The sequence below is a fragment of the Lepisma saccharinum genome, chromosome 8, assembly GCF_977018435.1.
Source record: "Lepisma saccharinum chromosome 8, izLepSacc3.1, whole genome shotgun sequence".
Lineage (NCBI taxonomy): Eukaryota > Metazoa > Arthropoda > Insecta > Zygentoma > Lepismatidae > Lepisma > Lepisma saccharinum.
The window spans coordinates 2368048-3397967 of record NC_139236.1 but is presented as its reverse complement, the minus strand read 5'-3'; the positions used below and the strand labels follow the sequence as shown (position 1 = coordinate 3397967).

Here is a 1029920-nt window from a genome sequence, read left to right as displayed (position 1 = left end):
TCGATCTTCTTACATGGAGTGTATTACATGTTTTTAAATAGAGAAAGCATTGATTTTCCCAAGTACTATAGAAAAGCATTGCCTGTCTTCAGATACATGTACAAATAGAAGGCATTACATGTCTTCATAAAGTACTGAGTCACATTGAATAGAAAGCATTGACATTTGCATGTTATCCTGAATATATAGAAAGCATGTAATCGAGTGAATAATACAGAGCTAGGGTTGTATGGATTCACTTTGCCACAATTTTACCTACCAGCTGCTATTGCCTTGTTGATCCTGAATCAGGAGAGTCTCAGTGCAGTTCTACAGTTTTGAAAGTTATGCTGATATTCTTCTATGTGCTGTCACTGATTCTAGGCCGCTTGAATTTCTGGTGACTGGGCTTTGATTGTGCATACTTATGGGTTGCCCACATGCTTTTGAATTGCCGCATGATTGTAAATATTGCTTATTTACAGCCTATTCTGTTTAGGCAGGCAGACCCTGTCAGAATAGAAAGCAGTCAAACATGGCACAAAGTGAACAGCAGTTAAATTTATAGACAGTTGAACCTCTGTCAATATAAGCATTCATATTAGTTAAATTCTGTAAAAATATGTATGTATTACCTAATATAACATTTATTTTTGTTTAACAGGTATAGCAAGTTTCTGAGTGCATCAGCAGTTGCTGAGAAATATAAGGCAGCAGGTAAGATCACTGTCAAATATTTATATGCTAGAGTGTACATAATATTATCGTAAGCAGTGACATATGCATCCTATCTAGTTGCATGAATAATCCTGATACTGGATTTTTTGAGAGAAGATGCATTTCAAAGTACATAAAATCCAAGTCTCTTGTTGAGGATTTCAGGATCAGATTCTCTGGCCTGTCTGAGTATGACCTGTTTGCCGTACAGAATGAAACTGAAATGCACTGGGTGCTTATCAGTGACAGGATTTTTAAATATTTGTGCTTGAAGCTTCTTAGCAGGTTTGAAAGATTTGTATACAACAGGAGTATGAGGATTGTTGGGCTCTTTGTCAATTTTTATACAGACAAGTGTTATTATTATTGCGGGTTGAAATTGTTTGATAATTGGTGGTTCAAGAATAGGCACAGGTGGTGTTTTGAGTACAGAATGCACATGATTGCATGTCAGAGTTCAAATTGGATGCATTATAAATTTTTAAAAAGAATACTTGGTTTTAAACTGGAGCACAGTGAATTTATCACCACAGATGAGGGGAATTTGTATAGTAGGGCAAATTTTGATCCTGACAGGGTTGAGTACTCAAAGCACACATACCTGAATGAGCTTGTTATGTATTTTCTGAGGCAAAAATTTAGAAATTGTAGCCATGAGTGTCTTGCCCTGTCACTAGAGGAGAATAATTGGAGTGATGTATGTAACTGTGGAAAACAATTATCTAACCTGCCAATAATACATACATAGGGTTGGAACAAAGATTTTTGAAGCCAAACAGACATCATGTATTTAGGGCACAAGGGTTTGGAAATAAACAGGGAGTATCAGCAGCAGAGGAATGCCCTCATGCCCTCAAAAAATTGCAGCATTGTATCTTTGAGTGTGTTGTTGTCTTGGTGTGCCTAAAACACAGAACAATTCTAGTCATGCACCTGTTTCTATAGATTTGTTACCCAGTACTGTTCACACTATACAATAATGTTTTTTGACAGGAGGAATCTTTCAAGATACATAAAATCAGAATCACTATTGAGGGATTTCAGGCTTGTGTTCTCTGACTTGTCGGAATATGATCTGTTTGCTGTGAGAAATGAAACTGAGTTCAGGTGGATGCTTGACAGTGAGGATGAGTTTAGATACATGAACCTGGGGTGCCTTGGTGATTATGAAAAAATTGCATATCTTATACACAGGAGAATTGTTGCATTTTTTGTCAGTTTCTATAATTTCTTTAGGATCAATTACTGGTTCACAACCACAAATTTCACAGCACTGTACAATTTTTATATGCCCTTTGACCAGACTTCAAACTGGAAACATTTCAATTGTGATATTGTTATGAGTTGTTTTGATACATTTGAGTTTATAATTACAAACACAGGAATGGTGATTCTGGGTTGGATTTTGTTGCCAGGCAAAATTTCTACAACAGGAGAATTGTTAATATGAATGAGGTTCTGCTGTATCTGCTTAGTCAAAAAATTAAAACTTGTGATCCTGTTATAAGACCTCGTGTGTAATTTTCTAGGACAGGAGCAATATTCACATATTCCTAGGGCAACACTGTTTAAAAATGTCAAGAGGTATTGCAAAATATTGAGGATTTCAAAATTAGATTCTCAACCCTGTCAGAGTATGATGTGTTTGCCAGAGTTTCACTGGGGCACTTAACAGCAAAACACAGTTTCAGTCTTGTATTTTCTGCTTCACAGTAACAATAGTGTCCTCTGGATTAACTTCCATACCTACATCTGTAGATTGTTAATGTCTGTATGTCTGTCAGAATTATGTTGTGATGCTATTATTAGGTATAGGGCTTCAAAAAATTGATTGCAAGATTTTATATGCCCATGCAGGTGTCTTGCCTGTTTCTGCGTACAGACCAAAGCCTGGCAAGGGCATTGCAGGGCAGAGATATACAGCTGTTTATTTTTTTATTGTTGATATCTTACATGCCTAAGAGATCAGAGGTCTATGTCTATGACATCTACAATCTAACAACAGGATTGTTTTTAAGACCCTACATGAGAACCCTTGATGTATTAAGTGAGGCTGGGTTCAAGAACACAATTAAAGGCCGAGTAGTGCACCTGACTGATGATTTTTGGGCAGGGATAGAGTCAGAGAAGTCACTTTTATTCCCACACATAAATCAAATAGAGGGGATTTGTGTTCTATCACAACTCGTCCCCACCCTGTTGTTGAGGGTCACATGTTCAATCAGAACATATTCAAATATGTTAGAATTCACTTCTTCACAATTTTACCCTACCCAGCGGATGTTGTTCTGAGAGCAGGTGAATATTATAAACCCAGTGAATTATAAACCCAGGGATGAAATATTACAAGAATGTTGAACCACCCCAATATAGAGAGGTGGAAAGGGATTGTTGCTACTGCCCCTGTTAATCCTGAAACAGGATATTCTCAGTGCGGCCTACAGTTTTGAAGGCTATGTTTACCTTCTTCTGTGTGATATCACTAATTTTGATTCTGGGCCGCTTATATTTCTGGGGGTGATCCAGCATAGGATACAGAACAACATACTCAAATTTTGAAAAAAATCAATAATTTTGTTTCTCTGATATCTCTGAAACTATTGATGCTAGAGACATGGGGCTTGGTGATTTTTCATATGCATGCCAAAATGCAACTTTTTGATCTCTACAATTTTTCAAAAAAATCTTGTTGTTCTCTAGATCCTGAATAACTTGCCTATTTTTCAAGATAAGGGCATGGGAGTTGTGTATTTCAACTCTGTATGCTGTTAGAAGTTTTGTGAAAAAATCGATAATTTTTTGATTTTGTGATTTCTCAAAAACTACAAGTGCTGGAGACCTGGAATCTTTTCAGATGCTATGCATATACAATTGTCTATGTTTTGTGTCTATAATTTTTTCAAAAAACTTGTAATTTTACCTATATACCTTGAATAACTCAAAAATGATGCATGTGATAAGCACAGGGGTTTGAGATTTTAACTCTCCTGGCTGTTATACATGTTTTTGAAAAAATCGATAATTTTTTGAATTTGATTATCTCAGAAAACTATAGGTGATGGAGACCTGAAATTTTTTCAGATGTCATGCATATACAATTCCCTATATTTTGTGCCTCTATAATTTTTTCAAAACTTGTAATTTTACCGATATGTTACAACTGTACAGTCATATGCCTGTGCTTATCACATGCATCATTTTTGAATTATTCAAGTATATAGGTAAAATTACAAGTTTTTTGAAAAAATTATAGAGACAACAAAACAGAGAATTGGTATATGCATAGCATCTGAAAAGATTCCAGGTCTCCATCACCTATAGTTTCTAAGATAATCAAATTCAAAAAAATATCGATTTTTCAAATTTTGAGTATGTTGTTCAGTAGGGTACCACAAGTTGATATCTCCCTGCTGGAGTGGCACAGAATGCATAGTTCTCAAAATACTGTTAATACTGCAATTTTCATAAAATTCTATTTATAGAACAGACATAAATTGGACATTTGCAGCTTAAATATTGCATATATCAAAAAAATTATAGAGACCTAAAACATAGAGAATCATGCACAGAATTCACCTGAAAAGATTTCAGGTCTCCAGCACTTGTAGTTTTTGAGAAATCACAAAATCAAAAATTATCGATTTTTTCACAAAACTTCTAAACAGCATACAGAGTTTGAAATACACAACTCCCATGCCCTTATCTTGAAAAATAGGCAAGTTATTCAGGATCTAGAGAACAACAAGATTTTTTTGAAAAATTGTAGAGATCAAAAAGTTGCATTTTGGCATGCATATGAAAAATCACCAAGCCCCATGTCTCTAGCATCAATAGTTTCAGAGATATCAGAGAAACAAAATTATTGATTTTTTTCAAAATTTGAGTATGTTGTTCTGTATCCTATGCTGGATCACCCCCAGAAATATAAGCGGCCCAGAATCAAAATTAGTGATATCACACAGAAGAAGGTAAACATAGCCTTCAAAACTGTAGGCCCGCACTGAGAATATCCTGTTTCAGGATTAACAGGGGCAGTAGCAACAATCCCTTTCCACCTCTCTATATTGGGGTGGTTCAACATTCTTGTAATATTTCATCCCTGGGTTTATAATTCACCTGGGTTTATAATATTCACCTGCTCTCAGAACAACATCCGCTGGGTAGGTAAAATTGTGAAGAAGTGAATTCTAACATATTTGAATATGTTCTGATTGAACATGTGACCCTCAACAACAGGGTGGGACGAGTTGTGATAGAACACAAATCCCTCTATTTGATTTATGTGTGGGAATAAAAGTGACTTCTCTGACTCTATCCCTGCCCAAAAATCATCAGTCAGGTGCACTACTCGGCCTTTAATTGTGTTCTTGAACCCAGCCTCACTTAATACATCAAGGGTTCTCATGTAGGGTCTTAAAAACAATCCTGTTGTTAGATTGTAGATGTCATAGACATAGACCTCTGATCTCTTAGGCATGTAAGATATCAACAATAAAAAATAAAACAGCTGTATATCTCTGCCCTGCAATGCCCTTGCCAGGCTTTGGTCTGTACGCAGAAACAGGCAAGACACCTGCATGGGCATATAAAATCTTGCAATCAATTTTTTGAAGCCTATACCTAATAATAGCATCACAACATAATTCTGACAGACATACAGACATTAACAATCTAACAGATGTAGGTATGGAAGTTAATCCAGAGGACACTATTGTTACTGTGAAGCAGAAAATACAAGACTGAAACTGTGTTTGCTGTTAAGTGCCCAGTGAAACTCTGGCAAACACATCATACTCTGACAGGGTTGAGAATCTAATTTTGAAATCCTCAATATTTTGCAATACCTCTTGACATTTTTAAACAGTGTGCCCTAGGAATATGTGAATATTGCTCCTGTCTAGAAAATTACACACGAGGTCTTATAACAGGATCACAAGTTTTAATTTTTTGACTAAGCAGATACAGCAGAACCTCATTCATATTAACAATTCTCCTGTTGTAGAAATTTTGCCTGGCAACAAAATCCAACCCAGAATACACCATTCCTGTGTTTGTAATTATAAACTCAAATGTATCAAAACAACTCATAACAATATCACAATTGAAATGTTTCCAGTTTGAAGTCTGGTCAAAGAGCATATAAAAATTGTACAGTGCTGTGAAATTTGTGGTTGTGAACCAGTAACTGATCCTAAAGAAATTATAGAAACTGACAAAAAATGCAACAATTCTCCTGTGTATAAGATATGCAATTTTTTCATAATCACCAAGGCACCCCAGGTTCATGTATCTAAACTCATCCTCACTGTCAAGCATCCACCTGAACTCAGTTTCATTTCTCACAGCAAACAGATCATATTCCGACAAGTCAGAGAACACAAGCCTGAAATCCCTCAATAGTGATTCTGATTTTATGTATCTTGAAAGATTCCTCCTGTCAAAAAACATTATTGTATAGTGTGAACAGTACTGGGTAACGAATCTATAGAAACAGGTGCATGACTAGAATTGTTCTGTGTTTTAGGCACACCAAGACAACAACACACTCAAAGATACAATGCTGCAATTTTTTGAGGGCATGAGGGCATTCCTCTGCTGCTGATACTCCCTGTTTATTTCCAAACCCTTGTGCCCTAAATACATGATGTCTGTTTGGCTTCAAAAATCTTTGTTCCAACCCTATGTATGTATTATTGGCAGGTTAGATAATTGTTTTCCACAGTTACATACATCACTCCAATTATTCTCCTCTAGTGACAGGGCAAGACACTCATGGCTACAATTTCTAAATTTTTGCCTCAGAAAATACATAACAAGCTCATTCAGGTATGTGTGCTTTGAGTACTCAACCCTGTCAGGATCAAAATTTGCCCTACTATACAAATTCCCCTCATCTGTGGTGATAAATTCACTGTGCTCCAGTTTAAAACCAAGTATTCTATTTAAAAATTTATAATGCATCCAATTTGAACTCTGACATGCAATCATGTGCATTCTGTACTCAAAACACCACCTGTGCCTATTCTTGAACCACCAATTATCAAACAATTTCAACCCGCAATAATAATAACACTTGTCTGTATAAAAATTGACAAAGAACCCAACAATCCTCATACTCCTGTTGTATACAAATCTTTCAAACCTGCTAAGAAGCTTCAAGCACAAATATTTAAAAATCCTGTCACTGATAAGCACCCAGTGCATTTCAGTTTCATTCTGTACGGCAAACAGGTCATACTCAGACAGGCCAGAGAATCTGATCCTGAAATCCTCAACAAGAGACTTGGATTTTATGTACTTTGAAATGCATCTTCTCTCAAAAAATCCAGTATCAGGATTATTCATGCAATTAGATAGGATGCATATGTCACTGCTTAAGATAATATTATTTACACTCTAGCATATAAATATTTGACAGTGATCTTACCTGCTGCCTTATATTTCTCAGCAACTGCTGATGCACTCAGAAACTTGCTATACCTGTTAAACAAAAATAAATGTTATATTAGGTAATACATACATATTTTTACAGAATTTAACTAATATGAATGCTTATACTGACAGAGGTTCAACTGTCTATAAATTTAACTGCTGTTCACTTTGTGCCATGTTTGACTGCTTTCTATTCTGACAGGGTCTGCCTGCCTAAACAGAATAGGCTGGCTGTAAATAAGCAATATTTACAATCATGCAGCAATTCAAAAGCATGTGGGCAACCCATAAGTATGCACAATCAAAGCCCAGTCACCAGAAATACAAGTGGCCTAGAATCAGTGACAGCACAGAGAAGAATATCAACATAACTTTCAAAACTGTAGAACTGCACTGAGACTCTCCTGATTCAGGATCAACAAGGCAATAGCAGCTGGTAGGTAAAATTGTGGCAAAGTGAATCCATACAACCCTAGCTCTGTATTATTCACTCGATTACATGCTTTCTATATATTCAGAATAACATGCAAATGTCAATGCTTTCTATTCAATGTGACTCAGTACTTTATGAAGACATGTAATGCCTTCTATTTGTACATGTATCTGAAGACAGGCAATGCTTTTCTATAGTACTTGGGAAAATCAATGCTTTCTCTATTTAAAAACATGTAATACACTCCATGTAAGAAGATCGATGCTTTCTGTATTTAAAGGCACTTTATGTAATTAAGTACTTAGGGAATCAATGCTTTCTCTATCTGAAGGCACTCTATGTTTACTTTATAAATGCATTTGCACTCTATGTAATTAAGTACTTAGGAAATCAATGCTTTCTGTATTTGAAGACATGTAATGCACTCTATGTAATTAGAAAACATTGATCACATGTATCTGAATACAGGAAAACTGCTCAGAAAACATGTAAAGTTCAATGCTGAGTGCTCAGAGTTATATATATTGATCAATATATGGATTCTGTATATGGGCAATAGTCCAGTGCTTTAAAATTCTCTTCTCCTGATTCTTAACAGGGCACTTGTTGTCAGCAAGCAGCTTGAAGAAAGTATTCATGTAACTCTTCAAAGCTGCAACCTGGCTTGAATCTATGTTGCACTCATCCATGTAATCTTTTACAGATTTTAACAGCAGATCTTCCACAAACTTATCCTTGACATCTTCATCTGCATCCTTCAGGTGCTGGAGTATGTCATATTTTCCAAAAAACCTACTGCAATGTGCTCTGGTTGCTGCCACAGAGGTTCCAGGCAGTGTCCTGTTCTTGTACCACTGAGTTTTGTATTTGAATATGTTTTGCTGGAATTTGCGGCAGCTCTGCCTAATACCCTACCTGATGAGGGCAAGTGCCTTATTCAGACTATGGAGCTAAGAATTCCGGTTGTTGAATATGAAGCCATTTATTCTCTTAAATACAAAGCAGATATCCTAAAAAATCCACAGGTGCCTTTACAATTTTGTACATATCAATGTGTGCAGAAGCCTGCCACTGGTAGCTATTATGTATTTGATGCTACAAACTCATTCTCCAGTATACAATATGACATGCCAGATTTTGTGGTGGTACTGTTTCAGACTGGAAGACACAATAATCAAGAAAAAAATTCAAGTAAATTTGATAACTGCAACATCAAGAACATATATCTTAAAAATGGCAGAAATGAGGTGTTTCCTAGAGAAAATTATAATTTAAACATGTCCAAGGATGATTTTCTTAAATTATATGAAGCATTTACAGCATACAAAAGGGTCACTACTGGCAATACTGACATGTATTACACACCAGATGAATTCAAAGCACAGAGACTCATGTTTGTCATCAACACCTCAAAAAGGAAACAAGTTGTGGTTAATGACAGGACAAACATTAAAATTATCTGTGAATTCCATGATACACTCCCTGATGACACTATATGTAGTGTTATTCATCATATGTTTATCATGTAAGAAATGAGAGAGTCACAGAGCAATTCTAGAAAGCCTCTGCATATTACATTGTCTTAGTACTAGATATGCAAGTTGGGCCTAGTGCCCAATTGAACTGAAACCGGAACTAAACCGGAAGTGACCGGAAGTGGACCGGAAGTAAATATGTGTGGGTGTGGGTGGCTCTTATGAGCATTTTTGGCTTAGTTTTAAGTGTGGCCAAAACAATATCAAGAGGGGCATATTTTTGACAAGCTTATGGACAACAATCTCACAGATGTAGTTTTTGTAAGTGAAGGCAAATCAATCTGAGGGGGGTCATACTTTCACGGGAAATTCCCGAGGGCATTTTTACAAAAATCTTGGGTTAGACAGAGTACCACACTTGAGCAATAAGCTCATATGCACATCTTGAGGTAGTTTTAAGTGTAGCCAAATCTGCCTGAGGGGGGCTCATACTTTCTCGGCCCAGTAGTATATACTTTTATACTACTTAAGTACATTAAAAATGGTAATTAACTTAAGTACACGATGAAATGTTTATGTGGCATTAAACTTGGGTTTCTGATGGGACATATTTAGAGTGAAGAAATATAAGTTATTAAAACACGGCAATTACACAAAATTCTGGCAATATTATTATCCTTTACAAACCATAGCAGTTTATCGGTATAGCGTTGCGAGTGATTTTGTCAGGTCGTCGAATGCTGAATTTTCTACAGGTCACGAAAGAGACCAAACAACACATCTTCTCTCGTGATCGATTAAAAAAATCACTAGGGTATTTCGATTTTGTAAAAAACCTTATTTTTTTAAAATTCTCATGAAATATAACTGCTATCGTCTCATTATCAGGAAAAGGTGCGTCATAACTTGGATTGCAAATGCGATTAGCAGAAACGGGCAGGAATAATTGGGTGGGAATAACAACACTTCTTCTGGACGTGAGGCTAAGGTGCACACCCATAGACCCAGACCACGAGCCGTCACTGTGTACTGTAAGTCAAGACTGGCGAATGCAAGCAAGCTACACCTCGTCGTGCAATTGTGCAGAAGCCGTAGTCATTCATTCAAAATTAGCTAGGGTGGTGCCACACCGGATGTTACGTGGGCTGTAGAGACAATGCACGAGACGTAAACAAACAGGCGGGGCCCTATTCATTTCTATAAAGCGACAATCATTATGACGCAGACAAGCAAAGCCATTATTAATATTTAGTCCGTAGGGCAGAGACCATGATAAAGCTACAATAATACAATGGTTTTACTGTTTTCATATCCATAATCTGTGATTTAATAAATTTTTGTGGTGATGCTAAAAACCTATTGCAAAAAGATTAAAATAAAAACTATTTTGGAAAAGGAATTTATGTCCGTCACGCAGCAGGAGACCTAATATATAGGCTTGCAACAAGCACATCTCACTCGTGGGATGCAAGCATGGGCCCGGATCATACAACACTAACGTAAGTACAATTTCAGACATGCATAACTAATAGGCAAAGTTGTCAGATGGTTAGTCTATTGTTTAACGTATTTACCCCCACGTAATTGTGTTTCGTCCTGCGGCTGCGTGGTAGGCGTCCGACTTTGGGCTCCGGTTACGGGGCGCCCGCTGATTCGAGTCTCCTGGGGGAAGCGTAACAACTTTCCTCCTGAGATTTCGGCCAGTGTATGGGACCGGTGACCACCCACCATCGTGAGGAAATAAGGAGCTACGGATGAGGAAACCTGGCCATGGAAACCTACAACAACGACTGGGGGTTCCTCGTGCTGACCACACGTCACCCCGTAACTGGTTGGATGATCACCCACCTCAGCGGGGACTGAGGCCGACTGTCTGTAGGTATAGGCTCTGGTCCTCAAAGGCTGTTGCGTCACGGCTTATTTATTTATTAGTAATACCAATACACCAATAATGCATTAGTATTGAAAATGAAACGCGTTTGACATGATGTCGTTGTTTCGAGGATGGAGGATGAAGGCAGGGGTGACGACACAAGATTGACGACCTACGATAACATGGGTCACACGCACAGTAAAGTGAGAGACAGAAACTGATTAAGAGAGAATGAATGAAATAGAGAAAGAGTGGAAGAAAGAGAGAAAGTAATAAAAAATAGAAAGAGTAAAATTAAGAGAGAAATAAAGAATAGAGGAAGAGTAGAAGAAACAGAGAAGGAAATGAAATATAGAGAAGAAAGAGACAAAGAAATAAAGAATAGAACAAGAGTAGAAGAAAGAGAAATAAATCAATAATAGAGTAACAGTAGAAGAAACAGAATTAAAGAATAGAGCAAGAGTAGAAGAGAGAGAGAAAGAAATAAAGAATAGAGTAAGAATAGAAGGAGAGGAAGAAATAAAACATATAGTAAGTAGAAGAAAGAGAAAGAATATGAGCAACAGGAGAATACAGAAAGGAATGAAGGTAAGAATAAAGAAAAAGAGAGAGAGAGAGAAAGAGAGAGGATCATATATCAGCAGCAAAATTAAAGACAGCGTAAAGGACATGCACGAAATCAAACTGGAACAGACTAATCTGGGAGAACCTTACTATACGATCACAAGCAAAAAAGGGGCGGGAACAGGTTTTGCATAAGAGGGAAAGCAAACGCCCGGCGATGACAAGCCGTTCGCTGCCAACTGCAAACATCCTTCCGTGATTAACTTTTCCAGGAAGTGCTAAAACTCACCGGCAGCCACACGGGAGCATTTCGTTTACTCTAGCAACATTACGAGGGTGACAGACGCAGAACGAAAGTCCAGGTCTTGATTCACTGGTCTCAGAGCTGTGACAGAGTGGTTTAGTACAGCGCGTTACGATGCCAGGGGTCCAGGATGTGGGTGTTCTTTGCGAGTGTCCCTTCATCAATTTCATCACATCATTGCTCATTCTCATCGTCCCGATTAGCCAAAAGTGGGAGAAAAGAGACGCTACATAGAAAATGAAATCAAACCGTTCTTATGTTAACAATTGTTGGTTTGCTTTCGAAATATTTGTCCCCCCCTCGTTTTTCCCCCCTTTTCGTTCCCCATGCCTTCGAAAGCGGACTGTCGAATGGGTTTTGCTTACTTTCTTGAGTTTCTCCACTTGTTCTTGTCTTACGCTAATACCTTCATTTCCTTTTATCTTTCGTAATTCATATATTTAAGGAGTTTGATATACTGTCTCCTGGGCTTGCCAATGTTTCGTTTCCTTCTTTTCTTCCTTTAGTTACTGTCATTATTCTTTCATGTTTCAGATCTGGTCTACCGTGCTGCATCTTCTCTGGACGATAGTTTTCCAAATATCCTATTGTTATGTGCACGTCTCAGAGCATTTCCCCCGTTTGTTGTACGTAAATTATTTTAGACCAGCTTTAGACGGGAGCATTTCCTTTAACATTTTTGCTAGCATAATAAATGTTATGTAAATGCTTCCAAAAAAATTATAGCAGATACAGTACTACTTTACACGGAAGCATTTCGTGTAACATATCGGTTAGCTTTTACGATTACAGTGTCCAATGTATACAGCACGAAAGACACGTCGAGTTACACCATCTATGGTGAGTGCACGGTGTTTACAATTGAAACTAAAATATTATTTTCATACGTGTACTGTATACGCTATAAAGAATGTTTGCAGCGCCATTGCTTTGTACCTAATACCGTTTCATACGGAACGTTATTCTTCTCGGTTCAATAGTTATCGTCGTTTAAAAGTGTGAAGTGATACGTTGTTTGCATTTCACGCCGCGCCATTATATCTGCACTCGTGACCTTGAGGTCGCTTCTGATTGAGGACGCTATGAAAAATGCCAAGAAAATAGGACGGATCCTATCCTTGAGAAATGCCATGAAATATTCCATGGCTTCTGAAATCTCATAAGATTTTTCACTTTACACGGTAGCATTGTGGTCATGGCATAAATATTACGAAAAGTGCTAAGGAAAATGCTGTCGTCCATTTCAGTTTCAATTTGCACCCCTCACGATAACAATAAATATTTCGCAACAGTTCTTTAATTAATTTTAAAGCCCGACCCTGTGGCCGAGTGGTTAGCACATCGCGCTGCGACGCCAAGGGTCCCGGGTTCGAATCCCGGTCGGGCTTGGTTGTTTGTGAATGTCCATTCATCAATTTCATCATTTCATCACTCATCCCCATCTTCGCAAATTAGCCAAGAGGCACAAAACGCGAAGTAAAATAAACTAAATCAAATCAAATCAAAAATCAAATTAATTTTAAATTTTCTGTAGGCATTTTAAGCTGGATTCAATTTTGAGTGTTCTGTTAGCCTCTTGATCCACTTCCTATTCAATGATAAATAGATTACCTTTTGGGTAGGCACCCAATTATCAACCTCTCTTCTAAGCAGTCCTCCCCGGTAACAGCAAACGAGGTACTGGTGATTGAACTCGCAGCGAGTGTGTGTTGTCTCGGAATCAAATCGTTTTCAAACTATCGATGAATTTCTCAGCTTGTTCAATGTCTTAATATTGATTTTAATATCCTATTGAATTACATAAGCTTTTCTCTCTCGACTTGTACATGTGTGCTGCGATGATCACAATTTATGTAAGTTTATTAATTGAATTCATAAATTATTAATTAATAAAATTAATAATCAATTATAAAATATTCCGTAATTTATTAAATGCATTGTAATATAAATGCTATTTTTATAATTGGATTCAAGTTTAAGTTTCTTCTGTTGATTTTTAGCGGGATGATAAATGTGTGTTTTAATTATAAATAATTGCATCACATTTATAAAGGTATAGTTTATGTTATCTATGTTCTTTGAACAAGAGTCTATGCAAATTAAAACAAAAGACAAAAGTACGCTATATGGTATATGTAATTTCTAATCTCTCCCCTTCCCTCCCCCCGCTCTCTTTGTACCAGATTCTAAATTCTACTTCTGAAGGCACTCAAGTGTTAATCTGTGGATCACGCAGTACACCCTGGACCTTTATACGAGACAATGAAACAATTTTATTGAATAACTATACCCCTAACACCACTTATCTTCCAAAACTCAATATTCGCTTAAAAGTTAAAACTATCATAGTGCAAAATTAACTCTAACCATACTTCCTCAAATATGTTTCAATAAACAATTCTACAACCAAAAGAGGATAAATACTAACGTTGTACAACCACAATAATTAAAAGATATAACACATTAAGATAAACAAAAAGGGCCTGTTTTGGTTCCAAGAACAAGTTCTGGACATACAAACCTGTATCTTTTCATTAATGTCTATATGTATTTGTAACATAATATATGTACATTTGTATGAAATAAATAAAACACAAAGGGGAAGCCACTAAAAATCCGAGGACACTGACTTCCTGGTTTATTTAAAGAGGAAAAAAAAGCGCATACGGGAGCAGAAGGGTTTGTTCGATAGAATTTCCCCGTTGTTCAAATTGGAACTTTCAAGAAAAGTACACCCTGGACGGCATTTTTGCATATGGACCACAGCCAGGATAATCCTCTCTGAAGTTTGTGTTGCTTGCTATCCATGTCGTTTGTGATTGTCCATTTATGATTTTTTCTGATTACTTTTCATCCCCATCCTCGCGATTAGCTAAAAGCGACAGAAAAGCGAAATAAATGAATCCAATCAGTGCACAAGGAATAGTGCTCGGAACGTTTTGATCACAAGGAGACGACATTACCACTACTCCATCGGGGAGGCCCCCTATGTACAGTCATGGACACTTCTGGGTTGTAACGATCACATTAAAAGTTAATGGGATTGTTACAACCCAGAACTGTCCGTGACTGTACATATGACCTAAGCATTGACGATTGACGTGCCGAAGGGGAGGTTGGCAGGGGTCATTCCTCCACCCCCATTTGGTCCAACGTTACATGCAGAAAAAGATTAGAAAAACACCTGATTGTTATGAAAAAGAAACTTGGTCACGCCGGTCTCAAGTTCTAGTGTAGTACCCTTATCAAAGCTTATGAATGCTGGCGTGCAAAACTGCTAACCAGTTGTGTTCATTGATGACGGACCTGTGCTAAATCACATACACGGGGTGAGCGTTTACAAACTGGAGTCTGAGAAAAGAGCCAAATCGCGACATAACCAAGCTGGGGTTCCATTTACTACGTAACCGCAAAATGATTCATCGGTACTGTAATCAGTACATTTGTCATGTCCTAAGACATGGTCCTGGAATTTTAACTGATTACAATTGAATCACGACTCATTATACAAAACTTCATCCTGGTAGCATTTATACTTTCCTAAATAGCCATTTCGTAAAACAAAAAAATATCCTGTCACCATTTTATCCACAAAATATAATACAGCGTGTTCTGTTCAAACCTCCCACATGTCAATTCATCATTGCTAAAAGGTTATGAAACATGGAATTCGAGTGGTACTAGACGAAAAAGGAACTCAAAGAATTGTATTGCATGACCTCGAAGTTCACCGTTCTCTCACTATGCAGCGCCACAATCGCATAAAGCACAATGGCGACTCCGCAGCAGCGCACAATCTGTATTCTGGTATGCAGAGACCAAATCAATCATTACAGTGCAAAGAAATTACCGCAAAAAATATGGAGGTGAAAGCAGAACCCTGACCGATGGAATGTGTTTCCAAGAAGTTGAGGATCCCTGTCCATACGATCCAGCATTTCAATAGCGAATTTCCGTCGTTGTGGCTTATCATATGCCTTCAATTGTTGAACAGTTTGCACCTTGTAAGGGTACAAATTAAGCCAAAAATACGCCTTAATGGTTTCCGCAACATGTGCTTTACCTCCATATTCTCTCCGGTAATTTCTTTGCACTGCAATGATTGATTTGGTCTCTTCATACCTGAATACAGATTGTGCGCGCTGCTGCTTGTCGCCATTGTGCTTTCTGCAATTGTGGCGCTGCATAGTGAGAGAACGGTGACCTCCGAGGTCATGCATTACAATTCTTTGAGTTTCTTTTTCGTCTAGTACCACTCGCATTCCATTATGTTCCATAACCTTTTAGCAATGATGAATTGAAATGTGGGAGGTTTGAACGGAATACGGTGAATATCTAAACGCATGGCAATGAAAATAGACGGCTGGTGGCACATATGCGAAAAGCAAAGCGAGAGCGGGACAAATGTCGCTGGTTTCCGCACGCTGTGTGAGAACGTCAACCGGGCTGCGTTGCCTAGTTCGAGCGTCAGACCGACGTCTCTCCAGGGCATACAGTTGTCATTCCTGACCTTTCGAGCAAATATTGTCAGTTTGTATCACATGGATTACAAAGACCAACTCTACAACGAGATTTTTCATTCTCTCAAATCTCCGAAAACAAGGGGTTGTGCTCCGACGTGGCAACAGCGCGAACGTCTGCCACCCGAATAATTTGATGGTCTTGCGTGACGGATAGCTTCCCGATGGCATAGTGGTGAGGTCGTCATCTTGTAATCAAGTGCGGTGGAGGGACATGGTGGTTCGGATTCCACTTTAAACTGTAGGTCCGGTCCCGATTAGCCTTACTGTGCATAAAGTGGACTTAAACACCAAATCAAATCAAATTAGTTACGGATAGGTCCACACAAAAACCGATTGATGGGAATTTTTTACTCCCACTGAAAGACAGACGGACAAGTCTCGAGATAATAAATCCCACCATCTGTAGACGGACAATTGCGATGGCGGACAATTGCGATGACGGACAATTGCGATGAACACAGAAGTGAAAAGACGGGTTGACAATTGCGATGACGTTTTAAATCTTCTATCAAATTGAAGGATGACTTATAACCCCGTACAATAACTCTTACAAGAGAATTATGGGAAATATTGATATTTTCGGCTAGGAATTTGGTTCAATCAACTTTTTGAACATGGGCTATAGAGCCAATAGACACCTTCTGAAGTGACCCGTTTCCTCATATGTGCGAATACACTTTCCAACTCTCTCGTCGATTATAATGTCACGCTTCTTCCCTTTCTGACCATCTAGATTATGTTCCATCCGCATGTACTTGATGTTGGTGTCTTCTGCTTGGTTCTTGAGGCAGGCCAGATCATCATGAATTTTTGGATGCGGTTTTTTAAGCCATCTATTTTATTTTGTTGTTCCAACCTTCTACAGCATTATCAGTTCTGTAGCGCCTTTGGTTAGGTTAGGTTAGGTCCTGATCGTCGCAATTGTCCTGCCATTAACTTGCAAAATGACCTTCACCGTCAAAATCATCGCAATTGTCCGTGATTTTGGTTTCATCGCACTTGTCCTAGAGTCACACCATCAAGCGTATATCCAGAATTTTTAATCTTGAGGCGTAAGTTTGTCTTTAGGCCGGTATAATAGTATATTTAAGATCCAAAATTATCATAAATATACAGTCATCGTCAATAAAAATGGGATCCCTGGTATGTCCTGAAATGCTGGATTGCCTAAATCTACGGCGAAAAGGAACATTCAATAGCAACTTTTCAATAGTAAATTAGACTTTCGCCCTGGAGTTAAGCAACACACACAACTCCATGCAGGGGAGCGGGTATTTCAGGATCTAGGTGTCGCATTTTTATTGCCGGTGAGTGTACTTTTATCAATAAAAGTATGGGAGTGTTAGACTCCTACGTAGCCAAATAATCAGCGCTCTCGCCTTTGGTGCGAGCGGTCCTGGGTTCGATTGCCGGTTGGGGGCCCTTAAAGGGCTGTTTCGCCATAGAGTTTAGCTTAGTTTGTGGTTTTGGGTGTGTGAATAAATCACTGCCCCCCAGTGGCGATTAGGGGGACGGGGTCAATCACACCCACATCATAACTAACTAACTCTCTAGCCTTCTTAAACCCGAAGGTTCATGGCTGCAGCAACACAGGCCTTCCATCTGTCCCTATCTTGAGCAAGATCTATAGTCTTTTCCATCCCTGCCAATTTCCTTTAGGTCCATCTCAACGTTGTCCCTCCATCTTCGTCTTGGCCTTCCTACAGGTCTCTTACCATCAGGTTTCCCAACAAGAATCCTGTAAACTCCTCTTTCCTCTCCCATTCGTGCCACATGGCCTGCCCACCTAAGTCTTCTTGATTTAATTATTCTAATAATATCTGGACATGAATACAAATTATGTAGTTCTAAATTATGTAACCTTCTCTACTCACCTGTCTCCTCATCCCTTTTAGGTTCAAATAGGACCCACATCATAAGCATTCAAATTAGAGTATCTTTGGCTAGTGTAACTTGAATATGTCTAATCCTTTATTGGTGTATTTTGCCACGGATATAATTTAAATTTGTACGTGAGATTAGATTAACTAGTGTGCGCAAAAGAACCATACCTGCGTCCAAAATATCTAGGTTGGCAACCGTTGTGTGTGGCTATTCTGGAAAGGACAAAGGCGGCGCCACTTCCCGCATAGAACAGGGGAGACTTTCTCCTCCCCGTCTGCCACAAGTCTTGTCGCGGATTCGTCTCACCGACAGGGCTAATAGAGTGGGCCCTTCGCTCAGAGGGAGGCTGGATTCCAGGCCCTATTTCACGCGCTGACCTTTACCTGGCGCCTTCCCTTGGGACTTGGGATTCTTTGCATGCTATCCGGGAACCTCCCCTTTCTCAGGTTCTCTTTCAAAGGTTTCGACTTTCGTCAAGGTATCTCCATTGCACTGCCCTACATTGTTAACTCTCTACCCCGAACCAAAAACGTATTTTTTTCGCTGTGGAATGGCCACAGGAGTAGGACTTTGTTCGGCAAAGCAAAATATACTCATACTGATCTCTGAATCCTAGCGACAATGTTGTTACATTTATTATTATTACTAGCATGCAATATACATTGTGTGGTGCTGTACTGCAGGCCCAACTGACGGCTGACCTACATAGCTCCATCTGTCCACCAATCGTGTTCGAGTGTGTGTGCCTCGATGAGTGTCAACAACCTCAGTTACGAAGTAAAGGCTGTAGAGGTACCATCACTCTCCCGTTACAAAGTTGCCAAGCATACGTCTGTGTTTGTCAGTTATTTTTATTGGCTTGTTTGCACAGTGTTTGTGTGTTTTGTGCACTAATTTTCCGTGCTTTGTGTACTATTGTACAACTTTTATCCACTAACGGCGCTGATCAAACCCCCCCCCCCCCTCTCCACACAAGAGGCGTGTGCTGAGTTCGAGATCTCTTTATGACACGTTGTCATAGGCTATGGAGGAGTGGAGACTAAACTCTCGTAAACGCTGTGTACAAGTAGTTAGACACTTCCAGTCTACTCGTTCTCGGCGTTCCAACTCCAGAATTACCTTTACAATGAATAATTTTATTCACAATGTCTAATAGTTTTTCCTCTGTTGTATTTTACTATCTAGCTTCAAGCTTCGCAGATAGCATAGAATATACTGACACATACTGTACATAGATACATACACATAACATATGTATAGTTTATGTCCACTTACGCACATATAGGCTAATCGGGACTGCACTTACAGTTTACAGTGGGATCCGAACCACTGTGCATCCACCGGGTATCGAACCCTGAACCCGTTGAATTCAAAGCGACGACGTTACTACTACGTCATCATCATCGGGAAGGCCCTGTATGTTGTTATGCTGACGTCAAGCGTCCAATTATATCACCCCAAAAAATACAAACCCAGCCATGTAACAGTTGGGCTGAAAAGTTCGTAGGCTAACATAGTAAAAAATATTTTTTTGACAAAATTCGATTTTATTATTCAATATAGTTGCCTTTGAGGGCGATACAACGATTATAGCGGTCATACAATTTTTCGATGCCATTTTTATAGTACGATTTCTCTTTAGCCTCAAAATAGGCCTCAGTTTCGGCGATTACCTCTTCATCAGTGCTAAATTTCTTTCCAGCGAGCATTCTTTTAAGGTCTGCAAACAGGAAAAAGTCACTGGGGGCCAGATCTGGAGGATATGGTGGATGGGGAAGCAATTCGTAGTCTAATTTATATAATTTTGCCATCGTTTTCATTGATTTGTGACACGGTGCATTGTCTTGATGAAACAGCACTTTTTTCTTCTTCAAATGGGGCCGTTTTTTCGTGATTTCATCCTTTAAACGCTCCAACAACGCTATGTAATAATCGCTGTTGATGGTCTGGCCCTTTTTGAGGTAATCGATGAATATAATACCATGCGCATCCCAGAATACTGATGCCATAACCTTGCCAGCCGACTGTTGCGTCTTTCCACGCTTTGGATTCGGTTCATCACGTGCAGTCCACTCGGCTGACTGTCGATTGGACTCTGGAGTGTAGTTATGGAGCCATGTTTCATCCATTGTAATATATCGACGGAAAAATTCGTGTTTATTACGGTTGAATATCGCTAAACATTGCTCCGAATCATCAAAACGTTGTTGCTTTTGATCGATTGTGAGCACGCGCGGCACCCATTTTGCACACAGCTTTCGCATGTTCAAATATTCGTGCACAATATGTCCAACACGTTCCTTTGATATTTTTAAAGTCTCAGCTATCTCGATCAACTTCACTTTACGATCATTTAAAATTATTTTGTGGACTTTTTTGATGTTTTCGTCGGTAACAGCCTCTTTGGGGCGTCCACTGCGTGCATCGTCTTCGATGCTCATTTCGCCTCGTTTAAATTTAGCAAACCACTTCTCAACGGTTGATTTTCCTGGTGCAGAGTCCGAATAATGTTTATCAAGCCAAGCCTTGGCTTCAACAGTATTTTTTTTCGCCAAAAAGCAATGCTTTATTAACACACGAAATTCTTTTTTATCCATTTTTTCACAATAACAAAAGCTGCTTCACTCACAATACTATATCTCACGAACTAATTATCCGGCAGCTGTGAAATTTATACACGTATCTTTTGAAGGTTAGTACTAAGTAAAAATCACATCGATTTAATTCTAGTAACGCCATCTATGAGTAAGCCTATGAACTTTTCAGCCCAAATGTTATCTTCTAACCGTGATGCTAACTGCTGCAAACGCAATGCTCTTGTAATTAACTTCCTTCCTCGTAGTAGACCCAATTGTCAACCTCACATCCACGTAATACGTACGCCCTGCACTGCATTTTGCAGACTAACGAGGCTCTGGCGTCTAGACCCATGGCCAGTATAGTTATCTGTGGGACTTGTGTGATGTCCATGAGTGTTTGTGATTGTCCCTTCACTTATTTTATCTTATCATCTTTCATCTTCCTCTTCGCAATTAACCAAAACTGGCAGAAAAGCTAAGTAAAATTAAACAAATCAATGAATTTACTCAAATAAGTGCCGCATTACACTAATTTGTCCTAGCGCTGCCTTAAATAAAATGTAAACAAATGTGTTGTCAATAAATATTAATGATGCAAGTCATCTGGTGTATGTATCACTGTCAATGAGCTGCCGTATAGCTAAATAAACCCTTTAGTATTAGCTGTCCCGGGTACGATTCCCAGTAAAAGTTCCAAAATGTCGGCAGCATAGACCCAGCTTCATTATGGCAACAGGGGGAGCTATCGCATCGACTATCTGAGCGTTCAGCGAGCAACCTGATCTCTCGGCTTCTTCACGGCCAAATAAGCGTTGCTCACTTGCTCGCTGAGTGAACTTGAGCCCTGCTCACCACAGGTTTAAACAACAGAATATATCGTTTTTGTGTTTCGATCTCATGAGGTAAAGAGTAACAGGAGGAAAAATATGTAAAGATGGCGGCTAATGATGTATTTGTGATTACAGAGGAAGTTCAAGCAATAACATTTTCCGCTTTTAGCTATTGAAATGAACTAACTAACTCTCTAGCCTTCTTGAACCCGAATTTTCATGTCTGCAGCAACACAGGCCTTCCATCTGTCCCTATCTTGAGCAAGATCTATAGTCTTTTCCATCCCTGCCAATTTCCATAAGGTCCATCTCAACGTTGTCCCTCCATCTTCGTCTTGGCCTTCCTACAGGTCTCTTACCATCAGGTTTCCCAACAAGAATCCTATAAACTCTTCTTTCCTCTCCCATTCGTGCCACATGGCCTGCCCACCTAAGTCTTCTTGATTTAATCATTCTAATATCATCTGGACATGAATACAAATTATGGAGTTCTATATTATGTAACCTTCTCCACTCACCTGTCTTATCATCCCTTTTATTGTAATGAGTGTTGCTTATTCGGTATATACACCGAAGTTTTGGAAAGTTCTTGTAAGAGAAAATAAGAAAATTTCGAATCACTCTTGGTGAAAAATGTTTGGTTTTCTTTTTATTGATAAGCACCCGGTCATTGTTTTGAGGAGCAATAATTATATTATTGTAATATTTAATACTATTATAATAATCACTAAAATCTTTGTCCACTCGACGCAGCCATCTTGATAACTGATATTCTGATCAACGAGAACACACCGCCATGTAATGTAATATTCACGTACTCGACATATCATCCGTGAATATTACACGTACCATTGAGTAAGATTATAGAGTTCATTTGTTAAATAAACTCTCCAACCCAATAGACGGTAGTTCCTCGTCGTCTGCTACGTGTCTCCGTCTATTGGTCATAACAAAAAAAAAACTACTCTCCTTTTCTCCCCCTCCCCCTTTTTTTCCTTCCCCGACGATTCCGATCGGGAACACAGCAGTTCGCATTCCGACTCCAGGTAGTGCATTATCAGCCCAGCAGCAGCGACACGGGAAAGCTCACCTTAAACTTTTTACTTCCTTCGGAAACCTACTGGGACCACGAAAATGGAACACACATTTTAGTAGCAGCTGCATTTACGGTCTCAAGGGGAAATACTTAACTGCAGTTTTTTGGTACCAGAACAGTTGAGTGTACTTGGTTCACGACTAGAGCTCCGAAGGAATACATATAAAGTAAATTGGACTTTACTATCAAATACTCCCGTTGTCTGCTTGCATGTGGAACTGTTCCCTTTTTTTTTTTTAATTAGTGCACACGTGATCGACGTATGTCATCCCTCCCCCTCAGTTCTTAGACTTGTCCCGTTGTTGCAATAACGAGTACTGTGAATTTGAGTGACTGCACGATTATTCATCCTAATTATCGTCGTAACGAAAACTTACAAAAAGGGGCTTATTTGAATGCGACCACTTCTCTTTTATTTTGGGTTGAGCGCGTGTTACGTGACAGAGGAACCATTTGGATAGTTAATAGTGTTATTGAAGAGCAAATGGGAGTTTATCCTGAATTGCTATAACTACGTCCCTATTTTTGGTAACCCGTACAACACACTCCGCGTTTTTCCGGTTTCAATCCAGCACCACCAAATAACCAACCCGGTAGCATCAACGGCCATGCAGTAAAATATTGTATTACAAAAAAAAAGAAAAAAAATAATTGTAGTCTATTGCTAGTAAGTCACGTTACCACTCTTAACACTGTTGAGTCCTTTTTGATAATCACGCATGCATGTGCGCGTGCACGTTTGTATTTAGACATATATATATATATATTTTATATATTTATAATGCACTTGTTATGATCGTAATTACTCCTTGGGAGACTGAATTGTTAACCTGAGCCCTGATGGACCTTTTTATAATAGTTATTGAGAACAGAAATTAAACAGGTTGTTAATAGGAAGTTGAATTGTACTTATTTGAATAGAAGTTTTTACCCCTGTTATCTTTGAACAATCTTTTGCTCTGGTCGATTAGATTATCGCATAATAAGCCAGCATATGTCTTGCTCTTGGTAACCTCCTTTCTTGTTTTTCCTTTAACAGGAGTAAATGTTAGAATCGCCGCATTTAACTTTGTTAGCGACGTGCGAGAAAGGTGTAAGAGATTAAATTGATACGCAACTGTTGCGTTGCAGAGTGTTACCCAATTGCTTACGCTAGAGTATTTTTGGTCTTGAATGTTATCGTATCATTGGCCATACATACGTATATATGTGTTTATTTTTTTTATTATTTTTTTTGATACAAGCAATAATATTCTCATTTCGTGCAGCATTATTGACAAAATAAAGTGAACGGAATCATTTGATTTTCGCCCGTTCCATTGGATTCCAAAGTGTACTGGAACCTGACGTGACCTTTCTGTTACTTGCCTTGTGTTTGGGAATGCAGGCCTAATAGAAACGTCGCGTCAGATTGTGTTTGTGACCCTTGCGTGGGCGTAGGGGCTGACAATTATAATTTACCGCGCGCTTCCAGTGTAGTTTTACCATCAATTCGGGCAAGTCAGCGCCCTCCCCAACTCAAGCGTTATAGTAAGAGCGAAAATTTTGCTCGTCGAGCATCGTTCAGATATTCGGCGCGCACCGGATATTCGCGATTAAACTTACCTGAGCGCTAGTGTCGCTTCTAATATGGCCGCTCTATGTATAAATCTTTGTTTACATAGTAGTAGTACGTGTTGTCATGGCTGGTATGGAAGAAACGTTTAAATTACGCGATATTTTTAAATATTGCGAATGCGATGCGAATTCCAGGAACTGTAACGTAGATGAAACTGTGCTGAGGGCGAAGCATCTAATTACGATAGGCAAAAATAACAACACTGACAACGCAGACGAAACTAATGTATATTCACTGGTTCTTCAAAGCAGTGCTGTTTCATCTGCACCTCAGGTTGTAACTGGTGCTCTCGGAAATGATTTGATAATAAAGCAATTCACCTGTATTTGCAAAGCTTGTGCAGGAGAAAAATGTAAACATACCGTCGCAGTTCTTCCCCCGAAGAGGCAGGGTTGTTTAATAATAACAAAGGATAACAAAAATAGAATTCACAACTTTATCGAGGATATCTTCACTGAAAAAAGACGTACTGAATGAAACAGCAACATTACCATTACGGTTTTCTTTCTCTGGTTATATTTATGATTACAGACATTAATTAATTTTAAACTATTTTCATCTTCGCACTTAATCTACTTGCACCTCTTCCATGTTAATTGATTTGATGTTTAAGTCCACTTTATGTACAGTAAGGCTAATCAGGACTGGACCTACAGTTTAAAGTGGGATCCGAACCACTATGTGCCTCCACCGGGTATCGAACCCGGAACCCCTTGATTACAAAGCTACGACGCTACCACTGCGCCATCGGGAAGGACCTGAATGTGTTCCAAATTTCATACATAACTAATACATTGTTTTCGAAAAAAAAGTTTTATTCATAAAGAACAATTTAAAACTTTACTTTCATGATAATAGAATCATTTTTCGGAAAATAAAGTGAACAGACTCGTGCATTCTTCGTAATTTCCTCCCCGTATTTCAATGTTATCCCCCCATGCTAATCTTCTGCAAATCAATTCTGTTTGGAGTTTTAACTGATATATATACAAATTTCATTTTGTTGATTCCACGGGGTGGAAACACACGTAACCTTTCCACTTGTCTTGACCCACAAAATGAATTAGAGCCTAAAACTGGACAGTAGACGTTACTCTTTCGAACATTTCCCATGCTTTGAACGACTTCAACACAGCAGTGTCCTACATAGATCAGTTCCGGAAAATCCTACCAGATGGCATATCGCATAATTTTAATAGCGAATAGTAACAGCATGTGGGACCATGCGTTTTGGTTTTCTTAGTAAGGCGAGAGAGATGTAGTCTGTAATTGAATCTAGAGACCTTTAACACCTACTCCACTTTCACTTAGGTCTACTTGAACAACCTACCCACGAAGGTTTTGGCAAAAAAACAGTGAGAAATCGTGCAACATTTTGGAATGCAGTCCTATAAGCCAGTAGCGGGATTCTGGAAGAGATGGGAGGGGGAAAGGTCTTGCGTTGTGTAGCTCCTGTCAGCACGGCCAGAGGGCGCTGCAATGGAGCCGGGAGTTTGTGATGAATGGAGAGGCAGAATGTTCTTTGTTACTCAGCAGTTTCGGCCAGTGTTGATACAACAAGGGAAATTTCCCTTGGCTAAGGTAAACTTTTCCATGAAAAGGGGGAAAAAGGATATATTTAAATCTTAAAGGTGAATTAAAATTTGAAGATACCCTCGTCACACTTTAGATTCAGGAAATTTTCCCTTCCTTTCATCACTTAATTTATTCCTCTAAACCATGGTTGTTTAAAGGTCTATGAACCCATAAATTCCAATGGGTTCTATTGGCTTCCGCAACAGGACAGCAACTTTTTTCTCGCTCAATTTATATTCGGTCCAATTTGCGTATTGTTTCATTTCAATATGGAACTTGGACCGGATTTAAATTGATACGAATTTTTTTCCTGGACCGTATTTAAATTGATCCGGAAAAAAAGTTCCTGGACCGAATTGAAATACTTTACAGATAAAAAGGTTCTTTACGGTCCAGGACACATTTACGCTTGCTGATTTTGTTTCCTGGACCGGAATTGAATTTATTAAAAATTGTGGGACCTTTAAGAACGCTGCTCTAAACTCATAAAAACAATTTTACATTTGGCTTTGGAACAATCAATACGTTCCCATTATGAATTACTGTTATAGCTGGAGCTACGGTTTTTATAACCTAAAAATCGCCAACATTTAGAAAATAAAAAATGTACTTACGAATGCTGGGGCATAAGTCGTGGCAACTATATTTTGGCTCAAAGTTAAACGGTGGTACCACAATATGAACGTATGTCCCGGAGAACAGCACCCGTAGTGTGTGTGGACACGTCACTAGATGGCAGTGTGATGAACGATTATTGTACAGAGGGCAGTGGTAATTCTTTGTTGAGTCAACAGTCGTTGAACGGCGTGAACATAGTTTTTGTATGAAAATAGCTGTTCCTTCGGGGTAGAAACGCCTGAGAATGGCACAGGGAGCTGATGGAAACTGGATTAATAGTGTCCTACCACCGTACCATGCGCCTCTTTTGTCCTTTCAATGTTAAGGTATCCATTTCAGACTTGTAAACGCATGTTGCACGATGCTTGACTCGCTTCTCAATCCTACACCTGGTACACATGTTCTGCATTGTTCAAGCATTCCACATTACAATACACTGTTTGTATATTTCGGAGTTTTATACCGGTCCCACATTCTCACGGAAAATAAAATAGTTGCCATGACTTGTGGACTAACCCTCGTATAACCTACAATTTTCATAAATACACCTCCAAAACATAAAAATAAGCTATCCTTTAACAATATAGCTGTGTCTCACAACGTTACCCTTGCAATCCTCTGTTCCGATTGGTGAAAAGAGATGTTTTGAGGTAAAGCCCATATTCCGCATTCCACAAGAAAATGGAGGAAGGTGGTATTTACCAATTTCCGTGAAACATATGAAATGGAAGAGCTGTAGCCTAGTTGCAGACTCATGCTGCAACACTTTGATCATCCAAAACCAATGTTCCTCATCTTCTTTCTAAGAAATTCAGTAACATGGAAGAAGGAACGCAATCCACTTCGAAAGAACTAAATGCGTGTGTGTTTGTGTAAATTTATTTAGACCTTGAAAAAGCAAATTTATACCGAATATGACACAAATGTGGTCAAAACATGTTCAATCACGAAGAAATGGCCTAATATGAATGTATGCCATAACGAAACACATTACTTCAGTTAGTTGTTCAACAGAAATTTCTATGTAGCTACATGCATATTTCTAGAACAAATCAGACTTATTAAAAAAAAACCACTTCTCTCAAACGGTTTGGAATATTGTTATATTATGCACAAGGACACCTGCAGGATTTTTCCTCACGGGGAAAGGGTCATAGAAACGTTTATTATTATTATTATTATTATTATTATTGCCATCATTACTGCTTTTATTGTTGCTATTATTTTTGTAGTTATTTTATTACTACTACTACTGTTTTTATTTTAAAAATACATACATTTGTAATGTCCATATTCCGTATATCTATACAATTTGCATAACTATATACTGACAAAAAGCTGTTTTTAATGGTGAGATAAATAATAAATAACCCACAGCGCGACAGCCCTTGAGAGCCTTGGCTTACCTACCGACTGCTGGTCTCCCTCCCACACTGTTCCTCCGTCACCTGTTATAGCGTGGAGATCTTAGATTAATGGTGAGATAATCAGTGGAAAATAGACTAAGATTAAATGTAACCCTACTTCAATTAATAATAATAACGATAATAGTTACTGTAAGACACAGAAAATAACATTTTTTGTTATAAAACCTTGCAGAAATCTAAGGAGGGGCAAGTGCCGCCGCCCCACCCCCACCCTCTTGTTTATGCACAAGTTCGAAAAACTGTTACATCAGGCAATAGGTGATAGGCACGGTGGTACATGTCTGCGAAAACACGAGGACGTCCGGCAGAGAGATACCATATGTTGTTGCATTATAAAGCTGTACCTATCAACTACTGCCAAATACAAAATACGGATAAACTTGGAATTGGTCTTGGATAAAATATCCGTCTACTTGGTTGACGGATACTTGGTATAACAATATTCCACACTTTTTGTGAGGAGTCTATATGCAAAGTCATCAAAATCACAGTCCTAGTAATAACATAATGGCTTTTTTTGGAGTTTTAAGTCCACATTTATGAACAGATAGGCTAATTGAGGCTGGACCTACAGTTTAAAGTGGGATTCGAACCAGTATATGTATCAACCGGGTATCGGACCCGGGACCCCTTGATTACAATGCGACGACGTTATCACTACGCCATCGCGGAGGTCCTATTAACATACTGTTAATTGATGCAACTAAATCTTGATAATTCGCATAATTACAATTTTCTTAATACTTCATCCTCTGTAATCCCCTCCTTATTTTCATTAATTAAATCAATTCCAATATTTTTGTTACGAATTGGTGCTTCCTACGGATAAATTGATTGAATTGTTGTTTTTAAGTCCACTTTATGCACACAGAGGCTAATCGAGACTGAACGTACAGTAGCCCCGTGTATGGTGGAACCACAAGCAAACAAACCTGCGCAGACCCGCAACTCCTGTGTACCGTACTCTCGCGAGGAGGGGAGGGTAGAGTGGACCATGCTTCCTTATGGCCCGAGGTGGAGGGAAGAAGGGAAAGCTGCGCGGGGACTTTTCGTCCAGGTTTTTTTTTTTTTTTTACATTTTTCTTTTTTTATATAGTTCGCTTCACTTTTTAACTCTCTCTGCACTCGCTTGTCTAGTTGGTTACACGGTGGAACACTGACTAGTTTACTTCGTTGATTTGGTGTTGCACCGTTTGCACTACGTTCTGGAGCGGTGCAATGTGTGGTGTGTGGTCACGTGGTGCGTGCTAACTAATCAAATGAACGTTTAAAGCAGCGGACAGGCATTTGTTGAATCTTCCGAACGCTATTCGTCTTCTTGGTTGAACGTCATTTCCTTGCCTGCACAACACCACATAGGGCTTCCCCGATGGCGCAGCGGTAGCATAGTCGCCATGTGATCAAGGAGTCCCGGGTTCGATACCAGGAGGTGGCCCATAGTGGTTCAGCTTCCACTTTAAACTGTAGGTCCAGTTCCGATTAGCCTTACTGTGCATAAAGTGGACTTAAACACAAACCCAATCAATCAAAACTGCACCGGGTGTCAAAACGTGCAGCGAACTAGAACCGAACCACTGTGCCACGTGCCTCCATCGGGTATCGAGTCCGGGACCCATTGATTACAAGGCGATGACGTCTACGGATAGAGTCTTGCGCCTGTAATTTCACATTTTTCCAGAAGAGAAAATGTGAATATTTTTTACACCTGAGAAAGGTAAATTGCGCTCTCTGGTTGTGGCAACACTGGTTTCGGCTACTACAGTCTCCAGGAAAACATGATGAAAGAACGGAATAACAGATGTTCACGGAGACTTTGTAAAGTGGAGTCGACGAAACACGTGCCTCGTGTTATTCCCTCGCAGGGAACAAATATGCAGGGCTTTGTGTAAAAGCAGCGACTCAAGGTTAGCAACCTAGTTGAAGGGCTACCTGCGGGGAGTCTAAGGAAAAGGTACAGGGCGGCACCTTCAGTCGCGCCTACGAAGACTTTCTGGTAATTGGTTCAAAAAGGACGGGACTAAGGTTAGGAAAAAATTAAATAAGAAATTTTTGTTTTAACTCCACTTTATGCACAGAAAGGCTAATCGGGATTAGACTTACAGGTTAATGTCCAACCCACTATGTGCCTCCAACAGGCATCGAACCCAGGACCTCGTTATTACGAGGCGAAGACGCTACCGCTGCGCCATCGGGGAGGCCCCTAGAAAAAGTAAAGTCCTCCCCTGTGGAGATGTGTATTACATGAAGAGGGATAGAAAGAAACTAAATATAATTTAGGAGCCAGCTTCTTTTTCCGAAGGAGGGAGCCCTGCTACCACTCCTCCTTCCCCTTTCTTTTTTCAAATACGGGCTAAAAAAGCCATGAATCCAACTAACATAAAGCAACACATTTTGAAATGTGACCTTAAAACGTTTAATTTATTGATAAATACAAGATTGGATTAAATTACTGGTAACAGCATAAATCTCTCATCTCATTTTGTATTTGGCTGTTTGTCGTTAGGAAGTATCCTTGTGAAACCTGGCTCCAATATGGTTTGCAGTCCGTTTTTTCCTGGAATGACGTGTTGGTGATAATCTGGAAGCTCAGGACATCCGCAACTGCCGCTGGAGTCCGGTCTGTGGTACCGTCGTTGCCTTATAATCAAGGGGTCTCGGTTTCGATACCCGGTGGATGCACATAGTGGTTCGGATCCCACTTTAAACTGTAGGCGGTCCAGTCCCGATTAGCCTTCCTGTGCATAAAGTGGACTTAAAACACCAAACCAATGAAATGTTTGGTGGTCCTAAGACTTTTATGTGGTCCTTAGAAGGGCTGACTTTCGAGTGACTTTTGTGGTTCTAAGAAGGGCCGAAATTTTAGTGTATTTGCAAAATGCAAACGTTGCCATGACTGTTTGTTGCCGCTAATTGTGGTGAATCTTGTGGCCCTTCTGTGGAAGTTCCTTCTGGGAGTTAATCTGCGTTGTTGTTAAGGAGCTTAAAAGTCTGCCTGGGTGACGATGTCGAGGACAGCTTGCAGTAATATTTGTGTTTTGGCGCTTTTGTCATTTATTTCTTGTAGTTGGCGTCTTGCATGACGGACATGACTTAGGATATAGTCTTGCCGGAGTTTGCTGATCAGCCATTGGATGGTGTCATCATCTTCATTTGGTGTTTCTTATCTCTTCTGCCGTTGAGGGTAGTGGAGGCTGCAGAATATGACACTGGATCTGCTGGCGCACACAAGAGCATGAATAACTATGCAATACAATCTAGTATAAGGCCCACTCTACCATATTACCGCAGATATAAAAATTCGGCTATAGGAGCAGAAATTTATAATGGCGTGTTTACTATTCTGGTTTAATGTGTATACGTGGTACATAAAAAAACAAACATTAAAAACACATGCGGTACTGTAAATAATAATAATAATAATAGTTTTATGTTTTATAACATAAGATTTACATGCTTGATTTATGAATTATTAGGGATGGTATCGAGATGTCTCGTGTTTGATTGATTGATTGATTGATTTGGTGTTTTAAGTCCACTTTATGCACAGTGAGGCTAATCGGGACTGGACCCTACAGTTTAAAGTGGAATCCGAACCACTATGTGCCTCCACCGGATATCGAACCCGGGACCCCTTGATTACAAGACGACGACGCTACCACTGCGCCATCGGGGAGGCCCAGATGTCTCGTGTTGTGTGAGAGGATGTGTGTCTCGGTATTGTCTCTAAATGTGTGGTGCAAGCAAATATACAGTGTGTCAAGACACACATTATCACAGTGTATACAGGTCATTGAAGAAAATAATCCTCCTTAAGGTTTTTTCTGTTTGACGTCTCGTTTTAAAGCTACGGATCCTCGAAAACATAACTTAATCCTGAATGTATGCAACCCCCGCTGCGTAGGGTCACCGCTCTCGTCTCAACACACGGAATAACGAACAGCTAATAAAAATACCCCTTGATTCATCTCTGTTCGTTTTGATGTGTTACATATTTGTGTCAATTAACTCTGTTTGGGGTTTTATGTGACGATTCAGTTCTTTGAGACCCCTTGAAGCCATGATTATTATTGTGTACATGTCCCGTAAATTTGTCTAGGTACAGTCACCATCAACATAAATGGGACACGTAGATCCTGAAATGCACGCTCCCCTGCTATGAGTTTATGTTGAGTAGCTCTACGGCGATTAATAGCATATTTTCAATGGCAACTTCTATCACTGTCGTAGAGTAGGCAACACACACAACGCCTTGCACGGAAGCGAGTATTTTAGGATCTAGGTGTCCCATTTTCATTGCTGGTGACTGTACATGTGTAAAAAATTCGACTGAAGAAATAACAAGACCGTCAATATCCGCTGGAAGCCAAATACTGCAGTACTAACAATGACAGTTTTAAAACCATTAACGGTAATTACATAGTTAAACTAATTCATTTAATTTTAATGATTATATATATTATAAAATATATTCTGTCAAAAAAGTACCAGGAATTGTTAAATAAAACGCACAATTTTCATTTATTCATCAATATTTATTTTGTTGCCTTCAAAGTAGGCCCCATTTGATGCAACACACATATGCCAGCGTTTTTTCCAGTCTTGGAAACACTTTTTATAGGCGCTTTCCGGTATGGCCAACAGCTACTTCCACGAATTTTGCTTTATGGCTTCAATCGAGTGAAAACTGGTACCCCGGAGCGGCAATTTTAGTTTTGGAAACATAAAGAAGTCACACGGGGCCAGATCTGGTGAATACGGTGGTTGTTCGATGGTATTTATTGTGTTTTTGGCCTTAAATTCTGTCACAACCGTCGCTCTATGCGATGGCGCATTATCGTCGTGTAAAATCCACGAATTGTTCTTCCACAAATCTGGCCGTTTCTGACGGATTTTCTCCCGCAAACGCTTCAATACGGCCAAAGAGTATTCTTTATTGACCGCCTGTCCCTCTGGAACGAATTCTTGATGCACCAAACCACGAATATCGAAGAAAACAATGAGCATCACCTTGACTTTTGAGCGACTTTCACGTGTTTTTTTTCGGTTTCGGCTCGTCTTTTGTCCTCCATTCTGATGACTGTTGACATGTTTGCATGTCAAACTCTTAGATCCACGTTTCGTTACCAGTTATGATGCGTTCCATGAATGTGGGATCACAATTGGCGCGATCCAGCATGTCTAAAGAGACCTGCTACCGGTACTGTTTTTGAAGAAAATTCAGCTCTTTTGGAAAAAGCCGTGCGGCGACGCGTTTCATGCCCAAAATATTCACCAAAATCGAACGAACAGACGTTTTCGATGTTTTCATTGGTTGAGGATGTCGAATGTCGTCCAGAACGAGGCATGTCCTGGACGATCTCTCGGCCCTTCTTGAACGCTTTGTACCACTCGTAAGCCTGTGTTTTTGATAAAACTGATTCACCATAAGTTTTTTCTAAGTTTTAGCGAGTCAGCACACGAAATTCCGTTCGCAACACAAAATTTAAGGCAAACTCTTTGTTCAATAATTTCGTTCACTGTAAAAATCGTGATGCATTACTGAAGTGGACTGATTCAACCAGCTGCTTGCTGTAAACAAACTGGTTGACAGGTCGCACTCATGTATGGCATGGTAATTAAGTACAGTGCTACCTACTTACGAAAAAAAAAGATTTTTAAAAGATCATTAGCGCGGGCCTTTTAAATTACAAATTCCCAGTAATTTTTTGGGTGCACCTACCTGCAATTTATAATTATTCTTTTATTTTATGCAGGATAAAATATTCCGATTTAAATATAGAAACGATCGCGTCCTGTTATTTTTCTTTTCTGGTAAAGTGTTAGGAAGACTGATAAATTTTAATGGTAAAACACAGTAAACTTTACTGTAATGCCGAACCAGATAAAAAAATGAGGTTGAAATTTAGGCATGGTGTTTTGAAACCATGGGCATTTTCGATAGGCTTAACCCTAGTATATCCGAGGAGTACCTAACAGGCCCCCAACCTATATTTCTTAGATTCTGTGAAAATTTTTATAGAAAATTCAAAACAAATTACATTGTTCCCTAGGCTGTTCCAAATTTTTCTGTATTACTCTTAAATTTTAATAATAAAATAAAGTGTGGATCTGTGAGCCCCCCCCCCCCCTCCTCGTCAGGAAAGAAGTTTATCGTACAGCACGGGTAAGCTAAGGTTAAGAATCGGGCATAGGAATGTTGTGAACACCATTGTGAGCCGATCAAGGCTAGTCGGAAACAAAAGTAAAGATACTGAATCTTTGGAAATCTCTGGAATGGCAGCTGGGAAATGCTTGCTATGTTACCACAAGAGATTCCAGCATCGGAATCCCGCCTGGACGTTGGACGTTAGGAGAGAAGGAAGCTGGCAGTAGCAGAGAAGAGAGATTCTCTTTGTTTCAAGATACCGGTGAGATAATGCGGGGAGTATTCGTGATGAATGTGGCATCGCAGCGTTACTTGAACGCCGAACTGTTTGATGATCGCCGCCGAAAGTGAGGGAGTGAAAAGAAAACCATTTAACGGCAATTTGCTCTTGGCTTCGAAACCAATAACCACAGCGATTGTTCATCGGCGCTAATGCATACGGCAACGCTTTTCCAAACCATACGGGGATCCATGCGCCACTGTATGAAGTGATGATGTCCATAATCAGGGAAGTAGACAGGATGTTTTTTCTGGCGGATCCCAATCTTGGATTATAAAGTGTATAGTTCTAATTTCGTCGTGATTAGCCAAAAGTGGCGGAAATGCGATGCTAAATAACTAAAATCAAATGCAAGCAATAGCCTCTGCAGAGGGTAAAGGTCTGCCAAGCTGGTTTTTCATTGGGCGAAGCGTTGTCAACGCATGGAGTCCCATCGTCGCTGTTCCCTGACTTTTGAATCTCGGGTCCGGTATTTCTTCTTGTTCAAGTAGCTCCCCAATTGCCCTCACGATGTTGGATTAACAACAAAATTTTGGTTCTCCCCCCGGAGCACACCCGGGACCGATAACACCAAAGGTGACAGAGCTGACTATTTATTCATAAAATACCACTTTTGCCAGACATTAAGAATTGACAGGGCAGGAAATTTAAAATTTCCGCAATGTTCTTCACGAAGTTTTTGCAAAATTGCTCGAGAAACACTGAACATCACTTAAGAATGGTAAATACGCATTACAGAATATACTGCGACTTCGTGTGTAATTTTATCCACTTATAAGCAATTTCGGTCAACCAGTAACGCCTTCGGTTTTATCGCAACTGCGAAAAATAAGGCCCTTACGAGTAAGGCATTACAAAATTTGCGAGAATATTTAGTTATATTTCCTTGTTTTACAGTAGGAAAAGGAAACTTAAATTAAAAACATACAATGTCCTATTTCGATTCAACACTACGGAATCTATCTAAAACATAGCCACCATGCGCAAATAGCGCAATACCTTGACAGCCCGTTACCAGTGACCACAAACTTACAGATGCCAATGTCCATAATAGTCTCAAGGGTCATTGCGGAGTTTCCTAACGTGAGAGAAATTGTCTGTGTGTGGAATGTAATGCTGTCGAAATTATGTTTTGGTAAAAGTAATTCCGTGAAGGTTTTTCCAGTTTCAAAACAGTTTTTCGAAAATTCCCTGGCAACGGAACAGATAATATTTGAGAACGCTGTTAGTGCAACTAAAGTTTTCTTTCAACTCCACTTTCCCAGGTAGGTTAATCGTAGTGGACCTACAATGTATTGTAGGTTCCCAACTATTGTGCAATGTGCTTCAGCGGGGTATCGAACCCGTGACTCTTGATAACAAGGCGAAAGCGTTAGCAGTGAAGAGTTGAAGAGTAACGCAAGTAATAAGTTACTTTTACGGTATTTCCATCAGTAACACGTTACTGACACTACACGGTACTTCGTTACTTCAGTTGCCTCGATAAATTCGGAAGTGGATGATTTATATAGCAGGACGAAACACGCCTTGTTTCGTTGTTTCGATTGATTTCGATATACGTTTTGTTAGTTTCAGCCCACAAGCATCTATCATATTTCAATTTCATGTATCATTGTGTTTTGATAAGATAGACTAAACTACAGTTTAGCATGGAAATTATGATTGGAACAGATGATTGTTAGGCCTGATATTCAATCGAGCTCTCAATTCTATACGCTATCTAGCGTCATCCGTGCAAACTATTTCGCGCCCGAGCGAAATCCTTTCCCTGCAGAAGTAGCTGCAAAAATGGTGGTATATAACGTGTTACATTTTGATTGACTTACCCAACTCCGTTACCTCCACACAAGGCGTGGCCAACCTGCTGTATTTGTGAAAGAGCATTTCTGGATTACAAAGCGAGCAGATATGCTGTAACATTGTAGAAGGATCGGAAGCATAGTAGGGAATTAGGGCATGGGTGTTCTTTGAGAGTGTCCCTTCATCAGTTTCGTCAAATCACTCCTTCTCAACTTCACGATTAGCTAAACGCGAAAGAAAAGCGGGGTGAAATGAACCAAATCAATCAAGAAAGGAGTGAGAGACGCAGGAGTCTTCGCCGGTGGCGTTCCTGCAGTACGAAACCTCTCGTTATCTGATTCGTGAGTGACAGTGCAGTGTGGCATAAGAACAAAAGAGATTGTTTCCTGAAAAGGAAAGCGCCTTCCACGTCCACCACAGTTTTGCCACGCCTCTTCTGGTTACTGGGCTTGAGGTTCAGTGTGCAGGCGGAAAGCTCGCACCGCACAGATCGCTCTCTGGCCAAATTTGCAAAGCAACATGTATGTGGAATAATGACGTACGCATAGGGAGGGCTGATGGGGCTACAGCTCTCTCCGAAAATTGGAGAACATCAACATTTTCACATTACAGCAGTGAAAGAAGCCCGGAAATTTCAGAGTGGTAAATATACAAACCCCCTTAGAATTAACCCAATTCCCATTTTAAGAGTGGAAAGTTCTAAACATACTAAATATCGTATTCTGTTCAAGGCAGCTATAATAATGCCAACCCCTCTCGAAAAAAAAATCCTACGTACGCCAGTGACGTGGATTATGTGCACCGAGCCACCATATCAGTATATTTACTTCTCTTCCTGTTTGCACCTATTATTAGGACGATTTGCACATTCCTCGTTTATCGATACACTGATAAAAGTGTTTTTTGCTTTTCATTTTTTTTTAATCCAGAAGTTTCCACGATAAGAGGAGTACCTGGAAAATGTGTTTCACAAGCAATTAATCTAGAGGGCAGTCATTTCAGAACACTACGCAGACCAAGGATAATACTAGAACTGCCGTTAGAAACACAAGACCCTTATAGTATTTTGAAAAGTGAAAATATAGGCAAGTTTCACTTCTGGAAAAGATTCAACTTTATAAACACCATGATTATTAGTACCATGTAATACTTATACACACACGGAGGCACCACAGAAAAAATTTGATACGTTGTGGAGACTTGCTTGAAAACTTATTTTAGTCTTGTCCGAGAACATACTAAAGACTGGTACTTTACGAAAATAGGATCGGGGTTGAAGCTCTCCCTTTAATAATGAAGAATGTCCCGCACCATGGCCGTGCGGTCTAAGGCATCATCCTATAGCGCGTGGGTTCGAGTCTCCTTGGGGGAAGCTTAACAAGTTTTCTCCTGAGATTTCGGCCTGTGTGTGGCCACCCACAATCGGGAGCTACAAATGAGTAGCGCAACCCGGCCATAAAAACTTTACAGCGACTGGGGGTTTGTCGTGCTGACCACACATCACCCAGTAACTGGTAGGATTATCTTCCACCTCGGATGAGTGAGTGAGTGTGATCGGGGTGGGAGTGAGGCTGGCAGTCGGTAGGGGGGCCCGGACCCTCAATGGACTCTTGCGCCACGTGTTAGTATTATTAATATTATTTTCATTATTATTATTAATACGAGTATAAGGAATTCTAACGGAGAAGCTGACAGGATGATACTCTGAAATTAACCATTTTGCTTAATATATGCATTGTTGCACTGTATTTAAACGGTGTAAAAGAATTCGAAGGCATATTTTGAGCTTCTGTAAAGGCATTCTCTTTCCTCCTTCTAGCCTTTTAGAATCAATCCTGTCTTATATTTACGTCGCCTGGACATGTAATCTGAAGTACGAGGCAAGCGCTGTACAATCACCGACATTTCTGGGTTGTAACGATCCCATTGAGAGTCTGGAGGCACATAGTGGATCGGATTCCACTTTAAAAACTAGATCCAGTCCGATTAGCCTTACTGTGCATACAGTGAACTTAAAACACCAACTCGATAATCAAAACTACGGAGAGTCAGTGAGATTGTTACAACACAGAAGTGTCCGTGGCTGTACACCCCTAAGGTTAGCCTTGAATAATACAGTGTGTCCATAAAATAAAGGTGGGGTTACAAATACGTAGTCAGTTTTGTAACAGATGATCGTGCGGCTAAATGAAGATAAACTGTCCAAATTCACCGTACGTGTGGTAGTGGATAGGGATGGTATCGTGACAAGACGAGACTTGAGCCTGTTCCGGTCGGTGTCCTGTAAAACGCGCCCAGTGAAAATTGCGCCTAGCGAAAATAGCGCGCAGTACGGTCCCTACCTGTCAATTAATCATATTTTTCAAATAAAACTGACTCCCATCACACTTCATCCAGGCTCTGGACTGGCTAAATAGCAAAAGTAAATTTTTGTCATTTTGGGCGTGTTTAAAATCAGCTTATAAGCATCGTCAATATTGGATATGTTTTATAAGTTACTATTTACATTATGTACATTTTTATTTCTATACTTCTAACTTTAGGGCCATAACCTCAGGTTTTACTCCATTTACTCAAGTTTTTGGATGTAGGATATTGTTTTCAAACAAGCTCTCTAATGTCACCGTCCTCTTAGTTTTACTGTTTTTTTTTGTTGTTGTTTTTTTTAGCCTTTAGGTTGTTTTCCTTCGTTCGTCTTCCATACTTAACTTCGTCCTCATTAACGCACACGCTGAGTTTTCTGCTTCTGTCTTCATACATTCGATCATGTCTTTAATTTTATGGTTCTGCTTTCCAAGCATATTATTAATTTTGTTGTGCCAGCCTTCTACAGCGCTGGTGGATCGATGGCGCCGTCTGTAGCAACTCCAAAGACGGACCGGGATTCCACAATTTTCTAACCACCTCTCCACAAAATAGTCGAAAAACCATAGGTGCTTGGGAGTGTATCTCGAGCCAGCCATCAAAGACATCTTCAGGCTGAAGGAACGCCAGGGCAGAACACGTGCGGATATGCACTCTTACTTCTTCATTTTCTCTGTATTCGCGAGTAAGTCCCAATTCTTGCACATTTCTCCACAGACATTTCTTCAGTGCAGAAATCGCTGCTGGTTCAAAATCAACGGTCACATTTTTAGGATTCCATTCTGGAATATGTTCAAGTACATTACGAAAAAGACGTATGTATCTCTCTTTTCTTTTTGTTTGGTAAGAATGCAAAGCCCACTGGATAGATGTTTGTTTCACTCTTTGAACTTCCAAGTCTGCATGAATCGTGTATATTTGAGGAAATTGCTTGCTACAGCTTTTAAAGGTCCCATCCATAAAAAAAAGTCTTGTTTACTCTTTAGAACTTCTCTTCCTGCTTTTCCACTGAAAACTAGGATCCTTTCTCCTAAGTTATCGTCGGTTAGAAGAAAACTTCTACCGTCATTCATAGTTAATACTTCTGCTTGAAGATCAACTTCTTGAGATGATTTTGGTTCCTTTTGATTTCCTTGCGATTTGGCCCGGTTGTTGTATAACGTTCTCTTCGTTACCTGCTGTTTTGGCATTTCCGTGGCAAAATCATACTCTCGATTATGCAGGTCACCTATGTTAACTCTTCTGAATATATTGTAGAAATCGAAGTATCTTCCTCTCGTGCTCTCTTCTTCGCCTGATTTAGTGTCTTCTGTACTTCTAAGCGAGCGTCATCCGAAGCTCCACATTGATGCTCGTTTCAACTAAGTACATCACAGTCTTTGGTCTTAATCATTTCTCGACAAGGCGCTGATCTCTGTTTTGAACAACTCCAAATCACAGTCCCGTCTTCTTTGGTTATCTTTGCCCCTTCATAGTGGGCACGTGGCTTACCGTGGCTGGTCGTCGTCACTTCCATATCGAACATATAACAACATAAGCACACAAGGCGCACGAACTGAACTGAACACTAGGACAGTTAGAGCAGTAATAAGGGTGATAAATAGAAAGCTGGAAAAGATAAAGTGGGGAGAAATCCCAATGCATTGTTCCGTGCGTTCAACTGCGGTGGAACATGACTCGTGGGGAGCGGGTAGACCGCGACTCATGGTGACCAGGTAGTCGCTAGGAATGAATACTTAAACTGGTCGAGATTTACACAGATCTATGTATGGGCGCGATTTTCATATATTCGTTCCGGTCTTGTCTCGAATTGCAAGAGCCTGTCTCGTTCTTGCTTTTATACACAACATAATCGGTGTGTGGGGGTCATTAAAGTACACGACTTTTCTCAATAATAGTTTTTTTGTTTTTTTTGTTTGACGCTTCGTTTAGACGCCACGAACCCAAAAAAAAACAGGATATTGCCTTGAATATACACATAAGTACACTCCACAGGTTCACAATTGACGTTAATGGACTGACTTCGCAATTTATAAGCAAAAAATAATGGTAGATATCCGCTTGATATGTCTGAAGAAGTTTCAGAGTAAATTAATATTGGTTTGGGTATTTATACAGGGTGTAACAGAAGTGATAGCGCAAACGGAAACTGTGAAAAGCAAAAATGTCTCAGTAAACTTTGAGTCACAAATGAACCGTTTGCGAAATAATTGCGAATGTATGGTTACCATCCGTCACAGACTTATATTCTGTGTACACATCGTACGCCTGTCTCCTTGTGTACTGCCGAAAGAGGGCGTTGTAAACAAACCATACGCCCTGTACAGGACGGAACGTATAACAGGCACGTCACTTGTAAACGTTAGATAGATGTAGAACGTTAGGTAAAATGGGTGATGCATACTTGTACAGTCACGGAAACTTCTGGGATGTAAGAACGCCACTGACTACCGATTGGATCATTAGAAGCCAGTAATGCCCGTGACTGTACGTGAGTCTGATAGGCCCCTTTCGCTGAACTATGACGTCACACAATTTTCTCGACGGCGGTATGCAGTTGGCAAGAATCAAATGCAGGTTTGCGGTGCGAGTTGGCATAAATCCGAGACGCGATAACACGATTACGTCGGATCTTTACCTTCTGTTTCGACTCAACTCTGAGGTTATTGAACGAAGCCACTTAAGATAATTAGGCCACACAGCACTTGCAGTTCTCTCGCGAGATTTATGGCTTTCAGATGATTCCCGCTCTGTTATGTGGCGAGGGGAAGGGGGAGGGACTCCACATCGGGTCTACGGAAAGGATGCGAACAGCTCAAATGTGCTCCTTGTACCAACATCAAAGTTTCATAATTCACACGGCCGGCTGAGCATCCCATACAGCACAAATCTCCAAGGGATATCCACAATGTCCAGATCAGATCCATGGATATACACTGGACATCGACCAGATATCCAGATAGGGATATCTAATTCTGGATATCCAATATAGTCAAATCTTGTCCAAAACTGGATATCTAAAACTCATCCCATTCTGGATATCCAATACTGAGAGTTTCAGTTCACTAGTGTGATGGACTTTTCCCAGGGTCCACCCCAAGGTTTATTTTTTTGTTTATTTTTTTTCTTATTTTGGAAAGTTAGCGTGGGTCGTGGGAACTCTCATGGACGTCACCCCTATTTTCGACCACCTTCTTCGCACAGCATGGTGCTGTCACAGTTACGTGAATTTACCACCATGCGACTTTCACGGCCGAGGGACAGAATGCAGCAGCCAGTCTAGAAAGCTGAAAAAAATGTAACAATAGAGCTAGGTCTCCCCAACAAAATGCGCGTCTGGACGTCAGTGTTGCCAGGCATATCAAAATTTCACCGGCATAAGTATGTAAAGGTATCACTTTGTCTTTTCCTCTTTCAACTTTCTAAATCTAGTGATTTTCTTCCATGCTAGATGGCTCCACACCCTCCATTCTAGGGGGGGGTCTCTTCCGATTCGAGTCGCACCATATTTTCAGACATTCTCACGTCAAGCCTTTTCTCTGTCCATCTGTGCGATCATATATTTGTCTCTCGAATATTTACAAGCCTGTCACCATTTCGAAAACATCCCTTGCGTAAATTTCAGAATTAAGCTCAATGGAGAACTATTTACCTTCATAAATTTCGAACCTAGGCATGTTTCTGTCGACTTTAGTAAAAGGGTGAGATATATATAACGCTGTAAACTTGCGAGGTCACACACCCTCCATGTTCATTGTCAGTAGTGCATAATGGAGAAGAAAGTGCAAGCTCCTGATTGGTCAGGGGAGCACAATAGTGCAAAATAGTGTTTCCAGGAGTGTGGAGAGTCCTGGGACAGACAGTCTAAGTTTTAACGGTGAAGAAGTAAGGAGGCAAAGTGGTCGCTCTTGAAAAGTTCTTTGATTCTTTGCCTTGTACGCATATGAGAGCAGTGCGGATCTGTTGACGCTCGGGCGTGTGAACGTGCAAGTGTTAAAACAGCGCCAAGTACGAACTACGTATGTGTGCAGTGCTGATTTGTTGACGCTCGGACACGTGAACGGGCAAGTGTTGAAGCACCGTCAAGTACGGCGAGTCCAACGTTAAGATGCCTGCCGAACAGCTTATACAGTAATCAAGCGCTGAAATGGACTGAACCAGAGACGACCAAGGAACCCACCAGTGGTTGTAGCTGCTCTACTGAAGAACCGCCATCATTTCATCTATTACCCCCCCCCCCCCCCATCCATATCTCTTCAAACGTGACATCAGGACCATATTAGAAGACTGGGCCCCAACGATGAACTCAGTGCGCGCTTATATATATTTTTCTTTCTAATGTGCATCGGCAGACAAGGTAATGTGCAAACTGTAGTGTAGTACGCGTACTGCATGCATTATATAATTGGCCAATAATTTCAACACTTCATTGCTAATGTAGTTTGGGACAGTGTGTGTAAATTTTATAAATATGTTTATAGGTCTTGATTCTTGGATCAGTTTTGGTCACCTTGCATAGTTATCCAAACTAATAGAAATTAAAATTATGGAAATAATAATGATTGTGTTTGCATCTCGATTTACCTGCTCATGTTAAGTTTCAGCTACATATGGTGTGTTACAAGGAGCCAGTTGAGGTTGTATGTGTAGCTAGCCGTGGATTTAATTTTTTTGATTTGTTTTGTTTTGTGGCCCAACTGGTTCCCGGAGGCACTGTTGCCTTCATGATGTGGTGGCTCCCTATTTCTACCGGTAGGCAGTCATTACAGCGTGGCGCCGCAGGACCTTCCGAAGCTGCAACGAGAAGACGAAGTGCTAGGGCCAATAGTTCGATCCCTAGAGGGACACCAAGAAGAGGAGAGAGAAGAAAATTCTCGTTATGTGATAAAAGACAACATCTTGTGCAAAAAGGAAAACGGAGTGTTCAAGATTTGCATTCCGAAGTGCCTAACGGATGGCATAATGGATTTTTATCACAAGAGAGGCCACTACGGACAACAGAAAACTCACGTTGCAATCTCCGAATTCTTCACTTGGAAGAAGATGAGAGCAAGCATCAAGAAGCACGTGAATGCATGTGATCTCTGCCTGCGGACGAAATATTCTAACCAGGAGATGAAAGGACCGATGCACCCAGTGGTGGCAAGTAACGTTGGCGAAATTATATCAGCTGATCTATACGGTCCACTACCGAAGGCGAGATACGGTCTCCAGTACTGCCTGGTAGTTCTGTGCGTCTTCTCCAAGTTTGTGATGGTTTATCCGTTGAAGAAAGCCACAACAAACGCAGTCCTAAATAAGATTGTGAATGACTTTTTAGTACTTTGTCCGAATGCAAAGACGTTCCTCACAGACAAAGGGACTCAGTTCACGGGGAAGAGATGGAAGCAGGAATTGAATGAGAGGGGAATCGAAGTGCGATTCATTAGTGCCAAGAACCCTAGAGCTAACCCTGTGGAGAGAACCATGAGGGAGATAGGGAGGCTTTTTCGCATTAGCTTAAAGGACAAACATCGTGAGTGGCCGCAACACATTCCGGACATCACAAAGTGCATGAATCTGGCCGTGCACAGTTCGACGGGATACGCTCCCTACGAGCTATTTCTCAACAGAAACCCGGAGGAGGAAATAAGGAGAATATTCAATATCCCTCGACTAAACGACGATTCCAGTCGCGAGGTAAAGCTAATGAGAGCCAGGGAAAATCTAGAAAAAGCTGCGGCTGCTAGAAAGAAACAGCACGACAAAGGACACTTGACAACATTCAACGAAGGAGACTGTGTTCTAAAAAGGTCCTTTGCAACCTCAAATGTAGACAAAGGGATCTACAGAAAATTCGTGCATCTCTTTGAAGGCCCATTCGTGGTGGTGAAGGAAGTAGGGCCCAATGCATATCTCTTGTCCAACCCACGAAGCAACAAGGAGATTGGTGTTTACAACACCACCAACCTACGCCGGTACACTGCAACACTGGAATAGTACAGTGAGGCTGATGATGGAATTTAAGTGTAATTTAGTGTTTTGTCTATTGTATTATTAGTATTATTATTATTGTCGTTATTATTATTAACAGTAATTGTCATTATTATTATTATTATTATTATTATTATTATTATCATCATCATTAGTGTTTTTGTAATTGTAATGTGCATCATGTTTAAAGTGCCAATTGTAAATAATAATGAAAAAGTTTCGCCAGCAATTGCTGAAAAGAAAAGGGAAGAGGATAAGAAGATTATAAATATATATATTTTTTCGGCTTATTGGAAAAAGGAAGAAGTGTCAGGTATTTATGACTGTGCGGCTAACAAGAGGGGTCCTTTTGTAGAAAAGGAAACGGTCGACCAGCTGTAGGAAGGAATCCTTGGCTGAAGGTCGCCGGCGAATGAATGAATGACCACAGGTCGTTTGCGACCCTTCCAGGGACAGGTTGAAAGGAAAGAAAGTGGAAAGACCTCTTCCGGATCCAGAAGGGAATCTTTATTTTCTTTTATGTACTTTGTATTTGTGAATATTTAAACTTTTTGTACTTCTATTTTTATGGTTATATGTATATTTTTTTTTGTTTCTGTATATTATCTATTCATAAGGATATTATATCTTGTAGGTTCATCCCAGTATTTTTTTTTGGCGTACTGTGAGGGGGTGAACAGGCATATGCCCCAAATAATTTATTGTATAGAATATTCAGATTATTCAGATTTTCATCGTGATTAATCCGAAGGGGGGGTTCTGTGATGGACTTTTCCCAGGGTCCACCCCAAGGTTTATTTTTTTGTTTATTTTTTTTCTTATTTTGGAAAGTTAGCGTGGGTCGTGGGAACTCTCATGGACGTCACCCCTATTTTCGACCACCTTCTTCGCACAGCATGGTGCTGTCACAGTTACGTGAATTTACCACCATGCGACTTTCACGGCCGAGGGACAGAATGCAGCAGCCAGTCTAGAAAGCTGAAAAAAATGTAACAATAGAGCTAGGTCTCCCCAACAAAATGCGCGTCTGGACGTCAGTGTTGCCAGGCATATCAAAATTTCACCGGCATAAGTATGTAAAGGTATCACTTTGTCTTTTCCTCTTTCAACTTTCTAAATCTAGTGATTTTCTTCCATGCTAGATGGCTCCACACCCTCCATTCTAGGGGGGGGTCTCTTCCGATTCGAGTCGCACCATATTTTCAGACATTCTCACGTCAAGCCTTTTCTCTGTCCATCTGTGCGATCATATATTTGTCTCTCGAATATTTACAAGCCTGTCACCATTTCGAAAACATCCCTTGCGTAAATTTCAGAATTAAGCTCAATGGAGAACTATTTACCTTCATAAATTTCGAACCTAGGCATGTTTCTGTCGACTTTAGTAAAAGGGTGAGATATATATAACGCTGTAAACTTGCGAGGTCACACACCCTCCATGTTCATTGTCAGTAGTGCATAATGGAGAAGAAAGTGCAAGCTCCTGATTGGTCAGGGGAGCACAATAGTGCAAAATAGTGTTTCCAGGAGTGTGGAGAGTCCTGGGACAGACAGTCTAAGTTTTAACGGTGAAGAAGTAAGGAGGCAAAGTGGTCGCTCTTGAAAAGTTCTTTGATTCTTTGCCTTGTACGCATATGAGAGCAGTGCGGATCTGTTGACGCTCGGGCGTGTGAACGTGCAAGTGTTAAAACAGCGCCAAGTACGAACTACGTATGTGTGCAGTGCTGATTTGTTGACGCTCGGACACGTGAACGGGCAAGTGTTGAAGCACCGTCAAGTACGGCGAGTCCAACGTTAAGATGCCTGCCGAACAGCTTATACAGTAATCAAGCGCTGAAATGGACTGAACCAGAGACGACCAAGGAACCCACCAGTGGTTGTAGCTGCTCTACTGAAGAACCGCCATCATTTCATCTATTACCCCCCCCCCCCCATCCATATCTCTTCAAACGTGACATCAGGACCATATTAGAAGACTGGGCCCCAACGATGAACTCAGTGCGCGCTTATATATATTTTTCTTTCTAATGTGCATCGGCAGACAAGGTAATGTGCAAACTGTAGTGTAGTACGCGTACTGCATGCATTATATAATTGGCCAATAATTTCAACACTTCATTGCTAATGTAGTTTGGGACAGTGTGTGTAAATTTTATAAATATGTTTATAGGTCTTGATTCTTGGATCAGTTTTGGTCACCTTGCATAGTTATCCAAACTAATAGAAATTAAAATTATGGAAATAATAATGATTGTGTTTGCATCTCGATTTACCTGCTCATGTTAAGTTTCAGCTACATATGGTGTGTTACAAGGAGCCAGTTGAGGTTGTATGTGTAGCTAGCCGTGGATTTAATTTTTTTGATTTGTTTTGTTTTGTGGCCCAACTGGTTCCCGGAGGCACTGTTGCCTTCATGATGTGGTGGCTCCCTATTTCTACCGGTAGGCAGTCATTACACTAGTTTCATGTAATCACCACTCATCCTCATCGTCGTGGAGTCAAAAGTGGCAGAAAACTTGCGTCAAGTAGTAAATACAACAGAATTAATATGAATGCTTACTTACTCACACGTTGTTAACAGTTCGCTTTATATAGCGAGAAATGCTTTTTCTTTTAATTAAGAATTTGATCAAATACAATTTATAACTCTGTGTGTGGCGAAAAGTTGGCATCACATCCATTACGGAAACATTTCGAAAACGAGACGAGAAAGTGTTGATCTGTTTAGGCAAGTCGTATGAAAGATAAAACACAAAACAAACAGTATTGCAACCTCACAAATATTATGTGTGTGAGATATGAATAGTTTCAATACACACATGAAATCCACTTTTGAGTGAAAGAAAAATTGCCCAGCTACTTGCAGCAGCGTTGCACACTTTAGAAGTTCCATGCTCAAAAAATGTTTGTCAGTGTCTTCTTATTAAGTACACTTTATGCTCAGATATGTTAATCGGGAGTGCAACCTGTTTAATGAGGAATACGAATCACTGTGTGCCGCACCATCTTCGCAAATTATCCAAAAGTGGCACAAAATCGAAGTAAAATAAATGAAATCAAAACGAACTACTGTGCAATGTGCCTCAACCGGGGATCGAAACCGGAACTACGCGATTGATTTGGTTTATTTTACTTCGCTCTTCTTCCACTTTGTGATTAATCGCGAAGATGAGGATGAGTGATCATATGATGAAATTGATAATGGGACACTCACACAAAAAAAACATGCCCAGGTTGAGATTCGATGCCCTGGAGTCGTAGCGCACTGTGCTAACCACTCCATAACGGAGATCGCCGAACTCCGTAATTTCAAGGCGACAGCGTTACTGCTACGTTCATCTGGGAGGCCTACAATCGGACAAGTAGGAAGGCCTAGACGTTACATAGTTTGGAGGTTGTAACCGAAATAATATTTATCAGCCTGCACTGTCAGCTTTTCAGCTATATTGACGTTTGTTGCAGTGGAGTGTCCACGTATGGCCTGGCTCCTAAATGTGATTATTTTCATGGAAGTAATGACGTGTTTGGATGTCTTCTGTCAGTTACTCCTGCAACTGTCGCAATGAGTTTAAGATCTGCTATGGCATTTAGTGGTTCCTAGTAACTACTGTGAGGTCCGAAGGCGGGCCGATGTGACGAAGTTTTGTGCTATGTCCGTAGGGTATAGTGCTACCGAGGACGGGGTGTCATGGTGATACGTCAATAGAGATTGCAGGTTTATATAGGGGCATAGTGTACTTCGATGCACTGCATATCATACAATTCACTACAACCATATGCGGAACCAGTGTTGCCATCTTCACTTTCATCTTCGTCTTCTCTCTATTTTTTAATACTACACATGTTTTGCTTTTGGTTTGATTTGGTGTTTTAAGTCCACTTTATGCACAGTAAGGCTAATTGGGACTGGACCTACAGTTTAAAGTGGGATCCGAACCACTATGTGCCTCCACCGGGTATCGAACCCGGGGCCCCTTGATTACAAGGCGACGACGCTACCACTGCGCCATCGGAGAGGACCTCTAATACACATGTATATCATCGTATCTTTCCGCACATTTGCACACGTACCGATATGGGGGGGAGCGGGTAATATTTGCTGCTACTTGCGTAAATTACTATACCCACATTTAAAAACTACACAATTTTGCATCTGTTATAGAATGTAAAAAATATTTTATGCATTAAAACTTGACTACAGCTGGCCTCCGTGGCGGTGTGTTTAGCACATCGCGCTACGATGTCAGGAATCCCGGCCTGGAAATGGTCATTGCAAGTGTCCCTTGATCAATGTCACTGTCATCACTCATCCTTATCTTCGCGATTAGTCAAAAAGTGGAAGAAAAGCGATGTAAAATAAACCAAATCAACCAATCTATCAATAAAAACGTCACTGGATGGTATTTTAATTACACGACTTAGAACCCGGTTACTTCTAAAGTATGCAACACTTCTCCGAGTTGTAGGACATTTTTTTCTCAGTCTCTCGAGTTTAAATCAGAAATGCGTAATGAAACTATATGTCATCCACTCACAAAAATGTATTCAATTTTGTGCGGAGGTGGCAACATTGAGCGATAACGCCATGTTTTATTTCGAGGTCATTTCGGATTCGTTATTATTCTCATTTGTATTTTAACATGTTTTTGCACGAGATTTATCATGATCTACTGAGAAATCTACATTTCGCCTGAAAGAAAATTGAAAACCAGATTGCCTTATTCTCACTGCGCTAAAAGGCAAACTTTGTTGCAAATTAGACTTTACAAGCCATCTGATGTTCTTTATTACACTAACGTGGACCACTTAAATGGAACTTTTACTGCCCTACAACAATTGCTAGCCTGTTGGTAACAATGGAGGGCTACATGAAACCTTGCTCTTGTCATGTGGATCCACAAGCTTTTTTCAACTGCAGGGCTTTCGAAGGTCCATCCCACCGTGTTTTTCTATTAAACTGCGAGCCAAGGTATTCCGTTTATGACTCTCCGGTTATTCGTTTGTTCTTGAAAGCCCCTTTGGGAGCTTCTGTTTGCCTTCTGTGACAAAAGGACACCCTGCGATTGTGAGGAGGTTTCTAGAAAGTACAAACGGTCATTTGCTAATAAGCTATTTTTCGTTTCTTCAAGGATGCGTCAATTTTCTGAGACCCTCAAAACTTCTCTGTTGTCCGTAGGGCGCTATTTGTCGACAGGGAAGGTTTTGGCGGGAGCCGATCATTCTGGTAGTTGAGTTAAGAATACAGAAGACAAATCAAGGGCTCGGGTTTAAAACATGGCAAGCAGTGGCGTATGCTGGTTCTAACGAGTGGGTAATCTCCGACCTTTTGATCCTCAAACTCCAAAAGTTTCCGTGCAATTTATGTCAGGATCCATATTGGATTTAGGAATATTGTGTCGGAATGTTTGTCTTATTGCTACGACCACAATGAATTAATTCTCGTTATTGCAGTTTAATATACGTGTAGAATTTCAAATAATAAAACAAGACAGTATTGTAAAGCTATAAAAAACAACCTGTGAAATATAAAATGAAAGACGTGCACTAGTGAAATAAAATCCCGCAATATTAATTTAAGTGCAAAATTCAACTTACTCCAGGACCCGATTACTTGTGCCGAACCACATCCAAAGCATGCTGTTTGTCCAGTTGCACGTCAATACGTGTCTGTGCGAAAGATTGCAGCTTAACAAAGGAAGTTATGTGACTTTCGGATTTTTCATGTTTGGCACAAGCGCTGCAAAGATAGTTTAGATTACAGTATCCGCCACGCATCCATACATTCTTTTCAGCCCCAAAAAGTAAGCACGGCCAACAAAAAAGCAAAGCTTATTACCACTTATACTTCCTGTCAACCATGGTGTTTTGTCATAATTTGCTTGCGAATATGCCTCACATATTCCCGATTTTTGTCTTTGTGTAGAAATAAGTTCAAGCGATGGCACTGGCCTACCTGTATTAACAATTTGCAACTTCTCCTGAAAAGATCTTGTTCCAAAAGGTTTCACCAGTGGCGGTCCCTCCATGGAACAGAGGGAACAGGCTGTTCCCTCCTACTTATCGCCCATTGAAGCTATTTTAATGATCTATATTAACATAATAAGAATACTTCTTTCTCCCGAAATCAACACGCCTAAGAAAACTTTCACCGTGACTGGACGTTTGTTTACTTCACCCACCCTCGTCGTTCCACCCTCTGCTGCCTGACGCCGAGTATTTCCGACCACGCGCGAAGGTAAACGATCCTGATGGTCCCACTTCCCACCAGGGAAGCTGAACTCTCTAGCTGTTCCCTGCGAGAGACAGCAAATTCGTTTTCCTTCGAGTTTTTGCTATGTGCTAAAGTTTAATTGCGTCGTAGTGATAGTTTTGAGTATAGTAAGTCTATAGTTTCCTAATCTTATTGCAAAATTGCGTCTGACATTCATAACGAACTGCAAAAATCGTCTACAGTTAATCGTCTGCTAAATGCCTTGGCTAAATGCTGCGAAATAGCTTCCGAGGGAACAGCTCGCATCCACCTGTTCCAACAGCCCCAAGACCAGGCGCACGCAGAGGCAGGACGAGAAAGCGAATGTTGCGAGCGTACGGTTGAGAATGTTGTATGATCGACAGGCTGAAGACGAAAGCCTTTAGTTCATTGAACTTTACAGAAAAGACAGCAAACCAAGACCTACCCTAACTGAATGAAAAATAAAAACGAAATCGTACACAAGGCATTTTATAAAAAGTTACTACAACTCTGTAAAATGATTAACTGGATACTCTTCCAGTGGCAAATTATTGTTGTCCTTGTTTGTTCACGAGAAGGGAGTTTGGAACAGTTCGGGTTTTGTCACAATTTCTACAAATCAGCGGACGTCATGAAAAAACTCGGCTATCTGAATGCCATCATTGCATTGAGGACGTTTGAATCACAAGAATGCTCAACTCTACAAAAAAGTCAACATAATCTACAAATAGAGAGATGAAGCAGGTTTCCCCCCAAAAAAATTCTCTCTGATCACTCATAAATTGCTTTCATTATTATTTTCTTTGTTGCGCATCAACAATTTTGTTAATAATGTTATTTTTACATTATAGTATCATATTTGCTTTAACATTCTTATTGTCCAAATTTTAACGTGCTTCATGTATGTTACTTCTGACAATTTGTAACATATGTATGGTGTTTATTTGGTCAGGAGGGGTCCCAACAGGGATGATTATGGCGCAGGTTGCGGTATCGAGATTTTTTGCGGGGGGTTCCCTTCAAATAATACAAAATTCAACATTTATATATTTTTCCAAAATATATATAAAACTTTTACACCTTAAATGCACCATATTTAATCCATTAGATGAAGAAAAGTAATTGTTTAAGGGTATTATCGAAGGGGGGAGGGAGAAATATCTAACTCTATGTCTTAGATTATTGCGGGTATTTTAGTTAGAGGGGGATTGAGCCTTAAATTGAGGGCAATTATACAATTATTGTGTGTTACTATTGTCTTAGACAGACTATTGCGGAAATTCTGGTGTGAAGACTGAGAATTAATTTTTTGGATGAGGCATAATGCACTCCTCAATATCAACAGTAAGTCTAAAATTGGCGTGGAAACTTTGGTGAAATCTCAGATTGTCAAGAGATTTCTGTAGTGGAGAGATAAATCGAAAATTAAATTTTGGAGACTGCACTTAGCGATATGATATCCACACGTTTTCGACCCCGAACGTGCCAAAGGAGAAGCTGGAAAAGACTAAATATCTCTGGATCTTAAGAAAGTATTGACATTCCATTAAATTAATATTCTTGAAAGCCTGCAAAGGAATGGATTTAAAGATTTTCTTGCTCGCTTCATCGCAATGATATGTTACTAGGATGCGTGAATGAGGTGAATGTGAAGTTTATATACTATAGCTGCATTACAAGACAATATATTCTCGATTATGATGAACGATTTTAGGGGTGGTCTTGAGTGATGGGCACCCCTGTTTAGGAAGGAGGTGCAGATCAAGTATAGTGTTCATTAAAACTAAGAAAGAAGTTACTTTCAGTAGACACGCTGTCGTAATTTAATGCGTTGTGGGGATTACGATATGGTTTAAGGGCACAAATTATATGATTTGGAGGGGATGCGCCATTGGCCTTGGGTTGGGGCACCCCTATATTTAGTTCATTTCAATAAGGGTTGAATTTTACTTGGTCTACTGTATTATATTACGACAGGTGTGGGAGGGGAGGGGGCAAGTGGAGGTCACCTGTTCCCCTGTCTGCTTTAGCACCGCACGCCACTGGGTTTCACCAGCAAATCTTGTATCACATCCATTACCCTTTAACACAGCACTATCATGACAAACACTAACACCTAAATAAATAATAAACACGAAGCACAGCACGAAGCCAACGACTACACGCATTCAGTTTCACGCGCCAAACTTCTGTTGTTGTGTTCCTGGCTCAGAATGAAATTCCCTATTTTTTTTAAAAAAAAAATCCCTTTCCGAGCTCGAAATGACAGGTTTTAAAAGTTCGAATTATTGCAGGCCAGAGCCAGAATTTTATTTCGGGATGGGGATCATCCCTTATTAGCAGCCGACACATAAAGTTGAAACAGTGGGGTTAGAAGTCCTGAAGATGAATCTCAGATTATCACAACGTATTATGCAAGGTGTTTAATCGTGCTAATGAAGTAAAATTAATTACCACTATACACTTTTTAAATTAGATATTTGTAGGATTTCAGGGAGGGGGGTTTCAGCCCCCCGAGTCCTCCACCTGGCTACGTGCCTGATGTGTTTTTTCGTTTTATGTTTAATTCGTTCATCTTCATCACTATTAATCTATAGAGGCGGAATATAGCAACTTAAATGAACTAATAGTATATATATATAATTTATTTTTGATATCTTTCCCTTTAAAAAATATTCAGTTTCGTGAAAGAAGTATTCTCGCTGCTTTTGAAGATTAGAGGAGAAACAATCACTATTTTTGTAATACAAGGAGGGGGGAGTCAGCATGTAGGTGCTTTAATTGCTTAAGCTTTGAATTTTAATTTAGTTTGCTTCATCTTCAATATTTAAGCTTTTTCCTTTTGATAAATTTATGTTCAAGTAACAGAAATCAGCAAGACAGAAGCAAATGTAAAGTGAAAATTAGCGTAGAATTGGTTTGCCCATGTTATTCAATTTTCCTGTTCTTCGCACTCTACCGGGTATGTTTTCCCTAGTTCAGCGGAGGGAACGGTAAAGGCTCTGAAGGTTGAGAGTGCGACCGGTGGACTCTCACAAGAAGGAGGTTACCCTGGCCACGGAATCACCGCGCCTGAGAAGCAGTGTTTCCTCCCCCTCTCTCCTCCCTCCTCGCCAAGGGTTGTAAGGGAAGCGGGAGGAATGACGTCAGGGGGAGATTCCCTGAAGTCATTCCACCGGCTGGAGAAAGGTTCCCGGACATTCAGCGGCAAACGGTTGGAAGCATTAGCGCGCTGGAAGCAAAGAAATGTATGCATCGAAATTGGTTTGGAAGAATATTGCGAAGAAATGTATATATATATATTTTTTAAAATAATAAATACAGCCGGGTCATCTGCGATTACCTAGATGACCCAGAGTATACGCCGCTGAAGGTAAGTGACATTTTGGGCATTTTTGAGTTACAAAGTAAAATGTGCCATCCTTCAATTGTCGAGTGAAATTGCCATGTCATACAATTTGCATTTGACTCAATAAAGTCTTCTGAAATTGGTAAACACAAAACGTAAACAATTTATCTACAGTATAGCTTATAATAACCTTTTTTTCTTAATGAACTCAGAAATGACCAAAAATGTCATTTACCATGTTTTACACCCGAGCCCTGAAATATGGAATAGCATTTTTGTTTTGGGCCATAACTACTTAACAATGAAATAAAAAGGAAAGATTTTGTTCTGATATGTACGGAGACATGTCAGGTGTAATGTGGTATGTATCTTGTTTAGTAAAAGATATACACTTAGCAGAAACGTAAACAGAAGTAAAAAAAGGACAAATGTTTACATTTGGAGAAGGATCGACAAATATGAAATAGGCCTATAATATATATATATAAAAATTAAACATAGGACCCTAAATGTTATCTCTTGTACACCACAGTAAGGAGAAATATATTGACAAACTAATTGTGGAACATGACAATCTGGTCAAACTTACCCTGTTAGAAAGCAATGAGGGACATAACAGCAGAAACTGTTCCAACAGCCAAGATGTGTCTAAAGAGACGTGAAACTATTTGCAGAAATCACAAACATATATTTAGCCTGAATATCCTGGTTATTCGTCGTTTCCCCATTCGTGACACAGGCCACATTGGACCCACTGCTCTCCTTGATGATACCATTCCATATTTGTCGCTCCGCCATTTCTCTTTGTCTTCCCCACAATTATTCGAAACATATTTCAACACCTCCACCTATTGATAGCTCCAAATATGCACATTTCAACACCAACGTAACACATTCAAGGCACCCGCATACACTAAATTATTTGCGACTACATGCATACCTGCAATTTTTTTTTCACAGCAAACAAATCCAGGTATCACAAAAGCAGTCTCACAACCAACGGCCGGGTACTAAGATGTGGTTTATCAGCTTTCGGCCAGATATGGATACACATTAAACTAGATAAGTTGGTATTCCATATTTATCATCTACTTTCCTCTATTAGGCAATGGCGTGCTAAGTATTTTTCGAATGGGAGTGTTACGTATACTTTCTTAAGTACTGTACGATATTAAGAATTACATTTTTTCCCTTTAATACTGGGCCATTATTGCTTGATCCAAATGTCTGAGGCGGAGACAATGTCATGACTAGAGACTAAAACTATCCAAAATACGCAGGCAAAAAGGCACTAAAAATTTGGAAAATAGGCACTTACATTCTCGAAAAAGGGCACTTAACTAGGCACTAAAACATATTGCCAAATTAAATATATCGTTAAATCATGCTCTATTTAGGGCAACACTCCCGAGTAGAATGTGAATTTACACTTCATAAAACAACCGAATCCAAAGAAAATAATACAGTAAAACCTCCTTAATCCAGACCCCGATAAGCCGAACTTGGTTTAATCCGGACAGGCCAAAAAAAAAACAAAAAAAAAACAACCAACTAATTCAAGATTATAAATGTGGATAGAAGTCAACAAGAGAACTTCCCGAAGAAAAGGCAGTCAACCACTGATCAAATTCTGTTTCCCGCAGTTTTTGTACTGTACTGTATAGCGTATATAGGCCTATGCCCTTTAAATACACCATAATAAACGTGTTTTGTTGCTATAAACCGAGTTTTAATGGACTTTCTACTGTTTTTTTAGGTTATTTCAGTTAATCCGGACTTTCGTTAAACCGGTCAACTTATCCCCCCCATTAGTCCGGATTAACGAGGTTTTACTGTACAATATTGACAGACATTCTGATTAGATAACTCTTTCACTGTCACAGAATAGCTCTTGGCAGCTGACGGTGTAAAATTAGGAGCCATGAATTTGGAAAACACATCCTTCCAGAAAGAAGTTTATGGTTGCCAGAAACGCAAGGAAAATATGAATTGAAGTTTTTACAATACGGAGTAAAAGTATAACGCATTCAGAAATTATTGCTACTGTACATTTCAATTGTTTTAATCTGAAGTTAATTTCGAAAATCAGGTAAAGGAGCATTTACAGGCACTACCATGAAAATGGACAAAATGAACTTTTCTGTACGAAACTCTAATACCCTGACATGAACTTATATTAAGTCACTTTTATACATCTGTAACAATAAAGAATAGGCATTTTGACTAACATATTGTCTCCAAGGTAACATCTTACGAAGTTCCAGTAACAAGTAATGTGAAGTTAGAAAAATGCGGAAAGCATCCCAGAAACTTATGGTCGGCTGTGTACTGGAAGGGAATATTAGAAGATATTTTTATTTCTACCTCTTTTATATGAATACTCTTATCTCAGGGTTAATGGTATATTTTCAATATCCAATCCAATGATAAGACGAAATACAGGCTGTGATGTTTAGCGATAATGTTTTTCTCAAATGAACATTAATGAGGATGGGTATATTGATGGTATACTTTTCCAATAAACGTTCTGCAATAATAATGACCAACACATTCTTCTAGAGAGGTACAGTTGAGTTCAGAGGGGGAAAAATAGTTTATCGGCGCCTCAGATTCATTAAATAGGTTAGTTCACACAATGAGGCTTTTTCGGCAGTTCTTTAGCACTGCAGGGACACACTGCGCAATCCTGGAACACACTCGCAATACAATAGACAGTTCTGGAATGTGTAACACGCTGGAAAGTTTCGGACACAATTTATAGGGAAATTGTGGAAGCTGGAACACGCCCTGCAAACTAGTAAGTTCGCTCAATATTTCACATTCCCTATTGTCGTATTCTTATCTTCTGCATTCCCTAATTCTCTAGAAAGGCAACGGTTGATGACGTGTTGCTCTACTTTTACAATGTCAAAAATACGTTATGCCTCCAAAATCACTTTCTTCTTAAATAAGTTCCATTATGTTCACAATTTCAGCGACAACTATACTACTTCGTATATATTAACTTACTAGTTACTTGTTATTATCTCTTTCATGCTCACCTTATTGTCTTATTGTTGATTGTTGAATGTGCTACATATTACAATGCAATAAGTACTCCAGCTTTTAAGGAATTTGAGTCTGTTTGCCACCTAACACTTCCACCTTATATTGTTAGTGTGTTGGTTCTGCCATCTATGATTGTTTTTATAAGTGTGTGACTATTTTGTTGCTCGTGACACTACCTCCTTTTTATTTTCTCTCTCTCTCTGTGTCCCCCCTAATCTCTCCATTATTCCATTGATATCCCCTCTCTCGCTCTGCCTCCATCCCCCTCTCCCACCTAGCTGGAAGTCCTTATCCTCGCTCCTTCGCTTTATTCCGTTTACCTTCTTTCCGTTCTCTTGCTATCCACCATCTGTTCTCCCCCTCGCTATCCCATTTCACCAACTGTAGAGTCCAGCGCAGATATTTCTGCCGTGATGCGCGAAACAACTAAAGAAGCAGTGTTGCTAATGGAGCAGATAGAAAACTCGCTGCAGTGCGCCGATGCACAGCTGTTACGTACAACAATAAAATTAGAGAATTCAGGTCTATCTAACGTTGAGTTTTAAGACTGTATATCATGGAAAGGCCTTTTCCGAATTCGCCTTCCTTTTGCCGATAGAGCGCGCACAGCATTTACACCACCAGATGTTTTGTCCAAGCCCGCTTCGCGAGGCTCCTCAAGAACACGCCTCCTCCGGTACACGGGCAGTTAGTGATTGACAGGTCGTAAAACCCTTGTCATTTCTTTCCTCAGACATGTCCTAGGTTTTGCTGTTCGGGTCTTCACTGCCAAAAGCTGATCTTACCATTTCGTGTCAAAATTCCAGACGATAATATAGAATCCTGCAGCAACAATATATGGCTTGTAACATACATAATTGTGAAAGCTTCTTCTCTTCAACGAATAAGGAGTCCCAGTAGTCTATTATTGACCTCCGGGACGAGGTAGTTAGCGCAGCGCGCTTCGACAGCAGGGGTCCCGGGTTCGAATCCCGAGTAAGACATGGATGTTTATGTTCTGAATGTGAATGTGAAAAAATGTGGAACTGAGTAAAAACTGATATATGAGAAAAGCAGAGAAAATATGACATCGGACTGCCACGAACCCAGGTTCGATTCTCACTGTGAATGATTTCAAGCGGAAAATTTTCCAACATTATCCTTGCATAAAACCAACACTGTGAATGTATTTGATCTATTTTTATAAAACTTTCACTGATACGCAATATATGCACTAATTTAATCAAACTTGCATATTTTAATTAATATTAGGTCTAAAGCAAAATATGGTTATTTAATACCATGTTTTCCAAAAAGATAATAATTAACAAAATGGTCAACTTTTTCTATTTATATATATTTTTGTTGTTGTAACCCCAATGCAACGGTAGTATTTTCCTAAACTTGATTTCGTTTAAAAACTGCAGTCATGTTTGACTTATGATTTGCGGCATTTTTAGCCTTTGTAGACAGTTGCGGTAATTATGATAACTCATCTAGCTTGGGTAAAGAAACATTGTTTTCAGTTCATTTCAAGCTACATTGTATGTTTCGTGTATTTTTTCAACATATTGATTTTGACCAAAATTCAAAGTTTAGGACCTTTTTTTTAGGGAAGTTATGTAATATCAGAGTATTTCGACTGAATTACTGTTATAGCTCTTTGATCGTTTCTTGATTCTCTTTTTCAAAATTTTGAGCCCAGATGCCTCCGATGGGGGAGCTAAAAAAATTATATTTACAGCATAAGGATTACTCTATGACAGGTACCTGTGAAACAAAATTTCCAGATTGATATTTCATGGATAACAAACCTACAACAGGGGAGGGATTGTTGAAAAACAGGAATTTTACATTATTATTTACAAAGAAATGTTTGCTTTTTAATAATCATGTAATTAGAATTATTGTATTTATTAATTACATCATACGAATGGCGTAATAAGTCCGTTAGTAGTGTTACGAATTAAATTTTCCTTTTTCTTTATCTCATTAGTTATGAAGAACTTCATCCCGGCTCGACAAATGTCACAAGGTCTTTCAAACTAAAAAAAATAGACTGCTTTGTGCCAAATTTAAGTCAGATTACGTGCCAGTAAGCAGTTTTTACCTGTTTGGACCACTACTTCAACTGCGACATTTGTCCGAACGGGAAGTTCACCGATTCTGGCCTATGTTAACTTATTCTTTATAGAATTACAACAAAATGGGTTGCTTTGTTATTTTATTGTAATTTTGAAAAATCCAATTATGTATAAAAATATGTTTTGTTACTATAATTAGCTACTTGTATTTGAAAGATATTGGTAAAACCACCCACCTGCATTATGCAATGTGTTTTGAAGGCATATTGGTGGGTGGGTGGTGGTGGCTCTTTACATATTCACAGTCTCGCTTATTTATAGAGGCGATGCAGATCGTCTCTATACTCCCACGAAGTTGTATAGTAGAGTCCCTTGTACGTAGATGCACCTCATGCAGTGGGAGAGCCCACTTTCCTCACCCTCTCCTCCGGGAATCGAACGGCAGTCAAGCTCTCCTTTCGACTGTCTTTATTCTCCCAAAAATAATTTCCGAAATAAATTATGACCGATTTTGAATCAGGTGCAGCACAAACAACATTGGAGATATTGAATCGGTAGAGAAAACCCGATTTGCAGGTTGTAAACTTTATTGGCTCCCGAGCGTTCGTGTATATAAATACAACCTCCCCCATTTTTTTATAATTCTCTAGGCATTGAATTAATAATGAAGGTTAGTATATTGAATCTTTCACCCGAAATTCATTATAAAATTTTAAAATTAATTCTTAATGATTTATTGATTTGGTGTTTTAAGTCCACTTTATGCACAGTAAGGCTAATCGGGACTGGGCCAGGCATGGAACCCGGGATCCCTTGATTACAAGGCGACGACGCTACCACTTCACCATCGAGGATGCTCAGTTTTTAATGGGGATGTAATTTAAATTACTAATATTACAAAAGCCTCCCCGCTATTTATTCCATCCTGTTTAATGATTACGAAAGACTGTTGTTTCAATTTAGCATGTAGAAGGATTCGAACAGGTGTACCAGCCAGATTATATCGGCGTTATCTTCCAACGTTTCGAGCACATACATAGCAACAACATCTCATCCCTGAAGATGAGAGCAATGTATACGATGGAAGCTAACGCTGATTTGACCTTCCCTGTTCAATTGACGTCGCCAGGTAAGCTACAACTCCTATGTAGAAGGGTGGAAATGCAAACGAGTTGGATGAGATAATTGAGGAAATTAATTAATGATAGCGTAAGTCTGATGAGATGGAGGCCAAAAAAAATGTACATATGAAGATAAAGTGCCTACTGGCAAGAGCTAAATAGAATAAGATATTAGATGGAAAATACAAAAATTGATTTAGTAATAATTAGAGGTTATTGTAAGCGTAAAAAATTGATGAATGAAAAAATATGTTTTGATATGTTTAATAAGTTTTGATTAGGGTGCGGATTTATAGGCAATTTTTTCTATCCCCCCCCCTCTCTCTCTCTATATATATATATATATATATTCATTCATTCATTCATTGTTTTCTGCCTAATTGGCAGGTTTTTCACTGCAATCTCCAGCTTTCCCTGTTCTCTGCCTTACGCTTCGTAATAGCATACGACCCAGTTAATTTAATATCATCCATAAGCTGATATCTCTTTCTTCCACGGACTTTTCTTCCTTCAACCATTCCCTCCAAGGCATCTCTTAGCAGGCAGTTTCTTCTTAGACAGTGTCCTAACCAGTTTCTTTTCCTCTTCTTGATGGTCTCCAGTATTGATCTTTTTTCACCAACTCTTTTCAGTACGGCTTCGTTTCTTACCTTGTTCGTCCATTTTACACGCTCCATTTTTCGCCATGTCCACATTTCAAAAGCTTCGAGTCGTTTCTCTTCATTTCTTCTCAACGTCCAGGTTTCTGCACCATATAGTGCTACACTCCACACAAAACATTTCACTAATCTCTTCCTTAGACCTATGTCCATGGGTCCACAAAAAACATTTTTTCTTCTATTGAAAGCTTCTTTTGCTATTGCGATTCTCATTTTCACTTCTTGGTTGCAGCTCATGTCACTGCTTATAGTGCATCCGAGGTACTTGAAGCTATCCACTTGCTGGATTCTTTCACTGTTTGCTCTCACATTAATATTCCTTGGTTTCCGTCCTATAACCATTGCCTTTGTCTTCTTTACATTAATCTTCATCCCATACTGCTCACAGCTGCTGTTTAACTCTTCTAACATACTTACTATTTATGGTTATTTCATCCTCAGCGAATAATGCCATGTCATCAGCAAATCTTATGCAGTTTATTCTTCTTCCTCCTAATTTGACACCTCCTGTGCCCTGGAAACAAGTTTTCACTATATCTTCTAAATAAATATTAAACAAAGTAGGCGATAGGCAGCATCCTTGTCGTACTCCTCTTCCAATTTCACAGCCTTCTGTCATTTCGTCTCCTGTTCTCACTTTAACTCGTTGATTCATGTATAAGTTGCTTAGAAGTCTTCTCTCTTTCCAATCTACACCAATTTTCTTCAGAATTTCTAAAAGTTTAACCCAATTCACTCTATCAAAGGCTTTCTCCAGGTCTACAAATACTACAAACACCTCCTTTCCTTTCTCTAAATATCTTTCCCCAATGGTCCTCAGTAAACCAATTGCATCCCTTGTACCTCTTCCTTTCCTGAAACCAAACTGTTCTCCCTCTAACTCGCCACTGACCTTCGAGTATAGGCGTCTGTTCAGAATTCTTAGAATAATTTTTGCCGATTGAGATATCAAACTGATTGTCCTGTACTCAGAACATTTTCTGGCATTGCTTTTCTTCTGCAGAGGTACCAAAACAGTCTCCGTGAAATCTTGTGGCCAATCCCCTTTCTCATAGATTTCATTGCATAAGTGCAGTATTTCTCTTTTTCCATCTCCCAGGCATTTGATAAGTTCAACAGGAATTTCATCAGTGCCCGTTGCTTTCCCATTCCTCATTTCTTTGAGTGCTTGCTCAAATTCTTCATTCAGGATATAGTATCCTTTCTCATCGTCAGGCACGTCGTCTTCATTTTCTACTTTCAGACTGTCTGGGCGATTCTCTTTCTGGTAGAGCTCTTCAACGTACTTTCCCCACTATATATATATATATATATAGATCATTAATATGTTTTGTGACTGCTGTTTGTCTACTAACTATTCACACTGTGCTTCAAAAGCTGCTTACTTTTAGGGATACTTCATATTGAAGCAACACGTGTCTCTTGGTAACTGGCTCTCAGTAATAAACGCAATCAACCATTCAGCTTGTGTTGTCTGTTTCTTGTGTGTCCCTCGGACTGAGTTCTTTTTCATACCGTGCATCGTGTCGCCCTGGCCTGTTGTTCGCGCATGCACAGTGAATATTTTGCTTTAGACGGTGTGAAATATTCGTGTCGCTTGATTGAACGCAGGTTTGTGTGACATGTTATCCTACAACTGTGTGAAACGTGACAGGAACTGTTAATTTAAAGGAATGACATTTCTCTTTGTACATTGCATGAAATGAAACTGTATTTTCAGAATATCTGCATGTAATATTTCAGATTCTTGAAATTACTAAAGGACAGGGGTTCGAGGCTGAGAGCTTGAGTATAAATTCCTCGTAAGTTGGGGTAGTTGAAGTGTTTGTTTAATAGGGTTGGCATGGATCTCAGGATACCAATAATATAATTTTGAGAATAGCCCGCACTGCCCTAAGTCCTTACCTTAGTGATATTAGACGAACGTTGATTGGATTGTTCTCTAGACGAACGAGTATTTTATCTTCGTATATTAAAAACAACTATATTCAAGGTCTGGTGCTCAAATTTGCTGCAGATCGGATGTATTCTTGTGGGAAATAAATATTTACAGTCTAACTCATAAACAGTGGGTGGATTTTCTTTACACCTACCATGAGATGGGTTGATGCCCCGACTACTGGAGAGGGATAGAGTAGTTTCTAGGAACGCAAACCCTTTCCGAAAATAAAATGGTCGCTACGCTGCGCCGCTGTTATTGTTGTTACTTTTATGACAGTTTTGCCATTCGCCGGCTTTACTGATCTTCAAATTTAACAAGTATTATTTATATATTTTATTCAATTTCTGTTATTTAGCGTCATTTTTTAGCCAACATCGGCTAATCGCGATGATGATGAAGGGACGCCACCAAGGTCTAGTATATTATTGTTGTTGTTGTTTCATTTACTGAGTTTTAATTGTTTCATCATTTCACAATTTGTAATATGTAAATATCAAAAACCATTGCATAAGAATAAAGTATAAAATGTCGGTGCTTAGTAGTGCGGGGAAAGGGAGGCATCAAACCCCAATCCTGCCCAGGGACTGATCTATGGGGCTGGCGTCTTGTTTCAACTCTTAGAACCTCGGAAAACTGAATTCGCCTGAATATGTGAAATGAATGCGCACATGTTCACAGTTGACACTTACGATTTATCTTTATGATTGTAATTTCGATTATGATAATCTGTAAATAATGAAGTTGATAAATAACGTTCAGGTATGTTTGAAGTAGTCGAGACCGAGAGTATGAAATACTAATTTAAAAAAATGAAACCTGCAGAAATGAGGTAACGGCGAGGAAGAAGAAAGATCATCCGTGTTAGATGTAGTGAAACAGCAGTATTTGTTGGTGTTTACCATAAATGTGGAAGTACTGCGCAATTAACATAAAATTTCTTGCCCGATCATTTAGCCGTACCATAGAAGTGTACCATTAAAATTCCTTTGAATTATTATTACTTTTCAAACAATGTATCTATATTTATTTATTTATTTATTTATTTATTTCGTCTTCTTTTACATGGCGAAGTTAAGACTGTGGAGCCTTTTCTTCCACTTGACCATGTTTACAAAAAAAAATGAATGTGAAATAATTAAAATATTGAAAAATAAAAATATATATTAAAATTACAGAGAAATAAGAAATACAAAGAAAAAAATACATATAAGAATGGTAATCTAACCTATAGATACGGGCACACACACTCACACTCACACATACAGTGCTGTGCAAATTAATGCGGACAAAGAGAGAAAAATCACCCTTCCACAGTTCTCCACGCTTTATGGGAGTTAATCGAATAAATACGTAACATAAACTTATACTAGTAGTATCAGCTAACTGTTTGATGCGTACTTGATGTGGTGCAATGCCAATTATTAACCAACATACTTCTGTGAGTGCTTGGCTGTAGTAAACACGCTTTTGTTGTGTTCCGTGTTCCTACGTGTTTTCAGTATGGATATAACACCCAGAAAACGTTCTAGAATTATTACATTGAGTGAGAACACATCCATGACTGTGCGGCAAATCGCTGAAGTGGCTGGTGTTGGGAAATCAGCGGCAACTGGTAGTTTTTCTCCAAAACGAAAAGGAAAGTGTGGTAGAAAACGTATTTCACAACTGTATACATAGCTACAGCTCGTCGGCTCACACATGAGAAGGAATAAATATCCTACCTCCAATTCTGGTTTGGCTCTATTTTAGAGACGGAGTCTCATACTCGATCTCGTGTCCCTAGGCCACGCAGGATCTGATCTCGTTCTTCAATGTAAATTAATATATTTCTGATAAACTATGGTAGGTGTGGTGAATACAAACATATAGTGACATTAGAAAATCATGCGCTTATTCATACCTGTATGCTACACTGGTTGTTCTCTGAATTAATTCATGTTAAAATGACATTTGAAAATAATTAACTAATAGTTATTGTCAGCTTAAGAGCATATGTGCTAAAAAGGCTACAGAAGCGGCTGCAAGGGTAGGGACCCTCTTAGTATCGATCACGTAAAATTTGAATATCAAAATATTTTTATGTGAAGATGTGGTCCACCCAAATCTTTGACAGGTATCCAGTAGTTCTCCCACGTAAGAAAGTCTGGCGCTGTCACTGCTGTTTACCTAATAACTATTCAAAAGCTGCTTACTTTTAGGGATACTTCATATCGAAGCAACATGCGACAAGCGACACGTGTCTCTTGGTAACTGGCTCTCAGTAATAAATGCTACCAACCATTCAGCTTGTGTTGTCTGTTGCTTGTGTGTCCCTCGGACTGAGTTCTTTTTCATACCTTGCATCGTGTCGCCCTGGCCTGTTGTTCGCTCATTCACAGTGAATATTTTGCTTTAGACGGCATCCGTGTCGCTTGAGGATTTCACCAATTGAACGCAGGCTTGTATGACATGTTATTCTACAGCTGTGTGAAACGTTGCTGTTGATTGGATTGTTCTCTGGAGGTATGTGTCGCTTGTCACTTCGGTCTGCAGCTACATTGGGAAAAGTTGCTGTTGACTGGCTCGTTCCCAAGCGACACGGGACATTCACATCAAGCAACAAGAGCCTATTCAGTTTAAAGCAAAACATGCACGAACAACAAACCGAGTCGACATGATACACGATATTGAGAGAAAGTCCCAATCCGAGCGACATGCGACACGAGTAGCTTCTTTCAGTCACGAACAAGCTATGAAGATGTAATTGAATTCATTGTCACTCGCCCTCTTAGGGAGAACTCACACCGAAGCGACAAGCAACACATGTCGCTTGGGAACGAGCAAATCAGCAGCAACGTTTCACACCGTAGCGGCATGACAGGCAGCACATGCCTACGCTCGATTGGTGAAATTCTCAAGCGACACGTGTCGCCGGTCACTTGTCGTTCCGTTGTGTTTTCTCCCTCCATCACGATTAATGTATTCACATAATATCCAAAGTAAAATATCAATGAAACTAGAATTAAAAAATTTGCAAGATGTGGGTTCCATTATTATAACATAACATTACATATAGTATAATTGAATGTGCAGTGAATTATTTTTAAAATTTAAATATCTACCTTCAGCATAGTTGTCTTACCTCTTTATGAAATAGATCGATGTTCTCTGAATGTGAATGTATTGCCCAAGCGTGTTCTTTGTATAGACACAAATTGTATTTTTAAAATGCGTTGAAGTTAATGTGACTATAATTGAAATTATATTCAGAGATCAAGACGAAAACGAGAGAGCTTTTACATAACTAGGGACAAGAACAAGATTTAGAGTTTGAAAGAGGACCAGACTGTCTCACTTCCTTTCGCTGTAATTTCTGTAGGGCCTCCCAAGGCACGTATCTAGAAATACACCGAACCAATTGTGTCAGGAATAATAATAATATGATGTTTAAGTTAAAATTATATTATTACCACATAAATAGGTAAAAAGATCGGATAACAGCACGTATTCATTATCTAGCTTACCTGTAGTTAAGATCGGCATAATTTGCATAAAAAACAAGTGCCCTGACAAAGTAATTCATTTCAAATTGATGAAGAATTGAATATTTATTGAATAAAAGAGAATGTTAGATCCGGTTAGCGAAAAGTAAAGTTCCTGATTAATATTTTATGTATATTGTTATAAATAGTAGCGTGCAATCATAAATCTCTGGTAATTGGTACTGTCCTTCTAAGCCCCCTAATTCCAATCTTTCTTCCAATAAGTTCAAAGAGTGGGCCTCCTCGATGGCGCAGTGGTATCGTCGTTGCCTTGTAATCAAGGGATCCCGGGTTGGATACCCGGTGGATGCAAGTAGTGGTTCGAATCTCACTTTAAACTGTAAGTCCAGTCCCGATTAGCCTTTCTGTGCAAAAAGTGGACTTAGAAACTACAAATCAATCAATAAGTTCAAAGGAAATTATAACCATCGATTATGTAATAAATGAATGCTACACAAATATATTTTCATTATTTAATTTTTGCACTTGGAAAGTCTTTCTTGGGGAGGGGTCCGGACCCCTCCCCAAATAAGTCATTGAGTTTCCTCGATGAAATTAGTAGTAATTATCTCGACTTGTATTCAAGGGGTCTCACGTTCGATCCCCGGTAGAACTACACAGTGGTCTGGATCCCACTTTATCCTGTAGCCCCAGTCCGATTACCCTATTTAAGCATGTAATTGACTTAAAACTAACTTTAATTTTGCTATAATGTATGTAAGATTCAATTGGGACAGTCTCTGTATTAATGTATTTATCCTTTTGGAAAATAAGACAAATGGAACACAATGAAAAAACAGCCGGGTGAAGGAAATCAACTTTGGATTTTCCGAAATGGTCGGAGCACGGTCAAAAGCCGCCCCCAAGGGAAAAGACAATACCAAGGGTAGAAGAAGAAGTAAGCGAAGCCCCGCCCACTATTGTAAAACCTGGTCAGAGTCATCTATCGGCAGACGGCTGAACTTGTAGGACTTGAACATAACCCCGCCAGCCGATGGCCAGCCCCGCTATGGCTCGAATAAAGCCATTCTCAAAGCTGATTGAAAATGCATATCAATGTTTGCAAATGGCGTATTGTCACAATGGGCCTCTCAATTTGAAAAAACAAAAAATCAGTTTACTCAGGAAGGATGCAAGAAACCCTTGCAAGGTTAAATTTTTACAGTAACTTAGAATCGGGCTCTATACGCCGATCCAAAAAGTGAGATATTTGACATCTAATATCTTTTAAAATATGGAAGTGATAAAAAAAATTCAATATTCACTGTTAAGATTCATCCTTTCTAATCAATTCACCACAAAGCTCATTCAAATGTCTCAAATAGTTTTCGAGTAAAAGTGTTCTGAATGAAGGTCTGTTTTTCCGCTGCCCATGATATGGCCTCTTAAACGTCATGCATTATACCAGGACTAGGATTAATATGTACTAACAAGTGCCTTTGTATGTAGCTACATACATATGGACTAAAAATTCGCAAAATATGAACTAACACATAAGTAAAATTACCAAAAATGCTGCAAAGAATGCTGTAGTGCACGGGTTCTGCAACCGAAAATGAGGCTCGGTGAGGCTCGCCTTAATGGATTTCTCTCGTAAGGCATGAGCCTCATTTTCTGGCAGTGTTGCCAGCTGCTTACTCGAAAAAATCACCAAGGTTTTTTTTTTTGGTCTAACCTAGCCTAAAGCAAGGAGCTGGCAACCTTGCTGAAATAGTAATGCGAGAGATGCAAGTTGAGTTTGTGCCCTCGAACCTGGTCTGCGCGCAACACGCTCTGGCAGCATGTTGAGACGATTGTTTGCACGAGTCTGTTTTTCAGAAACACACGTCTCTCACAAGTATCGAATCCTGGATGTTGTACTGTAACAGATCGTCTATCTTGTTTTTCTCGTAGAGCGTCTGCACGGTTTCGCCCTCGGGCATTATCTTCTCTCCCAGGTTGAAGTAGACCCAAATAGAGAGTTCACAAACCGAAAATGGGGCTTGGTGGGGCATGTCTTAATGGTTTGTTTTTGTAAGGCATAAGCCCTATTTTCTTGCAGTGTTGCCAATATTTTACTCGAAAAAATCACCAAGGTTTTTTTTCTTGGTCTAACCTAGCCTAAAGCAAGGAGCTGGCAACTTTGCTTGAGGCTTACCTTACAGTGCATAAAGCAAGGTTGCCAACCTACTGGTATTTTTACCATAGTTTTTTACAAAAAAGAGAGAGGAGAAAGAGAAAAAAGGGAAGAGTTAAACAACTGACAGCCTACCTACAGTTTTTTTTTTTCTTGGTCTAACCTAGCCTAAAGCAAGGAGCTGGCAATTTTGCTTGAGGCTTGCCTTACAGTGCATAAAGCAATTTTTGCCAACCTACACACACTAAACAAGGAGAGCCGGCAACAAACACGCACTGCCGTAAAAGAGAGAGAGATGGGTGGATGGCAACACAGTATGTGTGTGCGTGTGTGCGTATAATATGTAGTATTATTAACTAGAGAGTGTTGGCAAACCACCTGCAACTAAACAAATAGAGATGCCAATGTTGCTGTAAGATGAAGAGAGAGACCTATAGCTGGCAACAATGGTGAGCGAATACGCCATATCGCAATTTTCCAAGTCCCCGGGGGACCAAATGTTTATATATTGTAACTTTTGTAAACCTCTCGGGGGAACGATGTGCCACACGCGCGCGCGCGTGTTTTTTATTATTTCCGTATTTGTGACGCAAACAAACAAATAATAATTGTTGTTTTTTAGGATACCTGGCCCCTATAACCTCGCCAGGGTGCGTGGTGCCCAACCAAAAAAAAAGTAAAGGTTCTAACGGCTGCGGTTAGATAACCACATACCTCTGTAGAGTTTCACGTGTTTTTTTTTTCTCAAAAAATCCTATGGGACACCTCTGTTTATCAAAAATTCGAGATATATTTGCAATTTAAAGCAGGACTTGGAAAATTTTCGATTGATGAAAAAAATTGGTTCTATGACGACCTATGTTTATTTTGGTATGGGAGGACAGAGGACACCGAGATTCGACCGACACACTAAACCCGACCTCTCTACGCGTACTCTACGTCACCAAAAAAAATATCTCCTCTTGTCGATAAGTCGTCACGTTGTAATCAAAGGGTCCAGGGTTCGATACCTACTGGATTCCGATTCTATTTTAAACTGTACGCCCAGTCCCCCGATTAACCTATCTGTGCATAGAGTAAACTTAAAAAGTCGGTCAATTATTGTCGCGATTAAGGATTAAAAAAAAAAAAGGGGGGTGGGTGAAGTTAGATTCAAAGAGAATGCCACGTGATCATTTTGATTCAATAGCTCCGTCTAGTTTGCTGCATTTTTTGACTGCACTCACGCGTCTAGTTGGTTATACGGTGCAACCTACCTCGTTGATTTTGGGTGTCACGTAGTGTATTTGGTGTCTGCACCACGTCTTGGAGAGGTGTAATATGTGGTGTGGTGTATGACCACGTGGTGAGTGGTTAACTAATCAAATGAACGTTTAAAGCAGTAGACAGGCATTTGTTGAATCTTCTGAACTTGAATACCGCTATTCGTCTACTTGGTTGAATGTTATTTTTTTTCACCAGCCTGACACCGGGATACACCTGCACTGCATCTAGTGTCAAAGAAGTGCAGCGTACTAGACGAGGATATTAAATTGCTCTGTTGTAAATGAGATGCATGTTGTTAATATGAATTGATGTTACTGTGAAGAAACTGAAGGTAGAATAACGCCAACGCTATCTGGACTCGCTTAGTTAATTCAAGATAGTCGCGACAAACGTAAACGGGCTGTGCAGGACTTGGATATTCTTTTCGATTGATGAAAATTTGGTTCTATGATGATGACCTATACTAAATTTTTGGTATGGGAGGACAGAGGATACCGAGACTCGACCAACACACTAAACCCCAGACCTCTCTACGGCTACATGTTCGGAAGTTACGAGTGATTAAAAGTTTTGGGAGGGTGTGTGCAAACATCCCTTGCCATTGAACTCAGGACCACCAAATTTTGGCATACATATGCTACATCCCCAAAATCGACAAGGGGTGGTGTTTGGGGAGATTTTTCGATTTATTTTCGCGCAATCTCTCACTGTTTTCGAGTTATTTGCATTTTTTAATGCTGGACTTGGAAAATTTTCGATAGAGAGCGGTCAACTATGATAACCTATGTTTATTTTGTTAGGAGCCAATGCTAACGCATGTCTCTACGATGATCCTATCGAAAAAAAATTGACAATTGGCCCACCCTTGACCTCCAAATTTCGTATACGTACTCTACATCACCAAAATCGACAAGGGGGTCGACCCTATCTTCTGCACAACTCTGACGTGTACGCCCTGTTTCGCGAAGAGTCGACAACCTTCCACAGCTGTTTGTATTATATTACATCAGATATTATATTGCATGAGTGAGTTGGCTGTGTGTATAAAGACTAGTTTCAGACATGGACGCGAATATAACGCCATGATAATTAGCTGCTGTCCAAAGTTATTGCATAACTTAAAATATTTATATATAAAAAAGGATATTTATTGTACTGTGCTTTCTAGCGAAGGTATTATTGTAAACTATATTGTTTGTAAATGTGGAAAGTTAGAAGCTCAGTCCCCGGCCTATCAATGATAAAAAATTTCATCACGGACACCAACCAAAAAAAGGGCGTGCACGTCACAAAAGCATTGTCATATGGACTGACGATTATTATTTTTTTTTAAAAAAAAAACAGACCTAGTTACGATGGGTTATAACCTGTGCTGTCTTGCAATTGTTTTTGCTTATTTCAATGTCAGCGAGCGTGATATGAAACATGCATGCGAAGAAGGGAGGGAGATCATAACAAAATAATTCACACTTCGATTTCATTACTTTCGCTAGTCATGTTTCACCTCCTATCTAGAAGGATACTGGACGCTATTTTATTTGAAGATGGCTAGAAGCGAGGGAAGGAGAGAAATGTTATTTTTTATTTTTTTGCCTGTGTGTGACGAAAATAGTTTTACATGCATACGGCTGTATCGTGATCTGCTTGAATCATTATTACGTCTGTGAGTTTTCAGTATTGCTGAATATATTTACATATCAACCAACGGTTATGAATTGCGTAGAAATTGGCTTTTGTTAACGGTCCAGTGGCGAAGTTGGAAACAGAGAGCGGTCACATCAGACAGGTGCTCCTGGTATCTAAAGAAATGCCCCGTCTTACAGAAAAAAAAATGGAGTGTTAGAAAGGAAAGATGTTATACCCGAATGAACGGGGAGTCTCGAGCATCTTCCAATCCTCATCTTCGCGTTCAGCTAACGAGGAAAAAAAAGAAACTTTACATATGGGGGACTCAACAGCTGCTGTACGGTATTGTCCATGGATGTTAAAACTTTTGTTTTTTTTTTCTGAATAGACGGACATATCAGTGTTGCAATCTCCAGATGAGACCGGAGCTTATTATTATTATTATTATTATTATTATTATTTTGGACAAGGGGGATCAGATCAATGTATGGGCGTAAATTTCTGCTTCTTCATGTATGCAAAATGCACTTAACTTCTGTTGTGAAGCGAATGGAGAGTTTGTTTTGCTGCTGTGATTAAATACTAAACCAAAATCTTATTACATAATTTTGAAGTATATTTGTTAATACGATCTATATTATATCATCGCTATAGGTGGTCCATATTATGCGCAGGAGAATTTTTAAAAAATGTCTTGTTTCTCGAACCTGTGACCTGCAGATTTGCTTTTGCTGGCAACAGAAACAGAAAATGGCACTATGTTATTCTATACTGATACAGGTGTACTGTAATCATAACAATTTTCTAGTAACAAAACAACAACTATGTCGGAAAGAAGGGGTCTTATTAACTACTTCACATCTGTACCCGCACAACTCATCGACTACAAAGCAACAATGTTAGGAAGTGTGTGCATGGTCCCAAAAATACAAATTTAAAATCACTAATGAGACATGAACGTTCGTTGAAACGTTTCAACGTTTATGCAGAAAAATTGAAACGTATTGTCACGATTAGTCGAACATGTCGCGAAAGGCAAAATAAAAAAAATAACTCCCAAATTCAAAATCGACCAAACAAGAGATAGTGAAAAAAAAAACATGGAACCTTACAACATCCATTGAATAATCGACATTTTGCTGAAATGTCTCAGGCGTTCGCTGGATGATCATGAAAAATTACATTTCTAAAATTGCAGGGAGAAGAAATAATAATCTAGAAGTCTCGATTGTGATAACAGAAGAGATGGACGCGACGAGAAAACGAAAAAGAAGAACATAAAAAGATTAATCGATGCGGACAAGATAAACGATGATCTAATCAATAACATTACAGCATTAAGTGCCATGCATTCTTTCCTCGTTCGTAATAAAATTTAACAAATTATAAAAAGGATAGCAATCCAACTTGTCATTTGACCTCCTTAGTGAAGCATGTTATAAAAAATATATATATATTGAAAGTTTCCAGTTCGTTTCATTTCGCGATTCATCCTCATAGCCGCGATAAACTTAGGAGGCACAGGCTTGTATACATTCCATCTTTCGTTCGGAGGGACAAGGTAAACCGAGCACCTAACCAACCATTCAATGATAATAATATTCATGAATTTTTGTTTTGAATTGAGAAAGTAAAAAAATGATCACCTCCTTTAAATATCACATCTACTCTAAAGCATTCATTCGCTGTTCATATTTTCCGTCCTTGAATTCGAATGTGTGTTTTGTCTAACAATTGATTAAATTAAGTACCGAACATTATCGAAAAGCAATTCTGAAAACATTATACTGAAATATTAACATTATAATAAGTGTCCTTCCATAGCCGTTTCAGTCTTCAAACTGCTTCCAACACTGCTTCTGCATACTTTTCAATAAAATCAATTTACCGTACGCCCTGCCCCCTTTGCAGATTAACAAAAAATCGTCTAAAGTTTGAAGTTGTGACCCTTCTCTATACCGTTGCAAGCTTTTTTGTGGTTATTCAAAGTACCTCATTTTCACATATTCAAATACACACCAGTGAAGAGAGTTCATGTCTCATTAGTGATTTTAAATTTGTATTTTTGGGACCATGCACACACTTCCTAACATTGTTGCTTTGTAGTCGATGAGTTGTGCGGGTACAGATGTGAAGTAGTTAATAAGACCCCTTCTTTCCGACATAGATGTTGTTTTGTTACTAGAAAATTGTTATGATTACAGTACACCTGTATCAGTATAGAATAACATAGTGCCATTTTCTGTTTCTGTTGCCAGCAAAAGCAAATCTGCAGGTCACAGGTTCGAGAAACAAGACATTTTTTAAAAATTCTCCTGCGCATAATATGGACCACCTATAGCGATGATATAATATAGATCGTATTAACAAATATACTTCAAAATTATGTAATAAGATTTTGGTTTAGTATTTAATCACAGCAGCAAAACAAACTCTCCATTCGCTTCACAACAGAAGTTAAGTGCATTTTGCATACATGAAGAAGCAGAAATTTACGCCCATACATTGATCTGATCCCCCTTGTCCAAAATAATAATAATAATAATAATAATAATAATAATAAGCTCCGGTCTCATCTGGAGATTGCAACACTGATATGTCCGTCTATTCAGAAAAAAAAACAAAAGTTTTAACATCCATGGACAATACCGTACAGCAGCTGTTGAGTCCCCCATATGTAAAGTTTCTTTTTTTTCCTCGTTAGCTGAACGCGAAGATGAGGATTGGAAGATGCTCGAGACTCCCCGTTCATTCGGGTATAACATCTTTCCTTTCTAACACTCCATTTTTTTTTCTGTAAGACGGGGCATTTCTTTAGATACCAGGAGCACCTGTCTGATGTGACCGCTCTCTGTTTCCAACTTCGCCACTGGACCGTTAACAAAAGCCAATTTCTACGCAATTCATAACCGTTGGTTGATATGTAAATATATTCAGCAATACTGAAAACTCACAGACGTAATAATGATTCAAGCAGATCACGATACAGCCGTATGCATGTAAAACTATTTTCGTCACACACGGGCAAAAAAATAAAAAATAACATTTCTCTCCTTCCCTCGCTTCTAGCCATCTTCAAATAAAATAGCGTCCAGTATCCTTCTAGATAGGAGGTGAAACATGACTAGCGAAAGTAATGAAATCGAAGTGTGAATTATTTTGTTATGATCTCCCTCCCTTCTTCGCATGCATGTTTCATATCACGCTCGCTGACATTGAAATAAGCAAAAACAATTGCAAGACAGCACAGGTTATAACCCATCGTAACTAGGTCTGTTTTTTTTTTTTAAAAAAATAATAATCGTCAGTCCATATGACAATGCTTTTGTGACGTGCACGCCCTTTTTTTGGTTGGTGTCCGTGATGAAATTTTTTATCATTGATAGGCCGGGGACTGAGCTTCTAACTTTCCACATTTACAAACAATATAGTTTACAATAATACCTTCGCTAGAAAGCACAGTACAATAAATATCCTTTTTTATATATAAATATTTTAAGTTATGCAATAACTTTGGACAGCAGCTAATTATCATGGCGTTATATTCGCGTCCATGTCTGAAACTAGTCTTTATACACACAGCCAACTCACTCATGCAATATAATATCTGATGTAATATAATACAAACAGCTGTGGAAGGTTGTCGACTCTTCGCGAAACAGGGCGTACACGTCAGAGTTGTGCAGAAGATAGGGTCGACCCCCTTGTCGATTTTGGTGATGTAGAGTACGTATACGAAATTTGGAGGTCAAGGGTGGGCCAATTGTCAATTTTTTTTCGATAGGATCATCGTAGAGACATGCGTTAGCATTGGCTCCTAACAAAATAAACATAGGTTATCATAGTTGACCGCTCTCTATCGAAAATTTTCCAAGTCCAGCATTAAAAAATGCAAATAACTCGAAAACAGTGAGAGATTGCGCGAAAATAAATCGAAAAATCTCCCCAAACACCACCCCTTGTCGATTTTGGGGATGTAGCATATGTATGCCAAAATTTGGTGGTCCTGAGTTCAATGGCAAGGGATGTTTGCACACACCCTCCCAAAACTTTTAATCACTCGTAACTTCCGAACATGTAGCCGTAGAGAGGTCTGGGGTTTAGTGTGTTGGTCGAGTCTCGGTATCCTCTGTCCTCCCATACCAAAAATTTAGTATAGGTCATCATCATAGAACCAAATTTTCATCAATCGAAAAGAATATCCAAGTCCTGCACAGCCCGTTTACGTTTGTCGCGACTATCTTGAATTAACTAAGCGAGTCCAGATAGCGTTGGCGTTATTCTACCTTCAGTTTCTTCACAGTAACATCAATTCATATTAACAACATGCATCTCATTTACAACAGAGCAATTTAATATCCTCGTCTAGTACGCTGCACTTCTTTGACACTAGATGCAGTGCAGGTGTATCCCGGTGTCAGGCTGGTGAAAAAAAATAACATTCAACCAAGTAGACGAATAGCGGTATTCAAGTTCAGAAGATTCAACAAATGCCTGTCTACTGCTTTAAACGTTCATTTGATTAGTTAACCACTCACCACGTGGTCATACACCACACCACATATTACACCTCTCCAAGACGTGGTGCAGACACCAAATACACTACGTGACACCCAAAATCAACGAGGTAGGTTGCACCGTATAACCAACTAGACGCGTGAGTGCAGTCAAAAAATGCAGCAAACTAGACGGAGCTATTGAATCAAAATGATCACGTGGCATTCTCTTTGAATCTAACTTCACCCACCCCCTTTTTTTTTTTTTAATCCTTAATCGCGACAATAATTGACCGACTTTAGTAGAGGAAGTGCCCGGGTTGACCAACCTCTTGTGAGGAGCTGAAGTGAGGAGCTCGCCTTAATGGATTTCTGTCGTAAGGCATGAGCTCTATTTGATGGCGCAGTGTTGCCAGCTTCTTACTCGAAAAAATTACCAAGGTTTTTGGTCTAACCTAACCTAAAGCAAGGAGCTGGCAACTTTTTTCTCGCAGTGTTGCCAACATCTTACTCGAAAAAATCACCAAGGTTTTTGGGGTAACCTAACCTAAAGCAAGGAGTTGGCAACCTTTTTCTCGCAGTGTTGCGAACACTACACCCGAAAGTAAAGCTCGGTGGGGCTCGTCTTGATGGTTTGCTCTTGTAAGGCATAAACCCCCCCCCCCTATTTTCGGACACAGTATTACCAACATCTTACTCGAAAAAAAAATCACCAAGGTTTTTGGTCTAACGTAACCTAAAGCAAGAAGCTGGCAACCTTGCTTGAGGCTTGTTTTACAGTGCATAAAGCAAGGTTGCCAACCTCCTGGTATTTTTGCCATAGCCTTTTACAAAAAAGAGAGAGAAGAGAGGGAGGGAAGAGTTAAACGGCCGACAGCCTACCTACAGCTTTTCTTGTCTAACCTAACCTCAAGCAAGGGGCTGGCAATTTTGCTTGAGGTTTGTTTTACAGTGCATAAAGCAATTTTTGCCAACCTACATATACAGGGCAAGGAGAGCCGGCACTGCCGTAAAAGAGAGAGATGGATGGATGGGAACACTGCACGGGTTCAACGTCATCAAATAAAAATCGCCTTAATGGTTTTTTCTTGTAAGGCATGATCTCTATTTTCTCGCAGTGCTGCCAACTCCTACCTACACTTTTTTTTAGTTGGCAAGGGGCTAGATAGAGAGAAAAACTTATAGCTGGGAGCAGTAATGAGCGAATGCGCCATATCGTAATTTTCCAACTCCCGGGGGCCAATGTTTGTATATCACAACCTTTGTAAACCTCTCTCTCTCGGGGGAACGACGTGCCGCGCACGCACACATGCACACACACACATACACACACACGCGCGCGCGCGGGGGCCAAAATTTTTGAATTTACGGTTGGAAAAATGTTTTTCTATGACATGTTTTCGTTCGAGGCAAATTCGTAGGTAGATATTGTTAAATAAATATTAATATTGTAAATATATATATATATACTTATTGTATTTAGTTTTTCGATACCGAAAAGCGACTGTCATATTGTATTTGAAAAATATATTACGTTTTTGCCTGTGGATATCTAGAAAAACGACAATTTCGTTCCCTCTCTCTGTGTATGCTATCAACGTTGGCACAATGACACAAATTCAACAAATGCGTAGTCAACCGCACATCTTTTTTTTTCCTGACAATTTCGTTATCTGACTAGGGCGGAAATGGGTTTTCCGATGACAGAAAATACGTTGCTCCGTTTCTATACAAATAACCAGAAATCACCACATGCATTTCGCAACTATGCTTGGCGGCAGAGAAAAAATACAGTTCCATGTACACAACCAACTCGCTCTTGCAATATATTATCTGATGCGACATTGTGAAAGGTTCTCGTATGTTCGCGAAACAGGAAATACACGTCCGGTTTAAATCCAATTTCAATGAGCATCTATTGAAGATAGATTCAAAACAGTATTCAACCGGCGAAATGAAAACACGAAGTAGCGGCCGCTCTCGTGGGTGCAGAGGCGGGTCAGGGGCTACGAAATAAATAACCGGAACTGTATTTTTTCTCTGCTGCCAAGCATAGTTGCGAAATAATGTGGCTGAAATGTAGAGAAGAGAAGAGAAGGGGGAGAATGTTCTAGAGAATTTGGTTCTTGGATTTCTATTGGTCCACGTTGCGTTGGCTAACATATTATTTTTGACGTTATTAGAAAACCGTATAAAACTTAAAGCGCTGGTGTAGAAAGTTGTGTTTTATTTTCAGCGTTAGTGAAGAGCATTTCTGCAGAATTTCTAAAAGTAAGTAACTTTGTTTCTTAGCTTGCATAAGTTGGCTTTGATTTATAAGTATGGCAATGCTTTTGTGGAAGAAAATATACTCACAAAACATGCAAAAAAAGAGAGAATATAGAAGGTATTTCATGTCTCTCTCTGCTTTTATATATTTGAAGCATGCATCTTGGTAGCTAGAATATCTTTTTTCTTCCGTGTGCCGCTGTTGATAGGTAGGAAATATGTGTGTGGGGGCATATTTCAAAAAAATAAATGTGTTAAATTGTTAGAAAAAGACAGAAAAAATAGAGGAGAGTTGCGTGTTTTTGATATCTAGTGGAAGTACTGATTAATTGATTGAGTTGGCGTTTTTTTTTTTGAAGCCCACTTTATGTACAGTAAGGCTAATCGGAACTGGACCTGCAGTTTCAAGAACCACTTGTACGGGTATCGAACTCTTGATTACAAGACAACGACGTTATCGCTACGTCATCGCAGAGGTTAGTGGAAGTACTGATTGATTTGATGTTTTAAGTCCACTTTATGTACAGTAAGGCTAATCGGGACTGGACCTATAGTTTCAAGAACCACTTGTACGGGTATCGAACTCTTCATTACAAGACAACGACGTTATCGCTACGTCATCGCAGAGGTTAGTGGAAGTACTGATTGATTTGATGTTTTAAGTCCATTTTATGCACTGTAAGGCTAATCGGGGCTGGACCTACAGTTTCAAGAACCACTTGTACGGGTATCGAACTCTTGATTACAAGGCTATCGCTGTGCTAACGCAGAGGCTAGTGGAAGTACTGATTGATTTGATGTTTTAAGTCTATTTTATGCACAGTAAAACTAATCGGGACTGGACCTACAGTTTCAAGAACCACTTATGCAGGTATCGAACCCTTGAATACAAGCCTACCGCTGCGCCATCGCAAAGGCTAGTGGAAGTACATAGTTATTTGAATCTTATTTATTTAAAATATTTAGTTGTTTTTTTATGCACGCTAATTGATTTTAAACCTAAAATTAAATAAAATCCGGTAATTATATCCAATTATACTTATGGCTACAACGAGCATTGAGATTTTTTTTACCACGTAAACAAAATGGCTGACATGCCAAATATGAACAGGCTATATAGATTTGAGAGAGAGATGGATAAAAAAAGTTAATTAAAATTTAATTTCATGATTGCAACACGGAACTTAATGATTGATTTAGTTTATTTTATTTTACGTTTTGTACCTCTTGGCTAATTTGCGAAGATTGGGGGTGAGTGATGAAATGGACATTCACAAACAACCAAGCCCGACCAGGATTCGAACCCGGGGCCCTTGGCGTCGCAGTGCGATGTGCTAACCACTCGGCCACAGGGTCGGGCAAGTGCTGGTATATACATAGATCAAAATTACATGGTTCTAGGCCCCATAGGAGCCGAGAAAATCAATGTCTTGGAAAACGTCTTAAGACAAATATCTCAATCTTTAAGAAAGTCGACTTCCGGTATCTCAAGATGTTACTTCCGGTCTGTCAAGAAAATTTTCTTAAGACAAAAATCTTAAGACGTTTTCCAAGACATTGATTTTCTCGGCTCCTAATTGAGCTAGGATGATGATTTTAGGTTTGTTGGATAGGATTCGACGAGAACTATTCGACTAGCAAATAAAATCGATTCTACCCCCTCAAGTTTCGGAAATACAGACAATTTTTTATTTTTTTGAGAAACTTGATTTGCCGGCTTAGTTTTTGCCCTAATTCGAAAATTTTAATAGCATTCGATACAAAATTAGAAGTACTCTACAACTTATTGGAGGGATGATGACTACTGCCTGCTGTTTTCGAGTTATTTTGGATTAAAATTTCAAGATGTAATTTCTAAGATGTTTTGTAATTCATCATCTATGGGTTGTAGGAAAGCGATTCTTGCTCTATCTGCTATCGCTCGACGAATACTATAAACATAAATAATGCTTATGGTTTGATTTTTAAAATGGCGACCGGAAAATAACTATGTTTTCTGAAATTATGATTTATACTTCATATGCCGAGAGGGCTGAGGGTTAGAAAAAAAAGATTGTTTGGTAGAATTATGCACACATAATATTTTTGTGTTTTCTATACACAAGCTTAATTATTTTTTTTCAATTATTTACAGGATTCATTAAGAAGCAAGAAGTAGCATAAATAACACACTCCCATCAAACCCAACACTATTGTGAATTATTGCACAGTATTTATTTTGTGGCACTCCACTATATATATATAATAACATACCCCACAAATATTTTCAACAAAATGCAATCTGAGAAAAGTTGCCCTGTGTGCAAGATAACCATATCAAGCCAAAATTTTGCAAGACATTGTCGTACCTGCGCACCTGGTAAGCGTGTAACCGCTAAAAAATCATGTCCCAGGTGCGGTATACATATTACTATTAATAATTTGAAGAGGCATATAACATCATGCAAAGTTGTCGTCGGAGCACCTGTTCCCCAACCGTCGACCAGCTCGACCAAGAGGAAAGCGGAAGCCGACTCGCCACCATCCGCCAAACGCGTCAAGTCTGTGGCGAAAGCGAACCAGTCTGCTTTCCAGCGGTTGTTAGAAGATTTTGTCATCACTTCGGAGGGCTCATGCGACGTGCGTAGCTTTTTGGAGGAGAAGCGAGCAGAGATTATTTCCATCCTCGGTGATACGCTTGCAACGCACTCCACTAAATTCTACGCATCGCTACGTTGCCAGTACAAGAAGCCGTCTGACGAAATTTACAGCTTCTGCCACAACACCAAGGCGAAGACGCTGCATCTGGCGGATGTCGACAACCTCGAGGTTATCTACAACCAGTTTACCGATGAGCTGGTGGCAAAACAAGAAGAACATCAAGCTAAAGGCTCGGGGGGTTCGCTGTGTGGCGAGCCTCACGAACTGTGCGTCAAACTTTGTAAGTTCATACCTCTCTCCGCCTCCAGCTACGTCCCCTTACCACCTTCCATCGCGGCAAAGAAGGCCGTCCTGAACATTCAGAACAGTGACGCCAAGTGCTTTCTCTGGTCGGTGCTTGCAGCATTACACCCTGTCCACTGGAAAAACCAACCACACCGAGTTAACCACTACCTACCCTATGAGGCAGAGCTGGAAGTTGCGATGGCTGGGATCGACTACCCGGTAGAGGTCACGGACATTCGAAAGTTTGAGGCTCGTGCGCGGCTGGCCATCAACGTTTACGGTCTCACTGACGAAAATGCGGTGTACCCCATCCGGGTGAGCGACGTAAACGTTGATGGCGCGCAGGAAATTCATCTTCTGCTCATCAAGGACGAGACCCATCACCACTACACTCTTATCCGTTCCCTCTCCCGGTTGGTGTCGAGCCAACAGAGCAAAGACAAAACCCACGTCGAGGTGTGTCGCAGGTGCTTGTCAATATTTCATAATCGAGAACAGCAGGATTATCAGCGCATCAGAGGCCCCAACATCGCTGCAGAGAAGCTTGCCAGCCACAAGATCTACTGCAATGCCAACGAGCCGGGTGTGGCAGTCTTGCCCAAACCTGGCACTGTGGAGCGTTTCCACATGCACGGTGCCATGGTAGAGCATCCCGCTATCATCATCGCGGATTTCGAAGCCTTCCTCAAACCCCTGTCCACTTGCGATCCTGACCCCGAAGTTTCTTCCACCACCCCTTACCAACTCCACGAGGCCTCGAGTTATGCCTACGTTGTGGTGCGACGAGACCAGCACATCGCCCCCGAGCCCTACGTGTACCGTGGTCCCGACGCAGCCAAACACTTCCTCGAGAGGATGGTTGTCGAGGCCATCGAGATAGGGAAGGTACTGTTGGCCCCTAAGTCTATGCTCCCACTGTCCCCCGACGATCAGCGTAGACACGACGAGGCCATCACTTGCCCTGTCTGCGTCAAGGAGTACACCGCCAACAACCGTAAAGTCCAACACCACGATCACTTTACCGGTAGATATGTTGGTCCATGGTGCAACGGATGCAACCTCATGGCCCGGGACCCTCGATTTATCCCGATCTTCTTCCACAATGGCTCGGGGTACGACTTCCACCACCTGATCAGGCATCTTGGATACGACAACAAGGGAATCAACGTTCTTGCCCAGAACGAGGAGCGTTACATCAGTGTGAGCAAACGAGTGTCGATCCCAGGATCACACTCTACCGTCGAACTTCGCTTCCTCGACTCCCTGAGGTTCCTCCCGGCCAGCCTCGATGCTCTCGCAGGGAAGCTTAGCGACGAGCAAATGCTCATCACCTCCGGAAACTTTCCGAACTTGGACGCCGGCCTCTTCAAGCGTAAGGGGGTCTATCCCTACGAATATATTACAGACCCTTCCAAGTTCGCAGAGACGTCGCTACCCCCCCAGGCGAAGTTCTACAGTCAGCTGCGAGGCTCGAACATCACCGAGGATGACTATCACCATGCCCAGTCCATGTGGCGCGAGCTGAGCTGTCGAACTCTCGGGGACTACCACGACGCCTACCTCAGACTTGATGTGACGCTCCTCGCCGACGTGTTCCAGACGTTCCGTGCGACCGCCATGAAGATCTACCAGCTGGACCCTGCCTACTTCTATAGTCTCCCCGGACTGGCGTGGTCAGCCATGTTTCTGGTGACGAAGATCGAGCTGGAGCTTCTTTCGGACGTGGACATGATGCTGTTTGTGGAACGTGCCGTGCGGGGTGGAATGGTCCAGGTGTCGCAGCGACACTCGCGCGCCAACAATCACCACATGGCCACCGGTTACGAGCCCTCACAGCCGTCCAGCTATATTATGTACACGGACGTCAATAACCTCTACGGGCACTCCATGATGCAGTCACTCCCCTTTAGAGGCTTCGAGTGGGCTGACCCTTCCAACTTCGACGTCGAAAGCTTCGACGATTCGGAACATGGGTTCTTCGCCGAGGTGGACCTTGAGTTCTCCGAGAAGCTGCAGGATTTGTTCAGCGATCTCCCCCCTGCACCCCAGTTCAAGTGTCCACCCGATTCCAACCAGAAGAAGCTCGTCATGGATTTCGAGCCCAAGAAGAATTACGTCCTACACTACCAGAATCTCCGGTGGTTGATGCAGCGAGGGGTCGCAGTCCGAGCAGTTCACCGCATCCTCAAGTTCGAGCATTCTCTGTGGTTGCGTCCATATATTGAAGTCAACACCAAACACCGCACCGCAGCCACGTCCGAGCTCGATAAGGATTTCTTCAAGCTTATGAACAATGCGGTGTTTGGCAAAACTATGGAGAATGTACGGAATCGCATGGACATAAAATTGGTAACGAGGAAAGCACAATGTCGCAGGCTCGTGGCAAACCCGTTATTCAAATCGAGGACCATTTATAACGAGCAGCTTGCTCTGGTGCATATGAGGAAGAGTGAGGTGAGGCTCGACAAGCCAATTTATGTTGGTGCCTCAGTATTAGACCTGAGCAAGCTGCACATGTTCGAGACGTACTACGACATATTACGTCCACATTATAGCCACAACATCTCGCTTCTCTACACGGACACGGACAGCTTGGTGTACCACGTCCACTCAGCCGATGCATACAGGGATATAGTCACGGTACCAGCTTTGGTTAACCTCTTCGACACCTCGGGCTATCCCCAGCCGAACCAGTACGGCATCCTGCCCCGAAACAAAAAAGTGCCTGGCAAACTCAAAGACGAGAAGGACGGTGATGTAATTCTCGAGTTTGCAGGTCTTCGCGCCAAGGCCTATGCCATCAAAGCCGAGGGCAGCGTTACCAGGAAGGCCAAGGGTGTCGGCAGACAGGTGGTTCGGGAGCATCTCGCATTCGAGGACTTTGTCGATTGCCTCAAGACCAGGTCGTCGGTTCTAAGAGAAGAACAGCGCATCCAGAGCGTCGACCATGTGTTGACCACAAACAAAGTTAGAAAAATTGCGCTGGATCCCAACGACGACAAGAGGTGCGTCCTCGAGTGTGGTATTCACATATTGCCGTGGGGGCACTATCGCTTAGCAGAAAGCAAAACCTGCAACATATGTCCATCTTCAACAGAAGATTCATAAAAACAAAACAAAACAAAAAAAAAATACTTTGACTGTCATTACAAAAAACTTTGACTGTATTCTTAAATAACCAGCATGCCTATGAATTTGTTCGGTTTCAAAAAACAGATCATTAAGGAAACCATACCAGATCATGAAGTCTTACCTTCCGTGTTACCTAAACTCAACGGTCTGTTGATCATTCACCTCAACAGCATTTGGACGAAACTGAATGACGATGTGGGCAAGATGTTTTATGTTTTTAATAACAATTTACATTTCTACGAAATTCCGATCGACGGGAAACTTCAAATCACCGTGAATCCGGAAAACGCAGGCGAAATCAAAATTTCTACCGGCAAGAATATTTTTCGAATTAAGCACGACAAGATGCTTTCTAACATTACGTACGATGTTTCCGCAGGAGATTATCTTTACATGGAACTCCTCGGAGATTACGACAAACTTATTCCTCTCTTCGTAGAATTACGAATCGTCTATCCTATTATAAATAACCGTTAACCAAAAATGCCTAACGACATTTTCGGCAACACCAAGCGTGTAGACCATGCAGAAGAGATTCTCATGTTGGACATTCGAGTTAAGAAGTTGAGGACCGATTTGATCGCTTTGCAGGAAACCTTAAACAAAAGTTTAGAGTCGGAAATCGCTACGCTCCAAACGCAATGTCTCGACCCCATTCTGAAAATCGATTCCGAACTAAAAACGCTGATAAAAAATTATGTCGACGTACCTTCTTACGACAGCGTTCAAAATATACAGTTGAGCGTGGATTCGCTTCAAAATGATTTGGCCAAATTACAGCAATTTCAATCGAAAAATGAAGATTTGGAAAAATTGAAACTCGAAATCGAAGAACGAACTTCCGCAACAGAAAAGAATTTATCCGAACTTCAAACCGTGGTGAACGATATAGACGCAGAACGCTTGCACGTCGTCGTTTCCAAATTACAAGAAGAATTCACCAGCACGATGGAAGAAATTAAATCCAAGTTGCAGACTTTGGAAGATACAATGACGAACCTACCATCGTCGGACGAACTGCAGGTCATCGGTAAAAGCGTCGCGAACATAAAAATTCAATTGGAGGCCTATCAAGATTTCGAACACATTCAAACCACCATCGCTACGCTTCAGGCGTCTCTGGAATTGATCAACGAAGAAATTAAAAATATTCACGCTGAAGCGAGAGCGTTGACGAGCATTCAAGACACGTTGAGCACGGTTCAGCAGAAGATCGAATATTTAGAAAATTTGAACGTCGAAACGAATCTCGCTCATTTTCATCACGTACTCGACAACATACAGGGTGACTTGGAATTGTTACGGACGAGCGTGCCTTCGAGCGAAGATTTGGAAAAATTGAAAACGGCGGTGACGGCACTATCCGATTCGAGCGACATCAAAAGTTCGTTGAGCGATCTCGAGAGTAAAGTGGCCAATCTCCCCACCTCCAAAGAATTGCACGCTTTGAAAAGAAACATATCTCGAATGCTGAAACGACTGGAAACGGAAACGGCGAACGTGGAACAGATTCGAGACGAAATTAGTTCGCTGGTGTCGACGCTGCCCACTTCCCAGAGCGTAGCCGACCTTCACACGCAGTTTACAGAGATGCGAAGCATCGTGAACGATCTTACCGAGAAGAGCTCGAAATTGAATCAAGTCGAGAACCTTCAGAACATCGTCGTCAACATCAGAGATCAAGTTGGAGTGTTGGAATCCACGCAGGAATCGACGCTAACCTCTTTCGGTGCCAAGTTGCAAGAACTCAACGAAAACTACAAGCAGTTGAACGTGGAAGTGAAAATCAAACCGTCGTTTTCTGCCGTAACGGATACCATAGTCGAGCATTTGCTGCCCATCGAAAATAAACTCTGACAAGTTCACAGTAATCTGCTCGGCGTCGACACTAAATTCGCTAAACTGCATTCTCTGCAAGCCATCGAAATCAACAGCGTACCCAATCAACAGAGAATCTCCACGTTCGTCGAAGGTAACAAACTGTACATGTTGCATCCTTATCATCCGTACTACAAGTTTCTCCTCGATGGCACGATTCAGATAAACGAATTTTCGTACTGGTCTCACGGTAGAAAAGCTAGCGTTCCCACCATGACTTTGATATCGAATCGTGGTGTCCAGAAAGCAGGAAACATTCCTCTGGCACGTTGGAACGAAACGCGCAACATATATGAAATACACGAAGACGAAGATCTCACCGTTTTCGACGTGAGTGCCGGCGATAAACTGATCATTCAAAACACGAGCGAAGTGCCACCCTCTTTGAATCCCATCACGCTTGTGCTTCTCTTGAAACGTAATCTCTAAAAAAAAATGTCTAGGCAAGCCATCGTCGAAGAATTGCATAAACCTGCACGCCGTAACTACGAACGTTTGGCTGTGGTAACCAAGGGTATCGACGACCTCTGGCAAAGTGACCTCGTGGAGATGAGTAGCGGCAATTTGAAAAACGTGCATAAATTGAACAAGGGCAACAAGTACCTTCTTACCGTCATAGACACGTTTTCGAAATTCGCATGGGCTCTACCTTTGAAAGCCAAAACGGGAACGTGCGTCACGGAAGCATTCAAGACAATTTTTCGCGAAAGCGGTGGCAGACGACCACGGTTTCTGCAAACAGACAACGGTAAAGAATTTTACAACGCCGCATTCCAAAAGTTTATTCAAAAACACAAGATTCGACATTATTCGAGCTTCAGTCACATCAAAGCCAGCATCGTGGAAAGATTCAATCGAACCTTGAAAACACACATGTGGAAACGATTCACGCTTCGGGGAAATTAGAAATGGGTCGACATCCTGCCGGAACTCGTCGACACCTATAATGATACGGCACACAGAACGATAGGCATGAAGCCAGTTGACGTTACCAAATCTGACGAGCAACGTTTAATTTCTACCGTTTACTGCCCAAAGTACACTCCCACGACAAAAAAAGCTAAATACAAAATTGGAGACCAGGTGAGGATCAGCAAATTCAAACGCACCTTCGAGAAGGGATTCACAAAAAATTGGAGCACGGAACTCTTTACGGTGGTTCGAGTTCTACCCGGAAACCGACACACGTATATAATAAAAGATAGTAGCGGCGAGATTTTGAAAGGAAGATTTTACGAAGAGGAACTCTCTAAAACGAAACACCCCGACACGTACCTCATCGAGAAAGTATTGCGTAGGAAAGGTGACAAACTGTTTGTCAAATGGCTGGGACTTCCGGAAAAAAGTTGGATCGACGCGAACGAAGTGATCTTGTGAGTACGTGGAACGTGGTGAAGCGTCTACCGGATCCGGAAAGTCAAACGAAGAAAAAGAACGGCGAGTTGCTTCCCGACAGCATCCGCTGTCTGATCGTAGGTCCTTCGGGGTGTGGGAAAACGACACTGCTCGTGGACAATTTTCTCCTTGCACCGAATTGGTTAAATTGGAAGAACAGGCACCTGTACGTGTTCTCGAAAAGTTTGGAGCAATCCAAATACCAGCAACTGATGAAACTGTACGATGGTCTGGATATTGCAACGTTCGCCTCGGAAATAAAACCACTCGACGATTGTCGTGAAAATTCAGTCGTTGTGTTCGACGACGCCATCCTGGAAAATCAAAATGAAATTCGCAACTTTTTCACGCAAGGTCGTCACAAAGGAATGGATTGCTTCTACCTAGCTCAAACGTTTTCCAAAATTCCAAAACAGTTAGTACGCGACAACGCTAATTTCATATGTTTGTTTCGTCAAGATCACACCAACCTCAAGCACGCGTACGATGACTACGTAGGCGGAGACATGAACTACAATCAATTTTCGGAACGCTGCTGCTCTACTTGCTGGAACGGTGACGATTTCGGATTCGCGACGATCGACATGACGAGGAAACCCAACGACGGAAAATACAGAAACAAAATCAACGACTTTCTAAACGTTGCAACGTTGTGAGAAACGACGTGTATAAATAACGTCATGACGAAACGAAAAATCGAAGACGAAAATCTCAAGCTTCGCGATTACCTCGCGAAACGCTTCAAAGGTTGGAAATCCGAGAATCGCGGATTCTACGAAGAGAAGAAACGTCAGGATCAACCCGTGATCGATGCCATCAGCAGTCTAGGTAAAGAAATTAAAAGTGTCACGGAACAAAATAAAAATTTGATTAATGAACTCGTACCGCTCGCAGCTAAAAGTTACGCCGTACCCACGCCTATTTCGAGCATTCCTTCGACACCGTTCGAACTGAAGGATGCACCGGCACGACGTCGAGCCATTGGTAGCACGTCGTCTTCGGATAAAATCGAGTTGGGACCTTTGGCACAAAACTACCTGAGCACGGGGAAATTCGACAAGGATGAAGTGTTCGGATTGTATCCCAGCATGGAAACCAGCGAAGGCGGCGGTGTGGTGTGGAAGATTGGGAAATCGAAGGTGACCTTCGAAGGCAACGACATTAAAGTCAATTTAGGCGACAAGGATAGTTGGACCAGGTATCCGGGTACGGTGGGACTGTGGGAACTCGTCGCCAAAAAGCAGCCGAAAGATTACACCGACGAAGATTACCAGAGTTACAAGGAAATTCTGATCATGACGGATGCCTTGTACCAGAACAACGACGCCTCGCAGAATAGGGTGAAATCGAGCAGCAGCGAGAAGTACAGGAATCTCATCAAACCGATTTGGAACCAGGTCAAAACAGGCAGCGGCGTCAAACGCTACAACACGCTACCCAAAGAATTCGTTTGGGTGGACGACGTGAGAAAACTCGTGGACCGATTGTTGGTGATTGCCGGCGAAGAGAATGCAGGCAATCGTAATTTCTACAACGAGAAGGTTGGCATCGTGGACATGATCAGCACGAAACTTTCCAACTTCATCGTGAACGATGACAAGGGCATAGGTTACCTGATCAAAATCATCAACACGCTGCCTCCGAAATTTTGGAACATGGCCGAAGGAAAGGGACTCGTGAACGACATCATCAACAAGTTACCTTTCGAGATGCATCTACCTGGCTACCAGTACTGCGGACCGGGTACCAAACTCGAGAAAAGATTGGAGAGAGGAGACAAGGGTGTGAATCCGTTGGACGCGGCATGCAAAGATCACGACATCGCCTACAACACCACGCAGACGGATCTGGACGCACGTCACGAGGCAGACAGAAAGTTAGAGCACGCAGCTTTCGAAAGATTCGTGAGCAGAGACGCATCGTTGGGTGAACGGGTCGCCGCACTGGGTACCACCATCGCCATGAACACGAAACAAAAATTGGGGTGGGGTATATAAATAACATACAGTAAAAAAAAAACAACATGGCTTGCATAACTGATTTGCCACCCGAGCTACTATCTAAAATATTCAAAAAGGTAGTTAACGGAGATGTAGGGAAACTTGTAATCATAGCAAGAACGACGCCGGAATTTCGCATCCCTTGTGAAATGGTTCTCAAGGACCATCTTCGGGGGATCAGCGGCCTGAGGTGCAGTGATCTCAACATTCTGCTTTCGGCTGCAGGGGAAAAATTGAACGAGAGGTCGGACGAACTGCACGAGGCGATGCAGGGAAGAAGACGGTACACAGTAGATTGGTACAAGTCTATGCAGGAGAAGGAAGATATCATTACGCACATCATCGCGTTTTCCGAAGCACGGACTTTCTTCCTCTGTTAAAAAAATAATAATATATATACGTGCCAAAAAACTTGATATATAAATAACACACATCGTGAAAAAAAAATAATCTTCGGTATATATAAATAACACACATCGTGAAAAACAATTAAATTTCTCTCTAACACTCTGAAATTTTTTTTGATATGACGACCGAAAAAATAAGTGATCTCCAAGCATTAAAACAAATGCTAAATTTGTCAGTTGAGTATGTAAAAATTCAGGAATTGGAAGTCGACAAACCTTACACGATAACTTCCGGTTCAATCGTTTCTACCCAGTATGGTCCCAAGGTACGCCTGTTGCTCAACGCACAATACAGTCTATTTTTACCAGATCGATACGCTAACATGTTATGCGACGAGAAGCTATCTATTTTAATCGAGAACAAAACTCGAATCGTGTACAAGGGGACAAAGGAACTTCTTGGCAAGAAAACGAAGCACGTTATAGAATTTGTGTAACGACTGCGAGGCCTTGAAAATATATAAATAACATACCGTAAAAAACTACACAAGAAAAAATCTCAGAATATATATATAAATAACATACCGTGAAAATAACACATAGAGCATCAACATGAAGCCCAAGGGTGTCGTGTACCAGATACCATACTCCAATCTTAAAAATCTAGGTGCCCTCGATGGGTTACTCACCAAGAAACAACGCGAGAAGAAACGTTCTTGCTTGTCGAAAGGACATGGAATGAAATTGCTGCTCAGCACACCTCAATTGAAAAGATTGCAGCGTTCGCGGAAACAGCAAAAAATCGGAGGCTTCATATTCAGCATCCCGGCCATCCTGGCAGCATTGGGGGCCGTTGGAAGTTTGGCCGGCGGAAGTGCCGCCATCGCGAAAACCGTCATCGACTCGAAGAAGAACAAAGCGGAATTGGAAGAACAGAAACGTCACAACCTGGCCATGGAGAAGAAAAAGGGGAAGGGCGTGATGAAGAAGTTTAAAAAAAAGAAACAGAAGCACTCACCAACCGAGACATTGAATCTCTGATCGGACCGTTACGAATCAAACACTTCAGAGGAGTTTTCATGTCCGACTCGTTACCTTCAAGCGTTAAAAGAAGAGAATGCGGAGTAGTCAACTTGGACGGTCAAGAAAATCCAGGCACGCATTGGATATGTTACCACAAAAATGATGATAAAGCATTCGTTTTCGATTCTTTCGGAGGTGTTCCACCTACAAATTTAGTCTATTATCTGAAAACGAACAAAACCTCTATATACTACAACGACGAACGCATTCAAAATTTCGGAGACGTGAACTGCGGTCATCTCTGCCTCTCCGTGCTCGCGTTTCTCTCTAAAATAAATAACCCTACGATCGAGGATTTCCAGAAAGCATTGTGGAACCTCAAACAGCATCACTAGGATGGGCGTGTTCCATCTCACGAGCGAATCTTCAATCTTGAAACTCACGCTGCACGACGACATCGTCTATCCTAAATCCGTGGCTCTGCGTGCATTCTACAGCATGTACCTCATACCCAATGTTACGCAGCACAACAACAAAATTAGCGTCGGAAGCGAACACATCGTCGTCACGCCAGGACAATACAATCTTTCCACTTTGCAAGCTCAATTACCCAAAGGCACATACCTTTCTCAAAATTCGGTCACGCACAGAGTGGAAATCCTGTCCGCGACGGAGACCGTGGACCTGGGCACCATGGGAGAACTTTTAGGTTTCGAGAACGACACCAAACTCGAAGCTGGTATCAAGCACGTAGCAACCAACATTCCTAAATTCTTGGCCATAGAGACTCTGAACGTACACTGTAACGTGGCGGAAGGCATGATCACGAAATCTTCGGACGGATTGTTAGGAAGTCACAAGCAGACGGGAATCATAGCCACGTTCAAACCAAGTTCCGAGTTCATGGAACCGATCATCTACACGCCCTCTTCGCCGATCTATTTTCCAGTATGTCGCAACCGCATAGACGACATAGAGTTGGTGGTGACGAACGAGAAAGGAGACGTGGTGGATTTCGCAGGTGCCACTACGACGGCCATCGTGGAGATCAACGTATAATAAATAACCATACATAGTGAGAATGGAGCAAATCGAAAGTTACGAATTGCAATCTTTCCCTCCCAACCGTCGCACGTTCGCCAATCTGAACGAGGCGAACAGGGAGATCGAATACGACGTGGACGTAGGCGACGGGTTCGTTCATCCTCACAGAGCGGACCTCTACCTTCAATTCGACGTGGTGAAGAAGGAAAGCGGAGACGCGTTTCCTGCAGCAGCAAACTTGATACTCGTGGACAACTTCGTGCCTCACCTGTTCTCGCAGGTGGAGGTGAGGAAACGCAACACCGTCATCGACAGAATAGATTATCCAGGCATCACGTCGACGGCAGTGGGAACGTTGAAATTATCCAAAACGGACGCAGCGTACTACCAGGCCGGGGGATTCGAAGCCGGGACCAAAATATCGACGAGAAGTCACACGGTGCTCTTTCCCATGCGTCTGCTGCCGGGTTTCTTCTCGGACTACAAGGAGATCATGTGGAAGGGAGGACTGAGGATCACATTTCGAAGAGCGGCCAACGACAACGACGCACTGATGCGATACGCTACTTTGGGTCCGGACGGCACCACGCCGATAGCCAACACTCTACCCGAAGCGGCCAAGTGCGTCATCCAAAGCATGGAATTGAGAATGCCGGTGGTGGAATACGAAACAAACTACGCCCTCAAGTACAAAGCGGAGATCTTGAAAAATCCGCAGGTGTCGATTCACTTTCACGGTTACCAGTGCGTGCAGAAGATGGCGTCGGGAAGTCACATGGAATTCGACGTGACGACGCAGTTCAACAACATACAGTTCGACATGCCAGATTTCGTCGTAGTGCTCTTTCAGACCGGGAGGGACAAGAATCAGGAAAAAGATTCCAGCAAGTTTGACGACTGCAAGATCAAGAACATTTATCTCAAAAATGGACGCAACGAAGTGTTCCCGCGCGAGAATTACAACCTCGACGTGACCAAAGACGATTACCTCAAACTTTACGAAGCTTACACAGCTTACAAACGCGTGACCGAGGGAAGCGTGGACATGTACTACACGCCCAGCGAATTCAAAGCACGGAGGCCGATGTTCGTCATCAACACATCTAAGAGAAAGAAGGTTGTGGTCAACGATCGAACCAACATCAAGGTCGTCTGCGAGTTCCACGATGCCTTGCCCGAGGATACCCTATGCAGTGTCATCCTGATTGCAGAGAAGTCCTTCGCCTACGACGTGAAGAACGAGAGGGTCACAGAGCAGTTTTAACAAGTTTTTTAACATATTTTCTTGCACAAATAAGTAATTTTTTGTACTAGCACAATCAGTTACAATAGCACAATACGAATTTCACTAGTTCAGATCAGTTACAAATATCAATTTCATTAGTTATCAGTTACAATATCTTTTTTGCACTATAGCACGAGACAATCAGAAAATTTGCACAAAAAAATTTGTTGTTGTTTTTACACGTGAAAATTAACAATAAAATTTCTTTTTTATCGTTTCAGATGCTGTCGAAACATCAAAAACACATACACACACACTAGAAACAAAGCATGCAACTTTATTTGCAACACACACATACATTCTCCATCTTCATCAAGAAAATATTATAATAAACATAATTATTTTTATCTATCTCACAATAAAACTCTATATCCAAAAATATCACAACATCAAATAACACTAGAGTCGTTAGTACACGTTGCATGCATTACGGAGGTCCTCTGTAGGGTTTCATGGAAGTTTGGGGGAAAAAAAAAACACGTGAAACTCTACAGAGGTGCGGTAATCTATAACCGCAGCCATTAGAAAACTTTTACATTTTTGGTTGGGCACCACGCACCCTGGCGAGGTTATAGGGGCCAGGCATCCTAAAAACAACAATTATTATTTTGTTTGTTTGTTTGTGTTACAATACATACGCGCGCGCGTGCGTGTGTGTGTGCGTGTGTGTGCATGTGTGCGTGCGCGGCACATCGTTTCCCCGAGAGAGAGAGGTTTACAAAAATTGTGATATACAAACATTGGTTCTCGGGAGTTGGAAAATTACGATATGGCGCATTCGCTCATTACTGTTCCCAGCTATAAGTTTTTCTCTCTCTCTAGCCCCTTGCCAACTAAAAAAAAAATGTAGGTAGGAGTTGGTAGCACTGCGAGAAAATAGAGATCATGCCTTACAAGAAAAAACCATTAAGGCGATTTTTATTTGATGACGTTGAACCCGTGCAGTGTTCCCATCCATCCATCTCTCTCTTTTACGGCAGTGCCGGCTCTCCTTGCCCTGTATATGTAGGTTGGCAAAAATTGCTTTATGCACTGTAAAACAAACCTCAAGCAAAATTGCCAGCCCCTTGCTTGAGGTTAGGTTAGACAAGAAAAGCTGTAGGTAGGCTGTCGGCCGTTTAACTCTTCCCTCCCTCTCTTCTCTCTCTTTTTTGTAAAAGGCTATGGCAAAAATACCAGGAGGTTGGCAACCTTGCTTTATGCACTGTAAAACAAGCCTCAAGCAAGGTTGCCAGCTTCTTGCTTTAGGTTACGTTAGACCAAAAACCTTGGTGATTTTTTTTTCGAGTAAGATGTTGGTAATACTGTGTCCGAAAATAGGGGGGGGTTTATGCCTTACAAGAGCAAACCATCAAGACGAGCCCCACCGAGCTTTACTTTCGGGTGTAGTGTTCGCAACACTGCGAGAAAAAGGTTGCCAACTCCTTGCTTTAGGTTAGGTTACCCCAAAAACCTTGGTGATTTTTTCGAGTAAGATGTTGGCAACACTGCGAGAAAAAAAGTTGCCAGCTCCTTGCTTTAGGTTAGGTTAGACCAAAAACCTTGGTGATTTTTTCGAGTAAGAAGCTGGCAACACTGCGCCATCAAATAGAGCTCATGCCTTACGACAGAAATCCATTAAGGCGAGCTCCTCACTTCAGCTCCTCACAAGAGGTTGGTCAACCCGGGCACTTCCTCTACTGACTTTTTAAGTTTACTCTATGCACAGATAGGTTAATCGGGGGACTGGGCGTACAGTTTAAAATAGAATCGGAATCCAGTAGGTATCGAACCCGGGACCCTTTGATTACAACGTGACGACTTATCGACAAGAGGAGATATTTTTTTTGGTGACGTAGAGTACGCGTAGAGAGGTCGGGTTTAGTGTGTCGGTCGAATCTCGGTGTCCTCTGTCCTCCCATACCAAAATAAACATAGGTCGTCATAGAACCAATTTTTTTCATCAATCGAAAATTTTCCAAGTCCTGCTTTAAATTGCAAATATATCTCGAATTTTTGATAAACAGAGGTGTCCCATAGGATTTTTTGAGAAAAAAAAAACACGTGAAACTCTACAGAGGTATGTGGTTATCTAACCGCAGCCGTTAGAACCTTTACTTTTTTTTTGGTTGGGCACCACGCACCCTGGCGAGGTTATAGGGGCCAGGTATCCTAAAAAACAACAATTATTATTTGTTTGTTTGCGTCACAAATACGGAAATAATAAAAAACACGCGCGCGCGCGTGTGGCACATCGTTCCCCCGAGAGGTTTACAAAAGTTACAATATATAAACATTTGGTCCCCCGGGGACTTGGAAAATTGCGATATGGCGCATTCGCTCACCATTGTTGCCAGCTATAGGTCTCTCTCTTCATCTTACAGCAACATTGGCATCTCTATTTGTTTAGTTGCAGGTGGTTTGCCAACACTCTCTAGTTAATAATACTACATATTATACGCACACACGCACACACATACTGTGTTGCCATCCACCCATCTCTCTCTCTTTTACGGCAGTGCGTGTTTGTTGCCGGCTCTCCTTGTTTAGTGTGTGTAGGTTGGCAAAAATTGCTTTATGCACTGTAAGGCAAGCCTCAAGCAAAATTGCCAGCTCCTTGCTTTAGGCTAGGTTAGACCAAGAAAAAAAAACTGTAGGTAGGCTGTCAGTTGTTTAACTCTTCCCTTTTTTCTCTTTCTCCTCTCTCTTTTTTGTAAAAAACTATGGTAAAAATACCAGTAGGTTGGCAACCTTGCTTTATGCACTGTAAGGTAAGCCTCAAGCAAAGTTGCCAGCTCCTTGCTTTAGGCTAGGTTAGACCAAGAAAAAAAACCTTGGTGATTTTTTCGAGTAAAATATTGGCAACACTGCAAGAAAATAGGGCTTATGCCTTACAAAAACAAACCATTAAGACATGCCCCACCAAGCCCCATTTTCGGTTTGTGAACTCTCTATTTGGGTCTACTTCAACCTGGGAGAGAAGATAATGCCCGAGGGCGAAACCGTGCAGACGCTCTACGAGAAAAACAAGATAGACGATCTGTTACAGTACAACATCCAGGATTCGATACTTGTAAGAGACGTGTGTTTCTGAAAAACAGACTCGTGCAAACAATCGTCTCAACATGCTGCCAGAGCGTGTTGCGCGCAGACCAGGTTCGAGGGCACAAACTCAACTTGCATCTCTCGCATTACTATTTCAGCAAAGCGTTGCAGAACAAGCGATGTTTGTGTTTCCCACCCGGCACGGAAGTTGATGTTTATCGCGGCGTCACGAATCCCACACCGGCTGCACGGAAGCTGATCTTCACATGTATTTCTCATAGGACACGTTTAATATCACGTGCATACGTAAGATTATGGCCTTGCGTAAAAAAAATCAAAAAAATTAAAAAACAATAAAACTTTGCCGCCGGGCAAACTGCTCAAAATAAACACCAAACAGAACACCCCCGAAGAAATTCGCTCCCCCACGTCAATCAATTTTACGTTCAAAAGCCGTACGGGAAAACCTTTACTTTTTTGGTTGGGCACCACGCACCCTGGCGAGGTTATAGGGGCCAGATATCCTAAAAAATAACAATTATTATTTGTTTGTTTGCGTCACAATACGGAAATAATAAAAAACACGCGCGTGCGCATGTGTGGTATATCGTTCCCCCGAGAGAGGTTTACAAAAATCACGATATACAAACATTGCCGGAGTTGGAAAATTACGATAAGGTGCATTCGCTCACCACTGTTGCCAGCTATAGGTCTCTCTCTCTCTTCATCTTACAGTAACGTTGGCATCTCTATTTTTTTTAGTTGCAGGTGGTTTGCCAACACTCTCCAGTTAATAATGCTACATATTATACACACACACACACATACTGTGTTGCCATCCACCCATCTCTCTTTTTTACGGCAGTGCCGGCTCTTCTTGCCCAGTGTGTGTAGGTTGGCAAAAATTGCTTTATGCACTGTAAGGCAAGCCTCAAGCAAAGTTGCCAGCTCCTTGCTTTAGGTTAGGTTAGACAAAAAAAAAGCTGTAGGTGAGTGTTGGCAGCTGTCGGTTGTTTAACTCTTCCCTCTCTCTTCCCTCTCTCTTTTTTTTTGTAAAAAGTTATGGCAAAAGTACCAGTAGGTTGGCAACCTTGCTTTATGCACTGTAAGGCAAGTCTTAAGTAAAATTGCCAGCTCCTTGCTTTAGGTTAGGTTAGACCAAGAAAAAAAACTGTAGGTGAGTGTTGGCAGCTGTCGGTTGTTTAACTCTTCCCTCTCTCTTTCCTCTCTCTCTCTTTTTTTTTGTAAAAAATTATGGCAAAAATACCAGTAGGTTGGCAACCTTGCTTTATGCACTGTAAGGCAAGCCTCAAGCAAGGTTGCCAGCTCCTTGCTTTATGCACTGTAAGGCAAGCCTAAAGCAAGATTGCCAGCTCCTTGTTTTAGGCTAGGTTAGACCAAGAAAAAAAACCTTGGTGATTTTTTCGAGTAAAATATTGGCAACACTGCGAGAAAATAAAACTTATGCCTTACAAAAACAAACCATTAAGGCGAGCCTCAAGCAAGATTGCCAGCTCCTTGCTTGAGGCTAGGTTAGACCCAAAAAAAAAACCTTGGTGATTTTTTCGAGTAAAATATTGGCAACACTGCCAGAAAATAGAGCTCATGCCTTACGAGAGAAATCCATTAAGGCGAGCCTCAAGCAAAATTGCCAGCTCCTTGCTTTAGGCTAGGTTAGACCCAAAAAAAAACCTTGGTGATTTTTTCGAGTAAGCAGCTGGCAACACTGCGAGAAAATGAGGCTCATGCCTTACGAGAGAAATCCATTAAGGCGAGCCTCACCGAGCCTCACTTTCGGTTGCAGAACCCGTGCACTACACCTACTTTCATACGATTCCTTATTTGAGTGATTTCAAACAAAATAAAAAAAATATATATTATTTTTCATTGCATTAATGCACTGGTGGCGTTCTAACTTTTCACTCCCAAAACCCGTATACACTGGTATGGAACTGCAACGGCAGATAACATGCCAACGTGTTAAACCGCTACAATTGCACCATAACACTCCTCCTCAAGCAGCATTATTATTTCCTCTTTGAGATCGGCGACAGTCGGTTGCCTTTGTTGTACATTTACAAAGGATGACGGCTTCCACAACAATAACAAGTACATATACTGCCACTAGACGATAAGCTGCGCGGCTTTTTCTTTTGTTACGAACCAGGGACGGCGCTAGTCATTTTGCCTCCCTGGGAGGTGGCGGCAGATGCCGCTCTATTTCGACCCCCCGGTCATTACGCAGCAACGGAAAATTGAAAATCAATATATTCCTAACTAAAACATCAAAATATAAAATAAATAATGAGCCTTTTATGCTATTTCAATACTATTCAGCGCAAAAGAATATCTCGCTCGATCACAGTTTTCAATAGGCTTATTTTTTTTCTTCTCTTCAAATTTTGCCGCTCTGGGCGATGGCACGGTTCGCCCTCCCCTTCCGCCGGCCCTGCTATGAACTTGGTCACCCATCAAAGCATGGCAATTTTAACACAGAAAACAATATGTATCGCATTAAGCAGCAAAAATGACAGCCTCCTCTATGCAATTTCTACAAGAACACGTGCCGGAGCCAGAGTTGAAATGATGTTGGAGCCACATAATTTATTTATTTTGAATAATTCCAAAATTATGAAATATGAACAATTTATGAATTAAACCTGTTGAAATATGTAAAATTAAGTATATTTTCCTTAAATATGTAAAAGTAAGTATTTATTAAAGTTATTGGGATGCTAACACCTTCACTGGCTTCCTCCTTCATGAACTCGTGCACGTTGCTTAGAATTTCCCGAGCTTGGCTATGCAAGGTTTTTGATTTCAACTTCGACAGAACTGGAGGCATTATGGAATTTAACGTTCATTAGCAAACACATACTTTTACATACACACACGCAATACACGCACACAACGTCAAACCGGTCAAATACTTAGTATAAAATAAAAATATGGTGCTTCCAATCCAACAAAACTCACCGCCACTTTACCTGCCTTTCCCCTTCCGTGACAGAAATAGTGCTTCATTATTACAGTTGGCAACACTAGTTACTAGCTAGCCAATGAACATGCACTGCATAAAAGAAGCAACCACTACGCCGTGCTATATTGCCACATTACCGTCCCTGCCGAACGGTGGGAACCGCGAGCTGGAGCGCTATTCAATTGTTTTCAATGATGTTTGCGCGAGTGTGTCCAGGAATGGAATGACAATATGGCAACAATAGCGAAGGTTTTCGAGCAGGGTAGAACACGTGATGCTAAGAGAGAGGGAGACGAAACGAAAATTCGTTTCTACGCAACGGCAAATTTATGTGTGATGCACTCCCTTTCCTTCTGGTTCTGTCTGGACCCATTTCTCCACCGCAACCCCGTAGCTACAATATTTTGGTACCTTTGGCAGGATGGTGGGAAAAACCCATTTGAAAATAATAAAATTAGGTCATATTTAAAGATTTGTAGTTTGAAATTTAAAAAGTTTAGCATATTTAAGAATATTTCAGATATGTTAGTGTCTGAATATCGTTAAAAACGTACTATTACTACTACTTTGTAAAATCGAAAATTCCAGAATATACCTCTAACAAAGTAAATTTCTCCGTTATTTTTTGTTGTCTATGAAACATAAGCCTTGACCGGCGTCCTTGGCTGCAGCAACCCCTAGCTCCTAGCCTACCCCTCGCTACTGACCAGCTCCACCCCCTTTCCCAGTTTCTGTGTGTCTCTACCTCCAACAGTCCCCCATGTCTTCCTCTTCCGGATGCACATTTTGGGAGGAGCTTGAAGATTGTAAGTATTTTTAAAAGTACCGATAGCATTGCAACGAACAATGGTCGAGCAACCATTTTTCAGACAAAAAAATAATAAAACAAAGTTTGTTACATTAATCAGGACTAGATTTACTAGACAAATAAGCCGACACTTCTTGGCTACAAGGCAATAACGAGAGTATTGTAGGTCAAACATTTCCCATATTTGTTCCGGTTTCGCCTCAGGAAATTAATTCCCAAGTTTATTCCTTTCTGTAATAATTGTTAATGCATGTAACTTTGAACCACTTCTATCTCGCAAACGTTACTAAAGTTATACCATAATAGTCAAAGGGTCCTGGGTTCGTTTCCTGTCTGAGAGTGCATCGGATTCAACCTTAAAGGTCCAGTGCCGATTAATTTATCTGGTCACAAAATTTGCCCTAAATCACGCTTTGGCGTGAATACTTTACACACGCAGACAAACACCCTATTTCAGGCTGTGTTAACATGAAGACGCTGTTACTTTTCTCTTCATAAACATTTATCTTCGCGTATATCTGAGAAAATATACAAAACAGTAATTTTGCCTAGGGATGTGAAACTTTGTTCCTTACATTAAGAGAGGAACATAAATTAAGCGTATTTAGAAATAAAATCCTTAGGAGAATATTTGGACCTAAAATGGTGAGGGGACAGGTGAGTGGAGAAGGTTACATAATTTAGAACTACATAATTTGTATTCATGTCCAGATATTATTAGAATGGTTTAATCAAGAAGACCAGCTTGCCAGGCCATGAGGCACGAATGGGAGAGGAAAGAGGAGTTTACAGGATTCTTGTTGATAGGCTTGATGGTAAGAGACCAGTAGGAAGGCCAATACGAAGATGGGAGGGATAACATTGAGATGGACCTATAGGAAATCGGAAAGAATAGAAAAGATTGGATTGATCCTGCCCAGGATAGGGACAAATGGAAGGCTTGTGTTTCTGCAGCCACAAACCTTCGGGTTTAAGAATGCTAGAGTTAGTTAATTAGTGTTAATATGCAGAAAAATTAGTACCTTATATTTCCAGTACTACGTATCACGAGCGTATATTCTGGGCTAGCCAAGCTATCTGCGAAGCCTGAAGTCTAGAGAATAAAACACAGGAGAAAAATCGATCAGCAATTGTAAATAATCTACATTATTATTCATATCAGTGCTGATTCTGGAGTTGGCAACCTGATTTCCTATGAGTTGGCAACCTGATTTCCTATGAGTTGGCAACCTGATTTCTTATGAGTTGGCAACCTGATTTCCTATGAGTTGGCAACCTGATTTCCTATGAGTTGGCAACCTGATTTCCTATGAGTTGGCAACCTGATTTCCTATGAGTTGGCAACCTGATTTCTTATGAGTTGGCAACCTGATTTCCTATGAGTTGGTAAACTTATTTCTATTCATAGCCTAGGACCACGTGACATAGTGAGATAGCCCAGATGTTGGGACTCTGTATACGCTACTGCTACGTATCATATGCTTACACAATAACCTGTGCCTCTCGCAGAAAAATGCACAGACATGCGCTCTCTCTCTCCCCCCTATTCCTTCCTCTCTGGCGTAAAAAAATCATCACACCTTTCCAGTCTTCGAGAAAAAATAGCAATTCCCACTTCTCTTTCCCATGACCTGAGGCCACTTGGTCAAAATGAAAAAGGAAAGGGGAGAAGTTTCTCTCTCAATAAAACCCGGAGAAGAAAAGGGTAGGAGGTGATTAACACCTGGGGATTTATTGCTGAGGAACAGACAATTACTCGTGGCGCTGCAACACACGGGATTCCTGGATGACAGATGTTTGTTGTTGAACGTACAGGGATAACGAATTGCCGGGGCGCGGTAAAAGTTGGGCGAAGAAAGCAGAAGGGTAAGTCGGTAAAGGAACTGTTTATTTAGAATGAGCATAAACCAACCGAAGGGACTGTGCTCACTCAGACGAATCCACATTTTACATTTACCAAGTACAGTGGGATACTTATACCCTGTCCCGGGTATCTGTAGAGCAACATCGCGTAGCGCCAGAGAAGGGGAACGGATTCCAATAGTGTGACGTTACTGCAGCCGACGCGCTGGGACTGAGTCTAAACACATAGACACGTGCTTTTCTTCCTATCCAATTCAATGCTATTTTCCTTAAGAAGGGGTAGCTTTAATTATTGTGACAGCAGTTACGAAACAAAATTGTGATGTGCATCGTACATCAACGTAAAGATGAGATTTCGGAGAATACGTATATATATAACATATACCTTACAGATGAGAATGTAAAGAATAAATGGAGTAGGAAATCGAGTAAAGCGAATGCTCCAAAAGAAATCTCAGCCAATGGGCGTCGTCGGTTCAATCGCCCGAGGTTACGCATCATAATTGTTTCATTACTGCTGTCGCAATAATTAAAGCTACCCCTTCCGAAGGAAAATAGCATTGATTTGAATAGGAAGAAAACACGTATTCTCGTTGTGTAGACTCAGTTCCAGCTCGTCGTCTGCTTGTGACGTCACCAATAATGGACTCCATCGAGTGCACATAGCGAAGCAGTACACGCTGCTGCAAAGACTGGTATAGAGCGAGCACAAACAAAAGAACCTTCGGCCAAAATCCTTCACGCACCTTCGCCTCCCTCGGGCCATAACTCTGCCCTTCCCCTCCACGTGGGAGTACGATACACAGGAGTCACAAGTCTGCGCAAGTTCTTTTGTCTGTGGTTCCACTGTAACTGCAGTCGCTTTCCCCTCCTCCAAGCAATCCCGTTCCCTCTCACGTGTTCATTGGTGGAGCCGACTCGCGTCACTACTTGCGCAGAGACTTGTTTTCGTTCTCCTCCATCCGTTCAACTCTGGCCATAAGGAAGTCTGTTCCACTCTACCCCTCCCCGCTTGAGGGTGGTGCACAGAAGTCGCAGGTCCGGAGAGGCTCTTTTGCCTGAGGTTCCACTTACCTTACAGGTGCTCGATATGCGCACCCACTGGTGACGAGACAGCTTTTTGTCATACGTGTTGTAGTTCTTGTACTGTACAACGTTCGAAATCCCTGACGGAATTACGAATCACCTTGTATTGTCAAGCAAATTGACCATCACCATGTTTATTCTCTTGAAGAATTGAAACGAAACGCCAAACAAGCTGCTTAGCAGTAAAAAGCTTTTCCTTAATGAGACACAGGATGCAAGAGAAAAATTAATGAAAATAGTCATGGACAATTTGCCGAGCATTACTGTGCATCTCACTGTACACTAAGTGACCCGGGACGTCGTACAGGTGTGTTGGAAGGCAGTCAAATGTGAACCTCAATGTGTTACGCCGGAAAACCGCATCTTACACGGAGGCGAGGCTCTGACCCCTCCGGAAATATATATAAATATACAGGGGTGTACGAAAAGTAACAGCGCAAACTCAAACGGTGAAAAGTACACCATTGTAGAAGCAAAAAAGTCCCAGTAAACATGAGGTCACAATTGAACCTATAGCGAGATAATTGTGGATGTATGGTTATTATCCGCCATTGACTTGATTGTTTGTACACATCGTACGCTTGTCTCCTTGCGAACTCTGAGGTTTCTTTGTTTAAAACTGAACACTTCCGAACATGTAACATAGTGTACGGTGCAATAGTTCTGTGTAATAAAAGCAACAGTAATGTCTAGCAAGGTGAATTTTTTAATTCTGTTATTTGTTATTAAGTAGGACTACGGCACCTCACACGTGAAAAAGCAAACCATCAAGTCAATGGCGGATAATAACCATACATTCGCAAATATCTCGGTCACTCATTTGTGACCTCATATTTACTGAGACTCTTTTGCTTCTACTATCGTGTACCTTTCACAGTTTCAGTTTGGGCCAGGGTGCGAAATCATTGATGACTGGTAGGGGGGGAGATGATCTTAATCTACACCCCACACACACACACACACACACACACACACACACACATATATATATATATATATATATATGTGTGTTGCTGCAGCCATGAACCTTCGGGTTTAAGAAGGCTAGAGAGTTAGTTAGTTAGATATATATATATATATATATATATATATATACATATACACATATACATATAGTCTCATTCTATAGAATGATGGGATCAGAACCAGTCACTTCGCAATTAATTGCTGGGTGATGTAAGCTATTCATCATTCATCCTCGATGATGAGAGCATTCGTAATTAACATGACGAGTTAACTAGTGTTGCCCACGGGACGAGACGGGACAGGCTTTTAAAAATACGAGACGAGACGAGATCGACCATGTGTCATAAGACAAACGAATATTTTCGAGACGAGACAGCATTTCCACGAGACGAGACAGGCCAAAGTCCTGTCTCGTGGGCAACACTAGAGTTAACGCTTGGCGGTGCGAAAGGTACAAATAAGATTTAGGAACTTAGCAACTAGAAAAGACAATGGTCACTCGTTGGGTTTTGTGAACCTTTGAACCTGAATCATGGCTGGGTCTAAGGCTGTCTATCTGATGAATGAAGATAATTTCGAAGAACAAAAATAAACTAAGTCCTCTGTTGGGTTCCTTACAGGTTGACCAGCGCGTCGTCTCACTTTTGCTCCACTCCTTTCCTAAGCTCTTCTCTCTCCTCAATCCCAATCCAAAGTCAGTTCCCTCTCAGCCTGTCTCACCTCTATATTACCCAGGCCATGGAGCCCTTCCTCCATGCCGAATCGTGTTTTTAATTGCCACTATGCAAACCGCCGACTCCATAGGCAGAAGGAACTACCTATTTCCTGAATACCTCAGGAGGTTTGCATAGCACAACACTGTGCATTACTAACATGTCTCAGAGGTTGAGACAACTGAGATAAACAACTGAATGCCCTGGTCAACATGAAGCATTCAGAGAGGCTTTTAAAATAAAAATATAATCTTATTGATTGATACGATATATATATATATATATATATATATAATATATATATATATATATATATATATATATATATATTCTATATATACACAGGGTATGTCTCATGTAACGTTGCGACCTGAAATATTTCGTGAACAACAAATATTGAAAAACTGCCTTCGGAGATATATAGGTATGAGAGGGGCTCATGAAATTAGTGGACACAATACGTTCAACTACGTAAGGAAGTACGATTTTCAACACAAAGTTAGTTTTCTTTTAATGGAAATCCCATTTTATTTTCATCTCATTTGAAAGTACGGGAAAAATCATTAAGAATGGCGTTTGTTACATTGTAATACGTCAAGTAGTTTAATGGGGTTTCCATTAAAAAAAATCTAAGTTTGTGTTGAAAATCGTACTTCCTTACGGAGTTGAACGTATTGTGTCCACTAATTTCATGAGCCCCTCTCATACTTATATAGGGTGTTTTTAATATTATCCTTAGTAAAGTACATAAGTAAATACTAATTGCTTATATTTTGTTTTTACAAGAAAAACTCTCCCCCAAGGGAATTTTTGGTGGGGGAAATCTCCCCTGTTCCCCCAGGATTTCGCATCCTGGTTTGGGCTATCACTTCTGGAACACCCTGCATATATATAAATAATGATAATTATGTTTAGACTTTGGGTGGCACGGGGACTCCCTTTTAGCGCTGCAGCAGACGAGGAGCAAAAAGCCCAGACGGCTGAGGACTGCCAAGTCGAGTCCCCTGGCGGCTGACGGACAACTTGATCCTCAGGTGAGCGGAGGCGGAATGGCTTCCGGTGAGACTCATTCATCTTCATCGGCGGGTCCTGACAGGTGCGAGTTCTTATTCTGCATCGCTCTTTCATTGACGCCGCCCGTCGAAGTTGGCGCCCTGCCAAATGAGCACGGTCCCATCTGGAGATACACGATTCCAGCCGGCCGTGAACAAAATCGAGCCAGACATTTGTAGCCAACTTGTCTAAATCCTGAGGACCCGTACACCTAACGTGTTGGGCACGTGCCACTACAAGCATGCGTCTGATAATTTCGCACCAGTCGTACATTTATTTCAATATAGTCGGAATGAGCACTGCTACTAAAGAAAAGACCAACAGCATTTGAGAGTATGAATTTCTCCCCATGATGCAACTGAATGAGTTTTTAAAAGTTGATTGGTAATACCCCCGGTGGCTCTAGAGCCCTGGAAGGGCCTTGACCTATCTCCCGACTGCCAGTCTTCCTCCCACAATCCTACCCAGAGGTGTGGTGATCTTCAACCGGTAATTGGGTGACGTGGTGTCAGTACATCGAACCCCCATTCGTTGTAGGATATTTTTATGACCGGGTTACGCTACTCACTCGTAGCTCCCCAATGTCCTTACGATGGTGGGTTGCCATACGTCCTATACACAGGCCGAGAACCCAGGCAGACTCGAGCCCATGTCGTCCCGCAATCAGAGTCCACAGCACAGCGCCTTACACGGCAGGCACGGTCACGGAGGAGGACTATTAAGCGAGATACGATGTGTAAAATACACAGAATCTGATGCATTCCTTATGAAGAATCAACTTCAACTTCAATTTACAACTAATCAAATATGAGTTTCGACTCTTCTTTTTCAACGTATCCTATTTCCGTTCATGTACTTTTCTACGCCACTGGATGTTTGATATTCCCGAGAAAACAAATGAAAATAATGCTTTCATAAGTGCAATATATTTCTCAAGGGGACAAATCCTCTGCGCAGCAGTGTTGCCAAACCTGATGCGCATAAAAGAGCTAAATTTAAGCTCCAATGGAGTTAAAAACTGACTTTCAAGGTGCTAGATTTTCGAAGTCCCGATAAAGTGCCTCCTATGGGTTAGGTGTGAAAGAGGGCGGGTGGCGCTGCTATTGCCGATAATTTAAACTGATGACAATTTATTCTTAGTTTTCACCGTCTAAAAGTGGCGGCAGCACCCATCTCAATAATCCACCGATGGTCGTATGAAATCGAAAATAAAGTAGCCCTATTCCCGGATAACAATATTATGTCATCTTCACGTCAGCCAGGACGCTATAAAAAATGTAGCTGGGGAGGGGAGAGGGGGTGGGGCGACGCAGCCAATATGACAATATCACGTGCAAAATGTATATTTATGGCAAAACTTAGTCTATGTGGGCCGGAGCCAGTGATGGCACCATAGTGGGGCAGGCGCTCCAGTTCACAGTCAAACGAGTGCACGAAAGAGCCAGACCTGGCTCCAGAAGAGCTAAGTTGGCAACAGTGCTCGCAGCAGCCGCAGAGATGAGGTGCCTGGCGGAAATCCTGCGATTCCGGAGCTGGATCAAATTGCAGCCGGAGTAGGAGTCGTAGTCTTCCGGGTTCAAATCTTGTACGGGGCTTCCAGAAAACGCTACATCTAATTCCTAACAGCTCTAATCGTGGCCCTCCTAACCTAACCATATATGTATCTTTAGATTTAAGCGGAACTGTAGGTTAGGAATTGTTAGGATAAGTGGACCAGATTTAGAACGCTTAGCATTTATTTTTAGCGTTTGGTGGAAGCTGGATGTGCCCCGTACAAGACCCATCCGGATTCGGTAAGCCGCAGGGACAGGTTGGAAGGTAAGAGGGCATGGAAGGAGCAGCGTATACTGGGTTCAAAACTTGGGCTATCTCATCATATTATAGTATTCGCATGGACAAATATTTGCGGAGGGAAGTTTTTTTCGATCATCATTAGGAAGTTAAGTTCTTGGCCCAGAAGGGAATTTCTCTGTCATAAGAGCAAGGCTTTTTCTCTTTCCTCTAATAGTTTCGCTCCAAAATTCCCCATTGCTGGGGAATTAGTTTGCAACAGCAACGGCATCATACGTAGAAGGAAGATTGCCAAGCTCAACTCACGCAGTCCCCTGCGGATTTCAAAGAAAGCGGGCAATATTGCCAACTCCTAAGAAATTAGTGTAACAACTTGTAAGAAATAAGTGTGCCAACTCCTGAAATGACATCATCTTCTTATTGAAATCAACAATTTTATGCACATTTTTCGACCGACTTTTCTTCTCTTCTGAGCCTGGACTTCGCAGGTAGCCTAGCAAGCCTGGAATATACGCCTCTGAGTGCTCAAAATGAGGGGAACGAGAGGTTAATCTTTCCTCCCAGTTAAAGAAAATTCTCATAAAGCATCGCCGCCATAGGATTAAATTGTATATGCATCTCCCTCACCCACTGCATATTCTGTGTTGATCCATACAAGCATCCCTCCCACCTTTCCTCAAAGTGGGTAAAGCGCACCCTTTCACCTTCCAAAGCTAGGAATTTTCACTTTGAGCACCTTTATTATTATTATTAATTTATTTACAAATCATAAAATGGAGCCACCCCGATGGTGCAGTAGCATCGTCGTCGCCTTGTAATCAAGAGCACCCGGGTTCGATACCCGGAGGAGGGCCACAGTGGTTCGGACCCCCACTTTAAACTGTAGGTACAGCCTCGATTAGCCTGTCTGTGCTAATCTCTCTCTCTCTCTCTCTTTTCCTTCTTTCTTTTCGCCTTCTCCTTCGTCCTCCCTCTCTATCTCTCTCTTCTTTCTTCTCTCTCCTTTTCTTTCTCAAATAGAGAGAGAAAGAGCTCTTCTTCATTCTTCTACATCCTGCAAAAGAGAGAGGCGTGAGAAAGAGAGGAGGAGAGAGAGTTTCTTTCTCTTCTTTCCCTTTCTTCCTCCCCCTCTCTCTCTCTTTGTCTCTATTTCCCTCTTTTTCTCTCTTATTTTTAAATCTCTCTCTATCTCTCTCTCAGAAAGAGAGAAGGGAGGTAGGCCCAGACCCCAATTTCTCTCTCTCTTTTTTTCTCATCCTCCCCGCTCACTCTCTCTTCCTTCCCCCTCTCTCTCTCGAAGAAGAAGAAGAGGAGAAGGAGGAGGAGGAAGGAGGAGGAGGAGGAGGAGGAAGAGAAGAAAAGAGCCTCCAGAGGGGGAGTCCTCTCTTTTTTCTTAGACAGAGGGGGGGGGAAGAGAGAGAGAAATAATCTCTCTCTCTCTTCCCCTTTTTCCTTTTATCCCTTTTCTCTCTCTCTCTCTCTCTCTCTCTATGAGGACTCAGGTTCAGAATTGAGTCCATTATTTAAATAGACACTGAATTTGATTTGCTTCCTTTCCATAAACATCTATCATTCGTTCATGAACAGTTCCTTGTTCTCTTGTACTTTCCACGGTGTACAGATATCAGACCAAATTCATGGCACCCCTTATCCATGTATTCACGATACAATTTCACAATTCGAATTATATGAAGTTTTTTTTCGATATCTCAGGAGGCCAAGTGCCCCTTCTGAAGATGCCCTTGTCCGCCACCTCACGTTGCCCGCGAAGCTAGCGCCGCATGCGGTAATAATAGACACTTCTCTCCTTTAATCTTAGGTACGTCTGGGCACTGGCGTACGCAGAATTTTCTTTGGGGGGACTACACAATAGGATATTGTACTTTTAGAACTTTCCAGTCTAAAAAGTGGCAATCAGAGGTCATTTTAAAGGGGGTTTCTTCCGAGTTCTTCATTGTTTTATTTGAAAATGTAGCCCCATTAGCCCCCCTCTGTGTACGCCAGTGCGTTTAGGTATGCTCCCTTAATCTGAAAAAATAGAAAGTCCCCGTTTGACTTAAAATAACCTCGTAAAAACATTACTGTCCAATTTAGATTGCATGCATATTAATTAATAACGTTACGCTCAGTCGTTATAATTAATTAATATGCATGCAATCTTAATTGGAAAGTAATGTTTTTAATGGGGTCTTTTAAGTCGGCCTCCGTGGCGGAGTGGTTAGCTCAGCGCGCTACGAAGCTAGGGGTCTCGGGTTCAAATCCCGGTTAGGACATGGATGTTTGTGTTTGTCGGGGGATACTACCGCATAGAGGTATTCCTTTAAAAAAAAAAGTCGTTAGGGCGTCTGACTACCTGTTCAAGCGACTCCGGTGCCCAGCCAGCGTCGTATAAAGTGGGTACCTAAGGAAACTCTAGGGGGGGGGGGTGCTGATCATAACACCCCCAACCTTCGGCCATGATCAGCAAAGTACACACCCCCTATATGTCTTCATGACTTCGTGCATAGCACAGGGGAGCACTTTACATTTCTTTTTTACCTTTGCCTATTAATTATATATATATAAAAATCATTGTTATTAAAATTTGTGAAAATAAAGGTTGCAAAGAGGAGAAAACGCCAGACTGACAAAACATGGAAGTAAAAGATACCCGCTAATGAACAGGTTCAACAATTATCGTCAAGAAGACGAACGTGCCTGCCTTGGAGCAAGAACTTCTTAGCTTGCATGTGTAAAAGTGTTCGCCAGCTAAATACTGGTAGCATTAGGTAGCGAAACGTGAACAATAAACACCTTATCGTTGGTGGTAATTTGATGCGAGTAGGTGGTCCTCCTATAGAGCGGCGCCTAATGCATGATCACGCACAGGTGCTGGCACCTAGCGGGGAAAAGCAGGCAGAATCTATTCGGGACACGAAACGGCAAAAGATTCATCTCGCACACGGAGAAGAACGGCAATAAATAAATCTGGCTTTGTTCCTCCGCATGGCTGTAACTGTCCTTCTGTGAGATGGGTAAACCAAAGATGATGGGTTAGGAGAACGCATGCTGCGAAGTTGTCTACAGAGATTCGAGGCTACAGTGGATTATTGCCTCGTTTTTCAAAAGGTTCCACGGAAAGTTTATGGAATGATGTTCCAATTGGGGAGGGAGGTTACTGGAGCCGGGAAAGTCCCGCTTTCCTTCCACATTTTTGATCTGAGGACCAGGGTTTGTTAAAGGTACAGGAATTGTAAAATAATTCAATTCCAGTCCGGGAGAAAAAATCAGCAAGCGTAAATGGGTTCTGGGCCGTAAATAACATTTTTATCTTTAAAGTATTTCAATTCGGTCCAGGAACCGAAATATCACGCGAAGAAGAAAAAGTGTCAAGAACCCATTAATTTAAATCGGTTCCAACTCAATTCTCTCAGGAAAGTGGTACCGTAATATTGGGAAGGGACATTATTACGGTCCATGTTGTAAAACAATCCAAATTCCGGTCCAGCCCGTTGGCGAAAGCTGTCGTTGCTTTGCCTCAGGCAAGCATGGTATGCTGGTTCGTAAAATAAACGTGATTGGAACATTTCTGTTCAAGATATATTGAACATCAGTGGCGTCGCGTGCAGTAAAATCAGCCAGGCCAGCCTAAACTCAAGAGATAATTTACACCCCCTTCCCCCAGACCGAGGGGGCTACAAACACATACAGAAATCAATTATTGATCTAGGATTTTGATGTAAATGCAACTTTTTCTTGGTAAGACAGAAACATTGCATAAGTAGATAGGAACGTGTTTTACACGTAAGTGAATAAATTGGGATGCCTTTGTTAGGGCATTTTCTTGGCATTTTTTTACCCTTCTTGGAGTAAAGGTCATTTTTTAAACTTTTTAAACCGTTTAAGTCATTTTTCGGCTTGTTAAAAGTCATCTTATGCATTTTTCTACATTGTGGTGAAAGAAGGGGCATTTTACATGCAAATGTAACCCTTTGAAGGAAAGAGGTTTCCGACTCTCGTCTCATTGCCTTCAGCGCAGTTCTGAACGACTGTGTTTGAAAAAACAAGGAAATTCTGTGCAGTATTGTTGATCCAAGCTGTTGTGTAACAATTCAGCTCAAACAATGTGATTTCCCTCTTTAGCAGTAAATTCATTGTCGACAGATGGATTATTGTTAAAAACAACAAGGGGTACAAAGTTTTGTGCTCTTTAGCGAACATTTTGTCAGGGAAGCAATTTGTACTCTATGGAATTGAAAGTGACTTAACAGCAAGTGATATTGTTTATTTGAAGTACGCTCTTCTTGTGTCAGTGGAAGTCGAGAGAAATTTTTCCATGTACAAGGAAGGCTCTCTTGTCCGATAACCGACAATCATTCACTTTTGAAAATTTGAATATGATTTTCGTTGTGTACTGCAACTCAGTACTTAAAGTGTAAAAGATGACAAAAAGTGAACTTTCTTACCTGTACTGCCATACACAATGAACATGTGATAGATACTGTAACGTTAATTTGTAATTTGAATTTCTCTGTAGTTTATAAATTTGTTCTACAAGTTCTTCAGAATTTTTAACCATTTACTGGAAGTATGTGTGACAGACACGCATGGTTTTTCCTTTCGTTGTGCTGGCAAAAAACCCTGTATGTTTCTGTGAAGCGTGCTCCTCAATACCTTCATATTATTTTTTTCTTAGTTTGGTGGTGTGATTCATTGTTGTCGGTCGCGCTTGAGTGTTAGCTGATAAGAGCTTTTTTGTAACCTACCGTGTCTGAGAGGTACATACTTCCAATAACGTAAGTTTTTTTGCGTGTCCCGTGGACACATACTTCCAGTAGTGTAGTTTTCTTGCACACAAGTATTATTGATGTTGATGATTAGAACTTATTTATAATGGAGGAAGGACCTTCTACATCTAGGAAATGAAAACTAAGCGATGTAGCGAAAGTGGGTGAACCCAATTTTTGCGCCAAGGTTTTAAAAATGTGGGAAGAAGGAGATGGAAGATCTATTTTCTGATGATGATTCTGATGTGGACCACACGTTCTTTCCTGAGACATATGGTTCTTCCACTGATGATGAAGATTATCGTAATTTCGAAGCTAGTATTTCGTCTGTAAGTTGCAGGACAAATAAAGAGAAAGACGTTCCGGCTTTCTTTCAAGGTAAGAAAAGATATTTTTGGGAATCTAAAGAACCAACAAAGACTAGACGTGTTCCTCGTCAAAATATAATTCCAGGCGTGACAAAGATTGTTAGAAATTTAGGTGAAAATCCTCAAATGGAAGATATTTGGTCTCTAATTTTTGATGACGACATTATTGATCATATTGTGTTGTGGACAAATGCAAAATTAGAGAAAACAAGAATTAAAGTCCAAGAGCATCAAAAGAGCAATTACAGACCAACTGATAAGTGTGAAATAAAGGCACTTTTAGCTCTTTTTATGCTTACATCATTTTGTAAGTCTGCACATGAGGATATGGTTTCCCTCTTTTCTACTGATTCTATGGGTAGACCCATATTTAGATCAGCTATGTCAATGAAGCGTTTCCAAATTTTATTACTGTGCCTCCGATTTGACGACCCTGAAACGAGAGAAACACGGAAGGAGACCAACAAAGTTGCAGCCATTTCAGACATCTTCTCCTAATTCACGCACAATTGCCAAAAATATTTTCTTTAGGAGAATATGTTTGCATCGATGAAATGCTTGTACCATTTCGTGGTAAATGCAGCTTCAAGGTTTACATGCCCAAGAAACCAGCTAAATATGGTATTAAAATTCTTTGTCTAGCAGATGCCCGCATGTCGTATTTCTACAATGCCTACATTTATTGTGGTAAAGGATCTGATGGAGTAGGACTAAGCAATGAGGAGAAGAAGCTTAGTATTCCAACACAATCAGTTCTTCGCTTAGTGCAACCGATAGTGAACAGTAACCGAAACGTAACTGCTGACAAATGGTTTTCCTCTTTAGAACTAGTGAAAGAACTTGAAAACCGAAAAAATAAACCAGAAATCCCCCAGGAATTCTTTTCCTTCTGGTAACAGAGAAGTTGAGTCTTGTCTTTATGGCTTTAAAGAAAACGTCACGCTATTGTCATTTGTCCCACAAAAAAAGAAAGCTGTAATTTTAGCTCGAAAGAATTGGATGAAGAGACAGGGAAACCAGAAATTATTGCGTTTTATAATAGCACTAAAGGGGGTGTGGATACACTGGATCAAAAGTGTGCCAATTATTCTTCTAATAGAAGATGTCGGCGGTGGCCTTTAGCAATATTTTTCACGTTAGTAAATATAAGTACAGTAAATAGCTGCATTCTGTACTTATGTTTTATAAACAGCCCAAGTATTTCCAGATACAGATTTGTGAAAGAACTAGTCATGAACCTCATGAGACCTCATCTTGAAAGGAGGTTGAAGGTTCATAATTTGAGGAGTGAGCTGAAGAAAACAATCGAGGATGTTCTGGGGAAGATAACACCGTACAATGATGACGAGCAACATTTAAAAAAAAGTGACAAAATGGAATGGGAAATGTAGCCTTTGTCCTTATCAGAAGAATAGGAACACAGCATATAAGTGCGTCAAATGTGACAAACCAGTATGTCTCGAATGTTCCAGGAAAGTGTACGTGATGTGTTTGGTTGACAGGAGCACATAATTTTCAAACTTGCTCAGTACTTTCAAGAAAACTTTTGTTCACAAAAAAAGTGTATTTCATTTCAAGTGTGTATTTCATTTTCATAAAAAAAGAAAAGTTTTTCTCATTAATAGTTATTTTTTCTTACGTAGCACTTGCGTTGTGTATCTATTTTGAAATAAATTTTATAATATTAGATTATAAGAAAAACTCTATGTAATACTTTGCCAAGGAAACCAAAGTTTCGGCGTTCCGTGTCTGTCAGACACATACTTCCAATTATGTAATAAAAAATCATTTTTCTAAGTTTATAGGGCATTTTCTTGCACGTATTAGGTCATAAATGCATTTTTAAAGGTCATTTTTTTGGCAATTTTAAGGTCATCAGAATCCTAGCCCTAGTGATCACCATCGCAGAGAAGAAAAAAAGTGAACCTGGGAACCTAAGTGACATTGGTGAATCGAGCAAAGAAAAGGCGAAATTTTAGCCAAGAATCGAAGCTACGCCTTCGTTTTTTCGAGTGCCTCTGCCAAATGTCGAAGAAAAGCGACTATGTAACAGTGCGTTTTATCGAGAATACGAATCTGGAACCTTGTATTGTGCTACACAGACCGAGCGCTCAGCGAAAATACATTTATAAAATACAGGCTAATTTTCATTGCGAACTATCGTATCCGTTCGCTCCCCAATCCCCCGCTTAGCTCTTTCGAGTCGCTACTTGCACAGAGACTTGTTTTCGATATTTGGCACATAGTGGCTCGGATCCCACTTAAAAAATAAACTGTAGGTCCAGCTTCGATTAGCCTTCCTGTGCATTAAGTGGACTTCAAACCAAAACTCAAACTGAAAGTCGATATTTGCTTTGGACGGTGGCAGTTGTAGCACGGCCATATTGCAATTGTGATTTAACAGTCTGTGTGGAAATCAGCTTTTAATTTAAAAGAAGGCATGGGATTCCATCCGAAGACTGATGTTGTGCGGCACTAGCTGTCTTTGATCATTGAAGGTCCGTTCAGTCATGAGGGTACAGCCAGAGCAAGTAGGCCCTAGCGCATTGGGGTCGGCTGTCAACCCAAAGACAGAATTGAGGGGACACTGGTAGGGCCACCTGCGGGAGAGATCGGGAAACAATTTACTGCCTTTGTTCCCCCGGTTTTCCATAAACTTACCTGTCAGCTATGGCCGCGGTCAAACAGACACAAATTCCCAGGCAATGATGGATCACGTTTCTACATCACCGACAAGCCGTCTCAAGGTTTCTCAAGTAAACAGAAAACGTAGACATGTAATAAATCCAAGGAAACTATGTCCAAACAAAAATAACATATGTCTGATAAGCGGTAAATAACTTATTTGAATCACTTTCTAAATTCAAGCATTTGCGATTTTTTTAAAAAAATTTGATTTTTGTTATTTAGCATCACTTTTCTGCCAATTTTGGCTAATCGCGACTATGAGGATGAGTGATTATATGAAATTGACGAAGGGTTGGTCACAAAGTACACCCATGCCGGTATTCGAACCCGGGACACCTGGCGTCGTAGTGTGCGGTGCTAACATTCCGTGGTCCAAGTACTTAGGAGAAATGAAATGAAACAAATGAAAACGACATTAAAGTAATTATTGAAAGTAAGTTTCATTCAAGGAATGCAGCTTACTTTTCTATTCGTAAACTGTTATTCTCTTGTCTAATGTTAAAGAATATAAAGGTTAAAATACAAAATAGTATTTTTTTCTGTAATATTATACGGATGTGAAAGCTTATTGCACACACTAACAGGGGAACATAAACCAAAAAAATAGAGAATCAATCATTTGAAAACATGTGGACCTAAATGAGATGAATGTAAGAATTAAATGATGAGAGGAGTTTGTGACACGCTCGGAAATTCAAACCTGGTAAACCTGGTGGTAAGAGGCTTGTAGGAATATAAAGACAAACGTGGAAGGACAATGTTGAGGGAATTGGCAAGGATAACCACGATTGGATTGATCTTGTCCAGGATAGGTACAGAGGCCCGTCAAGTATCTGAGAGACGCTCGCTGAGCGAGATTTTCGCTCGTTGACTAGACAGATCATTTACTTGACGCTGTTTGCTCATTGATCAAAATATCAGTGCCTTTGAATTGACAATATTTCGGTGTTTGAAAAGCTGTTAATTATAGAAATAGAATAGTTGATGTGAACAAAACCGTCGAAATTTTAATTTTCACTCCCTTGCACAACTTTCCCAAAACTACGGTGTATATTTATTATTTAGAATAAACATCACTTTCATTTTAATACAATTAAAAAAGCTTGAATATTACATCACCACATCGCAAGCCGTCCTCATTGGTCGCCGGTCACTCGCGGCTCGCCACCCCGCCATCCTCATACAGTTTTCCTCTTCTTCCTTTTGCCTCACGAGATCGGAACACAAAAACGCTATACATGTATTCTGTGGCTCAAACCTGTGGCGAGCAAGGTTCAAGTTCGCTCAACGATCAAGTGAGCAGCGCTCGCGGAGCAACGCCTATTTGGCCGTCAAGTAGCTGAGAGATCACGTTGCTCGCTGTGCGCTGATACTTGACGCGCCTCAGGCGGGAGCCTTGTGTTGCTGCAGCCAGAAGTTACTTTTGGACCTGCATAAAGATACACACACATACTGATCGATGGCTCTTAGTGTATTGCATGCTTGATTGATTTAGTTTATTTTACTTCGCGTTTTGTGCCTCTTGGCTAATTTGCCAAGATGGGGATGAGTGATGAAATGATGAATGGACATTCACAAACAACCACGCCCGAGCGGGATTCGAACCCGGGACCCTTAACTCTTAGTGTATGATTGAAGCCCTCTTTAAAATTCGAGTACGTGTCGTCCGTGATGAAAATTTGATATTACCGCACGTTCTAAAAGTGCAGCTAACTTCCTACCGCAAAGGACTATTTTACACACCTATCCAGTTAATCAACTTGTTACTAAAATTTTATAACAATATATGGATATTTCTTGCTGGGCCATGAGGTTCTCGCTCACCCATCTTACTCGCCAGACATGGCACCCAGTGACTTCTTACCTGAAGACCCCATTTCTTGAGATGGAGCGCTTCTAAGACACCAAAAATTGCTGTTTTCAAATTCAATCAGGGTCTCCGGCAAGTGACGCATCCACCCTTATGGCGAACATACGTAGAGAAGGAGCAAGATACTCGTTGCCATCATGCTTTGTCGAAAAACTGCCTTCAGGAATTTCTTTTGCCTGCCGATAAATCTCTCTGCGAAGCTTGTTATGTCGTGGAGAGGCGAATCGAATTACATCATATTTTAGCAGAGTTAAAGCCACAGCCTTAACGAAGCGGCTAGGCTCCCCACAAAGGAAATGCGCATTGGGTAATTATCAACTACATGAAGTAATTTTGACTTACGTGTATTGCAAAATCCTCTTCTACTCCTAAGCAGATTCAGTTTCAACGAAAGAACTTGGAAAACGTTCGACATAAAGAAATGGAAGGACAAGTACTATGATAGATACAGAGAGAGAGAGAGAGAGAGAGAGAGAGAGAGAGAGAGAGAGAGAGAGAGAGAGAGAGAGAGAGAGAGAGAGAGAGAGAGGTGTACCTTCTCAAAGTCCACTTTATGCACGTACAGGCTAATCGAGACTGGTCTCGCGGTTTAAAATGAATCTGAACCACCATATGCTTCCCCCGGGTATCAAACCTGGGACCCCTTGATTAAAATCATCGAAGTTACCACCACGCCTTGTTTACTAATTATTAACGAATTGCTTTACTTAACGCAATTGTTGTTATTTGACCATAATGCATATCAAAGGATACAGTCATGTTTCTCGCGAAATTATAGTCAATTTTGGTGTCACATGGCCACCTTTCCAGTTTTGAAAAAAGTAAGCAGACTCCATGCTGGCGGACATATTAATGGTTGGCATATTTGGAACATACCCTAACAGGTTTCCCCCCATTTTCTGTATCATGTGTAGGGATATCTGTATCATGTATTGCATGTACAAAACTAATCAGAGACATACAAGAAAACATCCTGCCAACCTAACAATTTCAAAGTTAATTCATAAGTAGCAAGTACGTATAGGTCTCTGCTGCATGGTTGCGTATACAGTGTGTGGCGTACACGATCGCCAGTCAAGCGAAATTTGATTTTTTTTTCTGTCCAGCTACATAAAACCTGGAAGACCTCTATTACTAAGGCTGTGCTGTGAGGTGCGGCGTGGGAGAATGTGGAGCTGCCATTTGAAATCGATGGGTGGCAATTGCCCCTCTGTCCCCCCCCCCCCCCTGAAGGTGCCCTTGGCCGTCAACGTTTGCCCCTTGCCCCCTAGAATTGATTTAATTCCAAGGTTGGGGTGGGGGAAGGCAATGCACTCCCTGCCCCCTGTGGTTGCGCCACTGCCCTGAAGGGGATGTCCAGGGAACGGATTTATATGTAGTAAGAATGGGTTTTCATTTTCTGTATCCAAAACAATGAATAACAACATTTTATTGTAAGTGTTCGAATGTGAAATTCTTTGTCGTTTCTTAAAATAGATTTATATTAACTTAAACTGAGATGTTTATTGCAGGAAGTAAAAAGGGAGCGTATTTAAAATTTCTCAAGTTTCACCCAACTCTTTCGGTCACACGGGAACATGTAGTTATTGCGCGAATATGGAGTATATGTTTGAGAAATGTGCTGAAACATGGAAATAATATGTAAAAATAACTAAAATATGTAAAATATGAGCCAAAACCTAATATATGATAATATATATAAAATATACTCGTATGTAAAAATATGGAAAATAAACTACATTTTTCGAGTCTACATGCCATGATGCGCAAAGATAATACAAAATATAACTCATTTCAGCTTCATACTTAAATATGTATCACCGTTCCCTGGTGATGTCTCATGGAAAAGAGAGATTGCCTTTACTGTTTCTTTCACATTAACATTTACATTTAAATAATTTTAGTGCACGTTGATCACTAAAGCCAGTCTCACACGGTGGTTAAGTAGGTCCCCACTTCCCTACCTACCTCAGACTAGAAACTACCATAAGATTTTTTACCTCTTCAGTTCGCGAAGGCAGCAAAAGGGGTTTCACACGATCCTTAAAATCGCATCTTTAAAAATGGCGACTGCACAAACACGGTATACCACTTCGCAAGTTGAGATGCTAATAACTGCTGAAGATACGGGGAAATAAAAAATTTCTCTCAAAGGAATAAGAGAATAACATTGGCACTGTTGAAAATGCAGCACATGTAGCCCGTGGCAGTTAATGTAAATATATAACATATGATATTTCAAGTTCATATACAGTACGTACCACTTTACTGACATACTAGAACAAAGTTGCATCACCCGTATACAAGTAGAGGTTTACGATAGAGGTTGCATCTTGTAATAAAACTCTTCTCCGCACGGTTTTGAAATCTATTCCTCAATACGAACTAGTGAAATAAATTACATAAACTTCACAACAACATTCAAAATGCCGAGATTTACTTTGAAGGCCATGAAGCAATGATTACAATTCATACAAATAACCAGGTAGATATTCGCCTGGTATATTTGAAAATGTCGGATAGCGAATTAAATTTGTTTTAGGTAAAGCTTTCAATATTGTACCAAAGTCTCGAACAAGACAGTTTCTACGGCTCGTCTCGTCTCGATTAGTGTAGAAGACTGATATTGTTCTCGCCTCGATTTTTATACGTTCTTTTAGGTACGTACCATTCGAAATCGTTAACAACAGACTCGTGCCCAGGATATTTTTTGAGGGAGATGCCAGATCCAAAAATGTGTTTTCATATACTGTACATACATACAAAATAGTTGCAATGTTTTTATTAAATGTTGGATTTTATTTTTAATTATTGCTTTCTATTAATAATTTTGCTTTTTTTATTTATTTTATGTTGCTCAGCTACGTGCCCATGATTTTTTAAGAGGGAGGGGGACAGAGATGATTGGAAATGCTGCGAGTATTGAATTAGGTTATTTTGCATTGCTTTTCTGCCAAGTTTGTCTAATCGTGACGATGAGCGAAGATATGAAATTAATGAAGGAACAAAGAATATCTATGCACAGGCTTGGATTAGGACCCGTAACCCCTGGCGTCGTAGTGCTCAGCGCTAACAACTCCACTGCGGTGGTAGGCGAAATGCTGTTACAGTATTCGATGTGACCACCAATGCTATGGCCATATTACAGCTAGAACTAAACGTAAAATTGTATAGTTGCAACATTGTGGTCCAAAGTAACGGGGGGGAAAATCAACTCACCTATACACCTCCAGTTAGAGGCATGCCCAGGATTTTGATTTTCGAAAGGGAGAGTTATAACCCCCACCAACCCCCTTGGGCACGCCACTGCACCTACTCCCCTTCTTCCCGACAGTCAACCACACAGTCGCTTACATACAAAAGCTGCCACACGGCGTACAGCTTAGTGCTTATAGTTTACATTTAATTCTCAGAAGTAATCGAATAATTCCATTTTCCGCAAATTAACACTTTCCTTTAATTTTTTTACACCAGCACATTGAACAGTGATAATTCTATGTTTAGAAAATAATATATTTATGACTTAAATGTTACGTATTAGCAATTATTATTGCAATAAAGAACTAATTTTTTGTGAGTTAACAAAAAAACGAGATATTTGCGTCTGGTAGGCAGTAGAAGCGATTGGGTGGCAAAAGTGTGTGTGGGGGGGGGGGGGGGGCAAAGACACTTTACTTTCTCTTCGCAGAAAAATTTGAGTTTCAGTTTTTGTCTTAGGTACACATTTATGTACAGATAGGCTAATCGGGACTGGACCTACTGTTTAAAGTGGGATCCGAACCACTCACTATGTGCCTGCACCGGATCTTGGTGCAGACAAGGCTTAGTTAGCATTAAGAGGCCATAGCGCAGGGGCAAAAGTTGAAAAAAATAAGGATGGTAACTGGCCCCCTATGCTCCCTTACTGCATCAATGGTTATAAAACTAAAACTACCCAATTCTGCAGACTCCTAGAGCCTGTCTCTCTACACAACGAACACATTCATTTAGGCAAGGGCGAAATTGAAATTTATACAAATTTGAAAAATCATCCCTGTTATTTCTGTGGTTCATAGGTTCACATTTAAACATTTCATGGCTCCAGGGGGGGGGGGGCATAGGCCATCCTCTGGGTCCGGGTCTGGTTAACAAGGAATATTAAAAGGAAAGGAATACTAAATAACATCGTAAATACGCCTCTGGGTTGGACAAAAAATCCTGATTAAACTGTGATCTCACTATATTAACAAAGCAATAGATACAAGATAGGAAGGATAGAGGATTTCCCAATGCTGATAGTTTATCTGTCTCCAAACAGGACTTGCCGTTTTTATTTCTCTGCTGGCGACAATTAAGATTCTTTTTGACCCACATAAAAGCTGAATTAGGGTCCCTTATCGCACTCTCGCACCCCCACGCAACTGATAAGATGCGACACTTTGAGTAAGATCCCAGGAAATGTACTACAATGAGCTGCATTGTTGTCCGGGTCGCCTCCGCGTGAACATCCTTGTCTGTTTATCGTGTTTGGTGTCATCTGTTTATACTGTGAATAATGGCGGAGAAGCGGGGGAGGGGAGGGGGCGTGCAAAGCTCTGAATAAACGAGTTCATAGATATTTCTAATATGCATTGTGGTAAAACCTTTTTGGAAAAACCTTTTAAGTTTCGGAGACTGCCAAGCGGCTTTTTTCATCGGCGCATTTCCAGCTGGAGGCTGGGAAGCAACGAATCAGCGATAATTCTCTTCGACTGACATCGGGCATTTTCGTGTCACGAGGCACCGAACGGTGTTGGCGGGAAGAAACAAATGAGCGTCGGATGCACAGCATGTTGCCAAACGTACAGTAAAACGGGGGAAGGGGGGGGAGAGGGAGTTGATCAGCGCCGTTAGTGGATAAAAGTTGTACAATAGTACACAAAGCACGGAAAATTAGTGCACAAAACACCCAAACACTGTACAAATAAGCTAAAAACTACGAACAGAAAAAAACGTACGCTTCGCAACGTTGCGACGGAAGAGCGATGTTACCCCTACAGCTTTTACTTTGCAACTGCATTTGTTGACCCTCATCAAGCCACACACACCCCCGAAGACGATTGGTGGACAGATAGCAAAAAGTGTGTCAGCCGTCAGTTGGGCCCACGATCAGTGGAGGGGCGGCGCCATGAGTGGGTCCGAGAGGGCCAAGCCCACTTAAACTTTCGACGGTGACCAATCCTCGCGAGAAAACCTGTGTGACACGTTGTCAGAGCAACGAATCCCATCGCCTCTCTTTCCTGGACTTCGAGAACGGAGTCCACTACATCATCTCTTTCAACTGTCCTTAAGATGCTGCACAAACGCAGAGATTTTCTGCAGTCCGCCAGAGCGCTCTTCCACAAATAAGACGGTTTCACCAGAATTCAAGGCGTTTGGGAAAATCGGGAGGGACGTTCGTTTCTTGAGTACCGACATCTAATAATTGATTGATTGATTGAGTTGGTGCTTTAAGTCCACTTTATACAGAGTAAGGCTAAACGAGACTAGACCTACAGTCTAAAGTGGGATCCGAACCACAATGCGGGTATCGAACCCGGGTCCCCTTCATTACAATGCGACGACACTACCACTGTGCCATTGGGGAGGCCCTCAGACATCTAATAAACAAGTGGTGCGGGGCCCCTAAGCAACCCTAAGCCCGCGTCTGAATTTATTATATATACACCCATATGTCGATGAATAAATGCAGTCCAATGCAACTCCACATGACTTCCAACGATAAGTGGATTTTAATAGCAAATTTTCAATGGCAACTTATACCACCGCCGAGGAGTTACGGAACACACATAACGCCTTGCAGGGAAGCTAGTATTTCAAGTTTTGGATGTCGCATTTCTATTGCCGGTGACTGTACATCCTCTTCCTAGCCCTTTCCCTCCAACTAGCCCCATGGAAACATAACCAATTCCACTTGAAGCTCTGCTTTCTGCTTCACCCCTCATGTTTTCAGCGACTGTTCTATGCAGGAAAATGCGACCTATCAGTTTGTGTCCAACTGAAGCCACCTCTGTCTGTGGGAGGGAAGGAGGATTATCTGTAAAATCATTTATTTGGCACAATGTAACACACTGCAATCTATTTGTATTGTGTTGGTGGTTTCTGGGTAAAATTCACCCACAAGAGGTACAAATTCCGATCTTCGGATTCCAAATGCTGAAGGAGGAGTTCCGCTTACTCTCTGTGCATAAAGTGGACCAGTTATTTATAGTGAAAATTTCAAATTCAATGTCTTGACATTCCCGGGTAATTTTGTGTTGAATGGTATATGTAATAAGAAGGATTGTATTTCAACATTTTCTAGAGGAGTGGAGAGATTCTAGAAACTTTTTTGGAAGTAACGGGGTGTGTTTTCAAAAAAATTGCAACCATGAACTTAAATCACAAAGCCAATCAATCGAACTCTATAGACGTAGAGACTTTGAAACATTTCCCATGACTTATTCTTCTGATTCAAAAGGTTAAGAAAATAAAGGAGCTTTCAGACAGAAGGGACACATGACATGTCACTTGCAAATGAACCGTTAGAAGTGCATTCAACCTTTCGGTCCAACGTGACAGTACAAGGTACACGTGCCGCTTGTCGCTAGAATGTGACTCGGACTCAATAGTGTATATAGCCTCGGTCTGCCGGTTGCGTATCTCTGGAAGGGCCGGCCCCTATGAAGGGACAACTCGGGCACTTTGACTGATTTTTCATGAGTTTTGCCATACTTAAAAACGTACAAAATTACTTGAATTATATTATAAGCGAAGTACTACATAAATATCGCGTTCAAACATTTGCGTAAAAGTAATTAATAAGCATTATTCGCTTAATTATAGAAGATTGATTGATTCGTTTAATTTTACTTCGCTTTTTGTGCCACTTTTGGCTCATTTGCGAAGATAGGGATGAGTGAACTTGATGAATGGACACTCGCAAACATCCATGCCCAGGCCGGGATTCGAACCCGAAACCTGTGGCGTCGTAGCACGCTGTGGCTACCCACTCCGCCACAGGGGCCGGCTGCTTATTTATAGATGAAAATCATGAAGTAAAAATATTATTTTATATGAAACAATGTAAAGCACTACAGCGTCCAAATTCATCAAAATGTAGTTCTTGAATTTTTAAGTCAATTTATGCATAGAACTCAACGAAGAATTGCCATTTGAATGGGAAAATAATAGTTTAATATTGAACACAACCAGCCCATGATTCCAGAAAGGTGTTACCACCGATGACGTAGTGGTAACGCTGTCGGCTTGTAATCAAGAAATCCCGGATTCGATCTCCATGAAAGCACATTGGTTCGGTTCCCATTTTACTCTGTAGGCCCGGTCCTGATTAGCCTATCTGAGCATAAATTGAACTTGCCACCATGCAAGTTTAATTTGACGCAGGCCGGTTACGCGAAGATAATACATAGTGAAGCGGGTATCGCATAGAATGGGACATTTTTACCGCCCCATTGCACTCTAGCCGTCACATATAGAGATCAATGAACCTTATTCTAAACCTGAAAGCCACAAAAGAAGGCATTGCCCACATAACGTTGCGAGCAGAGTTATGAGAAGACAACAAGGGATAGTTTGGTCAAAGGGATTTTATGGCCGTTTATTTTTCTCCAAAATATAATACTTTCTTCCGCTACTTTTTTCTCCATATGACATAGGCATAATTGCACCTCTTCTGATTAGGGGGGAGGGCAAAACTCTTGATAAAAGTTCAGTCGAGTTCCATCTGTTTTACACGCTCTGTGTAATGGCGTGACTAGGATTTTCGAAAAGGGGGGGGATTACGTAGCTATACTTTTTTAGTAGTCAGCTCCCATTTTTGTCATCTTTTTCGCCTTTGAAGATTTTTTTTTTAAAAAAATACTGGGGCTCAAGGGGATTATCTATCACCTCCACCAACCAGCCTTAGGTATACCACTGACTCTGCATTGATAAGTAAAAAGCATCTTCATCGTCGCGATAAGCTACAGTGGTAGAAAAGCGGCGCTATAAATAACAAAAATACAAAATACTCAGTATCATATGAAACACTGTTAGACCCAATAAAATGAATTTCTGCAGTCTCGGGAAGAAATTCAAACTGGAATGTTTGTGTTAGTTCAATTGGAACAAGAGTTTCAACTGTGTCACTGACAGAAACCTGTGCGGCAAGATTTTGCTCAACATAAAGCCACATAATTTAAAAGCGTACCTCATCATACTGAAAATTTTTGCTGCACTTTTTGACTTTCTCTGCACTAACATTGTTGATTTGGTGTCAATTAGTGTATTTGGTGTTTGCACAACTTTCTGGAGCGGTGTGGTGCGTGCTAACTAATCAAACGAACGTTTAAAGCAAAAGACAGGCATTCGTTCAATCTTCTGAACTTAAACACCGCTATCCGTCTGCTTGGTTGAACATTTCCTTCCACCAGCCTGACACCGGGATACACCTGCACTACACCTAGTGTCAAAAAGTGCAGCGTTACACTGGACTATTACAGAGGGTAGCACCTACGCTAAAAAAAAATGCTGCGGTTGGATATACTAGGGTCCCTTGACCGAGTCACCGCCACGTGCGTCAAGTGGGAATCGCCACATATTAATAAATTATGAAATTATGTCTCAAACGTTTGCACATCGTTAGCACACGAAAGCACACTATTTATTTTAATAAGCACACAAATATTAATCAAGATATTAAGGAGTTTAACGTGGCGATTCTGGCTTGATATCAAGCCAGAATCGCCACAATAAACTCCTTAATATCTTGATTAATATTTGTGTGCTTATTAAAATAAATAGTGTGCTTTCGTGTGCTAACGAATGCCTAAAAGATAGTACAATTTGGTTGCTCAAAAATATTTTTTTGATTTGTGGCGATTCTGGCTTGATATCAAGCCAGAATCGCCACATTAAACTCCTTAATATATTGATTAATGTTTGTGTGCTTATTAAAATAAATAGTGTGCTTTCGTGTGCTAACGAATGCCTAAAAGATAGTACAATTTGGTTGCTCAAAAATAATTTTTTGATTTGTGGCGATTCTGGCTTGATATCAAGCCAGAATCGCCACAATAAACTCCTTAATATCTTGATTAATATTTGTGTGCTTATTAAAATAAATAGTGTGCTTTCGTGTGCTAACGAATGCCTAAAAGATAGTACAATTTGGTTGCTCAAAAATAATTTTTTGATTTGTGGCGATTCTGGCTTGATATCAAGCCAGAATCGCCACGTTAAACTCCTTAATATCTTGATTAATATTTGTGTGCTTATTAAAATAAATAGTGTGCTTTCGTGTGCTAACGAATGCCTAAAAGATAGTACAATTTGGTTGCTCAAAAATAATTTTTTGATTTGTGGCGATTCTGGCTTGATATCAAGCCAGAATCGCCACGTTAAACTCCTTAATATCTTGATTAATATTTGTGTGCTTATTAAAATAAATAGTGTGCTTTCGTGTGCTAACGAATGCCTAAAAGATAGTACAATTTGGTTGCTCAAAAATAATTTTTTCATTTGTGGCGATTCTGGCTTGATATCAAGCCAGAATCGCCACGTTAAACTCCTTAATATCTTGATTAATATTTGTGTGCTTATTAAAATAAATAGTGTGCTTTCGTGTGCTAACGAATGCCTAAAAGATAGTACAATTTGGTTGCTCAAAAATAATTTTTTCATTTGTGGCGATTCTGGCTTGATATCAAGCCAGAATCGCCACGTTAAACTCCTTAATATCTTGATTAATATTTGTGTGCTTATTAAAATAAATAGTGTGCTTTCGTGTGCTAACGAATGCCTAAAAGATAGTACAATTTGGTTGCTCAAAAATAATTTTTTGATTTGTGGCGATTCTGGCTTGATATGAAGCCAGAATCGCCACAATAAACTCCTTAATATCTTGATTAATATTTGTGTGCTTATTAAAATAAATAGTGTGCTTTCGTGTGCTAACGAATGCCTAAAAGATAGTACAATTTGGTTGCTCAAAAATAATTTTTTGATTTGTGGCGATTCTGGCTTGATATCAAGCCAGAATCGCCACGTTAAACTCCTTAATATCTTGATTAATATTTGTGTGCTTATTAAAATAAATAGTGTGCTTTCGTGTGCTAACGAATGCCTAAAAGATAGTACAATTTGGTTGCTCAAAAATAATTTTTTCATTTGTGGCGATTCTGGCTTGATATCAAGCCAGAATCGCCACGTTAAACTCCTTAATATCTTGATTAATATTTGTGTGCTTATTAAAATAAATAGTGTGCTTTCGTGTGCTAACGAATGCCTAAAAGATAGTACAATTTGGTTGCTCAAAAATAATTTTTTCATTTGTGGCGATTCTGGCTTGATATCAAGCCAGAATCGCCACAATAAACTCCTTAATATCTTGATTAATATTTGTGTGCTTATTAAAATAAATAGTGTGCTTTCGTGTGCTAACGATGTGCAAACGTTTGAGACATAATTTCATAATTTATTAATATGTGGCGATTCCCACTTGACGCACGTGTCACCGCCTCATGCCGTTCTTTCCCCTTTCCTGAGAGCCCGAGGCCGACGGCCACCCACAGACACGAATGTTCGTTCACCTACCTTGATCATGCTGTCCAAAAACCCGAAGAATCAGCAACAGAACGGCCACTGCAGCCAACATGCTTCCGGACGGCACAATCCACGCACTGCACTTTCACTAACACAAAAGAACACAAGGTTGTCCCGGGACACAAATCACATGTTCCGACTGCGAGAGGAACGCTGTTCAAGCACCGTTATCAAGAGAGCAGACGATGGAACGAAAGCACCTTCAACAATACGCGCCAACTACAAGCACCATCGCGCAGGCTTGCTGCATATCACAGTCTCTTTCGCGAACAGAATGCACTGACGCCATCTACAGTGCTGCACGTCAACTAGCTGGTCCAGAGTTGCCACCTGGCGGAAGAAGCGGGAAGTGCTTGCTTGGCCAGTGCAAAGTAAATATTTTCTGTTTTTTTTCTTTCATCTCGGTTGTCGCGAAGCAGTTGTGATATCACGGATGAGGACGGGGGGTGGGGGCAGAGCCCGAAATGGCAATTTTCACGAAACGGAACACTTTAACTTCGTTATCATGGTGTTGTCTTTCTTTTTTTTTCTTTTCTCTCATACTACGTATTACAGCGACGAGATCTTGGGGGCGGAAGACACATTCTTGCCCCCAAAACATTTTATGTTATTTACATATATAAAGTAATGTTTATGCCAATCTTACCAAGATGAAGGACTAGTGACGCGCTGTATTACAATGAATAATAGTTAATATTCAAATATTTACATAAACGTTAAATAATATAAAATACAGTGTACACGAGCCTTTAGGAAAAATCTTACCCTTTTTAAAAATTTAAACATGTAAATCGTGAATGGCAGTCAGTTCGCCCAACCGGACTATTTTAAATTGATTGTACGTATCCTCAATATTTTGTCTTAATAATGCTTATTAATTAATGCACAATAAATTTGTGCAAGTGAAAGATAGTTCCATATTGTTATTAACCCCGCACTCACTCACTGACTCGCAGTGACAGCCAACATTTTCCACGGTTCAACGGACATCGCTGTGTGCGGTGTTGCTACGTACATATCCACTGAATAAAAGTCTGTATAAAATCGGTTTCTCAATGTGAATTGACAATGATAATGGATTTCAAAAACAGATGCATAAAGCTTCTATACAAGTCTAATATTGTATCTCTTGTGCTATCCAATACTATTAAAAAGTCGCTTAGCAAAATTGATAAGAACGGTTTTTTGACAAATTTTTAAAATCTGAAAATTAAGAATTGTATTTAGAAACCTTTCTGCCTGCACCGCACTAAAAATTCATCACTATCGGACAACCCGTTCTTTATTTATAAAATTTCAAAGAAAGCCAAAGTTTGCAAAATTTAAAAAAGGCCCTTTTTTCTTCTCACGACGATAAAAAATAGAAGGCATACTCGAAAAAAAAATCGATTACATGTACAAAACCGAAATCCTTCTCAGAGCAAGCAAGGAAAACCATACACTGGAAAGTTATTTTTTCAATCTGTGGTGGACAATATGAAGAGCCGGCCAAGGTTTCTTTTCGTATGTACGAGTAGTAGATACATGCGTGTGTTTTAGTGGCATTTCAATTTCTCATTTATATGAAAAGGTGCACTTTGATGTAAGCAAAAGCATGTGAGCACAACAGTTAAATATCTTCGCATCTAGAAAAAAATCCAAAACACATTCCTGCCTCGCCGGCCTCCGTGGCGGATTGGTTAGCATACCACGCTACCAGGCCATGGGTTCCGGGTTCGAATCCCAGCCTTGGCATGGGTGTTATTTGTGTGTCCCTTCATCAATTTCATCATATCATTACTCATCCTCATCTTTGCGATTAGCCGAAAGTTGCAGAAATGCGAGGTAAAAAAATCAAATCAATCAATCAATCAAATATTCCAATCTCACTCAAAGACCTTGTGAAGCCAATCCAATATCTACTAATGTCTATAGCTGAATGTGAAAGATGATTCAATGTCATAAAACTAACTTTAAGTCAGTAGAGAAATATTTTAGAAGTTTTAAACCTAATTTTCCTTTCCTTAGAATGGGGGTCTGCATTGCTTTCATGCAGAAAAATTTGCAAGAAATTGGATCAAATTTAAGTATCAGAGTGCCCTTGACACGCCAACTGGCAAACCATTGAACCTGCAGTGAGTCTCATTTATCTCGTGAATTCACACCTGACTAATGTAATTTTCTTACAGCTTGGCTTTAGAGTTTAACTGAAAATGGCGTTGTGTATGTGTTGCATTCGATATCAAAATTAGATTTTAAGCAATCAATGTCCAGTTCCAAGTAAACATAAAATATTGATAAAAATAGTTCTCCCTGCTCTGATGAAATCGTAAGTCGCACCCTGTTTTAATATCTAGGAAACATTTAATATCACCTAATCCCCGCGACAGGTTAAGTTTGCAGCAGGTTTTATGTATTAATCCGCGTGAGAACGACGCTCTGCATATCCCGTGCCAGTCTTGCCTGAACCGCCGAACTGTTCATATCACAGACTGTGAGAAAATTGTCAGTATTGCAGCGGAACTATATTCTGCGTGTACGTTTGGGTCTATATATGCAAAACGTTGCTGCAAACTTAACCTGTCGCGGGGCTTAGGAATGATCGGTGAGACGAGTCGAGAATTATCACATCCTTATCCCGTCTCCTGTGTGGTGAGGTCCTTCTCGTTCTTGTTTGTTCTTACTTTTCTATCGGTTTCCACTCAGAAGTTGTTAAAACATGTTCAAGATTCACTTTATGTTTAGCTAAGCTAATCGGGAGCACTGTGCATGTGGGGGTTCCCTTAATTACAGGGCGAGATATCTCATCCTGACCAAGGAAGTGTTTAATATGAGCAACACGTACATTGTGTCACCATTTAAAGTCTCAGAACGTTGTATACAGTACGCCATTGAAGCAAAAACTTCTCTTAAGAACGTTTTTTCTGCCTTACATCTTGTTTCGACTCTGCAAACCGTCAAAATATGGAATTTCATCCTGAATAGATGAAAGCGGGCACAGCACAGGCTCGCAACTGTCACTAATAGATTTAATTTGCAATTAAAATGAAGAAAGTATACTACTTGTTTGAAAAATCAATGAGATATACTTTTGGAATGTCTGGATAAGTCACATAGCAAATTAAATTTGTTTTAAGCAATTTCCTCAAATATGATAACAGAGTTTCAGTGCTTCCCCGACGGCGCCTCGTAATCAAGGGATCCCGGGTTCGATACCCGGTGGAGGCACATAGTGGTTCGGATCACACTTTAAACTGAAGGTCCAGTCCCGATTAGCCTTACTGTGCATAAAGTGTACTTAAAACACCAACTCAATCAATCAATGATAACAGAGTTTGTAACGATATCGTTTCGGACATCAACTATCGTCTCGCTTTGATTTTGCAGAGATTTATATCCGTCACGTCTCGAAATTTGAGAGAAAACAGACACTTTTCTTGTACTGAGCTTATAGTACTGAGGTACTATCTATATTTTCAAAAAATCTGTTAATATATAGGTTTAAATATAGTTTTCCGAACATCCTCTAACAAATTTATGAATAATATGAGTGTGGTACGTACAGGAGAACATTTTACCACTCATGGTCTGTCGTGTCTCGTCTCGTTTGTGTAAGTATCTCGTTTCGAAAAATTCCATTTGAAAAATTCAATATAAATGAAGATCAGTCATATACTCTTCTGATGAAGATTTGTATCTTATCTTCGAATCGACGGGACCACTTCTGTAGAAAAGTGTACCGCCTTTACACAAGGGAACATTCGTCTGCAGCTTGATTTTCTGAGAGTAAACTTTATCTCTTTCCATCGTTCAACACACATTTTTTTAAAAAATAATTCATCTCCTTAAAAAGTTTCCAAGAACACAGGTTAATATCCTAACTAGTAGCACAACGTAGTAGAATAGGTTTACAATGATTTTTATCCTGTGCTAAGGAAGATAATGCTTAAACAATATGCATTTTTTGTATTGAGCGATTAGGAAATAGGTTATATTAACAGTAGGACCTTGCGTATGTCAAGTTATCTATGAGGGTTACAAGGGCTATAACCTGGATCTGCGGTTTTAGGGGGATACCATGCCACCTTCAAAAATTTGGGGGGGGTACAATGTAGCCCTGTATCCCCCCCCCCGTTTCTGCGCCATTATCTGCAGGGAAGATGTCTTGTTCCGGAGCTAGGTGTGCACCGTCACATTCATTTTCTCGTGCTCGATGTTTCATGATGATGGATCCACGTCACGTCACCGGTGACGATTCTCTCCAAAATAGTATGATGCTCTACATAATGTATCTGAAACTTGCGGAGATCTATAAGCTGTTGGGAACCTAACATGCGTAAACTTTACACTTTCCTAAGTCAACCTTCACTGTGCCAAATACAGATCCACAGCTGATATAATAGTGTGCAGTGATTTCTGAAACTATTATCCATCTGTTTTCTATGATCAAGTTATCCGCACTGTCGATCTTGCAATGTTCTCATCCACACAATGTGTCGCTCCTGCGTCATGCAACGAAGGATCGCTTAGAACGTCAGCCATTTAACTACGTGGCAGTCAGAGGGGGGTATAACCTGTCAATCACCACAGTGAACTCCCGTAGCAAATTTTACCTATAATGCTAGCCTTTACTCCAGTCGTGGCATGATAGTCTGTTACATTCAGTGTTCGGGTGTAAATTGCACTCACTAATGGCTATGAAAGCTTCAAGAAGTTTTTGACAGGAAGTCGGCACATTTTTCCTAGTCTTTGACAGAGGTATTGCCAATCATCACGTATTTCGGAGCACGTACTGAGTCTATGTTTCAAAGTATCACTTGGTTTGCAAAATCCGCACCCTTCGTTCCCTTCCAATTGTAGCCGGAGCGCCATCTGTTTTGTCAAGACTTTATCATGCACTGCTAGGTACCACATAGATCGCACAGGTGTAGGTATGTGTCGTGCATTTACATTACGCCATGATTTTGACCATTGGATAGTAGGGTGCACGGTTTGAAGTCTTGGCATCACTCGTCGTCTTTGTAACTGCATTCGATATAAGAATTTGCCCGTAATTGTTTCACTTTGTAATTGCGGGCATGCTATGAGTAAATACGTAAATTCCACCATCGTCGTTTGAAAATAGTCGAGAGTACTGGTTAATTTAGGCCCTAAGACAGGGGCTGTAAGTTCGACATCTCGTAAGTAAGAATGTAGCACATGCCCTGTCAGGTTCCGTGTTGTACTCAATAACTGTTTTACGTTGCGGTGTATTAGAAGTGACTGTGCTTTTATTTCAACATTAAGGTTAAGTCCTCCATATCGTTCAGGTAGACACAGTGTCTCATAAGCGATCCGTAATACATGTGCTTGCCAAATAAACTGTGTTGCTCTACGCCGTATTTCAGCAGCTTTTGGTTTGGGAAGTTTTAAGACTTGCGCTACATACCACACTGTAGAAAGGAGAAACACGTTAACGTAGGTTACTCTGGCTATTATTGATAATTCCCGTCTCCGATCTAGAAAAGTTGCATGTCGGAGGCGTGTCACTACTTGATTATATGTTTTTACTTTGGTTTCTGTTAAGGTGGTACCGAAAACTATTCCTAATATCGTCACGTTCATCACAATCTCATAGACAGAGAATCTATAACAATGTGTTGGGTGCTTTCCCAGTTGTAGAATTTTCGATTTTTTGTAATTCACCGTCAAGCCCGTTATTTGTTGTGTTGCTTCAAGTATTTTTTGTACTGATTTCAGATCATGTTCATCTTGAAGTATTATAGTCACATCGTCTGCATATGCCAGGATTCCGATGTGTTTGAGAAAATAGTTCTATTCCTTTTACCTCATCCTGTAGCCAGTTTATGATAGGTGTTATCGCTAAACAAAAGGCGAGAAGTGAGAATGGACATCCCTGTCGGAGGCCTCGTTGCAAAGGAAACTGTTTCGTCAGCGTTCCATTTAAATTAAGTTTTACTCTTGCTTGAAAATAGAGAACTTGAGCCGCCTCGATAATTTTGTCTCCTAGTCCAATTTTGCATAATAATGCAAATAGATAATCAAGTTTTATGGAATCAAATGCACTTGCAAAATCTAATGCTAAAATTGCTAAAGATTCCTTTTCATCTTGTGTTGAGGTTACTGTTTCTCTCAAGGTAGTTAATAATTCAAATATTCTTCCTTTGGTGCCAAATACTTGTTGTTGTTTATCAATCATTTTATCTGTATATAGCTTCAAACGACTAGTAAGAAGGCGTGCGTAAATTTTATAGTCTACACATAACAACGTTATTGGCCGGTAATGTTGTGCAGATTGACAGCGGCCAGGTTTCGGTACCAATACCATAACTCCTAACAAGCTTGAGGGACCCATCCGTTGACGCCGAAAAACGTCGTTTACCTATCTTGTCATTAAGTCTTTCATCAGGGGCCAAAAAGTTTGAAGTAGTTCCATGGGAAGGCCATCAATGTCACCCGCTTTATTCTTCTTTCCTGTCATTACCGCTTGCTTTACTTCGTCCATTGTAAAGGGTTGCTCCAGCATTTTGTTGTCTTCCTTTGTTATCTTCGGAATGTAATTGGCGAGAATCGATAGATCTGGCGGTTCTGTGGTAGACTGGGCTCTAAATTTACTGGAAAAGTGACCGAATGAGCCACGGCGGCTACTTAAATTGTCATTAACATATTAAGAGGGTGGATGATAGTGTCCGCGGACAGGTTTTCAGGATGAAAGTATTTGCTTACTTACACTGACAGAGTTAAGACATAGGGTTTTTCATTGACGTCATCGTTCTCACACTACAGTGAATATTTATGCAGGGTTATCCGAAAAATCTCCCTGGTTTCTAAAAAAATTCTGATTATTTCAATCTAATACTAACGTCAAATGCAAGATACATGTGTAGAAATTTTTGAAAACTTTTTTTTGACAACGTCTTCCCCGTCTGACACGACAGATATTCTCATTCTCCCTAAACAGCTACAAAAACAATAAGTCATTACGAAGAAATCGACAGGAACTGTGGGGAAAGAAATCTTTGCACTTGGATATTTGGCGAGACCTGACGTATTAGATCGTGAAAGTTCGGAAGAAACCGGATTCAATGTAAATTTTGTTCCGCTTCGTAGTTTATGCTTCGTCCGAATGATGGCAGCACTGTTCTCGTAGCGCCGAACGCAGAGCCTGTACAGTTGCGGCCTCTAACCTGTCTTTTCTACCCCACAAAATTTACTGACCGTTCTTTTCCCTCCCATTGAACTATTTATCGTGCATTGCATTTGTTACCGAGGTAAATAAATTGGAAAATTGGGCTGCTTTTGTCGTCTATAGATCATTGTGATCGGTGTCTTTACCTTCTACTTGTTAAGTTATGGTTTGGGCAAGAGACAAATTGTCGATTGCTAGGTCAAAGGATTTACGATAAATGAGTTGAACGTTTGCACCAGGCCCGTACCCAGGGAGAGGCCAGATCAGAAAATGTGGAAGAAAGAGAAGATCCTAAATGATGTTGGATTCATGGGCGTAACTTGGGCCTAATTTTGAGGGTGCAGAATTAAACTTGGGCCTAATTTTGAGGGTGCAGAATTAAATTTGGGCCTAATTTTGAGGGGGCAGAATTAAACTTGGGCCTAATTTTGAGGGGGCAGAATTAAATTTGGGTCGAATTTTGAGGGGGCAGAATTAAACGGGCTTAATTTAGAGGGGGCAGAATTAAATTTGGGCCTAATTTTGAGGGGGCAGAATTCAACTTGGGCCTAATTTTGAGGGTGCAGAATTAAACTTGGGCCTAATTTTGAGGGGGCAGAATTAAACTTGGGCCTAATTTTGAGGGGGCAGAATTAAACTTGGGCCTAATTTTGAGGGGGCAGAATTAAACTTGGGCCTAATTTTGAGGGGGCAGAATTAAATTTGGGTCGAATTTTGAGGGGGCAGAGTTAAACGGGCTTAATTTTGAGGGGGCAGATTTCAATTTGGGCCTAATTCTGAGGGGGCAGAATTAAATTTGGGTCGACTTTTGAGGGGACAGAATTAAACGGGCTTAATTTTGAGGGGACAGAATTAAACTTGGGCCTAATTTTGAGGGGGCAGAATTAAATTTGGGTCGAATTTTGAGGGGGCAGAATTAAACGGGCTTAATTTTGAGGGGGCAGAATTAAACTTGGGCCTAATTTTGAGGGGGCAGAATTCAACTTGGGCCTAATTTTGAGGGGGCAGAATTAAACGGGCTTAATTTTGAGGTGGCAGAATTAAACCTGGGGCTTAAGTTTGGGGGGGCAGAATTAAATTTGGGTCGAATTTTGAGGGGGCAGAATTAAACGGGCTTAATTTTGAGGGGGCAGAATTAAACTTGGGCCTAATTTTGAGGGGGCAGAATTAAATTTGGGTCCACTTTTGAGGGGACAGAATTAAACGGGCTTAATTTTCAGGGGGCAGAATTAAACTTGGGCCTAATTTTGAGGGGGCAGAATTAAATTTGGGTCGAATTTTGAGGGGGCAGAATTAAACGGGCTTAATTTTGAGGGGGCAGAATTAAACTTGGGCCTAATTTTGAGGGGGCAGAATTAAATTTGGGTCGAATTTTGAGGGGGCAGAATTAAACGGGCTTAATTTTGAGGGGGCAGAATTAAACTTGGGCCTAATTTTGAGGGGGCAGAATTAAACGGGCTTAATTTTGAGGTGGCAGAATTAAACCTGGGGCTTAAGTTTGGGGGAAAAAGATTAGAAAAGTTTTCCATCCAGGATTATTTGCTAAATAAGTATGACGTTTGCGAAACCACAAATATTACTCTTTATTGGTTTGCTTCTCGGGTCCCCTAACTTGTAAATTTTAATAAACCTGAAAATTGAGAGGGGGCAAGTGTCCCCCTTGCCCCCGCCAAGTTACGCCTATGGTTGGATTGATTGAATTAGGTTTTTCTTATGCAGCTTTCCTGCCCCTTTTGGCTAATTTGCGCCGTAGAGGATGAGTGACGATATGATGAAATCGATGAAGGGACACTCATCAAGAACACGCATGCCGAGGCCGGGATTCGAATCCGGGCCCAATGGTATGTGCTCACGATTCCGCCACGGTGGTCGACAAAATGCTGTTGAAGTCAGGCTCTTACCCAGGATTTTTTTGAGGGAGGGGCCAGATCAAATAATGTGTATATATCCAACCAAAATATTATATATATACAGGGTGACTGGTAATTAGATGTATTCCCTGAAAGGGGTTAAAGTAGAGAAAATTTGCAATAAATTTGACCATATGATACCCCGTCCGAAAATTAGTAGTTTTCGAGATAATCGATTTTCTATTGTTTCTTTTAAAAATGACAATTTTCCACATAAAAAGATGAATTGAGAAAAAAACTGCTCATTGTATGGAACTTATTTCAGCGTTTTCTGATAGCTAACGAATAAGAGACCAAATGTCCGTAAAAACCTCCGTGCCTGCATTCGTAACGGAGGTGCCCAACTTTGAGCAAGACGTGTAATGTTCTTTAATTGTATTATTCATTGATTCCATTCACATGAAGATGAATGAAGTATTATTTCTTGTACACAAATGTGAATGTTAGCAACATTTGTACCTTGTTGGATAGCTGATGACTCATGGAAGTAATTTAAGTAATTTGTACGCTTCGCGTCATACCATTTTTGTTATTAATACGTTGCCAAGTAAACTAAGAGTGCATTTTTTATCATCACTTGTAAGTTTAGACCCACACGTTACTTACATGCAATTGTTATTTGGGAAAAACGTTTTTTTCAACGAACCACTTATTCGTTAGCTATCAGAAAACGCTGAAATAAGTTCCATACAATGAGCAGTTTTTTCTCAATTCATCTTTTTATGTGGAAAATTGTCATTTTTTTAAAGAAACAATAGAAAATCGATTATTTCGAAAACTACTAATTTTCGGACGGGGTATCATATGGTCAAATTTATTGCAAATTGTCTCTACTTTAACCCCTTTCAGGGAATACATCTAATTACCAGTCACCCTGTATAATGTAAACAGATTACAGAATAGAAGGATCCTGTTATAAACACACGAGAGAAACAGGACATGACATAAAGTGGGATTACTGGAAAGGACAAGAGAGAAAGAGGAGAGAAGAAGGAAGAAGAATAAAGGCAATAGAGCGTGAGATAAAGAGTCCAACCACATTCTATGTGAAAGTAAATATGTTTAGCCTTTTAGGTGAAAGTACAGTTAACAAGGGAAAGCCACCTGCTAGAATGTTCCAGAACAACTTTCTAATAGTCTGGAGGGGAGTATTTTTGTGTATATAACGTTATATCGTCCTGTTCTTGTACCTTGTTACATTTGTACTTTTTACTGAGTCTCAAGAAGACCTTGCTAGAAGGTTGAAACGTTACGTTTAGTTTATGTTTTATAATAAAATAAATTTCTCCCTTGGTCAGCATATTAAGTTTTTCATAAAAAAAATATGCTCTATCCCCGTGCTCTCTAAGTACACATGCATGTGCGACAACGCTACAATACCAGCCTTCAAAGGTATGGCAACTAAAGAGGAATTTTGAACAATAATCCGTTCGGCGACAATGTATTTACTGATATAGGGGGAAATCAGATTGCTTGAACTGAATTGTTACACAACAGCTTGGATCAACAATACTGCACATAATTTCTTTGTTTCTTCAAACACAGTCGTTCAGAACTGCGCTGAAGGCTATGACACGAGAGTCGGGAACCTCTCTCCTTCAAAGGGTTACATTTGCATGTAAAATGCCCCTTCTTTCACCAAAATGTAGAAAAACGCATAAGATGGCTTTTAACAGGCCGAAAAATGACTTAAACGGTTCAAAAAGTTTTAAAAATGACCTTTACTACAAAAAGGGACAAAAAATGCCCTACCAAACGCATCCAAATTTATTCACTTACGTGTAAAACACGTTCCTATCTACTTATTCAGCGTTTCTGCCCTACCAAAAAATATTCATTTTCATCAAAATCCTAGCCCCACTCATTATGTACCTTGTACCACTACAAACGTTGTCATGTACCCTGTATTATTGTAAACCCTGTTATGTACCCTCATTATATACCTTGTACCACCAAGCCCACCAACAACGCCGAACTGCAAGGTATGCTCATCCTCATCGTCCAAGTTGGAAAACACCTAACACTTGGCTAAATATAAAGAGCCACCCCGGGAAAGAAAACGTCCCTCACCTGAACATCCTACCTGCCCCAGCCATGAAACGGGGCAATCTTACTTTCAATTCCAAACAACCCCCCCCCCCTTTTTCTGTAGCACTTTCTGAAGGGACCTTTCCACATCAAAAGTTCAAGTAAAACCAGACCTTTTCCAAATACACCACTTTTTCATCACACTAGCAAAGGCGTGTTCCACGGGACGAAACTTACACCCCCTCTATCTTTCGAAATGAATAATTGATTGATTGCTACTTTTGGCTAATTTGCGAAGATGGGGATGAGTGATGACACGATGAAATTGATGAATAGACACTCACAAACATCCATGCCCAGGCCGAGATTCACCCCGGGACCCCTGGCGTCGTAGCGTTATGTGCTAGCCACTCCGCCACAGGGGCCGGCTATCTTTCGACATGAAATGATACATCTAGTACAGTACTATCTTCTTCCCGCAAGTGTCGCAGTACTGGACGATAGTCATATTCCCTCATGGCGGATTTATACTTCGGTCTCTCACGATTCTCCTGTTTTCTTCTTCTTCCTCCTCTTCCTCTTCCTCTTCTACAAGCGAGGAAGCTTGTAGACGCGTCTTCTTTGGTCCTATTTCCCTCACGGTTGCATTTGTGTGATGCGGTTGTGCTGCCCAGAATGAAGTCATGATAGTCGTGGCATCGTGGATTACAGCGTTTGGAGTATAGAGATCAGCTGGGTAGCGTCTTGTTCTACACAGCATGTAGAAGGGTCAGGTAACTTGGCGCACTATGAATCCATAATACGCATGCATACGTTAATAGCGTATTATTAGTAATTGAGGACTAATAGTGGTAAACGTTGTAAGTGCCAAAACGAAAGGGTTGGGAAATTGCATTTTTCAGCACATCAGCCAGTAAGAATGTTCACACTAAAGTGCGCGTCAAATCTCCTGCATATGGCGATAGCCAATAGCAGCGCACTGCAGCGGTGCCATGTCGAAATCTCACGCGGAAAAGAGACAGCTTGGTTGAGAAGAGCACGGAACTAGGCAACGCCGCACGTATGTGATTCGCTGGTGCTGTCCAGCCGTTCAAGGCCATATGCAGGAGATTTGACGCGCACTCTAGTGCCTCTTTACGCGCCCTTTTGAATTACTTAGAGGGCTACCAGCCACATTTCACGTTTACCACATTATAAAGCATAGCACATTTCGTAGTTTAACGTGGAAAACGGTGTTTGAATTATTGTGGCACTTACAGCGTTTACCAATATTAGTCTTCAATTATAGACTTGATTGGTTGATTTGACCTGCCCCCCCCCCACACACACAGGCACTCCAAAAAAAAGCTTTCACGCTTATACCTCCAGGAGTGAAACTCGTGTTTATTTTTAGGGGGATGGGAATTTATTGACAGAATATAATGTTTGTGTAGCCATACAATACAATAATAATAATAATGGGTCATTAGGTCTCTGCGAGGGTGGGAACAGTACGACGGTAGGTAGTTTGAAAAATATACTTTTAGAAAACAAGGAATGTGTTTGAAGAAAGAACAGACAAATGTTTACTGAAGATGAAGATGAATGTGTAAAAAGGAAAACTTAAACTTCACACTGCGTACTGACTCAGCTCGCAAAATAGAATGTTTAATATATGCATATTTGTCGACACCGAGAAACCGGAGTCCGCATTATGCGATCGAAAGTGGGAATGCTCGCAAGAAATGCCTAGAGAGCTAACTGATCACCTACGCAGGGTGCATTGATTTTAATGAGGTTGATTTAAATAACGATTTAGATCGCAATTCAAATTAGATGATTTAGTTAAAAAAATCACTGATTTAAACCACTCTAAATAAATAATTTATAGATAATGTACATAAGGATTTTGTAGATATCAGAAAAACACTTTTGGTGAAAGTACATTACCCTCGTAATCATTTAATAGTGATTATTAGGTTCTAAGATAGAAAAATAAAGGAAATAAAATACGTGTATATGTATTGATAGTGTGAAGCTCACACGAAAGAATACGTAAACAGAGGATTTCTCTTGATTTAAAATTCAATAATTTCATGGGCGAAAATAGCAAACATTTTGTGTAGGAAAATATAATAAATACTAATCATGTTAAGCCATAAATAGTGTCAATATAATTAAACTGTAAATAAACATGGCAGCTGATATTTTTCGAACTATCAATAAAGAAATCTCCAAAATTCAGGTACAAAAACTATAAAAATATTTAAGTTACAATTATAGAGTAGTACATCCCGAATGTTTTAGTTTCACTGGAAGAAAAATTACTGAAATTATTTTTAGTTTCATTAACAAACTCAACAAACATTTCCATAGTAGTTACAGTATCAGAAACAGAAAAATGCATGGTTACGTATACTTTATATTTGCTATAATCAAACTGTCAAATATTTTACAGGACCATTTACTAGAAAAAGCCTTTGTATAAAAAAACATATATCTACAGGGTGATTCTAAAGGTATAGTACAAACGAAAACCACAGATACCTCCCATGAAATAGAGACGAAAGTTCCCCTTCCACTTTGCCGAGAGATGTCTCCGTGAGGAGCTAGACAACGCCGAAAACGTGTGAAAATGAACTTCACACCTCTGTACAGCCAGTACCAGTGAAGATAGAAAGGCGGAACAAACGAAGTCAAAAGGAACACCAAAGTCGCCCATCCGAAAAACACTAGGCGGCAGCTGCGCAACGCATGCGCATGGGGTTCCACAAAGGAAATAGGAGTGTCCCGCAAGACAAGTGAAGGGAAAGGGTAGCAATCGACAACGGTAGGGAGAAAAGAAGCTATGAAGCATGAAGTAACAATTGCACAGCGGGAAACAAACACATGCAGCGCGTGGGGAGTCCCCAAACACAGTGGGGAGACACCGCAGCAAGAACAAAGCACGGTTCAACAAAAGAGAAAGAGGACCGGACGGGGAATGGTACCTGTCAAGGAGACAACAAATTCGGGACGAGGGATTCCCCGTAGCAGCACCGAGGGGATGTCACACAGAGGTCGTGCGCCAGCAGGACAAACACAGCAACTACGGGCACAGGAGGTTTATTGCCACGCAAAGGTGCACTTACAGATAGGAATAGTACGTAGTACGTAGTCGTACCCCGGACTGACGTTGTTACAAAAGTTGCTCAAATTGACGACCACCGCATTCAATGCAGGCATTGCAGCGTCGCAGGAAATTCTGGCGAACCCTATCAAAAATCCCTGGCATGGTACACACCTCGGCCGATGCTGCAAGTATCCGCGCTACCAATGTTTCCTTGTCAGGCACCGGGGTCTCGTAGACGAGTGTTTTCACATGGCCCCACAAGAAGAAATCCATTGGTGTGAGGTCAGGCGAACGGGCGGGCCAGGGGACGGGGCCCTCTCTGCCGATCCAGCGCTGTGGGTAGGTACGGTGCAAAAGGGTTCGCACTGTGCCATCAAAATGTGCAGGCGCTCCATCCAATTGAAACCACATACGATGTCGCACGTTGAGGGGTACATCTTCTAGCAGCTCTGGAAGGACTGATGCAAGAAAGGTGCGATAGAGGCGGCCATTTAAACGTGGTGGCAGCAGGTATGGACCGATAATCTGTTCATCGATGATACCTGCCCAGATATTCACTGCAAACTGGGTCTGATGGTGCACCTCGACTGCTGCATGTGGATTTTCATAATCCCACACATGGCTGTTTCGGCAATTGAAGATGCCCTCACGGGTGAATGTTGCCTCGTCCGTGAAAAGCACATGGCGCAAAAAACGGGGATCGTCGTTACGAAACAGCCGTTGACAGAATTCCACACGTCGTGGGTAATCCCCAGCCTGCAACGCGTGGACTCGCTGTGGATGATAGGGATACAGCAGATCATCATGAAGGACACGCCACACTGTCGACTGTGATACTCCCACTGGACGTGCAATGCTACGGGTGCTAGTAGACGGTGTGTCGTCCATGCGAGCAAGTACGTCCTCCTCGACCGCCGCGGTGCGCACATGTCTTGGGTGACCGACATGATGGCCTGCACGTAACACACCCGATTCACCAAGGGTACGGTGCACGTTCGAAAACAACCTGCTGTCGGGTTGTCGCCTCTCCGGATACCGTCCGCGATAAAGGCGTGCAGCTGCTCGGCCATTGCCATCTGCAAGGCCGTAGACAAAATGCACGTCCCTCAGTTCTACAAATGTGTAGCGTTCCATGGTACGGTGAGGATAGTGCCAATTATGGAATACTGTACTGCAGTGCACATGTGGCACACACACACACACACTGGTCACAACGGCTTCGAAACAACGTACTCAATTGTCGTAGGTCAAGCACACCACCACCGCACCGACTCTTTCACTGACACGCTCCCTGACGCTGCACTTCCAATCAGCCCACACGTCCGCACGGCGCTGTGGTACAATCAGCTGACGTTCCTGAGCCACCCGTGCCTGTGCTCTTCACTACCTGACCACTGCCGTCAGGTGGGGCCATGTACTCTGGGGCCTTGTCATCGTGGAACACATGTAGCGTCCTTCATTCTTGCCCCATTCACCCACAACACGTACTTCGTCCGTCTTGCTCGAGCCGACGGGGAGCACTACGTACGATCGTATGGTGTTTGTGTACACCAATGTGGGGTAACCCAGCAGTTGAACAGACGTGCATACCCCCACGTAGCTTCATTACACGATTGTCCCACGCAGTTTATCTGTCCAGCCTTGCTCGGCCCGGTCTCACACCCACGCGGCAGTGTGCGGCTGCGGTGGTGTGAGGCCACGCTTGGTTTCGGAGCGGAAGGCTGCGGCCGAGGAGGGACTCGAGTTGTTCGGCTGGGGTTGCGCTCGGAAGCAAGCAGCCGCGTCAGGTCTGGGAACGGTGGACCTGGTGATCGGGATGGAAACATTCCGACCTCGTCCATTAGTGTCGTCCACCGTACGGATTGGTGGGGTCCGAACGACACTCCAGCAGCCTTTCGCCCGCTCCCACCCAGCGATGTGCCTCCGGCTTCATTTCTAAGAGGCTGATTGGGCCCCATCACGACGTTTGTTACAACGTCAGTACGGGGTACGTGATCCTATCTGTACGTGCACCTTTCATTAGCAATAACCTCCTGTGCCCGTAGTTGCTGTGTTTGTCCTGCTGGCGCACGACCTCTTTGTGACATCCCCTCGGTGCTGCTACGGGGAATCCCTCGTCCCGCATTTGTTGTCTCCTTGGCAGGTACCATTCCCCGTCCGGTCCTCTTTCTCTTTTGTTGCACCGTGCTTTGTTCTTGCTGCGGTGTCTCCCCACTGTGTTTTGGGGACTCCCCTTGCGCTGCACCGTCAGCGCCGCCATTTCTGTCCCGAACCATGTACGCGTCTGTTGCCTGTCGAGTGTCACGGACCACTTTGCTTGCATTCTCGGTGTGTTTTTACATCCTACGTCGTCCTCCCGTGGTTCTGCAACCCCGCACTACTTTTCTCGACTGCACTGCTTCAGTCATGGTGTTTGTTTCCCGCTGTGCAATTGTGCTTCATAGCTTCTTTTCTCCCTACCGTTGTCGATTGCTACCCTTTCCCTTCACTTGTCTTGCGGGACACTCCTATTTCCTTTGTGGAACCCCATGCGCATGCGTTGCGCAGCTGCCGCCTAGTGTTTTTCGGATGGGCGACTTTGGTGTTCCTTTTGACTTCGTTTGTTCCGCCTTTCTATCTTCACTGGTACTGGCTGTACAGAGGTGTGAAGTTCATTTTCACACGTTTTCGGCGTTGTCTAGCTCCTCACGGAGACATCTCTCGGCAAAGTGGAAGGGGAACTTTCGTCTCTATTTCATGGGAGGTATCTGTGGTTTTCGTTTGCACTATACCTTTAGAATCACCCTGTATGTGCATGGTGCCAGAAACCATGCAAGCAATTTTAAGCATGTTTTTTTAAATCGATTTAAATAAAAATATCAACAAAAATGATATTTTTAATAAATTCATGATTTTTATCCACCCTGCACCCACGTATGGCCTTCTCGATGGCTTAGTGTTTATACTATCGCCTTGTAATAAAAAGGTATCGTATTGATCCCCAGTGGGACACACTTGTTATACAGAGAGTCTCAAAAATACTTTTACAAACTTTGAGGGCTGGTTCCTCAAACCAAAACAAGAAAAAAAGTTCATATAAACATATCTCCAAAATTCTTACTTTCTCAGTTATTAATGAAATAACATAATAACACATCTTTTAGACATTGTCAGCTTATTAGAAAGTGTTGAAACAGTCATCAACTCAGAAACATATAATAAATGTTCAAAATCTCCTCCTCTTGCTTATACAGACGCATGCACGCGTCGGATCATGAACCGGCGCACCCTTTCACATACTCCCACATGGAGTCGAACGATTTCGCAGGCTTTAATGACACGTTGATGATGTGTCTCTGCATTAGGAATGTCTGCTACATAAACCAATTGCTTTAGGTTTTCCCACAGATAAAAATCCAAAGGATTGAGGTCGGGGGAACGTTCAGGCCATCGAAGTGGTCCTCCCCTACCTATCCATCTGTCATGGCAGATATCAGCCTGTGCATTTCGAACAATGCGACTGAAATGTGCTGGAGCCCCATCATGCATAAACCACATGCTACTTCTTATTTTCAAGGGCACATCCTGTTACAAGGCTGGAAGAATGTTCTGAATCAGGTCACTGTAGACAACGCATGTAAGACGTGCTGGGAGAATATATGGACCTACTAGACAGCCACATACAATTCCAGCCCACACATTAATTTTAAACTGATTCTGGTGTCTAGCCTGAATTGTACGATGAGGATTTTCGAACGCTCACAAATGTTGGTTGTGAAAATTTGTTATTCCATCTCTTTCAAATGTTGCCTCATCTGTAAACAAGACAGACAACAACGAATTGGCAGTTTGTGCAACAAACCACTGGCAAATGTTCGCCCGTGGTGGGTAGGGTGGACCCTGCCCACGTTGAATATGATACAGATACGATGCGCTCGTCGTGAAGTATCCTCCATGCGGTGGTAGGAGATGCACCACATACTCGGGTCACTTGTCATGTGCTGAAACCCGGATCTTCTGCAACAACCTGCAAAATGTGTTCTTCCTGGTCAGGCGTACGAGCGACTCTTGGTCTTCTTCGATCCATAGTTTGTGGTGCTACGGATCCTGTCTCAGCAACACGACGATAAACAACAGCAAATGTTGGATGACTCGACTGATTTCGGTCTGGAAACGCCATCTGATACAACCGTGCAGGCTCGCGTTCATTACCATTCGCGCGACCGTACATAAAAATCACAACTGCCTACTCACGATATGGATATCCTGCCATGGTTCACCTGACCTGCAACACAAAATTACCCACGAATGTACACAAATGTAAACAAGTTTCCTCGGCAACACATCGCCATCTAGGATACATTGAGTACATCAGCAGACGTCTATCGATAACATCATTCGATCATCTAACAAAATTAATTTTATTATTGGTTACAATCTTAAGTTGGTGGATTGTACATTGAAATACGTTGAACGTAAACTTTCATTAATATCTGAGAAACTAAGGATTTTCGGACATATGTTTATATAAACTTTTTTTCTTGTTTTGCTTTGAGGAACCAACCCTCAAAGTTTGTAAAAGTATTTTTGAAACACCCCGTATATCATAACATGACGTTTCAAATATGTTGTTACTCTCATGCATGGTTAACTGGCAGTTATGGTCAAGTGCAATAATCTGTGGATAGCAACTATGATTCACTTGATTTATGTATCAAGTGTTGAAAAATCTAAATTCACCTTGTTATAAGTTAAAATATACTATATTTTTTACAGTTCCACTCTTGACATGTGTATTTCTGTTTATGTCATGAAGATTAAGATATAATAACATTGCACAATTGTTCGGAAATCTCTTAAACTGTACTTGAACTCAGCAGCATAAAGTGCACTTGGACTTTGAAAAAGATACACGGCAGTTCGTAAACACAAGTAGTTATAAAATGCAAATCAGGCCATTACAACGTAAGCAAAGTGCATTGGCGTATTTATCTGTTCCAAGCCGAATTAATGGTTCGTTCGAAAGCAACAAAGAAACACCTTCCTAGTTTCATAAGCACCTCACAATTAGAGCATGGGATTTAAAGCATTGCAGCGAAACTTTGCAATAAACATTACAAAAGGCTCACAAGGGTCCCAAAAGGTTTTGCAAAATTGCTTTGCTGGAATTTTCCGCATGATTTTGCACTCCGTCAGAAATTTCCCTGGAGTTAAGACGCAGTAGATCCTATCGGATTAGTTACGCATGAAACGACGGGTGGGGGAATTCCCACACGAGCTCCTTCCCCCGAAGCTTTATAAAAACTTTATAGGATTTGCTCTCGAGAAACTGCAATCCGTAATTTTCTACATTTGCGAAACATTACAGTTCGAGTTGCATCACTGCAAAATGCCCGAGGGGGGAAAAAAACGATTGTGGGTAATTGTGGGCGAAGAACTGTTTTCCTGCGAAAACACATTTTTGTAGTATATCTCTGCATCTACTTTTCCCTTCCGTATCCAACGTTGAAGTGTGGGTGGCATATCCATAGCAACGGCACAGGTGGAATAAATATAGGGTGTCGCATTGCAGCTAGAGTAGAGGGAAAAGCTTTTTAGTGCCAGATAAATTTTATTACGCAAGACATATTTTCTCCAGAATGCGTCTGCTCTCTCCACGGATTCAATTCTCTTGGATGCTGTTGGAAGGCTATATTTTACCCCTCCTTGTTTCTCCAGAAATGTTGTTCCATGATTTCTGTTATGCTCTTTTATGTCCTTCAATTTTCTCTCAATTACAAATCCGGCGAAGGTCTGGTTTCGCCCACCTTTTTGGGGGGGGGGGGAGTGGAGAGTGGTTCTTTATCTTACTCTAAAATGAAAAACGCTGTTTTTCTTTGGTACAGCCGTGGCTTTCCTAGATTAAATCGTATTTCATACTTTACCCTCTCGCTTTCTTTTGTTTCCGACCTCGTTTTCTCTTCCTGTTTGTGGAAGCGCCAGTGGATGAATAGGCAATGCAAGGGGGAAAGGGGGAGTTCCAGAAACGAAAGACATGCTGGTTCCTCGATGGTCTCAGTTTTCTTGGCCATTCCAGACGGTGGGAACCAGGAATTTTTCTTAAGAGTGTATGGCTGTCTGTCTAAACTTCATTATATAGAAATGCAATCGACTAGGTATATACGAGCACACCGCTTCCAACGATTTCTCGTCTAATCATTATTCATTTTCTCACGAGGGTAAAGACGCTAAAAAATCGACACAAAATACAAACACATAAGTATCGCGTAAACAGCAATCTCAGTAACTCAACAGGTCTTTGAAGGTCAAGGGTGAAGCGTGGTCAGTGCATCGAGTCCCATTGCCGCTGTTTTCTATCCCTAGAGACCGAAGATTAAGGTGATTTATTTTAAGACGTTTTACTGTCACTTTAGATTAATCGCGAGGATGTGGATTTATGCTGATTATAGCATATGGATAGAGGGGCAATTACAATGACCGTGGGTTCAAGCGGCAAAGCCTCGTTGACCTGCAACATTGATGCACTACATGGAAGTGAGTTTTAATTTTTGGTTCCTTATACTCCGAGACCGACCCCCTCCCACATACATACGTTTGTGTGTGTGTTTTGTGCCCGAATAGCCGTGCAAGTTGCAGAGCTATGCTGAGCTATCTCCCGTCTGTTGTAGTTCCCTGCTGATAATAAATTGCGAGGTGTACACACGAATTCGAATGAAACGCCCTCCCTTACGGTTATGCAACCCGGAATTTTATATCGTCTAGTTTCGCCTGGTAGAGTAGTTCCCGAGAGGAGCAGTGTTTCCAAACCTATAACCGTAGTGTTTCCAACCCCGTATTGGTTGGTTGGTTGTTGATTTGGTGTTTTAAGTCCACAATGCACAATATGACTAATCGGGACTGGACCTACAGTTTAAAGTGGGATCCGAACCACTTTGTGCCTCCACCGGGACCCCTTGATTACAAGGCGACGACGCTACCACTACGCCATCCAAGCCTGTATTGCTTCGTAGAAGACGAAACCTTCACGTAACTTCTTCATTCGTGATTTACATTTGGTTTACAGACTCACATTACAGGACACTCTTTTACTGTATTGCATGTTTTCTGGAGCATTTATTTTTCCTTCTGTGGAGAAAATTCTGTTATTATTTTACATCTTATTTTTCGCAGCTTCTCTACCATTTATTGGCTAATCGCAACAATGAGGATGAATGATGACTCGATGAAATTGATAAAAGGACAGTCACAAAGGAACCGTTGGGAGCTAGATTCATATTTTTATTGTTACTAATATATTTCTCTTTTTTTACTTTAGTTTTGGCTAGTCGCAACGATGAGGATTAGTGTATGATAAAATTCATGAAGGAACACTCATAAACAATCATACCCAGGCCGGGACTCGAACCCGGGAATTTCGGCAGCGAGATCAAAAGCCGACGGCTTACCACGCTCGGGCACAGCGGCGGCCAATTATTGTTAGTGATATTGTCTCAAGTAGTGTATTTTTCCACCATATTCTTTCACACAATCATGAAACGGATGAAAATTAAAATGTTAAAATACCTGCCTACGTTGTTTTTTTTAGCTTGCAATATAAAGCCCTACTGCACGAAGCCAAATTGTGGGAATACGAAACAGAACCAAGTTAACATATCTTGGCCGTGGAAAGTGTTAATAGAAAATCTAGAAAAGAGCCATTTAACAGTTGCCTGATTGCTTTTCCATTTGTTGTATGGGAAGAATTGTCTGAAATGTGTGTGTAGTGGCAGGCAAAAGAGAATACAAAGATCGAATAGAGAGGCAACACTGTCATTGTTCTGCACTGCACAGACAACGCGTCTCGTCGAGTGGGCGGGGCACTGTGGGTGCGAGCGAGCTGCTGTTGCTTCTGCAAAAAGAACACTCACAAACAACTGAATGACGCTCTGCTTAAAATCTAGTCAATCGAGAAAGGATTTGTTGAGGAAGTGAATTGAAATATAAACGCCAGAATTTGGTCTAAGCCTATAATGGTTACTCGCAATAAGAGCTGATCAATTTTTACATGTGGAATTCCGTAATGAACGAGGCAACAGGCCGCACTCCACACCTTTAGTCTGGCAACACTAATAAATCATCTCATTATATGCGTTCGGTTATGCTGATAGTCATGTTTAATATATTACCTTCAAACATAAACAATATCATGGACTCACTCAGAGGCAGAATTCAATTTTATGCTTTACTTTCCTGGAGATATTGTAGCAATATAATCATTCCGCTCCATTTTCGTATTCTCAATTGAACTCGCACTATTTTTTCCAGAAGTTGAGCCCCCCCTCCCTTCTCCCACCTTAAAAATTTTTGGGTGAGAGGCTACAAACTATACTAAAACTGAATTACAGACAATACTTTACGACTCAAAGTGACGTGACCTAGAACGTAGTCAAAAATCACTGGTGCAAAATTCAACGTAATGATGATAAAATGAAGGTAGGAAAATGGATGTGCTAGAACGTTTTACATACATACACACAGTTAGCTCCATGTAGAAGATATTTCTTCACATTTTTCTCACCTTGGCTTCCTTGAATTCACGAAACTGTAAAGCCATGAACGCCTGATTCGTTGTTTGGCCACGAGTTCCTTCGTAGGTAAACGCGGCAACAGAGGATCACTGCCATAAAGGTGGTTCCCGCGCCGGCTGAAAGAGCGACGGGAAATTAAAGAACCATTGTCACTAACTTCAGACAGACATCTAATCATTTCCTTAGGTTTCGAAGCTGATCCGAAGGGACAACAAATACCAAAAAAACGACATGAATTAAATGATCGATTGGTCCGTCCTTCTGTTGATGGATGGCAATCCATATTAACAATAATAATCGTAAGCTTATCATTAAAGAGTCAACAATCAAAGCTAATACGCATCTATTGATCAGAAATTACTAGAGGGTTAAAGTTGTTTTTGTACCTCTTGTTATTTTAAGTCGCTCTTCTGCCACTTTCGGCTAATGAGGATGAGTGACGATTAGATTAAATTGACACCATGATACCAATACTGAAGCCGTGACTCGAACCCGGAAATTTCGTGGTATCGGAAGTGGACCATTTAACGCGCTTGGCCACCAAAGGGAACCTTCTCTGCGGCCAAGCGCGGTTAGTGATGGACTAACGATCCAGACACCGAATGTTCCGGGTTCGAGTCCCTTCACAATCTAAGACATAACACTTTATCAAAACTTCATTCCCCTCCCCTCCACCTCAAATTTAATGCTCAATCTTCCCAACAAAATTTCCATGCCAAATTTAGACTTCCTGTTGATATTGCTCCCTCCAAAAAAGCAATCTAAGACGTAATAGTAATACACAAGAGTTGGGATTCCCTGCCCCCAAAATAATTATCAATCCAGCTACCTGAAAATCCCACTAACTTCATTAATCGCCCACCATAATTTCCCTATCAATCTAAGGCCTAATATGTAAGAGTTGGATATCGCCCCCCCCCCCACCAATATTACTTATTACCCGTAACAATTCCCCTGACAATCTACAAATTACTATTTGTATAACAGCAATGGCTAATTGATAACGTAATTAAACTTGTTCCCTGTTTACTCAGTCAAATTTCCATCACAGTCTGCGCCATAATGCCCCTCCCCCTGGGCACCCCTGATTTAGAACTGTGACAACGTCATAGGTGTAATGTAACTAATAGTTAAGTGTTAGGAATGGGTGCATGTGTGCTGCGCATTTGAATTTCATGTGAATCATATCTGTCAATAATGTGAATATTAATATTATAGAATATGATATAATGGTGCAGGTGTGTGAAAAAGTAACCATGAGCACCAAGGTATCAATAAAAAAGAATTGGAAACATAAGTTGCCTATGGAGTAATTAGTTTTGTTCTGGGATGTAGCAAAGAACATCGGTTAAACCGTGCGGGGTTTCAATACTGTGTTCACCCGCCGTTGGATTCAAGCACTGCATCTAGTCGACGAGGCAAGGATTTCACGAGCAGATGTTTGGTCTTCTCCTTAAACTCTCCCAAACATCAAACACGTGAAAATGTTTTCGATTGGGAGACTTCGCTGGCCAATCTACTCTTGAAATTCATGGGTGCTGATTAAACCAGGTTGTGTTCGCTTTCGATGTATGGACGCTGCTGTTGTCTTGATCGAAAGTCACGTGCGAAATCTCATCTTCAAGGTGTCTCTCTCGCACGCTGGGAAGCGTGTGGTTTTCCAGCACTGCGATGTATTCCTGCGATTTCATTCTCGAGGACACTTCCACCAATCCACCTACTCCAGACGAACTGATCCATCCCCACACCGCCACGGATATCCTGCCACTCCTAGCATGGGTAGAAATGTTCTCGGGGCCGTAGCAAGTGTTTTTGCGCCTCCAAACATAAACCTGACCATTTTCGTCAGACGAAAATACTTTTTTGTCGCTCAAAATTACGTTCTGCCAAAATTCTTGAGGAGCTGGTAAATATTGTAAAGAAAACTGATCCGTGCTTCGTGATGGAAATGCATCATTGCTTCTTTCTTTGCCGCTCGACGGTGCCGAACTGTTGCAGCATGGCACTCCAGTTTAAACTCTTGGCGAATCTTCGTTGTAGCCATGAAGGGATTGCCCTCGCTCATCTCAATGATGCCTGCATCTTCTTCCCTGGTTGCCTTCCTCGGCCGGCCTTTGTTGGGTCTTCACTTCATTCCTTGGTCCCCTTCTTCTTCGTAACACCGAATCCAACGCCTGACGCATGAATCGTCCACACCAAGGGTCGTAGCAATCTGTAGTGCAGCAGATCCGCCGCACAAGAACATGCGGACTATCTTCTCTCTTGTAAATTCCGAAAGTAAGGCATGTAAACATGTAAAGAAAGTAATGATATCGTAAAGGAACATTCGGACAGAAGGGACATGCTGCACGTGGCACATGCCTCTTGAAAACACCTTATCATTGGTGCATGTAGAGTTTCACGCCCATTCCGGTGCAGAAAGTTTCATTTTATTGGTTCCGTTGCAAGTGACATGCTCAAGGCATAGATACGAGTAAAACTGCTGCAGGATCTCGAACAAAGCACCCACCGGGGCTCGAATTAAAGCCAAAGCGTGGTGGCAAAAGGCAACCGTGAAGTTACTGCATCTGAGATTTACGTCAAAGCAGGGCCTGCGTGGTGTGTGCAAAGAAACTCACGCTTGCTTTAGGAAATAAGGATACTATTGAATCAATGCAATATAAAAGAGTATATACCGTAAAATATACATTATTATTGACTCATGCATTCCCTGAAAAAAAAAATGCATTGTTTTCTCGCACATTTCTGCCCGCAATGAATATAAATGTATAATCTATTAAATTAAGCAGGTGGCTAATTGGGACTGGACCTACAGTTTATAGTGGGTTCCGAACCACTATGTTCCTCTACCGGGTATCGAACCCGGGACCCCTTGATTAAAGGTGACGACTCTACGATTGCGCCATAGGGGAGGCCCTAGTCCTCTTACGGAGATAATTCGTTCGGAGCAATAGAAATGCCCTATCAAAACAATTGGGGAATATTATTTTCAATGTGGTTGTGTTCGCTTTTGCACTCTTCTACCTCTTGAGTTAATCGCGATAATACGGATGAATTATCAATTTATAAAATTGTGACGGGACAAACTCAGTGATACATTCATGCCTGACCAGAGTTCGAATCTGGAACATATGACCTCGCTTCGCTAGAAAGGCTGGCAGAAATGTATCGGAAAAATGTAGGAGCACCAAGAACCGGTTTCACCCAGCACAGACAATGAAATCATTTACAGCGACTTGCTGTGGCAGTGTTGCTCGTCACCCCCTCCCCCTCACTCGCAGATAGCATAGCCTTCTCAGCACCCACCTGCTGATGGAAGAGTGGAACCACAAGCAAAACAACATGCGCAGACCCACGATTCCTGTGCACCGTACTCCCGCGAGGAGGGGCGGGGGAGAGTGGACCATGCTTCCTTATGGCCCGAACTGAAGGGAAGAAGGGAGATCTGCGCGGGTACTTTTCGTCCCAAGGATTTTTTTCGTTGTGGTCGATCTATACTTTTCGTTTCAGACATATTCCGACTGGAAGGTTTCTGGCACCCCTCCGCCCCCCCTTCCCACCATGGTTAATAAATGAGACCCTTGCACTTTCAAAACCCTTATCGCAAGAAAAAGCTGGCATCAATTTTACACCACCATACAATAAGATTTACACGGGAATCATTTCCTAACATATTTTCTTGATTCGGACTAAGGGCAAATTAAAAATAGTCAAAGAATTAAATTACTGAAAATATGGAAAAGCGCGATACCGAAATCGGTAATGAGTGCGAAGGGAAAATCGAGAAAAGGAAAAAAAAAATAAGTATAAAAGTATTCGAATAACCAGATTAAGAGAGAAAGTTATCACGGCTCGAACAATGCAAATGAAAAAAAAAACGGGAATACGAATTGAAATATACGACAATCGGAAGTAGGCTGAAGGAAGCAAATTTTAATAAACGTGGAAAGAAAACATATTGAAAGGAGCGCTGGTTCGATTCGCGACGGAAGCTCATATTTGTTGTTCGAATCCCACTCTACACTGTATGTCCAGATGCATTTACACTTAAAACAAACTTTGTGGAACTTTTTCCAAATCAGATGTCGCCAAAAATTTAAAAACAAAAAGAATAACTCTGAAGGAAAAATGCCGAAAGCGTTATTGCAAAATGAAAAAAAAAAATCTTCACATAATCGTTCGGAAGTGGTAAAAGAATAATAAAAAACTCAAGCATAAATGTTAATAACACTTGTTATTATTACCAGAGACATTCTCAAAATAAACTTCTTGTCCGTTAAAATGAAATCAAGAGGAAAGCAAGATCTCCACCCGGTCGCGTGAATCTGTGGCTAGATTCAAGAGTTGGAAACACTACGCTTCTCGCGAGCTGCTATTCCTGGCGAAACTAGATGATATAAAATTCCGGGTTGCATAACCGTAAGGGGGGCGTTTCATTCGATTTCGAGTGTACACCCACGGACACTTCTGGATTGTAATAACTCCATTAATTTTCAATGGGATCATTACGACCCAGAAGTGTTCGTGACTGTAATATACAGATGAATCTATATGGAATTCATTCTCTTGATCAGTTCCTAAACAAAAATGAATTATGAAATTATGTACACATTAAGGGGCCTTAGAGATATTGTTGTGTATATTGCCATCGCCTTGTATTCAACAGGTTTTCTGGTGGGAGTGTAAAATCTCGCGAGCTGCTATTCCTGGCGAAACTAGATGATATAAAATTCCGGGTTGCATAACCGTAAGGGGGGCGTTTCATTCGATTTCGAGTGTACACCCACGGACACTTCTGGATTGTAATAACTCCATTAATTTTCAATGGGATCATTACGACCCAGAAGTGTTCGTGACTGTACATTAACGCAATCATGTTCGACATCCGCTGTACGCTCAGTTCCTATTACCTTGTTTACATTAAATGAGTTTAAAAAAGTCAAACTTTATCAACAGAAACATATTCAAGGGTACTAGGCATATTGTATTGTAATCAAAATGCTTTAAATGTGAAGATACGGTGCTAAAACCCTGCAGACTAACGGTAGGCTTGTCCATAATAGCGTCAACTTGTATGGGCCCGTGTCGTATTATTATTATTATATTTGTTATCGTGATTCGTGGTGGAGTTCTTATTGAAATGAGTATATAACACATTAAAAAACAATGGGTAGTTTTTCGATAGTTTTTTTTCCTATGCTATAATATCGGATTAAACTGAAAAGGGACATACCGCAATATTTCAGTGTCTTTGTGAAAGAATTCAACGGCACTGGCACTATGGACGAAACTGAAGAAGACGAGAGCTAGCAAGTGCTCACATGAATGGAAAACAATGTAATTGTTTCCATGTGATTTCATTTAGAAGTAAAAATATGTCCTGTTAGAATTCGCTTATTTACGATTATTCAGCAATTCTGGAAATTTTGAAAAAAGTAATATATTTTGGTAAGTGCTATTCGTTTAAGATGTAAATGAGAACCAATTTTCTTGAAATGACAGATGTGACAGATCTCACCATTGTTATTGATACAGCAGTGAATTACAACACTCAAGTGGCAAACTAACGAATCAGGAAGACCCTAGCCATCATTCTAGCTTGTTTACGTAATCTTCATTGATAACGCATAATTATAGGCTACTACATTATCATTTTTATCATTTTCTGGTTCATAAACACTTGAAATTGTACAACAAATTTATTTCTCTCTCACACACCCTTTATGCGCAACAGGCCTCCCTTGTTAGAATATATTCTACGTGAGCTCTCTCTCTCTCTCTCTCTCTCTCTCTCTCTCTCTCTCTCTCTCTCTCTCTAAGCACACAAATACACCTTATCCGGTGGAACTCTGTAACTTTGTAAGTGGATAATGTCTTGAAGCTCATACATAATGTTTCCACACCACTGAAGGTCAGTTGGAAGATGGTATTCTTTGTTAGAAATATTTTTCGGTTTCAGCATACGTTCTCAAGTAGCATTAGCGAACAAATATCATTAATAATATACAGATGAATCTATATGGAATTCATTCTCTTGATCAGTTCCTAAACAAAAATGAATTATGAAATTATGTACACATTAAGGGGCCTTAGAGATATTGTTGTGTATATTGCCATCGCCTTGTATTCAACAGGTTTTCTGGTGGGAGTGTAAAATCTCACTTTAACCTGTAGGCCTAGTCACAGCAGCTGTTCTGATCGTAAAGTGGCTTTGAACTTTTTTTGTCAGGATACAAACTTAAATCAGCAATTTTTCGTCAACTATTAAAAAAATTATGTCCCATATTAAAAGAAACAAGTTTTGTACAAAGCTTATTTTGTAGTCAAATGACTAGTAAAACGGAAATGTGGTTCGAACCCCGTAAATTGTCGACATACCCCCTGCATCCCTTTAGCGGACACAAAGACACACATCCCTGAGCAGCGAATGACAGGTTATCGGTACGTTAGATGGTATAAAATCATGCTATTTCTATACAGTTTCTAGAACCCTCCCCCCCTTGCAAGGGACATTCTTAACTACAACAACGATATTAAATATAAATGAATGAGTCCGTGGCGGAGTGGTTAGCACAACGCACCATATGCCATTGGTCCCGGGTTCTAGTTCAGTTCGGACATGGATGTTTGTGTTTGTCCAAATGAGAATACAGAAAACAAAGAAAATTGACATACCTGAAAATTAAGAAAATGTGAATACGCATAGGGGTATTCCTAAAAAAAAAATATAGAAAGTCGTTAGGTACCATCCGAGAGACCCGGGTTCAATCCTCGATGGGGGAGAACAGAGATTTTTCCCACATGTTGAAGCGGCTCCGGCGCCCACCCAGCGTCGTATAAAGTGTGGACCTGGAGGAAACTCTGGGGAGTAAAGGCGGCCAGAGGCGTGGTGCTGATCACATAACTCCCACCTTCGGCCGTGATCAAGAAAGTGTGGGGCCCTAACTCCACACCCTCTATACGCCTTCATTGCGTGGCGCAAAGCACAGGAGAGCACTTTATTTCGTAATAAATATAAATATACAAAGACTTATATTATGTACCAGTAACATAAGTAAAATACATGTAAGTCTTCACAAAATATTTTATTACAATTAATGACCGATTTGTGTAATTTGCTTGCAAGAAAATTCAGCAGAAAGTAACTGTAAAAGTAACTTACAGTTACTTTTGAAGTACAGGTAACTGTAACTGAGTTACTTTTTAAAAGTAACTTCCGAACACTGGTAACTATTCATTGTTGGTGTGCGTTAATATCATGATACATGGAAGGTGGATTTATGAGTTATTTTAAACTTATAACTCAAGTGTATGAGCCCAATGTTTTTAAAAGTTGTCACCCCTAAAAACAAAGACAAGCGGACTGTACAGCTGTCTAAATATGAATCTGTCAGCCTCAGACATAATGCCTTCTCTTATGAGAGTCTGAGGCCTGCAGACATGCAGCTTCTCCTCTCGCAATAATCTGAACACGGTGAACTTCGGAACATCCATCTTTGAGGTTGCTCGTAAGGTCGTTTGACGTACCCCGTCTGTCTTACAACGACTGATCCTGTACTCCAGATCTGAATTATGTAACAGCTGTACGCCAGACCTACTTTATGTAATTATCTGGCGTGGTTTATCTGTCACAAATGGTGCCGGCGGAACGCAACAAGAAGTACAGTCATGGTTCCAAATATGGTGTTGGCGAAATTGAAAAATTAATGGGTCGGAAGATAACTAAAGTGATGGAGAATGACGTGATTGTGGTCCATCCTTTGCAGATTGAAATGAAAAAGACAATTGTCCGAGAACAAAGTCACTCAAACGGCAAAAATCTTATTATTAGAGGAGACGACTATGTTTTTGTACCTGCTACTGAAGGTCGAGTGGAGCCTCCGGATGGCCTTCCCGACGGCGCAGTGGTAGAGTCGTCGCCTTAAAATCAAGGGGTCCCGGGTTCGAGGCACATGGTGGTTCGGGTCTCACTTTAGACTGTACGACAAGTCCCAATTAGCCTCTCTGTGCATAAAGTGGTCTTAAATCACCATCTCTTTCGCCCCTGCGGATGGGACAAACTCCGCTGAGATCACAGAGGAGCAGGCGACCAGGGTCTGTTCTAACATACGAGGGAGACCGACTGATGCAATTGTTTCACGTTGTTCATCTGTCACATTTTCTCATGTTCACTTCTATTAATCTGTGTCGTCGTGCTGGAAAAACGCACAAGTGTAATCAGTTCACATTGCATTGAGTAAATTGAGGTGTATTCCTGTTCTGCTGATTAAATGGGAATTGTATATATTTGCTCGCATTGTATTCTTGCTTTCCAATTAAGTAGTGGTATTGACTGTACTATAAACCCGAGAAAGTATGAACTCTCCTCAAGCAGGTTTGGCTATACTTAAAACTAGCTCAACATGGCCATATGAGTTTTTTGCTCTAGTGTGAAACCCCGTATAATCCAAGATTTTTGTAAAAAAGCCCTCATGGATTCCATGAGAAAGTATGACCCCCTCAGATTGATGAGGCTACACTTATAAAAGGCACTTCTGTGAGATTGTTGTCTATAAATTTGTTAAAAATATGCCCCTCTTGTGGCCACACTTAAAACTAGGCCACCCACACACACACACACATATTTATTTCTGGTTTAAGTTCAATTGGATACCAGCTTCAATTTGTTTATCTAATATTAAAACAATGTAATTCTTCTAGAATTGCTCCGTGACTCTCTCATTTCTTACATCATAAACATATGATTTTTTACCTATGAGAATAACACTACAAATGGTGTCTTCAGGTAATGCCTCGTGGAATTCACAGATAATTTTAATGTTTGTCCTGTCATTAACCACAACTTGTTTCCTTTTTGAAGTGTTAATTACAAACATGGGTCTCCGTGTCTTGAATTCATCTGGTGAGTAATACATATCAGTACTGCCAGTAGTGACACGTTTGAAAGCCGAAAATGCCTCATATAATTTAAGAAAATCATCCTTGGACATGTCTAAATTGTAATTTTCTCTAGGAAATACCTCATTTCTGCCATTTTTAAGATATATGTTCTTGATGTTGCAGTTATCAAATTTGCTTGAATTTTTTTCCTGATTATTGTGTCTTCCAGTCTGAAACAGTACTACCACAAAATCAGGCATGTCATATTGTATGCTGGAGAATGAATTTGTAGCATCAAATTCATAATAGGTACCAGTGGCAACCTTCTGTACGCATTGATATGTATAAAATTGCAGAGGAATCTGTGGATTTTTTAGGATATCAGCTTTGTATTTAAGAGCATAACTGGCCTCATATTCAACAACAGGGATTCTTAGCTCCATAGTCTGAATAATGCACTTGCCTTCATCAGGTAGGGTATTGGGCAGAGCTTCTCCTGTAGAGTTTATTGCACTGTACCTCATCAAAGCATTATTATCATTGGCAGCTCTTCTAAATGTAATTCTTAAACCACCCTTCCACATAATATCTTTGTAATCTGAGAAGAATCCTGGCAACAGGCGCATCGGGAACAGCACTGTGTGGTTCTTGGTTAATATCTTATCACCAGCCTCAAATCCGCCTATTTTGTAGTATGAAGCTTCGGTTTTGGATAATTTTAATGTAGCCAAAGCCGTGGAGGTAATGCCGGGATAATCTATTCTGTTTATAACAACGCCATGCTTTCTGATCTCAATTTCTGAGAAAAGATGCGGCACAAAATTATCCACCAATCTTATATTTGAATTTGCCGGATAATCTGTTCCATCGAGCTTTACAACATCAAATTTGATGTATAGATCTGCTCTGTGGGGGTGTATAAAGCCATCCCCTACATCAAGATCAACCTCGATTTCTGTGTTGGGTTGATTTAAATTTGCAAATGTCCTCCTGTTTGGGGGGAATGATTGTAGCTCATAACTCTCAATATTTTCCATTGTATGTATTTTTATTTAAATGTTAATCTCTATGATTGCAGTTGTTGTGGCTCCAGCAAAATCAACTAATTCTTCTTTTTCATTAGTGACCATCAACTCAATGTAATCTATTCTGTTATGGCACACAGGAAAATATAATGTTGGGGATGGATTGTAGATGATGGGCTCCATGAATTCGGAATTAGGTTTGAATGTTGCAATAATGCCGGTTTGTTTGTGAGTGCCTATGCCATTTGATTTGGTGATCATACCCTCAGCAACATTACAGTGAATATTCAGAGTCTCTATGGCCAAGAATTTGGGTATATTCATAGCAGTGTGTTTGATGGCCGGTTCAAGTTTTGTGTTGTTCTCAAAGCCTAACAGCTCTCCTATAGTATCCAGATCCACTGTCTCCGTAGCAGATACAATCTCTACTCTGTGAGTGACAGAATTTTGACTTAACACTACACCTCTGGGTAATTGAGCATTTAGAGTGGACAGATTATACTGCCCTGGAGTGATGACAATTTTTTGATCCCCAACTGCAATTTTGTTGTTGTGGTGAGTAATATTTGGGATCAGGTACATGCCGTAAAATGCTCTGAGAGCTATTGTTTTGGGATACACTATGTCATCATGCAATTTGAGTTTCAATATTGAATTTTGGCTGGTGAGATGGAATACCCCCATGATGTTTCAGATACCACAAGGCCTTTTGAAAATTTTCAATTGATGGTTTATTTATTTGAGACATATATCTGAGAACAGATAAACACAAATGTCCGCAATTAACATCTTTGAAGTTTTGAACACGGGCATTATTGTAATAAAGATTAGGTGAATTTAGATATTTTATTAAATTTTCAGGAGGAACACCTCCAAATGAATCAAACACAAATGCCTCATTGTTTAAATATTTAAGATAACAAATCCAGTGAGTGCCCTGATTTTTGTACTCATCCAAATTAACAATGCCACACTCTTTGTTGAGTGGTTGTTCCGGCAAAGAATCAGACATGTACACACCTCTAAAATGTTTGATGCCCAATGGCTTGATTAAAGCTTCAATATCTTGGTTTGTAAGCGGCTCTTGTTTTTTTTAAACTTATTCATGGCTCTCTTAACACCTTTGCCTTTTTTCTCCATGGCCAGGTTATGGCGCTTCTGCTCATCTAATTCTGCCCTATTCTTCTTGGCATCTATTACTGTTTTTGCTATGGCAGCTGATCCCCCAGCCAAGCTCCCAACAGCCCCGAGAGCAGCTAAGATGGCAGGGATAGTAAATATGAACCCCCCCACATGTGATTTTTTCCTGGATTGCTGTAATTTTTTTAATTGGGGGGTACTAAGCAACAATTTCATACCATGACCCTTTGCAAGACAAGAGCTTTTTTTCTTGCGCTGCTTTTTGGTCAAGAGACTGTCAATAGTTTTAAGAGATTTGAGACCTGCATAAGGTATTTGATACATAACACCCTTGGCCTTCATTGTAGGTTTATTATATACATATTCACAACCCCCACCCCAGTTTTTGTTTGGTGCTCATAGCTATGGTGGTTCCCAATGCTGCTATTTTTTCACTCAAAGAAGCATCTTTGCTTACAAATCTACCAAATGCAGCCTCTTCTAATTTCTTGTCTGCAACATGTCTCTTGTCAAGATCAGAATGTGTGTTGTATGCTATGTCATGGTCTCTGCAAGCAGCATCTAGGGGATTTACACCAGGATCACCTCTGTTTAATCTATGATCCAATTTTGTGCCTGGACCACAATACTGATAGCCTGGAATATGTAGTTCAAATGGCAACTTGTTTATAATGTCATTAACCAACCCCCGACCCTCAGAGACATTCCAAAATTTAGGTGGTAGAGTATTAATAATTTTTATGAGATATCCAATCCCCTTAGGGTCATTCACTATAAAATTAGACAATTTTGTGCTTATCATGTCCATAATTCCAACCTTTTCATTGTAAAAATTGTGGTTGCCAGCATTTTCCTCCCCAGCTATCACCAATAACCTATCTACAAGTTTCCTGACATCATCAACCCACACAAATTCTTTAGGCAGGGTGTTGTATTGTTTGATTCCACTGCCTGTCTTGATCTGTGACCATATGGGCTTGATTAAGTTGTTATATTTTGCTCCACTGCTAGACTTGACTCTTTTTTGTGTGGGATCATTGTTCTGGTAGAGAGCATCTGATTTTATTAATATTTCTTTGTAATGTTCATAATCTTGATCTGTATAGCTGCCAGGCCTCTTCCTAGTCATCAGTTCCCACAACCCAGGTGTGCCGGGGTACTTAACAAAACCACCTTTTTCTCCGAGACGAGATTCTGAATATACAATCAGATCATCCCCCATAAAAGTTACTCTGAAATTGCCAATTCTGTGTATGATGCTGCCATCAAGCTCTGTGTCAGCATATAAGCCAAAAACCTCATCTTTGTTGTCTTTAGGTGTGGTTAAATATTTTTGAGCAAGAAGACCCAATTCAATAGGATCCTGAGTAGCTTCAATTCTTCTAGGAGCAATAGGACTAGGTGTATGAATACTGGAAAGTGGGGTGAATGGATAATCTAATATGTTCCTGGCAGCTACAGGTACAAGCTCTGTGATCAAATTTTGATTTTGCTCTGTAACAGTTTTGATATTCTTACCTAAATTATTAATAGCATCAATTACAGGCTGTTCTGTTTGCTTGTGTTTTTCATAAATTCCACGGTTCTCTGATTTCCATCCCTTAAATCTTTTTACAAGATAATCTCTTAACTTAAGATCATCAATAATTGGCCTTTTCATGGTTATTTATATATGTCTCAACGTCTAGAAAATCGTTGATTTTATTTCTGTATTTGCCACTATTGGGTGTTCTTGTCATATCAATTGTGACAAACCCATAACTGTCCTGGTTCCAGCACCTACTGCAAAACTTGGAAAAATCATTGTAGCTCAAGTGCCCACCTACATATTCATCATGTATGTGTTTGAGGTTGGTATGATCTTGATGAAACACACATATAAAATTGCTGTTGTCTCGGATCAGCTGCTTCGGTATTTTTGAAAAAGTCTGTGCCAGGTAGAAGCAATCAATGTTTTTGTGCCGGCCCTGTGTAAAGAAATTTCTAACCTTGTTTTGATTATCCAGTATAATGTCATCAAACACAACAACAGAATTATCGAGACATTCATCAAGTGGCTTAACATCTGGTTCAAAAGTGGCTATATCCAGTCCATCATATAGCTTCATCAGCTGCTGATATTTTAATTGTTCCAAGCTCTTAGAGAAGACATACAAGTGCCTGTTTTTCCAGTCTAACCAGTTGGGTGCCAATAAAAAATTATCAACCATTAGTGTAGTTTTACCACAAGCCGATGGCCCAACAATAAGACACCTAATATTATCAGGCAGCAAGTTGCCATTTCTCTTATTCTGCTGTTCAGGTTCTGGCAGCCTTTTTATAACATCCCAGGTGCTCATATTATTATTTTGTCTGCATCGATCCAGCTGTTTTCCGGATGACCCAGCCATTTGACAAATAACTTGTTGCCTTTTCTGCGGATGATTTTTTCTATGAGATATGTGTCAGGCAGTTTAGTTTTGCTGAGTTCTTGTTCATAGAACCGGCCTTTGAGAATTTCTCCTCGGTGATCTTTTATTATATATGTGTTAAGGGTCCCAGGTTTAATTTGAACCACTGTAAATAATTCGGTGCTCCAGTTTCTCGTAAAGCCTCTTTTGAATAAGTGCTTATATTTGCTGATTCTTACTTGATCGCCCACCCTGTATTTGGCCTTTCTTGTTGTTGGCTGGTATCTAGGATAATAAACAGTCCTGATCAATTTTTGCTCATCAGATAAAGTTACTTCAGAGGGTTTCATGTTGATTGTAGAATGGACAGAATTGTTATATTTTTGTACAAGTTCTGGAAGAATATTAATCCATTTATAATTACCTTGCAGGGTAAATTGTTTATACATAAGATTTTTTAGGGTTCTGTTGAATCTCTCTACAATTGAGGCCTTGAGGTCACTGTAACTCGAATAATGTTTTATTGCCTGGCTTTTAATAAATTGTTGGAACACTGAATTATAAAATTCTTTGCCATTATCTGTTTGCAAATAGCGCGGTGATCTTCCACTCTGACTGATGATTGTCCTGAAGGCTTCTGTAACACATGTTCCAGTCTTGGATTTGAGTGGCACAGCCCAGGCAAATTTTGAAAATGTATCTATTACAGTGAGTAGATACTTGTAGCCCTTGTTGATTTTGTCTAAGTTTTTCAACTGCCCACTTGCCATTTCAATCAAGTCGCTCTGCCATAAATCATCTATGCCCTTTGTGACTACTGGGAGTCTCTTAAAATTATGTCTGGCTTGTCTGTGTAATTCATCAACAATAATTTGTCTAGACATAATATGTAAACAAGAATATTGCAACTATGGGGTGTTCAGCAGCTGAGACTGCAGGATTTTCTAAATATAATTTGTCCCCTATTTGTATTTTAAATTCCAAAGTGCCATCATCTTCAGTATAGGCTGTTTCTAATGTATTGGGGTCTGTAAAATCCTCTAACTCTACACTGGTGATTTTTGGTTTGTTGTCAGCATTTGTTATTGATAAGGTGGGGTAGTGGTGTGCCTGTGGTTGAAGCCAATATTTGATCTTGATTGGTCTCAATGTGCCCCCAACAAAAAACTGGTAATAAAATTGTGCAGGGGACAGCATATATATTTTGCCACCTGGTGTAAATGGTGAATCATATTCTTTGTTGGGGATGCTGTACAATTCAAGAATTACTGTATGTTTTGGATTCTCGATTATGCCTGTTATTTCTTTTTCTGCTGTAAGCAATCTGCTTGTTACAGATTCAAGGTGCTCATTGATGGTCCTAACAACATCATCATGGCCTGGCTTGATCTTTATGTCCACAACAAGTTTCTTGTATTGTTGCACAATTTCTTGAAGCTGGGTGGCAAAAACAGACAAAGCATTTGCTTGATTGGATTCCATGGTTCCTAGCTGTTGCTTGATATTAGCTACAATTTGTTGCAAATTTTCAACAACTGCCAATTTTGAATTTTGAGCAGTAAGATCATGGACCTGTCTTCTGATATCCTCAAACAGGGCATGCAGTTCATTAATATGTTGATTGGTTGGAAGAGTGGCCACTGTCTGAGTGAGATGTTTGATCTCTGCCTGGATATTCTTGATATCTTCTGATTTCAATATGCGATTCACAGCTCTCTTAATATTTTTAAGTTCCTGTGATGTCGGAAGATTTGATACTGTATTTTGCAAAAATTCAAGTGCCAATTTCACATTGTTTAATTCAGAAGCATCAGCCACATTTTGCATAGCATTTTGGAGCAGGGCTATATCTGCCTGAGAGGGTGTGGATTGTTGTAAAATTTCAAGTTTTGTTTGGATATCATCGATCAAGTGATGAAAATGAGATAGTTCAGATTCAGTGTTGAGGTTTTCAAGCTTTGTGATTTGGTGCTGGACACTAACAAGTGTGTCTACAATTCCAGGCAATCGGGATTCTAGTACATTTGCCAAATCACTTTGCACTGCTGCTATTGTACCTTCAAGATGGGTTATGGAACTTTGAATTTTTCCAAAATCTTCATATGTTTCAAGTTGCAGCTTAATATTTGCTACACTCCGAGTTATTGCATTCAAAGCATCAGAAGATGGCAAGTTGTTCATAAAATTTTCAAGTGTCTCAATTTTTTCTTTAACCTCGGCTATGGCATTGTTCAGAGGGTCCAGGTTAGGTATTTGGAGTGATTGAATCTGTTTTTTTAGAGTGGAAATCACTAGATCAAAATCTTCTTGTGATTTTATGCTTTTGACAATTGTTTGGAGCTGTGTCTGGACATTATTTATTTGCTCTTCCAATTGCTGTTTCAATTGCTCGGAGTTGTTAGCCTGGGTCTTAAATTTGGCTTGAAGAGTTGCTACAGCCTCTTCTAAACTTTGAAAATTATCTAATGTGGCCAGGTCAGTATATTTCTGAAGCAGCAATTTGAGTTCAGAATCAATTTTAAGAAGAGGGTCCATGCATTGTGATTGCAAATTTGTAATTTCTAGTTGAAGACTGGCATTGAGTGTGGTCTGTAAAGCTTGTAAATCACTTCTTAATTTCTTGACTCTGACATCAAGCATCAGAATCTCATCACTGTGATCTTCATGTCTTGTATGGCCAAATATATCATTAGGCATTTTCTTTTAGTGGTTATTTATTATAGAGTATCTGATTCTTAATTCTATAAAAAAAGGTATAAGCTTGTCATATGACCCAGGGACCTCAATATATAAGCAGTCACCAGCAGAAACAGTATATACAGTGCCAGAAACCATGTTTGAGTGCTTAATTCTATAAATATTTCTCCCTACTGAAATTTTAACATCACCCTCAGGGGTTGTAATAAATTGCAATTGACCACCTACAGGTAATTGGTAATGATTTAAATTATTGTTAAATATGTACAATATTTTACCTGTTTCATCATCATTATCTGTAAGTATGCTGTTCAGATGAATAATTAACAAGCCACTCAGTTTAGACAGCATATCAGGAGAGGGTTGTGGTGTTGGCAGATCCATAATAGCCTGTTTTTTGAACCCAAATAAGTTCATAGGCATGTTTATTTATTTCAAATCATGCTCTGTAATTGGGCATTGATCCCCATTTTTCAAATCACAATGCCCCCAAGGTAAAGTATGTATGCAACATGATAAAATGCATCTCTTATCATCATGTGGGTCCAGGGCCACTTTTCTTACAACATTTGAAGTCAACAAGTGATCCACACTCTGGATTCTGGATTCTGATGTTTTGATTAAACTCTGGGATTTGATGCAATTTTTATAATCTTCAAATTCAAGATCTTTTTCAACAGTCACTCTGCCAATGCCCTTGGCTTTTTTGACAACAGCACTACATGTTTTAAAACTGTACACCTTGGCACTTAACCCAGCAAATTCCACAATAACATCACCACATGTCTCATCTTTTAACTTGCCAGGCACCTTTTTGTTGTGGGGTTGAATTCTTGTATGTTCACTGGTATCAAAGTATTGAAACAATTCAGGCTGTGCCATATCTTGATAAACATCTTCTGTTTGAATATCAAGAATAAAACTATCCGTGTCCATGTACAATAATTTTACACGATCACCATAAAAAGGTTTCAGCACATCATAATATAATATTAACATATGTAATTTGGACAATTCCAATATCACAGCCCCTACATAAATAGGTTTATCAAACTTAATCTTTGTTTTCATCATGTTGAAAAGTGCCATGTGCTCATCATAAATTCTTCTATAATTGAAGTTGGGCTTTGCAACCAATTTTTTGCTCCGGCTGGGGTCAGTAATTATTTTAACATCGGTATGTTTTCTGACATTTTCAATTGTTTTGCCATACACAGAATTCACCATCAATTTAAACAAGCTCTTATCAAATTGGCTCTTTGCAGATGTTCGAAGCTCTGTATTTGTATCAATGTATGGTTTCAACCATTCTGAGTGCCTGAACCTTAAGACTTTTCCAATTTTGGTCACTTGAACACCATGTTTCATCAGGAACTGGAGGTTTTTGTAATATATGACATATCCTTGTTTTGGCTCCAGAGTCATCATGAGCTTCTTCTGTTTAGAGCCAGGTGAGCACTGAACCTCAGGAATTGGGGGCAGATCAGAAAATTTATTGTGCAAATCATCAGGAATTATCAGATCAGCCTCTAAGAAGAGGCCATAGTCACTGTCATCAAAGTCCTGAAGATCTTCAATATTGAAATCTTCCACCCATTCAAGCCCTGCATATGGCAGTTTTTGCATCATGGCATGACCATAGAGGCTGTTTGCATCTACATACAGTATATAATTTGATGGCCGTGCTGGATCATAATCAGGCATATGCTTGTTATTTGCTCTGGCATATCTCTGGGAACATTGCACCATCCCTCCTCTTATACATTTCTCCATAAACAGATACATATCTTGATCTTGGATCAGATCCAATTGCATTTTAGTATTCAAAAACGTTGCGGCCCATGCTAGGCCCGGGGCACTGTAAAAATACACTGGGTCCAGTCTATAATTTTGCATGGAAGATTTTCTGAATGCCTGCAATATATCAGCTAAGAGGGTGACATCAAGTTTCAAATATGCCATGTGATAATCACCAAATGTCTTGCATTTTAAATTGTTCCACATCAACTGGGCATGGTGATAATCTTCATCAGTGATTCCAGATCCTCTGATTCTGCTGTAAAACTCTTCTTGTGGGGGCAGGGAACACTCATCAAATTTAGAAAAATCTGTAACATAGTCATATGGATATACACCCTTCCGCCTAATTAATTTCAGGTCCTGATTTGGAAACAATGCACGTGTGATTTTGAATTGATCATCAGGTAATTGAGTGGCCAGTGTATCCAGGCTAGCAGATAAAAATCTGTAAGAATCAAGAAATCTTATGTGAATAGGAACACCATCAACTTTAATTATCTTGCTAATAGATATATATTTTTCATCATTTTCAGCTAAAATATTTAAATTCTGCTTCTCAAACCCCTCGTACCTGATCAGATGATGGAAATCATAATTGGATGCTCCATGGCAAAATATGGGGATAAATCTTGGTCTCTTGATCTGAATATTACAGCTATTACACAGGGCCTGTTTATATCGACCATCTGTATGAGAATGGTGATGTACCTTGATATTTGCATCTGAAAATTCACAATCACATACGGGGCATTTTTCTGCATTGTTGAAATCTTCAATCTGTTTCTCTGTTAAAGGCAACATAGGCTTTGATTTTAATAAGAAATTAGATGCTATGTCATGGCACTCATTTTCTATTCTATGTTTAAATATTTTGATGGCATTTGGTCCCATGTATGAATATTCTTTAATAACAACACCATCCTGTACAACCACATAACAAAAGCTGGAAGGTTCATGCAGCTGGTATGGTGTAATTGAAGATTCTTCGGGATCTGGATTGCAGAATGCAAGAGATTTGAGATTTGATTCGGAATCCCAGACAATATATACTGGGTGTTCCAACAAGGCTTCATACTTTTTGAATTTGCAATTTTCACTTGGATTGGGCATCACCATATGAACAGGTTTATGGTTCCCACAGTATTTCAGATGCTCAATTAACTTGTTTTTAGCAATTTCTGCATTCTCTTCCCGAACCCCCTTCACCATTTTTTGACCATAAAATACAGTTAAACATCTTCTGCACAACTTGAATATTGTATGAGTTTTGTCTAGTTGTGTTCTCACTAAAGCTTCAAGATTATGTATCAGAGTGTAATGATATGTACCATCCTTTTCAATTAAGAGCAGATCAATCGGAATTGCAGATTCATCATCAAGTGTACTGATTCTGAGAGGATCTATCAAAGAATTGCCACGTCCAGTAGAACAAATAAAAACATTAATAGATAATTGCTTGCCATTGATGTGCCTGGCCTTTTTTTCAAATTTATCAATATTCTGAACTGACATTGGATATTCCAAACCCTCCATTGCATCGTCAAAAATATGTTCATGCTGTTTGTAATAACTTATTCTCTCAGGATGCCTTGAAACTAGAAACAAAGCAGCTAATATACACCACAAAAAGCATTTCTGGTCGGTATTTTCAATATTAACCACGGCTCTTCTGTTTTTAATATTGGCAGGTAATGGCAGATATGTTCTTGTGTAGTAGTTCCTCCATTCATATTGGGGGTTAGGCGTAGAGCTGACAACTCTGCACTGTAAAAAGCCATGTCAAGAATCAGCAATATAAGGCCATGGATGTTCCCAAGGTAAAATATTCCGGAGGTAAAATAGTCCCCCGTTCGGATCTCCGGGTGGGGACTACTTTGGGAGGTCCCTGGACTAAGGATAAGATCTACGTTAGGAATAAGAAAAATATTAAATTAGGCACCTGGAATGTTCTGAGCCTTTACCGGCCTGGGGCATTTCAGTGTACAGTTAATGAGATAGTCAAGTATAAATTAGATGTAGTAGCTGTCCAGGAAGTTAGGTGGCCAGGAGAAGGGAATTGTAAAACTAAAAATTATACTTTTTTCTATGGTGGTACTGAAAATCATAATTTTGGAACAGGCTTTTTCATAAATAATAGAATTATCTCGGCTCTTAAAACAATAGAATTTATTAATGATAGGATATCATATGCAGTTTTACAGGGTAGGTGGTGTAAAATTATTTTAATAAACATACATGCACCAACGGAAGATAAAGATGATAATACTAAAGATGATTTTTATACAGAGTTAGAACAGGTCTTTGATAAATTTTCTCAGTATGATATGAAAATTCTGTTAGGTGACTGTAATGCACAGATTGGGAAAGAAGAGACATTTAAACCCACGATTGGTAAAGAAAGTCTTCATGAATTAAGTAATGATAATGGTATAAGATTGATTACTTTTGCAACCTCAAAGAATTTAATTGTGAAAAGTACCACTTTTAAACATAAAGATATCCATAAATATACCTGGTCTTCTCCAGATGGTAAAACTCATAATCAGATAGATCATATTCTCATTGATAAGAGAAGGCATACTAGTATAATTGACGTTCGTACACATAGAGGTGCTGACTGTGCCAGTGACCATTATTTAGTAATTGCTAAATTAAGAGAAAGACTCTCAGTGATAAATCATAAGCAACAAAATCTAAAAGTTCTAAAATTTGATACAGGAAAGTTTACTGATGAAAGAATTAAGAAAGATTACCAAATTAAACTGTCAAATAGATTTGATGTTTTGCAGGATTTAAATGATGATGAAAATATAAATGAAACAGACGTAAATAAGAATTGGGAGCACATACGTAATGCAATAGAATCAGCAGCTAAAGAAAGTATAGGATACCATAAACCGAGAAAAAGTAAGCCATGGTTTGATAATGAATGTCATAATCTAATAGAAATAAGAAATCAGGCTAGACTTAGGTGGTTAAATAACTCTGATGATACAAATCTAAACAATTATAATAGAATAAAGCGAGAAGTTAACCGCACGTTTAGAAGTAAAAAAAGAGATTACTTGAAAAGCAAAATTAACGAAATTGAAACAAACAGCAAAAATAAAAATATCAGAGATTTATATAAAGGTGTAAATGAGTTTAGAAAGGGGTGGCAACCTAAAGTAAACTTGATAAAAGATAAAGACGGTGATTTTCTAGCTGACCCAAGCGATATTCTAAATAGATGGAAGAACTACTTTAATGACCTTTTAAATGTCCATGTAGGAGATAAATCAGAAGTGAATGAAGTACACACAGCAGAACCTTTAGTCCCAGAACCTAACTTGACTGAAGTTAAAGATGCTATTAAAAGGCTAAAGAATAACAAAGCACCTGGCATTGATTTAATACCAGCTGAGTTAATTAAATATGGTGGAAATTCATTAATTTGTCAAATTCATAAATTAATTTGTTTAATATGGAATAAAGAAGAAATCCCTCAACAGTGGAAAGAATCCATAATTGTTCCTGTGTTTAAAAAAGGTGATAAAATGAACTGCAATAATTACCGTGGAATTTCTCTACTCTCAACAACATATAAAATATTATCTAACATTCTTTTAACAAGACTAACCCCATATGCTAATGAAATTATAGGTGATTATCAATGTGGATTTAAACGCAACAGATCAACTACAGATCAAATTTTTCACATCAGACAGACACTTGAAAAAAAGTGGGAATATAATCAAAATGTCCATCAGCTATTCATTGATTTCAAAAAAGCATATGATTCGGTCAAAAGAGATAAATTATATAATATATTAGTAGAGTTTGGAATACCTAAGAAGCTTGTTAGTATGATAAAAATATGCACCAGTGAAACAGAAAGTAAAATTCGTGTGGGTATTAATATGTCTGACAAATTTACAATTCATGATGGGTTAAAACAAGGAGATGCATTATCTCCATTGCTCTTTAATTTTGCCTTAGAATATGCTGTTAGGAAGGTAAACGAAACTAAAGAAGGACTAAAATTAAATGGTGTGACTCAGTTGTTAGCATATGCAGATGATGTAGACTTACTGGGGGATGATGTGAATACAATTAAGAATAATGCTAAAATATTTTTCAAAACTGCTAAAGAGATAGGTTTGGAAGTTAACAAAGAGAAAACTAAATATATGCTTACAGGCCGAAACCAAGTGTTAGGTAATAATCAAAATCTAATTATTGATAACAACTCGTTTGAACCAGTTTCCAAATTCAAATACTTAGGAGTAATATTAACAAATGAAAATTATATTAAAGAGGAAATAAAAAGTAGGCTTAATTCAGGAAATGCATGTTACTTCTCTCTTCATAAACTTTTGTCTTCTCGTTTAATATCTAAGAATCTAAAAGTTAAAATATACAAAACAGTAATTTTGCCTGTAGTATTATATGGGTGTGAAACTTGGTCCCTTACATTGAAAGAGGAACATAAATTGAGAGTATTTGAAAATAGGATCCTTAGGAAAATCTTTGGACCTAAAAGGGATGAGGAGACAGGTGAGTGGAGAAGGTTACATAATTTAGAACTACATAATTTGTATTCATGTCCAGACATTATTAGAATAATTAAATCAAGAAGACTTAGGTGGGCAGGCCATGTGGCACGTATGGGAGAGGAAAGAGGAGTTTTCAGGATTCTTGTTGGGAAACCTGATGGTAAGAGACCAGTAGGAAGGCCAAGACGAAGATGGAGGGACAACGTCGAGATGGACCTAAGGGAAATCGGTAGGGATGGAAAAGAGTATATAGATCTTGCTCAAGATAGGGACAGATGGAAGGCCTGTGTTGCTGCAGCCATGAACCTTCGGGTTTAAGAAGGCTAGAGAGTAAAAGTAGTAAAAATGGCAGATATGTAGATCCTTGTAATGGGCTGAATTCAGAAATATTAACATATAACTTGTGTGATGAACCGCATAGGCTCCATCCGGACTCTTTTGCTGCAAATTCAGAGTGTTTAATATTCAATTGATCCATCAATCTGCTTATTATTGTGTCTAAATTTGCATTTGAATATACCGGTACAGTTTCTGTTATGTGGGGCTGTGTAAATTTTGTAGCGTTTGGCTTCTTATATTGTATAAACAATTTGAGAGAGAGCTTATAAGAGCCATTTTGTGCATTTAGAATTGCCTGCACTTTAGGATTTATACTGTTCAAGAAATTCTCAATGCCGCATCTTGGCTCTGATACAAACTTGTGATCCCTTAATTGGCCGTTAAAACTGCTACGGATGGGTGCATGGCGTGGCTGCTTTGCTGCTCTGGCATTAAGAGGTGCTTCGTGCCTTCTTTTCAGACCAGATGTGGATGGTTGTGCAGAGCAAGTATTTTTATGTTTATATGTGAAATATTCCATGTTGTATTTTCTATTGCATTTGGGGCAAATTTTTGTGGGAGTTCTGTATTTGTCCGGGTTACAAATCTTTTGATGCTTGGCCCAATTGGGGCTGGATATATTCTTATTGCATTGATTACAATATTTTTGATTCGGCATTTTTGCTGTTGTTTATTATATACAATTTCCTGGGGTTCAAATCAAAGCTCTATGCTGGATCAATTGGGCTTCAGCACTGTACTTTGTGTGTGTGTATATGTGTGTATGTGTATTAATATTTTTGGCTTTGGTATTTATATACAATTTCTTGGGGTTCAAATCAAAGCTCTATATTGGATCAGTTGGGTTCAGCATTGTGCTTTGTATGTGTATGTATATATGATCTTATTTGGGTTATTCTGCCAAATTATATGCTTCAAGTCTCCTATACTTTGGTGGAGCCTGTTCAGGTTCTGCCCCCCCCCCCCACTTGTGGGTTCCACTGCCAATCCAGCAATGGTGAAGAATCTGCACTGTGCCCTGGCTTTTATAGTTTTACAGAGCCAATAGAAACACTGTGGGGGTGCATTCAGAAACATGAGCTATTCTCTAACATTTTTGCCGAAGTACTTTCTTCTGAATGCACATCCCGTTTTTCTGCTGAGCGTACATGCAATCCAGACCGCAGCGCCTCCCCAGCGAGGCGAGCGGAATTGTCTGGAACTAATCGATCAGAATAAAACTGCCGGAGCTCTAATAAGACTCAATGCAGGCAAATAGGACTGTGCACCGTGCAATAGAACTATGCACCGTGCGGAAAGTATCGATCCCACCGCTTTGGGGCCGTCATGCGCACATATTGTTCAAGTATTGATCTTATACCCTCTCGGTGCTTGATTTTATATATGAACAGATTACAACAAATAAACTAAATGTAACAAATGCAAAATATCCCAGTTTCAATTCAATCCATTTATCTGAATCGAAGAAACCAACAATTCACATATCCCCATATCATTGTATGCTTGTCCTATTGGTACCTCTTTTGCTGGTGTGCAATTTTCTTGAAGAGGCAATTTTATTGAACAAACCTAATAGAACAAGATACAGCGGTATGAGAAATATGTGAATTAAAGATATTTTAGTAATATACGACGTCTAAGAAAGGCATATTCGGCTCCAAAGTACTTTGTTTATTGCTTATTACCATTCCCTATTACTGGCAAAAAGAGTTAAAAATATTGACATAATGAAAAAAAATGGACTTGTTCCCAAGTGTTCACCAAGTTCAGGCATTTGCACATAGATGGCTCTGTTGTTGGCAAAAAGAGTTAAAAATATTGACATATTAAAATAATTGACTTGTTCCCAAGTATTCACCGAGTTCAGACATTTGCACATAGATGGCCCCTGTTGTTGTTGCTTATTTTTTTGGAATATCTCTAAAACAGGCAAATTTTGTTTACTGTTTTCTACAATTGGCAATACTGATATGTATTAGACACCATTTGTAGTGTTATTCTCATAGGTAAAAAATCATATGTTTATGATGTAAGAAATGAGAGAGTCACGGAGCAATTCTAGAAGAATTACATTGTTTTAATATTAGATAAACAAATTGAAGCTGGTATCCAATTGAACTTAAACCAGAAATAAATATGTGTGTGTGTGTGTGGGTGGCCTAGTTTTAAGTGTGGCCACAAGAGGGGCATATTTTTAACAAATTTATAGACAACAATCTCACAGAAGTGCCTTTTATAAGTGTAGCCTCATCAATCTGAGGGGGTCATACTTTCTCATGGAATCCATGAGGGCTTTTTTACAAAAATCTTGGATTATACGGGGTTTCACACTAGAGCAAAAAACTCATATGGCCATGTTGAGCTAGTTTTAAGTATAGCCAAACCTGCTTGAGGAGAGTTCATACTTTCTCGGGTTTATAGTACAGTCAATACCACTACTCAATTATGTGACTTCGTTTCCCGTACTTAACACTATCTATGTTGGCCAACAGTGAAGGCTGAATAATTGCCCACTCTTACATTATAAATGTCGAATAGGTAATACAGAGTGTTACGTACCCATTTCACTAGTCAACAACCCAAAGAGTGTTAAAGATATCAACTTACGGTTTGCAATCGTCAACTCAAAATGTTTTTGTATATTCTGCTAGACGTATGCAGTTGTTGCAGCAATGTCGTGAGTGTCTTAATTCAGAAAATGTAGGTGCAGCACAAAACACAACGTCTAGCGTGGTGTGTCAAAACATAATCTGTTATCCGAAGTCCAAAAGCACAAATAAATTTCAGAACAAGATATCAGCGAGCCCCTCCATATGCGAACATCATTGAGGCTCGGTACAGAAATATTACTGGAATCGTTCCCCTTCCCTGTCTAATTTTCTGACAAAATGCTTCCGTTCTGTGTATTTTTTTTCTGAGTTTGCGTAGTACTATTTTTAAGTAGCTACTGCTTCAACACAATTCATCCGAGTACCATGGTTCATACGTCCTTCTCTTCAGAATAGAACAGGCTTCCAAATGGTACCACGCACATGTGTACATCAAGTATAAGGAAAGGAAAATATGGGATAATTCGGGAAATTTCCCTCCGAAAAATCCCTTTTGGTAACTTTGGGGCCCTCTGGACCAGCCCTGGATATAGGTACCCAATTATAATCTACCTTCAAAAATACTATGGTCTATATGTAATGCGTCCGCCAAGTTTCATTGCAATATCTTCAATAGGTATGAGGGATGAGGGAAAAAAATATTTCGCAATCCTGTTTGACAATACTATTAGATACTATTAGAAACTCACAAACTGAAAAACCAACAATAACTCAAAAACAGTTCAACTAACGCAACACGAAAAAAAAAATGTACATAAAGCAACTGACTAAACGCGGCACACAAACGAACTAGCTTTTGCACTGTGTCAGCATAACACAAAAACAATTTTCTTTCCTCTGAACTTCTTCTTTTTCTTCTTCTTTTTCGGCACTGAAAATCGAGACTAAATAAAAGGTCGTTGTTTCTTCAATAGCAAAACATACGTTTAACCAACAAAAAACGTATTATTCCGTTCAACACAGGTTACTTGACACGGTCGTGCCAGGTTCAACTATAGCATATTAATATCCATAAGAATAGATTTATCTCAATACAAATTGAGAATGAGTAACATGAGACTGTATATCGGTATACACGTGATCCTCCCAGGGCACGGGAAAACATTAAGATTTGCAGTAAATTAACAAACTCAGGACTTACGTGTTAACATCTAGGTTCAGAATATATTTATCTTGATTATGCAATTAAGAACAACATTTTACATCATAACGAAATGCACTAAAAATCATAGTAACAGCAGCACAAAAATTATCACATGAACTTCCATTAATCTCGTAACTTCTATTCCAAGATTCATATCTATCAGGCGGGATGGTATACTTCAGCAGTCTGTTCATACGTCCAGGAAGGACATGTCAATCGCCCCCTCCATTGAGTAACAAAATCGACGACGACTTGTGGAAGCACTCAGTCTAGGAGATTTTGGATTCAACCTTCTAAAAGTATTTTCCTCATGTCTGGAGAACAATTAAAAAACTTCAGATTGTCGAAATTCACCTTGCACACTTCCTTACGAGTTTTTGTGTCCAATAACACTGCCGTGTTGAATTTCACTTGGGTAGCTATGAACGGTCCTGTCCACAAATAAAACTTGGAAATGGTTCGGTTAACAGCTGAACTTGGACGATGACTTCTTAGCAGCACCAGGTCATCCTCCTTCAACTGCAAAGCATGGCACTTCTGCTTCAGTTTCCGCCTCTGCACAGCATATCGTTCCCTTAACTGCACTTGAACAACCTTACTCTGCCAGTCTTTCTCACCATCTTCGGATTCGGGCTGGAAATTTAGTACAATCTTGGATAGAACTTCACGTACAAAAACAATTTGTAATTGTTATCAACCAATGAGGCAATGTTGAAGAGCATTTTGAACAATATCAGGTAGACACACTGGCAATACACGTGAAGAAAACGTAAGAATTTCTGCAACTCAACTGGATAAAATCTTTGAATCACTGGAACGTCACTGGACAGATGAATGTCACAAACTAAGCCCTTTTCCGTGCCAGACCTCTCTGAAAACACCTTACTATGTGCAATAAATATCTCGAACAATTCGGCTCTTTGTTCCTTATCCAATAATTCACTGGAGTCAATCTTCTCCCTTATATACTCTAGCGGTGTAGCCCATTTATCGTAGCTAGCTTCAATCCTCCGGACGCTCATCTGCTTATCAACGGAATCATCATCATCATCTATCTTTTGCTCAATTGGCTCTCCATCCACCATTAGATACAACTTTTTATGCTTGAGATTGATCTCTGCTTCATATTTCTGCAGGAACGAATAACCCAATAATAAGTCTGAAGGCAAATCCTTCACAACAAAAATTTCTAAAGGTATGGTGCTCTCAGCAATTTCCAGCACAATTCTGCGCTTTCCCACAACTCGAGTTCGACTTTTTCCAGCGAAATCAATAAGTCGTACCTCTGGAGTAGCTTGTAACATGGCCCCTGGCAAATTTTGCTTTATTTTCTTCCAAATCTCGAGCCTCAGAACAGATATTTCAGCTGCAGTGTCCACTATACAAATGATATCAACATTTGCTACACGTGCCTTGAACTCAGGCGCTCTTCCAAAGTTTTTAGACTGACTAGCCTGACACAAATTGTAAAGAAACTCACTCTCTTCATGATTAATAACAAACACCAGCTTCAGATCATTACTTACAGACTGGGAATTATTTTCTGCAGGCCCCAGTTCTATCCGAGACCGCCCGACATCAGAAGGGGACGTTCCTATGCCAGGCGTGGGGTAAAATCCCGCACCTGGTCGAGATTTGCTCCATTCTCCCAGCAAAAATTTCTGGTCAGCTCGACGCTCTGTTGCTGCTCGTTACTAGGGTACGACACTGTAGCATCTGTTTGTAAGCCACTGCTCGCCGCTTGGAATCGTGGAGAGCTACGACCTTCCCTCAAAGGTTCACTGTGCTCCGGTGAAGATACACGGTTCTCATTTCGTGGTCTCTCACAAGGTTCGTATCTGGGAGCAGCATACTCACGTCTCTGCCTATTTTGGCTTTGTTGACGATAACGATTGCCGTTTCTTTATGGACCTGCAGGGCGATTTTCACGGTAATTATTCTGCCTCTGGACCATACGAACCCTCGGGTTTCTGTTTGCCGAGTTGCCTGGAATATCTCTGTTGTTCTGGTGAGTAGGATTCTCCTTCCTCCACGCAGTTCGCCAAGCATCCTGCTCTTCCGCTTGCTCGTATCTCTTAACAAAATCTGCAAGCAAATCAACAGTTACGGGAGCGTGGGCCATACACAATTGCTTCACTCTATAAGGCAATTGGCCGATTATGAGGTTTACCACCTCCTGCTCTGTGTAGTGGCTACTCAGGTTTCTGTAAGCAGAGTATACAGACCAAAAATATTCTTCCAAACTATTGTCATTGTTTTTATTGTACCGTTTGGCCCTAACAGATGCCAACTCCCTTTCTTTTGCCTCTGAAGACGCAAAACGCCTCTTAAACGCCCTACGGAAATCTGAATATGTGTGGAAATCATTCTTATGAGAGTAGAACCAATGATAAGCCATGCCCGTTAGCAAACGAGGAATAATCTCCAGCCTGTATCTATGCGGGATCTGAAGGATCTCAAGGTTGGTATCTAATTCTTTGAGATAAATCTCAGCCGAAGTGGCTATAATATTTCCGTCGAATTTCCGCATGGAATTCAGGTCAGCCATCCGGGGAGTCATCCCACCACGCGTAGCATTGGTTCGAGATTTTCTTTCTTTTCTCTTTTCCGATAAAGTCGACTCGCTGCCTGAAGAACTGGAAACGATCTCTCTGTGGCGTCTTTTTTTAAATGTGTACGGTTTCGTTGCCCCGAAGAGACCTCAGAACGACTAGGAGACAGTAACCTTCGAAAAGGCGCGCCCAGCTGGTCCACCCGCGGTAACTCTGGTTCACCGGAGAGAGGCAACTTGCTTAAAGTGGTTGAAATTTGAGCCACTTCGTCACAAAGACTACGCATGTTTGAAGAAAGCTTCACTTGTTTGGATTCAATATCATTTTTCCACTCTTCAGCATTTTCTCTAGGACCCTCTGTGCCTTTAAGTTTTTCCGCCACAGTCTCTTCAACTCGCAAATTCAGGTTTTCTCTCAGCTGATATGCCATATTGGTCACCTGGTTGTCCAACTCTCTGGACATTTCTTCTCTGAAACCGCTCTGCGTTTCACTGATTTTCTTTCGGAACTCCTCCTTGGTCTGCTCAGCTTCTTCCCTCAACAGAACAACTGTTTCATCGAGTTTAGATTCCAGCTGCTGAGAATTTGACTGACATGCTTGACGTAAGCTCATCATCTCAATTTCAAGGCTTTCCTTCAATTTCTGCTGTCCCTCAGACATTTGCAGAGTCAGTTGTTCGATCCTCCGCCCATCTCTGAATTGGACGCAGCGAGTTGTGAACAACTATGGGCCAGTTTCTCCTCCATCCTTGCTTCTAGCCGGCACTCAAGAGTTCTACTACTTTCTTCTAGTCTTAGTTGTAAACTGTGCTCCAAGATATTCATATTTTCCTGAAGTTTATTCTCTAACCTCCTAGAGTTCTCATGTAACTTAGCCTCCAAGCTATCAGAATGTTCCCGCATTCTAGATTCTAGATTATTAGCATTTTCCGTAATCCTTTCCTGGATTCTAAGTTCTAGATTACTAGAATTTTCAGTAATTCTTTCCTGTATTCTAAGTTCTAGATTACTAGTATTTTCAGCCATTTTAGCTTCCAGATTGCTGGAATTTGCCTCCAGCATTCGCTGCAATGACGCGAGCAAATCACTAGTAACAGGAACAACAAGTTTTTCTTTGCATGCGAGACATGTTAATTCACAAGGAGAATTACTTTCCTTTGGTGACTTTAGCTTTGCACAATTTAAATGAAAAGTATTGTGACACTCAGTGCAAACAAACGTATCATCAAGCCTTGATGTAGTCTCACAGCAAAACACATGAACTGTGCTTTCGTCAACATTTAACGCTTTGCTTCCACTTCTTAATATTTTCTTTTCCATTGTTGCGCATCAAAAGTTCTGAGTCAACTGCAAATCTAAAACACGTTACCAAAGATTAACGTAACTAATGCACAATGTGTTCGTGGCCCCACGTTCTGTGCGCCAAATTATTGACACGGTCGTGTCAGGTTCAACTATAGCATATTAATATCCATAAGAATAGATTTATCTCAATACAAATTGAGAATGAGTAACATGAGACTGTATATCGGTATACACGTGATCCTCCCAGGGCACGGGAAAACATTAAGATTTGCAGTAAATTAACAAACTCAGGACTTACGTGTTAACATCTAGGTTCAGAATATATTTATCTTGATTATGCAATTAAGAACAACATTTTACATCATAACGAAATGCACTAAAAATCATAGTAACAGCAGCACAAAAATTATCACATGAACTTCCATTAATCTCGTAACTTCTATTCCAAGATTCATATCTATCAGGCGGGATGGTATACTTCAGCAGTCTGTTCATACGTCCAGGAAGGACATGTCATACTTCAGTCAGAGATGCTCGCGGGCGTAATATTACTCCCCACACAGAATAAGGTATAGTGACCAAGGGCGTAATATTACGCCGAACACAGGGAAGGGGGGGAAAAGAAACATAGTACCCGATACGAATTAGGAAGACGTCTAGAGAGTTCATGTGCATTGTTAAGTGGACATCAGAGTTTTTGAGTTACCCATGCAAGACAAAAGAAAAAAAAACGGAAGCTGCTCTTTTCAACTCGTTTTTAGTTATTCATGGCACACTGTATTTGGAACCAATTCTAACACGTCCAACACTTTAGACATGACATTTTGTTGGACATGCAGAGACATTGCGACAATTTCGACAGCATCCGGCTAATATGTTTCCTCCTCTGATTTTGGCCTGCATCACATCTTTAATATAGGTTCGCTAACTGACATGGATTTAGTCAAAGTACTGTGGATCAAAAGCATCAACATACGTTTATTACTTTCCAATTTTTATAAGACTGATTATGACGTTTGTATTACTGTAAGCTATGTGTCTTTCTGACGTTTAAGAAGTTCAATTTGATAATGATTCCCCTCGAGTAGTATTTCCTGTAGTTTACAATTATGCTTTTGTTTCAAACATGAATATACTACAAGTTCTATCTACATTACATTTACCAAACTCAACCATACAAAATCATCAGTTCCTTTCATTTTTCTTTCAATCACCTGTTTTTAATGACTTACCTTAACGTCATAACGTCTTTTGAATACATTTTTAAAGATATGAATGCTTGTTAATAAGGGTTATTTCTTAAGTAAATTTATTATTTGAGAGAACTAGCTTTCTTTGCGGTGAAATTTGAGAATTTAGAAACAAACAAGCAATGAATCGCCATAATGTTTTGATTTGAGAACATTCCGTAAAATGAAAATGTTTTCTGATTGGCTGGTCTTAAGTTCCTTTCAGACACAAGACCTTTTCCGTTACACTACTTAAATTAAGTTAAAAACTAAAGTTAACCAATGTGCTTACCAACGTGCCAGAAAACAACACTCACCACCGTTTTGAACAAAAGTCTACACTTTTATTGATGAGATCCCACATTGTAGCATTAAATGCAAAGTTTCAACACGGAGAGGATCCTGTTTAAAATTCGGCTATATCAATTGTCTCTTACACCTGTTAAGTTCTGTAATCGTCCTCAGTTTTGCGTAGCAATGAAAGGAGTTTCAAACCGCATTGCAAAATGTATTGAAGTTAATACATTAGGGTCATGCCCTTCCATGCCAATTCAATGTGTCAGAAACTCTCAGAGCTACAGAGGTGAAATTTGGTAGACCTATAGAACTACTAAAATAATAGTCTTTGCTGGCACAGGTCCAGCGACATTTTAAGGCGACCGGAGCGTGGTGCTGGTCGCACCACCTAACCTAATGTTGGGCAGACATTGTGTAGAACACTACAAGCACGCCATGAAAATAGGCGGCTGGGGAGAATTGCGCTGGTGCCACATATGGGAAAAGCAAAGCGAGAGCGGGACAAGAGTCTCTGGTTCCCGCTCACTGGGTGGCAACGTCAACCACGCTGCGTTGCCTATTTCGAGCGTCAGACCGACCTCTCTCCGGGGCACTTTCGAGTCTCATTCCATACAGAACTGGTGATTGTGTGAATTGAAAGTTCGTTACAAGCCCCAGAAATGGAGTTCCATATCTACACGTCTGACTGCTCTTAATCCTCCGAACACACGGGGTTGTGCGCCGACATGGCAACAGCGCGAACTTTTTCCATCCGCCTAATTTCATGGCTGCACGTTTAACTCGTAACCACTTACGTGTCTTCACAGAACAATTCAGTGCGTTGACCCAACTTTGTTACTTTTACAGATTTCTCGGCACTTAATCTCAGTCCATCAAGAAGTCATTTAAGTAGCGCTGAAATTTAATAGGGATAGTTAATGAGACAGCGGCGTGGATTCAAAACACTTCCATTACTTTTCCCCTCATAAATGCTTTGTGGGGGTTACTTCAAAGACTGCGTACCGTCCACTCCTTTGTCTGCATATTTTCTGGGTCATTGTGTGACGGTACAAAAGGAAGGCGGAACATAATAGCTGCGCGCATGCATGTGCAATTAGAAGGGGTGGGTTAATGAAGAAAATACCAAGTGAGAGCGTCCTCGGTGTAAAACCGAATTGCACTTGCATTGTACTGTCAGCCACCCGTACTGCCTGAAGGCATTGATTTTTGGACAGAAGGAAGCACCACTCTTCCGCTCTGTGCTGGCTTACAAGGGAGTCGTGTTGAGAAGGATCTGTGCGCGCGTGTGTGTGCGTGTGTGTGTGCAGGATCATACGGAAGGATATCAGCAACAAAAGAAGGAAAGGACCGTTAATGACATCAAGGTGTCCCGACTTCCATACATGGAAAATCCCTGTTCCAGACTCGCTTTAACTCTAGCGTACCCGTGTCGTATTACAAACTTACTTACCTGAGGGGGGCTCACAAGCCCACATTATATATCATTCAAATTCAAGAAACCATTTGTTATTGAATGACTGCTTCCTTTGTTGATTATACTTATTAATTATAATAATTACAAAAATTACCATCATTAATAAAATAATAATAAGCTATTATTGCTGGAGTGTCACACATATTTTACCATACACTAAAACTAATAAATACCATAATAATTTTTCATTAATGCCTTTTTGTTTATACAAGTGCAGTTGTATATTAATTATAACAATTATAAAAATTACCATCATTACCAGCCAATTGTACACTGTCACTGGCATGTATGTCTCGAATAATACTCATTTAAAGATGGCGCCTAATACGCCCATCAAGTGCATTTTGCCTCCTAGTTACATTACATTTATGTTTTTATGAACAAAGGTAATTCAGCAATATAGGAAACACCATAGGGAACAATGTAATTTATTTTCATTTTTGTATAAAAGCTTTCACAGTTCAAAAATCCAAATGTTGGGCCTGACAGTCCCTCTCGGGTAAGCTATGGTTAAATATCTGTCCACACACCATAGCAACACACCACTTACACCACCTAAGATTTTCTGACACGTTTCGCTAAAATTGATTTTAATTTGCATTTACACTCATAGAGTAAACTATTTTAATCACCATTCTCCGCAGATTGATACTTCTGACTGAGCAACTGTCTACTATAAAATCTTATGTACTAGTTATAGTGACTAAGTTGATATGTCACCTTGGTGTTTACACCTCAAACAACGCTACACCCTGTACCTGAAATCTATGGAGCGAACGAAGGAATACAAGTCTCTGCGCAAATGGAGACTCGAGGCGGCTCTACCAATAAGCACGCAGAGGGAACGGGATTGCTTGGAGGGGGAATGTGGATGCAGTTACCAGCCTTTTCAGCACCGTGTACTCCTTCGTTCCGCCTACTTGCTTCCTCCCCTTCTCTGCCGCTATGCGCGGCCTTGCCACAGAGACTCCCGACACCTAGTACTTTAGGAAGATGTCGAAACAAACGATGACGGAGCGCACTTGCAGTGCAGCACACATCCGACGATGCAACCTCTACACGCACTGCCATGAAAATAGGCGGCTGGGGAGAATTGCGCTGGTGCCACACGTGGGAAAAACAAAGCGCGAGCGGGACAAAAGTCGCTGGCTCCCGCGCACCGTGTGACAACGTCCTAATCTCCCTGGCTTTGGAGGACAAGTAAAACTCGTCGCAAACCTGTGATAGTGTAAAATGAGATGTAATCCTATCTGAACTTATAAGGATACATCACAGAAAGCATACAGTGTTGAGTGAGAATATTTAGTGAAAGAAGAAGAAGCCATCAGAAGATATTGAGTACGACTGAATACCAATTGAATGTGAAGAGTGACCAAGGATCTTACCCAAGATGAGAAGAAAGTAACTGGGATCATCTCATCTCTGATACAAGACAAAGAAGAAGATGCCACGTCCCAGCTCCAGTTCCAATTCTGCGGTAAGAAGAAGAAACTAAGGAACATCCATTTTTCGGATGTCCTGCTGTTAAAATGATTCCCCTTTTATTTTGGGAACAACTGGTCTAAGGACTGTTTCACTAAAATAATCTCGCTTCATCTAAAAGCGATTCTCACATAAATACTTCTTACTCAATGTACATTGTGAAATTCATATCTACATCAATAATTGTATTGTACACAAGTTAACCTGCTGGTTTCAGAAAATTCGTGGTCTAAGGACCTTCTCTCCTTCTTTCTTCTTTTACTCTATTATATTATATCTTATCTTATTTTTAGGATTTTTCTTTTATGTTATTCTTGTGTTTTATAACTTTAAATTCTATGTCATGTATATCATTTATTATTATCAAGGATATCTCCTCAAGTTCTCATGGCTGAATAGAAACACACCTTGGATTTAATATTAGGAACCAAGGTTACTGAACCTCTCCTCAATCCTCAGTACATCCTTATCCTCTCGAGGGGCACGACCGCTCCCAGCTAAAACTGCAAACAAGAACTGCAGGCTACTGGAACTACGCTGGGAGAGAAGGTGTATTTGAGTGCGAGGTGAGAGGTGGTTGGAGGACCTCGTCCTCTGTGCTCCTTCTCCTCAGAGGCATGCATTGATTGTAGCTATGGTAAGGGGCAGGCTCCGGCATAATGCAACAGGTATAAATAGTCTAAGAGCTGACAGACCCAATTATTTTTACTTCAATCAACTTTTGTGAAATTTCCCTAGAAAAGATCTCCACGTTGACTGCTGACACTTGAGTTTTGAATTGGCACGAAATATGTTCAAGCTGGTAGGCATTTCTTACTTAAAATCAGAAATCGAAATCGATTCAAACGATTGACTGAAATCCAGGAAAAATAGAAGTTCTGCCCGCCGATCCATTGAAATCATTGAAACTTTTTAATAAATTATAAAAAAAATACTGGCTTAGCATTTAAATTAAAACTCCATTTTCCTCAGATAAAGTACTGAGTATAGCGGGTTGCATAACAAACGTCACAAAAGCAGGGGTAGCATACACTATACTGTTACTATACATGCATCATACTGTCGTCGTGGCCTTGTAATAAAGGGGTCCCATGTTCTATACCACATAGTGGCTCGGATCACACTTTAAACTGTAGGTTCAGTCCAAATTAGTATTTCTGTGCATACAGTAGGCTTAAAAACAACAAAGTCAAAAGCACCGTTTTGAAAGGGGCAACTTTCTCGTGACTCACCCTGTATACGTAGAAATATATATATGGTAATACTCCCATTGAGTTTTGCTCGATTCAAACACTGAAGAGGAAGAAACCCTCAAACGTGGAACGTAAGAAAATATTGTTTTTATTACGCACCAAATTGAGAATCAATTACCTGCTAGAAAGTCATTAGCATCTGAGCAGTCCATCCGTTATGAACAGTTTCTCTTCTAAAAGCTTAATTTTTCCACCAAACATCTAAACTCAGCGAAGAACTGGAAGGAGCGAGGAAAGTTCCAATCCCTACCCGACCTGCTTTGCATAATGCACCTTCAGAGAGACGAAAAAACGGTTAGCCTTGCTGGAACGCATAAAATTTGCAAGATTGAATCGGCGTGTACTCAGATTGCAGCGATCAAATACGAGGCAAATGTGTCCATTACGAAAATCGAAATTAGATCTGTGGATCGTGAACAGAATGGACTTTCTTCAGGGTTCGAAGGCGCTGGAGTGGAAGGCGAGCTCCTTCTATACTGCGCTTGACAACGGACACGAATTTCCACTCGAATTTGGAAAACTTAACGTCACCAATCTTATCTCTGTACCACCCACTTTCCGGAATAATGTACAATGGTAGTGCGCGTCAAATCTCCTGCATATGGCGATAGCCAATAGCAGCGCACTGCAACGGTGCCATGTCGAATTCTCCCACGGAAAACAGACAGCGTGGTTGAGCGAAACGCCTTGTCACATATAATAAACTTAATGGGAGAAAAGAACATACCTGATTATGCCAGAAGTGCTGCCAATGGCTCCTCGTCACTCCAACAACTGCCGTCGTTGTCCTCATTGTCACTCACCGCACTACTTTCGCCCTCTGTGTCACTGTCCTTCAAATTTATTATAATTAGGTCCAAAATTTCGTCCCGACCAATCTCCCTTACAAAATAGTTTTCCTGTAATTGTTGGGCATGTTTAACACAAGCGACCCATTGTTCTTGTGTTACATTGTCAAGTTTTTCGTTAACAAGTCTTTCAAGCCCGACCCTGTGGCCGAGTGGAGTCGACCTCAGTGGCGAAGTGGTTAGCAGAGCGCGCTACAACGCCAGGGGTTCTGGGTTCGAGTCCCGGGTAAGGCATGGGTATTTGTGTTCGTCCAGTTGATAAGAAACAAAGAAAAATGTAAGAATTGAAAAGTGTAAAAGTGAGAAAAAGAGTGAATGATGGGGGATACCTCCGTGTAGGGGGCATTTCCTTTATTAAAAAAAAAAAAGGAGTGGTTAGCACATCGCGCTGCGACGCCAAGGGTCCCGGGTTCGAATCCCGGTCGGGCTTGTTGTGAATGTCCATTCATCAATTTCATCATTTCATCACTCATTCCCATCTTCGCAAATTAGCCAAGAGGCACAAAACGCGAAGTAAAATAAACTAAATCAATTAATCAATCAATCAACAAGTCTTTCAACGTCCACAATTTTGAATGTACTGTTTCTATTGGCAACCTGACGCTTTACTTGAGCCCACACAAGCTCAATTGCATTGTACTGACAATGGTATGGCGGCAGTCGTATAATCTGATGCCCCCTTTCATTAGCAAGTTGATCGAGCTCATATATTTTGTCCTGATTTGTAAACGGTAGAACACGTTGTAATAATTCTGCTTTAGTTTCTGTTTGTGAAAAATTTATTCCGATTCGCTGTAACCATTGTTGAATGTCAGTTTTGCGAGTTGAGGTGTTCGGAATTTTGTTGACTATTACGGAATGATAACCTGCATTATCCATAATAATTATGCTTCCTTCTTCCAAGTAATTAATGAACCTGTTCAGAAATCAGTCTTTAAATGTATAAGCTGTCATTTCATTGTGATAATCCGATGTCAATTTTGATTCAAATACTCACTTACTCTCTGGTACGAATTTCCTGGCACACGATAAGACGGCTACCTTTCCCTACGGGTACCTTTAACCAACCATTTCTTGAGGAATCTTGCCAAATACATTTTAATGTGTGGTTTTGGTTTACCCATGTTTCGTCAAGGTAAAAGATTGGTATCGGAAAAGTTTCGGAATGCAACAGGAACGAAGGGAGAGCAAAAACGATACAATGCAAATACGTTTATAATAACATTGCTTCTACAGAGGGAACGGTATATGCTACAATCACGCCTGTTTTTCGTACATACTCGGAAATGTATTATCTTTCCATCTGTTGAAGTAGTGACACTTGAAATAATCTATTTATATCCGAGCGCCACGTACACGATTTAGTAGCGAGGTAAAACAGGTTCTGAACTAGGCAACGCCGCAAGTCTGTGATTTGCTGGTGCTGTTCAGCCGTTCAAGGCCATATGCAGGAGATTTGACGCGCACTTAGTTACCCTGTGACTCAGAAAGTAGGGAAATCATGTGAAATGTTTAGGGCTCGGATCTTGATGACCAAAAATCACCTAAAAACAAAAACCCATAGAATGATCGAAAATTATTTAAAAAGTGACCTAAAAATAATTTTTGCTTTTTTAAAAGAAAGCTTGATTTTTTCATTAATTACAAGAAAATAGTTGAATGATTTGATCAAGCCCGTTGTTTGGTTGTTTAAACTACCGAAGTAAAGGGAAATAAGGACTTAATTGTCAATCCAGTTTTCTTTATTTTTTACTTTAAATTTACTTAGAATACACAGCAAGGTTTTTCTGTACAGTCTTAGAAAAAAATACCTGGGCCACGGGACGTAGAATTTCGTAACGTCTTAAAGCCTGTTGTTTATGCAACCCAAATAACAAAATATTCGCTTAAGTTTGCCTGGTGATTCTGAGTTCTCGGGAAGGATTGAGCTTTGATAGCATGAGTCACATGACTCGTGCCCCAGCCACAACAAACAGCTGGGTGCTACGATGCCTCCAGAAGAAAATTTCAGGAACTGGTTTCTTGACAAGACCTACTCGTAAAGAAATACTATTCTTTCAAGTGATATTAGAGTCATTGTCAAGAGGTTCGCTGAAATGATGGTTCTCATCACAGACCACATGCCACACGTTAATTGTTTAAGTCCAGTTCATGCACTGGACCTACAGATTAAAATGGGATCCGAACCAAATGCCTCTCTATTTGGTATTGAATTCGGAAGCCTTTCATTACATGGCGAAAACGTTACCACTACGACATCAGAGAGGCAATGGAACCCCTTGAGAAAGAGATAAGCGAAAATTGCTACGTGACAAACCATATTTGCCCGTAAATTTTAAAAATAAGACAATATTTTGTACTGACAGTTTCGAACCGTGGGAGAGGCATATATTTTTTTGTACCATCGTCCATTTCACGAGTTTATAATTCTTCCTCACCGACACGAGTACCGCGAGTGGTAGAAGAAAAGCGAAGTAAAATAACTGAAACAGAAATAAAAGGAAAAAGCGAAATAAATTTTATTCATAATATTCTGCAGTCACTTGAGTTGTATTCACGGGATGCTATCTTTAAAGAAAGCCGTGGTCTCTTCCTTGTCTTTTTTGCTTTCTTTGTGCTCTTGCTTCCCCCGTCACGATTGGTCTAAAACTAATTAATGCGACGTTAATTAAACAATCCAAACAACGAAACAATGCACAATCAACTGCACAAAACAACATTCCAAATGTTTTCGAATCGGAAAACAATTGAGATGCTGTAAAATGACTTAAGATGAAGTAATAAAGTGGGAATTCGGTACCGCATAGAATTAAATCGGTAGAGATGTTCGATTTGATTGGATGTTTGTTATTTAGATTTGCTATTCTTTCACTTTTGGCAAATAGCGACGATGAAGATGAGTGATGCTATGATGAAATTGATGAAGGGACACTTACCAAGGACACCCACGCCCAAGTCGAGATTCTAACCAGGGACCCATGGCATCGTAGCGCGCTGTGCTAACCACTCCTCCATGGAGTGGACATTATACCATATTTTGTGTGCTCAATTGGGATCAATCAATGGAATGAATAGGCATATTATATGATTAATAAATTCATATCATAATACCACGTCATATTATTCGGCACGAAGTAACATCAGAGACATTCAATCTTGCATTTTTGCCTTTCAACTAATTCTTTGAATTCAGGTTAATCACAACAATTAGATAAATTATGAAGCAAATGATAGTGAATGTGGGATATTATTACGAATTACCTGACAGAAACAACATTAAGCAGGCTCGGTGGTCAAGCTCATTAAGTGATTGACATTCGATATCGTCGCCAAAGTTCCCGGGTTTGAGTACCGTCCTTGTCGGGGGTGTTTGACTATTTCGTCATCAATTTCATGTAATGGTCACTCGTCCTTATCGTCGCGATCATTGAACAGGGAATAAAAATTATAAAAATAAATACGATGGAAGAGTACGTATTTCATCTCTCACGAAATCTCCTACAAAACCGGAATATATAAAATACATGTATATTCATTCACATACATTTTCGATTTCTATATTTAACTAATCGAGACCGAGAACGGAAGAGCAATTTTCAATTCGACAAACCGAGAGACGGAGAAACTGTCAAGTCTCGTTTCTTCTTGGCACCTCCGTAATCGAGTTGTTCTGTTTGTCATTGGCTTTGTATTGGCAATTATTGCCAGTATTCTTCCCCTGCAGGTAAACCATAACGATGAATTATGATGAAATGAAGCAGATAAAAGGGCAAGAACAAGAAAGTCATGCCTGTTCGGGACTCCAACCCAGAACCTTATGTAACGAGATTTGAAATTCTGGAGAAGGCGTCCGTCTTTCGCTTGGTTTTCTCTTTCCTCTACTTCTCTTATATTATCATACATGTATAATAAAAATGGATCTGATACGATATGTTGCGATTCATAATTGTGCTGGTTAGATGCTACAGATGTGAACTCCAACCTGCAATATATTATTCCCTTTTGTTTCGTATCTGGTTGAACATGAAATTTTCTTACACTGTGACAATTTCTTTCTTAGTTTTGGTTTGGTGCACAGATATGCTAATCTGGACTCGACCTTCAGTTTAAAGTGGGATACTAACCACTATGTGCATCCACCGTGTATCAAACCCGGGATCCACTGATTACAAGGCGACGACGTTATCACTACGCCATCGAGGAGGCCCCATGACAAAATGTTATTCACTCGATCTCTACCATAATTTATTTCAGCATTTACATTTTCGATTTCTTCTTCTTTTTTCCTTTTGTTAACTACTCTTATACAACTCTTTTTGCGTCTTCGAATTTCTTCTTGTTTCAGGAAAAAATAATACATGCAGGCTGTATAAAAATCCCCCGTTCAAATAGATAAAACGTTCACTCTCGAGAACTAATTTACATGTTTATCACTAAAGTAACCATTAGGAAGGAAACTATTGAAATGTTAACAGATATAACTGCAGATGAAACAATACTTACAGCCACTAACGAAATATCTATTCTTGTGTAGCCTCACAGACAACAAGTATCTGGTGAGTCATTCACTCTTGCTGACTACGGGCGAAGGTCACTGGACTAAAGGGTGGTGGCAAGCAAGCAGGCTTCTGCTCTACCAAAGACGAGGTCACGTGTTCCAGTTATCAATGGCGTACGAAATAAGGAGGAACACAGCTATCTGCCGTATGTTTTGGTCCCGTCATTGCACTTTATCGTCGTAGCCTTGAAGTTCCCTCAGGGCACTCCTACGTAAAGGCTTCTCAGCTAGAAGGATATCTTCCCCATTGAGTGGAGGAAAAGTGGGTGCGTATAGAGGTCCTTCAACTTTCGTATTCTTTTTCATTTCAGAACCCGTGCTGTATCGTCGACTTAATCCAATCTATCCGATGTAGGTTTTAGGTTCTGTTTCTGTTCGGTTATTTCACGTTGTCTTCCTGCTTATGTTATTCGCGACGAAGGTTCTGGATTCGATAATCTGGACAATAACGGGATTGTGTTAGTTGCTTGATTTGGTGTCTTAAGTCCACTTTATGTCCTGTTAGGCTAATCGTGAATGGACCTATAGTTTAAAGGGGGATCCGAACCACTATGTTCCTCCACCGAGTATCGAACCCGGGATCCCTTAATTACAAGGCGCCCACGATCCCACTGCGCCATCGGGGATTGTGTTCGAAACGAATGAATCAAATTTGAGTGATATGATATGCAACCATTGGAAGACTATTGAAAGAAAAGCTATGGGAACCTGCCAGTTTTTCTACTGCAGACAGGAAACCATAAACATGGAAGAGAAGCTTATATTCTATGAAACCTGACGCTATGTGCTCGAATACTTGCTAAATATAATCCATAGAGGCATAGCAACGTTAAACAACCTCTTATATGATACATATAGGTTTAAAAAGGTCAAAATACAAAGATTGTGTGCGCCTCACTGATGGCGTAGTGGTAAGGCCTTGTAATCAAGGGGTCTGGGGTACGATACCAGGTGATCGCACATAGTGGTTCGGATCCCACTTTAAACTGTATGCACTTCAGATTAGTCTATCTGTGCCGGTGACTCAGTCGGTAACGCGTCTGACTACCATGCTATAGGTCCCGGGTTCGATTCCCGGCCGGTTCAAGCCCGGGAACTTTTCTAACGTTGGAAGCGGCCCCAGCGCCCACCCAGCGTCGAATGACATGGGTACCTGGGGGAAACCCTGGTGGTAAAGGCGGTCAGGAGCGTGATGCTGATCACATCACCCCCACTCACGAACGAATCAAGAAAGTGTGGGGCGGCGTGATGCTGATCACATCACCCCCACTCACGAACGAATCAAGAAAGTGTGGGGCGGCGTGATGCTGATCACATCACCCCCACTCACGAACGAATCAAGAAAGTGTGGGGCGTTACCCCCACACCCCCTATACGCCTTCATGGCGTAGCGCCAAGCACAGGTGAGAACTTTACCTTTTTTTTTTGCATACAGTGGACTTACAACAAAATTTCAACTTGCGATAAAGATTATGATAAGGTATTAAAGAATTGGGTCTAACGCATTTTTTTATTGTTTACCAATGACATTATTAACTAATATTCTTAATTTCAGTTTCAAGATGAAATCGGCTACGAAATAAAAGGAGTGGGTTCATATTTCTGTTACGAAATTCCACTTTTGTAGTAGACCTGTGCCACACTAAGTTGTGACAATAAACAAATCTGAGACACTTTCAAAGTATTAAATTTCTATCTACGTATTTGGGAAAAATCTTTCAATATAATACTTTTTTTGGACGCGTCAAATCATAGTATTTAATTCCTGTTTTAGCAGCTTTAAGAAACCTGATTTTTTTTGGGGGGGGGGTTACAAATGCCCTTTCTGCTCCCGTCAAGTTACGCCTATGACAAACAGGAATTCAAAGTAAAAGACTGTCCCGACTAAATCGGGAGACACGTCTGATAGATTTACAATTGGGAAAATCATAATTAAGCGTGTAGTTGAAAACAACCTATTTTCATATATTGCATGCAGCTCTACTTTTTCTGCAATGTGGATCAAGAACTGGGGACGTGGAGAAGCACAACACTCCACGTAACCAATAGTCACGTGACCCTCTTTGCTTTCCTGTCATGTTGATCTTCGCGTGGAACACATTTCTCGGTGTTAAGACAGGCAAAATCACCCGATCATCGAAGGGTGATGTGTTGCCTACCCTCCTGCATTACTTGCTCCTATTAAAGCCTTATGGGGAAGAACTTTTTTCCATGACTGTACAAGCCATTCACCTCCTTTCAGAGTATGTGAGCAACGGCTAAACGTTCCGATTTAAGAGTTCCAAGTTTTATTTCCGCAACATGTCTTGTGGTTGGGTTGCTAACATTGTCCTTACAAGTTCCTTTATCATGCAGCTTAGTTGACCTGGAGCGTTAAACAAAGGAATAACGAGTTTTGATAGAAAAAATTCATTACAAGAATGGTGAGTGTTAGGAAGCTTCGTGCAATCCTCGGACGTGAAAGTGCGCCTAGCGAGAGAGTACATTTCGCAAGTTGATAAACAAATTAGAGGAAACAGATTCAACAGCAGACATTTAACACCGCGCTCTCGAACTAGTCGAGGGACATATGTCGGCTGTCACATTCTTAAATTGGAACATTTACCCGTTGTAATGATGTGAATTTTTTTGTCAAATATACAGTATTTTCTTAAGCATATTAAATCCGTCGCTCTTATCGGGACACCAATATCCGAGCACACAGCGACCTCAATAAATATGACGATCGCGTAGACGTAATGGCTAAACAAGCGAGAACGAGAGAACAAGTTACCCCGATGCGCCTGACGTACACTGATCTTCTCCCACGTGTCAAAATCAAATTAGAAGAACAATGGGAAGAGTGGTGCTCCCAACAACTACAACATAACCTATGAGTGGCATACACAAGGCGGAAACAAACGTCCTTGGTTTCAAAACATGAATTTACTCCGTGTTAGTGTTTACCATGCGAATGCTCACCGGTCATATACCGTGCCTGCAACTTCCCGTCAGCGTGGAGAACCTCTACAATCAATCACGCATTTGTTTCTCCAATGCCCACTTCTACAACAACATCGAAATACTCTTTATAAACAATTACAACGTGTGTATATCCCATTTTCGATATCCCTTTCGACTGTACTTTACGAACCACGGACTGACGTGATGTGGATATTGTACAGCTTTGCACGGAAACACAAAATCGTAACGTAAGCAAATAACAAATAACGAACGTGATTAGACTATAGAGACATGGTATCAGATGCAGAAGAGTGTTACCAACTTGTAGGCGTTCTTTGAGAAGAGTGTATTGCTCCCAACTAGGACCTCTGACAGGAAATCTCTAGTAGACGGCGTGTGCGAAACAATGAAGACGACGACGACGACCTTGCACGATACAGCAGTCAGTCAGCATCCGAATATACGGTTGTGTTTCGTGTGCATAACATAACATATGTGTATTTTTTATGCAGAGACCAATTTTACTTGAAAAACACAAATGAAAGCAATAATAGTGGGCAGCAAAGAAACCTCAGTGTATGCTTCACCCAAAGTATTTTGCTTTTGCTTAAAGGTTTCTTATTCTGATTTAATGATACAGGAAACACACAAATAAGAAAAAATATGTACTGTACTATTTATGTAGGGCCTCCCCGATAGCGCAGTGGTAGCGTCGTCGCATTGTAATCAAAGGGTCCCGTGTTCGATACCCGGTTGAGGCACATACTATCCGTGACAAAAATATTGAGCCCCCTGTATATTTGTCAGTTTAGCAAAGTCTGAAACGAGACCGAGAATCTTGCGCAGTAAGCAGATCTCGTATCGAAGGGTCTGATCTTGTTCTCGTGACGATTTTCTCCACCACAAAGATACACTGCTATCCTATCGGGAGTCAATGCATATCCCATGTAGGACGCGGGATAAAACCTTATCTTCCTGAATTGGACACACGAATAGCGAGAGATAAATTCCGCACACGGTTCTTCTTTCTGGGAAGGAACACATCTTGCTTCCGTCCCACACGGAGCAAAAACAGCGCCTTCTGACTAGGGAGTTCTAAACGATAAATTTCGGACCCTACACGTAATGTCACTCCTCTGTTATGGCTTATTGCGATGGTCCTCGGGACGCCTTCTCGGGAACATCTTGTCTCCCAGGGAAATCGAAATTGAAAAAAAAGGGAAGGGGGGCAGGCGGAGGATGAAATAGAAAAAGGCGGAACAGCCGGGGTGTGCAAGCGGGGGAAGAAAACCTTTCTTTCGGCCAAGGCTTGCTCAATTCAGGGAGTCTTGAGTTATTTATGGCTGCAGAACATGAGAGCAAGCACCATTCAGCTTCTTGCTTCAGTCGGCGGCCATGATTAATGGAAATAGCCCGTTGGAGGCTCACCTTTTTACTTGTTATCTGTGGCGCTCAAACAGTTTTCCCCTGGCAGTCGTGCAATGCGGCGAGGGAGACCCAAAGGCAGGATTTGAGGTCTACAGCTCCCCACAACAAAGAAATCAACAATGTAAGAACATCAGAAGCCTTCATAACCTCATGATTCCACACCATGTGTGATGCCACGCATAGGAGCCCTCATGAAGGGTCAAGGGGGTTACTTTATATCCTTAGAACATGGACAAATTCCCGACTTAATCTCTCCTTCTGCCTGTTACTCTTATTTCTTTCTAGCTTTCTAGTTCAGTTCTAGCATCCATTTGTTCGTGAATATTATTCCCAATTTGATTATTTATTTTTCTATACTTTTCCCTTATGTTTTTGATTTAGTTTCTTCTTTATGCTTTGTTCTCTCTCTCTCTCTCTCTCTCTCTCTCTCTCTCTCTCTCTCTGTCTCTGTCTTTTTCTCTCGAATTGTCAGTTCTTCCCACCCTCGCTTTTGTAGTTTCTTTCTCTCTGTCCCGTTGTGTTTCTCCCTTTTCTTTTCCTCTCGTTTCTAGTTTATTTCTCTCCCTCTTTCTATCTATCTCGTTTCATTATTTCTTATCTTCTCTCCCTCTCTCTATCTGTCTCTATTGCTTTTCTTCGCTCCCTGTCGGTCCCTGTCCCTGTCCCTGTCCCTGTCTTTCTTTCCCTTTCTCCCTCTATCGCTTTCACCAGACTCTGTCTCTCTCTCTCTCTCTCTCTCTCTCTCTCTCTCTCTCTCACGCACACTATCTCACTTGTTTATTTCTCGCTCAACGAGTTCCTCATTGCTTTCCTTCTCTTCCCGTCCCATCTGTTATCTTCCTCTCTCCCTTTCCATCTTCTCTCTCTCTTCCCCTTATATTTATATATATATATATATACACACACACACATACACCTACACGCACACGTATGTATATATCACACACAATACACACTGTTTCATTTGTTTCTCTCTCTTTGTCTCTCGCCTCTTTATTTATTTCATCCCCTGCATTTTCTCTCTCTTTTTCTTCGTGTTAGACTTCTCTAATTCTCTTCTTATTTCTCATTCTCTGCTGCTTCATTTCTTCTCTCCCCTATCCCATTTACAACGTTTCTTTCTTCAGATAACGTAAACGAAGTTAATACATATAGCCTATACCAGTTCAGGATACAACTCTTCTACTTTGATTCCCTCCCACAAAACGTTTCTTCCGGTGTCCACAATGTGAGGCTTCCGTGGTGGTAATTAAATTCCTGTCAAAACATGGGAAATATGTAGCAAAAATCATCGAAACATGTAAAAAAAAAAATACGTAAGTATTTTAAAATGTGTAATATAATATGTTGGTAGTCTTCGGTCATTCCCGTCGTTCAAGTGTCAAGTACATTTCCACCTTTCTAGTAGTAATAATTATACTAAAGAAATTTCTCAATATTTTATTACATGAAGATATTTTGAAATAATAAAATTTTGTAATGGCACAATGAATGAAAAGAGCAGCTTCCAAATCAGAAATTTTTTGAAGAAATCATATTTTGAATGTTTCTCCCAGAAATGAATCTGAATTACTCAATGAAAAGAACAGAAAAATTGGAGCAAATAGTGCATTTCATGTAAAATGCCCATGTAAGTCTTGTAATAATATCTGGATACGAATACATATTATGCAGTTCTAAATTACGTAACATTCTCCACTCATCTGTCATCTCTTCCCTTTTAGATCCAAATATATATTTTAAAGATTTATTTTCAAATTCGCTTAATTTTTGCCCCTCCTTTATGTAAGGGACCAAGTTTCACATCCATCCACATGCCAAATTACTGTATTCCATAATTTAATTTTTATCATCTACTTTTAATAGACAATTTGTAACACTTTTAGGCACTAAGAGTCAAAATTGGCAATTTTAGACAGAATGGAATTTACATTTAGTGATTGTTGAACCCTGAAACGAACTAGTGAATTGCGCAGGAAAAAACAACAGGTACTTAGGGTAAATTTTAGGCCCTAGTAATGGCTCACCTTATTAGATTGATTGATTCATTCATTAATTCATTTGGTGTTTGAAGTCCACTTTATGCACACTAAGGCTAATCGGGACTGGACCTACAGTTTAAAGTGGGATCTGAACCACTTGTATCTTCACCTGGTATCGAACACGGTTACATGGTTACAAGGCGATGACGCTACCACTGCGCCATCGGGGAGGCTCACCTTATTAGAATCGAGATTCGAAGTTTTTCCCTCTCAATATCAGAACAAATAATCGATTGGAGACGATCAACGTTGATGGTAAACCAGCAATCAGCAGTGTTGCCAGGTTGTGACAATATTTCAAAATGGTAGGATGGAGTTAATTTACATACACGCATACACACACACACACACACACACACACACACAATTTTATATATTGTATTGTTATATTATTAAATATATCATTAATTAATTATGGAATAAAAAATGAACTATTTTATTAACTCGTATAAAATTAGATGATTTAGTTTATGTTTCTATTCATATTGAACAATGAGGCAGCTGCTTTAGACAGCTTTCTGACCGAATCGACAAGAGACACGCGACACGGGGTTGTCACACCGAAGTGATAACTGACAAGCAACAAACAACACGGTTCCCGCCAGTCTATCATAAAGCATTTACTGGGCATTCGCTACAAGTACATCCAGTTTTCCCTACGAAAGGTTGTTTTTATTTCTGAATATTCCTTAATATATGACGCGTGTCGCTTGTCGCTTCGGTCTGAAAGCTTCCTTCAAAGAAATATTTCTGACGAGTTCAACTTGATGCAGATTTTTAATCTACTCTGTAACTACAATAGTGTCTTGAACCCAGCTGTTATAAACACACACACAGAGACACACAGATTAGCACCAAACACACACGCACACACGCACACAAGCACACACGTACATAATCCCTCTTTCTTCCTGTAGTCGATATTATTCTTAGAAAAGTATATTTGAGGAAACGAATTGATTACTGTTTCTGTTTTAGAAAATTTCTCCACCTGGAAAATTTGAATGGGAGGAGGAGATATTTTAGGACCTGATCTCTGGTGGGGCAAACCACATCGCTCCCTCGGAATTCCACGTGCTTTCTTACCTGTAATACTTCTTCAGTAAGTATGCCAAACGAATAATTGAAAAAAAAAATGTGGTTCAACTCAGAGTTTGGTTACCTTTGAAACAGCCTCTAATGGTAAGTAATATTGAGTAGATCACTGATTATTTCTGGTGATATATGTCCCGATATTCCTCCAGGGAGAGAAATTGGACCGTGTTCTGTATCTGTGTGGATATTCCCTCGTCTCTACGTAAGCTGAATATCTGATGCAGTGTATTCTGTGCAGGATCAGTGTTGCCACTACCAGAGAAGAAATTACCTTTTCTAGATACAAAATTTCCCCTTTCATACATAAGTTCCCTTCATCTCAGGTAGATTTGATTACAGGCCACAAAATTATTATTATTATTATTATTATTATTATTATTATTATTATTATTATTATTATTATTATTATTATTATTATTATTATTAACGAGTAAGAATTCATTATATAAATGTACACAAGTGCTATGAAGGATGACATAAACAATAAGAACAATAAAATTAGACACTTTGCGAAAAATACACAAAATACATTACGTTATTAAAGCAGAACCTCGTTAATCCTGACTAATGGGGAGGATAAGTTGACCGGTTTAACGAAAGTCAGGACTAAGTTAACTGACCTAAAAGAACAGTAGAAAGTGCATTAAAACTCCGTTTATAGCAACAAAACACGTTTATTATGGTGTATTTAAAGGGCATACATACACTATACAGTACAGTAAAATGTAAAGTAGTACTATAATTACAATGCAGTACGTACGACGAATGCGATTGTTGACTTCTAGCTACATTTAAAAATTGTCATTTTTTTGCCTTTTGCCTTCCGGTTTAAGCGACGTCCGGCTTATCGGGTCCGGATTAACGAGGTTTTACTGTATTAGAAGCGTTATTACAGTATTGGAAAGTTATTGATTGTTCCTAAATGAAATTGCAAAGTTTGAGTACGATTTGGAGGGAATAAATTAGGAAAACAAAAATTCCCCTATTTAACTAATCCAGGGTGCCTAGGGTTCAATCATCGTTGGAAATACACTCAACGGCAATACAAATGGGGCACCTGGCTCTTGAAATACTCACTTAGCCGCAAGGCGTATTCGTGTTGCCTAACCCTACACTGTTGCTTTGCCGTTAAACTTATTAAGATTCACTTATCGCCGTAGAGTTAGTCAAAATACATAACGCCTTGCAGGAAAGCGAGTATTTCAGGATCTACGTGTCGCACTTTTATTGCCGGTGAGTGTACATCGATCAATTGTTCGGATCGCACTGTGTACTGTAGATCATGTCCTTAGGACGTGAAGCAAACGTACATTTTCTCTCCAACTAAATTTAATGCATTTTTAAGATTAGTTTGTTCTAAGTCAAATTTATGCACAGAGAGTCTAATCAGGACCGGACCTACAGTTTAAAGTGGGATCCAAACCACTATGTGCCTCCACCGGGTATCGAACGCGGATCTCTTCATTATACGACATCAGGAAGGCCCCTGAACTTAATCTGAATTTTCCTTGGACGAGGAAAATTTCCCTCCACCTGGCAACACTGTGCAGGAACAGGAGAATAGATACAGCGAAGACATCGACAAGTCTAAACACGTCTGTGTCGTACGGAAGGAGCATGTGGTTTCAAAACAGCTACTTCTGAGGACGCGAGTGGATGGGCGGACTGCAGAGTAGGGGGAAACCAATAGAAGTGAATACCCCTCTCCCTCCGGCTGCGGAGATAAAGGGAGCAAGGAGGATAAGTTATCAAGGTTAAAGTATGTGAATTATTGCAGCCGTTTTCCGGATACGAGACATAGAATCTGAAATTGCAGTTCTGCATCCCCCTCCCCCTCCCCCGCCCTCCTTCCGTTGAGGGACATAGTTGTTGCAATCGGGAGATCGCGAGGAAATGAAGACTTTTTTTTTGTTTATTATAAGTTTTGGCTAACTGACTTGTAAAGGGTCTACCAATTTGAACGTCAGAACTTTGAAAATGTGTTGTGGCAACACTGACTGAAATGATGAGATTGAACTGTGACATCTGTGTGTAGCAGTCTGTGGCAAGTTATCATGGAGAGATACACAATGCAACAACGCATAGAAATTTTTAGAATTTATTATCAAAATTCGTGTGCATTTCGTTATTTCTATTCCGATAAAGCACATTTTTTCTTCATGGCTACGTTAACAAACAAAACTGTAGGATTTGGGCAGATGAAAATCCGCAAGTGATTCTGGACGTATCCCTTCATCCTGAGAAAGTGACTGTGTGGTGTGGTTTTTGGGCCAATGGCGTGATCGGGCCTTATTTTTTTAGGACCAACATGGAAATCAAGTGACTGTCAATGGGGAGCGATACAGGAATATGGTGATGCAGTTTTTGTGGCATAAAGTGGCAAATCTTGACATCAACAATGTGTTTTTCCAACAGGACGGTGCCACGCAGCTCGCCAAACAATGGAATTATTGCAGGAAAAGTTCCCCGGACGAGTTCTGTCCAGAAAGGATGATGTGAACTGGCCACCAAGATCATGTGACCTAACCCGCCCCCCCGGATTATTTTCTATGGGGTTATGTCAAATATAAGGTCTATGAGACTAAGCCACGCACAGTTCTTGACCCGGAACATCGAACGAACCATTGAGGCTATACCGCTAAATATGTGTGCAGACGTGCTGGAAAATTGGACACTCGGAATCGATTCCACCCACCGAAGTAGAGGAAGACATTTGAACAACACATTGTTCAAAACTTAATGCTATTGTTTGCTCTTCAAAATAAAAAAAAAATGTCATTATCACTTGGGGTTTTCATTCTATGTAATTTTAAAGTTCTGACGTTTAAATGGGTAGACCCTGGTAAAGTTTTAAATGTCTTGGATACAGACTTTTTCTTACGTTTTGGCTAATAGATGTGTGTGTGTGTGTGTGTCTATATATATATATATATATATATATATATATATATATATATATATATATATATATATATATATATATATATATAAGACTTTTTGGCTAAGAGTTACTTGATTTAGACGATTTGAATTATTTGTCAAACGTGTTTTGAACGTGTTTTGACGAACAGACTTGTATACTTGTTTTCAGCCTTTTTGGGCAATAGAAGCAAGGAATTGACCCTTTGTCAAGACGAGAATGACACAGACCTACATAGAATTGAGACCAGACCGAGACTTGTTAGTGCCGAAGATTCTCGGGACTGTTATAATAATTTATTTTGTTACTACTTAATCTTATTTTAAAAATTATCATCTTGTTAGTAATCTACCCATGCAGTTACATGCACTTTAAGCAAAATATGCAATGTCGTCTTAAATATACATTTACATGTACTATAAAACTTCACCAAAGTGTTCCAAATCAAGTGAAATGAACTAAATACAAATTATTCTGGGATTTTAGTGGATCATGATCGAATTGTTTGTCTGATCTGCACTCTGTTATAGCATTAAGAATGCTATAGTATTAATTCGTAAGCTCCGAGGATAAGGATATGAAGTCCACTCAAAATCAGGTTGTCTTACCTTGTCAAAATGTAATATTGAAATCTCGTGATAAAATTACAATGATAGTGCAAATTGTAAATTATACATATGATGCGAAACATCAAGAGATTCGAACCCACGATCTCTGGTTTCGGAACATCTCAAAGTAAAATTTAATATTTGTATTATCTTCATATATTGCAAAATTCATATTTCCTTGAATATCGTAATAGCAATATGCCATCCTCCGTTCCGGAGTGGCTAGCACACCGCGTACGACGCCAGAGATCCTAGGTTCGAATCCCGGCCTTCATTGGGAGTGTCGCTTCAGCAATTTCATCACTTCATCACTCATCCTCATCTTCAAGATTAGCCAAAAGTCGTAGAAATGCAAAGTAAAATAATAATAATAATAAACGTAATAGTAACGTGAATATCAAAGTACATTCTTACTGGAAGATGTTTCAATGCCATCCAGTCTACCACCACTCACAGTAAAAAGTCTGGTGCCTGAAATGGCTAAGGGTAACATTATGGATAATGCCCCAAGTTTCAACTGCTCTAACTCGCTCAATGAGGTTTCCGCCTCTCTTTTCGTGTAATGTGGACGATGAGGGGAAGAGGTTTGTTAAAGAGATTGCTTTCTCTTGCGCAAAGTCATTGGGTTCTTTTCAAATTGAGCAAATGAACGGAACCCATTGTCATTTCGCCTCGAATTTTTTTCCTTTATGACTCCTTGGATGAGGTCACCGACACCTTTTTGTTCTTTCTTCTCTCGCCATCTTCTACAAATCTACAACTGAGGACTGTTTTACTTCTGTGATTTGCAATAACCACTACTGCGTTCCCCATTTATCCACTTTTGTGTTAAAATGAAAACCATTTTAAAGATTTCTCTCTTATCGTGAATTCCTTTTAAGTTAGAACGTCATCATTATAGGAATCCATTAGAACTTCATTCCTTTCTCCACAGAGTAAGTTCGATTATTTATTAGAGATATAAAATGGAATCTGCTGTGGACAAGAATAACTTGCGAATCATTAGGGCTAAGTTTTGTACGGCCTAAGAGTGACCAAAATATACAAAATAAAAATTCAATTCTGACCTAAACTTCACATAAATAACCGCCAAAATATTATAAAATTATAAGCAATAGATTATGTTCTCTCGCATAACTAATTTAATCAGGGTGAATTACTGTTTGAATTGTTGTCTTAAGTCTACTTTATGAGCAGATCGGCTAATCAGTTTAAAGTAGGATCGGGTCAATTTCTGCATCGTTTGGTGCATTTCCTTCATTTTTGAGGTTTATTTTTCTTCTCGCCTGTTGTTTTGTGAATTTGAAATTCATTTCTAGCATAACTTGCATATTTTAATTTTTTGACATGATCTTTTTAGTAAGTGCGGCTCTATTAAAAAATACGGTCAATGGAAAAGCACGATATTATTTTTCAGTGAAATGTTTGGGAATGGATTAAATATGTAATTGTGGTTAATTAATTTTTCCTCCAGCAAACTTAAAATACTTTGTGCGAAGCCTACTTCGATGTTCCCTTGCTGGCCGCTATTATCCCTTTAATCCGTGGTTTTAAAGTAAAATTGGTCACAATATAAAAAGGATATAATCTGATAAACACAACGAATTTTCAGCTGCTGACCGGCCACTGTATCTTGAAGGTCCACTCTGAAAGGAGGTGAATGGCGAATACAGAGAAACCTTGTGGTGTATTGTATGTAACATTGAAGTAAGAATAAAGAAAACTACATTAGCTCTTTAGTAATTGCTTTTCCCCCTTTGCTTCAGTAGTTTAAAACTCCAAACAACGGATTTCTATCGAAAAATTGAATTACTCTCTTGTAATTTATGAAAGAAATCGAGCCTTCACTATAAGAACGAAAATTATTTTAGGTATATTTTTTACGATTTTCAGGTCATTTTTTAATGATTATAAGGTAATTGTAGAGGTCATTTTTAATATTTTTTAGTCATCAACGTCCGAGCCTTAGTGACAAACAAACAAACAACATAACAAACATAACACGGCTCAACAATGCAGAGGAGTCGTTCTCGTAGGCGCCAAATAAGCACTTTGAATGAGAATTGAAACGGTGGCCAAGATCGTGCAGGGAAGTGAAAATGTATTTCTGCGCTTTAAGTTATATTTAAACAAACTTAATGTTTAGCACCCAGGATCGTTACACGTTCTGGGTACATACGATATCGATTGGCCCTCCGCAGTATATGACTGTTACCTACCAAGAACGATTAGGTCCAGAGCTTTGAAAGCTATGTACAATATTTTGGTGATGTCTTCATCCGCGAGAACGCATTGTCAACTGAAAATGACCGTGGTTGAGTGACTGAACACTTCTGGACGGTTCAAATATAATTACGGCTTTTACTGTTTTAAATTTTGTGATAACAGTGTAAAATTATTGATGACAATGACTACAGTGTGACTCACAAAACTGAGAAATTGTGCTTGTTTTCTCTTGGCGTGACTCGCAGTCAGTTGATTGCGAAAAGAGTATGTGCCACGGCTTTGCTTATTTTATTATTATATTTTCATTTATATGTGGATAATGATCTGTACTCTTGTCTACCTCTAATGTAGCCTTTTGTGAAATTCACTATTTTTGACCTGGTTACGATAGTTGAAGTTCCTGAGCAGACACTGGTCAATACTAGGAGAGATTCGAACATGAACCTTGGCAGTATCACGACGTACATACGCACATCCTCGTGCAGTGGTTACACGTTCAATAGTTCCTTTGACTATATTCCTAAGTGATAGTGTAGTGAACAGGTATTGTATAGGAATAATTGCCGCGTGGTATAATTGAACAAGTGATACGTATACGTCCATCTGGGTAGCCGGCCCGAACGGCCATGGATGGAAACGAAACCCTGGCTCTTGACATGGACACAACAGAACAACTTCAACCGTCAAACAAGCCTAACCACACAACAAACCCTCAGTCAAGTGAGGAGAAAAACACCCAAAAACGACACCGGGATGAAATGAAGGACTCAAACCAGCCTGACAAAGTTCACCGCGGAGACTTCACCCCCGAACATCAACCCCTTCTTCCCGACTATTGGTACGACAATGACATGCCGGGAATATATGTTATCCTCCTGGACGGCATTGAGAAAAACGAAGAAAGACTTGCCGCAGGTAGTGTCGGAAACATTCTCCACAAAAAATAAATAAAAATAATGTGACCATTAACTTGGTAGATCTGTGGTATCAACCGGATCAGGGTGACATTCAAAACAGCAAGGACAGCAAACAATTTCATGTTGCAGACTGCTTTACACCAGGAAATGTTGATTAAATCGCGGGTGCCAATTTCACTAGTTCAAAGGGAGGGCCTGGTGTTTGGTATCGAACATGATACCTCCGAACAAGACGTATTGGAAGGTATAGAAAACCCCAGTCAAACGTCTGCCGAAGAAGATCTGGCGAGAAAATGGGACGCTTGATCTCGTCCCAACAAAACTTTTCTATATAACTTACGCGGGAACCAAATCGCTGATAAAATCATTATGAATAGCCATATACATGAAGTAAGACCGCGAACATGAGCAGTCCTACAATGTTTACAATGTTTACGGCACTCGCATCATAAGAGGCAATGCCGTTCGAAACCCATGTGCGCTAACTGTGCAAAAGAAAAACATGAAGACCAGTGCGAAAGCACACCTTCATGCATTAACTGCAAAGAATCACATTCTTCTTTATTCAAAAATTGCCCCCGCCGTAGACTAGAAACAGCTATACAAAAAAAAAATGGCTGAAGAAAATATAGCATATCACAAGGCAAGAGGTAAACTACAAGGGCTCGTTATTCAAAACCCCACCAGGGAGGAATTACTCCGCCCCAAATTTACAGGTGCTAACTTCCCCCCATTACGCCTTCCTCGGAACATCTGGTGTACAACACTAGATTCGAGTTGCCCCATTCGACACAAACGGTCAACTACTATCATATATTGAAGCATACAGAAGCGGGGTTCACAAGAGATGAATCAGAAGTAGGCTATATTTCCCCTACCGATGCCATGAAACCGCCAAGGTGTTCCACTCGACACCGTCCATCCAAAACAAAAAGAAAAGACGAGCACAAATCCCGCAAAACGGACACTAGCAGGAACTGGTATGATGACGATGAAATACTATCCAGAACCTCCAGTTCCACTTCCGATACAGACAGCACCCGCTAAAAACCGATAGGATAGAAGGCTCGGCCCGCTGCTCTGACTAGTATGAGTGAAATCGGTCGAGTGCATCCAGTTCGGTCACCAACAAATGGACGGGTTAAAGTTACAGTGGTGTAAGTCACTTTGTAAAAGAAAAAAAATTCTTAGACACAGATACCAGATCGAGATAAGTCAATCTGTTAACAGAAAACGTGGAGTAAGTCACAGATTCATTCAACTGGCAACAGATGACAGTTGAAGTTCTAGTGATAAAGGAAACGGCTGTTGTGTTGATCAGCAGAGTGCTGTGAGTTAGACTCTTTGCTTTTTTTTTTTTAAAAAAAAGTGACTTACACGACTGTAACATTAACCCTTCCAAATATACCCTCAAGAAACTCAACCCCAGCGCGCATAACAATAGAGCAAAATGAAATTTACGATTCAATCCTAGAAATGATCCCACCTTATGGGACGCGGTACGGGACACAGAGAACAAAAACCGCCGAATTCAACTAATCAAACAAATACAATATCTAACATCCAACCTCTTGGCTATTATAGAATACACGCCGTGACAGAACAAGGTTTGATAGATACCGAAAATGGAAATAATAGTACAATAGAATGTCAATAGCTTCTTCGCGAGAAATTTGGAAATACTAGATTTATTTGCCGAATATAAATCCCAAATACTCTGTTTACAGGACGTTAAAGGTACCAAAAGCGAAAAATATCTTATCGCGCATTATAACATTACGGTATACCAACAACTAATCGGGGAACGGTCATATTCGTACACGAAAAAAAATACAACATACAGAAGTCTCGATTCCGAATGGCATAAAGTTAAAACAAGATTTCCAAGCAGAAATAGTAGCTTTTCGTGTTTCCATATTCCTACGAACATTCACAGTCATATCGATATACATACCTTACAATCCAAACTCCCAACGCATACGTTCAAGAGATCTTCAAGAACTGATGCAACATGTCTCCGGATCTATCGCCGTTTTAGGTGATTTTAACGGACACCACTCAACGTGAGGAGACCTCCATAACGACAGACTAGGTAATGCAATTGACACATGGATCACGGAGAAGAACCTCATAATCTGTAACAATGGAAACCCCACCCACTACCCCCTAAACGGAAATAACCCCTCTAGCATAGACCTGACGATAACGTCTCCGGAAATATTCATCCAGTTTACGTGGTATAAAGACGAGGACTTACGAGGCAGCGATCTACCCCCGTTTTATTAATCAGACGACATCACAACTATCGATATCCAAGCTTGGACACCCGACAACCACCCCCACTAAGGCGATGGAATAAAGCTTCCATTAACTGGGATGCGTTCAAGACCACATCTTAAAGATATTTATCTAAATTACACCTTTCCGACATGTAACCTCAGGTTACTACAATCTCATTGAAACGATCACGGTTGCTATGGATCACAGTGCGAGTCGTACCCGCTTGAGTATCTCGGCCAGATAGATATCCATCCATAAGATGGAGGACGCGAGACTGCGAAAACATTAAAATCAGAGAACGACAACAACTCCGACAATATGAACGACACCACACCCAAGAAAGTTTGTTTGTACTAAAACGCCTACAAGCTAAAGCAAAAAAAAACTTATCTCCATACGAAGAGAGCATCGTTGCAAGATTTTTGTAATACATTAGATCGCAGCGAAAACATAAGCTCCATCTGGCACAAATTTAATTCCATACGTAAACCCACCAAAAGTAAGGCAAAAACGCTAGACCGAACCTGGGAAAACGACTTCATCTCCTCCTTAACTCCCCACCCCCCCTCTTCGGTCAGTTCGGTATACAAACAAGACGAAATATTAAACTCGACATTCACAGATGATTTTCCTGCGGTATCCGCATTAGAAATCCGAAATTCCCTACACTCCTTCAAAACTACCGCACCCGGATACAACGGCATAACATGTGACATACTTCGTCACTTACCAGACCAGAAGAAGGTATCCAACTCATTGTAAAAAAATACAATGAAATATATCGCACCGGCACCATCCCCACAACCTGGAACAATCACATCGTAATTTCTATCCTCAAACCATCTAAACCTCGTAACAATGCACAATCGTACCGCCCCATTGTCTTAATTCCGGTACTCACCAAACTTTTTGAAAAAAAAAACATTACAACATCGAATAACTTGGGCCTTGGAAAAACAACAATTCTTCCCTCCAACACAAATGGGATTCAGCTCAATCACGGCAGCCAAGACGCCGTATCCACGCTCACAGTAGCATAACTAAGGACTATTGCTTTAGCCTGTTTACAGACATTGAAAAGCCTATGATTCGGTTTACATCCCGATACTATGCAATGTCTTAGATAAATTACAAATACATCCTTCCGTTGTTAATTCTATCTGGAATTTATATAATGAACGAAATCAAGTGGATGGGGTCAGAAAAGTACGAAACGGAATCCCACAGGAGTCCCCGTCAGCCCCTATTATTCAATATATATACACACCCAACAAATTCACCAATTAGATCTCGCTGCATTTAAATTACTACAATACCCCGATGATTTATGCTGTTATCAACAAACTTCAGATGCCACTCAAGGCTACCACTGTACTTCGGGATAAACTCTGGAGTATAGGACTAACTTTCTCACCCTCCAAATCAAAAATCATAATCTTCAACCACCGACATTTCTTAACTTATCCAAACAATATCTCAAGCATCCAAAACATGCCTCTCGTAGACTCCCATAAATATCTCGGAGTCCATTTTTACTGAAAACTAACGTGGAGACTCCACATTTAATACATTAAAGCAAAGGGGGAAAAATTATAAACATATTACGAAGTATATCCACCACTGAGCGGGGGAGTCACCCATACATCATGTTATTATTTTATAAAAATTGCTTTAGATCACTTTACGATTACGCAGCCCCAGTATACGGTGGAGTACAAAACTCCTGAATTCGTTAGATATATTACAACGACAGGCCTTACGTACTTGCCTTGGACTAATGCCTTCCAGCCCAAACGTGAGTGTATATCTCGAGAGCAATGAACAATCACTCACTCAAAGACGTAAAAAACTCAGTCCAATTCCTCCTCAAATCATGGGCTATACACCGCCACCCTTTCAATAGAGAATTTGCCATACAAAGACAACGGGAGGTAGTAAAGATAATTGATCAATCAACCACCCTTATTAATTCTTGTACTGTTATTTCATAGACCCAAAGGCCTACCAGATATCATTTATCCACGAACACCCCTCATATACCAATTAAATATCCCTATAGAGTCAAACCTTGATATCCATTACGTCGACCGCGGTGAACATGGAATACATATATCAAGAAAGATGGCCGGAGTCGACACTAATATACACGGAAGGATCAACAGACGATACCGAAGTAGGGCATTTTATATCCCATCCCAGAAAATAATTAGACAATATAAATTACCTCCCGACGCGTCAATCTACTCGGCGGATGTTATAGAGCTCTACTTCATATCCTAGCGTCTGACATTCCACATTCTTTTATCCTGACCGACGCCCTGAGCGTGCCCCAAACGTTGTCACGAACAGGCACTGCAGCCTACAAACTGACGATTTTCCCTTACCTTATTCAAAGTGCAGTGTTACGATTACGAAAACGGGGACAGGCAGTGACCTTCACACACATACATCAAGGCACATACCAATCAAAACAAACCCCAAGACTTAGTAGACATTTACGCAAAGCAAGCTCGAACACACGAACACGTAACCCCATTACGATTACCTTACACAGACTTGCTCCGTCGAGTAAAAATGAAAATCCAACAAGAATGGGACGTTTGGTGTGCACCTGAAATCCAAAACACAACCACTTAAAATTGGAACGCGCAAATCGGTAAAAAAACAACCTTGGTATCAATCTTTGAAAATACCTCGGGCAGTGATTGTGTTGACCTTGAGAATGCGCACGGATCACGTTCTCGTGAATCAATATTTGGCAAGAATACATGCGGTACCTTCAACTTCCTGTCCATGCGGAGATCCCAGCCGAACAATAACTCATCTGATTTCCAATGCCCCTTACGACAAGTCCATCGGGAAACGTTATATAAAACCCAACTAGACTTGATGTTCCATTTCTGGTGTCAATCCCAATCCTGATAAGTCAGCCTCGAATACCCATCATGTGGTCGTTGTGTAGCTTCGCACGACAACACAACATCTCCATGTAAACAAAAAGAACAAGGAAGTTCAAAGTGTAACATACCCACCAGGATACCCTCCCATAGTGAAAATCCCGAGTGAAAGTGTATCGTGCAAGTGCCATAAGGAACAATGAGGAAGACAACAAGCAGAAGCACGATCACATAAAGCAGTACCGATGGCTAGAAACTGCAAAGGATAGGCGTTGTGAGCAAATATAAAGCAACAACAACAACAACAACATCAATACTAGAATTGCTTAGAGTTTCCAGAACGTTGCATCACGCCAGTGGCTTGGTTTTTTAATTGTTTCTACTAAGACCAGAATTGCCAAAATGGCTGCCGGGATTATACTGAATTTTTCTACCTTCAGGTACAGCTGAACGCTCAGGAGAAGATCCCTGACGGAAGTGAAGTGACGTAGCGGCAGGCGACTCCACTATTAGGGTCGGGGGTGTTCACCCTGAGTGAAAAACACATGTGGGCTCGCTGTAACCGGTGCAGCGACGCAAGTCGTTTAGGGTTACCAGAAGTTCTCTTTTACCCGGACAAATCCTGTTTTTCGGGTACTAAAAATGCTCCGGGTGGGTTTTTAGGAAAATTTGGAAGTATCCGATTATTTGGGGGTGTACACAACTGCTTAACTTCAAGATTAGTAACAAAATGTTATTTTTAAATAATTGTTTACATTGTTTCCGTTTTCAATTTCAAAGTAAAGAAATACAACACTTTCAGTTGCAAGCGCAAAGAAAATAAACTTTTCTTGCAACAAATAAATATTGTTGGACCTTTTGCATATCTTCTGTTGTCACCGCCGCGCCTCGTGAGGTTTTGATTTGAAAGCATTTGTGATATCTCTTGGTGAGCAGCAAGTTTCTGACAATAGGTAAGAATATGCAATTATCCGCGGCTTACTTTGATTTGAGTTCCATAAATAAACAGTATTTTTTAACTCCCGTACTCCTAGTTGTTACATGGCAGTGAAGAAGTGAAGTTCTGTCGATCAGCGATCTGAACCATGCCAAAATGCAAATGTATTTTTAGTGACGACTTACAAAATCTGTTTCCTGACTTTAGGCCTGGAAGAAAAAACTCCGAGGCAGAATTTTAATTTATGTTATTCTTTTAAAGTAAGAGACCAAGCTTCACAACCGTATAATATTAGGAGCATAGTGAATAAATATTAAAATATTCAGACATTTGCCTACAACGAGGCCTATTATTGGTTATACGGAAACGGTGTAAAATTATTTTATAGGGGTGTGTGATTTATAAGCCCACCAAAACACCAGTAAGCACAAAACGTGTGTCTTCGTCTAAAGTTAACAACATTTTGCAATCTAAAAATGCCTTCTTTTTTTAAAGTTTGTCATCTGGTAACCCTAAAGTCGTTGCCGTATATTCTTTTTTAAAATTATTGAAATACAGTCTAAATAATGCACAAGATAAGCAATACAAAAGTATTCTGGCCACTGAAAGAAAAGCAGCAAACTGTTGCTGCGAACACACGCTCTGCGTGTTTGACGCAAATGAACTCCCACGCACTTCGAAAAACCGTAGCGGAAGGCTTTCTGCTACCCCTAAACTCTGCAAATGAACCGGTCCTACCTTTCACACCCGCTTCCCGTCTACCCTCGTCTGGGGATCTTCTCGTGAGCGGTGAGCTGTATTTCTGATAGCTCGCATATAATAGAATTTGTTTGTAAGAGTATAGCGATTTAATTAGCATTACATATATATACACATGAGGGACAGTCAAATTAAAACCTTTTTTTATGTACTAGTTTTCTGCATGTAGGGTTGCATAAGTTTGCTGCATTTTAGCATAGACCCCATTCCTGATCAACACATATTTTCATGTCTGAGTTAGTGCCTGTATACCTCAAGAAGAAGAATATTTGGAATGCAGGTGAAGTCACCGCGAAGGTATTTCCCCCCATCTGAGGCCATTGCCGGTCTTCTTCCTCTATTTGTAAAATTTCTTGTGTGGTAAGAATGCACAGAAGTATTACATTTTCATTTGCTGGAAAATGTCTATAGTTTTTGGCTTAGACATGGAAAGAAACCATTGCTCTTCGCAATGTAAATTGTAAAATTGTAAAAGTCGCAAGGCGTCAAATCGATCGGGGGATCGAGCTGGGCAGTCATCATGCTGATAAATAATGTCACGTCTTGTAACTAGAGGAACATCCTCCAACAACATTGCCATCCCGTTCCTCAAAAAATGTTCATAATTGATTGATTGATTGATTGATTGATTGATTTAATTTATTTTACTTCGCGTTTTGTGCCTCTAGGCTAATTTGCGAAGATGGGGATGAGTGATGAAATGATGAAATTGATGAATGGACATTCACAAACAACCAAGCCCGACCGGGATTCGAACCCGGGACCCTTGGCGTCGCAGCGCGATGTGCTAACCACTCGGCCACAGGGTCGGGCAAAAAATGTTCATAAGTGATGCCATTTAAGATTTGGGCAGGAAAAATGGCTCGATCAAATGATTGTTGATAACACCCATCCATACTTCTGCCTGGGCGTGCGACAGTGGCTGGATGGAAATTACCCAAAGAAATAGATTGGCCGAAGCGGCCAGATTCCCTGGCCGACTCGATCCCCCGATTTCACGATTTTCGACATCTACATTTGGAGCCACATGAAAGACTTAGTTTACTTAGTAAACTCGCAAGAAGAGCTCAGGGAGAGGATCTTAACAGCTGGTCAACACATCAAGGACACCATCACATCACGAGTTAAGAGAACAAATGTCCGTAAAAACATGCGTGCCTGCATTCGTAACGGAGGTGGCCAACTTTGAGCAAGACGTGTAAAGTTCTTTAATTGTATTGTTCATTGATTCCATTCACATGAAGATGAATGAAGTATTATTTCTCGTACACAAATGTGAATGTCAGCAACATTTGTACCTTGTTGGATAGCAGATGACACAAGGAAGTAATTTAAGTAATTTGTACGCTTCGTGTCATACCATTTTTGTTATTAATACGTTGCTGAGTAAACTAAGAGTGCATTTTTTTATCATCACTTGTAAGTTTAGACCTACCCGTTTACTTACATGTGATTGTTATTTGGGGAAAACTTTTTTTCTAACGAACCACTTATTTGTTAGCTGTCAGAAAACGCTGAAATAAGTTCCATACAATGAGCTGTTTTTCCTCAATTCATCTTTTTATGTGGAAAATTGTCATTTTTTTAAAAAAACAATATCTCGAAAACTACTAATTTTCGGACGGGGTACATATGGTCAAATTTATTGCAAATTGTCTCTACTTTATACATCTAATTACAAGTCACTCTGTATATATATATATACACAAGGTCTCATTTTAATGGCGCCCACGGACCACAGTTTTGAATAGAGCACATTAAAACAAACAACTTTTCTCAGTAACATTTTTCTCGTTGGTGCGTCGATTCGACGCTACAGCCGTTCAAGAAAGACCGTTTTGCCGTTTTGTTGTTGTTATTATTGTTATTTTTCTGCTGTTATTGTTTCAGTGTCATTCAGTACTGTATCTGAAACTTGAGGTAAAATAAATAAATTAAATAAATTCAATTATTGAACCTCACGTTGCGGAAAACAGAATGAAACACTATGGTGATGGACAATTTGCCTACTTTTAATTATATTTGCCGTTGGCTGCACAGTGGAATCCATGCAAATTGACCATCACCATGTTCGTGTACTTTATTTGACCCAATAAGAGCTCCAAGAATTAAAATAAAATTCAAAACAAGCTGTTGCCAACTTCTGCACCAGCATTCATAAAAATCCATCGCTTAAGAACAAATAGGATGTAAGAGAAAAATTAATGAAAATAGTCATGGACAATTTGCATGGTAATACTCATGGATCCCATTGTACAGTGGGATCCATGAGTATTACCCTGCAAATTGTCCATCACCATGTTCGTACTCTTTATTTGACCCAATAAGAGCTTCAAGAATTTAAAGAAAATTCAAAACAAACTGTTGACAACTTCTGCACCAGCATACATAAAAATCCGTCACTTAAAAACACATAGGATGCAAGAGAAAAATTAATGAAAATAGTCATGGACAATTTGCACGGTATTACGCATGGATCCCACTGTACCGACGCCAATTACTTCTACCCTTTTAACTTGACGATAAAATTGCATTAAAGTTCCACCACAATAAGTTATTATAATCTTATCCGTGAAATTTAGATACATGCCTTACAACTATTCAAACACTATAAACAATATAACTGCTGTACTAAAAACTAAATATCATGGCGCAACAGCGCTATAAGGTCCAGACTTTGGTTAATTTGAATTATATTCTAAATTCATTATATTTTAGGTGAGAGTCGTACAGTACCGGCCGTCCTACAGTATCGGCCAATTGCTAGTTAGGAGATTTGACGCAACATAGCAGTAGTTCAGGGGAGGAGGAGAGAAAGGTATGTATTCGTGTGCACTATAGTTCGGGGTCACCTGCTTTCACGCAGTATTGTGAGAGCTGTGCCTGTGTTACTGTGAAGAATCACGTGGCTGCGTGAGAAGTTATTTCTCGGGCCCTGGTATTCATCTTCGAGGTAAGTGTTTAATTTTATTGTCAGATTCAGTTTATCGGTATTCTATAAGGATTTGAAAACCTGTAAATAGTTTAGCAAATTGATTATAAACAAGGTGTAATCTAAACTTTTGTTACTACCTAATGATCGTACAGTATCTGTCAGCGAAGTGTCGTCCAGTATCGGCCACACTGAATTTCGTATGCACCTACTACAGTCCTGCTTGCTTTTGTTTTCAGAGTAAGATGGCAGACGAGGAGGGCAACTAAAAAGGTAAATGGACTGAAGAGGCCTTGAAAAAGGCGGCAAATGAGGTAATGGCAAACAAAATGACAGCAAGACAAACGGCTAGTATATATTGTTTACCAAGAAGCACGTTAGAAGATAGATTGAGAGCAATTCAACGTGGTATGGATGTGGACCTGACACCTCAGATGGGCAGATTTAAGAAGACGTTTGATGACGAAATCGAAAAACAATTACTTTCGCATATGAAAGACTTGGACAATACGTTTATGCCCCTCAGTAAATAAGAAGACAAAGAAGACAAATGTAGAAACTGCACAATGCATAATTTGTCTCGAGTCCTTTGAGGAAGATTTGTTTCAGTGTACCGATTATGGAGTTTGGCACATGTTGAATGCGTTGACCAAGAACATATTTTATATTTTTGGGACTATTGTAAAAATGCGATTTCAATTCTGCTTTAACGGACTTTATTTCCACATTTGTTAACTACCATACCTTTGTACAAATAGTTCACAGTTTCTTCATAAAACTGAAGCAATTATCAATAGTTACCACCACCTAAAATTAAAATATTGACTGGCCGATAGTGGACAATTTTTCCACTCATTGAAAATTCAGCTTTTCGTCATTTGTATATATCTTGTAGTTCTGAAAACATTTCAGAATTTTAAACCCGCGTTCCTTAAAGTATGCATTGAGGTATCATATTACTATGTTAAATCCGACTACCTCCTAATCCTTTATCAGTTATAATCAATAAGCTTAAGGTGGCCGGTACTGTATGACTCTCCCCTATACAACGGCGTTCAGTAACTATTTTTGTTGACTCTTTCTTGACATCCGAATATGTAAGTGATTCCACATAAACAATAAACAACATGATTTAAAATTTCATTACAATGATCTACGGTATAATGCATATTTCGTCAAGCAGAATAATTTAATAGTGTAACGCACAACCTCTACATTATACAGTTTAAAAAAATCCATGTATCGCAATATCAAGTTTGATTTGAATGTTTCTTTTCTTTACGATTTAAAGTACATATTTTATTTTAATGCATTTAATGTAAGAAGTTAGTTTCCATGTCTCCTTTTGTTACTACAAAATTATTTGTGCACCACAACGTAAAAACTGCTGTAAGAAGACCATGTAAGCTGCTTCATTCTAATTTCAATAAATTAGTAAATATATTTTTAATTTTTAAGCCCTCTCCGATGGCATATTGGTATTCTGTTACCTTGTAATTAAGGGATTTCGTGTTCGATTCCCGGTGGAGACACGAGGTGGTTCTGATTCCGCTCTAAACTGTAGGTCAAGTCTCGATTAGCCTATTTCTGAATAAAGTGGACAAGTTTTGTTTCTTGTTCAACAAATACGAAAAAAGCATTTTCTAATTTTAAACCGTCCCTACCCAGTTAAATCTTTTACGCAAGGATGTTCAATGCAATCAAAATTCCTTTTCATGTACAATTCTAATTCAAAATAAAACAAAACAGTAATTGAACCCCTAGCAAAATATATCGAATTGCACGATCAGTGCCTGATCCTGTTCAATTGAATGGTGACTTTACACAGGTAAACGTACTATTGAACTTCCTCCACTCGCCATAGATAAGTATCATCTCGGACTTTTCAGTGTTTGAAAATACGATTTTCTCAGAAACAGTTTTGACGTACGTACACTATCACAAACGTCTGGTTAATCAGTGTACTTTGTTACGCCCTTGCTTTATTCGATAAATCAATTAGAAAGAAAGAGAAATGTATAAGCTGCAAAGTTTCAAAGTTGAAAACTTAAATATTTGTCATGACCAAACGAGAAGAGCTGATTGTTTCGATGTACTAAAAATTATGACGTAAATGAATGAACACCAATAAAAAATTAGATAGATGCTAATGTACCAACCCTTATGTATGTTACTGATGGCGGAATGTTTAAAATATATGCTTTTTAATGTACAAATATTTGTTAACTCAGAAAGGGTGGTTATGCTGAATTGGATTAGCTAGTTGCGTAATATATAGTTACAGACAAATTCAAGCTTAAATTGTGGATTTAATCATCGTTTTTATTGTAAAAGTGTTCTGTGTTATTACAAGACAGTACATTTATTGAAACGTAAGTTAATATTAAATAATCTTGTGATTTAGAAGATAAATCAGTGTTAAATCTAGATAGCATGGAAGGCTCTGGGCCATCCAGATAAAGTTCCCTGCTTGTAAGAAATTCAACAAATTTCATTCAAGTGAGGGAAAATGTCTACCGAGGAAATTATTAATCAAAGCAGAGAGGACGTCCAAATGGAAATGAATGAAGTAGTGGAAGTAAAAAAGGACACGTCTTCAAATAAAGACGGAGAAAATATGGATGTTGAATTGGTTGCTAAGCAACCAAAAAGTCAGAACACAAAACGAAATCGAGCAAAAGTTAGTGGAAAGGAGGAATCTATAAATGCTCCAAAAATTTTCAAAGCAAACGTATTAGAGCGTACAATGCAATCAAAGGACAATGTGAATAAAAATGACTTATTCTATCCTGGGCACGATGGCCCATATATTGTGCTTGTTGAAGGAGCGGAACACAACGTTGGTAGCTTTAGTGCAATTATGTTAGGTAGTCTCTTAAGAGAAGCTAGAATTAAGGTGAATTATGTTAAGGCATCGGGTCCTAATCGTGCAAAGGTTTACTTTTTAACATCCAATGATGCAAATGACTTTTACTTGAACAAAGAATTTCAGAAGAAGTATAAAGTAAATGTCAAGATCCCGAAGAGTCTTTTACACAGAATGGGACTAATATATGGGTTACCGTTACATATAAATTTAGAAGAAGTACAAGATGAAGCAGAGGCTGAGAGAAATATTCCAATAATCAAAATGGAAAGAATGAAGAAGAAGATTTATCAAGAAAACGGGGAATGTGTGTTCAAACCGACCAAATTGATCAGCGTAACGTTTCAATCACAAAGGTTTCCCTCGCATGTAAAGCTACTCAGTAACATATTTCAGGTACAACCTAAAATAAAATCTGTGATGCAGTGCAGGAATTGTTTCCGTTTCTCTCACACAAAGGATGTTTGTAAGTCCAAAGCGATATGTCCAAGGTGCGGTGATTATGAACATGATGATATATGTGCTGCAGTACCTAAATGCATAAATTGCTCAGGAAATCATCTTGCAACTGAGAGGTCGTGCAGTAAGTGGGAAGAGGAAAGAGAAGGTGATAGCATATGAGGGCTGTTCATATCAAGAAGCAAAGAGAAAAGTTAGTTTTAGTAGTTCATTTATGACCGAAAGAGACGATTATTCTTATGCAAACATACTACAAGATTTCCCAGAGTTAAAAACAACTAAAGCAGAGTCTTCCTTTGTACAAGCTCCAAGTTCAGCAATTACAACAGGTAACAGATATGAGGTGCTGGCCACTCTAAGAGATGAGGAATCAGAGACATCAAGAAACTTATATTCGTGGAAATCTTCTCAACCTCATCTTTACAACATGAACAATAGTTATGCTGATCGAAGACTTGGGAAGATATTTAAAAGTAAAGAAGTTATGAAAAATAAAGGTATGCAAAATCTAAAGTCGTGTGACAATCCTCAAACCCAAAACGAACAAGAAAGACCAGATTATGTATTACTAAATTCCCAAAGCAGTCCAACGTCAGTGACAACAACGGAAAAACGAAAATTAAGAACTAGCATCCCACAATATGACTCTCAAAAGCAAATAATGATTAGTTTGTTACAAGTTATGGCAAAACTAACGTCGAACATAACTGTGGATGATAATCTTCAGAGAATTAAAAATATTCTAGTTGATTGTGCAAATATTACTTCACAGTTATTGAAACTTATTGAAGAGCTTGAATCATATGAAGATGCTCAACATTAAATATAATAATCAGTAAGTTATCACATGCAAAATATGTTTTTGTTTGTGCAATGGAATTTATGCTCGTTTCCTTCAAGAAAACTTGAACTCATGAAACTGAGCATCATCCTCTCATTATATGTGTGTGTGAAGTATAGGGGGATGGAAGAGTTTCAATTGAAATAAAAAATTATCACGAAGTAATTAATCAAAAAGGCGGAAAAGGAGTGGGTATATTTGTACATGAAAGTCTGGCATTCCAACCCATATCATTTAATCCCAATTTAGTGATTCTTCGAGAATATCGGGTGGAAGTAGTGGGAATACAAGTGCAAATTTTGAATAAAATATTTACTGTTATCTCGATCTATATACCATCTTCCTACACATCGCAAAAAATTGCAGTGAAACATTTAAGGTCTATGATTAGTTCATTCAAGACTCCATTAATCATAACTGGCGATTTCAATTGCCATCACCCATTGTGGGGTCGACAGGCAGCAGATAAGTTGGGTCGAACTCTTGTTGAATGGATGGAGGCGGAACAGTTAACTATAATAAATGATGGTTCACCTACTCATATGCCTAGAAATGGAAGTAATCCGTCATCTATAGACTTAACATTAATTTCAGAAAAGTATTGTGCAGACTTTACATGGGAAGCTGATGTGGACTTGAGAACAAGCGATCATTATCCATGTTATTTTTATCTGGCTTATTGCCATTCAACAAATGAAAGAATAATAACTATTCGTTAATGGAAAGTATTCAAAGCTAATTGGTCTAATTATACTAAACTTTTAAATATTTATTTCTCAGAGGATGATGGATTAAAACCTGATAATATTACATACGAGGAGTTTGTAAAAATCATTTCGGCTGCGATGGACTTGAGCTGTCCCAGGGTGATAAAAAGTAGTCAGCAACACTTCCCAAAGATATACTGGTGGACAGAAGAGTGTGCTGAAGCAAAACTACATAGAGTCGAATTAGCAAGAATATACTCACGTCAACCAAATCCGGAGAACTGGATAGCATTCAGACGCTCGGTGGCCAAATCAAAGAGATTATGCATAAAAGCAAAAAGAAAATCATGGAAATTATTTTGTGAAAATTTACACCCAAGCATGAAATTAGGATATGTGTGGAATAAGTTTAGGTCGCTCAAAAATCCTCGTACAGCAAATGTGGTCCCTTTGAAATCAAATTGGAAGACTGAATTTATTCAGAAACTCATACCTACAGTGTCAGACGGAGTAATTGAAACACCAAATGAATTATGTAGTTACACATCAAAACTACGTTCGGCGAAAAGTTTCGCAACTCCAATTTCAAAAGAGGAAATCTATGAAATCATCGGCAACAGTAAAGAATCTGCTCCAGGGATGGATGGAATTACTTATTCTATGATTAATCACCTTCCAGATGTAGCGTTAACGGCGATGTGTACAATTTTTAATAAATTCTTAAATAATGGAAAAGTACCAGAAGATTGGTCCAAACAGTTGATTATTCCAATTTTAAAAACAGGCAAGGACCCTCAAGTAGGTAAATCATATAGACCTATAGCTTTGACGTCAGTTATAGGAAAGATATTTGAGAAACTGATACAAAAAAGAATAGAATGGTTCTTAGAAAGCCAAAATATATTTCAGTTCGAACAAATAGGATTTCGAAAGGGATTAGGATGCCAAGACGGATTAATCAATCTTTCCTCGTATATTTTCGACTCACTGAAAAGAAACAGAATTGTATTAGCTGCATTCTTAGATGTAAGCGCAGCTTATGATAATGTAGATATTAATATCCTAATCCAAACAATACAACAGCTAAAAATACCTCACAACTATGTTTTGATATTATGGAAGTTACTCAGTAAAAGATCTGTATATTTCCACTTTTTCAGTGAAAGTAGAGGACCGTATTCAGCCTGCAAAGGGTTACCTCAAGGAAGTCCTTTAAGTCCTTTGTTATTCAACATATATATGATCGGGATGAAAAGGAAATTAATTCCAACAGTCAATTATCTTCAATATGCAGATGATATCTGTATCTATATGTCCACGACACAAATTCATACTGATTTTCCTGTTTTAGAGGAACAAATATTGGAAGTGCAAAAGTGGCTTGAAAGTAAAAATCTCTCCATTTCAATGGAAAAATCTAATATTACAATTTTTAGTAAAAAGGGAACACCTCCAATAGTTTACTCAATGTCCCGAAAAACAAGAATTCCAATTACATCCAGAGTAAAATATTTAGGTGTCATCTTGGATGAAAAACTAACTTGGAAGGACCAAATTAAAGCAATACAAGTCAAATCAGAAAAAGTGTTTAATTTGTTCAAAGCAATAGCAAATACTCAGTGGGGATGTCATCCTCGAGTTATGCTTTTATTTTACAAGAATTATTTTCGGCCTATGATAGATTATTCTCTATTGGCAATGTGTAACTTGACAGAAGGAAAAATGAATTCCATTGATGTCATACAGAGGAAATTCTTGAGAAGATGTTTAGGCGTTATGAACAGCACTCCAAACGTAGTAGTATACATGGAAGCGGGTGAATGTTCCATTTCATGTAGACAGAAGATGTTAGCAGCAAATATGCTCTTCAAAGTGAAATCATATCGTGAACATCCTTTCAACAATGTACTAACAAATATGATACACTCACATGATACAGGAAAAATAACAAACAGAAAATCTGCTATGTGGATAGAATTGTATAATTCGTTTTGTCAAGAATATCAGGATGTTCTACAGATGCGTTCACGGCCTGTTTTTTCATTAGATTATCCTCAACAGTCTCTGGATAATATTCATTTCCCTCGTTATTCGCACATATCGGAATATTTTACTCAATGGCCAAGTTTTTATTTCATATACACAGATGGATCTAAAAGTGAGTCAGGAGTTGGATGTGCAGTGTACGATCCACAATATAAAACAGACCTATTATTTCGGCTTCCACAAGAATGTTCAATATTTACAGCAGAATCTTACGCAATTTACCAAGCTTTAATATATGTCCAAAAATTAAATTTACGAAAGTTCTTAATACTTACTGACTCGCAAAGTGTATTACAGGCTCTTAAATCTTCTTACAAGAGTCTTTACAAATTATCCCCTTATATTATAAATTGCATACAATTAGTTCAAACAATACAAAAATCTGGAAAAACCATTGAGTTTTCTTGGGTTAAAGCTCATAGCAATATTACAGGTAATTCTCATGTAGATGAATGTGCAAAGAAAGCAGTGCGCCTTCCAAATATTACGAACTTATCATTATACTATACGGATCTTCTCCCTAGAGTAAAGAAGAAAATTCTGAATGAATGGTTTGATTGGTGTCGAAATGAACTTACAACAGTTGGAGAATCATACAGACCATTTGCTGAATTCAAAACACAAAAACCATGGTTTTATCATGTAAGTGCTACAAGAAATGTAATTGTATTAATTAATAGACTGAGAACGGGCCATTTGTGTACTAGGCAACATTTATCCAAAATTGGAATAACGAACAATAAGAAATGTGAATGTGGCTGGGAAAGTGCAGATGCGCAACATATAATACTGGAATGCTCAAAATATAATAGAGAGAGAAATATCTTGTATAAAACTTTAAATAATCTAAAGGTTCAGTTTCCAACAAATTTGTTAAGTTTAGTTGTTAATCCAGATGTGAGAATTGGTTATAGTTTGTTATCATTTTTAAGGAAGTGTAACATACAATTGTAAAAGGAAAAATGTTCTTAAAAAAAAATCTAATATCTGTAAAATAGGGGGGATGGACTGATAATTTTATTGTAAAACTATTGTGTACATTTTATATGTGTATTGTTATGGACAAAAAACGGCATAAAAGCTGTTAGGTTCCAAATAAAGGAATGAATGAATGAATGAATGAATAACTCAGAAAGATGTATCAGAACCCTTTAGCTAATTTGTCAAAGCTTACTTTGTATAAACATTTTATTGTAACCCGCAGTTGTTGGAAATTAACAATTTTCCTAAGCGCAAAGCATAGTATGTAGAAGAGTAACATGTTTGTTACGAGGGAGATATGCATGTTACGATACACGAATTAATTTGTGAAAATGTTTGTTTCAAGCGCCGACTTCACGTTACAATTGCTTGAGAACTACTCGACGTATTCAAATTTAATAAACACCATTCCTAATGAATTTTTCTGTATTTTCAAATAAGCTAAAAATAAAATGGGATTTCCATTAGAAAGAAAACCTAAGTCTGTGTTGAAAATTGTACTTCCTTACGTAGTTGAACGTATTGTGTCCACTAATTTCATGAGCCCGTCTCATTCCTTTATATCCTCGAAAGCAGTTTTTCAATATTTATTGTTGTTCACGAATTATTTACGGTGGTAATTTTAGGTGACTCACCCTGTATACATAAAACTTTATTGGTTGCCGACATAATCCATGCACCAGTTAACAATATATCAATTTACAATATACAGGGTGAACAGAAACTATAGAGACAAACTTCAGGAGGTGATTCCTGACAGGTAAAGGAACAAAATAGTTCATATCAACATATGTCCGGAAATGGCCAGTGAGTCTGCAATAAAGCAATTAGTACCGGTACACATTACATGGCATGACTTTCATCATGTTACAACAGGTGTTCAAAGTGGCCTTCATGGGATGCAATACAAGCGTCCAGACGTCGCATCATGGATTACCTCACTCGTTCGAATGTTCCAGCCTGTACCCGAATAGCGTCACAAGCTACACGGACACGATCTTCAAGGATCTGCACATCACGAACTGGCTCGGGATACACAACACTTTTGATATACCTCCACAAGTAAAAATCAAGGGGGTTTAAGTCCGGTGATCAAGCGGGCCATGCCACAGGGCCTCCTCGTTCGGTCCATCTTCTCCGGAAGACGTTGTTGAGGTGTTGACGAACAATAATGCGAAAGTGGGCTGACGCTTCATCATGCATCAGCCACATAACCTGTCGTATTGCCAAAGGCACATTATGAAGCAAAAGATGCATAGTGTTCTGCAGGAAATCCAGACACGTCTGTCCGTTAAGGCGTTGTGGAAGAACAAATAGTCCAAGTAGGTACTCGCCAATAAGCCCTGTCCAACATTGATGCTGAACCATTGCTGATGAGACGATTCAATCATTTACCGAGGACTGGCTGTAGCCCACAGATGACGATTGTGTAGGTTGACGATGCCATCTCTATCAAAGGTCGCTTCATCGGTGAACAAGACTGACAACAGAAATCCCAATATGGTGGTGGCCAGTTGCAAAAAACAGCGACAAAATCGTTCCCTTGGAGGAAAATCCGCTGGTGATAATCCCTGCACACGTTGCAGGTGATAGGGATGTAGTAGTGGTTTTCATGCAGGATACACAACACCGTCGCTTGTCTTACACCATGCTGGCGTGCCATTTGCCTGGAACTTGTACTGGGACTGTTCGCAATATCGTGTAGCACATGTTCCTCCAGATGTGGTGTACGCACATGCCGCTGCCGCCCTCCATGTTCGCCTGTATGAAAGGACTCATGCTCACACAAACGCCCATAAATGCCTGCCAAGGTTTTGTGGTTTGGGTGGTGCTGTCTGTTCGGGTACTTGGGTCGATAAATCCTTGCGGCCTCTCGACCGTTTCCATCTGCTTGACCGTATACGGAGACCACCTCGGTTTGTTCCTGGAATGAATAACGGACCATGGTGATGATGATGTCGTTCTTCAGTGCCATCTACATTGGTAAATAGGCGTTTCCGGACATATGTTGATATGAAGTTTGTTACGTTCCCCGGATTATTCTCAATGGAACTACTTACGTTTATTCCTCAACGGCGAGCCTGAGACTTATCAGCCTACCATGAAGCCCTCAGGTTGTGGGAAAACAGATAAGGATATGCTTACGTAAAGCTTACCAACTCTCGCACACAAAAATATAATTAGAAGTCAGTTAATGTTAATATATTATACTTGAACTCACAATTAAACTCCTTATTAGAAACACAAGTGTATTTAGATCATAATTGTTCTTCACTACCCAAATTACCACATTCACATTTCCAAAATCACTTCCATTATTCCAGCAACATTTATAATAACATCTCACCTCACAACCCACAATCAAATGTTTTAAGGTTAGTCCATAACCACAACAGACTACCCAATTGAACAAAACAAATTACGTCATAACAGACAATTAACATATTAAACATATCAAACACTTAAAATGATACAATAAGTGGGTGCGTATCATGGCATTCTCCCACAAACAAAAAGAAAATTAACAAAATGAAAATGGAGTAAATTTTCTTTTTCAAACTCTGAGGCCATCCACTCAACTCTCTAACTGCTTCTCAGTTTCTTGGAGTGTAGGACGGGGCAGACGTAATCCAAGTGGTAACATCTAATTGTTTAACACTAGTTTCTCCACTATCGAAATCTTCCGTCTGTGTATCACTTTCTTTCCTCCTCCAATTGTAGTTACCTCTATACCGGTTATAGCGATGTGGGGAGAAATTATTATTACCATACGAACTTCTTCTTCGGAATGGCGTTCTTCTTTCTTATCCAGAAGGTCGCTGTGATCCCTCGCAGTTCCTTCTTCTGTAGAACCCGCTTCTATTTTCTTCTCCTGAAGGATTGTTACTTTGTCGAGCGCTACCACTGAAGTTCTCATTATCAGATCTTCCGTTACCTGCAGGCATCTTTGCTGAATTGGGTTGATTACTGGAGAACGTCAATTGCCTAACTTTAGCTTGGTTGGCTCTTCTGTCCTCGAATCTCGGATTTTCTCTCCTCCATCCCTCAAGTTGCTCCGAGGCTTCATGTCTTTCCAAGAAGCTGGTAAGTTGGTCCATGTTGCGTGGATCGCGAGTAAGTACCAACTGACGCACTCGCAGCGGAAGTTGACTAATAACCAAGTTCAGCGCTTCGCTTTGGTCAACACTATCCACAAGATTACAATAAGAGCCATATGTGTCCCAGCAATATTCTTCAAGTGAGAGGCCACAGCTCCTCGAATACCGTTTGTTTCTCAGTGTCTGCATTTCCCTTTGCTTGGCATCAGCAGAGGCATATTGTTTTCTAAAGGCAGCACAAAAATGTTCAAAAGTCTTCCACTTCTTCTCATTTGCAACAAACCGCGCCTTAGCCCTTCCTACCATAAGAGAGGGCAATAACTTCAGTCTAAAAATCATAGGGATATTCATTAGATCCAGGTATGTTATTAGCTCTTTTAAATACCTCTCAGCAGAGACAGTATTAATCTATCCAGCAAACTTTGAAAGAGCGTTAACATCAGACATGCGAAAAGATTTGTAGGAACTATTCTTATAGGCATTGTCACGAGATATCTCATCCTGTCCCCATCTCTCAGACTTTCCATTATTATGTCTCTTCCTGGGCTTTGTAATTTTCCTAGTTTCAGTTTCCTCAGAACTAGAGGAAACTGCAGAGCAAGAACTTGACGAGTAACGATTTCTTTTCCTCATCTTCTCCTTGGAATCACCTCTCGTTGTTGAACCGTTCATTCCCGGTTGAAATACAGCTTCACCATTTCGAGAAGGTTCTAGAACCCGACAGCCTGCCATTAACATCTGTAGTTGATCGACCTGCCTATCTACAGATGCGACTTTCTCCGTAACTTCTTCAAGTTTCTTTTCTTGCCTTCTCTGATTTAGATCTAAATTATCAAGTAATTCTGAGGAACCCTGTGTTGCTTCTGGCCTTGCAATTATTTCAACACTCTCTATTCGTCCCCTCAATTTCTCAATTTCATTTTCCATTTCCTTTTCTTTAGCTTCTCTAGATGTTTTCTCCTGTGTCAAGTCTAAGTTCCACTTGTCATAATCCTCCTTTTGTTTTTCTTCCAGCTTTAGAATTAATTCAGCTACTTGCTGCCTCTCACACGCAATTTCCTTCCTCAGAGTCTCCTTAATTTCTCTACATTCCTTTCGCCCCTCGTCTATTCTAAATAATAATTCTTCCTTATCTTGACTGAGCAGCTTCATCAATTCTCCTCTTTCTTCATTCCTTTTTCTTTCTTGTTCATTTCTTATCCTTTCCTGTTCCTCTTTATCTTCTCTTCTTATCCTTTCCTGTTCCTCTTTATCTTCTCTTCCGATTCTTTCTTGTTCATTTCTTATCCTTTCCTGTTCCTCTTTATCTTCTCTTCTGATTCTTTCTTGTTCATTTCTTATCCTTTCTTTTCCCTCTTTATCTTCTCTTCTGATTCTTTCTTGTTGATTTCTTATCCTTTCCTGTTCTTCTTTATCTTCTTTTCTTCCCATTTCCATTTTCTCTCCATCAGGGTTTGAAACAACTGTTCCAAACAAGGACTTCCTTTGTTACCCTTCTCTTTACAAATTAGACATTTCAATTCTTCCCCCTTATACTGCGATTTTGGCAAAGGATAACCAGCACAACGTAAGTGGAAGCTTCTTTTACAATCGTTGCACTCGACCTCTTCATCATCAGCTTTCCCTTTATCGGAACAGCAACTTAAAGTATCCATTTTTAACTTACGACGATCACTTCTTAAATTACGCTTCTGCATACCCTACTCAAACACATTTATCGAGTCCCGCGTTGCGGCGCCAAAAAGTTTACACCTGTTACGTTCCCCGGATTATTCTCAATGGAACTACTTACGTTTATTCCTCAACGGCGAGCCTGAGACTTATCAGCCTACCATGAAGCCCTCAGGTTGTGGGAAAACAGATAAGGATATGCTTACGTAAAGCTTACCAACTCTCGCACACAAAAATATAATTAGAAGTCAGTTAATGTTAATATATTAGACTTGAACTCACAATTAAACTCCTTATTAGAAACACAAGTGTATTTAGATCATAATTGTTCTTCACTACCCAAATTACCACATTCACATTTCCAAAATCACTTCCATTATTCCAGCAACATTTATAATAACATCTTACCTCACAACCCACAATCAAATGTTTTAAGGTTAGTCCATAACCACAACAGACTACCCAATTGAACAAAACAAATTACGTCATAACAGACAATTAACATATTAAACATATCAAACACTTAAAATGATACAATAAGTGGGTGCGTATCAACTTTTTTGTTCCTTTACATGTTTGTCCCTATAGTTTCTGTTGACCCTGTATAAATGCAAGCATATAATATTTATGCATACACATGTGCCGATACAATGTCACGGGAGAAAAGTAGATTACAGAATTCTTGCCCGATAAGAAGGGATTTAAGGTTCCGGTGTCGTCCCAGGAAACCTTTCTGCCAACTGGGTTTCAGTTTATTACTGAATTTTATAACATTACTTAAATACGGTTATTTTCTGTTTTACATTGGTTTAAGGGGTCCAAAAGTATCATGGTGCTGCTTCAAGAACAAATATTCCCTTGCCTTATGAGTCAGTTAGCCCCTTGTTTACAAATAAAATACGTAAAGAATGTACGGGTGATTTTTTTATGCATGGAACCATTGGAATTAGCCATAGTTGAATGTTTTACAGACTTGGAAGTTTAAACTACAATATGTTCAATGTGTGTCTCTTACCCATCACGGACATGGCGCAACCTGACAACAAAATTGCGCACTACTGCTGCTAATGTGTCCTCAGAAATATTGAATGTTTCTGCTTCTACGGCATTTTTCAGTTCTTGAATTGTTGTAGGGTTATTCTGAAATACTCTGTCTTTAAGGTAACCTAAAGAAAATAGTCACAGGTGGTCATATCTGGTGGCATTGGTGGTCATTCAAACCCCTTCCCGTTCACGTGGGGATCGATTAGACAACACACGGCGATCAAACATCTCCTCAAGATAATCAAGAACTATTGTTGCCGTGTGAGGTCTCGCGCCATCTTGTTGAAACCAGCAGGTGGCATGATCAGCAACCATGACAAACAAAAAACAACATTCAGCAACGGTTGCATATGGGTGCACGATTTTTCTGCACAGCTCGTCTGAACTTGTGCGGCGTCTTGTTTTGTGGAATGATAGTCTTTCGAATATGGCTCTCACCACTTTCCCCAACACTCTTCTTCCTGAAAACACCAATATCAAACCTACATACTGCATTTTCTACTTTCTGTACACAAAACAAATGGTGCCATGTATAAGAAATCACCCTGTAGTTAAATAAGTATTTAGTGCACATTCATCCTTGAAGCACTTCTTGCACATTTTTTGAGCACTTGTGGACAATAGTACACAATCTACAAGGGAGACTGAAAGGAAAGCCATCATTTGTCTTATCTAGTATCTTTCTGCATGTAGGGTTGCACAAGTTTGCTGCATTCTTGCACAAACAGACCCATTGCTGATATTCATATATTTTCAAGTTTGAGTTAGTGCCTGTATACCTTAAGAAGAATAAGTCTTTTGGGGTCCACGTGCAGTCCACGTGAGCCACTGCAAAGGCCTTTTCACCCATCTGCCTGCGAACTGAGGCTATTGTCGAACTTTCTCCTCCATTAGTAAACTTGCTGGTGTGGTAAACATGCACAGAGATATTAAACTTTTAGGCTCACAGAGGGCAAGAAACCACTCCTCTTCACTGGTGAAAGTGTGTACAAGAAGTGCCATATTTAAAATAACAAATATGGCGTTTTGAAGTCATTTTGTAAATTACAGTTGATATCTCATGTAAATTTGAACTGTATACCATCTGCCCTACAATTTTTATTTGACTTTTAAGGTTTTCATTTGACTCGTGTCATATTTTATGCATGATTTTATGTTGTTTAAAATTTGCAAAGTTTTGTGAAACAATGCACATTACCTTCTGATTAGGATGGGCACGAAATAAAAAAGTCAGATTTACTAAAGAAAGAATTTTTAATACTCCATAATGTACACCCACGGACATCCGTTACTGGGGTTGATAGCGTGCCACCGGCCTTCGGCGGGAACAAAACATTCAAAGCTAATGCACCAGTGCACAGGGGACACAAGAACAACTTATGAACAGGGAAAAATTGGGGCAGGGTGCCGAAACGCTGGACAAGACACATACAAATGACTTATCCTCAGAGACATTGAATAGGAAAAAGGGGAAAGGTTGATATTTTTGTACAGTGTTGCTCAAATGGTTTCTGATGTCTTTATATACATTCTGCACCTACAAGCTTTGGTTAATTTAATATATGCATTAACATTTAGTTTGCAGTTGATGAGTAGAATATTAAATTTATTCTTTGTAATTTATTTTTAAAATAATCGTTTTAAAGCATAATAATGAGTGCTGAAGCTTGGTGTAATAAAACTACAATGATAAAGATCTAAATATGTAAATGGTGATTGGATGACACATCCAGTGATTACATATATTTGTATGAAATTAACATTATCTGTTTTACACAAGTCGTGGCAATAGTATCACACTTACTACGCAATGAAGAAACAAATAACTTAATTATTTTAGTATATTATTCTTCGTTGCAAGATTGTATCATATTTAAAAATTACACACATTTATTTAAGCTTTTAATAATTGTTAAGCTACATAGTGCAGAAACAACAGGCAGAAATAAGTTTTCAGTTTACATAAGTGACTGATAATCATCTTATAGAAGGCCACAATATAGTTAAAGAAATTTGAATATAATATGACTAAAAGGGGTTTATCACAGAAAAGTTGGTTTCAAATACTAACTGCGTGTCGGCGATTTGTTGTTTTATTCAGGATTAATAAGTCTTAGAGATTAAGACAGCTGATATTATGAAATGTGTACGATATGTTTACATCACAAAGTTTTCATTGCACCCACCAATTTGCAGAAATGAACTGCAATACTTTTAATAATAAAACGTTGCAAATACATTACTAAGAAACTCCAACTTAGACGCAACATAAAGGTGTGACCTTCATACCAGATATGTTTTTTTCATTTCTTTTGATTTTCCACACAACTACAATATACTTTAATTAATGGAATAATATTTCGATTCTGAATAGAAATATTTAAACAACTGTACATTTGCTTAAATCCATAGTTTTTAATGATTTAGAATGTGCTTGTAGGAAAAGGTGTGTATTCAAAGGAATTAAATTAGGTAGGCGAAAAGGAAGCTTCACTTTTACACTAAGCTCTATAATATATAAACTTTTACATAAAACTCTACAATTTAGTCTATAATGTAACATAATATCGCATATTGCTTCAGTATTTCAATAAAATTTCACAAGAGCATGCGAACGTAATTAAAACAATACTTAAATTGCGTCAATTATACAAATATGATTCTGTGATATAAATACTTGTATTGAATTAAGGTACTTTACAAAATCATAGAACAACTTCACAATGTTGATCTTGTTGGACGTATTCCTATTTTGCGTACACTTACAAGTTATGTACATATGAGTTTCCAAAGCATATTATATTTAATATACATGTACTTATAATTTTTTCGTTTTTGACAAGAGATTTTAGGTAAGTAACAAGTTTGAGTGTCAGCATTGTGAAGTTTTTGCACTAGCTACATTATTCGTTTGAACTGGTAACATAACATTGAACATACAAAGAAGCGAGTGATATAAGGCGCCGCTGAATAGCTGGTGGTACATAAGCCTGCGAGATGACGTCACTTATATGGGCATCGCCAAGAGGCCGCTAGGTGGAATGATATGCACAGGTGATATGAACGATTTTTGTGCCTTTGGGGGTCAAAAGCGAGAGTAAAACACTCACTCACAAAACAGGAGAAAATATGGGGAGGGGGCACTGTAACACAAGACTCACGTGACTGTGAAACAATCAATACGTTTCGCCGTATCACTCTGGTTACATAATGGTGTTGCTTTCACTTCTGTTGTACGTACCACCGGACGCTCACATGTCAAGAAAAAAAACGGGGCGGGGCTACTCTAGCACTAATGGGATCACTCGGCATGTTAGTACATAACATTCCGCCCCTTTCCAGTCATACTTTTCACACCCACATGCTTTTGTTTGTACATACACAACGTAAACACACCCAGCTACTTCTGACAGCAATGTCAGTTGACTCCTCGCCCTGGTAAGGAGTCGCTAGGAGTTCGAATTGACGTTCACTGAGGACGCAGCAAGCCAGTAGAGCATTTACTAACACCCCTAGAAGCAACCAGCATAGATGCTTCAAAGCAGAGATTATTTATAATTGACAGACAAAAGACTTGCGGCTCCTCATTTATTTGTTTATTGTCTGTTGATGGACTGTGCAAGCAGAGACGGCTGTCGGAACCCCAAGAGAACAATCTGAGAACATCTGTGACTTACTCATACATTCTATATTAATTTTATCTGTTCTGCATAATCTAGTGGTTTCTTGTAAGCATGTGGGGAGTTTGATTCCTCATGCCTTGCCAACGCGGGCGCGTGTGTGGTGGGAAGGAAGTTGCATTCGCATAGAGTGTCTATCGACTGTCTATAGTGTCTATCGAAGGTTCCCAGAATGCCAGAACTTGTACAAATTCACAACAATTTGAATGCATTTTTTTCATTGTGTATGATATTGTATCACGTACGTATGATAGTGAAACAGATTTATAAAATATGACATTTCTAGATGAAAAATTGTTTCAAATTATGTTCAGTCAGTGGGGCAGATGTTCATAAATGAAGTGATAGAAATAAAATATATTGCAATTATGTAATTTGAAGTGCATATGGTCATGTGAACAATATTGCGATTAGAAAATAGTTCGAAATATTGACAATGGGACAAATTTCCTAGAGCACTAAAAACTGCAAGGAGTATTTTGTTATTCCCTGCTGAATACGTTTTTTTTCAAAATGAGTAAGTGGTTAATCCATCAACTTATTTCCAGACACTAATATACGTATCTGTTAAAATGGAATATACGTATTTTGAATACTGCGGTTAGTTTAATTTATAGAAACTGTATCTTTCCCTTTGGTCCAGGTTTGTTGCAAATGAATCGAAACGCGAATATATATACATATCGTTTCATACAAAAGGTCATATATTTCGTACATTTTTCAAAATTTATAAATTTAACATCATGTGTTGAATTTAAGTACTTTCTGCCAACAGTTCTATTTTTCAAGATTTTTTTTCTTTCCAGCTTCATTTAATAGAATATATTACAATAGTTCTCGGAAGGCTGCAACTGTTTGGAAATGAGCTTACAGTAATCTGACCAACTTAATATTTATAAGTGATTGTACATGTTTCAAAAACTACGATTCAAGTCCAAAGGTGCTGATCTCAACAATTCGCCTTGTACTTTTACATCAAAACGAAATTTATAGATTCTCAGGTCTTGCAAACTCGCTGCATGATTAATTCTAACAAATTTATTTGCATTTTGGAAATAAGACATTTAAAAATGTATTAAACTATCACCACATTTCAATTCCAGAAAATACACTGTATAATTTAATGTTATTCAAATCGTCCTACTGTTCAAGTATTGATTGTTATAGTATTCGTGAAACATTAGACAATTGTAAATATTTTTAAGTTACTACTAAGTTACCATGACTTTTGGTAACAGTTAAGTAGCATATTTTGTGGAGTGGAATATTCAGACAATCATTAAAAACAGAATGCAAGAAAACTGGAAGTGTAAAATGTGCTATTTCTAAACGATGATGCTTCAAGGGCTTTCGTGTATGATATGTTTATAAAGTGGGGCTATAGCTTTCTTCAGTAATCTATATTATCTATTTATGTATCTAAGACTATTTCTTTCCGGAAAGGGAAGGCAATAACCACTTCTTTGGTGCGAAACTTATTATAAAATCCTCCAATATAAGAGAAAGTGTTCGTTAGTTTAGATTCAAGTTACTACGAGAGTAATTGTAACTTGTGTAATATCTTACTTTCAAAATTAGTAAATTACTACTTCGTAGAAGACATTTTCAGATTTTCTCCTGCACAGACCACTCCTTAGCGGAAGCAACCCTTGCCCAGCACGTCTCGCAAGCAGAAAATTGATGATGACGTCTCTCCGAGCTCTTGTAGCCTTTAAATAGGGTGATCTGGCTTAATGAAACGATATGTATTATGAAGGAGCGCTCGATGAATAAGTATTTTCAATTTCTGCAGTCGAAAAGCTAAAGTCGAGCAGATGGGAGGCTACATCAGAAGCAGCTTTGACACGTGGCGCCACAGTGGTTACGTATGAAGACTCGCACAAAAATCCCCAAGAGGGAAAACCTAACTATGTACACAAACACGGCAAGAAACAAAACACTATAGTCCTTGTAAAGTGTCAAAAATAAATTCTCTATAAACAGGCTCTAGGAGAACACACCAACACGGACTTTCCAGCTTCCTTTTTTTTTTAATCAATTATTATTATTTGTTGTTTTTGTGTTTCATTCTATTCTCACTAGATGGCAGGCAGTATGTGGCTGATGATTACAAGGGGTTGTCCTTGCGCTCACAAAACAACATGTGGGTTCCTTTCACACTGTCCCAACTAGGCTATTCTTGTTTTCAGTCAGAATTAAAACTTTCACAACATGTAAGTCAAGCTTTAAAAAAACACGACAGAAAATCCTGGTACAACACAAACGACCTACGCTCGGCTCAAAATCAAAATTTCACAAATGCAAACTCTTTTTTTTTTTTAATATTTATTCACACTCTAAACTTTTTCTGTGTTTATTAAAATGATTAATTACAGTTCTTCACTTCATCTATTTTTTAAAGGAGTCACTTATTCCCTTTAAGATAATTATGTTTAAAGTACGAGCAGGTAGATGCCGGCTTTAATTTAATCTGCCACTTGTACGAAAAGAATTTTTATCTTGGAGCTTCTTCACACGGCGTTGCTTTGTAGTGCTGAAGATTGACTTCAGTGTAGAGAAATGATCTTTAGTACACTGAAATTATAGCGTTGCTGAAGTTCACTTTGTTGTACCATCATTGTTGAGGATCACGGTTGTCCAGCCACCGCCATTGAAGTTCACAGTTGTCGAGCCATCACTGTCGATGCTCACTGTTGTCGAGCTCCCGCTGCTGACGTTGAAGCTCAGGGTTGTTCAAGAACCGTTGCTGAAGCTCACGGTTGTTGAGCTACCGATGCTGATGATGAAGTTGAAGCTCACGGTTGTCGAGCTACCGCTGCTACTGATGAAGTTGAAGCTCACGGTTGTCAAGTTACGGCTGCTGCAGTTGAAGCTGAAGTTTACGGTTGTCGAGCTAACATTGTTGTAGCTGAAGATGAAGCTCACAATTTTTGTACCTCAATTGTTAAGTATCTTGGCTGTTGAGCCAGCGCAATGTCGTTCAACTATTGCTGCAAAAGACTCACCTAACAGCACTACTGAGCTTCGCCGTGAGAAGACACCCTAAAATTCTACGAAGTCGCCAAGCCGCACTGTACGTTCGCCGATACAGCACTACGATCACATTTCTTTCCTTGCGTCTAACCTTCCGGAACACATGACCTGTATTCGTTCTTCATTAACCACACTGTATTGTAACCGATCAGGCACTTTGCTTCTATTTCTGTGATGGAAATACTCTCGCAGTCGTGGGAAGGGTTTCCGTAGCGCTACAGGTTCTTTCGCCTAGCCGATGCAACCACCTGCTGCTGTGATGGCAGTTTTTTTGTTTCCAGTGGATAAAACGATATAAAGTGAAAAAAATTGATAGCAACCATCCGAGGCAAAGTTTGGTTGCTTTGCCGACAGGTAGCTGGGTACGACCACCATGTCGGACTTAACCCTGCAGACCACAACACCAAGTCTACCTCTGAAAAGAAACAAAGAAATTAACTATTAGTCCAATGAAATGGGGTTTAATCAAGAACTAATTGCAACAATAAATACAATACAATGGGGCACAATAATTTCAAAATAATGGCAAGTGACTTCTAGAAACGTCAGTATTCCATGTTTACTTCACAATGCTTTAGCTGTTTTCGTGTACTTAAATTCTAATTTCTGAAATTAATATTTTCTTAATTTGATAGACGTACTCGCTGCTTCAGTGGAGTGCCATGCTCACCACCGACAGTCACAGGTTGGGATCTTTGTGCGGGCACGTGTGTTTCTTTTCGAGTGCTCCAATTATGTAATCATCCTTTATCTTCATCGTCGCGATTAGCCAAAAGTGTCAGGAAAGTTAACTAAATAACATAAATACAGATAGAGGTATTATGCAAGTTGCATATAGTAATTATATGAAGTTTATATCTACAAGGGTCAAGCCATAATTCATGGCTACTGTTTTTCTTCTCGCGAGAATGCGGAAGCTGCACGAAAATCCAAAATATACAAACGAAAGGGTAGAGTTATGGTACTGTGGAATGTTTGAACAATGATAGGGAAACGAGCAAAACATCCTTAAAGACAGCATCGTGCCACATGTGTTTACAAGTCAAGAACAAAAGAGGCGTATACTACGGTAGGACACTCAGGCATTTTCTTGCATTTCGGTCCCGAGAAACGTCTATTTTGATACACGAACACTGTTCACGCTGTGGAACGGCCGTTGACTCAACAAATAATTTCCACTGTACAGTGGGATCCATGAGTTGGTTTTGAGTTGGTGTTTTAAGTCCACTTTATGCACAGTAAGGCTAATCGGGACTGGACCTACAGTTTAAAGTGGGATCCGAACCACTTGTGCCTCCACCGGGTATCGAACCCGGGACCCCTCGATTACAAGGCAATGACGCTACCACTGCGCCATTGGGGAGGCTAGTGGGATCCATGAGTATTACCGTGCAACTTGTCCATTAATATTTTCAATATTTTTTTCATACATCCTATGTTTTTTAAGCGATGGATTTTATGTATGCTGGTGCAGAAGTTGTCAACAGCTTGTTTTGAGTTCTCTATTTATTCTTGAAGCTCTTATTGGGTCAAATAAAGTACACGAAGAAGCTGATCGACAATTTGCACGGTAATACTCATGGATCCCACTGTACAATAACCGTTCATTACACTGCCATCTAGTCACGTGTCCACATTCTACGGGTGTCATGTTCTCCGGGACATACGATCATATTGGGGTCCACCGTTTAACTTTGAGAAAAAAATGGTTACCATCACTTATGCCTCAGCCCACGCACTACACATGTTAACGATATTATACATGGTTGTAAACAAGCAGAAATAATAATAAAATAGTTAAAATAAAATTCAAGAAACCGAACACACAAACTAATACTTACCTAAACAAACCATTCATCTTTTTGGCTGGATGAGATGTCGCTAGAAAGAAATGAGAAAAAAATTATATAAGAGATGTAGAAAACAGAAGATGCACGCCCTGTGAATCAGAGCAACCCACCATAGGTATTAATATTTATTACGGATTTTTATGTAGTCAAAACATGCGAAACATGTACATAAATATGCAGAATAAATTACACGTAAGTGTATTAAAACGAAGCATATTGAACAATAATTATACTGATGGAAAAGTTCTTCACGATATATAATTCAGGAATCCCAATCATGAGGGGAAGGCAGTATCATCTTGTTACTATTGGACCAATTAGAGGTGATTCTCCTCATTTCTCTGTATTATATTAGTTTTCTGAACTTGATAAGTAATGTACTTATCCCCCAAGTAATGCTAAAACTTTCGGTGTTTGTTAAAAAAGGGATCTACCCACCCTTTTGCTCTTATAAAATGAAGTGACCACCCTCCTAAACTGCATCTGGTGAGAGCTAGAGGGTAACAGCTAAAGGAAAACAAAAAAGTGCATTTTTATTAAATATGTACACTTTTCACGATTGTAGAGAAAATTCAAGCAGAATTCCTAGTACCATCAATTCCATAATTATTCGGTAGACACACTGATTTCCTAATTTATCTTCTACCATATTTTGCATTTGCCATTGCCAATCACATATTTTCTCCCATAAATTTCTCCATCTTTCATAATTATTATAAACAGTGTAGAACTGTGGTACCTCAAGATATATTTCAGCATGGAGAATCGTTATGAGCAGGGTGGATAAAAATTATGATTTTTATTTAAAAAATCATTTTTGATGTATTTTAGAAATTTGTTGTTTATTTGTAATTTTTATAAAATATATAATACGAAAATTGAGGTTTCATCTTCATGAAGGAATTCAAACTCATCTTAAAATTAGTTAGTAAAAAGTATAATTTAAAGTCAACATGATACACTGGTCAACAGCCAAAATGCGACATGAGTGATATATACAATTTCTAGTCAATATTGGTCTCCTAAATACGAAACTGTAGTTAAAAATCGCAATTGACTAATTATAATTGAGTTACAGGGCATTGTTGATTTGGAGAAGTTCCCTATATATATGGTATTGCATAGCTGTAAGGAGTAAATGTTGAGTTTTTCTTTTCTTATCTTATTTTTTTTATTTGTTGTAAGGAAAGGGGGAACTGTTAAAGACCAGCCAGAAAACCTCTTTATTCATTGTTTTGTGATGAGTTAATTTGTGCAGACGTAATTGTGGCTTTATAAAACTAGGTTGAGTGTGTGCATTTATCGAAGATTGTATTTGCGTATTACGTGGTCCGTTTCTGGTAAGGTTGACATTTAATTAAATTGCTGAGTGATGCTAAAAAGTGCCACGTAAATGCATTATCAATGCTAACAATGACTGTTATGTTTGTGGTCAAATTGTGTTTTCTGGACAGCGGAGAAATATTACCCCTGCTGTAAGAACAGCCTACAATCTATATTTCGGTAAATACTGCAAATTCGGAGATGAAGATAAGACTTGGGCTCCACATTTCCGTTGTAAGACCTGCTACACGAGTCTGCTGGACTGGATGAATCACAGAAGACCATTGATGTCATTTGCTATTCCCATGATTCGGCTGGAGCCCACTAATCATACAGACGATTGTTTATTTTTTGTATGGTCCCATCAATACAACGTATGTCCAATACTAAAAAGAAGACAATTGTATTTCCAAATATTCGTTCTGCTTCTCGTCCTGTGGCGCATAGTAACGAACAACCTGTTCCAACACCCCCTGAATCTTATTCCGTAGACTCACAAGACGAAGCATACGATCCACAACCGTCCACATTTACAGATCCGGACTTTGCAGGTGATGTTAAACTTACAGAACAGCACAAGGTTAGCCAAGGCAAAGCTATTAGACTCCAGAGTTCAACAATGGAATTTTCTGGCTAGTAATGCGAAGGTGTCATTTTATCGTGACGGTCAAAAAATGTTGGAAGAATACTTTTCTACCGAAGGAGATCTGATATACTGCAGTGATGTTAATGGTTTGTTGGGGGCTATGGGCATTAAGCACATCTGCGAAGAGTGGCGGTTGTTCATAGATGCATCGGTATAAAGTCTAAAAGCTGTACTGCTTCATAACAACAATCAATTGACGTCAATCCTTATTGGTTATTCTGTGTAAAAGAAAGAATCGTATGATAGCCTAAAATTCCTCCTTCAATCAATTAAATACAACAACTAGGTACATACCTGTGGAAAATATGTGCAGATTTGAAAGTCATTGCTATTTTAACTGAACACCAACAAGGCTACATCAAATATTGCTGTTTCCTCTGTGAATGGAATAGCAGAGACAGAGCTTCTCATTTTATTAAAAAGGATTGGCCATTACGTCAAAGTATGGAAACTGGAAATATGAATGTACATAATGAACCTCTCGTCGAATCTGAAAATATTATACTTCCTGCACTTGATAAAGCTTGGACTGATCAAAAACTTTGTCAAAAAGTTGGATCGATACTCTTTGGTATTCAAATATTTACTTAACAAATTTCCAAAAATCAGTGAACAGAAGATCAAGGAAGGAATTTTTGTGGGCCCTCAAATTCGTCAACTTCACCAGGACGAGATCTTCGAACACCTGCTAAGTGATGTTGAGAAACGTACATGGAGTTCTTTCGGAGAAGTCTCCAAAAAATTTTTGGGAAACAAACGTGCTGAAGACTATGAAAAACTTGTAAATAATTTGGTTTCATCGTATCAAAAAATAGGTTGCAATATGTTCCTTAAATTGCATTTTCTACTCTCATCTCAATTTCTTCCCGAAAAGTTTTGGGGAGGTAAGTGATGAACACAGTGAGCATTTCCACCAACAAATATCTGTAATGGAGAAAAGATACCAAGGGAAATGGAGTAGAGGAATGCTTGCTGACTATTGCTGGAGAGTAACCAGGGATGATCCTGAACTTCACTACAAGAGGGAAGCAAAGAGGAAGCGGATTTAATCCCACGTAAGTAGTAAAGAACACACCATACAGTAGTATAGTAGAAAATATTTTTTTTGTGATTAATGTAAAAACTATGATTCATGAATTTACTTGGAAAGGCAGATGGAAATGTACCCACGTTTTGTACTGTTCGCATAATACAGTTCAAACGTAAAAGTCACATGCACACCAAGAATACGTCATTCCACTACGTTAGAACATTGGGAAACCCGACTTTTCGACAATACCTCGTATAATTCTTAAACCGGAAGTCGAGTGGCATTTTCATTGTCAGTTTCGTGTTCAGCATCATGGATTGATAAAGAAAAGTTAATTTTCTTCCATGTCGCAAAAAAAAAAAAATAATTAAAATTTGTTAAGTCACAAAATCTGTAGTTTTCTCACCATTTACAAAAACATACACAGTATATCATGTGAAATTAAATACTATGGACCCGCAACAAATTACCATAATTATTACCCTACTTGTTTATTAGACATTAAAAAATCAACTACTTTTCTGGCATAGGTTTGTTAAATAATAATAGTCTGTAATTAATGAAAAATACCTGCCAAATGAGGGAAAATTCCTCACTGAGAAAACAACCCACTGCGAATATTAAATTCCGTCGTGGAACAATATCCCATCACCATTGGAAATTTACTCACTGAAAAATCCCTATTAGAAACGGAAAATTTCCACTCCATAGGGAAAATTTCCCAGTTAAAAATCCCCATCACAGATGGAAAATTCCTGTTAAAATTTGCACCACAGAGGAAAGATTTCTTAGTATAAAAATTCCCACTCCAAAGGAAAATATCCCCAGTTAAAAATCCCCACCACATAGGAAAAATTCCTCTGAAAATACCCATAGCCCTCGGAAAATTCCCTGTCACAAGACAAAAGAAGCACAAAGCATGCGTACCTGTCTGATCCGGAACTTCTCACTTTGCCGGGTAGAAGAGGTGGACCTGGTGGACGCTGTACCCGAGGCTGGCCGCAGGGCGAAACATGTTTCCCGGAGGATACACACACGTAGCTCCTGGGTAGGGGGGAGGCTTCTCCAGAGGCGCCCCGTTCGACCCGAACGTCTGTTGCACTGCAAAAGGTGAGTCTGATCAAAACGCGGGGAAAACACTGCTCCTCACACGCAACAAATAAAGTTAATTACTTATGAAAAGGGTTGTTAAAGGTCCAGGAAATTTAAATAAATTCAATTCCGGTCCAGGAGAGAAAATTAGTAAACGTAAATGGGTTCTGGACCGCAAAGAACCTTTGGATCTGTAAAGCATTTCGATTGGGTCCAGGAACTTTTTTTCTGGATGAATTTAAAATACAGTCCAGGAACCTTTTTACAGGATCAATTTAAATTCGGTTCAAGTTCCGTATTGAAATGAAACAATACGCAATTTGGACAGACTTTAAATTGTGCGAGAAAAAGGTTCCAGTTGTCACGTTCCCTGTTTAAACTCAGTTGATATACTTACTATTAATCCATTCCGGAGAACATAAGACGTACCAGCCTGCTATGAGGCCTCTTCAGACGTGGGAATCACTTACGGGTATTTTCATGAACAATATATTAAATCTCGCAGTCAGAATACTTTAAAACTTCAGCTGATATTAATATCACACACACTTGCACTCGAAAATAAACTTCTTGTTACAAATAAAACTATATTTATCTTGAAATTATTACTCGAGTCCACAAATTAAAACATTGATTTTGAAATTAACTTACATCAACCATTGGAATTAATCAATGATATCACCCAGCAACCAACACTCAAATGTCTCAAGGTTAGTCAATAACCATTGCAACAGACTACAAATTTGAGTCAACAAATTATGACGTCATTGAATAACGCAACTATTTATTTTTATAATTAACATATTAAACACTGAATTCGTAAATTATGTGGGCGCGTAACACAGTCCTGCTGCGAAACCCAATAGAACCCATTAGAATATATGGGTTTCTGGACCTTAAACAACCATGGTTCCCTGCTTCACAACCACATAAGATTCGGCAAGCTGTAACCGTTCTTACCTTTCTGACGACGTACTGCCAATGAGTGTTGCCATTCAATTGCTTTCCTACCAACCCTCTGGTATAATTCTCATTAAAAGGATAAGTTTATGGGAGGAATTGTTTTTTTTTATAAAAAGGAAAAGTGTTAAAATGTTCTTAATGAACTGTGTATAAGGTTCTTCCTCTGTTGACTGCAAGATGCAATAATTGATCATAAGATCATGCTATGCAGTAAATTTTATGTTTCATCAGTTCTCTTGGCAGCAAAATAATGTTGTATACTTAAATTTATGCAGAACACTGACAAAAAATCTAGTAAGAAGCTTTAATATAGTGCTGGCAACTCTGCAGCCAAGCCACTGTGATTAGTGATAGGTAAAAGGAAGGGAGAGAATTGGTTCAGGGCTGACCTTGAGCTGCTTGTACTTGTGTAAGGGCCAGTTTTTCAATGTCCTGTTAATATTTCTGTTAACTAACTGCCAGTTCGAGATAACAGCCAGTCTTAACCAGCACCGGGTTTTTCAATGTGAAAGTAACTACCAGTTAACTAAACCATGCTTCGTTCTCCGAAACAGTGTGTTGGCAATTCTGAAGCACGGAAATTACAGGAAATCGATCTGCGCGCCATCTATTAGTATAGTTTCAAACCTCGTCGACTGGCACACAGCCTGGCGTTTAAATGTAGAACTACAAGCACGCCGCGCTCGAAAGCACGTTATTGCATTGTGAAACGATATGAACAATGGGAGCGCATCCATCCTGTATGCATTACGAAATAAATTAACGAAAGACAGCACTACAAATTTGGTTTTCTTCTAATAAAGGCCAATTCCACGTGGGGGAAATGATGTTATGAGGCGCAAGCGCAGATACTTTCTTGTAGAAGAAACGTGAAGAACTCGAAAGTCGAGACATTAATAATAACTGTTTGTTATTATTATTATTAATATGTAAATATTGTACATTGTACATTTGACTGCATGCTTTGTACCTCTCTATGCATGTTGTTGAGCGAAAAAACAACATTTTAATAATAAGCATGCTTTCTAAAATTCTAAAAATATGAAGGTACGAGTAAAAATAATTTTAAAATTTACTGTAATATTTATCCGAGAATATCATTCAATAATAAAGCGTGAATTGAATGCAACACACGTAATAAATAATTGACAAGAAAAAAAATACCCGTGACCAGGACTCGAACTCGTATTACAAAACACAACACGCTCCGAAAAGTGGTGCCGCTAACCAGTACACCAAATTACCAATTGGACATTATAACGCCTAGTAAACCAGATATCCTGGCCACAAATTTTCTAACACAACCTTGCCAAGCGAATTCTAGCAACTACGCTTCTTAATTTCCGTATTTGCATGGACGTTGGTAAGCTCTGCCAAACAAAACAAGTTTTTTTCTGTACCAATTTGAAAGTTTTATGAATCATATCTTGTTTAATCTGACATTGAAGTTGCGAGTGTGGAACTTCGATAGCTGCACGAGGCATCCATGTTGCTTCGCAACTTCCAGTTAGGCTGGTAACTGCAAGAAGAAGTACCAGTAAAGATAATCGCCACCAGAGTTCCAGTTACGAGCTAACTGTACATTGAAAAACCGAAATTTTCACTAACTTCCAGTTACGTGCTAACATGAACCTTAACTGAACATTGAAAAACCGGCCCTAACACGGTTAAAACTTAGGCACACTAAGTAAAATCACACAACCCGTTCTGAAATCGAATGTTTCACCGTTGACCTTGAGCTGCTTCTAGGTACTTGTGTTGTAAGACGGTTAAAACTTGGGCACCGTAAGTAAAACCACTCAAACCCGTTCTGAAATCGAATGTTTCAGGGTCGACCTTCAGTTGCTTCTACTTGTATAACACGATTAAAACTTGGGAACAGTAAGTAAAACCACAAAAACACTTTCTGAAATCGAATATTTCGGCATGGACTTCACGTTCACATTCACATTCATCTCTATAGAAGGGCGTGGTTGTTCTGTCACATAACCAGTGGGTAAACGTGGTGTCACCGCGAAGGTAGACAAAGACATGTGAAGCGGGGGGTGGGAGGTGGGGGGAAGGATTTGATATGATATTGGCTAGAAGCAAGGAAATAACAATTATTACATATTTAAGTCGTACACAAAAACTTGCCAACTCAATTTGATTGAGTTGGTGTTTTAAGTCCACTTTATGCACAGTAAGGCTAATCGGGACTGGACCCACAGTTTAAAGTGGGATCGGAACCACTATGTGCCTCCACCATGTATCGAACCCGGGACCCCTTGATTACAAGACGACGACGCTACCACGACGCCATTGGGGAGGTCCTACCAACTCAACTTATTTATGCTGCATCCCATATAAGCCTATAAACATACAATTAAATTAGAAATGACCAACATACTCTAAAATGGTTTCGTCTACTTTCTAATGTAGATGTGGAAGCTATGGTTTTGGGCATAATGGCAAATGTACTTGGAAGAAAGCCAATTTTTCACACTTTAGAGATCATATAATGAAAAAATATATTGTCCCCCCCCCCCCGAAAACATTAACAGACGTCTTCTTGTATGCATATGTTGATTTATGTGGTGATATTTCTCTGTGATGCGGAGATAAGAAAAACGGAACAGTTGCCTGATGAAAAATGACGGACTACATCTAACACGTCTTCGTAGTTTATTCAGTCAAGTTTATTAGCTGACGGTGTCGTGGGGAGTCTTTATCACAAGCGATGATGACAAACACTTCACAGCAAACTGGTAGCTTAAGCTTCACTGCCTGCTGGTTTACGATGTTATGTTGTACATACATATTATAATTAATATTACATTTGTGTTAATCGACCACCAATACCTATTACCTTCGTCGTAACACACCTTGAAAACCGTTACTTTAACAAGCGTTTGTTTCAATTTAATACTCAATGTAACATTTCCTCTGAAACGCAATAAAAACCTTCATCTCTAACTCGCGAGTGTATTTGGTAAAACAATATCACATCAATCAAGCCGACCTCTGTGCATAGGCGTAGCTACGGGGTGTGCGGTGTGCCTAGGCACACCCTAATGAACTGCTTTATCAAAGAGAATTAAAGACAGATATTTCAATAAGAGAGAAAATAAGCGGCAGTTTGTAAGAAGTTGAAAATGTCATTACTTGGTACAAACGTGTGCATTATCGCTGATGAAACGAGTGTCTGTAGTTTTTCGATTTTTTGATGTCATTTGAGAAATACTGCATTCTACTCTGTACTACAGTGCTTTTCTTCTATACCTGTCACAAGCTGCACGTGTGAGAGAGCTTTCTCCAAGCTTACCCAAGTTAAAACTAAATTAAGAGCAACTCAGAAGCAGGATATATTGGAAGCCCTCCTCTTGCTATTTGTGGAACAGGAAAAAGCTTAGTCCATTGATGTAAATGAAGTTATTGATGAGTTTAAGAATATTGTACATTTTGACAGACGTGTCTTGTTATAGATGACGTGTATTTTGATGTATTTGTTTGCATTTATGAACATTTTGTGTGTGTGTAATTTCTATGCAATTTGATTTTTTCTACTATATATATATTCAGAAATTTTCAACACTGTCATTTAGTGAATTGATATTCCTTTACAAATATCAGTGCAGTTAAAGAGCCAAGTGATTGTGTTGCAAAATATGCTATTAAAAAGGTACAAGACCTCATTTTTTTTTCTTTGTGCACACCCAAATATAAAGTTCTAGCTACGCCTATGCCTCTGTGACGGAGTGGTTAATTCCAGGGGTCCCGTATAAGTGCATTTCTTGAGAAAGTTGGAATGTGTGAGAGAGAACATGAGGAAAATTGCATCATTGTGGGTTCCCGATTTTGTGACCATTGTGCAACCATCCGATACGGTTAGGTATTGTTGCTACAGCTTTCATGCCAGTCTTGATGACATTCTCGTGCAATTTTGTCATGGTTCGCCTCGATTTTGATCCACAATCGCTGTTCTAATTTTGTAAACATGTTTTAGAGCAGTGGACAAAATGGTGCATATTTCAACCTCGTATGTACACAACAGCACTTGCTAGACCAACCACTTTTCGTACTCAACTGGCCCAAACTGACAAAGCTCGATGCCTGATAGCACATGCATGGTGTGACAATGTTGCCATTTTTAAATTTACAACTCGCGTACAATTATAACTAGCATTCAAACACAAATGTTACATTTTACAAATGCATGTGACATATTCTAATAGCTTTCTACTTAAATTAATTTTTACTAGGTTTCTTTCTATGAGCGAATATAAAAAAATAAAAAAAAGATTCACAAAATCAAGTGAATCCCTGTGTCTTCATGTATTATTAATCACGTCATTTTGATAGGATTAGGACCTTTCAGCTAATCTTAAACTTTGTTGTTTCGGCAGCTGTTTTCAGCATTACAAATAAATGAATATATGCATAAATCTTACTTATGTGAGCTGATAATGATTAAGAAGTAAGCATATCGCCAAGATTTTTAAGCCACGTTGTTCCTTTTCCACCAAGAGCACCCCTGATCAGATTGGAGAACTTCCTGTTATGTGCCTCTCTGGGTGGCGAACACGTATGAGACATTAAGAGCGCTCGGAATATTTACTCTCTCTCGTAACTGCTGGGCAATTTCTGTTATCTCGCACCCAGTAGCATCACAATTCGGTCTTGTTAACTCTGAAGCAGAATCTATCTTTATGTCCACTAACATAGTTTCATTTATTACAATAGTCAAATGAAAGCCTAAAAAGTCCAATAAAAATTGTAGGGCAGACTGTATACGGCTCAAATGTACATGAGGTATCAACTGCTATTTACAAAACAACCCCAAGGCTGCAACACTAATCAAGTGCCATTCAAAACGCCATTTTTGTTATTTTAAAGATGGCGCCTCCTATACACACTTGCACCAGTGAAGAGGAGTGGTTTCTTGCCCTCTCTCAGCCTAAAACTTACAGAAATGTCTCGGCAAATCCTAATTCAATATCTCTGTGCACGCTTACTACAGCAGCAAGTTTACCAATGGGCTCAGTTCGCAGGCAGATGCGTTCAAAGATATCCTACGCTTTATTTTTCCTGAAATGTCCTGCTTAAAGAGGTCCTGCGACTCAGCCAAGACCCTAATCAATGTGTGTCTTGGGGTGTGTGGGAAGGTCGGAGCATGGCGCTGATGACAGCATTCCACTAATGTCAATATCGCGAATGTGTGGAACATTACCTCCACATCTAATTACTTTCATGACACGGTGCAAGATAATGTTGCAATTTTATGTAACATCAATACGAATATACAGATTTATTGAAATCTAGTAGTATGCAGTTTAAGTTTGATTTATAGCGGCTATGGGGCTCACCCAACCTCAAATCAATGGGTACGTTGGGGCAACCCTGGGAGGGAGGTAAAGGCGACCGGAGCATGGTGCTGATCACATCACGTCAAAAATGGCCGATATCGAGAATGTATGGGCCCTTACCCATACATCGCCGGAATGTGCTTTCATGGCACGGTGGATTTTACCTTTATTATTTCATCTAATCATTATTCACTCTCATCCTTGGTTGCTAAGGGTCCAGGAATTTACAATAAATTAAGTTCAGGCCCAGGAGAGAAATTCAACATGCATAAATGGGTTTTGGACCGTAAAGAACCTTTTAATCTGTAAAGTATTTCAATTCGGTCCAGGGACCTTTCTCTCGGATCAAATTAAATACGGACCAGGAAACTTTTTCTGAGATCAATTTTAATACGGTCCAGGAACCTTTTTTCGGATCAATTTAAATCCAGTCCAAGTTGAAATAACAATACGGAACTTGGACCGAATTTAAATTGAGCGAAAAAAAGTTCCTGTCCTGTTGCGAAACCCAATAGAATTTATGGGTTCCTGGACTTTTAACAACCCTGCTTCATCGTCGGGATTAGCCAAAAGTGACAGAAAACGACATTAAATAACAAAAAATACGATCCAATGTACTGATGTAAAGCGAATTTAAATTAAAGAAACTTACGAGTAAATGGTTCTAGGAGATCCGCTGCGTCAGCGCGTTCTTTCGTTGAGAGCCTCATAGGATGGTCATCGCGTGGTTTACTTTCCGCCGACTTTCATCGCAGCTGCCGAAACCGAATGCGACAGCCACCCCCTCCCCCGTGAGGAACAACATGTTAAATTAAACCCTCGCTTCCTCCGAGAAATCTGTCACCCACTTCTGACGCCATTTCGCCACGACGTTCGATCGATGTTGGACGATTGCATGCGGGACCAACGAAAGGAAGCAGGAAGATGTTTGTTTTTGGGCGTCCTTTCGGAAGCCGTGGACCAAACCTAAGAAAAGTAATTTTAAATTAGGAGACCTATCACGCGAGATGACACTTGACCTCCCTCCCCACTCGGAGGGGGCAAAACGCACGTTCAAAATATTACCCCTCAGCCAGGGATCGAAAAATCCCGGTCGTCAGGTCGCCGTGGCGACTAAAAATTTCAGCCTGGCGACTGTACGACATTTTGATTATTCTAAGTTCAAATTGCAGTAGCTACAGCGTAAGTTAGCAAATGATTTTTTTTTTAAATCAACGTTGTAAACATTCCAGAGAGTCAGTAATAATTTCTTACTCCTTGTCCCCCAACACCCCATTTTCAGTTTTCTCGAATGATTTAGCGTTGTTTTGAATGCCGTGATGCTCAGCTACATATACAGAGTGTTTCAAAAGTTGCACAACCCAAACTTTGAAAATGTATATCATGAAAACCGTAAGAGATATTTAAACCGAGTTTTCTGCATTATAAAGTCTCATCCTGTGAAATATTTTTTCAATGTTGAAAATTATCAGTTTCCTCCATACAGAAAATTTAGATAAATTAATAACTGGCGTGAAAAATCATAAACCAAGATTTTGTGCCGAAATTGGACTCTTGAGAGAATCCTTGTCTGCCTCTGGTTACACTGAATTCTTCGCTCACTTTTGACGCTACTATGCCTGTTCCTTTAATTGATTCAGCATAGCATATTCTTTGGAGCAGCGCGTGTGCATTGCTGAAGAGTATTCTACTACTCATTCTTACACTCATGTGCAAGAGGTTTTCCAAGAAAAATCCCCTGCTTCTACTGTACCTCACAAAGCAACTGTTTTACGACTAGTCAAACACCAACAAATGATCCCACAAATTGTTAAGAGTTGGTATTATTATTGAAGATTAGGCACACACAGAAGATGTACATACGTACTACGTAGAAATTTTCATCGAGAAATGCAGGCTCGACTAGGACTTGAACCTGGGTCTCTGGCATACCATACGATTTCTCTAACCACTGAGCTACTGAGTCGGTCTGGCCTCACCTGATTTTTCGCTGTCGCTTGCATGGAATCGTCTCTGCCAGTGCTACCGCAACGGGATCTGTTGCCTTTGAAACACAGCAGACTTCGACGTTGCCTGGTTCCTCCCAGCGTAGAGATGATAATGCATTTTTCACTGAAAATTTGTACGTAGTACATTTCCTGTGCGTGCCTGATCTTCAATAATTAACATCTCTACGCTGGGAGGAACCAGGCAACCGAGTTCTACTGTGTTTCCAAGGCAACAGATTCCGTTGCGGTAGCACTGGCAGAGAAGATTCCACGCAAGCGACAGCGAAAAATCAGGCGAGTCCAGGCCGGCTCAGTAGCTCAGTGGTTCGCTACGACGCCAAGGGCCTTGTTCGAATCCCGGCATGGGCATGGATGTTTTCGAGTGTTCATTCATCAATTTCATCATATCATCACTCATCCCCATCTACTCAAATTAGCCAAACATGGCACAAAAACGAAGTAAAATAAAGCAAGTAAATAAAAAAATTAAAAAAAGTGGTTAGGGCAATGCCACGGTATATCAGAGACCCGTATTCGAGTCCTGGTCGAACCTACATTTTTCGCTGAAAATTTCTACGTTGGTATATATTGATGAAAATAAATTCTCAGATGTTTTCAGCAAATTAACAATATTTTTTAAAATAATGTAATTGCTTTTATTGGATACATGCTAACATAAATTTGTTAACCCAGTGATAGCGTACACGATTAGTTTGGTGCAGAAAACCTGGTGTAAATACCTCTTACGGTTTTCATGATGTACATTTTTAAAGTTTGGGTTGAGTGACTTTTGAAACATACTGTAGTATGCACAATTGCTAGTAGGTAGTTTCCTGGCGCCTGATTTTCAGAGCTGGCACCTAGCTTTGAAGAACATTTTTCGAGCACTGCCTTCAGCCCATCCCATGTGTTCTTCTGCCGGCCCCCGCGGGGGAGTGGTTATCACACCAAGGGTCCCGGGTTCGAATCTCGGCCTGGGCATGGGTGTGTGTGAGTGTCCATTCATCAATTTCACCATATCATCACTCATCCCCATCTTCGCAATTAGTCAAAAATGGCAAAAACGCGAAGTAAAATGAACCAAATCAAATCAACCATGTGTTCTGAAGTGGCGTTGATAGTTTGCGAAATTTACTATCACTTCCGAAACTATTATCCTGTTACGAAGTCACAAACTTACCCATACTAGTTTGGCATTAAAAGTTTCGGTAACAATTATCCCCTGTGTATTGCACCGTGGCATGAAGACATAGGAGATGTGGAGGTGGGCTCCACATATTTCTTATCTCGGCTATAATTGGACGTGAAGTGAGCAGCACCAAGGTCCGGCCACGTTTACACCCCCAGGGTTGTCCTTAGGTTCCCATTGAATAGAGCCTGGGTGGGACCAGGAGGTCACCCATCCCGATAATTGAATCCGGGTCTTCTGCATGGCAGTCAAACGCCTTACCGACTGATGCACGACGGCCCATTGTAACTTTGTTACAACTGCACGTTATGCCAGGTGACACGAAGGCCCTTAGTAACACATGACGTGTCTAACGTTGGGTTGGTACGACGCTAGGGGTTCCGGGTTCGAATCCCGGTCGGGGCATGGATGTTATTTGTGACTGTCCGTACATCAATTTCATCCTATCATCACTCAACCTCATCTTCGCGATTAGCCAAAACAGGCAGAAAAGCGAAGTCAAATTTGTCACTTGCGTTCGTTGTTTTCGAGAAGTTGATCTGGCGACTGCAATGAAGAAGTGTCGATTTTCTTGGGAGGGAGAAGTCGGGTTTACAAAACACCACTCACAAAGAAGGAACAAGTTGAAGAAAGTTTGGGTTTGCGTGAACATTGGCGTAATATGGGTGTGGTTTTCTTAGTGTTATGATGGATGGTGCAAAAGTATATTGACAGTTCAGTTGACATATGACAAGTAGGTTTAGTATTCTTTGGAATACTTTCACCACACCGCAGAAGAGAAATCCATAGGCGTAAAATCTGGGGATCGTTGGGGCCACTCAATGCTACCACTCAATGTAAAGTACAATACTACAAGAGAAAGACTGTCAACCTACTTTGGCACCACCGTGTATATGGTGCATACATTTGTAATCAGGCGACTGCGGTTGGGCAGTACTCGCACAGTGTTCAGACACTGTACAGTTAAATTCGGTTCGGACATATGCTATTACAGATTTACCAAGTTCATCTTCAAATAATTCAGAGGATATCAAGGGGACTCGCGCACTTTCGACGTGGCCTTTAGCCTCGTCTTGTGGGTTTGCCCCTCGCCAAGGCTTTGGGTTCCTCAATGCTCTTAATGGCTTTGAAAATATCGGAAGGGAAACGAGTAAGAAGGTTAGCTTATTTGAAAAGTTTTGAATGTAACGTTATTGTGTGTATGGGTTCTAATATGTTACAAATATTCAAAATGTTATTATCTATTTTCTTAATAATAAACTGAGTAAGAAATAACCGTTAAATAACCGTTTCAAAATAGTTAGTTAGATGTTTTATATAAAAGAAATCAATAGCGACACTAAATTAAATTGAAATAGGAATAATTACGTCTTTTGGCATTTTCACATTTTTAAACGTAATTGAAAAATAATTGTTTTGCGTCATTCGCCTAAAATTCCTACCTCTCCTCTAATAAATTCTGACGCTCGGGTTTTGAAATACGGAAATTCAAGCATAATCCACTTACCGTAGTTTTCGGGGTGAAAATAAACTTTCATTAAGTTCCCTGGCAACGCCCGTTTCCATAGTAAACAACAAACACGGTAAACTCTAAAGAATTGTCTGTTATTATACCTCTAAACATTTAATGAATACAGCCACGATGTAGATTTTATCGCATTGAGTACACCAATATCTAATTGTGTCTGGATTCAATCATCTCCTTATACAGATGTTACCCTTGTTTGAAGCACCTTTTCAAAACCAGGAGGTCCAAGGTTCGAATCCTGGCCTGGGCATGGATGTTTGTGAGTGTCCATTCATCAATTTCATCATATCATCACTCTTCCCAATTTTTGCAAATTAGCCAAAAGTGGCACAAAAGGCGAAGTAAAATGAACCAAATCAAAACCAGGAGTTAATTCATCTGTGTGTGTTCTGTGAGAAATAATGTAGTTCGACAATGAAGACATAATCAAACAATGTGTGCTGCAAAAAATGCCCGTGGAAACGGGTTGCTAAGAACATGAAAAAGGGCATTTTCAACTTTAAAAAAGGCCAAGTGAGCGATTTTTTAATTTTCTCGGCTTTTTGGGACAATTTCATGGCATTTTTTGCCTCCGGGCCTTCCTTCATGGAGAACATTTATGCCAGTCAGTGAATGAGTGAGTGAGTGGTGGGATTGGGGCTTTATAGATATTGTACTCGCGTACTTTCAACGTGTAAAACTCTAGTGTTTGCGTGCACCCATTGTTTTTGAAATGTTGGCGCCCTTGGACAGAAGGATTTGGGAAAGAAGAGACTGAATTCATGACTTATAGGCATGTGGTCTTTGGTTCCTGTTGCACTATAATGCCGGACCCCACACACTGCCATTGAGGTGAGACAACGTCTTGCTAATCACCAAATGAAAGCATTCCGTGTGTCGTTCCTCCGATTGAAAAATACACTGAGAGGAAGGAAACATGATAATACTTCAGAATTCCAAACTACTTCGATAATGAGCCAAGTGTTCTAAATCCTCCAGAGATACTGTCAGCGGTGCGTTTATATCAGAGGTAACAGGATTGAAGAGGATAGGGACCATTAGTTCACAAGTTCAAAATAACATTTTCCAAGAATCTTACCAACACATGACGTGCCTGTGTAAAATTAAGTTTTCCCTCGCGCATTGCACTCTACCGTTGAGGGGTTTGGTCCAACACATCTTGATATCAGCAGTTCCCAATTTATGGAGGCTTGGGGGCTACAGCCCTGGGTCCCCACTGCTTTGAAAGGGGCCAGAAAATTGAAAATAAGATATTTGAAATGTGGTAGTACAAACAACGTAACTAACTATCTTACATATCTTGGAGTAAAAGTTATAATTCAAATTATATCCATACGGTGGGACGTGGGCATCCACTTCTATGAATCTGGCCTAGATATCAGTCATAGTGGAGCTGATGTGATAAATGCCACACTCTGGGTGCCTTTATACCTCAGGTTTCCAACACCTTCCAGCGGTTAGAGCTTGGTGAGCCAAAGAGCCGCTGTGTGCAATGACATTATCGAAAAGCGCCCTCCTAACATCACAGGATCGAATCCTGTTCTGCCGTGGACAGTCAGGTACACTATGCCCTGGTCCCACCTATCCCTGGAACAAGGCCGCGCATTGCGGCAGAGAAGGGGAGGAATCGAGTGGGCAGAACGAAGCAGTACCCGCTGATGGGATGGTTGGTAACTGCAGTCGCTCCCCTTTCCACGCAATCCCGTTCCTCTCGGTTACGTCCTAATTGCGAACAGTGCCTGAATCGTCCTAATTGCGAACACATGAAACTGAGAAATATTTCCACGTTCTAATTGCGAACACATAGAACTGAAAACCTGTTTTTGAAAACAGGTAACAATAAGACACGAGAATTCTGGTCTTTGCTAGCACCAAAGGAAGAGAGACTTTGAAGACCCAAACACATTTTTTTATGGATGAAACGTTCAAAAGCTGTGCTAGCCAGTTGTGTCGCCCCTGTCAACACATGATTTTTCAAGCCAAAAAACTATTCAATCTGTATTATATTAATCTATGTTGGAATATTTTCTTTAAAAATGTGTTATTGTTAATGTTACAATGGGTAATGAATTGTTTAACTTAAATGTTGAAACTATAGAAATATTAAACAACTATGTAATAACCATGGTAAATTGTAAACAACAATATGATATAAAAGAGCTAGACTTTTGTGAGTCTGCGGGACATTCTCCTGGTTGCCGAAAGGTTGATGGTTCAGGGGACGTTGGGGAATATCTTGCTTCAATCTTCGGATTGGCTGGTGTACTTGTACTCCATTTTGGCAGATATTCTACAAACCCAACTCTGAATAAGGTGTTCTCCTGCATCATCAAAAGACCAGGGTTATAAACTTCGGTATAACTAATAGGTTTAGGCCTACAAGTTATACCGGGTGAATTGTCTGTTTGATAAAGTGTTTGTATAACATCAGCAGTTTAAATAAATCTTCGAGTAAAAGATCTTAAGGATCTTTCATTTCAAACCTGCATAGGTGATAATTAAAAATAAATCCTACACCACAGACCTCGCAAGGGCTTGGTCCTACTAGCCCTTAGAAGCCTTTGAGAAGTCCGATAAAAGGGTTGTAACCAGACTAAACTAAAAGCCCTAAAGGCAGAAGGTGCGTGTCACAGTTTTCTTGGACATATACTATACATGTAGACTTGGGAAGTACGAATTTAGAAGCAAATGTTTTACCTCTAGTGTTTGCGTTTTCACCAGACAAGAGGAAAGACATTTATTTACGATTGTTTCGATTAATCTTGAGGGAAATACCAGAGTGGAACCCTGAAACGGTGAAGATTGACTTCGAGGCTGCTGCTATTTCTGCTTTAAAAGAGGTTTTAACCAAGATTAACATTCACGGTTGTTATTTCCACTTTACACAAAGTCTTTGGAGGAACGTTCAAGAAATGCGCATGACCACATCTTACAATGAAGATGAGGAAATAAAGAGGAGCATCCGTATATGAGCGTGTTTAGGTTTTCTAAACCTAGATGATCTTGAAGAAGAATGGCTTCATATTTACGAGCAAGCTCGTCGTAATAAACACCTTGTAAAGTTATTCGAGTATTTTGTGGACCGGTGGCTCGAAAACCCCTTACTGACAAAAGATATGTGGAACTGTTCCAACAGGAGGCACCGGACAAATAATGCAGTGGAGGGATGGAATCATAAAATCAACAGCGAGCTTGGTAGGCCACATCCAAGTGTGGCCAAGGTCATTAAATGCTTAGAGGCTGAGGCAGAAAAGTCAAATGATATAATTATGAGAATGGAATTGAACGTGGAAGGTGTCAAGCGGAAGAAAATATATGTTTTGTTGGACGAGAGGATAGCAAGAAGCACCGACAAATACAAGGAGATTGGTGATTTCCCTATTTTATTAAGAACAATATCATATATCTTGAGATTAGACTTATTGACACATTATTAATTGAATAAGATCTTTTTGTACAATATGTATAATGTATATACGTGGGCAGATCGAAAAGTAACGCACAATATTTTTTTTCGCAAAAAGTTTAATATGTAACAAAAACCAAACAAATCACAAATGAACTGACATCTTTGCCCTACTTTTCTACATAGTCACCAAGTTTCTCAACACATTTTTCCCATCGTGGTACCAGTTTCACAATATGCCCTGTTCGTAGAAGTCCGTTTGGTTGGAGTTTAGCCATCTGCGGACTGCTGATTTCACTTCCGCATCTGTCGCAAAGTGTTTGCCGGCCAGGAATTCCATCTTGGGTCCAAACAGAGGAAAGTCCGATGGTGCCAGGTCCGGACTGAATGGTGGATGCTGGAGCACCTCCCACCCAAATTCGGTGAGTTTCTCACGAACATGAGCAGCAACATGATGACGGGCATTTTCACGAAGAAGTTTGACACCATCAGCATGAATGTTGCGGCGTTTGTCACGAAGGGCACGACGCAACTTAACCAAAGTTTTAATGTAGACTGCAGCATTCACAGTGGTCCCGTGTTCAGCAAAGTCCACCAATAACACACAAAACATGTCCCAGAACACTGTCAGAAGCACCTTCCTAGCAGATTGAGTCACTTTGAATTTTTTTCGTACTGGGGAACCAGCATGTTTCCACTCCATAGAGGCCTGCTTGGTTTCGGGCGTGTAGTGGTACGCCCACGACTCATCACCAGTGACGATTCCTTTCAGAAAGTCATGCCCTTCTGCGGCGTAACGCGTTAAGTGATCCATGCTTATCATCATTCGCTGGCCCCTGTGGTGGTCTGTCAGGATCTTAGGCACCCAGCGAGCACTAACTTTACGGAATTTCAACGTGTCATGAACAATGTGGTACACCGCACCATAGGAAATGTTGAACGTATGCGATAAGGTTCGCAGGTGCACACGCCGGTCGTTCACAATTGCTGCCTCAATGGCGCGGATATTCTGCGGAGTTGAAGCTGTAACCGGCCGCCCGGAGCGTGGCGAATCATTAAGGTTCACACGGCCCTCTTGAAAGAATGGACACCACCTGGAGACATTGCTACGGTCCAGATAGTCGTCCCCATACACGCCACGCATGTCCCTGTGAATTTCACTCGGTGTATGGTCTTTGGCTCACAAAAATCGAACCACACTTCGCTGCTCTTCACACGTGGACGACAGTAACATGCGCGCCATGTTTGTTTCGTAGTTCAGGCTTCTCTCGCTAAAGCTGCAGAGGGGAAAAAAATACCCTCTGTGGTGCAAACTTCAAACTCTCTCGTCGTACAATTTCAGCATTCCAGCTGCAATATCTGGGGAGAAAAAAAATATTGTGCGTTACTTTCCGATGTGCCTAGTATAATTTATGTATTCCGACGAAGGCTTTAATCATGTCGAATTTTATGTTACAACTGACATGCTTCAATTTGAGGTGCAACTCTTACACCACCAGTGACCCACAGGCCACTGACCAGTCTCAAGTCTGGCACTGAGTTTCTTTTCAAATATAGTTAGAAGGACTCAGGAGATTGAGAGAAAGTTGTAGCTCACAAGGTAGAAAAATGTGTTCGCAATTAGGACGAACCCCTTCAAGTGTATTCCTGTTCAGGCAGGAAGTGTTCGCAATTAGGACTGCTCGCAATTAGGACGACACCGTTCCTCTCACGTGTTCATTGGTGGAGCCGTCTCGCTCCACCACTTGCGCAGAGACTTGTTTTCGTTCGCCTGCCCCAGGGATGACTGAGACAGAGTGTACCTGACCAAAACATACAGCTCTGAGTTTCAAACGCTTCAATAATTCTCATTTATATTTATACTGTATTTGAATATTGATTCTGTCCTCGGCACGCTTTTACCCCAATGTTATTTTCACTATCAGCCACATATTGTAAGAAATGTGCAACGTGGGGTCCACTTAACTATGTACATAAACGGCATCTTTCTTCTTCTTCTTCTTTTTTTTTTTATCAGCTATCGCTTTTTAACCGCGTCTAATCCTCTGAGCCGACTTCGACGCGGTTGCGATAAGATGAAACTCCAATAAATAAATCACAAATTCAGAGCCTCACCTGGCGATAGGGGGGCAGGGGGTGGGTGTGTTTTACTGACAAGAAGGGCGAAGCCAAGCACCGCATAAAACGTTAGCGGACGGAAATCGCGTGCCGAGACCAACCCTCCCTTTTATTTTTTCCTTGAACGAAGTCACCGTCTTAGTTCCTCCTTTCGCCGCTAGGCGGTCGGCCAGAGCAAGTAATTGAGTTTTACGAGGCAAACATCAAACCTCGACTCCATCCACCAATAAAATGTCGGTTGACACACGAATCACACTTCCCGGAGGATTTATTATTCGTCCCACCAGGAAGGAAACTGTGCCATTCATCGATGACATGAAGCGAATTCCAATGTAGGCCAACTGATTCTGCAAAGAGATATTCGTGGAAGCTCCAGCAGGTGGCTCTCGCAACAAAAATTTCAACTATAAACCATAAACTTCCGCTTCGAAGAAGTAACTGCCCAACTCTGATGAAAGAAGTTTACAATGCGATAAATACGGAACTGCACCTATTCATATAAATTTACAATTTAGATCCCTTTGTGCACGCGACATTTGTGTCATGTAAAAACTTTATACGGTCATTCTTTTTCTCCACGAGACGTTTTTCGTTCATCGTATCAGAACAGAACACTAAGATAACCATGAGTTCGAAGCTAAACTCACAATTTTAACAAAATTGTGCATTTCAGTTATACGTAGAACTATGAAACTTGGTATTTTTGTTATGTATATGTAATTAGTGATTTTGCACGTTGTAGTCATCGGCGGAATGCACTTTGAAACACCATATTGACTAATGGCGGCCGCAAGCCGTTTTTACCCTCCAAATTTGGAAAGGGTTATTTTGTAAGGTGAGACTAAAACTTGACGGCTAGTGGCGACGATTGGGTTCCAAAACTGGGAGGGGGGGGGGCAAGGACAGTTTACTTTCTCTTGGTACATAAGGTTTATCATAGTGCGGGAGCAAAAGTGGCAAAAAGTGGGGGGCAACTGCCCCCTCGCCGCCACTGTTGACGGGTATAGATACATTTCTGAGAAACACAACGAATCCACAACTTAATGTTTTTGTAGCGGATTTTGAAACGAATTCACATTTCAATTTTTTTGTAGCATTTAACATTTATTTATCCGATTCTGAAACGAAACTATATTTTAATTGTTGTAGCACATAATATTTAAGTAGCCACTAGCGTACGCAGGATCTTTTTAAAGACGGAGCTATAGATATGTACAGGTGGATATTACACACCTGGGTTCTACAGGAGAGGGATAAGAAACGATGTATTTCGTAATAACAATTTCAATCTTCGTTATAAAAGTTGTTCAAAGACAAAAATTGTAATCGGGGGTAATTTTTAGGAGCATTTACATTTGCCACTTTGATTTTTCCAGAGTTCCTTACTGCTTTTATTTCAAAATTTCGATTTTCTCTTTTTACGCCAGTTCATTGAATTACTGTAAGAATTATAGATGTTATTCCTATAATTAGTAATAATATATTTTGCTGATGTGTGTAGGCCGATATTAACATGAATTCACATTTAACATTTTTGTAACATTTAATATTTCTTTAACCAATACTTTAACCAATCCAAAAGTTAATATTTTTGGAGTGGATTCTTAAACGAATCCATATTTCAATTTGTTGTAGCATTTAATATTTCTGTAACCGAAATTCATACAGTAAGTGTACCGCCGTATCTTTCGCTTCCTCCCACCGTAAACGTAAATTGAATTTCAGTTCTTCCACGAGACGTAATCTCGAAATTTAGTTGTCTTTCGAGTGATTGACAGAGTAAGAAATCCAGCCTGCGATTCAGTGTAATCCGCAGACTTAAATTCCTTAGTAGCAAAATGCACTTCCTCCACTCTGGACCAATCCCGTGCCGCGGAGAGGATGCCAGAGGGGAAGGGGGTGAAGGGAGAGGGTTCCCAGATTAACGGGCGGAAGGGGGCTGTTGAGGCAGCAGCACGTAACAAAGGGAGCACGCCCGAGGCACACCAAAGGACGAATACTTTGAAACTCGCAAGCATAGCAAACTTTACTTTTCATATTAAAAAAAAAACAAAAAAACGAGGCCTGGTTTCCTTACTTCGCCCTGCAGTGTTGCAGCGGGGAAGAGACTTTTAATGAGTCTGTTTTTTTCATTCCTCTCTTAATTTCGGAAAATGTAAAGAGATTCTCTCAGGAAGATTTTAATAACTTCACCTTGGGAAATAAAATTAGTAAATGAATAAATGAAAGTATGTTTTTTCAGGAATGAAGGAAAAGGAGGATGCCCACTCTAATCTTACTTTTTCAACTGAAGAAACTTGAGACCAAAGATGAGAAGGCGAATTTAAGAACGTACATCAGGTAGATTTGATGATGATAACCAAATACTGGCAATTTTATAAATACGTAGGCGAAGAAATAAGTAGTCATAACACCATTAAGCTTTGTTTCCATGATATGAAAAACTTAATATGCTGACCAAGGCAGAAATTTATTTTATTATAAAACATAAACTAAACGTAACGTTTCAACCTTCTAGCAAGGTCTTCTTCAGACTTTTGTGTATACTTATATATCGTCCTGTTTTGTACCTTGTTACATTTGTACTTGGTGCGGGGTCTGAAGAAGACCTTGCTAGAAGGTTGAAACGTTACGTTTAGTTTATGTTTTATAATAAAATAAATTTCTGCCTTGGTCAGCATATTGAGTTTTTGAAATAAGTAGGTGGAAATTGAGAAAAAAACGAAAATGCAATGACCAAGATTATCTCCCTATGTGTCTTCATTGCATGTTGCGATGTGCATGGGAAGCTTTACACACTAGAGTCCTGCATGGAACCACTTTCGCTCGCTCGTACTCGTCCGAGTCTCCCACCCTCGAGCGTTTACAATGGAATATCAATTTAATGTGACGCTAATCGTAGGCACATATTTGTAAAATATCCATCGTGGCAGCTTCAGCCCACGATCGTCTGTTTAATTTTCACATATCACTGTGCAAGTACGTTGGAGATAATGAGCACGTTTACTTAAATTTGAATTTCACTGTGTCTTTCACCTCACGATCCATATTTGAAAGCCCTCTAACACAGACAATTACTAGGGACATTGAATTTTCGCGATGCGCGAAATCGCGAAAAGTGAAAAAAAGATGCAATTTTGAACATTCTGCTCGTAACTACACCCCCAATGATGAAATATGCATGAGTTTTATTTGCGAAGTAATGCGAAATGTGTGCTTTTCCACGAAATAAACGCTTTTTCGCGAAGTAATCGTGAAATATCATCAAATTAAGTAGAAAACACGCAAAAACTGGCAATCGAGGTTGTGCGCGCAAACTGTCGATTTGTAACGAAACGTTTGCCTAAAGTTTCCTACCACTTGCAGCTGAAGAACGTTTTATCTCCGATCACATCAGGAAGACGCTGCAAATTGGGATTTCCCATGCACATAATGTCAGTTCGAAAACTTCGCTCCTAGTCAAGCTGCATTCCTTTCTTCCCCCGAATGTCTACTCAACTTCCAGTTTCATTGAAGTTGCTAGCTGTAGCAGCGATAAGATTAGTCTGTTCCCGCACATCGAGGGAAACAATGGTGTCATTTGTGTTCAGTCATGAATGAATTTTGTTTATCATCATGTGATTTTCAACATGTGTTTGTGTATGTGCAGTACTGATTATTTTATTTGTTGGACAGCAAGGATATCCTTTAAATACATACAATGAATAAATCACTTGGGATATGCAATTTAGAAATGAAGTGATTTTGTGTTGGTGTTTTCTTTTTTGTACTAAGTACTTGTATATGTGTACAGTATATAAAAAAGAAGTAGTTTATCAATTTATAGCTCTTTTGTATGTTGTTTCCTCTCATAATGAAAAAGTGTGTTTCAATTATTTTTTTTCCACCGCTGGTATATACCGCTGATCTAACATTTTATTTACCGCTCTCCTCAGTTTTTATTTACCATAAATTTGTCTCCCTAACAATTACGTATTTGAATGCACTACAAAGACCATCTTGGAGGTTCAGGCCGCAGCACCCGGTCCAGACTTCATCATCTGGAGGCGATCCTCTTAACGCTGTTAACGCTTTGCCATGGAAAATCGTACAGAATTAAAGTATGGATTTCTTTTTCGGATGGACCGGACTCTCAGAGGAAGTTAATTTCTTACATTTACCCTCCCAGTGAATACAATTAGAAGAAAAATAAGAATATTGAATAGCCGGCCTCCATGACGGAGAGGTTAGCACGACGCCAAAAGTGGCAGAAATATGAAGTAAAATAAATCAAACCATACAATCATTCAAGAATATTGAATATTCACACCAAAAGTTTCATTTTGCCACAAAAAATTCCTACCATAGAGCAAAAAATGGGTTTAAAATGGTTAGAAACTTCTTGGCGGAAAAAACAACAACATTTCTTTGTGAAATATTATCCGTAATATTTGTCACCTACAGTAAAACTTTTTAGTTTCTAAGAAATTTTCTAACTTTTGTTAGAGATGCAAAAATCAACAGAATAAGTGAAAACCTCATATGTTAGGTTGGCAGAAAATTTGCCTAACCAACTAATTAACTCGTCTTTAACTTTACGCAAAACTAATCAACCAGATATGCACAAATTTGTGTAGCTATGCAATGTCAAAATCAAAAACTTAATCTCTATAATCTTTCAGCATAATGAAAGAAATTGATACAAGGGCAAGGATATATTTCTGACAATAAAGACTAAACATAAATCACATACCATTGTAATTTCGATTCTACAGACTTTACTGAACGAAAGAAAATAAACAAATTGAATCTTTCCGTTGTTGTTAGTAAGATCTGTGACAATATTTATATGTATGTTGAACAAATTTTGAAACAAATTAATTTTCAACCAGAACAATGCACATTAAGGTCAAGCTAACTTGGTAATTCAGGGTACATTATTTGGTATTTCTAAAAAAAATGAAAAGTACTTAGTACTGGTGGGCAAAAAATTGTTTACAAAACACAAATAAAACGACCAAATCTAACAGTATGTTGGATGCCGATTTCGTCCACATTAAATATTTACATCATGAACTAAACTATTTCTCTAATTAATTTAAGAGTATAAAACCTTTGTTATTTACCCTGGAGTTTTTTCTCAGGGACAAAATCACTTGGAATTGTTCTATTACTCATTTTCAGTAACATCTTGAGGAAATGTGAACGTTACTCATACTTTTCTCATCATAAGTGCCTCTGCAATTCAGCACACAGCACTTGTGCACAGCCCTTACACATTTGATTTGTTTGAGTTGCTGTTTTAAGTCCACTTTATGCACAGTAAGGCTAATCGGGACTGGTCCTACAGTTTAAAGTGGGATCCGAACCACTTGTGCCTCCACCGGGTATCGAACCCGGTACCCCCTGATTACAAGGCAATGACGCTACCACTGCGCCATGTGGGAGGCAGCCCTTGCACATTTACGTATATTTACACTTCACTCAAACACCATTACAATTCAGGATTCACTAAGAAAGGTATACAACATTGCTTCCAAAAACACAAATGATCTAATTTTACGTAAATTAGTAAGACAAGATTGGCAATCTTGTGAGCTGTTAGAGAGAATAAACTCCATGTAACACCGTTTACAGTGAGGAACAGAACACCTTTCTACAGTCATTCTCAAGGTTAAATATACACAAAAACTTTGCAATAGGAAGAGGTCAGGAATCGTTCAATGAGACACCATTAAGCCTTGTCCTGTTTTGAACCTTGTTTCATTTGTACTTGGTGCAGAGTCTGATGAAGACCTTGCTAGAAGGTTCAAACGTTACGTTTAGTTTATGTTTTATAATGAAATAAATTTCTGTCTTGGTCAGCATATTGAGTTTTTCGTTTAATGAGTTATTCTTAAGTGCATTAATTGGACATATTTTTCGATTCATGTAATGTTATTAGACGCAAAATTCTGAAAAATTAATATTTTATTGGATTTGACTGTAAATGAGTTTTAACTGTATTTATAATATATTGTCACACTATCAGAAAAAATAATATTAGTTTATGTATTAACACTAACATTATTGTTAACATTTGTGTATATTATTAACATTATCTTTGTGTTATTATGTTCAGCATAAATGGGACTTCGGTCCTGTGATAGACAAATAAAGAAATTGTATGAAATGAAATTATTTATGGCGACCATCGCCTCCAGATTCTGAGGTCAGTCACGTGACCAAAATAAGCCATTATTCTCGGGACGTCCTAGGATCCGGCGCGGAGACCGCCTTTATGGCAGTCACCCTCTGTTGCTGCGTTTACCTATGAAGGAACTCGCGATGAAACAACCAATTAGGCCTATTGCTTGTGCTTGCCGTCAAGAGGGAAACAGGATTTTGTCAAAATAACCGACTGTTCTGCGCTGTGAAGGGAAACCGGTTCCCACTACTGCCGGAGAGTAGGTTCTCTGTAGATAGAGAACGTAATGGTACTATTGGGCTTCAAACGTCGTACCGCTCGTTTTGCCCGTTCCGAGCGTTATTCGCTCGAGCGAAGAAGCTCTCGATTCCGTACGCTACCTAGCGTCATCCGTGCGAACTATTTGGCGCTCAAGCGAAATGCTCTCCTGCAGCACTCTAGTACACATACACACCCAATATCAAGCATGCATACATACGTATATTGTACTTATTTGTAATTAATAGTAAGGTGGATGAAAGTAATAATTTTTACTTAAAAAAATCATTATTATTATTATTTAATTAAATCAAATTCTTAAAATTTAAATCAATTTTTGTTTATTTTGTTAAAAACAAACAAGCTAAAATTGCTTCTATGGTTTCTGGCACCATACGTACAGATATGTGATTCTTATAGAAACCTTTTTCTAGTAAACGGCACTGTAAAATATCTGAACAGTTTGATTAAAGCAAATAAAAAAAAATATGTGTAAATATACATATTTCTGTTTGATACCGTATATATGAACATACTATGGAAATGTTTGTTGAGTGTGTTAATGAACGCATAATAATTTCAGTAACTTTCCTTCAAGTGAAAATAAAACATTCTGGATGTACTCTATAACTGTAACTAAAAATAGTTTTTATATTCTTTGTAGCTGAATGTTGGCAACTTTTTTAATGATAGTTTGCAAAATATCAGCTGCCATGTGTATTTACAGTTTAATAATGATGACACTATTTACGGTTTAATGCTATATTTGCCTATAAAAATTATTGAATTTTAAATCAAAAGAAATTTGTGTGCTTACAGTTTGCATTTCCTATCCTATGAGCTTTACCCCATCAGCACATACATTATGTTCCTTTCTTTTCTTTTGTTAGAAAAGAAATAAGGTGCTTAGAGCTTAATAAATATCATTAAATGATTCCGAGATTAATGCAGTTTCACCAAAAGTGATTCTGCTATCTAGATCATCCTTATGTATATTATTCTATATTCATTTAAAGTGATTTAAATTAGTGATTTTTTAAAAAAATCACCTAATTTAAATCAACCTGATTTAAATGAATCCACCTTGGTTAATAGTTGACGACATTAATTAAGACTTAGAGAAACCTTTATAAATACATTATGTAATGAGAGCGCACAGTGCAGCAACAAGTAAAGCTGTACCGGCTCGTACTTACAAGGGTAGGTGTTGGCTGGCGGCTGCTGCACCGTAGGCGGGAGTCGCACCCTGCGGTGCAGACACACTGCGAGGCTGGTGAAGACGGCGCACAGCAGCACGGCGATGCTGGACACCACCACGATGAACGCCGTCATGTTCATCCCGAAGATCATCGTCTTGGCGAGGTCTGGAATGAGGCAGGGATGGAGATTAGTGGCGGACGTGGAGAACACTTCTCAAGTTTTTGAACCATATCGTCCCCTCCGAACCAAAGAGGCGGGACCCAAGATGTTGAATGGCCTCCCCGATGGCGCAGTGGTATCATTGTCGCCTTGTAATCAAGGGGTCCCGGGTTCGATACCCGGGGGAGGCACATGGTGGTTCGGATCCCACTTTAAACTGTAGGTCCAGTCCCGATTAGCCTTACTGTGCATAAAGTGGACTTTAAACAGAAAAATTCATTCAATCAATCAAAACCAAAATCTTGAATTAGCATATTGTAGCTCTTGATGGCGTCTGTAAATTACGACGGTTACAGGGATGTAAGGTCTCAGAATGTAAGTAGAAGGCTAAGACTGTCCGAAAATCAAGAAAGCCGAGATACGTCTATTTCTATTGTGGTACATAAGGGGAGGGTTCATTGGGCCTAAACACTTCTCATTGGTCTAGTAAACACTTTACGTTATTTTTTTAAATCAAACAATCAAGAACCAAAATTGGGCAACGCTACAATGCTCGAATGAATGAAATAATTAAACTTGGTGTGTGCGTCGGCACTTATGGCCTTTTTGCACTCTTCAACGTCTGCTGGGCAATATCCCTTATCTAAATCTCTTCCTTAAAATGTTAAAACGAGGAGTGTAAGAAGACCCCTGAGAAAAGTTAAAAATGCGACGTTGTAAAGGAACCTGCAAAAGACAAACACAACACATTAAAAAGGAAGAATAATCTCAAAACTTCCTCACAGAGATTGGAAGAGACGAGCCCTTCGCAAAAAGTTAAGAACATTTCGAAAAAGCTGGAAAACTTTCATGCACGTTATAGTAGACGACTTACAAATACACACGGCGGATATCATTATCTCTAACTAGAGTTCATTTGTAATATTTTTTCTGCCAAATTTACACCTTTACCTTAAATTGAAGATGTTAGAAAAATGTGTTTTTAGGTCCAGAAATCCAATGGGGGAGGGGAGGAGGCAGGTATTTCCCCCGAAAAGTATTCCGGGCAACATAGAAAAATTTTCATCGCTGCCAGGGATAACTTTATCCCCTACATAACAAGTCACACTTGTAGACACATATATTTTCCAAATGTAAAGTTGTTCATGAAGTAAGTAAATATTCTTGCTTTCAAACGCCACAAGTACAATTACTAACTTAGCATAAAACTATTGTGAAGTATTGTGAAACCGATGGTACTTACTATCAAGATATACCTAAAAATGTATTTGTTATTACTTGCTAAAAAGCAGTAAAAGATCTGAATTTAAAGCAATATTTCTTGTTTCTTTTACAAACAGTAAACGTTTCCATAAAAACTGTATTCGGACGTGTATACATACAATGATCGAATAAATGTTCAAGGAACAACTTCAATCAAAAAGGAACTATTTACAGTAACAATGGGTGGAAAAATAAAATTCAGTAGAAAAGCAGTGGAATATCAGGATTAAAGGTGGCTAAATGTTTTTAAGAAACGAAGCCAGATTTAAACAAATCGCTTAACATTCTGTGACTTAGTTGTTGATATGACATGTGGTGAAATCAAGGATAATATAGAAGAGGATAAAACAGTCCCATAAGCCATGGCGAAGACCACTAAGAGGATACGGAAGTTGCTACACGACATTTCCAGGGCCTCCCCGACCGAATATTCAACGTGGATGAGACAGGTTTCACCACAGTCCAGAAACGTCCACAAAAAATTGTAGCAAAGAAAGGAAAATCGCAGGTAGGTGCTGTTACAAGCGGTGAACGTGGAGTAAATGCCACAATGGTGTGTGCAGTGAGTGCTGCAGGTGTGTAGATACCTTAGACATACATGCATTTTGTGAGCGGTCCAACCTAAGCAACCTGTGGTCCAAGTTAGGAAACCAGTTGCATGTAATGGACCGATGTCACTACTTTCGTTTATGTAACCTATTATATTGGTTCCTGCATTTTTGTTGAAATACATATATGAAGTGAAAGCTAATAGTTTGTGCTTCTCATACCCTCAATTTCGTTCTTCTTCTGTCTTGTTTTTGATGCAGAAACAAAATAGTACCAACTGGTCCAATTTCGGCAACTGTTCCCTATATATTAAAAACATTTTGAAATAGTTAATGATTTTTAATTAATGTCAGATGGGTAGAAGACAATGTGCAAGGTATACTTTGCCGAATCAAATGAAAAAACAAAAACATATGTAGTCAACGTTACAAACTTACAAATTCTTACAGTTTAACATTATGTGGCTACGTTCTTCCTTTGTATTTGCAGACGATGAATTTTCATGTATCAATGAAATTTACCAAATTTCTTCTGTGGTAAATTCATGGGCGTATATATAGCTCACGTAAGGGGGGGATTCAACTTTTGGTTCAATTAGGGTTCCTATATTTCATACGTGAAAATCCGGGACACTACTGACCTGTAGCTTGTTAGGAAGACGGGGGGGGGGGGGGGGTTTGGAACTGATAAAGTTATATGTATGTACAACATAATTGTCATTTGAGTCATTCAATGCCAAATCAACACAGACATGTACAATTTCCAACCTGGCCATATCCGATTTTCATGAAATTTGGGGAGTTGAAACTATGCATGAAACTTAGTAACTATGAAAATTTTTAGTTTCGTTTGTCTTGTAATTGTTAAATTATTCAAGGTCAAATTTCGCATAAATTGCTCTTTTTGAGCCAGCTTAGCTGTATTAAATGTGCAGTAACTCCGTCCTTATTTCGCCTAGGAAGCTCAAATAAAGCTTATTGTACAGTGTCTCTCAAAAGTTTTAGGACAACGACATTTTAAACTAGGCAATCCAATTTACACAAGGCGTTGGTGGGTTGTATATAGAGTTAGTCTCAATTTCAGGGTTGCCACATGCACATTAGGTATTTATGAATTACGCGAAAGAAAGATATCCAAATATTATTGCAGAAAACTAGAAAAAAATCAGTATTACATTTGTTGCAATACTCTCAGAAAGAAACAATGTCGATTTTCTAGTATTTCATTGTTGATGAGTCTACACAAAGGAAAAGTGGAGAGAGGAAACGAAAGGGAACAAAGGAGAGGAGAAAAGAGAAAGCAATGGGAGAAGAGGCAAAGTAAAGAAGGGAAGAAAATAGAGGACGGAGGAAGTGGATAGGAGAAGTAATAAGGAGAAAGGAAAAATATGCGAGGAGAGATGATGGAATTGCCTGTTTTTTTTCGTTTTATATATATAGCTATGCCAGTTGATTTTTAATTCCACGAAAACGAAAAAAAAACAGGCAATTCCACACATGATACGAATATGCAGGAAGTTGGATGATTCGGCAGGTTGAAAAAAAGCTTACATTATTTATAAACATTCAAATACTTCGAAGCCTCCCGATGGCGTAGCTGTAACGTCGCTGCCGTGTAATCAAGGTGTCCCAGGATTCGATATCTGGTGGAGGCACAATGTGGCTTAAACTCTAGGTTGAGTCCCGAATAGCCTTACTGTGCATAAAGTGTACTTAAAACAAAACAAAACAACTGAAATGTACTCTGATTATATCAGAATGGATAATTTTTCGACATTGTGTATCTACTAGAAAACAGCTCTCTTAATTGTTCTTTCTTCCACAGATAATAACATTCGTGGTTGTAAACATTTACATCTTTTAAATTTGTTATGCCAACATATGTGTGTTAGAAAATTATAATTTAAAAAACTTAAATATTTCATTCGGTTTATTTAACGGCGATGAAGTGACGTGTCTAAGGTCTACTTTCTCATGTCGTGGTTCACAGCCTTTTTGCATTACTGCCTGAATCCACTGAGTTTTCGTATCTGGTCTGTCGAAAAAAGATTCACAGATACTTGAGAAAAATTATTCGTTCTGGACCTCATATTGCAACCAACAGCCACGCAATGATTGTCGTCTTTTCTGCAAGATATTACCCTTACATCTTTATAATCCATGTTACTCTTTCAAAACCAGAAGTAGGGTCCCGACCGTGCCGAACAGGAACGAAAATGTAAACATCAGGTGAATAACCACTATAATGGTTGAGGGTTCGACGTGCTGATCCCACGTCACCCATCTGGTTGAAGATCACTAGGAAGGATTGTGGGAGGGAGACTGGCAGTCGGGAGATAGGCCAAGGCCCTTCGAGAGCTGTTGAGCCATGCGTCATTGTTATTATTAAAATAAGAAAAACAAGGGAATGAAGAAAAATTAATAAAAAAATATTTATCTATATTAAAACAACCATTCAATTTTATTTTGTTTTTCATGGATCGGTTGCCCTACTACGCGGTAATTCCAATAGGTATCTTACATGTTACACGATAAAGCATACTATATTACTATCCGAATATTCATTCAATAAGCATTTTTGTTTGCCAGGAATCACAAAGAACAGGACCGGGTCTTTAACCTCTTAGGTGACGAGTTCAAGCCCTAAATATGAGGATTTCAACCATAGACCTAAAATAGTTTGTAACTGTGAAACTACCCCCTGAATGCAAATTGACAACATTTTTTTTTCATGTGAGAAAGAATTAAATGTGTGGCACACATAGATACTTCTTGCGAAAACAATTAACTGTGCCCTGTCCCAGCATGTCTGGAGCAAAGCCGCGCATAGCGGAAGAGAAGGGGAAAGAGGGTAAGGGGGATCGAGTGGACAGAGCGAGGCAATACACGCTGCTGGAAAGGCTGGTAACTGCAGTGATTCTCCTCCCTCCACGCAATTCCGTTCCTCTCATATGTTCATCGCTGCTCAGATACTTGTTTCGTTCACTTGCTCCAGAGATAAGTGGGACAGAGTGTAGTTCGCATACATGTAGCAAGTAAGGCAACTTATCTCAGAATGAAAATTCCACAGAGTTTTCAAACGTTTGTTTCAGCATTGATGACTGGACACGGATCACACATAATCCCTTGCCAAAATCTAGTGGTCTAATATCATTTGAAAACTTGAATGTATGTCTTTACAGATACCAAGTTATAAGGAACTATTTCGTAGATGTTCATGTAACCGTTATAAAATTACAAATAAAATATATTCACAACCTTAGATATACTAATACGAAGAAAGAAATTCAGAGTAAGATTTCAAATGCACGTGTATAAAGTAATTATACAAGTACAGAGCAATATGAGAGTATTGAACTTTTTTTTTTTTTTTTGCAGGATAACGTTTACAATATTGAGGCGACAGAATAATTAAGAAAGTAGTGTATTGGTTAGAGTTCTTGAGAGCATTGTAAGCGGTCCTAGGTTCGATCCTCCATACGAGGTGTTCTTTCTTTTTCCTTTTAAAAATATTTCTCCTTCTATTAAACAAGAGCATGGCAACATTGTTTGTAATAATAGTGTATAGTGGCTAGATTGTTCTAAAACTGGAATTTACCAAAAAAAATAATAATAATAAACAAATAAATGAATTGACACACGATCAAAGGGATATTTTCACGTATCAGATCTTGACTTATGATACTCTAACGATAATTGTGTTCTGCTTCAAAGACATTGACAAATATTAATGAAATAACCATTCATATTTGTGGCAATTCAGGACACACTAATATTACCCCTTTTTCCACTCGAGTTCAATGCAAAGATACCTTCACAAACATGGACTGAAAAGTTACCATCATGTGCAATTCTCCATTAAATGTTTTCGCCCAGTCGTATTGCCTTCGTTTCCTTTGTTACAAACAAGTATTCTTTGCACATGACATGTAGGAGGGAGGTTGCATCTGCATTTCACATTGGTCAGCTCCTTCTAGCTGTGTTCAGGAGCGAAAGCTTGTGGGGTAGTGGTTACCTTTAAGGATTGATAATTTGTTGGTCGTAGGTTCAAACCCCTCCGGTGGCAGAAACTTTTCGTACGTTTTAGACATATCCCATTGCGTTCATTGTCCACGCCGTATGAAACGGAATGATTCAGTTTGGAATTAACGATGGGGGGAGGGGAAATGTTAAATAACAAAATCTCAATTTCAACGAACCGAGAAGAGGAGAAAAATTGGATAATTCTTATAAATATGAAAATTACATTCATGTTTTTAGTGGTATAATCGCAGGTAAAATCAAAGTTCTTACGTGGAAAATTTTATCTTGCTCTGAACTCGGCCAAAAGGAATTTCGCACCGATCTAATACATTCTCCAATTCATTATAAAATGTTAATGAATATTTCATGTCGATAATTTATCAATGCATCAGTTCTTGACGCCGAGACGTATTTTCTGCAACTAACCCTTCTCTCCTCTCGTCTCCAGTCCCTTCTGTTCTTAACTTCTCCTTCTCCTTCTTCTCTCCCGTCCTTCTCCTCTATTTTTATCTCATACCGCCTTCCCTACTTTTCTCGCCTCTTGTCTCCATCCCACTCTTCTCCACTCCTCTTATCTCCTCTCCTGTCTTATATTTCCGACTCCACGGCACTGTTCTCCTCATCTTTTCGTTCTTCTCTCTTTCTCTCTTTTACTCTACTCTCCACTCCCCTCTTCTCGTCTCCTCCTCTCCTCCTCTCCTCTCCAAACTCCTTTCCTCCTCTTCCATCCCCTCGCTTTCCTTCCTCTCTTCTCTCCTCTTTGCTCCATTTTCCTCATCTCTCCTCGCATATTTTTCCTTTCTCCTTATTACTTCTCCTATCCACTTCCTCCGTCCTCTATTTTCTTCCCTTCTTTACTTTGCCTCTTCTCCTATTGCTTTCTCTTTTCTCCTCTCCTTTGTTCCCTTTCGTTTCATCTCTCCACTTTTCCTTTGTGTAGACTCATCAACAATGAAATACTAGAAAATCGACATTGTTTCTTTCTGAGAGTATTGCAACAAATGTAATACTGATTTTTTTCTAGTTTTATGCAATAATATTTGGATATCTTTCTTTCGCGTAATTCATAAATACCTAATGTGCATGTGGCAACCCTGAAATTGAGACTAACCCTACATTCAACCCACCAACGCCTTGTGTAAATTGGGTTGCCTAGTTTAAAATGTCGTTGTCCTAAAACTTTTGAGAGACACTGTACAGGGAATTGAACAAGCTTTCCAGTGATATGTGAAATTCTAGCCTGATTTGATGTATCACATCACCCCTTTTCCTTTGAAATTTTTCGTTGAATTCAATATGGCGGTCAACAACATGCCGAACCTGCGCTTGACACACACGGCTAGGGATCTCTCTATGCGTAACCTATTTGTTTCATGACCAATTATACCCAGGATAACTCTTTTACATTTTGTAGGGGGTGTTAAGGGACATTTGACTCGCCATAGTTCATGTAATGAGGCTTTTATCAGTCACATAGTTACGCATATTATTAGAGTATGGCATGAGGGACCAAATATATTTTTCCATGATTTTTGGTGATGATATGTTTTGAGATATTCAAGGTCACGTGACAAAATTATATTTTTATCCAAAGGTAGGCTTGTTACATATCACTGGAAAGCTTGTTCAATTCTCTGTACAATAAGCTTTATTTGAGCTTCTTAGCAGAAATAGGGACGGAGTTACTGCACATTTAATACAGCTAAGCTGGCTCAAAAAGAGCAATTTATGCGAAATTTGACCTTGAATAATTTAACAATTACAAGACAAACGAAACAAAAAATTTCATAGTTACTAAGTTCCATGCAAAGTTTCAATTCCCCAAATTTCATGAAAATCGGTGATGGTCAGGTTGGGGGCTGTGTTGATTTCGCATGGAATGACTCATTTATATCACACATTGTGTGGGAACTTTATTAGAAAACTGCGGACTGAACAGATAGGCACCCAAGCGCTGACTCTTTATAATAAGCAAGTTACTATACAATGGAAGATAATCGTAACCGAAATTCAGCACTGCTAGCAGACGGCGGCGCCATCGTGAAGTCAAAGGTGTTTGCAGTACAGTCTGTATCTCGTTAACTCTTGCATTATGGAGACGCAGTGGTTCAATGTAGAGTTAGATTGTATTGTATAATGAGCATTTTAAAATTACGTCCACGCATTTAAATATAAATAGAGTTCAGGAAAGTATAGTCTTAATCATATCTTCTTTCCCACCCGATTTCGGGACATTTGTGCATCCCGAACAAACTATTCGGAACACCGGGACAAATGATACCATTCCGGGATTGTCCCTGAAAATCTGGGACGTATAGCGTCCGCAGGTATGATCTGACTATCAAAATCCACTCTGCCACCAAATGAAAGGTCACGCATTTATTAAATTTAGTCTATCTGCGAACTTCTGACTTTTCTACATAAAATTAGCAGAAAATGCTTTTGAAAAAGCTAATCCCAGCTTCTCTTTAAGAAAGAATGAGAATGTTAGATGTAGTCTTTTCTGCCTTGCTATTTTAATATTCGTATGTATGTACACTTAACAATGCAGGGTCCATTAGTAGAGGGCCTCCCCGATGGCGCAGTGGTAGCGTCGTCGCCTTGTAAACAAGCGGTCCCGGGTTCGATACCCGGTGGAGGCACATAGTGGTTCGGATCCGACTTTAAACTGTAGGTCCAGTCCCAATTACCCTTACTGTGCATAAATGGACTTGAAACACTAACTCAATCAATCACTCAATCAATCCATTAGTCGAGGATCTCACGTTGAATTGCGAGGACATTATTTCAACCTCCTTAATGTCATACACATTTTCTCGGCTGGTGAAGATGAAACTGGCAGTGTAGCCAAGATCACCAACAATTTGTGCATATTTGTGTACAAAAGCTAGTCACAATTTTCTACTGCTTACAATGCAGACCCTAGACATGTCTTTTAAGTTACTGTTTGCCACATTTTTCATTCAGATTTGAAAATGTAAGAAATATCAACCAGGCCATCCAACATTTTGACACACGATTCCAATGAATGAGGAATAGGCATTTCATATTGGAATAAGTTGTTGCAATTTTTCAATGTGTTCACTGTGTTCAGATAAACTTGGGTTCATTTCTACTACAAAATGGTCCAAAAATTAACTACAGTAAAGTTTCTACTATTAGTGTACACGATTTCAGAAGTCACCCTACTGAGTATTGATACTTTTCTGTAAATCTTGTGTCAAACAACTTGAGGACGTTACAGAACCTCCATAGCTATCTTGCACTGCTTTTTTAACAACCAAATTACTTTGAGAAGATTGATTGATTGATTTGAATTATTTTACTTCGCTTTTTGTGCCACTTTTAGCTAATTTCCGAAGATCGGGATGAGTGATGACATGATGAAATTGATGAATGGATACCCACAAACACCCATGCCCATTCCGGGTTTCGAACCCAGAACCCACGATGTGCTAACCACGGGGGGCTGCTCATTTGAGAAGACTCGAGGGAAAAAAATTATAACTGGTTTCACAGTCTCAATATCGCAGAAATTTCACAAAAATGGGAAATAGCCAGGATTAAAATATGTGCTGAACAATGTACAAAATTTGCTTTCTAATAGTCTGGAGGGGAGTAATTTTTGCGTATATATATCGTCCTGTTCTGTACCTTGTTACATTTGTACTTTGTGCAGAGTCTGAAGAAGACCTTTCTAGAAGGTTGAAACGTTACGTTTAATTTATGTTTTATAATATAATAAATTTCTGCTTTGGTCAGCATATTGCGTTTTTCATATCATGGAAACAAGGCTTTATATCTCGTTTGGTCTAACGTGCACCAAACCGTCTTATATGCAAAGTCTGCGTAACCACTTCGTCAGCATGCAACGTCATCAGTAGTAGGCCTTGCACCACAGCAGGATATCAGTATTACTGTCACCAATGTTTGTGTCAAATACGTGGAAAACGGGCTGTTTGCCAACTTCTGTGCCGTAGTGATTAACACAGCCCGCTGCAACACTAAGTGTTCGAATCCTGATCTGGTCATGGGTGTTCTTTGTTAGGGCCTCTTCATTAATTTCATCATATCATTACTCATTCTTATTATCGCGATTACCGAAAAGAGGCAGAAAAAAGCGACGAAAAATTACTTAATTTACGTAATCACTTAATCAATTGTCTTCGTTTAATTATTTTAAGTAATACATTAATGAGAAAGTGGAGAAAGTGAAAAAGCACACTTACGCGACTTGTTATAATGATCCATAACTGTGATCTATCACTGCATCACGGAATGTAAACGCAATTTTTATTTTTATTTTTGAGGTCTTGCAAATCTAGAAGGGCAAAATATTACTAGACAGAAAGGAGCGAATAGGAAACAGAATAAAGGGGCTAACGCTCATAACATAGTCACTTTTGTGGTTTAATCTTCATGTCTTTCATTGAAGAAACTGGTTTTGTAAAGTTTTCGTGGTTGTGGTTAGTTACATTCGCGTATTCCCAGGTGGTCTCTTCGTAGTCTGGCTTTCCACAAGCTCAGGTTGACTTAACTTAAACCGACAGACGCGTGTTTTCTGCTGAAAAGAGAAACTTACACGAAGTACACTTCAATGTAAGGTTCTGAGCCATTTCCGTTTTAAAAGGCGAAAATATTACGAGTCCAAACTCCTGTCATTGGGATAGTGAACATATGGCAGTAATTATATTAGCAAAAGATTAATCGCACATTTACACTACAATTTTTGAAAGCATATTGATAAACGTACACTTATGTCCATACACCCTCTCCCCATTTTCAGCAGAATTCGCACAAAACTTAATTTACAAAAATTTGGTTGTAAATCCGTATAAAAATTTTCACACTCTAAGTTTCAATTTCTTCAATTCTAGTGCAATTTTTTTAAAAGAAAAGAAACCCACCATATCATTTGTAACATTTAAAAATATAAACCTATATATACGGAGCAACTTGATTACAGTTGTGAAGGCCAGCGAACTTCCCGCCTGCTTTGAGAGGTAAGAAACTATTGCAGTGAAAAGTGTCTTAGTTTTCACAGAAACTCCTCCTGTTTGTTGTGCCGTGATTACACTCCCACACTGCACTGCTACTCACGAATTAGAAGACGAAAGTTTCCCCACTAAAGAACGCGACCGGCGAAGCCTTCTGCCTAGCTCACTCCCTCCGTTCCGCCCTTTCTATAAGTATACAGTCCCGCTGGTCGCTCTGCAGTCCAAACGTTTATGCGAGAGCGCTCTTTTACATATCGCCAGGCTGCCCAGACCTGCTGTACATTAATGTTGAATTAAAAAATAATATTATCATGGACAATGTAATATTCAACAAAATATTCGTATTTAAATTGTTTCTAAAGATATATTTATTTCTCTAAAATTTGTTTTCCTTTTTAGTTTCTTTGTTTTATGTTCACTTTATGCACATAAAGGCTTATTGCGCCTACAGTTTAAAGTGGGATCCGAACTACTATGTGCCTCCGCATAATAACGAACCGGATCCCATTGATTACAAGGCGACATTACCACTACGAGGGGACACTTACTTCTCTAATGTACTTAATAATATACCCCGGACACGCTATCTCCCGGTCCGCATTCACAGCGTAGAACTGTTTTGACAAAATCTTGTTTTCTGCTGGCCACTTCGAGGAGGAGGGATTCTAATGTTGCCACTGGTTGCCCAAATAGGGGGTGGGGGCGCATCGGCAGGCTTGGCCGTTTGACCGCAAGTTTCTTCGTAGGTAATGACGGCAACAGCCAGTTCATAGCTTGGCCGGAATCTACTAGGCAATCCTTGCGATGTTGAACACTAAATCCATCCCATTCTTAATCCATGTGCACGGCCGTGTACCGAGCGATCGCAGAATAAAAGCAGCTCGCAAATAAACACATTAAAGAAATCTGGTCGAACCACACTAACAAAAATAATTGAAAATGTGAGGCTAATATTTTTCTCTACCTACCAAAGCTGAATGTTTTCGATGCACAGGAATTTTCCATTCCTTTATGTGCATCTCAGAATATTCGCTCCTTTTGATGTTGCCGAATGAGGAAAACATGGAAAAGGGTCTTAGCTGGGAGAGGAGAGGGGGAGGGGAAGACACTGCAACTTTGTTATCGTTAGTTAAGGCCGTGCATTCATTTGTTGTATGTATTTTAGTTTATGTTAGGAGCCTTGATGCAAAGCGAATAGAAGCAGAACGTCGGATGTTTTCAGAACCACAAGAAAAAGGGGCAGCTAGAGGGAAACTTCCCTTGAAATAGCAGCCCTTTTCTACAAATGACTAACGACCAGCTTCATTACTTTCTCCCACACTACAGGTTTAACATTTATTCAGTTATTTTAAAAATAAGTCATATTAATAAAGTCGTTCGAACTCCTTTTACCTCGTAATCGAGCTTCAGATATGTCTATAGTTTATTGTTTACTGTCTTTTGAATAAAATGAGCAGGAAAGTCTTGAGGATAAACCAAGAAAGCTTGTAAACCTCGGCTGCGTCATGATTTGCATAGATGCTAAAGTACAATGAATCAAAGATAGGGACAGTCAAGCGACAAGTTCGGAAAACAACGAACTAATTCGTGTCTGGGTAATCCGAATGACTTATATTCTAATAACTTGAACACTCCAATATAGGCACAAATACGTCTGAGATTGGATGAAATATCGTGGCCGTTTCTACTCAAAGAATTGTTTGGTAAGTATAAGCCGGCACTAATGCCATCTGGTGTTCAACTTACGCGTGCAGTCGGCGCTGAGGGCTTCGTCCGATCCGTCTCCGCAGTGGTTGATCTCGTCACACACGAGGTCCTTGCTGATGCAGAACTCCTGAAGCGTGCAGCTGAAGTCCCAGCAGACGTGCTCTGTAACAACAAACAAAGCATGTAATCTAAGGAGAAACTCGTTCTATCTACAGAGAGATCCAATTAGTAAATTATGGCATACTACTTAAAAAAAATAGTATAGAGATAGCATTTCGATATGAAAAATAACTCTTCCGCATATAAACTTCCCAAAGTTTATATAATTTGCAGTTGAGATAGCATCGGAATCACTCAACCACACAATCCATTCACCAGGAAGACTATTTTTACATGTAAAGTTGTTTAGAAGAAATTGGACTTTGACATGTAGCTCAATCTCGGACACAATACGGCGTACGCTTTTAGAAGGAACATGAGTTCAGCCAATACCCAGCCAGTGCTACTGCGCTGTTGCCAAACTAGCTAGCGCAAGGGAAGGACAGAAGATTCGCGATGTGTCCATTATTTTGATAATGCATGCACAGTATATATGAGTACAGTGAAATAATTTAGTGAATATTTCTACACAGGATCAAAATATCATATCACTGTAGCATATACGAGAAACCCATACCTGAAAGAAGCTTGAAGGTATTTATTTATTAATCACCGCTCTCGTCGTCTTCCTCGGTCTCCGTGTCACTGATTTCACTCATTTCCGAATCACTCTCCTGGAGGTTAATGATTAGATTTTGCACCCTTGGTGCCTGTACTACTGGTGCTAGGTTTCGAGAGTGACATTATTTAAAATAAAAAGAACACACGGAACACACACTATTGCACGAAAGGGCTGTATTTAATCTTTTCACAACCTGTTCTTTGTCGCACACGAGTGAGCGATAAGCGAATAATTTTATACCAGCCTTGCTACGGAAACGCTGAACTCAAATTGACCCAGATTTTCAATGTTCGAGAACGCCCAGAACAATGAAGGGTCATTGTTTACATCGAGATGAATTTAACACCCACAGTTTCCCCTAGAGCTCAGCTGCGTCAACACGGTGGCAACGAAAAAAAACAGGGGGAAGGAAATGAAAGGTGATGTTTCCCTTGTTTCTTCAAGGAACGATAACTCCGGCTGTAGGCGACGGAAATTCATGGGACTTTGACAGTCAGGTTCAAAATGTCTTGCCCCATCTTATGATGAACCTTAAAGTGGAGAGTTTTATGAAAACTTCTTGCGCGCAAGAAAAATACAAAACACGGCTTTTAACTTCCGCGCCGCAGTCTCCTAACTGTACAACGTTGCACTCTTGCCATTCGCTGATCGCCACGCACACCCTCTGCGCGGCCCCGCCCGATATCGCTTCTAAAAGCGTGCGTCGTATAAGCAGATATAAGCCTGAGATCTTCATTAAGATATATGCAAGAAGCCTGCCGACTGCATTCACCAGATTTACACTTTCCTAACTGAAACCATCGGTGGCTGGTGGGTACGAATTTGGCAAAAAGGGATAATAGAGAAAATATTGAATTTGAATATTTAAAATTTTGGGTGTGTCAGCACTTAGGTTATTTTGTACCTGTCACGTTATACGGGGTATATAACCTTACCATAACCAACAGAACATAACTGTTATGCCGCTTATCTAAAAATCTTAAAATATTCTGACTTCGGTTAAAAGCTGAGGCTGTAAACGGGCACTCAGAACAAACAAGGACAAAAGGGGGCTACACACACAGTCACACGAAGTTTATACTGGCAGTAGGTCAAGACGCCAGAGCCTCGTTAGTCTGCAAAGTGCAGTCCAGGGTGTAGCTTCTACGTGGAAGTGAGGTTGACAATTGGGTGTACTACGTTGAAGGCCACCCCTTCCACCCCAATAGAGAAAATTAGATCAATAGTTAAACATGCTTATTAGAAAATGGAGTTCAGCATCTTCGCGTTACAACTGCGAGAAAGACGAAACATTATGCCCTTACAGTTGTAGTGGGAACATGGATCATATACGATTCTCGTGACTTGTTTGTGCCTCCAGGCTTCGATACACGGTGACACGAAAATAAAGGATGTCTGGGTGGCAGCATAGCAAAAACATAAGCATCCGGGAAGGGGGGGTGTTCGAATAGGTACCAGCTCCAGAGTTTTCTTTTAAGTTCACATTTACTCAAATATGGGTTATTGGGCACACGGTTTAAAGTGTGTTCCGAACCACTATTGGCCTCCCCCGGGTATCGAACCCTGGCCCCTTCATTACTTTACCACTATGCCATATGTGAGATTAGAAATAAGATGGACATTTAAAACAGAAAAAGTTACAACGGAAACACAGAAATGATAAAACGAATGGAAATAAAATGATCGATTGATTGATTTGCTTTATTTTACTTCGCTTTTGTGCTACTTTAGACCAATTGCGAAGATGGGGATGAGTGATGATATGCTGAAATTGATGAATTGACAATCACAAATATCCATGCCGAGGCCGGGATTCGAACCCGTGATCCCTGGCGTGCTAACCACTTCGCTACGGGAGCCGGCTGAAACAAAATGAAGAAGGGAAGAATAAGTATTTTTCCTTACTCCATTTTTCAGGTAAGTGATCCAACCTTGGCCCTCCACCACGCCGAACCACAAAGAAAATCAAGTTTCCCAAATGAGCGTCATGTTTAATGTGGAAAAAGAGCAAATTTTTGTTTGGGGCAGCGGCGCCAGAGTAAATCGGTTGGAGGAAAATTGCAAAAAAATGTTTCCGAACTTTCGAACCCGCTAGCAATTAGGGGCGAAGAGTTATGTTACGGAGGACGCCCCTGCCTGTATGTTACCCGCAACACAACAGGGCATTCATTCACATGAATTCCCCGCTCGAGTCTTCGGCGGGAGACGAATCACGCGGTCTCTACAATTCGCAACGGGCGGCCCTGGGGAAAAAATGGGACGGGGTTCTGTGATTTACATTTCGATTACGATTCATTTGGAACGTTTTCAACTCTGCTCAACTGAACTGAGCACTGTGGCATGCACAAAAACTCTAACAAGCCCAAATCGTTACAGTGAATGGTTTCCATTTTTCTAATGGCTTAGAAGGTTTTGTTCAAGATTTGAGTGCATTGTCTGTCACGTAAAGTACAAGGGGAAGTCATTAAATAAGAGGAATTTTATTCTAAACTTCATGGAGATTTCAACGAAAATTTGTACGAGGCCAAATCGTTCCTTAGTAACGATTGTGTGAACGGTGGAAAGATTTTAAGACGGACGAAATGTCAGTGATAAACACACAGTTGCGTGGCAACTGAGGCAGTGAAACAGCAGATCGACCAGCGAATCCGTTAATTTAGTGCACTCTCCCAATTGTCCCCGCTGAACCTTCATTCTGCTGTAGATTTCAGAAGGTTTCACTCCCTCTAACCACAACAAACGAACAACACTTCTTGCTCTTCTACGGCGAAAGCCAACAGTAGAGCGGCCATGTTGTGCACTCGCATCAATTAGTTCTCCGGCAGTTTGTTTCTTATACAGCATATTTGGAGAAGATGCAATTCAACTTGCAAGTGTATCAATATACGCTGCATAAAACACGCCTTATTACTAACCTCGTTGACCCTTTACGAGCTACTGCGCAGGTGCATACTGCTCGATCGTCACAACACCTTTACGGCGTGTTGCTAAGGAACCATTGTCAGTCCGGAAATACACATTTTTGTTGTGTATAAATCTCCATGAAGTTTAGAATAAAATTTCTGTTATTTAATGACTTAGCGTCGTATACTTTCCGACTTTCTATCCATAATATTAACTTTTAGTTAATGTTTTTCAAAACATACGTATGTGGATAGCACAGTGCGAATTAAGCTTTCTGTTTTGGGGGAGGGAAATGTCACTCAGTGGCGTATTTGTGATTTCATTTCGGAGGATAGGTTTTTTGGGGGTATGCAAATTTGTATATGTTACCAGACTGTAAAATAAATGAAAATGGACAAAAACAGGCATAAAAATTATTTTATTTTGCCGGGGATAAATTTGTTTGTGGGGCGCAATCCCCGACATCCACCCCGTTAATTAACATACTGGTGGATAGGAAGAAATACAGTATATATAAAAAACATTGATAATGTGTGAAGGCAATGATACAAAAGGCTGATTGTAATGGAATAGTACAGGTGGGCGGTCATACAAACTAAGAAAACAAACAAGACAGATTTACTTTTGACAAAACATATACATCTAAAGCAGTTTTTGCTGTGTGTATATTACTATAGGTAGAGTGTGAAATCATTGAAGGCTCGTGTGTGTGGGGGTGGGGATGCGCGCGTGTGTTTGTGTGTATAAGAAATTATCGACAGCTATAACGCAAAAATATCAAGAATTAAGCACTTTTAATACACGACAATTTACGACAATTAAGAATTTTCCATCTGTTCATGGACTCCTGAAATCGCAATTTTATGCTCAGTTTTGGTATACAAATTTTCGAGATCTCGTGCAACCACAGCGATTTGCATAATAGATGATGGAAATGTCTCCGTCGCTTACAGAGCAAAAGAACAGGGTGAGTCAAAAGTCCCATGACACCCTAATAAGTAGAAAACGACTTGACGGAGGGAGTTAGAGATACATACTCCGTATGTTGCATACTAACAAGTGGCATCTGTACAGAATTCAAATGCAGCAGTTCTAACTGAGGATGACCCAGACAGGCGGTTACAGTTTGCAGACTAGGCTTTGGCTCGTTGCAACGAGGATCCCCAGTTCCAGAAAAGTGTTCTATTTAGCGACGAGGCCATATTCTGCGTAAACGGTGAGGTAAATAAGCAGAATCGCCGTTATTGGTCAGATACCAATCCATCATGGGCAAATCCACGTAAGGAAGTTGGTGCGGCAAAGGTTATGGTGTGGTGTGGGATATGGAATACCCGAATTGTAGGACCTGTCTTCATCCATCGAAACCTGAATGGGAAGAGATATCTGAATATTCGCCCGGAAGATGTGTTCCCCTCACTGATGAACCCAGACGGCGAATTAGCAACTTATTTCCAACAGGACGGCGCGCCTCCGCACTACGCGTTATGTGTCAGGCAGTGGTTGGATGAACACCTACCGGGTCACTGGATTGGTCAAAGAGGGGCCCACTGAGTGGCCACCCCGTTCTCCGGACCTTGCACCCCTTGACTTTTACCTTTGGAGTCATCTTAAAGGCATAGTTTGTCAAGAGAAAATCACTGATCTCCGACATCTCCAGCACAGGATCCAACAAGCATTTGACTCTGTCGACCCTGCAATGTTATGAGCTGGCTGAAACGTCCTACGTTGTGTGTAGCACACAAAACGGGCAACACATAGAGCACATCTTGTAGGATACCAAATGTGAACTTCAATTGTGAAAATATCCTCACCAAATAAAGTTAGGGGAAAAATAACTGCATATTTTTATTTCTGAGAAAATGCACATGTAAAATGGTATGCAACATGACGCCTCCCCATTTAAAAATCTGGATGTAATTCCAAGATGGCAGCTTTCAAGATGGCCACCATGATTCACACTAGCCCCATCTGGTGTGTCCCCACCACAATTACCCATATCCGAAATTTCATCGCCCCCGTCATGTCGTTTTCTACTTATTAGGGTGTCCTGGGACTTTCACTCGCACTGTACAATTAGTCTTCACTTACTTTTCACGAGAGGTGGTGGATTTTTTCAGGCTCCATTCATATTACTTGCATCTGTTGTGTTTAAGAAATTAGCATGTGATGTGCTAAAGGGTAGTTAGGGCCATAAGCGTTCCTTTGGGCTAATGTTTTCAATACCGAGCACGAAATGTAGGAGAGACGGGAAAAAATTCAATGCTATCTACTTAAGAGTAGAAAACGTAACCCTCATTTTAATGGTCGGCAAGGAATTGGAAGCATTGTGATTTAAAAATTGCAATATACAACCTCTGACAATAAAGTTCGGTGAATGATCCTGAATATCGAAAGTAGACGAATTCTTAATGAAACCTACCTTACTGTCCTTCGAAGTAGTCCCCTCCCATGGCTATGCACCGTTGAGAACGGCTGTACATGTCCTGGAAACTTTTAGAAAAGTCTTCTTTCGGGATGGTGTTCAAGACCCTCGTCACGTTCCGTTGGATGTCCGGAATATCCTCAAATCTCTGACCTTTCAAAGCGTTTTTGAGGCATGGGAAGAGAAAGAAATCTGGAGGATTCAGATCCAAATTTCTTGCAATGCATTGCTACAGAGTATGAGAGCTGGTGTGTGAGGTACGACCCTGAAACGAAACGCCAAAGCATGGAATGGCGTTCTCCTGCATCACCCCGTCGGAAGAAGGTCAAGGCGTAAAAATCACGCATCAAGACGATGCTTATCACTTTCTTTGACAGTGATGGCATGATCCACAAGGAATTCCTGCCGGAGGGAACAACAAGGAGTGTTGCTGACAAGATGAAGAATAGGCATGCTTCAGTATTGACAAAAGAAAAAATGAAAGAGGTACGTACAGTACTTGAACGGTCTCCAAGGAAAAGTTTGCGTAAATAGCATCGCAGAAAGGAATATCGTTCGGGAGTGCACATAAAGCCACAAAGAAATTAGGTATGCATGCATAGCACATACATTGCGTACACGAACTGAAATCTCCAGCTGTTAAAATAATAAGGTACTGCCAGTGGTTTATCAACCAGGTGGAAAGTAATGGGATGGACTTCCTGGATAATGTGTTTTTTAATGATGAGGCGTATTTTCACCTTAGCGGTTACATCAATAGTCAGAACAACAGATATTGGTCAACACACAATCCACACATCTTACATGAATCTCCCCTGCACTCGCAGATCATAGGGGTTTGGTGTGCGATTTCTAGACGATGAATAGTGGGCCCGATTTTTTTTTACGAAACCCTTGACAGTCGGGCATACCAGGATATCATTATGCAATTTATCGCTCATCTCCAGCGTGATGAACGTTATTGTTACCTGCAACAAGACGGGGCAACGTACCATACATCCACAAACACCATGGAATTCTTTGGAGAAATGTTTGATGATCGCTTTATCTCAAAGGGTCTGTGGCCCCCTCGTTCCCCTGACTTGTCGCCACCAGAATTCATTTTTTTTTTTTGAAAGAACGTGTATATCGAGCAAACCCACGTACTATACAAGACCTAGAGCGAGTCATTACTCAAGAGATGAATTCCATTAGCCCTGATGTCCTAGGAAGGGTGTCAACAAATATGGTGCGAAGGGTTCGGACCTGCCTTCAGGAAGAAGGTGGATATTTACAACACTTGCTGTAAAACATTGCCATTTGTGCATAACTGCATTTCATGTATCAAATCAAATGTGAGTATCGTTGCATTATTGTCCATAGTGGAATTATAGTGTATAGTATCATGATGTGCACGATAAAATGATCACCTGTTAGTAGATATACAAATTAGTGTGCCTTATACCATCTTGACTTGTCTAATTATGTATTGTTGCATTAATAATAATATAAGTACATTATTACTATATTATTATTTCATGTGATACAAAAACGCTATACGAAGACGTGCTGAATATTAATGCCTCCAATTTGTTTCTTACGGTGTAAACGCATTTTGGATTTTGAGACTTTCCCGCTTCTGCATTGCAAGTTTCGAACCTCTATCGCCAGTGGATGCTGAACTATAGCGACTTCTATCGCCAGTGGATGCTGAACTATAGCGAGGATAATGACAGCATGAAATCATACTATGTCGGTGCATCTGAAGCAGCATGCGGTGATCGAGTTTCTAACCGCAGAAAATGTGCTCCTAAATGACATTCATCTGATAATGAAGGCTTTTATGGGGATGAATGTGGAGACGTCAGTACTGTGCGACGTTCAGCTGCTCATGCTCGTATTGAGAACACCCGCCGAGGACTTCAACGTGTGTGACAAAGAACGGAGTGAGAAGCCGCGTACTGCAACTGATGGAGGTCATGGGAATAGTGTCAATTAACTCATTAGAGAGAACCGTCGCATAACCCAGGCAGAGCTTGTATTCAAGTGTGGCATATCACGGGAGTGAGTGCAGGCCATAATCGCAGATCTGGGATACCAAAAGCTTTGTGCACGTTGGGTACCTTGGAAGCTCACTCCTGACATGAAGCAGACGAGATTGAACATTAGCCAACAGTTGCTTCAGGACTATGAACTTGAAGGTGATGCGTTCTTAAACAAAATTGTCACAGCCGATAGTAGTTATGTACGTCATTTCGGCTGAGAAGTGAAGCTGTGGCCCCGTCGTCAAAATCAACAATTCTACAGTGACAGCATTAAGAAACTGGTCTCCCGTTGACAGACGTGTGCTGTTCGCTAGTGCGAGTATTGTGTATGGACAATAGTGTTCTAAAAAGTTACATGCATTTCTTTTTTCAAATAAATTAATCTGTTTTCCAATAATAAAAAAAAGGAGGCAATACTTTTCAGCACGCCGCCGTATATTTTACTTCTATAGAATATGGTTAGGAAGAGGGACTTCCCTCGAAATGACAAAAATGAAGAACGGTTTGTTGGTTCAAATACGTAATTAACACAGCGTAACCGCACCATTAAGTTGACAGATCTTTGAGAGTAAGAAGGTTGTAATGTTGTTTAGAAGCGGAAGGAAGCGCTGTAGCATTCAGTGCAGGACTGAGAATAATACAACCTTCAGACAAGAGGGTTGACCGAGGGGTAAGACTGCGACATCTAAACTTCTCGCAGTAAACTTATTGAGTTTGATACTGGCAGAGGCAGGCATACACACACGCACTCACCCCCACACTCACACACACACACATGCAGGAAGGGGGAGAGGGGGGAGAGGAAGGCACATGGAGAAGGAGAAAGGGACAAACACAATTACAGGTATACCGGGAAAGTGTAGGAGAGGCACAGAGACGATAACTTGTATACAGGAAGAGTGACAAAGTGGGAGAGGAAAAACATATTGAGACAGAGAGAGACAGATGTACAGAGAAATGGCGAGAAAACAAACACATACCCACTGAGAAGGAGAGAGAGAAACAGTTATAGGGAGTATGGGACAGAGACAGTGACAGGAATACAAAGATAATGGGGAAAAAGGAGGGAAAGCATATCATGACACGAGACACAGATAAATTGAGACGATAACTGGTATGCAGAAGGAGCGAGAAAGTGGGAGAGAAAAAAGTCATAGGGAAGCCAAGTGTACAGAGAAAGTGAGCGAATGGGCGAGAGAACAGAAACACCGAAAGAAAAAGGGACGAGAAAACATCCAGGATCAATGGCAGTCATGCAGAGAAAGAGAGGGAGAGGGAAGAGAAACACACGCGGAGAGAAAGAGAAAATGTATCACATTTTCACGGTCGTTTTTATTTCCGGACGGAAGGAGTGAAAGATTTATGGCCGTTTTACTTCTGCAGTAATTTATTCGAGGCTTGTTGGAAAAAAAAACTGGGTGTGAGGTAGGAGGTAATGACCGATCGCATTGACAAGGCAAGAGGCGGAGGCTCGATCAATCATACGTGCAATCTGGTTGGCCGAAAACGCGGCAACCGCTGTCACGGGTAATTATCGCCGCTCGCGTATTGATGAGTGGCCATTAAAGTAATTGAACAGTCATTGCGTATGACAAAATCGATGCTTCCCTTTGATGAGTAATTTTTACGCAACATTTAGCGACATAAACGGAGCCTGCTTGTTTGGTGTTCCACGGGACGCTTAACCTGAACTCAAACGACACTTGTGGTTGCATCGGTATAAGGGGGGTGGAGACAAGATATTGATTAATTTGGTTTATTTTACTTGGCTTTCCTTCGAGGTTGGGTTTTCGCGAAGATGAGAATGAGTATGATATCAAGTATGGTGTGAGGCGTCAACTAGTACATGAGCCAGTACCACCCAACTAGTCCAACTCCAACTGGAAAATCCAGCATGCAATACAGTCTCGTGTGATTCAGGCATAAGAATGGTGACGACATTCTCGGAAGGAAGCGTCTCAACTGAAATGGTTCCATCTAGGAGAAAGGATCCCCAAAGGGGGGCCGCACTTACTAGGCTCCTTGAAGGCCGTGATGATGAGCTTGAAGCCGTTAGACTCGGTGCCCCAGGCGTCCGTCACGTACTTCAGCGTCACGAAGTTGGTCTGCATGAGGATGGTGCCCACATTCTCCTTCGTGTTGCGGCAGGAAAGGTCCGCCTGCGAACAGGAAGCAAAAAAAGGTTAATTAACATATTGCTCATAATTATACAATGGAGAACAGCACAATTTGTATTCATCTACAGATATTATTAGAATAATTAAATCAAGAAGACTTAGGTGGGCAGGTCATGTGGTACGAATGGGAGAGGAAAGAAACGTTTACAGGATTCTTGTTGGGAAACCTGGTGGTAAGAGACCTGTAGGAATGCCAAGACGAAGATGGAGGAACAACTTCGAGATGGACCTAAAGGAAATCGGTAAGGATGGAAAAGATTGGATTGATCTTATCCAGGATAGGAACAGTTGGAAAGTTTGTGTTGCTGCAGCAATCAACATTCGGGTTTAAGAAGGCTAGAGAGTTAGTTAGTTAGTAACTTAGCTCATAATTATACAAGAGGTTGTGCCAGGCACATCCAAGAGCTGAATTAAGTTGAACTTCAAGGAAACTCTGCGTAGGAATCAAACGTACAATCCTAAAATACATCCTTCATTTTTATAATCTGGAATACAATAGAGAAAACTAACTTTCTGAAGTAGCGCTACAAAAGAAGTCGAGCAGTAAACGTTGTTGAGATTTTCATTGCTAGATCATTGGCATACTTCTTGAGCGTCGCTAAGATTTGTTTGAAGTCTGGACCACTTGATTAAGGGCGACAGCGTTATTATCGGGGAGGTCAGCCTTAAACGTCGCCGAGGAGATCATTGCCTGATGCCAAAAGCACTAATGTATTCTATGATACGGTTTTCTGACTGTGAGGGTATGGTGATTGGTCAACGTATTCAATTTGCACCTCACCACAACTGATATCCAATTTACTTCTTCCTGTGACTGTACAATTATATATTTTGCGTCATTATTTCTGAAAGATGTTTACTTTATACTTCGTATATATATAATATATAATAGTAAGCAAATTGTCCATCGCTCTCCTCGACACAATCTAAGATTCAAGAATTGAAAGTAAACACAAGTCAATTGAGAACTAATTCTATCCAAGCATCAGCATACTTCCATTAATTAAAAAGACGATGAAGAAAGATTAATCAAAACAGCAATGGATAATTTTGTTGTGTATTCAACTTGCAGCCAGCTGTGATTTAGTTTTAATTCGGCCGAAACATGGATTAAATAACACCGACATTGAGAATATTCGGTGTCCTTCACGTTCCCTACGTGTATAGTCCATCTGCCTTGGTAGTGGCCATTGACGCAAGCGCGCATGCGCTGTCTGGTCGAGTCCACTTGCTAAATAGGGGTGGAACGGATAAAGGGAACCAGTATCGTGAAAATTGTCAGATGCTGAAACGTCATTGAAATTTCACACATTGCAACATCACCGGATATGTCCGTTGAGACTTGTAAAATCCATCGTAAACACAACATAGCGGGCGATGATAAACAAAACAATCGAACTGATGTAAACGAAATGCTGCTCTGAGACCTAAAGAACTCGCCACGGTATAGCGTCCTTACCCTATCCCTGTTCTTGCCGAAACCACAACGCGTGCCACGGTTGACAGTCGAAATCACTGCCACTTCCTTTCTCCCTTTTCGTATATCAGCAGCCAGCCCTTCTCTGATATGGCAAAGCATCGCCCAGCGGCATGTAACACGAGGGAGAGATGAAGGCAGATAATTAAAAACAAAGGGACTGAACTAATCTTTCGCCACTCTCGAAAAACGCTCAAGTGGGCAAGGAAAAAATGTGGGGCGGTGGAATAACGACGGAATAGATTAAGCGCGAAAGGGCAGAACCTTGAAAAGTAACACAGGAATAGACGGGAGAGGAACAAGAGCGAAACGAATTAATCGCGAAACCAAAATTCAACACCTGAATAAGCTCGAAAAAAATAATGTCGAAACCAAAATTGATCGCAGGAATTAGCGCGAAAGCGAAAGGAACATCCGTGAAACTGATTAAGCGCGAAAACAAAACTGAACATCGGAATAAACGGGAAAGGAATAATCCCTTTGGCGGTTGTTCTGGCGACCCAAGAGACGCTTGGCAACTCCAATCTAGCCTTCCTTTGTCGGTGTTCATTACACCCCTAGATTTATGGCTGTGGTTCTCTCTCTGATTGGGGAAACGAAGGATGTTATAGCTTGACGAAGCCTGTACAGTGTTGAGTTCATATTTCTACTTACTTCCTCTACTGCGAGTAAAATAGACCTTTCGAGTTGATCTCATCTTCCGCTGTTGGACAGTATTTTTATTTTAGTTTATTGAACTCAACAGGTACATACCTAGTTCCAGAGCCCATATGAAGGATGCAAAGTGAATACAGTTACACATATTTCTGTAATATAGAGATAGAAATTATATATATATACATACACACACGCACGCACCCACACACGCGCACTTTATCACACCATTGCATCAGAAAATTATGTGTTTAAGCTTATGCCATTGTGTTAATAGTGGTTTTACTGAGGTCCCTTAGGTTCATAGAAAAGATGTCAATGGTGTTATTCTTGATTAGCAATTTATTGTAACTGGTGCACATTCTCCACAATGGAGATTTCTTTTCAATTTCCGATCTAGCCTTCTTTATAAGAAAAACTTCATTCTTTAGTCTAGTTTTCGACGATGGGATTCGAAAATTAATCTGGCAGAGAAGATGTTCAGCATCTATTTCGTGATTTAACAACTTCCACAAGAATACTATTTCGTGAAACGTTGTTGTGTGACACAGCTTCGTAAACCGATATTCATATATTAGGTTGTCGTAGTGTTCAAATGTGGGGTAAACTTTCTGAAGTTTGTATTTTAAAAATCTAAGAAATCTTGATTAGACTCTTCCAATTGCTTCACTGTACTTTGCTGTGTCTGGATTCCATATAACAGATGCATATTGGAGTTTTCGTCTTACATATGAATAATACAAAACATTTTAGCGTCTCTATACTCTTGAAATCCCTCTCCATTCTAAGAATAAACCCAAGGTTCTTGAACGCTTCACTAATTATTTGTTCTACGTGTTTATTAAAAGTAAGATTTGAATAAAAAATAACCCCTAAATCATTGACTGTAAATTTTTTTGTTAGAGTATGGTTGTATAGTTGATACTGAAATTAAACTGCGCTTTTCTTTGGAGTATATATTACATAATGGCATTTATTGATATTTAGTGTTAAATCATTGTTTGTTGTCCACGTTTCTAACTTTGTAATATCATTTTGAATTTGAAAACTGTCATTTTGTTTGCTTATTTTCCTGTAAAATTTCAGGTCATCTGCAAACAGGAATTTGCGTGAAATTTCAAATGAAACAGACAAGTCGTTAATAAGTAAATTGAAAAGAAGTGGTCCACGTTTATACCGCTGAGGTACTCCTGAGGTGACTCTTATCTCTGAAGATGTGTGGCCTTTATACGTCACGTACTGCTTACGGTTCTGCAAATAGGAAGCAAACAATTGACGCAGTGGTTCAGAAATATTGAAGCATGCTAATTTACTTAATAGAATATCGTGGTTAACCAAGTCGAACGCTTTGCAAAATTCTGTATATATTGCATCAACTTGACCTCCTTCATCCAAGGTTGAACTTATTAAATTGGTAATTTCGGAGAGATTGGTCAACACTGATCTACGTGGTACAGTCATGTTCAAAAAATCTGTCGCATGGATTTTTTCTAAGTCCAACGTCTTACGAAATTATGTTGGTAGCTCTGAAACAAGGAAGTGTTGTGAAATATACGATCCTCCAATCAGAGTGAAGTTCGATTCTGAGGAGCAGGAGGCGTGACTCACGGTCTTGTCCACAGGAAGTTCAACCAATGCAGCATTTCCAAATATGAGATAACGTCCCCATTGGTTAAATATTGTTTCAATAAAGCGAATCGGCAGAAAGATTGCGCAAATGTTTACTTTGTCGTTTTAATACTTTTAATCGTTTCAAATTAGTATTAAATTGTCCCAATTATAGTTCAAGAGCTTAATATAATGTATTCATGTATGCGTTTGACAATCATATATCACTCATTAGAACAATTTTCACATTGTTTTCACTACGTGAGACGACATTTCATTTACATTTACGATAAAATAGTGGTTTGGGTGTAATAACAGTTTTCATTAATTCATTTTTATTTGTTGAGTTAATGATTAGGTTAATTCGTTATTTCTCGCAAAAAGAGGGAACCACAGCTGAAATAAAATACACAACTTGTATTATTTAGGTCAAGAGTTCGTTTTAACATCACTTTTTGCACACATAGGCTAATCACGACTCGGGATACATTTAAATTGGAATCTGAAACATTATGCGACCTGACTGGAACTCGGAAAAGGACACACTGATTACAAGACGTTGATACATTACCAATTGGTCTGGCGAACGCCAATAATAATGAGGGGTTGTGGGAGTGGGAGAGGGGTGACGGAAAGTAGAAAATAAATAGTATTTTTGGGGGGTATTTAATGTTATATTTATACACATACAAACCTAAGAAAATATTTATTTTGATACATGTATGTGGGGGTGGGGAAGGGGGGAAAAGACAGGGAGAGAAAGATATTGGAAGAGATGGGACGAAGAGGTGATTGTGCAAAATGTTTTATTTGACGTTCAGTAATAAAAACAATCAAATCAATGATGATTATCTTATAAATAACATATTTAATGTAAATCTGTTTTAAAAATGGGGACGGGGAGCTGTTTGTTTTACGTTCAGTGCAGGATAAGAAGTGGAGACACATAGTGGTTCGTATCTCACTTTAAACTGTAGGCCCAGGCCCCATTAGCCTATCTGTGTATAACGTGGATTTAGAATTCATTAGAAAATAACGTCGATCTAGTATTTTGGATTTTAGATGCGTTGAGACCACTAAAATATCCAATTCTTGTAATAAGAAACCTGTCCTCATATTACCATTTTGAAAGAGAGAGAGTTAATTGTATAATCTTTCGTTGTTAGTTTCAAAGAAGACTAATTCAAATAGTAACAATGGGAACGAATAAAGCTTACGAAAAGTTTTTGCCACCGTGGAGATTTGAACCTACGACCATTAGAGTGATAACCCAGTGCGATAATCACTACCCCACGAGTTCGTTTCTTCTTAGGGCATGATTATGAGTTAAGACCAATTCGTTCAATATGCATTAGAAATATAATCCCCACTCGCCTCTTGATAAACAACACACCCAAACGCTCCTTTGTAGAAATGAAATAAAGGTGGTATGAATGTCACAAAACATTTAAGCAAAATCTACTATAGTTACGACGCAATCGTTTTACATGGAGAGGCTACAGCTTTGAAAATTGAGGTTGTGACGTGGTTTCTTGTAGTGGTAGGGTAGATATTCGTATGGGAAGGTTTCAGCGTGCAAAAAACTTTATTTTTTTTTATGATGGTAAAGTGGTTCGGTGATAGGCTATCAGTATTACACGCCGAAGATTATAGGTTTGACTTCTGTTCGATTACCCCTATTATTATTATATATAGCAACTAAGTATTGTATTTAATTAATAATTTAAAGAAATAAAAATGTAATATATTTTTTTAAAAAAATAACACTCCTTTCTAATGATTTTTCAATGTTATTTTTGAAAATAATTGTTCAGAATATGTTTTTGAATTTCTCATCATTTTACTAGGATTTGCATAAAAATTATCCATGTGTCATATTCGACGAAATGTCATGTACAGCGAAAGTTATACATTTTTATTTTAGGGAAAATTATCAAGAAACAAAACAAATAAATTCTATTGACATCCTTTTGTGAATAGTATTTATTTTACATTATTTTTTGTTCACCATGCATAGTTGTATTCTTGTAAAAAGCATGAAAAACAATATATTCTCTACATTTCGCAAAGCAAATAATATACGAATTTTCGTAATAAGTAAAATGCAATAAATAATTTTTCGGTTTAATAAGAAATAACAATCGCAGAGTTAACCGAACGGTGAATCGAACACAAAATTTTACAATCCATAAAATGCCTTGTAGCCTTTGCAATGAAGTGATGTAGATTCAAGTAATAACATTTCATGCAAAATCGCACGTTATAAGATTGTTCAAATATATTAAATCAATGTGTCCATAAGTTATTATACTGTCAGCCATTAGGCACATCTCGTTACAAAATCTCAGCACATCACCATTCACTAGTTAATCGAATTGAATATTGATTCACTTCACAGTTCAATGTGCAATAATAGTTTCGACTCATATCACGTGAGATGTAAACTCAATTCAATTCTCTCATTGTATGTAACTTGTATGTTGAGTTCATGTAGAAATATCAATTATGAGCTCTAAGCTAAATTTGACGCTACAATCGCTTGATCAACTCTTGCGTCTCGCTGCCAGACATTCTACGTTCCTGTTTGCTCCAGGTCGCTTCTGCATTTCATTATCATTGTTTTTACCTCTGTTTCATTCTCATCGTCGTTATAAACCTACGTAATTTCTACTGTTTACAGTAGACAGAATCTACTGTTATCAATTGTAGTACTCTACGGTGTCTCTCGGAAATCTACTCAAAATCAATGATTTCCTACTGAACACTTTCAGTAGGCCTAATGTGTAATTACAGTTGAGGAACTACAAGTGAAATATTCTCTTCAGTACTGCATGTAATATTGCATGTAGTGTGTTTGAATTTGAATTTGAATTCAAAATTTTGGGTGCGTCAGCACTTAGGCTATTTTGCACCTGTCACATTATACGGGGGTCCAGCTCCTTACCAGAACTAAAATAACATAACTGTAACGTCGTGTTGTAATTAAAATATTAAAATATTCTGAATTCGGTTAAAAGCTGAGGCTGTAAAGAGGCACTCAGCACCCACAAGGACCAAACACAGGACAACACAGAAAATTATACTGGCCATGGGGACAGTCGCCAGAACCTCGTTCGTCTGCAAACTGAAGTCCCGGGTGTACTACGTGGAAGCAACAATAGGGTGTACATACTTCGTGGAAGGTCATCCCTTACACCCTTGTAGTGTGTTTAGCTCAGCATGTTAGCTGTAAATATAACTTTTTATTCCTCCTCACTAACAATTTGTTTTTATATCTATTTAAAATTTAAACCAACCTCACTTCCATGTAGTACACCCTGAACTGCATTTTGCAGACTAACTAGGCTCTGGTGACTGGACCTACTGTTATACCGCGTTTGTTACAACCTGTCCCGGTTCCCGCGCTAGTTGCTCCCTGTCTTTCTCGGTGCTGGGGAAAGTCAAAGCCAGGCAGCCAATTAAAATACGCAACGTCGCAACAGCGTCTACGTAAGCGCCTCTCTTCTGGCTTTCATTCGCTCCTCGCTGCCCAGCAGACGATTTTTTCCTCGTTTCTCATTGGCACCGAAACTGTTGAGCGCTCCCTAGCGCGGGAAGCGGGACAGGTTCTACCAAACGCGGTATAGTATAATCTTTGTAGGACTGTGTGTGTGTTGTCCTTGTTTGTGCTGACTGTCTGTCGCTTTACAGGCTCAGCTTTTAACTCAGGTAAGGATATTTTAGTTTTCAGACACGTTTTTATTTTTGTCATGATAAGGGGCTGGACCCCGTATAGCGTGACGGGTGTAAAATACCATAAGTTTTCAGGCACACAAATTGTAATTCAAATTTAAAAAAATCTTAACATAGATGTTTCAAAACACCTATTGATCTACTGAAACCAGTACAGTAGAGAAACTGCAAGTGAAATTAATTTATTCAGTATATAGTGTATAATATGTTAAGTTTAATATTTTGGCTGTAAATATTAATTTCATACCCCCTTATTATATTTTTGTATTTATATCTTTTTGAAAATCTGAACACAGTAGATGTTTCAAAACACCTATTGATCTACTGAAAACAGTAGTCAAAAGTTTCATTGGAGTTAGTAGAAAAGAGTCATGAAATAATACCCAAAGAAGTCAATCATTATGAATGAATGTTACATACTGTTTTTTATTTTACTTTCCAAAACCTAGGAGCTCGAAATAATACATGGCATGCGATTTAGTAGACAGTCTGCTTTTCTGTGATTGATTCGTCGTGCCCAGTCGGGGATTACTACCGTTCAAGGTAAAAGGGGAAGGGGAAGAAATCCACCAGCAGTGCCATGACGTATGAAGTAACATGTTCACAGGCATTCAATACAACTGATAAGGGTTCACCTGACCTTGGAAGTGTGGGAAACACGTTTCACGCTGGTTTCCTGAATGCTGTGGCTAAATCTGGAACTAACGGTGGAATAAGAAATAGTTTGTAACATTTAACAATGACATTTCGTATTTACAAAATATGAGATATGTAGACTTTGATTTATTTATTATAGTAGACGGTAGAGAATTACTTACCACGAAAGTCAAGGTCTAAATTGCAGACATCAAAATCTACTCCAGGTTGTAAAATACATTTGTGATAGACAGCAGATAGGTTAATACGGTTTACAAGATTGCTAACGACTCTTAAGACAAACGTTCAACGAAGGTTATTGAGTGAGAAAATGGGAAATTGTTAAAAATAGCGGCCTAGTTGAGTGAAAATCAAAGGTTCGAATCTCTTATAGAACCAGCTATTTTTTGGTGCGTAATATATTTAATGTATTGTCGACATTTATAAGAAACAAAATATGAAAACTCTCCTCCTCCGTAACGGTGCGGTCTAAGACTCTGTGCTTTGGACTCCGACTGCAGCGGGACGGCATAGATTCGAGTCATCCTGGGTTCTCGGCCTGTTATCTGTATAGGACCGGTGGCAACCCACCATCGTGAGGAAATTGGGGAGCTACGAGCGACTGGTGTAACCTGGTTTCAGATATCTTCTATAACGGCTGAGGGTTCGACGTGCTGACCAACGTCACCTCGTTGCCAGTTGAAGATAACTCTAGGTAGGATGGTGGAAGGGAGACTGACAGTCGGGAGATAGCCCATGGCCATTCGAGGTTTTAAAATATGAAAACTATTCCTTCCGTAAATCTAATTTCTCGTCATTGTCACGTGAGATTTCTTTTCAGTATGACTCCTGCAATACTAATTAGTTCCTAAGTGAGATAATGAGATGGACAGAGAGATATTAAATTATGAGTTCACTGTTTAAAAAATAAGCATTAACACATTTTTATATTCACATACCTCTTTACAAATTCCTGAGCACGTCACTACAAATGAACCAATCTAGTGCACACTAGAGCCTTGGCTTATCGATACCTATGGGGTATCCTACAATTACAGTCAAACCACAACCTCAATTCTCAAAGCTGTAGCCTCTCCATGTAAAACGATTGCGTCGTAACTATAGTAGATTTTGCTTAAATGTTTTGTGACATTCATACCACCTTTATTTCATTTCTACAAAGGAGCGTTTGGGTGTGTTGTTTATCAAGAGGCGAGTGGGGATTATATTTCTAATGCATATTGAACGAATTGGTCTTAACTCATAATCATGCCCTAAGAAGAAACGAACTCGTGGGGTAGTGATTATCGCACTGGGTTATCACTCTAATGGTCGTAGGTTCAAATCTCCACGGTGGCAAAAACTTTTCGTAAGCTTTATTCGTTCCCATTGTTACTATTTGAATTAGTCTTCTTTGAAACTAACAACGAAAGATTATACAATTAACTCTCTCTCTTTCAAAATGGTAATATGAGGACAGGTTTCTTATTACAAGAATTGGATATTTTAGTGGTCTCAACGCATCTAAAATCCAAAATACTAGATCGACGTTATTTTCTAATGAATTCTAAATCCACGTTATACACAGATAGGCTAATGGGGCCTGGGCCTACAGTTTAAAGTGAGATACGAACCACTATGTGTCTCCACTTCTTATCCTGCACTGAACGTAAAACAAACAGCTCCCCGTCCCCATTTTTAAAACAGATTTACATTAAATATGTTATTTATAAGATAATCATCATTGATTTGATTGTTTTTATTACTGAACGTCAAATAAAACATTTTGCACAATCACCTCTTCGTCCCATCTCTTCCAATATCTTTCTCTCCCTGTCTTTTCCCCCCTTCCCCACCCCCACATACATGTATCAAAATAAATATTTTCTTAGGTTTGTATGTGTATAAATATAACATTAAATACCCCCCAAAAATACTATTTATTTTCTACTTTCCGTCACCCCTCTCCCACTCCCACAACCCCTCATTATTATTGGCGTTCGCCAGACCAATTGGTAATGTATCAACGTCTTGTAATCAGTGTGTCCTTTTCCGAGTTCCAGTCAGGTCGCATAATGTTTCAGATTCCAATTTAAATGTATCCCGAGTCGTGATTAGCCTATGTGTGCAAAAAGTGATGTTAAAACGAACTCTTGACCTAAATAATACAAGTTGTGTATTTTATTTCAGCTGTGGTTCCCTCTTTTTGCGAGAAATAACGAATTAACCTAATCATTAACTCAACAAATAAAAATGAATTAATGAAAACTGTTATTACACCCAAACCACTATTTTATCGTAAATGTAAATGAAATGTCGTCTCACGTAGTGAAAACAATGTGAAAATTGTTCTAATGAGTGATATATGATTGTCAAACGCATACATGAATACATTATATTAAGCTCTTGAACTATAATTGGGACAATTTAATACTAATTTGAAACGATTAAAAGTATTAAAACGACAAAGTAAACATTTGCGCAATCTTTCTGCCGATTCGCTTTATTGAAACAATATTTAACCAATGGGGACGTTATCTCATATTTGGAAATGCTGCATTGGTTGAACTTCCTGTGGACAAGACCGTGAGTCACGCCTCCTGCTCCTCAGAATCGAACTTCACTCTGATTGGAGGATCGTATATTTCACAACACTTCCTTGTTTCAGAGCTACCAACATAATTTCGTAAGACGTTGGACTTAGAAAAAATCCATGCGACAGATTTTTTGAACATGACTGTACTACAAAGCCATGCTGAAAAGATGATATTACAGGTTTTACATGGGTAAATATGTAACAGTGTATGATTTTTTCGAATATTTTTGCTGGGGCTGATAGTATACTTATTGGTCGGAAGTTTTTTACGTCATTAGTGTTATTGCTTTTCGGAAGTGGACAAATTGCACAGAGGATAGCCTTACCTTTACAATTATTGGAAGTAGGCCATTAAAATTGCTTCTCTCCAAAGGATTGAGGAAAAACATCTGAATGGGACGTCCCCTTTGTGGAGACGGCAGTGTCTGATTGGCTCGGCGTCCCAGATAGCAAACGTATAGAATCTCAGGAGGAAGTCTTTTTGGAAGATGACAAAGGAAGCCGCGAAGGAAACAAGAGCCGCCGCCGAAACGAAGAGGAGGAACTTGTTGCTAGAGGAATCACGTGATCGTTTCCCCCAGGACAGATGCTTCTGGCGGCTCGGTCAGGAAATTGTTTCCTTCCCGCAACAACCTTGTTGCTAGGCAACAGCTGCGATTTCCTTTTTAACACGTGAGTGATCGCGCGGCGGTGATAAAAAGAGGGAGGACCTGCAGCACGTGACCCAGTTGTCGGTTTTCCTGGTCAGTGCGGTAATCAAACAATTCTCTACAGATGGATGGCGATTGTAGCGCCACGAGCGGCGAAGGACCAAAGCTCATTGCCCACAGACCAATATTTTGTACTGAAATGCTTCTACTGTCCTTTACATTAGATAAAAAACTAGAAATGATAAATTTATAACTGTTGTAACTAGTGGCGTGTGCCGTTTTGCGTGGCGGAGTGGTTATCACAGCGTGAAACAACGCCAGAGGTCCCGGCTTCGAATCCCGGCCTGGAATGGGTGTTCTTTGTGAGTGCCCGTTCATCCATATCATCCATCCTATCTTCGCGATTAACCAAAAGTGGAAGAAATGCGAAGTAAAATAAACCAATTGAATCAATCAGTCAATCAACTTGTGGCGTGTCTATTATTTTCATGAATAGGGAGTTTAGTCTATTCATCAGACATATACCGTGCGTCCATTTCGATCTGCAGCCGAGAGATCGGGAGAAGCGTGGCGGGCGGCACTGACGAAGATGCCGACATTTGCGGCCTGAAATGCCCGCTTATTTTTATGGACATATGCAGACATTTATATAAATATTGCAAAACGAGCACTAACCTGTGTTATAAGAGTATGGTTTTAATTTTAGTAGGTTAGTGACTGTATGTGCCGATGATTTTGACACGCCCACCTCTTGTGAAACACGGCGTAGAGGTTTGTTTGGAGAACGTTCTAACGCTGCACCAATATCATCGAGTTTTGCTTCGGTTAGAATCCGTCGTTTTTGCTTAGGTGTTTTAAAATTTAACGATACAGTTTCTCGTAATTTAAGGACAAGATGTCTAACCGTATCTCTGTGTGGAGTTGAAACGCATGGGAATTTCTGTACAAATTACCTACACACGTCTCGACACGAGTTTGTTTTCACGTAGGTACGTGTCATACATAAAAAAAAAAAAATCTTTGTTCTAACGTGAATCTTGCGGCTGGCATTCCAATCGTCTCACTGACACGTCACACATACACACTACAATAACACAAACAAGTAACTGCAAGTAACCAAGAATAACACTCTTGCGCACAGTACGAAATTAACACGCTCTTGGTTTACATTGCTCGCCACTATATTTACAACTCTGTCTTCATCTAGTCGCGAAGGAACAAAAAACTCGAGCTCGGAGATTTCGGATTGCAAGGAAGCTCACGAACACTATTGACTTTTAACGGTTTCTTCTACAGCGTAATTTTGATACAGTGTTGCACATTCAAAACCTCCAAAAACTAACCAAACCAATCAACTCTCAAATATGCATGTAGCGTTAAAAATTCATCCTTATGAGTACTTTAAGCAAGGTGAATTTTATTCCAACGTTAGAGGAATGAGCAAAGTTGAAAACACATTCCGTCAGTTCTACAACACACTCACCTTTTCCTGTAATGTTAGAACGGGAGAATGGAAAAGATGTTTCGAAAGTTAAAATGGATCAAACCTCTAAATCTTAAGCCACCCGATGACAGGCGGAACGGAAATTCTACGCCGGAAGACAGCTCGGCGGGAAAGAGGAGGCGAGGCCTTCGACAGCGAGAAACAATTAAAAAGAAAAACTGATGGAAGCTGAGTCTCTCTCTTGGAAGGAGGAGATTTATCTCCGAGTATTCCTTGTTCCAGCAGCCTCTGGTTCTTTCAAGAGATGGAAGAAGAAGAGGGTGAGGCTCACTCGAAGCGAGTGTCCATTTCAATCGATTCTTTGTCGAGAGGAGGACAGAGAGAAACTTTTGAACTTGAAGGTGACTCCTTTCCGCTACGTTTCAAGATAACATTTAGGTTCTGTTGGCATTGTTCCTGTGTGTGAAGTATTTTTGTTATAGTATTTTTCGTTAATTACTTATTATTTTGATCTCACTCTTCATGGACAAATTTGTATTTGTACGGTTAACTAAAGAGAAAAGCAGGTAAACGTTCTCCCTTCACAATGCAATTAAATTACATTTGCTCCACACACTTCCCGAGTACTTGAGTTCGAGTTCTAAGTTCACTTTATGCATAGATAAGCTAATTGAGACTAAATCTACAGTAGGATCCACTCCCATGTGCCTCTACAAGGTATAAGACCCCGGACTTTTGTTACAAGTCGACGCCCTTATCACAATCATTAGGGAAGTCCTCTCTCTCACACACACACTATTGTCTGAGAAAATTTCAGGGAGAGAGGAGAAGAACAGAGGGTGAGATCAATAACTAGTCAAAGAGAAAGAAGGGACAGAAATAATGAAATGGAGAGAGAGAGAGAGAGAGAGAGAGAGAGAGAGAGAGAGAGAGAGAGAGAGGGGGGCAGAGAGAGAGACAGAAAGAGAGAAAGGGGGTCAGGGGAGAAGGATAGAGAGTGAGACCTAGAAAGAGTCAAATAACGAGTGTCCGAAAAGTCACGCAACCCGGTGTTTACGACCGTATAACGGAATAGCGAAACGGAATGAGAAGAAACGCTCTCTGCCAAGAGAATGCCCTGTATATTGGGAAAATTTGGAGAGACAAACATATGTAAGAACATGCATGTTTTAATAACAAATAAGCAAAGTGTTGCCAAAAGTGGAAAAAAAATATTTGCAAATCGTTTATATTGATGCACAGAACTCACTGAGGTAAATTATTGCAACATTTCACAATACCAACGAACAATTTGGATGGCCATCTAATGAATTTGACAGAGAAAGAACTTTGACGAAGTTTCGAAAACATTGCAGAAGGGAATAAATGGGCTGTTCCAAAAATCGATGTTTTCACAATATTACGAGGGACACTGGCAACACTGTTGGTGTCACGTGTCACTAACAGACGTATTTCACCTCAGGCTATCACACTAAGGCACTTTTAACGACAAAGGAGAAAGTTGGTTATTCTCGAACATATGCAATAAATTACATACACCTTGCAACCCTGAAATGTGGTTTCAATTGGATAGGTATGTCAACAGCCAAAATTCCAGGCATTGGTCGACAGAAAACCCACATCAGTCGCATGAACTACCCTTGCACTCTCCGAAAATCTGTGTATGGTGTGGAATATCGCGACGTCGTATTGTGGGACCGTTATTCTTTGAGACAACAGTGGATACTGCTGTGTACGGGGATCTCATAATGCAATTCGTTGCTCTCCTGGAAGAAGACGAACGTGATGTTTGGCTACAACAAGATGGAGCAACTTGCCATACATCTAATGAATCTCTTCGTATGCTGAGAGAAGTTTTTGGTGATCGTCTAATATCCAAGGATTTATGGCCCAGTCGCTCGCCCGATTTAACATCTGGAGATTTTTTCTGTGGGGTTACTTAAAGGGGAAAGTATACCAAATGGGAACCAGAACATTGGAGGAGCTGAAACGAAATTGATAATATCGGTGCTGCAACCCTCAGGAAGGTATCTGAGGACATGATCAAGCGAACCAACTTATGTATCCAAGAAAATGGTGGACACTTCAAACATTTGCTTTAATTTGTAGGGATACCCACATTTCAGGATTGCAAGGTGTATGTAATTTATTGCATATGTTCGAGAATAACCAACTTTCTCCTTTGTCGTTAAAAGTGCCTTAGTGTGATAGCTTGAGGTGAAACACGTCTGTTAGTGACACGTGACACCAACAGTGTTGCCAGTGTCCCTCGTAATATTGTGAAAACATCGATTTTTGGAACAGCCCATTTATTCCCTTCTGCAATGTTTTTGAAACTTCGTCAAAGTTCTTTCTCTGTCAAATTCATTAGATGGCCATCCAAATTGTTCGTTGGTATTGTGAAATGTTGCAATAATTTACCTCAGTGAGTTCTGTGCATCAATATACACGATTTGCAAATATTTTTTTTCCGCCTTTGGCAACACTTTGCTTATTTGTCACTAAAACATGCATGTTCTTACATATGTTTGTCTCTCTAAATTTTCCCAATATACAGGGCATTCTCTTGGCAGAGAGCGTTTCTTCTCATTCCGTTTCGCTATTCCGTTATACGGTCGTAAACACCGGGTTGCATGACTTTTCGGACACTCTGTATATAGAAAGGACAGAGAGAATGAATGGAGAGAGAGGGAGAGAGAAGAAAAGAGAGAGGTATCTCAGGAGGAGGACAGAGAGAGAAAGAGTCATAGAGATAGAAGGGTCAGAGAGAAAAAGATGGACAAAGAAAGAGAAGGACAGAGAGTGATACCAAGAAAGAATCAATGATGAAGAAGGGACAGAGAGAAAGAAATGTAGAAATAGAGAGAGAGCGAGAGAAGTATGGAGAATGGGAGAAGGGTAGAGAGTGAGACCGAGATAGATAGATAGATAGAGAGAGAGAGAGAGAGAGAGAGAGAGAGAGAGAGAGAGAGTTTGAATAGGGTCAGACAGAAAAACGGAGAATGATATAGCAAGGAAGAGCAAGAAACAAAAGGAGAGAGAGAGGGGGGGGGGAGAAATAGTAAGAGAGAGAAAACACAGGCAGAGATATAGAAGGAAATAGAGATAAAAAGAAATAACATAGAGACAGTCAGGTAAACTCTGTGGTCATTATAATGTAAAAGAAAGGCGATCAGTACCGCCAGGGAATGTAACCAACATGTACCTATTACAATACATTTTAACATAGAAATGAATTCTTTCGTTTCTCCTGAATTATCGCCACGATATATATATACTCTCGAACGTAAAGTATTTACAAGTTAGGCGTCTTCATGTTTTGCAAAATTGGGAAGACCTGTTGAGGCTGAAAAGATAGGAAGAGGAGTGCTTGTTATTTTAAGTAAAAATGCTCGAGAAATCACTCCCCTATTATAAAAACGTGAAGATAAAGTTCTTGAGAAGAAGTCCCCAAGACTTGCTAACAAGAAGAATATGGACGTCCTCTTTACTCTCGAAGACTTTAATGAGAGACCTTGTAATCATATCTCAAGCGTGTAATCGTAAAATGTGCAGATTAAAGGGCAGCAGGGGAATAACAAACCTTGGCGCAAGGAAACTGACTCTCAAAGGAAAAACTTCAACAAGACAGTTTTTCATAAATTCCACGCATGCAAGAGAAGAGCCCTCCATTTTGACATAAAGAGCAGAATTTATTTCCTGAAATGTATGACGGTGGTTTTCGCTACTTTTGTATCACATAAGTTACTTTCAGATTCACAGAATACGGTCATGGTAAAAAAATTTGGTGCCCTCAGCTTCTATTTCATCTATCACCGTTTCCGTTCTTCGTAAGGATGGGCATTAAGTTGTCTCTACATTTATTCTTTCAAATTCAGTTCACGTTTTCTCTTATTTTTCATTTTGCTCGTGGATTTCTCTATATCACGTCATTACCATCTTTATTTTATAGGTGACTTATGATCTTTCCATCTTACTCGTTATCTTTCTCTATTCTTATTTCACACTTCTGTTTTGCATATTCCTTCTAACTTAATTTTATGACTTGTATGGCTTCTCATTTTCACATTAAATATTTTGTTTTGTTCTTTCAACTTTTTCCGTCGTCTTCTTCTAAACTTTCTACTTCTCATCTTCACCTTAAATATTTTTTTTTGTTCGTTTAACATTTCCGTCGTCTTCTTCTAAACTTCCTACTTTTCATTTCCATTTTAAATATTTTGTCTTGTTCTTCAACTTTTTCCGTCGTCTTCTGCTAGACGTCTTACTTTCCATCTTCACTTCATGTTTTTTTTTTGTCTTTCCAATCTTGCACGTGGTATCTTTCATTATAGTTCCCCTTCCATCTTAATTTCGTTTTTCTAGATATCATCCTCCTCTTTACGGCATCTTATTCTCTCCTTCTCTAGACTCTTCTGTTTCTGCCCATGCTGTTTTCGTGAGTTCGACATTATGAATTTTGCCTAAGAAACCTCACAGCTGACTTCCATGTTTGTGAACAGGCCCGTCCGCGAACACAGTCTGCGTCGACCAGTCACGAAAAGTAATTGGTTAGAGCCCTACACCTGACCCTCCTAACCTAACCACATGCATTATTTTTGGAGTTACAATTACGTCTAGTTGTAATAATGTATATGTGGTTCCGTTAGGAGGACCAGGTTTAGGGATTTTAGAAAATACTTTTCGTGACTGGTCGACAGGGTGGATAAAAATCAAGATTTTTATTTAAAAAATAATTTTTGATGATTTTTCTATATAAATAATTTTTTATTTGAAAAGAACACGCTTAAAATTGCTTGTGCAGTTTTTGGCACCATACATATACATGTCTTTTTATGTATAGAAAGGATTTTCATAGTACACGTCCCTGTGAAATATTTGAAGAATTTGATTATAGATAACATGTAAATATATATTTTTCTGTTTATGATACTGTATGTGAACCTACTATGGAAATGTTTGTTGAGTGTGTTAACGACACTATAATAATTTCAGAAACTTTTCTTCCAGGGGAAATAAAACATTCCGGATATACTTTATAGTTGTAACTTCAAATATTTCTTCTAGTCTTTGTGGCTGTATTTTGGCAATTTTTTAATGATAGTTAACAAGCTATCATCTGCTATGTTTATTTTTTAATGATAATAACACTACTTACAGTTTAACATGATTAGTATTTTGTATATTTTTCTACACAAAACGGTTGCTATTTTTGCCTACACAAATTATTGAATTTTAAAAAATCAAGAGTAATTTAAGCGGGTTTACTGTTTACATATATTTTGCATGAGCTTCACCCCATCAGTATATTTTATTTCTTAGAGCCTAATAAACACCATTCAATAATTACTAGGTTAATGTACTTTCATCAAAAGTGATTCTGATATCTACAAAATCCTTTTGTATATTATTCTGTAACTTATTTCTATGAAGTGATTTAAATGTGATTTTTTTAATCACCTTATTTAAATCTTGATTTAAATCGCGATTTAAATCAACCTGATTTAAATCAGGATTTTAAATAGTCAACGGAGAGTATGTTTGGAAAAGGATGCGTTTCTAAACCATATGCACATATATAAAACCTTCTTACCATTAATTCTTTGCCTTTCTCTATCTCTAGTTCTATTTCCTATCCTGTCAAGCATGCTTCATTTGCTTCTCTATTTCCAAAGATTTGCAAAATATTAGAACTTACAATCCATTCCTTCTGCTTCTTCTTCATTGTGTTTCAGACAACCTGATTTTTTTCCTCGGCGCGATTCCATCTTGTCCATTCATTCAGCTTTAGCACCGGTGCTCTTCACTTTGAAGCAGAAACGTGCCGGCCTTTTAGATAATTACCCTTCCGTTATCCAGCGTTTCTGATTGGCTGCAGAGAAGGTGATTACAGAGCTCTAAGCTCATTGGCTAACCGCAATCCGGAAAGATTAGGACGTGATCCTTTATCCGCAGGTAAATCCAGAAAATTGGGTAATTTGCGGAATGAAATGTTCCGAGGCTCAGTCAGGTTTTCATAGCTCACGTACCCGGAGGATGAAGTGCGGAATGAAACGCCGGACTCCTCCGGGGCCCGGAAAGGTCCTTCGGCGTGTATTTGAGGTCGCATACGTGGCACGTAGGGGTGAATTATTGTCGGTTATTATTGGAGGCATTTCCAAAACGCGGTTTGCCACACTGGTTTGCTCGGTGGCACGCGGCCAGGTGCTCAGAAGCCAACGCCGAGGACAATCCTGATCCTCAATAAACCCGCCACTGAATCACCCACGCATTAACCTGTGGGACATACGTTGCTTCACGATGTCATATTCCGCAAAGTCTTCAGACCTCCAGAAGTCGCATTTGCAATTTTAGCAATAGATGTACAGCACACATCACACTTGTATCTCCAGGATGTAGCAAAGTTTCATTTGCACAAACTGTATCATACGTACAAGGTTTCATTCATATTTGAGGAATCCCGATGGTGGTGTAGCAGTAACGTCGTCTCCTTCTAACCAAGGTGACCTCCACATTTCCCCATATATTTTAACGTTCACAACACGTAATGTGCAATGGGTAGCTTTACCTACCCTACCCCCACACACACATATATATATTTGTCATATATACATACATATATACAAATATATATAGGTATATACGTGAGCTGGAAATTTAATAGTGGCAACTATTTATTCTCAAATGATACAAAAGAGAGACAGACCTCTGTGAAACTTCTTCAGCCCTTCGCTGTAGACCCCAGCATTGTGTACAACTGTTGCCAGCGATGTGGAAGTCGTAGTATACCTGTAGCAGTGCCTGTTCTGTTGATGTTTCGAATGGAGCGGTCTATTCCCTGAAGAAGCTGAGTTTGGAATCTTCATCTTAGGGATCAAATCAAAGCCACAGGGGGTGGTAGAACATCTGCCAGCCCCATCGAGCTAACAAATCAGCCACAGCTCTACATGCGCCCGAGCATTGTCCAGCAGAAAGTGTCCCCTCTTTTTTCGCAACGCAGGCAGCAGGTTTGTTTCCAAAATGAACAGTAATAACACAGATAAGTTAATAAGTTAATGAAATTAACTTGTCTGTGGTAAGACTGTGCATTGACGATTTGTCCTGGAGGGACGGCGAGAATCACCAGAACTTTCACATTAGTAGGGTTCTGAGTCTGACTACACAACTTTAGACCTCTATTCCTCCCTCTCCTCACTGCGCATGCGCCTAGTATTGGAAGGAAGCGTTCCTTTACTGGGAGATAGCTTAGATATCAAACTAACATGTGGTATAAGTGAGATGCACCGGTTCCGTTTCATATCGTATATACAGCACTGTTGCCACTATTACATTTCCAACCCACGTATATATATAAACACACACACACACACACACACACACACACACACACACACACACACACCCCCCCACACACACACACACACACACACACACACACACACACACACACATTTTAGCGTGTTGTGTTTGTCATGAGCAGATCCCTTTATAACCTTGCACTTTTAAATTTTCCTTAGGGGATTTTTACGCCGCTTGTTTTATATTTTTAAGAAAGAATTTAAGATAAGGGAATATTTCCGGACATGCATTGAAAGGTGCAAAATGGCATAAAGTGCCGACGCAACCAACAACTTTTAATTCAATTAACCATTTCGTTCTATGGTTTTAATAATTATGCTATGAAACACTAATAATTCGTAAGATACGTACTATTAAAAACAGGCCTGTTAAGAAGTCACTTCATCGGCGGACTGAATGTGCGTAAATATGTATGAATGTATTGTCCCCCTTATTGATTTGCTTGAAATATTGAAATAAGAAAAGGAACTCAAGAAAGTGCCACTCGACCCCTTTTAAATCTACAGGCACTCCTCTGCGAAAACACCCAAGAATTTTCATAATATCACAAATCGACTCGCCTTGAGAGTTTTCCTCTTATCACATGAAAAAAACTCTTTTTTTCCCTCAGATTTTGAAACGAGGTTGAAGCTAATCGAAATCGCAGGACAGATTTCGGGCTTCCCCCCCCCAAAGAAATGTTTGAAATTAAGACCTATTGAGCGAGGTGTCCCTCGACCACTTGTCTCTTGAGGCAATACTTCCTTTGTAAGGCACGAATTGAGTCGTGCATTTTTTGTCATTGTTTGTGTAATTTAGCATCCATTTTGAAATTTTTCGCGGTCAAGCACGTTGAATATTCGACTTACGATCTTCCTATGGAATAATATGGGTTGGAGTTCCCGATCTGCAAATTAATGTTCCTTTATGGGTGTATCTCATACTATATTCCTCATAAGCAGGGAACGGGTTTATATGTAAATACGTACATATTTTTGTATGGATCTGAAATTAGTTATATTTTGCATTATCTTTGCGGCATGTAGATTCGACAAATGAAGTTTTTATTTTCCACATTCGCTCATATATTAGGTTTTGGCTCATATTTCACATATTTGAGATATTTTTACATAATTTCCATATCTAAGAACATTTCTTAACACATACTCCACATTCACGCAATAACTACATGTCTCCGTGTAACCGAAAAAGTTAAGTGAATTTCTTGCGAATAACTGAGAATGTTACCCCTCCGAACTGCTTGCTTTTGCTATTGTAAAACACTTGAAATTCCTGTTTATTTACAATTTTTGGCAAGAATTGAGAATGAGGGCTCAAGCATTGGCTCCACACTTACAATTTACAAAATTTTGTTATTCATTGTTGTGGAAACAGAAAATGAAAACATTTTGTATTGTTTTACAATTAATTTCAATGTAAGCGTACTGTATTTTATGTAGCTCGTGTAGTGTCTGTAATTATTCGAAAGGTAATTTTTACAATTTCAAGTCCATATTTAACTACACATTTTGGTAAAAATTACTAAATATGTATTTACATATTTAGCACATTTGTTCCCTGCTCATAAGTATCATTCATCCTCTTCGTCGCGATTATCCAAAAGTGGAAGAAGAGACATGGAATGCACTTTCTAGCTTTCAAATAATTGTCGAGTTCAGATTACTAAATTTTGACTAGATGTGATTTTATCCAAACTATATTCAAGCTCTCTGAAATGGAAGGTTTCTATATTTCTCTTCATTGACATAAGCCTTCTTGAAACTTGAACTTTTAATCTTCGATGCCGGAACCTTGTAATCAGCTTAAATAATTACAGGTCGCCTGACATTGATAGGGAAACCCTCAATTATGTGTTTCTATTCACAAGAAGGATAACATTTCTCGTACTTTTATCAGAGAAATTCCGTTCGGTTCAACGTTCTACTTGTTTGCTTTAAAAAAAAACTTTCAAAGAAGAAACAACTCTCAAACAGCATTTTTAATTAATTCAACGAACATGAAAGCAAAGAAAAACAACACGTAAGGGGAACAAGACGATATGGTGATTGACTAACTACAGATTACATTTCGAAGATTTTGTTTTATTGTCAATAGTAATAAGGTAATTCTATCGAATGGAAATAAGTAAGAAACTGTAATGTGATTATTTTGAACCACAAACAAGGCTTGGAAATACATTTTGATAAGGCATTTTAATACTGTTAGAGAACAAAAACACATGTTTAGTACAGTACAGTCTCGTTTATCCGACCTTCGCTTATCCAACATTCCGTATTATCCGACATACCACCGGAGGAAAAATCATCAATCGACAACAAGAACTGCAAGTTGTGAGCGTTGTGTATTTTTGGTTTCTCCCGACTCTACTGCCCGCCTACACTATGACTCATGTGTCTGTCATTCGCTACTCAGTGCAGTGATTGTATGCGGATTGGTTTATCGTCTGTTACATGTGTATGTGTCTGTGTGTGTCTTTCAATCATCACAGGACTGAACTGTGTTTAACTTCAAACAATTCTGTAACTGTAAGTTCATTTTTCCAGTTACTTTTTTCTGTATTGTTGTAAAACATGATTACCATATTAGGTTCGTAATGTGTAAAATTACATTAGTTTGACGTTTAATAGGCTTTTTCTTAATACCTCCCTATTATCCGACATTTTCGCTTATCCGACGTTCTGCCGGCCCGTTTATGTCGGATAAGCGAGACTCTACTGTACATGTATTTGAAAGTTCTATATTTAGCAATGATACAACTATTGTTTACTGATCGTGCCATTCCTACGTAAAGCAAAGAATACATGTAGCAATGCCTCTTAATCAAATATCACATAAAGCACGTTGTTATATTATAGGAAAAAGGTACGGATTATTTTGGCTCCAAACGGAAAAAAAATTGGAAAGCTAATTTTTGCTCACAAGAATCACCGAAAATCGCCATTTTTAAAATTTCGAAAAATTGGGTCTCGGCGGAAACGGTGGAACATTAAATTACGTTGCTTGCGCTATGTTACTTTAATAAATACTTTCAAATATCTAAACTTACTGGCGCAACAGCACTTTGAAGGCAGGAGCTCAAAGCACTCACATTTCTATACCATTCGTGGATGTGATGTGATCAGCATCACCTTGCAGTCGTGTTCAAGGGTTGCCCTAACAGTTACCAATTTATTTATTCACGGCTGGGTAAACCCCAGATTCACTCCATAGGGACAGTGCTGGAAAAATCCCCACCTGGAATCACCTACACCGGGTCTCGTCTGACTGACTGCACCACCGAGGTTAATTCTCTACGGCACAAGAATAAACAATCGATGAACAACAGGCACGATGCGTTGATTAGTTAGGTGCTTCCACTGTAAATGCAGCTTCTGCTTCTATTTGCCCAACGCGTGATCTAACTCTAGCCTTCTTAAACCCGAAGGTTTATGGCTGCAGCAACACAAGCCTCCCATCTGTCCATATACTGGCCAAGATTAATCCAATCTTCTCCATCCTCACCGATTTCCTTTAGGTCCATCTCAACGTTCTCCCTCCATATTCGTCTTGGCCTTCCCACAGGTCTCTTACCATCAGGTTTCCCAACAAGATTCCTGTAAACTCTTGTTTCCTCTCCCATTCATACAACATGGCCTGCCCACCTAAGTCTTCTTGATTTAATTATTCTAATAATATCTGGACATGAATACAAATTATGTAGTTCTAAATTATGTAACCTTCTCCACTCACCTGTCTCCTAATACCTTTTAGGTCCAAATATTTTTCTCAGGATTTTATTTTAAAATACTCTGCAACGTGCCACCACTCCTTGCTCCGGCTGGTCAGTTGGGAGCACCAGTTCTCACCCAGGGATCGGGATTAAGACGATCCGCCCTTCCTCCAGGAAGGTAACCACCGAATTGCGACACGTGACAATAAATAAAATTCCAAATACTTTATATTAAAAATATCCAAAATCTTTAATCACGAATCGCGCGCGTACATACTGATTCGCACAAGCCAAAAATATAATGTGTTGGGTCCTGCTCGCTTGTAGGCAGTGATGAGTAACTTATTTATCACGACAGAATCCGCGCACCGCCTTCACCGTTAATAGCAAGACCTCAACTGCTACCTCAAGCGCAAGGCGCAGCATAACAGATTGTTCTAACTTACAATACAAACTCATAACATAAAATAACACAAGAAAAACTGATAATTTATATGACACATCAATGTTAATTAGCGATAGTAAGCTAAAGTTCAGGTTGGCAACAATTAAAAATGCCAACGTGGAAGTTTTTACATCGCCAAGAACACGAAGCGTTGTTCCCCCACTCCTAACATAAACAGTCAATAGGAATACGATATTTTATTGAATACGAGGGAGAAATACTTTGCTATAATATTACAATGTTAAACTATATAGAAATAACTAAACTGATTTTATCAAATAAATCATATTTGCCCTTGCACAAAAAAATGATTAAATAAAGATTTAGTTTATAACGAAGACAAAATACTTCAATCTTGTACATTGTTGAACAAAACTCGATATTAAAAGCAATGTACTTAACTTGTGTTTAAACAACAAAATTTGCGTGAAAGGTAGAAATAATCCTAGCCATTTTGGATACGAAAAACAATTAAGTATAAATAAATAAAATAAATGCCAATATACAACTGAAATCTGCCTAACATGGCGGTCGTTACAACTCTCAATTTATGTTTCTTTTTTAACGTAAGGGACAAAGTTTCACATCCAGATAATACTACAGGCAAAATTACATTTTTTATATATTTTAACATTTAATTTCTTAGATATTATACGTGAAGGTAAAGGTTTATGAAGAGAAAAGTAACACGCATTTCCTGAATAAAGTCTGCTTTTTATTTCCTCTTTTTATTTTAATTTGTTAGTATTACTGCTAAGTATTTGAATTTGGAAACTGATTCAAATGAGTTGTTATCAATAATTAAATTTTGATTATTACCTGACACTATGGTAGTGGCGTGTAAGCACATATTTACTTTTCTTTGCAAACTTCCATAACTATCTCTTTAGCTACTTCTAAAAATATTTTCGATCTGACTATTAGTATTTTTCGAAACTTCTCAGCTTGAAACAGAGACGTTGTTCTTTACGTAGTAAAAGCACTGCAGCTTCTCCTCCTTGTAGAGAAAGATGGTGTTGTCTAGGAAGGAGCTGAATCTGGCCGTATTCTTAGCTGCTGGAGCGTTAACTGTAATTTTATTCATAGAAGTTGAGAAAGAATGGAGAATCAGTTAAGCCCCACTAAGCGAGGTTTAACGTTTGTCTTCTGTCCTCTTACAAACTTTGATGCAGCACCATTCTGATCCAGTTCATCGAAGGAAGGTGAAGTTGCAATCCATGTGTAACTAATCTGTGAAGCATTAAAAACGGCTGTCTTTTCAGAGCGAGACATAAACATGCGCCCAAATATTTACAAAATGAAACATGCCCTCACAGAATTATGATTTCACCTCTTACAAATATTATATGTTTCCATATTTTATCATATATCCTACAGCCCATTTCACTCCATACTCGACGCAGTATGTCAAGGCTTCCATGTGACGTCAACATTCGCACGGCTGCCAATTTGTTTGTCGTATGAAACAACCGAATACTGCGTTATGTACAATCGTAAACAAAGTTGAGATCTCCCACCCGCCCGCTTTAATTATATTTGTTTACAAGAACTAGCTTCCATCATGGCTGCTCGATTCAACAAGGCAACAGTTTGTGACGTAGGTGAAACTCACCTATTTCGGCGTAGCAGATCCTGGAGGTCTGGTGGTGCAGGTATAGAATCTTTTCTTCACATAACCCCACATGCAGAAGTCATATAGGGTCACAACGAGTGAATTCAAGAACGCAAAATGATTTGTCAGGTTGGGTAAATGTCATTTCGAACTTATGTGAACTTGGCGCTACCGGTGGCCGCCAGCGCAACTACAGCAGCAGACAGTGTTAGAAATCATATTCGGGAGTAATTTTTTGTAAGCATTTATTTACGTCTCGCTATGAAAATAAAACCGTTTCTAATGTTTCACGGTCTATGTGAACACAATGCATTTAGATGCATCTACACATTGTTGTTTTCACCTATGCCCAGAAATCAAGGACAAGAACAATACAGGGTGATGCAAAAGTCCCTTTACACCCCCATAAAATGTAATGGAGTTAGCCTGGGCACAATTGGTCAAGATAAAAACAGGTTACGACTACAGTGGAACACAATCAAAGAAGCCTGCGCAGACCCGCGACTCCTGTGCACCGTACTCCCGCGTGTATGGGAGGGGCAGAGTGGAGCAGGCTTCCTTATGGCCCGAGCTGAACGGATGGAGGGGGAGGTGCGCGGAAACTTTTCGCCGAAGGTTCTTTTGTTTGTGGTCGCTCTATAGGGGGAACCATATTGGTGTTCGAAGTGAGCGTCCACCATATTGATGGCCACCATATTGAATTCATCTAAAAAATTTAAAATGGGAAGAGGGTGAAATGATATATTATTTCAGGCTAGATTTTCACGAGAAATGCAGTGGTGAAGGTTTTTGGACGTATCTTTAAACAGTAAATTCTCCTTTTCGATGCGTTGGAAAATGTTGAAATGCCTCTAAAGCGTGAGTAACGCATCGAGATCACACTGACGCCAGGGAGAGACGTTCAAGTGCCATTGAATATGATTTTTATCAGGGTAATTCCCAGAGGGTTGAATATTGTGAATGGTTGTTTGGAACAATTACAGTGTGACGCTTATGAAAAGCTCTTCACAGTGATAAGGCTAATGTTAATGTTCATGGAGAAGTTAATAAACAGAACACGCGATAATTGTCATCTGATAAACCACTTACTTGTGAAAGCGCCCTCGTATGCACCGAAATGCGAGCGGTAGCATTGTAAGAGGGCGAAGGAGGGAGTGAACGAGGCAGGAGGCTTCGTCGGTCACGTTCGCACAGCGATAAACCTCTCGCCATTTGATTCGTGAGCAACAGTACATTGTGCGAGAGGAACCAGGAGTCGGTTCCCTGACAAGATGGGCGCCTTACCCAAAAGAAATTTCACCTCCCAACTGAAGCACCCCCTTCCATTCCTGCTCTGTTGCTTACTGGCCTTGAGGTACAGGAGGGAATCTCGCACTGCACGAAGCGGTCGCTGGCCGCCATAAGCGTAAGCAAGTTGCTCAAGACTGGTTTACAGTAAAAGAGGTTTGTTTGGAATCAGATTTGCCCTGATAAGCTCCTTGGTACAGTTCACGCTGCAAAAAGTGCAAAACATTGATTGATTTGCTTTATTTTACTTTGCTTTTTGTGCCACTTTTGGTTAATCCCGAACATGGGAATGAGTGATGATACAATGAAATTGATGAAGGGACACTCACAAACATCCATGCCCAGGCCTGGATTCGAATCCGGGACCCCTGACGTAGTAGCGCGCTGTGCTAACCACTTCGCTACGGAGGCCAACAAAGATCGCAAAAGAGTCAATTTAGAAACGGATGCCACTGGTTGATCACTGTTTATACATTTGTGTGGGCGGTTTCTGGATTTAGGACATTCAAAGGTGCCATCTATTAATTTCCAGAAAGGTAATAAATTTATGAGAGTTGCAGTGGTTCCAAAATTGGTACTCGCCCCCACCACCCCTCCAAAACCAAGCATTCTATTTCAGAAGTTGTGGTAGTAATATTAGCACATGCAATGCTCTGATATTCCTATGAGCTGCATTCCATAAGGTCAATCCCGACATACTTGGTGGAGTGGTTAGAACAACGCGGTTCGACGCAAGAGGTCCCGAGCTCGAATCTCTGCCTGGGCATGGGTGCTCTTTGTGAATATGATTTCATCAGCACCCCTATTCATCTTCATCGTCACACTTAGCTAAAAGTGGAAGAAAAGCGACGCTAAATAACAAAAATCAATCAATCGAATCTACAAGGTCAATAATGTAGTTACTGAGGACATTTTGAACGGCATTCGTGTTTTACATCTCAAGAGCGATTCATAAAAGTTGTTAGAAGTCCAGATTTATCCATGAGTGGACACTTTTGAATCACTCTGTATTTTCCAGTGTTGCGATCTGTGGAAGAGGCTGGCCTTTGGAATCTATTGTGACATTATTTTCGTAACATCTCCGTTATGTATTTGCAGTTCCAGAACGGGTCATATCTCTGAAGACGTAACACTGACGTCATCCCAGCCAATCACCTATGGCTGATCCTTATTCCTCACTCTCTACACTGCCAGAAAAATATTCAGACACTACACGGTCATATAATGATCGCAGGTCCAACTGGCAGAAACCCTACATAGCTCCATCTGTCTACCAATAATCTTCGAGTGTGTGTGCCTCGTTGAGTGTCAACAACCTCAATTGCGAAGTAAAAGCTGTAGGGGTAACATTGCTCTTCCGGCGCAACGTTGCCAAGCGTACGTCTGCTTTTGTCAGTTGTTCTTATTAGCTTCTATGTTTGGGTGCTTTGTGGACTAATTTTCCGTGTTTTGCGTACTATTGTACAACTTTTATCCAGTAACGACGCTGGTCAACTCTCTTTCCCCCCCCCCCAGTTTTACAGTACGTTTGGCAACATGCTGTGCATCCGACGCTCATTTGTTTCTTCCCGCTAACAGCGTTCGGTGTCTTGAGACACGAAAATGCCCGATGTCAGTCGATGATAATTCAACTGATCGCTGATTCGTTGTTTCACAGCCGCCAGCTGGAAATGTGACCAGCACAGAAGGCGAGGGCTTGTTGCTATGGGGCTACGTACTCCCGCGCGGCATCACATTAGCGCTGATGGAACGGAGCAGGTGGAACAACCAGATTCACACATGAGTTGGCGGCAAATGTACCTTCTTTCCCAGAAGATCCGGATTTATTGCCAAGCGGTGAAATTGCAATCATGCACGTTGGAGAAATATTGTTGAAACCTGTTAAAGGGAGTTAATGCAGACGAGGTTAATATATCTAGAGGTCTCTCGTCTCACCACGATAAATAATCAAAATTTATCTATTCACAGTAACTCGTTGGACAAAGTAAATGCGTTTTCCTGCATAGGTGGCCCTAGGGGCTACGCAAACATACCGTATGTTATTTTGCACACTCCAAATTTCCTCCCTATGATAACAATAATATTGTGAAAGAATATACAGGGTGTTTTAAGGGGAATATACTCTTGTGACGTAGTTATAGTCGCCACAGACGTATTGAAAGGTGTCAAGGGGGACCCCCCCCCAGAGTGTCTTACCAAGTACTAGAATTAAATAATGAGAATATACTACTTGTTTAGCATTTTTTGTATAAGCTATAGTTATTAATTTTCTCTGTACTATATTGGGATCATACGGCTTTAAAGAATAGTACCAACATTTTATGCTTGCATACTACTACTATTTATGATAATATGCATAAAATATTAATCAGGATCTTTACTTTCCAACAAATGGATCTAACGTCCTCTTTTGTTGTTCAATAAATATTCCTTCCTTCATCTATTTGACATTATGTTTATTTGCCAATGTATTTGTTTTTACACAAGTTATTCCAATCTTAAGTACAGATGAACTAGATACTGAATACGTGCTCTTATGTCTCTATTCTTATAACGTCTTTTTACCTATTCGTGTTATAATAATATAGTATTAATTAATTTATAAATTTTAATTACTAATTATTTAATTTAGTAGAAGTATAATATAATTTTATTATTATCATTATTATTATTTCTGAGACACTTCGTTCTAATCCCCCCGAGAAATATATTTCTAGTTACGTGCCTGGTAGTGGCATATAATTGCTCTCAAAAGCAACGTGGAATGATGAGTTTGGTGCAGATGGCTACAGATGGCGTTCTCCAGCTAAGTGGCGACCTTCTGTTAAGGCACACAACAGTTCACGCAGTAAATGCTTCTTGCAACGAGGGACTGGCTCTTGGATAATCCTTTGCGAGGTTGTGGTATCCTGTGTTTGGTCTTATACGTGGTGAGCAGGCACGTATCCAGAAATATGTTTCGGGGGTGGGGGGTCCGAACGAAGTGTCTCAAGAATAATAATAATAAATTAAAATAATTATATTAAATCAAATTAATACTAATTACAATACATAAATTAATATTATATTATTATTACACGAATAGGTAAAAATACTGTATAAGAATAGAGATATAATAGAGCGTAACAGGTCACATTCATTACGTAGCTTACCTGTAGATAGGAATAATTTACATAAAAACAAATGCTCTGGCATTGAAATTAATGTCAAATAGATGAAGAATTGAATATTTATCGAATAACAAAAATGATGTTACATGTAGTTGGAGAAAAGTAAGGTTCTGATTAATATTTTATGCATATTGAGTAGTACTGTACATAAATCTTATTTGTAATGTCATTCAAAGCCGTATGATCCCAATATCATCCTTGTCTTCCAATAAGTTCAGAGGAAATTAAGCAACAAATGCTAAAAAAAAATATGTTTTCATTTAATTTTCATACTTAATGAGTCTTTCGGGTGGGGAGGGGAGAGGGAAAGGTCAGGACCCCCTAAATACATCCATCCTGTCCTTCAAAGCCGTATGATCGCAATGTAATACTCGTCTTCCAATACGTTCAGAGGGAATTATATTCAAAAAATGCAAAACGAATATATTTTTCATTATTTAATTCGAGTACTTGATAAATCTATCGGGGGGGGTCCTGACCCCCTGGACCCCCACCCATAACTACGTCCTTGGAGGTGAGCGCCCCTTTTACAGCCTCAGCTTTTATCCTAGGTAAGCAGATTTTATTCCTCCAAGACAAGTGTTGGTTTTATTTATGATAAAATGTAACGAGTGAAAATAACTTATGTTCTGACTAACTCAAAATTTTTATTTAAATAAATCCAGCAGCTAAGTAAACTAAAATCAGGCAGTGGTGGGCCCAATCGAACTAAATTTACTTGTTATTGGCAGAAGTTCTTCAACTTCATGGAGGGTTAAAGTGCTTAACCAGAACAAATACCTTCCGAGAGCTGTTATAGGCTATAACAGGTGAAGAACCTACGTTGGGAGGAGATCGTAGGGTGCCCATGAGGAGTTTGTTGGGGTGCGAGCGATGCTATTACAGTGGACCCAACGCAGAATTTGTCAAATGGATAGAGAGACAAATGAAATCATTAACTTGTCTTTGTTTCTTATCTAATAGATTTCTGTACGTAGGGTTGCACAGGTTTGCCACATTTTAGCACAGACCTATTGCTGATCTACATATATTTTCAAGTTTGAGTTAGTGTCTGTATGGGCATGCGGAACAGCTTCCGCCAGGCTCTTCCCTTCGGTTCAGTGTTGCCAACTAAGCTTATTTGGATCCAGATCTGGCTCGTTCGTGCACTCGTTTCGCTGTGAACTGGGGCAGCCGCCTCGATGCCCCAATACGATGCCAGCACCGACTCAGGTACACCAACGTTTTGTCATCAGTATATGAAATTTTGCACGTGACGTGATATTTTTATATTGGCTGCGTCGCCGCCCATTCTTACATTCCAGAGGTCCTTGGTTCGATACCCGGTGAAGGCACATGGCACAGTGGTTTGGATCCCACTTTAAACTGTAGGTCCAGTCCCGATTAGCTTTTCTGTGCATAAAGTTTACTCAAAACAACAATTCAATCAATCAATCAACCATTCTTACCTTCCCAGCTACTTTTTTATACTGCCGTGGAGATGACATAATATTGTTCTCGATTGCGCAGTGGTAGCGTCGTCGGCTTGTAATCAAGGGGTCCCGGGTTCGATACCCGGTGGAGGCACATAGTGGTTGGGATCTCACTTTAAACTGTAGGTCCACTCCCGATTGGCCTTACTGTGCATAAGTACTTAAAAGAACAAGTCAATCAGACATAATATTATTATCCGGGAATTCTTTATTTTCGATTTTATACGACCATCGATGGATTACTGAGATGGGTGATGCAGCCGGAAAACTAAGAATAAATTGTCATTACTTTAAAGTTAACGGTATTAACAGCGCTCCCACACCTTTGACATTTACGAGGCACATCATCCAGCATTCGTATATCTAGCTCCTTGGAAGTCAGTTGTCAGGTTTGGCAAACACTGTCAGGATGACCGTAAGAGGGAAGTAGAAATGCATTGTGCTTAATAATAATAATGCTTATGGAAGTATTATTTCATTTGTTCTCTTGGGAATATCAAACTTCCGATGACATAGAAAAATAAATCCACGTAAAGAGGGAAATTTGAAGAAGCTTTTGACCGGCGGAAAAGTCAAAACTTCCATTTGATTAGCTGCAACTTGAAGTTGAATTTGTTGAGTTTTTTTTATCAAAAAGAATACACGGAATTCTGAAAATTCTCATATCTGTCACGTATCGTGTCTAGCTTAATAATCGACATAAAAAAAAAAAACGTTTCCACTTGCAACAAGGGGATATTCATACTCTTGTATACGCCCAGTTTTTTTAGTAGCGGTGCCCATTCCGAAGATATTGAAATACAGGCACACATGGTCCGTAAGTGTAACTCCTTACATTACTAAGAAGAATAAGTCCTTGGGGTCCACGTGCAGTCACTTACGAGGCACTGCGAAGGCCTTTCCACCCATCTGCCTGCGAACTGAGGCCATTGTCGAACTTTCTCCTCCATTACTAAACTTGCTGGTGGTAAGCATGCACAGACATATTAAATTTTCATTTGCCGAGAAGTTTCTGTAAGGTTTAGACTGACAGCCACTCTTTACTGGTGCAAGTGTGTATAGGAGGCGCATCTTTAAAATAACAAAAATAAAATTTTGAAGCTCTCTTGATTAGTGTTGCAGCTTTGAGGTCGTTTTGAAAATTATAGTTCACGTAAATTTCATCTGTATACAGTCTGCCCTACAATTCTTATTGGACATTTACGTTTTTCATTTTACTCTTGTAATAGTTTAATAGTTTAAGCAGCGTTTTGAATATGTAAAACCGGGCAAGAAATTATTATATATATAATAGCTTCTAAATACTTCATTCCACAACAGCCCCTTAAAAGCTTTCATATTTACAAAACATCAACAATACGAGCTGAATTTAAGGGCACGGTGCAGGCTTTGAATGGAAATTTTCACGAAACGAAAAGTTTTATTTTTGTTTATATGATGTATTTTTTTTTAATTTGTGGTTCCTAGAGAGATGGGATTTATTGTTTGATTGAGTTAAAATTTGACTCTTCGGTTAATCTGTCATCACCATACGAGAATGGTTCTACATTGCAGGATTAGTTCTTAGTGAAAACAAATGCAAAATTATTTGTTTTAATAATAATCGTTCGTGCACATATCCCAATAATATTCTAGAAATTTTCGACATCCTAGTGACAGATATTCACAAATATTTAGGTGTGCATTTTGATAGACGCTTTACATGAAACACACATATTACGTATTTATTAAACAAATGACAAACCTTTTTAAATATCCTCCGTAGTATGACAACGACTAAATGGGGTGGGCACCCAAAAAATATTTTACTTCTCTTTTATAAAAATTGTTTTCGTTAATTTTTCGGTTATGCAGCTTTCAGTTATGGGGGAGCAAGATCCAGTCTACTCGACAAAATAGATATATTACAAAGAAAAGCATTGAAAATATGTCTAGGTCTTATGCAATCAGACCCCAATGTAAGCGTTTATATGGAGAGCAAAGACACATCCTTGAAACACAGGCGGATTCAATTAACAATAAAATTCCTTTTTAAATCTTGAGAAAATCATCCTCATCCATTTAATAAATTGTTTGAAATACAAATACAATGAGCTGAAGACGATGTTATAAATCCACAAACAACCTCATATTTCTTTTTATACTGCCGGAACTTCGAACCAAGACTTTCACTTTCCTACATCCTTTGATTTATCAACTTGATATACCATTACGTACACAATGTACAATACACTTCAGAGATCTAGGACTACATGCCTTGTACAGAGAAAATGGCCAACACAGGTAATTATATACACCGATGGTTCAAAGGATAACCAAGGGGTAGGATGTGCCTATTACATCCCAGAAGAAAAAAAATTGCCAGCAGTTTAGATTACCTATGGACTCATCAATTTTCACTACGGAAAGTTACGCACTATACAGAGCTTTACATGTGGAATATCCGAAGGTTACAAAAAAATTATTCTCCTTATAGATGCTTTGAGTGTATTACAAGCTTTATCTACATCTTATCCTAAATCAGTCTATATTCAATATTGTAATAATTCAACAAATTCAATTTGCTCATAAAAGGAACATTGATATACAATTTAGTTATTGTAAAGCACATAATATTAGCGTGGGAAATGAACGTGTGAACATATATGCTATGAAAGCCAGAGATTATCAACACATAAGTTTCAACAGATTATGGTACACATATTTATTACCTCGAGTAAAAACAAACTCATGAATCATTGGAAAGTCTGGTGCGAAGAACAATTTATGGTAGTGTGATACATATAGATGGATAGATAGATTTTACAACTAAAGACCCATATTTTATTTATTCACACTCCCACGACAGTTCATAGTATTCATCAATAGGTTAAGGTCGGGACACGTGCTTACACCTACACCAGCACATTTAGCAAAAATACATATTATAACTCATCAAAATTGCAAATGTGGTAATGAAAAATCCTGATGCGCAACATTTATTCTTAGAATGTCCAATTTTCTCACATCAATAAATTACAACGTTTGAAAATTTCTATTCCCATATCACTATCTTCCCTTCTATCAGAAGTGTATCCTCCACTAATGTGGCTTCTGTACGCATATGCACGAAAATGTAGGCTTGAAATATACAATTATTTTATAAAGTAACAGCGCAAGGATCAAAGCGATTTATTAGTATAATAGACTTATATTTGTGGTACTAGTGAACTTGAGTGACAATCTACCAACATCAGAAGAAAATCAATAACAGAAACGCTGACCAAAGTTAACAGGATATTGTAGACAAGGTCATGTAAAAGAAGAAGAAGAATCCGTCAGAAAAATTAAATCCACAAAACACGACAAATAATAATAATAATTAACAAATAATAAAAAAAGGGAAACGAAAACCGCAAGCAACAAAACACATCCTTCCATCATACACTGCTAAGTTCACTCGCAGTAACAACCAACTCTATATTTAATTGTTAAATACTACTGGTTTTAAATAAGCGGTCTCGCAGTTCATTCATTTGAATCGTTTCCTAGCAAAAACACCGAAAATAATGGTTTAAGAACACTAGTCTCCTAGGAACAGACTCAACGCATGTCCTCGTTGAGGGGAAGCTTATGTCAAAAAGTAAAGTAAAATAAAGTAAAGTCCTCCCCTGTGCTTTTGCATCACGTCACACTTTCTTGATCCTGGCCGAAATTTGGGGTGATGTAATCAACACCGCACCCGTGGCCGCCTTTACCTCCAGTTTTCCACTTTATACGACGCTGGTGGGCGCTGGAGCCGCCTAAACAGGTGGGAAAAAATCCGGTTCTCCCCCGCTGGGAATCGAACCCGGGTCTTTCGTATGGTAGTCAGACGCCCTAACTACTTTATTTTTTGATAAAACAAAAAGGAATACATATAACCCGCAGTATACCCCGTTTTCTAATTTTTTCACATATCTTGATTTCTTATCAAATCTCAGTTTTTCTCATTACGACAAACAGAAACATCCACGTGTCACCCAGGATTCGAACCCGAGACTCCCGGCGTCGCAGCGCGTTGTGATAACCACTCCGCCACGACTTAGCTACCGCGGGGAAGCTTATGTGAATGCTAAAATACACTTTAAAGAGTATTAAGAAGTGAGTTCACACTGATAAGGAAAATAAAAAATCGAAAAAATTACACGAACCGGAACGTTCCTTTGCCATTTGCGACGAGACCGAACGGGAAGGTTCAGTTTTTTCACGAACCGGAACGCCGCTCCGGTCCATTTCGAGCCCTGGAACGAAATAATTATGCTGACCTATTTTCTCCAAGAAATTAAGTTAAAAATAGGGGGAAGACTCCAATACTTCCCTTAAGCCCGCTTGAGTTTGTATTCAACGCAACACTGGTAGCTACTGCATTTCCGGTTCAATCCATTTGCGTCATTACAATTAATTAGTGGTAGCCGCGTAACATTGCAGAAGTAATTCCTTGTTTTGAAAGGGGGGACAGGTATTGTTGACGCAACAGAGATAAATGAGGAGGAAGAATGTTGCTCTGAGGAGAAAACAGCGTCGTTGGTTAGCTTGGTGATAAACGCTTGCTACAGACCCCTCCGTCTAAAAAAAAATAATTAACGATATTATCTCGGATCACTGCTTTCGATTTCAAACTTGGAACTAAGTCTGATAGAGTGGAGAGGAGGAGTTCCTTTCTAGTTAAGGACCGGAATATAATCGATAACCCTTGAACAAGGTTCTTGAACTCACGAAAGTTGTCTTCATACCACCTCGTCTCTTCGTAATATAATTAAGCCTTGTTTCCATATTAAAAAATCACTAAGTTGCTGACCAAGGCAGTTTATTAAGATATAAAAACACTTAACATGTAACGTTTCAACCCTGTATCAGGGTCTTCCTCAGACGAAGAACTAAACTAAACTTCGTCTTGATAAGGTTGAAACGTTACATGTTAAGTGTTTTTATATCTTAATAAACTGCCTTTGTCAGCAACTTAGTCTTGTCTTTTCACATTTTTTGAGGTGATTCTGACTTGTATATTTTCGTTTCATTAATAAAATAATACTACGAAACGGAATATTTCCATTTTTCTCATGTGACTATAGTTCCGATGAAAGCTAACTCAGACCTTGATCGAAATGACATCTGGTGGCCTCGTAAAGATTGCGAGGAAAATAAGATCTGAGCCTTTTAAGGTTCGTTCAGAATTATGCAGGTTGTAATTTTATAATATAAAAATTAATTACTTCTAACACTGCAAGCTTTGTACCATTTAAAACATATCGAGTTCTTTGTACTACAGTGTCTGCCATGCAAGGGCCCAAAATTCAGTCATTCACGATCTTCATTCAGCTGATTTATTTCCTAATAACTGAAACAGGATCTACCAAAGTGTGTCACCCCAGTCGAATCTGATTGTGCTTACTTTTGTAAAGCAGCACTGCGGCATCTACGCATGCATTAATCTGTGCCAGACACGATATTTGAATGTCTATGTCCTGGAATGAATCTGCAATTGTTTTAGATAAAGGTAAAGTGTTCCCCTGTGCATAGCACCACGCCATGAAGGCGTATAGGGGGTGTGGGGGTAACGCCCCACACTTTCTTGATCCGGTCGTGAGTGGGGGTGATGTGATCAGCATCACGCCCCTGACCGCCTTTACCCCCCAGGGTTTCCCCCAGGTACCCATGTTATTAGTTAGTTATTAATTGTTTTAGATATCAAAATTAATTATTTTCTAACCTCTCTTGGCATTTGAAAAATATTTTAAAAGGGTATGTAATTTCCAACTTTAATATTTTCTATTTCATGTAGATATTGTAAAAGTCTAAATTACATGATGTAATTATGCAAATCCACGGATACGTGTAAATATCGACCAAGTTACCTTGGTATTTTGTGAACAAACTGTCTGTATAAAAAGGGATCAAATTCTGTACTTTTCGGCCTTCTTTATCCGGTGGCGCTAAGGGTGGTATCACGTCTTGTAGGGTGGACTGACTACCTTTACCTTCGGGCGAATCGGTTTATTCCTTGGGCTAGTTCCTCATAAACCTATGCGTTCGAGCGAGGTTCTTGCGATATCGACAAACCGTTCATTAATTTTAGAAGGTTTGTTCGTTACAGATTTGTAAGCAGATCTGCATCAGTTAACTCGATCCAGGATTACCAGTGGATAAGTTTCATTGTAATTGTGCAAATGAACAATAAATAAGACTTTACTTTTTAAAAAATCCATAAGCTAAAGAAAGGGCCTGGTCACCTGTTAGCCTAACGGAGAAGTCCGATTTGGAGTAACCCAGCTGTAACCAGTCACAGGCCTAAACCAGAGAGCATTTAATGCAAGATATATAAGCTATACATAATAGATTTAATATACATTTCTTTCTCTTTCATTAAAACAATTAATGAGCATATATAAACAAATTAAAATAAAATAACAAAGTCACAAATTAAATAGCTACATATTATCCTCTCATTTACAATGAATGAACATGAATTCCAAGCCTTAGGACTCGGAGCCAAGTAATACATAGAGTTCATGATGTAATTTAGTTGAGATCTCCTTTACCATGATTTAAAATGTACTATTTAAAAGAGTGTGGGTACTGTAAAAGATGAGTATCTCGAAATATTAAGACACAAAGGAATTTATCGGAGTTGAAAATTGTTCATAGTAAATTTACATTATTAAGGCGTATTATTTAAATAACTCATACACACAGAACTCAAAACGGGTCAATTGACACATAGGCTATGTGTAGACTCCAATAATACATGCATGATGCACTATTTGGTGTATTAAAATACACACAGAAATGCATCAAAGGTCACTTTTATCAGCTGATGTTCCGTGTGATGCCCTATAAATGCATCAATTGTGAAGATCAGACAAGATCATTTCAAATATAACAAACAATCACTTTTAATGCATCAATTTTGATACAGGTAGATGTGTAATTTTGTTACGTTTGAAATGATCTCGTATGATCTTCCAAATTGATGCATTTTTAGTGCATCACACGGAACATCAGCTCATAAGAGTGCCCTTTTATGCATTTCTGTGTATGTATTTTAACGAACCAAAACGTTCATCATTTGCAATTATATAACTAACATGATTTTGCATAAGTTTTATGTTACATATTTTTACATATTTTCCAGAATATTACATATTTTACATATTTGCTACTTTACTTTACACAAAACAACATATTTCGATAATGTTTTCCTATCTTGATCCTTTATGCTACATTTTCGATCTCTGAAACATGATGAAGACAATTTGTAGCTCAAGTGCCTTTTTATGTATTTCTGTGTATGTATTTTAACAGACCAAAACATTCATCATTTGCAATTTATGCACGTTAATGTTTTATTGGGGTCAAGGTACATGTATCAATTGACACGTTTTGGGTTCTGTATGTGTCATTCCTACCCAAAATGAATATAAAATATATATTATATAGTCACATCACTGCATCTTTCATTTCATTATCTTGTATCTATGTATATGTGCCGTCGTCAGGTGATGTCAGGCAGGATTTTTTTCTATTAGTGTCTCTGAAGAAGCGGCTCTGTGGCTCACCCAGTGTCTTATTATAGGTCTAGGAGGGATGTCTGTGCCTCCTTGACGTACGTTCCCCCTGGAGGCACATGGTGGTTAGGATCCCACTTTAAACTGTAGGTCCAGTCCCGATTAGCCTTATTGTGCATAAAGTGGGCTTAAAACACCAAATCAATCAATCAATCAAAGTCTAGTTCGTTGACACCAGGTGTACTTCAGGTGTATTCCGGTGTCAGGCTGGTGCAAGGAAATGACGTTCAAGCAAGTAGACGACGATAAGCGGTGTTCAAGTCAAACAGTGCAGCGAACTAGAAGGGGCTAAAGAGTGTGAATGTAGCACTGTCTAGCCTTTCTGATGCCCCTTACAAATCCTAATATAATGCTGATGCCTACTTATATTAAATCATACACTACGACGTAATCCTCCTAGAATATCTAAGCTATATCTTCTTGCAATCTAGATATCCTAAGATCGAATTCCTGTGGATTGGTCATTCCAATTATGCCTATAATTTCAGGTCATGTCCCCAATGAAAGTCTGTATATATAGTGGATTTAAATTATACTTTTGTTTTGGCACATCCACAGCATCAAATATACATGCGAAGGGTTAACAATGATATAATTTAATTCTGACAAGGATATAATTAATACTGCGGAAAATACCACTCGTCATTCTGAATGATTGATAGCGGGAATTAGTAATGGAAAACGAATGCAGCAACTCTCCCCCATCCCGCTATGCGTAGGCTATATAAAAACACATTTAAATATTAATGAGAAACGTATGCGCAGACGCCGTATATCAATCGAGTTTGTAACAGGACAAGGGCGTTTGAATCTGAATCCGAATGATCTAACACGATTCAAACTCTGGCCCTTGTTTGACAAGAATTTGAAGTAAATTATTTATGTTGCTTTTCTTCCCTTTTTTGATAATCACGAAGATCTAGATCAGGAATTTTGCATCTTGGATCCAGCATCAGATATCGACATGTTCATTTTCCGAATTCACTCTCAATTCCCTACTTTCTAAACGGCGTTTAACTTTCATGTTGGTAAAGGAATAATGTATGATGTAGAAATACTATTGTTAATAATGTGAACATAATCAGCTTGTTGGGAGAACTCTGAGTCATCTCCTCACCACATCGCAACCCAATGTTCCTGGTTCTAGTCCTCGCCTTGGTGCTCCTTTACAAGCAAGTGTCCATGAATTTCGCCTGATTTTGTATTTTTCATATTTAGCGCAGCTGTTCTTTAACTTTTTTGCCACATCGACTATGAATATTTGTGATGAGTAGAGTTCGGATTTGAATATAATGATGAAGGAATTGGGAGCATAAAAGTCGAAACATTAATTTGCCTCAAACATCGCTCTGAAGCTCGCAAGTTGAACGCTCATTCACCCCACATTCCACCGGATGCAGAGCCGAGCAACAAGAATTTTCCACTCGGCTCTGCACAGTCAGCAAGGCAACGGCCCTCGCCAGCGGTGAGTGCACCTCCACTGTAAATTTCCATCTGCATCCAGGGATACCCCAGGTGCACAGTGGAGGTGCAAAGTCCACCAACCTATGACTCAAATCCAATGTATAAAACCGCTGGAGACAGTAAATCGATCTCTCACTTCGCTCCAATATCACCACCAAACTGATCGACGAGAAGAGGACGACGGCCTGCTGAGAGATCGCGACACTACGAGGCGGCAACAAGCGAGAAGTCCATAAGCAGTCCGGATTAAGCCAACCGAAGAATCTGCAAGAATAAAACAAGTCGCCGAATTGCCTGCCGTCTCTTATCGTCATCTTCGATCTCTCCAGCGGACACCTGTCACCGTCGCCGACGCCAGAAGCCGAGGGCCAGACCAACAGCAAGGGGTGAGTAGCGTTCAACAACACAGGCTCCCAACAATCCTTCATCAGCCTCCTTAAGGGTAGAGGTGGTTAGCCAAGTCAAACTTAAGATCTATTGTATTTATCTGAGCTGCGTCCCGGCGTGACTCGATCCCGTACCTTACCCGACGTCACGCTACATGGTGGAGATAGCCGGCTCCACTCCGTGGAATTGCAGAAAATTGTAATTTTTTTTACGTCACTCAAAACCCCATAATTTAAAATCCCCGCCGCACACAGCAGCAACCCTAGAAATTCTTCTTTTTCGATAATACACTTGGTATTATAAACTCCCCACTCGTAAAATTTCTCTTCCGCTCACTATTCTTCATTTCTTGTGAATAAGTGCATAAAAAAAATTCCCCCACCTAAATTCGCATGAACGAATCCCAAATTATTCTTCACGAAGAGCTAGACCGTTCTCTTGACCAGATTCTCTCCTTAGCCTCCGCTATTAATTCCCCAGCTCCTTCCCCCAGAATAACCAGATCCAAGGCTCAACATCCCGATTATCCCCAGTTTTTAGGTGGTCTAGAAACACCCAAACGAAAAAAGAAACACCCAGAACCTCAAACCAGTACACCTAAAACTAACACCCCTACCACCATCAATCCATCCCTGTCAATAATGTCCGTAAATATACCCCATGGTATATACCCCTTCACAGGAAAAAACCCTCAAGAAGTTGAGCAGTTTTTTGAAAAGTTCGATAGCATTGCGGGCGCTTTGGCGTGGGAGGAAAATAAAAAACGTGAAATGTTGCCATTGTTCCTCGCAGACATAGCGCTCACATTTTTGAACGATCTCAAGAAGCAGCCAAACTTCAACACCCTCACCTTTCCGCAAATCAAAAAAGAATTAATTTCATTATTTAAAGGCAGTCACTTAGTCAGCATGCCCATCCAAATTTTATTAGAGACAAAGCAGGAAATTAACCAGCCCATTCATGATTATGTTATTCGTAAGAAAAATCTCGTCCTTCAATTCTTCCCGCAAGCGACGAACCCTCAAATCCTTTCGTATGTTGTGTCGGGACTTCGATCTAAACACATCGCTGCGATAGGAGACAAAGAGTTCACCGACACAAGTTCTCTTATTGCACATCTGCAGAATCAAGAAAGGCAATTCAAGCTAGACGCAATGAGGAACAAAGTGAAGCGATGAAACTGATAGATGCCGCTAAGTACATGCACTCCATTTACGCAACAGCCTCCCCTCAGTTTCCCAGCTGTACGCAACCACAGGTCAGCAACACGCATCCTTTCCCCACACCTCAGCCTGCTTCGTCATTTGTGACGTATTCCCCCCCTACCCCCCTCCCGCAGATCTCTCAAGCTCCATACAACTTTCTTCCGCAGCAATCTTATCAGGCTACACCAGCTCTCCCGACCAACTCGTGGCAAGTCCAAACCACGCCCACAGCCCCTCCTTCCCTCCCCTCCAGTCAAGCTCCACACACGCAGTCCGCTAGTACCAGCGCGGCCGTTTCCCAGTCTTGCAACGCAATTTTGCCATCTGGCGGTTCAACAGCGAACCAACTAGATTCAGTCACGAACCAATTGCAAACCTTAACATTAGAAAATAAAGTTGAAGCGTTGTGTCACACTGTCCAGAACCTGGCAGATCAAATACAATCAAATAACAGTAATCAATTTCAGACCCGGCCTACTTTTTACGGCCAGGGGAATGGCAATCGCAGAGGTTCTACTCGCGGCATGAGACGTAATTTCAGATCTCGAGGTGGAAATAATAATTCAGCCGGGGGGCGACAAAATTCACAGTTTTCGCAATGCCAGATCTGTTTCCGTTCAAATCACTCTACCAGGGACTGTTTTTATAACCCAAACAATGAAAACAAGGACGATTTAAACTGAAAAACCGTGTGAATCGATGGGACGGATCCACACGCAAGACAAAATTTGACACAGTTCCTATCCTTGAAAAAAACAACCTATTCTTCATTCAAGCTCATGTAAATAATACCCCCCTAGAAATTATGATTGACAACGCAAGCCAAATTAGTATTTGTCCTCAGCATTTAATTCCACCCAATGCAAAGAAAATTCAAATGCACAGCATTATTAAAGGCGTCACTGGTAACAGACTTCCTATCTCTGAAATTGTAATACTCCCCCTTCACATAGGAAGATATAGGTACTCCCACCCTTTTAGAGTTGTGCAATCCAAAGAATTACCTCCTCTCCTTGGCAATGACTTCTTGAAGACACAAAATTGTGACATTTCACTTAGTACTAACCTGTTAACTCTTAGACGCTTAGGCCATATTCCAAACTATAACCTTCCCACAAAATCACACACCTACACCATCCCTGATGTAATTTTTTCTAAACTACACCCTACTAGCAACCAACACAGTTTAGTAACAATCCCAGAAAAGGTAACCCTACAACCTAGAACCCGAACATATGTTTCAGTTTCCATCACTCCCCCCCTCCCCCACAATATCCTACTCACACCCTCTCAGGAAACACTCCTTACATACAATATCCTCATACCCCATGCTCTCCTTAACACTTCTTCCCCTCTGTTACTAATTCATAACCCCTCAGAGAAAGCAGTCACACTCAAATCCAACACCCCACTTGGCCAAGCAACCCCATGTGACATTCTAGTAGACATGACAGACGCATCCAACACTGATACGACTACCACTACATACGCATGCACAGAAGACAATACAGAAAACACAAGACTGAAGGAAAGTCAGAAAAAATTTGACCCATCTTGCATTAGTATTAACCCTGACTTATCAGAGGCAGACAAACAAAAAATCATAAAGTTAGTATTTGCTTATGCTGATGTTTTAGCTTGGAAAGGCGATAAACTCACAACCACCCCAATTTATGAGTACGACATTGACATTGGCGACAATCAACCTCCCTATATGAGACAATACCCCATCCCTTTGAATCTTAGAGAGCAAATGAAAATTGAGCTTAACAAGCTCTTACAAGATGGAATCATTCGCAGGTCAGAAGGTAGTCCATTCCGACACCCAGTTCTCTTAGTGCGCAAGCGAGACAATTCGTTCCGCGTGGTGTCTGACCTTCGGGCGCTGAATAAAATTATTCAGCTCTCTTCTCTCCCAACACCTAACATTGATAACATTTTAGCAGACATGGCAGGTAAGAAATATTACACAACCCTTGACCTTAAATCGGCATTTTTTCAGGTAAAATTAACAGAAAGGTCAAAGAAGATGACCTCATTTGCAATTAGTAATTGTGGAAATTACGAGTATGAAGTACTGCCAATGGGATTGAAGACAAGTAGTCAGGTCATGAACAATGTAATGTCTATGGCTCTATCTGGCATAGATAGTTCCGAGATATCTGCATATACGGATGACATAATTTGCTACACAAACTCAGTTGACGCAATGCTACAAGTTTTACATAAAGTCTTTGCTAAATTACGTGCAGCCAATTTGAAACTAGGGCCAAATAAATGTAAATTTTGCTTTGAAGAAATTCCAGTCTTAGGCCATCTTGTGTCGCAAAAGGGATTCCAAATTTCTGATCACATCCTGCGTGCAATCAAAGAATTCCCTCCACCTAAATCTAAGAAGAATTTGAAATCTTTCCTAGGCATATGCAATTTCATCAGACGGTATGTACAAGGGTTTGCGGAACCCGCAGAATGTTTGTTCAAATTACTCAAAAAGAAAGTAAACTTTCATTGGCATGAAGAGCATCAGAAAAGCTTTGAGGCATTAAAAGACAAAATTATTTCCGCACCCATTCTTAGACCTTATGACCCAAAGCAAACTTCATGCGTATACATCGACGCATCCTACCAGGGTATGGGCGGTTGTCTTATGCAGAAGGATGAAGATGGAGTACTACATCCGATAGCCTTCTGCAGCAGACACCTTACAGACACTGAGAAAAAAGCAGATGTCTTTTCTCTTGAAATTGCAGCTGCCTTTTATGTCCTAAAATCATTCAAATTCTTCTTAATCAACACACCCTTTATAGTTTTCACAGATAACCATGCATTGTCTTACCTTAGAACAACAAAACAGTTGTCCGGGGTCCTTGCTCGAAGATCACTCTTCTTCCAAGAGTTCGACTTCCAAATCCACCATATCCCATCATCACAGAATGGTATTGCTGATGCATTATCGAGGAATCCTGTAGACCCAGCCCCTTCCTTGCCCAACGACACAGCACAAGACACTTCCCTTGACACAGACGAGGAGGACATACTAAATCAAGTCTTCGTGTTACAATCTGATGACTTTGACATAGGTACGGCACAAAGAGAGGACCCATACTTACAAGCATTAATCAAAATTCATGAAAACCACCCAGATGCTGATCACAAATTAGAGAAAACAGCCTACTCATTTGTTCTTGACAATGGAATCCTTTATAGGAACACTAAATTTTCACCAGGCTATAGAAGACAGTTATGTATTCCCCAAAAACTAAGAAAAGAAGTGTTTCAATTAATTCACTGTAACAAAATGATGGCCGCACATCAAGGTGCTGCTAAAACATACTCCCATCTCTCTTTACGCTACTATTGGCCTAATCTAAAGAAATATGTGTACGCTGCAGTACGCAAATGCACTGAATGTCAAGTAGCAAAAAGAGCTCACGGAGCCATACAACATACACTGCAAACGAGCCCACCCCAATGAAGTCTGTATATATAGTGGATTTAAATTATACTTTTGTTTTGGCACATCCACAGCATCAAATATACATGCGAAGGGTTAACAATGATATAATTTAATTCTGACAAGGATATAATTAATACTGCGGAAAATACCACTCGTCATTCTGAATGATTGATAGCGGGAATTAGTAATGGAAAACGAATGCAGCAACTCTCCCCCATCCCGCTATGCGTAGGCTATATAAAAACACATTTAAATATTAATGAGAAACGTATGCGCAGACGCCGTATATCAATCGAGTTTGTAACAGGACAAGGGCGTTTGAATCTGAATCCGAATGATCTAACACGATTCAAACTCTGGCCCTTGTTTGACAAGAATTTGAAGTAAATTATTTATGTTGCTTTTCTTCCCTTTTTTGATAATCACGAAGATCTAGATCAGGAATTTTGCATCTTGGATCCAGCATCAGATATCGACATGTTCATTTTCCGAATTCACTCTCAATTCCCTACTTTCTAAACGGCGTTTAACTTTCATGTTGGTAAAGGAATAATGTATGATGTAGAAATACTATTGTTAATAATGTGAACATAATCAGCTTGTTGGGAGAACTCTGAGTCATCTCCTCACCACATCGCAACCCAATGTTCCTGGTTCTAGTCCTCGCCTTGGTGCTCCTTTACAAGCAAGTGTCCATGAATTTCGCCTGATTTTGTATTTTTCATATTTAGCGCAGCTGTTCTTTAACTTTTTTGCCACATCGACGATGAATATTTGTGATGAGTAGAGTTCGGATTTGAATATAATTACATGTCAACGAATTATATAACTAACATGATTTTGCATAAGTTTCATGTTACATATTTTTACATATTTGCCAGAATATTACATATTATACATATTTGCGACTTTACTTTACATAAAACAACATATTTCGATATTTTTTTCCTATCTTGATCCTTTATGCTACATTTTCGATCTCTGAAACATGATGAAGACAATTTGTAGCTCATGTGATGTCATATTGTCTAATCAATAAGATGCATAGTGCTTATTGCACGTCACATAAAATTGACTGTCAAGTCGAAAGATAGGCTGAAGAAGAGAAAAAATACGAGAACTTTTATTTATCGAAATATGCTGGAGTTTCTCCCTGCCCCCTCCCCCCCCCTGGTTACATGATTTCGTTTCACTTTTAGGTTTAGGGAAAGCACCAAGAAACTTGGCATCGGTGGACTGGATAAGAAAGCTACTTTCCTGTACGCAGCGAGTTACACAATATGTTCCCTTGTCCAAAAAGCGCAAAGTATGTATTTTCATTCGATTGTTCTTACTTTAGACGTTTTTTTTTTAAAAAAAAATGTTTCGAAAGTTTCGAAGAGCTCTATTTGGCCTCAATGGAGTCGAAAATTTGACAACTGCGCCGCATTTAAAAGCTGCAAATGTTCAACAACACTGCTCTGCTTTCAGTAGGTGGAGTGGTTCAAACGTAAACAATCCTCTGATACTAGAGCCTCCGGTTTATTGCTGCTCTCATGCATTGCCTACTTTTTGCTGTGCTTTTTTTAGTTTATACATTTAACACAAATTTTAATTTTAACAACTAATATCCTTAAAATTATGTTGAATATGTTCAAGTAAAATAAATATCTAGCACAATTCTTGAACTCGCTTGGATACTTTATTATTAATAATATCACATATTCTTTGATACTACATATTTAGCTACATATCCTCTTTATAATACATATTTAGGTACATATTTTATCAATTATTGTTATATATTTATGTACATATTTTGTACTTTGATATTACATAAAAATCCAGGGTCTAGTGATGACTGATGATTAGATGAAAGGACGTTTGCAAAGAACAATGATGCCCAATTCGCGATCTGAACACGCGACCTTCAGTGGCGAGATAGAAAGTCGACTATGTCAAAGAGCTGATCCCAAAAATATCTCTTTCATTTCTCTCTCTCTTCCAGTCTTTCCTTTTCTCATTGTACGGGAAGACAGGGGAGAGAGAGAGAGAGAGAGAGAGAGAGAGAGAGAGAGAGAGAGAGAGAGAGAGAGAGAGAGAGAAGGAGAAACAGAGAATAGAAAGAGCCTTCTCTCACACTTTCTCTGTCACACACGCGCACACAGATTTTTTCAGTCTCTTTATCTCTCTTTTTCTACATTTCTACTTCGCTCTCTTTGTTTCGTTCTTTCTTCCTCTTCCTTTATCTATCGTCCCTTCTTTGTGTGAATTTTGAAATGTTGGTAACCATTTAAACAGTACGGGTCAAGTTCGTAACCTTGAATTTCTCATACGTTTCATAGGTTTTATCCCTCCCCCCCCCCAGTTTTCATAGCTGTACGGTAAACAACTTGGCAACATTCACATGATGTGTTCTGACGTCAGACCTTACGTAATCTCGAGTCCTCGTGTCCGAGCAAGAAAATCAGCTCGGTCTCGGGTAGCGATGCATCTTACACTATCTGATCCGCGTTAATGAGCTCATCGGCCATCTAGGTTTAATAATAACTACTTAAAAATGGGAGGAGGGGAATTTTCTTATATTCCTATAGTTTAAACTTGGTATGATCGATGGTGTTACTTCCCATTAAAGTAAAGGATTAGTTTCCTGCTACAACTACTTAATATGTACACGGGGGAAGCACGAAAGCTGCAGGCCAAGTCCAGGTTATTATTTAATTGTTATTAATTCAAATCAAGGGCGCCCGAAGGATACTTCCTCAGGGGGGCAGAGTCACAGACACTTTTATTATAAATATCATTAATATTATTATTATTGCTATTATTATTGTTTTTATTTTTGTAACACCATTAAGCCTTGTTTCCATGATATGAGGACTTTGCTAGAAGGTTGAAACGTTACATTTAGTTTATGTTTTATAATAAAATAAATTACTGCCTTGGTCAGCATATTGAGTTTTTATTTTTGTTGTTATTATTATTACATTACTATTCTACTACTATTAGTACTACTTATGTTTTTTCAAATTACATACATTTGTAATCAGCATAATTAACCCAATAGAATTTAACAGAAATGCATAATCTTTGGTAATATAAATTATTCGTACCTTACTTTTTGCCTTGTGATGTATGTTTCTCCCTTATTGTTAAATTGTTTGTTGTACAGTACAAAATCGGTTCGGTTTCAGTTCTGAAGCCAGATGATCCTTTTTGTTCTTTTTTTTGGGCGGGGGGGGGGGGGATTGGAGAAAATTTCAATGAAATGTTTTCAGTTGTTAGCTGCTTCGATTCTCACGGCTGTTAATAATCTCTCTTTCTTTCTCTCTGCAACACATTCCTTCTGTACTTATCTTGAACTATTTAGTAACCATTCAACACACTATTTTAAGGAAGGCTCAAATTATAGTATAAGCTATACTTTGATAATTACATGTTTCGTTCCAAAAGCAAAAAAAAAAAAAAAATAGAGCCCCTTCAGGCGCGAAGCCAAATTTTTAGTAAAATTTTCACAAAATTTGAAGTTTTGGGACATTTGCCACCTACCTAAAGATAATATTTCAGTCTCTCCTCCCTCTTCAATTTAGAAATATTTTTAGAAGAGGTATCAAATTACCTCAGGATTCAACGAGGAAAATGTTACTTCACAATTGGTACCATGCGTGATACCTTGGGACTCAATGAGGAAATTTAATACATGACAAAAATGACTGTAGTGACGTGTTTATTTAAAATGCTTTTGGATATATCGCAATTATCATGGGAATGATTTTACGTTACTTTGTACAAACAGTGGCGGCAATTAGGGGGGACGTGGGAGGCAGTTTCCCCCGCTGTATGCCACTTTTACCCCCACACTATGCTAAACATTATGTACCAAGGAAATGTAAAGCTTCTTTGCCCCCCACAGTTTTGACACATTGCCACCCACCCTAGTTTTGGTACTCAATTGCCGCCACTGTGGACAAAATATACATGCGTAAAATCTAACAAAAATATTTCAATATTTGCACAATGCTTCTAAACTTGTATATTTTCTTAAAATTTTGAGTCCATCTTGATGAATGATGAGAATATTTTTCTTATGGATATTAATATAATAACTACCATCTGATGAAAAGGAGAGAAACACTTTCCATGTAGCACACTGTACAAAATTGAGACCATCACCTCCAGGATTGCGACATTTTGGCCTATTCTTTTAATTTTTATCATACCATGATAAGTGAGTGATCGATAATTGCCTTTGAAGAGAATCATCACTTTGTTATTTTGCATATTATTAATGTCGTCAGTAGAAATAAACTTTTCGGAGGAGTTAAAGTAAGGTAAAATGCATTTCTTAGCCCACCCATTACCCTTGGGAGCCTTGGATGCAGGAAGCAGCAATGGTAATATCGATGAAGTGGTGAATCAATCTAACTGTCCAATTATTTGTGGCCTCAATGAGTATTTGCTAAAAACTCCACCTAGTACAGGGTGTCCCAAATCAAAGTATACCCAATGTTGTAATTGTCTTTGATCTGGGTATACTTTTATTTGGGACACCCTGTGTATCAACACCTTCCATATTGATGATGTAGTTCTTCACAACATGTAGTCATGGGCAATGACAGCGCTTGGGTGCCAAATCTTGGGCTGCAAGGGCAGTTCACTTTCTCTTAGTCATTAAGAGGCCATAGGGTGGAACAGAAAGTGGAAGACAACTAACCCCCTTGGTTCTCTTAATCGCCGCCACTGGGTGTGGGACTTTAATATTCCCATCATCTTTCATTGACCATCGTCAACAATCTTCCAAGGCTCGACGACATATTCATTTGAAACTATGGTTACGGATCTATTGTCAAACAATTTGACAATTGCGAAATTTTCATAATTTATTTCACTTCATTTTAATTTTCATTCAATGAATAATCACCTAAAGATTCTTCTTGAACAATTAAATCATCATCATTGTCATCGTCGGCATCATCAAAATCAACATAAGAATTTAGTAGTGCAGCTCTGCAATTTCTTTGTCTTTTACAATTAGAAAAATTATGATATAGTAATAGAGAAATAGAGTAAGAAATAGAAAGAACTAGAGCAACATAGCCTACCAAGCTACACACACTCTCACTTCACATGTATTCTGAACAACGAAACTAAAATAATAGGTGTAATTATTGCTACAACTTCTCAATTGATACACCTGAATAGCAAGGGAGAAAGATCCCCGATCTTTTTCGGCTTCGTATTTTTGGCGAGAAAACTAATGGTTGAGTCCCGAGTTATCAAATGTGATACCTGGGTGAAATTACGCCATATAACTAACATATTTTACTTTCTTCGTGCATATTTCAACTTTAATAATGGCATTACAATCTAAAAATATTCTATAAATACAACTAAGAATGTTTCGACAAAAATATCATAAAATTGATCTTTTCTTTGTCTGGACATGCTGCCCATAGTAAAAACACACTTCTTCGCCAATGCACTGCCATCTACTGGAACTAAAACAAACGAAAAACAAAGCACTACCGCAAAGCACATTCCTATCACGGGGTGATACCCCGGCCGCCATCTCAATCGGTTGAAGCGTATTCGCGCAAAAAAATAAAACCGCGAGATATCATATATGATACCTCTGAACTGAAGGGGATAGACTATTCTTGACAGGCTTTTGAATATGACAAGAGTGGGCAAATGTACAAATAAACCTACCTCCCTACTATCCAATTCATCCTTTGGAAAATACACGAAAAGGACGAGTTGAAATAATGAAGAAATATAGTTGTTTATTATATTCATTTCGTATTGAGGATTGTTCAGATTTCGTCTTGATAGCATTCATAATTGATTTGACTTGTTATTTAACGTTAATTTTCTGCCACTTTTGGCTAATCGCGACAATGAGGATGAATGATAATATGATGAAATTGATGAAGGGACACACAAAGAAAACCCATGTCTAGGCTGGAATTCGAACCCGAGACCCCTGCACCACTCCGCCACAGTGATCGGCATAATTATATATTACCTGTTATATATATATATATATATATATATATATATATATATATATATATAGACACACACACACACACACACATACATACATCCATACACATACATAACATACACTTCGCTTCATATTTTGTCACAAGGAAGCTTTCGAGTGTTCGAATCTCTAGGGACACAACGGCGCCACGTGGGCGTTCTATGAAAACATCGCAGGGACGCCGACCCGCTTCCTCCACACGGGGCTTTTTAAACGCATTTACAAAATGCTTCCCTACAGGTAGAGAGATAGCTTTCGCGCCGAGGATTTTCCACACGCCATTCTCAACTTTTCCCCTAGCTGTTACCTGTTGAAGAGCGCCCATAAGCTCCCCACGATACTAGCAGCGGGCGACCTCTTTGTCGCTGACGTCATAAGAGCAACAATGGGCCAAATGGGATCACGTCCTTATTGTATACGAGCGAAACATGCCATGATCGGAATGCAGTAGCACAGACGGGCGGCGAATTTCAAACAGTCGTCACTTCTAATATCTTATACTTTCTTGGAACAAGGAACCACTAAGCTGCTCGTCAAGTCAACCTAGCAGCAGGTTTTCGCATATGTAGTTCCAAACGTGCGCGCAAGAACATAGTTCCACTGAGACGGGTTCTATTCCGACACAACTGCATACTTGCAAGAAAACAGTTATTTAATTTGTAATATACAGACAAAATAGTACATCCATTAGCAGGTATGGACTTAATTGGTTGCAATCACTGTGCAGACGAACTTAGAACCGTAGATTCGCCAACTGCAATGTGTAGTGCGTTGAAGAGACACTGAAACTTTAGAGCGAGTCGAGCGAGACTGAATGCGTTGCAGAACGCGTGGAATCGGCGATACCAGTGTTGCACATCCCACTCTTTTAACCCTATGTTTATTGTAGAGCGGCGAGAATGGCTGAATCTACTGTTCAGCGCGCGGTTTTACCCGAATGTTATTTTGGACTTCGTCCGAAGGGAAATTTTCTTCAAAGACAAGCAAGTTGTTTTGAATGCATAATCCTCCTTGCGGCAACAAGATCAAAGTAAAACAGGGCGTGAGGTGATTTGCCGTCAATGTGCGCACGAATTGCATCACGGGTGTTGAATGATTTGCTGTTTGAGTTTAGCAAGAGGAAACGATTGTTCGTTTTTTGACGACAAAAGAATCTCCGCGGTATTAAAAGATATCGCAGTGAGAAGAAACATGTTTATTATTTGGACGAGACGTCCTTCAACTCGGTGGGTGGGGGAAGGGGGAATAAAACATGGAAGGATACCAGCATGCAAAACCACGCCAGGGCTGAAGAAACCAACGATGAGGGGAAGGGGGAGGCTTATTGTTTCACCCACTGGCGGCAATGAAAGCTTTGTTGAAGGTGCATATTTACTGTTCCGCGCAAAGAAAGGGAAGGGTGATTATCCGCAAGAAATGGACAGACCAAGATTTGAATCCTGGTTTAGTGAAGTGATTCATAAATTGAAACCAGAGTAATAGCGACAGACAATGCACCTGATTGTATATATCACCAATAACAAATCATGCTTTTTTGGTGGTATAACTTGAATTGCGTGTGTCTTACAGGAACGGATGTATTGCGGACGAAGCAACCACGTTTTTCATAAATGTATTTCTTTCTAAACCAAAAAAAAAAAATTGTCATTAAATTCAAGAGGGCCTATCGTTGTTTACTTTTATCTTTGTTCATTTTTATTTTTGCGTGCTCGAAATATACACACACGCTCTCATGTTTCGAAGATATTTCGCATTTATATTAAGTAATGACACATTTATTAAATAATCTATGCGCAGAAAGTACTTTCAAAATTTTATGTTTCAGGAGACAAAGAGAAGCAAAAATACATTCCACTTGACATGCATGCGGGTTTTGATGTGTTGTGCGGTTGGCAATACTGTGGATTTTCTCAGTGTCTGCGATGTAAGCAGCTCGGCGGTTGAGGAAAGACTGGCACGGAAGATTCTGAGCTCAGTTCTCGCGCGGATTGATACATAAAACCTGCTGCAAGGTTGACTTGACGAGCAGCTTAGGAATATATATTCTCCGGAGACGGTTATACTACAAGCAAGGAACAAAATTTACGTCCTTCCTTCCGTCATATTTTAAAATAGAAATAAATATTCCTTGCTTTATTGGCTGCATAATATCAAAATGACACTTTCTTGTGTGTGCTCAATAGAAACAACTTCTTCTATTCCGATTTCATTACTTTATTACTTTTTAAAACAATAATGAAAATACAGCTGCTATAGATATCAGAACCGCTCTGGAAAACCAGAACGAATCAACTGTGACTCCGTGGGTATGCATGGCTGTTTCACTGCCCGAGAAACGTTATTAAAAAAGTTATTAATACTGTTGTACCTTGGAAATACAAGAGTCGAAATCAGAAACCGTACAATAATGGAAAATGTTATGTTTACACTGTACACTAATGGTTAAAAAACGTACATGTAATGGAATGTCACTCACGACGTTCATGTCTTCTGTTGTAGATCCCAGAACGGATATCATATCACAATGTATTTTATACATCAGTTATGTTATATATATATTCCTATGTATAGCACTGTAATTTATTATTATACTTATTATAAAATGCAATCACATTGTGTATATATAGAGAAAATAAAGTCGGGGGAATCGTTAAATTCGGAGCAACTGACGTCCTGGTATATTTTTAGGTACCAGAACATAAGCCTATTATACCCTCGAATGTATGCTGGTGGAGGCAAGATTACTTCGAGGTCCCCCCCCATGAAAAAATGCATTAATACTACTAACTCTACCAGTGATGTCGACTTCACATGAATCTTTTCGAGGCAACCCTTTTTTGCAAACTCTTTTTCTCTCCACAATATGCACTCTTTACAGAAAGTTTGGAATATTGTTATATTAGGCATTAGGGGATAGGCAAGCCTTGGAATGCAACAACACATGGTATTTGTCTGCTAGACGTTCTTGTGTTTTCGCCGATATATGCCACCGTGCCTATCACCTATTCCTAATATTACAATATTCTAAACTTTTCGTAAGGAGTGTATAAGGTTTATATATAGGGTGATTCAGGAAAATCGTTCAAAAATAAACAGGAAATATGTGATACACCACTGAACAATTTGAGATAGGGAACCTATATGGTCGGAGAAGCCAGCGTACAGAGATACTGAGCACCGCCTCATTTCAGTGTGGATATCCGCAACCACCTGTATGCTATCTTTCCTGTCCGCTGCATTGGATGGGGAGGCTCTATTGGTCTCTTTCCTAGCCTGCGAGGTAACCCGGCCTGAATCTTCTCGACATTTCGTCTTGGAATGTATCAAATCACTTGTTTATGAGACCCCAGTGGACACGGACATTGAATTAGTTCTCAGAATTGTCACTGCTTGTGATGTGATTCGTAAGGCGCCAGGGACATTTTAACTGGTGCGGCAGAATCTCGCACATTGCTCTGATCGCTGGCCGCCGGTATTCAACAGCTGTTGTGAGGTGCATAACTGACACCTGCTTCTACACGACACTAGCTTCCAAATGTCAAGCATGTAACTCATACGCGGAAATCAGTGTCAATAACTGTCGCTACTCATTCCACCTATCTGTCTACATGTCACTTATTTGTCATTTATATAGAAGATAGTACATGATAGAGCTCGACATGTTCCAGCTCATATCTCGTTACCCTGGCTTCTCCGACCCCAAATTATTCAGTTGCGCATCACCTATGCCCTGTTTCCCTTTTGAACGATTTTACTGAATCATCCTGTATACTCGTATGTAAAGGGGTACAGATGGTGTGTGCTGACAATATGTACTAAACTAACGCATTTTGAGAGATAAAGCTTACCGATGTATCCATTTTAAATTAAAATTCTTTCGACCCCTCTTACATCGGCGCTGTATTACTCTCTACCGTTCCATCTCTATGTTTAAACCCTTTTTTCTCCACTTCTTTATTGATGTTTTCAATTTTTCTTTTCCTTGTTCGTAAAAACCAGAATTCCTAATTTAGTTTTCCACTTGTGAGGCAGCAACGGCGCACAGAAAAGTGAGTGGGAAGGTTCTTTTAGGCGGAGCAGTATTTGGATTGAACATTTATTTTCTAGTTTTTACTTGTTTTCCTGTAGCTGCGGTAAGTTATACTGATCGACCCGAGGACATCCACCCCCCACCAGAGCCCTCTAGAGTTTAGTGTACTATGACTTGCAAGTTTCTTCTCTCTCTTTCTTCTTGACTTTCACTCTCTCTCTCTCTCTCTCTCTTTCTTTGACTTTTCTCGCTCTCTCTCTAATTTGCAAAATATTGAAACCGCATGTGATCAGGTAACATCAAGGAAGAATGTAGCAATGATTTATGTGTTCAATTTGACAGACTGAAGATCTCAATACATCATTATGAATAATTAATTCTGCCCCTCGGTGCAAGATAATGGTAATCCACAGTTTGACCGAATCTGAGTTACAGTTGTTTCACGAGCCTACATATGCTTATCTTCCCTCCTGTTTTCTCAGAGTTCCATGTATGATTTCTGACGTGAGCGAAATTATACCATCACCACATAGTGCCGGATCTACAAATCTTGCCCCCCCTCATAATAATTCAAAAGGCCCCCTCTACCTAACCACCTTTACACACACATACATACATAATGTATGTCTATGTGTATGGAGGGGGTAATTCTTGATCTCATGTTGACAAAGTCACATATAAGGGCCTAGAGGGTGATTCAAAAGTTCCTTAACACCCCGATTTTTTGGTTTTCTCCCTGCATAAAGCGGCTCTAGGGCCCACCCAGCCTCAAATCAAATGTACCGGGGGGGGGGTAAAGGATGCCGCAGCGTGGTGCTGATAATATCACAGGGAACTTTACATTTACCTGTATATATTGTATTCGTTTCCGTACCCCTGGGTAACTACATTTTTTTACATACACATAGATACAAACTCTCTACTATGTAAATGGCTGAGGGCCCCCCAAAAGCTTACTTGTCTCCGCCCTCCCCCTTCCCCCCGTGAGGTTTTGCGTCTTGTAGATCCGGCACTGATTCGTAGCAACATAGTGGTACCCCACAAGGCAAGATGACCATAATTTTGAGGAAGTGTCCACGTTCATCGGAACAATGGAAAAGTGAACTTGTTGGAGATATAAGTGATTTTGATACTGATTCATCGCACAAGTCATCAAGCAGTGGAAGTTCCTCAGATAGTTATGAAATGTTCTTTGTTTCGTTTTCATTCATTGTGTTCCGAACCATTATGTTGCACCGAAAAAAAGTTGCTCCTAAATTCTCTGAAAAATGTTTCGGTGTTGCCATTAAAGGTTGCTCCCGTGAACTCGGATGATAAAGTTGCTGCTACATCAGATCTCAAGTTCACTTTTCAAGGGAAATCACCTAGAAAACGGCAAAAGAGAAGGAAATGCCACCAGTGGGTGCGATACCAATAGAAGAATTTGCGATACAGTGGGCATGAATACATATCAACTGCAAGGCAAAATGTGAAAGCAACTGCTCCTGGTGAAGACTGTATGTATGTGCCCTAAGCACTGTTTCAAGAACTGCCAGCTAATCGAAGAGAAAAGCTTTTTACGAAGTTTTTTAAACTTGGCAATTTCGACCTCGAAAATTCATATATTTTCAACCGCATTAGACTGATGTACACTAATTCCTTAAATTGTAAGATGAAGCATTTGTGTTGTATTACGTAATTTTTTAAAAATAAAACCTAATTATTTACTTGTGTGTTCTGAATTTCACTTTTCATGCATAATTAATCTATTAAAAATTGCAAAAGCAATGGGGTGCAAGAAAATGGTAGGCCACATCAATTTTTTTCCACGACGTGTCTCCAAAATTATTATATTTTGAAAATTGTATCTTGTTACTGCAATACACAGATTATGTATTATGTGATCATTGAAAGTCTATTTTATGTCTAAATCATTGTTTCAAGACATTTAAAAGATATCTGTGAAATTCATTAATTTCCCAAATATTCAATCGCCTTTTTCTTCAAAGTACCTTCTTGTGGGTTGCCATTTTCTTGCCCTGAAGGGCAGAATTACATAAATACTAATGAACTTTGATACAAAACTGAAAAATAGAATAAATATTTTGCCTATTTTATTATTAGATACTTTTAGTATTGTACAGTTCCTTCATGGGAATACGGACTAATTAGCCATTGGCTACAGCTTCGAGGGATTGCATACCCCGGATAATATTTTTAGCGTCGCCTCTCTGCCACTTTTTTATAATCTCGACGATGATTATATGAAGGGACAGTCACAGAAAACACACATGCCCAGGCCCTGGGCTCAAACCCGGAACTTTACTGCCGAGATCGAAAGTCGACCATTTAACCACTTAAGAAGACAGATTTGTTTCTTATCTAGGATTTAGTATATATATAAGTAAAGGATAGGTGTGGGGGAGATTTATAGGCAAATGCTATGTTATCAACATTTCAGCAGGCCAATATTTGATGTTATTCTATATTCTTAAGAGTGGTGTATAATCCTCCCGCTCCTTCAACTTAGAAAGTAGGGGTAAAGAGAGCTCAACAGTATGTCCACACAAAATAATTTCATTCTAGGGAGTCAAGGGTGAGCACAATATATTTAGGTACTTATGGTGGTTCTATCATTCATTCCTTCTTCCTTTCTCTTTTGGAGTTTCATTTTCTATCCTCTATCCCTTTCTATCCTTTCTCTTGTCCATCTTCTTCTTCAACTAGTTGTCTACCGTTATCTGTCTTTCGCTATCTCTATTTCATCCCTGCTTCTTCATATTTATCTTTTGGTTACCTTGATTTTTATCCTTTTAAGTCTTTCTCTTTTCTGCCTCTGTTGTTCTTTTTCCCTCTTCCTTAACCTGGTTTTCCATATTTTTATGTGTTTCTCCTTTCTTATCCTCTTTATTTTGTCTATTTTCTTCCTATGTTTAAGCTATCCATTTCACTCCTTTCTCTCTTATTAGCTCGTTGTGTTTGTGTCTTCTATAAATGACTCTGCAAATCTCTCATGTATACTGTGAGGATGGATGAATACTATTTCTCGGTGGAACATGACCACTTTACCTCAACCAGTAGTAATAGCAAGCAATCCAATCTTTTGTTTGGGGCTTTCCAAACGCGAATGCTTCTGTACAAATGGATTTGAACAGAGCTGCATTAGGGTAGACAAATTCAAAAGCGTTCATGTTTTGGTAAATTTGTGTCCATTTATAGCTTTCTCCTAAATATAAAGCACTCCTCAACGAATTGAAATAGCTTTTCGTGTGTCACTCAGGTAATGTAACCAACACACATAGAATGGTGGCTCAAATAACGCAATGCACGGTTTTCATCAAGCATGACTCTCAATGAAAGTAGTCAGGTCGTCAGTGCCTGAGGCCAATTAGTGTCTCGCTACAGGTCAATAAATACGATGATCAGACTGCTTTCGGGAGAGAGGGAGAAGCGCCATTCATTACTGAAAGCAACACTAAAATAGTATTCAATTACTTAAATTGGTGATTATGATTAATATTGATTGATTTGGATTGTTTTATTTCGCTTTTCTGCCACTTTTGAGTAATCGCGAAGATGAGAATGAAAGATGATATGAGAGGGGATCCACAAAGAACACCCATGCGCAGGTCGTGATTAGATCCCGGGATCCCTGGAGTCGTAGAGCGGTTATGATGAAGAGAATATGAAAAATATTTATTTCTCATAAAAAGAAGGGAGGCAAGAAAGAAAGGGATGAAAGATAAAGAATGAAGAAAAGAAAGAGAAAAGTCAGAAAGGAAAGCTAAAGATTGGAGTAAAGAAAGTGAAAAGACAGGAAGAAAAATTAAAAGGGGAGATAACGAAAAGAAAAGACAGGAATGAGAGATAGATAGGTAGAGGAGAAAGAGATGAAACAGAAAAAGAAATAGAAAGACGGAAAGAGAAAGACAGGCTAAAATAAAAGAAATACGGATAGAGAAAAAGAAGGAAAAAAGAGAAAGATGAAAGAAATAAGACACGGAAAAAGAAAGGGAAGGGAAGGAGAGAGGAAAGAGAAAGATGAGAGTGAAAAATAAAAGGAAGAGGAGAAAATGAGATAGAACCACGGTAAAAGAAAGGGAAGGGGAGAAATTTAGCTAGAAAGACGGAAAAATAAAGAAGACGGGGAAAAAGAAAGGGAAGAGTAGAAAATAAAGAGAAGACCGGGAAGCAGAACGGGAAGAGAAGGAGAAAAGAAGGAGAAAGAGACGGAAAAGAAAGGGAAGGGAAGGAGAAAAGAAAGAGAGAGAATGAAATGAAAGAAGACGGAAAAATAAACGGAAGAAAAGGAGAAAATAAAGAGATAGACGGAAAATGAAAGGGAAGAGGAGTATTCGCGCACAAACACATACACGCAGAGAGAGAGAGAGAGAGAGAGAGAGAGAGAGAGAGAGAGAGAGAGAGAGAGGGCGAGGGAGAAAGATACATCTTGTTCTAGCTATGAATCTCGGGAATCCCCAACCACAGGGAGTTAGCAAAGTATGCTTTTCAGGCGAGAAGTGTTGCTTATACATAATTTACTGCTACAGTTACCATTTGCATCTCGGATAGACCCGTATTAATGGCTGCTTGAGATTCATCGATTTAGCCAAATACCCCGCACGAAACCAGGGAACTTTCCGAATAGATTTGAATGAGTTTCAGTTCGTGCGGGAATTGGCATGAAAATTTATAGATTCCAGAAATTCCGACGAAGAAATCCCATCTCCCTCTCTCCTCGCAGAAGTGGTTACTCACTTTTTGCCATTTCATTTCGGGAAATTATTTATGAGAGACTTCGAGAGTCAGGGACATTGAACCAAAAAGCGAATTTTCTCCCTAGCATAATTTCTAAACGTTCCATCGTACTAATTTCACGCTAAGGATACTGTCTATCAATTAGTGTATGTAAGTGGTTAACGCGACTGACACATTGGGGATGTTGTGGGTCTTCCACCGTCGATCCCGATTGACGTTTACGTGAATTTCCTAATTAGGTCCAGAAGAGTGCAGGGATGGTACCTTTAGCAAAGGTCAACACGTTTCCCCTTGATTCTTGCTAATTTCTTTCAATATCACTGTAATCTTGCATGTTAATTAAAATAACTGAGTAAACATTTACCGATATACCATTAAGTCGGCCAATAAACAATAGTTCTAAAGGAGAAGACGCATATACGTATATTGCTTTTACACTCACATACGCACACACGCAAAGAGATAACAGAGAGTGTGTGGCCAGACAGAGATAGAGAGCGAAACATGCAGACACAGAGAAAGGAAAGTGTAGAGAAGTAGAGAGAGAGAGAGAGAGAAAGAGAAAGATAAAGTGAGTGAGACAGAGAACGAGAAGAAGTGAAAACACAGGAGAGTGAAAGTAAACGCAGAGTGAGAGAGAGAGAGTCAGGAGAGATAAAGGGAGAGAGAGAGAGAGCAAGGAAAGAGAAACAGTCAGGCGAGAGAGAGTCAGGATAGATAAAGGGAGAGAGAGAAAGGAGAGAGAAAGGAAGAGAGAGGGAGTCAGGACAGAGAACGAGTCAGGAGAGAGAGAGTCAGGAGAGATAAATGGAGAGAGAAAGGAGAGAGAAAAGAGAGAGAGAGAGTCAGGAGAGATAATTGGAGAGAGAAAGGAGAGAGAAAAGAGAGAGAGAGAGTCAGGCGTGAGAGAGAAAATACAAGCAGGTCACACACACCCACATACACACACACACACACACACACACACTCTCACAGACAGAGAATGAGTTCAAACAAGAATGCTCTTAATATAAATGGGTCGGTAACTGGCGCAAAATGAGGACTTTCAAATATATCATCACGGAATTCAGGTAGAAGGACGGTAAAAAGCCACTTGGTCACACTTTGGTGTGAAACCCCAGTGTCAAGCGTCTCTTTCTTGTTTCTTCGGTTCAAAAGCTTCAATCTTCAATATTAAAATGCAAAATCTAATTGCAACCAAAGTCTTTTCAGAGAGAAGTGAGATGCAACATGCGGCAGGCGACAAGCGACGAAGAACACGAGAACCTACAGTCTGAAGAAGAGGATGCGCGAACACCAGACCGAGGCAACACGATGGATGCTATTGATATAACGGCCTAATATGTAAACACAAGCGACAAGTGACATTTGCAGCTTGTCGTGTCGCTCAGATACAATAGGTTCCATATCTGAAGGCTCGTTTTCAAGTTGCACTTGTCGCATGTCACTTCGATATGAGATTTTGTATTTAAATATTGAAGATTTAGTGAGCTTTAACAGCGTCGGTGCGACAAGCGACAAGTAACACGCGAGACGGTGATTTCGCACCGAAATGACAAGCTTCAAGAGTCTCTTCAGTCTAGGAGAAAGCATTCACTGCGCATGCGGAACTAACAGATCCAGACGACATGATGCACCTAAGGGAGATTTCACACCGGCGCGATAAGTGACACCCGACACATGCCGTTAGCGAACGAGCCAATCAACAGCAACGTTTCACATCGTATCGGCATGACAGGCTGCATAAGCCTGCGTTCGATTGGTGAAATCCTCAAGCGCCTCGTGTCGCCTGTCTCTTGCCGCTTCGGCGTGAATTCTCCCTGAGAAAACAACCCAGTTAAAGCGACACGGAAATGACAAGCGACACTTGCAGCTTGCCGTGTCATTTTGGTACAGAAGGTACACACAGAACCCAAAACGTGTCAATTGACACATATATATTTTGATTTCAATAATACGTTAACGTGAATAAACTGCAAATGATGCACCTTTTAATGTGTCAAAATACACATAGAATTGTATAAAAGGGTATTTTTAATAAAAAGTTCCGTTATTAAAATTACACATCTATCTGTGTCAATTGATGCATTAAAAGTGAAATTTTGTTATCTTCGAAATGATCTTGTCTGATCTTACAAATTGATGCATTTTAGTGCATCACACGGAACATAATCTATTAATAATACCCTTTTATACATTTCTATGTGTATTGTCACACATTAAAAGGTGAATAATTTTGCAGTTTGTGCTTTCCATTTTTTCAATATCAGTCAAGAACGAAATGTATTCGTATACAAATCGGCACTAACGCCTGCCACCGTCGCGACGTGGTGACGTGGCGTTCCAGTACGCTACGACGCCAATGATCCAGGGTTCGATTCCCTCCCTGGGCATTGGTGTTCTTTGTGAATGTCCCTTCATCAATTTCATCATTTATCACTCATCCTCATCTTCTCGATTAGCCAAAAGTGACGGAAAAGCAAAGTATGATATACCATATGAATCAAAATCGGAAATAACACGCAGACTACAAACGATTGTAGTACTAAAAGAAACAGTATAGCAAGAAAATTAAATAAAAATCAATGTTTAAGAAATTTATGACAGGACAAGAAAAATACAAGACTCTAATGCAACTTACATCAACAGCAAAAGACATAATGTAGGCGACCAAAGATAAAGAAAGAAATGCTACCCATAACGGACATAAAAAATGTTGTCGACCAAAGGAAGCTGAGGGAATACGGCTGTGGAAGATATACGAAGGCATATAAAGAGGAGACGTGGATATTGGAAAAATGGCACATAAACGCCATAAGAGATAATATGTCAAAAGAAACAGAAAAGACAGAGTTGTCGTCCAAGTAATAAACATAATACACAAAATTCCAATGTAAGTTTCAAATTGGAAACGTCTCTGTGAGTATACCGTTTCCAAATGTATCAAAAAACTATTAAAAACCTGAGCCAAGGACCATTACGGTTGCTTTTATTACCAAGTACTATTGTACTGTAGAGTATGTTACATGTTCCTGAGTGTTCAGTTTTAAGGGGGAAAGGGACAATTGCCCCATGTCTTTCTCGTTGCGGCAGCTGTCGATCACTGTTGCAAACTTCGCTCTTTTGGAGCCAGATCTGGTTCCTTCGTGCACTCGTTTGGCTGTGAACTGTGGCACCCGCCCTCTTTCCCACCTTGATGCCACCACTGGCTCCGGCCCACAAAGACCAACTTGAGTGTACATTTTGCACGTGACGTGATATTGTTATATTGGCGTCACCCACACCCTCTTACCTCGCAAGCTACCTTTATATAGCGCCGTGGCTGAGGTGAAGATGACAATATTGTTATCTGGGAATCCTTTATTTTCTATTTCATATTAGCATCAGTGGATTATTGAGATGGGTGATGCCGCCAGATCTAGGCGGTGAAAATTAAGAAAAAATTGCCATCACTTTAAAGCTAAAGGTAATAGCAGCGACTCCACCCCTCTGACACTTATAATTACCCTAGGAGGCACTTTATGCAGCCTTCGTTAATCTAGCGCCATGAAAGTAATCTTTAGCACTATTAATGGTGAAATTTAGCTCTTTTATGCACATCAGGTTTGGCAACACTGCCATGATGGTCGTAGGAGGCAAGGAGAAATGCATTAGGCTTATGGGATCATTATTTTATTCGTTCTCTCGGGAATATCAAACATCCAATGACGTAGAAAAGTACATGAACGGAAAAAGGACACGTTGAAAAGTCGAAACTCCCATTTGATTAGCCGTAACTTGAAGTTGAAGTTGATTTTCCATAAGGAATACATGGGATTCTGTAAATACTTATTAATCATATTTTTCAAACATCGTGTCTAGCTTAGTAATCAACTTGAAAAGCAGTTTGCACTTGCAACATGGAGAGAAATTCATACTCTCTTGCATACTAAACACTTTTTCAAATAGCAGTGCCCAATTCGACGATATTGAAATAAATGCACAACTTTCCATTGAAAGTTAATGGAATAGTTACAATCCAGAACTGTCCGTGACTGTACAAACAACCAAGTCAGTGGCGGATCCTACATTCGCAATTATCTCCAAACTGTTCGTTTGGGACCCCATGTTTACTGAGACTTTTTTGCTTCTACTACAGTGTACCTTTCACTGTTTGTTTGGGCTATCACTTCTGGTGCACCCTCTATAAGTGCACTGCATATTGATATAAAGAAAAGGGGCCTCCCCGATGGCGCAGTGGTAGCGTCGTCGCCTTGTAATCAAGAGGTCCCGGGTTCGATACCCGGTAGAGGCACATAGTGGTTCGGATTCCACTTTAAACTGTAGGTCCAGTCCCGATTAGCCTTACTGTGCATAAAGTGGACTTAAACACGAAATCAATCAATCAATATAAAGAAAACAGTAGTAGAGATTAGAAGTTTTGGTTAATGTCTAGTACCCTTTTTACTGAACACAAAAATTGTTTGAATTCTAATAATTAGAATTATTATGAACTCCAAGTCATAAGGGATGTCATAAGAATTCACTCAATCGCCAACCTCACTTCCATGTAGTACACTGCATTTTTGCAAACTAACGAAACTCTGATGACTGAATATACAGTCGGTACAATCCTCTGTGAGACATGTGTTTGCTGTGTCTGTGATTTTTCACTCAACAATACCATCGTCGACTTCATCTCTATCGTCGCAATTAAAACAATGGCAAATCCATCAATCAAATCACATCCTAGTCTGCACCGTTCCTGACTATTTCATTATGTTTAATGTAAGATCTTAGAATTCGTAGGTAGTGCCGCATATCGTTCAATGTTGCGATGCCTTAAGCGCCTTCACGAACAAAGACCTTGAATTGAACGCTTAAAAAGAAATGACGTCAGAGACAACGCCATTTTTTTCATTGGATCCAAAGTTCAGTCAGATAATTTCTATTTAGGAATTGTTCTAATTAACACGATCCAAGCCTGACCGTCGACCAATCAAAGCACATTCTATTGAAATCGAATATCTAAAAGCGACCTCTAGGTCACGTGTGCAGATGTAATGGCGTCCACGTGAGATGTAAACAATGTGCCACTTCACATTTTTAAAAGACGATAAATATTCAACCGAGAGGAATAACTCTTCGTCTTAAATGGTTTTAGGTATAAAAGAATGGCGCTGCTTAAATACATACTTTATAGCGTTTACTGTGCACGTATGGAAGAATATTTTAGTCTTTTCAATTGTAAACACCATGCTCATTAGATGTTGTAACTCGATGTGCCTTTCGTGCTGTATTAATTGTAATCGCCAAATGTTCCATGAAATGCTTTCGTGCTCAGACAAAAAATGAAAGTATGTACCATTGTACTACTTTTTTTGAAGCATGTACTTAGCATTTATGCTAGCAAAAATGTTAAAAGAAATGCATCCGTCTAAAGCGATGATGATGTATTTTCTCGAGATAATTGTATTTCTAATAAGTCGCTAGTCTATTTATTTCTTTCCATGCCGTACACAGTGCCACGTTTTGGTTAAATGTGAACTTGTACAATTTTTCTTGGATCGTGTACATGAGCAATTTCACACCATTCAAAATTTCCAATAGGAACGCTGTTCAACAACTTTCAATTGTGTTTCATTCAAATACTTCTTCATGATTAATTTGATCGTGTACAAAGCGCTTTAGAAACTATTCAAGCTAAAAATAGAATTGACGAGTTGAAAGAAGTAAATTTATTGATTGGCCCTTTATCTATCTGATCTAGTCAACTGAGAAACAACTTGAGATAAAAGATAAAATTGAGCAGAATCAAAGACGTACACATTGCCATACTTTTACATATGCAAGTATTTCATATTACTGTTCATAATCTTGTTAGGTTTTCTGTCCATCAATCTATAACTTCCCCCTTTGTTTCTCTATCTTATCTTCTATTTTCCTTCTTTATCTAGTCTTCCTCTATCTATATTTCTCTTTCTATCTTTCTCTGTTTATGTGTTTCTTCTTTCGCCTATTGTGTATCTATATAGTTCATCATCTCTTTGTTTATTCTGCCGGTCTCTTTCCCTTTTTTCGTTATTTCTTCCTTCCTACCTCGAACCGTCCATATCTCAGAAGCAGCAAAACTTACTACCAGGGTTCTTAAAGGTCCAAGAATTTTAAATAAATTCAATTCCGGTCCAGGGGAGAAAATAAGCAAGCCTAAATGGGTTCTGGACCGTAAAGAACCTTTATATCTGTATAGTTTTTCAATTCGGTCCAGGAACCTTTTTTCAATGATACAATACGCCACTTGGACCGAATTTAAATTGTGATGGAAAAAGATTCCGGTCCTGCAGAGAAACCCAATAGAACCGATTAGGATTTATGGGTTCCTGCACATTTAACAACCCTGGTCACTACTACAATTTGGAGGAACCAAAATCCTATGAATTATGAACTTTATTGGTGGTAAATATTGTTGATCGGTTTGTCCATTAGTCTCTTCGAGTTATTAATTCAACCAATCGATATGTTGCCAACCATACAGTCCACATCGTACATGCATGGTAATTTCATGTTTCATACGCCCTTCCCCCCTCCCTTTCACACGCACGGGAATTCCTAAAACTCAATCGTACGGTTCTAAAGGCAAAAATGCGGTCAATTTGACATGCGTTGTGCAACACTATTTCTCAGAAATCATTGCCTTCTCGTTCTGCCATTCTCACACTAAACTCACGCACAGGAATGCGAAACTGATCAACTGTTTCTGGAAGTTCATTCAGATCCCACTATGTTAATTTATTTTAATTAGCGTGTTGCATGTAATGTTAAGTTTTCTGTACAAAGAGAAAACTATTAATTTACGTGTTGATCAATAGAAATTCTCAAGAAATGAAAATTCAGTACAGAAAGCAGCGGAACACTAAATAATGGGGAAAGATAGTTGGGTATGGAAGTGGTTCTGTAGATATGTTATTGAAAATCCCTTCCAGTTACTGATATTATTTTAGGATGACCGGTTCGGGTTCGATCGCAGGTGAAAGCTCCAGAATTTCTTTGTTGACCGAGAATTATAAGAACACTAAAGGGGAGCTACATGGAAAGACGCCAGTCCCCGTGGCGGAGTGGTTAGCACAGCGCTCTACGACGCCAGGGGTCCCGGATTCGAATCCAAGCCGGGGTATGGTTGTTCATTATGAGTGTCCCTTCATCAATTTCATCTCATCATCACTCATCCTCATCTTCGCGATTAGCCAAACGTGGCAGAAAAGCGAAGAAAAATAAACGAAATTAATCACACTGTCTCAGATTTATCTGGAGCAAGCGAACGAAAACAAGTCTCTGCGCAAGTAGTGACGCTAGACGGCTCCACCAATGAACACCTGAGAGGGAACGGGACGGCGTGCAGGGGGAAGCGACTGCAGTTACCAGCCTTCTCAGCAGCGTTCGATATGCCCTTTCAATCCCCCCTTCTCTGCCCCTATGCGCGGCCTTGCTCCAGAGATACGCGGGACAGATCCAGAGATACGCGGGACAGAGTATACGTGTAAAGTGAAGTGGCAGGCTCCGGTTTAGAAAACAAGACAGGAGTTGCGATGAGACTCGACATTCTGACCACGAGTCTTCCAATGAAAAGCCGGTTGGGATGAATTGGCCCTCAAAAGGCAATCACGCCACAGAGAATAGTTTATATTATTATTGCTATTATTATCATTAATTACTCTGTATTAATCCGACATTGGTTAACATGCTCTGGCATTTCGCTCAAAAGAAAATTTTATTTCAGAATCAGAGTTTGGTCTTGGTTCTACAAGGTGTAATATTTTGAACGTGAACGGGCCTCTAGAAGTTTTGCTGAATGATATGTTTACCGTAAGTCTGCAAGAAAGTTGGATGATGTTGTAGAGGAAAGTCACCTAAATCGACATACCGTTTTGTTTTTTAACCTTTAACCTTAACTCAGAGTAGAGAAGGAATTTTCCGAAGTAGAATACATCAATGTGAACATCAATTCCAAGCCCAAGTATAAGATGTGTAAAACAAGATCTATTACAACAACATTTTCTTTCACATTATAGTTCTTTCACGAAAGGCACAATCATGCCATCTGAGAAAATGGGTTCCTAAACCGACGTACCTGTTTAAATAAGGAATTACATTACAAAGCAACACAAACGAATGTATGTGATAATATTTTAATGGTTTCTATTAGAGAATAAAACAATTCCTTTCATCAACATGAAAGGAATTGGCCTATTTAGTCCTCAGTGGCAACACAAATAAAGTCATTTTCAGAAATCACAGAGTACATGTCATATTCTGCACCTTCAGATTGAACATGAGCCCTAAGATTGCACATAACACACATTCACCACTGGAAGCCTCAGAATAAGTCCTTCACAAAAAAATACATTCAGCAGGGCCTCTTCATCTGGTGCAACGGTTTAGGGAACGACGCCATCAACAACAATAACCTAAAAAATCTACAAATAGCACGTCTTCACAACTAAAAGAAATATACGTTTGGAAAACTTATTTTATCTACAATAACGTGATTAAAACTATAAAACTTTACTTATCCTTTCAGTATGAATAATATAGCACTATTGACAGATAAACAAAACTATTGAAATCACCCCCCCCAAAAAAAAACAAATATTCTACCACACAAAGAGAACCGTCACGGACGCTTCATTCGCTGGTTGCACAATATCTTGAGTGGAGCAGTGGCAGGGCTTCTCGGCTGTGAAATAAGGGTGTGTCGGTTTAGGAACTCTTTGTCAGTTTTATGGATTGTGGTAGCGACGATCGTTTTAGGTCTTAATCTATGTAGAATTTGTAACTTCGACCGATAATATTTTTATTTAAATTTCTATTTTTGTTATTTAGCGCCACATTTATGAAAATTTTGGCTATGCCGATCGCGGGCCCAACTGGCAGCTCACCTACTCTTTGCCACATAGCTCTATCTGTCTTCGGGGTGTGTGCCTCGATGAGTGTCAACAAATTCAGTTGCGAAGTAAAAGCTGTAGGGGTAACATCGCTCTCCCGTTACAACGTTGCCAAGCGTACGTCTGTTATTGTAAGTTGTCTTAATTTTTTTACAGTGTTTGGTTGCTTTGTGTACTAATTTCCCGTGCTTTGTGTACGATTATAAAACTTTTGTTTCCAGTAACGGCGTTGATCAAGTCTCTCTCTCTCTTTTTCTAGTACGTTTGGCAACATGCTGTGTATCGGACGCTCATTTGTTTCGCCCCGCCAGGAACTCTCGGTCCTTTGTGACACGAAAATGCCCGATGTCAGTCGAAGAGTTCAACTGATCGCCGATTCGTTGTTTCCCAGTTACCAGCTGGGAACGCGAGCTGTATAATTGCGACTATGAGGATGCGTGATGATTAGATCAAATCGATGAAGAGACACCTGTGCCCAGCCTGGGATTCGAATCCGGTGAAAGTCGACCACTTAACGGCCCTCGGACACCGAGTCGGTTCACCTCCCCTGCGAGAGAACATCTTGTCTCCGAGAGCAGGTTAACGAAAACAGACGGTGTAGTTGGGACGCTTTCAAATGAATTGGGTAAATCCCCTCGAATCCGGCCTTACATTAATTCTCGCTCCAACAGGAACCCAGGAGGTTGGGTTTACGGTGTCATGGCGTCTCCTGGGAACTGATCCTGAAACTCCAGAACCAAGCAGGCCGCTTCCCGCAGACAACAGGTTGAGCCAAAGGAGAGACCTTGCATATCATACAAGGGAGAGGCAAATTAAATCGTTAATTTGTAGGGAACGGATTTTAAGGTGCAGCACCTTTCCAAAAATATAGCTCTTTTCGTGTAGGTCGTTTGAGATATGTATTTTGGACATGAAATAAAGTAAAGTGAACACATGTTGTTGCACCTTTTCGTGAGATTAGCACATTTGTTCCCTTCTTACCCACTCTTTGATGCTTCAGCACATTTTTTCTACATGTTTTGTTAAAAAATTGGACAGAAAAATAAATGATTTTCGCTCTTCTTGAGCATCTATATAAAATCCCTGTCTCATTTTGTAGAGCAAAACGAGAGCTATAAAATGGTATAACATAATCATTGCAGCCCCAATAGTTCTCAAGATAATGTAGCAAAACCCGCGAGAGAAAACACAAACTTCAACAAAACCTATTCGGCAGATCCACAGTTCTCTCTGCGGTCCGCGCGCATTATATACAGAAGGCGCAGAAAAAGAGAGCATTGAATAAAGGAATTTTATCAGCAGCATTTTTGGAACCTTTTTGAAAACATGTTCAGGACCTTTCATTTCCCTTTCCCGACCATAATTTTGCTCATTAAAATCCTTTCCTTATTAATTTGTTTTTAATTGTTATCTAGTAGATCAACACATTTTTAACTTTGAGTTAGTGCCTGTGCACTTTAAGAAGAATAAGTATTAGGGGTCCACATGCAGTCACTTACGAGCCACTGCGCGGACTTCCCATTTGGCGCCTTGTAATCAAGGGGTCCCGGGTTCGATACCCGATGGAGGCACATGGCACAGTGCTTCGGATCCTACTTTAAACCGTAGGTCCAGTCCCGATTAGTCTTACTGTGCATAACGTGGACTTAAAACACCAACTCAAACCAAACGAGCCTCTGCGAAGGCCTTTCCACCCATCTGCCTGCGAACTGAGACCATTGTCGAACTTTCTTCTCCATTAGTATACTTGCTGGCTTGGTAAGCATGTACAGAGATATTGAGTTTTCATTTACCGAGAAATTGCTGTAAGTTTTAGGCTGAAAGAGGGGCAAGAAACCACTCCTCTTTACTGGTGCAAGTGTGTATAGAAGGCGTCATCTTCAAAATAAAAAAAATGGCGTTTTGAAGCTCACTTGATTACAGTAGTGTCGCCCTACGAACCTCAGAATGGCTATTTTGACAAAATCCTGTTTCGCTGTTGTTGGCTGTTTCGTAGGTAAACGCGACAACAGAGGGTCACTGCCATAAAGGTCGCTTTATGCACAGATAGGCTAATTGGTAATAATCCTGCAGATGAAAGTGGGATTCGAATCAAGTGTGAGGCACCGGGTATCGAACCCCGAACCTATTGATTACAAGGCAACGACGTTACCACTACGCCATAGTAATTCTGTTATCTCAACGAATTAGATCTTCACGTGAAATCTTGCTTTGGGTTTAAAATCTTCGTGTTTCGTGATCTGAAACTTGACGATAAAACCATACAATGCCGCTGTTGGTTACAGAAAAAAATGCCTCCAAAATGTTGGGCATGAATATTTTCCTCAGGAGGGGGAAGGCCACTTCTAGCATCTGCTCTAGTCAACGCAACGGACTATGCGACACTCTTCTGACTGTGCTTGCTTATTTTAACATGTGAGTTTCAGATGTGTTTTCCCAAACCAACTAACATTTTGTCTCGTAGTTTTGTTACATTCTATCCCGGGAATCTCTGGAGCAAAGCCGCCCATAAAGGGGAGAAAGCGAGAGGGAGGAGCAAGGCAGTACACGCTGCTGTAAAAGCTGTCAGTCCGCAATGCCGTTCCCTGTTACGTGTTCATTGCACTAGCCTTCTCGAGTCATTACTCACGCAGGGACTTGCATTTGTTCTCTCGCTCCAGAGATTCCAGGGATAGAGTGTACAGTCACGGACAGTTCTGGATTGAAACTACTCCATTAACTTTCAATGGAATTGTTACAACCCAGAAGTGTCCATGACTGTACCTGGGTAGGAAATATCAACAATCTGGACAGGGTGGTTATGTCTGCTAATAAAATGCTAGCTGCAGAATAAGACAATTATTTTGGGGTGAAAGCGGTGCATGTTACAGTATGTTGTGAACCTCAGCTAATAGGTGGGTGGAATCTCAAGCTGAATTAGATGAGAAGGTTCATGTAAGTGAAAGTAGTGCGGTTTCCTTATAGATGAACGCCACAAGTCCAGACTTGCTTAAAAATGTTGATTTAGGTGATCACCTACACTTACTGTGCGAATTAATCTTTTCGCTTTTTTGGGGTGGGGTCTCTCAGTAGAGTATTTGTGGTTTCATATTGGGAGCTACGTTTCTTTAGGAAGGGGGGTTGATATGCAAATTTGTATAGGCCTACATGTTACAGGTCTCCCCAAAAACGTACCTCCCAGAATGAAACCACAAATTTTGGTTCTTTCCTACGTCATTAAATCTTATTATAGTATTTACACGTAATTTAGAAACACTATATTTATATTATAAGAAACCCAAACTCATGCACAAATAGAGCTATATAACTAGTAACTCCGAAAACTTGACCAAATTTCTATTCCAAATTCAAACTTAACGTCCAGCTAACCTACTCACAAGTTTCTTCTGAACACTTCAATACATGTGAAATATCAACACTAAGCCATGGAAACGTAAGGGGGAGAGGGAAAATTTTCCCTAGGTCTCTCTCTCTTCGGCAGCTGCCGCTCACTGTTGCCAGCTTCGTTCGTTTGGAGCCAGATCTGGCTCTTTCGTGCACTCGTTTGGCTGTGAACTATGGCACCCGCCCTCTGCCCCACTATAATGACATCATCACTGGCTCTGGCTTACATAGACAACTTCTGTCATAAGTATACATTTTGCACGTGACGTGATATTATTATATTAGCTGTGTCGCCCCACCCCCTCTTACATCCGCAGCTACTTTTCTTTATAGCGCCTTGGCTGACCTGATATGATATGATATAACCTGAATTTTAGCATATTCACAACAATGATTTAGGCACTGCTTCGCGGTATTTTTTGGCTAATTTTTGACTCGTTTGACTGAAAGTAATTAGGTTATTTTCGGAAAACAGGATAGCTTGAAAACACCAAATCATACCTAGGTACATATGAAAGAGCTGCTCTTACTGACGTACTCATCAACGCATAGTAGCCTAGAAAGCTCAAAGTTTACGGGGTGTCTTTCCCTTGTGATGTATGCACCAACTAGGAAGGGATTTTCCGAAAGTCAACGTTTACAACTTAAACATCTGGACGTAGAAACATGGATGTTCTTACATTATAAACAGGCAGGTATCTAAAAATATGTTTCGGGGGGAAGGGGGTCCGAACCAAGTGTCTCAAAATAATAAAGATAATAACAAAATAATTATTAGCTTATATTAAATTAATTAAAATATTCAAATTAATTAATATTATATTTTTATTACATGCATTGGTAAAAGGGCGGTAAAAGAATAGTGATATAAGAGCATGTATTCATTATCTAGTACACGCGGAGTAAATGCCGGGAAAATTTATGGCAAAACTACCCTGGCAAGGAAATTAATATCGAAAAGATAAACAACTGAATATTTATTAAATATACCAAAAAGATCGTTAGATCCAGTTGACGAAAAGTAAAGTTCCTGGTGATATTTTATTAATGTGACGTTATAACTTATAAGTAGTAATAAATCTTGCGAAAATCTTCTTTGCTGCTGTCATTCAAAGTAGTATGATTACAATATAATCCTTGCCTTCCAGTAAGTTTGACGGAAATAAATAATCCTCGATTAAAGAACAAGTATATTTTCATTATTTAATTTTAGTTATTTTATTATTTAATTATGTTCATTCTTTAATTTTTTGTAATTAGTAAGTCTATCCTGAAACCCCCCCTAAATACGTCCTTGATAATAAAGTCCTCATGAGATGGTGCTGCGATTATTATGCCTATCGATATGGTTGCGTTTTGCGGAGGTCTATAAAAACGTATTAATGAACACGTCTAATATATAAATATAAAACTTATAAATGTAATACAACACGGGTGGGTTGTTACAATGAGATCTATAACTACCATCTTTATTAACACTTTCCTTTGTACATTCTACAGTATACATGACATTTGCTTTGTAAACTCTAATTTGAACAGAAGAAAGATTGTCTAATAGGTTGTTCCAAGTTTTACGTATAGCGGGCCATTTCCACATTCCGTAACGGACGCAAGCTAATGGGGCTACAGCCCCTCCATAAATTTTGAGAAAACAAAATTTTCAAGTGAAAGTAGTAAATAAATCCGGAAAACCCAAGTTGGTAAATGCAAACTGCCCCTTAAAACAACATTGGACATTTCCACCTATGTCTTTAAACAAACTATTAGAAAATAGGGTTAAAATTACAATTGCGAACTATTTTATTGCTTATCTTCCCACCTACAGACACAGAGAGAATGCAGATATGTATTCTCGATCTTGACAATTCCAGCTCCCCTCCGAAAGAATTCTGCAGACGCCACTGCCTGCAAGAGACCGACGGGCCAGACTGTTCCAGTCACGCCCACAAAGGCAGTGCTATTCTTCAATGTACATTCACTTCCTACACGCTTTCATTATGAAGCAGTAGCGCAGCATGGCAAAGAACACTGGCAAATTCTGAAATGAGGTTAGTTACTGCAACACGACAAAGAAGCATAATAAAAGTGTTTTATGTTATTTAGTTTCAAAAAACGACGTTAACCGTTGGGGGCGTTTAGTGGGCTGCTAAACTAAAGCCAGGGGACAGCATGTGACCCGTGGGCCGTGGGTTGAAGATCAATGCTCTAATGAGTCGCTAATGTGTTATCCTCACCACCGAACCGCACTGTGAGCGATAACTAACGGACTGGACACAGGAACCCCCTTTGCCACATCCACAATAGACCCATGGAGAATACTTTGCATAAAATATACGGGAATTAGCTAATCGATGTATTGCATATTCGTGTGGCGTGTTTCGGATCTAGAAAACCAGATACCAGCGGTGATAGGAATCTCAACGCGATAATGCGTTAAAGATAAAAAAAAAAATCTGCTTTCAAACGTAAAAGAGCCTATTGAAAGAGTGTTTACGAGAGCCGTTTTGATGATTTTTAAATTTAAATCATTTTTTTTATTTAAATAGATTTTTTAAAAAATACACGCTTAAAATTGCTTGAATGTTTTTTTAGCATATAAATATATGTATTTTTTTTTATAAAAAGGCTTTTTCTGGTAAACAGCCGTGTAGGTACAGTGGCGGCTTGGAGTATAAGGGGGTTGACAGTTGGCCCCCCACTTTTTGCCACTTTTGATCACGCACTATGCTAAACTTTATCTACCGATTGCCCTCCACCCCACAGTTTTGGCACCTTCGTCCCCCAGTTTTGGAACCCAATCGCCGCCACTGACCGTGTATAATATTTGAACAGTTTGATTAAAGCAGATAAGACATTAAACGTACATATACATTTTTATGTTTCTTATATTTATATATGAAAATGTTTATAAATGTCTGTTAACTGTGTTAATGAAAGTATAATAACTTGCGTAATTTTTCTTCCAGTGAAAATAAAACATTCCAGATGTACACTATGTGGAAGAAAGTCATTGGACACCACATGTCAGCGGATACCATCAGTTTTCTTGCAATCAATAGGACGTTGGTCCGCCTTTGGCACTGACAACAGCAGCTACACATTGCGTTTCACTGGCCACAAGGTCGTGTAGTACACCGAGTGGATATTCCGCCAATCCTCCTACAGTACAGTCACCAACCCTGGAAGTGTAGAAGGGCGAGGCGATCGCGACCTCAATTTGCGCTCCAGTTCGTCCCATAGATGTTCAATAGGGTTGAGGTCAGGGCTCTGAGCAGGCCAATCCAGTCAGGTGACATTATTTTCTGCATACCTCTCCGTGCTAGCCCTGGAAACATGACAAGTCGAATTATCATCCTGGAACACATATTCTTCGTTTCCATGGAAACGCTACAACTTGGGGAGCATGGAGTTGTCGAGAATATCTCGGTAGGATGCAGACGTCATGTGGCCATACACCGGTACCAGTGGACTCACGCCATGCCAGCTGAAACAACCCCAGAACATGATGCCGCCACCACCATATTTCACTGTGGGCACTACACACTCAGGTAACAGACGTTCTCCGGATAATCGCCATACCCACACTCTCCCATCTGTTGGAAACAGTGTGAAGCGTGATTCATCGCTCCATAGGACCTTCCGCCATTGCAACACCATCCAGTTTCTCTGCTCTTTACACCAGCGTTGTCTCTACCGTTTATTGTTTTTTGTTATCAGGGGTTTGTGGACAGCGGCTCGACCATGATAACCGAGCGCATGGGCCTCCTTGCGAAGTGTCTTGGTCGAAACAGTCAAATTGGTCGCACTTTGAAACTCTTCTGCAATCGAATGCATCGGACGGGTCCTGTTTTTTCTAATCTCCCTCTTCAGCACTCTCCTGTCCCGGTCGTCCAATTTCGTGGGTCTTCCACTTCGTGGTGCATTGCTGCAGTGTCCCCTTTCCTTCCACTTCTTGATGACAAAGGCTACAGTTGATTTAGGGACCTGTCGGTTATCAGCTATTCTACGTATACTCATGCCTCCTATGGAGCAGCCTACTATGATCCCTCTTTCAAACATGCTGAGCTCTTTCCTGTTCGTCATTTTAACAGCGATTGATCTGAGAAGCCTCCTGCTGCCGTATATATACACCCATCTGTACTCTCTTTTCCATGAGGAGTTCGTTTCAGAGTTGAAATCGGGGTGTCCAATGACTTTCTTCCACATAGTGTACTATCTAATTGAAATTTAAAGTACTGAATTTTGGTGATTGTTTTAATGACAGTTTGCAAAATATCTGCTGTCATGTTTATTTACAGCTTAAGCTTAATAATAATAATTAAACTATTTATTTACGGTTTATCGTGATTAGTATATCGTATTATTCTATGCAAAATGTTCGCTCTTTTCCCTATAAAAATTATTGATCGTAAATCAAGATAAATTCAAGTGTGTTTACAGTTTACGTGTACATATTACATTTCCTTTCATATGAGCTTCACACCATCAGTTCATATATTTTGTTTCCTTTATTTTCCTTTCTCAGAGCCTAATAAACACCATTCAGTGATTGCAAGATTAATACACGTTCTCCAAAAATGCGATACTGATATCTACGAATCACACATTATTCGATAAATAATTTATTTAAAGTGATTTAAATCAGTGATTTTTAATAAGAAAAATTACCCGATTCACATCTTGATTTAAATCGCCATTTAAATCAACCTGATTTAAAGCAAACCACCCTGCATTATCTTGCAACCACAATTTACAACGAGTCAACACTATGCAGATCAAAACATCTGCTTATTTTAAAACAAGTTTTACTTACACAGCTCTATTTCCTTTTTAGACCATACATCATGTTGCAATTCATACCTCTAGCAGATGTTTATTCACAGGTGTACTGATGTAGGTTAACAGTAAACATTCGTTTTGCATAGGAATGCATAAATTCGGTGCAAAATATTTGCGTTTGAAGAATATTTACTTATTTCATATTTGCCATGATATTTATACTCTTATATTGCAACCACGCGAGCCCCACCCTTTGGTACAACCTTCATCACATAAAAATAAAGCTAAATGTTAATGAAATTATAATTAACCACGTATTTTTAAATATAACAATATAGAATAATACAATTAACACATATACTTCAACTTGAAGAATAACATTTTATTTATTTAATTATTTACTTGTTAATTTGTTAATTACTGTAGAACCAAGAAACTCAGTCATATCTAGCATGATTCTATGAGATTATATATTTTTTGTCGTAATTTTCTAAAATAAAAACACTCGAGGCATATGTGGTAGCGATTTAGAATATTAAAATAAAATATTTTTCTTCCAATTTTTACTACTGCTTTAAATTTAAAAACAAATAATTATTCGTGTAGCATTTTTTTGTACTTTTCTCGTTTTAAGCCTATTTTCTGCTTTTTAGTTTTATCGTGACGACGAGGATGAAAGGAATACCTAAGAATAGAATCCGGGAACACCAGCGGGAAGATTGTCAATCTATCACTTAGAAATTTCTTTCTTAGTTAAGCAGTGATTTTCAGTAGCTCCCGTTTTAACGTTGCATGTATATCGTTTGTGTCACTAGAAAATTGCCTATTGTCATGCAACACCATACCAACACTCTATGGTTCACAAATTTATAAATATGACACTTTCCATGAATTTTGCTCTGGATAATCATAGAAACACAAAACAACATCGAGCATTAAGTCATCTAATATCGACGTCATCCAAAGAGAACTACAACGGAGTGATCAGTTTCTGAATCATGACGTCACCTTTAATGTACACAAGGTACTTTATCTGCCACTCGACACACACTCATATATGAGTGTACACACACACAAATTGCCGTAGCTCCTCCTCCCTCCCGCAACCAATAAGCTCATGGAGTTGTTCTGAGCAGAGCAATTCGTTTGCCTTTCCTCTCCACACCTGGCGGCGGCCGAGACAAGCTAATGTTTCCACTTGATTTATTCCATCCGTTGTTCTTTCTCCAAGATTTCCTCTTCCCGCATTCCGAGCCGTTCCTGCAGTTCCCTCACGTGCTCTCGAACTTGATCGACTGCCGTATTGATTCCCGAATCGAGTCTCGCTCCCCCCCTCTTCGTCCCCCCCACTCGCCCGGCCCCGGGATTCCTCTCCTCCTCTTGCCGCGATTCCAGGTTTCTTCCTAGACAAAGAATCAAATTGCACGATGGAATGTTTGCACAAATCATAAGCAACGCGGCATTCTTCCTCCTTCCCTCGTGTTTTTCCGCCAACGAGAAATTGAAGCAAAGACAGAATTTCGGAAGAAATTCAACCCGATGCTCAGATATTAAATCCCGAAGCTGGTATCCGTCGTAGAACGTGTACAGACATGGGATTGAATTACGATAAAGTCAAGTTTCAAATTTCAATCGATCAAAAGTTTTATATATATATATATATATATATATATATATATATATATTGGATAAAAGCAAGGAGGGCCAAAAGGGCTAAGTAAAAATCAAAGAAGGTAAAAGGAAACACTCACCGAACAGTAGAAAAATTCAAAATTTTCGCTAATTTCATAGCATCATCGGTGTGAGAACAAATAGACTCCGGCCGCCTTTATCCCACAGGGTTGCCCCCAGGAACTCATGTATTTGAGGCAGGGTGAGCCCCAGAACCGCTTTACTCGGGGACAATGTTCTACAAGGAGTGACACAAGCAAAAATACAATTTTACGTAAAGTCCGATAAAGCTTTCTTTAAATTATTGCCGAAAGACCTATTATAACTTATTTTCAACCAATGTTCGTAGTTCTCTCATTCGCCGCAGTTGGCGTTACTTGCAAAGGTGGCGTCCAATGGTGCGGCGAGAGCTTTGTGTGGGTTGCAAGACGGAAATTTTAGACAACTATAGAAGAAAGGCTTAACTGCACCGGCTTCCCACCAATCACTTGATTGCTGTTCCCGATCCACTCGCGTCGTCTGCTTCACAGCATAGATACGCAGGAAAATTCCAGCGCGTTTCCCACCTTGTAAAAAATTCTTGTTACAACGCTTTCTGTATTTGCTTTTGTACATTCACACTATCTAGTTCGCGTCAAAATGTAAAGCTTTTTCATGCCGAAAACTCTCAAAAACACTACAAAACTACCACAAACACAGCTACAAATAAATCTTCCATGTCTCACACGTAATCTATTTTGAGTCGCACAGTGCCAGTGAGGGAAAAATACACAGCATTCATTTCGCTGATACAATCCCCTACTGTGGTTTACCCTTCTGAAAGAGTTAATGCCATTTACCATGTATCACAAAGCAGAACCAAGCAGGAAGGCAATTTGTAAATGTTGGTTGCTCTTGCCCTGAGAATATACTGGACTAGAGTTCCATTGTTGTGTACAGTCACGGACACTTCTGTATCTAACCCGGGACCCCTTTATTACAGAGCGACGATGCTACCACTGCCCCATCGGGGAGGCCCGAGAACAGTGATCTGTAGGCTATGGACGTCTCCTCATGATGCACGTGAAAGCGAATCTTCAAGGCTATTATTAAGCGAGATAAATCTTGTTGAAAATATCATTAATGAAAGTGTTTCGACTCCCACGTATTTCTCATGGAGAATGAAAACACACCTGCTCTACAGATTAAAGTTTTAACTCATGAGAGCAAAGTTAGGATTTTTTCTTACAGTGAGTTCTTCTTCAGCCTTTCATCTTTCCGTTCACGTTCTCCGGTTGGTCTGTTATATTTAATAACGTGTTCCTAGAATTCCACAAGCGCTCGTGCAAAATTCTAGTGTAAATCCTGTACCAGGCAGTCAACATCAGCGGTAATGCCTCGGAGGATTATTCAGTGGTGGCCGAGGCTCCAGGCCAAGTAATCCTTCAGGCATTACCAAACATATTGATTGCGTTCCAAATACATCCTGTATTCGGGGACTACCGGATTTTAAAGGAAAAATATTTTATCTGGAAAGGACAAAAAAGGGAAAATGATTGCCAAAAAAAGGGGGAAAAAGGACTTTATTTATTTCCATTCCACTAAAGTACTGTTTTAAACGGTGGCCGCGGTGGCTCAGTCGGTAACGCGTCTGACTACCATGCTAAAGGTCCCGGGTTCGATTCCCGGCCGGTTCAAATCCGGGAACTTTTCTAACGATGGAAGCGGCCCCGGCGCCCACCCAGCGTCGAATAACATTGGTACCTGGGGGAAACCCTGGGGGGTAAAGGCGGTCAGGGGCGTGATGCTGATCACATCACCGTCACTCACGACCGGATCAAGAAAGTGTGGGGCGTTACCCCCACACCCCCTATACGCCTTCATGGCGTGGTGCTAAGCACAGGGGAACACTTTTACTGTTTTAAACGAAAGCGCAATATATACCATTCATATACAAAATTCATTACATTTCATATTAATGTATCCCTGTTTTATATATGAACTAGCTGATTGCCCGGGTATAGGTATTTATTTATCTCAATATTATATTAGTTAGGAAAATAATGATTTCTAACTATAGTGTAAAATGAACTTGGAGTTGAACGGCATTGGGAGTGTCACTATTCATTTAAGCGGCCCAGAAAACTATTCATTCCACACTAATATTGGTCATTTTACATTTTATGAAATTTATTTAAAAAAGAAACGCGTTTTTGACGTTCGTGACGAAGTAGTTAGCACAATTCGTTAGAATGCGAGGGCCTCGGGTTCGAATTTGCCCTGAGCATGGGTGCTCTTTTTCAGTCTCTCTTCATCGTCGCGAGTAGCCGAAAATGGAAGAAAAGCAACACTAAATAACGAAAAGGAAAATACGCATTAAGAATAAGCGAGACAGAAATGGTGCTGTTGTAATTCCTGAAAATTATGCAAAAAAAATATTTCGGAAATAGTGATATCCTAGTTCAGGAGAAGGCTTGAGGAATAAATAAACTCCTTCCCCATCCACTTTGGCAAACAGAATCGCAAAGTTGGCACTGAATATGCGATGGGAAATCCAAAAGGAAGAAGAGTTTATGTCACAGCCAGCAGGGGCACATGAGAAATGGTACCCCCCCCCCCACATCAGTCATCCTGGCTATAAAAATAAGTCAATGGTTGTCCTCTCATTTAACTTTAACAGTAAATGGAATTTTTGAAAAATATAAATTGTCTGGCTTTACTTTCTTTACACGTGCACGTTGGTTTCGTAATGGAGCACAAGAATAGAATTGTGACTCCCGTTAAATTCGAATGAATTCCAGAATACTGACTCTTCATTTTGAAATAAATAGTTAAAAAAAATAAAAAAAATATGTGCCGTTGGTTAATGAGATTCGTCGTCACATAGCAGAATCCGCTATGACGGGAACTAGAGAACTGTTATCATTTAGGGTTACAAACACTAACCTTCCACAAAAGCACAACTTCCCAACGTGTTCATTAGCGAGGAGCGACATCAAAAGTTTCGAGCTGAACAGGAAAAGATGCAATCTTATGGGTAAATTACTCGAATAGCTTTGTTTCTTTATCGTGGCTTGTGGCCATGACGGTTAAAGGCCAGCTTTGTAAGCTGAAGAACATTTTTCAGCTTTCGGAAAATTCTGGTCTATTTTCATCTGGGTCTATTTCAGGAATGGCCCTAATGCTGCAGCATCCACCTTAATCCGTCACTGCCAGCAACATGTAATTAGGAAATATGTAAATCGAATAAGGGACGAGACATCCAGTTCCCCCTCATTCGACGCCAGTGAAAACGCGAATAAGAACTCGTTCATTGTTTCCAGCAAGACTTCCAAATCAGGATTTCCATGGAATCGATATTCTGCCAACACGTGCGGCTGACGTTTGAAGGAATAGGCATTTGACGAATATTTGGGGAACAAGGAAGGGGTCAATTTTCACGCACGCTGTTTGCAGATGACGTGGAGAAAATGTGACGAAGGAGTTGTGAATGGGGATGAGAAAACGAATCCTAAACGGATTATTTAATCTAAAGAAACAAGAGTTAAAATCTCCATCAACGGAGAGCCGCGGTGTTCTAGTCGGCAGGGCGTCTGACCGCCACGCGGGAGACCCGGGTTCGATTCGCTGGGTGCGTGATCTCAGTTCGTAATCTTTCCATGGATTGTCCCTGCATAAAATGGCTTTGATTCTCACCCAGCGTATAATCAATGGGTTCCTGGAGGGTAAAGACGGTCAAAGCGTAGTACTGAACACATCACCTACGAAAAATGGCAGAGATCGAGAATGTGTAGGGCCCTACCCCTAAATATGCAAGGAGAAATTTACCTTACCTCACTTTTCCATCAACGAAAAAGTTAATACGAATGTGTTTAAAAAGCGAACATTTTAACTAAAACCTTGATGTGAGGACGTGTGTCGAAAATTCTAACTAGATACACTACAGGCAGAAGAGTGAGGGCCCCTATGTACTCAATAGTCATTTGTAGAATATATTAACATATTCCTTACCCGTGACAGTGATACGTGTCAATCTATAATTTCGCTTCACTTTTAAAATATGTTTTTGTGAAAAGCATACTTACATTTACAAATATCCTGAAAACCTTGTATTCTTCTAAAATTTCGTAGTTAAAGTTGGTTCTAAAGTTTGACGCGATAGAGCAGCGTTCTTTATTTTTGGGTCTCTTGGAAAGGAAGAATTGTACTTTCTGTAACATGTGTCGTTATTTTATCTTTGGGATAGAAATCCAGGCGCTTGGATGACCTAAATCGATATCTCACTGAAATGACACATGTCAACAGTAAGGAGGGGAATTCTTGAAATTAGTCACAGTAATCCAAAGGTTAATGAGTTATTTCTTACCATTCTCTACGTTAATGGAATGCATTAATTTCAAATAACCAATTTAACTTGTAAATAAGTTAAATGCATGTTTCCTTTATTTAACATTCTCTTTTTGTAACAAGAGAGTCGAAATTAACTACGGAGAAAATGTATCTTAGTAAGTAAGTAGCGATTAGAAATGAACCTGTGCATTTATTGCACTGCAATTTAATTCAATATTTAGAAACCAATGCAAGATGTATCCTTACGTTCATATTGATAATTGTGTAACAAAATGAAGGAACTCGCTCATTGTAGGATTTTTTGTTACCTTTGAAATTTAAAAAATCACCTGAAATAGCTTCAGCATAAGCTCTCTCGTGGACAGTTCTGGCGAATAAAAGTGGGCGGTGGAGGATGGTGCTGATCACATCAGCTTGCTTATGCGTCCACATCCTCTACGTGCTCTCTCATTCGTACATGGCACGTAGCTCTGGCGTCCTCTGCTCTGAAATATTTGGATTTTGTGTTCACGTTTGGAGAGTCGGTCTCGTCTGACTGCCACGGGGGGGGGGAACCGGGTTCGACTCGAGGAATTTTTCCAGCAATATCCTCTGGGCAACCCTGGTGGAATTATCGAGTTGGAGGTTTTGTTTTTAAGTCCACTTTATGCATAGAAAGGCTAATCGGGACTGGACCTACGGTTTAAAGTGCGATATAAGAAAACTATGTGCCTCCGCCGGATTCCGAACCCGGTGCCCCTGGATTAGAAGGCGACGACGTTACCATCACGCAATCGGGGAGGCCTCTGGGCAATCATGGTGACCAGAGAATGGTACTGATCACATCACGTCCAAAATATGCCTGATATATGTGCAGCTCTATTTATACGCAGCCAGTAGGTCTTCACTACATGTTTCAATGTTCAGTGGGTAGCATTTTGTACCTTCATCGGGGGTGTTCTAGGTTTAGGAATTTTAAATTAATTCAATTCCGGTCCAGGAGAGAAAATCAGCAAGCGTAAATGGGTTCTGGACCTGTAAAGCATTTAAATTCCGTCCAGGAACATTTATTCCATATCAGTTTCAATACGGTACAGGAAACCTTTTTCCTCATAATTTTAAATAGGGTTCAAGTTTCGTACTGAAATGAAACAATACGCAACTTGCACCGAATTTAGAAACTTGAACCCTATTTAAAATTATGAGGAAAAAGGTTTCCTGTACCGTATTGAAACTGATATGGAATAAATGTTCCTGGACGGAATTTAAATTGATCCGGAAAAAAGATTCCGGGACCGAATTGAAATACTTTAAACATAAAAAAAGGTTCCTTGTGGTTTAGAACTCATTCGCACTTGTTATTTTCTCTCCTGGACCGGAATTGATTTATTTACAATTCGTGGACCTTTAACAACCCTGAGATTGTTATAAGTCAAGGAACTCATACATTCTAATGGGTTCTATTGGATTCCGTAACAGTACCGGAACCCAATAAATTTTAAATTGTGCGAGAAGAAAGGTTCCGGTGCTGTTACGAAACCCAATAGAACCCATTAGAATTTATGAGTTCTTGGTTTTGCTGGGGATTTAGCTGTTTCAGCGTTCTAATAGTTGGCAACGATGAGTGATGCTAAGTTGAAGAGAAGCCAAGAATAGATGCAAGAAAAAAGCATGCTTTGCGTGGGATTCGAACATCGCGTCCTTGGATTCGCCACGTCTTACGAGGATGGCACCCCAAGACGAAAAGCGTCGTCAGAATATTCATCAAGCAGGTAAGAAACTTCCACGGATGCTCTTCGCCCTATCTCATTGTTCTTTCAGGGGAAATAAAAGGGCGGATAATAGCCTGTGGGAAAGGATGGGAGGGGAAGTTTGTCTTAGCGAACGTGGCGTCTCCGTCCCGTGGGAGAACCGGGATAAATTATTCAGCCGGGGCGTCCTCGGAGGGGAGAAGGGGGCCCATCCGTAAGAATCGGTCTCCGGTGCCGAGAACGAGAGGCGATTGGCAGCCCCTGCGTTGCCTTGGCCGCGAGGTTCTGATTTCACGCCCCGCCACACTCCAAATAACCAAGCGGCGAAGGCAATTAACTGCTCCAGTTTCCAGTTCATCTTGCGCCCCCTCTCGGGACCTTCCCTCTATGTATATATTGATATTCGCTTCTTCGATTCCACGCTCCGTTTCGTTCTTGTGAATGGGAAGGGAGTCGTCACAAAGATTTCATTTCTAAGCGAGTGACTTTCCCGAAATAGTTGCTTTGACCATTTAGGTGGATATTACGCGTGCAACCTTGCTTGTATACGGATACAAGAGAAATGAATCGTCAGGGGTGCTGGAAAAAAGACAAACGGCAAGAGAGGAGTAAGGGCGAAATAACAGGATGAAATACAATGGGAATGAAGGCTTCGCTTTTTGTGCCACATTTGGCTAATTTGCGAAGATGTGGATGAATGATGACATGATGAAATTAATGAATGGACACTCACAAACATCCATGTCCAGGCCGGGATTCGAACCAGGGATCCCTGGCGTCGTAGGGCGCTGCGCTAACCACTCCGCCACGGAGGACGCCTAGCGCGAAAGGTAAACAGTAAAAGGACACTACTAGCATATATGCTTTTTCCAAAAGAGTTCTTCAAGTCTCGAGAATTAATACCTTTCTTTGATAAGGATGCACATAAAAATAGTTATGTAAGACATACGACGTCTACATTTAGACTAATTTATGTTATTTGACGGCTTCCGTTTGTTGTGTTTCGTGCTTGGCGAGTTTCTGAAACCTGAGGCGCGAGCCAACAACACGTGAATGCTGCACCATGACAATGCCCCAATGACAGAACTATTGTAACTACCCTCCCTATTCTCTTGACTTGGCACCTGCGGACTTCTTTCTATTTTCCAGGATGAAACCTACCCTGTAAGAAGCCATATGCGGACGATAGAAGAGATTAAAGAACATTCGTTGCGCTTGCAGGCTATTCCACAAAACGCTTACCAGAACCAATTCCAACGCTGGGAGCGGTGTATTAACAGTGGAAGGTGTAAAGCTGATTATGGGGCAACATGTATAGCTGTGCCGGCTTCTCGCCCGTTCGTGCTGAGTCACGTCGACGGCGTTGTCGCTCCACTCACGTCACGGCAGAAGCAAGCAGGGAATAAGCCATAACGTTAAGACCTTTCCAACAGCGGTGCGGCGAGCTTTGGCAACGACCGTGGCCGGTTCGACAACGTTGTTGTTTTCCCTGACGCAGGCACTTACTGTCGTCTGCTTTCTTGACGGGAGGGATGGAGGCATGCCACTCATTTTGTCCTATAAGCTGTGTGAGAAATAAATAAATAATTCCGAATAAGTTCTATTTCTTTAGTTACATCGCATATTTAGGGATTTGACACGAGGCCTTGATTTGCTCTCGAGATCGACACGAGACCGAGAACGTAACAGACCGACTCACGAACGAGACAGGCGAGAGACTGACGAGTCCTCCCCGATGGCGTAGTTGCCTTGTAATTAAAGAGTCCCGGGATCGATACCGGTGAAGGCTGCGAGTGGTTAGAATCTTACTTTAAACTGTCGGTTCAGTGCTGATTAGCCTTTCTGTGCATAAATTGGATTTAAAAACAAATTCAGTTCCGCAAATTCTTTCTAATGTCTATTAGCATCCTTAGTTTATACATAGTCACCCTTTGTGATGATATCCCAGGAATTGGTTATGTCATTACTACATGGTGTTCCTTTAAGAGGCCCCAATTTGCTATCCAGGAAATGGATTAATAGTTTGTTTCGTGTACGATGAAGGTCTGCGTTTACTTTCTCCAGTAGATGGTAGCATATGCGTCGAATAGTGCATGGTATACGAATGAATCACCAATTTCATGTTTCTTTTCATGTTAAATTCCTAACAGACTATCCCATAATCCGTGGGCGCAACAGCACATTAAATACCCGGCTCTACCTACCGACTACCAGCCTCACTCCCCCCCCCGATCCTACTCACTCACTCACCCGAGGTGGGAAATCATCCAACCAGTTACGGGGTGGCATGTGGTCAGCACGACGAACTCCCAATCGTTGTAGGTTTTCATGACAGGATTACGCTACTCATTCTTAGCTCCCCAATTTCCTCACGATGGTGACTGGCCACCGGTCACATACACAAGCCAAAATCTCAGGAAAAAGTTGTTACGCTTCCTCCAGGAGATTCGAACCTGCGCACGTCCTGTAGCCGGATCCCAAAACATAACGCCTTAGATCTTTACGGTGCGGGGCACACTATCCCATACAGTACTCAAATATTCAGATATCCTCTGTATATTCGTGTCGAAGTTCTGGATATCCATTCGATATCCAGGAATGTCCAGGCAACATTCACTGGATATCCACTAGATATCCATATGTTCGTCCAGAGGATATCCAGGAAGGATATGATTTAGACGTTTTCTGGGTATTTTTTTGGACACTCTGTGGACCATTTTTGCATACGTTTTGGAGATTTTGCGGGTCATTTTTTTTATATGTTTTGGAGATTCTGAGGATCATTTTTGTACATATTTGGTTTGGACATTCTATGGATCATTTTTGGACATGTTTGGGACATTCCATGAATAAAGAGCCTTTTGATATTTCTTGCACGTCAGTGCGACTGGGATTATCTTGATGTTTTTATTTGATTGTGCATTATTCTGATATTTTTCACAGATATTTTGGACACGAAAAGAACATTCCTGGATTAGGTGTACGTATATCAAAGATCTCGTGCATACATGTGACTACAAGTACTCCTCTCCCTCTCGCACGCATGCGCACACATACACACACACACAAACACAAGCACGGACACATGGACGTACGCACACAAACACATCTACATATTAAAATAAATGTTATACATTACACGCATATCCATGATAAGAGGAATATGCACCGAATTGGAGCTCATTCCTCACTAACGCGCTTAAGCACCGTGACATGCGGAGTCCAATCTGGCGTGGTGAGCGAGAAACAAAGGGAGTAAAGAAACTTTCACCTAGCCTTCCGCGCATGCGCGACTCGCTGGGTGAGGTAATGGGCATGTCAACGACGCGATGCTCTAGGAAGAAGTTTGTGAGTTATTTGAAACTGTATCAAAGAGTTTGCACACTAACATATAATGAATGACTGGACACTATGGATGAGTCTTTCCACGGATATCCAAACATCTATGTCAATTTTTTTAACAACACGTGAACATGTACCATATTCCCATAAATATCCAGCACTTGAGATCTCATGGATATCCAGGACGGGACGTCCTCTGGATATCCAGGTCAGGGCATTTTCTGGATGTTCAGGACGGGATGTGCCATGAACGTCCTATGGATATCCAGAACTGAATATCTAGGACGAGATACCCTAAGGACGTCTAATGGATATCCATAATATCCATAGATCTGATCTGGACTTTTTTGGATATCCTATGGATACCCCTTGGAGATTTGTACTGCATGGGATTAGTTTATTTCCGAAAAAGATCGGGTATAAAATGTATTCTTTTTATCTACTCCCAATGATTAGCTGTTTCTACTTTTACAAACCCTTGACGTATTTAGAACACTCCCCTTCGCCTTAGAAAATTTTAATAGGAGTAATGCAAAGTTATTTTTGGCCTATTCTAAAACTGTTGACCAAAACAAAAAGTATTTCCTACAAAAGTTGTTTGAAATTAAGAGATCTGTGGGACCAGGCAATTTTTTAAATTTCGAGTTTTCAAGTCATCACCGTTTGAGAGCAAGACAATTCCCATCCCAGTAGACGTTTTTGTCTTCCAAACACTTCGAAGATGCCAATCCGACTAATAAAATGTCATCCTTTGAGAAATGTCGGAGAAAATATTTTGACAGATTTCCTCTTCAACTGTCTGTCAGGAATATTCTCTGAGTAAATAGGCTGACGGAAATACTTTTGGTCCCAGTTGGGGAAAGAAGTCACTTGCCAGAAAGCCTCTTAGAGACATCAAATAATTACTTCCTTCATTCTTTATATTATTTCAGGATTGACATTGAGTGTATAATGAAGTTGTTGCTACGTTTTCATCAAGTTTTTAATTGGTCTAGTTTCCATCAACGTTTAATTCCATAAGTTCTTATTTTACATCAGGGTACAAATTAACGGAGGATTCTGGAATTCCCCCACTATACATAAGTACCCAGAACAAAGGTAAGTTTCATCCCTGTCAGCAGTGGCGGCGATTAGGGGGCGTAGGGAGCACATGCCCCCACTTTTTGCCACTTTTGCCCCACACTATGCTAAACCTTGTCTACCAAGGAGAAGTTAACTGTCCACTCCCCCAAGTTTTGGCACATTCCCCCCTCAGTTTTCGAACCCAATCGCCGCCACTGTCTGTCAGGTATGATGTTTTCCCCATAACAGTATTATCGTCATAATTTTATGTCCACACAAAATTGCAGATCGGTTTTTAAACGTAGACTTCGTCACTAAGCAAATATTCGCATATGTTTGTATGCTGTTTGCATTTTTGTTACGTTACGTCGCTTTTCTGTCACGTGTGAATAATGAATGATGATCATTTAAAGCTGATGAATGAGCGTTCAGAAAGAACACTTACATCTGGACTCGAACCCTTAAACTTCGGTGGTGAGATCAGCAACCAAGACGGCGTTTGCATATGTAATCGATGGTAACACATCCGACAACTGTATTCCTTACCATTCCTTACCATTACTAATAAACATTACAAGCACTAAGGTAAGGTATGGTAAAGATAAAGTTCCCCGTGCATATAGCACCGTGCCGTGAAGGCACATGTAGGGATGTGGTGGTATGGCTCCACGTATTCTCGATCTCGGACATTTTGGAGCTTATGTGATCAGCACCACCTTTACCCACCAGGGTTCCCCCAGGTACCCATTGATTTGAGGCTGGGTGAGCCACAAAGCCGGTTTATGCAAGGACAAATCCGAGAAAAATTCGACCTTACATCACCCACCCAGGGAATCGAATCGGGGTCTCCCGCGTGACAGTCATTAGCCCTAACGACTAGACCACCATTACAAGGGAACATATTTCGAAGAACCCATGAAATCCATTACTTGCCTCGTCCGGTGGAAGGGTACTAGCCTGGACAGCCAGATACGAATGTATTGAAAATGAAACTTGTATATCTAGATAGATGAATCGACTTGAGAATATCGGAAAGAATATGATAAACATTCATATGTCGTGGAGGTCTGGAGTTTACGGTAAAGAAAAGCGCACGTACCTGGATGATGAGGGCGCGTCTCTGTCCGGTCTAAGAAAGAAGTTTGAGTTTCTGTTTTAAGCTTACTTTATGCACAGATTGGCTAATCGGGACTGGACCTACAGTTTCAAGTGGGATCCGAACCAATGTATCTCTCCACTGGTGTTGAACCCGGGTTTTTTTTTATTACAAGGCGACAACGTTTACACCACGCCATCGTGGAGGCCAGTCTACGAAAACTGCCTTCTCGTGACGTCGTAGCCTTATAACCAAGAGGTTCGATATCTAGTGGAGACACATTGCACAATGGTTTGGATCTAACTTTAAACTGTAAGTCTAGTCCCGATTAACCTATCTGTGCATAAAGTGGACTTATAACAACAAATGAATTTAGTGTACAAAAAGTAACGTAAGAAATTTAATGGATTCATAAAACTAGAGAATTTACACCATTACAAGGCTTCTCGTTTAGCCATTCCCGTATTGTATCCTTTTCACAAGAAAGGTTTTGGAACTCCCTATATAGATAATGCAAATGTTAATTTATTTTTAATACCGGATTAACAGATAAATATTCCTTGTTGCAATGAAAATTCCTGAAAAATAATCCAATACCGCAAGGAGGGGAACAGTGAATTCCAGGGAAAGATATTTGTGTGAGGAAATAACCATGTAGTCCTTATATTACATGTTAATAATAATACTTATTATTAGTATTGTGTACAAACACCTAGATCCAGCAGCAAATGGCATCCTCTGGCGTCCTCTAAGAAAATAATTGCATTCTTACACTGATTTATACTCGGATTTGGATGTGACTATATACACAGAAATACATCAGCACTTTAAGTGTTACTTTTCTAAGTACAGCCGGCTTCGATCGAAATTCCCTGGTTCGAGTCCCGGCCATTGTGAGTGCCTCTTCATGAATTTAACCTAATCATCACTCATTCATTAGGTGTCTATTTACCAAAAGAGGAAGAAAAGCGATGATAAATAACAAAAATGCAAAAAAATTAGAGAGTACAATAGGAACATGTAACTTCATATAAGTGCACAAAACATATAGACAGAAAGAAGAAAGGTTGAAATAATATGGTCGGACAAAAAAACGACAAAAGCAGTATCCTGATTACAGTACTGCCGGGCAAGGAACCGACGCGAAGACCGTCTGCATGGCAGTGACCCTATGTTGCCACGTTTCCCTATTAAGGAAAAAACCAATTAGGCCTAGTGCTTAGGCAAGATCCGACAACGTTAAAAATCGCCCTTCTCAAAGCAGCCAATAGGGAATGTTCTTATTCTAGTTAAGATTCATTGGCTGATTGGTTTGCTCTATTTTACTTCTCTTTTTGTACCACTTTTGGCTAATTTGCGAAGATGAGGATGAGTGATGGTATGGCGAAACTGATGAATGGTCACTCACAAACATCCATGCCCAGGAAGGGATTCAAACCTGGGACCCCTGGCGTCGTAGCGCGACCTGCTAACCAGTCCGCCACGGTCACCGGCAGTCTAGTTAAGAGAGACAGGATGTATGTGAACACATTTCTTTATGTAAATTTGAGAGACCTTTATCTAGCTTAACAATCAATAGCCTCTTGATGAGAAATATAACAGTATTTGAGGGCATTAAAATAATTAAATATGCGAAACCACACATACCGTTAAACAATTTTCCTATGCGCCGAAACATCAATATCCAATGCAATCACAATTGCACTCAAAATTATTGATTTTCTCTGAAAATGTATCCTTATTTGTAAGCAGCCAGTTGTACCTCATTGCAATTTGGGTTGCCTATTCCAAAGGAAACTTTCACCGGCTCCATGCAAATCTGAACCCAGTTTGCAAGTTCGTCCACTTCACGGACAAATTTGCCAGTCAGGTCTCCAACAAGAGTTTAAATTTGGATTCGAGCTACCGGTGTACAGTCTTAGAAAAAAATACCTGGGCCACGGGACGTAGAATTTCGTAACGTCTTAAAGCCTGTTGTTTATGCAACCCAAATAACAAAATATTCGCTTAAGTTTGCCTGGTGATTCTGACTTCTCGGGAAGGATTGAGCTTTGATAGCATGAGTCACATGACTCGTGCCCCAACCACAACAAACAGCTGGGTGCTACGATGCCTCCAGAAGAAAATTTCAGGAACTGGTTTCTTGACAAGAGCTACTCGTAAGGAAATACTATTCTATCAAGTGATATTAGAGTCATTGTCAAGAAGGTTCGCTGAAATGATGGTTCTCATCACAGACCACATGCCACACGTTAATTGTTTAAGTCTAGTTCATGCACTGGACCTACAGATTAAAATGGGATTCGAACCAAATGCCTCTCTACTTGGTATTGAATTCGGAAGCCTTTCATTACATGGCGAAGACGTTACTACTACGACATCAGAGAGGCAATGGAACCCCTTGAGAAAGAGATAAGCGAAAATTGCTACCTGACAAACCATATTTGCCCGTAAATTTTAAATATAAGACAATATTTTGTACTGACAGTTTCGAACCGTGGGAGAGGCATATATTTTTTTGTACCATCGTCCATTTCACGAGTTTATAATTCTTCCTCACCGACACGAGTAACGCGAGTGGTAGAAGAAAAGCGAAGTAAAATAACTGAAACAGAAATAAAAGGAAAAAGCGAAATAAATCTTATTCATAATATTCTGCAGTCACTTGAGTTGTATTCACGGGATGCTATCTTTAAAGAAAGCCGTGGTCTCTTCCTTGTCTTTTTCGCTTTCTTTGTGCTCTTGCTTCCCCCGTCACGATTGGTCTAAAACTAATTAATGCGACGTTAATTAAACAATCCAAACAACGAAACAATGCACAATCAACTGCACAAAACATCATTCCAAATGTTTTCGAATCGGAAAACAATTGAGATGCTGTAAAATGACTTAAGATGCAGTAATAAAGTGGGAATTCGGTACCGTATAGAATTAAATCGGTAGAGATGTTCGATTTGATTGGATGTTTGTTATTTAGATTTGCTATTCTTTCACTTTTGGCAAATAGCGACGATGAAGATGAGTGATGCTATGATGAAATTGATGAAGGGACACTTACCAAGGACACCCACGCCCAAGTCGAGATTCTAACCAGGGACCCATGGCATCGTAGGGCGCTGTGCTAACCACTCCTCCATGGAGTGGACATTATAGCATATTTTGTGTGCTCAATTGGGATCAATCAATGGAATGAATAGGCATATTATATGATTAATAAATTCATATCATAATACCACGTCATATTATTCGGCACGAAGTAACATCAGAGACATTCAATCTTGCATTTTTGCCTTTCAACTAATTCTTTGAATTCAGGTTAATCACAACAATAAGATAAATTATGAAGAAAATGATAGTTAATGTGGGATATTGACAGTTATTACGAATTTCCTGAGAGAAACAACATTAAGCAGGCTCGGTGGTCAAGCTCATTAAGTGATTGACATTCGATATCGTCGCCAAAGTTATCGGGTTTGAGTACCGTCCTTGTCGGGGGTGTTTGACTATTTCGTCATCAATTTCATGTAATGGTCACTCGTCCTTATCGTCGCGATCATCGAACAGGGAATAAAAATTATAAAAATAAATACGATGGAAGAGTACTTATTTCATCTCTCACGAAATCTCCTACAAAACCGGAATATATAAAATACATGTATATTCATTCACATACATTTTCGATTTCTATATTTAACGGGAGAGCAATTTTCAATTCGACAAACCGAGAGGCGGAGAAACTGTCAAGTCTCGTTTCTTCTTGGCACCTCCGTAATCGAGTTGTTCTGTTTGTCATTGGCTTTGTATTGGCAATTATTGTCATTATTCTTCCCCTGCAGGTAAACCATAACGATGAATTATGATGAAATGAAGCAGATAAAAGGGCAAGAACAAGAAAGTCATGCCTGTTCGGGACTCCAACCCAGAACCTTATGTAACGAGATTTGAAATTCTGGAGAAGGCGTCCGTGTTTCGCTTGGTTTTCTCTTTCCTCTACTTCTCTTATATTATCATACATGTATAATAAAAATGGATCTGATACGATATGTTGCGATTCATAATTGTGCTGGTTAGATGCTACAGATGTGAACTCCAACCTGCAATATATTATTCCCTTTTGTTTCGTATCTGGTTGAACATGAAATTTTCTTACACTGTGACAATTTCTTTCTTAGTTTTGGTTTGGTGCACAGATATGCTAATCTGGACTCGACCTTCAGTTTAAAGTGGGATACTAACCACTATGTGCATCCATCGTGTATCAAACCCGGGATCCACTGATTACAAGGCGACGACGTTATCACTACTCCATCGAGGAGGCCCCATGACAAAATGTTATTCACTCGATCTCTACCATAATTTATTTCAGCATTTACATTTTCGTTTTCTTCTTTCCTTTTGTTAACTACTCTTATACAACTCTTTTTGCGTCTTCGAATTTCTTCTTGTTTCAGGAAAAAATAATACATGCAGGCTCTATAAAAATCCCCCGTTCAAATAGATAAAACGTTCACTCTCGAGAACTAATTTACATGTTTATCACTAACGTAACCATTAGAAAACTATTGAAATGTTAACTGATATAACTGCAGATGAAACAATACTTACAGCCACTAACGAAATATCTATTCTTGTGTAGCCTCACAGACAAGTATCTGGTGAGTCATTCACTCTTGCTGACTACGGGCGAAGGTCACTGAACTAAAGGGTGGTGGCAAGCAAGCAGGCTTCTGTTCTACCAAAGACGAGGTCACGTGTTCCAGTTATCAATGGCGTACGAAATAAGGAGGAACACAGCTATCTGACGTATGTTTTGGTCCCGTCATTGCACGTAGACAGTGGCGTATGCTGGTTCTAACGAGTGGGTAATCTCCGACCTTTTGATCCTCAAACTCCAAAAGTTTCCGTGCAATTTATGTCACGCTCCATATTGGATTTAGGAATATTGTGTCGGAATGTTTGTCTTATTGCTACGATCACAATCAATTAATTCTCGTTATTGCAGTTTACTATACGCGTAGAATTTCAAATAATAAAACAAGACAGTATTATAAAGCTATAAAAAAACAGCCTGTGAAATATAAAAATGAAAGACGTGCACTAGTGAAATAAAAACCCGCAATATTAATTTAAGTGCAAAATTCAACTTACTCCAGGACCCGATTACTTGTGCTGTACTACATCCAAAGCACGCTGTTTGTCCAGTTGCACGTCAATACGTGTCTGGGCGAAAGATTGCAGCTTAACAAAGGAAGTTATGTGACTTTTGGATTTTTCATGTTTGGCACAAGTGTTGCAAAGATTACAGTCACGCGTCCATACATTCTTTTCAGCCCCGAAAAGTAAGCACGGCCAACAAAAAAGCAAAGCTTATTAACACTTATACTTCCTGTCAACCATGGTGTTTTGTCATAATTTGCTTGCGAAAATACCTCACATATTCCCGATTTTGTCTTTGTGTGTAGAAATAAGTTCAAGCGATGACACTGGCCTACCTGTATTAACAATTTGCAACTTCTCCTGAAAAGATCTTGTTCCAAAAGGTTTCACCAGCAAATCTTGTATCACATCCATTACCCTTTAACACAGCACTATCACGACAAACACTAACACCTAAATAAATAATAAACACGAAGCACAGCACAAAGCCAACGACTACACGCATTCAGTTTCACGCGCCGAACTTCTGTTGTTGTGTTCCTGGCTCAGAATGAAATTCCCTATGAATAATAAAAAAAAGCCCTTTCCGAGCTCGAAATGACAGGTTTTTAAAAGTTCGAATCATTGCAGGTCAGAGTCAGAATTTTATTTCGGGATGGGGATCATCCCTTATTAGCAGCCGCCACATAAATTTGAAACAGTGGGGTTAGAAGTCCTGAAGATGAATCTCAGATTATTACAACGTATTAAGCAAAGTGTTTAATCCTGCTAATGAAGTAAAATGAATTACCACTATACACTTTTTAAATTAGATATTTGTAGGATTTCGGGGAGGGGGGTTTCCCTTTAAAAAAATATTCAGTTCCGTGAGAGAAGTATTCTCGCTGCTTTTGAAGATTAGAGAGGAGAAACAATCACTATTTTTGTAAATACAAGGATGGGGGGAGTCAGCAAATAGGTGCTTTAATTGCTTAAGCCTTGAATTTTAATTCAGTTTGCTTCATCTTCAATATTTAAGCTTTTCCCTTTTGATAAATTTATGTTCAAGTAACAGAAATCAGCAAGACAGAAGCAAATGTAAAGTGAAAATTAGCGTAGAATTGGTTTGCCCATGTTATTCAGTTTTCCTGTTCTTCGCACTCTACCGGGTACGTTTTCCCTAGTTGAGCGGAGGGAACGGTAAAGGCTCTTAAGGTTGAGAGTGCGACCGGTGGACTCTCACAAGAAGGAGCTTACCCTGGGCACGGAATCACCGCGCCTGAAAAGCAGTGTTTCCTCCCCCTCTTTCCTTTGTCCTCCCTCCTCGCCAAGGGTTGTAAGGAAAGCGGGAGGAATGACGTCAGGGTGAGATTCCCTGAAGTCATTCCACCGGCTGGAGGAAAAGTGGGTGCTTATAGAGGTCCCTCAACTTTCGTATTCTGTTTCATTTCAGAACCCTATCCGATGTAGGTTTTAGGTTCTGTTTCTGTTCGGTTATTTCACGTTGTCTTCCTGCTTATGTTATTCGCGACGAAGGCTCTGGATTCGATAATCTGGACAATAACGGGATTGTGTTGGTTGCTTGATTTGATGTCTTAAGTTCACTTTATGTCCTGTTAGGCTAATCGTGAATGGACCTACAGTTTAAAGGGGGATCCGAACCACTATGTTCTTCCACCGAGTATCGAACCCGGGATCCCTTAATTACAAGGCGCCCACGATCCCACTCCGCCATCGGGGATTGTGTTCGCAACGAATGAATCAAATTTGAGTGATATGATATGCAACCATTGGAAGACTATTGAAAGAAAAGCTACGGGAACCTGCCAGTTTTTCTACTGCAGACAGGAAACCATAAACATGCAAGAGAAGCTTATATTCTATGAAACCTGACGCTATGTGCTCGAATACTGGCTATATATAATCCATAGAGGCATAGCAACGTTAAACAACCTCTTATATGATACATATAGGTTTAAAAAGGTCGAAATACAAAGATTGTGTGCGCCTCACTGATGGCGTAGTGGTAAGGCCTTGTAATCAAGGGGTCTCGGGTACGATACCAGGTGATCGCACATAGTGGTTCGGATCCCACTTTAAACTGTATGCACTTCAGATTAGTCTATCTGTGCCGGTGACTCAGTCGGTAACGCGTCTGACTACCATGCTATAGGCCCCGGGTTCGATCCCCGGCCGGTTCAAGCCAGGGAACTTTTCTAACGTTGGAAGCGGCCCCGGCGCCCACCCAGCGTCGAATGACATGGATACCTGGGGGAAACCCTGGGGGTAAAGGCGGTCAGGGGCGTGATGCTGATCACATCACCCCCCACTCACGAACGAATCAAGAAAGTATGGGGCGGCGTGATGCTGATCACATCACCCCCACTCACGAACGAATCAAGAAAGTGTGGGGCGTTACCCCCACACCCCCTATACGCCTTCATGGCGTAGCGCTAAGCACAGGTGAGAACTTTACCTTTTTTTGCATAAAGTGGACTTACAACAAAATTTAAAATTGCGACAAAGATTATGATAAGGTATTAAAGAATTGGGTCTAACACATTTTTTTATTGTTTACCAATGACCTTGTTAACGGTGGAAGCGGTCCCGGCGTCTACCCAGCGTCGAATAACATGGGTACCTGGGGGAAACCCTGGGGGGTAAAGGCGGTCAGGGGCGTGATGCTGATCACATCACCCCCACTCACGACCGGATCAAGAAAGTGTGGGGCGTTACCCCCACACCCCTTAGCAGCTTTAAGAAACCTGATTTTTGGGGGGGGGGTTTACAAATGCCCTTTCTGCTCCCGTAAAGTTACGCCTATGAAAAAACAGGAATTCAAAGTAAAAGACTGTCCCGACTAAATCGGGAGACACGTCTGATAGATTTACAATTGGGAAAATCATAATTAAGCGTGTAGTTGAAAACAACCTATTTTCATATATTGCATGCAGCTCTATTTTTTCTGCAATGTGGATCAAGAACTGGGGACGTGGAGAAGCACAACACTCCACGTAACCAATAGTCACGTGACCCTCTTTGCTTTCCTGTCATGTTGACCTTCGCGTGGAACACATTTCTCGGTGTTAAGACAGGCAAAATCACCCGATCATCGAAGGGTGCAATATGTGTTGCCTACCCTCCTGCATTACTTGCTCCTATTAAAGCCTTATGGGGAAGAACTTTTTTCCATGACTGTACGCTCTCGCCCGGAAACGAACCCCATTATATATTTATACGCGGAATAGGAAGGTCTCTTTACCATCTGCTGCGTTCGCTGCTGGGTTTCTTGATTTCATAGGTTAACCCGAAGCACTGCGAAGTGGGAAATTCTCTCCACACCTGGATGGAGTATTGCTATTTAATTATACTCTATGTCAGTTATCTCTGGAGCAAACGAACGAAACCAAGTAGTGACGCGAGACGGCTACAACAATGAACACGTGAGAGGGAACGGGAATGCGTGGAGGGGGAAACGACTGCGGTTACAAGCCTTGGCAGCAGCGTGTATTGCTTCGATGTGTCCACTCGATTTCCCACCCTTCTCTTCCTTGTTCCAGAGACATCCGGAATAGAGTATAATCCTTTTTGTTTTCAGCCGGCTCTTGCAGTAGACGTTCCTGGGTTCGAGACCGGGCCTGGGTTGCCCCTTCATGAATTTCATCTAATGATCACTTATCCTCTTCGTCACTATTAACTAAAAGTGGAGGAAATGCGGCGCTAAATACCATCAATGCAAACACACTTTCAAGTTCACCAGGAACAAATTTATTAGTTGTCAATTTGGACGTGAAAATTGAACAAGCAAAAGTTTTATTTAGTGTTTCTGTTTTTCGCTAACCGTTTAGTAAGTTTAGTTTCACATAACGAACGAAATATATAGTTTAACCCCTGCACCTGGTCATGGACGTCCGCAGGATTTTTTGCAGGGAGGGCAAACAGAGTAATTGCTTTTTCAGGGGGAGGGGGCAAAGGAAGCATATTTTTCCCATAATAGTGATGGCTCCTTAAAATAACACTGCTTCAGTCTTAAATTATCATGTTCCTTCAACGCACATATAACATATATTAGTCCGACTCAAATGACATTACATTCGAGAGATATAATTTTTAGGTGGACATTCATTTCTCATGGAGGGGCGTCCCCTTCCGGACCCCTATGCACCTTGTTAGTCATGTTGATGTTCCGGATTTTCTTTACATTTCGGCTACCTTAACTCTTCATTTTCCTTACTCTTCTCTACCCTTCATCTCTCTCTCACTCTTTCTCTCATCTTCTTCATGGCAAACTTTCATTTATACTACTGCATACGTCTATGCTAAAGGTTCGATCCCCGGCCAGTTCAAATCCGGGAACTTTTCTAACGTTGGAAGCTGCCCCGGCGCCCACCCAGTGTCGAATGACATGGGTACCTGGGGGAAACCCTGGGGTGTAAAGGCGGTCAGGGGCGTGATGCTGATCACATCACCCCCACTCACGACCGGATCAAGAAAGTGTGGGGCGTTACCCCCACACCCCCTATACGTATTCATGGCGTGGTGCTAAGCACAGGGGAGCACTTTACCTTTTTTACGGCATATTATAGTTGTAAATCTCGTGCCAATTCTTTTCTGAATCAAATTATTATTCATAACCAAATTAAACAAATTACCACAACCTTAAATTTCAGACGTTTCTTGGACAAATGTTTTTTTTTCTTCTGTAACGCGGGTGTTCGCATAAACGTGCACCAAATCACGCACGCAGACACACACACACACACAGAGAGGGAGAGAGAGAGAGACGCACATTTACTGTCGGCTAGTCATCGTGATGGGCTACAGAACTAGAGGTTGTGGGTTCGAGTTCTTAAGGTACGTATTATCATTCGTTTTGTCTAATCATCCACTTCATGAGTTCATCTTTCATCCTCATCATCGTGATTAACCCAAGAGATAGAAGTGCGACGGAAAATATATTGCAATAATAAGGGACAAATTGACGTTTTATATGAATTCATCGTATAAACAAAAATTTGCCATCTTGCATCTGCAGAAATTAAGAGGTTTCTCGCGTAAAATTTTTTTTCCTTCCCATTAAAATTATGCAGCATGCGAAAGTAACAGCATTGAATGGGATCTCTTTTGTTGTGGCGGTAGAATCTTGCCCTCTAGAGTAAACTATTGTCCAAGTAAAGTAGATATTACGTAATATGAATTGAGGAGTAAAAGTGGTAAACGTTCTAAGTGCCAAAAGCAAAAGTGTTGGAAAATCGCGTCGTTCAGCACATCAGCCCGTAAGAACGTTCACATTAGTACCTCTTTACACGCTCATTGAACTACTTAGAGGTCTACCAGCCACATTTCACGTTTACCACATTATCAAGCATGGCACATTTCACAGTTTAACGTGGAAAAGGTGTTTGAATTATTGTGGTACTTACAGCGTTTACCAATTTTAGTCTTCAATTTGTTTCACACGAAACAACTTCTCTGACACTGACTATAATATAGTATAATATAACCTTACACAAATTTATCAAACTTTTTTTAGTAGTACATTTTTAAAAATTCATACAGAGAATCTGAAGTCTCAGTAATGATGTTTATAATGAATTATATTATGCTAATGGTAAAGTTCACCGTGCCATGAATGCACATTTAGAGGAATGTGGAGGTACTCTTTGCACATTCTCAATCGCGGTCATTTTGGAGGTGATGTGATCAGCACCACTCTCCGGCCGCTTTTACTCTCCAGGGTTGCTCCCAGGTACCCATTGATTTCAGGCTGGGTGAGCCCCAGAACCGCTTTATGTGGCGACAGGGGCGGAAAAAATCCAACATTAGATCGCCCACTCCGAAATCAAACCCGGGTCTCCCTCATGGCAGTCAGACGCCCTACCGACTAGATTACCAAGGCTCTAGAATTATGTTATGAAGTAATGAAATTTGTGACGAAGTAGTGAAGTTAGTATAAATTGCAGTTACGAGGTAAACTGTTCGTTTTGGCGAAATCTCCCTCACCCCCATGATTCCATCTCGCACTCATCCTGAAACTCACAACAGACAGTTTCCCTCACACCAAAACGAATTGATCTTCACCTGGCAGTCCTGCTGGAGGCTAAGTATGAGGGTGAGGCCTACCTTCTTGTGAGTCGCGCTGTTAAGGGCGAACATTTCTGGTCGAATGCAAACACTGTAGTTCAAGCGACCTACGAGGGGAAACCTCGTCATATTGCCATTTCGAGGCAATTAAAAATCATCAAAGCTGGAATTCACACGGTACGTGAATATGCAATTTTAGCGAGAACTTAAGGAAGACTTGCCTCCCTCTGCCCCTTGACGAGCGACGGTGTGACGTAATACATGTAAATTATGGAAATGCAATATTCACTTCAATGAAGCTTCCCTTCTGATCTGCTTTGCTAAAATTACACCGGAGCGCTGCTATCGCCTTCGCAGTCTTAAGCCTGCGCGACGGAAGGCACTTTGAAAATTGCCTCGCAAATTCTTTCTGGTAACGCATGAATAAATAGCGGATACCGGAATAATAAATATTCATAATCTCGGACCTTCGTGGGATGGGGAATATCTGATATCTACAGCCAATTCTGATTCGCAATCGGATCAAGTTCTGGTGGAATTTGACGGAAGTTCGCCGAATGCAATTTGGATGCGCCTGCGTAAGGCGCAAGGAGTCACGGCAGGCTTCCGCCAGCCGTCCGCTCTTGACGAATTTGCAGCCTTATCAACATGAAGCCTTAGAGACATGTAAACCCAGTAATTTTTTTCTCAGCGGTGGCAAATTCTGATATCGCAAATTCGACACGAAGATATTCATGAGCTCCTCACAAAATTCATCCAGTAGAAGTGAACCGTACTTGTCGGCGTATAAGACGCACTTTTCCCCTTTACAAATAGGTCTGAAAAACAGGGTGTGCCTTATATGCAGACAGTTTTTGATTAACTTCATTTCTGGAAACTTTCTCTATTCTGAGTTAGACGATTTCCTTGCTGTATGTGACGAAGAAGATTAAAGTGTATTCTTTCCCAGTTAGATTAAATAAGTTATTTCTTGAAAGTAAACCTACATGTTACTTTATATTATAAATACTCTAAATTAATTATAAATTCAGTGGTAAAGCTTGTTACGCACCCACTTATTGTATAATTTTAAAGGTTTAATATGTTAAATGTCTATGATGACGTAATTTCTTTTGTTCAATTGGGTAGTCTGTTATGGTTATGGACTAACCTTAAAACATTTGATTGTGGGTTGTGAGGTGAGAGATATTATGAATGTTGCTGGATAATGGAAGTGATTTTGAAAAATGTGAATGTGTTAATTTGTGTAGTCAAGAACAATTATGATCTTAATACAATTTTGTTTGTAATAAGGAGTTTAATTGCGAGTGCAATCGAAATATTCGATTGGACTCACAAATTAACTCTTAACGTCTATGGATCATCTCTAAAACTGAATTTATATTTTACGTTATTCCTTGCGCCCCGCCCTCCCCCACCCAACCACAAGTGGACCCTTCTCCACACTTTTCAGTTGGGGTGCTGGCTACATGCTTTTTCTTTTCTAATCTTTTTGAATTCTATTTTAGACGAGCGGTCTGACACACGTACCATAGTAGTTACGTGTATTTTTTGTCACGTTCCGTTTCAAGTGGTCCATAACTCATTTTTAATTCCAGTAAAATATTACTTTGAACTACCTTTATTATGACAACAAAAAAATGTAGATATTTTAAGAATTTGCAACTCCGCCCAAAAAAAAACAACAACAGAGGAGCCATTGTTAACTGATTTTCTTCCTCTTTGCATAAATTAGGTTACGTTTCTTTGCTTCTTTAACTCAACAATAATAATTCAAAAATGCTTTACAATATTCTTCTATAATGATGTCATGTCACGTGAAACGTGTCAGAAAAAGGAAAACAGCTAGTTCACAGTTCTAAATGAAAACACGGTGGAGGTACAAGTGGTTCAGATCCCACTTTAAACTGTAGGTTCAGTCCCGATTAGCCTTACTGTGCATAAAGTGGACTTAAAACACGAAATCAACCAACCAACTAAATGAAAACAGCGGTCTGACAGACCCCTACATAGTAGTTGTGTGATTATCAACGTACATGGTACTTAACAGTGGCGGTGATCGGAGAGGGGGGGAAGTTGCCCCCCCACTCTTCGCCACTTTTACCCCCGAACTATGTTAAAACCATATCTACAACGGGTAATAAACTGTCATTGCCCCCCCCCCCAGTTTTGGCACCTTATCCGGTTTGGGAACCTAATCGCCGCCACTGGAACTTAAGGATTAACAAATGAACGTAGTGACAACGCCGTCTCCTTGTAATCAAACAGCCCCAGGTTCGATTCCTGCTAGACGGCCAATGCACAGTAGTTTGGATTACATAAACTGTAACTCCAATCACAATTAGATTTTGATTTTGATTTTTGATTTGATTTATTTTATTTTACTTCGCGTTTTGTGCCTCTTGGCTAATTTGCGAAGATGGGGATGAGTGATGAAATGATGAAACTGATGAATGGACACTCACAAATATCCATGCCCAGGCCAGGATTCGAACCCGGAACCCTTGGCGTCGCAGCGCGATGTACTAACCACTCAGCCACAGGGTCCGGCAATCCCAATTAGACTACATGACATAATGTGTAATTTACACAAACTTTGACAAACTTTAAAATATAAAAATGAGACTCTTAAATAAATCCACTCCATAAAGATTAAACCCTGAACACAACTGAAACCAATACAGCATATGAAGATTGAAATATCCATAATTTGATAATAGCTAATGCTCTGTGGGGGCATTCAGCACAAGACTACTCAAAATCCCATAAAACATCGCACCAGCCATGAGTCCAGGCGATAGACTCACGTTCGCCTGAAAGAATGCTTTTACAGAACTTTTTGATATACTGAAATATTGTTAGTGTTATGTGCAATATTATATCACATAAAAGAGTAAAGCTTTTCAGGTTTCGCATTGGTGACAATGAGCGAGTTGTTATTTTCCTTGGTTTTTGATTAATTGATTGAGTTGGTGTTTTAAGTCCACTTATGCACAGTAAGGCTAATCGGGACTGGACCTACAGTTTAAAGTGGGATCGGAACCACTATGTCTCTCCACCGGGTATAGAACCCGGGACCCCTTGATTACAAGGCGACGACATTACCACTCTGCCATCTGGGAGGCTGTGACCGGAGCTCCATACATACGAACATACATATCATATGTCCGCTGGGAAGTCTGGCAGTCAAAGCTCAACCCGGTTGAAAGGCTCTACTGGGAACCCGACGTGGTTCTCGACGCAACGAAATTTAATTAATCAGAGTGAGAACCGGGATGGAAATCATACTGGTTTTCATACTTGCGGTTTTAGTCTCGAACTATTTTTATTCTAATTAAAATATGTCAGTATACAACAGATAAGATTGACAAATAAGTAGAATCAAATCAACGTTCATTTAATTTTTAACAAATTTCTATGAGATGAGAAAATTATTATTGAACAGATTCCCAATAGTTGATTACATACAGTACAGATGAATACATTATGACTTTTGGACTTCATCATGTTTCAGAAGATTCATAAATATAAACAAATCACCCTTGGTAGGCTGACGTCATAAAACAATCTACTTGCATAACCTTTATTTTTAAAAATTTCATCGATGGAAAAATGGACAAAAAATGGGCATGCATATTTGTGAGTGTCCATTCATCAATTTTATCATGTCATCACTCATCCCCATCCTCGCAAATTAGCCAAAAGTGGCACAAAACGCAAAGTAAGATAAAGAAAATCAAATCACAAATCTTTGCTTGCGATCTTATACATCCTATTGTCGATTCTCTACCTCGCCCTTCATGCTCTTTGATGCTAACATGGGCAGAATAAACTCTTCTCCTCATATTTGCTAATTGTCTAGATGTACAACAGTTCCAAGTGTCCTCCACTGACTGCAAATCGTGCCACGGAGCACGCACTAAAGCCTCCTTGAAGACTTTCGAGTGGTCTAAAGAGTCAACTGACGTTTTGGCGCCACATTTCAGGCGCATTCACTAAAGTATTTCTTCAAATTGTGGAAATAAAGTGGTTCAATAATGTGATGAAATATTCTTGTCAGAATATTGTCCACCTGGTTTCGCTCCATTGTACTTCTATTTATGCTCACTAGCGCTGTGCGATATTTCGATATACCGATTAGAATCGACTTTTTAAAATATGAGAGGTTCGATATCGTAAAAATGTATCCTCGGTATATCCATATTATTGAGCGGGGTGTTATAAATAACCGCGTGCTTGACTGTATTGCTACATGACGAATGCAAGAGCACCTCTACAAATTAATGTGCCATGGTAACACAGTGTTACACAGACCAAAAAAGAGCGTGGCCGAAGGTATGGCTCAACGCATTATAGATCTCGGAACTTAAAGTAGTAATCGGAAGTTCACGATAATCCAACCGACATCGACGGCAAGAACACGGACGTTGTAGTCATCGATGAGGGTCCGAGAGGTCGAACATAACCTGTACTTTCATGGTCACTAAGTGGAAGACTTCTGTACCAGGCGGCGTGGCTGTACTGCAAGGATGAATTGCGACCTGCTTCCATATGGGTGTTCAAATTAATTTGTCCACCACCTGTATATCTTGCCACAATATTCATATGGAAGAACCTACAGAAGAAATCAAGAGTCTACTCCTTCAAGTGCAACTTGTGTGCCGACATGGATAAGTGTCTGGGCTGTTCCCTTGGATCAGTGTGCGAACACATACATAGACGTTACTATAAGGTAAAGGGAGGACTAGTTTGAGTGAAATTATCAAAGGAACAAGTTGAAGGATGGAATCTGCTTTCTCAGCTCCACCAGATCTTGACAAAGACTGAACAAAGCCCTACGAGAAAGCAGATTACATGGTTCCATGGCTGTGAGCTTCGTGGGCCATCTCTCAATGTCTCATGTGAGCTATTCACCCTTGTAGTAGATGTTCATTGAGGTACTCTGTCAGTTATCGATGGTAGTGGGGTGGTGTTCCATCTTGTTAGAACACGAAATCCCGTGAGTTCTCTTCATCCAATTCTCGAGCATGACCAGATAACGGTTTTTACGCGAAGAAAAATAGCCCACAAAACCTACTTCTAGGTGTGGCTCCAAAGACATTCAAAGTTGGCGAAACTCTCTCATGCTCATTGACTGAAAGAAAAAAAAGGGGGGGGGGTGTTCGGAACCCAAAATCTGAACGTTATGTCTGTTCACACTGCTACTCATATGGAAGGTAGCTTCGTCACTGAACACGATCCATTCCCTGAAATCATAATTCTCAAGCAAATCCTGCATGTTCACGCTGAAGAACGGGCGAGGTGCTTTCGTCTTCTGGTTCAGTGAGTGCCTTAAAAACCTTAAATTGCAAACGCTTATGAAGTATTATGCAAAATGAAATGAATTAAGTTCTAATTTGTATTTTTTCTTTGCATATAACTGTCTTACAACGTTCTCCTCTGCTTGTGGTTAGAATAAAATCAGGTATTAAGAAAACTGTAAAAACAAATCTACTTAATTTTTTTAAAAAATTATGAAAAATGATTATTATTTATTAATTTACACAAATGGATAATACACTACGTTATATAGGATTTTATAAGGTTTCCAAAGGTGCCTTAATGACTAAAATCGGTACATTAGTTCCAGAGTTATTAATGATTAATCACACCTAACGTAAAGTATGTAGTTAGACAAAATGGCGCATTGATGGCGTCATAGCTGTAATAATCTTTAAATTAGGCAAAACGTTAACGAACAAAACAACATTTATTTAACTTATAACTTCATGTTATAAAAACTACATGAAAGACATTCAACAAAGACAAAAGACAATCTCTCTCCAACTCGACTTGTTCACAGTATCTTTTCTACAATCTTTTATCTTTTTCTTAACTTCTATCAATTCTCCCCCTCTAACAAAAAAAATCATTCATAGGTCTTGTTACCAAAGGTAAGTTGTAGTCTATCCGGCTCCTTCTTGTTTCTAGAAGATCTTCGAAATTCTCTGTTTTCTATGTTCCTCGCTTCCGCAGGTACAACTGCCTCTGGTTCCCCATGTCCTGGTGCTGCCTCTGTATACATTGGAAACGTCCAAAAGTCATCCAACTCCTCTTCTTTCTTCTCAACCTCCCATCTCTGACCTTTATAGTTGTTCTTAAGCTTTCCCACTTGATGTCTGTGCACTCTTTTTGTAAATCCATTTTTAAGTTTCACTTCTAAAAGCCTTGCTCCTACTCTCTTAATCACCTGAGCTTTTATAAACTTAGGCACTAAGGATGGAAATTTTTTTACCCAAACTATCTCTCCTGATCTTGGCATCCAAGATTCTGCCTCATATTTATTATTTTCTATCTTTTCATCTATTTGGCAATTTGGTAAGTTGAATATACTTCTCGGCTGATAATTCATAATTCTTTCTGATGGAGACATTCCTAATCTTTGCCACTTCGAAAATCTTAGATACTGTGAACAAGTCGAGTTGGAGAGAGATTGTCTTTTGTCTTTGTTGAATGTCTTTCATGTAGTTTTTATAACATGAAGTTATAAGTTAAATAAATGTTGTTTTGTTCGTTAACGTTTTGCCTAATTTAAAGATTATTACAATTGGCGACGAGGATGGGATATGGAACGAAGGTACCAAGAATAATGTGTATAAGAAGATTAGTCTTATTATGAATAAGAAGCTATGAATAATGGAGGTTAGTAATCATGTACAGTTTTTTGAACAGTTCGATGTGGAACGTGGCAATATTCAAACATACATTGAAAGATTTGACCAATTCTGTTTGGCAAATAATATTGCAGCAGATAAAAGAGTTTGTACATTAATTTCCGTAGCTGGCGGAAGAGTGTACGATATACTAAGTGATTTAGTAGCACCAGCAAAAGTTCCATACAAGACATATGAAGAATTATGTACTTTGTTACTAACTCATTTTAAGCCTAAAAGAAATGTCATAGCTGAAAGGTATAAGTTTCATTTGTTGAGACAAGAGGAAGGGCAAACGTTATCTGAATTTGTAATATGTTTGAAGCATCAAGCAGCTAATTGTTCATTTGGTACGTTTCTTAATGAAATGATGAGAGACCAATTAGTTTTTGGCATACGTAGCGAAGTAACAAGAAAGAAATTATTAGCTGAACCAGAGCTTGATTTTATGAAAGCAGTATCCTTATCATCAACCATGGAAATGGTAGAGCAAGATGTGAGATTGTTTTATCAAAAAGATAAGACGGTATTCAGTAATGTACATCATGTACAAAAAGATAGAACAGTTAGTCAGCAAAGTAAGAAAGGTGCTTTTAAATGTTCAAGGTGTAATAATGTACACGAAAAGTACAAATGTCCAGCTTGGAATGTGCATTGTTTTAAATGTGGATTAAAGGGTCATTTTCAGCAGTGCTGTAAGAATAAAAATAGCAACGTTATTATAAATGAATCTGCAACTAGGGTTAAATCAGATGTTGATACATCTATGAAGCCTTTGTTGTTAAACGGCGTACATGTGGAAGTTAAACAACCTGTGCACGGTAATAAGAAAAGTAGGTTAGACTTAATGAGTCTTAATGAGAATTCAAGTGAACCTTCACATGAGAATAATGTACATAAGAATCAATTATATGTACAAAAATCGGATGTTGAAATGAGTAGATCTGGAAGTGAAGCTGATAATTGTTTAGTTAGGTTGATGTGCAATGGCAAACAGGTTCAATTCGAAGTGGATACGGGTGCAGCAGTATCTGTTTGGGATGAGGAATTCCATACAACGAATTTTAGGAACATTCCAGTTACAAAGAGTGTTCTCACTTTACGGAATGCAGATGGGAGACCACTACCAATAGTAGGGAGAGTTATGCTGGATGTGCAGTTAGAAAATGGAGGATTAAAAATGCCCTTGTACATTTCCCGAAATAAATTGAAAACACCTATTTTAGGAAGGACCTGGTTGGATAAATTATGGCCAGAATGGAAATCTTGGTTTCAGTTAACGATTTCTAGGGACAGTTGTTTGTTAACAGTATCTAAGCAACCAAGTTTGACTAATCAGAAAGTTGAATACTTAATAAATAAGTACAAAGAAGTTTTTTCTGGTAATATTTGTGAGCCTATTAAGCAATTTAAAGCTACAATACCAATCAAGGAGGGAGCAGTTCCAATATTCAAGAAAGCATACGAAGTTCCATACAGTTTACAACCGAAAGTAAAGGCTGAATTGGATAATTTAGTTCAATTGGGAGTTTTGTCACCTATTCCGTATTCTGATTGGGGTACACCTTTAGTAGTAGTAAAGAAAAATAATGGTGATCTACGGCTGTGTTCTGATTTTAAGGTAACTGTCAATAAAGTGGTAGAAAAAGTAACTTATCCTTTGCCACGAGTGGATGATTTACTTAATTCTTTAGTGAATGCAGACACATATGTAGTATTGGACCTGACCAAAGCATATCTTCAACTATTACTCGATGAGAGTGCTAAAAAGTTATTGGTGCTCAATACTAAATGGGGATTGTTCACTTATAACAGGCTACCAATGGGTTTAAGCTGCAGTGCACAGATTTTCCAAAGAACAATGGATCAAGTACTGTTAGATTATACATTCGCCAAATGCTACCTGGATGATTTAATTATAACAGGCCGTGGAGAAGAAGAATGTTTCAATAACACACAACTAGTTTTGGATAGATTGACATATTACAATATAAAAGTTAATCTCGATAAATGTCAGTTCTTCAAAAAAGAGGTAGACTATTTAGGTTACAGGATATCTAGTAATGGTTTTCAACCTTTATTCAAGAATAGCCAGAAATGCTCAATGATGCCAGAGTGGCATAATTCGGATTTTAATTCAGTACATTGTAGATAATCAAAATATGCAATAATAAAAACTTTATACCATACTCAACGGTGTCACAATTTTTAACATTGTCGACGACCCAAGTAAGACGTCACAGATCAAAAATGCCGTCATCTGAGCCAAGCCTCGCCCTCTGCAGTCACGCTCTATCTCGGCCCCGAGCCAAACTGAACGCACTGCACCTCACTCCATTGTGTTTTGGGACTAAATATCCAACGAGCAATACGATTCTCTGTTTCTCCTAGTTAAAATTGTAATTCAAACGTCGGACTGAATTTATTGATAGGTACGTGGATATTGTTGGTATCGTCTGCATCGACGTCGATGTCTTTAATACTCTACAGCGATATTCAAACAATAGCGACAAATTGATATCGCACAGACATAATATTTACTGTGATGAACGCCAGATAGAGTAGTGGCTAAGGTTTTTAATCAAAGAGCCACGAGATCAACTCCCTGTGAGGACGCAGTGGTTGGTATCTCACTTTGAACTATGAGTATAGTTCCGATTATTTTATCTTAGCATAAAATGAGCTTTAAACAAACTTTTTCCGTGTTAATATTGTTGCTAAGCCTTTGCTTTTTTGTTACACTAATTGGCCTTCACCTAAATGTTAACAGTCTTTAGCCAGATGTACTAAATGAATAACTTTGAAAATTACGAAGTTGTAACTCGAAGGCTACGGCTACTTATTTAACGTGCCTGACGTCGATCTGGTTCTACATTACAATGGTAATGTCAAACCCACAAAACAATTAAACAAATAAACAAAAGGCAATCATTAATAACCTATTTACCTTTTGTCCAGGGTAAGTGCCCTCAGTCGGAGCCCAAGAGATTACATAGGGTAGAACAAATCACACCACAGAGTTAGTTCTATATATATACACTGTAATTTCTATAAAAGAGCACATGCATAAACATTACATCATTGCCCCTTTCACTCATACATTCACTCACGCATTCATATCTCGGCAATCCAAAATACATGAGTAATTAATACAATAATAGTTCGGCGGCATGTTTAAAGTTAGCTACATTAATTTAAACTGTTCTTAATTTGACATTTACTTTTGCATTCACGGAAAAACATGTTCCGGTAGGAACTTAACCTGCACGACAAAAACACTACTCCTTTTATGTTGTTGTAATTGAATGTTAATCTTTATATGGTTACTTTTTGCGGTTAACTAGGATCACTGTTATATAATTATATTGACAATTTATAGCGTCGTACAATCTGAATGTTAAATACTTTGGATAAATGGATAATTGAAAGCTGTACGGTTTTACATGTTAAAAATATTGTTGATGCAATTTAATCACCGTAATAAGCAATGTCTGTTCGAGATTTTTATGTAATTAAGCGAGTTCATTGGATGTCACGACGGGGCTAACGAAACTTATCCATTTTCACGTCCATTCCGGCTTACCTTTGTCGGCTCTGACTGTAGTCCTCGTGGTGGAGTGCTAAAGTGCACTTTACACATTTTATCCCTGCACTGGTACTCCAGTGTCTTATATTTCAGTTTCATATTTAGCACCATATATCTACACTTTCAGTACCATGTTTTCACTACGCTGGAACTCCAGTGTTTAAAATATTTTTCTTCTTCTTCTTTTTTATTATGTTTCTTTTAAATTTTTATATCTATTATTATCTCACATATAATTTTTATCTCAAAGCATTAAGAAACCACACATACCCGTTCTAAGGAAACTCGCGAGCGCTATAATCACTCTTTACGAACTCCAAATCCCAAACTCTTGTACAGACGGGGGCTGGACACCGACAGCGGAACACCTAGCCTCTGGGGTGGAGCATTCTTTGACAACAATAATTGCAAAACGTAAAAATAAATGGTCTTAAACCAAGAGCTCATCCGCTTTCGGTTGCCGGCTCCTGATGCAAGATGCATCAATAAACAATATTATGTAATGTATAGGGCGTGCGAGCTCCAAAAACTTCTCATTCATAGATCCTGGAGCCCGGGATCCGGTACATGCTAGATCACCACACATTACAGCATATCACCTAAAATTGTAATACAAACAATATGTAACGGAAGATACTTATTCACGTGGAAAAATGTATAGCATTGTACTGTATACAAATGTAATGTAATGTAACTCAATTTATTAACTATGTTATTTAATCTTGTATTGTTTTCTTTTTATTTTCAGTCTTATGTATCTGCAATTATCAATAAAATAGTAGTGCACAACGATAACGGGGGAACCGTAATTCGAGCAAAAGACGTCCCAGTTTATTGCAGAGGCACTGGGACAAGCGTATGCCCTCGAATGCATACGGGTGGAGGTTTGGTTGTATTCGGGGGTTCCCCCCTTAAAAGTCCTCGTGGTGGAGTCGTGGATGTTTGCGGCGTGGTCAATAGATGGTTTCCTGGCGATAAGATTGGATCTCCGCATCTTCAAGGATTGGCAACTGGGTCGGACGCCCCCCCAGCAGGGCCTTTCTCTGTCTCTACTCCATATCGATAGTACACAGACACGTGCGAAATAACACAACACGGAACGGTGCGACACACAAAGCGGATACTTTAAGCGGGTGGTTCGCGAAAGATTGTGTACGATAACACGCCGAAGAAAATCTGAGTAAAACTGGTGTCTTCCGCTTCTCTGCGCGTCTATTTATTTGCTATTCAAAAGGTTCGTTACGGTACCCTCTCTGTCCAAGCGTTGCTAAATTGTCCTCAAGTCGTAGGCTCTTGTCCTGCTATCTTCGCCCGTATATTTGGAGTTCTTTGACCCTTCTCGAGCAGCACCTCGAGTAGAGGTTAGCCTAAGACCGGGCCTATTGTAACCTGCACGTTCGTTCCGAAGACAGTGCCAGGGAGTCTGTAGCTATTGTTATCCAGTCTAGCTGTTTAACCTTTAATATCGGGCTTAATTTATCTCCTATCAAATTCTGCTTTGGGGATCGTCGATGATAATCTGCTGCTGGGCTGTCTTTAATTTCAGTTGAATCTGACCATTGGTAACAAAGTTGTATTTTTATGTTCCTTTACCCGAGGCTCGGCCTCTTCTCTCGGGAAACAGGCTAGTCCTTCGCTCTCCGCCGTCCAAGTCCCGGTGAACAGCCACCATCCAATGCATATTATTGCTTATTACGATGATTAATTGATTTACCTGATAATTAGCAAGATTTTATCGTTATAAAGTTATCATAAAGTTACGAAAAGGCCAGACAATCAATCGAACAAATGCTCCTCTTCTTAGAAATCCAATGGTAAAACAGGTCCTTAGCACAGAATTGGGTACAGCACAAAGTCACTTTGTCAGCTACCCAAACGTAGCAGTTTATTGGAATGCTTCAGTGTTTCCAACTCAGTTACAAAAATAAAATTCTTGTAAGTGCTAGTGTATATATGCTCTAACGTTAAGCATCTGTACTTGTAATAGGCTCTGGTTTTTATCGAAGCATTGCAGCACAATTGACGACGAAGAAATGAGTTCTTCTCAGCCTTGTAACTGCATTTGAGGTTTAAGGTTTTCGCAGTTTGGCTTTTTTATGGCGGTGCTTAAGAGAAGGAAGGCCGCCTGTTGAACGACGCCTCGAAGGGACGCTTTAGAACGAAAACAAACCATCGAGGAGGAGAAGGAAAAAATGGCGGGCCAGAGCAAGTGACCTGGCGACAAGAGATCATCGTCATTTGAAGCTAAAAAACCATCGCAAGGATGAAGTAGAGGAGGAACATGTAATTTTCCGAGTGGCTTGGCACGCTCTTAGCTGGCAGGGGGAGGGGACGTCGAGACGCTGCGGACACAGAGCCGAGAATGGCTCGCAAGTTGTTTCTTTTTACAGCCCTTTAACCTTAGAAAGACAAACCGCCCTGGTCCTATCGTAATAGTAAATATTCGTTCCCACGAACACTTTTTTTATTCCATTTTACATACGTTTCAAAATATTTTCATTTTTGTAATTTTCATCGCTCTTCTGCCACGTTTGGATAATAGCGACGAAGAGGATGAAAGATGGTTAGATGAAATTGTTGAAGGACTGGAACTTTAATTCAGAAGTTCGGTGGAGAGATGTAATTGACCAATTAATGTTCTCGGTCCAGAAGATGGCACAGATAAATATTAAACAAGTGGATAGAAAACTAAAACTCGTCGATCAAATATTTCCCAAATTTTGAAAAAGAAAAATCAGGCTTTTCCACGTGACAAGAAAACTTTTCTTATTCATTTCATTGTTTGTCTATGTTGATTAACTTGTATGCCTTCTTTGTTCATTATCCACCCACACAGTAACATGTTAAACGCACCGGAAATCATAGTTCTATACGTTTGGGTTTTTGTTTTAAGTCCACTTTATGCACAGATAGGCTAATCGGGACTGGTTTGAAGTGCGATCCGAACCACTATGTGCCTCCACCAGGTATCCAACCTGGGACCCCTTGATTACATGTCGACGACGTTACCACTACGCCATCGGGAGGTCCAAGATCCCAGCTCGACTCACAAGGTGAACGATCTTAGGTTCCTCAGCCTCTCATCACTGGGTACCTTGTGTCTATCCTGGAAGGATAAAGACCGCAGGAGAGTTGTGCCGAGCACACCATTCCGGCCAACATCGAGAACGAGTCGCGCTTCCTCCTGGTGCAAATCACAGGGACATCCACACGGTCTAATTCTTCAACAGCACGCTAAAAACTTTAGATATGTCGAAAAGGATTGGCAGTGATATGCTAATATTGATCTGCGAAGGCACCGATTAGTGTCGAGTGTTACCTCGATGATAGAAACAAATAGACGAACCATCGAGTCATGCGAACCAACAAAATTTTCACATTTTGCGACTTGGATATTTTCCATGACGAATCATTGACTTTCATAAGCATCTGCAACTATAGTAAATATTTCTTTCTGCTGTTGATTAATTTCCGAAGCCCGAGACCATTATGAACAACCTGCACGGAACATCCGGGTATTTTTTCCCCTATGTTGAATGGTACCCTAAGATGAGTATACACGTTATTATGAACTCCCTGGATGTCGTATCGTCACTGCAACAGCCTGCAGTAACATTAAGCTAATGTTCTCGCAAATTAAAATGAGACGAAACGTATTAAGTAGTCCCCTTCCCCCTCTGTCGTTAGAATAGTCGCGCGCTGAATACTAACAAGCGAGACAAACTAACATGGCCGCCTTTGAAGGAATTCACAGCGTACTTTTCTTTGAAATACGAGGTCGACGAGAGCAGTGGTGTACTCGGAGTTGATTTGGTGGGAACTACAGTCTTTGCCACCTCTTGGCGAAGCAAATAAGGTTGTTTGTCCCAGGGCGGAGACCTAAATGGGGTGTTTGCATTAGCCGTGCCATATTTCACCCTGCCCAGTAGGGTAGGCCCGCTGAGCAATGATCGGCGAGTCAGAGGTAGAACAACTTACAACGACAAGAGCTATAAAGGCGTGTACATGTATTTCTAATCTTGTTTAAAAAGTACCCCACTTATGATGCAACTGATGAGGATAGGTGATCACTACCTGCAGCAGGCTGACCTTATAAGGTTCCCGGGTTGAACCTCGGTGCTGGGTGGAGCGCTTGGGTGCCCGTCCCGCTGGTTATACTGATCGTGGGCCCAACTGGCGTCTGACCTACTTTTTGCTATCTGTCCACCAATCGTCTTCGAGGGTGTGTGTCTCGATGAATGTCAACAACCTCAGTTGCGAAGTAAAAGCTGTAGGGGTAACATCGCTCTCCCGTTACAACGTTGTCAAGCATACGTCTGTTTTTTTCCACTTATTTTTATTAGCTTATTTGTACAGTGTTTGGGTGTTTTGTGCACTTCGTGCTTTGTGCACTATTTTACAACTTATATAGATTAACGGCGCTGATCAACTCTCTCTCTCCCCCCCGTTTTACGGTACGTTTGGCTGCATGTTGTGTATCAGACGCTCATTTGTTTTGTCCAGCCAAGAACTTTCGGTGCTCGAAAATTCCCGATGTCAGTCGAAGAGAATTCAACTGATCGCTGATTCGTTGTTTCCCCGCCGCCAGCTGGAAATGCGAGCAGTATAGCCGGAGGTATTCCTCTGGACAGGCCCTTGAACCCCATGGTTTCAGGTGGCCCTGGAATGGAATCGTTCCTTTCTATGTTTGCAGCGCTCGCGCTTCAGCTGGAATCCTCGTCTTTTCCACGTATTCTCCTACTGAGGCGGGAAGCTGGAAAATAAGTTTCGGATAAGGTCTGAGACGCAGGATCATTAAACAAAAGGATTATTGAATGTAGAAGGAGATGAGAGAATTTTGGAATTCTAAAAGAAGCAAGGAAACTCATCTCGGAAGGCACTCAAGTATCAACTTCTCTACGTAAGAAAGTGCCTTTTTTCTGGCCAACGAGTCTCTGGCGCCTGCCTCACAGTGAATATCATACTCTCCGGGATTGTGCGTTGCCTGCGGCTGTCCCCCAAAATATCCTCCGTTACATTTTGACAAAATTCGCATGTTGTTCTCACAGGATATTTGAAAAAAATGTAAAAAAAATGCATATCAAAATATGACATGCAGCGTTACTTTTCGCAATATAAGTTTTCCGATTTTATTCCACTGTTGCTCTCTTTTTATTGCAATGTTTCAAGCACTTCATTTACATACAGTTTCACAAAATACACTCTTGTCAAGCCGAAAATTATTTCTAATGCAGACTCACACAATGTACAGGCTCAAAATTCGGCATCTGTCATCAGGAGCAGCAATAACTTCTCCCCACTTATGACAGGTCCGGGGTCACGGGTTCCAATCCCGGCCTGGGCATGAGCGTGATTTGTGAGTGTCTCTTCATTAATTTCATCATACCTGTACTCATCATCATCGTCGCCATTAGCCAAAAGTGGCAGAAAAGCGACGCTAAACAACAATAAAAAAATGAAATAAATTTATCAGCACTTATCTACTTACGTAAATAAGATGAGCGACGATATGAATCATGTTTCACATGCCAGAGGTTTCTATGTTAACGTAAATTTGTTTAATACGTACATCATCTCGAATATTTGCAGTTATAACATGAGGTGCGAACAACATTATTTTACAATGCAAATGCACTTATAGATAGAGACTGATGTTTCTGCTCAACAGTCGTAAGTAAAAACAGTGCGCGATTTATGCTTATAACTCCGTAACAACTCACTATGTTCACATTGGGTTCACAACCCACGAGCACGTTCTTTAAGCCATTTACCTCACATCACGTTATGCAGTCGAATGTAAACAAACGCCGTATCCCAGTTTCAGGGGTCATAGTAAAAGCGATACAAGCGCCACGGTGTTAATTTGAATCCAGATTTTGTGTGTTGTGAAAGCCGAATGGCTACTGGTCTCGCCTTGGGTGGAGTGATCCCGGGTTCGATTCCACGCCAGTAAAAATGTCGGGGAGTTAATTGAAGGCAACATTAGCATACTTCGCTCTCGAAAGCCAGAACACGACGGCGATGACAGTGATTGGTTTTCAAGTCTATTTTCATGAATATCTTTTGGAAAAAAGAAGAGACCTCAAAGTTGTAACGATGGAAGTCGAGCGAGATGGTCTCCCCAAAGGCGAGGAACATTAAACCGATATTAATCATAATTGCAGTCTTTGAGACTTCGCCGTGTATAATTTGCGCTTCCACTCGGTGAGGAGGCATCTATTTGTCTTGTTTCTCAGCGAGGAATGCAACTGGCAGAAAACCGTATTACCGTTATTAATCACGCCACCTGGAAGGAAGTCTGGATATTAATGGATGATGCGATTTGCTTTTACCTCTGAGTGACAATGAGTAATCTTGTGAACTTGTTTCCATGGCAACCGGATGAGAGAAAGAACAGAAAACGCTTCTTGGTTTCTTCGACAGGAACGTTACCGTAGACGCAGGAGTGGAAGGAATGCCGGAGTGTTTATCTCGCTAAATGAAAACTGACGCCGGTGTGCTCGGCGAGAGTTTAGAGTAAGGATTCAGTTCGCGTGTTTCCATCCTCACAAAATTTCCGTAACGTGATTATGTTTTTATTCTGTTCCATTCACTTCAATTCAGTTCTGTTTTTTTCCCTTACCTCCCATTCAGTGAGTTTGGTTCAATTGACTTCGGTTATGTTCATTCTACACACATATCTTCATTCTTTGACTGTCGTTCAGTTCCATCCACCTTCATTTTAATTTCATTCTATTCTCTTCACATTCATCAATTTACTTTGTTTCGTCCTCCACTTGGTCCTAATTCCTCCCGTTCCCTTTCTTTTAAAATAGAAAATCTGTTTTTAACTCTTTGTACTATTTCTCAGTTCTGAATATTTCTGTTCTCTTTCGTACACTCAAAAACTGTTTCCTCTTGTCTTCACTATTCCTAAGAGATAGATCTGTCTCAATTCTTTAACTCAAAATCTGTTCCCTTTCGTCTGTACTATTTGCAAGAGTTCTGTCGTCTCTCCTTTACTCAATTTGTTCACTTTCACCTATACCATTCCCATTAGCTCAATTAAGAATTTCCCCTTTGCTCCACTCTTGTTTTTATTAATGGAGAATTTGAAGTGATAGTTTGCGTATTAGTTACAAGTTGATTTCACAAGTAAATCTGTCAATATTTTCTTCTTTTGTCCGTTTTGCACTAAATTGATGGTTGCAAAGAAATCTAGTAAGTTACAAGCTTCTTGTTCGTTGAGCTCGCGAAGAACAAAATTCTGTGCAGTAACATCAAATTTAAACTCGAAATGCATCGAATCAAGTTTGATACACTTTTTGGAGCTTCAATCGAGACAGTTAAACTTATAATTTTGGGATTTTGTGTAACTGTCGTCCATTAATTTGTTCCAATTGACGCACCGAAGGTAATGTTTGTATTGGTGTTCTATCAAATTAATATTTCTGATGGTTTGCAATATATAATTAGGGAAGATATTTATTATTATCTTTCGAAAAAAAAATGTGCCATAAGTTAAAAGCTCGCTGATTATGAATGCAGGACCACTAAATGTTATTCATGTTCCAGGCGTAGAAATCTCACCAATTTACTCTGTAAGCATCAATATGATGCAATGTTTGTTTTATGTGAAACTGTTTAGAGAACTAAAATTAACATAAATAGATAAACCTAACGTTTATTATACACGAAAATGGATAGTGTTCCTCGTATTACTTACTTCGAGCATAGAGTTATGGACTTGAAGTTATGGAGTTATGTGAACACGTTATCTGCAACATCTTCAGGATATAGCAAGACGATTTTTAACGGAAAGAGGCATGAATGAAATATTTTAAACAGTAAACGTTATGTGAATTTACCAGAAGTTGGTGGAATTCAAAGTTCCGTTCCTAACGTTCAGTACATTCCAAGGTATTTAGTAAGCATTTAAAATAACATGTGCCATCTTTTAATTGAATGTAGAACTACTCCATCGCTGTAAGACAGAGGAACCTTAGCATAGTCTCGTCTCTTGAATGATAAAACCTTTATCATTCTCGGTCTCGTGCCGTCTCGTTCTCGTCCTGGCGTGGAAGGGAAAGTCTCTAAATAACAAATGGAAAAATTCTTAATATAATTACTTATTGGAACAAACTATAGGTCAATTGTTTTACCCAGAAACTATAAGCCAAATACCTAGCCGTATCTGGTGGTTGCTCAATGGTGACAATATGGGGGAAACAAGCATGATGCAATTTTCCTCGTGTTGAGGTTGTTCTCACTGACATCCCAACCTCCTCAAGAAATGAACCTACTCATTGGCTAGGTATTGTTGCTACAGGCTTCATGCAAGTCTTGCTGACATTCTCGGGTAGTTTCGCCACGGGTCGCCTCGATTTTGATCCACTATCGCTGTTCTATCTTTGTAAACATGTTTTAGGGCAGTGAAGAAAATAGTGTTCATTTCAAAATTCTACATACACAACAGCACTCGGCCTCCCCGATGGCGCAGTGGTAGCGTCGCCGCCTCGTAATCAAGGGGTCCCGGTTTCGATACCCGGTGGAGGCACAAGTGGTTCGGATCCCACTTTAAACTGTAGGTCCTGTCCCGATTAGCCTTACTGTGCTTAAAGTGGACTTAAAACACCAACTCAACTTAACTCAACAACAGCACTCCTGCACCCACCACTTTAGCACTCCACGCATCGACAAGGAGCCCAACTGACAATGTTCAATGCCTAATAGCACATGCATGGTATTATCACCTCTCCCTGACAGTGTTGCCACTTTTAAATTTACAATCCAAGTAAATCAACTGGTTTGTAGAATATTTCACATATCCATACTTGTTAGTTTCCGAAATATCGACAGGTCACTTTTGATCGACTGTTGATTGTGACTGCCAGACAGACGCTGAGGTTAAAATATGATGTTACTTCACTTAACCCTTGTCCGAAAGCACGTTATATGTAAAAGAAGTGAATCTATCTCCTGACATTGAAACACGCATGAAGGCATGGCGGGATGTCGGGATAAGGACCCACAGATTCACTACGTCAGCGATTCGTAGATATGACCTGGTCAACACCATCCTCCGGCCACCTTTATCCTGGCTGCGTAAACCCCACAACAGGAACATGCAGAGAAATTGCAGATAAAATTCCCACCTGCAAACACCCACCCCGGGAATAGAACGCGGTGGCTGCCCCAAAGATGGCGTAGTAGTAACGTAGTCGCCTTTTAATCAAGGGGTCCCGAGTTCTACACCCTGTGGGAACATATAACGGTTCGGATTCCACTTTAAACCGTAGATCCAGTAACGATTAGCCCATCTGTGCATAACTAGTACAGTCAAATTTGGCATTTTTGGAGGTAAACCTGGACATTCAAAAAAATGAAACGAAACTTGCTGAAATATATAGTACTACTTGAGATGTATTCGTCACAGAAAGTCCCAAAGAATCCATTTTCCGGTTTCGGATATATGACGTTGACAATACGGCTGCCGTCAGAAATTGTAGTGTACTGTAATGCTTTTTAAACGAGATACTTGCAAAGAACTGATTATGGGCGCCATTTTTCAAAGATGGCGGCCAAATTCTATGTGGTACAGGGGTGCAAAATTAATATGTTGTTAAGAACCCTTTTAGAAAAATAATAAAATTTGTTACAGCTATCCTCATTTTTTTTTCCTTATTGGACACCCTTATTGACTGGCCTACTTCGTTTTCGGACCAAATTAAAGAGAATCAACTGGAAAATTTATAAATTAAAGTACGTATATTGTTTCTACCTATATTTTACACGTTTTCTGAAATATATTAACAAAAAGAGGAGAAAATGAGATATTTCATTGCCTGTTTTACGTTTTCGTGTAAATTATTTAATAATTATGAAGCAATATTAAACGTATTTAACATTATTATTTTATAGCGTTTTAAGAACTTTACAACAATACATGAATCTTTTCTCTAACATTAAACATAAGGAAGTTGTGTTTGCTTGATGTCTATATAACTCCTCTAGTATGGTCGGAAAGAAAGGAAAAGTAATGAAGTATTTCACTTCTGGCGGAGAACATGCCGTTTGGGGAGAGCATAGTGCATTCATTCCTGAATGTAAAACGTCCCAAACCTCAAGTTTTCAAGCTCTCGTTCGTCTGTAATGACGTCATCAAAATGGCGGGCATGGAAAATTTCTATTCCTGGACTTTGTTACTTCGTTAGAGTTAATTATCATTCATAGCATCTCATTTTCATGCAAATTGCAGTTTAAAACTATTATGAAAATAATAAATTAGAAAGATCCACTTCATTACACGGTCAATGTGGCCGCCAAAAGTCTAAAAATAAGCATTTCACCTGATTGATCATAATCAGATTTGGACTCACTCCCTGTGTATTGGAGGTTGAAGAATTCAACGGTGAATTCTATAAAATTATATAATTTGTCTTTTGCCAATCTCTTTATATATTCAGGGTGATTCAAAAGTTCTACATCACACAACAAAGGGCCTCCCCGATGGCGCAGTGGCAGCGTCGTTGCCTTGTAGTCAAGGGGTCCCGGGTTCGATACCCGGTGGCACATGGCACAGTGGTTCGGATCCCACTTTAAACCGTATGTCCAGTCCCGATTAGCCTTACTGTGCATAAAGTGCACTTAAAACATCAACTCAAACCAATCACAGAACAACTCCGTTGTTAGAACAGATAGCAAAAAATAGAAAGAGGTGAAAGTTGTAGAAAAATGCGTTTCATTTTCGTTTCATTATTTCGAATGTGCAGGTTGACTGGACTAAACGTGGACTTGAAAAGAACAAACTCGATCGCGGTGCAGTGAGACGACCTACAGACTGGAGCACATAAATAAATAAAGTACATAAATTATAAAAACACTAATTTTTCCGTATTTTTTTCTTTATAAAGTAATGTAAATTATCGTTGTAATAATGTACCGTGTTTTGAGGAAAAATCTTTATAATTAATTTGTAATTAATTTAGAATATTACAAATATGAAGTGATATGTGTCTACTTTCAAAAAATAACTTATCTAATCTAAGTAAGAAATAATACACTTTAATCTTCCTCGTTACACACCGCAAGGAAATCGTCTAACTCAGAACAGAGAAAATTTCAGAAATGAACATAATGAAAAACTGAGGATCGGCGTATAAGACGCACCCTGTTTGTCAGACCTTCGTATTTATAGGAAAAAGGTGCGTCTTATACGCCGGCAAATACGGTAATTATAAAACGAAAAGTAATGCATAATAAAAAATAAGTATAAAACAAAAGGATAAAATATATCAGAAAAGCATGACAAACATAACATAAGATCTGAGTTTCTTCTTACAGAATTCAACTTCAGAGTTCCCTCTCGATCGACCCGAAACACTGAATTGTTCCACACCTCCACAGCTAGGCTTTCCCTTATACAGCGCGCTCTATTCCACAGGCTGCCCCAGTTCTACAATAAACTACCCACAAACATAGACATTTTTGCCCCTGAAAGCATTTTCCGATCTTCCCTAAAAATGAATATGTAAATCTTTGTTTGTTTCCTTGTTTATGTCTTATGTTTATATTTAACTTTTCTTGTTTTTACCTTAAACCATCTTGACTTGTTCTTGTTATTTGTTAGAGTTTTCAGTGTAAAATGGCCTTAAAAGTGCTGTATCTGAAACTTTGAATAAATAAATAAATAAAAACTTAGAAATATGTGAAAGTGCAAATAGAGCTAATTCAAAACACGGAAAGATACAAATTTAAGAAATTGAAAATCCTGTTTCATACTTTGTATTCAGAGCAACATAATAATTAGGGAAAGGATTTTAATGCGCAAAATTACTGTCAGAGAAATGATAAAACGTTCTGAAAATGTTTCCAAAAAGGTTCCAAAAATGGTGCTGATAAAATCCCTTTATTCAGGTGTAAACTAGTAACATTAATTTTTCTATTCAATGCTGTAGCAAATAACATAATTAGTAATAATTAGACAAAGTAACCATTATTTTGAAACTAAATGGGTTTCAAACAACTTGTTATACTGAATTATGCTCAACATTTCTGTTTTCGCTGACGGTTTGAGCTCAGGAAATCCCTGTATGTGAAGAAACTACATTAGCTTGGGAACTATTGCGGCTGCAAAGATTTTATTACACCATTTTAGAGCTCCCGTTCTGTTCTACAAGATGAGACTAGGATTTTATGTAGCTGAACAAGAAGAGTGAAATCCTTTATTTGTCTGTCCAATTTTTTTTAACAAAACATGAATGAAAAGAGGAAATAGATGCTGAAGCATCAAAGAGGGGTGTAAAAAGGGGATAAATGTGCCAATCGGCTTGAAAAGAGCTATGTTTTGGAAAGATGTTGCACTTTAAATCCGTTCAATAATAATAATGTTACTGGGAAAGCTCCATCTCATACTTTTTCAAGATTGCTGTCTCCCAAGAAAGGCAATATTGTTACGAGTTTTGTTTTCGCGGAATTTACTCTCCATTTACTATTCACAAAATTCCGTCTTGTGACAGTGCTAGGAGAAGAGGGTAACGTATTGCATCAATATGGGCCTGAATTAAGACGAAATAGGCTCCTCGGAGATGTGACAACTGGTGTCGGGTTGTGAACAAGAAAAAGTGTCCTCGTGCTGGGGTCAAAAATAGAGAAACACCTACTTCTGCTTAAAGAATACGCGTTAGGCGAAAATGGCTACGTACAGTGAGGATGCTCAAATACAGCGGTTTTATGGGATATTTGCGATAATTTAATTAACCTTGTTCACTTAATTTTAGCATATTAATCAGAAATCTTGAAAAGATGCCCCTTACGAGAAAGTCATGTCCGTCTGACTGTTTCTCCGTCCGTTCATCCGCGTCACTATTATGAACCGTAGCGTGCGCGGAGCCGTCATTTTGTTATCTTTCATTTGTGCCAGTTTGATCATTTTTTTTATTATTGCGACCAGAGGTCATTAAAATCGCTTAAGCAATGCGTAAGAACGAAGCCTCGGTGCGACCTTGCAGCTCTTCAGGCATTGCATTTTGGATTGTGGCCCAAGGTGAGGAAGTGGTATTTCCTCCAGGTAGACACTTGCTAGGATGTCCGAGCAACCACGATATGGAGGAGAAGGCTAAGGAAATTCTATACTGGTTTAAGTATCGAACTTTCACTCACTCACATAACTATACACTCCTCAAAAAAAAATTGGAATATTGTTATATTAGACAATGCGTGCTGGAGGTTCTAGTGCTTTCGCCACCCTGCCTATCACATATCGCACAATCGTCGTCGCCTTGTAATCAAGAGGTCCCGGGTTTGATATCCACTGGAGGCGCATAGTGGTTCGGATCTTACTTTAAACTGTAGGTCCAGTCCAGATTAGCTTATCTGTTCATAAAGTGGGCTTCAAGCAAAAACTCAAACTGAAACGGAAGAAACCTGACCAAGCCTGGCTGCAACGTAGCAAGGGGTTGAGATCCACTGTGCATCATTCTCGCCATACTTTGTAACAGAGGATAATAAATATTAATATTATAACTTTGAACAACTCTTATAACACAGATTAGTACTCGTTATGCAATATAAATATAAATGTATCCATGCTAAAGATATGTGCGTAAATAAGCGAGACGTTACTGGACGAAAATGCCGGAACCTGCGTCATGTCACGCGCTATCTCGGCCCAGAGCCAAAACGAACGCATTGTGTATATATAATGTGTATCATTATAAAGTAAACAAATTATCAGGTTTATTGTTAAGAAAATATCTGAAAATCAACAATGAGCAGGAGAAAAATCTCGCTTTTTTTAATACGCAAAAGTTTTGAAAAACACTGTCATTGTGGCGCTTGTGTAGTGTTATGTGATGAGTGTGTGTTTTTGTGTTTATATATAAATAATATGTATATATATATATGCGCGGAGTAGCCAAAATTACCCGCAAAAATACAGTCGGCAACTTTAAAAGAAATCGAAAGTTGCACAAAGGAACACAAATGTCGAGGGTAGAACGTTTGCTGGTGAGATCGTGGGTTGAGGTCGACCACTCAATCCCTGATTTTTCTGAAGGGTATTAAAAACATGCATCTTGTTCTAAACAAACAAGTGCAGTTACATTCTTTATTTTCTCTTAAATGGAGAATCATGGAGAAAGAGAGGAAACCTTTCTGCTGGGGCGTAGGAATTCAGAATCAATAACTCACTGCTCTTTGTATTTAAACCACAAACGTCAAATCCCGCACCACGAGGAGCGAAGACTGTGTACTTCCGGTTCTGTTTGTTTGAGCTGCAAGTTACAATGAGGGTGAGGCTTATTGGGAGATCCTTGCGCTAACATTAAATTCAAAGTAATTACCGGTCGCCCTCAAAAAGCCCCAGACTGTAGGAACCGGCCCTTTGTGTTTCCGTTATCACCCTCCGGCAATGGATCGACTCGGTGTCGAATGACTGGTTTCCACTTTTGAGAACTGCAGAAAACTCATGAATTATTCAACAACTCGTCCTTTTCTCCACCCAGTCCGCCATTTAAATGAATGCTGGCTGGGAGATCTTTCTGTTTCCTGCCTTTGGAACCGTTGGCCGCTTATTGCAGGATATTGATAGGCACAACGCTCACTTTCACATTCAGCATTTGAGCACAACCACGTTATGCACTACATGAGGACAATTGCATTGTGACTGGTGTGACATTCAGACAAATTCATATCCATTTTTTTAAATATTTTCTTAGCACCTTCAAATGAAACTCTATCAACTCATGTAATTTCATATTCATTGATGAAACTTATTTAATTTCACAATTTTCCTCACTCATCTCAATTTTCAGCTACAGAAAATACACTTTTTGTAATTGTGACGGGTGTGACACATGTAAGACTTCATTTTAGGTCGTTCCTCAGTCTTTCAGAAAACTCTGTGAAATACACAGGTTTGCTGAAACAATGTCATTTAATTTTCAAAAGAAAATTTTATTTTACAGTTTGATGCTTTTGGTTTCTAGAAAAAATATTACATACTTTCTTTTAGTAAACAGGTTTTGCCTGTGACGGGCGTGACAAATTTTGTGACGGTTGTGATACAATGCACAATATTTACTTTGTAGGATTATGGAAGAATGCAAAGACTATGGAAATTATCATAAATAGGTTCTTCAAACTAAAGTTTGTTTCAGAAATGAAGTAGTATACTTCAGAGCTTGAGACATAGAAAAAAATAATGAGACAATTAGAATGAAATTAGAGTGAATTTTATGGTACAACATTATATAATAAAAAAAGGTAAAGTGTTCCCCTGTGCTTAGCATCACGCCATGACGGCGTATAGGGGGCGTGGGGGTAACGCCCCACACTTTCTTGATCCGGTCGTGAGTGGGGGTGATGTGATCAGCAACACGCCCCTGACCGCCTTTACCCCCCAGGGTTTCCCCCAGGTACCCATGTTATTCGACGCTGCACTGTAAAAAAAAATACACTTCTTGTACACTTTTGGTACACTTTCTTGCATATAATATGCACAAGATGTGTACTGAAGGTGTTGCAAAAGTGTACTTAAAGTGTTCTAGATGTGTGCGACCCGAAATGACGAAATTTTGTACACTTGTTGCACACTTTGGGGACACATTCAAAGTTGTGTGCACTTCTTCAACGCTTTCTGTACACTTTTGTTTAAAGTAAGTGTACACTTCTTGTACACTTTTGTAGCACATGATTTCATTTTGTGTTGTTGGTCATATCGATTGTTATTTTATACTTTTTTGACAAATGAATATGTTATGAACATAAATCAATTTCATTATATAAAGCAGTAACACACTTGAAAGCAAGCAACATTAAACAATAACAAAATATAACTATTTTTTTCCTGGAACACATGGAAATCGCATTGCATCATGAAACTATCAATAATTTTTTGTTTAATGTACCAATTTGATAATTGGATAAATCTCATTAAAATTGAAGAAGGATAAAGTTGAATGTTCCGAGGAAATTAATAGATTTTCTTAAATCGAACTATTCATCTTTAAAGCACACCAAAACAGATCGTTAACTTCGGGGGGCTGGTTGTTCCTACACCGGCCGCTAGATGGTTCTGTCAAAATGTGTACAAGAAACATAAGTTTTTGTACAACAAATAATGATACGTTCGATTGTAATCATAGTGAAAAATTGTGCTTTAACACTCTTCGAAAAATATGTGAACATCTAAGATACAAATTAAAGAAGAAAATGTACTGCAGTGAATAAAAGTGAATCTCCCATGAGCAACCTTTTTGATTCTGGACTATATAAGTAGAAGGTACGTGTGTCGCAGAAAAACAAACACGCATCTCACAAAATTTAAGGTTCACATTTGAAAGTTGTTGCTTTTTCCTCTTTCAATTGTCAAGTTAAATGTGAGTGAACTGTATTTTTATTCTAGAAACTAATTATGAGTACTGAATTGCGATATATCTCATGTGTGCAAGAAGTGTTCCAAATGTGTAAAGTGTACCAGAAGTGATCAAAAGTAGTTTCTGCAGCACACTTTTGGGATACCTTTATATTGGAAGTACTTCTTGCACACTTCCTGTACACTTCTTTTGCTGCACTTTTTGTACACTTCCTGTACACTTCTTTTGCTGCACTTTTTGTACACTTCCTGTACACTTTTTAGCACTTCGTGTACACTATTGAAGCACTTCCTGTACACTTCTTGTGCACATTTAATGTGTACAAGAAGTGATCAAAAGTAGTTTCTAGGAAGTGTTCCAAAAGTGTGCAGAAAGCGTATTTTTTTTTTACAGTGTGGGTGGGCGCCGGGGCCGCTTCCATCGTTAGAAAAGTTCCTGGATCTAAATTAAGTGAAAACCCCTCAAATAAATTCTCACTTCTACTATAAATAGTATTAATGGATAATATGCTGTATATTTGTAACAATCGGTATATTATTTAAAAAGCCATGAAAGTAATATTTTTAATAATAATTTAAAATTGTCCAAAGCTCCCCCCTTTAATTTTACATAATAAATTATACTGTGAATTAAAATTAAAAATAACTTTATTTACTCACTTTCATATGGAATGGCTCATATGTGATTTCTAATATAGTACTGGATGCGTTGCAAAATATTGGCTGGAAAGCAACGAATCAGCGATTGGTTCATGTTTTCGGTTGACATCGTTCACTTTCGTGTCACAAAGTGGCGAACGCTGGTCGCAGAACCAAACAAGCTTCGAACATAGACAACTACAAGCGCATAATATCGTCTCTCGTGCGTATATAGACGCGAGGATTGCTGCAGAGCCCTGTTACACGAGCACGAGAATATAGCGGTAGAACGACCTTGCCTTATTGGACTGTATAGAGAGACATCCAAATGCACGATTACGTTTCGCAACGTACTCATACAGTATCCAGAAGACATCTAATGGATGATTTGTAAATATTCGTGCAGAAGTTCTGTATATTCAGAGGATATCCAGGAATATCCATTAGACAGCCATTGGATATCCCCTAATTATGCATATGTCCGTCCAGGGAACATCCATAAGATATCCAAGAAGTATATGTTTTGGGACGTTCTCTGGAGCATTTTTGGATACGTTTTGGACGTTTTATGGATAACTTTGGGAATGTTTCGGTCAGTGAGACTTGGTTCACGTGAACGGGACGTTGTGTGCATGATTTTATTTGATTGGCCTACGGGTATATTCAGAATTAGAAATGGACCTAATCTGGACTTTATATTGATATTTTTCACATAAAACTTTGGATACGAAATGAACATTCTTGGACGAGATATCGTGCACATGTTTAAAACGTATTCATATTTATCTTCCTCTCTCTCTTTCAAACACACACACATCTAGGCATCCGAAAATGTTTTATATGGGCCTCCTCTAGTACGCTGCACTTTTGGACTCTCATTGCATACATGCGTCTAGTTGGTTACGAAGTGCAACACCGAAACGTATACTTCGTTGATTTGGTGTCACGTAATATATTTGGTGTCTGCTCCGTTTGCACTACGTTTTAGAGCGGTGTTCAGTGTGATGTATGGTCACGTGCAGGCCCGTACCCAGGATTTTTTTGAGGGAGGGGCCAGACCCGAAATTAATTACATGCATACATTATATATACATGTAAATACACTAAAACTACTATTTAAGCTTTAGGGAAAGCCATACCCCTTTTCACCACAATTGCTTTTCTTTTCCACTTAAAAAAGTTCGCACAAGTGGCTTTAGTAATGCCTCGGCACTCAAGTTCTTTCATCAAAGTCTCGATAGGCATTCCACCATCTTCAAGCAATTCGTGATAGGTTCTGATTACTTTTCTTCCTCCCTTTCACGAGCAGCAAAATTCCAACCCTCCAAATTATCTTCTGCTTCTTCATTGATACTGTCCACGCATGTGGTTGGGTGGATTGGTGATCCATTTTCACTGTCTTCTCGTTCACTAAAGGTCTCTCCGGGACTCATCACACTAAATTGAGGTACTGATTTTTCTGGCTGGAAGTGGATCATTGGTTCGGTTTGAATGGCAACTGACACTAATTCCCTCCTTTGCTCGTCTTCAGCTTGCTTTATTTTTAATAGTTTGGCCGTGACGCTCTGTAAAATTCGAAACTGGTCCTTTTGAGCCCTCAAGAACCTTTCATGCTCTTCTGCGAACGCCGACACTGTCTGTCCAACTTTCTGCTCCCATAGCACCATCTCCGCTTGCCTCACTTTCTCTTCTCCTTGGAATACCTTTTCTAGGTTCTTGCTCTGCGTTTCCACCTCTGTCTTCTGCCAGTCCTGGACCACCGACTTCAATTGGTCAAATCCGTCCATCATCGCCTTCTTAATCTGCTCCATTCCCGTGTCTTCTTGGGTGAACGCGGTCTACTAAAGTCCCAACGTCTCTTTGTACTTTCTTAATTTCTTGTAGTACCTCTGTTCCATCTTCATCCCAAAACTTTGCGTCCGAAAACACCCCTCTCCTAGTTTGGTAAGTCTTCTCCAGGTCATTTTCTGTCCATTTTTGTCCTTCCATGGTTAACTTCTTTCTTTCCCTTCTTTTAATCCTAAAAGAAAATTCATATATATATATATCATCATATTTATTTACAAAGAGCAATACAGCTTCCCTTTTTCTCTCGAGCCCTCACGTTATGGCGCCACTTGCAACAAACAGCTGGTTAGCCCCACGTTGGGCGCCGCTTGCAACAAACAATCTGGTTGCCCCACGTTATGGGCTCCACTTGCAACAAACAAAGGCCGTCAGCCCGTTGCCAAGGCACACGACACACCGGCTCGGTCCCCTCGAAAGACCAAGACCGGGCGTCGCTGCCTACCAATTATCTTTCTGTTATAATATATGCCACGACTAATTCTCAGTTCCTGCGGGGCATGAGAGCCCGCATCCCAAAGTTCGGATAAGGGTCTGCTTTTGAATAATAATAATAATAATAATAATTTATGTTTACTTAACCAAGAACCTTAACTCTAAAGTAGGTAACCTTCCTTACGCTTAAACTTCCATCGTGATCGCACCCGCATCCCACTGACCAGTGAGGATACGCATGCGAGTCGCGAGCGAAATCAGCATAATCTAAACTGACGTCTTATGGATTGATAAAGCCTCCGGCTCACTGACCAGTGACGGCGGGACACCTCATCAAAACAAAAGGAGGCCAGTTAATTTGTACTTATAAACCAAATTTACTGAAAGGAAATACCCATTAACGATTACAAATTTATTTACATCTCAAATTTCCAATAAACTTTCCAAAATTAACATGAGAGAAAGTTCTCCGTTTAAACCTTAATCAACTCATTCACAAATTCAAACATAGTTAAGTTAAAAGAAAAATGATCAAAAGGAAAACTACAACAATGCCGAGATAAAATTTAGATCCATAACGACTTCCGTAACATAGACTGAAACTTGCTATAGAGTAAACATAAAACCCAGAGAATTCTCTCTTATAGAACATGTCCATATCCCATCATAGAACTAACACAGCTTTAACTTGGTTTCAAATAACGGGTAACAAATTATTAACTAAAGGTCGACAAAATTACTATAAAATAAAAGCAAAGAAAAATTTGCATAACATCTTTCCGTAAATTTCTATTCGTGCTTCTGTCATATTTTCACATCTGCATTATGTTCTCTAGAACTCATGAGGTAAACTACCATCTTCAGGGTCAACCTCCAAAACATTCATAATAAGGGGAGCCTTTCTCTACACAATATCAATGCCATATCTCTGCCTCAAATTACAAATGTCCACGTGGAATTCCTTAACATAATGGACTCTATGTCTACCCTTTTTGGCTACTTACATTGCAAAAGCAAAACAATAGACTTTTACATTAAATGAATTTCTAGAAAGACTTATATACGACCGGTCACCTATTATAGCTGTTTCAAAATTACATCAAATATAAACCTAAACAAGAGAAACCATAAACCTCCCTCAACTTTCCGGACACTCAGACTTTAAAACGGACATGAAAACTATATAAGCTGTGAGATTTAAAAGACACCCTCTGACCAGAGGTATGCTCTCGGATTAAACTAAAAAAGAATCAAATTTATTTAATTGAACCTCCTGACCAGGAGAATTCAGAATGATTTAGAAAAAAAAATACTCGACGAGAAGGATGTATATCTTTGATGAGCCTAATTTATTTCATTTGAATTTACATCGGAGCCACACTGACCAGTGCCAACTTCGACAGAATTTAAAAGTTATGAATAATTTCAAAGTTTAAATTATTAAAAATATTTATATGTGAATTAATTATTTATAAGCCTGCCAAAATCCCTTTAAGGATCATGCTGACCAGCACAAATCCTGAAGGTGGCTTACGGAAAACCTCGGACATTGTGGAAGGGAGAGCTGACAAGCCACTCCCCACACAACGCCCGTATTCTCCCAGCCCTGGACCTCGACAAGCGATTTAATCACCTAAAGATTCCTGAATATACTGCTATACTGATTATTTTGCCAGCGAAACGGCTGGTATTTATACTTGCGGGATTGCGCAATTCTATTCCCTGAACAAAAGATTTGGACTTACTGAAAGATATTTTTAGCCTAAACAATTACCCCGTTGAAAAAGCATATCGAGAAACACAATGCAGCAAAACTTACTTACAAAACCGCGCAGCGCCGAACGAAAAAAAACCATTGTTCTTAAGAAAGAAAAGGAATGCAAGCTTCAACTTGCTTTGCTTTCTTTTTCGCTTGGCAGAAACTGCGTTACAATTTTAACAAGGATAAAATATACATTCAAAAAGATTAGACTACAAAATAATTTATACGAGGGCTATCGAAAAGTAATTTGAATAACAAAGAAATTTACCAAAATTTATCAATCGTTACATATGTCATTGCACTATGGCCAATAGTTTGATTTTATACGAGAATCAGGGAGCCGAGAGCGAGTGAAATACCCTGTATATCTGGATAGATCGGTAAATGGATTACTTTGATTTCGAACAGACAATGGCAATGGCCAATGGAGAACATGGATTTCGTCATAGTTCTTTTGCTGACTCAATATAGATATTTTTTGATTCCTCATTTAAAAATTGACAACTCAAAAGGTCTTGTCTGAGAATTATGCAACAAACAACGTTCAATTTCCAATTTCATGCAAACAATCTCGGATCGACACTCGCATTGCTTTCGCCTCGTCAGACACAGCGTTTAAAAGAGCTGCCTTTGCCAGGATCCAGCTGCAGTCGAATGAATCTCGTCGAGATTTGCATCGGGACAGAAATAACGATCTCATCTAAATAACGAGTTTGGGAATTCGGAGTGCGTGTGCGTGTCTTCTTTTGTCTGTGTCGATCGCCCATAATCACTGATTCGTAAGTTATTCCTCCCCGTCCTCTTTTTTTTTTTTTTTTTTTTTTTTTTTTTTAACTTTTTGCAATTTTTTCATAGTTTGCTCATTGATCATATGGCACAGTGGAAAGCGTCGAATGCATGTGTCATCCTGGAAATTTAAGAGTAATTTGATTTCGAAACATTTCGTGCCGCTTCCTCATCCATGGTTTCAGGTTAGAGTTTCGGCCTGGGCATGATTATTCTTTGGCAATGTCCATCAGTTTCAGCTAATTGTCAGTCATCTTCAACACCGCTACCAGCAGCTGCAGAAGAATAATCATTTTTATCCGTGTTTCTTTAACCAGATAGAACCAAGTCTCAACAACCTATAGACTTGTCTCAATTCGAAAGTTTGAATTTTTATTGTTATTTTGCGTCATGTTTTTTCTGCCACGTTTTTGCTAATCACCATGTTGAGGATGATTCAGGGACATCATTATTGAAGGAAAGTGGCACTGGACAATCCAAAATTTCACTTGCTCCCTCTAATCTTCCGTGGCTGATTTATGTATATACACGCGTGCGTGTATATATACATTCACATATTCTACATAATTATATACATACGAATATTTGGCCCCAACTAAAAGTCATAGTCCTAGGATGAGTAGATGTAGCTATTATTATTATTGTAAATTTATTATTTTTTAAATTTCTGGTGTTACGTGTTTTTCACAAGTGTGCGAAAACTGTTTCCATATTACTCTAATATACGTGTATAGGGATAATTAAAATACGCGAACACAAATAGAAATAATCTCTTTTTTTTTATTTGTTAAAAGAATGTTAGATAATATTTTATATGTTGTTGAGAGTAGAGAAATTCCACGGTAATTATTGATATTGTTAGATATTATCTAACATTCTTTTAACAAATAAAAAAAGAGATTACTTGAAAACCAAAATTAACGAAATTGAAACAAACAGCAAAAATAAAAATATCAGATATTTATATAAAGGTGTAAATGAATTTAGAAAGGGGTGGCAACCTAAAGTAAACTTGATAAAAGATAAAGACGGTGATTTTCTAGCTGACCCAAGTGATATTCTAAATAGATGGAAGAACTACTTTAATGACCTTTTAAATGTCCATGTAGGAGATAAATCAGAAGTGAATGAAGTACACACAGCAGAACCTTTAGTTCCAGAACCCAACTTGACTGAAGTTAAAGATGCTATTAAAAGGCTAAAGAATAACAAAGCACCTGGCATTGATTTAATACCAGCTGAGTTAATTAAATATGGTGGAAATTCATTAATGTATCAAATTCATAAATTAATCTGTTTAATATGGAATAAAGAAGAAATCCCTCAACAGTGGAAAGAATCCATAATTGTTCCTGTGTTTAAAAAAGGTGATAAAATGAACTGCAATAATTACCGTGGAATTTCTCTACTCTCAACAACATATAAAATATTATCTAACATTCTTTTAACAAGACTAACCCCATATGCTAATGAAATTATAGGTGATTATCAATGTGGATTTAAACGTAACAGATCAACTACAGATCAAATTTTTCACATCAGACAGACACTTGAAAAAAAGTGGGAATATAATCAAAATGTCCATCAGCTATTCATTGATTTCAAAAAAGCATATGATTCCGTCAAAAGAGATAAACTATATAATATATTAGTTGAGTTTGGAATACCTAAGAAGCTTGTTAGTATGATAAAAGTATGCACCAGTGAAACAGAAAGTAAAATTCGTGTGGGTATTAATATGTCTGACAAATTTACAATTCATGATGGGTTAAAACAAGGAGATGCATTATCTCCATTGCTCTTTAATTTTGCCTTAGAATATGCTGTTAGGAAGGTAAAAGAAACTAAAGAAGGACTAAAATTAAATGGTGTGACTCAGTTGTTAGCATATGCAGATGATGTAGACTTACTGGGGGATGATGTGAATACAATTAAGAATAATGCTAAAATATTTTTCAAAACTGCTAAAGAGATAGATTTGGAAGTTAACAAAGAGAAAACTAGATATATGCTTACAGGCCGAAACCAAGTGTTAGGTAATAATCAAAATCTAATTATTGATAACAACTCGTTTGAACCAGTTTCCAAATTCAAATACTTAGGAGTAATATTAACAAATGAAAATTATATTAAAGAGGAAATAAAAAGTAGGCTTAATTCAGGAAATGCATGTTACTTCTCTCTTCATAAACTTTTGTCTTCTCGTTTAATATCAAAGAAACTGAAAGTTAAAATATACAAAACAGTAATTTTGCCTGTAGTATTATATGCATGTGAAACTTGGTCCCTTACATTGAAAGAGGAACATAAATTGAGAGTATTTGAAAATAAGATCCTTAGGAAAATCTTTGGACCTAAAAGGGATGAGGAGACAGGTGAGTGGAGAAGGTTACATAATTTAGAACTACATAATTTGTATTCATGTCCAGATATTATTAGAATAATTAAATCAAGAAGACTTAGGTGGGCAGGCCATGTGGCACGAATGGGAGAGGAAAGAGGAGTTTACAGGATTCTTGTTGGAAAACCTGATGGTAAGAGACCTGTAGGAAGGCCAAGACGAAGATGGAGGGACAACGTTGAGATGGACCTAAGGGAAATCGGTAGGGATGGAAAAGAGTATATACATCTTGCTCAAGATAGGGAAACATGGAAGGCCTGTGTTGCTGCAGCCATGAACCTTCGGGTTTAAGAAGGCTAGAGAGTTAGTTAGTTAGAACACAAATAGAATTTTTTGTTAATTTTGAAAAGTTTATTAAAATGCCACTTCATGCACAGATAGACCAACCGAGACCTGACTACGGTTTAAAGTGGAATCCGAACCGCCATATGCCTCCACAGGAGATCAAACCTGGGACTTCTTTGATTACAAGAATATAAGGTTATCAGTTCTCTATCTGGAGGCTTAAGAAAATTGTCTGTAAATTGGTAAATGTTCTCCTTCGTCGCAATAGTAAGAAAGATAATGGATCTAGTCAATTTATTTATTTAATTAATTATTTCCGAAATCGTGAAACACTGCAGCAGTATTTTTATCACATAAACACAATGCTTGAAGATGTGAAACTACAAGATTTAGCAAGGTTCTCAGCTTGTTGCTTCTATTTATCCAGCGAAGCGTCATAAAGAACATCTAATTTCTGTTACAATTATGCTTGGAAGTGGTAATATTTTTGCGTTAATTTACTGGATTAATATTCGGGGCGGAAGTAATTAGTGACGACTCCTGAGGGAGTTACCGTACATTCAGTCAACCCCCTCCATTTCTCGCTTCTGCCAACAGGCAAAGGAAGTTCGTTTTAAAAAAATTCCAATATGCAACTTTATGCGATATTAAGTGACATAATAAATTCAAGTACCCTCCTCCCCTTCGGGACGGATTCGAAATAAATAAAATCAAACAACTATTTAGTTCTGCCTTGCCTCAGGGAATTAGGAGCGGATATATTTTATTACTTTATTGTAACGTAACGCGACGTCTACTTATTTAACGTGCCTGACGTCATTCTGATTCTACGTTACGATGGTAAGGTCAAACCCACAAAACAATTAAACACATAAACAAAAGGCAATCATTAACAACCTATTTACCTTTTGTCCCAGGGTAAGTGCCATCAGTTGGAGCCCAAGAGATTACATAGGGTAGAACGAATCACACTACAGGGTTAGTTCTATATATATATACTGTAATTTCTATAAAAGAGCACATGCATAAACATTACATCATTGCCCCTTTCACTCATACTTTCACTCTCGCATTCATTTCTCGGCAATCCAAAATACATTAGTAATTACTACAATAATAGTTCGGCGGCATGTTTACAGTTAGCTACATTAATTTAAACAGTTCTTAATTTGACATTTTACTTTTGCATTTACGGAAAAACATGTTCCGGTCGGAGCTTTACCTGTACAACAAAACACTACTCCTTTTAAGTTGTTGTTGTTGAATGAATGTTAATCTATATATTGTTAATTTTGAGGTTAACGAGGATCACTGATATATAATTATGTTGACAATTTATAGCGTCGTACAATCTGAATATTAAATACTTTGGATGAATGGATAATTGAACGCTGTACGGTTTTACATGTTAAAATGATAGTTGATGCAATTTAATCACCGTAATAAGCAATGTCTGTTCGAGATTTTTTATGTAATTAAGCGAGTTCATAGGATGTCACGACGGGGCGAACGAAGCTTATCCATTTTCACGTCCATTCCGGCTTACCTTTGTCGGCTCTGACTGAAGTCCTCGTGGTGAAGTCGTGGATGTTTGTGGCGTGGTCAATAGATGGCTTCCGGGCGATAAGATAGGATCTCCGCATCTTCAAGGATTGGCAACTGGGTCGAACGCCCCCCAGCAGGGCCTTTCTCTGTCTCTACTCCATATTGATAGTACACAGACACGTGCGAAATAACACAACACGGAACGGTGCGACACAAAGCGGATACTTTCGCGGGTGGTTCTCGAGAGATTGACGATGATAACACGTCGAAGAAAATCTGAGTAAAACTGGTTGATAGCGCGTCGAAGAAAATCTGAATAATACTGGTGGTTTCCCTTCTCTGCGCGTCTATTTATTTGTTATTCAAAAGGTCTGTTACGGTACCCTCTCTGTCCAAGCGTTGCTAAATTGTCATCAAATCGTAGGCTCTTGTCCTGCTATCTTCGCCCGTATATTTGGAGTTCTTTGACCCTTCTCGAGCAGCACCTCGAGTAGAGGTTAGCCAAAGATCGGGCCTATTGTAACCGGCACGTTCGTTCCGAAGACAGTGCCAGGGAGTCTGTAGCTATTGTTATCCAGTCTAGCTGTTTAACCTTTAATATCGGGCTTAATTTATCTCCTATCAAATTCTGCTTTGGGGATTTCGTCGATGATAATCTGCTGCTGGGCTGTCTTTAATTTCAGTTGAATCTGACCATTGGTAACAAAGTTGTATTTTTATATTTCTTTACCCGAGGCTCGGCCTCTTCTCTCGGGAAACAGGCTAGTCCTTCGCTCTCTGCCGTCCAAGTCCCGGTGAACAGCAACAATCCAATGCATATTATTGCTTATTACGATGATTAATTGATTTACCTGATATTTAGCAAGATTTTATCGTTATATTATAATGACATTCTAGAGTTTCACATACTGTATCTACAGGGCTGCTCAAGATGAAATTTTCACCCGGGCGAGGTGGATTTTTGGCGCTCCCTCCCTCTACTTGCCACTCTCAGTAGAAAACCTTGACCATATTACATATTTACGGTTTTAAATAAGAAAAATAAAAGCCATATTTTAAAATACTTTAAGTATTACTGTTAAAGAATGCATTTGTTGTAAGTATGCATTTATTTAATAACTACATAATGATATGAAAATAACAGTAGTAGCTCAAATTGCTACTCGATTCTGTAATGCACGTATCATGTCATGCAGCAATAATTTGAAAGATTTTCTCCTTTGAGGGATGGTAACATTGATTATGAGCGCTATATTGAACTGTGCTTCTCAAGTCTGTAAAATTGGATAATAAACTTTTTCTCGAAAATGCCTCATCTCCAGGAAGCTATCAACTCGGGGCAAGCCCCGGCACCTAGCGACCTGTTGGGTGAGATTAGTCAAGGCAAAACCGATAATAAACCTTTTTCCTAATCCCACAAAAATAGGCAATAGTTACGCTGGAGAGTTCAAATGAACTAACCGATCTCTAACTACGCACTGGTCAGATTTCCTTGAGAAGTTCTGCATGGTTGCCTAACAATTAACTGTAGGCTTGAATTTATTGAATGATGAAAACCACTTCCGTTTTCCGTAACATCCATTACCCTTTTTTTAAACATTGTTTTTATATTTTCTACATCTTTTTGTTATATCTTAACTTTCAGTAAATTGATACTTATCCTCCAACAATTTATACATATTCTTTGATCTAGTGCTGCCATCTATGATTCCTTTTCGAAGCTCCTTCCTTTCCATCTTTTGTTATTGTTTCTGATATAAAAAGTTTGGTTTGTAATAAGTCTCTTTAAAACAAATAGCCACGCTCATGTAATCAAAATCAAGGTTTTGGCTCCATTCAAGGAGTACACCCTCGGTTTGAAGCTCCAGGCAGTGGCCCGGGTCACCCGGCCCCAATGCGAGGTGGCAGCTCTGTAGGAGCCCAAGGCACCCCATGCTAAGTCAACTACAGGGCTCAAAATCAGTCTATCATGCAACGTTCGTCGGTTCGGGCGTTACTGGAGGCTGTAGAGGAAAAGAAAGAACAAGTACAAAAGGGAGAGACAAGGAAGGAAAGGCAGAGAATGAAACAGATAAGGAATGAGAAAAAGAAAAACATATTGATTGATTGATTTGGTGTTTTAAGTCCACTTTCTGCACAGTAAGACTAATCTGGACTGGACCTACAGTTTAAACTGGGATCCGAACCACTATGTGCCTCCACCGGGTATCGAAGGCGACGACGCTACCACTGCGCCATCGGGGAGGCCCCAAGAAAAACATGTAAGAAATAGACGAAGAAAGGAAGTGACAAAGGACAAGCGAAAATTTACCACAAAAGAGGCACTTTCTTCTCCAAAAGTAATCACTACGCATCGGCGATCAACAGACTGAGCAAAACGCAAGCAACAGGCGACACATGCAGTTTGTCGCGTGTCACTTCAGTCTGAAAGCTCCCTTTGCAGCAAGACTAACGGCGAAGATACCAAAACAAAATATTTCGTCACAGGAAAGTAGTTCGTAATTTCCAAAAATATAATAATAATAATGATAAGTAAGTTCTAAAGAAAATATTTATCTTCAAGAAAATTGACACCATTAGTGCAACTTAGATACGTCATCAATTTTAGAAAAAAAATTGATTTTTACAGATATCCTGACTCCTGAGAGAGAATTTGATTGATTGCTGTCTCTGACGGATTGACAAACGGGCTGATCGAGTCATGTTGTGTTGACTTATGAACACCAAATTGCGCAATTATGCTTCTGTTATTATCTGAGATACATAGACAAGCAGACGGACGTACAAGAGTAGACTGCAAACATATAAACTGACACAGATATGTTTCAATTTTCAGAAAATAAAATGGTAGATTATTTCTCCTCATTCCTACTGGCAATCCTGAAAAGGTAAAAGCTGCCGAAACGTGGTGTTTACCACACCACATTCACTCTGGCCAAAAATCTGTGCGACTTCATGGTATGATGTAATGAACAGAGAAGGCTTTATTTAATGGCTTCATATTTTGATTGGGGGATAGTTGTCCTTAGATCTTACCACCTCTAACTCTCAATTTTTGGAAAATGTAATAAACAGGTCGAGATTTAGCAGGGGTTGTTGGTTTCCATGAATAAAAGAATTCTCACTGGGGATCAGTGCTGTGAATAGGACCACAAACTATAAGGGAGTGAATTCGTAAGAATGAATATTGATTACTGGAGTGACTGATTTGGCTTATTTTACCTCGCATTTCTGTCATTTTCGGCTGATCGCGAAGATGAGGATGAGTGATGAAATTGATGAAGGGCCTCTCACAAACAGGGGCGGCGCGGGCGGGTTGTTTTGCACCCCTTAATTATCTTCCGCACCTCCTACGTTCAACTGACAACACTAACCCTTAGAGTGTCATATTATGTCATGTCGTCATATTGAGCGCCGAATGTTAGGTACTGAAGTAAGACCGTTATTATTGTATGAACAGGCAAGAACTCAAAGAGATACCGATATAATACTTTCCTGTACTGGCGGCAGCCTCTATAAAGATCAGCGGCCGTTTTTTTTCTTTCGTCAGTATTGTTGTTATGAATTTTTCATCTTCAAGTGGTCAGTTTGTGGTTTTCGATAATTGCCTATAGTTTAATGTGAGTTTTTTTCCTCTATCTTTTTTGCATTGTTCATAAACGGTTTATTTTCCACCTACTTGTTCTTCCTCACACTGGAGCAAAAATTGCAGCTGCTTTCAAACTATCGCCAAGTCGTGCTTGGGAAATTATTTAATGCGAGTTGTAACGTGACGTGAAGGGTAGTTTTCTTGTTAATACGTTCTATGTATTGTTCCCCGTAAAATGTAAACGTACCATTTCAGGCTTTTTCAAAACCCGTTCGGAAGAGGCCCAATGTTCACGAAGAAATATTACAGTTCGTTGTCGGCGATAGTGTGGCAGATGGTATTTTAACGAAGACGAAGTTGCTGGCTGTGTACTTTTCGTTTTGGCCTGAAGTGGCAGACGGAAGGTACAATGTATTATGTATTTTGTACCTCCATGCTTACATTAAAAAGGTTCAAAAATTGTGTTTTTAAAGACAAGGATAATTTAATTTTCTATTTCACTACACAGTTCAATAAGACTGCAACGTGTATTTGAACATTTACGCCGTAGGACCACTTTCTTGGAATAGAAGACTTAATACGGCATATCACCATGGACGTCCAGAGGGAGGGCAACGGGGGCATAGCCTCACTGGAAAATGAATGTCAATCTAAAGGTATTATATTTCACACATACTATTTCATTTCAGTAAGTAATTTATTTTAATCAGTGGCGGCGATTAGGGCTGCAGTTGCTCCTCGCTTTTAGCTGCTTTTGCCCCCGCACTAGCTAAACCTTATCTACCGAGGGAAAGTAAACTGTCCTTGTCCCCCCGTTTTGGCACCTAGCTCCTCCAGTTTTGAAAGGTTGCATGTGTGTTTCATGGTTTTCCTTATATTCAGCATCACACCCTCTAAATTACTTTCCGTGCCCCCTCAGCACCCCTAAGTGATTAATTCTGGCACCGCCGCTGCTCACAAAGAACACTCATGCTCAGATTCGTATCGCGTTGTGGTAACCACTCCGCCACGGAGGCCATCATAAGATTGAATATATACTATATGTAATGTATGTATGTATATGTATATATATATATATATATATATATATATATATATATATATATATATATATATATATATATATGTACACACTATGTGGAAGAAAGTCATTGGACACCCCGGTTTCAACTCTGAAACGAACTCCTCATGGAAAAGAGAGTACAGACGGCTTCTCAGATCGTTCGCTGATAAAATGAAAGACAGGAAAGAGCTCAGCATGTTTGAAAGAGGGATCATAGTAGGCTGCTCCATAGGAGGCATGAGTATACGTAGCATAGCTGATATCCGACAAGTCCCTAAATCAACTGTAGCCTTTGTCATCAAGAAGTGGAAGGAAAGGGGACACTGCAGCAATGCACCAGGAAGTGGAAGACCCACGAAATTGGACGACCGGGACAGGAGAGTGCTGAAGAGGGAGATTAGAAAAAACAGGACCCGTCCGATGCATTCGATTGCAGAAGAGTTTCAAAGTGCGACCAATTTGACTGTTTCGACCAAGACACTTCGCAAAGAGGCCCATATGCTCGGTTATCATGGTCGAGCCGTTGCCCACAAACTCCTGATAACAAAAAAAAAAAAAAAAAAAAACAACAAACAAAAAAAAAAAAAAAAAAACAATGAGCTGCAGAGACTATGCTGGTAAAGAGCGGAGAAACTGGACGGTGGACCTATGGCGGAAGGTACTATGGAGCGATGAATCACGCTTCACATGTTTCGATCGGATGGGAGAGTGTGGGTATGCAATTACGCGGAGAACGTCTGTTACCCGAGTGTTTAGTGCCCACAGTGAAATATGGTGGTGGCGGCATCATGTTTTGGGGTTGTTTCTGCTGGCACGGAGTGGGACCACTGGTACCGTTGTATGGCCACATGACGTCTGCGTCCTACCGAGATATTTTCGACAACTCCATGCTCCCCACGTTGTGGCGTTTCTATGGAAACGAAGAATGTGCGTTCCAGGACTATAATGCGACTTGTCATGTTTCCAGGGCTACCATGAAGTGGTATGCAGAAAATAATGTCACCCGACTGGATTGGCCTGCTCAGAGCCCTGACCTCAACCCTATTGAACATCTATGGGACGAACTGGAGCGCCGATTGAGGTCGCGATCGCCTCGCCCTTCTACACTTCCAGGGTGGTGACTGTAGGGGAAAGTGGGTCACTTTGCAACATGGGCACGTTGCAACAGTGCTTTTTCTGTTATGTAGGATGGCTCTACTGTGTTGCGCTTACTGTCGTTCCAACACACGTTGGTAGGTGTCTCTGATGAACCGTTCGTTACGCCAGTTTTTCAGAGGTTGTCAGAGTGGAGGAAGAAAGAAGAATTTTGAGGACGGTGAGTAATTTTTAAGAATCTCTTACAATTTTTAATACGCAAATCCTATAAATGACCACAGCATGCGACATGTGGTCAATTGAAAGCATGTTTATTGAAGGTGTGGAAAGTGATATTGCTTTTTATGTTATGCAATTTTTGTGGAGGCAAGAATAGCTTTCGTAATCAAACATGTCGGTGAGGCAAGTTGCAACAGATGTTGCAACTAACCCCACAATGTTGCAAACTGCCCCATGACAGACCAGCGCATGAAAAAGATATTGAATGTAATTGTTCACTGTCCCGAATGTGATAAATCGAAATACGGTTTATTGTTTACTAATTTTACAATATTTTCAAGTAAAAGAAAAATGTGATCGCATATATTTAGTCCTATATTCAGTAACCAACACACATTTTCAATTTTCACTTATTTATTCTTATACAAAATTACACGCACGTCAGTACGGCAAGAAAACACTATATTTCACTAAGTAGTGCTAGATAAATTGTGAATGAATTTTTGTTTAGAATCATGTGCATGTAATTTCTACTAGCAGCACGAAACATTAATATTGTTATGCTTTCTGATATGGTCTCTTTCGTCTTGCAGATTTATTTTTAAAAGATTGTTCCTTCTTATGTTCCCGCCGAAACTATTGTTGTCGAATTGCTGTATAATTGTTGCCGTATTATTATTATTTCTATTGTTTCAGGTAGCCTGCAAGATGAGGAACTACAAGAGGAAGACCCAAAAGGGGACTACACCGCCTGATGTGATGGATAGAGCAGCAAATTTAGTCCTGGAACACGAAGATGACAAAAATGTCAGCTTAAGACAAGTGGCTGCAGAGTTCAACATTCATTATTCAACCCTCTCAAGATACATACAAAAGAAGAAATTACAAGAAAGTGGGCCTCGTGAGGGACAGAACATAAGTTGTGGTTATGCGAAACCGTGGAAAGTGTTTTCAGAGGAAGAAGAGAATATCTTCAAAATGTACTTGCAGCGTTCCAGTGAGATTATGTTTGGACTAACACCACAGGAAGTGCGAAAATTGGCTCATCTCTGTGCAGTTAAGTTTGATATAAGTGCTCCTTCATCGTGGTCGGTGTACGGAATAACTGGTATTGAATGGTTCAGGGGATTCCTGCAGAGAAACAAAGATCTTTCGGTGCGCTTTCCTGAATCAACTTCTTTAGCACGAATGTCCAGTTTCAACAAAGAAAATGTGCGCATGTTTTTTGACAAAGTTTCCGAAGTTCTGTCCAGAAACAATTATTCATCCTCAAGAATTTGGAACATGGATGAAACTGGTGTCACAACTGTCATGAAACCAAATAAGGTTGTAGCTCGAAAAGGAACAAAACAGGTTGGCATAGTGAGCAGTGCAGAAAGAGGTGAACTTGTGACAGTTGCAGTGGCAGTTAGTGCTCAAGGGACTTTTATACCTCCAATGCTAATATTTCCACGTAAGAACTTTCGGGACCATTTCATTCGAGATGGCCCAACATGCTGCATTGGAGCAGCTACTGGTTCAGGTTGGATGATTGAGGAAACGTTTGTCCAATTCATTCGACACTTCATTTCTCAGGTGAATCCTAACGAAAACTCCCCTGTGCTTCTTTTCATCGATAATCACTCTTCCCAACTCAGCTGTGAAGCTTTAGATGAATGCAAAAATAATAATATTACCCTTTTGTCATTTCCTCCACACTGTTCGCATCGACTACAACCGTTAGATGTCAGTGTTTTTGGTCCATTTAAGAAAGTGTGTGGCCGAGCAATTGATTCTTGGCATAAGAATAATCCAGGAAAAACTCTTACAATCTACGACGTACCACAGATAGTTAAAACAGCATTTTTGAATACAGTTACCCCTACCAACATAACATCAGGTTTTGTTCAAACAGGAATATTTCCCTTCAATTCTGAGGTATTCCTCACGACTTTGCGTCGTGTTTCGTTTCAGATCGACCAAATCCAGCAGAACAGGTAGATAGTAGGCGTCCCGTATCTGATAGTGATGACATAGTCCAAACTGCCAGGTGCGATGCACTGCCAACTAAATCATCTTCAGGTGATGTTCAAAATGAACATTTGCTTTCGCAAATTGAAATGCCGGGTCCAAGTGGAACACAAATGTCTTCAGTAGTGAGTAGACCTAAAGTTTCCTTCTCTCCTGAAAATGTTCGTCCATAGCCAAAGGCTGAACCCAGGAAAACGACGAATCGTAAACGTAAACGAAGTGCCATTCTAACACACACACCTGAAAAAAATGCTTTGGAAGATGCAAAAAAGAGTAGTGCAAAGGAAAAGGGCAAGAAGAAAATTATGTGCAAGAAAACATTATTCCAAAGTTCTTGCAAAGAATATCACTGTTTAGTGTGTGGAGAATCCTACAAAGAAGAAGAAGACTGGGCACAGTGCAAGCAATGCAAAATGTGGTCCCATTGGCTGTGCGCGGAGAGAAATCCTTATTATGTGTGCATTGATTGCAAATAGTGTCATTCAGACAACGCATAATCCCTGTTGCAACGTACCCCAAACACTGTTGCAACTTACCCCATGCATGGGGCACATAGCAACACTCGGACCTGCTTTAAATTAACAGACTTTTCTCACTTGTTCAAAATTAAAATTTCATATTTGTTTCTTAAGTAGCCAAAAGATGTACCATTTCATAGCATATTTGTAACTTGTTCCAACTGTAACAGTTTTTGAATTAAAAAAATTAAACTGAAAAGTGTTGCAAAGTCCCCCACCTTCCCCTACTGCATGAGGAATGGCGGAATATCCCACTCAATGTACTACACGACCTTGTGGCCAGCTTACCACGACGAGTGGCTGCTGTTATCACTGCCAAAGGCGGACCGACCCCCTATTGATTGCAAGAAAACTGATGGTATCCGCTGACATGTGGTGTCCAATGACTTTCTTCCACACAGTGTGTATATATGTATATATATATATATATATATATATATATATATATAAATAAATTAACAAATCATGTGACATAACTTGAGCTGAAACGTATAACTGAACTTGTATACAGATGAGAGTGTTGACAATGCAATGATATTAGCCCCGAGCTTCCATGCCTACATGACTACAACCCATCGCGCAATAGCTCTGAGGATTACGGTCTGCCAAGACTTTTTCTTTGAGTGATTGATTATTTTGCTTTACTTTCCTTCGCTTTTCTGTCACATTTGCCTAATCGCGAATGTTATGATGAATGGTGGCATGATGAAATCGGGAACGAAGCAGTCGATGCTGCTGCCAAGTCTGCTGATGCAGATGCCGACTTTCTCGTCCACCTCCTGCCAGCTAGCGACCTGCAGAATGTGATTCGTTGTTGCCTTCTTGATACTTGGCAGGAAGAGTGGGGTGCCCTAACAAGGAGCAAGCTTCACGCTATTAAGCCTACCATAGGCAGAGATGGTCATTTGACTTCGGCCTTACGAGGCCCGGCCTCCGAGTTAAAGGCCAGCCTCCGGCCTCAGCCTCCGATCTTCAACTTGGCCTCCGGCTTCACACGGCATCAGCCTCCAAGCTCAAGGTCGGCCTCGGCCTCACACGGCCTCAGCCTTGCAAGGCTCCTGGAGGCCGAGGCTGAGGCCGAGCCTCATGAAGCCCGGCCTCCGGAGGCTGGACATATCTGACCATAGATGCATCTCGTTCCTCGTCTCGTCCCTCGCGTCCAGAAGATGTTATTCTTACTCGACTTCGTATAAGACAGTTATCTAAAGCCTGGTCCACACGTAATACTTTGTCGTCAATCTTGCATGATAAGGCAAGTTTGACAGATAAGACTGACGCAAAACACGTGGCTGTTCTATGCATGCTTTCTCTCAGTATTTTTCTGTCTTCCCTTCAGTCGTTCCAAGACATCATGGTTGAAGAAAGCACTATTGATAAATGTTTGGCATTCCATGTGGAACTGCCCCTAAACCTCAATATTTAAAATTAAATGAAATGCTGTAACTTTATCCTATATTGTGAGTGAGCAATCTAAAATTACCACTTGCATAAAAATTGAAGTATTGTACAGGGTCAACGAAGTTAGTAATACGATGTGTTTTACACAGCGTGTATTGATACACTTGTAGGTTGAATTGAATCGTCTGCAAATATGTTGTATAAAGAAACAAATTGCCGGAGTACTGAGTGAGGTGAGTGTACATAATTAACTTAGAAGGTAGTAGATATCTTAACATATATTGTTTGCTTATTTTAACTTTTTTATTTACTTTTGCTTTCTATTGTGTCCCACCCGTGACATCAAAAAACAATTAATTTCTGATTTAACTGCTAAATTTTCCCATCAACTCCACTAGAATATTATTTCTTTGTCATAAATAATTTATTTTTCATCCTTTGACAATTCACAGGAATTAATATATTAAGTGAAGATGCGGTGTCTCGTCTGTCTCGCCCGTGAAAATGTAATACCCCATATAATTTGAGTCTATGCGGTAAGATTGAAAAATAAAATAAATATGTTCGGCATATTCTCGTTGAATGTGCAGATTTTGCTTCCCTCAGGCAGACTTTTGTTGAGTTGAGTTGAGTTGGTGTTTTAATGTTCACTTTATGCACTGTAAGGCCAATCGGGACCGGACCTACAGTTTAAAATGGAATCCCAACCGCTATAAGCCTCCACCTGGAATCGAACCCGAGACTCCGTGTTTACAAGGCGACGACGGAGAGGCTCTCGGACAGACTTTTAATCTTCCAAACTGTTTGGCATCCCTGTTGGGAGATGACAACTTCTCTGAGGAAGTTTTTTTAGAAAATTCTTACTTTTTTATGTGTTGTGTTTGTCTTCTGCAGGTACTCTTACAACCTTTTGACATTTCTGTAAGAATTTTAGATAAGGGGATATTTCACCGTGTACATTGTAGGGTGCAAAGTGGCCTAATGTGCCAACGCACTTAAAAATTTTAATTCAATTAAGCAATCAAACATACAACCTTGGTGACAATGAAGTTCGATCAGAAAGGAATACGTAATTAAATGCACAGAGGCATAGGCGGTGGAATGGGTGACCCGCAGAAGTGACGCATGTGTGTAAGAGGAGGCGTGTGAGCAGGCAAGGATCGTGATCCCAGCATGTTGCACCCAAGGTCACGTAAGGAACGAAAACGGGGAACAATACGCGTGACATTGAACTTCGACCAGGCACCAGACCCATACGGGAAAATTTCAGATAGTGGCGCATTCGACGGAAGATGACGTCACGGACACGATAAGGGAGTCCGCCGTATATAAGCGCGTGCTGTGCACCGAGGAACCACAGTGCATTATCACCATAGCCAGGGGCAAACCTATTGACAACACCGTGAGGAGAAGAGTGGTGGAGTTGCAACGGGATGGACTCAGTGAACGGGAAATAGGTCGCCAACTGAACTTACCCAAGTCAACCGTCCACTGCATCATCAAACACCACCAAAATACTGGTACTACAGAGCCAGGTAAGGCCCCCGGTCGAAAACGCCTGCTGAGCGTGCGTGACCTACGGATATTTAGGCGCTATATCCAGACCAACAATCATGTTTCTGCGGCCGAATTACGACTGTGGACTCGAGAACGCTTTCACATTGAAGTGTCAACCAGAACCATTCGCCGTTACCTACAGCGATGCGGTTACCGAGTGTACAAGGCGAAACGTAAACCCTTCCTTTCCATGTTGAACAAAGGCAATCGACTACGGTGGGCACGAATGTACCGGGGATGGACATTTCGGCAGTGGAACAGGGTTTTGTAGACGGACGAATCCATTTTCAATGTTGTGTACGGGAAAATACGGAAAACAGTCATTTGTCGGAAGGAGGAACAGAATGAAGCAAAATGTTATGCACGTCGGGTACAGAAACCTGCGTTAGTGATGGTATGGGGATGCATGAATGCATCTGGGGTTGGCCCACTACACGTCTGTGAGGGCATTGTGAATGCACACGCCTATACACGCATACTGGAGCGGCATCTTCCCACAGTGCGAAGGCACCTGTTCCACAGGCGGCGTCTCATCTTTCAACACGACAATGCCAGGCCTGATACAGCGCGGCTGACAAGAGAATGGTTGACTCGCCATCACGTGCGAACTCTGCCATGGCCACCATCGAGTCCCGACCTCTCGCCCATTGAGAATGTGTGGCGTGTTCTTAAGCGACGTGTGCAACAGAGGGGACCCACGACAGTGGCCATCCTCTTATCGCCTGCCTGCAGGAGGAATGGCACCGCATCGATGTGGAATACCTTGAACGACTCGTCCGCAGCATGCCCCGACGCATTGCCACAGTTATTCGCCGACGGGGCGGCGTCACACCATGGTAAACAGGATCCCCTCTAACAGTGGTCGAACTTCAATGTCACGTGTAGATGGACGAAAATGTTTTATTTTGTGTGGACACCATACATTGCTGCGTTGCAGCGGAAATTTATGTTTTCCTTTGTTCCATGTAGCCTGCTGAATAAAATATGTTCATCATATGCATGTGTTCTTCTTTCACAACGCACTCCTATATTTGTGACTGGTTGAACTTCATTGTCACTAAGGTTGTATATATATGGGCAACACAACACGTGCCCCACAGAGGATTATACTGTACGTGCGTCCAGTCGCCAGAGCCACGTTAGTCTGCAACAATACAGTCCAAGGGTGTACTACGTGGAACAAATGTTAACATTTTGATGTTTTCAAAAAGGGTCACCCTATTGGACCTTTGAGTTACGCATGGTCAGCGCATCGAGTCCCATCGTCGATGTTTTCTGGCTTTCGGTACCGGAATCCGCTACTTCTTTTCAAGTGTCCTGCGGCGTAAACATCGAACTTTTGGAGGCTTTCACCAGGAATCAAACCCGGGACCTATCGCACTGAAGGCCACAGCGCTAAATATTTCGGCTACGCGAATACATGGCTAGAAAAACTTTCATACACCAGAATAAAAATCTAGGACAAGATCCCAATCTCACGGCGGCAGTGCTACATCCCGAGTGAGGTCTCCCGCATTTCCAGAAGTCGATTTATCGGAAATCAATGGCCATTGCAACGGGGGGAGGGGGTTGCCTTCTGGATTTTTACAGGTGGTGCCCAGGTGTTAGTATCCTTTTGAGAATTCATACAATTTATGGGCAATGCTGCTGCAAGACCGGCTGCACAGGCTCCCGGCGAGTGTGTTCGAGGTTGTTTATGCTGCTCTTGCACTAGAACAACTTCGAGGATGAATTACGATTATAGCCAAATATAAAAATATTCTCCTCCCTCCCCCATACTCCAGCTGCTTATTTTTCTCCAAGAAAGTACGTTTTCCTTTAAAGAATTTGGTTTCGTTTATTTTACTTAACTTTTCTTCCAATTTTGGCTAAACGCGATTTTTAAGAATTTTTTACAAGTTAAAAAATAATAATCGGTTGCGCAAAAGCCCGTGAGGGCCAGGGCCTACGACTGTCTAGTTGGGCGATGATGTAACTTTTCTCCTGATATTTCGGCCTGTGGACACCCTCCATCGTGAGGAAATTGGAGAGCTACGAATGAGTAGCTCAACCCGATCATGACCACACGTCACCCCGAAACTGGTTGGATGACCTTCCAACCCTGCTTAGACATATGGGAGGGAGGCTGGCAGTTGCTAGGTTAATTTGTTGCCCTAGCGTAATATCTAGGATCTACAAATGAGTGTTTTCCGAGGCCTGTATTTGATTCAAAAGCAGACATAATCGACGATATATGCAACTCGTTTTTCGAAAACCTGAAATTTTCAAGATGCCGCATTTCGAAAATTGTTACTTCTTATCGTGTAAAAATCATATGCATGTTCAGGGAACCTGGGGGGGGGGGGGGTTTCTACAAATTTGGTCAAAATCGGATGGGTTGTGGCAGATGGTTCTTCGTTGACTTGGCATGGAATGACCAAGTGTGTATTAAAGTTAAGTTGTCGCCGTCAATGTGAGAATCAATGGCAATTTGTTTGAGGATTCATGTCATTAGTGAAAAATAAGTCTCAAGAAGCAGAACGTTGTCATGGAAAGTTGTTTGTGTTGATGTCCTTCATCGGCGTCAACATTTTGTTCCATATCTTTGAGTCTGTTTAGGAAATTACTCATTACTCCTCACGTCGTTAGCAAAACACTCTGGTAATCATCACTCGTGGTAATCAAAACTTCCTCTTCCTCCTTACTAGTTGCCTGTTAGGCCTCCCAGATGGCGCAGTGGTAGCGTCGTCGCCTTGTAATCAAGAGGTCCCGGGTTAGATACCCGGTGGAGGCACATAGTGGTTCGGATCCCACTTTAAACTGTAGGTCCAGTCCCGATTAGTCTTACTGTGCATAAAGTGGACTTAAAACACCAACTCAATCAATCAGCTAGTTACCTGTGACATCTTACTTTGACAAATTGAAAAACGAATAAACACAATATTGAAAGACGAACATAAATTAAGAGTATTTGAAAATAAAATCCTTAGGAAAATATTTGGGCCTAAAATGGATTAGGAGACGGGTGAGTGGAGAAGGCTACATAATTTAGAACTGCATAATTTGTATTCACACCCAGATATTATTAGAATAACTAAATCAAGAAAACTTGTCGGTAAGCCATATGGCATGAAGGGACAGGAAAGAGGAGTTTACGGGATTCTTGTTGGGAAACCTGATGGTAAGGGACACATAGCAAGGCCAAGACGAAGATGGAGAGATAACGTTGAGATGGACCTAAAGGATGGAAAAGATTAGGTTGATCTTGCCCAGGATAGGGACAGATTGAAAGCTTGTGTTGTTGCAGCCATAAACCTTCGGGTTTAAGAAGGCTAGAGAGTTAGTTAGTTATAAACACAATATTGCAACTAAATAACAAACAATTACAATGTAATGTTCAGGACGTTACGATTTGTCGGTGTTGTGTGTATGCACCGACCCATGGAGACACGTGGGGATGTGGTAGTAGGCTCCACATTCTCAATCTGGGGCATGCTGGAATGACGTTATCAGTTCCACGCTCTTGCAGCCATTGATCGTGCAAGTTTGTACCAGGCACTTAAACCCTTTGCATTTGTATATAATGGTAAAGAAGTGACGCACTTAACGATAGAGAAGGGGAGACAGCGAGTGGGCCGAGCGAAGCAGTAATCGCTGCTGCAAGGCTAGTGACTGCAGTCGCTTTCCCCCTCCACGCAATCCCGTTCCCTCGCACTTGTTCATTGTACGAGTCCTCTCGAGTCCCTACTTGCGCAGACACTTGTTTTCGTTCGCTCGCTCCATATTCCCGGGACAGAGTATAGACAACCGAAGCTGCTACATGTGTAGACTCGAGAAAATCTGCCAGTACACCACTTTCCAACAATATACGTACGCGAATTACTTTTTAAACGGTGAAACTGCAGCTCAGTTGTCTTTAAAGCCTTGCTTCGGCAGTCGGAGATGCTCCATTAGATCCCGTGCCTGGTTTCCCCAGTTCAGTGAGTGAGATGGTAACGGTGCGCGGGGAATGGGGCGAGGCGGAAGGCGCCCAAACAATTCTCCATGCGATTCACGCGCCAGACGCGGTTTTCCTTCTAGGATTCAATTGGTCCGTCCAGGTGGGAATTGGCTGCAACTTAAAAGGCACCGCCTGCTGGCTCAGGGGAGCGGAAGGCACGGAGAGACCCACGCAGGCAATAATAGATTCGAGAGTTTACCTGGGCAACAAATAAACTTGTGATTCTTTTAAATTTAAACTTGCCTCTTATTCAAGCATTATGGAATCTACAGAATGATTCTCGCGCAACTAGAATAATTAAATCAAGAAGACTTAGGTGGGCAGGCCATGTGGCACGAATGAGAGAGGAAAGAAGAGTTTACAAGATTCTTGTTGGGAAACCTGATGGCAAGAGACCAATACGAAGATGAAGGGATAACGTTGAGATGGATCTAAATAAACTGGGTAAGGATGGAAAAGATTGGATTGATCTTGCCCTGGAAAGGGACAGATGGAAGGCTTGTGTTGCTGCAGCCATAAACCTTCGGGTCTAAGAACGCTAGAGAGTTAGTTAGTTAGAGTCTCGCGCTACGAAACCCAATGATTCCTCAAAAACTCTTTGTATGGTTCGGTATGAAAATATACATGGTGACTACACAACTATCACACCCCACAATGAAATGGACTTTACCTTTGACCTTGAGATGGTACCGTCAAGCAGGCGTTTGACTCAGTGTAGAGCGATTGTGTCTGCCACAATCACATGCTCAGTTGAATAGTGCGTGCTTATTGTTTGTGAACACTAGCGAAGAATTTGATTTACACAATGTCAAAGGGTTTGGGAATACGTATGGCGAAGAAGTGTACCATCAAACTCTTTTATTCATAAATTGTTTTTAAAAAATGGAGACAACGGAAAGAGTATTGAATAACTTCAAATCTGGGGAGACTGGATTATGTCGGACCGATTACTAACGCTGTACACTTCGCAACATCTTATTTGACCGCACCGAAAGAATTCTAAGTCCCGAAATCGTAAACTTAGCAACATTGCACTTCAGCTCCAGGTGAGAGTAGCCAACTTTGAGTAGGTCCTTCCACTAGAGGAAAAACGCTGCGGTGAGAGGTTTTCAATTTAACTTAGAAACTATAAACCGCTATTATAATACACAATCAAACAGTAATAATGAATTGGAAAAAGAACCTTGAAGGATATTTACGAATCTGCTTGCTCGACTTGAAATTTGGGGGGTTTGAAACACTGAATAGAGTTCTTCTCTACCCGGAGGAAATTGCCATCAAGTTTGTGCAGAAAGAAGCAAATTTGTTAGGAGTTTGTGCGACATTTTATTTACAATACCTTGCATAATATCGAACAGTTCTCAAAAACATATATTTTACACGACTTCTCGAGAAAATGTGTTTGAAACTCAGGAAGGTGGGAGTTTTCATAAACGTCGACATGTTTTTAAGGGTATAACGTCATTAAGTTAACGTAGAGCAGTTGGTTAGACGTTGATATCTTTATTTTTCGTCAAGCGTGAAAGATCGCGGGTAAAGGCCTGCACAAGACCTGAAGCAGACCCGTTCGCGAGACATCGCTCCTGAAATGCCATGCAACCTGCGCAACACCCTCGCTTGAGCAGCTTGTCTGACCACCTGCCCAGATCGTTCCTGGCAGTCATTGTAGACCCGGCGGGTACCCGCAGTCTTACGATACCTAGTAGGTCTCAGTTCGTTCTTTCCATCAACTGCAGTTCTACTCTCTACATGACGTAGTTGCTTCGAGTAGAAACTGCACCGGGCCCACACCGTTCTGCAGTGTTGCCAACTGCAATAGATTTTCACTACTTAAAAAAGGGAACTCGAAGCTTCGTAAGCCACATCACCAATGAAATGAGATTTACGAATGTTGCTACCCCCCCACACACACACATTGAAATAGGTTTTCCGTGGCACAGGATCCATAAGTATATGTCGTAAACAACCAATATACGTATATATAGTGATATAGGACAGGACTGAAACATGTCACGTTCGACGCTGAGGTCGCGAGTCGAACAACACACTGTTCTACTGCGAACACCAGGGCCGTAGCCAGCCAGGGCCATTGCCGTTACCCTCGTTTGGGGGGTAGGGCCAAGTACTTGGATAAACGTGCCAACAAGAACAATCACAATAATAGTAATAAAGTAGCATGAAAGGCATTATAATCCTCATAAATCACGCAAAAAGGGGGTAGAAGTCGGTTCTCACGTGCATTTGTGTTGAAACAGAGGATTAGAAATATTTTTTTTCAACACGTCAATTTCACATTAGCTAATAATGGAAAACAAGCACACAAACTGTTTTTGAAAGAAAGAAAGTGCATGATAAATGCATTCCGAATGTACATACATATGGCATGTAAAATTTCCATCTACAATATTTTCTTTTCACATGGAGCGACGTATTACATAATCAATTCATCCAACTCGTAACAAACCAACATTAATAGCAAATAATATCACGGGCCGCCATAGCATTCTCTGTTTTAAAACTTTTCTCACTTAGATCGTTCAGCGCTCAGGGCCGACTCCCGCTACCCCTTTGCTGCGGCATTGCGACTTGATGAGACTGGATAATATTTTATAATATATTTCTACTTTCATAAAATTTGAAATCAAGGGGTTGCAATTACCCCTCCATTCCCCCTCTGCAGGTGCCCTTGGCCGTCTGGAAGGAAAATGCAAGAAAAATATGAAAATTAATTCCATCTTGAGTACCCTTTAGCCCTGCTACTCTTAAATTCTGCTAGTCTGTTTTTTCTTGTACTTTAATGTTTGACCCCCACCCTGACCCTTCCGCTAGACTTAATTTCCGTCCAAGGTTGTGAGCAATGCACCCTACCCCCTCTGGTTGCGCCACTGCGTGCCTGGTTAAGGCACCATGCAATGAAAAGCAATTAGTTTTCAGTGAGGAGATTTTTGTTTGCTCGATCATTCATTTAAATAAATGAAGCTGTAATACTGCGTGCATTTCCTGGCAGTAAGATAAAAACTGCTTACGCTGAACTGAAATCGCTAAGTATATAAATTCTCCTTGGAGGAGAGAGCTCCTCCTAGGACCTCGTAGGATTTAGGAGCTACGTAAGTAGGCAACACTGCCTGAAGCTGTCCACGTGGTGATGAAACACCTGGAGCGACACGCTGCCGGAGGGCTGTTTCCTTCCAGCAGGTTTTGCAGGCGCCCGGGTCTTGTTGAATGCCCAGTTACCTTGTAAGCGCAGAGCGCCTGGAAGACGAAGAACCCGGGTAAAGACGCAAGTCGACTCGTTGCCGTGGGCAGCCTAGCAGGTATACCTGTCCTCACGGGCAAGCGGGCAGTGGGTAGGTAAAATGCAGACTATGCTGGCCTCTAATCGCGGGTTCAAATCCCACCCTCTCCTGTTTCTTTTTTTTTTGTTTGCTGAACAGATGCCGTTCATATTAGAATATTTAAAAAATGAATCCAATGCACACTTGAGGGACGTCCCTTCTGCGCATATTTCCCCTTAGAAGTTGGAGATTTCCAGGATTTAAAGTTAAAACTTTTCTTTTTAGTTATTGTTCATATGTTGTGTTAACACACACATCATGATTAATTCACAAATCACGTATATATATTCAGGATGCAAAATGTAATGTTATTTAAGTTATGTATTGTTTGTTCTTCACTGACACCTATAATATTGATTATTTGATTTCGATATACTAAAAAAAGATATGTTAAGTAGTGATGTAGTGCAGTACTCTAACGAAGGAGAGCATTTAATGAGTTCAAATTGCTAAGATTGGTAATTTTATGTCCGTTCCTTCGTAATGACTGTTGTCAATCCCCTCACCACCATCTTACCATGCGTCTAAAACTAATAGTAAATCGCTAATTAATATAAGTAAATTGTGATTGCCACGAAGGTTGATTCAATAAGAAACTACTAATAAGTATTTATATCGTGAGTGACAAACAAAACATTCAAAACCTCATAATGATCGTTAATTCCTCATTGCTTTGTATCTAAAATGTTAGTCTTCTTTGAACAAAAAGTACGAGTACCAGATATAACAAACTTTCCCCACTAATTTTGCAATATTCGAAACCACCATTACAGACTTAGCTCTATGTAACTTGATTCTACGCATTCCATGTGGCACGTGACTTCCTCCTATCATGGAAAAAACTTTCTCTTACTATTTCCTTTCCTCTCGTGAAATACAGAGACCAATGTTAACTTCTTAGCACGGTGGATAAACTTTACACCCAACGATATACTCCTGAAAAAAATCCTGCCTAGGTGGAGAATCGAACCTAGGACTTCCCTCGTAAGAATCAAGCACGCTACCTCTTCTCCAGGTAGCTCATGTTAAAATTTGCTACCAGTTTGAGGAAACCAATTCACACATAATGTCATATCTATAATTTCCTCAGCAATTTTCATGAGGAAACAAATTCAGATAAAATCGAGAAACGCTGAAAGGGAAAAATGATGAACATGTCTATTGGCGTTTTGTCACATTTTGTAAATTGTGTAAAAATTCCGTATTTTTAACAAGCAATCGTTTAGTTACGAAGTATTTTTTTTTTTTTTTTAAAGTAGGAACAGGAGAGCGAAACGGAGTAATTTGAACCAGACCCCGTTTGACAAGAAACTTCAGCTTTTCTCCAAAGACTGTATGAAAAGAGAGAGGAACGTATGAAATATAAAATATGTGTGAAATTAAAACAATGGAAAACTTGAAAGATAATACTAACGAACTTCAAACTATGAAAAACATATTTTTGTGGTGGAAAACTCTAAGTCATTTTCGAAATATGAACTTGATGTTTTTCTTTATTATGAAGTGGAGATATGGGACGATACGATCCCTCAGCAAGAAAGTTTTAAGTAAGCTACCTTCAACTTTTTCAATGGTCATAATTACTAATTAGGGTCCGGAAGTTGATGAAAAATCAACTTTTTTCTGACCCTTAAAAACAATGCTAAACCTGATATCATGTCCGTTTCCCTTCAGTTAGAGCCGGAAAACACTTTCTATTTTACATTTGTTTTTGCATTTTTCGGCCTTTTTGGCTTTTAGTTTATTTGTCAGTATTTTTAACAGTTTTTGTTGCATTTTTACTTATTTTTGAGGTTTATTTTTCTCCTCCCCTGTTGTATCGTGCATTTTAAATTTATTTACTAGTAAAACTTACATATTTAGATGTCTTGACATGGTCCTTTTAGCAAATTCACCATGAATCGAAAATACGGTCATTGGAAAAGCATAATATTATTCTTAACTGAAATGTTTGGCAATGGATTAAAATACTTTGTGTGAAGATCTACTTTGAGGTTCTTTTTCTGGACACTATTATCGCTTTACTCTGTAGTTTTAAAGTAAAATTAGTCACAATATTAAATGCAATTACACTCTGGTATACGCGAAGCAGAACTGTATTTTCGGATGCTGGCCGACTACAGTATCATAGAAGGCCCACTCTGAAAGGAGATGAATTGGTTGATTTGGTATTTTAAGTCAACTTTATGCATAGTAAGCCTAATCGGGACTGGACCTACAGTGTAAAGTGGGATCCGAACAGAGTGCATAAAATAACTTTAACCGTGTGGTGTAGGGGGATCGTTTGCTTATGGAATGGAAGGTCATGGGTTCAAACCTACTTCTTTGCAAAATCGTTTTCGGGAAGTAAACGGCTTTGGACGAGAATGCTTATCTGCGTTTCTTGGATATTTCCGTTGATATTTATGCGATTTATGTCCAGCATTTCCGGATACAGAAAGTTGACATGTAAGTTCTTGATATGTGTTAACTTATAACAGCTGAATGAAAGGAAAAGTATTTTCTAAAATCCTGCCAATCACTGAAAGATTAAAAACATTAGTAGAAGCATTACTTGAGGCATGCACAGTGGCGACGATTATGGAGTGTGGAGGGGCAGATGACCCCGCACTATGCTTAACATTATCTACCAAGGGAAAGAAACTGTCTTTGCCCTCCCCCCTCAGTTTTGAAACCCAATCGCCGCCACTGAGCATGCATCGCATAAATATTTACAGTAATATAATATAATATTATATTACGTTATTAGAACACTTCGTACTCGGTAAATAGAAAGGAAAAAATAATAAGGAAAGGGTGGGATTTGAACCTACGATGTATCGATCTTGACGAAAACAGTAAAAAAAACGAAAGTGCTGTCATCTAACCAACTACTCCAGGAGATTGCTAGGAGAAAGCTCAGTAAAACACGTTAATCTCAGTTGAAGCAACATTGTGCCGGAGTTTCGAACCATTTTTCGCCAAGAACCAAGGAAAAGACACACTTTGCAGAATCGTTTGCTGTTGTGGAAGGTATCTTTACTAAACATTTCGCATAAAATCATCATAAATTTGCCTTCTTGCATTCAAATGTGACCGCAATTATTTCCAGGTGGATGAGAACCTGTTCAGTGTTTCACAATGCACATACATTTTCCTATTTTCAAATTCAGAACGAAGACTCTTGAAATATCTTCAATATTCGTATTTCTACTTAACATTTTTTTGTCTACTCATATATTTTATTACTGCTTTAGGGTATCTTTACTTTATGGAATGTGAAAGAATGAAAAAAAATTACGAGCGTTTTCATTCAGGAAGAAGAAATGTTGCAAAGTTGGCTACTCTTAGTTGGCTCTGAAGCGCTATGCTGCCAAATTTACGAATTCCGGACTTTGAAATTTTTCAGGGCGGTCAAATAAGATGTTGCGAAGTGTACAACAGCGATAAAACTTTTCACAGAGCGTATAAGACATAAAGATCAGCAAGAAACTTTTCTAAATAGCGTTTTCCTCGCTATCCTGTATGTATGCAACCATGCGACAAAGACTCATCGTTGCCACAAGCGTTTATTTTGTCTGTCGGAAAGTATGCTGTGAACAAATTATTCGACTGATTATGGCAAAGGCCGATCTCGGAAGTTGGAAGACTTAACATAAAATATGCAACATAGTACATTAAAAATTCTCTGAATGCTAGGAACGGGGGTTCTACATTAGCATGCAAACCTAATTGGATATTACTCATTGCCTGTTGCTTATTCCAACACTATGCTTAGAGAGAGCACCTCTTCTCTCGTTTTCAGTTGAACTAATTTCTTTTCCCCGCTAGTTGGGATCTGACCTACGATAGATCTGTGAATTTAGTACCCACCAATGCACACGAATGTAGGTTGGAGGTGCTTGCGTCTAATCTTGAAAAGCTCAATCCAAAGAAGGTCATTCGTGGTCATTCGTTGGCCGAGGGGGGTGGTTGTGACTGCCGAAGTCTGATGTTTCCGAGATAGTCCAAAGAGACGACTTCGCTCTCAAGGACTTGACAAAAACACAGACGTTCTTCTTATGGCGATGTACAGTATTTTCCCACAGGTTCGAAATGGCGTTTCAAATAATAAATTCTAGAAGCTACACTTTTTCGTCGTTGGTCGGAATGTGTAGGTCCAAGTAACACAATCTTTGTGATAGACCTTCGGACGCCTTATACCTTCCTTTCCCGATCGTCTATGCCGCTTGAGGCTTCCTTAACATTAGCAACCGATAGCATTCCGTTTTCCTCGCCATTCACATTGAGTTTTTCATACATCATCAGTGCGTCTCGTTATTGGTCTTCGTCTTCTTCTTGTTGAGTGAATTTTCTCTTGCATCACTATCCTCTTCCTCTATTATGTTGGGCCTCCCTGGTGGCGAGGTGGTAGCGTCGTCGCCTTGTATTCAAGGGACTTAAAACACCAACTCAATCAATTAATCTCTATTTCTTCATTAGTTCTTATTCTCCAGATATTACTTTAAATGATGGGTCCATAAATTTTGCGTATCACACTTCTCTCAAATCTGCGCAATGCTTTCTCTTCTGTTTTATTCATTACCCATGTCTCAGCACCATATGTTATTATTGGCCTGATTAATGTTTTGTATATGGTGTTTTTGAGTTTATTAATTTTCTCTTTAGTAACAGCATGTTTGCGTAAAAAGCTCTACTGCCCATGTATATACTTTCCTATATAATGCTTCCTTTTTGGTTTTGTTCATTTATAATCAAACCTAGGTACTGATCAGCTGACTCTTTCAAATTTCTTCCGATTCATTTTTATTTTTTTTCTCAATATTTAGCTGGATTTCGTGTAAGAATCGTGTATTGTATCATAATCATGTAATCATTGTTTTATTGACATTCGTTTCTAATCCTAACTTGTTTGCAGTTTCTACCAGCCTTTGACACGTTTTCTTCAAATCATATTCCGATCCTGCTATTATTGCAATATCATCCGCATACGCGCATATTTGGGTAATCTTTGTGAAAATTGATCCTCTCTTATCTACGGTCTGGTTTGGCTAATTCTCGGGACTTCCCTTATTTGTTCTTAGTCTTCATTTGATTTTCTGTTACGTTTTCGATGTGGACCGTTTATATGTCTGCAGGGCAACTCAATTTGCCATTTCCCTAAACTCGGAAAGTTTCTATATCAAGGTATGTAGAAAGGTGTGTTAATAAACCATTATTTACACTTCAAATTATCAATTATTTCTGGATTCCTCTAAGCGGAACGCGCTGTATAATTTACGAACATTAAATTGCAAGCATGTATGTTTCGAAGACAACGGGCATTTCAAATAAACTTTGGATTACATATTATCCAAGGGAATAAGATTTAGAAAGAAAGAGCGTCACAACTCGAGTGGAGTAAATACCAGTTCGCAATCCCCTCCCTCAATCCGTTTTGTGCATCTGTGAGTCCCAGTTCCAAAGGGGAAGCGAGCTGCTCCCCCAACACACTGCAACTGGGACATCCCCCGTCCCTCCTCTTTCCGAAAAAGAAACTAGAATTCGATTGAGTTAGGCGATCGATGAACGCACGACGAGAATGCGGATGCAGCAGTCTCTGCACGCACTCAATCCGCCGAGCGACGTCGTGTGTGGAGCAGTGTAGCCAGGGCAGGGATTGCGAAATCCCTCAAGCATTCGGTGGTTCCCTGCGGGAGCGTGATTTAATGCAAGCTTTAACATTCTAATCAACTGTAAAAGGCTGTCCTCTTCTTCAGCTAAATCCACATGCGATTCTCGATAGCCGTAGAGCTTGAAAGATGAAACTTGGTGTATTTATGGCAAACCCCAAAATGCTTTTGTATCTCTTAAGAAAATTGGTTTCCTCAATAAAGTAAGGTTCTCACCGTACCCTGAAGACACATTTTCGACCTCGCGTCCGCACACTCCGGCCGTCACAGTGATGTGAACCTGGATACACAGAATCTATGCAGGAACACTGACTGGAAAATCGTGCTTCATATTGAAATGTAATGGATCCAACTTTAAAATGTAGGTCCATTCCTGATTAGTCTTCCTACGCATAAAGTGGATACAAAATACAAAATCAACCTATCAATATTGAAATGTAAGCTCACACGAAAAAGTTCAAATTCACCTGCGAGTCGTACGAGTCTCGCAAAGTGAGAATTGCGACAGAAACGGTTAATAAATATGATCGAAAGTGAAAGGTATATCCAATATCAAGTCTAATATCTAATCAAGTCATTATTTGTATTAATATTGTTCTAACTAAAATGTTGTATAGCTTAATTATAACCCTATTAAGATAATAAATAATAATAAAATAATATTGAAGTTTTACATTTAAAATTAAGGCACGAAATAAGACAGGAGCGGACCGGAACGACGTTCGTGAATAACTGAAAACTTCCCGTTTCGTCTCTCGTCAGAAATGGTAACGGACAGTTCTTGTTCGCCTATTACTATTTAGATATTTCACTACATTTTACTTTTACGTGTGAACTAAATTATTAATACTATTTAATAGTGCATATTTTAATAGCATTCATTACAACTTTCCCTATACATGAAGACGTGTTGATGCCGCGAGAGGGCGTAGCAGAGTATGACGGCGTCAATGTTGCCTAAGTTGGAGACAAGTGCGAACCGCTGAAACTGCAAGCAGCACCTCGCCTTGAATTTCTCTTCTTCTTTCTTGTTCTATCGTTCGTTCTTCTTTGCTCCGATTAACCCAACAGTAAAATTTAGAGTCAGTCAACAATAAGTCCTATTTTTGACCACACGCATAATAACAATATCGAAAAAAAATGCACTTGTCAAATTTGTTTTTCGATTATTAAGACAAAGTATCGAGGATATGCACACTATTTCGAATTACAATTTTCAGCTCTTGGGAGAATTGACTACCATTCATAATTTCCGTCTGTTTAAATCTTTAAAATGAAGAAAAGTCCAGAAGCCTCAATTTCAATGCATTTAGCATTACTTAACGTTTATGTAAATATTTTAATATTAACCATTATTAATTTTAATACAACACGTCATTTCACTAGTCATTAATCTTTCGCTGTAGTAGTAGCCGGCCCCCGTGGCGGAGTGGTTAGCACATCGCGCTACAAAGCCAGGGGTCCTGCGTTCGAATCCCGGCCTGGGCATGGGTGTTTGTGAGTGTCCATTCATCAATGTCATCATATCATCACTCATCCCCATCTTCGCAAATTAGCCAAAAGTGGCACAAAAAGCGAAGTAATATAAAGCAAATCAATCAATCGTCGCTGTAGTTATCAGAGACAAATAAACACAACAGTATGGTAAGGAAAGTGAAGCGCCTCGTTTCCTGGAAATTTCCACTTCGAGGCCTGATTTATTCAGAATAGTAGGTGAGTAAAAGGCCTGAAATGAAAACACAAAGAATAAAATAATTATAATTATTTTCCCCTGGTGGTGACCTCCATATATTCTATAGCGTATTAAATATCGGCCATTTTCTATTATATATATACTATGTAGTAATATGGCAAGAGTGGTAACGAGGTACGAGGGATGTCTCTTAGGGATGTAGCAGTAAAACAATGTTCAACTGGGTTTTACAGGTTGTGGAAAGCCCTCCTTGACTCGGTGAAGAGGTAAGGAAGGCGGACGAGCAAAGCACACTCACCTAATCAGACTGCAATCCATCTGGCGTATTGGACCCTGCTGACGACCACGGCACCAGCGAGGAAGCCACCCCGGAACATCAGGTGTTGGCTGTCAGCACCTGAACGGTGGTTCGCGTTTATCACTTTATTGATAAACACAAGTAATTCAAAAATTGATAGAGAAGAACATATGCTAATGTGTGCTAACAATAATTGTAAATACAAAAAGAATAAGTGACAACTGCAGCACACAAGAAAGTCGAGACAGGGATTAAAATTAAAGTTCTTTGAGTACTTATCGAGACGTCTGATAACTTAGCCACATGCAGAAAGTCACGCTTGTGCTACAAACGGAAACTTTGATTAGGAGTAGCTCCTAGATGCCAACGAGAAACGAGGAAAACATCGTCTGCTGAGCAGCAAGGAGCGAATGGAAGCCAGAAGAGAGGCACTTACGCATGCGCTGTTGCCACGTTGTGGTAATTCCCCTGTATTTTGTTTGTCTTAGCAAGAAGCTTGCTTTGTAAGAGTGGTGCTGATTAGTACGGTGTAGAATTTGAGCATTCCCGCGTATCTTACGCGCAACCTGACCTCGGCTTCCTCCAACGTGGAGTTTACTCTGTCTACAGTGGCAACGTCGTGTAGAAATGCCAACGATCAGGAAGCGCTGGAAGCGTGACAGGTTCTACCAAACGCGGTATAGAGGTTCCTTCGTTACTTACTGATCGACCCTCGTACATGATATATTTTTAATAAGATATATCTGTCGAACTTACCTTGTAGTTGCCGACCGGGTTGGCCCCGTCGTAGACGAACAGGTGGTCGTTGCAATCGAGGAGGAGCAGGTCGAAGCGGAGCATGAAGCGCTGGAGGATGGAGTGCGTCTGGAAAGTGATGACGCAGTCAAGGTTCCTCTCGTTCTGGGAACGAAGCACGGCGCCGTCGATCTTGCGGTACTGGCGCTGCAGGAAGTGGTTCTTGCACACAGAGTCCACTTTGTCTGAAAGGAAAAAGAACAGTTGCATTGCCATTAACTGGGCTTGGATATTCCGGACACAAAAATTCAAAAAAATGAATTATTAAAATGTTTGGCTCTTTCAAAGAATCATCTGTTCAAATAGTTTAAATAAATTGACACAACTTACTGGAGAGTTTCAACTACTGAAAGGGGTAAAAAAAACAATTAGGTGTTAAACTGTTTGTACACCACCAAATAAATAACGAATGAGTCGTTGAATTGAACACTAAAATCGACAATTGAAAGTCGTTGAACAACGTTCGTGTTCACACTCAGGGTTTTCTGTGGTTTAGTAACAGTCTTAATATCGTATAATTAACGCTTTTTTTTTAACAGTAATTGATTTAACTCGAAACTAGTTAACACACATCACTCAACACGTTTGAAAGACACTTCCACTGAGATACTTACATTAAAAAAAGCCTTGCAGAGGCAAATCTTCCAATTAAATTTCAGCCCTGCGATTTTCATCAAATTAGGAACGATAAAAAGTCACAAGATTAGTTGCAAAAAGATTTGAACTAACACAAACTTACATTAATGTCATCTTTCTGTTCTTCATAACTAAAGAGAATGTCCTATATTTTCCCATCGTTACTAACCCGCTCTTTTTTTGGGGGGGGGGGTTGCCAACCTCGCACAGAAAATTATCATACCTAAACGTGTGATAACACTAGAAATCTTCTTTGACCATACAGACCGTGTTATACAATGACAGAATAACATTGGTTCAAACAAAAAATGTACATAAATTAAACAGAGAAATAATAAGTCTTCTGGTACGACATAACTTGGGTTGTTTCAAGTTTGTCTGGCACGAAAGCAAATAAATAGACTAGCGATTAGCCGTAACAAAGATAATTTTATTTCCTTAAACTTGAAGAAGAAGTTGATGTTGATGTATTTTCTCGGTATCAAGAGTCTAAATATTATCTGAGATACCAGAAAAACAATATGAGCACAACAAAATAATACAATAAAAAAGATCTCATTTCCACAGATATACAGATAGTTGTTTTTTATTGTGTTTAAACTTCAATTTAAGATCAACAGAAAATATTATGTTTTATGGTTAGTTGTCGAATATATTTTATTATCACATTAATCGCTGTTGTAAAAATAAACATAATTCTTTCTTCGTTGTATAATCGCGATTGAATAAATCCAGATGAGAGTCACAAACACATGTTTACACTTTATGCGTCGCTTCTTCTTACTCAACCACAGAATAGAAATAAGTAGAGTTGGTCACGAAAGGCTTTCATTAAAATAGTTCCTTTTGAAATTCTTGAGCGGTAACCACGAATGCGAGAAGAGAATGACGTGTACTCTGACGTCAGTTTCTTTAAAAATGGCATTCAACGACCTGCTCGTGATTCATTTGATAGTATACTAGGCGCTTTACAATGTTCACACTTTGAACTGTTGACGAATCAGCAATTGTATCCGCTTTTGGTCCAATTTGTTGCCTTTCCGCGCTAGCGATCCCCTTCCTGTTTCTGTGCCTATCAGAAAATAGGAAAAGGTCGTCTGTTAGTAGAGTTCTGCACGGGCGGGTATAATTTACTCAGAAGGACGAAAGCGTGTTCAACATTTGTATCGTTCCTCGAGACCAAGCCAGCCCATTTTCTCAGGCGCGGGTATTTTGTGGTTCATTCCGGAACTTGCAGCTTTCTTGGGGAAGTAAAGACAATGGAGCACATTATTTCGTCCGTGGTCTATTTGGAAGCTGATTCGAGTATCGACGTACAGCTGGACTTTCCTTGTATCCATTTAAAGGATTCATTTGGATTCTAAGATAATAAATAATAATCGGTTGGTATGTTTTCTACACAGTTCAAACAAACAAAGACTTGATTGAACCTCCCGGATAGCACAGTGACTGTCGTCTTGGAATTAAGAGATTCCGGGTTCTATTCCTGTTGGGGGCACGTTCCATAGCGAATCAAATTTCACTTCGAACTGTAAGTTCAAACACGATTAGCCTATCTGAACACAAAGTAAACTTAATCTTTGCCTAACTTGTGCCTGCAATAACGTTTCAACCATGTTCATACAAGATTATACATAAGTTTTTAAAGATTTTTCTTATGTTGCGCTATTTCGCAACCCCCATAAGCTAATTATTACGATGGTTACGACTGGTGTCTGTAGTTGATGAAAGAATACGCACAACGGGACCATCATGAGTCTCGTTTAGCAGATTGAGGATTTGTACTACTTTCTAAATCGACAATTTCTTACTTGCTTTATACAATCGTACATTGCAAATCGCAAAGTTTTTTTTAACACACTTTGATTGATTGATTGATTTGCTTTATTTTACTTCGTGTTTTGTGCCACTTTTGGCTAATTTGCGAAGATTGGGATGAGTGATGATGTGATGAAATTGATGAATGGACACTCACAAACATCCATGCCCAGGCAAGGATTCGAACCCGGGACCCCTGGCGTCGTAACGCGATGTGCTAACCACTCCGCCACGGGGGCCGTTTTAACACAGTTATATCCTACCCCGAGAAAGTGAAATAGTAAGTCCCGTGTCATTTAAACTGTGAGATTCCTTGTATAGATGCCCATGTCCAAATGGACGCTCCAAAACTATGTTTTCGTAATTCAGAGCATTGTAATTTTGTTCATCTTATGAGTGTTATCTCAACCCTTCATGCAAGTATTAAAGAATAGATAGGTAACCATTTTTACCAAATTATAATAATATGCGGTGGCTCAGTCGGTAGTTCCTCGGTGGACGCCGTGGGTGTTGGACGTGCTGATATCGTTCTCTGGTAGTGCGTTCCCCGAGTGCAGCTAGTGAGTCAACTACGTCTGAAAAATTGGACTTGTAACATAAGAGACAAATCGATAAACTTGTAAGTACTATAGTGGCAAGTAAGAATAACGAAATGAATAGGTTAAATACGATAAAGATAAGCTTTCCAGTGAATGCTCCTAAACCGAGGGCAACGGATATACATGAATTTATTCACGGACAATTCCGTCTGCATGTTGACGAATTGATGGGAATACAACTCCCGACAATTTTGCGTTGTGTGTATATTAAATTTGTGAGAGAAGCGACAATGAGAAAACTATTAGAACAACATGGGGCTGACATGGAGTTTCGTTACGCTGATGGCAATAGTGTGAAAGTGTCATTAGAAGATGCGGGAAGGGAAGTGAAATTTGTGCGTGTCTTTAATCTCCCATTGGAAATGGACGATGATAGCGTGAAAGAAAAACTGCAAGAATTTGGAACTGTCGATAGTGTAGACAAAGAACAATGGTCGGGGAACTTTCGATACCCAGTGTATAATGGAGTGCGAGTGGCTAAAATGGAAGTCACAAAACCAATACCTTCGTTTCTAGTAATACGCTCGTTTCAGTGTCACGTTATCTATGATGGACAGCAACGGACGTGCCAGATTTGTCACCAACCTGGTCACGAACGTAGGATGTGCGACCTTCGTCAACCCACTGTCCTGAGAGTTCCGCTCAGGTAAGGACGAAACTACAGTCAAGTGGTGCAACAACGAGAGGGACCATACCAAGAAGTGAAACACCTTCTACTAGCCTTGAGAATCGGCTGGAATCAACTGAAATACACACAGAAAGACACCCTAACACCCAGAAGGACGGCACACCTACCAACCCCGTAGAAGACACTAAGAAAGAAGCAGAACTGGCAGTGGCGGCTTCGAAGATCGCAGAGGAAGATGGTGGTACACCATGCTTGGTAACTAAGGAAGAAAACTCCAAACCGGAATCAGTGAGAGAAGTAGTCGTAGAGGATGGCGTGGTACGCACCAATGACATTAAGGAACAGAAGACAGCAGAAAGACAGGAAGAACAACAAAACGCAATGGGAGACGATGTGGATAGTGAGTTGATTACTGATGAAGATAGTGAGAGTAGTAGTGTAAATATGAAAATGGTAGTGGAAAATGTAACTGGTACAAAAAAACGGACTAAAAGTGCGGCGAAATTGAGCGACATGAACTTAGCGAAAAGAAGATCTAGGCGAAGGGTAGGTGATTTAAGTAAATCAAAACAATAATTTAATAAATAGTTTGGCCTTAATAATTGGTGTGAAATATTGCATATATAGCCAAAATAAGATTAAGGTAAAATGAACTGGAAAAAAGTATTTTCTTATAATTCTATATACAGGGTGTCATTTTAATGGCGCCCACGGACCACAGATTCGTATAGAGGACATCAAAACAAACAACATTTCCCAGTAACATTTTTCTCGTTGGTGCGTCGATTCGACGCTACAGCCGTTCAAAAAAAAAAACCGTTTTGCCGCCTGGATGCTGGCAACCCAACACAACATTTGATCGTACCTGTGACCTCATATCCTGCGGCGAAACAGCGCACGGCAGGGTTGCAAGGAACACACACATTTTGTGAAAAATGACAAACCACCAACCACATTATTAGCTGTAAAACGAAGCGAGAAACGCGTCCAGCAGACCGAACACCATAGCCTGCCAGCCAGAAAATCAGCAGTCATCTCAGGGGAAGGGGTAAGTGAACCAACGATATGAGAAATGGTAAAAAACGTATTCAAAATGAAATGTCAATGTCGGATTTTGTCTCAGTCTACATCTAAAATATCAACAACAATACATTTTGTTGGACTTACAGCTTACACGTGGCTGTTTACGCCCAACTACATGTCAAATATTTGCAAATCTCGTTGCAAGGTTGATATCTACAGGTTTGTGTCCAGATGCCTTGTGGTACTTTTGTGCTGATAACGGAAGTATCCGAGGTTCACTTTGTTATATTACGGCTAAAACAAGTACAACCACAGTAACAATCTAATGATGAATCAGTAGCAAATATACTGCCCTGTTCACATTTGCAAACTATTACATGTGTATCTTGTGCATAGATAAACACATAGTCGTCTTAGAGCTTGTATTACTACTACTTATATCCCTGTATTTTCAATCATTTTTTACACTTGCCTCATAATGCTCTGAATATACATTATACAGAGTGTCCGAAAAGTCACGCAACCCGGTGTTTACGACCGTATAACGGAATAGCGAAACGGAATGAGAAGAAACGCTTTCTGCCAAGAGAATGCCCTGTATATTGGGAAAATTTAGAGAGACAAACATATGTAAGAACATGCATGTTTTAATAACAAATAAGCAAAGTGTTGCCAAAGGCGGAAAAAAAATATTTGCAAATCGTGTATATTGATGCACAGAACTCACTGAGGTAAATTATTGCAACATTTCACAATACCAACGAACAATTTGGATGGTCATCTAATGAATTTGACAGAAAAAGAAGTTTGACGAAGTTTCAAAAACATTGCAGAAGGGAATAAATGGGCTGTTCCTAAAATCGATGTTTTCACAATATTACGAGGGACACTGGCAACACTGTTGGTGTCACGTGTCACTAACAGTCGTGTTTCACCTCAGGCTATCACACTAAGGCACTTTTAACGACAAAGGAGAAAGTTGGTTATTCTCGAACATATGCAATAAATTACATACACCTTGCAACCCTGAAATGTGGGTATCGCTACAAATTAAAGCAAATGTTTGAAGTGTCCACCATTTTCTTGGATACATAAGTTGGTTCGCTTGATCATGTTCTCAGATACCTTCCTGAAGGTTGCAGCACCGATATTATTAATTTCCTGTGTAATGTTTCGTTTCAGCTCCTCCAATGTTCTGGGTCCCGTTTGGTATACTTTCCCCTTTAAGTAACCCCGCAGAAAAAAATCTCCAGATGTTAAATCTGGCGAGCGACTGGGCCATAAATCCTTGGATATTAGACGATCACCAAAAAATTATCTCAGCATACGAAGAGATTCATTAGATGTATGGCAAGTTGCTCCATCTTGTTGTAGCCAAACATCACGTTCGTCTTTTTCCAGGAGAGCAACGAATTGCATTATGAGATCCCCGTACACAGCAGAATCCACTGTTGTCTCAAAGAATAACGGTCCTACAATACGACGTCGCGATATTCCACACCATACACCGATTTTCGGAGAGTGCAAGGGTAGTTCATGCAACTGATGCGGGTTTTCTGTCGACCAATGCCTGGAATTTTGGCTGTTGACATACCTATCCAATTGAAACCACATTTCAGGGTTGCAAGGTGTATGTAATTTATTGCATATGTTCGAGAATAACCAACTTTCTCCTTTGTCGTTGAAAGTGCCTTAGTGTGATAGCCTGAGGTGAAACACGACTGTTAGTGACACGTGACACCAACAGTGTTGCCAGTGTCCCTCGTAATATTGTGAAAACATCGATTTTTGGAACAGCCCATTTATTCCCTTCTGCAATGTTTTTGAAACTTCGTCAAACTTCTTTTTCTGTCAAATTCATTAGATGGCCATCCAAATTGTTCGTTGGTATTGTGAAATGTTGCAATAATTTTCCTCAGTGAGTTCTGTGCATCAATATACACGATTTGCAAATATTTTTTTCCCGCCTTTGGCAACACTTTGCTTATTTGTTATTAAAACACGCATGTTCTTACATATGTTTGTCTCTCTAAATTTTCCCAATATACAGGGCATTCTCTTGGCAGAAAGCGTTTCTACTCATTCCGTTTCGCTATTCCGTTATACGGTCGTAAACACCGGGTTGCGTGACTTTTCGGACACTCTGTATTATCTGTTGCTTACCTTTGGAATTTTGAGTTATTTCATTTCTATTTTGTCATCTGTTCAGTGTGTCACAGACAACTAGTATCAGAAGAACGAAGTGGATAAACTAAATTGTAGATGCCAACTTGGTAACTAGATTTGCAAATATTTTACATGAAAGCTGAGACAAAATTCGATATGACCACTTCCACTTGAATTCTATTTCCTCTCTACTATTTTTCGTATCGTTTGTTTACTTCCTGTTAGGTTAAAGAACGTGTTTTCTCGTTTTGTGTTACGGTACATAATGTGGCTGATTGTAGTTATGTCATTTTTCACAGAGTATGTTGTTCCTGGCAACCCTGGAACGCATCGCTTCACGACGGGATATGACGTCACAAATGCAATCAAATGTTGTGTGTGGTTGCCAGCATTCAGGCGGCAAAACGGGCCTTTTTTAACGACTGTAGCGCCGAAACGACGCACCAACGAGGAAAATGTTACTGAGAAAAGTTGTTTGTTTTGATGTCCTCTATACGTTCCCGTGGTCCGTGGGCGCCATTAAAATGACACCCTGTATATTTATATATATATATATATATATACATGTAATCCTTAGTTTTTCATTATACATTCATAATATGTTGACCTATACAGTAGCTACTATTAATTATAATAAGTCGTGTAGTAAAATTAAGCAGGAAGCTTTACTAGACTTCCTTAAAAAAGCATATGTGGACATAGCCTTTTTGCAAGAAATTGGAACTCCATATTTAGAAGACGGTAACATATATGATGTGTATAATAATTGTACTCCACAAAATCATGGTACAGCTCTCTATATTCGTAAAGGAATACCGATACAACATTTACAATGTTACTATTCAGGAAGAATAATAACAGCAATATTAAATGGAATAAAACTTTGTAATATTTACGCACCGTCTGGTTCACAAAACAGAACACAGCGGAACCACTTCTTTCTAGAAGACGTGGCGGCGGAATTAAGTGGTAATATTACATCTATCATCTTAGGAGGTGATTTTAATTCAGTTCTAAGAATCATTGATCAAAAACCAGGTTACAACTACTCCCCAACTTTAAAGGCATTAATAGATGGATTACAATTAGTTGATACATGGGAATATGTTAAAGGAAATGAAGAAGGTTATACGTACATCAAACCAAATCATGCCTCGCGCATTGATAGAATTTATGTATCTAATAATATTAAGCACCATGTTTCTAATGTGTAAACTTTCCCAATTTGCTTTACAGACCATTTTGCATATATCGTTAGGATCAAAATAGATTCAGATAATACTTGTAGAGGGCCAGGTTTCTGGCATTTAAATAATGCATTGATTCAAGACAAGGAATTCATAGTACGTTTTCAAGAAAAATGGAAGACGTGGTCAACAAAAATTACTTATAAGACAAATCTTGTGGAGTGGTGGGAGAGTTGCTTTAAAGTAGAATTCCAAAAACTTTGTAAAAACTATGGAAAACAACAATATCAAGACAGAAATAGTATGTACAATTTTTACTATAGTGTTTTGCATGAATTAAAATATCAAGTATTGCAAGGTAAGTCAGTACAAGATAAAATTAAGCATGTTCAGGCGATATTATTAGGATTCCATAGAAATAAAATAAAAGGTATTCAAGTAAGAAGTAAGGTACAGCCCTTTGATCACGGAGAAACAACCACATTATATCATATAAAACAAGAACGAAATAGAGGTCAGAGAAAAATTATAAACAAAATTAAAGACAAACATGAGAAAGAAATTATAATGCAATCTGAAATTCAACAAGTAATAAAGGAACATTTTCAACAAAAATTTGAAACAGAAACGATCGACATAATAGAGGGCAACATAATAATAAATAATATACCCACAATACTTCAGGATGAAGATAGAAATATATTAGAAAAAGAGTTTACTCAGGATGAAATAACTAAAGCGGTTTTCAGTTTACGTGGAAATGTATCACCAGGTATCGATGGTATTACAAGCGAAGGTTATAAAAAGATATGGCCTACTATAGGACCCACAGTAACTAAGTGGGTTCAAGAGGTATTTCACAAAATTAAGATAGGAAAAAATTGTAGTACTGGAGTGACTGTTTTAATACCTAAGGTAAAGAAACCGATAACAATTAATGAATACAGACCAATTAATCTAATGAATGTTGAGTATAAAATCTTAACAAAAATAATATCAAATAGGTTAAAACCATATATGTCATTGTTAGTAGGTAACACACAATATGGAATGCCAAGTGTTGGCACCATACACCAAGCATTAATGATAACTAGAGATATAATAGCAACATATGAAGAGAAGAATGACACTGACGCAGCTATTTTCACGCTTGACTTTGCATCTGCATATGATTATGTTAGCCATAAATACTTAAAATTAGTTTTACAAAAGCTTGGATTTGGTGACAAATTTATTAGTTGGGTACAACTATTAACTAGAAATATATACATTAAGGTACTTGTTAATGGGTTCCTAACATCGACAATACAGGTGAAAAGAGGAGTCTTACAAAGATCCCCATTAAGTTCATATCTGTTCATGTTATCGTTATCACCTTTTCTGAACATAATTCAAACAAAATTGTCATCTCTGAGATATTGTCAAAATAACTTACATGTATGTGGGTATATGGACGATGTAACAGCCTTCATTAATTCGAAGACTGATTATGAGGAAGTTATAGTCTGTCTAAATGAATACATGCAAATATCAGGTGCAAAAATTAATTATAAAAAATCGTATTTGTTGCCACTGGGAAAGCAAACAATCTTAACATATGGACGTGAAATTGTAACCAAAGATAAAGTAAGAATATTGGGGATAGTTTTTCAGAATAAATTACAATCAACGATCAATATAAATTTTGAAACAATAATAAATAACATACAAGGTTTGATTAAAACCAATGTGTTAAGAAATGTATCGCTTATATCACGAGTGCATTATTTAAACAGATACATATTCGCAAAAGTTTGGTTTGTTGCAGCACTCTTCCCTTTGTCAAGAAGTTTTGCAACACGTTTACGATCGCTAGCTACGTATTTTGTGTGGCAAGGTCAGGTTTTCAGAGTGGCTTATAACACTGCAGTGCAACAGCGAACGGCAGGTGGATTGGGACTAATGCACGTGGAATGGAAAGCAGCGGCATTGTTCAACACGCGTAATCTACAGATGCTCATACAACAACCAGATAGCTACACAGCGATAGTGCTACGATCGATCCTCGATAAAATTCCCTTGACCTTGCCAATGCACACAGCAGCTATCCCGAAAAACTTTGCTTATCTTTTACCTTCTATTACAGAATGTGTGTACAGACTGGGAGCAGGAAGTACGATAGCGAACCTACAAGTCAATGACTTGTATCGCCAGGAACTTGACCTAAATACGCAGTCAACGAAAGTAGAGCAACAAACTCCCAATAAGGAATGGAACATAGTATGGACGAATGTTTGGGCGAAACATTTAACTAACAAGGTTCAATCCTTATGGTACATATTAGTACATGATAAATATGATACCAAAAGTAAAAGACATGACTTCAATTCAGTGACACGCCATTATGTAATGTGTGCAATGAGGAAGATACAATAGAACACAGAATATCTAAATGTCGTCACGCAAGTACCATGTGGCAACAATTACGAAACATGTTAAGTAGAATATGTCGTACATCAACAGCTAATTATACGACACAGACTGTAATAATACCAGATTTTAAGTATTATCCTAAGACCAAATGGAATGCAGTACAATGGCTTATTAGCAATTCTATTTACTATACTTTAAACTGCACAAATATTAAGTACGCATGTAATTTTAAAGATTTCTTACAACAAGAATTAATGCAAAACACTATTGTTTATAATAGAAAGAATTATGCAAATTTCCTAAAGGTTGTATATGAATAAAAAGAAGGTATCTTATTTTTAACCATGTTCATATAAAATGTAATTTGTAATAATAGTAATAAAAAGAAAAAAAGTCGGTAACGCGTCTGACTACCATGCTAAAGGTCCCGGGTTCGATCCCCGGCCGGTTCAAATCCGGGAACTTTTCTAACGATGGAAGCGGCCCCGGCGCCCACCCAGCGTCGAATAATATGGGTACCTGGAGGAAACCCGTGGGGGGTAAAGGCGGTCAGGTGCGTGATGCTGATCACATCACCCCCACTCACGACCGGATCAAGAAAGTGTGGGGCGTTACCCCCACACCCCCTATACGCCTTCATGGCGTAGTGCTATGCACAGGAGAGCACTTTTATGTAACTAAAATTACGTATGGAATGAGCTGCCAGACGACATTACACAAATAATTACGAGTTTGAGTCCGGATCTGACCGTAAGCATTTTTCCTTGCGAGTGTCTTCATCAATCTCATCTGATTATCATCTATCTTCATCGTAGATAGTCAAAATAATCAAATATATTATTATATAAAAATCATAGGCTATATTTATTTGTGTCTGTTGCATTATATCGGATATTAGTATATTTTTGACTCCTATTAACGTTATTTCAAATGGAGTGGTATTTTATAATTTAAATATTCCATTGTAGATATCGCAGTGCTATACTTTTGCTATATATACACATGTTCGTAACACTGTAACTATCCTTCATTCATCAAGTTAAATAGTAAATGAATTACATTTAATTAATGTAAAGGGTTTTCCAATAAGAATGATATGATATGATTTTGAAATGAACTGGCAACTATGCTTCAAATTTTATAACTGTCACTAGTTTTAATTTGTGTTTAGTATACTGTGACAATTCATCATGGCTAAATACACGGTTCAAGAACGTTTAGTTATTATCCAAATTTCTTTTTGAAAATAGACGTTGTTTTGTGAATACTCAACGTGCACTTCGCGAAAACTATGGTTCACATAATCGCCCTTCTGTGCTTGCTATTCGTCGAATCGTTCAAAAATTTGAAAGGGATTTTACTCTTCCGATGCGAAAATGCCAGCAAGAGGTCGAAATGCAAGAAGTGTAGAGAACATTGCTGCTGTAAGAGGTAGCATTGCAGAGGTTCCACATTTATAGATTCCTCGTTGTGCTCAAGAATTAGGGCTTAGAAGAACGGCAAATATACGTATTTTGCGAAAAGACTTGGGTTTAAACTCGTATAAGATTGTGTTGACCCAAGAACTGAAGCCACTGGACCATCCTTAGAGCCGTGATTTTGCTGCTTGGGCTTTAGAGCAACTTGAAACGGATCATAATTTTGGGCAGAAAATTATCTTCTCAGATGAAGCTCATTTCTGGTTAAGTGGATATGTTAGCAAACAAAATTTTGTGAAAACAATCCACAAGAGATTCACGAGAAGCCCTTGAATCCGCAAAAGGTCACTGTATGGTGTAGTTTATGGCATGGTGGTATCATCGGACCATTTTATTTCCAAAACGATGTAGGAGATGCAGTTACAGTGACTAGTGAGCGGTACCGATTGATGTTAACAGATTTTTCGTGACTAAAATTTAGAAGAAATTGATTCGGAGGACATGTGGTTCCAACAAGACGGTGCCACATGTCACACTGCTAATGCCACTATCGGCGTATTGCAAGAACAGTTTGGTGAAAGGATAATTTCAAGAAATGCAACTGTTGGTTGGCTTCCAAGAAGTTGTGCTTTATCTCCTTTAGATTGCTTTTTGTGGGGTTATTTGAAATCTATAGACTATGCAAACAGACCACGAACCCTTGATGTATTAAGATTGAACATCGAACGCTGCATTCGTGACTTTAGGCCCGAGTTGTTGCACAAAGTCATCAAAAATTGAGTTCATCGAATTCACTCGTGTGCATGAAGTCGAGGTGGACACTTAAATGACATAATGTAATAAACTATGCTTCAAAATAATATAAATAGTTTGGTTGTATCTTTGGTTTGGTTTGATTTGGTGTTTAAAGTCCACTTTATGCACAGTAAGGCTAATCGGGACTGGACATACAGTTTAAAGTGGGATCTGAACCACTATGTGCCTCCAGCGGGTATCGAGGCAACGACGCTACCACTGCGCCATCGGGGAGGCCCTTTGGTTGTATCTGAAATAGTTTTTATTTTATTTCATTGTAAAATCATATTGTTCTTATTGGAAAACCTAGACTTATTACTAGAGCCCGGATGTTCAGGCACTGAAAAGTGTTAAAAATGGCAGGCGAAAAGGCAACGAAAAATTGAAAAAAAGGTAGTGTATGTCGAAAAAAAGCTAGTCAAGTTTCAGAAAGAGGCAGTGAAAATTGAAGAAGAGGCATTAAAAATTGAAGAGAAGGACTTAAATTCTTCTTAAATCTTTAAAAATGTATTTACAAATAATAATTTGAATGGAAAGGGTTATTGAAAAACGAAATCAAATAGAAGAAGAGAAATTTAATTTAAAAAATTGCTTTGTCAGAATGATAGAAGAGGCAAAAAAGACAAAAATGTTTGAAAAAGGCAGCGTAAGGTGAAATAGGCAAAAAAAAAAAAGGCAACATAAAGTTTTGTTCAGAATGTTAAGAACCTTCGGATCGGTGTACTTTTGTGTTCAATTTTTGTCTACCAGCGTCGGAAACGAATAGGCATTTTGCCTAAAATCCGGGCTCTACATATTACTGACAGCAAATGCTAATACTATTATTACCATTACAGTAAGTGCACATTACAAGTGTCAATGAAACATTTAGTCAGTCCAATAATATAACTAAAATTTATGACTAGAAATTTTGGTGAATATATTTGCCTTCGAGGGATTTTCCATGAGAAAGTTTTAGATACAAAACTCTATCTTCTATTGTTTTTGAAAATATTCGTGATATTATTATTATTTGACCATTAGCATTTAAAAAGTTGTTGTGCTGTTAGGAGGTAGTGTAAACAATATTATACGTTAAAATGTACAAAACCCGGACACAACTTTTCTTTTTCATGAGCTTAAGTGTGTTCGTATAATATTTTAAATATTTTATAGTGTATCTTGCTCCATAGAACCCACCTTTACAATTTCAGCCCCCCTCTGAAAAAATCGTTCGTACTCTAGTGACTGTGGCTACAATGACAGCTTAGAATATTAAACACAGATACATACTCATGCATGTTATGTATAGAGGACTATAGTACAGTAATACATATACATAAAAGCATGGAGGTAGCAAGAAAAGAGCTGACCCTGGGCAGAAAACAACGAATGAATAAATATATGTAATCTAAATTTGATTACGTTATCATACATAAATATATATAATAATTATAAATGATATAGTTGTGTGCGTTGCGTATATATATATACACACATACATATATACATGAATACATACATATATGTATATACGTATATACCGAGCGTGGTAAACAGTCGACTTCCAATCTTGCCAACCCAATGTTCAGTCCTTACGTGGGAATGAAAGTTTTCCTTGTAATCCTCCTTTCACCAATTCCATCTAATCATCACTCAACCTTATCATCGTGATTACCCAAAAGTAACTGAAAAGTGACGCTAAAATAAAGAAGAACATATACTACTGATTACGTAATTATGTAACTATTACTACTATCATCATATCCTTGGGAACAGATGCCTACTTGTGCACCAGATTAATGTATAATTGCAAAACTATTGTACTTTACTTGTCCCAGGTTTCAGGAAATTAATCCACTGAAATACATTGCCATTTTCATATTTTGTTACGGCCCTATTCCACGTCCAGTTTATGCTCATATAGGGTAATTGGGACTGGACCTACAGTTTACATTAGGATGCGAATCAATGTGCAAGGTGCACCAGCGGAGACGAACAAGAGACAGAGCTTCTAGAAATAAAACGAAACACGTTTAACAGTGGGCTTCTGCGTCACAATACGTAAATATCCATTCCCTAAAACACGTATGATGCAGGAGAAAAATTAATGAAATAATCATGGACAATTTGCAGGGCAATTGTTGTAGATCCAACTGTGTCGAACAAAACACGACGATACAAAAGCATTGTCGTGTGACGGAACAAAAACATGTGATTGTACCTTTGACTATGTAAACAATGCAACAGAGCACAATGAAATATTTTCGAACCAACACACCATGCAGTCTCCATGCATGGAATGAGACTCACGTCGCATGCGCAAACGAAACGTTCCGTGCCGAGGTTTCACCGAACATAGACGACTGTTCCGTGCTTCCGTTCAATCGTGTTCAGGTTCAAACATTTGAAGCTTTGCTTCAAAGTTAAAGTTTCAACTTCATGCATAGATACGCAAATCGGGACTGAATCTACAATTTAAAAGGCTTCGAAAGACGATGTGACTCCACCGAATATCGGCCCTTCGATTCCTTGATTACAAGTTGATGACTTTACCATCATGACCGATCATGTTAGAGGCAGTGGACTTCGTCGCATTGGAGATTAAATCGAACCAAAATATTTTGATTTTCTTTGTACGAGGATTATCCATTAACTGCGACGGAGCTATATATAGACTCTCTAAAATTGGGCCTTTTTTGCCGAGCGTCTATATGTAGACGGTATTTCAAAGTTCACTGGTCTTGTATTGCGGCAAGTCATTTTTATAGACACCGCTTTATCGTTCTATTATTAGGCTATGTGGGCTATTGACAATCAAAAGTCCATTGTTGATGCATTGTCAGTTCCTGAAAAATATTTTTTGCAAAATGGAATTGGAGCCACGGTGTTGAAGTTGGTAGGGTGTCTGACTGGCATGCGGAAGACCCGGGTTCGATTACTGGGGTGGGTGTTGTAAGGTTGGAATTTTTCCGGCCTAGTCTCTGCATAAAGCGGCTCTGGGGCTCACCCTGCCTCAAATCAATGGGTACCTGGGCCAACCGTGGAAGGTAAAGGTGGCTGGAGCGTGGTGCTGATCGCATCACCTCCAAAATGGGCGAGCTCGAGAATATGTGGTGGGGTACTCTAAACGTGCCTTCAAAGCATGGTGTTGTGTGCAGTGGGAAACCTTACCTTTGACCTTACCTAATATGAAATGTTTATTTGAAGCAGAATCTGTATGTAGATTGTTTTCCTTAGCTTCATTTTGCGGTGAGTCTTTTTATAGTTAGTTATTTTTTCATTATTTACTATGAAACAAATTTACGGTTGCATCTCTATATAGATTATATATTTTTGGTCGTACTTCATTTCAACGTAGGGAAGGGCTTAAAAAAAGTTATTACTTAACAATATGTCCACCGGTTTTCGTTGGCACTAACAATTAATCGTGGCTTCAGACCATGGCATTATTACCGCCTCACATGTTGTAGTATCACAGATTGGCGTGTGGCAACAGCACTGTGCTGACTGCAGCCATATTGGGTACAGAGCTCCAAAACTGTTCTCACGAAAAGAACAAATTGCGTTCATGAAAATTCCACTTGGATTTGAAAGAAATACTGTTCACAGATAACATAATGCAAGCTTGTGCTGATGACGCACTTCAATATCCAACAGTACTTAAGTGGTTCGCCATTCTGATTCGCCAAGATGGGGAAAATTCTAACAAGCACCCAGCAACATTAAAGTGGTGCTTCTTGTTGCCTACGACTACAAAGTCGTTTCCTTGGATACTCAGTACCGGAGGATGATGCGTGAACAGTGTGTTTTGCAGTAACTTTCTGGAAAATCAACTTTCGTCCAGTTACTCGTTGCAAATTTGCCATGCTGCAAATTTAGTGGGATAACTTGTTGAACGGTATGATAGAAGACTGCTAAAGCGTCCCCCCTTCAGTCTAGTCAGTCTTAACACTAGTACTAGCTGCTATGACTTGTTACGGAAGCTACAAGATCAGAGTGGATAAAACTCATGATTTGTAATAATTTTTTTTAAAAAAATGATGATTTTGTTAAATTTAAATCTGATTATTTTATCTATTTTTATAAAAAAAAACATGCTTAAAATTGTTTGTATGGTTTTTCGCAACATACACATAGAATATTTTTTCTATAGATATACTTTGTCGGATAAACATCCATGAAAAATATTTGAACAGTTTGATTAAACCAAATAAAAAATTACATGTATATATACACATTTTTCTGTTTCTGATACTGTATACACATGGACCTACTATGGAAATGTTTGTTGAGTGTGTCAATGAAACTACAATAATTTCATTAACTCTTATTTCAGTAAAATAAAAAAATCCAAATGTACTTTATAATTGTAACTTGAAACATTTTTCTAGTCTTTGTAGCTGAATTTTGGCATTCTTTTTAATGATAGTTTGTCAAATATCAGCTGCTATGTACGTATATTTACAGTTTAATGATAATCACATTATTTACAGTTTAACTTGATTGGCATTCTGTATATTATTCTACACAAAATGTTTACCATTTCTGCCAATAAAAATATTAAATTTAAAATGAAGATCAATTTAAGTGTGTTTACAGTTTACATATTACATTTCTTTTCGTATGAGCTTCACACCACCAGTACATATATTTTGTTTCCTTTACTTTCGTTTCTTAGAGCGTAATTAAAGACATTCAATGATTACAAGATTAATGTACTTTCACCAAAAGTAATTCTGATGTCTACAAAACCATTATGTACATTATTCTATAAATTATTTCTTTAAAGTGATTGAAATCGGTGATTTTTTTAGAATATAAATGCGCCGATTAAAATCTTGAAAAACAATTCCGCCGACGACGGGAGAAAATTACCAGAAACTTGGCTACATGTGCTAAACTGAGCCAGAGACTATTCATGGTATTTCTTTATCCCACGGACGGTATACAACGCTCTACTTTCCCTATGTTTTACTTTGTGTATGTGTTCATGTACTTCCGTGCAATTCATCTAATTTTCCTCAGAAATAGCGTTTTCTACAGGATTTTTCTACTTTGTATATATATTCAAGCCATTATTACCATTAATATTATCTAAAGGAAATACCATACAGGTTAATCGTAATCGTATTAAGATAATCAATAATAATTCAAAATTGGTCATCTCAAAAAGAGGTTCCATTAAACATTTACACAAAGGTAATTATTGTTTTCGTGTCCTCTGGAAGTTTCAAACTTACATAGAATTATATTGCTGGAAAAATATTCGTCCAGCAACTTTGCGAATGGAGGGAAGAGCTTAGCTATGACGTCAATTCGTGGACAGGTGGGTAGAAAGATATTCGCATGGCAAGATTGTCGCAAACACAGCCCAAATACTATTTCCCTAAAGGAATTCAGGAATTTACTCAGCAGTGGAAAATGCGTGTTGACGATGAAGGAATCTATGTTGAAAATGGAAGCTTTATGCAATACTTAGGAATACGTGTTTATGATGAATAAAATATAACGATGGTGAATAAAACATTGTGAATAAAACCCTAAATTTCATTTTATAACTATACTTAATAACATAACATAAATATGCCTTGTAATCAAGGGGTCCCGGGTTCGATACCCGGTGAAGGCACAAGTGTTTCGGATCGCACTTTAAACTGTAGGTCCAGTCCCGATTAGCCTTGCTGTGCATAAAGTAGACTTAAAATAACATCAACTCAATAGAACATAAATATATAAAAAAAACATTCTAATAACACATTCCTGTGTACAGAAGTTAATTTTTCTTCCAAAATTTTGCAGCGGAAGTAATTTATTTTCGGGAATGTTTCACAAGACAGTTCAGTCTGTGGAAAGTGTTGTTCCAGTAACTCTAAATTTTGCATTCGAGAGTTTATTTCGCATTTTGCACTTTCTTTCGTGGAAAAATGCGTTAGAGAACTGTACATCATACCTTTAAAAAATAAGGTAAAAGTAAACAATAAGGTCTTACATTTTGTGTTTCCGTCAAAAACGAAAAATGTATTTCTCTAGGAGTATAACATGCAAGAGTCTACTCGAAAAAAGGGAAAACAAATTAAGCTTTTTGAACGGTACATCATTGTACAGTCATGCGCAATAAAAACTGAACAACCTGATGGTGAAATACTAACTGGCATTGTGCGTGTTACCTAACTGTACGAGAATGACTCAACTTGGCATTTAAAATTTTGTATTGAAGTTTGCTCATCGTCGTAGAGTTAGGAAACACACGTAACGCCATGTACAGAAGTGATACTGCACGTTCAGAATATGCCGTAGAAACGAAGAATAGCACGCGAACAACAAAGTGCCAAGTCGCAATTCGAATTGCTTGCTTAGGGTTAGAAGTATTCATTCCGCACCATAGGGGACGCTCGAGTCTTTGTGGAATCTGAAAAATCCCCGCCTGATTACTTCCTCGCTGATAAAAAGCTCTTTGATAAAAAAAATTCTCGCTGCTCACGCTGCGGAAGAATAAAATTCTACCTTTATAAAATTCTTGACGTCCAATCAATGCTTCACTGGAAAGGCTTTCTCGCCTGTTAGCGCCCTCTTTGGCTTGCTCTGAACCTGTTTACGGCAACGGTGAGAGATATTCGAATAATGCCTTTGCTCGTGGACGTTTCGTAGCGGCAGCGTGCTGCAATTACGAAGAGAAAGCTGCTTAACGTCAACGAACCGTACACCGACATGAATTCAAACATTCAATCATGTTCCAACGGCTTTGAACGGGTTTCAACGTGTTAAATGTGAAGGAGACTAAATTCCGTCCTAAATTTCTTCCTGGCCATTGTTCGACACCGAATTCCGTCCATAAAACACTTGCAAATGTCCATCCTCCTACAAATGTTAAATATCCAAACTCCTCAAGAGAGACATAGTCTAGCTGACCATATATTCCTACATAAAATAGTGAATGGCAACATCAGAAGTGACCGCCTTCTTCAGGAAATTCACTTTCGTGTGCCTGCCCGCTCAACAAGAAGCACTCAACTTTTTGCTTCTCAGAAGCCGAGATTGTGCCTCATCCAGCGCGCTCTGTTCCATAGACTGCCCGGTGAATATAATAATCTAGGAAGCCAAATAGACATTTTTGAAAATCTGGACAGTTTTAGAAGAAAGTTAACTAAAAGTATGTAAGCCTCTTAACCACATGTAATTTTTCTATGTTATTATTTTTGTTGCATTATGTTATTATTTTTGTCCTTATGTTCTATAAAATCGTTCTAATGTAAAATGGCTATCTTCTAATAAATAAATAAAAATAATTTGTAGTAGCTATTACTTTGGTTCATAATAAATGGCATCAATTGTAACTGTTATTTTCAACGATTGTGACTATTATGTAGGGCTGATCCGATGCCGATACTCTTATCCATTCCTAACGAGACCAACAGGCAGTGGCGGCTATTAGGGAGGGGGGGCGAAGGATGGCAATTTCCCTCTCCCCATATTTTGCCACTATTGCCCCCGCACTATGCTAAACCTTATGTAGGCCTACCAATGGAAAGTAAACCGTCCTTGACGCCCTCTTTTTGCACCTTGCCCCCCTAGTTTTGGAACCCAAACGCCACTGCAGACAGGGATGCTTGAAAATTGTAAAAATTAATAGATGTTCAAAAAATTAGTAAGCGAGTATATTCCACTGGGTGCAGTCCACTAGCGCACAAAAATGTGAAAGTGTGCGCTCGTGGTATATGAAAGGTGCCACGAGCGCACAACATCCAATGCTGCTTTGCCACATCTATGATTGTGTAATGGCTGGCCTGTGTAGAGGATCATTTAATTGCGTAAAATGTCAAATATCAAGAAGTATTACACATATATAGTACCAATTATATCTTCCTCTTTAGTGAGCAACTGGGACGTTAGGTTAGGTTAGGTTAGCTTCGACTACGTGTCTGGGGTCTGCTGGTGTCTCCCTCCTTCTGCAGCGATACATTGCACGTCTTATGTTATGAATATAGCCATTCACATAATATATGATACATAAGGACCCAGCAGGGGTCCCTTGAAAGGCAAAAACAGTTGACACAACGTGGCAACAACGCCATGGATTTTGTGCGCTCGTGTTATATATTTTTAACCATAAGCGCATAAGCGCACGCAGCCTTTTGTTTGTGCGCTCCCGGCCTACGGCCATTCCACTCCAATTATAAGCATCAACTTACTATATTTTCCTTTTAAAATATTAAAAAATAACTTCAGAATATAAAAATACTTTTTAGATAAGCACAAAATAATGTTTTTTCCATAATATTGGTGCATAATCAATGGAAATGTCGAATTTTGCATAACTTCCAGGATAATTGGACTCCGCGAAAGTGTTAATACGTATTTTGCGGACACCGCGAACGATCCAAACGCCAGAAAAGTATCGGCGGGTATCGGTAAATACAATCCAACCGATACTTCCGGTATCGATACCGATCTTACCTAAATAACACCAAGCACAACTGCGTCTGTTTATGTGTGTATCCTTTGTGCTTTTTTGTGTGTGTGTGCACGCACTTTTGTTCTCACTTATGTGTATGTTTCTTTTTCTCTTTTTTTATGAGTCTTTAATATGCAGTATACGAGGTCTGACAATTAAGTTCGCGAACTCGCTACCGTTTAGCGCTGAGGGCAGCACTATACAAGCAGCTCTGTAAGATTTTGTAATCTTGGTATTTCAATGTCTCACAGCAGTGTTCGCGTTGACGCGTGGCGGATTTGTGCTGAGTGGCGTACATTGTTGTTTGTGCTTGTGTGTGTATGCTGTCGTGAAAATGGCTGAGCTGGAATTAGAGCAACGAACAAACGTCAAATTTTCGGTGAAACTGTGCAAGAGTTGGAGCGAAATTTAGTGTGGCGAGAATGCCATGAAGGAAACTTCGGTGTACAAATGTATTAAACGGTTATCTGAGGAGAGAGAACAAGTGATTGATGATGAAAGGGTAGGGTGGCCAGTAACGAGCCGAACGGACGAAAACATTGTTAAACTTCGTCAAATTGTGCGATATCCGAGGGGTTTTTTCACTATGAATTTGTGCCACCAAGACGCACAGTTAACAAAGTGTACTATTTGAGAGTGCTGCAAAGGTTGCTTGAAAAAGTGAGACGCAAGCGACCGGAACTTTTCGCCAACTCCTAAAGGATTGTGCATCACGACAATGCAACTGCGCACACGGCACTGTCTGTAAGAGAGTTTTTGGCCAGGAAACAAATAACTTTGGTAGACCACCCGCCATGCTCACCTGACCTTGCCCCCAATGACTTCCTTATTTACCCGAAGATTAAACAATTTTTGAAAGGAAGACATTTTGATGACATCGAGGACGTTAAGGTTAATGCGAATGCAACTCTGAAGGCCATTCCAGAAAGAGATTTCCACAATTGCTTCGAACGGTGGAGTAGGCGCTGGCATCGGTGTATAGCTTCCTAAGAGGAATACTTTGCAGGTGACCACAGCGCTATTCAGCAATAAGGTATGTGGCATAATTTCTTGGATAAGTTCGCGAACTTAATTGTCAGACCTCGTATGTATCCATTAGGGTTAGTTGGCAGAACAGCCGCAGGCCGAATCTCGCATCTTAATAAAGTATTGAATTGATTAAATTCCTATTATTGGCAAACCCTTAGACCAATAAGCCCGGAATGTATTAGGTGCGTGTGAAGTTGTAGTTAGCCTATAACGTAGCAATGATACGAAAAGGTTCTAGATATGTGAATATTTACGTATGATTTCTTTCTTTGTTGCTGTATCGTTGGGGTATTGTCTTTCGAGGTAAGTATGTACGAAAAAGAAAGGCGATATAGGCGCCATGATGCACTGCTACTCGGACGCGTGAGTGAATGAAGGTGCAGTTAAACGGTCCGTTGCTAGCACTCAAATTGAAAGCAATTAAGCTTCCCGGGGGTCAGCAGTAAGCAAACGAGGCCGCGAGAGAGATGATGGCTGAACGCGACTCACCCTCCGACCAACGATCGTTCAGGACATCGCTTGAAACGGCCGTCGATCGCAATGATACGTTCGACATGAACGTTTACTTTAAGCTGCAACAGCACAAGGCACAAACAAGTGGAGAATCGGACAGAGGTGTGGAAATACTGAGAGGCAGTTACATTTAATGCGCAGTAGTTTAAATATACATACTAGTATATATAGGGTAAAGGGGGGGCAGATGGCGCACATTTTCAGTTAACGCAAAAAATTGTTTATTTATCTTTTTATTTATTTTCAATGTTCTTTACATCATTTTTCAGTTCTTGAGGAACAATAAAAATGTACGATGGCTAAGTTCTGTATCACCATGTAGCGACAATGTGCACGCAAAAAAATAGTAGCTTTAAGCCATCCGGTGGGAGAGATGGCGCAGTGGGAATGCGGTCTGAATACAACAGTTTAGCGCCTCACAACTTCTTCTTGTCAGCCCTTGGTTCCATTCTTCCACTCGCGAAGCACTTATCAGGATAACCTGACCAAGTTTCGTTTGTGCATTTGAAGCATTGTATCCAGTCTGCTGAGGACGTTACCTCTTGGTACGGTTGTAGGCACTCATTCATTATCATTGTCGGTAATATATTCGTTGCGGTCACAGAACATACAGCGAAGATGAGTTTGATACCGGAAAAAGTTGTTCGGATCCCACTTTACGCTGTAGTTTCAGTCTCAATTACCCTTCCTGTGCATAGCGTGAGGGTGAATATGAGCCGTAGCCTTCAATCTGGCAATTCCATAAGTTCGTGGAATGAAGTCGCCTTAACAGGTAGACTCTGGTTTGTGGAATTGTCGACTCTCTTCCCGCACTTCCATCTTGTCGTTAATCATACGCTGTGCAGCTTTCCGATGTCTTCCTCCGGCTAAGATGCTCGTTCCGTTGTTCTCTGGCACGTTCTTGGCATATTTCTGTAAAAAAGTGGAAAGAGTCGAGGCTGAGGTAATGAACGAGCAGAGCATTTGGTTTATGACTGATAAAATGATAGTATAAGACTCCGTAGCAGATTACTGATCTTGTAAATTTTTTTGTAAGTAAAAAAAGTACCGCCAACTGTCCCACTCAACATTACGCCATCTTAACCCACAACGTCGAGATGAATGTTTTACAAAACCTCACCAGATGGCAATACTGACTTGAATATACAAAACAATCATGGAAGTGCAAAAGTCAAGATCCCCGAAAATTCGTTTCTTTTTTTTTAATGCTTCCTAGATGAGATATATGATCCTTACAAAATAATGGTAATAAATTTATTTCACTTACAAGCTATGTCCTGATGACGTAAAACCCTTGCAATATCTCTGCTATGTGATTTATCGGGAACACGACGCCGACTCGTTCGTCCTATTGTCTCTTCTCCAAGATTGTGGAAGAGTGACGCCAACGGCTTGCTCCTTGTCTGCTAGTCACGAGATGCGCCATCTGTCCGCCTTTTACCCTACAGTAGTACGTATATACGTACTACCAAATGCATATTTTGCTTAAAAGAGCATGTAGTTCATCTAGATCTTCTTGTTCGGTGGTGGCCGATATGTCCACAAGGAGTGCTTCAGAAATCGTGAGAGAGAAACATAGAAAGTCAGGGAAAAGAGGGAGAAAGATTGAGAGAGAAGAGGAATCATCCAGAAAAAGTGAATAAGAGATAGAAAGAAAGGAAGGATAGAGAGAGAATGAGTGTATAAGTACCCTGTTACTCTAAATTTTTACAGAAAAGAAGGAAAATGGAAGAAAATAAACTGTTAAAATAACAAGCATCATATTTTCTACAGACGAATTCTGCCCAACGTAGCCTGCGGCTGAGTTTAGCTGTTGCGAGGTGACCAGGTGTACCATTCAGATAATTAAAAACGTGGAAATGCATAACCCTCCATGCCGTTGGCATTATTAGCATGTGGTACGTACGCAAGACTTCTGGATGAAAAAAAAATCGCAGCGAAGCGTGGTGTATGCTTTCTTCCCTTAAATATCATATCATGTCCATGAAACAAAATCTTCCGAATTTCTTTCCAAGATAAGCCATCGAATCGAAAAATTGTAGGCTGCATAATCTACAGTTTATGACTTGATTTCTGGTTGGACGCATTTTTTTTAGAAAACACTAGTCCTTAAAAAATGCATCATTCTTTCTTCTCTAAATGCTTTGCTACAATTTAATTTTATTTCGTAATTTTTTATCGGCAGTCATATTGATCACTTCCACTTTACATTCGGGTACAGTGGCGGCGATTAGGGAGGGCGAGGGGGTTCAGTTATCCCCCTCTTTTTGTCCCCTAAGTCTGAAAAGAAAAGGCGGATCGATTTAAATAACCAGTAATTTTTGAGTTGATGATGAGTGGAAAATGTGCATTCAGTAGGTCAAACTTACGGTATATCTAAATTGGGTTCCAAGAACCATCCGATAGTGGCAAAGTAGGTCAGTTGGTTTACACCCCCCCCCCCCACACACACACGCATTATCTAGTAGGGAAGACGAAGATCGGATCGTCAAATGCTGCCACGGGGAATATATGTAGTATATACGTGAGTATATGTATATATATATATATATATAGATAGATACATACATACTCCTTGATAGTACTTGACTATGTTCTTCTCTACCACACGGAGATTATATGAAGATATTAATTTTTTTTTTGTGGAATGGTCAAATGGATCGTTAAATATGTTGAATGAACATGTAGAAATTATGCTTCATTGATTTGCTTTATTTTATTTCGCCTTTTGTGCCACTTTCGGCTAATTTGTGAAGATGGAGATGAGTCATGATATGATGACATTGATGATTTGACACTTACAAACATCCATGCCCAGGTCTGGATTAGAACACTGGATATCTGGCGTCGTAGCGCGATGTGCTAACAACATCTCAACGTGTGTGTCAGCCCCCCTCCCCCTCAGGTAAACTAGGGTTAATACAAAAAGTAAAGTAAAAATGCTAAAAGCAAAAATCCGCATTCTAGTTATTAGAGCTAACTGCTTGATGCAATCTTAAAGGAATGCCTTTACCATCCCTTTCCACCCGTAACTACCCAGCTAAGCATTTCTTAGAGGCTGGGTGAACCCCGAAGCATCTTCATGCAGGAACATTACTGGAAGAAATCTAACCTGAGATCATCCATCTCGGGCATCGAACACGAACCCCCCGCGCGGCAGTCAGATGCCATACCGATATTTTTTAAAAAATAAAATTAAATCCCTTAAGCTGCCGTTTCCCATTAGAGTCACTCGGGGGAATATGCCCAACTTTTTTTTGGTGGTTTATGGCTTCGCTAAATGAAGGAGTGTGGCAATGAAAAGATGTCAAATGAAAGCTACATGTTTTGTTATTGTTACCTATAAGTTTTATTACTGCAAGTCTTATAGCAAAAGAACCATAGAAAAATAAACAGATGAACATCAATTTGGGCAAATCACCCCGTGTTCAGGGTAAAATGCCCACCCATTAGGGGTAAAATGCCCAATACAAGAAACAATTGTTGTAATACTTGACATGACATACAAAAGGAAAATAATACACAGCATTAACTGGAAGATTATTAACATTTGTTTCGTAAAGAGAACATCATGTGTACAAACAAGCATAGTGTTTCTAACAACATTTATTTTGAATTTATCATAGCCTCTTTTACTGTTTACATTTGTGAGAAATTACATTGCACTTTGGACACATGGACGTGAATTTGATACACATTTCATGCATCCACATACTACAACGAATACACTGGATCCAGTCACATTGTGGTTCTTTCTTATCATAGTAATGCCCATGAACATATTGTACTTAATTTCTGTGGGAATATGACCCCACAGCTACAAGCAGAAAATTGAATCACTGGGTTGGCAACTCTGAGCACCATGCGGCAGTTTCACTCTGCAGATATGTTTCCCCTCACTCTTGATCTTTACACCAAATATATTTCAGTTTCTTTCTCTCTTGGGAATATTATTGCACAGTGTTAATACAGCAACATCCAAAAAATCATTACCTGAAAAACTGTCTTCTTACCTCATGAAATTAACCCTGGATGCCTTCAGATTCTTCTCACAGGCTTCAAACCTGTTGCCTCGTCTCACCACGGAAAGCGCTTTCAAACAAGAGTCGCAAAATTGTTACATTAACGTTGCGCGACATACGAGGGGGTGGGCATATAACCCCGATGGGCAAATTCCCTCGAGTGACTCTACATTTTCTTCCACGTCGTTTCATATCAATTTGTAACTAAATTCTTTCATTAGAGACAAACACAAACATATATATATCTTACCAAGGTTTCCGATGGCCTAATGGTATCATCATCACCTTGTAATTAAGGGGTCCCGGGTTCGATACCCGGTGGAGGTACATAGTGGTTTGGATCCCACTTTAATCTGTAGATGCAGTGCCGATTAGCCTTACTGTGCATAAATTGCACTGAAAACACGAACTCAATCAATCAATTCAATGAATCTTACCCATGGAGCTTTAATGCAACCTCAGGGCAACATAGATTACTTAAACGTAAATAAAAGCAATTCATCGTGGTGGTTCCTTGTGATAACCAGAGTATGCTAACATTGTTCCTCGACGTACAAAAACGTCGCTGTCAATTTACCTAATTCCAGCATCGGTCAATTGGGCAACGGCTCCAAATAAATCAGGTGCGGCAAATATCCAACAAGACAAGACACGTGGACAGAACAGAGTAAATGAGGTCGAAATCACCGTGGACCGGTGTCAAATGAAGCAAGCCTTGCTTTTTTCCAGCGGTTTTGCACCGTAAAACCCCGAACGCAACCCACGCCGCGGTGAACATTCGCTGGACTGTGAAGACGACAAATTTTCGAGTGTCGCATTGCTGCCTCCGCCGGTCTCTTGTCAAACAACGAAGTATGCAGAAGGCTGCGTCGATTCCGGCTGGAAAACCACCGCCTGCCTCCATCACCCCAGACACATTAACACGGGAGTCATTAGCGGAAAATTTCGAGTGAACTGCTTCGGAATTCTGCAACATTTATTAGCGCATTATTACGCGCCGCTGCTCGCCTTTCAGCGCAGAGGAAAAATTGGTTGAGCAGGAAACGTGGGGCTGACGAACAGCGTTGCACGGAGGGAGCTGCTTACATCAGGATACACCGCCGATGAATAATTAATAGCTATTGTTCCCGCCTGAGAGCCATTCTTTTTGGACCGAGCGATGGATAGCCTATTTCAGATGGTCTGATATAGGTATCCTTAGATTCGAACCTTGAACGATTTGGGTAATTGCCAACATTCAAGATCAGATATCGGATCCATCTTCCATGATTAGGATATTGACTTCATCATGCAAGATTAAGACGTGGCGTCCAGCATTAAAGATTCGGATATCAATTCCAGCTTTCGAGATTCAGATATCGAATCCTGCTGTCGAAATTCAGATATCGAACACTGCTTTCGAGATTCAGATATCGAATCCTGCATCCCAGATTCAGATATCGAATCCTGCATTCTAGATTCAGATATTGAATCCTGCATTCTAGATTCAGATATCGAATCCTACTTTCGAGATTCAGATATCAAATCCTGAATTGCAGATTCAGATACCGAACACAGCTTTCGAGATTCAGATATCGAATCCTGCATTCCACATTCAGATATCGAATCCTACTTTCGAGATTCAGATAACGAACACTGCTTTCGAGATTCAGATATCGAATCCAGCATTAAAGATTCAAACATCGAATCCTGCATTGAAGAACGAAATTAATATTCGAATGCTACGGGATTCGATAATTGTGGATTGTATTCCATTGGCCATTCTAAATAAAAGATAGGACCGTCCTCTAAATAGGTAAAACGTGTGTAGGTGCATCGTGAAGATAAGAAGCAACAAATTGGATTGAAATACAGAAATATTTAGTTTTTATTGACAATCATATATATTCTGCTCAATTTTAATTTCAGCTTACCATGAATGGTTGGAAATTACATAAATTTTCATTGATAATGCAATAGAAATTAATCAAATTGTCATATTACTTAAGTTTGTAAGCATATCAGTCATGGTAAGTGCTTCAACTTCTGCTGCTTCATGGTTCTATGGTAACAAAAAATCACCATTCCAGTAAAATTTCAGAATCGAAATAAAACGAAAATTCTGTGCGATGCGTGAAATGTATCACTTATTGCGACAATATGTTCAGAGCTCTACTTCCGACAAGAATATCTTCACTTTATTCATAAAATTCTCGTACAGTGGGAGCCATGAGTATTACCGTGCAAATTGTCCATCACAATGTTCGTGCACTTTATTTCACCCAATAAGAGCTTCAAGAATTAAAAGAAGCTGTTGACAACTTCTGCACCAGCATACATAAAAATCCATCGCTTAAAAACAAATAGGCTGTAAGAGAAAAAATAATGAAAATAGTCATGGAAAATTTGCACGGTAATACTCATGGATCCCACTGTATCTAGTCATCGACTTTCGTCCCACAAGGCAGAGCGAAATACTACTGGACCATTCTCAAATGGAATTGCTAGAGAGACGTCATTTCGAGTTGAACTAGCCGACAGACACAAGACGGTGTATCAAGGCTTATCATGCAGGTTCATACGTGTTCCAGCCTCTATCGATGTGTTAGGGTAGACGAGATACTGGGGAGGGTCCCCGAAGAGACGCCGAATCTTTGATGCGACGCGAGGCGAGGCGACGAGATGCGATCCCCAGAGGGTGCGGAAGATCATTACCTTGGAACCGAGGGAGCGTTATCGCGTGGAATGTGGATCAGACGCACATGTTATTAAAAGGAGGGAGAAAATGGATCAAAGGAGATGCTAGATTAAGGGAAATTGATGAATAGCTGCCATCGCGACGGAGGCAGAATGCAGGCGTCAGTGATACTCTTCGAAGACGCCTTCACTGATGGGCTACACGGAGCAAGAGTCAGTGTTGCCACACTGTGATTACATTTTCTGTGAACCAGATTCCAAACTTATCTTTTATCTTAAAGTTTTCCGTTCATCTAAAACGATGGAAACACGATCACAAAACTATACAATCAATAATAATGATAATAATAATAATAATAATAATAATAATAATTAGTTGAACACCAATTCATAGTTCGATACCCGGTGGAGGCAAATGGTGGTCGTATTCCACTTTATACTTTAGGTCCAGTCCCGATTAGCCTTTCTGTACATAAAGTGAATTTTTTAAAAAACTCGAACTAAATCACAAGGAGACTTTTCCATAACAACCAAAAAGTCAACCTCTTCCACGTAGTACACCCTACACAGCATTCTTGCAGACTAACGAGGCTATGGTGTCTCGACTTACAGCCAGCACAATCCTCTATGGAACATGTGTTGGGTCCTGTCCATGTGCGGTTGTGATCGTCCTTTCATGAATTCCATTTCATCACTTTTCATCACCATCTTCGCGATTTGCTAAACGTTGCAGAAAAGTACAATAGAATAAATCAATGAACCAGTTAAACCAATTACAGGGGAAGAACAGAAAATGACGATTTTTATTATTTGTGAAAAATAAGCTGTATGAAATGCGAAAATGTTCATGATAACAGCTGAAGTGTCCACGTCTTAAAATTCAGATCCATAACGGAGGTCATAAATTTATAACTTAGTAAAATTTTAAATATTTAAAGGGGAAGAGAATAGGGGCGGAAGTTTGCGTGAACGTGTAGACACTATGAGACAACTTTCAGAAAAATATTCCTGTTTTAACTATAAAACATCTCAGTGACTGTTGTAACACAAAAGAGCTAAAGTGAAATTGATTTCTATTGATCAATTGATTGATCTATTGATAGATCAATCTATTGATTGATTTTTAAGTCCACTTCATGCACAGTAAGGCTAATCCGGACTGGACCTAAAGTTTAAAGTGGGATCCGAACCACTATGTGCCTCCACCGAGCTAACGTTAAAACATCACCTTTTCCACGTATGTCTGATTTTAATGAATTATCATTTTAATAAATCACACAATATAAACAACACAATCTCTCTCTATATAAGAATGAATGTATGTGCGTATATGTGTATATGCGTGTGTTTGTTTGTTCCGGCTTAACTCCTGGAGCGAATTTAACCAAACTTGGTACACGTATCACTTGCAATTTCGAAAGGAATAATGTGGGAGTAAGATACCCCTAGCAACCTTAGGGGCGGGGGTAGGAGGAGGGTTATATGTAAAAATAATCGAAAACGCCCGATAATAGTGTGGAATAAATAGCTTTTGGGGTCGCTAAGATGAATAGTGACACTCCCAATGCCGTTCAACTCCACGTTCATCACCTATTGGGAGGGGGGAGGTGAGAGGGGGTGAAAAATAAAATGTCAAAAATGACCTAGATTAGTGTTGAATCCATAGTTTTCGGAGTCTCTAAGCTAATTGGTGACATTCACGATGACCAAACTTGGTGCACATATGACTTACAATCTGGAAAGAAATAATGTGGAGGTAAGACACACTGGCACCCCAAGGGGAGGGGGGTGGGAAGGGGGTGACATGTAAAAATAATCGATAACGACCGATATTAGTGTGGGATCCATAGTTGCCGGGGTCGATAAGATAAATAGTGACACTCCTAAAGCCGTTCAACTCCAAGACACCCCTGGCACCCCTAGAGGTGGTGGTGGGAAGGTGCTGACATGTAAAACAACCGATATTAGTGTGGAATACATAGTTTTCGGGGCCGCTGAGATGAATAGTGACACTCCCAATGCCGTTGAACTCCAAGTTCATTTTACACTATTGTTAGAATTCATTATATCCCCTGTCTAATAGAAGATTGGGATAAATAAATACCCGGGCAACGACAGTTAATCAGCTAGTAATCCTCTACAACTGACCAGTTGTTCAAAATGCGTTGCGCTACGCATGTTCTAGTGTCACAAAGGTTACTCACAATCAAAATTACAAGCACACTGTTCAAGTAATGCAAATAAGATCAATAAGAGGTGATTTGTGGCGTGTACGGGGTGACGCCTGAAGGCACTTAAATGTCATTGTTGCAAGTTGGCGAGCGAATGGCACCTGGACACGTCCTCTGTGTCCATACGATTTAATATTGTGTGGCTCCTTATGTTTGTGGTTTGATGTCTGATCCTTTCATGATTTTTCTCACCCTTGCTATTAACCAAAAATGTAAAGAAAGAACGTTAAATAAACTATAGAAAATCAAAATAAAAACGTAATTTGTGGGTGTAAAAACAAGTTTGCTTATAATTTTAAAACCTGTTTATGATTGTATGTAATTTTGCTTTCCGCTCGTCATTTGTTTTTATTTTACTCCCGCTGGGAACGTCTTGTGGGTAAACGGAATTCTGGGAGCCTGACTTCATAGCGACATGGTGCATGTCGGCTCGCGACAGCGAGGACATTTAATTCATTAGCCTACTCAGATATAGGCTTTTTTTTTATTTGTGTAATTCATCAGTGGGTGCAAACGTGTTACCATTGTTGTATATAGTATGTCAACGCATTAAAGTGTCTGTATTAAATCACAATTGTTACTGTGTCCGTAGTTCCAGCTCCATTGTATAGCGTCCAACATGGCGCAAGCTCCAGAGGGAATCGCAACAAAACCTGATATCAAATTTAGAAAGAATTGCCAAATTCGGACTGAGGGACGTGAGGCCTTACTTTACATTTTTCCTGTCTTCATCTAGATTTAATTATTTTATTTATTTCTTTACGTTAATGAGCACAACAGGCTGTCATGCAGTTACGGAGTTCAAGTTACATAATGGAACAGAAATACCAAACATGCTTCAGTGAGCGTTATTTGAGAGAGTTTTCATTGCAGCGTTTTTGAATTGCATGTAAGACATACAGAATCAATCAAAATTTTTGTTACACTTTTCCAAGGCAGTGTAGTGGACACTCATTCTCCAGATAGGGGATTTTTTGACTACGTTTGTTCGCGCCCTATCACATAAAAGGCTTTCTGAGTCGCATATTGTTGTTAGGAATGCCTATTATAAGTTTGAAACCCATAGAGGAGAGCGAAGTTTTCCATTACATATTTTGCAGAGCAGCAGCAGGTCGCGGACGGCTCTTCGATCGTCCAGTGAAGGAGGGGACAGAACATATCACAGGGCTGTTGCTATGGAAAGGTCCTAAAGTGGTAAGCTTGTTGCCAGACGTCGGAAGGGAAGGGGAAGGGAGTAATGTTGAAGTCATGATTGGAACGCCATTTACTTAAAAAGAAAGTTCCGAAGGATCAGCTCCCCCTGTTACAGGAGTAAACAACCATCCGTCACGTGCGCGTGGAGCCCGGTGTATCCTCCCCTCATGCATTTTCCACCAATAGCGTCCGTTTTTGGAACTGGCAGCTCTTGTGAAATCCACGTGGAGTAAATGAGATGTTGCCAAATCAGTTTTCTTAGAGATTTCTTAACGTGAGGTTCCAGTTGCGTTATCTTTGCTGCGTTGTATTATTGTGTTCTGCTATTTTTTATACAATGTGATGACCTTGGGACTGTAACGTCGTAGAGAAACACTGCAGGTAAAAGTGACCTCAGCGCTTTTCAATGCCGAATTGGGGTTCGAATCAGGACTTTAACTATAGTTTGTTCATTTCTGTGTGACTTTGCCCTTGTCACGGAGCGCTAAATTCAAAGGGAAAAGTAGACAACATGGCTTCAGCATCTTAGGCTATCCCATTTCCCAGTTTCAACTCTCAGAAATATCCACATAGGGGAGAGACTTCAAGTGGACTGACTTTGATTGATTTTTAATCAATTGATTCCCATTATTTTACGTCGCACTTCTGCTACATTTGTCTAATCGCGACGAAAGAGGGCCGGCGTTAAGTGTGTTGTTAAATTTGTTGTGTTGTTTCCAAGTGAAATGTCAATTTTCAATTAAATATCGATTTTGGTAGAGTTAATGTATCACGCCGAAAAATAAAAGCAAAATGTGCGTTATCTCTCATTTCAAACATAAAACTTATATGCGAGTTTAATATCTTGAAATTCTCATGAAATTTTTATATTTTTCTCAGAATTTACATTTTTTAAAGAAAATTTTATCTGAATTTCTTTGCATCTAGGGAAATGTCTTTTCATCTGGCAACACTGACAAGAACGCCAGGCGAAAGTGGAGGGAGAGGTGGGGGGAGGATTCTGCGTTAGGAGGAGTGCCTACACATTATTTCATCGTCAGATATTTTTCACCCTCAATGAACAGAAATTTTTCATTCACCAACCCTGCTATCAGTAGAGAGGCGTATTTCCGCATAAATGCATGATTTCCCTTCTCTGGTGAAAATTCATAGATTACTTTCAATGCAATAATGTATTTCTATGTATGAGCTGCTTTGATGAAGCTCTAATGTGTACATTAATGAATATTTCAATGTACAGTACGTACATGTAATAGTAATGTTGGAAATATTTTATACATCAGAATAAAAATTGAAAATAAATTAAGTATAAATGAAATGCAATACCACTCACTGAAGTATTATTATTATTCCAACAAAATATTAATACTGTGTAAAAGTTTAAATTACAATAAAAGACCCTTGATGAGCAACTATTTAGGACTTAACATATTTTTCAAAGAACTGCTGTTAATATCTTGCATTTCCAAACAGCCCAATCACATTTCAAGATCTTCATTCGTTGTCACGGTCTAAGGAATAGGTAAATGCAAGATTTCTAAATATACATTTTGAACGACCCTCGTATATCGTGGATAAATATTTTGACGATATAATTTGGGATGAAAGTACACCTACGTACAACTCATGGATGACCCTTGCCTGATTTGATCTACTGCATGTTGAAGAAACTTCTCTTCCTCGGAGATTAAGATTCCAGAGAAATATTGTAATGTCTGGACTCCACACTAACTCGATATACCGCACCGGGATGCTCATCTTATGGACAGAGAACGCGAGGATTCACCTCCCTTTGTGTTCTTGCAGAGGGAAAGGACAACTCAATTGTTCGGAGACAGAAAACTTTGATGAAATACTCGAAATTCAATTAAACGCTTATTCCGCAGGCGTTTTGAGCGAACAAGAATTGTAAAAGAAAGGAAAAATCTCTGCTCTAAGCAGGAAAAAATGAGAAGGAAGTTTTTTTTCATTTTTCTTCTCTGGGACCGCCAGAGGGAATTTTCTATTTGGAAGTTTCCCCGAGTTGAACGAGGAGACATAAAAGAAACCAAAGCTGGAAAATTTCCTTGGCTCGGATCTCCTCCGCCCGGAGCCACAATAAAATTCCATGCAGCTGGCGAACTCCCCGTGGCACAGATTTCAACTGGCAAGACGGTGGTTTTCCAATAAGGAAACCTGGTTGTTTGCTTGGATTAAAATTTTATCATGGGAGTGCCAGTAGAACGGTTTGGCGCTCCCCCTTCTGGATGCCCTGCGCCACCTGTCGTACTGTCACCGATTTAATAATGTCTATGCAGCACTGCTGACTGTCACAAGCGACAAGCGACACGTGACACGCGTAATGAATGCAACCATTCGAACCGAAGCGACATTTCGAGCTCTGTGTCGTTCGGACTGGGTTGTTCTCGCAATGTCGTGCATCGTGTCGCCTAGGTCGGTAGTTCGCACATGCGCGTTGAATCTTTGGGTTTAAGGACAATCCACATCACACTGGCCTCACGTTTCTCTTGAGAATTTCATCAATCGAACGCAGGCCTGTGCGGCCTGTCACGCCGCTACGGTGTGAAAAGTTGCTCTTGATTGATTGATTTACTTTATTTTACTTCGCTTTTCTGCCACTTTCGGCTAATCGCGAAAATGAGGACGAGTGATGATACGATCAAATTGATGAAGGGACACTCACAAACAACCATGCCCAGGCCAGGATTCGAACCTGGGACACCTGGCATCGTAGCTCGATGTGCTTGCCACGGATTCTGGCGAAAACTTGGTTTTGATTGGCTCGGTCCCAAGCGACATGTGTCGCGCGTCGCTTCGGTGTGAAATCCCACTTAGACTGAAAGGTGTCGTGTCGCTTGCCGCGTGGTGTGAAATCCTCGTGTCACTTGTCTCCTGTCATGTGGCGGTTGTCGCTTCGGTGCGAAAGCTCTCTAACTCTTGCGATGTTCCTTTTTTGCTTATTGATCAACATTAGTGCCCTTTACAGGGAGCGCTCCGTGTTGCCATGGCGAAGAGATTTGTTTGTACCGCACACGGCATTGCCACAAGTAAGCTTATTAAGCTTAACACCCATTTGACACGCGGAGAAATGCGGCAACAGAACTTCTGTTTTCTGCTTCTATTAAAATCAAATGGTGTAACACCCACTACAGGGAATCACGTGGAACCGAAGTGGGAATTTCCGTGCCAGAAGACTAAGGATATATTAAAGGATATCGCCCACTGAGACGCCGGAAACGCGTCTGTTGCTTTCTGTTCCGCGTTCCTCCGTCTCAATGGGCGTTAAGCTTTACCCACTAGAACGCATCGAACCGTACTGCGTCACTAAGAAGAAATTTCCGCTGTCTCATAATAATGAAATCAAACGGTGCGACACCAACTATACTGCACTTCGCCGAAACTCGCGGAAGCGGCGTTGGGAATTTCCATGCCGAATTGGTTTCCAAATAACCTATTTTGTCGTTTCGGTGACGCTCTGATGCGCTTCCGCGTCTTTCCGGTCGAATTTCGGCATTCATTGTAGAGGTAAACCCAGGGGTCGCGGTTTCGAATCCCGCCCTGGAGATTAGTGTTCCTTGTGAGTTTCCCTACATGATTGATTGATTGATTGATTTGGTACTTTAAATCCACGTTATGCACAGTAAGGCTAATCGGGACTAGACCTACAGTTTAAAGTGGGTTCCGAACCACTATGTGCCTCCACCGGGTATCGAACCTACGATGTCTTCGTTACAACGACGCTACCAATGCGCCATTGGGGTAGACCCATAGTGTCCCTTCATCAATTTCATCATATCATCACTCATCCTCATCTTAAGGATTAGCCAAAAGTGGCAGAAAAGCGAAGTAAAATAAAGCAAATGAATCAATCAATGAATCAATCACTTCCCAACACACGGCGGTTCAGATAGGCACGGTGCGCTTTATGCGTGGAATCTTTCCGAAAGGCGGTCGGGAATGCCATACACACATAAAACTAAATGCATCATATCGATTGATGCAGCAGAATGCATGGATTGATGCAGTAAAGTGTGTTTTATGGCTTCTTCAAAGAATTCGATTCCCATTTGATGCATTTGGGTGCATTTTTGTTTGTCGTGAAAGAAACACCAAAATGCATCGTTTGATTCAAGTGAGGATCTCTTTCAGTAGAGATGCACTTCAATGCATCTGTTGATGTTCCTTGAAGCACCGTCCTTCATCTTTTTTGATGATGCACTTAAAAGTTTGGTCTGAGCTACAGAGTTTATGTAGTTTATGTAGCTCAGACCAAACTTTTAAGTGCATCATCAAAAAAGATGAATTCTGGTGCATCAAAACGCATCAAGGTGCATTAAAATGCATCAACTGATGCAAATGTGAATCGGATTCTTTGAAGAAGCCATAAAACACACTTTACTGCATCAATCCATGCATTCTGGTGCATCAATCGATATGATGCATTTAGTTCTCTGAAGTGGACGAGAAGCTTTACGGCAGATAACCGCCTTCGAAGATTCGGGACATGGAAGGCGAGGTATTCACTAACCAAGATGGTCTCTGCAAATCAATATCCTACCGTCTTACCAGCATGTATCCGTCATGTTCCTTCCAGCCGTGTTGTCAGAGAGACAGCTGGCCGGAGCGCAGAAGGCACACGGAAACAGCACAGCACACACGTGGATTGATTCATTTGGTTTATTTAACTTCGCTTTTCTACCACTTCTGGCTAACGGCCAAGGTAAGGGTGACTTAGGACATGATGGAATTGATGAAGTGACACTCACAGATAACATTCATGCCCAGCCTGGGATTCGAACACGGGATCCCTGGCATCATAGCTCACTGTGAGGACCACTTGCCAACGGGGTCGGCTTTGGAAATGCGGATAGGCGTCGATTGGGAAAAGGAACCGCCGTCGCTTGAATGGAGGAAACCGTCACAGAAAATCTTGGTAAGGAATATGTACCCCAGCCCAGCGTACTTTTTCTATGGGAAGATGGATTGCTCGATGAAGAAAGAAGGAAAGAAACAAAGCAAGAAATAAAAGAAGTAAATTAGTATGTATGGAAGAAGGACGGGAGAGAGGAAACAAACAAACAAAATTTGTTACTAGTGTTGGGCGATATATCGTCCAGACGATATATCGCGATATTGAAAAAATATCGTTCAGGCGATATCAACTAGACTATATATCGACACGATCTTTTGGCGATATATATCGTATCGGCTATATATCGTCACGATATTTTAGCAATATATATATATCGTGGAGACTATATAGCGCCGATATCACGATACGGAAAAAATATCGCATCGTATCGTCTGTGACGATATTATCTTGACAATATATCGCGATATCAAATTTCCGATACTGTCCATCCCTATATGTTACTTGGTAAGTAAAAATCAAAGGAAGAAGGAACAAATTAAAGATACAATGTAAAAATGAATATAAATATAGACCTACACATTCGCAACAAGTATTGGGTTGGTGCGAATGAAATGTCCGCTTTGACGTATGGTGGGAAACTCGCATCATCAACACAACACAGGGATTGACTGAGGTCACGGGTCATAAACTCTGTATACATCCAGCAAACAGGCTGGAGCACCCAGACAGTCAGGAGGCAGTGTGTTTGCTGAACAGGGTCGTCTTAAAGTGCACCATGGAGAACACACAATTGCAAGTGATTTTTCTTTACGAATTCAAACTGGGACATTCTGCTCACCAAGCCACCAAAAACATTAACAGTGCATTTGAGCCAGGAATGGCAAATGAACGCACCATTTCGTTCCGGTGACACAACATTGCAAAATGAGCCCCGTGCCCATCGACCAACATCATGTTCAGATGAGCTCCTCAGAAACCCCGTGGAAGCGGACCCTTGGAAAAGTGTTCGCGCCATTGCAGACGAGTTAGGCATACACCATCGCTAAAGTGAAAAAGTTGGACTCGTGGGTACCACATGATTTCACACCGGCCAACAAGACTCCGTCTGGAGGTGTGCAGTTCTCTGAGTGTAAGGAATAACCGGGATGGCTTCCTGCATTGGATTGTCACTTCAGATGAAAAATGGATCTGCTGTGACAATCGTAAACGATCAGGACAATGGTTGGATCGTGATCAACGTCCAGGGCGGTTTCCGAAACCACCTCTCCACCCAGGGAAGGTGTTGTTGCTGGTATGGTGGTCTATGGTGGGTGTGATCCATCATGTCTTTCTCAGGCTAGGTGAAACCATCAATGCAGATATTTACAGTGCTGAACTCCATGAAATGCACCGCAAACTTCTACGCAAGCATCCAGCAATGGTTCACAGATATGGTGTCCTCATGTTGCACGACAATTCTCAGCCACATGTCGCACAAAGGACGGTGTAGGCTCTCCATGAGTTGCAATATGAAACCCTTCCTCATCCAGCATATTCTCCCGACCTCTCTCCCGCTGACTACCATCTCTTCCGGAATGTCGATCACTTCCTGACAGGAAAGACCTTCGCTGATGATTGGCCGGTGCAACATGCCGTTGAGGAGTTCTTTGCGTCGCAGACTTTTTTCGCCATGGAATCCAATTGTTGGCTGAGCGATGGCAAAAGTGTGTGGCTGCAGACGGCGACTATTTTGATTAACCAGGTATTGTAGTTTTGATTTCTTTTGGCCTTTGGCAATGACCCACCTGGGCCGGAGATTTCATTCGCACCAACCCAATAGACATGACCGACACACACGGTCGTGTCGCTTCGGTATGGAAAGATGCATTTCCGAAGATTGGTTTCCAAGTGTCATATGTCGATTGTCGTATATCATGGGTCGCTTCGATCTGAAAGCTCACTTACACCTAGGCTTACCATATTTTTTTGGGTCCAACGCAGGACATATTCGCGATCAACTCATGCTGAATTTCAGTTTTTTTATAAAAATAAATTGAAATTACTTAAAAGCCTTAAAAGTTTATTGGAACATTAAACTATTAATTGTACAAGAAAAAATATTAGCATTATTTTCTAAAATCAATCAACTAATTTTCAAATGTTTAATTGAATAATACATTTTCTGATGTTTAGGAAACCTCTATGTTCTAGGAAGCATTATCTGTTAGTTGACTCAGTTATACTTTTCAGAAATGGCTTGTTTGTTTTAAATTCTGGTCGTGAATATTCAATACCGGTAGATATTTTCATGTTCAGATTCTCAAAACCCCGGACATTTAGCAACCCCGGACATGACCCCGGACAGCACTAAAAAACGAGGACTGTCCGGGCTAATCCCGGACGTATGGTAAGCCTACTTACACCAACAACGACGCAGAAAAGTATCACCAAAAATTGCGCACGGGGTAAGAAGACTACAACTCTTAGAATAATGGCACAATGAACTCGGCAGAAGAAGTCAATTATCCTTTTAAACTCATTGTTACTTTTGGCGAGCAACAATGAAATTTTGACTAAGAACGTCTCAGAATTTTTCATCACGGAGACTCATAATTAACAGCTGACGGTAATTGCTATTCCTGGGCGGTGGCTGAAGGGGAACCTAATGAATCTGACCGGCTGAATTCTTGAGACGGGAGCTGGGGGGAGGGGGGGGCAATCCTCCGCATTGTTTCACTACAGGCATTCGTCCCCAAATTAGCGGAAGTTCTGAGAAAATAAAGGAAATGAGATGAAGAAACCAAACTTGTTGGTTCCACGGTAGACCTGAACAGTGTTTGGAAATTTATATTTTCATAGTAAAGCCCGAATTCTAAGGACCTAACTAGGCTAGAAACTCTTACGTTCCTATTCACTGGGAAGGTAGTTTTGGCAGGGTGCGAAATCCCGGGGAGGGGACGGGATGGAATTCCCCTTACCAACAATCTTGTCCTGAAATTCCCCCTTCCCACCAAATTCTTCCGGGGGTGAGAATTTTTGGTTTAACATACAAAAGGAAAAACGGACAACAAAGAGCCTGATCTCTTAGGACACTGAACCCAGCAATCCTTAGAACGCAGAAATTAGACCGACTTGTTATTTCTTCTCCACATCGCCTTTCGTTAGCAACCACGAAGTATATAAATATTAATAAAACACGTAATAGCATTTATATGTGAATTTTATACAGGAAACTATTATCTTCTTAATGCCTCTTAATTTTTGCCCCTCCTCCCTTACGCAAATCGTTGTTCATAGCATCAGGAGTACATTAAAATCTTCAATTTGCAATTACATTTTGAATGAAAGACAGTCGATATAATATATTGTATATTTTATAATATAATTTGATTATTTAATAATTGATATATATTTAATGACATTATATATAAGTACAGGTATATATATATATAGTGTGTGTGTGTGTTTGTGTGTCTATCTGTATTTCCGCTCCTTCCCTCCCCACCAATCTGCAGTGATTTCGCACCCTGAGATTTGGTAACTATACCGCTCGCAATTCCAACTGGCGGCTGGGAAACAACGAATCAGCGATCAGTGGAATTCTCTTCGGCTGACATCGGGAATCACAAGGCAACCGAAAGTTGCTGACGGGACGAAACAAATGAGCGTCGGATACACAGCATGTTGTCAAACGTACTGTAAAACGGTGGGGGGGGGGGGGGGGGGGAGTCGTTACTGGATAAAAGTTGTACAATAGTACAGAAAGCACGGGAAATTAGTGCACAAAACACCAAAACACTGTACAAACAAGCCAATGAAAGCAACTGACAAAAAACAGACGTACGCTTGGCAAAGTGGCGACGGAAGAGCGATGTTACCTCACTTCGCAACTGAGATCGTTGACACTCGTCGAGGTACACACCCCCGAAGATGATTGGTGGACAGATATAGCTCTGTAGCAAGCAAAATGTAGGTCAGCCGCCAGTTGGGCTTTCGATCAGTATAGAACGTTTTCTATTTTACTACTGGGTTCTTGGCCTGATACTGGGAGTAGCAGAATTAGAACCCACTTCAATGACGATGTAGCATATATACAGCGTAATTGGTAACTTCATAAACAGAATTCATCACCTGCGAACTTTTGAAGAGAGGGAGGAAATAAGTTTGAAATTAATGAGGAGACTAAGAATACCATTGGTGCTATTGAGAATCAGAGAAGTGAATGTACAAACAGAACAAATTTTATCTCAAGTATCATAGATGAAATAGAATTCTACGGGCAAACTAGCGTGCAGCATTTGAAACATAAAAAAAGTATTATGGGTATTACGACAACAGAATACTTGCTTTTATTACTCCATAATTTAAAAAAAGCAATTATCACAATCGCAATCGGAAACTTGAGATAAAATGAATCTTTAGGAAATATGCTGTGCAAAGAAATGAATCGCATGCTCACAAACCAATACTGTATAGCATCCAGTTAAACCGTAGTAACTGGAGCCTAGTCCAGTGACCATAAGCAAGGGTCCCGCAGAATTTTTTTTTCTCAAAGTGAGAGAACCGTGGGGTGATGCAATCCCCTAGTTAAGAAAATTCTCATAGAACATTCTCCACCAGGATAATTTCCATGGATACTGTGACCTGCTCGTTACGGGGAATATAAAATGTACAGGATCTGATACTATCGTGTATTTGATTGTCCTTTATTTTTGATCACGTGATGTCTGCTCGGGGAGGAGTTGTTCTTCCTGAGCAGCCGCAGAATGCACATGTACTAGGTTGATTGGTCTATGATTAGTCTCAGTTTACAAGATGCAATGTTATTTCATTATTCTCATGCCCTGGTTGTCCAATGTTAAATTAAGCCCATGCTTTGTATTGTAATGAACATTTATGTGAATAATATCAAGAATTTTTCAGCATATACGTATGTAATAAGTAAGATGATTGGCAGTACTTCAAAACATGTTTTAATCATTGAGACAACAAGACCGCTGATGAAATATGTTAATGGGACTTCTGCTATACTTAGTGTAGTTACAATTTATAGCGATCTTATATTACAGTACCCCTTTCCCCAAACTTTACCCAAACTGACAAAGGCACTCCTCCACCAGAGTAGTGTAAAAGTATATACTACTGGCTCGATAAAGTATGAACCCCCCTCAGGCAGATTTGGCTACACTTAAAACTAGCTCAACATGCCCATATGAGCTTTTTGCTCAAGTGTGGTACTCTGTCTAATCCAAGATTTTTGTAAAAATGCCCTCGGGAATTTCCCGGGAAAGTATGATCCCCTCAGAATGATTTGGCTACACTTACAAAAGCTGCATCTGTGAGATTGTTGTCCATAAGCTTGTTAAAAATCAGCCCCTCTTCATATTGTTTTTGGCTACACTTAAAACTAGACCAAACGTATTAACACACCCACACACACACACACCCACCCACACACACACACACCCACCCACACACACACACCCACACAAGTAGTATAAAAGTATATACAACCAGGACCATTTATAAGTGTAGAAAAGAAGAGCTTATATGATTAAACAGCCCGATTTGCCTACACTTAAAACTAAGCCAAGATCCCCTTATTCCCCATTTCTTCAAGTGTGATATGCTCTTAATCTCCAAGAATTTTGAATCCTAGTGTAGAAAAGAAGAGTTCATATGCCCCGATTTGCCCACACTTAAAATTATGTCAAGAGGGGGCATATAGCCCAATCGGCCATGTGTGTACATATTTAAATCTAAAGAATTTTGAATTCTAGTGTAGAAAAGAAGAATCCCCCTCAGACGGATTTGCCCATGTGTGTAAAAGCTACATCTCTCAGTTTGTAGTCCATAAACTTGTTAAAAATATGCCCTCTCTTGATATTGTTTTGACTACACTTAAAACTAAGGCAAAATGCCACACACACACACACACACACACACACCTACACACACACACATACACACACACACACACACACACACACACACACACAAAGCACATTGTTGAACCCAACTGATATTTTTTTATTAAGTATAGAGTTTTGACATATGTTCAACATACGTTGAAACGTTTATATAGGAACAATGGTGGAAAATATCAGAATCAAATTATCTGGATTCTCTGAGTATGACCTGTTTGCAGTTTGCAATGAAACAGAGATGCAGTGGGTGCTTAACAGTGAATTGCCTTTTCACTACCTATGCCTTAAATATATAAGCAAGTTTGAAAAAATTGTGTACAATAATTATGGCAGAATTGCTGGATATTTTGTGAATTTTTACACAGATGATTACTGGTATTATTTCATGCTCAAAGTGTTTAGGAATCACTGGTGGGGAAATTGCTACAATTTGTTTTCAGAGCATAGGATGAGGATTGATTCATATCCAAGCTTGAATTGGATGCATTACAAATTTAGAATATCTACAATTTATAATGATATTGAATTTGTCACAACAGATGCTGGCCATTTGTATAGTGGGGATGATTTTGATCCTGATTGTGTGTGGTACTCTAAACATATATACCTGAATGAGATTATAATGTATTTTATAAGACAAAAATTCAAAGATTGTGATTCTGATTGTATTGCAAAAATTCTAGGTGGAAATAATCTTAGCAGAAGATGCAATTGTGGGAAACAATTGTGGGAAACAATTATTTAAATTAAAAATATTTTCAGACACAGCAGAAACAACAGACACAGCAGGGACAGCAGGGAGTGCAGAAATAGATCAGAAACAGGATTGAAGGTATAGAATGAATTTTTTGTTCCCAACATATGGACTGTACAGAATAGTGAAAGCCTAGATATAAATATAACCCATAGATATTCTGTTGCCCCCACTTGCAAGATGTCTGAAGATTATATTGTAAAATATATAAACAATCAGTATCTTGTCTACAGTATATATGAAACAAATGCAAGAGATTTTTCAGATAATTTTAATCACAGAACTGTTTGTTTTGAAGAGAACCCATATGTCCCCACACAAATTATGTAAGTGAGCATCATAGATGCATTGAATACAAATCAACAACTTGTCAGCATCCTGGGGAATTATGTCACAGAGATAAGCCTTGTAGATTTCAAAATAGTTGTTAAAATTTCAAATAAAGGCACAAAATGTTATGTCAACAAGATTTTCAGACCTGAGCTAAGCACATCCCTGAGCAGTGATGGGATCCTCAGGTTCTGTGACAACATTGTGAGCCCCCCTGAAAATAAGATCAATCTGTTCAAGCTCAATACCCACAAATACAATCAGTTGCTCAGGTATGTATACTCTGAGGTTGGGTACTATGATGATTTTTATGTTATGGCCCTTGTAGGAACAACAAAAATATATTTTGTAGAATTTCAGGACAAAGCACCTGATAATATCATCACATATGAATGCATAGAGAATATAGGATATTCCAAGACCTCAGCAGAAAAATCTAATTATATGAGCTCTATCAACTATGTTGATTGTTTCTCTACAAAAATTATATACAATTCAGAATCTGTAAATGCCATTGTTTCATGCTACCTCCTTTTCAGAACAGCAAAAAATAACACCGAGAGGGTTCTTGCAGTTGAGTGCTTCATGCAACTTGACAGATTGGAATATATTAAATTGAAAAAATTACCCCATCTCATATACAATATTGTTTTGGATGAAACAAGTGACACTGTAATTGTTCACTGTGTAATATCTTTGATGGGCCTTGAATCACATAAAAACAGTTTCATCTCAAAATTTGCAACAATCATAAACAATGAGGCTGTATCGGAATGCATTGAGTAATGGGTTTTCATGATTCTGTTCCTTGCATATTCATGCCAGTGTGTAATTATTAAATATGCAGAATTTTTTTGACAGAAGAGCAATTTCAAAATACATCAAATCACAATCACTTATTGGGGATTTCAGGCTTAGGTTCTTGAATCTGTCCGAGCATGACCTGTTCTCTGTTGGGAATGAAACTGAAATGCAATAGGTGCTTTCAAGTGATTTTGCCTTTCACTACCTGTCCCTGAAATCCCTAATAAGATTTGAAATATCCATGTTCAATACATGCAAAAGAATTGTTGGATTTTTTGTGCATTATTCTGTAGAGTATTATTATTGGCATTGTGGATTTGCAATGTATGATGATTACTGGTACAACAATTGCAATGAGAATTGTTTTGTGTACAGAATGGACATAATTATGCCACAGAGTCTAAACTGGATCCACTATAATATCACCAACAGAATTTCTGTACCTCTACCCCTGAATCATATTGAATATGTCACCACAGATGAGGGCAATTTGTATCGACTTGAAGATTTTATGCCAGGCATGAACAAATTTTCAAAATAAACAAATTTCAGTGAGATTCTAATGTATATGTTTAGGCAAAAATTTAAAAATTGTGAGCATGAATGCATATGCCTGTCACTTGAAGCGCACAACATACAAAATACATGCCAATGTGACAGGAAATTGTTCACATTGCCACTAAGCTTGTCATAATGCAGAATTTTTTTGACAGAAGGGGAATTTCAAAATACATAAAATCCGAATCACTTGTTCAAGATTTTAGGCTTAGGTTCCTGAACCTGTCCGAGTATAATTTGTTTGCAGTTCAGAATGAGACTGAAATGCACTGGGTTCTTAACAGTGACAAGAATTTTCAATATTTGTCACTGAAGGATGTAAGCAAGTTTGAAAAATTTATGTACAACAAGTTTAAGAGAATTTGTGGATTGTTTGTGCATCACCACACTGGGAGCGATTATTATTTCTGCAGGTTGAAATTGTTTGATGAATGTTGGTACAGCAATTGTTGTGATGGATATGAAGATTATGATTTAGAGCTCATGGCTGATCAGAGCTTAAATTGGGTGCATTTTAAATTTTTGAACAGAATAATTTCCAATCCCAATCTGTTTAATAGGAATGTTGAATTTGTGACCACAGATGATGGGCACTTGTTCAGTGCAGATGATTTCCACCCGGATCTTGTTGGGTATATAAAGCACAAATGCCTGAATAAGCTTGTTCTGTATTTTCTGAGGCAAAAATTCAGAAATTGCAGCAGTAAGTGCCTTGCACTGTGCCTAGACAAAACCTCTTGGAATGAAAGATGCAGGTGTGGGGAACAATTATCTAAGCTCCCAATAATACATACATAGTTGCTACAGTTCCAATTTTGCAATATTGTTCAGCAAACATGTATCCCGGGCAGTGTGATTTGGAAATAAATCGGGATTATCAGCAACAAAGAAACAATATTATTAAGCATAGTGTTGGGCATGCTCTTAAAAAATTACAGCATTGCATTTTTGAATGTGCATTGTTTTAGAAGAATAACACACAGCACTTGTTGCAATGTTTTTTGAGAGAAGGAATTTGTCACAATATATACAATCGGAATCACTGTTGGAAAGGTTCAAGCTTGCATTTTCCGATTTATGTGAATATGATGTGTTTGCAGTTAGAAATGAGACAGAATTTAGGTGGGTGCTTGACAGTGACCATGAATTTGGATGCATACATCTGGGATTGTTGGGCAAGAAGGATAAATACATATATCTGTTGCACAGGAGAATTGTTGGGCTATTTGTAGGTTTTTATGATTGTTACAGAAAAAATTATTGGTTCACAACAAAATATTTTGAATCAATGTATTGTTTTCATATCCCATTTGACATATCTGAGAACTGGAAACATTTAAATTATGATACTTATTTGAAATCCTATGATGATTTTGAATTTGTAACCACAGATACAGGCTTGGTGTTTTCTGGTGCGGATTTTGTTAGAAGGGGAAAATATATCTCAGGGGTCATAAATGCAAATAAGATTATTCTGTATTTGCTGAGTTTGAAGATAAAATTTCATGATTTGAGATATTTTGAACCTTTAAACTGCAATTTTTTGCAATCTTCAAATCTCAACCTCAAATTCTGATCGGGAGGTACACAGAGCCATGTACAATTTCTGTTTATATCTACATGATTGCTCTCCACAATTGTGTAGGTGCACAATAGGATCAATGCTTTTGTCATTTCTTGACAGAAGAGATGTTGCAAAATATATTAGATCTGAATCTCTTCTTCCTGATTTCAAAATTAGATTCTCAACACTCTCAGAGTATGATTTATTTTCAATCAATAATGAAACAGAGTTCCGCTGGGCCCTGAACAGCACACAAAAATTCAATTATCTAAACTTGAAATACATCACTGATTTTGAGTGCCACAAGTATAATTCTTGAAGGAGAATTGTGGGACAGTTTGTTGTTTTTTTATTATTATATTGATTTTTCCTATTATGGAGGATGGTTTTCAAATCATGCAAGTGTGGGGAGATTCCATGATTTTGAGATTCTTCCCAATCAGAGCTCAAACTGGAAACATTTTAGATTTTTGATGATGCATCTGGATAGGTTCCAAAAGGCAGAATTTGTTACAACAGATAGTGGAATGTTGTATAGTGGTGCAGATTTTAATCATCACCTGCAATATTTTGATGCATACAATTCTCAGATGTTGAACATGACTGAGATAATCATGTATCTTCTTCAGCAAGAATTTAAAAATTGCAGCATTGGGTGCTTTAATAGGATAATAAAATCATGGAATGTATTTACAGAGTGTGAGTGCAGGAAACCACTAAGCTGCATGCTTCTGCTGTTGAGATAGCCCAGCCTAACATGTAATGTTGTTTGCAGGTTGATTCAAGATGCAAACATTTTTTGAAAGAAGAGATATTTCCAGATACATCAAATCCAAATCTCTTGTTCCTGAATTTAAATTGAGATTCTCAAAATTGTAAAGTGTATTGTGTGCTCCATGATGCTCACATAATTTGTGGAGAGGCATTTTATGGCCTGTTTCTGGTGCACAGGGTCTAGCTCCTGGTCTAGAAAATTACAAAATATGGCCTTGCAATCTAAGTTATAGAGAGCAATCACACAAATATTTCCAATCAATTTTGTTTGGAAATGTTGATGACTGTGCAGAACAAGTATAAGAGAAATATTTCATGTTATATTTTCTATGGCATTTTGGGCATATTTTTGTGAGAATTCTGCTTTTATCTGGATTACAATTCTTTTGGTGCTTAACCCAATTGGGGCTGGATATATTCTCATTGCATTGATTACAATATTTTTGATTCGGCATTTTTGTTGTTGTTTATTATATAAAATTTCCTGGGCTTCAATTCAAAATTCTATGCTTAATAAAAAATATCAGTTGGGTTCAGCAGTGTGTTTTGTATATTTAGTGTGTGTGTGTGTGTGTGTGTGTATGTGTGTGAATATTTTTGGCTTTGGTATTTATATAAAATTTCTTGGGGTTCAAATCAAAACTCTATACTTAATAAAAAATATCAGTTGAGTTCAACAATGTGCTTTGTGTGTGTGTGTGTGTGTGTGTGTGTGTGTGTGTGTGTGTGTGTGTGTGTGGGTGTGTGTGGGTGTGTAGGTGTGTGTGTGTGGCATTTTGCCTTAGTTTTAAGTGTAGTCAAAACAATATCAAGAGAGGGCATATTTTTAACAAGTTTATGGACAACAAACTGAGAGATGTAGCTTTTACACACATGGGCAAATCTGTCTGAGGGGGATTCTTATTTTCTACACTAGAATTCAAAATTCTTTAGATTTAAATATGTACACACATGGCCTATTGGGCTATATGCCCCCTCTTGACATAATTTTAAGTGTGGGCAAATCGGGGCATATGAACTCTTCTTTTCTACACTAGGATTCAAAATTCTTGGGGATTAAGAGCATATCACACTTGAAGAAATGGGGAATAAGAGGATCTTGGCATAATTTTAAGTGTGGGCAAATCGGGCTGTTTAATCATTTGAGCTCTTCTTTTCTACACCTATAAGTGGTCCTGGTTGTATATACTTTTATACTACTTGTGTGTGTGTGTGTGTGTGGGTGGGTGTGTGTGTGTGTGTGTGTGGGTGGGTGTGTGTGTGTGGGTGTGTGTGTGTGTGGGTGTGTTAATACGTTTGGTCTAGTTTTAAGTGTAGCCAAAAACAATATCAAGAGGGGCTTATTTTTAACAAGCTTATGGACAACAATCTCACAGATGCAGCTTTTGTAAGTGTAGCCAAATCATTCTGAGGGGGTCATACTTTCCCGGGAAATTCCCGAGGGCATTTTTACAAAAATCTTGGATTAGACAGAGTACCACACTTGAGCAAAAAGCTCATATGGGCATGTTGAGCTAGTTTTAAGTGTAGCCAAATCTGCCTGAGGGGGGTTCATACTTTATCGAGCCAGTAGTATATACTTTTACACTACTCACCAGATAGTAATTTCCACTTTGGGCACTGAGAGGCAGAGTAATACGCGTACTTCATATATTCTCTTCAGTCATAAATGTTAACGTATCATTATTATTACAAGTCATTTAAATTCAAAATACCTTTGCACTGCAGTCAAGTTCATACATGAGTCTACTATTTAAATATAAACTGACTTCGCCTTGCTTCCTTCCCATAAACATCTACGAGTATCACTTTGTTCATGAACACTGCTACTGTCGGATTAAAAATTATAGATACTCGAGTTTGGACTCCAATTAAAAATTAACCAGTAGACCTACATAAAAAAGTAACATCAAAATTTAGCTTATTCAGTTCTGCGTTAATCTATGCTAATCATATTTTTTTCGAGTAGACCTTATATTTTTTATCGTCTTGAGAACAAAAAAAGGGTCGGTTTTTTTGAGTTTTGCAAACGTTCGCTATTATTTAAATTCTGTAAATGAAAAACGGTTTGTCTGACCGTTGTGAAATTTTAGTACAGTGGAGGCAGAAATGTTTTAAACACAATTCTTAATTTTCAAGTTCTCAAAATTTGTCAAAAAACAGTTTTCTTCAATTTTGCGAAACAACTTTTTCTTAATATTGGGTAGTCCTATAAATACAATATTGGTGTTGTTTTGAAGCTCTTTGCATCTGTTTTTAAAATGCATTATCATTGCCAATCCACATTCCGAATTATACAGATTTTTATTCAGCAGAGTACAGCTGTACGTGGAACGTGGCAAGACCGGAAGCAGCGAGTCGCAGGCCGAGCCCCTAGTTTTCACGGTTCAACGGACATCGCACACCCCTAATACACACACATAACGGTTTGCGTCAAAGTGGAGGCACTCACCGAGCATTACACCTTTTTGATGGATGACTTTTTTAAACTTTAAGAGAAGCGAAAAAGTTAATTTCCATCTATAAGCCTGAGCAGTCTGTCGACAATGCACCTTCGGGTACCTCCGAGAGGGAAGCAAAGGCATGGTGGAGTCGTGAAAGGAAGAATTTGAAGAGATTAATCAACGGAATCTCCCACCCGCAATTCCTGAAGACCAAACATCCTAAGAATGAAAGAGATAGATTAGAGTAATGGGGTGACTTGGAGGCGATACAACTCCACTTCCACGGACAGCAGCTTCGCACTGTCAATTGTTTTCTATTTTTTTTAAAGTTGAGCAGAAGCAGGGACGCTCTGCAAACTCACGCCCTCCTCTCTCTAACTACTCCCGGCACAAAGGAGAAACTGTCTGCTCGCAGCATCCGGAATTCCTATGTCATCTAATTAGAGATTCCAGGCACAGACTCATCGACAAACAGAAGCTTCAAAATGCTTGGGAGGAGCCCTGCAGAATTCCGAAGCGAGTCTTTTAAGAAGGAAACAGTTTGCCTTCCCCTAAAGACTGGATATTTCAAAAACTTAACCTTTCGAAGACGAGCCGTGGAAATTTTCTTGCCGAAAGTATCGTCGCAGGAGAGAAGAGGAAGTTTGCGTTTCTGGGAGTATAATGGGTGATTTCCGCCAACTTCCTTTGCTAAAACTTACGGGTGGAACGTAACTGGGAAATGTTCGTTCTTAACTTACTCAACGCCGATTATTTCTATCGTTACGTTCATTGCGATGGAGAAGATGTGAAGATGCGAAGAAGCATTTGAGACGGCCTTGGTCTTCGTGAATGTAACATCCAGCCTTCATCTGTACAAAAACTGAGTTCAACATGACCACCGTAAAGTTTGAATTAGCAATGCTAACTAACTAACTCTATCTTTCTTAAACCCGAAAGTTTATGGCTGAAGCAACACAGGCCTTCCGTCTGTCCCTATCCTGAGCAAGATCTATATACTCATTTCCATCTTTACCGATTTCCTTTAGGTCCATCTCAACGTTATCCCTCCATCTTCGTCTTGGCTTTCCTACGGGTCTCTTACCATCAGGTTTCCCAACAAGAATCCTGTAAACTCTTTCTTCCTCTTCCATTCGTGCCACATGGCCTGCCCACCTAAGTCTTCTTGATTTAATTATTCTAGTAATATCTGGACATGAATACAAATTATGCAGTTCTAAATTATGTAACCTTCTCCACTCACCTGTCTCCTCATCCCTTTTAGGTCCAATATTTTCCTAAGGATTTTATTTTCAAATATTCTTAATTTATGTTCCTGTTTCAATATAAGGGACTAAGTTTCGCGTTCATATAATACTACAGGCAAAATTACTGTTTTGTATATTTTAAGTTTCTTGGGTATTATACTTGAATTAGGATTCCGTGGACCTGATTTTTTTAAGATTCGGATATGAGATCCACGATCCAGAATTCGCATATAGGATGTCCGATCTAAGATTCTGGATTTGGTTATCTGGTCCATAATTTGAGATTCTGATATTAGAGCCAGGAACCAGAAATTGAGATTCCAGAACCAGATTTCATATGCAGCATTGTGGATTCCGACTCCAATACCTTGCCTGAATCCACAGTCTGCCACACAAGAGAATATGGCTTTAACTACGCACCCAAATCAGTCGTGTTTACATTGTATTTTTGTTACTTAACGTCGCTCTTCTTCTAATTCTGGTTTAATCGCGAATATGAGGATGATGGACTCTCACAAAGAACAAGCATGTACATGCCTCGACTCGAACTCAGAAACATCGATGGAGAGGTGCGCGCTTGTCAAGACTGGGCCAGGGTGATCAGGGTTCACCAAAAATCAGGCTAGTCCACTACATTAAATTCTTGCGTTAAAAAGTCAATGATAGTGTATATCAGGCCTAGGAACCCATGCATTCTAATGGGTTCTATTGGCTTCCGCAACAGGGCCGGAAAATTTTTTCTCGCTCAATTTAAATTCAGTCCAAGTTGCGTATTTTTAAATTGAAAAAAGGATTCCTGGACCGTATTTAAATTCATCTGAAAAAATGTTTCTGGACCGAATTGAAATTCTTTAAACAAAAGTTCTTTACGGTCCAGAACCCATTTTTACTTGCTGATTTTCTCGCCTTGACCGGAATTGAATTTATTAAAAACAACCCTGGTGTATACTTAATGATGAATATGATGATAAACCTTGGAAGATTTGACCCATGATCTCTGAGCGCGCTCTACTAACTCCAGAATCAACTAAAATTGAACACATTTTCAATGCAGCATTTCAATATGTATACTTTTTAACTTCAATGTTTAGACTTCTTATTTTTTTTATAATGTATTCTTGTTTGCACGAGTTAATAATAATATGAATATAAAAAGTGTTGCTCCCTTGAAGATGTGGCCCAGTTAAATTGTTAAACCAATGCAGGGACCCATCCATACCACAAACCCTGCGTCTGCCACTGTTCGGTGGCGTTCTTAACACACTCGGTTACCGAATCGACCCAAAATCATCCGTGAACTACGAAAAGGAATACGTGATACGGTTAGACGAGGAAGCAATAGGTTGAAAAGAAGTTTACAGAAATTAGCACGATCTCTACGGAAAAGCAATTCCTAGGAAGAGTGGATGCTAAAAAAGTCAACGTAAAATATGAGAGTTGTAAAGCCCACTGAGACGCCAGAAACCGCCACCTCGAACATCCGAGTGGAAAACTCAATGTTCCTTTCCGGAGGTAGTCCGCCCACGTACCGCGCCGCCACGCGGAACATTTTCCACGCTGGGCTACAGTTGGACCGAGCATGATGTTTGCCGGAGCTAAACGAAGAGACGCGGAATTGTACGTCGTTGGCGCATGACGAATTTTTGGAATAAATTACACGTGTATGTAAACTCACAGTGAACAGCAGTGTTGCAATATGCAGATGTTCAGCACCCGAATACACTAAAAACAGCTGTTACATCGACCACGACATGCACAACACGAAAAATATAAGTGATGTGATATGTAACAAGGGATGCGAGTTTATAAATTGTGACGAAGTGGGAAATTTCCATCAGGAAATGGCCATTTCCGTACTCAATTTAGTGCCATCAGTTCAACAGAGCCACAAAGGTTTCCGCATCACTTTTCATTAATAAGATCAAGTCTTGGTCACTTACGAAGCCAGAAGGGGGAGAGGGACAGACCTCACATCCAGGTCGACCAGTCCGGACGCCAGCTTCCTCCAGTAAACAACATAAAACGGATAAAGAAATTATGTTTTAGTATGCACAGCTATGCAGTTTTATATGGTATTTAAGTGCATCTTAAAAATTGACCCCGTATTCCACAAAATAGTTCCGCTCTTTGCCTGCACGGTATTTTCTCCTTGGTGAGGTCACTGGTTCACATTGCATTACCAAAACTCGATGCTCATTTGTCTGATCAGATCTGGATTATGAAGGGGAAGGACATTTGTCGCTCCAGTACCTACAGAAGATTGTGTTTATTTTATGAAAGCTCGTTTCCAATTGACGGGTGTCGTTTGTTGCCTGGCGCGTGTCGCTTGTCTCTTTGGTCTGTAAGCTCCCTGTCACCTAACACAAAAGAAAACAAAAACAAATTAAAGTTAAAGCTTACAAAGAAATTAAATGACAACGTAATATAGGAATATGATAAGACAATGGAAACAATAATAGCAGCAAACTAGAAAAAAATGATTATGCTGAGTAAGGTTAGAAGTGAAACGAAAATAATTTCTGACAACTCTGAAGGATTTTTGATTATTCATACGTGGGTTAATATTGCTTCTGATGGTTGCGAAATCGTTTGAAGTTTCGTTTGAAAATATGCACTTTATGTATGATAATATTAAATGTGATTGTCCCCCAGAAAATATTGCCACTCTTCCATTTATCCATATTGGATTTCTTCTCGCACTTGTTGCTGCTATTATCCCACAAAGGTTCATGAAATTCAAAAGATAAAAAGAAATACCAGGCAGCTTTTCGCTGTACTGAAATTGGAGGGCAATATATCGTTTATAAAAATCTCTCTATTCGGAGCTAGTGATCCTTGACCAAATTGAAATTCGGTAACATCTATTTTCCAGGCAACAATAAACACATAAGCAAAGACAGCGTGACCAAGAGGGAGGCAAAAAGCTTGTGTTGTGTTGGGGTCCGTTGCCATTGGAGACGCCAGGTTTGAAGGCAGAAGACGATTGACGCTGTCAGTAGTTCACATCGAGAGTTGACAACTGCCTTCCATCATTAATCATTCCAAAGAATTTTAAGTCCGTGTTATTATTTAATGGCCTCGGATATTGACCTGCTGTGTTCGGTGGAAAGTAGGGACGTACGTTTCTTTAACTGGACATGAACGAGTCGGAGATCTGAAGTGTGTAAGGATGCAAGCAAAATAGAGAGAACAGTATTTTTAGGTCGTCAGCATATGCTAATTTATGCATATTTGCATGTTTTTTCCTTGGCCATGCAGAATAATTTGGTTCTAGGTACTGCATTGAGTTTATTAGATTTTAAATCTACTATATGCCCATGTACGCTACTCGGGAGGGATTGCGCCTACAGTTAGAGTGGGATCCAAACCGCAATATACCTCTTCTGCGTATCAAACCCACGACTCCTTGATCACAAGTTGGCGATGTTATTACGAAGGAGGCCCACTAGACACTGTATTTGCAGCATAGTTTCGCCTTGTTAGTGCATATAAATCCAATACCTGCTTATGATATTTCATTTCTAAACTGCACAATATACATATTAAGATGAGTCATGCAGCTAATTCTATCTTTATATCTTATTCGGTCTATGTCTGGTAATGTAAGCACCATAGATCCTTTCTCCAGCCTTACGTTATTAACAAAAAAGAGAACAAAGCAGGATACATTCATTCTGATTGTCCAGTCAAGCTTCGCGGCTAATCTAAATCACGTATATTATCAGGATATCAATTATCTATGTATACTTGTATTATTGTACGTCACTTTTCTACCTTCTTGGTTAATTGCAAGGATGAGTACGAGAAATTAATGGGGAAAACACAATGGCACACATAGGCTATCACGGTATCTAGTGACATGTGAAACGCAGTTCGATATAAATTATTTTTTTGTTTATTGATTCATTTTATGCACAAACAAGAAAGTGTGAGGTTTGATTTTATTTTTGTGAATAAACTTGTATCCGAGCCAGACGTCGGGAGTTGGGAGATGGGGTTTTTCTTGAGTGACAGCCGCCGCTTAGAACATGACATATTTGCACCAACGCGAAGATAAGGGAAGATTATTTTCGCCGCTACCGGGCTCGAGTCGCAGCGGGCGTTCGAACCCATGTTCACGGATGACCGGAGAGATCAGCTGGAGCTCAAGCCTGCAAGGATCGACGACGCGCACTTGACCGCGTTTCAAGACAATGGAGAGAGGTCATTTCCATCCCCTGAGAAAGCGAAGCCAAGCCACTAGAGCGTCCTGTTCAACGGAAGAATTTGAATCTCTTATATATATGCGGTGCTACCACCCCAGACACAGTTTTTACCCGGATTTCACCGAGAGAGCATCTCCGCGCTACACTCTCGCGTGACCATTGCTTTGTGTCCGTGAACTTCGTTTCCTTACGTACTGTGAGCGACTTGCGGATAGGGAGTTACCAGTGTGCGCCTTATTTTGGTGAAGATTACGCGGTGATTTGTTTTTGCCAAGCGTGGACTACATAAGGATGGAGGGCTAAAGAAGATAGAGAAGGGGGGCGTCGCTTCCCTGACGCCTGCAACGACGCCGAAGCCAGTCAGACGACGCCGAAACCAAACACTGCCCAAAGCCCGAAGGACGCTGTCAGATCGACGTCCCAACCAAAGCCCGAAGGACGCCGTCAGATCGACGTCCCAACCAAAGCCCGAAGGACGTCTTCAGAGAGAGAGATTGAAGGACGACTCCAGAACGACGCCGATCGAAGCCAGAGGGAGAGATTGAAGGACGACTCCAGAACGACGCCTCCAGAACGACGCCGAATCGAAGCCCGCCACCAGAGAGATTCCGAACCGGCGCGTGACCACGTACACCCGACGCTAGTGACAAGAGGAACGCCCGAGGTTCTGAGGAGGTGCAAGTACACCATATCGTCGCAATTATTCTTCGTCGCGATCGACCTCGGAGGACAATTTCGCCACAAAGGAACCGTGTGCAAGTCCCGCGTCCAGGAGAGATGAAGGACCACGCCATGTAGCAGAGTCTGGTACAGTATACTTCAGAGGGTCTCATGTACATGTAAACGTGCGCCGTTATTATCAACACCGTACTGTTAACGCCGACGTCTCACTTACTTGCAAAGTTACTCAGGAAAACCCAAACCTAACTTCCGCGTCTAAAAATTGTTTTTGGTATTGTTATAAAAAAGGGTAATTTCATGTTCAGATGTTCTAATTTAATTGTCTGCATTCAGAGTTAGAAGCTCCATTTCATTTCTTTAATATTTAGTATAAATTGTCAAAGTGTGCTCCATTTCTTGTGTAACCGACCGCCCCGTCGCGGCATTTAATTTGTCAACAGTTGACTGATGAGTCCTTTTTAATTGTGGAAAGCGTAGTTGTTTTTATTGCAAGGTCGTGTGCGTGAAATAGTATTATTTGTTGCATAGTGGTTTTTGATGTAATTTTTGCTCGCGCCGACGATTGATTTGTGTATTTCCGGCAGCTGGAGCCAATTAAGTTTTTGCATCACTATGTAATTGAGTAGTTGTTCTCATTGGACGAGAGAGGCTGGTGTGTAAAACCCCCGTCCGAGAAACTTGTATAATGTCGTTCTTACGAGTCAACGCATACGTTCATTCGAACGAAAGATTTAACCACGCCGACCCAATTGTCTTCGTTAACCGCTTTCCGAGGGCTGGCACTCAAGTTAATTTAAAAGAGCACAGGAGCTGGCAGACAAATGCCCTAAATTCACATAAAGGTTTAAAATTAAAAGGAATGGTATGTTAATGAGATCCATGATTTGTATCCTTACTTCACATGTAAAAATACCTCATGTGTGTGAAAGAGAGAGAGAGAGTGAATGAGTGAGCGTTTGAGGAGGCTTTGTAAACAGTTGTTGATTGCAATATTACTTTGTTGTTACAATATATATTCACTTTTTTACCGTTCGTCAGTGTTGTTATTTGACGTTTTTCAGGTACCAGATATTATGCTATTAGTGTTTTATGAATGTTCGAATCTACATACCAAAGGTAAACAAAAACAGTGTAACATTTCAAGGTATTAATCTCCGCCTCGCAATAGTATGACAATAAACGACCGTCTCAGTACCGAACTTGATAACTGGACCGTGAGTCACGAACGGTTTCCCGTACACATAACGACGTTTGGCCCCGTGCCGGGGTATGATTGACACGTCATTTCGGGGACCGTGAGTGCACTCGTTACAAGGCTTCCCCGATGGCGTAGTGATAACGTTTGTTGCCTTGCACTAAAGGGGTTCGATACTCGGTGAAGGCACTTCCACTTTAAACTGTAGGTCCAGTCCCGATTAGCCTATATGTGCATAAAGTGTACTTAAAACAACATTAAAAAAACAATGGTATGCATCTCGCTGACCACTTCGCCGCGAATTCATTTTGTTACCTTGTTTTCTTTTTCTCCTTGGTTAGTTACGACGATGAAGATGAAGGGATGATTGATGATAGAGAGAAAGGAACAAAAACAAATGAACGTGCCTCCCTTGTTGCCTTGTAATTAAAGGTTTCCGGGTTTGGTGCCCGGTCGAGGTACATCGCACAGTGGAATCAATAAGTAGGACCAACTCTAGCTCCAATCCCTTAGCTTATTGAACCAACATTGACAAATTTTTGGCAAAGACCCAGGTTATACCAGGATCCGAAGCTAGTTACCACTGGCTTCGTAGCTCGTTGTTTTAACTACTTCGGCAAAAAAAAACTGTATAATACAGGGTCTGTCCTTAAAGTAGTAGGACTGAGTGAATTAAAAAAAAAATATTGACAGAAATAATACATACGCTTAATATTCTTCGAAATATGATTCTCCTGCATCAACACACCGCTGCCAGCGGGATTTCCAATTTGTATACGCTTCCTGGAAGGCGGAAACTGGAATGCTGTTCAGCTCCCTCGTCACGGCCTGTTGTAATGCTTCCACCGAGCCGTGATGATGTTCTTTTCAGGGTGGTTTTGAGGCGGGGGAAGAGGAAAAAGTCTGGTGGGGCAATGTCGGGACTGTAGGGTGGCTGAGGCAAGGTTGCAACGTTGTGTTGGGCCAGATACGCCGCCACTCGGAAGGCTGTGAGGCTCGGCACATTGTCATGATGCAGTCGCCAGGAGTTGGCGATGGCTGGGCGGACGCGGACGATGCGTTTCCTCAGCCGTTCCAGGACCTCGAGATAAAAATCATGCGAACAGTTAATCTTCGGTCACTGTCCAGCAAATTCTTCACTCTTGCAACATTTTCCTCAGTTTTGGAGCTGGAAGGTCGTCCTGACCGTGCGGCGTCTTCAACTTCCTCTCTCCCCTCCCGAAACAGCTTGTGCCACTCAAAAACACTCGATCTTCCAATGGCGTTATCACCGTAAGCCGTCTTGATCATTTCATGGGTCTCTTTACCAGTATTACCGAGCTTCACGTAAAATTTCATGGCGTAACGCTGTTCCAAAAGTTAAATATTAAATATTAAATATTATTGTAATTGTCAAATTTTTATTTCCAGATTTATGTAAAATGCAAATTTCAAATAAAGTAATGGAGCGTAACAATAACGGGGGAACCGTAAAACGAGCAACTGCCGTCCCAGTTTTTTTTTCACAGAGGCACTGGGACATGCGCATACCCTCGAATGTATGCGGGTGGAGGTTAGGATACATTCGGGGGTTCCCCCCTTATTGTTCCAAAAGTTTGGCCATGACGCAGCGTGACGAGGGGCACTCGCAGAGGTTACGATGACGAGCGATCTTCACTCTGCTATGGCTGGCAGCCGACTGGCGATGCTTCCTGCCTTTCCTTAGACCCACCTCAACCAACAACTGGTGGAGTAACCGCCGTCAGTCAGTAAAAAGAAAAGAAAAAAATCAGTCCTACTACTTTAAGGACAGACCCTGTATATAGGGTGTCCACGAAGTCTAGAACCAATGGGAGAACTGATGAAAACGTGCTCAATATGCCCGCGACCAGTATCAACACACTTCCTGAGACGTTTAATTAAATTCTCTTCGAAATGAAAGGATCCAAACGACCTCAAGGTTGCAGCACTGCTCAAGTGAGCTTCATAACGCCATTTTCTTAATCTTCAAATGTGACGCCTCCTTCACACACTTGCACCAGTGAAGAGGAGTGGTTCTTCCCCTCTGATGGGTGGACAGACCTTCGTAATGGGTCATCATAAGTAAATGCGCCTGCATCCCAAACATTCTTCTTCCTCAGATATATAGGAACTAACTCAAGTCTTGAAAATATATGTGGATCAGCAATGAATATATAGCTACTAAAATGCAGCAAACTTGTGCATCTCTACATGCAGAAATGTTCTAGATAAAAAAACGAAAACAAATTAAGGTTTTCGTATGGCTGTCCCTCGTACTTTCCTGCAGATCCCAGATTTTCACAGCATACACCTCAGATTTGAAAATTTCGCACATGGCAAAGTCCATGGGGTTATGTTGAAATGATCGTGCTTCTCCTTCTCTCAATCCAGATAAAAGTAAACGGTACCGCCATTGGTCCCAGATTTTATGGACACCCTGTCTACAGGGTAATTCAAAATGAATGGTGCAACTTTACACAGTTATTATGACGTAAATATTTGCGATAGAAAATCAAACGAGGCCTCAATATAAAGAAATCTGTGGAAGATCTCTTCTCAAAGTGGGCTTATGCTGCTTTGCCGCTGTTCTACGAAGATCGCCAGTGTTGCAAAATGGCTAGTGACCAGTAGAAGGTGTATTGTGTGTTGGAGCAATCAAGAACTGATTCACTCACAATGGTGAGTTTTGGTAGTAATGCACTTCACCCTTCCGAAAGATTTTCCAAAGTTACAACTGTGAATTGTTAGTGTCTTCAAAACCATGGACATTGACTTGCTGGCTCGTGCTTAGCATGTGCTTGATTATCGTTTGGATGTTTACCGCGTTACACGTGGTTCCCATGTTGAATCTTTGTAACGTGAATCATGTGAGTAAAACTTCCACAATTTTTCTTGTCTGATTTTCTATCATAAATATTAACGTCATAATAACTGTGTAAAGTTGCACCATTCATTTTGAATTACCCTGTATCCTGTGTGTGTGATTCTGATGGCACAAAATCCGAGTAGTTGTATAGAGTGAGCTTCGGGTTTGGCAGATACTGAACTCGGCGGTGAAGTTGAACCTTTTAACGACGACGCTAATTAAAGATAACTGGAGGAAGGGGGCGAGGTTTTGGTACCCGGAGACACGACTCGCAACGGAGCCAATGCAAACACGTGGATTTCATTTAGAAATCTTTTAATGTAAAGAAAGACGCAGAAAAGGAGTTTCCGCCGCGACTACCGTAAAGAAGAACCTGATTTAATTATTTACGGCAGCCCCCTCTGTTATTTCGCACACTACCTATCTCTGTTAAATACGATTTGGAAAGATATTTATGAGAAAACATTTCAGAAACAAAACAACGTGCATTGCTTAATTGAAAGTAACAAAGAACATAATTAAGTCTTTGTTCTTTGCTCCCGAGTCGGAAGATGTCCCCCGTAGCAGCATATGGTCGCAGAATGCAGTTTGACGCGCGGGGCACATGGTCGTGATTCATGGCTGGCTGAAATCCATTTATCTCCCTCTCATTCCATTCCGTGATATTTCGCCCCGCGTTGCTGCTCCGAGAAGTGCAACGCTAGCATATTTGAACGCGCGACGCTTGTCGTATGATGTATGGGCGTCACCGTGAATGTCGACGCCTTGGTTCTTCATTCTGCTAACGCTACGCAGCCGTATTCATTTGTCACTTGTTGGAACGTTGTATTAGTCCCGTGCAGGCCACTGCTGATCCCATGTACTGCTTCATTGTGTAGTCAGACTTCGTGCACTTCGTAAATTACACAGATTTACAGCAACAAGTTTGCGTTTCAACTGCTAATAATTATACAGAGTGTCCATAATTTTAGTATCTATCTTGTTAAAATTGTGATTTTACTCGCAATGTTTTTCATGATATATGCTCGTTGGGAACGGAATTATATGTAGTAAAAAATGTTAAATATGGACTTAAATTGTAAAAATTTATCTTTTTATTAAGATAAGATACATAAGCTACATAAAATAAAGTACACTTAAATTGAAATTAATTGTAAAACAACACGAAATTTGTCTCCATTTTTTGTTTCTAAAACAATGAATAACTAAATTTGTTGTAAATGTTCAAACGTGAATTTCCTTCTGTTGTCTCTTAGATGGAATTTTATTGACTAAAACAGCGTTGAATATCGCAAGAAGTCATGGAAGTGCATTGACCCAAATCTTTCTGTACATAAGCTACTGCCACCATAACACCGACAGATCGTTTTTCGTGCTACTGCCGACAGATGGGAAGTGTGTCATGGTATGGATGGTGCACATGTCAAAAATGATGTGTAACCATATACCATGAAAAACATTGGAGTAGAATCACTATTTCAAGACAATTGATACTTAATTTATGGACATCCTGTATATTGATATACAGGGTGGGCATAAAGTCTGGATCCGATGGAAGAATTGATGAACAGCACATTTTTTTTAATGCAAATGTTTCAATAGGATTCCTTGATTGATTGATTGATTGATTGAGTTTATTTTACTTCGCGTTTTGTGCCTCTTGGCTAATTTGCGAAGATGGGGATGAGTGATGAAATGATGAAATGGATGAAAATGGACATTCACAAACAACCATACCCGACCGGGATTCGAACCCGGGACCCTTGGCGTCGCAGCGCGATGTGCTAACCACTCGGCCACAGGGTCGGGCTAGGATTCCTTGAATTCTCTTCAAAATATGAGGATCCATGGCACCTGTTGAAGTGGTTCCTTTTTCGGAGAACATCAAGATCTTGTATTCTCACAGCAAGCGCCGCAGATTTTATGTGGCAAAGTCCATATGGTTGAGGTCAGGTGACTGTCGTACCCATCTCAGGTGAACCTTCTCTTAATCTAGCGTCCGAACTTTACTCAGCATAAAAACCTGTGGGGTGTGAGTCCACTCGACATTAAGTCTGTAAACAGACACACGCCGGCGTGCAGATACTAATAAACAACCCTAAGCAACGACAATGTGACGTATTTATACCCGTTTTCTGTAGTCTCGAACCCATGTCTAGCATGTTATGAAGACATAATCTTTCTTAGGTTACAATAAAATTTGTAGTTTATACTTCAGTAATCATTGACAAATTATTTAAAAAGTTCTGACATATCATTTTGTGTTAACAAATATTTGTACATTAAAAAGTACAAATTTTAAACATTCCGCCATACACAACGGTTAGTTCTAATTTTTAATTGGCCTGCATTCAATTATGTTATAATATTTAGTACATCGGAACAATCAACTCTACTCTCTTTGTTATGACAAATCTTTAGGTTTTCAACTTTTAAACTTTGCACCTTGTATATTTTTTCTCTCTCTCTTTCTTGAGATTATATTAAAATTATCAAATATAGTAAGGGCATAACAACACACTGTAATCAGTGGCGAACAAAGAGAGGAGGCGGAAGCTAGAAGGCACCGGCCACCTTTTAATTGCCCTATATAAAACAACTGTGATATAATACATATTTGCTTGAATAGACACTTCGGTGGTGAATGTATAGAGCGCCCACAGGGAAAAGAACCTTCGGCCAAATGTCTCCGCCCACCTTCCCTCCAACGGTTCAACTCGGGCCATAAGGAAGCCTGCTCCACTCTGCCCCTCCCCTCCACGCGGGAGTACGATGCACAGGAGTTGCGGGTCGGCGCAGACTCTCTTACCTGTGGTTCCACTATAGTGAGTACTTGGCTCACTAGTAAACCACCCAACCCCTTGACAGGGGTAACGCACGTCAGCCCGGGTCATGTGCAGTGTTCGCACTGCGTGATAATTTCAACTCGTGACATTACATTTTGGTTCGATTGATTGAATTTGTGTTCTAAGTCCACCTTATGCACAGAAAGGCTAATCCCACAATTTAAAGTGGGATCCGAACCACTATGCTTTGTGTCTCCACCGGACATCGAACCCGGGAACCCTTGATTACAAGGCGACGACGTTACCACTACGCTATCGGGAAGGCTACATTTTGGTTCAAATAAAAGTCAACTTCGGAGCATAAACTTGTACGCTTCGTTCTAATCGTTCTTAAGTTAAAGATTTAATAAGTGTTGATGCGAAATCAAATCAGCGAAAGGATCGCATTAAAATTGGCAATTTTGCTTACCTAAATTCATGCAGGCGCCTCCCCGATGGCGTTCGGATCCCTTTAACCTTTCTGTGCATAAGGTGGACTTAAAACACCAATTCAATTCCAAATTCTTGCGCACCTAGGCCCGGGCCTAAACCTAAATGTGATCCTAGTGGCCCCTTCAAGAAAGAGACCATTTTATCGTCGATAAACCTTTGCGTCAATGGCACAATTCTAAAGAGTACGTACGACATGGCACTTGTACTGATCACAATGGGCAGACGTCGCTCCATCGTTCTGCACGTCTCCCCGCCAACTATCATAATAAAACATCAGAACGCTGAGAGATAATCGCTCTGGAGCTCATCTGTCACGAAAAATACCGGCTTAATCTGCTCCGACAGTCAAAGCGGGTGCGGGCTGTTGGACTTCATATGAATCCCAGTTGCGCCTCTGCAGCGAGACCAAGGGCGACAGGTTTCCAGGTTATTTTCCCCCCCTCGCCAGCTCCAGTCGATATTCACGATTATTTCAATAGCGAGACCTAATGTGGCAGAATCCCAACTTTTTCACTTCCAATGCATACACTCGAATTATTAATGGTAATCCTTCCCCTCGCCCCTCCGCCCCTATTCACTGCGGAACGGAATTTATTCTGCGCCCAGCTGAAGACATGAATGAGTCTGGTAAATTTCTCCGATTCCCGCTACGAAGCAGAATCGATGAAAAAATTAACACTGGGGATAACATTTTCTAAGGTTGATCACATCACCTCAACAATTGGTTAATATCGTGAATGTGTGTTGTGGGGCCCTATCTCCACATTCCCCGTCACTGCATTTCGAAATGAGCATGGGTTAGATTTAACATTTTTATGTACATACACTCGCTTGATTCAATTATTACACTACAATTTTTGGATTTATTTTTTCGCAAAGTGACAATACTATTAATTTAATACAGCTCTTATACATTTAAAGAGGTGTCCCACCATTTTTTCTCTTTGGGCATCCTAGCCGGCCTTGCTAGCGGAGTGGTTAGCATATCGCGCTACGACGCCAGGGGTTCTGGGTTGAATCCTGGCCTGGGCATGGATGTTTGAGTGCCCATCCATCAATTTCATCATATCGCCACTCACCCCCATCTTCGGTAATTAGCCAAAAGTGGCACGAAAAGCGAAGTAAAACAAAGCAAATCAATCAATCAATTAATCTTTGGGCACCCTCTTTGGCTCGGAGCCCCCCCCTCCCGTGGCACCATCTCTCGCTGTAGCTACGCCCCTGATTATGATAAAAAGTTAAAAATAAAACACAGAGCGGTATATAACATGTGAATTTTCCTATCACATAATAGTTGTAGGGAGACCAGTAGGCAAATATTATCGACAAAAGGCGATTGTTGTGATCTGCTTCCCAATACATGTGACGGCCATTAAGCAAATGTGCTGATTCATAGGCAACTATTACACGTTATTTCGCATCGTAAAAATAGATGGGGCCTCTCGTTGGCCCCCGGCTGACTCGTGTCCGAGGGCCATCAGTCATCGCTGGGGACTAACGCGTGCCGATAACTGGCTGCGATTTATAACGAAAGCGTGCTTGTTCGAAGCTTTATGTGTTTGCTCGTAGATCAAGACGTTAGCTGGGGAGAGATATAAAAATCACGCAATGGGTTTTGCCTTTTTCACGTATTTGTACCAACGGATATGGCAGATTGTCCATCGGCCCTAAGTGAACACGAACACGCACGCTGCACTGTTTGACTCTCTCTGCACTCACGCGTCCAGTTGGTTACACGGTGCAACACCGACTCGTCTACTTCGCTCATTTGGTGTCAAGTAGTGCATTTGGTGTTTCGAATGATGGGATCCTCTTGAATAACCAAGGCGCAACTACAAGAGGACCTGGACTTTCCCTACTGGATTTGATCATCGGATCATCGATTTTATGGCCCGTAAACTTTGGGGACGCTTTAGGGAATCCATCGGTGCAGCGCATTGGAATAATTGTGAAATGTTCCTCCACCGGATATCGAACTCTGGTTCCATTATTACAAGTCGATGTAGGCAGGTTGCCGAAGGCTACATTCGTAAAGGTTTGGTTTGAGTTGGTGTTTTAAGTCCACTTTATGCACAGTAAGGCTAATTGGGACTGGACCTACGGTTTAAAGTGGGATCCGAACCAGTGTGTCATGTGCCTCCACCGGGTATCGAACCCGGGACCCCTTGATTACAAGGCGATGACGCTACCACTGCGCAATCGGGGAAGCCCGCATTCGTAAAGGAGACGTCATCCCGGAATATCTGACGGACGAGAACTTAGGTCTGCTCGATGCCGTAGTGGTAACCATCGCTTCCAGGTTCAATGCCCGGTGGTTCGGACCCCTCTTTAAACTGTAGGTCGGGTCCCAATAAGCGTATCTGAGCATAAAGTGGGCTTAAAACAAAAATTGAATCAATTGCTACGACAAATCAACAGTAGCAGCCTAATCAAACTAGTTTGATGCACGTTTTGACACGACGTGTAGTGAGGTACTTCGCGTGTCAGGCTGGTGCAAGGGATTTGTATAAAACGAAGTATACCCTGTGTGCAAGAAAAGCTGTGCTCGGCTTCAGAAGATTCAACAAATCAAATGCCTGTCTGCTGCTTTAAAAATTAATTTGATTGGTTAACACGTACAATGTGACCGTACACCGCCCCAGAACGTAGTGCAAGAGGTGCAGACACGAAATACGATACTTGACACCAAAGCAACGAAGTTGATGAGTCGGAGACACGTGAGTGCAAAGAGAGTCAAAAAGTACAGCGAACTAGACGGGACTAGTAGGTACTTTATAATGGATGACGTCACTTTAGTGCACTACTTATCTATAACGCCATTGGGCCTCACCGTGACAGCCGGTGGAAGATCGAAGCATCACACCTTTGTCTGATTTTCATGTTGATACCTTCAACAGTTTTACCACTTTTCGAGGCAAGGATCACCGGAATAACACGCAAGCAGTTCATCTGCGAGAAGACATCCGAAACAGTGACACCATAAAAGTTCAGGAGAAAATTGTAACGAGCTGACTGTACCGTTTCCGGTAAATGGTTTCCTTCAGAACTCTCTCCCCTTGCCTCATTGAATATGTACACCGTGCGATTGGAAAAGAAAATCACATAAACGGATTTGAATGCGATTTATGTGTGGGCAGTTGAAAACTCATTAAACTAAATCCAATAAAATCTCTGCATTTGATTGTTGGCGCTGGTAATAAATTGAAAACACACGAGACGACCACAGTTTACATCAATTAGTTGACGAATATTGAAAAGCAAATTCCCGACTTTAGCTTTGTAATTAACTCTAATCTGGCCTGGGCTGACCGAATGACTAAATCAGTAAACAGGAGCTTGATTGCTTCAAATCGTTGCGCAACTTTTGATATTTCGCTGTGCAACAAAAGCTACGAAAATCCTATCGATGAAGGGTGAAATATAGCATCGACGTTATACGCGACACTTGTATAGATTCTCAACATTCATAGACTTCTTACGTGAGAAAGAGTTCTCAATCTTATAAGCGAGAAGTGGAGTTTCGACCACGAATCGTGAGGAGAGCCAAACTATAGCTGTCGTATTCGTTAGGTTGTTTAGGTATTAGCGTTAGAGTTTTTTTTTTGTTTGTGATATGCGGTGGCTGTTATACTCTGTCCCAGATATCTCGGGGACAAGCGAACGAAAACAAGTCTCTACGCAAGTATTGACGCGAGACGCTCCACCAATGAACACGTGAGAGGGAATGGGATTGCGTGGAGGAGGAAAACGACTGCGGTTACTAGGCTTCGCAGCGCGTACTGCTTCGTATTGTCCACTCGATGACCCCCTTCTCTGCTGCTATGCGAGGCCTTCCTGCGGATATAACTGGGACAGAGTATAGGTAGCTTTTAGACCTATTCGAGACGCAAGCGGCGACAAGTGACACGCGACACAATGGGTTTACATCGAAATGTGAAACCATTTATGAGCTTCCCACAGGAGATTCCAGATCAAAGAGACAGGCAATAAAAGACACATCTCGTAACTTGGAATGAGTCTTCAGAAATAAGGACATCGTTTCGCACTGGATAGCATGCCAAGCTACAAGTGTCGTTTGTCGCTTGCCTGTCGCTCCGGCTCTGTCGTTTTCTCAATAGCGTGTATGGTGTCGCCTCGGTCTGTTTTCGCGCATTCGTAGTGAATACATTTCCACAGACTTATCCACGTAATTATCACTTGTCACTTCGGCGTGAAACCTCTGTGTCGCGCGTCGCTTGTCGCCTTCCACGTCTTGCTTGTCGCTTCGGACTGAGAGCTCCTTTAATGCTCGTAACAAAACAATTTCGATGGGAACAAAGACTGTTTTCGCGGAACATTTATTACACTGCATTTTTCCCCTGCCACAGAGGCAGAGTGGTTAGTACATCGCGCTACTAAGTCAGAGGTCCCGGGTTCGAATGCGGACCTGGGCATGAGTGTTCTTTGTGCATGTCCTTCTTCAATTATATATTATCATCTCACAATCCCATCTTCGTGATTAGCCAAAAGAGGCAGAAAAAAGCGAAATAAACCAAATCAATCAATCGAATAATTTTTCTACTTGACTCTTCCAGTCAGTTCATGAACAGTTGCACCTAAGTCACAACTAATGCAGAGGACTGTAGCATGAGACAACTATGAAATGGTTTTCAAAGGGCCGTAAATCTAATTTCTTTCTACAGAAATTGCATACGTAACATTTTAAAATCATCTAAACGCGAAAAGCACATGGACTGTCAACAGGAAGCATAAATTATATGGACTTCCAAATCAAGATTTTTAGAGTGCAGTGCATGTAATATAGTGTGACGATTAATGAGTATGGAACTGATTATAAGGTTCTGCACCTTTCCAAAGATAAGCTGTTTTCATATCGATCGTTTGAGATATGTATTTTAGGACATGAAATTAAGTCAAATGAACACACTTTGTTGAACCTTTTTGCACCTTTTCGGGAGATTAGCACATTTATATATTCTTTACTCCCTCTTTGATGCTTCAGCATCTTTTTCCTTCCTTTTGTTTCATGTTGCGTTAAAAATAAATGATTTTCACTCTTCTTGAGCAGCTATATAAAAGTCCTACCGTCCATTTTGTAGAGCAGAACGAGAGCTATAAAATTTTATAATATAATCATTACAGCCCAAATATTTCCCAAGATAATGTAGCAAAACCCGCGAGAGAAAACACAAACTTTAACAAAACCTATTCGGCAGAACCAGAGTTCTCTCTGCGGTCCGCGCGCATTATATACAGAAGGCGCAGAAAAAGAGAGCATCGAATAAAGGCATTTTATTAGCACCTTTTTGAAAACATTTTCAGAGCCTTTCTTTCCCTTTCCCGACCATAATTTTGCACCTTAGAATCCTTTCCCTATTAATTACTTTGAGTTTTTGTTTAGGATCACTTTATTCACAGACAAGTAGCGGAACTGGACCTACAGTTTAAAATGAGATCCAAACAACTGCGTGTCTCGATCGGGTACCAAATCCGGCCCAACGATGTTGCCACTACACCATCGGAGAAGCCGCTCGTAATTAATGAATCACCTTTCCAACGTGGAGGCGCCTAGAAGATTTTGGTTGAAAGTGAAGGAGGCAATAGAATTTAGTTCATGCAGCTTAGGATTTGAAGAGTATTACGCCGCGATTTGAAGCGAAACGAGAAACAAAGTCAGAGGATAATGGAGGTTGATCTCCGAACGCGGGGATTGCCTGAAAGCTACGAGGCATGAATAACGATCGCTCAACCAACTGCGGCATCAGCATTTCAATGCAGAGACAGGCATTTTTACCTCCGTCATGAGCGATGTGGATCACGGGCCCAAAGTCGGCGACAGAATTCCAGCTTCGATGCTTTCCAAATAGAGAAGCTTGTACACCAGGAATATTACTGTTGTTAGGCTAGGTTATGAAAAACTACGTAAATTAAGGGGCTTCGAGATTAAGGCGATTCAAGAATACGTCTACTTGAATAAATTATTCCATAGTATATACGAGAGCGATTCGAATAAAAACCTTAATTATTTATTATGAGGCAAATGAGGAAATACAGAGACATTATACCAGGTGGTTATAATTAAAGTGACGGTGTTTAGAGTGGTACAGCACGGGCTGTAATGAGAGTAGCAGTCTTAAACTTCGTAGATATGCTAATGAAGCAATGCGCTCGCGAATTATGAAAAAAAAAAATAAAACAATAGTTCCAATTCTCGCCACCAGGGTAAAAAATGGCGCTGTAAGCAGTCGAAACGTGGAATTTTCCGTAACTCTGACGTCAAAGTCGGTGACATTGCCTAACCATTGTGTGAGCTCCCTGGTTGTCGTTGGTGACGCTTGTTGATTTTTCCTTTAGTAATGTTCATGTAATTCGAATAGTGAAATTGTAGCGATATTTTATTACAAAGAGTATTGTTTTCTGCGATTTATAGTGTTTTTCCTGTAACTATACCACGTTTTGACTGCTTACAGCGCCATTTTTTACCCTGGTGGCGAGAATTGGAACTATTTTTTTTTTTTTTTTTTTGCATAATTCGCGAGCGCATTGCTTCATTAGCATATCAACGAAGTTTAAGACTGCTACTCTCATTACAGCCCGTGCTGTACCACTCTGAACACCGTCACTTTAATTATAACCACCTGGTACATACATCATTTTTCGACGTAGTACCCATGACGTGCAATGCACGTACTCCAGCGCGTGCGAAGTGCATGGATACCTCGCGAGAAGAATTATTTTGGTTGTGACTGTAGCCACTCGTGCAGCGCGGTTTTCACCTCTTTATCGCTTCGGAAATGCTACCTTCCCATCGTCTCTTTGAGCCGTCCGATGACATGAACGTCACTGGCGACGGGTCTGGTGAATAAGGTGCGTGCGTGAGACGTTCAAATTTCATATCCTGGATTGTCGCAACCGTTAATCGGACATGACTTTTCCTGCTTATGGTTGGGTGCGGATTTTTTGGGGTTTTGGCGACGAGCTATGACGCCATTCCTTGCTCGATCTTTTTGTTTCAAGTTGGTGATAGTATACACAGGTAACAATTCTTTCCAGAAATCCATCAGCTTCGACCTGGAAACAACGCATAAGTTCCTCACAGGCATCGACGCGACGGTCTCTCAATTCAGCAGTCAACTGACGTGGCACCCATCTCGCGGATACTTTATTGAATCGCAGCACATCATGGACAATATTGTGTGCTGAATCAACACAAAAATCCAAAATAGCGGCTATTCTTCACAGTAAGACGTCTGTTTTCCTTCACAAGCTCTCCACTGCGGAGATGTTTTCGTTCGTCACTACGCGGTGTGCCTGGCGCGGTCTCGGGGCGTCCTCCACAGAAATTACGCCGCTTTAAAACTTTCTACACCACTCGTGCACTTGCTGCAGGGCCACACACGAATCACCCTACTGCGCTTTCATCCTGAGATGAATTTCAACTGGTTTAACACCTTGACTACTCAAAGAACGCATCACATATCGCTGCTCTAACGCGGTGTATGTCGACAATGGAGCGGTCATTTTTCACTGACGCCGCTTCCTTCTTCAGTGTTGCAGCATCATATTGCCACCTGTTGGTCATTCTTTCAACCGCAAGGATAACTCCTGCCAACTTACAAATCAATCGTACAACTTTTCGGAATTTTATTGCACTTTTAAGGTTCTCATTTGAATCACCCTGAATCGTACACGCAGGGTTGTTAAAGTTTTCAGGAACCCATAAATTCTAATGGGATCTATTTGGTTCCGCAACAGGACCCGCACCTTTTTTCTCACACAATTTAAATTCGGTCCAAGTTACGTATTGTTTCATTGAAAAAGGTTCCTGGACCATATTTACATACGGTCCAAAACCCATTTACGCTTGGTGATGTTCTTGCCTGGACCGGAATTGGATTTATTTAAAATTCCTGGACCTTTAACAACCATGTACATAACAAATCGTTCCCGTTACATCATAGTCTTAAGCTCTACTCAGAGGCCGGTACCCAAAGTACTCAGACAAATAGAGACCTAACGGTAACCTGGAATTCTCCCTACGAAGGCCAAACTCAGTGCCGATCAAGCGCGAATCGGTCGTCTGACAAAGTCCTTTTAACTGAGATATTTGAAAATTCCAGTAAACAGGAAAACCGCCCTAGTTTAGGTGCCACTCAGAAAACCCGGATTTCTTCCGTAGATGCCTTGAATAATAGTTCTGGGGCATTGGCAGCGATTAGGGGGGACTGTTGCCCCCCACTTGCAACTTTAGCTCCCGCACTATGCTATCAAGGGAAAGTATACTGTCCTTGCCTAGTTTTGGCACCTTTTCTCCCAGTTTTGGAACCCAATCGCTGCCACTGTTCTGGGGCATATCCAGTCTCTCGCCAATGTGTGTCTGGGTACCACTCTGGGGGATGAAGACGGGCTTTACCTCTACGAGAGAACTCTATTGAAAGAACTCTATTGTTCAAGAAGATTGGGAACCGGCGAAATATGCCCCCATCAATGGCAACAGTTTTACTTGAAATCATGTCGGAAAAAATGAGCTTCAGAGATGAAATTCAAAGTATTCATTTGTGTTTATAAATTCGTTATTCGAATATCTGATCCAGGGTTCTGCGATTGATTTATTTATTTATTTAACTCTCTGTTTTGACATGGCGGAGATTAAATTTGATGTCTGCCTTACGCTCAACCATACTTTCTCAACATTAGAACACAAAAATGCAATATGCTGACCAAGGCAGTAATATATTTTATTATAAAACATAAACTAAACGTAACGTTTCAACCTCGAATGAATGAAATGAATGAATGAATGAATGAAGGAAAAAGAACTTGAGATAAAGAGTCCAACCACATTCTATGTGGAAGAAAATATGTTTAGCCTTTTAGGTGAAAGTACAGTTGACAAGGGAAAGCCACCTGCTAGAATGTTGCAGAACAACTTTCTAATAGTCTGGAGTGGAGTAATGTTTGTGTATATATAATGCCCAGTTTTTGTATCTTGTTACTTTTGTACTTGATACAGAGTCTGAAGAAGACCTTGCTAGAAGGTTGAAACGTTACGTTTAGTTTATGTTTTTAATAAAATTTAATTACTGCCTTGGTCAGCATATTAAGTTTTTTTTTAATGGAAAGAAGGCTTAATGGTGTTATAATTAGATCACAAGATGATTCACAATACAAATAATATACATGTATCCTTTTCAATCTTATTGCCATTCATCCCCGTCTTCGCGATTATCCAAAAATGCGAAAATGGTAAAAAAGCGGCTTAATATAAAACAAATACAGTGAAAAACAAATGAAATGGACAAAACACAGTAAAAAATAACGATTCATACGAGCATACGACACATCAGGCCATAGCAAATAATTTTCATTCTTGTTGAACACATGTTTTAATTATTCATCAATAAATAATAAAATTCAGGGATCGCATCAATCCAAAAAGCTTCTCCTTATTTTTTACTTTTAAATACGTATTGCATCAGATTTCGTCGGGAGTGATTACAGTCACTGATAAGGTAAAACAGTTCGCAAAAAATCAGTTTATGTAAGTTTTATAGCTAAAATATTAACATATTCAGACTTAATGTTTCATAGATTGGTAAGGTAAAGGTATAGTTCCCGGTGTACCGTGTCATGAAGGAACATTTAGAGGATGTGGGGGTAGGACCACATTTTCCATCGCTGCCATTTTGGAGATGATGTGATCAGCACCACGCTCTGGCTGCCTTCACCGTCCAGGTTTGCCCCCAGGTACCAATCGATTTGAGGCTGGGTGAAGCCGGGAGCCGATTATGCGGGGACAAGGTCGGAAAAATTCTTAGCTTAAGCTTGACGTCCATCGAGACGCGGAAAAATGCGGCAACGGAACTTTTGTTGTCTGCTTCTATTGAAATCTAATTACCTAACGCCCACTACAGGGGAAAGCGCGGAACGGAAGCCGGAATTTCCGTGCCAGAAGTCTGCAGGTTATCGTAAGGGTTTTTAGATCACTCACCCCGGAAATCGAACCCGTGTTTCTAGCATGGAAGTCAGACGCCTAACCGACTGGATTACCGTGTTCGATAAATTGGAGTTTCTGATCGAGGGTTGGGATATCGGGCCCAGAAATGGGATATCTGATCCAGGATTGATTCAGACATCTGATTGGGGGTTCGACGAATAATTCAGAACCGACGGCCATCTGTATCTGGAAATTTGCTGGTTCCTTGTGTCCTCTTTCGTAGAAACATTCTGAAGTCGGCAAGGACGCTTCGACAGTGGGTAAACCCTCAACGAGAAACAAACATGCAATTTTTCATATTCATAAATCCCCTGTTAGCTTCAACAGGACTTAACTTGACAGGAATCTGACTCATGACGCATTCCAGTAAACCAGAAGAGCTTGAATATGTATATTTTTCGCACGCGAGAACAGTTAGCCATGTATTTATGCGCTCCGTTGTCTAATTCCTTTCGTTAATGCTCTAATGAAGCGCTTCAACCGAAAGGTCTCTCGTGTGTAATAGCGCGGAGGTTAATTAATTTTTAATCATTATGTTAATGTGAAGCGAGGCATCACGGGAAAATTATGAGATGCTTTGCTAAGGCTGATTTTTCATTAGTGAAAGCTGTGCAAAATTATTCAGCGGATAAAACGAGAGAAAAACGTTAGTTGGAGTGAAGATAAGCCCCATAGCTTTTCTGTGAATATTTATTGTTCGAGAATTCGTTGCTGGAATGATATTTTACATTTTGCAAGGAGTTGCATCATTTTGTGGGTTCTTATTAACAACAATATTGAGTCATGACTTAAATTATTTGCTTTTTAGGTTAGTAATCAGCAAACGTTCGAAAAGAATACTTGTGCGGTAGCTCAGCCGTTACGGCGTCTGATACCATACGAGAGACTCGCATTCGATCCCGGCGGGGGAAAACCGAGACTTTTCCCACCTGTTCAAGCGGCTCCGGAGCCCACCCAGCGTTGTATAAAGTGGGTACCTGGAGGAAACTCTGGGGGGTAAAGACGGCAAGGGGCGTGGTGCTCATCACACCACCCCCAACCTTCGGCCGTGATCAAGAAAGTGTGGGGCTCTAACTCCACACCCTCTATACGCCTTCATGGCGTGGTGTAAAGCACAGGGGAGCACTTTACTTTACTTTTACTGTAATGAGACGGTCGTGTACTTCCATCTCAACTATCGGGTTCGAATCCCGGTCTGGGCATGTATGTTTTTTGTGAATGTACTTTGACCTCATCAATTTCTTCATATCATCACTTATCTCCTTCTTCGTGATTAGCCAAAGGTGGCAGAGATGCGATGCAAAATAAACCGAATCAATGAATCGATAACTGAAACTTCAAGAATTTCTTCAGAAACAAATTGTGACGCACTGACGATCAAATAATAGCTCAACGAAAAAAACGAAAACTCGTCTGACGTGGAAGGCAAAAAACAAGATATAAAATTTTATTCAAGTCCAAGTACATGCTAGTCTAATGCGACTATTTTGATTGGTATGTCTAGGGTTGCTGTTATGTCCCGCATTTTCCGGGACAGTCCTGGAATGGTATCATTCGTACCGGTGTCCCGAAAAGTATCTTCGAGACGCACAATATCCAGGAATAGGGTGTGAAAGCAGAAATGATTAAGACTATGCTTTCATATATTTCGTTATTTAGTATGTAAGATACAATATGGTTTTTCTGAAAATTATTTTTTCCCCTTGAATGTTTGTGACTTTCGTGGCAAAAACGTGCCTTCTAGAAAATTAAGCTATAAGATGTGGTTTTCATTTTCCTCTGCGTGCTTGAAATACCTTACCATCTTTGGAACCCTACGATAGTTTCAATGCAAGTCCACAATAATTATGGTGTGCCTAATACTACTTTGTCGAGTCAAGGCTCCCCCTCATCAACAGCCTTCCGGTCAGCGGAAATTGCAACTGAATAATGTATGCAGAAACCTGGTAAGTTATATATTGGCATGTCCATCATTATCTCTGTGCATACCGGAGACAATTTGTCAGTTATGTCATAAATTTCATTAATTGAGTAACATAGGACTTGAATTCCTATTCAACATAGTTTTCACTATAAGATTAAACCTTCATGTTCAAAAATTAATAAATAGTAATATTTTTTATTATTTTTAATAAAGAACTTATGCTTGTGGCCAGAAAACTCTCTTCATTTCAAGATCAAATTAAAATAAAAATCCTGTGAATTTACAATGATATCATTCAACAAAAGTTACAATCATTCAAGTTTGCATCAACATATCATGGTTACTATGGATTTTGTGCACAAGTAACATCTCTTGTATACAAAGAGAGATTTTGAAACAAAGAAAAAAATGAAGTTAAAGAGGCGATAAGCACAGTGGTGCTGTGTAATCAAGGAGTCCCATGGTCCGATAACACCTTAACCGACTTCCGCGGCGGAGTGGTTGGCACAGCGCGCTATACGAGTTCCGAGTTCGAACCCGGGCTGCGCATGAGTGCTCTTTGTGAGCGTTCTTTCATCTCTTTCATCATATCATCACTCATCCTCATCGATACGATTAGCCAGAAACGACGTAAAGTAACCATATTCAATCTATCAATCAAACCGAGTTTAAATCCCGATTAGCCTATTTGCACATCAAGTGGACAAAGAAACAATATGTTATGAAGAGGTTTTCTCGAGATATCAACCAGGCAAAATAATAATAATAACAACAATAATAAAATGAGGGAAACCCCCGGAAAGATCCCGCCTCCACCCGCATACTTTCGGGGGTATGCGCTTTGCCCTGGTTTGCGTCTGTTTCTCGAATAATGGTTTCCCAATTGTTGTTGCTTTTTATTGTTCCATTTTGGGCTATACATTTGCTGTTAGAGTGAGTACCTTTCCTGTTCTAGTATCCAGGCAATTTCCGGATAGGCTTCCGAGAGGTAACGTCATCTTATCATCAGGGATTGCTTGTTATCCTTAGAAAATCTCTTCATCATTCGCCGCCAAGGAAGCGCCAAGAATTATTAAACAACATTTTAGTTTATTTATACAACCACATAGTGTAGACGGTAGGGCAAGAGTGACGTATGCAAGACCCTTGCTCACCTTAATATACGTGTGCTCCAACTTGGCAGGAGCATTGCGTCAACTCGAGGATCATACACCTCCGAGTATAAAATAGCGAGACGCAACGTCTCATTGCTTCTCATTGCTCTATCGCTACCATGGACTGTCAATCGTAAAGTGTAGAACTGGACTGTATCGACCTGGAGTGGACACGACGAGGTTTACGGCTGAGCAAGGTGAGTGAGTGGCAATTGCCTTACCGAATACAATCCCTTCGAATATCCTTCCTAGAATTATATGTGTGGAACGAGACAACGGTATTTTTATTAAGGATCTACCAATCTCCCGTTGCCGTCTCTATCGCCCCGAAAAAATATGTGTGAGCGAAGCTGGAGGCTAGAAACGAACACGTTCTCTATGCCTTTAGCCAGCGACTATATCTAGAGACTAAAATACTTTGATTTTGAAAAGCAGTACTGAGAAATCTTTACACGAAAACTTATAAACAAGGTGTTACAAGAAATTTCATGAGCACAGAATTCTCAGATGTATGTATGAGTGTGTGGGAGAAGGTAGGAAGAAAAAGATGATAGAAGGAGCGAAAAATAGAGAGAAAACAACGGAATAAAAGAGAAGAAAATAGAGAGTGAAGGTATGAAATAGTGAGATAGAGAGAAGGAAAAGTGAAAAAGAGGATGAAAGGGAAAGATAGAGAAAAGTAAAACAGCGAAAGAATTAAAGTGAACAAGACCAAGCCATATTAACGGAAAGCAAGACATCGTCTTCATTGCAAAATTTTAGTCAACTTTGATATGTCACATGACCACATTCCATTTTGAAAAAAAAATTTAGCTTACTCCAAGATGTCTTTTTGCAATGGTGTTGGTACATCTTGTATCAAAACATTTTACCCCGTCCATATTTGTCATAAAAGGGTGTTTCCGCACTTATAGACTACGAAAAACTCGATAATTATAACCGGTTGTGGGCATTGGTGAGTTCTTTCCGTTGCAGCTGTGGACTAGTTCGCGGCCGTGCTGAGCTTTCCTAATATGTTTCCTCACTTACGGGGTCCGTAACTTACTGTTTGTGCACGAATATTAAAAAGGAATATCAAGGAAGGAGAATAGGCAACATTTGTCTCAAGCACGGGAAAGGCGTTGTAGTTCGTCTCATGAAATGGCCACCAAGGTCGCTGGATTTAGTCTCGTGTGACTGCAACATGAACCAAAAGTTGCCACAAAAGAGATGTAAAATAAGATGAATGAACAAATCAGATCAATAATTGGGGTTCATTATACATTTTGTGAACAAAAATTTAACTATGCTTGAACTTTTGATCATGAAATGTACATTGAACCTCAATTGTTGATCTGATTGGTTGATTCATCTAATTTACATCTCTTTTATGTAAGTGGCACGTATAGAGTAGAAAATACATCAGTACCCAAGTTTAAGGAAGAAAGTATTTTAGTTATGATTATGCCAATAATAATTGTTGAGAAGATCTTAAAGATCTTAAAGAGTACAAATAAGAGGAACCGTGAATACCACAAGAAAAGATAGCAGAGCAAGTGGTGAGATCTGTAAACGAAGCGTGTCCTGAGAGACAGAGCCGGAAAAACAAATTGAAGGCAGGGAGAGGAGAGGGAATGGTACAGGGATTAAAAGCAAATACGTCTCTGAGCCAAAGTAAATAGAAAAGAAATAAAAGCAAAGAAGTGGACGCAGAGGAAGAGATAAAAACGAGAGAAGTGTTGGAGGAAGCAAGGGAAACGTAAAGAATGGGAAGCGAACCTAAGTGAAGTACCCTCGCTCGAGATAAGGACTGCGACAGAGCAGAAATTCTTGATATTTCCCCCTGAGGGGGGCGAGAGGGAAAGAGGGGGCGCAACAATTACGTTCCTTCCATCCGACCTCCTGGCAATGGATTGGCTTGTTCGAGGGGACAGCTTCGATCTCGTCCGAGAGGGTGCCGCATGCTGTTCCGATGCTCCGTTCTGTTAATCTCCGGTTTCCACGCGATTTAACCCTGGAGGAGGTCATGATTTTCCGGCGCCCGGAGCAACATGAATCCGCGGGAGCAAAACTCCAAAACGATTCTCCGCCTCTGTGAACAGGAACGCTCCCCCGTCCCCGCTTCCACCCTTGCACTGCACACGGTGCAACGCTCCCTCTGCAAGGAGCACAGGACGGAGGAAAGGGAGTGGCTACCCCATCGCTTAGTAGATCCGTCCAGTTCGCTGCACTTCGGTCACACTAGGTGTAGTGCAGGTGTATCCTGGTGTCAGGCTGGTGCAAGGAAATAGCGTTCAACCTAGTAGACGAATAGCGGTGTTCAAGTTTAGATTCAACAAATGCCTGTCTGCTGATTTAAACGTTCATTTCATTAGTACCAATGAACCACACAATACACCGCTGCAGAATGTAGTGCAAACGTTGCAGACGACAAATACACTACTTGACACCAAATCAACGAAGTACACGAGTCAGTTTTGATTGATTGATGAGTTGATGTTTTAAGTCCACTTTATGTACAGTAACGCTAATTGTGAATGAACCTACAGTTTAAAGTGGGATCATCCGAACCACTATGTATCGAACCCGGGGTTCCTTGATTACAAGGCTACCACTGCGCCATCGGGGAGGACCCTGGATGAGTCGGCGTTGCACCGTGTAACCAACTAGAAGCGTTGGTGCAGAGAGTGTCAAACAGTGCAGCGAAGTAGGCGGGGCTAATGACTAACGATATCGCCTTCTAAACAGGTGTCCCGGGTTCGACTCCCGGTTACAGGCCAGGTTACAGCTCCGAGCCTAAATGTGCAACTACAAATGGGCTTTTACTGAGGTGAAAACAGCTTTGAAAAGGGCCTCTATTTGAAATGAGATAAAAATGTGAGAATGCATCTGACATAATGTAACTGGAATTGTACACGGCAACAGTTCTGTCATATCAAGGGGAAATTTCAGGGAGAAGAAAAATTTCATAAAAAATGTTTAAATTGCATGCAAACTTGAGAGTACCAGTTGCATTGCAATGTGAAATAAATTTTTCTATCCTTCTCGCGTAATTGTTACCGGAAATGTTATTAAATTAGTGAAATTTGGGGCAAAGATAATTCAATATATTCTCAACTTTAAAATTAATCTTACTGAAAACCCTGACATTCCGTACATTTTTCGCCAACTTACAAGTTTCTACTACAGTTAATGATAGATAATAATAGTTGATAAAGTTTCGCAATTTCTGCAGTTAGGGCACAGTGCAGCGGCTAGGATCACATTTCAGACAACACTACAAACACATGTCCACCTTCTGGCCTTTTTCACATCTTCTGAACTCTGTATGCTACATTTTTTGGAGCTTATGGTACGCAACTCATAGGAGTAACTCATCAGTTACCATACAACTAATCACCTTGTACGTACCTTGCGTTCACTAAATTATCAACAGAAGTAGTGATCGAACGAAAGGCTTTCACATGTCTTGCGAACAACTTCTACCTATCATGAAGTGCTGCTCGCTCACTTTATGCGTACATAGGCAAATCGGGACTGAGTCTACAGTTTAAAGTAGCTTCCGAAATACTGTGCAATATATTTGTACCGGATATCGAATCCAAAATCTCTAGATTCCAAGACAACAGCGTTATTCCCACGCCATCGGGGAGGGCAAAAATATTATCGTGGTTTATGTAAAAATTACTACTTTTTAAAATCCGTTTTCTTTGATATTTTACACACATTTTACCTTCTTGCCAAGAGTTGATGCCTAAAGCTGTTACTCTCCATTCAAACCAGAATTGTAAAATACATTTTTAGTACAGTTTACATTGTCTAAGTGGACAATGTAAAGTGTGAAGTAGTGCAGACAACACACGCATACATTTCCCAACAACTCACCATATCTTAAAACGTGTTTCACTAAGCACAACCGTTAAGCTCAACGAACATTCGGTTTTAAACAAAACAATAAAACAACAAGTTTACTGCATAAAGTTGTCACTCGACATGGAATTTGGAATCTCCCGTCCGCTCTTGTTTGATATTTGCCCACCTAAATGAAAACTGATTCGCGCCGTTTCCAATTACATATAATTAAGCACATACGGATACAGAGAGCATAAATTACATAAATTGTAATTGGCAGCAAATGAAGGCAGATCAACTTGGTTTAAAACAAACAAACTAATCAGCTCTCTGAATACAAATTCGTATTTCGTGCAGAATATATATACTGTGTGGCGTGTCCTGGTCCAATTTTAGGCCCAGGCTCTGTGGGGCCTGGGAATAGAGGCGCAGGAATTTGGGCGGTATAACTGTCCGATATTAATATGATCGGGGCACTTAATTTCACTTATTATATTATCGCTTCAAACTTTTTTTATAACTAATCCCTGTATCAACCAATTAATCATGTACTATTGTTTTATCCTCTTAAAAAAAATAACCAATAATTTGTAAACCAATTATGGATCTGGTCTACTGAATCAATAATTGGTCAACATATAATATATTACTATTTACTAATCTTACTAACATTACTAACCCTATTATTATCAATTTACAATATGTAAACCTTGATTGGTTTGGAAACCAGAACAACTAGGGTACTACATAATAGCTGTAAATAAAAATTAGTGTAATCGTATATACTAATGTAAACGATTTGAAAAATGTAAATTATGAAACAAAAAATTAAATAAATAATAACAACGGGGGAACCAAAATTCTGAGGAAATGACGTCCTGGTTCATTGTTTCAAGGCACCAGGTCATAAGCACAAATACCCTTGAATGTATGCGGGTGGAGGTTCAAGCGCCCCCCTCCCCATTTTAAAAAGAAATCGCATTCAAGATATTTTATAGTTTTTCGTGTGCATATGCTTTTGTTAAGGACAACAATATCAGTGAACATATTTAGGAAAATGCTTCGGTCTAAATCGACTCATAGAGCCGTCTAAAAACTGTCATGATCAAGTAGCCCAATGGCAATGTATCATAACACAATGGCGATTCAAAAGTTTGCCATTATAGGCAACTTCCTTATTACTGCACATAGCGAAAAATGTGGAAAAAGGGAAAGTCGTTAGAATTGTCTTCAATTTAATGTGGTTGAATTTTCAACGTAGAAAGAACTGTTGAGGTTCTACACCGACACGAGCATCAATGGGGACGGAAAATGCCTGTTGCCACATGCTTCACGTGTCATATGTTCACGCTTTTTTGTTTTGCGTCTAATAATCTTTTAAGATTTTATGATATGGAAAATGCTTCTCTTGAGGCCGAAGCATGTGACAACAAGCCATCATTCTTTCTCATTGGGTCTCGTGCCATTCTCCAGCGTCAACGGTATATTTTGCGTTGAAAATTCAGACACATTAGATTGAACCATAACAGTGTCGGACTTTTGAATCACCCTAAATATGTATTATCTTTCACACAACACAGGAGGAATTATTATTATGTCTCCTTGCAAGAAGACTAATTAATTCGGAAAAGCATGAATGTTATAGTCCTCAGTAGAAATATCTTCCATTTTACGGTATAAAATGCCTATAATAATGAAAATACTGATGCATGTTTTCTCATATTAAAATATAAATTATTGTCATTGGCCAGTTTGTTCTAGATCCATTAACCAATGAACTGTCGGCATTACGCATATTGTGATTTATTTTTCAATGCCGAATTTGTGCCGCATTTGGCTATCGCGACGGGGAGGGCGAATGATCATTATATGAAGATGACGAAGGGAAACCAAACACAGACTCGTCCATGCCCAGGTCGGTCGAACCCCTCAATGTGATCAGCCACGTAGGCGGATAGTTTCTGATTATTGTCCATGGAACATGTTATGTTTACTTATCAAACTCATATTGTACTTGTTTTTATGTGCCCGAGTTTTTCATTTCAACATTTGCATTACTGCGGAAATCCGATAGTTTAATAATCCTTTACTCACGAGAATTATCCCATTGGACTCCTACCTTTGAATAGTCAGATTGAGATAGGAAGATAGCCACCTGAATATCTCCTGCATTTTCCTCACGTCCCGGTGGATACTTTCATTAAAGCAAACATTTGGTTGAACTACTATTACTTGGAAAATAAATCATGGTTGACTTAACAAATTACACAATTCACCCAGGTGCCAGCTGCACTATTGATTTCAAACATTTCCAACATGAACAAGGTCTAGTCTGTTTTGAAGCCAACACGACCAACAAAGCTAGTTCACTATTTCCAGCAGTTCTCTAGGGAAATCAATTTCAAATGCATCTGCGTAATCTGATGATTCCCTCTTTTTGCTTCTTTGATTTTCCTGAAAATGTTGAATGGCAACTGAGCCCTTTGTTGCTTGTTCCATGTTCTTCCATGTTCTCTCGCAACACGGTATTTAAAAGAATTAGCAATTTAAAAATAGAAAATGGAAATTACACTGTATGCATTGTATAAATACGTTATACTCGAGTGAATTCTTGTTTATCTGTTATGGTGAAGAATGAGTTTCGTTTTATTTCATATCTACGTTTTCTCGCACCTAAAGTTCGCTAATTCTACTTGAAATATTATTTCCCCCAACGAGACTATAGAAAAATCCCTCTAATTTTCTATAGGTGATAAGCAAGTTTTGCTAGGTAATAATAAAAAAATAATTATTGATGAAAATTCGTTTGAATCAGTTTCCAAATTCAAGTATTTAGGAGTAATGCTAACAAATGAAAATAATATTAAAGAGGAAATAAAAAGCATACGTAATTCAGGAAAAATTCTTAAACTTTTATCTTCTCTTAAAAAACTAAAAGTTAAAATACAGAAAAGAGTATTTCTGTCTGTAGTATTACATGGATGCAAAACGTGGTCCCTTACATTGAAAGAGGAACATAAATTGAGAGTATTTAAAAATAAGATCCTTAGAAAAATATTTGGGCCTAAAAGGGATGAGGAGACAGGTGAGTGGAGAAGGTTACATAATTTAGAACTACATAATTTGTATTCATATCCAGATATTATTAGAATAATTAAATCAAGAAAACTTAGGTGGGCAGACCATGTGGCACGAATGGGAGAGGATAGAAGAGTTTTTAACGGATTCCTGTTGGGAAACCTAATGGTAAGAGACCTGTAGGAAGGCCAAGACGAAGATGGAGGGATAACGTTGAGATGGACCTAAAGAAAATCGGTAAGGATGGAAAAGATTGGATTGATCTTGTCCAGGATAGGGGCAGGTGGAAAGCTTGTGTTGATGCAGTCACAAACCTTTGGGTTTAAGAAGGATAGAGAGTTAGTTTATTAGTTGATAAGCAAGTTTGAGAATTCCAGAAGATAACCTAAATTTAGCCAGGCTTAAATAACAGTTTGCATCTCAAGATGAACTTTGATGAAACTATTGATATGAAGATTATGTTACGCGAGATGAGGTATGAGAGTTCAAAAGCTCTGCAGAACAACCAACGTCTTTGAATTTTTACAACAAACGAAGTTCTTTAATATCACTCATGTTACAATAATCTATAGATGAAACAAACAAGAGTGTGACTGTTTCGCCATTGTCGTTTGGTATGTATATCCTAACTAAGATTGATTCACCAGTTTGTCAATCTATGAAGTGTTTCGTTGTTATGGAACATGTAATTAACTTTCTTTATTGCATACTTAAAGATTTTTATGATTTATAACTTATTAAAACTGACAGGTAACATGGCTATCTTTTAAAGATTATTAACAAATTGAAAATTATTGCAAGAAAGATGTAACTACATGTAAGAGTATAATCAACTCCTCTATTTTCGTAAAAATATGAAAACAACAGCCAGCGTCGTCTAGTGGTATGTATGAGCAAATATCATTATAAAGAGAGCAATTTCTATGCATGGACGTCCGAAGGAAGAGGGGGGGGGGCATGGAAAATGAAAGTCAATCAAAAATTATATATTTCACACATAATTTTATTTCAGCCAAAATAATATATGTTAATTATTGCATGAACATGATAAATTCAAATTGAAGCAATGTTTTTTCAGAGGACAACACTATTATGGGGGGAAATGTGCCTTGTTTGCCCCTCTGGAAAAAATCCTGCGGACGTCCAAGTTTCTATGAGCTTTTGCACACGTTCCTGGTTGACGGCGTGTAAGGGGTGACCTTACATGTAGTTCAGCCAATTGTCAAACCTCACTTCCACGTAGTACACCCTGTACTGCATTATGCAAAGTAGCGATGTTCTGGCGCCTGGACCCATGTGTTGTGTGGTGTCCATATGTGTCTGTGATTGTCTCCTTAACCATTACATCTTATCACCATTCATCTTCATCTTTGCAATTAGCCAAACGTGGCAGACACGCAAAGCAAAATGATTCAATTCTTCATTCACGTTCCTGGTTGTAGCAAGACTCGTCATTCCCGGAACCAACTGAGAAGTTACTCCGTACACTGTCCCGGGAACATGTTGATCAAGGCCACGTATAACAGTATAGAAGGGGAGAAAGTGAGTGGGCGAAGGAATGCTGCTAACGCCCCATTTTCCTCTTCGTGCACTAACTTCATCTCTCGCTCGCACGTTCATTGGTCTAGCCTTCTCGAGTCACTATTTGAGGAGAGACTTGTTTCCGTTCGCTTACTCCAGAGAAATCCTGGATAGTGTATAGCCGAACCCTTTTTGGGCAGATTTGATGAAAACTAGGCGGGCGATTCTAACCAGTTCCGAAAGGATAAGTCCTCATTTCCAAAACACCTATTCCAGTGAAATAGGTTAATATATCCTGTACAAAAGACCACGCAGAGACTTGGTTCTAGCACAGATGGGTGTATTTTCTGTGGTTCTACATTACGCTAGAAGTCTATCTGAGAAGTTCGATATATATATAGGGTGTTCCGTATAGGACGCCGAATTAGAAAAATCAATAAAAATAGGGAAAATATCATGAAAATATATATATATATATATATATATATATATATATATATATATATATATATATATATATATATATATATGTAATCAATAATATCTTCCATTTACGTATGAAAGACAATGTCTGACATATGATTCTGCGTGCATTTATACGCTCCACAAAATTTTTGAAAACCCTCCCGCAGATATCTGTCCCGATGCTTCCAATCACCCGTATAATTTCCGCCTTCAGTTCCAAAAGGGTTTGTGGTTTGTTGGCGTACACCTATGATTTCACAAACCCCCATATGAAGAAATCACAGGGTGTAAGATCACACTCCACCTGCCAAAACCCACACCACACAGTCGATGAGGGCAAGCTATATAGCATGAATTGGAGACAGAAAGTGAATTATAAGGCACTTGTTGGGAGACCTGATGGTAAGAGTCTGTCAGAAAGGCAAACATGAAGGGGGGATGTTGAGATGATCTTTAGGGTAAATTCTTCAGGGTGGTGCAGGCGTAGGAATGGTTTGGGCTTAGATAATGCCAGAGAGTTAGTTATGAATACTCACAAACAATACTCAGCTAATGGGATGAAATCCAACTAAACTCATCGGAGTAAAATCTCACGCAAATGGGCTTTTGCTGAAGTAGGGAAAACATGGACCACAGTTACATTCTTCACAGAAAAGCTTCAACGTACCGAAAACTTTTTGAAATGCAGCATGAAGTGGCTAATTCCAAAGCTCTCCCGAATTTCCATTATGAACTTTTGAGAGCGTCGACTTTGGTTTAAATGGCCACGTGGTTTATTGGATTAAATCGAACGTTTCCTGCGTTCCAAGGGGACCCAATCCATTTGTATTCCTTGTGATCGAGCATTCACTGAGAGCTCAATCGCTTTACTTTCACCTCTCTTGATCGTGAACACCTGAACACTCCAGTCATTTTTCAATCGCTCACGCACGTTCACTGCCTAGGTTCTGACGTAAATTTAGCTGAACTGTTTCCACCAGAAAGGTTAAGTTTAGCAGTATTTGGCTGATTTTATGAAAGCTGGAATCTACATAGGTGCACCTGTCTGGGACTATGACTCAGAGATGTCACTTCGAGGCAAGAGCGTTGGTATCGAGAGAGGACTTGACACACTTCCTGTTATTCTCGTTCTCGGCCTCGCCTCTATAGTCTCGGAATATATTCCGCACAAGCGTGCACAACGTAACAAGTTTCTTGAACAAAAGTTTTTCTCCTTGGTGTCTTGTTTCGACGGTACAGTGGGATGCATAAGTATTGCTCGGCAAATTGTCCATGGCTATTTTCATTAACTTTTTCCTTGCATTCCACGTGTTTTTAAGCACTGTATCTGTACGTGTGCTGGGATTGAGGTTATCAGCAGCTTGTGTAGTATCTTGTTGCAATTCTTGATGTTCTCCTTGCATAAAACAATAAACATGGTTATGGTAATTTGCTTCGTAATACTTATGCATCCACTTTACAAACCATCAAAAACTGAATTGATATTATATTTTATAGACTTGATCCTCATTCGGTGAGGATTGTTTCTTTGCTGAAGTCTGTGATTTTGCCATAATTTTTTTTAAAAAATGAAATTTAAAAATGTAATTTTTCTAGTAACTTTTAAATAAAGTGACAGGAAATTGCTTCAAATAAAAGTTGTAGCCTCATTTATAAGCTTTAAAATTACATACGATTTAACGCCTCCAAATGGAGGATAGTTCCAGAAAGAGTCTCTTGTAGCGACGATCTTTATCAGAACCGGAGAAACTGACTTTTTCATAAAAGTAAGTGACTTTGTAGAATTAAATTTTGGAACATTTAAGATGTTTTCATTGGAGTAACCAATCGATATCTGCGTTCTGACGACCGACATCTTGGAAACAGTCCATATTGGATATTTTTATATTTGATATATCTCTGGAATGGTGGCACGTATCAACGTCCAGTTTTCTTAGAAATGCTCCAAATACAATAAACTGTCATAGTAAATCATTAAAATTATTTTTGAAAATAAATAAAAAACATGATAGTTTTGTTATTTGTAACACCTTATCAGAATAACTGTGAGTTGAAAGTCTTAACAATTATCTTAAAACGCAAAGGTTATGAAATATTTGTTAGAAAAGTATACCTATTTACATTTTACACGACAAACTGGACCCTTAAAATACTATTGTTATATTCATAAAGTTACATTAAATGACATTTGCAATAAAAATACAATGTATTTACAAATCAAATTTGTTTAAAAAAGGAGTAATTGAAATTTATACAATACTAAATTGTTCCATTATTTAAAAGAAAAACACATTTCTATTGTAATTGATTATACGAAAATAGTGAAAATTATTTATAAAATATTTAATTTACGCCAGTTTTCCTCAATTCGTAACCAGCATGAAGAAACCACTGAAAAATGAACATAAGCACAAAGTTGACTAAAATTTGTATGCGAGAGTAATTTTTCATCGGCATTTTATTATTAGGATCATTAGGACCAAGTTTAGGGTTCATTATAAACGAAATTTATGTTATGAGGAATTGTGGTTTAAGTTCACTACAGATGAATCCTCACTGTGAAATCAGTTTTTCTATTTTGGTTCAGTTCCAGTAACGATGTGTGCCCACATAGCCTTCCGCGGGTTTTGGACGGCGCACTGTGTTGGAGGCAGGAACGATTTGATTTCGTAAAGCCTGGTCCACACGATTTTTTTTTTACGCCAGTCTTGCATGATCATGCCAGACGGATCGAACAAAACAAGTTTGACTATTTGGCAAGTTTGACTATTGCATGAACTGAATGAGGTTTTACGACCGTTCAAAAGAGCTTTGCTTTCGAGCAAAACGGAAAACAAGTCGTTGCAAGTCGACCTATCTTCGCTTAATTTTGCGTCGTCTCGTTGATGTTGGGTGATTAATGTCTTGTTTTTCAATTTCAGTGGTTACTACTGTAATAATTTGCAGTAGGTGTCCATATCCATAAGTAAATAATTACACCAATCCTCATGTTGCTGTAGTAATTGACGGAACAAATTGACATGTGAGAATTTACGCCTCTTAAGTAACCACTCTCGAGACCACAGTGAACGATGTGCATTTTTTTCAATCACGCCACACACTGGAATTATACTTGTTAAGAATTATTCACCTTGGTGTTTTTGTAAAAACTGAAGACAAGACAGAGAAAGCATGAATAGTGCAGCCACGTGTTTTGCGTCAGTCTTATCTGTCAAACTTACCTTATCATGCTACGATATACGCTTTTAGAAGAAACATGCGTTCAGCCAATACTCAGCCAGTGCTATGGCGGTGTTGCCAAACTAACTGCTAGCCCAAGGGAAAGACAGAGAATTCGCGATGTGTCCATTATTTTGATAATGCATACGCAGTATACATGACTACAGGGAAATAGTTAGTAATATTTTACCCTTGGTGCTTGTACTGCTGGTGATACGTTACGAGAGTGACATTATTTAAAAGAAAATAACACACGGACGGAACACAGACTATTGCACGAAAGGACTATATTGAATCCTTTCACAACTGTTTTTTGTGGCGTATGATTAAACGATAAGCGAATAATTTTACACCGACCTTGTTACGAAAACGCTGAACTCAAACTGACCCAGACTCGAAATGTTCGAGAACGCCCATAACAATGAAGGGTCATTGTGTATTGAGACGAATTTAACACTGTTGATAGAAGGAAAATGAAAGGGTATTGTGTGTGTGTGTGTTGAGACGTGATGTTTCCCATGTTTTTCAAGGAACGAGCCAGGTTCAAAATGTATTGCCCCAGTTTTATGAAAACTTCTTGTTCGCAAAAAAACAGAGAGAACACGGCGTTTAACTTGCGCGCCGCAGTTTCCTAACTGTACAACGTTGCTCCTGGTCGCCAAGGATACGCTCTGCGTGGTCCTGCCCGATATCGCTTCTAAAACCGCACGCCGTATAGAGTGATGATAAAACATTACGTTGTGGAATATGTTCCAGAAAGAGACAACGAAATGTTTCTTCGCGCGAAGCTCTTCAGTTCGGAGCATCCTAGCAGTCGACAAGCTTTAAACAGACGAAAGCGAAGAGTACGACGCCAACATTCTCTGCGCAACGAGATGCCTGGCCTGCAACCAGAGACCTTTCACCTAACCAGATGCCTGATTCATTCAACCAGCTCCAGATGGCGTAATTTGACCATTTACAAGACGATTTTATGGTCCTGGAATTTATTGCTGGTTACCGAAGGCCGACGTGGAATGCGATCGATTTGCTCTGATTTATTGCACTGGCTGAGGACGGCGGGAGATGAGAGCTGGTGGGGGAGGGGGAATTCTCAGAACAAGAAACAGCGAAATAATCGCAGCTGCTTCAAGATCCGAGTTGCCATAAAATGAAGATAGTCCGATTTCGACACTGCTTTATTTCTAATGCCTCTGTTGCATTATATTTCTCTGCAGTCTCATCGTGGCGCTGAACACAAGGCTAGAAGATTTAACCTGGCACAGTTGGCACCAAACAGAATTCCTTCTGCTTGCCGACTTTCCTGGTCGGTGTTTTCACGCATTGGCAGATAGCCTCCCATATCGCACAACGCTGGGGCAACCTTGCATTTTGACGTCAGACGAGGAATGCCTACGTTCAGTGGCGTGCCTAAGGAGGATTGGTGGGGGTCATAACCCCCTTTTGGCCCAGTATTCCTTAAAAAAAAAAGAACATCAAAGACAGGAAAAGGTGGCAAAATGAGGACTCACTAATGAAAAGAATATACATAACCCCTCCCTTTCGAAAATTCTGGGCACGCCACTGCCTACGTAGGCATTCCTCGTCTGACGTCAGAATTTATCCTAAAGGCTGGTTTACATTGGTCGAGCGAGCGGGAGAGTTACTGGCCTGTCTGCTCCTTCTATGGCGAGTAGCTGTTTACACACTTTCTACTCGACTCCAGCAAAGTGGGATAGTAGCCGTTTAGTGTTTAGTGCTCTTTTCACAGAATGAACCGATTCAAAATAATAAATAAAAAATCTGAAACTCTTTAAACACTTTCTTTTCACGAGAAATGAGTGGAATAATGCACGAGGACATGTCTGGGGGAAGAAAAAAGTCTTTGATTTTTCAACTTTCGATCGTTCTTGGTTGAACATGGAACGCAAATTCCTTATTTTTAATTTTACTTCTCCTACTCCAAATAAATGCGTCAAGTTTCATCTCTTCATACGCCCGTAGTTTATTTTGTTACTTTTTTTTTACACATTCTATGGACACTCACACACATACACATACACAACACAGACTCTATACTGTCCTCAGAAAGCGTTTACATTGACCGCGCGAGTGAAAAAATCGATGGGAGAAGAAGCAACTCGGTCGAGTAGCTGTCCTCCGTGGACAGCCACTGGACTGTCCTGACTACTGGCTCCAGTACTTTCCCCAGTTGTTTACAAGAGGAGAGTTGCTCGCTTTACCCTACTCGCTCCAGCTACTCTCCCGTCTACTCGACCAACGTCAACCAGGCTTTACAGTAAAAGCATTCCCCGTTGACGTCAGAACGCAAGGTTGTCCTTGCGTTGTGCGATAAGGGAGACTCATTGGAAGAAGATTTGGAGACAGTACGTGCTTCGTCCTCAGCCCACCAGAGGTCGCCGTTTCCTTCACGTTGGGAATTGTGTTGCGTGATATTTCGTTGGCGAATTAAGGTAATAATAAACCCATGATGAGGGTTCATAAACTCCATGAAATTTAACTTGAAAATTACTAAACTTGGAATCTGCTGGAATCCAGTAGGCACCCTAGAGGCCGGATATAAAAGGAAATTTCGAAAACATAAACAAATTAAATTAAATTAAATTAAATATTTAACAATGAAAGTGTGGTCATAATCATGAACATACATTTACACTTATTATTACTTAATATAATCTAATATAAAATATTGTTTATCTTTTCTTCTTTTACTGTTGATATTATTATTATTGTTATTGTTATTATTATTATTATTATCATCAAGTCTGCATATTATTACTCGCGTATTTTATGTATTTTGTGTCATATTTATTTATTACATATCTAACAACTACAGTATCCGTATAATTAGTATGCTATCAAAACTCAGAACCCTGTATTACTAATTCAGGTTAAATTATGCACCTGAGATTATATTCTGAGATCTCGTAGCAGCCTCCGTCTGCACGGACATTGAACCTCACACGCCCACTGTCTCAAGCGTGAAATGCAGTGTCAGCTTCATGTCGAAAACTAAGTTGACACGGGGTGCTGACGTCGCTATCTTATCTTGTCCTCAAAACATAATGCAACAACGGCGAGATAAATAAGAAACTACAAAACCTCTTATAGTAAGTGTTTATTAGGAATCGACACCCACTAAATACAGTATTCAGTGTAGACTTAACTTCTTTCTAAATAGCAAATTCTCGCCGCACCGTACAATAAACCCTGATCTGGAAACCAGACAGGGAACTTGAGTCAATGCAGACTAATCCAAGCCATCAATCACCGAGATCCACTTAGTGTCACCCTAATCTAAACCCTCACTCCATCATACTCTCCCCCTCAAGCCTAAAATAGTTCTGGATACCAGAATGGTGTCCCTCCTATACATAGCATTAACTATTAACTATAAGATAACTAAAACTAACCAATGAACTAACACAAATTAATCCATAGTATTAATAAGTTTAATTAATTACTAATCATACTAATGCACAGTAAATAAACAAGAAATTTCAAAACTTGTTCCGGTCACCAGGACGGGCAAATAAAAAAATACAAACTCAAAATTATTAAATGTAGCTATGTATAGAATTTCCATCTTTCTTTTTTTCTTATTGTACTTGTATTTGTATTTCGTGCATGAAAATTGAAAATAAAGACGAAAAGGAGGAGGATAAAAAAGCGGGGGAACTGTTGAAATTCAGGAAACTAACGTATGTTTGCGGGTTCCCCCAATTTTTTACTCTCCATTTTGCTTTCGTATAGGGCAAAAAGAAACATAATTTAACCATATTTACGCATTCAGTTCTATAAATGAATGTCTTATTAAGTGTTATTCAATGGTCTCGTCTCAAAAAATCCCCGTCCAGTTCGCTGCACTGTTTGACTCTCTCCACTCTCACGCATCTAGTTGGTTACACGGTGCAACACAGAATCCTCTACTACCTTGATTTGGTGTCAAGTAGTGTATTTGGTGTCTGCACAGTTTGCACTATGTTCTGGAGCACCATGTGATACATGGTCACTTTGTAGGTGATGACCAATAATTTTTTAATTATAATTAAATGAACGATGAAAGTGGCACACAGTCACATACCTAATCTGTGAACAGGCATTTGTTGAATCATTCGGACTTGAACACCGCTTATCGTCTACTTTGTTAAACAAGGTTTCTTCAAATCAGCCAGACACTCGGATGCACCTGCACTACACCTTGTGTCAAAAGGTGCAGCGAACTGGACGGGTTTAATATGTGTAGCACAAAAAACATAGAGTGTCTCCCAAGGAGTAAGAATACATGAACTTACAACTGAGAAAAATTTAAGCTCCTTCCGCCATAGCAAGAGCACTTGAAACGCCAAAGTCCCAAAATAGCCAATGTTGATTGCGGAGTGAATATTCGGCGGAAGACGATGAAATAACATTTCGGCGATGAACATGTGGGCCTCAACACGTTATGTGTTATGGTGTTTATATAAGATTTGAAATATTATTTCCCCGTTAATGGGCAGATTCCTATATCTCCCGTTTCATTGCGACGGTAATAAGAGCGTCGCGGAGGTCGCCTCATATAAATGTATTCGGTATAGAAATTAAAGGGGGAAGATGAGCAGCGTGCTGGACAGCTAAAGAAATTGGAGAGACTCTTGAACATAAGCCCAAAAATAGATATCAATTGATTCGCTTGAGTAATGCAATTGAGAGAAAAAAGACCATTTAGTTGCAGTGGGACCAGACAGGTGATAGTATTGCTGCATGATAACGCCAGGCTGCAGACGGAGGGGGAAAAAAAAACTAATGACACGATCATGTCTCATGCGCCTTATTACCCTGACCTGGCCCTTCAGACTACCAGTTGTCCCGGTCCCTGAAGCACCTAGATCCCGTCTTCAGAAACCTTCAAGAGAGTGGAATATTGTGCATGTATAGATTCTAAACAGCCGTAAATTCTATCTCCAGGTGATTTGCCACCTACCCGAAACATGGTAAAAGCGTATATATTGTAAGACTACTTTTCATGAATAAGCATATCTTCTTTCAAACAGTAGAGAATTAATTTGTATAATATCTAAGAAATTCCCTTAAAATATATACAAAACAGTAATTTTGCCTGTAGCATTACATGGATGTGAATCTTGATCCCTTACATTGGCAAAGGAACATAAATTAAGAGTATTTGAATATAAAATATTTGGACCAAAATGGATGAGGAGACAGGTGAATGAAGAAGGTTACATAATTTAGAACTGCACAATTTGTATTCACGTCCAGATATTATTAGAATAATTAAATCAAGAAGACTTAGATGGGCAGCCATGTGGCACGAATAGGAGAGGAAAGAATAGTTTACAGGATTCTTGTTGGCAAACCTGATGGTAAGAGACCCGTAGGAAGGCCAAGACAAATATTGAGGGATAACGTTGAGATGGACCTAAAGGAAATCGGTAAGGATGGAAAAGATTGGACAGATGGAAGGCTTGTGTTGCTGCAGCCATACACCTTCGGGTTTAAGAAGGCTAGAGTATGAGCGTGAATTAATTTGTGCACGCAACACTGAATTCTGAAAATATTAAAAAATGTCGTCAATGACCATTTTGAATGGCATCTACGTCAGAGTTCTGCAGCTGGAGATCGATTAATCTGACACGGTCTGGTCTCAGATTCCACCACAAGGTTCACCGCAATAGTCCACCGTCCTCTGGAAAATGCTCCACGGTGGGTTTATGAGAACCCCCTCCCCCGCAATCGGACCGCAACTCCATTCGGCGACATCACTCCGATCCGGAAGCAAGGCAGGCGTCGCTGCGATCGCCGACTCCCCGGACAGCGGGATCCGCTATCGATTCCCGAGGGAGTCTTTGTTACGCGGTAATTTCCCATGCGGACGGACGGAGTACAGAAGGTCCTGGCCCCGTGTTTGAGGGCCTAATTTCCCACGTGGAAGAGCAGAGTGCAGGGGTGATTTCCCACGTGGGCAGCCGCGGGGCTAATACAAGACGTTTTGATTGGATGTCTGATGAAGTAATTCGCTTCGCAAAAATTGGAATTTGTGAAGCTTCTTTGCTGTCTCGTATCAGATATAGGTTTTTCCAGTAATAGACATACGTAAAAGGGCTGATCCGTTGGCGTGTTCGTAACGCCGTCGCCACGTGTTCGAGGAGCCACACATTAATACCTCAAATACGCTAATGATTAACATACCTGAGCATAATGTGAACATATTCATAAAGTCCAACGGCACTTAACAGCACACCATGATATCATATGGTAACACTGTTTTTGTCAGTAAGGGCGGTTGCGGTGGTCGGGAGGAGGAAGGAGGTCTAGAGGGGCAGTTGTTCCCCGTTTTTCCCCCCTTCACCATGGCCTCTAAATGCTACGCCTTGTTTATCAAGAGAACATAAAATGCATTTGCTCCCACCCGCTCCACATTTTTGGACGCTGAAGAGAATACCTAAGAATTTTTTTTATTTGATTTGGTGTTTTAAGTCCACTTATACACAGTAAGGCTAATCGAGACTGGACATGAAGTTTAAAGTGGGATCCGAACCACTATGTGCCTCCACCGGGTATCGAACCCGGGACCCCTTGACTACAAGGCGACGACGCTACTACTTTTCTTTTTCTTTTCTAAGAAAAGGAATACCCCTAATCGGTAGTATTCCAATTTTTTTCAGTATTTTACATTTCTCAGCTTTTCTCATTAGGACACACACAAATATCCATGTCTCACGTGGGATTCGAACCCGGGACCCCTGGCGTCGTAGCGCGATGTGCTAACCACTCCGCCACGAGGGTTGGCGCTGCACCATGGGGGAAGCCCTAAGAGTTGGATGAGAAATGAATGAATGTGAGGTATGTATTGGGAATAATTGGTATGATTTTACACGAGTTCACTTGCAATGAATGTCATTTTCAAATAATGCATTCTTTTACCTACGCCCTCAATTCATTGAATAATATTAGACAATCATATCGTCCATCTCCCGCAATGAATCCAAGCTGATGTGACGTCACAGTGGAAGCGACCCAGTATCAAGAGATCCTCCGTGTATAGAATAAGTTCATAGATGAGAATGGTTATTGCGAGGTTCATTATATAATTATGAGCAACCACTACGCAATTAAAAAGGACTCCCCATGGCGTAGTGTAATCAAGAGGTCCCAGCTTGATACCCAGTGGAGCAACATGTGGTTCGGATCGATCCCACTTAAAACAACACGCGCAGGATTCAGTGTTGTTTACATGATAAAGAATCTAATTAAAATTTAATACTCGTCAACATACACAACTTTGCAATAAACAGCAACAAAAGCACATGACTGGTCTTTTAACTATACAGAACAGCACCAACATTAACAAAAATACTTTGATGAAAAAATAATATGAATTTGTGAGTTTGGGTGAATGATTATTTATGTTTGTGGCTCTCATGCAATAATTGGTTATTATTTTTTATTACTGATGGTAATTTTCGTAATTATTATAATTGAATGGCTCGGGTGTAAAACATGGCAAGTGACATTTTGGTCATTTTTTAATTGCAAAGTAAAATGTGCCATCCTTCAATTTTCGAGTAAAATTGCCATGTCATTCAATTGCATTGGACTCAGTGAAGCCTTCTGAAATTGGTAAAAAGAAGACGAAAACAATTTATCTACAGTGTAGCTTCTAATAATCTAGTTTCTTATTGAACTCATAAATGACCAAGTGTCACTTACCATGTTTTACACTCGAGCCCATCAATTAAAAACTTACTGCACTTATATAAACATCAAAGGTAGCAGTGGTTCAATAACAAAATGGTTTCTTGAATTTTAATGATAAAAACGTTTGTGCCTGTGAGCCCTGAGGTAAGTAAGTAAGTTACTCGACGTTGACGCTGACTAGATTATTCTACGAGGAACATCCAAACCACCCAACAGTTCTGAACAGTGCTACTGAATCACATCCGCGCTGCGTAGCAAACGCAAACTTGTATATCAAGAACCGGACGACAGCTTCGACATTTGTTTCTGGCACCACTGTGAATCAACTCAACATGCAAACACTCTAGCTTGAGGGGAGAAGAACTGCAAAATTTACGAACAACACAACTGAAGTATTTCCTCTGGGCCTCTCATCATGTTTCGCCATTATCAACGCTTGCAAGAGAGAGAGAGAAACAGATTGCTTGAAGCGCGGGGATAATCCAACGCAGTGCGTTTCTTTCCCCTCACCTGCTCTATAATGGATGGATTTTAATTAATTACCAACTTCCTAAAGCGAAGTGGAGAGGTCTCATTTGTTCGTTTGTGTCATTAAAATTTCGCTTGCGGGCCTCTTTCACGGCGCAGAGAGCAAACAGTGGCCGGCTGCATATTTCACGTGGATGTATTTCGTGTCTGGCCTCAGGTCTTGCAGATAACAATTCCTGCTGAAACTAACCGCTCCAATTATTAATTATTTGGTGGCCTTGTGAAACGAATGCAGGCCTTTCGCTATTCTATTTTTTTTTCGATGACGCTTCCCCTGGGCCCCTCAATGTAGGTAGCAGTTCTTGCAAAATGGAGCGGGGTCAACTCGTTGATAAAATTTGAATATTATTATTATTATTGTAATTGGAATTTTTTCATCTTGCATTGATTCTTACACATCAACACGTCAGATACGTAAAACTTTTTTTATGCTAAGATAGGCTAATCGGGACTGGACCTATAATTTTAAATAGGAATAACGGCAAACAACTGTGCAATGTTCCTCCACCGAACTTTATTAGAAGGCGACGGCGTTACCACTATGACATCGTGAGGGTCCATCTGATTTGTAAAGTGTGGTGCATTCGTACTACAGAATAGAATATACCAGTATTTTCTCTTTTGTGTTTGTTTTTGCTTCAAGTTTTCATTCATTCCTGAATTTATATGTGAACAAAAATGCTTATATTCGCAATTCGATTTTGGGAGATAAATGCACATTTATTGTCATTAACAATATCTAGAATAAAGCACGAAAATATGTTACAAACTACGTAACGAATCATTCAATTCTTAACCCATAACCTCGCAAATATTAAATGTTCTATCATTAGTGGTTCTACTGGATTATCTACACGTCTCACTTTTTCTGCGTTCTAGAGCAGTGGTTTCCAACTTCAAAAGGTCCGAGGGCCAAAATTATATCCAGCAGTTTATTGGCGGGCTGCATTATTTTGGGGGGGGGGGGCGGGGGATTAAAAATTACAAAAATTGTAAGTACTGAACTGAGAATGTAGTACTTACTTTCACATGACCTAAATTTCTAAAATGAGGCATGAAAAACAATGGAATCACAAATCAAAATTGTATAATTACAATTTATTTCACAAAAACCCAATACTTATGGATGAATTGAAAGAAATGAAAAACACACCATACAAATAAGAGTCCTTCATAGTAAGTGTTCATTGTGAAAATTGAGGCCGATCTGCTTCTTTTATTTAAGTTGGAATGTCCACTTCAATTTCTGTATTTGAAAGTCTCAGAAGGTGAAGCAGTGAAGAATCTACCAATCGACTTTTGTAGCGGTTCTTGATGAACGTCATTGAAGAAAAAACCCTTTCACACGTGTATGTGCTGCCAAACATCCATGTCATTCTTTGTCCAAAACTGCGAAGGTTTGGAAAGCGTTAGTTTGAAAGGTATTTGAAAAACTCTTGCCCCTTTTCTTGGCTAGTTTGAAGGAACACATCGCCTTGCAAATCACACAATTCAAGTTGGAGAGAAGCTTCTTGTTCTTCGATGTTAACGCCAATAGGATTGCTAAATAGCTGGATGCTGCTTTAAGTTCTTCAAAATCTTTAATCTGGAGTCAAACTCATCCATTATATTTTATATTTGCACTGAATTAAAAAATGTCCAGTGTCTCTTTATCTTCTGCTAGCCGCTGACAGCTTGGAAAATGGACCAGGTTATTCCTCTCCAAACTAACGTTGAAAATCTTCAGTTTATTACGAAACCCATTTATGTTTCCCATTAAATCTGACACCAGCTGGTTTCTTCTTTCCTGCAGTTTCAAGTTCAGTTCGTTCAGATGACCTGTGATATCTGTAAGAAACGCCAGTTGTTTAAGGAAGTCCATACTCTGAAACTGTTTCTTCAGTAAAAATAGAACGTATTTTAATAAAAATACATAAAATTAATGTATTTTGCAAACTGGCTTCGCGGGCAACCCCTGTTCTAGAGCATTGAATTAACAACTTCATTAACTATGACATTTGTTAGACCATGCTGTATAAACCTTGAAAACTCGTCACTAACTCCGTGTCTCGCGCAAAAATTAACTGTTAGAATCACGAAACAAGACTTTGCAATAGTCTATTTTTTCTGTATATTTGTATTTGTAATGATATTTTCATCCAAAAGTAACAAATACTGACTGTTTAACATTCGTGTTGTTAACGTTTCAAAGCATGAAGAACTTTGCATTTGAACATGCAGACGAAATATTTGTACGGAGTGATATATTTATAAATCATGGAGTCACTTTCGCAATCCTTCCTCCTGCCACCTCGGTGGCCATAGGCGTTGAGTGATCGTGAGCCGGTCTCGCCACCAGAGGTTATGGGTTCGAGCCTGATCTTGGAATGAGTGCTTCTTTGTGAGCGTCTCTTAATCTGGTTCATGTAATCATCATTCATTCTCTTCCTCGCGATTAACCAACGGAGGGAAAAACACGCTGTAAAGTACAAACTTGCAATAAATACAAAATAGTTTCCTCCTTCCTATATTTTTTTCCACAAATATATTTTATCTTTGTGCAATACATACGCAATACTTGCCCACATTGGCAAAAAATGGATATTGTTGAACATTTTGGTGAATAGTGCATTCATGGCTGTGCCACGCTAAGGTCTTTTAATGGTAGATAAATTACTTGAAATAATAAATGGCGTTTGCTGATTCAGCTAACAATAACTTAATTATTCAACTAATTTCAATTATGAATCCGCAACTATGAGTATATCGTATTTGATAATGTTTTATATGAATGCATAAAGGTGATGAAATACATGGTAGCTACAGTAGATCTGCATTTTCTTCCACTTAGAAGAAACTAATGGCAAAAGCGGTTTCATTTTCCGTGGAAGACCAGCGATGCAGAGTGCGTCCCAGTTTAAGCTACAGTTTAATGGATGCAACAGAGAGTGCCGCAGAGATCTTAAGTAAAGCCCGAATCACACGGATCTGGATTTCCAGAATAAATTTTCCAGTTAGACTTGGACTAGTTATGTGGTACTGGCTCATCTGCTAGTTTTGGCATCACACGATACTTGTTACCGTACTTATTACCGCCTTTCTTCCCACAAGGCATTGCGCAGAGCAGACATGCTAAAAAGATGGACGAGCGATTTGAAGAACGTTGTAGCAGAATAGCTACTGGTTATTAAAAATTAAAATATTTGAATTTGTACGGACAAGTAATTGGCTCGACATGTATGGTAACCAACATGTACTCAACAAGCTTTTTAATGAATTCGGGTATGTATATTCATACATGAAATTTGCAGGATTCATTCATAAAAATATATATTTTGTTCAACTAAATACGTCAAATCTTTAAGGGAGAATTCACACCGAAGAGACACGCGACATGCGACACGACACTCGTGTCGTAATCAATGGAACCTTTCGAACCGAAGAGACACGGTAAGATGCACGTGTCGCATGTCGCTTACGTGTCACTCGGACTGTGCCGTTTTCTCAATATCTTGCATCCTGTCGCTTCAGTTTGTTGTTCGCGTTTGCGCAGTGAATGCTTCACTCCAACGAGCAATATTTAGGCTCTAGGAATGAGCCCAACCGGAGGCCTTACAACGTATTTGAAGCTCCAATTTGTATATATATTAAAGTATCGATATGTACATTGTTTTAAAAATATTTTAAGATTTAAACACAACGTTCTTTTCGCCTTATCAAGTTCTTTGATGCCGTCATGGACTGTAATTTGCCTTCAACATCGTGTAAAGAGGCCGTCTTTTCGCCTTTACGACATGACTGTTTTTATTTGAAAAAGCCAGCATATGGCGGCACTTTAGTCCAAAATAGATCAGTCAACATGGTCAAGAAATCTAGTGCATTGTTTCTCAACCGCCGGGACGCGACCCGATGCCGTGTAACCGTATCAACTATACTGAGATGCGAAAGGTTCTGCTGAAAATGGTTGACAACTATCATAATCACAATATCATATTTGAGTAGTTTTTTTAAGTCCATTTTATGCACAAATATACTTATCAGGACTCTACGTACAGTTTAAAGTGATACCCGTGTCACAATGTGCCTCCACCAGTTATCGAACCCGGCATCACTTAATTACAAGGTGACGACATTACCACTTCGTCATTCATATTTTTATATTTGTCAATAATTCTACACACGTAATCAAACTACGTATTATTACTCTTTATGATTATGCTAGAACTTATTTATCAATATTTAATTGGACATCGTTTCACGAAGATTTAGATTTATACAGGCTCGAAAGCGTATACAGTTTGATGTCAGTGTATATTCTTCTCATGCACAACATGCCTCTCCCGAGTTTCAATAACTTGCACACATTTTGCAATGCGATTTAGATGTAACAATATCTCTTGTTAAGTTCTTTTCGGGTGACTAATAAACTGATTAATGCAATTATATCGGCATCTTCATGCGAACTGAGCAAAGAAACAACAAATGTTGCTTGCTGCGTGTCGCGTGCATCTCGTCTCTTCGGCAGGGTTGGCAAATTTTTTAAGAAACAGAACAAACCGTTTCTTTTTGTTTTGAACATGTTTTAAATGTTTGAACAGTGTTTTAAACAAGAACCAAAAAAACATGTTTTAAACAAATAAAACGTTTGAAACATAATGCCAAGAAGACTTATTTTCTAAGAATAATGATTAATAAAGAATCTGTTAATCATCTAAGGATGGACTGTGTTCCTATTATAAAGTAAATACTTGACTAACTTCTTAAAATACACATGTATTTTTGTATTTTAGTCTTAAATCTCGAATGTAGGCTGTTCGAAAAGCTTCAACTCATCCACAGTTGCCAGACCCACTGAGTCTACGTGGTAGCTACTCTAACTTTTTTGGTTTGTTTTTTAATATATTTTATCGTGAATGCGACTGATATTATCAACAATGTGCATATTTTGCAGTGTGTTAAGTGAGGAACAAAACGGTTTAATTCAAGTAGTATTCAATTTTTTTGAATATTTTAAACAACTGTAAAAAAACAGCCAGGTGTTTTAAACGTGACCCATCACGATATGTTTCTTTCTTAATTCAATATACATTTTCAGCCACTGAACAGATTTCTATACACAATAAACCGAATAACACGCATTGAATGAAAGGCATAGTTATAAAACACGCAAATAACCACAAACTATCAAACACTAAGTATCAAAATGTGTTTTAAACAAATCTAAAAAAACATGTTTAAAACACTTGTTTTAAACGTTTTAAACATTTGTGAAAAAACAAAGTATGTTTTCAATGTTTAAAACAAGTTGTTTAAAATACTTTTGTTTTAAACATGCCAACCCTGCTCTTCGATGTGAAACTCGTGTCTCGTTTCGCACGTCGCGTGTCGCTTCGGTGTGAATTCTCCCTTATACATTGGTAATAATGAGGATTTTCATTATCGGCTATCACACTAGTCGTGTACAAATTTCGTCGCTTTGGATAAATTGGAAAATATTAATGAAACCGAATGCACATATCTCTGTTCCTTTCTTTCATAGAGCAGCAAACAAAACCAACAACCACTCGGAAGCCACAGACAAGAAACTTTCTCTTTCCAAACTCGCAGATTATCCTCATATGAACAAACTTCGCTCTGATTGGCTCTTCTACAGAATCTAGCAGAGAAAGCCAGTTGCAATTACGATACGGTATAATCGTCAAAACCAGTCAAGCAGCCATCATTTCCGGCCTGGTAGCCAGTCCAGCACCAACTAGGGCATTCCTACTGGTGATTCAGTTCCGTGTGATTCGGCCTTAAGGCAGTGACAGTAAGTTTAAAATTGTAATATACGAAACATTCAACGATTGATAGACCGTGAAGTATTGTGCCAGAAAAGTAGACGAACACATAAAAGTGTCAATTCTGAAGCGGATAAAATGCATTTGATGCGCTTCCTATTTTCCGCTTTGCACGACGCTGCCAAACCCATTCTTTCTGCTTCAGAAAAGTTTTCTTCTGCAGCCGCTATTGAGTTGGAATCGCTTCTGCAAGCCAGAGTTTCCATTCGATCCCGGAATACCTAAGAAGGAGGGAATCCGGGAAGGAAATGATTATTTGAAACTCACGGTGAGACAGTCGCGGAGAAAACTTTCCTCGTCACAAACAGAGAGAGAGGGAGAGAAAATCTCCGAATTTAATCTCCACTCGTCAACTTCCATATTTCTTCCCCCGGGACTCATCATTTGCGCCCGTCTCCTGCAAAGCCTGCCCTTTTGTTGGTGGGAGGGAAAGGCGCTTGCAATTCATTGCGTGAGAAATTCCAGGCGTTCTTTTCGTAACAGAAGACTGTCGGGGAAATAATATAGGTCTTGACCGGAAATTCCTCCCCTCTTGGATCGATGGTGCCTTTCTTTTGGTGACTTCCGGTAGCTGGAAAACACTTCCTGCAGAAACTTTGTAAAATTGCAGACACAATCAAACTTTTGTCATTTCCCATAATGCGACGGAACTGTGAGCTATTACTTATCCGCTTACTCCGTTATTATCTCTCTCAAGAAGGTATTACATATCTTCACTTCTTCAATATTAAACGCGAAGGTAAAAAAATGTACCTTTCTGGTTTGTTTTTTATTTGATTGATTGATTAATAATAGCACGTGGCGCAACAGCCCTTGAGGGCCAGGGCCCACCTACCGACTCCCAGCCTCACTCCCGTCTGATCCTACTCACTCACTCACCCTAGGTGGGAGATCATACTAGCAGTTACGGGATGATATGTGGTCAGCACGACGAACCCCCGGTCCTTGTTGTAGGTTTCCATGACCGGGTTACGTTACTCATTCCCAATTTGGTGAGAGACCACAGGTCCCATACACAGGCCGAAATCTCAGGAGAAAAGTTGTTACGCTTCCTCCAGGAGACTCGAAGCTGCGCGCGTCCTGTACGGTTACAGTAGGAGCCCATTGATTGATTTGAAGCAAAATTGTGCGTGCGTCAGCACTTAGGCTATTTGGATAGAATGAACACATGTCTCCGAGTCCTAAAATCTCCTTACCTAGGTGAAAAGCTGAGGCTGTGAAGGGGCACTCAGCACATATCCGAACAAAACACAAGACAACACACAGCCCTACAGATGGTTATACTGACCGTAAGCCCAGAAGCTAGGTTGCAGTTACTGGGCGTGAATTTGGCATTTAGGTAGCTTTACGAAAGCCCCTTACACCACTATTTTTGTTCATCATTTCCACACACAGTGGCGGCGATTAGGGGGAGGGACGTGGGGGACAGTTGCTCCACATTTTTTTGCCTTGCCCCCACACTATGCTAAACCTTATCTATCTTCCTTCCCCCCCCCCTCATTTCTGGCACTTTGCTCCCCCAGTTTTGGAACCAAATCACTACCATATACACAGCACAGCGTCTTTGGCAACAAAAATGAATGATTTTGTCATTATTACTCGTTCCTCTTGCAAAAGACATGAGTATATATGTGTCGAAACGAAAACCAAATTAAGGACGCCACAAAATAAAATACAATATTTGAATTAGTATTTGGCACAAAAGGGTTGTGGATTCACGAGAAAATCTTCACTTGTTTCTTTTCCAACATTGCTATATTGAAATTTGATAATTTGGGGACCAATTATTGCATGAGTGTCATTCACTAAACCTCGAAAAAACCTAACACAGCTAATCTAAACACTTCCTCCCCGTCACCTATGTAAACAACAAAAGGTGCTGTGTTTCAATAACAACGTTTAAAATTTGGTGATAAAAAGTGTTGGCCAGGTAAGTAGGTTTCTCGTAGCATCCAAAGACGGAGTGTAATGGACAACCTTTTCCCTACATTTACGTTACCTTTTATGTTTTTATGAAATAAATAATACAGAAACATTGTGATCACCTTAGGGAACAATGTAATTTATTTTTCAGTTTTTTATAAAATGTTCACAGTTAAAAAAATCGAAAAATTAGAGTAGATGTGCTTGACAGCCTCCTCCTTTCCCTCGGGTAAGCAAGGGTTAATATTCACGTCAGCATGAGCCTTCATACTCATCCAGTTGACTACACGAACTAAATTTCAAAGTACAAAGAGATAACAATTACGTCATTGGATTTGTGAAAGAAATGTATCTATTGTGATACAAGGAACACACTAAGGTCAGCGCACAACATGTTTCTAGGTTTTCCTCAGTACCTCATACTTTTTTTTCATTCTAAACAACACACAAAAGCGATGCAATTACTGAACGTTTTCTACTTTCTGACAAAGAGAAATTGCGCAGTTTTCAACAGAAGACAGTATTTGTTCCAATTAGAGGATTTCCTGCGTGTTCTATCACAGAAGCACATTGCTGAACTGCCTGATGGAGTATTATAAAACATGAAACATAAATAAATGGGTGAGAGAAAGGAGGAACAGATTCCACAAATGTAATTTTTGGGAAATCAACGAAGTAGTTCTTGGCAATGGCGTAAATAGCACCCCCGCAACACCCGCGGTATCGGAGGCAGTAGGATTGATAAATTAGGAATTACAGATAGTTCACAAAAGTTTTCCTTTCGGCATTAAAATATATTTTCAACAAAACATATATTTTTATGCCCCTACAACTGCAAACAGAAAATGTTAATGAGTAGAAAAGCAGAAAGAAAATTATTAGATTAGAAGAGAACCTTGATTAGCTGAATAGTTCAACTCATTGATTACCTTGCGGAGGGTAGACGACAGTGAAGAAAATGCGCTGGCAACTCTTACTTTTACCTCTCCTCGCCCCTTTAGCACCCCTAGATGATTAATCCTGACGCCAGCGCCGACCTAAGAAAGCCGAAGCAGACACAAATGCTTGTGAATACCGATATTGGTTTATACTGAATTTACAGAATGAGGAATACTAGCAGAAGAGTTAAAGCTTCAATTTTATCATCCTAAGCAAGTAAACCAGAAACACCTTTCCCGAAATACCCGGTGAGTAAGAGATCTTTCACCTCAGATTATTATTATTATTACACTATAACCGGACAGAAAATAGATATATTTTGGATTTGTTACTCTTCTTATTTTAGACGCTGTTTAGTGTGTACCGTGCTGGTTGTTTTCCGATTGGTTCGATAAACAGTTTAATGATGCATGGTTTTACAGTTTGTCTGTTGTCTTAACCTTTCTTACCAGTTTTTACATTATTCAAATTACATGTATGTATTTTCATATTATATATTCAAATATAAATGTATGCGTGATTTAATATTTTAGAAGATAAAGTTTTTTGTTTTTTTAACGAGTAAGAGCGCACAACTGAAAGTGGGGGGGGGCCGCAAGGCATATTAGTTAAGCTACTGGTTCTGGTACTTTATTAATTTAAAAAACTTTCTATTGTGAAATTATAATTCAAAGCTCTGTCAATAATTCTAAAGCAATACTTTTTGAAAATTGTTCATAGGTAAATAGACACAGTCATAAAAAACATCGTGGAATGTTTTCCTTTTGTTTCTCACTTGAACGTAGCAAGCAATAAATGCAGTTGTTAAACATTACAGCCCGGTTATTAGTTGATTTAACATTACTACGAATGCAAGATAAGTTTTTGACCAAATAAAATGTTTATGTTAAAAATTCTCGATAATAAATTTTAAGTAACACAACATTTTCTTCAAATACGGGTGAACCTGCAACATCAACATTACTTTCAACAATATTATCTGTACAGCACTGCTAATCACTATCAGAATGTTCATCTCATGAAAACTGCATGGATGAAGGCCATCATAAAATGATGTCATGCAAATGTTTGCAGTCGTCTGGTACTAAATGCAGAATTTTAGCCACGTCTTTAATTTTTAAATTATTTTCTTAATTATTACTGTTTTTTTGCAACTTTCGCACCACAAGCATTAGTACCGCAAGCACAATCTCACCGTCTTTGAATACTACTCCTAGCGCAGTCTATAAACTCGTATGCTGTCACATATCCTTTTTTTCTTCTTTTTATGTGATGCCTGTACTTACTAATTTGAAACACTTCTCTGCTTTGCAAGCATCTACTGCTCTTCTTGAACAGCGTACGGCACCATTGCTTATAGTTGCTTATTTGTTGTTTTTCAACACCTTTTACTTCAAATGTTGGTTGCTTCTTTTTGGTTCTGAGAGCTAAAAGGGAAAATTTCCAGGAATGTTTTCCTTCTTCCCCTCAATGATATTTCCTACTGACTACAGCTACGAGCTGAGAGGGAGAATGTTTGTTTTCTCTGCGTCAGTTGATGCAGCTTAGCTTAAGCACTAAAATGGCTTTCTCAGCTCCAAATGACCAAAATGTGGAATATTTACCTTCTTTCTCTCACCTTCATAAAGAACGCAAAGAATGTTAATTCAAATAAAGCGAAATTCAATTAGGTCAAAGTGCGAGATAATCTATATTTTTAAGTCAATTTTTATACATTTTATACATGTATTTATCTTTTTACATTTCTTAATAGATTTTGCAGTAAAGCTAAGATTGAAAAGCTTTGTTCATAATGTCATAATGAATATCTATCCTACACACCTAAGGAAAAAGATATATATACACAACACAATATAAATATAATAATAACAATTTTGCGTTTTTTAATGAAATGTCATATCGTATACAATTTGGTTCAAAATTTGACTGTTCCTCATTTAATGTGTATTGTATCTACTCGTATTTCGGTTATTTTCCGTCCGTCATCTATCTCTTGTCCGTGCTTCCAATTCCTTGCGAGGCCGAGAGATCGGGAGAAGTGTGGAGGGCGGCTCTAGAGGAGGTGCAGACATTTTCGACCAGTAACGTCCCGCTTAAGTTTACCCTCGAAAGCGTTTTGCTTCGCTCGGAATCGTTTGGAGGTTTCGAATGTGCAACACTGTATCAAGATTACGTTGCAGACTAAACCGTTAAAAGTCAATGGTTTTCGTGAGCATTGTTTGCAATCTGAACGCTCCGAGCTTGAGTGTTTTTTCCTTCGCGAGTACAGGTGCCCTGGACAGAGCTGCGAATGGAGTGAGGAACAGACCTTGAACCAAGAGTGTGTTAATTTCGTACTGTGTGAAAGAGAGTAGTTTTTGGTTACTTGCCGTGCTACTTCTTTGCGTAATTGCAGTGTGTGTGTGTGTGTGTGTGTGTTGTGGGTAAGTGAGGCTATTGAAATGCCTTCCGAAAGTTCACGTTAGAACAAAATATTTTTGTGTATGGCACTTACGTAAAAACAGACTCGTGTCGAGACGTGTGTAGGCAATTTGCACAGAAATTCCCTGGCGTCTCACCTCCTTACATTACTAGGAACTGGATCGTTAAATTTTGAAACCACTAAGCATAAACGACGAATTCTAACCTAAGAAAAACTCTATGAAATTTGGGCAGCGTTAGAACGCTCTCGAAACAAACCTCTACGCCGTGCTTCACAAGAGGGGGGAGGGGGGGTTGTCAAAATCATCAGCACATACAGCCACTAAGCTACTAAAATTAAAACCGTACAGAGCCTTAAAAAATAGTCTACCGAAATAATCCTCATAGTATCGACGAACTAAAAGACAATATAAGGGCAGAGCTTGAAAGGATTACGGAAGAAGAACTTTGCGTGTGAATGAAAATTTCATCAAAGGATCCCAGGAATGTATGAATGTAGGTGGACATCACTTTGAACAACTCTTATAAGATAGGTTAGTGCTCGTTTTGCAATAATAATATAAATATATGCATGCTAAAGATATGTTCATAAAAATAATCAAGACGTTACTGGTCGAAAATGTCGGCATCTCCGATAGCGCCGCCCGCCACACTTCTCCCCATCTCTTGGCCTCGCAAGGAATTGGACGCACTGTATAAACAGTATGATCTATATGAATTTTCAAGCACAACGATACAGCATTTCATCCAGTACGTCTAGTATAATAGTGCGTTAAGCTTACCAATCCGCGACCACAAATTATATACATAGGAACTAATGTTTCAGTGCGTGAAATTCCTCTTAATGGTCGATCAATTGGAGATTTTTTATTGAAGTTACATACATATATTTTGGACCATCCTTTTTTTAGATAAATGAATTGAAAGGTTTATCATTCATAAACTTGTTGCGATTTCCTCTGATGAATGTACCATTTTCTATAAAAATATGAAAACTATTTTTTTTGGATACCTAATTATTACTCGTGGTACTAAAAAATCGAGTAGTAAGTCCTACGAACGAAGTAGTCGAAATGGAAGTTGTAAACATGCATTCGATTTGAAGGTTGCATGAGCATGAATTCGGTTTATGAGTAATTTGGTCTCGTTGCTTTGAAACAATACTTCAACTTCAGGACTACAGAATGGAGTCGGTTAATGTGAACGAAATTTGGAACTCAACCTTTGGTTAACAAAGTTGTGTTCGAACAGCATTTGGAGAACGAGGATTCGTCCATTTTTTCGAATGGACATGAGAATAGCCACCATCACTTGAAAGATTTGTCCATTTTTAGCAGTGGACATGAGAATATAAACGTAAACAATATATTTTTCTAACTAACTTTTCAACTTAACTTTAGGAAGGAAAAGATTATTCCATTTGTACAAATGGACACGAAAATAGCAACAACCTGTTGAAAGGTTAGTTCATTTTCAGCAATGGACATGAGATTAGAATAGAATTGTCTTTATTTAAGCAGTCCTGTCTCGGCCTCATGGGCCGTTCTTACAACCGAAGGAACCTTTGTCAGATCTTATACAGTAAAATCAATAAAAACAAAGAAAGAGAAAAAGCATAATGAACGTGATAATACAATAAAGATAATATAAAGATTATACATTGATAAATTAATACATTGAATTGATTAGCATGCATACTGTGGAGTAAATAGTTATAAGTAGTAAGACATCAGCTGCATAGTGTGTGTGTAAACAATATCTTTATCGAAGCTAAGTTTAGGAAGGAAATGATTAGTCCGTTTTTACCAGTGAATACGAGAATGGCAACGCGCTCTTCTCAAGCTTAGTAATAAAACGGGCCTTGAAACGCAGGAGCATATAATAATGTTGTTAGAAATGGGTCCGGAATACAGATTTTGCTCCGTCTTGGAAGAAAATGCAAATGGCCTCCCCTCCCTTGCGACTCCTTCAGCTTAACGGTGCGTGGCGGAAGTTAAAAACTGAGGGGAGAGAGAGAGAGTTGAAGATGAACTTTTAAGAAGGGTCGAGGTAGGTTGGAGGAGGCGCGCCCGAATGCATTAGCCTGACGTCCGGATCGCAATTTAACGGGTGCGGGCGGACGGGTGTGCTGCATCATGCCGTTGGGTCTCTGCCCTGCAGCAAAAGGAGGCCGCAGTGTGGGGTCTCCCGTGATCTCTTATTTAACCCTATTTAACTGTACATTGCCTAAATGCAAGGGCGTCCGTAGGGAGGGGCCACCCAGAGATTTCTGGAAAGAGTTCATGTAAGTCGAATGGCAAAATTGCACCGATATTTCATTACAATTAAGCGGGAGAATGCGCGCGGCGACTTCTCAAGCGAGGAAGCGCGCTTGATCGCGCTTGAATATTTAGGTCTATTGGGTTTGTTTCATTATATTTCAAAATAAGTTTTCTTGTATTTTATTGTTTCCTTCTTTCTTTTGTATATTTTTAAAGATTTTTAATACAATAAATTAAAATATTCAGAGTTTTCAATAGTTTAATACACTTCTTAAAGAAAATGCATTCTTTTCTAATTTTGTATGAATATAATATGCAAAAAGCACGATTTTACAAAAGTTTAAAAAGTAATTGTTCAGTTCATTTTTATTATTGTAAGAATACAATGTAATTATGAAACAAACATAATTTTACATAGGTTTGATGCAAAGGTTGTAGAGAGAACAAAATTATGATACAACTGTAGTATATTTTCTACGCTTAGTACTCCAGTTTATTTTTTAATTATCTATTTCATCTTTTTGCTCCACATCCACTTCATCGCCATCAAGATTTCCATTTGCCCATTTCACACATTAACAAAATATGTGTTCACGACAGACGTATAGTGAACAGTGGATGCATATACTACTTCTTCTGATTCACCAAAAAGGTGTCGTCTTGCTCTTTCAAATTGCCTTCGAAGCTCCATATCACATTGTTCCGCCTTCTCGACGCTTTCAAGAAGCCTATGAATTCCATCTTCTTCTTCTGGGCTCATAAAATACAGGAAAAGCCAATAAAGATCTATTGTTAAATCTATAACACCAGAAAGCGTGTCAGACACTTAGAGTGCACAAAATATCAGGAATTAATCTATTTTACATAAGATCCTTTAGATTTTATCTGCTGCTCGGGATTATAAAATGTCGGGATCTGAACTTGAAAATTCACACCTAGGTTTTTCTCCCAGTACCCTCCTTCCGGCACGGAAAAGCCTAGGTCATAGGTGTCATGAAAACAGTAGCTTAAGTGTTTTGGAAAAAAAGTACAAAAAGACAAGGAGCTGATTGATTGATTTAATGTTTTAACTCCACTTTATGCACAGTAAGGCTAATCGGGACTGGACCTACAATTTAAAGTGGGATCCGAACCACTATGACCCCTTGACGCTACCACTGCGCCATCGGGGAGGCCCTAGACAAGGAACTGTTCATCGACAAAGTGAAAGATGTTTATGGAAATTAAGGAAGGCGAATCCAGCTTCTAACTAGGTAACCGACTTGAGTCTGAATTTGTGTATACAGCGCCAAAATATTGTCAATTCAATTTGAATTTTATGATTTGTAAAGTATAGAGAGATTCTTTCCAGAAACCTCATGCATTGGCATATCGTTAGGCAGGATAGCGTCTTCGTCCTGTCACGTTGAATTGTCGCCTCACCACCTCAGGCAACGAAGGTTCAGGGCTGGATCGATGTTTGACCATGGGCGTTGACCAATTTCATCAGACTAATTCATCCTTATTGTTGCGATTAGACTAAAGGGGTAGCAAATATTACGTAAGTTCAATCCCGATTAACATATGCATAAAGTGGGATTTGGGTGTAACTATGTTACTTTTTCCCCTGCAAACTACTTTCTCAATAAATTGGTTTGAAAACCAATTCTGTTTGAACAACCTGTATTTACATAAGGGTTTGTGGGCATCCCAGATGGCGCAGTGGTAACGTCGTCGCCTTGTAATCAAGGGGTCCCGGATTCGATACCAGGTGGAAGCAGCGGTCCAGTCACGATTAGCCTATCTATGCATAAAGTGGACTTAAAATCACAACTCAATAAAGGTTTGTATAATGTACGACGTACAGTACTTGGTTAGTAGAAAGGGAGCCCTACTATCTCTTAATTAGAGACATTTTTCCCGCTACTTTTGGCTAATATTTGGCGATGATTTGATGAAATGACACCCACAAAGAAACAACACTCTCCTCTGTTTGGTTAGCCTCGAGAGGAGACTTCGGTTTCGGTTTTGTAAACATGTTTTGCGGTGTTGGGTTTACAAATTTTCCGGTTTTCGGTTTCCAGTTTCAGTTTTCATGCCTTTTACATTAGTCAAACCCTTTTCGGTTACAGATTTCCAAAACTTTCCTGTTTCCTAAATGGTTGTAAACTTTCAAAAAGAGCTTTTGGTTTCATGTTTAGAGAAACTTTTCTGGTTGTAGGTTTTCAAAAAGTTTTCCAAATTTGGAAGACACATTTTGTTCCGAACAGGGAATGACACCGCATACCCTTTTAGTCGTCATGAACAAATCTCGCAGTAATTACATTGAAATACACCCCTCCTCTTTTTCAGCGACCCCCACAGAGGCAACGGTTGTGAATTCCAATCCTTTTCTCTTTAATCAATTGGAAACAATTTTACCGTGCAGATGGAATAATTTCCATTATCGACCCGCAGGCTAAATAAACCGCTTGTAATGGGAGTAATGGAATTTTATCCAAAGCTTTAGAGCAAATCGCAATCTGGATACTAGGAAGAATGGTGCGCTTGTTAGATATTCCACCTGGTTGGATGACTGCATGGAGAGAGGGGAAGGGAGGAATGAATTGCATCCTGATTCATGCACGCAAAAATGTCAGCTATAATTGAAATTCCCTTCGGAATGTAGAAAAAACCTGCACCATGCATCAGTGCTGTTAATATTTTTTTAACATTCCTGGTTTGGAAGAAAATGTATATGTAAATGCTTTGAAAATCCCAAACCGAACGCAGTGTTTGAACCACCAGTACTGTTCAGAAAACGCGTAAACGTTTTGAGAACTTGAAACCGAAAATAAATTTTCAAAACGGAAACCGAAAAACCGTTTTTGAAAATCGAACACTGAAAAGGGTTTGACGAATCACACCGAAAACGGTTCTTCGAGAGACGAACTGAAAACTGTTTTTAAAACCTACAATCTTTGGAAATTGAAACCCGAAAATAGATTTTCAAAACCGAAAATTGGATTTCGAAACCCTAACCCGAAATAGGATGATGCCTCCTGATACGTCATGTCAAAATGAAACTTAAAAAATAAGATGGCTACCTATTGCACCTGAGTGAAGAGGCATGCCGTGAAAATGTCGAGGTGAGTTTTCGAGTGGTGTGGCATGCCACATGCGAGAGTTGCCAAAGTCAAAAGTTGGTCAAAGATGTCTTTAAGTCCCTTTTTTTTATAATATAAAGGCTAATCGGAACTTCGTTTTGAAGAGAAATTCTAACCATTGTCTCAAAATGTTGTTCCTCAGGGAATATTTAGATAGTTTACATCCAGGTCGCCCGCAACGATGAAAATGAATGGTGAATTGACCGAATGTGTGAGATAATTGTATTCGTATTTTGATTATTTTAAGTACCTAGCAGAGGCGAAGATACAATGCAAGCACTGCTTGCGTTATTCGTATATCATTTAATTAACTTAATATTTTAGCCTTCTTTAGTTTCCATCGCACTCAATTTCGCGAAAAATTCCGGCCGCAAACTCCCTCAGCAGCTCTGTAGCAAGCACCAGGCTCAATGCTTGCGGCCGCTCTTCGGGAGATTAACGCACTCGAAGGAGTCACATGGCGAAGCGTGAATTTGGGTGGAAACCGTCCACAATGCTTCTACAAAAAGCTCTGCTTCCTCAGCTTGCGTGATTCCCGAAAATAGCCGAGCTCAACCGAAAGCAGAAGGATATATTGCCACCAAAAACTAGTAACGAATATTTGTCTTCATGAACACGTTAACAAGATCGCGAATATAATAATACTTCGTAGTCATAAAATAACTAAAGGAAGTTATTATCACTGTTCTAAATTCCATATATATATGTCATATTATATTACAAATTATTTTAGATTTCGATAAAATGTAAAACGTTTACAAAATTGACATTGGGAGTTAGGGCGAGATGGCAAAGGATGAGCGCTTGTGTTTCCAGGAAGTGGAATGTGCACCCCCGTGAAGAGTGTCCCAAGGGAGGGGGAAGATTCGACGGACCTTGGTCTATACCCTGTGTCCAGCTCGGTCCAGCTCAAATTACGTCAGAAGTGTTGACCGCTATCAGTATTCGTAACTACCAAATTATTTACACAGTAATTCAAGTGAGCTGTTTCTCAAATTTTACAACTACATTCAATAAATTGACTGCTTTTGAATAGAACTTGGTGTGAAAATAAAGCTATCTGAAAAAGAACTATCTACTGATATTTGTACACAGCACAGGAGTAAATCGTATACATTGTGCACAGTGTGAACAGAAGAACATGTTTTAAGTTTTATTGTTGTTGTCGAGTTCGTGTTTTAAGTCCACAAGAAGGCTAATCGGGACTGGATCTACAGTTTAAAGTGAGTACTAATAAATAAATAAGAAATTCGGTACACCTTTAGTCGGATGCGGAAAGTTCGCACTTGCAAGACGTTTACTACCATATGATATGCAGATCATATGGTTTATTTTTAGTACCATCACTTTATTACGATATTTTGACAAATCCAGCGAATGGGCCAATGAGGCTATAAACCTCGAACACCCTCTCCCCTTTCGGCATGCCATTGTACTACTTGCTTTGTTGCACTGAAATATCGCTTGCCTCCTTCGTAAGACTACTCTTCGCTACTGGTACCTAGATAAATGTTCACTATGTTAATCGCAACGACGAAGATGAATTGCGATTTGAAAATAAGTTTGAAGAGTGCCGCATGCGATTCCCAGGGGGAACATAGTAGTTCGGATCCCACTTTAAACTGTAGGTCCAGTTCCAATTAACCTATCTATGCAAAAAATGGACATGAATCAAACTTTCTCGAGATTCGAACCTACAAACTATCGACTTCGCAGTAAACCCCGTGTCATGAAGGAACATTTAAGGGATGTGGTGGTATGGCCTCACACATTCTGGATCTCTGGCAATTTGGAAGTGATGTGATCATCATCACGCTCCGTCCGCCTTAACCCAAGGGTTACTCCCCAGTATCCATTTATTTGAGGCTGGGTGAGCCCCAGAGCCGCTTTTTGAGGGGACAAAGCCGTAAAGATTGCAACTTAGATCACCCACCCCGGGGATCGAACCTGCGTTTCCTGTGTGGCAGTCAGACGCCCTACCGAATAGATCACCGCGACTTCAGGTGACGTTACTATGTAGGATTGGCAATATGGAACACTAACTTTCTTCAGCGAGCAGTAACAGAACGAGGGACTGTCCCAAACCGTTCCAGTTGTCACGTTTGTCCGTCTCCGTAGCTCTTCTTGGCCACTATGTTGCGATTATGTACAAAGCCATTACAGCTCTCGTGGCCTTTGTGAACAGCCGCTACGGAGCACGTAGAGGGTGAAGAATGTCGTTTGGACACGCAGCGGTGCTGAAGGAAGCGACGGTCTTCTGTCGGAATCCATTACATTGTCCATGCAGCGGCGGCGATACATGCCAGCATTATCTTCAACGTTTGCAGCGAGCGCCTCAGCGGTACTGTTACCTATATTCCTTTTCCGGAATGTCTGGAGTAAAGACGCGCAGATGCGAAAGCTAGTGGGCGGGGCCAGACTAGGTGGGGAAGGGTGCAGAATACAGAATTCCCCTAGTAGGCTTGCGAGCTGTCATGTTTACTACAGAACTACTTGACCAGTCGAGTCGCCCCTTCTCGCGCGACCCCTCCCCTCCGCGCGTTCATTGGACGAGGCACACACCCGCAACGTGCGCTGAAAACGCCTTCGCGTTCTCTTACTCCAGATATTTCGGAAAAGGAATATACATATTCTCGAAGGGGCAAAAACAGTGAAGAACCAGTTACCTGGAAGCACGACGGATGCTTTTAGGGAGCTCTCAGACCTTAGAGTATAGAAGGCATAGAGAGAGCGTGTGTGACGTCAGCTGAAGCCAAAATAGCTTACGGCGGCCGCCATGTTGCGATGTGCCATTCGGCTGTTGCGTCTATTTGTTAACATCCAGCGAGAGGGAATTGCGTCGGGAAAATTAAGGCTGCTTGTTATGTTTCTTAATGTTTAAATCGTCAGAAACAATAACACGAAGTTCTTAGTAACTAGTTTTGACGAAGAAACAGAGTTATACACGTTTTTATGTACTGGGGCGTGTTCATTTACCATACGTAATGCTACGTTAGTATACCAGAAAGAGTTTAATGAAATAACAATAGAATAAAATAAATAAAAATAGGAATTGCATTATAACTCCAATACTAGTAAATGCATCACAAAACATTATAAAAATATGAGCTATGTACAAAGGTTTAACACGAAATAACACAATTTACGCCACCTCAATAAGTAAGCCTAAGTCGATATTATAGTAGATTTCGGATCGAAACATCAGGCGATAGGCGACAAAAGACAGGAGCCCGTTCATTCAATGGAAGCATTCAGACAGAAGCGATAGGCGACAAACGATAAGTGTATCTTGGCACCCGACTCTCAGAAATGAATGCATTTTTTTTTTAAACCGAAGCGACACGATAAACTGCACGTGTCGCTCGCGTGGCACTCGGACTGGGTCATTTCCCCAATACCATACATAGTGTCGCTTCGGTGTGTTGCTCGCGCATCTGCGGCACTTTTACAACATTTGCTTTGGTGAGAATTCACACCGAAGCGACAGGCGACGCGCGTCGCTTGGGAACGAGCCAATCAACAGCAAACGTTGCACACCGTACCGACATGATAAGCTGCACCATCAGAAATAAATTAGACCTTCCGAACCGAAGCGACGCGCCAAGCTGCACGTGTCCCTCGGACTGGGCCGTTTTCTTAATACAGTCCATCGTGTCGCCTCGGTTTGTTGGTGGCGAATGCATAGTTAATTTTTTTGCATCAGACTGAAGGGGCTCGTGCCGCTTGTGGTTTCAAATAATGGAGGTTTCAGATCTAATGTACACGCGACTCGTGTCGCGTCGGAACGAGCAAGCCAACGTTTACACCTGCCTTAGCGGCAAGACAGACCAGACAGCACAAGGCTGCATTTGTGAAATCTTCAAGCGACATTTTGTGTCGCTTGTAGCTTCCCATTCCCGTGTGAATTCTCAGGTGCTCGCGCGAGACATGCCGCTTGGGAACGAGCCTACCAACAGCAACGTTTCACACCATAGAGGCGTGACAGGTCGCACTAGCCTGCCTTCGATTGGTGAAATCCTTAAGCTACACATGCCGCGTGTCACATTTCGGTGTAAAATCTCCCAAAAAGCAAGCATTCACCGCGCATGCGCTACAAAGAGACCGAGGCGACACGATAAACACTATTGGGAAAACGGACCACTCTGAGTGACACATGCAGCTTGCCGTGTCGCATCGGTTCGAAAAGTTGAATTGATTTCTGAGGGTTCGCTTCCAAGCGGCACGTGTTGCTTGTCACTTCGGTCTGAATAGAGAGATTTCAGACCGAAACAACAAGCGATACGTGTCGTTTTGAGGATTTCACCAATGCAGGCTTGTGTCTTGCCGCTAAGGCAGGTGTCAACTTTGGCTTGCTCGTTCCGACGCGACATGAGTCGCGTGCACATTAGATCTGAAAACTCCATTGTCTGCGGCCACAAGTGACCCGGGCTCCTTCAGTCTGAAGCAAGAAAATTAAACGTGCATGCGCCACCAACGCCGAGGCGATACGATGGACGGTATTAAGAAAACGGCCCAGTCCGAGCGACACATGCAGCTTGCCCTGTCGCTTCGGTTCGGAAGGTCTCATTTATTTCTGATGGTTGGTTTCCAAGCGACACGTCTCTCTTTTTTTAATGTCTGAAGTCTCTCTTTGTTCGTTCAATTAATTTACATTCTACAAAGTTCTCAACACGTATAAACATTTGCAATAGTTACCTTTATGAAACATGCGAACGATTTTCGCTAATCCGATATGTCACAATTTTGAATTTAAAATTATTTTATATATACCGTTAATAATAATACCACAAAAAAAATCACAACAGAAATGCGTGTATAAAAAACGTAAATATGTTGTAAGTATGTTCATTTGGGACCTCTCAATTCCTTCTTTTTATATAAAAAAATTCTTGCCACTTTTATTGTTGCATCCGAAAGCAGAGCACAGAGGCATAGCTTCTTATTTATTATCTGCTCGCAATGTCACTGAAATGTACACATAGTATGTACTATAAACGAACATTCCACGCTCAAATCCCTACTTCCACCATTGTATCAGTTGTAACTGTGGAACATCCCAAGATGGCGGTTTTACCTCACTCCTTTCCCCTCGTGGCTTCATTCCCCTCGCCCAGAAAACATGCTTGGGCTCTCTCTATTCCCTTCTATATTAAGTCTCAGACCAAAGCGACATGCGACACGGGGTCTCACACCGATGCGGCACGGACCTTTCCAATCTGTAAAATCGCATTTACTGCACATGCGTGGCCAACAGAATTTAGCGGTACACGCTATTTTTCCATTCCATGTGAAATCAACCAATGAAGAGGCACTTCTGAACCTCACATAATTTGAATAATTTGAAATTTGGCAAAATTAAAGGGTTACCTGTGGTAGGAAAATATGAAAAGTTGAAGATTCATATCTTTTGTATTTCTGAAATTACAGGGTAAAATATGGGATTTTGGCCATTTTTTCAATATATGTTATTATCGCAAATAGGATGCGATATCTCGGCCTGCTAACGGACAAGATCTTCACGCTCAAATATCAGATTATGGACTTAGGAGAAAAGGGTCGGATGGGACAACTATATCCAATCTTATGCAACCAAAGGCTGTCGATAGCTAGCAACACCAACATCTTTCAAGTTCTGATCCGGACTCTCCTAACCTATGCATACGTGGTGAATGCACAGGGCTCCAAGTAATTTATCGGTCTTTTCTACTCTTACGGCGGGCGGCCCTCATGTTCGCAAGGGAAGTTGGGAGCGAAGGAATACGCCGCAGGCCAACCAGAGAACAGTGGTGGTGTGAGAGTTACAAGGTCGAGGAGGGGAGGTGCATCGCGCACCTCGTTCTACACGCGGCTGCGTTTCTTATCGCGCAGGATTGTTCGCTTGTCCGCTCCCCACTTCTCTTGCCAGCATATAGGGCGCCCGCCATAAGAGTAGAAAAGACCTACAGTCAGGCTTCAGTCAGTGCAAAACAAAGTACTGCGGATAATAGCAGCAGCAGACAGATACATACCAAATGCAATGATAGGAGATGTCCTGGATCGGGATTCCCTATATGATTTCATGGCGAGGACAAGAATGAAGTTTATGGCAGCACAACGGCAGCATCGAAACCGATCGATCAACGTGATTGGACAAGATAACCCCAGACGACCTGTATTCAAGCTTCCTCGTTTGCAGCATTGACGAGTCGTAGTAGTCGACGCAACCTTATTTCACTACTGTATGCTGTTGTAGTCGTCATCATTGCAGTCGTCGTCAATATCGTTGCCGTCTTTCCTTGTAAAAGACATTCAGAGAGAAAGGAATGAATCCGCCGGAAGGAACGAACAACGCAACAATCAACATAGTCTGGATCTCCAAATGTGATGCCAGCGGCTCCAGCCAACAAGAAAGAAAAATAAAATAGTCCATTACTGCGACAGTTGTGGGAAGAACATCTAGAGATGCGAATAATCCAAAGCAACATGCCATTTACAAATATTAGACAACTCTGATTGATTGATTTGGTGTTAAATCCACTATATGCGCAGTAAGGTTAATCGGAAGTGGGCCTACAGTTTAAAGTGGGATCCGAATCACTATGTGCCTCCACCGGGTATCGAACCCGGGACCCCTTGATTACAAGGCGACGACGCTACCCCTGCGCCATCGGGGAGGCCCTAAAAAACTCTGAATCAGAGTTCTAAGAGAAGAACTGACACTCACTAATAGAAAAATGCTGACATGATAACACATTAACACCTTCGGGAACATTTTTTTTGGTTATTCCAAAAAAAAAAAGTTTTTCTCTGTGCCAGCATTTTGTTTTCTATCGAGATAAATTCTGCGGCGATCAATGTTCTATAGTTTCTCGTTAAAAAATACTTTATGAAAAAAATATTGACCCTGATATTAGGAACGGTAATTTACAAAGTAACAATAACACTGAACCACTACTTCTGCTCACCTGAAGTTCGTGCCCCCTCCCCGGTAACGCGAGTGTTGTGGGATTATTATTTAAGCTCCTGCATACACGCATACACATTCATATGATTATTATTTCAGCACCGTTTGGCACAATGGCCAGTAATTATGTAGACCGGCTGGTAATTAACCAAAAGGGATCCTGCATATGCTAGCGGTTCTGTTCAATCATCCTCTACACTCGAGTGACTCGATTGTTGTTTTTCAGAAACGAACAATGTATTGGTCAAATTGTTATCGTAAATTCTGTCTTAAAACCTTTCATCCGGTTTTTTCAAGCATGGACATTTCCACTACTATGTGAAATACATTATAGTTAGGGATCAGTCGTTGCCGATGATTCGGTATCGGCCGATACCAACGGTATCGGTATCTAAAAATGTCTCTGGAAAAATCTGATAAACGAACTCTAAATCAGGATATTTTAATAGTATTTTATTCTCAGAACATCCATGGCAGCCATCTTGTATTCCCGACGCCATGTACCTTCTCTTGACACATTGTCCAGCAAAACACCTAGTATTATACGTACTTATGATTCCATGTCTCGAAATGAAGGCATCCTCCATACACATGTCTTTCCTTCATTCAAAAACCCAACGAACCTACAAATGGTCAAAATGACTTCTGAAGGAGATTAGGAGACATGGTCGATTTTCATTTTTAATGTCTTCAGAGGCAGCCATCTTTGATGTATAACGTCACAGGCCATGCGCCACAATAGTAGGCATCAATCAACAAAGTATCACATGCAGAATTTTTATGCCCTTTATATGCCGGAATAACAAGTAAAGTGTAAAATATTGCTTAGAATCCTTACAGAAAAGGGTACGGAATTCTTTCACTGGATATATCTCCATAACAGTGCAAGATATGAAAAAACTGTACGAATATTTTTTGCTTCGTTTTCAATTCTTAACAAAATATGTCTCTACGAAAAATTGTCAGAAACCAATTTGTAAAGGAGATATGATCGATTTAATTTGTTGGTGCGTGATGCGGCGGCCATCTTGACTTTATGGGCCCTAGAAAACTTGGGCCCGGTATGCCAGATGTCTACCCAAGATTTTTTTCCTTTCTTTAGGCATGCCCTAACATGTTCAAAAGTGAAAACTCGTCCACGTCAAAATTTCTGCAGGTCTTATGGCCAGGAACTTGGCTATGAAGTAGAAACGTCCTCTGGTTGGCTCGTGAAGGAAGGAAACAAGACAGGCATTTACAAGTCTAGACGAGACCGAGAACGAGAAAGGCTTAATGCCAAGTCTAAGTCTTCTCTCGTCACCATCCATGTTGTGAGCCTACTCTGCTAATGAGACGGGGCGTACTCTTTCAATGTGTGATATAATGGTACACACTTCACCCAGAATATAGCTTTCCCTCCCGTTCGTTGTTTAATATGTACAAACAACGGCAAAGGTAATAGTAGACCTCACGGCGAAGTGGATTAGAAACCCTGCGTGTTTCAGGGCAGCTTTGATAAGGCACCTGAATTATCTCGAGCTGAACCAGGAAGTGGGCGATCTTTAATCCTCAATCAAGGCCATTCTGCAAAACGCATGCCAGAAGAGGTTTGTGTGTGGATTTGCTGGGTGATGATAAGTGGATATGTTCTTGTTTTCTGTTTTCGTTATTTTAAGTTGCTTTGCTACCTCTGGAGTTTGAATGACGAATAGAGTGATTTGATGAACTGAAAGCCAACCCTGTGGCAAATTGGTTAGAGTAACGCGCTTCAAAGTCGACTAGCTGGATTTAGGGTATTCATCCCACCTCCACCTATCACATCTTTAATCTTTATCATCGCAATTAACGGAGACTGGTAGAACAATGGCGTGAAATAACAATAATCTAGCCTTCGGTGTCGGCTTCTGAGCTTGAAGCATTGTTGTTTCGTCAATCAATAGCAGCTATAGGACGCGAGAGTGAAATGAAATAATTCTTATTTTCTAATGAACAGTAACAAGAGAAGAGCGATAGGTATTATTTGTATTATCGCAAAAAACTAATTTCCAGTCTGTGGTGATATATTTAGTGTCCGAAATATGTTTAAAATGAATTTATGTTAATCCATGCATATGTAACCCATTACGGAGGGCATTTACAATGACGTAGTGATAACTTCAAGCCTTGCAATCAAGGGACCCTGGGTTCCATACCAGGTGGAAACACAAAGGTTTGGATCCCACTTTATACTGTAGGCCCAGTCAGGGCCGGATTAAGACGAAATTGGGTTTGATGCTTTAGTGAATAATAAACACGACGACGTTATAGTTACGTCACAGCACAAATAATAATAGTAACAGCATAATAAGTAACGCTGTGTCTAGGCGTCCGAAATTGAGGTTCCAAATTTCATTCTAAGATTTATTTTCAGGTTAATATAGGAAAAGAGAAATGTTCAGCTTTCGGAAAATTCTCGTCTGTTTTCATCTGGGTCTATTTCAGGAATGGGCCTAATGCTGCAGCATCATTAGCCCCCCACCTTAATCCGGTCCTGGCCGCGCAGTTCCAATTAGCCTATTTGTTCATAAAATGAACTTGAAACAAAAATTCAAACCAATTAAGAACTCATTGTAAAATGCTACCTATATCAAGAATGGTAACAACGAAAATTATTTCGAGAAGCAACAATACGCAAAGCACCTCAAATCCCCACTGGCTTCCAACATGATACTATTCATCACATAAGAATTATTATTTGAGAGTTCAAACTCTGACACTGCAGAAATTTGCAGCCTTGAAATGCATTGTTTCTCTCAATGATTAAGTGGGTTTTTTTGCTTTGCATTGCTCTGGCTCGCTCAGTCGCTATCTTTGTGTGAGCTTAGATTAAATGTGATAGAAGCTAATTGTCAATCCTTCACACAACTTCCCTATATGCTTGCTACAGGTTTGGCATCTTAACAGAACTTCTATCGAACATTGCTCATGAAACATATCTTACCTAATCAGCTCTTAATTCACCTTTTAATTTTCACATATATTTTAATCTTTGTTATTTAGCATCGATTTTCTGCCACTTTTGGTCAATCGCGACGATGAAGATGAGTGAACATATGATAAATAGAACATTCGAAAATAACACCAATAACCAGGCCTGGGACCCCTGACGTAAAAGCGTCTAGTGCTACCACTCAGTCAATTTTCACACAGAAACTTACACTTACGCATCTCTTCCTTACATATGTGCAAACCAAGATGGCGAGTATGTGATAAGTGAATAAGGTGTGTGCTCCGATGAAATTCTATTTTAATACTATAACAGGCAACTGAAGACTATATATTGCTGAGACTTGTTATGTAAGTATACTAAGTTTATTGACATTTACTTAAAAGTCAATATAAGTGCATATTCAATGAGCTACGAACGTAAAACTTGATTTTTTCGTTGAACTGTCTTGATAAACAAACATTCACTTGTTATCAGTGTTGCCAATTCATGTGCATCGGAGTTCACAGACTATCACCTCCTCGTGCTTTGGTGGGTGCTCAGTTACCGTCCATATAGACATTTACCGTGCTGTGTGTTTGTTCTAATAATACGTAAAGAATGAGCAATTGCGGTGAGTGTAATAAACCAGTTCCTCGGAATGATGTTAACGCCAAAATAGCATGTACCGACTGTTCCAAGCTATGGCATATTAAATGTGTGAACATTAACGAAACCGATCTGGAGTTTTATAAATCTGAAAATCGACCATGGAGGTGTAAATCATGCAATTCTAAAAAAAGACGATCTATGCATTCTGAAGAACCTTTAGTAGAAGGTGTTCCCTCTTTGCAAAACATTTTCGATTCCGTGAAAGAGTTAAAGGAAGAACTTATTAATGTTAAAAAAACAACTAAGGAGACGGAAATTGAACTTGGTAAATCATTAGAACTGTTACATGTAAAAATGGATGATAATTCTAGTCTAATAAAATCCCAGTCGGACAAAATCAACGCCTGCCTCGCCCACATCGAAGAACTGAAAAAGGAGAATACCGAGTTGAAACAAGAATTAAAAAACACTAAAGTTCAACTTGATGAACTGGAGCAATATAGCAGAAGGAATGCATTGGAAATTATTGGTATTCCAGGAAAATCTAACGAAAATGTTTATCAAACTGTTATGGATGTTGGTAGGGCTCTCGATTTGGAAATTAAAGAGGAAATGATAGACGTATGTCATAGGCTTAAGAATTCTAGCAATCGTAATTCTCCGGGTATAATTGTAAAGTTTGTAAGAAGAGTGGATGAGGATAAAATGATTGAAAAACGCAAGGTAAAAAGAAATTTAAATACAAATCATCTGGGGTTTACGAATAATCAGCCAATATATATTAATCGTAGCCTTACTCCATGTAGGAAAACCATTTTCGGCCAAGCTAGGAAATTACAAAGAGAAAAAAACTATGCCTATCTTTGGATTGATAGTTCTGGCTCTATTCGTTTAAGAAAGACCCCAAATGACAGGCAAGTTTTTGTAATAAAAACTGAAACAGATATACAAAATATTATGTAATCATGGTGAGTCGAGTCACGGATTATAATGAATCACGTAATGAATTGAATTTATACTATCAAAATGTAAGAGGTATTAATACTAAGCTTAATGATGTATATCTAAGTATTCTAAATGAAAACTATGATGTAATTGTTTTTACGGAAACTTGGCTTTCCAATGTTATTAACAACTGTGAATTTATTGATACTCGCTATGCTGTATTTAGGCAAGATCGGTTACGTAGAAGAGGTGGTGGCGCATTAATTGCAGTAAAGAGTACTCTGAGGACCAAGAACGTTGAAATAACTATAGAAAATATTCAGATTGTTTGTGTTAAGATAATAACTAGTGTTTCTTCCATTATAGTGGTTACAGTTTATTTCCCACCTAATACTAAATTACAAATTTACGATATGTTTTTTACCAGAATGGAAGAGCTACGTAATATACATTCTTGTGGTCTGATTATTGTAGGAGATTTTAATATTCCAGAAATTGTAGATTCTAATTACGACTTAGAAAACGGTTGTCCTCTTTCCTTAACATTATTTAGATTTTTAAGTTTACTGGAATTACGAAGCATAAATAATGTAAAAAATAACAACGGAAAAACGTTGGATTTGGTACTGACCAACTTGTCTAACAATGTCGTGGTTAATCATGACTCCTTCCCTCTTCTAAGCCCTGATGCTCATCATCCTCCCTTATTACTTCAAGTCCACCGCTTTTATGACAAAACTATTCATAATGTTAAGTCACGTTCTATTTATACATATGATTACCGTAATGCCGATTTTTTCAATATATATAGAAATCTTAATCAAACTGATTGGCATCCTTTAACATTATTTAAGAATCCCAACGTAGCATTGGACTACTTTTATGAAATTTTAGATAAAATTATTGGTAATAATGTACCCATAAGGAAGCGTAATAAGAGAAAATCGTACCCGCCTTGGTTTACACTGGATATTATAAGATTACTTAAATATAAAGAGTATTATAGACATAGACGTAAATTGTCAGAATATAACCAGAAGAAATTTGTTGAATTACGCAGAAAATCAAAATCTATGATAACCAAAGCTTACAAGATTTACATAAAGAATTCTGAAGAATCCATAAAAAATAATCCTAGGTCTTTTTGGAGTTATATTAAAGGTAAAAAGAAATCAACTAATAATCAGTGTAGTTTAACCTATAATGGAGTATCACTTGACAATAACAAAGATATAGCTAATGGTTTTGCGCAATTCTTTAAGAGCGTTTTTAATGATTCTATTCCAACTTACTCAATTCCCAGTGAAGTACCTATGATAGTAAATCAACCATTAGTATTAGATAGTATTACTGAATTTGAATGTAAAACTTCTATTAGAAAACTGAAATCGAAGAAAGCTAGTGGTCCAGATAGTATACCCGTTTACATATTTAAAGGATGTACTGATTGCTTATTGTTTCCTCTATGTACCATATTTAATTTGATTATAACCACCCAAATTTTCCCCGATAGGTGGAAAATAAGTAAAGTAACTCCTATACCAAAATCTGGTAACGCCAATGAAATCATCAATTATAGGCCTATATCTTTAATTTCAACACCAGCAAAAATTTTTGAACACATTTTATATAATAGAATTTGTTATCATGTTAAACCGTATATAACTCACCATCAGCATGGTTTTATATCCAAAAGATCAACCTTAACTAATCTTATCTCATTTACCCAATTTTTGGCAGACTCATTTAACAATGGTTACTCTGTTGATACTATTTATACAGATTTTGCTAAAGCTTTTGATAGGTTAGATCATGATATATTAATATACAAGTTAGCAAATTTCGGTTTTTCGTTTCCACTGTTAAAATTAATAGCATCGTATTTAAAAAATAGGAAATTCTATGTCACCTACAATTTTGAATCATCCCCTTTATATAATGTTACATCTGGTGTTCCGCAAGGCTCAAACTTGGGTCCCTTACTTTTTATAATATTTATTAATGATTTATCCTCTGTTATAAAAAATTCTAATTATCTGCTTTATGCTGATGACCTAAAAATATTTAAATCCATTACAAATATAAGTGATTTAGCGCAATTACAGAAAGATATAAACAATTGCTTTCAGTGGAGTGTTACCAATAAGTTAGATTTTAATATAAGTAAATGCAGAACTATTACGTTTAGCAGACATAACTTATCTTATACTCATAACTATACTATGAATGGAATAGTTTTAAATAGAGTTAAACTTATAAAGGATTTGGGACTTTTACTCGACTCAAGGCTTACTTACAGAGAGCACGTACAAACATTAGTATCGGATGCATTTAGAATTTTAGGCTTTATATTTAGAACTACCAGAGAAATTAATAATATTCAAGCTATTGCTTCAATATACAATTCGATATTAAGAAGTAAGTTAGAGTATGTTAGTGTCATCTGGGATCCTTATTTTCAATGCTACCGTGATTTAATTGAAAATGTTCAGAATAAGTTCGTAAGATATTTATATTACAAAAAATTTAAAAGATCTTCATATTTAGAAAGAATATCCTATAATACTATTTTATCTGAATTTGGGTTCTCTTCATTACAATCAAGAAGAGAACTAGCCAAACATATTTTACTTTATAAATTTATAAATAACTTAATTGATGCTCAAGATTGTCTTCAGTTGATAGGATTCACAATTAAACCTAGAACGTTGCGTTCTTATTTGCCATTTTCTTTGGTTAATTCTAAAAATATTGTACATCAGAATTCAGTAATGGTTCAAATATGTAAGGCTCATAATGTACTAATACAAAATAATGTTAATATTGATTTTGCTATGTCCTACAAGAAATATTTATCTGTCATTAAACAATTTATTCTTAATTAGTATTTTGTCTAAAAAATTGTAATTCTATATTTCAAGTTATTTTATCAATGCTAAATATAATTTTATAATACAATATAATATAACACAAACTGAAAATAGGCATTAATATCATTTAATTATTTGTGTATATGCAATTGGTTTATGTGTTTGTATATGTTAATATTTATGTTTATGTATATGTTAATATTATGTTTATGTATATGGATATTATGTACCATAGTTTATTTACTTGTAAGCCCCCGTTGTAAGTGGAGCAATAGCTCTGTTATGGGGAGTATGTATAAATAAATAAATAAAAAAAAATAAATATGTATTTCGTTTTACCTGCTGCACTTCTCTTATGGTGAATACTAACCCCTCATTTCAGATTTTATGATATTATATCTATCGCTTTGTAGTAAATGATAATCCTATTAAGCCTCGTGAATCTTATTCCGAAGAAAACCCTTTTAGAGGATTACGTATTAGCGTTATTCATAATATATAATAAAGTTTGCTTTGGTGAGCATTTTTAGGGTATTTAATGAAAATTGCATTTTCATTTCGTGTTGAGGCACATTTTCGGCACCCAGATTTTGCATTTAAAAAATGTAGGTCAAGTATACGTATATTTGTCATTGTGAATTCGAGTCAATGAAAATATTTCGCGTTGTTGCGATTTTATCTATTAGGATAAAATTTGGACATAATGAATGTAAGTAGAGAAAATGCAACTTATATATCGAAATTACCATTTTCAAATGATCTCCGAAAGTAGTGTTTAACACGTGCAAGCCACCGTGGCAGAGTGGTTAGCACATCGCGCTATGACGCCGGGGTCCCGGGTTCGAATCCTGGCCTGGGCATGAATGTTTGTGAGTGTCCATTCATCAATTTCAACATATATCATCACTCATTAATCCTCGTCTTAGCAAATTAGCGAAGTAAAATAAAGCAATTCAATCAATCAATTTAAGTATAGGCCATGATTGTATCTGGTATATGAACGAGATGTTCCCCTCCTCTCAAACAATACATGGCTTGTCCCCACCGAACGAAGTGTGGATTAATGTCACTTATAAATTAATTGTCCGAAAGCAGGTATTAGCCATGAACAGAACAAAAAATACTCCTGAGGAATTACAAATGTTATAAGCCAGTTCATGGCCGGGAGTTATTTGACGGTCTTCCCAACCTATCAGCTTTAGATTCAGAGTTCGGGTCCTGGTCTTGCAATTTCTTCTTTAAGTGTCCCTTCATCAATTTAATCTGATTATCATCAATCTTCATAGTTTCGATTAATTATAAAAGTGACATAAAAGCAAAGCAAAATAAGAACAAATAATAATAATAATAATTGCAAATGACTACAATATCAGAACTTAATTTGAAAAATAAAATTCTAGCAGACGATTCATCTTCAAACAGGCATTTGGGGAGATCTGTGTAGACAGACAGCATGCTCCCGAAAGTTGCTAATCCACGTCAAGCATGACCTTCGATACTGGAGTTGTGCTTTTCAGGAAAGTTTGCTCGACGCTCCTCAAGCGCCTTATCAAAAATGCATCGGTGTTCGCAGCATTGCCAACTTATTTTCCGTCGGGAAAATCTTTTTCCTCCTATTTAATTTGCGGTTGGCTGTACATATCGTAAAACTCTCGTATACGTTGTCAATCTGTAGACTCCATAGTAAATTGAAGGGTCGAAGAACAGGGGCGCGTCGAGTGTCTGAGCGATGCTCGCTGAGTAAGATTTTCGCTCGTGGAGCAGACAGATCATTTACTTGACGGTTTGCGCTCATTGATAAAAATATCAGTGCCTAACCTTCGAGTAATCTGTGATCAATGTAACTGCGTTGAGTGGACAAGATATTGGTGATTCTGAAAAGCTGTTAATTACGGAAATGACTGATGTGAACAAATCTGTAGAAATTAATCACAAATATTTCATTACCCACCATCTTCACAAAATTTTCCTCTCGTTACTTTTTGCCACTGTGAGACACAAAAACGATATGTTCTGTGGCTTAAACCTGTGGCGAGCAAGTGAGTAGCGCTCCCCTAGAAAGGCGTATTTGGCAGTCAAGTAGCTCAGCGATCACGTTTGCTACTGAGTACAGCGGCGTTTACCAGAAAATGGCTCTCTATAAAGAAAAACATATATCTATGTGTATGTTGCCAAAAACATAAAAGCAATTTTAAGCGTGTTTTTAAATCAAAATCGATTTAAATAAAAAAAATATAAGAAAAAAGTTTTTTAAAATAAAAATGCTGATTTTTATTCACCCTGTGGAATACACAATAAAATATTTCATTATCATTTTCAACTTTCTCATTGTTTATTTTCCTCAAAATTGCGGGAGGGGCTTTGACCCCATCAGCTTCTCTTCTGCGTACACCAGTGTCTTATTATTTTCATTTTTCTAAAAAACTTTGTAGGCTTTTTGCTGAGAGGAGCATTTGATGCAAATAAATATTTTGTATGAAGAGCTTTCGTTATAAGAAGGAACAGCGCGGGCAAAAGGAGGGAATGCTGATAAGATAAAGGCGGAGAAGACGCATAAGTTATTATGGATTGCATCAATCCGGGGGCGCTAATTGCTTTAATTGCTCGAAAACTGCGATTAAAGTTAATTCCTGCGAGCGCCACGGTCGGAGTTTCCCACCTAATATCAGCCGCCGAATCGGGGATAGATTTATAAGAGCTCTCTTTCCTTCTTCGGCCCCTCAAGCTTTTATCCCAAGTCCCTTGGGAGCAGCGTTGCCAACCGCACGTTCCGCTGTTATTTCGAGTTCCATACGGCCCGGCAGAGACGGATCCAGAAATATCTCGGAGGGAGGAGCATGTAAATTAAGCATAAATCGTGCATGTGTGTGTGTTCACCAAACTTATTGAGGTGTGGGTTGTGACCGGATATAGGTACAAACGAATATAATATTCAACCAAATCGTACCGGATTATCTCACCTCGGAACAACGAGTAGGAGGTGAATGGTGAAAGTACACTAGAGTGCGCGTCAAATCTCCTGCATATGGCCTTGAACGGCTGAACAGCACCAGCGAATCACAGACGTGCGGCGTTGCCTAGTTCCGTGACAAGGCTTTTCGCTCAACCACGCTGTCTCTTTTCCGTGTAAGATTTCGACATGGCACCGCTGCAATGCGCTGCTATTGGCTATCGCCATATGCAGGAGATTTGACGCGCACTCTAGCACACACATGAACAGGCAAAACACTAATGTCACAAGAAATAACAGTCTGTGTTACGGAAGATTAATGTACTGTTGCACGGAACACATATAGAAGTAACAGTTAACTTACACAGTAGATTACACATGAAGAAATAACTATTTATGAACAAAGTCCGCGACGCGAAACATTTCCCACAACCGTCTCTTCTCCGTCCTCCATTGGCACTCTCGAGTGTTGCCAGGTCATATTCGAAATTATTTTCTGTTTTACATCTACAATATTACTAACAGTAAGAAGTAGTATAACGTATTTGGTTATAGGGTGTACACACAGGATGTCTAGTAAATCATAGCCGGCTTCCGTGGATATCGCGCTACGACGCCACGAGTCCCGGGTTTGAATCCCACCCTGGACATGCGTGTTTGTGAGTTCATTAATTTCATCATCTAATCACTGTTCCCCATCTTTGCGATTAGCCAAAAGTGGCAGAAAAGTGAAGTTAAACAGACCAATCGAATAAATCGAGTAAGTCACCAATAAACTTTCACAGTGCGTAGAAAACGTGGAGGAAAGGGCTCGGAATCGAAATTTTCACGAAACGGAACGCTTAATTTCGTTAACATGATATTATCTTATTTGTCACTGATTACTACAGCGACGAGATTAACGACCAGTGAAATGACGCGCTGTATTACAATTAATAACACTATTAAAACATTTACATAAACATCAAATCATAACGTTCCCTAAGGAACTGGGATCGAATCTGGCTGGTGGCGTACTCGCTATTCATGGAGAGCTTAATGGAAACATGCGAGAGGTGATAATTATACATATGAATGGCAAAACACAACACTTGAGTTTTATACCCTCAAAGGCTGGACCAGTGTGGTAAATGGAAGATACCTGTCTCTGTCTGCTAGATGAGAAGTTCTACGGTGGAGAGTTGTGCGTAAGACTATACGTCTCGTAGAGAGTCTGACTTGCGACCCACTGATTGGTCTGCTCGCCTGATCGTCTTTACGCACCCTCTCACTGTTCGCTCAAAATTGACCAATTCCCTCTATCGTCCCAGATATTTATTGTGATCGATTTTACTAAGCAATGTGGAGTCAGTCACCTGTAGCCTCCCCCAGGGTTTCACCTGTTTACATGTTTACGCCGCTGGTGACTCGGAAGAGCTTACGTAATGCCTTACACTGCATCCCCGATTGTCAAGTCCCTGTCTGGAAAATGATAACTACTCTCTGGGATTTGGAAGTTCATTCGTATTAATGTATTTCCATTATTTGTGGATTATTACGAAATAATGCAAAATACATTGGACAAGTGGCTTTTGGAATTTTCTTCCGTTTAAAATTTAAACAAACGGAAATTTTGAAAGGTAGTCAGCTCGCACAATGCTGAATTAAATGTACAGTCAGCAGTAATAAAAAATGTGACACATATATCATAAAATACTCGCTTCCCTGAAAGGAGTTGTGTGTGTTGTCTAATCTACAGGGACGGCTCTACAGGGGGCTGAAGAGCCCCCAAAGCTGGTCTCAGCCCCCCTGTAGGCCCCCTAGATTTTTGTAGGATGGTATATGCATTTCGACCGAAAACTTAAACAGTAAGAAATTTACGTTTTCCATTCTAAAACTTCCATTGAGGCAAGTACAATGGATCAACTGCATTTTCTAGTTCGGTTAGATCTCAAAGCAATTTTATTACGATGTGTTCTAAAATGAAGAGGAGAGGGAACAGCTGGATAACAGTGGTCACTGATAATTTGATACTAATTGACCAGCATGAGTCGCCAATCTCTCTACAAAATCTGCTTCCTGTCTGGTAGGTGAACGCATTCAGCGACTGTGAGATTGTTCTTTGATTGTTGGCATTACAGCTAAATGTGTACAATTATTAACCCCCATAAATCGTATCACTATACTTTGGAAAAGGTCTGGTCTAACAGGTGTGACAAATTAATTTATATATTATGTAAGAGTACGTTGAAAATCAAGAAGCATTATGTTTTTTTTCTGTTTGTTTGTTCCTCAATTGATTACCGACAATCACATGTTGTTCTCTCATTGATTTCATTATTATATCGTTGCAAATATTCGAGAGGGAGAAATATGATGTTAAAGAATCAAAGAGTACACAAATTCTAATTCTTGAATGCTAAGAATTCGAAAGATTAAAATTGGGCTCCCAGCACCGATAGTCTAGCGATAAAACTGCTGCTTTCATATCATGGGGTCGCGGGTTCGATCTCCGGAGGAGGTAATATTGTATTAAGTGGTTCGGATTCCGGCAGAGTCTGTAGCTCTTGTGCCATTAGCCTCTGTGTATATAATGTTCCTTAATACAAATCCAATCACCTAATCATTCCAATACGGTGTACGCTTGGGTATTTTCTTTGGGTCGCCCTCCTAGTCCTACATGTTAATTAATTATAATTTGTGAGGTTAGAAAATAATTTCTGCAGTGCCGTCATAGTGGGAAAACTTGGTTCTGTGCAGGAGAAACACATCTACATCTAAAACTATTGATTTAATTCTGATCAGTATTTATGCATAATATATTATGAAATAAAATTATATTCTTCAACAGTTATTTTCACTAATCAAAATGCCCAGTTCAAGAGTTGCGAATACTTCATTGCTTCTATGTCAATGCACTTGTCTCCTAGTAGAAGTAAATTTGTAGTGAAAATGCGCTTGTTCCTTGAGAGTGGCACCTCCTAAGTGGGCGGTATTTCTCGCATCGTCCCCACATTTAACCACAAGTTCTGAATTTCAGTCGTTGAACAAGAAAACATAAGATATTTAGTCATGGCAGAGAAAATGGTATCATTAACACATTTTGTATTCAAGGGTGTATTGTTTATTTGATGGCTACTTTACTAAGTTAATGTCGCTTTTCTGAAGAACGAAAAGCTACAATCTTTCGTGGCTGCTTGCGGCAGATCAAGTGCTACCTTCGTAATCGAAGTGGCAAGGAGATGTTGAGTGCTCTGTCTATTCTGTCCTTTGAGATGGAGCTTGCAAAATCGTTGAATTTTAAGCAAGGTAGTAGTTGCTCATAAAACATATCATAATTTCTTGCTATGGTTCATTCTCTCATTATAGCAAAAAAAAAAAAACTTCTCACACTCTCTACATGGACATAGTGTTGAGTGTAGTATTTATAGTATATCCAGCCAGTTGATGTTGACTGTAGTTTATGGTATATTTTGTACTGTTCATGATAATAGTAAGTGTGTGACATTATTGATGGCGTAGGAAAAGAAAACAATATTATAATTGAATTTTGTTTGACATAAAAAAATCGTGTCTAAAAGTACTCTTGTATATGATGGGAAAATATGCAACGTCTCAGTGATTTATCTTTGGATTGGACTGTAAAATATGTCACTGGTAATATTATACCGCGACATTAGTTAATCCCCCGAGAATTCTGTAGCCTGCACTTATTTCAGGCTGGCGCCGTCACTGCGTGGCGATGTTAAAAGTTGCGACTGAAAATTGGCCACTTATCGCCGCAGTTAGTCAAAACACACAACGCCTTGCAGGGAAGCGAGTGTTTCAGGATATACGGTAGGTGTTCCATTTTCACTGCCGGTGACTACATATTTTCAATACTTAGTCTTAAGAATACTTATTAAAAAATAAATTTGTGTAAGTGAAAAATATATCCACATTGTTAATTTGCTTCTGATCCAGTATTAGATTTATTGCTTGACTGACTTGAAATTTTACTGCTGGGTTAATCGAAGCGAAGAAGAAAGGTCAACAGGAAAGCACTGACAAGCGGAAATTCAATAAAGAAAAAGAAAATGCTCCAGATGGAGTGCTGGTTGCAGTTCCAGCGTTCGCTCCTTACTTGTCTCCAAAAGGGAAAATGCGGTGATATATCTAACAAGAATTAAATGATCCGGAACGGTTCGTTGTCATTTCTGACGAGACGGAACGGAAAGGTTCTAGAAATTCACGAACCGGAACGCCGTTCTGGTCCGCTCCTGTCTATGTCAAGTCCTGGTGAAGACGACCAAATTTATTTAATAACGTTTTGCTTATTTTGGACCTCCCTATGGCGGTCACAATGCTGTAGTCTTGTAATCAAGCGTCAATGTTTTAGTAGGCGGCCATTTTGAAGGTCATTTTAAGGTCACTCAATTTTTTATATGAAAACCTAATTATTTTGTTTTATATTTTTATTCCTTTTTAATTTTTTTTTAAAATGTGGAAACAATTTTTGCATTTCGATGCTTGTGAAATAGTATTAATTTCTGTTAACAAATTTTAGTTGTCAAATATCTATGAAACTACGCGATGAATGGAAAAATAGTTTCCACAGATGTTGTTTATTTTTGTAAGAGGAAAAAAATATAAAATAAAATAATTACATTTCTGTTTTTAAAAAAAATGAGTGACCTTCAAACGACTTTCAAAATGGCCGCCTACTATAGGTCTTGTCTATTCTTACGGCGGGCACTCTACATGCTGGCAAGGGAAGTGGGGAGCGAGGAAATTGCAGAAGACCAACCAGACAACAGTGGTGGCGCCTAGAGTTACGACGTGGAAGGAGGAAGTACCACGCGCACCTCGTTCTACAGGCTCCTCCGTTCCTTATCTCGCTGGATTGGTCGCTTTCCTGCTCCCCACTAGTGTTGCCCACGAGACGAGACTTTGGCCTGTCTCGTCTCGTGGAAATGCTGTGAAATGCTGTCTCGTCTCGAAAATATTCGTTTGTCTCGGGACACATGATCAATCTCGTCTCGTCTCGAATTTTTAAAAGCCTGCCCGTCTCGTCCCGTGGGCAACACTACTCCCCACTTCCCTTGCCAGCATGTAGGGCGTCCGCCGTAAGAATGGACGAGAGCTATAAAACATACATAATGGCGTACTCTTTCCGCTTAAAGCCAATTAACTTTTATTTGAAACATTTCTTTCGAAAACGTTTCGTGTGTAAGGTATTTCGAGTTATCAACTTAAATAGTCCACCCTGTATATATCCACGTATAGGAATTCTCAAACGCAAATGTGAAGCCTAGGAGGCAAAGGTCCATTTTCCATGCGTGTACAGATTTGACGTTTTCATAGGTTGGCAACACTGCAAGGGAAGATCGGAAGGGACTATTCGCTTGCTCCCGAGGGTTTTATGGAGAGAGTGGGGAGGGTGTTCATTTGGGGAGGGTGTTTAGTCGGACAGGAAATGATTGCCTCAACATCAGAGCAGGGTACCTACTCGAAGATGAAGTTATTCAAGTATGTATATAGATTATGCATTTCAGTATTATGAAACTTTCTTTACTCACCTGTTGTTTCATCTCTCTTACGTCGAAATATCTTTCTTGAAATTTAAAACTCTTAATTTGTGTTCCTGTTTAGTCTAAGGGACCATTTTTCACATTCATACAAAATACAAGTATAGTTACTACTGTCTTGAATAGTGTTGTCCACGGGACGAGACGAGACAGGCTTTTAAAAATTCGAGACGAGACGAGATTGACCATGTGTCATGAGACAAACGAATATTTTCGAGACGAGACAGCATTTCCACGAGACTTCCACTAGACGAGACAGGCCAAAGTATCGTCTCGTAGGCAACACTAGTCTTGAATATTATAATCCTTAGATTCTTTGATATTTTTAATTGTTTTCGTGTTGATAGAATGTACCGAACAAACTACATCTACGAATTACTACTGTCCCAGTTCGCTAAATACTGATCTACCAACTACCCTCGGGACAATACTGACAGTAATTATTCTAGTGACAATGCCTCTACTTCTATAGTGGAACCACGAGCAAAACAACTTGCGCAGACCCGCGACTCCTGTGCACCGTACCCCCGCGAGTAGGGGAGGAGGAGAGTGGACAATGCTTCCTTATGGCTCGAGGTGGAGGGAAGAAGGGAAAGCTGCGTGGGGACTTGTCGTTCCAAGGTTTTATTCCTTGTGGTCGATCATAGTGAGAGAATAAACAAAGATAAAATTTGTATTGTGCACTAAATACTTTTTGGGAGCAGATAAACACAGAAAAGAAATGTGTCATTTGACACAAATAGAACTACTAGTAACTTCATTCATTCCAGTAACACATTACAATGCATAAATTTCACTTGTGGTGCATGAAAAAACATAGAGAACTGCATGAAAGGGTGCATTTATCAGCTCCTGTTCCGTATGAAGTAAGACCGATTCACCAATTGACTACATGAGCCACAATCATTTAAAGATACCAAAATTACACATTTTGTGCAAATTGATGCACCAAAAATGCATCAACCTTGGTTTGATGTATTCCGAGTCCTGTGTACACGAATAATATAAAACAAATATTATGTTTTTCAAAAATAAATTTTGATTCATTAAAAAAGAGAAATTGCCATTAATTGCTGCATAACGTTTAAAAATTAATTAACGATTTTCAAAAACCAAATATCTTATACCCTGTCTCAGCTAACTGTAGAGCAGGGCCGCGCATATCGGGAGAGGAGGAGGAGAAAAATCGAGTGGTGAAAGCGTAGCGTTGCCAACGGTACGGTCCTGGCCTTACGGTCCAGATTTTTATTGCTGGTGTCTGTACATTGTAAAAAAATCTGTCTGACTATGACCGTTGATTTCCTCTGACATCCAACTAGCGTAAAACATGACCGTGACCGTTTTTAAAAGTTTTAACGGCCATTTACATTTAAAATTAATGTAATTTGAATGATTCAGTTATTGAATATTTATTTATGGTGCATAATAAAGTATTCAAATCTAAATAAAAAAACGGAGCTTACCATTTTGTAAACTAGCATGCAGACTGTTAAAATTTTAACGATAGGATATTTAACACGAGATATAGCATCCCTATGTAAGGATAAGAAGACAATTAATAGACCCGTTTTTTGAGAAAATGGCTATTAAAGTTTTCTTTACGATACCTTCAATTTTGTTACCCTGACATAGATGTGCTATATCTCGCGTGAAAGAGCCCTTCAAGATCTTTCAAACGCCGTTTGAAACACTTCTATAGGTGCCCTGATTGCCGAAATATTGCAATTTCAAATTAACAAGACGTTGAAAAAAATGGCCAAAATCGCACAGTTTGCACCACTGTTAATTGGAAATACATAAGATATTAATCTGCCACTTTGCACTTCTTCCTACCTTAGGTTGCCCTTCCTTCCAGTGTGCCAAATTGCAAATGAATCAGAAAATGTAAGATTGAATACCTTGTTGATTTGACATTTGAAGACCCATCTAAGTACCGCCGGTTGAAAACCCCTTATTTCAACATAGAAAAAAGAAAGGCAAGAGAATATATGCGAGGCAAAATGTCGCGTGTTAGAAATAGGCAGTTTAACTAAGGTGAATGGAACTGCAGTACGTGTCAGACTGTAGACGGAAGACTGACTATGCAACGAGAACACACACAACATCAATTCCAGCAGTAAAGGCCACACAGAAGGAGGAAAAGTCCTTCCTTCTCGGTGAAGTGTTGCCAACTGGAATACAAGAAAAGGCCTAAATCATACCTAAATTCGGACGATACAGAGACAAGACTTCGCGAAGTCTGTTCACGTAAGTGAAGAAGTTTCTACTCTTCTCTCGTTCTCGTATTAAGTCCTGATGAGGACGTCTCATCTCGTATTGGTCTCGTCTCAAGTTTGGGGATCGTCGGATTACAGGTTTGAAATTCGTCGTAACGGACATAACATAGATTGAACATGACATGTGTTGTGCCCAAGGTAAGTAGAGATAGGAAAAGAAGATTTTGTGTATCAAACCAGACGCTGATTATACAAGGTGTCGAGATTATTTCTAAATTAAAAGTATCATGTAATCTTAAACGTTTTACTTCTGTATCTTAAAATTGCACCGTATAACAGGCTCCACATTAAAAAACTATCTTCTACCACAAACCATCTTTCAGCTCCTGAGGTGTTATATTTCCCAGCGGAAAGTAGACATGACAATGAAACGAATTGTTGATTGTAAGAAATAACATACCTGGCTCCAACAATCAAGATACATGTGGTAGACAACACTGATTCACGTAATCAAAATACATATTATTCGGTGAAGAAACAGTGTAGATAAGCTCTTGAAGTAGACATTGCTATGTTGCGTGCTTTACAGGATTTCAAGAATTTTATACATGGATGCTATTACAAGGATCTTGACATATTCATATTGATGACGAAGGACATACAACTACTGCCTTAGTCAGAAGATTAATGTATAAAATTGTATTACTTTGACAGGAAATTAAATTTTCCCTGAGCACAGGTTATGTTCAATCTTGGTTGAGTCGGTTACGACAAATTTCAAACTGTATTATTAGTGCACTGTTCAAGTTGAAACCATGAGAGTGTAATTTGAATATTACGTCCGTGACACTGGTATGGATCATATGTAGAGTACGTTTCATTATTAAAGGACCGCTGCACCACATACGGTAGTAGGTAAAATATAAAGAATGGGCAATGTAATTAAGATTGAATGCTAATTATAAAGAACCACTTGACTAACATTTAAACACATATCTAATATCTTGCAGAAACGACAGGTATATGAGTTTTCTACGGTTTTATTACTAAGTTCTAAGCAAAGAATATATTACAGCATATTGTGTAAGATGTACGCCTTTCAGTCTTCAATATAAATGTGCTAAATGAATATTAATATAGCAGAAAACTCTAAAACGGTTCGCAACGTCTGTGCACGGCATCGGACCGGTCGACAGTTGCAATGGAGAACTCATCAGAAGAGGAGTTTATGTTAGTCATTGAAGCTCGCGTGGAGGCGAAGAAGCGAAACAATTGGAACAGGAACGCCGAAAACACAAATACAAAGGTATTATTTGCATGGCTTAGTTATGAAGATTGCAGAATATGGCGCAATTCAATCGCGGGTTTTATAGAGGCATCTGTCATTGTTTATATGAAAGTTCCTCTTCATATTTCCTGCTCATTTTCTCACAGCAATCAGAGAGTATGTACAGTAAGCGTGGCCTACGCCAATGAACGTCCACGGTCGGTTTTAATTCTCGGGGAGGCATTCCGAACGTTCAGCTCAAGTGCCGAGTTGAAGCGAAGTGTGCCGAGTCCAAGCGAAGTGTGCCGAGTCGAAGCGAAGTGTGCCGAGTCGAAGAGAAGTGCGTCGAGCCGAGACCGATGCCGGTCTATGCTGCGTTGAGCCCAGCCGTGCCGGTTCATAATGGGTTTCCTGCCTACGATGCATGCCAGTTATATTTCATCAGCTATGAGAGTGGTGCCCAGAACGGGGTTCCATTGATCCGGTTAATGCCTGTTATATCTTCAAAGGACACAGGTTGGCAACAGTGTGGCTGGTTCTTGGAAAATGGCGATCCGATATCAAAATTGACTTGGAGATAACATCTACAGGGCACTTTACTAACTTTACACCAACTTTAGTGACTCAAGCGGCGATTCGAGAGCAAAATTACGAATGGAACGTTACATTTTAACCCCCTTCTTTCCCCTAGGGGCACGCTTAGGCGTTTCTGACGTCTCAATGCAATGGAGACTTCAGCTATTCTGTCAGTGCTTGGATATTATTCGGAAGATTTGAAACGGGGGCCATAAAAATGCAAATGCCGACTGGATCGACGTTTGATACCGGCAGCCGAAGAAGAAGAAAACGTGTTCAAAATCCCATTTCCCAAAAGAAACATGCCATTGTATTCTGTTGAATTGCTGGCCGTGCGCGATCGTGGAACCGTTTCTTCCTCGAGGCCCACTTCTTACTCTTCTGGAAGCCCAATGAAATTGATGATATTGCTTCAAAAATAGCTCTTCATAGCAGGAGAAGGAAAACCCCTCGTAAATGTCATTTTTCTTTTACGTTTGCTATCTTCATTCCTTCCTTGAGATCTTCAGTACTGTTATACACCAAACTCTCTCTATTGTAAATCTCCTTTTCCTCTCAGGCCACTCTGGGTACTAGAACCAGGGACAGGGTGGATAAATATCATGATTTCTATATAAAAAAATTGAAGTTTCCTTTCTTTAAATTGGATTTTTTCGATATAAATCTATTTTTATAATTTTTCTTTCAAAAACATGCTTGAAATTGCTTTTATGGTTTTGACACCATACATATAGATATATGTACTTTTTTTATAGATAGGATTTTTCTGGTAAACGGACCTGTAAAATATTTGAACAATTTGATTAAACGAAATAAATAATTATATGTAACTATACATTTTCTGTTTCTGATACTGTATACATGCACCTACTATGGAAATGTTTGTTGAGTGTGTTAACGAAACTATAATAATTTCAGCAACTTTTCTTTTGTTGAAAATTAATCATTCTGGATATACGATATAATTGTAATTTAAAATATTTTTTATAGTCTTTGTAGCTGTATTTTGGCCATTCCTTTTAATGATAGTTTGGAAAATATGTTTCAGCTGCCATGTTTATTTACCGCTTAATGATCATGACACTATTTACAGTTTAACATGATTAGTATTTTGTGTGGCGGAGTGGTTAACACATCGCGCTACGACTGTCCATTAGGGTGGCCATTATTCTTCAACTTTTGAAATTTTCTGCTCCAAACCCCTAATCTTGTTCCAATATATAAAAAAGTATGCCTTGCAAAATTTCAGCTCAATTGCAATATTTTAAGGTAACTCCCAAAGGCATTAAAGTTTCAATATTTTTATCAAAACAATAGTCAAGCGTAACTGAAAGTCAATTTTAAATACAACTGTTTTCTGCACACAGTTATGTACAAGAAAATTTAGCCAAGATATTGAGGAAACATTGAATTGAGAAGAGAATTAAATACTGCACAAAATAGAGTCTAAAATGGCAATAATAACAATTAAAATGCAATGATATTCCAGATTTTACTGCTTCAATAGGCCAGTTTTGGTAGCACCTGAGTACTTTTATTCTGTGTTTTCTATCTGAACACTGTATTGCTTTTGTTTTCCATTCTTGGCCAGAATGTTCTGATATTCTTGAATTAGTTTCACTCTTCCTCTGCCATTTCATTAACTACTACAAAGTTTTTCAGTGTTTCCAAACCATGTTGGAAGTTGACATCATCTTTCCAAGTAGATGGGCAGTTTTGTAGAAACTTTGTGTTGATTAAAAACCTTGATATCATGTTTGATGTAGCAGAAATATAATCATAGAATTGTTTTTCTTTCAAACGGTTGAGGTCTTCACTTCCAACAATATATTGTTTAATTTGATTTTCTGCATCGTCTGCAGTAGCCATTTGTTGCTTAATGCCTACTAATTTCTGGAGCTACTTACTTATACTCGATTAATTTGAGTGAAAAAGTGTAATCTAGATGCAGAGCATTCTCAGCCAGCAGTGAGTGTGATAAGAGAAATGCATATTCATAGGATTGAATCATTCTCTTTCTCGTTTTGTTTAAATTAATCTTGGAATAATTATATTTTATAGGCGTAAATAGCCTTTGCCATCAACCAAGCGTAGCTCACAGCTCCAGGAACGCGAAATGAGACTCCTTTTTGGTCATAACCACCGAGGAATAGCTATCATAGCCGAGTCTAATTTGTGGTAATCATTACTATGCTGTTTCTGACATAACTGTTCTTGCAGCAATTCCGGATACTGACACGGATATCTTCGGTGACATGCTCTATCCAACTACAGTACTGTTTATTGTCTATGGTGAACCAGGTCTCCCTAAATCTTTTAAACAAATAGATTCAAATCTGGTCCAGAAGTTGCACCCATTAATGCATAAAAACTACTTTTAAAGACTAATTGAAAGATGTGACGTCAACACAGAAGGTAAAGTAAATCACGATCAAACATTTCTGAAGATTTGTACAGGGACCACTTAGTCGACCAGTCTTGTATCAAAACAAAACACCTGTACTTTCTCTTTTGTGCCTAATTTTTTCACTGCATGTTAAAGAGCTAGAGCTTGAACTTCTGCAGGTATTGGAATTTCAGATATACCTAATAATTGTTCTTTGCCTTGAAAAGTAACAACTATGGCTAATCTATCAACCTCTTCTATGCATGATAAAGCTGGAAGCAGCTTGCTCTCCCAGTGTAAAACCAGTGTTGTAATGTTCTGGTTGAATTTCTGCTTGTCTCTGTTCCGTGAATTCTTACCGTCGATTTTTTTTTTTTGGGGGGGGGGGGTTGTACGAGACCTCATTAACACAATTTAACAAATACTCCTATACCTGTTGAAACACAAAATCTGTAAGGGGTCCCGGGTTCGATACCCGGTGGAGGCACAAGTGGTTCGGATCCCACTTTAAAACTGTAGGTCCAGTCCCGATTAGCCTTAATGTGCATAAAGTGGACTTAAAACAACAACTCAAACACAAAATCTGTCTCTGAACTTAGAAAAATACCTTATTGGCTCTAAGAGACTTCAGTCTTTAACTTCTTCCTAGCTATAGTTCGATACAGGGTTCCCTCATTACGCAAGTTTTCATCAACGCATCTCTTGTCTTCTCTAAACCTACGAACTGCTTATCAGCGACGTTTGCAGAATGATTTCAGTTATTTATACAAAATTGTGAATGGCAAAATCCGCTGCAACACACTCCTTGAGGAATTCCACTTTCGAGTACTGTAACGCTTGCGGGGTGTCTGGCGTTACGAGGGGGACTATTTTCTCAGATGGTAGACATTAACACACAATCCGTTTAATATATATATCTGTTATTTATTATTCTAATGGTTAACAGTATTGATTATAGACTAACTCCCTATCTCTATGGCCATTTAGTGACTTGAGCTATTCCTATAAGTAATAAGTCCCAAGTGTCACCACTTGGTTAAGTTGAGGCTTACCCTCTAAGATAGGAGCAGCGAGCTATGGCGCGGCCTCTTGTCGTCTCCCGGAATATCTGGACTCAGCCCCTTTTCTATGATTCTCCTAGTATTTATTAACATGGGCGTCCTTGTCTCAATTCCCCAACCCAACTTAGTATACCGCAACCTTGTGGTTATTTTAGCTGACAGTCCTTTCTGGGGGGGAAGGTATGGCCTTGCTGACCATATATATCTGTTATTTATTATTCTAATGGTTAACAGTATTGATTATAGACTAACTCCCTATCTCTATGGCCATTTAGTGACTTGAGCTATTCCTATAAGTAATAAGTCCCAAGTGTCACCACTTGGTTAAGTTGAGGCTTACCCTCTAAGATAGGAGCAGCGAGCTATGGCGCGGCCTCTTGTCGTCTCCCGGAATATCTGGACTCAGCCCCTTTTCTATGATTCTCCTAGTATTTATTAACATGGGCGTCCTTGTCTCAATTCCCCAACCCAACTTAGTATACCGCAACCTTGTGGTTATTTTAGCTGACAGTCCTTTCTGGGGGGGAAGGTATGGCCTTGCTGACCATGACGAAGGCTTGTGGTCCGTAGACCTCGAGCTTATCGTCCGGGATGCCCCCAGAATATTCACGGTCAAGGCTCTGGCCTTGTTGAGCTAAACCACCAAACTTCCTGTAGGTAGCCTTGTCAGGAACCTTGCCCTTGATAGTTTTTGGGGGGAAGGAAGGGCCTGGTCTGTATCACACGTGTTGAGGACGAGACAAGTGATAGTGACGCAAGTCCTATTTCCTGGTTTTGCTTTCCTACTCTTGGCAGAGACAACGCCCCATTATGTAACTTGCAGAAACGCTCGTTACATATCGCCCCTCCTTATCTTAGATGGCCTCCATCTAAGCTGACTATTGACTGGTTAGGCTTCAATTATTTACCTATGTATTTAAACAATCTGATTGCTCAAGTCACTGGACCCATTTGGAGTTAGATATAAATTACATGATAAGTTAGTTTACATAATAAGAGTATAGTATTCTTCAAAAGTTTATGGTTAAGATTTGCCTTTTATTCCGTTGTTGGTCACTGCACTATTCACTTTCACTTGTGTTCGCTAATGGTTTAGGGTCCCAGGATTCCTTCCTGTTTCGTCCTAATGTGGGCGACGGTCCTAGGGCGGCCCTCGGAAGTGGCTCCCCGTGGATAGGAACAGGTGCAGTCATCAAAAGGAGTAAAGTTGTCCATAGCTCTGAAACTGAGACTTGATGTAACAATATGGTAATTACTCCAAGATACATTCATATATTGGACATGTCGGTGCTTCGTAGGAAGGAGGTCTATCGTTTTGCCCACGCATAATGACAGGAACTGAGGCATTCCGCTGGGTTGTATGGCTTCTGCGATAGATTCGGTAACCTAACCATGATAAGAATGTGACCATTACACATGTCAGTAAGCTGAACCAAATGTGAAGACGAACTAAAGATACCATTTTCTGGTTCGTAGGTGATTCCATTTGTTTGACAACCATACATTTAGGTTTATTAATTATATCAGATGTACACTCATAGTTAGGTATATTAGTTTGGCGGTGATTTACCCAATGTATTGGTAAAAATTGGGATATTTGTGCCTTCGTGGGATCTGGGAGAATGCAAGGGAACTGAGCCCTAGAACATTTAGAATTTATACACATTACACAGTGACAACCTAACTGAACTACTAAGGTTCCATAAGGGGAATCTCTCTTAAAACTAAAAAGTATGCTTTCGCATTTAACTGTTATTTCCACATCTGGTGGTGTCAATACTAAATAGGTCGAGACGTTTAATAGTACAGGTAAGTTAAGTACAGGGTCTTCATGACAATGTAGTGGGCAGTACTGTTCTATAGTAGTAGCATCCTGTGTAAATATAGACTTTAAACATCTGTAATCTGAGGTGTATATGTTTCTGTAAGGCGTAATAAAACATAGTATATCATTAGTTAGAGAACAAGAGTGTTCGTAAAACGTCTTTTCATATTCATCGATTAGTACTTCATCTGATGTTAGTGTTATTTGGCATATGTTGTTTTTGAATTGAAATGGTAGGGGTTTTATGTTGTACGCTCGAAATTTGGATCGTTTACGCATAATTGGTATTTTCAGGCCAATTAGGGTATATTGTGGTCCTATGGTACATTCTAGTATTGGAGTGTTGTAATATTGCCCTAAATTGGTCGTGGAGATGGCCAGAGTATAATTATATTTAGCTATCTTTCCTTCAAGTGTATCTAGATGAGATACGAGGGTGTTGAGAGGTAATATAGCTGGGTGTACCTTTCTGTTTTGGCATGTTGAGGTTAGAATATGTAAAAATTGAGGTGGATTGACAAAAGTAAGATCTCGAATATTAACCCAATTTGTTGCTGGAAAGTTCTGGATTCTATGTTGAATTTCGTTTATATCCTGTTCCTTTAAGAAAAGAGTACGTATGTGGGTTTTAGTAATGCGGAAATAACTCCATCCTTGAAGTGAGGGATCGGTAGTAATCGTAGTGTTTCCCAATGAGGAGGGCAAATCTTCCCAATCAATTATTTCAGAAAAAACAGCATTGTACTGTAGACGATATAATAGTGGTACAGAAGTTTCGTATAATATAGGTGGGTCAATTTCGTTGATATAGATTCCTGATGTTACGAAGGTTTTAATTGTTAAGCCATCTACGAGTATGGGTGAGTGTAATGTAGAGATAAGGACGGCTAGTCATGCTGTCATTGAGAAATGTACGGGTTTATTTCCATCATTGAGTTTACGGGGCAGTGGTTTAGGAACTGTTCCTGTTCCTGGTTGTATTTGTACTTTAGAAGTATTGTCATTTGTGAAGAGAACCTGTCTAGAAGTGGCGTGTGAGGGTTGGCTTACTAAAGGAGTGAGTTGACAACAACATTTTACATATTTCTTACATATCCAATACACAATGAATATCATTAGAATTAGAATTAAAATAACAATAGAATAATTAAGGAATTCATGAAATATTTCCAGTGAAGTACCCAAAGCTTCAGTGGTTTGGATTTGACTGAGTGCAATCAATTGAGTGGTCATAAGACGATTCTTATATATTGTCCATGCTACCGCAAGAGTAAGGACTATATTCCAAACAAGGCTTAATGATATTTTGGAAAGATTCTCGTTAGAGATATCAGTTTTTATATCTTCCAAATCAAAATTAAGATCGTCATTTTCTTCATTCGGCTCTGTCTGAGTTGATATTTTCAAGAATGGTATCTTCTTGGGCCAACTAGCGTCTAAGCAATCATTAAAATGTTTGAATTCTGCGGCTTTACCTCCAGAAAATAAGACATCTATTTTCATCGTTGGTATTTTTCCCCATGAAGCGGGCAAAATATGGTAGCTACGCAGCTTGTCACTAGTCTGACTAGAGCATGGAAAGGTTCTAGGAATTACAGTTTCTTCTGTTATTGATAGAGAGCAATTACATGGAAGGGTAATTTCGAGTGCACCGGCTTGAGTTTCATAAGTATCTAACGTAAAAGACCTGCCGTTGCATTCGCCTTTTATTTTTGACGGCGGGTTGGTGATTACATACTGGTCTTGTGCAACTTCCGTGACGATAACATTACTTCCCTCGTAGCATTGATACATACAGTGTGCGGCTAATTCCTGAATAGTTGCGCCTTGGCGTATCTTTTGGGCACACGAAGAGCCCAGGGTGGCATCGTGACCAAAACGCGGTAGGTAACACATTGGAGAATTGTGCGGGTCGCAGGTAGCTAGGAAAGTACCTGACAAGAGTCGAACCGAATTAGTACTAGTGGCGGAAAATAAAGGTGGATGTATTATGTTACAAGTGCTGTTTTGCCATCTAAAAGGCACAGTGAGGAATTCTTCTAAAATAGGGATCTCGCCTATTTTCGTGATTGGAACCTTTAATGTGACTACTACCTGTTTAGGAGAGAACAAGCAATGAGCCAAAGGTACAGTGTAGTATTTCATTAGTTGAGATGTTGGGATAGCTAACTGATATCCATTTTTTGCCAAGGTAAATTGCAATTGTTTAAGATCTCTTTTTAATGTTTGTGGCCTGATTAGATATAAAGGAATTTTGTGTGAGAAGCAAGAAGTTCTAAGTTCCCTTATTTCGGCATTTATTGTCGAGCTCATTAATAATTGGTGCAACACAACAGATTTCAAAGCCAATATGTTCATGTTATGAGTCGTTCGATTTGCACTATTTGCTAATTCAACTAGTTTATTTCCGAAATTAGATTTTAGTATGTCTACTTGAGATTCGAGTTTAATCACAGTGTTATTCGTTTGTTGAATTAGTTCGCGAAGTTGGGATCTCAATAAATGTACCTGCTGATGCTCGTTTTTAAGACTAGATGTAACTTTGTGGATTTCCGAATTAAGTGTATGCTCATTAACCAAAATGTCATGGAACTGACTTTCACTCAAAATTCCGCAACACCAGTTCGCGAAGTTGCCAATAAAATTTAATCCAAGTCCACGCGTAACTCTGTCATACTTCTCAGGAGGTGATGGAAACTCTACATAAGTATCATTTAAATGTAATAAAAATAGTTGTTGTAATTCACTTACCATATGGTCCAAGGCATTGAATATTTCGGCGTCGTGGTTCGTTTCCACATAATTTACCTTTCCTGTTTTTGCCAATGTTACCAATGAATGGTCAACCACGTTGTTCACTGGAAGATCCTCCATGTAGGTAAGGGGAACACTTCCTTCATATAGGATCACCTTCGGCAACTGTCGCCAGTAGGCTCCCGGTGTAAGCCTAATAGTGGGAATGGTCCATACACCATCCAAGCATAAAAATAGGGTTAGGATGATCATTCTGAACTAAAGAATGCGTGAGTGACGGCAATAATCCAATTTTTCTCCCCACCAGAAAAAGCTTCGTCCCGAAGCGAACGAGGAAAATAAGAAAGAAAAAAAAAACAACTTGGAATTAGTATTTATAAGAATAATAATAAAAAATAATAATAATAATATAATAAGAATGAAATAAAAATAAGAGAATTCTGATCATAACGTCGATTAACATACTACCACCAAAAAAAAAAATATATGACTAATACTGAAATGACTAGAGCTATAACGGTAATATAAACTTTTTTTTTTTTTTCAACTGACCATTAGGGAAATGTAAAATAACTAGGCAATTAAATCCATTAACACAATGAAAAAGGAACAAATCGAACTTAAACTAAACTTAAAACTAAAGAGTATAATAGAAAGTAATATATACATTATGTACATAGCGGAAGGAAAGTGAAATTACGGCTCATATAATCCCACTCGAGCTTCCAAGAATGAAGGCACATAATGGAGTAGTCCAGCCTCAGAATCATAAAAGGTATGTAAGGTCCACAAATCTCCAGCAATTCCTATTAAAGAATGAATAAAAGATCGTAGTTCACGGGCTCGCTCGTCGAGCCAGGTGAGTCTTAATTGTTGAGTAGGTAACCTATGTAATCCCGCTCGCAAAAAGGTGATAATGTCATGAACAACATACAAATATGCCGCGGAATCACGCGGAAGTACCGCGGGTAAAACATTGAGACCTTCCTCAACATAGGGGTTGTCACCAGCGACAAATGCTCCCGGGAAATCCACATTAAGAAAAACGAATATCAGTAATTCAATTTCTTCATCCGGGTTTGAAGGCATGAAAGCATCCTGAATATCTACTGCTCGTGGTACGTAGAAATGTAGAGGTAGCGATGGGACTTCCGGCAGAAGGTCACGCTCAAAGTCCTCTGTAGAAATGACATTAATAATATCATCCTCATAATCCTCTTCTGATATTGACATGGCAAGAGGGGATGAAACAAAAGGAATCGTTGTGAGACTAGAAATTGAGTCTATACTTGCAACGTCCATGTCTGGGTGATCCGGAGAACCATTCATTTTAGTACGCAAATAAATCTAATGTTTGTGAGGTGACACTAAATTCACAATCAAAGGTGAAGTCTAGCTGGTAACTTTCATAGCACTTTAAAATAAAAGATTTAATGTGCCCCAAGGACTGCTCCAGGAAATTGTCCTTTTCTTCAGCTTCTCCTGAGCATTTGTCCACAAATTTAATAAATAATAAAATTTCTGCAGACACTACTTGTTCACACACTGAATTTCGGATATTTCCGACACTAGGAATCTCAAAGACTTCCGTGGTCAATCTGTATAACCAATGGTCAACATGAATGGCCATATCTGGCGAAGGGTATGCAGGGTACAAACATATATATGTAACACCATTTGATGGTCCTAATTGTACTACTATAATTCTTATGCAAAGGAAACGTCACTTTTACGAAAAATATCATTAAACAATTAGAATTGCATCTCTATAACCATTAATCAATCTTTCCCGAAGTGGGGACTTCTGAAGGCGCCTTTGGTATTAAAAACTCATTTAGTTGTTGCAACAATTGTAATACTTCCAAATTATCTTTATCGCCGAAATCAAGCGAAAAATTCCTGTAAATTCCTGCTTTCATATGAATTCGAATAAAATTTCTGGCAATTTCTGTACAATCGGAAAAGAATTTGTCGGCCGACTGTGTTTTGAACAAAACAGCTAGATACTTGTTTATTTGTTCAATTTTCAGGGGTTCTAAAACTCTAGAGCACGGAACATTCAATTGAGAGGCTATTCCTTGGACGATTGATTGGAATTGAGGTCCTGCAGGCGTTATTACTAAATCCAATCCTTCGATGGTGACTTTTCCTAAATAACCGTTAGACATAGAATTTAAGAAAGAGAAAAGAAAATACGCAATGAGTTCCACTTGACCTTAATTTAATGAACTACGGAAATGAGAATACAAATTAAGCTACAAGGGTATGTAGCATTTACAACAGAGAAAAAAAAAATCGTGTATAAAGCAATATAAGCCTTAAGATTATCGAAGCGAATGAAGCGGATACACAGTTTACATTTGTATTTGTGTTTTATTTGCTGATTTACGAGTATTGTGTAGCTTGCGTATATTACACGCGCATAAAACTTTAATTTCTTACGTGACCAATTTGAATGGAATATCATACGGCAACTAGAAAGAGAAAAAAAAAATATATAATAACTTTGTTACATATTGCGTAGTGGCAGAAATACGACTGCTCATAGTTATTTGATTATGCTACCAGATATGCGTTATATAAAAAGAAGCAAATTTTATGCAGCTCGTTTCAGCACAGAAAGTCGCTACGGTGAGGATTGTTTACCGGAAACGAGATAACTGGGTGACCGCGAATCGCTCGCAGTTTGACGAAACGAAGGGGGGGGGGAGAAATTGTTACTGATTACGCACTACGGAAAGGGAAAGGAAGACGACTGCAGCTATTTGATGTTCTTGTTTGTCCGGACTTAAGTTTCGTCTTTTCCTCCTGCCAATCGTATGCGTTGCGATAATCCAACAAGTGTAAAAAGAGAAGGAAAAAAAAAAGAATACATCTACATATAGTCTTAGGAAACCTATACATTTCGTCTATGAGCTAGAACTACAATTGCACATTGATTGATTGCCAGTATAAAATAACAAACTTTGACTACCACTTGGATGATACCTGCCTGGTAATCAAAACACTTGATTTGAGTCGCGATTGTTCTTCAGTATTTAAATCAATTTTTTCATACTAAAATATCCACTAAATCATTCTAACATAATATTACGTGTAATCGGCGTCCCGATTAACTTTGGTGCATAAACGAACTTTCTCTACTCTGGTTGCTGTGCTGGACGTGTCCAATACCGTTTTAAACGAGATATGTTTACCCGCAATGTTTTCTTGCCTTTTACTCTTTCTACATCGTAAACATTTTTTCCTCTAACATTTACAATATGGTAAGGGCCATCATATTTGCGTCTCAACTTATCTGAAAGCCCTTTTTGCCTGGCAGGCATATATACCATAACTAAGTCACCTTTCGCGTATGAAGGTTCTGTTCGTTTACTGTCGTAGCGGTTTTTAGCAGTGTGATGCCGTTTATCATGCAATTCCTTGACTAAAACCTGTACGGAGCGTGCGTGTGTGCGATATTTCTCAGTAAATGGGTCTGTTGGATTTGAATTTAATCCAGCCTCGAGGGGAAACGTCGGTTTTCTTCCGAACATAATTTCGTATGGACTTAGCCCAATGCCGTCAAGTGCACTACAATTTGAGGCATAGACGATGAGGTTCAGATAAGATACCCAGTCTTTCTGATGACGTGCAACATACTTGCTCAAAATATTAGCAAAGGTACGGTTCACCCGTTCCGCCTTTCCATTACATTCAGGGTGGTACCCACTTGTATTTAGATGCTTGATTTTGAGTTCGCTTAAAATATTTTCCACCAAAGTTGCTTTGTACACTGATGCATTATCGGTAAGAATAGTAGAAACCGGCCCAAAGATAGTAAAAATTTTCTGGACGAAAAATGAAGCTACATTCTTTGCCGTTAAGCTCCTAAGGGGTTGAGCCACTACCCACGAAGAGAGCATATCGACAGCGAATATAATGTACTTGTATCCATTACTAGGTGTTATTGGTCCAAAAACATCCGAACTCCAGGATTCGCATATATTCCCGACAGGTAGCGGGTGAAGAAATCCTTGTTTCTTACCTGTAGGTGTATTTTTCTCCTGGCAAATCTGACATGAGCGTACATAATCTATTACATCCTTACGTGCTGTTTTCCAATAATACCTATCATTTACTTTTTGCAAGCATTTTGTTTGACCTACGTGACCTCCTGTGTATGGGGAGTCATGTATGTCTGATAACACATCATTTACCATATTATCAGGGATGACTAGCAGTTTCCTATTGCCGTTGCGTCTATATAGTACGCCGTTTCCTAGTTCGAAATATCGGACGGAAAGATGGGTAGGATCAGTTTCCTTTAACTCGATTATCTTTTTTACGTTAAGGTCTTGCAATTGACGTGTTCTTATTTCAATTGCTCGTTCATTCACCAATTTATCGACCTGTTGATCGATAATACCTACTATATCACCGTGGTCGATAAAATCTCGCTCTTCTTCTGTTAGTGGGTTTGTAGCACTGCGACTGAGGCAATCCGGAACGCAATTAAGACGTCCTGGACGGTGTCTTATTGCGAACTTAAATTCCGAAAGCCTTATGCTCCAGCGAGCCAAACGATTGGTGAGATCCTTCGCTGTTCGTAACCAACAAGCTCCTGCACTATCTACTACTGCTGTGAAGAAAGTGTCTGTCAAGTATTGACGAAAGTGAAGCACTGAGAATACAAGACAGTATACTTCCTTTTCGCAAATACTATAGTTAACCTGGGGTCCCGTGAATAACCGTGAACAAAAAGATACTGGTTGGGTGATGGTTTTCCTTTCATTTTGTGGGTCCGTTATCACGTGACACAACATTGACCCGAATCCAAGGTCTGAGGAGTCACAATGAAGCTCTATAGGCAACGCCGGGTCAAAATGTCGCAACACGGGGGCGGACGAAAGTCGTTCTTTCAACTGATTAAATGCAACCAATTGTTTTTCCCCTATTTGAAAAGGTACGCCTTTCTTCGTAAGATCAGTGAGCGGTTTAGCAATTAATGAAAAGCCTTCTATAAACCTACGAAAAAAATTTGCACAGCCAATAAAGGATCTAACCTGTTTTAGATTCGTTGGGACTGGAATATTCCTGATAGCTTCCACCTTCTTTGGATCGGTGGCGACTCCATTTCGTCCTATCACATGACCAAGAATTTCCGTTTCTCCAAAGGCAAAATGGCATTTACTAGGCTTAGCCTTTAAGTTAGCACGCTCTAAAGCTAGAAACATTTTTTCTAATCTCTCTAAATGTTCTGACCAGGTGGTACTAAATACTATTATGTCATCCAAAAAAACACACAAACTATTCCACTTCAAACCTGCAAAAACTTTATCTACGCATCTCTGAAAAGCTGCTGGAGCGTTAGCCAAGCCAAAAGGTAGCCTAGTATATTCAAAGGTTCCTAAAGGGGTAACCAGTGCCGTTTTGTGCCTATCTTTTTCTGCAATCTTCAACTGATGGTACGCTGAGAAAAGATCAAGCGTAGAAATGTATTTTACACCACTCAGGTAATGAATTATATCGGAGATTACTGGTAGACAGTAATTTGGAACCTTCATCTTTGCATTAATTCCGCGAAAGTCAACAACCATGCGGCAAGAACCGTCTTTTTTCGCTACAAGGATAATAGGTGCTCCATATTCAGATTCCGATTCCTGTATAATACCTAAAGAAAGCATTTTCTTTAATTCTGATTCTATAAATTCCCGTTGTTTTGGAGACACCCTATATGGCGTGCGCCTGACTGGAATATCATCCGTAAGCGGAATAGTGACTTCATAAGCATTAGTTACACCTAATTGTTCAGGAGATGATACAAAGCAATGTTTATATTTCTCTAATAATGTCAGTAACTCACGTTTTTGTACCTCTGTGATATCTGATGAAATATCTAAGTCCGTTTCTACATTAAAGTCTTTATCTTCAAACTTGAAAGAACTTTTCAGATTTTCGTCTTTTATCGCGTCTACATATTGAAGCCGCGAATCGTTTTGAATGAAAGAAGTAGAGGGAGGAAATATTTCCTCCGGCTTGCACAAAGTTCCAATTACACAATTTGGTGGAAAAGTAACCTGAAAATGATTCATGTTAATAATAGGTATACAAGATGTGGTGTGCGAATTTATGAGTAGCCTAGGAACTAAACAGCGATATTGGTCATAAAGTCCATTGTTTACTTCAAGAAGTAAATCTTTGTTAGGGGGAACTGACGAAGAAAAACTTATAGTTAATTCTGTGTATTCGTAAGGTTTTAGTACTGCAGAATGCGAAGAGAAAAGTTTAAATTTAGGTGTGGCTTCACTGTCTGTCGTGTTGTCCTCCGTTTCTAAGCGCGGAAGTTCGTCGAAGAGAGTCTTATCTGCTACGTCACTAGGATGTGTCATTGAAATACTTTTCCTACCCGAAGGAAGGTTATCGCTGGCCGCGCTCGATGTTTCTTCCGGTTTAACTTCCAGTCGGCATTTGCAAACTACGCGAGACAATTTCCGTTCGCGATTAGTATTGGAAGCAAATGCGACGATTTTCTTAGGAGGTATGAACATAGATGGTATTTTTATAGATTTAATGTGTAAGTATACTGAGTCTTGTCCGGTTGGCGATCGTGTAGTCGTGTTTTTGCATTGGTCGTCTTTCCGTATTTGGGTTCGAATCTCATTACTCACACTAGTTGTGTGTTTTTCCTGAACGTACGGTACAAAGGATGGATGAGGTTTCCGTAACATTACTCCTGCTGGGTTTAAATATCTAACAAAACAATTAAAGAAATCTGCGCCTAGAATGATACGGTCTCTTAATGAAGGATTTGCACAGACTGCCATTTGCATACCAATTTTATGTGATCCAATCCAAAAATAAAAGTTACAAACTGGAGTGTTCCTTGAGGCAACACCCGATAGTGTAGACAATGTTACTGAACCTGTCCTTCTAGCAGAAATCTTAATATTGCGAGGTAACATACCAAAATGTAACAAACTACAAGTACTACCTGTGTCTATAAGTGCTGGAAACTTTTTCCCAAAAATTTTTACATTTATCATTGGTCTTTTGTTATAGTTTTCGTTTCCTAATGAGAAAGAAGAACAATTTTCTGCACGATACGATCGTTCTTTCAGGGGTTTTGTCTGACTTGGGCGAAGGCGACCCCTGTGGCGCATTCCCATTATGCGTTTGGGTTTTCTGAGTTTCTTGGAAAAGGAGAAGGATTTCGTGGCCCTCTGTTAGGATTTCGCTCATAATTCCTATGATTATGACCCCTGGAATCACGGCCTTGTATTGAAAAAGATCCGCGTCCTCGGGTGGTCGAATATCCATTATTTGAGGGGTATGATCCTTTGTTGGGACAGTAACGCGCAAAATGAAATTTAGATCCACACGTAAAACATAGCCTATCACCATTTCTACCATTGTTACTGCTATTAGGTCTACCTCTAAAAGATGTAGAGTCTCTGCCTCTTCCTACACCTCGCTGCGAATGAGATTTCCATCTAATTTCTTGTCTCTGATTTTCCGGGATTTGAGACTGCTCCATCGCATGCACATAGCGCTTTTGATTTTCCGATGGTCCTGAAAAAGTTCTCTCTCCGGGATTTGATCCCTTTACAACTTGCGCGTAAGATCGCGAAGCAATGTCAGCTTGTCGTTTAGCACGCTCTAAAAGTCGCAAGTTGGCTAATAAGTCGTCCAATGTTTGCGCTTTCATAGTTACTAATTTCTCGGCGTCTTGCGCTTGTAACCCATTACAAATGAAATTAATTTTCCCTTCGTTATTCATATTCGGATCTGCTTTGTTACACATTTTCAACACATCATAAAAGTAATTCTCTATTGACTCTTCGGGTTGTTTCTTTCGTGCAGCTAGATCAAGATAAGCCTGTCCTACCGGTAAAAGAGGTTGAAAAGCCTTTGTTAACGCTTCTTCAACTTGTGCAAAACCTTGGAAATTTTCCAGCATTTCACGGTTTAAATCCCAATACGCTAACGCACTTTTTTTTAGATACGCAGGTAAAAATGTGACCTTTTGTGTGTCTGTCCACCCTAAAATCGAGGATACTCTCCGATATGTGTTAAAAAAATCAGATATACTCTCTCCCGGATCCGCGTTGAAATTTTCTGGTTGAATAGACGGGGTTCTAGCGTAAGAACACATGGTAGGATTCGAATTAGTAGCTGCAGATGGAGGGTCAGGCATTTCTAGTATGTCAGTTTCGATAGGTAGAGGTGTACGTATTGCTTCCTCAGAGCAAGCAGGAAGTGGACACGTAACGGTCGCAGTAAGTAGGGGTTTGCGTTCACCAGACGTCTGTTGACGCGTAAGAACCATTAAACAACTCGATTTTTGTACAATGACAAAGCGGACATCTTAACAAAACACTACAATCAAGTTTCGACAAACTACCTCATTTCGGACAACAGTCCACCAAGAAAGCACCAGAAACAACCTCACCAAACCAAACCTAAAAATTTCAAACAAACCTTCGTCAGGAAACATGTGATATTTGCTCCACTGTGAAACAGAGAGAGTAAAAACACGTAGCAAGGTACTGGGTTCTTCCCTCAGCTGTAAGCAGAGAACCGCACCTCCACCATTCTGTAACGCTTGCGGGGTGTCTGGCGTTACGAGGGGGACTATTTTCTCAGATGGTAGACATTAACACACAATCCGTTTAATATATATATCTGTTATTTATTATTCTAATGGTTAACAGTATTGATTATAGACTAACTCCCTATCTCTATGGCCATTTAGTGACTTGAGCTATTCCTATAAGTAATAAGTCCCAAGTGTCACCACTTGGTTAAGTTGAGGCTTACCCTCTAAGATAGGAGCAGCGAGCTATGGCGCGGCCTCTTGTCGTCTCCCGGAATATCTGGACTCAGCCCCTTTTCTATGATTCGAGCGTTTCTGCAAGTTACATAATGGGGCGTTGTCTCTGCCAAGAGTAGGAAAGCAAAACCAGGAAATAGGACTTGCGTCACTATCACTTGTCTCGTCCTCAACACGTGTGATACAGACCAGGCCCTTCCTTCCCCCCAAAAACTATCAAGGGCAAGGTTCCTGACAAGGCTACCTACAGGAAGTTTGGTGGTTTAGCTCAACAAGGCCAGAGCCTTGACCGTGAATATTCTGGGGGCATCCCGGACGATAAGCTCGAGGTCTACGGACCACAAGCCTTCGTCATGGTCAGCAAGGCCATACCTTCCCCCCCAGAAAGGACTGTCAGCTAAAATAACCACAAGGTTGCGGTATACTAAGTTGGGTTGGGGAATTGAGACAAGGACGCCCATGTTAATAAATACTAGGAGAATCATAGAAAAGGGGCTGAGTCCAGATATTCCGGGAGACGACAAGAGGCCGCGCCATAGCTCGCTGCTCCTATCTTAGAGGGTAAGCCTCAACTTAACCAAGTGGTGACACTTGGGACTTATTACTTATAGGAATAGCTCAAGTCACTAAATGGCCATAGAGATAGGGAGTTAGTCTATAATCAATACTGTTAACCATTAGAATAATAAATAACAGATATATATATTAAACGGATTGTGTGTTAATGTCTACCATCTGAGAAAATAGTCCCCCTCGTAACGCCAGACACCCCGCAAGCGTTACAGTACCTATGCGCACAACACGCAACACAAGATTATTTTATGCAAAAAAACCTAGACTAGAAATTCAAAAAAGATCTCTCTTTTACAGACTTGCAGCACAATACAATGACCTCCCATCAAGAATCGATATATTTTCCTCCGAGTTTGCCTTTCGGTCTTCTATTAGAAGAAATGTTTGTAAATATCAAATAGTGCCATTTTTTGCTTATTTTTCTGTCAATTTGCTATTCTCTTTGTGTTATTTTGTTACTATTAATTGTTATTTTTTAATATCTTGTTGCTTATTATTATTATATTTGCCTATTGTCCATTCATTAATTTCATCATATCATCACTCATTCCCATCTTCGCAAGTTAGTCAAAAGTAGCACAAAGAAGCGAAGTAAAATAAAGCAAATCAATCAATCGATTAGTATTTAGTATATTATTCGAAACAAACGTCTTGCCTTTTTTTCCCAATAAAAGTTATTGAATTTTATATATGAATATATGAATTTACATATGACATTTTCTTTAGAATGAGCTTCATCCCATCAGTACATATATCTCATTTCCTTTCTTAGAGCCTAATAAACACCATTAAATGATTACGAGATTAATGTACTTTCACCAAAAGTGATTCTGATATCTACAAAATCCTAATGTACATTATTATGTAAATTATTTCTTTAAAGTGATTTAAATCAGTGATGTCCTTTAAAAGATCACCTGAATTAAATATTGATTAAAATCAACCTGATTTAAATCAATCCACCTTGACCAAGGACGTTATATTATAAAGAATTTCGAAAACGAAAAGGTTGAATATATAAGAGACTTAGAAGTAATATTCAACTCTCGTCTGCATTCAAACTTGCATGTTTTGCAAGCTGTTAAAAAGGCTAGAACCATTCTGAGCAACACAATACGTTCATGGTCGCATAAAACGTTCATATAAAAGTGCGGTGTTTTGGAATTTTCTGTATAGCCTGCCGCACTATAAATACTGTTTGAAATAAATGGAATGATTGTAGAGGGTTGTCGAGAAATTCAAGTCATATGAATGTTTTATGTTGCATACTATCTAATACTGTTTGGCAACGGTTCTCAAGCTGTGTTCTACAGAGAAACTGTTGAGAAAGAAAAAAATAACGCCATAGGATCTCAAAATTATGAATTTGTGTGGACATGAAATGTGCCTAGGTATATATGAATAGATCAACAACTGATCAAACTGTATATCTGAAATTTACTGGAGTAGAAGACCTTGTTAATACTAGTTTGATATACATTAATGATCCCCACTGATCTGTTTGTGTGCCTATGGGAATCAAACAATTGATTGTCAACAATCTGTTTACCCCTGAAGGCAGTTTACACAACAAAGCAATAACTAAGTACGACGTGTATCCTGGAATACAATACAATACGATGGCGTGCCTATTTATTTGTGAAGGTGTAAAGACATTTTGGATTTTGAGCAACCATGCATTGTACTCTTCAGACTTCCCCTCTTCTCCATTCCAAGTTTCAAACTTCTATCACCAGGGGTTGCTGAACTAGAGCGAGGAAAATGGCTGCATGTAACCATACTCTGTCGGTTCACCTGAAACTGCATGTGGTGACCGAGTTTCTAACTGCAGAAAATGTGTTTTCAATTGACATTCGTCAGAGAATGAAGGCTTTTTATGGCAATGAATGTGTACTGTATGATATTGAGTTGTTCATGCTCACAACGAAAACCCCTGCCGAGAAACTCTCAACGTGTGTGACAAAGAAATTCACACTTTTGCATTTTGGAATACTTACTGGGAACTAATTCACACACTACTTACGAAAAATTTTCCACTGTATAGGGAATTTTCTAAAACTATACCAGGGCATTACGTCATAATTTTATACTGGATTTTGGAGAATATTTTTCCGGGATCCAAGGAAAGTTCCACAGAGCTACGCGGAAGATCCTGGTTTGATTGATTTATTGATTTGTTTTATTATGTTCTGCTTTTCTGCTAGTTTTGGGTAATCACGAAAATGAGAATGAACAGTCATGATATTAAATTGGTGAAAGGGCCATTACAAACACAGATCAACAGCACACTACACAAGTCCCACAGAGGAGTAGTCGTCTGCGCCGGCCATGAGCCCAGACGTCAGAGCCTTCTTAGTCTGCAATATTTCGGTCACAGGCCACTAGGGGGAGTGATGCTTCCGTACCTGGCTTCGATTCGCGGTGATCTCAGGTTGAATTTTCCCATCATTGATAAATAGCTATCTGGATTGAAGATGTAAAGGCAGCCAGAGTGTGGTGATGATTCCACCACCCCTACTGCAACTGAGTCACGCTGTTGCCTTGTAGTCAAGCGATCACAGGTACTATCCCCGGTGGAGGTACATAGTGGTTCGGGTTCCTCAATAAACTGTATGTCCAGTCCCCATTATCCTATCTATGCATGAATCTTTGGACCTAAAAGGGATGAGGAGACAGGTGAGTGGAGAAGGTTACATAATTTAGAACTACACAATTTGTATTCATGTCCAGATATTATTAGAATAATTAAATCAAGAAGACTTAGGTGGGCAGGCCATGTGGCACGAATGGGAGAGGAAAGAGGAGTTCACAGGATTCTTGTTGGGAAACCTGATGGTAAGAGACCTGTAGGAAGGCCAAGACGAAGATGGAGGGACAACGTTGAGATGGACCTAAGGGAAATCGGTAGGGATGGAAAAGAGTATATAGATCTTGCCTAAGATAGGGAAAGATGGAAGGCCTGTGTTGCTGCAGCCATGAACCTTCGGGTTTAAGAAGGCTAGAGAGTTAGTTAGTTAGTTATGCATGCAGACCTTCCTTACGGAGTGGGAATGGGTGTTCTTTGTGAGTGTCCCTTCATCAAATTTATCATCCTCATCGTCATCATTAGCCAAAAGTGACAGAAAAGCGACGTAAAATAACCTACTTCAATCAATAAAACCTCTCTGCGCATAAAGTAGATTAAAACAAACAAACAAACCAAAAAATATAACAGGCGATTCTGATTATTTGGGCCATGCCGCCCCATGTGCTTCCACGGCACAGTGCAATGAACACTATATCTATAGTTATCTATAATGCATCTATGTTTTTCTTAACAGAAAAATAAGACGGAGGTTCTAATGCATTAATCTTTGCAGTGGTCCCCCATACCTCCCCAAACCATCGCTAGATTACTTTCTAAAGTTAGAAACCCATTGAGGCATTATTTCGCTTCGCTCTCCTTCGATAGGTTTTCTACAGAACTAGAGATTTTTTTCTTCTATTCCTTCCGCCGGGAATGCAAAAAACAAGCAGATCCCAGGTTCGGTTCGGTGGTGTGTGGACAAGAATCTATTTAACTAAAAGTTTGAACAAACGATGGTAATTACAATGCACGAAGCAAGAAAGAACCTGAGAAACTTTTCTAATCAGCTCCGTGAAAGGCTCCCCGGGGGGCGAAGGAACGGGGGGGGGGAGAAGTTGAAGCAAAAGGCAACAGCAATTGTTGCTACTCAAAACTCAAGATGGAAACATGGAATCACATTATGATATTCTTCTATCCTTCCTTTTGTGATCCGAAGAATAGAGACATCTTTGTTGGGAGTGAAGAAAACTGACAACTGAGAGTAGTTTTTAATTTTCTCTAAGTATTCCCCTCAGTGTTTTTCCTTTAAATTGAAAGATTATATATTGACTTGTTTGATGTATTAAGGAAAAGAATAGTGAACTTCGCAGAACACGTGGAGAAACAATACGATGATTTTCATCGACGTCGCATATTTTCAATCGGGCCGCGATGCTATAGTCGATGTCGCCCTCCGTGGCGCAGTGGTTAGCACAGCGTGCTACGAAGCCAGGGGTCCAGGGTTCGAATCCCGGCTGGGACATGGCTGTTCGTGTTTGTCCGTAATGAGAAAAACCGAGAATATAGTACACATTTATAAGTGTGAATGTTGAGAACAAGATGAATGACGTGGGATACTAACGCTTAGAGGTATTCCTTTCATATATATTAAAAAAGTCGGTTGGGCGTCTGACTGCCACACGCAAGACCCGGGTTTGATTCCCGGAGTGGGTGATCTAAGATCGGAATTTTCCTGTCTTGTCCCCGCATAAAGCGGCTTTGGGGTTCACCCAGGCTCAAATCAATGGATATCTGGGGACAATACTGAGGGGGCAAAGGAGGCCGGAGCGTGGTGTTGATCACATCACGTCCAAAATTGCCGAGATCGAGAATGTGTGGGGGCCGTAGTCCCACATCCCCACGTGCCTTCATGGTACGGTGCTCCATGCACGGGGAATTTTACCTTTTACTTTTACCGTTAATCGTGGCGATGAGAATGAGAGGACAAATACGGTGTGTGTGCGCGCGCATGCGCGTTGACAGATTGGTCGTTTCGGGGAAACGTGTTAGGGTACACACTTGCAAAGCAATCGGACCTGTGGAACTTTCCTTGGGTCCCGGCTCCCAGAAAAATATCTTCAAAATTCCAGCAGAAAATTATGAAATAATGCACGTGTATAAATTTGGAATGTTCCCTAAATAGTTCAAAATTTTTCGTACTGTGTGAATTAGTTCCCAATAAACATTCCAGGCAGCAGCACGAATGCAAGAGTGTGTAGTATCTGCCAGAAGCAGCGTGTCTATAAATATACTGTCATACTTTAAAGTGGTATTACGTCGCTTTGGATAATCGTATTTAAATGAAATTGGTGACATTTGAAAGAAAAACTCAAATATTTTATTTTACAACTCATAGACATTGAATGTAGCCCCCACGAGTGGCCCTGCAGACATCAAGGCGATATTGCCATTCATGCCACATACGCTCCAACATATCCACAGACATGGACTGGATTGCAGAAGTGATGCGAACTTGCAGTTCTTGCAGGTTTTGAGGCAATGGGGGTACATAGACACAATCTTTTATGTAACCCCATAAAAAAAAGTCACAGACCGTCAAGTCTATGACCTTTCCTTTGATGACATATGCAGCCACGATCCACGTTCACCAAACTCTGCGTGTAATGATATTCTAAAACACACCAACTACGTTCTTAAATCTTCTGTAATAACATTCACATGTAACCTGCCTGCCTGCTAAATATCCAACAATGAACCCGCATCGTCCATTGTTGTCAGGAGTGAATTTATTTCAGTTTCTATGTTTGATCTCGTTCATTGTTATCCATTGCTGATATTGGTGTCCATTGTTGACATGCACAAAAATATTTGAGTTTTTCTTTCAAATGTCACCAATTTCATTTAAATACGATTATATATAAGCCCAGCTTTTCATGAATTTCAACTTGTATACTGGTACCCATAGACGGCCAGAAAACTACATAAAGCGTCTCTGAAATAAGGCTCCCCGATTTCAAAATATCGACCGTTCCTTCTTATCCTTGATGCATATAACTGGCAGGTGTAGGTTCACCATGCCACTGGCATTTATTTTTCCGCGGAAAAAGAACAAAATCTTTACTCATTAATTTTGAGGTATGATATTTATCATTGCATTCGCATGTGCTGAATTTTTCCTGAGAACATGGAATACTGTTACTACAAAGCATTGTAAAGTAAATATGTTTTTATAAAAGTAAAATGTGCGTATTTATAATTTAACTTCAATTAGTACGACATTACTGTATCATTATTATTGATTTTGGCTACAATTCGAATTAAGTATTGTGATACGACATAAAAGAAGTAAATTCTATTTGTATTCTTTAGAGTCGAAGTGATCTATCATTAGGACGTTTGATTGGCATGGATGCGATTCCGGGGGGGGTTCAACTGGAATTCTTTTCCGGCAATGTCTCTGCATGGAGGTGCTCTGGGGGTTCACTCGGCCTTTGATAACTGAGTGCATGTGAAGGAAGCGTAAAGACGGCCGGAGTGTTGTGCTGATCACGTTACCTGCACAATCTAAAGAGATTTGATTTGATTTGGTTTGGTTTATTTTACTTCGCTTTTTGTACCACTTTTGGCTTATTTGCGAAGCTGGGGATGAGTGATGATATGATGAAATTAATGAATAGACACTCACAAACATCCATGCCCAGGCTAGGATTCGAACCCGGGACCCCTTTCATTGTAGCGCGTTGTGCTAACTACTCCGCCACGGGACCGGCACAATCTGAAGAGATTGTGAATATGTGGGAGGCCCTACCTCTTCACCGCACCCCCCCTCAATATGGTTTAACACACATTGCAGAATGGTTCAGATCTCACTTTAAACTCCAAGTTTAGTCCCAATTAGCTGGTCTGAACCTGGAGTCGGACATTTTGGAGACTGGAAATTTTGGTGCTAGAATTTTTTGGTGCCAGGTAATATTGGTGCAAAATTAAGCGCCAGAACATTTTGGTTCAAGCAATATATACCTTTCAGTACAGAAACAAATTAATCTTCTTTTGAATTGATTGCTCCTTTTCACGTTCCTTGCATGCAAGCAATGTTACATGGAAATGTTGTGGGCAACACCTCGTAAGTAGCGAACGATGTTTGTCAGTCGAAAACAACAGTCTTTGTACTTGTATCTCGGCAGCTCGGCGTTTGTGCTGATTAGCTGTCCATAACGAGTTTCGATTAGTGCTGCTTCTCGACACAAGACCAGTATCCTGGACCGAGCTGAACCTAAAGCGGCCTGCAAGCAAACTTTGCCAAAGTCGTTATTTTTGGCTCACTGGTTATTTTACATCAACAGCTCTTCGGGTGATCACGACGATGGAGGATGGCGAATTGATGAATTACGGGAGAGAATAAACATCGGCGGAACAAGGCTCTGGTCAGTGGTAATACCTTAGTCTTTCTACCTACTCCGCGCAGTACCACACAGAAATTTCGAAATGCTAAAACAGAAAGTTCCGTTCTGAAGTCACCCCTGCTATAATTAAATCAAACATTACACGGTGATAGTGCAGAGTGTTCTTAAAGTCCTGTGTCGGAGAGAGATTACATCGTCTGGAGGATAAGACTTTTCTTCCGAGCTGATCAGAACTTGATGATCATGTGGACACTTTTCACAATATCTAATCATTGTGTTTATAAGGGTGCTCCGCGGAATTTTCAAAATTTTCGATAGACATCTCACTTGTTGTAATAGTACCCATCGCTTTTTGAAGATTTTACCCCTGGATAATGAACCTGGGTGGCATCACATTCTATTCGCCTCAATCGAACAATACTTTTATCAGAGTTCCCTACAAAATATAATTTCAAACAATAAATAGGGAAGAAACAAAAGCCAACAACAGTGTTAAACTCATCTGACGATACTTTATGATAAATAGAGACGTACAACGGAACATTTCCCACATGTACTATAATTCCCTATGACACGGCGCGTTTCGAGACACCCTGTAATAGAAGTATCCCTATCTTCTCAGTTCATGTTTAAGAAACAATGAAAGGAAAAGGATTTGGGGGTTTATGAAAAACAGAAATGGCCGAGAGGTTATTATCACCGCTAAATTATTCAAGGGAAAATCCCCGCCGACGGATGAACGAGGAACCAAAATCCCTTTCGCCAGAGACGAATCTGTTGAGCTTATCCTCTGCCTGATGGCACAGATATCTAGTGTTGCCAACTGGGGAAGAACATTAGTCACCGATCCATTACATTTACGTATATACATGGTTGCGCAACAGGGCCGGAAACTTTTTTCTCTCGCACAGTTTAAATTCGGTCCAAGTTGTGTATTGTTTCATTGAAAAAAAAATCCTGGACCGTATTTAAATTCATCCGGAGAAAAAGCTTCCTGTACCGTATTTAAATTAATCCGAAAAAAAAATAGTTCCTGGACCGTATTTTAAGTAATTCGGAAAAAGGTTTATGGACCGAATTGAAACACTTTACAAATAAAAAGGTTATTTACGGTCCAGAGCTCATTTACGCTTTGCTGATTTTATCTCCTGGACCGGAATTGAATTTATTTAAAATTACTGGACCTTTAACAACCCTGCGTCTACACATGATTGTCCAGAGATTTTATTTTTATTTTTTTTTATTTCTTTTTCAAAACAGCGTTGCAACCCTCTCTTAAATTGTTTAGTTCTGCGATGAACCTGCATATACGAGTTCCGGACAAATTTAAAGAAACTCTGACGGAATCTCTCTCACAATCTTGACGAGGCGTGACAAGGCATACAGCCACCGCATGTCCCTTTCACGTTGCCAGTTCTTGTAAGGACATGCACGCGTAGATACGTGGTCGCCAAACGCCTAGTCAAGATTGTGAGAAAGATGCCACCAGTGGTTCTTTAAATTTGTCCAGAAGTATATTAGTCTTACTCACATTTACTTTCCAAGAGAACGCCGTCCTCCCATGCTCTCTTCTGGACTCTGATGTATTGCATGTATTATTGAATATGATTTGAAACACGTACAACCAGACGACCTTGATCAAACATTAGGTACGTCCTCATTGTCATGATCAACGTTAGAAATCTACAAATGCGAAGAAACAAAAATTAAACAATTTTAAACTTCATTTACTGCGTAACCGCCATGAGTACTAATTATAACATTGACACATTTTCCGGTTTATGGTTGGAGACTTTTAACGAACTGCTGCGAGATTAATTTACATATTTATTTATTTAATTACTACCTCAACAGAGGTAAATCTTCCAATTACAGGAGGCAAATAAGCAATGACACAAAAGTTTATACAAAAAAGAACAGAACTAATACAATTATCATGCATACAAACATACACAGACAAATATCACACGAAATAAATTACGTAACCACAAATAATTATTTGTGGTTTAATTGATTATAATAAAATGAACCAATCGGGATCTTTCACCATGCAAGAACCAAGAGTTGTGTAATGATTACATGTTAATAAAACATTGAAATGCTGACCAAGGCACATTTTATTGTATAAAAATATACATAAAAATGTAACGTTTCCACCCTCAAACATGGTCTTCTTAAGACGAAGTTTCACAATCAATTGGTGAAAGATCCAACCCACATCTTATAAACACTCTCCCAGAAGGATAGGAAGAAATAATGAACTGAAATGGGGGACTGAAAATCAACAAATAATGGAAAGGGGTGTTAAGAAGAGTGGAAAGGATGAGAGAAACGAAGGAGGAAAGAAGAAGGAAGAATAACGAAGAAAGAAGAGAGGAGGGAAGGAGTCCAGAAGATAAGGAATCTGTCTAGGTCCATTAGTGGAGGAATTGATAAGTCACAGACTCTCACCAGGTACCTGTCAATAACCTATCAGGATATTCCACATTTCCTGACAGGAAATGTTCTCTGATAAGGACTGGTGCATTCATTTGTTTTGTGTATGGACCCTGTTCTGGGAGTGTAGGTATATACAAGATGATGGCTGTATCTTTCATCAATTTATTGTGAATATTCGTCTGAAGAAGACCCTGTTAGAGGGTGGAAACGTTACTTTTTTATGTATATTTTTATACAATAAAATGTGCCTTGGTCAGCATTTTAATGTTTTATTAACATAGATACAAGGCTAAACAGTGTTACAATTACATGTATTGAATATATTCATATGTAATTGCAGAATATACTAGAAGAAAAATAGGATTACCGAAATGATTACAATGTATTTGTTATTATCATTTAGCCTCAAATCATTTTTTTATGAAGTTTGAAAGGCAATGAGAAATATTTATATATTGCATTAAATACAATTTCTTGCACTAATGTATGTCTTACACACAACATATATTTCTAATTTTGTTTCTTAAATCTAGGTCGTTAGAATGCCGACTGTGTTGCCATTTCTTCCTCGCACCGATAGACAGACTGACAGATCGCTCGAAATAATAAATATCCACTAAAACAGCAAATAGTACTATATCAATTCATCAAATTGTAGTTTTGTACATGTAGTAGTTTCCGATCAGCGGTGGCTTAAGGGCTTGGCGATTAGGGCGATTGCCAAATCGCTCCCATTGATCAGCGCCAAATCTTTATTTTTGATTACTATGGCTAGGGTTTTCATGACTTAGCATATTTTTTTCTTTTGGTAAGGGTGAAGTGTTTCTTAAATATATAGAAATTCATATTGTGAAGAAACTAATTGAATTAAGGTGCTTTGTAAGGGCATATTTTGACATATTTACTCATTTCTACGTGATAGAGCATATATTGATGGATTTTCGGTCATATTCAGCATATTTTCGCTTTTTCAAGAAATATACAGTCATTTTCCAAGTGGATTCGTTCTTACTCCCATGTTCAATCGAGGTTATTTTTTTTTTGGACTGCAGCAAAATCATTTTAATTTTTAATTGAAATTTTACAAAAAGTATTCATTGTGCATTTCAACTCATGACGGCCCATAAAGTGAACTAAAAATAGTATGTATATGGAAATATTTCAGCATAAGTTAGATATTGATTGATGTTTGAAACAGTCTAGTTATGAGGGCATATTTTTCAAATTATAGTGCATATTTGGTAAAATTTTAGGTCATAAGAGCATATTTTATTTTGCGTATTTTGCTGATTTTCGGGTCATAAAAATCCTAGCCCTAGTGATTACATAAGCGTGACTATTTGTTTGTTTGAGTTTACTTTTAGTGCACTTAGTTTACCTTTGTGCACAGAAAGGAAAATCTGTAATGGACGTAGCCTACTGTTTAATGTGGGATCCAACCTAAGCACTATGTGGCTCTACCGGCACATATAAAGAGAGTTGGATTTATTGTTGACAAGAATTACTGCTACATAACATAATAAGTATGTTGCAATAACATGTAGCAACTTAAACTAAGCGATCACTGTTATTTTGATGTCATTATGTAGGTATTAAATAAACACATAGCTGCAATAACACTTACAGTAGATTATAACACCATTAAGCCTTGTTTCCATGATAAGGAAAACTCAATATGCTGACCAAGGCAGTAATTTATTTTATTATAAAACATAAACTAAACGTAACGTTTCAACCTTATAGCAAGGTCTTCTTCAGACTCTGCACCAAGTACAAATGAAACAAGGTACAAAACAGGACGATATATATACACACATATTACTCCCTCCGGACTATTAGAAAGTTCTACTGGAACTTTCTAGCAGGTGGCTTTCCCTTGTCAACTGTACTTTCACCTAAAAGGCTAAACATATTAACTTCCATATAGAATGTGGTTGGACTCTTTATCTCACGCTCTTTTTCCTTCATTTTTCTTCCTTCTCCTCTCCTCTTTCTTTCTTGTCCTTTCCACTCTTTCTAACACCTTCTTCCATTCTTTGTTTATCTTCAGTCCCCCATTCCAGTTCATTGTGTCTTCTTCACCTTTCTTCTCTATTTCCTTGGAGATAAAGAGTCCAACCACATTCTATGTGGAAGTAAATATGTTTAGCCTTTTAGGTGAAAGTACAGTTCACAAAGAAAAGCCACTTGCTAGAATGTTCCAGAGCAACTTTCTAATAGTCTGGAGGGGAGTAATGTGTGTGTAAATATATCGTCCTGTTTTTGTACCTTGTTACATTTGTACTTGGTGTAGAGTCTGAAGAAGACCTTGCTAGAAGGTTGAAACGTTACGTTTAGTTTAAGTTTTATAATGAAATAAATTACTGCCTTGGTCAGCATATTGAGTTTTTCTTACAGTAGATTAAAAATAAGTTTTTTTTTCGTCATTGAAACCGTAAATATATAACATTGTTATGCTTGTTATTGGAGGAATTTGGAAAGTAGGACATCGAAAATTACATTGTGTAGCTATATTTACTCCTGATATATCGGCAGTTATAAAGGGATTCGAATTTACATGTTTCCGCCGAGGTTCGAAGCGGAACATCTCAGTTACAAGGCGACCATTTTCTGTTTCAAGAGTAAATTAGCGAGTGTTGCAAACCAGCTGTTGTTTAAACAATGTTACCTGACTTACAAATATGCACGTGACTTCACTTGGAAAAATGTACGTCGGTTGGAAACGGTGAGAATATCACAGAGGCAACTGCTTTGAGCAAAGAAGAAACTCAAACACTGGCCGAGCACTTTCGGATCCGGTTTGCAGGCAGAAATCCTTGTTGTATTTCACATCGGGGGTTCGAGGGAAGTTATACGATACACCAGCCGACCTTCCGCGCGTCTAAATTGTGTTAGTTGAAGGGGGAGGCCCTTCTCAAGTTCCGGGAGACCGGCCCTGCAGGGAAAGAAGGGCGATGATGAATTCGACCTTTGGGCGAGGGAGTCTCTCTCCCTCCGCCCGTGAAGTAATTGGAGGGGAGGGTAGGATTTCATCCAAAGTTCTCCGGAGCAAGAACTACCGCTCAGGTTCTAACCATTAACCTGCAAAAACGTTTCTCACTTGAAGGGAATTTGTGACCCTAAACGGCCGATTTACTGACTGCAAAGGGCTCTCTGAGTAGAACCTGGTACCACTTCTTGGGTTAAGGACCTGGCTCTTGTGTGTGAAATACGTATCATTAAAAGTTGTAGTCTCAGATGTAGCTGTAATGTAATACTTTGGATCAGTTGCTACCCCCTTCTACGGGATGAGTGGTCAGTTACTAATAGGGTGGATAAAATCATAAGTTTCATTAAAACAATCATTTTTTATTATTTTTTTAATTTAAATCAAAATTTTAATTTCAATCGATTTTTTTTTTTAAAAAAATGAAAAACTACTTAAAATGGCTTGTACAATTTTTGGCACAATGCATACAGATATATGTTTTTCATAGAAAGGTTTTTTCTGCCTAGGTAGTAAATGGTCCTGTAAAATATTTGAACAGTTTGATTAAAGCAAATAAAAAAATTGATTCGTATTTAAAGTGATTCGGAAAAAGGTTCCTGGACCGAATTTAAAATTGATCCGGAAAAAATGTTCCTGGACCGAATTGAAATAATTTAAACATAAAAAGGTTCTTTACTGTCCAGAATCCATTTTCGCTTGCTGATTTTCTCTTATGGACAGGAATTGAATGTATCTAAAATTCCAGGAACTTTATCAACCCTGGTTGCATCTAATGCATCTTAACTTTTGTGGACGAAAAATAATTTGGCACAATTCAATATTTAATCCATTGCTACAAACACCACGTTAGGAAACTTAAATATGTACGTTTTGCTAGCAAATGCAATTAAAATTCACGAAACAAAAGGAAAGGAGCAAAAACATACATCTGAAATGCAATAAAAACGGCAAGAAATACTGAAAAATGACCTAAAAGCCAAAATAGATCGGAAAATGCTTAAAAATGTAAAAGAAAATAATGCTTTTTCTGGTTGTATATGAAGGAAAACTAATTATATTAGATTTAGCATTGTCTTCAAAGTCCAGGAGAAAAGATGATTTTTCATCAGCTTGCGAGCTCTAGTCATAATTATTCCCTATTTCCAGCGCCTCGCATATTATGACGTCTCCCTCCGCCGTGCTCCCTATTTTCCGGCTCCGTAACATATAAATCTGGACGACGTGGAAAGTGCTAATTATCCATAGTGTTGTGAAAAACGGCAAGGCGTAATTTACGAGGTTCGTTCCCCCTATCTGCAATCTTCCCTCCGAGCACGGGGTCCCATCGATTCTCCTGCTTTCCCTGCGTGCAACAAAATAAAGGAGAAGGGGGTGCGAGGTAACCGGATATTAAGAATTCCAGCAAAAACTTCAAATTACTTTCAGAAATTGCTTCAAAAGGGTCGCGGGAAGAATAGTGTGTTTCGACTTCTCTCTTAATTTGTAGATTTTACTGTGACTTTCGACCATTTTTGCAGAGGAATTATACGAGGATAAATGGCATTTTCTGCTCGCCCACCGAGACGCGTGGAAGCGCGGTAACAGAAGTTACGTCGTGTGCTTCTATGGAAATCAAATGGTGTAACGCCCAGTACAGCGAAATGCGCGGAATTTCCATGCAAGAAGTCTGCAGGTTTCTAGGATGGAAAATTTCCATTGGCCGCCTCTCCAGAGTCCTCGTGTAATTCCGCGTCTCTTTGTTTAGCTCCGGCAGGCGTCATGCTCGGCCCCGCTGTAGCCGAGCTTGGAGAATGCTCCGCGCGGTGGCGCTGTTCGGCGCGAGACAGCGCGGTACATGGGCAGAGTTCACTCGGAAAGGTATATGGAATTTTGACCTCGGAGGCTTGGGGTGTCGCGTTTCTGGGATCTCAGTGGGCGATAACCTTAATAAGGAGCATACACTTCCTAGTATGTACACTCACCGGAAATAAAAATGAAACACCTACATCCTAGAACGCTCGCTTTTCTGTAAGGCGTTATGTGTGTTACACATAGTGCGTGTTAGTGTGAAAAGGCAGCCCAGGATGTACTTTTTACAAAAGAGGTTGACGTTTCCATCATATTCATGATTTTTTCGATAGAGAAAAATACGTATATTTCCATATCACAATTTGTAGATGTTATCTTCTGATCATTTCAAACATATCCACCTCCCACCTACCACCCTTCTTTGGTCGCGCACGGTCTCTAGTTCTAGGTGGGGTGTAAGGAGTGACGTTCCACGTAGAACACCCAATTTTTAATCTCACTTCCACGGAATACACCCTGAACTGCATTTTGCAGACTAACGAGGCTCTGGTGTATAATTCTGTGTGTTGTCCTGTTTTTTGTCCTTATGTGTACTGAGTGCCCGTTTACAGCCTCAGCTTTTAACGGAAGTCAGAATATTTTAGTTACACGACAATAACAATTATGTTATTTTAGTTTGATAAGGGGCTGGACGCTGTATAATATGACGGGTGCAAAATAGCCAAACTTTTAAATTCAAATTCAAAAATCCAAATTCTAGTTCTAGGTGGGTGTTTTCAACGACGTCATTTATTAATGAATCTTTTGTCAACACCCTCCCACTGTCTAGCTGAGTTTCTGACCTTCCTCTTTTACACCATGACTTTGTTTTCAGTGTTAGTCAGATCTTCGAGCCACCACTGGGGGTTCGTTGAAGGCCCTGGTTTCGGAGTCCGTGCCCAACTAACGGCGTTCCTAGTTTTTACTAACATTCTTGTCTGCCGTTCCGTGCCTCCTTTTTTGTGTTTGTTTGTGTGTTTGAGGTGTCTATTAAACTGTGATACTTGTGCAATGAGTGAACAATTAGTGTAATAAGATGGACATAAAGGAAAAGGAGCGGATAGAACAGCTATTCCTGGAAATTTCAAGGAAAGTGACACAACAGATGGACAGTTTGATTCATTGAGGCCCATCAGCGTAACATTTGCAAGAGTTCCGTCAAGAATGATAAAGATTTTTTAATCACCAATTATTTTATTTGACAAAAAAACTAATTCTTTCAAATGTCTCCCCGATGTCGCAGTGGTAACGTAATAACGGGTTCGATACCCGGTGGTGGCACATGTTGGTTTGTTCACTTTAAACTGTAGGTCCAGTCCTGATTAGCTTCTCTGTGCATAAAGTGACTTAAAAAACTAAAACTTTAAAAAACAACTCATTTTTCAATTTTATGGTCGCTCAGGTAACACTGAATTCTTTTAATATGTGGAATATTACTTACTTTTTCCTGTGTATTTGATTTATTAACTAAAATGTACATTTCATAGTTTTAGCAGGTATAGAATATCGATTGTTTGCAAAAAAATATTTAACCGTAATAATTGAAGGTTTGGCGTTTGAGACCTGTAATGGAATATATTTTAAGAACCCGGCCTCTGTCACCTTGTGCGACCATCGACGTAATGTTTCTTCCACGAAGAACTTTGCCAAATCGTGCGTACTTGTAAAGTACAGTTAGCGTTCCGTCCGGTACGACCTTCCCGCCTGTAGACTACACCTCATGGTCCGCAAGGGAAGACGCTTACGTTGAATGTTAGAAAAATACCGCGGAGAACGGCTTAACCCCTTTTTACGGAACTATCTCCTGGTTCTTCTGCCACACTTAACTATTATTCAGACGACGAAAAGTTTCCCACTACACGAACGTGGACCGACGAAGCCTATCTCCATCCTTCCAGCCCCTCTTACAACGCTGCTCGCTCTACAAGCCACACGTGCATTCTACAACGCTCTTCACCAAATATGATGGATTGACAACGGTTGTGCTAGATATTAGCCCCGTCTATACTCTGTCCCGGGTATGGAGCAAGCTAATGGAAACATGTCTCTGCGCAAGTAGTGACGCCACACGGCCAGACATGTGAAAGGGGACGGATTGCGTGGAGGGAGAAGCGACTGCAGTTACCAGTCTTCTCAAAACGTGTATTGTTTCGCTCTGCCCACTCGATCCCCTCTCCTCCTTTCCTCTACCGCTAGGCGAGGCCTTGCTCCAGAGATTGCCGAGACAGACTATAGTTCGCCTTTTTGTCACTAAAGGTATTTTCTACTGGTACGGCGGCCGACCCTAATGCTGGCAAGGGAAGTGGGGAGCGAGGAAGCGACCAATCCAGCACGATAAGAAACGCAGCAGCCAGTAGAACGAGGTTCACGTAGTAGTTCCTCCCCTCGACGTCGTGACTCTCGGCGCCACCGCCGATTTTAGAAGATTCCGACAAATGCCTGCCTGCTGCTTTAATCGGTCATCAGATAAGTTATAGCTGAAGTCCTGAATGTAGCAGCAGTTCGGCAGCTTTGACCCAACCCCAGAGGAAGCTGACCGGAACCGTATCTGGTTTCGAGCCACCACCTGTTTTTCTGTAAAGCGATGTTGTCACTTTTGCCTCCAGTGTTTAGACATCCATTCATTCACTGCCAGGTTATACTCCCAAGGTACTTATATTGTATAAAAAAGTAGCACAATACGATAACACAACCTAGCAAAGATAACGCAACCGCAACTTTGCGTTCAAAAATCTCTAAAGAAACTGAATTAGCAACATCTCATTTAGTCCACGTGGAATTGACGAGAGCTGTCATTTCTTGGACGAACGCTATTGGTGGGAAAGGTTTCAAGGGACGATTTATTGGACTCCACGTGGATCTGACATGTTGTTCTTAGGGGGAAAACTGATCTTTCGGAACTTTCTTTGAAGTAAAGTGAGGTTGGAATCAGGACGAGGAGTATAGCACACACCACGTGACAATACTCCACATCACACTGCCTCGTAACGTAGTGCAAACTGTGCAGACAGCAAATACAATATTTGACACCAAATCAACGAAGTAGACGAGTCGGTATTGCACCGTGGAACCAACTAGGCGCGTGATGAGGAGAGAGTCGAACAGTGCAGTGAACTATCGATCGACCACAAGGAAAAAAAACCTTGGACGAAAAGTCCCCGCGCAGCTTTCCCTTGTTCCCTCCACGTCGGGCCATAAGGAAGCATGGTCAACTCTCCCCCTCCCCTACTCGCGGGGGTAAGGTGCACAGGAGTCGCGGGTCTGCGCAGGTTGTTTTGCTCGTGGTTCCACTATAGACGGGTCTAGTATGACCTCAAAATTCCAGTTTTGTACGTGTGAGGTTATGCCATGCCCTCGCAGAATTTATTTTGCAATAATGGGCTGGTGCGCAGAAACTGAATTAAAAATCAGGTTAGTTAAGGACGTGTTGTAATCAAAGTTTCTAATCTGGCGTGTGCACACATCTCGTGACGGAGATATCACAAATAGTAGATCTGTGTCTTCTCTGCGCATAAGTGCACTTGACACAAAAAGTTTCCGATGTTACGATCTCCCCAGAAGGAGGCGGTTTTAACCGGTCTTCCGCGCGGGAAGATGACAAAACGCAACTTACATATTTCGTGCTAATTGCGAAAAATGAGCACGCAGCGACTCGTCGGTGTTTGTCGACGGAAATTGAAGAGACGCGTAAAGCAGAAGCGAGTAATTGGATGAGGCCCGGCCTCTGTATCGCATCGGGGCTTCACCGGGGCCATTAATAAGAATTACCGCCACGACATTTAATTCTAAGTAACCGCTCCAGCTACAGTTTTATTACCCTGTCTGCTCCGGGGCAACAGTTGAATGTACCCCTTGCTCGCGATCCCATTTGTGAAAATCCAAGATGGCCGATGTTCCTTTAAAGATGGCGGACTTTGCTGGTGCAAAAAAACTTGGGAATTTTCAGCAGTGAGGCCTGCCTTGAACACAAGCCAAACGTTTTCAATGTGTTGTTAATTTTGTTCAGTTTTTTATCCAAAATATATCTTAAGTTGTAAAGTAAAGTAGAGTGCTCCCCTATGCTTTTAACCACGCAATGATGGCGTATATGGGGTGTGGAGTTCGGGCCCCACACGTTCTTGATCACGCCCGAAGGTGGGGGTGATGCGATCATCACCATGGCCCTGGTCTCCGTAACCCCCCAGAGTATACTCCAGGTATCCACTTTATAAGACGCTGGGTGGGCGCCGGAGCCGCTTAAACAGGTGGATAAAAATTCCGCTTCTTCCCCGCCGGGGATCGAACTCGGGTCTCTAGCATAGTAGTCCGACGTCCTAAAGCGCCTTGTACACGATCAAATTAATCATGAATTGAACGCAATTGAAAGTCGTTGAACGGCGTTCCTATTGGAAATCTTGAATGGTCTGAAATTGCTCATGTAGCTACACGATCAAATAAAAATTGTGCAAGTTCGAATTTGACCAAAACGTGGCAGTGTGTACGCCATGGAAATAAATAAACAGACTAGCGATTAGCTGTAACAGAGATAATTTTATTTCCAAAGGAAGAAGTAGGACATATTAGAAACTCGAAAAAAGTGTGATGTTGATGTATTTTCTCGAGTACGCTTTAAACAGAAGCATTTCCAATTTCCTTTAACATTTTTGCTAGCATAAATGTTAAGAAAATGCTTCAAAAAGTAGTACGATAGTACATACTTTCATTTCTTGTCTGAGCACGAAAGCATTTCATGGAACATTTTGCGATTACAATGTATAATACATACAGCACGAAATTCACATCGAGTAGGCTACACCAGCTATGGTGAGTGCAAGGTGTTTACAATTGATTCATTGATTGATTGAATTATTGAATTATTTTATTTTACTTCGCGTTTTGTGCCTCTTGGCTAATTTTCGAAGATGGGGATGAGTGATGAAATGATGAAATTGATTGGTTTGAGTTGCTGTTTTAAGTCCACTTTATGCAGAGTAAGGCTAATCGCGACTGGACCTACAGTTTAAAGTGGGATCCGAACCACTTGTGCCTCCACCGAGTATCGAACCCGGGACCACTTGAATACAAGGCATTGACGCTACCACTGCGCCATAGGGGAGGCCTGATGAAATTGATGAATGGACATTGAGAAAACCATGACCGAGCGGGATTCGAACCCGGGACCCCCTGGCGTCGTAGCGATGTGCTAACCACTCAGCCAAAGAGTCCGGCTGTTTACAATTGAGAAGACTAAAATATTCTTCCATGCGCGTAGAGTAAACGCTATAAAGTATGTATTTAAGCAGCGCCATTCTTTTATACCTAAAGCCATTTAATACGAAACATTATTCCTCTCGGTTGAATATTTATAGTGTTTTTAAAATGTGAAGTGATACATTGTTTACATCTCACGCGGACGCCATTACATCTGCACACGTGACCTAGAGGTCGCTTTTCGATATTCCGATTTCAATAACATGTGCTTTGATTGGTCGACAGTCAGTCTTGGATCGTGTTAATTTGAACCATTCCTAAATATATTTACACGGGATCTTATTGGGTTTCGTCTCTTGCATTCGTCGACTGGACGGACGATCAGTTTGTTTCTCCTAGGAAACGACTTCGGCTGCTCTAGTCACATTTATACACTTGGCCTACTGACCTGCCACCATATTTGAGCTCTGGACTTGCAATGGCCCTACCATCGAAATGTTTATCCACGGGGACTCCTGTAGTACACAGATATCCTGGCGCTAATAGTTAGAGGTCCATGAACCCATACATTCTAATGGGTTCTATTGGGTTCCGCAACAGGACCGGAACAATTTTTCTCGAACAAATAAAATTCTGTCCAAGTTGGGTATTGTTTCATTGAAAAAAGTTCCTGGACCGTATTTAAACTAATCCGAAAAAAAAAAGGTTTCTGGACAGTAATAAAATTGATCCGGAAGAAAGTTTCCTGGACCGTATTTAAATTTATCTGGAAAAAAGGTTCCTGGACCGAACTGAAATACTTTACAGCTAAAAAGGTTCTTTACGCTCCAGAACCCACTTGCGCTTGCTGATGTTCTCTCCTAGACCTGTAAAATTTCTGGACCTTTAACAACCCTGGCTAATAGGAGTGACTTCCGTGACAGTAACTCGCAGTCACTCCATTTCTTGATCTCTCGCAAATCGTTGTGTCCACTTACTGGGCCCCATTAAGGCTAAGCTAGGGCTTGTTTCGTCGCACCTTAACAGCTCTAACATAAGACTAGAATGTGCCTCGTTGCTGTGATAAGGAGCCGAAATGTGCCGGATCTAGGGCCATTTATAGGCTGATGCTTGTCTTCACGTTTCGTGTTTATTGGCGTTGATTGGTGTAAGCAAGGTTCAACGCATAGAGGTGGACCTGCCTGACGCTGAAGATGTCACAGAGAAGTTCTTTCTTTAGTTCGTTTACTTCAGTTATTTCTTTCTGTTTAACTATCATTACGATTTTTTTTTTATTAAGTAATGATTGCTGCTACAATTCTTTCCTGCATTGTCATTAGCTGGTATCTGCGCCAATCAAAACGAGGTTCCATATACTGTATCTTGAACTACGATTGAAGTTTGTGTTCGCATCGCATTCGAAGCGAACGAGCTGCAATGGCGTACTGGTGAAAGTTAAAAGATGAGAAAGGCAGATGAAAGTAGTAAAATTATGCAGGTAATGTTTAATTAAATTAATGTGAAATATTTAAGGTAACGAAACAAACAAAATCAAAGTTATAAATAATTCTTCAGAACGAAGTTATTTACCATGTTATACATCAAAGGAAGTAATCGGTAACAATTTCTGGAAGATTTCAATAAATCTCTCACCTTTTTCAACTATTTCTTCCCAAATAGCTGTAGCAGCAAGATAAATTTCAGACCATTCCTGTACCATTAGTGCCGGCCTCCGTGGCGGAGGGGTTAGCACATCGCACTACGACGCCAGGGGTCGCGGGTTCGAATCCTGGCCTGGGCATGGATGTTTGTAGTGTTCATTCATTCATCAATTTCATCGCTCATCACCATCTTCGCAAATTAGCCAAAAGTGGCACAAGAAGCAAAGTAAAATAAAGCAAATCAATCATTCCTGTAACATTGTTTCTAACGACGGGAAAACTTTGCATAATTTACGTGTGACGTCAATGCTTCAAGTTCAATATTGGCGGAGCTTGTGCTTCTGAACACAAGCTGAAAGAAGAATTGTTGACGTTAGATGAAGAAAACGACGAAAAAGGGTAGCAGCAGCAACACCGACCTTTTTATTAAGTGCTTTCCAGTTTATGCTTCTGGGAATGTGCTGGATCTAGGATATTAAAACGTGTAAATATTTGCATAATTATCATACTTATGACTCCGTTCATTATATATAATTTTTACATAATAACTCAGTTACAGTTATAGTTACTCATCTTGTAAAGTAACTCAGTTTATCTTACTCATTAGCGTATGCCTTCAGGTACAATGCATATACCATACACTTTCTTTCAGTTATTTATTAATGTAATTTAGTCTTTACTCAGGTGAGCTCATTATGGTCAAATACTGATATCAAGAGATCAGGAACATCGTGTTCAGGAGGTGAGAATGCATGAACACATGGTGCCCGTTACTTCTCCTGTTCATTTTCCCCTTTTTACATGCATTTTTCCATAAATATCAGCACCATTTAAAATATTAATAACATACAAACTGATAATTCACAATAGCATTAGTACAACAACATACTGTACTATAACCTATAAAACACTACTGTAGTCTTCATTTTTAAATGAAATCATTAAAAGTAGCGCTTCTTATTTTTTTTAATGCCGATTATGATTATCATCAGCATTCTACCACGAATGACGTTTTTTGTAGAAGTTAATTAATTTCATACATGAAACAGATATAGGAACGTAATCCAAGGAAAATTGAAACATTAACTTCAGGAAAGCGATTTACGAAACTTAGCGTATACCCTCTGACAATTTTGGGACTACAGCATTTGGTATCAGTTTGGCAGTCGTTCGATTTCCCGATCGTGTCCGAGTGTAAAACGAGTGACCACACTAGATCACAGATCACACGATTTTTAGAGCACAACATAAACATTTGAGGATATTTATATACATGAAAATGATAGTAATAATATTGGATAACTTAGCTATGCGTTTGGTCTCCAAATCCTGGTGAAGCATTGATTTTATGTAAAAAAAAAAAGCAAAGCAGTAGGGTAAACCTGAAAATCCTTACCTCAAAATGTAGCGTGTCTAAGCAGAACTACATCAATCCACAGAGAAACTCCAATTGACCCTACATGTAATTTTGGAACAATTAGTCTTCATTTCTTTTATTTTCATTATTTTCCCTATATCTCATTTGTCTTCCTCCTAGATTATCTTGCCTTCCTCTTGCTTCCTCTCTCTCCCTCTCTCTCTCTCTCTCACACACACACACACACACACACACACTTTTCTCGTTTCCATGCTTTGCCGAATCTTTCTTTCTTCCCTTCCCTCTACTCCTTCTCTCTCTTGCTATCTCTCTATTATTTATTTTCGGTTTTTCTCTACCCCTTTCTCTTGCTAAAGCAATCTTTCTTTTTCTCTCTCTTCTTTGTTTACTCTATTACTTCTTATCTCCCATTACATCTTGCTTCTCTTTTTCATCTTTTTCCTCTCACCCTCTTGCTCTATCTTTTTACTTCCCCCCTCTATCTCTAGTTACTATTTCTGCCGACTTTCTTCTCTTCCTTCCTCCCTTCATTTAAGTTTATTTCTGTGTATTAGAACTTTTTGATTTTGACCCCCTTGGTACATTTTCTGCGACTTCTTCTGCCTAAACTTCACCAACCCTAATACAAAGATTGTGTTAGGATTCGTTACTGACAAGTAGAAACAAAATTTACTTTATCCTACCTCCGGATGTTACTCATCTTACATAGGAAGAATGTCCAGTATGCTTACCTGGAAAAATAAAGAGAGAACAGTATTAGTTAGGTGTATTGAAAGCATCGAGAAGTCATCTTTTTTAACATATCTTGTATCACAGCATATGTTTACCACACACGTAACCTTGCAATGTAAAAGTAAAGCGTTCAAAACATAAATAAACCCTTTTCTTCGAATACTTTGAACAACTTCATCGCGAGTGGTTTTCAAGGTTTGTTAATTATTTTTGCAGTGAAAGTTGCATACGGCCACTTCTTATACACACACAACAACACCCCTAACATTTTCCACAGTTTATGGTCATTTTGGCTCTAAAATTACCCTTACACCACCCTAAATATAGGGCCTCCCCGATGGCGCAGTGGTAGCGTCGTCGCCTTGTAATCAAGGGGTCCCGGGTTCGATACCCGGCGGAGGCTCATAGTGGTTCGGATCCCACTTTAAACTGTAGGTCCAGTCCCGATTAACCTTTCTGTGCATAAAGTGGACTTAAAACACCAACCACCCTAAATACGATCTTAATTCTCTTATGGAAAACTTTGGACAAATTCCTGCATTCAGATACAACAAACAGCAACAACCTTTAGGAAGAAGACGGAAGAAACATCCAGCCAACTGAATACCTATATTCTGCAGTTTTTAAATATTTTGTACAAGTAACTTAATAAAGATATCAGTCTCTATTTTTTTCAATCCAATTGCAATACCTCGCTAAAAATTGCCATGCCTTAAATACGCCCATGTGACTAGGCCATGGTCAAATTGCAACTGGCTTTCTCTTTTAAATTCTGTGGAGCAGCCAATCAGAGCAAATATCTGGCCATTTGAAAATAATCTGTGAGTTTGGAAAAGGAAAGTGTTTTGTCTGTGGTTTTCAAGTGTTGGTTGTTTGTGTGCGCTTCTCGATAAAAGGAAAAGTAACAGAGATTATGTGCATTCATGTTCAGTTCATTAATATTTAAGAATTTATCCAAAACAATGAGATTTGTACACAACGAATGCGACTAGCCGATAATGAGAAATCTTAACATTACAATGTATTAAATGTTTCACATATTTAGGTGAACAAAAGATTTTGCTTATGAATGAATTCTGCGATTCTCATGTATGGATAATGAATATGCATACCTGAGTTCATTCAAATGTACGTATTGATTACCCTCTTTTCTTTCGAACCAATTTCCAGTCCATACTTCTAATTTTTAATAACAGCGGTAGCTATTCTGCTACAACGTTCTTCAAATCGCTCGTCCATCACCTTATATTGTGTGCTCTGCGCAATGTCTTATGGGAATGAAAGCATACCGACAAGTACGACAACAAGTCTCGAGTGAGGGGAAAACTAGTAGCTGAACCAGTACCACACTAGTCCAAGTCCATCTGGAAAATCCAGCAGGAGATGTAGCCTCCTGTGATTAAGGTATTAGGTCCGCTTTTTCCTTAGCATTTTTCTTAACATTTACGCCATAACCAAAATGGTACGTGTAAAGTGAGAAATGTTATGGTATTTTAGATGCCATGGCATATTTCATGGCATTTTTCAAGGATAGAACCCGTCTTATTCCCGTAGCGTTTTTCGTAGCATAGCCAATCAGAAGCGATCAATGGCGCTGCCTAAGTACATTCTTTATACGTATACAGTACCCGTATGAAATAATATTTTAGTTTCAATTGTAAACACCGTGCACCCACCATAGATGGTGTAACTCGACGTGCCTTTCGCGCTGTATATATTATACATTGTAAGCTAATCGAAAAGTTACATGAAATGCTTCCTTGGAAAGTACTATCTGCTATAAGATTTTTAAAAGCATTTACATAGCATTTATGCTAGCAAAACTGTTAAAGGAAATACTTCCGTCTGAAGCGGACCTTAAAGTATTGGTTTCAGTTGAGCAACTAGAAGAGTGTTCTACTAGAAAGTCTAGCTCGGGGAGACAACACGCTCTGCTGGGGAGGGTTGAAATCTCCCTCTCGTCCTTTGGCAAGTGTGGCACAGGAAAGTTGCATCGAAAAAAGAAAAGCTGAATGTTCACTCAAATGGGGCTGTCGGAAACAGAAGCAAACAGAGCTGGGAGAGCGAGTTTCGCCCACATCCTGCGGGCGGATCTGCCGTCTCTGTTTGCGGGGAAGTCCCGGGGCACAAGTTTCGCAATTAAACTTCCGCGACGCTTGCTTACTTGTCACGTGACCCGCATCTTCTGTATCGAAGTTGTTGGAGGTAAATACATCCTGCAACTTGCGAGTTTGAAGACAATGGTTCTTCTGAGACGTCCTTTCTTATCCTTGGTTCCGTGTACCGAGGAGCACGAGGTCGGTTTAACAGCCCTGCAGGTTAGGGGTCGTGCGCGGTGGAGTCACGGCAAGTTTTGGGCAGAATCGTTACACGAATAATTAAAGTATGAAACTTTGAGTATGTCGACAACCACAACAATGACGTGTGGTACGTGCAGCCTCGCGTAGCTCTCCGCCATCTTGAAATGAGACGCCATATTGTATTCTATGCAGAGCTCTTTCTCAAAATCAGTTCTAAGAAATGCATTACTAAAGCAAAGAAAGTAATAAAAATTAAAAGTGCGCAAAGTTCAATTTTTATTTGAAGTGGCCCAGCTATAGAGCGACCACAAGGAAAAGAACCTTCGACGAAAAGTCTCCGCGCACCTTTCCCTTCCTCCGTTCAGCTCGGGCCATAAGAAAGCCTGTCCCACTCTGCCCCTCCCCTCCACGCGGGAGTACGGTGCACAGGAGTGGCTGGTCTGCGCAGGCTTTTTTGCTTGTGGTTCCACTATAACATCAATTTCTACATTGTAGAAGAATAAGATTACTTATTATTATTATTTATAATTTCAAAGGTAAGAAAATTTCCCAACAACTTTTCTTTGAACGTGTTTTCAATATCTTTCCTGTAAAAATTTTTATTCTCAAATAAAAATTATTTTTCATGGCAATTATATTTTTCCATTTTATTCTGAAATCATGAGACAATTGTTACACGTAAAGGAACTTTAAAGATACATAATGCAAGTAGAACTTTAAAAAATAAGGAAACGTCTGGTTTCAATGGTTTGGGAGTAATCGTGCAGACTAAACTTATGCATATAATGGAACATTTTTTTATAAGTGGCAGAGAAACCACCAACAGATTTTCTTGGATTTTCTGGTGGTTAATGAAGGAATAATGGGCAACATAATCCACAAAGTTAGCTAAAACTTTAATAAAGTTGGATTTTAGCCCAAATTGAAAGGCATATTCAGTATTTTATGAAAGACAATTGAAATAAAGAGTTTTATTTTGTTATTAAATACGTACGGATTGGTTGCAAATGACGGATGAACACCTTCAGTACATAAGAAGCCATTTCACACCGGATTCTTCAAGAATATGTCTGAAAAGTGAGACTCAACGTGGAGAGACATCTGGTATCATCGTTGTGATGTCATTTTTGTGAATTGGAATGCGATTGATTTCCACACTTCTGGTCATTATATTATATTGTGTTAACTTCTCAAGAGATTTCGAACCAAATAACTCAAGAGAGGTCACAGAGGTTATTCAAAAGGAAATAACAAAATAACTTCCTGCAAGGTCGATTACCTAGCTGTAAATGTGATGATATAACCAAATATGTCAAGCTTAGAGTAAGTTTTATTTCTTATAACAGAATGGTGGATCCTGTTACAGAGCTTTGATATTTTTAAAAAAAATTATAACATTTACTTTGTTAACAATTTTTAAAAATAGCCTAGATACAACTTTAGACCTTGTACTTATTCCGAAGAATGTGAATATTTGTAGGGAGGATCCGAACCACTTGTGCCTCCACCGGGTATCGAACATTTTATTACTCTTGTAATTATGTAAAGACAGATTGGTCTATATTAAATAACATCACTTAAATCAGGCTATTAATTTTTTGTAATATAGGTAATGAAGTATTTCTTACCATAGTTTCAAAAAGATGATGAAGTGCAACAATAAATACCTATTTTGGTTTAACAATAATATCATTAAACTTATAAAGTTAAAAGAACATATTACAGAAAAAGAATTAAATATAAAAAAGATGAGGCTGTTTAGGCAAACTAGAAATCCAGTAAAAACTATGTAAAAATAGTGCCCATTAGAACTATATAAAAGGAATGTGGACACCAATTTGAAATCAAATATGAAATAATTTTTGAACTTTATAAGTAATAAGGGGAAAAAAAAGATATTTGAAACAGCAGAAACAAATTATCTTAAATCTTCAAACGATATTGGTGCTGGTTTTGCTAAATATGTTAGATCTGTTCTGTATTTGCTGAGACATTTGAATTGAATGTACTAAATTTGTTATATTGTACACATTAGAAATTTCACCAGTTAGAAAGAATATGTTAAAAACACAAAATTCCCTGAAATCGTAGACCTACCCTGGCCTTCGTAGAAGGCTGGATATACAAAAATACATTTTCAACAGCAGTATACAGGTACACTACTAAATGTAGAAGAAAACACGTGTATGTATCTTAAAATCTGATGAAAGTTCAAAATAGAAAATCACAGGCCCATATCAATTCTGCACCGGTATTGGAGTCCATTCTTGCAATCGCATACTTAATCATGTTAAATATTTCTTAAGTGGCAATCAATATGTTTTGAGTCGAGTTGATTTGGTGTCTTAAGTTCACTTAATGCACAGTAAGGCTAATAGTTACTGGACCTACAGTTTAAAGTGGGTTCCGAACCTCTTGAACCTCCACCGGGTATCGAACCCGGGACCCCTTGATTGCAAATCGACGACGCTACCACTGCGACATCGAGGAGGCCCAATCAATATGTTTTATTTCCATGCACATAAAGACAATCAAGTGTGATACATATTGTCCAGGACATACAGGATGTGTTCCACAAGACTTACGGGTTCTTTCAAATCCCCTCAGACGAATCAAGATGGCAGAAGCGAAGCCCATGAGGAGAACGTGCAAGTTATTTAACGCAGTTTCTAAAAACAGAGAACTGTTTAGATGTAAAAGTAAATTTATTTCTATTTATTGCATTTTTGTATGAAATTAGAACGCCGTATTAAACCCTTGAATTACGTCACACATTTTTATTCTGTGTTTAATGTGTTAATATTGTATTTATAGTATTTCACCTCATAATCATCGAAGATTTTATGCCAATTTGTTTTGAAAGAAGTGAGGAGCGAGATGTGAAGCTTTCATTAAAACAATAAAAAAGCACCAGTATTATCGGTACATAAAAAAAACCTTTTATTACTAAACCGTCTTTGACGCAAGATTAGAATTCACGGAATCCTCGTGAATATACGTTAAAATTAAATATAGTCCAACGACCCACATTTCATTGTGACATGTTAGCGAACATTTGTCCAGTATGAAAGACATATTAGCACATTAGCTGTTTTGAATTGTGCATTATAGTCCAAATATTAAACTTGAGGAAAAATACTACAGTGTCGTGAAGTACGCACTAAAACGTTTAATCTCCTGCGTCGGAATATTCTAAGCCCCGCGACAGGTTAACCTTGCAGCAACTTTTCGCATATATAGACCCAAACGTGCGCGCAGAAAATAGTTCCGCTCCAATACTGCGGATTTTCTCACTGTCTGTGATATGAATAGCTCAGCGGTTAAGGTGAGACTGGCACGGGGATGCTGAGTGCCTCTCTAGAGTGGATTGATACATAACATCTGCTGCAAAGTTAGCCTGTCGCGGGGCTTACGCAGCTATCGTTGGTTTCGTTATCTGAGGCGCCGATGCGACGATTACACAATGAAATGTATGAATTGTTATAAACCAATTTTTGGACCGCAAAAACAGGGTACAACGATTTTCCGGATGCCTTGAAAGACGGATTGTTTGAAATTTTGCATTATGTCTACTTTACGCATAGACTGATCGTGACCGGACCTACAGTTTAAAATGAAATCCGAACAACATCGGGCAAGCCCCTGTGACGGAATGGTTACCACACCGTGATTGGACGCCACGGGTCCCGTGTTCGAATCTCGATCTGCTCATGCATCTTTGCGAGTGTCCACTGATCAATTTCATCATATCATCACTCATCCCCATCTTTGCAAATTAGTCAAAAGTGGCACAAGAAGAGAAGTAAAAGAAAGCAAATCAATCAACATCGATTGATTTGTTGTTTTAAGTCCACTTTATGCATAAAAATGCTAAAAGGGACCGTACCTACAGTTTAATGTGGGATCCGAACCACTGTGCCATGTGCCTCCACCGGGTATCGAACCCAGGGGCACCTTGATTTCAAGGCAACCACTACGCCATCGGGGCGCTCCTTGTTATGCAATGTAAATTGTAGATTGAAACGCTATGCTCCTACTGCAAATTTCATTTTAATTATCTTCTTCTTCCTTGTGTAATCAATGATAAATAAATATATCGAAACTAGAGCCACTCTTGACACAAAGGATATAAGATGGAAGATGAAGTAAATAATTGCACTAAATTACTTCCCATATATGCATAAAACATGCTCATCAAGCTCAAATATGCACTAACGCCTGAAATATGCATTTATATGCACTATAAAACTTTCCAGATTGTGCCCAATCAATTGAAATGAATGAATGCGTTGAGAACATGAATTTTCCCGAAGGATAAAAACATGCAAATATGCCAAAATCCGCTCCATGGTAATCATATAATTACAACATTCAGCACTGAAATTGGGCATGCGCCTGCTGTGTTCAAAATATACGTACAAGTAATTTGGTAATCCGCTTGAGAGAGTACAGTGCTTAACGTCCGCCACTCTCCAGGTATTGTGTTTAGGGCTGAACTATATCGGAAATTTGTTGTCGGGATATATCGTCAAGAAAATATCGTCGATACGATACGATATTTTATCTATATCGTCTCCATGATATATATTGCTTAATATCGTGACGATATATCGCTGACACGATATTAAGGGTTTTCCAATAAGAATGATATGATTTTGAAATAAACTGGCAACTATGCTTCAAATGTTATAATTGTCACTACTTGTAATTTGGGTTTAGTATACTGTGACAATTCATCATGGCTAAATACACGCTTCAAGAACGTTTGGCTATTATCCAAAAAAATTATGAAAATAGACCTTCGTTTTTTTTGTTGTGTTTTTCATAACGATGTAGGAGATGCAGTTACAGTGACTGGTGAGCGGTACCGATTGATGTTAACAGATTTTTTGTGGCCAAATTGAGATGAAATTAATTTGGAGGACATATGGTTCCAACAAGACGGTGCCACATGGGACACTGCTAATGCCACTATCGACGTATTGCAAGAACAGTTTGGTGAAAGGATAATTTCAAGAAATGAGTTGGCCTCTAAGAAGTTGTGATTTAACTCCCTTAGATTGCTTTTTGTGGGGTTATTTGAAATCTATAGTCTATGCAAACAGACCACGAACCCTGGATGTATTAAGATTGGACATCGAACGCTGCATTCGTGACATTAGGCCCGAGTTGTTGCACAAAGTCATCGAAAATTGAGTTCATCGAATTCACTCGTGTGCACGAAGTCGAGGTGGACACTTACATGATGTGTTATTCAAAACATTATGTAATAAACTATGCTTCAAAATAATATAAAAAATTTGGTGGTATCTGAAATAGTTTTTATTTTATTTCATTGTAAAATCATTTCGTTCTTATTGGAGAACCCTATATATCGCCAAAATATCGTGAAGATATATCGTCTAGTTGATATCGAAAGGACGATATTTTTTCAATAATGCGGTATATAGTCTGGACGATAGGCTATATCGCCCAACAGTAATTGTGTTGTCTAGATTTTCCTGTCCCCGAGGAGCTCTCACGTAAAGAGGAGGCAGGAAAAACTTGGAAATCTTCGACGCAGAGGTGGCTATGAGTTTTGGGAGACTCATTTGGTATTCATCAAAAACGCTGAAATTCCTTCCCGCGCAGATGAGAGATGGGGCTTTTTCCACCCCTCGTCCCTTTTTTCCCCTCCGCGAGCATCCCTGCGAAATTCTCTCGGGGTAATTAATTCAAGTTAAAAGCATTAGGCGGCAGCACAGGTCAAAGAATGTTCTCCAAAGTAAACTTAGAAGTACGAGCGACATGGAACAAGATAATTACCGAGAGAAATTGTTGACAGAGAAAAGCTTCAACTGGGAGCAATGTAATTTGCGTGCTTATTTCCAGGTTCCTCTCTCTCTCTCTCTCTCTCAGCTAGCGAGAGATTTGCATGGTTGATGCTTTGTTCAATCTGCGCGGAGGACTGGCAGGGATTCACAGTCTGTGTTCTTTACACGTGTCATTTTTTCAAGTATATTACAAGCAAGGATACCCGCACGGGGGGGCATGGGGAGGCTCTTGCCTTCCTTGAGATATCTGATGAAAGTTCATGCAATTCGTATGGTGAAATTGTAGCGATATTTTATTACTAGGGCCCGGGACGTTATGTCCTATAAAACTGTACAATATGTATGTAATTATGTCATAAAAATTGAAAAATATGTCATAAAAAATTAAAATATGTCATAAAACAATTAAAATATGTCATACAAATTCAGAAATATTCCCAGTAAAGACCAAAAATATGCACAGCAGTACTTTCGAATTTCTCATTAAACAGCAAGTCAGTATCTTCCGGGGAGGATTGACTAGGTAGGGTTGGGGTATTAAAGGAAGTTGGAATCTATTTAACCGAAGAGTGTAATGGGAAAATACTCAAACTTTCGCTGACACAGCTATCGACTGTTACAGGATTTTAAAAAGAGCGAATTATTGATCTTTACTAGTTGGTAAGAAAAGACAGCATCGGCTCGTGACACAAAAGCAAAAGTCTCTCCCTACCCATAGAAAACCGTCACCAACGCTCCTTTCCCTAGTCACATACTATCTTGTGATCTTAAAGAATGTAGTTACCCTGTTACCAATAAGTGGCAGCACTTTTTGATTATGAAATAGGGGTGTGTCTGTTTAGGAGCCCTACGACAGTTTTGGCGACTTTCCTTTGCTACAGTTTCCAATTCAAACCGTTGCTAACCAAAATGCTCCTTAGTGCAGTGACATCAAAATCGTATACAATGGCTAGAATAATTCAGGTAGCACATCTGGCACTGGCAGCTAAAAATGCTAGATAAATTGCTTCTGTCTAAAACATGCCTTAATCCCAGCTACGAAAACCAAGTAGACTCGAGTGGAACATCGAAAGCGTCGCCTGCTCCTGCCGTCCTTTGTGCAATGGGAGCAAAGTATCAATCTAAATGCAAATGATTTGCAAACACAAGCGAACAACGAACTGTCCAAAATTCCGGAAGCTATTTGTGAATATGTCATGCACATTGAAAGCCTAATGACCTGGAACTTCCAAGTTGAAATTCTCATTTTTTTCCTGTCATTAGTTTCAAACAAGGTGTGTGTGTGTGTTTATATATATATATATATATATATATATACACACACACACACACAAGGTGAACAGAAACTATAGGAAAAAACTTCAGGAGGAGATTCCTGACAGGTAAAGGCACAAGAAAGTTCATATCAACATATGTCCGGAAATGGATGGTGAGCCTGCAATAAAGCATTAGTACCGGTACTTATTACATGGCATGACTTTCATCCATGTTACAACAGGTGTTCAAAGTGGCCTCCATCGGATGCAATGCAAGCGTCCACACGTCGCATCATGGATTGCCTCACTCATTCGGATGTTCCAGCCTGTACCCGAATAGCATCACAGGTTACACAAACACGCTCTTCAAGGGTCTGCACATCGGGAACTGGCTCAGCATACACAACACTTTTCAGATGCCCCCACAAGGAAAAATCAAGGAGGTTTAAGTCCGGTGATCGAGCGAGCCATGCCACAAGGCCTTCTCGTCCGATCCATCTTCTGGGGAAGATGTTGTTGAGGTGTTGACGAAGAATAATGCGAAAGTGGGCTGGCGCTCCATCATTGTCGTATTGCCAAAGGCACATTCTGAAGCAAAAGAGGCAGAGTGTTCTGCAGGAATTCCAGATACGTCTGTTCGTTAAGGCGTTGTGGAAGAACAAACAGTCCTAGTGGGTGTTCCTGCCCAAACACTGAAGCTGAACCGTTGCTTATGAGATGATTCAACCATTCCTCGAGGATTGGCTGTAGCCCACAGATGACGATTGTGTAGGTTGACGATGCCATTTCTACCAAAGGTCGCTTCATCGGTGAAGAGGATAGACGACAGAAACCCCAATATGGTGGTAACCTGTTGCAAAAACCAGCGACAAAACTGTTTTCTTGTAGGAAAATCCGCTGGTGATAGATACTCGCTGCACACGTTGCAGGTGATAGGGATAGTAGCGGTTTTCATGCAGGATACACAACACGGTCGCTTGGCTTACACCATGCTGGCGGGCCACTTGCCTGGAGCTTGTACTGGGGTTGTTCTCAATATCGTGTAGCGCATGTTACTCACGTGCCGCGGCCGCCCTCCATGTTCGCCTGTATGAAAGGCCCCAGTGGTGTTGTCTGTCCGGGTACATAGCTCGATAAATCACTGCGGCCTCTCGACCGTTTCCATCTACTTGACCATATACGAAAACCATCTCGGGTTGTTCCTGGTATGAATAAAGGACCATGGTGCTTCGACGTAGCTTAAATCACACAATCTTCAACACAAAAAAGCACACTGTGAGTGTTGTTATGAGAAGATGATGTCGTTCTTCAGTGCCATGTACCTTGGCAAATATGCGTTTCCGGACATATGTTGATATGAACTTTTTTGTTCCTTTTCCTGTCAGGAATCACCTCCTGTTTGTCCCTATAGTTTCTGTCCACCCTGTGTGTGTGTGTCTATACACACACACACACCCACACACACACACACACACACACACACACACAACATACATACATACATGTATATATGTATGTATAACATCCGCTAAATGTTTCATGGTTCATTCATTTCAATTCACCACTTCACCACTAAAGATAAGAGTTAGCAGCATTTTCTTAAATAAAATAAGGGTATGAGTTAATACCGTTGGTTAAGGTAAAAAGGAATGCATAATATTGCTTCTTATTTTAGTAATGATGTAAATTGGAAATTCCAATATTTTTTTTTAATGAGATCCAAATGTTTATTTTAAAATTATTACGTCAAGTGGTCCATTCGAGACAACTATGATTTCATTCGTGGTATAATCCTATTAAGAAAATTATTAGAAAGGATGTATGCATACGGTCTAAAAATAATGTCAATATACAAACAGTTTTTGGCAATAAAACACTGCAAAGATAAATTAAAGTAAATTGCTTCCCTGTGCTTTGCACCACGCCGTGAAGGCATATAGGAGGTTGGAGTTAGGGCTCAACACTTTCTTGATCACTGCCGAAGGTGGGGGTGATGTGATCAGCACCATGCCTCTGGCCGCCTTTATCCTCCAGGTGCCCACTTTATACGACGCCGGAGCCGCTTGAACTGGTGGAAAAAATCCGGTTCTCCCCCGCCGGTGATCAAACCCGGGTCTCTAGATGGTAGTCAGACGTCCTAACGACTACTTGAAAAGTCCCAGGTTTGTCCTATACGTAGACAACGCAATAAATATTCGCGCTCGCCTAACTCTGTGGTGCAAAATGTATTAAAACAACTGCTTGTGAGTATGCACGCTGATATACTGAAACTTAAATTTCTAACAAAATCCAAAACCTCAAAGAAAATTTTGTGTACAGATATTTCATTCTTACCAAAAGGAATCTCAGTTTTTGCTTGTTTCTTTTCTACATTTAAAAATAAAGGAAGAACGTAGTCACTCGGTAAGTGCAGGGACACCAGGTTTGAACTTTCAGCCTCTGATAGCGAGCTAAAACAAATTGCACTGGTTAGAAACACTAACAGGAAATTTCGTCTGGATAAAACAAGGAAAAAACACAGTATGTGTTGGACTGTTTGTCTTCATCAAAAGACTAGATAAAACCGAAGTGTGGCCGAGTGGTTGGTCAGTTCCGCGGAAGTGCCCGTGCGAGCAACATCGCCGTGCCTCTGCTCGTGAACCGGTGAGTCATCGGGACTCTGGCGTGCTAGACGACGCGAAACGCGTAAATTTTCAAGTCACGTAAAGTTGTTAAATTGAAGGAAAATGGAAATCCGTCGTGTAAATACGCTAAAGTTATGGTTTTCAAGTGTGAAGAAGTGCCCATCATCGCTGATGCTTCATCGTTGGATACGGGATACTCTTGCCTTGACTGAAGACCAGGTATTAAGTATTGAACTGGACCAATACCGTAAGTGCGTATATATTAAGCTAGTGACGCGTCTATTAGGCGAACAGTTAATGAATAAATTTGAAGGGAAGTTAGTGTATTGTGATGAGGATGCTGAACATGAAATTAGATTAGATTGGGCTGATAGGACAACTACACTAGTGAGACTACATGTTATACCAATGGAAATAACCGATAGCCATATCCGTACAGTGCTTGCGCAGTATGGTGAAATTAAGACCCCTCCGGTGGACGAGCGATATTCGGATGAGCATATTTATAAAACTCGTACAGGCATTAAGTTGGTGAGAATGGTTCTGAATAAGCCAATCCCGTCCTATGTATCAATACAGGGTATGCAATATTGGGTAACATATTATGGACAGAAACCTACCTGTAAAATATGTGAAGACACTCAACACACAGCACGGTTTTGTCCACAACGACGTGGTGCTATGGGGGAGCGAGTGATACAAGACAATATTGGAGCATGTGCTACTCCTGTAGAAATCCAGCCTAATCAGTCATATGCAGCAAAGGTACATAGACCACCTAGCCAACGTTCAACGCACGAGACGGAGATAAAGGCTGACACACAATTTACAGTGTTGCCAATTCCAATGCAGTTGCAAGAAAAAAATGTGAACAATGAACGCGATAAAAATCTGCAAATAGAGCCGAAAAAAGCTGAGGTTTTAGAACACAAAATGGACCCTACGAAGGAAACACCTCTACCTGCGTCTATCCACAGCACATCGTGGGCGGAAGAGGTGGCATCTTTAGACAACCTCCACAGTGACGTACGGGATAACGTGTTGGTGTCTGACAATCTGGAAACACCTGATCAAGCAATGCGCGAGTCTGACACTACGAGTAATCTTCAAATGGAGACTGACACGTACGAAGCAGGAGGATCCCATACACTGGAAGATCAACAAAACAAGGTTCAGCTTGGTGAAACCACAACAGGAACTAAGGACAATGCCAAAAGAAAATCAAATGTGAAGAGACTCCAGGAACAGAAGCAGTTGAAGAAGAAAAAAGTACAACAAAATGTGGCACCTAACCCCCACCACAAGAAGAACGTGAAGCAGCAGGCAATAGCCCCCTCCCCAGTGCGTATAACCAGATCCCAAAGTGTGACAAATTTGGCCCCGAGTGTTGATTTACAACCTGTGATCGGATCCAAATTCAGTGTTTCCCCTAGTGTGTCTAGTGAATGTGCGGGTGCAAGTAAAAATGAAAGTCAGAAATAGCATGTGTAAAATGAGTAACGGGATATGATGCTTGGTCACGTGTTTGCACGAGGTACCGTGCACATATGCAAGGTTTACGTTTCGTGTGTATGGAAGTGAGTGGAAAAACAGTGTACGAATATTAGTGTCCTCTGGGCAAAATGTATAATTCACAGTATTGGGTAACCCTAGTTTTTAAATTTCTGTTAATTGTATATATGATGACTACTCTCCGTTTAGCTACGATCAATATTAACAAAATGCGATCTTTTACTAAACAGGAGGCGCTAGGAGATTTTTTCCTACAATCATCTTTAGATATAGCACTTCTTCAAGAATGTGGAATAACGGCATTCAACCTCCCCCCAAACATATTAGTCTATAATAATGCGACCTTTCAAGCGACGGGAACAGCCCTGTTAGTACGTAACACCGTACCGATTACAAATGTGATGTGCCATCCCAATGGTAGAATTATCTCAGCAAAAATAGCTAATGTTTGGGTATATAATTTATATGCACCTTCAGGGACACAATTTAGGAAACAGAGGGATGCGTTTTTTGCGACGGACGTCGCTACTGAAATGCAGGGTACAAGAGAACATATAATTTGCGCGGGCGATTTCAATTGTGTCCTGCATCCACAGGACCAAAGACCTGGCTTTAATACCTCCAATTCTTTGCAAAAATTAGTAAATGGGTTTAATTTTACAGATGTATGGAATGACAAATATTTTGGACAGAAAGGGTACACGTACATTCGTAATAATTGTGCTTCCCGTTTAGATCGATTTTATGTAACACCACATTTACGCCAACAAATCAAGTCACTTAGTATAACACCCACCTGTTTTTCAGACCATAGTGCCGTAATCATGGCGATAAATGTGGATATACCAATAGTACCGAGAGGGTATGGCTACTGGAAATTAAATGCTTCTATCTTTACAGATGCAAATTTCCAACAAGCCTTTCAGGACCAATGGAATGTATGGGAAGCACACCGTACCAGACAAAGTGATATAATTCGCTGGTGGGATGAAATTCTTAAACCGGGCATAAAACGGTTTTGTCTTAGTTATTGTAAGGAACGTTCTAGTGACTGGAATAATAAATATAATTTTTATTACCGTGTGCTGCGTGAACTTATTCATGAAGCCACTGAAGGGAAACAAGTGCAAACAGAGGTAAAACGTGTGCAAGCTGTACTGCTGAGGATGACAGCTGAAAGAAGACAAGGTGTAAAAATTCGCAGCAGACTCCCCCACTTTGATAAAGAAGAGGTTGCATCTATAAGCCATGTGCTGCAAGAAAGACACAATGCGAAAAGACAATTTATTAGCGAAATAAACGATAATTCTGAAATTAAAATAAAAACAGCCCCGGAAATACGTAACAGATTTTACAAGTATTTTGAGAATCAATTTTCCCAACCAAAAACACATAATGTAGATTTGACGTATAACTTGGAATCCTTGTCCGAGGTCCTTGACGATGAGGAACGTGAGCAATTAAATAACGACTACACAAGCGAAGAAGTATTCCGTGCGGTTAAGTCAGGGCAGGCGTTTTCTGCACCTGGTATGGATGGGATACCAAACAAACTCTACCAAACATTTTGGACGTTGATGGGAAAAACACTAACTGAATGGATAAATGCAGTGTTCCGAAGGTATAAAATGGGAAAATCCTCAAATACTGGGATTATAGTTTTAATACCAAAGTGTGTGAAACCCACTGAAGTTGGTCATTATAGACCCATTACCCTCTTATGTACTGATTATAAAATATTCTCTCGCTGTATGCTAGGCAGACTTATGCCATATGTAGAAAAACTAGTTGGAGATACACAATATGTTTTTGGTATGAACAAGAAAATTACAAATGTCTTACAAACGCTTCGTGAAGTGCTTACCTGTTATAGAGTCAATAGCAATAACCATGATAATGCTATATTAGCAATAGATTTTGAACGAGCATTTGACTCTGTACACCATGATTACATATTTAATGTGCTTCACAAGTACGGTATACGTGGACATTTTTTGTCAGCATTTAAAAGCCTTTATAGTAACGCAACATCCAAAATACAAATAAATGGATTTATGACAAGAGAACTTCCTATTCACAAGGGAGTAAGACAAGGTGACCCATTATCGATGATAGCTTTCTGTATCTCATTGAGACCCCTCCTTTCTGCATTAGAAAAGCAAGTACAAGGCATCACCATACAATCTATAAACACAAAGGTGTTGGCCTATGCTGATGATGTCAATATATTAATAAATACGCAGTCTGATATTGCTGCAACGTCTAAAGTATTACAGGAATTTGGTCCCCTTTCAGGGCTCACAGTAAATCAGAAAAAAATCAACTCTTATGCATTTAAACCCGGATATAACTTACCCTCAGAGCGGAGAATTTCATGTTGTTCCATCGATAAAAATACTTGGTATAATTTTCGCTCGCTCCCTTCAACGAATGATCCAGTTAAACTATGACAGAGTGATAAATGGTGTTAAAGCAGTTCTACAAATGAATAAATTTCGAATACTTAGTATACAGTCAAGAGTGACGTTTGTACAGGTGTACGCTCTTTCCAAGGTGTGGTATGTAGCAAAAATCCTCCCGTTGCGGCAACTGGATATTTTTAAGCTCAAGAGTGCTGTGAACTGGTTTGTCTGGAACGGTCAAATCTTGCGTGTAAATCACGGAACGCTTTGTTTACCCTATGCAGAAGGGGGAATGAACCTTGTAAACGTGGAATATAAAAGTCAGGCTCTACGTATTCAAGCTGATGTAACTACACTGATCCAACACCCAAACAGCCTCACTAGTAAAGTTCTGAGACACGCTTTGGACAACATTAAATTGGAGGCCCCCATTGATGTTACAGGACTTCCAGACAGATTATGGTATTTTAAGAATACAATAGTGGATATCAGTTACGCCTTAATACAATCTCCTATCCTTCCAACGCAAGAGACGTCAAAAATATATAGAAGACTGTGTTCACTATCACAAAACCAGTGTAAAATTGTAGATCGGAATCCAAGAGTCAATTGGCGGGAAGTATGGAATAATATACAGGCCCGCCACCTTACGTTAAGAGTCAGATCAGCGTGGTATATAATTGTACACCAAATATTCATTACTGGAGTTAAACTTTATGATATAAAATTAGTAAATACTCCAATATGTGCTACATGTAATGTACAAGATAATTTAGTGCATAAGCTTAGTGAATGTCAAATAATCCAAAAATCATGGTTATATATCAAAAAACTTGTGAGTACAATTTGTCGTACATCAGAACGTAACATTTCAGTAGATATTCTTTTGTATCCTTCCTTTGCATATTATCCAAGAACAAAACGCCACAGTGTACAATGGCTCTTAGGCCAATATGCCCTTTTTGTATCCATATATAGGCAACAAGATTTTCACACCCACTTTATCAATCACCTGCACCAGGAATACCAAATGATCCCTCGATGTAAAAGAGATATGTTATATGCAAATTTCCTAAATGTAATGTTAACTTTGTAATGACTTAAAATGTATAACATGCACAATAATATGTAATAGTTTCAAATAATAATAAAAAAAAAAAAAAAAAGTGGTTAGCACATCGCGCTGCGACGCCAAGGGTCCCGGGTTCGAATCCCGGTCGGGCTTGGTTGTTTGTGAATGTCCATTCATCAATTTCATGATTTCATCACTCATCCCCATCTTCGCAAATTAGTCAAGAGGCACAAAACGCGAAGTAAAATAAACTAAATCAAATCAAAATCGAATCAAATCAAAACCGAAGTGGTTGTTACTTCCGAACAACGTTTTTCTCTTCCACTTTTTGTTCATCATATTTCACTGTTGGTAAAGTGATCGACACCAAATACTTATTTTATTTTTAACTTCGTTTTAACACACTAGTTGAATTGAATTGATGCAATTTGTACTTTTTTTATTTAGCGTCGCATTTCTGCCTCTTTTGTATAAAAGAGACGATGACAATGAATGATGATTCGATTACATTGATGAAGAGACACGTGGCCAAGACTTCGAAGGATGGAACTTCGATGACGACATGGAAAGTCGACCACGTAACGCTCTTAATCACCGAGCTGGCAATGAACCGATTGATTGATTCATTTTCTTTATTTTACTTCGCTTTTTGTGCCACTTTTGGCCAATTTGAGAGGATGCGGGATGAGTGATGATATGATGAAATTGACGAATAGACACTCTCAAACGTCCATGTCCTAACCGGGATTCGAACCCGGGACCCCTGGCGTCCTAGCGCGATGTGCTAACCACTCCGCCACGGTGGCCGGCTGGCAATGAACTGCAACTACACTTTACAACAACCCTATCAACTTATCTTTGTTGTAAGCACCGTTCGCACTTTAACACAAATATGGAGCCTAATTAGTACCTCCAGAAGAAGGAAACATTGATATCCTTCCCCAACCGCTCCCCGAAATGAATTCGTAAATACAGCACTGACTGTATCAAGGAGCATGTACAGACAAAATCATGAAACCTCGAGATAAAGTTGTAACGTAATGCATGCTGCATGTGAGACTGTTCCGAGCCCTCTTGGGTGTGCTAACCCTTCGTGCTGCTAATGACCGTGTGTTTGGTCGAGGCTTGTGCTCAAGTTGTTGGCAGCGCGAGATATTTAGCGGGATGCAAGAATTAACAGTAATGAAGGGTTGGCCACAAGATTTATATCTTTAGTAATTTACCAGATTCAAGAATAGAGGAAGGAAACGAGATCGTAAATTGCACGTGATGTGCCTCGTATATCACCACATTAAGCAACGGAATGAGAGTCGAATGTTATGTCAATGTGATAAAAATTCTAGTAACAAAAAAAGTTCTTGAAGGTTCGCACAGATAGGTGATGTAAATGGTAAAGCAACATGTTGTGACAGACAGCCCAAAATGAATAAATAATTTTGAATGATTCTGAAAGTAACGTGTCCTCCGTGGCCATGCGGTCTAAGGCGATCTGCTTTGCACTCCGACTGCGGGACGGCATGGGTTCGAGTCCGCCTGGGTTCAGTCTCTGGGTTTTCGGCTACCGGTGGCAACCTACCATCGTGAGGAAATTGGGGAGCTACGAGTCAGTAGTGTAACCCGGTTACGGATATCTCCTATAACGACTGGGGGTTCGACGTGCTGACCTCACGTCACCCCATTACCGGCTGAACATCTCCACACCTCTAGGCAGGATTATGGGAAGGATACTGGTAGTCGGGAGATAGGCCAAGGTCCTTGCAGGGCTGCCGAGCCATGGGCTATTATATTATTATAAAATTAATATTTATTAAGATAAAACTAAGTTTTATGATCTCAATTAAAGTATGTATTTTGTAGGTATGACAACTGATGGCGGCACTGCTGATAGTATGGGTCAATGAAATTAGAAACATTGCAAATGATTTCCCTTGTTAGGGCAAATTCTCCTTTTACTTCACTGATTTTTGCCGTTTTTGTGACATACGTCAGAAAAGTATTTTCGGTGGTGTTTAAATCGATAAATGCAGATGCATTGGGTGTAACTTCTTCACAAGATTCGTCTACTTCCTTCAAGATGGGTTCTGGCATTATGTAGAGAATATAGAACTCTCCTCAGATACGTAACTTCATTGATTCCGATGTAGTTCTTCAAAATTAAATGAACGCTCAATTCCTTGAATTGCTTCTCGAAAAGCTTTCTTTCGAGTTTGGAGTAATTTTTCGTACACTTTTCTCTCTTCTGTGTTTGTGGATATCCTCGGTCTTATGGACTTCTGTATCTTAACATCTTAAACAGCCCACCTGCTTCAGACGTATCTCCAATTCAAGTAACCGTGAGTGAGTAGTTGCCTTCGAAACTCCTTTTTATCTGTCTTTCCACCTCGATTAAATTAATTACCCCTCTCAAAGTTTAGACTTGTTTCAAACAAAAAACGGTGTTGATTCACGAAGTTTAGCTTTTATTTAAAAAGAAAAAGAAAAAAAAAACACTATGTACGTCAGATTGACAGTTCAAATTACTGAAGGTATTTAAACATTCAAAGATGGACCTAACAGTTTAGTCAGCGATTGGCATAAAACGTCTGCTCCATGTGTAGGCAAGAAATTGAGAGCTTCGGAATTTAAATATTGCAATTAACCTTTAACCCGCCGAGCGGTTTTCGCAAATAACCTCTCTCGCGCCGTCGCTTTTACGCGCGATTTTTAAATTTTTACTTATTTCAGAAAACCGTTATATCTCGGAGACTATTTGACCAATCTACTTCGGGTAACGTTTGTTTTGTAGCTAGAACATCAGGGCATGCAACCGTACAGGAGTCCAAACGCCAAAGCCAATAAGAGGGGTTGGGTGGGCCGCGGTCCAACTTTAAATGAAGAAAATCATACAAATGGGGAGTTTTTTCACATATTCTATAATGTAATGCACCCAGAAACATGAAATGACTTTCATTCGGTTGAGAAAGGACCATTCTTAGAAAATAAGGTTAAAGTGTGCCTCACCTTCTAAAAATAGCAGGGGAAGGGGCAAACTCCCCATTTTTATGATTTTTTCATTGAAAGTTGGGGCCGCGGCCCACATAACCCCTCTTATTGGCTTTGGCGTTTTGATTCCTGCACAGTTGCATGTTCTGATGTTCCATATGCGAAACAAAAGTTACTCGAAGTAGATTGGTCAAATAGTCTATGAGTTATAACATTTTTTGTCAAATAAGTTGATATGATCCTCCCGAACCATATCAAAGATTCAGTCATATTTAATATTATTCTTAATTATTTTACTTTTTATATTCACTATAAAAACGTTATGAAAGATGAGATATTTAATAGTTGAACTAATGACCTAATTCTGTCATTCGAGAAGTTTAGAATTTGTTATTTGCAAGCTTCTTGAAAGCAAAATCTTTCATTGTTGACAATTAGTCAAAAATATGTGTTCTCAGTTTTAGAATCAAACTATTATGAAAGCCATAAGAGCTAAATTTCAGTTGGAGATATTAGTAATATAAGCCTTATGGACATTGGGAAGAAGTTTTTAAGAATGTGACGATTTTATGGTAGAGAATATTATAAAAACTTTAAGGATCATAACTGTTGCTTTAGACATAGAAAAATGAACCTTATGGAACATACCGTTTAATCTTTAGAATATTGCCATTATACACAAATTAGTTCTGCATATCACATCTGTAGCTATGTTTATCTTTTGTGTCACGGGAGGCGCTCTGCTTGACATGCGGGGATATAAATACAGCTTCGGAACCTAATTCGGGGGGCATTTTCATCACGGACTCCGATGGATTAACATCTTAAATACTCAGCTCCCTTTATGGGAGGGTTCAAGAACTCAGTCTTCGTTCCCAAATTAGCTTAGAGACATAGTTATTCTGTCGTATGGGTAGGTTCGCCCTGTGGACATGCTAACATGTCACCATACGAAAGAATAAGTTAATTTAAGCTTTATTTTGAAGTTTTCTGAAATTTTAAATAAAATCTTCACAAAATAATGTTAAATTTCTACTCAGAACTTACTGTTATTCTGACGCATGGGTAGGTTCGCCCTGTGGACATGCTAACATGTCACCATGCGTGAGAATAAGTTAATTTACGATTTCTTTCAAAAACATATACGTAATATATTTTCAATTTTTGCATAAAGCAACAGGACTTGATGTTATTCTGCCGTATGAGTAGGTTCGCCCTGTGGGCATGCTAACATGCCATCATACGGAAGAATAAGTTCAAATTATTTCGTCTCCATGATTATTATTTATTGATCAAGTTATTCATTATTGATATCTGGCATGGTTAGGTTTCGCCCTGTGAACATGCTAACATGTTGCCATACCCGATATCAAGTCGATGTCTCTAATATTTTACGAATTATAGCAGTTTGTATTTCTACATATATCTTGAAGCCAGACCATAATGTCCAATTTATATTAAGATCGGAGTCAATACTTAAAACCTTCGCCAGTCACGTCAAAGTTATGCTTCATTATGTCAAGGAGCGTTCATAAAGTTCCAAGCAAGCGCCTGGTCGTCTTTATATAACTGATATGACAGCTTGATCCATATTATGTAAATAAACTGCAAAAGTCGTGTAGATTTAATTATAAGAAGGAAATCTGTTCTGTCCTTTATTTATGGAGATCTGTAACTAAGATGTAAATTTATAAAAGTATCTTGAAAATAAACCATCTTCAGGAAAATAATTGCCCATAAAGAAGCCTACTGAAGACGCAGACCTTTCTTCGGAAACAGATGTTATTCATTTATAAAATCTCCCTTTCCATAGCCTATCAAATGATTTAGTACATAACAGTCGAAGCTTCATATCCCACGTATTTGTACTACTATACCCGTACCTGAGAGGGGTCAGAGTATCCCATTAGCCCACTGAGTTTTAGCCGAGGTGAAGAAACAGATGACATAAGTAGGTGGAATGGTAGGTCCTGGACCAGTCCTTTGACCTACTTTCTCACCTTAATGGATTGCTCTCGTAAGGCATGAGCCTCAAGCAGTGTTGCCAACTCCTCACTCGAAAAAATCACCAAGGTTTTTATCTTGGCCTAACTTAACCTAAAGCGAGGAGCTGGCAACGCTGCAAGGCAAGCCTCAAGCAGTGTTGCCAGCTTTTTTGTTCTGGAACAGTCCTTTGACCTACTTTTTTATTTTACGATGTTTTATGCACTAAACTAACCTACAATGAGAGAAAAATGGATAGAAAAAGCTCTGATATCACTTTTTAAGCTATTTTTTACCTCCTGCAAATTTAGCTCTTATACTACCTCGCCTTTTGACCTACATTTGAAATGACTTACGATATTTTCCTATAAGGCTGCCTCCCTCTTACTGTAAGGCCCCCCTCAGTGTAATCTACTACAACCTGCTAATAGACTTCTACTCTCAGCGTAATTTGTTTTACGGGCCAAACTAACCTACAATGAGAGAAAATTAGACAGAAGAAAAGCTCTGGCATCAGTTTTTAAGCTATTTTTTTTACCTCCTGCAAATTTTGCTAACCTCGCCTTTTGACCTACATTTGAAATGACTTACGATATTTTCCTATAAGGTTGCCTCCTCTTACTGTAAGACCCCCCTCAGTGTAATCTACTACAACCTGCTAATAGGCTTCTGCTCTCAGCGTAATCCGTTTTACGGGCTAAACTAACCTACAATGAGAGAAAATTAGACAGAAGAAAAGCTCTGGCATCAGTTTTTTAAGCTATTTTTTTACCTCCTACTCTTATGCTAACATCGCCCTTTAACCTACATTTGAAATTACTTACGATATTTTCCTATAAGACTATCTCTTCTTAGTGTAAACTCCCCCTCAGTGTAATCTACTACAACCTGCTAATAGGCTTCTGCTCTCAGCGTAATTTGTTTTACGAACTAAACTAACCTACAATGAGAGAAAATTAGACAGAAGAAAAGCTCTGGCATCAGTTTTTAAGCTATTTTTTATCTTCTGCAAATTTTGCTTTTATGCTACCTCGTTTTTTGACCTACATTTGAAATGACTTACGATATTAAACAAAAATATGTTCACTCGAATATGGAGTAGGTTACGAGAATGAACAGGAAATTACATTGTGTTGGTTTCGAAATATCGTCCTCTTATCTCTAATGAAATTCTAAAGCTTTTTTATTACATTGAAATACCTGTAATGCGAAAGGAATTTCCCCGTGCTATCAACATTGATGCAATAACACAAATTCAACAATATGTAGACCTTGGGATGATGGAAATATATATAGTAATGTCAGTTAGCGACATAGATACCAGTGATGCAAGTCCTCTTATCTCTAATGAAATTCTAAAGCTTTTTTATTACATTGAAATACCTGTAATGCGAAAGGGGATTTCGCGTGCTATCAACGTAGGCCTTGGGATGACGGAAGTATATATAGTGACGTCAGTTAGCAGCATAGATACCAATGATACAATACGATACATTATTCAAAATGATGTGGCTGAAATGTAGGGGAAGAATCTTCTAGAACGGATTGTCTCGGATTTCTATTGGTCCACGTTGTGTTGGCTAACATTTTACTTTTGACCTTATTAGAAAACCGTATAAAACTTAAAGCACTGCTGTAGAAAGTTCTGTTTTTATTTTGAACGTTAGTGAAAAGCATTTCTGCAGTATTTTCCAAAAGTAAGTAACTTTATTTCTTAGCTTGCATGAGTTGGCTTTGATTTATAAGTATGGCTTTGTTTTTGTGAGTTGATTTTTGAAACTACCCAAACAGATATAAGAGATTGTGGAAGGAAGGTATAACTTCTTGAAAACCAAATAGCTCTTATGTATTGTGGGAAAAAAAATAAATGTGTTAAATTGTTAGAGGAAAGCAAGAAAAAAAAATAGAGGAGAGTTGCGTGTTTTTGATATCTAGTGGAAGTACTGATTGATTTGATGTTTTTAAGTACACTTTATGCACAGTAAGGCTAATCAAGACTGGACCTACAGTTTCAAGAACCACTTGTACCTCCACCGGGTATCGAACTCTTGATTACAAGACAACGACGTTATCGCTGCACCATCGCAGAGGCTAGTGGAAGTACTGATTGATTTGATGTTTTAAGTCCACTTTATGTACAGTAAGACTAATCGGGACTGGACCTACAGTTTTAAGAACTACTTGTGTGGGTATCGAACCCTTGATTACAAGGCAACGACGCTACCGCTGTGCCATCGCAAAGGCTAGTGGAAGTACATAGTTATTCGAATCTTATTTATTTAAAATATTTAGTTTTTATGCATGCTTATTGATATTAAACCTCAAATTAAATAAAATCTGACAACTATATCCAATTATACTTATGGCTACAGAACGAGCATTTGCAAAAAAGTGGCTTGAGATTTTTTTTACCACGTAAACAAAATGGCCGACATGGCGAATATGAACAGACTATATAGATTTGAGAGAGAGATGGATAGGAAAAAAAAAGTTAATTAAAATTTAATTTCATGATTGCAACACACGGAACTTATTGATTGATTTATTGATTTAGTTTATTTTACTTTGCGTTTTGTATCTTTTGGCTAATTTGCGAAGATTGGGGATGAGTGATGAAATGGATGAATAGACATTCACAAACAACCAAGCCCGACCGGGATTTGAACCCGCGACTCTTGGCGTTGCAGTGCGATGTGCTAACCACTCGGCCACAGGGTTGGGCAAACACGGACATACATAAAAATTAAATGTTTGGTGCTGATCACATCACACATTACCAACTATGTATTGGACTTCCTATATGCACAGATATGAATTTATTTTTGCTTGTTGTAGTGCAAATATGTCGTCTGGGGCCTCCTCCATGACGCAGTGGTAGGTAGGTTTGTATTCAAGGGTTCGATACTCGCTGGAGGTACAAGTGGTTCTTGAAACTGTAGGTCTAACCCCGATTAGCCTTACTGTACATAAAGTGGACTTAAAAAAAAACACCAACTCAAATGTTGTCCGGTTTGGATGACCTAGACCTACAGTCTAAAATATCATGGTATTATTATTCCTGCAATTATTTGTAATCTTGGCCAGAGAGAGAGGAGGAGAAGAAAAAATAATATTTTGTTTCAATATCGAGCTTATATTTAAATTTATACATGTGGGCATGCGCGCAGGGGGTAAATTTTATTTTTTTGATCGGGGTGGGTTGTAAGGTGAGTAAACATGTAGGAAAAGTACTGGTATATTAATTGATTAATTGATTTAGTTTATTTTACTTCGCGTTTTTGTACCTTTTGGCTAATTTGCGAAGATTGGGGGATGAGTGATGAAATGGATGAATAGACATTCACAAACAACCAAGCCCGACCGGGATTAGAACCCGGGACCCTTGGCGTCGCAGTGCGATGTGCTAACCACTCGGCCACAGGGTTGGGCAAGTACTGATATATACATAGATCAAAGTTACATGGTTCTAGGCCCCATAGGAGCCGAGAAAATCAACGTCTTGGAAAACGTCTTAAGACAAATATCTTAATCTTTAAGAAAGTCGACTTCCGGTCTGTCAAGATGTTACTTCCGGTCTGTCAAGAAAATTTTCTTAAGACAATTATCTTAAGACGTTTTCTAAGACATTAATTTTCTCGGCTCCTAATTGAGCTAGGATGATGATTGTGGGTTTGTTGGATAGGTTTTGATGATAACTACTCAACTACAAGCAAGCCCCCCCTCTCAATTTGTTTAAAAAATTCGATTTGATCCTAAAAAAAACACTCTACATCCTATTAGAGTGCTTTGGATGTGTTTTAGATTAAAACAATTTGTAATAAGTTTTAGAAAAACTATTTTTGCTCGATGAAGGCAATATATTTTAAAACTGCTCTGTGACCCTCTCGTTCTTCACGTCGTGGATGAAGGACTTCTCTGCGACCAGGATGACGCTGCACAGAGTATCGGCAGGCAGCGCGTCGTGGAACTCGCAGACGACCTTGATGTTGGTGCGATCGTTGACTACCACCTGCTTCCTTTTTGTGGTGTTGATGACGAACATCGGCCTGCGGATTTTGAATTCGCTGGGGGTGTAGTACATGTCGACGTTTCCCTCGGTCACGCGTTTGTAAGCCGTGTAAGCTTCGTAAAGTTTGAGGTAATCGTCTTTGGTTATGTCCAGGTTGTAATTCTCGCGCGGGAACACTTCGTTCCTGCCATTCTTCAGATAAACGTTCTTGATCTTGCAGTCGTCGAACTTGCTGGAATCTTTTTCCTGGTTGTTATCGCGCCCGGTCTGAAAGAGCACCACGACGAAATCTGGCATGTCGAACTGTATGTTGTTGAACTGTGTCGTCACGTCGAATTCCATGTGACTTCCCGACGCCATCTTCTGCACGCACTGGTAACCGTGAAAGTGAATCGCTACCTGCGGACTCTTCAAGATCTCTGCTTTGTACTTGAGGGCGTAGTTTGTTTCGTATTCCACGATCGGCATTCTCAATTCCATGCTCCGTATGACGCACTTGGCCGCTTCAGGTAATGTGTTGGCTATCGGCGTACCGTCGGCATTCAAGTTGGTGTATCGCATCAGTGCGTCGTTGTCGTTGGCTGCTCTTCGAAACGTGACGCGCAATCCTCCCTTCCACATGATCTCCTTGTAGTCCGAGAAGAATCCCGGCAGCAGACGCATGGGAAAAAGCACCGTGTGACTTTTAGTCGATATTTTGGCCCCGGCTTCGAATCCCCCCGCCTGGTAGTATGCTGCGTCCGTTTTGGATAATTTCAAAGTTCCCACTGCCGTCGACGTGATGCCTGGATAGTCTATTCTGTCTATGACGGTGTTGTGTTTCCTCACCTCCACCTGCGAGAACAGGTGAGGCACGAAGTTGTCCACGAGTATCAAATTTGCATTGGGCGGAAACGCTTCTCCGCTTTCTTTCTTCACCACGTCGAATTGAAGGTAGAGGTCCGCTCTGTGAGGATGAACAAACCCATCCCCTATGTCCACGTCGTATTCGATCTCCCTATTCGCTTCGTTGAGATTGGCGAACGTGCGACGGTTGGGGGGGAAAGATTGCAATTCGTAACTTTCGATTTGCTCCATTTTCACTATGCATGTTATTTATTATATGTTGATCTCCACGATGGCCGTCGTAGTGGCACCTGCGAAATCCACCACGTCTCCTTTCTCGTTTGTCACCACCAACTCTATGTCGTCTATGCGGTTGCGGCATACTGGAAAATAGATCGGCGAAGAGGGTGTGTAGATGATCGGTTCCATGAATTCGGAACTGGGTTTGAATGTGGCTATGATTCCCGTCTGCTTGTGACTTCCTAACAATCTGTCCGAGGATTTTGTGATCATGCCTTCCGCCACGTTACAGTGAACGTTCAGAGTCTCTATGGCCAGAAATTTAGGAATGTTTGCTGCCGTGTGCTTGATGCCAGCTTCGAGTTTGGTGTTGTTCTCGAAACCTAAAAGTTCTCCCATGGTGCCCAGGTTCACGGTCTCCGTTGCCGATACGATTTCCACTCTGTGCGTGACCGAATTTTGAGAAAGGTACGTGCCTTTGGGTAACTGAGCTTGCAAAGTGGAAAGATTGTATTGGCCTGGCGTGACGACAATGTGTTCGCTTCCGACGCTAATTTTGTTGTTGTGCTGCGTGACGTTAGGTATGAGGTACATGCTGTAGAATGCACGCAGAGCCACGGATTTAGGATAGACGATGTCGTCGTGCAGCGTGAGTTTCAAGATTGAAGATTTGCTCGTGAGATGGAACACGCCCATCGTGTTTAAGGTTCCACAATGTTTTCTGAAAATGTTCCACCGACGGGTTATTTATTTTAGACATGTATGCGAGAACGGAAAGGCATAGGTGACCGCAGTTAACATCGGTGAAACCCTGGATGCGTTTGTCATTGTAGTAGAGGTTGGCAACACTGAGATACTTCACCAACCTGGCAGGTGGTGTGCCACCGAACGAATCGAAAACAAATGCATTGTTATCGTCAATTTTGAGGTAGCATATCCAATGTGTACCAGGATTTTTGTAACTGTCCAGGTTGACTACGCCATACTCCTTTTTCTTCACAGCAGAGGGTAGAGAATCGGACATGAAAACACCCCTGAAGTTCTTTATTCCCAACAGTTCGATCAGAGATTCAATATCGAAGTTGGACAGGGCTTCTTCTTTTTTTTATATTTCTTCAAAGCATCGAGGTTGCTTTTTTGTTTTTTGGTCATGCCTTTCCCCTTCTTCTCCATAGCCAGGTTGTGACGTTTCTGTTCTTCCAATTCTGCCTTGTTCTTCTTCGAGTCGATGACGGTTTTCGCGATGGCGGCGCTTCCGCCGGCCAAACTTCCAACGGCCCCCAATGCCGCAAGAATGGCCGGGATGCTGAATATGAAACCTCCGATTTTTTGCTGTTTTCGCGAACGCTGCAAGCGTCTCAATTGAGGTGTGCTGAGAAGTAATTTCATTCCGTGTCCTTTCGTCAAGCAAGAACGTTTCTTCTCGCGTTGTTTCTTGGTGAGTAACCCATCGAGGGCACCTAGATTTTTTAGATTGGAGTATGGTATCTGGTACACGACACCCTTGGGCTTCATGTTTTTTTTTTCACGGTATGTTATTTATATATAAATGTTCTGAGATTTTTTTTGTGTAATTTTTTTCACGGTATGTTATTTATATATATGTATGTTCCGAGATTTTTTTTGTTTCGTGCAATTTTTTTTTCAAGGATATACTCCGCGCAGCGTTGTTAAACAAATTCTATTACGTGCTTTGTTTTTTTACCAAGAAGTTCCTTTGTCCCCTTGTACACGATTCGAGTTTTGTTCTCGATTAAAATAGATAGCTTCTCGTCGGATAACATGTTAGCGTATCGATCCGGTAAAAATAGACTGTATTGTGCGTTGAGCAACAGACGCACCCTGGGACCATACTGGGTAGAAACAATTGAACCGGTAGTTATCGTGTAAGGTTTGTCGACTTCCAATTCCTGAATTTTTACATACTCTACTGACAAATTTAGCATTTGTTTTAATGCTTGGAGGTCACTCATTTTTTCAGTCGTCATATTGAAGAGAAATTTTCAGTGTTAGAGAAATTTAATTTTTTTTCACAATGTGTGTTATTTATATATACACCGAAGATTATTTTTTTTTCACGATGTGTGTTATTTTATATATATATATTTTTTTCACGAGATTTTTGTATCGAAGATTTTTTTTTGTCTGTGTTAGAGGAAGAAAGTTTGTGCTTCGGAAAACGCGATGATGTGCGTGATGATATCTTCCGTCTCTTGTTTCGACTTATGCCAATCATCTGAGAATCGTCTTCTCCCCTGCCTCGCCTCGTGCAGTTCATCTAACCTATTGTTTAATTTTTCCCCTGCGACCGAAAAAAGAGTGTCGAGATCGCCGCACCTCATGCCGCTAATTTCCCGAAGATAATCCTTGACAGCCATTTCACAAGGGGTGCGAAATTCCGGCGTTGATCTGGCTATGATTAAAAGTTTTCTTATATCCTCACAATCTCCGTTTACTGCATGTTTGAATATTTTACACAGCAGTTCGTGTGGCAAGTCGGTTATACCAGACATGATGTTTTTTTTTACTGTATGTTATTTATATACCCCACCCAAGTTTTTGTTTTGTGTTCATGGCTATGGTGGTGCCCAGTGCCGCAACTCTTTCTCCCAGCGATGCGTCTTTGCTGACGAATCTTTCGAAAGCCGCGTGCTCTAACTTTCTGTCTGCTTCGTGACGTGCATCCAGATCGGTGCGAGTGGTGTTGTAAGCTATGTCGTGATCTTTGCATGCGGCGTCCAACGGATTCACACCCTTGTCTCCTCTCTCCAATCTTTTCTCGAGTTTGGTACCCGGTCCGCAGTACTGGTAGCCAGGTAAATGCATCTCGAAAGGTAACTTGTTGATGATGTCGTTCACGAGTCCCTTTCCTTCGGCCACGTTCCAGAATCTCGGAGGCAGCGTGTTGATAATTTTGATGAGGTAACCTATGCCCTTGTCGTCGTTCACGATGAAGTTGGAAAGTTTGGCACTGATCATGTCCACGATGCCAACCTTCTCGTTGTAGAAATTACGATTGCCTGCATTCTCCTCTCCTGCAATAACCAACAATCGGTCTATGAGCTTGCGCACGTCGTCCACCCAAACGAATTCTTTGGGTAACGTGTTGTAGAGTTTGACGCCGCTGCCTGTTTTGACCTGGTTCCAAATCGGTTTGATGAGATTTCTGTACTTCTCACCGCTGCTCGATTTCACCCTATTCTGCGAGGCGTCGTTGTTCTGGTACAAGGCATCCGTCATGATCAAAATTTCCTTGTAACTTTGGTAATCTTCGTCGGTGTAATCTTTCGGCTGCTTTTTGGCAACGAGTTCCCACAGCCCCACCGTACCCGGATACCTGTTCCAACTATCCTTATCGCCTAAATTAACTTTAATGTCGTTGCCTTCGAAGGTGACTTTCGATTTCCCAATCTTCCAAACCACACCCTCGTTGGTTTCCATGCTCGGATACAATCCGAACACTTCATCCTTGTCGAACTTCCCTGTGCTCAGGTAGTCTCGTGCCAAAGGCCCCAACTCGATTTTATCCGAAGACGTGCTGCTTATGGCTTGACGTCGTGGCGGTACGTCCTTCAGTTCGAACGGTGTCGAAGGAATGCTCGAAATAGGCGTGGGTACGGTGTAACTTTTAGCTGCAAGTGGTACGAGTTCGTTGATCAAATTTTTATTTTGTTCCGTGACGCCTTTAATTTCTTTACCTAGATCGCTGATGGCGTCGATCACAGGTTGATCTTGACGCTTCTTCTCTTCGTAGAATCCGCGATTCTCGGATTTCCAACCTTTGAAGCGTTTCGCGAGGTAATCGCGAAGCTTGAGATTTTCGTCTTCGATTTTTCGTTTCGTCATAACGTTATTTATACACGTCGTTTCTCACAACGTTGCAACGTTTAGAAAGTCGTTGATTTTGTTTCTGTATTTTCCGTCGTTGGGTTTCCTCGTCATGTCGATCGTCGCGAATCCGAAATCGTCACTGTTCCAACAGTGGGAGCAGCAGCGTTCCGAAAATTGATTGTAGTTCATGTCTCCGCCTACGTAGTCATCGTACGCGTGCTTGAGGTTGGTGTGATCTTGACGAAACAAACATATGAAATTAGCATTGTCGCGTACTAACTGTTTTGGAATTTTGGAAAACGTTTGAGCTAGGAAGAAGCAATCCATTCCTTTGTGACGACCTTGTGTGAAAAAGTTGCGAATTTCATTTTGATTTTCCAGGATGACATCGTCGAACACAACGACTGAATTTTCACGACAATCGTCGAGTGGTTTTATTTCCGAAGAGAACGTTGCAATGTCCAGACCATCGTACAGTTTCATCAGTTGCTGGTATTTAGATTGCTCCAAACTTTTCGAGAACACGTACAGGTGCCTGTTCTTCCAATCTAACCAATTCGGTGCGAGGAGAAAATTGTCCACGAGCAGTGTCGTTTTCCCACACCCCGAAGGACCTACGATCAGACAGCGGATGCTGTCGGGAAGCAACTTGCCGTTCCTTTTCTTTTTTCGATTTTCCGAATCAGGTAGACGTTTCACGACATTCCACGCACTCATAGAATCACTTCGTTTGAATCGATCCAACTCGTGTCCGGAAGTCCCAGCCATTTCACCAAAAGTTTGTCGCCTCTCTTACGCAAAACTTTTTCGATAAGGTACGTGTCGGGGTATTTAGTTTTAGAGAGTTCCTCCTCGTAGAAGCGCCCCAATAAAATTTCACCGCCACTGTCCTTTATTATATACGTGTGACGGTTTCCGGGTAGAACTCGAACCACGGTAAAAAGTTCCGTGCTCCAGTTTCGTGTGAAACCCCTGTCGAACGTTCGCTTCAATTTACTGACCCTCACCTGGTCTCCAATTTTGTATTTAGGTTTTTTTGTCGTGGGCGTGTACTTTGGACAGTAAACTGTAGAAATTAAACGCTGCTCGTCGGACTTGGTAACGTCAGCTGGCTTCATGCCTATCGTTCTGTGTACCGTATTATTATAGGTATCGACGAGTTCCGGCAGAATGTCGACCCATTTGTAATTTCCCCGAAGCGTGAATCGTTTCCACATGTGTGTTTTCAAGGTTCGATTAAATCTTTCCACGATGCTGGCTTTGATGTGACTAAAGGTCGAATAATGTCGAATGTCATGTTTTTGAATAAACTTTTGGAATACGGCATTGTAAAATTCTTTACCGTTGTCCGTTTGCAAAAACCGAGGTCGTCTGTTGCTTTTGCGAAAAATTGTCTTGAATGCTTCCGTGACGCACGTTCCCGTTTTCGCCTTCAAAGGTAGAGCCCATGCGAATTTCGAAAACGTGTCTATGACGGTGAGGAGGTACTTGTTGCCCTTGTTCAATTTATGTACGTTTTTTAGATTGCCGCTGCTCATCTCCACGAGGTCACTTTGCCAGAGGTCATCGATGCCCTTGGTCACCACCGCCAAACGTTCGTAGTTGCGGCGCGCAGGTTTATGCAATTCTTGGACGATGGCTTGCCTAGACATTTTTTTAGAGATTACGTTTGAAGAGAAGCACCAGCGTGATGGGATTCAAAGAGGGTGGCACTTCGCTCGTGTTTTGAACGATCAGCTTATCGCCGGCACTCACGTCGAAAACGGTAAGATCTTCGTCTTCGTGTATTTCATATACGTTGCGCGTTTCGTTCCAACGTGCCAGAGGAATGTTTGCTGCTTTCTGGACACCACGATTCGATATCAAGGTCATGGTGGGAACGCTAGCTTTTCTGCCGTGAGACCAGTACGAAAATTCATTTATCTGAATCGTGCCATCGAGAAGAAACTTGTAGTACGGATGATAAGGATGCAACATGTACAGTTTGTTACCTTCGACGAATGTGGAGATTCTCTGTTGATTGGGTACGCTGTTGATTTCGATGGCTTGCAGAGAATGCAGTTTAGCGAATTTAGTATCGACGCTAACGAGGTTGCTGTGAAGCTGTCCCAGTGTATTTTGTACGGGCAACAAATATTCGACTATGGTATCCGTTACTGTAGAAAATGACGGTTTGATTTTCACTTCCACGTTCAACTGCTTGAAGTTTTCGTTGAGTTCTTGCAACTTGGCACCGAAAGAGGCCAGCGTCGATTCCTGCGTGGATTCCAGCACTCCAACTTGATCTCTGATGTTGACGACAATACTCTGAAGGTTCTCGACTTGATTCAATTTCGAACTTTTCTCGGTGAGATCGTTCACGATGCTTCGCATCTCGGTAAACTGCGTGTGAAGATCGGCGACGCTCTGCGAAGTGGGCAGCGTCGACACCAGCGAAGCAAGTTCGTCTCGAATCTGTTCCACGTTCGCCGTTTCCGTTTCCAGTCGTTTCAGCATACGTGATATGTTCCTTTTCAAAGCGTGTAATTCTTTGGAGGTGGGGAGATTGGCCACCCTACTCTCGAGATCGCTTAACGAACTTTTGATGTCGCTCGATTCGGATAGTGCCGTCACCGCCGTTTTCAATTTTTCCAAATCTTCGCTCGAAGGTACGCTCGTCCGTAACGATTCCAAATCACCCTGTATGTTGTCGAGTACGTGATGAAAATGAGCAAGATTGGATTCGACGTTCAAATTTTCTAAATATTCGATCTTCTGCTGAACCGTGATTAACGTGTCCTGAATGCTCGTCAACGCGCTCGCTTCAGCGTGAATATTTTTAATTTCTTCGTTGATCAACTCCAGAGACGCCTGAAGCGTAGCGATGGTGGTTTGAATGTGTTCGAAATCTTGATAAGCCTCCAATTGAATTTTTATGTTCGCGACGCTTTTGCCGATGACCTGCAGTTCGTCTGACGATGGTAGGTTCGTCATTGTATCTTCCAAAGTCTGTAACTTGGATTTAATTTCTTCCAACGTGCTGGCGAATTCTTCTTGTAATTTGGAAACGACGACGTGCAAGCGTTCTACATCAATATCCTTCACAACGGTTTGAAGTTCAGAGAAATTCTTTTCTATTGCGGAAGTTCGTTCTTCGATTTCGAGTTTCAATTTTTCCAAATCTTCATTTTTCGATTGAAATTGCTGTAATTTGGCCAAATCATTTTGAAGCGAATCCACGCTCAACTGTATATTTTGAACGCTGACGTAAGAAGGTACGTCAACATAATTTTTTATGAGCGTTTTCAGTTCGGAATCGATTTTCAAAATAGGGTCGAGACATTGTGTTTGGAGCGTAGCGATCTCCGACTCTAAACTTTTGTTTAAGGTCTCCTGCAAAGCAATCAAATCGCTCCTCAACTTTTTAATTCGCACATCCAACATAAGAATCTCTTCTGCATGGTCTACACGCTTAGTGTTGCCGAAAATGTCGTTAGGCATTTTTGGTTAACGGTTATTTATAATAGGATAGACGATTCGCAATTCTACGAAGAGAGGAATAAGTTTGTCGTAATCTCCTAGGAGTTGAACGTAAAGACAATCTCCTGCAGACACGTCGTACGCCATGTTAGAAAGTACCTTGTCGTGCTTTATTCGAAAAATGTTCTTGCCGCTAGATATTTTGATTTTTCGCCCTTCGTTCTCGGGATTCACGGTGATCCGAAGTTTCCCGTCAATCGGAATTTCGTAGAAATGTAAATTGTTGTTGAAGACGTAAAAAATTTTGCCCACGTCCTCATCCAATTTCGTCCAAATGCTGTTGAGATGAATGATCAACAGACCGTTGAGTTTAGTTAACATGGAAGGTAGATCTGTCGTCGTGTGGTGTACAGTCTCCATGTTGGTTTGTTTTCGGAAACCAAAAAGATTCATGCTGGTTATTTAAGAAAAAAATAAGATCGTATCTAATATAAATAACACCGCAAATTAGTAACTTCATTTATGGTAGATCGTTTATGCTTGGGGGTCTAATATAAATAACACCACAAATAGTAACTTCATCTATGGTAGATTATTTATGCTTGGAGGTCTAATATAAATTACACCACAAATAGTAACTTCATCTATGGTAGATCATTTATGGTTTTTTTTTTGGGGTTTAATATAAATAACACCACAAAAAAAAAACGTGCAATTTTTAGTAACTTCATCTTTCTTTTCTTAGCAAAAAAATGGAGAAGAAAGAAGCAAAACGTGCATGCAACCAATGTGGGAAATATATATATATTTCTAACTTGATTAGACATCGGAAGAATGTTCATGGAGAAGGATCAAGTAAGAGAGAGCTCGATGTTGACGATCAAGCGCCACGAAAAAAGCAGAAGAGTGCCGGCGAAAGTATTCGAAATATTTTAACCAAGGAGACTTTCCGATCTGAAGAAACATCTGATCTAAACAACTTTTTTCGCTCGGTCAAAAACAAGTTAATTTCGTCTATCACCGAAGCTTTGTTGCAATGCTCGTTGAAAATCCACCTCATCGTTTCCGTCATTTACGAAAACGTAAAAAAAGAGCGAGAAACTTTCCATCATTACACTGGTGTAAAAAGCCTCCACGCCGCCGACGTCGATGAGGTGGATGCTATTTGCAACCAGATGTTTGACGCTTTGTTGAACAAGCACGAGACTTTCGAACAACGTGGATCGGGTTGGACACTTTGCGGTTTGCCTCACACTTTAACTTTAAAGGTGGCACGATACAACCCGATGGGAGGATCCAGCTACATCGATTTGCCCTCGGAAATAGCCAGTAAGAAAGCAATCATCAACATTCAAAATGAGGATAACAGATGCTTTTTGTGGTGCATCATTGCCGATCATCACCCAGCCAATAATCACAAACATCGTTTATGCCACTACAACAAGCCAGAATATCTCTCAGAATTTGAAAAACCTATGGCTGGTATTAATTACCCTGTAAATCTAGGAGACATTAGTAAATTTGAGGCACAGTACAAAACAGATAAAAACAAAAGTATAGCAGTACACATTTTTGGATTAGACAAAAACAACACCATCTACGTTCTCAGACACAGCAACATTAAAAGTAATCGTGTCATCAGATTACTCCTGATCGAAGATGATGATAATTATCATTATTGTCTAATTCAAAATCTTCCAAAATTAACAAGAAGTCAAATTACCACACATCAACGTAAAATTCAAGTATGCGACAGATGCCTGACTATATTCTACGGTCGAGGAAAAAAGAATGCTGATGAAGAACTCCGAGATCATCATGAAATGTGTAGTAAACATCCGGCTACGGCTATCAAAATGCCTTCTCGAGACATGACATTTTCCAACTACAAGGCATTACTTTGGCATCCCGTGGTGATATGCGCCGACTTTGAAAGTTTCCAACTTCCACTCGCCATCTGCGAACCGAATCCCAGCGTATCGAGCACCACCGAAATTCTACATCACGAAGCCTGCGCTTTTGGATTGATGGTCAACAACACAGCCAGTGTTATTTTACATCGTGGCAATGATGCTCCACAAAAATTCGTTCAAACCTTGAAAGAGATGGCCATACAATTCGCTCCTCTACTAAGAGAAGACAAACCAATGGAGCCTCTTACCCAGGAAGAGAAGGAAGCATACGACCTTGCCTCTCAGTGTGATGTGTGCGAATGTAACTTCACCCTCGAAAATGTCAAAGTTCGCCACCACAATCATCACACGGGAAAATATGTGACCCCCCTGTGTAACGACTGTAATATACAAATCAAAAAACCGAATTTTATTCCTGTATTTATTCACAATTTGGAGGGCTACGACGCCAAAATTTTCATAAAGGAGATGGGATGCGACGCTCAACCCATTAGCGTCATAGCTCGCACCAACGAGAAATTCATTTCATTCAGCAAGATGGTGGACGTTGGAAATAGCAATCACGTAGAAATTCGCTTCTTGGACTCCTGCAATTTTCTGTCTTCGAGTTTGGCAACACTTGCATCTCAACTCACCGACGATGATTTGGTCGCCACCAGAAAATGTTTTGGCGACCAACATTTAGCACTGTTGAGACGCAAGGGTGTTTACCCCTACGAATACATGACGGATGTTTCCAAATTCTCAGAAACATCGTTACCACCGAGAGAAGCATTCTACAGTCGTCTTAGCGACACCTGTTGCACCGAAGAGGACTACCATCATGCTCAGCTCGTCTGGTCTACATTCTCTTGTCAAACCATGGGCGACTATCACGATCTGTATCTGAAACTGGATGTTACGCTATTGAGCGACCGTTTTCATCTCCATCGCTCGAGAGGAATGGCAGCATATGGTTTGGACCCCGCTTTCAGCTTCACCACACCGGGTTATTCTTGGCAGGCAATGTTAAAATCCACGAAGGTGAAGATAGAACTCATCAAGGACGTCAATCAACTTTTGTTTGTCGAAGAGGCAAAACGAGGTGGAATCGTCCAGTGTCCCCTTCGATACGTCAAAGCCAACAATCCATATGTTGCCGATTTCGATGCAGGGAAACCAACAAACTTCTTGGCATACTGGGACATGAACAACCTGTATGGTTATGCCATGTCCGAGCCTCTGCCCATCGGAGAATACGAATGGATGAGCGAGGAGGAACTTCAAGATTGTTTAGAATGGAGCGAAGATCATGAAAATGGATGTTTCCTGAAAGTAGATTTGGAATATCCTGCATCGCTTCATCAAGAACACCATGGATTTGCGATGGCACCTGTGATGGAAACAGCTCCGGAGAAAAAGCTGATGCTCACCTTCAAGAGCAAAGAGAATTACGTGGTGCATTATCGTCTCCTACAATTCTACCTCCAGCATGGATTGGTTTTGAACCGCGTGCACTCGGGATTGAAGTTTAAACAGACCAGGTGGCTAGCACCCTATATCGACGACAACACTCAACGTCGAGCATCAGCTTCTTCTTCCGCAGACAAAGACTTATACAAATTGATGAACAACAGCATCTACGGCAAGAGCATGGAAGATGCCAGGAAAAGAAGAAATATCAACTTGGTCTCCGACCCCAAGAAAATAAACAAGCTCGTCGCTCAGCCCACGTACAAGAACTTCACGATACTGAGCGACACGTTGGTATTGATCGAACGTGCTCTCTGCCACATAACATTCGACAAACCAATCGCCGTGGGAGTCGCGATCCTCGAGTTGTCGAAGCTGGCCATGTACAAGTTTCACTACGACGTCATGAAACCACGCTATGGAGAGGCGATCGAGGTGGCGTACACCGACACGGACAGCTTCGTGTACAACATCCGCACCGATGATTTATGCGAAGATCTCAAAAGCATGAGTCAGCATTTCGATTTCTCCAATTATCCAAAAGATCACCCTCTCTTCGACGACAGCCAGAAAATGACGATCGGGAAGATGAAGGATGAAGTCAACGGCCGCATCATCACAGAGTTTGCTGGCCTTCGAGCGAAAATGTACGCCATCAAAGTTCAGGATGAGACCGAAATAAAGAAGGCAAAAGGGGTGGGGCGTTCGAGCACAAACAAACTAACCATAGAAGATTACAAGTCGTGCTTGTTCGACAAAGAAATCAAACGCATGACCGAACATCGCATCACGAGCACCATCGACCAGTTGCATACATCCACAATCAACAAAATGGCGCTTGATCCCCACGACACCAAATTGAGGCTACTGGAGTGCAACATCCACACCCGAGAATGGGGATACTATGACGAGGAAGAAAGCTGCTCGCGCCATTAGACTTCTTCATCAAAAAAGTACGTATTATTTTTTGCCCCACCTTTTTTTTAAAAAAAAAAATCATTCTCACTAATTTTTGTATTCCCACTTTTTTTTATATATATATATTTTTCTATCATTTTTTTCAAAAAAACAATCATTCACACTAATTTTTGCATTCACATTTTTTTTTATATATTTTTCTATCATATTATGTACACTATTTTAAGGATATTTTTTTTCTTTCAGATGCTGCACCCTACGGAAACTTTTTTAGTTCTTACATATTCCATTCTTAACCAAAAATTTTTCTTCTCTTCAATCATAAAACACACACATTACACACGGAGGTCCTCTGTAGGGAGTCATGGGGGGGTTAAAAAAAAAAAAAAACCATGAAACTCTACAGAGGCACGGCTTTGTTAGCCGTGGCCATTAGAACTGTGTTGGGCACCACGCACCCCTGGCGAGATATTTTCTTTTTTGGGGGCCAGGGATTTCCTTAACAAAAATAAATTTTGATTATCACACACACACACACATTGTAGAAGATCACACATGAGAGTTTTAAAAACAAAACATCGTGGCAGATTATGCTGAGAGTACAAGGTCGTGGTAGATTACACTGAGGGACCTTACAGTAAAGGAGACGGCCTTATAGGAAAATATCGTAAGTCATTTCAAATATAGGTCAAAGGGCTATGTTAGCATAAAGCAAAATTTGCAGAAGGTAAAAAATAGCTTAAAAAACTGATGCCAGAGCTTTTCTTCTGTCTAATTTTCTCTCATTGTAGGTTAGTTTAGCCCGTAAAACGGATTACGCTGAGAGCAGAAGCCTATTAGCAGGTTGTAGTAGATTACACTGAGGGGGGTCTTACAGTAAGAGGAGGCAGCCTTATAGGAAAATATCGTAAGTCATTTCAAATGTAGGTCAAAAGGCGAGGTTAGCAAAATTTGCAGGAGGTAAAAAAAATAGCTTAAAAACTGATGCCAGAGCTTTTCTTCTGTCTAATTTTCTCTCATTGTAGGTTAGTTTGGCCCGTAAAACAAATTACGCTGAGAGTAGAAGTCTATTAGCAGGTTGTAGTAGATTACACTGAGGGGGGCCTTACAGTAAGAGGGAGGCAGCCTTATAGGAAAATATCGTAAGTCATTTCAAATGTAGGTCAAAAGGCGAGGTAGTATAAGAGCTAAATTTGCAGGAGGTAAAAAATAGCTTAAAAAGTGATATCAGAGCTTTTTCTATCCATTTTTCTCTCATTGTAGGTTAGTTTAGTGCATAAAACATCGTAAAATAAAAAAGTAGGTCAAAGGACTGTTCCAGAACAAAAAAGCTGGCAACACTGCTTGAGGCTTGCCTTGCAGCGTTGCCAGCTCCTCGCTTTAGGTTAAGTTAGGCCAAGATAAAAACCTTGGTGATTTTTTCGAGTGAGGAGTTGGCAACACTGCTTGAGGCTCATGCCTTACGAGAGCAATCCATTAAGGTGAGAAAGTAGGTCAAAGGACTGGTCCAGGACCTACCATTCCACCTACTGACATAGGATATTGAAAGGTGATTGAAGAAATAGGAAGGTAAAGATGAGGATGGATGCTTTGTCTTCGTGATTTTTTAAATGTAATAGCTGCGATTGTATAGTTTTTCGAAGGCGATTTATGCTCGAGGACGCTGACGACAGAGGGTGGCCTAAAGGTTCGAGAGAGGAACCGCCACGAAGCCTAGTTCAGTATGAGAGCAGCCTAAAGTGTCGCGATGGATGTTTCCGCTCACTTTCTTCGTCTCCTTCGAAGTTTAGAGCTGGCGATCGAGCGCAGGTCTCTCCCCAGCGATGCAGCTAAACAATGATGATTTCAAATGGATGGTATTTGTTTTATTTTGATTTTGAGCGTTTTCCCTCATCAGTTGTGATGCTTTCCTTCCTAATTTTGCGTAACGCTATGCGTCGCTCTTCATAGTCATTCACCTGTTGATATGTGCTGATAGGAATATTGGCAGCCCTGAAAGAACTCCCCCTGGAATTGGAGGAAAGGAAAAATGAAGGGAGAGAGTGGTTGATCACGGCGAGGGCGGCACCATTACAAAGTGTACAAATTTAAAATTCGCGCCAGCTTCCTTCCATATGTAAATTTGGAGTCTGGGGGGAGGGGGAGGAAGGGGTCCTGGGTGAGTGGGTTTTCTTCCACATGACATTTCAAAGTTATATCTCAAAATCTGTCAGCGTTTTCAACCTCACATACAAGTATGAAGGTCCTAAAAGCACATGAACCTTTCAATCAGCACGGCGGTCCTTTGGTGGACCATCGGCTGATTCCGCCTATATTTTCGATGGTCCAGCAGTGGACCCTTGGCGACGCTAATTTAGAAGAAAGCTAATTTTTTCATGCCAAAATTTAGTACCACAGCATTAGTAAGGTAAGGTAAAGTTTCTCGTGCATACGACACCGTGTCATGGAGGCACCGTGTCAGGGATGTGGCGGTAGGGTCCCACACATTCTTGATCTCGTCCATTTTGGAGGTGATGCGATCAGCACCACGCTGCGGCCGTCTTTACACTCAAGGTTGCCCTCAGGTACTCATCGAATTGAGGCTGGTTGAACCACAGAGTCGCTTCTTGCTGGGGGAAGGCAGGGAATAGAACCCGGGTCTCCCGCCTGGTAGTCAGACGCCCTACCGAATAGGCCACAGCTGTTCGTACAGCGCTAGTATTGTCAAGATATTTCCAAGGAAGTTGACAACGGTGAGGATGAGTGATGATGAGATGAAACTGATGAAGGGACACCCACGCCCTGGAGGAAAAGCCCTTGAGCAATATGGTATTGTTGTCCTTGGATCTGATTGGTTCTCCCGAAATTTGCGTAATTGTATGTCTAGATGCAAGGTAGTGGGAAGTCAGTCGTTTGAGGACACTGGAATTTTGCTGGCAATCCTTCAGGAATTTCTGCTCCGTTGGGGCACGTATTGTTTTGTGGCAAGGGATCTGGTGAGCAAATTGTCTGCTTTATCGACTTTTGGTGCCAAGCAATCAGCTGCCTCTCTCGACAAAGGTTTGATAGTTGATACGGTCAAAGCGAGGGCTGCAGGCCAAATCTTTTGATAAAAGTTTCGTCTAATAAACGTCCTTTGTACATTCCTCTGAATGTGCATGTTTGCTCGTTTCATGAGAGTTTAGACAACGGCCAGTGTCCAGCGGCAGTTTTCACGAGAGAGAGAGGGAGGGAGGGAGAGAGAGAGAGAGAGAGAGAGAGAGAGAGAGAGAGAAAGGGAGAGGGAGGGGGAGGGAGAGGGAGAGAGAGAGGGAGAGAGAGAGAAAAAAGGTACCTATTCTGAAGCATCTACTTTCGCAACTACATTAGTAACATTTGTGTGCGACAGGAAGAAATACTTTGATCTTCCTTCAAGTTAGGATTTCTATTGATATCGTCACCTGAAAATACTATCTCAAAGAGTAGTTTCCGGTTCCATGGTGATGGTTGGTAGGCAGGTAAAGGCTTTTGTCTACCGAGACGCCGGAAACGCACCACGTTGACCCTCCGAGTGGAAAATTCCATATGCCTTTCCGAGGGTAGCGCACCCATGTACAGTGCCGCCACGCGAAACATTTTCGTGGCCGAGTATGACGCTCTCCGGAGCTAAACGAAGAGACGCGGAATTACACGAGAGAGCATTTGGAGGCGCGGCCAATGACAATTTTCCACCTTAGAAACCTGCAGATTTCTGGAACGGACGTTCCGCACGTTTCGCTGTAGTTCAATAAAAGCAGGCAAGAGAAGTTCTGGTCCTTTCTGTTGGCGCGTTTCTCCGTGTCTCAGTGGAGGTATGCGTTATTAAATTATAACACATTTTTTCAAATTAATTAGTTATTTATATATCCCTCACCCTTGCAACTGATCATTACTGATTCCCCTTTTGGTAACTCGACACTAACGCATTTATCTAAAAGACAATGCGTTATTTATTTCCCATATCTGCTCTTTCTATTCCTTTTTTTCATGACGTGCTATTTATGGACGTTGAGCTGGTTTATATTACGTCTAATTTCTCCAATTTCCCCCGATCTTCTGCTAAGGTTTTCATTTCTATACAACCTTCTCAATTTTCACCCTTACTGATTTGCTTGATGTACTCCATTCGGGGCCTAGCATGTTCTCCTCGCGACCTCCTCCCAACTCCAAGTTTGGTTGCTGCGTGTGTGGATCTCAAAATTCATTTGTTTGTACTCTGTCTATCCAATAAATCTTTAATATTCTGAAATACACCATATTTAGAAGGCTTTTAGACATTTCCTTTCATATTTTCGACTACTCATTTTTCGTATCCATATAGTGCTACGCTCCCGATCAATACTTTCAAACATCTCTTAAGCTTAACGCACTCCGAGACACGGAGAAACGCGGCAACAGACGCGTTTCCGGCGTCTGAGTGGGCGATAACCTTTAAGATAACCTGCAGACTTCTGCCACGGAAATTCCGCGCTTCGGTTCCGCGCGTTTACCTTTAGTGGGTGCTACAGCATTTGATTTCTATAGAAGCAGACGAAAGAAGTTTTGTTGCCGCGTTTCTCCGCGTCTCAGAGGGCGTCAAGATTTGCTTCATCAAAATATACCGGGTGTCCCAAAAATAAGCCGCATAACTTCAAGAATATGTAAATAATGAAAATAGTTCATGAAAACATAGGTTCGAAAATGTTTGGTTTCCGAGTTATAAACTTTCGCAACTCGTGCTAAGTGGAATGTCCCACCCACAGATGATTTCCTGCAACACAAGATACTGTTTAAGGGCATGCGGTGCAGTTTCCACGGGGCTCTTTCCAAGCTCTTCCCTCCGGGCAGTGTTGCCAACTTAGCTCTCTTGAAGCCAGATCTGGCTCTTTCGTGGACTCTGGAGGCACATAGTGGTTCGGATCCCACTTTAAGCCGTAGGTCCAGTCCCAATTAGCCTTACTGTGCATAAAGTGGACTTAAAACACCAAATCAATCCAATCCAATCCAATCTTTCGTGGACTCGTTTGGCTGTGAACTGGGTCGCCTTCCCCCATGCCTCACTATGATGCCATCACTGGTACCGGACCAGATAGACCAACTTTTGTCATGATTATACGTTTTGCACGTAACGTGATACTGTTATATTGGCTGCGTCGCCCCACCCCCTCTTATATTCCCAGATAATTTTTATAGCGCCGTGTTGACGTGGAATTGACATAATATTTGTTATCAGGGAATCCTTTATTTTCGATTTCATACGACCATCGGTGCATTATTGAAATGGGTGATGCCGTCGGATCTAGATGGTGAAAACTAAGAATAAATTATCATCAATTTTGAGTTAACGGTAATAGCAGCGCGCCACCCCTTTGACAACTATCCAGCCTTCGTAAATCTTGCTCCTTGAAAGTCAGTTTTAACTCCATTTAAGGTGAAATTTAGCTCAGGTTTGGCAACACTGGCAGGATGGTCGTAGGAGGCAAGGATAAATGTATTGGACTTATGGGCGTATTATTTGATTTGTTCTCTTGGGAATATAAAACTTCCGGTGGAATAAGAAAATATATCAACGGGAGGAGGGCAGTTTGAAGATGCATTTAACCAGCGGAAAAGTCGAAACTTCCATTTGATTAGGCGTAACTTGATGTGAAGTTGATTCCCCATAAGGAATACATGGAATTCCGAAAATTATTATTCATCATATACAGTATGTAACATTCTTATTCGTACAGACGGATCTTCAAAGAAAATGCTTTAATATCTGAAAGGAAATACACTCTTTTGAAATTGTTTCTTTACAATTCATTAACTAATATCATTAGGAACATAAAATTTTACCCAAATTCTGTATAACTAATGACAATAATAAATTTAATGAAACGGAAAGAAAAACATGCCATTTTTTGTACAACTTTTCTATTCGTACACTTAATAATATAAAAGAAAAAAGTATATTCAGAGCAAACTGGCTGACAGTTCTAATACTTTGATGCGTATCCTTTGACTTTAGTTACTGCTTCACACCTGTTATTCATAGAATTAACCAATTTTCCGACATCTTTCAGAGCTTATTTTATTCCACTCGGCTTGCACAACAGTTTTCAACTCTTCTTTGGATTTGACGCCTGCTTTATGGACCCGCCTCTTCAAAATTGACCATAAATGCTCAATGGGATTTAAGTCTGGATTTTGAGCTGGTGTTTGGGCACATTCCATATTAGGCAATTCATGTTAACTCGCGCCTTATGCTTACTGTCATTGTCTTGTTGGAATCTGAAGATAGGCGGCATGTCCATATTTTGGACACTCTGCTTTACATTGTTCTTCAATATGTCCAAATAGACATATGCATCCATGATACCATCAATAAACTGGATGGTACCAACACCTTTGGACAACATACAGCCCCAAATCATTAATGACGCACCACCGTGTTTAACTGTTGGAACTGTGTTAATGTAATCATTGTCTTTATTTGATTTTCCCAGACCCTACTTATCACATCTGGCTCGTATATATTAATCTTGGACTCGTCTGACCAGATGACACTATCCAAAAATTCCTGGTTCTTGTGGCTGTGCTCTTTCGCGAATGAAAGTCTATTCCTGCGATTCACCTTATTTACATACTGCCTCTTTCGTGGTATTCTGCCTTGATATCCATGCTTCCACAAGGCACGTCGAACAGTTTGATCGGACATAATCTTGCCAGCAACATTTTCTACTAACGGTCGTAACTGAGGAACACTTAGTCGGGTATTTTTCTCACTCTTTTTAAAATAAAGCGTTCATCACGTTTATTCAACCGTCTCTCTTTTGGTTTTCTCTGCACATTCTGTGTTGAACCTTCTTCTCTACATTTGTTTACTATGTATTGAACTGTGGAGTGTGATTTATTGACTGTTGTCCAATTTTTCTTAACGAATAACCTCTAAGGGCCAAATTTATAATAACATCCTTCATATCAGAACTAAGTTCCTTCATCTTGCCCATTTCGAACACGCTGATAGATAGACGATAGGCCTACAACAATACCTACGCCAGCATTCCGCTTGACGGGGAACGCGCCTGCATGTTCAAACTTGTTACGAAGTTGCAAACTGCACGAAATCTCCCGAATAGCGGTGGTTCTGTATGCGAGGAAGATTGAAGCTCTTGCCTGTACGAATAACAATGTTGCATGAAACAGCGTGTTTTTCTCTTTTCACACAAATTATATGCTCTGTTTATACACTTTGAACATACATTTTTATTGACATTTGTTGGTGAAACCTTCATTAACATTAATTTCCAGGTACATATGAAAATGATTATATTTAATAGTAGATATGACATTTTTTCCTCGGAAATTCTATGTGTACGAATAGCAATGTTACATACTGTAGGTAAGAAAAAAGTATATTCAGCAAATTGACTGACAGTTCTAATACTTTGAAGCGTATCCTTTGACTTTAATTACTGCTTGACACCTGTTCTTCATAGAATTAACTAGTTTCCGACATGTTTCAGAGCTTATTTTATTCCACTCGGCTTGCACAACAGTTTTCAACACTTGTTTGGACTTGACGCCTGCTTTATGGACTCGCCTCTTCAAAATTGCCCATAAATGCTCAATGGGATTTAAGTGTGGACTTTGAGCTGGTGTTTGTAGTAGTTTGGTCATATTCCATATTAGCCAATTCATGTTAACTCGCGCCTTATGCTTACTGTCATTGTCTTGTTGGAATCTGTAGATAGGCGGCATGTCCATTTTTTGGGCACTCTTCTTTACATTGCTCTTCAATATGTCAAAATAGATATATGCATCCATGATACCATCAATAAACTGGATGGTACTAACACCTTTGTACGACATACAGCCCCAAATCATTAATGACCCACCACCGTGTTTAACTATTGGAACTGTGTTAATGTGATCATTGTCTTTATTTGATTTTCTCCAGACCCTATTTATCCCACTATCCCAAAATTCCTGGTCCTTGTGTAAGTGCTCTTTCGCGAATGAAAGTTTATTCCTGCGATTCACCTTATTTACATACGGCCTCTTTCGTGGTATTCTGCCATGATATCCATGCTTCCAGAAGGCACGTCGGACAGTTTGATAGGACATCATCTTGCCAGCAACATTTTCTACTAACGGTCATAACTGAGGAACACTTAGTCGGGAGTTTTCTCGCACTCTTTTTAAAATAAAACGTTCATCACGTTTATTCAACCGTCTCTCTTTTGGTTTTCTCGACACATTCTGTGTTGAACCTTCCTCTCTAAATTTGTTTACTATGTATTGAACCGAGGAGTGTGATTTATTGACTGTTGTCCTATTTTTCTTAACGAATAACCTCTAAGAGCCAAATTTATAATTCAAGTTCCTTCACCTTGCACATTAGATAGATAGACGATAGGCGTACAACAATACCTACGCCAGCATTCCGTCAGCATTGACGGGGAGCGCGCCTGCATGTTCAAACTTGTTACGAAGTTGCAAACTGCACGAATTCGCTCGAATAGTGGTGACGTTGTATGCGAGGTAGATTGAAACTCTTGCCTGTACGAATAACAATGTTGCATGAAACAGCTCGTTTTTCTCTTTTCACACAAATTATATGCTCTGTTTATACACTTTGAAAATACATTTTCATTGACATTTGTTGGTGAAACCTTCATTAACATTAATTTCCAGGTACATATGAAAATGGTTATATTTACTAGTAGATATGACATTTTTTCCTCGGAAATTCTATGTGTACGAATAACAATGTTACATACTGTATTTCAAACATCGTGTCCAGTTTAATAATTAACTTAAGAAAAAAAAACGCTTCCACTTGCAACATGGAGAGAAATTCATACTCTTGGATATAAACCTTCTGCTTTAAGAAGGCTAGAGAGTTTGTAAGTGATAAGAAGAGTCCTGAGACCAGAAGTACGTAAAGCAGGTGGCAAAAGGGGGAGGGCAGGGGGTCTGAATAAGTCAAAGGCAAGAGAAGAAGAGAACATGAACTCAAAAATTGTAATTGACAACACAGTTACAATAGCAATGTAACTAATGTTTTACTGATAGGGCTCATAGAAGTCTGTAACACGTTGGAAGTGACAGTAAAGTCAGTCCTAGAATTTAATGATCGGTCCTAGGAACAAAACGCCCTGTGAAACTCAGCACCGGAGAAACTAAATCAACTTGTCTTGATTTCAGTGCATGTAGGGAACTCAGTTTATCTACGTTCCTATATCGTTCACTAATTTAATGATTTCGTGCAGACTTGTACAAGGATTAGTTAATTCCCTTGCATAAATCTCTGGCAACTTCTTTAGTTCCTCTCTCAACACTCGGCGAGCTTTGCAACCGATAATGCAGCCGTTCGCCGTGATCTGAAGCTATCGAGAACACATCTCGATGGGACCCGAGCGAAAAATGGAACACTTATTAGAACAAGGAACTGGATATGGAGCAGCGTAACATGAAATATTCCGCCAGCATCACGCAAGCCGCAAAATACCAGAGGCGTGCCTGCATTCACGGTGGCAGAACCCAAGATGTTATCCTTCAATGGCTGCTTTTGCTTCGGTCAGTGAGCGTGACACACGCTCGCATCAATGTTGCCAAATAGAGTTATTACAAATGAGCTAGATTGCAAGTAAAATGGACGTATGATAATTTTCGGTTTCAAAGCCTAAAGTGCACCAACCTGAGTCAGAATATGATCATTAATACTTTTTCAAGCAATGGATTCTGTAATTGAAAGCACGTGAAGAACATCAAAAGACAAAAAGCAATGCATACTATCTCGGATACATATGTTAAATTTCTTCCATTGAGTGATGGTGTATTTTCAGGGGCGTGCTGTGACATTTATTATGATTCTATTTCACACAAACATGTATTAATAATAAGTAGGGAAAGGATTTTAAGGTGCCAAATTATGGTCGGGAAAGGGGAAAAAATGTTCTGAGAATATTTTCAAAAAGGTGCAGAAAAAAGTGCTGATAAAATGCCTTTATTCAATCCTATCTTTTCCCGCGCCTTCTGTATATAATGCGCGCGGACCGCATAGAGAACAGTGGTTCTGCCGAATAGGTTTTGTTGAAGGTTGTGTTTTCCCTCGCGGGTTTTGCTACATTATCTTGGGTACTATTGGTGCTACAATGATTATATTACACCATTTTATAGTCCTCGTTCTGTTCTACAAAATGAGCCTAAGAGATTTTATATAGCTGCTCAAGAAGAGTGAAACTAATTTATTTTTAAGACAACATGAAATAAAATTATAACACCATTAAGCCTTGTTTCCATGACCTTAATATGCTGACCAAAGCAGTAATTTATTTTATTATGAAACATAAACTGAACGTAACGTTTCAACCTTCTAGCAAGGTCTTCTTCAGACTCTGTACAAAGTACAAATGTAATAAGGTACAAAAACAGGACGATATACATACACAAAAATACTCCCCTCCAGACTATTAGAAAGTAGTTCTGGAACAATCTAGCAGGTGGCTTTCCCTTGTCAACTGTACTTTTTCACCTGAAAGAGAATGTGGTTGGACTCTTTATCTCACGCTCTATTTCCTTCATTCTTCTTCCTTCTTCTCTCCTCCTTCTCTCTTGTCCTTTCCACTCTTTCTAACACCTTCTTCCATTCTTTGTTCATCTTCAGTCCCCCATTCCAATTCATTGTGTCTTCTTCACCTTTCTTCTCTATTTCCTTGGCCTCCTTCCATTTTCTCACTAGCATTCTCTTCTCCCTTCCTATCTCCTTAGCCTCATCTCACTCTATGTCATGTCCTGTTTCTCTCGTGTGTTTAAATATCGCATTTCTCTCTCTGTCTTAAAGGAAGGAAAAAGGTGCTGAAGCATGAAAGAGTGGATAAAAAGGTGATAAATGTGCTAATATCAAGAAATGGTGGAACAAAGTGTCTTCACTTTACTTTATTTCATGTTCAAAATAAATATCCCAAACGATCTACACGAAAATAGCTATATTTCTGGAAAGGTGCTGCACCTTAAAATCCGTTCCCTAATAATAAGGTAGGTGAGCCAAAGGTTGCAAAGTGGCCTCGCTTCATGAAAGCCATAATAGTATTTAACACAGCTAGCAAATGGCACTACATTAATCTACCCAGTCCCCTCTGGTGCACGATGCAGAGAACGAACTGCCAGCAGCCATTTATGTAAGTTATTGCGTCAGGGATCCAGCACATTAGTTGTCGTTATTATTTTCTGGTAACTAAGAAATGTGTGTGTGTACATGCTTGAAATTAACGAATGTTCATACATTACACATATTTTGAAAGCTCATTTAATTATCTTTTTCATCATATAGTTACATTGTAATTTTTTTTTTTTTTGTGTCAAAGCAACGATACCTATTTTTGTTCAAGAACGTAGTCCGGAAGCAGTGGCGTAGCAACATATTGCGAGGCCCTATCCGTTCTTTAAATTTGAAATCTCAATGTGAATTGATACAAAATCTTGAAGAATACGTCAGCAACATATCATAGTTAAATAATAATAATAATAAATTACTGGAGAAAATTATATTTAATAATATGCGACGGAGAAATTTACACTTGGCAGAAGTATATTCTTGTAACACACTAATGGAATTTTCTTTGACCAAAGTAGTTTAAAGATGTTCTTCAGGCACTAAAACATAACTGAAATATTCTTAAACATGGTAAACTTTTTTTTTTTAAAGAAAAAGAAATCAAAAATATCAGTACAGCGGGGGAAAAGGGAGAGGCTAAACCACAACCCTGCCACAATATCTAGCTACGAGGCTGGCTGTTCGACACAATCGGTTTCAATATCAACAAATGTTAAATGCTTCACACCTTGCTCCGTGGCAGTTATACTGTAGGTGCTTTATGGTTAAAATATTAAAACCGGAAGTGCAAGGTCAAGATAAATAAGAAAAGACAAGACAAAGCACTTTTTATTCGAGAAAAGAATAAATGGATAATAATGTCTAAGCAAGTTATCATGAATTTTTACGTAAATGTTTCCATGAAAAATACGGCAATAATTTTCATTTTTATCGGCCCTCCTTAGTCTTAGGGCCGGTCTGCCTGCATATTACGGCTCGATGTATTCATTCAAATTATAACGATAAACTACAATTTAAAGTCTGATAAAAAAATGAATGTTTTAATTTATTGCGCACAAAAATTAGCCTTTCCCATGTATTATTCTAACTTCTAATTATTACATTTTTCGCATCAACCCCATGGGACGCGAGGCCCCAGGCGGTCGCCCACTTCGCCCACCCCTAGCTACGCCACTGTCCAATGGCTGATTTGGTTTATTTCGCTTCGTTTTTCTGCCACTTTTGGCTAATCGCGAAGATGAGGATGAGTGATGGTGTGATGAAATTGATGAAGGGACACTCACAGAAACACCCATGTCCTGGCCGGATTAGAACCAGGGACTCTTACCGTTGTATTGGCTGTGCTAACCACTCCATCGTGGAGGTCTGCTATTCGTCGTTAGATATGTCAACAATCAAAAGTTTGAGACCAACAATTTTCTATAATATATTGTAGCGACAAGAATAAATATGTTGTTTTTTTTTTAGCACAAGCAACATTTTCTAATGAACTTACACCTTTGGTGTAACAGTTTTGTATTTTATTTTAGTTACAAGCAATTTGGGAAAATATTAATTTGCTACACGTTGTTCATTTGTTACAGGAGTTGTTTTCTTTTTTTTTAATTTCAGAAATTTATCTCTCATTAGAGTTTTGTAAATTGCCCTAAAAGCTAAAATATGGCCGGCCACCTTTGTTTTATCTACCTTAATTATTGCTACTTTAAGATATTACAATACACATGAAAGTTGAAACCTTAATGCTAAGTAACATATTTAAAAGCATTCGGAACTTACAAGAGTAGTGGTTATTCATGTTCCATACATCCCCTCGGCTAGAATAATTTACTTGTGCACAAAACACCCATTATTCCAAGGCTTCGACATATATCACTCACTTAGGAATTTCCAGTCCGAGCACAAAAACCACTATTAAGGATTCAACCGCGAAATATGTAAATCAAAAGATTGTTGCATCAATTCTGAAACTTCTATGTCAAGAACATATTAAATTTTTCTCGAGAAATTGCGGGTTTAAGTAGTGGTGGTGGGGGAGTTCTGCAACCGAAAATGGGGCTCGGTGGGGCTCGCCTTAATGGATTTTTCTCGTAAGGCATGAGCCCCATTTTCTGGCAGTGTTGCCAGCTGCTTACTCGAAAAAATCACCAAGGTTTTTTTTTTGGGTCTAACCTAGCCTAAAGCAAGGAGCTGGCAATCTTCCTTGAGGCTCACCTTAATGGTTTGCTCTTGTAAGGCATAAGTCCTATTTTCTTGCAGTGTTGCCAATATTTTACTCGAAAAAATCACCAAGGTTTTTTTTTTTTGGGTCTAACCTAGCCTCAAGCAAGGAGCTGGCAACCTTGCTTGAGGCTTGCCTTACAGTGCATAAAGCAAGGAGCTGGCAACCTTGCTTGAGGCTTGCCTTACAGTGCATAAAGCAAAGTTGGCAACCTACTGGTACTTTTGCCATAATTTTTTACAAAAAAAAAAAGAAAGAAGAGAGAGAGGGAAAAGTTAAACAACCGGCAGCTACCAACACCCACCTACAACTTTTTTTTTTCTTGGTCTAACCTAACCTAAAACAAGAAACTGACAACTTGCCTTACAGTACATAAAACAAGGTTGCCAACCTACTGGTACTTTTGCCATAATTTTTTACAAAAAAAAAAAGAAAGAAGAGAGAGAGGGAAGAGTTAAACAACCGACAACTGCCAACACTCACCTACAGCTTTTTTTTTTCTTGGTCTAACCTAGCCTAAAGCAAGGAGCTGGCAATTTTGCTTGAGGCTTGCCTTACAGTGCATAAAGCAATTTTTGCCAACCTACACACACTAAACAAAGAGAGCCGGCAACAAACACGCACTGCCGTAAAAGAGAGAGAGATGGGTGGATGGCAACACAGTATGTGTGTGCGTGTGTGCGTATAATATGTAGCATTATTAACTAGAGTGTGTTGGCAATTTACTTACAACTAAAAAAAAATAGAGATGCCAACGTTGCTGTAAGATGAAAAGAGAGAGAGAGAGATTTATGGCTGGCAACAGTGGTGAGCGATGTCCTCTTATTGTAAATTTTTTCCAAGTCCCAAAAAAAAAAAAAGAGAGAGGCCAATGTTTATATATCGTGACTTTTGTAAACCTCTCTCGGGGAAACGATGTGCCACACACGCGCGCGCGCGCGTGTATTGTGACGCAAACAAACAAACAAAATAATAATTGTTGTTTTTTAGGATACCTGGCCCCTATAACCTCGCCAGGGTGCGTGGTTGTTGAGTTGTAGTTTTAAGTCCACTTTATGCACAGTAAGGCTAATCGGGACTGGACCTACAGTTTAAAGTGGGTTCCGAACCACTTGTGCCTCCAACGGGTATCGAACCCGGAACCCCTTGATTACAAGGCAATGTGCTACCACTGCGACATGGGGAGGCCCCCAGGGTGCGTGGTGCCCAGCCAAAAAAGTAAAAGTTTTCTAATGGCTGCGGTTATCTACAACCGCACCTCTGTAGAGTTTCACGTGTTTTTTTTTTCCTCAAACTTCCATGAAACTCTACAGAGGACCTCCGTAATGCATGCAACGTGTACTAACGACTCTAGTGTTATTTGATGTTGTGATATTTTTGGATATATAGAGTTTTATTGTGAGATATAGATAAAAATAATTATGTTTATTATAATATTTTCTTGGTGAAGATGGAGAATATGTGTGTGTTACAAAAAAAATTGCATGCTTTTTTTTTCTAGTGTGTGTATGTGTTTTTGATGTTTCGACAGCATCTGAAACGATAAAAAAAGAAAGAATTTTATTGTTAATTTTCACGTGTAAAAACAACAACAAATTTTGTGCAAATTCTGATTGTCTCGTGCTATAGTGCAAAAAAAAATATTGTAACTGATAACTAATAAAATTGACATTTGTAACTGATCTGAACTAGTGAAATTCGTATTGTGCCATTGTAACTGATTGTGCTAGTACAAAAAATTTCTTATTGTGCAAGAAAAGATGTTAAAAACTTGTTAAAACTGCTCTGTGACCCTCTCGTTCTTCACGTCGTAGGCGAAGGACTTCTCTGCAATCAGGATGACACTGCATAGGGTATCCTCGGGCAAGGCATCGTGGAACTCGCAGACGACCTTGATGTTGGTTCGATCGTTGACCACAACCTTCTTTCTCTTAGATGTGTTGATGACGGTCATGGGTCTCCGTGCTTTGAATTCGCTGGGCGCGTAGTACACGTCCACGCTTCCTTCGGTCACGCGTTTGTAAGCCGTGTAAGCTTCGTAAAGTTTGAGGTAATCGTCTTTGGTCATGTCGAGGTTGTAATTCTCGCGCGGGAACACTTCGTTCCTACCGTTCTTCAGATAAAGGTTCTTGATCTTGCAGTCGTCGAACTTGCTGGAATCTTTTTCCTGATTCTTGTCCCTCCCGGTCTGAAAAAGCACTACGACGAAATCTGGCATGTCGAACTGTATGTTGTTGAACTGTGTCGTCACGTCGAATTCCATGTGACTTCCCGACGCCATATTCTGCACGCACTGGTAACCGTGAAAGTGAATCGGCACCTGCGGACTTTTCAAGATGTCCGCTTTGTACTTGAGGGCGTAGTTCGTTTCGTATTCCACCACCGGCATTCTCAATTCCATGCTCCGGATGACGCATTTCGCTGCTTCGGGTAAAGTGTTGGCTATCGGCGTGGTGCCGTCCGGACCCAAAGTAGCGTATCGCATCAGTGCGTTGTTGTCGTTGGCCGCTCTTCGAAACGTGATCCTCAGTCCTCCCTTCCACATGATCTCCTTGTAGTCCGAGAAGAAACCAGGCAGCAGACGCATGGGAAAGAGCACCGTGTGACTTCTCGTCGATATTTTGGTCCCGGCTTCGAATCCCCCGGCCTGGTAGTACGCTGCGTCCGTTTTGGATAATTTCAACGTTCCCACTGCCGTCGACGTGATGCCTGGATAATCTATTCTGTCGATGACGGTGTTGTGTTTCCTCACCTCCACCTGCGAGAACAGGTGAGGCACGAAGTTGTCCACGAGTATCAAGTTTGCTGCTGCGGGAAACGCGTCTCCGCTTTCCTTCTTCACCACGTCGAATTGAAGGTAGAGGTCCGCTCTGTGAGGATGAATGAACCCGTCGCCTACGTCTACGTCGTATTCGATCTCCCTGTTCGCTTCGTTCAGATTGGCGAACGTGCGACGGTTGGGAGGGAAAGATTGCAATTCGTAACTTTCGATTTGCTCCATTTTCACTATGCGTGTTATTTATTATACGTTGATCTCCACGATGGCCGTCGTCGTTGCACCTGCGAAATCCACCACCTCTCCTTTCTCGTTCGTCACCACCAACTCTATGTCGTCTATGCGGTTGCGACATACTGGAAAATAGATCGGCGAAGAGGGTGTGTAGATGATCGGTTCCATGAACTCGGAACTTGGTTTGAAAGTGGCTATGATTCCCGTCTGCTTGTGACTTCCTAACAATCCGTCCGAAGATTTCGTGATCATACCTTCGGCCACGTTACAGTGTACGTTCAGAGTCTCTATGGCCAAGAATTTAGGAATGTTGGTTGCTACGTGCTTGATGCCAGCTTCGAGTTTTGGGTGGTTGTTCTCGAAACCTAAAAGTTCTCCCATGGTGCCCAGGTCCACGGTCTCCGTCGCGGATAGGATTTCCACTCTCTGAGTGACCGAATTTTGAGAAAGGTACGTGCCTTTGGGTAACTGAGCTTGCAAAGTGGAAAGATTGTATTGGCCTGGCGTGACGACGATGTGTTCGCTTCCGACGCTAATTTTGTTGTTGTGCTGCGTAACATTAGGTATGAGGTACATGCTGTAGAATGCACGCAGAGCCACGGATTTAGGATAGACGATGTCGTCGTGCAGCGTGAGTTTCAAGATCGATGATTCGCTCGTGAGATGGAACACGCCCATCCTAGTGATGCTGTTTGAGGTTCCACAATGCTTTCTGGAAATCCTCGATCGTAGGGTTATTTATTTTAGAGAGAAACGCGAGCACGGAGAGGCAGAGATGACCACAGTTCACGTCTCCGAAATTTTGAATGCGTTCGTCGTTGTAGTATATAGAGGTTTTGCTCGTTTTCAGATAATGAATTAAATTTGTAGGTGGAACACCTCCGAAAGAATCGAAAACGAATGCTTTATCATCATTTTTGTGGTAACATATCCAATGCGTGCCTGGATTTTCTTGACCGTCCAAGTTGACTACTCCGCATTCTCTTCTTTTAACGCTTGAAGGTAACGAGTCGGACATGAAAACTCCTCTGAAGTGTTTGATTTGTAACGGTCCGATCAGAGATTCAATATCTCGGTTGGTGAGTGCTGTTGTTTCTTTTTTTTAAACTTCTTCATCACGCCCTTCCCCCCTTTCTTCTCCATGGCCAGGTTGTGACGTTTCTGTTCTTCCAATTCCGCCTTGTTCTTCTTCGAGTCTATGACGGTTTTCGCGATGGCGGCACTTCCACCGGCCAAACTTCCAACGGCCCCCAATGCTGCTAAGATGGCCGGGATGCTGAATATGAAACCTCCGATTTTTTGCTGTTTCCGCGAACGCTGCAATCTTTTCAATTGAGGTGTGCTGAGCAGCAATTTTATTCCGTGTCCTTTCGACAAGCAAGAACGTTTCTTCTCGCGTTGTTTCTTGGTGAGTAACTCATCGAGGGCACCTAGATTTTTTAGATTCGAATATGGTATCTGGTACACGACACCCTTGGGCTTCATGTTGATGCTTTATGTGTTATTTTCACGGTATGTTATTTATATATATATTCTGAGATTTTTTCTTGTGTAGTTTTTTTACGGTATGTTATTTATATACCCCACCCCAATTTTTGTTTTGTGTTCATGGCGATGGTGGTACCCAGTGCGGCGACCCGTTCACCCAGCGATGCGTCTCTGCTCACGAACCTTTCGAAAGCTGCGTGCTCTAACTTTCTGTCTGCTTCGTGACGTGCATCCAGATCCGTCTGCGTGGTGTTGTAAGCGATGTCGTGATTTTTGCATGCGGCGTCCAACGGATTCACACCCTTGTCTCCTCTCTCCAATCTTTTCTCGAGTTTGGTACCCGGTCCGCAGTACTGGTAGCCAGGTAGATGCATCTCGAAAGGTAACTTGTTGATGATGTCGTTCACGAGTCCTTTTCCTTCGGCCACGTTCCAAAATTTCGGAGGTAGCGTGTTGATGATTTTGATCAGGTAACCTATGCCCTTGTCGTCGTTCACGATGAAGTTGGAAAGTTTCGTGCTGATCATGTCCACGATGCCAACCTTCTCGTTGTAGAAATTACGGTTGCCTGCATTCTCTTCGCCGGCTATTACCAACAATCGGTCCACGAGCTTCCTAACGTCGTCCACCCAAACGAATTCTTTGGGTAACGTGTTGTAGCGTTTGACGCCGCTGCCTGTTTTGACCTGGTTCCAAATCGGTTTGATGAGATTCCTGTACTTCTCGCCGCTGCTCGATTTCACCCTATTCTGCGAGGCGTCGTTGTTCTGGTACAAGGCATCCGTCATGATCAGAATTTCCTTGTAACTCTGGTAATCTTCGTCGGTGTAATCTTTCGGCTGCTTTTTGGCAACGAGTTCCCACAGTCCCACCGTACCCGGATACCTGGTCCAACTATCCTTCTCGCCTAAATTAACTTTAATGTCGTTGCCTTCGAAGGTCACCTTCGATTTCCCAATCTTCCACACCACACCACCGCCTTCGTTGGTTTCCATGCTGGGATACAATCCGAACACTTCATCCTTGTCGAATTTCCCCGTGCTCAGGTAGTCTCGTGCCAAAGGTCCCAACTCGATTTTATCCGAAGACGACGTGCTACCAATAGCTCGACGTCGTGCCGGTGCATCCTTCAGTTCGAACGGCGTCGAAGGAATGCTCGAAATAGGCGTGGGTACAGCGTAACTTTTAGCTGCGAGCGGTACAAGTTCGTTGATCAAATTTTTATTTTGTTCCGTGACACTTTTAATTTCTTTACCTAGACCGCTGATGGTATCGATCACAGGTTGATCCTGACGTTTCTTCTCTTCGTAGAATCCGCGATTCTCGGATTTCCAACCTTTGAAGCGTTTCGCGAGGTATTTTCGCAACTTGAGATTTTCGTCTTCGATTTTTCGTTTCGTCATAACGTTTATTTATATACGTCGTTTCTCACAACGTTGCAACGTTTAGAAAGTCGTTGATTTTGTTTCTGTATTTTCCGTCGTTGGGTTTCCTCGTCATGTCGATCGTCGCGAATCCGAAATCGTCACCGTTCCAGCAAGTAGAGCAGCAGCCTTCCGAAAATTGATTGTAGTTCATGTCTCCGTCTACGTAGTCATCGTACGCGTGCTTGAGGTTGGTGTGATCTTGACGAAACAAACATATGAAATTAGCGTTGTCGCGCACTAACTGTTTTGGAATTTTGGAAAACGTTTGAGCTAGGTAAAAACAATCCATTCCTTTGTGACGACCTTGCGTGAAAAAGTTGCGAATTTCATTTTGATTTTCCAGGATGGCGTCGTCGAACACAACAACTGAATTTTCACGACAATCGTCGAGTGGTTTTATTTCCGAGGCGAACGTTGCAATGTCCAGACCATCGTACAGTTTCATCAGTTGCTGGTATTTGGATTGCTCCAAACTTTTCGAGAACACGTACAGGTGCCTGTTCTTCCAATCTAACCAATTCGGTGCGAGGAGAAAATTGTCCACGAGCAGTGTCGTTTTCCCACACCCCGAAGGACCTGCGATCAGACAGCGGATGCTGTCGGGAAGCAACTCACCTTTCTTTTTTTTTCTTGTTTGACTTTCCGGATCCGGTAGACGCTTCACCACGTTCCACGTACTCACAAGATCACTTCGTCCGCGTCGATCCAACTCTTTTCCGGAAGTCCCAGCCATTTGACAAACAGTTTGTCACCTTTCCTACGCAATACTTTCTCGATGAGGTACGTGTCGGGGTGTTTCGTTTTAGAGAGTTCCTCTTCGTAAAATCTTCCTTTCAAAATCTCGCCGCCACTATCTTTTATTATATACGTGTGTCGGTTTCCAGGTAAAACTCGAACCACCGTAAAAAGTTCCATGCTCCAATTTTTTGTGAATCCCTTCTCGAAGGTGCGTTTGAATTTGCTGATCCTCACCCGGTCTCCAATTTTGAATTTAGTTTTTTTTGTCGTGGGTGTGTACTTTGGACAGTAAACTGTAGAAATTAAACGCTGCTCGTCAGATTTCGTAACGTCAGCTGGCTTCATGCCTATCGTTCTGTGTACCGTATCATTATAGGTGTCGACGAGTTCCGGCAGGATGTCGACCCATTTGTAATTTCCCCGAAGCGTGAATCGTTTCCACATGTGTGTTTTCAAGGTTCGATTGAATCTTTCCACGATGCTGGCTTTGATGTGACTGAAGGTCGAATAATGTTGAATCTTGTGTTTTTGAATAAACTTTTGGAATACGGCGTTGTAAAATTCCTTCACCTAGTCTGTTTGCAGAAACCGTGGTCGTCTGCCGCCGCTTTCGCGAAAAATTAATTTGAATGCTTCCGTGACGCATGTTCCCGTTTTGGCTTTCAAAGGTAGAGTCCATGCGAATTTCGAAAACGTGTCTATGACGGTGAGAAGGTACTTGTTGCCCTTGTTCAATTTATGAACGTTTTTCAAATTGCCGCTACTCATCTCCACGAGGTCACTTTGCCAGAGGTCGTCGATGCCCTTGGTTACCACAGCCAAACGTTCGTAGTTACGGCGTGCAGGTTTATGCAATTCTTCGACGATGGCTTGCCTAGACATTTTTTTAAGAGATTACGTTTCAAGAGAAGCACAAGCGTGATGGGATTCAAAGAGGGTGGCACTTCGCTCGTGTTTTGAATGATCAGCTTATCGCCGGCACTCACGTCGAAAACGGTAAGATCTTCGTCTTCGTGTATTTCATATATGTTGCGCGTTTCGTTCCAACGTGCCAGAGGAATGTTTCCTGCTTTCTGGACACCACGATTCGATATCAAAGTCATGGTGGGAACGCTAGCTTTTCTACCGTGAGACCAGTACGAAAATTCGTTTATCTGAATCGTGCCATCGAGGAGAAACTTGTAGTACGGATGATAAGGATGTAACATGTACAGTTTGTTACCTTCGACGAACGTGGAGATTCTCTGTTGATTGGGTACGCTGTTGATTTCGATGGCTTGCAGAGAATGCAGTTTAGCGAATTTAGTGTCGACGCCGAGCAGATTACTGTGAACTTGTCCGAGTTTATTTTCGATGGGCAGCAAATGCTCGACTATGGTATCTGTTACGGCAGAAAACGACGGTTTGATTTTCACTTCCACGTTCAACTGCTTGTAGTTTTCGTTGAGTTCTTGCAACTTGGCACCGAAAGAAGCCAGCGTCGATTCCTGCGTGGATTCCAGCACTCCGACTTGATCTCTGATGTTGACGACGATGTTCTGAAGGTTCTCGACTTGATTCAATTTCGAGCTCTTCTCGGTAAGATCGTTCACGATGATTCGCATCTCTGTAAACTGCGTGTGAAGGTCGGCGACGCTCTGCGAAGTGGGCAGCGTCGACACCAGTGAACTAATTTCGTCTCGAATCTGTTCCACGTTCGCCGTTTCCGTTTCCAGTCGTTTCAGCATTCGAGATATGTTCCTTTTCAAAGCGTGCAATTCTTTGGAGGTGGGGAGATTGGCCACCCTACTCTCGAGATCGCTCAATGAACTTTTGATGTCGCTCGATTCGGATAGTGCCGTCACCGCCGTTTTCAATTTTTCCAAATCTTCGCTCGAAGGCACGCTCGTCCGTAACGATTCCAAGTCACCCTGTATGTTGTCGAGTACGTTTTGAAAATGAGCGAGATTCGTTTCGACGTTTAAATTTTCTAAATATTCGATTTTATGCTGAACCGTGCTCAACGTGTCTTGAATGCTCGTCAACGCTCTCGCTTCAGCGTGAATATTTTTAATTTCTTCGTTGATCAATTCCAAGGACGCCTGAAGCGTAGCGATGGTGGTTTGAATATGTTCGAAATCTTGATAGGCCTCCAATTGAATTTTTATGTTCGCGACGCTTTTACCGATGACCTGCAGTTCGTCCGACGATGGTAGGTTCGTCATGGTATCTTCCAAAGTCTGTAACTTGGATTTAATTTCTTCCAACGTGCTGGTGAATTCTTCTTGTAATTTGGAAACGACGACATGCAAGCGTTCTGCGTCTTTATCGTTCACCACGGTTTGAAGTTCGGAGAAATTCTTTTCTATTGCGGAAGTTCGTTCTTCGATTTCGAGTTTCAATTTTTCCAAATCTTCATTTTTCAATTGAAATTGCTGTAATTTGGCCAAATCATTTTGAAGCGAATCCACGCTCAACTGTATATTTTGAACGTTGTCGTAAGAAGGTACGTCGACATAATTTTTTATCAGCGTCTTCAGTTCGGAATCGATTTTCAGAATGGGGTCGAGACATTGCGTTTGGAGCGTAGCTATTTCCGACTCTAAACTTTTGTTTAAGGTTTCCTGCAAAGCGATCAAATCGGTCCTCAACTTCTTAACTCGAATGTCCAACATGAGAATCTCTTCTGCGTGGTCTACACGCTTGGTGTTGCCGAAAATGTCGTTAGGCATTTTTGGTTAACGGTTATTTATAATAGGATAGACGATTCGTAATTCTACGAAGAGAGGAATAAGTTTGTCGTAATCTCCGAGGAGTTCCATGTAAAAATAATCTCCTGCAGACACATCGTACGTAATGTTAGAAAGCATCTTGTCGTGCTTAATTCGAAAAATGTTCTTGCCGGTAGAAATTTTGATTTCGCCTGCGTTTTCCGGATTCACGGTGATTTGAAGTTTTCCGTCGATCGGAATTTCGTAGAAATGTAAATTGTTGTTGAAGATGTAAAAAATTTTGCCGACGTCTTCATCCAATTTCGTCCAAATGCTGTTGAGGTGAATGATCAACAGACCGTTGAGTTTAGGTAACACGGAAGGTAAGACTTCATGATCTGGTATGGACGGTGCAGTTTCCATGATGATCTGTTTTTTGAAACCGAACAAGTTCATAGGCATGCTGGTTATTTATTTTTTGTACGTGCAAGATTTTTTGTTATTTTCAAATTTTTTTGGTTCGATGTTAGGTATTCTTTTTTTTTTCAAATTTTTGGTTTGATGTTAGGTTTACTTTTTTTTGTTATTTTCAATTTTTTTTAGTTTGATGTTAGGTTCACTTTTTTTTTATGGACATTTGTAACATTTTTTCCATCTCTCAAACGGTTGTGTCCCCATGGGAGTGTGTGGATTCCACATTGGAGAACGCACCTCTTGTCGTCGTTGGGATCCAGGGCAATCTTCCTCACCTCGTTGGTGGTCAACACATGGTCGACGCTCTGGATGCGCTGTTCTTCTCTTAGAACCGACGACCTGGTCTTGAGGCAATCGACAAAGTCCTCGAATGTGAGATGCTCCCGAACCACCTGTCTGCCGACACCCTTGGCCTTCTTGGTAACGCTGCCCTCGGCTTTGATGGCATAGGCCTTGGCGCGAAGACCTGCAAACTCGAGAATTACATCACCGTCCTTCTCGTCTTTGAGTTTGCCAGGCACCTTCTTGTTGCGGGCCAGAATACCGTACTTGTTTTGCTGGGGATAGCCCGACGTCTCGAAGAGGTTAACCAAAGATGGAACTGTGGCTATATCCCCGTACGCGTCGTCCGTGCGAACATGGTACACCAAGCTGTCCGTGTCCGTGTAGAGTAGGCTAATATTGTTGTTATAGTGCTGGCGTAGTTTCCCATAATATATTTGAAACATGTGCAGCTTGCTCAGGTCTAATACTGAGGCGCCAACATAAATTGGCTTGTTGAGCTTCACCTCGCTCTTCCTCATATGCACCAGAGCAAGCTGTTCATTATAAATGGTCCTCGATTTGAATAACGGGTTTGCTACGAGCCTGCGACATTGTGCTTTGTTTGATATTAGCCTCACATCTACACGATTCCGTATATTCTCCATGGTTTTCCCGAACACCGCATTGTTCATAATCCTTATCAAGCTCGGACGTGGCTGCGGTGCGGTGTTTGGTGTTGACTTCAATATATGGACGCAACCACGGAGAAGTGCGTGGACCGCGTGGACCGCGACCCCTCGCTGCATCAACCACCGGAGATTCTGGTAGTGCAGGACGTAATTCTTCTTGGGCTCGAAATCCATGACGAGCTTCTTCTGGTTGGAATCGGGTGGACACTTGAACTCGGGTGCAGGGGGAAGATCGCTGAACAAATCCTGCAGCTTCTCGGAGAACTCAAGGTCCACCTCGGCGAAGAACCCATGTTCTGAATCGTCGAAGCTTTCGATGTCGAAGTTGGAAGGGTCAGCCCACTCGAAGCCTCTAAAGGGGAGTGGCTGCATCATGGAGTATCCGTAGAGGTTATTGACGTCCGTGTACATGATGTAGCTGGACGGTTGTGAGGTGTCGCAGCCGGTGGTCATGTGGTGATTGTTGGCGCGCGAGTGTCGCTGCGACACCTGGACCATTCCACCCCGCACGGCACGTTCCACAAACAGCACCATGTCCACGTCCGAAAGAAGCTCCAGCTCGATCTTCGTCACCAGAAACATGGCTGACCACGCCAGTCCGGGGAGACTGTAGAAGTAGGCGGGGTCCAGCTGGTAGATCTTCATTGCGGTCGCACGGAACGTCTGGAACACGTCGGCGAGGAGCGTCACATCAAGTTTGAGGTAGGCGTCGTGGTAGTCCCCGAGAGTTCGACAACCCAGCTCGCGCCACATGGACTGGGCATGGTGATATTCTTCGTCGGTGATGTTCGAGCCTCGTAGCTGACTGTAGAACTTCGCCTGGGGAGGTAGCGACGTCTCCGCGAACTTCGTAGCGTCTGTGACGTATTCGTAGGGATAGACCCCTTACGCTTGAAGAGGCCGACGTCCAAGTTCGGAAAATTTCCGGAGGTGATGAGCATTTGCTCGTCGCTAAGCTTCCCTGCGAGAACATCGAGACTGGCCGGGAGAAACCTCAGGGAGTCGAGGAAACGAAGCTCGACGGTAGAGTGTGATCCTGGGATTCGCACCCACTTGCTCAAGCTAATGTAACGCTCCTCGTTCTGCGCCAGGACGTTGATTCGCATGTCGTCGTACCCAAGATGCTTGACGAGGTGGTGGAAGTCGTATCCCGAGCCATTGTGAAAAAACACAGGGGTGAAGTGCGGGTCCCGGGCCATGAGGTTGCATCCGTTGCACCAAGGACCAACGTACCTACCGTTAAAGTGATCGTGGTGTTGGACTTTACGGTTGTTGGCGGTGTACTCCTTGTCGCAGACAGGACAAGCGATGGCCTCGTCGTGTCTATGTTGATCGTCGGGGGACAGTGGGAGCATAGACTTGGGGGCCAACAGTACCTTCCCTATCTCGATGGCCTCGACAACCATCCTCTCGAGGAAATGTTTGGCTGCGTCGGGGCCACGGTACACGTAGGGCTCGGGGGCGATGTGCTGGTCACGTCGCACCACAACGTATGCGAAACTGGATGCCTCGTGGAGTTGGTAAGGGGTGGTAGAGGAAACTTCGGGATCGGGATCGCAAGTGGACAGGGGTTTGAGGAAGGCCTCGAAATCTGCGATGATGATAGCGGGGTGCTCCACCATAGCACCGTGCATGTGGAAACGCTCCACGACGCCAGATTCGGGTAAGACTGCCACCCCAGGCTCGTTGTCATTGCAATAAAATTTGTGGCGAGCGAGCTTCTCGGCAGCGATGTTGGGACCTCTGATGCGCTGATAATCCTGCTGTTCTCGATTGTCAAAAGTGAACAGACACCTTCGACAAACTTCTATGCTACCATGATGCTTGCTTTTTTGGCTCGACACCAACCGGGAGAGGGAACGGATAAGGGTGTAGTGGTGATGGGTCTCGTCCTTGATGAGCAGAAGGTGAATTTCCTGCGCACCATCGTCCTCTACGTCGCTCACCTGGATGGGGTACACCATATTTTTGTCAGTGAGGCCATAAATGTTGATGGCCAACCGAGGGTTGTGTGTACGGGCCTCGAACTTTCGAATGTCCGGGACCTCCACGGGATAGTCGATCCCAACCATCGCATCTTCCAGCTCTGACTCGTAGGGTAGGTAGTGGTTAACTCGGTGTGGTTGGTTTTTCCGGTTGACAGGGTGCAAAGCTGCCAGAACACACCATACGAAGCACTTGGCGTCACTGTTCTGAATGTTCAGGACAGCCTTCTTTACCGCAATAGTAGGTGGTAAGGGGACGTAGCTGGAGGCGGAGAGAGGTATGAACTTGCAAAGTTTGACGCACAGTTCGTGGGGTTCACCGCACAGCGAACCCCCCGAGCCTTTAGCTTGATGTTCTTCTTGTTTTGCCACCAGCTCATCGGCAAACTGGTTGTAGATGACCTCGAGGTTGTCGACATCCGCCAGATGCAGCGTCTTCGCCTTGGTGTTGTGGCAGAAGCTGTAAATTTCATCAGACGGCTTCTTGTACTGGCAACGTAGCGATGCGTAGAATTTGGTGGAGTGCGTTGCAAGCGCATCACCGAGGATGGAAATAATTTTGGCTTGCACGTTCTCCAAAAAGCTACGCACGTCGCATGAGCCCTCCGAAGTGTGGACAAAGTCCTCTAACAACCGCTCGAAAGCAGTCTGGTTCGCTTTCGCCACAGGCTTGACACGTTTGGCGGATGGTGCATTGATGGAGGCTGCTTCTGCCTTCCTCTTGGTGGAGGTCGAAGGCTGGGCCCCAGATGTATTTTTGCTTACACAATTAAGCTTATGCTTCTTCTTGGCATACGCAATTGTGATCTGTTTATTGCATCCGGAACATAGTTCAGTGGCAGCCAAATGCTTGCCTGGCACGCAGGTACGACAATGTCTTGCAAAACGTTTGCTTGATATGGTTCTCTTGCACACAGGACAACTTTTCATGGAGCGCATTTTTTTTGGGGGGGGTATGTTTATTTATATGTGATCTGTTGGTGGTAGAGTGTTTAGAAAAAAATACCTTACGAGAAAAATTTTGTAGGCTAATTCTAATTAGTGTTAGTTTGAGGGGTTTATTTATATATGGGTGGCGTTGTTTTCCTCAAATATGCGTTTTAGTCAACCCTATAAAAAAAATATATAAGAAAAAATATGATTGTAGATAGAAAAAAGCACAATAAATATTGTATGCATGTGTAATTCTATTTAGTTTATTTTTTGCTAGACACGAATCTTCTTCAGATTTTATTGCCCATTAGTATATTTTTCTACCAATCTAGTAGAGGTATGAAACTATGAAAATGTACTTGTTTATATATATTCTATTGTTTCGGCTGATATAATAGCAAATATATATATATAGCTATTTTGAAATTCTAAAACTTTCAGGTATACTTATTTTTACATGCAAACATACATCATAAAAAATTACACAATCGTATTTTTTTTCCATACACACATTTTTTATTTTCAGAAAACAAAGTTATTTTCGATTTTTTTAAATCAAACAATAAACATTATTTGTGTTTATAGTATTTGTTGGGCAATAGCAGATAAAACAAGAATGGGTTTTCTACGACCCCCAGTTTACGAGTTACAAAACAACTTAGAAATCACATCTTGAAATTTAAATTTAAAATAACTCGAAAACAGTAAGCACTAATCATTATGTTTCCAATAGGTTGTAGAGTACATTCAATTTTTTATCAAATGCCATTAAAATTTTCGAAATAGGGTAAAAACTAAGCCAGTAAATCAAGTTTCTCAAAAAATAAAAAAAATTGTCTATATTTTCGAAACTTGAGGGGGTGGAATCGATTTTATTTGCTAGTCGTATAGTTTTCGTCAAATCCTATCCAACAAACCTAAAATCATCATCCTAGGTCAATTAGGAACCAAGAAAATCAATGTCTTGGAAAACATCTTAAGACAAATATCTTAAGAAAATTTTCTTGACAGACCGGAAGTAACATCTTGACAGACCGGAAGTCGACTTTCTTAAAGATTAAGACAAATATCTTAAGATGTTTTTCCAAGACATTGATTTTCTTGGTTCCTATGGGGCCTAGAACCACGCAACTTTGGATTATGTATATACTGTTGTTTTTTCCTACATATTCACTAGGGCTCGAAAGTGCGGTGGTTGTGTTGTTGCCTTGTAATCAAGAGGTCCTAGGTTCGAACCCGATAAAAGTACATAGTGGTTCGGATCCTATTTTAACAAACTGTAGGTTTAGTCCCGATTAGCCTTACTGTGCATATGTGAATATAGGAAAGTACAATGCAAAGTCAGCAATGTGTGATGTGGTCAGCACCAAATATTTTAATTTTATATGTATATTTAAGTTCCATGCATAAACATGGCAGTCTTCCTATATGCTTTTATGGTATGGTGCTATGCACAAAGGAGCACTTTATTTAAGCATATTTAACTTCTCTTTTCATCTCTCAATCTATTCATATTTGACACAGTCATTGCAAGTCGGCCATTTTGTTTACGTAGCAATTAGGCTTAAAAAAACTGACACACTCATTGCAAGTCGGCCATTTTGTTTACGTAGCAATTACGTTAAAAAACTTTAAACCACATTATTGTTATTTTTTGTGAATGCTTGTTGTGATAAAAAAACATAATTAGATATATTTTATTTAATTTTATGTTTAATATCTTTTCTGTGTATAAAACTAAATAATAATAAAATTCGAAACACTATATACCTCCACTAAACATCAAACGCACAAGAAAAAAAACAGGCTAACACACGCAAAATTATACTGGTCTGCCAGACGCCAGAGCCTCGTTACTCTACAGTCCAGGGTGTACTACGTGGAAGTAAGGTTAACTGTTGGGTGCCTTACCAGAAAATCGCCCTCTTACACCCCGCATATTGCTATTTTGCATATGCCTGATGTATATAGTAATATGTAATAAATATATATATAAAAAAAGCAAGAAAAAAAGAAGAGAGATACATGCAACACACTTAAAACTTGTATACTTTCTCTCTCTTTTTTTTGCGTGCTTTGCGAGTATATATTCCTTCCACAATATGCTTAAGAATTGTTTGGATTTTGTAGAGAGTTTTACCTTTTATCTACAATTCCTTTACATTTGTTTGGCTATTACAGAATCAACTCACAGAAGCAACACTACCTATTTATATAACACAAAGCCAACTCATGCAAGCTAACAAACAAATTTACTCACGTTAGTTAATTTCAATCACAATCACAATGTTCTTCTTGCAGCTCACAATGTTCTTCTTGTAGCTTACAGAGTAGAATGATGCTTTATTAGTCAGAATAGAGGAAGCTCGCTTGTGTGATCTCCTGTTACATGTCCGCCTCCCGCCCCACTTCCCCTAGTTGTTATAAAATGGCGACGGAAGCGTGTACATGTCTCTCTTCTCCCCGTCTTTTTTTTTTTGGTTTATAAATAGAAGCAGGAAACTTGGTTCTGGCGGCATCAGTGATGGGTAATGTGAAAGTCTGTGACGGTCTAATGTTAATGCCCTCGAGCTTCTAGTTTTATTAGTCGAGGAGTAATATGTAGGTTAACAACGTGGACTAGTAGACATCCGCTCTGTCAGCATGAAATTCCATCATTATTGTTAGCTTTTAAAAAAACAGGAAGTACATCCGCCACTGTGAATAGCCAGAAATGCTGCCCCTCCCAGTCATCCATCTCTCTTACAATAGCGTGTGTGTGTTGGCAACTCTCTCTAGTTGCAGGTTTTTTTTTAGTTAACTCGTAATCCCCGTCAAAAACTACAGTAACATCATAATATCATATTGCACAGAAGAGAGAGGACATCGCTCACCACTGTTGCCAGCCATAAATCTCTCTCTCTCTCTTTTCATCTTACAGCAACGTTGGCATCTCTATTTTTTTTTAGTTGTAAGTAAATTGCCAACACACTCTAGTTAATAATGCTACATATTATATGCACACACGCACACACATACTGTGTTGCCATCCACCCATCTCTCTCTCTCTTTTACGGCAGTGCGTGTTTGTTGCCGGCTCTCCTTGTTTAGTGTGTGTAGGTTGGCAAAAATTGCTTTATGCACTGTAAGGCAAGCCTCAAGCAAAGTTGCCAGCTCCTTGCTTTAGGCTAGGTTAGACCAAGAAAAAAAAAAGCTGTAGGTGAGTGTTGGCAGCTGTCGGTTGTTTAACTCTTCCCTCTCTCTCTTCTTTCTTTTTTTTTTGTAAAAAATTATGGCAAAAGTACCAGTAGGTTGGCAACCTTGCTTTATGCACTGTAAGGCAAGTCTCAAGTAAGGTTGCCAGCTCCTTGCTTTAGGTTAGGTTAGACCAAGAAAAAAAAAAGCTGTAGGTGGGTGTTGGCAGCTGTCGGTTGTTTAACTCTTCCCTCTCTCTCTCCTCTCTCTTTTTTTGTAAAAGGCTATGGCAAAAATACCAGTAGGTTGCCAACTTTGCTTTATGCACTGTAAGGCAAGCCTCAAGCAAAGTTGCCAGCTCCTTGCTTTATGCACTGTAAGGCAAGCCTCAAGCAAGGTTGCCAGCTCCTTGCTTGAGGCTAGGTTAGACCCAAAAAAAAAAAACCTTGGTGATTTTTTCGAGTAAAATATTGGCAACACTGCAAGAAAATAGGACTTATGCCTTACAAGAGCAAACCATTAAGGCGAGCCTCAAGCAAGATTGCCAGCTCCTTGCTTTAGGCTAGGTTAGACCCAAAAAAAAAACCTTGGTGATTTTTTCGAGTAAGCAGCTGGCAACACTGCCAGAAAATGGGGCTCATGCCTTACGAGAAAAATCCATTAAGGCGAGCCCCACCGAGCCCCATTTTCGGTTGCAGAACTCCCCCACCACCACTACTGGTTTATATCGTATCAATCCCTAAGATTGTATGTTTATTTTAACATTATGTATTGTTTATTTTAACTGCCTGAGTTTCAAACAGAAGATAATACGACTGCCCTTTTCATTGCTGTATTTGGAGTTCACCCCCCCCCCCTCTTTAATCATCTTGCATGTTGGATTAATGGAAGTTTAGAAACCAAAATCAGGTTAACTCATTTTCAAACAGGGATTCAACGTTTTATAAAAGTACAACAAGGAGACAATGCTGAGACGATCAAACTAAAAGTTTTGAAACATTTGGAACTCCTGAAACTTGTGAGAAACAGGGTTCATTCTTTGAATCACAGCCCACCCGCTATCCCTCCACTTTCACTTCTGCCGTCCACTTTTCAGGATTGTTCGTACATATACATTTCCACACATTAGAAGAACTATAACCAACAACTTGCTGGCCCATAACGTATATCCAGCTGTGTCGCTGGCTCTCTACCTCCGTGATTTTAAACAAATGAACAACGAGTGCGGAAACCACGTGACCTAGTCACCAACCATCTGCACTGCGAGCTGTGCACTTGCGTACTTCTGTCCTTGGCACTTTCGAACTGTACTAGGTGCCGTCACTTCCGCCAAGACCATACTTCAAGTCTGTACTTTGTTCACCACTTTCACAAAGCGTTCGGCGTATTATAAGTCTGTTCCGGTTATCTCTGGAGCAAGGCCGGGCATAGTGGCAATCAGGAGGGGGCAGGGTGAAGCAGTACATGCTGCTGGCAAGGCTGGTGACTAGTCGCCCCAACCCTTTCGCTCAACACGGCTCCCTCTCACGTGTTCATTGGTGGATTGATTGATTGATTAGTTTATTTTACTTCGCGTGTTGTGCCTCTTGGCTAATTTGCGAAGATGGGGATGAGTGATGAAATAGATGGGGCGGAGTTTGGGTATATACGTTTAACCTATATGAGTGACGGAAGGAGTGAAATAACCAGTGAATAGATGTCCTGGAACTGGCCTCGTCTGTTTCAAGTTTCAAAATAGCAGAAAGTTTGTTATTTTTATTGTTAGAGGAACTGGTGGAAATATGGGCTAGGGTTCAAATACGGACAAGGAAGGTTCTGGCTTTATGTGGCGCTGCAGACTGACGGTAGTTGCATTCACTGATTGCCTAACGCCACAACACAGTGGCGGCGATTAGGGCGGGGCGAGGTGGGGCAGTTGCCCCCCACTTTTTGTTACTTTTGCCCTCGCACTATGCTAAACCTTAAGTAAACTGTCCTTCCCCCCCACTTTTTGCACCTTGCCCCCTAGATTTGGAACCCAATCGTCGCCACTGCCACAACATATTGCGTGGATCAGTTGAGAGTGATAGCGGTTACTTCAGAGCATCAGTGTTTAGAGTTGCCGTGTGCAGAAAGTTTTTGCAGGTATGTGTATTCTATTGCTTAATCTCCAGATACATAGAAAGTTTCATTCCCGATAAGTTTCCCTGCTTAGTTTAAGACAGTAATAAACACAAGGTATGTTTTTTCAACATAACATTGAATGTCTCAATAGCGTGATGGTGGTAATATGGGCTACCCTAGGTGATCTAATATAGGCTACTAGCCCAAATTTGGACCTTATTTACAAGGAACTAAATTTTACAAAAAAAGAAATAAATTTAAAACATTTAAACTTTGTGCATATTTTGTGTGCATGCTGTTAAATGATTGTTTATTGATATTTGTAGAAGTTTTTTCTCTTGCTGTGTCCATTTTTTTTTTTTTACTTTTTAAAATGGAAATTTTAAAGGTAATCTATATTTGGACCACAACTTCACAAACATCGATTTTGCATACTTTTAGACAAAGGCCAATAGAAAGGTGAAATGTTACTTTTTACAATACCTCGCACATGGGTTATAAAGCAAACATATCTCAGATTTTCATATCGCAGTTACTATTCTTTTATGTAAATTTAGGTGGGATATATGCGCAAACAAAAAATGGTAGCCCATATTTAGACCAGTTCATCTAATTAAATAAATTAATGTTCAGTTAATTAGTATTCGAATAGAATAATCAAACTAAAAACTGCGTTAAATCGAAAAAAATAGTTACAATACAGGAACCAGGTAATATTTTTCTTCCATATTCTACCATTTAACTCGAACATTAACCCACAAGTTTCGAAAAAAAAAAGTTTTTATGTGAAAGGTCAAACAACATAAATTTATGCCTAAAATTGCAAGTTGCAAGGAATATTACAAAATATGTATATGGTACATGTTGTTAATTACTTATGAGAGTTATTTACGAAATTTATGAAATTTTCTCTCATTGTAGATTTGTAAATTGCCCTAGAAGCTTAAATATGGCCACCTTTGGCTCACCTACCTTAATTATTATTCAAATTTTATCAATTGTTTGACCCATTTCTGTCGACGCCTATGGTAAGAATCATGACTGAACTCCTTTCGCGACAGTTTTTCCTCTCTACGGCCAGGGACTTTTATGACATAGAAATTTAACCTTCTTTTTCCACTGTAAGTTGTGGCACTTCATGTATTTTTGAACTATATTTGTGTCATGCGTTGCAACATTGCAGCATAATAGAGAGAGAAATGTAAGCAAAATCATTCCAAGGCCACGGTTTTACTCCTGATCTTCCCCAAAGACCTCAGCCTCTTCTCTTCCAGTCGACAAAGAACGTCTCGCAGAGAAATTTTTTGGCGGAAGCCTAACCAGGTTCAATATTTTGGCCTACAGAGGCTATTCACCGGATGTTTACATTTCCGTGCGTCTTTGGCGCTGGAGGGAACTTCACTTCCGGTTTTGAAAAGAAAAACATGGAGTTCAAAGGTGTAAAGGCAGTGTCTCCAAGAAAAAGCGACGATCGTTGTGTGGCTTTTGGATGCAACATAAGATCGGGAACACATAATTCTTCTCAGGGATCTACACACTGTCTCAGTTATCTCTGGAGCAAGAGAACGAAAACAGAATCTGCGCAAATTGTGACGCGCACGACCAATGAACACGTGAGTGGAACGGGATTGCGTGGAGGGGGAGCGACTGCAGTTACCAGCCTTCCCAGAAGCGTTTAATGCTATGCGAGGCCTTGCTCCAGAGATACCTGGGACAGGGTACATACATCGTTTTCCGACAGACAGACCCGATACGGAAAAGCAGTGGATTCGGGTAGTAAAGGGAAATTCTCTGCATTCGCCATTTCATCACCGTAAGTATACCAAATACAAATATTTTGTCTTGAAATTATAATTGTCTTACGCACAAATGTTCAAATAAATTTAGAAGTTGTAACTGCTTATAATCATGCATCTTTGCAGCCGTGATAGAGCGGTTGTAGTTAAAGCCATAAAATTAAGAGGTCTGTGTTTGAGTAGGAAATGCAGAAACATATACATTTTATTGTTGTAATCGAAGTATATTAATGTTGATAATTAATGTAAGCTTCACTTCAACCTGCAGAAGCCATAACAATTAAATAGTATACATACATATACGTATATATCACTAAACGAAACTGTTGTTAGAAGATCAACATTGTCTTGGAAAAGATTGTCCCTTATATCTGCATCCAAAGGATCTAGTAACTTACCAACCTTTTCCAGATACCTTTGTTTTTGTATATCGCTTAAACATTTCAAGTGATCCATTCTACATATATGCGATCTTTTTTTTTTAAGAAAATGAGTTCCGCCTCCACGATGACGCAGTGGTAGCGTCATCGACTTGTAATCAAGGGGTCCCGGGTTCGATACCCGGTGGAGACACATAGTGATTCGGATCCTACTTTAAACTGTAGGTCCAGTCCCGATTAGCCTTACTGTGCATAAAGTGGACTTAAAACACCAAATCAAATCAAATCCAAATGAGTCACAAGATAATGTTTATCCCACTTGTTTACATTGGGAATTTAGTGAAACAGGAAGTGCATTTTCTACCTGCGATAATCAAATTGCCAGATCGATTTTTCTTTTTGTTTACCCAGAAACATCCCCCATAGTCTTGGATTTCCCTATTAGTGTAACCTACTGTAAGCCCATGTCTCCCCCCCTTCCAATGTGACGGATCCAAACGTCTTTTCTGAGAGACTTGCGTCGCTGATTCCGTGCACGAATAAGATAAATGAATTATACAGTAGAGTTTGCAACTCTTTCAAAAACTCCCAGTCGAGAAGACGAAAGTGATTTCTTTATCGCGTTTCGGCAAGCCAGAGTCCTGCTACAACTTACCAGACGAAACGTGGGTAAACAACAGAAGTCCACGATGAGTAGGTTGCAAGCATGGGCGAAGGGCAAACTTTAAGAGAATCGTGTCTTTCCTGGACGGAGAACCAGCGCAGCCGAAATGGAAGCTCGAGAACATTTCCAGTTAAGCGAATTTGCGCCGTCAGGTTTTCAAAACATTTGATCCTTTCACAGAACAAACAGAAAGCAACAAATACATGAAATATTCTATGATAACTTCTGAAACATCTACTCCGTACAGGAAGGAAATTCGTAGTAAACGCGAAATAAAGAGGATGAGCAGAAGACCGCTGGTGCCATCTATGGGAAAGGAAAACTGAGGGAAAGGAAAGAACCCCAAAATGTAGATGTCGCTTCGAGCGGCCTAAAAGCAAATTTAACCTTCGCCCAGCACAAATAAACAGACGAAGGAGCAGAAACCAATAAAAAAGTAAAGTGCTCCCCTGTACTTTGTGCCATGAAGGCGTATAGGGGGTGTAGAGTTAGCGTCCCACACTTGATCACGGCCGAAGTTTGGGGTGGTGTGATCAGCACAACGCCCTTGGCTGCCAGGGTTTCCTCCAGGTACCCACTTTATGCGACGCTGGGTGAGCGCCGGAGCTGCTTGAACAGGTGAAAAAAAATCCCGGTTCTCCCCCGCCGGGGATCGAACCGGGGTCTCTCCTATGAAAGCCAGACGCCCTAATGACTTTTTTTTTTTTTTAAGGAATACCGCTATGCTGTAGTATTCCACGTCATTCACCATTTTCTCAACTTTCAGACATATCCGCTGACCAACGACAGGTGCGGTCCTCCATTCATATTGGGGGTTAGTCGTAGAGCTGACAACTCTGCAATGTAAAAAGACATGTCAAGAAACAGCAACATGAGGCCATGGATGTTCCAGAGTTAAAATATTCAGGAGGTAAAATAGTCCCCCCGTTCGGATCTCCGGGTGGGGACTACTTTGGGAGGTCCCTGGACTAAGGATAAGATCTACATTAGGAATAAGGATATTAAATTAGGCACCTGGGATGTTCTGAGCCTTTACCGGCCTGGGGCATTTCAGTGTACAGTTAATGAGATAGTTAAGTATAAATTAGATGTAGTAGCTGTCCAGGAAGTTAGGTGGCCAGGAGAAGGGAATTGTAAAACTAAAAATTATACTTTTTTCTTTGGTGGTACTGAAAATCATAATTTTGGAACAGGATTTTTCATAAATAATAGAATTATCTCGGCTCTTAAAACAGTAGAATTTATTAATGATAGGATATTATATGCAGTTTTACAGGGTACGTGGTGTAAAGTTATTTTAATAAACATACACACACCAACGGAAGATAAAGATGATAATACTAAAGATGATTTTTATGCAGAGTTAGAACAGGTCTTTGATACATTTTTTCAGTATGATATGAAAATTCTGTTAGGTGACTGTAATGCACAAATTAGCAAAGAAGAGACGTTTAAACCCACGATTGGTAAAGAAAGTCTTTATGAATGAAGTAATGATAATGGTATAAGATTGATTACTTTTGCAACCTCAATAAATTTAATTGTGAAAAGTACCACTTTTATACATAAAGATATTCATAAATATACCTGTTCTTCTCCAGATGGTAAAACTCATAATCAGATAGATCATATTCTCATTGATAAGAGAAGGCATACTAGTATAATTGACGTTCGTACACATAGAAGTGCTGACTCTGCCAGTGACCATTATTTAGTAATTGGTAAATTAAGAGAAAGACTCTCAGTGATAAATCATAAGCAACAATATCTAAAAGTTCTAAAATTTGATACAGGAAAGTTTACTGATGAAAGAATTAAGAAAGATTACCAAATTAAACTGTCAAATAGATTTGATGTTTTGCAGGATTTAAATGATGATGAAAATATAAATGAAACAGACTTAAATAAGAATTGGGAGCACATACGTAATGCAATAGAATCAGCAGCTAAAGAAAGTATAGGATACCATAAACCAAGAAAAAAAAGGGAGAGGAAAGAGGAGTTTACAGGATTCTTGTTGGGAAACCTGATGGTAAGAGCCCTGTAGGAAGACCAAGACGAAGAAGGAGGGACAACGTTGAGATGGACCTAAAGGAAATCGGTAGGGATGGAAAAGAGGATATACGTAGATCTTGCTCAAGATAGGGACAGCTGGAAGGCCTGTGTTGCTGCAGCCTTAAACTTTCGGGTTTAAGAAGCCTAGAGAGTTAGTTAGTTAGTTTCAGACATATCAATTTTCCACTATATTCTCCGTTTTTCTCATTCGGATAAGCTCAAATATCCATGTCGTAGCCGGAATTCGACGCCGGGACCTCTGTCTTCGTATCGCGCTATGCTATCTACTCCGCCACGGAGGTCGACTACCACTGAGCTACCACAGCTCTAGAACCCATAAGAACACTTGGAAATTGGGGCTGAATTCATTGGCAGATTTAGATGGGAGGAGCACGGAGACAGGTGCAGAAGTAACAATCTTGCATCCGCAAGAGGGATGAATTAGAAATATAAGAAGAAGCGAGACTATTATATTACAACAAACAAGGAAGCAATATTTCTCCAGATGAACAGGAAATAAAGTTCCCACATACACATGAAATCGAATCCAGAAGTTGTTATTACAAGGCTATAATGTCAAATATTTTCGATGTTTGTGACAATTTCTCCCCAGGAAATACATTCTCAAGCTTTTCTTTCTGTAAGCATTGTTAATACGTAGAAATAACTCAGAACTACTTCTATTTCACACATCTACTGTTATCATATTATGATCATTCATTTCCTTGTGAGAATACATTGTGTAGTGGTTAGGATTCCACTATGAGGCAGGTCCAGGGTTCGATACGCGGTTGAGCCACAGTGGTTCGGATCACACTTTAAACTGTAGGTCCAGTCCAGATTAGCCTAACTGTGCATAAAGTGGACTTAAAACAATGTATCAATCAAATCCACTATGATGGTCTACTCCCGATTGGTTCATCTAGACACAAATTGGACCTAAAAATAATTCTTGTAATTGTCTTTATGTGTATTACATATGTATGTGCGTGTGATTGAGGCTGTGTTAATATCTAGAAAAATCTACATAACATATGTCGAGTGCTACATCTTATACGTTTCATATTCTGTGCGCCAAGTCCTGGGTTCGATTGTCGATTGGACCTTTAACATTTTGGCGTTGGTCTAGCATCATCGTAAAGACAATTGGGGAGTTTCTCGAAAGCCTGAAAGTAGCGATGCAGCGACCACAAATAACCAAAAAAGCCCTTCAACAGGCTGTTCACGCAATGTGCTTTGGTTTGTGATTATGCAAGGTGGATTAATTTAAATCAACATTTAAATCAGGTGATTTTTTTGAAAAATCATTGATTTATATCACTTTAAATAAATAATGTATAGAATAATGTACATAAGTCGTTTGTAGATATCAGAATCACTTTTGGTGAAAGTACCTTAATCTTGTACTAATTTAATAGTGTTTATTAGGCTCTAAAAAAGAAAAATAAAGGAAACAAAATATATGTACTGATTGCTCATATGAAAGGATATACAGGGTGATTCTAAAGGTATAGTACAAACGAAAACCACAGATACCTCCCATGAAATAGAGACGAAAGTTCCCCTTCCACTTTGCCGAGAGATGCCTCCGTGAGGAGCTAGACAACGCCGAAAACGTGTGAAAATGAACTTCACACCTCTGTACAGCCAGTACCAGTGAAGATAGAAAGGCGGAACAAACGAAGTCAAAAGGAACACCAAAGTCGCCCATCCGAAAAACACTAGGCGGCAGCTGCGCAACGCATGCGCATGGGGTTCCTCAAAGGAAATAGGAGTGTCCCGCAAGACAAGTGAAGGGAAAGGGTAGCGATCGACAACGGTAGGGAGAAAAGAAGCTATGAAGCATGAAGTAACAATTGCACAGCGGGAAACAAACACCATGACTGAAGCAGTGCAGTCGAGAAAAGTAGTGCGGGGTTGCAGAACCACGGGAGGACGACGTAGGATGTAAAAACACACCGAGAATGCAAGCAAAGTGGTCCGTGACACTCGACAGGCAACAGACGCGTACATGGTTCGGGGCAGAAATGGCGGCGCTGGCGGTGCAGTGCAAGGGGAGTCCCCAAAACACAGTAGGGAGACACCGCAGCAAGAACAAAGCACGGTGCAACAAAAGAGAAAGAGGACCGGACGGGGAATGGTACCTGCCAAGGAGACAACAAATGCGGGACGAGGGATTCGCCGTAGCAGCACCGAGGGGAGGTCACACAGAGGTCGTGCGCCAGCAGGACAAACACAGCAACTACGGGCACAGGAGGTTATTGCTAATGAAAGGTGCACGCACAGATAGGACCACGTACCCGGTACTGACGTTGTAACAAACGTCGTGATGGGGCCCAATCAGCCTCTTAGAAATGAAGCCGGAGGCACATCGCTGGGTGGGAGCGGGCGAAAGGCTGCTGGAGTGTCGTACGGACCCCACCACTCCGTACGGTGGACGACACTAATGGACGAGGTCGGAATGTTTCCATCCCGATCACCAGGTCCACCGTTCCCAGACCTGACGCGGCTGCTTGCTTCCGAGCGCAACCCCAGCCGAACAACTCGAGTCCCTCCTCGACCGCAGCCTTCCACTCCGAAACCAAGCGTGGCCTCACACCACCGCAGCCGCACACTGCCGCGTGGGTGTGAGACCGGGCCGAGCAAGGCTGGACAGATAAACTGCGTGGGACAATCGTGTAATGAAGCTACGTGGGGGTATGCACGTCTGTTCAACTGCTGGGTTACCCCACATTGGTGTACACAAAAACCACACGATCGTACGTAGTGCTCCCCGTCGGCTCCAGCAAGACGGACGAAGTACGTGTTGTGGGTGAATGGGGCAAGAATGAAGGACGCTACATGTGTTCCACGATGACAAGGCCCCAGAGTACATGGCCCCACCTGACGGCAGTGGTCAGGTAGTGAAGAGCACAGGCACGGGTGGCTCAGGAACGTCAGCTGATTGTACCACAGCGCCGTGCGGACGTGTGGGCTGATTGGAAGTGCAGCGTCAGGGAGCGTGTCAGTGAAAGAGCCGGTGCGGTTGTGGTGTGCTTGACCTACGACAATTGAGTAAGTTGTTTCGAAGCCGTTGTGACCAGTGTGTGTGTGTGTGCCACCTGTGCACTGCAGTACAGTATTCCATAATAGGCACTATCCTCACCGTACCATGGAACGCTACACATTTGTAGAACTGAGGGACATGCATTTTGTCTACGACCTTGCAGATGGCAATGGCCGAGCAGCTGCACGCCTTTATCGCGGACGGTATCCGGAGAGGCGACAACCCGACAGCAGGTTGTTTTCGAACGTGCACCGTACCCTTGGTGAATCGGGTGTGTTACGTGCAGGCCATCATGTCGGTCACCCAAGACATTTGCGCACCCCGGCGGTCGAGGAGGACGTACTTGCTCGCGTGGACGACACACCGTCCACTAGCACCCGTAGCATTGCACGTGCAGTGGGAGTATCACAGTCGACAGTGTGGCGTGTCCTTCATGATGATCTGCTGTATCCCTATCATCCACGCGTTGCAGGCTGGGGATTACCCACGACGTGTGGAATTCTGTCAACGACTGTTGCAGTTTTGTACCGACAATCCCCGTTTTTTGCGCCATGTGCTTTTCACGGACGAGGCAACATTCACCCGTGAGGGCATCTTCAATTGCCGAAACAGCCATGTGTGGGATTTTGAAAATCCACATGCAGCAGTCGAGGTGCACCATCAGACCCAGTTTGCAGTGAATATCTGGGCAGGTATCATCGATGAACAGATTATCGGTCCATACCTGCTGCCACCACGTTTAAATGGCCGCCTCTATCGCACCTTTCTTGCATCAGTCCTTCCAGAGCTGCTAGAAGATGTACCCCTCAACGTGCGACATCGTATGTGGTTTCAATTGGATGGAGCGCCTGCACATTTGGATGGCACAGTGCGAACCCTTTTGCACCGTACCTACCCACAGCGCTGGATCGGCAGAGAGGGCCCCGTCCCCTGGCCCGCCCGTTCGCCTGACCTCACACCAATGGATTTCTTCTTGTGGGGCCATGTGAAAACACTCGTCTACGAGACCCCGGTGCCTGACAAGGAAACATTGGTAGCGCGGATACTTGCAGCATCGGCCGAGGTGTGTACCATGCCAGGGATTTTTGATAGGGTTCGTCAGAATTTCCTGCGACGCTGCAATGCCTGCATTGAATGTGGTGGTCGTCAATTTGAGCAACTTTTGTAACAACGTCAGTCCGGGGTACGACTACGTACTACGTACTATTCCTATCTGTAAGTGCATCTTTGCGTGGCAATAAACCTCCTGTGCCCGTAGTTGCTGTGTTTGTCCTGCTCGCGCACGACCTCTGTGTGACATCCCCTCGGTGCTGCTACGGGGAATCCCTCGTCCCGCATTTGTTGTCTCCTTGACAGGTACCATTCCCCGTCCGGTCCTCTTTCTCTTTTGTTGAACCGTGCTTTGTTCTTGCTGCGGTGTCTCCCCACTGTGTTTGGGGACTCCCCACGCGCTGCATGTGTTTGTTTCCCGCTGTGCAATTGTTACTTCATGCTTCATTGCTTCTTTTCTCCCTACCGTTGTCGATCGCTACCCTTTCCCTTCACTTGTCTTGCGGGACACTCCTATTTCCTTTGTGGAACCCCATGCGCATGCGTTGCGCAGCTGCCGCCTAGTGTTTTTCGGATGGGCGACTTTGGTGTTCCTTTTGACTTCGTTTGTTCCGCCTTTCTATCTTCACTGGTACTGGCTGTACAGAGGTGTGAAGTTCATTTTCACACGTTTTCGGCGTTGTCTAGCTCCTCACGGAGGCATCTCTCGGCAAAGTGGAAGGGGAACTTTCGTCTCTATTTCATGGGAGGTATCTGTGGTTTTCGTTTGTACTATACCTTTAGAATCACCCTGTATATTACGTATGTAGACTGTAAACACACTTATATTTCCCTTGGTTTAAAATTCAATAATTTATGGGCAAAAATAGCAAACATTTTGTGTAGAAAATTATACAAAATACAAATTATGTTAAACCATAAATAGTGCCATTGTCAGTGAACTGTAAATAACGTGCCAGGTGATATTTGCAAACTATCATTAAAAAAATTGCCAAAATTCAACTACAAAGACTATCATAATATTTTAAGTTACAATTACAGAATACATCCAGAATGTTTTATTTCCACTGGAAGAAAAGTTACTGAAATTATTAAAGTTTCCTTAACACACTCAAGCATTTCCATAGTAGGTTCATACGTACAGTAGCTATCAGAGACAGAAAATGCATATTTACATGTAATTTTTTATTTGCATTAATCAAACTGTTCAAATACTTGACAGGACGGTTTAAAAGAAAAAAAAACTTTTCTACAAAAGAACACATATCAATATGTATGGTGCCAAAAAACACACAAGCAATTTTAAGCATGTTTTTTATGTAATTATCTTTTATACTGAAATAGTGTTCGAAAAGTCATGTGCAAACATTAAAAGCACCAGATTGGTTCTTGGATAACTGCGTGGCATTAAGGACCAGATCTGGTCACCAAATAGGCCAGATAGCAACAGTGCGCCGTATTTCTAAGCCCCGCCACGCGAGAGTTTTAGCCGGAGTTGTGTTATCAAAGAAGCCAATCGCCACGGCTCTCTTTCCCAAACAGACTTACTTATCTTTCGACTTGAATGAGTTGCTTCTATTCTAGGTCGAAATGAGCTCTGGCGGCGTGTAGAAGAATGTATTCGTTAGCATTTCAGGTAATTATTATGCAAAACAATTTCTTTAGGTATCGCGTTGCTTTTTGGCAGTCGCGAGGGGAATGAGGGGGCAAAGGCCAGCTCTGTTTCAAAAGCACCATCTTGTATGAGAATGATAGTTATCCAGCTGATAAAAATCTTCACTTCTCAGGGGAAAATACTTATTTCAGGATGTTACAAGGAAAAGCATAATTAACTGAACGCTCAGCCAGTAAACTGATAGCTCAGTTAAAGTTGAAGTCCTGATTCGAACGTCATTTTACTTCAAAGTAAGTCCAAAAGATCAGTTTCCCTCTGACAACCATCCGTCACGTGCGAGTGGAGCCCAGTGTATCCTCCCCTCAAGCCTTTCCCACCAATAGCGTCCGTTTTTAGAACTGGCAGCTCTTGTCAAGTCTACGTGGAGTAAATGAGAATTTAGTTTCCTTAGAGATTTAGTAACTTAAAGTTGCGGTTATCTTTGCTAGGTTCTGTTATTTTGTTGTGCTATTTTTTCACACAACGTGGAGGCTTTGGGAGTGTAATGTCGCAGTGAATGGATGGATGTCTACACACTGCAGGTAAATACAACAGCGCTTCTCAGAAAAACAGGTGCTGGCTCGAAACCAGATACGCGTTCGGTCGGCTTCCTCTCGAGCTGTGTCAAAGATACCGAAGTGACGTTCGAATCGGGACTTCAACTTTATTTATAGCGCCTTAATCTTTTATAGGAAGTTAATACTTCCAATAACAACGGCAGAAAAAAATGAGTGGAAACAAATAAAGAAGGGAAGGGGACATTTTCTGGGTGAGCAGCAACATTCGGGATACACCGCACAAAATAGCACAATCGCTCTAAAACTGTACTTAGTTTCATTGTTTGTGAGGGGGATGATTGGTTGTCCAGGGAGGCATTCGCTGCTCCTGTCCCCTTCAGTATACGCTGGACATTACATTCTAGTTGTTTGTTACTTAGTTGAAATATTGTGTTTGCTTGTTTTCTAATTTGGCATATATTTAAGACGTCACAGGCAAATAGTAGTACCGTGCGTCCATTTCGATCTGCAGCCGAGAGATCGGGAGAAGTGTGGCGGGCGGCGCTGACGGAGATGCCGACATTTGCGGCCTGTAATGCCCGCTTATTTTTATAGACATATGCAGACATTTATATAAATATTGCAAAACGATCACTAACCTGTGTTATAACACGCAAAAGTTCTTCTGTAATTCATCCAAGTTCTGCTCTTATATACACAAATAAATACGCTATAGAAACGATGTTAAGAGCCACAGATAATAAAGCATTTTAATCATAGTTTTGACCAGTAACGTCCTGTTTAAGTTTATATCCTTGAAAGAGTTTTGTGGCCATGGGAATCGTTTGGAGGTTTCGAATGTGCAACACTGTATCAGGATTACACTGCAGACGAAACCGATAAAAGTGAATGGTTTTCGTGAGCTTCCTTGCAATCCGAAATATCCGAGCTCGAGTTTTTTGTTCCTTCGCGACTAGATGAAGACAGAGTATCGTTAACTGTAACTGTTAACTGTATCGTTAAATTTTAAAACACCTAAGCAAAAACGACGGATTCTAACCGAAGCAAAACTCGATGATATTGGTGCAGCGTTAGAACGTTCTCCAAACAAACCTCTACGCCGTGTTTCACAAGAGGTGGGCGTGTCAAAATCATCGGCACATACAGTCACTAAGCTACTAAAATTAAAACCATACTCTTATAACACAGGTTAGTGCTCGTTTTGCAATATTTATATAAATGTCTGCATATGTCCATAAAAATAAGCGGGCATTTCAGGCCGCAAATGTCGGCATCTCCGTCAGTGCCGCCCGCCACGCTTCTCCCGATCTCTCGGCTGCAGATCGAAATGGACGCACGGTAGATGGACAAACAGACTAACCTAAATATGTCAACCTGGCAACATGTAGGAAACTAAGAGATTTACCAACAAGCTCTATAGAGCATAGCAACGATATAACTGTAATATGGAAATAGCTAGACAATACCGATGTGTATATTTAAATTTTTAAATTTGGAGTTAAGTACGGTCACAAAGAATAAACCTTTTATTAAGAAACAGGAAGTTTTGTTTCACGACTGATGATTACCAGAGTATTGTGCTAACGAAGTGAGGAGCGAAGATAAAATTCCTAAACAGACTCAAAGGTACAGTTGGATGCATAAGTATTGCTGAGCAAATTATCAATGATTATTTTCATTAATTTTTCTCTGGCGTCCTACATATTTTTAAGGAAAGGATTTTTACGTCTGCTGGTGCAGAGGGTGTCGGCCGTTTGTTTGATGTTTTGTTTCAATTCCCGAAGCTCTCAAAAAGGTAAAGTTTTCCCCTGTGCTTAGCACCATGCCATGAAGGCGTATAGGGGGTGTGGGGGTAACGCCCCACACTTTCTTGATCCGGTCGTGAGTGGGGGTGATGTGATCAGCACCACGCCCCTGACCGCCTTTACCCCCCAGGGTTTCCCCCAGGTACCCATGTTATTCGAGGCTGGGTACAATTTGGTTGGTAATATTTATTCATCCCACTGTACGTAACAACTGGTTACTTCAGTCCTCAACAGAAGATCTAAGGCTTCATTCCAAGTAAACTTCATAATAGACCATGTTTTCGTACGGAATTGCATTTTACTGTTCTTTTTACATTAACAAGGAAGGGACTCCCAGATGGTAGCGTCGTCGTCTTGTAATCAATGGGTCCTGCGCTCGATACCCGGTGGGTAGTGTAGGCACATTACCGATTAGCCTTACTGTGCTTAAAGTGGACTTAAAATACCAAATAAATCAATCAATCAATTTTTACATCTGTAATGATAATGAGGATAATGAGAAGAACGAGGGCCTCCCTCATGGCGCAGTGGTAGCGTCATTGCCTTGTAATCAAGGGGTCCCGGGTTCGATACCCGGTGGAGGCACAAGTGGTTCGGATCCCACTTTAAACTGTAGGTCCAGTCCCGATTAGCCTTACTGTGCATAAAGTGGACTTAAAACACCAACTCAAACCAAATGAGAAGAACGAAAATAAAAGTGGGACTCGAACACCACAGGGGAGGCGCAAGATTTTCGACCTTAGCAAATTGTTTTAATAGTAATAAAAGAAGCCAGAGGGAGAAGGATGTAAATCCCCTCGGTGAACCTGTTGAGCCCACAATAAACCACAAAACTGAAAAAAAAGTTTTTTTAATTTGAAATATGTATTCCTTGCATTATATTTGGGTGTATATCAAATTTCACTACCCCCAAGAAAATATTACCGTCGCCACACCCCCTTCGGTTTTCCAAGTATTTTTTTTCTACAGCCGTCACTGAGTAGCACTAATAACAATAATAATGTGCCCTGCCAATAAAAGAAAGTTACCGGGACAAGATAAATTTAGGTCTCGTCGAAACGAGACCGAGACGGCCTTGTACAAAGTAGAGACGGGAACGAGATTTATTGTTGGAGATTCTCGATCTTGCTCGACACTTCGGTATTATATTGAAAAAAAAAATACATAAATTAAATTTACTTTGCAATGCCACTTCTTCAGACACACCAAATGGGCCTATCTGATTATTTATAAATAAGTCATATTTTGCTTTTAGTAATTTTAAAGTCAATCAACCGCAAGAAAAGGAGAGAGCGAGTGGGCGGAGCGAAGCAGTATACACTGCTCGAAAGGCTGTAACCCTCCCCTCCATGCAATCCCGTCCCCTATCACGTAATCCTCACGAATCACTACTTGCGCAGTGACTTACTTTCGTTCGCTCGCTCAAGAGATTCTCGCGACACAGTATAATGGGAATTGTGAGCCTATAAGGTGTGATTGCATATGTATTCAAGGTATTACGAGGATTCGTAGCGTCGAAAGGAGGTGTCAAACAGAAAAGCGTTATTAAGGAAAGTTGTTCCCATAATAATCTCTATATGCTACGAAAGTCAGTGCGGTCGCACGACGCAGACATTGTATACTTCTGGACTCTAGACTAGAAAGCAATTTGCTCTTCGAGGACCAACCGGGAACAAGACGCGTTTTCCTAAATGAAGGCGACACTGAGATAGAGACTTACGTTTAGGGAAATTTTACACCGAAGGGTCAGGCGACAAGAGACAGGCGACAGGCGTCACGAGAGTTTCACAGCGAAGCGACAAGCTGAAAGCGAAACAGGCGACAATTGTTTCTCTGCAGAAGTCATTTTCACTGACCCCACACTGCGTACGCTAGAATTTCCAGTCTAGAAAAAGCGAAAACTTAAATACTAGAGCAGTGGCTCTCAACCTTCGTGACACCGTTGACTAAAAATTGTTTTTTTAAAAGTCGAAGCCCGGATCCCAAAAAATGTCTTCGTAAATACCTTTCCAGCGTTTAAAATTCTATGTATAAATTAACATGGACCCTTGAAATTTATAAATGAAGGGCTTGGTGCAACATGACACTCCACATCCGATAAATATTTCAGCAGAGCAATTTTTAACTTTTGAAAAATTCGATAATTTTATTATTCATTTAATGTTTGTCAGAGTTCATATTTTTTTTAAATAGATATCTTATTTCGTCTCTATTTTAAGTGTTATTATTTATTCAAATTTCATTATTTTCTTGAATGATACACACATTTTTTTTGGGCTTATCATGTTCTTGGCCTCATTTAATTGATTGGTTTGATTTGGTGATTTAAGTCCACTTTGTGCACAGTAAGGCTAATCGGGACTGGACCTACAGTTTATAGTGGGATCCGAACCACTATGTGCTTCCACCTGGTATCGAACCCGGGACCCCTTGATCAGAAGGCAACGACGATACCACTATGCCATCGAGGAGGCCCAGCCTCATATAATGAACCAGCTGAAAGTCTCCCTTCACCTTACACAGTGGCTTGTCATGTTCTTAAGAAAGGGAAAGGTAATCATTTGGGAAGCCGATAACTGCACCAACCAACTTGACAAAGCGAAAAAGAACGTTGTATTTAAGTTTTGAAACATTGCACAAGTTGATATTTTATTATGTCAACAAATTAGAGATTAAAAAATGTTGTAAGGCCGCCGATTGGAGTCCAAGATTTTAAATACAGCTCGTTTGAGAGAAGCATTCACAGTGCTTAGAATGGAGTGAGGCGACAGGATGCATGGTGTTGAGAAAACTGCCCAGTCCGATCGACACCCAAGCGACAAGCGACACGTGCAGCTCGTCGTGTCGCTTCGGTTCGAAAGGTTCGATTGATTACTGAGGGTTCGCTTCCAGGCGACACGTGTCGCTTTGGTGTTGAAATCTCCCTGACAACTAGAAACAACACTGCCAAGTCTCGTGTCGATATCATTCCCAAAAGAAAAAGCACAATATTTCAAGTCGCTCTGCATTTCTCTTGAGATAGCTTCACTTCTCCATTTACCCGATTTATTTCTGTACTTTTCTCCCAGGAGGAAGTAATCTCCTTTGTATTAGTTCCAACTCGCAACACGGAAGTGTCTGCTGAATAAAAGGCTCATTAGGCGCATTGATGAGAATTTGCCACGGGGAAGGTAATCTCCGTGATATTTAATCACCCTTTGATTACGAGGAGAATCTCGCAGTGTTTTGCAGCGTCTCCAGGCCACCACCTCCCCTTTCTTCGTGGAGCGAGCATCTCTCCTGATGCGACGCCTCAGATGTATACAACCTATATCTCAGAGTTACCAACCGTATGCACATATTACTAAACCTAGGGAGTTAACCATACCGGGTGTCAACAGTCACTGTGTGAAGAAGGGATGCTCACAGGGGAGATTATGGCGTAGACTCGCCATCGACATTTTACAGCATTTATATACTTTTCTAAAATACATGTATATACGTTTACACCTTAGGTGCACCGTATATAATTATATGTATGAAGAAAGGGAAGTATTTAGGACAGGATTTCCTACATGCGGGTTTGTGTCCCCTCCAAAGTCAATTTGTTTGTTGAGGAGGGAATTTTTTGTGGTGGGTTTTGACTGAGTGATTAGTGAACAGTACAGCATTGGACAGAAGTTGAATTACGTTATCAATTAACCATTGCTTCTACATAAAGAGAAATAGACTGCCAAGGTAATATGTATTATCGGGGTGGGGGTAATATCCTTGTCTTACATATTAGGCCTTAATTTTGCCACGTGAAATCTGGTGAGGGATTGAGAATTAAGCATTACGGGAACAATATCCAAATCTTGAATATCAATATTAAATCTTAGATCATGACGGGAATTTTAGTTAGGTGGGATTGAGCATTAAATTGAGGGGTATCCAACTACTGTGTATTACTACTTCGCCTTAGACGGTTGCAGAAATTCTGGTGTGGGGACTGATAATTATTTTTTTGGAGGGGGCAATATCCACTCTTCAACATCAATTGATATACAAATTTTAGTGAGAGGATTGAATATTAAATTTGAGGGGGCGGTACAAAGTTTTCAAGTTTGCATGAAAAAAATAAATTGAGTTTGCTTCTTACTGTGTTAGAACTTATCAAGCAACATTTAAACATTCAACACTAATTCTTCCAGTTTTAAGTTAGATTTTGACACACTGCCTTATAGGTTATCTTACATCTGGGCGATATTGTCCGTCACTGTCTATTAAAACGGGGTCGTCTCCGTTTTGAATACTAGTAATATTGAAATATGCTTTATCTACTAGGCCATGTTTTAATTTCAGACAAATCTGTGATATTATATTGTTTATTAAGTAAATTGAATATTAGAGATTTTAGTGTAGATGTTTAAAAAACAAAAATACTTTTTCTCTTATTTTTTTATTGTACATTTCACTGTTAGCTTGACTTTAGTTCTTTCAAAAAAGTTTTCGTAACAACATTTTGCATTAGACCTCGAATTTACATTGTTTCATACGAGTACCCCATTTTGCCCAAACGGTTGTCCAAAACGGAGACATTGCATATTTCGCAGAAAAATGTTTCCCCTGGCTCCGCCAATGTTTTCTTTTACAAACAACCTTGTTTCCTGACAGTCTAGGACCAACTCAGGAAATACAAATTTTGCGACTTTTTTTCATTCAAAACTTTGGTTTTGATAAGCCAAAATATGTTAGTGTTCGATTTTGGACGACTCTCCCCTATGTGTGTATTTTAACTAATGATGAGTTTCATGGTCGATCTAAGACAGTGACTGTCAAAGCCAGAAAGAAAAAGTGTGGAGAAAGAAGAGGGTTTTGTGGGAATATGCACAATAGAAAAATACCCTAAACGCCATACAAAAATACATAAGGTTTTCTACAAGAAAACATCTTAAAATCACACGGGCTATTATAATCTTCTCAAGTAACAGTAGAGTTACCGTGTTTATCAACAACTTATCTTAGTGCTTCACACAGTACACAGTGTTGCCATAAAATCGGAAGATACGATTCACTAATTTTCCACACAAAATCCGCTAGAAAGTCATGCATGATTACAATCTTGAGGAAATATTATAAAATCTAAAAATGCGAAAACTTGACAATAGAAATATTTTACATTGCTAATGACAAGAGATATAAATCTGGTGATGTGTATTTTAAATGTTCTTGAATGACCTTATGCAGCAATAATCTTTAGTGGCCCTTTGCAAACTAACAAAGAAGTTGGCCCACATGTTCATTTGAAACTTAAATAGGCGAGTATGAGAAATGAAGAACAATGGTTCACCCTGCTCCACGGGCACATGAAAAGTTACACATATCTGAATGGCCCTTTTATTGGTATTTGTATTCATGCTATTTTCCGTCGTTTTTCTTCCCCTTTTGGCTAATTGCGACGATGAGGGATGAGTTGATGAACAAACAAACTCGAACAAAGAACATCAATGCCCTTGTCGGGAATTTTTGTGGCATACAGAACTACAGAACAGAAGAACAACCGATAAGGAGAGGGATAATAAACATTTTATTAATCAAATAAATGCAATAACTTTCGTAATTTAGAAATGATTATCTTAATATTGCTTCATCATTTTGAAAATCGTCCTGAAGATTCCACACACACACAAACAGTAACATGTGACTTGTCAATAAAAATTGTTTCGCTTTGCACAACCGTGAATAACCTTAACATAGCAAGTTTCGAAGAGAGCTCTAGAAGTGCATGAATTAGCTTTTAATAAGGAGCCCCTCCCCTCCAAATTGGAAGACGTATTGTTTTTAGAGGATGCTGAATTAGAAGGAAACAGTTAAAATGTCAGCACTTCTAAATTTAACCTCAAAATTAGAATTTTAATTTTTTGAAAATGTTAATAATGGCAACAAAAACGTGAATTTAGTGTCAAATTCAATGCATTCAAGGGCTCCCTAGTCAAATAAATCTACCGAAACGATCACATGACACACCTAGTGTGATATATTACATTTGGTCAAGAAGCTTTGAACTATATGAAATTTACAACGAGTCCATAAATAATATACCCCTCGAATTATAAATATGTCGGTAGTATAAAACGTACCCACAGTTAATCGACATAATCGAAAAGTCAAACTCAAAAGATTTTGAAACTGGCGACACATCTCGATAGCAACTATCTTCATTGACATCTCCCCCAGAAGAGAGTTTCCGAGTGACTGAATGGGAGAAAATAAATTCACGTACTAATATTCTAAGGGACTTCACTGTTCCTCTGGATACTGATGAACCAAAGTTGAGAATTTCCGCAACTATGTAAACACTTGAGGAGTGTAAGGGGTGATCGTTCCTCAAGTCACCCAAATGTCAACCTTGCTTCCACGTAGCATACCCAGGACTGCATTTTGCAGACTATCAAGGTTCTGACATCTGCACCCATGGCCAGTATATTCCTCTACGGTGCTTGTATTATGTGCTGTCCTTATGTGTTTGTCATTGCCCTTATCGCCATTTATTCTCATCTTTACGATTAGCAAAAAGTGGTAGAAAAGGGAAGTAAAATAAACTAAATCAATCCATCAACCAAGAGAATTGACAGGAATGTTTTGGAAATAGTATGCGATCAGGTGGATTACAGACTGACCATTTGTCGTAACACGTATGGAGTACATAATGAGCACCTTTAGCGGTTTTCTTATAAATGTGACTAATATTTACGTTGACACAAATTTAAAATGCACCAATCATTTACGGACACCCTGTATACGATTTGAAAATAGAAGACTGTATTCCGATAACGTATCTCAACCTTACCTGTACAGTAGCGAAGTTTGCCTTACTTTCGTCTGATACTTCTGTGGAGGCACTTAGTGTTTCTGACCCTACTTTAAACTGTAGGTTCAGCCCCGATTAGCTTTCCTGTCGTAAAGTGAACTCGAGAAAAAACTAAACTCGATTCCGATATCGTCTAGGAAAATCTAAGACTTGTAGGAACATTGCAGAAAAAGCGTTGGCAACACTTGAAATTTCTCTGCTCGCGAGGCCTCCCCAGAAATGTATCCCGGGCCGTCAACATTAGCGAGGCCGTAATTTGCATGATGTACTTTAACCTGCCATTAAACGTGTCATAGACGACTGGCAGAGTTCATTATCTGCATCTTTCCTTCCACGCTGCTGAGTACTGCCACCCCTCCACCCCCCACCACCCTTTCGTTGGGGAGAGGAGCTAATTTATCGCTGAATCTTCCACCTCCGCACAGGCAGGTCCCAGACGAATATATCTATTGGAAATAAACATCTAGATTTAACGCCTGCTCGCAAATGGCATGGCAAACTCCGAATTACTAGAGACATTTTATTGGAGTAAACAATATAACTTTCGATGCACTGTTAAAATATCCTAGAGTTAAATGTAACAGTTTGGATAATGATTTACGAATAAGGGACGCACCCTTTATTTTTTCTAACTTCGTGAGCGCATGCGCATTCAAGTCACACCTCTGTACGGACAACGAAGTTAGTAATAAGGTGTGTTTTACACAGCGTATATTGATACACTTGTAGGTTGAATTGTATCTTCTGCAAATATGCTGTATAAAGAAAGGAATTTCCGGAGTGCTAATTGAGGTTTTTTGAATTTGAATTTGAATTATTTTCTTTAGGTGCGTCAGCACTGAGGCTATTTTGCACCCGTCACACTATACGGGGTCCAGTCCCTTATCATAACAAAAATAAAAGAGTGTCTAACAACTAAAATGGTTAAAAGCTGAGGCTAAAAAGAGCGCTCAGCACAAATAAGGACAAAACAAAGGACGACACGGAATTATACTGGCCATGGGGCCAGTCGCCAGAGCCTCGTTAGTCTGCAGTCCAGGGTGTATTACTATTGGGTGCACTACGTGGAAGGAGCACCATTACACCCCGCTAATTGAGGTGAGTGTACTATGGTTCGAATGAAATGTAAACACGGCCTCAATAACTCCTTCGAATATTAAACACAGACACAATCTCCTACAATATATTGACTTGTAATCAAGAGGTCCCGGGTTCGATACCCGTTGGAGGCGCATAGTGGTTCGGATCCCACTTTAAACTGTAGGTCCAGTCCCGATTAGCCTTACTGTGCATAAATTGGACTTAAAACATCAACTCCTACAATATATTGAAGAGTTATTCCGCTTAGGGATCGTTTGAGTCACAAGGGATTGTAGCAAATTACGAAAAGCGAGAGGTTTTCATTTCATAACTTAATTGGCCTACACTGTCAAGAAGGGGAAAGAAGAGGGATACCAGAACGAAGCTCTCTCCACACTTACCGTGACCCGATCGTGATGATGCTCGGTGAAAAGTCCTGGGTTCGAGGTCAAACGTTCTGAGGCGTCTCGTGCCGTACGCCGCCTCGAACTTCCACTCCTCTGTGTCCACTATAATCGATTAATTCTGGTTCAAGACAGAGCGTGTTTACTGTTTTACTGTGTTTATACTTTACTTACGTCCCCTTGTCTCTGGCCCCTTACCGAGAGGATAAAGCCTCTGTGCTCCACGGAAAGTCCCCAGAGGATGTGAGGCCGAGATTACATACTCAGCGGTATGCAGCATTGTCGTTGAATGATCGGGTCGTTGATAAGTGGAGTAGAGCTTTTCATTATTTGGCTCGGTATCACTCTTCAATATATACATACTGTATATACATATACATACATACATACACGCACACACATATATGGGCCGACATACAAGAAAAAGTCACATTTGAATATTTTATCTTGCATAAATTGCAATTTCATGCACCATAGATATATTTTTAAAAATTGCTCAATGCAAATTCCACTAATTGTGTTAACTATGTAATAATCGTTTATAGTAATTTAAAAAACGATCATACATGGCAGTGTAAATGGACTATCGTAGACTGCCATTTCTCCAACTTCTACACTGTGCATACGTTCTCACAGTAATTCAAAGCGATATTTAGGCACCAAGAAATATTGCTACACAATTTTTCACGGTCGAATACAGTGAATTTTAAGGTAAACTCTAATCGTGTATTTGTGCACACAAAAATTGAATTCCATTACTACGGTGCACATCTTTCGGAGCATGAAGATCACTGAAATGGAGCGAGCATATTTTGCGTACAGTTTCGAAAGCGTCAAACATGGAGGTAAAAAGCCTAAACATGCGTCATTGTTGGGAGATCGTGAACGAAATACAAGCATTATTCGTGATGCAGATAACGGCTTGAACATCGTTCAGAGATGTGAATATTGGAACATACTCTAAAACTAACCAGCGTCGTAGAAAACTAGAGAAATGTGAGGTTTCCAAATATTTCCGCAACGTGTCGCTGCTGTCGATCGAGCCTTTCGTCATCATTCACCGCGCGATAAATGGTGGGAAGTGAAAAGCTGTTGTTGGAGGCCCGATAACCTTTCTGCGCGCAGCCATTGTCCACTCCAGAGCCTAACCACCCTTAATTACTGAGCATTCGCCACGCGACGGACGAAGAAAGATGAATTGACCCCGCGACAATCGCACCAATCAAGGGATTTTCATTACACGCTGCTCACGAAGTCGGGTTCGCGGGATTTAGCAAAGTGGACACACGATCACTTGTGCAAGTTGATAAAATTGCATGCAAAATAACAAGTTGGAGCTGCGGTTAGAGCGTGAGAAAAAAGTATAGGGAAGCAGAGGGGCTGGGTACTCTCCTGGGGAAGCAGTCACATTGAATACAACATGAAAATGAATGTTTAGAACATTTATAGCTGTAAGGTAAAGGTAAAGTTCCCTGGTCTCTTCCATTGTCCGTTTATAGAAAATTCTTACTTTTTTATGTCTTGTGTTTGTCTTCTGCAGGTCCCTTTACAACCCTCCAATCTTAGCTTTTCCCAAGGGGCTTTTTACACCCCTTGTTTCACATTTTGAGTGAGAGTTTTAGATGAGGGGATATTTCCCCGTACGCACTGAAGGGTGCAAATTGGCCGAAAGTTCCGACGCACCCAAAATATTTTATTTCAATTAAATAATCCCCGTCCGTGTAGAACCGTGCCATTCACACACATTTAGGATATGTGGCGGTACGGCTCCGCAATTCGCGATCTCTACCATTTTGGGGGTGATGTGATCAGCACCACGCTCCGGGTGAGCCCCGGAGGCGCTTTATGCGGACACAAGGCCGGAAAAAATCCGCCCTTACGTCACCCACCCCTGGGAATAGATCCCGTGTCTCCCGCCTGGCAGTCAGACACCCTACCGACTAGAACATCTGGGCTAACATTTATAGTTGCAGTTTTTCCTGGGTTGCTTGGGGGCAACCAATGAGCGAGCTTTCAAGAGGATTTCGCCTCAGTTGCCCCTCTGGGTCGTCCCTGGAGGCAGTAGCATAGCATTTTATTTCACAGGGGTTGAAAATTATACACGAAAGGTAGAAGATTTTTAAGTACTGCACTGTGTGTGTGCAGTAAAATGGTCAACCATTCCCTTGCACATTCCAACAAGGCTCATAAGGAGTTTGGATGTATGAGCTTGACACATTCACGATCTGGACCATTATGTAGGTGATGTGTGTAATCAGCACCACACTCCGACCGTCTTTTAATTTCAGGATTCCAGAATTCTACATTTCGGATAACGGGAAAAATCCAGAATTTTGGAAAATCCTGAAGAGAGAAATTTTCCGGAAAATTTACGAAAAACGGAAGATCCCGTAAACGGAAGTAATCTACCGATTCGAAAATTTTCTAGCATATTGAAAAGTCCAGGAAAATGGAAATATTCCGGAATTCATGAAAACAAACAAGAAAATGTGGAAATCGATAAGTTGTTTATTGTATTTTATTGAAAATATCGAATTACAGTATGTGAAACCACAGGTTTCTTCAATATGTCGAGTACGAGGAAAATGAGTGTGTGTAACCACTTATACAGGGCTCCTAAGAGAGCCTAGTCTTCTCCCTTCATCCACAGCCTGTCATGGTGACATAGCCCATATCTTTGACTCGGTATACGCCTCTGTGTTGGAGTTATTGTGAAAGACCCATTGTCAAGTGCCAAATATTAGCAATGAGAGCAGAAATTCCTCTTCATATACCATTTAAATATAACACTGGATAAACTATATAAAATAGATAACTAAGTAACGAACTCTCTAGCCTTCTCAAACCCGAAGGTTTATGACTGCAGAAACACAGGCCTTCCATCTGTTCCTCTCCTGGGCAACATCAATCCAATCTTTTCCATCCTTAGCAATTTATCCCTCCATCTTCGTCTTGGCCTCCCTACAGGTCTCTTACCATCAGGTTTCCCAACAAGAATCCCGTAAACTCTTCTATCCTCTTCCATTCGTGCCACATGGCCTGCCCACCTAAGTCGTCTTGATTTAATTATTCTAATAATATCTGGACATGAATACAAATTATGCAGTTCTAAATTATGTAACCTTGTCCCCTCACCTCTATCATCATCCCTATTAGATATAAAAATAGATATTTCGCATTTTTCTGCCCCCCCAAAAATTGTAAGACGCAGCGCGCCTCTGGTCACTCCTGCTTTCACCAGAAGAACCTCCTGTCTGCAAGCACGGCTTGGTTACCTAGCATATAAATCAAAAAGCCTTTTCCAATAGACCTCTTAAAATCTATTACTCCATCCCTCAATTGCTCCCGAGACAAACTGCTTCATTTTTCCACTTCCCTCTCCCCCCTCCTGACCCAACTTTCAAAATCCTCTCCTGGGGAAGAAGAGAAAGAAGAAGCCAAGACCCCCCACTCCACTTTCTTTCTTCCACCGAACTAATCGAGGTTCTGACGTTGCTATGACAACATCACCAGATGTTCCCGTTCAGGTGGAAATCTTGTGTGTCCTGCGGAACAATCACAATAAGAAAATAAAGGGACGGACGCTATTTGTTGCCTCCGCTTTCCCTGACAGCCGATAAGTAAACCAGAAGAACAGATTTCACGTAATGTTACAGCTTCTGCCCTTCTGACCTTTCAAGTAGTAGAGTAAGAACATTTATATACGTTGGTACAGTCACCGACAATAAAACTCGGACACCTTGAATATCCTGAAATACTAGCTTCCCTGCAATATGTATGTGTGTTGCCTAACTCTACAGGTCTGACGCTCGAACTAGGCAACGCATCCCGGCTGACGTTGCAACACAGTGCGCGGGAACTAGCGACTTTTGTCCCGCTCTCGCTTTGCTTTTCCCATATGTGGCACCAGCAGCCTATTTTCATGGGCGTGCGTTGAGGCATTAGTCATTATACGTCGGATTGGCTGTCACAGCAGCAACTTGTCTCAAAATTGTGGCATCGTGTGAACCGTTCTGCAGAGGGGCTGGAGTGTAAAGTGTGCCGCATTTGTTGTTGCTACAGGGAGGATGATTTTCCTTGCATCTCGCGGCACAGAGTTCATCAAGGTCGGCCAGGGACGAAATCGGAACGCGCTGCTTTGGGGACACCCTGCACCATAAACGACATCCCTCCCCAGCCTAAAGTTGAACAAAAGTGATCTAAGAAGCGAGGTAAATTTCTCCCACCTCCCATGAAGCATAAATTAGCCATATTACTGTAAATGTTCTACATAAATTTTATTTTTCAAATTTCTATCATCATAATTGATTTACACGAAAACATTATAAGAATAACAAGTGAAGATTTTATTTAGAGGATACAAACAAAAAAAACGAAAAATTGAAATCGGTTCAGAAATAGTCGACAAACAAGCGATTTAAAAATATGAATTTCGTCATTTTGAATCCAATATGGCGCCTAAGCGATCAATAAGCCAGTCATGTGACCAAATGTTTCTGCATACTAGGACCACCTATTAAAAGTCTGTGGTCAAACTGAGGGTACATTTCAGCGCACACAAAACTGGAGCTAGCTCCTAGACTATTAAGAAACGTAAATAGTCTTGCCTTGATTTGTTTTGCGTTAAAAATCAGTGTCATGCGTACAATGCTACATCGACGTGTAAACTTCCTCGGTGGTGGAGGTTCCGGTTAAAACTAGTAGTAAAGAGACACAGTTAACTTACCACTTTTGTAACCTTAGTATAGAGCAAGGGCTGATGGTGTACTTACCTGGAAAGAAAAAAAAACTATTAGATTTGGAACAAACAAGCTAAATGTATGAATACATATTTTGAATTCAGTTAAATAAAGGCAAAAGTCACGTTTTCATGTAATAACACGAACTTATAATTGCCGCTGTTTCTTTTTATTTGAACTGTTAAAAATTTGTACATGAACGAAATAGGTCACAAAGAACATTAGTCTCGTCTAGTTCGCTGCAGTTTTTGACACTAGCTGTAGTGCATGTGCATACCGGTGTCTGCTTTGTGCATCGAAATTTCGTTCAACCAACTAGACGAATAGCGGTGATCAAGAAGATTCAACAAATGCCTGTCTGCTGCTTTAAACCTTTATTTGATTATTTAACACACACCACGTGACCAAACACTACATGCTACAACGCTCCAGAACGTAGTGAAAACTGTGCAGATAGCAAATACAATACTTGACACCAAATCCCCGGCGCCCACCCAGCGTCGGATAACATGGGTACCTGGGGGAAACCCTGGGGGTAAATGAGGTCAGGGGCGTGATGCTGATCACATCACCCCCACTCACGACCGGATCAAGAAAGTGTTGGGCGTTACCCCCACACCCCCTATACGCCTTCATGGCGTGGTGCTATGCACAGGGGAACACACACACAAAAAAAAACATCAACGAAGTAAAGCAGTCGGTGTTGCACCGTGTAACCGACTAGACGCGTGAATGCAGAGAGAGCCAAACAGTGCAGCGAACTAGACGGGGCTATTTTAGTCTGAGGACGGAGGATTTTATGTCTCTACAGGCTTCCCCCTTAGTAGAAGGTAAACGCGATAAGGCCGGTCGCTATTTAATATTCGCAATTTATTCGCATGTACTTATAACTAATTTGCACGGGTTTTAATTAATTCGCATGTACTTAGAATTCATTAGCATGTACTTAGAATACTTTACATTTATGTATTTGCATGTTTAGAACTTTTTATGAATATATAATTATTTATTTTATGAAAAATATGTATATAGAAGGTAATTAGAGGTATTAAACGCTATGCATATGGTTTTATATTCATTACTGCAAAGTATGTAATGTATAAAATGTTAATATTAATGTTTATAGTATTGAAAATAAGTTTTCTATGGTTTATGAACCGCTATGAACGGTGGTAATGGCTGTAGGTACAAGTCCAATTACGATTGGGGACGGTCCCGGTACTCGAACCTGCGATATGTAATATTATTAATTAGTACTATGTAATAATTTCATCATGTTATGAAACACGATGGTGCAACACGCTAGACAGAATACTGTCTCAGAATTTCGACTCGGCTCTGATGCCAGACAGAGAGAATGAATTAATATTCAGCGCAGGTAGAGAAGAAAGGAATTTTGGGGAAGCGCGCTCAAGGTCAAATGACGTCACAACGTCAGGACAAAGAAGGAATCTGATTGACCAATCAGAGAACGCGTCGGTAGATTTTCAGAACCGGTTTTTTCAAGGTTAACCAGTACGCAATAACAGGGGAAAGCTATGCAATACTGTAGGGCAGGGAGGGATTCAACCAGACAACAAAGAATGTCTGAGAATGCGCAGCAAGGGTCAAATCTCTGAAGCTATGCGGTTTCCGCCGCCAATTAATATTCCGCTCAGGTTTGCCTTCAAGGCACAGGACGCTTTAGCGCAGGTTTTTTTTATCTGTACTATGAAGAAGGGAGAGCTATTAGGGACGGGGCCTACAGTTTTCACCATTTGCTTTTATCACGGGGTAACGAACCTAGGACCCTTTGATTATTGATTTAGGTAGTAAATGTATGTTACTGTGTGCTATTTAACTTAATTTTGAGTTTATTTTTTACCAAACTTTGACTTTATGTCAAATCTTTTACAAGTTTTTATGTATTTTTAACCTAAATAACACTATTTATACTATTAAGGAAAGACTTTTAGTTATATTTTCGACACACAAAGTGTGTGTTCTCAACTTCTATCTGTTTATTTTACAATTTTATGTTAATTTTTTTACCAAAATAACACTATTTGTACTATTCAGGTTTCATTTTTTATTAAATTTTGGACTCGCAAAGATATTTTTACAACTTTTTAACTTATCATTTTACAACTTTATGTTAATTTTTTACCTAAATAACACTATTTGTACTATTCAGGCAACATTTTTTATTAAATTTTGGACTCACAAAGACATTTTTTTTCTACGTTTAACTTATTATTTTACAACTTTATATTAATTTTTTACCAAAATAACACTATTTGTACTAATCGGCAACATTTTTTATTAAATTTTGGACTCTCAAAGACATTTTTTTCAACGTTTAACTTATTATTTTACAACTTTATATTAATTTTTTACCAAAATAACACTATTTGTACTAATCACCAACATTTTTTATTAAATTTTGGACTCACAAAGACATTTTTTCAACTTTTAACTTATTATTTTACAACTTTATGTTAATTTTTACCAAAATAACACTATTTGTACTATTAAGGAAAGACTTTCAGTTACATTTTCGACACACAAAGTGTGCGTTTTCAACTTTTATCTGTTTATTTTACAAGTTTAGGCTTAATATTACTCAAATAACACAATTTAATTTAGTCAGGAAGGATTTGTTATTATATTTTGGATGCACAAAGAGATGTTTTCAACTTTTATTTGTTTATTTCACAAGTTTAGCCTAATATTTACTCAAATAACACGATTTGAACGTGTTTTTATTACATTTTCGACACACAGAGTGTGTGATCTCAACTTCTATCTGTTTATTTCACAAGTTTAGGCTTATTATTACTCAAATAACACAATTCTATCTGTTCAGGATAGACTTTTAGTCGCATTTTCGACACACAGAGTGTGTGATCTCAACTTCTATCTGTTTATTTCACAAATTTATACCTATTTTTACCAAAATAACACTATTTATACTGTTAAGGAAAGACTTTTAGTTACATTTTCGACACACAAAGTGTGTGTTTTCAACTTTTATCTGTTTATTTTACAAGTTTAGGCTTAATATTACTCAAATAACACAATTTAATTTAGTCAGGAAGGATTTGTTATTATATTTTGGATGCACAAAGAGATGTTTTCAACTTTTATTTGTTTATTTCACAAGTTTAGCCTAATATTTACTCAAATAACACGATTTGAACGTGTTTTTATTACATTTTCGACACACAGAGTGTGTGATCTCAACTTCTATCTGTTTATTTCACAAGTTTAGGCTTATTATTACTCAAATAACACAATTCTATCTGTTCAGGATAGACTTTTAGTCGCATTTTCGACACACAGAGTGTGTGATCTCAACTTCTATCTGTTTATTTCACAAATTTATACCTATTCTTACCAAAATAACACTATTTATACTGTTAAGGAAAGACTTTTAGTTATATTTTCGACACACAAAGTGTGTGTTCTCAATTTTTATTTGTTTATTTCACAAGTTTAGCCTAATATTTACTCAAATAACACAATTCAATCTGTTCAGGAAAGACTTTTAGTTACATTTTCGGCACACAAAGTGTGTGTTCTCAACTTTTATTTGTTTATTTTACAAGTTTACCCTAATATTTACTCAAATAGCACGATTTGATCGTGTCTTTTATTACATTTTGGACATACACACACACACACACACACACACACACAGAGAGAGAGAGGGAGAGAGAGAGAGAGAGAGAAAGAGAGAGAGAGAGAGAGAGAAAGAGAGAGAGAGAGAGAGAGAGAGATATTTTTCCAAGTTTACAGGATTATTCTCTAGTTTACTCAAATAACACAATTTAGATGTGTTTTGAATTATATTTTGGATGCAAAAGTATGTTTTGACAAGTTCTACCCTTTTATTTTACAAGTTTAGGCTTATTATTACTCAAATAACACAATTTAATCCAGTCAGGAAGGATTTGTTATTATATTTTGGATGCACAAAGAGATGTTTTCAACTTTTTTACTGATTTTTTTGCAGGGTATGTATTAATTTGTATTTATTTTGTTTCGTATCATATATACATTTACAAATTTTTAATTTAGAGTTTAGTATTTATTTAATTTTTTTTCAAAAACACTAAAGAAAAAGTACTTTTAGCTAAAATGTAAGCCACAGAATATATTATTATTATTATTATTAGGGTTTACTGATTTCCACTATGCTATTTTTGGTTCTGTATTTCTATATGTATTTATTTAGGTCAGGTTACGCCTGCTATGTAGGAAAGTTTGTTTATTTTAGAGTTTGCTGAGTATTTTGTTATTTTTATACTAGGTAAAGTTTTCTAAATATATCAGGAAGGGCTCCATCCATATACTTTTGTTTTTGGTGTTTGGAGATGATGCGATCAGCATCACTCTCAATCTGCTTTTTATTTTATGTACCCAATATTATTTTGAGGCTTAGTGAATTCTAGAGCCTATTTATGCAGGAGAGAGGGCTTGAAAATTTTCATTTCAGATAACCCACAACTATTTGTCAGAGTATTTTAAAGGATATTTTATATTTATTATGTGCTACTAGAATATCAAAGCTTGCTTAATTTTTATGTCTGTAACGCTGTTATTGTATTTCTAGCTAAGGTTTACTGGATAAAGTACACGAAATGTTTATCATTTCGACTATTTACTTTTATACGAGGCCAAATTTTTAGTGTAACGAAAATTATTGTGTGTCTATAAAGACTGAAATCCCTTTACCGATGGGTCCATAACTGGACGCTTACCAACATTGTTTCTTTTTTTAAAAAAATATATATAACCATTTATCAATATATTCTCAATTCACAGGACAAGACGAAGTTCACAGACGACTGACTATATGGACCATAGGTCCACTTGCTAAATTTTTTTCTATGCTAGAAGAATAATTTAGCTTTATAGCCTTTTTCAAGGTATTTTTGAAGGTGATCTCAACTTCTATCTGTTTATTTCACAAGTTTAGGCTTATTATTACTCAAATAACACAATTCTATCTGTTCAGGATAGACTTTTAGTCGCATTTTCGACACACAGAGTGTGTGATCTCAACTTCTATCTGTTTATTTCACAAATTTATACCTATTTTTACCAAAATAACACTATTTATACTGTTAAGGAAAGACTTTTAGTTATATTTTCGACACACAAAGTGTGTGTTCTCAATTTTTATTTGTTTATTTCACAAGTTTAGCCTAATATTTACTCAAATAACACAATTCAATCTGTTCAGGAAAGACTTTTAGTTACATTTTCGGCACACAAAGTGTGTGTTCTCAACTTTTATTTGTTTATTTTACAAGTTTACCCTAATATTTACTCAAATAGCACGATTTGATCGTGTCTTTTATTACATTTTGGACATACACACACACACACACACACACACACACAGAGAGAGAGAGGGAGAGAGAGAGAGAGAGAGAAAGAGAGAGAGAGAGAGAGAGAAAGAGAGAGAGAGAGAGAGAGAGAGATATTTTTCCAAGTTTACAGGATTATTCTCTAGTTTACTCAAATAACACAATTTAGATGTGTTTTGAATTATATTTTGGATGCAAAAGTATGTTTTGACAAGTTCTACCCTTTTATTTTACAAGTTTAGGCTTATTATTACTCAAATAACACAATTTAATCCAGTCAGGAAGGATTTGTTATTATATTTTGGATGCACAAAGAGATGTTTTCAACTTTTTTACTGATTTTTTTGCAGGGTATGTATTAATTTGTATTTATTTTGTTTCGTATCATATATACATTTACAAATTTTTAATTTAGAGTTTAGTATTTATTTAATTTTTTTTCAAAAACACTAAAGAAAAAGTACTTTTAGCTAAAATGTAAGCCACAGAATATATTATTATTATTATTATTAGGGTTTACTGATTTCCACTATGCTATTTTTGGTTCTGTATTTCTATATGTATTTATTTAGGTCAGGTTACGCCTGCTATGTAGGAAAGTTTGTTTATTTTAGAGTTTGCTGAGTATTTTGTTATTTTTATACTAGGTAAAGTTTTCTAAATATATCAGGAAGGGCTCCATCCATATACTTTTGTTTTTGGTGTTTGGAGATGATGCGATCAGCATCACTCTCAATCTGCTTTTTATTTTATGTACCCAATATTATTTTGAGGCTTAGTGAATTCTAGAGCCTATTTATGCAGGAGAGAGGGCTTGAAAATTTTCATTTCAGATAACCCACAACTATTTGTCAGAGTATTTTAAAGGATATTTTATATTTATTATGTGCTACTAGAATATCAAAGCTTGCTTAATTTTTATGTCTGTAACGCTGTTATTGTATTTCTAGCTAAGGTTTACTGGATAAAGTACACGAAATGTTTATCATTTCGACTATTTACTTTTATACGAGGCCAAATTTTTAGTGTAACGAAAATTATTGTGTGTCTATAAAGACTGAAATCCCTTTACCGATGGGTCCATAACTGGACGCTTACCAACATTGTTTCTTTTTTTAAAAAAATATATATAACCATTTATCAATATATTCTCAATTCACAGGACAAGACGAAGTTCACAGACGACTGACTATATGGACCATAGGTCCACTTGCTAAATTTTTTTCTATGCTAGAAGAATAATTTAGCTTTATAGCCTTTTTCAAGGTATTTTTGAAGGTGATCTCAACTTCTATCTGTTTATTTCACAAGTTTAGGCTTATTATTACTCAAATAACACAATTCTATCTGTTCAGGATAGACTTTTAGTCGCATTTTCGACACACAGAGTGTGTGATCTCAACTTCTATCTGTTTATTTCACAAATTTATACCTATTTTTACCAAAATAACACTATTTATACTGTTAAGGAAAGACTTTTAGTTATATTTTCGACACACAAAGTGTGTGTTCTCAATTTTTATTTGTTTATTTCACAAGTTTAGCCTAATATTTACTCAAATAACACAATTCAATCTGTTCAGGAAAGACTTTTAGTTACATTTTCGGCACACAAAGTGTGTGTTCTCAACTTTTATTTGTTTATTTTACAAGTTTACCCTAATATTTACTCAAATAGCACGATTTGATCGTGTCTTTTATTACATTTTGGACATACACACACACACACACACACACACACAGAGAGAGAGAGAGGGAGAGAGAGAGAGAGAGAAAGAGAGAGAGAGAGAAAGAGAGAGAGAGAGAGAGAGAGAGAGATATTTTTCCAAGTTTACAGGATTATTCTCTAGTTTACTCAAATAACACAATTTAGATGTGTTTTGAATTATATTTTGGATGCAAAAGTATGTTTTGACAAGTTCTACCCTTTTATTTTACAAGTTTAGGCTTATTATTACTCAAATAACACAATTTAATCCAGTCAGGAAGGATTTGTTATTATATTTTGGATGCACAAAGAGATGTTTTCAACTTTTTTACTGATTTTTTTGCAGGGTATGTATTAATTTGTATTTATTTTGTTTCGTATCATATATACATTTACAAATTTTTAATTTAGAGTTTAGTATTTATTTAATTTTTTTTCAAAAACACTAAAGAAAAAGTACTTTTAGCTAAAATGTAAGCCACAGAATATATTATTATTATTATTATTATTAGGGTTTACTGATTTCCACTATGCTATTTTTGGTTCTGTATTTCTATATGTATTTATTTAGGTCAGGTTACGCCTGCTATGTAGGAAAGTTTGTTTATTTTAGAGTTTGCTGAGTATTTTGTTATTTTTATACTAGGGTAAAGTTTTCTAATATATCAGGAAGGGCTCCATCCATATACTTTTGTTTTTGGTGTTTGGAGATGATGCGATCAGCATCACTCTCAATCTGCTTTTTATTTTATGTACCCAATATTATTTTGAGGCTTAGTGAATTCTAGAGCCTATTTATGCAGGAGAGAGGGCTTGAAAATTTTCATTTCAGATAACCCACAACTATTTGTCAGAGTATTTTAAAGGATATTTTATATTTATTATGTGCTACTAGAATATCAAAGCTTGCTTAATTTTTATGTCTGTAACGCTGTTATTGTATTTCTAGCTAAGGTTTACTGGATAAAGTACACGAAATGTTTATCATTTCGACTATTTACTTTTATACGAGGCCAAATTTTTAGTGTAACGAAAATTATTGTGTGTCTATAAAGACTGAAATCCCTTTACCGATGGGTCCATAACTGGACGCTTACCAACATTGTTTCTTTTTTTAAAAAAATATATATAACCATTTATCAATATATTCTCAATTCACAGGACAAGACGAAGTTCACAGACGACTGACTATATGGACCATAGGTCCACTTGCTAAATTTTTTTCTATGCTAGAAGAATAATTTAGCTTTATAGCCTTTTTCAAGGTATTTTTGAAGTATTACTGGTTTTTTGGGTGCATCAACATTTGGGTTATTTCTATTTTCTTTATTATACGAGGCCACAATCACTATCTGAACACTGAAATTCTCTGATTGAAACTAAAACCTTAGGCTGTAACTAGGGATTTAGTATGTATATCGACAATTTATAGGACAACACGAACCTTACAAAGGATTGTAGGTGATGTAGGCCCACACGCCAGAGCTTTGTTAACCTGCAAGAAGCATTTACAGCTAATGCTACGAGGAAATGAGGTTGATTTTTTACTGTTTCACAAGAATGCTATTTTTTATACACCCAATATTTGCTTTTCAAGTAACTACATGTACCAGAAGCACTTACAGGCCAACTCTAACTAGACTTCGACTTATTCTATATCAGGTGCTAAATTTATAATGAACTATGTGTATATTTCTGAGGAAGTACGCAAAAGCAGATTACCCGATTAAAGTATCTGAAAAACAGATTTTTCTATGCAAGTATACTTTTATTGACTGGATTATTTAACAGATCAAACAGGAAGACTGCAAAATTCATTGAATGTAGTTCTATAGTATAGGTGGTTTCAGAGATATAAAAAGAACAAATATAAGATTTCGCTTTTTTTTTTTTGCTTCTGAGGCTAATCGCGACGCTAAGGGTAAATGGCCAGGAAATGTTCTGGTGGAAGAACCTACACCTACTGTAATATCTCTGTGGTATTAACTTACATGCAGCCCATAACTTTTGGGATTGTTTCTCCTCCATTACATTTCCTGGCCATTTACCCTTAGCGTCGCGATTAGCCTCAGAAGCAAAAAAAAAAAGCGAAATCTTATATTTGTTCTTTTTATATCTCTGAAACCACCTATACTATAGAACTACATTCAATGAATTTTGCAGTCTTCCTGTTTGATCTGTTAAATAATCCAGTCAATAAAAGTATACTTGCATAGAAAAATCTGTTTTTCAGATACTTTAATCGGGTAATCTGCTTTTGCGTACTTCCTCAGAAATATACACATAGTTCATTATAAATTTAGCACCTGATATAGAATAAGTCGAAGTCTAGTTAGAGTTGGCCTGTAAGTGCTTCTGGTACATGTAGTTACTTGAAAAGCAAATATTGGGTGTATAAAAAATAGCATTCTTGTGAAACAGTAAAAAATCAACCTCATTTCCTCGTAGCATTAGCTGTAAATGCTTCTTGCAGGTTAACAAAGCTCTGGCGTGTGGGCCTACATCACCTACAATCCTTTGTAAGGTTCGTGTTGTCCTATAAATTGTCGATATACATACTAAATCCCTAGTTACAGCCTAAGGTTTTAGTTTCAATCAGAGAATTTCAGTGTTCAGATAGTGATTGTGGCCTCGTATAATAAAGAAAATAGAAATAACCCAAATGTTGATGCACCCAAAAAACCAGTAATACTTCAAAAATACCTTGAAAAAGGCTATAAAGCTAAATTATTCTTCTAGCATAGAAAAAAATTTAGCAAGTGGACCTATGGTCCATATAGTCAGTCGTCTGTGAACTTCGTCTTGTCCTGTGAATTGAGAATATATTGATAAATGGTTATATATATTTTTTTAAAAAAAGAAACAATGTTGGTAAGCGTCCAGTTATGGACCCATCGGTAAAGGGATTTCAGTCTTTATAGACACACAATAATTTTCGTTACACTAAAAATTTGGCCTCGTATAAAAGTAAATAGTCGAAATGATAAACATTTCGTGTACTTTATCCAGTAAACCTTAGCTAGAAATACAATAACAGCGTTACAGACATAAAAATTAAGCAAGCTTTGATATTCTAGTAGCACATAATAAATATAAAATATCCTTTAAAATACTCTGACAAATAGTTGTGGGTTATCTGAAATGAAAATTTTCAAGCCCTCTCTCCTGCATAAATAGGCTCTAGAATTCACTAAGCCTCAAAATAATATTGGGTACATAAAATAAAAAGCAGATTGAGAGTGATGCTGATCGCATCATCTCCAAACACCAAAAACAAAAGTATATGGATGGAGCCCTTCCTGATATATTTAGAAAACTTTACCTAGTATAAAAATAACAAAATACTCAGCAAACTCTAAAATAAACAAACTTTCCTACATAGCAGGCGTAACCTGACCTAAATAAATACATATAGAAATACAGAACCAAAAATAGCATAGTGGAAATCAGTAAACCCTAATAATAATAATAATAATATATTCTGTGGCTTACATTTTAGCTAAAAGTACTTTTTCTTTAGTGTTTTTGAAAAAAAATTAAATAAATACTAAACTCTAAATTAAAAATTTGTAAATGTATATATGATACGAAACAAAATAAATACAAATTAATACATACCCTGCAAAAAAATCAGTAAAAAAGTTGAAAACATCTCTTTGTGCATCCAAAATATAATAACAAATCCTTCCTGACTGGATTAAATTGTGTTATTTGAGTAATAATAAGCCTAAACTTGTAAAATAAAAGGGTAGAACTTGTCAAAACATACTTTTGCATCCAAAATATAATTCAAAACACATCTAAATTGTGTTATTTGAGTAAACTAGAGAATAATCCTGTAAACTTGGAAAAATATCTCTCTCTCTCTCTCTCTTTCTCTCTCTCTCTCTTTCTCTCTCTCTCTCTCTCCCTCTCTCTCTCTCTGTGTGTGTGTGTGTGTGTGTGTGTGTGTATGTCCAAAATGTAATAAAAGACACGATCAAATCGTGCTATTTGAGTAAATATTAGGGTAAACTTGTAAAATAAACAAATAAAAGTTGAGAACACACACTTTGTGTGCCGAAAATGTAACTAAAAGTCTTTCCTGAACAGATTGAATTGTGTTATTTGAGTAAATATTAGGCTAAACTTGTGAAATAAACAAATAAAAATTGAGAACACACACTTTGTGTGTCGAAAATATAACTAAAAGTCTTTCCTTAACAGTATAAATAGTGTTATTTTGGTAAAAATAGGTATAAATTTGTGAAATAAACAGATAGAAGTTGAGATCACACACTCTGTGTGTCGAAAATGCGACTAAAAGTCTATCCTGAACAGATAGAATTGTGTTATTTGAGTAATAATAAGCCTAAACTTGTGAAATAAACAGATAGAAGTTGAGATCACCTTCAAAAATACCTTGAAAAAGGCTATAAAGCTAAATTATTCTTCTAGCATAGAAAAAAATTTAGCAAGTGGACCTATGGTCCATATAGTCAGTCGTCTGTGAACTTCGTCTTGTCCTGTGAATTGAGAATATATTGATAAATGGTTATATATATTTTTTTAAAAAAAGAAACAATGTTGGTAAGCGTCCAGTTATGGACCCATCGGTAAAGGGATTTCAGTCTTTATAGACACACAATAATTTTCGTTACACTAAAAATTTGGCCTCGTATAAAAGTAAATAGTCGAAATGATAAACATTTCGTGTACTTTATCCAGTAAACCTTAGCTAGAAATACAATAACAGCGTTACAGACATAAAAATTAAGCAAGCTTTGATATTCTAGTAGCACATAATAAATATAAAATATCCTTTAAAATACTCTGACAAATAGTTGTGGGTTATCTGAAATGAAAATTTTCAAGCCCTCTCTCCTGCATAAATAGGCTCTAGAATTCACTAAGCCTCAAAATAATATTGGGTACATAAAATAAAAAGCAGATTGAGAGTGATGCTGATCGCATCATCTCCAAACACCAAAAACAAAAGTATATGGATGGAGCCCTTCCTGATATATTTAGAAAACTTTACCTAGTATAAAAATAACAAAATACTCAGCAAACTCTAAAATAAACAAACTTTCCTACATAGCAGGCGTAACCTGACCTAAATAAATACATATAGAAATACAGAACCAAAAATAGCATAGTGGAAATCAGTAAACCCTAATAATAATAATAATAATATATTCTGTGGCTTACATTTTAGCTAAAAGTACTTTTTCTTTAGTGTTTTTGAAAAAAAATTAAATAAATACTAAACTCTAAATTAAAAATTTGTAAATGTATATATGATACGAAACAAAATAAATACAAATTAATACATACCCTGCAAAAAAATCAGTAAAAAAGTTGAAAACATCTCTTTGTGCATCCAAAATATAATAACAAATCCTTCCTGACTGGATTAAATTGTGTTATTTGAGTAATAATAAGCCTAAACTTGTAAAATAAAAGGGTAGAACTTGTCAAAACATACTTTTGCATCCAAAATATAATTCAAAACACATCTAAATTGTGTTATTTGAGTAAACTAGAGAATAATCCTGTAAACTTGGAAAAATATCTCTCTCTCTCTCTCTCTCTCTCTTTCTCTCTCTCTCTCTCTCTTTCTCTCTCTCTCTCTCTCTCCCTCTCTCTCTCTGTGTGTGTGTGTGTGTGTGTGTGTGTGTATGTCCAAAATGTAATAAAAGACACGATCAAATCGTGCTATTTGAGTAAATATTAGGGTAAACTTGTAAAATAAACAAATAAAAGTTGAGAACACACACTTTGTGTGCCGAAAATGTAACTAAAAGTCTTTCCTGAACAGATTGAATTGTGTTATTTGAGTAAATATTAGGCTAAACTTGTGAAATAAACAAATAAAAATTGAGAACACACACTTTGTGTGTCGAAAATATAACTAAAAGTCTTTCCTTAACAGTATAAATAGTGTTATTTTGGTAAGAATAGGTATAAATTTGTGAAATAAACAGATAGAAGTTGAGATCACACACTCTGTGTGTCGAAAATGCGACTAAAAGTCTATCCTGAACAGATAGAATTGTGTTATTTGAGTAATAATAAGCCTAAACTTGTGAAATAAACAGATAGAAGTTGAGATCACACACTCTGTGTGTCGAAAATGTAATAAAAACACGTTCAAATCGTGTTATTTGAGTAAATATTAGGCTAAACTTGTGAAATAAACAAATAAAAGTTGAAAACATCTCTTTGTGCATCCAAAATATAATAACAAATCCTTCCTGACTAAATTAAATTGTGTTATTTGAGTAATATTAAGCCTAAACTTGTAAAATAAACAGATAAAAGTTGAAAACACACACTTTGTGTGTCGAAAATGTAACTAAAAGTCTTTCCTTAACAGTATAAATAGTGTTATTTTGGTAAAAATAGGTATAAATTTGTGAAATAAACAGATAGAAGTTGAGATCACACACTCTGTGTGTCGAAAATGCGACTAAAAGTCTATCCTGAACAGATAGAATTGTGTTATTTGAGTAATAATAAGCCTAAACTTGTGAAATAAACAGATAGAAGTTGAGATCACACACTCTGTGTGTCGAAAATGTAATAAAAACACGTTCAAATCGTGTTATTTGAGTAAATATTAGGCTAAACTTGTGAAATAAACAAATAAAAGTTGAAAACATCTCTTTGTGCATCCAAAATATAATAACAAATCCTTCCTGACTAAATTAAATTGTGTTATTTGAGTAATATTAAGCCTAAACTTGTAAAATAAACAGATAAAAGTTGAAAACGCACACTTTGTGTGTCGAAAATGTAACTAAAAGTCTTTCCTTAATAGTACAAATAGTGTTATTTTGGTAAAAATTAACATAAAGTTGTAAAATAATAAGTTAAAAGTTGAAAAAATGTCTTTGTGAGTCCAAAATTTAATAAAAAATGTTGGTGATTAGTACAAATAGTGTTATTTTGGTAAAAAATTAATATAAAGTTGTAAAATAATAAGTTAAACGTTGAAAAAAATGTCTTTGAGAGTCCAAAATTTAATAAAAAATGTTGCCTGATTAGTACAAATAGTGTTATTTTGGTAAAAAATTAATATAAAGTTGTAAAATAATAAGTTAAACGTAGAAAAAAAATGTCTTTGTGAGTCCAAAATTTAATAAAAAATGTTGCCTGAATAGTACAAATAGTGTTATTTAGGTAAAAAATTAACATAAAGTTGTAAAATGATAAGTTAAAAAGTTGTAAAAATATCTTTGCGAGTCCAAAATTTAATAAAAAATGAAACCTGAATAGTACAAATAGTGTTATTTTGGTAAAAAAATTAACATAAAATTGTAAAATAAACAGATAGAAGTTGAGAACACACACTTTGTGTGTCGAAAATATAACTAAAAGTCTTTCCTTAATAGTATAAATAGTGTTATTTAGGTTAAAAATACATAAAAACTTGTAAAAGATTTGACATAAAGTCAAAGTTTGGTAAAAAATAAACTCAAAATTAAGTTAAATAGCACACAGTAACATACATTTACTACCTAAATCAATAATCAAAGGGTCCTAGGTTCGTTACCCCGTGATAAAAGCAAATGGTGAAAACTGTAGGCCCCGTCCCTAATAGCTCTCCCTTCTTAATAGTACAGATAAAAAAAACCTGCGCTAAAGCGTCCTGTGCCTTGAAGGCAAACCTGAGCGGAATATTAATTGGCGGCGGAAACCGCATAGCTTCAGAGATTTGACCCTTGCTGCGCATTCTCAGACATTCTTTGTTGTCTGGTTGAATCCCTCCCTGCCCTACAGTATTGCATAGCTTTCCCCTGTTATTGCGTACTGGTTAACCTTGAAAAAACCGGTTCTGAAAATCTACCGACGCGTTCTCTGATTGGTCAATCAGATTCCTTCTTTGTCCTGACGTTGTGACGTCATTTGACCTTGAGCGCGCTTCCCCAAAATTCCTTTCTTCTCTACCTGCGCTGAATATTAATTCATTCTCTCTGTCTGGCATCAGAGCCGAGTCGAAATTCTGAGACAGTATTCTGTCTAGCGTGTTGCACCATCGTGTTTCATAACATGATGAAATTATTACATAGTACTAATTAATAATATTACATATCGCAGGTTCGAGTACCGGGACTGTCCCCAATCGTAATTGGACTTGTACCTACAGCCATTACCACCGTTCATAAACCATAGAAAACTTATTTTCAATACTATAAACATTAATATTAACATTTTATACATTACATACTTTGCAGTAATGAATATAAAACCATATGCATAGCGTTTAATACCTCTAATTACCTTCTATATACATATTTTTCATAAAATAAATAATTATATATTCATAAAAAGTTCTAAACATGCAAATACATAAATGTAAAGTATTCTAAGTACATGCTAATGAATTCTAAGTACATGCGAATTAATTAAAACCCGTGCAAATTAGTTATAAGTACATGCGAATAAATTGCGAATATTAAATAGCGACCGGCCTTATCGCGTTTACCTTCTACTCCCCTTCTTCGTTCTGAGCTCCGTGGTCGCTGCTGGCGATACACTAGTTAGTGCACGAGTTTTTCGCAATTCCGGCGTGGGAGAACCGGGATTTTTTCCACCTGTTCAAAGTTCCGGCGCCCACCCAGCGTCGTATAAAGTGGGTACCTGGAGGAAACTCTGGGGGTTAAAGGCGGCAAGGGGCGTGGTGCTGATCACATCATCCCAACCTTCGGCCGTGATCAAGAAAGTGTGGGGCCCTAACTCCACACTCCCTATACGCCTTCATGGCGTGGTGCAAAGCACATGAGAGCACGTTACTTTATTTTTTTTATTTTTCTACTTGCTTTTGAAGAACCACAACTATTTCCCTCCCATCCGTTCGTAAAGATCTTTCATGTTGAAAACCTTCTGGAAGTTTTGAAAACACTAACACAACGAAACAAACAAACCTTTCCTGTCGCACACGTATTTTGTTTTGACCCACTCTGCGCCATAACGAAAGAAGTCACAGCACGCTTTTATGCGGAGAGATTTGGCAACTGTGTTGGCCAGTTCGCCGACGTGGTTGGTATTCGTTGCCACAGCTCTCTACTGTCGTCTGCTAGTTTGGTGGAAAGCCGGTACAGTTATGCCTTTTGCCCAGTAGGTGTAAACAGAAAATCCAGGAAACTGAAGAAAGGAAAGGAAACCAAAAATAAAGAAGAGACTGGAAAGTGGTAGAAGGGAGAGGTAAGAAAATATACAGAATGCATGAAGAGGGAGAAGAAATGAAGGGATAGAAAATTAGAAGACAAAGAGGAATATGTCGTAGTGCTCAGTTAACTCTACAGTTGTTTGATCATCCTATGCCTTTTTAATGTAGTAAACTTCCTGCGAGGAAGAGAATTTGACTTTTGGATGTCCACTGAAAAGGTGGACACTCCATTTTATTTTGTAACGACTATTAAGAATGGCATGGAGATTTTACTTTACCTCCCCGGTGGCATAGTGGCAACACCCGTCACCTTGTAATCAAGAGGTCCCAATTAACCTATCTGTGCATAAAAGTGGACTTAAAATGAAACTGAAACCAGTAGATTTGACTGTAATTCAACACTCGGCGCCATTTAGTGATATTATATTTATTTGCAAGGTTTTTTTTTTCAAAAAAGTAATGAACACGAGAAGGCGCTCGGGTACAATAAACAATAAGTTCTCTTTATCCTCTTGTTCTTGATGACATCACAGAGCAACCGTCTGTCGGAGAACAAGAAAATACAACGGGTTGTGGACCATGCGGATTAGCAATCTCCAACAAACAGACGTGATGAGGGGAATAAAAAACCAGGAACAAATCTTCCGCCAATAGAGGGAAAAAGGAATGCGATCTGCAGCATTCAAACGTCACTCCCTCTCGGCATCAAAGCTCCACGTAAAAACCACACGCACCATAGGCCCAATTAGAATGCAAATTGTACTACGGGTAGCCCCCTTCCCTTTCCTCCACCCAATCAAACCCTGTCGCCATGGAAACGTGCGCGTGACCTCGGACCAAGTAGATAGAGCCTTCCACCGGAGAAGAACGTGGAAAGAAGGCTGCCCCAGCAAAGGGGAATGAGGTTTCCAATCTAGGACCCCTTAATTGAAAGCCAAATGTGGAAGTTGGGTGGGAGGAATAAAGTCCCCACTTCTCTCAAACCTCCTCCCGTCCTTAACCGCTCCGCTCCGCCTTCATTTTCCAAAAATCAAACTTCAGAGTGCGAGGGACAAATCTGAAGATAGGCACGAAGAAGATATTCTTTCCCACTTTTATCACCGCCATTACGTCACGTTTTTACTCGGACCTGAGCCACTTTCCACATGACCATCATCATCCTCTCGTACTCATCGGCTGAGAATTCCCGGGGAACTTCATAGGATTTTGGGAATAGCTTGAGGAAATGGAAGCCGGAGTATGGCAAGAAACAGTGAGCTTTCAGACCGGAATGCCACGTGCCACGAAATGAGTACAACCTTTCGTCCCGAAGAAACACAACAAGCTACACGTGTCGCTCGTACTGGTCCGTTTTCTTATTGATTGATTTGCTTTATTTCACTTTTTGTGCCACTTTTGGCTAATATGCGAAGATGGGGGATGAGTGATGATATGATGAAATTGATGAATGGACACTCACAAACACCCATGCCCATGCCAAGATTTGAACCCGGGACCCCTCGTTTTCTTATTATTGTGCATCTTGTGCACTCATCAGAGAAGAAATTCATTGTCACTATCAATCTTGGTTAGGATATTGGCAGCGAAAGTGTATCTGGTAGTCATTAGGCTTCAACTTCTGAACCAACTGTATCTTATAGGCATAAAGACGCAGTCTCTTGTGGACATCATGAACAGTTGATCTAAGCATACCCAGTTCCCTGCTTGCACGGCGAATGGACTTCGTGGGGCTTCGCTGGAATGTTTCGTGAATTCTATCGACATCAATCAGGGACACCTTCTCGCCACACGAGTTTCTCTTCAACATTGATCCAGTTTCAAGGAGAGTTCTATGCCAAGTTGTTATTGAATGTCTTTCTAATGGTTCCTGGTGGTACTTTTGCCGAAACTTTCACTGGATAGTTTTCGGAAACTTAAATTATGCTACCAATAGCAGCATTCGACTTTTTGCTGCACTGTAAACACGATTTTCACACGAAACGAACGCACGAGAAAATTCCGACCGAGCGAATACGCAACAGGCTACGAAATGAACAGACGCGTTATCGCGTTCAACGGACTTGCATTGTTGCCACTGCCACTATAATAAAACTTGTTGAGTTTCTGTGTCTTTTAAAAAACCGCATGTCAATAAACATATTTGTTGCTTAGTTATATTTTTTTCTTATTGGTAGTGTTGGTGCCAGACACGCATGTGTTACGTAGACGTAATCTACGTAATCTAATCAAGGGCTTATAGTTTATACAGCCTACGTGGACAATGTAATCAAGAATAAAAATCAATTTAAGACAATGTTTGAACAACAACTGCCTATTTCCAATCATTATGGTGTGGGATCCAGTAGTATTGCTCGGCAAATTGTCCATGACTATTTTAATTAATTTTTCTCTTACATCCTGTGTGTTTTTAAGCGATGGATTTTTATGTATGCTGGTACAGAAGTTGTCAACAGCTTGTTTTGAGTTTTCTTTTCATTCTTGAAGCTCTTATTGGGTCAAATAAAGTGCACGAACATGGTGATGGACAAATTGCAAGGTAATACTCGTGGATTCTACTATACGTATTATCTTTCAGGCATCAATTAATGGGAAAAGAAAAATTGAAAACAATAAATATACTATATTTCCCCATCAATCAGGAGAATATGTTATGTTTGATACATATTACAAAATTATTCGTAAATCTAATCAATACTGTAGGGTACTCGGTTTACTCCTGCAACAATGACACGGAGGATAATTGTACTTGACTTCTTGCACTGCTGTTGTTTCTCCTACGATGGTCACCATGTTTTTACATGTTTGGTTTACATTGTTTACATATACAGGGTGTCATTTTAATGGCGCCCACGGACCACGGAAACGTATAGAGGACATCAAAACACACAACTTTTCTCAGTAACATTTTTCTCGTTGGTGCATCGTTTCGGCGTTCAAAAAAGCCCGTTTTGCCGCCTGAATGCTGGCAACCACACACAACATTTGATTGCATTTGGGAAGTCATATCCCGTCGTGAAGAGATGAGTTCCAGGGTTGCCAGGAACACATATATTCTATGAAAAATGACATAGCTACAATCAGCCACATTATGCACCCTATAACAAAACGAGAAAACACGTTCTGTAACCGAACAGGAAGTAAACAAACGATACGAAAAATGGTAGAAAGAAAATAGAATTCAAGTGGAAGTGATCATATCGAATTTTGTCTCAGCTTACATGTCAAATATTTGCAAATCTTGTTACCAAGTTGGCATCTACAATTTAGTCTATCCACTTCGTTCTTCTGATACTAGTTGTCTGTGACACACTGAACAGATGACAAAATAGATATGAAAGAACTCAAAATCCCAAAGGTAAGCAACACATAATATAATGTATATTCAGGGCATTATGAGGCAAGTGGCAAAAATGGTTGAAAATACAGGAATATAAATAGTAGTAAAACAAACTCTCCGACGACTGTGTTTATCTACGCACCGGATACACATGTAATAATTTGCAACTGTGAACGGGTAGTATATTCGCTACTGATTCATCATTACATTGTTACTGTGGTTGTACGTGTTTTAGCAGTAATCCGTTACCAGCACAAAAGTACCACAAGGCATCTGGACCCAAACCTGAAGATATCAACCTTACAACGAGATTTGCAAATATAATTGACATATAGCTGGGCGTAAACAGCCACATGTAAGCTGCAAGTCCAATAAAATTTTTTGACATGTAGGCTGACACAAAATCCGATATTGACACTTCACTTTGAATATTTTTTTTTAATTTTTTTTATACCATTTCTCATATCGTTGGTTCACTTCCCCATTCCCCCTTCCCCTGAGATGACTGCTGACCTTTTAGCTGGTAGACTATGATGTTCAGTTTACTGGACGCGTTTCTCGCTTCGTTTTTCAGCTAATAATGTGGTTGGTAATTTGTCATTTTTCACAAAATTTGTGTGTTCCTTGCAACACTGCCGTGCGCTGTTTCGCCGCAGAAAATGACGTCACAGATACGACCAAATGTTGTGTTGGGTTGTCAGCATCCAGGCGGGAAAATGAGCTTTTTTCAACGACTGTAGCGCCGAAACGACGTACCAACGAGAAAAATGTTGCTGAGAAAAGTTATTTGTTTTGATGTCCTCTATACGAATCTGTGGTCCGCGGGCGCCATTAAAATGACACCCTGTATATTATAGTGTACGTTGTCTATACGTAGATGTAGATCATTGTAGGAAAGAGGGACGTAAGAGGGATCGTCGAAATTTCAACCTTCAAAGTAGGGAGCTTAAGTTAAGGTAATTTCTTCTGTAGCTTGTCTTTCGTTGTCTATCCTTTGTTTCCGTTCCTTTTCTGGATTTGCTCTTCTCTATCCTTGTGTTTGCCCTCATTTTCCTTTTCTCCATCTGCTCTTTTCAATGCTTGTGTTTCCGTTCCATTTATTTCTCTCTATTTACTCTTTTCTATCCTTGCGTCTCTGTTCCCTTCCCTTCCGTCCATGTGCTCATTTCTATCCTTGTGTTTCCGTCCCTCTTCCTTATCTTGATCTGCTCTTTTCTATTCTTGTATTTCCGCTCATGTTTCTTTTCTCTCCTTGTGCTTTCGTTCTTTCTCCTTCTCTCGATTTGCTCTTTTTTATCCTTGTGTTTTGCTCATTTTACTTTTCTCGATCTGCTATTTTCTATCCTTGTGTTTCCGTTCCATTTATTTCTATCTATTTACTATTTTCTATTTTTGCGTCTCTGTTCCCTTTCCTTCCCTCCATGTGCTCTTTTCTATCCTTGTGCTTCCGTTCCTCTTCCTTCTCTTGATCTGCTCTTTTGTATCCTTGTGTTTCCGCTCATTTTTCTTTTTTCTGCTTCTGCTCTTTTCTCTCCTTGTGTTCCATTTCCTTTTCCATATCTCAATTTGCTCTTTTTATCCTTGTGTTTAAGCTCATTTTCCTTTTCTCATTCTGCTCTTTTCTATCCTTTTGTTTCCGTTCCATTTCTTTCTCTCTATTTACTCTTTCTATTCATGCGTTTCCGTTCCCTTTCCTTTCCTCCATGTGCTCTTTTCTATCCTTGTGTTTTCGCTCATTTTCCTTTTCTCGATCTGCTCCTTTTTATCCTTGTGATTCCCCCTCATTTTCCTTTTCTCGATCTGCTCTTTTCTATTCTTTTGTTTCCGTTCGATTTCTTTCTCTCTATTTACTCTTTTCTATCCTTGCGTTCCCGTTCCCTTTCCTTCCCTCCATGTGCTCTTTTCTATGCTTGTGTTTCTTTTCCTCTTCCTTCTCTTGATTTGCTCTTTTGTATCCTTGTATTTCCGTTCATTTTTATTTTCTCGTTCTGCTCTTTTCTCTCCTTGTGCTTCCTTTCCTTCTCTCCATTTGCTCTTTTTATCCTTGTTTCCACTCATTTTCCTTCTCTCGCTTTGCTCTTTTCTATTCCTTTGTTTCCGTTCCTGTTCCTTCTCTCCATTTGCTCTTTTCTATCCTTGTGTTTTGGATTTTTCATTTTCTCGATTTGTTCTTTTTATTGTTATTATTTCACGATAGAGTCTAAGCACAGTAGCATCAAAGCACCCCGTGTTGAAAAATCAACCTTAATACTTCCCTTTTGCAAGGAGAAGTCAAGATATCACAATTTACAGGAAAATTTAATGTTTCTGCAAAGCAAAGAGATTTCTTGCCCCGATCTCAGCTGAGTGAAATCGATAATAACCGAGCCTCGACCGACCAGGCTGAATTCAAATGAGGAAGCAGCAGAGGAAGAATGAAGCTCCTAGATTTCCCAGGCGTTGATAAGAGTTTCTCTTCGCTTTTGAACTGAGTGAGTAGCCACCAGGTTCTTCGATACAGATGTGGGATATAATTGATGAGACACACTTTCTGCAAATCGTATCTTTGCAGACACGTGGAGTGGGAGTGAGAGAGGTCAAATGGTTCAACACATCAAATTTTCAGCTTTCTTTATTGACTTTATTACTGAAATTATTTTGAGTCGAATAATATCGCATGATGTACACACGCACTGGCGTGTTTGATTGAATTGGTTATTTACTTTTGATTAATCGCGACGATGAAGATGAATTAATGCTAAAAAGTCAAGTTACACAATTATTGGAACACGAAACGCTATTGGCTCGGTCGAGCTCAGCAATACAACAACTAAAATAAATGCTGATGTCATACATAGAGTAGTTAAAAGTCTTGGACTAGTATTTGATACTCGTCTGTCGTGGGATGAGCACATTAGCCGCCAAATTAATAAATAATTCGGAACACTTAGGTTCTTGTATGGATATAACAAACTCTTATCTTCAGAAATCAACCAGCGGCTAGTTGAAATACGCATCTATCCATATGTATGTCTATTGTGTGCCTGTCTATTGTGACGTAGTGTACTCTGATAGAATAAATAAAACTTTGCAAGTATAAATTCAAACACGTCAAATTGCATGCATGGGTTGCATATTTGACATCCCAAGCCGTGAACATATTATACCTTTCATAAATAATAAGAATATCGTGAAAATGTACGGAAGGCGACTACTGCATACATATTGCCTTACATATAAAATTATCAAGTTTATGTAGCAAGCCATCGCATTTACCAGACATGTTGTTCTCTCGCACCAGTGTATGTACATAATCATCATACAAGAACCAATTTTGTGGTGTAAGGGGTACCTTCTACGTAGGCGCTCGAAAGTCAACCTCACTTCAACGTAGTACAGCCTGGACTGCATTTTGCAGACTAACGAGGCTTTGGCGACTGGCCCCAAGGCCAGTATAGGTTTGTTTGTGTTGTCCTGTGTTTTGTCCTTATTTGTGCTGAGTGCTCCTTTACAGCCTCAGCTTTTAACGAATGTCAGAAGATTTTAATATTTTATGATTTTAGTTATGCAACGTTAGAGTCGTTATTTGTAGTTGTAAGGGGCTGGCCCCCGTATAATGTGACGGGTGCAAAATAGCCTAAGTGCTGACGCACCCAAAATTTTAAATTCAAATTCAAAAGAACAAATTTCAAATTTAATCTCCCATACTGCAAGACACAGGATCTCAGTCCTCCTTTTAACTTTCGACTGCAAAAACCTGGAATGTCCTACCTAAGAGCATGTCAAATATGTCTAAAATATAATCTTTCCAAAATGAAGTAGACAATTTCCTGTTAGCAGAGCAGAGTGTGTGTTCGCACACAATGACGTAACTTGTAAGTTCATGTCGTGTTCTTCGTTCATATCTTCTTTTTTTATTTTTATGTAATTGTCTTTTCATCATTTTTGTTTATATTATTTTATACATTATTTTCATTACAATTATTTAATCAATAGTAGCTCTGTAGTTAAATCGTACATTTTATATTATACAGTGAAATGAAATTGAAATGTAATCCAGGGCACCGGTTAGGTGGCAGAACAGCCTCAAGCTGAACCTCACCCACCCAAATAGAGAATTTGAATTTGAGCGATGATAACAGGAAACAGATGAACGGGCAATCACAAGCAGGACACAACACAAACCCCACAGAGGATTATACTGGCTGTGAATCCACACAACAGAGCCTCGTTAGTCTGCAACATTGCGTCCACGGTGTACTACGTACCACACACAAACAGACAGAGTGTCGTTGTACAACAGCGACAAACGACAAACGTCCACAGTGCATTGCAGCACAGAGAGTGACTACATAAATCACCATGCTTTAAAAACAATTATTTACTATTGTAGTAAATTAACAGAAAATAAACTCTAGCATTAGAATATTACAAATATTAGAGTTAAACTCGTAACGAAGGGTGTGACGGATCTACAAATATTGCCCCCCCAAAATTATTACCAACGGGCCTTCCTACCTATCTACATACATTTATACACACTATAAAAAGTAAAGGAGTTAGGCTGGGTACAATTGGTCATGATGATATAAATAGGTTAGGCATAGGAAGAACCACATTGGTATGTTCCAAGCGGACGGCCCCCATATTGATTTTGACTCAAAATTTTTAAATGGGAAATGATACATTTGTTACAATTGTGCAGTCTGAACATTTTCCTGATTAAAGATAGGTTGAACAAACCTTCACCACTGCATTTCTCGTGAAATTCTAGCCGGATTTGATTCTAGTCTGACTGCCACGCCAGAAACGCGGGGTGGGTGATCCAATGTCGGAATTTTTCCGGTTTTGTCCCAGCATAAAGCGGCTCTAGGACCCACCCAGGCTTAAATCAAATGGTACCCTGGGAGAGGTAAAAACGGCCATAGCATGATGCTGATCACATCACTTCCAAGACGGCCGACATCGAAAATATAAGTGGCCCCACATACCTTAAATGAGCCTTCATGGCACGGTGCTATATGCACAAGGAACTTTAAGTTTACCTGTATATATTGTATTCGTTTCTCTACCCTTGAGCAGAGGTGGTCATTTTCGTTCAACCTCACTCACCCTCATGCCTCGCCCTCACCTCACGACACGACTCACCTTTTGTCCCCCTCACACACCCTCACCATCACAAATCTTCGGAGGGTGAGGTCTACCCTAATGAGGGTCGCCCTCATTAGCCTCCGGAGGGCTTTCTGGCGGGTTCCACTCGAATATGATACCGCTAGAGGCGCTGGTGTCGGATTAGCTGTATGGTAATCGTCTGCTTATAATGGAAGTAAATGGGGGTTTTCGCTGCAAAGTCTGATTCTTTTACATGAAGCATTTCTATGAATGTGAAAATTGCTATGATATTTTGCGAAGATATTCACGAACATTCTAGACAGTCGACCACGTCCTGTTATCGTTAATTTCATTAATAATACGGGACAAAATCTACGCTTGGTAACTAAATTTTTGTGTATGAATTAGGTAAATTATTATTATCATCATCATCATTATTATTATCATAATTTCTCTTAAAGATACACACACTGAAGCATTTGTATTTTTGATACCTACTGTCTCTTTTATTCCGCTTTAAACTAATCGCAGCGACGATGATGATGATTGCATGAAATGACAAGGGGAAACCCACAAAACTTCCTTAGTGACAAAGACACTTCCAGAATGTAAAATAGCATTCATTGCGCATGAGGGTCTAAACAACAAACGACTCGTTCATATGTTGTATTCGCGTGCTACTTGTTACTTCGGTCAGAAAGATGCCGGGACAGAAACGACGCGCCACAGGGAGAGTTCCCAACGACATGGTGCCTTCAGTCTATTAGCAAGCGTTTGCTGCTAATTGTGCGAACAACAGATCTAGGCGACATGATAAGCCACACGTGCTGCTTTGTCGTTTGCCTGTCGCTCAAACTGGGCCATTTTCTCAATAGCTTGCAAGAGTGTTGCCGTGGTTTGTTGTTCGCGCATACGCGATGCAATGAGTGTCTTGCTTTAGAGAGTTTGCGCACCAAAGCGACACGCGGCACGCTGGTCTGTGCTTCCCGTCATGCCGCTACGATGTGAAATGTTGCTCTTTATTGGCTCGTTTCCAAGCGACATGTGTCACTTGTAACTTCAATATGAAAGTTGCCTTGGATAGAAGGATCCTTGTCGCTTTGGTGTGAAATCCTCGTATCGTTTGTAGTTTGTCGCTTTGGTCTAAAATCTCCTTGAGGAAACTGTGCAGTCAGAGCTTGTGTCCCTACGGTTCGAAAGGCTGCATTTATTACCGACTGCTCCCTTCCAAGCGACACTTGTGGTTTGTCGCCTCGGTATGAAATATTTCTCAGGATGCTTTTTATATTCCTGACGTCCGGAATCACATTGCAATGTTTCTTCTTGTGTTACACAGGCTATTTATTTACGAGTATTAATTATATATTACTTTACTTTCCAAATTAATGCAATTTCGTGACTTTAAATCACTCCACAAATATAACTGTTTCAGTTAATTCCGCCTATCAAGGCAAACAAAGCTACACAATATATTCCAAGAACAAACTAAGTCGCATTACTTTCATAAGAAAATTAGCAGCCGTACTGATCGCACTGCCATCTATGATGCCATCAGTCTCGGCAACCAGTTTCTTGGGTCGTTTTCCACACTACGTGTTCAAGGCGCTGTACCTTGAGTAACTACGTTTATTTTTTACATACGCATATACGAACCCTCTACTATGTCAATGGCTGTGGGCCCCCTAAGGCATACTTATCTCCGCCACGCCCCCCCCCCCCCCCACTGCGGGGTTTTGCGGCTTGTATATCCGGCACTGGCTGTAGCCTAGGGCGCAATTCAAAGCCTTATATTTTAAGACAACAAAATTATAATGTGCGACGGAGAAATTACACTTAGAAGAGGTAACGCGGCAAGGATAATAAAGTGTTTCTCGACCCTTGTTCCCATTGAAGATTTTCATGTGATTTGAAAGCAAGAAAAGTTAAATTTTAATTTTTAATCCAAGATATTAGTTGTATTTCATAAATATGTTGTAAATTTTACTTATAGTAATGTGTAATACATAATTTATAACGATGTTATATTCTTCAAGCGGAGTTGATTAATTTAAAATTCCAAATTTTTCTACTGAGAACATAACTGCACATTGTTTATTTTCATTATTATTATTATTAATATTTATTCTTAACTTCCTTCTAGAATTTTCTGTTTCTCAAAGTAGTAGAAACAGTACGTTTTAAAGATATTCTTCAGACACTAATACAACTGAAATTTTCTTCAATATGCTAAACTTGTTTTTTAATTAGATATGCAAAACTACAAATCTTTAAATACAACCTATATTATTTTTATCGAGTTTTTCTTTCTTTTCTGTAACCAAAATGTGTGTATAAATATATTATGTAATTACATGTACGTATCACAAACATGCCAAATGAAGAACATTTCGAAGGGCGCACATAAAATGTCGGTGCTTTGTATTTCGGGGTGGGTGGGGGAGGGTTGCAAACTACAATCCTGCCTAGGCTGCCAAAATATCTAGCTACGGGGCTGGTTACAGTAGTTCTAACATTGTATTCATTATGCATTTTCGGCTCAGTTCTTTGGTCAGGATATGAATTCATTAATCGCCGAGATATTGTAACACGTTAACTCAAGTGAGTTGTATTTAACTCACGCCCGGGGCCCTCGTGAAGCGTATTTAACTCACCCGTCTTTTTTACCTTGGGAGCCTCGTAGTGCACAGGCAATTCATGCTACCACGCTATAGCATAGATGTTCCTCCAATAATGGCCCCGTGGACAAAATTTTGTAGATGGTTCGTGAAAATCTTATTTAATGATGCTGTTATTGTTACAATTAATACGAACTATTTGAAAACTGTGGTTCAAATAAATACATTAACTGTTTTTCTATTTATTTTTGCCGTTAAGTTTCATTTAAATCTGACAAGTAAAAAAAAATCCTTCATGAAGTGTTTTCACGTTTTTCCAATTATGGCCAGCTCCTCGAACGATATCGATACAATACAAGGTGAGGAAAAAGTCCAGCATCATCCTTTTAATTTGAAAACGGCTTTACGGAGGACGATGAAACTTTTGATGTGGGTAATGGGGATGGGGATGGGGCACACCAGTATGCATCATGGCAGCCATCTGAAAAGCTGCCAATTTGGAATTACCTCCGGATATTCAAATGGGAAGGGGGTCATGTGGCACATCATTTAAAATATGCGTTTTCTCAGAAACAAGAATATGAAGTTATGTTTTTACTAACATTATTTGGTGCGGATATTTTTACCTGTAGCCTCACCCTATAGTATACGGCAGTCATGTTGCAAATATCAAAAGACTAAATGCTCATAAAAAAAACATCACAATGCTCAGAGAAAAAAAAACAATAATAATGCTCAGAAGAAAAACAGTAACAATACTTAGAAAAAATAGATAATTTGAATGTGAATTTATTATTCCATATAAACTATATACATTGGTATTTGCAGGGTCCACTACAGTTCATATAAAAAATATAATTACAAAATTTCTAAAAATTTACAATCTAGAAATTCAGTAACGCTATAATATTCCTGAAATATTCTGTGAGCTAAATGTAACTCATGTTACAATAATAATTTTAATAATTGATTCTAGCGCCGTGTGTGTATGACTCACGCACATAAAATAATTAAAAATAACATTTTTTTATCTAATCATCAAGAAACATATTGCTTTCAACGTTTTTATTATATTCACGTAATAAAAGATGGTGGCCCCAAGGGGGAAGAATCTACTATAGCAGTCATTGTGTTACTATTTCCAACAACTTATCCTTCCCCTGCATTACGAGGGTTTCGGGTGAATGTCTGTCCCCTCGGAGCTAGCTTTGGCCCATACCTATTTAAGGGAGACGTTAGAGAGAATTTTATTTTGAAGGGTGTATCAAAATCACTTGAACCCCAGGAGCCCCCGGCCCCTCCTACCTCTTGCACATTGTTGCCGACGTTCCCGCGCACTTTGACCGCCGTCGAAAAGGGCACATTCTGAGGCAGGGCGATAGGGACCACGTGCTCCATTCAACAATTCGGAAGCCGCTGCTCAACAATGGATGAAGTGATCTTGTCATCAGAATTGAAAAGAAGGAAAGTCAAAGGGGGAAATGTCGATGAAAGAGCAATACACAAAGGCGAAAGGGTACAAAAGCATGTTGCGATAAGAGGTTTTTCGATTTTGCTAGGAATCATAGTGCACTTTCATATTGCTGAAGATTTTTTTTTCCACGAAGAATGAATGAAGTCAATTTCTTACTCATTAACTAAATGGTTCTGCTTTGTCATTCTGAAGCGAGATACGTGCTGGTTTTCATTGTTACATCGCAGCAACGATGCTATCGTCATTCAAGGGCTTTGGTGCCATTCCCAGACAAATTGAGACTAAGCTGGCGAAAAAAACGGTTGCGGCACGTTTTTTTTAAAATTAACAGATACACTGTTGAATTTTACAGTGGAATATTATATTTTTTAGAAAATATTCAGTGACATATCAATGCGCAGGAGAATAAAAAGTTGGGGAGTTGGATTTTTCTGTGCAAATTACTCGTAATTACTTGACATAAAAAAAGTTATATACAATTTAATAAAATATTTAATTCCACTCAAAACATTAGGATGAATTCAAATACACATTTCAATTGCATTCTGGTGTATGTTACGCGCGCTCGCTCAAAAAACAAAAAAAAAAACATCTAATTTTGTAGTTTTTAAATGCGAAGATCAAGGCTCACCTTCGGTGTTTCTGTGGCTACGCTTAATTTGATCAAAGGATGCCGAAATCATGGTGAACCATGCACTTTAATTTTATATCAAGTGACGTACGTTGGGGTTCTCCCGGTAGAGCCCTCTCCCTAGCTCCGAACATCTAAAGCATTTTTGACTATCCACTGTCTGACCTTAAAAAAGTGATCTGGGGGCAAATGAGGATTCTAGGAATGGTTGGGACACTTACAGGGGATGGACTGTGATATGCGTTTTACAGGGTGTTATTTTGCTGGGTCAAAAGGCCAAAGGGAAGGAGGATATGACCCACACCGCCCCCCTCCTAAACACATGTCGTCGTTTCGTAATCAAGGGTTCCTAGAAGAGGCACATAGTGGTTCGGATCCCACCTTAAACATTAGGTCCAGCCCTTATTAGCCTATCTGAGCAAACTCAAAGTCAACAAAGATGGTTGATAAATTGCAAACAATATTGTTTTTTTCAGTAGCTGTCAATGTCCTTAAAAACTATACAGAAAACTGATACAGGAATATACCGGCAAAGTAATCAATATTCAAAATTAATCAATAGATTATGCTATATTTTCCATATCATTGTGAAAAATATTTTTCCCCATTTAAAATTTCTTCATTTCCCAGTTCGATGTATCCCAGACGATTCCAATATATTTGTGACATAACAATAATTTTGAATAAAAAAAATGTGTCAGGTTAATTCGCCCACGTGCCAGAGGTGAATCAGATATTTCGAACTGTTAAAATTGCACAGAGAACATTAATGGGTTTGGAGTATTAGCACATAAAAGCAGGACAAATTGGATTCAGAGTTTAGTTTACCGACCAGGAAAGGGACATATTCAGCAATTATGCTGCGTAGCGTAGCTACGTTTAATTTGCAAACAGTTTCCTGTGTTTGTAGTTCATTAATATGTGCATTGAAATGAATATGGCAAACTTGTGGAAAATACGATAGAAATGCATTTAGCCAAAACTCAATTTGCATAGACACGTGGATTGTCATTAAGCACTGTATTATGGCCAGGTAGCTCAATATAATGAGAGAGAAATTATGTAATTCTAGGGCATTCCATTTATCGGCCGCCTCGGTGGCATAGAATGTCGAGACGTCTATTCATGATCTCCAGGTTGAAGGTTCCTGGTTCGAGTTCCGGCACGTGTGTTCCTTTGTAACTGTCCATTTGTTAAATTCACCCAATCATTACTCGTCTGCTTCGCCGCGATGGGGTATTTGTATTACAAATACTCACTAAACTATCAAATCTCTTTTGCGTTGTTTTTTACAACCGACTTTGAATCATCTGGGTTCGATGCAGAACAGTTTGGCGAAACTCTATAATTTATTTTTCTTCTATTTTGAATTTGTACTGATTCATATATCGCTTCCCTACTCATAGATTGGAACAGTGTATTATTTATGTTTTTGAATTTTTTAGTTATTTTTATGAGCGATTTCTACTTTTAGATTGGAACAGTACAGTAAAAATTTTGTATTTTTAGTTATTCTTATGTAGGATTTTTATATACTTAGGCCAGATGCACACCGGATCCGACACGACGCGACGCGACGAGTCACAAAGCGACACGGCTATTCACAAAGCGAAACAACGAGTCATTTTGTTAGTTAGCTAATATCTGATGGCAGATTTCGTCCATGTACGCAATAGGTATAGGTCTGTTTCTTATAATTAGGAAGCGGTTAACGGTATATAGCAATTTATAACTGAATCGATGCATCAATGTAGGCTATAAGTAGGTGAATCGAGTCAGTTTGTACGACTTTTAAACTCTGAACTGCATCAGTGGCGTATTCTAACATGTTACCTTAGTAGTCCAGTTTAGACAGTTGAACGTCCTCTTGTGGTGAGCTGAAGTGGTGAGCAGTGTTGCCAACTCCTCACTCGAAAAAATCACCAGGGTTTTTGTTTTTGGGTATAACCTAACCTAAAGCAAGGAGGTGGCAACCTTGCTTGAGGTATTTTCTCGCAGTGTTGCCAACTCCTCACTCGAAAAAAATCACCAAGGTTTTTTTTCTTGGTCTAACGTAACCTAAAGCAAGGAGGTGGCAATTTTGCTTGAGGCTTGCCTTACAGTGCATAAAGCAAGGTTGCCAACCCACTGGTACTTTTGCCATAGCCTTTTACAAGAAAAAAAAAAGAGAAAGGGAAGAGTTAAACAACCGACAGCTTACCCACAGCCTTTTTTGCTCTAACCTAACCTAAAGCAAGGAGCTGGCAACTTTGCTTGTGCAATCAACCCGGTCGACCGCCCTCAAGTGGAGATAAGCGTTGCCAACTCCTCACTCGAAAAAAAAATCACCAAGGTTTTTTTGCTCTAACCTAACCTAAAGCAAGGAGCTGGCAACTTTGCTTGTGCAATCAACCCGGTCGACCGCCCTCAAGTGGAGATAAGCGTTGCCAACTCCTCACTCGAAAAAAAAAATCACCAAGGTTTTTTTGGTCTAACCTAACCTAAAGCAAGGAGGTGGCAATTTTGCTTGTGCAATCAACCCGGTTGACCGCCCTCAAGTAAAGATCAGCGTTGCCAACCTACATATACTAAACAAGGAGAGCCGGCACTGCCGTAAAAGAGAGAGAGAGATGGGTGGATGGTAATATAGTATGTGTGTGCGTGTGTGCGTATAATATGTAGCATTATTAACTAGAGTGTGTTGGCAATTTACTTGCAACTAAAAAAATAGAGATGCCAACGTTGGTGTAAGATGAAGAGAGAGAGAGAGAGAGAGAGAGAGATTTATGGCTGGCAACAGTAACGAGCGAATGCGCCATATCGTAATTTTCCAACTCCGTATATCGTGATCTTTGTAAACCTCTCTCGGGGGGGGGGATATTGTAACACAAACAAACAAACAAAATAATAATGGTTGTTTTTAGGATGCCTGGCCCCTATAACCTCGCCAGGGTGCGTGGTGCCCAACCAAAAATGTAAAAGTTTTCTAACGGCTGCGGTTATAGATTACCGCACCTCTGTAGAGTTTCACGTGTTTTTTTTCTCAAACTTCTTATATATTTTTTTAAATTTTTTTACAGGGTTTATTAAAATACATATTTGAGGAAAACAACGCCACCCATATATAAATAAACCCCTCAAACTAACACTAATTAGAATTAGCCTGCAAAATTTTTCTCGTAAGATATTTTTTTGTAAACACTCTACCACCAACAGATCACATATAAATAAACATACCCCCCAAAAAAAATGCAATCTGAGAAAAGTTGCCCTGTGTGCAAGATAGCCATATCAAGCGCACATTTTGCAAGACATTGTCGTACCTGTGCACCTGGTAAGCGTGTAACCGCTAAAAAATCATGCCCCAGGTGTGGTATACCTATTACTATTAATAATTTGAAGAGGCATATAACATCATGCAAAGTTGTTGTTGAAGCACCTGTTCCCCAACCGTCGACCAGCTCGACCAAGAGGAAAGCGGAAGCCGACTCGCCACCACCCGCCAAACGCGTCAAGCCTGTGACAAAAACAAACCAGACTGCTTTCGAGCGGTTGTTAGAGGATTTTGTCATCACTTCGGAGGGCTCATGCGACGTGCGTAGCTTTTTGGAGAACGTGCAAGCCGAAATTATTTCCATCCTCGGTGATGCACTTGCAATGCACTCCACCAAATTCTACGCATCGCTACGTTGCCAGTACAAGAAGCCGTCTGACGAAATTTACAGCTTCTGCCACAACACCAAGGCGAAGACGCTGCATCTGGCGGATGTCGACAACCTCGAGGTCATCTACAACCAGTTTACCGATGAGCTGGTGGCAAAACAGGAGGAACATCAAGCTAAAGGCTCGGGGGGTTCGCTGTGTGGCGAGCCTCACGAACTGTGCGTCAAACTTTGCAAGTTCATACCTCTCTCCGCCTCCAGCTACGTCCCCTTACCACCTACCATTGTGGCAAAGAAGGCTGTCCTGAACATTCAGAACGGTGACGCCAAGTGCTTCGTATGGTGTGTTCTGGCAGCGTTGCACCCAGTTGAGCCAAAAAATAATCCAAAACGTGTTGGCCACTACCTACCCTATGAGGCAGAGCTGGAAGTTGCCATGGCTGGGATCGACTACCCGGTAGAGGTCCCGGACATTCGAAAGTTCGAGGCTCGTACGCGGTTGGCCATCAACGTTTACGGTCTCACTGACGAAAATGCGGTGTACCCCATCCGGGTGAGCGACGTAGAGGACGATGGTGCGCAGGAAATTCACCTTCTGCTTATCAAGGACGAGACCAATCACCACTACACCCTCATCCGTTCGCTCTCCCGGTTGGTGTCGAGCCAAAAAAGCAAGCATGATGGTAGCATAGAAGTTTGTCGAAGGTGCTTGTCAACTTTTGACAATCAAAAACAGCAGGATTACCAGCGCATCGGAGGTCCCAACATCGCTGCAGAGAAGCTTGCCAGCCATAAGATCTACTGCAATGCCAACGAGCCTGGTGTGGCAGTCTTGCCCAAACCTGGCACCGTGGAGCGTTTTCACATGCACGGTGCCATGGTGGAGCACCCCGCTATCATCATCGCGGATTTCGAGGCCTTCCTCAAACCCCTGTCCACTTGCGATCCCGACCCTGAAGTTTCTTCCACCACCCCTTACCAACTCCACGAGGCTTCGAGTTATGCATACGTTGTGGTGCGACGTGACCAGCACATTGCTCCTGAGCCCTACGTGTATCGCGGTCCCGACGCAGCCAAACACTTCCTCGAGAGGATGGTTGTCGAGGCCAACGAGATAGGGAAGGTACTGTTGGCCCCCAAATCTATACTCCCACTGTCCCCCGACGATCAACGTAGACACGACGAGGCCATCGCTTGCCCTGTCTGCGTCAAGGAGTACACCACCAACAACCGTAAAGTCCAACACCATGATCACTTTAACGGTAGGTATGTTGGTCCTTGGTGCAACGGATGCAACCTCATGGCCCGGGACCCGCGATTTATCCCTGTGTTTTTTCACAATGGCTCGGGATACGACTTCCACCACCTCGTCAAGCATCTTGGGTACGACGACATGCGAATCAACGTCCTGGCGCAGAACGAGGAGCGTTACATCAGTGTGAGCAAGTGGGTGCGAATTTCAGGATCACACTCCACCGTCGAGCTTCGCTTCCTCGACTCCCTGAGGTTCCTCCCGGCCAGCCTCGATGCTCTTGCAGGGAAGCTTAGCGACGAGCAAATGCTTATTACCTCCGGAAATTTTCCGAACTTGGACGCCGGCCTCTTCAAGCGTAAGGGAGTCTATCCCTACGAATACGTCACAGACCCTTCCAAGTTCGCGGAGACGACGCTACCTCCCCAGGCGAAGTTCTACAGTCAGCTGCGAGGGTCGAACATCACCGACGAGGAATATCACCACGCCCAGTCCATGTGGCGCGAGCTGGGCTGTCGAACTCTCGGGGACTACCACGACGCCTACCTCAGACTTGACGTGACGCTCCTCGCCGACGTGTTCCAGACGTTCCGTGCGACCGCAATGAAGATCTACAAGCTGGACCCCGCCTACTTCTACAGTCTCCCCGGACTGGCGTGGTCAGCCATGTTTCTGGTGACGAAGATCAAGCTGGAGCTTCTTTCGAACGTGGACATGATGCTGTTTGTGGAACGCGCCGTGCGGGGTGGAATGGTCCAGGTGTCGCAGCGACACTCGCGCGCCAACAATCACCACATGGCCACCGGCTACGACCCCTCACAACCGTCCAGCTATATTATGTACACGGACGTCAATAACCTCTACGGACACTCCATGATGCAGCCACTCCCTTTTAGAGGCTTCGAGTGGGCTGACCCTTCCAACTTCGACGTCGAAAGCTTCGACGATTCGGAACATGGGTTCTTCGCCGAGGTGGACCTTGAGTTCTCCGAGAAGCTGCAGGATTTGTTCTGCGATCTTCCCCCTGCACCCGAGTTCAAGTGTCCACCCGATTCCAACCAGAAGAAGCTCGTCATGGATTTCGAGCCCAAAGAGCGTTATGTCCTACACTACCAGAATCTCCGGTGGTTGATGAAGCAAGGGGTTACCGTCCACGCAGTTCACCGCATCCTCAAGTTCGAGCATTCTCCATGGTTGAAGCCATATATTGAAGTCAACACCAAACACCGCACTGCAGCCACGTCCGAGCTTGATAAGGATTTCTTCAAGCTTATGAACAATGCGGTGTTTGGCAAAACTATGGAGAATGTACGGAATCGCATGGACATAAAATTGGTAACGAGGAAAGCACAATGTCGCAGGCTCGTAGCGAACCCGTTATTCAAATCGAGGACCATTTATAACGAGCAGCTTGCTCTGGTGCATATGAGGAAGAGTGAGGTGAGGCTCGACAAGCCAATTTATGTTGGTGCCTCAGTATTAGACCTGAGCAAGCTGCACATGTTTCAAACATATTATGGGGTACTACGCCAGCACTATAACGACAATATTAACCTACTCTACACGGACACGGACAGCTTGGTGTACCACGTTCGCACGGACGATGCGTACGGGGATATAGCCACAGCTCCATCTTTGGTTAACCTCTTCGACACCTCGGGCTATACCCAGCCGAACCAGTACGGTATCCTGCCCCGAAACAAAAAAGTGCCTGGCAAACTCAAAGACGAGAAGGACGGTGATGTAATTCTCGAGTTTGCGGGTCTTCGCGCCAAGGCCTATGCCATCAAAGCCGAGGGCAGCGTTACCAAGAAGGCCAAGGGTGTCGGCAGACAGGTGGTTCGGGAGCATCTCGCATTCGAGGACTTTGTCGATTGCCTCAAGACCAGGTCGTCGGTTCTAAGAGAAGAACAGCGCATCCAGAGCGTCGACCATATCATCACCACAAACAAAGTTAGAAAAATTGCCCTGGATCCCAACGACGATAAGAGGTGCGTCCTCAAGTGTGGTATTCACACATTGCCGTGGGGGCACTATCACTTAGCAGAAAGCAAAACCTGCAACATATGTCCATCTTCAACAGAAGATTCATAAAACAAAACAAAACAAAAAAAAAAACACTGACTGTCATTACAAAAAAAAAAACTATGACCGTATTCTTAAATAACCAGCATGCCTATGAATTTGTTCGGTTTCAAAAAACAGATCATTATGGAAACCATACCAGATCATGAAGTCTTACCTTCCGTGTTACCTAAACTCAACGGTCTGTTGATCATTCACCTCAACAGCATTTGGACGAAACTGAATGACGATGTGGGCAAGATGTTTTATGTTTTTAATAACAATTTACATTTCTACGAAATTCCGATCGACGGGAAACTTCAAATCATCGTGAATCCGGAAAACGCAGGCGAAATCAAAATTTCTACCGGCAAGAACATTTTTCGAATCAAGCACGACAAGATGCTTTCTAACATTACGTACGATGTGTCTGCAGGAGATTATTTTTACATGGAACTCCTCGGAGATTACGACAAACTTATTCCTCTCTTCGTAGAATTACGAATCGTCTATCCTATTATAAATAACCGTTAACAAAATGCCTAACGACATTTTCGGCAACACCAAGCGTGTGGACCACGCAGAAGAGATTCTCATGTTGGACATTCGAGTTAAGAAGTTGAGGACCGATTTGATCGCTTTGCAGGAAACCTTAAACAAAAGTTTAGAGTCGGAAATCGCTACGCTCCAAACGCAATGTCTCGACCCCATTCTGAAAATCGATTCCGAACTGAAAACGCTGATAAAAAATTATGTCGACGTACCTTCTTACGACAGCGTTCAAAATATACAGTTGAGCGTGGATTCGCTTCAAAATAATTTGGCCAAATTACAGCAATTTCAATCGAAAAATGAAGATTTGGAAAAATTGAAACTCGAAATCGAAGAACGAACTTCCGCAATAGAAAAGAATTTCTCCGAACTTCAAACCGTGGTGAACGATATAGACGCAGAACGCTTGCATGTCGTCGTTTCCAAATTACAAGAAGAATTCACCAGCACGTTGGAAGAAATTAAATCCAAGTTGCAGACTTTGGAAGATACAATGACGAACCTACCATCGTCGGACGAACTGCAGGTCATCGGTAAAAGCGTCGCGAACATAAAAATTCAATTGGAGGCCTATCAAGATTTCGAACACATTCAAACCACCATCGCCACGCTTCAGGCGTCCTTGGAATTGATCAACGAAGAAATTAAAAATATTCACGCTGAAGCGAGAGCGTTGACGAGCATTCAAGACACGTTGAGCACGGTTCAGCAGAAGATCGAATATTTAGAAAATTTGAACGTCGAAACGAATCTCGCTCATTTTCATCACGTACTCGACAACATACAGGGTGACTTGGAATCGTTACGGACGAGCGTACCTTCGAGCGAAGATTTGGAAAAATTGAAAACGGCGGTGACGGCACTATCCGATTCGAGCGACATCAAAAGTTCATTGAGCGATCTCGAGAGTAAAGTGGCCAATCTCCCCACCTCCAAAGAATTGCATGCTTTGAAAAGAAACATATCACGCATGCTGAAACGACTAGAAACGGAAACGGCGAACGTGGAACAGATTCGAGACGAAATTAGTTCGCTGGTGTCGACGCTGCCCACTTCCCAGAGCGTCGCCGACCTTCACACGCAGTTTACAGAGATGCGAATCATCGTGAACGATCTTACCGAGAAGAGCTCGAAATTGAATCAAGTCGAGAACCTTCAGAACATCGTCGTCAACATCAGAGATCAAGTTGGAGTGCTGGAATCCACGCAGGAATCGACGCTGGCCTCTTTCGGTGCCAAGTTGCAAGAACTCAACGAAAACTACAAGCAGTTGAACGTGGAAGTGAAAATCAAACCGTCGTTTTCTACCGTAACGGATACCATAGTCGAGCATTTGCTGCCCATCGAAAATAAACTCGGACAAGTTCACAGTAATCTGCTCGGCGTCGACACTAAATTCGCTAAACTGCATTCTCTGCAAGCCATCGAAATCAACAGCGTACCCAATCAACAGAGAATCTCCACCTTCGTCGAAGGTAACAAACTGTACATGCTACATCCTTATCATCCGTACTACAAGTTTCTCCTCGATGGCACGATTCAGATAAACGAATTTTCGTACTGGTCTCACGGTAGAAAAGCTAGCGTTCCCACCATGACTTTGATATCGAATCGTGGTGTCCAGAAAGCAGGAAACATTCCTCTGGCACGTTGGAACGAAACGCGCAACATATATGAAATACACGAAGACGAAGATCTCACCGTTTTCGACGTGAGTGCCGGCGATAAGCTGATCATTCAAAACACGAGCGAGGTGCCACCCTCTTTGAATCCCATCACGCTTGTGCTTCTCTTGAAACGTAATCTCTAAACAAAAAAAATGTCTAGGCAGGCCATCGTCGAAGAATTGCATAAACCTGCACGCCGTAACTACGAACGTTTGGCTGTGGTAACCAAGGGCATCGACGACCTCTGGCAAAGTGACCTCGTGGAGATGAGTAGCGGCAATTTGAAAAACGTGCATAAATTGAACAAGGGCAACAAGTACCTCCTCACCGTCATAGACACGTTTTCGAAATTCGCATGGGCTCTACCTTTGAAGGCGAAAACAGGAACGTGCGTCACGGAAGCATTCAAGACAATTTTTCGCAAAAGCGGCGGCAGACGACCACGGTTTCTGCAAACGGACAACGGTAAAGAATTTTACAACGCCGTATTCCAAAAATTTATTCAAAAACACAAGATTCGACATTATTCGACCTTCAGTCACATCAAAGCCAGCATCGTGGAAAGATTCAATCGAACCTTGAAAACACACATGTGGAAACGATTCACGCTTCGGGGAAATTACAAATGGGTCGACATCCTGCCGGAACTCGTCGATATTTATAATGATACGGTACACAGAACAATAGGCATGAAGCCAGCCGACGTTACCAAGTCCGACGAGCAGCGTTTAATTTCTACCGTTTACTGTCCAAAGTACACTCCCACGACAAAAAAAGCTAAATACAAAATTGGAGACCAGGTGAGGATCAGCAAATTCAAACGCACCTTCGAGAAGGGATTCACAAAAAATTGGAGCACGGAACTTTTTACGGTGGTTCGAGTTCTACCTGGAACCCAACACACGTATATAATAAAAGATAGTAGCGGCGAGATTTTGAAAGGAAGATTTTACGAAAAGGAACTCTCTAAAACAAAACACCCCGACACGTACCTCATCGAGAAAGTATTGCGTAGGAAAGGTGACAAACTGTTTGTCAAATGGCTGGGACTTCCGGAAAAGAGTTGGATCGACGCGAACGAAGTGATCTTGTGAGTACGTGGAACGTGGTGAAGCGTCTACCGGATCCGGAAAGTCAAACAAGAAAAAAAAAAGAACGGTGAGTTGCTTCCCGACAGCATCCGCTGTCTGATCGTAGGTCCATCGGGGTGTGGGAAAACGACACTGCTCGTGGACAATTTTCTCCTCGCACCGAATTGGTTAGATTGGAAGAACAGGCACCTGTACGTGTTCTCGAAAAGTTTGGAGCAATCCAAATACCAGCAACTGATGAAACTGTACGATGGTCTGGACATTGCAACGTTTGCCTCGGAAATAAAACCACTCGACGATTGTCGTGAAAATTCAGTCGTTGTGTTCGACGACGCCATCCTGGAAAATCAAAATGAAATTCGCAACTTTTTCACGCAAGGTCGTCACAAAGGAATGGATTGTTTTTACCTAGCTCAAACGTTTTCCAAAATTCCAAAACAGTTAGTGCGCGACAACGCCAATTTCATATGTTTGTTTCGTCAAGATCACACCAACCTCAAGCATGCGTACGATGACTACGTAGGCGGAGACATGAACTACAATCAATTTTCGGAAGGCTGCTCTACTTGCTAGAACGGTGACGATTTCGGATTCGCGACGATCGACATGACGAGGAAACCCAACGACGGAAAATACAGAAACAAAATCAACGACTTTCTAAACGTTGCAACGTTGTGAGAAACGACGTGTATAAATAACGTCATGACGAAACGAAAAATCGAAGACGAAAATCTCAAGCTTCGCGATTACCTCGCGAAACGCTTCAAAGGTTGGAAATCCGAGAATCGCGGATTCTACGAAGAGAAGAAACGTCAGGATCAACCCGTGATCGATGCCATCAGCAGTCTAGGTAAAGAAATTAAAAGTGTCACGGAACAAAATAAAAATTTGATCAATGAACTCGTACCGCTCGCAGCTAAAAGTTACGCCGTACCCACACCCATTTCGAGCATTCCTTCGACGCCGTTCGAACTGAAGGATGCACCTGTACGACGTCGAGCCATAGGCAGCACGTCGTCGTCTTCGGATAAGATCGAGTTGGGACCTTTGGCACGAGACTACCTGAGCACGGGGAAATTCGACAAGGATGAAGTGTTCGGATTGTACCCCAGCATGGAAACCAGCGAAGGCGGCGGTGTGGTGTGGAAGATTGGGAAATCGAAGGTGACCTTCGAAGGCAACGACATTAAAGTCAATTTAGGCGACAAGGATAGTTGGAACAGGTATCCGGGTACGGTTGGACTGTGGGAACTCGTCGCCAAAAAGCAGCCGAAAGATTACACCGACGAAGATTACCAGAGTTACAAGGAAATTCTGATCATGACGGATGCCTTGTACCAGAACAACGACGCCTCGCAGAATAGGGTGAAATCGAGCAGCGGCGAGAAGTACAGGAATCTCATCAAACCGATTTGGAACCAGGTCAAAACAGGCAGCGGCGTCAAACGCTACAACACGTTACCCATAGAATTCGTTTGGGTGGACGACGTTAGGAAACTCGTGGACCGATTGTTGGTGATAGCCGGCGAAGAGAATGCAGGCAACCGTAATTTCTACAACGAGAAGGTTGGCATCGTGGACATGATCAGCACGAAACTTTCCAACTTCATCGTGAACGACGACAAGGGCATAGGTTACCTGATCAAAATCATCAACACGCTGCCTCCGAAATTCTGGAACGTTGCCGAAGAAAAGGGACTCGTGAACGACATCATCAACAAGTTACCTTTCGAGATGCATTTACCTGGCTACCAGTACTGCGGACCGGGTACCAAACTCGAGAAAAGATTGGAGAGAGGAGACAAGGGTGTGAATCCGTTGGACGCCGCATGCAAAGATCACGACATCGCCTACAACACCACGCAGACGGATCTGGATGCACGTCACGAAGCAGACAGAAAGTTAGAGCACGCAGCTTTCGAAAGATTCGTGAGCAGAGACGCATCGCTGGGTGAACGGGTCGCCGCACTAGGCACCACCATCGCCATGAACACGAAACAAAAATTGGGGTGGGGTATATAAATAACATACAGTAAAAAAAAAACAACATGGCTTGCATAACTGATTTGCCGCCCGAGCTACTATGTAAAATATTTAAACACGCAGTAAACGGAGATGTTAATAAACTTGTAAACATAGCAAGAACGATGCCGGAATTTCGCACCTCTTGTGAAATGGTTCTCAAGGACCTTCTTCGGGAGATCAGCGGCCTGAGGTGCGATGATCTCAACATTCTGCTTTCGGCTGCAGGGCAAAAATTGGACGATAGGTCGGAGGAACTGTACGAGGCGATGCAGGGAAGAAGACAGTATACTGATGATTGGTACAAGTCTATGCAGGAGAAGGATGATATCACTACGCACATCCTCGCGTTTTCCGAAGCACGAACTTTCTTCCTCTGTTAAAAAAATAATAATATATATACGTGCCAAAAAAAACTTGATATATAAATAACACACATCGTGAAAAAAAAATAATCTTCAGTATATATAAATAACACACATCGTGAAAAACAATTAAATTTCTCTCTAACACTTTGAAATTTTTCTTTGATATGACGACCGAAAAAATAAGTGATCTCCAAGCATTAAAACAAATGCTAAATTTGTCAGTCGAGTATGTAAAAATTCAGGAATTGGAAGTCGACAAACCTTACACGATAACTTCCGGTTCAATCGTTTCTACCCAGTATGGTCCCAAGGTACGCCTGTTGCTCAACGCACAATACAGTCTATTTTTACCAGATCGATACGCTAACATGTTATCCGACGAGAAGCTATCTATTTTAATCGAGAACAAAACTCGAATCGTGTACAAGGGGACAAAGGAACTTCTTGGCAAGAAAACGAAGCACGTAATAGAATTTGTGTAACGACTGCGAGGCCTTGAAAATATATAAATAACATACCGTAAAAAAAACTACACAAAAAAAAATCTCAGAATATATATATAAATAACATACCGTGAAAATAACACATAGAGCATCAACATGAAGCCCAAGGGTGTCGTGTACCAGATACCATACTCCAATCTAAAAAATCTAGGTGCTCTCGATGGGTTACTCACCAAGAAACAACGCGAGAAGAAACGTTCTTGCTTGTCGAAAGGACACGGAATGAAATTGCTGCTCAGCACACCTCAATTGAAAAGATTGCAGCGTTCGCGGAAACAGCAAAAGATCGGAGGTTTCATATTCAGCATCCCGGCCATCCTGGCAGCATTGGGGGCCGTTGGAAGTTTGGCCGGCGGAAGTGCCGCCATCGCGAAAACCGTCATCGACTCGAAGAAGAACAAGGCCGAGTTGGAAGAACAGAAACGTCACAACCTGGCCATGGAGAAGAAGGGGAAAGGTATAACCAAAAAACAAAAAAGCAACCTCGATGCTTTGAAGAAATATAAAAAAAAGAAACAAAAGCACTCACCAACCGAGACATTGAATCTCTGATCGAACCGTTACAAATCAAACACTTCAGAGGAGTTTTCATGTCCGACTCGTTACCTTCAAGCGTTAAAAGAAGAGAATGCGGAGTAGTCAACTTGGACGGTCAAGAAAATCCAGGCACGCATTGGATATGTTACCACAAAAACAACAATGATAAAGCATTCGTTTTCGATTCTTTTGGAGGTGTTCCACCTACAAATTTAGTCCATTATCTGAAAACAAACAAAACCTCCATATACTACAACGACGAACGCATTCAAGATTTCGGAGACGTGAACTGCGGTCATCTCTGCCTCTCCGTGCTTGCGTTTCTCTCTAAAATAAATAACCCTACGATCGAAGATTTCCAGAAAGCATTGTGGAACCTAAAACAGCATCACTAGGATGGGCGTGTTCCATCTCACGAGCGAATCTTCAATCTTGAAACTCACGCTGCACGACGACATCGTCTATCCTAAATCCGTGGCTCTGCGTGCATTCTACAGCATGTACCTCATACCCAATGTTACGCAGCACAACAACAAAATTAGCGTCGGAAGTGAACACATCGTCGTCACGCCAGGACAATATAATCTTTCCACTTTGCAAGCTCAATTACCCAAAGGCACATACCTTTCTCAAAATTCCGTCACGCACAGAGTGGAAATCCTATCCGCGACGGAGACCGTGGACCTGGGCACCATGGGAGAACTTTTAGGTTTCGAGAACGACACCAAACTCGAAGCTGGCATCAAGCACGTGGCAACCAATATTCCTAAATTTCTAGCCATCGAAACTCTGAACGTACACTGCAACGTGGCCGAAGGCATGATCACGAAATCTTCGGACGGATTATTAGGAAGTCACAAGCAGACGGGAATCATAGCCACTTTCAAACCAAGTTCCGAGTTTATGGAACCGATCATCTACACGCCCTCTTCGCCGATCTATTTTCCAGTATGTCGCAACCGCATAGACGACATAGAGTTGGTGGTGACGAACGAGAAAGGAGACGTGGTAGATTTCGCAGGTGCAACGACTACTGCCATCGTGGAGATCAACGTATAATAAATAACCATACATGTAAAATGGAGCAAATCGAAAGTTACGAATTGCAATCTTTCCCTCCCAACCGTCGGACGTTCGCCAATCTCAACGAGGCGAACAGGGAGATCGAATACGATGTGGACGTAGGGGATGGGTTCGTTCATCCTCACAGAGCGGACCTCTACCTTCAATTCGACGTGGTAAAGAAGGAAAGCGGAGACGCGTTTCCTGCAGCAGCAAACTTGATACTCGTAGACAACTTCGTGCCTCACCTGTTCTCGCAGGTGGAGGTGAGGAAACACAACACCGTCATCGACAGAATCGATTATCCAGGCATCACGTCGACGGCAGTGGGAACGTTGAAATTATCCAAAACGGACGCAGCGTACTACCAGGCCGGGGGATTCGAAGCGGGGACCAAAATATCGACGAAAAGTCACACGGTGCTCTTTCCCATGCGTCTGCTGCCTGGTTTCTTCTCGGACTACAAGGAGATCATGTGGAAGGGAGGACTGAGGATCACGTTTCGAAGAGCGGCCAACGACAACGACGCACTGATGCGATACGCTACTTTAGGTCCGGACGGCACCACGTCGCTGCCCAACACTTTACCCGAAGCAGCAAAATGCGTCATCCGGAGCATGGAATTGAGAATGCCGGTGGTGGAATACGAAACGAACTACGCTCTCAAGTACAAAGCGGAGATCTTGAAAAGTCCGCAGGTGTTCATTCACTTTCACGCTTACCAGTGCGTGCAGAAGATGGCGTCGGGAAGTCACATGGAATTCGACGTGACGACGCAGTTCAACAACATACAGTTCGACATGCCAGATTTCGTCGTAGTGCTTTTTCAGACCGGGAGGGACAAAAATCAGGAAAAAGATTCCAGCAAGTTCGACGACTGCAAAATCAAGAACGTTTATCTGAAGAACGGTCGCAACGAAGTGTTCCCGCGCGAGAATTACAACCTCGACGTGACCAAAAACGATTACCTCAAACTTTACGAAGCATTTTCGGCTTACAAACGCGTGACCGAGGGAAACGTGGACATGTACTACACGCCCAGCGAGTTCAAAGCACGGAGACCCATGACCGTCATCAACACATCTAAGAGAAAGAAGGTTGTGGTCAACGATCGAACCAACATCAAGGTCGTCTGCGAGTTCCACGATGCCTTGCCCGAGGATACCCTATGCAGTGTCATCCTGATTGCAGAGAAGTCCTTCGCCTACGACGTGAAGAACGAGAGGGTCACAGAGCAGTTTTAACAAGTTTTTTAACATCTTTTCTTGCAAAATAAGAAATTTTCTGCACTAGCACAATCAGTTGCAATGGCACAATACGAATTTCACTAGTTCAGATCAGTTACAAATATCAATTTCATTAGCTATCAGCTACAATATCTTTTTTGCACTATAGCACGAGACAATCAGAAAATTTGCACAAAAAAATTTGTTGTTGTTTTTTTACACGTGAAAATTAACAATGAAATTTTTTTTATCGATTCAGATGCTGTCGAAACATCAAAAACACATACACACACACTAGAAATAAGCATGCAACTTTATTTGTAACACACACACACATATTCTCCATCTTCATCAAGAAAATATTATAATAAACATAATTATTTTTATCTATATCTCACAATAAAACTCTATATCCAAAAATATCACAACATCAAAATAACACTAGAGTCGTTAGTACACGTTGCATGCATTACGGAGGTCCTCTGTAGGGTTTCATGGAAGTTTGGGGGAAAAAAAAAAAACACGTGAAACTCTACAGAGGTGCGGTAATCTATAACCGCAGCCGTTAGAAAACTTTTACATTTTTGGTTGGGCACCACGCACCCTGGCGAGGTTATAGGGGCCGGGCATCCTAAAAACAACCATTATTATTTTGTTTGTTTGTTTGTGTTACAATGTTCCCCCGAGAGAGGTTTACAAAAATCACGATATACGGAGTTGGAAAATTACGATATGGCGCATTCGCTCATTACTCTTGCCAGCCATAAATCTCTCTCTCTTTTTTCATCTTACAGCAAAGTTGGCATCTCTATTTTTTTTTTAGTTGTAAGTAAATTGCCAACACACTCTAGTTAATAATGCTACATATTATACGCGCACACGCACACACATACTATATTACCATCCACCCATCTCTCTCTCTTTTACGGCAGTACATATTTGTTGTCGGCTCTCCTTGTTTAGTGTGTGTAGGTTGGCAAAAAATTGCTTTATGCGCTGTAAGGCAAGCCTCAAGCAAAGTTGCCACCTCCTTGCTTTAGGTTAGGTTAGACCAAAAAAAAAATCTTGGTGATTTTTTTTCGAGTGAGGAGTTGCCAACGCTGATTTTTACTTGAGGGCGGTCAACCGGCTTGATTGCACAAGCAAAATTGCCAGCTCCTTGCTTTAGGTTAGACCAAAAAAAATCTTGGTGATTTTTTTTTTTTCGAGTGAGGAGTTGGCAACGCTGATTTTTTACTTGAGGGTGGTCAACCGGGTTGATTGCACAAGCAAAGTTGCCAGCTCCTTGCTTTAGGTTAGGTTAGAGCAAAAAAGGCTGTGGGTAAGCTGTCGGTTGTTTAACTCTTCCCTTTCTCTTTTTTTTTGTAAAAGGCTATGGCAAAAGTACCAGTGGGTTGGCAACCTTGCTTTATGCACTGTAAGGCAAGCCTCAAGCAAGGTTGTCAGCTCCTTGCTTTTAGGCTAGGTTAAACCCAAAAAAAAAACCTTGGTGATTTTTTCGAGTGAGGAGTTGGCAACACTGCGAGAAAATACCTCAAGCAAGGTTGCCACCTCCTTGCTTTAGGTCAGGTTAGACCCAAAAACAAAAACCTTGGTGATTTTTTCGAGTGAGGAGTTGGCAACACTGCTCACCACTTCAGCTCACCACAAGAGGACGTTCAACTGTCTAAACTGGACTACTTACCTTGTTTACCTCCAATAAACCAACTTTTTAAATATATCACCGGAAAATTCGAAGTTGTCGGATTTCTATTATTGTTTTATTTCTATGTAATAAATATACACAGTAAATAAGAATTGTTGCGGTAAACCGGGTCAAATTTTCGGAATACGCCACTGAACTACACAATTTTCGACAACGTACGTACAATATTAGGCCCACGGACATATAAATCACAATAAACATGAATCTTCCGTTAAATAAAGGAATCGTTGGTAGTCAGAGGTTAGAAATCACTGTAATCAGCGTTAGCAATCATCTATGTTCACAAATTCTTAAATGTCGTACCTTGCACAGGTTGAACACAAACATTTTACGCACCAACGTTAATCTAGTCATCCAGATTTTCTGTCTCTGCGATGTCCTGTGTCAGAATACAATCACTTTTAATATTTCCAATTAAATAAAAATTTGTCCACAAGTTCGGACATTTTGGCTTGAAGTTACCGGTCCGTAATTAGAGGTCTGTGACTAAATTGAATGGATTCAAGCATGCGCAGATCGTTGTGTCGCAAGCTGCTCCTTGCGATACCAAATTCCCTAGACATCCACTGTTTTGTCGCAAACCGTCGCAACGTGACACGAGTCAAATGTTTCGTCCGGTCTACGGCCGCCCATCAAAAACGACCCGTCGCGTTGCGTCGTGTCGGATCTGGTGTGCGGCTGGCCTTAGATTGGACAGTATAGGAAAATTCTGTATTTTTAGTTAATCTTATGTGAAAAATCTACTCTCATATTGGAACAGTTCAGGAAATTACTGTCTTCTTATTCATTATATTGTTCCTACACACTTACACGTGTATGGTATTATATTTATTTTTAAAATGAAAGAAAATGGCTTTTGACGATCAACGGTGACTATCAACACATCACTGTTCAGTAACCCAAACTCCAATTTGCCTCAGCTAGCGCACCGTGCTAGCTTCGCCTGCCGGACGAAAGATTGGAGATTTAAGTGTCTCATGTAGGTGTCCTGAAAGAAGCAGTAACTCAGCCCAGGAGGCATAAGTTTCAAATTCAAAGCCGTGGGAGTCCGTGACTGGCCGCGTAGGACGGCGGCGGATCGTTGCATCTAATTGTCGCCTCCCTCGCTGCAATGAGTTCGTGGGAAGGATTGTTGCTCCCTTAGATTCCGCCCTGTGTTCGGGTAGAGTGTGATTAGCAAGATGAATATAAAGTTTGTTGCATCGTTGAGGAAGTCATAAGCCCCGCCTAGTTAGCTGCACTGTTTGATTCTCTCTGCACTCACGCGTCCAGTTGGCTACTTTGTGCAACACCCACTCGTCTACTTCGTTCATTTGGTGTCAAGTAGGGTCTTTGGTGTCTGCACCGTTTGCACTACGTTCTGGAGCGTTGTAGCATGTAGCGTTTGGTCACGTGGTGTGTGTGTTAACTAATCGAATAAACGTTTAAAGCAGCAGACAGGCATTTGTTGAATCTTCTGAACTTGAACACTGGTTATCGTCTACTTGGTTGCACGTCATTCCCTGGCACCAGCTTGACACCAGGATACACCTGCAGTGGAGTCGCCGTATCAACCGGAGTCCTTCACAGCATAGGCCGGTTACTTCGACAAAATCCTGTTTCCCTTCTGGCTGCTTAGGGGAAAAGGGATTTAAAAGTCCCGAACCCGAGACCCCTTGATTAAAAGGCAACGATGCTACCACTGCGCCAGCGGGAAGGCACCAAAATGGGCGAGATCGAGAATGTGTGCAGCCCTACCTCCACATCCCCGAAATGTGCCTTCATGGCACGGTGCTATATACACCGGGAACTTTACCTTACCTAACTAAATTATAGAATAATCGTAGAGTAATATTTGATTTTGTCTAGGCTTGTTGACAAATATAATAATTGAAGCAAGGGCTCTGGTGTAGAACATGGTAAGTGACATTTTGGTCATTTCTGAGTTCATTAAGAAACAAGGTTATTAGAAGCTATACTGTAGATAAATTGTTTACGTTTTGTGTTTACAGAGAGCTGCACAGCGGCCAGAATCGCTTACTACACCCGCCTGGCTGGTCGGGCGGGCGAGTAAAACTATATACCTGAGTTTCGACCCGTCAAGCATCGAAAGCCCACGGATAACTGGAAGGCATTGCAAGACGAAGCTCGCTTATCTTCAGCGAACGCTCATTCCGGTTTTGCACCGTCTCCAGATACATGAGTCACGCAGTTACTGTTGCCAACTTTTAGATTCTAAAATGGTCAAGGAGCACTTAAAATGTTCATCACTTTTATCAATTTGACATTTATTCCTTGCTAGAAAACATTTGTATCACTCACACCCAGTGGCGGCGATTTGGTTCGAAAACTAGGGGCCAACGTGCAAAAGTAGGGGGGCAAGGATAGTTTAATTTCCCTTGGTACATAAGGTTAGCGTGGTGCAAAAGTGGCAAAAGGTGGGGGGGGGGGCACTGCACTCTCTCGGTCCCGCCCTAATTGCTGCCACTGCTGTAACAGTAAAGGAGTACGAACCAAGTCTCGCAAAAAGTGCCATCGTAAATATTTTGGAACTTTGTGTGACTGGTGGTAGTTCTACATTATACTTTTTGGGGGGTCCTCCCCTATGGTGCAGTGGTAGTGTCGTCGCCTTGTAATCAAGGGGTACAGAGTTCGATACCTGGTGGAAGCACATGGTGGTTCGGATCCCACTTTAAACTATAGGTCCAGTACCGATGTTCTTTAGGCAGCAAGACAACTGAAATATCCTTAAATGTGCTAAACTTTTTTAAAAAAATCAGAAATACAAAGTAAGAATCTTGAAATATAACCTATATATTATTTAATGAGTTCTTCTTTGTTTCCTCATTTCAAAGTTTGTTGGATGTAAGTGTCACAAACCATGGCTTAAGTAGAAAATATCGAAGGACGCACATAAAATATCGGTGCTTGATAGAGCGGGGGAAAAGGGGTGCTCTAAAGCACAATCCTGTGTAGGGGCCCAAAGTATCTACCTACAAGCTCTTCGACACAATCGGTTTCAACATCAACAAATCTTAAAACTATAGTTATTTACACCATAATTGTGAAATCTTTGGTGTATTCAATTGATACAGCTAATTTGACTATTTTTAATTAGCAGTTTTGACTTTGTTGCACATTAATTGTACAAGTAAACTGTGAATTTTAGAACTTAGATGATAAAAATAATTGTGAATCTCATTTTGTTGTTACGTCTTAATGTTCTTGTAATATTAAATATTTGACGCAGTGGCGTAACAAAATCGTAAAGTACGCGTCCGCAAGAAATAAATTTGAAATTTGGGTCCCTCTAGTACAGTCATATTCTTCCAGGAAATTTATGTAATTACTTAGAATGGCTGGTTGAGGCTACTTTTACATTAATAACTATACAAATAGATGCTCTAACTCTGAATTTTCACATATTACTACATATCTTCCTTTGACATTTATATACTCAAAAGAAGAAAATACAAATACTTACTTATCCCTTCCCCCCAAACAGAAGGCGGTACAGGATACAGAGAACACTGGAAGTTAGTGTAGAGCTATCAAGGAGAAGAAACTTTCCCAAAGCACTTGATTTCAGATTTAAGCACATTCCTGAAACGTAGAACATGGATCAGGAAATTCGGAAGATAAATAATCTTCGTGCCCGTTACAGAGGGCAATAGCTGCATCTGAAGTTGTAGGAACGAAGGAAGAACTGATAATATGATCTATACCCTTCTTCAGTTTAAAACACCGGAAGCGTTTAAATGCCCCATACTTTTCTCCGTGGCAGTTTGAGGTGCTTTACCGTTAACATATTAAAATCGGGTAGGCTATGCAAGGTCACCAGACAGAAGAAAAGCCAAGATAAAGTGCTTTTTATTCAAGAAAATAATAAATGGATAAAAATGTCCAAGCAATTTTTGCGTTGATGTTTCACATGAGAAATCATAAGTATTTCGACTTTTTCGGGGCCCCTTAGGCTTAGAGCTCTTGCCCGCCTCTGATTTGAAGTATTCATTCAAATTATAACGTTAAACTAGAATATAAAGCCAGATAAAAAGGTCTTAATTTTATTGCCCACAAAAATTAGCCTTTTCTATCTTTCTCACTTCCATTTATTACGTTTTTCGTATCAACTTCATGGGACGCGAGGCCCCTACATGCGCAAGGCCCAGGGTGGTCGCCCACTTCACCCACCCCTTGCTACGCCAATGGTTATAAAACCTCAAGGCACCTGCGCTGCGCCTAGCAGAAATTGAAATATTTCCATGCGTAGTGAAATATAATGGCCGTTGGCAACACTGACAGGAGTGCTCGCTTCTACTTGCAAGAACTACATCGAGTCTCACGGGTCTTTTTAAGACCCGGGTAATAGAAAAACCTGGCAGTCATCGATGCCTGTGCACAACTGTGACGTGAAGCTCGCTTGCGCGATGTCAAACACCTGGGCTTGACGTGCGTGTTGCATATGCTTGTAGGCGCGCCTCCTCGCAGACGGGTTTTTTCCGGGTCTTGTGCAGGTCTATGTGTGTTTACCAATTTCAGAAGGCTTCACTGAGTCCATTGCAATTTGTATGACATGGCAATTTCACTCGAAACTTGAAGGATGGCACATTTTACTTTGGAACTCAAAAATAACCAAAATGTCACTTACCATGTTTTACACCCGAGCTCTTCAATTGATGACAGGCACTGTGTTTTCCTCAGGCCAATATAGTGTAAATATTCGGGGGTATGCAATTTTGTATGTTACCAGTCAGTAAACAACTATTGTTTGCGGAGACATTGTGTCTAACCTAGGTGAATAGATCCTATGATAACTTTTAGGCCTATACATGTCATTTAGAAACACTATATTTACATTCTAAGAAAACCCTAACTGATACAAAAATAGAGCTATTAAGCTATTAAACCCGAAAGCTTGCTAAAATTTATATTTCCAACCTCAAACGTAATGTGCATCTACCCTACCTACAAGTTTATTGATAACACTTGAATACTTGTAATATGTCAACACTATCCCATGAAAACGTAAGTGGAAATCAGCCTGCTGTTGTCTTGACTTTGTAATCAGAAGGGTGTACATCTTTATTCCACAAGACTGTATACTTTTCAGCAGGGAAATCTGTGATAACTGGTTCATTAATGGACAGAAATGATATTTCAGTTGGGTTTGTTACACTGTATGCTTTCAATCGCTTTCTTTGACGGGGATAAAAACATCCCTGGCAGGGATTAAAAATAATTTTCTTTTGCCGAGGATAAAATTTTCTGTGGGAGCAAAGTGGATTCATTTAAATCAGGTTAAATTATATCGTGATTTAAATCAGATTACTTTTTTTAATAAACAAAAAAACAAACAAACGAAAAACACAGATTTAATCACTTTAAAGATATAATTTTGTAGATATCACAATCAATTTCGTTGTAAGTACTTTAATATCGTAATCACTGAATGGTGTTTATTAGGCTGTAAGAAATGAAAAGATAGCAAACAAAATATATGTACTGATGGGGTGATGCTCATACAAAAGGAAATGCAATATGTAAACTGTAAAGACACTTACATTTCTCTATATTTAAAGTTCAGTAACTTTTATGGGAAAAAATAGAAAACATTTTGTGTAGAAAAAAAATACAAAATACTAATCATGTTAAACCATAAACAATGTCATTATCATTAAACTGTAAATAAACATGGCAGATTATATTATGTAAAGTATCATTACAAAAATCTCCAAAATTCAGCTACAAAGACAAAAAATCTGAATTTCAAGTTACAATTATCTACATCCAGAATCTTTTACTTTCATTGGAAGTAAACACACACTCAACAAACATTTCTATAGCAGGTTATAGTATATATATATATATATAGTCAAAAATATATATTTATATATAGTTTGTTATTTGATTTAATCAAACTGTTCAAATATTTTACAGGGCCGTTTACCAGGAAAACACTTTCTATAATATATATGTATATATCTATATGTGCAGTGCCAAAAAAACATAAAAGCAATTTTAAGCGTGTTTTTTTAAAAATAAAATTAAAAGTTGATTAAAATATAAAAATTGTTTTAAAGAAAAAAAATATGAAAAATGATTTTTATTCACTCTGGTGGGGGAAATCGCAGACATACCCGCTGTTAATTCACACACTGCCAAGTTGCCGGAATGTGTGCTTTACTTTCAAATTGTTGTGGTGTAAACTATAATCAAGCTGCTGGTCTGATGTTCATGTGTCCATTCATTCCGCAAACAACGAATTAAGGATTATGGGCACCGTCTGTTGATCTAGTGTTTATTTACAATAACTTTGGGTTCATCGTGACCGCAGGTAAGCTAATAATGGTCGCCCCCTCACTACGCTCGTAGTAGCGTAGTACTCGTGACGGTCCGACGGCGGGAAATCGATAAGGCGAGAAGGGTTGGCGGCGCTGCAGTCGCCCGAACCATTTTCACTTTCATATGGGGAAACACAGGAAGGGATTACGAGAAGGATACATCTGCGCATGCGCAGGGAGAAAGGGGGACTGCGGCTGGCTTCCACGGGAGGACGTCCCGTAAAAACACGCATGCTTGTAATGCAAAGGTAAGGGAACTGAAGAGTGGGGCAATAAAGTTGTTGGTGAAGGCCACTGAATGAAGTTGTGTGCGGAATAGCATTATCAGTTGAGTATTAAGGAAGGAGCAAGCCCGTGGCTAGAATTGATCTCCGGGGGGTTGGGGGATCACGGATTTTTAGGCGGGGGGCTTTGCAAACAAAGTCCATTTTTCAAACGTTTAACAGTATTAAATTAAGGTAAATTAAGTGTGTAGCTGGGTCTTAAAGTTAACGTAAAATTTAGAAATATCATACAAATACTGCAGTTTCTTTTCTATATCTTCTGACAGATCTGTTGAATTGATTGAGTTGGCGTTTTAAAGTCCACTTTATGCACAGTAAGGATAATCCGGTAATCAGTGGGATCCGAACCACTATGTGCCCCCACAGGTATCGAACCCGAGACTACTTGATTACAAGGCGACAACGATACCACTGCGCCATCGGGGAGGCCCCCACCTCTTGAAGTGTTCACTGACTGCTACTGACATCATCCCTTACTACACACTCCATACTACTTTTGATGATTCAGATATTTATATCATTCACGAAAAAATGCAAAAATCGCAGTGCCTGCCATACATTCTACCCCATGCCAAAGCAGTAGAACTCCCCTTCGTTCCCAAAATTTGGGAGCTGTTGACATTTCACGCAGGTGTGGAAGGAATGTGGATGATGACGTCAAAGTCACAGAGTTCTGTCTAAACGAGAGGCTGCAAAAGGGGCAGCGAAGATACAGATAAAGAAGCTCCCCTTTCAAAGAACTTTCTATAGTCTAGACCAGCGGTTCTTCAACTGTGGTCCGCGGAGTTCCCAGTGTTCCACAAAGGTTCGGAAAAATACTAAGACAAGAGCATCTACTCTTTAATGTTAAGAATTACGATAGATCGAAAATTATACAAATTTACGATGTTTATTTACTGAGGTAAAATAAATTGAAGTAGATAAGCCGAAAACGTAGACATGAGCAACACTGATGTGCTACGTTAGATATGAACATCTCAAAGGTGTTTACGAGGACTTACTCTTCATCTCCTATTTGACGCACACTACATCTGAAGAAGTATTTGCCAGATTAAACGCGTTTATAATATCTCATACTAGCCCCGTCTAGTTGGCTGCACTTTTTGACACTCGGTGCAGTGCAGGTGTATCTAGTGTCAGGGTGGTGCAAGAGTGGTGCAAGGAAATTAGCTACGTTCAACCAACTAGACGGAAAGCGGTGTTCAAGTTCAGAATATTCAACAAATGCCTGTCTGCTGCTTTAAACGGTCATTTGATTAGTTAGCACGCACCACGTGACCATACACCAAACATACACCGGTCCGGAAGGTAGTGCAGGCGGTGCAGACACCAAATACACTACTTGACTCGAAATCAACGAACTAGACGACTCGGTGTTGCACCGTGTAAACAACTAGACGCTTCGGTGCAAAGCGAGTCAAAAAGTGCAGCCAACTAGACGGGCTTACTATGGACTGGTTGAAATGCGTTGGAGTTAACACACATGGAGCACGAGCAATGTCGGGAAGGCTTACCGGACTTGCAGCAGGAATAAAAGCAATCGCCCCGTCGGCAACATGGTTCCATTGCTGCTTACACAGGGATGCACTAGTGGCCAAGAAGGTACATACCAGAAGAGCTTCAAAAGACCTTAAATGAATTAGTGATAATTGTCAATTTTAAAAAAAACCAACAAGTCGCTGTCTTCAAGACTTTTTGAGCAGTTCTGCAAAGAAATAGACAGTGAATATCATCAACTTTTGCTTCACTGTAAAGTTCGCTGGCTGTAAGTTTTGAGAGACGAAATAAGAATATTTCTCTTGGATAATCAATTTCATCTCAGCGATCGTTTGAATGATTTTTCCTGGTTAGTGAAGTTTGTATACTTATCAGATATCTTCATCCATTTAAATAATCTTAACTTAAGCCTTCAAGGACAAACAGTAACCGTCTTTTTAGTTGAAGACAAGATCGAAGCGATGATCAAAAAGTTTGAGTTGTGGTGTAAGCGTATACTGAATGGAAAATATGAGGAGACCTTTCCAAACTTCTCAAATTTCCTTTGTTCCACGGAAGAAGAGTTGTCAAGAGAACGACAAGTCACTCTTCGCACAACATTTGAAACACTTGCAGCAGTCGTTCAGAGAATATTTTCCTGTGCCTCATGCAAGCAAAAATTGGATAAGGGATCCATTTTCAGTTAGCGTGCATGAAGCAGAAGGGCTTACAGAAGCAGAAGACGACCAACTCATGGAAGTAACAACGGCCGGTGCTCTGAAAATGCAGTTCAAAGAAACGACACTTGTATACTTTTGAGCTTACTTAAAGGGTGATTTACCTGGACTATCAAAGAAGGCCATGAAAGTATTAATGTCTTTCGTAACAACCTACTTATGTGAAAAATCATTATCTGCTCTCATCTATCTTAAAACAAGTACATAAACCGTTTGGAAAATGTAGAATCAGAACTTAGGATTCAGGTTTCTACCATTAAGCCTGATATATCACGACTTGTCAGTAAAATGCAGCATCATCCCTTTCACAGGAAATATGATTAACAAGGAGTGTTGTGCCATCTCTTGTTAGTACTCATTATTAATACAAAAAATTTATTTTATATACTTTTAATTAATTGAATGTAATTGCTACAATTAACATTACAATAAAATGCAAATAAAAATAAAATGTGTGCGTGTTCATTTAATTTTCCCTTCCTTAAATGGTGAAAATCAGTGATGAAACACCAGACATAAATATGTATGATGCAAATTCCAGGCTTTAAACTTTGAGTTAATTCTTGGGGGTCCGCGAGGGCGAGTGATATCTGAAGGGGGTTTTGGGTGTAGGAAAGTTCAAGAACCGCTGGTCTAGACAATCTTTTAAGCACTTGCCGCTCTTCGATCTCTGCTCATAAACAAGATGAACGAATGTAATAGCTGCTGTTCATGTTCTGTGAATATATCCTTCATCAAGTTGTAAAGGTAAAGTGCTCCCCTGTGCATAGCACCACGCCATGAAGGCGTATAGGGGGTGAGCAAAATAATATATGCTGTCTAAAATTCCACTCTTCAGTGCAAACAAATTATAGAGCCATTCCACTCGAAATCGGCCAATAAAGAGGCACTATTCTACCCCACATATTTTGATTTTTTGGCAAAAAATTTGGTTGCCATTTTATCAAAAACGTGTATTTTAATAACTATTTTCTTTTTTCAAATAAATATATATCGTACACATGCGGTGTCATCCGTCACTTGCCTCTTTGGTTTGAAACACTGCGTCCTACGTCACCCGCCACTTGTCGCGTAGATGCGAAATCTTCCGTAGGCGAAGGCATAATTATTTTAATATTCAAATCAAATCAATTAATCATCGAGGAGCGAGGCCAAGGAAACGTTCCTCTTCCTCTTCCCCTGGGCTGCTTTAAAGGCCGCATCAATAAATGAAGGACCAGGGCATGGACTTTCCAAGGACGCTTCGTCTCTCCGGAAATAGCAGTTCTCGGTCGCGCCGAAAGGTGGCGTCGGGGAAAGGGACACGGTCAATACCTGAAATATATTACGCAAGCTTCCAGATGCTGATGCAATCAGGGCCCTGAGAGCCGGGAAGTGCAACTCGGAATTCCGAAAATATATTTCGGTGGAAATTTTCCTTTTCCCCCTTCTTACGTGCAACTGAGGTTTCTACGAAAGACCGTTCAGTACATAAATTAATCTAGAAGGGAGGGAGAGTATATAAGGAATCTGGGGACTTAATCACATTGCGTCTGATCAAAATGGGCAAATAAATTGAGAAGGGAGAGTGAAAATTACGGAAAGGGATTTAGTATTTACATTTTTGTTATTGAGAGTCGCTTTTCTGCCACTTTTGGCAACCTCGCGATGGGGATGGGTGAAGACAAGGACGCATTTAGGGGGTGGTCCAGGGGGTCCGGACCCCCCGGAAAGACTTATTAAGTACTATAATATTAAATAATAAAATATATATTCGTTTAACCTTTGTTGTTTAATTTCCTCTGAACTTATTGGAAGACAAGGATTATATTGGGACCATCCGGCTTTGAAGAACAGGACGGACGTATTTAGGGGGTCCGGAAACCCTCCTCCACCCGAAAGACTTCTTAAGTACGAAAATTAATTAATGAAAATATACTCGGTTAGCATTTGTTGTATAATTTCCTCTGAACTTTTTAGAAGGAAAGGATTATATTGGGATCGTACGGCTTTTAATGACATTACAAAGAAGATTTATGTACACTACTACCCAAAATAATATGCATAAAATTTTAATAAGAAACTTACTTTTGTCCAACTACATGTAACATCATTTTTGTTATTCGATAAATATTCAATTATTCATCTATATGACATTAATTTCATTGGCCAGGGCACTTGTTTTTATGTAAATTATTCTGATCTTAACTACAGGTAAGATACGTAATGAATATACGCTATTATATCTCTATTCTTATAGTCTTTTTACCTATTCGTGTAATAAAAATAATATTAATTTATGTATTGTAATTAGTATTAATTTGAATTAATATAATTATTTTGATGTAAACATAATTGTTATTACTATTATTATTATAATTATTATTATTATTATTCCTGAGACATTTGGTTCGGACCCCTTGTCCCCGAAACATATTTCTAGATACGTGCCTGGGTGAAGATGAGATATTTTACGTTTTGGACGTCCTATAGAATTACTAGAAATCAGTGCCAGTAAAGAAGAGAAGAAATGTAAATTCTTATAATTTTCCATGGAGAAAAGCTTTTCATGCTTCAAACAGATCAAAGCATTCCTCACAAGAGAGATTTTTTTCGTTAGCAAATGTTGCAATTCAGATAGAAACGCTACTTCAGTTAATAAAGAAGCAGCCGTTTCACGAGAACATCACTGAGAGGTTTGCGCCCTCAAAGAACAAACGGATGGATTTGATACACAAGATATATGTGAGTTCCATTGTTAAAATAAGTACTTATCAGGGTGGATAAAAATAATGATTCTTATTTTAGAAATAGTTTTATGATTTTTTTATTTAAATCGGACTTTTTTTTTATCTAAATCGATTATTTTTATAAAAAAAATGCTAAAAATTGCTTGTATGGTTTTTGGCACCATACATATAAATACATGTTTTTTGTAGAACGGCTTCTTCTAGTAAACGGTCCTGTAAAATATATGAACAGTTTGATGAAAGCGAATAATAAAATATATGTAAATATACATTTCCCTGTTTCTGATACTGTATACATGACCCTACTATGGGCATGTGTGTTAAATGTGTTAATGAAACTATAATAATTTCAGTAACTCTTCTTCCAGTGAAAATATAACATTCTGGATGTACTCTACAATTATAAATTAATATATTTTTTAGTCTTTGTAGCTGAATTTCGGTAATTGTTTTAATGATAGTTTGGAAAATATCAGTTGTCATGTTTATTTACGGTTTAACATTAGTACTTTGTAAAATTTTCTACATAAAATGTTTGCTATTTTTGCCTATAAAAATGATTGAATTTGAAATGAAGAGAAATGTAAGTGTGTTTACATATTACATTTCCTTTCCCATTAGTATATATATTTTTCCCCTTTATTTTCCTTCCTTAGAGCCTAATAAACACCGTTACATGATTACGATTTAAATCAATCCATCTTGGTACTTATGCTTAGTTATTGATCTAATTTTATCTATTACCCCATTTCTTTCCTTCACGTAACTTAAGAGCCACCGGCCGTCACTGAATCGAGAAATGAGAATTGCAACGAGCTTGTCCCTTCCTGATGTCCCCAATGCTAATGAGATCCAATATGCCTAAAAAAGAAAGCATGGAATACTACCAGAATATACCGATAAAAGTACTGAAGGTTTCCGTCAAGCAATTTTACCATGCGTTTTAATGGCTCCATAAGAACGCTACGTTTCTCCGCCCGCTGCGTACGTACAGAAGTATAAACTATATCGGCGAAGAGAGTGCAACACAGTTTCCATTGCACAAGGGGATGACGTATGTGTTGTGTGGCAGTGGCCTAGATCAATTTCACTAATTGCATTGCCAACATTGCAAGTGACAGACTCCAGCGCGGAGGATCGGATTTACGGCCGCTCATTGAGCTATTCCGACCCTCTCTATCGGACGAGGAGCTAACCACGCTCTGCATTCATCGAACGAGTATTGTGCAGCAAACAATACGCCATTGAGTCTGCAGGATAAAAGAAAAACACCATTGTTTATTTTGAAACGAAGAATTATGGTTTGGACCCTGTCAAGGGAGGATTATTTTTTTTAAAAAAAAGTATCTACATTTATTACGCCATCAATCACATGAGTGCCTTGTATGCATTCCTCTTCAGTGACAAACTTTTTATATTACGTATCTATTTATTTAAAAGTAGGCTTAATTCAGGAAATGCATGTTACTTCTCTCTTCATAAACTTTTGTCTTCTCGTTTAATATCTAAGAAACTAAAAGTTAAAATATACAAAACAGTAATTTTGCCTGTAGTATTATATGGGTATGAAACTTGGTCCCTTACATTGAAGGAGGAACATAAATTGAGAGTATTCGAAAATAAGATCCTTAGGAAAATCTTTGGACCTAAAAGGGATGAGGAGACAGGTGAGTGGAGAAGGTTACATAATTTAGAACTACATAATTTGTACTCATGTCCAGATATTATTAGAATAATTAAATCAAGAAGACTTAGATGGGCAGGCCATGTGGCACGAATGGGAGAGGAAAGAGGAGTTTACAGGGTTCTTGTTGGGAAACCTGATGGTAAGAGACCTGCAGGAAGGCCAAGACGAAGATGGACGGACAACGTTGAGATGGACCTAAGGGAAATCGGTAGGGATGGAAAAGAGTGTATAGATCTTGCTCAAGATAGGGACAGATGGAAGGCCTGTGTTGCTGCAGCCATGAACCTTCAGGTTTAAGAAGGCTAGAGAGTTAGTTAGTTAGTTAGTTAGTTAGTTAGTTATTTATCTATTTCATCTTGTTTTACACGAGAAAGTTAAGCCTGGGCTTAACTTTATTTGAAAATTAGTGTTTCTTAAACTATATAGGGTGGTCGGTATGTGTAGAAACACGCGTTTAAAAAACTGTGGATGGGAAGAAACGAACAAAACACACTAAATCGGGTTCGGGTTCGATTACCTATGGGAGGTCCAAAATTTCTGTGTTGACACTAATGGTGAGGACAATTAGAGCTACGTGAAATAGACAGTTGCGGACTACGGTTTCGAAATCCGGAAACAGCTGCAAAAGGACACGATGTGTTGACCACACGTCACCCAATGTAAGGCCACTTGACAGGCCTTGGCCCTCTATGGACTGTTTGCGCCACTTTTGTTGTTGTTACGCAAAGAGCAAAACTTCAAGAAAATATATTAAAAAGTATATAAAAAACATACTATAAGGGGAGGACAAAAGAATGGCCATATCTCAAAATACCTAAACAGATTGAAGCTTTTGAATCATGTCCGACGATGGAGAATAATGACATTCATGTATAATTAATATTGTATTACTAGAATTTACGTAAGTCTATTAAACGATTGGTATTATCTAGACAAACAGATCACACGAAGATTAACGTGGATGCTCCAGAAGGAATTCCGAGGATATGCAATTTTCCAGATTTTGCAATATCACAGCGATTTATCAAAAGCAAAGGACAATTCTTAAAAAAAAAAAGCCTCCATATCTAATTGAAACACTTAAGAGAAATTTGATCATGCTTCAACATATTACCAGACGAAAAACCTTCCTGACGAATCCTACACACAGCAAAACGTTCGGAAAAAATCGTTCAGAGTAAATGCAACCAGAGAGAGGAATTCCCTTCCAACCTCCTCCTTGTCCATTTCTTCACATAATCGGTTCGAGAAGAAAATCAAAACTCTATCTTCTAGCAAGATAGCAAACCCCTCATCCTGTTTATATTATTCAGCACTTTGCAACAATGTTTTATTTCGTTTCTAATTTTCTATTTTATTAAACTCACGACTCTCAAAATAGGCGGTTGGGCAGAATTGCGCTGGTGCCACATATGGGAACAGCAAAGCGAGATCGAGACGCTGTGTGGCACCGTCAACCGGGCTGCGTTGCCTAATTCGAGTGTCAGATCAACCTCTCTCTGGGCATACAGTGTCACCGACCTTTCGAGCAAATACCGTCCGTTTGCATCACATGGATTACAAAGACCAACTCTACAACGAGATATTTCATTCTCTTAAACCTCCGAACACAAGGGGTTGTGCTTTGACATGGCAACAGCGCAAACTTCTGCCACCCGCCTAATTTCATAGCAGCGCGTTTAGTTAACACTGACAATGGTGCACACTGGTAATGTGTAACAAAAGTGTCATGTATCTGAACACATTTGCATAATATTCGAAATGTTCAATTTACTTGAAATTTGAAGTATCGAACAACCTCACACATTTATAAAACAAACTCACTGTTCTTAAAACAAAAGAACATCAATCCCTACAAGTCGTTTTCCATATTCTAAGACAACGAATTTACCTATACAAACAAATTTCGTGTCACTAGAAAATGCCACTTTTTTCAGACATCAATGATACAGAGCGCAGAGAGAAAGTTTGGACCCTATCGGTTGTCGCACTAAGCTGGTCCATTCATCTTTCGAGGGCATAGATGCATTGCATTACTTTATCTCAGACTTTCCGCTTTAAATCGTTTCCTTCACAGTGGCCTCTTCCTTCCGTTCCGGAGAGCATGGATGTCCCGGTTGCATCTCCAGATGGGAATTTCACGCCTGTCCAAGCCTTCAGTCTCGGAGATGCAGCGAAGGAATTTGCAGCCGACGAAAGTTTCCCGGACAGTTGTCACGAAAACATCCCGAAATCGCTTCTCAGTTGGGTCGTGTATGTGTGGGAATGTGTTTAGGGGACATGCATATATGCATACCCCCTCACACACACATACACGTATGTGTGTGTGTGTGTGTGTGTGTGTGTGAATAGATAGATAAAAGATGACTCAGCAATAGCATGTGATAACGTCGCCAACTTGTAGTCAAAAGGTCCTGGGTTCGATACCCGGTAGAGGCACATTGTGGGTTGGGTCCCACTTTAAACTGTAGGTCCAGTCCCGATTAGCCTACATATGCATAAAGAAGACTCATACGTAAAGCTCAAACTCTCTCAAAGAAAAAGGTGTGTGTGTACGCAATGGTGCACCATACCGGCACCTTTATACAGGTGAGAATAAAACTAATAACATTTTACATTCCTCGCAAAAACTTTGGAATATAGTTATATTAGGCAATAGGTGATAGGCACGGTGGCATATGTCGGCAATTAGACCAGAACGTCCACCAGACAGATACCATGTGTTGTTGCATTCCAAGGTCATGTTTATCACCTATTGTTCAACTTAACATCATTCCAAACTTTATGTGAGGAGTGTGAATTAAAGATAGAAATGTGCATGTGTGTGTGTGTGTGAAAAGTGTGTAACTACACCAGGGATCCGGAATTCGAATCCTGGTCTAGGCATGGGTGTTTGTTTGTGAATGTCCATTCATCAATTTGATCACATCATCACTCATGCGCATCTACTACGTGATATATCAAAAAGTGATAAAAAGGCAAAATGAAACAGACTAAATACATGAAGTACATGGATGCATGATCGTTTATGAACAGACCACAATATTTTGGGCAGTTCTTATGATGCACAGAAGAACAAACCAACTTGAAGAGTACCAGAACCTTTCTTCACATACATCCGCACAAGTGAGCAGGCACGTTTGTGTCGCAAGTTCGAGATCATAAACATTTGATCTATGTATTAGTTAAAAGGTATGGGAGGAAAGACTTTATTCATGAAAAAACTGGAGCATATTCACTTCTTGAGAATCTACTCCGTTGCCGCTGGAGTACGTGTTCATTTGCAGCTGCTCATTTTCATTAAAATAACTTTTCGTGTTCGTATCTTCCGTTCGTCTTTGCGGAATTATAATTTTGCTGTCGCATAGCAAATACAATATTCCTCTGGGTAATAACAGTTTAAAACTTCTGTCTCATGCTTTCGAGAGTTTTGACTTGGCTCACAGCTGAATACAACCTGGCCTTGTTTCGTAATGACACTCTTCCTTCGTAAAACATTTAACTTATATTTTTTTTCTGTAATTTTCATTGTGCTATTAGTCTCTCTACTAGGTATATAAACGTAAACTATATGTAGAGATCACCTGTAACCGTGCACTTATGGTTCCCGAAGCCCAGTTAGGACGAGCCTATGTGGTTGTTTGTTAATTCCTTTTCGTAGTTAGCAGAGCACACTACGACGTCATGGGTCCCTGGTTCGAATCCCGGCCTGAGCGAGTGTCCATTCATCAACTTTATCATATCATCACTCAACCCCATCTTCGGAATTAGCCAAAAGAGGCAGAAAAGCGAAGTAAAATAAAACAACTCAATCGATCAATCAATTTTATCACATCATCATTAATCCTTATCGTCATGATTATCCAAAAGTGGCAGGAAAGTGACGTAAAATAACTTACCGTAATTCAATAAATCAATCATTTTCGTGTGATGAGTACATTGTACAGCCTAGGTTTAATCTCAAATGACAGGAAATTCCTATTGTTTTCATTATTTTAATGGTAATTTCTAGATTTATATTTTTTTGAGGATACATCAGGAGTTGCACTGGCACCCTTGGCATCCTCCATGAGCACGACTATGAGTACAGCAAGTGCAATAGAGATCGCCACTAGATCGAAAAGGCTACAGCTCATATTCCACAATTTCTATGCGACAGAATCTACCGAAAATTGTCAATTGATGAGAGCACTTCTTTTCTAAGAGCTTCTCAACAGAAGGCCAAAGTAAGAGTGATGAATATCGTCCAAAAAAATTGCATTGTCTTCCACGCTCTCCTTTGCGAAACAGTCGACAAACACGAAAACAATTTCCTTCGAAGCATCCTTCCCGAGTTTTTGATCAATTCGGAAGCTAACTCGATCCGACGCGGCGGCATCAAAGCTTCCAGCGTTTTAGGGAATGAGCTTAAGCCGCGCCGGTTCTTGCCGGGGAACAGCGGAGGCGAGACCAAATTGCAATGGACTTACGGCCCTGACAGTGCGATCGGCGGGGGATGGTCGTGATGAATAATCCCTCTCTGGTTGGACGGGAGGGCACAGAAGCTGGTGCTTGTTTCAACCACACTTTCAGCTGATAAGGTCTCGCCAAGTTTTCCTCTCTTGAAGCTGTACAACGCTGAAGGAAATTCGCCAACACCAGTAGTAAAGTTTCAGGGCGATCTATGCCCACTTTACATCAGTACAGTACATTCCACACATAGGGAACGATGACATAATTACTTGATACTTTTTATGTTAAAAAATTTACATCTGTATAATTCTGTATGTTTGAAATGGCTTTTTTTTCTTGCCCGTTGGGATTGGCGGGCAACCGACAAGCGGAAGATTCCAGAAACGGGTTTTGGGTCATTATCTGGACCTATAAATAGGAAAGGAACGGAGCAGTGGGCCTCAGATGTTTGTCTGAGTACTGCGATGTTAAGAGCTATCTTTTCTCTAAAGGAGAGCTTTCCTTCTACTATGAACCAGACGGAGATGTTAACTTTCTTTCTTCTAATACACACTTTCTATCTTTACATTACTTCGACAGTTTATTTCATGTGGTATACCAGACACACACACACATACCCCTCCCCCGCACACATATACACCTTCGGCCACCTTATTTGATACTGAAGGTTTTGTATCTTCTTTTTACTCGTTGAAGTCAATTGCTACACGAGTCAGAAAATTGACAGACATTCTGGAAAGGAAACGAATGTTTTTCTCTTCTTCTTTTCAGTGGTCTGGAATTTATCTATGATCATACAAGAAGCTAATAAGAAGAATGGTTTAAACATTTTTTGATGATGTTAATGCTCAATATTGGTTGCTTTTATATAAGAGGCGAATGTTGGGGGAAATTACACGAAACGTGAGTAAAATATCAGATTTTAGCGAATACCGCGAAAAATTCAGGTCCTTGGCCGTATGGAATAAAAATGTACTTCCTTGGTCATTCCTGCCGAAGTTCTGTGTATCCAAAATATATCCATTTGTATAACCAGTAGACACAAAAATATAAATAAAGTTATCACATTCATTTCCAAGTGCAGAGGATTGCATTGAATTTTATTACAACTATATTCTTATACATTTAAAAATTCAAGATTATTTATAATACAATGAAGTACATTTTTTTGGTCACCAATGGAAAAGAGCATCCCGCTTGGATTTCATGCACGAAAAAACATGTTACTCGATTTGCATCTTATCTAGAATAAAGTAACTGTAAAAGTACTTCGTTACTTTCTGAAGTAACAATGACTGTAACGGAGTTAATTTCTCAAATGAATAACGTAACCGAGATACTTTTAGACGAAGTAACGGTTACTGTAACCGAGTTACTTTCGGGTGTAGTAACTCAGTTAAACTAACTGTTGAAATACTGTACAAGGATCATTGTAAGAAGTACAGAATGTTTTCCTTATGCTCTTTGCATCGTATCACTCCCAATGCAATCGTTGGAATAAATTTCGTGAAAGCCCACGAGGCAAATTCTCCCAGAAGCATGAGCAAAACTTTAAGGAAATGTAACTACATATTCATATCATACATAGCAATGATACAGAGATGACAAGAAGACTAGACTCTTCGAAATTTGTGAGGAAAAGACCAAGAACGAGACATACCTATGGAAAATGGAGATAATTCTTTTCATGGAGGTCAATCATATCCCACGATTTTTAAAATAAATATAGAGGCAGTTCATATTTCAACGTTATCAAAAATTTACAAAAAAATACAAACAACAACATACGTATAAATGATCTAGGGCTAGGAAGTTGATGAAAAGTCTTATTTTTTTTCTGAGCCTTGAAGACAATAATAAAGCTGATGGTAGTCCTTTTCACTTCAGTTAAGATCAGAAAACATTGTTTGTACTTTAATTTTTATGCATTTTCCATCATTTTTGGCTCTTATATCATTTTTCAGTATTTCTCCAGTTTCGTTGCATTTGTTTGATTTTTGAAGTTTCTTTTTGCTCCTTCCTTGTTGTTTCGTAAATTATAAATGCATTTGCTAGCATGTTTAAATTTCCTAACTTGGTCTATAGCAAGCACACTATTAATCGAAAATATGGTGAATGCAAAGCACAATATCATTTTAAACTGAAATCTTTGGCAGTGTATTAAATAATTAATTGTGGTAAATTTATTTCTCCTCCAGCAAATTTAAAATACTTTGGGTAAAGCTTAATTTCAGAATCCCTTGCTGGCCACTACTATCGGTTTAATCTGTGGTTTTAAAGTAAAATTAGTCAAAACATTCTAAAATATATACACACACACATTTCCATACATCAATGAAGATTTTTCCCGTGGGTTCTTCTCGCAATACAGTCTATCAACCTGTTTTATTTTTCTCATAATTTTACACTTATAGCACTAGTTTTCATATTGTCAGAAAGAAGCTTTCTGCACACCGCTCTCACGCAATTTCACTCCCGTCCCTAAACTTATTCGCTCTCTTTGTCCAATGTCCAGACGTTCCCAGGTCCCTTATTTGAGTTTCGTCCCTTCCCGTCATTTCCCTCCCCGTAATGGCCCTCATTAGCCCCTCCATTTTAGATTCGTTCGTATCCGTTATGTATTTCCGTCTAGCCTCTGCTGTTTTCTTTGCACTGGATGAGAATGTGGAATTTCGTCTCGTCTTCCTCACATATTGGACATTGTGCACTCCCGTCTTTTCTCACGCGCAGGAATTGTGCCCACCTCCCTAGCCTGAACCATGCCAAACCCGCCCTGTCACTCGCTCCACACACGTCTACGTATTTTCGCCTTCCCCATTGCCTATCCCCATCCACGATTTGTGCCGAAGTTAAAGATACTTTCCCCGCACATTCTGCCAAAATGTTTTGTTTGCTGATGTCCTCCAATCTGTCCAGTATGATCCCCTCGACTCCTTCTTCCCAAATCCATCCCAGCCCTATGGCGTACAGTTCCTTCTTTATCATTGTTACCCATTGGCGTTCCTTTAGGTCAATTTTCTGAGCTTGTATGGCGAGTTTTTTTTAGATTTCCATCCCCCATATTTAGCAGTGTTGTCCAATATTTGAAACCTCTCATTTTTGCATTTACCTCCTTCCCATACTTTCCCATTTCCCTAAGAACCCCGCACGTTGCCGTACCCCTTACCGCCCCCAGAACTTGTTTTTGAAAGTTTGCTTGTACGCAGTTTATCATTTCTGTTGCCCCCAGATCCACAGTTCGACACCATAGAATAATGTGGCCTTGACTGAAGCTTCGATACTCCCTCGAGTGTTCTGGTTGGTATATTAGGAACTTTGTACTTTAATTTTATAGTTTTACCCAGTGCGTACATAGCTTTTCTTTGCTTCTTTGTGCCTGTCTCGTCCACTTACCAGACATTGTCGTGACCATACCCAAGTAATCGTACTGTTTTACCCTCTCTAGTTGTCTGATGCATGCGGCACACAATTGTATTTTCAGATGCTGTCCACTTATTGTATTGTGCATGGCAACTCGAAAAGGTGTGTATTTTATGTTACCTTGAAGTAAAAATAAAGAGAAACACATTAGCACATTATTGTTGTTTTTCCCCCCTTCCTTCGATTGTTTAAACCACCGAACAACGGGTTTTGTCGAATTATTCAACAACTCAGTAGTTTATGAAAAAAGGAAGCTTTCATTTTAAAAGCGAAAGTTATTTTTAAGTCATTTTAAAATATTTTAGTTTTAAGGTCATTCTACAGGTCATTTTTTAAAAAGTCTTTAGATCATCAACCTCCGAGCTCTAATGATCAGTTACGGGAGTCACATAAACAAGGTACACAGAGCAGCCACAACTCGAAAACTGCACATTTTTTAGATGTTGTTAATGTTATTATTATTGAAAAGACTTGCAGTACAATACAAAAAGAACCTTCCGTGTTTTCTATAGTCAGGCTAATTAATTATAGCAAACCCTCGTGTATCGTTACAGCTCCTCAATACAACATGGCGTGCAAGCCAAGAAGCATGATATGGCCATGCTGCGCAAGCCATTATCAGCAGGGGGACAACTTTCGCTGCATCTAGGAACCGGGAAAAGAGTATTTACACAGCAACTGAACTCCTGATCTCTAGATTACAGACAGAGGCGAAGGGAGAGGGGGCCTTTGCTGTTCGCGATTAAAATTACCACCTGAGCGCTAGTGTCGCTTCCAATATGGCTGCTCTATGTAGGATAAATCTTTCTTCACACTCAGTTAGTGGTACGTAATAGCAGCGTGTTGTCATGGCTGGTATGGAAGAAACGTTTAAATTATGCGATATTTTTAAATATTGCGAATGCGATGGAAATTCCAGGAACTATAACGAAGGTGAAGCTGTGCTGAAAACCCAGACAAAACTACTGTATACGCACCGCTTCTTCAAAGCAGCGATATTCATCTGCACCTCAGGTTGTAACTGGGGCTCTCGGAAATGATTTAAAAATAAAGCAATTGACCTGTACTTGAAAAGCTGGCTCAGGAGACAATTGACAACATATCGTTGCAGTTCTTCCTCCAAAAAAGGTGGACTAGTTTAATAATAACACAGGATAATAATAAGAAAATTCACAATTTCACCAAGGCTATCTTCACTGAAACAGGACGTACTGAATGAAACAGCAACATTAGCATGTCGATTTTCTTTTTCTGGTTACCTTTATGATTACAGACATTAATTAATTCTCCAACTACTTACATCTTTGCACTCATCGATTTGCACTTGTTCCAAATTTCATACATAATACATTGTTTACCTGGATGCAGACCTTTCATAACTTTTCGAAAAAAAAAGTTTTATCCATAAAGTACAATTAGAACAGTATTTTCCGAAAGACGATTCTATTACCATGAAAGTAAAGTGAACAGACTCGCGCATTCTTCGCAATTTCCTTCAATGTTATCTACCATGCCAATCCTCTGTCAACCAATTCTGTTTTCCCTGATTTATTTACAAATTTTATTTTGTTGATTCCACGATGTGCAATCAAATGTAAACTTTTGACTTGTCCTGACCCACAAAACGATTTAGAGCAAAACACTGAACAGTAGACGTTACTCTTTGGAACATTCCCCATGCTTTGAACGACTTCAACACAACATAGTATCCTACATAGAGTAGCTCCGGAAAATCTCACCAGATGGCATATCGGATAATTTTAATCGCGAATAGAGAGCGTACAAAACGAAAATCTCTTACTTCCAGTGTCTGCATGCGATTCAACCGCAAGGTTGAGTTCTTTAGGGTAAAACCAGAGGCGCAACAGTGACAACTGAAAGGGATAGGGCAGTAACGCTCTGGCGTGGACATAATTACACACACACACACCTGTGTGTTTGTATATACATATATACATACATACATCAAGGGTGTCCGAAGAAAGACAGACAGACAGGTTTTGAATTCAATTTATTTAATTAAATTTTGAATCATACATGTATCCAGTGTGGTATTTACGAAATTTCCAGTGGGGAGAAATACTACTGACTTTCCAGAGACAGCATGAACATTATACACACACACACACACACACACAAACACACGTATGTACCTGTGGTCGCTAGAGGAGAGAGGTTGCAGGGGGTATCTCGACAATTTTAAATGGTAAATGGGGTCACTCCACACTTTGTCTTATGTCACTCAACTTTTTTAAAAAAAGCTTTGAACAAAACATATTTTCAATAATTGCTGAAAAATTGCCGATTAAAATTTGAATCTTGACAGAAAGAAAAGCCCAAGTCAACTTTGTGATCAGAATAGCTAATCGGGATTGGGCCTACAGTTTTTAAGTGAGACACACACTCCCGGGTGGGTTCAAATCCGGGAACTTTTCTAACGATGGAAGCGGCCCCGGCGCCCACCAAGCGTCGAATAACATGGGTACCTGGGGGAAACCCTGGGGGGTAAAGGCGGTCAGGGGCGTGATGCTGATCACATCACCCCACTCACGACCGGATCAAGAAAGTGTGGGGCGTTACCCCCACACCCCCTATACGCCTTCATGGCGTGGTGCTATGCACAGGGGAGCACTTTACCTTTTTTTTTTTTACCTTTACCCACTCCCAGAAATCTAGTCTGGGACCTAACTTTTGGGGACCTGAATCGAACTTGTCATATCTTTGGAGGGAGGGCAGAATCAAAAAAATATCTGCGTCATAAAAACAGCGCATAAGACTATATTGATAATTACTGTTATATTTGCGAAATCATACAAAATACTCATTAACGTGCTTCTCATTTCCCAGGAGCTTAACACAAGTTCCATTAGCTTGGTAATTCTGAAAATTTGTTAGCTGGGCAAGTGCCCCCACCAATTTATGCCTAATTAGTGTGGAACTCCTTGAATACAAGACAATAGCGATTACCATCATTATATATCTAACGCCAATCATTGTGTAAGTTATTTCATAATCAATTGTTGTTACGGAACAGATCAAGATAATTAATTCAGTATCGATTCTTCTGTAATTTTAGTCATGATATTTTATAAATGTGTTTAGCTTGCTGCAAAATTACAAAACTACCAACTTTACAATGCATGCTAAAACAGAAAAATATTTCCAACCTTCCAACTCACCCATATGTTTTAATTCAGTGATGTTGAAAGATAATGTATGTGTAACTTCATCACTAGATTCATCAAGCCATGGCCGTGTAATTTGCTATTGGTAAAATTTTCACGGGTAACCAACAATCAAAAGGAACTCACCGCTTTACTGCTACTTATAATTTTTCAGAACCGATTCTTTGATCAACAAAGGTACCCGATATTGCAGAGTCTGCAACTCGTAATTCTTGCTTTATTCACTAACATTCTAGCTTCATAAAAAAGCACAATGTTCTTTAAAGAATGACTTCGAAAAGCCCTATTGCACTTGCTTCAAAAATCCCATGTAGGCTATCTCCGTTTTCCACTCATACAAATACAGAAGTTCTGTGGTGGCAAGTTCGAGTCACGTGACAACTCATTTGTAACTTTCACATTCATCCCGGTAGCACTTTCCTGCCAAATTTCGTGGACAATGAAAAGAAAAGAGGGAAGGTGGTCTTCAGCCCTGGCCACTAGTTCGACAGTTCCAGGAATATAGTAGCGCTTTAGGCAATATCTTTCTTCGCCAATTGGAATTTCCAGTTGTCTTACAAAAAAGTGTTTCAATTGAATAGTGAAATGGGGAAAAGTAACTAAATTGCCAATAATGTCTTGTTCCCTCCAAATATCATTCCCCCTGGGGATATAACTTATCAAGCAGAGAGGGGGGCACAAGTATCCAGAGGGGGGAATTCCCCCTCATCACCCCAGCATGTATGTAACGTATTTTATGGAGGTACAATGTTCAAAGTTTCGTTACCTTTAATGTAATTCAATGTGTGCACAATTAACCTTTAAATTGGCCGCTCGAGTATATGTGAACTTACGAAAAGAGTTCATCGACAACCTCTTGTGCAAACGTTTACTGAATTGCAAGAAGTTGACTGTCGAAATGGCGGTCAAATATATTCTTAATGACTCAGCGTGTTGCCGACGATGATTGAATCTAGTGGGAGCTTGATGAGGGGAGGGGGGATCCGAATAGTAAGCAACATATTTGGCGTGACACCCACGAACTTCCGCTGTGTTTAGAGGTCATCAAGTGAAACAACGCTAACATCCCTAAAAAAAGAAACGTTTATCCTGAAAGTATACAACCATGCTGAATATTTTCAAAGCTGTAACTTTGGCCAATCAGGTGATGAGGGAACCGCTCAGCTTTACTCAGTCCCAACTATCTCTGGAGCAAGCGAACGATAACAAGACTCTGCGCAAGTAGTGACGCGAGACGGCCCCACAAATAAACCGTGATAGGGAAAGTGATTGCGTGGAGGGGGAAGCGACTGCAGTTACCAGCCTTCGAGCAGCGTGTATTGCTTCGTTCTGCCCGCTCAATTCCTTCTCTTTTCTGACGCCATCCGCAGCCTTTCTCCAGAGATACCCGGGACAGAGTATAAGTAATTCGCGTAACAGAGCAGTTGACAGTTACCAAAGTCTCAGCCCGGGTTCGAATCCCGCTCGGGCTTGGTTGTTTGTGAATGCCCATTCATCAATTGCATCACTCATCCCCATCTTCGCAAATTAGCCAATAGGCACAAAACGCGAAGTAAAATAAACTAAATCAATCAATCAATCAATCAACGAAAGTCTCAGACAGCCTCGATCTCGTCAAGTCTCGTACGGTCTGGTCTCGTTTTAGTTTCGACTGGTAAAACGCTGTCTCGGTCTCCCTACTATCTGTAATTATGAAGTTATTATCTTAATGTTTCCCACTTGCCTCGCTGACCACCGGTCCTACTTTTCATTTTGTGGGTGTTCTTTCGTGAAGTTCATCTAGCTCCCATTCATCCTCGTCTTTGGGATTACCCAAAAGTGACAGAAACGTGACACTAAAGAAAAATACAAATCTACTCATCGTTGCCAGTTACAGTAATAATAATGTTCATTTATACACTTCAGAAAGACAGAGAATTTGTAACGTCACCCTCTGAGGGGCGTCGGGAGGGGCTCAATCTTTCCCGGATAGGCATCGTTCATTTCAAATTAGTAACGAACATAAGAATTATTATTTTCGTATCGATAATAGACATAAAGCAAGTAAAAATTATTCCAACAGAATAACCTAAGTTTAAAATCCGTTAGGTCGAAATATTTGGTTTAAAATGCACGAGTCAGGAAAGAATTTGAGGTTTCCATGTTCTACACTTAATCCGAAGAATTATGGTCTTCACTAGTTTTCAGAATTCTAAAATAAGGTTATTATGCGAGACGTCACACAAAATTTACCTCTTAATTTCAAAGATTTGTGTTCAATAAGGTAAGTAAAAGTTAACAACTAAATATGACAATGCATTATAATGTATGAAATGTGCGAAAATAAAGAAAAACAGTTGCAGTGAATAAATAACCACTCGTTTCGTGAGTGGTTAGCACATCGCGCTACGGCGAGAGGGTTACCGGTTTCGAATCTCGACGTGGACATGGATGTTTGTGAGTGTCCATTAACCAAATTCATCACACCATTACTCATCCCATCTTCGCAAATTAGTCAAAAGTGGCACAAAACAAAGTAAAACAAATCATTCAAATCAATCGTTTCGTGAGTAAAGTACACAGTAAGAAAAGTAAAGTGCTCCCCCGTGCTTATCACCGCCCCATGAAGGCATATAGGTGATGTGGAGTTATGGCCCCACACTTTCTTGATTACGGCTGAAGGTGGGGCTGATGTGATCAGCACCACGCCTCTACACCCAGAGTTTACTCCAGGTACCCACTTTATACGATAAGAGTGCCCCAACGAAATAATAATGATGGTAATTTGGCAAAAGAAATCAGTGGTGCCCATCCCCCCTCCAAGGCCAATGGCGCCCCCTCCCCCAAATTCGCGCACTCAAACCATATAGTAATCCCCACAAAGTAAAGCTCAGGTCGATAATATAATACGGTTCCTCTTTCAAAGAACTCACCCCCCTCTTTTCTTGGGGTAAATATAATTATTTTAGTGACCCATAACAATAATTACGTGGATTTTGTCTTCAGTGCAAATTTAACTTGTCAAAGCAAATTTTTTCTGTGACGTGAAATTAAAAATGCGGATTCGATATAATTTGTTCCAAATGATGCACCTGCTTTAAATTAAGCAGTATACCAACACTAAGCATTAAGTAATGTTATTAATGAATATAGCTTGTGTCTTGTAATGCACCTACCTATAGTATAAATATTCACATTCACCTGAGCAAAGCGCATTCTTGCAAAACATTATTGCGAGCGAAGCGAGCAACACAATTTTTATATCCATCTCTTTGCAGGATTTCAAGAATATTAATTTAATGGGGTGTCAATACTTTCTTAGGATCCCTAGATAATTAATTAGTGTTTTCCAGCTTCTCTTTTGGCACGTTCGAGGTCTATACGTCGATAAATACAGTCTGCAAAATTTAATGTTCGAACTCTCTCTCCACTACAGAAATCCCTTGAGAACCTAAGATTTAACACTTTATCAAAAGCTTACTATCTCCCCCTTTAAATTTAATACTCAATCATACCACCATAATTTCCAAGCCAATTTTAGACTTACTGTTGATATTGAAGAGTGGATATTGCTTCCTCCAAAAATTTAATCCTCAGTCTCCACACAAGAGTTTCGCAACAGTCTAAAACAACAGTAATACACAAGAATTGGGTACCCTCTCAATTTAATGCTCAATCCCCCCCTGACTAAAATACCCGCCATAATCTAAGACCTAGAGTTGGATACTGCCCCCCCCCCCAACGTTTTATTCAGAAACCCACCAGAACCTACGTGTAAAATAAGGCCTAATATTTTGGAGGTGGATATTTCTTCCCCCCTCCCTTCGATAATACCCTTAAACACTTTATTTTCTTCATGTAATGGATTAAATATGGCGCATTTTAGGTTTAAAATGTTTACACATATTTTGGAAAAATATATAAATGTTGAATTTTATATTATTTGAAGGGGAAAAATCCCCCTCAAAAATTTCGATGGGGCAACCTGTGCCATAATACCCCCTGTGGACACCCCTTAAAGATATAATAATGTATTGGTTTATAATAAACAGTTTTTACTATTTTTCTCCTATTCAATTTTATGTTAAGGACCTAACCCCCCTCCCTTACAGAAATTTCTGGCGACGCCCTATCCAAGAGCAAAGATTTTACCTTATTTGCCGGGATATAAGACACACTTTCTTCCCTTTGAAAATAGGTCTCTAAGACAGGGTGCGTCTTATACGCCGATACTCAGCTTACACCATCAGGAAGAAGAAAGTTTGTGATTGGGTCAAAGCTTCATGGGATGCTGCGAAAACTAAGACAGGGGGGTAAAACATTGAAGAAGTGTGACGTTAGACTTAGCTTCTGATTTAGGATAGGTTTCAAGTGACTCTTCAGTTAGCTCTGGACATGAATGTCTGGGTTTTGACGAAGAAGATTAAAATGCAGTGGCGACAATTAGGATGGGTGGGCGGTGGCACTTTTTGCCACCGAGCTATACTAAACCTTTTCTACAACGAGAAAGTAAACTGTCCCCCTCCAGTTTTCGCACCTTGCTCCCCTAATTTTAGAACCCATTCGCCGCCACTGTTAAAATATATTCCTTCATGGTTACATTAGGTAAGTTCCTTGTTGAAAATAGACCTGCATATTACTATATATTTGAAATACTGTAAATACGGTATTTGTCACACTGCTACCCTCAACCGTAAAGTAAGAATTTGCTACTTTTCAAATCTGCATCGCTTCTTTCATCCACGGATAGCAGAGGAGAAATCGGATAGAACGACATTTATTCGCGATTCTTGTCGCATCGGCGCTACCCATCGGATAAGGAGCCCCTCCCCCTCCCCGCCCCCTCCGTCGTAAGCAAAGGGAACCCCGGTTTTGATGCAGCTCTTCCAGGCGTGATCGGGAAACCAAAAAAAGCGAACGACGGAGGCTGGCTGCTCCGTAATCCTTCTCCCGCGAAACTCTGGAACACGAGAGACCACTTAGGCTGACTGCGGGGGCCTCTGCTACGTGTTCCCGGCCGATTCGACCTGGAGAACATCCACTTGCACTCCGGCGGTTCCGGTGCGTTGGGCTGGAAATGGCTTAAGAAGTTCTCCGCCGGAGCTTCCAGTGTTTCTGGAGAAGGCACGTGACGTCCCATATAACCCCCCAAAACGCAGGTAGCTACTTCAATAAGGGCACTTCGAAAGTGTCGCGGAAATTTTAACATCAGATTCCTCTGTTGTTTTCAAACCGGAGTCGTTTTTCGAACAGTTTAGTGCTACTGCTGGACCTTACAAGAAAGGTTGCCAGTGCCTAGGAAATTATGGACGTGGTGTGTATCGTAATTCGAATTCCTTTGGGGAACTATTGATTGATTGATTTGGTGTTTAAGTCCACTTTATGCACTATAATGCTAATCGGGACTGGACCTACAGTTTGTAGTGGGATCCGAACCTCCGAACCACTATGTACCTCCACCGGGTATGGAACCCGGAACCCCTTGATTACAAAGCTACGACGCTACCACCGCGCCATCAGGGAGGCCCTTCTATAGGGAACTATATCTTCATCAGTGGAAATTACTTTTTTAAACTTAGTTGCACTTAGTTTGCTCAGAAAGCAGCGTCGGCGCCAGGATTAACCATCTAGGGGTGCCGACGGGGTGCGATGTTGAAAACAAAGGAAAAATGAAACATGTATGTATGCTTTAGCCACTTCATCAAATGCAAATACACTTTTAGTAGACTTCCATGAAAATATATCAATGACTTGATTCATTCTTCCTTGCCCGGGTTCGATACCCGGTGGAGGCACATAGTGGTTCGGATTCCACTTTTAAACTGTAGGTCCAGTACTGATTAGCCTTACTGTGCACAAAGTGGACTTAAAACACCAACTCAATCAATCATTCTTCCTTGCTTGCTCTGAGCGCAACATGTGTGTCCAAAGAAGTACATATGGTTTCCCTTTCAGATTAGTATCAATGGTTTGCCTGTATCATTCAATAATAGTGATCTCGCTTCAATACTTAATGTTATACGCTCAATATTATGCCATGGTTTTCATAAGTGACAACGTAAAAGACCCTGCAACGCAGAATATACTGATTTCTCTCAGTTAACAAAAAACGTTTGGTTAAGCTAATTGGTAACTGTGAAGAATAAACATAGTACCATTACTACAGTTGGTACTCTTGAACAAACTATAACCACATGTGTTTGACTACTAAAGAGCATTTAGTACTGGTGAATAAAGGTTTCTCACTTGTTTTGTGAAGATTTAACCGCACTTTCGTTTGATTATTGATTTTCAAAAAGGGATCCAAAGGGGGATTCGGAAGAAAATTAAAGGGTGCGCAAAGACCACTTCCCACCCCCTGGCGCATAAGCAGTTATCGTTACAGTTCCTTGGAAAATAACTCTCAGTCACTTTTTGAGTTATTTTATTACGCCCAAGATGTAGCTTATTAAACATATGCCATACATAAATATAAATTTCAAGCAGACTTGTTTCTTCACTAATGACCATAAGAAAAGGTAAAAAAGGTAAAGTGCTCCCCTATGCTTATCACCACGCCATGAAGGCGTATAGGGGCTGTCGGGGTAACGCCCCAAACTTTCTTGATCCGGTCGTGAGTGGGGGTGATGTGATCAGCATCACGCCCCTGACCGTTTTTATCCCCAGGGTTTCCCCCAGGTACCCATGTCATTCGACGTTGAACCGGCCGGCGATCGAACCCGGGACCTTGAGCTTGGTAGTCAGACGCGTTATCGACCGAGCCACCGCGGCCACTAATGACCATCAAAGATTCAAATTAAGTTTCAATAGTTTAAAATAAACCTAATATGTTTAAATGTTGAAGTAAAGAGGTGGAGGTATACATAGTGGTTCGCATCTCCCTACAAACTGTAGGTCCAGTTCAGATTAATCTTTCTGTACATAATCCTTCTGAGATTTCAAGGACACCAACAACAGCTGTTCCAGTCATTTAGTTGCTTTTTTAACTGATCCCCATAGCATAATGTGAGATCCGAAAAAATAAAAATCGTATACATTTTAAAATATTTAATTTTACAATTTATCTTTACCATTTTTTGCGATTGTTTTATATATTGAAAAAAAGCACGTGGCCGCGTATCATAGACAAGTTGACCTGTGCTATAATATGGCTATAAAATACCTATTTCTTTGGAGAGGCGGCTGTGCAAATATTTGCCAAGTTTAAGATGTTCAACCCCTCACGTTGGTTTAATAAACAATTTCCATTAACTATGTATGTTTTCCATTTCTAGGAACTTTTCATATTTTCGGCACAACTATTTCATGAGTGCATTCTTCAAGTTTATTAACTCCCCCCCCCCACACACACACATACACACTTGTACACCTACTATTCCAATAAATTACTATGGAAATATAATAAACTATTTATTCTGACGTGCGTGTAATAATTAACATATGATATTTCAAATACGAGGGTTACAGCAAAAGTCATGGCAACATTTTTCTTCGCGAGAATGCGAGACCAGCACGAAAATCCGAAATATACAAATGGAAGGGGGCAGTGTATGGTATTGTGGAACGAATGAACAGTGCAGATCTAGTGTAACAGGTGTGGGATAGGAAGCGAGAAAGCATCATTAAAGATAGCATCGTGCCACGTGTGTTTACAAGTCTGAAAGCACTGGAACATTACAGGAAGAGAAGAGGCGCATACCATGACACCGTTCTCTCACAGTTTCCACCAGCTTCCTGTGGCATTTTCTGGCATTTCTTTCCGAAGAACGGCTATTTTAATACACGAACGCTGTTCACGCCGTGGCACGACGGTTGACTTAACAATGAATTACCACCGCCCTTTGTCTCGGCTGTCATGTTCTCAGGGACATACGATCTTATTGTGGTACCATCGTTTAACTTTGAGAAAAAGTACAGTTGCCATGACTTTTGTTGTAACCCTCGCGTTACCGCTCATACCTGGAAAACCTATCCTAAGCATTTCCAAACTCCCTATATAAATGGGATTAACAACCTGCCTCAGGAGGAGAAGCCAACGAGAACTCCAAGGGATCGAGATCGTGTTGCGAGAGCGCGACAGTGCCGGACGCGAAGAATCGACTGCAAGGTCGCCCAGAAGCCGTGTGGCGCAAGCCGGAGCCTGGCGAGACGCCTCAGGCCAGCCAGCGGGAGCAGCGTCCAGGCGATCCCGAGATAAGTACCTGCCCCCTTTATGGTGCTAATCCTTTCGCCCCTAACTTCTTACTTTTATTATTCTATTCAAGTGCTAAAGCTTACTAAATAAACTCTGTCAAACAGTTATTCAAATTGTGCTACGTTAATTGCTTGCTCTACCTCTGACTCGTCGCCCGTTGGTCAAAGGGTCCTACTCTCAAATACAGACGTTGAAATCCGGTACGGCTAAGGTTTTAACGCCCCCAATTGTGTCTCCGGGGACCAGCCCTGGGACAGAACCTTAGCTCGTAACGCTCGTAAACAATAGCATATTTTAACAGAGAATTTGTTGTCGACTGGAACAGGTACCGATCCTGCCCTCCATTTAATTCGAAAACTTTAAATTTCATTGGAAACTTCTTACCTTTCTTGCAAAAATACTGTCCGCTTCACCTTCTAGAGTTATGACCACTTACCTACAAGAAAAGAAAGAACATAATTAAAAGAGGTACAGTTGAGATTTACTTTAAAGATCATAACGGGGTAAATGTAATCGGAACACAGGACGAAGCAACACTGAACAAGCTAAACAACAATCTCAACCTTCTTTAGCTGAACCGTGGTTAAGGCCTTCACAGAGTATGCAGGTGAACCCATCTATACCTTTACCTCAGTGGAATGCAAATAATTCAAATTCCATGGTGCAATATCCTACTCAACCGTGGATATTCTCTCCCTGGACTACACCATTTACTTCTTGCAGTACTACAGTAACTCAGCCAAGTATATATCCAGCGAATAACTCTTTATGGTATGGTAATAATTCCAATTTGTTACCACAACCCGGGACTAGCAGCAACGTGACCCAAAGTCAAGTACCTTCGAGTAGTGGAGTTTGCAATTTAACAGGAACGACTGCTAATACAAGTGAACTCTCGTCCTTAAACATGTAAGGCAGAGTAATGAGCTCCGGTTCCTCTGTCCAGTTAATTACAAGGAGCATATTAATCAAAACACTCCAACATCAATTGAAGATAATGTCAATTTTCAGAGCAACACATCTATTGTTCCCAACCATTCGGAAAAGGAAGTTTTTACTATAAACTTTATACTCGATTGGTATGAAGTTGAACCAGAATGGGTAATGAACGATGACGATGTTCTTGTTTCAAACAGAAGAGTTATTGTGTTGCCAGGTCAAATTTGTGATTTAACCATTAACTGTATTATTGATTGTGGGAGTCAAGCAAATTTAATGGATTATGCAACTTGTTTAAAATTGAAAACTATTATTCCTACTGCTAGATTAGATTCAGTGGATAATGTTAAATTATTTTCTTTTGCCGGTGACAAAAGATTTAGAGTTATTGGTTCTAAGAATATTAGTTTAATAATAGCTTCAGAGCACTTTCATATAGAGTTATATGTTATTAAGCAGTAACATGCCGAAGTAACATTAGGACTGCCATTTCATTGGCGCTTCGGAGCAATAATTGATTTCAAGAAGCAAAATATTACATTATCAATTGATATGGGAGTTCAATCTAATTATGTTTTAGAAACGACTGACACATTCAATTCATGTTCTCTTCAAAGTAACTTTGTAACATTTGCTAAGAATTCTGAGGAAGAAGAGGATGAAAACTACTTAGCATCAGAAACCGATCTTAAAGCTTCTTTAGCTGATAATAGTTTGTTGATTGCTAACTAACTAACTAACTCCCTAGCCTTCTTAAACCCGAAGGTTCATGGCTGCAGCAACACAGGCCTTCCATCTTTCCCTATCTTGAGCAAGTTCTATATACTCTTTTCCATCCCTACCGATTTCCCTTAGGTCCATCTCAACGTTGTCACTCCATCTTCGTCTTGGCCTTCCTACAGGTCTATATTGATTGCTACTGATGAAATATATGATTTATTTTTTAAGTTATTGTTAAGTTTCAGAACATTGTTTTCTGATAAACCGAGGCAAGCTAAAGTAGAGCCTTACGAGATTAAATTAAATACAACAGAAACAATTGTGGCTCCCATATATCCTATACCTATAGCTCGAAGAGATGATTTGGAGAAGGAACTCACTAAATGGAAGTCTTGGGGAGTCATTCAAGAATCGGCTTCACCTTATTTAAATCCGCTACATATAGTACTAAAAGCTGGTGGACAGTGGCGGCCAGTTGTTGATTTTCGTCGTTTAAATAAACATGTGATACCTCCTCTAGTTCGTGTGGAACCGATTAATGAACTATTTCAGAGATTCCAAGGAGTTACAGTGTTTTCAACCTTGGATTTACCATCGGGTTATTTCCAAATTCCACTTACAGAGTGCTCTTACAAGTATACGGCATTTTCATACAGAGGCCGACAGTACGTTTTTAAATTCTTGCCGTTTGGCATAACGTCAGCTGTATCTGTTTTTGTGGAAAGAATGAATCAGATGTTTAATCCATCTACAAGTTCGTTCCTCATCTGTTACATAGATGATCTTATATTTTCACCTGATTTGTCTTCTCATTATGAGCAAGTGAAATATGTGCTAGAGACACTTCATAACGTAAATATGTCTGTAAAATTGTCTAAGTGCAGGTTCATTAGGACTGAAATTAATTTTTTAGGACATATAATATCTGGCACCGAAATAAAAGGCAATCTCCGAATTTCCAGTTCCAAAATGTAAGAAGGATGTTCGTCGTTTTCTGGGTTTGGCTAACTGGAGGAGAAAATTTGTGCAAAATTTTGCAACTGCTGCAGCTCCTTTGTATCAATTACTGAAAGGAAACTCAAACTGGTGCTGGACGGAAGATCATCAGCAGTCCTTTGATAACCTAAAGAAATTAATCTTATCATCTTCATCATTAGGACAACCTGATTTTAATAAGGAATTCTGTATTAATGATGATGGTTCTAAGATCGGCGTAGGAGCAGTACTTTGGCAACCGGATGAAGATGGAAATGTAAATGTCATTCAGTATGTTAGTCGCATCTTGAAGGGAGTTGAAACCACGTACAGTACACATGAAATAGAATGCCTTGCTATTCTTTATGCCGTGGAAAAGTTTACAGTGTATATTACTGGAAGACATTTTACGATCTACAGTGACCACAAATCGTTGTGCTGGCTTGAATCAGTAAGGACACTGAACCCTAGGTTGAACCGATGGGCACTTAAGCTACAATCATACAACTTTACAATCGAACATGTATCTGGTTCTCAAAATCCAGTTGCTGATACGTTAAGTCGTTATCCTATTAGTAAATCACCAGTGACTACGATTAAATTAAATGTAATCTCTGATATAGAACCCAATTTCTGGCGAAGTGCACAAGAGAAAGATCTGCTTTGTTCGTCATTAAGAAGAAAATTGGAGTCTCAAGAAGTAAATCTGATAATTAAAAGGAAGTATTCCGTTTATGATGGCATACTATTTTTCAAACCTTATGTAGATGATAATTGGAAGATAATAGTTCCTAGTGCTTTAATTGGAGATGTTTTGTATAAACAGCATGATTTAAAGGGACATTTTGGTTATTTTAAAATTTATGATTTTTGTAAAAGGATTTATTATTGGCCTAAAATGCGTAAAAGTATTAAGGACTATTTAAGAAACTGTCTTTCATGTGCAAGGGATAAGCAATGGACCTTTAAAATTTCAAAGGAAGAATTACATGTGTATTCAACCAAACCTCACTACTTACTTTCAGCCGACTTAATTGGTCTATTACCTTTGTGTAAAGGTTTCCAACATATATTAGTCATTGTAGATGTAATGAGTAAATTTGTGATGGTTTATTGTCTTCGACGTGCAACCTCAAAGGAAATAATTAACAAGTTTGGAATTTACTTTAACCATTACCCAAAGTGTAAGGTAATTCTCACCGACAATGGTTTGCAATTTAAGTCAACTGAATTTAAAAGTTACTTGGATTCTGTGAGTGTTAAACATGTGTTAACTTCACCATATGCACCTTTTGAAAATCCTGTCGAACGTTACAATAAATAGATGGTGAGACTATTGAGAATGTTTTGTAAGTATAACCATAAACTTTGGTTTAATTATGTGAATATTGTCGTTCATCTATTGAATAATTCAAAATCGGAAACAACCGGTTTCACACCATCTGAACTTTTTATGCATGTTGATTATCACGATGAAATAATAGACAAAATAAGTTGGCCAGATGACTTGAAACATTTACCCTCAAAGACAAAGTGTATAATGGCTGAAACAAATATAAAACAGAAAAACCAAAAGATTAAAAGAACTTAAGCATCGGATAAAATCTGGTGACCTGGTTCTTGTTAGAAACCATCTTAAAAGCAAAGCTATTAGTGATAGCATTCACAAATTTTTCAGCTTGTGTGTTGGTCCTTATCAAGTCAAGGAAGTTAAGAATAACAAAGCACATTTAATATCATTGTCGACGCCAGCAAAGGAACAAAAGCAGAACTTAACAAATCTTAAATTTTTCAATTGTACAGAAGAAAAGAGAACAGAGCTATTGAAAGCAAAAAATGTGTAACCCAAATGATTTTTGTGTATTATGGTGTGTTTATTTTCCTGTGTTCTCAATTAAATATTTGGTATATTTATGAAAGTCATAAATTTTGCTTCTTTGTATAAAGAGAATATGACAAAGAAAATTACCTGAATTATGTATGAATGGCATGCTTGAACGCAAATATTTGTATTGCTTTAGTGTTTGTAGAAAGCAGTTTGTAATATGCCCCTTTTATTGTAAATTTTCTTCTTGTTCGACAATTTAATGTATACTGAATAATTGTCTCACGCAGAAAATGTTTCCTAAGAGAGGGGATTATATTGTGACAAGCACAATACTTACAATGTTGTGTTATGTTGAGTTATAATGAGTTTGTAATGTGAATTTATGAACGTACGTGTTGTGTTATGTTGAGTTATGATGAGTTTGTAATGTGAATTTATGAACGTACGTGTTCAAAATGAAACAAATGACTATCGAATATAGTAAACAGTTTGTAAAAGTTATGTACCGTATCTAAGTTATGCATACAAGAAATATTAATATTGGAATCTAGTTTTATGTTGATACAAATGTGTAGGTTTCACCTTCCAGTATTTAAAAATGTTATTAGCTGGTACCACTGAGGCGGTGAAAGGATGTAACGGCTTTCTGTTTAATCGCGAGTGTCAAGTGTATGTGATTGGGGGAAAACAGGTACATTCGCGTAACAGAAAATTAGGCTTGTGGATCTCCCGGTGTAGCCGGTCGAAAAGGTGCTTTATTTGCTTTGTATGTGAAATGATATACGCGCTTGCGTCATTATAATAACATATAGTTAAAATATATATCGGTGCTTTCATTCAAAAGTAGAAACATCAGTTGGACAACCGAAATAGCGGGTAGACACGTGGACCTCAACGGACCTCAAAGAGAGAGAAAAAGGGAAGAAACCAAGTATCTCGACCCCATCCATGAGATGCTACAAATCATGCTTCGCCTGAGCTGCTAAGGTAAGTCATACCAGTGTTCCCACGTCATTGGTGACAAGAACTACGTGCGAGGACCGTAGCACATTTTAATGTCTCATTACTCATTTTCAATTTCAGCAATAGATTACACATATTACCTTGAACTTCTGCTCTTCGACAATGAAGAAATTTTAGGAAATTGGAAATCCATAAAATAAAGATTTCATGGTTGCAATTTTTGACTGATTTTCATTCTCTTTGAACAAATTACATCAAGTTTCTTAAATTAAACAATAATAATTTAAAACTGCTTTACATTAGTCTTCTATAGCCATGTGAAGTCACGTGAAACTCGTCAGAAATTGGAAATAGCAAGACAGCTAGTTCGCAGTTGAAAATCACAAAAGCGGTCTGACAGATTACACCATAGTAGTTCTGTGATTATCCACGTCCATAATACTTAAGGGTTAAAATGATATCCGAACCACTGTTCAATTAGCCTCCACAAATAATTGAAGGAGACAAAATTACCTTAGGGAAGGCCTTAACTTATGTTTTCTTTCTTCCTTCTTAATTCGATTACGTTACGTCGCTTTTATGCTTCTTGGTTAATCGTGATAATGAGGATAAATGGGTGATGAGACATACACCTTGATCACGGTTCGAACCTGATTCCTTTGACTTCGTAGCGCGTCACGCTGACTATTCCTCTACGGAGGTTGGTTCACATGTTTCCATCGTGACAATTGACTTACTGGCAACGATTGGCCGCGTTAATGAACTTCATTTAAAAACTGGACGAGCTAAAATACTGGCTATGTAGAGAGTACCATTAGCAGCCCCTCTCTTACATAATGCTCATCACGATCAAATTTATGCGAGAGCACGAGCAATTTATCCACTAACAGAAGCACGTGCGGAAGCAAAATTTTGATCAATGTGATGCTATCCCAAAAAAACTGCAGAAATGAGAGGTTTTAATGCGTTATTATTCACTCATTATATTATTACTGAATAATGTACACTTTTGTCCATCCCCCGTTCGTGGTTTAAATGCAAAACTGGACAAGGTTGATAACCATATTTTGTCGAGAAGGGGGTTTCGACGATATTTCAGGAACTGATGATCGATTCTTTTCATATTATAGAAAGAAATACGGCGCAATTGTTGCCTGGATATTGAGTTAATGTTTCCACAATAATTAAAGGAAATAGTCCATTGTTTAACTTCAAATAGGTTAATCGGGACTAATTTTCTGTTAATGGAATAATGGCAGAGTCGTGGCACACACTGAAGGTATGAAGTCACTTACTACATAGAATTGTATTATTATACTATTGTCTTTTTTATTCGTAGTTATACATTTTTGTGTTGATCTAATTTTTGTGTATTCTTTACAGGTGTATCTCTATATGTATTATTTTAAATGTAGCTTACTGTTCCATATGCAGTTTACCATAAATGTAACATTACATTGACAAGGGTTAGGTGGCAGCGGAGCCCTTCACTGAACCTCTCCCGCTTAATAAAGAAAATGTATTATTATTATTATTATTATTATTATTATTATTATTATTCCTTATAATTTAAACTGAGCTCCTAAACACTGTACCACGTGCTCCAAGAATAGATCGAATTCGGGACCCCTTAATTACGAAGCGAAAACCCCAATGGCGTAGTCAGGCACACTGGCCATGGAGGTTCTTACCACAATTTAGTCAGGTTACACTGCTGCCTATGAAATGCAATATTTTATGAGAAAGAGTGGAAGTTCTTGAAAGAATATTAAGTTTGAAAATGACATTACCTTTGTTGATAGGTTCTTGTTTCAGTGTTACAGAAGGTAACTGAAACCCCGCATCGTATTGTAACGTATGGCTTCAGCAACCACCCTTACGAGGGACCATTTTTGTAATAGATGCTATATTAAACTCGCCGAGCTTGGACATTAGCGGACGCCCTGATACAAACTGGAAACCCAGACAGATGTCCCCGTATGACACCAGAACATACTTTGCAAATCAAATGCATGAGCAAACAGATAAGTTCAGATCTTTGACTAAAGACAAAGGTGCTGAACTTTTGCACAAGTGATTAAACGACACGTGTATTTAAGTATCTCTAGAAATAGATATATAATGAATCTCGTAATAATTGCCCAAATACCAAATATGGGATACTGTGATAACCCAAGAGGGGCACAAAAGAGGAAATAAAGAACCACTGACTTTGAAAAGATCACTGGTAAACAAAGAGACAGGATCAAGGGCGCCCGCAAATGGGAGCCATGGGGGCACTTGCCCCCCCATCCCTTGCAGAGATGTCTGAAAACAATTCATGTAATTCAAATTTTGAAATTTTGAAAACATAGACGAGAGATGCCGTGGAAGACAGGAGATTAAGTGCCTATGCAAATTATCTTAGTGTTGAGGGTGATTTATGAGAATTCTCTTAACTAGAGGAAGGAAATACCCTACCCTTCCCCACTTTAATCAATGCTGCCCCTCCCCTTAAGAAATACTCTTTCGGGCGGCCTTGGACAGAATGCTTATTTGCAGTAGGAAAACCACATCCCCGTGCATATAACAACGTGCCATGAAGGCACATTTAGGGAATGCGCAGATAGGGCCCAACACATTCTCGATATCGGCCATTTCGGAGGTGATATGATGTGGCAGAATGGTTAGCACACTACGCTATGACGCCAGGAGTCCAGAGTTCCAATTCCTGCCTGGGAATGAGTCTTCGTTAGTGTCCCTTCATCAATTTCATGATATCATTACTCATCCTCATCTTCGAGATTAGCCAAAGTGGCAGAAAAGTGAAATAAAGTAACCCAAATCAATCAATAGAACCTGCAAGCAATAACCCCATCATTGACATGTGTGTGCTCAGAAACTTCAACAACTGTAATCAGTTCAAAAATCATGAATTCCACAAATTTGAATAATCACAAAAGCAAGATAGAACTACAAACTGCAAACATCTTTAAGAAGTATTATATATGAAGAGAGTAATGATAATATTAGGCGCATCCAGAAAGTAAGTTTCCCACTCGCCACAGGTGGCAGGCAATGCGTATTGAAACAGGTTTTGCGCATGCGTGAGAGGCACATGCCCTGTCTAGTGAATGTCCTAGAAGACGCCTCCCGAAAGTCCTCGGTAGCGTCGCGGCTGCGATGAAACATGGCGGCTCTTATTTCATCTCCCGCCGCGTACGAGGTTATTTTATGATCAAGTTCTTGAACGCACAAAACATCGAAATTCATCGTTAGCTCTGCCAGGTGTATGGGCCAGACGTCATAAGCAAGCAGATGGTGAGTCGTTGGTGCAGGACATTTACTGATGGCCGGCAAAATGTGCATGACGAACAGCGTAGTGGGCGGCCATCGGCCGTTATGGACGAGCTTGTGGAGCAGGTGCAGCACCGCATGTTAGAGGATCGTTGCGTCACGATCACGGAACTCAGAAGCCATTTCCCGCAGATTTCTCGGTCGTTGTTGCACGACATTGTTAACAAACGCGTCTTGTTTCGCAAATTGTGTGCCCGGTGGGTGCCGAAACAACTGACGCCCGAACACATAGGAAAAGGCATGGGCTCGGCACTCACATTTCTGCAGCGTTACCATGATGATGACGATTTTCTCAACCGGATCATCACAGGGGATGAAACGTGGGTTGCATACAGCACCCCAGAAAGCAAGCAGCAGTCCTTGCATTGGCGTCACAATGGCTCTACATGCAGGACGAAGTTCAAACAGAATGTGTCGGCGCGAAAAGTGATGTGCACGGTGTTCTGGGACAGACAAGGCATTCTGCTCATCGAGTTTCTGCCCAGAGGTGAGACTGTGAACGCTAACCGTTACTGTGAAACACTGGGGACATTGCGACGAGCAATTCAGAATAAGCGACGCGGTAAGCTCAGTGCAGGGGTGATCTTGCTGCACGACAATGCGAAGCCACATATGGCTAGGCGCACTGCAGCCCTTCTGGACAGGTTCGGTTGGAAGGTGTTCGATCATCCATCGTACAGCCCGGATCTCGCTCCCAGTGATTACCACCTGAAAACGTTCCTGTCCGGTCAACATTTTCACAGCAACGAAGAGGTTCAGACGGCTGTCATACAGTGGTTCGGCGCTCAGGCGGCGGACTACTACGACGCAGGTATACAGAAGTTGGTCCCACGCTATGACAAGTGCCTCAATTCCGGCAGTTTTGTTGACAAGTAACTGGACAAGTACTGTATCTGTGGCAATAAATCATTGAATGAAATAATGTTTCCTTTCTATGCACGACCCCAGGGAAACTTACTTTCTGGATGCGCCTAATACATATACACATCAATGTGTGTGTGTGCGTTAGGATGACCAACTCTCCCGTATTTCCCGGGATCTCCCATATTAGCACTAATTTATTTGGATCCTCCCGGATCCCTTCCGTATATTTCATTAACAAGGAAGAGCTCGAAATTTCAACTCATTTTGAGGTCGGCAAAGATCTTGCACGTTTAACTTTTGGCAGGCAGATGTGACGTCGTCTTGCAGTAGTTGATTGGTGCAGTGGGCAAATTCAATAGGTTGGGGCTAAGAAAGATTTAAATTTGTATTTTTTGTTCTCTATTGTGATCTGTATATTATTTGGTACGGCCTATAAATAACCGGATTAATGCCGTGAAAAAGCGAAATAAAGTGGCAGAGCGATGAAACTTACGGGATATGTAGGCCAGGCTGGGGTACGCCACATGTCTGCGAGACGAGCTCCAGACTGCGTCGCTAGGTGGCAGCACTGTCAGGGAAGGGAGGTTTTGTATGTGTAATTTGCCTCCAAGACGCCAGTCAGTCATTCAGTGAGGTGAGTCATGGCGTCAGTGTTAGGTGCCACAAAGGAGGCTCAGCGATCCGTGATACAGTTTTTGACGGTTTCCTGGAGCGCGTTGTGGCAATGGAGGAGATCTTGCTCACTCCTTGCTGTCGCGTTTACTCTTTGTCGTATACCGGCTGAGCACGTATCAACAGTACCACGCATGTCTGTTGGTTAACGACCAACCTTCATGTGTGACTCTTAAAATATGTCATAAGCTATAAGAAGGTTTGGTTATGGAGACAGAGAAAAATATGATAATGAGGATTTTGGTATATTGTCGAAATAAGTATATGGATGTAACAATTTTGTAAGTTACATCTTAATTATTAACATTGATGAAATAACGTATTTGCATAAGTTTGCATAAGTTTCTCGGAATAGACGAGGATAAATGTTGAAAATGGATCTGAAGTGTGTTATTCCTGAAAGTAACATACGAAATTGTTTTCCTGCACGCATAGGAGTTTGTGTAAATTAAGTTGTCGTAGTTCCTTGCCTTACAAAAAAAATGCTGAGAAGTCTGATTGAGGGACTTCAATCAAACTTAGGATAATTTACACAAAAGTCACTAGGTTCGTGTCAATATACATATGTATTAAAGAAACATTGAATACGTACACAATTTAGTGTTAATATGTTGCACATTTATTTTCTTATTTTACGTCGTTCCATGTTGCATATGTCAAAAACATATGTTTTACATAAAGGTTACACATGTTATACGTACAAAAAGAATTACATTCGTCATTTTTGTCTCTCAAGAATACAGTTTGTGTGCTTGTTTTCCATCATTAGCTAATGTGAAATTGAACGTGTTGAAAAGATACCAGGATAGATGCCAATAATAATAATATTAATACCAATGACATTATATTATAACAGTAATAATAATAATATCATTATTGGCACGTTTATCCTGGTACGTACTTGCCCCCCCCAAAAAAACAAAAAATTGTGGTTGCGCCTATGATACCACATGTGAGAAACTCAAATCGGTTTTCGCGTGCATGCGTGCAAAACAAGAGCGTGGGTGTCACATATGACACAGCCTTGTTATTCAAAGGTTATAAATTTGGCCCACAACAAGGTAGCCATGCCGATAACGATTTGAAAGTGTTAAATTATGCACTGTATGTTTACGTTCCTGCACACCCACAAATCGGAAACCATTCCCGAAACAATGCTCCGAAGAATGTCTCCATGATGCTAGAAAGCTTTATCCAGGGATTGTGAGACTTGACGTGTCGTACAGAGAAGGCACTTTATTGCCGGTGGCACTTTTTGCTTTGGATGGAATATTCTCGCTGGCCGACGGCAGGTGCCTTGTGTATTGCTTCCGGGTAATGTTCCTCCGGTTTCAGGCGCCTGCTTTACGACCCTTGGAGCGAGCATAAAAAACGGAAGGCTGCACAGAGCTCATATCCGGGGAACGATGCACGCAACAATGCCACTGCTTCTGGGGTCCATGGGAGGGCAGGCTAAATTACCCCTAACTACCCCTCGGTGCGGCTACTGAATCGTTTATAAAGTTAATGAACAAATTCGCTGCAAGCAACTGTGCGTGCCAAACGGACACAATGGATATGACGAAAGCTAACACGTAAATCATCGTTAAAATGTTCCTTCTTCAAACTTTAGTCCAGTCCCCATAACTAACTATGCCTCTTGTCTAGTCTTACGGCGGGCAGCCTACATGCTGGCGAGGGAAGTGGGGAATACGCAGCAGACTAACCACACATCAGCAGTGGCGCCGAGAGTTACGACGTGGCGGGAGGAAGTACTACACACACCTCGTTCTACTGGCTGCTACGTTTCTGAACGCGCTGGATTGGTCTCTTCCCGCTACTCATTTCCCTTGCCAGCATGTAGGGCGCCCGCCGCAAGAGTAGACAAGAGCTATAACTCTTTAGCCTTCTTAAACCCGAAGGTTTATGGCTGCAGTAACACAAGCCTTCCATCTGTCCCTATCCGGGGCAAGATCAATCCAATCTTTTCCATCCTTGCCGATTTCCTTTAGGGCCACCTCAACGTTAATGAGCGTTGAAAAATGCTGAACCATGATGGACAGTGAAGTATACAATGGCTTCGTTATTTATGCATAAGGTTTTATTAACCGCGAACAACATTTTATACAATCCGTCCAATTACCATTCATTCACATTACCGCCATATTACCAACCAACAAAACAGAATATACCCTGACAACGTGCAAGTTGTCTTCTTCGTAACAGTGTCATATAAACCTATCAAACGTTATCCCTCCATCCTCGTCTTGGCTTTCCTACAGGTCTCTTACCATCAGGTTTACCAACAAGAATCCTGCAAACTCTTCTTTCCTCTTCCATTCATGCTACATGATGGCCTTCCCACCCAAGTCTTCTTGATTTTATTATTCTAACAATACATGGACATGAATACAAATTATGCAATTCTAAATTATGTAACCTTCTCTACTCCAGTCTCTGAATACCATCATAATAACGCGACTCCTTAGCAGTCACCTTGCCATATTTCTGAGCGGGCGCTACTTTATAATTGTTCCACTTCGGTCCCTGGTCGTAGGCTTTTGATTGTGTAATGACCCCTGAGTTGGCTATTACTTCGTTGTTTTATATTATTCTTATTTAACGAATATTATTATATAATGGCTAGTATATTATCTAATGTTTATTATAGTTTCGCTTATTTTACAGTTAATAATTCATATATAAGTTCATAAATATTATATTAATGCCTTCAGTCAATTTTCCAATGTGGCCGCCTTTATAATCCTTAACTTTATATACCGATATATATAGAAGTATAAATAGCGGCAAGTTTAAGCAATTTTTATATACTATACAGCAGTAATAGTCTGATTTGCTTTTAAACGTTGTAAAGATTGTCGTAAGTTTCAGTTCAATCAGTTTAGTGAAACCGAAATTATTAATTTTTGAGTTAAATTCCTTATATTTATTCGTAGTTTCGTGTTTTTACGCAGACGCCATTCTGTTCTCTCATTATATTTTGAAAGCTATTGTTGATTTGTTTAAATTTTTGTGGAGTAGAAGATCACGCGTTTCGGTTTTCATTGTTGCCACCACAATCAAAATTCACTGTGCCAGATGAATGTACATTTTCACTATATTACTGTTTTTTTTTTAATCTACTTTCTGGCAAATTTATTGTGTCTGGTAACACTGTGTCAGTGGAGAGGTGTAACCGTTTTCCAGAGTGCGGTTAACAGTTTATCCAGGGGGTGCTCGTTCGGCGGCGCAGATCGTATGCGCAGTTGTCCGTGGATGCATGACGTCATCATCGAAACACTCGGCACGGAAAAGGCTGGTTCCTTATGCAAATATTGAGATATTTGACAACGAATATCTTCTAAAATATAGTAGCAGGGGACGAGTTACAACTTTTACTGTTAAGATTCATCCTTTCGAATCAATTTATCACAAAGTTGATTCAAATGTGTAAAATGGTTTTCAAGAAATCGTGTTACGAAGGAACCCCTGTTTTGTTCTCTCCAGGCTTCCAATGTAAGGGAGTTTTAACTTAAGCGCGTTGGATTTCTCTTTGCTCTACGTTTTGAAATAATATTATTTTGTTCTTGTCAACTGAAGTCATGCCTAAATGCTATGGAAAGCTGTGAAAACTATTATCAGAAAACTAACGGAATAAATCTAAAATATCACAGCTTGACTGACATAAAAAATGCGATATTGCCCATTTTTGTGAATAAGGCATTGTGCGAGATCTAAAAGCAGAACTTTTTAATATTGTATATAAATGTAAGGGTGTAATAAACGTGACTGCTTCCCAGGCACGTATCCAAGGGGGGAGCTTAAGGGGCTCGAGCCCCCCCAAAAGTTTTCGGTTTACACTAGATAAAATGAGATTTTTTGTTTCTTGTGGTGTCAAATAAAATAATGTGACGTTAATTTAAGGAGATAAATAATTATCGAGGCAAGACGGAGAATATTCCATAACCCTGTTATTGGTAACAGCTCGTATCCAAGGTGGGAATCAGGGGGGCTCAAACCCTCCATTAAAAAAATTTTCAGTTTACGCTAGATTAAATTAGGTTTTTGGCTTCTCGAATAATACGTACGGTGATAATTTGAGAGATAATTATCTAGGCAAGACGGAGAATGTTCTATAAGCCTGTTATTGTGTAGCGCGTATCCAAGGCAAAGATCAGGTGGCTCGAGACCCCCCGCTCCCCAAGAAAATTTTTCAGTTTAAACGAGATAAAATTGGGTTTTTGCCTTCTTCAATAATGTGACGATAATTTAAGGAGATAAATAATTATCGAGGCAAGACGGAGAATGTTCTATAACCCTGTTATTCTTTATAGCGCGTATCCAAGGTGGGAAACGTAACTCATGCCCCCCCCCCACCAGGAAATTTTTCAGTTTACACTAAATAAAATTAGGTTGTTGTCTTCTTGAATAATGTGACGATAATTTTATCGTCTATCAAGGCTGGACGGAGAATGTTCTATAACCCTGCTATTGATAATACTGCACGTAAACTTTTCTTACGCTTTCGGTGTTATCGTAGCAAACTTGAACTCTATGTAGAGACTTGTCAGCATTTGCAAGCTGCACAACAAAGGTAGCGTCACAGGTAGGGCGATTCGGATTCATTGTAATTTTTTAATCTCTGGAAAGCGCGAGAGGGAACGTTCTTGAAAAAGAGAAGGAGTCGAACTACTGGCAATATTTACGAATAGTTATATCTGCGGAACGTTCTAGAATATAATGAGGATATTAATAGGCGGCTTCAATTTCCCGGTTGATCTGTACAACAGAATAGGTGGAGACTTCAGAGGTAAGTATGACAATTCATACAGTCGATTAGTGAGTGTCCATTGGTTGCTTTATAAGTTCTAGTGATTCAAAAATGAAATGGACTAAATACCGTAAAGTAACGAAATCTACTACTAGTTCCAGTTCGCTCCCAAAGCTAAAGACATTAACGACAGCGGAACTTCGAGTAGTGCTACGAGTAGTTCGGGTCGAAAGACGAAGAGATCGAAGGTCTCTCTCTCTCTCTAAAGTGGATATTTCGGCAGTATCGGGCTGGGTATTGGAGAGATTTATTAAAAAAGGAAAAAGCTGCACAGATCAACTGAAAATCAAAGTCTTGAGTGATGATTTGGTTGTGCCAGGACCAAATTTTGTGTATGCAGTCCGAGAATTTCATGGCATAAAAAATACTTTTGTTTAAGGCTACTGGATTCGACACACACTCAACAGACATTTTTGAACACTTGCGAGTGCTTAGGTCTGAATATGAACAATTTGGTGGGTTTCGGCTTTTATAAGAGCTGCAAACATGGGAGGACAAGACACATTAGTGGTGTTCAGGCTTAAATGAGAGAGAAATATTCATGAACTGTCTGCGTCCAGTTCCCAGCACACAGTTTGAATCTCGCGTTGTCGAGTGGATTGTGTATTCCGTGCATGTATAACACCTTCGTAAAAATACTTCTGGTACATAGATGTTTTGATGCCTGATGAGAAGAAATGGAGAAACACACATACTGAGATGGTTCCGGCACACAATGTTAATGCATGGAAACAGAGGAGTTGAGTGGTAGAAAATGTCCCGATTTCACGTTCTGATTAAAATGACAGCCTTAAACAGTGGCGACGATTTAGGAGATAGTTGCTTCCCATTCTTTTGCCTCCACACTATCACACTATGGCCTCTTAATGCTTGTCTCCTTGTCCCCCCCATATTTTGGAACCTAATTGCCACTACTGGCCTTAAACATACAATTGTGATACCCCTTTAAAAAATGGTTTTCAGCCTCCCCCCGAAAGGAATCCCTGGATACGTGCCTGCTGCTTCCCGTAAAATATCACTGCACTCTCCACGTTTCTCTTCTGTCTTTTCTTTGGCGCCGTCAATAGCTTGAACACGTTGTTTATATATATATACCTAGTCTTACCATAAATACTGTCCCAAAGTTGTAAGTAAATAGACACAAAATGGTGAGAGATATTGTAATATCAGAATAACATGAGGTGCATGGATGCATTATGAACCAAAATCACAAATAATTATTCGAAATGGCCACATTTAGCACTGACACACTTCTGAAGTCTTCGTGGCCACGCATCAATTGAATTACGCAACACATCGACTGAAAAATGAGCAACTGCCTTCAGAAGAGACCGACCGCTTTAAACTTTCAATATTGGGATGTCTGTTCTTCCAAGCCATCTCCTGAAGCTTGGACCACAATTTGTAGTCCAAAGGGTATAGGTCCGGACTTGCAGAAGGCCAATCTTAAGTGGAAATGAAGTCTGGAACATTTGCTATGAGGGCACGCTCCATTTCTGTGAAAAAGGGGTAAAAACATCAGCCAAAGTGTACCAGCAGACAGTGCTTGAAGAACGATGCAAGAATCTTACCGACAGCATCTTCCATGGAGAGAACTGGAGCTTCCAGCATTACTCAGCCCCAGCACACAAAGCACTCACCACCCAGCAGTGGTTGGAGGCAAATGTTCCTGACTTCATTTCCACGTCAGATTGGCCCTCTGCCAGTCCAGACTTAAACCCTTTGGACTACAAATTGTGGTCCAAGCTTCAAGAGATGGCTTGCAAGAAGAGACATCCCAATATTGACAGTTTAAAGCGGTCTCTTCACTTGATGTGTTGCGTAATTCCATTGATGAGTGGCCACGAAGACTTCAGAAGTGTGTCAGTGCTAAAGGTGGCCATTTCGAATAATTATTTGTGATTTTGGTTCATAATGCATCCATGCACCTCATGTTATTCTGATATTACAATATCTCTCACCATTTTGTGTCTATTTACTTACAACTTTGGGACAGTATTTATGGTAAGACTAGGTATATATATTTGTCACATATTTGTTTTAATTAGTATTCTGCTCGTTCTGCCACCTGATCGTAGCAGATAGGGCTCAAAGGGCAGTGCAGTTACACCGGAAGAAGGCTCGGAAATGGCAGGCTTCAGAAGTTAACTCATCCAAATTAAATGTGCTCTCTATAAATTTAAATCATAGTTCACAAATAATTTGATTAAAAGTTTTAAAAGTATCTGTTTTATTTAATAGTTTATTAATTGGTGCATTTTCCTCCAGCATAGTGACCACACTACAGGGGGGAGGCAGGAACACCCCCCTATTCTCGTTCGACAATTTCTCTCTCTCTCTCTTATCTGCCCCCAGTAAAACGACAAAAATAAATAAATGAATGAATGCTCTTTTAGCTAAAATATGCATTTTTGTGTCGTATGTAACGGAATAATAAACATGATTGCCCCGGAAAATATGACTTACTCCTCCATCTTTAGTATTGCGCCGTCACTAGCTACAACATATTTTGATTTATATTGTTCCCACATATTTATTTTAATTTTAGTATTGTGAATCATATTTCACTGTGTTACCTCACGTAGCTCCCCCCCCCCCACAAACGTACGATTTCAGTTGTAAGTTTTAGACTAAGCTTGTCAAATGTTCACTTATATCTTTGTATTCTTGAGCCATTTTAAAAAAATCATTTCGCCCCTTCTTCTGGACTATTTCATAGCAATGTTTTCCCACTGGAAGCCACTTTGCAGATCGAGATCCGGGGCTATAGCCTTCCCAAGCCACCGTCCCCTCCAAATACTCTCTTGGCCTCGTGAAAGAAAAATATATGTATTTCTACGAAATATAAATTTGACTTGGCAGTTTCTTTTTTCGAACAGGAATAAGTTTTAAATTTTAATAGCTTATAAGTTTACACTAGCAATTTTGAGTAGCCTAAAGGTTTTGCGTAACCCTAAAAGTACATTTAGAGACTGCAAAGTCAACTCTCGATATTTCAGATATATTAATAATTTTCATCACAACGCCTTGTAATAATTATTTGTTACTTCTATAATCTCCTCGCAAATGTTTCTCGCATATTAAAACATAGATGCAATTTTCTGTTTACGTCCTTGTAATGCTGACCTCCGTGACGACGTGGTTAGCACAACGCTTTACGATGCCAAAGTCCCCCAGGTTCGAATCCCCGCCCGGGCATGTGTTTACTCTCCTTTCTTCAATTTCATCATATCATCACAATTCCTCATCTTTGCGATTAGCCATATGTGACAGATAAGCGAAGTAAAATAAACTAAGTCTATTATTCAATTATTTTTTTAACTCTTTAATTCTTGTTTAGCATGCCACGTTTTTGTTAAAATTATATTACGATTTGTAAAATGACGAAATTCTAAAGGAGAACACGTAACATTCTTTGTAGCGCACCGGTCAGAAAGTTTCAGGAATATGGATTTTCCATATACATTTTTTCACATGTCCTTTGCCCCATTTTGAAAGTAGCGCGTTTTCAATTATGTTACTAATCATTAAAAGGATGCCTCAATATCATCTTGAGTAGTATGAAAGTATATAATATAAGGACAAAAATTGTACAAAAGAAGAGGTTATTTGATTAAACAGCCCGATTTGCCTACACTTAAAACTATGGCAAGATGCCCTTATTCCCCATTTCTTCAAGTGTGATATGCTCTCAATCCCAAGAATCTTGAATCCTAGTGTAGAAAAGAAGAACCCTCAATAGACAGATTTGCCCACACTTAAAACTATGTCAAGAGGGGGCATATAGCCCAATCGGCCATGTGTGTACATATTTAAATCTAAAGAATTTTGAATTCTAGTGTAGAAAAGAAGAACCCCCTCAGACAGATTTGCCCATGTGTGTAAAAGCTACATCTCTCAGTTTGTTGTCCATAAACTTGTCAAAAATATGCCCCCTCTTGATTTTGTTTTGACTATACTTAAAACTAGGGCAAAAATGCTTATATTCTCATCCTCTACAACTTACAGATCAATACAATAGGACAAGGGCAGGCAAGCAAATTGGTTTCATGTTTTTTCTAATCTTTGATCAGTTTCATGTCCCGGCCAGCAATAAATTATGCACGCCTGGGAGATTTTATATGCTTGCATGCATGAGATAAAATCTACACTGTGCCCTTTCAGGGAAAATTCCCCATACATGCCATCATGTCATTGACTCCAAGGGAAATTCTTAGTAAAAAGAACATTGGCCTCTTGCATGTTGTCATATATGCCTGAATTGGATTCAGGTTTTGCCTTGTTCTGATAATATATACCCGAGTGAGACTTACAGAATATTCATTGCACAGTTCAAAGCCCAACTTTGAATTGTATTTAGCTGATATAGAGCTCATAACTCCTGGGTTCTGATGCTCAATAGAATATGGACATAGTCCCATGGCTTATTGCCTTGTAAACAAGAGCTCTGGGTTTGAGGCCTGAAAAAATGTGAGGCCTCCCCCCTGATTGCAAGGTGTTAATATTGTTGCCTTGTAAACAAGAGCTCTGGGTTTGAGTCCTGGTAAAATGTGAGGCCTCCCCTGATGGCAAAGTGTTAATATTGTTGCCTTGTAAACAAGAGCTCTGGGTTCGAGGCTTGGTAAAATATGAGGCCTCCCCTGATGGCAAAGTGTTAATATTGTTGCCTTGTAAACAAGAGCTCTGGGTTTGAGTCCTGGTAAAATGTGAGGCCTCCCCTGATTGCAAAGTGTTAATATTGTTGCCTTGTAAACAACAGCTCTGGGTTTGAGGCCTGATAAAATGTGTAAGATTGAAATACATGTGGCAAAATAATATCCCCACACGTGAGATTTTGAGAATATTCACTGCTAGTTGATATACAACTGAAAGCTCCCAGATCTGAAACCTGGTAAAGTGTGTTATACAACAGCATAATAGAGCAAAATTATTTTATATTGGGGATCACCAGAGCCTAGTTTCTGCTGTTGTCTGGGTATAAAAGCACCAGCTCAGCCACTAACTGCTGTTATAATTGTTTTGGCATATTGTCCATAGTTCTGTTTTTTTTTGGACCAAGAAATTTTATATAAATAAACAATAAAAATGCCAAATCAAAAATATTCCAATCAGTGTAATAAAAATATATCTAGTTCTAATTGGTCTAGGCACCGGCATATTTGTGACCCTAAGAAATGCAGAAAGGCCACAAAAATGTGTCCAAGATGCCATAAAATATTAAGCAAGGCATATTACAAAAGGCATAAGTGTACTTGTTATGTACAGTCATCAATATTGCCCTCACAACCATCTACATCTGGTCTGAAAAGGAAGCATGAAGCACCTGTTAATGCTAGAGCAGCAAAGCAGCCACGCTATGAACCCATCCATAGCAGTTTTAATGGCCAACTTAGGGATCACCGGTTTGTATCAGAGCAAAAATGTGATATTAAGAATTTTTTGAACAGTATAAATCCTGATGTGCAGGCAATTTTAAATGCACAAAATGGCTCTTATAAGCTGTCCCTCAAATTGTTTACACAATATAAGAAACCAAATGGCACAAAATTTACACAGCCCCACATAACAGAAACTGTAGCTATATATTCAAATACAAATTCAGACAAAATAATAAGCAGTTTGATAGATCAATCGAATATTAAACACTCTGAATTTGCTGGAAAAGAGTCAGGATGGAGCCTATGCGGATATCCACACAAGTTATATGTTAATATTTCTGAATTCAGCCCATTACAAGGATCTACATATCTGCCATTACCTGCCAATATTAAAAACAAAAGAGCCGTGGTTAACATAAAAAATAATGATGAGAAATGTTTTCTGTGGTGTATTTTAGCTGCTTTGTATCCAGTTTTAGATCATCCTGAGAGAATAAATTATTATAAACAATATGAACACAATTTTGATGAAGCAATGGAGGGCTTAGAATATCCAATGTCTGTTCAGAATATTGATAAATTTGAAAAAAAAAAGGCCAGGGATATCAATGGTAAACAATTATCTATTAATGTATTTATTTGTTCTACTGGCCGTGGCAATTGCTTGATAGCACCTCTCAGAATCAGTACACTTGATGATGATTCTGCTGTTCCGATTGATCTGCTCTTAATTGAAGGGGATGATACACACCATTACACTCTGATACATAATCTTGAAGCTTTAGTCAGAAAACAATTAGACAAATCTAAGACAATATTCAAGTTGTGCAGAAGATGTTTGACTGTATTTGATGGTCAAAAAAAATAATAAATGGGGTTTGTAAAGTGAATACAGAAATTGCTAAAAACAAGTTAATTGAGCATCTGAAATACTGTGGCAATCATAAACCTGTTCATATGGTGATGCCTAATCCAAGTGAAAAAGCCAATTTTAAAAAAATTTGAAGCCTTGTTGGAACACCCAGCATATATAGTCTGTGATTTTGAGTCAAACCTGAAACCTCTTGCATTCTGTAGCCCAGATCCTGAGGAATCTTCAATTACATCATATCAATTACATGAACCTTCTAGTTTTTATTATGTGGTTGTACAGGATGGGGTTGTTAGTAAAGAATATTTATACATGGGAGCAGATGCCATCAAAGAATTTGCACATAGAATAGAAAATGAGTGCCATGACATAGCATCTAATGTCTTATTAAAATCAAAACCCATGTTGCCTTTAACAGAGGATCAGATTGAAGATTTCAACAATGCAGAAAAATGCCCGGTATGTCATTCTGAATTTTCAGATACAAATATCAAGGTGAAACACCATTCTCATACAGATGGTAAATTCAAAATGGCCCTGTGTAATAGCTGTAATATTAAGATCCAGAGACCAAAATTTGTCCCTATATTTTGCCATGGTGCATCCAATTATGATTTCCATCATCTGATCAGGTACGAGGGGTTTAACAAGCAGAATTTAAATATTTTAGCAGAAAATAATGAAAAATATATTGCTATTAGCAAAATAATTAAAGTTAATGGTGTTTCTATTCACTTAAGATTTCTTGATTCCTACAGAATTCTGTCTGCTAGCCTGGCTACACTGGCCACTCAATTATCTGATGATCAATTCAAAATCACATGTGCTTTGTTTCCAAATCAGGACCTGAAATTAATTAGGCGGAAGGGTGTATATCCATATGATTATGTTACAGATTTTTCTAAATTTGATGAGTGTTCTCTGCCACCACAACAAGAGTTTTACAGCAAAATCAGAGCATCTGGAATCACTGATGAAGATTATCACCATGCCCAATTGATGTGGAACAATTTAAAATGCCAGACATTTGGTGATTATCACAAGGCTTATTTAAAACTTGATGTGGCTCTCTTAGCTGATATACTGCAGGCATTCAGAAAATCTTCCATGCAAAATTATAAACTGGATCCAATGTATTTCTACAGTGCTCCGGGCCTAGCATGGTCTGCAATGTTTTAAAACACTAAAATGCAATTGGATCTGATCCAAGTTCAAGACATGTATCTGTTTATGGAACAATGTATAAGAGGGGGCATGGTGCAATGTTCTCCGAGATATGCCAGAGCAAATAACAAGTATATTCCCAATTATGATCCAGCATTGCCATCAAATTATATACTGTATGTGGATGCCAATAGCCTGTATGGTTATGCTATGATGGATAAACTGCCATATGCAGGGCTTGAGTGGGTTGAAGATTTCAATATTGAAGATCTTAAGGATTTTGATGACAGTAACTATGGCCTGTTCTTAGAGGTTGATCTGACAATTCCTGATAATTTACACAACACATTTTCTGATCTGCCCCCAATTCCTGAGGTTGAGTGCTCACCTGGCTCTAAACAGAAGAAATTGATGATGAGTCTAGAGCCAAAACAGGATTTTGTCTTATATTACAAAAACCTCCAGTTCCTGATGAAACATGGTGTCCAAGTGACCAAAATTGGCAAAGTTTTGAGGTTCAGGCACTCAAGATGGTTGAAACCATATATTGATACAAACACAGAGCTTCGAACATCTCCAATGAGCCAATTTGATAAAACTTTGTTTAAATTGATGGTCAATTCTGTGTATGGCAAAACAATAGAAAATGTTAGAAAACATATTGATGTTAAAATAATTACTGACCCCAGCCGGAGCAAAAAATTGATTGCAAAGCCTAATTTCAACTACAGAAGAATTTATGATGAAAATATGGCACTTTTTAATATGAAAAAAACAAAGATTAAGTTTGATAAGCCTATTTATGTAGGGGCTGTGATATTGGAATTGGCCAAATTACACATGCTGGAGCTCTATTATAATGTGTTGAAGCCCTTTTATGGTGATTGTGTAAAACTGATGTACATGGACACAGATAGTTTTATTCTTGATATTCAAACAGAAGATATTTATAAAAATATGTCACAGCCTGCATTGCTTGAATATTTTGATACCAGTGAACATACAAAGATTCAACCCCACAACAAAAAGGTGCCTGGCAAGTTAAAAGATGAGACACTTGGTGATGTTATTGTGGCATTTGCTGGGTTAAGGGCCAAGATGTACAGCTTTGAAACATGTAGTGGTGCTGTTGCAAGAAAAGCCAAGGGCATTGGCAGAGTAATTGTTGACAAAGAACTTGAATTTGAAGATTACAAAAATTGCCTCAAATCATGTAGCACAATCAGAACATCAGAAAATAGAATTCAGAGTTTGGATCACTTGTTGACTACAAATATTGTAAGAAAAGTGGCTCTGGACCCACATGATGATAAGAGATGCATTTTATCGTGTGGCATACATGCTCTACCATGGGGTCATTGTGATTTGAAAATTGGTAATAAATGCCCAATTACAGAGCATGATTTGAAATAAATAAACATGCCTATGAACTTATTTGGGTTCAAAAAACAGGCTATTATGGACCTGCCAACACCACAACCCTCTTCTGATATAATATCTAAACTAAGTGCTTTGTTAATTATTCATCTGAACAGCATACTTACAGATGTTGATGATGAAACAGGTAAAACATTGTACATATTTAACAATAATTTAAATCATTACCAATTACCTGTAAGTGGTCAATTACAATTTATTACAACCCCCGAGTGTAATGTCAAGATTTCAATAGGGAGAAATATTTATAGAATTAAGCACTCAAACATGATTTCTGGCACTGTTTATACTGTTTCTGCTGGTGACTGCTTATATATTGAGGTCCCGGGATCCTATGACAAGCTTATACCTTTTTTTATAGAATTAAGAATTAGATATTCAATAATAAATAACCACTAAATCAAAATGCCTAATGATATATTTGGCCATACAAGACATGAAGATCACAGTCATGAGATTCTGATGCTTGATGTCAGAGTCAAGAAATTAAGAAGTGATTTACAAGCTTTACAAACCACACTCAATGCCAGTCTTCAACTAGAAATTACAAATTTACAATCACAATGCATGGACCCTCTTCTTAAAATTGACTCAGAACTCAAATTATTGCTTCAGAAATATACTGATTTGGCCACATTGGATAATTTTCAAAGTTTAGAAGAAGCTGTAGCAGCTCTTCAAGCCAAATTTAAGACCCAGGCCACCAACTCTTAGCAATTGAAACAACAATTGGAAGAGCAGATAAATCATGTCCAGACACAGCTCCAAACAATTGTCAAAAGCATAAAGTCACAAGAAGATTTTGATCTAGTGATTTCCACTCTAAAAGAACAGATTCAATCACTGGAGATACCTAATCTGGACCCTCTGAACAATGCCATAGCCGAGGTTAAAGAAAAAATTGAGACACTTGAAAATTTTATGAACAACTTGCCATCTTCTGATGCTTTGAGTGCAATAACTCGGAGTGTTGCCAACATTAAGCTGCAACTTGAAACATATGAAGATTTTGGAAAAATTCAAAGTACCATAACCCATCTTGAGGGTACAATAGCAGCAGTGCAAAGTCATTTGACAAATGTACAAGAATCTCTAGAATCCCGCCTGCCTGGTATTGTAGATACCCTTGCCAGTGTCCAGCAACAGATCACAAAACTTGAAAATCTCAACACTGAATCTGAGCTATCTCATTTTCATCACTTGATCGATGATATCCAAACAAAGCTTGAAATTTTACAACAATCAACACCTACCCAGGCAGATATAGCCCTGCTCCAAGATGCTATGCAAAATGTGGCTGATGCTTCTGAATTAAACAATGTAAAATTGGCACTTGAATCTTTGCAGAATACTGTATCAAATCTGCCTACATCACAGGAACTTAAAAATATAAAGAGGGCAGTGAATCGCATATTGAAATCAGAAGATATCAAGAATATCCAAACAGAGATCAAACAACTTACTCAGACAGTGGCCACTCTACCAACTAATCAACATATTAATGAACTGCATGCCCTGTTTGAGGATATCAGAAGACAAGTCCATGATCTTACTGCTCAAAATTCAAAATTGGCAGTTGTTGAAAATTTACAGCAAATTGTAGCTAATATCAAGCAACAGCTAGGGACCATGGAATCCAATCAAGCAAATGCTCTGTCTGTTTTTGCCACCCAACTACAAGAAATTGTGCAACAATACAAGAAACTTGTTGTGGACATAAAGATCAAGCCAGGCCATGATGATGTTGTTAGGACTATCAATGAGCACCTTGAATCTGTAACAAGTAGATTGCTTACAGCAGAAAAAGAAATAACTGGCATAATCGAGAATCCTAAACATACAGTAATTCTTGAATTGTACAGTATCCCCAACAAAGAATATGATTCACCATTTACACCAGGTGGCAAAATATATATGCTGTCCCCTGCACAATTTTATTACCAGTTTTTTGTTGGGGGCACACTGAGACCAATCAAAATGAAATATTGGCTTCAACCACAGGCACACCACTACCCCACCTTATCAATAACAAATGCTGACAACAAACCAAAAATCACCAGTGTAGAGTTAGAGGATTTTACAGATCCCAATACATTAGAAACATCTTATGCTCAAGATGATGGCTCTCTGGAATTTTATATACAAATAGGAGACAAACTGTATTTAGAAAATCCTGTAGTATCAGCTGCTGAACACCCCATAGTTGCAATATTCTTGTTTACATATTATGTCTAGACAAATTATTGTTGATGAATTACACAGACAAGCCAGACATAATTATAAGAGACTGCCAGTGGTTACAAAAGGCATAAATGATTTATGGCAGTGCGACTTGGTGGAAATGGCAAGTGGACAGCTGAAAAACTTAGACAAAATCAACAAGGGCTACAAGTATCTACTCACTGTCATAGATACATTTTCAAAATTTGCCTGGGCTGTGCCACTCAAAGACAAGACTGGAAAATGTGTTACAGAAGCCTTCAGGACAATCATCAATCAGAGTGGTAGATCACCGCGCTATTTGCAAACAGATAATGGCAAAGAATTTTATAATTCTGTGTTCCAACAATTTATTAAAAGCCAGTCAATACAACATTACTCGAGTTACAGTGATCTCAAGGCCTCAATTGTAGAGAGATTCAACAAAACCCTAAAAAATCATATGTATAAACAATTCACACTTCAAGGTAATTATAAATGGCTTAATATTCTTCCAGAACTTCTACATAAATATAACAACTCTGTCCATTCCACAATCAACATGAAACCCTCTGAGGTAACTTCATCTGATGAGCAAAAATTGATCAGAACTCTTTATTATCCTAGATACCAGCCAACAACAAGAAAAGCCAAATACAAGATGGGTGATCAAGTAAGAATCAGCAAATATAAGCACTTATTCAAAAGAGGCTTTACAAGAAACTGGAGCACTGAATTATTTACAGAGGTTCAAGTTAAACCTGGGACTCTTAACACATATATAATAAAAGATCACCGAGGAGAAATTCTCAAAGGCAGGTTTTATGAAGAAGAACTCAACAAAACTAAACAGCCTGACACATATCTCATAGAAAAAATCATCCGCAGAAAAGGCAACAAGTTTCTTGTCAAATGGCTAGGACTCCCAGAACACAGCTGGATCGATGAAGACAAAGTGATACTATGAACACCTGGGATGTTATAAAGAGGCTGCCAGAACCTGAACAGCAGATTAAGAGAAATGGCAAGTTGCTGCCTGATAATATTAGATGTCTTATTGTTGGGCCATCAGCTTGTGGTAAAACTACACTAATGATTGATAATTTTTTATTGGCACCCAACTGGTTAGACTGGAAAAACAGGCACTTGTATGTTTTCTCTAAGAGCTTAGAACAATTAAAATATCAGCAGCTGATGAAGCTATATGATGGACTGGATATTGCCACTTTTGAATCAGATGTTAAGCCACTCCATGACTGTCTTGATAACTCTGTTGTTGTGTTTGATGACATTATACTGGATAATCAAAACAAGGTTAGAAATTTCTTTACACAGGGCCGACACAAAAACATAGATTGTTTCTACCTGGCACAGACTTTTCTAAAATACCGAAGCAGCTGATCCGAGACAACAGCAATTTTATATGTGTGTTTCATCAAGATCATACCAACCTCAAACACATACATGATGAATATGTAGGTGGGGACTTGAGCTACAATGATTTTTCTAAGTTTTGCAGTAGGTGCTGGAACCAGGATAGTTATGGCTTTGTCACAATTGATATGACAAGAAAACCCAATAATGGTAAATACAGAAATAAAATTAACAATTTTCTAGACATTGAAACATATATAAATAACCATGAAAAGGCCAATTATTGATGATCTTAAATTAAGAGATTATCTTGTAAAAAGATTTAAGGGATGGAAATCAGAGAACCGAGGAATCTATGAAAAACACAAGCAAACAGAACAGCCTATTATTGATGCTATTAGTGAATTAGGTAAAAATATCAAAACTGTTACAGAGCAAAATCAAAATTTGATCACAGAGCTTGTACCTGTAGCTGCTAGGAACATATTAGATTATCCAATCACCCCACTTTCTAGTATTCATACACCTAGTCCTGTTCCTCCTCGAAGAATTGAAGCTACTCAGGATCCTATTGAATTGGGTCTTCTTGCTCAAAAATATTTAAGCACACCTAAAGACAACAAAGATGAGGTCTTTGGCTTATATGCTGACACAGAGCGTGATGGTAGCATCATACATAGAATTGGCAATTTCAGAGTAACATTTATGGGAGATGATCTGATTGTATATTCAGAATCTCATCTTGGAGAAAAAGGTGGTTTTGTTAAATATCCTGGCACACCTGGATTGTGGGAACTGATGACTAGGAAAAGGCCTGGCAGCTATACAGATCAAGATTATGATCATTACAAAGAAATATTAATAAAATCAGATGCTCTATACCAGAACAATGATCCCACACAAAAAAGAGTCAAGTCTAGCAGTGGAGCAAAATACAACAATTTAATGAAGCCCATATGGTCACAGATCAAGACTGGCAGTGGGATCAAACAATACAACACCCTGCCTCAAGAATTTGTGTGGGTTGATGATGTCAGGAAACTTGTAGATAGGTTGCTGGTGATAGCTGGGGAGGAGAATGCTGGCAACCACAATTTTTACAATGAAAAGGTTGGAATTATGGACATGATAAGCACCAAATTGTCTAATTTTATAGTGAATGACACTAAGGGCATTGGATATCTTATAAAAATTATTAATACTCTACCACCTAAATTTTGGAATATCTCTGAGGGTCGGGGGTTGGTTAATGATATTATAAACAAGCTGCCATTTGAACTACACATTCCAGGCTATCAGTATTGTGGTCCAGGCACAAAATTGGACCATAGATTAAACAGAGGTGATCCTGGTGTTAATCCCCTAGATGCTGCTTGTAGAGACCATGACATAGCATACAACACACATTCTGATCTTGACAAGAGACATGTTGCAGACAAGAAATTAGAAGAGGCTGCATTTGGTAGATTTGTAAGCAAAGATGCTTCTTTAAGTGAAAAAATAGCAGCATTGGGGACCACCATAGCTATGAACACCAAACAAAAACTGGGGTGGGGTTTGTGAATATGTATATAATAAACCTAGGATGAAGGCCAAGGGTGTTATGTATCAGATACCTTATGCAGGTCTTAAATCTCTTAAAACTATTGATAGTCTTTTAACCAAAAAGCAGCGCAAGAAAAAAAATTCTTGTATTGACAAGGGCCATGGTATGAAATTGTTGCTTAGCACCCCCCAATTAAAAAAATTACAGCAATCTAGAAAAAAATCACATGTGGGTTGATTTATATTTACTATCCCGGCCATCTTAGCAGCACTTGGGGCTGTGGGGAGCTTGGCTGGGGGATCAGCTGCCATAGCAAAAACAGTAATAGATGCCAAGAAAAATAAGGCAGAATTAGATGAAATAAAGCGCCATAACCTGGCCATGGAGAAACAAGGCAAAGGTGTTAAGAGAGCCATGAATAAGTTTAAAAAAAACAAGAGCCGCTTACAAACCAAGATATTGAAGCTTTAATCAAGCCACTGGGCATCAAAAATTTTAGAGGTGTGTACATGTCTGATTCTTTACCAGAGCAACCACTCAACAAAGAGTGTGGCATAGTTAATTTGGATAAGTACAAAAATCAGGGCACTCACTGGATTTGTTATCTTAAATATTTAAAAAATGAGGCATTTGTGTTTGATTCATTTGGAGGTATTCCACCTGAAAATTTAGTAAAATAACTAAAATCAGCTAATCTTTATTACAATAATGCCCGTGTTCAAAATTTCAAAGATGTTAATTGTGGACATCTGTGTTTATCTGTTCTTAGATATCTGTCTCAAATAAATAAACCATCAATTGAAAATTTTCAAAAAGCCCTGTGGTATCTGAAACATCATGGGGATATTCCATCTCACCAGCCAAAATTCAATATTGAAACTTAGATTACATGATGATATAGTGTATCCCAAAACAATAGCTCTCAGAGCATTTTATGGCATGTACTTGATCCCTAATATTACACACCACAACAACAAAATTGCAGTTGGGATCAAAAAATTGTCATCACTCCAGGGCAGTATAATCTATCTACTCTAAATGCTCAGTTACCCAGAGGTATAGTATTAACTCAAAATTCTGTCACTCACAGAGTAGAGATTGTATCTGCTACAGAAACAGTGGATCTGGGTACTATAGGAGAGCTGTTAGGCTTTGAGAACAACACAAAACTCGAACCCTACCTGATGAGGGCAAGTGCATTATTCAGACTATGGAGCTAAGAATCCCGGTTGTTGAATATGAAGCCAGTTATGCTCTTAAATACAAAGCTGATATCCTAAAAAATCCACAGGTGCCTTTACAATTTTATACATATCAATGTGTACACAAGCCTGCCACTGGTGCCTATTATGAATTTGATGCTACAAACTCATTCTCCAGTATACAATATGACATGCCAGATTTTGTGGTGGTACTATTTCAGACTGGAAGACACAATAATCAGGAAAAAAATTCAAGTAAATTTGATAACTGCAACATCAAGAACATATATCTTTAAAATGGCAGAAATGAGGTGTTTCCTAGAGAAAATTATAATTTAGACATGTCCAAGGATGATTTCTTTAAATTATATGAAGCATTTATAGCATACAAAAGGGTCACTACTGGTAATACTGACATGTATTACACACCAGATGAATTCAAAGCACAGAGACCCATGTTTGTCATCAACACTTCAAAAAGGAAACAAGTTGTGGTTAATGACAGGACAAACATTAAAATTATCTGTGAATTCCACGATACACTCCCTGATGACACCATATGTAGTGTTATTCTTATAGGTGAAAAATCATATGTTTATGATGTAAGAAATGAGAGAGTCACAGAGCAATTCTAGAAGTCCTCTGCATATTACATTGTCTTAGTATTAGATATATGAGTTGAGGCTGGTGTTCAATTAAAATATTGAGCATATTCCAGGTAACAAGTATTTAAGCATATATTACATTTTATTATTGTGTAAGCAAAAGCTCTTATAAGCATTTTTGCCCTAGTTTTAAGTATAGTCAAAACAAAATCAAGAGGGGGCATATTTTTGACAAGTTTATGGACAACAAAATGAGAGATGTAGCTTTTACACACATGGGCAAATCTGTCTGAGGGGGGTTCTTCTTTTCTACACTAGAATTCAAAATTCTTTAGATTTAAATATGTACACACATGGCCGATTGGGCTATATGCCCCCTCTTGACATAGTTTTAAGTGTGGGCAAATCTGTCTATTGAGGGTTCTTCTTTTCTACACTAGGATTCAAGATTCTTGGGATTGAGAGCATATCACACTTGAAGAAATGGGGAATAAGGGCATCTTGCCATAGTTTTAAGTGTAGGCAAATCGGGCTGTTTAATCAAATAACCTCTTCTTTTGTACAATTTTTGTCCTTATATTATATACTTTCATACTACTATCTTGGAGGATGACAATTATTATTTTCCCCCTCCTAAAAGTAATAATATACTTTCGCTCTCTGAATCTACCATATAAATGCTAGGGGCCGTCTGCTTCAGCCGAGCTCACTGCTTCTCCGGTGACGTCAAGCGTTCGTGCAAGATCGGCAATCTTCGGATGGCTTTACCTAATCTCTATCTACCTTGAGTTTATCTGTAAGATTTTCAGAAGCAAGAGGTGCTTCGCGTAGTGGAAAATGACGCTTACGAATCTCACGTTGTAAACGGTCGGAATTGTTATAATTGTATTTTGTATTAAGCGATATAGGTGCGTGAGTGTTTCTAATAAACTCTAATTAGAACATATTGCGGTTTTTTTCATTTTATTTTAAATGGTTTAATACTTGTCGAATAGCAGGATCGGGAGAGCAACCACGTGGATCTCAATAGACTTCACCAATGGATAAGTGGGGAGGGAACGAAGTATTTCGGCCCGAACCCAGGGATGTAACCAGCATGCACTGCTGAGCTAGTAAAGTAAGTTGTACCAGTGAAGTGCAACGCTACGAGATTCGTAACAATTGATCGATTGATTTCGTTTATGCTAACCTAGCTTTTCTGCCACTCTTGCCTAACCGAGAAGATGAGGATGAAATTGGTGAAGGGACACTAATAACACCCATGCCGGGATTCGAACCCTGGACCCTGGCGTTGTAGCGCGCTGTACTACCCACTCCCTCACGGAGGTCGGCCCTGCTCATAAGCGTGAGCAGACTAATTTATTTACGGTGCCTTAAGAGGAGTTTCAATTACCTGTATGTGCATTGTTCACCTAATTGTCGTCACTTCATGCTCCTTTTTCGCAGAAAGTATAAGGTATATGGAGATTAAATTTTAACATTATAATCTCTGAGTTTTCGTTGCTATCACTTTATGGCAGGTTTCTCTAATTGTGACGATATTTATATAATTAAGTAATGAAAGTAAACAATTCAAAATCAACATTGGTACCGAACAGCTAACTCTTCTTTGTCTTGCGGGTGCAATTATGCAATCTTCTCGTGGGGCGTTACCCCCACACCCCCTATACGCCTTCATGGCGTGGTGCTAAGCACAGGGGAACACTTTACCTTTTATCTCGTTACGTTTTAGTTCAAATAAACAAATAAGCCTCGTGAATCAAAGGTTGCAAATAGCAATCGAGGCTGTGCCAAGGAGAGGAATGAGTGAGGGCCGATTTGTGGAGGAGCTCTCTGCGATTTATAAAATCAAAAACAGCTTCTTTACTACCTGATTACTGATTTTATAGAAAACAATATCACATTGTTTTGTGGAGAGAGGGAGAGAGCAGGGCATCTTAAATGAAACGAAATTCCTTATTTTTGAAAGTGATATTTTTTATGGTAATTTCTACATTAATATTTTTATTATGATACATTATACTGATGGCATTGCCAACTGGCGGCTGACCTACATTTTGCTACATAGCTGTATCTGTCCACCAATCGTCTTCGGAGGTGTGTGCCTCGATGAGTATCAAAAACCTCAGTTAAGAAGTAAAAGCTGTAGGGGTAATATCGCTCTCCTGTTACAACGCTGCCAAGCGTGCGTATGATTTTGTCAGTTGCTATTATTAGCTTGTTCGTAGTGTTTTGGTTTTCTGTGTACTAATTTTCCGTGCTTTGTATACTATTGTACAATTTCTATCCAGTAAGGCGGTGGTCAACTCTCTCTCTTTCTCTCTCTCGTTTTATAGTATGTCTGGCCACATGCTGTGTATCCGAGGCTGGTTTGTTTCGTCCCGCCAGCTTCTTTCGGTGCCTTGTGACACGAAACTGCCCGATGCCAGTCGAAGAGAATTCAACTGGTCGCCGATTCGTTGCTTCCCAGCCGACAGTTGGAAGTGCGATCAGTTTAGGAGGTGCACAGGCACCCTTAGCACCCCCCGTGCGCACGCTTATGTCCCTGGTGGAGTGCATCGCACGGTGATCCCTAAGCACACACACTGCATTGCATAATGCTCGTTGAGACTAGCCTCCCCGATGGCGCAGTGCTAACGTTGTCGCCTTGTAATCAAGGGGTTCCGGCTTCGATATCCGGTGGTGACACAAACTTGTTCGGATCCTAGTTTTAAGAAACTGTAAGTCTACTACGGATTAGCCTATCTGTGAATAAAGTAAACTGAAAACAAACTCAACGTAATTCAGTATTCAACACTGCTTCCAGTAATATTAAACGCACGGCCATGAAAATAAGCGGGTGGGCAGAATTGCGCTCCGCATATCGAACCAGGAACCCCTTGATTGCAAGGGGACAACGTTGGAACTGCGCCATACGAGAGGATAGTAGTCTACTCAATGAGCATTATGCAATGCACATAGGCGAGCGCGGGGGGGGGGGGCAAGGGGGACGTCTCTAATCATGGACGTACGCAGATATCGCCCCGATAATAGTGCTGCCCCCTCAAAAAACACCACTTGAATTTGAAATCATCACATTAATGTAAATTACTATGACTGAAATCAAATTATACGTGTGATATATATATTTTTAGGTTGACATTCGATTTCTAAGGGGTAGGTGTGCAACTCCTTGCCCCCCCCCCCCTCTTCCAGACGTCCATGACCCTACATTTTTATACTTTCACCTAGAAATTTAGTATAGAGGAATATTATCGCTATTATTAAACGATATTATACTCCTAAAGAAAAACAAGTATTTTTCAAGCCGATTAAAGTTCAAAGGAACTACGGGGGAAGAGGGTGCAGTGACGCAACCACAGGGGGCAATGGGCATTGCTCCTCTCCAACCTTGGACGGAAATCAATTCTAGGAGGGCAAACATTGAGCACAAGAAAGCAAGACTAGTAGAATGTAAGAGTAGCAGGTCAAAAGGATACTCAAGATGGACTTAGGTTTCACGTATTTCTTCCAGACGGTTAAGAGCACCTGCAGGATGACACAGAGGGACAAGTGCACCCCTCGATATCAAATTTTATACAAATAAAAATATATGACGTAAAACTTTCTTGCTTGCTTCTGCTTTTCATACAATCAAGTTCAGAGCCGTAGCTAGGAGGCGGCGGGAGTTGGCCCTAGGCGCCGAACGACCTAAATGAAAAAAATTGCAAAAGAGAATGCCATGGCGCCCCATCAATTTTTTTGTGTCATATTAAATCAATATTGTTTTCAGTTTACAAAAATTTGGATCTAAAAATTTTCTTGCTCGCTTCGCTCCCAATTTTTTTGGTTTTCTGGAATGCATTTTAACTTACCAGAGACACAATTTATAACTACTAAGTTCTTCAGACTCTTGCTGTAAACAGTTTTGTCTTGAATGAATGAACACAATTGTTTGGAAAACTGACACAGGTGGGTCTGCAAACGAACCGTTTTCGAGATAATCGCGAATGTGTGATTACAAGCCGAAGCTGACCGCTGACTTCATTGTTTGTAAACGTCGTCCTAGTTGGTAAAATGCTAACACACACACACACACACACACACACAGATATTATATATATATATATATATATATATATATATATATATATATATATTATACTTACATGCCCATCAATGCAATGAAACTAAAACAGTGGGATAAAATGAGGCTTTTCTTTCCCGACTGAACTTTCGTCAAGGCTTTGCCCCCCCCTCCCCCCGTAATCAGAGGTTCTGCGGACGCCTATGTAATGCAGTGTGTGCGCTTAGGAATCACTGTGCAATGCACTCCATCAGGGACATAGACGTGCGCACGCGGGGTACCAGGGGATGGAGAAGCAAAGTGATAGTGGAACAAAAGTCGCTGCTTCCCTCGTACTGTGTGGCAACGTCAACCGGGCTGCTTTGCCTATTTCGAACGTCAGACCGACCTCTCTGCGGGGCACTTTCGAGTCCCATTCGATACAGAGCTGGTGATCGTGTGAATTGGAAGTTTGTTACAGGCCACAAAAATGGAGTTCCAGATCTACACATCGGACTGCTCTTAATCCTCTGAACACACGGGGTTGTGTGCCGACGTGGCAACACTGCGAACTTCTGCCACCCGTCTAATTTCATAGCTGTGCGTTTAGTTCAATATATTTATCATTGTTTGAAAGAATCTGTGAATTAAATAATAATAATAATAATAATTGCAATAATAAGCAGTACCATTTGGATAAATGCTACCTATATTCATCTAAACCTTGGGTTCTAAGAATATTCGATATTCTGATTTTGTACAAAATCTATTTTATCCTCAAAGAAGGACAACAGAGGCGTCCTATTCCTTCTATTTGCATGTCAACCAACCTTTATTTGATTACAATTCTTAAAATTTACAAAAACCAACAATTTTGCTTTGGACCTCAGTACACCACAGACCTCAAGGTACCAGACCGGAAACGTGGGCCTTTTAACATGGGTCAACATGAAGCCAAAAATTTCGAAGCCGGGGTGTGGTATCATGGCGGCGAGCATGCTTCACATTTCCATTTCTAACAACTATTTTCAAGATTGTGAGTCATTGCACCACACAACATTGCAATTTTCAAGTTTACTAAGAAGGATATAACTTTACATATTCCTCTCCAGAAGTGAGTACAAATAATTTCTTCACAAAAGTGAAAACAACGATAAGCCTATTTCACCCATTCCTTTACCGAAGAAACACGTGTGATTCAAATTGTACAAATGAATGTTCATGCAGTTATACGAGTGTAATACGTATACCACATGCATTCCTGGGTGCGCAAGGCAATCAGTCGAAAATAAATTACTCGAACGGTTGCAGCAAAGACAAATAATATTGCACGTGAATCGAGAGCAAAGTTTTATTTTTCAATGTACAATTAAGAACAGCATTTCCGAAGTAGATAAACAACGTATTATATGCTAGTTAAATTTAGTTCTTGGTAGCTACTTCAAAGCGTTTTTTAAAATAAACTTATATTTGTAAAAGGACAAAGTAAAAGTAAATAATTTATATTATAATCGACGAATCTTGAAAGAATAATTCTTGTTAACCAATTGATATCCTATTTAAGTACAAATAAAATATTGTATACATACATTAAACACGAAGCCAAAAATTATGCATCAAGCTTTGGACAAGAAATAAATTATTCATAAATTGAAACTTCGATATTTTATTTCTACAAAATGCATAGAGATATTATTGCTACCTTCAGTGTTATTCCAATAAAGTTCGAGAAGTGAATCTTGCATTTTAAATAAGTTTCTGAAAGCAGTAACGTAATAATTGATCTGAAAATTTGGTAGGAGAGAATATGTCTAACCCAGGTAGCCCAATGTTCATAATACGAACAACTTATGTGTATGTTTTACACATTGAATGGTAACATTTTTATTTTGACTGTCATGTTGAAACCTAACCAGATACTCATAACAATGTTGTGAAGTATGCTCCAACAAACAGAGTTATTTCAATATTATTAACTTAAAAATAATATTACTAAAACTACACTAACTGCCTGACGTAGTTACGTTCATCAAACAGAAATAAAAATATATTATGAGCACAGGTTAGATGTGTTAGTGAAAATGTACACGGACGGAAATTCCAATTTGCGTGCGTATTTTGCATTTCTGTATCCTTACGTGGGCGTGTTAGGTGCATCAGGTTTGGTCTTCACCATTACCATTAAGGAGACCAACATGCTCTCCATGTTACAATTTGTGTGTTTTAAATAGGTTCGGGTCTGTTACGTTTCTGGCTTTTTACTTTTCTTCTCCTTCTGCGAACGAATATAACGTGAAACGAGCTTCACAACAGTTACGAAGGAGACCACTTGCACACATATTTCCATTTGAATCTTCTTATTTTTCCTTCCTTTTGCTACTATTTTAGATAATCACGACGTTGAGAAATTTGGTAATGTTCATGAAGTGTACTTGCAAAGAAAAACGCATGTCCAAAATCTTTGCTGTCACTTACAGCATCCACTTTTCAATACATTTGATTTAATTATTTAATTGATTTATTTCCAGCAGTTTGTGATAATTTAGCACACATCATTTGTTTTTTACTATAAAATGGACATATTACGTTCACCGAACATTAGCCTTACTTTCACGATCATTTCCAGTTTTGTAAACTTATTTCTCAGCGTCTTGCGTAACTTGCAAAAATCATCACAGTCCAAACTGAATTTTCAAAATATTACTACGTAGCTGTATAGTTTGAATGCTACATATTGGAAAGATTGGTTTAACTGATTTAGTTTTTTCTACTTCTCTTTCCTTCTAATTTTGGGTAATCGTGACGATGAGAATGAATGATGATATAATTAAATTGATGAAGGAACACTCACGAAGAACATCCATGCCCAGCACCTCTGGAATAGATTCGAGTACAATACTTTTTATATAGTGCATGTTACGCTCTGAAACTCTGAGAGCACTGTAGCGAACAGAGGATGCATGCAAAAATAACAAAATTAAAGTAATGTAAGTAATATGAAATGCGTTTCACATGTTGACACTCACAATGCTTCATTCTGCAGATTCAAATCAGAATTCGCATTTCCGCCATATTATCTCTCCCTGGTGCTATGCGCGAGCAACGATGAGCGGCTTCAAACAAAAGCGCATCGTCTCCAGTCTGTAATTAGAGGTCTCTGCAGTCAGTATACGCACTCAAATTTTCTTACCTACCACAACAATCTCCTGTAGCAACCGAAAACTTACAGGTTGGTCAATAACCCTTTTACGAGGTTACACAATTGCGTCATGAGCGAACAGAAGTCGTGACTTCCAACTCAATTGGGTAGAGGCGCAATAAAGTAGCCTTTAAAAAAAACTACTAATTTTTGCTACTGTTTTTAACGAAACTTCTTCAAAATTAACGGCTACGAAATGTTGGATATAAAGTTTACCAGGCTAAGACCCGCTCCCCTCTTTAGCAGGACTGTAATTATGTAGAAGACTGTCACGCAATACTATTCTCAGAAAAGCAGATGCATTTATCTAACTTCCTCTTCTGATTACTCATTCTTGAAAGCCTTCCCTCGAATTAGTAAGGCTCCCGCAACATGTGATGCATTTAATGTAAGTTTCGGAATAACTAAGAATGATTAACTTTAGATTGCGGGTTTCATGAAACGAGAGAAAAGTTTCAAGTTCTCTCAACAGTTTCTGTAATTTTTTTTATAACCCTTTAGGAAAAAACACGAAAATATTACGATGTACATACGTTCAGAAAGTTCCCGGAATTATACTTGAAAAGGAAAGACGTGGTAACCCTGCTTCACTTAGCGATGCCTGGCAACCGTGACCTCCTTCAATGCAGTAGTTGTGATTACACAGTTGATGCTGTTGAGCCGGAGGAGCACATGAAGGGAAACTTCCCTCATTTCAGGGAAATTAAGGTTTAATTTAAGATGGAAGGGATGTTTTAAGTCCACTTTATTATCAAATAGGCTAACCGATACCAGATACACGTTTCTAAGTGGCATTCAAACAACTTTTAATGTACCTTCACAGGCGTTGATTGATTGATTGATTTCCTTTGTTTTGGTTTGCGTTTCTGCCACTTCTATGGTGGTATGGTCTGACGCATACACAACCTTAGTCATTTCTGGATGCGATGTAAACAGCACCACGCTCCGGCCGCCCTTAGCTCCTTCCCCAGGTACCTATTTATTAGAGCCTGGGTGAACTCCAGTGCCACATGCTAAGACATTACTGGCAAAGTTCCCACCTGATAATTAATTAAATACTTTACGGGGATTATGCCATGATTTGAGGAGGGAGTATGACATTTTGGGGGGGGGCATCGGCCTTAGGGGGGATGGGCACCTCTGGCCACTTCCCCGAAGCATTAGAAGTCTTTGCATGTATCTTCTGGTATATACGATTACCTTTAATTTTTCACTCAGCTGATAAACGCAGAAAAGCAGATCTCTTGCAGAACTCTTTTGATGGTATCAGAGAGCTCGAAACACCTGATTGGTCGCCTCTGGCTATCTGCGAACACGCAAAGAATCAAGAAGTTCCTCCGTGGTGACGTCACTCGCGTCGTATATTTGCTGTTTTGATTAATGATGGTGGGCCCCTCGGGACAATCTTCGGAATCAATCCGCAATCAAGAGCAGTTGCAGATGGCGCTTGTATCGAGCCACCGTGACCCAGTTTCGGAAAGTTGTAGAGGCAGGGAAAGACACGATTCCAACACAGAAGCAATTTTGTCTCGGTTCTTATCATCCGTTTTTTTCTTCCAGGGAATTCTCGTGACTGGAATGCCTGGAAGAGTCCCCCTGCTGGAAGTTATCAGGCCTTATTGTGTCACCCAGAGCATCAGTGGTTGCGTGTCCCATGCAATTTGATATCGGGAGGTTGTTTGCTGATAAGGGAGAACAAGCAGCTAAAAGTGGGCTGATGGTGGTTCATAACCGCCTCCGGCGAATATTTTATACTAAAAATTGTCAATGAATGCAGGAAAATGTGGCAAAATATATGACTGATCAAAAAATAAAGGAATAGCAAGGCATGTTTTCCCTCTTATGATTTTTCCAGGCACGTCCAATGAGACGTGGAGAAATGCGGCAACAAAACTTCTTTTTTCTGCTTCTATTGAAATCAAATGGTGGAATATGTACTACAGCGAAACGCGCATAAACGAAGCGCGGAATTTCCGTGCCAGAAGTCTGCAAGGTGGAAAATTTCCGTTGTCCGCGCCTCCTGATGCCTTCTCGTGTAATTCCGCGTCTCTTCGTTTAACTCCGGCAAGCGTCATGCTCGGCCCCGCTGTAGCCAAGCATGGAAAATATTCTGGCGGCGGCGGCGCGGTACATGGGGGGACTTTCCTCTCAAAGGCACATGAAAGTTTTCACTCGGAAGGTCGGAGTTGTGCGTTTCCGATAAGCTTAAGTTGGCATTGAGATGAGTCGCGAAAGAATCTTGGTTTCGTATGAAGTGGTAAATGCCAGACCCGTTGTCGATCTCGTCCACAAATCTCGTCTCGTGTATGTCTCGAATGCAAGTCTCGTTCTCGTCTCGAACAACATACAGACTACTTTTTGCCACACAAAATGTTATGCATATAGTTTGCTGGGATAAAGAACCTTCGTTAATGAAGATTTTCTCTTCTACCGCCTCATTTCATTACCGAATTTCATCCACTAAACACCTACAAAAGCATATTCTTCGGGAAATTGTAAATATCCAATCACCTCACGAGAGACATAAACTGGCAGACCATGTATTGGTACCATCAGAAGTGACTGCCTTCTGCAGCAAATTCCCTTTCGAGTACCATCTCGCACAACAAAAAGCACTCTACTTTTCGCTTCTCAGAAGTCAAAGTTATGCCTCATACAGCGTTCCCTGCTCTACAGACTACCCAGTCAATTCAACAAGTTAACAGGACAAATATACATTTTTGAAAATCAGGCACGTTTCAAAAGGCTGGTGTACCAAAAATCTGTAAGGTTTATTATTGGATGCAATTTTTTTTTGTTTATGTTGTTATTTTTTGTTGTTCATTTTATACTGTTATACATTCCAATGTAAAGAGGCCAACTCAGTATTTGGAATTCTACGTTAACTAAATAAATAAATAGAAGAAATTAATATTTTCGTCTCTTTCACTTTGGGTAAGCACAGGATAAATTCACGTATAAGTAGTTAAATAACACTTATAAGTGCAAACATTTGCTTCTAGAATCGTGCAAAACTTCAGTAATTATCAATATGTATTAAACAAAATGTCTAAAAAACATTTATTCAGCAGCCCAATAAATACTAATCTCTGTTCTGGAAAGGTTCACGTACTCGTGGATTCGCATAAAATCAATTGATTTTTTTTTTAATTTCGCTTCATATAATTTTGTACAATCTATTGTTTGGCATCACCAAGAAATGGACATTTTCACAAGATATGAAATAGATTTTAAATCGATAGGAATCCCTTTAACGGGTTAATGATGCATAAATGAGATATGTCAAGTGTGTCTGCGACATTTGTTCAGAAACATGCGTTCAAATATTGCTTGATATAACGACTTACCTCATCGGAAGAGTAACCCTCCTCTGATGGGCCGGAGTAGTTTTGACAACAATCGGCGCTTTCTCCTTACAGCATAGGCCATGAAAGCGACAGTAAAAAAAGTTGTCGTGTAAAACAGAACTATCTCGTAATTTGTAGCATCAAAACTACAAGTAAGACAATATCAATCTGTGCCATAGTGGAGGATGGTAGGCTGAGTGAAATCCAGAGCCATTTGTGAAGGTTCATTGAAGGATCGAACCAGAGGCTTACGCACAGAATCCAAACGCCATACTAGCTAGAGCAGCGTGACTAAATTGTAAACTGTATTTCAGAAATCAAGTAGTGCTTATTGCACAGAAGAAATTCCTAAAATATTTTATATTTTCTTTTCTTAAAATTTTCAATGCGACGCTCATAGGGTATTATAAAATGTACTTATTACATTTGCACATTTTTTGATAATGAGGTAACTCTGTTGTTACAAAAATGCTAAAAGATGCTAATTTATTTTTCAAGGATGCAGTAAACAGGCGAAAATGTGTAGTATCAGGTGATAACAGTTACGTGGCTTGGTATTTGGTTCCACGTAAGCCCATAAAAGAGTCCAGCAGCCTCCTCGTTGACATCATTGGCTCGCAGACAAGAATGCGATGTTTTTAATATCGGCGACTGCTGGGATCCTCCGGAATGTCGGTGGTCGCGTAGCGGGTTTCCCGTTCAAAGCGTTCCCAGAGTCGAGCTCCAATAAGGAAAAGCGTAACGGAGATTTTTCGAAAAAATTGCCTAGTTTCGGATATGCCACGTATGAATTTCAAAAGTCTAAAGTAACTTGAAGTTATTTTAAAAAGGCTTGAAAATGTCAAAAGATTTGCAATGATATCGAGACGAGACGAGTCTCGGAACAGTTTCGCCCTGTGTGTGGGGAAAGAAGTGTGTCTCGTTCTAGGAATTAAAGTTTGTCTTGATTGTTTGACTGATTTCGTTTATTTTACTTGGTTTTCTGTAACTTTTTTGGCTAATCGAGAAGATGAAATTGATGAAGGGACTGCGAGTCAGTGCGTGCGTGTTGCCAGGTTCCACGCACAGCTTTACTCCGCTCAATAAAAATGTGTATAAAATCGGTTTCGGAATGTCGATTGACAATGATGATGCATTTTCAAAACAGATGCAAGGAGCTTCAAAACAAGACGATGATCATATTTGTAGGACTACACAATACTAAGAAAAAGTTGTTTCGCAAAATTGATAAGAACGGCTTTGGAGAAATTTTAATACTCTGAAAATTAAGAATTGTGTATAAAACCTTTCTGCCTGCACCGCATTAAAATTTCATCACGATCGGACAAACCGTTTTTTTTTATTTAGAGAATTTCAAAGAGAGCGATCGTTTGCAAAACTAAAAAAAGGAAACTTTTTTGTTCTTACGACGATAAAAAATAGAAGACATACTTGAAAAGGAACTTGCTTAGCATGGATTAATGCAGAATTGAATAAGCTAAATTTTAATGTAACTCGTATTTTTGTAGGTCTACTGGTTATTTTTTAATCTGGGTCCAAACTCGAGTATCTATAATTTTTATCCGACAGTAGGCGGGAATTCGAACCCGGGAATCCTGGCGTCTTACCGTGCTATGCTAAAAAATGTGGAGGTTGTTTTGAGTCCACTGTAACCTTACATTGAGTTGTCGCGACTGGACCTGCGATTCAAAGTGACATCCAAAAAGGCAATGTGCCTCCACTAGGTATCGAACCCGGGACCCTTTGCTTACAAAGCCACAGAGTACCCAATACCCTAGTTCCCGGTCTCGTCTCAAGGCTCTACACACGTAGTATAAACTACGTAATCAATGTGTCACCGCACAAAGGTTCATAACGTACAGAGATAAGTACGTCAAACAACATATCTGAATATTTCTTTTCTGTTGGACTCTATCGACGCTACGAACACCTGAAAAGCTGAATTTTTTCCTGAAAACATACAGCCACGCTATACTGGTTTACAGGTGTCACAAACGGTTAAACTTCCAAATAACGAAAACCAAATTGAGGTTGATATCTGCTTAATATGTTGAACTTTTGTTAGTTTACGTTGGCCTTTTTGGCCAAACGCGGCGATGAGGATGAGTGATGATCGGATACAATTCACGGAGTAGCCTCCTCACAGAACAGTCACGTCTATGCCGGGATCAGACCTCTCATCGGCAAGTGGGTCGGAGGCTTGGCATGTCCGAATAAGTTGAACAGTAACGAAATTTGATTTTCAAACAGAGCACAAATATAACTGATCAAAGCCTCCGACGAGATCGAGGATCTCAGATCTCACGGCGTAGTCTCGATTTTAGAGGGGTTTGTCACCTTCTCGAACTCGTTTCGAATTTCGAGACGAGCTTAAAACGAGACGAATGCGTACGTCGTGTCGTTTCTCTCTTCAAAAATGAACTATCTATGAATGGAAAGTTCGATACAGCCGGTTTAAACTAGTGAAGATAAAAGTGTAAAATAGCAATTAAGCCATAGTTATATTTGCAACTGGCAGAAACGCTTTATTTCGTTCTTCCCGATAGAGTATTGACTAACGTTGCCGCCTTCTAATCGAGTGGAGGTACACTGCACAGCGGTTGGGAACTTTAAACTGTAGGTTCAGTTTCGATTAGCCTATCTAACCCGTAGACGACACATCTGGGTTCCGGGGACCCAACTTTTTTTCTCTTGCATTAAGAAATGGTTGGCAGCAAGTATGTGACTCACTCAGTAGTCTCCTAGACCTTTGTCCTCTTCGAGTCAGTGGAGTGGTTATGAACGTGAGGGTGTTGCTGTGCCAGAAGTTACTAGAATTGGGTCTCTAGGATCCAGATGCGTCGTTAGCGTTACTTTTTGTATTAACCCATGTTTTACAACGACCAAGTTATGTCGAGCATTGTGAAAGAAGAAGACATCTTTGCAACCTTGAATGATCCCCTAAAAGGCACTGAATGATATTTAGTGGTGTTTATAGCTAATGTAAGGTTAGTGAAGATGAGAAAACCACAAAGGACAGTGTACAGGGAGACGCTAATGAAGATGAATGTGTCAATGTAGAAAGAAGATGAAGACGAAGCTGAATATGACAGGGAGACTTACAAATCTAATTTCGTTTACAATAGAAACCAGTATAAGTTGTAAAAAAATCCACGTGGTAAAATTCCGCAATACAATATTTTGCCTCGAAGTTTCGGTTTGAAGCTTTGGCCAAACTGTAGTTGTGTTATTTTTCTTCCTGTGATTTATAATTAATATAATTAGTATTTTATTATTAGCAGATTTGGTCATCTCACATATCAAGGTTGGTGAGAATGACGCAGCTAGTTCTTGAGATATACTCATTTCTACAGGGTGGTCACCTTTTGTTACTTCTTTCCTCTTTATCTTTCTTTACACGTAAAATCTAACCGACATAGAAGAAGTGGATGTTGTTTAGAATGGCAGCAAGTTGCCTAAGAATTGAGCAGCGTGTCACAGGTGTACGTGTATTTCCATTACCAGTAACGTGTAACTGAAGTTCAACGACGAATGCTGCAGGAATGTGGACCTCTAAGGCTTGAAAGTGACGCTATCTCAAGAATCAACAAGTTATTTGATGCAACCGGAAGTGTTTCAGGCCTTAATAATCTGGTAAGCCACGAACAGATAAAAGAAAGGCCAATTACTTCTCCAAGTTTACATTGATTTAACTGAAGCTCAAATTGATAATTATGAGAGAAATAGATAAAATTGTCATTGTGATGTCTAAGTTCCTATCTTCAGAAAATACGAAGTTGCCAATATTATAAATATGTTCTCATTGTTAAACGTAATTGATGATCAAAAGGTGTCCCCTTAATTAGTAGCCACCATAGGCGTAGCTGCCGGGTGTGCCTAGGCACACCCTAATGGGCTCTCTAATGACAGATATTTCAATAAGAGAGAAAATAAGCGGCAGTTTGTAAGAAGTTGAAAATGTCATTTCTTGGTACAAACGTGTGCATTAACGCTGATAAAACGAGTGTCTATAAGTAGTGCTATTGGGGCGCTTCAAAATAGTACTTAGTAGGTATCCTCTTTTTTTATCAATCGAATATCACTTTTTGACATACTTTGACAATTTTTTGTCGATGTTTTAGCGTTTAGCGATGTTTTAGTACAAATTTTCACCATACTCATTTTTTCCCCACTCGTACTTGGTAGGTATATCATGATGTTACGTGATACAACTTAACCTATCCTTTTTTTTACGATTATTTAATTTTTTTATGATCCTAAGTGATATAACTTAACCTATCATTTTTTTTATTTAGGTACTGTTTGAACGTTATTATTTGAGGATCATATTTTGTAGGTATCCTCTTTTTTTATCAATCGAATATCACTTTTTGACATATTTTGACAATTTTTTGTCGATGTTATAGCGTTTAGCGATGTTTTAGTACAAATTTTCACCGCACTCATTTTTTTCCCCATTTATACTTGGTAGGTATATCACGATCTTACGTGATACAACTTAACCTATCTTTTTTTTTACGATCCTAAGTGATATAACTTAACCTATCGTGGAACTCGCAAACACCCACTCTACAAAAATTCTACTATATGATATTTCACTGGCTAAGCTAACCTACAAATAGGAATTGGTAGCACTGACTTATAAACCCACTGGGTCTTCTTGGCATGTTTTTTCATGATGTGTTGCCAGGCTATTGGGCATCTTGGCGTATACAATGTATATATTTTTGAGGGGGAGGGGTTATAGCTTTTTATGCTGTACGAATACTAAAAACTTGACAGTGACAACCAACAGAGTAGGTAAACCTACATGCAGAAACTGGCAACACTAGTTTCTGACAGTGAATTTGAAATAAAATATTAAACAAAATACATGAGTAAGCACTGTGATTACAAATAATACCAGTGTTATGCCCCCAACTCCAACTGGGCAACTGGGGGAAATAATTGTACAACAATTTGTACCTAATTGTACAATACTTGTACCTAATTGAGAGAGCCTTCTCGTAACTTACTTCATGCACAATTTATATGATTTTACAACTGTGAAAAGAAAGCATATGTGTTCTGTATGCACATATTCATTCTTATTTTTCGAAGTTGAATGGAAGCACGTGTTTTTTACGCTCTCGTAATACTGACCTTGCCCCAGTGATTTTAAATTGCTTCCATCCGGTTTTTTTTTCTGTGCTATTTCCGCGTGCACGCAACATTCGCTTTCAATAGTTTAATGAAATACAGAAGGAGTGTTAGTTTAGCAGGCTCCGAGTTTTACAATTTATTAAATTAAACAATAATTTATGTAACAATATACTTGTACTTACCGAACACAAAATAATAAAAGCACATGTGAATCTTTGCGTGCGTTCATGTTATATGACGACTGAGTAAGAAATAATGTTGACTCCCCGAAAGATAAAAGTTCCTGGTTCGACATCAGATGCATGCAAATTTTATGTTTTGCTCTCCAAAATCTTGATTTCTATGTTTGTGCTATTTGCCATACAGCAGAGGAGAAGAGGGGAGAGGGGAGGGGAGGGGGTACTATTAGCGCCATCTATTAGCAAACAATAGAAATAAAAAAGTAGGGTCAAACTTTTTCAACACCCAAAAATTTTAAACGTCCTCGTTTAGTAATACGATCAGCAGAAGACGTTTGAAAGAGTACTCTTAGTCGAGAAAGCTAATTGCTAGGGCCCATATATTGCTAAAATGTTCTTTGATTTGCATATTTCTCATACCGCCATATGTTGTTCTAGTTGACTTCTTCCAAAAAAATGCTAATTAGCGAGAGTTAATTAAGCAAGGCAAGTAAAAGAAGCAAATAGGACAATATGTGGTGGCGTGGAAATATGTAAAAATTCGATAAAATTCGAATTAAAATTGGGGGACATTTTGCAGTTTTTTCCTATAATATACAAAACATTTACCGTACATAATCTTTTCCATTTACAACAGTATAAAATAAGAGGAATGTGTGACAATATCCATATTAATTAGGAAGGTATGTTGTATGCTAGGTTAGCTAATTGTGTCTTCTACAGCTTTATTGTATAGACGGTGTTAAAGGCGGAGCTACTGCGGAGCATGCGCACTCGTCTGGCCCCCCCCTCGAACATCCGGTTATGCTTACAATATTATGGATGTTAATATGAAAGGGCAAAGTGGAGATTTTTTTACAAGGAAATAGGGTGTCAGCTGCGTAGCATATGGTTGTACAGTTTGATTGGGAACAAATTTATTGAATCAAGTATCACTTCGTAGGTTTCCGAAGGACGTAGACAGACGAAACCTGTTGATACAAGCAAAACGAGAAAGGATTGGTACCCGGGAAAGAATATTTGCGATTTGCATTTTGTTACAAGCATGTTGATTGTTTATCTGCGTATTGTGTTGTGGTGAAAAGCACGCCTTTTAGTGAGGCTTCAAACCGAAGCGACACAGGCCTATTTAGTCTATAAATAAGCATTTACCACTCATGGTAAATCAAGTCTTAGGCGGCACAATACATGCCATTGGGAATCTGAGCGACACGTGCAGCTTGTCGTGCTTCGATTACACACCGAAGCGACAAGCAACAGCCTTTTTACTCTAAATGAAACAATTCATCTTGCATACGAGTACAACAGAGCGAGGCGACACGATGTATTGTACTGAGAAAACAACAGTCCAGTCCAAGCGACACGTGCATTTTCTCGTGGTGAATTGGTTCGAAAGGAAGCTTTCAGACTGCAGCGATACGTCTCTCTTGGAAACCAACATTAAAAAATAAACAACACCTTCCGAACGACAAATTGCAGGTGTCGCTTGTTGCTCGGACTAGACCGTTTTATCAATACCTTGCATTGTGTTGCCCCGGCCTGTTATTTGTGCAAGCGTGACTGATGAATTGTTTGCTTTAGATCGAATGCTTCTGTGCGAAATTCTGTTATCACTTGTCGCTTCAGTCTGAAAACTCTCTTGTTGCTTGAAGTAAATTCGTGCGGGTGAAAGTGGCATGCCATATCATAGATTTTTCCTAAATCCCTTATGCAGAAAGGAGACGTTGAAAGCATATATATTTACTAGCATTTGTTATGTGTCATTACAGCTGCAGATTTGTTGGCAAAGATTCACTTAAGCATATTTTATATCATATAATAGTATCATTAGTTTTATAGAATTATCTTTCCCTCACTTTTCTATTTATAAAATAATTTAATATACTGTATAAATGTTCGTCGTACATGATATATTTGTATGTACGTAGTGTGTTATAGAATTGGCGGCCACAAAGATAAGTCATATTTTAATAATCTGTTCTGCAGTTGATCATTCGATGGATTCTAGACGTCCATTTCTTCATAGTAGAATTTTAACAAATGCCTTTCTTGATTATCGTCGCACAATTGATTAAAATAAGCGCCCATTTCTTACTTCGTATGCCGGTGAATTTGCACTGGCAATAATAGGGATTGACTTAAACCGGAAGTTACGGGAGGACCGGGTAAGACCTCACCAATGTTTATGTTTACATTTTTAATACGGTTTATAGAGGGAAGATGGAAAAAGAGAGCTCTACGGAAATTGACGCTCTTAACAATATTGTACGCTCGTGAAAATTATATATATAAATAAGATTTAAGCGTATTATCTGCTTTCATGTCAGATTTTCCCAACTTGTGAGCTGTAGTGTTTAGGTGATAAGCGACCTGCTCAAATATGATATTGTTGATAATATTGTACGCCTGTGAAAATTACATATAAATAAGATTTAAGCGTATTATTTGCTTTCATGTCAGATTTTCCCAACCTGTGAGTTGTAGTGTTTAGGTGATAAGCGACTTGTTTAAATATGATATTGTTGACAATATTGTACGCCTGTGAAAATTACATATAAATAAGATTTAAGCGTATTATCTGCTTTCATGTTAGATTTTACCAATTTGTAAGCTGTAGTGTTTAGGTGATAAGCGACCTGCTCAAATATGATATTGTTGACAATATTGTACGTCCGTGAAAATTATATATATAAATAAGATTTAAGCGTATTATTTGCTTTCATGTCAGATTTTGCCAACTTGTGAGTTGTAGTGTTTAGGTGATAAGCGATCTGTTCAAATATGATATTGTTGATAAATATTGTATGCCTGTGAAAATTATATATAAATAAGGCATAAGCGTATTATCTGCTTTCATGTCAGATTTTCCCAACCTGTGAGCTGTAGTGTTTAGGTGACAAGCGACCTGCTCAAATATGATACCCCACCGTTCGGTAGGAACGCTAATGTGGCAATATAGCACGGCGTAGTGCTTGCTTCTTTTATGCAGTGCATGTTCATTGGCTAGCTAGTAACTAGTGTTGCCAACTGTAATAATGAAGCACTATTTCTGTCATGGAAGGGGAAAAGGCAGGTAAAGTGGCGGTGAGTTTTGTTGGATTGGAAGCACCATATTTTTATTTTATACTAAGTATTTGACCGGTTTGACGTTGTGTGCGTGTATTGCGTGTGTGTATGTAAAAGTGTGTGTTTGCTAATGAACGTTAAATTCCATAATGCCTCCAGTTCTGTCGAAGTTGAAATCAAAAACCTTGCATAGCCAAGCTCGGGAAATTTTAAGCAACGTGCACGAGTTCATGAAGGAGGAAGCCAGTCATGGTGTTAGCATCCCAATAAAGCATTTTGGCAAGAGAGCAGCGAACAGCAGCAACAAATTGTTCATATTTCATAATTTTGGAATTATTCAAAATAAATAAATTATGTAGCTCCAACATTATTTCAACTCTGGCTCCGGCACGTGTTCTTGTAGAAATTGCATAGAGGAGGCTGTTATTTTTGCTGCTTAATGCGATACATATTGTTTTCTGTGTTAAAATTGCCATGTTTTGATGGGTGATAAGCCTATTGAAAACTGTGATCGAGCGAGATATTTTTTTGCGCTGAATAGTATTGAAATAGCATAAGAAGTCTTATTATTTATTTTATATTTTGATGTTTTAGTTAGGAATATATTGATTTTCAATTTTCTGTTGCTGCGTAATGACCGGGGGGGTCGAAATAGAGTGGCATCTGCCGCTACCTCCCAGGGAGGCAAAATGACTAGCGCCGGCCCTGGTTCATAACAAAAGAAAAAGCCGCGCAGCTTATCGTCTAGTGGCAGTATATGTACTTGTTATTGTTGTGGAAGCCGGCATTTTTTGTAAATGTACAACAAAGGCAACCGACTGTCGCCGATCTCAGAGAGGAAATAATAATACTGCTTCAGGAGGAGTGTTATGGTGCAATTGTAGCGGTTTAACACGTTGGCATGTTATTATCTGCCGTTGCAGTTCCATACCAGTGTATACGGGTTTTGGAAGTGAAAAGTTAGAATGCCACCAGTGCATTAATGCAATGAAAAATAATATATATATTTTTTTATTTTGTTTGAAATCACTCAAATAAGGAATCGTATGAAGAAGTCTTCTTTGCAGCATTTTTGGTAATTTTACTTATGTGTTAGTTCATATTTTGCGAATTTTTAGTCCATATGTATGTAGCCACATACAAAGTTACTTGTTAGTACATATTAATCCTAGTCCTGGTATAATGCATGACGTTTAAAACTCAACGTTAGATAGACCTGAATTCTCTAATTTTATTGTTGTACGTAACAGCTGTGCATCGGCGCACTGCAGCGATTTTTCTATCTGCTCCATTAGCAACACTGCTTCTTTAGTTGTTTCGCGCATCGCACGGCAGAATTATCTGCGCTGGACTCTACCCACTGCGGCGACCTGTTCACCCAGCGATGCGTCTCTGCTCACGAACTTTTCGAAAGCTGCGTGCTCTAACTTTCTGTCTGCTTCGTGACGTGCATCCAGATCCGTCTGCGTGGTGTTGTAAGCGATGTCGTGATTTTTGCATGCGGCGTCCAACGGATTCACACCCTTGCCCCCTCTCTCCAATTTTTTCTCGAGTTTGGTACCCGGTCCGCAGTACTGGTAGCCAGGTAAATGCATCTGAAAAGATAACTTGTCACCTTTTGAGAACAGGCGCCTGTACGTGTTCTCGAAAAGTTTGGAGCAATCCAAATACCAGCAACTGATGAAACTGTACGATGGTCTGGACATTGCAACGTTCCCCCCTCGGAAATAAAACCACTCGACGATTGTCGTGAAAATTCAGTCGTTGTGTTCGACGACGCCATCCTGGAAAATCAAAATGAAATTCGCAACTTTTTCACGCAAGGTCGTCACAAAAAAAAATGGATTGCTTCTACCTAGCTCAAACGTTTTCCAAAATTCCAAAACAGTTACTACGCGACAACGCTAATTTCATATGTTTGTTTCGTCAAGATCATACCAACCTCAAGCACGCGTACGATGACTACGTAGGCGGAGACATGAACTACAATCAATTTTCGGAACGCTGCTGCTCTACTTGCTGGAACGGTGACGATTTCGGATTCGCGACGATCGACATGACGAGGAAACCCAACGACGGAAAATACAGAAACAAAATCAACGACTTTCTAAACGTTGCAACGTTGTGAGAAACGACTTTCTAAACGTTGCAACGTTTAGAAAGTCGTTTCTCACAACGTTGCAACGTTTAGAAAGTCGTTGATTTTGTTTCTGTATTTTCCGTCGTTGGGTTTCCTCGTCATGTCGATCGTCGCGAATCCGAAATCGTCACCGTTCCAGCAAGTAGAGCAGCAGCGTTCCGAAAATTGATTGTAGTTCATGTCTCCGCCTACGTAGTCATCGTACGCGTGCTTGAGGTTGGTATGATCTTGACGAAACAAACATATGAAATTAGCGTTGTCGCGTAGTAACTGTTTTGGAATTTTGGAAAACGTTTGAGCTAGGTAGAAGCAATCCATTTTTTTTTGTGACGACCTTGCGTGAAAAAGTTGCGAATTTCATTTTGATTTTCCAGGATGGCGTCGTCGAACACAACGACTGAATTTTCACGACAATCGTCGAGTGGTTTTATTTCCGAGGGGGGAACGTTGCAATGTCCAGACCATCGTACAGTTTCATCAGTTGCTGGTATTTGGATTGCTCCAAACTTTTCGAGAACACGTACAGGCGCCTGTTCTCAAAAGGTGACAAGTTATCTTTTCAGATGCATTTACCTGGCTACCAGTACTGCGGACCGGGTACCAAACTCGAGAAAAAATTGGAGAGAGGGGGCAAGGGTGTGAATCCGTTGGACGCCGCATGCAAAAATCACGACATCGCTTACAACACCACGCAGACGGATCTGGATGCACGTCACGAAGCAGACAGAAAGTTAGAGCACGCAGCTTTCGAAAAGTTCGTGAGCAGAGACGCATCGCTGGGTGAACAGGTCGCCGCAGTGGGTAGAGTCCAGCGCAGATAATTCTGCCGTGCGATGCGCGAAACAACTAAAGAAGCAGTGTTGCTAATGGAGCAGATAGAAAAATCGCTGCAGTGCGCCGATGCACAGCTGTTACGTACAACAATAAAATTAGAGAATTCAGGTCTATCTAACGTTGAGTTTTAAACGTCATGCATTATACCAGGACTAGGATTAATATGTACTAACAAGTAACTTTGTATGTGGCTACATACATATGGACTAAAAATTCGCAAAATATGAACTAACACATAAGTAAAATTACCAAAAATGCTGCAAAGAAGACTTCTTCATACGATTCCTTATTTGAGTGATTTCAAACAAAATAAAAAAATATATATATTATTTTTCATTGCATTAATGCACTGGTGGCATTCTAACTTTTCACTTCCAAAACCCGTATACACTGGTATGGAACTGCAACGGCAGATAATAACATGCCAACGTGTTAAACCGCTACAATTGCACCATAACACTCCTCCTGAAGCAGTATTATTATTTCCTCTCTGAGATCGGCGACAGTCGGTTGCCTTTGTTGTACATTTACAAAAAATGCCGGCTTCCACAACAATAACAAGTACATATACTGCCACTAGACGATAAGCTGCGCGGCTTTTTCTTTTGTTATGAACCAGGGCCGGCGCTAGTCATTTTGCCTCCCTGGGAGGTAGCGGCAGATGCCACTCTATTTCGACCCCCCCGGTCATTACGCAGCAACAGAAAATTGAAAATCAATATATTCCTAACTAAAACATCAAAATATAAAATAAATAATAAGACTTCTTATGCTATTTCAATACTATTCAGCGCAAAAAAATATCTCGCTCGATCACAGTTTTCAATAGGCTTATCACCCATCAAAACATGGCAATTTTAACACAGAAAACAATATGTATCGCATTAAGCAGCAAAAATAACAGCCTCCTCTATGCAATTTCTACAAGAACACGTGCCGGAGCCAGAGTTGAAATAATGTTGGAGCTACATAATTTATTTATTTTGAATAATTCCAAAATTATGAAATATGAACAATTTGTTGCTGCTGTTCGCTGCTCTCTTGCCAAAATGCTTTATTGGGATGCTAACACCATGACTGGCTTCCTCCTTCATGAACTCGTGCACGTTGCTTAAAATTTCCCAAGCTTGGCTATGCAAGGTTTTTGATTTCAACTTCGACAGAACTGGAGGCATTATGGAATTTAACGTTCATTAGCAAACACACACTTTTACATACACACACGCAATACACGCACACAACGTCAAACCGGTCAAATACTTAGTATAAAATAAAAATATGGTGCTTCCAATCCAACAAAACTCACCGCCACTTTACCTGCCTTTTCCCCTTCCATGACAGAAATAGTGCTTCATTATTACAGTTGGCAACACTAGTTACTAGCTAGCCAATGAACATGCACTGCATAAAAGAAGCAAGCACTACGCCGTGCTATATTGCCACATTAGCGTTCCTACCGAACGGTGGGGTATCATATTTGAGCAGGTCGCTTGTCACCTAAACACTACAGCTCACAGGTTGGGAAAATCTGACATGAAAGCAGATAATACGCTTATGCCTTATTTATATATAATTTTCACAGGCATACAATATTTATCAACAATATCATATTTGAACAGATCGCTTATCACCTAAACACTACAACTCACAAGTTGGCAAAATCTGACATGAAAGCAAATAATACGCTTAAATCTTATTTATATATATAATTTTCACGGACGTACAATATTGTCAACAATATCATATTTGAGCAGGTCGCTTATCACCTAAACACTACAGCTTACAAATTGGTAAAATCTAACATGAAAGCAGATAATACGCTTAAATCTTATTTATATGTAATTTTCACAGGCGTACAATATTGTCAACAATATCATATTTAAACAAGTCGCTTATCACCTAAACACTACAACTCACAGGTTGGGAAAATCTGACATGAAAGCAAATAATACGCTTAAATCTTATTTATATGTAATTTTCACAGGCGTACAATATTATCAACAATATCATATTTGAGCAGGTCGCTTATCACCTAAACACTACAGCTCACAAGTTGGGAAAATCTGACATGAAAGCAGATAATACGCTTAAATCTTATTTATATATATAATTTTCACGAGCGTACAATATTGTTAAGAGCGTCAATTTCCGTAGAGCTCTCTTTTTCCATCTTCCCTCTATAAACCGTATTAAAAATGTAAACATAAACATTGGTGAGGTCTTACCCGGTCCTCCCGTAACTTCCGGTTTAAGTCAATCCCTATTATTGCCAGTGCAAATTCACCGGCATACGAAGTAAGAAATGGGCGCTTATTTTAATCAATTGTGCGACGATAATCAAGAAAGGCATTTGTTAAAATTCTACTATGAAGAAATGGACGTCTAGAATCCATCGAATGATCAACTGCAGAACAGATTATTAAAATATGACTTATCTTTGTGGCCGCCAATTCTATAACACACTACGTACATACAAATATATCATGTACGACGAACATTTATACAGTATATTAAATTATTTTATAAATAGAAAAGTGAGGGAAAGATAATTCTATAAAACTAATGATACTATTATATGATATAAAATATGCTTAAGTGAATCTTTGCCAACAAATCTGCAGCTGTAATGACACATAACAAATGCTAGTAAATATATATGCTTTCAACGTCTCCTTTCTGCATAAGGGATTTAGGAAAAATCTATGATATGGCATGCCACTTTCACCCGCACGAATTTACTTCAAGCAACAAGAGAGTTTTCAGACTGAAGCGACAAGTGATAACAGAATTTCGCACAGAAGCATTCGATCTAAAGCAAACAATTCATCAGTCACGCTTGCACAAATAACAGGCCGGGGCAACACAATGCAAGGTATTGATAAAACGGTCTAGTCCGAGCAACAAGCGACACCTGCAATTTGTCGTTCGGAAGGTGTTGTTTATTTTTTAATGTTGGTTTCCAAGAGAGACGTATCGCTGCAGTCTGAAAGCTTCCTTTCGAACCAATTCACCACGAGAAAATGCACGTGTCGCTTGGACTGGACTGTTGTTTTCTCAGTACAATACATCGTGTCGCCTCGCTCTGTTGTACTCGTATGCAAGATGAATTGTTTCATTTAGAGTAAAAAGGCTGTTGCTTGTCGCTTCGGTGTGTAATCGAAGCACGACAAGCTGCACGTGTCGCTCAGATTCCCAATGGCATGTATTGTGCCGCCTAAGACTTGATTTACCATGAGTGGTAAATGCTTATTTATAGACTAAATAGGCCTGTGTCGCTTCGGTTTGAAGCCTCACTAAAAGGCGTGCTTTTCACCACAACACAATACGCAGATAAACAATCAACATGCTTGTAACAAAATGCAAATCGCAAATATTCTTTCCCGGGTACCAATCCTTTCTCGTTTTGCTTGTATCAACAGGTTTCGTCTGTCTACGTCCTTCGGAAACCTACGAAGTGATACTTGATTCAATAAATTTGTTCCCAATCAAACTGTACAACCATATGCTACGCAGCTGACACCCTATTTCCTTGTAAAAAAATCTCCACTTTGCCCTTTCATATTAACATCCATAATATTGTAAGCATAACCGGATGTTCGAGGGGGGGGCCAGACGAGTGCGCATGCTCCGCAGTAGCTCCGCCTTTAACACCGTCTATACAATAAAGCTGTAGAAGACACAATTAGCTAACCTAGCATACAACATACCTTCCTAATTAATATGGATATTGTCACACATTCCTCTTATTTTATACTGTTGTAAATGGAAAAGATTATGTACGGTAAATGTTTTGTATATTATAGGAAAAAACTGCAAAATGTCCCCCAATTTTAATTCGAATTTTATCGAATTTTTACATATTTCCACGCCACCACATATTGTCCTATTTGCTTCTTTTACTTGCCTTGCTTAATTAACTCTCGCTAATTAGCATTTTTTTGGAAGAAGTCAACTAGAACAACATATGGCGGTATGAGAAATATGCAAATCAAAGAACATTTTAGCAATATATGGGCCCTAGCAATTAGCTTTCTCGACTAAGAGTACTCTTTCAAACGTCTTCTGCTGATCGTATTACTAAACGAGGACGTTTAAAATTTTTGGGTGTTGAAAAAGTTTGACCCTACTTTTTTATTTCTATTGTTTGCTAATAGATGGCGCTAATAGTACCCCCTCCCCTCCCCTCTCCCCTCTTCTCCTCTGCTGTATGGCAAATAGCACAAACATAGAAATCAAGATTTTGGAGAGCAAAACATAAAATTTGCATGCATCTGATGTCGAACCAGGAACTTTTATCTTTCGGGGAGTCAACATTATTTCTTACTCAGTCGTCATATAACATGAACGCACGCAAAGATTCACATGTGCTTTTATTATTTTGTGTTCGGTAAGTACAAGTATATTCTTACATAAATTATTGTTTAATTTAATAAATTGTAAAACTCGGAGCCTGCTAAACTAACACTCCTTCTGTATTTCATTAAACTATTGAAAGCGAATGTTGCGTGCACGCGGAAATAGCACAGAAAAAAAAACCGGATGGAAGCAATTTAAAATCACTGGGGCAAGGTCAGTATTACGAGAGCGTAAAAAACACGTGCTTCCATTCAACTTCGAAAAATAAGAATGAATATGTGCATACAGAACACATATGCTTTCTTTTCACAGTTGTAAAATCATATAAATTGTGCATGAAGTAAGTTACGAGAAGGCTCTCTCAATTAGGTACAAGTATTGTACAATTAGGTACAAATTGTTGTACAATTATTTCCCCCAGTTGCCCAGTTGGAGTTGGGGGCATAACACTGGTATTATTTGTAATCACAGTGCTTACTCATGTATTTTGTTTAATATTTTATTTCAAATTCACTGTCAGAAACTAGTGTTGCCAGTTTCTGCATGTAGGTTTACCTACTCTGTTGGTTGTCACTGTCAAGTTTTTAGTATTCGTACAGCATAAAAAGCTATAACCCCTCCCCCTCAAAAATATATACATTGTATACGCCAAGATGCCCAATAGCCTGGCAACACATCATGAAAAAACATGCCAAGAAGACCCAGTGGGTTTATAAGTCAGTGCTACCAATTCCTATTTGTAGGTTAGCTTAGCCAGTGAAATATCATATAGTAGAATTTTTGTAGAGTGGGTGTTTGCGAGTTCCACGATAGGTTAAGTTATATCACTTAGGATCGTAAAAAAAAAGATAGGTTAAGTTGTATCACGTAAGATCGTGATATACCTACCAAGTATAAATGGGGAAAAAAATGAGTGCGGTGAAAATTTGTACTAAAACATCGCTAAACGCTATAACATCGACAAAAAATTGTCAAAATATGTCAAAAAGTGATATTCGATTGATAAAAAAAGAGGATACCTACAAAATATGATCCTCAAATAATAACGTTCAAACAGTACCTAAATAAAAAAAATGATAGGTTAAGTTATATCACTTAGGATCATAAAAAAATTAAATAATCGTAAAAAAAAGGATAGGTTAAGTTGTATCACGTAACATCATGATATACCTACCAAGTACGAGTGGGGAAAAAATGAGTATGGTGAAAATTTGTACTAAAACATCGCTAAACGCTAAAACATCGACAAAAAATTGTCAAAGTATGTCAAAAAGTGATATTCGATTGATAAAAAAAGAGGATACCTACTAAGTACTATTTTGAAGCGCCCCAATAGCACTACTTCTATAGATTTTCGATTTTTTGATGTCATTGGAGAAAGAAGATATTTACTGCATTCTACTATGTACTGCAGCGCTTTTCTTCTATACCTGTCACAAGCTGCACGTGTGAGAGAGCTTTCTCGAAGCTTATCCAAGTTAAAACTAAATGAAGAGCAACACGGAAGCAGGATAGATTGGAAGCCCTACTCTTGCTATTTGTGGAACAGGAAAAAGCTTAGTCTATTGATGTAAATGAAGTTATTGATGAGTTTTAGAACATTGTACATTTTGACAGACGTCTCTTGTTTTGATGTATTTTTTTGCATTTATGAACATTTTGTGTGTGTGTGTAATTTCTATGCAATTTGATTTTTTCTACTACATATATTCAGAAATGTTCAACACTGTCATTTAGTGAATTTATATTCCTTTACAAACATCAGTGCAGTTAAAGAGTCAAGTGATTGTGTTGCAAAATATGATTGTGTTAAAAAGGTACAAGACCTCATTTTTTTCCTTTGTGCACACCCAAATATAAAGTTCTAGCTACGCCTATGGTGGCCACCCTGTATATATACATGTTTTGTCATGCAATATATTTATAAAAAAATGTGCCTATTTTTTTACTACTAATATATAATTCCATCATATCAACACATTGTTGTTACAACTACTACAAACATACTTCAAAGAAGCATGAACAGTTTGTATCTTTCAACATCTGTACATAAAAAAAAAAAAAAAAAAAAAATAGCTGGGTTCCAGGGACCCAGGTGTGTCTGTAGTGTATTTATTTTTCGGTGTGTCGGTTCAGGGCTAAGCATAAACTAGACTTAAAACCAACCACAAACAAAACTGTATATTATTTTCATTTTGCAGAAAATCCGGGCCAAGAGACAGCAAACCCTCCTTGAGCATGCCAATGCTCACAACAAGAAAGTTAACTTTTCTCTCAACAATTCTCCTCGCGAATGACAGGCATTGGAAAACCTCTAGCACTGAGGAGCAACAAAGGATAGAATGAGTGTTAATCAAAAAGGAGGGCAAAGGAAAGCCAGGACACAATAACTACCTCGCTAGATGGCAGCTGCTCCGCTCCCACCGTTACATTATCTGCCAGTCCTCCATTGAATTATAGTCGGTGCTCTTGTTGAGAAATTGCTATGGCAAAAAATGAAGTTTTGACAAAAGATGAAATTTCCTTCGCTGGGAGATATTAGTTGTTTTTGTTAACTCCTGCTCTTCTTACGATATTTTTTTCATTTTTGTTATTAAAGACAACCTGGTCTGTTGCTAGATCATGACTTAACCTTGAGACAACTAGTCGATGAACTTCAGTATAAACCCATACAACACAAATCTACAACGGACATCAATAGGATATCCACCACAATGTCCAGATCAGATCCATGGATATTGTGGATATCTCATGGATGTCCTATGGATATCCAGTCCTGTATATTCATCTATGGATATCCATGGGATATTCCGTCCTGAATATCCATAGGATCTCCCATTTAGGACGTCCAGGGGATCTCCTTTCCTTAACCAGTAAGGGATCAAGTTTCACATCTATGTAATACTACAGGCAAAATAATTATTTTGTATATTTTAACTTTCAGTTTCTTAGATATTATGCAATAATATAAAAGTATATGGTACGATAGCCTTGTTCAACATTCCAAAAATGTGAGAATTTAGCAACTCTCCCCCTCTTGGGTCCTAAAGGACCTAAAAAGACCCCACAAGAAATTTGGGATCCGAACGACATTTTCCTACTGGGCACCACGCGTTTCTATTTTTCCCATAACGATAGCATGCTTAGAATGTAGGCATTCCCACCGAACCTGCTCTATGACACTCAAAGGGTTTAATTACTTCAATGTTTCTTTAGTTTGAGATCCAAAGTAAGCAGAAGGCCATGGAAGAGTCAGAGAGCCACAGAATACATATTCGTTGTAGAAATATTACATTGGAAATTTATTTGTAACATTATAACAAGATCATGTTTTAAAAAAGTTCAAGTCACAACTTAAGTACTTGGCTAGACATTAAGAAGTAAGTCCTTAACATCATACTCATAAAGGTACAGAGTGAGCCAAAGTCCCTTAACGCATCCTATAAAATATAAAGGAGTTATACTGGGTAAATTTGATCATGATGGAAACAGGTTAGGCCCAATGGTAACCAAAGTTGTGTTGTCAAGAAGTGTACCTTTGAACTCAATGTTTTTTTTAAAAAAAATAAAGTGATTAGACCCTATTATGGTCACAGAGCATGTTCGGCGGGGATGCCTACATTCTAGCCTTCTTACTTATCCTTATGGTAAAAATGAAAACGCCTGAGCCCGGCAGGAAAATGTCGCTCGTATCCCATACTTTCTGTGGAGTGTTTATAGATCAATTGGTGCCCAACTGGGGCGACTTGCTTTACTTTAAAAAGAAAAAGGAAATTAATTTTGCAAATTTTGGACCAGGCTAATGCTACAACATAACCAAACCCAGCCTACATAATCTGCATTTCTCCAAAACAGGCAGCGATATTTATTAAGCGAACGGGAGATCCAGGAGGACCTGCAATACAGAAACCCAATGATAATTTCTTATTTTATTTTTATTAAAACTCCAGATATACGTAGGTGTATTGTGAATGTATTGTGTAAGGTGCTGCTAAACTACTAGAAACTAGGTGCAATGCTCTTCAAGACCAACTGAGTACTCTTGATCCCTGACCTCTCTCGCAACAGGCTTATGACGAGCTCCCGAGGACCATCATTTCTGTCTGCGCTGTGGATCATGAAGGAAGGGGCGTTTCCAGAAAGCCAGAACGTGCAGGTTTCTTTTGATTGATTTGATTTATTTTACTTTTGAAAGGACACTCACAAAGGAAACCCATGCCTAAGCCAGGATTCGAACATAGCACCTCTGGCGCCGTAGCACTCTGTGTTAACCACTCCGCTACGAAGATCGACGTGAAGGTTTGGGTTGGAAATTTGATATACTTATTGTGTGGAGGATATTGCTTGTAATGGCTTTACCATCTACTTCTTCTCATGATGCCTCATTAGGAAGCTGGTCTAACCCGACTTACGCTCAGAAGCTTCCTCAATTGTATATCCAGCTTCCCCGACTCCCCATATATCAGTGTGAATAATATATCTAACTGGAATTTGACATGAGGTTCTCCATCAAAGTAATGAAGCGACTCACGAAGAAACACTCATCCTCCTGCCAGGACTAGAATCTGCCATTTTAGTGGTCGACAGCTCTTACAAAGTACGAGGAGATTGACGCGCGGTGGCCAAGGCAGCTTGTAGCGCCTCCCCTTGCTACTGGGCAATCGGATATGGTCATGGTTCACCCGCAAAGATATGGCTCATCAAGTCTAAATTCAAAATCTAAGTCGGAGAGAGTCTACATATTTACCACGCAGCTATTTGCAATGCAACAGGCTCAGAAAGTGGAATGCCATCTCGACGGTGTAGTCATTCGGGCTTCGATACCCGGTGTGGTTCGGATCACACTTTAAACTGAAGGTCAAGTCCCGGTTAGCCTTTCTGTCTATAAAATGGACTTAAAAACAAACTCGATGGATGTCTGCATTTGCATTCCTCCTGTGGCTCTGCCGTTGAAACGTAACCAATCTTCCCCGACGTGATAATGAATCGTTTTTCATTTGTTTGATTAGAGAGGAGCTCTTCTCTTGTCTCAACTCGAGCACTTAAAAATAATATTCTCGCTTTTCTGCCTAGACAAACGCTTTAATGACTTTCGCCGAGTCCTTTTTATCGAAATCGATCTGTTTATTCACGCTAACCCTCTAACCTCAGGGAACGGTTTCTCATTGAATTCCGTTGAAAATTGGATCATCTTGAATTTTTCACGTGCCGCGGTGACGTATCCAGAGAAACAGAAGTATTTCAGGTGATCCATCAGTTGTACACGAGAAACAGAGAACATATAGTATTTCTAGTGCAATTTAACAGCTTAGACAGGACAAGAGTTATTTTGACGCATTAAAAGTTTGAGGCTTGCTGAAATCATACTCTGCACGGAAAAAATGATTTCCTTGAATAAGTGAAACAAGTTAGGTTACATTCTTGGTAGCCGTGTGCAAAAATGGTGGTCCCTACTAAATTTGGTAACTTTGTCCAAATGATTTGGTAAGTCTAAACAGATATATGTTTTAAAATGCTGCTGGAGAACAATATTTTAAAATGTTTTTAAACAAATTTTTGGTTAGCAGAAATAATGTTCTTGGTTATTCCCAACTTCTCTGTGATCAAGGCCGGATTAAGGTGGGTGCTATTGATGCTGCAGCATTAGGCCCATTCCTGAAATAGGCCCAGATGAAAACAGACGAGAATTTTTCGAAAGCTGAACAGTTTTCTTTCGCTTTATTAAACTGAAAATAAATCTTAGAATGAAATTTGGAGCCCCAATTTCGGACGCATAGACACAGCGTTACTTATTATACAGTTACTATTATTCTTTGCGCTGTGACGTAACTATAACGTCGTTGTGTTTATTGTTCACCGAAGATTTCAAGCATCAGGCCCAATTTCGTCTTAATCCGGCCCTGTCTGTGATATGAAATGTACGGATACGAAATACTTATTTCAAATTAGTATCTCTTCCAGTGAAGGTGTATTTTCAAGGACCAAATTTCGAGTAGGGCTTTGAGGAAGGGCTTCATTGTGTAAAGGAAAATAATTGCTTTGAAAACGCACAAAGGAAGATATTTAAAATGTAATAGTATAAAAAATATAACTTGGTCTGAAAGTTTTGACTGAAATTGTACATAGTGAGGGTCGCTCGCGCTGTTGTTGGCCCCTGACTTCCTCGTAGTGCTCCTAGGTAAAGTTCTCTGTGCATAAAGCGCCGTGCCATAGGGGATGTGGTGGGTAGGGTCCCACGCATTTTCGATCTCGGACATTTTGGAGGTGATGTGATCAGCACCGCGCTCCGGCAGCCTTTACCCCCAGGGTTGCCCCAAGATATCGATTTATTTGAGGCTGGGTGAGCGCCGGAGCCGCTTTATGCAGGGACAAGGCCGGAAAAATTCGGACCTTAGATCACCCACGCGAGAATCGAACCCGTGTCTCCCGCGTGGCTGTCAGACACGCTACCGACTAGTCCACCGCGGCTCTAAGTATTTCAGAAAATAAATAAATAAATAAATAAATAAATATTTCGTATAAATCACCATCTCTAACCAGTTAGAGACCAGAATTCGATTTCCATGTTTTCAAATGCAAGAAAGAAACTCAATTATGAATTGCCTTACCTAGAGTATTAGATACTATACGGCGCACGATTTTAGAAGGAACATGAGTTCGGCCAATACCCAGCCAGTGCTAATGCGCTGTTGCCATCTAACTGCTAGCGCAAGTGAAGGACAGAAGATTCGCGATGTGTCCATTATTTTGATAATGCATGCACAGTATACATATGAGTACAGTGAAATAATATAGTGAATATTTCTACACAGGATTATAATATCATATCACTGTAGCATATGCGAGAAACCCATACCTGAAAGAAGCTCTCGTCGTCTTCCTCGGTCTCCGTGTCACTCATTTCACTCATTTCCGAGTCACTCTCCTAGAGGATAATGATTAGATTTTGCACCCTTGGTGCCTGTACTACTGGTGCTAGGTTAAAATAAGAAGAACACACGGAACACACACTATCGCACGAAAGGCCTGTATTTAATCTTTTCACAAACTGTTCTTCGTGGCGAACGAGTGAACGATAAGCGAATAATTTTACATCAGCCTTGCTACGAAAACGCTGAACTCAAACTGACCCAGACTTTCAATGTTCGAGAACGCCCAGAACAATGAAGGGTCATTGCTTATATCGAGGCGAATTTAACACCCACAGTTTTCCCTAGACACAACTCAGCTGCGTCAACACGGTGGAAACGAAAAAACAGGCGGAAGAAAATGAAAGGTGATGTTTCCCTTGTTTCTTCAAGGAACAATAACTCCGGCTGTAGGCGACGGAAATTCATGGGACTTGGACAGTCAGGTTCAAAATGTCTTTCCCCATCTTATGATGAACCTTAAAGTGGCGAGTTTTATGAAAACTTCTTGCGCCCAAGAAAAATACAGAACACAACTTTTAACTTCCGCGCCGCAGTCTCCTAACTGTACAACGTTGCACTCCGGCAGTTGGCTGATCACCACGCACACCCTCTGCGTGGCCCCGCCCGATATCGCTTCTAAAAGCGTGCGTCGTATAGGGTCGAAGATGTTTGTTTTCAGCATCTTGAGTCGAATTAACAAATTTCACGGCATCACAATAATTGGCCACACGGGTGTCTTTAATACCTTAACCTGGTTAATTGATTGATTAAGTTGGTGTTTTAAGACCACTTTATGCACAATAAGGCTAATCGGGACTGGATCTACAGTTTAAAGTGGGATCCGAACCACTATGTGCCTCCATCGGGTATCGAACCCGGGACCCCTTCATTACAAGGCAACGACGTTACCACTGCGTCACCGGCAGTGGCGAAGATATAGTACAAGCAATGCAAGCACTGCTTGCACTATTACAATAGTATTTAATGTATTTAATGTTGAGTGCCTTATTTAGTTTCTGTCGCACTCGATTTCGCGAAATTTTACGGCCGCAAACTCTCTCAGCAGCCCGTTGGCAAGCACCAAACTCTCTGCTTGCAGCCACTGCGCGGGAAACCAACGCTTCTGAAGTATCATATGGCGAAGGGTAGATGCTGGTGAAGGTAGGGTCCCCAAACCACTAATAAAAGCTCTGCTTTTCGGAGCTTTTCGGCTTCTCGAAAACAGCCGAGCCAAGCAGACAGCAGACACTACTAGCAGAAAGCATATAAGTGTTAACACGATATCGAAGATGGATATTTGCTTTATTATAAACACACAATTATTGAAATAAATCATTATAACTGTTCCAATTCCACGTAAACATACTTTAAAGCATTACTTTAACTTTCACGATTTGTAAAACGTGCAGATAAACATGTTGTCCCCGGCGCTGGAGAGCACTGGAATCTGCATAACAGCTGGCTATTGTCCGCCTCACACTCTCTCATCTCAAATTGCAACGCCACGCCAGTGTTGACAACTACAACCAAATAATTTACACGATATTTTTCGTGAGTTTCCATACAAACAAATTCAATAAACTGATGTTTTTTCGATAACACTTATGTCAAGAAAGCAATGAAACACTCTTCTGAGACCTGCAAATAGCAAAAACGTTAAGTCCTAAATGCTATCAAACTCAAAATACTATTTTTATTAATATGATACATAGTAAAAAAAAAAAAGAACCGGCGTATTTTATTCCTGTTCTAATGACTTATTATTCCAATGCTTCATATAATTTTAAGCTTCAAGTCAGTTATTTTATTCTACCGTGAACAATAATTTTTACAACGAAGTTTGTATCACTTTTCTGTTAGTTTCGGAGCTTTTCGGAATATTTTCCATTTGTGTGGGAAGAACGAGTGGTTCAAGCACTACTCTATGGTTCAAGTAAGAGTTCTCTTTTGTTTGGTGTCCTGAGAATTTACCAGAACAAACATGGATATTTCAAATTGTGTACGGGAAACTGTAAGTAATAGCAAGTTATATCAATAACGTGACCAAGAATTTGAACTAACAAGCATGGCTGTTGAGAGAGGAGTTGGGGATTATTATTATTATTATTAAAATTGCCCTTTCTCTCCTAGAAAAACTGGGACAACAACACCCTCTCCCACTCTTTCGGAGTACTGCATTGCTTGCCTTCCCCTTAAGACCAAGCTTCGCCACTGGTCACCGGGGAGGCAATTTAACCTAGTTAACTAAGAGAATTAACTCATCTCGCAGGAAGTTGCGTTACGTGCGCGATAACGATTTTAAACGCACTCAATATCTCTGCAATGCTATTTAGGAGTTGTTGATTATGGAATAGGTATACTTCGGTAAGATACCACAGTAAACATTGAATGGTGGTTATCCACCGTTTACTGCTTCTGAGGCGCAACGGCTCTCTGAAGGTAGAGTGAAGCGTTGTCAGTGCATCGGATTCCATTGCCGCTGTTTTCTGGCTGTCGCGACCGGAATCCGCTACTTCCTTCAAGCAGTGTCTTCACGATGCTGGACCAAAACATAACTTTTGGAGGCCCCTATCGGGACTCGAATCCAGGACATCTTGCACGAAAATTAAGAGTTTTGATATTTTAGTTACGTGGGAACCTTATCGTTTCTACTACTTATACCTACTCTAACAGTACGCTTCGAGAGAGCACTGTCTGGTCTTTAAGTTAACAATTTATTTTTGAATCTGCACGACGGACCTGTAATTTGCTGCAAATGAAGTGTCCTGACAGAAGACTACAGATAATAGCATGGGCATAGGCGATATCTTTGTGGAGGGAAGGGGACAAGGCACTTTTTGTAATCTCAGAGTTCCTCAAGAGGGTGAAATATGTAATGTAATACAGAGTGTCCAACAAAGGTGTTTACACTGTTTGAATGTTAATAACAGAGAAAGTATTACAGATAACCTGATGGAACTTTTTGTATCTGGATCTGTCATGATTAGTGCTTGTTCCCATTCATTTCTTTTTCTTTTATTTTCAGTTCAGTTGCCAGTAGTGACAAGAAATTGACAAGATGGCTGGGAACCTTTCCGTTGAGCAACGGAAGTGGATTTTAAAGTGTTTTTGGAAATGTGAGAACATGAAAGAAGTGCAGAGACGATGGCGGGCAGAATTTGATACTGCGCCACCGTCACGTGTAACAAATACGAAATTACGCGACAAGTTTGAGAGGGAAGGAACTGTGTGTGATCTGAAGATGGGACGGTGCGACAGGAAGAAATCAGTATCGGACGAAAGAGGGATGGAAGCAGTGGTACAAACGTTAACAAGATCCCCCAAGAAGTCCATACGGCAAGCTTCGCGTGAGTCCGGTGTACGCGAATCAAGTGTCCACCGCATTTTAAAGCAAGCAAAGTGGAAACCCTACTTTCCAAGGTTGCTTCACGCGATAAATGAGGACGATCCGGATAGGCGCCTCCAATTTTGTGAATGGATTTGCGATAATGACCAGTTGACTGATTTCATTGTTTGGTCTGATGAGGCGACTTTTAAATTGAATGGAACCATCAATCGCCACAACTGTGTGTACTGGGCAACAGAAAATCCCCATGCTATGGAAGAACGAGCTGTTAATCTTCCTGGGTTATCAGTGTGGTGTGGTATGTCAGTCAGAGGACTTGTAGGGCCATTCTTTTTTTTTAAGGAACAGTCACAGGTGAGGTGTACCTTAACATGTTGCGGGAAGCGATTGTGCTAGCTGTTCACCAACTCTACCCAGGTGAGGATTGTTTTTTTCAACAAGACGGCGCTCCGTCACATTATCATCGAGACGTGCGGCAATTCCTGGACGAAATATTTGTTGAGAGGTGGATAGGCCGACGAGGAAGTGTCGAGTATCCACCCAGATCTCCCGATCTAACGCCTTTAGACTTCTTTCTGTGGGGAACTCTGAATAACACTGTCTACGCCACAAAACCACATACGCTGGATGCTATGAGAGAGGCGACTGTGACTGCCTGTGAAGCCATTCCTATGGAAACCATATCACTTGTTTGTCGATCTGTTTCACAGCGTTCCAGACGATGTATTTCTGCTAATGGAGGACATTTTGAACATATTCCACATTAGAACATCATCATTAATGTTTTGAACATCTTTGTGACTTAAAAAAATCATATTTTTGTTATATTTGTTCGAGTTATTAAAGTTCAAACAGTATAAACCCCTTTGTGGGACACTCTGTATGTGTCAATAATTCCCCCCAAAACGTTTGCGAAGTCTATGCTCCTGAGCATGGGAGTGTTAGGGTTATGTCAGATATTTGAGACTCAATGAGAACAAGACAAGGGAATTGCTACATGACGAATCTTGTAGATTCAGCGACTGTTTGGCGATTGTTGATCTGAAGTTTCTTTCCCCTGACTTCCATGGGTGTTGGCTGGCTCCTATTTTAGATGAATTCCTGCTACCCCTTGCCCCGTGGAGTCCACCCTGTGTTGTATTTGTGGCCTTACAATCAAACAAACATGCACGTACTGTGAGGAGAGGAATTTCTGCGAAGATCCCTTCCTTCACGATTCACAGCGCAGACAGGAATGATAGAGTCATGAGCAGCGAGAGAGGGTTTAGATCAAGACCAAGCGTCAGGTTAACCTTGCAGCTGGTTTTCGCATATGTAGATCCAAACGTGCGCGCAAGAATATAGTTCCACTGAGACGGGTTCTATTCCGACACAACTGCATACTTGCAAGAACACAGTTATTTGATTTGTAAAATACAGACAAAATAATACATCCATTAGCAGGTGTGGACTTGATCGGTTGCAATCACTGTGCAGACGAACTTGGATCCGCAGATTCGCCAACTGGAGTTTGTATTGAGCTCAGGAATCCCTGAAGCCCAAGTGCGAGTCGAGCAAGACTGAATACGTTGCAGAGCGCGTGGAATCCGTGAAACCAGTGTTGCACATCCCACTATTTTAACCCTATGTTTATTGTGATTAATAATCGTGCTATACAGCGGCGAGAATAGCTGAATCAAGCAAGGTTTCCTGTTCAGCGAGTGTTATTGTGGGCTTCATCCGAAGGGAAAAGCTCTTCAAATCAAGCAAGTTGTTTAAAATGCATAATCCTCCTTACGGAAACAAGATCAAAGTAAAACAGGCCGTGAGGTGATTTGCCGTCAATGGGCGCACGAACTGTATCCCGGGTGTTGAATGATTTGCGGTTTGAGTTTAGGAAGAGGAAACGATTGTTTGTTGTTTGACTACAAAAGAATGTCCCCGGTATTAAAAGATATCACCGTGAGAAGAAACATGTTTATTATTTGGACCAGACGTGCTTTAACTCTGGGAGGGGCGTGGGCGTTATATTGATTTTTTTTATTATATATATATCACCATGCAAAACCACCGCCAGGGCTGAAGAAACCGACGAGAAAGGGAGAGGGGAAGGGGGAGGCTTATTGTTTCACCTACTGACGGCAATGACGTCTTTGTTGAAGGCGCATATATTTACTGTTCCGTGCAAGGAAAGGGATGGATGATTAGCAAGAAATGGACAGACCAAGATTTGAATCCTGGTTTAGTGAAGTGATTCATAAATTGTAACCAGAATAATAGCAGCAGACAATGCACCTGATTGTATATATCCACAATAACAAATCATACTTTTTTTTTGCTGGTATAACTTGAAGTGCGTGTGTCTTACAGTAACAAAGGTTTTCATAAACGTATTTTTTTATAAACCAAAAACAATAATTTGTCATTAAATTCAAGAGGGCCTGTCGTTGTTTACTTATATCTTTGTTTATTTTTATTTTTGCGTGCTCGAAATATACACACATGCTCATGGGCGTCCGGAAGGAGGGGCAAGGGGGCCGTTCCCTCCCTGGAAAATGAAAGTCAACCAAAAATTATGTATTTCACACATATAATTTCATTTTAGCCACAATAATATGATAATTATTGCATTAACACAATAAATTCAAATTTAAGCAATGTTATTAGGGAACTACACTCTTTAGGGGGAAATGTGACTTGTTTGCCCCCCTGGGAAAAATACTCTCATGTTTCGAAGATATTTCGCATTTATATTAAGTAATGACACATTTTTTAAAATAATTTATGCGCCGAAAGTACTTCTAAAATGTTATGTTTCAGGAGACAAAAAGAAACACAAATATATTCCGCTTGACATGCATGCGGGTTTTGATGTGTTGTGCGGTTGGCAATACTGTAGATTTTCTCAGTGTCTGCGATGTAAGCAGCTCGGCGGTTGAGGCAAGACTGGCACGGAAGATTCTGTGCTCAGTTCCCGCGCGGATTGATACATAAAACCTGCTGCAAGGTTAACCTGACGCTTGGGGTCTCGAGGAACACTGCACTGAGTGTCTAGGTTTACGTAATACAAGGAACAAAGACCAGAATAGAATTCAGTTTTCTACAGTGGAAATCACTCAGAGATTTATTTTATTAATGTGAGACTTGCAGTTATGTTTAGAGCATAAATATTTGATATCAGTCCTTACAGTTGATAATGAAACACGCATATCACACTCAAGGTTATGCAGTCTATTTCTTGATTTGGATTTTGTTGTCGCCAGAGCAGAGAAAGCTTGCTCGTATAAATATGATGTTGAAAAGGGCAAAAGCACGTCAATTGTTTTGTAATTCGACTTAATATTTATTTTGTCTACTTCCGAACAATATTCTTTTATCGTTTTTTTTTTGTTTGTTTGTTTGCTTATCCGTAAAATATCCCGTGGCACTCCGGTTGTGAATCACTGGTGATGAAAATGAACAAAAAAAAATGCTGTTATTATATTTCTGGAAGAGTTGTAAGACATGCATGAAGACAACATGTGGGGTGTTGTTATCGCAGATTGTATAATTCATTGACGACAGGCAGCAATTCAATTGTCCAGAATCTCCACCGATGGTCGGCCTCGCTTGTAGGTGGATTGGAATTCCTCCTCAGACGGTGCCCGAGTCCAAAGCGTTTGACGTTCCCTTCCGCACGCGATAAGTCCGTTAATCACACGTTCAAATGTGTCACGTGACAGGGTGATCGATCTTTCAAGGAAGAAACTCGAGCGCCTGCCTGATCATCGTCTCGGTCACAATGGAAGCTTCCTCAGCCAATTCCCCCTTCCTGCATTCTGCTAATGCCCCTCATCCTGATGATCATCCTTAGGGATTCCGAAAGGAACATTTGACGAAATATTTCCTTCGTGGTCCCTTCCGGCTAAGGTTAACAACTGGTCGACAGTTCTCGCATTTATATTCTCTCTCGTTTCTGAGTTTTCTTTTTTTTTTTTTTTTTTGCTTGAAGCATATCGCCTACTGAGACGCGGTAACTGAACTTCTGTTGTCTGCTTCTATAGCGAAACGCGCGGAATTTCCATGCCAGAAGTCTGAAGTCTGGAAAATTTTCGTTGGTCGCGTATACAAATGCCCTCTCGTGTAATTCCGCGTCTCTTCGCTTAGCTCCGGCAAGCGTCATGCTCGGCCCCGCTTGTAGCCGAGCATGTTCCGGTCGGCTGCGTGGTTTGGATCGTGGCGATGCAATACGTGGGCGGACTACCTTCTGAAAGACACAAGGAATTTTCCACTCGGAGGTTCCTGGTGACGCGTTTCCGGCGTCTCAGTGGGCGATAAGCTTAAGTTGATTTCTTCTGGTCGGGTACTAAGGGGTGATCTTTCATGTAGCGGAGCGATTAACAGAAAGCGCTACGATGCTAGGTGTCCAATACGTCACCTCGGAGGCCCGCATTAGAGTGTCTTCTGAACAATAAAGGTGCCGTGATGGCTGTAGAACACGCCTTGTTTGAAATGGTCAATACGGGCGACAAATATGGTTGTTAATATAATATTTACACAAAACTTGCCTTTTCGACTTACCTAGGAAAAGCTTACTTGATTACATTAAATACAAGGATAAAGATCAGAAAGTGCATATCTTGACAAAACACTAACCAATGTATCTTCCAAAAAAGCAAGGAAAATCACATACAGGATGTCTATAAATTCAGCAAACCAATTTTTTAACGTCAATAATATCAAATATTCCATTACGGATCAGGAAATGCGGGTCTGCCCCTACATTATACATAATACTATTGAAAGTGGCTTTCAAGATAACAAAGAAAGTCACAAATAAAAATAAATAAATAAATAAATAAAGATTTTAATCCCTGATTTTCAGTATTCATTCGGAAAAATTCCCACCTTAGAACACCCATTCCGGAAATCGAACCCAGGTCCCCAGCGTGGCAGACTTAATATCAGAAGAAAATCGATAGACAAACGGGTCTACATAAAAAATAACAACAATGAAGCAACAATGTACCGTGAGTAACGCTATTGCAAAATTCTGGTTATTCGTACCAGGTGTTTCATAAATAATTGATACTTGTAATACATTTATTGCAAGTAAAATATTGAACTTTCGTTAATGAAACCAGTCCCGAACGAACGAAGAACGCAAACAGTTTGTGAGTATGTTTTGTTAAGCTGAGAGTTCATGTCCCTGCCGCTAGGCGACACTCAAATCACCCACATCACTCGCAGTGTCTTGTGCAATGTTTTGGTCGTCAAGATCACGGGACCTTACACCGTGCGACTTCTTTTTGTGGGATTTCATCGATGCCACGTGATATCGCAGCCCAAAGGAAGCCTATCGTCGCAGCGATAGAGACTATCGACAGGCCCATGTTGATGCGAGTGTGGCAAGAAGTAGAATACCGTGTCGATGCGTGCCGTGTCACCCATGGTGCACACATTGGACATTTGTGATCTGGACTGGCTTCATTAGCGTAAAGGCCGAATCACAAGGAACTGGAATTCCATTAAGTTGGCGCTGAACTGGTTACGTGGGCGTAAATCATGGCCACCGGGCTAGCTGCTTGACTTGTTTTGAGGAATAGGCAATGCTCTAATTGCAACTGCATTTTCTCGACTGGATTCTGTGGAACAGCCAATAGAGAGAAGTTTTACCATGTGAAAATAATATGTCAGTTTGCGAAAGGAAAATTTTTGTCTGTGGTTTCCGAGTGTTGGTTGTTTTCCTCGCTTCTCAATAAAAGACGTGCATTCGTGTTCAGTTCATAAATATTTAAGTATTTACGCAAAGCGATGAGTTTTGTGCGTGACAAATATGATTCAAAAATAAAAATCCGTATTTTTACAAAGTTGATATATTCGGTTCAGCAAATGTTTTTTTTTTTTTTTTTTGTTTTTTTTTTTTGTAAATGAAACCTGCGAATCTCGTGTGTGAATATCTATAGCTACCCTAGTTCATTAAAAAGCTTGTTGAGTATGCATTCATTACCATACGTATTATCTCTCGAGCCAATTTCTAATCCATATTTTTTTTTATTATTATTATTTTCAATTCTCCCACAACTTTCTTCACATTGGGGACAAAGTATACCAACAATTACGGTAACAAGTCTCGTGTGAGGCGGAAACTAGCAGATGGGTAGCCAGTCCAGCTCCAACTAGGGCATTCCTACTGGAAATTCAGTTCCGTGTGATTCGGTCCAAGTTCAATATTTTTCTTGCAATATTTTTTTGTAAAAACTCAATTATTTATGAAACACCCTGTGTATTGAACATGTCGTCTACATGCTACCTGGAAAAGTGTCCTTGAAGTTCCTCGAATATCAAGGGCAACGCCTTCACAGCAAGGCACGAAAAGCAAGCGTTTCCAGGTAGACGCCACTCACCCCGCCATGCAAAGAGAATCCAGTAGAGCTTTTGGTATCAACTTCTGAGCGCGTGGGCCGACGAGCTTCATGAGCGGTAATCCTGTGTCAACGCTTCGCACGTTGTGCATATATCGGGTTCGTGTGTGTGTCTTATCGCGGTCGCCCAGGGGGGCAGAAGCGAGCAGCCCCATTAGCCATGTGGCATGAACGTTCCTCTCGAATTACGCCAATCAATAGTTTCCTGGAAGCCACAATGGCTGTCCTATGGGGAGGGGGATTTTTCTTGGAAAACGACCAGCGTACATGCTGGGACGAAGGGGAGACGTTGAACGATGCCACGCTCATACTCACTCTTTTTGGTTCTCAAATAGATCCGATTTTAGAGTGTACTAATCGTTTGGTTGACAGAAGGTAAACCACGAAACTGAAGCAAAGAAGTTGTAAATAAACAGTTGGCCAACAGATGGTGCTGACAATCCTGATGCGTTGTATACTGGATGCAACCTAATGAACAAACAATTGAACATCCCAGCGCATAATTTTAAAGGGTCACTTAGGATGGACAATTCGCACAATGCTTTGTTATAGTGTATTACCCACAAGGCCACTATGAAAATTAAACATTTTGCTTTGGTGGGGGGGGGGTGCCCACTCCAAGGCCGCCCGCAGGATTTTTTCTCGGGGGGATAGTAGGATTTCATATCTTGCCCGCCAGTCATAAAAACTTATTGTTGTTTTTTTTTCACTATTGCTATTATTATTATTATTATTATTATTATTACTGTAACTACTTTACAAGTCATAAAATTCAAATTGAATTGACAATATTTTGGCGCTGTATACTCAAGTTCAGACTCAAGTCGGTTACCTAGTTAGAAACTGGATTCGCCTTCCTTCCTTTCCATAAACATCTATCACTTTCTTGATGAACAGTTGTTTGTCTCTTTGTAATTTTTCACAAAGTACAGATATCAAACAGAGACCACTTAATCTGCTGTCCTTCATGCTACCTGTGATCCATGTTTTTACATGTCGAAGGGTAGGCCTACTGTAAAAAAAAAGAAGTAATAATTGAAAATAAGGGGGTTTGAATTGTCTAGGTAAGATCCAGACTTTCAGAAATCACGAACAGCCGAGAAATTCCAAAGGATCTTATTTAAAAGAGACTAATTCTTTCATATATTTTCTGTACTGTAACTGTCTGAAATATCTTGAAATTAACAGTTCATATTCCAGAAGTGCAAAAACAATCACTTGAAGGGGAAATAGTGTGTATACAATTCGATATTTTCACCGCATCGGGAAATTTCGAAAATTTTCCGTTCTATAGTCGGGATATGCAGAAGCTTTCAGTCCCGAACGTCACCATTATTAATATTTCCTTCTCACTCCCGTCCCGACCAAAAAATTTCCGTTCCACAGACCCCTAGTTATTGCGGTCAACATGATTCTGATGTTTTTGTGAAAACGTTCTCTCGTTATTTTGTTTGACATGGCAGTTAATTGCTGTAACTGCCAGCCTGTAAATCACACGAAACAATATTCCTTGTAATAAAATATCTCTACACTTTCACCATTCGAATTACTTGAACTTTCTCCAGACATCTCGGGGAGGGGGGCAAGTGCCCACCTCCCTTGCTGGCGCCGTTGGCCCAGTAAGTGGCGTGTTTGTCATTTCATTTTGGGAAGTTAGTTCTTTGGGTGTGCAAATTTGTATGTATGTTACCAGCCAGTAAACTAAACTTGTATTACCTTGCTATTGTAAGTACCTTAGAACAGTGGTTCTAACCTACAGTCCCGCAGAATTAACTTGAGAGAAATGACCGCTCTGTGAGTGATGTAATTGCGCTCGAATTGGCTAGAGCGGGGGACTTCCCGCTGTAACGGGCCAACGGAAACTCGAATGTTCGGGCGCGCGAATTGTTACCAACTGTTGAAAGGACTCGCGTGCAGTGACTGGTGAAGCAAGCGAAGCGGCAGTGCGTAGAGCCTCGGTGTTTTCAAATTACGGATTATAGGTAAATACTAAATTGTTTATCCATTTATTGTGTAAGATAGAATACTTATAATGCTTATAATTTTCTTAGCATGTCATCTTAATACTGTGATATTTCCGTTACACAATGTAATTATTTTTCAAAACTCTCATCTCCCGTTGTCAGCTGATTGCCCGTGATTCGCGTAAGAGTCAAGCGTTCGCTGTAGGTTGGTACTTTGTCTGAAGTTAATTCTGCGGGACTGTAGGTCATTAAATCTTACTTAATACATTTATGACGTAATTTAGAAACAGTGTATTTACATTCTTTGAAAACCCAAACTCGTACACAAAAGGAGCTCGAACTAGTAACACCGAAAAGTTATCCAAAATTCCATTACCAGGTTCAAACTTCATGTCAATTTAACCACCTACAGGTTTCTTGTGAACACATGAATACATATTCGGTGAGGATGGTCAGTTGTAAAATGGTGTCCTTCAATCCACAAAGCTGCATACTTTTCGGCAGGGAAATCTTTGATCACTAGAAAATTAATAGACACGAATGATCTTTCAGTTGTGTTTGTATGCTTTCAATTCCATTTTCTTTGAGGGGGATGAAAACATCCCTGGCAGGGATACAAATAATTTTACTTTTACCGAGAATAAAATGTCTTGTGGGGGGAATGCCCGGCATCCCAGCGTTAATTCGCACACTGCAGAAGGCCACAATGAAACATAATTACTGGAATAATTGTACTAAGACATGTGTCGAAACAATGTCACGGAACAAGAGTAAATAATGTAATATTGATGCAACACCAGAATACATTTTAATCCAACGTAGTCACTAGGGCTAAACCAGCAACGTTTACGTTAAACCAGCATCGGCGAGTATTACAGAGTGTAAAACGTATCTTGAACATTATATTTCTGTACATCGTCTTCATTTTAGCAGTCTATGACATAATTTGCCAAGATTTTATTCAACAGACAATACATTGTAATTACTATGTGCTTATGAGCATATATTTTGTTTTGAGTGCATATATATATATATATATATATATATATATATATATATATATATATATATATATATATACAAGTCTAAAATAATGCCTTCCACGAAATTAATTAACTTAAAATAAATATTTCCAAATAAGTGGCATTTCTGATGTTGGTGGCTATATACTCCCTAAGAGAAAGTGGATAATTTTGCATGATTTAGGAATTAGTTTTACATTTCCATTGTTTTTCTCTTGCGGAGATATGTTACAGTGAAGGAATGAGTGTTGTATTCTACTGTTTTCGTTATGTTAGGCCTGTTAAGTTTTATGATCTTAGAGGTTATAGGAATTGTTTTTTTTCTGTGTGTGTTGTAGTTTCGCCCTTGTACTTAATACGAGTAACATTAAAGCTTAACGTGTGGTGCCTCATGCACACAACTTTTCTCAGCGTGGGATTTGCTTTTTGCGTAAACATGTTTTAAATTAGTCTGCCTCTATGTCATGGTTATAGCTTTTCGACGTCGCTGATTTATTTTGCACATAATTGAAAATCATAATGACATAATGATTGGATATTTATTATATTTGATGATTCACCACATGTGAAAAGTATGCAATGTTCCGTGAAATGCTGGTATGCGGCTCTAAAACGTTAATGCATATTTTTAACAACTTAATAACATACTGCTTTACTTATAAAAATTAACGTTGAATAAACTAGCGAATACAATTTGAGCGAATGAAGTGATTACGGAATGAATAGGCTACAGAAAATTTTACTTTCTTACGTCTGGACGTTCATTCTCTAATGTTTCTTCCGAGTAACATCAGCCGGCTGACGTCACGGTTTACAGGGTTGCCAGATTGAAGGCTCCGGCCTGCCTCGGATTAAAGATGGCCGTGGCACAACACATAACACGTAAGCTTATTTTACGTAAGAAAAACAAAAAAGTTCTCTTCTACAGACTTCGAACACAATATATCTCCCAGCAGGTATTGACATATTTTCCGCGGAGTATGCCAATCGGTTTTCTACCAGAAGAAATACTTGTAAATAATATCAAATATCTTTTACTTATTCTTTGTTAATATTTGTTCATTGTTGTGTTATGTTTTATTCTTATTTTTATTCTTACTTTTTATTTTTCATTGTTCCCAATTTCAGTGAAAAATGGCCATGTGTGCTGTATCGGGAATATTGGCAATAAATAAATAAATGTGTCATTTCCACTGTTTATATTTCAGAAGTGCTGAGTTACCTTTATATCCTTCCACAAGATGCAGATGTATTCCATCCACGATGAAAAGATTCTTAAGACAGAGACATCTAGTAGGGTGCTGCTGAACTACTAGAGAGGTACATAAAATTTTTGTACGAGTTGAGTAGTTTTGTCTCTTCCACTGTCATTTGGCAGACATGCGAATACGATATCGATTTTCTTGTTCAATTGTATCTTTACTAAAATTTTGTTCCAGATTTTTCAGCCTGATGTATCCATAAATTTCCTTGTGTTGTTGAATCTATTTCTCCGATTATGCCGCGTGTTTCATTGTTGGAAATATGCATTGAAGAGACCATGACTCAAGTACACATTGTTAATAATTTATTGGTTTTCTATGGGGATCGCATGCGGCTTTTTTGATATTTTATTACATTCTGCCGAACAGACAATACATCAAAGGAATATTGAATATTCAATATTGGGTCGGCTCAGCGAGAGAGGGCGTTAAGTGGTCTGTCTACTTTCGACTTCGCATCCGAAGTTTTTGGGCCCGGGATGGGTGTTCTTTGTGAGTACCTCTTCACCAATTTCATCTACAATCATTCTTACTGACACGATTAGCCAAAACTGGAAGAAATCGGACGTAAAATAACAAACTACAAATACAGGGTGGAGCAGAAAAACCTGATGTTTTTTAAAAAATGATATAACATAGTAAATAAAAAGAGTTCGTCTTTATTCATGTGCTAGCCTTACAGCCATAGGTACGTGTCTTCCCATTTCGCCTAATAGGCCAGAGGCGCACCATATCAGATTTCACACCCAAGTAAAATTTTTGGCTAAAGGGGAGTTCCCAGGCATCGTCAATCCGAGGATACCAGTTTCACTTTACTCAGTGTATATGGAGCAATGGGATTAGCAACACTTTACAAGGAAGATGAGAGGGTAGGTTGAGGATTCGACGGGCTGCAGTCCTACCCCTCGTCTCGGTGGAACATACAGAGGGCGTGTTCCTCTTCCTGCTAGATGAAGCTCCGGAGGTGCCCAACAGTGATTCTTTCCATAACTACATGGTGGAAACTCGGGTCGACGACACATGTGCATTGTTCCCCTGATAAGTACACATCGATATCAATTTAAGAGATTTTTAAGTGTTTAAAAATAATTGAAGAGTATTTAAAACTAATTTTCTATTATATGTAGAGTCAAAAATGCGGAGCGGTGCTAATGTAAGATGTGGTAAGGGTGTTGACGGAGAGAGGTGAATGATCCGGAGTTTTGGAGGAAAAAAAGGAGAGACGAGAGTGGACAGTTGAATCAGCGTCCATTCAGGAGAAGGTCCTCAATCATCCCAGGTAAATTATATCAACCTAGCACCTAAATGTAAATCTGTCTGTCGTTGTACAAGTATTCAGATATGTGGAAATAAATGGGTATTTTAGAATTCGACTACTTAAATTCGTAGGCGTATGTTCGTTCCTTTTGCCAAGGATGAACGTCTTCCTATTTCATCCCCAATGAATAGACATGGATTACCTCTCGCAGCCATTCCTTATTTCTAGGAAGGATACGGTGTAATGAACACTAAAGTTGATTGGTTGCTCCAGATAATGCGAAATTCAGAAAGCTCCAAAGATAATCGAATGTATTCCTGTGATCGCTTGCCGTTAACAAAGCGTTGGCGCATGCGCAACTAAATTTAGTGCCCTCCATTTCCTGTGCATGGCTGACCGAAGGATAATATTCCCGCTCTTTACGTTGTGACTACCCGCTTCGTACGAGCCGAGAAGAGCCTCCCTTCGCCACGAATGGCCTGAAAAATGCAGGATGGTCGGCGATTTTGCAGTCGGCTTCCTCCTGCTTGTGCGTGATTGCAACTAATTTTGAAGAGTGCAGGAGTCACTTTGAAAAGAGTCCATAAACAAGCAAAAGTGCTCCTTTCCCACAACTGCCACATTGTAGTACTTTCTGCCAACCTCACCAAACCGTCCCTGCTTCCTTTAACGTTGTTCCGTTGTGAAGCAACTTGAAACTGATTGGACCCTAGGCAAACACTTCGTGACCCATCATTTTGTTTTGTTTTTAGTCAACTTTATGCACAGATAGGCTAATCGGAACTGGACGTACATTTTAAAGTGAGATCCGATACACTATATGCCTCCACCGGGTATCGAACCCGGGACTCCTTGATACCGTAATCCTTAAGAATACCCTTAGGTAAGGCCGTGTATGTAAAGTTACCCCGTGCCATGAAGGCACGTAAGGGTGTATGTAGAGGTTCCACATATTCACTAATTCGGTCGTTTGTGAAATCGCTTTTATCTCTCAGCAGTGGCGGTGATTGGGTGCCAAAACTGGGGGAGCAAGGGCAGTTACTTTGTGTTGGTAGACAAGGCTTAGCAGTAAGAGGCCATAATGCGGGGCAATAAGTGGCAAAAAGTGGGGGCACTGCTCTCCCTTGTACCCCTAATAGCCGTCAATGGCTCCAAGGGTTGCCAAAGGTTCTCATTTTTATTAGAGGTTGGGCGAAAGTTGAGAAAGTACCTCTTGAAATCGGCTACCCCGCGATTCGAACGCACGTCTCGAGCATGTTAGACAACTAATAATAATATTAATACAGAAAATAATTGGAGAGGTTAAACTTTCAGTGGCCCAATTATAAAAATTTAGTAAAACCCTCCCGGATCCATGCATGATATTGATGCGTATGTCTTAATAGTTTGTAGTTTGCATAATGTTACATGGAATATTTATGCTGTAATGCTACAGTTTCTTTACAATCGACGAAAAACATGTACGACAATGAAATCAAGTAAGCCTTACACAGCCCCACCAAAAGTTTAAGACCACCAAATTTTTTCATATAAATGAATCCTGACCGAAAGTTTTGTTTCAAATATGGAGTGAAATTGTATGGATGTAATATAGTGTATGAGGCATATATTGTCGGAAAAATATTGATACGTCTTGTAGTTCTTAAGATACGAAAGTGGAAAATCAAATTTCTTAAGTGAAAAATCCAGCATTTTGAACTACAGATGACAGTACTGAATTTTTTCCAGTATTGTGGAACATGAACGAAGGTTTTCGCGCAAACAAAAAATAAAAAAATAAATTCTAGTTTTATATTTTTTTTCTAAAATTCGCAAAATAAAAAAAATACAGCGAAAACTGAGAGGACTTCAGAGAACAATATCTTCCTCAGCGACTGCGCTGGAGTGAACAAATTTTATCAATCATTAGTTGAAATGTGTGTCAATAGATGCCGTAGAAAGACATATATCGAGTAGCAGAGTTGTGCAAATCCAAACCTGTTTTCGTTACGCTTGATAATAAACAGGCTGTTTGAATCGCAAGCTACGTGATAATGGGGAAAAAAATCTGTGCCCGTGGCCGTGAAATGGCAAGTAATTGGTATGTACAGATGCAATAGGTCTCATAGAGAAATTGCAGTCGCATTGAATGTGAGTAAAACCTGCGTGGCGAACACAATAATCAAATTCAAGCAGCAAGGTACAGTGGTTGATAAACCACGATCCGGCCGCCCCAGGGTAACGTCTGTACGCAAGGACCGGATTATCGCGAGAGCGTCAAAGAATAACCGTAAAGCCCCTTTTCCAGCGATAATGAGGGAATTGGAAGATTCCACTAATAAAAAAGGGTCTCAAAGATGACCATTTCGCGTCGTCTGGGGGAATGCGTCTTACGCTCCTCTCAAAAAGCCATTGCTCAACAATGTACATAAGAGAAATCGTGTGAAGTGGTGTAAAAATAAAATAAACTGATCCATGAACATTGGGGTAAGGTCTTTTTCAGTGATGAATCGAGATTCGTGCTGTACAGCTCCAGAAAAGTGAGAGTTTCGAGGACAGCAACCGAGAAACTTCTCCCCGAATGTCTCGTGCAAGCTGTTCACGGTGGGGGTCAATCAGTCATGATCTGGGGATGCATGTCTGCTGCAGGGACCCGGGTTATGAGATTCATTCCTGGCTCCATGGATTCACGAGAATACATCGAAACAATGAAAGGAAACATGCTCCCGTCCGCCCAGAAGCTCCACAACGGGTACTTCGTCTTCGAACAGGACAACGCGACTTGCCACACGTCAGCAGCAACAATGGCTTGGATTCAAGCGAGGGAAATCCCATTGTTGGCTTGGCTAGCACGAAGTCCGGACCTAAATCCTATAGAAAACCTATGGAATACCATTGGTCTTCGTGTGACCAGACGCCAGCCAAGGAATGAGATTACGCCTCAAGAACGCCAGAAATTCGTCCGCAGCATGAGAAAACGTGTGCAAATGTGCTTGAAACTTAAAGGTCGACCTATTGACGAATAAAATTTCACACTTCATTCATCTAATTTCAGGAGAAATGTTTGTTTCCAAGTATATTTTCAAAGTTCAGATTTAATGATTTTACAAATTGTACCTTTAGTTGCATCTATTAGTTATAAGTGCATTAATATGCCCTTACACTTTCTTGATCTTGATGTACCTTTCAATAACGTTACATAATAATTCAAATTTTGTATTAAAGTGTTTATTTCATGAAAAGCACTAGCGTATGTACTTTTTCTGTTTGTCTGAAAAACACATGACAAGGTGGTCTTAAACTTTTGGTAGGGACTGTATTACATTATCAATAAGTTTTGAAGCAAGTATTTTGACAATATACGTAATGCTAAATGTTTTAGAAAACAAGAGAGAGAGGTTTTGGCTGTTATAAAGGGCCCTGTACACGATCAAATAATCACGAACAAATCCTTGAATTGAACGCTTAAAAAGAAATGACGTCAGAGACAACGCCATTTTTCTCATTGGATCCAAGGTTCGGTCAAGGAATTTCTATTTAGGAATTGTTCTAATTAAGGCGATCCAAGCCTGACCGTCGACCAATCAGAGCACATGCTATCGAAATCGAATATCGAAAAGCGATCTCTAGATCACGTGTGCAGATGTAATGGCGTCCGCGTGAGATGTAAGCAATGTATCACTTCACATTTTAAAAGGACGATAAATATTCAACCGAGAGGAATAACGTTTCACATTAAATGGTTTTAGGTACAAAAGAATTGCGCTGCTTAAATACATACTTTATAGCATTTACTGTACACGCATGGAATAATATTTCAGTCTTTTCAATTATAAACACCGTGCACATTAGATGGTGTAACTCGATGTGTTTTTCGTGCTGTATGTATTACACATTGTAATCGCAAAAGCTAACCGAAATTCTGTGCCCAAAATGTCCCATGATATGCTTTGGTGTAAAGTACGTACGTATTAAATATATCGTACTACGTTTTTTTGAAGCATTTACTTAGCATTTATGCTAGCAAAAATGTTAAAGGAAATGCTTGTGTCTAAAGCGGACTCGACAAAATACATCAACATCACACTTTTTTCGAGTATCTAATAAAATTATCTCTGTTACGGCTAATCGCTAGTCTATTTATTTATTTCCATGGCGTACACACTGCCACGTTTTGGTCAAATGTGCACTTGCAAAATGTATCTTTGATCGTGTAACTACATGAGCAATTTCAGACCATTCAAGATTTCCAATAGGAACGCTGTTCAACGACTTTCAATTGCGTTCAATTCAACGACTTGTTCATGATGAACTTGATCGTGTACAAGGAGCTTAAAATATCATGCGTCAAAGGTAGGACAGAGCATTAATATTCACTCTAAGTAAACCATTTTTATTGCTTTCTACTTTCTCATGATCCATTTGTTCAGCAGTAAATAATCTCAGTGAGGTTAGGCGACTTCCGTGGCAGAGTGGTTATCACAGGGCGCTACGAATCGGGTTCGAATCTCTGCCTGGGCGTGGGTGTTCTTTGTCAGTGTCCCTTCATCAATTGCATCATCGCTCATCTTGATCGTCGCGATTAGTCAAAAGTGGGAGAAAGGCGACGTAAAGAAACTTAATTCAGTCAAATTTAGTAAGGTTATTTATGCGAAAGGTTGATTAGAAGATAATAGGTCAAGTTGCAGGCGCTGCCAAGTAAGGAAACGAGTAAGCAACGATTTTTCTCCCACAAAGCTTGTTTTTCAATCAGCTTATACTGCTAGAATTTGAATATTTCTGAATCCAATGTAATAGTTTCATTAATTCTTTGATTGTCAGTGGCGACATTGTGAGCCGACGACTCAAGAAAAAGGCTACCAAAGTTGCACGTGTCACAACAGATAGAACGAGTACTGTATATTTGTTGTCATGGTTACAAGCAAGAGTTACTAACAGTAAAAAGTAGTGAACAGTGAGTGATAAAGATACGATACCAGACAGAAGTGACAAAATCTTAAAAGGAATCTTCAGCATGGCCCAGGAAACGTTGTGGAGATTGCTGCATGGCATCACGTGAACTGGCTGCCCTACCAGGAGCGTCGCCATCAAGGGGGACATAGTGGGCTCTAGCCAACCCTGGAAAAGCCTTAGCTCACCAAGTAACCTACATGGGGAGTTTTCAGGAAAGAATACATTTAAAAGGGAAACAGGAAGAAGAAAGAGGAACAAGGAAAGAAATAGAATAAGGAAGAAAATCTTGTAGTCGACATGACCGTTGGAGCAGAGCCCACCCAAAGGAAATTCCTGGTGTCGCCATTGTTCCCTACAGGAAATTTTCCACCGGTGTTTCGTAGCATTCTTGTCCCAGAAATTTTAAAATTTATCAGTGAACAAAATATTAAGCACTACATCCACCCACCATTCTTCTCAGGTCCTACTCCGGACGATTTGGAGTATCCCAAGAGGCAGTGGATGCAGAATTCCCCGTATGTTGAAGCAATGCCTGCTCATATGACCAAATGCAGTCCATCACCTCTATGAAAGATTTGCATTGATCGAAATTGAGGATATGTTCGCGTACCACTTGTATACGGTTACCAATTATCACTTGTAGGCTCCGTATTGGAAAGAAGATGGAATCGAGATCTTCTCCGATGCTACCAGGAAGTTTCTTTCCCATCCATCAGCTTGACAACCGACATTTGATACAAAGAGCAGGAAGTTCTACGAAATGCCTCGGGGTACTTATTCGTGTAGACGTTTCCAAGGCAACGGACAATACAATTCCACAATGAGTTATGGAAGTTTCGTAACATGATAATCAGTTTATATCACTAGCAGTTATTGCAACTGCAAAATTAAATCTGACAAGCAAGAGGTTAGCTCATTTCTAACTATTAATGGCATTTACTATCGTCTTCTGGCCCGCCCTATATCTGCCTAATTGCAGAAAGATATTCATAGTTACTCTTCTCTATGATTAATGTTTTGTCTATTTTATACACCATCCGGGTCGTCTAGTTTTGTATGACATCCGGTTGCCATGAGGGGAGATCCGGGTTCGATTCCGGGTGGATGATCTCAGGATATTACTCATCGATATATTCTCCATTCCAGCTATCTGATATGTAGACCTCGAATTTAAGGTTTTCAAACTCTTTTCTTTCCTTTCCAAGTAAATATGAAATTACAAGTTACGTCAGCGTTTCATTAAAAAAATGCAAGAACTGATGAAGTTTTATAGTACCTAAAATAACCTTGTAATGCCCTGGACATTACATTATAATTGTTTGTTATTTTGTTGAAATATTATGTTTGTTCGTTTCTTAATTTTGTACATATATCATAGACAACTAGTGTCAGATTGACAAATAGACTAACCTTAATGTGCCTACCTGGCAACATGTAACAAAATGAGAAATTTAACAATAAGCTAAAAATACCATACCAACAAGAGATATAGCGGTAAAAATATGGAGAATAATTGTACGTTAATCTGTGATTGTACCATGTGCCAATGCCAAGTATGGTGAATAACTTATTCATGGAATATATACATTCTGTAGTGCATGAAAATTTTTTTAACATATACAGATGCATCCAAGTCTGGAGCAGCAATGTATTGTAATAATCTAATGGAATACAAAATCTACCCATTACCAGCAGAATTTTCAATATTCACGGCGTAAGCGTTTGCTATTCGTCAAGCGTTGTTGTACATACAGGGGGAAAACCTCAAGATGGTAGTGATCGCCACTGACTCAGCGTCAGTCTTACACTTCCTGGGGTCGATAACAGCTGATTAATATGTAGACTGGTGCAATTCTGTTCACAAAAAGTGGCACACTCGTTTCAGTTGGTCCAGCTTCGTGGGCGATCGTGTCTGGCAGCACAGCCGAAGTAAGTGCTCGGAAAACAGCAGTGTTGCCTACTATCAAACATTTTAACCACATACAGGGACAAGGCTAATTTGGACAAGGCTTTTTTCCTTCCCATCTGAAAATTACTCTTACGGTGCGAGCGTTCATCCAGTGGGTGGCCACTCACTATCTATACGTATATAAAAAGAGGAGAGTGGCACGTGAATGACGACGGAGCACATTAAAATACATCTGCTGATGTTACTCACAACTTACTCATTTCATTTTAGTGGTTTTCTTCTTGATAATATTAACGGCGGTGTGATTTATCACCTAACAATTTTCAATTCTTGCACTTGTATCTATCGAAGCTTAGCAGCAACTAAATAAATCTAAATTCCAAGTAGTCTCGAGTAATAGTTTCAATACATATTTCCTTATTGTCACGTGAACAATAACAAAGTTTCAGGTTTCAATTGGTGTGACGACAATAAATTACATTATGTAGAACCCATTTGGTAAGAAAAAATGGAGACGCGGGGAATCGAACCTAGGATTTTTCGCTTGGGAAGCTGATGATTATCCAACTTATTTTTTTTAAGGAAAGCCCCTAAGCGGAAGCTTCCCCCATCACACTTCATTCACTCATTTTATTTCACTCAAATATCTGTTTCATGACTTTTCAGGACAGACAATTACAAACATCCATGTCCGAGCCGGGATTCGAACCCGCGCTAACCACTCCGCCACGGGGGCCGACTTGGACACAAGCCGCGGTGCAGAGTTGTTTTTCGAGTAGTTTGTCTTTAAGGTTTCATCTTTAGCTGTTCACCTTCAAACTTATAAAGTCTCTTCTCACCCATTATATTCATTTGCAGCCAATATGCTTCATCACATGACGTCTCTTTAATGTCGAAGCGTCGTCCACAGAATAAACGTAAAAGTTGTGTGTGAATTTTAAGGAAGACGTTTGAAAGTTTTTGGCTAGTGGTAGGTTAGTGTTTCTAACCCACAATAATTATTGTGCTCCGTTTCCGTCAGCACAGCAAATTCTGCTATGTGCTTATGAAGCATATTGACGAGCGTAGTATATATTTAATGTACTGTTAAATGAGAGGATAACCATTGACTTATTGTTAATAGCCTGGATGACTGATGTATTTGCGGGGGGAGGGGGGGTTACCTCCTCTCATGGGAGACATAAACTCCTCTTCTTGCTTTCGGATTTCTATTATCTTTACCATCGCATATTCAGTACTGACTTTGCGATTCTGTTTGTCAAAGTGGATGGGGAAGGAGTTGATATATTCTTCAAGCCTTCTACCGGGCTAGGAAAACACTTTTTCCGAAAGAAAAAAGAACTTGGTTTTTTGCATTATTTTGAGGAATTATAACAGCACTTTTTCCACCTCGCTTATTCGAATTGCGTTTTTTAATTCTTTCTTTTCGTTATTTAGTGTTGCTTTTCTTCCATTTTTGGCTACTCTCGACGATGAAGAGAGACTAAAAATGAAGACCCATGCTCAGGTCAAATTCGAATCCGGGGCCCTCGTATTCTAACGAATTGTGATTACTGATTACCACTTCGTCACGAACGTCAAAAACGCGTTTCTTTTTTAAATAAATTTCAGGATTACTTTGATTGTAGACGTGGAAATTCCAGATAAATATTTACGCTGCAATCTTTCCGTTAACCCTTTTTTTTAGTCTGAGCGACACAAAATTCCCTGCATGTGGTTAAAATGTTTGATAGTAAGCAACACTGCTCCTTTCCGAACACTTAATTCGGCTGTACTGTACGTACAACTCAGGTTACAGGATTTATTTTGTTTGGACTCCTGGGAATACATCCATAGAAGGAAACTACACTGACGCATTAGCTAAAAGCGCAGCTGGATAATCAATTCACTGATCGCTTACATTAAATTTTCTGCAAAAGCGCTAGTCACATGCTAAAACAGAATTGTTGGAAAACAATGGTCAACTACAGGGAAGACTTACGGGAAAAAATATTATTCAATTCAACCACATATAGGCCAAATACTTTGGTATCGAGATATTAATATTTCAAGAAATTCTTTAACAATCCTTGTTAGATGCCGGCTAAAGTACACCCTTGCCCCCAAAGACAGGGGCGTAACTTGGCTGGGGCAGCCGGGGCTGTGCCCCGGGGCCCCCGAGGTAGAGGGACCCCAAAGACTGTAATTTTCCTGGCATGTGTTTTTGTTATACTTGCCCGCTGCAGGCAGATCATAGTGATGTGTGAGGACCAAAGCTGGGGGTTTGGTTTGCTATTCGTCTCTAGCATTTATATATTAAAAAAATCTTCAATCATAATAAAGATAATTATATTTCAGGGTGGCTACTCTAGGATCATGATAAAATTTAAATATAATTCCCGGTTTTCAAAGCGAATTTTCCAAAAATGTAAACTACAAGTACATGTTTTTTTTAATTTCAACCCTACTTGTTACCGCGTATCCCCCCCCCCAAATGCTAACAATATAAAGGGTGTGTCTGGTTCAAATGTATGCAAAATTCTAATTCAATTAAATTGAACGTTGTATATATATTTAAAACATTTAATTTAAGGTGCAGAGTTTAAATTTTCCACTTCACATACTCAGTCTCCAAATACATCTACAAACACAAGTCACAAATGATTCGGTTTATATTCCAACCTACAAAAAATTGTTAATTGTATGAGAATTTCAGACTGACATTTACCTAATCATCCTAAATATATCCTAAAGATATCTTCAGCCTCTCAGATATTGTTCTGCAGTTCAGAGAATTCTGTTTTATTATCCACGCAGCTTTCTTTTCCTTTCTCAACAAAAATAAAAACTTAACTGTGAAAAACTTGCCTCAGGGCATTTATAAATATGTATAAATTCGATGGGATTTGGATTAATAAAAGTTGAAATTTTTCACGTCTTCGAAGAAACTTGAAGCAGAATTCTCAGAGCCAATAATACAGAATTTCTGGTATTTCTTACACCTCACATGCTAAAATTATGCAATTTTTTGTAATCGTAGACCCACCCACTATAATGTCAATAACTGGGGCCTCAACTAGAGTAGTCTGCCCCAGGTCAACTTGTTACGCCCCTGCTCAAAGACTTGTACACTAGGAAGATTGTGCAATCCCCAATCTGTCAGTGTGGTGCAACTGAAGGAACACCTGATCGTATTATATTTGAATGTCGCCTCAACAACAATCACGCGTGATTATTTCTTAGGAGAACTAAAAGAAGCAGGATTTAATGGGGCATACGCCTTGTCAATACTTTTGAGGAATCCGACTAAGCAAATAATATATATTGTTACCAATTACATTAGAAGAGAAAATATTGTATTACAAAATTATGAAATGTAAAACAAATGTAACTGGTGCATAACTGAAAAGCTAAACCCAAATATATATATTTATACAAAAAAAGTTTGTAAATTGCTGTTGAGTGCGTTTATCCAAAAACAAATCTTTCATTAAAGTGAACCCGTAAGTTTTGTTTACCACAACCTGTGATTATTGGAATCTTTTGCCAACGACGTGAGGAGCGAAGGGTAAAATTTTTGTATCACACAGAGGTAATTTTATCGGTTTGGTACCGAAATAATTCAACGACTAATGTTTGAAACATACTCTCTGTAGATTTCCTTCCGTCCAAATCCATGGTGTTTTTTCATAGCTCTAAACATAGCAAAATGTCAAAATCTTGAGATAAGGGGCCTGGTCAAAGCAAATTATTGTAGGTGGCAGCACCCCTGTTGTGTCCCCACGCTTTTGATTGGCAATTGTTCTCCCATTTAAATACATAAATACATGGGGAATTTGATGCTGAACGTGCTACTATTACATTAAATTGCAAGTTTAATTTCATCCTAAACTCATAAATTATATCGGAACATGATAGATAAATAATCAGTGCTGTGAAACTAAGAATTTTAATAAGACGATTCACAAATTAAGTGATTTATTCTTGTGAATCTGGTAAAAAATAATACATAATAATTCCACGCGACTGTACTTTTATTTTTATAGATGTTATTAATAACCGACTCCTTTTTTTACTTGATATAATACTTTTTCTCATGGCTAGTAAATATGGATCTCTATTTTTACATACACATTTATCGAGAAGAATAGTTATTACCAAAAATATTTTGTATACGGTTTCATGTCTCGCAACCTCTAAGGCTTTCTTATTTACAGGAATTATAATTCTAAAATTGTAACCCAAAACAAAAAGTACAAAAATACAGGGGGAAAATGTCTGTTTAATACAAAGAAAACATATGTTAATATTAAGTTATCGGATAGGGCATAGTGTATGATAATAAATAGCATGCGCTTACTCACTTAATACATTTTTTATTTGTAATTTGGGTAGTTTCTCCGATTCCTACTCCCGCCGTTGAATTACACATACTCGCAACTCGCAACAAGAAACATAAAAGTGTAGTGTAAAAATATAAATTTTTGTATTATAAACCCAAGGCAGCTAGGGACGACTAAAATTATGTCATGTTTAGTGCTCCTTGTGCATACACATACTACATTTAGCCCGTCTGAGTTACCCTGTAACGAAGCAGCTCGACTGACCGGTTACACCTTCACCCGCTCGCGAAGTCAATTGCAGTAAGTATACATTACACCGTTTCGGTTGTAATGTGAGCGAAGCCGCAATAAATATTGTTGGGCCTATTTCTTTGCAAGCTGTCGATAATATTAATTTAATAGAGCACCAACACACTCGCTGGACCCAACAACCACCTTTACTTTTTAGTTCATTTTTCTCTTTCTCCCTTTGTCTCGGGGTGACCATCCCTCACTCCGTCTCCCTTCAGATCCATTCTGTGTCTGAAATTCCTGTTTCGTTTCGCAGCAACAATAGCGAAATGCTGTTTGCGCTTTCATATTAATGTGCATGGGAGAGAAAGAAGCTTGATTAAAGTGAGCTGAACACAAAGGTGGGCAATTTTTAAAGCTGACTTATTCCGAAGTTATTCAGGAGGACGTTCCCAATATTTCCAGAAAGGCGGCGGGAAACAATGGAGATAAGCGACTCGATTCATCTCGGGCGTTGATTGATCGCCGGGTCATCCCCAGCAGCCTTCGGTTGCTTCGGAGGAGAGAGACGATGGAACGCAAGCGGGGGATTTTTCATTCAGGCCCTCAACCTAGAGATGCTGGCAAATGCTATACCCTGTCGCGGCTATCTCCGGAGCAAGACCGCGCACAGTGGCAGAGTACACGCAGCTGCGACGGCTGGTAACTGCAGTCGCCTTCCCTCTCCACGCAATTCCATTCCCTCTCAAGTGTTTGTTGGTGGAGCCGTCTGGCGCCACAAATTGCGCAGAGACTTGTTTTCGTTCACTAGCTCTAGAGATAACCGAGACAGAGTATACGTCGCATCCACGGTTCGTTACCTCCGTCAAGCGATTCGCATTTTAGGAAGAGTGCAGACTCTGGGGAAGCTTTCATACTGAAGCGACAAGGGAAGAAAATTGACCTTCAGAAATAAATGCGAACTTTCGTACTGAAGCTCGCTATGTCGCTTGTCTCTCGGAGTTTGCCGCGCATGGTGTCGCCTCGGTCGTCGCGCATGCGCAGTAAATGTCTTCTTTACGGACTAGGGGTGCTCCTGACGCTCGTCACTTCGGCGTGAAATGCCCCAGTCGTTTGTCGACTCACAAATTCACCACCGAACAGTGGCGGCGTTTGGGTGCCAAAACTGGGGGAAAGAGAAGTTTACCTTCTGTTGGTAGCCAGGGCTTAGCATTAAGAGTTTATATTGCCGGGCAAAAACTGGCAAAATGGGGGGAGTAACTGTCCCCCCTACAAAATCGCCGCCGAAAGTTCTAGAGTATGGGCATGTGTTTCCCTTGTGGGTGTTCCTGCATCAATTTCATCTAATCATTCGCCATCGTCGTCGCGATATGCTTAAGAAACAAAAAATCGATGTAAAGTAAGAAAAAGCAAATGTATGTAAATTGAGCATAGCCTGCAAAAAGTGGCACCAAATTGCCATTTCAAGATACTTTTTTTTTAACTAACGCACAAACTGGTGAAATTGGACAATGGAATTCTGTAACTTGTGAATCTGTTTGCGCGGAGTGGCAAGTATTTGGCGGTCTGGATTTGAATCTGCAATCTCAGCATTGTTGACGAGCCATCGCGGTCCTGCGTGGCACCGCTGGTCAGGCGAATGTGGAATCCAGAATCCCTCGTCAGCCCCACGGACATCGATCAGGCGAAGCTCACTGGCTGCTGGCGGCGACAAGATTCTGTGACATCCGAACATGTGCTGGGAAATAATTTTTCTGACAAAATGTAAATAATATCGCACAACTAAAGAATTACAAGAGATACTTTTCTTGTCCATTCAATTGTGACGTTGTTTCATAATTCCAAGGGCTTGATGTCCTCATAATTGCGTAAAATAGTAGTATGTAGAAGACATCAAAGCGAACAATTTTTCCTTGGAGCGTTGCCTCGTTGAAGCTTCGTTTCGACGCTGCGAATACTCGAACACCCTCTACAACTAACTAACTTTCTAGCCTTCTTAAGGCGAGGAGATACAGTTACGCACCATGTGTGCATTTATTTGAAAATCGTCGGAATGGGCAATGCTACTGAAGAAAAACTTGTATGAATTTCTCCGCATGTGGCAGGTCGAAGGTTTTTCAAAGTTGATTATTAAGCTAGATACGACCTGTAAAAAATATGACGAACAAGAATTTTCGGAATCCCATGTATTCCTTATGGGGAATCAACTTCAACATCAAGTTGCGGCTAATCAAATGTGAGTTTTGACTTTTCTGCTGGGCAATCACTTCTTGAAACTGCACTCTTCCCGTGATATAATTTTCTATTCCATCGGAAGTTTGATAGTCCCAAGGTAACAAATCAAAAAATACTCCCATATGCCCAATGCATTTCTCCTTGCCTCCTGACAGTGTTGCCAAACCTGGTGCGAATAAAGGAGCTAAATTTCACCTTAAATGGAGTTAAAACTTACTTTCAAGGAGCTAGATGTACGAAGTGTTTCCTACAGTAATTTTAGTTGTCAAAAGGGCGGGGCGCTGCTATTACCGTTAACTCTAAATTGATGACAATTTATTCTTAGTTCTCACCATCTAGATCCGGCGGCATCACCCATCTCATGGTCGAACAAAACCGAAAATAAAGGATTCCCTGATAACAATATTATGCCAATTTCACGTCAACACGGCGGTATAAATAAAAAGTAGCTGGGGATTTAAGAGGGGGTGGGGCGACGCAGACAATATAACAATATCATGTCACGTGCAAAATGTATAATCATGGCAAAAGTTCGTCTATGTGGGCCGGAACCAGTGATGGCATCATAGTGAGGCACGGGGCGGGCGCCCCAGTTCACAGGCAAACGAGTGCACGAAAGAGCCAGATCTGGCTCCAAGAGAGCTAAGTTGGCAACACTGACTCGGAGGGAAAAGCCAGGCGGAGACTGCCTCGCATGCCCTTAAACCCGAAGGTTTATGGTTGCAGCAACACAAGCTTTCCATCTTTTCCTATCCTGGATAAGATCAATCCAATCTTTTCCATCCTTACCGATTTTCTTTAGGTCCGTCTCAACGTTATCACTACACCTTCGTCTTAGCCTTCCTACAGGTCTCTTACCATCAGGTTTCCCAACAAGAATCCTGTAAACTCTTCTTTCCTCTCCCATTCGTGCCACATGGTCTGCCCATCTAAGTTTTCTTGATTTAATTATTCTAATAATACCTGAACTTTAATACAAATTATGCAGTTATAAATTATGTACGGCGATACTTTTCGTGTATTTAGCAACAACCCAAAATCAGGCTGGTCCGCCCTGTTAAAATGCAAGAGGCAAACATTCGTGATAAAAATAAAATGAAAAAAGTATATTTGTAATGATTGAAGGTAATATGAATGTCGAAATACATTTTCATTTGAATATGCGACTCTCACAAAACTTTGATAGCCAGTGGCGCACTCACACCGAAAAGTATGGGGCCACCATTGATGTGTATGCTGATCGTGATGCATTGCCTCGCCAAATTTCTCTACGCGGTGGAATGCTAATGAATATCTGAAGTGTGAATTGAAAATTGTCCAGGATTCATTCCTGAGTGAATCTACAAAAAATATATAAATAAATAAATAAAATAAAATAAAATAAACTTGAAACATACGAAAGTACTTTTTCTATGGCAGGTAGGGCCAAATTAAATTAATTTTTACACATTTGAATGTGGCATGTTCAATTTTTTTTAACTATGTACTCGTACTTATAGCGGGTGAGGCAGTCAAACGGGAAAATTTAAAAAATCACAAAAAAATAGAGAAAGCAAATATTAGTTAATTTTTGAACATGAATGTACTCTACATGAGTTCAAATTGCTACTACTATACCTGAAAAATGTTATTTTTTTAATATGGTGTCAGTAAGATAGCGTCCTTGGTTTTGCACACATTGCCGGAGTCTCAGAGTAAATCCGCCCATGACGTTATGCTGACATATTGGTAAACTTTTTCCTGCCTGTCCTCTGTGACTATGATCCAGATGAAGAAGCACTTTTCCAGCAAGATGGTGAAACTAGCCATACTGCCAGAGTGTCTATGGATGTGCTTAGACTCGCATTTGAAAGTCGTGTCATCAGCACATTCGGCTATGTTCCGTGGCCTGCCCGTTCACCCGATTTGTCGGCTCCTGACTTTTTCCTTTGGGGTTACCTCAAATCCAAAGTATTCAAGGACAACCCTCCAAGAACCAGAGATAATTTGAAGGAGCGAATTCGGCAAGAGATCCACAACATTCCCTTGGAGATGCTACGAAGCGTTATGGGCGGATTTACTCCGAGACTCCGACAATGTGTGCAACACCTAGGACGTCAACTTGCTGACACCATATTAAAAAAATGAACATTTTTCAGGTACACTAGTAATTTCAACTCATGTACAGTACATTCATGTTCAAAAATTAACTAATTTTGTTCTCTCTATTTTTGTGATTTTTTAAAATCTTCCCGTTGTACTGCCTCACCCTATATGTAGTTTGAGTTGGTTTAAGAAAAATGCAACCACTTCAGATAACAAGTCTGCTCACTATCTTAAATACCTAATTAGTACTTCAGTCTTCATCGTCAGTTGCTGGCTATTGTTTTGTTCCCAAGAGAACGGCTGCTGGATGGATGACCGCTGCAGACGCCAAGTCCCCGCCTGGCCTCGGGTCTTGAAGTACAGCGTGCCCAAACAAAACTATACCCAACACAAACATCGTAACAACTTCTGGGACACCCTTTATGTAACAGTGTAAACAACATATACGGCTGTCACTGCGCAAACTTCACTGCGTTCACTGCAAACTATTGATCTTAATAAAGTTTTTCTGTTTAAAGGCTTCGATTCGACGGTACGGAACGTCGTAAAACAAAACTTTATCTCTGACGTATGCAACCACGGAGCACAGACTCACACTTGTCACTAATGGATTGACTTTGTAATTACTATAAACAAAATATATTACTTATGTAAAAATACTGGCAGATATCCGCTTGGTGTGTATGAAGTAAAATATATCTGGTTTGGGTAAATATAGCAATAACATACTCAAGTCTCGAATGTGACTGCGAGACTCAAAAAAAGGTAAAAAAAAAAGGTAAAGTGTTCCCCTGTGCTTAGCACCACGCCATGAAGGCGTATAGGGGGTGTGGGGGTAACGCCCCACACTTTCTTGATCCGGTCGTGAGTGGGGGTGATGTGATCAGCATCACGCCCCTGACCGCCTTTATCCCCCAGGGTTTCCCCCAGGTACCCATGTTATTCGACGCTGGGTGGGCGCCGGGGCCGCTTCCATCGTTAGAAAAGTTCCCGGATTTGAACCGGCCGGGGATCGAACCCGGGATCTTTAGAGACTCGTACACTAAATCTCTATCTCGTCTCGAAATTGAAAATTATTTTGTATTGGTCTCCTCTCGATAAGACTCAATGAGTCGGTGGGCTTATTTATGTGTACGTCAATTTGAATTTGATTTTGGTTTAAGTTCACTTTGTGCACAGAAAGACTAATCGAAACTGAACTTACGTGTAAAATGGGATTCGAGCCACTGAGCGATGTGTCTTCACCGGGTATGGAAACGTAAATCCCCTTCATTACAAGACGACGACGTTACCATTACGCCATCGGGGAGGCCATGTCTGTAATGCATGCATACGGTAACGACATTTCTGGATTATAATGTCCACTGACACGTCCACGTTAGTGACTGTACATATTCTATTTATAGTATTGCCTCTTACGGATAAAGCTTGATACTGAAGTTACTTTATGCCCCTTTAAATAATAATTAGTTCAGTCTTGTTCGTTGGCAGATCGACAATCTCTGGAGCAAGGGAACTGAAGCAAGTTTCCGCGCAAGTAGAGAGGGCTCGAGCAACGAACACGTGCGAGGAACGGGAGTACGTAGAGGGGGAAAGGAGAGTGCGGTTACCAGCATTTGCGACAGCGTGCACTGCTTCACTCCGCTCACTACCTTTCCCCCTTTGCTCCAGAGATTCCGGGACAGAATATAAGGAACATGATTCAAAGTTCCACCCTTCATCGTTTGCATATTTTTCCTTTACTTTCCATATCCAAATGAGTGAAATGTTTTGCTGAATCGGTAACTTTTCAATTCCATCATTTTCCCATTTGTTCGAAATAATGGGAAAAAACGGTAATTTATGCAACGGTTGCAAATGCAAATGTGAGGCATCAAGGGAAACTTCGTTCTGTAATCTACGATAATTATTCGAGGGGAAATGCGCTACCTCATTACGCAAATTTGTTCTCAATCGTTTTGTGGGTGTCCTAAGATAATTACGAATTTGCTTCCCTAAAACGTTTTTTGTCCTACAGCCGATAGTTTCTGCTTCCCCATGAACACATGGCAGCATTGATCGCATCCAGCGTATTGTGCACAACCTACGTCACAAAGAATTCACAGGCACAGCAAGATTTCAAATATTTAGGAATGGCATAGTTTCTGGTGCACCAACATCACTTTGCTATTGCTTCTATAACTATAGTGCTTCGATAAAGGGTTTTACAGGTCCAAGAACCATAAATTATGATGACTTTTATTGTGTTCTGGAACAGGAACAGGACCTTTTTTCTCGCACAATATAAATTCGGTCCATGTTGCGTATTGCTTCATTGAAAAAAAGGTTCCTGGACTGTGTTTAAATTCATCCGGAAAAATCTTCGATGACTGGAGAATTAATGAATGGTGTTTTTGTTACACAGCTGGTGTATTAGAGCCTATGATTTCAATTCCATTACCTTTGAGTTGGGATAAAAATATCCCTGGCAGGGAAAAAAATATTTATCTTTTACCGGGGATAAAATTTATTGGGGGGGGAAGAATCCCCGGCATTACTTCCGTTAATTCACACACTGTCTAATAGGATTGTACGTCAATTATCGAAGGTTTCTTTAAAATGTATATATTTAATATTTCATGCGGTGGCTCAGTCGGTCAGTCTCGCGCCTAGCGCGGAACAGGTAGGTCGTGCTGTACGAGCTCTGTGCTTTGAGGAAAAGTGAAAGTTCAGCGCGATATCGGTACGTACGTGTGGGAGAGGTTGTGCTGTTGAACTGTGCTAGTGAAGAATTGGACAAAAGTAAAAAATATAGAATGGATCGCGAAAATACGATACAAATCAGTTTTGAAACGGGAACTTTGAAACCTAGTCCTTTGGAAGTACATGAATTTATTCATGATAAATTCAAACTGAGTGTGGATGAAATTGCAGCCATACAAATTCCCACGACGATGAAATGTGTATTTTTGAAATTAGTGCGTCCGGGAAAAATGAGAAAAATATTAGAAGAAAATACTGGTGAAGTGAACTTTTATTTTAGTAGTGGAGCTGTGACACAAGTGAAACTGAGTGATGCGAATCGAATTTTGAAGCCGGTTCGAGTGTTTAATCTTCCTTTGGAAGTGCCAGAACGACAAATTCGTGAAAAACTGAGTGAATATGGGACAATCGATGAATTGAAAGCAGAAACTTGGAGTGACAAATTTAGGTACAAAGTGTATAATGGGGTGCGTCAGGTTTTGATGGCAATTAAGAAGCCAATTCCCTCCTTTGTGAAAATAGGTCAATATACGGCACATGTAGTATATAATGGTCAAATCCCGACTTGTGAATGGTGTGGTAGTAGTGATCACATGCGGTTTAATTGTACCTTACGGAAACCAACAGTGTTTAAAGTCATGGGTCGTGCAGTTCGGTCCTATAGCGAAGCAATTGCACCGTCTACATCTACACACGAAGATATAAATGTGAGTCAAGAATCAGCACAACTGTCTGTGATAGAAGGGTTTCAACAGGGAAAACATATACAGGAAGAGAAAAATATTCACAAGAATGATCAACAAACTTTGACCAAGGAAGGAACTGAAGAAAATATGCAAGATAAACCAAAAGAACCTGTGTTAAATGTTCAACTTACGCGACAAAGTGAAGAAATGTCCCTGGATACTATGGAGCAGAAGAAGGGTGGACCACTAAGACGACAAGAAGACATAACTAAAGTGCAAGAGGAATCGCGTGATGAAGTGCTACAGAGCAACAAGGAGAGGAAGCAGAATCAGACCAAGCAAAAGGACTTCAGACAAGAAGCTGAACAGGAAAAAGATTCGGAAACGGATAGTGAAAGTGGAAGTGTCCAAAGTAGTACGGGTCATTCGGTTTCCGGCTCACAAAAACCACCAAAGAGTATAAGGAAAGCATCAGGCAGCAATCGGACGAAAAGACGATCATTGCGACATGTAAAAACAAATGTCCAAGACATGGTTATTGATCCAAGTCCGATAGGCCATGAAAGTTTGTGAATACTGGATACAGGTAATCACTTTAATGATTAGAAAATAGTATTATTTGGAATGAATATTTTTATATGGACTGTCAGAAAGTTAATGATATTGTATTGCGTGGTGGTAGATATTTATGGATTAAGCTATACAAAGGGAAGGGGTATTTCCTCCCCCCTACTAAAATAATATTGTTAGTGTGTTTGTTAATTTTTGGTGTATAACAGTAGGGGCATATAAAAATAGTGTAAGAACTATTACTCTTAGATGGGGCAAATGTGGAAGTATAAGTATTGGGAATACCCAATCCCAAAAATTTTGTTCATAGTATTTATGATGACGACCCTTCGTTTTGCTACAATAAATATAAACAAAATGAAATCCCTTACAAAACAGGCGGCGTTAGAGGACTTTATTATACAAGCTTCATTAGATATTGTATTTCTCCAAGAATGTGGTCAAATGAATTTCAATTTTTCCCCAACGATAAGAGTTCATAATAATGCAAATTTCCAATCGACAGGAACAGCTTTGTTAACACGTAATACGGTTCCCCTCACAAATGTGGTATGTCATCCTAATAATAGAATCATATCAGCAAAAGTTGCAAATGTATGGATATATAACATATATGCTCCATCCGGGTCACAGTGTAGAAAACAAAGGGATGAGTTTTTTGCGCAGGAAGTTGCTGTTGAAATGCAGGGTAGGAGAGAACACATAATATGTGGGGGAGATTTTAATTGTGTATTGTATCCGCAGGATCAAAGACCTGGATTTAACACGTCGAATTCATTGCAAAAATTAGTAACTGGCTTTAACTTCACAGATGTCTGGAGTGACAAATGTTTTGGGCAGAGGGGTTTCACGTATATACGTGACAATTGTGCATCCCGTTTGGATAGATTTTATGTCACACCCACATTACGTCAGAACGTAAAGTCCATCAGTATAACACCTACATGTTTTTCAGATCACAGTGCTGTCATTATGATGATAAATGTGGACATTCCAATAGTCCCGAGAGGGTACGGTTGTTGGAAATTAAATGCTTCAATTCTTAATGAGAAAAATTTCCAACAAGCATTTAATGACCAATGGTCGAGATGGATAACACACCGTCTGAGGAGGATAGATATAATCCGCTGGTGGGAGGAGATTCTCAAACCGGGTATAAAAAGATTTTGTATCAGTTACTGTAAGGAACGGTCGAGAGAGTGGACAAATAAATATAATTTTTACTACAGGGTATTGCGTGAACAAATTCAGCAAGCAACAGACGGGAAAAAAGTGCAAACCGAAGTCAAACGTATACAAGCTGTATTGTTAAAAATGACTGCAGAAAGGCGTCAAGGGGTCAAAATTCGTAGTAGACTTCCTCATTTTGACAACGATGAGGTCGCCTCTATCAGCCATGTAATTCATGAAAGAAAAAATGCTAAAAGACAATGTATTAGTGAAATATTTGATAATGGGGGAACAAAGATCAATTCAGCCCCTGAAATACGTAACTGCATTTATAATTATTTTGAGCAACAATATTCCCAACCAGCGTCACATAATGGAGCTTTAATGGATGAATTGGCATCCGAATCAGAGGTTTTTACAGATGAAGAAAGTGAAAACTTAAACAAAGAATATACAAGTGATTAAGTGTTTCGAGCGGTTAAGGTAGGGCAATCATTTTCAGCTCCTGGTTGGGATGGGATACCCAATAAGTTTTATCAAACCTTTTGGAAATTGATGGGTCAAACAATAACAGATTGGATAAATGCAGTGTTTAGCAAGTATCAAATGGGTAAATCTTCCAATACGGGTATTATAATTCTAATCCCAAAATGTCCAAAACCAAGCGAAGCTGGTCATTATAGACCCATCACCCTCCTTTGTACGGATTATAAAATATTGGCGCGATGTATGCTTGGCAGACTTATGCCTTATGTCGACAAATTAGTAGGAGAGGATCAATATGTTTTTGGTTTAAATAAGAAAATCACAAATGTTTTACAAACGATGCGTGAAATAATTACATGTTATAGATTACAGAACAAAAACTCTGAAAATGCTATATTAGCATTAGACTTTGAACGTGCTTTTGACTCGATAAATCATGAATATCTATTTAACGTTTTGCAGGGCTACGGTATACGTGGACATTTTCTTTCAGTATTTAAAAGTCTTTATAGTCATGCAACAGCAAAAATTCAAATAAATGGTTTTCTGACAAAAGAACTCTATATTTATAAAGGTGTAAGGCAAGGAGATCCTTTGTCGATGTTAGCGTTTTGTATTGCACTGAGACCCATTCTGTCTGAAATAGGCCGAAAAGTTCAAGGAATTAACATACACTCTAATACCATTAAGGTGTTAGCGTATGCTGACGATGTTACTGTATTAATAAATGAACAGTCTGATATTGATGAAACATGTCAAGTATTACAGAAATTTGGAAAATGGTCGGGATTAAAAATAAACCAAGAAAAATCGTCAATTTTGAATTTAAATTTGGTTCATTCTCACTCGCAGCGAGGTAATTTTAAGGTTGTACAAATGATACGTATACTAGGTATAATATATACGCACTCTATCCAAAGTATGATCCAATTAAATTATGATAGAGTATTAACTGGGGTTAAAGCGATATTACAAACAAATAAATTTCGCAGCCTTAGTTTACAGTCAAGGGTGACCTTTGTACATGTCTATGCACTGTCAAAGGTATGGTACATGGCAAAAATCCTCCCACTACGGAAGTTAGATATAAATAAACTTAAGAGTGCAGTAAATTGGTTTATTTGGAATGGTCAGATATTGAGGGTGAAACATGTATTACTTTGTTTGCCTTTTGCCGAGGGAGGAATGAATCTTGTGAATATAGAACTCAAATGCCAGGCCTTACGTATTCAAGCTGACACGCAGACATTGATTCAGCATCCACTCAGCCTCACAAGTAAAGTTTTGAGAAGCGCTTTGGACTATATTTCACTAGAGGCTCCTATTGATATTACTAGACTGGTAGACACTTTATGGTATTTTAAGTCAACAATAGTGGATATTAGTTATGCCCTATTACAATCTCCGATATTAACAATACCAGTGACATCGGAAATATATCGCAGACTATGTAAATTAGAACAACCAACTTGTAAAATTATTGAGCAAAATCCTAGAATGAAGTGGAGAGAAATATGGAATAATATTCAGGCTCACCATCTTACATCACGAATCCGATCAGCATGGTATATAATTGTCCACCAAAAATTAATCACTGGAGAGAGACTCTATGATCTTAAATTAATAAATACGCCAATGTGTGCCAAATGTAATGTATCTGATAGTTTAGTCCATAGACTGAGTGAATGCCAAATAATAGAAACATCATGGCTTTATATAAGGAAACTTGTGAGTACTATTTGTCGAACATCAGTGTATAACATCTCTGTAGATATTCTTTTATATCCAGCTTTTGAATATTACCCAAAAACAAAACGTAAAAGTGTACAATGGCTCCTAGGACACTATGCCTATTTCTTATCGACATATCGGCAACCAGATTTTAATATACAATTTGTAAATTACCTCCATCAAGAATACCACAGGATACCTGACTGTAAAAGAAATAGATTGTATGCTAATTTTCTTACTGTAATGTTTACTTGCCCAATGAGTTGAAATGTAAATTGCAAATGTAATGTAATAAATTGCAAAATGTAATAAAAAAAAAAAAAAAAAAGTCGGTAACGCGTCTGACTACCAAGCTAAAGGTCTCGGGTTCGATCCCCGGCCGGTTCAAATCCGGGAACTTTTCTAACGTTGGAAGCGGCCCCGGCGTCCACCCAGCGTCGAATAACATGGGTACCTGGGGGAAACCCTGGGGGGTAAAGGCGGTCAGGGGCGTGATTCTGATCACATCACCCCCACTCACGACCGGATCAAGAAAGTGTGGGGCGTTACCCCCACACCCCCTATACGCCTTCATGGCTTGGTGCTAAGCACAGGGGAACACTTTTTTTTTTTTTTTTAATATTTCATGCGGTTAACAATATTCACGACACATGACCTTTCTCAAATGTTATCAATCTGAAGCAAATATGAATAGGTGTTGTACTGCATTTTTGTGTAACTGTTATTTTACCTCGCTCTTCTGCCTCTTTACACTAATCACGACAATGAAGATGAATAATGATTAGATGAAATGGGTGGCAGGTCATTAACAAAGAACGCCCATCACAAGGCTCTACAGTAGGAACTTGGGGAGGCAAGGAGGCTGTGAGTCGAGTATTCCACGCGCTTGGTCATGTAAATGCACATTGTAAATCAATACAAGATGTAAATATGTTTTCTCTTGGACATAACGTAGAATTCTACACATATGAAACATTTCACTCTCTATTTTATGATACGTACAAATTTGACTTCATTAACATTTCCAAAGTTTGTTTTAATCCTAGCTTACCCGAGGGGGGTGAGGTGGAGGTGGCTGTCAAGCCCACCACCTCTATTTTTTCGATTTTTCAATTGTGGAAATATTTATATAAAATTGAAAAATTTTACATTCTTCCCCATGGTGTTCACAATATATATGTTTTACATCTTTTCATAAAAACATAAATGTAATGCAAATAGAAGGCAAAATGTACTAAGTAGACCTATCAAACGCCATCTTTGAATGCGTGTCATACGAGACACTCAAGTCAGTGAGTATGTACGGTTGGTAGGTAATGAAGGTAATTTTTGTAATTATATAAAATAAACAACTGAATCTCTTAAACAAAAAATCATTCATGAAAAATTCTTCTCTTTTTGGCGGGTTTTAGTGAACGGTAAAATATATGTGTGACAGTCATGCAACAAATAATTATTATTTCTTATTAATGATGGTAATTTTTGTAATTATTATAATTAATAAATAACCACACATATAAGCAACAAAACAAGCAGTGATTCAATATCAAAATGGTTTATTTTATTATTAACAGAAGTGTGAGCCTGTGATCCCCCTCGGAAGTAAGTTTCTCGTACGGCACGGGTAAGCTAGGGTTAAGTCCACTTAATGTTCAGATAGGCTAATGGAGACTGGACATACAGTTGGAAGTGAGATCCTAAACACTATGTGCCTCCACCGGGAATTGAAACCTCGGGATACCTTATTTCCATTAACATTTTCAGAGCAGATACTTGCGCAGATTTTCAACTACGTTGTCTAGCCAGTACGGTGTGTAACTTCCACATGAGAGGCCCCGGATTCAATTTCAAGTTGGAATTTTCCCCTGAACATCCTTTCATTATCGGCCCTCAGCAATGGGTATTTTGGGGCTACTCTAGTTGGTAAAGGCGAGTGGATCGTGGTGCTGATCACATCGCCTTCACACTTGCCGTTAATCTGTAGAGCCTTAACTGCACAGTATGTGTCTGCATGACACGGTGCGATGAACAAGCAGAACTTAGCATGTTAGGTGTATTTTCCAAAGGGAAATGTACTATGCAGAGATTATCGTGGTTGTCTGGATTGAATAATTGAATAACGGTAGATATATATTTGCATTATCAAATCTCTATTCGTGTACTGATATGTAGAACTAATTTTCAAAAATAATTTTTATATGTATTATTTTTATTCGAATTTTTGGCTATCACTATGATGAGAATGAGGAGTGGTAATTTGATGAAATTGATGAATGGACAGTCACAAACAAAGCCATCCCTAGCCTGGACTCGATGACTTTCATATCTAATCTCATAGCTATTCTTACACGCTTCAGTAAGGTTTAGAAGTCTGTATCCAGTTCTATTTTTCATTCTTATCCCACGTTCCTGTACCTGTACGTGTATGGGGACGCCCATCAGTTAATTTCTTTCTAAAAGGCCAATTACCATTGCAAGATGGGAGTCATGCGCGTGTAAGTAGCCAAATAGCAAGATAACCACCAAAAAAATACAAGTGTGACAGTAGACGAAGAAATGAAGTTAAGTTTTGTGAGAAGAGAAAGCTATGGAGATATGAACGTAACATTTCCAAAATTCAGATGCACAATGCCTTCTCAGGGAAACTAAATCTGAAATTGTGCTTCTCCCGTCCCTACAAGAATGGACATACAAATTAAGTGAGTAAAAACCCCTGAAAACATCCACAACAGCTGTTACAGTTAATGTTGCTTGAAAAACCTTGATCAGAAAGTGGAATAACATGTTGATATTTCCAGTGCCCAAAAAAATCATGTATTGTGAATATGATCATTCGATTTTAGTTTTACTTAATGGCAATATGAAGTGTGATATGTATGTTGGAAATGGACGGAATTTCATTTTATACTCAGAAGAATACAGAACAGCATATAGACTTCCTTACTATCAAACAGACGTGCACTCCAATAATAGTATATTATTCAAATCAAATGGCAAAAATATATCTAATTATGTTCCAAGAGTTTGGCCTCAGTAAGTTCATATTTCGAAAGAAAATTATGAAGAAACCTTGGAGAATAATTGTTTGCGAGAGTAGCCAGCTAGTTAACAATCGGAAGCATAATGCCAAATAGCGCCACGGTTGTTTTACATCGTGCCAAATTGGTTATAAACAACAGACCATGCATTATATTTTAACCGAACGTAAGAGTTTGTAGTGGTAACTGGAAGAATTACTTTACAATCTTGAAATGGAAGCAATGTTATGAAATTGCTGTTAAGAGAACTGAGCTCTGATCTCGCACCACAACAACAAAAGTTTTACAAGAGTGAAACTGCGACCGAACGTAAATGTCCTAAATTAAACCTACGTTATTTTGACAACTAATGACAAAATTTTATTTGCGTACCTTCTATTTCAGCTGCTGGAAAATTTTGACAAATGAAATTTGTCTTGCAAAGAAGCAAACACACAACATTTATATTTGTAAAAAATATATAAAATAAAAATTTAATATTTCTGTGTGTTCCTTTCTTTTTTATCTTAGATGTAAGTGTATGAACAATTTTGTGAATGGCTGTATATACGTGCTTACCTTAACGTAGAATTTGAAGGAAGTATTAATTAGATACATATAAAAGTGGTTGGGAGAGTTAGAGTGCAAAATATGTCAACGGAGTTTACTTGGCCTTTCCTGGTCTTCCCAAAATAAGCAAATACGCCGGATACCCTTCAGTTAATCTGACTTATTTAAGTTACCTTCTGCTGCATAGCGTATACATGCTGTACTGTATCCCTGACGTTCAATTCAATCATTAAATACGCGTTTCATATTTTTAAAATGTCTTCTCTGTTGCAATTGTATTGTAATTGCCTCATTTATGCAATTTCTGGGTATAATAGTATTCTACCATGAATGGCGTTCCTTTTGCAGAAGATATATTATTTCATCCATATTTACGAATATGACATTTCACAAAAATATAGCGTATATCTTCTGAAAATGTTGGAACTACGGCGCTGGACTATGCTTTTCTTTTTCTAATGTGCAAAATCGCAAATATCCTATTTGAAACCAAGGGATCCATTGTTAGATTCTCTGTGGAAGAAAATTGCACCGCGTATCTGATGTCACTTTAGTTGTCACTGTGGCTTCAGTTCAGATTAGCCTAAACATCATGTGGCCTTCAACAATCTAAGGTTTGTTCTGTACACCCGACTGTCAACTTGACTTCCACGTAGTACACCCTGGACGAAATTTTGCAGACTAATGAGGCTCTGACGTCTGGACCTACGACCAATATAATTCTCCGTAGGGCTGTGTGTGTGTTTTCCTGCCCCTTCACAGACTCAGCTTTTAATCTAAGTAAGAATATTTTAGTCCTTCGACATTACAGTTAAGTTAGTTATATTTTAGTTATGGTAAGGGACTTGACCCTTATAATGTGACGGGTGCTGACGCACCAAAAATTATAAATTCAATCAAAAGTTTGGGGCCGTTTATCCACCGTACCTCCTCGAGAATTACGTTGAAATTTGAATTAATCGACAGATATTGATGTTTTACGTTATATAAAATTAGTTCCAATGCGCGGAAAACACAAATAACGGATATATTTAATCACAAAGTATGACTCGCGTAAGCAAAAACCTGCCATTTCGGAGTGCTTTCGACGCTTTTTATTATTAGAACCCTTTGTATACACACTCAAATAGGGAAAGAACACGTCGATAATAACTATTGGTACCAAACCAAGCACTCATAACCTAACTACAGTTGCTGTTCTGGAATGTCGTTTTGGGTGCTAGATTCACTTGCGCGAAGGCTTCTGGCTGTTGCTCTTCACTGTAAAGTAACACGCTACGGTAACAGACGTACTTAACTTCACAATAACACATTTCCGCGAGCTAAAATCTACTGAAAACGTTCATAAACAACAAAATCTTCATATACCATGCAAAATATTTCACTTTCTCTAGGGGGTACAGAGGGTCAAGGGTACCAAAAGTTTGCCACATGGCATATCGTAACAATCCCTAAGATTGTATGTTTATTTTATTAAGTCTCTCTGAACGCTTCATGTTGAACAGGGCATTAACCAGAGCCCTTGCTTGCAGCCTTCGACACCTCATCGAGAGAGTATAGTGCAGATATACATAAATATTGTATTTGCATTGCAGCTTTGAACTGACGTTGTTTCTCGGTTTAGATATCCAGTGCAAATGTTTTAAAGTATGAAAGTAAACGTTATTAATGCCAAATTATCGTATAGTTCACTGCAGTGTTGAAGCTCCTGTAAATATGTATGAATGAAATGATTTCGTAACAGATTGCAGCGTCCTCCTTTGGACGCAACTACCTCCCTCGGGAGATTCGTGAACGAAATGGAGAGCTACCGACTACTTTAGTATTCAAAATGACAGTCCCGTTCCGTTACCGAACGGAACTCGGTAGGTCACGTGATGAGATCCACGTGCATTTGGGATTAAAGTCCGTTTAATGGGCCGAGAGTGTCGCGAAAATGCATTGTAAAAATCAGACGCCGCGAAAGCCATTCGTGTGATTCACTGGCAAAACGGAGACTTTCCGGGCACGTGAAACGGAATAAAGCAAGCCAACGGCACGGAAGAAATCAATATGATATTCAAGCGAGGCTGGTAGCTTCGACCGCGTGCTTCGGACAGGTTGCGAGTAGCCCGGTTGTCAGGGTGCTTTCTGCGCGCATTCGCTGGTTCCAGGTTAAAGTATTTCGTGCACGTCGACGGGGAAGGAGCGGAAATGTGATTTACTTACATGATCTGTTGGGTTCCGTCTCCACTCCGCCCGCTAGGAGGAGGAGAAGCACCAGCAGCCACCGGGCCCGCCATAGACCCGGTGACGATAGCGCCATTGTGGCTAGGCGGCCGGCGAATCCATCACCCCGGCGTGTGCATCACTTCGCTGCTCGTAACTCGGAAAGAAATCCCACTTTGCGGACGTTAACACCACACACTCACATGCTAACACGGCCACGCACGTCACTCGGCCACGAAGATATGCCTCCACCGTTCCGAACACGGGCGCTGCAAAACTCGCACACGCAAAGACGGAGCACTACAAATTATCGATCATGTGACCGCCACGCCATCTACCGACGCAATGCACAATTACGCTACGCCAAATTGGGTTGGTGTTGTCAATTGGTGTTGTCATGGCGACAGGCGGGAAAGGTCAGTCTCTGTACGTCTGAGGGCCTTCGTCTCCACACTCGACTCCATTCCGAGCGTAGTGAGCGATATGTGTATCGTTGATTCACACGATGAAGCGAAAAATCTTCCGTCGGAGGTCTCTCGCGCAACTCATTGAATGTATTCACTCAGATCGATCATATCTTTAATAATAATTACAGAGTGAGTATTTTGATGGTGGCGTCATTGGCCTAGCTAAGGGTGGGAGAAGTGGGAGTCCGTCCGGGACCTCGCATAGCGTGCGGTTGATACGAAAAATGTAATAAATGGAAGTGGGGAAAATTTGGAAAACGCTAACTTTTTTCGCCAATAAAATTACATTATATTTTTGTCTAGCTTTAAAATCTAGTTATACGCCCGACCCTGTGGCCGAGTGGTTAGCACATCGCGCTGCAACGCCAAGGGTCCCGGGTTCGAATCCCGGTCGGGCTTGGTTGTTTGTGAATGTCCATTCATCAATTTCATCATTTCATCACTCATCTCCATCTTCGCAAATTAGCCAAGAGGCACAAAACGCGAAGTAAAATAAACTAAATCAATCAATCAAGTTATACGTTATATACGTCAAATTAGTGGCGTAACATAAAGGCAGGCGGGCCCTAAGCCTCAGGGGCCCCGAAAAAACGTAAAAAATATTGTCGTATTTCTCATGTGAAAGATTAACGAAAAAATCACGATAACTTGCTTGGACATTTTTACTCACTTGTTCTTTTCTTGAATAAAAAACACCTTGTCTTGTCTTTTGTTATTTCTCTGCCTGGCACTCCCGATTTTAATATGTTGACAATAAAGTACCTCCAACTTTCGCGAAGCAAGTGTGAGAAATTTATAGGGTGAGCATAAAGTTTTTCCCTGATTATGAATATTTCTATCTCAACTTCCACGGTAGATAGGCAAATAAAACCTATGGCAATAAGTAGTGCAATACATCAAGTTGTTTTTTTCATTTCTTTATTTTGTCTGATTCTTATTCTCTTGCCTGATTTCTTCTTCTCTTGTGTTTCAGGTAGCGTAATTTAGAAGTGCTGCTCTCACAATGACGTCTATGCAGGAGAAAGTAAACAGACATAATGTCCGGATATGGGGGTCGGAGAAGCCACATGTCGTGTCACAGGACATAAGGGACAGCCCGGTGTGGCTTAATGCACAACAAAGTTGTTGGACCGTTCTTTTTCATTGAGCCTACCATTACGTGAACAGTTTACCTGGACATGTTGAAACTTTACGTTGCGCCTCAGTTACAGGAATTTCAACCATGGGTAGTGTTTCAACAATATGGTGCACCGCCACACTGTGAGTTAACTGTTCGCCAGTTCTTGCATGACACCTTTCCAGACAGATGGATCGGTAGAGACGGTCCCATATCATGGCCACCGCGTTCGCCGGACATAACCCCTCTTGACTTTTTTTATGGGGTTACGTTACATCTTCACCAGTTTCTGATATGCAAACTCTTCGGACACGAATACGGGATGCTGTAGAGACGGTGACGGAAGAGATGTTGGCAAAGACATGGAGTACTGCCTAGACTTTCTAAGGGCAACAAAGGGAGCACATGTCGAAGTGTACTGAAGTGTACTGATAACAAAAGATTATGAGTTAAGCTACCATTTCCAACAAACCGCATATCTGTATCTACTAGCATAGTTATTTAGCAATAATAGTTTGTAATCAGGGAAAGACTTTATGTTCACCATGTTTGCGTGCTTAAAGTTAGGGAAACGTGGAGTGATGCTTTCCCCCCAATTAAGATAATTCTCATAATTCACTTATTCCGCAAAGAAAATGGTATGTACAAGGCTGAAAACTAAATACGACTCTTACTCTTCTTTTTTTGTAGCTGTTTCCCAGGATGACTATGATGTACTATTCGATGAAAATATCTGGCCTAAAGGGGTATTAGTAACAAGGTTTTATGGCGAATTAAAAAATAACAATATAGTTGCTAACAAAAAAAACAAAAGTATATCTGATACAAATAGTAACAGTGAGTCTGGAGAAAACTCAACTTCAAAAAACTAAGTGGTTCTTCCGTTAGTAATAATATGATTAAGTGTTTTTATCAGAATATTTAGAGGAATTAACACCAAATTTGAAGCATTAGTAAACAATATAAATATTGAAAATTATGATATAATTTTTCTTAACAGGAAGTTGGTGTAAACAAGATAGAGATCATTTTATAGATTTAGATCCAATGTACAAGGTGCTATGAAAAGATGAGGCCGAAACACGCCTGCTTAAATAAATACCATTCTATTCTAAAATATAGAAATCTGGATTTAAACAAACAGAAATGTGGTTGTGGTGGTAGTCTTTTATTTATTAAAAACAAGGTTCAGTTTATGATTTTGGAATCACCTTTTACAGATTTAGATGTAATTTGGGTAAAATTATTGTCTCACTGCGGAACAGTGAAATTGCGGCACGGTGTTTGAGAGCTAATTTAGGGCGATTTCATGCTGCTGAATAAGGATACAATAATATATTTCCTGAATTGGCTCTAATTTATGAAATAAATGCAACTAAACCAAAATGGCGGAAACATAAGACATACATATAAATGAACTTCCAACAACAATTTAATATTTATTTTTGTGATTACAATCATTATTATAAAAATAAATTTATATAGGCCTATGATCATAATAATTAAGAAAATATGTACACAATGAAGTAACAAAGTATGTGAAACGTTTTCTATACGATTTCCAATGTATTCACATTAAACGCATTTCGCTTAGTTATACTACAAAATTCAACATTAAGAGATATATTGCCTAGCAATGCTTCAGAAGTTGCCTAGCAACATTTTACAAATATATAAATAAGTTTCTTAATGGGAATTTCAGCCCATTATCAAATTTTGATATTTCCGAGAAAAGCGTGGAGTAATTTTACCTCCTACATTTTCCATGGTGTGTTTATTTTTATAACTAGAGTCAATTCAACTGAACCAATCATACAATTGGCAATCACAGCTGTTTTGTGTGCTGAAACTGTTATTAAACTTTATGCCACAAAATAAAATATTTTTTTTTTGTTCCCCTCTGATCCAACCATAATAGGATTGCATTACTTGCCACCTGATATAAACTGTGACTTGTTTGCAAACTAGTTTGATTGGGTAGTTCAAGAGATGTTAATGAAACACAATATAATAATTTTAGTTGGAGATTTTAATCCTGGTGGAATTGACTGGGCTACTGGAAATTTGTATTGCTCTAAATTGCTTCCATCTTAAAAGGAAGGCTAAAAAATTGTTGAAATCGCAACACTTTCAAATCTAATTCAGGAAATGTATCGTATGACCCTTCACTGCCTTTTAATGTTTTAGATCTTCTGCTCACCAACATTTCCACTTGTAACATTAGTTTTAATGAACATCCTTTATCTAAAATTGATAAGTTTCATCTACCGTTCTCATTTTATTTTGAATTAGATAGGTCTAAAAGAGACAATACAGATACAAGGGAAAATAATATTTATAGATGTCTTAATTTCGCTAGAGGTGATTATGTGAATGTTTGTAATGAATTGTTACATTTACGATATATGGTTGAAATATCTAATGATATACAACAATCTGTTATAGATCTGACTAGAAATGTGTATGCAATATTAAAGAATAATATTCCTTCAAAAGTTAAAAGAACAAACAATCAGCTGCCTTGGATGACAAGAAAACTAAAGAGAATGATCAATAAAAGAGAAGGTATCATGATAAATTTAAACTTACAAATAAGTGTGAATATTATAGTACTTATTACCAATAAAGGAAATATGTTAAAACGAAATATTCTAATGTAAAGGAGCAATACTACTCCTCCTTAGAAAACAATGTTAATGGTGACAAGAATGATTTTTTGTTTCACTTTAATAGATAGAAAATATTATCACTAAAATTATTTATGATAATGATGTACTGTTCAATGAATATGATATTGCTAATGCTTTTAGTGAGCTTTTTCACAAATCTTTCTCAAAAAGAAGTCGTGTAAATTTTTAAAATATTAATCTTCATTCATACACCAACTTAATTGATGTACAGTGGTGGAAAAAAGTTCTTCCCCATAAGACTTTAATGGCAGTAAATAATGCCGGAAAGATAGGCAACACACATTGCACCTTTAGGTGATCGGGTGATTCTGTCTGTGTTAAGGAGCAACTCGTCTTTCATGCAAATCTCGTTACGTAAGGTTCTTGGTTGAAGTCCCGGGCAGGCATGACTTTCTTGTTCTTGCCATTTTATCTGCTTTATTTCATCATAAATCGTCGTTATGGTTTACCTACAGGGGGAGAATAATGATAAATGCCAATACAAACCCAATAACGAACAGAACAACAACTCAATTAGGGAGATGTTAAGAAAGAAACAAGACTTTACAGTGCCTCCGTCTCTCGGTTTCGCGAATTGAAAATTGGTCTCCCGTTCTCGGTCTCGGCTAGTTAAATATAAAAATATATCCCGGTTTTATAGGAGATTTCGTGAGAGATGAAATAAGTACTCTTCGATCATGTTTATTTTTATTAGGTTTGTTACGTAACATCACTTTTCTTCCTAGTGGAGGACGAGTGACCATTACATGAAATTAATGACGAAATACTCAAACACCTGTGACAAGGACGGTACTCAAATCCGGGAACTTTGGTGACGAGATCGAAGGTTGACCACTTAATGAGCTTGCCCACCGAGTCTGCTTAATGTTGCTTGTGTCAGGTAATTCGAAATAACTGTCAATATCCACATTCATTATCATTTGTTTCATAATTTATCTTATTGATGTTATTAACCTGAAGTCGAAGAAATAGTTGAAAGGCAATAATGCAAGATTGAATGTATCTGATGTTACTTCGTGCCGAATAATATGACGTGATATTATGATATGAATATATTAATAATATAATATGTCTAGTCATTCCATTGATTGATCCCAATTGCGCACACAAAATATGGTATAATGTCCACTCCTAACCAACCTCCGTGGCGGAGTGGTTGTCACAGCGCGCTACGATAGCATGGGTCCCTGGTTCGAATCTCGGCTTGGCCATGGGTGTTCTTGGTGAGTGTCCGTTAATCAATGTCATCATATCATCACTCATTACTCGTCTTCATCGTCGCTATTTGCAAAAATTGAAAGAATAGCGACACTAAATAACAAAAATCCAATCAAATGGAACATCTTCACCGATTTAATTCTATACCGTACCAAATTCCCAGTTTATTACTGCATCTTGCTTCATTTTACAGCATCTCAATTGTTTTCCGATTCGAAAAAAATTGGAATGTTGAGCAGTTGATTGTGCATTGTTTCGTTGTTTGGATTGTTTAATTAACGTCGCATTAATAAGTTTTAGACCAATCGTGACAGAGGGAATCGAGAGCACAAAGGAAGGGGAAAAGACAAGTTAGAGACCACGGCTCTGTTTCAAGGTAGCATTCCTTGAACACGACTGAAGTGACTGCAGAATATTATGGATAAAATTTGTTTCGCTTTTTCCTTTTATTTCTGTTTCAGTTATTTTACTTCGCTTTTCTTCTACCACTCGTAATAATCGTATTGCTGAGGAAGAATTATAAACTCGTGAAATGGACGATGGGACAAAAGAAATCTATGCCTCTCCCACGGTTCGAAACTGTGACCACAAAATATTGTCTTATTTTTAAAATTTACGCCAAATATGGTTTCACTCGTCTTTCTCAAGACGTTCCATTGCCTCTCCGATGGCGTAGTGGTAACGTCTTCGACATGTAATCAAAGGCTTCCGAATTCAATACCAGATAGAGGAACATTTGGTTCGGATCCCACTTTAATCTGTAGGTCCAGTGCATAAACTGGACTTAAACAATTAGCGTGTGGCAGATCTTGTTAAGAAAACAGTTTCTGAAATGTTCTTCTTGAGGTCACGTAGCACCCAGCTGTTGTTTGTTGTTGCTGGGGCATGAGTCATGTGACTCATGCTATCAATGCTCAATCCTTCCCGAGAACTCAGATCCACCAGACAAACTTAAGCGAATAATTTGTTATTTGGGTTGCATAAACAACAGGCTTTAAGACGTTACGAAATTCTAGGTCCCGTGGCCCAGGTAATTCTTTCTCCGACTGTACCTGCTATCTTGGAAAAGGATGTAAGTAATACAATTAACAAACTAAAAGGCAGGTCTTCAATAGGTCCTGATGGCATACCTAATTTTATTTTGAAATCAAACAAAGATGTTTTTGTACCATTGTTAACTAAAATTTGCAACATGTCACTTAGGTCTGGAATATTTCCAGATATCTGGGAAAATGTGCTTATTGTATCTGTAACTAAAAACAAAAATGGAAAGCCAATGATCGTAATAATTATAGACCAATTACTATAGTATATTCCATGTCAAAGGGTTTTGAACACATAATTGCAGATTATTTGTCTTTTCTTTAAAACAGTATATTGATGGAAATCAGCATGGTGTTTTTAGAAAAACATCTATTACAAATTTATTGGTTTTAATAGACTCTCTTAAATCTAACATTAGGAAGCAATCCCAGACTGATATTTTATTTATTGACTTGGCTAAAGCCTTTGATAGTGTCAGCCACCAGCTATTAATTTACAAACTCGACCAAATGGGATTATCACCACGATTTCTGAAAAGGTTTTCCAACTTTATAGTAAATATAAGTTTCTCTGTTAAGATTGGTGAAACAACTTCTTCTAAAAAAAGAATACTTTGTGGAGTACCTCAAGGGTCGCCACTTGGCCCAATTCTGTTCGCTGCTTTTATCAATTATGTTACATTATGTTTTAAATATAGCACATGTTTACTATATGCAGATGATAAAAAGAAAATTAAGAGTGATTTAACAAATAATGATGTCCCTCAACTTCAGGCTGATCTCGCTAGAATGACATATTGGTGCAAGATTAATTAAATGGAAATTAACTTGAAAAAGTGTAAAGTTTTAAGATGTACTAAGAAAGTTCAATATATAGTCTCCAACTGTTTTATTTATCAAAATAAAAACCAAGTGTGCGACAGTCATAAACACTTAGGAATATTAGTAGACTCCTCTCTCATATTTGATGAGCACATTTCAGAAATTTGCAAAAGAGCAAAGAAAATGCTTGGTTATATATTTTTCTCATGGAAAGTTTTTTAAATCAAGATACCCTAATATTCCTGTATAAAACGATAGTTCGTCCTATTCTTGAATATGCAAATGAATTATGGTTTCTGACTGCAACCAGTCACCTTCAAAAAGTTGAATCAGTTCAAAAACTTTCTATCAGGTTATTATAAACAAAGTTTAAAAAAAATTACTATGACCAGCATTACTCTGAATGGTTAACACAGTTGAATATGTTTACCTTAGAAGAGAGAAGAGAAATGAAAAAGGATAAATTTTGTAGAGAAGATCTTAACTTTCCAAGTTTATAATATAGCTTATAAAATTCCCAGATATTCCCATAGGTGTATCTGAATTCTCACATGCCTAAACAAGGCCAGAGGTTTTGTAGCTGATCTTGTTGAAACCTACAATTTGAATTTATGATGATGTATAAGATTGTAGGATCCACTGTTTTATTTTATAATTATGTATTCAATTTTTTAATTTTGTATAACCAATTTTGACATAGTGATCTAGCTGGTTGTTTAATCGTTATCATCACTTCAATAAATATGATTATTACTATTATTAGAACAATACACAGCTAATTGCACAATATTATATAACAATAAACAATTATTAGTATCAGAGATATAATAGATCTCGTTGAAAACTGTAACTTGAAGTGTAAATATGCTAACTTGTTATGTTATGTTATTCTAAAGCTTATGTATTTTATTCGTGTAACTTTCTACTTTTGTATTTGACTTAGTGCTTTATTAGGTTTCATACTGTGCTCAACACTTAAAATAAACTAGTATATATGTAAAGTATACCTAGCACTGGGATAATTTGCATAGACACTTAATCTGCTGTCTTTCAAGGCACCTCTTGCCTATATTTTTACGCTACAATCTCAAAATTTGAATTTCATGAAGTATTTTCACTTTTCTAGGGGGTGTCCCTACACCCCCTGCGGTCTCCCTTACCTAGGTGGACCACATACAACCAGTGTTTCGAAGTAATGTTACGTTTCTCGTAAGGATAACTGTAGCTAGTTACTTTTTGAAATGAGTTACTTTCTTCACGTACAATTGTACAATAATTACTTTCTCGAAATTATCAGTTGAATACAGTTACTTGTCTGTACTTTTCAAGTTATGAACAAAACAATGGTTTGCAAAAAATATATAATAATAATAAATTTAATTTTGATATACAAATTTGTTACGAGGAAATTATTTTCATGTCATAATACGTATTCTCCAACTGTAAGAATTTACCTCGAAATTACTTGCCTCCATATTTTCACGTGAGTGTTATAAATTTTAATTAAAAATTGAACGTTAATTTTAGATTGTTGTTGGTAAAGCAAAGAAGATCCCACTTGCAGTTCATACATGAAACACCTTCCACAATTTTTATTTATTCTAGAATAAAGTAATTTCAAAAGTAACATACGCTTACTTTTAATACAAGACGTTTTACGAGTGATATCTAATCTAGAATAAAGTAAATGTACAAGTAACTTACTTTTAGGCCTACCTCTTAGTACAAAATTTACTGCAAGTTACTTCTTATCTAGAATGAAGTAACTGTAAAAGTAACTTACAGTTATTTTTAATACGAAACGTGCAACGAGTAATACTTTACCTAGAATAAAGAAACTGTGAAAGTAACAGTTTCTTTTGAATATTTGTATTTGTTTTCGTTTGTTTTTCATTTAGCGCCGCTTTTCTTCCACTATTGGCAAATCGCAACTTAATTAACACAAGAACACCAAATACACCAAAAGCATCTACGAAAATCAAGCAGCGTCGTCGTTGGTCAAAAGGCGGATTGGTGCCAGATTGGATGAGAATGAAAAAGTGAAATATAAGGGTATATTACTAATATATTCGATTATGATCAGGTCTAACTATCTAGCCTAGTTCTAGAAATATATAAGTAAATCCTATTCCATGTAGGTATATATAATGCCAATTGCCCAATTTGCACGACAGTTGTGCGAAAAGAAAAAAGACTTAAAACAATGGGGAAAAAAGCCTACAATTACAAAATAAGAAGTCAGGGCAACAAATGTTGACGAATCTTCCATAAAATGCAAAACCGCCAAGATCGCGGATCGGATCGGATCTTCCATTCGTAACAGTAGTGGGGTTTGTGGTATTACTGGTGCAAAAAATCATACAAATGAAGAGCTCATATGATTAAACAGACCGATTTGGCTATACTTAAAACTATGTCAAGATGCACATATGGGTCAATTGCCCCAAGTGTGCTATGCTGTCAAGTCCCAAGAATCCTGAATTCTAGTGTACAAATGAAGAAGCCTCAACAGACCGATTTGGCTATACTTAAAACTATGTCAAGATGCCCATATGGGTCAATTACCCCAAGTGTGCTATGCTGTCAAGTCCCAAGAATCCTGAATTCTAGTGTACAAATGAAGAATTAAAGTGTACAAATGAAGAAGCCTCAACAGATTGATTTGGCCATGTGTACAAAAGCTACATCTGTGAGATTGTTGTCCATAAGCTTGTCAAAAATATGCCCCTCTTGATATTGTTATGGCTACACTTAAAACTAAGCCAAAGAGCTACCCATATACATCCACACCCACCCACACCCACACATATTTACTTCCGGTCCACTTCCGGTCCACTTCCAGTTCACTTCCGGTTCACTTCCGGCCCACTTCCGGTCCACTTCCGGTCCACTTCCGGTTAAGTTCAGAGAATTTATATGTTACCTGGAATATGCTCAATATTTTAATTGGGCGCCAGGCTCAACTTGTATATCTAGTACTAAGACAATGCATTTTGCAGAGGCCTTCTAGAATTGCTCTGTGACTCTCTCATTTCTTACATCATAAACATATGATTTTTCACCTATAAGAATAACACTACATATGGTGTCATCAGGGAGTGTATCGTGGAATTCACAGATAATTTTAATGTTTGTCCTGTCATTAACCACAACCTGTTTTCTTTTTGAGGTGTTGATAACAAACATGGGTCTCTGTGTTTTGAATTCATCTGGTGAGTAATACATGTCAGTATTCCCGGTTGTAACCCTTTTGTATGCTGTAAATGCCTCATATAATTTAAGAAAATCATCCTTGGACATGTTAAAATTATAATTTTCTCTAGGGAACACCTCATTTCTGCCATTTTTAAGATATATGTTTTTGATGTTGCAGTTTTTTTTCCTGATTATTGTGTCTTCCAGTTTGAAACAGTACTACCACAAAATCTGGCATGTCATATTGTATACTGGAGAATGAGTTTGTAGCATCAAATTCATAATAGCTACCAGTGGCAGGCTTCTGCACACATTGATATGTATAAAATTGTAAAGGCACCTGTGGATTTTTTAGTATATCTGCTTTGTATTTAAGAGCATAGCTGGCCTCATATTCAACAACTGGAATTCTTAGCTCCATAGTCTGAATAATGCATTTGCCTTCATCAGGTAGGGTATTAGGCAGAGCTGCCCCAGTAGAATTTAATGTACTGTACCTCATCAAAGCATTATTATCATTGGCAGCTCTTCTAAATGTAATTCTTAAACCACCCTTCCACATAATTTCTTTGTAATCTGAGAAGAATCCTGGCAACAGGCGAATAGGAAACAGCACTGTGTGACTCTTAGATATTATTTTATCACCAGCCTCAAATCCACCTATTTTGTAGTATGAGGCCTCTGTTTTGGCAAAAAACTAAAGCAAAGAGCAAAGTAGCTCATAAGAAGCAACCAAATAAACATCTACAATATTGATAGCAACAAATTTATATTTTTTCCCCTATTGTGTGGAAACAATGGCATAGATGTGCCACCCAGTAATTATGTTTGGGGTTGCCTTACAAAATCCATCTGGATCATATTTAATTCATCCCCCAACATATTCCTAAACTATTACACATCACCAGGTATAAAATTTAAAATATGCAATGACACATACAGAACAACACAAGATAGCTCCATCAGAAATATCTCTGAAAAGCAAAATCTTGAAAATATTAGATAGAAGAGCTATGATTCCAGAGATAATATTGAAACCCTAGTTGTTGTTGATTGCAATTGAAAATACAATCTTGTAGATTATTTTACAATTGCAATAGGTACATCTTGTAACACCAACTGTTACATGATTCATAAAGCAGTACCTGCAGAATAGATGGGAGCAATTGTAGGCAACATCAATATGGAACACACCACAATTGCATGCCACATCTTCAATTTCTTTAGGTATAGATATGATATTCTCATTTATAAAATTTCACAGGTTATTGATTCTGGTGTCAAGATCTCTGCTGTAATATGGATGTGTATCATGGAAGTGTTTTCCAAACAACTTGTCAAGCCAGAATCTTCTGAGGAGTTCTATGAGCATCCTCTGCTCAAAAGCATCTGCAGGTGAAAACTGGAAGGGGTCACTTGTCATGAGGTGATGCCTGTCACAATTTACTTTCTCCCTGTCATCCAGCCACCAGTAATACATCTGGTTGTGATCCTGCTTGCTTTGCTGTTTTATATGGATTTCAGGGCATAGCCCCAGTATGTTTGAAAAATCAGACAGGGATTTATCTAATAGGTCTGGAGATTCTATAGTCTCAATCAAACTGCATTCTGTTTTGATTGTTAGGGGATCTTCCATATATGAGCACATATTGTGCCTAAATATAGCAGAGTACCACTTATTGATAAAATCAGTTAATTGAGATTTTGTAAATTTTGAAGAAAATATAAACTTGCTAATTTCATCATATAGAGTAAAATCCCACAATTTATCAATAGGATGATCTATCCTAAATTTTTTTACATAGTTTAAATATTTAGGCACATATGAACATATTTCATGAAACAATATAACACTTTGTGTCCAGAAATTGATAATGTTTACCCATACATACAGTAAGATTGGCCCATCTACAATTTCAATATATTCATAGAGCAAATTGGGCAACTCTGGGTTGTATTGCTGAGCAAGTTTAAAAGGCACCCTTATCTGAGAATAATTCTTATTCTTGTACATCTTGAGGGTGCAGTAGTGATAATTTTTGAAATCTTGGATATCTACAAGATACACACATACACACATACGTAATGCAATAGAATCAGCAGCTAAAGAAAGTATAGGATACCATAAACCGAGAAAAAGTAAGCCATGGTTTGATAATGAATGTCATAATCTAATAGAAATGAGAAATCAGGCTAGACTTAGGTGGTTAAATAACTCTGATGATACAAATCTAAACAATTATAATAGAATAAAGCGAGAAGTTAACCACACGTTTAGAAGTAAAAAAAGAGATTACTTGAAAAGCAAAATTAACGAAATTGAAACAAACAGCAAAAATAAAAATATCCGAGATTTATATAAAGGTGTAAATGAGTTTAGAAAGGGGTGGCAACCTAAAGTAAACTTGATAAAAGATAAAGACGGTGATTTTCTAGCTGACCCAAGCGATATTCTAAATAGATGGAAGAACTACTTTAATGACCTTTTAAATGTTCATGTAGGAGATAAATCAGAAGTAAATGAAGTGCACACAGCAGAACCTTTAGTTACAGAACCTAACTTGACTGAAGTTAAAGATGCTATTAAAAGGCTAAAGAATAACAAAGCACCTGGCATTGATTTAATACCAGCTGAGTTAATTAAATATGGTGGAAATTCATTAATATGTCAAATTCATAAATTAATTTGTTTAATATGGAATAAAGAAGAAATCCCTCAACAGTGGAAAGAATCCATAATTGTTCCTGTGTTTAAAAAAGGTGATAAAATGAACTGCAATAATTACCGTGGAATTTCTCTACTCTCAACAACATATAAAATATTATCTAACATTCTTTTAACAAGACTAACCCCATATGCTAATGAAATTATAGGTGATTATCAATGTGGATTTAAACGCAACAGATCAACTACAGATCAAATTTTTCACATCAGACAGACACTTGAAAAAAAGTGGGAATATAATCAAAATGTCCATCAGCTATTCATTGATTTCAAAAAAGCATATGATTCGGTCAAAAGAGATAAATTATATAATATGTTAGTAGAGTTTGGAATACCTAAGAAGCTTGTTAGTATGATAAAAATATGCACCAGTGAAACAGAAAGTAAAATTCGTGTGGGTATTAATATGTCTGACAAATTTACAATTCATGATGGGTTAAAACAAGGAGATGCATTATCTCCATTGCTCTTTAATTTTGCCTTAGAATATGCTGTTAGGAAGGTAAACGAAACTAAAGAAGGACTAAAATTAAATGGTGTGACTCAGTTGTTAGCATATGCAGATGATGTAGACTTACTGGGGGATGATGTGAATACAATTAAGAATAATGCTGAAATATTTTTCAAAACTGCTAAAGAGATAGGTTTGGAAGTTAACAAAGAGAAAACTAAATATATGCTTACAGGCCGAAAACAAGTGTTAGGTAATAATCAAAATTTAATTATTGATAACAACTCGTTTGAAACAGTTTCCAAATTCAAATACTTAGGAGTAATATTAACAAATGAAAATTATATTAAAGAGGAAATAAAAAGTAGGCTTAATTCAGGAAATGCATGTTACTTCTCTCTTCATAAACTTTTGTCTTCTCGTTTAATATCTAAGAAACTAAAAGTTAAAATATACAAAACCGTAATTTTGCCTGTAGTATTATATGGGTGTGAAACTTGGTCCCTTACATTGAAAGAGGAACAAAAATTGAGAGTATTTGAAAATAGGATCCTTAGGAAAATATTTGGACCTAAAAGGGATGAGGAGACAGGTGAGTGGAGAAGGTTACATAATTTAGAACTACATAATTTGTATTCATGTCCAGACATTATTAGAATAATTAAATCAAGAAGACTGAGGTGGGCAGGCCATGTGGCACGAATGGGAGAGGAAAGAGGAGTTTACAGGATTCTTGTTGGGAAACCTGATGGTAAGAGACCTGTAGGAAGGCCAAGACGAAGATGGAGGGACAACGTCGAGATGGACCTAAGGGAAATCGGTAGGGATGGAAAAGAGTATATAGATCTTGCTCAAGATAGGGACAGATGGAAGGCCTGTGTTGCTGCAGCCATGAACCTTCGGGTTTAGGAAGGCTAGAGAGTTAGTTAGTTAGTTAGATCTACAAGATCATTCTGTAAAATTCTGTACCACATTGCACATATACAAACTCTGCAATTCTTGTGTATCTCTCCCAACAGTTTTAGGCAATAGAAGATCATATTGCATGTCTTGTTGTGGGTCAAAAAGTTTACATAAACTGCCCAGTCATCTGTGTGTAGCATAAACTAACTAACTAACTCTCTAGCCTTCTTAAACCCGAAGGTTCATGGCTGCAGCAACACAGGCCTTCCATGTTTCCCTATCTTGAGCAAGATCTATATACTCTTTTCCATCCCTACCGATTTCCCTTAGGTCCATCTCAACGTTGTCCCTCCATCTTCGTCTTGGCCTTCCTACAGGTCTCTTACCAACAAGAATCCTGTAAACTCCTCTTTCCTCTCCCATTCGTGCCACATGGCCTGCCCACCTAAGTCTTCTTGATTTAATTATTCTAATAATATCTGTACATGAATACAAATTATGTAGTTCGAAATTATGTAACCTTCTCCACTCACCTGTCACCTCATCCCTTTTAGGTCCAAATATTTTCCTAAGGATCTTATTTTCAAATACTCTCAATTTATGTTCCTCTTTCAATGTAAGGGACCAAGTTTCACATCCATATAATACTACAGGCAAAATTACTGTTTTGTATATTTTAACTTCTAGCTTCTTAGATATTAAACGAGAAGACAAAAGTTTATGAAGAGAGAAGTAACATGCATTTCCTGAATTAAGCCTACTTTTTATTTCCTCTTTAATATAATTTTCATTTGTTAATATTACTCCTAAGTATTTGAATTTGGAAACTGGTTCAAACGAGTTGTTATCAATAATTAGATTTTGATTATTACCTAACACTTGGTTTCGACCTGTAAGCATATATTTAGTTTTCTCTTTAGCAGTTTTGAAAAATATTTTAGCATTATTCTTAATTGTATTCACATTATCCCCCAGTAAGTCTACATGATCTGCATATGCTAACAACTGAGTCACACGATTTAATTTTAGTCCTTCTTTAGTTTCTTTTACCTTCCTAACAGCATATTCTAAGGCAAAATTAAAGAGCAATGGAGATAATGCATCTCCTTGTTTTAACCCATCATGAATTGTAAATTTGTCAAACATATTAATACCCACACGAATTTTACTTTCTGTTTCACTGATGCATACTTTTATCATACTAACAAGCTTCTTCGGTATTCCAAACTCGACTAATATATTATATAGTTTATCTCTTTTGAACGAATCATATGCTTTTTTGAAATCAATGAATAGTTGATGGACATTTTGATTATATTCCCACTTTTTTCAAGTGTCTGTCTGATGTGAAAAATTTGATCTGTAGTTGATCTGTTACGTTTAAATCCACATTGATAATCACCTATAATTTCATTAGCATATGGGGTTAGTCTTGTTAAAATAATGTTAGATAATATTTTATATGTTGTTGAGAGTAGAGAAATTCCACGGTAATTATTGCAGTTCATTTTATCACCTTCTTTAAACACAGGAACAATTATGGATTCTTTCCACTGTTGAGGGATTTCTTCTTTATTCCATATTAAACAAATTAATTTATGAATTTGATATATTATTGAATTTCCACCATATTTAATTAACTCAGCTGGTATTAAATCAATGCCAGGTGCTTTGTTATTCTTTAGCCTTTTAATAGCATCTTTAACTTCAGTCAAGTTAGGTTCTGGAACTAAAGGTTCTGCTGTGTGTACTTCATTTACTTCTGATTTATCTCCTAAATGGAAATTTAAAAGGTCATTAAAGTAGTTCTTCCATCTATTTAGAATATCACTTGGGTCAGCTAGAAAATCACCGTCTTTATCTTTTATCAAGTTTACTTTAGGTTGCCACCCCTTTCTAAACTCATTTACACCTTTATATAAATCTCTGATATTTTTATTTTTGCTGTTTGTTTCAATTTCGTTAATTTTTCTTTTCAAGTAATCTCTTCTCTTTACTTCTAAACGTGCGGTTAACTTCTCGCTTTATTCTATTATAATTGTTTAGATTTGTATCATCAGAGTTTTTTAACCACATAAGTCTAGCCTGATTTCTTATTTCTATTAGATTATGGCATTCATTATCAAACCATGGCTTACTTTTTCTCGGTTTATGGTATCCTATACTTTCTTTAGCTGCTGATTCTATTGCATTACGTATGTGCTCCCAATTCTTATTTACGTCTGTTTCATTTATATTTTCATCATGATTTAAATCCTGCAAAACATCAAATCTATTTGACAGTTTAATTTGGTAATCTTTCTTAATTCTTTCATCAGTAAACTTTCCTGTATCAAATTTTAGAACTTTTAGATTTTGTTGCTTATGATTTATCACTGAGAGTCTTTCTCTTAATTTAGCAATTACTAAATAATGGTCACTGGCACAGTCAGCACCTCTATGTGTACGAACGTCAATTATACTAGTATGCCTTCTCTTATCAATGAGAATACGATCTATCTGATTATGAGTTTTACCATCTGGAGAAGACCAGGTATATTTATGGATATCTTTATGTTTAAAAATGGTACTTTTCACAATTAAATTCTTTGAGGTTGCAAAAGTAATCAATCTTATACCATTATCATTACTTAATTCATGAAGACTTTCTTTACCAATCGTGGGTTTAAATGTCTCTTCTTTGCCAATTTGTGCATTACAGTAACCTAACAGAATTTTCATATCATACTGAGAAAATTGATCAAAGACCAGTTCTAACTCTGTATAAAAATCATCTTTAGTATTATCATCTTTATCTTCCGTTGGTGCATGTATGTTTATTAAAATAATTTTACACCACCTACCCTGTAAAACTGCATATGATATCCTATCATTAATAAATTCTACTGTTTTAAGAGCCGAGATAATTCTATTATTTATAAAAAAGCCTGTTCCAAAATTATGATTTTCAGTACCACCATAGAAAAAAGTATAATTTTTAGTTTTACAATTCCCTTCTCCTGGCCACCTAACTTCCTGGACAGCTACTACATCTAATTTATCCTTAACTATCTCATTAACTGTACACTGAAATGCCCCAGGCCGGTAAAGGCTCAGAACATCCCAGGTGCCTAATTTAATATCCTTATTCCTAATGTAGATCTTATCTTTATCTTATGTGTGTGGCATATTCAAAATATTTAGGATGTTCTTGTAAGGGTCGGGTGCAAGTTTAATCTGCATCCTTACAATCCTCATCAATTTTAGCCTGTCTGTGTATGAGAGTCCATAGTAATATGGACCCCTGTAACATGGACCCATCAACAATTGTGAGAAACTGTGATAATTTGTAAAATACACATACCTGTTTGGACACTCTATGCATTCAGAGTACAGCTGTGTTTTGAATATGCTGTTTTGCAGATTCACCACAAACAGGCCAGAGCTGTGCAATGCAGGCCAGCTATTTGCAGCAAACATGCCAACATATTTTGTTTTGTATATGGTGTTGCCTATCTCTAGAGCAAAATATTCTGGAAACAACAAATAATCTATTGGCACATCATCATCACATCATCACATCATTTTACTCTATATGATGAAATTAGCAAGTTTATATTTTCTTTAAAATTTACAAAATCTCAATTAACTGATTTTATCAATAAGTGGTACTCTGCTATATTTAGGCACAATATGTGCTCATATATGGAAGATCCCCTAACAATCAAAACAGAATGCAGTTTGATTGAGACTATAGAATCTCCAGACCTATTAGATAAATCCCTGTCTGATTTTTCAAACATACTGGGGCTATGCCCTGAAATCCATATAAAACAGCAAAGCAAGCAGGATCACAACCAGATGTATTACTGGTGGCTGGATGACAGGGAGAAAGTAAATTGTGACAGGCATCACCTCATGACAAGTGACCCCTTCCAGTTTTCACCTGCAGATGCTTTTGAGCAGAGGATGCTCATAGAACTCCTCAGAAGATTCTGGCTTGACAAGTTGTTTGGAAAACACTTCCATGATACACATCCATATTACAGCAGAGATCTTGACACCAGAATCAATAACCTGTGAAATTTTATAAATGAGAATATCATATCTATACCTAAAGAAATTGAAGATGTGGCATGCAATTGTGGTGTGTTCCATATTGATGTTGCCTACAATTGCTCCCATCTATTCTGCAGGTACTGCTTTATGAATCATGTAACAGTTGGTGTTACAAGATGTACCTATTGCAATTGTAAAATAATCTACAAGATTGTATTTTCAATTGCAATCAACAACAACTAGGGTTTCAATATTATCTCTGGAATCATAGCTCTTCTATCTAATATTTTCAAGATTTTGCTTTTCAGAGATATTTCTGATGGAGCTATCTTGTGTTGTTCTGTATGTGTCATTGCATATTTTAAATTTTATACCTGGTGATGTGTAATAGTTTAGGAATATGTTGGGGGATGAATTAAATATGATCCAGATGGATTTTGTAAGGCAACCCCAAACATAATTACTGGGTGGCACATCTATGCCATTGTTTCCACACAATAGGGGAAAAAATATAAATTTGTTGCTATCAATATTGTAGATGTTTATTTGGTTGCTTCTTATGAGCTACTTTGCTCTTTGCTTTAGTTTTTTGCCAAAACAGAGGCCTCATACTACAAAATAGGTGGATTTGAGGCTGGTGATAAAATAATATCTAAGAGTCACACAGTGCTGTTTCCTATTCGCCTGTTGCCAGGATTCTTCTCAGATTACAAAGAAATTATGTGGAAGGGTGGTTTAAGAATTACATTTAGAAGAGCTGCCAATGATAATAATGCTTTGATGAGGTACAGTACATTAAATTCTACTGGGGCAGCTCTGCCTAATACCCTACCTGATGAAGGCAAATGCATTATTCAGACTATGGAGCTAAGAATTCCAGTTGTTGAATATGAGGCCAGCTATGCTCTTAAATACAAAGCAGATATACTAAAAAATCCACAGGTGCCTTTACAATTTTATACATATCAATGTGTGCAGAAGCCTGCCACTGGTAGCTATTATGAATTTGATGCTACAAACTCATTCTCCAGTATACAATATGACATGCCAGATTTTGTGGTAGTACTGTTTCAAACTGGAAGACACAATAATCAGGAAAAAAAACTGCAACATCAAAAACATATATCTTAAAAATGGCAGAAATGAGGTGTTCCCTAGAGAAAATTATAATTTTAACATGTCCAAGGATGATTTTCTTAAATTATATGAGGCATTTACAGCATACAAAAGGGTTACAACCGGGAATACTGACATGTATTACTCACCAGATGAATTCAAAACACAGAGACCCATGTTTGTCATCAACACCTCAAAAAGAAAACAGGTTGTGGTTAATGACAGGACAAACATTAAAATTATCTGTGAATTCCACGATACACTCCCTGATGACACCATATGTAGTGTTATTCTTATAGGTGAAAAATCATATGTTTATGATGTAAGAAATGAGAGAGTCACAGAGCAATTCTAGAAGGCCTCTGCAAAATGCATTGTCTTAGTACTAGATATACAAGTTGAGCCTGGCGCCCAATTAAAATATTGAGCATATTCCAGGTAACATATAAATTCTCTGAACTTAACCGGAAGTGGACCGGAAGTGGACCGGAAGTGGGCCGGAAGTGAACCGGAAGTGAACTGGAAGTGGACCGGAAGTGGACCGGAAGTAAATATGTGTGGGTGTGGGTGGGTGTGGATGTATATGGGTAGCTCTTTGGCTTAGTTTTAAGTGTAGCCATAACATTATCAAGAGGGGCATATTTTTGACAAGCTTATGGACAACAATCTCACAGATGTAGCTTTTGTACACATGGCCAAATCAATCTGTTGAGGCTTCTTCATTTGTACACTTTAATTCTTCATTTGTACACTAGAATTCAGGATTCTTGGGACTTGACAGCATAGCACACTTGGGGCAATTGACCCATATGGGCATCTTGACATAGTTTTAAGTATTGCCAAATCGGTCTGTTGAGGCTTCTTCATTTGTACACTAGAATTCAGGATTCTTGGGACTTGACAGCATAGCACACTTGGGGCAATTGACCCATATGTGCATCTTGACATAGTTTTAAGTATAGCCAAATCGGTCTGTTTAATCATATGAGCTCTTCATTTGTATGATTTTGTGCACCAGTAATACCACAAATACCACTACTCGTAACGATCCGTAGTATCTTTTAATTATTATGGACAATGAACTCCAACTTCCAGTCATTCAAGCATCGTTTTCCAATCAGGAAATATTCAGAAACATCACAGGAATGCAGTGTCAGACAGCACTGAAGCTCTTCCTGGTCATCAGCGATATAAACATGTAAACAGACGAAATCCAGGAAGAGGCTACAGTCATGACTGTGCATTTGTTTAGTAAATTGAATTGCAATAAATGTCTGGGAGGCAGAGAGTTCGGGGTTAGTTCTAATTGAGTTATTGAGGAGCAAGTTACGATTGAATAGAGAGAGAGGAGGAGGTTCTAAGGAAAGTGTGTTAACGCTAGTCGCAAGTCAGACTCTACGTACAGTTACAAGCATATCCTCTCCCAGCAGATCTTCAGTTGGAGTACAGAGACAGATATATCCTTACATTACCCATGCTGATCCAGTCTTTAGGGGTGTGAAACTCAAGTGTCATGTGTTGCCATTCAAGTGTGTAAATTTAGTACCTCTAGCGCCTTACCACCAAGCTCACCACGAGCAGAGAGTGCTTTATCATCAAGGATGAATGGTGATTAGTGAGCTACATTCCCAAAAGATCCCCCCCATACCTAAGGGTATGAGACGAATTCTTCAGTTCTAAATGTTTTCTAAATATTTGATTTACAGAAACTCTTAATTTAATATCCTATTTTATTCTAAGAGACAATTACTATTTCCTAAACTTTCAGACTTCAGATTCCTTGATATTAGACAAGAGGATACAATGAATAAAAACGGAAAAACACTGCTTAACTTTAATTAGCCCTCATGTAAGTAGTACTTGAAGTGGGAAATGGTATCTGAGGGGATGTTTGGACAAGCCTTGGGGTTAGCTGGTTGGATGTTCCTATGGTTTGATCCTAGCTTACCCGAAGGGGGCTGTCAGGCCCACCACTTTTCTTTTTTTCTTTTTTTTAGATATTTGAACTGTGAAAATTTTTATAAGAAAACAATATAAATTACATTGTTCTCTAATGGTATTCCGATATTTCTGTATTACTTTTTTCATAAAAACATACATCTAACGTAAATAGGAGACAAAATGCAATAGGAGGGCCTATGAGGCGCCATCGTTGAATGCTTGTCATTCCAGACACTCATGCCAGTGAGAGTGTACAATCTGTCGGTAATGATGCTGATATTTTAAATTACTATAATTGATAAACGAAAAAGCATTAATGAGAAATTATTATGATTTTCATGAATTTTAGTGAATGGTAAAATATGTGTCAGACACTCATGCAATAATTGATTATTATTTCTTATTAATGATGGTAATGGGGGAGTAATATAACAATTGTTAAGTTACATGTAAGCAGGGTGGATAATAATCATGATTTTTATTACAAAAAATATTTTTGATGATTTATTTAATTCAAATCGGATTTTTTATTTAATTTTTTATTATAATTAATACGTAACAGTACATTTATAATCAACAAAGAAAGCAATGATTCCATAACCAAATGGTTTCATGAATTTTAGTGATGAAAAAAGTGTGAGCCTGTGAAGCTGGTTGGGAGATACCATACACCGCACCCCCCCCCCCCTTCATTTCGAGCATTACATGTAAGCAAACACACTCACTCTAGTTGAATGATATTTCACAATTAGCGTGGATATTCTCAGCAGCACATGCATCACATTTATGGCAAAAAAGGTTGAGTTGTCAAAATATAAATGTATTTATCATGGTAGCTATATACGTATGTTGTTTCTGAATAATTTCGGTTCCATGGCAACGACACACAGAAACAATGGAAAAATTGCCAATGCATATAACGGTGTGGGAGTAATATAATAATTGTTAAGTTACATGTAAGCAGGGTGGATAATGATCATAATTCTTATTTTAAAAAATAATTTCTGATGATTTATTTGATATAATTCTGATTTTTTAAATTTAAATCGGATATTTTTTTATTTAAATCGATTTTTATCATTTTTTTAAAAAACGCGCTTTAAGCTTGCATGGTTTTTGGCACCAGTTTCCCCCACACCCCCTATACGCCTTCATGGCGTGGTGCTAAGCACAGGGGAACACTTTACCTTTTACTTTTTTTTGATAGAAAGGGGTTTTCTAGCCAACGCCCCTGTAACATATTTGAACAGTTTGATTAAAGCAAATAATAAAAAAAAATGTAAATATGCATTTTTCTTTTTCTGATACTGTATATATGAACCTACTATGGAAATGTTTGTTGAGTGTGTTAATGAAACTATAGTCGAATAATCTTATTCCAGTGAACATAAAACAACCTGGATGTACTTCACAATTGTAACTGAAAATTTCTTTATAGTTCCTTGTAACTCAATTTTAGATTTTTTTTATATGATAGTTTGAAAAATTTCAGCTGCCATGTTTATTTACAGTTTCATGATAATGACACTATTTACGGTTTAACATGATTAGTATATTGTATATTTTTCTACACAAAATGTCTGCTATTTTTGCCTATAAAAATTATTGAATTTTAAACCAAGAGAAATATAAGTGTGTTTACAGTTTACATATTACATTTCCTTTCATATGAGCTTCACACCATCAGTTCATATCTTTTGTATCATTTCTTTTCCTCTCTTAGAGCCTAATAAACACCATTCAATGATTGCAAGATTAATGTACTTTCACCAAAAGTGATTCTCATGTCTACAAAATCCTGTTGTACGTTATTCTATAAATTATATCTTTCAAGTGAATTAAATCAGTGATTTTTAAAGAAAATCGCCTGATTTAATTTTTGATTTAAATCCATCCACCTTGTGTGTAAGTGATAACGAAGAAACTTAAGAATATGAGTAACTGTGAAATATTCGTTCTTATTGCCGCAAGCAATAACGAAGTTATGGTTACGGGACTTGAAGAATTTCCTTATGAGAAAACTCTCTTCCACGAACTGAAGCAAGCGAACCATACCAAGTTATCTGCGCAAGTAGGAACTCGGGAGGGCTCGACCAATGAACGCGTGAGAGAGGAAATGAGTGAATGGAGTGGAATACGCGGCTCCAACTTCCAGCCGTTTGCAGCAGCGCGCGCTGCTTGCTCATCGCACTATCTTTCTATCTTTGTCTACAGTTACCCGTGGTCTTTCGCCACACATTCCCGACATAGAGTGTAGTACTCCCTGGTCTGTGCTTTTGCAGACTAGGATGTGGTCACAAAGAATATGTGGTTCGTCGGACATTTACTCTGACGTACACCACAGAAAACGGGAGAACAAACAACACCACTTAAGTAAGTGTGGACTCGCATTGGTGCCCAGCCCCGGCCTATAACCAAGGTTACGCTTCATGTTTTAGTGTGCAATGGCGTGTTAGCGGTAAAGTGAATGTATCACCTGAATGTGAAGCCACGTTAAGGAAGGAACGACAGTGTTGCAATATGCAGATACAAAACACCGGAACAAGTACCATAGCTTGTGGCAAAGGAGATGCGGACCCTAAAGCTCTTTTCCAGTCTTACGGTGGGCGCTCTGTATGCTGGCTAGGGAAGTGGGGAGCGGAGAAGCGACCAATCCAGCGCGATAAGAAACGCAGCAGCCTGAAGAACGAGGTGTACGTAGTAGTTCTTCCCCTCGACGTCGTAGCTCTCGGCACAGCTTTTGTCTGGTTGGTCGCTCCCCACTTCCCTTGCCAGCATGTGGAGCGCCCGCCGTAACAGTAACCGTCAAACCGTTGGGCGGAAACTTTAAGTTACAAAGCCATAGCCCGTGCCTCAAGAAACTCACAGAGTGATTTACTAAACTTCATCAAATCACATTGCAGGGTGTAATATTTGTATTGCATTTTGTGTTCACATTGTAACATATTGAAACAGAAAAAAATATTATTGCTCGTTTTAAACATCGACGGATAGCTCTTATTCCACGTTATGTATAATGAGTCAGTATATTTATTCTATCTCAAGCTGCAGTCTGGCCTCCCCAATGATGCAGTGGTAGCGTCGTCGCCTTGTAGTCAAGGCGTCCCGGGTTCTATTCCCGGTGGAGGCACATAGTGGTTCGGATTCCACTTTAAACTGTATGTCCAGTCCCGATTAGCCTTACTGTGCACAAAGTGGACTTAAAACATCAAATCAACGATCCAAGCATGTTCAGTTTCTGGTATGTTTTCCTGCGCATAGAGTTACAATTCGCCTCTTACCGTCGTCTCGTCATGACGAGGTAAACAAGCTATTGCCCCCCCCCCTCCCCCCACTGCTGGCGCCGATCATGATCGTATTTCACCGACATCATTTTGTTTATTTCCGTCGAATTCGCCGAAAGCGTGGTGCCGTATGCTCTTTACATTCGGTTTCTTGCGTTGTTTTGGTGTTGAAAAGTTTATTGACTTGGTCTACGAACGTAAACAGTTGAATACACATCGATAAAGAACTATCACGGTCAGGAGCCAGGAAATTGTGCCTTAAAATTAATTTCTTGTCATTAAAACTATTAAAAAATAATATAAGTATTCCCAAATCCACTCCGTTCAACACCTGCGATATTTACTTTGAATAAAGGGATGGCGATACAATCTGCACACCAAACCAAATTCTCCATTAATGTTTTCGCCGATTCGTACTACACCTGCTTTCGTTTGCTTCGTTACAAACAAGTATTCTTTAAACATTACATGTAGGAGGAGAGTTGCATTCAGATTTTACATTGGGCAGCTCCTTTTAGGACAGTGGTTAACGTTAAGGATTGTCAACCTGATGGTCGTAGGTTCATATCCCGCCAGTAGCAGAAAATTTTCGTAAGTTTTAGGCATATCCCATTGTGTTCATTGTCCATGCCGTGTGAAACGGAATGATTCAGTTCGGAATTAACGATGATGGGAGTGGAAATATTAAATTACAAAATCTCCATTTCAACGAAAGAAGAAGTGGAGAAAAATTAAATGAATATTAAAATTACACTCATATTTTTAGTGATATAATCGCAGGTAAAATCAGAGATCTTACATGGAAGATTTTTTTTGTCGATAATTTGATCAATGCATCTATTCTTAACGCCAAGACGATATTTTCTGGAACTACCTCTTCTCTCCTCTAGTCTCCAGTCCTTTCTTTTCTTATCTTCTCCTTCTCCTTCTTCTTTCACATTTTTCTCCTCTGCTTTTATCTCATATCGCCTTCCCTACTTTTTTTGCATCTTGTCTCCATCCCACTCTTCTCCACTCCTCTTATCTCCTCTCCTCCCTTCGATTTCCGACTCCATTGCACTCATCTCCTACTCTTTTCGTTCTTCTCTTTTTCTTTCTTTTACTCTACTCTCCACTCCCCTCTTCTCGTCTCGTCCCCTCCTCTCCTCTCGTTTTCCTCCTCTCTTCTCTTCTGTGCTCCATTTTCCTCATCTCTCCTCGATTTTTCCTTTCTTCTCACTACTGTCTTCGTCTATCTTCTCTTTCTTCTCACCTCTACTTTACCTCTTCTCCTTTCGCTTTCTCTTTCTCCTCTCCTTTGTCACCTTTCGTTTCCTCTCACCTCTTTTCCTTTTTGTAGACTCATCAGCGATGAAATGCTAGAAAACCTGTTTTGTTTCTTTCAGGAAGAATTTTGTCATTTGCGATATAATAGTGATATTTTTATATGTTTATTCAATAATACTTTTTAATTTCTTTCGCGAATTTCATAAATATTTATTGTGCATGTGGCAACCCTGAAATTGAGCCAAACTCTACACGCAACCCACCAACGCCTTTCGTAAATTGGGTTGCCTAGAATAAAATGTCGTTGTCCTAAAACTTTTGTGAGATACTATACAAGTCGAAACTGTTTTTTTTTTGTTTTGGATTACGTGACATACGTGCGTGAGTGATTATAATAAATTACAATTAGAACATATTGCTGTTTTTCTTTTTAAAAGTTTTAATACTTATGGAATACCAGAATCAAGAGAACAACCACGTGGACCTCAATGGACTTCACAAATGGATAAAAGGGAAGCGAACGCAGTATTTCAGGCCGAACCCTGAGATGTTACCAGCATGCTCTGCTGATTGATTGATTGATTTGATGTTTTAAGTCCACTTTATGCACAGTAAGGCTAATCGGGACTGGACCTACAGTTTAAAGTGGGATCCGAACCACTATGCGGGTATCGAACCCGGGGCCCCTTCATTACAATGCGACGACACTACCACTGCGCCATCGGGAGGCCATGCTCTGCTAAGTTAGTGAGGTAAGTTGTACCAGTGAAGCGCAACACTACGAGGTTGTAGCAAGGATGAGCGATGATATGACAAAATTGATGAAGGTTGATTGATTTACTTTATTTTACTTCGCTTTTTGTGCCACTTTTGACTAATTTACGAAGATGGGGATGATTGATGATGTGATTAAATTGATGAAGAGACACTCACAAACATCCATCCCGGGACCACTGGCGTCGTAGTGCGACGTGCTAACCAGTCAGCCACGGGGGCAGGCCAAAGTTGATGAAATTTAATGCTTAATTACTTATCTTCTCCTGAGTCACTTACCTTGCTACTTTTGGGTAATCGCGACAATGAAGCTGAATGATGATTAGCAGTGTTTTTATTCGGGGTGCAGAAGGATACTACCCTCTCCCACCACTACTACCAGCACCACAAGTATAACGTATTATTTCCACCGTGTTAGCCATAGAAGCATTACCCCAGCTGTCTCCAAAGGCTCTAGCAAACATCCCCCTAACTAACAATATCCACTTTAACTAAAGAACATTCCAAAAGAAAGAAACACCCATACTCTGGTTGAGAGTCAAATCTGAAACACTTGGTTATGAGTAGGGTTGGTACAGTGGGATGCATAAGAATTACTAAGCAAACCGTCCATCTCCATGTTTATGCTCAGAGCTTCAAGATTTCAAACAAAACGCTAAACAAGATGTTGACAACCTCTGCGTCAACATCCGTAAAATCCAGTTCTTAAAAACATGTAGGATGCAAGAGAAAATTGAATGAAGATGGCCATGGACAATTTGTCGTGAGTAGTATTGCACCCTCCTTGGAGTCGATAAATCAATTGATTGGAAAAGATCTATCAAAGATCAATTTATGATGTAGGTGTGGGGGTGGGGTATTTTTTCATCCTTTTTTTGGTAAAAATTTAAAATCGCCATATCTCCGTCCCTAATTGAGATAGGGGGATGATTGATTGATCGCTGAACTCGGAATGAAGTCCTCTTTCCATTGAAAGTAATTTAGAGTGTGGGGATATTGTTTTGAGTGTTTAATTGGTGTAACGTCATAAGTCAGCGTGGCTTATTTTGTAAGGAGAATTTTGATTTATATATATTTATAAATATAAATATATATAAATAAATAAATTAATTATATTAATTAATTATTTAATAATTGGCATGGGGAGGTGGCGGTATTGTTTTGAGTGTTTTTATTTGTGTGACGTCATAAAATTTGCTTGGTTTGTTTGGTAAGGATGATTTTGATTTGTTGTTTTGATAGGTGTGACGTCATAAAATGGGCGTGGTATATTTTGTAAGGAGAATTTTGATTGGTTGTTGGTAAAGGGTAAATGTGGCGGTATTTTGTGAGGAGGATTTGATTGGGTGACGTCATAAAATGGGTGTGGTTTATTTTGTGAGGAGGATTTTGATTGGTTGTTGGGGAGGAGGAAATGTGGCGGTTTTCGGCGACGGTTGCTTTTCTCGGAATTGTGATAGGTGTTTCCGGTTTTTGGGAAGAGATGGCGTTGATGTTGTTTTTCTAGGAATTCTGATACGTGTTTCCGGTGTTTGAGGAGAGATGGCATTGATGAGTCTGAAATTCTGGAAAGGAGGAAATGTCGGTGTTTCTCTGTAACGGTTGGTTTTCTTGGAATTGTGATATGCGTTTCCGGTTTGAAGACATTGATGAGTTTGAAATTCTGGGAATGGTGAATGCTGAAAACGTTGTTTTTTTCTTTTTATGATAAGGATAATGGTTCCTGGAAATCATAAGAGGTCGGTCGTCAATTGAAATATGTTTAATGGAAAACATGTATAAATAGAAGGATAAAAGATGATAGGATCTGGTAAAGGTTTTGTTTGTTTTTTTGAAATGCCGTGTCTATTGAAAATAAGCAGGCTAGAAATAGAAATACAGGAAATGCTAATTCTGTGATGGTTCCTGTTTTTCCTTTTGATAAGAAATATTAGGAAGTGATGAGTGATATTTGAGTGAATTGGATTTGACTGAATTGAAACATGTCTATCGATATTTTGGGCGTAGTCTTCTAGGAATTCTGCCTGTTTGAAATATGTTTAAGGGATAACGTGATGTATGAAAAAAAAAATGGTATAAATAGAATGGATAAAAGATGATAGGATCTGGTAACGGTTATTGTTCGTTTTTTGTAGTTAAGGAATTTGGTGTCTTCATGATAATTAGGTTAAAAATAAATACAGGAAATGCTGTTTCTGTGCTGCGAAAACGTTGTTCTTCTTTCTTTTGATTTTAATAAGAATAGCAGTTCCCAAAAACCTTGAGAGAAGAGTTTTGTCGGTCGTTAATTTAAAAGAACGTCAAGAAATGTTGTAGAATTCTTGAAATCAGTGAGCTGTATGTTTGAAATGGGTAGAGGTTAAATTGTTTGAAAGGGAACATGTCTGCACATGTCAGAACATGTTTGAACATATCAGAACATGTCTGAACCTGTGTTGGGCGTAGCCTTGTAGGTGACTGTTTGCAGTATGTTTAACGGAAATCGTGACGTAGAAGCCAAAAAGATATAAATAGAAGGGACACAAGATAAGAGGATCATGTTTGAGGATGGATGTGTGCGGTACAAGACTGTCTGATAATGTCTGAATTTCTACGAGACCAGCTACGAGGAGTTCTGGGATCTTGTTCGGTCTTGCGGCGACCCGAACAACGATCGAACGACCCTGCATCGGGTGCTGAGTTATTTCCCTTTTATGTAAGTAGCGATACCTGAGTCTCCCTGGTATGGATGTTACCTGTTCAACGAATTAGGAAAAGGTGTTCATCATTACTGCAAGACGTTGAAGGAAATAGAAGCGAGGAAAAGAAGATAGGACGAGAGAACAGGATTTCCAAGTCAGGGGTGTATGTGCGAACTACGTCGCAGGAAGGAAGAGGACAAGATCGGCGTAGCTCTGAAGGAGAGATTGAAAGATTGGCTTTCTTTGGCGGCAGACAGAAATTCCTTGTGGTGTTCTGGCTGTAATCGTCCTTTGTTACGTAAATTAGAAGGACATCCCTGTTTTCCTGTGGTTCCACCAGAAGGTTTAGTGTTCGCAACGATCCTGAGGATATTCTGGCTGTACCTTTTATGACATCTTACTTACCACAAGTGCTGGACTCGAACCGAGCCATGTGGTATCAATTACGTATCAGTGAATTCGAGATACAGAACGTGCAGAAAGTTGTGACTGACCCAAAGATGTTCATTTATTTCATTTATTATGTTTTGTTTAATTTTGTGCTTAATACGCACGATGATACATCTATGTTATCAATTTCTGTTTTGATATATTTTGGAAAACGTTGTTGCATTAATATGATGTATAATTAATTATAATCACATTCTTCATAATGTAAAATTACGATGTATATATTTCTATATTATTTTTGACCATACCAACGAAAAATAAAGAAAACACAGTAGATCAATAAGTGATAAAATATATGGACATTTTAAAAATAGTGACGTCCGAGTTTCATTGAATTTATCAAAATCCTAATTGCTATTTTCGTAAAGTGAATACTATGATCCTTCGTTGAAGTTCAAGTAAAAGGCTTGCTTCAATAATTTGGTGCCTACAGCCAGGATTGAAAGAAAAAAGGACAATCTTCTGATGCGTGGTGAGAAGTTTGCTCAATGGTAGTTATAGACTTTTAAAATTTTATTTTGTCTTCGAGTTGCAATTTGTTTAACATGTTGCAAAGGCAAAATTGGCGACCCTAAAAATTTAGTTATGTTTATTATTATTCTGTACAGTCATGGCAGATAAAACTAAAGAAACGAAGTCTAGACATTCACTTAGGCTAAAGTCTAATGTTGCATATGAAGGAACCTACTTAAATAGTAGTAATTCTCACGATGGTGACATTTGTGATGTACAGTCAGGTAAGATTGAAGGAGTGGCTTGTTGTGATAAAATCGATAATGACCTGAGGCATGTTCAATGTTTTGATTGTCATTCGTGGTATCATGTATCATGTTTCAAGCTTTCCGTTACACATTGGACAATTTATTCTACAACGAAGGAAAGATACGTGATCCCAGTTACGATCGTTATCAATTGCCGGATTATTTGGAAAGCAGTCTAATCATGAACTTAGGACTCAGTTTGAACAGTCTAACCAAGAACTTAGATCAGAATTAAATCTGTCTAATGAAAATATTCAGGTTAAACTCGACGTTATATCTTTAAACCAAGCTGAATTATCTAGTGCACATACACAGTTATCTTCACAGCTTCATGTTAAATTTGAAGCTGTTAAATATGATATTAGTCATGTTAACAATCGGCTCAATATTTTAATGTCTGAAGAAGAAGAAGAAGAAGAAGAAGATGCATTAACGAACGTTTGTTTGTGCTCCGCAAATTTGTTTAATTTACTCAGTTTTTGTGTCTATACTGGATATTCCTGTTATAAAACAAATGCAGTAAGTACTGTAGATTATATACATACATAAATCAATCGAAACTAGTAATGTAAAGTGATATATTTAATCATTTCTCGTCGCTCAATACAATGTAAACAAAGAACAGCAGTTTCAACGACAAGTGTAGTCACATCGTTTATACAGCACGATTGGAGCACAATCGTTCGGCATGAATGCGTGTGCAGTGTGTTCGAAACCTGTTTCGAGGCAAGAACTTTTATCAAAAATACAGTGTAGCAACTGTGTTAATTGGTTTCACACGAAATGTGTTCAGCTGAAAGACGCAGATGTAGAATTTATACAATTTATACGAAACAAGTATGGCGCTGTAAAAATTGTGTAAAGGATAGACGCAGTAGTATATCTCTTGAAAGTGTTTCGGAACCAAGTGAAATGAGTCAGCCGTCTATGATGGATGTATACAAACTATTGCAAACGCTATCAAAGGAAGTGGAGGAACTGAGGAAGCAAAATAAAGAGACAGAGCGGGAATTGAGCAAATCATTGGATTATGCTCATCAAAAACTGGATGAAAATGTTGATTTAATAAAAAAGCAATCCGAGACCATCGCCACATGTCTTGGACAGGTGGAACGGCTGCAAGAGGAGAACACTCAACTCAAAAAACAACTTCAGGAGACGCAGTTGCAGCTTGATGAACTTGAACAATACGGGAGAAGAAATACAGTGGAAATTTTCGGCATTCCCGAAAACCCAAATGAAGATCCTTATGAAATTGTGAAAAATGTAGGACGGGCTCTAGATATGCAAGTAGAAAATGAAATGATAGACACTTGCCATAGGTTAAGGAAACTTCCCTATCAAAAATCAGCAGGTATTATTGTCAAGATTGTAAGGCGGGCAGACAAAGAGAAAATTGTACAAAAACGAAAGGTTAAAAGGAATCTTAGTTGTACCCATGTAAGATTTTCTGGTAATGACAGTGTATATATTAACGAAAGCTTAACACCACTTCGTAAGACTATATATGGTCAAGCAAGAAAAATAAAACGAGAGAAAAATTATGCATTCTTGTGGGTTGACAGTTCAGGTACGATTAAACTAAGAAAAAGAGAAGGCGACAGAAATGTTTTTGTTTTAAAGACAATTGAAGATATTACTAAATTGGCATGACTTTAAATGGCTTCCCCAAATGATATTTCCATTTACTATCAAAATGTTAGAGGTCTAAATACAAAAACACAAGAGTTTTATGTAAATAATATTGTTGTTATGATCCGCCCTGGATCGTACTTGGTTCGATGGGTCTATTGAGCCTCGGCTTCACACTCAGTATCGCTTCGGGGCTTGAGTCTCCTCGGCTCAAGGTTCGGGTTATTCCGGCTTCTTCAATCCTCGATGTAAGGTCCCTCGTAATTCTAGGTCAAAGGTTCTCAATGTACTTACAGATCTTGACCAAGATTCTATAAGCAATCAACAATCCTTTTTCCCCACTAGGTTCTGTCGATATTCAGTTAAGTATCCAACTTCCTTTTCTCTTTTCAGCCTCTGACCAGAGAGCTGAAAATTAATCCGTGACCACAGAATAAGAAAAGGTGTTCCCTGACCAGGAACACAAACGTTGACTACTAACAGTCTATCGACCGATCCCGAATTCTGGTATATCCTACGACAATCACAATCCTCTCAATTATATCTCCTGACCAGGAGCATAGAACCGAGAGAACATAAGCCTTCTGACCAGAAGAGCTAAGTAATTGTCCTAACGATAATCCAGAATAAACTAATTCCTAGTAGCGACGTGGAAGTAAGCGCAGAAATACGGGTGCGAAAAGAAAAGACGGTAATACGAGTTCCGTATTTATCTGGAGTTCGAATACAAAAGGCCACGGGCCACCGAGCTTCGCTGCTTATATAGGATTTCTCGGTGCCGTGAAGGATTTACCAACTTTTATCTTTACCTCAATTTTACGTTACAATAAAATACATATTAATAAAATATCAAAGAGGAACATAATTAGCTACATACAGGAATTATTATTTTTAACCTTTTGTGAATATTAAATATGCAATATAATTTTAATTGTTACACTCAGCATTTAATTTGACTAGGGAGTATGGCTTCTTCCAACTCCCCTCTCTCCCTGCAAGGGCCACGCGAAAAGACAACAAAGAAAAGAAAGAAAGTTTACAACGTTAAAATGTTAAGCAAATTTTTTTTAAATACAGGTTTTGTCTTCCGTGGGCATAACTTTCGTTTACCTTAACGTATCTAAATTCTGATTACACCGTCTTGCAGTAAAAGAATCAGGGATTAATATGATATTAATTAAATTATTGTCCGCCAAGGGACACGACAGATATAGCGTGGGGAAGACAGCCTAATCTTTCGTCTTTTCCCCGGTTTCAACGTTTACATAAAGTTGAGTCTGCCTGGCTTCTACACAATAGCGATTGCTTTCTCGCATTGTTGTCACCGATAATGAAATTCTAGCTCAGCTTGCTGGCAGAAAGAAACAAACTCTTTGAACTTATATTTAACATCATGGATGTATACTCTATATACGAGGTGGGTTCCACTTTTCTTGGTAATTAACCATTAACACCCAAAAATTATAAATACCAAACAAAGGAAAATATTAAGTTTATATACATCCTTGTAACGTGAACACTGCTACACGTTACATTGTGAATAGCTACGATATAATTGTTATTACTGAAACTTGGTTAAATAGTGGTGTATACAGTAATGAATTGTTTGATGATAACTATAATGTGTTTCGACATGACAGGTTAGAAAATAAGAGAGGAGGAGGCGTATTCATAACAATATCTGGTAATGTTAAGTTAAGAAAGAAAACAAATGATTCGGTGGTTCATATACTAAACTCAATAAATGATGTCCTCAACTTGAAGTAAAGGTATGACCGAAACCGATAACTATTTTTCAATATATTATCAAAATGTAAGAGGAATTAGAACTAAATTAGATCAAGTATACAGGAGTATATTAACCGCCAATTATGACTTTATATTGTTAACTGGAACTTGGTTAAATAATAGTATTTTTGACAGTGAATTTATAGATGATAGATACCTTGTCTTTCGTCAAGACAGAAATTATAGAAATGGGGGTGGTTCATTAATAGCTATCTTAAATTGCTTCCGTGCTCAACAAATTGAATTTAACATTGACAACGTACAAGTGGTTTGTATTAAGGTTGTAATAGACGGAAATGTTCACATTATTGTCTCAGTATATTTTCCACCAAATTCAAAAATTGAAACATATCATGATTTTTTTGTAAAATTTGAAGATGTCATTAATTTCAACCCTTATAATATTATACTTATTGGTGATTTTAATCTACCTCTTGTAACTGGTCCAGATTATGATCTATTGGAAGGTGATCGTATTTGTTTAGCATTAGCAAATTTTCTTTCTATGTTTAATCTCCGTTCTTTGAATAGTATTAGGAATGGTAATGGAAGAACCTTAGATTTAGTATTAACTAATTTAACTAATATTAATGTCATTAGATCTACTGATACGATTGTACCTGAAGATTACCATCACCCTGCATTGATTGTCGAAATTGAAAATACTTTTATAAAATTCAGAGAAAAGATAAGTGGCGTACCCACTTATAATTATTCAAAAGCGAATTTTCTTGGCCTATATAAGGACCTGGAGAAAGTAAATTGGGATCAAATAATTAAACATCATAATACAAATATTGCATTATCACAATTCTACTCATTACTAGACGCAGTTATAAGTAGGTATGTCCCTAAAAGGAAAAGATATAAAAGATCATATCCAAGCTGGTTCATATCTGAAATAATAAGAACTTTAAAGAACAAGGAATATTATAGGAAAAGGAAGAACTTATCCTATTATAACAACATTATGTTTATAGAGACACGTAGGAATTTAAAGAGTATGATAAGTAAAGCATACAAGTCTTATTTGAGAAATGTTGAAGAAAATATCACTGATAACTCAAATATGTTTTGGAATTTCATTAAAAACAAAAAGAGAAATTTAAGTAAACAGAAACAAATGACTTATGAAGCCCAAAATCTTGAGTCCAGCAAGGAAATTGCCGATTCCTATGCTAAGTATTTTAACAGTGTGTATTCCTCTTCTCCCTTATCATATTCAATTCCTGAACCTTCCTATACTGAAGTAACTCATTGTCTTAACATTCACTCAGTAACTAATGATGATTATAACGAATCTGTAAAAAAATTAAAATCGAGTAAATCTAGTGGTGCGGATCAAATTCCTACTTATATATTTAAAGCTTGCGCTGACGTATTACACATACCACTTTGTCATATATTTAATCAGATATTAAAAACCCAAATATTTCCCGATATTTGGAAAATTAGTAAAGTAGTCCCCATTTTAAAATCTGGTAATGCTTGTGAGGTAAAAAACTATCGACCTATATCTCTTATATCCGCTCCGTCTAAGATATTTGATCAAATTATTTATAAAAAAATATTTAACCATGTCAAACCATTTATAACTACAGAGCAACATGGGTTTTACCCGAACAGAAGTACTACAACTAACTTGATCACATTAACCCAATTTGTTTCTGACTCATTTAATGAGGGATCCCCAGTATATGTAATATATATTGATTTTGCCGAAGCTTTTGACAAAGTAGACCACTCAATTTTGCTTCAGAAATTATCAAACTTTGGCTTTTCCATAAGTTTATTAAAACTAGTAGCTTCCTATTTAAGTAATCGAACCCAATTTGTAACATATAATCAGGTAACCTCTTTTCCGTTTATTGTGCACTCTGGCGTACCACAGGGTTCAAATTTGGGCCCTTTATTTTTTCTATTATATATTAATGACTTACCACGAACAATTAAATACTCCAAGTGCTTATTGTTTGCCGATGATGTAAAAATATACAAGAGAGTAAATCATGAGACTGACTGTCTAGCTCTCCAATCCGATTTAAATAAATGTTGCGTTTGGTCACAAACAAATAAGCTTTCTTTTAATGTCAATAAATGCTTTGTACTTTCTTTTGCTCGACGACATATGAGATACACTCACAAATATATAATTAACAGTAATTATTTAAGTAGAAAAAGCATTACCAAGGATTTAGGAATATGGTTAAACAACAAACTCACCTTTGATACTCATATTGAAAAAGTAGTTAACGACTCTTATAAAATGCTTGGCTTTGTTTTAAGAAACTCCAAAGATTTATTTAATATCAACTCTTTAGTATATTTATTTAATAATCTTGTACGAACAAAATTAGAATACGGGAGTACGGTATGGAACCCATATATCTCATGCCATATCAATAAAATTGAAAAAATTCAGAATAAATTTTTACGACATATTTACTACAAAAAATACAAGAGATCTTCATATGCAGATCGCATCTCCTATGTTAAATTACTAAATGAATTCTCATGTGATACACTTCAACGAAGACGCGAAACGGCTGACCATATATTCCTATACAAACTTGTCAATGGTATACTTGAGTGTGAAAATCTTATACAGTTGATAAACTTTAACGTCAATTATAAGGTATTAAGAGTAAGACAACCATTTTACTGCAATAAATCAAACACAAAATTCCATCAAAATTCTCCAATCATTAGATTATTAAGTAAACATAATAATATTGTCCCGAATGGAATTGATTTGGATTTTGCCTTGCTGGCCGCGGTGGCTCAGTCGGTAACGCGTCTGACTACCATGCTAAAGGTCCCGGGTTCGATCCCCGGTCGGTCGAATAACATGGGTACCTGGGGGAAACCCTGGGGGGTAAAGGCGGTCAGGGGCGTGATGCTGATCACATCACCCCCACTCACGACCGGATCAAGAAAGTGTGGGGCGTTACCCCCACACCCCCTATACGCCTTCATGGCGTGGTGCTATGCACAGGGGAGCACTTTACCTTTTTTTTATTAAAAACTATCTATATAGTTTAAACAACATATTAGATATAATATACAATAAAATAGATCTAATTCTAGAGTGATTTATTTATAGTCTCAAATACAATTTATAGCTTTCTAAATTTTGTATACATATAAACGAATTCAAATTTGAACTTTTGCTTTGTATTGATTATTCCTGTTTCCTATTTAAATAGTGGTATTCGTATAATTTCTTTATTCTTCTCAAGCTTTTATAGTTTGTTACTTGTTTATGTTTTGTTTCTTCTGTCCTTTAGTTTTCTCCTCTGTTCAAAATTTGTAATATGTATATGTATGTAATTTTTTGTATTTGTGTAACTTTTGTATTTGTATAACTTTTTGTATTCATATTTATCTAATGTTTTGTGTAATAATTACTATGTGTTTGTATCATGTATTATATATTTATGTAAATTATATTGTATATAGCAAATTGTAATGCCTATTGTAATTGGAGCATTCGCTCTGTTATAGGCGATTGGTTAATAAATAAATAAATAAATTTAAGGACAAAATAGATCCGGTAAGTACGGCGTGTTTACAATCAACTACACGTCTTGAATCTGTATTAGATAATAAATGTAGTAATGTTGATGACAAATTATCTGAATTTGAAAATATACCAGGATTATTGAAAGAACACGTTGTTGATTGTTGATTGTGACGAACGTCTAAAGGATGTTAATAACAAGTTTAATGATTATGATCAAAGTTTAGATAATATCAAATCAAATTATAATTCTAACATTGTTGATCTTATGTCTTGAGTCACTATTTTAGAAAGTAAAAGCAATGTTAATGATGATGTACATAAGCATATTTCTGATTGTACAGAAAGGTTCCAATAGTTTATTTCCCATATTGAAGGTATAGAACAAAACATCAAAAATCTTCAAACTGATGGCAAGGATTTAACAGTCAAAGTTAATTATAACGATAATGATTAAGGTAGCGTAGCCCTTGCACATAATTCCTCTGCTCGTAATTCTGTTGTTACAAATAGTAATAGTAGAACAAAATCAATTGTTGTGGATAATACAGAATCTAATACATGTCGGAATGGAAGAACCCAGTGTGATATTGGACTAAGTACTTCGTCTAGTGATGTATGAGATGATTCTTCTAAGAAAGTTTCCGGTAACAAGAATGTTACTAACATTCTTGCTCGTAAACATATCAGTAGGAAGCACAAATATAATAAATCTGTAAGATCTAGTTCTGACGAAACTTCCGTAAAGAAATTCCGAAGTGACGACGCAGAAGGTCCATTCCCAAAACGAGAGTTAGGTGCTAAGAAATGTAACTACACTGATGCTTGCTATCAACTTCTAGGTCTGTGTTTACTAAGAATAATGACAATGTTAGTAATGTACATAATAATCCACATTGTCATCTGGATCAAAGCGTTAATTCTTCTTGTATGTGGTCTGATTTTAACCCACAAATATCAGAACCTAACCCACAAAATGATTGTGTTAGTAATATCTATCATGATGCAAGTGTACCATGTTCAGTTTCGAAAAATCACGATGATCCTCATTCTTCTGTAAATGGTTCGAGATTGCATAACTCTAGTAACACAGGGTTAAACGGAGCAAATCATATTTGCTATAATCGACAGTATAGTTTGAGAGGAAGAAGTGATCATCCTATAACTAGAAATACATGCAATGGAGAAGGAAATGCAAGAAGTGGACATTTAAAATTAAGTGAATTTTCTCAATTGCCTAAGTTCTCTGGAAAGATAGAGCAACAATCAGCGAGAGAATATATTGAACAGCTGGATAACATATTAAATGTTGTAGGAGTGCCAACAGATATGAAACTGCAAAGTATTCAACAATGCTTCATTGGGAGAACTGGTTATTGGTTTCGGACTCATAAATATTATTTTAATTCTTATGATCAGTTTGTACAAGAATTCATTAATCAGTTTGCTTCTTCGGAAGTTATCCGATCACAACTCTCCGTATTGAGGAATCGCAAATACAATCCCAGTGTACATGGCAGTTTAGAGGCTTTTGCTATAAAAACTCACTCTAGTTATTGCAATTTGGTTGAAAATCCTCAAGATATAGATGTTGTGCAGTTAATACTTAGCCAATTACCTGATAATATTGCCAATCACATTACTTGTCACGAAATTCGTTCAGTAGATCAACTAACTAGCATGTTAAGAAGATTAGATGTAATAAAATTTAGTAGAAAGGGGCTTGTTGTTGTTCCTAATGAAGACAACGAACGTGAAAATATTCCAAAGGTTTTTAAGAACTCTGAACAAAATAGAGGCAAGTTAAATGTGCGGCAAGTTAATGTTCCACGAAGACCACTAGTGTTTGTATTCAGACTCCAACTAGTAGTGAGGTAGATGCCAATGCTGTTATCAATCAAGGTTACGAAAATCGGCAGGAAAACAATTTTCGAGGTAGATATTTCAACAATTTTAGGCGAACCTCTAATAATTATGGACATCATGGAAATTTTACTGCACGAAACAATTATAATAGCTTCAGATCTAGAAACGGAGGACAATTCCGAAATAATTACAGGCAAAATAATTCTCGTACACCTACAGAACAATTTAATGATGAAAATTTGCTCAATCAATCGCGATTCTATTACATGAATGAAAATCGCAGTGCTAATAATAATACAATACCATATCAGCGTTTTCCTGCAAATTCTAATTCAATAAATTATCAACCTGAAGCAGTAGGTTTAGTATCACAAACTAATTCTGATTCTACAAGAATGGCAAATTGTGAACAAAATACCTCGCAAATAAACGCAAGTTCCCGTGAAATGTTAAATTAAAAGGTTGGGATGATTTACTTCAAGCAAGGTTTTTTTTGTACAAGGGCAAAGTTTTGCTTAAAACGACATCAAGAAATGTATTTATTAATTATTTTCACTTTAATTCAAAGAAAGGTGGAATATTTTAATCTATGCATATTCAATGTAACTGATGATGTTGGAACTTCTTTCTATTGGTACGAGAATTGTTGCTGCATGCAAGTAAGAATGTGAATGTACATTTTGTTTCTGCGCGATATTGTTTAAGAATCTGTTCAGAGAATAATATACTCTGCATATAAATAATTGATTTATGCCAATGTGTTGTATCTAGTAGGAATGAGAGATGTAATTATCCACTAGATTACGTATGATTATTATTTTATATGAGAATTGATGTGTCTACAAAGTACATGAATAAATGTAGACAATACTTTTATGAAAGGCCATGGATGCCCTGACGATGTGATGATTATCTGCGTCTACCAAGTTTATGTGTGCGCAAATAAGTATGATATTTGAAGAAACAGTCGCAGCATTATGTTATTAGTTGCTACTCAATTGACAACTTGATATATTTGTTCAACGAAATAAGTAATCATGTAGCTATATATGAATAATTACGGAGTTTCCAACTGAGATAGTGAATTGGAAGATTTGAAGAACAGAAGATTTAAGTGCATATGTAGTATTTCTTGACTGTCCTGTATTATCTACATCTATAAATTACTATTGCTGAAGAAATTATCCAAGATTTAGTGAAGAAGTGAAGTAAGAAGGTTTGAAGATTTTGAGAGTTACATCGGACAATGAGAAGCTCTAAATACAATTTCAGATGTAATAATTTATGTTCATGATTGTTTCCATTCAAGAATATTGTCTTTAGTTTAATGTACTGAATGCATGCAACTAAAACAAAATGAATATGTCAGTCAAGTTTGATTCATGGAGTTCATAGTGAACTGAATTAATATTGTTTGAAAAAAAATATGTTGTAATTTAAAAATGCAATGTTCACAAGTTTGTAACTAAATGTAAAATTTTCGATATTTACAGAACTTAAATAAATCGAAAATTTTCACCCGGAAGGGGTGCGTATTATGACTGACCCAAAGATGTTCATTTATTTCATTTATTATGTTTTGTTTAATTTTGTGCTTAATACGCACGATGATATATCTATGTTATCAATTTCTGTTTTGATATATTTTGGAAAACGTTGTTGCATTAATATGATGTATAATTAATTATAATCACATTCTTCATAAAATTACGTAAAATTACGATGTATATAGTTCTATATTATTTTTGACCATAGCAACGAAAAATATACAAAACACAGTAGATCAATAAGTGATAAAATATATGGACATTTTAAAAATAGTGACGTCCGAGTTTCATTGAATTTATCAAAATCCTAATTGCTATTTTCGTAAAGTGAATACTATGATCCTTCGTTGAAGTTCAAGTAAAAGGCTTGCTTCAAAGTGGCCTATAGGATTACGACTGACTCCAGAAGAATTAGTCACTGCAGGATTTTACTATTAAGGTTTTAGCGACAAAGTATTGTGTTTTCATTGTTCGTATGGACTTTGCGATTGAACATCCTAAGATTGTCCGATTGTAGGACATTACCTGTTGATACCCCATTATCCTTTTATACAGAGTGTTGCGGTGTTACATCGTAACTCCAAGAGTTGCAAGTATTGCGACAGTGTAGAAACAACTGAGAAAACCTCCGATAAACCTAGTGTGGATTCTGTAACCGTATGCAAAATTTGTTTTGAGAATCCCTGCAGTGTTGTAATTCTTCCGTGTAGGCATTTGTTTTCCTGCGGATTCTGTGCTTCTCAATTGGATAAGTGTGCCGTATGCCGGGTCAGCATTGAGGATACATTAACGGTTTTCACCTGTTGAACAAAATGGATGTTTGTTTTTTGGACCTTCAAGGTCTTCGAGGAGCAGAAGGAGAATTTGTGTGGAAAAAAGTCGGAATTCTAAAATTTCCTTTCGACAGTGCATTTGACTTGTTAGTGAAATCTCCATATGATTTAAACTTTTTGAGTGAAAAGTATCACCGAGTGAATTACTGGCTCCGTTCTAACAAACACGGTCTCAACTGGGGAGATGGGTGGCTAACGTATGAGAAATTAAGTATATTTTGTGCTTGTGAATGAGGAAGTGTACGTCAAAGGTACGGAGAAAGTAAAATGGTTGGAAAAATTACTTGGAGAAAAACGTATGGTTAAATATCCGTACGTAACATCGAAGAACTTGAATGTCCAAAATTAGATAGTGTGAAAAAGACTTCAGGAAAATGCAAAGAACATATCAAATGTGAAAATGTAAAAAGAACCTGTGCAGTTGAAAATGTCTGGAAGATGTACAGTTTCTATTGTAATAAGAAATAAAAGATTTTAAAAATGTACAAATGTGTTATTTACAATCGATAATATGGATATATGTTTACAACAACTGAATAGTTATTTTACAATACATAAAAATAACACAAGTTTTATTTACAATTGATAATATGGAAGGTTTACAATGCCTGAAGGGTTATATAGATTTACAATATGAAATAAATTTACAACGTCAAATACATGAAAGTAACAGAACTTATTTACAATGTCAATGTAAATCCAAGATTGTTCTGAAGATATATTTCAATCAACAATTCCTTGTACCAGAAAACGTAAAAATAGTTCATTACATCGGGTACTTCTTTTCTTTCTGAAACCATATTATTTTTGATACAATGTACAAAAGCCTCCATATGGGTTTGCAATTTATGATAACGTTCGTTCATTAATTTTTGCAAAGCCCTAAAAAGTTTACACAAAAGAGGTGTAGTTCAGAGGCTGTAAAAATAAAAGCATCTGGTGAAAAATGTTGATACATCGAGATACAACGTTTCCCGAAAAAATTTACACCACTAATGGTGATATTTCCTGTAACCTTATAAGAGAATCGTCCACCGGTTTTGATGTACTTTAGTAAGTCAGATTTCAAAGCGCATTGTTCTCTAATTTGTTTAGAATAGATGCGTACGGCTGATCGCCCCTGTTGCGAAAACTTCCATACCAAATTGAAAGAGGATAGCTTTTCGAATCCTATTGCTACGTACTGGTTTTTCTCCTTGTTCAGAAAATATGTGTTTGCAAGATTAAGATTACCAAACACTATCTTGTCTGTGCAAAAACTTATGGATGTCCGACAGGATAGGCACAGTATTTGTTCACATAAGGGTACAGACTTGTAAAATCGTTGTACTGTAATTTCTCATTTTCCTTGATCTTGTAATAAGTTCTGACAGTTTCAGTTTCAGGATCTGCTTTCAATATTTTGTAGAAATCGCATTCACACATTGAAAGACATGGTATCCTTCAAAACGTAAAGCTGCAAGTTTATGACATGTTGTCTCGTATCTGAAGGCAGCAGTGTTCAACATGTCACTATGTCTCTGGTTCTTACTCTCCTGATCGGTTTCATCTTCTTCGTCATCTTTCGGATACGAATCCCTGTTAATTGATATGCAGCGTTGACAAGCGTGCCAGTAGCATCCAAGCGCCTCATACACTGTCTGCGTCTCCTCGTGATAACCGTTCACTTTGTAACGTCCTCCTATGAAATATTTTTTACGAGTACGTCCACCATGAAGAACTATTACATGATTCTGTTCTTCAACATAGGTTAACCATTGCAATGCAAACTTCGAAATCTGATCTGCATGATAGTAACCTCCTTTAGGAATTATCCCTATACTGTTAGGTGGCATAAATTTCTGTCTGTAAATTAGTGGACAGGCAGATGCTATTGTGATACAATTCCTGAAAATATATATTTTGCACATTCTAGTAAATTCTGTCTCGACAGGGTAACAACCTTGATGCAATATTGGAGAAGTTCGTTTCTGTTGTTAAAAGGTATATTCTTTTCACATTCAATGTTGTACCAAGACATGAAACGGTTTTGATATTCAACCGTTTTCATATAGTCATATCTGTATGTAGAAGGAGGAGGTGTCGCTCCTATGTAATTTCTATTCTTGTAAGTGTTCCACAAATGCGGATAATATCCTTTCTGCACAGGTAAACAAAACAGTTTTGAAAATGCTGCAAGATTTGACTGAACATGGTTGAGACTGTCCACAAAATGAAGATTTTGGTATGTCATACTGACAATTTTGGTTCCGTCTAAGATGACATGAGGTTTCATTTTTCTTTCCAGCAATCTTCGTAATAGAAATGTGCAATCGTAACCTCGTGCATTGTGTACACAGATGGTTATATTCGTAAACTTATGTTGCAATTCGAGATAGGACAGAAATGTGTCTACAGGGTCATCCCAGAATATAAACTGTCTTGTCCCACAAACAGAATATGAAACTGTTAAATCCTCTCTTTCATAACATACGTGACAGGCTGTCTGCACCACAATAAGATTCGGAACATGGAAAAGTTTCTTCTTTCTCAAGATAAGGAATATCAGTGTAGGATTCAAAATCGTAAAACACAAATAGAAATTTTGAAATCTGTTTGAGTTTCGGTATACACATGTAACAGAAATGATTTACTGGTTTCACACAATTACATACAGTACAATATTTCATGTTGCATTTATGTACTTTCTCATATCTATTGTTTGTGAGAATAATTCTGAAACATCACGAAGATTGTTGTATACAATAATTTTATATTCTGTGAGAACGTGCTGAAATTTTCTCAGTTCTGGAATTCGGCACACGTATTGTCTGTCAGATCTACATCTGCTTTCCGCATAAGTTCGAAAACAGGTCTAAGAAGATTTCTATTTCTTCTATATTGAGGATAGGACGGATCGTTATCAGTATGGGCTTTCCCTATGACCAAAGCTTCGGCTAAACAGAGTGGTTTCTTTCTATTTGGCACACGATACGATACTTCTTTTCTGGGTGCTTAACGTGTAATTAGGTAAACAATATGTTCGCTTACCCCCACCTCCGAGAGGGATGTTGACATGGTCTGCTCGCAAAATTAAATGATCTATAGCTGTGAATTTTTTCGCACTCAGCAATATTTGATACATAATATTCCACACCATATCACTGTGCAACTGATCACATCTATGCCACCCGATGTAAATATCTTTCACAGTTGAGTCAGATATGTTAGACAGAGTTAAACCTATTTTGTCTTATCTTTGGTGTCTTTCTTAACATAGGTGAGAAGATTTTCAACACCTTCACGGATTCACATGTGAGAATTGACATTTTCTGGAGGGTGGGAGAAACTGAATTTCATGCGTCGTCTTTTGGAACGGAATTTTGGATATTCACGTTCTTGAATGTTGTGTAATATTATATTTCCTATCTGTTCACGAGACACTGTAACACGTTTTCTTTTCTTACCTTTCCCATCTGATACAGAAGCATTCTGGGGTGACTGTTCTGCTGCTGGTAACGGATCCGGTCTCCATGACGGTCCTGGCAAAGGTTCCGGGTCTGATTCGGATGCGGTGCTCCTAGAAGTTAGATTCGATGGCTATCTGCTTCTCCTTGGTAACTCTGGATACAAGATCGGGTGTCGATGACTGGCCTTGGGACTCTTCGGAAATATCTCGCCATTCTTCTCCGGAAAGATCGGGTACGGATGTTGTCACGGCACGTAGTAATCGGTCATTTCCCTCGACTAAGGAGGCATTCTCCAGCGATTATTTTCTGCGCAATGTTCACCAACACTTCCCGCAACTGTGTAGGTGTTGTGTAATATCCATCACGATATAGTACTAACAGATCGTCAGTGGATAACTGTACATCGATGATCGTGCGATGACTATTTCACGAAGACTGTCTTGTGGAGAGAACACCGTTCTTTATATACGCAAGCATGATTAAGCAGCTATTTCTGTTCCTAACGGTTCTTCTGTCTGATCTGCAAACTTTCCGGAAATCTTTAACGGTCTTCTGCTAACCGTCATCACCAGATGTTTTCCTGACTGATATGAAAGCTCATGTAAAATTCTCGGTAATAGTTAACCGTCATCACCAGATGTTCTCCTAACTGATAAGAAATCTTGTAAAATGCTCGGAACTGGTTGACAAATTTAACAGATGTTTTTTATGTGTGAAGCATTCTGTTATTCAAAGGGTCTCCGATCAGACCTTAATCGTCCTACAGTAAAAATGGTTACAAATTCGGAATCTGCACGTCGAGACCTTTCAGTAGAGTGGTCGAAAGGGGGCTCTACGATCAAAAAATAAAGGAAGTAGGAAACCGTTGGACCTAGAACAATGAGAACACTTTGAATGGAAAGAAGGCTTTATTCTGAGTCGGATGACGTTCGAACCATCCTTCTAGCTCAATTAGGAACGGAGATATAGCGATTTTTTAAAAAAAAAATCGCTATGTCTCCGCCCCAAGTCAATGTAGAGCGAATCTAATTACATATTTGGAATCTGTGCGTCAAGGGCTTTCCAACAAGCCACCGCTCTAGGGTCAGAAATAAGGAGACTCGGTAACCGCTGGTCCTAGAACGATGAAACTACTTTCAATGGAAAGAGGACTTCATTCCGAGTTCAACGAGCTATCAATCATCCTCCTATCTCAATTTGGGACGGAGATTTTATATTTCCGAAAAAAAAAAAAAGAATGTGAAAATCTCACAAAACCCACAGGTTTTTACAAGGGTCACGTCTCCTTCCCTAATTGAGCTAGAGTGAAAGCGATTGCAGATTAGGAATCTACACATCAAGACCTTTTCATAGAGTATATGGAAGGGGATCTACAGTCAAAATTAAAGAAAATCAACATGGCGCCTCCATCGTTTGTAAAAGTAATTGTAGATTTGGAATCTGCACGTCCAGGCCTATCGATAGAATATATGAAAGGGGTCTACGGTCAAAAATAAGAAAAAAAAAACAACGTGGCGGCCTCCATCGTCACACCAACATGACAACCTGAGATGACAATTAATTGTATAATATTACGTCGTAATCGTTGGTGATGTGTATTGTCAGCTAGCTATTGCAGGTAAATTTGAAAAGAGGAAAAACCAACTATACCTTGGTCGTACCAACATGGTGGCCCCATCGTCACACTAACATGACGACCTCAGATGACAATTAATTGTCGTGACCTGCCTGACCTAATTGAACACTGTAGGTTCTGTCCCACGGGTCCCGGGTTCGATACCCTGTGGAAGCGTATGGTGGTTTTAGATCCTACTCCCAATTAGCCTCACAGTGCATACAGCGGGCTTGAAACATCAGTTCAATTCGTCACTCGATCAATCGACTGACTTGATGATTATAAACAATTTCTGTTTCCTTATGTTATACAATAACATAATTCGATCTAGCGTTATAATCATTTAGGAGGCTGTATTATCGCTGCAGAGTTTTCATTCTTCCGTAACGTCTTTACTGGTACAGTGTTGTAGTGACGGAAGAACAGAATTATGTAAGTATATTACATCTATTTATTTCGATACAATAATACCATTTACTTGTATGTACAAACTGCTTTATTACTTCAACTCATAATACAAGTTTTTGGATATTTCTTTACACACTTTCTGAAAATACTGATATTTTAGTACAGGTTGTTTGACATATACATTGCTATTTTACTTTAAACTAAATATTTTTGTACATGTTCTCGTATATATATATATATATATATATTTCTTTTACTTATTTTGTAAAAATACTAATATTTTACTTTACTTAAAATCTATACAACATCCAATATTCATTTTCATTTTCATGTTTTGAAAACATCTAGTCATGTATATATGTATGTGTGAACAACACTTGACACAATATGTACCACAAAGAAAGATGAACAAATACATGTTACTATGTTAGTTATGTTACTCTTGTTTATTCGTTCATTTTCCTTTTCTTCAAAAGCTCTAACATTCGTTCCTCCATTTTTTCTCCCCCCGCTTTTTTATTTTCTGTTTTTTTCATTTCTCACTCTCTTAAATACCTCCATCAATTCAAGGCAGACTCTGAGCGACAGATGTGAAGGTAAATATTGTGCCCGTTGTACATTTTCTATAAAATCAGTAAACACAGGCGTATTTCTCTTTTTAGGTTATATATGTAAATAGTTTTACAAGTGTATATATTCGTATCTCCATGTCCCTGCAAGTTTCTTCAAGTTTTCCCAATAGATCTCCGGCTAAACCATTCTCTCCACATGTCGTCCATGCACTTTGTTCCAAAGACATCTTAGTTCTTCCGAACCCGTCTCTTCTTTCACGTCACCACGTAAGAAACTGAATTTTAGGGGAAGTGTCGTCATCTGGAAAATAGATTAAAAATATGTTATTTATATATTTTATACATACTATAATTACAATCATATATTAATACACATATATTTTCAGGAACGGATGATGGCGCAAGGTGAGTGAAACTGCTCTTTGATTTTACCGATGCTGGAAAGAAAGATGTATTTATGTTTAAGATTCCCACGGTGTGAAGGTGATGATGGTCTTTGACCAGTGATTTGCATGTTATAGTTAGAACATTCAAAATAATTATTTGTCTCTTACCTTTTCAATTTTCTTCACGTTTTGCTTCAGATGTGCCAGTCTCGGTTATGATCTCCGGTCGGTGCCCATACAGCACAACATGGTTTCAGATGTGTTATGGATACGTAACTCGTGAAACATTGTAACATTGCAGCAACATTGCGAAACATTACTGTGATGTTTCAGGTATGTTTCAGCAATGTAAAAATGTCCGCGAATCTAACATAACATTCGTAATGTTACAGAAACATGTCAGTGCAACATTACAGAAACGTGTCAATGTAACATTGCAGAAACATGTCAGGAGAACATTACAGATACATTTCCGTAAGGTTTTGTGATATTTCAGCGATATTACAGTGGTATTATTTTACATTACGGTTATATTGCATGGAATCAGTACTGTATTAATGAGTGGCATATTTAAGGGGGCTTTTTGGAGTTAAGCCCCTTTATTTCAATATTAATTTGTAAATCATTTCCTGAAAATAAAATTCACTACGTTTGAAACCTAATTTGGAATGATATTTAATTATATTTATTTTACCTCTCCTCAAATGACCACTAAGGTGGAGTGAAAATATAGGGCAAATTTTTTTTTTAAAAAAATGAAGATGCCTGTAGCGGGAAAAGCTGTGTTATTATACAGTTAATTAACCCTAATTATTTCAGAAAAGAGAATTGATTTTTAGTGGTGTCCCGGGGTCACTGAAGATTTCATATTAAAAATCAGCATTTACTCACCAAAAATTATAACTTTTTATTTATTTTCCTGAACTGAAACACAGAATACCCTGTTTCCTAAGTAAACAAGTGCAAAAAATAGATATTTGAATACAACCATAAAGTTGTGCTACCGAAATACATAAAATAAACTACCCAACTACCCATTAGTACCCAAAATATGTAACAATGTTAAACTTTTACATTTACATATAGCCCAATATCGTAATACTAATTATTTTTACAACTTATATTCTTTCTTAGTGTGAAATGTTTTCATCAATGCTCTTGACTTGATAGTTGAAAAGATAAATCCATCTCTTTGCACTGGAGTATATACCATCACCACAAAGGTCACAAGAGTTGTCAAATTGTTTGAGGGTTTATCAGTCGATACATACAACCTTAGCAGTCTTGCAGCTGTTGTTAGCCACCTAGAATAGTTTAATGGGCCTGGTTTGCGATTCGCTAATTCATCACTGCAGTGTCCATTTGTTACACTAATACACCAATTATAGAGATACCTCTGATCAGTACTTAAGTCTTGAAAGTCAACATTCCCAACAAGCTGACAAGAAGAAGGAACATTTATTGGATCGAATTGCACAAGAGGTTGTTTTTTGCAAGTTTGTAGAGCTTTTCCTATTTCCCCAGAAAAATATTTTGGACCAGTTGTGAATCCATCAATTTTCTGAAAGAGATGGCGCAGTGTGAGTTCATTTATATGCAGCAAACAAATAAGCCACTGGAGGGGTCTACCAAGTTCTTTTTTGAGTAAAACAATAACTCCTCCTTTGTTTCCTGTATTCACATTTGTACCATCGCATACAAATGCTAAAAGATCGTCCATACTTATTTCCTTCCTAGCACAGAAGCTCAAGATCTCATTTTTTATAGTGATACAGTGACGTGTCCTATATACTTGGAATTTGACTCCTGGACTAAAGTCACATGCTCTTCTGTTACGACGCGACCATAATTCTTCACTCCTCTCTTCTCATTAATTCTTCTCTGGTCCTTCCTGCCATCAAAATACAATCCAGTCAGAGTATCCAAACTATCAGCAGCTGTTTTCCTGACTTTACATCTTTCCCTTCTAACCTTGCTCCCATCTATCACTTTAGAAACATCTGCATCACTAATAACACCTACATCTTGAAGAACTGCACTAGCAATTTTAGCTGCACTTCTGTCAGATATGCGATGTCTGTCACACTCTCTAGCAAAATTCTTAAGAGGCAACCGCATTTTAGTTTCGTTTGAGGTTAATGAGGAATTCGCTGAAGTGGAGGGCATTTCCGATTTGGTTTTTAAGTACTTTACTCGTGTCGCTGTCACTATATGAACCTTCTTCCTCCAGGTCACTTGATGGACTTGATTGAGGACTACTAGTAGCAGCATTGACACTACAGCTTGACAAATGTTTCTGAAGTCTTGCTTCTTCCATAGCTTTTCTTGCTTGCTTCTTCTGAAATTCTTTGGATTTTTTTAAATCAGTTTTTCCAATGAACATTTTTCTCGTTGTTCTTTGATCGAAAAGAAATTCCCTTTCTTGAATATGTACTTTTCTTCTCTCTAGAACAAACACAGGTTGAAAAGTCTTTACACTTGCAACACGATATCAAATAATGTAGAGTTAGCATGTGAGCAATACAATGCAATTTTTTCTTCTAGTTTTCTTTATTTTGTCTACGCTTAAAGGGCTTTAAGAGATTTTGATAGTGTTCGTGAAGTTTTTTCACTTTTGCAACGACTTGCTGATATGACACTGATGGCAATGAAGCTTTCATCAAAATTCCTACCACTTGGTGAGAAACACTTTCACTAATTTCTGAAACATGAGGTTCCTGAGTTTTTCTCATTTTGCTTTTAAAGGCGGATATGAAGATATAATTTCATCACATCCAGAATTCTCCATGTAACTTTCAATACGCTAAAATAAGTGGAAATATGAAAACTTCGGAGGCCTTGGGGCACCAGAAGAAATTGACCTAGAGAGCTGATTTTTTTTATTTGACTATCTGATACCAAAATGCAACTTTTCTGACTACAGGCATTTCGAAATTCAAGAAAAAATTTTCACTCCACCCTAATGACCACGTATCTCAATTGCTACAATTATTCTCGAGGGGAGAAAAAGTGCATAAAAGTACGAAATACCCATTCATTCACACCAGACAACAGTTACAACTAAAAAAAATTGAAAAATACTCGTACTAGCAACCAAATCCTAAACTACCTTAAAATTTGTATAAAGTTTTACATGCAATTATAAAGCTCTCCGTGGTTTGTTGCACCCTGTCACAAAGAAGGTGGGATTTGAGTGATGTGATCAGCATAATGCTCCCGTCCCCTTTAGCAATAGATGAGAGGCTGGAAGGATATAGAGCATTTTAGTGTATGAAGTTCATTCATGATTCTATGAGTCACGGTCATCTGAAAATACTACTCTAATGTCATATCTGTATGAATGAAAGCATTTTTCCTGGACAGAATACATGTTCCACATGTATGGTTTTCAACCTATATGGTGTCCGAACTTTCAGAATTACACAGCAATATTCCAAATTAATTTCAAACATCACAAATTGAGCACATGTCTTCAAATATAACTTTCGGATACTAAAATTTACTATGTCACATTCTCATCTTATCTCAAATAAAAATTCAAAATCAATGAAAAGTTTTGACATTCTCTATAATATTAAATGTGCAGTGTGTATCAGAGGTTGTGGTTACTAGTTAGAAAAATTAATTCTCTTAACGTTACTTGTGAGCAGTTTCCATTTTATTTTTACTTCAAAGATATAATTATATGTTCTCATTTCTATTATTTTTTTATCATTTATATTTCACATATCTTTGACTTTCAAACGATGTTGTGGTGGTTAGAATGGGTTAGTCAGTATCAGAATACACTAAGAAATTGAATTGAGCTCCTTGTAATCAAGGTATTTCTGGTTCGAAACTCTGGTAGAGGCACCTTGCAGTGATACGGATCCCATTTTGAATTGTAGGTCCAGTCCCGATTAGCCTATTTGTGCATAAAGTGGACTTGAAACATCAATTCAAAGAACCAAATAAATATAAATAAGCATACTTTGATACATTTTTATACACCAGCGAGTGATCAGACACTATTCAGGTCACCATTGAACTCTAAAAATTGGACATGCATCACTTCAAAGAAAAATTATTATAAAAATAATATTTTTTCATAAAATATATTCTTTATTTGTCTAAATTTGTCAAAATACAATTCCTTCTGTAAGAAGTATTTCATTGCAGGTTCTCCGCTATAACCTCATGTTGGAGTGCAGTAACATTCAATTTTTCCTGAAAGGAAATATTGTCATATAATATCAATTCTGGTCAGAATTTTCATTTCAAAAAACAATATTTTGCACAAGTAAAATAAACATTTTAGCCTTGAAGAAAATTGCAAAGCAACAAGAATTTACATTCTTCAAGTCAGCACCATACAGTTTTTTTATAGAACTAACCTCGGAGAATGCCGTAAAACCGATTGAATTTTGTCAAAACAAATTGCTATTACTTCATAATATTTGCTCAGAACTAGCAAAAAGATTTTTAGTGAATGCTCAATATGTTATGTAACATCCAAATCGTTAATATTAGTGAAAATCAGTGTTGCCATCTACTATTTTAGAAAATTCCTCGGCATTCCGCAGAAGAAAATTTCATGTTTCATCTTTCTTTTTACATGTCAAGTTAAATACAACATCTGCAACTTGTGCAATCGTGCAGCATCATAATTACATTTTAACCTTTTATTTTATTTTTGTCAATAATCTATAATTCTATCAAAGTAATTACTAAGAAATGATGAATAAAGTATATGGAGGGCATGGCAAGCCTTATGAGAAATATAACTATACAAGACTACATGACAGAGAGAGAGAGAGAGAGAGAGAGAGAGATGATTAAGGTAAGTGAGTAATCTAACAAGTGATTTAGAGAGGAATATAATTTGGAATTAAATTTTTCACAGAAAACAGTACCCATGTGGTGATTGATGGCTGGAAATATTGGAAAAGCTAGCTTTGCATATTCTCTACCTAACCTGATAAGCAGCATGAAAAAATGAAAGTATACAACAAAATCTCTTCTGATCTCTTCTGATTTGCATGTATTTCATAACAAAAAAATCTCACATTATAGTGGATAATGAAATAGGTCAAAATACTAATATAAATACAAGCTTGATAGCCTGGGCACTGTGAAACTACTAGTAGTCATGGCATACTGTCACTTTCAGAGGACTGTTTTTTTTAAGTCAATACGATGTCTGTTTTGTTTATAATTGCACTTCAATGTAAACAGAATTTTGATTATGACTGCTATGTTCATTTTATATATTATTAAAGGTTTTTTCATAGGCTAATTTTATTCTTGATAGCTTGTGCAACCAAATGAGAGCTCATTTAACAAGTATTGAGTTTGGTGAATGTTGTAGATTCCATGTTTAAACCAAATTCTGACAATTATAAACAACAAAATTAAGTTTGCAAACTGACATAAACAAAATAATCGTAATAATTAGAATTTGAATTATAAATACACCATACAATATTATGCTGTGATCCCCAGTATTGGGCAGGCGTTGTGAATCTAGCCACATAACAGGCTGGCTACAGCTTAGTAACATGGAGGTACATGCTAAGAGTAAACCTTACCTACCTAACCTAGTGACCTATTCATCTAATAGCAGAAATAAACGAAACTTAACAAGCCTAATTTATTCACATGTTTATTTCTGTCATTGTATGCACACGTGAGTAGGTTAGGCAGCCCATATTTGATGTTGTTAGCATATATATCCAAGCTGCTTAATTTAGCTGTTGCTACGCACTAGCCACAATGTGTAAGACTCAAAAAATTTGCATGACCGTGGCTGTGGTGCTGTCCTAGACTTACATTTCATAACGATGTCACAGGAGAAATTAGTTGATTCGTAAATTGTATTAGATAGAGGCTCTGAACATAACAACTTACATGGTATTCTACGCCTCTTCACTACGCACAGGGAAGTGAGAAACAACATTTTTAAAAAAGAAGAGGACAAATATTGTGCAAAATTAAGGGGGAGTCATATCCCGTAAACAAAAACTATATAGCTATTTTTAACAGTAAAAACATGCAGGGAAGTGCTTTGCGTCTCGACAATTCACTTTTTCACTACACACAACGCAGGCAACTTATTTCTCGCGATTATAGTTTCATGAGGTGTGAGAAGTTCAGTGCTTCTTTACGTCCATGTATTTTAATTAAACAAACAAAACGAAATAATTTTTTAAACACTGGCTTGAACCTGCCTTGTTCCACTTCCACTCTTTCACACACGTTACACAACACAGATTAAATACACATATATAGAGTGCATAAGTATAACTCAATTGAACACACTGATAATCAACTTATCTCTCAATAAACAACATTATTCTTCATAAGATTTGCACGACTCCAGGTCAGCGTCGAAGAAAAACCCAACATGGCCGCCACACAAAATGTCCCTTATGGCCGCCACGCATGCATGATGACTGAATGCAACGTTTCGAAATCTTTCTGAAACATTCCTCCGAGACGTAAGAAAGACGATACGTTGCAGAAACTAGACAATGAAACGATAACATTGCAATGTTTCAGAAACAAAACTGGGACTTCATGTGATGCTTTCTCTAACGTCAACGGGAAACCAGAATGTTAGAAACGTATATGAAAGATTGTAATATTTCTGAAATATGTCTGAAACGTGGTGTGCTGTATGGGTGGACTCTGAATAACAGTTCTGTGGTACGTACGCAATTTTTCTCCTTTATATACTATCCAAATCCAATAGCGCAACAGCCCAATATCGGGCCAAGGCCTCCCTCCCACGCGAGTCACCAAGAGGGCGTGGAGATCTGCAGCCAGACTAGGGGGACGGGTGGTCAGCCCGACCGACCCCCAGCCGTTGTAGGACTTCGCGACCGGATTACCCTCACTCACTCGGAGCTCCCCAATTTCCTCACGATGGTTGGTTGCCATTGGCCCTATACGTAGGCTGAATAAATTCCGACCAGAGCCGGATTCGAACCTACGCCGTCCCGCAGCGAACGATCTCAAGACGAGTGGACGCCTTAACCCGCTCGGCTACGGAGGAGGACTTTATATACTATCACTGTGACGTATTTTAAAAATATATTCAGCACGCATTGTTTCGCGCAGAGCACCCAACGCACACGTGCCTCTCCTATCTTCTTCCTGTCCTGGGACACTGTACACTTCCACCTTTTCCGAGAAACGTGTTCTTTGTTCTCCTTTTTCAACAGAACTCCTCTCCACATCTTTTTATCTTTGTGTTTCTCCATCAACACGTACTAACTACCGCATCACCGATTCCGAGAATTTCAGCAAACACATATCACAATTCCAAGAAATCCATTAACAGGCCGGAAACCTTTTCTCCATCCCAACAAACACGCCACACATGTCAATCACCCCTTCCAAGAATTCCATGACAGACAAACTTCCAAGAATTTCATAAAAAACAATGCACCCATTCACAGACAACAGACACACTCACACAAACCTTACATTCATCCAACTCCATCATATTTAATTCCCACGAATCACTTCAACATCTCAAGCAACCGTTCCAGGAATTCTACCGCACATCTGCTTCTCCTTTTACACTCCAACATATCACGGACCTCAACATCGTCTACGCATACAACGCAACCATTCACAGACAACAGACACACTCACACAAACCTACCGACAAAAACCCGAAACCAACAGACATCCATCACCGTTACAAGCTTTTAAAACGGCTCCACAATCCCGAGAAACCCAACTGTCACAGCATTCACCCACTTCTCCTCCTCCAACCAATCAAAATCCTCCTTACAAAATAAGCCTCACCCATTTTATGACGTCACAAAATAAAACAAAAACAATGCCCCCACCCCCACATTTACATCATCATTTGATCTTTGATCGATCTTTTCCAATCAATTGAATTATCGACTCCAAGGAGGGTCAATACTACTCCGTGCAATACTTGTGCATCCCACTGTCCCGAGAAGAACCCGAGACGGGCTTGTAAACTCGACACTAGACCGATATGGACTTGTAATAATTGAGGAGAACGAGAACAGGCCAGTAGACAGACCTGTGGAAAATCGAGGGGAGACTGGGACTTATCCTCTATCCCGAGAATCTCTGGAGAAGGATAGGAAGGAAGTGGACGGAGCGAAGCAGTACACGACGATACAAACAGCTGGGAGCTGAAGTCGCTTTACCCCTCCACGCAATCCTGTTTTCCTTCGCACGTGTTCATTGATCGAGTCCCTACTTGCGCAGAGACTTGCTTTCGTTCGCTCGCTTCAGAGATTCCCGGGACAGGGTATAGTGCCCGAGACTCTCGATCTCGTTCGAGACTTTGGTACGGTATTGAAAAATCATGTAAACCTAATTTGTCTAACTATACAACTTCATCAGGTAAGTCATCAATTCATTGGTGGTAATTAATCTGTGATTTAGTTTACACCAGTTTTAGAGGACTCGTAGCTTCGAAATGAGGCGTCAAACAAAAGTAGCGTCATTAAGAACATTTCTTTGTCTAGTAACCTCTGTACACTGTGTAAGTTTGTACGGTGACCCGTTGCATATTTTGTTTATTCTATAAATTTCGAGACTTAAGACGAGACCGTCATTTACAAATGGACACGAGACAGGCACTTACGACTGTCAAAACAACATCGAGACTGCCATGCCTCACTAGCGGTGAGGTCGTGAACCGACGAATCAACGCGTTCGGGTACTAACAGGAAGATGAGGCGGCTGTTACATAGCATAAACTTCAAAATATATCACACCATTTTAGTATGCTATGTAATGTTATACACATTAGTTTCTTCTAATCATTATACGTAAACAAAGTATTTACTGTGCAACTGATATTGACGAGTGTTCGTTCATTTGTTTTCAGTACGGCGGTCAAATGATGATAAGTTGGAGGTATAATGTTTGTTTAAAATGACGAACGTCTGTGTAGTATCTCCCGTCCGCTCGCTTCAATTCTTTATGCTTAGAAGAACTGGCCTCAATCATGGCCCCTCGAAACCACAATGTAACAGTTTGTGACGTAGGTGGACCACAGTGATATAAGAAAATGAAATAGATGGTTGTGGGCTGAAATTATCAGAACGGATACTTTACATTGTCATGATATTCGAATGTATACGATGGAGGGTGGGAGCAAGGATTGTGTATAGATAATCCTTTTTGGGAGACTGGAACGAGTACGAACGAGAGAAAGTGGTCCCATGCAGGACCACAAGCACCCGCCAAGGACATATTTAGGGCGGTGGTTAAGGGTGTCCGAACTCCTCCCCCCGAAAGACTTACTTAGTACTAAAAAATAAATAATGAAATAACTAAAATTAAATAATGGAAATATACTTGTTCCTTAATCGAGGGGTATTTATTTCCGCCGAAGTTATTGGAAGGCAAGGATTATTTATGCAAGGTGTATTACTACTTATAATAATATGCATAAAATATTATCAGGAGCTTTACTTTTTGTCTGCTGGATCTAACATCCTTTCTTGATATTCAATAAATATTCAATTCTTTATCTATTTGACATTAATTTCCATGCCAGGGCAGGGCTTTTTCTTTTTACATATTTTGCCGACCTTAACTGCACGTAAGGTAGATAATGAATACAAGCTGTGATATCGTATTTTTACCTATGCACGTAATACACATAATATAATATTTATTAATTTAATACAATTATAAATATTTTAATTTCAACATTATTATTATTATTTTGAGACACTTGGTTCAGACCCCCTCCGAAATATATTTCCAGATACGTGCCTGACACCCGCATGCATATAAATGGAAAACAATATTCCTAGTAAGAGTCACGGGTTAGTCAATAACAATTTAAAAAATATTACATAATTAAGTCACCAGTTATAATTGACGTCATACACATAAAACAGTATTCTACTTTAACGTTGGCCTTAGCATACTTCGAAACGCTCAAATATGCGAGGGCGTTACAGAATTATGAAGAATGAGTCGCAATGGAGCGGTGGCCCAGTGATCTGTTGTAATTCACCAAACGTTTACGGCTGTTTTGTAAAACAACGGGAGAAGCTTCGTTTCTGCGGAACGGTGATCAGTGATTACCGTCATTTAGGCGAGGACCAACTGGAGAAAAAGGACGGCGAAAGTTGTTGGAATTCTTGCGTAGTTTCCTCTGCAATGCACGACTAATTCTATTAAACTTTCCGGCCTCTTTCCTCGATGTATTTGTTATTCGCAACGTTCACCGGAGGCAGTTGCCAACTGCTGAGGCTCTTGCAGAAACCAGGCTCCTGCTGCTGGACGTGCTTCGACTCCTCAAAGGGCAGGCGACTGGAACGACACTGAAAGAAAGGACTGCGATTGGAGACACTGGGCTCCGATGCATCCTTTCATTTTTCCAGTGCTACCAAAACAAGTGAAGTCCAATCTCAACATCGATGACAAATTTGCAGGATGTGGGGCTTTCCAAGTGGAAGTGCCCCTTATTTTTTTATAATTAAATGCAATGCTTTAACTTATCCTATCTTGTGAGTGAAAAATCAAAAATTGTCATTTGCATAAAGATTCAAGTTATATACATAATGAAGTTAGAAGGTAGGATTATCAGGTAGGTAGGATTATCAGGAACTACTCTATGTAGGAAACGTTGTGATTGATTAATTGATTGATTTGGTGTTTTAAGTCCACTTTATGCACAGTAAGGCTAATAGGTACTGGACCTACAGTATATAGTGGGATCCGAACCACTTATGCTTCCACCGGGTATCGAACCCGGGACCCCTTGATTACAAAGCAACGACGCTACCACTGCGCCATCGGGGAGGTTCTAGGAAACGTTGTGTTGAAGTCGTTTAAACCATGGGGAATGTGCGAAAGAGTAAGGTCTACTTGCAACAATTAAGGCAGTCAGCCCGTCGCCAAGCCACACGACACGCCAGCTCGGTCCTCTCGAAAGACCAAGACCGGGCGTCGCTGCCTACCATTTCTCTTTCTGTTATAAGCCTCGACTACGCTCAATACCTGCGGGTTATGAGAGTCCGCATCTCAGAGTTTGGGTAAGGGTTTGCCTTTGAATAATAAAATTAAAAATACATTTTTACTTACTTATCTAAGAACTTTCAAGTAAGGTAACCAATCTCATGCTTAAATTCCCATCGTGACAGCACCCGCATCCCACTGACCAGTGAGGATACGCATGCGAAATCAGCATAATCAAAACTGACATCTTGTGGATCAACAAAGCCTCCGCCCCCATGACCAGTGACGGCGAGAAACCTCATCAAACAAAAAGGAGGCCAGTTAATTTATACTTATAAACCAAATTTACCCATTAACGATTACAGAATTTATTTACATGTCAAATTTCCAATAAACATTCCAAAAATTGACATGAGAGTAAGTTCTCGGCATAAACTTTAATCAAAGTTTTCACAGTTCCCAATATCGTTAGAATTAAAAGAAAAATATACAAACTTCTGATCAAAAGAAAAACTACGACAATGCCAAAAATAAATTTATATCCTATCGACTTCCGTAATATAGACTGGAACTTGCTATAGAACAAACATAAAACCAAGAGCACTCATTTCAATTACATGTCCAAATCCCATCAAAGATCTAACACAGCGTAACTTGGTTTCAATAAACGGGTGACTATTCACTTTTTAATGGTCGACAAAATTACTTGTAACCAAAACCAAAGAAATATTTACATAACATCTATTCGTAAATTCCTATTCATGCTTTTGTCATCTTTTCACATCTACATTATGTTGTATAGAACTCATGAGGTGTACCACCATCTTCAGGGTCAAACTCGAAAAACATTCATAATTAAAATATATGGGGAGCCTTTCTCTACCCTTTATCAATGCCATATCTCGGCCACAAATTAGAAATGTCCACGTGGAATTCCTTAACACAATAGGGGAATCTATGTCTACCCTTTTAAACGCCGTTGGCTACTCACATTACAAAAGCAAAATAGACTTTTATATAAATGATTTCTAGAAAAACTTATATTCGACCGGTCACCTATTATAGCTGTTTCAAAATTACATCTAATATAAACCTAAATAAGAGAAACCATAAACTTTCCTCAACTTTCCGGATACTCAGACTTTAAACGGACATGCAAACTATATAAGCTATCAGATTGAAAAGGCACCCTCTGACCAGAGGTATGCTCTCGGATTAAAGTAAATAAAGAAATAAACTTTTAATTAATTGAACCTCCTGACCAGGAGAATTCCGAATGATTTAGAATAAAAATTAACTCGACGAGAAGGTTGTATATCTTTGATGAGTCTAAATTATTTATCTTAAATTTACATCGGAGTCACACTGACCAGTGACAACTCCGACAGAATTTAAAATTTATGAATAATATCAATTTTTAAATTATTAAGGTTAAATATTTATATATGAATTAATTATTTATAAGCCTGCCAAAATCCCCTTTAAGGAACATGCTGACCAGCACAAATCCCGAAAGGTGGCTTACGGAAATCCTCGGACATTGTGGAAGGGAGAGCTGACCAGCCACTCCCCACACAAAGCCCGTATTCTCCCAGCCCTGGACCTCGACAAGCGATTTAATCACCTAAAGATTCCTGAATATACTGTCTAACTGCCAGCGAAACGGCTGGTATTTATAGTCGCGGGATTACGCAATTCTTTTTCCTGAACAAAAGATTTGGACATATGAAAAGTTATTTTAGCCTTAACAATTACCCCATCCAAAAGAGCATAGCAAGAAACACAATGCAGCAACATTTACTGACAAAAACGCACAGCGCCGACCGAAAAATAACACATTGTTGATAAGAAAGAAAAGAATGCAAGCTTGAACTTGCTTTGATTTCTTTTTCGCTTGGCAGAAACTGCCTTACAATTTTAACTAAGAATAAAATATACATTCAAAAAAAATTAGAACTCCTCAAATACTTATACGAGGGCTGTCTAAAACTAAATAAAAAATCACGAAAATTTACCAAATTTCTCAATCGTAACATACTGTTGTTTTTTTTGTTGTTTTTTGCTCTAAATCTTTTTATGGGTCAGAACAAATGAGAAGTTTTCATGTGTTTCCACACCGTGGAATCAACAAAATGAAATTTGTAAATAAATCAGGGAAAACGTAATTGATTGACAGAAGACTGGCATGGGGGAGGAAATTCGGGGAGGAAATTACGAAGAATGCACGAGTATGCTAACTTTTTTTTTTCGGGAGGGCTATATATTACATGAAAGAAAATTTTAAAATTGTACTTTATAAATAAAACTTGTTAAGTTTTATTTTCGAAAAGTCATGAAGCGTCTTACGCAATGCTGTATTATGTGTAGCTGGCCCCCGTGGCGGAGTGGTTAGTACATCGCGCTGCGACGCCAGGGGTCCCGGGTTCGAATCCTGTCTTGGTCATGAACGTTTATGATGTCTATTCATCAATTTCATATCATCACATCACTCCTCCCCCTTCACAAATTAGCCAAAAGTGGCACAACAAGCAAAGTAAAATAAATCGAAAAATCAAATCATGTATTATGTATGTATGAAATTTGGAACGTGGTGCAAATTGATTAAGTGTGAGAATGAATTAATGTCTTAAATATAATCAGAGAAATAAAATGGACATACAAGTTGCTGCTTCATTCAGTACGATGTCCTTTTTCCAGTGAAGATAGACTGTGAATTCTATTATTATTAAACTAGCCTGTCTTTATGGAGGAAAAACTGCCACGATATTTTAGCAATTTTCTCCTACCCCAGCTTTTCAAGTAAATGCCAATTCCAATTGCTTTATTTTCAAATAATTTCCGAGAAGCCCAGTTACAACAGCACTGCTTTGACCAGTGCCTATACATTTGTTTCGTCTGCGTTTTCAGTGATAATATAATAATAATCCGTTGCGCAACAGCCCATGAAGATCCTAGGCTTACCTACCGACTGCCGGTCTCCCTCCCGCGCTTTCCTTCGTCACCTCTAAGCGTGGAGATCTTCAACCAGTATTGGAATATTCGAGGGGTCAGCCCGACGTATCCCCAGCCGTTACAGTAGGTCTTCTCACTCGGAGCTCCCCAATTTCTTCACGATGGTGGGTTGCCACCGGCCCTACACGTAGGCCGAATAAATTCCGACGAAAGCCTGATTCGAACCTACGCCGTCCCGCAGCAAACGACTCAAGACGAGTGAACGCCTTAACCCGCTCGGCTACGGACGAGGACGCGTTTTCAGCGATAGTTTTGGTGGGTCCATGACCCATACGATACCTACTACTAACTGAATATGTAAACAAGGGGACTATCCTACATACAGCGGCCACATCGGAAGCGACACTATGGCACAGGTGATAATTCTAATCGCGAATTGCCTCTGACCGTTGTATCAGGCTGAGAAGAGGTCTCTGTGAGTAGAACAGATGAATTCCTGATTGCAGGATCCCATTTTCTCTACACACTTGAAAAAACTTGTAATGGCATGGAAATTTAGTTTCAAAACAGAAACACCGACCGCAGGCGTTTCCTTCTTCCGAATGTTCTGGAACTTCCAACTCCCAGAAGTGCACTAGCGCCTGCCTTTATGACTGCTTCCGCCCCCACGACTGCTCATAACGACGGCCCTGCTTGTTGCTCGATGCCCTGAGAAAACCCACAGGTGTTGCTCCTACGGTGAGCCTTCCTACGTAAACACTGCAAGCAACAACTGCCGAAATACATTCTCAACAATTCTTCTTTGGGTTATTTAGGAAAGAGTCTGCCCATAATTTACAAGAGTGCTTTCGCAAGTAAACTTCTTGATAAGATGTTCAAACCGAGAAAAAACTGGTTCATTTGCAGAACAGTAAGCGAAGTCCGGAGATTCCAGACCTGAAATAGCATTGAGATCTTGCACACCGTATCATAGACTGACCTTCAAATTAGCCTGTGTTATGCATGTAATAATTTTATTATTTTACTCTTTTGTCAATGTGCACACGTGTCCATAAATTAACGATCATGGAATGTTAGACATACAGCTATTTAACAGTGTGCGAATTAACGGGGGGATGGCGGGGATTCCCCCACAAAAAAAGTATCCCCGGCAAATGAAAATTATTTCCATCCCTGCCAGGGATGTTTTTATCACCCCCAACCCACCCCTTCCCTAAAAGATAAAGGAATTGAAAGCATATCGTACATCATTTCTTAACTATGTAACGAACACAATTGAAAAGTTATTCTTGTTCATTAATGATCCAGTCGTCAAAGATTTCCCTGTCGAAAAGCTGCATCCTTGTGGATTAAAGACAGATACCATTCTGCAACTGATCAACCTCACATAGTCGAGACAACGCAAGCTGCTTTCAGAAGTTTCCATGGCATCGTGCTGATATCTAACATGTGTTTTGTAGGTGTGTTAGATGGACGTTACGTTTGAGCTTGGCAATAAACATTTGGTTAAGTTTTCCGTGTTATTAGTTCGACGGTTCTTTTTTTGTGCATGAGAGGTTTTCTTAGGATGTAAATATAGAAAGTGTTTATAAATACTGTAATTATTATCATCATAGATTTAATGACCTAGGCAAGAACCAATGTTCACGCCTACATGAACTTCCATAACCCCTCCAAAAAAAGGTGATGAAACGAAGTGAAATAATTTAGAATTTGTCTCCTACCAACATTATTTTAACAAGATTAACCACATACTGTATGTGATCAGAAGTATCCGGACACCCACCTGAAAATAAAGTACAAGTTTGGGCAACTCTCCATCGGGAACACTGGCAGTCAATACAGTGTTGGTCCACCCTTAGCCTTGATGACAGCGTTCACTCTCACAGGCATACTTTCAATCAGGTGCCGGAAGGTTTCCTGAGGAATGGCAGCCCATTCATCGCAGAGCGCCAAAATGAGAAGAGGCATTGATGTGGATCGGTGTGGTCTAGCACGAAGTCGGCATTCCAAAACATCCCAGAGATGTTCTATGGGATACAAATCAGGACTCTGCGCAGGCCAGTCCATTAGTGGGACGTTGTTGTCGTCAAACCACTCCCCCACAAGCCCTGCAGTATGGACGGGTGCTCGGTCGTGTTGAAAGACACAATGGTCATCCCCGAACTGGTCTTCGACGGTAGGCATTATGAAAGCTGTTAAAATGTCAACGTAAGCTTGTGCCGTGACATTGCCATGTAAAGCACAAGGGGGCCAAGCCCCCTCCAGGAGAAACATGACCACACTGTAACCCCGCCACCTCCGAATTTCACTGTCGGCATTATAAAGGCTGGTAGATGTCGTTCACCAGGCATTCGCCACATCCACACCCTACCATCGGATCGCCACATTGTGTACTGTGATTCATCGCTCCACACAACGGTTTTACACTGTTCCATGGTCCAGTTTCGACGCTCCTTGCACCACACGAGGCGGCGTTTGGCATTTGTCTGTGGGCAGTTTGACTTATGGGCAGCTGCTCGGCCATGGAAACCAAGTTGCCGCACCTTGCACCAAACAGTAATGGTGCTTGGAGTAGATCCTGATGCAGTTAAGAATTCCTGTGTGATGGTGGCGATGGATGATTGATGATAATGCTGTACGACCATCTTCAACACTCGATGGTTTCTGAAGGTCAACCTGGGAGGTTGGCCTGCATGCTTTTGGGTTGTACACATCCCTTCACTATAACATCGGAAACAATGGGCAGAGGGATGTTTAGGAGGGTGGAAATCTCACACACAGACTTCCTACACAAGTAGCACCCAACCAACTGACAACGTTGAAAATCTGTGAGTTTCTCAGACCATCCCATAATGCTGTATCACACTGTCTGCAGACTACTGAGTTCGCTGACTATGTGTTCTACGCGGTAGATGGCAGTACTGTGTCGCCCTCTATGATAAACACACGTTTCGCGGTGTGTCCGGATACTTTTGATCACATAGAGTATGCTAATGAAATTGTAGGTGTTTATCAATGTGGATTTAAGCTTAACAGATCAACTACATGTCAAAGTTTTAACATTACGCAGATACTTGAGAAAAATTGGGAATATAATCAAAATGTCAATCAGGTATTCATTGATTTCTAAAAAGCATATGATTCTGATTGATTGATTTGCTTTATTTAGTTTTTGTGTCACTTTTGGCTAAATTGCGAAGATGGGGATGAGTGATGATGTGATGAAATTGATGAATGGGCACTCGAAAACATTCATGTCCAGGAACGCATGGAGTCGTAGCGCGCTGTGCTAACCACTCCGCCACGGGGCCATATGATTCTGTTGAAAGAGATAAATTATATATTATCCGAGTTTGGAATACCTAAGAAGCTTGTAATATGATAAAAGTATGTAATAATGAAACAGAAAGTAAATTTCGTGTGAATATTAATATGTCAGACAAATTAATAATTCATGATGGTTAAGACAGATTAAAAAAACTTATGTTGGCTCTAATCTCTTCCCCCTCACTCACTCTCTCTCTCTCTCTCTCTCTCTCTCTTGTCAAGGGATACTTCTCAATGTGCTGGTCACCGTAGTGGAATGGTTACCGCAATGAAGCTACTGGTCCCAGGTTCGAATCCTGGTTAGTCATAAATGTATCATTGTGCTTGTTCCAGCATCAATTTCATCAATTCATTAATCTTTGTTGCGATTAACCTAAGAGGTAGAAAAACCATGTACGATAACCAACATATAATAGAATATAACCTCCCAATGTTTCGAAAGAGCGAAAACATGTTGCGAAATATGACTGTAAATATTTCTACTTATCAATATCTACAGGGTGACAAGAAATAACCCGTACTAATGTTTGTGATCATAAATTTATTAAACCGAAACAATTGAACATAACAACACTGAAGAACAATGACATGGGACCTTAGGAACAAGATGTTCAGCCGGTTTCGAAGTGGCCTCCCTGGGCGGCGATACAGAGGTCCAAACGGGCTTTGAAATTTTGCACGATGGGCCGCAGGTCCTCGGGCAACAATCGGTTCCACTCATGATGCAGCGATTGCTTCAGCGACTCCAAACTGAGTAGTATGATTTGACCTATTACTGGGTCGATAAAGTATGAACCCCCCTCAGGCAGATTTGACTACACTTAAAACTAGCTCAACATGTACATATGAGTTTTTTGCTCAAGTGTGGAACCCTGTCTAATCCAAGATTTTTGTAAAAATGCCCTCGGGAATTTCCCGTGAAAGTATGACCCCCCTCAGATTGATTTGCCTACACTTATAAAAGGCACTTCTGTGAGATTGTTGTCCATAAACTTGTTAAAAATATGCCCCTCTTGATATTTTTTTTGGATACACTTAAAACTAAGCCAAACGTATTAACACACACACACACACACACACACACACACACACACACACACACACATATTGACCTTGACCTTGAGATGACCTTGACCTTGACCTTGACCTTGACCTTGAGATGACCTTGACCTTGACCTTGACCACACCTACACCCACATACACACCCACACCCACCCACACCCACCCACATACACACCCACACACACCCACACCCACCCACACATATTTACTTCCGGTCCACTTGTGGCCTATTTCTGGTTTATTTATATTGCATCATGTTTTGCAACAAATTATTACCTAATATTATGCAAAAAATTATTAGACATGTGTTGTTTTCTGATTGGTTGGTTATGACATAATGTGATGATGTGTTATATTCTGATTGGCTTATTGTTTCAGATGCTTTCAATGCGGTCTGTGCTTAGGGTATATAAAGAGATTTTGCATTGCATATCAGCCAGTATTGTGAGAGTTGTTGAAGAGTAAGGGTGTGTTGTTGCAGTGCTGCTCATATTTTTTAAACACAAAAATATTGCAGATTTGTATAAATTGAATTACAAATCTATTTGATTTAATATACAGAATTTTTAACAACCTGTCATAGGTTTATTAAGTATAAAGTTTTGATTTGGATCCCAAGAAATTTTATATAAATAGCAAAGCCAAAAATATTAACACACATACACACACACACACACACACACACACACACACACACACACACACAAATCACACTACTGAACCCAACTGATATTTTTTATTAAGTATAAAGTTTTGATTTGGACCCCAGGAAATCTTATATAATAAACAACAACAAAAATGCCAAATCAAAAATATTGTAATCAATGCAAAAAGAATATATCTAGCCCCAATTGGGCTAAGCATCAAAGGAATTGTAATCCAGACAAATGCAGAACTCCCACAAAAATATGCCCTAAATGCCATAGAAAATATAGCATGGAATACTTCACTTATAAACATAAAGGTACTTGCTCTGCACAGTCATCAACATTGCCCCCACAACCATCTACATCTGGTCTGAAAAGGAAGGATGAAGCACCTGTTAATGCTAGAGCAGCAAAGCAGCCACGCTATGCACCACCTATCCATAGCAGTTTTAATGGCCAATTAAGGGATTACCGGTTTGTATCAGAGCCAAAATGTGATATTAAGAATTTTTTGAACAGTATAAATTCTGATGTGCAGGCAATTCTAAATGCACAAAATGGCTCTTATAAGCTGTCCCTCAAATTGTGTACACAATATAAGAAGCCAAATGGCACAAAATTTACACAGCCCCACATAACAGAAACTGTACCTATATATTCAAATGCAAATTCAGACAAAATAATAAGCAGTTTGATAGATCAATTGAATATTAAACACTCTGAATTTGCGGCAAAAGAGTCTGGATGGAGCCTATGCGGATCTCCACACAAGCTCTATGTTAATATTTCTGAATTCAGCCCATTACAAGGTTCCACATATGTGCCTTTACCTGCTAATATAAAAAACAAAAAAGCTGTGCTTAACATCGAAAATAATGATCAGAAATGCTTTCTGTGGTGTATTTTAGCTGCTTTGTATCCAGTTTCAGATAATCCAAAGAGAATAAGTTATTATAAACAACATGAAAATGATTTTGATGAAACAATGGAGGGTTTAGAATATCCAATGTCTGTTCAGAATATTGATAAATTTGAGAAAAAGGCCAGGGATATTAATGGTAAACAATTATCTATTAATGTATTTATTTGTTCTACTGGCCGTGGCAATTGCTTGATAGCACCTCTCAGAATCAGTACATTTGATGATGATTCTGCTGTTCCGATTGATCTGCTCTTAATTAAAGGGGATGATACACACCATTATACTCTGATACATAATCTTGAAGCTTTAGTGAGAACACAACTAGACAAATCCAATACAATATTCAAGTTGTGCAGAAGATGTTTAATTGTGTTTGATGGTAGAAAAATGGTGAATGGTGTTTGTGAAAAGAATGCAGAAATTGCTAAAAACAAATTAATTGAGCATCTGGAATACTGTGGCAACCATAAACCTGTTCATATGGTGATGCCTAATCCAAGTGAAAATGCCAAATTCAAAAAATTTGAAGCCTTTTGGAACACCCAGCATATATAGTCTGTGATTTTGAATCAAATCTCAAACCCCTTGCATTCTGTAGCCCAGATCCTGATGAATCTTCAATTACATCATACCAGCTACATGAACCTTCTAGTTTTTATTATGTGGTTGTACAGGATGGGGTTGTTAGTAAAGAAGATTTATACATGGGAGCAGATGCCATCAAAAAATTTGCACATAGAATAGAAAATGAGTGCCATAACATAGCATCTAATGTCTTATTAAAATCAAAACCTATGTTGCCTTTAACAGAGAAACAGATTGAAGATTTCAACAATGCAGAAAAATGCCCGGTATGTGATTCTGAATTTTCAGATACAAATATCAAGGTTCATCACCATTCTCATACAGATGGTAAATTCTTAATGGCCCTGTGTAATAGCTGTAATATTAAGATCCAGATACCAAAATTTGTCCCTATATTTTGCCATGGTGCATCCAATATGATTTTCATCATTTGATCAGGTACGAGGGGTTTGACAAGCAGAATTTAAATATTTTAGCTGAAAATAATGAGAAATATATTGCCATTAGCAAAATAATTAAAGTTAATGGTGTTCCTATTCACTTAAGATTTCTTGATTCATACAGAATTCTGTCTGCTAGCCTGGCTACACTGGCCACTCAATTATCTGATGATCAATTCAAAATCACATGTGCTTCGTTTCCAAATCAGGACCTGAAATTAATTAGGCGGAAGGGTGTATATCCATATGATTATGTTACAGATTTTTCTAAATTTGATGAGTGTTCTCTGCCACCACAACAAGAGTTTTACAGCAAAATCAGAGGATCTGGAATCACTGATGAAGATTATCACCATGCCCAGTTGATGTGGAACAATTTAAAATGCCAGACATTTGGTGATTATCACAAGGCTTATTTAAAACTTGATGTCACTCTCTTAGCTGATATACTTCAGGCATTTAGAAAATCTTCCATGCAAAATTATAAGCTGGATCCAATGTATTTTTACAGTGCTCCGGGCCTAGCATGGTCTGCAATGTTTTTAAACACTAAAATACAATTGGATCTGATCCAGGATCAAGATATGTATCTGTTTATGGAACAATGTATAAGAGGAGGCATGGTGCAATGTTCTCAGAGATATGCCAGAGCAAATAACAAATATATTCCTGATGATGATCCAGCACTGCCATCAAATTATATACTGTATGTAGATGCCAACAGCCTCTATGGTTATGCCATGATGAAAAAACTGCCATATGCAGGGCTTGAGTGGTTCGAAGATTTCAATATTGAAGATCTTAAGGATTTTGATGACAGTAACTATGGCCTGTTCTTAGAGGTTGATCTGACAATTCCTGATGATTTACACAACACATTTTCTGATCTGCCCCCAATTCCTGAGGTTAAGTGTTCACCTGGCTCCAAACAGAAGAAATTGATGATGACTCTAGAGCCGAAACAGGATTATGTCATATATTACAAAAACCTCCAGTTCCTGATGAAACATGGTGTTCAAGTGACCAAAATTGGAAAATTTTTGAGGTTCAGGCACTCAAGATGGTTGAAGCCATATATTGATACAAACACAGAGCTTCGAACATCTGCAATGAGCCAATTTGATAAGACCTTGTTTAAATTGATGGTCAATTCAGTGTATGGCAAAACAATTGAAAATGTCAGAAAACATATTGATGTTAAAATAATTACTGACCCCAGCCGGAGCAAAAAATTGATTGCAAAGCCTAGTTTCAATTACAGAAGAATTTATGATGAGAATATGGCACTTTTCAACATGAAAAAACAAAGATTAAGTTTGATAAGCCTATTTATGTAGGGGCTGTGATATTGGAATTGGCCAAATTACACATGTTAAAATTGTTTTATAATGTGTTGAAGCCTTTTTATAAGGATCGTGTAAAACTGATGTACATGGACACAGATAGTTTTGTTTTTGATATTCAAACAGAAGATGTTTATCAAGATATAACACAGCCTGAATTGTTTAAATATTTTGATACCACTGAACATTCAAAAATTAAACCCCACAACAAAAAAGTGCCTGGCAAGTTAAAAGGTGAGACACTTGGTGATGTTATTGTGGCATTTGCTGGGTTAAGAGCCAAGATGTACAGTTTTGAAACATGTAGTGGCGCTGTTGCCAAAAAGGCCAAGGGCATTGGCAAAGTGACTGTAGACAAAGAGCTTGAATTTGAAGATTACAAAAATTGCCTCAAATCATGTAGCACAATCAGAACATCAGAATCCAGAATTCAGAGTGTGGATCACTTGTTGACTAGCAATATTGTAAGAAAAGTGGCTCTGGACCCACATGATGATAAGAGATGCATTTTGTCATGTGGCATACATACTTTACCATGGGGTCATTGTGATTTGAAAAGTGGTAATCAATGCCCAATTACAGAGCATGATTTGAAATAAATAAACATGCCTATGAAGTTATTTGGGTTCAAAAAACAGGCTATTATGGACCTGCCAACACCACAACCCTCTTCTGATATAATATCTAAACTAAGTGCTTTGTTAATTATTCATCTGAATAGCATACTTACAGATGTTGATGATGAAACAGGTAAAACATTGTACATATTTAACAATAATTTAAATCATTACCAATTACCTGTAGGTGGTCAATTGCAATTTATTACAACCCCTGAGGGTAATGTCAAGATTTCAGTAGGGAGAAATATTTATAGAATTAAGCACTCAAACATGATTTCTGGCACTGTTTATACTGTTTCTGCTGGTGACTGCTTATATATTGAGGTCCTGGATCCTATGACAAGCTTATACCTTTTTTTATAGAATTAAGAATCAGATATTCAATAATAAATAACCACTAAAACAAAAATGCCTAATGATATATTTGGCCATACAAGGCATGAAGATCACAGTGATGAGATTCTGATGCTTGATGTCAGAGTCAAGAAATTAAGAAGTGATTTACAAGCTTTACAAACCACACTGAATGCCAGTCTTCAACTAGAAATTACAAACTTGCAATCACAATGCATGGACCCTCTTCTTAAAATTGATTCTGAACTCAAATTGCTGCTTCAGAAATATACTGACTTGGCCACATTGGATAATTTTCAAAGTTTAGAAGAAGCTGTAGCAGCTCTTCAAGCCAAATTTAAGACCCAGGCCACCAACTCTGAGCAATTGAAACAACAATTGGAAGAGCAGATAAATAATGTCCAGACACAGCTCCAAACAATTGTCAAAAGCATAAAATCACAAGAAGATTTTGATCTAGTGATTTCCATTCTAAAGAAACAGATTCAATCACTGGAGATACCTAATCTGGACCCTCTGAACAATGCCATAGCCGAGGTTAAAAAAAAATTGAGACACCTGAAAATTTTATGAACAATTTACCATCTTCTGATGCTTTGAGTGCAATAACTCGGAGTGTTGCCAACATTAAGCTGCAACTTGAAACATATGAAGATTTTGGAAAAATTCAAAGTACGATAACCCATCTTGAGGGTACAATAGCAGCAGTGCAAAGTGATTTGACAAATGTACAAGAATCTCTAGAATCCCGCCTGCCTGGTATTGTAGACACACTTGTCAGTGTCCAGCAACAGATCACAAAGCTTGAAAACCTCAACACTGAATCTGAGCTATCTCATTTTCATCACTTGATCGATGATATCCAAACAAAACTTGAAATTTTACAACAATCAACACCCACTCAGGCAGATATAGCCCTGCTCCAAAATGCTATGCAAAATGTGGTTGATGCTTCTGAATTAAATAATGTGAAATTGGCACTTGAATCTTTTCAAAATACTGTAACAAATCTGCCTACATCACAGGAACTTAAAAATATTAAGAGAGCAGTGAATCGCATATTGAAATCAGAAGATATCAAGAATATCCAGACAGAGATCAAACAACTTACTCAGACAGTGGCCACTCTACCAACTAATCAACATATTAATGAACTGCATGCCCTGTTTGAGGATATCAGAAGACAGGTCCATGATCTTACTGCTCAAAATTCAAAATTGGCAGTTATTGAAAATTTGCAACAAATTGTAGCTAATATCAAGCAACAGCTAGGGACCATGGAATCCAATCAAGCAAATGCTCTGTCTGTTTTTGCCACCCAGCTACAAAAAATTGTGCAACAATACAAGAAACTTGTTGTGGACATAAAGATCAAGCCAGGCCATGATGATGTTGTTAGGACCATCAATGAGCACCTTGAATTTGTAACAAGCAGATTGCTTACAGCAGAAAAAGAAATAACAGGCATAATCGAGAATCCTAAACATACAGTAATTCTTGAATTGTACAGCATCCCCAACAAAGAATATGATACACCATTTGCACCAGGTGGCAAAATATATATGTTGTCCCCTGCACAATTTTATTACCAGTTTTTTGTTGGGGGCACACTGAGACCAATCAAGATCAAATATTGGCTTCAACCACAGGCACACCACTACCCCACCTTATCAATAACAAATGCTGACAACAAACCAAAAATCACCAGTGTAGAGTTAGAGGATTTTACAGATCCCAATACATTAGAAACATCATATGCTGAAGATGATGGCTCTCTGGAATTTAATATACAAATAGGAGACAAACTGTATTTAGAAAATCCTGTAGTATCAGCTGCTGAACACCCCATAGTTGCAATATTCTTGTTTTCATATTATGTCTAGACAAATTATTGTTGATGAATTACACAGACAAGCCAGACATAATTTTAAGAGACTGCCAGTAGTCACAAAAGGCATAGATGATTTATGGCAAGGGGACTTGATTGAGATGGCAAGTGGACAGCTGAAAAACTTAGACAAAATCAACAAGGGCTACAAGTATCTACTTACTGTAATAGACACATTTTCAAAATTTGCCTGGGCTGTGCCACTCAAATCCAATACTGGAAAATGTGTTACAGAAGCCATCAGGACAATCATCAATCAGAGTGTAAGATCACCGCGCTATTTGCAAACAGATAATGGCAAAGAATTTTATAATTCTGTGTTCCAACAATTTATTAAAATCCAGTCAATACAACATTATTCGAGTTACAGTGATCTCAAAGCCTCAATTGTAGAGAGATTCAACAAAACTCTAAAAAAATCTTATTGTCACGTCCTAGGGTGAGACAGAGGCACACAGGGGCGTACCTGTGTGGTGGGGATCGTCGACCGGTCACTCTACTCTACCTAGCTTATCCATATACGGAGTTCACGGGAAGAGTAGGAGACATACCTTCCTCTGATATGCCTACGGACTAGCCTTGCCTACCTTAGTGCATAAAGTATAAAACTAGTGACTTCCTGAGGGGGGGGAGAAAGTGTAATTGCGAGAGGTATTCCAATAGAGATGGGAGTGTTTGTGTATGTGTGTGGGGAATACTTACATTGAATTAGTATAATCCTAGACGTCTCTATCTACTGTGGGGCAGGAGTGCCTTCATACGCACGACTGCTCCAGGTCTTCTTTTAAGTCTTCGTCTTAAAGTAAACCTCTAGGCTAACAGCAGTCACTGTGGACTCATGTGAATTGGAAATCATGGGGGATAACAGATAGAGCAAGATGTTGGATTTTATAGTTTAATAAGCAACAAAACAATTAAAGACAAAAAAAAGATAAGATGTGATACAAGAATCATGATCTACAAGCTTTTAAGGCTTAATAATGCTTACAATATGATTACATTGACCCCTGGGGGGTTTCGAGTTCATTACATTTTAAGATGCTATGCTAACGGATATGAATCCTTCACTTTGTACAGTGTAAACAATTATATAAGGGCAGGCGTACAAATATGGCCCTTCTGACATTAGTTCGTTTAATACCAACTTAGCTCTCCTACCAATGAAGGTGTGTCACCATACCAATGAATTTACTTATTATCATCCTAGCTAATTCTGGGTGTGTGTGTTAGTGTAATTGTTGGTGTTTGTATGGGTGGTAGTGTATGAGCAGAAAGTGTGCCATACTTGAAATATAGAAGTTAGTTAGTTACCATACTAAAGATTAGAGAGTTACAGAAGATTATTCTTACCTTCGTAAGAAGGGTCTGTTACCACCGAAAAATCTCAGCGATCGTCTCTCTGGTGAGGGTGTCGATGAGGGTAACAGACTGAAGTCAAAAGCTTCGAGCATGACGTTTTAAAGTCAGATTATCAGCAAGTGGGAGGTTCCTTGCTCTGTGCAGTGCTCGCCCACGGGTCTCAAAAAGGAGGGGGGATAGTGGCGGAATGGAGGGCAAAACCACAAAAAGGAAATAAAAGGAAGTTAAGCCATATGTGTGCTGATGACGCCATATCCTATGCTTGGGAACAAGGGTCATGTTGTATCCCATGGGCTTACGCCTGGGATTTATCACTTTAGCGGAGACGGATGGGTATTTGTATATGTCTGGGACGGTTAGACATCAACTAACCTTCAACTTTCCCAGTATGGTGTTGGCAAAGAATGCCCTTATTCAAAGTTCTTGGTACCACATGTGCACAGGCAGGGATCCAACAGGGGTCCCATTATGATCACTATTCATTTGCAAAGTTCTTAGGAATTACATATGGCATGCTCTGATATAAGTTGTAGGCCCTGAAACAAAATCTACCTAGGGAGAGTATAGGGTGATCACTGCCAGAGAGGACTCCGTTTGCAATTTAGAATAATAATAATAAAAAAGAATTGTCCAAATTTCCGGAGGTGACAATCTCCTCCTCCTTAAAATTTACTTATTTTCCCAAATAAGTGTATGCTGTCGGGGTAACAGCCCTAGAGGGTAAGAAGTGTCAAGGGTCTGCCTTGTTGACCCTTTTTGGTTTGGGTTAAGTACCATTAGTAATTTACCTGTTAACTCAATACTTTTACCATGGTGATATTAAATTTTCACAGGATATGTTCCGGGGTAAGGAATGTCTATCGAATAATTGTTTAACATATCTACTCTGAAAATCATCTAAAAATGACAATTTCTTAAGATCCTCCTCTGTGTATGCCTTAAGACACTTGGGATCAAGAGAGAGTACAATTTTTCCTTTATCATCTGGAAACTCATTTCGTTTACATGAGGAGCTTTTGCACTGGTAACACTGAAACTTAACATGTAAGTATGGATATGGAAAGATCAGAAGACATAACACTGTAAAGTCTCTTTCATAGACATAATAGCCAATGTCAAAAGCTTTAAATAAAATTCTAGCAATATGGTCCATAAGAGGACAGTGTTTGGTACGAAAGGATTCCATACCCAAAGAACGTGCTATCTCAAGAACATAGAACGTGAGATGGTAACGAAGGGAATATGGGATCGTATGTTCCGGTGGTAATTGAAACGTATTATTGAATGCTTGGTACCGGTCTGTTAGAAAAAGCTGAGTATCATGAGTAATTTCATAGAATTTGTGTTGGTTAACTATGTCCACGCTTCTGCGTTGATTTATGTTTTTCTCCAAGGTATACAGGTTATGTTCTGTTCTCATCTTTCTATATAGGGGTTTAAAACATTCCGGCATACGATTTATACAGTCGTCCATGTCAGAAATTTCTAGGGTTATGTCTCTTGTAAATAAATGTAAGAAATCAAGCAAGAATGAACAAAAAGTAAAAGCTAAAAATAAACCAAAAATGGAATAATAAAAATGAATAAACTTAAACTTAATTGAGACGTGATCCTAGGAATTTATAACTTTGACGAGGTAAGTTACTGCAGGTAAATTAAGTGCGTATTTATAACCTGTCGATATAGATATATAGTTCTTGTACGTATTTACCATGGAGTACTAAGTATTCCTACTCCAATTTTATGTTAGTTGATATAGTTTAAGTGTAGTATGTAATATGTGTAATATAAAAAAAGCGTAATGTTCCCTAGCTAACTTACAAACTAGTACTTACAAACTAGTGTGACACGTTTAAATACATGTGTCCTTAGCATTATTTCATCGTTTACCTTAAGTTACACAAAACAAGTATAGGATTTGCACAAACAACTGTGATGAAAAACAAAAAATAAAAAAAAATGCAAATGTTTTTAGTCACACTGAAAGTTCCTGTTTGAGAGTTTTCTTTAGAGTTCCTGGGGTCCTTTTTTTGTTTCCTTGGGACAGTGTCTTCTTTTTCACTCGTCGATGTCTTCATTGGCTGATGACTTTTCCCATTCGTTGATTTCTACATTTGCTGATGACTCTCCTAGTAACTCTCAGCTCTCAATTCTCAAGCCACGCAGTCCGGCGTGTGGGAGTTTCTAAAATATATAAAAAGAAAACTACAAGTATCGTGTGATCGATAGGCAGACAATGTGAAATAGTTAGACAATTGTTATGTAGTTTAGTTCCACCTGTCTGGGAACTTCATATACTTCAGCTGTCGCTATACTTGAACGATCAGCTGTGGCTACATTAGGCGGAATGCGTGGTAAGGGTCTGGAAGGTGACGGTTCATCCAAGGTTCTAGTAGACCTTTGTTTAATGAACGTTTGTGACCCTGTGGGCATTACGTCATCATAAAGCAAAAAAGGTGAAATTAGCCACTTTTTGCATATTAACCAGAAGAGGATGGCACTGATGGCCATAGTTAGGCAGATTAACCAAATTATCTGGTTATTCACAGGCGACTTGCTGTCGCTTAGGGGTTCATCCATTGTGCAATCATTCTTACATGGGTAAGGGAGTTTCCTTATGCTGTTCCTGAGTAAAGCATTATTGTTTATCCATTGTATTGATATTAGACGAGACAGCGTCGCTTTTTCAACATGTGGCAATATACAAGGAAACGTGGGTTGCAGACGATGACTATCATTCAATTGCAATTCACATTGACATCCCACATTAATAAGCAAAACTCCATCATTATAAGATGGGTGAAATCTCACAACAATATCTTTACATTTTATTGAAATGGCTTCATATTCGGAGTCCAATCCGATAAAGGCATAGGTCGAAACATTATAAGCGTATATGGGTGTTGTAGGAGTATGTAAAGAGCATTCTATTAAACAATGTTGGCGAATTTCCATAACATGATTTGTTATATGTGCTAAGAAACATCGATCAATGTCGGAGAGACTGACCTTTCTTGGTGTTACAAAGCATAGATTATCTTTACTCAAGTCACAATGTGGGTCATACAATATTTTCAAGGATATGTCCAGGGTAACCTGGTACAGGGGTTCTTGGATAGACTTTACATTACAGATTTGATTTTTCCTACGAAAATAAACAGGAGAGATGTTCCAACTCTTCAATTGAACATTGTGTCTCATTAAAGGTACTTTAAGTGCGATTAATGCCTTCTCTTTGGAAATCACACATTCCAAAATAGGTAAATTATAATATTGACTCAAATTTTCTAGTTTAACCACAAGAGAATAACTGAAATTACTTATCCTATGTTGAAGAATAGTTAAGTCATTCCGCATTTGGCTGAAGTGTATTACAGATGGGTGTGCAAGTTTTGTCTGACAGGAATGTAGTAGCAAGTTGAAGGAATGCATATCATTGAGATTGGAGCTAGTTAAAGAAATCCAATCCTTAGCAGGGGATTCATAAATACGTTCTTTGATATTGTCATAACTATGTTTCTCTACAAACAAAGTTTTAACGTGTACTTTTTCTGCTCTGAAATATTGCCATCCCAACAATATAGAATCTGTTGAGAATGTATCATTGTGTATAAGAGAGGTTAGGGATTGCCACTGATAAGTGTCTTCTAATTTAAATACCTCGTAAGTGAACTCATATAATAAAGGTAAAGAAGTCTCATAGTAGATTGGCAAATCTGTTTGTTCTGTGTGTAAGCCTGATATAACATATGAGGGTATGTCCAAAGAATTTGCATTGGTACTGAGGAGAAGAAACACAACATATACTAGTCATGCCAGTAAAGTATCCTGGGCTCTTGGTGAGATGACGGTTTCACCGTTACTCTTTTTCATATGTCTCATGCTGGGAGATGGTCGGGTGGAGTTGGTGGTAAATGATTCGGCTTCTGCTAGGTTAATAAGTCTTAGACTTGGGGCTGATGGAATCGCAGGTGGTGACTGAGTTTCGGTTGACTGTCTACATTTCCAGCATAATTTCCTGATGAATACTATCCAACTTAAATAAAGAGCGAAAATGGCTACGACTATAATGACGATAGCTCCAGAGTAAACGGCTACCGTTTCAATTAAGGTTGGTTCGCACGCATGTGCGTCTACTTTGCCTACAGCCATTGTGCCAAAAGGGATTCCAATGTTTTGGATAGTGCGTGAGGTGTGTTGCATTTTGTAGAGTAACCATAAGGTGGTTATGGTTAAAGCGATATTCCAAACATACAATGTGGTGGGGGTAGAAGCAGAGGGTACTAACGAATCACCTACATCTGATAGGACTTCATTTATCTCTTCCATTCGCATGACTCGTTCTTCTTCCATTTTAGTCTCTTTTACTGGAGATATTTTTATATATGGTATTTTCCTAGTCCAATTTTTATCTAAGCAATCATCGTATGATTTAAAAACTAATCTCTCTTGTTTTCTCTGCATATCTGTAATTTTTAAGGTAGGGATGTGAGACCAACTTGCAGGTAATATGGTAGCAATTTGGAAGTTATCTTTAGCATTAGCTGAACAAGGAAAAGTGGTTGGAATTGAAATTTCATTGTTCACTTCTACAGAGCATTGACAGGGGAGGTCAATTTCTGCAGCTCCTGGCTGTTTACCATGAGTTTGCATACGTCGCATTTGTCCGTTACAAGTAACATTTATTGAATCCGGAGGGTTTGTAATAACATACCTATCTGGATTTATTTCGGTAATGATTATTGGATTACCTGAGATGCATGAGAAAGTACAAAATTTAGCTAATTCTTCAATCGTTGCTCCTTGTCTTATTTTAAGTGGACATCCTGTGCCTAATACAGCATCATGTCCGTAGCGGGGAAGATAACACAGCTTGTCAATATGGGGGTCACAAGTGGATAAGAAACTTCCTGATAATATTCTAACTGAAGTTTGAGTTATGGCTGCATAACTGGTGGAGTGAACCAAAGTACATGTGGAGTCATTCCATCGAAAGGGGACCGTCTGAAATTCTTCTAGGATAATAGGGTCTCCTCGTTTAACGATGGGAACCTTGATATGGATGGCTACTTGGGTATCAGAAAACATGCAGTGGGAAATGGGAAGAGAGTAATATTTGGTTAATTGATTAATGGGTAAGGCCAACTTAAAATTTTCTCCTGCTACTTTGGATGCAATGGTTAATAAATCTTGTCTCAAAATGGTGGGTTTGATTAAGACCATAGGAATTTTATTTTGAAAACAGGCAGTTTGTAAATCTCTATATTCTTGTTCTACCATTATATTCAAGAATAGTTTGTAGAGAATAAGAGATCTTAGTTGTTCTGTAAGAATTTGATATTCCAAAATTTCTGATTTGTTTAATAAGGAGTCAAATTGGCGTTTCTCAAATAAGGCTAGTCTATCAATTTTGTCTTCTACATAAGCTAACGACTCATTAACTTGTGACGCTATACTGGCAATGTTGGACTGTAACACGTGGATGTCAGCATTGTGGTGCTTTAGTGACTGAGTTATCCGCAAAACTGCTTCCTTTAATTTACGCGTTGTTGTAACACTATTGTCAAGATCAGAAGTGACAGCTATTCCACAACACCATTTAAAAAAAGTTCCTACAAAAGGTAGGGGGCTTCTTTTATTACGTGTCACTTGATCAGAAAAATATTCACTGGTGGGAAAATCACAGAGAGATTGATTGACGTGTTGATAAAGTACATTTTGCATCTTATCATTTAGCTCATCAATATAACAAAAAAGAGAATCGTGCTCCTTACACATATTGTTGTTTTCGGCTGTGACCATATCCATCAGAAGTGGGTCCACCAAGGGTGGCTTGGTTAACATTTCCTCATAGACCAATGGCACGGAGGCCTCATATACCACTACATTACCTAAAGGTTTCCAGTATCCACCACTAATCAACTTGATGGCAGGTTTTTCTGGATCTTCCAACGCCGTTGCCTGGGTTGCAATGGTTACAATCAGCAACAAGAACATGGAAGGAGTCATCATTAAGGCTCAATCTGTAACTTAAAGAGATATTAGAATCGTTCTTCCTTATATATGCTATACAAAAACCAAAATGCGATTTTGAAGATTATTTACTTGTGCCTTCTGAATGTTATATCAGTGTAACAATTTACTGATAATATCACCTATCGACGATTAATATGAAACAGGGATGTACCCATAAAAATACAAGCGTTAGGGGAATTATAACAATCATAATTATCGTGACTTTAAATGTAAGGCAGTAGAGATGGTCTCATTTCTCCTAGAGAAATGACGATCATCACTCTACCTTGCCAAGTGCAAATGCCAAAGAATTTGTTTAAAAAAAACGTTGTTGTTTAAGGACAGGAACGAGGAAAACATTACAACTCGTTCTTTCCTGTTATTTGCCTAGAGGGTCTGCCGAAGTAGTAAATTTGACCATCTTGGCTATTCCAAAGACAGTGGAAAGTCCAACGGTCGCCGAAATTTAAAACATTGTCATGGACAAATGTTTGTAGCTGCGTGGCGCATTGATGTAGCCAGGCATGCCGTTCTTCAAGGTTTGGTCTTAGCCTTAATCCTTCTCGTATATAAAAGGGGACGGTGGTTAGCACATAGTTTGGGTCATGTCTATGACCTGGGGCTACTCTATCGAAAATATTTATTCCTGAGAGTATATGAGGGTTTTCTGGGGTAATAAAAGCATCTAAAAAATCATGTGTCATGAAGTGAAGAGTTAGTTCGTTAATGGCTGGATCACATATTGGATCCTCACGATAATGCACAGGCGCTTCATCCGCAGATGAACAATCTAATCCTTCGGTACTTCTGGTACGGTTAGATAGAGAAGTAAACCCTGTTCTAAAACTTTGGGAAGTATCACTCTCCACTGTAGAGGGTCGTATAAGGGTCGATGCTGATCCTACACTCCTTGAGGCAGGACTAGAAGGAGGTACTGAGAGGAATGCTGCCTCATCCTCTGAGCTTACTCGGCTTGTTGGAGAGTATGAAAGCGAGAAACTCTCTACAGGACGTGGTTGAAGAAAAATAATTTCCGATATTATAGACTGGCTAGGTCCAGGCACGGATGTGGAAGGTTGTGCCTGATCCTCTAAACTTAGATGATCATTATCTGAAGGCAAGGTATCATGTAATGCGACTAATTCATTAACAACGTCTTCTTCAACAGACGTAAGTGGACTAGAAGTAGTTTGTGGCAAGAAAGGTAAGGTCTCTGAAGATGGGGAAGAAGGATCACCTTCAGTTGAAGCTTCATTTAGTTGTTCAGCAGCAAATTGTTTAACGATTTCATTAGGGGTTAAACTGCTTTCTTCAGAGGGTTCCATTTTTCTAATATGCAAATAATCCTAGACTGTTGTCAGAGGGGTGATATACACACTCAAAGGTCCACTCTAGGCCATAGTTGGCCATGCAGGTGTAGATAAAACGTCGGAGTGTGGTAGCCACTCGTTTAAGAAATAATTCCTTACAAGCAGGAGTCCGTACTGGTTGGGCTAAATTAGCCTCCAAAAACTGTTGTAATCTAGCAGGGGAGTCCACCTGGACAATTTGTTCTTGTATACTTTTATTAAGAGGGGGTATGGTAAAAAGAGTATCAAAATGGGTTTTGATCCAATCGTTAATTATTATCATAATTGAAATAAAGTTAGAAGGGAGTCGTGTCAAAGTTGATTTAATCTCAGGGTCGTGTAAAGTTATAACAGTATATTGTGGTAACAATAAAAAGGGGGAGTTTTATATATGTCCAAGCATCAGGGACAAAAGGTGTCAAAGTGGTAAGAAGAGAACATTTTACTTGGCGAACACTGTAGCATTAGTTTCACAACAAAGAGGTGCCATAAAAGATAACACACCATTTAATGTTGGTCACTAAAGTGGTAACAAGAGGACATTTTATTTGGTCAACACAGTAGCCTTAGTCTCACAATAAAGAGATGCCATAGAGGATAACACACCATTCAATGGTGGTCACTAAAGTGGTAACAATGTGGTAACACTAGTCAATGGTCGTGGGATTCGATGCGTGCCATGATGCTTCCAAGTGCGAGGAAGGTAGTGGTAACAATTTAATTAAGGGAGAAGCAATATTACTTCTGACACAATTTGTATAACAATGTGCTGTATGATAATCTGGGACTAAGTCCTGACAAAATACAGAGGTTGACGTATAAAATGATTCACCTGGATTTTAATTGGGCAGGTACTGTTATGGATTACCTTAATGTCCGGAGTGAACAGGACAGGGAGTTTGGTAGAGTATACAGATTTCATAAAATTCAGTGACTCTCATGTGTTCGTCGAAAGTTCTGCCAAAGGCTAAACGAGAATGAGCTCCACAGAGCCATCGGCTTTGAAAGATTACTAACTTAGTAAACAAGGTATGGAGGTGATTAAGATGTATGTCCCTTAGAATATAGATATGAAGTGTATGTGGGCCAGCCTTCAAATGTCTAACCTCGCATTGAGGGATTTGGGGGTCATTGGAATGGCCACATAATCCTAACAAATATGCCTTCTCACATAAAATCAATCTATTGAAGAAAAATACTTCGTCAAAGAAATTGATTGTGCAATGGGGAGGTAAATAACCGTGTAGATGAAAAGAGTTTATATCTCTATTAGGGGCCTCGTTTATAATTAGGGTCCATAAGTCCATAGAGTTAACATAAAACAAAATGAGACGAGAGAAAAGAAAAAGGATATATATATATATACCAAAATGGAATGTCTGTGAAGCACAAGTGATAATTAAAAAAAACTTATTCGTGGATGCTTACCTGTTTCTTCAGGATGTACGAAGAATTATATGGGGAATCCTAAAACAAAAGAACATGACGTTAAGGCATAGTCGCCTTCATTATGAGGAGTGATGTGTGGGATCAGTGATTCTTCGAAAGGGCATGAAGAGTAACGGATCTCACACCTCCAACCCTATCCCTCTTTGTACTTATGACGCCCAACCCCGGGGATCTGCGCAAGAAAGGTTTAAAAAAAAATTATCCCATGAAAAAAAAGTCTAAGTAAGACCTATGTTGGGTACGCGTTTCTCACGCAAAAAGGCAACTGATCCTTCCAACCAAATATAACATATTATTCATAATATCATAATAGAAATATGTAGATATATATATATCCACATATGTATTCGACGATGGAAGTAGAGGTGCGCTATGCACAATTCTTCCGTGTAACTCCTGGCTACCTTAGCATCTTCTTCACCAAAAAAAAATATTATCCTAGTTACCCAAAGGTGCCAATTATTCTCGAAAGGGTGGAAAATATAAAAATTTGGTATAATGTCCCATTCGGGTTTCATAATTTTTTTTTGTACGGTTACTATGTGAAGTATATTTATTTACCCTGAGTGGGGATTAAAACTGGTCCCCGCTCATATTACATGCATGACTGCAACATTATTGTGGTATTAATTATGATGGTATACTTACCAAGGGAAAGTAACAAAGGAGTAAGTAGGTAAAACCTCTCAGGGGTTGTGACCATTTATACTCAATAGTAAAACAAAAAAACGGGTATTTAATTGCACTTATATGTATTCGCAGTAATCAAGATTTCGCAATACACCGAATGAAAATAAAAGAGAAGAAAAATAACTGTCTTGAAGAATGAATGAAAGAAAAGAAGAGTACAACTATGTGTACTATCATTATTGTTGCCACCCTATAAGCCGTGTTGTTAAAAAGGCTCCTCAACCAACCACCCATAGAGCATTGTTACATCTGAATTTTGAAAGTAATATTTTTGATTATCTTCAACTTTGGCGCAAACGGTGTAATCGCTTGTTGATTTTTAACAATAAAAATTTTGGCAGAGTAAAAGAAAATAATGATTTAAGCAATATTATCTAGGTAGCATGTGCAACTTTGCAGGGCTGAAAAGCAAGTTCTTTTCACGCCTCAAAACATAGGTTTTGCTTTTCTCACCTTTCTTGTTTGATGCAATATAACCGTGTGGTTTGCGTTGCGGATAGCAAATGTGGCCTTGTTTATTTTGGTCTTTCCACGAGAGTTCTAAGTACTATCTCCAAGGGGTTACTTTTCCATAGCCTACCTGCACAAGCTGCATGAGAGGTGGCGGTCCATAATTGGAAATTAAATAAAACATTTGCTGAATCACATTCTTAAAATAAATTTGGAAATCTTTCACACTTAGATTTTCCAAGGCGTTGTTAATTTCCGGCTCCAAGGCACGTATTTCAACGTTCCTCATCAATATATCCACCGTGGTGTAGAGTGGGTGTGTAAAGCAGTATAGGAAGGCTCTAAAATCTACTCTTCCGTTTCTCACATGGAGAGGTACATACTCGTACTGTCCTTGGAGACGCAACTCCATATTGGCAGGTAGAAAGAGAAGCAACTACAAGTTGAATTGGCCGGCTGGCTATATTAATACTGCAAAGAAACAAAACAAAAACTAGTGCACCTACGACACTTATACTAGGGTCCTGCGTTAGTTAGTGAGCTTATATGTAACCATGCATTTTAGTTGGTTTCCCCTTTTTTTTCTTTATTGGGGGGTTATTGGTGCGATATGGACGCAACCCTCGCTGTCTGCCATAACTCTTAGCTTCCAATCAAAATTATATTCTTGTCTCCAAATCTTTAAATGATGAACAAATCTTCCCTTTACTTCCTGACGAACCCATTCAAACCATTTTTGGGGGGTCACTTTAGGCGGAAAAAGAGTGCTAACCAGGTAATGATTTCCTAAAACTTGTATTAGAAAGGGAATTGACTTTTCACCTAATATTCCCGCTATCTGTGGTATGGTTAGGTCGGAAAAAGCTTCTGACATAATTTCGTTTACTAGTAAATAAATCCATTCGATTACTACTTGAGGTACTTTGATTCTCTGCAAAGGGGTCAAAGGTATTTGCGCGTTCTCGCGGGCCGCCATGGGCAATTGGGGAAGGACACACTTGACGATAAAGAATTCAAATCCTCTTAACTTGGGGAACAAGATATTTGCCTTCGGGTTTGTGTTTATTTAAAACAACTTACCACGATATGGGTCAAAAGGTGTCTCTGCTTAATAGCGGAACGTCCGTTTCCTGGTCTACTAAAGGGTAATTGTCATCGTTGTCAAACGTCTAAAAGAAAGAAATATGATAATGATGGATGAATAGTAATGAGGTGATCAGTCCTCGTTACTCACACACACACAAACGTGAAATAAATTTCATGAAATAGGGAGGAAATGAGGTAGTTTGTAATTATATACCCGTAAACAGGATTCCTGAGTATTCTCCTTTTATTTAAAAGGAATAAGAGGGGGGTGAAAAAGAGAGTTATAATAACGTCATATGTCGAGAGGAGAGAGAAAAAAAAGGAAACGTAGCAGCTTTAACCTGACAAGATTCAAACCTTCGTTGCCGGGTTTCTTGAGACTACTTAGAGTTCATTAATCTAAGTTCAATGGCAAGGAAACTTTAGCAGGTAATACCTGGAAGTCCTTTCTTTTATTCAACTCTAGATATAAAATACCAAAAGGAACTTAGGAGACCTTATGACTCATGCAATTTTACCTTAGTATTGTTCCTATCATTGTTGGGATGCAGACCTCTTTAAAGAGATTCTACTGCCGTTCCTTTAAAAGCAAAATAAGGATTGGTTCTTTTACGTTCTCGGCGGGAAAGCGAATGTAATCGATATGTTTCCGTACTCCAAAACAAAATATTCCCTTTTGTGGATTGTTTTCTTCTGTTTTTTTTTCTTACTGTGTAACCTCCTATCTTTTACCACTGGTTAGGAGGGTAATAGCGTTTCAAACGGTTAACGTTTACTCTTTGCTCTTTTTGACCTTTTTCCTTCTTAATTTGAAACACGTTGTTTCCCAAATATTTTATAATTCTCCATGGACCATTCCATTTTCTTCGCAGTTTTTCAATTAACCCTAATTTGTGAGCAGGTTGATATAACATCACTAAATCATTTTCTTTAAACTTTACCTCAGTTCGTTTTGCATCATATCGTTTCTTGTCATATGCTTGTCTTTTACTATGTTGCTTTCTTGCAATATCCCTAATATCTTCTAAATGTTCTTTGAATTGAATGGTGTGAGGATTTGGAGTATTGGAGCGCAGGGGTTCTATCCCTAACGTTTCAAGAGGGAACACTGGTAGCCGGCCGTACACTAACTCAAATGGCGAATGGCCGATGTGATCAACCCTCGAACAATTGTATGCGCATACTCCAAGTTTCACGTAATCACTCCAGTCTTTCTGATGTTTGTCAACATATTTACTTAACAGAGTAGCAAGGGATTGGTTAAATCGTTCTGTTTTTCCATTAGTTTGAGGGTGATACGCAGTAGTATTTATCTGCCTTATTTTCATAAGTTCAAGCAATTCCTTAGTAATTGTCGCCATGTATACTGATCCTCGATCCGAAAGTAATTCACGGGGACATCCGTGTCTGCAAATAACTTCTTCTAACAAAAACTTTGCTACAGTCTTAGCTGTGGGGTTCCTTAAACATCTGGCTTCTACCCAATTTGTTAAATAACATGTGGCCGTAATAATGTACCTATATCCTTTGGATAACGGAAGAGGGCCCATTATATCTGTCCCTACTCTAGCAAAAGGCTCACCTACGGGTATGGGCTTCAAAAATCCTTGTGGTTTACCTGTATTCCTATTTCTTTCTTGGCAAAGTGGACATCCCTTTACATATGCCTCTATTTCCTTTTTCATGTTAGTCCAATAAAATCTTTCACATACTTTTCCATGAGTCTTGGTGATCCCAAGATGTCCTCCTGAAAGTGGATTATCATGCATTTCTTTAAGTACAGTAAGCTTTAACTCTTCTGGGATTACTAACATGCTTCTGTTGCCGAAACGTCGGTATAAAATGCCATTTTCTATCTCATAATGCCTAACACTTAATTCATCGGGATCTTTCAGTTTTAATTCAATAATGCTTCTTAAAAGTGGATCTTTTTCTTGCTTTTCTTGAACGTTATAGCCATTTGGAGCTGTAGGTGGTGGGGAAGGAGAGGGAGTTACCTGGGTAAAGGCAACTATAGCTCCTTCTTCGATGTCTTCTCTTTCTTTCTCAGACAATGCCTTACTGGGTATCCGGCTAAGGCAGTCTGGGGCGAAATGAAGTTTTCCTGACTTATGGACTACAGTGTACAAATAGGTTTGCAATCTCAGACTCCATCTTGCCAAACGCCCTACGAGAGACTTGCATTTCTTTAGCCAACAAAGGGCATGCGAGTCAGTCACTACAGTGAAAGGAAAATCCGCTAAATAGGAATGGAAATGTGTAACACCAAATACTACTGCAAGAGCTTCCTTTTCGGCAATTGAATAATTCTGCTCAGGTCCTGTTAGGGTCCTACTTGCGTATCCTATAGGATTCACTAATTTCTTTTTCTCGGAGGGGTCATCGGGGTCGTTTCGAATTTGGCATAGTACGATTCCTAATCCCGTATTAGAAGCATCAGTGTGGAGTTCTGTAGGCAAGGAGGGGTCAAAGTGCCTCAGTACTGGAGCTGTCATTAAACACTCTTTCAGTGTCTCAAAGGCCTGTCTCTGCTCTGGACCAAAATGAAAAGCTACATTCTTTCTTGTTAATTTACTAAGAGGTCGTGCTATGTGGCTGAAATTTTTAACAAAGCGGCGGTAGTAACCGCACATTCCCAAGAATCTTCGTACTTCTTTTAAGGTCCGTGGTTCTGGAATTTCTTTTATGGCTTCTACTTTCTTTGGGTCTGTTTTGACACCATCTCTTCCGACGATAAATCCCAAGACTTCAGCCTTGTGGTACCCAAAATGACATTTCGTCGGGGAGAGAGAAAGATTGTTCTTCCTAAGTCTTTTCATTACTTCTGTTAATCTACTCATCATGTCATCCCAAGTGTTTGCGAAAATTATTAGATCGTCAAGGTATACTGCTAAGCTATTCCATTTCATAGAAGCAAATATTTGATCCATGCAGCGTTGGTAGGCTGCTGGAGCTCTACTTAAACCCATTGGCATGCGTTTCCACTGGTATAGACCTTCGCTGGTGACAAAGGCTGTTTTGTGCTTGTCTTTTTCTGCAATTGGAATGGACCAATATCCGCTTCGAGCATCCAAGGAGGTAATATACTGTGCACCTCCCAGATATTGGATAATGTCGTCTATCCGCGGTAAAGCCGAAGAATAAGCGTCTTGGTGACTTAGCTTATTTATAGCTCTGAAATCAATAGTTACTCTGAGTTCTCCATTTTTCTTTGGTACGAGCACTACAGGGGATGCATACGCGGATTCGCTTTTCTCGATTACATCGATGTCCAGCAAGTTTTGCACTTCTTGCCTAATAACTTCCCGTTGTTTTGGGCTCACCCTGTATGGTGGATGGCTAACGGGGTCATCTGATTTCAGGGGTAAGGTAAATTCGTATGCATTGGTCTTACGTAGCTGATCTACTGTCCATGCAAGACAATCCTCATATTCAGTCATTAAATTAATAACTGCTTGTCGCTGCTCTTCAGTTAGTTCCGGATTAATATCCAATTCCTTACTTAAGTCGTGATATTCCCCTTTACCTAATGTAGTACCACTACGAAGGTTATCAAGATCAATGGCGTTACATGGAACAATATGTGCAAATGCATCATCATCATTCATCCCATTATCCATGTTAATTACCTCTGTAGTATTACTTGATTCCGTGAGAATTGGTTCGAGTTTCCCTATTACTGTTCCGGCTGGAATAGTAAGTTGACTGTACCCCATATTAACTATTGGAACTGAGTATACTTGGTTTGGTATTACTAGTAGGCGAGGAACTAAACACCTATATTTGGAGTAAACTCCATCATTAATTTCAAGAATATTTTCAGAGTTCATGGCAATATCGGTGGAAGGGTTTTGATATCTAATAGCAATGAATGTGTGTTGCCGTGAGGGCAAAAGAGTGTCTGTTGCTACGATGGCACAGAATTTTAACTCTTTCTTCTTCTTTACTGAAGACTCTGAAACGCAACAAGACGTAGAAGGGAAAGTCTTTTCAAGGCTTGAATTTATAAACTCAAGTGAAGCTCTGTCTGTATTCTCGGGTAATGTTGATGCAACAGGCTGTTTATAAAACGTTGTAAAAGAAGCATACTTTCCATCTGGCGTTAAAGTTCCTGTTGAGTCGTAAGTTATGGTCTTCGTCTGACTTTGTTGACACAAAGTGGATGCCCTTGAGGTTGAGTGCAAGTTGTTATTAGTAACAGCTGCGGTTTGCGGCGTGGTGGGGGGAGGGGATATCCGGCGATTCAAGAAGGAGGAAGGGGAAGGCTCTGTCTCTTGCGGTTTCCCAGTATCCTGCCTTATCAAATCTTCGTCGCCAGACTTCCTGATCGGCGTTCTATCAATCGCCCTTTCATTCCGATTTTGCTGGGCCTTTGACTTTACATATTTTGCCTTCCTACTCTCTCTACAAATCTTTTCCAAGCCCTCGCGTCCCACTGACTGTAATAAAACCTCATACATATATTCGCCTAACCCAAGATATGGGTCTTCAAGCTGGATTAAAGGTCCATAGGATGAAAGAAAAGTGTTATCACCCTGATCTGGTGTCGAACTCGGCACTGGTTGATTTCTCAAATCACTACGTTTAGTCTTTTTGAAAGAGTCAATTAGATACGGGAATCCTAGCGATTCACCATGTACAGTGGCGTGCATAACTGCGCGTGGGTCACCACTAGCTGCTGGTGACGTCAATTTCACGATGCATTCAGAATTAAAAAAAGAATTAGGTGCCTTGAGGCAAAGTTCAAAGGGATTTACCCATTTAACATGCTTTGTCCAAAAATTGGCTCCTAACAAAACCATGGGGAGTTTATCCTGATTCCTCTGGTTACGGCGCATAATTACAAAATTTACCCATAATTTTACCTTATTCACTATAATAAATAACCGGCATACAGGCAAGTTCTGTGATTCTAAACCCAGTATGGTACTGATACTAACATATCCAATGGCATTGCGGTTCACATTATAACCTGGGGGTAATAAACAAGCGTCTAATATGCTTACCTGAGATCCTGTATCTAAGAGACCAAGTAACTGTCGTCTAAACAAATTGACAGGAAGATGGGGACGTATATAGTCCGTTTCAACATGGGGACCCAGTGGCGGATCTGACCTAAAATGTTGCAGGGGATTAACATGCGTTGTTTTAGGTGCGAGACGACCCCTAGGCGTATTGCGCCTCGCCCTTAAGCGTTTGGGTTAGGAGAAGGGGTAGTACGTTCAATACTTTGCCGTCTAGCTGGAAATTCCCTAGCTGGACTTCTATCAAGACGTGCAGGAGATTGACGTCTATTGCCATATGTTTGGTTATTTCTATCAGTATTATCAAATGCAACCCTGCGATTTCTTTGCTGCTCCTCATTTCGGTAGGGAGGGCGGCCACGAGAAATACCTGGATTTCTCTGCCTTTGTCGGCATTCTCGGGCCCAATGCCCAGATTTGCCACACGAAAAACAGTTAGTATTGGCTATATTTGGAGGATTGCGATGTTGAGAATTACGGGAAGAAAAGTGAGAGGACTGCCCTCTCGTAGAGTGCAGATTTCGTCGGGAATCATTTGGATTATACTGTCCAGGGAATTGATTCTGTGCTTGAGTCACGTAAGAACGTGCCCTCTCATTGGTTCTGTTCCCACTGAACCTTGGGTTCGAGTCCCTCCTGGGTTCACCAAAATCTCGGGACCTATTCCCTCTATAATATTGTGCATTTTGAGTGGATCTATTAGCGTAGTACCTATTACCTGCACTATGAGGTGCTCGCGTTGGTGGGGTATCGAACTTAGGTGCTTGTACCTTTGTTTCTTGTTTTTGTTTGGCTAACGCCCTATTTGTAAGAGAAGCCTGCTTCTTGGCTCTCTCTACTATTCTCATATTTGCTAAAAGTTCGTCAAGGTCCTTAGGCTGCATGGGAACTAAACGTTCCACCTGTTCTTCGCGTAACCCACGATAAATATAGTTCATCTTGGATTCATCATTCATGTGTGGGTCAGCTCTATTACAAAGCTTTAAAACACTATAGAAATATTGCTCTGTTGTCTCTACGTCATCTTTCTTTCTAGCGTTTAATTCTAACAGGGCGTCACCTTCAGGGTAAATGGAGGAGAAGGCTTTCTCCAATTCTGTCTTTAAAGCTGAAAAAGAATTAAAAGCTTCCAACCTTTCGCAATGCAATTCCCAATAATCCGACGCCGCGTTCTTCAAATAGGCCGGGAGATACTTAATCTTATCCTGTTCTGACCAACCTAATATAGACGCTACGCGTTCGTAAGTCTGTAAGAATTGTTTGATGTTGTCGCCTCGTCCTCCAGAAAAGGTATCTGGATGTACTGAGGGAACTCTACTGTTCCTACACCCTGCGGAAGGGTTCGAATCCTCTGTATCATTAGGCATGTTAGTTTCTGGGCGTGCAACTTCTTCCGAACTATAGAAAACTGTAGGATCTTCTTCCTTGATAGGTTCTAAATGTAAATGGTCACCAAATTGATCGTCAAGGGGGTCTCTACATTCGGGTCTAAGGCAGGGAATTCGCGCTTGCCGTCTAGCTTGTAACCTTAATCTTTCACTCCTACGCAAATCTTCCATTTACTAACACACATAGTAACATGCATTGCATACACAACTACAGGTTATGCTATTAAGAGAAATACATAGTAATAAAAAGAAATCATGTAATTAGTAACGTGGAACTTATAGGTGTAAAGGTACAAAGTAACAAAACCAGTGTGTAGGGTATTGTCCTATATAGGGTGTGGCCTATGAAACAGGTGACGACATATATATATATATATTAATCTCTAAACACAGATGTGAATTTCGATAGCAGTTTGAAAAGGTGCCCCGGATAGTTTCAATAACAGTTTGAAGAGCTGCCCCGGATAGTTTCAATAACAGTTTGAAGAGGTGCCCCGGATAGTTTCAATAACAGTTTGAAGAGGTGCCCCGGATAGTTTCAATAACAGTTTGAAGAGGTGCCCCGGATAGTTTCAATAACAGTTTGAAGAGGTGCCCCGGATAGTTTCAATAACAGTTTGAAGAGGTGCCCCGGGAGTTCACGGGAAGAGTAGGAGACATACCTTCCTCTGATATGCCTACGGACTAGCCTTTGCCGACTTTAGTGCATAAAGTATAAAACTAGTGACTTCCTGAGGGGGGAGACAGTGTAATTGCGAGAGGTATTCCAAAAGAGATGGGAGTGTCTGTGTATGTGTGTGGGGAATACTTACATTGAATAGTATAATCCTAGACGTCTCTTTCTACTGTGGGGCAGGAGTGCCTTCACACGCACGACTGCTCCAGGTCTTCTCTTAAGTCTTCGTCTTAAAGTAAACCTCTAGGCTAACAGCAGTCACTGTGGACTCATGTGAATTGGAAATCATGGGGGATAACAGATAGAGCAAGATGTTGGGTTTTATAGTTTATGCACTAAAGTCGGCAAAGGCTAGTCCGTAGGCATATCAGTGGAAGGTATGTCTCCTACTTTTCCCGTGAACTCCGTATATGGATAAGCTAGGTAGAGTAGAGTGACCGGCCGACGATCCCCACCACACAGGTACGCCCCTGTGTGCCTCTGTCTCACCCTAGGACGTGACATTATGTATAAACAATTTACACTTCAAGGTAATTATAAATGGCTTAATATTCTTCCAGAACTTCTACATAAATATAACAACTCGGTTCATTCCACAATCAACATGAAACCCTCTGAAGTAACTTCATCTGATGAGCAAAAATTGATCAGGACTGTTTATTATCCTAGATACCAGCCAACAACAAGAAAGGCCAAATACAAGGTGGGTGATCAAGTAAGAATCAGCAAATATAAGCACTTATTCAAAAGAGGCTTTACAAGAAACTGGAGCACTGAATTATTTACAGTGGTTCAAGTTAAACCTGGGACCCTTAACACATATATAATAAAAGATCACCGAGGAAAAATTCTCAAAGGCAGATTCTATGAAGAAGAACTCAGCAAAACTAAGCAGCGTGACACATATCTCATAGAAAAAATCATCCGCAGAAAAGGCAACAAGTTATTTGTCAAATGGCTAGGACTTCCAGAACACAGCTGGATCGATGCAGACAAAGTGATAATATGAGCACCTGGGATGTTATAAAAAGACTGCCAGAACCTGAACAGCAGATTAAGAGAAATGGCAAGTTGCTGCCTGATAATATTAGATGTCTTATTGTTGGGCCATCAGCTTGTGGTAAAACTACACTAATGATTGATAATTTTTTATTGGCACCCAACTGGTTAGATTGGAAAAACAGGCACTTGTATGTCTTCTGTAAGAGCTTGGAACAATTAAAATATCAGCAGATGATGAAGCTATATGATGGATTGGATATTGCCACATTTGAATCAGATGTTAAGCCACTCCATGAATGTCTCGATAATTCTGTTCTTGTGTTTGATGACATTATACTGGATACAAAACAAGGTTAGAAATGTCTTTACACAGGGCCGACACAAAAACATTGATTGCTTCTACCTGGCACAGACTTTTTCTAAAATACCGAAGCAGCTGATCCGAGACAACAGCAATTTTATATGTGTGTTTCATCAATATCATACCAACCTCAAACACATACATGATGAATATGTAGGTGGGGACTTGAGCTACAATGATTTTTCCAAGTTTTGCAGTAGGTGCTGGAACCAGGACAGTTATGGGTTTGTCACAATTGATATGACAAGAAAACCCAATAGTGGCAAATACAGAAATAAAATCAACAATTTTCTAGACATTGAAACATATATAAATAACCATGAAAAGGCCAATCATTGATGATCTTAAATTAAGAGATTATCTTGTAAAAAGATTTAAGGGATGGAAATCAGAGAACCGAGGAATTTATGAACAACACAAACAAACAGAACAGCCTATTATTGATGCTATTAGTGAATTAGGTAAAAATATCAAAACTGTTACAGAGCAAAATCAAAATTTGATCACAGAGCTTGTACCTGTAGCTGCAAGGAACATATTAGATTAACCAATCACCCCACTTTCTAGTATTCATACACCTAGTCCTGTTGCTCCTCGAAGAATTTAAGCTACTCAGGATCCTATTGAATTGGGTCTTCTTGCTCAAAAATATTTAAGCACACCTAAAGACAACAAAGATGAGGTCTTTGGCTTATATGCTGACACAGAGCGTGATGGTAACATCATACATAGAATTGGCAATTTCAGAGTAACATTTATGGGAGATGATATAATTGTATATTCAGAATCTCATCTTGGACAAAGAGGTGCTTTTGTTAAATATCCCGGCACACCTGGATGGCGGGAACTGATGGCTAGGAAGAGACCTGGCAGCTATACAGATCAAGACTATGAGCACTACAAAGAAATATTAATAAAATCAGATGCTCTATACCAGAACAATGATCCCACACAAAAAAGAGTCAAGTCTAGCAGTGGAGCAAAATACAACAATTTAATCAAGCCCATATGGTCACAGATCAAGACAGGCAGTGGAATCAAACAATACAACACCCTGCCTAAAGAATTTGTGTGGGTTGATGATGTCAGGAAACTTGTAGATAGGTTATTGGTGATAGCTGGGGAGGAAAATGCTGGCAACCACAATTTTTACAATGAAAAGGTTGGAATTATGAACATGATAAGCACAAAATTGTCTAATTTTATAGTGAATGACACTAAGGGGATTGGATATCTTATAAAAATTATTAATACCCTACCACCTAAATTTTGGAATATTTCTGAGGGTCGGGGGTTGGTTAATGACATTATAAACAAGCTGCCATTTGAACTACACATTCCAGGCTATCAGTATTGTGGTCCCGGTACAAAATTGGAGCATAGATTAAACAGAGGTGATCCTGGTGTTAATCCCCTAGATGCTGCTTGTAGAGACCATGACATAGCATACAACACACATTCTGATCTTGACAAGAGACATGTTGCAGACAAGAAATTAGAAGAGGCTGCATTTGGTAGATTTGTAAGCAAAGATGCTTCTTTAAGTGAAAAAATAGCAGCATTGGGGACCGCCATAGCTATGAAAACCAAACAAAAACTGGAGTGGGGGCTGTGAATATGTATATAATAAACCTACAATGAAGGCCAAGGGTGTTATGTATCAAATACCTTATGCAGGTCTTAAAACTCTTAAAACTATTGATAGTCTTTTAACCAAAAAGCAGCGCAAGAAAAAAAGCTCTTGTATTGCCAAGGTCCATGGTATGAAATTGTTGCTTAGTACCCCCCAATTAAAAAAATTACAACAATCTAGAAAAAAATTGCATACAGGGGGTTTCATATTTACTATCCCGGCCATCTTAGCAGCACTTGGGGCTGTTGGGAGCTTGGCTGGGGATCAGCTGCCATAGCAAAAACAGTAATAGATGCCAAGAAAAATAGGCAGAATTAGATGAATTGAAGCGCTATAACCTGGCCATGGAGAAACAAGGCAAAGGTGTTAAGAGAGCCATGAATAAGTTTAAAAAAAACAAGAGCCGCTTACAAACCAAGATATTGAAGCTTTAATCAAGCCACTGGGCATCAAAAATTTTAGAGGTGTGTACACGTCTGATTCTTTGCCAGAGCAACCACTCAACAAAGAGTGTGGCATTGTTAATTTGGATAAGTACAAAAATCAGGGCACTCACTGGATTTGTTATCTTAAATATTTAAAAGATGAGGCATTTGTGTTTGATTCATTTGGAGGTGTTCCACCTGAAAATTTAGTAAAATATCTAAAATCAGCTAATCTTTATTACAATAATGCCCGTGTTCAAAACTTCAAAGATGTTAATTGTGGACATTTGTGTTTATCTGTTCTTAGATATATGTCTCAAATAAATAAACCATCAATTGAAAATTTTCAAAAGGCCCTGTGGTATCTGAAACATCATGGGGGTATTCCATCTCACCAGCCAAAATTCAATATTGAAACTCAAATTACATGATGATATAGTGTATCCCAAAACAATAGCTCTCAGAGCATTTTATGGCATGTACTTGATCCCTAATATTACACACCACAACAACAAAATTGCAGTAGGGGATCAAAAAATTGTCATCACTCCAGGGCAATATAATCTATCCACTCTAAATGCTCAATTACCCAGAGGTATAATATTAACTCAAAATTCTGTCACTCACAGAGTAGAGATTGTATCTGCTACAGAAACAGTGGATCTGGGTACTATAGGAGAGCTGTTAGGCTTTGAGAACAACACAAAACTTGAACCAGCCATCAAACACACTGCTATTAATATACCTAAATTCTTAGCCATAGAGACTCTGAATATTCACTGTAATGTGGCTGATGGTATGATCACCAAATCAAATGGCATAGACACTCACAAACAAACTGGCATCATTGCAACATTTAAACCTAATTCTGAATTTATGGAGCCCATCATCTACACTCCATCCCCAACATTATATTTTCCTGTGTGCCATAATAGAATAGATAACATTGAGTTGATGGTCACTAATGAAAAAGAAGAATTAGTTGATTTTGCTGGAGCCACAACAACTGCTATCATAGAGATTAATATTTAAATAAAAATACAAAAAAAATGGAAAATATTGAGAGTTATGAGCTACAATCATTCCCCCCAAACAGGAGGACATTTGCAAATTTAAATCAACCCAACACAGAGATTGAGGTTGATCTTGATGTAGGGGGTGGCTTTATACACCCCCACAGAGCAGATCTATACATCAAATTTGATGTTGTAAAGCTCGATGGAACAGATTATCCGGCAAATTCAAATATAAGATTGGTAGACAATTTTGTGCCGCATCTGTTCTCTGAAATTGAGATCAGAAAGCATGGTGTTGTTATAAACAGAGTGGATTATCCCGGCATTACCTCCACAGCTTTGGCCACACTAAAATTATCCAAAACCGAGGCTTCTTACTACAAAATAGGTGGATTTGAGGCGGGTGATAAAATATTATCCAAGAGCCACACAGTGCTGTTTCCTATGCGCCTGTTGCCAGGATTCTATTCAGATTACAAAGATATTATGTGGAAGGGTGGTTTAAGAATCACATTTAGAAGAGCTGCCAATGATAATAATGCTTTGATGAGGTAATGTACATTAAACTCTACAGGGGAAGCTCTGCCCAATACCCTACCTGATGAAGGCAAATGCATTATTCAGACTATTGAGCTAAGAATTCCAGTTCTTGAATATGAAGCCAGTTATGCTCTTAAATACAAAGCAGATATAATAAAAAATCCACAAGTACCTTTACAATTTTATACATATCAATGTGTACAGAAGCCTGCCGCTGGTACTTATTATGAGTTTGATGCTACAAATTCATTCTCCAGTATACAATATGACATGCCGGATTTTGTGGTGGTACTGTTTCAGACTGGAAGACACAATAATCAGGAAAAAATTTCAAGTAGATTTGATAACTGCAACATCAAGAACATATATCTTATAAATGGCAGAAATGAGGTATTCCCTAGAGAAAATTATAATTTAGACATGTCCAAGGATGATTTCCTCAAATTATATGAAGCATTTACAGCATACAAAAAGGTCACTACTGGCAATACTGACATGTATTACACACCAGATGAATTCAAAGCACAGAGACCCATGTTTGTCATCAACACTTCAAAAAGGAAACAAGTTGTGGTTAATGACAGGACAAACATTAAAATTATCTGTGAATTCCACGATACACTCCCTGATGACACCATATGTAGTGTTATTCTCATAGGTGAAAAATCATATGTTTATGATGTAAGAAATGAGAGAGTCACAGAGCAATTCTAGAAGAATTACATTATTTTAATACTAGATATACAAGTTTAGCCTGGTGCCCAATTGAACTTAAACCGGAAGTAAATGTGTGTGTGTGTGTGTGTGTGTGTGTGTGTGTGTGTGTGTGTGTGTGTGTGTGTTAATACGTTTGGCTTAGTTTTAAGTGTATCCAAAAAAAACATCAAGAGGGGCATATTTTTAACAAATTTATGGACAACAATCTCACAGAAGTGCCTTTTATAAGTGTAGGCAAATCAATCTGAGGGGGGTCATACTTTCACGGGAAATTCCCGAGGGCATTTTTACAAAAATCTTGGATTAGACAGGGTTCCACACTTGAGCAAAAAGCTCATATGGGCATGTTGAGCTTGTTTTAAGTGTAGCCAAATCTGCCTGAGGGGGGTTCATACTTTATCGACCCAGTAATAGGTCAAATCATACTACTAAACTGTGGTGGCGTTAGTCACATACCCTGGCCTCCAAAATCGACCAGACACTGTAGTCCATTGGGTTGAGATCTGGTGAGTTGGGCAGCCATTCCGTCTATGCGATGAAGTCCGGAAAATGGGTTCTGCACCACGCTTGCGTCATTTTCGCCCTGTGAGCCGGAGCGGAGTCTTGCTGGAATGTCTATTGCGTATCGCCGAGTGCTGCTGGGCCCACGGAAGGATGACATTCTCGATAATGTCGCGGCGGTACACTTCTTGGTTGATTTTGACCCCTTGATCCACGAAAACCAGCGGTGTCTTGCCCCTTGCGCAAATTCCGCCCCACACCATGACCGACTGCGGATTTTGGCGGTGTTCGACGATGGCTGAGGTACCGGGAGTCTGCAGACCAGGTCCTGTTGTTTTGGTGGTTGTGCTCCTGCTCCACGGTGAACAGCTTCTCGTCTGTGAAGAGAATGCGCTCCCATCGCTGACCTGCGGCCCGGCGCTTCAGAGGGTGGCATCTTTTGAGTCGCAGGCGCTTGTTTTCGTCCGTTAGAAGTTGAACTTTTTGGAGCTTGTACGCCTTGATGTTGAGGTTCTTTTTCGCCATTTGCCGCTCCGATTCGCGGTTGATCCCGATCTCACGGGCGACTTTTCTCATGGAGACCCTCGGATTTCGCTGAACTCGCTTTTTGATGATCTTGCGGTTCTGGGACGTGTTGACGGTAGGCTTTCTTCCTCTTCCGGGATGGTCGCCTTCATGGCCGAGCTCCTTGAATCGATGAACTGCATCTGAGACTGTCATTTTTGGAACACCCAGCAAACGAACAATTTCACATTGACGCTTTCCTTGACGCCACAGTTAAAAAATTGCACAGCGTTTGGTTGACAGTCTGAAACACAAAGACTGTAATCGCTATGAAGCCGAAACAACAGGTACAGTTACAAAAGACTATGGAGAATCCAATAACACAACAATTATTTGGCTACGGTACACTACATTCTTGGCAGGATACGCCAAACTTTGTACGGGTTATTTCTTGTCAACCTGTAATTAAATAACAGCTGACAAAGGCTAGTGGAAACAAATTAATTTGTAATAATGACTGTGCTATGGAACACATATTTGCCTAACTCTTTGATCTGAAAATATCAATAAACTGTGAGGTTATTAATTTCCATCGTGGGTATCAACGCAGTGATGGGATCTAATCGATCAGTCGACCTCCCCTCCCCTCCCCCATCTTTCCGTTGGAACAGTAAATTGTAGATTTGATAGCAAAAAGGAGAGAAACTCAAACTTTTGATTAATTTTTCTTCCCGCAACAGTATATTCGAAGGAAGCCTGCGGTGAAACGTAAATTGTAAAATGCGGAGACCAGATGTGAACTTCATGTTTTCATGTTTCATGAAACCAGTCCAGAACGAACGAGGAACTCAAACATTTTTTTTCCACCTACAAATGTCCAATGTGTGCACTTCTTGTCTACTTCTTGCCACACTCGCATCAACATGGGCCTCTCTATCGCTGCGATGATACGCTCCGTCAGGGCTGCGATATCACGCGCCGTCGGTGAGATGAATACACTGTCTTTCTTGAAACCCCACAAAAAGAAGTCACGCGGTGTATGGTTCGGTGATCTTGGGGACCAAAACATTGCACGAAACACTGTGAGTGATGTGGGTGATTTGAGTGTCGCCTAACGGCAGGGATGTGAACTTTCAGCTTAACAAAACACGCGAACAAACTGTTTGCGTTCCTCGATCGTTCTCGACTGGTTTCATTAATGTAAGTTCAATAGTTTACTTGCAATAAATTTTTGTAACTCCTCAATTATTCATGAAACACCCGGTATTTTTTTATATATTGTGGCTAAATTTACTTTAAAACTGCAGACTAAAGTCAAATAGACTTCACACAAAGAATTTTAAGTTTGCTAGAGGAAAAATAAATTTACCACAATACAAAATGCAGAAAAGAGAGGTGAGTCTTGAAAAAATCCCTTTCCCACATATTTTTACTGTCTAACAGAAGTCAATTGAAATTGTGTCATTATTAGAGGCCGAATATTTATGCAATTACATGTTTTCACCCTTTGCACGTAGTCAAGCAAAAAAAAGAAAAAGAAGAAGAAGACAGTTGGATCCCACTTTAAACAGTAGGTCCAGTCCCGATTAGCCATTCTGTGCATAAAGTGAGCTTAAAAAAACTCAAACTAAAACAACAGCCTCAGTCGAATATTGGAGAGATGTAACTTCAGGATACAAAGTTTGATTCAGAAGTTCAGCATGCTAGGTTCGGAAGACCGTCCTTTAATGCTCACCATCTCTAGAAAAGTTGCCCCCCACCCCCTCTGATAGTCGCAATGAAGATAAATGGCCAAATTGTGCCACTTGCGACGAAGGAGAGGAATTTCGCAGATGCGGGACAGAGAGAGAGTTATTGCCAGCGGAGACGAAGATGTAGCAGACCCAAGTTCAAGGAAGTCCACTGGTGCACACAGCAAAAGCCTCCAAAAATAGAGGCGTAGACAGGATTTTTTTTCGGCATCACGATGTTGATATAAATGACATTATTAATTGGCGATCTTAATAATAATTGAAAAGCCCTTAACTTGACCAAACCTGAAAATGTTAAGGGGGCAAGTGCATCTCCATGTCCCTGCCAAGTTACACCTATGTACAACTCCCCCCGCCTCAGGTGAAAAATTCTGAATAAATTCCTGTGTATATGTGTACGTACAAATTAGTCTCTGAACAACAGAGAAGGGAATTAAAGTCAAATGAAAAATGTCTCGCCAACTGAAGGTAAGTAGCAAGATGAAATCTATTTCAAATCAAAAGAGGAGGAATTGAAATTACAAACACGTCACCGCTTCTGTAATTCCCTTATTAGCAGCATCAGCGGCATCGACGTTCTTATCAGTCACGAAACTCTAAATCTGGTGAACGCAGTGGGCAGGCTTTTTACATTGAAACCGAGTGAAGACAATATCGTGCTTATTTCTGCGTTTCAGTGTGTCCGAGACTGAACTTCATGACTTACTTGACTCATTTCCTTTTACTCCGCTACGGAGCATAGGGCCTCAACGAAGCATCGCCAACGGACTCTGTTTCCAGCCATCTTGCTTATCTCGTTCTAGGTCATTCCTGCTTCCCATATTTCTTGCTCTATTGTCCTTCTCCAACTCATTCTTGGCCTTCCTCTTCTACGTTATCCTTGCGGGTTCCAGCTCAATGCTTGTCTCTCTGTTGCCGATGGATCTTTCCCCAATGTGTGGCCAATCCACTTCCACTTTCTTCTTTTGATCTGTATTGCCACCGGTTCCTCTTGTGTACGTTTCCATGGGTCTTCATTTGAGATAATACCTGGCCAATATATTCCTAGAAGTTTCCTTAGGCATCAATTTATGAACGTCTGTATGTCTTTAGTAATTTTCTTTTTTACTTTCCAGGTTTCACATCCATAAAGAAGAACTGACTTCACATTAGTTCTAAAAATTTGTAGCTTAGTTCTCTAAGAAAAAAGTAAATATAAGATTCCTTCACCCTTTCAAACCCGTTTAAGTAATCCCTTCCTTGGTCACAAGCATAATGGTTGGGTGGAGGCTTTGTACGGCCTTAACTCCGCCATTTAAAACAAGACGTTAATAAATAAATAAATCATAAACTAATTCATTTTTTTAATGTAGACAATCAAATTTTCGTAGAGGGCATGGATTTAGGTAACAATTCTTTCCCTTTCATATTCCAACTAGGAGGTAACGTCCACAAATTCTTCAAAAATAAGTAACACGGCCTTGTTATTGGTCATTGGATAATTTTAATACAAAAAGTCTCATAATAATTTTGCAACAAAATGGATTAATTATAAAGATTTATCTACGGAATAATAATTAGGCATTGTTGAGAAACTACAGCTGTAGCTGTGCAACTACAAAAACAATCATAATTTTTTTAATGTGATGTACATGATATGGCAAGATAAGTATTAGGCTTAAAGTATTGATGATAGTCCCGTAATACTATAACGATTACTTGGTAAAGCAATATGCATGTTAAGCTATCATTAGGGCATATTACAAATATTGTACACTTTCATGACCTGCATGTGTTCATGTTGTTGGGCTTTTATCATTTGTACCTATCGTTTTGCATTTTTTTTTGTTTCTGTTTATTCCGAAAACATTTGAAAAATATCAGTACGCGTTTGCCTCCCCGATAGAGTAGTGTAAATGTCGGCTTGTAATCAAGGAGTCCGGATTCGATACAGATGGAGGCACATAGTGGTGATCCTACTTTCAACTGTAGGTCCGGCGCTACGACGCTAGGCGTCCCTGGTTCGAATCCTGACCAGGGCATTGATGTTTGTGAGTGTCCATTCATCAATTTCATCATATCATCCGTTATTCCCATCTTCGCAAATTAGCCAAAAGTGGCACAAAGAGCGAAGTAAAATAAAGCAAATAAAAAAACTGTAGGTCCAGTCCCGATTAGCCTTTCTGTACCTAATGTAGAATTAAGAACACACTCAAAGAAACAAATACGTGTACTGTTAGTTGGTGGTTCACTGCATTGCAAGTTAGGAGCAGAAGATTTCAACAATTATTGAAAGGGGAAGACAACTTGTTAAATAGGTATATTTTTTTAACATGAGGCGTAAACAAAACCCAAAACCCCGACAAAAATACATGAATTTCATTCTCTGAAGGTATTATTAAAACATTACGGCACATCCTTAAATGCTAAAGTACAATAACTACTACCGAATCCTGGGAGTTTATACTAACATTTTTCATTTAACTGACATAACGAGAAATATTTCGGATTTCGTTTCATCTGACGTATCTCTTTCTAATTGTTTTCTCGAAATTTATATTTCCTTCCTTTTATATGCACATTTAATTGATTTCAAATTATAAAATCTAACTGGTCCCCCATCTATCTTAGAAATAAATTATTACTTCTTTCATTTATAGGTAAGGCTTAAAGAAATGGCATCAAAACAAGATGGGTAGATAAAGGTGAACCAATCAAGGATATAAATATTTACTGGCTGATAAGAAACGTTGCTATCTGAAGTTTGGCACACGTAGTCACACAGTTAATCTTTCGGAAATTGTGTAGAATAACCTCACGATATTCTTATAGAGATACAAACTTAGTTCTAACTTCAGAAGAAAATAACGTATATACGATATATATAAATCACTTGAAAGATATAAAACTAACGTAACACAAAATGTACCTTACAGATCTTATGGTTCTAAGGCAAAGTTTGTTCTAAGTTCACATATGCTCGCTTAGGCTAATTGGTGCTGGACCCACAGGCTAAAGGGAGCTCCCTACTGGGGGATCGAACAAGAAACCCATTGATTGAAGGCCGCGTGGTTTCTGTTTACAAGAAAATTTCTCCATATTACAAAAATGGATAACATTTAAATATAGGTGTGATGGATTTCTCACTTTTTACAGGAGAAAGTACTTACGCAAATCATTTTCTGTAGCGTTGTGGAAGTTCGTGAATATAGTTTTGTTCAATTTTAATGGGAATGCATGTTGTTTTCTGCGAAAATCTCTGTCCGACACGCTGTTGCTGCTACCACCATTTGCTTTCTGCACGAGAGCACAATGTTCCGTGTGTTAGATGACGTAAATCCCGTAGTCAGTGTTTCAAACCTAGCCGTGTTTTCACTATAACATGACGTGTCGAGTATTTTTATTTTTAAAAAGAATAAACTATGCTTGCCTAACCTAACCTAACCTTACGGGAAATGGTTTGTGGGGCTAACTTGAATGGTTTGTGGGGCTAACGTGAATGATTTGTGGGGCTAACGTAAATGGTTTGTGGGGCTAACGTCATTGGTTTGTGAGGCTAACGTCAATGGTTTGTGAGGCTAACGTCATTGGTTTGCGAGGTATTAGCATAATTTCAAATCCGGGCACGAAAGTAGGTATTTTTCTGTGAACAACGTTGCAGCACTGCATAAATCGACAAAACACTCGCACAACGCGCGATGAACCAGTACGCTATCGCCATAATGTGTGTTACAGAATCGAAATAACGAATAACAGTAAGTACTCATAAATGTAAGAAATATACATTATTTTCGTTAGAAATTCATTATTTCACCTAAAGAAATGTTCCGCAATGCAGAATAGTAAGTTACGTTAGCAATGTAAAGAAGTGCGAAATAAATGACTTATAGGTGTCACACCTATATGAAAGTAGTACCCAAACATGAGTTTTTGCAAAAGCATACACGGATGTGGCAGTTATTAATAAACGGTGTGAAATGCAGTTACCGGAAATAAAATTAGTACATTTAGATTCTGAAATACTCGGTTCCCTGTAAGGTGTTATGTGTGTTACCCAACTCTACGGCGGTGGTAAAATTGTCGAAAATTTGCTAACATCCACTTATCGCCGTAGAGATAGGCAACACACATAACGCATTCCAGGATTTAGGTGTTCCATTTTTATGTCGGTGACTCTGCATAAAAACTGATACAATATTATTATCAATATTATTAAACAGAACGATTCTTCATTTTGAACCTGCAAAGTAATTTGTTAGGTTGTGTTGGATGATGTGGTGCTTGCATTTGTAGTTTTGGTAATCGCAAGTTCTAAATCCATGATCCTTTACGTTCTACATTTTGTTAACGGGTGCAATCTACATAGTTGCCAGGTCTGACGTACAAAGGTGCCAATTAGCCATTGCGGCGTTCCTGGCAGTTGGTTCTCCGGCGCAAGGCTGTAAGGTACAAATAGGCTTGCGTCCCTCTTCCAACTCACAGATGGTAGAGACGTTGACGTTCGTTGCGAGGCTTTGAACTAGCATATACCTGTACCAATACAAAAACAAAATCTCATCAGTTGGAGATTTAGGGACCAAGGGCCACGTCTGTAGTCGAGGTGATACGCCGAATTTATTTGTTTGTGTCAATTATTATTATACATATACATATTATATGCAGAACACTATAAATGGGTATTTGCCTGCAGTGTGAAGTTTTATAAATAAATAAATACTCATTAGTAGGATTCGCATGTTGATGCCTAACTAATCTCAAACAATGACCTAGAGAATGGCCTTCAATTTATAAAAATCACCTTTAGAATAAAAGCTTGTTTCTTTCCTTCATAAATTTCAACAGAGTAGTTGAATCAGTCAACACCTGTTGTTTGGTGTTTTAAACTACTGAAGCAAAGGGTAAACTGGCTAAGTGCTAATATAGTTTTCTTCTTTTTACTTCAAGGTTTTTTCTGTGTAAGTCATTCGCCCGCTTTCAGAGTGGGCCTTCCACGGTACAGTCAGTAGTCGGTCAGCATCTAAAAATACAATTGTGTTTCAAGTACATCAGATTACAATTGTTTTAATATTGTGACTAATACCAAAGATTAAAGCGATTTAGTGGCCAACAAGGGAACCTCAAAGAAGGCTTCACATAAAGTATTTTAAGCGCTGGAGGAAAAATAAATGCACCACATTTGATAATTTCATCCCCTGCCAAACATTTCAGTTATAAATAATATTGTGCATTTCCATTGACCGTATTTTCGATTAGAGAAGGGCATGCTAAAAGGACCCTGTCAGGAATACATAAATTACGCTAACCAATGCATTTGAAATTCACGACACAACAGAGAAGAAAAATAAACCTCAAAAATGAAGAAAAATGAAATAGAAACGACAGAAAACTGAAAAATTACCTGAAAGCCAAAATAAGGGCCGAAAAGTTTAAAAAAATATGCAAAATGATTGTTTGATTGATTGATTTGCTTTATTTTTTTTACGTGTTTTGTTCCACTTTTGGCTAATTTGTGAATATGGGTATGAGTGATGATATGATGAAATTGATGAATGGACACTCATAGATATCCATCCCCAGGCTAGGATTCGAACCCGAGACTCCTGGCGTCGTAGCGCAAAATGAAAACGATGTTTCCTGGTTCTAACTTAAGGCTCAGAAAACAAGATGATTTTCATCAACTTCTTAGCCCCACTCATTAATGTATATCTTCTCCGGAGGCACGTGCCCTCCTAAAAGGAGATACTAAATACGCAACTGTAAGTAATGACGTAGTTATATCCCAAGAAACAAAAATTATTCGAGCAAAATAATATGATAGAACGTTTTCCAGTCAGTCAAAGAGTAAGGCGAAGTTTAGCACAATTATCCTAATCGAAAGTAGAAATCGAATCTGGAATGTCTTGAATACATAACGATCATGTTAATTCCGCACCACTTTAAAGGGCCACAGAGAATAAAACATGGAGATAGATTTAAATAAATTGACACCAGTAGCTGATAATAGGAGGGCGTTGGGTTAGGGCAGTTGCCTCCCCGCGAAATTTCGTCACTTTTGCCCCCGCTTTATACTAAACCTTATCTACGAAGGGAAAGTAAATTGTCTTTGCCCCCTCCAACCCTAGTTTTGTCACCTTGCACTCTTAGTTTTGGAACCCAATCGCCGCCACTGTATGTGTGAGATAGCAGACAAACGTCATCTGCAAAGCCCAAGTCTTCTAGCTGTTTTGTGAGACTTCATGCGGCAGTCCGATTTATACTAAACAACTCTGCAAGTGAAAATTGACTTCCTGGGGAATGGCTTAGGTGATTGAATGATTGTTAATACCTCAACTACACACATACAATTTTTGTAAAGTGCTGAAGATGTGTATATATATCTGTGTATGTGTACGGGTGTGTGTGTGTGTGGTGTGTGTGTGTGTGTGTGTGTGTGTGTGTGTGTGTGTGTGTGTGTAAGTGTGTGTGTGTGTGTGTGTTGATTCATTGATTGATTTGGTGTTTTAAGTCCACTTTATGCACATTAAGACTAATCGGGACTGGATCTACAGTTTAAAGTGGAATCCGATCCACTGTGTGCCTCCACCGGGTATCGAACCCGCGACCCCTTGATTACAAGGCAACACACACACACACACGCCTAGAATTACACTAATCAGATTTTAGGTGGATAATGGCACACTCTATACACCATTGTTTTTCTTTCCCCGATTGAACTTTCATTAAGGCTTTTGCCCCTAAATCAG

At 39.4% G+C, this 1029920-nt stretch overlaps 2 protein-coding genes across 5 annotated transcripts in view; both read right to left on the bottom strand.

Moving 5' to 3' along the window:
* The window catches only part of wb (wing blister), an 849362-nt gene extending 721348 nt beyond the window's left edge, over positions 1-128014 (bottom strand). For all 3 annotated transcript variants that reach the window (XM_083126284.1, XM_083126285.1, XM_083126286.1), the window contains exon 1: positions 127795-128014. In XM_083126284.1, coding sequence (XP_082982410.1) covers positions 127795-127855 — 61 coding nt within the window. In that variant the 5' untranslated portion in view covers positions 127856-128014. The remainder of the gene's footprint in view (positions 1-127794) is intronic.
* Positions 128015-231066: 103052 nt separating this feature from the next.
* On the bottom strand, positions 231067-921928 carry loaf (low-density lipoprotein receptor domain containing lost and found). Of its 2 annotated transcripts, none has more exons than XR_014441985.1 (8): positions 921609-921928; positions 455328-455551; positions 289398-289542; positions 279352-279474; positions 266612-266779; positions 242290-242463; positions 238355-238394; positions 231067-236928 (listed from the first exon to the last, which is right to left on the bottom strand). XR_014441985.1 is itself a non-coding variant. In XM_083126283.1 (8 exons), the coding sequence occupies exons 1-7, from the start codon at positions 921703-921705 to the stop codon at positions 238355-238357; spliced, it is 963 nt and encodes a 320-aa protein (XP_082982409.1). In that variant the 5' UTR covers positions 921706-921928; the 3' UTR covers positions 231067-236928. The 2 variants fall into 2 exon arrangements, 1 of the variants encoding a protein (XP_082982409.1); XM_083126283.1 differs by having other exon boundaries at positions 242290-242455.
* Between the last annotated feature and the right edge of the window lie 107992 nt (positions 921929-1029920).

Coding starts and splice junctions, on each gene's coding strand:
- loaf (XM_083126283.1), bottom strand. CDS start 921,705: ATGGCGCTATCGTCACCGGGTCTATGGCGGGCCCGGTGGCTGCTGGTG. Junction 279,475..289,397: donor CACGGCCTTCAAGGAGCCTA/GTAAGTGCGGCC, acceptor TTGTTGTTACAG/AGCACGTCTGCTGGGACTTC. Junction 238,395..242,289: donor AGAAGTTCCGGATCAGACAG/GTACGCATGCTT, acceptor ATTTCTTTCTAG/CGACATCTCATCCAGCCAAA.